At 41.2% G+C, this 1153433-nt stretch overlaps 8 protein-coding genes, 3 long non-coding RNA genes, 2 other non-coding genes and 5 pseudogenes across 30 annotated transcripts; 11 read left to right on the top strand and 7 right to left on the bottom strand.

Moving 5' to 3' along the window:
* Positions 1–559: 559 nt before the first annotated feature.
* On the bottom strand, positions 560–55809 carry CDC27 (cell division cycle 27). 7 transcript variants are annotated; one of them, XR_011246809.1, is made up of 19 exons: positions 55452–55805; positions 42728–42803; positions 31910–32057; positions 30232–30357; positions 26381–26478; positions 25494–25648; positions 25177–25388; positions 24063–24177; positions 21661–21794; positions 19176–19275; positions 18032–18239; positions 17281–17450; positions 14584–14736; positions 13444–13652; positions 10824–10941; positions 8847–8975; positions 6301–6375; positions 5095–5270; positions 560–3593 (listed from the first exon to the last, which is right to left on the bottom strand). XR_011246809.1 is itself a non-coding variant. In XM_069541654.1 (19 exons), exons 1-19 carry the CDS (start codon positions 55476–55478, stop codon positions 3511–3513), a joined length of 2475 nt encoding a protein of 824 aa, XP_069397755.1. In that variant the 5' UTR covers positions 55479–55809; the 3' UTR covers positions 560–3510. The 7 variants fall into 7 exon arrangements, 5 of the variants coding, with proteins under 5 accessions (XP_069397755.1, XP_069397754.1, XP_069397753.1 ...); XR_011246808.1 differs by having other exon boundaries at positions 17281–17453; XM_069541654.1 differs by having other exon boundaries at positions 5095–5251; positions 21661–21776; positions 55452–55809.
* MYL4 (myosin light chain 4) lies at positions 55145–95596 on the top strand. 3 transcript variants are annotated; one of them, XM_069541682.1, is made up of 8 exons: positions 55145–55777; positions 82122–82278; positions 85909–85936; positions 91874–92023; positions 93576–93749; positions 94253–94330; positions 94905–94949; positions 95430–95596. In XM_069541682.1, the coding sequence occupies exons 2-7, from the start codon at positions 82156–82158 to the stop codon at positions 94931–94933; spliced, it is 582 nt and encodes a 193-aa protein (XP_069397783.1). In that variant the 5' UTR covers positions 55145–55777; positions 82122–82155; the 3' UTR covers positions 94934–94949; positions 95430–95596. The 3 variants fall into 3 exon arrangements, with proteins under 3 accessions (XP_069397783.1, XP_069397782.1, XP_069397781.1); XM_069541681.1 differs by lacking the exon at positions 55145–55777 and adding an exon at positions 81494–81890; XM_069541680.1 differs by lacking the exon at positions 55145–55777 and having other exon boundaries at positions 81941–82278.
* A 24092-nt stretch (positions 95597–119688) lies between these two features.
* Positions 119689–181808, top strand: ITGB3 (integrin subunit beta 3). 2 transcript variants are annotated; one of them, XM_069541649.1, is made up of 15 exons: positions 119689–120193; positions 138280–138365; positions 149828–150023; positions 151432–151684; positions 153638–153800; positions 154435–154596; positions 156887–156982; positions 157394–157483; positions 158173–158307; positions 159875–160304; positions 166772–166994; positions 168254–168354; positions 170655–170774; positions 176893–177059; positions 178539–181808. In XM_069541649.1, the coding sequence occupies exons 1-15, from the start codon at positions 119821–119823 to the stop codon at positions 178602–178604; spliced, it is 2661 nt and encodes an 886-aa protein (XP_069397750.1). In that variant the 5' UTR covers positions 119689–119820; the 3' UTR covers positions 178605–181808. The 2 variants fall into 2 exon arrangements, 1 of the variants encoding a protein (XP_069397750.1); XR_011246807.1 differs by lacking the exon at positions 168254–168354 and having other exon boundaries at positions 119730–120193.
* Positions 142048–142202, top strand: LOC138415554 (U1 spliceosomal RNA; annotated as a pseudogene).
* Positions 181809–185535: 3727 nt separating the features above from the next.
* EFCAB3 (EF-hand calcium binding domain 3) lies at positions 185536–679532 on the top strand. Of its 3 annotated transcripts, XM_069541641.1 has the most exons (122): positions 185536–187374; positions 195676–195782; positions 199992–200152; positions 210698–210812; positions 212754–212875; positions 213842–213924; positions 218535–218678; positions 220419–220493; positions 234228–234371; positions 239907–239978; positions 250620–251111; positions 256323–256394; positions 268874–268945; positions 272377–272520; positions 273769–273840; positions 282641–282763; positions 292018–292161; positions 304440–304511; positions 308595–308738; positions 309596–309667; positions 316820–316891; positions 336337–336390; positions 345469–345573; positions 349686–349739; positions 353372–353476; positions 355568–355627; positions 356982–357086; positions 361703–361804; positions 363985–364089; positions 375798–375899; positions 376907–377011; positions 380289–380342; positions 388657–388761; positions 393637–393690; positions 394333–394437; positions 398966–399070; positions 405817–405870; positions 406416–406520; positions 408948–409001; positions 409698–409802; positions 412440–412493; positions 415938–416042; positions 416625–416678; positions 420982–421086; positions 421691–421744; positions 435796–435900; positions 436460–436513; positions 442234–442338; positions 442934–442987; positions 443585–443689; positions 447186–447239; positions 448182–448286; positions 450257–450310; positions 460968–461069; positions 461562–461615; positions 463216–463320; positions 463855–463908; positions 467256–467354; positions 472683–472736; positions 473414–473518; positions 474521–474571; positions 475461–475565; positions 476580–476633; positions 478855–478959; positions 480318–480371; positions 480965–481069; positions 487929–487982; positions 501299–501403; positions 502197–502250; positions 502603–502707; positions 515671–515724; positions 516412–516516; positions 519127–519180; positions 520468–520572; positions 521334–521387; positions 526751–526855; positions 527451–527504; positions 528081–528185; positions 532064–532117; positions 532767–532871; positions 533954–534007; positions 534554–534658; positions 543580–543630; positions 544767–544871; positions 545436–545489; positions 546820–546924; positions 547705–547758; positions 548907–549011; positions 561312–561365; positions 562034–562138; positions 563604–563657; positions 564364–564468; positions 573324–573377; positions 573847–573951; positions 577649–577702; positions 580187–580291; positions 580592–580645; positions 581872–581976; positions 585568–585621; positions 598709–598813; positions 599511–599564; positions 607905–608009; positions 611480–611533; positions 612181–612285; positions 614320–614373; positions 614845–614949; positions 619180–619233; positions 620306–620410; positions 621397–621450; positions 622652–622756; positions 630424–630477; positions 631849–631953; positions 637520–637573; positions 647579–647669; positions 653551–653627; positions 656758–656901; positions 659258–659329; positions 660734–660854; positions 668380–668573; positions 668920–669104; positions 672500–672622; positions 678021–679532. In XM_069541641.1, exons 2-122 carry the CDS (start codon positions 195753–195755, stop codon positions 678345–678347), a joined length of 11160 nt encoding a protein of 3719 aa, XP_069397742.1. In that variant the 5' UTR covers positions 185536–187374; positions 195676–195752; the 3' UTR covers positions 678348–679532. The 3 variants fall into 3 exon arrangements, with proteins under 3 accessions (XP_069397742.1, XP_069397743.1, XP_069397744.1); XM_069541642.1 differs by lacking the exons at positions 185536–187374; positions 195676–195782; positions 199992–200152; ... (84 more) ...; positions 563604–563657; positions 564364–564468 and having other exon boundaries at positions 547370–547758; XM_069541643.1 differs by lacking the exons at positions 185536–187374; positions 195676–195782; positions 199992–200152; ... (94 more) ...; positions 581872–581976; positions 585568–585621 and adding an exon at positions 590249–590408.
* LOC138414756 (protein SET-like) lies at positions 663891–664863 on the top strand (annotated as a pseudogene).
* Positions 679533–682956: 3424 nt separating the features above from the next.
* METTL2A (methyltransferase 2A, tRNA N3-cytidine) lies at positions 682957–693899 on the top strand. Of its 2 annotated transcripts, none has more exons than XM_069543697.1 (9): positions 682957–683111; positions 683315–683406; positions 685303–685658; positions 686748–686797; positions 687135–687195; positions 688763–688902; positions 690755–690861; positions 692201–692266; positions 693131–693899. In XM_069543697.1, exons 1-9 carry the CDS (start codon positions 683002–683004, stop codon positions 693307–693309), a joined length of 1161 nt encoding a protein of 386 aa, XP_069399798.1. In that variant the 5' UTR covers positions 682957–683001; the 3' UTR covers positions 693310–693899. The 2 variants fall into 2 exon arrangements, 1 of the variants encoding a protein (XP_069399798.1); XR_011247172.1 differs by having other exon boundaries at positions 682977–683111; positions 691115–692266.
* A 14209-nt stretch (positions 693900–708108) lies between these two features.
* LOC138415489 (serine/threonine-protein phosphatase 2A 55 kDa regulatory subunit B beta isoform pseudogene) lies at positions 708109–710892 on the top strand (annotated as a pseudogene).
* A 2214-nt stretch (positions 710893–713106) lies between these two features.
* Positions 713107–717413, bottom strand: LOC138414373 (uncharacterized). The gene is made up of 2 exons (XR_011246810.1): positions 715050–717413; positions 713107–713473 (listed from the first exon to the last, which is right to left on the bottom strand). It is a non-coding gene; the product is annotated as an uncharacterized lncRNA (long non-coding RNA).
* Positions 717414–725348: 7935 nt separating this feature from the next.
* On the bottom strand, positions 725349–727180 carry LOC138414379 (uncharacterized). 2 transcript variants are annotated; one of them, XR_011246811.1, is made up of 3 exons: positions 726655–727180; positions 726018–726098; positions 725349–725628 (listed from the first exon to the last, which is right to left on the bottom strand). It is a non-coding gene; the product is annotated as an uncharacterized lncRNA (long non-coding RNA). The 2 variants fall into 2 exon arrangements; XR_011246812.1 differs by having other exon boundaries at positions 726659–727049.
* Positions 727009–852290, top strand: TLK2 (tousled like kinase 2). Of its 5 annotated transcripts, none has more exons than XM_069541686.1 (22): positions 727009–727736; positions 729559–729644; positions 776229–776300; positions 777232–777301; positions 778308–778351; positions 779074–779169; positions 789102–789269; positions 800973–801068; positions 802376–802468; positions 805904–806014; positions 807231–807367; positions 823854–824006; positions 827403–827469; positions 828529–828626; positions 830215–830296; positions 834423–834514; positions 839088–839177; positions 842892–843061; positions 844452–844590; positions 848113–848224; positions 849951–850058; positions 851193–852290. In XM_069541686.1, the coding sequence occupies exons 2-22, from the start codon at positions 729564–729566 to the stop codon at positions 851364–851366; spliced, it is 2253 nt and encodes a 750-aa protein (XP_069397787.1). In that variant the 5' UTR covers positions 727009–727736; positions 729559–729563; the 3' UTR covers positions 851367–852290. The 5 variants fall into 5 exon arrangements, with proteins under 5 accessions (XP_069397787.1, XP_069397790.1, XP_069397788.1 ...); XM_069541687.1 differs by having other exon boundaries at positions 727052–727736; positions 729562–729644; XM_069541689.1 differs by lacking the exon at positions 779074–779169 and having other exon boundaries at positions 727044–727736; positions 729562–729644.
* LOC138414378 (large ribosomal subunit protein uL29 pseudogene) lies at positions 765459–765842 on the bottom strand (annotated as a pseudogene).
* Positions 852291–861041: 8751 nt separating the features above from the next.
* On the bottom strand, positions 861042–862680 carry LOC138414380 (uncharacterized). The gene is made up of 2 exons (XR_011246813.1): positions 862248–862680; positions 861042–861247 (listed from the first exon to the last, which is right to left on the bottom strand). It is a non-coding gene; the product is annotated as an uncharacterized lncRNA (long non-coding RNA).
* Positions 861730–925181, top strand: MRC2 (mannose receptor C-type 2). The gene is made up of 30 exons (XM_069541683.1): positions 861730–862314; positions 899042–899443; positions 900153–900326; positions 900532–900696; positions 900874–900987; positions 901455–901601; positions 905960–906148; positions 906265–906419; positions 907814–907921; positions 910357–910472; positions 911040–911188; positions 912004–912221; positions 913544–913686; positions 915012–915120; positions 915369–915507; positions 915622–915657; positions 915900–916060; positions 916147–916214; positions 917116–917216; positions 917514–917650; positions 920154–920268; positions 920391–920554; positions 920734–920842; positions 921332–921570; positions 921703–921871; positions 921971–922120; positions 922438–922557; positions 922804–922983; positions 923662–923688; positions 923802–925181. Exons 1-30 carry the CDS (start codon positions 862206–862208, stop codon positions 924023–924025), a joined length of 4437 nt encoding a protein of 1478 aa, XP_069397784.1. The 5' UTR covers positions 861730–862205; the 3' UTR covers positions 924026–925181.
* Positions 901770–903091, top strand: LOC138414377 (D-aminoacyl-tRNA deacylase 1 pseudogene; annotated as a pseudogene).
* Positions 925182–933124: 7943 nt separating the features above from the next.
* Positions 933125–1031365, bottom strand: MARCHF10 (membrane associated ring-CH-type finger 10). Its single transcript, XM_069541684.1, has 11 exons — positions 1031257–1031365; positions 1023420–1023526; positions 1009468–1009587; positions 981879–982050; positions 966137–966286; positions 958426–959848; positions 953798–953964; positions 951073–951182; positions 943311–943424; positions 936693–936735; positions 933125–933561 (listed from the first exon to the last, which is right to left on the bottom strand). The coding sequence occupies exons 2-11, from the start codon at positions 1023507–1023509 to the stop codon at positions 933500–933502; spliced, it is 2451 nt and encodes an 816-aa protein (XP_069397785.1). The 5' UTR covers positions 1023510–1023526; positions 1031257–1031365; the 3' UTR covers positions 933125–933499.
* Positions 951866–951939, bottom strand: TRNAG-CCC (transfer RNA glycine (anticodon CCC)). The gene has a single exon. It is a non-coding gene; the product is annotated as a tRNA-Gly (tRNA).
* Positions 952160–952232, top strand: TRNAW-CCA (transfer RNA tryptophan (anticodon CCA)). Its single transcript has one exon. It is a non-coding gene; the product is annotated as a tRNA-Trp (tRNA).
* Positions 1031366–1153433: the final 122068 nt, after the last annotated feature.

Below are 1153433 nucleotides of genomic sequence, written 5' to 3' on the forward strand. Positions count from 1 at the left end.
CAGTCCTAGGAAGGTTATGGTCTGAGTCATCCCCTAATCCGCCCAGCACACCTCACTTATGTCTTTTTCCCTACCTCTACCCTTTCTTCAAGTCTGAGCAAAACCCTTCAGCCTTCTACAAGATATCAAGCTAGAGTAAAACTTGCTCTCTATATTCTACTTCTTTCAGATCTTGATATTTAAAATGGATTCTAGTTAGAAAAGAGCTTTGTGTCCCTTGTAAAGTAATTTCAGAAATCACACGACTGAGAAATAAGCAGCTGACTTGCAAAGTGGCAGCTGCTGGCAAGGGGCTTTTGTAGTTTGGGAAAAATACATTCTAAAGTTACCAATTTTTGTCACAATATTTATTTTGAAACTCCAAATACTACTAAAAAAGGGGTGTGAATTTTAAAATAAATAAATATATATATTAGATGAGAGTGTAAGTAAAAAAATAGAGAAGCATTGCCCTAGAATTCTGTGGAACATAAAACTAATCTTTCACTATTTTGCTGTGCCTCGCTATCAAAATACAGATGGCACAGCTCTGATATAGCTTTAATGACTTGATTATGAATTGTTTTCAAAAGTAATTTATTTGGATTTTCCATATCCTTTAATGAATTGCAAATATATTAACAGAAAAGACTTTCCCCCCCAAGACTGTACAATTTCTGAAATAAGTCAGGAAAAGCAAAAAAAGAAGACACAAAATTACATTGTTTCAATGCATATATAACACACACATCACACCCACACTTGCATTTTCCCAGGTTTTCACAAAGAAAACAGGTCACCATATTTCTCTTGAAGACCCATACTATACTCTGGCTAAACAGAGACTTGCAAACTTTTTTCTTCAAAAAGAGCATTTTTAATAGACTAAATACTGGTTATCACTGAGTTTTTGTTTAAGGTACAACAGCAGCATGGTTCAAATATTACTTGCAGTTCTTGGAAAAAAATAAAAATTTTAAAGTAATGAAATACAGAAAAAGTAGGACCACCTTTCATTATTTTGAGTACCATTGTTCTCTTGAAAAAATATTTCCAACCTTCTAAAATCCCAGAGTTAAGAACCACTTCCAAGGGGGAAAAATATCCATTGCCACAACATAACTTCTGAGCAAGAGTGTGTGTGTGTGTGTATACACACGTGTGAAAGGCTTAAAGAGAAAAAATGATGTTGAAGTACTTAGTATTTCTGATTTCCTTCAAAATACTTCTGAAATTTGAAGCAAACATTTCGCTTGATTAAAATGCATATCTTCTTCTGGTTATTTGATCCCCATACTACGAAAAAAAGAAAGAAGAGAAAGCCAGAAACAGTAAATAGGTAGGAAATGCTTCCAACAGCTAAATGACTTTGAAAGTAGAGGTGTGAGGAAAATGCAGTCAGATCAATCCTGGGCTGATTATCGATCAACCAACCATCGCCATGCTGTGCCTTCCACAACTATCCTTTTATTCTTGGTCTCAAAATTAATACCAGAAAGACTTACTTCTGGCACAGGACATAAATTCCTACTACAAAACATAACTATACATCAGCAAATTGTTTTCTGAGCATAGCTTTCTCCAAGCTTTGTAACAAGGAGTCCAGATCAAAGCTTTCTATGAAAACTCTATATTTGATACTGTTATATAGCTGGCTTATGATTTGCCAATTAAAAAAAATAAAAGAATATAAAATTAAATATTACAGAACTAGTGGATAATAAAATGGAATATTTGTTAGAATTCAAGTGCTAGCCCTGGGGAATCTTTAATGATATTCATTTACTCCCAATCTTTCCTTTTCTTATAAATTATTTTTTTAGGCAGCACATAAACAGATTAGGTAGGAAATTTTTGTTAAATACCTCTCTGGCATCCCAATACCCAACCTAACACTCTGACTTGAATTAGTTTATAATGCACTTTAATCCATATTCAAATGAGCAGATTAATAGTAAATGACAGAAAATTACTGAGACTATGGGCTAAAATCTTTTCACATCTTCTGTAATCCACCTTATTTTCACAGCTTGACTAACAAAATACATGTAACCAGTATATAAGTTTGTCCTTCATCAAATAATCCATAACAATAACTGTAGGCCTGTCATTTGTAAGAAACTATAAATTTGTTATATTCTGACATTGGCACTTAATAAAATGTTAACAACTAAAGTTTCTCTAAAAATTTCAAACATTACAATAAAGGAGATACACAATTTAAAACTTTAAATCGGTTACTGTGAAATTCCAATAATTCCCATTTTATTATGCATAATTAGATCTTTAAAATTGTGGTCATTCCCCAAAGACATCAATCTATATTACGATAAACTCAAGAGAGAACTTGTCTCCTTCATAAGAGTGGGTGGTTTTTTGTTTTTATTTTTGCAGCTAAACATTTCTAATATTCTAAACCCAATCACTCTCAGTACATGTTTTGGTGACTCACACTACTGGAAATAATCTGAAGCAGAGAGCAGAAAAGAATGGAAATGACCTCACCAAAGGTAACCACACTTTCTTGCACCTCGCTTAAACACTTAAGGAAAGTCAAGGGATACTGTCTTGAACAAATATAAATTCAAGGTTATGGTAGGATTCTGATTGTATTAAGGCTTTCACTATCATGATCTCTTACAGTCTTTCCATTTAGTGTTCTCATTTTGATTCTTCTGGTGAACTTAAATGGTTATTAAGAGCCTTGTTTTGGCTTTTCAGTGGGCAACCCCTCTATCATCTCTGAATGTTAAAGGTGATCCCACAGAGCTCAAAGAGAAGAGGAAAAATGTTAAGGACCAATTTTAAAGTTTGTTAATACCAAGACAACAATGATCAACACTTTGAGGCAAGATGAATAAATTAAAATTCTTGGTTAGACATTAAAGTATTCTTGCCAAGAATAAGTATACACTGTTATGGAGGGATATTGATTCCTACATGAGTCCCTATATGCTGATTACATTTGTTTATGGGAGACACTGAAGTTTAAGGTAATTTACATTCCTTGGCAATCAGGTTACTCTGTTATAGGCAATGTCTTTTATTGTTCCATCTGGCACTTGCTAACACCATTCTTGAAGAACCTAGAAATGAAGGTCAGTCACTTTGTTTATCAGGAACAGAACCAAGTAAAAACAAATTTTTGGAAAAACGACCAAGAGATTCTGGTTCATCACTATTTTCCATATCTAATGGTTCCTTCAGGATAAAACATAACTCTTCCTTCCATGATAGCTTTCCAACAAAGGGAGATTAAAGAAAAAAAAAAAGAAAGAAAAAGAAAGTTTCCCACCCTATCCCCTCTAAACTGTCATTCATACTGGTGAAAGAGCCAGTCTTGTTAGCAGCTAAATATTGCACTGCCTTTCATTCTGTGTACAGTCAGGGTCCAATGAAAGTGGCACACTCAGGATATAAGTGATGGATGATGACAATGCTGGCTCAAGAGTGAAGACTCAGTATATGGAAGGACAAGAAACATGTCAGCATGAGTCACACATCCAGTTGTAAAGGTCTGATTTCCAGAAGTTAAAATTCATCACTTTCAGCTGCATGAAGTTGTGTGTCATCAGCATCCGTCATGCTGCTCTCCTGGGATTCGTCTGTTCCCACTTCAAAAAAAAAAAAGGTCTACAGTAAGGTATCTGAAAAATATTTTTTTTAGTTCATGAAAATAAGTAAAGAAAACTATTATATTCAGAGAGTTAAGACCTTAAACAAAAGCCCTTAAAAACCCTGATATCCTTCAATAAAATGTAATTCAAGTTCCTTATTTTACAGCATGTCTAAGATTATTTTATTGCATTTAACCATTAAGAGTTTTAACTACTAAAACTGTCTCTCCCTAATGAATTCTTATTCCCTAACCTAAGAACTGGGCTTCCCAGGTGGCGCTAGTGGTAAAGAACCAGACTGCCAATGCAGAAGACTTAAGAGATATGGCTTTGATCTCTGGGTCAGGAAGATCCCCTGGAAGAGGACACGGCAATCCACTCCAGTAATCTTACCTGGAGGATCCCACGGACAGGGGAGCCTGGCGGGCTACAGTCCATAGTGTCGCAAAGAGTTGGACACGACTGAAGCAACTTAGCATGCACTCAACCTAAGAATTAGAACTATCCTCTAAGACATTAAAAAAGACTGACATTCCACCCAACTGTTGACTTCACTTTGGGGATAGTCCCTATTAGTTCATAAAAATATAAAATATATTTCTGGAACAAAGCCATCTTAGTTTATCTTATCAGAGGTCTCTCAATTCATATTTATCTGCCTTTTAACTAACTGATGTATAGGAGAAGGCAATGGCACCCCACTCCAGTACTCTTGCCTGGAAAATCCCATGGATGGAGGAGCCTGGTAGGCTGCAGTCCATAAGGTCGCTAAGAGTCGGATACAACTAAGTGACATGACTTTCACGTTTCACTTTCACGCATTGGAGAAGGAAATGGCAACCCACTCCAGTGTTCTTGCCTGGAGAATCCCAGGGACGGGGGAGCCAGGTGGGCTGCCGTCTATGGGGTCACACAGAGTCGGACACGACTGAAGTGACTTAACAGTAGCAGCTGACTTACAATATTATATTAGTTTCAGATGTACAATATTTAGATTTTAGATATGTGAGAGTTACACAGAATTTGAACAGCTACTACTACAGATCTGTCAATACTTTAAAATGTTCACAAATTTATTATTCATTCACTTAGCACTAGTTTTCAACACAGTCACACCTATCATCTTTTCTCTCCCTACCACATTCCTAGGAAGCAGATAAGCCAGGCATTAGTTACACAGGTTGAAGCTCAGGTGAAAATTAGCAATGGATTTGTCAAAATCACACAGCAAACTAGATCCAGAACTGAATACCTGGCTCCATATGCACACTGTTGTTTTATTACCCTGTTCAATTTCCCTAAAATTTCATTCGGTATAAAAAATCTACTGTGTTTAGAAATAAAATTCTTATGCAAAAGGCAGCTTTCTGAATATTCAAAAAATTTTCCACTTTATTCTGTGCCATAAAGAAGTATCTGTTTCCTCTGATACGGTGTTTCACTAGCTTTCTGGTTTGAATAATCACATATAGACCTAAGTCATATGGATGATACTCACTGATCTGTTCTTCTTGGGTTATTGGCTCCTCATCATCTGGAAGGTAGCGTTTATCAATTGCCTCTTTAATCTGGTTATTGGCTCCTTTAGGATCTAAATCCATAGCCCAAGAGAAATTCATCAGGGCGAGGTGCGTTTGACCTAACTTCTTGTAAACCTAAAAATAAACAGCAGCACTACATTTTTCATTAAGTTGTAAGCTTCATCTATAAAATCCTAAATATTTTAAATTTAAATTAGGTTCCTGATTGATGTGTTATAAGTTCATTCTGAAGAGTAGGACATTTTCATCCTACAGAAGAATTCATACCAACTTTTGAGTTCCTTTTAATATATTCAGGTATTATTTTCAGAATTCCTTGCCTGTATCTCTCAGGTAGTGAGCTTCCAACATATCTCACTCTGCTTGGAACAATGACAGTGGACTATAAATTGCTTAATTAGTACTTATTTACACTGATTTTAAATGGAGTTATAGTAACTGTCCCCCGATGGCTCAGTGGTAAAGAATCCACCTGCAGTGTAGAAGTCACAGGAGACATGGGTTCGATCCCTGGGTCGGGAAGATTCCCTTGGAGGAGGAAATGGCAACCCACTCCAGCATTCTTGTCTGAAAAATCCCATGGACAGAGAAGCCTGGCTAGCTACAGTCCAAAGGTCACAAAGAGTCAGACACAACTGAGTTTGTGGTAACCATATATTATACAAAGCAACTCTCACCACTGTCCACCATCCTCAGTTACTTTAACCAATTGGCTTCTGGGGACCCAGTGTGTAAGTCCTGACTAGTCTTGCCTCAGAAATTCTGCAAGCCATTTTTTTGAACTAAGACAACACATGGTATTATTTTTCTTCTTTTGGGATACGTTTGAGTATTTTATTGATAACTGGAAGCTAAGGGCTTTCCTTGATGTAGTTTCAGTCATAAGACTGAGACTCAGACATTATCAGTCACTGGGCTGCAAGTGCTGATATACTTCCAAAACTACAGAAAGATTACAGGGTGTGTGCTCTTGCTTCTTCATTAGGATATCTACCACCTTCTTAAATGTTAACAAAAACTAAATCCATGATTTATTTCCAGAGTATATAGTATCAGAGATCTAGCTGAATTTGCTCAATAGATGGTGCACAATAAAGCATATTTATTTTTTAAAAGTTAGTATCTGTTATGAAAGAGTTTAGAACCAGGGCCCCAATCTTTACCTTTCCTATTAAGAAGTAAACGAGGGATTCTTTGGGAACAATTTGTTTCAATTCTTCAAGTTCTTGTAAAGCAGACTGAAAAAAGCAAAGAAAAACACAGTAGCAAAATTTTTACAGTTTTGACTAAGCAAGTGATTTTATTTAATTTCCCAAATCATCTTAACTAAAGCTTATTAGATCTTAATCAAAGTACTACCTTGCTTCATTAATCCTCGTGAAAATGCAAGAAAAATACCTATTACAACAAGAACTAAGAAACGTCAGGAATTCACTCAAATTCACTGAAAACATACACGATTCTTTGTGAAATATGGAGGTGATAACCCTAGCTTTTGTCACAATTTTATTTAAAACAGCTAAATTCAAACACATTGTGTATAAAGATGTTTTAAAAACTAAGTTGCAGAACACTTCTGAAGTTCTGTTAATATACCTTCTCCTTGACACAAGAACTAGCTTTGAATACCAACCTGCCATTTTAACTAATGATGAAGAACCTAGAATTGAGTTAATGATTATCTAGTAATCTTCTGACTACTGCTGAGTAAAGTTTGTCTAATAATCTTCTGACTACTGCTAAAGGGGTTCAAGAGATTGAGAAGACAGATAGGAAAATTGTATATGTATTTAAAAGAAAGATCTGATGATTAAAAATAAAAAACAGCTCCCCAAATGAGATATTGTCAATTTTTCACCTAGTAAATAGATAAAAATTAAAAGTTTGATATTACATAAAGTTACCATGAGGGAGGAAGGACAGGTATTCTCATCACTGAGGGCAGAACTGCAAATTGATGCAAACTCTGTGTAAGGACAACTTAACACGATCTTTTAAGTTAAAAACTACATGTAAACACTGATTCAGCATCCATTTGTTAGGAATTTGGCCTAGTTATGTCAACTAACATAATATTTTTCTAATCAGAATAATAAAAAGTCAGTGAGAAGAATGACATTGCTTAAAGTTTTTGCAAATCTCTGGTTAAGAGAAGACAGCTGGACTCATCTGCTTTTGCATTCAATCTGTTATGATGTCACGTCAAGTAGCTTTTAGAACACCCCACTGTACACTGGTGAGAAAATGAAAGTGAAAGGGGCAAATAACATCTAAATATTATTATGAAAATAGTTCTCACCTGTGGACTTTCTGGAAAGATTTTTGGTAACCTCCCAGAAGTGCCCAGACTGTACTTTAGCATCACTGTTTTGAATGTATTTTAATCAAGATGTTGTACCCCAAAACATCTATACTGCTACACCATAACAGTTTAGAACTAATATGTTTTCTATGACTGCAGGTTACAATCGTTATCAAAATTTCATGCATTTATCATGCTGTACCCCTCTCTCCCCCCATTATCTACTTGGAAACTCTTGAGAAACAGTTTCTAACACAGACACAGTATAGTATCCAACATAGCAGGAGAGCTCTCTTTTTCGCCCTAGAAGGCTTAAACAACTACACACCAATACAATACATTAGACAGGGTGGTGTCTAGTAACGATTTTTGCCACAGAGATTGACGTGGCCCTCGAACAGTTTGATTTTCATTTCGGAGGCAAGACATTGCACAAGCAGTCAGTAACTTTTCTTATGCCCTCTTTCTAACCTACACCTAATCATGCATCAAAGTAAACCTGATAATCTGGCTGAGCCCCAAGCTGGTAGTCAAAAATGACTATAACCATTCTGGCCTGGACAATGGGTCAGATTAGAACATGGGTTTCTTGAAGCAAGTATAGGCTTGATTTACATGGCATTCCTGGTAGATGACATGGCTTATGCCTTTAAGATTAATAAATAAAATCCTTCAACTGAAGAACCTGACCACATATCAGATTAAATAAAATTTTATTTTAAATTTTTGTACAATGAAGCAAAAACAGGAAAACAAATCCTGAATTACAATTATAGTAAACTTCAAAGAGCGAGTTAAAAATTGTTAAATGTTTATTAGATTTAAAGGACATTGCATTGGAGAAGGAAATGGCAACCCAATCCAGTGTTCTTGCCTGGAGAATCCCAGGGATGGGGGAGCCTGGTGGGCTGCCATCTATGGGGTCACACAGAGTCAGACACGACTGAAGTGACTTAGCAGCAGCAGGGAAGTACTAGATGGTAAGCTATTCAAAGGCAGGAAATATGGTTGCTTCAATTGCCACTATATTCCTAGTGTCTGACATATATTAATAATAGGTATTCAAATAAATACTTGTTGAATAATGCACATATATTCATTTATTCTGTTCATATATTTTGGTCCTAATACAATGGTTTAGGTTTTACATTTAAGGTAACTGCCTTTCCCTATAGGAAATCTTGTTAAAGGATAAACTTCTATTCCTAACTATATACACACATCCATCCTTCCTGTATTTCATGAAGAAATATAGGCAAAAAAGAAATAGCTTTTAAAAATGGGGAAATAAACTACTTAAGACAAAAATTCAAGTATAAATAACTTTTAGTTTATTTAAAAAGTGGCAAAGCTTAAATAGTACTATGTTGAAGACTCATAAGATACGCACATATATATATATCTTACCTTATATTTTTCATTTGCAAATAAAACTGAGGCTCTGTGAAATTTGCATAGAGGGTTCTTAGGATCAATAACAATGGCTTTGTTTAGGGTATCCAAAGCCTTCTCAGATTTCTTCAGTGCATGCTGAACCTACAAGAAATAAAGATCCTATTAATGTTTTCTTTTGATACTTATGAGGAAAAGTAAAAACCAAATAGTGTGACTCAAAAACAACACAGCTCCCAATTCACCATTACTCTCCATAATGATAATCAGATTCTATCTTTAGAGTAGATATTTGGTTACCTTTAAGCCTAAAAGACAAGGAAAACCTTAGTCTTTCTTCACAAGAAAATCTGTACTATTTTGTTAGATAATACATTTTAACAGACTTATTATGGTCCTCTAAATATTAGACTTCTCAAAAGTTTTCAAGAACCCCTAAGAGCTCTGGCTCTGAAACTTACCAACCTTGTTTTACTCAGAACAATTACACTTTTACCTATTTTAGGAATTTGTTTTAAAAATAATTCTTCTGCTTTACATATCTGAAAACCATTGATCTGTAATTCTGGGTAGTAAGTAATTTATTTGAAATAACTTAAAAAAACAAAAACAAAAGCAAACCCAACCAAGTCTTATTATTTATTCATGTGTACTCATATTGCTATGTTCATTCTTAGATGAATTATATATTAAAACTAAATTTGAACAGGCTCAGAGACATAGAAAACAAACTGATAGTTACAAAAGGGGAAAGGGGGTTGAAGGAGGGATAAATTAGGAATTTAGGATTAATAGACACAGACAACTATATACAAACTACATGAACAACAAGGACCTACTATACAGCACAAGGAACTATATTCAATATCTCATAATAACCTATAATGGGAAAGAAATTTGAAAATGAATATATATGTATATATAACTGAATCACCTTGCTGAAACTCTGAAACTAACACAACACTGTAAATCAACTATACTCCAAAAAAAAAAAAAAAAAAAAAAAAACAGGGAAACTATAGCAGAGAAGTAACCTTTCCAGGTCTTAGAACCCACAGATTACAAAATGCTGGACTATGGCCTTTAAGAAAGCCTGCTTTAAAAATGTTCAACTTCACTAAAAGGCAGCAAGAGATACTCAAGTTTGGTTTAAGTAAAGTGACGGAAAAAAAAAATCTTTGACGTATTTTCCCTATATTTTTTGTACAGTATCTAACTGTAAAAGTTACCATGTCAATTCTTAAGAAAATCATTATAAAGAGCTAGAATTCTGCCCCCAAAATGAATAGTGAAATTCCACACTTATATAATTTTCCTTATACTGTATGCTTGTTCCCACAAAGGTCAAACTTGCAAAGAGAAAGAAAAGAGGGACGGAAAGAGGGAGAGGAAAGAATGGTGAAAGGACAAGAACAAGAACTCAAAAAAATGTTCCAAGCTTTCAGAGAAATTAGTAAGTAAGATTTTAAAAAACAAACGTACCTGTTCTCTTATCCTATCAAAGTACAACTTATTATCACATACAGTAAGAAAAATATAAAATTGACCATTCTCACCACTTTATAAGAATTTTTAATTAGTTCTGACATATCTATACCACTCAGAGGCTAAAATACAGGGAATCATTTAAAATCACTTAAATTATTAATTATTTAATTTAGGAGTTAAATACTAACACGGAAAACTGCCTTTAAAAATATCAAGTATCTCATATTAGTGTTATAATAACCCTATGAGGTAGGCAAGATGGTATCATTTGTCATTCACAAAATAGAAGCTCAGAGAAATTAAGTAAGTTGCCCAAGGAATGAGGGTACTCCAGTGATTTCTCTTTATGCCAAGCAAAAAGGCGATATTTTTGGCTGTAAAAGAATCCAGGATATTGTTTCAAGAATAACAATAACAAAACCCCCTAATTTTTATTACAGCAACTAAGCCAATAACAAACATTCTAAAAGGGATTAACTGAACAATACTTAGAAAGCTACTTACTACTCCAATGTGGCAAAGCAAAACTGAACTTTGAGGGTTGATGTCAAGTGCTTTCTGGAAATGCATTTCTGCAAGGCTGAATTTTTCTTGCTTGTAATAAATCATTCCTAAACCATACCTGAGAGTTTAAAATAAAATACAATTTTAAGGATATGAAATGCTAATTTAGTTTAGCTAATAAAAGGATATGTATGGAATGTGGCATTTTAATAAACCAGTAGAAAAATACTGCTAGTCTTAGGGTAGGCAAAATCTAACATGATATAAAACTGCCCAAGTGTTTTAGACAAGTCACTTTTATAAGTAAAAACAATCCAGTCAATCAAACAGTCAATCAAATAAAACTATAACAACTAGAAAAAAAGAAACCACATCCTTAGACCTACCACTACAATCTAGATTTAATAGCTAATTTTTACTGAGCGATTATCATGTGTCTGCCAATAATTTTATTAAATTCTTTGTTTGATTTACCTTATTTAATCCTAGATGGAACCAAGGAGATAGGCACTATTATCAATCACATTTTAAAATAAAACCAGTCCATTCTAAAGAGGATCAGTCCTGGGTGTTCAAGGACTGATGCTAAAGCTGAAACTAGAATACTTTGGCGACCTCATGTGAAGAGTTGACTCATTGGAAAAGACTCTGATGCTGGGAGGGATTGGGGCAGGGGAGAAGGGGACGACAGAGGATGAGATGGCTGGATGGCATCACCGACTTGATGGACATGAGTTTGAGTAAACTCCGGGAGTTGGTGACGGACAGGGAGGCCTGGTGTGCTGCAATTCACGGGGTCGCAAAGAGTCGGACATGACAGCGACTGAACTGAACTGAGCTGAACTGAAGGGTGGGTAAAGAATCAGCCTGCAATACAGGAGCTCCAAGAGACCTAGGGTTGATCCCTGGGTTGGGAAGATCCCTTGGAGGAGGAAATGGCAATTCACTCCAGTGTTTTTCTCTGGAAAACTCATGGACAGAGGAGCCTGGTGGGCTACATACAGTCCACGGGGTAATGAAAATTCAGACATGACTCAGTGACTAAACACACACACAAGTATTCTATTCAGATCCTCCCTCGATGATTCTAGACCCTAAATTCCTAACAATGCTACTCCCATATTATTTGTCCAAATGAATATATATTTTATACTATGATTAAAGTATGCATAGTTCATGGTCTGCTTACCCTCTCCCCATTTACTGTATCAAAAATATGCTCCTATAGCGTTCAAAACTTATAGAGTTCAAAATTATAATTTTTAAAGGCTTCACATAGACATTAAAATTACACATTTTAAAGACTATGCAAGAGTATATAAAGTTGATATACATGTGTGTTTCCTGTATTTTCAAAACATCAAATATATTGTCACTGATTTACATTAAGGATCCCTCTTGGTGAAACTAGACAATAATGAAGGGGAATAATCAACAAATGATTAAGAAAAAAGCACAACAGTATACTGTTTATTATTATAATATGTTAGAGGTCAAGAAAAGGTATGAAAAGTTTTGCGCCAATAATGGTGAAAATGGAGATAATTAAAGAAAGACTACTCACCTTGGAGTGGGAAAAATAAATTTGCTTAGTTTAGTTAAATACTTAGTTACCTAAATAACTCAATATTGAAAGTCTTCCCAGTAAAAGCTTGCTAGTCTGAATATACCTCCTTTTCTCTAATTGCAACAATTATTTTTATAACAATTTTGTTACAGTAAATTTTGTTAAGAATGCAACTACTGAAATATGGCAGAACAGATAACTACACATTTAAGAAACAACTCAAGTCCTATTAAGAAGTGAACTCTGAAAATATCACAGAGAACCTTATGGGAATGTTGGCAAGCCTAACTGTTTAACAGGTCAGCAGAAGCTAGTACTCATCAGGCCATCTTTCAGGCAATGTAACTACTTAGAAATGAGATAAGATTCATTTAAAAACACATATACAAATCAAAGAATATATTTCAGTAATCTAATGCTTCAGATTTAGAAACTGCTATGATTAACCCAATCATTAATAGATTAACCTTCCTATTCATCTACTTAAGCACAAGTATAAAAAAGTAAAACAGATATTACTTAAATTGGAACATTCTTGATAAACTTAATAAACTAGAAGTAGTACTTAATAAATCTGCCAAAGAGCAACAACTAATGGATAGTTTTCTATGTTTATTTTCTATTATCCAAAAGGTAGCAGAAATTACCTATTAAATAATAGAAAAGAAGAACTATACTGTTATTATAATTATGATAGAGAAAATTATACTGTTGTTCTCCACAGTCCCAGCCATTCTCTATTTTCATCACCATTTTAGTGCTCTAACAAAAAATAACAAATCAAAGTAACAATACTAGATATTAATACTTGCAAAAGTTTAGTAGGAAAAAAAGTAGAAACTGTTCAGTATAAGCATCTGGAATTTTATTGGCATTAGTTAAGAGTTTGTTAAAGGTATAAATTTCACATAAAAAACCACTTAGGTTAGGAGCTACCAACCAGTATGTACCATTCTTCAAATTCATGACAACAAAGAAATAATCTCACAAGAAAAATTACTGGGTACCAGCCCCATTAATAAGACACCGTCTTTGCACTTTGTTAGCACTTACCATGCATTATAATGTCTAGGATTGACTCTGATAGCATTTCGAAAACAAGCTAATGCTTTGTCTAATTCTTCAGTTAACACAAACTCGTGCCCTAATAGAGTATAGGCATAAGCATAATTTGGATCAACCTGGATAGCTCTCTGGAAGAATTTAATTGCAATATCATGTTCCCGCTGCAAACTGAAACAGTTCCCTGCAGCACACCAGGCCTTAAAAAAAAAAAAAGGAAACAAAAACCAAATGCATAATTAAAATTTTGATTTATTTTTTCTCACAAAAGCAATCTATGACTAAAATCAAGACTCAGATCTTACGAAGAACAGAAAGACAGCAACTGAAGAGCTTCAACAGATACAGTCAATCCTCATTACTCAAGGATTCCATATTTGCAAATCTGCCTACTTTCTAAAATTAACTTGTAAAACCAAAATCAATACTTGCAGTGCTTTAGTGATCATTGGTGGACCCACGTGTGATATGCGTGTGTATATTTCTCCTAGGAGTAATGGTTCAGTATTTGTTAATTTAGCGTTCATGTAAACTATAGACCTAACTACCAGGAATAATGAGAACTGACCCTTAAATTCTAAGCTTAAATATGTTACAAAAGGACCACTAAATATTCTTGGGATGCAAGGAAATAAAACCTTTATAGGACTGAAACATGTACATAAACTGCCTATGCCTTAAAATGACAGTTATTATTTTAATTTAAAATGAGCACTTTTAAATTTCTATTTCTGTTTAATGAACTCTACTCTTGGTGACAACAGCAAGTATAACCAAATCTTGATTAATTCTGAATGAAATATCTGCTTTAAGATTTTTCTATTTGTGAATCTCTACCATATATTCTAGGATTTCTCCTTCTCTGAGTCTCGGCCTACAGAGAAGAATGCAAAAATATGCGTGGATGAAACTAAATTAATGATTTGGGTCATTCCCATTTGGTAAAGACAATCAAAAAACAGTTGCAGGGAATTCCCTGGTGATCCAGTGGTTAGGACTCCTCACTGTTACTGTTGAGGGCCTGGGTTCAATCCCTGGTTGGGGAACTAAAATCCCACAAGCCATGCCAATGCAGCAAAAAAAAAAAAGAAAAGAAAAATAAACATGAACGAAGCGCTTCAGTTAATTTACCTCTGGTGAATTTTTATCCATATCTGTTAAGTCTTTTGAAAGAACTGAAAGAGCAACATCCTTTTGAAGATGCCAAAGTGTTGTAGAGTAGATCTCCATGCCTTCGACTCTGTAATTTTCAATTCTCCTAACCTCTGAGAATATTCTTTCAGCCTGAAATATAAAAATTAGTAAGAGGAAAACAAGTTGATACAATTTACATATATACTGGGAGAGTGCTGGGCACTATTCTCATAGGACCTAAATGCTGCCTTATTTTACACATGAATTTTATATGAATTAGCACCAACACATGGCCAAATTGAGTAACCTTCTATGGTAGGTCAAATATTGATGCAATCATATTCATACTTAACCTACTTTTTATACAGAAGTCATGGTAGGAACATAAATTCTGAGGAAAAAAAAATTGTTTCCACCAAAAAGAAAGAAGAAAGATCTAGACAAATTTAAAAAGAAGTCAATTATTTTATTCTCAAAAAACATTATTCCAAATTTTTATAGCAGCTTTATAGAATAACTCTCTGGAAAGGTGAGAGACAAGCGACCTCTGCAAGAGAAAACCTATTTTTGTACATTTATTAGGAGGTTAAGTTGAACACTTCAAGGGAAAAATAGGCTTGGATGGCTGTCAACCCTATGGCATACTGAGCACTGAATATTTCCATCAGTGTTGTACCTGCTAGGAACTACAGTCCCTGCCTAATATAAACTCCTTTTTCTTCTGCAGCACTCTCTTGACTTTAGGGTCCCTTCTCAGCTAGCATGTCAAAGTTTTTTCCTTGCCACACTCACAGCTTCCAGAACTGTGCTTCTCTCCCCTGAAGTTTGAGACTTCGGGCTATATGAAACCAGTTAGCCCCCCAGTTTATCAATTCGTTAAAAATTCTGAAAGTCAAACTTAGTTTAGAATAAGGAATATCAGGTCTATTTTTAATGAAATGAAGATGACAAGATAAGGAAATAGCATTCATAAAACTAGAAAAATAGGAATGCTTAGATATGGCCATAAGAATAAGAATTCTTATGATATGGCCATACATCATCTAGAATTAGCTTAAACTTGTGACTCCCCTGAAATTCCTTAAAAGTTATACAGATAAATTTTCCATTTTTTCAAACACACACTGGTTACAAGAAAACAGACCTAACCACCTGTCAAGTACAGGCTTTAAAAATCTGGTTTAAAATATTTCAGAATCTATTGTTTCCTCTGAAAAATGATTATGCCACAGACAGAAAGGAAAACTGGAACAAAACTAAAAATTAAGTTGAAACAAAGATTTCCTTTAAATATCTGGGTCTACATCTGCTCTATGATTAGGAGTAACACAAAAATTCATGTTAAGAACCCACGAAACAAATAATTTTGAAAAGGCTTGCCAAACCCCACTTATACCTATGTACCAAGTAAAAAAATCACAATTCAGCAATGAAAAAGGGTGTCTACAATTGTTTTTGCTTTATTACTCAAAATTACAAGAATAGGTATCTTCTGGATTTATTCTCCACCTGGAAGAATACTACACCCCTAGAGCTCTGCATGGCTCCTTAAAGGAGCAATAATCTTCTTTCTCTGACCATGTGTTTTAAAAAAATAGCACCATAATTCACTGTTCCCCAATCTCCTTACTATGCTTCATTTTTCCTTCATATGATTTATTGCTGTGTCCTTATACATTTATTGGCCTATAATTTCTCTTACTAGAAAGGGGGCTTCCCAGGTTGCACCAGTGGTAAAGAACCTGCTTGCCAATGCAGCAGATTTAAGAGACATGAATTCAATCCCTGGATCAGAAAGATCCCCTAGAAGAGGGCATTGCAACCCACTCCAGTATTCTTGCCTGGAGAATTTCATGGACAGAGAGGAGTTTGGTGGGCTACAGTCCATAGGGTTGCAAAGAGTCAGACACGACTGAAGCAACTTAGCATATGCACACTTGCTAGAAAGTAAATTCTATGAAGGCAAGCAATTATCTGTCTAGCTATATTACAGTATAGAAGAGAGTCTGGGATATAATATGCACTCAAATACATGCTGAAAGTAAAAAGGGCAAACAAGTGATCTTATTATCAACTTTAAATAATTTATATTAGGTTTCTTAAAGCTTTTTTTAAAGGTTTTTCTAATTTAAGTTTACAGGTGGGTGAGGAAGTGCTTTGAAAGTAGAACTGGGGAATAAATTAGAATTTTCTTTGGCTTTAGGTTAATCATCCTCTCCTTTCCTGATTTAAAGAGATAACTTAAGCAACAAATATAATTAAAATTAAAATGATAAAACCTTACAATAAGAACATTATATCCTCAATTACTTACAACTTTCTTCATTGTATTAAGTTTATAAAACATACTAAGTACCAAAAATTCATCCCAGTAAGCTCTCTATACAGTAGAAAGAATTTTGATTATAAACGTCTATTTACATGGTAAATACATATTTTCAGATCCAAGTAAGTAGAGTACAAATGTTCCATGTAAGAATTAGTTTGGTTCTCTACAAATCTATCTCAAGTAATCCCAAAGAATTCAAATTACCCTTAACACAAGAAAGAACTGAACTGATAAGTTATTAATACTGACAAAATAAAGACATTACAAAATAAATACTGACCCTTCAGATCTAGCCTTCTCAAACATAATTTTAATTAAATTTAAATTACCTCTAGAAAGGCATATGTAACTTTTTAAATACTTACTTGCATGTACTCTGAAAGTTCGAAATAGGCCCTTCCAATTTGGCACAGCACCCAACCAGTATTGTAGTGGTGAGAAGGTAGGTGGCTCAAGATATTAATAGCTTCTTTGCAGTTGTATGAACACAAAGCTAAATAACCTTTCCCCATTTCACGAAGAAGGCTCATCAAACCTTCTGGGAGAAAATAATGTAGTAAACAAAGGAAAATAAAACACAATAAAGCTGCCTGGTTTTCTAGGAAGGCTAATTAAAAAATATTTCATTAAACTTTCCAACACTGGGCTTCCCTGGTGGCCCAGTGGAAAAGAATCTGCCTGCCAATGCAGGAGACACAGGTTCAATATCTGGTCCAGGAAGATCCCACGAGCCACAGAGCGACTAAGCCCACGCACCACAACTATTGAACCAGAGCTCTGGAGCCTGCGAGCTGCAACAAATGAGCCCACATGCTGCAACTACTGAAGCCCATGGACCTAGAGCCTGTGCTCCGTAACAAGAAATGCCACTGCAACGAGAAGCCCACCCACCACAACCAGAGAGCAGCCCCTGAGAAAAAGCCCACACAGCGGCAATGAAGACCCAGCACAGCCAAGACTAAAAATGAGTAAATAAGAAAATGACCAAAAAAGAAAAAGGAAAAAAATGCCAGCATCTACCCAGAAAAAATGTTTCTTTAATGAACATAAATAAACTTACTTAAAACAAGTGAATAAAATAAAATATAAAGAAGATTTTAAGCTTTTAAAACAGACCTGCTGCTGCTTTCTGTAGATTAAATGCCTGGATCTGAGGGGTAATTGTGGAGATTTTTCCTTCTGAAATGATTGAAGAGTCTAATTTTGTGATTTCCAGGCTATCATTTATGTTAGGTTGAGTTATTCCTCCTTTATTAGTTTTACTTTTTGTTTTTCTGTTTGGGATTTTAGGTGGAAACTTCATTTTTAATTTTTTGCTATTCTCCTGTAACAAGAAGGAAAATTCAATAACTTGTTATACTCATGTATTTTAAACATCTACCTAACCCTTTTTCTCAAGTATTAGATATAAAATAAACATATGGTTTTGACTGATCTACATTTTTCTCAGAAAATTTTATAAAAACAAAAGTCTTCAAAGTCACTTAATGTAAAATGCAACAATTCTGAAAATAAATCATATTAACTAACTAGTATTTATTACATTAGCTTTAAGCATTTCTCTTTATTCAAAGTATATCACTTTCATTTATTAATTAAAAATAAGAAAGTAAGGAGATACAACAACTACCTAATTGTCTCAGAGCACTGAAATCTGTAAGGTATAAAACTGCTGATCTATATGTCACAATTAAAGACTGTCTGTAATATTTGTCAATGGATGAAGAAAATTTACCAAAGGTATAAAACTCTCCAGTTGTCCAAAGAAATGTGCAAAGAAAAAATTTTCATTCACTCTTCCCACAATCCTTCCCAATGGAAACATGTGACATAACCACAGTATACCATCAAATCCAGGAAACTGGAATTGGTGCAATACTAGCAACTAAAACTATAGATCTTACTTGGATTTCATCAGTTTTCACATGGACCTTTTAAAAAATTTCGGTGTGTACAGTTCTGTGAAATTGTGTTACATGTATGGATTTATTTAATCAACTACCACAATAAAGATTCAGGACTATTTTACCACTACAAAAAGAGATTCCTTTGTGCTATGCTATAAAAGACACATCCTCTCCTCAGTCCTACCTCCCAGTAACTATTGATCTCCTCTCCATCTCTGTAATTTTGTAATTTTAACATTAAAAAATGTTAAATGGTCTCCTAATGTATTCATTAGAGACTGAGTCATCGATGAACAGAAATTTCAGAGGAGGAAGTATTAAATAAATGTGACATACAGAAATTTTTAAATTACCTTGGTTGTAGAGCTGTCACTAGTAAAAAGTCGTGAACTTCTTCGAGGCAGTGCATTTGGGGGAGATGTGATAGTGGGGCTCAATACCTGAGGTGTTGTACTAAAAAAATTATAAAAGTAGATATTTAAAAAACCTGTTTATGACCATTAATTATTATTTCAAGTATATTAAAAATATGCATTCAACATGTTTGTATTCTAAAATTGATGAGATCAATCCTTTCCTCACCCTCCTATGAAAACTCATTTAAAGAACTATTCTTGTTACCATAAAATGATATAAATTATAGCACAGATCTTCACTCTATTTGAAATTGCTCATTCAAACATAAAACAATCCACATAAAAGTTCTGGGTCAATAAATAGTAAACATCTATAAACCAATTATCTTTAGTCCTTATTTGGAACTATAGAAAGTTAAGGAAAAACAAAGCTGGACATAGTCTAAATGTGGGATATTTGCTAAATAAATATTACTAGAACAGTTGATACCTGAGAAGTTATTACCATGTAAGTTCAAACAGCCACATCAAGGGATTATTCTGCAGAATGAGAGAGGGGGACATGGACAGTAAAAGTATTTGAAGAAATAATGGCCAAAAATTAGCTAAATATGATGAAAACTATCAACTAACAGATCCAAGGAGCTCAATGAATTTGAAGCCCAAGAAAGGAGAAAACACACTAGAGCATAATCAAATGGATTAATATCAGTGATAAAGAAAAAATCTTAAGAGCCAGAGAAAAGAGACAGATTACATACACAGAAACAAAAATAAGGATGGCAAGAAGTTTCTTATCAGAAACAATGCAAGCAAGAAGACGGTAGAGCAATGTAAAGAAAAAAACCTGTCAATTAGAATCCCATACCATGAAAATATCAATCAAAAATAAAAACAAAGGTGAAACGAAAACTTTCTTTTGAACATACAAAGGCTGAAAAAATTCATTACCAACAGACCTAGACTACAGGAAATGTTAACCACTCTGTAGAAGTAAAATATATGACAACAGCATAGAGACTGAGAAGACGAGTATGAAAATATACATTACAAGGTTTATACTCTAAGTGATATGGTACAGTATTACTTGAAGGTAGACTTTGATAGTTAAAATATCTGATATAAACCCTAAAACAACCTCTAAAACGACAAGATAAAGAGTAATTGTTAATAAGGCAATGTTATGGGTTGAATTGTGTCTCCCAAAGGGATATGATGAAGTCCTAACCTCCAGTACTCTTAATGTGAACTTTTTGGGAAATATGGTCTTTGTGGATATAATTAACTTAAGATGAGGTCATCACGGTGGGCGCGAATTCAATATGACAGATGTCCTAATAAGAAAAAGGAAATTTGAATACAGAGGCACACAGGGAAGATGGCTACGTGGAGACAGAGGGAAATACTGAGTTGCCTACTACAAAATAAGGAATGCCTGGGGCAACCAGAAGCTGGAAGAGATAAGGATCCTCCCCTAGTGACGGCCCTAGCGATACCTTGATTTCAGATAGAACTGTGAGTGAATAAATTTCTGTTGTTTTAAGCCACCCAGCTTGTGGTACTTGGCTAGGGCAGCTGTTGGAAACTAAAACAGGCAATAAAGAAGGTAGAGTGGTACACATCAACTATACATCAACTAAGAAGATAAAAAGTTATTAGTAATACAAAGAAGGCAAAATTAATGTAATTCATGTGTATTACAGTTAGTATATTTGTTTAAATGAAATGCATAATTCAGTAAATTATGTTTATATATTCTTGAAGACTAACATATATTTGGACTATTAATGTGCTCTGCAGGAGGCTCAGGCTCCTTCTTATCACTGAGCCCTAGGCAATCACTGCCACCTACCTGAGAGTTGGCACTCATAATGAGACTTACCAGCCAGGCATTTTAGAAATATTGAGGCCTTTTATATAGTCAAGGTATATGCACACGGGTACCTATTTTAAGACTTATGGTACATGTTCACTATTTTGGGAGGTAAAGTAGCTTTCTCTTAATATATTAGCTATAATTTATTTTTGAGGCCTTGAATAGGAAAAGAAATCTTATTTTTCTGTGTGAAAATGGATTCATCATTTGAAGATTTATTGGCAGATTCATACTATGATATACTTATAGAAATGCATAATAGGGGAAGGGGAGAATAATCTATCTGTACTTGATCAGTGGAGAAGGTTACATAAAAAAAAAAGAAAATTATTTTGGAGGAGTGCTAACAATATCTAGTTTAAACAAACTCACAAGGCAATTAGAATAAAAAGGTATTTTAGCTAACTCTTGTCTTGATTTGCATTGTAATATTCAAAAATTAAATTTCCTTTTTCAGTAAGTTGGAAATTCCAAATTTAACATATTCAGAATTTACAATAGTCATTCCAGAATTCTTGGAGCAGTCAAAACAACCTGCCTAAACTGAAGAACTGTTTCACAACAAGAAAAGCTAAACAATATCAAATTATGAGACCAAATAAATACCTTGTTTGTGGGCCAGAACTTTGTGTCTGTGCAACAAGAATTGGAGTTACCTCTCGACTGTTTCCACTCTGTGAGAAGACAGACTTTGTTCCAGTTTGGCCGATTCTGGCAACAGACTGTAAAACACAAAAAGTCTAAAGTTTGTGAATTATAAATTGCATTGTGAGTGGTAAAAGACATCATGATGTACCCATCTACATTTCCCCAATACAAGATTTCATATTATATACTGTCTGTCATTTGAAAACACAAACTATTAATGTCATTATTGATGTCATTTTAGGTTAATTATTGATATATTAGAATGAACATCATCCTATTTCCTCATATTAAGCTCAGTATTTTTACCTTTATACTATCTTTTTATCTTTCGACTTTAGTTATCAAGGAAAGGCTTAAGATTCCTAGAGGCCATTTATTATGTAACTTTCCCAGTTGGGGCTAAGTGCTAAAAAACTTTAAGACAGCTACTATTCTCAAGAGTTATGATCTAATTTTGTATACATAAAAAATAATAAAGTAAGATTTTATACCCCTTCTTTGGCACTTAATAAAGACAGTCTTAGAGTAATTCAGATTAGTAGATTAAAAAAAACACTAGGTTATTTTCCAAATTCTAAGAATATTGCACTGAATTAGTATTTCTTTTTGATGTGTTCAATCTTCTGGACTGTGCTTGTCCCTTCTCTCTTCTCTAATTTATCACCTTATTTCTATTTATTTTCATCACTTAACTTTTTTATAAAGTGATCTGTGTCAGCGAATATTGAAAAAAAAAACATTTTACTACCAAATAAATTTCTCCAAAAATTAGTTACTGTGATAGTCACTGTATATAATTCTGAAATTACACATTATAAATAATCATTAATAATTACTTTCTCACCATACTGAAAGCCTTATTTTGGCCTTCTCAACATTTAACATCATTGATCATGCCCACCCGCCTTGCCCTTCTGAAACTTTGTGTAATTTCTAAAATATTTAGTCTAGTATCTTGATTATTTGTTCTACCACTTCATTTGCTGGCCCCTCTTTGTTCCACTGTTTTAAATTAAGTTCCTTAGCAACTCTCTCTTTCTCTAGGAGAGCATGGTCATGTTGTATCTATCACTTGGTCATATTCTTTCCTCTGTAACTAACTATCCACTGAATATTTTCACCTATTTTCTGGCCCTTCCTTATTTAACAAAGAACTATCTGCTGAACTCACTACTTGGTTTGATATTTTTAGTTAATACTGCAGGGAGATTTGGAAGTATAGCTTTTCCAAGAATGTCTTGTAATAGAGTAAAAGAACAGGGGCAGAAGAGGCTTAGACTGGGCAATGAAACCATATACGCCTTTACTACCTAACTTGTCCTTAATTACTCTGACTCATGGTTTTGGCCTATTTCCCCTGGCATGCTAACCATTGTCTTATTATGCCTTCTTATAACTGTAATAAACTAATTTCCACATATATCTGTCACTTTCATAGTCATACAACAGCAGGTAGTTGTCAACTTTTTAAAAATCCAGTTTAAAACACAATTTCCATATTAAATACTTTTAGTTCACGTTTACCACTCTTGGAGTTCCTATTATCACTCATTAGGAAGCTATCATATAAAAAACACTTTGCTAAAGTTCAGGAGTAAAAGAGTAAAACCAAAACAAGAAGAAACATGTTTCTCTGAGGGTGAAAGGGCTATCGCAGTCCTTCGCATGCCAGTGTGACTCATCTAGCTTTCATTTCTCAAATGTCCATTATGCACAGCAACAGGCATTTACCTAGATAACCTAATTTCATTCTCACCTAAGATGCCCTGCTCCACAGATACGTTTTATTTATTTATTTATTTTTCCCCACAGATATGTTTTAAATAAACCTCACTTTGGCCTCTACTGCCACAGACAGTAAAAGAACATTATAAAAAGAGTCACAGTTGCAATGCAGTCTTATTGCAGTATTTACTATAAAGATTCTATGAAATATTTTTCATTTTACTACACTTTAACTCCATACCTGAGGATCCACCATAAACATTTTATTATCACAAAAAGCTAGCTTTATGTGAGTCATCTTTTTTCATGTTAATATTAGTACAACTGAAAAACAAATATACTGGTGGGGATAAGCAAAAACCACAGCAGGTATAATTTCCATTATTTACATTCAAAGTGATCATCTTAATTTTGTTTTTTAAAAAAGGAACTTAAATGTAAAAATCTGAATATGCTTAATTAGCTATATGCTGAAATAAACTACAGTTGTGAGTTACAAACTTACGTGGTCAAAAGAGCAACCAGCTTTGCGTCTTCTACTATACCCAGGAGGCTATAATAATGATGACCTTCTTTTACATTTAGATAATTTCTCTAAGGCAACAGCAATTCATTATATTTTACAAGGAAAATACCTTTTTTGAAGGGGCTCCGGTGGGTGGCACGTCAATTACAGAAGATGTATTAGTGTAGTTTTGTAAATAGGATCCATCTCCAGGACTTGGGGTTTCTAATGGCAAAATCCCAAAACTGAGAAGAGGTTGAAATCAAGGTGTCAAAAAGTCATCAAGGCATATATAAAGCAGCAGTATACTTAAATTAGAAGGTCTAAAAGGAAGAGAATGGCAAATCAGTCTTGGGGGCATTGAGGATCTAAGGGGCAGATTAAAAATAAGCTGTGAATATAGACTATTCCACCCACCAAAACTAAAATTAAAAGAAAAAATCAAATAAGGAACTAAACTGAGCAGTAACTACAGATCTCAGGAGATTTATTAGAAATAAAGAAGAGTAGCTTTGTAAAAGCTAAGATCCAAATTATGAAATTAGTTCAAATTCTTGGAATTTATGTGATTTAGACACTATTACAGAGAAAATATCCTTAGAGACCAATGAATGCATGTGTGGAATCAATGAGCTTTGTAATCTCATGGTCATACTATTTAAGTAATTCTCTGGCCCTGGGACCCAATTCACAGTCTGTTCTAGCACATAATTTTTTATTTTGATTCTTTTGGAAATGCATCCTCTGGCCTGGGTTCCTGTATTTATTCATACATATATATTTCTAAAAATTTTCACAGAACATTTCATATATTGAGAGGTGTCAATCCTTTCCCATTTTGGAATACAGCACTTTAACCATTGCTATCACTGATTATAAGCATCCCAACATTTAAAGAGGTTCACTGCTATTCACTGATGCACAGTCATAAACAGAGTATCTTTTAATGCATACAACAGCTGAATAAGGAATGCTTAAGTTTAAAAATTTTCTCCAAAAAAATAAAAAATAAAAAAATAAAAATTTTCTCCAACACTTAATATGAAATTATTATTACAGATACTGTATTTTTATTACTTGATTTTCTGAAAATGGAATAGACTCATTATTGACTTATTAAATATCTCTATTTCCATAATGATTTAGAAGTTGCTGTTCATATTAATTTATATTACCAATATAGGAATTACTCTAAGATCATTTAATATTACAGCACATTTTAAAGTATCTTCTATTTGTCTTACCTTGGGGTTAATGGGCTAAGAGCAGCTGGTCCTCCTAATAAACTTCGACCAGTTTTTGGTTTATTTTGAACCTGTTTAGATAATATGGAAGTTCCTGTTCCAAGAGGGACAGTATCTGGTGAAATTACAGCCGAGTCAATATAAGACACTGAAGAATCTGTGTTCAACGAGTACTTTGAATTGGAAGATTCTAAATTCAGTCTGTTTAATTCCTGAAACAGAAAATTTCTAACATGTCATTTACAATACCTTATTTAGCTCAGATCACTGTTTTTCATTTTCACAATATTTTTAACACTAGTGTATAATATACTTACAATTGTGTCCTGGGGTGTTTCTGTAAGAACTGTCTCAGGCTGTCTGTGAGATAAACTATGATTAGATACTAGTGTTGTGCAAGAGTTGGGCAGACAGCTGCTAAAGTTCTGTAAAGATGTTAATTTAAATGTTTGGTCAGGATCTGGCTTTTCACCTGTGAAGGGGGAAAAAAAAAGTTTGCTTTTGAGGAAATGAAGGTTAAATTAAAAAAAAAAAAAAAAAAGCATAAGCCAGCAAAAATAAAGCCTTATTCAGAGCTTTAAAGTTCTATCTATTTCAGTGAATCAGATTTATCTCCCAAAAGTAAACATCAGTGTACTATAAAAGTGTACACCAAAGATAAAGCTGTACATTTAGAAAATAAGTTAAACCACAATGAAACTGACTTATAATAAATCACAGGAAAGTACAGATTTCTGTATTTTAAAGCAGAAAGCAACTAGACCTCATTTTGCTCAAGGTAAGGAATGAGGGTGGAGAGGTGAAACCTAGAAATCAAAATAAAATTTAAGCACTTACATGTATATTGACACAACATTTTAAAATGATCCTTCAGGCCTCCTAGAGCATATATACTATGACAACTCCCCACCCCATATTATCCAGGTCTCTGGGTATTCTACTAATTTCTTTTCTTATCCAGAATGCTATTTTGGCTAACTTTATACTCACAACACAACTCATTCCTTGACGACACAACAAAGGCCACATTATTCCTGAAACATGATTCTACCTTACTTCTTGTTCTCAAGTTTAAAAGCCTTTAGCTTTGAAAAATATTTGTCTTGTGGATATATAATTTGTATCACTTTCCAAAAAATAAGCAGGGGGAAAAAAAGGGGAAGAAGAAATGGGAGAACCCTCCCCTACACCTCTACAAACTTACCTATTTCACATAATGATTCAAAGGGGGACCAGAGGAAAGGATTTAAACTAAGGCTCTTTTGGTAACATTCTGATCCTTTGGCAAGCCGATCTGTCTTGCTGTAAAGACAAACAAATAGATCAGACAAGCTATAAAACCTAAAACATCTATTACAAAGAAAATTTGTTACAGAAAATTAGGTAAATCTTATATAAGTTCTGTGCATTCTCTTCTAAATCCTTCCTTAAATGATCAATTTCTCCTTCTTACCATCCTCCAATCTTTATTATTTAGGGGATTTCAAGTCAAAAGTCAGGTGAAAGCAAATAGAAAATGAATTGAAAGGCATGTTAACAAAACAAACAAATAATCATTGCTTTCTTAGATACTACAACTGCTTTTCATTTCCTTTTGGACATTACAGTTAATGAGGCGATATGGGAAACATGCAAATATTTCAGTCTTATTCTTGATTTTAAATATAAATCCCAGTGGTAATTTTGAAAGTGACTTAAAGGTGGCAGCTTTTAACAAAAAGGAAAATTCATGTTTCTAAATTGGGTGTATAAAGGCTTACATTCAAAACATGGATAACATTCTTAGGACCCTATATACTTGAAACAATCTGGAAATTATTAGAACAGCATTGTGGCCTCCCTAGCTTTTAAATGGGAAAGAAGATGAGATTGAGGGTTAGTAAGACTTGTAGAGCTTTCAGGTTAAAAAATACTACTGACCTGGTTTAAGACTGAAATTCTTCATTATCTAAAGGAAAAAAATTAAGATACAGCAATTTTTCCAAAACCCCGAGGTTTTATAAAGGACCAGATGGCACTGAACTAAACAACCCTCATATGAAACTATCAGTTAAAACACATAATCTGTTTATGTGCTATCAGTATACATCAGAGAAATGAAAAAAAGATCCCCTTGGGGAACTAGATATTAATGTGCCTTACTTTCAAATTTTGCAAGTGAGTAGAAACTAGAATAAATGATATAATAAAGACAAGAAAGTACCACTAGTTGAAGCTTATTTAGCTTCCCAGATTTGTCTAATCTGACCCAATAAACACATGGACACAGAAAGAAACAGAGGAAGGAGACAAACTTTCAGAAAACGTAAGTTTTATCAAAGTCTGTATCTAAGGATTGGTTAGATGAAATTTCTTAAAGGGAAAATAATTGTAACAAGAATGATATATTCATTTACCATGTATAGCAGGGTAACTTAAAAACAGGAAACAAAGACATAAAAGTATTTTTGGAAAGTAAAAATGAGGAGTGGAAAGTGGAAAATGAATGCTTGGGAACTTTTAATATAAGGCCAGGAAAAGAAAAATACAGTGAAAACTCAATGTTTGAAGATTATACCAAAACTAACTTATATTATACAGCCCCTCACCATGTCTATTACTAAGTATGGTTTGTCTATTTATTTATCTTTCATGTGCTCTCTTACAATTGATTATAAGCTTTCTGAGAATAGGAAACTAGATTTCTCATGATCTGATTAATACACCATAAAATATATGTAAAACAAAATGTCTACCAAGAAGAGATTAGATACACACCCACATACACACACACAGATACTGGTATGTACAAATAATATAAAAGTTAATTGGGACAACTCAACACCAGAAAAATAAACAACCCAATCAAAAAGTGGGAAAAAGACCTAAACAGACATTTCTTCAAAGAAGACATACAGATGGCTAACAAACACAGGAAAGATGCTCAACATCGCTCATTATTAGAGAAATGCAAATCAAAACTACAATGAGATATCACCTTACACTGGTCAGAAAGGCCATCATCAAAAAGTCTACAAACAATAAATGCTGGAGAGGGTGTGGAGAAAAGGGACGCTCTTGCACTATTGGTGGGAATGTAAATTGATACATTAAATATAATTTAAATTACATTCAATGGAAATTGATACAGCCACTATGGAAGATGGTATGGAGATTCCGTAAAAAACTAGGACTAAAACCACCATGAAGCGAAGTGAAGTCACTCAGTTGTGTCCGACTCTTTGCAACCCCATGGACTGTAGCCTGCCAGGCTCCTCGGTCCATGGAATTTTCCAGGCAAGAGTACTGGAGTGGGTTGCCATTTCCTTCTCTAAAACCACCATATGACCCAGCAATCCCACTCCTAGGCATATACTCTGAGGAAACCAAAATTGAAAAAGACACATTTATCCTATTGTTCACTGCAGCACTATCTACAGTAGTTAGAACATGGAGGCAAACTAGATGTCCATCGACAGATAAATGGATAAAGAAGTTGTGGTGTACATATACACAATGGAATATCACTCAGCCATAAAAAGGAACACTCTTGAGTCAATTCTCATGTGGTGGATGAACCTAAAGCCTATTATACAGAGTAAAGTAAGTCAGAAAGAGAAAGAGAAATATGGTATACTAATGCATATATACAGAATCTAGAAAAATGGTACTGAAGAGTTTATTTGCAGGGCAGCAATGCAGAAAAAGATATAGAGAACAGACTTACAGACATGGGGAGAGGGGAGGAGCAGGTGAGATGTATGGAGAGAGTAACATGGAAACGTACATTACCATATGTAAAATAGACAGCCAACGGAAATTTGCTATATGGCTCAGGAAACTCAAACAGGGGCTCTGTATCAAACTAGAGGGATGGGATGGGGAGGAAGATTCAAAGGAGAGGGGATATATGTATACCTATGGCTGATTCACATTGAGGTTTGACAGAAAATAAGAAAATTCTGTGAAGCAATTATCCTTCAATTAAAAAAAAAACTGGGGAAGGAGCCAGATGTGGAGTTATGTCCCAGTCATGTCTGGGAGACAGATCTATAATTATTCAATAGAGAGATAAAAGGAGGAAAAGACTTAATAAAATTAAGCTGCCTGGAGTGCCCCTACTTTAGATCAATATTTTTAAAAACTAAAACTCAGAAAGGAAGTTTTCCAAAGGACTGGGGTTAAAAATAGCTATTTAAATGGCACTGGAAGAAACAGGTTAATCTAAGAACTAGACTTAGAATCAGTCATGCCCTAAAGATGCAAGTCTCACGTGCTACTGTAGACAAAAAGACCAATGTAGTGTCTATATCAAAGTACTGGAGATAAAAGATAACAAGCTGTAGCTTCAAACCTATAACAGGGAGGTTTCTAAATTACTGAGTACAACTTTGGTCACAACAGGCATAGGATGGTTGAAATGAAAAGCCAGTTTTTGGAGCAGGGTTGTGCCCTATTGGACACCTGACCTTTTAATCTTTATGATAAATAAAAATAATTATTTCTCTGAAAAAGAGAAAAAACCTTCCTGCATGATTAGGACTTGATACAAATGTACCTTCAAAAACTTTTAAACAAGTGATCTTGTTTTAAAATAACTAGTAATACATATACAGCATTTCTATGATTTAATACCTTCCCTTTATTTTATTAAACTTTATTTTGATATAATTTTAGACTCACATAGAAGTTGAAAAAATAGTATAGTTTTTATGAAGTTTTATCACGTGTATATATTTGGGTAACTACCACTACAATCAGGATATAGAACTGTTCCAAAGTCCCAAACAAACTCCTTTAGCTACCTCTCTATAGTCCCAGTACTCTTGCCCCAACTCTCATGTCTGAGAACCACTGATCTGTCTATCACTGTAACTGTGTCATAACAATAATGTTCTATTAATGCTATCACAGAATATGTAAATTTTTGAAATTGGCCTTTCTCTCACTTGCCATAATGCTCTTGAAATCCATCCAAATTATTATGTTTATCAATAGTTTGTTTCTCTTTATTGCTGAGTAGTTCATTCTAGTACTAGAAACAATTTTCTGGTAATTTGAATCATTCTTACTTACCAATATACATGTCCCAACAATGAAAGAGTAAAGCAAGCTGAATCACCAAACTCAGTAACAATATCATCATGGCTTTTCTGCTTATTAAACACTCCGCCAGATAGGATCTGTTCCCCTTCTGCAAGCCTTTAAAACACACATTCACAGATTTTTTAAAAAGTCAATATAAAAACCACTGTGTGTGAAGACATTCTTCATTACGAATGTACCTCTTACTATGGAGATATAGTAAAAAGTTCATGGTACCTTTAGAATACCAATAAACATGTATTAAGAATCATTTGGGAGATTGGGAATTTACCATCTTAAAATTTCAGTCTTACCCTTTAAAAACAGAAATAGTTACCTTTAGTCTGTATGTATAAATCTAGTCTGAGCAACATACACATTACTCACATCAGACTGTTATGCTGGGGGAAAACAGCTCTTCATTAACAGATTTGGTGGTCCTTCTTAGTTCTATAATTCCTTGAAGTAGGAATTTGCAAGGAGGTTAAATAAGACTAACATTTTAATTAAAAATTGCATACTTAATGGCCTCAGTTATTTTTAAGTTTACAATTGAAATGTGAATAGCACTTCACCTCTTTTTATCAATTATGTCTTCTTGATATAAAATTACAAATATTCCCCAAAGGGAAAAAATTTGCCTGATTTCACTATATATTTTTAGCATATCAGAGTTTATAATGGTTCATGTTTTAAAGTTTTTTCTAAATCATCATGTGGAAAACTCTCAAGTAAGCTTATATATCCTAAACGTAAAATGTGATATCTAAAGATTTTTTTTACTATCAGTGGGATTTTTTTAAAACTATAAATATTTATAAATGGGATAAGAAAGTCTAAGGTAAGAACTGGCTTAAGAAACTAGCAAATTAAATAAGTATATTTTAAAGAATTCAACATTAGAATCTTTGGAGTAGAAGAAATTCAATAGCAAATGTCTCAGAAATTCTATATATATATATTTTAGCTGTAATTTAAAAGTCACCAATTAGACACTGGACAAATAAATACTTATCAGACTATGCAGACTTTATGGGGTTTATTTATATCCTTTCACTGTATATCTATCAACTAAACAGGGTCTATTTGTATCCTATGACTGTATACCTATAAACTAAATACACAGGCTTTACAGTTATCTGTTTAGCCACCTTTACCACTATTCCATTTTTCGCAGCACAGAAAAAAGTCTGACAGAACGTAACTACCTAAATCTCTAGCTGCCTCCAGATTCAGAATATGGACAGCTGACTTGGTTGAGCTGTCATATGCCAAAGAAGTGTTCTCCTAAATCTGTCCCCTTGCTTAAAAGGAGTAATGGTTCCCCAAAAGAATGATTTTGAAGGGCAAATAACTAATTATACAACTGTCTGGACACAAGGCAGCATTAATCTCAGGTGAACTGGGAAGTTAGGTTTTCAGGCTTATTACAATCATTTTACAAAATCATAGGAATTAGTTACAACTTAGGTTTCTCCAGATTTAAATTCTATTTATACCATAACAATAAAATCTCTCCATAACAAAGTAATAGGCAGCAGCATTTCAAAAGTTACTGAAATAGACAAAACTCTACTACCAAGAGGGGAGAAAGGGAGTCAAAAGAATTTTATCCAGAATTCTACAGTTAAGTAGAACAAAATTAGGTAGAAAAGATTTAGAAACTTACTTGCTGAGATCAACACAACATTTTGCAAGCAGGTATTTACATTGTGGTGTAGTACAACTGTGTCCTTTCAAAAGTCTATATGCTTTATATGCTTTTCCTGAGCGGTAATAACAGGTTGCCAGTAAAAACAAGGCTTCTTCTGAGTGTACTAAGAACAAACATGAAAAAAAAAAGGGCTGTTATTCAGTATGTTGAATGGTAATTATTGTTTAGCGATACGTAAACAAGTTTAGCAATAATGAATAAAATTAGGCATGTTATTCAATACAAAAAACAATTTATTAATTCAAATTTCAATTAAGGAGAAATACTTTCCTGATACAAAAGTTAGTTCCCCAAGTCCTGACTACCTTCTTTCCAGAAGAAAAAAAGGAAATAATACAATGAAGACAACTGTAGCATTCTCTGTAAATCCTTAAGATCAAACACAGGCACACAACTGCCCTTACACAGACTATCAGGAAAGCATCATTTTTATGTAGTATTTTTCTGAGAGATCCTTTGAGAGGACAGAAGTCAAATTTCATGAGAGGGAAACTCAGCGTTATAAACCTAATTATCAATCTGAAAATTTCTACATTAAACAAAGACCAAACTGGAAAACAAACAAAACTCACTTATTTCTAATACCAAATACATAGTAGATTATATTCAAGATAATTTAAGATAAAGGAAAAAAAATTCTAAATTGTGAATACCCATACTATATAAACATTGAATTGACAGACTTGACACTTGTCCAGTAACAATAATTAAACTGCTCTTTAATGGCAAGAGCTGAATTATTCATAAACCTCTCTCCTTTTAACATTAGGAAATGCCTGGTTAATGAAATGTAGCATTCTTCTCCTTTATTTACTCTCTCCCAAACTGACCATCACCCTACTTCTATCCTCACAACCTCACAACCAATTCAGATGAGAGTCTATATTTTTTTTTTCCCCTTTGGCCACTATGCACAAGACGTGGGATCTTAGTTCCCCTACCAGGATCAAACCCTCACCAACTGTAGGAGAAGCACAGAGTCTTAACCACCAGGGAAGTCCCCAGATGAGAGTCTACAGAGGTAAGGATAGAAAGAGGGAAACTCTTAAGTTCTGTACTTCTAAAAATGGGTTATATAATCATGTCAGGTTATGTAATAATATCAGACTGAGGGACCATTTAAGCCTCTGATTCCCCAAGTGTGGCCCCTATACCAGCATCAACATGACTTTGGAGCTTTTGAGAAATGAAGTCCTCCGGCCCCATCTCAGCTCAGACCCACTAAAATTAGTAATTTCTGGGAGTGGGGACCAGCAATCTGTGTGGTAACAGACCCTTCAAGTGATTCTGATGCATGCTAAACTTTGCGAATCATTAAATTTAAAGTACAGATAAACCTGCCACATCTTTCTGAAAAGCTAACTCAAAGATGTGGGATAAAAAAGTAGCTTGAAATTTTCCTTTTATAAAGGTTATTATTTTTTTCTTTCCTGTTGTTTTATGCCATATATGCACAAGCAAAAACCAACAGAACTCTACTTCTCTGGTCCATCTTATGATTTTTCACGAAACCCTAGTATAAAAAACAATGTACAATAAGATATCATGTAGTAAACGATAAGAATTTTAGTGTACAGGTGCTAATAGGATATACAGTAGTATCATTCAGAAGTAAAAAAATGAATGGGGACCTCTATTGCAATGGAAACAAATTGTTAATTTCATTGAACTACAAGTGCTAATTCACATAAGTTAGAAAGTGTGATTTCTTCTAGATTTTGCAAAGGCCTGGTTTCTTGTCATCTAATAAATTAAGCTTTTAAAAACTAATTATTATACCAAAAAACAATGGCTCTCCAAAGCTAGTTCAACTTTGAACCATAAAAATGCTTCATCAAATGTTTGTTTTCAAACACTGAGTATATCTAGGTTAATTTTTCACTGTAGTAAAATTCCATAATAACATAAAGATACCAAATATTGTGTGTATGATTTTAGTGTCATAGTGCAATTACTTTTTTGAAGTATGATGACTTAACAACTATGTTTAAGTGAGATTATGGATTGGAGGTTTAGTCAAACATTAAGCTTAATGAAACTATAAGATAGTGAAGTAAATTGAGATCAACTGGAAGGATTGTGAAATACATGGACTGAAAGGGGTGGCTTTTTGAAGCTTCCCAGAAATAAACTGACAGTCCAAACATAGCTAGTGAACCAGTAGTGAGTGGCTATAATAAATCTAAAAAGGAAAGAGTATTGACAAATAGATTTCATCTGGAATAGTAACTTCAAATGACTGACAGTGGCTGCCTCAAGTGCAAAACTCAGAGAAACTAAGGCTGATCATGGCTTTGCTAGTATAAGTGTGCAGAAATCAAAATAACAGGATCTGGAAATAGCTATAAATGTCTGCATGACATTTATTTGCCATCCTTTATTAAGAGCCTTAGTCAAAATACATGATTGGGAATTATATGGTCCATAATACACAGTCGACCCTCTGGAGCTGAGCTCTCCATCTGCAGTTGGTTGCATCTGCAGTTGGTTGCATCTTCAGATGCAGAACCCATGGGTGGTCCTGAGATGACTGTATTCTATAATCAGGAATAAAGTAAATACTGATTCCACAAAGTCACTTGTAATACTGATAAATCAATCATGTATGAGTTAAATCAAGGCACATCCATATGACTAAACACAGTCGTCCAAAAAAAACCCTGAATTTTTTCAGAATGCATTGTTAGGTGAAAAAAATGAGTTACAGAACAATACTGAAACTCCTCTTCTTACAAACAGGTTGGGCTTCAATATAGGGTAGGTCATTTAATATAAGCTCAAAATAATTAAGAGGACCTTAAGCTTGCATCCTTCAGACACAATGCCATCAAATGGGAAGATGAATTAGCTTCTCAGTGCTTTTAAATCAGATAGACACCTCTTCATGTTGATTTATATGAAGTCCAAAATGGACTGGTTATGGTAAGACTTAAATGTTTGTTGAGGTGAGTGCTCTTTATCTGGCCTTGATAAACTCTAAATACCACAGAGAACTCCTTAGAAGTTAGAGTACCGTGCTTGCTGCCAGGTCACAAACACTTAAGTTTTAAGTATTCAAAGAGCATAACACCTATGAATCATTCATGGTTTGTGATACACATTTCATCTTGATCATCTTCTAAGCTCTCACGTCACCTACAGACAGTACAGCACATGGATCAGAGCAATGACACTAGAACCAAGCTGCTTCTTTAGTTTGGATTTCCACACCACCACTTATTAGCTATGTGACTCAGGGCAAGTTAACTTCTCTGATCCTCAGTTTTGTCATCTGTAAAATAAGAACACAGTGACACCTACCTCTAAGTACTTAGTGCTGTTAGAATTAAATGAGTTAATATGTAAGAACTTTGGATAGTGCCTGATATATAGTAAGAGTTGTATGTGCTATTATTAAATTATTACTATTGACTTTCTCCTAAATTTATAATACCTGACTAGTCATCTGATATTTACATGGGGTATACATACATAATGTTCAGCCACAAACTCAAGTGATCCCATCTTACCACTTTTTTGCTGACTGATTTCAAATGCCTGGGTGCTATGCTTTACATATGATGCAAGATTCATTCCACCCTTCTCAGAGTCATTTCTGTTGAATACTTCATCTGTATTTACAACTTCAGTATTTTAATACTATTCTGAATTTTTATTTTCCTCATGCATGTTCACACTCTAAATTTCAGTACTAACTGGTTTTATACTTGTAGATAATGGGGGTTAATAATATTTTTAAATACTTTGAAAACATGATTGGTATAAATACACCACGGGTAAGAAGGCTGGAGGAAATTTTAAAAGGAAATGACAATACATAAGGAGAAAGCAGACAGACTTTGCAAGCTGTGTAAAGATTTAGGGATAAATTTTTATAGCTATTATACATCTCTAAAGGGTTTTACAAGGTAAAGAGAATGGGGTTGATTTGGGAGGGGGTAAATCAAAGCAGCAGGAAAGACTAAACACAGGAGAATTAATAAGAAGGCTTTTCTACTAAGACACTGATGTTTTAGAATAGGCTGGGAACATTATGAATCCAGTTTTGCATGAATTGAGTTTGATATATGTGATATTTATGTGAAACACCTGATTGATGTAATGAAACAGTTGAGCCTTGGATTTAAAAAGATCATTGGGAAGACCAGAGTCTTAGTTCACTAACACAGAATGAAAATGAAAACTATAATGACTTAAAAAAACAGCATTACAAGTTCCCTGCTGCCCGGTGGTTAGGATTCTGGGCTTTCAATCCCCGAATGTGGTCTAGGGTTCAATCCCTGGTTAGGGAACTGAGGTCCTGCAAGTGGCATGGCATGGCCAATAAATAAAAATAAAAGAATATTTTTTTAAAAAATAGCGTCATCTTTTTTATCAGTAATAATTTAACTATGACAGTAAAAGAATAGGCCAATGGGCCAGATATACTTTTTGTCCCCCCATATGACAAAATGACTTGAATTTCTAGCGACAAGATACATTTATAAAATTTTCCACTGCTGCTGCTGCTGCTGAGTCACTTCAGTCGTGCCCAACTCTGTGCGACCCCATAGACGGCAGCCCACCAGGCTCCGCCGCCCCTGGGATTCTCCAGGCAAGAACACTGGAGTGTGTTGCCATTTCCTCCTCCAATGCATGAAAGTGAAATGTGAAAGTGAAGTCGCTTAGTCGTGTCCGACTCTTCGCGACCCCATGGACGGTAGCCCACCCAGGCTCCTCCGTCCATGGGATTTTCCAGGCAAGAGTATTGGAGTGGGGTGCCATTGCCTTCTCCGATAGTAATGGCCTAAAAATGATACAATATGTCATATTTCTAGTAGTATTTGGACAACTTCCTTCAATGATGACCCTAACATAACTGGAAATAATTTTCTTTAATGTTGCCATTTGCAGTCACATATTTCTGTGAATTTGGGCTCTCACTATAATGGCTAAGACAGAGAAGAGAATCAGATGCTGAATCTTTTACTCTGATTAAGTTCTCTTCAGCTAAGCCAAATTTACGGGAAGCACTGTATTCAATGCAATTTCTACACCTAGCCCATTAATCATTAAGACAGGTAAAAACCTGGTGAACAATGGTCTTAGTTTCTTCATTTCTAAAATGATAATAGCAATGTCTATTTTATAGAGCTGTTGAAGACTAAATAAATATTAACTACTCAGAGTACCTAGTACACAGTAAGAAATCCATAAATACTAGAAGGTACTGTGATTATTTTCAATCAAATCCCTTATGATTATACAGTAGAAGTGAGAAACAGATTTAAGGGCCTAGATCTAATAGATAGAGTGCCTGATGAATTATGGATGGAGGTTTGTGACATTGTACAGGAGACAGGGATCAAGACCATCCCATGGAAAAGAAATGCAAAAAAGCAAAATGGCTGTCTGAGGAGGCCTTACAAATAGCTGCGAAAAGAAGAGAAGCGAAAAGCAAAGGAGAAAAGGAAAGATATAAGCATCTGGATGCAGAGTTCCAAAGAATAGCAAGAAGAGACAAGAAAGCCTTCCTCAGCGATCAATGCAAAGAAATAGAGGAAAACAACAGAATGGGAAAGACTAGAGATCTCTTCAAGAAAATTAGAGATATGAAAGGAACATTTCATGCAAAGATGGGCTCGATAAAGGACAGAAATGGCATGGATCTAACAGAAGCAGAAGATATTAAGAAGAGGTGGCAAGAATACACAGAAGAACTGTACAAAAAAGATCTTCATAACCAAGATAATCACAATGGTGTGACCGCTCACCTAGAGCCAGACAGCCTGGAATGTGAAGTCAAGTGGGTTACAAACAAAGCTAGTGGAGGTGATGGAATTCCAGTTGAGCTATTTCAAATCCTGAAAGATGATGCTGTGAAAGTGCTGCACTCTATGCCATCAAGTTTGGAAAACTCAGCAGTGGCCACAGGACTGGAAAAGGTGTTTTCATTCCAACCCCAAAGAAAGGCAATGCCAAAGAATGCTCAAACTACTGCACAACTGTACTCATCTCACATGCTAGTAAAGTAATGCTCAAAATTCTCCAAGCCAGGCTTCAGCAATACGTGAACCGTGAACTCCCTGATGTTCAAGCTGGTTTTAGAAAAGGCAGAGGAACCAGAGATCAAATTGCCAACATCCGCTGGATCATGGAAAAAGCAAGAGAGTTCCAGAAAAACATCTATTTCTGCTTTATTGACTATGCCAAAGCCTTTGACTGTGTGGATCACAATCAACTGTGGAAAATTCTGAAAGAGATGGGAATACCAGACCACCTGACCTGCCTCTTGAAAAACCTATATGAAGGCCAGGAAGCAACAGTTAGAACTGGACATGGAACAACAGACTGGTTCCAAATAGGAAATGGAGTACGTCAAGGCTGTATATTGTCACCCTGCTTATTTAACTTATATGCAGAGTACATCATGAGAAACGCTGGGCTGGAAGAAGCACAAGCTGGAATCAAGATTGCCGGGAGAAATATCAATAACCTCAGATGTGCAGATGACACCACCCTTATGGCAGAAAGTTAAGAGGAACTAAAAAGCCTCTTGAAAGTGAAAGAGGAGAGTGAAAAAGTTGGCTTAAAGCTCAACATTCAGAAAGCTAAGATCATGGCATCTGGTCCCATCACTTCATGGCAAATAGATGGGGAAACAGTGGAAAGAATGTCAGACTTTATTTTTCTGGGCTCCAAAATCACTGCAGATGGTGACTGCAGCCATGAAATGAAAAGACGCTTACTCCTTGGAAGAAAAGTTATGACTAACTTAGATAGCATGTTGAAAAGCAGAGACATTACTTTGCCAACAAAGGTCCGTCTAGTCAAGGCTATGGTTTTTCCAGTGGTCATGTATGGATGTGAGAGTTGGACTGTGAAGAAAGCTGAGCGTTGAAGAATTGATGGTTTTGAACTGTGGTGTTGGAGAAGCCTCTTGAGAGTCCCTTGGACTGCAAGGAGATCCACCCAGTCCATTCTGAAGGAGATCAGCCCTGGGATTTCTTTGGAAGGAATGATGCTAAAGCTGAAACTCCAGTACTTTGGCCACTTCATGCAAAGAGTTGACTCATTGGAAAAGACTCTGACGCTGGGAGGGATTGGGGGCAGGAGGAGAAGGGGACGACAGAGGATGAGATGGCTGGATGGCATCACTGACTCGATGGACGTGAGTCTGAGTGAACTCCGGGAGTTGGTGATGGACAGGGAAGCCTGGCGTGCTGCAATTCATGGGGTCGCATAGAGTCGGACACGACTGAGCGACTGAACTGGACTGAACTGACTGTGATTATTGTAGAGCTGGAATAGTGTCTGCTCCCATTGCACTCCACAGAAATACAGTCAAGGGTAAGTTAGGTTTCATATTGAGAGAAACTAACAATGAGTGAGTTTCCAAGAGTTAAGCACTGTATCAGAAACAGATAGAAAGTGGATTAAACAGTTTTATGTAGGTTAATCTGGAATCCTGCCTCAACTCTATGGGAAAATCCTAGCATCTAAATTTGAAACCACTAATTTGCACACTTTTGGAAACTAACTATAATAACCAGAAACTGCCTAACGTTAACAAACTAAAAAAGAAAAGTCAGGAAAACATGAGGGCTACTTAGGTATCAATGAAAATATATGTAAGTAGATTATCCACAATAAACCTTGCTTTTATTTGCAGAGTTGGGCAATCTGTCATATTACCTTCTTTGTAAGGCTCTCACTTTTCTTAATCTTTTCATTTGGACCTAAGACTTCTGCTCCATAGACCTTCCCAACTTTCCTCAAGAACTACAGCACTCTCAAAGGGATGCTAGTCCCTCCTGCCCCAGGGCAAGCCTGGCTTCTTCCTTGCTTCTCCCATTTTATTTCCCTCCTGCCCCAGGGCAAGCTTGGTTTCCTCCTTGTTTCTCCCAACTATTTTATTTCCAAGTACCATCCTGTGCTCTTTTGTGAAATTTCCTGCTGGTGAGATTCATATCTTCTTTTAACTCTTGGTTACTAAATTCAAGACATTCTGCTTCATTAATAAAAGAATTTTGCACTTCATTCACAGTCTTCCTCTCCTACGTTATTTCCATACATCTACCAATTCAACTTCATCTGGATTTCCAGTACCTCTCCTAAATCCTCTTATTTATCAATCCCTGTGTTAACTTTCCTCTGTAGTTTACATTTCCTGGTCTACACCTTGTCTATATTCTTTAATGTTCTTATCCCCTGTCCTTTTCTGACACATGTCTAACAAACCCCTAATATCTACCTTCTATGCCTGCAGTTCAGTTACTAAGCACTTTATTAGAGTAAAATCATATAACTGAGCAGAAAGGTTCCATTACTAGTTCCTGCAGACACACAAAAATAAAACTTACCTACAATTATAAAAAAACTTTTAGTAAGTAATCCAATGGGAGATTACTCAGTAAGTGGGAAAACTGAGTTAAACATTGGAGCAAAAAGAAGGCAGCACTGTTTCTAGATAAGACAGTTATAGTATCAGTCAGTTCAGTTCAGTCGCTCAGTCGTGTCTGACTCTTTGCGACCCCATGAACTGCAGCACACCAGGCCTCCCTGTCCATCACCAGCTCCTGGAGTTCACTGAGACTCACGTCCATCGAGTCAGTGATGCCATCCAGCCATCTCATCCTCTGTCATCCCCTCCTCCTCCTGCCCCCAATCCCTCCCAGCATCAGAGTCTTTTCCAATGAGTCAACTCTTCGCATGAGGTGGAGTTATAGTATAGTAAGATAATAATACTTCCTAAATTAACTCATAGACTTATTTGGTTTCAGAGAGCACTAATCAAAATATTTGTGAAATTTCAAAAGATTAATAAAATATACGTGTAAAATGAAAGAATTAAAAAAAGGGTATTCCTACCAAAGAATGAAATGGGGGAAAAATGATGGAGATAGGCCTTATTAGATGTAAAAAGACAATACATAATAAAGTGTTAATAATACAATAGCATAATATTTAAGTTAAAAATAGAAAATCAACTAATGAAAGAGAGGAGAGGTTCTGGGAACAGAGTAGAACATTTTAAAAAAATTTAACACAAAACCACATAAAATACCACGTGGAAGGGAAAAAAGCATTTAATAAATAACACTGACTAAATTAAGTAATAACACTATGATACATTTTTTAAAACTTTTTAAATTACCAAGAACTACATATTTCTTGAGTTATAGAAAAATGACAATTCTTCCAGCTACTGGAGCAACAGGAGAAAGTTTAAGTGATAAAGCTACTAAATAAAATTTAAAAGATTAGGTTATAAAAATCAACAGAATTAAGATTAAAAAGCAAACAATCTGGGGCAAATATGCAATAAACAAAGATAGAGTCCACAGAAACAGGAATAAATGTAAAACTAACACTTGAGAAAATACCCAGCATCCTTCAGAATTATAAAAAGGAAGACAAAATACTTCACAATTTTCTAGTAAGCAAAAACACATTATAATGGTAAATCTGATACTGATAGGGCTATGAAGAAAGCCTTATACTACTGGTGACAGTGATTATCACAACTCTCTCTGTTGGGTTATCAACTAGGCAAAAGTAATTTGTTGTAGAACTGCTTACACATTTTGACTTGTATGGGGCTTTCCTTCTGCCTCAGTGGGTAAAGAATCCACTTGCCAATGCAGGAGACATGGATTCGATCCCTGGGTCAGGAATATCCCCTGGAGAAGGAAATGGTAACCTCCTCCAGTATTCTTGCCTGGAAATCCCATGGACAGAAGAGCCCGACAGGCTATACAGTCCATGGAGTCGCAAAAAGAGTTGGACACGACTTAGCGACTAAATGACAACCACCACCTACTTTGACTTGTAAATTCTATCCTAGAGTATATAACACTAGGAAAATGACAAAGCTGTACATAATTATCTTAGCATTTTTGCTAACATGCTAAGTCACTTCAGTCGTGTCTGACTCTTTGAGACCCATGGACTGTAGCCTGCCAGGCTTCCCTGTCCATGGGATTCTTCAGGCAAGAGTACTGGAGTGGGCTGCCATTTCTTCCTCCAGGGGATCTTCCTGACCCGGGGATCAGACCCACATCTCTTACGTCTCCTGCATAGGCAGGCAGGTTCTTTACTACTAGTACCACCTGGGAAGCATCTTAGGAAGATTATAATAATTAATGACACACAAAAAACCCCACTAATACCAGCTGATGTTGAATTTATTACAGTGCCAGAAGGCCGTGCCAAGTGCTTTAAATGTATTATTTCATTTTTCAATTCCAAGAGACAATAATTACCTCTATTTTACAGATGAGAAACCTGAAATATTGAACGTTAAGTAGCTTGCCCAAGGCATACTACAGCATGCTTAAGGGTTAGGGTTTGCACTAAGGCTGAAGGCTCAAAATCCATGCTCTAAACCACAGAATACAGATTCTAAAAAAAAAAAAAAAGAAAAAATACCTAAAGACTAGACCATGATTAAGTAAACCATAGGGTAAAATCCAAAGCAAGTCTGCACAGTTTCTAAAAGTAGCATATAAAAAGCTACACATACTGGGAAAAAGCTTACATGAACTAGTGTCAATCATAAAGACAAAACAAGAGCAACACCCACGGGACATTCCTGGTGGTCCAGTGGTTAAAACTGTGCTTTCAATGCAGGGGGGCACGGTTCCATCTCTGGTTGGGGAACTATGATCCCACACGCCTTGAGGCAGAGCCAAAAAAAAAGTGATACCCAGAATCTTGTTACAGTCCTAAGAAGTGATGGAATTCCATGTATTTTATTCTTTTACAGTTCTTGGAAAGGAACAGATTACAAACCTTCGGCATACAGTCGCTCTGCTAGGAAAACTGCATCTCTGTAAGCATAGTGGTTTAGTGCTTGCCATATAGCAGCCTGTAAATAAAGGAAAAAACATAAATATAGTTTCACAGTAACTCTTAGCACAGAGCCTTGCATATAATACTCAAATCAACACATCTAACTTAAGTAATAAAACCTCAATATCCACAGTGTAAACTCCGTAACCTATTAGATGAGGCTCTTCACAGTATGGCTCCTAACATCTGAATTTACTCACTTAATTCTCCATGAACTTTTAGACCTCTGTGTCTTTGTATTTCCTTTTCCTTCCCTGGGGAGTGTGGGCTCCTTCACCTATCTACTCTTATAAATTGCACATCCTTATAGACCCAGCTTTAATAATATCAACTTCATAAAGCTTTCTACACTGGAGGCCTCTGTATGCATGCTAAGTTGCTTCAGTCATGTCTGACTGTGCAACTCTATGGACCATAGCTTGCCAGGCTCCTCTGTCCATGAGATTCTTCAGGAAAGAATACTCCTAGAGTGCCATGCCTTCCTCCAGGGGATCTTCTGGATCCAAGGATTGAACCCACACTCCTTACATCTCCTTCATTGGCAGGCAGATTCTTTATCACTGGTGCCATCTTGGAAGCCCATACAAGGTCATATATGTTAGCTAAGTATATATGAAATAACTATTGCACTGGTAATTCAATTTAGGTTCATTATGGATTTAAAAGACTTTAACGGTTTGGTTAGTGAATTTAACCATCATTTACAGAACTGTACCTAAAGAAAAGTACCTAGGGTCTTATCCCCTTTTTTCCTAGTCCCAGTCTGTAACTGAATCTTTTCTCTAAACCTGTAGTTCCCTAAGTGGTCTTCCTGCCTGCAGGCTATAATGTAATCCATCCAGCCCAGAAATCCTGAGTTTGGACAGGAGCTCAAATTCATGTTCCATGACTGTGTCTTGGGCAGGTTACAATGTTTCCTAAGTCTTAGTTTCTTCACTTAAAACATAAGACTCCAATAAAGTAAACAATGGTTCCTTGCATATACCTAATAACTAGTCAATAAATTTCAGATGCTGCCATCATCATTTTCATGTCTTCATCCCTGATCAAAACCTCCTGATGATTCCTCCTGGACGGTCCCACAAAGTTTACACAATAAACAGCTACAGAATAAAGTACAAACTCCTTAGGAAACCATTCAAATCCCTTTGGGCCTTCATCATCCCTTTTCAGATGTTGCTCATCTCTCATCAAAGCTGCCTATGGTCTAGAACCAGAAAAGGCCTCCATCAGTGCCTAAACATCAGCTGTACTTTCACATTTCAAAGTACTGTTTGGGCTGTCCTTTAACTTCTACCTCGTGAAATGTGTCTTCTTCAAAATTCAGCTTACATGGTATCTTCCTTTCACTGATCTATCCCATGCAATATTAATGACTCCATTCTATGAGGTCCCAGAAAATTCTGTTTCTACTTCAAAAAAATATATCAAGCTGTTTATTGGATTTAGTCATATATATTGTTTGATTAGGCTGCAACTTCTGTGGGTAAAAGTCAGATTCTCTTTTTCTCTATAATTCCCTGGTTATCCTACTTAAGTAGTTATTTCCCTAATTATCCTAGATAACTGTCTTTAAACACAGTGAATGCTCAATAAATGCTTGTTGAATAAGTATCTTAAAACTGAATCTAATTTCCACTTACTGACCTACAAACTTTTAGCAACCCAATATGGAGGTAAAATATAAAATATTCCTACCATAATTAAATTTACTAACATGATTAAAACATTGTTGGCAACATAAAACAATACAAAGTAACATCTAGTGGTTTCTTCCTTGATACAGGTAAGCAAAACATTATAAAGGAATCAAGAATCTGGTAAGGAGATACAGGTCCGTCCAACTTAGCAGTTGGAATATATCAGATTTGGGGGCAATAATATTTTAGTGGTGTGACCTATAAATACCTGAAAGATAACCAGATTTTTCTGGTTAACAGTAGCCTAGATCACGTTATATGTAGAGTACATCATGAGAAATGCTGGGCTGGATGAAGCAAAAGCTGGAATCAAGATTGCCGGGAGAAATATCAATAACCTCAGATATGCAGATGACACCACCCTTATGGCAGAAAGCAAAGAACTAAAGAGCCTCTTGATGAAAGTGAAAGAGGAGAGTGAAAAAGTTGGCTTAAAACTCAACATTCAAAAAACTAAGCTCATGGCATCTGGTCCCATCACTTCATGGCAAATGGGGAAACAATGGAAACAGAGACAGATTTTATTTTGGGGGGCTCCAAAATCACTGCAGATGGTGACTACAGCCATGAAGTTAAAAGATGCTTGCTCTTTGGAAGAAAAGTTATGACCAACCTAGACAGCATACTAAAAACCAGAGACATTACTCTGCCAACAAAGGTCCATCTAGTCAAAGCTATGGTTTTTCCAGTAGTCATGTATGGATGTGAGAGTTGGACTATGAAGAAAGCTGAGTGCCGAAGAATTGGTGCTTTTGAACTGTGGTGTTGGAGAAGACTCTTGAGAGTCCCTTGGACTGCAAGGAGATCCAACCAGTCCATCCTAAAAGAAATCAGTCCTGAATATTCATCAGGAGGACTAATGCTGAAGCTGAAACTCTAATACTTTGGCCACCTGATGAGAAGAACTGACTCATTTGAAAAGACCCTGATGCTGGGAAATATTGAAGGCAGGAGGCGAAGGGGAAGACAGTGGATGAGATGGTTGGATGGCATCACTGACTCAATGGACACAAGTTTGAGCAAGCTCCGGGAGTAGGTGATAGACAGGGAGGCCTGGTGTGCTGCAGCAGCTGGGGTCTCAAAGAGTCGGACGCGACTGAACTGAACTGAGATCATGTTTCCATACTACTTAGATCGTTTTCCTTATCATCTTATTCAATATGCCTACCACTTTTTGAAACACAGTATTCATCCATTTGGTAAACATTTATTGATCATTTACCTTGCTATATGATCCTGATTGCAGTAAAAAATTAATAACATAAAAATTTAACCAATTTGAAAAAATCAAGTTCTTTGGGTGGCCTGCACAAAGCCTTAACATTTTGAATACTTCCCTGGTGGCTCAGATGGTAAAGCGTCTGCCTACAATGTAGGAGACCTGAGTTCAATCCCTGGGTTGGGAAGAAATCTCCTGGAAAGAATTTTCCAGTGTTCTTGCCTGGAAAATCCCATGGACAGAGGAGGAACCAGGAGGAACCTGGTAGGCTACAGTCCATGGGGTCGCAAAGAGTCAGACATGACTGAGCAACTTCACTTTCACTGACAATGAGAAATTATGAATAAGTCAGGTATTATTCTATAGACAAGTATCTGGTCATTGTCATCATGCTTTTGTTATCAAACAGTTGGGTAGCTGAGCCTTAGAACAAAAATATGTGGCATTAGCAAGGAGTGAACATAATAAGAATAGGTTTTAAACATACTACAGAATCACTGCTATCTAATTTACTTTTCCTCTATACTACAACACAGCAAAGACAGTTAAAAGGCCTTCAAAAAACAAGTTAAAAACATATTTAAATTTAATTTGACTCAATTATTTATTGAATGCTTATATGATCTCTACACCTCAATCTAAGGCAGATAAAAAAGATTCCTCTGACATTAATCTAGACAACTAAGTCAGTTCCCTGAGCTTTAGCTTTAATCGCCTATAAAATAAGGATAAAAACGCTTACCTCTGAGATAAGCTTAGCACAATGCCTGGTTAAATTCTAACCCCCCTAAAGAACTAATCTGGCCTTTTGGTGTTTTACCAGACCATAGATGACTTAGGGTTCTGGAACTATGTCTATAGGTATCTTTCAAATATACTCATTTAAATTAGGAAACTGTAATAGTAGTGAAAGGAAGAACTCAATAAACATTTACTTTTAAAAGCAGACCATTTTTCCCTGGATTACTTTAACAGTGTCTTATTTAGCCCCTCTGAATTCTTTTCTACCCTCTGATTCATTTTCTCTTCCTGTGAGTTTTTCACAAGTCAGAGCTGATCTTTACTTAAAATCCTTCAGTGGCTTCTAACTGTTCTTGGCAATAAAAGGCAAGCCACCAAATCGGCAGTGTGCTACAGTCTGTACCTACCTCTTCGGTTCATCTTGCATCACGTTTCCTCATGCTGTCCATGTTAGCACAACGACCTTTCAGCTCCTCAAACCTGCCATGTTATCCTTCTGCCACAGGTCCTTTATACACAATCCATTTTGCCTGGCATACTCCCTCCTTTCCTTCGATCTGTGCTAATTCTAGTCATTCTTTGGACTTCCTTCTTTTCCAGGGAAGGTTTTTTATAGGATACCCAGATGAGGTTAGGCCTTCTTATACACTCTGATAACACCGAGTACCTTTCCTCTGCAGTATTTCTCACTGTTGTAAGTTTACACATATTTAGGAGAGTATATGAGTAATATCTTCCTCACTATAATATAAACTCTAGAAAGGTACGGACTACATCTGGTTTTGCTCACTGGATACTCCCAAAAGTATATACTTTTTAAGTAGGTGCTTAAGTAACATATATTGAATGAATAAACAAATGATCTTTGACTTTTTGCTGTCCTCTCATTGCTAGCATTTTACACATTAGTCTTAAATTTTTCTATATATATATCCAATAGTTAAGGATCTCTGGAAATCTTGACAGAAACTCTGTGGTACATAGAACTCTGTTTCTAATACAAATAATTATCACCTAAGTACTCCTTTACAAAATGAGGGATTTCCTAAGAACCTACTGAAAGAACACCACGAGTATAAAGAACAGATCCACAATTTGATGTTGGAGACCTGTGTTCAAACTTGTGTTCCAGGACTTCAGCAGTGAGACTCTGGGGAATTATTTAACTTTTCTCAACCTCAATTTTCTCATCTGAAAAGTGGAACTCTATTTTTGGACTTGTGTAGATTAAATGAAATGATATGGTGCTTCTAGTATATTGACTGGCACTCATTAGGTACTTAAAAACCTTTTCCTTTTCCAGCTCTTAAGATTAACAAATTCTACAGATATAATTGATAGTTTGTATTATATAATGTCTCCCATATATGCCACAATTGTTGATTTTGTAACACATAATCCACAAAAGACCCAATGATTGATTCACCAGCTCTGTCATTGTCATCGCTACTGCTTACCAGGAAAATCTGGCACATAAATACTACGGCCAAGAAGTCCTAGAATTTTTGAGTTTCTTTCTTTTCAAAATTAAATAAGTGGAAGTATCATATTCAAGAGTTCTATCCATTTCTGATTTAAAATCAAGTTTTGCTCAGAATAAAATCATTCCTTTATCACCAATTCTTAAGGGGGTCAGAAAGTGATCGTGAAGGCAGCCAATAAAAACTCGCACACATCCTGGAAGTAAAACTTGACACATACAGCTCCCATTACACTCTGCTCAAGCATGTGAGTGACAGTATGTATCTTCTGGGGGAATGGAGTCCGAAGGAACTATTCTCTAAAGCATGACAAATTGGTAGCTGATGACAGGCAGGGCTAAGATTAGCGACTACCCGCCCCGCCCGCCCCCATTCATCCCTTCCCTTGCTCAACTGCTGGTGTAAACCTGCCCCTAAAAGAATAACACTCAGTGCATCACTTCAGGTGTTCTGTAAATTAAAGCCAGATGGAAGAAATGCTGCTAAAGGTTATGAAGCCAAACTGAGCACCACCACCACTGAGCCCCCAAATAAGGTTAAAAGAGAAATTTTGCTGCTTAAACTAATGAGTCAGTTCTAGACCACACTGACTTTTAAAGATAATTAAATCAACACCACAGAAATTAAATGGCAAAGTTCCTTCTCCTTGTTGCTCTTCTTAAATATGAAATATTATCTTAAATATAAACAAACCTCTGTAAATTGTACAACTAACTCAGACTTAAATATGACCACCTAGATTGTGTCATTCTTGTTTTTTTCAAAAAAGAAAATAGGTGTCTTCTTTTAGACCATTAAAAAAAAAGGACAACATAAGAAGGTATGAAGAAAAAACCACTTTGGAATTTTCCTACTATACATTACAGTGTAATTTCTTGAACTCTAATTTACTTCAGGTCTACATCAATGGTTCTCAGTCTGGGCAATTTTGTCCCACAAAGGGCATGTAGTAATGTCTAGGGGGCATTCTGTTTGTCACAAATGGAGTGGGCATATAGCAGGTAGATGGCAAGGACACTGCAAAACACAGGACAAATATCCCCACAACAAAAAATTAGCTTGCTGAAAACATCAAAGTGCCAAGACTGATAAACCTTGATGTCCACTACTGTGTAACTTACTAGCCTGTATGTCTCCCTAAATCTTGTCTTGTCCCACCTTCCCAATAGCACCAGATTAATTTTTTCCCAAGCAGTGCTTTCATTATAATTTTTCTATTCAAAAACCAATAATGGCTATTTTACCAACAAATTAAATCTAAATTCCTCAGCCTGGATGTTAAGTCCCCTTGTAACCTGATTCTACCTGACTAGCAAAACCTTATCTTTTCTGTTCTCAATTCCCATTCTAGACAAGGCTATAATTTTTATTGTTTTTTTGTTCCTGAGCACCATTCTCAACTTTGGGCTTTTGCTGATGCCATTCGGTGCCAAGCATATTCTCCTCTACCAATTCAAACCCTTTTGACTTTCTAAAGCTTTAAGTTCTACTCCTTCCAGAAACCTTTTCCATCTTTCCAGTCCACAAGGATCTCTCTTTACTGAATTTACTATTATCTGTGCAAACACATACATACTGACTTGCAACATTATTCAGTCGCTCCCATTAAGCATATTTATCTTCCCAAAAAGACTGGACCCCTCAAAAGATGAGAAGTTATATATCTACATTTCTACTGGTTGGTTTCACAAATATCTTATTTTGTTCACAACATAACTCTTAATGGTCCTCCTTCAAATTTGTTTTCCCTGCAAAGAATTCTCCATTTATTAAACATTACCCCCCAAATGAAATCTAGGTAGCTGTTCTTGATTCCCTTCCAAATGATCAATTTCCATGATGCATTGATTCTACCTCCAAAATATCTCTTGAACTTAATCTACCTCTTTCCTATTCCACTGCTACCACTTTAGTATAGGTTACCAATTCCAAAGAAAGGAAATGCCAAAGAATGCTCAAACTACTGCACAATTGCACTCATCTCACATACTAGTAAAGTAATGCTCAAAATTCTCCAAGCCAGGCTTCAGCAATACATGAACTGTGAACTTCCAGATGTTCAAGCTGGTTTTAGAAAAGGCAGAGGAACCAGAGATCAAATTGCCAACATCTGCTGAGTCATCGAAAAAGCAAGAGAGTTCCAGAAAAACATCTATTTCTGCTTTATTGACTATGCCAAAGCCTTTGACTGTGGATCACAACAAACTGTGGAAAATTCTGAAAGAGATGGGAATACCAGACCACCTGACCTGCCTCTTGAGAAATCTGTATGCAGGCCAGGAAGCAACAGTTAGAACTGGACATGGAACAACAGACTGGTTCCAAATAGGAAAAGGAGTACATCAAGGCTGTATACTGTCACCCTGCTTATTTAACTTATATGCAGAGTATATCATGAGAAACTCTGGGGGTGGAGGAAGCACAAGCTGGAATCAAGATTGCCAGGAGAAATATCAATAACCTCAGATGTGCAGATGACACCACCCTTATGGCAGAAAGCAAAGAACTAAAGAGCCTCTTGATGAAAGTGAAAGAGGAGAGTGAAAAAGTTGGCTTAAAACTCAACATTCAAAAAACTAAGCTCATGGCATCTGGTCCCATCACTTCATGGCAAATAGATGGGGAAACAGTGGAAAGAGTGACTGACTTTATTTTTCTGGGCTCCAAAATCACTGCAGATGGTGATTGCAGCCATGAAATTACAAGACGCTTACTCCTTAGAAGGAAAGTTATGACCAACCTAGACAGCATATTAAAAAGCAGAGACATTACTTTGCCAACAAAGGTCTGTCTAGTCAAGGCTATGGTTTTTCCAGTGGTCATGGATGGATGTGAGAGTTAGACTATAAAGAAAGCAGAGTGCTGAAGAATTGATGCTTCTGAACTGTGGTGTTGGAGAAGACTCTTGAGAGTCCCTTGAACTGCAAGGGGATCCAACCAGTCCATCCTAAAGGAGATCAGTTCTGGGTTTTCATTGGAGGGTCTAATGTTGAAGTTGAAACTCCAATACTTTGGCCACCTGATGGGAAGAACTGACTCATTTGAAAAGACCCTGATGCTGGGAAAGATTGAGGGCAGGAGAAGGGGACGACAGAGGATGAGATGGTTGGATGGCATTACCTACTCAATAGACATGAGTTTGGGTGGTCTCCGGGAGTTGGTGTTGGACAGGGAGGCCTGGCGTGCTGCAGTTCATGGGGTTGCAAAGAGTTGGACCGAAAGCGACTGAACCGCACCGTCATCTTAAGACTGTATTTATTCTTGCCTTCTTCCCTGACCTTTCACATACAGTAGCCAGGGATCTTAACATCTATATCAGATTATGTCAACCCCCAGCTGAAAAGTCATCAGTGATTCCCCATGACACTTAGAATGAAAAATGAACTCCTTACTATGGCCTTACATTAGTATGCAACTCCAGCCACACTGGCCTTCTTTCAGGTCTTCCAATGCCAAGTTGTACTATGTCTCAGGGACTTTGCACATGCTGTTTTCTCTGCTTGTAATTCTCTTCAAATTGTTTGTGTCTCAAACTTTGAACTCAGCTACAATGTTATTTGCTCAAAAGGAACTTTCCTAACATCCTTTTTAGAGAATGTTTTAGAATGTCTTTTATCTGCGCTTAACACATAGCAGGTGCATAACATTCTTTCCAATTTGATTATTTCGTTGAGGCTGCTTCTGAACTTTGATGGTCTAACTGCAAACCTGACTGAAGTCAGGACCCTCTTATTAGGTCTCTCTCCTAACACCCTACTTAGAGTACCGTTCTTCTCACAATTTATTAATTTGTGATTATTTGTCTCATGCTTTATATATAAGCACAAAGGCTGTATCAGGGCATGAGTCCATAAAGGAATTATCACATATCTGTAATGATTTCCTTCTCTACCTCCCCACTCCAAAGTACATCCTCTCAGTTCAGGTACTATGCAGCACTGTCTTCAAAATACTGTATTGTACCTAAATATGAGAATCTGTTTTCTAAAAGAAAATTTCATAAACAAATGTATTTCAGCTAACCTGAGTACATTTTTTGAATGAAGACCAAATAGTCAAATGGTATTGATTTATCAATTTAGCTATATATATATATGTGTGTGTGTATATATAGGGGGTAATCATCTATAATGTATATATAGAGGGGTAATCATCTAACACAATTTTCCTGAATATACCATCTTCAATTCTAAGTTATTTGAAAATGGTACCCTTTGAATCTGTGATAGATGCTGTCCCTGTACTTCTTATCCTAAGCCAAGAGTATTCCTTCACTATCTGTTGCTGCTGCTGCTAAGTCGCTTCAGTCGTGTCTGACTCTGTGCGACCCCATAGATGGCAGCCCACCAAACTCCACCATCCCTGAGATTCTCCAGGCAAGAACACTAGAGTGGGTTGCCATTTCCTTCTCCAGTGGATGAAAGTGAAAAGGGAAAGTGAAGTCGCTCAGTCGTGTCTGACTCTTGGAGACTCCATGGACTGAAGCCTACTAGGCTTCTCTGTCTGTGGGATTTCCAGGCAAGAGTACTGGAGTGGGTTGCCATTGCCTTCTCCGCCTTCACTATCTAAGCTAAGCTAAGTCACTTCAGTCGTGTCCGACTCTTAGCGACCCCATGGACTGCAGCCTACCAGGCTCCTCCGTCCATGGGATTTTCCAGGCAAGAGTACTGGAGTGGGGTGCCACTGCCTTCTCCGCTTCACTATTCAATGATCTCTAAAACAATATTATGTGTAAAAGCAAACAGTTACTATACTGCTTATTAAGATGATTTTTCCAAGGCTTTTTTTTTTTTTAACAACTTCATTCAACACTTCCGTGATGTCTTACCCCCCAGGAATAATTGATAAATCTATATAAAATTAAAAATCAATTTCATCAGGTGGATTTTATACACATTCAAATTAGCACTGATTCAAGTCACTTAGGCTAGCAATTATTCCTTCCCAAATAGTTATTTTAAAAATTAAATAAATGACAGAATTTCTGCCTCATAATAGGAGAGATTTTTGAAGACTCAAAGTAATACTTTTTTATAAGAGATAATTTGGAAGAAGTGCTTATATTTAGGCTTACATGGTATATCAAACTGAGTATTCCATGTTTAAGCTTTAAAAAAAAAGAAAAACTCAGTTGCTCATCTTTTCTCTCAACTTTTTTCTATGCCTAATAACAATGGCACCCCACTCCAGTACTCTTGCCTGGAAAATCCTATGGATGGAAGAGCCTGGTGGGCTGCAGTCCACGGGGTCACTAAGAGTCGGACACAATTGAGCGACTTGATTTTCACTTTTCACTTTCATGCTTTGGAGAAGGAAATGGCAACCCACTCCAGTGTTGCCTGGACAATCTCAGGGACGGCGGAGCCTGGCGGGCTGCCGTCTATGGGGTCGCACAGAGTCGGACACGACTGAAGCAACTTAACAGCAGCAGCAGCAGCAACAACACTTCAAACCCTGAGACAACCCTCAAAAGGACACACCTTTCCAACTTACTCTCATTCCTTTACAAATACAAGCAATCACTTATTATAGTTTAAAAAGCCAGTGTTGATTGTTCTCCTATTGCTCTAGATCCCTTCTTGAATGGCTTCTTATACTAAAAATTACAACCAAAATTCTCACCTAATTATATCCTAAAACTTATAACCACTGTCAGTGGCTTGTGTGTGGGGAGTAGACAAATTTGACTCTTGAGCCCTAAAAATATCTAAATGCATTACTGCTAAGAGTACTTTAATGAAAAACAGGAAACTTGATGTGTTTATCACAGAAGGAATATCTTTATCAAGGAATTGGCTACATATTTATCTCCATGCTTTTATGCAAATTAGGTGGCTCTGGTTATAAAGAACCCGCCTGTCAATGCCAGAGATGTAAGAGACACAGGGTTGATTCCTGGATGGGGAAGATCCCCTGGAGGAGGGCATGGCAACCCACTCCAGTATTCTTGCCTGGAGAATCCCATGGACAGAGAAGCCTGGCAGGCTACAGTCTACAGGGTCGCAGAGAGTCAGACACGACTGAAGTGACTTGCCACAGATGCATAGGCTATCCATAAAACTAGTTTATCATCTTAGAAGCCATATCTATAAGGCAAAGGTATCATTAATTGTTAAGACAAAATAACAAAAACATGAAACAGAAATTAAACAACTTGAGTAATCTGCTTATCCATTTTAGAAGGTATAGATAGCAACTTACAATTTCACCTTAGGTCTCAAAAAAAAAAAATTAAAAAGGGACTCTTTACTAGTAAATTTGGATGGAAAGAAACAGCTTTGAAAGCACCAGTATAATGTACAAACAGAACTGTTGGTACAATTCTGTACAGAAGACAGAATCCCACATTACACTAATTAAAAAATTAATAGCTGCTACATGTAAACAGCTAAAGAAAGAGCCAACTAGGAGTAACTGGTATTTCATCCTGTGATGAAAAAAATTAAAGAAATATGGAAGGAGTGATGTAGTAAAATATTTTACTATTTGATATCACAGGTCTTTAAGAGTAACATGAAGCAATTTCTAAAATCGGTTTGCTTTCAAAATAAAGTGCATGACTCAATGACATCAGCTGATAGAGGTCAACTCTTCTAATCAAGTCAAAGATCATATGATAGGGTAAAAAGTCTCCCAGACCTGGTCCATCACCAAGGGACAAAAGATTTAGTTTCTTCAGATGGCAGGAGGGGGAAATGACTTGGCACCGCATCACACCCTTAAAATCCAATAGGGTTTTCTTACATGCCAACAGAGCACTGTGCGTCAAAGCAAACCTTGGTGTAGTATGGATGGAAAAATCATGATTTGTCTTTCATTTCCTGAACGCCTTATAAACATGCACAGTAAAACACTCCTGATCCCATCACAGGTCATGGAAAAAACCGATTTGCTGTTTCCAACCCCTCCCCTTGTATAGGTGCTTGCGCCTCTGCACTGGGCCTTGGGGTTCTCTTCGCAGATCATTGTCCGGAGGGAAACTGAGTGAACGAGGAAAGGCAACGTGGGCTAGACAGTTTGTCAGCAAAACAGAAATCAGTATTAAAAACACCGATCCTACCCTCCCTCCACTTTCTCCTAGAAAACAAAAACAAAACCAACACTCGCCCCGCAAACTTGCCCCACCATTATGAAGATCGTACAGGCGCTGATCAAATGTGCGTCCCAACCATCCTTGGGCAAGAGAGCACCTGGGGCGAGTTTTCGGCCCCTCATCGCTCACCCGGGCCCGGGCCCAGCCCCTGGGCTGACAGGAGGGGCTCGCCCGACATTGGCCCGGAGGGAAAAGGAGGGATTATCGCCGAACTCCACTCACACCCGGGGAAGAAGTAACGCAGGGCCAGAGGGAACGCTGCTGAGGCTGCGGGCAAGGCCTCGGAACTGACGAGAAGACTGGCAGGAGCCGGCGTCAGGTGAAGCGGGAGAAGCAGCAGGGCCTAGGCCGCACCAGGCCGCGAAGTGGCCATACGCCGCTTCCCGACCGAGGCTGCGAGCCAAGCCTCAGGGAAGAGGGTTACCATTACCTGGACGGGTTCCTGCAGCACCGTCATCCTGGAGGTTCAGGCCCACTTTCTGCAGTGCCTCAGGCCCCCCCCGTAGCGACTCCGGCCCGGCCAGCCCCGGCTCATTTAAACTCAACAGCGACCGTTACCGGGGGATGGGGGAGGCCGAGCGAGAGCCGAGTACCTCCGAGCGGGACACGGAAAAACCCGAAGTGGAGAGACGCGCGCGGGAGCCAGACGGAAAGGCCCGAAGGAGACCGGAAATACCCGAGGTGAATCGGCGGAGGAGAACACCGTTGCCGGAAGTTGTCGAGGAGTACCGGAGACGACCGAGCGTGATCCAAAGCGTATGTTCCTCTTCTCGATCACGCCTTCACTCACGCACGCCACGCCCCGTCGGCCCTTGGGCAGGGGCACGCCCAATCGGTAACCAATAGGCTGGGCGTGGCGTGCTGGAGTCGGCCGGCAGCGTTACGTGGCCAGGCTTCAGTCTTGATTCGCCGTTCAAGCTTGCTGGATTAGTTGGTGCGCGGTGGATTAAGCAGAGGGTTAAACTCAAGAGTTTGGGGCTGATTTTAATTAATTAAGAGATGTCTGTCGGTTAAGTTTAGGTCATTTATCCATTCCTGAACTCTTATTCATGGCTCAAAGGGAAATAGGAAATTGGAAAGACTTCCCTTTCACTTTTCACTTTTATTATTGGAGAAGGAAATGGCAACCCACTCCAGTGTTCTTGCCTGGAGAATCCCAGGGACGGGGGAGCCTAATGGACTGCCGTCTATGGGGTCGCACAGAGTCGGACACGACTGAAGCGACTTAGCAGCAGCAGCAGCAGCAGCCACTATTTAAAGATTCAATTTGACCCCTCTCCTCAGATTACGGTCTGTTTAACGGAAAAGTAACAAAGAATGTTATATTATGTGATGCCCATTATAAGTGATGTAAAAATCCAGAAGAGAGGAAAGGGAAATTAGCGTTAAGATGAGAAAGTCTCTGAGAAAGAGACTTTATTTTGGGGGGGCTCCAAATCACTGCAGATGGTGATTGCAGCCATGAAATTAAAAGATGCTTGCTCCTTGGAAGAAAAGCTATAACCAACCTAGATAGCGTATTGAAAAGCAGAGACATTACTTTGCCAACAAAGGTCCATTTTATCAAAGCTATGGTTTTTCCAGTGGTCATGTATGGATGTGAGAGTTGGACCACAAAGAGAGTTGAGCCTGGAAGAATTGATGCTTTTGAACAGTGCTGTTGGAGAAGACTACTGAGAGTCCCTTGGACTGCAAGGAGATCTAACCAGTCCAACCTAAAGGAAATCAGTCCTGAATATTCATTGGAACAACTGATGCTAAAGCTGAAACTCCAATATTTTGGCCACCTGATTTGAAGAACTGACTCATTTGAAAAGACCCTGATGCTGGAAAAGATTGAAGGTGGGAGGAGAAGGGGACGACAGAGGAAGAGATGTCTGGATAGCATCACCGACTCAATGGACATGAGTTTGAGCAAGCTCCGGGAGATGAACAGGGAAACCTGGCGTGCTGCAGTCCATGGGGTCACAAAGAGCCGAACACTACTGAGGGACTTAAATGAAGATGAGAAAAGCTGCTGCTAAGTCGCTTCAGTCGCCTCCGACTCTGTGTGACCCCATAGACGGCAGCCTACCAGGCTCTGCTGTCCCTGGAATTCTCCAGGCAAGAACACTGGAGTGGGTTGCCATTCCTTCTCCAATGCATGAAAGTGAAAAGTGAAAGTGAAGTGATTTTTAGGTGGCCAGATCATGGAAAATCTCAGAAACAGGGCAGAAATGTTTATTCTTGATAGGAGAGGCATGGTGACGTATTGGGAAATCAGGAGGTTGGATTTCAATTTTATTTCTGACACTATTAGCTTTAGGTCCTTAGGCAAGCACAACCTCACTGAACTTGTATTTCTTTAGTTTAAAAACAACCATTAAGTGGACAGAATGCATTAATGTATGTGACTGTCTAACACACATAGTGAGTGAGTGAGTGAAGTCGCTCAGTCGTGTCCAGCTCTTTGCGACCCCATGGACAGTAGCCTACCAGGCTCCTGTGTCCATTGGCTTTTCCAAGCAAGAGTACTGGAGTGGGTTGCCATTTCCTTCTCCAACACACATAGGAGGCTCTCAAATTTCCTTCCTATTACTTCTCCCCCTAAAGTGTGTGAACAGGGAACTATTAAAATTTTAGTTTTTGGTAGATGAGAAAAACAGTCTTTGCAATATTTTTAAAATTGAAGTATAGTTGATTTACAAGATTGTGCTATTTTCAGGTGTATAGCAAAGTGATTCAGATATGTATTTTTTCAGATTATTTTTCCCCTATAGATTATGCAAGATATTTTTTATAGTTCCTGTGCTATATGGTAAATCCTAGTTGCTTATCTATTTCATGTATAGTAGTTTGTATCTATTAACCTCATGTTCTTAGTTTACCTTTCTTTCCCTCCCTTTTCCCTTCCATATCCATAAGGTTGAAGAAAACACTTTTTGAAGGTTAACTTCCTAATCAGGGCATTTCTAGGCTAGATGTGGGACTTCAATTTTAAAAATATTGCGAAGACTGTTTTTCTCAATAGTGTATTCCATTTGTGTGGATATTTCTCTTTCTGGTTCTAACATTTTATGTAGATGAAATCAGTTTAGAATGGGTCACTCCCTTCCTTTGGGTGTTGCTGTGGGGGGGAACGGTGGCGTGGGTGTTTTATTTTGTTGACAGAGCTATAGCCTTTACTGGCGGCCATCTCTAGTCACTGCTTGTGTGCTTGTAGCCCCAGAAAGGGTAAGGTGATCTTATGCAGCCCTGTGCCTGGCAGGGTTGGGCTGGGTGAATTAGGGTGGGAATAGTGTCCAGTATGGTAGTCACTACCTAAAGTTTAGTTAAAGTCAAGTAAAATTTAAAATGAAGCTCTTCAGATGCCCTATCCCCATTCCAGGGACTCAGTAGAGACATGTAGCTAGTGATTCCCATACTGGATAGCACGGGTACAGATTATTACCGTCATTGGCTTGATTAGGACTGTAAGATCCAAGATGGCTTCACTCACATGTTTGGGCCCTTGGTGCTGGTTGTTGGCTGAGCCCCTTATTTCTCTTCCACATGACTTCACATCAGTCAGTCGTCTGACCGTAACTTCTTGACTTGGCACCTGGCAACCAAGAAGGCAAAACCAGAAGCTGTAAGGCCCCTTAAGGCCCAGGTCTGTAAGTCAAGCTCCATCACTTCTAGTTGGTCAAATTAAGACACAGAGGCCGACTGGATTCAACTGGAGGAGAAATAAGAGTCCACCTGTAGATGGGAAGAGTGGCAAAGCGACAATGCAAAAGGCATGTGCCACGGGAAGGATTGATCATCTTTGAAAACAGTCTACGAGGTTTGAGATGCCAAATGAGAGAATCTGGTAGGGGCATGGAAAGAAAGTGTGTGTAGGGGGGTAATTACTCCTAAAATGTGACACAGTATTACTCTTAAAATGTGCCGCTTTAACTGACCACAGCACTCCAGATTTATTCCAATGAATTCAGAATACAATAGAACTCATGCTTTTATTATCTGGATGACTTCTATTAAAGTGGGCTAAAAGTTTTACTTACATAACTCTGATCCTGCTAAGCTTTTGGTCATTTTACAGACACACAGCACTTTTTCACACAACAGGCTTCCAAGTCATGTACCTGAGCATTTGATTCTTGTAAATTTCAATGTAGAAACTTACAACACAGGATATATAAAGCAGATTTTTGTGTGTATGAAAATGTGTGTCTAGACTCAGCATTTAGAGATTCTGTGATGTTTGTCACGCTGGCTCACAAGCTTAGAATTTGCCTAAAGTCCCACTTCGCACCCCCATACCCTTTTTTTCTTTTTTCAGAAAAAGAGCATCTCTTTTCTGACCATTGGTCATGGGCTAACACATGGTTTTGTGCTCATTCACAGCAAGACCACATTTGTTTGCTTCGATGTGCTTCGATGGACTCTTTTAGACCATTTTTACTTCCTTTTCTATTCCTGATTGACCTACTTAAACTCACCATCCAGCAACTACTTGGGCATCCTGCCGTCACCCCAATCCACATATATTTAGCTGGCAAGTGGACTTAGATTACAGTAAGCATTATTCCAAACATGATAATTTTTCCTTTTTCTTAGCCTGCCTCATGTTCTGTTTCCGTTCAATCGGATTGGAGGTCAGGGTTTAGGGAACTATTCAAGAGACTAGACATGGTACCATCGACAAGGTACAGGCCCACTGAGATAACCCAGAGAAAGCTCACTCTTCTCAATTCCTTGAGTCCTCCTTATCTGTACCCTTCTTTTGTCCCTGTTGTACACTGCCTCTTTTCCTGTTTATATTACCTACTGTGAGGCTCCGTCCCTCTCTCCCCACCCCACGTATCTTCGCTCCCCCTAGTCATCAAATCAACCCCTTCAGACTTCCCTGGTGGTCCAGGGGCTCAGACTCCGAGCTCTCAGTGCAAGGGTCCCTGGCTCAATCCCTGAGCAGGGTATTAGATCCCACATGCTGCATCTAAGACCCAGCACAACCAAATAAATACATGATAAATAAATATTTTTTAAAAAACAATACATACCATGTTGAAAGTGAAAGTGAAGTCGCTCAGTTGTGTCCGACTCTTCGTGACCCCGTGGACGGTAGCCCACCAGGCTCCTCCATCCATGGGATTTGCCGGGCAAGAGTATTGGAGTGGGGTGCCATTGCCTTCTCTGATAGTAATGGCCTAAAAATGATACAATATGTCATATTTCTAGTAGTATTTGGACAACTTCCTTCAACGATGACCTTAACATAACTGGAAATAATTTTCTTTAATGTTGCCATTTGCAGTCACATATTTCTGTGAATTTGGGCTCTCACTATAATGGCTAAGACAGAAAAGAGAATCAGATGCTGAATCTTTTACTCTGATTAAGTTCTCTTCAGCTAAGCCAAATTTACGGAAAGCACTGTATTCAATGCAATTTCTACACCTGGCCCATTAATCATTAAGACAGGTAGAAACAAAGTATTGCATTAAAAAAAATCATTCCTTTACTCTGGCATCTCTGATCACACCATTTCCTGGTTTTCTTTCTACTGTTCTGTTTCGTATCAGTTTCCTCAGAACTTCTAATATCAGAATGCTTCACGCGTTCAGTTCTAGGCCTTCTCACTCTATATGTTCTTCCAAGGTGAACTTATTCTCATGGTTTCAGTTTTTTTTTTATTGAAAATTGTTCCACAGTCTGTATCTCTTCTTAGAACTCCAGGCCTAAATGCCTAGCTGTCAGCTGGATATCTCTGGCTGTCTCACAGGTACTTTGTTCAGAATGGAACTCCTCACTCTTCTATTTGAATTATTATCTGTCCCAGTTTCTCCACTGCCCAAACCTGAAACCACTCTTTTTCTTTAATAACCCTAATGTCTGGTCTCAAAGCCCTACTGATTTTACCTCCTAAGTGTACCTTCATGTCTCTTCTGCCTCAAGTCTCACCTACCTCCAAAAACAAGCCTAATCATGTCAGGACTCTCCTCCCTAAGCCTCTCCACTGTTGACCTAAAGCAAATAGACTGCCAGTTATTGCTTCAGCATAAAAATGGGTTTATTTGGGACAGTGAAGAAGTGCAGGGTCTGCAACCATGGTGAGCCACATGTCACCAGCAAAAAAGTGGAGAAAGAGAACTCTTTTATGGCAGGGAAAAGGAAGTTGGGAGGGCTATAATAAATAAAAAGTCAATGACTCTTCTTTGGCTGAGTTGTGTCAGTCTGTCATTGACGGAGCTCTTGCCAGAAAAGAAGAGAAAGTCTTTCTTCTTCCTATTGGACTCTCTTATTGTCTGGGGGTGTGAGAGCTCCCTCTTCTGGTCTCCCAACTCTATTTTAATTGAAGTTTCTGTTGATTAACTTTTTTTTTTTTTTAAATATTTATTTGTCTGTACCGGGTCTTAGTTGAGGCACGTGGGGTCTTTGATCTTTGTTGGGGCATGGGGGATCTTTAGTTGAGGCATGTGAACTCTTTTTTTTCTTTTTATTTATTTTTAATTGAAGGATAATTACAATATTGTGTTGGTTTCTGCCGTATATCAACATGGATCAGCCATACGTATACATATGTTCCCTCCCTCATGAGCTTCCCTCCCACCTCCCACCCCATCCCATACCTCTAGGTTGTCACAGAGCCCTGGTGTGAGTTCCCTAAGTCATACAGCAAGTTCCTACTGATTGTCTGTTTTACATATGTTAGTATATGTTTCCAGAGGCATGTGAACTCTTAGCTGCAGCGTGTAGGATCTAGTTCCATGACCAGGGGAACGAACCTGCATCCCTAACACTGGGAGCAAGAAGTCTTAGCCACTGGAACACCAGGGAAGTCCCCTGATTAACTCTTCACATGCCCCAATTCAGGATTTCCCATTGTTCTCAGGATATAGTCCAAAACCTTTAACTAGTCTTAACAGAGCTATCCAAGGTCTAGTCTCTGCTTCCTTATTCAGCCTTATCTCACTTGTTTCCCTCTTATACTATATATTCCAGTGAAGGAGATCAGAAAATGACACTTTGGCATGAAGATTATTCTGAACTGAAAGCAAGGCAACAAATATAGATATTTTTGCCCACCCACCCCCATCTGCCTAAAAGCAGACATAAATTCTCCTCTGTGAAGGTGTTTCCTCTCCCCTCTCCTGTAAAAGAAAGAGGAAAGCAACCATTATCACTGGAAAGAGAGCTGGCACTGAGTTGGTTCAGCACCAAAAAACCTTATTAAAGTAACCTTTATCTTCCTTTAGTTTCCCCATATATTACCTTTCCATAATATACCACCCCTAGAAGCCCAAACACTATTTCTTTGTCTTGTTGCTGCTGCTGCTGCTAAGTCGCTTCAGTTGTCTCCGACTCTGTGTGATCCCATAGATGGCAGCCCACCAGGCTCCGCCGTCCCTGGGATTCTCCAGGCAAGAACACTGGGGTGGGTTGCCATTTCCTTCTCCAACGCATGAAAGTGAAAAGTGAAAGTGAAGTTGCTCAGTTGTGTCCGACTCTTTGTCTTGTTACTTCTTCACAAATGTGGAGAATCATCTATGCTAAGATGATAGGTAAGGCCCAGGTTCTAACCACCTCTTTAAGTTATTTATCACTGAATTCTCCTGTGTGTATGCACATTGCATGTGTAAATAAAATCTTGTTTTTAAAATTCTGGTAATCTATCTTTTGTCAGTTTAATTTGCATGGCCCCAGAGACTGAATTTATGAGGACAGAGGGAAAAGTCCTTGCCCTCCCCCCGCCCACCCCCACCGTACTAGCTACATGGAACTTCTTAACCCACTTTCTTGTCCCAGAGACATTGTATGTATCGCTATCCCTGTCCAGATACTCTAGTTCAACTCTTCACTTGGCTGTCTCTACCCATCGTCCATATTTCACTTCTTTGGTTTTATTCTGACCTATTGGAATACAGGGATAGTTTGGCTATCCCTGCTTTTCCTTGAGTGCTAACATACTTGTCATTACTCTTATCACCCTTTACTGTGATAACTTGTTTAACTGTCCTCTTCCTATCTAACCCATAAGCTTCATGAGGAAAGAAGCCCTGTTTGCCTGTTCCAGGATGTATTCTCCACACTTAGTATAGTATCTGCTGCTGCTAAGTCGCTTCAGTCGTGTCCGACCCCGTGCGACCCCATAGACGGCAGTCCACCAGGCTCCACCGTCCCTGGGATTCTCCAGGCAAGAACACTGGAGTGGGTTGCCATTTCCTTCTCCAATGCATGAAAGCGAAAAGTGAAAGTGAAGTCGCTCAGTCGTGTCCAAATCTTTACAACCCCATGGACTGCAGCCCACCAGGCTCCTCTGTCCATGGGATTTTCCAGGCAAGAGTACTGGAGTGGGGTGCCATTGCCTTCTACAGGCAAACCTTGGAGATATTGTGAGTTCTAATCCAGACCATCAAATAAAGCAAATATCAAAGCAAAGCAAGTCACATGAATTTTTAGGACTCCCAGTACATATAATGGAGAAGGCAATGGCACCCCACTCCAATACTCTTGCCTGGAAAATCCCATGGACGGAGGAGACTGGTAGGCTGCAGTCCATGGGGTCTCTAAGAGTCGGACACGACTGAGCAACTTCTCTTTCACTTTTCACTTTCATGCTTTGGAGAAGGAAATGGCAACCCACCCCAGTGTTCTTGCCTGGAGAATCCCAGGGACGGCGGAGACTGGTGGGCTGCCGTCTATGGGGTCGCACAGAGTCGGACACTACTGAAGCGGCTTAGCAGCAGCAGCAGCAGTACATATAAAAGTTATAGTGTACTGCAGACTATTAAATCTGCAATAGTATTATGTTTAAAACTGTACATACCTTAGTTTAAAAATACTTCAGCAAGTAATAGTAATAGCAAAAATCACAGGTCACAGATCACCATGTCTGTGTGTACTAAGTTGCTTCAGTCATGTCTGACTTTTTGCAACCCTATGGACTATAGCCCGCCAGGCTCCTCTGTCCATGGAATTCTCCAGGCAAGAATACTGGAGTGGGTTGCCATGCCTTCCTGCAGGGGATCCTCCCCACCCAGGGATGGAACCCACATCTCTCACATTGGCAGGGAGATTCTTTACCACTAGTGCCACCTGGGAAGCCCCCAGATAGATCACCATAACAAGTATATTAATAATGAAAAATTTGAACTATTGTGAGAGTTACCAAAAATGTGACATCAAATGAATAAATGCTGTTGGAAAAATGGTGCCAATAGATTTTCTTGATGCAGGGTTGCCACGAACTTTCAATTAGTAGGAAACACAGTATCTGTGAAGTGTAACAAAGCAAAGTGTAATAAAATGTGGTATGTCTGTGTTGTTGTTGTTGTTTAGTCTCTAGTCATGTCCAACTCTTTTTCAACCCCATGGACTGGAGCTTCCCAGGCTCCTCTGTCCATAGAGTTTTCCAAGCAAGAATACTGGAGTGGGTTGCCATTTCCTACTCCAGGGGATCTTCCCAACTCAAGGATTGAATCCGAATCTTAAGCACTGGCAGGTGGATTCTTTACCACTGAGTCGCCTTGGAAGCCCTGTATGCCTGCAGAAGATGGGTATTCATTTTTTTATTTGTTTAGTGAATAAGTTGAATAAACTCATTCTGTTCATATTATTAATTTTTGTTTATTGATTCAGTGTTATGTATGGAATATTTGTGTTTCCCCCACTCCCAATTCATATGGTGAAGCCCTAACCCCCAGTGTGGCTGTGTTTGCAGAGGAGACATCTAAGGTTAATGAGTTCATAAAAGTCGGGCCCTGATCCAATAGGATTAGTGTCCTTTTAAGAAGAGACACCCAAGAGCTCACTCTCTTTCTCTACCACCCTCCCCTGTGTATGTTCATGCACCATGGAAAGGTCTTATGAGGACATAGAGAGAAGGCATCCATCTACGAAGTTAGGAAGAGAGCTCTTACCAGAAACCAAATTTGCTAGCACTTTAATATATATAGATATGTATATCTATATATATATATTTGGCTGCATTTGAGTCTCACTTTTGGCATGCAGGATCTTCATTGCATCACATGGGATTTTCCATTGCGGTACACAGATTGTCTAGTTCTGATACAGGCTCTGGAGCATGTGGGCTCAGTAATTTCCTAGGCTTTAGTTGCTCTGGTAGCTCAGACGGTAAAGCATCTGCCTGCAATGCAGGAGACCTGGGTTGAATCCCTGGGTCGGAAAGACCCCCTGGAGAAGGCACTGGCAATCCACTCCAGTACTCTTTCCTGGAAAATTCCACGGATGGAGGAGCCTGGTAGGCTACAGTCCATGGGGTCCCAAAGAGTTGGACACGATTGAGCGACTTCACTTTCCTTCTTTCTATAGTTCCTTTTGGAGAAGGAAATGGCAACCCACTCCAGTGTTCTTGCCTGAAGAATCTCATGGATAGAGAGGCCTGGTGGGCTACAGTCTATGGGGTTGCAAGGAGTTGGACACGACTAAGCAACTAACACACGCACACACGGAATAACTGATTGTTTCAAGATCGAGAGAGGAGTACGTCAGGGCTGTCTGCTGTCACCCTGTTTGTTTAACCTACACACTGAGCACATCATGAAAAATGCTGGGCTGGGTGAGTTACAAGCTTCAATCAAGATAGGCAGGAGAAATATCAACAACCTCAGATATGCAGATGACACCACTCTAATGACAGAAAGCGAAGAAACAGAGAAACTAAAGAACCTCTTGATGAGGGTGAAGGAGGAGAGTGAAAGAGCCAGCTTAAGACTAAATACGAAACAAACTAAGATCATGGCATGCAGCCCCATTATGGCATGGCAAATGGAAGGGGGAAAGATGGAAGTAGTGACAGATTTTCTCCTCTTGGGCTTCAAAATCACTGTGGATGGTGACTGCACTCATGAAATCAGAAGATAATTGCTTCTTGACAGGAGAGCAATGACAAACCTAGACCATGTGTTGAAAAGCAGAGACATTACTTTGCTGACAAAGGTTCATGTAGTCAAGGCTCTGGTCTTTCCAGTGGTCACGTACAGTTGTGAGAGCTGGACCATAAAGAAGACAGAATGCCAAAGAATTGATGCCTTCAAACTGTGGTGCTAGAGAAGACTCTTGAAAGTCCCTTGGACAGCAAGGAGATCAAACCAGTCAATCTTTTTTTTTTTTTTTTTAAATTTACAATATTGTATTGGTTTTGCCACTCAACAACATGAATCTGCCATGGGTGTACATGTGTTCCCAATCCAGAACCCCCCTCCCACCTCCCCCCCACACCATCCCTCCGGGTCATCCCAGTGCACCAGCCCCAAGCATCCTGCACCCTGCATCAAACCTAGACTGGAGATTAGCTTCTTATATGATATTATACATGTTTCAATGCCATTCTCCCAAATCATCCCACCCTCTCCCTCTCCCACAGAGTCCAAAACACTGTTCTATACATCTGTGTCTCTTTTGCTGTCTTGCATGCAGGGTTATTGTTACCATCTTTCTAAATTCCATATATATGTGTTAGTATACTGTATTGGTGTTTTTCTTTCTGGCTTACTTCACTCTGTATAATCGGCTCCAGTTTCATCCACCTCATTAGAACTGGTTCAAATGTATTCTTTTTAATGGCTGAGTAATACTCCATTGTGTATATGTACCACAGCTTTCTTATCCATTCATCTGCTGATGGACATCTAGGTTGCTTCCATGTCCTGGCTATTATAAATAGTGCTGCAATGAACATTGGGGTACACGTGTCTCTTTCAATTCTGGTTTCCTCGGTGTGTATGGCCAGCAGTGGGATTGCTGGGTCATAAGGCAGTTCTATTTCCAGTTTTTTAAAGAATTGCCACACCATTCTCCATAGTGGCTGTACTAGTTTGCATTCCCACCAACAGTGTAAGAAGGTTCCCTTTTCTCCACACTCTCTCCAGGATTTATTGCTTGTAGACTTTTGGATCGCAGCCATTCTGACTGGTGTGAAATGGTACCTCATTGTGGTTTTGATTTGCATTTCTCTGATAATGAGTGATGTTGAGCATCTTTTCATGTGTTTGTTAGCCATCTGTATGTCTTCTTTGGAGAAATGTCTATTTAGTTATTTGGTCCATTTTTTGATTGGGTCGTTTATTTTTCTGGAATTGAGCTGCAGGAGCTGCTTGTATATTTTTGAGATTAGTTGTTTGTCAGTTGCTTCATTTGCTATTATTTTCTCCCATTCTGAAGGCTGTCTTTTCACCTTGCTTATAGTTTCCTTTGTTGTGCAGAAGCTTTTAATTTTAATTAGGTCCCATTTGTTTATTTTTGCTTTTATTTCCAGTATTCTGGGAGGTGGGTCATAGAGGATCCTGCTGTGATTTATGTCAGAGAGTGTTTTGCCTATGTTCTCTAGGAGTTTTATAGTTTCTGGTCTTACATTTAGATTTTTAATCCATTTTGAGTTTATTTTTGTGTATGGTGTTAGAAAGTGTTCTAGTTTCATTCTTTTACAAGTGGTTGACCAGTTTCCCCAGCACCACTTGTTGAAGAGATTGTCTTTAATCCATTGTATATTCTTGCCTCCTTTGTCAAAGATAAGGTGTCCATAGGTGTGTGGATTTATCTCTGGGCTTTGTATTTTGTTCCATTGATCTATATTTCTGTCTTTGTGCCAGTACCATACTGTCTTGATGACTGTGGCTTTGTAGTAGAGCCTGAAGTCAGGCAGGTTGATTCCACCAGTTTCATTCTTCTTTCTCAAGATTGCTTTGGCTATTCAAGGTTTTTTGTATTTCCATATAAATTGTGAAATAATTTGTTCTAGCTCTGTGAAAAATACCACTGGTAGCTTGATAGGGATTGCATTGATTCTATAGATTGCTTTGAGTAGTATACTCATTTTCATTATATTGATTCTTCTGATCCATGAACATGGTATACTTCTCCATCTATTAGTGTCCTCTTTGATTTCTTTCACCAGTGTTTTATAGTTTTCTATATATAGGTCTTTAGTTTCTTTAGGTAGATATATTCCTAAGTATTTTATTGTTTTCATTGCAATGGTGAATGGAATTGTTTCCTTAATTTCTTTGTCTACTTTCTCATTATTAGTGTATAGGAATGCAAGGGATTTCTGTGTGTTGATTTTATATCCTATAACTTTACTATATTTATTGATTAGCTCTAGTAATTTTCTGGTGGAGTCTTTAGGGTTTTCTATGTAGAGGATCATGTCATCTGCAAACAGAGTTTTGCTTCTTCTTTTCCAATTTGGATTCCTTTTATTTCTTTTTTTGTTCTAATTGCTGCGGCCAAAACTTCCAGAACTATGTTGAATAGTAGCAGTCAAAGTGGGCAACCTTGTCTTGTTCCTGACTTTAGGGGAAATGCTTTCAATTTTTCACCATTGAGGATAATGTTTGCTGTGGGTTTGTCATATATAGCTTTTATTGTGTTGAGGTATGTTCCTTCTATTCCTGCTTTCTGGAGAGTTTTTATCATAAATGGATGTTGAATTTTGTCAAAGGCTTTCTCTGCATCTGTTGAGATAATCATATGGCTTTTATTTTTCAATTTGTTAATGTGGTGTATTAAACCAGTCAACCTTAAGGGAGATCAATCCTGAATATTCACTGGAAGGACTGATGCTGAAGCTGACGCTCCAGTATTTTGGTCATCTGATGTGAATAGATGACTCACTGGAAAAGTCCCTGATGCTGGGAAAGATCAAGTGCAGAAGGATAAGAGGGTGTCAGACGATGAGATGGCTGGACGGCATCACCGATGCAGTGAACATGAACTCAGGCAAACTCTGGGAGATGGTGAGGGACAGGGAGGTCTGGCGTGCTGCAGTCCATGGGATTGCAAAGAGTTGGACATGACTGGGAGACTGAACAACAATGACAGTAAGTTCCATGAAGGCAGGGACTTTGGCTTCTCATGATATCCCCATCACCTAGCAGAGTGCCCTGTACGAATATGAACAGATTTTAAACTATTATAAATCTATAAACATTTTTTAATATCTGATAATTGAATGGCTTGACCACTTAATTTCTCTCTTACTGATCATAATTTGATGCTCTTTTTTTTTTTTTTTTGGCTCCATCAAGCTGCACATGGGATCTTTAGTTCCCTGACCAGCGATCGCATCCCCTGCAGGGGAAGCATAGATTCTTAACCACTGACCCTCCAGGGAAGTCCCGTGATGCTTAAAAAAAATTTTTTTTTAATGTGGACCATTTTAAAGTCTTTAGTAAGTTTTTTACAATATTGCTTCTCTGCTTTTTAAGTTTTTCTGGATGCTGAGGCATGTGGGATCTGAGCTCCCTGACTAGGGACTGAACATGCACCCCCTGCATTGGAAGGTGAAGTCTTAACCACTGAATAGTCAAGGCAGTCCCCCTTGATGCTTTTTTGACTCCCCCACTCTGGACATTGGGCTTCCCTGGTGGCTCAGACAGTAAAGAATCCACCTGCAATGCAGGAGACTGGGGTTTGATCCCTGGGTCGGGAAGATCCCCTAGAGAAGAGAATGGCTACCCACTCCAGAATTCTTGCCTGAAGGATTCCATGGACAGAGAAGCCTGGCAGCCTACATCCATGGGGTTGCAAAGAGTTGCACACAACTCAGCAACTAACACTTTCCCTTCTCTGGATATAGAGGGCCTTGTCCCTCTACATGCTGGCCTTGTCCACATGTTCTTGAGATATTCAAAGTCAAGGCAGTGTCTGAAGAGTTGAGGTTCATCAGAATATGTGTCTTGGTTGAGGTGAGCACTGAGATGTGCTGCAGGGTCTAAGGCTCAAGGACTCTGCAAACTCAAAGGGAAAATGATAAATGGCAGGCAAATTAACTTGTCTGGAGTGAGGGCCATGTAAGCTTGGTTGAAATCGCAATGTTGGGGACAGTTGATAAGCTCTGGGTTCCAGGCTGATGACTTTAGACTGATAAAATAGACCAAGAGAGCTGCCAGGGGTGACAGAGCTGGGGAATGACCTCATGAGAATGGAATTGGAGAAAGATTATGTTAACAGCTGAGGATTATGTGAATTGGAGAAGAGAGTAGGGGCTGGGAATGCAGCAAAGAGGCTCCTAGGGAGTGTAGGCAACTTTCAGTTTCTATTATGGTAGGATCCTAGGTGGTTGATGGAAATGGAAATGGTTCTGAGTTACTCATTTATAGTGAGAAATATTCTTATCTAATTCCTTCTTCTTAGGGCATTAAGATTCTAACCAGAAGGCAGCTTGATGAGTAAAGACTTTGAACCAAAAGAGTGAATTGGATGATCTTACTGGCTATTATCTCCTTTTCCTTGGAAGGGGCATATATGTCTGACTGCTAGGTGGTGCAGTGGTGAAGAATCCGCCTGCCAATGCAGGAGACACAAGGGACGCAGTTTGATCCCTTGATTGGGAAGATCCCCTGAAGTATGAAATGGCAACCCTCTCCACTGTTCTTGCCTGAAGAATTTAATGGACAGAGGAGCTTGGTGTGCTACAGTCCATGGGGTCTCAAAGAGTCAGATACCACTGAGCACACGTGCTGGACAAAAAATATCTGTATCATTTGGAGAGGACACCAACCGAGTAATAGATTCTTTGTTTCTCCCTTTTCTATGTTCTAGGGAGGCTTTCATTTTTCTCTAAATAAATTGTACAGCAATGGTTTAAACACAGACTTGATCGATTCCAGTCTTGATTATACACCATAGTCGTCTTAAGTAGATGTTGTTATTATTGTTTATTTGTTTTTGTGTCACAAATATGTGATTTGGGAGATGGGTGATTCAGTTCAGTTCAGTTGCTCAGTCGTGTCCGACTCTTTGCGACCCCATGAATTGCAGCACTCCAGGCCTCCCTGTCCATCACCAACTCCTGGAGTTCACTCATACCCACGTCCATCGAGTCAGTGATGCCATCCAGCTACCTCATCCTCTGTCGTCCCCTTCTCCTCCTGCCCCCAATCCCTCCCAGCATCAGAGTCTTTTCCGATGAGTCAACTCTTCGCATGAGGTGACCAAAGTACTGGAGTTTCAGCTTTAGCATCATTTCTTCCAAAGAAATCCCAGGGCTGATCTCCTTCAGAATGGACTGGTTGGATCTCCTTGCAGTCCAAGGGACTCTCAAGAGTCTTCTCCAACACCATAGTTCAAAAGGATCAATTCTTCGGCGCTCAGCCTTCTTCACAGTCCAACTCTCACATCCATACATGACTACTGGAAAAACCATAGCCTTGACTAGATGGACCTTAGTCGGCAAAGTAATTACTAGGTTTAAAACATACTGAGTTTGAAGTGCTTCAGGTGAGAAATGTCCAAAGGCCAATTGAAAATGTGAAGCTTGAACAATTTAGGAAGGAAACTGGGACTTGAGATATTTTTCAGGTAGGATTCTAAGTGCTTTCTTTTGGGGGGTTATGTTACACCTTATAAAACTTAGTGAGGCTATTTATCATGATATTAAAACTGTATTGATTTATACATTTGCATTCTCTATACCAAAAGGAAAGGAGGGGGTGGTGGCAGAGGATGAGATGGTTAGATAAGCATCACTGACTCAATGACATGAATTTGAGCAAACTCCAGGAGACAGTGGAGGACAGAGGAGTTGGCATGCTGCAGTCCATGAGGTTGCAAAGATTTGGACATGACTTAGCAACGAGTAACAACAGCCCTCCATACCAGACAGTGAGCTCCCTGGGGTCAGGGATGGCTTCTTACTCATCTTAGTCAGAGTACCTGTCTACTGTGGTTGCTCATTAAGTGCTGAATGAGTGAATGAGAGTAGTCTGGATAAAGGAGATGAAGGAAAAGAGGGTCAGTGACTACTTCAGTGTTGTAAGTACAGCTGAGAAGGCCTTGAGGTATCTAAGACCGCAGATCTAGCCACAGACCAGTGGTTGATGGAGTGCTAGGGAGGAAGTCAGAATTCAAGAAGTAAAAGAAGAAACTGGTGTAAAGGGAAACTGAGAAAAGAGAATCATCTTTAGTACTGAAAGCACATGCTGAGAATAAGTGCCTGTTAGGAGTCTGAGTTGCTTCCTCCTTACTTAGAGCCATCCATACTCTGGGTGCCAGGCCAGCTCTTCCACTGATGCCTTCTTGCTTCCATGCTCCCTGGAAGCGGGGCAGCAGGCCTCTCCTAAAGGGAACCCCCATCAGCAATTTCAGCTTCTACCGTTGCTATAGAGTAGTGTCCTAGCTTCTCGTCCAACGTCTGCCATGATTTACAGTGTGACCTTGGGCAAGTCATCCCCTTTCCTCTGGGCCTCTAAAGTCCCTTGCAGCTGTCAGGATGTCTCGGAGAACACAGTTCGGATGACTGGTGAGAATTCCAACTTACCCTTTGCTGCGTTTCTTCTATAAGTCGCCTTGCCAAACACCAGCTGTCCTGGGCTCTGCTTTTGGTCCTCAGGCTGACTCTCACCCACCTGTTGCAGGGGCCCTCCCGGCGTCCTTCTCCCGCAGTGCAGTTTGCAGATGCGCCACTAGGCGACACTGCCTTGACCTCAGCACAGAAATTAGCTTTAACCATTGAGGCTGACTATTGAGTGGCGAGGTCAAGCATATATAGCATTTTCCATCGGAACTAAAATAGCCGAGGAAGTGAAGTTTAAGAAAACGATTTAAGTGCTCTGAGAGCCGATGCTACAGTACTCCTTGAAATTTTGATTTTAGATGCTTTTCTACTTGTTTTCTGCTTTTACCTCGGGTGCCCTGGGCCTTAAGAGTCGCTGAGACTTCAGGTGACTCATTGCTTTTCTTCTCTTTCCTTGGTGGCAAGGAATCTATACAGAGGACTGGGTTAATCACTCTCCTTGACGTATAGCCTTCTTTCATCAATGGTTCATATAAGGCTTCTCTTGTTTGATTGATTATTTATTCCCTCTTATCTCATTACCCCTTCCATCTAAGCTACACTCAGCATTATAGCATTAGGCAACCATCAGATATTTTTAATGTGTATTTCTTTTGCTTATGTGTGTTCTTGAATAATAGGTAATGCTTCTAGTATGTATGTATTTTAAACTCTTTCATGTATTTTATTCCACCCAGTGTACCCAAAATTTTATCTCAAGATGTAATCAATATGAAAATTACTGATGAGATATATTACGTTCTTTTTTGTCTTCAAAATCCACTGTTTGTTTTACTCTTACAGTGTACCTCAATTTGGATGCTAAATTTTCATCAGAAATACTTGAACTGTTTTTAGACCATAAAATTCACAGTTGAAAAGTAGATTCATGTACATGAGTTGTTCCAAGCATGCTTTAAAATTTTCCAGTAACTGAATCAAATACCAAAAAAATCACTTTAATATCTGCATCCAAATTGACAAAATTGCTTCATTTTATAATTGATTTAACTTTGAAGCAAAAGCTTTTATCGGTTTCAAAACTATGTCCAAGATAAGTAAATTCACCAACTCTCCTGTCAGTCAGTATTATTCACATGAAATTCAAAGAGATATTGCATAAATTGAAAAGCAGCTCTGAAAGTGAAATGAAAGTGAAGTTGCTCAGTCGTGTCCGACCCTTTGCAACCCTGTGAACTGTAGCCCACCAGGCTCCTCCATCCATGGGATTCTCCAGGCAAGAATACTGGAGTGGGTTGCCATTTCCTTCTCCAGGGGATCTTCCCAATCCAGGGATCAAACCTGGGTCTCCCACATTGTAGGCAGACGCTTTACCCTCTGAGCCACCAGGGAAGCCCAAGATATGTCCAAGATAAGTAAATTTACCAATTCTCCTGTCAATCAGTGTTATTCACATGAAATTCAAAGAGATATTACATAAATTAAAAAGCAACTCTAAGATGTATTCATACCAACATTTAAACTTTCTCATTGTTTTTGCAGCCAATTTACATAATACTATTGATTACAATGAAAATCTCCTGCCTATTGAAAATTTTTCACCATGAGAAATTTCAATTTTAGTATAAATTCTCATCTCTGTCTAGCTAATTTGCAAATAAGCATTTTCTTTCTTTGAAGCTTCAATTTTAGCTCCTTCATCACCAATATGATATCAGTAAGATTGTCTGCACATTTTTTTTCCAATTTTAATTATTTTCTCTACTTCTTTTTTCTAATTGGAGTATAATTGCTTTACAATGTTGTGTTAGTTTTTGCTATTCAACAAAGTGAATCAGATATATGTATACACATATCCACCTCTTCTTGAGCCTCATTCCCATCCCAACGCACCCTACCCCATCCCAACCATTGGGATCACCACAGAGCACTGAGCTGAGCTCTCTGTGCTACACAGACACTTCCCACTAGCTATCTATTTTAGACATGGTAGTCCATATATATATATGGTGAAGTCGCTCAGTCGTGGACGACTCATTGCGACCGCATGGACTGTAGCCTACCAGGCTCCTCCGTCCATGGGATTCTCCAGGCAAGAATACTGGAGTGGGTTGCTATTTATATATGCATATATTTTTGAACTTGTAGAAGTATTATCATGGCTTATATCTCATTCAGTTTCTCACTTATCACTGTGTTTCTTTTGTGTGTGCATCTAATCCTTTGCTTCTAACTGCTACACACTCTTTCATGGTGCCTATGCCTCTTACCCAGGGATTCCCAGTGACGGAGACCCAGATTGCTTCCAAGTCCTGCCACCACAAATCATGGTAAGGTGAATATCCTGTTCATGTCCCTTATGATCTTATGTGAGGTTTTTTTCGGATGTATACTTAGCCTGATTGCTCTTCTAACCACGAAGCACTACTGCTTCTATCCCTCAAATTTCTTAGCTTTTCCGTTTCTTTGCCTTTCTTTTCTTCTTCTGGGATATATTCTCTTTCAGTTCCCTAATACATTTCCCAGCTGTGTCCGTTCCACCAGTTTTCAAGTCTGTGTGCTCAATTTTAGTTATTCATTTTTTATGCCTAACATTGCTTATTTTATTAAAGTTGTTTTCCTTATTTCAACTATTATACTTTTCTATATGTGATATTTCTGTTTGATTTTTCTTTATGTTTTCTCATTCTGGTGGCATATTGGTAATATTTGCCTTTATCTGTTTTGAAAGTGAAAGTGTTAGTCGATCAGTTATGTGCAACTCTTTGCGACCCCGTGGACTGTAGCCCGCTGGGCTCCTCTGACCACGGGACTCTCCAGGCAATACTGGAGAGGGCAATCATCTCCTCTCCAGGGGATCTTCCTGAGCGAGGGATAGAACCTGAGTCTCCTGCATTGCAGGCAGATCCTTTGCTGTTTGAACCACCTTTAACAGGTTTATTAACCTACTTTTAAAATCTTGGTCTGTCCTGGTCACCTTTCTACTTAAAGGACAATCTGTAATCAAGTGGGTTGTATGTTCTCTTCACCTGTCTTGTTATTTTGCCCATGGGTACATAAGTTGCTCTGTTCAACAATGTGTACCCGTGCCATTTAGCTCAGGGGGCGAGGGTCAGGGGTGGGTGAGTTCTAGAACTGAGAACCCCAGGCATCAAAACTCCCAAGTCAGTCAGACCCAACCCCACAAAATAACTCCTCATGTCAGACATCACCTTGTGCCCTCCACCTCCCCTGGGAGAAGCAACCTTAGCGGGAAGTGGTTTTTAGATTGCAGTTCATTTGCTTGCAGAGTTGAGGGGATGCAGAGAGGAAACAACTGTCCAAAGTTCAGTTCCCCCTCCTGCCTTTTATTGGCTCCTCATAAGCACACTGCATCTTCAATGCCCCGATGTTACCCTTACCAGCACTGGGATCAGTGTTTTTTTGTTTGTTTGTTTGTTTGTTTTACAGAATTTTGTTGGGGAATCATTGACATACAAGGATAGGCACATACATTAATTTGTACAGTTTGATAAATTTTGATATTTGTGTACACTCCCTGGCCCAATCAAAAGAGTGCATTTATCTATCCATCCACCCTGAAAGTTTTCCACCAAGAGATAAGTAGAAGGATAGATTTTAATGTTCCAGGGCACAAAAAGTTCATTGCAACTTTTTTATTTTTAAATATATTGATTTTGAAGCATTTGATACTTATAAAAGAATATATGTAATGTTTATGTAAGTTATGAAGCATAAAACTAGTAAACACGAACCCATCTCCCACTTTAAGAATTATAACATAAAATAGCATTGATTTTAAAAAATGTTTTTATTGTAGTAAAAGTCACATAATATAAAACATACTGTTTTAAAAAAAAATTATTGGTCTTAGTTGGGGCTCTCAGGCATCTCTCTAGTTGTGATGCGAGGGCTCTGGAGCATGTGGGTTCCATAGTTGCCCCAGTGCAGGTAGAATCTTAATTTTTGGACCAGGGATTGAACCCATGTCCCCTGCACTGGAAGGCAGATTCTTAACCACTAGACCACCAGAGAAGTCCTGAAAAATACTATTTTAACCGTATTTAACATATAGTTCAGTGGCAATAAGCACATTCACATTGTTGTGTGAACTAGCAGTTTGAATCCTGAAGGTGATGTCGCATCACTGTCCTAAGAAATTGCAGAGAAGAGCGATGAAAACCTCAGACACTCTCTTCTTTTTCCTCCCATTCCACAGCCATGCCTGGTCATCTCCTGCCATAAACCAGAGCCACCCCTCACTCACACCAGTTCAGAGTGGGGTCTCCCTCGCCCAAGGAGTATCTCACAATTGTCTTCATTTATTGGTATTTCCTGTTTATAATTCTTCCACAGTTGACCTTGGGGGGCGCACCAGTCACACTGGTTCAATCAAGTTTAAGGATTTTGAGCACTTGCTCGGAGCTAGGCACTGCTCTAAGCATTATCACCTGTATAAACTCATTTAATCCTCACAGTCACAGGTCATATTAGCAGCCCCATTTTACAGATGGGAAAACTGAAATATAAAGAAGTTAACTAAGGGGACTTCCCTGGTGGTTTGGTGGCTAAGACTCCGTGCTCCCAATGCAGGGGCTTGGGTTTGATCCCTGGTCAGGGGACTAGATCCCACATGCACTACTGAGAGTTCTCATGCCACAGCTAAAGATCCTGCATGTTGCAACTTAAAAAAATACCCCACAGGCTTCAAGAAAGATAGAAGGCCCTATGTGTCGCAATATCTGATACTGCCAAACAAATAAATAAGATAAGTTAACTAGTTGTCTAATTGGCAAATTAATCAGGACTCTGACCCAGGACTCTAACTCCTGAGTGGGTCCTTGCGGCAGAGCCTGGCTTGTCCAGTGCCCTCTATGGGAACAGATAAAAGCAGTATTGGCCAGGGATTGCCCCATGATGTCCAGCTGATGAGACACTGGTCAGAAGAGAGCAGGGGGGTGGTGACAAGGACAAGGCATTAACAGCCAGGCCTGTTGTCAGCAGGGTTTGATCCCGGGCAGGAGGCTCTAACTGATCTCTCTCAGGGCAGGACAGACGCTGGTGGTCAGAGGCGAAGGGAGGAGGATGTGTAAGTGTGTGTCAGCCCAGCCCAGTCGGTCCCCGGCTGTGCATTTGTCCAGATTCGACATGTGGTGTAAGCTGATTGGTGTGAACTGTTCTGCGTTTTCCATCTCCTCCTTCTGGTGGCAGCATGTGAGTGGCTGGACCCACTCTGGCTGGGGACCATGCGATGACTCCCCGGGGCTGTAGTCAGGCTGCCGGTTCTTGCTACCTCTTCTTTCCTTTGCTTTGATTGGTCAATACATACTGAAGGATAAAACCCTGCCATAGGCCCCCTGAAGGGTACTCTCAGGAGTGTGTGTGCGCTCAATGGTATCTTACTCTTTGGAATCCCATAGACTGTAGCCCACCAGGCTCTTCTGTCCATGGGGTTCTCCAGGCAAGAATACTGGAGTGGGTTGCTATGCCCTCCTTCAGGGGATCTTCCCAACCCAGGGATGGAACCCACATCTCTTCCGTTTCCTGGAAGGTGGATTCTTTAAGCCTTAAGAGTACTCTGTGTGGATGAAATTGGAAGCAAATGTCAGTGACTGAGGCAGAAGGAGGACCATAAGAAAGTGGAACCTCTGATGCAGTTCCTGGGGTCTCATGAACTGTGGGCATCACTGAGTTTGAGTAATAACAAGGCTGCTGCTGCTGCTGCTGCTAAGTCACTTCAGTCGTGTCCGACTCTGTGCGACCCCATGGACTGCAGCCTACCAGGCTCCTTCATCCATGGGATTTTCCAGGCAAGTGTCAGGTATCTTGACTCTTGATGCATGTTTCCTCCTGGGAAACCATAGCGCCCCTCTAGTCACTTCTGAAGTGCTAGCCACTTTGCTTTTAGCTGGGGTTGCTTAAAGAGAATCAGAAATTGATTTGAGGAGCATCTCCTTCCCCACTGGGGTTTCGGGCAGGTAGGTTCCTCGCCTGAATGTCGCTGACAGGTAGGCTGCCTGGCCCCAGGGAGCTGCTACATGCTTTCTGAGCCATAAATATTTCACTCCGTGGGTACCCAACGGCTGCCCTTCCCCTCTCCCGTTCCCTTCCACCTCTTTCTCGTTCCTAAACCCACACCTTACAAGCGCGTTAGCCGCTGCCACCATCGTCATCCCTCCCTCCTGTGGGCCCCTCTCCTGGCTGTCTGTCTGGGAAGCCTGAGAAACCAGAGCCCTCCCCCCGCCGCCCCCCCAGCTTCCTCTGCCTCAGAAAGCGAAGTGAAGTTGACAACTCTTGTTTCCTCTGTGCCAGAGATGGTTTGTGGTGCCTAACTATTATTTCATACAAATCTCCCAACAGCTTGAGAAGAAAATGTTTACTGTGGAGGATCCTGAGGGTGCTGGGCCCAAGATTTAGAAATGGCAAAATCAGGATTCAGACTTGTGCTTGTCTGCCTCTAAAGCCCACGCCTTTTCTATGTTCCAGATCCCCCAGCCCAATTCAGCATTCTCAGCTTTCTAACCTCAGAGCTCTGTTCCCAAGCAGGCTGGACACTTTGCTTTGCCTTAGAATTGAAAGCAATTAAAAAAAAAAATTTAAGAATAAATAAAAGAGGAGAAAGAAGAAAAAGAAAGGAAGACAGCCTTCCAGCTGCCTGTCTTTTGGCGATCATACTTCTTTCCAGAATGATTAGAATAACTTGTTCTTCTATTCAACTGGTTATTTTTAAACTTTTAAACCATAGAACTATATCCTAGGAAATGACTGTGGGGCCTCCAGCATATAAACACGCAGGAGTCATACTGACTGAAGTGGCAGGGGTATGTCCCTTACAGCCGGAAGCAAGTTAAGGAAGCCTTACATATCTCTTGACCACCGAAAGCTCCTGATTATCTCTCAGTTTAGAGATAAGGAAGCTGGGGCCCAGACGGGGAAGTGGCTGGCAGTCAGGACTAGTAACGTTCGGCTCTTGTAGCTTCTGGCCTGCAGCTTTCTTTCTTTTTTTAAAATAATTTTTATTTATGTATCTGTTTTTGGTTGCACTGGATCTTTGTTGCTGTACAGGCTTTCTCTAGTTGCGACAAGCGGGCTGTATTCTCTTGTGGTGTGCTGGTTTCTCACGGCGGTGAAACAAGCTTTTTGGCTTCTCTTGTTGCCGACTACAGGCTTAGTAGGTGTGGCTGTGTTGCTCCAGGGCATGTGGGGTCCTCTCAGACCAGGGATTGAACCTGTGTCTCCTGAATTGGCAGGCAGACTCCCATCCTCCCCTGCGCCATCAGGGAAGTCCCTGGCCTGCAGCTTTCTACAGTGTGGCTCTCTCTGCACCTCTGCATTCTGTCCAGGAAGGGAATGTGACTAGAGTCAGAGAAAGAAGGAGAGACTGGGCTTCCTCCTCCCTCCTTCCTCATCGCCAACAAGCTGAGCCCCAAACACCCTTGGAGAAGGTAGTCAGGGAGAGGACAGCTGGGGAATACTGAAGGGTGCCAGCAGGTGACAAGGAGCCAGAAGGAAGATAGAAGGCAGGAGGGGTGGGGGGAGGAGAAAAGAGCCAAGGAGCTGCCATGCCAGCCCAGGACAGGACTGGTCTAGGGTTTGGGCCCTAGTCTTGCTCTAGGATCCCTTGGATGAGTCCTGGTCCCCTTTCCTGCCTCAGTATCTCTTTAAAAAAAAAAAAATGTATTTATCTGTGTGGCTGTGTGGGCTCTCAGTTGTGGCACAGGGCCTCTCTAGTTGTGGCATCGGGCTCAGTAGTTGTGGCACAGGCTTAGCTGCTCCACAGCACATAGGATCTTAGTTCCCAAGTAGGGATAGTGCCCACATCCCCTGCACTGCAAGGCAGATTCTTATCCACTGGTCCACCTGGGAAGTCCCTTGCCTGTTTTCCTTGGAGGCTTCTCTGCTCACCGATGGAGGGAACATGTACAGGGTACAAGAGGGGCATGTAGTGTAGGAGCACCATGTAGACACGGGGGGCTGGGATTAGCTGGTCCAGCTCTGCCCATGAACGGCTGAAGGTCTCATGGTAGCTCTGAAGTCTCCTGGGCCTCAGGTTCCTCGTCAAACCAGGGGGGATGAGACGATCTCTAAGAGCCCTTTTGACTCTGATGATGTGGGACATGGAGCCTGTGCTCTGGGAATCCAGAGAATGGGCAGATGTACCAGGTGTTAGGTGCTCTAGAAATCTTGTTGTATAGGAAAGGAAACCAGACCTAGAAAGGCTCTGACTTTTCTGCTTCTCTCAGCTGTATTTCTCTTCATCCTCTGAACTATAGAGTTGTAAGATTCAACTCAAAACAATTCTGTGCAGTGGATAAGCTTTTTTATCATTGTTTTTCTGAACTTTTTTTTTGTAACTTTCAACTTTTTTTTTTTTTAAATAAAAACAGTACATGCTGGTAAAAATTTCCATGAATACAGGAAGTGAAAAAACTGAACACGTGAAAATTGCTGTCATCCTCCTGCCCTTACCCTTCGAGTCCCCAGGGGTGTCTCCTGTTGACAGTTTGGTGTGTATTCTTCTTGAACTTTCTGATGAACCACAAACATACGTGTCCCCCACTCTATGGGATTATAGTATCAATTATTCAAGCATAAGTCTTCCCATGTGGCACAGTGGTAAAGAATCAGCCTGCCAATGCAGGAGACTCTGGTTTAATCCCTGGGTTGGGAAGATCCCCTGGAGTAGGAAATGGCAACCCACTTCAATATTCTTGCCTGGGAAATTCCATGGACAGAGGAGCCTGGTGGGCTACAGTCCGGGTTGCAAAGAGTTGGACACAACTGAGCATTCATGCACTGCATTCAAACATAAACTTTAGAATCAAATACACCTTTGTCCTAATCCTAGTTTTTAGCTCATTAGCTGAATGGCTTTGCTATTTGACTAGTTTTAGTCTCATTCTCCTCATGTACAAAATGGGAGTAATAATAATATCTACCTTATAGGATTGTAGTGAAGATTTAAGGAAATTTTGTATGAATGACAGTTAACTACAAGTGCCTGATACATAGTAAGCACCACACACACACACACACACACACACACACACACACACCCAGGGGGCACAGAGTGAGTTACAGGTATAGTAAAAATGAGACTCAAGTTTTCTGATCTCTAGTCTCATTGACTTTCAGCCAGACTGTCTGCCTCTCACTCTGGCCCTGCTGGGCACAATTTACATGCTCCATTTTTGTTGAATGAATGAAGCTGTAGGGGGTGAACCCAGGAATCTGAGGTCTGCGGGAGTTCCTGGGGAGCCAGCTCTGAGAGATGGAGGGTTTTACCCTGTGTCTTGGGAGGGTGTGAGACAGTGCGGGTTGGCCGGACCAGCTGTTGCTCCGGTGCTGCAGGCTGGAGTTGAACCTCAGGGCAGAGCCGAGGCCCCAGAGTGGCTCTCGGCTTAAAGGATCTTGGCTTAAAAGGAATGTGCAGTGGGCTGCCTCTGCTCAGGAGGGGCTAAAAAAAGCCTGACCCTCCCCTGGGCTTTGTGTGAGGGTTATCAGCTGCTCAAGTCAGCTCATCTCTCTGGCTGGACTCTGGCATTTTTGAGAGGCTCTGTTTCCCTGGCCCCTCTGGGTGTCCACCAATTGACAGGAAGGGATCAGCCTTCATGTCCTGGCGGTGGAGGCCGTGGGGAGTGTGAGGTGGCGGGGAGGAAGGACTGGAGGAGGGGGCTGGTAGCCCCAAACCTGGTGACAATACACAGTTGTCAGCTGTGCCCTGCTGGTGTTTCTTCCTTTTATAGTCAGCAGCAGTTGCTCTCGCTCTCACCCAGCCCCTCTCTGGGGGCTCCTGCCCAGGATAAAAGGGGCAGGAGGCGGCCCAGGCTCCCATCTCATCTCCCTGGCGATCCACATCTCTTGATTCCTTCCTAGGTCCCACCTCCTCGGAAGAGCCTGACAGGACAACATGCCGCCCAAGAAGCCTGAGCCTAAGAAGGAGGTGGCCAAGCCAGCCACAGCCCCAGCCCCGTCTCCTGCCCCACCTCCTGAGCCCCTCAAGGAACCTGCCTTTGACCCCAAGAGTGTAAAGGTGAGTGAGCCTCAGCCACTGGGATGGGGGTGGGGGTGACATTCAGGGTTCTCTTGGCCCTGGAGCTCAGAGATCTGCTTCATGGAAGCTGGACCGGGGTGAGGGCTGAGGTGTCTGCGCCCCCGATCATAGTCGCAGGGGCGATGGAGAAGGTGCTGGGGAGTGCTCTTTTGGTTGGTAAGCTGTTCTTTTTCCTCAAGAACAGCTTTCTGCCCTGGCTGAGGAAGCTCTGCTCTGTTATCCCACATTTGCTCAGTAAAGGCGGAAATGGCAGGGAGGCACAGCCAACCAACCACCCAAACTATATTTCAGGCACCATAGTGAAGAAAAAAGACTGTGTGATATCTTTAAGAGAAAAGACGCAGAATAATCACTTCTGGTTTACTGCAGAGTAGGTGATGTCAATAGCGAGGGAGCATGATCTCTGTGTGCTGGGGTCTGGGAAGGGCTTCACTTGCAAATGCCCTTGCAGTGGGTGGGTGACAGGGGCAAGGAGACCCTAGGTAAGGTGAGAAGAGCCAGCTTGCCTCTCCTTTTCCCTACCCAGGTGGACCCCTCCTGCGTGTGCGTTCTGGAATCATTCAGTGTTTTTCTTTCTCCCTCACTTGGAGCCCTCACTTCACAAGAGGTGTTGGGAGTTTTGGAGGTTGCATCACTTGACAGGCCGTCAGTTGTGGCCCAGTGGTCAGGAGACTGGTGTTCGACCCTCAGCCTGTCTATAGTTTCTTTCCTCCTCATCTGTGCCCTTACCCTGGGCTCCTGCGTGGAGTATGCAGTGGTCCGGCCCATCCCAGTCTGAGACCCTCTGTCTCAGCAGGTGTCGGGGCTGGGCCAGGCTTCCTCGGCTGCCGCAGCCCTGTTCCCTCTCTGCCCGGCCCTGCTCCCTTCACACTGGAAGGCTCCTCTCCTTGGAGCTGGTGTAGACCCTGCCTGCTGATTCAGTCATTTTAAGCCTCTCAGCTATCTGGCCCAGCTGCTTAAGGAATGGAACTGGGAGGGGATGAGCCAAGGAAGGAGGGAATTAGAGCCCCCTGGAGACTCAAGCAGTTTTAAGCAGTAGCGCCAGAATGTAAGAGGTCAAGTGGCTACTGGTATGAAAAGCTATTAATAACTGGTTGGGAATGGTGGGCCCTTGGGGATCTCAGCCTCAGGGCAGAGCTAGGGGGTTGGTGAGGAATCAGATCAAAATTACAGCTCAGGGCCTGGTTCTATGACAAAGAGGCCAGGAAACTAGCCCCCAGAACTCCAACTGGATGACCCTTCTTGGCTCTCCCAGGGTTCTTCTTAGTGCCCACAGCCCTGGGGGACCTGCCACTGTGCCCAGAACCATAGGGTTAACCTAAGGTCATTCCAAGCCAGTTAAGCAGAACTGGCTTGGCCAAGAGATGGAGGCAGTTGCCCCACCCCTGGGATTGGTTATGGGACACTCTGGGGAAACTGAGGCAAAGGAAAAGACCTTGAAAGTGCCTGAAGCTTTTCTAGGTCATACACCACTCCCTCTGTGAGCAGAGCCTAGCAAGAAAAGCTATCTCCCCCTTCAGGAAACCTGTATTTCTGATAATGTACTATTCCAGTGGGTCAACCTAGTCTGGACAAGAGCTGCCTGCTGGTATCAATGGAGTGCCTTCTCTTTGGCCTATCACTTCCCCTCCATCACCCACCTTCCCCAATTTCTTGCCTCTGGTTGCAATTGTCTTCTCCATGTCTGGGTCTTCCAGTTCTAGGAGTTGTTGAAGTTGCTTTAAAGTGGAAACAAAATTAGGTATCTTTCATGAGGGTCATTTCCCCTCTTATACTTACCCAGTTCCTTTGCTTAGAAGGTTCTTTGCTCAAAGACAGAGCAAAAGTATAAATGAAATAGACCAGAGAAAGACAAATACTGCGTGGTAGCACATGCCTGTGGAATTTAAATAAAAATAAAAAGTCAAACTGTAGAAACAGAGAGTAGAAAAGTTGTTGCCAGGGGCCAGTCTGAGGATCTAATGAAAAACGTGGTGACTACAATCAGTAATACTGTATTGTCTAATTGAAATTTGCTAACAGAGTAGAGAGCTTCTCAGGTAGCACTAGTGGTAAAGAACCTACCTGCCAACGCAGGGGACATGAGAGACACTGGTTTGATCCCTGGGTCGGGAAGATCCCAGGGAAAGGCAATTCTCTGCCTGGAAAATCTCATAGACAGAGGAGTCTGGAGGGTTCATGGAGTCACAAAGAGTCAGACATGATTGAAGTGACTTAGCACAACACAATAGAGTAGAACCTAAGTGTTCTCACAAAAATAAAATAGAAAATAAATAAATGAGGTAACACATTATCAGTTAACACGTGGGAGGAATTCTTTCACGATGTCTACATATGTTAAATCATCAGTGTACACTTTCAATCTCTTACAGTTTTGTCAATTATACCTCAATAAAGTAGAAAAAATTTAAAAACAAGATAAAGCAAAAGTAAACTTAAGTCCAATGTGTGTGGTTATGACTATATATTCTGATGTTATGTTTGTATATTAACATCTCTTACATGTTTACTCCTGGGGCTTAAAGCATTGCAAAGTAAGGCAAGTGGCACCGTTCTTCAGAGAGTTCATTTCAAGGCATCCTTTGCCCCATTTAGGGGGTTTCTTTAGCTTCCTGGCCAGCGTCACCTACACCTCTGGCAAAGTCCATCCTGGGCACAGCCAGTTCCTTTCCCAACACAGTGTAACCCTTTCCCTGCTCTCCTAGCTCATTCTGGCCACCTTCAGGGGTTCTCATTAGTGAGGTCGTCTTCAGATGGGCACAGAGCAGCAGAACCAGAAGTAGGAAGAAGAAGAAGATGCCCCAGGATTGGTTTCCACCACCCGTGGAGAGCGGATTTGAGGGGGTGGTGGTGGATAAAGACCATGAAGTAACAAGCAAGATGCTAAATTAAAACGATGACTCATGCTTGTTCATTCTCATTCATCTTCAGAGCTTCCCACCTGCTTCTCTTATACTCAGATTTGAATTTAGGGGAGGAAAATCCAAAATTTACTCCTTCTTGCAACAGATAGTTTTTGAGTACCTACTCTGTGTCAGGTTTTTCCTTTCAAATCCCCTGCCCAGGGGGGACCCTGGTTTTAAGGAGCCACGGTACACATAAAGGCATGATTGGAGAACAGGAAGCATCCAGGGCTCGCCCACACTAGGCCTCCCTGCAGGGAGCCTGGGAGGGATGTGTGCTGAAGGAGGGGCTGGAGCGGAAGGGGGTGAGGGGAGGCTTCCTTGAAGGAGGTAGACTGAAAGTCAGTGTCAAGTAGAAAGGGGAGAAACCATTTACAGCTGCTACGATGGAATTTACATTTGACCCAAAGGAATTATAATAGGGAGTGTGTGGGCTCCGGAGTTATTCCGAGCACGTCTCTTTCCCTCTCACTTGGAGCCATCACTTCACAAGTGGTGTTGAGAGAGCTTTGGAGGCTGCCGTGTTTGATAGGCTGTCAGCTGTGGCTGGGTCGTCAGGAGGCCAGTGTTTGACTCTCAGCCCACCATCTCCTTCCCTCCTCATCTGGGTCTACGGCGGGTGACGCAGCATCCCCGGAAGCCGTTTCTGCTTCTCACTGGAAGCCGTTAGCAGTCCCAGCCCTCATTCCTCTGTTTCTCTCCACAGATAGACTTCACTGCTGACCAGATCGAAGGTGAGTACTAATAACTCCAACACCCCCACCGCACCCTCTCTGTTGTTGCGCCTCCTGGGGAAGGGGTTGTCATGACCACCATGATAGTAATCATCACTGCCACTGTTGCCACCACCACCGCCATCATCACGAGCATCACCATCGTCGCCACCATCACCATCATTCCATCACCATCATCAGGGCAAACCTGTATTTGAGTCAGGGTACACAAAGGCACGACTGGAGAACAGTTATGCAAAATAGCAAGTATAGGGAATTCCCTGGTGGCCTCATGGTTAGCATTCTGGGCTTTCACTGTCAGGGTTCAATCCCTTGTCAGGGAACCGAGATCCCCAGTACAGCTGAAAAAACAATCCAAAAAACACCACCACCACAAGCAAACAAAAACGAAACAGTAAGTATGGGTTTGCTCTTTTTTGACTGTTATTACTTAAGCACTTTACATGGATTAATTTATTTCATTCTTACCACAACCCTATGAGGTAGGGGGAGAAGGCAATGGCGCCCTGCTCCAGTACTCTTGCCTGGAAAATCGCATGGATGGAGGAGCCTGGTAGGCTGCAGTCCATGGGGTCTCTAAGAGTCGGATACAACTGAGTGACTTCACTTTCCCTTTTCACTTTCATGCATTGGAGAAGGATATGGCAACCCACTCCAGTGTTCTTGCCTGGAGAATCCCAGGGACGGCGGAGCCTGGTGGGCTGCCGTCTATGGGGTCGCACAGAGTCAGACACGACTGAAGTGACTTAGCAGCAGCATGAGGTAGGGACTATCACCACCCCACTTTATAGGTGATAAAACCGAGGCGCAAAGAGGTTGGGTGGTCTGCACAGTCTCACACAGATATTTGGTGGTGGAGCCAGGATTCCAACTAAGGCAATCTGATTCCAGACTTCGTTCTGAACAGCTCTGCCAGACGGCCTGGAACGTAACAGATGCACAGCAAAAAAAAGTTTTTTCTTTTCTCGACCCTAAAATCCAAGATATTTAAAAGCCATCATTTCTGTTCCTGTTATTGAAAAGCCCTCCTTAGGCTACCGGCTCTCTCCCTCCGCATCGTGAAGTCTGCCAAGACGCTCAACCCCCTAATGGTGGCAGGGCCAGCAGTGTCTTGGGGGACCCTAGTCCACCTGTGGTCTCCATCAACTCTTCTCTATCTTGGATGAAGACGATTTGTTTTCTCAATGTTATATAAATATTATTAAGTGTAGCTTCTCGACAAGCCCCTCAGCCCTTCTTTTGTAGGATTCTGGTGCCTTGAGAATGAAATGTTTCATCGTGTGATATCTACCTTAGAGCTTCACCCTCACTACAATTTATCCCTCTGTTTCCCCCATCAAATCCCTCTTGGACAGAAAATCATATGAACTGGAACGGACCTTGAAAGGTCACCCGATTGAACCCCTTGATTTTAAGCACTGGCTGTATTTGAAAAATTAAACTAACACAAGCACGTGATAAAAATTAGTATACTACTTAAAAATAAGTAATGAAAATAAAAATATTTTCCCCTTGCTTTCCTTTCATGCTGACCTGCTCTCTCCAAAACAATCATTGTTAACAGGTCTACATATCCTTTGATAAAAATATACCATGTTATACCAGTAAGTATGTATGTATGTGTAAAGTTTACACAGATTGAGTCCTATGGTACATACACTGTCCTGCATCTTTCATTTAATAGACATTTGGGTTCAACAATATATAACACGGTATATATTATTTAATAATCTATTTAAATATGTTTTCTAATATTTAACACAAAAACAGTTCTACATCATTCTTTTAAACCATTGTATAGATTCTCACACGTTGATGTAGTTTTTAATCCAATTAGCTCATATTGCTAGACCTTTGGATTATCCCCAGCTGGGGGAAAAAATCATTATGCTTTTCCCAGGAGACTTTCCTAGCAATGAGTCAAAGGATATGTGCATTTTATTTTTTTTATTCTTAAAAATTAATTAATTAGGCTGCCTCGGGTCTCTGAGGCGTGCACAGTCTTCACCGTGTGATGCAGGAGCTTATATGACAGCTCGCAGACTCTCTAGTTGCGGAGAGTGGGCTCAGCTGCTCCTTGGGATATGGGATCTTGGGGCTTCCCAGGTGGCGCTAGTGGTAAAGAATTCACCTGCCAACGCGAGAGACAAAAGAGACACTGATTTGATCCCAGGGTCGGGAAGATTCCTCTGGAGAAGGAAATGGCAACTCACTCCAGTATTCTTGCCTGGAGAATCCCGTGGACAGGGAAGCCTGGTGGGCTACAGTTCACAAGGTCGCAGAGTCAGACATGACTGAGTGACGAAGCACACACATATGGGATCTTAGTTTTCTGGCCAGGGATGGAACTGGCGTCCTGCATTGCAAGGCGGATTCTTAACCACAGGACCACCAGGAAGGTGTCAAGTCTATGTGCATTTAAAATTGTAATAGTTATTGTCAAGTTTCCGTTCCCAAAAAGCCAGTTACTCACAAAAGGGGCGTGATGATGGCCGATGCATTTTGAATATAGTGAACTAAATCTGACTCCATTTTTGTATTATCCTGTTGACACTCACTTTCTGTCAATAATCTGGAGTACTGTGAAATTCTTAAAATTAATTTTAATACATTTTAGTTACATATATGGACTTCCCAGGTGGCTCAGTGGTAAAGAATCTGCCTGCCAATGTAGGAGATGCAGGTTTGATCCCTGGGTCAGGAAGATCCCCTGGAAATGGAAATGGCATCCCACTCCAGTATTCTTGCCTGGGAAATCCCATGAACAGAGGAGTCTGGCAGGCTACAGTCCATGGGGTTGCAAAAGAGTCAGAAATGACTTACCTACTAAACAATAACAACAAGTTAAATTTATACTCATTGTATATACAAACACAGTGGAGCACAGGAAGGCTAGAAAATCAATGATAAAAATTTTCATTTCCCAAGTGAGAATTCTGGTCAAAGCCAACTGGGACAGCTGTCTGCCTGTTTCCTCCATGAAGATTTTCAGGGCTGGGACTTGGCTGATTCCAGGCTTTCATTCCTCTGACTTTGAAGGCATTGTTCCTTAGGTTGGATTCGAATTGTTTCTCTTTTGATTTTGCTCCCATCTCTTCCTTTGCTCCTTGGTGAAGCTGAAGATGATTATCTTCTGTTTTGCTGGAAGAACATGCTTTGGAACCAGGAGACTTGGCTATTAGCCCTTAATCTGCCACTGGTGGCCGTGAGACTTAGGGCAAGTCACTTCTTTAAACCTGAATTTTCTCTTCTGCAAAGTGAAGGTATTTGATTCTCTTCAATTCAGAAATTCTGTGATTCTTTTCAGCATTCTCTAGATAACCTCCATCTATTTGAGGATAGTCATCAAATCCTTTCTTAGCTTTGTAATCTCTGGGTGGTATAGCCCCAAATTCTTTTATGTTTTTGTTTTTGTTTTTTTCTTCTAGGAGCTAGTTTCTAACTCCTGACTTCCTTCTCTGGTCCCTCTCCAGATTTCCATAACCCTTTGGAAAGGGATCATCAGCATTGCTCATTGCTCTAGCAGGCAGCTCGCTGCTATAGAACTTTGAGAAAAAGTTTCTTCAGAGTCCACGAGTGTCATCTCTCATATACCTTGAGATCACTGGGCTAGTTTTCCCCCAGTTGCAATCCTAGACTTCAGGGTCAGGTTTTTATGTGTGCGCCAGCCTTCCCAGCAGTCAGGGACATTCACTGGGACAACAGGCCACTTCCTCCTCCTCCTCTCTCCTCACTTGTTTTCCTTAATAGTTGGCTGAAAGTCACATCTGCAGTGGCCTATAAATGAGGATAGTAATACCTATAGTATAAAGTTTTTGTAAATACAGATGGAGTAATTCATGCAAAGTTATCAGCTCAGACGCTGGCCCATGATAAGTGCTTGAACCATGGGTCATCGTTCTTATTCTTGTTCAATCTTCCTGTTAAATATCATTCTTTTATGTGGAGACTGCGTCTTTAAGTTTGCCCTTGTTCTTCTAAATGAGTTAGGAGTGCAGATTCAATGCAGGAAATGCAAGAGACGTGGGTTTGATCCCTGGATTGGGAAGATCCTGGAGAAGGGCATACCGTATTTATTGGACAATGAATTTGTGCCAGAAGCCATGCTAATAGCTTTACGTGTTAAGAATTTAACTCTTCTAACAAAGCTGTGAGGTCGGTGGTATTCCTTTTGACAGAGGAGGAAACCAAGGTTCAGTGAGGTTATGTGGCTTGGCTAAGATCACAAAGTTAAGTGTTAAAATTGGGATTAAATTCAGTGAGAGATTACTAACAGTATTGTTGGGGAACTGACAGAGTTAAGATATTTTATATGCGCTATTGTTATTTTATTTGAATTTAATTTAAGGATCCTATGAGGTAGGTGCCATTTATAAAAGAAAAGGTTTATAGAGGTTAAATATTTACTTGCCCAAGGTCACATAGCTAGTAAGCAATGGAAATGGAATTTGAGCTCAATTATTTAGTAATTTGAAAGACATGCAATTTTATCTCTCTGCAATTCATACAAAGCCTAATAAAGAGCTGCAGGTAAACGTCTTGGGGAACCTGTTTTGATATGTGGAATGATTTGTAAATAATCCATATGCCGTCTAAGGAAGTGTTTCTAAAGTACTTAGGATTAAAAGCAGCTTTTCTCCTAAGTAATTCACACGTTCTTCTTAGGTTTACATTGTTAATCCACTTTGTAAGCCGCTTCTTCATGGGTAGCACAAGGGTACTTCAATGCCATACCCAGTCCCAATTATCCCTGGTAATGAGCTGGTTGAACCCCAATTGGTGAGGAATTAAGGTTGCTTGCAAAGGGCCCAAGAGTGCCTTCATTCAGCCTGGCCCCCTGGACTCCTGCACTGGTATCTTCTGGGAGTCTGGCTTCAGAACCAGAAATGTAATAATAACCACTTGCCTGCTTCCCTGGTGGCACTGGTGGTAAAGAATTCACCTGCCAATGCAGGAGATGCAAGAGACGTGGGTTTGATCCCTGGATTGGGAAGATCCTGGAGAAGGGCATGGCAGCCCACTCCAGTATTCTTGACTGGGAAATCCCAAGGACAGAGGAGACTGTTGGGCGACAGTCCATGGGGTTGCAAAGAGTTGAATGTGATTGACCCCACACGCGTGCATGCACACACACATACTGTTAGCTAAGTCACTTACCACGTGCTAGACACCATGCTTAGGGGGCTTTGTCATCCCCCCGCATCCCCAACAGATGCACAGTCATTCCCCCTTAGAGCTGAGAGACAGAGGGCCCACGGAAGTTGGGAGTTTGCCTGAGGCCACCTGTGGGTCAGTGGCAGAGCTGGGGTGGGCTGATTATCCAACCTTGTCACCTTGTCCGACATGAGAGCTAGCTCCCTTTCAGCCTGGGACAGGCATTACTGTTATTGGCTGACTTCTGAATGGGTCTTATCACTCTGCAAAGTGGCTCCGCACACTGCCCCCTCCTTTGACACTCAACTGGGAGGGTCAGGTGAGGTATGACTCTTGGTGCGTTTACTTAAGGAAACTGGGACCCAGCCCAGCTTATTCTACATTGGTTGGCAGAGCCAGGAGGAGAACCCAGGAGTCCTGGCTCCTGAGCCAGTGCTCTTTTTACTTCCCTGCTTATTTTCACTGTCAGGCACCTCACCTGCAGAGGGAAAGATGAGTGGATGGGAAGGATAGAGGCAGGGGAGACCTCAAATGATGTGACACGTGGTTGCTGGAAGAGATCCCAGGCCCGATGCTGGAACAGGTCATGGGGGCTCCAGGACACTGCTTCAGTTGTCAGAGATGGGGTGGGCATGGGTTCTAGGGAGGGGCTGGCATGCTGGCTGTAGAGAAATATTTTATCAACTCCATTGACCTGCTCTTCAGCGAGGGTAGAAACTGATCAGCCCCTAGTCACTGCCTTCGCTTGGCCACAGGGGGCTGCAGTCGGTCTTTTCTCTGCAGAGTTCAAAGAGGCTTTTTCGTTGTTTGACCGGACCCCGACTGGAGAGCTGAAGATCGCCTATGGGCAGTGTGGGGACGTGCTGCGAGCTCTGGGCCAGAACCCCACCAATGCCGAGGTGCTGCGTGTCCTAGGCAAGCCCAAGCCGGAAGGTCAGCCTCCCCTCTCCACCCCTGGGGCTCTCTCCCTTCAAGACCAACCTGCTCTCCCCAGGTTACCTGCCTCCCATTGCTAGAATTACCCAGAAACATCTGGCCCTTGGTCAGTCCTCAAAAGAGTGTGACCTGGGCTTGTTCTCCTTTTTTCTGTGAGAGTGGGAGCTCCTGGGGAGCAGGCCCGACTTTCTACTGCTTCAGGGCACCTGGGACATGGGGCAGGGGGGCTGGGAGGGAAACTGGGAACTGACCACCGCCCCCGCCTCCACCAGAAATTGTGGGTGAGGTGTTACAGCATTGAGATGTCCTGTGACCACCATGAGTTGTATCACAGATAATGTGTTTCTGATATACAGCCCTGAGATTGCCAATTATTCATTTAATATAAATTAGAGCAGACTCAGGCTCAGCTCTATGATGATGCCTGTTTCACTGGTTTGCATTAGATAGGTTTTGGTGAATGAGGGCTTAGAAAGTGGTGCAAGGGGTCCCATTTGTGAATGTCATCTGTCACTGTGGCAGTCAGGCTAACAGCTGCCCTAACACATGAGTCCTTCTGAGGGGCTGGGGCTGGGCAGACCTGGGCAGGAGCCCTTAGCCAGGGTGGATCGTTTCTAGAGATTTCCTGGGCCCTATATTGGGGCCTTCCTGCCCTGTTCCTTGGTTCTGGGTCCTTCCCTTCCTGCTCTTGCTGGGGAAGACACCAGCAAGAGTGAAGGATGTGGGTCAGAAAGGACCAGAGGACCAGGAGCCTGCCCGTGTCAGCAGAGCTTCTCAGAGGGCAAAAGATATTTGAGTCTTTCCATTGTGGGAGGTTTCTGGGTTACAAAAGAAAGCAATGCCAGCCTTGGGATACTTAAAAATGGTTTTACCTCTATGAAAGTAAAGTGTTTTTGTTTTTTTTTTAAACTTTGGTAACTATTCAAGAGTTTTTATTCCAGGTTTCTCATCTTTTTCCTACTGTTCAGTAGGAATTCTTTAAATAATTATTGCAATCTGTAGTTTAATAACAGAAATTGTCTTTTGCCAATTTCTTTTTGCAGTTTATAGCTTGTCAAAAACACAAAAGTAAGTTAAAACTTTTAACACGCCACAGTGTGGGAGAAAGGTGCTAGTCATTATTGATTCAGACTTGCTCCAGGCGGTGGGACTAGTGAGGGGACCCAAATTTGGGGTTGTGCCAAGTTTTCTTTCTGCAGTCTTGTCAGTTTACCCTTGAGACTGGGAGTCTGTCACGTGTCCGAAGTCTAACTTGTGAATGTGAGAACTTGGGGCTGCTCACCTCCCTGCCCCACTGGCTGACTGGAATTCAGAGGTCAGGGTGGAGTCACAGGTCCTGGGTCCTTTCACTGAGAAGAGTGCCCAGAGCCAGCTCTTGCAGGGCTCCCGGGGCTTCGTGCCCTAAAGGATTCCTGACTGGGGGCCCCCACCCAGAAGTGACGGCAGCTGAGCTTGGGCTACCCTGGCAGAGCCGCATGAGACCCCTCCCGAGCCTCTGCTCCCCTCGAGCTCACGTCGAATTCCTTTCCTTACCGGTCCCTGCCGAAAGAGATGAATTCCAAGATGCTGGACTTTGAGACCTTCCTGCCCATCCTCCAGCACATCTCCCGAAACAAGGAGCAGGGCACCTACGAGGACTTCGTGGAGGGGCTGCGTGTGTTCGACAAGGAGAGCAACGGCACGGTCATGGGCGCTGAGCTTCGCCACGTCCTTGCCACCCTGGGTTTGTATGCCAGCCAGGCAGGGGCAGAGCCCAAGGGAGAGGAACAGAGGATGAGAAGCGTCTGAGTGCTGTATGTTGGGGTGATGTGGGGCTCCCTGCATCCTGAGTCTCATGTTCTGGTCCAAGCCCGTCTCCCTGGGTTCTGTAGGTACCATCGTCCCCAACTGGGTTTGCTCAGCAGGGTTGGAAGGAGAGGAGAGCAGGCTGGCAGAGCAGGGGTGAGGCCTGAGAGGTGGGACCCAGGGCCCCTGTCCTTGTCTTTGCCTCTGTCGCTAGGGCCTTGGTCTGCTCACCCACTGGTGGCTGTAGGCAGAGGGAGAGACCTTGGGGGCTAGGAAGTGTCTTAAGACCTTGACTCCACCGTTCAGAGCCTTGGGGGAGGTTTGGTTTGACCAATTCCTTGATCCAGGAAGTCCTGGGCCATCAGACTCAAGGGGATGTTTGGGTTTGGCCGGTCCTCCTTTGCCCATCTGTCATTAAGTGCCCACTGTCTCCCACCCCAGGAGAGAAGATGAGTGAGGCTGAAGTGGAGCAGCTGTTAGCAGGTCAGGAGGATGCCAACGGCTGCATCAATTACGAAGGTACAGCTCATTTCGCACTTCCTCGGGCAGCCAGGAATGGGGCGTGGGGGGTGGGTACAACTCAGGCCAGGAGAGGCTGCAGGACAGAACAGATGCAGGAGTTAGAGGATATGTGTACCCCGTGGTCTTTGGTGAGCTCCCAGTGGATATTGTTCTTTTCCCTCCTGGGAGTGAGCATCACTGTGTAATGGCAGGAGCATGGATTTTGGAGATAGCTCTGTGATATATCAGCTGGGTGATCTTAAGCAAGTTGCTTACCTTCTCTTAACATTGGTTTTCTCATCTGAGCAACGGGGTGATGCTGGCCCCTTTCCCAGGGTTGCAGGGATTGGCAGAGATAATGTAGCTCATTTTATCCATGTCTGCTGTCAGCACAGAGAGTGCACACAGAGCAGCGGCTGGTTCCCTTCCTTTCTTCCATCTTCTCCCCATCAACCCCAAACAGGAAAAGGAATCATAGTCTGAAGAAAGGGTGGTGGGAAGGTTTGCGGTCGGGTGGCATAAACCAGGGAGGAGGGGTTTAAGGGGCCGAGAGGGGCCATGTGATGTGGCTGTTTTCCGTCTTCTTTCCCAGCCTTTGTCAAGCACATCATGTCTGGGTGAAGCAGACCCCTCCCGGGTGAGTGCAGCCCACCTCCCGCGGGGTGCCCAGAGCCGCACCATGTGCCCTAGAGCCCTTCTCTTCCGGTTTGACCCGCTTCGAGAACACTGCAGGAGACAGAGCAGTCCGGCCCCACCCGTTGCCCCTGCATTCTGAGTGCTCCTGTCGCCTCCCCTTCATCCCTTCCTGCCCTGCCCCTCACCTCCTTGGTCTTTGCACCCAATCTTGACCCACCAGTCACATCCTCCTGCCTCTTCCGGGGTCTCTCAAGGCTGGACAAATCGCTCAGGAGGGGCTTCCTCTGTAGGCTTCTGGCCATGAGAAGCCAGGTTTCAGGTGGAAGAGAATGTCCCGGGCCTATGCCCTTGACCCTGATCCTCTTCACCCGCTTCCCTGAGTCCCTTCGGCCTTGGTGCCGGCTGGTGGGGGTGGGATTGTCATCAGGAGCTGGGGTGTGGAGGGGAAGTAGAACCCTTTCCATCTCACGCTCTCTTTCAGGTGCCTGGCCCGGGGCCTTAGCCCAGGTGAGTTACCAAGAGGCCCAGAGTGATTGAGCTGGAGCTGGAGTCCTGGACTTCCCACTGCACGGCAGCCCTGGGGACTTCCAGGGCCCCCAGTCCTCCCCATAAATAAACAGCTTCAGCAAGGCTGGGCCAAGGTCCCAACCAGCCTCTGAGTTGTTTTTTAAAGCCAATTAATTCGTTGAGCTGGGTTTTTGTGAGTGTGTGTGATAATGTCACCTGAGGCCTCATGCATATTCCTCAGAAGAATGAGCAGTATCTGGAATCTGGGGGACATGGGCTGGGGCCCAGGTAGCTAGAAACAGGAGGGTCAGATCGTGAGCAGAGAGTTTTGGAAGGGTCTGCAGTCTGAGGAGTTGTGATCAGGAGGAGCTTCATTTCCTTCCAAGGCTCACTCTCTACCTTAGGTCTGTCCAGGTGACAAGCAGAAAGAGGGCCACTAGGAGCCCTGGGGATACCAAGGGATCCTCAAATAATCCTTGCTCCCTCCTCTTCTCTTAAAAAAATAATTGTGGTAAAAGGCACATAACTTAACGGGACTTCCCTACTGGCTCAGATGGTGAGGAATCTGCCTGCAATAGAGGAGACCCAGATTCAGTCCCTGGGTTGGGAAGATCCCCTGGAGAAGGCAATGGCAACCCACTCCAGTATTCTTGTAGCACATAATATAAAATTTTCCATCTTAACAATTTTTAAGTGTTCAGTCCTATAGTGTTAAGTGTGTTCACATTGGTGTGTAGCAAGTCTCCAGAACTTTTTCATCTTATAAAACTGAAACTCTATATCCATTAAACAATAAATCTCCATTTCCTCCTCTTTCCAATCCCTGGCGACCACCATTCTACTTCCTGGATCTATGGATTTGACTACTCTAGATAGCTCATATGAGTGGAGTCATAGTGTATTTGTCTTTTTGTGACTGGTTTATTTCACTTCACGTAATGTCTTCAAAGTTCATTTGTGTTGTATTCCCTTCTTTTTCAAGTGTCAGAATTCCCTTCTTTTTAAGGAGGAATAGTGTTCCACTGTATGTGTGCAGGTACCACATTTTGTTTATGGTCCTTATAACTTGTTTTGATCACGCCACATGGCATGGGGGATCCTGGTTCCCTGACTGGGGATCGAACTTGCACCTGTCCCCTGCATTGGAAACTCAGTCTTAACCATTGGGCCACCAGGAAAATCCCAGTGCTTGTATCCTCATATGGGCCCTTTAGGTGTCTCGTCCCCTGAGAGCAAGGCCCCTGATGCCTGATTCACCCCTGCTTGTTCTGGACATCTCACTGACTCCCTGGCCACATCCAGGACTCCATACAGGACTCTGCATCAGGGGGAGCATCAGGGCTTCAGAGGGAGCACAGACTTCAGGCTGGGCAGGCAGCGGTGTGGCGGGCAACTGGGAAAAGGAGGGCAGGCAGGGGTGTGGCGGGAGGCAAGTGGGAAAAGGAGAGACAAGAAACCAGAGATTGAGAAGAAGGGGACCGACCAGGTCATGAAATGAAAGACACATATGAGCAGAACCCCTCTGGATGGGAGTCTCCACATCCCTGAGAGCCCCCCAAGGTGGATTAGACCCTTCTCCTCTCACAGCCTTTCTGCTGCCCTCTCAAGGGATCCAGCTGCAGAACTTTGTGAAACATCCTTTATAAATCCAGCCAAGGCTGAGATTCCATGAGCCCAAAAGGGAAGTTGTCATGGGAAGCTGAGAACCATGAGCCCAAACTCAGCCTCCTCAGAATTTAAAGTATCGTTGGGAAGGTGAGACCAAGGCCCCCAAAGATACCATGTGTATCTTTTCTTCTGTGAGGAAGGGGCTCTAGTGATGGGAGAGACCTGTTGAATCATAAAACTTGAGATCTTTATGCAGTTGCGATAGGGGTCATTGACTCCAGTGGTTTTCAAACGTGGTTGTAGCTCTGTAGCCTTTAAAAAAATTGTTTATTTATTTGTTTGGCTGTGCTGGGTCATAGTTGTGGCTATTACCATTCATGGGCTCTTAGCGGCAGATAGGATCTAGTTCTCAGGCCAGGCATTGAACCCAGGCCCCTTACGTTGGGAGCAGAGTCTTAAATCACTGAACCAGCAGGGAAGTCTTGGCTCCACAGCCTTTCACTCAAGCTAAATTCTGTGCAGAAGCCAATGTATGAACCGAATGGAGCAGAGATTCTCCAGCTGAGGAGGTGAGGAGTGGATACCTGTATCTTGAGCCTCTATCTGGGCTCCTTAGAGCACAACCAGACGACCACTGACTGAGTCAGAGCTGCTAAGTGTAAAGGGAAGGAAATGGCTCCTTAGGAGAGACTTGACTCACCCAGGGTCACAGCTAATGACCTATGAACCCAGGTCCCCAGAATCCCCAATTTTCCCATTTTTCGACACACATCAATCAGCCTTTGAAATTTTTTTCAAGTTAGGCTCTTGGGAGCGTCTCTCTTGTATTATCCCTACCATTCTGCTTGATCGATTTTGGCTTTACTTTTAAATTTTATTTTATTTTAATTTTTATTTATTTTATTGCCGGATAATCTCAGATTCCCAACCAGGGATTGAACCCGGGCCATGGCAGTGAAAGCCTGGAATCCTAGCCACTCGGCCACCAGGGAACACCCCATCATTTCTCCTTTTTTAATTAATTAATTAAGATTTTTATGTGGATCATTTTAAAAATCTTTATTGAATTTGTTACAATACTGTTTCTGTTTTATGTTTTGGCTTTTTGGCCATGAGACATGTGGAATTTTAGCTCCCCAACCAGGGATCAAACCCACATGCCCTGCATTGGAAGGTGAAGTCTTAACCACTGGACTGCCAGGGAAGTCCCTATTTCTCCTTTTTAAGAGTCACTCTCCCTGACTTGAAATGCCAGCATGCCTCCTCAGTGTTGGGGCCTTGTCGGGTTTCCCTCACTTTCTTTTCCTTTCTTCCCTCCCACCTTCCCTCCCTCCCTTTCTTTCTTCATGAAGTGTTTATTGTCCGCTGTAAACATTTAGGAGGAATTGGGGCCAAGCTCCCAATGATTAAAAACTGAAAGTGTTTTCCCCGCCTACGTCGATTACCGTGCGGTTAAGCAAGGACGTAAGCATCCAGGGACTAACCGCAGAATGACCCCCACACAGCACAACACCAGCAGGACCACTTCTTCCACGTCACACACAGTGTAATTTCCAAGGGCCCTGCACCAAGAGGAAGTGAGACGTGACTGGGATGATCTTTCTTAGTGGGCTTTAGGTGAGACCTTAGTGGAAAAGATGACACAAGGCTGGTACTCAGGTTCAAGCAGGAAAGGGGCAGGAAAGGGGGTCACAGACTTATCTGACACTTACTGAGTGCCAGCTGTGTGTATGGCACTGGCTTGGGCCTTGAGGATACACTGAACTGGGAAAACACAGTCCCTGCCCTCATGGAGCTTACAATCCAGTGGGAAGACAGATATTAAATAGTTGTGATCATGTGACAGATAACAGCCAACACTTATTGAATGCAACATCAGTTCTGATTATCTTTGGCTGTGGGTTACGGAGACTAGAAGACAGTGGCTTAAAAGACACGAAAAGTACGTTTTCCCCTCCCACTGAAGGCGGGGGTTGGCTGTCCAGCCGTTCTGCACAAAGTCCTCGGACCCAGACTCCTTTTATCTTGTGACATTGCACCGTGCCCTCTACTCACAGTCCTGATGGCTGTTCTGGATCAGCCACCTTGGCTCCTGAGGGAATAGTTCTGGAAGCATTTCCTGCCCGGTGAACCTCCTCAGGAACTGGTGTAGCTCACCGGGGTCTTTATTGTATTCGGCCTCCTCATTTGAAGTCACAAGAACCTTTGTGCTCCTAGTCATCTTTTCCCCGCCCCAGCCTCCTCCGCAGCTTCCCTGGTGGCTCAGATGGTAAAGGACCCACCTGCAGTGCAGGAGACCCAGGTTCAGTCCCTGGATTGGGCAGATCCTTGGTGAAAGGAGTGGCAATCCACTCCAGCATTCTTGCCTGGAGAATCTCATGGGAGAGCCTAGCAAGCTGTTGTCCATGGGCTCACGTGACTAAGCACACACACACAACCTCCTCCTGGTCGGCCCTTCAGTAAGGCTCAGCACTCGTCCCATCTGAGAAGAGCTGTGGGTAAAACTGACCCATCTGCAAGATTTTCTTTGAATGGACTGACTTCCAATACTTCAAACCGGGACTCAGACCATGCCTTGGTCTGCTTGGGTTGCTAGGACAAAACACTACAGCTTAAGTGGCTTCAGTAACAGACGTTGATTTCTCACAGATTTGGAGGCTTGGAGTCTGAGATCAAAGTGCAAGCATGATTGGGTTCTGGTAAGGCCTCTTTCTGGCCTCCAGGTGGCTAATTTCCTGCTGAATCCTAACAGAGAGGAAAAAAAAGGAGAGAGAAAGAGAGCAAGAAAGAAAGACAGTCAGAGACAGACTGATCCCAGTATGAGGGCTCCACTCTCGTGACTTCACCAAAACGTAAGTAGCAAAGGTTTTACCTCCAAGCACCATCACACTGGAGACTAGGGGCTTTACCATATGAATTTTGGGGGACACAATTCAGTCTCAGGGCAGACCATGTAACTTACAGGAACAGGACTGTGCCCCCTGTGGTCCCTTCTCTCACCCTGCAGGCTGGCTGACTGTGGACTTGAGAGGGCGGCACCACAGGAGGATGAATAAGGTGGGAGGTGGAAGGAAGGGGTGTCCCAGCTCTTGGGTGGATTGAAGGAAGGCTCCAGCCTGGAGCTAGACATGGCGCCATTCTGACAGGGTGACGGCAAGTGATGGACATGGGAAAATCGCTTTAGTGGAGCACAGAGGAATGTACCCATAGGCTGGGCATCGTGCCTCCCAGAGACTGGTACAGGAAACACGGCCCCCAGTGCAACTACCTTCCCACCCTAAACCCTGCAGACAGATGCGGAGGAGAAAGTTGTATGCTTCAGGTCAGAGAGGTTGGGGAGTTTTCTTTAAAGTTCCCATTGCCGGAGGGAATGAGCCAAGGCAAGTGTAGGGAGGAGACTTAATGCTCTTTTCACTCAGCTGCTTTCCTCTGCAGCGTTTATTAGTAGAAAAGGGCCATAAGGGATTTGGGGGGTGGCGCAATACCTATGTTACACCACTAGATGGCACAATTGCAGCAGCCATGCTTCCAAAGGACGCCCAAGAGTGAAAATTACAGGAAAACTGATTCCCACCCTGGGCTGGAAGGAACTCTCAGAAATCACTTAGTCCATCTCTATGTTTTAAGAAAAATGGAGGTTTTATTCATTTTCAAAGACTCACAACTATTAGTGAGCTTCCTTCAGGACCCCCTCAAAGGTTTTTCAGCGAGGGGGCAGAGAGAGGACTGTTTTGGAAACACGGAAACCTGGCATCTAGACCAGTTTTGCTCCTAAAACACACACACTCGGCTTCTGATCCACAGGTTGCAAAATAAGGAAGTCGATTAGATCATCTTTAATGTCCTTTCCAGCTCTCTGATTCAGGTCATTTGGAATGCACCCAACTACTTGCTATACTCAACTCAGAATGATCTCTGTTCATTTCCAAGGCAAACCATTCAGTATCACGGGAATCCAAGTCTATGCCCCGACCAGGAACGCTGAAGAAGCTGAACAGTTCTATGAAGACCTACAAGACCATCTAGAACTAACACCCAAAAAAGATGTCCTTTTCATCATAGGGGACTGGAATGCAAAAGTAGGAAGTCAAGAAACACCTGGAGTAACAGGCAAATTTGGCCTTGGAGTACAGAATGAAGCAGGGCAAAGGCTAATAGAGTTCTGCCAACAGAATGTACTGGTCATAGCAAACACCCTCTTCCAACAACACAAGAGAAGACTCTACACATGGACATCACCAGATGGTCAACACCGAAATCAGATTGATTATATTCTTTGCAGCCAAAGATGGAGAAGCTCTATACAGTCAACAAAAACAAGACCAGGAGCTGACTGTGGCTCAGATCATGAACTCCTCATTGCCAAATTCAGACTGAAATTGAAGAAAGTGGAGAAAACCACTACACCATTCAGGTATGACCTAAATTAAATCCCTTATGATTATACAGAAGAAGTGAGAAATAAATTTAAGGGACTAGATCTGACAAAGTGCCTGATGAACTATGGATAGAGGTTCATGACATTGTACAGGAGACAGGAATCAAGACCATCCCCAGGAAAAAAAAAATGCAAAAAAGCAAAATGGCGGTCTGAGGAGGCCTTACAAATAGCTGTGAAAAGAAGGGAACCAAAAAGGAGAAAAGGAAAGATATACCCACCTGAATGCAGAGTTCCAAAGAATAGCAAGGAGAGATAAGAAAGCCTTCCTCAGTGATCAATGCAAAGAAATAGAGGAAAACAATGGAATGGGAAAGTCTAGAGATCTCTTCAAGAAAATTAGATTTACCAAATGAACATTTCATGCAAAGACAGGCTCAATAAAGGACAGAAAGTGTATGGACCTAACAGAAGCAGAAGATATTAAGTAGAGGTGGCAAGAATACACAGAAGAACTGTAGAAAAAAGAGCTTCCTGACCCAGATAATCACAATGGTGTGATCATTCACCTAGAGCCAGACATCCTGGAATGTGAAGTCAAGTGGGCCTTAGAAAGCATCACTACGCACAAACTAGTGGAGGTGATGGAATTCCGGTTGAGCTCTTTCAAATCCTGAAAGATGATGCTGTGAAAGTGCTGCACTCAGTATGCCAGCAAATTTGGAAAACTCAGCAGTGGCCACAGGACTGGAAAAGGTCAGTTTTCATTCTAATCCCAAAGAAAGGCAATGCCAAAGAATGCTCAAACTACCGCACAATTGCACCCATCTCACATGCTAGTAAAGTAATGCTCAAAATTCTTCAAGCAAGGCTTCAGCAATACGTGAACCGTGAACTTCCAGATGTTCAAGCTGGTTTTAGAAGAGGCAGAGGAACCAGAGATCAAATTGCCAACATCCACTGGATCATGGAAAAAGCAAGAGAGTTCCAGAAAAACATCTATTTCTGCTTTATTAACTATGCCAAGGCCTTTGACTGTGTGGATCACAATAAACTGTGGGAAATTCTGAAAGAGATGGGAATACCAGATCACCTGACCTGCATCTTGAGAAACCTATATGCAGGTCAGGAAGCAACAGTTAGAACTGGACATGGAACAACAGACTGGTTCCAAATAGGAAAAGGAGTATGTCAAGGCTGTATATTGTCACCCTGCTTATTTAACTTATATGCAGAGTACATCATGAGGAACGCTGGGCTGGAGGAATCACAAGCTGGAATCAAGATTGCCAGGAGAAATATCAATAACCTCAGACATGCAGATGACAACACCCTTATGGCGAAAGTGAAGAAGAACTAAAATGCCTCTTGATGAAAGTGAAAGAGGAGAGTGAAAAAGTTGGCTTAAAGCTCAACATTCAGAAAACTAAGATCATGGCATCTGGTCCCATCACTTCATGGCAAATAGATGGGGAAACAATGAAAACAGTGGCTGATTATATTTTTCTCAGCTCCAAAATCACTGCAGATGGTGATTGCAGCCATTAACTTAAAAGATGCTTACTCCTTGGAAGGAAAGTTATGACCAACCTAGACAACATATTAAAAAGCAGAGACATTACTTTCCAACAAAGGTCCGTGTAGTCAAGGCTATGGTTTTTCCAGTAGTCGTGTATGGATGTGAGAGTTGGACTATAAAGTAAGCCGAGTGCCGAAGAATTGATGCTTTTGAACTGTGGTACTGGAGAAGACTCCTGAGAGTCCCTTGGACTGCAAGGAGATCCAACCAGTCCATCCTAAAGGAGATCAGTCCTGGGTGTTCACTGGAAGGACTGATGTTGAAGCTGAAACTCCAATAGTTTGGCCACCTGATGCGGAGAGCTGACTCATTTGAAAAGACCCTGATGCTGGGAAAGATTGAGAGCAGGAGGAGAAGGGGACAACAGAGGATGAGATGATTGGATGGTATCACCGACTTGATGGACATGGGTTTGAGTGGACTCTGGGAGTTGGTGATGGACAGGGAGGCCTTGCGTGCTGTGGTTCATGGGGTCGCAAAGAGTCAGACATGACTGAGCGACTGAACTGAACTGAGTCCAACTCTAGATCACCTCTAGTCTTGTTTTAGTTTCACCCTCACTGTGTATATGTGTTTAGAACCTTAAGTGGCAGAAAGCATTCAGTCAAAATAACTGCACAGTCCACAGCTGCAGGTGCTTCGGAAGTCACCTTCCCAAAATGTGGTTCCAAAAGCAAAGTCACTCACAGTTTTTCATTCCATGAGTTTACACCCTACTGAAGTAAGAATGATCTACAGGTGAATAGTGAAAAGACAAAAATAGAAGAAAGAACACCTGGCAGTATATATCTAAGGACTGAGGGAGAGGTGTGGTATCGTAGCACTTGGATCTCAGTGAATGGCCAGGGAGGGCTTCATGGAGGAGGTGTGGCAAGCTTGGATGGGATATAATAGAGAAGGACCCGGAGAGTGCGATTCCTGACAGGATACCTTCTTTTTTTGCCAGCTATAATCATGCACGTGTGAGCTCAGTCGCTCAGTTGTGTCAGCTCTTTGCTACCCTATGGACTGTAGCGCACCAGGCTCCTCCGTCCATGAGATTCTTCAGGCAAGAATACTGGAGTGGATTGCCATGCTCTCCTCTAGGGGATCTTCCCAACCCAGGGATCGAACCTGAGTCTTGCATCTCCTGCATTGGTAGGCGGATTCTTTACCACTCTGCCACCTGGGAATATCACAGTCTCAGCCTTTTAGGATCTGCATAAAAAGAAATAAAGAAGGATAAAAGAAGAGTGAGAAAAGTAACTGGAGAACGGGGTAAGAGGCAGGGAGAAGGAAGAAAGACTGAGAAAGGGGGGAAGGGTGAGCAGGGATCACACTGGCATGAGGTGCAGCTGTTCAGAGATGGAGAAGCAAAGTTAAAAAAATCTAAAACTAAGCTGGGAAAGTACTCATTCTTTTCTCCCCTGATATTTTAGAGTCACAGAATCATAAGCTTTCAGGGTTAGAAGAGATCTCTAATCCAAACCCTTCCATAAAAGCCCTGTAAAAGTTGTCCAGTGCTCACTTGGATATCTACTATGGCAGGAGACGTGGTACCACCCACGAGAGCCCACTCCATTTGGGAAAAACTCTAATTCATATTCTTCTTAGTAGGAATCTGGCATTTACATCCCCGAAATTTCCATCCACTGGTCCTGGATTTGTCTTCCAAAGTGACCTAGAAAAGACCTAGAACCATTCCCCATGATAGAAGTTGGCATTTCCTCTTTCTCAGCTTGGCATCGCCCAGCTGGTGCTTGTTCCACACTGAGATCCTCAAATCCATTTCATGTGGCCAGCTGCTGTCTAATGTGTTCTCTCCTGGGGTTCAGTTCCCTCTTAGCAGTGTAGTTTGCCACTTCAGAGCTGGAAATGAGTCTTCTTGACAGAAAAGATGGAACTGAGGTCAAATAGAGGTTGGTGAACTCTGCTGATGTCACTCATGCAGCCCCGAGGACTGTGACCTTTCTGTAGTTCTTGCTCAGAACTTTAGTGTAGCAGGTTTTTGTTAATTTTGACATTACAAAGATTTCAGGGACTTCCCTGATGACCCAGTGGTAAAGAATCCACCCGGCAATGCAGGAGACACGGGTTCATTCCCTGGTACAGGAAAATCGCACATGTCGCAGAGGAACTATGCCGCTGGGCCACAGCTACTGGGCCAGGGCTCTAGAGCCTGGGAGCCACAACTCCTGAAGTTTGTGTGCCCTAGAGTCCACGTTCCACAACAAGAGAAGCCACCACAGTGAGAAACTCATGCGCTGCAACTAGAGAGTAGCCCCTGCTTGGCGCAACGAGAGAAAAACATTTGCAGGGACAAAGACCCAGCAGAGCCAAAAACAGAGAATTCAGTTCACTCGGGACTTATGGCTTCTTGGTCTTGTGGCCACAGCCCTATGTGACAACTTTATGTTCGTGATAAGCCCTTGGCTGCCCCTCCTTCCATCTATTCTGGATAAGAACCCTGGAGAATTCTCTTTCCTTAGCTCCACCAGCCTCTTCAGAGCCCCTTTCCCACCGGTTTCCTTACTGAGTTGTTCATAGTTCTCTTTTTGAAGACGGGCCATTCCTCCGGTGATAGGAACAGAGATTCTGTTTTTTAAGCTGTTAATGTGACATATTTTTTCATCTTAATGACATTTATTATTTTGTAATTTTACAAGCAATACATGTTCATTTCAGACAACTAGAAATACATAAAAAGAATAAAGTGAAAAATAACCATCACCCATAATCTCCAACCCTCAGCGAAACCACCATTAGTATTTTGATGTGTTTATTTCCAGTCTCTCTATATACATAGATATAGATATGTGTGTGTGTGTGTGTGTGTGTGTGTATCCAGTGTCTGTCTATCTGTCATCGAGATATAATTGACTTACAACACTGTGTTAAGGAACAGAGATTCTTTATCATAAAAAAGACACTTGTGAGCACATTTACACTCTCTTTCTGAGAACTTCTACTTTTCATCACATTTCCAAAAAGGTCAGAGAACCAAAAAAGGCTAAGAATTGCCATTCGGGAGCCTTTGTGGGATTCGGTTTATCTTTCCTCTGAATGTTTTGATACTGCATCTGCTTTGGGCAGCCTTCTTCCAGGCTACCACAAGCTCTAAAATAGCACATCTCTTTCTCTCAGGACCTGCTTTACTTCCTCCTGCCCCCCAGCCATTCATTGGGTCACACTTGAGTTTAGAGAGACAGTTCCACCTTTTACTTTTACTTCCTCTGTGGACCCGCTTTTTGCTGAGCTAGCATCCCTACAACACCCCTCTGAGTTTCGGTCCAGACCCTGCTGAACCCCTGTGAGTGTCCACTACTCCCCATCCTCCCCCTCCCACCCCCCCAGCTGGTGCCTTGGGTTCACAGGCTTATTGCGTCCCCATGGTCCCTTCGGTTCCACTCTCCTTGAACAGGCTCCGATGGCCTCTGCTGGACTTTCTCCTTCAGACAGGTGTGTCCCTTGTGTTGTGAATCTTCTTGACGGTCAACACTCACATGCCTGTTCTCCTAGAGGTTTTATTTTTCCTAGAACAGAGTCCACTGTTGAATGGAGATGATTCCTAGCTCACAAATCTATGGTCACACCCAAGACAGTGTGTGCACTTCCTAAAAAATCTTCACTATTTTACATTCACGTAAGTCTCATAAGATGTTAGTTATTAGGGGCTGATGTATCATTTCATAACAAAGGGCTGTTGTCGATGTAAGGACAGGCTGATGAGGGTGTCCTGAGTGTATCAGTTTGTCTTTGTGCAGGGCGAGGTTTTGGTCTGGGCATTTGAGGACTTGAAACAGTGCATCTGGCCGTGCTGGTCTCAGGGATCCCTCCATTCCCAGCCGTTGGGCTTCAAAGGAAATTTTAAAAATGGTCATGTTACCCCTACACTTTCTCCCATTCCATCCCACCCACACTTCAGCCCTCATTGCCGCCCTTCTGTGCCCTACATATTGAGGAGCAGCCAGAGGTTAAAGATCTCGCGTTTAAAAGCTTGGTTACCAGCTGGAATGTGGAGAGCGCTCTTGTGTGGTTAGTTTCATAATCATTTATTTAATGCACTTTATTACTGGTGCTGCAAGGTTTTGTTTTTAGAATTTAGTCCTTGCGATATTTTGCCAGTGTCTAGTTTCTGATAATGGCAGCTGGAGTTTTGCCAGGCCTGTGAGGTTTAGAAAATTGAACAGGACCTGGTCGTTGCACTCAGAGCTGGTAGGTAAGTTAAGACATAGTTTCATGCCTGTGCTCAGTTGCGTCTGACTCTCTGCGGCCCCGTGGACTGGAGCCTAGTTTCCTCTGTCCATGGGGTTTTCCAGACAAGAATACTGGAGTGGGTAGCTAAGACATATATGGTACACAAACAGAAAAATGTCAAGTGGAAGGCAAAGGCTGTAAGATAGATACTAACAAGGAAGTGGGGGGATTTTAAAGGGAAAAGCAGCCCTATTTCCAGCTAGGACATCAGAGAAGGCTCTTTGGAGGAGGAGGGGCTGGCACTGAAACTGCAGACGATGCAGGTGACTTGATGCTCTTAGAAGAGAGCCGTGGTTAAGAGTGTAGTCTCAGGGTCAGGACGGGTCTACACTCATGAGCTGTGTGACCCTGGGCAAGGTTTTCAACCTCTCCAAGCCTCAATTTCCTAATTTATAACATGGGGATAACAGTAGTACCGACCTCATTTGGTTATTACAAGGATCCAGTGAGTTGATCAATGTAAAGCACTTAAAACAGCATTTGTATATGTATAACGGATTCAATTTTCTGTACACTTGAAACTAACAGAGCATTGTAAATCAACTATACTCCAATAAATTAAAAAGAAAAAAATCTAAAAAAACCCACCCAAAACCAAACAGCATTTATAATCCGGTAAGAACTCAGTTATTAACTCTACAGGCAGAGGGGTATTCTAGGCAGCACATACAGTTCTAGCAAAAGAAGGAAAACGAAAGAACTCTTATTCTTTTGGGAAATCCTCAAACAGAAGTACCTGGGAAACAAGAGGGAGAGAAACAGCACTCATCAAAATAGTGGTAAGGAACCCGCCTGCCTAAGAGGTGTCTTCTGCATTGACAGATGGGTTCTTTACCACAACGCCACCTGGGAAGCCCATGATTAAGGTGGACATGTTACTAAATTTATATTTTTCTGGGAATTTGGACTTGTTAGGAGTAGTCTTGTGTGATAACCACTCTCATATTTTTTATTTGCCTTTGTTTTACAGCTTGATAAAAAAATACAATTAAAAAATTGCTACAGATAAATAAGGGAGAGACTTAACTTCCCCAATCCATGTAGCTAATTGCATGTACTTTGGCAATTTACCATGTGCTTCTCCTCCATCTTCTGCCATGCTGTAATTAGTTTCTGAGTGTCTCTAAGAGTTCTGTCTTCCAGCCTCAAAGGACACTTATGGTCACCGGCCTCAGTGTCCCAAATATCCATTATTATTCATTTTCTGGCCTTACCCCATAGCACACGGGATCTTAGCTCCCCGACCAAGGACTGAACCTGTGCCTCCTGCATTGGAAGTAGAGAGTCTTAACCACTGGACTGCCGGGGAAGTCCCTATGAAGTATTAGTGCCTGGCAAATTAATAAGCCCTTGATAATTGTTACCTTCGAAGTCGTCATCATCCTGTCATCTTACCTTAATGGATTGCTCAGTAGAGTTCTGAGGCAGTAGGAAATAAAGGCTCATTCTGTGACCTGGGCAGAAGAAAGCTCTAGAAAACTAGGATGCCCCCAGTCTGAAGGTACTACTTCAAAATCCTTCGAGTACTTAGGGGATGGCTAGAGTGTAGGGTTTCCAAGGAAGAATCAAAGACACAGGGTCAGGAAGACAGATGAGTGGAGGTTGCAAGTAACCATCCACAGATGGGGAACATAGCCTTCAGGGTAATCATGGGTGACTGAGCTCCAGAAGGGAGGAGAAGACGGTGAGAGGAGAGGGAAGGAGGAGGGGGAATCCGGGAGGTCAAGGTGTTCTCCTGCCAGGGGTCCTGGTCGGAGTGCCCTTGGTATGGGCTTTCCCCTTCCACGCCTTCCTCAGAACTTGGGGCGCCGAAGGTCCTTACTGCAGGCCTTACTGGGTTGGAAGCAGCCAGAGCCTTGGGGAAGTGAGGCACCTGCCGATCATACACTCAGCTCACAGTCACCCCTCTCTGTGTCACCCTTTCAGGGAAAAGCTGAATCCCAGGGGCTCTCTGTTCGGCCCAGAACTTGGTCTAACGCCCAGGTTTTTCCGGTGTAGTTGTCATATCTCAGGAGTCAGGCGGGCATGGCTGGTAACTTCTTGTAATAGTTAAGACAGGAAGTGGTCAGGACCTGGAAATAGAGCAGGGCTAGGCAGTGGGAGGGTAAGGAAAAGGCTTTTTCTGGAGAAAATGTTCTGTGTGCTCTCTTGGGCAGGGAGCACAGAATTCCCAGTCTTGGCCTGGGCTGCAGGGGCCCTCGGGGAGACTTCTTTATGGACCTCCCGATTTGATTTCTTCCTTTATTCCAATATGAATTTCTCGCATGAACATAGCAAGACCCACTTGAAACAGAGGGTATTGGGCAACCTATAGCTGCACTTATAGTCAGGGAGACAGTGGGGTGTAGAATCAGAGGGACCTGCTTTCTTAGTCCGTGCTTTGTCACTTACTACCTAGGCACACTTTTTTAAAAAATAATAATTGACTAGGCTTTACTGGGTCTTAGTTGTGGCATGTGGGATCTAGTTACCTGGCCAGGGATTGAACCCAGGCCCCCTGCATTGAGGGTGCAGAGTCTTAGCCACTGGACCACCAGGGAAGTCCCCCTAGGTGCTCTTCAGCTAACTATCCCATTTCTCTGAGCCTCTGTTTTTTCACTTGTAAGATCAGGATTCCCATGCCTATTTCGTGCTGATTAAATAAAGTATGAAAAAATTCTTAGCATAGTATTTTGCATATAAAAATTACAAAATAAATGAGAGCTAATATAATAACAACAACAATAATGATTGTTCTATTACCCTACTTGACCTCAGTTTCTACTTCTGTAAAATAAGTTATGAGGATTAAGGGAGATGATCAATATTTATAAAGAAAGTGGTATATAAAAAGAAAGATATTTATTTATTTATCAAAGAAGTACTCTCAAATTCTAGTTCTTTTCCTTGGAGGAAAATCATACTTGGGGGAAAGGGCCTGGGTCAGCAGCTTATGACAGTGAGGGGACATGGGGGGTGGCAGGGAGAGGCCATTCTCTGGCTGGAGAAGACCTGGGGAGATAACACTCCCTGTTGGAAAGAACTGGGTTGAGGGATTGGGGAGTGGATTCAGGCAGGTTTTGGGGGACCCAGTGACTGGGCCCTGTTTCTTGGAGTGATGGTAAGGACCTGTGGATACTGTTGACATTGGGCCTTTCTGAGTCCTCAGTGGCCCAGAAGAAGGCCTCCCAGCCTCATGAACTAGGGCTAGACTCTAGGGTTCCCCTATCCCAAAGTGATAGTTCTTAACACATGGGTCACAGACCATTTAAGAAACTAGTGAAACCTAGGGACTATTTTTGTAGAATACACAAAATTTTGGCTATCAGAGGGGGTTCACAGATCTTTTGAAACTCATCCAAGGACTTGTGGTGAAGAAACAATGTCCCTGGCTTCAGAATAGCCCTGATGCTTTGGGTGTTGGCAAGAAGAGTGGTCCATGAACTTGGGACAATCTGAGACTTGTCCCAGCAACACTGATTATGCTAAAGATCTTCCAGGGGTTGAAATAGGGACAGGGACCTGAGCCAGGAGCTACATCAGGGGATGGTCACTTTGACCAGCAAGGAGGACCCTCCCCATAGCCTGTAACATCCCTCTGCCTCAAAGTAATCAGCTCGCCTCAAGTAATCAGCTTACCTCAACTAGAGCCCAGGAGGCTAGTGACAAGCAGCAACAATGAAGCAGTGGGTATCTTGACTTGCAGAGAAAACTTGGGGAATTCAGTACAGATGAACTGATCCTAAGGGGAAGAAATAGCTCACTTTTATTGAGGATGAGATGGCTAGGTAGCATCACTGACTCAACGCATAGGAACTTGAGCAAACTCTGGGTTAGGACTTGGCACTTTGACTGCAGCGGCCTGGGTTCAATCTCTTGTTGGGGAACTATGACCCCACAAGCCACATGGCATGGCTGGAAAAAAAGTCTGGAGCCCAGTTGCAAGTTTGGATTCATTGAAGCAGGGCCCCAGGGAGGGTGACTGAGAATAGAAAGATACCTGAACAGGAATTTGGGACCAGAAGTCAAGCAGCAGCTCTGTTACTGGAATGAGGCATCACCCTGGCTTGGGGTTTGGATGGAGTAAGTATCTGATTGGTCTGAGACGGGGTGTGAGCAGTCTTATGATGCCTTCTGTGCTCACAGAGCTTGAACCTGGGCTTGGCCAGGTGGTACTTTGTATGATGAGTTGAGATAGAAAGTCCTTGGGCTCTTACTTGTTCTTTTCAGCAGAGAAAGGTCTGGCTTATGTGAGAATGCACGCCAAGACAGAACTTGACTGTCTTAGGCCCAGTGGGGCTCAAGCTTTGGGAGGGCAGGGCCTGGTGCTCTTCACTGCAGTGTCCTCAGTATGCCGACACACAGTAGGCGCCTAATACATGTTTGTGAATGAATGTGAAATGCCAAGGCTGAGCTCATCCTTTCACAATTTTGATAAAAATCTAGGGGTACTTCCCCATGCAGCTCCCTAGAGCCCAGAATTCCAAGTTCTCTCATCTTTAAGTCAGTGTAGACTCTGAAAACTCGTTTCCTTTAAGCCAAAGGAACAGCTCTGTCATCCCTCTCTCTCAATGGAAAGAAGAGCCTCTGCCAAATGTGTAGGAGGAGAATATTGTGAACCAATACACTTACTCCACACTCAAGACTCCTTAACTATAGGAACAAATTAAAAAAAATTTATTTATTTGACTGCTGTGGATCTTTGTTGCAGCATGCAAGCCCTTAGCTGTGGCATGTGGGATCTAGTTCCCTGACCAGGGATTGAACCCAGGACCACGGCTTTGGGAGCACGGAGTCTTAGCCATTGGACCACCAGGGAAGTCCTCAGAGGAATGAATTTGCATTGATAGACCTACAATATCTCAGCAAATAATAACAACAATAAGAACATACTATTCTGTGTTTCTCAGATTCTAAAGGCTTTCATATCCCTGATTTCTAGAACCTCATAAACATGTGTGGGTGTTGGGAGTGGGGGTGGGGAAAAGGGCAGGGAACAGTTATTTTGTACAGATAAGAAAAATGAGTATAGGGAATTCCCTGGGGGTCCAGTGGTTAGGACTCAGTGCTTCCTGGGCTTTGGTCCATGTGGGCGTGGGTTTGATCCCTCATCAGGGAACTCAGATCCCACAAGCTGAGAAGGAAGGCCAAAAAAAGAAAAAAGAAAGAAAGAAAGAAAAATGAGTATAGATAGGATTTGGACTGTTTTTAGATCACTTAATTGGTAAGAGGTGGGGCAAGAATGTGATCCCAGGGACCTTCTGACTCTAAGTACAAAGGGGAAATAAACATGACCTTGAGGAAAGAGATACAGGAAATGGCCACAGAAGTGTTTCCTCCAACTTACAGTGGTGACAATGAGCAACTGGTTGGAGTGGGGCTTCCCAAGGGGGCTGACTATTGACAAGAGCACAGGGAAAGGGTCCCTATCTCGGTGTCAACCTGGCCAAGGTCAATCAGGGAACCAGATAACATGACTCCTGCATCCTAAATGGATCTTGGGGAAGATCTACCTGCCATGCATTGGATATCCCTCCATGGTCTGATCCATTGCGGAATATGGCACTTGGGAAAATCACAGAATAGACACTCAGATCCCCCAACATCACTGCTTGATTAACAATTTTTTAACATTAACCATCAAGGGCTGCTAAGAAGGTAAACATGAGGAAGAAATTATTTTATTTATCGAGGGCCTACTGAGTAATATAAAGATGAAAAGCTACTGTCCCTGTGCTCAAGGATCTCACTGTCTACGAGAAAGAGGTGACAGCGGGAGAGGCAGAGATGGATAAATAGTCATGGAACTTCTGCTCCTGACTATGACAAAGTGACTGGTATGGAACTCACTTTCCCACAATAAACAAGAATATATTCAGGCAAAATATTTGAGAAATTGCTTTAGACATTGACTATGGCTAGCAGAATTATAATCCTTGTGGGAAGGGAAACACATGAGGTGAGGAGCTCTACATTTGTCCAGCTTTTGGCCTGGGGGAGCTTTCTGGAATGCAGTGGGAGAAGGTGGAGCCTAATAAGGGGCATGCTGGTCTCACTGAGGTGAAAAGCATAGATTAGTATTCAGGGCCTCTGAGGAAGCTGTAATTTATGGGAACGGCTTTTAGAGAGGAGGAAGCTGAACAGAGGGGTGCCCCCAGAAGTCCGCATGGGTGATCTCTATGGTCTTTGGACAAAGGCCGAGCTGCGCAGGCACATAGTCAGGCTCTATAAGGCTTAGCAGAGAGCAGCAGAGAGCTGAAGAGAACACTAGAGGTGGCATATGGCTTAGAGATGGAGTTTTAGCCCTGTCAGAATGAAAAGATCTCACTAAACAACTTGGTGATACAGCTTAGATGATACAGAACGTCCATACCTTAGGAGTAAGCACCACGTTCTACAGACACATACACACAAACACACTCTAAGATTAAGGATAGAATTTGAAATGACCAGCTCTCCCTGAAAAAGAATAAAACCATCCTGTCAAGATAACCTGCCAGTAATTTGTCTAATAGAACTAAACTCAGTTCTCCTCAAGGGAAGACAACATAAACTCTGAAATGAATAAGTCACAACGTTCATATATAATGTAATATTACCATACATGTGAAGAAGCAGGAACTTGGGACCCACCATTTTTTTAAAAGCAATAAAGGTATACAGTTCTTGAGATGAGCTAGAATTAGCAGACTGGAATTTTAGAATATTGGTTATAATCATGTTTAAGGACATAAAGGAAAATATAGACATAATTATTGAAGATATGGGGAATCTCTGCAGAGAAAGTGAAACTGTGAAAGAGAAGCATGGGAAAATTCCAGAACTTAAAACATAATGGGCTTAACAGCATAATAGAGACTGCAAAAGAAAGGGTTGGGAAACTTAAACAGAGATTACTATTTAATCAAAAAGCAAACAATAAAGTGATTTAAGAAACCTGGAGTCCCAGTGACCTGTAGGATAGTTTATTTTAGATGATATCTGAAATATGTGTCGTGGCTCAGCGGTAAAGAATTTGCCTGCAGTGCAGGATCAAGTTTGATCTCTGGGTCAGGATGATCCATTGGGGAAGGAAATGGCAACCCACTCCAGTCTTCTTGCCTGGGAAATCTCATGGGCAGAGGAACCTGGCGGGTTACAGTCCACAGGGTTGCGAAAGAGTCGGGCTCGACTTAGTGACCAACTGACAAGAAAACATGTGTAACTGGAGTTTCAGAAGGTAAGGAGAGAGAATGGGCAGAAAAAACATTGGAAGACATAATTGCTAAGGAGTTCCTATATTTGGTGAAAAATAAACCACTTACAATGTCTTCCCTGGTAGCTTAGATGGTAAAGCATCTGCCTGCAATGTGGGAGACCTGGGTTCAATCCCTGGGTCAGGAAGATCCCCTGGAGAAGGAAATGGCAACCCACCCCAGTACTCTTGCCTGGAAAATCCCATGGACAGAGGAGCCTGATAGGCTACAGTCCATGGGGTCACAAAGAGTCGGACACAGCTGAATGACTTCTCTTTCTTTCTCTTTCTATATAAGGAGAAAAGGGTGGCAGAGGTTAAGATGGTTGGATAGCATCACCAATTCAATGGACGTGAACTTTGGCAAATTCTGGGAGAGAGTGAGGGACAGGGAAGCCTGGCGTGCTGCGGTCCATGGGGTCACAAAGAGTCAGACATAACCTAGTGGCTGAATGTAACAGCAACAAAAACCATTCAAGAGTCCACCAACCGCAAGTTGGTGAAGAAGAAAAGCACCTATTTATCTTATAATCAAACTGCTAAAAAAAATGATAAAGAGTTAACTTAAAAGCAGCTAGAAACAAATCTGAGACAATCTGGGCAACAAAATAAGTTATGATAGTTTTGTATTATAATTCATAGAATAAAATAAATACCCACAAATTCACACTGAATTTTAAAAATGAGAGGGAAGAGAGCAGGTCTTCCTTACTGTGGAATGCTAATTAATAGCTATAGAAGGAAAAATGGAAATAAAAAATTACTATTAACCAAATATCACACTAATTAATTGCAATCAAGAACCATTGATGGATGCTGAAATTAGTGGGTGAACGTAGGAAGAGAAACAGGATATTTGCATACAATTTAAGTATCTTCCCAGAAAATATTGATTAATTACAAAGAGCAAAATCATTATTTTATAGTGAAGAAATCTGGCAGACATCACCTTCACCATGTGATCAAAGTTAACATCGTAAGCAATAAGATTCATTGTTATATCAAACACAACTTAATGACTATACACCTGCCTCCCCCACATATACGCGTATACACACACTGCCTGGTATAAGGTAATGACAAAGCACATACTTTTTGTGATATTCTTGCTTAGAAAGCTTCAATACACTCATGAGAGAACACCAGACAAACCCAAAGTGAGGGCCATCCTACACCATGTGTGTGTGTGTAGTCACTCTCAGTCATGGCCAACTCCTCGTGACCCCATGGACTGTAGCCCACCAGGCTCCTCTGCCCAGGCAATGCTCCAGGCAAGAATACTACACCATAATTGGCCTAATAATTGACACAAAAATGTCAAGGTGATGAAAGAAAAGAAAGACTGAGAAAATGTCATAGATTGAAGGAGACTAAGGAAACATGGTAACAATACAGTATGGGATCCTGGATTAGATCTTAGAAAAAGGACATTAGTGGAATATTGACAAAATTCAAATAGTGTGTCTAGATTAGTTAACAGTATCATACTGAGGTTCCTGTACAGTTCTTCTGTATATTCTTGCCACCTCTTCTTAATATCTTCTGCTTCTGTTAGGTCCATACCATTTCTGTCCTTTATCAAGCATGAGATGTTTGCATGAAATGTTCCCTTGGTGTCTCTAATTTTCTTGAAGAGATCTCTAGTCTTTCCCATTCTGTTGTTTTCCTCTTTTTGCACTGATCACTGAGGAAGGCTTTCTTATCTCTCCTTGCTGTTCTTTGGAACTCTGCATTCAGATGGGTATATCCTTCCTTTTCTCCTTTGCTTTTCGCTTCTCTTCTTTTCACAGCTATTTGTAAGGCCTCCTCAGACAGCCATTTTGCTTTTTTGCATTTCTTTTCCATGGGGATGGTCTTGATCCCTGTCTCCTGTACAATGTCACGAACCTCTGTCCATAGTTCATCAGGCACTCTATCAGATCTAGTCCCTTAAATCTATCTCCCACTTCTACTGTATAATCATAAGGAATTTGATTTAGGTCATACCTGAATGGTCTAGTGGTTTTCCCCACTTTCTTCAATTTCAGTCTGAATTTGGCAATAAGGAGCTCATGTATGGATGTGAGAGTTGGACTGTGAAGAAAGCTGAGTGCTGAAGAACTGATGCTTTTGAACTGTGGTGTTGGAGAAGACTCTTGAGAGTCCCTTGGACTGCAAAGAGATCTAACCAGTCCATTCTGAAGGAGATCAGCCCTGGGATTTCTTTGGAGGGAATAATGTTAAAGCTGTAACTCCAGTACTTTGGCCAACTCATGTGAAAAGTTGACTCAATGGAAAAGACTCTGATGCTGGGAGGGATTGGGGGCAGGAGGAGAAGGGGACGACCGAGGATGAGATGGCTGGATGGCATCACCGACTTGATGGATGTGAGTTTGAGTGAACTCCAGGAGTTGGTGATGGACAGGGAGGCCTGGTGTGCTGTGATTCATGGGGTCGCAAAGAGTCTGACACGACTGAGCGATTGAACTGAACTGAACTGAGCTTCCTGTGTTCAATAATTACAATATGATAACACAAACTGTTGACAGTAGGAGAAACTGAGTGAAGAATAAAAGGGAACTGAATATTTTGAAACTCTTCTGTAAATGTAAATGATTAAAAAAAAGAACAAAACCCAGAGGGAAAAGACAAGTAAACAAGAATATAAATGATGGGAATTCCTTGGTAGTCTAGTGGTTGAGACTCCATGCTCTCACTGATGAGGGCCCTGGTTTGATCCCTGGTTGAGGAACTAAAATTCCACACACCTCATGCTGAAGCCAGAAAGATAAACAAATAAAATAAATGATGGCTGGCTTCTCATCAGAAACAGTGGAGCCAGAAAACAGTGGGACAACATCTATAAAGTACTGAAAGAAAAAATAACCCTATTAACCTAAAAATCTCTATGTAAGAAATATCATTAAAAATGAGAATGGAACAAATGAAAGTTGAGCATTTTGCTTTTTAGTCACAAAGTCATGTCCAACTCTTCACAACCCCATGTGCTGGAGCCCACCAGGCCTCCTCTGTCCATGGGATTTCTGGCAAGAACACTGGAGTGGTAGCCATTTTCTTCTTCCGGGGATCCTCCCAACCCAGGGATTGAAACTGGGTCTCTTGAGTCTCCTGTGTTTACAGGTAGATTCTTTACCTCTGAGCATATTTGTTGCCTTTAAAGTCTGCTAAAGATAGTTCTTCAGGCTGAAAGGATTGGAAACTTGGACAGCATATTTGCTGGACTGGTGTCCACCCCTAGTGGTTGGTACCAGCAGAGTTAGGCTGGGGAGACACCTAGGTGAATGGGAGATGGTTTATATACATGCTGCTGCTGCTGCTGCTGCTGCTAAGTCGCTTCAGTTGTGTCCGACTCTGTGCGACCCCACATACGGCAGCCCACCAGGCTCCCCCGTCCCTGGGATTCTCCAGGCAAGAACACTGGAGTGGGTTGCCATTTCCTTCTCCAATGCATGAAAGTGAAAAGTCAAAGTGAAGTCGCTCAGTTGTGTCTGACTCTTAGCGACCCCATGGACTACAGTCTACCAGGCTCCTCCATCCATGGGATTTTCCAGGCAAGAGTACTGGAGTGGGGTGCCATTGTTATATACATGAGAATGAACCAAACAGGTAAACATCTAGGCAGAGATGAAACCTGTGTAATCTGGATTTTGATTCAGGGCAATGGCAACACTGTTAAAGTGGCTTCTGACCTAGAGGCCTTCCAGCATTTAGGAAAAGTGTATGAAGCTCAGGTCAGGAAGCCCAGCGACCCTTTGTGGGTGGCTCCTCCCCTGCCTCCTTGCAAATTACTAATGACACTTCTACTGATGTGTGCTCTTCTTTTTCCTAGTGTTTGGGAGGTCTGAGGAGGAAATGCCTATCTCTGCTGAGGCTGGGCAGAAGGAAGGGGGGTGGGGAATCAGACATGATTATATGGAAGAGGTGACATCTGAGATGTTTTGTAAGATTAAGTGGAATTTTCCAGGTGGAAAAAGGAAGTAAGATCAGTCAGACAGAAAGGCGAGGAGTGTTTGGGAATGTTACATATCTTTTTGAGCTAGGATGGGAGATGAGGGTAGAGACCTGAGGCAGGGCCAGTTTCCAGGTATCTTGTGCATTTCAGGAGAGGGTTTAGGGAAGCCCAAAGACAGCCTGGAAGGCTTTGGAGGAGCCCAACAGCTGGAGAGACTCCAAATCCTGCCTGATGCCTCAGGGCTTTTTTTTCTTTTCTTCGTTTTTAAAAATTTTGGGCTGCTCTGGCTCACAACTCTTTGTTGCTGAGTATGGCTATCCCAAGTTGCAGTTTTTGCAAGAGGGGGCTATTCTCTAGTTGCATTGTGTGGGCTTCTCATTGGTGGCTTCTCCTGTTGCAGAACTAATGCTCTAGGGCTCCAGGGCTCAGTCATTGCCGGATGCCAGCTTAGCTGCATGTGGGAACTTGGTTCCTGGACCAGAGAACCAGAGAACGAACCCAGGTCCCCTGCAATGGCAAGTGAAAGTGAGTCACTCAGTTGTGTCTGACTCTTTGAGACCCCATGGACTGTATAGTTCATGGAATGGGGACTATACAGTCCATGGAATTCTCCATGCCAGAATACTGGAGTGGGTAGCATTTCCCTTCTCCAGGGGATCTTCCCGACCCAGGGTTTGAACTCAGGTCTCCCACTTTGCAGGCAGATTCTATATCAGTTGAACCACCAGGGAAGCCCCTGCATTAGCAAGCAGATTCCTAACCACTGGACCCCCATAGAAGTCCTCAGGCCTTGTTTTTAATTATCCTTAGAGTTTCCTATTGAGGCAGCCTGCACCAGCCCCTATCTGTGGTGGCCTCCTGCTCATAGTCCTAGCATTGTCCCCTTTGAGCTTCCCGAAGTTTCTAGTTTGTGGAGGACCCAGAGACCCATAAGTAGGAATTCAGGGAGGCAGGAGGCCTTTGAAGAGAATAAGATAAAGCTCCAAAGCCTATGAATTTGAGTGCAGTGCAGACTGTCTTGAAATGTTCATCAGGTGCTTACTCTGTGCAAGCATCTATTTGCAGAGAAAGGTCTTTTATGGACATCAAGTGCTTGCACAAGCTTGAGATGCGGTCTTGTCTTCAAGAGGCTTACTGTTTACTGGAAAACCAAACTAACCCAAGATAAATATTAGTGAATAATAAAAGACTAAACCGGTGCCTGGCACAGAGTAGGCGTTCAGCAGGTTTGCAATTAAATGAATGAACGTATCAATGACCAAAAGTCAGGGTACAGAGGGCAGGTGCCCGAGGAACTCTAGGGAAAGAGAAAGCCGTGTGGGTGTCTCCGAAGAGAGAGACCACAGGCTCCTGGCTTTTCTAAGCATACCAAGGGCCCGATGCGGACCCTGGGGCCAGGATGTCCTCGGAGGATGCGCCCTCGACCTCCCTGGGGTCCCAGTCTTGCCTCGCATACCCGCAAGGCGATCCTCGCGGGCTGAGTCGCAGCGGCAGAGAGGAGCGGCGGTTTCCCACTTCCCGCCCTGCGGTGGAGGGTCCGCAGAAGGGCCGGAGGGGAGGGAGCGCCAGTCCACAGCCCGCCCCGTTGCGTCCCACCCACCGCGTCCCCTCCCCTCCGGCCCCGGGAAAAGCGGCCGCGGGCGCCGCCGCTCGCTGTGGGGCGGGAGGACGCTGCCGAGACGGAGCGCGGCGGCGGGCAGACGAGATGCGAGCGCGGCGGCTCTGGGCCGCGGTGCTGCTGGTGGGGGCGCTGGCGGGCGTCGGCGTCGGAGGTGAGTGGGGCTCCCGCGCGGTGGGGACCCAGGTCTCGGGTGAGCCGCGCCGCGCGTCCTGCCGCGGCCGAGTGTACAGAGCAGACGGGGAGCGGGGAAGCCGGTCGGGTGGGTCCTGCGCCTCTGCGCTCAGTGTGCGCGGGGCCAGGCTGGAGCCGTCGGAGCTGGGGACCTTCCGGGCTCCGCTGCGGCCAGGGCGAGCCACAACCTACGGGCGGGTCCACCGGGACACCCAACTAACTCTTAAGCCGAGTTAGGCGGCTGTCCCGGGCCATCTCCACGTGAGCGGCGCGGTGGGCGCATCTCTGAGCCCCGAGTTCAGTCCCGGCTGCGCGCCTCGCAGGTGGTCCCGGCCGTGCGAAGGCAGGGTGGCTTCCGGAGCCCGGGCGAGCTTCCCGGGGCTGTTCCCCCGCGTTTGCAGAGGGATGCGGTTGTCGCTTCTCAAATGAGAGCGTGTGCGCGCAGACTTACCAGTTACTCGACATTTCTCTTTGTGTACACTTTATCCCAAGTTTTTGTTTGTTTAGTTTTTATTTGGGGGCTCCCCGCGGGAGCGATTCGGAGGAGGACAGGAGCGCTACCTCCTACAGTGTCCCAGGGTGGGGGCAGTAGCCTCCGCTTCCGGGACAAACCCAGCATCCGAACACTCTCCACTGTGTGCGAACAACCACGCCAGGGGTCCCCCGGAGCTGGCTTGGCTCCCTGGCTTTGTCTCTCTTGCTGCCGCACACGCACTATCAGCTGCCAGGGCACTTGGCATTCGGCCTCATTGGTGCTGGGAGGGGCACAGCCCAGGTTGCTGCCCGTAGTTTTTCTGGTACCCGGGTGACACCCCCCCCCCCCCCCCCCCCCCCCCAGGGAGAACTCTGTCTCTTGGTCCACTGCGGCGTTTCTCTGCAGAGGACGCACAAGTGTGCGTATACCTACTTTTAGTGAAAAGAGTAGTACTCATGGTAAGTAGTACTCCCTGAGGGCTCAGTTGGTAAAGAATCCGCCTGCAATGCGGGACACCCCAGTTCGATTCCTGGGTCTTGAAGATCCGCTGGAGAAGGGACAGGCTACCCACTCCAATTTTCTTGGGCTTCCCTGGTGGCTCAGCTGGTAAAGAATCTGCCTGCAATGTGGGAGACCTGGTTTCCATCCCTGGTTTGGGAAGGTCCCCTGGAGAAGGGAGAGGCTACCCACTCCAGTATTCTGGCCTGGAGAATTCCATGGACTGTATAGTCCATGAGGTTGCAAAGAATCGGACAGGACTGAGTAACTTTCAATTTCACATTTTCATGGTAAGACAATTTAGATCCTACGGAAGACTAAGATTTATTGCTAAATCCGTCAGGAAATACTCGATGACTTCCTTTAAGACTCTTGTATGCATAACAGATTGTCCAGGATAGAGCAACAATATCTTAAAAAAAACCACTTTATTGAGGTAGGATCCACATTTTAAAAGCTGTATATATTTAATGTATATGACTTGAATTTTGAGATAAGTATACACTCATGAGATCCTCACCATTTATAATCCACAATTTGATGAAGGAGTTACAGATAATACATAGGGGGCTGTTTAAGTTACTGCTGCAGAGGCTTCCCATGTAGTAGATGCTCAAAGAAGTCAACTGATGTCTTTAGCCTGCAGTGAGTGGCCTGATGACTATGGCCCAGAATTATGAATCTCCAGCATTCCACCCAGGGAGAGTTAGAGCCTTGGTTTGGATGCTGTCTGAATGGAGAAGTCTAGAGGCAACTAGGTGTTCCCCTGCAGCGATGCCTGCTTCCGTGAACTTAAAACATTTTTTACTTTCTTTTCACATCTACAGTTTTCTGAATTTCTGAATGATTTCTGAATTTAATCATTATGTATTTTTACAGTTTTAGAAGTAAGATAATATGAGATAGAGTCTAGCATGGTACTTGGTTCAGCTGGTGAAGATGAAGAGTGCATTTTTTATTTTGCTGTCTCTCTCTCCACCCCTCACTTCTAGTATACTTTTTGTTGATCTGGTTTACACAGTTGTAATGATCTGCATAGGATTCTACTGTGTTGACATACCTAAGTTTACATGAATTATTCTTTTGGGGATCTGTTCACAGGTTCATCATTATGATTGGAGTGATTCCAGAGTGGTGATGGGCTGTGCTGAGCTAGCTAACCCCAGAGAACCATTGAGAGGCAGGGTAGAGTCGTATTTAAGAGTATGGGCTCGAGACTTCCCTGGTGGTCCAGTGGCTGACTTTGGGTTCCCATTGCAAGGGGCACAGGTTTGATCCCTGGTCAGGGAACTAGATCCCGCATGCTGCAATTAAGAGTTCACTTGCCACAACTAAAGATCCTGCATGCCTCAAGTGAGACCCAGTGCAGCCAAATAAATAAATTTAAAAAGAGGATGGGCTCTAAGCAACTTCCCTGATAGTCCAGGGGTTAAGATTCCATCCTTCCACTGCGAAGGGTTCTGGTTCGATTTCTGGTCTGGAAAATTTGCTGGTTGGGAAGTTCCCCATGCTGCGAGGTGTGTCCAAAAAACAACCCACAAAAACAACAACAACAAAAATAAAAATAAAAAACAAAGGACAAAAGATCATGGATTCTAGAGAAGACCTCCAAAGTAATAAACCCCCAGTAATAGTGGCTTCCTCAATGTCTCAGTGGGTAAAGAATACACCTGCAATGCAGGAGACGAAGGAGATGCAGGTTTGGTCCCTGGATTGGGAAGATTCTCCTGGAGATGGAAATGGCAACCCACTCTAGTATTCTTGCCTGAAAAATCCCATGGACAGAGGAGCCTGGCAGGCTACAGTCCAAAGGGTTGCAGAGTCAGACACGACTGAACGGAGCTGAGAGCAAAAGCAGTTTCGGTTATATTTCACACCCTCTTCACTCCAGTGTTTATGACGGGGTTCCAGGGATCATCAGATTCTTGGGAGGCAGATATAGGAGGAAAGTAGGAGAGCTCTGTTGAAACACAGTGTCAAAGGGACACAGACTAGATGCGGATATCACAGAAAGGCTGTCCCAGTGTGGGAGAGTCTGGTAAGGGGAGAAGAGAGGTTGTTTGGTGGTAGACTTGAATTTTGAAATTCATGTGCAAAGATGATCTTTTTAACTTCACTCAAGAAATATTGGGTTTTGTGGCTTCCACAAGTATGGGTCTTTATTCTAACCTAAGACCTACTGAGTAACAGGTTTGTTTTCTATCTAATTTGATTAGCTCTGAGCTGAGGTGCTGATTTCTCCTCCTGAATTTATAATCTAAAACTCTCCAGCTGAAAGGAACTCTCAGAGCCTAGAGAGACATAGCAGGGGGATTTTTGGCTGGGGAAAGGGACAGCTGTGGTTTGAATGTGTGAGTGCTAAGTCACTCCAGCCATGTCTGACTCTTTGCGACTCTATGGACTGTAGCCCGTCAGGCTCCTCTGTCCGTGGATTCTCCAGGTAAGAATACTGGAGTGGGTTGCCATGCCCTCCTCCAGGGGATCTTCTTGACCCATGGATCAAACCTGCATCTCTTGCACCTCCTACATTGGCAGGTGAGTTCTTTACCATTAGTGCCACTTGGGAAGCCCAGCTATGGTTTAAAGCCAATCAAATGTGGGTTTAATTCTTCTCCTTTTTTTTTCTAACATTTTATTGTATTGGAGTATAGTTGCTTAACAATGTTGGGATAGTTTCAAATGGACAGCAAAGGAACTCAAATGTATACATGTATCCATTCTCCCCCAAACTCCCCTCTCATCCAGGCTGCCGCTAGATGTGGGTGTAGTTCTTAATTTTGCCTCATTATCTGTTTTATCTTGGGCAAGTGACTTAATCTTTTAGGTCCTCTGTTTCCTCCTCTATAGAGTGGAGGAATTAGTACTTGTATAATTGTACCAATTAAGTGAAATAAAGGCACAAAATAAGTTTTCAGTAACTGTTAACCACTCCTGTCATTATTTTACTTGTCCACGGTAACTACAGTGTTTTGGAGGTTAGACTGTTAGTGCTTCATCCATGCATACAATTCTAGTTCCTAGAATGAGACCCACGCTTCTGTGATAGGGGCGTGCATACGTGCTAAGTCGATTTGATCATGTCCGACTCTTTGCTACCCTATGGACTATAGCCTGCCAAGCTCCTCTGTCCATGGAATTCTCCAGGCAAGAATACTGAAATGCATTGCTATGCCCTCCTCCAGGGACTCGTCCTTATTTCAACCCATTCTGCATTGATATATCTCAGCCGCTCTGACCCAGCAAGAGCTCACAGAAGAGCCCAAGGGGGAGTGAGGGGTCTCTCCCCATACATTTGCTTTATCCACAAGAAAACTTTAAGTCCTATCCCTGGGAAAAGAGGAAAGTAAAATACATTCATAGGATTTGAGAAGAAGGATGCGCCTACTTTGTTCAGTACAAAACATGTACCTATGGAAAGGCATCCTGAGGAGATATGCCTCACCTTAAGATATGCAATATTTGAATATCTGCATTTATTCATAGATGATCCTCAAATGCTCCCTCTGGGCATTCTGGAGGATATTAGAATACAGTCGAGATCATGAGTTCTTCGGGCACTTGGACCCCAACACTCTTGTGCCATTTGGACCTCTGCTCTGAAGGTCCTGGAAACTCAGGGGATCATCGTGAAGTGTCTGCCTTTGTCCCTGTCTTCTGGGAGAATATGCATGGGAGGGCAACATTCTCCTTTCCTCCTTTCAAAATTGTGAGTGTGAGTGGCAGAGGTCTCCTGGGGACAGCATAAATGAGACAAGGAGGCAGAGTGAGGAGGGGGAGTTAGGATATGACTCTGGACTTTCCTAGTAGAAATTCCTCCTCTGCAACTCTCCACCCAACTCAGGATCCCCGGTTATCATTCCCTCCCAGACCCAAGACTCCTTTTGTCCTTTTTGGCAGGAATAGCCAGAAAGCATGCCTGCAGGAACCACAACGCATGAATCAGCAGACAGATAATTAACTGGGGGAATGACTGAGCAGCTTCGGGGATTGACCGCTTAGTTTGACCCATCCCCCTCTGCTGCCCACAGAGCTGGCCTGCTGCTTCACTCCTGACCTCTGGCCCTTTCTGCGTGGAATGGTCATCGTGGCTGATGGAGCTCAGGTCACGAGTAGAAAAGCAAGTGGAAGCAGAGGAATGAGGCTGCCTGTCCTTCTTGGGAGAAAACTGCTGGTGTTTTTCAAATGGGGGACTCTGCAGCAAAGAATTGATAAAATCTGCCTTTCTCTCCATGCACAGTATCACCAGGAACACTCTTTTTTTTTTTTTTAAGTTTATTGAAGTATAATCTATGTACAGTGAAGTGCGTTCTTTGTAGGTGTTCAGTACTATGCGTTTTGACAAACACACAGTCAAGTGGGCTCTCCGAGTGGCTCGGTGGTAAAGAATCTGCCTGTCAATGCCGGAGACGCAGGAGACTCTGGTTCGATCCCTGGGTCCAGAAGATCCCCTGGAGTAGGAAATGGCAACCCATTCCAGTATTCTTGGCTGGGAAGTCCCATGCGCGAGGAGCCTGGCAGGTCACATTGCAGGTGTTGCAAAGAGTCTGACACGACTGAGTGACTGATGCACGCACCAGAGCGGGAGGGGAGTGTGGTGTCTCCTTCTAGGACTCCTACAGGTTGAGAACAGACCACACTCTCTCCTGGGAGTTTCCTGAGGACTGTGGGAATGGGCTGGACCAAGTTTCATCTGGAGTTCCCCTTGAGCTTTGGGATTCCAAGAGGTTACCAGGTTTTGACGCTGAACGTGCTCATTTGTATAGAGCCTGGCATGCTCTGGAGAACCTACATTTAAATGAATGCAAATCTAGAGACTGAGGCAGAACACAGGATATGTAAAAATAGCTTTATATATATATATATATATATATTTTTTTTTTTTTTAGTTTATAAAAGTAATTCAACTTTTTGTGGGGGAAAAAAAAAGTCAGTGGAATTACCTGTCCGTTCAATGGTTAGGACTCAGGGCTTTCACGGTGCTGGTCCAGGTTTAATCCCTTGTCAGAGAACTAAGATCCTGCAAACCTCGCTCTGTGACCAAAAAATAAATTTAAAAAAGTCAAGCAGTGCAAAAATAGAATAATGTAAAAAGTACAAGTGCCTTGTAGTCTTGTCCTTAAAGATAACCACTTAAAATTTTTTTTGAATTATAGTTTTTTATTTTTTAAATTATGAAATTATAATAACATATTTACAGAAGACTTGGAAAATAGAACAAGGTTACATATAGTTCCACTGTATATTGCACTTATTTTTTAAGTAGATAAATTAAGATTTTTAGTTGGAGTTTCATATCAAACTCTCAAAAATTAATAGAATGAATAAGCAGAAGTAGAAGTAGACCTGAAAAGCACTATGAACCAATTCAACATAATTAAGATTTATACAGACAGAAAAAAAACAAAATTCTGTAAAGCAATTATCCTTCAGTTAAAAAATAAATACATTTTGAAAATTAAAAAAAAAAGATACAATTTTCACACAACAGCAGGGTACAAACTCTAGTCAAGTTCCCATAGACTATAAACCAGGAGACACTGAAACATATCCAGAGACATAAGATCAGGTACAAACATTTCAGGTCTAAAGGTATTGAAATCATACAGAGTCTGTTCTTTTATTATTGTGGAATTATGTTAGAGATCAATATGGAAATATTTGAAGATAGCCCACATATTTTCAAGTGTGGTGTGACATTTACCAAGAGAGATCCTTGACTTAGCTATTGAAAGCTTCAGTAAAGTTAGAAGACCAAAGAGACACAGAGGGTGATTGCAGAGAAGAAAGCATTTAAATGAGAAGTTAATATCAAAGATACTTTAAAAATCCCATGTATTTGGAAATTAAATGTCCACTTTTAAATGATAGGTGTAAGATAACCACTGTTGGCTCCAGAATTCTATGTATATGGAAATTTTATTTCCATAAGTAAATTTTTAAGGAAATATTTTCCCATGTATATTTCCACTGTATATAATTATTTATCTTTATTGTTGTTTCTCAAGCAGAATCATTCACAGTAGCATCATTGTCACTTAATAATATACCATGGGCATCTTTTTATATCAGTTTATGGCTTTCTATTACTGTTTATTCTAAGAGCTGTCATTCTAGCCCAAAGGCATATTATTATATGGATATATCTGAATTTTCTTAACCAAGTCCCTGTTGGTAGCCATTGGGATCATCTCCAATTATCTGCTACTACAGATAAAGCTGCAGGGGACATCCTTGTTCATTATTATGCACCTTTGTTCAAGTGTCTCTAAGGCTGAATTTCTTAAACTAAAATTCCTGGGTCAAAGGACACAAATATTTTAAATTCAAATTTTTATAGCTTTTCCGAATTGTCCTCAAAATGGTGGGACCAATTTGCCTTCCTACCAAGACAGGCTGGCAGCAAGGGCTGGTGACACCAGATATAGCAGATATGACCACAAGATAGGAGTCGGAGGAAGGAAAGTAATGAAACTGAACAGTCAAATGCCAACTGAAGTGAAGCGAAAGTCATTCAGTTGTGTCCGACTCTGTGTCCCCATGGACTATACAGTTCATGGAATTTTCCAGGCTAGAATACTGGAGTGGGTAGCCTTTCCATTCTCCGGGGATCTTCCCGACCTAGGGATTGAACCCACATCTCCTGCATTGCAGATGGATTCTTTACCAGCTGAGCCACCAGGGAAGCTAAGGAGGTCACCAAAAGGGCACTGCTTGGCTGGGCCTCAAACAGAGCTTGGTACAGGCTTGCCTCTTTTCTATATTGAGTGAGTCAGATAGGAGGTGGGTCTTGTGCTGATAAAATTTTCCAGAACTTAAAGTGCAGCATTTGAATGAAATGTTAGTTAGTTAGGACATTAGGAAGAAATAGACATGTATATAAAATTAGAGGGATCTTGGGCCCTGGGATGCTAGGCTTCCTAGAGTATTAGCCTACTGATATTTTCTGCCTGGAAAATACACTTTCAGGGCTGGCTGCACTGTGAAAATCACTAATTTAGTCCCGTTTATTTTACGGAGAAGCACAAAGGGAGGTCCTGAGAGGCAAAGAGGCTCAAGATCATACAGCTAGTTTAGTGGCATTGGAGGAGTCTAGCCCTGAGGGCTCCTGTCTCCTGGCCAGTAATTCTTCACTGTATTCCGTAGAGACTAAGGGCCCTCTCTCATCTGCCCCTGAGGTGGGTGGGGAAGGTGTGGGGATGGGCATTCCTAGTGCAGGAAGTGATTGGCATGAAGGTAAGGAGGAAGGAAACCAACACTTACTGAGCACCCACTAATTTTTTTTCTATTTCAAAATTGGAGTATAATTGCTTCTCATTGTTGAGTTAGTTTCTGCTATGTGACGAAGTGAATCAGCTATTTCTGTACATATATCCCTTCCCTCTTGAGCCTCCCTCCCAAACCATCCCATCCCTTAGGTCATCACAGAGTGCGGAGCTGAGCTCCTTGTGTGATACAGTGGCTTCCCACTGGCTATCCAATTTACACGTGGTAGTGTGGGTTGGGGAGATCCCCTGGAGAAGGAAATGCCAACCCTCTCAAGTACTCTTGCCTGGAGAATCCCATGTACAGAGGAGCCTAGTGGGCTACAGTCCATGGGATCGCAAAAGAGTTGGACACTACTTAACAACTGAACAACAACAACAGCTAAGTGTATATATCTCAGTGCTACTCTCAATTCATCCTCCCGCTTCCCTGCTGTGTCCACAGATCTTTTCTCTATGTCTGTGCCTGAGCATCTGCTATTGATGGTTCATGTTATCTCACTGAATTGTAACGACTCTTGAAGTGAGTATTATGCCCATATTTGGGAGTGTGGGGGGAAAGGAAGCAGTTGTTGAGGGTCACAGGGCTTGGTTGATGTGGCTGGGTTAGACCTGTTAAACACAAGAGAGCAATGATAAGTTCTTGAACAGGAATGTGACAGAGACTCAGAGTCACTGGACCTTAGAGCACCAGAGAAATGAGGGGATGTGCTTGAGATCACACAGCCGGTGGAGTGGTTAAAGGGCTCCTGCCTGCTGTCTGCATGCTTCTCACCACATCCACTGTTACACAATAATAACCTTCACTGTTTTTTAAATTGGGGCTTAGTTGCTTTACAATGTTGTGTTAGTTTCTGCTGTACAGCAAAGTGAATCAGCTATACATATACATGTATCTTCTCTTTGTCACACACACACAAAATGTTCATTGTTTTCTCCTCCTGCCCTCAAGGTGTTAGTTTTCCAGGGGTCGGGTGTTAATTTTAGATGGCAATTACATGGAAGACAGGACTCTGTCCTTTTTATGTGGTGTTCAGCACATGACTACATAATTACACCAGTTGGAGATGATAAGCAGACATGATCTGGCTTCACTTATAAGGGCGGGGACTACTGGCTGAAGAAGGGCCAGTGAAAGGGCATGGCTAGTGGTCAACACGTTTGAAAACTTTGTCCAAAGGGATCCACTTGCTCATGGCAAAATCTTTCCTGTTTTTGGGTCTTGCCCCTCATACCATTGGATCAGCAAATCCTCAGAGTACATCTAGGGCCTAACCACACCATGAACACCACTGCCATCCAAATCCAATCCCCTGCCCTCTAATGCCTGGATTACTATTTAAAAAAATTTTAAATTTATTTAATTTTGGTTGTGCTGGGTCTTAGCTGCTGCAAGCAGGCTTTCTCTAGTTGCAGCCCACGGGGGCTACTCTTTGTCGAGATACATGGCCTTCTCACGGTGGTGGCTTCTCCTGTAGCGGAGCAAAGGCTCTAGACATGGGCTCAGTAGTTGTGGCAGTGGGCTTAGTTGTCCTGGGGTATGTGGGATCTTCCTGAATCAGGGATTGAACCTGTGTCCCCAGCGTTGGCAGGTGGGTTCTTAACCACTAGAGCACCAGCTAAGTCCTGATGCCTAAATTATTGTAATGCTTCCTAACTGGTCTCTTTCTGGTCTTGTTCCCCTGCTGTCTGCCCTCCTTTCAGTGGCCAGGATGATCTTTTTCTGTTCATCTCTGCTCACAGTCCACCAGCGGCTTCCCACCGCATGGAGAATGATGGCCACACTCCTGTGGCTACCACTTCCCAGTATTATGGTTCCTGACTGCATTTCCAGCCGCCTCTCCACCTAGCTCCTCTTCCCTCTCTCTCCCTGCTGTTTCTTAAAGAGGCTGACGTCCATCTAGCTGTTGCGGGTGTTTTCTGGAGTACTTGTCCTCTAGATCTTCCTATGATTCACTCCTTCATGATTTTGAAATATCACTCGGAGAGGCCTTTCTTGACTTTTTAAAGAGAATTATTTATCTATTTGGCTGCATCAAGTCTTAGTTGCAGCACTCAGAATCCTCACTGCCTCATGCGGGACTTTTCCTTGTAGCGCCCTCGCTTAGTTTGTCCCGTAGCATGTAGGATCTTAGTTTCCAGATCAAGGATTGAACCTGAGTCTCCTGCATTGCCAGGTGGATTCTTAACCACTGGACCACCAGAGAAGTCCCTTGATCACTTGACATCCTCCCCTCACTGATGCTTTACCCTGCTCTATTTTCTTTTTTAAGAACAAATTTATGTACTTTTAATCGAAGGATAATTGCTTTACAATATTGTGTCTGTCTCTGCCGCACATCATCATGAGTCAGCCCTAGTCTATTTTCTTAATGCATTTGAGTATTTTTTGCTTGTGTGTGTTTTGGTTTTCTGTTGAGCATGTTTGATTTTCTAAGCTCTGCCAGAGTAGGGCGGTTGTTGAGTTCATCAGTGTGTCTCCAGTGCTTAGCAGAGTGCCGGACACAGATAGGTAGGTACTCAATGAGTTTTTGTCAGGTAAATGAGTGGGTGAATGAATGGCAACGTCTTGGATACATCTTAGTAGAAAAGTATATAAGTCAAGTGACCACTTTTCTGTTATCCATAGGTGGATTAACCATTGCAAAATGTTCAGTCTAGGCTGGCTTTTCTCAATCATGCCAAATATTTCAGGTCAGTCTTCCTCAAAATCACGTCATATATGCTGCTGCTGCTGCTGCTAAGTCGCTTCAGTCGTGTCTGACTCTGTGCGACCCCATAAACAGCAGCCCACCAGGCTTCTCTGTCCCTGGGATTCTCCAGGCAAGAACACTGGAGTGGGTTGCCATGTCCTTCTCTAATGCATGGAAGTGAAGAGTGAAAGTGAAGTCGCTCAGTCATGTCCAACTCTTAGCGACCCCATGGACTGCAGCCTACCAGGCTCCTCCGCCCATGGGATTTTCCAGGCAAGAGTACTGGAGTGGGTCGCCATTGCTTTCTCTGTCATATATGCTATGGAAATGCAAATCCATTTCACTTTAGCTTCTTAGGGCTGCTGTCACTGGGTGACTTAAAACAACAGAAGTTTATTCTCTAGAGGCTAGAAATCTGAAATCAGGGTGTCAACAGGGCCATGCTCCCTCTGAGACACTGGGGTGGACTCTTTCCTGGTATCTTCCTAGCTTTTGGTGGTAGCTGGCAACGCTTGGTGTCCCTTGGCTTCCAGCTATATCACTCCAACCTCTGCCTCTGTCTTCACACGGTGGTATTCTCTCTATGTCTTCACCTGATGTTTTCTTCTTATGAGGACATCAGTCATACTGGATTAGTGTCCACCTTCAGGAGCTCATTTTGATTACATATGCAAAGACCCTATTTCTAAATAAGGTCATAGGCGTAGGTCCTGGGAATTAGGACTTCCATATGTCTTTTGTGAGGACGCAATCCAACCTATAACATATTTTAATATTGGTTAAGACAAGTTGTACACAAATGCCTTCAGATGTTAAGTACCATATTTAATTGTCTCTGATACACTTTAAAAAAAAAGGGAAAATCTCTGAAATCAGGATGCTTTCTGTATGGTTGGGCTTCCCAGGTGGCTCAGTGGTAAAGAATCTGTCTGCCAGTGCAGGAGATGCAGGTTCGATGCCTGGGTCAGAGAGATGCCCTGGAGTAGGAAATGGCAACCCACTCCAGTACCCTTGCCTGGGAAATCCCAAGGACAGAGAAGCCTGGTGGGCTACAGTCCGTGGGATAGCAAAGAGCTGGACTTGACTGATTCACTAGGCAGGCACATACGCACCTGTATGGTAATTTGGACTCCCTACTGCTTTGGATGATGCTTACTGGAGCTTTCTGTCGAGAGCACTGGGTTACCTTGAACTCCACCTTCCTGTCTTCTTCCCCTTCCTTGGCTCACTGAGCTGCCCTAACATGTAATGAAAGAACCAAAATAAAATAAACTCTCTTAACAGCTTGCTCCAGAGAAACCACTTGTTGCACGCACTGTGCAGTTAGGGTATGTTTTGCTCTTGGATGACTCACTCAGCCAGGTGGCTGCAATGGAGGATCAGGCACCTCTTGAGTCACCCAGTGTCCCCGTGAACCTGTTTAGGAAATCACCAGTCAAAGGTCACTGGCAGGGCCAGAACTCTTCCCTGGCAGACAGTGGGAGAGATAGCTGTAGTGTTTGCATGGTGGATCGTCCTTTCTGCCCACTGAACACCTCTCCCTTTGACTGAGCCCTCTCAGAGGGCTCACGAGGGTGGCCTGTTCCTGAATGCTCACATCCTGTCTCATTGGACAACATATCCTCGAAATAGCTCTCACTGACGCATTAATAACTTCCACTGGTTCCAACTCCCTTCCTTGTTCCTCTTTTTTTTCCTCTATTTTTCCCACTCTTTGTGTCTCCTCTGGTTCTGTGAATTGAGCTGATGTGTCAAACCACAGCCTTCTACTTCTGCTTTCCAGGCAACATTCTTGGCTAATCTCATCTGTCTTTTTTAATTGGCGTTCTTTTCTTGACCATCCCTTCTAGACTGGATTTTTGATCACCTGCCTTTTACTGCTTGGGACTCAGGATAAAAACATCAACAACAAAAACAATAGCGTCAAATAGATAACCAACGAGGACCTGCTGCATAGCACAGGGAACTCTGCTCGGTGTTATGTGGCAGCCTGGATGGGAAGAGAGTTTGGGGGAGAATGGATACATGCATATGTATGACGGAATTCCTTTGCTGTCCACCTGAAACTATCACAACATTATTAATCAGCTATACAGCAATACAAAACAAACAAACAAACAAATGGCAACCATAGCAGCAACAGCCTCTATAGGATGCTTCTGTTTTTGCCAGCTGCTGTGCTTAGAGTGTGACAGGGGTTGGTTCACTTATAACTACCCTGGGAGGAATGGGACCAATCCGACCTTGTTGTCTTGCTCTAGCTAAGCTGTCCGAAGAAATGGGTGGTGGGAGTTGTTAATTCATTTCAGGGACAAAGTTCTAATGACGGCCCCTCATTCTCCAGCAGGGCTGAACCTGGTCCTCTGAGACTGGGTAAGAAAAGAGGCCTTATGAATGATTGGAAACAGGCCTAAACTCCTTCCACATGTTTGCAGGGGAGAGGTGGCCTCAGAGCAGCAGTTCACTGAATCAGCACAGTCAGGCGCAGGGACTTCTGATGAGTCAGTTGCTTTCAGCCACTGTGTTCCAGGGAACCTGCCCTTGGTGGCAGGTCTTGGTGGGGGGCATTCTGGGGAAAGGGGGGAATCATTGCTCTCATGAAATCAACCTGTGATTCATTACACAGAGGATGGGTAAGGGGAACTGGGTAACCATGACTCCCCAGGCATGACTTCCTAAAGAACTGCCTCTGGCAGCTCATCTCATTCTCTGGGGTCAGGGACCGCCTGTTCACTGGGAGGGGGCCTGCTGTTGTTTATTTCACATCTGGTAAGGCGTTCTTCTGTGGCAACAAGTCAAGGAGTCATGGGAAATGCTAATTTGAGAATGAATGGAGGGCTAAATGGATAGACTGGGAAAAGTTTTAAAAAAATAATTTGACGGTGCACACACCTCCTTGGTCGGTCCTCTTCTCTTTTCTAACTTGTCCCTCATCTCCCTATGGGAAATCCGTGGTACTTATGTCCAGAATTACTCCCCTGGATGCTGAAAACTTCAAAAAGGGATGCCTAAAATAATGCAGGCTATGTTTTTCTCAGAACTCTTCCAATAAGGCAGTAAGGAGTTCACATCTGGCTGAGAAAAGAGCTAAGAGAAGGCCAGGCAGCCTTGGCAGGGAGAGGCCTCCTGGATGCATTGTGGGTTCTGAATTCTCTGTCATTCTGCCTCTGGCAGCTCTGGGAAGACTGGCTGCTTTTCTCCCATTAGAGGCAGTACATGGCTGAGGGCTGTCCCAACTCAGAGATGGCCTTGGTGCCTTAGGGCCAGACCTGGAACTACTGCTGTAATTTCCACCTTGCAGCCTTGGTATCACACACTTAGGCTGGAGTCAGTCAGAGGCTGGAGTCGTAGAAGTTACTCATGAGCTTACAGTGGCATGTGACTTGCAGAATTTTCGAGTTGAGAAAGGCCTTTGAAGTCACACAGACTCAGGGCTCTGAGGAAACATGGGGCTTCCAGGAGGCGCTTCAAAGATTCCACATATAATCTAGTGTTCTTCAGAGAACAATGAAAATTTCCATTTTCCAAGGAACTGTATCAACCTATTTGTGTGTTTTATATCGGAATTCTAGGCATAATTTGGAGAAATGAGCTCAGTTGCTTAAAAAACAAAACAAAACGGACCTAGTCCAGTACTTTGCAATTTTCTCTGTTTGTACGTGTGTGAGCTCAGTCACATCCGACTCTTTGTGACCCCATGGACTATAGCCCACCAGGCTCCTCTGTCCATGGGATTCTCCAAGCAAGGATACTGGAGTGGGTTGCCAGTTCCTACTCCAGGAGATCTATCTGACCCAGGGATGAAACCCACTTCTCCTGTGTCTCCTGCATTGGCAGGTGGATTCTTTTACCAGCGAGACACCTAGGAAGCCCCATTAAATGTCTCATCCAAGACCATGTTGTTAGTGGGTGACTCAACCACAATGTACTGATTGTGTGTGTACCTTTTCTGTTGGGTCACTCTGTCCTGAGCTGGATACTGTTGCAGTGTGATTCTTAGAGTTAAAAGTATGATTCTCATACAACTATAAAATGAAGCGAAAGTGAAAGCTGCTCAGTTGTACCCCATGGACTGTAGCCCACCAGGTTCCTCTATCCATGGAATTCTCCAGTCAAGAATACTGGAGTGGGTTACTCCTTCTTCAGGGGATCTTCCTGACCAGGGATAGAATCCAGGTCTCCCACATTGCAGGCAGATTTTTTTACTATCTGAGCCACCAGGGAAGTCCAGTAAAATGAACACATGTCAAAGATTTCATTCAACTTAATGAGAGAACTAAGATGTTGACTAGTTTAAAAGAGAATTCAAGGAAGGGAGTTACAGTCAGTCAGTCAATGGAATGCTGAAATCAGTTGCCCAATAGATTCAAGATTGGTTAATGTTCTACAAAGCAATAAACCTTAACCTCTGGTGGTTATCTTTGCTACTAGACAGAAATCATTTGCATTGCTGTTGGATAAGAATCATATACATCATTCTCTTCAAGAATTATATCCATTGTTATTCATTTTCTACAGGCCAACCTCTGCTCTTATAGGATTATAAGATATCCTAATCAATAGAGGTCAATCAAAGATACACACCCCTGAAATTATATAGCCCCTTAGCATGGTGAGGCTACTGGTCAACCCCTTGCATTACCTTGAAAAGTCACCCAGTACTCCCTTTGCCTGTTTCCACATTTTGGATAATTTCTTTTAACAATATCATGTGTATGTTTGTACGTGCACATTTTCTGTCCCCCCTGCCCCCCCCAGATGTTGAAAGGGAGTTCAGTCATAGTATTATAAGGTGATCTGAGATACCCAGCTCTGTAAGAAGTTCAAGGGACACTGGGGAAACATCCCAATGATGAGGACGATTTTCCCTCAAATATATTTGCTGGTCTTAACAGCTAAGGACAAGGGACCAATTCAGAAAATTGGATAAAGGAATTGTCAGGATAATTGAGTCATATCAGGAAGGGGTCTGGGCTTCCCAGGTGGCGCTAGTGGTAAAGAACCCACCTGCCAATGCAGGAGACATAAGAGATTTGGGTTTGATCCCTGGGTCAGGAGTCAGGAGGGCATGGCAACCCACTCCAGTATTCTTGCCTGGAGAATCCCATGGACATAGGAGCCTGGAGGTCTACAGTCCATGGGGTCATACACAGTCAGACATGACTGAAGCGATTTAGCACGCATGCACAGGAAGGGAGTCTCCCTCATTTTATTCTTTGCACAATTGTTCCTTGGGATCTGCAGGGGATTTATTCCAGGCTCCCTTGACCACCAAAATCTGAAGATGCTTAAGTCCCTTATAAAAATAGTTTAGTGTTGGTGTATAACACACATACTCTTGTATCCTATAAATCATCCTACATTCCTTACAGTGTGAATGCTATGTAAATAGTTGTAAATCCAATGTAGATAAATAGTTGCTGCCACATGGCAAATTCAAGTTTTGCTTGCTGGCACTTTCTGGATTTTTTTTTTTTTTTCTGTATATATTTTGACCCTTGGTTGTTTGAATCTGCGAATGTGGAACCCATGGATGTGGAGGGGTGAATGTACTGGAAGAGGCCTTCCTGGGAGCCCTGGAGGAAGAGGTTTCCCTGACCGAGGCCGGGAAGGCTAAGCTGTGGGGAACATGGAGGATGGGGGCTTCTGTCCAGGGGAATGTCTGTGGTTTACTTCCTGGCTGGACTTCTTATGGAATGCTTTTCATCCCTCTGGTTGTCTCTGTTCCTCCCTCAACTTTTTCTGCATCCTTTGACAGTTTGAAGACTGTTCACAGTCTTCAACTGAACTGAGATAATTTGGAACCGAAGTTCTCAAAATTCTGATATAATCAGACTTGAGGGGTCTTTACCCTTCCATGTTATTGGAATCCAATAGCAATTTATTGAACATCTATTGCTCTCCAGACACTGCAAATGTAGTGACAAAAAGTCAAAGTCTCTATGATTAACATCAGAGATTTCTTCAAAAAAAGGAATGTTAGGTTCTCTTCTGGTGTTCCAAAAAGGTTCGACCCATCTCTTGTACTTTCTATGTCAATAGTCCTGAGCAAGGAGATTTAACCTTTACAGTGTCATTTTGAATGGCATTTTGTAGTGTACCCAATGCTTCTTTACCTCACTAAATTCCTTGCACAAATCCTGTGAGACAGATAATATCAGCTTCGTAGAGTTTCACCGGGTTGACGGAGGTCATGACATGTCTAGTTAGCAAAGCATTCAGAATTCAAATACAGGCTTTCTAACTCTAAAATTCCATGTTCTTCCAGCTTATATCAGTCAACTTTTTCTAGTATTTCTTTAGTTCTCCCTAAAGCATTCTATGCTTGCATCCCAAGATATATGTATTGGGAAGCTTGAGAAGATTTCAGAAGATTTGCTTTCCCCTCATGGTCCAGTTGGACACTCCATGGCTATCACGCACTACCAGCATATTTAGGCTGTGTGTTAGTATTAGTTCATCCAGGCTCTGAATTCCCTGTGTAGTGGCTATGAATACATCATTAAAGTAATTACCATGGCGCTGGACCTCAGGTTTTTATTTGTACAATGTAAGTGTTAAATCAGTTGTTAAAGCCTTTCTTTATTAAATCTAGTTTTTGAGTGTGTGTGTGTGTTTTAATATTTATTTATTTAGCTGCATCCAGTCTTAGCTGTGGCACCATGAGATATTTCACCGGTGTGCTGGCTTCCCTCTAGCTGTGGTATGCAGGCTCTAGAGGGCTTGGGCTCAGTAGTTGTGGTGTGTGGGCTTAGTTGCCCTGTGGCATGTGAGATCTTAGTTCCCTTACCAGGGATCAAACCCATTACCCCCTGCATTGGAAGGCAGATTCTTAACCACTAGGGAAGTCCCAATGAAAGCCTTTCCAACAGTTATGATCTGACACTTGCTCCATCACTTGCCGTCCCCGTGGCCTCATCAGTTAAGAGCAGTGATGAGTTTCTCTTGACTTTCCTCATTCTCCTTCTCTTTCCCCAAACTGTCTATGTTGGGTAAGCACCTATGGGCTGGTGAAGGTGTATTTGTGTGCATCTGAGAGCTGTAAACTTGGGCATTTGGGAAAGCTGGGCAAGGATAAGGCAGGCCAGTTACTGTGTCAAGCGAAATTGGATGCTAAAACTTCTGTTTTCTGTTGCAGGGCCCAACATCTGTGCCACACGAGGTGTGAGCTCCTGCCAGCAATGTCTGGCTGTGAGTCCCATGTGTGCCTGGTGCTCAGATGAGGTAAGGAGCAGATATCTGACTTTATTTCTTTCCCAGACTTAGTTGCCTTTGTGTAGAAACAGACCCATGGGTCTATCTCCTCCCTCCTAAGTATACAAACCCTTGTCCCTTCTGAGCAACACTAGGGAGAAGCCTTCCCATGGATGGATGTTGAAGGGAGCTGTCATGCGCTATTGCTGGGAATGCCATCCAGAGCGTGTTAGGCAAGTAGGCTGGAGCTCTTGGCCTTCCCTGTGGCCTTTTTACCACTTTGCTTGTTTTTGTTGGGGTGCAACACCCCTGGGAGGCTGGGCCTCAGGTCACAAAAAGGGAGGCACAAGGGGGTTATAGGTACAGAGTGGATGCTGGCTTATGAACATTCCAGAATTTTTAAAAGGCAAATGACAGACGGATCTTGCATTTGCGTGTCATGTGGGGTTGTTTAGTCAGAGGGCCTCTTCTCTCCCTTTCCTGTCTGACAATTGGGCCCCGTGGCTTTACCGTCTCCTCTCTCTTTCTCTCCTTCCTTCCTTCTCTTGGGAAGGTGTTTATGAGAGAAGAAGCTGGGCCAATTTGATGAGGCCGGGAGGGTGACAGGAAAGGGTTAGCTCTGTCTAGGCAGTGGATTTGTTGTGTCTGGGGCCCTGGGGAATGAGTGTGTCTGAGGGGATGGTTGTGTTTGTGGCTAGGATGGGAATTTGGAGCTGGCAAGGCTGGGCGTGAGTGTGGCTGGAGAGGGTCCAGTGATTACAGAGTGTGAGGCTGAGTCATGGGCTTCGTCCCCGGCAGGTGGTTACCTGAACTCCTGGCCTGGGTGGGTGTCAGCCGCCTGAGGTGCCCTCTGTCAGGACAGCCTGTCCCCGCGCTCCGTGGCCCTGTGAAGTGCTCTAAACCGAGCCCTGGTTCTCTTTGTCCGGCTGCTCTCCCCCATCTGCTGAGTTTCCTAAAAAGGCAACCTCCCTGGCAGGCTGGTGAGGGGAGGAGGAATGGGGGCTGCGAGGCCATGTTTATCAACGAGAGGGAGGCCGGGACCGGCCGAGGCCCGCCCAACACAATGCCTTGGCCTCTGTGCAGTTCAGCACGAGAACGGCTTCCAGAGGCAGCTGCCCAACATCTGGGCTACACTGACTTCATTTAGCAAATGAAACGTTCCCTGAGGCCGGGAGTTGGGGGTGGGGCGTTGTGGGAGTCCTTCCCCTCCACCCCCGCGGGTTCTCCACCCCTCTGGGCTGAACTGGCCCCTCAAGTGTGATGTGGCCTCTCCCTTCTCGTTTGCCATATCCTTCTTCCCATGATCATCATCATAGTATTAAGCTTCTTTTACAAGGAACTTGGAATTCTGCGTCTGAATCCTTGAAGAAGGGAGAGCCGGATGGGCAGGGTGCTGGATTGGAGGGCGTCTAGCTGGCTGGAGCAGAAGGGTAGTCAGGGGATAAGCCCTAGGATCGCTCAAAGGATGCTCCTCCCTCTGTGTTCCCTGCTTTGCAACCCAAAGCAAGACGAAAGGGAGAAACTGGTTCAGAGGAATCTGGGGGAAAAGAAAACCATTCTTGGAATGTCTGTCACCTCTCTTGATTGGCGTAGGGACAAACCAGGTAATAGATATGCTGAGCACCTACCAGACAAAGCCCTTGGGTCATGTGACCAGATTTTAGAGAAAAATGTAGAATATTTAATGGTGGCCATGGTGAGTTTTGTCCAGTCTGAGGTGGGAGGAGGAAAGAAAGAGGGGAAGAAAGGTACAGGATAGGATCAAAGCTTAACATAGGACAAGCCTAGGGATGGGAGTGTGGAATCAAAGAGAAGAGGGGTGTGTGTGCGTGAGTGCGTGCATGCCCAGTCATGTCTGATTCTTTGGGATCCTATGGACTGTAGCCCGCCAGGCTCCTCTGTCCATGGGATTTTCCAGGCGAGGCTACTGGAGTGGGTTGCCATTTCTTATTCCAGGTGATCTTCCCCACCCAGGGATCGAAGCTGTGTCTCCTGCATTGGCAGGTGGATTCTTTACCACTGTTCCTCTTGCGGTGTATTTCTGGGACCAAAGAAATCTAATGAGAGGAGGTAGATGGTCCAAAAAGATATTTTCTGGGAGGATGGAATTTAAACAGGAAAGTGTTTGTTTGTTTGTTTTGAGTGACAAAGCCAGATTTATTGCTCCGGGTTGAATAGATGGAGACAGGACCTAGGGAGCAGAAGGCGGAGACAGGAAGTTGGTAAAGCACCCTTTTGGCCTTCATCAGCATCCTGGGAAAGCTGGGGGTGGGGTGTGGTGTGGAGGCCATAGGGCTTAGTGAATGACTACAACTATCTCTCGAGGAAGGAGGAGGGGAGGCGGGATAGCAGAGGAAGCCAGCATGGGGCAACGTTTATCAACCAGCGAGAATGGAATCCTGGCCTGTAACTTGAACATGACTGCCATTTTTATTTTTTTCCCTGAGGGCTTCCCCTGCACTGACCAAGTGTAACTGCTGAAAGTGTCTTGGCTGATGATTTTGAAAACCAAAATGAACCGTCTGGGCCATTTTGCCTGTGATTTGTTGAATAATTGACCCTGGAAAACCTTTAGCTTCTGCTTCCCCTACCTTGGCTGTTAGAGGCAGAGTTGGCAGTGCCTGCAAAAACAACTGGTTGGGCTGAGCTTTCCTTGGTCCTGCCGGACAGCAGCTCTGGGTGTGGACAGCAAGCACTTGGCTGGGTCTTAGGAAAACATAGCCAATGTGGATGAGTGCAGACTTTTCGGCCCATCTGCATAGGGTGTGTTTTTGAGGGGCTGGATGCTGATATGGGTTGAGGTGGTATGCTGTCTCTGGACTATGAATCTAGCAGAGAAGTTGGCCTCACACTGAGATTCAGCTTGTCGTCTTGGCCTCGGTGGCATCATGTAGGGAATTAGAACCTTCCAAACTTGCCTGCTGGTAAGAATCAACTTGGGTGCTTGTTAAATATAAGGATGTCCAGGATGAACCCTGAACCTGTTCCATTAGAATGGGTTGTTATTGAATATCAATAACAATAAACTAAAATGCTTTCCTTTTTCACTTCTTTCTGTTCTCTCCACACCTCTCTCTGTGTGTTCAATTTCTTGTCCTCATCAGATGTCAATCAAGAGAACAATTTATTATTGTTAGTTATTGTTAATTTATTTGGAGGCATTTGTTAGCTCTCTCAGAGAAGGCAATGGCACCCCACTCTAGTACTCTTGCCTGGAAAATCCCATGGACAGGAGAGCCTGGTAGGCTGCAGTCCACGGGGTCGCTAAGAGTCAGACACACTGAATGACTTCACTTTGACTTTTCACTTTCACGCATTGGAGAAGGAAATGGCCCAGGGACGGGGGAGCCTGGTGGGCTGCCGTCTATGGGGTCGCACAGAGTCGTAGACAACTGAAGTGACTTAGCAGTAGCAGCAGCAGCAGCAGCAGCAGTTAGCTCTCTGGGAGAGGGAAAATTCACATGATACATTGTTCCTTGCCCTCCAAGAAAAAAGCATACAGTAATAGTAGTAGTGGGGATTTTCCTGGTGGTCTAGTGGCTAAGATAACACGCTCCCAATGCAGGGGGCCCGGGTTTGATCCTTGGTCAGGAAACTAGATCCCATATGCTGCAACTATAGATCTCACATGCTGCAAAGAAGTTTGGAGACCCCATTTGCTGCAACTCTGACCCCGCACAGCCAAATCAATAAATATTTAAAAAAATAGTAGTTAATACCTGGCAGGGGAGATACCATGATCACGAAGGTGGTTTTCCCAGGGCGAGGCTTATCCATTGCACTCCGTATGTGCTGACCCCTGCAATTTCCCCAAATATGGGAAACTCAATTGCATAATTTGTGGTAGTGGGGGACTGCTTTCCCCTGGAGGAAAAAAAAAATAGTAGTTAAAATGGCAACAGTAGAAAAGAGTTACCTATTTGAACTTATTGTTTCTCTGTGTTAAGTTGCTTTAGTTGTGCCCAGCTCTGTGGACTGATGCTGAAGCTGAAGCTCCAACATTTTGGCCACCTGATGGGAAGAACTGATTTATTGGAAAAGACCCTGATGCTGGGAAAGATTGAAGGCAGGGAGAGAAGGGGACAACAGAGGATGACATGGTTGGATGGTATCACCAGCTCGACGGTCATGAGTTTGAGCAAGCTCCGGGAGTTGGTGATGGACAGGGAAGCCAAAAGTGCTGCAGTCCATGGGGTCGCAAAGAGTCGGACATGACTGAGTGACTGAACTGAACTGAACTGAACTGTGCAACCCTATGGACTGTAGCCTGCTAGGCTCTTCAGTCCAAGGGATCCTCCAGGCAAGAATACTGAAGTGGGTTGCCATGCCCTCTTCTAGGGGATCTTCCTGACCTATGGATTGAACCCAGGTCTCTCCCATCTCCTGCACTGGCAGGCCGGTTCTTTACCACTAGTACCACCTGGAAAGCCCTTGTTTATATCAGATCAAAAGGTCTTGAGTATATAGGACTTAGATTGAGATTTTTACATCTTGAAAGCATTTCCTGTTCACAGTTTTATTTTATCCCCTGACCAGCCCTGTGAAATAAGTAGAATAATGACTATTCGCACTGTGCTTCCCCAGTTTCTAAAATGGGATTAACGGAGAACGGGACTAACATCGTGTGTCATTCTCCCAGGAGAGGGTGGGAATTCAGCTCATACAGAACGTGGGCTGGAGCCTCCCACCTCTGTGCTCCAACCCTTTCCCTGGGTCTGGGTTATTTTTGCCCTTTTTGTGTAACATCTGGTTTCACTAGGCACTGGAACTTGACCACTCCTCTCCGCCTCCTTCCAGCTTTCTCTCTGAGTCACCTGCATGCATTCCTTCTATCTGCTCAGCCTGGGTTATTAGGACAGGGAATGGAGCCCAAGTGTGTTGAGGTCACTGCCTTGGTGTGCTTCTGGGATAGCAAGCTCTCAGGGAGAGGGTGGCCAAGGAGCAGCCCTGTTAGGTTCCTGACCTCTGATGTCAGCGACCACGGAGGGAGGGGAGGAGAGTTTTTGTTTCTTAGTGTTTAGATTTCTAAAGAAAATTCATAACAAACCATAAGCACTGTCAGCAAGGCTTAGTACTTCAAACTTTCTTCTACTAAACACTGCCTTGTTAGAAAATGGGGGTCAGGAAACCCCCTCCAAAACATTCTCTCCCTTTACGACGATGCAGCTTGAAGATACCCGACAGCCTTGCTGTTCTCATTGTTTCCTGGGCTCTCCCTTCCCCCTCTCTCTTTCAGCATCTGTCTTACTCCTGGAAAGGATCAGCAACAGGGCATCTTGGTCCATCCAGTCATTGCCTTTTTTGGAAGGTTTTCTGCCTGGGGCTTTGTGGGCAGCTGGAATCAGAAGTACAGTAGGGAGTTTTGTGAGCAAGAAAGAGACTGCTTCCTGAGAGAGAAGGATTGGGAGAGACAGGCAGGAGCAGGAAGAATTAGAACACAAAGACGCTAAATGCTCATGAGTTCTCCTCTCTGCCGTTCTGCCCCGGGCTGAGCTAGGGGAGTGGGGCAGGATTTTCATCTCTCTGAGACTTGGAGGAGCTGTGATGTCCTCTTAGGATCTTCTGAACCAGGAAGGTTAAGTCTCGTGTGCTGTTTCCCGTTGCTGATGCCGTTTCTCTACCTCTTACCCGAGAAACCGAGAGAGTAAGAAGGAAGCTCTTTCCGTGTTTTGCCCGGGCCAGGTTGGTGCTTGTGCCATTTGTCTTAGTCTGTTCAGGCTGCTGTAACAAAAGTGCCATAGCCACAGTGGCTTAACAATGAACATTTATTTCTGACTCTTCTGGAGGCTAGAAAGTCTAAGACTGGGGTATCAGCAAATTCAGCATCTCCTCACTATGTCCTCAAATGGCAAAAGGGGACAGGGAACTCTATTTTTTTTTTTTCCTTCAATTTTTGGCCATTCCTCTCAGCATGTGGGATCTTAGTTTCCTGAACAGGGATCAAACCTGCACCCCCTGCTTTGGAAGGTGGAGTCTTAACCACTGGACCGCCTGGGAAGTCCTCCAGGGAGCATTCTGGGGCCTCTTTTATATGGGCACAATACCTTTCATGAGGGCTCCCCCTCATGATCTATCACCTCCCAAGACCCCACCTCCTAATACCATCACGTTGGCGGTAAGGGTTTAGTGTATGAATTCTGGGGGGATGCAGAAATTCAGTCTGTAGGACTGTTGGTGTTGTTCATGGTCCCATCCATGCGGGGAAGCCCTTCTGCCTATTAGAGGAGGGCTGGGCAGGAGAGTTCAGTTCAGTTCAGTCGCTCAGTCATGTCCAGCTCTTTGTGACCCCATGAACCACAGCATACCAGGCCTCCCTGTCCATCACCAACTCCTGGAGTTCACTCAGACTCATGTCCATCGAGTTGGTGAAGCCATCTAACCATCTCATCCTCTGTCGTCCCCTTCTCCTCCTGCCCTCAATCTTTCCCAGCATCAGGGTCTTTTCAAATGAGTCAGCTCTCCACATCATGTGGCCAAAGTATTGGAGTTTCAACTTCAACAACAGTCCTTCCAATGAACACCCAGGACTGATCTCCTTTAGGATGGACTGGTTGGATCTCCTTGCAATCCAAGGGACTCTCAAGAGTCTTCTCCAACACCACAGTTCAAAAGCATCAATTCTTCAGTGCTTAGCTTTCTTTATAGTCCAACTCTCACATCCATACATGACTACTGGAAAAACCATAGCCTTGACTAGATGGACTTTTGTTGACAAAGTAATGTCTCTGTTTTTTAATATGCTGTCTAGTTTGGTCATAACTTTCCTTCCAAGGAGTAGGCATCTTTTAATTTCATCACTGCAGTCACCATCTGCAGTGATTTTGGAGCCCCCCCAAAATAAAGTTAGCCGCTGTTTCCACTGTTTCCCCATCTCTTTGCCATGAAATGATGGGACCGGATGCCATGATCTTAGTTTTCTGAATGTTGAGCTTTAAGCCAACTTTTTCACTCTCCTCTTTCACTTTCATCAAGAGGTAGTTTAGTTCTTCTTCACTTTCTGCCATAAGTGAAAGTGAAGTTGCTCAGTCATGTCCAACTCTTTTCGACCCCGTGGACTGTAGCCCACCAGGCTCCTCTGTCCATGGGATTCTCCAGGCAAGAATACTGGAGTGGGTTGCCATTTCCTTCTCCAAAGAGTGGTGTCATCTGCATATCTGAGGTTATTGATATTTCTCCCAGCAATGTTGATTCCAGCTTGTGCTTCCTCCAGCTTAGCGCTTCTCATGATGTACTCTGCATATAAGTTAAATAAGCAGGGTGACAATATACAGCCTTGATGTACTCCTTTCCCTATTTGGAAGCAGTCTGTTGTTCCATGTCCAGTTCTACCTGTCGCTTCCTGACCTGCATACAGGTTTCTCAAGAGGCAGGTCAGGTGGTCTGGTATTCCCATCTCTTTCAGAATTTTCCATAGTTTGTTATGATCCACATAGTCAAAGGCTTTGGCATAGTCAATAAAACAGAAATAGATGTTTTTTTCTGGAACTCTCTTGCTTTTTTGATGATCCAGAAGATGTTGGCAATTTGACCTCTGGTTCCTCTGCCTTTTCCAAAACCAGCTTGAACATCTGGAAGTTCATGATTCGCGTATTGCTGAAGCCTGGCTTGGAGAATTTTGAGCATTACTTCACTAGCATGTGAGATGAGTGCAATTGTGTGGTAGTTTGAGCATTCTTTGGCATTGCCTTTCTTTGGGGTTGGAATGAAAACTGACCTTTTCCAGTCCTGTGGCCACTGCTGAGTTTTCCAAATTTGCTGGCATAATGAGTGCAGCACTTTCACAGCATCATCTTTCAGGATTTGAAATAGCTCTACTGGAATTCCATCACCTCTACTAGCTTTGTTTGTAGTAATGCTTCCTAAGGCCCACTTGACTTCACATTCCAGGATGTCTGGTTCTAGGTGAGTGATCACACCATCGTGATTATCTGTGTCGTGAAGATCTTTTTTGTACAGTTCTTCTGTGTATTCTTGCCACCTCTACTTAATATCTTATGCTTCCGTTAGGTCCATACTGCTTCTGTCCTTTATCGAGCCCATCTTTGCATGAAATGTTCCCTTGGTATCTCTAATTTTCTTGAAGAGATCTCTAGTCTTTCCCATTCTGTTGTTTTCCTCTATTTCTTTGCATTGATCACTGAGGAAGGTTTTCTTATCTCTCCTTGCTATTCTTTGGAACTCTGCATTCAAATGGGTATAACTTTCCTTTTCTCCTTTGCTGTTCACTTCTCTTCTTTTCATAGCTATTTGTAAGGCCTCCTCAGGCAGGAGAGGGAGAAGGGCTTCAAGCATCAGGAGAGGTTTTAGGCAACAGATTCAGGATTTTCTGAATATGGATGTCTCCTTGTGGTTCAGTCTCTCTCCTGGAAACATGGCTTCCAGTCCCCTGAGGGGCCGGGAAGACAGGATGTTACCTATCCATCCCACACCTCCCGTATCCCCATCTAGCATTCTGTTCCCTACTCGCGGCATTCTCAAGTGTGGCTCTTCCCAGGACACTCTCTTCCACAGTCCTGATTCTCTGCCTTGATTCCCACTCTACATGGAGTGTAATACAACTTACCATTTTATCAGGTTAATCACAGTCAGGCCATCTAGTCAGCATCTCACCTCTGCCCCTTCTGAGCTCTGCAACTCTGGGAAAATTACCTATTTTCTCCAAACCTTTGATTTCTTACTCATTAAGATTGGGTTCCTCATTTGTGAAACCTCCAAGCCTCAGGTTTGTAATTTGTAAGAAAGCAATAGTTCCAGCATTATAGAAGTGTAATCAGAGGACTACAGTATTCCACGTACAGTGCTTCTTACAGTGCCTGACATGCAGTGTGTGTGTGCGTGTGTTAGTTTCTTAGTCATGTCCAGCTCTTTGCGACCCCATGGACTGTAGCCTGGCTGTCCATGGGATTCTCCAGGCAAGAATACTGGTGTGGGTCGCCATTTCCTTCTCCAGGGGATCTTCCTGACCCCGGGATCGAACCCAGGTCTCCCACACTGCTAGCAGATTCTTTACTGTCTGCGCCACCAGGAAAGTTACAGGTCAAAGAGTCTGTGTTGTGTGGTTGTCACTTTAAAATGCACAATGAAGACCGTTGAGAAGCAAGGCCAGTGTTTCTTCTGCCGAGGCCACGGTCTGGCTCAGAGGACGTCCCTCCCCTCACGAGTGTGCACCCAGCCCCGGACAGCCTCGGGACAAGGGCCTCAGCCCTAGAGGTGGAGGCTGAGGGTGAGCTTGGTGGTGTCTTGGTCCCGTGTGAAAGAGATCAGGTTTCACTCATTTTAAGAGGTTAATGACATGCAGTACGTACTCCGTAAATGTTAACATGCATTGTTCTGGGATGTCGGTAGGGTTATTCAGCTGCCTTCTGAAAGTGGTTGTGAGAGGGGGTGGCTGGGGGTGCGGGGGATTGTTGGACTGAAGGCCTAGATGTTGTGAAATAGGTCTCAGGAGAGGTCTTCTAGCTTTCCAGGCAGTCCCCCCACAAGGCTGGCAAGAAGCCTTAGTGGGCTTGTGTCCACAGAGTGCTGGCTAGGTTTGCTGAATGTCAGAGGAGGAAGAGGCTGAAAGCATCATGTCATCTAAGCCCTCTGACAAGGGTGAATGGGAGAGGAAACTGAGACTCAGTGGAGTGAAATGACTGTCTGAGGTCACATGGCTGGTCAGTGGCAGACTTAGGATCGAACCCGTTTACTGATTTCTAGTGTCTTTTCTGACACAGCGTGTCCCCCTGTTCAGTGCTTGGGTGGAAACACACACAGAGTTCCAGAGGGTGGTGGGACGCATTCCAGGGTGTTTGGAAGGGTGCTCAGCCTGCCCTTTGGCCAGCATGAGGGAGGAAGCTGAAAGTGATAAAACAGGCTTGGGTTAGTGGCCTGACTTCGTGGGATTTGCCCAAGCTTGTGAAGTTTATTCATAATTAATTTATCCAGGAACTATTAATGGAACGTCTTACAATAATAGCTAACATTTATCGCGCACTTACCCTATGGCAGGCACCATACCCGGTGTTTTACAGGTACTGCCTTATACTGTTGTCCTGTGGAACATCCTTGTGAATATGACGAAGCAAGGCCTGGAGAGTTTAGGTCACTTGCCCTGGTAACTAGCTAGTAAGAGGCAATGCTGAGCTGTGATCTCAGCCCATCTGTGCTCTTAGCTCCTACTTACTCTCTGTTCTCTCCCTGTATCCTCCCCTATCACCTTGGTGGCCAGCCTCAGATTGGGTGCTGGGAATAGAGGGGAAAAGAGATACACATAATCCCTGCTCTCATGGGTCTCACACCCCAGCAGTGTCACAGTGGCTTCCAAACTGTTTGGACCCTGACTCACAGAAAGTACATCGTCTTCCTTTCTTTCTTTTTTATTGGAGTATAATTGCTTTACAATGTTGTGTTAGTTTTTGCTGTACAACGAAGTGAATCAGTTCTATATATACATATATCCCTTCGCTCTTGCCTCCCTCCCACCCACCCCTCGTTGCAGAGCGCTGAGTTGAGCTTCCTGTGCTTTATGGCCTCCTACTTGCTATCTGTTTGACACATGGTAGTGTGTATGTCCATCCTGCTCTCCCAGTTTGTCCCACCCTCTGCTCCCCCAACTGTGTCAGCGTGTCTGTTCTCTATTTTGCATCTCTATTCCTGCCCTGGAAATTGGTTCATCTGTACCATCTTTCTAGATTCTACATATATGCATTGATATATATTTGTTTTTCTCTTACTTCACTCTGTATGACAGGCTCTAGGTCCATCCATATCCCTACAAATGACCCAATTTTGTTTCTTTTTATGTCTGAGTAATATTCCACAGTATATGTATACCATATTTATTATATAATTTATACCCCACTTCCCAATATGTAAACCTTTCACAAAATAATATTTACTTTTACTACTTATATACTTTGATACTTTCTATTCTGTTATGTTGTTGTTTAGTTGCTAAGTTGTTTCTGACTCTTTTGGGACACAATGGACTGTAGCCCACCATGCTCCTCTATCCATGGGATTTCCCAGCAAGAATGCTGGAGTGGGTCACTGTTTCATTCTCCAGGAGATCTTCCTGACCCAGTGATCAAACTCCTGTATTGCAGGAAGATTCTTTACCACTGAGCCACCTGGGAAGACATTCTATTATGTTGTATTTTACTTAATTAGTGGGTAGTTGAAACCTACTATGTTGATTTTTCCAACCTACAGGTAGATTGCATTTTACAGTTTGAAAAACTGCCCAATAAGCATCTTATTGTACTGCCCTTCTTCTTACCTGCCAATCCAAGAACAGACACTCACCTAACCTTTCTGATGCCTCAATTTCCCCATTCTGTACAACAGGCCTAGGTACTATCTTAGGAAGGACCACACGTGTTCACTGATGTTGGTTTAGCTCCAAAGTGCTGGGTAAGCTCTAGGCGGTCGGGAGGTGGCAGAGGCTGCAGGAAGCAGAGAGCCACCATTGGTCTGATCACAGGACTTGCCTCTGGACCTCTGTCTTACAGGCGCTGCCTCCAGGCTCGCCCCGCTGTAACCTGAAGGAGAACCTGCTGAAGGATAACTGCGCCCCAGAGTCCATCGAGTTCCCGATCAGTGAGGCCAGAATCCTGGAGGCCAGGCCCCTCAGTGACAAGGGCACTGGAGACAGCTCCCAGATTACCCAAGTCAGTCCCCAGAGGATTGCCCTCCGCCTACGGCCAGGTAGGGAGCCGGTGGATGTGGCTCATGAGGAAATTGTGGTGGGAAGAGAAGGATGTGGGGGGAGGTATGAGCAGGAGAATGGAAGAAAATGGAAGGCTTGGGGACCTGGAGTCCGAAGATCGGAGTTTGAATCTTCACGCTTCCATAGATTAGCTATTTGACCTTGGGAAAGTTATTTAACCCTGCTGACATTGTGATGCTTAGTCGCTAGGTCGCATCCCACTCTTTGTGACCCCATGTAGCCCACCAGGCTTCTGCGTCCATGGGATTTTCCAGGCAAGAGTACTGGAGTGGATTGCCATAAAAATGTCTGTTTCTTGTTTTCCTCAATGTCTGTTTTACCGAGTACATAGCTTTCTCTTGGGGCTCAAATGATATATAAGATGAGGAAGCAGTTTATAAGACCCTTTTCCATGTGAGATTGAGGCAAGGCCATGTATAGGGACAGAGAAAATAGGGGCGGGAGACCTTCAGAGGGGGTAAGGATTAGGCTAAGAGACAGGCTTTTCAAAGCACTGATACTGACTTTCCAATTAAATCAAGAATTTAAGAAAGAGCATTTTATGTGCAAGGCATGTGTTGGGTACCTTGCGATTCAGAGAAGAGTGGAACACAGTTCCTCCCTTTACAGAGTTCGGAATGTAGTAACTGCCAACACTTCTGTGATCCTGGGTAGTAAACCCTTGGGACCCAGGGATTAGACAGATGGGGATTTAGAGACAGTGAAGACTTTTAGAATGGAAAAGAAGAGGTTAAAAATAGGAGAGTTAAGAGACTGAAAGAGTAATAGAATTGCAAGGGGAAAGAGGAACGAGGGCTTTCAAGTTCGGTTTGCTCAAGAAGTTACTTCAGGGAATTCCCTGGTGGTCCAGTGGTTAGGACTTGTCACTTTTACTGTGGTGGCCTGGGTTCAGTCCCTGGTCAGGGAACTAAGATCCCATAAGCCACATGGCACAATAAAAAACAAAACAAAACAAAAATTTGCTTCATCCTAAATATGTCCAAAGGCTTCCCTGATAGCTCAGCTAGTAAGGAATCCACCTGCAATGCAGGAGACTCTGGTTCCATTCCTGGGTCAGGAAGATCCCCTGGAGAAGGGATAGGCTACCCACTCCAGTATTCATAGGCTTCCCTGGTGGCTTAGATGGTAAAGAATCTGCCTGTGGGAGACCTGGGTTTGATTTCTGGGTTGGGAAGATCCCCTGGAGGAGGACATGGCAGCCCACTCCAGTATTCTTGCCTGGAGAATCCCATGGGCAGAGGATCCTGGCAGTTTACAGTCCACAGGGTGGCAAAGAGTCGGACACAACTGAGCAACTGAGCACAGCCCAGCCCAGCAAATATGTCCAAATCTGCTTAAGTCTTAGAGGAAGAAGAGGAGAAAACTTAATGTCCTTCTGCCTTACAGATGATTCGAAGATTTTCTCCGTCCAAGTTCGGCAGGTGGAAGATTACCCTGTGGACATCTACTACTTAATGGACTTGTCTTACTCCATGAAGGATGACCTGCGGAACATCCAGAACCTGGGTACCAAGCTGGCCTCCCAGATGCGGAAGCTCACCAGTAACCTGCGGATTGGCTTCGGGGCCTTTGTGGACAAGCCCGTGTCACCATACATGTATATTTCTCCACCAGAGGCTATCAGAAACCCTTGCTATGAGTAAGTCTCCCCTGTAGAAGGCAGGGTAGCATCTCTTCCCATTGCCCCACATGTGCCCAAGTCCTGCTTCTTATTTCTACCTCCAGGTTGGCTTTGTTGGCTGCCTTCTGGCCACATTGTTTCTCCTCTTTACCAAGGTCTCCCTGTCTGGCAAGTGGGCTGACCCACTGACTGTGTTAATAGTTAATAATCAACCAAAATTGTTAATAATAAACAAGGCTATTTGGAGACCTAGAAAGGAAATTCGTTAGCTTCCCGGTCTAGGTCACAAATAAATAGTAGACAAGAGAGAATAAAAGAGAAATGAGACCAAACGTAGAGAGAGAACTTTATGGATAAGTAAATAGAGGAGTTATGATTTCAGAATGATTGATTCCATTGTTATTGTCCTCCTTATCTAGAAGATGGGTCCTACAGAGTTAAAATGCAAGGAATTAAGTCCTAGAGGAATATAAAAGGGTGGAAATGATATTTATTGAACCATCTAGCATAAATGGATGTGTCCCTACTTTGAGACTTTGGCTTAAAACTGAATGGTTTATTTATTTAATTGGTGGAGAAACTATGCAAATTCATGAATTATAATTTAAAATAATGGTTATCAAGTCTGTCAGGGTACGGCTTTACTTTTTAGATTTGAGAGTTATGTGGGTTGTAAGTTTACCCAGTAAGGATGTCAACCGTGAGTTAAAGAAATAAACCAATGGAGTGGGGACAGAAAAAAAAAACCCAAACAACTATGTCCTGTTTGACACAGATCTTTTAATTTATTGATAGCTCAGAGACATAAATTTATTGATGAACTTTTGCTTATTATGTTAATGTTACTTTAGAGAAGTGTTGAGTATAAGCTATTAGCAATAGCAACCAAAGCCTCACTCTGATCTGAGAACCTTCCCCATGTTAACTCACTTAAACCTTACAGCTAAAAGACGCATGCTCCTTGGAAGAAAAGCTATGACAAACCTAGACAGTGTATTAAAAAGCAAAGACATTACTTTGCCAACAAAGGTCCGTAGAGTCAAAAAAATCTGTATAATCAAAGCTATGGTTTTTCCAGTAGTCATGTATGGATGTGAGTTGGTCCATAAAGAAGGCTGAGTGCTGAAGAATTGATGCTTTCAAACTGTGGTGTTGGAGAAGACTTGAGAGTCCTTTGGACAGCAAGGAGATCAAACCTGTCAATCCTAAAGGAAATCAGTCCTGAATATTCATTGGAAGGACTGATGTTGAAGCTCCAATACTTTGGCTACCTGATACAAAGAGCTGACTCATAGGAAAAGACCGTGATGCTGGGAAAGATTGAAGGCAGGAGGAGAAGGGGACAACAGGGGATTTGATAGTTGGATGGCATCACTGACTCAATGGATATAAGTTTGAGCAAGCTCTGGGAATTGGTAGTGGGCAGGGAAGCCTGGTGTGCTGCAGTCCATGGGGTTGCAAAGAGTTGGACACAACTGAGTGACTGAACAACAAGGCTTCACAACAACCCTTACTAGCTATCATGTCCCCATTTGTTTTATAGGTTAGGAATAGAGAAGCTTGCCTAGGGTTCCATGACTAGTAAGTCAAGGAACTGGGATTTCAATCAAGGGAGTCTAGTTCCGCAGTTTACCCTCTTCTCTGAGCTAGGTGGAGGTTAGTTCAACGTGATGCCTAGGTAATTTGAAGGGTTGAGAGTCTAAACTCTCTGGATAATTCTAGCTTCATAGAACTGGACTGGGTATACCACTTTCCACATCTCTCTCCCACTTTTCCCTCCCATTCCCCAGGTAGTTTTTTCTCCACCCTTATCCCTGGCTACCCCGCATGGCATGTGGGATCCCTTAGTTCCCTGACCAGGGATCGAACCTGCATTCCATTGTATTGGAAGCACTGGACTGCCAGGGAAGTCCCCCTCCCTGCCATCTTTTATGTCAGATGTCTGTTTAAATCATCTCCTTCCCTCCCTAGTATGAAGGCTACCTGTTTGCCCATGTTTGGCTACAAACATGTGCTGACACTAACTGACCAGGTGACCCGCTTCAATGAGGAGGTGAAGAAGCAGAGTGTGTCACGGAACCGAGATGCCCCAGAGGGTGGTTTTGATGCCATCATGCAGGCTACCGTCTGTGATGTGAGTTTGGAGGGTGTGGAGTGCCAGGTGTGGTTGGTGCAGACCAAAATGGGGAGGAAGTGGTTCAACGGTGGGGATTTCTGGGTGAAATACAAGATAGGAACTAAGCAGAGCTTTGTACAGTATTAGAAACATGTTGCTGCTGATAAACAACCTCTGCTTGTATTTGCTCCCTGGCCAGAGCTGATATTTTTTTGAACCTTAGGGGACCCACATGCTTACTGGGGAGAGCATCTCCCCACCTTCTCTGGAAGTGTATCTGAGTCCAGGCTGGGTTCACTTAACCTCAGCAAATTGGGCAGATGTCCAGGCAAGATTTCTTCTAGCCCAGCCCAGCTCTGTAGATGCAGGCGGGTTTTTGGATGGGCCGTGTGATTCTCATTGAAGAAGTTCTATTTGGAGATGAAGTAGGTGTCTTTCAGCTCCTTGAGCTAGTGAGCTCTGAGACTATTTTTCTAAGAGAACAGAAACTGCTGAGTTGGATAGCTCCAGCTTGTGTTCCAAGGACTGGGACTGAGGCCATTCTCCAGCCCATGTCTAGCCCTTCAGATTGGGAACTCCTTGGGTCTTTGTTTTGTACCAGTGACATAGCTAAAGTTGCTGTCTTTCACCTTTTTTTTTTTTAAAAAAACAGGAGAAGATTGGCTGGAGGAATGATGCCTCCCACTTGCTGGTGTTTACCACTGATGCCAAGACCCATATAGCGCTGGATGGAAGGCTGGCAGGCATCGTCCAGCCCAATGATGGGCAGTGTCATGTGGGCAATGACAACCATTATTCTGCCTCCACTACCATGGTGAGATTCTTTTTTCCACTTATGGTTCCTATTCACTGTGGCCAGGACTGCCCTAACTCAGGCAGAGTCTTTGTGTGAGTATGAAAATGACAGGCCTTCCTCTGGGCAAGATACAGGGCTCTTTGCAGCCTGTCTTCATCCAGGGTACAACCTGCACAACCATTAGAGATGGTCCTGGCTGGGGTCAGTGTTACTGCTACCTCCACTGCCTCTAGCACCAGCTGCAGCCTCATGGCATCCAGAATGGACCCAGAGGACTTTTACATGTTCAGCAGGAAAGCAGGGCCATCCTGTCACTGTGTACAGATTAGCCCCTTCTTGAAGCTTCATGCTCTCTGTGGTTATTGGAAGAAGACAGAGGAAAAAGAGACAAAGACTGGCCAACCACGGCGAGCCAGTCCTGTGAGGAAAGGATAAAGGGCTTAGAGTCATTTAGCTGGAATACAAGGGCTAAAGGATGGTTTAGCTGATACATGAGAAGACTTTTTAAAGTTAAAAACTAAAAAAAATTTATTATTATTTTTTAATATGGAAAACCCTTAAAGATATTTTATTTATTTATTTGGCTGCATTGGGTTTCAGTTGCAGCACTTAGACCTTTGATTTTCATTGTGGCATATGAACTCTCAGTTGCAGCATGTGGGATCTTAGTTCCCTGACCAGGGATTGAACCCAGGGTCCCTGCATGGAGAGCCCGGAGTCTTAGCCACTGAGCCATCAGGGAAGTCCCAAGAAGACTTTTTTAAAAGCTATTATTTTTTGGGGGGTAACGTTGGTTTATAACATGATATGTTTCATGACATACATCAGTATCTTTCTACTTCTGCATACACTTCACCACCCCAAATTTAGTTTCCATCTGTCACCATACAGTTGATCCTCTTTACCCATTTCATCCTCCTCTACCCCTTCCCCTCTGGTAACCACTACTCTGTTTGAGAAGACTTCTTAGAAGTTGTTTTCTATGTCCACAGAAGGTAAAACAAAGGAAAGGAATTTACATGGAAACAAGAGAAATTGCAGTAAACCATAAAGAAAATGTACAGACCTGCAGAATACTGATACTCTGAGTATATAGGGGGAGATGGGAACTCTTCATTTCTTAAAGACAATATAGCAATTACTCCATCTAGGTGGCTTAAATGTACACCTGTGTAAGGGTAGGAACCTGAGTTTCATGATCTCATGAGCTCCCTGAAAGGTCTAGGATTCCAGAGATATGTTCATAATTCGTCAGCACTGCCTTTTTGGCTTGAGTTTTTGGTATCAGCAATATGCAGGTTGAGCACTACCAAGCAATGGGTGAGTCTATAGTGACTGACATTTAGTCTATGCAAGGCCTTGGGGCTTCCCTGGTGTCTCAGCGGTAAAGAACCTACCTGCAGTGCAGGAGACTCAGGAGATGTGGGTTCGATCCCTGGATTGGGAAGATCCCTTGGAGGAGAGTATGGCAACCCACTCCAGTATTCTTGCCTGGAGAATTCCATGGATGGAGGAGCCTGGTGGGCTACAGTCCATGGGGTGGCAAAGAATTAGACATAACTGAAGCGACTGAACACACACACACTAGGCATGCCCTTACTGGGGTTGGAGAATGTTAACAAGACTATATAATGCCCTGCTCTTAAAGAGTTTTTGGTTTAGTCAAGAAGATATGGTACCAATAACAGAAGGTGCATGATTAATGCTAATTAGGTGAAACATTTGATAAAGGCTTTAGGTATTCAAAAGAAGAAAGCTCATTGTGAATTGGGGTGGTCAAGGAAGGCCTCCTGGCAGAGGTGAGACCTGAGCTGGATCCTAAGGAAGGAGGGTTAACAAAAAGAAGTCCACTTCAGGTGGGAGAAAGACAGGGTTCCAGATAGTGGTGAGTGAAACGGGGAGAGAGGTTGCATGATGACTGGAAAGGAAAGTTGAGATCACATGGCAGAGTACTGTGAGCACCAAGCCAAGGCATTTGTCAGGAGCCGCAAAACAGGAGTAGGCATCAAAACGACGAGGCCTGGCAGTACCTGGTCCAGGAAGCTGCTCCTTGGTGTGGCTGCTTCACATCTGAGTAGGAAGAAAGAGGTGTTTAGTTTTGATACTACGAGCCTGTATCTCTTCATCTATCCTGAGTTCACACCTGAGTTTGTGTTTGCTTCTCATTGTCATGGGGTGAAAAAGTTAAAGCCCCACCACTGTCTGGGCCATGGCTCCAATCAACCAAGTCCTAAAGTTTAGAATCCAGGGATGTATGTGAATAGACTTCTTACTTCTTAACTAATTCCCACATCCTCCCTTTTTACAGGATTATCCCTCCTTGGGGCTGATGACTGAGAAGCTATCCCAGAAAAACATCAATTTGATCTTTGCAGTGACTGAAAGTGTAGTCAATCTCTACCAGGTGACTATACCTTCGGGGCTTCCTGGAGTGGGAGTGGGGTCTGTGATGGGTGGACCTATCTCAGGGAACCAACCCAGACTACCTTTGGCCATGGTCCCCAATCAGGAAAGACCTGGGAGCTAATGATTACTTTTGGTGAACCTCTCTCCTCCAACCTTGAACCTAGAAGGATGGGTGTATTGACGTTTGCAGAGGTGGAGGAGAGTAATTTAGTGGGAAGAGTGGTGTGAGAGGTTCTCTGTAATTTTTCTCAGGGCTGAAAAGCTGCTAGATATATTCCTGGCAGTGATAAGCAAAATATCCCATCCCTCCCTCAATTTTCTTTTTAAGACCCTCCATCTATTTGGGGAGGGCCTTTGGAGATCACCATCTTTATCAGTCATTCCTAGATATCTTTGTCTTCTTTTCTAGAACTATAGTGAGCTCATCCCAGGGACCACAGTGGGGGTTCTGTCTACTGATTCCAGCAATGTTCTCCAGCTCATTGTGGATGCTTATGGGGTAAGTGTCTTACACTGGGAATAGACCCGCTAAGAGTCCACTGCCCTTGGCATTACCCAGGAGGCCTCAGATTTGAGAGTCCTGGCAGCTAGTCCACCATGCAGCCTTGACTGCCTTCTTCTTGTGCTTCTAGAGGCTAGGCGATAGGCAGCACTGGGAGGAATGCAGCCTTCTGCAACAGAAGTGGCTCAGGAGGGGATGGAGGGAGCCGTAGGAACAACAGAGGAAATGCTTAGAGAAGGTGAAATGGAAAGAGACAATGGGGATGATGTTAAGGAGCAGGGCCCTGAAACTGGGAGTGGGTACAGACTGAGGGAGAGCTAGGCTCCAGCAACAGAGGGAAGAGGGAGGTGAATTATGGGGAGTGTGAGGCTGATGAAAAAGTAGGTAGAAAGTGGTACTACTCAAGGCGACCAGTATCAGCATTCCTGCAGGAGGGCACAGCTGGTTTAGATTTTACCCAGACTCACCTAGACACAAGTGGAGAAAGAGCGAGAGCAGGTCTTGGGCTGGAAGGTTAGTGGGATACAGGCTCCTAAGGATGCTGTGGCAGCTGGCAGGTGGACCTCAGCATTTAGGGGGGTAGGTGAGTCCAGGACCACCTGGTGATTTTTGCTTGGGATGTAATTGGCCCCTACTTGTGTCCTCTCAGCCTGTTTTCTTGCCTTCTTTTGCCCTTTTTTGCTCAGAAAATCCGCTCTAAAGTAGAGCTGGAAGTGCGTGACCTCCCCGAGGAGCTGTCCTTATCCTTCAACGCCACATGTCTCAACAACGAAGTCATCCCAGGCCTGAAGTCTTGTGTTGGACTCAAGATTGGAGACACGGTGAGGTGGGCTGGACAGGGGCTGACGCTGAGGCACTCACCTTGGCTCGTGCCCTGGAACCTCTGTGGGCACCCACCCCTTCCTTCCCTGTACTTTCTTCCTGAACGTCCTTACAAGTCCGATGTAATGGAGCTGCCAGCCTTTGCCTCCGAGGCTTCTGTTGCCTAAACTTTCTCCGTTAAGTAACTTCCCTGTCAGGATTTTTAAAAAACTTGCACTTAGGTGACTATTTATGCACAGTCGATTGCAGATGATAATATTTCTTGCCTTCAGCCCCTTACTGGTCTCCACCCTCCTCTAAAGTAATGCCTTTCTTTGCTTCACAACGTAAATGGAAATGTCATCTGTAAATATTTATTGAGCCCTGACTTCGTGCCAGACATTGTCCTAGCTGCTGAAGATTTGGCAGCCAACAGAATAGGTGAAAATACCCACCATCATGGAATTTCAGAATGCAAACGTTCATTTTGCCTTCTTAGTCCCTCTGTGGCTTTCCTTCCCTAGTGGTTCGTTCTCCTCAGTTTCTGCCTTAGGGGAGAGGGATGGTGAAAGGGGTGGGAAGAAAAGAGGGGCTTATCTATAGTTATATCATCCATGTCTGTATTATTTAATGTCTATATCTATCCCTCTTTCTGTCTATATTCTAGGCACATGTGCACACACCCTAGTAAGAAACATTGGCCTGAAACATGTTTGATTGCACAAGTGATGAAATGTCATATGGAAATTGAACAGGGATCTCCCTGGTGGTCTGGTGGTTATCACCCTGGGCTTCCTCTGCAGGGTGCATGGTTTCCATCCCTGGTTGGGGAATTAAGATCTTGCATGCTGCAAGGTGGGACCAAAATAAATAAATAAAGAAAGAACAACAAAAACTATAAAGAAATTGAACAGTAGGTCTTGAGCCTGAGGTTGGCCACTCTGTGACACTGTATAGGTTAGGGTTAGGGTTACCGTTGTTGCTGTTTAGTTGCTGTCATGTCTGATTCTTTTGTGGCCCCATTGACTGTAGCCCCACCAGACTCCTCTGTCCATAGGATTTTCCAGGCAAGAATACTGAAGCGGGTTGCCATTTCCTTCTCCAGGGGATCTTCTCCACCAAGGGACTGAACCCGTGTCTCTTTCATCTCCTATATTGGCAGGCAGATTCTTTACCACTGAGCCACCCGGGAAGCCCCAGGGTTACCATACAATGCCACAAAATAGTGCTTTGTGTACCTTGATATTATGTAATCAGCTAGTTTAGTTGGCCAAAGACAGAGTGTTTATAAGATCATAGGTTCTGCTCTGCTTGAACTGGTTTATTTATTTATTTTTTTAAAAGCTATCTCGTGATTATAAGCCATGTCTGCACCCAGCCAGCAGGTCACAATGGCACAACTGTCCCCAGGTCTTGCTTTGGCTTTGCAGACCCTGGTAGTGGCAAAGCTGAGGAACTTTGGCTTGCGGGGGACAGGACACCCAGTTTGAGTATTCCTGGGCAGGGCAGGGAACAGCTTCTTTCCCTCCAGTGCTGGAGTGTCAACAGGGTCCCCTGTGTCTGAACACGATCTTACTTTCCGTCCAGGTGAGCTTCAGCATTGAGGCCAAAGTGCGTGGCTGTCCCCAGAAGAAGGAGAAGTCCTTCACCATCAAGCCTGTGGGCTTCAAAGACAGCCTCACTGTGCAGGTCACTTTCGACTGCGACTGTGCCTGCCAGGCTGAGGCTGAGCCTTACAGCCACCGCTGCAACAATGGCAATGGGACCTTTGAGTGTGGGGTGTGCCGCTGTGGGCCTGGCTGGCTGGGGTCCCAGTGTGAGTGCTCGGAAGAGGACTACCGCCCCTCGCAACAGGATGAGTGCAGCCCCCGGGAAGGCCAGCCCATCTGCAGCCAGCGGGGCGAGTGTCTCTGTGGCCAGTGCGTCTGCCACAGCAGTGACTTTGGCAAGATCACCGGCAAGTACTGTGAGTGTGATGACTTCTCCTGTGTCCGCTACAAGGGGGAGATGTGCTCAGGTGAGTAGAACTGCACATGCCTTCCATCCTGGTACCCACACACACTCACGCATCTGCAGCCTCTGGAAATGGATGCAGGCTAGGGCTTGAGGTGGGCACAGGGTGGCTCAGGGACAGAGGGAGCTGATGGTGTTCCACTCCAAGGGCAGGAAATAGAAGCAAGGTTCTCTTTAATTCCCCTCAGCTCCCTCTGTCCTTTCACGAGGGACACAAGGAAGGAAATGAGTGTCTGCTTTCAGAGGGTGGGAAACAGTGGGGAAAATTGAAAGTGAAGATAGTTTTTTTCTTTTCTCTCATTTGCCCTTCAGCTCACATTTTAAGTCACTGGTTTCTAATCTTTTTGAGGATATGAATCAACCCCTTTTTTAAATTAAAAAAGTTTTTTTTTTTTTTTGGCCATACCATGTGGTATCTTAGTTTAGTTCTTCGACTAGGGATCGAAACTTGCCCCCCGTCCCCCGCATTGGAAGAGTGGAGTCTTAACCACTGGACCACCAGGAAAGTCCTCCAACCCTTTTTTTCACTTAAAAAAAAAATCACTGACTAATGCTAATTAGAATTTTAGTATACATAGGTTTGGAAACTACACGATGTCAGAATATGTAATGAAGTTAGTAATGATTATTTTACATGAATTTATATTTTCATCACGCAACATGTAGAAAACAAGTAGTGTCTTTGCAAGATATTGGAGCACATTTAATGAGCCAGTACACTTAGGAGAGTGACTGAAAAATAGTAAGTGTTGGTACTATTAAGTGTTGGTACTCTTATTAAGTGTTGGTACTATTTTATTATCACTGTTGGTATATTATTACTTTTTGTACTCTAGATCTCTACAGTCCAAAATGGTGGCTATTTAAATTTAAATGAATCAAGTTTAATGAAAGCTTAAGTACAAAGTTTAAATCAAATTAAATTTAAAAAGTTAGTTTCTGTGTTCCTCAGGAGCCATGTGTGGCTAGTTGCCACCGTATTGCACAGCACAGATGGTTTTTGGGGGTGCTGCCACAGACAGTCCCAGACTGCAGGCTGCCGCAGACAGTCCCAGACTGCAGGCTGCCGCAGACAGTCCCAGACTGCAGGCTGCCACAGACAGTCCCAGACTGCAGGCTGCCGCAGACAGTCCCAGACTGCAGGCTGGGGACTATGAGTTTGAATCCTCCTACCTGCAGGATGCTGAATTGTTGTCTACCTCATTATAAAATTCAGTAAAATCTTGAGGCCCATGATACTCTCAAGCTGGTTTCTGCTTACCCCAAAGCCCACTCCTGGGGTACTTCCCTAGCTAGAAGTCCAACTAAGTTAACATGATCCTTATCTGCAGACACACTGACAACACTCCCAGAGGCAGTTAGGCAGTCTGAGTTGTTCCTGAGCACTAGGGATACATTTTTGCTGGGCTGTAGTCACTGTGGCTTAATCCCCATTGTGAGAGAGAGACTGAAGATATCTGCAGTTTGGTTGGGACCAGTTTGCAGTTGTATTGTGTGGCCATTGAACAGAGAGTATCCCTGGGTTCTGGGATGATCAAGCCTATGACCCAGATGGGCTTCGCTTGCACTGGGGCTCTAACCAGCGGAGCTAATCTACCCAGGTGTTCACTTTAACATTGGCCTTGAGGAAATCTTGATGAGAAAGGTAAGTGTGTGTCATTCTAAAGCATACCCAAGTAATATTACCTACAACATTGTTTACTCAAGTTGACAAAATTTGAGAGACTGGAGAAAAATGGTATCAGAGAAAAGGAATACTGTTCCTAGAATGTTAAAATCTTCAATTTGTGGTAATATTTTATAGCATATGAGATTGATCAAATTAAATATCTTCTTATAACAAAAAATTGATATGAGAGAGATTAGGGGAAAGAGAGATCAGATATGCACGGGCACACAGACACAGCCAGCAATTTGAATTCAGGAGTGAGGCAAGAGTTTCGGTTCCTTTTCACAGGGGTCCCCAACATCCGGGATCTAATGCCCGATAATCTGAGGTGGAGCTGATGGATTAATAATAGAAATAAAGGGCAGAATAAATGGAATGCTCTTGAATCATCCCCAAACCATCCCCCCCAACCCCAGTCCATGGAAAAATTGTCTTCTGTGAAACCCATCCCTGGTGCTAAAATGGTTGGGGACTGCTGCCTTCTAATATTTAACAGTAATTTATGTTGTATCCAGGGCTCCCTGGTGGCTCAAACAGTAAAGAATCCATCTGCAAGGTGGGAGACTTGGGTTTGATCCCTGGGTTGGGAAGATCCCATGGAGGAGGGCATGGCAACCCACTCCGGTATTCTTGCCTGGAGAATCCCATGGACAGAGGAGCCTAGCGGGCTACAGACCACGGGCTTGCAAAGAGTCGGACACAACTGAGCGGCTAAGCACACACACGTCATATTCAAGGCACCAAAGGGAATGGTTAAGTTTGACGTGGGAGACACATGAGGAGAAAGCTGGGACTGAGGGAAAAAAAGTTGCCCCTAGGAGAGGCTTACACACAGACCATGACGGCACCAGGGTGGGAGGGAGGCCCGCTGCTACTCTATGGGCTGATCGTTCCTGGTCTGATGTGGGGCATGTGGGAGGGATCCCAGCCAGAGTGTGTTTCCTTTGGCTGCCCGCCCCACTGAAGCCGCAGAACAAAGGCCCTGGGTCAGCAGCCCTTATTCCTGCCTCCCAGCCGCACAGGAACAGCTCGTCCCCGGTGAGCTCCAGCCCATCACACGAGGGAAGCCCAGGCAGCCACTGCAGCTCTGAGGCCTCCCTCTCCCTTCCTGCCAGGGTGTTGGGTGCCCGCCGGCCTCAGGTCTGGACCCTCTGTTGCCGTTATCACATCCTCCAGGGACACATGCTCGCTGAACACCTGCTCTGTGCCAGGCCCTCAGTCCACCTGGGTGCAAAGGGGTCATGTGTGGTTCCTGACCTGGCGGGGCTTATAGCCCAGCTCAAGCTTGTCCCTCCCTGCCTAGAGCTGCTGGCCTGGTCTGTTCTTTGCTCAAGCAGGGGCTCGGGAGTGCAATGACTTGGCCATGGTCCCAGCCCCTGGCTGTCCCTGTCCCCTCCTCCCCACTGGAGGCATGGTCTTTGTGGTTGCATGGTATCAGCACCCCTCAAACCTCAGGGCGTGGGCATCCTTGTCCTCAAGGGATTCTTCCCCTGTCACATCAAGGTTTTTTCCCAGAAACTGTCCTCAAGCAGGATACATTATTGATATATAATCCTAAAGAATGTAGAGGGAAAAAAAGTTTGTCCTTTCCTCCTCCTTGAGAATTCCAGATCCCCGTCTCCTTGGGGACCCCCGGACTTCTTATCAACCTGCCTAGGAATTGACTCACGTGAACGCTGATCAGGCGCCCATGTGAGCCAGGTTCTGTGCTGTGTGCCATAGTGTTGTGGGACAGAGAGGCATGAATAAGGGACTTCCTTGGTGGTTCAGTTGCTAAGATTCCAAACTCCCAATGCAGGGCGACCCGGGTTCGATCCCTGGTCAGGGAACTAGATCTTGCAGGCCGCAACTAAGAGTCTTCATGCCGCGACTATGACCTGGCACAGCCAAAAAAAGAAAAAGAGAGAGAGAAGCATGAATAAGACAGTTTTGTCATAAACTTATCCAAGGAGAATTCACAGCACAAGGCAGAACCTGCTAGATCCCAGAAGTGAAGTGTCCTCAGTGAGTGTTATAGAGAGACTCACTGTGGACAGGGGAGCCCTGGGGGGCTTCATGGAGAAGGTGGGAAGTCAGAGAAAGGGCTGGCCCATAGAGGAGGGCAGTGGAGTGATGTGTCAGCCCAGAAGGTCAAACTGTATGGGGGAGTGGCTGCCTGACCTCTGTCCTGAGACCCCTGCTCCTCCCTTTCCTTCCCCTCCCCCACACCTCCCGGGCCACCTTCTTTCTCTCCCTCCTCTTTCTCACGTTTTCTTTCCGTTTTCCACCCTCCTCCCCCGACTTTCCTGTGAACCACTTTTGCTGGAGGGATGCCAGTCCTGTGACATTACCGCACTTTGGCTTCCTTTTAAAGCTTGACCCTGCCGGAGCCTTGGAGCTAGCCTGCTGGCGCTGGCCTGCCACTGTCCACTCCCAACCTTACTCCCGGGCTGGCCTGTGGGCCGTCTTCTCAAAGATCACTTTGTTTAGCCTCACAAAGGAAACACTATGAGACAAGGGTTTCTGCGGAGACTGAGGCCTCTGAGTGCTGCCAGGCCTCTGTGGGGTCCGCTTTTCCTTATCCAGGAGGCATGGTCAAAAGCTGGGTGTAGTGGACATTGTGGGGGTCCCACTCTGCTGGCTGGCCCACCCATCACCCTGCCGCTGGTATGGCTGCTGGGAATACCTCACAACTGTACCTTCTCTGGAGAATTATTTTCCTCTGACAAGAGCTGGATGGCCCTCAGACCTTGGCTAGTGACTGGTGGACAAGGGCTTACACAAGGCCAGTCCCTTTGCCTCAAGGTTGCTGTGGTGCTGGTCATGCCCATCAGCCTGCTGTGGGATCAAGCTGAAGGGAGTTGTCAGGCTGAGACCACATTCCTGCCAGCTTTTTTTTTTTTGATGTGGACCATTTTTAAAGTCTTTATTGACTTTGTTACAATATTGCCTTTTGGTTTTTTGGCCACTGGACCTGTGGGATCTTAGCTCCCCAAACAGGGATTGAACCTGCTCTCCTTGCGTTGGAAGGCGATATCTTAGCAACTGGACCACCAGGGAAGTGCCCCTGTGAGCATTTGACTCCTGCCCTGTCCTGCCTCCCTCCTTCCCTTCTGCGTCCCCAGGAAGTCGCTGGGACAAGAATTCTCACCACAAGTCATACTTACAGGGAACCCAACCTCAAAATGCAGTCTATCTTCTTTCTTCATCCTTCTACCAGCCCAGTATCTCTGCTCTCTAGATCAGGGGTTCCTGATCTTCGGGATCTAAGGCTTGATGATCTCAGGTGGAGCTGATGTAATAATATTAGAAATAAAGTGGAGAATAAATGTACCAGGCTTGGATCATTAACCATCCTTCTACCCCAGCCTGTGGAAAAATTGCCTTCCATGAAAACATGCTGTCTTCCACTTTTGACCATGGTGCTGAAAAGACTGGGGACAGCTGCTCTAGATGTATTAGGTTGGCTGAAAGTTCATTTGGATTTTTACCATAAGATGATACGGAAAAACCCCAATGAGCTGTTTGGCCAACCCAATATTTGGCAGCTGGGGTCACTGAGGTTATGTTTCCCATCCTTCTTGGGAAACAGACACACACAGTGAAGGTGTGTCTGAGCCTTGAATGCCATTGTGGTTCCCAGAGGATTATGCTGGTATCACTCATCCTTTAGTGGGTGATACCAGCCAGAGGGACCTATAGTGGCCAAGAGATATTAATCGGACCCCCCGGGGTCACTGGGTAGCAGGGGCTGTGCCAGCTCATTGCTATTTGAGCCTGGCTGTGTACCATCCTCTCCTCTACCATCTTGGGGCCCATCTGCTCACACAATGGTTTGGTTTTCAGATCAATTCATGTTACTTCCCCCTTGCTCCCTGCCTTTCCTCTGATTAACAATCAGATTTTTATTATTCATCCACTTCTTCCTGATTCAGAGTCCTGGAGAATGAGTCACCTTTCTACAAGATTTAGGAGCCAAGTTTTAAAGCCTTGGTAAATGAATATTAGGGGAATATAGTGTTGAGAGTTAATGCCTGCATTTAAGCAGTCTACCCCCTACCCTCACCTCATCTCTCTCTCCTCTTCCTATACTCAGGTAGGGAAGCAAATAAGTCTTTCCTAGTAAGGCTGGTGGCTCTTTGCAAACTATGATAATACAATGAAGGGCATATGTTGGTGAAGGTTTATGTGTATTTTCTAGGAATTTAACTAGAGGAGGTAAGATCTATGACAGTAGGGATCTTGCCTGTCTTGTTCACTGTTGAGTCCCCAGTGCTCAGGATGTGGTATGAGCTCAGTAAATATTTGTTGAATGAATAGATAAATAAGAAATTGCATTAGTTGTACACCTACTGTGTATCAGATTTTATACTCATCACTATTGATGGAAAAATGAATATAATATGTGCTGCCCCATCAGGGAGCTCACAATCCAGAAAGAAACAGATAAGCAAGCAAATGGGTTGAACATCAGGGTTGAAATAAAGGTATCTATAAGTACTGGGAGAATACAAGTGTCCCCACAACAGTTGATTTGGCCTGGAGAGGTCAGAAAAAAGTTACAGAGGGGAAGGAACATTGGAGTTGGGCTTTAAAGGATGAGGAGGAGTTCGGTAGCAGTCTCAGATGAAAGGGCATCTAAGCAGAGGGAACAGCAGGCAGAGAAGCGTGAGGCTATAACAGTGTAGAAGATGGTGAATAGCTCAGTGTGGAGGCAAAAGCGTGGTGATGTGAAAAGGGTGATGAGGGGTAAAGCCCCGAATACCGTCCTGGAGGGGGGAGCCTCACTGACTGGTCTGCCCCCTTGGGCTGTGTGTTTGCAGGCCATGGCCAGTGCAGCTGTGGGGACTGCCTGTGTGACTCCGACTGGACCGGCTACTACTGCAACTGTACCACACGCACGGATACCTGCATGTCCAGCAACGGGTTGCTGTGCAGCGGGCGGGGCAAGTGCGAGTGTGGCAGCTGTGTCTGCATCCAGCCTGGCTCCTATGGGGACACCTGTGAGAAGTGTCCCACCTGCCCTGATGCCTGCACCTTTAAGAAGTGAGTGGGCGGAGACGTGAGTTGGAGAGAGTTGGGTGTCTGGGATAGGGAAGAGGGTCCCCCATACTGTGCAGGTTCTGTCCCTTACTCACCAGAGCTTTAGAGAGACAGGAGTCTGTTCTAGCAAATGACTAGCTTTCATCTTTCCATTGTAAACTTGAGGGAAAGCTGGAGATAGAGCCAGGGTGAAGGAGACAGAGTGGTACCAGCTGGACTGCAGTTGGAGAAACCTCTCTTTTAGGTGGGATCCTGAGTTGGGAGGAAGGCTAAACCAGATAACTCCTGGGGAATGTTCCAGTGCTGAGGTTCTGATTTTGTGAAGGATGTGGGGCTGGCATTATGAAGGCTACTGTGTGAAACAGGAGACATTCACCACTACAAACATTCATCTCGGGGCAGAGGAAGCCCCATCAGCCCCGGTCCATGGCCCCACTCTTTCTCTTACTACTTTAGCCTGGCTGGACTCATGGGTGTGCAACCTGCACATTTGTACAGCACCCTGTGCTTAGAAGGGCCTCACATTTTGTTTAATGCTCTGCTACCACTGTTTTGAAATTCTTCCTAATTTAAAGAAAATTTATTTATTTATTTATGGCCACACTGGGTCTTCATTGCTGCACAAGGGCTTTCTCTACTTGTGGTGAGCAGAGGCTACTCCTTAGTTGTGGCATGTGGGCTTTTCACTGCGGTGTCTTCTCTTGTTGCAGAGCTCAGGCTCTAGGGCGCACAGGCTTTAGCAGTTGCAGCAGGCGGGCTCAGTAGTTGTGGCGCAAGGACTTAGCTGCCTTGTGTTATGTGGGATCTTCCCAGACCAAGGATCGAACCTGTGTCCCCTGCATTGTCAGCAGACTCCCAACCACTGGACCACCAGGGAAGCCCCCTACTAATTTTTGAATCAGGGACTGACATTTTTGTTTTGCTCCAGGCCCCCAAATTATGAGACTTTAGGGCTCCCAGAAGTGACATAGAGTTCGCCCTCCTGTCACAGTCTTGGATGGGACATAAAGAAGTTTAATAAAGTTCCTGGAGGCCTCTGCCTACCTAGCCTTACTTATCAGTCAGGAGGGCAGTCCCACCCCTGAACTCCAGATGTGAATTTCTGGTCCCCCAGGGTTGTCTTACGAATGTTTTTCTTTCTGTGTCTGTTTTCTGGTGTGTGTGGGGAGCAACTTTCTGGGTATATGGCAGGCAGAGTCAGACTGTAGCACACTTAGGGGTCTTCCTTCCCTGCCTTCACCCCTGTGTCCCCTCTCTTTTAGGGAGTGTGTGGAATGTAAGAAGTTTAACCGGGGAGCCCTCAACGAGGAAAATACCTGCAACCGTTATTGTCGTGATGAGATTGAGCCTGTGAAGGAACTTAGTAAGTTCAGCAAGCCATAGAGTTATGCACACCCACGTTCTAGATTTTTCCAGTTTAACCCCAGAAACTATCCAACTCTCATCTGTAAAATGGAAGAGTAATTCCTACCTCAAAGGTATACTGTGCAGGCCTGATACACAGTAGTTCCTTCCTAAAAGCTAGCTTCCCTGAGAGTCTTTCTGCATGTCTGCTAATGTGTTCAGCAGTCCCCTCCCCTTTTACTTCAGAGAGCCCATGGGCTCAGCAAAATCCTGCAAAGAACTTTTAAAGTATGTATAAATCTGGCAACCCTAGCTTTACCACCCCAAGGAAAGAAAGATGATGTACCCCATTTTACAGGTGAAGAAACTGAGGCACAGAGTGAAGAAGTAGTTGCCCATGATAATCTTAGTTTGGTAGGCCAGTAAGCATTTACTAAGGGGATTCCAGGTGGCTCAGTGGTAAAGAATCTGCCTGCCAATGCAGAAGATGCAAGAGACATGGATTCGAGTCCTGGGTTGGGAAGATCCTCTAGAATAAATAGGAAACGGCAACTCACTCCAGTATTCTTGCCTGGAAAATTCCATGGACAGAGGAGCCTGGTGGGCTTCAGTCCATGGGGCTGCAAAGAGTGGGACACGACTGAACGACTGAACACACAAGTTTACCTCAGCATGTTAAGCAAGGTCCAGCATACAGGTCTGCAGATACAGAGGGAAACCTTCACCTTTATGGATTTGGAGCCAGAATTATTAGCCTGAAGTCCTTTTGGCTCTTGGGAGCCCTTCCTGGCATAAGACAGAAATACAGTGAGGAACAAACTTGCCTGCAGTTATTCTGGTTTGTGCTTCATCTTGATTTAAAAGGAGTTGCTCTTTGCTGTCGTCACATATCTGATGTAGTTATCTAGGTCAGTTAGACAGTGGGCGATGCTGAGAGATAGTGATCTCACATGAAGGAAGGAACATATGTTCAGGGGGAGCCACAGGAAGACACAGCTAGCCAGCTAGCTTCAGGGTGGGGTGCTTTGGGAAAGAGTCAGATTTCTAGATCCTTTGGCTAATGTCTGAAGTGGGTCTGGAGTAATAGTGATTTGGGAATTGAATTTGAAAAGGCAGTTTTTCCTCTGGAGAACAGGCTTGCTATGATTAGCTTAGATGGAAGAGGCTGCTGATAGGAGAGATTTTTATCATCTAGACTAGATGAGTATCACAAGTTAGTCAATAAATACCCCCATCCTCCACCATGATAATCATAAAAATAAATGCTTCTTTGTATGGAATTATATAATATACAAATGACAAAAGTATCTTTTTGTGCACATTATCTTATTCTTCTCCCAGTAACCTAGTAAAGTAGAACTTAGTCCTATTGTTAACTTCATTTTTGAGGATAAGAAAATTGAATCTCAAGAAAGTTGTCACTTTCACAAAGCAAGTTAGTGGTGAGTTAAGGTTGGAACTAAATCCTGAAATCCTTACTCTTTGCATTGTCCTGTAATACCACTGGTTTACTGAAGGCTCTGTAGGATGTGGTTTGAGACTCATGTCCTAGTCCTGCTCCATTACTTGTTTGCTGTGTGACCTTGGTACACTTGCTTAATCTCATCATGTGTCAAATTTATCCATCTGCTAAAGCTGGTGGAGGGCATTGCGAAGCTGGTGGAGGGCATAGCGCAGTTGGTGGAGGGTAACCCATAGTATCACAGTCAGAATAACAGGTTTTAGAATTGGAAGGGATGAAGCCAACAAGACATGATGAGAATCAGAGAAAAAGAGATGGCTCTGAGGAGGAACACCGGATAGAAAGCAGAAATAGAAGAAATCTAAGGCTTGAGTAAGCAAACTATTGGGAATCATTGAGCAAACAGAGAGAGGAAAGAGAGGAAAGGGAACACCCACTGTGTGTTAGGTGGTTTATGCTGTTTGATTCTCAACCATCCTTGTGAGTGAAGGTATCTTTTCTGCTATAGAAGAAGAAAGAGATTTGATGAGGTCAGGTAACTTACCCAAGATCACACAGCTGGGAGGTGATAGAGCCAGGCTTTGAATCAGACTGTAATACTGTTATGTCATATCCCTTCCAGAGGAAGGAATAAGAACCAAAAAGTACTTTGTGAGGGACAAAGTGCTAATACAGCAGTGAGAGTCGTCTAGAAGCAATTGCCAGGCACGACAGCCATCTCTGAGCATATTGCCTAATGGCAGACATAGGGTTTCCTGTCACATGCTTTCCCAGAAGTCTCAGGGCTGGGTTTGGGGTGGCTCTGTCTTTCAGGGATTGACCTGTTTTTCATTCTCCCATCTTTCCTCCTCTCCCAGAGGACACTGGCAAGGATGCTGTGAATTGTACCTACAAGAATGAGGATGACTGTGTCGTCAGATTCCAGTACTACGAAGACTCCAGTGGAAAGTCCATTTTGTATGTGGTGGAAGAGCCAGGTGAGTGAACCCTGAGGGTCCCGACCCTTCCCCAAGGGAGAGTGAGACCAATATTAGACAGTTAGTTCCATCCATCACTCCTCTTAAAAAGAACATCCGGGTGAAACCTGATGTTACAAGTGATAGATCAGGGCTTGTCATCTCAGTGTGGGGTATATAAATAAAGACATTAGCAAGAAGATGACCTGCTAATTGAGGAGATAGAAGAATAAGAAGGTGGGTAAGGAGAGGAAGAGGGTAGGTGTGGCGCTCATCAAGGAACAGATGATAGCCTGGTGTTTTTTTAGGTGACGTTGTAAAGAAGAAGTAAGAAATTTAAATTCTAGCACTTTTAAGCACATGGCATCTGCTCTACTAAGAGTTAAATGGTTGCCAGGAACAACCTACTTGCTGCTTCAGAGGAAGGCCTGAGGTTTGAGGTCTTCACCTTACTAGCTTTGCCATTTGATGTGGTGAAGGATTTGAGGCTGCCTCCAACACTGAAAAGTTAATGCTTGCTCTCAGGACCCTCTGGAGGCAGGAGAGCCCATTGTATCATACACACACCCACCATCGGTTTGTCACCATCCAGTGCAGTAGATTTGCTTGTTTCCCCTTATTTTCTTTATCTCCTTTCTTTCCCTTAAACAACAGATGAAGGTGTGAATCATTAGACTTTTTTTTTCCCCACTACATCACTCAGCATGTGTGATCTTAATTCCCTGACCAGGGATTGAACTTGCACCCCCTGCACTGGAAGGCAGAATCTTAACCATTGGACTGCTGGAAAAGCCCCAATCATTAGACAGTGTTTTTGAGTACTTATTATACATCAGGCATGGGCTAGGTGCTGGGGATGTAATAGTAAATAAGGCAGGTGTGGTACTCACAGGCCATGGATGAGAGAGGCATGTAAAGCACTCGTGACACTGCAGGGGGATAAGGGCTATGGTATGGTGGGCATGGGGGATGGGAGGGGTGGGCCAGAACTCTCTGGAATGAAGGAACAATCTCTGAAGGCAGAGGCTAAATCAGTTGGTCACTTGACATTCTTTACAGCTGTAGGAGTTTCTTCAAATCATTCTTTAGACCAGGGGCCAGCAAACTGTTTCTGTAAAGGGCCAGATGTTACATATTTCAGGGTTTGTGAACCAGATGGTCTCTGCAGTGACTGCTCAACTCTGACACAGTAGCAAGAAGGCAGCCGTAGACTCTATGCAAATGAAGGCATCTGAGTGTGTTTACCAAAACAGGTGGCCAGCCGCATTTGGCTCACTGGGCTGTTTGCTGGTCCCTGCTTGAGGGCAGTGGTTCTTGAACTTTTGTATGTTCCCTTGTTAAAAAATCCAGAGTTCTGAACCCTGTCTTACTTCTACAAGCCAATGCCTCTCTGTTCATTGTTAGTGCTCCTGGTAATTGCGATATATTCTCCGATGTTTTAGACATACCACTTCCCAGATGAGCCATCTCAGACCTCCTCCAGCATCCATTCTGATGATTAGATTTGGTACACATCTTTGATTTTCAGAGCAGCTGTGCTTCCCCACCCCACCGCTTTTATTTAAGGTTTTTTTTTTTTTTTTTGGTATGGACCATTTTGAAAGTCTTTATTGAATTTTCTTTGATATTACTTATGTTTTATGTTTTGTTTTTTTAGCTACAAGGCATGTGGGATCTTGGCTCCCTGACCAGGCATTGAACTTGCATCCCCTGCATTGGGTCACTGTGCTTCCCTTTAGACCGGCTAAGTTGTTATATTGCTTCTTTAGGGAATTCCCTGGTGGTCCAGTGATTAAAACTCTGTGCTTCTACTTCCAGGGGCCCAGGTTCGGTCCCTGGTTGGGGAACTAAGATCCCACAAACCTCAAGGAAAAAAATTGCTTCTTTAATCTCCTGTCTTCTTCAGGTGACTATATGTTCCTTGAACACAGGAATTGTGTCTGTCTTATCTATTGTTATAATATCTCTATACCTGGCTCAGTTATTTACAGAGAAGATACTTCATACACAGTTTTTGAATGAATGCATAGGATGAATTATGCCCAGGAGACAGGCAGACTCATATACATCTTAATATCTGTTGGGAGAATTTTGGCTGCTTAAAGACAGGAGCGGTTGAAAGCGGGGAAAGGGCTGCGTCTATGTCACTGGGGGTGTTGTCCTCCCCGTGGGTGGAGGAGAGCATGGGGTCCCCATTTGTGATATTGTTTATCTGTCTCTCCAGGGCTCTCATCCTTTATAAGGGAGAAAACAGGTAAAGAAAGGGTATCACCTTAGTTTTATTTTGTGACTGAAGGGAACACTGACATGGGGAAGTGGAGAGGAAAGAATCTGGGTATGTACTGGGTTGGCCAAAAAATTCATTCAGGATTTCCCATAGGATGGTATGGAAAAATCCGAATGAGCTTTTTGGCCAACCCACTACCTCTGGGGAAGCAGATGTAGGTTAGTTTCAGCATGACTGCCTCGTACTTTCTCATCCACCTGTGTTAACGGGTTAAATGGATTTTTCCACACCCACCCTATCTGTACTTGTGTCCCTTCTCATCTCAAAAATGCAGTGTGTGCTTGCTTTGGGGTTTAACATTACCTCATCTCTTTGCTATAACAATCTGGCTGGTGCTCCTGCTGTAGCATGCACAAAAATCATTTGACCTGGTATTCTGAGACTGAAAACTATTGCCTGGAGTCCTGGGAAACAAAGATGGTGATGACTGGGATGGTGACACATCACTAGTTAACAGAGTGGAGGGTAACTTTTTACAGCCTTACTGCCAGTTATTGCCCTTCCTCCACATTAGGAGACAGGTCCCCACACCTACATTTCTTAGCCTGTGGTCTTGAATTCCAAATTCCGCCTCTCCTCTCACCCTGGCCCCCAATCATTTTCAGGGGCTCTGGTTTTGAGTAAAAGGTGCCATCTGGGGCCCGCAGTCTAGGAGGAGATTATTCTCATTTGCTTCCCTAACTCTTGCCCTTGCAGATGCTCTCTTTGAAGGGCTGAGCCACTATGGGGCCATGAAGAGGGCACCACTAGAGTTTGACATTAGCCAAGTGGTCAGGGAATGATCTTTGAGCTGGGCCCTCATCGCTTCCAGATAGGGTTGTCTGATAAAATACAGTATGTCTGCCACTGGACATTTAGGCTGTTCCCATTTTGTCCTTGCTATTGAAAATAGTGTTGCAGGGAGCACTGGGGGACATGTGTCCTTTTGAATTACAGTTTTGTCAGGGAGAAGATATGGTTCATATGTACAAGGGAATATTACTCAGCCACAAAAAAGGAATGAAATTGGGTCATTTGTAGAGATATGGATGGACCTAGAGTCTGTCATACAGAGTGAAGGAAGTCAGAAAGAGAAAAACAAATATTGTATGTGAACACATATATGTAGAATCTAGAAAAGTGGCCCAAATGAACCTATTTCCAGGACGGGAATAGAGACACAGAGACTGGGCATGTGGACATGAGGCGGGAGGGGTGGGTGAGACGAGTTGGGAGACTAGGATTGACATATTAATATATACACGACTAGCGTAAAATAGATAGCTAGTAGGAAGCTGCTGTATAGTGCAGGGAACTCCGCTTGGTGCTCTGCGACGACCTAGAGGGTTGAGATGTGGGTTGTGTGGAAGGGAGGGCCAAGAGGGAGGGGATATATGTATACATATAGTTGATTTCACTTTGTTGTACAGCAGAAACTAACACAACTTTGTAAAGTAATTATACTTCAATAAAAAAGTACAATATGTCCTATGCAAGATGTGGTACATACTTAAAAAGTTATTTGTTATTTATCGGAAATTCTAATTTAACTGGACTTCCTGTACTTTTGTTTGTCAATTCTGCTAACCCTCCCCAGTCATCTCTGCCTTTAGGTCATCATCCATCATGGGTCATCATCACTGTGGCTGGGAAGGCATTTCAGAGACCACCTGGTCTTGTATCTGTTTCCAGGAAACCTGCCATCCACCCCTTTTAGGACAGATAGTTAACAGGTTTAATCTTCCCCCTGAAGATCTGGCTTTGTACCTGTGCTGGCCATACTGACATGTAAAATTGAAGTGATTCCACTTTGAAGTTTGAGGGTCAGCCCTACCTCAGTCTTCCAGAGAATTCATAACTGCTTTTCCCAGAAGAACTGGGACCCTTCATCCCTGGGAACTCAGACGTTGGGATCTCATAGCCTCTTTCCAGACATTCCTTTAATTATAGACAGGTTGTAATTTGGTGGGATAGGAAATAGCCAGCTTGGGTTGTGGTGGTGGTTGTTTTTGGGTCATGTGTGGTGAGCATAGTGAGTATGTTTAGAGAAGAAGGTGGGAGACAGTGTGGAAAGTAGGTGTGACATCTCTTTAGACCCATCAATACTCAGATATACAAACACCTAATTATATAACACCCGAGAAGTTACTGGAGTGAGGTCACTCATCAGACGTCTGTGGTTTATGGGAAATGGAGCTGTTCAGAGCATACTCAACTTGGCCCTCAGAGGGCTGACGTCGTATCTCTGTTTATGTTGGTTGTTGACTGGGGTTGAACAGGAAGTTGGTTCTCAACAGGGTGAGGATTTTAGATGACTAAATATTTTGGGAAGAAACCCAAAATATTGTCTTGGTTGGCAGACCTCCTAGTTTCAAAGTATGTTAAAAAGGTCATTAGGTTCCCAGCCCTTGGGGGGTTGTAAATATCTGAACTAGGGTAACTAACTCAGATACCCAGCTCAAACTCAAGGAGGAGCTGGGTAAATAAATTAGGGAAAATAGCCTCGGATAACAGGGATACCAGTAATAACGGTAGCTGATATTTATTGAGCTCTGACTCTGTGCCAGGCACTGTTCTGAGTTCCTTAAATATATTTAACTTAATTATTCCTTTTTTAAGGTTAAAAAAATTTTTTTTTAATTTATTATTATTTTTTTAGCTTTTTATTTTTTAAATTTTAATATCTTTAATTCTTACATGAGTTTTTTTGGTTTTATTTATCTATTTTGGTTACACTGGGCAGGGCTTCATTGCCGTGCATGGGCTTTCTCCAGCTGCGGCAAGTGGGGGCTACTCCCCACTTGCAGGGTTCGGGCTTCTCACTGTGGAGGCTTCTTGCTGAGCACTGGCTCTGGGCATGCAGGCTCGGTAGTTGTGGTGCGTGCACTTTTTAGTTGCCCATGCCTGTGGAATCTTCCTGGACTTGGGATCGAACTCGTGTTGCCTGCATTGGCAAGTGTATTCTTACCCACTGTACCACCAGAGAAGTCCTTAATTATTCCTTAACTATTACTCATAATACATTTTTGAAATCAGGGCTATTACTGTTAGAGATGGAGAAACAGAAAACAGACACCCAGAAAGGTGATATCATTTATCAAAGATCACATAGCAGGATTTACTCCCCGGCAGTCTGGCTCCAGAGTCCATAGGGGCACAGACTCGGTGACAAGGCACACTTTGCCTCTGTTTAAAGCAGAAAAGAAAGAGTGGTGAGGAGTCTGGCAAACTAAAAAAAGTGTGTTCGGACTAAAAGTGGCAGCTACTCCTCAGCCCTAGCTGTTTGAAACCCTATGAAAGTCTAAGTTCAGTGTTTCTAGATCTTTTGACTTTTTTTTTTTTTCTGAAGAGAAGAAGAATCTGAAATTTTAGGGGGAGAATTTCCTGGATTAATGTTGCCAGCAAAATCAAACATTTTCTTTATTTGGCTGCACCAGGTCTTCACTGCAACCTGTGGGATCTTTAGCTGTGGCTTGTGAACTCCTAGTTGCAGCATGTGGGATCTAGTTCCCTGGTTGGGAATTGAACCTGGGCTCCTGCATTGGGAGCTTGGAGCCTTAACCACCATTGAACCACCAGGAAACTCCCCAAATCGAATTTTTAATGAACATTTGTGTGAACTCTCACCAAGACTCTGCTTGTGGATGAACAGCTAATGACCTTTAATTTAAACCACTCAGGATAGATGATTACTGCTCTAAGGATTTTACCCCCCTCCTTTTAAAAACTAATAGGCTTATTTTGTAAGTTCTGTTTCCTTTGGAGAACGCTCCAGTTCTATATTCCTTTGTCGAGAAGATCTCATTTGTAACCAATTCAAATGATTCCTGCTCCATTCCCAACCACCCTGCTCTCTGCGCTCTCTCCTGATAGAGTGTCCCAAGGGCCCTGACATCCTGGTGGTCTTGCTATCCGTGATGGGGGCCATTCTGCTCATCGGCCTTGCGACTCTGCTCATCTGGAAGCTCCTCATCACCATCCATGACCGGAAGGAGTTTGCTAAATTTGAAGAAGAGAGAGCCAGAGCCAAATGGGACACTGTAAGAGGCCGGGCTGGGCATTTTCTTAAGTTGTTGGTTCAAGAGTCTGAAGTGGAAGTAGTAGATGCTTATGTAGGGAAGGCCAGGTTCAGCCAGCACCGTAGTTTCCCAGTGAGCCTTTTTCTGGAAGTTGGGAGATGGACTAACTCTCCTATTGTCATTATGCTTCCTGGAAACCATCTGATTTTCTCTATGACATCAGTGAGCACCAGCTGAGCACAGATAGGGCTCAGCTCTGCCCTGGAAGCAGGGAAAAGAAAACTTACTCTCCAAGTGAGTAAGATAAGAAAGACTTGAGAATCCTACATTGAGGACATATAGTAATCCACTAGATACTGATGAAGTCCAAAGCATTCAACAGAAACAGACACAAATGATAACAGCTAACATTTGCTTAAGATTTACCATGTACCAGGAACTGTCCTAAATGCTTTTTATGCATTAACTTATTTCCTTCCTGTAACAGCCCTATAGATATGATAGATAACATTATTATCTCCATTTTATAGATAAAGAAACTGAATATAGAGAAATTAGCAGCTTCCTTGATTATGGGAGGGAACTAGGTTATGATAGGAATTACTTTTTGTATCAGCCTCTTAAAAGAATGCTCCCTGCAGTTTGCCCTGATTGAATTTAATCAAACAAGCTTTTAATTGAGAAACTTTTATATACCTAAGCTTACTCTCCTTTGGCTCACGTTCCACATTTTAACTTTTCCCTGGATTTCCAAGTGAATGACTTCATTGAATATCCGAGGTTAGGTTGAAAGTTTGTTTCCATCTGATGGTGACCTCAGGCCTTCGAACTCAAGGATTCCAAGAAATTGAGATGTTTCTGTTCAGACAGTGTAGAAATCCTGACCCTCTGAGGCACATGAGAATGTGTTGTGTTTCTTGAGGCTGCCTACCACTAAGGACTATTAGACCTAATGGGATTTGTCACTTTGTTTTAGAAAATAGTTTGGGAACCCTAGTGAGGGTCTCTTTCCTGATGCGACAGTTTGTGGGCAAGGCTTGAGGGATAAGATGAGAACAGATTAAGAATCCTTTGAGCAAAATGGATGTCTGTATTCCAATCATCACCTGCTACATCTATCTTCTCTGCCTGCACCCCCTATCACAGTCACAACAAAGAAAAAAGGGGGGGCAAAAGGGAGAAAGAGAGTTCAGAAGAGAAGGAGGAAATAGATATTGGCTAAAAGCTAATCTTGAGGGGTTTGGGGATCCCTAAGAGTGATGGGCTGAATTTAACCCCTCAGGAATGGTGGAAGGATGGCATGCCATTTTCTCTTTCCTCTTATTTCCTACCCATTCCCTCTGTAAGAGCAAATGTATGAGTATTACAAGCATCACACTGTTCATCGATGGTATATCAGAGAAGAGTGTTGTGGGTAAACTTCTCAGATAACAAGTAAACCCCCAGGATAGACAAGAATTGAGGAATTTGCTGTAAGACACGTTTCTGTTCTCTCTGCAGGCCAACAACCCACTGTATAAAGAGGCCACGTCCACCTTCACCAACATCACCTACCGGGGCACTTAACGAGCAATCATCCCAGGATCGCTCTTGGACTGTCCCAGGATTGTGGACGTCTCTGCTCTCGTGTTTACAGGGGGCAATACCTGTGGGGCAGGATTGAGGGCTTGGAGTGGGGTGGGTTGGAAGAAGGTGGGTCTGTGTGTGTGTGTGTGAGTGTGATACGTGTAGAGGAGTATATAATTTAAAACCTGTGTCCCAGATGAGCGAAGCTCCTCAGTCTTTGTCCTCAGAAGGCCTCCTTCCTTCAGGGAGTTTTCCTGCTTAACCTGAGGGTGACCTACATTGCTGAGCAGGTGTTCTTTATTACCTCAGTGGGAAGCCAACTTTCCTTCTCAGGACAGTCTCTTGAAGAGGAGGGCAGGGCCGAGGACTCTCATTCCAGAGAAAGGGACCTTGGTTTGCCCTGTCTTTCTGCTTCTCGGGCCTGACTCTCAGCAGCTCTGGTGGGAGCTGCCGGGTTTTGAGGCCTTGTGTCATTTGAGCCTCTGTCTCCTGTCCCTTCCCTCAGGCTGAGGGAGACATTAGGGGAAAGCTGAACCATCAGGCCTGCCTGTCTTTGCTGTCACCTCAACCCAGCATAGTTCTCTACTAAGGCAAGTCCTTGCTGTCTAGTCTTTGATCTATTGGGAAAAAGGCTGGTGGTGGGCAGCGGGGACGTGCATGACCTGGCGTTAACGTGCCTGGGTTCCCCGTTCATGTTCATAACCCTTCAGATTTGCCTTATTGGCAGCTCCACCCTAGAGGTTCCTTTAGAAGTTGTGTGTCACCCTTAGCCAGCATCACCTCTTTGGCTCCCATCCCATCTTTTCACTGCTATAGACATTTGCTAGGTACTGGGAGGGGCTTCCCAGGTGGCTCAGTGGGCAAGGAATCCACCTGCAGCGCAGGAGATGCAGAAGGCGTGGGTTCGATCCCTGGGTCAGGAAGAACCCTTGGAGGAGGGTATGGCAATCCACTCTAGTATTCTTGCCTGGAGAATCCCATGGACAGAGGAGCCTGGCGCCCTACAGTTCACAGGGTCATGGAGTCAGACACGACTGAAGTGATGAAGCATGCACGCTCACACATATACTGGGAATTTCTCTAATGACCAAAGGCTCTTCCTTCCAGGGAGAGTGCTATGGTTAGAGTCGGAGGTCTGACCTCACCCTTCAGGCCTTCTGTCCCATGTTCCAGGCACCTCCACACACCCGATTCTGTGCTTCTACATGCTACACCCACCCATGGGGCTGACTGCATGGATCTACCTCTTGGGTGTCTTGTGAAGGAATCATTCCCATGGGACTGAGTCTGCTGGGCATAAGTGCTAGGGTGGAAGGATGGGCCAAGTGTATCGGCATGTATGCGCCATCCTCCTCTGGGCTGGGCAACCTCATTTGAATTCAGTCTTTAATTTGAGAGGCCACAAGTGGAATTGTGTTTTTCTCATTGGGACACCTGAAATCAGGATGAGGCTTGCTGAACGTAAGGAGCATATATATAAACACACTTGCATTATATTTGTAGTTTTATTTGATGATGAGGAAGAAAATGATGAAAAGCCATACCGACTTGAGCTGGGTGCTGACACTCCAACTTGGCATCATTCATAAGAAGTCGCTACCCTGTTGCCGGGTCTGTAAGGGCTCTCTCATTCTGGGAGCCTGCAGGGTTAGACACATGGATATGCTGGGCCTCTCCCAAGGAGGAGGAGGAAAACGGGCTGTGCTTTTATTTTTTTTCCCTAGCAAAAGCAGTTTCTCCATTGGTGTTTACATTTGTTCAACATTAACCACCACCACCATTCCCCAAGAAAAAGGGAAGGGTCTATAAAAAACAGGGGTCTGATGATCAGAAAATCTAGGTCCTGACCTCAGTGTTACAGGTAAGGAGCTTTTTTTTTTTTTTTTTTTCAGTTAAAATATTATAGGTTTATTTAAAACTTAATTCTCACCTTGAGTATGCAAAATACAAACTCCACAAAATGTTCATTTTTTTACTTTGTAGTTTACAAATATACAAAATAGAAGTTTGCTTAAATTTATAGGGAAGTCTTCTCCCTGGGGCTCAGTTTTCTAGTTTGAAAAATGATGAATTTGGCCTAGCCAATCTAGGAAGTCTCTGTCAGTATCCACATTCCATAATGCTGGGACTTACTGTGGCATCAAACAGGCAGTCAAGATTCTGTGAAATGTTGATACTGTTTGTTTTTTCACTTGGGAGATCTGGCTCTGGCAAGAGCAGGTGGCATCCCATATCACCTTTCTCAATGAAAAAAGCCTCATTCTACCTTCTCTGAGAACACCCTTTTCCAACTTTTGTTAGCATCTCCTGATATAGCACTTAAGCTCCACTTAGTTATTATTTCTTTATTCACTTTGCACATGGTTTAATCCATGTATTGGGGAAGAGGAATACATAAGAACTAGCTGAAATGTGTGTTCTGTATCCATGTGTTAACATTGAGAATAAACCTTGGGATTAGGAATGGGGCAGATATCTGAGCCCGGTGTCACTGATGGATTACTCCTTCCCGTAGGGAATGGTAATGTGTAGAGGGATAAATGGGAAGAGATGATTATAAATACAGGAAGTTTAGAATCTAACTGTTGGCTCCTGAGAAAAGACTCCATTGAAGTCATTTTCTTTAAATAAGGTGGTTTATATTAAGAAACGGTACCAAAGGAGGAGAAAACTGTATCCTAAGGAGGAAAAAATTAGTAGGAATCTTTCTGAGCTTCTGGAATGAGGCTTACAGGCTTTGAAGATAGTACATTTGTATGTGGGGAGAAACCATAGCTGTGTTCATGAGCTAGCAAATAGCAGTCAGTTTTGACGTCATGTAGGGGGAAAATGAGGTTGCACAGAGTCGGACACAACTGAAGTGACTTAGCAGCAGCAGCAGCAGCAGCAGCAGGGTGAACCCCTAAAGAGTATTTTAGCATCAGAAAACACAGCCCAAAGAAGTTATTTGTTCTGAGCTCTTTTGGAGATATTTTATGTTCAGTCTCAGGGTCTGTGGACAAAAATGGGAAACTTTGAACATCCTTGATAAGTTGTCACCTAAGGAGTCAAGTTCTTTACCTCTCAGATATTCCTAGACCATCCATGATTTCAAGATATTTCTCTTTGTTAAGTATTCCTGGTTGACCTAAATGCCTTCCTGACTTCCTAACCACCTCCTCTGTTTGAGTTGTGCAACAGTGAATTAAATGTGCTTTCCAAAAAGAATTGGCCCAAGGCTCCTCAGCGCTTCCTGTGCTGTTATTCCTGTTTCCTTTGGGTGACTAAAGTGACATTGCCTCACAAATGGTTATTTTAGAGCAAACATGTTTCCAAATGTAACAGAATGATGATGACTCCAGGAACTGAAGTTAGTTTCCAAATCTAGAGCTTTTGTTTAGACTTAAATCACATTTTCAAAATGAGTAGGTTTTTACTGGTCTAAGAGAGTTTTTTGGTTTTGGGGTTTTTTTGGGGGGAGGATTTTTTTAAAATTGGGGATTTCTTAGAACTTTGTATAACTTCAACAGAAGGGACTGTCAATTTAGTCTAGGTTATTTACAGGACCATGTAAATGCCTGGTGGGCTGCCGCCTATGGGGTCACACAGAGTCGGACACAACTGACACGACTTAGCAGCAGCAGCAGCAGCAGTAAATGTCCAACTTTAGGACAATGGGTTTCAAAGTGTCGGCCCTAGGACCAGAGGAGGTAATCCCTCTGGTGATTCTGTTGCATGGTCAAGTTTGAGAACTACTGATTTAAGGAATCACATATTCACCCTTTCTGGCTTAGAAAGAAATTTACAGTAAGTAAGCTCTGCTGCTAAAAGATTAAGAACATACCTTGGCTGATAGATTAAGAAAACCAAGATGTACTTACAGAAAACGAAAGTCTATTTTCAATCCATTTTCCAAGTTAAATAGTCACAGGCTTGTTGGATTCACTCACAGCCACAAATTCCCATGAAAAACTAAAAGAAGTAATAGATCAGAATCTCAGAGGGAAAAACAGCTAACAGAATACTTGGCAGGCATCAAAGAAAACCTTTCCTGTACCAAGCTGAAACAAGAAAATACTCTTAGACATACCTATGGCTGATTCATGTTGATGTATGGCAGAAACAAACAGTATGGTAAAGTAATTATCCCTCAATTAAAAATAAGTAAATTTAAAAATAGAATAATCTTACAGCATTTGTTTATAGGAGATAGGATCAAAATCTTAAATATTAATATTATCATACTATAGGATGTCAGAATAAGACTTTAGAACTTGTAACTTTACTTTTTGCTACTTAAAATTTATTGAGCACTGACAGTGTGGCATTGAAATTCTTTATAGAACACTTATAATCCTTGCCTTTGAGTTTTACATTCCCTACTTGAAACAAAGCACAATACAATACATGACATCATTAAAAGATTATGTGAGCTCAGACTGAGTCCTTTTATGGTGAAATTTGGTAAGATTCACTGTGTTTTATTTATGTCATGCTAACTGATGACTAAGTGTCTGGATGAAAATGGAGGACTTTATGTGAAAATGAACTGGGTAGCAATATGTCAAATCATATCTAAAAGCCTTGAATTCTGTAGCCTGAATTATTTGATAATAGCCATCTAATGACCACTGGGACCAATCACAAGCAGATTGTCTTGGAATTACAATACCCTCATTTTTCACAATGATGTAAGGAAACAATATGCTTTGCAATAAGCCATTTAATACTTGAAACTAATTTCTCTTTGGTTTTGTAATGTATTTCTGGATATATGTTTCCATAATTTGTTTTATTTTGACTAATATGCACAAGGAGGCAGTTTTAAATGTTTTGATTGGGGTTGACCATATTGTTAAATAAAAATTTAAAAATCCACTACTGTGGGTATCCAAGAATGGATTGTATGTGAAAGGAAAATTATAGATCAGGAACATGATGGTGTTCCTTGCAGTTCCTAATGTCATAGTGATGTCTCCAGCCTCTTAGAGAAAATATTTTTTGTTAGCGCTATATTTTCTGACAATACACCAAGGAATGAAGAATATAAATATTGGGTTGACAAAAATGTTCATTCGGCTTTTTCCATAACATCTTATGGAAAAATCCAAACAAACTTTTTAGCCAACCCAATGTCTAGAGAGCAACATTTAGGAGATTTAAGAGCCCTTAGGCAAAACCACCATTGTAAATTATTCTCTAGCAGTATCCCTGAGAAGAACTTTGAAAGGAAAAAGTTTTACAATTCACTGTGATTTACCCAGTATATCAGTTGGATCAGTTCTTATGACTCACACCATTGGCATGATTCTTTAGAGAGGTCAGAGTGATGCCTGTATAAATATCATTTGTTGGCTGATGGAAATAGTTTGTTAAGTAATAGGAAAAATGTTGACGGATATATGCTAGACTTTACTTTTCCTGACCCTTATAATCATCCATTGTGACAGAGATTGCTACTTGTGCCCGTTATCTGTTATCACCATTCTCACATTGTATTAGATTCTTAATTTTTAGTCAGACACATGGTTGCTTACAATAAATACAGCTGGGTGTGCAGTGGTCATCTCTTTGGCAGTGAGATGTTAATGAAGGGTGTACACACAACTTTCAGCAAGTGCTATTCAAGGGAGGGAGCGTGTCTTTCTTCTCTTCCTTCTTCCTGCAGGCTGATATGTAGAGATGATAGCCAGACTCTAAGCAGACATGAACCAAGATGTGACCTAGGGATTATATTAGTTATCTACTGGTGCATAACAAATAACCACACGATTTTAGCAGCGTAAAACAACAAACATTATGTTAAAGTTTCTGTGTTCAGGAATTCAAGAACGGCTTAGCTAGATGGTTCTTGCTCAGTCTCTCTTGAGGTTGTAGTCAAGTTGTTGGCCAGAGCTACAGTCAACTGAAGACTCAAAGGGGCTGCAGGATCCATTTCCAAGATGGCTTATTCAAATGGCTGTTGGCAGGAGGCATCGGTTCCATACTGGCTATTGACAATAGGACATTTCCATAGGACTGCTTGAGGGTTCACAAGACATGCCATATGGCTTCTTTGCAAGTGAGTAATCCAAGAGAAAGCATGGAGAAAGCTGCAGTGTCTTTTATTACCCTCTGTTTGTAAATGTCACATAATCACTTCTGCCATACTCTTCATTATAAATAGCCTACTAAATCTAGCCCACGTTCAAGGGGAGGGAAGTAGATGCCACTTCTTTATTTACTTATGTGGCTGCATTGGGTCTTATTTGCAGTGTGTGGCATCCTTGCTGTGTGATGTGGGATCTTTTGTACATGAACTCCAGGTGGTGCTGGTGGTAAAGAACCTGCCTGCTAGTGCTGGAGACATTCTTGGGTTGGGAAGGCTTGATCCCTGGGTTGGGAAGATCCCTGGAAGAGGGCATGGCAGCCCACTGCAGTATTCTTGCCTGGAGAATCCCCATGGACAGAGGAGCCTGGTGGCTGTCCATAGGGTCACAAAGAGTCAGACATGACTGAAGCGACTTAGCAAACACATGTACTCTCTAGTGTCAGTGGCAAGCTTAGTTGCTCCGTGGCATGTGGAATTTAGCTTCCCAAAGTCCCTAGATGCCACTTCTTGAACAGAAGAGTATTGTGGTGGACAAAACCATTGCCTATGACCACTCCCACCCCCCAGCCAAAAATATCCTTATCTTAATTTCCAGAACCAGTGAATATGCTACTTTTCATACGATAAACTTTTAAGGTTTTGCAGGTGGGTGCAGAGACCTACCTGTCTTGAAGCCACCAAGATAAGTCTTCTTGTATGTAAGTTCCCTTGCTTATTAAACTTTCCATCTACCAAGGTGGAGTGGTCTGCCTCTTTCTTTGGTCTCTCCCTACCCTTCATGTAAGAGAGCTGGTTTCAGATTTCACCTGGGACGCTCTCAAGGTTGCAAACTAACAAGCATCAGCTCAAGTCCAGAGTCTTAGCCTTTAAATACGTCCAGGGGCAGATAGGCTTCTTGGGTGAATCCCTTATATACTTGAGTACAATACTTCTCAGTCTGAAGTCCTGTGAACTAAAGAAAAAAGCTATATGCTTCCTTCATACAACAACCAATGTAAAATGGTGAGACAGGTGGGATAACTGCTAGTCACTCCTGTTCCAACAGGCAGAAAAGAGGAGATGCACAGATGTTCATAGCAATTCTGAAATTCATTCAGGTACAGGTCTGCAGATCACCTTCAAGTCCTCAGAACAATTCTCCGTGGCTCGATGTTTTACCCTCTAGGCCGTCAGTTGTTATTGTTCACTTGCTCAGTTGTGTCCGACTCTTTGCAAGCCCATGAACTGCAGCTCGCCAGGCTTCCCTGTCCTTCACTATCTCCTGGCATTTGCTCAAATTCACATTCATTGAGTCGATGATACCATCCAACCATCTCACCCTCTGTTTCCCCCTTCTCCTTCTGGCCTCAGTCTTTCCCAGCATCATGGTCTTTTTCAATGGGTTGACTCCTTGAATCAGGTGGTCAAAGTACTGGAGCTTTAGTTTCAGCATCAGCCCTTCCAGTGAATATTCAGGGTTGATTTCCTTTCGGATTGACTGGTTTGATCTCCTTGCTGTCCAAGGGACTCTCAAGAGTCTTCCCCAGCACCATAGTTCGAAAGCATCAATTCTTGGGTACTCAGCCTTCTTTATGGTGCAACTCTCACATCCGTACATGACTACTGGAAAACCATAGCTTTGACTATATATATGAACCTTTGTCAACAAAGTAATCTCTGCTTTTTAATATGCTGTTTAGGTTGGTCATAGCTTATCTTCCAAGGAGCAAGTGTCTTTTAATTTCTGGCTGCAGTCACCATCCACAGTGATTTTTGTCTTGCTTCAGTTCAGTTCAGTTCAGTCCCTCAGTCGTGCCCAACTCTTTGTGACCCCATGAATCGCAGCACGCCAGGCCTCCCTGTCCATCACCAACTCCCTGAGTTCACTCAGACTCACGTCCATCGAGTCAGTGATGCCGTCCAGCCATCTCATCCTCGGTCGTCCCCTTCTTCTCCTGCCCCCAATCCCTCCCAGCATCAGAGTCTTTTCCAATGAGTCAACTCTTCGCATGAGGTGGCCAAAGTACTGGAGTCTCAGTCTTGCTTCACTTCAGTTCAGTTGCTCAGTCGTGTTCGACTCGCTTAGTCAACTATTGTTCAGTTTTTTGTTACTGGCAAAGGAATCTAATCCTAATTAATATATACTTGGTGCTATTTGAGGTCTTTGAAACTGAGTAATACAGTATCTAACGAGCTCTTCAATAGATTCAATGCTAAAAAACCTACACGTGTTCAAGATTTTTAAAATATTCACAGTCTGTTGATCAGCATACAGATGGAAGCTGTTGCAATTCTTGCAAATTAGAAATGGAATCTTTATGAATAAGTGGAAAATGGGATGAGTCACTAGGGAATGGAGAGTTTACAAAAATAAAAAACCATGGTCTCAGCACTCAGATTACATATAGACTATTTAGAGAGATAAAATGTATACACTTTTAAAGTACTAAAGAATAATATTCCATTGTGTATATATATGTATATCACGTAATCTTTATCCATTCCTCTGCCGTTGGACATTTAGGTTGCTTCCATGTCCTGCCTGTTGTAACTAGTGCTACAATGGACACTGGGGTGCATGCATCTTTTGAAATTATCATGTTCTCTGGGTATATGCCCAAGAGTGGGACTGCTGGGACATATGGCAGTTTGAACCAGAAAATGGAACAAAATTATGCCATTTGCAGAGATGTGGATGGACCTAGCAATTGTCAGAGCAAAGTAAGTCAGAAAAACAAATATATATTAATGCATATATGTGAAAATGAGAAAAATGGTACACATGAACCTATCGACAAGGCAGAAATAGAGACACAGACGCAGAGGAAAAAAACGTATGGACACCAAGGGGAAAAAGGGAGGGTGGGATGAATTGGGAGGTTGGAATTGACATACATACACCACTATTTATAAAAAAGATAACTAATGAGAAGCTACTGTATAGCACAGGCAACTCTACTCAATGCTCTTGTGGTGACCTAAATGGGACAAAAATCCAAAAAAGTGGGGATACATGTATACGTACTGTTGACTCATTTTGCTGTCCAGCAGAAAATAACACAACACTGTAAAGAAACTATACTCCAATAAAATTTTTTAAAAAGAAGTACTAAAGAATGCCTACAAAGCAGAGTTTAAGACATAAATGAGCACAGCAGTATCACTGAAGGAATTAATTATGGTAACATACTGACTACTTCACACATTTTTGAATTATCATGATCCTGGGAAAACTGAGGCTTAGACACCATGGGTAATTTGCCCCACTGCATACACTAAATAAGTAAGACTTGAGTTTGAACAGATCTGTCTCTAAAGCCCATGATGTTCACCACATGTAAATAATAGAAAGCTCAGGTTGGATCAATGTGAACAATTTTACCTATGTTTGTAAAGAAAGATACTTTAAATTGTAGGGTTTTGGGGTTTTTAAAAACACCCTTTGCTTGAAGGCATTTACAACTATAGTTTAACAAAACTTAAAAATGATTAATTTCATCCAATTGGATTTACACGTTTTAGGGACTGAGGAAAGCCAGGAACAGAGAACTAACGCTGCTTTGCCTTATTTCTTTCACCAATTATCTGCACCCTGCATAAAAAGTTGATTTTCGTAGAAAAACAAAGTATCTCTTCCAAAAGCAGGGTTAGTCCTTTGAAGGGCAGGCTGGAACAAACTTCAGTAAAGTTGTGGGACAACAGCTTCGAGCCACTGTCCTCTAATAAGTAGGAGAAGCAAAGTTGGATGGAACATTTTAGCAGAAAGGGAGGGCCGGAGGTATTCAAAGCATGGATAGAAGATAACATTGAAATGGGACCAGATGGCGTGGGACAGCACATCAGAGAATGAACGGAACTGCCAGAAGAGCAGAGAGCCTGCAGGATGGAGGGAGAAATCCAGGCTCTTGGTGTGCAGAGATGAGCCCCGCCACTCTTGTCCAGGCCGCCGAGCCCTGTCCGGGTGAGGTCACAGGCCCTTATGAATGTCACAGGCCCTTGTGAGGTGGGGCAGACGGGTGTGGCCGTAGCGCTGTCCTGTCCGCGCTAAGGCGGCGGCGATCAGCCGCTCCCTTGAGCCCCGGAGCCTATGCAAAGTGGCGGAGGCAGCAGCAGCCGAGGTTAGCCTGGGTCCCGCGATTGCTCAGCGCAGGCGGCTCAGTGGGCGGAGATTCGAGCGCTGTCAGGTGACCCAGGGGTGGGGCCTCGCTGCAAGGGGGCTCGGGAAGGGAGGCGGAGCTAGAGCGTCGTGCTGAGCTAGGGCTGAGGGGGGGAGGGGGCTGCGTGCGGATGGGGAGACAGCTGAGGGAACGAGGGACAGATTGGGGAGCCATAGCGGGTGATGGTGGGGCCTTCAGGAGCCAGAGGTGGGGAGAGGAGACCTGCTGAGGCGATGGGAAGGAAGGGCCTCTGAGGCTGAGGGAGAGAAGAGTATCACGTGGTGTGAGGGACAAAGTAGAACAGTTCCAGAGTTGGGCGAAAGTTCCAGAAAGGGCAGTGGGGGACGAGCCGGACAGTCAAGTTGCAGAGTGAGGGGTGACTGGACCGGAGCCGGCGGCCCCTCAGCAATGGTGGTGGTTCTGGAAGGGTGGCAGTCACTGTGGTGGGGGACTTTAATGCTTCTTCGCAGACCTTTCGGCTTCCGTTGGAGCACTTGTTTCCGTCTTGCGGGATGATTTTCTTGTCTACTCGTTTGCTTACTTTATCCCTGCTGCTGCTAAGTTGCTTCAGTCGCGTCCGACTCTGTGCGATCCCATAGACGGCAGCCTAGAGAAGTAAACTTCGCAAGAGCAGGGCCTGTTAGAATCCTCCACAGCGCTGGGTTCTGCATGAAGCGGATTTTCACTTAATGTTTGTTATAAACAAAGGCAGCTAGTGGGGGAGGTGTTGATACAAGTTTCATGTTAGTAGCAGTAGATGCAGTGACGCGGTTGTAAGATTGTAGTTAATGGACGTGTGCCGTCAACAAAACGGAAAGAGTGAGCGAGTGAGTGAGGCGTCTCGTGAGGGGCGGTGTGAAAGGAAAGAGTGGAAGGTACTGTGAGGGGTTGACATCCTTAGAAGTAGCCAGTTACTCTGTGAAGGTGGTGATAATTCACCAAGGGAGAAGGTGCAACGCTGAAAGCGTAATGTCAACCTAAAGGCACGAAACAAAATTAAGCCTTGTTTTGGACTTTCGGAGTTGGAATCTTGTTTGTTTTCTGCCTCAGCTCTGCTTCTTGGTTTACTGAGAAGCAGTGGAATTTTGTATATTATCCCTGGACTTTGGATTCCCGGGTGGCTCAGTGGCAAAGAACCTGCCTGGCGATGCAAGAAATGTGGGTTAGATATCTGGGTGGGCAAGAGCCCCTAGCTCACAAAAGAGTTGGACACCACGGAGTGGCTAAATAACAACACAGTATTCCTGAACTTGCGAGTCAGAGATCTGAAGTTTGCTAGTATGTATTTTCTTCTGTACTTTGTGTGGGCAAATCAATCTGTGTGTGTTAGTTTCATCATGTGTAATTAATAATTAAGGGGTTAGACTGGAAAGGTTTGTTCATTCTAGCAGTGTTACGGATTCTGTGATTTCCTGTAACATTACCTGCCCCCAAGCCCTTAGTCATATGTGTTTCCCCCCTCCCCATTTCCATTAAAATATTTATTTAATTGACAATAGTTTACAGAAATAAGAGCAGTTTTTCTTTAATACAGATAGGTATATTTATCTATTTATATTTCTCTTTTTACAAAGTTGAAGCATATCAAATTGTTTTCCCTAAAACTGTAGTGCAAAAAGGAATACTAGGAAACAAATAAATACTGAAATATGTTCATCATTAAGTTATAACCAAGGGCCTTCTGAATCTCAGCAAGGTATATGATTTGGAGAAAGAACATGAGATTTGGAGCCAGGAAACCTGGCCTGCACTGTTTACTTGCTTTGTGTCATAGGCTTATTTCTTAGTAACTCTGAATCTCAGTTCTCCACCTTGAAAACAGGATGATGTTAATTAGTGTTTTGATTTTCTTAGCACACATACCCAGCAGTGGAATTGCTGGATTGTGTTATATTTTTATGTGGGGAACTTCATATTGTTTTCCATAGTGGCTGTACCAATTTACAATCCCAGGAACAGTGTACTTGGGTACACTTTTCTCCACATGCTCACCAACATTTGTTATTTGTAAACTTTGATGATAAGTCATTCTGACAGGTATGAGGTGACTGGGCTATGATCACTTCTTACGCTTTCCTAAATGACTATTTTATAATAATGCCACTCTCCGCAAAACTCCAGCTCACCGCCTCATCTTCATTCTCTGTTGATTACCTTGCTTGCTTTTTCACTAAGAAGACCAAAACAATCAGAGATGATTTCCACAAGCTCCCATTACCAGATCTACTCACCTATTCTACATGCAGTTATGCTCAATTACTCTGCCTTGTCTCTTACTTTTTTTTTTTTAATTTTAATATCTTTAATTCTTACATGCGTTCCCAAACATGAACCCCCCTCCCACCTCGCTCCCCATAACATCTCTCTGGGTCATCCCCATGCACCAGCCCCAAGCATGCTGCATCCTGTGTCAGACATAGACTGGCGATTCAATTCTTACATGATAGTATACATGTTAGAATGCCATTCTCCCAAATCATCCCACCCTCTCCCTCTCCCTCTGAGTCCAAAAGTCCGTTATACACATCTGTGTCTCTTTCCCTGTCTTGCATACAGGGTCATCATTGCCATCTTCCTAAATTCCATATATATGTGTTAGTATACTGTATTGGTGTTTTTCTTTCTGGCTTACTTCACTCTGTATAATCGGCTCCAGTTTCATCCATCTCATCAGAACTGATTCAAATGAATTCTTTTTAACGGCTGAGTAATACTCCATTTTGTATATGTACCACAGCTTTCTTATCCATTCATCTGCTGATGGACGTCTAGGTTGTTTCCGTGTCCTGGCTATTATAAACAGTGCTGCGATGAACATTGGGGTACATGTGTCTCTTTCAATTCTGGTTTCCTCGGTGTGTATGCCCAGCAGTGGGATTGCTGGGTCATACGGTAGTTCTGTTTGCAATTTTTTAAGGAATCTCCACACTGTTCTCCATAGTGGCTGTACTAGTTTGCATTCCCACCAACAGTGTAGGAGGGTTCCCTTTTCTCCACACCCTCTCCAGCATTTATTGCTTGCAGATTTTTGGATCGCAGCCATTCTGACTGGTGTGAAGTGGTACCTCATTGTGGTTTTGATTTGCATTTCTCTAATAATGAGTGATGTTGAGCATCTTTTCATGTGTTTGTTAGCCATCCGTATGTCTTCTTTGGAGAAATGTCTATTTAGTTCTTTGGCCCATTTTTTGATTGGGTCGTTTATTTTTCTGGAATTGAGCTGCATAAGTTGCTTGTATATTTTTGAGATTAGTTGTTTGTCAGTTGCTTCATTTGCTATTATTTTCTCCCATTCAGAAGGTTGTCTTTTCACCTTGCTTATATTTTCCTTTGTTGTGTAGAAGCTTTTAATTTTAATTAGATCCCATTTGTTTATTTTTGCTTTTATTTCCAGTATTCTGGGAGGTGGATCATAGAGGATCCTGCTGTGATTTATGTCTGAGAGTGTTTTGCCTATGTTCTCCTCTAGGAGTTTTATAGTTTCTGATCTTACATTTAGATCTTTAATCCATTTTGAGTTTATTTTTGTGTGCGGTGTTAGAAAGTGATCTAGTTTCATTCTTTTACAAGTGGTTGACCAGTTTTCCCAGCACCACTTGTTAAAGAGATTGTCTTTACTCCATTGTATATTCTTGCCTCCTTTGTCAAAGATAAGGTGTCCATATGTGTGTGGATTTATCTCTGGGCTTTCTATTTTGTTCCATTGATCTATATGTCTGTCTTTGTGCCAGTACCATACTGTCTTGATGACTGTGGCTTTGTAGTAGAGCCTGAAGTCAGGCAAGTTGATTCCTCTTGTCTCTTACTTTTATGAATATGTTCTTAGCTAAGGCCAGATCCTCCCTTATGTCCTAAATCCTGTTTCTTTTCTTCTACTTGAGAATATTGTTCCAGTAATTACCCCCTCCTATATGATCAGTTTTTGCTTCTCTGCTAGTTTATTTCCATCAGCATATGAATATGCCTTTATTTTTCCCCATCTTAAAACCTCATAGCCGTGCTTACCTCTCATCTGCTACCTCATTTCTCTTTCCCTTTATAGAATAACTCCTAGACTTGTCTCATATTTCTGTCCGCCATTCTCTCTTCAACTCACTCCAGGGATATTATTTCCTTATCATAACACCCAGATGGCTCCTCTTAGGGTAGTTGGTGTCCTCTATGTTGCAGGATCTAGTGAATCATTTAGTACTCATCTTACTTGACTTAGTAGCAACATTTGTCACAGCTGATTACTCATTCTTTTGGACTACTTTTTTCACTTGGCTTTCAGGAACCCAAGACCCACCGGATTTTCTTACTTGTAGAATCCAGAGTGATCCTTTCAGAAAGGACTTTAGGTCATGCTATTTCCCTGCTCAAAATTCTCCTATGGCTTCCTGTCTTCTCAGAGTACAGGCCAAAATTCCTGCTATAATCCAGGAGCCCTTCATGATCTGCCTCCCTTCCTTTACCACTCTGATCCCCTCTCCCTCCTTTCTTTCCCCTTTGCAGGGTTTCAGCCTCATGGGTCTTCCTACCATTTCAGAACATTCAAACTCCTTCTGGCTTTGGAGCCTTTGTACTTACTTTTTTCTCTGACTGAAATGCACTTCCCTAAGTTATGCGTTGGCTCCCCACTTTTACTCCTTCAGGTGTATACTCTTTAAGTCTCCTGCTCTGTAAGGTCTTCTTTGCCTATCACATCTACTCTTTGTATCTCTTCCCCTACACCGCATTTAATATTCCTTTCACTGTTTTACATTTTCCCCCTTAGTACTTGTCACAGATATTATGCTATGTATTTTATTTATATATTTTATTGTTTCTCTCCCTGGTTAGAATGTAAGCTCCGTGAGGGCAGTTTTTGTTTTTCTCTTTTGTTCACTGCTTTATCCCCAGAGCCTGGAAGAAAGCCTTGCACATAGAAAGTGTGCAGTGTATATGTGCTGAATTTATGGATGGAGGGATGGAATGGATTGGAGAAAAGGGATACGACTTTTTAAATTTTTCTTGGTTTGCCCTTGCAAGTTCACATATCTGTCGTAAGATTCAAAGAGTTGAGAAACAATTGTGTTGTCACAGTTATGGGGAAGAGACTTCCTGTGCTATCTTTTCTCTTAGCTTGGAGAGAGTTATGTGGTATCCAGTTTATACAGCAGCTTGAGACCTGCTAACTTTTTGATAATGTGATCAATAATTATGAAACAGTTCTTCATTTCAAAGTTTATTTGTCAGGCTTACTCTGCTTAATTAAGTACTTTGATAACCTAAGAGTTCTTGGTATGTAAGCTCAGAAGGGACTGAATTCCTTTCTTGCTCCCTCTCTCCCTCCCTTCCTCCCTCCCTCCTTCCCTCCCTCCCTTCTTTCACTCTTTCTTTCCTCCTTCCTCCCCTCCCTCTCTTCTCTGCTTCTCTCCTCCCCTCCCTTCTTTCCTACCACCCTTTTTTCTTTCCTTCTTTTGCGATGCCTTTATAGCACTATGCTTGGTTCTGTGAGAAATAATTCAAAGAATGATGAGATACCAGCCCATTCTTTAGAAATGTAGACTTTAGTTGGTGTAAGAATTATACATATGATAATTAAATAAAAATACAAGGCAAATGATTAATGCAAGTTGAATAATGAAAACAATAAGAATACTGAAGACAGTAAGTGCTATGCTAAGAAGTTTAAAGGTGAAGATTAAACTGGTTAGAGAAGTTTTAGAAGAGGTTACGTAGAGTGGTTTGCTGGGGAGACCTATAAAACCTCTAATGTCTTCTGAGATGCATATTTTTAATGTGGTTTCATTTTATTTTTAACACATTTTGAATTCCAGGAATTTTGGACATACCACATTCAACAGTAATTATAATTACATATTATAGAAATATTTAAAAATACTGTCTGTTAGAATATTAATACAGTTAAACTTTACAATATGAAAAAGACACTAATAATTGCAACTAACAATGTAATGTAGCTAGCAATGTAATAAACCGTGACTCAGATATGAGTATTGGATTGGTAGCTCAGACAGTAAAGAACCTGCCTGCAATGCAAGAGACCTGGGCTCAAACCCTGGGTCGGGAAGATCCCCTGGAGAAGTGAATGGCTACCCTCTCAAGTATTCTTGTCTGCAGAATTCCATGGACAGAGGAGCCTGGTGGGTTACAGTTCATGGGGTCACGAAGAGTCGGGCATGACTGAGCTACTAACGCACTTGGATCAGATATGATTAAAATATATTGTGAAAAATTTGGGAAATTTCTAAAGTTGGTTATCACATTTACATAGTATGGAACTGGATAAAACATTTTTTTGTTTGCAACAGTATTGTTTTGAGAGTCAGTGTTGTGTGATGCTGAAGACCTCAGGCTATAGGGTGCCTGAATTCAAAATCTGATACTACTATTTGTTGGCTGTGGAGTCTTGGGCAATTTGATCTAAGTTTTTATTTTCCTCATCTGTAAAATAGAAATAATGGTAATTCCTTGAAAGCTAATTGGGAGGAATAAATGAAATAATGCAGGTTGAAGTGTTTATCATAATGTTTAATAGACAGTAAATATTAAATAATGTTAGCAATTACTACTTATGTTAGTTCTGCTTAACTGGGTTTGTTTGAATAAATAAATATTATTGAATTTTCTGCTTTTCATGCCATTCAGATTTGGATTTCTCTACTCCTTATACCACAAAGTTTAAGGGACTGGATGATCTCCTGTGATTTATGATATATTAACTGCTTTTTCTAGCTTTTGTATATGTATCTGAGTTAGGAAATGTGTATTAGGTTTTGTGCTATAAGTGAATATTACATTAGAATAATAGCTTCAGGTAGTTTAATTACTTACATCTCCTAAACAAGGATATGATTTTTTATTCTTCTTTTTTTGGCAGGAAATCATTTTGTGCTATTGTTCATTCATACTTGTTCATCGAGTCTTCAAGGGCAGAATTTACCTCTAAACAGAAAGATGGAAACTAAAGGTCATTTATTTTTCCAGGTATTTTTTAAAACAGTTTGTAAAGATTCCTTCTTTTTCTTCCTGAAAAATTTGTTTACATTACTTCACATCTATAATCAGTAAGCAGATTCATAGCAACATAGTCACACGATCTTGCTTAAAAACTGAGGTGACTTTTGAACTGCTTTAGTGGAAATATATTGAACTCTCATCCTAGCAACCCATGTAGTGTCAAGAGATCTGTAATGTATGATAAAACTTATTTGGGTGGGGAGGGACAGACACAATTTTTCTGGAGACCGAAGGATTTAAACCTACGTCAGAGATTGTAAACAATGTAATTAATAACATGGCAGTCTAACCAAAAGCTAAAAGATAATTTGCTGGTGGCTCAGTGGTAAAGAATCTGCCTGCTAAAGCAGGAGATGCAGATTTGACCCCTGGGTGGGGGAGATCCCCTGGAGCAGGAAATTGCAACCCATTCTTGCCTGGAAGATTCCACAGGCAGAGGAGCCTGGTGGGCAAGAGTCCACGGAGTCGTAAAAGAGTCAAATATGACTTAGCCACTAAACAACAACAACAATTTAAAGGATACCAAGTGTCTCTAGTCTTCTTATCTGTGATTCAGGGGATATGCTTATCTGTTGGCCAGTATCATGTCAATAAAAAACCAAATCTGGGCTTATTATTGAGAGACTTTGTTCAAAAGGATTATTGTAAGGGAGGAAAGAGACTGCTGAAATAGGAGGAGGGGGGACTAACTGAAATAGGGACCACAAGATCTGTAAGCATCTCAAGGACTAGGCAAAACATTTTCTTTTTAAGTTTTATTTTATTATTTAAAATTTTTATTGTGTATTGGAGTATAGTTGATTGATGTTCTGTTAGTTTAAGGTGTACAACAAAGTGATTAAAAGAATGTTCTTTTATTGAGAGTGTGAACAAGGTTAGGTGCTAGAATCGGGTTTGATACCTGGGTGGGGAAGGGGATCCCTGGAGAAGGAAATGGCAGCCTTCTCCAGTATTCTTGCCTGGAAAATTACATGGACAGAGGAACCTGGCAGGCTGTAGTCCATGGAGTCACAAACAGTTGGACACTACTGAGTGAGCATGAAGAAGGCTAGGAAGAATTGGTTATGGGGAAATGGGATGATAGAGTAGCATGATCAGATAAAGAGATTAGAGAAAGAGGCCAGCCTGTTCTCTAGAGGGACTTCCTGCTCACTGGCTCAGGGTGGTGGTGGTGGTGTTCATTCGTTCAGTTGTATCCAACTCTTTGCGACCCCATGGACTGCAGCATGCCAGACTTCCCTGTCCTTCACCATCTCCTAGAGCTTGTTCAGACTCATGTCCATTGAGTCAGTGATACCATCCAACCATCTCATCCTCTGTCGAGATGCTTCAGGGTGAGGGTAGGCCAAAGTTCAGGGGCTTGGAGGAAGGAGAGAAGCTTAACCAAACCTTGCTTAGTAAGTGTTTTGTCCTGATAAATTGGTGGGGATGAGACAGTTCAGCTAATCATTTGTGAGGCAAAGAAAGGAAATTTTGAAGATGTTTGGCCTTGTCATAGGTAAATGGGGGGTAAATGAGAGGTATGTAGTAAGTCTTATCTAAATCATTTGAGGATTGGTGGTTCTTTGCAGCCAGCTGTTATCCAGAACACAAAGGAGTGAGGAAATTCTTTTAAATTTCACTGTTTTTTTCAGAAGCACAAGGCTCAGGTGAAATTTAACATTGTCACTTGAGTCTTAATCTTTTAAATTTATTATCTTAGTGGATCTGGTGTCACCATATAATATAGGTACATATTACATGTACCTCTACAGTAATCCAAAATATAATTTCAGAACTTTTTGCTAATTACTGAAGGCTGGATATGTCTAGACCTTTAGGCTCAGACGGTAAAGAATCTGCCTGTAATGTGGGAGACATTCATTACATTCAGTCTTTGGGTAGGGAAGATCCCCTGGAGAAGGAAATGGCAACCCACTCCAGTATTCTTGCCTGGAGAATTCCATGGACAGAGGATCCTGGTGGGCTACAGTACAGTCCATGTGGTCGAAAAGAGTCGGACACAACTGAGCGACTAACACTTCACTTTGGCTAATTACTGGGACATATATGTTGTTGATGGTTCCCTTATAAACTGATTTTGAAGATAAATTCTTAAATATTAAAAATTAACAATATCAAAATATCATACCAGTTTATTTCCTTAAGCTATCTAGTTTGTATTTTACAGATGGTTCACCTTTAACAGTAAAGTTTTAGAGATTCTTTTCTTCCTCTGTTACAGTTTCTACTCGCTATCTCTTTCTGTTCATCTGAACTTTGATAACAGATTTTTGTTCCCCTCCGTCTTAAAATTTTTTTTTAATTAATTAATTTCTGGCTATGCTGGGTCTTCATTGCTGCATGAGGGCTTCCCCTGGTTGTGGCAAGCAGGGGCTACTCTCTAGTTGTGGTGTGCAGGTTTCTCGTTACGGTGCTTCTGGTGTGGAGCATGGGCTCTAGGCGCTCAGGCTCAGTGGTTGTAGCACATGAGCTCTAGAGTGTGGAGGCTTCAGTAGTTGTGGCACACAGGTTTAGTTGCCCTGTGGCATATGGTATCTTCCCAGACCAGGGATTGAAGCCATGTCCCCTACACTGGCAGGCAGAACCCATGTCCCTGCACTGAACCACCAGGGAAGTGCTAGAATTGATTCTTGATGTTGTACATTCTATGGGATTGGACAAATGTGTGATGACATGTAGCCACTATTAAAATGTTATATAGAATATTAATAGTTTCACTGCCCTAAAATCCTCTGTGCTTTGCCTATTAATCTCTTCTCACCCCACCTACTCCCACTAGCAACCACCGATCTTTTCATTATCCCCAAAGCTTTGCCTTTTCCAGAACGTCATATAGTTGGAATCATACAGTATGTAGCTTTTACAGATTGGCTGCCTTCACTTAGAAGTAAACATTTAAGATTCTGCCATGTCTTTTCATGGCTTGCTAGCTCATTTCTTTTTAACACTGATGGCACCCCATTCCAGTACTCTTGCCTGGAAAACCCCATGGATGGAGGAGCCTGGTAGGCTGCAGACCATGGGGTCGCTAAGAGTTGGACACGACTGAGCGACTTCACTTTGACTTTTCACTTTCATGCATTGGAGAAGGAAATGGCAACCCACTCTAGTATTCTTGCCTAGAGAATCCCAAGGATGGGGGAGCCTGGTGGGCTGCCGTCTATGGGGTCTCACAGAGTCGGACATGACTGAAGTGACTTAGCAGCAGTATTCCATGATCTGAATGTACCACAGTTTATCTATCCTTTGATGTACGGAAGAACATCTTAGTGTTTTTTTTTTTTTTATTACAAGTTTTGGCTATTATGAACAAAGCTATAAATGTCTATGTTCAGGTTTTTGTGTGGATATACGTTTTCAACTCCTCAGGGTAAATATGGAAAAGTACAATTGCTGAATTCTATGGTAAGAGTATGTTTAGTTTTATAAGACACTGTCAAATTGTCTTTCAAAATATCTATGCCATTTTACATTCCCATCAGCAATGAATGGGAGTTCCTCTTGCTTCACATTCTTGTCATCACTTGGTATTGTCTATGTTTTTGATTTTGGCCATTCTAATAGATGTGCAGTGGTATCTTGACATTTCAGTTTGTGATTCCCTAATGATGTGATGTTGAACATCTTTTCATGTGCCTGTTTGCCATCTGTTTATCTTCTTTGGTGAGGTGTCTGTTAAGATCTTTTGCCTATTTTTTAATTAGGTTGTTCTTTTTCTTGTTGAGCTTTAAGAGTTCTTTGTATAGTTTTGAATATACAAAATAAACATACTATGAATACAGGCCCTTATCAGAAATGTCTTTTGCAAATATTTTCTCCCAGCCTATGGGTTGTCCTTCTATCCTCTTGACAGTGTCTTTTGCAAAGCAGAAGTTTTAGTTAATGAAGTTAAGTTTAATGGTGCCATAAGAACTAGATTCAGTGAGTGTTAGATATATTCATGAATGCTGCACATTTGTAGCTGCATAGTGCACTAAGAAAAGTTGGAGTCATTTAGAATATATGCCTAATCCAAATTAATGCATTAAGTAGCTCTTTTCAACAAAATTCTTTTTGGTAGCACCATTTTGGAGAGAGTATTGATCTAGAGTGAATGATTTGACTCAGAATGTCATATTTAATTTATGTATGCAGAGAGAACATGGCTGACAGTGTCTTTTGATTGCTCTCCAGGGGGAAGAAAATACTGATTCATCAGATGATGACCGTAATTCTTCTGCAGCTGACTTATTATCAAGAGATATTGACAGCAAAAAGTACATAAAGTTTTCTAAAACAACAGAGAAGAGAATTTCACCTGAAATTAGGGGTTTGAGCCCAGAACACACAAAAAAGTAAGTTGAACTGTGAACTTACTTAATTGAATTATACTTTTGCCAGTTTAAGAGAACCGAAAATGTAACTCATGTGTTCTCGTAATGTACTAAATATAGAGGATCATGCATATTGCTGAGCATTCTTTTAGGAGCATGGTTTTAATTCCTAATTAACTTCTCATATTTTTCTCACTTCTCTCACAGCCATGTGGAGGCCTATAAGCTATCATAGTTTTCCAGTAATGAGGCCATTATCCATATATCTGTCTGGTTTTTTTTTGACAAAATTGTAATTTATTTAAATATACGGTGTGGTGATTTAGTGTATGTATTCATTGTGAAATGACTACCCCCATTGAATTAGTTAACACATTCATCACCTCACATATTTACATCATCATTATCATCATTATTGTTTTGGTGAGAACAGAAGTTCTGATCTCAGCAAATTTTAGTTCTGCAGTACAGGATTACTAACTAGTCACCTTGTGACTTTAAAAAAAAATAATGTATAAGTGACATAGCATTTGTCTTTCTCTGTTTGACTTATTTCACTTTGCATAATGCCATCAAGGTCCATCCATGTTATTTCCTTCTTTCTCATGGCTAAATAGTATTCCATTGTTTATATTTACCACATCTTTATTTGGAGAAGGAAATGGCAGTCCACTCCAGTACTCTTGCCTGGAGAATTTCAAGGACAGAGGAGCCTGGCGGGCTACAGTCCATGGGATCTCAAAGAGTCATACATGACTGTGTAACTAACTTTCACTTTCACTTTTCTTTAACTATTAATCTGTTGACAGACACTTATATAGTTTTCATATCTTAGCTATTGTGGATAATACTGCAGTGAACATGGGAATGCATATATCTCTGAGATCTTGTTTTCATTTCTTTTGGATATATACCCAGAAATAGAACTGCTGGATCATTTTATGGTTCTGTGTTTAATTTTTAAAATTTGGGAACGCATGTAAGAATTAAAGATATTAAAATTTAAAAAATAAAAAACTAAAAAAAATAAAAAAAATAAAAATTAAAAAAAAACCTTTTATTTATTATTTATTTCTGGCTGTACTGGGTCTTTGTTGGTGCATGGGCTTTTCTCTAGTTGCAGTGTGTAGGTTTCTATTTAGAATGGCTTTTCTTGTTGTGGAACATGCAATCTAGAGTGTGTGGGTTTCAGTAGTTGCAGCACGTGGGCTCAGTGGTTGTGGTTCCCTGGCTCTAGAGCAAAGGCTTAATAGTTGTGGCACATGAACTAAGTTGCTCTGTGGCATGTGGGATCTTCCTGACCCAGGGATCGAACCCCTGTCTCCAGCATTGGCAGGCAGATTCTTTACCACTGAGCCACCAGGGAAGCCCTGTGTTTAAGTTTTTTTAAGGAACCTCTCCATACTGTTTTCTATAGTGACTGTACCAACTAATATTCCCACCAACAGTGTACAAGGTTCTCATTTATCTACATCCTTGCCAACTCTAGTTATCTCCTGTCTTTGTAATGGTGACCATTCTAACAGGTGTGAGGTGATACCTCACAGTGATTTTGATGTTAATTTCCCTGATGATGAGTGATGTCGAGCACCTTTTCATATATTTGTTGGTCATTGGTATGTCTTCTTTGGAGAAATGTCTATTCAAGTCTTTGCCCATTTTTAATTGGGTCATTTCTTCATTTGCTTTGGGTTATATGAGTTGCTTATGTATTTTGAACATTAACTCATCAGATATATGGTTTGCAAATATTTTCTCTCATTCCCTAGGTTACCTTTTCATTTTGCCAATATTTTCCTTTGCTGAGGAGAAACTTTTTAGTTTGATATAGTCCCACTTGTTTATTTTGCTTTTATTTTTGGTATCAATTGAAAAATCATTGCTAAGACTGATGTCAAAGACATTTGTTTTCTTCTAGGAGTTACACAGATTCTTTACCAAGATTGTTTTAGCTTTTTGAAGTCTTCTGTAGTTCCATACAGATTTTAGGATTGTTTGTTTTATTTCTGTGAAAAATGGCATTGGAATTTGGATGAGAATTGCTTCGAATTCATAGTTGACTTTAGATAGTAATGACATTTTAACAATATTAGTACTTCCAAACCATGAACACAGAATATCTTGCCATTATTTGTAATCTTCTTCAATGTCTTTCATCAGTGTTTGTAGTTTTCAGTGTACAGATCTTTTACCTCCTTGGTTAAATTTATTCCTAAGTGTTTTATTCCTTTTGATTATGTAAATAGGGTTGTTTTCTTAATTTCTCTTTCTGATACTTCATTGTTAGTGGATAGAAGTGCAGTTGATTTTGTATATTAATTTTATATTCTGCAACTTTATTGAATTTGTGTGTTAGTTATAGCAGTTTTTTTTGGTGTAGTCTTTAAGGTTTTTCTGTGTATAAAATCATGCTGTCTGAAAACACAATTTAACTTCCTATTCTGATTTGAATGTCTTTCTTTTTTTTCTTGCCTAATTGCTCTGGCTAGGACTTCCAGTTAAATAAAAGTGGTGAGACAGGGCACCCTTGTCTTATTTCTGATCTTAGAGCAAAAGCTTTCAACTTTTCACTTTCAACATCACAGTATGATGTTAGCTCTGGGCTTGTCATATATGGCTTTATTATGTTGAGGTACATTCCTTCTAAACCTATTTTGTTGAGCGTTTTTATCATAAATAAATATTGAGTTTTGTCAAATTTCTCCATCCATTGAGATGATCATGTAATTATTATCCTTCATTTTATTAGTGTGGTTGTGTTAGGAAAAGCCTAAGTTCTCCTGTTTATCTCCTTTACTTTCATGCTACCACACTAACACTTCTGACACCAGATGTGTGGATTTCCCCCCACACCAAGAAATTCTGTGATACCAGCTGGGTATCCTACAATTTAACTAAATTCTGTTGCTATCTAGCTGCAGATAGTGCCAGATCCCACAGATTAAGGGTTCAGAGCCATGAGACTGCCCCACCCCCATTTCATCTTACAGTCTCAAGTGGTAGGTCCTCAGGTTACTTCTGTCTGACTTGGTTATAAATCAGAGGTCCCTATGACCCCTCCTCAGGTTTGATTAATTTCTAGAAGAGCTCAGAAAGCTCAGGGAAACACTTAACTTACATTTACCAGTTTATTAAAAAAACGTGATAGAAGATACAGATGAATAGCCAGATAAAGAGATACATTGGGAGAGGTCTGGGAGGGTCTCAGATGAAGGAGCTCTGTCCTCGTGGAGTTGGAGTGTATCATCTTCCCAGTATGGGGATATGTTCAAGAACCTATAAAGCTCTCCAGAGAGGGTAGAGGACTGTAAATGGAGTTAATAATTGGTCATGCCTACATGGGGGGAGGCCTCTAAAAAACTCCCAATAGTATGGAGTTCAGAGATCTTTCAGGTTGGTGAAAACATCCACATACCAGGAAGGGTAATGCACCCTAACTCCATGGGAACTTAATTTCCTGCAACTATGATCCTTCAAGACCTTATCTTATATATCTCTTCATCTGGCTATTCATCTGTATAATTTTTCATGTCCTTTAATAAACTGGTAAGCATATGTAACTGTTCTGAGTTCTTGAGTCCCTCAAGCAAAATAATGAAACCTAAGGTATGGCTTGTGAGAACTTCTGATTTATAGCCAGTTGGTCAGAAGCCCAGGTGAAAGATGGGCCTGCAGTTGATATCTGAGGTAGGGTGGGGAAGTCTTGTGGAATTGAGCCTTTACCCTGTGGAATCTGAAAGTATTTCCAGGAAGAGTTGACTCATTGGAAAAGACTCTGATGTTGGGAGGGATTAGGGGCAGGAGGAGAAGGGGACGACCGAGGATGAGATGGCTGGATGGCATCACGGACTCGATGGATGTGAGTCTGAGTGAACTCCGGGAGTTGGTGATGGACAGGGAGGCCTGGCGTGCTGCAATTCATGGGGTCGCAAAGAGTTGGACACGACTGAGCGACTGAACTGAACTGAACTGAATGTCAGGATTGAGTTAACTTATAGGACACCATCTGGTGTCACAGAGAATTGCTTAGTGGGGGCAAACCCCACACACATTTGGGGTCAGATGTGAGTGTAATGGTAGTGTGACACTAAAGGAGAAAAAGAAGGAAGATTGATTTTTCCCTACATAGTTGTGTATCACATTTATTGATTTTCCTATCTTGAACCATCCTTGTATCCTGGGAATAAATCCCATTGATCATGGTAACTCATCTTTTTAATGTACAGTTGAACATGGTTTACAGATACTTTGTTGAGAGCTTTTGCATCTGTGTTCATCAGGAATATTAGCCTGATATTCTTTTCTTGTAGTGTCCTTGTCTGGCTTTGATATTGGTAACGCATGCTCCATTGCTTTAGTTGTGTCCTACTCTTTGCAACCCTATGAACTGTAGCCTGCCAGGCTCCTCTGTCCATAGGATTTTCCAAGCAAGAAAACTGGAGTGGGTTGTCATGCCTTTCTCCAGGGAATCTTCCCTGACCTCGGGATCAAATACACGTCTCCAGCTTCTCCTGCATTGCAGATGGATTGTTTACTGCTGAGCCACTGGGGAAGCCCATTGGTAATGCTGTCTTCATAAAATGAGTTTGAAAGTATTCCCTCCTCTTCAGTTTTTGGAAAGAGTTTGAGAAGAATTGGCATTAATTCTTCTTTAAATCTTTAGTAGAATGCACGAGGAAGGCTAACTGATTCTGGACTTTGTTGAAAGGTTTTTGATTACTGATTTAATATCTTTACTAATAATTGGTCTGTTCAGATTTTGTACTTCTTCATAATTCAATCTTGGTAGGCTGTATTATTTTAGGAATTTATTTCTTCTAGATTATCTAATTTATTAATATATAATTGTTCATAGTAGTTTCTTATGATCTTTACTATTTCTCTGTTATCAGTTGTAATACCTCCTTTTTCATTTCTTATTTCACTTATTTGAGTTTATCTCTCAGCACCCCCTACCCCATTTTGTTTTTGATGTCACAGTTTACATCTTTTTATATTATATATCTATAAGCAAATTGTTGTGGTTATAGTTATTATTCATACTTTGGTCTTTTCACATTTATACTAAAATTGTATGTGATTTACCTCCACCATTACAATAGTGGTACACCATTATACACCTTGGATTTCCCAGGTGGCTCAGTGGTAAAGAATCCATTTGCCAGTGTAGGAGATGAGAAGACTTGGGTTCAGTCCTTGGGTTGGGAAGATTCCCTGGAGGAGGAAGTGGCAACCCACTCCGGTATTCTTGCCTGGAGCATCCCATGGACAGAGGAGTCGGGTGGGCTACAGTCCATACGATTGCAAAGAGTCAGATGTGAATGAGTAACTGAAAGAAGTCAGAAAGTGAAGTCACTCAGTCGTGTCTGACTGTTTGTGACCCCGTGGAGTGTAGCCCACCAGGCTCCTCCGCCCATGGGATTTTCCAGGCAAGAGTACTGGAGTGGGTTGCCATTTCCTTCCCCAGGGAATCTTCCCAACCCAGGGATCGAACTCAGGTCTCCTGCACTGTAGGCAAATACTTTACCGTTTGAGCCACCAGGGAAGATGAGTGACTGAGTACATTACAATATTAGAGTATTCTGAATTTGACTATATATATATATATATTTACCTTTACCAGTAAAATTTGTATTTTCATATGTTTTCATGGTACTAATTAGCATACTTTCTTATTAGCTTGCAGAACTCCCTTCAACATTTCTTATAAGGCCAGTCTAGTGGTGATGAACTCCTTCAGCTTCTGTTTGCCTATAAAATTCTTTATCTCTCCTTCAGTTCTGAATACAGCTTTAAGGGGTAGAGTATTCTTGGTTTTTTTCTTTTTTTCTTTCTTTTCTTTTTTTTTTTCTTTTTGAATATATCATCTCTCTCCCTCCTGGCCTGCAAGATTCTTGCTGACAAATTTGCTGATAATTAGGTGGGAGTTCCCACTATTCCACTGAGTTAGAGGAAAAAGATGAGACAATTATTTCTAGGCCACCACAATAAGGGGCTTCCCTGGTGCTGCTAGTGGTAAAGAATCTACCTGCCAATACAGGAGACCTAAGAGATGCAGGTTCAATCTCTGGGTTAGGATGGTCCCCTGGAGGAGGGCATGGCAACCCACTCCAGTATTTTTTCCTGGAGAATCCCATGGACAGAAAAGCCTGGTGGGTTACAGTCCATAGGGTTGCAAAGAGTCAGATGTGACTGAGGTGATCTAGCCTGTGTGCACAGCACACCACAATAAAGCTTGTTACCTAGGAAGAAATGGAACATAGTAGGAGTGTTTCTTTCCTTTCTTTCATTAGTATTATTTAAAATGGTTAATACCTGGGGAGACACAATGTACCTAAGGAATGCAATATGAGAGAAATGTTTTTAGTTATTTGTTATTTATATCAAATCATTCCTATTCCCTAAAAGATTTGAGTTATCTTGTAATTGAAAGAACACAGTTATACTTTTAAAAATGATAAAACATAAAAGGTGATGTAATGAGGTAAAAGTCATAATTATTCTAGAAATATGAAAATCAGTTTCAGTAAGGATATATGGAAGGAGATGGGGGATATAAAGCAGCAGTATGCTGTAGGTTGTGATTAATTCATGTGTCATGAAATCAGCTTAAGAGGTAGCTACTAGTAGTTTTCTAAAAAGAAATTAGACTAGAATCGAAGACATTATAGTGCTTTTCATATAATAAGGATAAGTATTCTTTTGTGAAATTGTTTCATTTCTCTCTTTGTATATGGGTGTTACATCTCAATAGGAAATGTATTTTATACCCTGGGACATAGTCAAAGTAAAGTCACTGTCTTGTGAGGGGAGGACTGTCAAGGGGACTGACCACAGGGCATCTTCAGTGGGGATAAGAGCAAGGTAATAGGGCTCTCAGGGTAGAAGTTTAGGGATTGGATTTAAAGGGGTATAATGTCAAAAGGGGGCTTCCCACCTGGTGCAGTGTAAAGAATCTGCCTGCCAATGCAGGAGATTCAGGAGACATCAGTTTGATCCCTGGGTCTGGAAAATCTTTTGGAGGAGGAAATGGCAACCCACTTCAGTATTCTTGCATGGAAAATTGCTTGGACACAGGAGCCTGATGGGCTGTAGTCCATGGTTCAGAAAGAGTCAGACACAGTTGGGCGACTGAGCTTGCTCTCAATGTCAAAAGATCAAGGTACCTACTAAGAAAGGGGAGTAGGCTGCATGATAAAAATTTCCCTTATGTCACGGTTTTGCTTAGTGCTAAAGTTATCTAAAGATGTTGTAGACGCAATCCAGTCATTTTTCTATGTATCACCTAAGCAGCCCTTGCATAGCAGATTACTCTAAAAGAAAGGAATCATTTCTGCTAAAGAGTTTTTAGTTTTACATACAAGGAAGAATAAGGTGTTACTTCTAAAGTACTAAATTACAGCTCAGTTGATATGAGTTCTGGGTAGAAGCAAGCCAATGAGGTATTGCCATAATGGTTCACAATTTATTCTCTGTGTTAGAATCTAGTATCTTAAAAAAAAAACAAAACCCTAGTATCTTAAAAAAATTCCAAATATCAGCTCAGTCTCCAAAATAATTAAATCACAATTTTGGGGGATTGGACGCAGGCATCAGAATTTTTTGAAGCTCTCAGGTGATTCCATTGTGCAGACAAGTTTGGGATCTAGTTTATCTCAGAATCATTCTTGGTCTACAAGATCCCAGAGCACAAAATAAATTTAGGATTGTCCTTGAAATTGAGATCTTTGGATTACTTAAAGCAAAGAATGAAATTTCCAAAAGCTCTTCTTTTTCAAATTCATTTCAGGGTTATTTTATTGATCTCACTATTATATAGTTTATGGAGTATTTATTTGTGTTACAAAAGTTCTTGACAATTCAATAAGAAGAGGAAGGAAAGAGGCATAAACATAGAAAACCAAGAAATAAGAAAGCAGAGTGATTGCTAAAAAGTAGTTCAGAATCTAGCTTGGACTTTAAAGTACCATTTCTTATTGAAAGGAACCATTTCTTTGGAGAAATGTGTGATAGCAGGTCTGGGAAGGGAAGTGTACAGATGAGCTTGGAGCATCTTGTCTTCCAGAAATGAGGAAACTAAGACTGCTACCAGAGATGAATCAGGAGCCCACTTGAAAAGGCTGTCAGCCCTTCCCAACACACATTAGAAAGTTAAAAGCATCATAAGAATAAAATTTCAGGGAATTAAAGTGAATTTAATATATTTAAATTAGTGTGTTCACAATGATATAAAAATCATTTTGTCATTGTTAAAGATTCAGTTCAGTTCAGTTCAATCACTCAGTCATGTCCGACTCTTTGCAACTCCATGGACTGCAGCACGCCAGGCCTCCCTGTCCATCACCAACTCCCGGAGTTTACCCAAACTCATGTCCATTGAGTCGGTGATGCCATCCAACCATCTCATCCTCTGTTGTCCCCTTCTCCTCCTGCCCTCAACCTTTCCCAGCATCAGGGTCTTTTCCAATGAGTCAGTTTTTCTCATCAGGTGGCCAAGGTATTGGAGTTTCATCTTCAGCATCAGTCCTTCCAATGAACACTCAGGACTGATTTCGTTTAGGTTGGATCTCCTTGCAGTCCAAGGGACTCTCAAGAGGCTTCTCCACAGTTCAAAAGCATCAGTTCTTCGGCGCTCAGCTTTCTTTATAGTCCAACTCTCACATTCATACATGACTACTGGAAAAACTATAACCTTGACTGGACGGACCTTTGTTGGCAAAGTAATGTCTCTGCTTTTTAATGTTGAAGGTTACAGGTCAGCAAAGTCACTGTTATGGAAAGTGATAAATAAGGGGAAAGCAATGAATGATCTTGCCTTTCTGAACTGTACCAAAGGGTAAGCAAATAGTACATGAGAGAAAGTTTCTGTTTATGGAAATATTTTAGCTAATGAGTGAAGAAGGAATGATACTAGATTTAGAATGTAGCCATTTTGTAGTCCCTGATGATTTACTGCAGATAGTTATTAATAAGTAGCTGCTAATATCACAAATAGAGAGTCACTTGGACATTATATGCTTCCTGATGGGAAAATACCATCACCTATATAACCCCTTCCAACTACCCTCTAAAAAAGTAGAGTGTTAATCACATCAAGTCTTTAAACTCCTACAATCTTGGCAATAAAATCAGCAAAATCTAGACTGTGAAAAATCTATAAGACAACTGGCAGTAATGATGATAATGATAATAAAAGACATGGGGGAAGAACCTATAGGTGGAAAAAGATCTAAAAGACATGTCAGCCAACTGTAATGTGGGGACCTTATTGAATCCCGATGTGAAGTGTTAAAAAATTTTGACACTTATGAGATAATTGGATATTTAAATACAGGTTCAGGTGTATTTGATGATATTAAGACATTATTGGGGATTTTTGGCTTCATAACTGTGTTTTAAATACGTTTTTAAACGTATTTAGCTAAAATATTTCCATAAACAGAAACTTTCTCTCATGTACTATTTGCTTACCCTTTGGTACAGTTCAGAAAGGCAAGATCATTCATTGCTTTCCCCTTATTTATCACTTTATCAACACCTTAGACTACGTGGTGTTGCAGAAGCTGCCACCTCTTTCCCTCTCTTCTTTACTTATATTCAGACTTGCATTGTGGCCTGTCTGCTCTCCTAGATTTCTTTCTTGTGTTCCCTACACAGGCATTTCTCCTAATAAAATCCTGCTTGCATTATTAACTCTTTCTTGGTGTCTATTTCTTGGATTATTTGGACTAACACATGGAGTGACTTTAGACAATTACTTCATCTTTGAATCTGTTACTTCATATGTAAAACAGTTAATAATACCTGTTACATGGATGCTATAAGAATGATTAACTATGATCATGCTTGAAAAGCTCTTAACCCCATGCCTACAAATATGATGCTTAAAAAATGCCACTTTTATTCCCTTTCCCATCTTCTTTTTTCCTTTGAAAAGTTCCTAGCAATGGGTTTAAATCACATTCACCTATGCCATGTGACCTGTAGCATTTGGGAACAAATGAAGTTTTAATGTAATAAAATTGTCTTAATTATAAATTAAATTAATTATAATTATTAATTATAAACTTAATTATAAAATTGTTTTAATTATAGTCCTTCCTTCTTCTCATTAACTGCTCCTCAATTAGGGGGAAGTCTTACTTTCCATACTCTCTGAAATCATTGATCTGTTTAATAATGTGAGTTGAAAGGGAAAAATAGCTTTGAGGGGAAATCTTATTAAGCTTTGTGTGCTAGCTTTATTACTTTCTTCAATTAAAAAAAATACATTTTTAAAAGAAAAAACACCTTGAAGAAATGTATATAAAAATCCTATGGATGAAACAATGTGATACTGGAATTTGTTTTAAAGTAGTAAGTAATGAGAGCAGGGATAAGAATATAGATGAAATAAGATTGTTCATTATTGAAGCTGGGTAGTGGGTCATTACTGAAACATGGGGAGATCATCACATTATTCTGTCTACTTTTGTCTATGTTTGAAAATTTCCATAAATAAATGATGAAGAAGAGTCAAGAAAAAAAATCAATTCAGGAATTACTCCAATTTTCTGTGCAATTTAGGTATGAAACATCAATGTTCCTACTCGGAGAAGAAAGATCCTCTGATTTTTCAGAAGGAAAAAAAGGCAGGAGGAAGAAGAGTTTACAAGTACAATTGCGTACTAAAAGAACTGAGGTAAATAAAGATTTGCAAATATTTTTGCTTTGCTTTCAAGTATTTTATTTAGCCCTCAAATATTCCATTACATTTTAGTCCAAGTATTGAAATGTCATAATCTTAAAAATTTCTTCTTCTTCCAGCTCCTTTACCCTATTGCTCCTGCACCTTCCCCTCTTTCTTCTCTTCCTCCTTTAAAAATATCAATAGAACATGGAACCTTTCGAGAAGAATGTTAATTTTCCCCCTTTATCCATCAGACCAGTATTTTTAATTATTATGCTCTCTGTTAATGTTTCTGCTGTTGTAGCAATGACTCTGGCATTCCTTGGCATTTGGCAGCATAAATTCAATCTTGGCCTTCATGTTGCTCTTCATATGGCCTTCTCCTCCGTGTCTATAGTTCACACTTTTCTCTTATAAGTACATCATTGTATATTTCATCTTGAGGTCTTTAACTTGAGATTACACTGTAAAGACGATTTCTGCAAATAAGGTCACATTCACATTTTCCAGGGATTAGGATATAGATATCTCTTGGTGGGGTTATGCAACTTACTACATTCACTGTATGATATATTTAAGTATATATTCCTTTGTTTCGATATTTGTTTGCTTCCTGAGGCTGAGAAAATTTGGAAAACTCAGCAGTGGCCATAGGAATTTGGTGATGGAGAGGGAGGCCTGGCATGCTGTGGTCTGTGGGGTCACGAAGAGTCGGACATGACGGAGCGACTGAACTGAACTGAACTGAGGCTGAGAACACATGTCTTCAACTCTGGAAAATTCGAATCCATTATCTTTAGACTATTTTTCCCCCTCCAATCTCTTTATTTTGTTGTTCTGTATCTTCTATTAGATGTATGTTAGACCTTATCATTTTGTTTTCTGTGTTTTTTAACATTGCTTCATATTTTTGATCTTTTTCTATTTTGTTTTGAGTAATTTCTCCCATCTACTTTCTTGTTTACTTTTCTTTTTTCCAGCTGAATATAATCTGCAGTTTAACCTATCTATTGAAATTTTAATGTCTATACATTTTAGAAGTTTTATTTAGTTCTTAAAATTTGCCTTATATTATTTGCTTATGTCCCATAATTATTTCAGGATTGATATTTGGTAAATCTAGATATGAAGTCATTGGGGGATTGAAATCTTCTGTTGTTTTGTTTGATTCTCACTCATTAACTCATATTCCTGTCAGTCTTGTATGGTTTGAGAGTCCTCTCTGGATCCTGTATGGTCTTTAAAAGTCAGTGCTCTAGTGAATTCCTTGGAGGTCCATTGGTTAGTAATTGGGTTTATACTGCAGTGGGCCCAAGATTCAAATCCTGACTGGGGGACTAAGATAGCAGCCAAAAAAAAAGCAAAAAAAGTCAAGGCTCTAGGTTCCTTCCATAAAGCCATGTGAAATTGAAGACACCTCGAATTCAGTTCTTATTTTCTAAAGTGACATTTTTCTATCTACCTAAGCTGTTTACCATTTTTGAACTAGTTTATACATGCAGTGTTATTTTTATCAGTGTTTATGGTAGTTTTCTTAACCGTAAGAATAAAGCAAACTTACCTGTATTATTTAAATAACTGTGTTGATTCTTCACATTACTTTACTTATATAGTCAAAACGTGTATATGTAGCCTAGAGATTGATAGTCTTGTCTTCGCTATACCATAGATTTGCCATCTTTTATAAAATACATTACTATAAATCGACACATTAATTATGAGATGATGTTGCATACTTAAGAAAAATGTGGCTTTGCCAAAGAAAATGATGTAGTTTATTTAAAATTTTAGTATTATAAGCTGTCATTTAATTACAAAAAGTAATTTTATATTAGAAGTATAGTTAAGTGAGGAGCCTAGGTATGATGATTAATCTTTTAAGGGGTTTATTGTTCAAGAATGCCAGTTTACAAATGTGATCTGAGACACAGATATTCTTGTATTTGGCTCTAGGTTTCTCCTTTGTCTGTGAAAGAGAAGATGACTAGAAAAGAAAGCTCTTTATGCAAATTGCCAAGTCAGTACAGCATTCACAAGACTTTGTCACCTCTTGATAGATCTCCCTCAGTTATTCGGTATTTAAATCATCGTATTCTTTTTAAATGTTGGATTCAGATTTGGGATTTTTCTACAACATTCATTTCTCCCTTCTACAGAAAGTATGGCAAATAGTTTGTGCTAACTAAGACTGCTCTTAGGAAGGCTGGCATGGCACTAAGAGCCCTGCATGTGGAATTGAAAGACTTAGAGTTGAGTCCTGATCAACCTCACATGCTGGTTTAAACTCATAGAATTCACTTTGTATTTCTGGGCCTCAGTTTCCACATCTGTGTAAGAATCTTGTACTAGATGGACTCTTAACATTTTTTCTAACACCAACATCCTGTGATTTCCACTTTATGGAATCAGATGAATCATCTTTTTAAGATGTTTTTATCAACAGGTTATGGGATCTGAGATTCTTTGACTGTTTAAAGATATTCTTATATATCTTATAATGTCGTTAAATCCTGTCCGACTCTTTTGTAGCCCCATGGACTGTAGCCCACCAAGCTCCTCTGTCCTTGGAATTTCCTAGGCAAGAATACTGGATTGGTTTGCCATTTCCTTCTCCAGGAGATCTTCCCCACCCAGGGATTGAACTTGCATTTCCTGGGTCTCCTGCATTATAGGCAGATTCTTTACCTGCTGAGCCACCCAGGAAATCTTATAATAACTTTCTATAAATTTTGTTGTAAGTTGAATTAGGAATAGGAAAAAGTGGACCACAGCCAAGAGATATTATTTATTGACCAGGGTAAATCTGTTCCATAGAGATATACCTAAAAGAAGTGAGAATTCTAGGGTGAATAATATGTAATAACTGATTATCACTTGGACAGTTTTTAAAGAAAGGTTCTTATGGAGTGTAAGAGACTGGAGAATTTCAGGCTAAATTTTAATGGCAAAATACTATATATCACAAAGTGACATAAATGTTTTGTGGGTTTTTTGTTTTATTTTTGTTTTCTTGCTTTCTGATATGGCTGTTTCTTTGACAGGAAAGATGAAAGACTTTCTAACCTTTACCAGACACTGTATGATGAAGTACCTGAAGGACGCTTTTACTCAGAAGAATTAAGTGGTAATAATAGGTTTCAGAATTTCTTGAATAAATTTCCTGATTATGTGTTCTGTGTTCTCAAAGAGACAATCAAGTTTTTTCTTTCCAATTTTGATGGCTTTCTAAAGGGATGGGTTTTTTTGCTTGATAGTTTTTTTTTTTTTTTTTTTCCTTTCAGTATTTTCAGTATATCATCACATTCTCTTCTGGTCTGAAAAGTTTCTGTTGAAAAATTTGCCAGTGGCCTTATGGGATTCTCTTGTCTCTTTTCTCTCCTTGCTTTCAAAGTTCTTTCTTTGTTCTTGCCTTTTGACAGTTTAATTATAAAGTGTCTTTGTGTAACCTTATTTGGGTTCAAACTATTTTGGGATCCTCTAGGCCTCTTCAATTTGATGTCCATTTATCTTCCTAAGTTTGGGATGTTTTCAGCCATTGTTGTTTTAAATATATTTTCTGTTTCTTTCTTTTTGTCTTCTCTTCCTGGAATTCCTCCTGTAATGCAGATATTGTTTCTTCTGATTGTGTCCTATAAGTCTTATAGGATCTCTTTGCTCTTTTTTCCTTTTTTCGCCTGGGTAATTTTAAGTGTTCTTTCTTTTAGATTCTTTCTTGGTGTGGTTCAGTTTGTTTTTAAAGCTATTTAATTTTCCCATTCAGTTGGCTATATTTTTCAGTTCTAGGATTTCTTTTTCTTTTCTTTTTTAAAAATATTTTCTGTTTCTCTGTTGAGCGTCTTGTTTTTTGGCTGACAGTTAATAGATTTCCATTTGTTTAGGGCCAGTTATTGAAACTTTATTAGTTTTCTTTGGTAGTGTCACATTTACATAATTATTCATTATCTTTGATTCCTTATGTTGGCATCTACATTTGAGTAAGTGACCTTCTTTTCCAGATATTACTGGTTTGCTTTAGCAGAGACAGTTTTTCACCAATCAGCTTAGTTTCTGTTTCTGGATGTGTTAACTGGCAATGTCCTTGGGAAGGTGAGTCTTGCTATCAGAGTCTATTTTGGGGCTAGGCCACTGCTCATGTTCTAAGGTTGGGGAGGGGATGCACTGGTTGAGAACAACTGGCTAGAACTTCTGGTTCATCCCCTAAATGAAGCTATAGGAAAGGTTCTGTGTTGCCTGGGTTCTCTGGTCATTCAAGACTGGGTACTCTGCTCAGTAGTAGGCAGGGCTATGAATTAACTTTTGAGCTTTGAAAGGCAGTAGAACTGGTCCCAAAGGAATGCACTTCTTGTTGTTTAGAAATCTGAATCAGGCTAGACAGCACTGAGTTTCCTGGTTAGATGCCCCAGTTTTGCTCTGTAGACAGGGAAAACCCTGGGCTGGGCTATCTGTTCAACTGTTACTGTAAAGAGGGCTATAGGATGGGTTATACAGCTCCCCGTGTGCTCTGGTTAAGTCTCCTGGTTAGGCAGGTTAAAGGCTGTGTTCAGCAGTGTGTTGGGATTATGAATTAGTTTCCTTGCTGAGCAAGGCACCATACAGGCCCGAAGACCTGCAAGGTTAGTTTGGGTATCAATTTGGGCAGAAATATGCACCAAGTTCTCTGGTCTACTGATTTACCATCCTGTCTGCAGACAGGTAGGGCCAGCAGTGGGATTCTCTCAAGTGCCATTGTATACAGATTCTCAGGAGTTATGGTTAGGTTTCTTGGTCAAATTGGACTGGAGCCTTTATTCAGTTTTCGATGGGGTTATAAATTACTTATTTGCCTGGTTGCGACTGAAGAAGGATAGGTCCCCAGGGCTGGCAAAGCTCTTTGTTTGGAAATCCAATCAGACAGATCTCTGCACCAAACTCCCTGGACAGACAAGGCCACCATCTTGGCTTTAGAGATGCAGAGTTGCTGGTTGGGTTTTCTGATCAAATGCCAAAGTAATAGAGGCTTCAGAGTGGGCTACTGAGATTCCCAGGAGCTCTGTTTAGGATTCCTAGTTAATAGGATTGGAGTTTATATTCAGCAGAACAGGCTCCAAGGCTGATAAGACTCTTGTTTGGGGAGTTAATCAGGTAGATCTGTACACCCTGGCTAGCTGCAGTTGCTGGCTTGTTTCTGCAAACAGACAGACCCACTATCCAGGCTGCCTGCTCAAGTACTGCTGGGCCAAGTCATTTCCCAGGTGTTCAGGCCAGGCTTCTTGGTCAGGTGGGGCCAGAAGCTCCATTCAGCAGTGCACTGGGCTGTGAATTACTTCCTCTCTTTGGGTAAGCAGGAGAACCAGCTCCAAGGCTGGAAAGGCTTTTTGTTTGTGGTCTTGACTCAAGCAGACCTGTGTCCCAAGTTCCCTGGCTAAAGTAGGGCACTGACTTTTTCTGTGGATGACCAGTTCTGCTTTCCAGACTCTCCATTTGAGGATTGCTGGGCTGCATAGCTTCCTGGGTGTTTTGGCCAGGCTTTCTGGTCAGGCAGAACCAAGAGATGGAGATGTGAATTAGCTCCCTTGTCTAGATGGAGTATTAGAACTGACCCCAAGTAGCTTTCCAGGTATTCTGGTCAGCCTTTCTTGAAAGGCAGGGCCACATATCTTTAGTGTCTTTAAAGACATCTTTAGTGTCCAAGTGGTTGATTAATGTAATACTCATACAATACTTTTTAAAACTAATTATTTTACTTCAATTTCTCTCACCAACCCTAATGTACACAATTTGATCATTTTATAATGTTGAAACCTTAGACTTTAATGTCTTGTTCTCTGTTCACAGTCTCTTATACTTGTAGTTCTTTTTATTTTGCAATTTTATTTCATAGACTACCTCATTTGGTGCCCCTGTGAATATATGATTTCCAACCTGAGCTGCCTTTAGCACCAGTTGGTATTCCCTTTTGTTTTGATCATATCCCTCTCCTGTTTCTTCCTGTACTTATTTCACATCTTCATTGCTCTCTTCAAATCTTCAATCCTATCACATAGTCCTTCAGTTCTTAAGAGGTGACATTGCTTTTTCATAGAGAGTTAATAAAGACTGTTTGGGAGAATCTTCCTGAACTCCTTGACTATAAACAAAATCTGTATTGTCTCATTGAGAAAGAGTCGCTTTCACAAGACCAATCCTTTCACTTCTCTTTTTTTCAATTTTATTTTCTTCTGCTTCCTTAGAGATTATGCTCTGTTAGCTTTATACTCTTTCAGAGAAGCTTATTGAAAGAGCTGTATTCGTTAATTACTATTTATTTCCTGTTGTTCAGTTGCCCAGTTGTGTCTGACTCTTTGCAATCTCATGGACTGTAGCACGCCAGGCCTCCCTGTCCTTCACCATCTCCCGAAGTTTGCCCAAGTTCATGTCCATGGCATTGGTTATTACTTCATCCAGGCTGAAGTAATGGAACTGGATGCCATGATGTTAGTTTTTTTTTAATATTTAGTTTTAAACCAACTCTTTCACTCTCCTCCTTCACCCTCATCAAAAGGCTCTTTAGTTCTTCTTCATTTTCTGCCATTTAGCGGTATCATCTGCATATCTGAAGTTGTTGATGTTTCTCCTGCCTATCTTGATTACAGCTTGTAACTCATCCAGCCCAGCATTTCTCATGATGTACTTAGCTTATAGTTAAATAAACATCAGACAACCCTGTCATAGTCCTTTCTCAGTTTGGAACCAGTTTGTTGTTCCATGTCCATTTCTGACTGTTGCTTCTTGACCAGCATACAGATTTCTCAGGAGACAGATAAGATGGTCTGGTATTCCCATCTCTTTAAGAGCTTTCCATAGTTTGTTATGATCCACATAATCAAAGACTTTAGCACTATCAGTGAAACAGAGGTAAATATTTTTCTGGAATTCCCTTGCTTTCTCTATGATGCAGCAAATGTTGGCCATTTGCTCTCTGGTTCCTCTGCCTTTTCTAAACTCAGCTTGGACATCTGGAAGTTCTTGGTTCAAATAAGGCTGAAGCCTAGCATGCAAGATTTTAAGCATGATGTTACTAACACAGGAGATGAGTGCAAATGTCCAAAGGTTTGAACATTCTTTAGTACTGCTTTAGTATTTACTTCCTACTTCACTGAAATCTGGTTTCCACCTCCAATACTTTAGTGAAACTTCTACTAGTAAAGTCATTAGTGTCTTTTAAAAAGTCTTTTTCTGGGATTTATCACTGTTATCTGTTGCCTCTTTTTCTGAAAACAAGGTGAATTCAACCCAGTTTAGTTCAGTAGACATTTTTTGAGAATCTGTTCTGAAGTAGATTCTGGGACTTGAAGAATGAAAAACCTTGCCCTCTATTAGCTGACTGTTTAACTGAAGGATACTTACTGACATCTAAGTAGTCAGAATACCAAGAGATTTGACTGACAACACACATAAGTTATAAGGAAGCAGAGAAAGGTTTAACATGTCCAGGAAAAGTTGTGGAAGCCTTTGCTTATGTGAGCCTTGCATGAGTTTTCTAATAGTTTCTGAGAATTCTTTAGAAACTCATAGGTTTAGAGGTTACTGGCTCCAGACATACCTAAATAAGTGACAAGACTGATGTTAAAGCAAAGAGTTGGAACACAAAGATTTGCACCTCTTTTTTCTTTAGTGATTGTCCCCCACCTGCCCCTCAGCCCTGACCCCGGAAAGGATGGGAGAATAAATGATTATTCCCTTGAATTAATTAACTGTTTTGTTATGTGTATTTAGGACTTCAGAAAGCCTGTAAAATTTTTAGTAAAATTCGAGGTGGTAAGATTTATGTGAATGATCTGCCAATGATCCGTCGCATCTTGAAGATCTCTATAAGTGACACAGAAATGCGAAAGGCACTGAAGACTGTTGATATTGATGGTAAGTTTTTAATGTGTTCATTAATAGTTTAGGGGGTGTACAGTCATGGACATAAGTTATATGTTGTTTTTGATTCAGTCACTCAGTCATGTCCAACTCTCTGCAACCCTGTAGACTGCAGCGCACCAGGCTTCCCTGTCTTTCACCATATCCCCGAGTTTGCTCAAACTCATGTCCGTTGAGTCAGTGATGCCATCCAACCATCTCGTCCTATATCATCCCTTTCTCCTCCTGCTTTCAATCTTTCTTGGCCTTAGGGTCTTTTCTAATGAGCTGGCTCTTCGTATCAGGTGGCTAAAGTATTGGAGCTTCAGCATATTCAAGGAATATTCAGGACTGATTTCCTTTAGGATTGACTGGTTTGATCTCTTTGTAGTCCAAGGGACTCTCAAGAGTCTTTTCCAGCACCACAGTTCAAAGGCATAAATTCTTCGGTGTTCAGCCTTCTTCTCAACTCTCACATCCATGCATGACTATTGGAAAAACCATAGCTTTGACTATAGGGGCCTTTGTCAGCAACGTAATGTCTCTGCTTTTTAATACACTGTCTAGGTTTGCCATGGTCAGATTAATTACAAATGATAGAAAAGTTAAACTTTAAAATGTTATAAAAAACATCTGTGCACATTTACAATAATGATATTAAAAAACTGGGCCTCTGATACACATGACTGGATTGATTGATTACTAGGTTGGGTTATGACATGCTGTCATCAACGTTTGATATTTTTAGACTTTTAATTTTTGCTAATTGCCTTAGTAAGAAATGGCATGGGATAGGGAAAGTTTCTTAAGGCAAAAAGTGTTTGAGATTAATATATTTGATATATTTAATTATATTAAAATTCATTGCCTGGGTTGGGAAGATCCCCTGGAGTAGGGCATGGCAACTCACTCCAATATTCTTGTTTGGAGAATCCCGTGGACAGAGGAGCCTGGTAGGCTACATACAGTCCATTGGGTCGCAAAGAGTTGAGATATGACTGAAGCAACTTAGCACGCATATTTAAAAAGTGAAAGTGAAAAGACAGGTTACAAACTTGGAGATATTTGCAATTCACAAAATTGACAAATGATTAGTTTACAAAATGTGTAAAGAATTCATACAAATCGATAACAAATAATGAAATAGAAAAGAGAACAAAACACATGGACAAGTATTTCACATAAAATACAACACATATAGTCAATAATTATATACAAATAGGTTCAACATCACTCTTGTTCAAGGACATAAAAATAAAACCCTAATAAATAACACTTTAAGTAGCTAGAGAAATTGGACATGACTGGACTATTGAACAACAACAGAAACCTAGAAAAATATATATTTTTGCACTCAATGTTTGATATTTGAATCAAAGAAGTAGATAATAGAGAACACATTACATTTACAGAGCATTCAAAGCTTGTTATTAATTAAGGGAGCCACAGGTCATAATATCCATCATCAAAAAGTGCATAAACAATAAACGCGGATAAGATGTGGAAAAAAGGGAACCCTCCTATACCATTGATGGAAATGTAAATTGGTACAACCACTATGGAGAACAGTATGGAGGTTCCTTAAAAACTAAAAATAGAACTACCACATGACTTGTGTATAGATTATGGTATTCTAATGTCAGTTGATTCTAGCCACACTTTTAGTTTGTATTTTTATCTTATATGCTCAGTGAATCTGCTGATAAATTTGCTAATGGAGTTTTTTTCTTTCTTTTTCTGAATCATTTCTTATAGTTAATGGAATGCTGGATTTTTCAGATTTCCTTAAGGCTGTGAATGATGTCTGTTATTTGGTCTCTCAGGATCCAGGTAAAAAGATTTTCTTCAGAATTATAGAAGAAAATTATTTTTGATGGTAACTGATTTTAGGGTGGGGTGGTTATACAAATTTATGTTTTTTCAGAATTTCTTAACTCCTTTTTGCCCTAGTAGTCCAGGTTGAGAAAAATTAGACATGGGCTGTTCTATAATAGGCACTAAAAAACCTGGATCACTGCTATGGTATCCTAATTTTCTGTCCCCAGTCTCCACTTTTTCCTGTACACAACTACGAGACCAATTTTCTTAAAACACAATTTTTGTCATGTCAATATCTCAAAAACTTAGCTGCTCTTCTTAGGCCAAACTCTTATGCTTCTGGTCCTCACTTCTTCATAATTTTGCTTGCTGTTCTTCCTTTCTCCGTAAATCTTTCCCAGGCAAGAGCCCCATGCTCCAGTTCAGTTCAGTCACTTAGTCATGTCCAACTCTTTGTGACCCCATGGACTTCAGGCTTCCCTGTCCATCATCATCTCCCGGGGCTTACTCAAACTCATGTCCATGGAGTCGATGATGCCATCCCACAGTCTCATTCTCTGTTGTCCCCTTCTCCTCCTGCCTTCAATGTTTCCCATCATCAGGGTCTTTTCTTATGAACCAGCTCTTCACATCAGGTGGCCAAAGTTTTGGAATTCAGCTTCAGCATCAGTCCTTCCAATGAACATTCAGGGCTGATTTCCTTTACGATGGACTGGTTGGATCTCCTTGCAGTCCAGGGGACTCTCAAGAGTCTTCTCCAACACCACAGTTCAAAAGCATCAATTCTTCGGCACTCAGCTTTCTTCACAGTCCAACTCTCACATCCATACATGACTTACTGGAAAAACCATAGCTTTGACTAGACGGACGTTTGTTGGCAAAGTAATGTCTCTGCTTTTGAATATGCTGTCTAGGTTGGCCATAGCTTTTCTTCCCAGGAGCAAGCGTCTTTTAATTTAATGGCTGCAGTCACCATCTGCAGTAATTTTGGAGCTCAAGAAAATAGTCTTGAGAATGTTTCCATTGTTTCCCCATCTATTTCCCATGAAGTGATGGGACCAGATGCCATGATCTTAGTTTTCTGAATGTTGAGCTTTAAGCCACTCTCCTTTTTCACTTTCATCAAGAGGCTCTTTAGTTCTTCTTCACTTTCTGCCATAAGGGTGGTGTTATCTGCATGTCTGAGGTTATTGATATTTCCTGGCAATCTTGATTCCAGCTTGTGCTTCATCCAGCCTGGCATTTCACATGATGTATTCTGCATATAAGTTAAATAAGCAGGGTGACAATATACAGCCTTGACATACTCCTTTCCCGATTTAGAACCAGTCTGTTGTTCCATGTCCAGTTCTAATTGTTGCTTCCTGATCTGCATACTGATTTCTCAGGAGGCAGGTCAGGTGGTCTGGTATTCCCATCTCTTTCAGAATTTCCCAATTGATTGTGATCCACACAGTCAAAGGCTTTGGCATAGTCAATGAAGCAGAAGTAGATGTTTTTCTGGAATTCTTTTGCTTTTTTGATGATCCAACAGATGTTGGCAATTTGATCTCTGGTTCCTCTACCTTTTCTCAATCCAGCTTGAACATCTGGAAGTTCATGGTTCATATACTGTGAACCTCCTGGCTTGGAGGATTTTGAGCATTACTTTACTAGCATGTGAGATGAGTGCAATTGTGCAGTAGTTTGAACATTTGGCATTGCCTTTCTTTGGGGTTGGAATGAAAACTGACCTTTTCCAGTCCTGTGGCCATTGCTGAGTTTTCCAAATGTGGTGACATATTGTGTACAACACTTTAATAGCATCATCTTTTAGAATTTGAAATAGCTTAGCTTAGCTGGAATTGCATCACCTCCACTAGCTTTGTTCGTTGTGATGCTTCCTAAGGCCCACTTGACTTCACATTCCAGAATGTCTGGCTCTAGGTGAGTGATCACACCATTGTGACTATCTGGGTCATGAAGACCTTTTTTGTACAGTTCTGTGCATTCTTGCCACCTCTTCTTAATATCTTCTGCTTTTGTTAGGTCCCTACCATTTCTGTCCTTTACTGAGCCCATGTTTGCATGAAATATTCCCTTGGTATCTGTAATGTTCTTGAAGCGCCCTCTAGTCTTTCCCATTCTATTGTTTTCCTCTATTTCTTTGCATTGACCACTGTGGAAGGCTTTCTATCTCTCGCTATTCTTTGGAACTCTGCATTCAAATGGGTATATCTTTCCTTTTCTCCTTTGCCTTTAGCTTCTATTCTTTTCTCAGTCATTTGTAAGGCCTCCTCAGACAAGCATTTTGCCTTTTTTCCCCATGCTCCAGTTAGTCATAAATCTCCATACCTGCCAATTGCGTTCTTACTTCATGCCTTAGTTCATTTTTTTCCCTTCTGTTGAAGACTCATATCTGTTTTCTTGTCTACCCTTGACAGTTCTTTTCCCATTGCCTGGAATCTGCATGAGTTTCTACCTCAAGTTTTCAAATTACTGAATTGTCTCTTAATAGCTTTTAGCTTGCACTGCATATAAATGGTAAAGAAAATAGTTGAAAGGACTATTCATGTTAATGATAGAAATAGTGCTTCCAAAGGTCTGCAATCTCTAGTGTTTGTGATCTAATTTTAGCAGTCCTTTTGTTTTTCCCTTAGTCAAGATCAAGTTTCTGTGCTTATAGAAGATTACATACATTGGGATTATATATATTTATTGTCAGCCAACCTGTATTTTCTTAGAATCAAGGATACATGAATGTGATAGTCAATATTCCTGAGTAAGCAAACAAGAGACAAGAAAAACTCTTCAAAGTTTACTGATTCATTAATGTAATAAATGTTATTAAATGCCTACCATATGAAGCTGTGATTAATATAGACATGGTGCTTGGTTTGCTTTTCCTTTTTTAATTCCTTACTTCCTACTTGGCATTTTGATTAATTCCTGTGGCGTTGGGATTCTCTTTTATCTCCTTGGTTTTTGACTTACAGCCTTTTCCTGACCATAGATTTATATGTTTGTTTGGACTTCCTAAGGCCTACTTGTTGTTCTACAGTTAAGAATAGCTGATTTGCTCCCTTATATTCCTTGTTTTTCAATTCCTGGTTTCCTATTTTGACCTTATTTCTGTTTATTGCCACATGTTCTGAGACTAATCAGGAGGTCCCAGGCTTCTTTTTTTCCTTTTAAATAAACACACAGAATTCTTGAATGTTATTTTTATAAAATATCCAATAAATATTTAAGTGTATAAAGATGTGAAACACTCTTTAATTCCTCCTATAATTTAATGTTGACCTTAGAATCCATTTTGTATTCAATTATGAATATATATATATATGTATTTTGTAAGATGAGATAAGTTACCAATTTTAGGCAGAGGGTTGATTGAACCCAGGTCTCCCACATTACAGGTGGATTCTTTACCAGCTGAGCCGCAAGGGAAGCCCTTTGATCTCACAGAAGCTAGTAAAAAGATGAAGCATACAGTTAGGAATTGAGAGACCCTCTAAAAAAGGGAAAAATAGAAATAATCTACTTTAAGAGAAAAGAGTCATGCTATATACATTGTTTTCTAGTATGATTTTTAAAAAATAAGTAATATATCTTGAAAAGTTTTCCATGTTAATAGATACAGGTCAGCCTTTTATTTTTTTATTGACTTAAAAATAAATTTATTTATTTTAGCCTTTCATTTTCAAATAGCTACATGGTATCTGAAAATGTAGATATACTGTAATTTAACCCCATAATGTTGAATATTTAATTGGTTGATAGTATATTCAAAAGCAGAGACATTACTTTGCCGACTAAGGTCCATCTAGTCAAGGCTCTGGTTTTTCCTGTAGTCATGTGTGGATGTGAGAGTTGGACTGTGAAGAAGGCTGAGCACTGAAGAATTGATGCTTTTGAACTGTGGTGTTGGAGAAGACTCTTGAGAGTCCCTTGGACTGCAAGGAGATCCAACCAGTCCATTCTGAAGGAGATCAGTCCTGGGATTTCTTTGGAAGGAATGATGGTAAAGCTGAAACTCCAGTACTCTGGCCACCTCATGCAAAGAGTTGACTCATTGGAAAAGACTCTGATGCTGGTCTTAGGGGGAATGCTTTCAGTTTTTCACCACTGAGAATAATGTTTGCTGTAGGCTTATCATATATGGCCTTTACTATTTTGAGGTAGGTTCCTTCTATGCCCATTTTTTGAGGAGTTTTAATCATAAATGGGTGCTGAATTTTGTCAAAGGCTTTTTCTGCACCTGTTGAGATTATCATACATAGTTTTTATCTTTCAATTTGTTAATATGGTATATCACTTGATTGATTTGCATATATTGAAGAATCTTTGCATCCCTTGAAGAAACCCAATTTGATGATGGTGTATGAGTTTTATGATGTGTAACTGAATTCTGTTTGCTAGAATTTTGTTGAGGATTTTTGCATCTATGTTCATCAGTGATATTGGCCTGTAGTTTTCTTTTTGTGTGTTGTCTTTGTCTGGTTTTGGTATCAGGGTGATGGTAGCCTCGTAGAATGAGTTTGGAAGTATTCCTTCCTCTGAAATTTTCTGAAAGAATTTTAGAAGGATAAGCATTAGCTCTTCTCTAAATGTTTGATAGAATTCTCCTGTGAAGCCATTTGGTCCTGGGCTTTTGTGTTTTGGAAGATTTTTGATCCCAGCTTCAATTTCAGTGCTTGTAATTGTGTTGTTCATAATTTCTTTTTCTTCCTGGTTCAGTCTTGGAAGATTGAACTTTTCTAAGAACCTGTCCATTTTTCCAGGTTATCTATTTTATTGCATATGGTTGTTCATAATAGTCTCTTATAATCCTTTTTATTTCTGCACTGGCTGTTGTAACTTCTCCTTTTTCATTTCTAACTTTGTTGATTTGATTCTTCTTTCTTTCTTTCGTGATGAGTCTGACTAAAGGTTTGTCAGTTTTATCTTCTCAAAGAACCAGCTTTTAGTTTTATTAATCTGTACTATTGTTTCTTTGATTTCTTTTTCATTTATTTCTGCTTGGATCATTATGATTTCTTTTCTTCTACTAATTATGTTTTCTTTTTTGTTCTTCTTTTTCCACTTGATTTAGGTGTAAAGTTAGGTTGTCTAGTCAATGTTTTTCTTGTTTCTTGAGATAGGATTGTGTTGCTATAAACTTCCCTCTTAGAACTGCTTTTGAGTTGTGTTTTCATTGTCATTTGTTTCTAGAAATTTTTGATTTCCCTTTTGATTTCTTCAGTAAACTGTTGGTTATTTAGAAACGTGTTATTTAATCTCCATGTGTTTGTGTTTCTTATACTTTTTTTCTTGTAATTAATATCCAATCTCATAGCATTGTGGTCAGAGGAGATGCTTGATACAATTTCAGTTTTCTTAAATTTACTGAGGTTTGATTTATGACTCAAGATGTGGTCTATCCTGGAGAATGTTCCATGTGCATTTGAGAGGAAAGTGTATTCTTCTGTATTTGGATGGAATGTCTTGAAGATATCAATGAGCTCCATCTCATCTAATGTATCATTTAAGACTTGGGTTTCCTTATTAATTTTCTGTTTTGATGATCTGTCCATTGGTGTGAGTGAGGTGTTTAAATCTCCTACTATTATTGTGTTACTGTCAGTTTCTCCTTTTATGTCTGTTAGTGTTTGTCTTATGTATTGAGGTGCTCATATGTTGGGTGCATAGATATTTACAATTGTTATGTCTTCCTCCTGGATTGATCCCTTGATCATTATGTAGTGTCCTTCCTTATCTCTTGTAATCTTCTTTATTTTAAGGTGTATTTTTTTCCTGATATGAGGATTGCTACTCCAGCTTTCTTTTGCTTCCCATTTGCATGGAATATATTTTTCCATCCTCTCACTTTCAGTGTATATGTGTCTTTAGGTCTGAAGTGGGTTTCTTATAGACAGCATAGATATGGGTCTTACTTTTGTATGTGAGGGCTTCCCTGGTGGCTCAGAGGTTAAAGCATCTTCCTGCAATGCAGGAGACCTGGGTTCTATCCCTGGGTCAGGAAGATCCCCTGGAGAAGGAAATGGCAACCCACTCCAGTATTCTTGCCTGGAGAATCCCATAGACAGAGGAGCCTGGTGGGCTACAGTCCACGGGTTGCAAAGAGTCGGACACGACTGAGTGAGCGACTTAACTATTATTGTGTTACTGTCAGTTTCTCCTTTTATGTCTGTTAGTGTTTGTCTTATGTATTGAGGTGCTTCTATGTTGGGTGCATAGATATTTACAATTGTTATGTCTTCCTCTTGGATTGATCCCTTGATCATTATGTAGTGTCCTTCCTTATCTCTTGTAATCTTCTTTATTTTAAGGTGTATTTTTTTCTGATATGAGGATTGCTACTCCAGCTTTCTTTTGCTTCTCATTTGCATGGAATATATTTTTCCATCCTCTCACTTTCAGTCTGTATGTGTCTTTAGGTCTGAAGTGGGTTTCTTGTAGACAGCATAGATATGGGTCTTGTTTTTGTATACTTTTAGCCAGTCTGTGTCTTTTGGTTGGAGCATTTAATCCATTTACATTTAAAGTAATTATTGATATATATGTTCCTATTGCCATTTTCTTAATTATTTGAAATTGATTTTGTAGATCTTCCCCCCCTTTGACTATAGAAGTCCCTTTAACATTTGTTGTAAAGCCAGTTTGGTGGTACTGAATTCTTTAAACTTTTGCTTGTCTGAAAAACTTTTTATTTCTCCATCAATTTTGAATGAGATCCTTGCTGGGTACAGTAATCTTGGTTGTAGATTTTTCCCTTTCAGTACTTTAATATATCCTGCTATTCCCTTCTGGCCTGCAGAGTTTCTGCTGAAAGATCAGCTGTTAAGTGTATGGGGTTTCCCTTTTATGTTACTTGTTGCTACTCCCTTGCTGCTTTTAATATTCTTTCTTTGTGTTTATTTTTTGTTAGTTTGATTAGTATGTGTCTTGGTGTGTTTTTCCTTGGGTTTATTCTGTATGGGACTCTTTGTGCTTCTTGGACTTCACTGACTATTTCCTTTTCCATGTTGGATAAGTTTTCAACTATAATATCAATCAAAAATTTTCTCATACCCTTTCTTTTTCTCTTCTTCTGGGACCTCTATAATTTGAATGTTGGTGCGTTTGATATGGTCCCAGAGGTCTCTGAGACTGTCCTTGGCTCTTTTCATTCTTTTACTTTATTCTGCTCTTCAGAAGTTATTTCCACTATTTTATCTTCCAGCTCACTGATTTGTTCTGCTTCAGATATTCTATTGATTCCTTTCAGAGTATTTTTAATTTCAGTAATTGTGTTGTTTGTCTCTATATGTTTATTGTTTAATTCTTCTAGATCTTTGTTAATTGATTCTTACAATTTCTCCATTTTGTTTTCAAGGTTTTTGAACATCTTTACTATCATTATTCTGAATTCTTTCTCAGGTAGTTTGCCTATTTCCTCCTCATTTATTTGGAGTTCAGTGCTTCTAGTTTGTTCTTTTATTTGTGCCATATTTCTCTGCCTTTTCATTATTATTATTATTTTTTAGGGTATTGTGTTTGAGGTCTCCTTTCTCATGCTTCAAGGGAAGTTGAATTTTTTCCTTGAAGAAGATTGAATTCCTTCTTCCTTTTGGTTTCTGCACTCCTAAGATCGGTCCTGTGGTTTGTGTGAGCTTGTATAGGGTGAGATTTATGCTGAGTTTTTGTTTGTTTGTTTGTTTTTCCTCTGATGGGCAAGGCTAAGTGAGGTGGTAATCCTGTCTGCTGATGATTGGGTCTGTATTTTTGTTTAAATGAGGTGTCCTGCACAGGGTGCTACTGGTGGTTGGGTGATGCCAGGTCTTGTATTCCAGTGGTTTCCTTTGTGTGAGTTCTCACTATTTGATACTCCCTAGGGTTAGTTCTCAGGTAGTCTAGGTCTTGGAGTCAATGCTCCTACTCAAAAGGCCCAGGGCTTGATCTGTGGTCAGGAATGAAGATTCCACAAGTGGTTTGTTATGGCATTAGGTGAGATTAAAGCAAATATCCAAAAATAAGAAACCAAAGATGAACCCCAGACAAATATCAGTTACAAAATCAGGCAAATAATAACTAAAATAATGGAATATACACATATACATATACACCCATGAGAAAAGTGAAAACAGTCCAACAAAAATAAAGTACAGTAGACTGATCTGGTGAACAAAGGAAATAAAAAATTATATTTACCAGTTAACAAAACTAACTTAAATACAGATTGGAAAACAAAACTAAAACAAGGTGCCAAGTGGAGAATAAAGCAATGAAAACAAAACGAACAAATATGTTGGGAGAAAAGGAAAGAAATAAAAGAAAGAAATAATAGATATACAAAGTTAAATAGAGGTAGATGAAGATTTATGTACATTAAAGATTAACTGCAAGGGGAAAAACAGTAGGAACGGCAAACAAAGAAGTAAATGTAGAAAAATATAATAGGTTTTTAAAAATTAAAATAAGAAAAGGATAAAAACAGAAGAAGAAAGAAAAAAGAAAAATGCCACAAAACTGCAAAAGCCCAATGTATTAAGCAGAAGTTTATAACAACAATAGAAAGTGTGACTGAAAATACACATATATACACCCATAAGCAAAATCAAAACAGTCCAACAAAAATAAAGTACAGTAGATTGACCTGGCAAACAAAGGAAAACAAAAATTGTATCTATCAGAACGAAACTAATTAAAGCACAAACTGGAAAACAAAACTAAAGCAAGGTGCCAATTGGGGAATAAAGCAATGAAAATAAAACTAACAAATATGTTGAGAGGGAAGGAGAGAAAGAAAAGAAAGAATAGATATACAAAGTTAAGTAGAGGTAGATGAAGAAGATTTATATACGTTAAAGATTAACTACAAGGGGAAAAAACAGTAGGAAAAGCAAACAAGGAATATATGTAGAAAAAATAATAATAGGTTAACAAATTAAAAATTAAAATTAAAAAAGAGAAAACAAAAAAAAAAAAAGGAGGAAAACTCCACAGAACTGCAAAAGCCCTATGTAGAGGCAGAGGTTTATGACAACAATAAAAAATGAGACAGAAAAAAAAAGCTCAAAAGCTTAATTGGATTTCTTAGTGCCAATAAAGCCAACAACTACAACAGAGGAAGGAAAAAAGGAAAACAACAACAACAACACAAAATCCACAAGTATCTACAGAAAAAGTAAAAATAAGAATAATAAATGTTTTTCTTGAGCCACTGCTGTCAAGAGTCCTTTCCCTTGCTGGGAGTCACAGTCTACCTTACCTCCCTAGGATGCCCTCCAACACTGCTGATTTCTGGACCTGCATTTGGAGCCCCTCAGATTCTAATCTGGTCCTCGTCCTGTGTGTTCTTGCCTCCAATGTCCACAGCTATCAGAACTAGTACATTTTTTTTAAAAATGGGAGCTCTCAATGCTCTTTTATATAGTCCATTGACACAGAGTCTGCTTAGTTGATCTTTTAGATTTAATCTGCAGCTTGTACAGATGTTGGGAAGGTTTGGGGTCTTATTCCTTAGCCACACTGCCCATGGGTTGCAATTGTGGTTTTATTTCCACCTCTACATGTGGGTCATCTACTGGGGTTTAGCTGCTGAGGCTAAACCCTGGAGGGCTAGCCCTGGAGGGCTAGCCCTGGAGGGCTTGGGTTTCCCCCCGTGAGGGCCAGGTGTGGAGGTGGTGCAACTGCTTGGGTCACAGGAATTCTGGCAGCACTAGGTACTCAGGGGGGTTGGTGGCTAGGGCAGCAGGAAATATAGTGCTCTAGAAGGGTATGGCAACCAGTATTGGCCAATATGCTGCAGTATTCTTGCCTGGAGAACCCCCTCTCTGATAGAGAAGCCTGACAGGCCACAGTCTACAGGGTCGCAAACAGTCAGACATGACCGAAGCGACCCTGTGTGCAATAGATGCAAGACTTTTTTTTTGCCCATGGTAGCTCTGCCCCAGTGAGACTTGAGTGTGAAGGTGGTGCAGCTGCTTGGCTTGTGGGGACCCTGGCAGCACCAAGTGTGCAGGGACACAGACTGCCTCTGCCGCAGGAGTTACAGCCCTATCAGAGTCTTTTTTTTTTTTCCAAGCCGCTTGTAGCTGTCAGTCAGAAGGCCTTTTTGGCCAGTCTTTCTCTGTAGCTCCGCCTGTTCAGGCACTTAGAGGGCTCCCTTGCCTGGGGTCCTTCTCTGTTTGGCGTGTCAGGCAAATAGAGATGCCCCCCTGCCTGGGGTCCTACTCTGTAGATAGGTGCATCAGGCACTCAAAGGGGCACCCTGGGTGGGGTCCTACTCTGTAGTTCAGTGCATCAGGCATTTGATGGGTCAGCCTCTCTATTGTTCAGCTGCCAATGCTGGCCTGTGGGGAGAGAGAGGCTATGGTGATGGCTCCACCCTACATGTGACTCAGCAGTGTCGCAGTTGCTTCCATGGTTGCCTCGCTTTCCTTCACTGGCATTTCCCACCACGATCTCCCTCGCATCCCCTCAATCTATCTCTCTGAAGTCAATAGCAGCCCTCACCCTGGGATTGCTCCACAATCCCTAAACTCCAGCTCCCAGCTGCTGCGCCTTCCAGGAGACCAGTGTTCCTGCCCGATGTGTGTATCGCTGTGGCAAGGACCGTCTGATTCTCATTCCAATTAGGCTGCCACCAATCAGCTGTTTCACTCTGAGCCTTAAATGTTTCTTCTCTGACTCAGACAGTTGCCCCATTGTGGGGATCAGACCCCTGCTTCAGTTCCCCCACCTGCTGAAGGCAGGTCTGGTCCTGCTACCACTCCTGTTTTTCTCCCTAGATCCTTCATCCTATTGAGTTTTGCATGGTTCTATATATTCTTTTCCACAGGTCAGGTACTCCTGTCTGTTCTCAGCTGGAGTTCTGCATGCACTTCTGTGTCTGAAGGTGTATTCCTGATGTATCCTTGGAGAGAGGTGTACTCCATGGTCCACCTACTCCTCTGCCATCTTGTTCTCTTTCCTCTGCTGTTTTTGCTCACTTCACTAATAACTGATAGCTGAATGAATAGTGCTCAGTTCTTGCTCTTCTACTGTGCTTATCTAAGGACTTGTAGATCATTATGTTTACTATATGCTGAATTCCAAGGAAATCTAGTCTGACTACAAAGTGATTTGCCCTCTGGAATTATTTGAATTGTGCTTCCTTATCAACGTAAATTAAGGGATATAGTGGTCTAAGTTACACTTAAATATCTTAAATGTAGTATTTTGATACAGATAACTGTTTAGGATCAATGCAGGGAAAAAGAAGAAAACAACAGAATGGGAAAGACTAGAGATCTCTTCAAGAAAATTAGAGATACCAAGGGAACATTGCATGCAAAGATGGGCTCGATAAAGGACAGATATGGTATGGACCTAACAGAAGCAGAAGATATTAAGAAGAGGTGGCAAGAATACACAGAAGAACTGTACGAAAAAGATCTTCATGACCCAGATAATCACGATGGTGTGATCACTCATGTAAAGCCAGACATCCTGGAATGTGAAGTCAAGTGGGCCTTAAGAAGCACTATACGAACAAAGCTAGTGGAGGTGATGGAATTCCAGTTGAGCTCTTTCAAATCCTGAAAGATGATGCTGTGAAAGTGCTGCACTCAATATGTCAGCAAATTTGGAAAACTCAGCAGTGGCCACAGGACTGGAAAAGGTCAGTTTTCATTCCAATCCCAAAGGAAGACAATGCCAAAGAATGCTCAAACTACCTCACAATTGTACTCATCTCACATGCTAGTAAAGTAATGCTCAAAATTCTCCAAGCCAGGCTTCAGCAATATGTGAACTGTAAGCTTGCAAGCTGGTTTTAGAAAAGGCAAAGGAACCAGAGGTCAAATTGCCAACATCCTCTGGATCATTGAAAAAGCAAGAGAGTTCCAGAAAACCATCTACTTCTGCTTTATTGACTATGCCAAAGCCTTTGACTGTGTGGATCACAATCAACTCTGGAAGATTATGAAAAGAGATGGGAATACTAGACCACCTGACCTTCCTCTTGAGAAATCTATATGCAGGTCAGGAAGCAACAGTTAGAACTGGACATGGAACAACAGACTGATTCCAAATAGGAAAAGGTGTACATCAAGGCTGTATATTGTCACCCTGCTTATTTAACTTATATGCAGAATACATCATGAGAAATGCTGGGCTGGAAGAAACACAAGCTGGAATTAAGATTGCCGGGAGAAACATCAGTAACCTCAGATATGCAGATGACACCACCCTTATGGCAGAAAGTGAAGAGGAGCTAAAAAGCCTCTTGATGAAAGTGGAAGAGGAGAGTGAAAAAGTTGGCTTAAAGCTCAACATTCAGAAAACTAAGATCATGGCATCTGGTCCCATCACTTCATGGCAAATAGATGGGGAAACGGTAGAAACAGTGTCAGGCTTTATTTTTCTGGGCTCCAAAATCACTGCAGATGGTGATTGCAACCATGAAATTAAAAGACACTTACTCCTTGGAAGGAAAGTTATGACCAACCTTGATAGCATATTGAAAAGGAGAGACATTACTTTGCCAACAAAGGTCCGTCTAGTCAAGGCTATGGTTTCTCCTGTGGTCATGTATGGATGTGAGAGTTGGACTGTGAAGAAAGCTGAGTGCCGAAGAATTGATGCTTTTGAACTGTGGTGCTGGAGAAGACCCTTGAGAGTCCCTCAGACTGCAAGGAGATCCAAACAGTCCATCCTAAAGATCAGTCCTGGGTGTTCATTGGAAGGACTGATGTTGAAGTTGATGCTCCAATACTTTGACCACCTCATGCAAAGAGTTGACTCATTGGAAAAGACCCTGATGCTGGGAGGTATTGGGGGCAGGAGGAGAAGGGGACGACAGAAGATGAGATGGCTGGATGGCATCACTGACTTGATGCACAGGAATTTGGGTGAACTCCGGGAGTTGGTGATGAACAGGGAGGCCTGGCGTGCTGCAATTCATGGGATCGCAAAGAGTTGGACACGACTGAGGGACTGAACTGAACTTAACTGTTTAGGTTTTAAGGAAGCCTTCTTTTGGGGGGAGATTCTCTTCATCATTATATTTACTTTCTTTTAACCGTGTTCTTCCCAGTTCACTTTTGATATCAAGGACAGTTAAGAGATTTCTATGGATAAATAGACATTTTAATAGTGGTTAAACCATTGTCAAATTTGTGTAGTATATTAAAAATCTGAAGAAAATTCTGTATTTACACCATTCTTCTCTCTTTTACAGTATCTTTCCTAAATTACGCTTTAATTAATAACTGCCCCCAATTTTGGATTAAGGTGTCTTGCTATTGTAGATTATACCACTGTTAAGAAATTGTTAAACCTAAAAGTTTTAACTAAGAGGTGAGTATAGTATAATGATTAAGAGCAAACATTTTGGATTAGAATTCTGGCTTTTCCATATACTTAAAGTACAATCAGAAGGGACTTTCTGAGCCTTAGTTTCCTTATCTGTAATGTAGGGATAATGAAAAATTTTATTTATAGGCCAATTGTGATAATGGAATTATATAGCCCGTAAATTTTTAGCACAGTTCCTGGCACATAGACAGCATTCAGTAAAAACCAGTTATTATTGATAATATTATTTTAGCAGTATAATAGTATAATAGCAAATATTACATTTTATACTAAGAATATGGCTAGAATTGGGCAAATGCCTACTTGCAGGTAAATTTTTAGAAATCCTCAAATTTATTTTTCCCAGATCAAAATCTGCTCTTCCAGGGAGAAATGTTGATTGTCATCGATACAGTAATTTCTTTGTTTATTGTACTTTTGCAGCATTTCAGAATGCCTTGAAGATTTTTCACAGGATAAAAGGTGGTCGAGTTCCAGCTTCTGAAGTGGATAAAGTGTTGGATAGCATGGATATCTTGGTAGTCCCTGAAACTTTGCAGGAAGTGATAAAATATGCTAATATCAACAGTGAGTTATTTGAATCGATGTATACGTATTTCTTTCTTGGCTACCAATTTTCGTGATTCATCCTTTACTTCTCCTTTTCCTACTTGATTTTTGCCCTTTGCCATGACACTGCTTGCTGGTGTCTATGATAAAAGATGGTCTAGAAAAATTAAGTGAGAAATTTCTAATTGTTATATTTTGGTATGTTTGGCACAAATATAAGAGAAAAATGGATTTTTTTTTCTTTTCATTGTTATCTCTCATTTCAAATAGTCATTTCTTGTCTTTGTGGAGAGGTAGTTTCTGTGGTATCAAGAGCATTGACTCCACAGGTTAGGAGACCTAAATTTCTTAAATTTCCAACTTTGTTTTGTAGCTTTGATTACAAAATCTTCCTGTGCTGTATAATTACATTCTCTTTAAACAGTATATTTAGCATATATTTTATATTAGGTGTTTACATGTGACCAAGAGATGTCCTATAATAATGGATTGATTAGTGATTGATTAATTGATTTATCCATTCATTCAATGAGTCAGATAGTCATTTAATATCTACTGTGCCTGAAACTGGTAGGTGATAGATACACAGATGAATAAAACATATTTATTGTTCTGAAGGAGCTCGCTCACATTCTGATGTAGAAAAAGGCAAATAAACTGAAAATTATGATAATATATGTAGCAAATACTATTATAGAGTGTATATATGCATATTGGAAGCACTAGAGAAAGATTATTAGAGGAGGTGACATGAGCTAAATGTTGAAGGATTTGTAGGAGTTAGTTGCAGATGGTGGTAGAGGGTGAAACTTTTTAGACTAAGGGAGCAGTTTGTGTAAATGTGGCAGGAATATAATCAGACATGGCATCCTTTCTGGTGGGATTCTACTGGATTTTGTCGTTTGGTAGTAGTGGCTTTATAGTGGGCCTTTGGTTGGTGAAGTGTAGTCTGGAGGTAGAAGCAGGCTGCATGCAGTTTCAATAGGTAGTCATTTATGGTGGGCTCTTAGGTAATAGACATGAGTGGAGAGATCTATGTATTAGAGCATGAAGATGTATATAAATAAGAATTTTAAAGACTAATCTCAAGTCGTATTATTAAATAGCCTTCAGGGCATGCTCTACCAGGAGCAACGGAAATCATATATGAAACGACTGCAGTGCCTTGCTTTTTGGCTTATGAAATTCTAGTCTGGGCTTCTAGGTCACCCTCTTTATTTGGAGACATGGATTAGACAAATAATACTAATTTCATAGGATTATTGTAGGATATAGATATAAAAATTTATCACTGTTTGGCACCTAGAACAGGCTCAAGAAATGTGAAGCAGAAACCCAAGAATCATCCTTGACAGCTATATTTTCTATGTTTTCCTTGTGAAATTATTACAAAGCACTATTATTTTAAAATCCTACATATCTCTTAAATCTTTCTGTTTTCCAGCATTACTACATTTTTCCTTAGGACAGTTGGAGGTCTACCCATATTCTAGCAAGTCTGCCCGTATCTGGGCTTCCCTGATAGCTCAGTTGGTAAAGAAGCTGCCTGTAATGCAGGAGACCCTGGTTCAATTCCTGGGTCTGAAAGATCCCCTGGAGAAGGGACAGGCTACCCACTCCAGTATTCTTGGCCTTCCCTTGTGGCTCAGCTGGTAAAGAATCTGCCTGCAATATGAGAGACCTGGGAGACCTTGATCCCTGGGTTGGGACTCTCTCCTGGAAAAGGGAAAGGCTGCCTACTCCAGTATTCTGGCCTGGAGAATTCCTTGAAGTCACAAAGAGTTGGACACGACTGAGCAACTTTCGCTTTTCACTTTCATGCATATCTCCCTTTACACTGTGGCCAGAAAGATCTTTTCAAAAGAAACATCTGGTCATATTACCTTCTTTGTATAAAATCTAATAATACCTCTTTAATGTACAAGACTTTGCAAAGTCTGGCCTTTACCTGGATCTTAGCTTTATCTCAGACTACGTCCTCCCTTACCGTCTGTGCCTTTTTAGAGTTTCAACCTTATACTGCTTTCCTCCTGCCACAGCCATTACACATATTCTGTTCTTTTCCTGGAATATTTCTCTCCTCCTAGTTATTCCTGCTTATATTTGAAAAGTAAAAGTGAAAGTCAGTCATGTCTGACTCTTTGTGACCCTATGGACTACACAGTCCATGGAATTCTCCAGCCCAGAATACTGGAGTGGGTAGCCTTTCCCTTCACCAGGGGATCTACCCAATCCAGGGATTGAACCCAGGTCTCCTGCATTGCAGGCCTATTCTTTACCAGCTGAGCCACAAGAGAAGGCCAAGAATACTGGAATGGGTAGCCTATCCCTTCTCCAGTGGATCTTCCCGACCCAGAAATCAAACTGTGGTCTCCTGCATTGCAGGCAGATTCTTTACCAACTGAGCTATCAGGGAATTATTTATTTATTTTTAAAATTTTTATTTATTTTTAATTGAAGGATAATTGCTTTATAATATTGTGTTGGTTCCTGCCATACACCAACATGAATCAGTCATAAGTGTACATATGTCTACTCCCTGTGAACCTCCCTCCCACCTCCCACCCCACCCCACCTCTCTAGGTTGTCACAGAGCACAGGTTTGAGCTCCCTGAGTCATACAGCAAATTCCCACTGGCTATCTGTTTTATATGTGGTAATGTAAATGTTTCCATGCTACTCTCTCCATTTGTTCCACCCTTTCTTTCACCCCATGTCCACAAGTCTGTTCTCTGTATCTGCATCTCCCCCTCTACCCTGCATATGCGTTCATCAGTACCATCTTTCTAGATTCCATATATGTGCATTAGTATACGATATTTGTTTTTCTCTTTCTGACTTACTTCATTTTGTATAATAGGCTCTAGATTTGTCCACGTCATGTGAGCCAACACAAGTGCATTCCTTTTTTTAAAAAATTTATTTATTTTTTTAAAATTTTATTTTTACTTTATTTTACTTTACAATACTGTACTGGTTTTGCCATACATTGACATGAATCCAGCATGGGTGTATATGCGTTCCCAAACATGAACCCCCTTCCCACCTCCCTCCCCATAACATCTCTCTGGGTCATCACCGTGCACCAGCCCCAAGCATGCTGTATCCTGCGTCAGACATAGACTGGTGATTCGATTCTTACATGATAGTATACATGTTACAATGCCATTCTCCCAAATCATCCCACCTTCTCCCTCTCCCTCTGAGTCCAAAAGTCTGTTATACACATCTGTGTCTTTTTTGCTGTCTTGCATACAAGGTCGTCATTGCCATCTTTCTAAATTCCACATATATCTGTTAGTATACTGTATTGGTGTTTTTCTTTCTGGCTTACTTCACTCTGTATAATCGGCTCCAGTTTCATCCATCTCATCAGAACTGATTCAAATGTATTCTTTTTAATGGCTGAGTAATACTCCATTGTGTATATGTACCACAGCTTTCTTATCCATTCATCTGCTGATGGACATCTAGGTTGTTTCCATGTCCTGGCTATTATAAACAGTGCTGCGATGAACATTGGGGTACACGTGTCTCTTTCAATTCTGGTTTCCTCAGTGTGTATGCCCAGCAGTGGGATTGCTGGGTCATAAGGTAGTTCTATTTGCAATTTTTTAAGGAATCTCCACACTGTTCTCCAAAGTGGCTGTACTAGTTTGCATTCCCACCAACAGTGTAGGAGGGTTCCCTTTTCTCCACACCCTCTCCAGCATTTATTGCTTGCAGATTTTTGGATCGCAGCCATTCTGACTGGTGTGAAGTGGTACCTCATTGTGGTTTTGATTTGCATTTCTCTAATAATGAGTGATGTTGAGCATCTTTTCATGTGTTTGTTAGCCATCCGTATGTCTTCTTTGGAGAAATGTCTATTTAGTTCTTTGGCCCATTTTTTGATTGGGTTGTTTATTTTTCTGAAATTGAGTTGCATTAAGTTGCTTGTATATTTTTGAGATTAGTTGTTTGTCAGTTGCTTCATTTGCTATTATTTTCTCCCATTCAGAAGGTTGTATTTTCACCTTGCTTATATTTTCCTTTGTTGTGTAGAAGCTTTTAATTTTAATTTGATCCCATTTGTTTATTTTTGCTTTTATTTCCAGTATTCTGGGAGGTGGATCATAGAGGATCCTGCTGTGATTTATGTCGGAGAGTGTTTTGCCTATATTCTCCTCTAGGAGTTTTATAGTTTCTGGTCTTACATTTAGATCTTTAATCCATTTTGAGTTTATTTTTGTGTGCGGTGTTAGAAAGTGATCTAGTTTCATTCTTTTACAAGTGGTTGACCAGTTTTCCCAGCACCACTTGTTAAAGAGATTGTCTTTACTCCATTGTATATTCTTGCCTCCTTTGTCAAAGATAAGGTGTCCATATGTGTGTGGATTTATCTCTGGGCTTTCTATTTTGTTCCATTGGTCTATATGTCTGTCTTTGTGCCAGTACCGTACTGTCTTGATGACTGTGGCTTTGTAGTAGAGCCTGAAGTCAGGCAGGTTGAATCCTCCAGTTCCATTCTTCTTTCTCAAGATTGCTTTGGCTATTCGAGGTTTTTTTTGCATTTCCATACAAATCTTGAAATTATTTGTTCTAGTTCTGTGAAAAATATGGATGGTAGCTTGATAGGGATTGCATTGAATTTATAAATTGCTTTGGGTAGTATACTCATTTTCATTTGATGAAAGAAATCAAAGAGGACACTAATAGATGGAGAAATATACCATGTTCATGGATCGGAAGAATCAATAAAGTGCATTCCTTTTCATAGCTGAGTAATATTCCATTGTGTATATGTACCACAACTTCTTTATCTGTTCATCTGTCGATGGACTTCTAGGTTGTTTCCATGTTTTAGCTACTATTGTAAATGGTGCTGCAATGAACATTGGGGTACATATATCTTTTTAAATTATGGTTTAATACTTAATACTTTAAATCTAAACTACACTCTGTTTTGTTTTTTTTTTTGGTCATTGAAATTCTTTTTGTTTTTTTTAATTTTTATTTTTACTTTATTTTACTTTACAACACTGTGTTGGGAACTCATGTACACCTGTTTTTAGAGATGTTTCCCTGACCTCTCTGACTAGGTCACATTCTCATATTGTACACTTTAACCGGATTGATCTCAGTTGCCATTTATATTTTAAACTGTTTGATTAAGGTTTGTGTATTAATTAAGACTAGTTAAGCACCAGGAGAGCAGATATCGTGTCTACTTTTGCTCAATATTGTATCCTCAGTATGTAACACAGTGAATATGGTAGATATTAACTGCTGAAACAATGTTGAAAGAATTAATAATTCTCACTCCTTATTCCATCTCCCCCAGTCAAGAAGAACAAGGTTTCTTCATTTTGTCATATTAATGAAGTCTTATGTTTCAGTGTATACTGAATTACTAATTCATAATTCCACATATTGTTCAAAACCCATAATAGCTGGCCCTTTGTTCCTATTTGCACATATTTATGTGGTGTTGTAATTTTAGAATAGGATAGCAGCTGTATTGTGTTCAAAAGGAAATACAGTATCTAAACTCAAGAATTCTTTGTATTACAGGTAATCAAATGGTGGATATTGGGGATATTATATTTACTTTGGATGAACTACAGCAAGAGTATGAGAATATTTGTAAGTGATCTCTTGTTGCTATATACGTTTTGTTTATAAATTATCTTTAAGTACGAATTTATAGATTTTATTATATGAGTTTTGAAAGACTTCTTTAAACTCTTTACTCTCTTAAATCAGAGAGATAAAAATTTAATATAGTACCCTGAATATACCTAATAATCAATATTATAATTATATTCCCTGATGGCTCAGATGATAAAGAATCTGCTTGCAAGGCAGGAGACCCAGGTTCAATCCCTGGGTCAGGAAGATCCCCTGGAGAAGAAATTGGCTACCCATTCTATTCTTGCTTGAAGAATTCCGTGGACAGAGGAGCCTGGTGGGCTACAATCCATCGGGTCACAAAGGGTTGGACACAACTGCGTGACTAACATTTTCACATAATTATATAATATTATAATCTCATAATTTTTCTGTTTTTATCCTTCTCTTAATATTTTGTAACATAGTCAACTTTAAAACAAAGTAGTAACACTAAAAAAAAGGGAACATTTAATTTGCAATCTGTGGTCATTCTGACATCTTGACATTGACTGTTTAAAAAACCATAGTATGTTTTTCTCTATCACACATTGTTTAGTTTTTCTTCATTAAGTGCATTGTTTTTGGTGTTTTCCTGTTCAGTTCAGTCGCTCAGTCGTGTCCGACTCTTCACGACCCCATGAACCGCAGTATGCTAGGCCTCCCTGTCCATCACCAACTCCCGGAGTCCACCCAAACCCATGTCCATTGTGTCGGTGATGCTATCCAACCATCTCATCCTCTGTCGTCCCCTTCTCTTCCCACCCTCAATCTTTCCCAGCATCAGGATCTTTTCAAATGAGTTAGCTCTTCACATCAGGTGGCTAAAGTCTTAGAGTTTCAGCTTCAACATCAGTCCCTCTAATGAACACCCAGGACTGATCTCTTTTAGGATGGACTGGTTGGATCTCCTTGCAGTCCAAGGGACTCTGAAGAGTCATCTCCAATGCCACAGTTCAAAGGCATCAAATACATCGTCATTCTTTACTCTTTGTCTCATTTGTCCAAATGTCATTTGATCAAGATTATCTATGTACATAATTTTAAGGATTATATAGCTCTATAAGCTTGTTAGAAAAAGAAAAAAGGCAGCTTGTTGCCTAATCCTCCTCTCAGCTTCTCCAGAGGCAAAAAATTCAAATATTTTAGCTGATTACTTGATATTTATCTTCATGACTGAAGATAGCCTGTTTATATTGCTACTTTTTAATTTCTAAAATTTTAGGTAGACAAAGTAAACTTCCTACTGTTGATGCTGAAAGCTTGGCTTCTCTGCACCCATGCTGGATTGAATCTCAATAACAGAGTTCTGGGTGAAGTAGAAAAGAATAGCTTTATTGATTTGTCAGGCAAAGGGGAACACAGTGGACTCCTGTCCTAAAAAACTGTGTCCCAACCCAGGGGAGTTTGGTCAGGGCTTTTATAATAATGGTCCAAGAGTAGGCTCTCTGAAAAAATTAGGGTGTGTATAGTGAAAGTGAAAGTGAAGTCACTCAGTTGTGTCCGACTCTTTGCGACCCCATGGACTGTAGCCCACCAGGCTCCTCCCTCCATGGGATTCTCCAGGCAAGAGTACTGGAGTGGGTTGCCATAGATGCTTTCAAATTGTGGTGCTGGAGAAGACTCTTGAGAGTCCCTTGGACAGCAAGGAGATCAAACCAGTCAATCCTAAAGGAAATCAGTTCTGAATATTCATTGGACAGACTGATGGTGAAGCTGAAGTTGTAATACTTTGGCCACCTGATGCAGAGCCAACTCATTGGAAAACGCCCTGATGCTGGCAAAGATTGAGGGCAGGAGGAGAAGGGGACGACAGAGGATGAGATGGTTGGATGGCATCACTGACTCAATGGACATGAGTTTGAGCAAACTCTCAAACTCTCTAAGTCCAGGGAGGTCTGGACTTAGTGACTGAGCAACAAAAACCACCAGGGCTTGCACTCCCTTAACCTTGTTTCAGGTGGTTGGTCTCCTAATCTTGATTAGTTTCTATGATCCCTTTAGTCTTGCCTCTGATAGTTACTTGGCTGCTTCTCCCTTGATTGTTGTTGTTCAGTCACTCAGTCATGTCCAACTCTTTGCAGCCCCATGAACTACAGCATACCAGGCTTCCATGTCCCTCACCACCTTGCAGAGTTTGCTCAAACTCATGTCCATCAAGTCCATGATGCCATCCAACAGTCTCATCCTCTGTTGTCCCCTTCTCCTCCTGTCTTCAGTCTTTCCCAGCATCAGGGTCTTTTCCAATGAGTCAGTGCTTTGCATCAGGTGACTAAGTATTGGAGCTTCAGCTTCAGGATCAGTTCTTCCAATGAATATTCAAGGTTGATTTTCTTTAGGATTGACTGGTTGGATCTCCTTGCTGTCCAAGAGACTCTCAAGAGTCTTTTCCAGCATCACAGTTTGAAGGCATCAATTCTTTGGCACTCAGCCTTTTTTATCCCTGGCTCTCACATCTGTATATGATTACTGGAAAAATCATAGCTTAGACTATACAGACTATACAGTCAGCAAAGTAATGTCTCTGCTTTTTAATACACTGTCTAGGTTTCAGGGTAGGTCATGGAGGCTGGAGTTTTGCCTGTGAGAAACTGGGGACACAAGGACTTCCATGCTTGGGAGTCCCACAGAGCCTCATTTGGTTTTACTATTGAAAATAAGAATTTAGTTCTGTTTCATTTTCCCTGTCTACACCACATCCACCTACTCTTCCTGGACCTATTAAGAAGAGGTGGCAAGAATACACAGAAGAACTATGCAAAAAAGATCTTCATAACCCAGATAACCATGGATGGGCAATTGTTCATCTAGACCCAGACAGCCGGGAGTGCAAAGTCAAGTGGGCCTTAGGAAGCATCACCATGAACAAAACTAGTGAAGGTGATGGCATTCCAGCTTAGCTGAGCTATTTCAAATCCTAATAGATGATGCTGTTAAAGTGCTACACTCAATATGTCAGCACATTTGGAAAACTCAGCAGTGGCCACAGGACTGGAAAAGGTCAGTTTTCATTCCAATCCCAAACAAAGGCAATGCCAAAGAATGTTCTGACTGCCTCACAATTGCACTCATCTCACACACTAGCAAAGTAATGCTGAAAATTCTCCAAGCAAGGCCTCAGCAATACGTGAACTGAGAACTTCCAGATGTTCAAGCTGGATTTAGAAGAGGCAGAGGAGCAAGAGATCAAATTGCCAACATCCGCTGGATCATGGAAAAAGCAAGAGAGTTCCAGAAAAACATCTATTTCTGCTTTATTGACTATGCCAAAGCCTTTGACTGTGTGGATCACAATCAACTGTGGAAAATTCTGAAAGAGATGGGATTACCAGACCACCTTACCTGCCTCTTGAGAAATCTGTATGCAGGTCAAGAAGCAACAGTTAGAACTGGACATGGAATAAGAGACTGGTTCCAATTCGGGAAAGGAGTATGTCAAGGCTGTATATTGTCACCCTGCTTATTTAACTTGTATGCAGAATACATCGTGCAAAGTGCTGGGTTGGATGAACCACAAGCTGGAATCAAGATTGCCGGGAGAAATATCAATAACATTAGATATGCAGATGACACCATCCTTATGGCAGAAAGTGAAGAGGAACTAAAAAGCCTCTTGATGAAAGTGAAAGACGACACTGAAAAAGTTGACTTAAAACTCAACATTCAAAAAATGAAGATCATGGCATCTTGTCCCACCACTTCATGGCAAATAAATGGGGAAACAGTGACAGACTTTATTTTCTTGGGCTCCAAAATCACTGTAGGTGGTGACTGCAGCCATGAAATTAAAAGATGCTTTTTCCTTGGAAGAAAAGCTATGACCAACCTAGACAGCATATTAAAAAGCAGAGACATTACTTTGCTGACAATGGTCCATCTAGTCAAAGCTATGGTTTTTATAGTAGTCATGTATGGATGTGAGAGTTGGACTGTGAAGGAAGCTGAGCGCTGAAGAGTTGATGCTTTTGAACTGTGGTGTTGGAGAAGACTCTTGAGAGTCCCTTGGACTGCAAGGAGATCCAACCAGTCCATCCTAAAGGAAATTAGTCCTGAATATTCATTGGAAGAACCAATGCTGAAACTGAAGCTCCAGTACTTGATCACCTGATGCAAAGCACTGACTCATTGGAAAAGACCCTGATGCTGGGAAAAATTGAAGGGACAATAGAGAATGAGATTGTTGCATGGCATCATGGACTTGATGGACATGAGTCTGAGCAAGCTCCAGGAGTTGCTGATAGACAGGGAAGCCTGGCATGCTGCAGTCCATGGGATTGCAAAGAGTCGGACAAGACTGAGTGACTGAACTGAACTGAACATTTTATGTGTAGTTATATTCCTGGACTCTCTCTTCATTAACATTCTGGAAGAAGAATTTTTCACTTCTTTCCCTGTATCAGATTCTGTACTCATGTTTGATTGGCAGTTTAAGTATAGAATTCTAGGTTGGAAATAAATTTCCTTAGAATTTTTCTGTTTTCCACTTTTCGGTGTTGCTGTCAAATCCACAATTCTTTTGATTCCTGACTTTTTGTATGTAACTGATTTTTTTCTTTGAAAAAATATTCATTGGAAGGATACAGAATAGTTTCTTTTTTATAGAATAGTGTTCTGAAATTTCATGATTATGTGCCTTGAAATAGATTGTTTTGGCAACAGTTGTGTTGAGTACAGTATAATGTGATTCTGGGAAATTTAAGCAATTTGTTGATGATTTCCTTTCCTCTCTGAAACATTTATTACTTGGATACTTGACATCCTGAATGGATTCTCCTCTTTTTAAAAACAAACAAACAAACAAAAAACCTTTTTCTCTGTCATTTTTTGGTGAGATGTACTTAACTTTATCTTCCAACCCATGTGTTTAGGCTTTCATTTGTGCTTTTCAAGATTTCCAACAATTTTTTTTCCCTTCTGAAAGTATATTCTTTTAACATCTTCTTGTTACATGGATATTCCTATTGTTTCATGAACATAATATCTTCTGTTGTGCTAAGGATGATGTTTAAAATTTTTTCTTTTTCATTCATAGTGTTTTCTCCAAGTTATTTTTCTCTTATTTGGCCTTCATTTCAGAGACATTCTCCAAATGTCTGGTGATCTTTGGTTGTCTGCTTATGTTTGAGAATAATGAACTCAAAAGCTGTTTGGAAACTTTGAGACTGGGAGTGGAACTAGTTGACTAGGGACTGAACACTCTAGAGTAGTGGTTCTTAACCAGAAGTGATTTTGGTTATCACTCTCCCACAGGAACATTTGGCAACATGTGGAGATGCTTTTTGGTCATTAAAACATGTGTTACTGGCATTAAGTGATTAGAGGCCAGGGATGCTTTTGTTGACTTAAAAAAAAAAACAAACAGCACAACCTAAAAGTTGAGAATTGTATTTTATTGGGTGGCATTAATGAGGACTTAAGCCTGGGATACAGCCTCTCAGAAAGCACTGAGGGACTATTCCAAAGAGATAAGGGAGGAGCCAGGATATACAGGAGTTTTTGCAAAACTCCTATAGAATTCATGTAATCAAATTTTGTTTTTTTTTGGTTGTGTGGCATGTGGGATCCTAGTTCCCTGATCAGCAATCGAACCCATGCCCCCTGCTTTGGAAGTTCAGAGTCTTCCAAAGTCTTCAAAGTCCACTGGACCTTCAGGGAAGTCCCTACACACACTTTTAGATATCCCCTTCTCCCCCTCTTAATAAGGAATTGAAGTGAAGTGAAGTTGCTCAGTCGTGTCCTACTCTTTGCCACCCCGTCGACTGTAGCCTACCAGGCTTCTCCGTCCATGGGATTTCCCAGGCAAAAGTGAGGAATCGTGTGTCCCCAAATGCCAATACTGCTGAGGTCAGGGCATCATGCTATAGGCAATCTGGCTGGAATTTTGCCTCGAAGACCCTTGACATCACCATCTTTAGGGTGTTTTTCCTTTCAAGATGGTCAGTGTTTTCAAAGAAGCAGCTTCTAGTTTCCTTCTTTGAAGCTGTAAGTTATCTTGCCAGAGTTTCAGATGTTTAATGAGACAAAAGAACTGGAGTTCTCTTTATTCAGTGGTAATTGTCATGTAACCCTCCCTTTTCATTATCCAGATAATACCATTATTCTCTTCTATGTTTTGTATTCCCTAACCCAGAGACTTTGTGTTTAACCCTCTCTGGTGTATTGTTAGTCTTCTGCTGCAAGGGGAGAAGATCAGTACATGGCCATGAGAAAATATATGGCTGTGTGAAGGTTATCTTGGGTTGTTGGAAGAGGGTGTTTGCTATGACCAGTGCTTTTTCTTGGCAAAACTCTATTAGTCTTTACCCTGCTTCATTCCGCATTCCAAGGCCAAATTTGCCTGTTACTCCAGGTGTTTCTTGACTTCCTACTTTTGCATTCCAGTCCCCCATAATGAAAAGGACATCTTTTTTGGGTGTCAGTTCTAAAAGATCTTGTAGGTCTTCATAAAACCATTCAACTTCAGTTTCTTCAGCGTTACTGGTTGGGGCATAGACTTGGATAATTGTGATATTGACTGGTTTGCCTTGGAGACAAACAGAGATCATTCTGTCATTTTTGAGATTGCATCCAAGTACTGCAGTTCGGACTCTTTCGTTGACCATGATGGCTACTCCATTTCTTCTGAGGGATTCCTGCCTGCAGTAGTAGATATAATGGTCAATGCAATCACCAGCTGCCAAGAAAATAAAGTCTGTCACTGTTTCCATTGTTTCCCCATCTATTTGCCATGAAGTGATGGGACTGGATGCCATGATCTTAGATTTCTGAATGTTGAGTTTTAAGCCAACTTTTTCACTTTCCTCTTTCACTTTCATCAAGAGGCTTTCAGGATACTTTCTTTTTTCTTTAGTTTTTAGCCATTTGATTGTGATGCATTGGGAGTGTGTATTTTTGAGTTTATCCTTTTGGGGTTCACTGAGCTTCTTGGATCTCTCTTGCCAAAGTTGCAATCTTTTGTCATTGTAACTTCAAATATTTGTTCTGCACCACATTTTCTCCCGTCTTCTTGAGACTACAAAGACACAAATGTTAGCCCTCTTTGATGTTGTCCCACAGATCCTTGACACTTTGTTAATTTTGTTTTCATTCTTATTTACCTCTACCTGTTTAAATTGAATAATTTCAATTAATGTGTCTTCAGTTTCATAAACTATCCCTCTGACATCTCCATTATGTTGTTGAACCTATCTGATTAATTTTTTTTACTTTAATTATTATATTTTTAAGTTTCAAATTTCCAAATTTGGTTCTTCTTTATATCTTTTGTTTTCTGAGACTTTCTATCTTTCTATTTTGAGTGGTTTTTTTTTTCCACTGTAATTTGGAGCATTTTCAGAATAGATGCTTAGAAGTTTATTTATTTATTTGGCTGTGTTGGGTCTTGGTTGCAGCATGCAGGAACTTTGTTGCATCATGCAGCATCTTTCATTGCGGTGCATGGGCTCTCTAATTATGATGCTTAGGCTCAGTAGTTGTACCTGGGCTTAGTTGCTCTGATGTATGTGGGATCTTAGTTCTCAGGGATTGAACCTGTGTCCGCTGCATTGCAAGGCAGATTCTTAACCCCTGGACTACCTGGGAGCTCCTTGCTTGAAAGTTTTTAGAAGGCAATTTCAACGTCTTTTTCAACTTGGTCTTGACATCAGTTGCTTGTCTTTTCCCATGCAAACTGAGATTTTCTTTGTTCTTCACATGTGAAGTGGTTTTGAATTACATCCTGGACATTTTGAAGATTAAGTTATGAGACTGTGGGTCTAAAATTCTGTGGAAATTCTATGGAAAATGTTGAAATCTTGTTTTGGCAGGAATTTGACTCAATTTGGTTTAGGCCACAAATTTCAATTAATTTTCTGTGTTTTTTCAGTTTCAATATCAGTTTGTTTTTCATAGCCTTTGCAGTGCTATTCAGATCTGTATGTCATCCAGAGCCAAAGTGGAACCTGTGTAGTGGTCTATCCTGAAGTTTAGTTCTCAGAGTTATGGTGCATTGTTTAGGGCCAAATTCATGCATGTGCAGATCAGGGGTGAGTGCAGGAGTTTATAAGCAGCTTTATGAGATCATTTTCCTGAGCTACTCCCTCTCCACAATCTATTTAGTGTTTTTTAATCTCTGCTGCTGCTGCTGCTGCTGCTAAGTCACTTCAGTTGTGTCTGACTCTGTGCAACCCCATAGACGGCAGCCCACCAGGCTCCTCTGTCCCTGGGATTCTCCAGGCAAGAACACTGGAGTGGGTTGCCATTTCCTTCTCCAATGCTTTAATCTCTGAGAGCTCTCATTTTTGTTTCTCTAGCTGAAAACAGTGATTTACTTACAACACTCTGCTACACAGTTCTAAGGCCAAGTGGCCGAAGGACACAGAGAATAAAAGCAACTTGCTAATATATTCCTCTACTTTTTTGAATATATAAAATATGCTAATGATTACTGTGTTAATATATTTGTGTGATAGTTTTATGAGCTCTTCCATTTCTGAACCAGTTTCTATCAATTGATTTTTCTGCTGATTGTGGCTTATATTGTCCTATTATTTTGGATGCCTAGTGGTTTTTGATGGGATACTATACATTGTAAAGTTTATGTTATTTGCTGACTTTTGTAGCATTCCTTTAAATAGTGTTGGATTTGTCCTGATGCAGTTGAGTTATTTGGAATCAGTTTGGTCCTTTGGAAGCTTGTTTTCTAAAGTTTTTTAAGGGTGATCTCAGAGCTGCTTTTAATGCTTATTTAGCTCCACTACTAAGGTAGCATTCTTCAGATGATTCTACTAGATGTCCCATATATTATAAGATCTTTCTGCTTTGGTTGGTGAGATCATAAATTATTCTTAGTTCTCAAGTGAGATACAGGAATTGTTCTACCTATAATTTTCTGGTAATTCTTTCCTTGTTATTAGATCATGTTCTCTCATGTATGTACAGATCAGTACTCAGCCAAAGTGTCAAGCAGACCCCTTCACTGATCTCCAGAGCTCATCAGTTCTGTTTTCTTTTTGCTCTCATATTTTAGCCTCTTTGGCCTTCCTAATCTCTTATCTCTACTGATTCAGACCAGTGGGCTCTATTTAGGTTTTACTTTCCTGTGCTGTGGAAACTGTCCAGACAGTAAGCTAGTGCAATGGTAGGGCTCAGCTCATTTGTTACCCTTCTTTAAAGGATTACTGTCCTATGCTACCTCTTGTCCAATGTCTGAAAATTGTTCTTTTTCACATTATCTTGTCCAGTTTTTCAGTTGCTTAAAGTCAGAGGATAAAGTTAGTTCCTATTATGGTGTCTTGGCCAATAGCAGAAATGTCAAAGATTTTATTTTTTTACCCTATTCCTTTTTGAGAAGGTAGCACTTAAAGGTCAATGTCTGTATCTTTAAGGATTTCTAGACTTTTTATACATAAAACTAATATAATGTTATATGTCAATTACAAAAAAAAAAATAATTTTTAAGTTTCTAAATTTTAAAAATCCAAACACTTTCCTTCAATTGTTTATTGTAATACACCCTAAGCTAAGAAAACTTTTTTTTCTCTAAATGAAATGTCTTCATAATCAATATTGTATTGCTACTCTATTAGAAGTCTTTTGTTAAAACAAAAAAAAAGAAGTCTTTTGTTTTCTTTGGTTTTATAGGAACTTGATGCTCTCATGGAATTATTTTGAGGGTCAAGTGTTATAACATTTGATATATTTTAATTTTTTTGAATTTTTGACTTTATTTTTTTATTTTACTTTATTTTACTTTACAATACTGTGTTGGTTTTTCCATACATCAACATGAATCCACCATGGGTGTACACATGTTCCCAATCCTGAACCCCCCTCCCACCTCTCTCCCCATACCATCTCTCTGGGTCATCCCAGTGCACCAGCCCAAAGCATCCTGTATCCTGCATCGAACCTAGACTGGTGATTCGTTTCTTATATGATATTTCAATGCCATTCTCCCAAAACATCACCCTCTCTCTCTCTCTCCCACAGAGTCCAAAAGACTATTCTGTATTTTGATATATTTTTAAATGTGTTATTCAAATGCAAGGTACTATTCTGAGCCATGAGATGGATTTTGTAAATGAAGCCCCAATTGAGATATTAATATTTTTCTAAAAATTTTATTTTATGTATGAAGTTACTAACCTCCTGCAAATGCTGCAAATTTTTAAGAGGGTAATTATTTTACTGTCTTACTTTAGGAGAGTATCATTTTATTTATAAAATGTTCTAACTTTGTAAATATTTAAAAATTTCCCGTTACAACTTCTTCATATTTCTGCACCCTCATAACTAAGGGAGTTGTATCTGTATTGATTTATTAGTCTATTATCTTTCTGAATTGGGAAAGAGTAAGGAATGAGAATCATGTACTTCAGTAGGCTTTCGCTTTAGAGTCATTGTTGCTATGAATAATGTTGGATGGAAGTATTTAACTATATTAAACCAGTAGACTATATTTAACCTAGTCAATAGTTAACCTTTTGGTCATCAGCTCTGTTAGTTATTAACTTCATCTGATATATTTAAGCAAATGATAATTTCTTGAAAAGTTTTCATGAGGACGTAAGTATTGTTTTTTAAAAGGCATTACAAATTGTACAGGTAAATGAATTAATGGATGTTTCTTTTGCTTAGCAATTATGGAAGGAACAGCCTCGGATGAAGCTACTTCAAGAAAGTTATCAAATGTGTCAGGATGCTATCCACAATATAGGAAGAAAAGCATTTTATCTTCTGGACTGTCTGAATCATCATTATTCCAAAAGTTAAATACAAAGAGCCTCCAAAATCATAAAATTATGAGTGAGAGTGATGACTATGAGTTTAAAAGACCAAAAAATACTTTGCAAATAAGAAAATTCCAGGATGAGGTTGATAGCAGATATATAGACTTCCAGGAACCATATTCAAAGGATGGCAGGAACTTTAAGAAAAGTTCAGAGAAAGTTGAAATTCATGACTCAAAGTCTAAACCACAAGACTTGAAGCATGTTTCAGGCTTCAAAAAATCCCTGGATAAAAGTGATATTTTTAGTATCCCCAAACTTCAGAAGCCAGCTGTGAGAAGGAGCTCTAGTCTTCTAAAACAAGTTTCATCTAAGGAAAGAACTGCAATTAATGCTCTGGGTCAGTATCATATATATAAGACAACATCTGGGCCCTTGAGTTTTTATAGAAATGAGCTGAAGTAAGCAGTTATTAGATAGTTGTAGGCATTTCAATTGTCAATACTCTGGATAACCATCACTTTTGGATTCAGGCCCGGGATACAATTCTGCAGTCCATGGGGTTGCAAAGAGTTGGACATGACTTAGCAACTGAACAAGTTCCCGAGAAAGTAGAGGGCCTATTTTCCTTTGGAAATGCTTTTTTTGGTCATTTATTTAACCAAGTATATATGAAGTCTATGTGAAATTTTTGCTCAGAGTTCCATAATTTAAATTTAGGATATCCATAGTACTTCAGGTATTCTTTTTTTCTTTTTTTTTAATGTGTTTTTATTTTATTTTATTATTATTTTACTTTAAAATATTGTATTGGTTTTGCCATACATCAACATGAATCCACCACAGGTATACACATGTTCCCAATCCTGAACCCCTCTCCCACCTCCCTCTCTATACCATCCCTCTGGGTCATCCCAGTGCACCAGCCCCAAGCATCCTGTATCATGCATCGAACCTAGACTGGCGATTGTTTCTTATATGATATTATACATGTTTCAATGCCATTCTCCCAAATCATCCCACCCTCGCCCTCTCCCACAGAGTCCCAAAAGACTGTTTGATACATCTGTGTCTCTTTTGCTGTCTCACATACAGGGTTATTGTTACCATCTTTCTAAATTCCATATATATGTGTTAGTATACTGTATTGGTGTTTTTCTTTCTGGCTTACTTCACTCTGTATAATTGGCTCCAGTTTCATCCAGCTCATTAGAACTGATTCAAATGTATTCTTTTTAATGGCTGAGTAATACTCCATTGTGTATATGTACCACAGCTTTCTTATCCATTCATCTGCTGATGGACATCTAGGTTGCTTCCATGTCCTGGCTATTATAAACAGTGCTGCGATGAACATTGGGGTACACGTGTCTCTTTCAATTCTGGTTTCCTCAGTGTGTATGCCCAGCAGCGGGATTGCTGGGTCATAAGGCAGTTCTAGTTCCAGTTTTTTAAGGAATCTCCACACCGTTCTCCATAGTGGCTGTACTATCTTGCATTCCCACCAACAGTGTTAAGGTTCCCTTTTCTCCACACCCTCTCCAGCATTTATTGCTTGTAGACTTTTGGATCACAGCCATTCTGACTGGTGTGAAATGGTACCTCCTTGTGGTTTTGATTTGCATTTCTCTAATAATGAGTGATGTTGAACATATTTTCATGTGTTTGTTAGCCATCTGTATGTCTTCTTTGGAGAAATGTCTATTTAGTTCTTTGGCCCATTTTTTTGATTGGGTCGTTTATTTTTCTGGAAATGAGCTGCAGGAGTTGTTTGCATATTTTTGAGATTAGTTGTTTGTCAGTTGCTTCATTTGCTATTATTTTCTCCCATTCTGAAGGCTGTCTTTTCACCTTGCTTATAGTTTCCTTTGTTGTGCAGAAGCTTTTAATTTTAATTAGGTCCCATTTGTTTATTTTTGCTTTTATTTCCAATATTATGGGAGATGGGTCATAGAGGATCCTGCTGTGACTTATGTCGGAGAGTGTTTTGCCTATGTTCTCCTCGAATAGCCAAAGCAATCTTGAGAAAGAAGAATGGAACTGGAGGAATCAACCTGCCTGACTTCAGGCTCTACTACAAAGCCACAGTCATCAAGACAGTATGGTACTGGCACAAAGACAGAAATATAGATCAATGGAACAAAATAGAAAGACCAGAGATAAATCCACACACCTATGGACACCTTATCTTCGACAAAGGAGGCAAGAATACGCAATGGAGTAAAGACAATCTCTTCAACAAGTGGTGCTGGGAAAACTGGTCAACCACTTGTAAAAGAATGAAACTAGATCACTTTCTATCACCATACACAAAAATAAACTCAAAATGGATTAAAGATCTAAATGTAAGACCAGAAACCATAAAACTCCTAGAGGAGAACATAGGCAAAACACTTTCTTTTTTAAAAAATTTTAATTATAGGCTAATTACAATATTGTGATGGTTTTTGCCATACATTCACATGAATCAGCCATGGGTGTACAGTGTGTTCCCATCCTGAATCCCCTTCCCACCTCCCTCCCCATCCCATCCCTCAGGGTCATCCCAGTGCACTAGCCCTGAGCGCCCTGTCTCATGCATCGAACCTGGACTGGCGATCTATTTCACACATGATAATATACATGTTTCAATGCTATTCTCTCAAATCATCCCACCCTCGCCTTCTCCCACAGAATTCAAAAGTCTGTTCTTTACATATGTGTCTCTTTTGCTGTCTTGCATTTATGGTCATCATTACCATCTTTCTAAATTCCATACATATGCATTAATATACTGTATTGGTGTTTTTCTTTCTGTCTCATTTCGCTCTGTATAATAGGCTCCAGTTTCATCCACCTCATTAGAAGTAATTCAAATGCATTCTTTTTAATAGCTGAGTAATATTCCATTGTGTATATGTACCACAACTTTCTTATCCATTGGTCTGCTGATGGGCATATAGGTTGCTTCCATGTCCTGGCTATTGTAAACAGTGCTGCGATGAACACTGGGGTATATGTGTCTCTTTCAATTCTGGTTTCCTCCGTGTGTATGCCCAGCAGTGGGATTGCTGGGTTGTATGGCAGTTCTATTTCCCATTTTTTAAGGAATCTCCACACTGTTCAGGTATTGTTTCTTATGGATGTGGTAATATCAAGAGAAAATAATTAATAGTATACATCTCAGATCCCTAAGGCTTTATGATATTCCTCAAAGATGAGCAGTGACTTCCCAACCAGTGTATGGTTTTTCTCTTATGTACTACTTATATCATAGAAGTATTGTGTATATGCATGCATGCTTAGTCACTTCAGTCATGTCCAACTCTTTGCAACACTATGGTCCATAACCCACCAGGCTTCTCTGTCCATGGGCTTCTCCAAGGAAGAATACTGGAGTGGGTTGCCATGTCCTTCTCCAGGGACATATTGTGTAAGGAACCCAATTAAACACTTCTTTCTATAGGCCTCAGCTGGAGTTAATTTATATTTGCTTTATTTCAAGAAATTTACCAGCCTTTAAAAATTATATTTAGTACTGAGTGTAATTGTTAAGATGAATGCTTTGTGAATCATTAGTGATTCTTATTCCCTGGTGGCTCAGATGTTAACAAATCTGCCTGCAATGCAGGAGACCTGGGTTCAATCCCTGGGTCAGAAAGATCCCCTGGAGAAGGGAATGGCAACCCACTCCAGTATTCTTGCTTGGAGAATTCCATGGACAGAGGAGTCTGGTGGGCTACCATCCACAGGGTCGGAAAGAGTTGGACATGGTGGAGCAACTAACACACACTTACACTAATGCATGCTTCTAATAACTCAGTTGAAAAAGGAGTGTGATCTATTAAGGAGGCATAAAGATGTTTATTCTGATTCCTTTACTGATGCACTGCTTTTATGCCATGCCTCATTTCTGTCTCTGAGGTTTTTTTGTATTTCATTAAGAATTAAAGCTCTGATTAAAGGAATAATGGAGTAGTAGGCATTTAGCCAGTGGGTAGAACAGGATTGTGGTAGAAAATGGTTATCTACCTTGTTGGTATCACTAAAATCAAATGCTTTCACCTTACCACTCTCATACCTAACATTCTATATTTGGAAAAGTATAAAATAGTTTATCTCATATAACTTCCAAATAATCTGATGATGATTGAGCATCTTTGAAATGTGACTGCCACTTGATTTACATTTAAAAAACATATAAAATTTTTCATTATTAAATAATTTTAAATTCATAAGAATTACACAGAAATGAAAACGTTGCTACATACTCTTCATCTAATGTTCTGATGGTATTAATATCTTATATAACCACAATATAATGAAAAACTGGAAAATTAACACTGATACAACAATATTTACTAATATAGGACCTTATTAAAAATTTGACTGTTTTTCTATGAAGGTCCTTTTTCTGATCCAGGAGCTCATTCAGGATCACATGTTACATTTAGTTGTCGTATGTCCGAGTCTCCTTCAATCTGGGATGGTTTTTCAATATTTCATGACCTTGATATTTTAGAAGAGCATTGACTAGTTGTTTTGTATAATGTCCCTCATTTTGGGTTTTCTTGTATTTCTTCGTGAATAAATTCAGGGTATACATTTTTGCCAGAATACAACAGAGGTGATATTTTTCCCATTTCAGTACATTATATTAGGAGGCTCATTATGGTCATGTGTGTCTGCTAGAATTTCTTGAAGCTTTTGAACTGAAAACATGGTAGGTAAAGTGATAGGATGGGAAGAACTCTCAATTTTTGTCTGAAATCTTGAAACATGACACATTGATGTTTTGATCTCTTGGACTCCTTCATTATATTTTAATCAGAAACAAGCTGCAGGGAATTCCTTGGCAGTCCAGTGGTTGGGACTCTGTGCTTTCACAGCTAAATATCTGGGTAAAATGGGTAAAAGGGATCAATTGTATGATGACAGATGGAAACTAAATTTTTGGTAGTGAGCACACTGTAGTGTGTATTGAAGTAGAAATATACATGCAATGCTATAGATGAGTGTTACCTCAATACAAAATAAATTTTAAAAAATCTAAAGGGTAGAAGCCACTAAATTTTTTCAGCCTTTTTTCTGATTATCAGGATTAGTATGAACACTGTGGAAGGTTTGTATATAGGTGTTGTTTGGATTAGCTGGATACTGGGGGTAGGGATGGGGATATGTGGGTCTGTTAGGGCTGGTTGGCATTGTCAAGGTATCAATGGATAGCATATTGGTTGACTGGGTTTTCATAATTATGTGAAATAGACTCATTAGCTTTCTCATGGTCCATCTCTTTGGGCACCTTTCCTTTTTCCTGTATCTATCAAGAACTGAGTACCTAATCTTGTCCTTTGCACTTTATAATAAACATTGAAAAAGCAGGGACTGTGTCTTACTTTTGTGTCCTTGGTGCCGAACATAGTTCTTGGCACTAATATACTCTCAGTAATTGTTGAAATGAAATGAACAGACCTAATTTAGAAAGACTCATCTAGGGAGACAGGCTATGTAGAAGAAATAAGCTGATGATTAAGTGAAGGTAAGTATTTTTTTCATAGTTGTATTAAAATGTAAATTTACCTTTTACACAAAAGTATAATAGAATGTATCATCTCAACTTTTTATTTTACAGAAAGTGGAATGGTGAAATTAGATGACTTTGTGAGTGCTGTCTCTAAAGAGCAAAATCTTCCTGAATATGATGGTAGGTAGGAAATTTATTTTAAAGTCATTTGAGGAAAGAGCAATTAGGTTGAGGAGAATTAGGTTCAGTGAACTGAATTTGCTTTTTTATGTACTAATAGTTCCAAAACCCTTGACAAGCCATTGGCAGTTTTTTTAAAACTTTATGTATCAGGGTACTAAGAACTAACTTGCTTGCTTCGCAGAATTTTTATGTGGATTTTATGAACTGGAGAGTGCTATACCCATGTACAGTAATGGTAATGATAATGAAGAGGTCAAATAGGTAATTAGCTCCATTATTAGCTATTGATGAATGATTTATTTTTTTAAAGAGGAACTTGTTTGAATCAGATACTTTTGTTTATCTTTGTTTTAGAACATTAAAAAAGAAACAGTTCTATAGAGGTAAAATTTACATACATAAAATCTCCCATGCTCTGATTTACAAATTTATAGTCACACCACAATCTAGTTTTTTATTATTTGAATGTTTTAATGTTTTATATAAATAATTAATTTTTTTCTGTGAGATTAAAAAGCAATGAAAGTTATGAAGGCATGCTGTTTTATTTCCTTCTGTTTATTCATATGCTTAAAAAGAAGTGAACTTTCTGCCTCTTCCTAAAAGACTTCTCAGGTAAGAAAAAATTAATCCAAAGGAAGAAACTTCCTTTTATACATAGATGAAGAATCTCATATTAAAAGCTATATTATCACTTGTCATTTCTGGTGAATATAAGTGCTTAAATCTCTGGATTCCTTGAAGATGCTAGTAGTAAATCGATTTCTTGAATGCTTCACCATGCAATCATTCATTCACAAATTCAATCATTCTTTCATTGCTATTTTGTGAAGTAGTGTCTGTCTTGGTCTCAGCTGACTCTTTGCTCTGGGTCTTTGTTGTGGTGCACAGGCTTTTTTAAGTTGTGGCGAGTGGGCTTCTTTTGCTGTGTGCGTGGGCTTTTTCTAGTTGCAGTGCATGTGGGTTTAGTTGCACCACAGCATATGGGATCTTAGTTCCCTGACAAGGGATTGAACCTGTATCTCCTGCACCAGAAGGTAGATTCTTAGCCACTGGACCATCAGATAAGTCTTACCATCTTAGCCATTTTTAAATGTACATTTCAGTAATTTTAGTTTTAAGTGCATTCACATTGTTGTGCAACCAATCTCCAGAGCTTTTTATCTTACAAAATTGAAACTCTATCAGTTCAGTTCAGTTCAGTTCAGTTCAGTTGCTCAGTTGTGTCCGACTCTTTGCAACCCCATGGACTGTAGCACTCCAGGCTTCCCTGTCCATCACCAACTCCCGGAGTTTGCTCAAACTCATGTCCATTGAGTCAGTGATGTCATCCAACCATCTCATCCTCTGTTGCCCTCTTCTCCTCCTGCCTTCAATCTTTCCCAACATCAGGATCTTTTCAAATCAATCAGTTCTTCGCACCAGTATTGGAGTTTCAGCTTCAGCATCAGTTCTTCCAATGAATATTCAGGACTGATTTCCTTTAGGATGGACTGGTTGGATCTCCTTGCAGTCCAAAGGACTCTCAAGAGTCTTCTCCAACACCACAATTCAAAAGCATCAATGCTTCGGTGCTCAGCTTTCTTTATAGTCCAACTCTCACATCCATACATGACTGCTGGAAAAACCATAGCTTTTACCAGATGGACCTTTGTTGGCAAAGTAATGTCTCTGCTTTTTAATATGTTGTCTAGGTTGGTCATAACTTTTCTTTCAAGAAACAAGCGTCTTTTAATTTCATGGCTGCAATCACCAGCTGCAGTGATTTTGGAGCCCCCCCCCCCGCCGCCCCCGCCACAATAAAGTCTATCACTGTTTCGATTGTTTCTCTATCTATTTGCCATGAAGTGATGGGACCAGATGCCATGATCTTAGTTTTCTTAATGTTGAGTTTTAAGCCAACTTTTTCACTCTTCTTTTTCACTTTCATCAAGAGGCTCTTTAGTTCTTCACTTTCTGCTGTAAGGGTGGTAACATCTGCACATCTGAGGTTATTGATATTTCTCCCAGAAATCTTAATTCCAGCTTGTGCTTCATCTATATACCAGTTATACCTATATACCTATACCAGTTAAATAAAAATTACCCATCCTTGACCCTCCATCTCTGGAAATAATCATTCCACAATACTTTCTGTTTCTGTGAATTTGTTCACTTGAGATACCCTAGTAGAATCATACAGCATTTGTCTTTCTGCGACTGGCTTATTTTGTTTATCATAATGCCCTCAAGATCTGTGTTGTAGCATGTGTCAGAATTTCCTTCCTTTTTCATGTTGAATAATATTTCATTGTGTGTGTACACCACATTTTGCTTATTCATTTGTCAGTGCACACATGTGTTTCTTCCACCACTTGGCTGTTGTGAATAGTCCTGCTATACAGATGGGCGTGCAGATATCTCTTTAGGCTGCTACTTTGATTCTTTTAGCTACATACCCAGAAGTAGACACAATCCAGTTTGTAACATTTCTATCAGTCCTGAAAATTCTCTCATGCCCATTTGTAATTAATCTTCACCCGATCCCTAGACAACCACTAATTTGCTTTCAGGCTCTATGATTATGCCTTTTTTTTTTTTTAACAGTTAATACATTAAATCATATAACATGTCTTTCGTACTTGGCTTCCTTCATTTTGCATAATGTTTATAAGGTTAATTCATGTTGCAGTATCAATAGTTCATTCCTTTTTATGGACAAATTCATATTACAGCTTATAGATATACTCTGTTTTGTTGATGGGTGGCAAGTTCATAGACATTTGACTTCTTCAATTTGTGACTTTTATCAGTAGTAATGAAATTAATATTTGCATACATGTCTTTCTATGGGCATATGCTTTTATTTCTCATGGGTAAATTCCTAGGAGAAAGATTGTTAGTCTGTATAGTAAATTTATGTTTAGGTTTTTAACAAATTGCCAAACTGTTTTCCAGAGTGGCTATAACATTTTCTTTCTCAGTAGCAATGTATAAAGATTCTGGTTTCTTCACAACTTTGTCAACACTTTCTTTTTTAAAATTTTAACTTATAATAAGTGTATAATGATATCTCATTTTGCTTTTAATTTTCATTTCCCTAATGACTAATAATTTTGACTATTTTTGTATATGCTTGCTATCCATTCAGGTATCTTTGGTGAAATATATATTCAAATCTTTTGCCCATTTTTAGAATTCCATTTTGATTTATATATATTATTTTAGAGTATATCTCTTTTTGGTGGTTGCTTCAGGTATTATATATACATAACTTATCACAGTCTACTGATGTCATTATTTTACCAGTTCAAATGAAGTATAGAAATATTGTCTATCCTTATGTCCCTTTACCCTCCCCTATGTATGATACAATTGTCTTAAATATATCCTTTACATATATTTAAAAGCATATTGGACAGTTTTATAATTTTTGCCTCAACCATCAAATGTGATTTAAAAACTTAAGAGAAGGAAAGCCTACTATATTTACCCATATTTTGGCTTACCATTTTTTATTCTTCCTTCCTGATACTCCAGAGTTCTTTGTTTTATCCTTTTCTTTCTGTTTAAACATCTTCCATTTAACCATTCATTTGTTTACTGTCAACAGATTCTCTTCATTTTCTTTCATCTGAGAACATCTTGATTTTCCCTTCATTCCTGAAGGATTTTTTTTTTCTAAGTATGAATTTGTGGTTGACAGTTCTTTTCTTTCAGCACTTGAAAAATATGGTGCCACTTCTTTCTGGTGTCCATGGTTTCTGAGGGAAATCTTCATTAGTTTTTTTTCCCCCCTATAGGTAAGATGTCATTTTTTTTTAAACTACTTAAAAATTTTTTTCTCTGTGTTTAATTATGATGTGTCTTGACATGGATTTCTTTGGCTTTATCCTGTTTGAGTTTCACTTATTTTCTTGGATCTGTAGGTTCATATCTGTTGCTAAAAATTTGGTAATTGTTTAGCCATTATTTCTTTGAGTACCTTTTTAGCAATTCTGTCTCTCTTTTCTTCTGAGACTCTGATTTTACAATGTTAGATCATTTTTTTTTATACTGCTACAGGTCCCTGAGACTCTTTTCTTTTTTTATTTCAATCTATTTTCTTTGTGTTGTTCATTGAATGATTTTGCTGTCTTTCAGTTCATTGATTCTTTCTTCTCTTTTCTCCACATATTTCATACTGTGATTTTATAACTTATTAATGTTCATATTATTAAAGATTCTGAGTCCAAATGTCCATTATACACATCTGTGTCTCTTTCCCTGTCTTGCATACAGGGTCGTCATTGCCATCTTCCTAAATTCCATATATATGTGTTAGTATACTGTATTGGTGTTTTTCTTTCTGGCTTACTTCACTCTGTATAATCGGCTCCGGTTTCATCCATCTCATCAGAACTGATTCAAATGAATTCTTTTTTACGGCTGAGTAATACTCCATTGTGTATATGTACCACAGCTTTCTTATCCATTCATCTGCTGATGGACATCTAGGTTGTTTCCATGTCCTGGCTATTATAAACAGTGCTGCGATGAACATTGGGGTACATGTGTCTCTTTCAATTCTGGTTTCCTCGGTGTGTATGCCCAGCAGTGGGATTGCTGGGACTCAGAGGGAGAGGGAGAGGGTGGGATGATTTGGGAGAATGACATTCTAACATGTATACTATCATGTAAGAATTGAATCGCCAGTCTATGTCTGACGCAGGATGCAGCATGCTTGGGGCTGGTGCATGGGGATGACCCAGAGAGATGTTATGGGGAGGGAGGTGGGAGGAGGGTTCATGTTTGGGAACGCATGTAAGAATTAAAGATATTAAAATTTAAAAAATAAAAAACTAAAATAAATAAATAAATAAATAAATGCCCAAAAAAAAAGATTCTGACAATGCTTTTCATATATAACATTTGTGAAATTTTTAGTATTTCATTGGTATGTTAAAAACCAAAATTCATCTTACTATTGGTGTTTTCTTTTTGACGTATATTTAATACTTATTTGCATACTGCCTTATTTTCAGTGTTGACTGATATCATTAAAGCTATTGATAAAATTAAAGATGAAAATATTGATTATGGGGATCTGAACATTAGTCTTCAAAATTTAGGAGTTTACCTTTCTAAGCCAGAATTTCAGAAGATCACAGAGTTGACTGAGGTTGGTGGTAAGTGACATATTTTCAGGAAAACTGAGTTGATATATCTGAAAAGAGGATCAGTTTGCTATTCTTTTCCTCAGAGTGATGACTTTACAGTTTTATTGGAAAAAAAGTCCATTAAAGTTAAGCCAATACAGAAAAGTACAAAAATACTCAAAAGTACAAGACTCAAAATCTCATTGTCCAGAAATAAGCAGTCTTGCAGATGGTGACTGCAGCCATGAAATTAAAAGATGCTTACTCCTTGGAATAAAAGTTATGACCAACCTAGATAGTATATTCAAAAGCAGAGACATTACTTTGCTGACTAAGGTCCATCTAGTCAAGGCTATGGTTTTTCCTGTGGTCATGTATGGATATGAGAGTTGGACTGTGAAGAAGGCTGAGTGCCAAATAATTGATGCTTTTAAACTGTGGTGTCAGAAAAGACTCTTGAGAGTCCCTTGGACTGCAAGGATATCCAACCAGTCCATTCTGAAGGAGATCAGCCCTGGGATTTCTTTGGAAGGAATGATGCTAAAGCTGAAACTCCAGTACTTTGGCCACCTGATGCGAAGAGTTGACTCATTGGAAAAGACTCTGATGCTGGGAGGGATGCGGGGCAGGAGGAGAAGGGGATGACCGAGGATAAGATGGCTGGATGGCATCATGGACTCCATGGATGTGAATCTGAGTGAACTCCGGGAGATGGTGATGGACAGGGAGGCCTGGCGTGCTGCGATTCATGGGGTTGCAAAGAGTCAGACACGACTGAGTGACTGAACTGAACTGAACTGAACTGAAAAAGCCTCTTGATGAAAGTGAAAGAGGAGAGTGAAAGAGTTGGCTTACAGCTCAACATTCAGAAAGCTAAGATCATGGCATCTGGTCCCATCATTTCATGGCATATAGATGGGGGAACAGTGGAAACAGTGTCAGACTTTAATTTTTGGGGCTCCAAAATCACTGCAGATTGTGACTGCAGCCATGAAATTAAAAGACGCTTACTCCTTGGAAAGAAAGTTATAACCAACCTAGACAGCTTATTAAAAAGCAGAGACATTACTTTGCCAACAAAGGTCCGTCTAGTCAATGCTATAGTTTTTCCATTGGTCATGTATGGATGTGAGAGTTGGACTGTGAAGAAAGCTGAGTGCCGAAGAATTGATGCTTTTGAACGGTGGTGTTGGAGAAGACTCTTGAGAGTCCCTTGGACTGCAAGGAGATCCAACCAGTCCATTCAAAGGAGATCAGTCCTGGGTGTTCACTGGAAGGACTGATTTTGAAGCTGAAACTCCAATACTTTGGCCACCTCATGTGAAGGGTTGACTGATTGGAAAAGACCCTGATGCTGGGAGGGATTGGGGGCAGGAGGAGAAGGGGATGACAGAGGATGAGATGGTTGGATGCCATCACCGACTCGATGGACATGAGTTTGGGTAAACCCCGGGAGTTGGTGATGGACAGGGAGGCCTGGCATGCCCACTTCATGGGGTCGCAAGGAGTCGGACACGACCGAGTGACTGAATTGAACTTAATTGACTGAATAGTCTTTCAGACATTTTTTCCCCCTAGGCAAAAATGTAAACAAAAAGAAAGTAGGGTTTGTGATTTTACCCTCTGATTGACAGAAGTCAGGACTAAAGGCATGAAGTGGGGCAAAAAATGACTGTTTATTATGTCAAAGCCCACAGTTCATAATAAAGGTACCAATTCTTTAAGGTGCCCCTAGAACATAGCAGCAACTTTCCTAAAGAGAAAGGTTGAGAGTGAGGTATAGGAGGGTATATGGTTATAGATAAAATAATAATGACCATGAATTGATAATATTTGCATCTAGGGAGTGTACATGGTGCTCATTGCCATTTACTTTCTATTTTGAATATATTTACAATTTTTCATAATAAAAAGTAAAAAGAAATGGAAACAAATCTACTATAAAGTTATATAAGACCTATGTGGAAGAGTCAGACACGACTGAGCGACTTCACTTAGAAATTAACAGAAACCTTAATTTTTGCCAATTAGGTGGATATAAAAAGTTTCCTCACTGTGACCTAAATTTTGCATTTGCTTGATTCCTACTGCTGATGCTAAGTCGCTTCAGTCGTGTCTGACTGTGCGACCCCATAGACGGCAGCCCATCAGGCTCCCCTGTCCCTGGGATTCTTCAGGCAAGAACACTGGAGTGGGTTGCCATTTCCTTCTCCAATGCATGAAAGTGAAGTCCTATTCATTATTATATACTTGTGAAGCAAAAATATAGTATGCAAAATGTAGATTATTTTACCATCTAAATCTGAATATATACAAGATACTGAAAACTATATGTGGACTTCATCTGTCATACTATTTCTTCTTTTAACTTTAATCCTTTTATACAAAGTGATTTGGTTCTTATTTTAGTGTACCTGGGGTCTTCCCTGGTGGCTCAGAGGTTAAAGCACCTGCCTTCAATGTGGGAGACCTGGGTTTGATCCCTGGGTTGGGAAGATCCCCTGGAGAAGGAAATGGCAACCCACTCCAGTATTCTTGCCTGGAGAATCCCATGGACGGAGGAGCTTGGTGGGCTACAGTCCACGGGTCGCAAAGAGTCAGACACGACTGAGAGACTTCACTTTCACTTAGCGTACCTGGGTGCTCACTTGCTTCAGTTGTATCTGACTCTTTTGACCCTGTGGACTGTAGCCTGAGAGGCTTCTCTCTCCATGGGATTCTCTAGGCAAGAGTACTGGAGCAGATTGCTGTGCGCTTCTCCAAGGGATCTTCTCAGCCCAGGGATTGAACCTGCATCTCTTATGTCTCCTGTATTGGCAGGCATTCTTTACCAGTAGTGCCATCTAGGAAGTCTCATTTTATTGCTGTGGTTTGCAAAGTTTTGAAATTCTTTATTTTTGGTTTTTGTTTATATTTGGTGCTGTTAAATCAGTAGAATTCTTTTGTTCTAAGTGAAATCTTGTAGAGTACCCCAATGTATAAAACATAAAAGTTGAGTTCTTATGACCAAAGTAGGTAACATGACCAAGTGAACTGATAAAGCATCTCAACACATCCTTAGAAATATGAGAAAGAACTCAAGAATTATTGTCCTGAAATAATCATTTGACCAGGTTATGTTAAAAAGAAAAAAAAAACCCAACAGATTTAGGTTCCCTCTAAGTGAACTACTTCCTGGTTGTTGATGGTATTCCATATTGACTCCTCAGTATTTTAAAGTATATTTAAAATGAAAAATTAATTTTATGATGATAGAAAAATGCATTGAAAAGTAAAAAAGATGTATATCATTTGGCAAATTCAGAAATGCTTCCCAAATATCAACTTATATAGCTTTTGGGTCCCTCCCTGTTTCTGATGAAAGACCTAAATGAAGAGAGTTGAGATTGAGCCAAAATATGTCAGGATGATGTGGAAAATAGTTAAGGGGAATGTGAGAGGCTGAACCCATAGACTAGGAATTATATGGAGGAAATCATTATAGTTGTAGCCAGGCATAAAGATTTCAGATACTCTCTTCTCTTCTGGTTTCTCTAGCTTTACTTGTTTTAGGTTTTTAAACTTAAACTAAGATGTATTTGTTCTATTTCTCCTGACTCTGACCTCTGATGGAATTGAAATTAGCTAAGTAATTTTTTTCTTTTGGGCTTGACAACCTGATTCAGAACATGTCTTTGTGATATTGCTATTTTCATTCATACTTGTTCAAGTTAGGTCTGAATATTTATTTCAGGCTCTAACTTTGAAACCTGGTACTTGTTATGATTAACCTTGTGTTGGTGGTTTAGCAAAGAATGAGTGCCAAATTCCAAAATCTCTGTCTACCCACATGTCTTTTCATAGAACATATTTAAATGTACCCAAGGAATCTTTTCTAAAACCTGTGGTTGCTTTTCTGTTTCAGCATATGTAAGAACTTAAGGACCAAATGGAATTATAGGTCATAGAGATTTGTGTCCGTTGGTAAACAGGCCCAACCCTAGATGCAGATTTTGTTAAAGCACCTGCTAGTGTTATTGGCACCTGGTAACCTCAGATGCTCCTTGTTTGTTTGCTTTTTTCCTTTCTTTCTTTCAGAATTCTAAATAGCTGAATTTAGTTGTATTTGAATTTATGTGCTGGATTCAGAGGAATCTCCACTTAGGTGACTGAGCTGCAATGCCTACTTACTTTAAGCTGGTCTTTGAAAGTGCAAAGTGAAGTAGCTCAGTCGTGTCCGACTCTTTGCAACCCTGTGGACTGTAGCCTACCAGGCTCCTTGCTCCATGGAATTCTCCAGGTGAGAATACTGGAGTGAGTTGCCATTTCCTTCCCCAGGGGATCTTCCCAACTCAGGGGTCGAACCCGGGTCTCCCGCATTGCAGGCAGGCGCTTTAACCTCTGAGCCACCAGGGAAGCCCCTTAAAGCTGGTCTTTAAGCTGCTATAAATTGAAGACACTTAATTGAGAAGGTCTTTTTGTAACCAGTCTTAGAAAATTTTATCTTGACTTGCTGGTTGATATGAGGCTGGTAGGAGATTATCCAGAGTAACAGAATATAAAAAAAAAATCATGGGAAATGGGATACACAAACTCTTTGTATCCTTTTCTACTCTTTCTCCCCACATCAGGAGATACCTGACATATTTAAGGCAGAGCTCTTATAGTTAGGGAGATGTAGGGCCTTACTAAGGGGCTTCCCCAGTGGCTCAGAGATAAAGAATCTGCCTACAATGTGTGAGCCACAGGAGACGTGGGTTTGATCCCTGGGTCAGGAAGAACCTGGGGAGAAGGGCGTAGCAACCCACTCCAGTATTCTTGCCTGGAGAATCCCATGGATGGGCTACAGTTCAGAGGGACACAAAGAGTTGGACACAACTGAAGCAACTTAGTATGGCTCAACAGGGCAAAAGGAAAGTGAAGTTGCTCAGTCGTGTGCAACTCTTTGCGACCCCATGGACTGTAGCCTACCATGCTCCTCTGTTCATGGGATTTTCCAGGCAAGAGTACTGGAGTGGGTTGCCGTTTCCTTCTCCAGGGGATCTTCCCAACCCAGGAATCAAACCCGGGTCTCCCGCATTGTAGGCAGATGCTTTACCATCTGCACCACCAGGAAGTCAACAGGACAGGACCCTACTAAAAGACAGAAGCTGGAAAAATGCAATAAAGATACATGCTCTTACTAGAGTATGGTTCCTAAAAATCCAGGTGTTAATTTGAAAGCCAAGGAAAGATAAAAGATAAGACGCTGTTGGTTGTAGTTATATGTGTATATATATTTCCAATTTTATTGCATAATAAGTGACAAATATAATTGTATGTAAAATGTATAATATTATGATTGAAAGATATAGTGGAACAATAGATAATTAACACATTTACACCCATTACCTCATATAGTTAATTTTGTGTGTGTGTGAATGATGAGAATGCTTGACATCTAATCTCAGCAACTTTCAAGTAGAAATTGTCATATTGCCATATTTTCAACTATAATCACCATGCTGTACATTTGATTCTCTGAATTAATTATTCTTTTTCTTTTATTGAACCTATTTTTCTTATAACTGAAAGTTTGTGCCCTTTGACCTATGCTTCTCCATTTCTCCTTCCCCCAGCCCCTATCTACTTTATGTTTCTATGAAATTGTTGTTTTTGTTTTTTAGATTCCACATATAAGTGATACCCTACAGTACTTGTCTTTCTCTCTTTGGCTTATTTCACATAATGAAATGCATAATGCCCAGCAGTTCAGTTCAGTTCAGTCGCTCAGTCATGTCCAGCTCTTTACGACCCCATGAATTGCAGCACGCCAGGCCTCCCTGTCCATCACCAGCTCCTGGAGTTCACTCAGACTCATGTCTATTGAGTCAGTGATACCATCCAGCCATCTCATCCTCGGTCATCCCCTTCTCCTCCTGCCCCGCATCCCTCCCAGCATCAGAGTCTTTTCCAATGAGTCAACTCTTCGCATCAGGTGGCCAAAGTACTGGAGTTTCAGCTTTAGCATCATTCCTTCCAAAGAAATCCCAGGGCTGATCTCCTTCAGAATGGATTGGTTGGATCTCCTTGTAGTTCAGAGGACTCTCAAGAGTCTTCTTCTCCAACACCACAGTTTAAAAGCATCAGTTATTTGGCACTCAGCCTTCTTCACAGTCCAACTCTCACATCCATACATGACCACAGGAAAAAGCATGCCCAGCAGGCTTATCTATATTGTCGCAAATGGCAGAATTTCCTTTTTCATGGCTAAATAATAGTCCATCATGTATATATAATTAAAAGAAAGGGAAATGATTGGATCATGTGGTAGTTCTATATTTAATTTTTTGAGGAACCACTATACTTTAATGACTGTACCCGTTTACATTCCAATCAACAGTGTATAAGGGTTCCTTTTCCTCTATATCCTCACTAGTATCTGTTATTTATTTTTGGTAATAGCCATCCTAACAGATGTGAGATGATATCTCATTGTGGTTTTGATTTGTATTTCCTTGATGATTACTGATATTAAACACCTTTTCATATACCTTTTGGCCTTTGTAGCTATATATTTAAGCTCTCAGTTCAGTTCAGTTCAGTCGCTCAGTCGTGTCTGACTCTTTGCGACCCCATGAATCGCAGCACGCCAGGCCTCCCTGTCCATCACCAACTCCCGGAGTTAACTCAGACTCACATCCATCGAGTCAGTGATGCCATCCATCCATCTCATCTTCGGTTGTCCCCTTCTCCTCCTGCCCCCAATCCCTCCCAGCATCAGAGTCTTTTCCAATGAGTCAACTCTTCGCATGAGGTGGTCAAAGTACTGGAGTTTCAGCTTAAGCTCTAGACAAGGTTTTATCTGCTGGCAATATACTTTCTGCTTATACTGTATTCTAGTCTATGATCATAAACTATAGTAATTCTAAATCCTTGAATTAATTTTCCCTGTTCCAGATTCAGAAAACAAGCGTTTGTCACTTTGACTTTGTAATCTAGTACTTATGTATTTTTGTGTAAGAAATAGGTGTAAACATCAATCAGAAATGCTAGCTATACAACCATCTGACTTTGGAAAAAGTTTTACATCTGCTACAGTATTTTTATCTTCAAACATTTGAAAGGCTAAAATTAAATTGAGATTTGTCTCTTAGTTTTATTTCTAGTGATATGGATTGCATAGTTTCTCTTGACTATTGGAAATGAAAATCTCAGCCTGATTTCTGCAGCCATAAGGTTTATTCATTCCATAAAATTAATCTTTTGGTCACTCAACAATATACAAAGGAAATATAATTCTTATGAGTGCATCAAATAATTTACATTTTCAAAGATTTCTTTATTGGATCCAGCTTTTGTTTCAGTGAGGCTGATTTATTTAAAATGTTTTTCTTACAGAAGGTGACAAAGTACAAATTGAAGAATTTGCAAAAGTAGTAAAGGAAATACATGATACCTCCAAGTTAGAAGGTAAGTATAGGATTACTTTTGACTGTTAAATTTATTTTTATTGAAGGGATGCCTTTGGTTTTGCTTTTTACCTTTTCTGCTTGTGCTAATTTCTGGTTAACATATTGACATTGATCTATTTATAGGTAGGCAGATCTTGGTTTTGGTTAAAAATTGACATGTTTCTTAATGAAAGAAAAAAGGTTTTTTGTAGAAAGGGGCCTGCTTAAACCTATTTTTAACTCTTTATGTTTTTAGGATTTTATATGTAGAGTCAGATACTGGCCTTAAAATTTTTCCAGATATGAAAATTCTATATATCATTTTAAACCTCAGACTTAGGACTCCATCCTGTATATAGGCTTCTGTATTATATAATTTCTCATAAATCTTTTACTTCTTTAATAGATACTTATCATGTTCCTTTCTTTAGTTTTTGTTAAATATCAGAGAGACCATATGCAGTTCAGTGGCACAGTTTTTCTATTATTTGACTTCCATTTTGGTTTAAAAGTTAAAGATGTAGGACTGAAACCAATGAATATAGTACTTGTGGGGTTTGTGCACTTTCTTGTTTGAAAAATATGTTTAAAACAGTATTACTGGTGACTTATTTGAATAACCATTCAAATGACTATTTGATCAGTGAGCACTCTTGAAAAGAATGACAACTCAGACAAATGTTAGGGAAACCAATGCAGAGGCATTTCTGTGTGCAAAGAAGTACACAATATACTTTACAGATTTTCAATACATAGGCTTTCTTGGCATATGAAAGTTAAAAAGTTAAAAGTTTCTCTTTTAGGTTAAGAAATATATTTAATATTTTCTGGTTTACATATAAGTATTTTACCTGGGTCATAACATAATTAGCATCAACATAGTGTAGTAGTTAATTAGATTAGCTAAGCAATAGGAAATAGTGCATAGTAGTAGAAAAGAGCATGGGCTGTGGAGTATGATAAGAGATGTGGGTGTGGTTCTTTGACTTATTAGCTGCCTACTCACTCTAGGCCATTCTGATTTCTTCATCTTTAAAACAAGGATGCTAAAAACATCGTATTTCTCATACAGTTGCCAGGATCAACTGCAAAAATACATATAAAGCATAGTTATTAGGTATATATTATCTGCTTAGCAAATGATAGTTAACTTTGAAATCAGAGAGCAGGTCTCAAATGGTAAGGAAAAAAATGTTGAAATTAAGCCATTGAGAAAGGAGAACAGATAGATTCAGGTTAGGTACCTGAATCTTGGGGATGGTCTCAGGGACTAGGGAGAAGGCATTGGAATCAGCCAGTCAGTGCAATATAAGACCAGTAACTACAGGGAAGAGTAAACAACGGCTATCCAAGAAGGTAAGAGTTAGCATAGCAGGCCCTCCATTATAACTGATCAGGCTGGTTCACTGTGTCTCGACTGTCCACTGGAGAACGTGGAGGGGCCTGGAGAGGAGGCACAATGTGCAAAGTTCTGTACTTCCCTTCAACAAAGACACATATAGTCTTAAAGGATTATGGTCAGTGTCTGATCTTACAGTTTAGGATATTAGGGATGAGGCAGGCAATGCTAGGTAATGATGAGGATTAAGAATAGCCATTGGTGTGGATGACTTTGGAAAGAAAGTGAAGGCTTGTTGGCAGTTAAGAAGTCAAGGTGCTCTGAGGTTAGGATCATCCTTATTATCATTAGATGATAATAGGATATAGAGTTGAGGGAAGATTATGATCAATGTGCCAAAATCCTTAGAGACTATGAAGGAGTGATCAGAAAGCAATAGAAAATGGTGTCAGAAGGGTGGCATAGTTGAATATCAGGCTTGAACCTTAAAGGAGAACGATACATTTTGATTGAAGTTGGACTAAACTAGGCTCAAAAGAGCAGCAGAAAACCAGGAGAATGGTGCTCTGTTTCCTGGTCCTATGGTATATGGAACATGGGAGGATGAATAGACTGTACTCAAGATGATTATGCAAGGAAACAGTATTTTAAAGGAAACCAAATTTTGGTTAAGACAAAGAAGAGCTGATACAGGTTTTTAGGTGCTGGCAAAACTCAAATTGCCATCTGCAGTTGTCTCCTAATAATGTTAGGGGAACAGGAAGTGAGGCAGAATCTAAGACACTAAGAAGCTGTGATTACCATTTGTAGCTAGTTCTTGTTGGTTTTAATAATTATAATAAAAACGACAATTATTTTATTGCTAGTAATAATGACACTTAATAAACGCTTAGTATATGGTTGGATGGCATCACCAACTTGATGGACATGAGTTTGAGCAAGGTCTGGGAGTTGGTGATGGACAGGGAAGCCTGGCATGCTGTAGTCCAGGGGGTCACAGAGAGTCAGACATGACTGAGCGACTGAACTGACTGAACTGATATGTCTAATGTTGTTTTAAATGTTTTTCAGTATATTTTCATATTTAATCTCCACATCAACCTTGTGAGGTAGATACTATTATAATTTCATTTTACATGTAAGACAACTGAGATTTGTAAAGGGTACTTCCCTGGTGGCTCAGACGGTAAAGCATCTGTCTACGATGCTGGAGACCCGGGTTCGATCCCTGGGTTGGGAAGATCCCTTGGAGAAGGAAATGGCAATCCACTCCAGTACTCTTCCCTAGAAAATCCCATGGACAGAGGAGCCTGGTGGGCTACTGTCCATGGGGTCGCAAAGAGTCGGACATGACTGAGTGGCTTCATGTAATGTAATGTAATGTAAGTAGTAAAAATTTGCTCAAGGTCCTAGAGTTCCAGGTCACAAATTCCAGGGTCAGGATTAACACTGCCTCCTTTGAAAAGGCTGGATGTGAAGCAAAATTCTAGATGCTAGAATACAATTGAGTCTTGGTAGAATTGAAGAGAAAAGATGAATGAGCCCTTGTGATACTGTGTTTGATATTTTATAGTTTTCATGATTCTAAAATTTATTTCACCTCAATAAATAAAGTTAATTTTGCTTTCTACTATTAGAACTCCATATGTCTGACTCTTTGCGACCCCATGGACTGTAGCCCACCAGGCTCCTCTTTCCAGGCAAGAATACTGGAGTGGGTAGCCATTCCCTTCTCCAGGGTATCTTCCTGGCCCAGGGATTGAACCCAGGTCACATTCATTGCAGGCAGATTCTTTACCACTGAGCCACCAGGGAAGCCCAGTAAAATAACTCTTCTGTGTAACTGTAGTGAAAAATTCAGCTATGTGAATCATTTTGGTTATGCCAATTTTATATTAGCACCAGAGAAATGTGATCAAGAACTCTTTGTATATTATACTGGTGGACATAGCATTTCCTGAGGTCTGGATTCTTCACTGAGATTTCTTATTCCTCAATTCAGGATATGATAATAAACCATGGGTTGCCACTGACAAAAGCCTTTAGTGATGGCTACTGCTTTTAAACCCAGAAGCTAGATCAGTTACTAAATAACTTCTTCCCATTTCTAGAATCACAGGAGACTATCTTAGCTGTTGATTTGCCTGATAATGACATGATACCTGGGAAGAACTTGGAAGGTTTTCTAGGAGATATTGGAATTAAGTTACCTAAAGAAGAGGTAGAGAAAATTCTTCAGTCAGATTTTGTTTCTGGTAAGCATTTAAATACTTCTGTCAGGTAGTCCATCCTAAAGGAGATCAGTCCTGGGTGTTCATTGGAAGGACTGATGCTGAAGCTAAAACTCCAAAACTCCACCTCATGCGAAGAGTTGACTCATTGGAAAAGTCCCTGATGCTGGGAGGGATTGGGGGCAAGAGGAGAAGGGGACGACAGAGGATAAGATGGCTGGATGGCATCACCGACTCGATGGACATGAGTTTGGGTAAACTCTGGGAGTTGGTGATGGACAGGGAGGCCTGGCGTGCTGCAGTCCATGGGGTCGCAAAGAGTCGGACTGAACTGAACTGAACTGATCAGGTTGTTTGTTTGTCTCATTTTGTTTTTGGTAGGACTAGTCTTTATAAGTGTTCTTTATAAAGAGAGTACAAGGTCTTTGTTCAAGTAAATTCAGTTCCTTTGTTGAGCAAATAGCTGTAGGCATTTGCTTGTTATTTTAAACATTGTCTTTGAAAAGGAATCTTTCCTTATTTGCAGTTATGAGAATAAGCAGGTTGAAATTTTGTGGAGAGTGGTCCTGTTGTAATCCTCTCTCCTCAGATCTATCTTAATTTAGTGACTGAAGAGTAGTTAGAATTCAGAACTTGTGAGTAGAAATCCTAGCTTTGTTGCTTTGGGCAGAGTGAAGTCACTGGACTTTAAAAGTTTCTTGGTATTTTTAGTTTTTTTTTGCACAGAGCTCATGTATCTACAATCTTATCACAAAGCATTTTGGATGAAAATGAATCCAAAGTATCTGGTAAATAAAACTTTCAAGAATAAATTAAAGCTTTAAAATTTTCAATATAAAAGTGGTATGCTGATTTTGATACTGTATACACTTAAATTAATTAATTAATTCTTGGCTGAACTGGGTCTTGGTTGCTGTGCCTAGGCTTTTTCTAGTTGCATCGAGCAGGGACTACTTTCTAGTTGCAGTGTACAAGCTTCTCATTGCAGTCGCTTCTCTTGTTGTAGAGCATGGGCTAAAGGCTCTCGGGCTTCAGTAGTTGTGGTGTGGGGGCTCAGTTGCTGCAGCTGGTGGGCTCTAGAGCACAGGCTCAGTAGTTGTGGGGCATGGGCTTAGTTGTCCCACATCTTGTGGAATCTTCCCAGATCAGGGATCCCCTGCATTGGCAAGTGGATTCTTAACCACTGGACAACCAGAGAAATCTGATGCTGTATTTTTAATATTATTTTGTCCACAAATTCTTTCTTGTGACCTCTCTTTCTTTTCCTTCCAGAAGACAGCATGGTGAATGTTAAAGACTATATGAAGACTCTGAGTGACACCCAGAAATTTTCCAGTTTTATTGGTAAGATCTTTACGGTAAACTGTTAAAAAGCAACTCAGGACTCATTTAGAAGTCGTCAAGTCAAACACTATATTGGATGCTTAATCTTCTCTGTGGTATCTGTGACAAATGTTTGTTTCATCTATATTTGAGCACTTCCAATTATGATAAATTTTACTGTTTTCTTTTTCATTTAAGAATTATGCATTTGTGATGGAAAAGACTGGGAAAAAATAAGGTCTTGATCTTTTTCATAGTCAAAATAAGGAAATTGTATTATATACTAAAGGCAATATTTTAAATGTTATAAAAATTTTAATGACCAGAAATGTAAGAAATACAAAGTGTAGCCTCTATAATGTCACTGTCTGGAAAATTCCTGTTAATATTTGGTAAATATCCTTTTAGGCTTTTTCCTTTAGAACAATGAATATTTGTGTATTCAAAATTATTATTTTAAAATTAGATCACTTAGCGCCAGTATTCTTGGGCTTCTCTGGTGGCTCAGATGGTAAAGAATCTGCCTGCAATGTAGGAGACCTGGGATCAATCTCATGCCCATAATATTCCATGTGCGTGTGTGCCAAGTCGCTTCAGTTGTGTCCCAACTCTTTGTGACCCCGTGAACTGTAGCCCACCAGGCTCCCCTGTCCATGGGGATTCTCCAGGTGAGAATACTGGAGTGGGTTGCCATGCCCTCTCCAGGGGATCTTCCCCACCCAGGGATTGAACCCAGCTCTCTTGCATTGGTAGGTGGGCTCTTCACTACTTGCATCCCATGGGAGGCCCATAATATTCCATAATTGGCTTTAAAAACTTAACAGTGTGTCTTAGATATTGTTCCATGTTTTATTATATTCAAATGGCAACCCACTCCAGTACTCTTGCCTTGAAAATCCCATGGACGGAGGAGCTTGGTGCAGGCTACTATCCATGTGATCACAAAGAGTCGGGCACGACTGAACAACTTCACTATAAGCTACCTCATTCTTTTTTTCTTCTGGTTTTATAGAGATATAATTGATATACAGCTCTATATAAGTTTAAGGTGAATTGCATAGTGATTTAATTTATATACATCAAGTAATTATCACTGTAAGTTTAGTGAACATCTATCTCTCATATAGACACAAAATTAAAGAAATAGAAATAATATATATTTTTTGTGATGAGAACTCTTAGCCTTTACTCTCAACAACTTTCATATATAACATAACAGATTAATTATATTTATCATGATGCATATCCCATCCCTAGTGCTTATTAATCTTGTACCTGGAAGTTTGTACCTTTTAACCACCCTGTGTCCTCTCTCTGGTAACCACAAATCTGATATCTTTTTCTATGAGTTTGCTTTTAAGTATAATTGACCTGCAACACAATGTTAATTCCTATTACATGACATGGTGATTTGATATTTCTAAACATTTCAAACTGATCAGCACAATGATTCTAATTACCCTGTGTCACCACACAAAGACACTACATAGTTATTGACTATGTTCTACTCACTGTACATTTCATACCCATGACTCATTTCTTTGGTAACTGTAAGATTGTACCTCTTAATTCCCCTCACCTATTTTCTTCTCTTCCCAAAACTTTCCCCTCAGGCAAATACTTATTTGTTCCCTGTATCTAAAAATCTGTTTACATTTTTGTTATTTTTGTTTATTTCTCTTTTTTTTTCTCGATTTTGCATATAATTAAAATCGTATAGTTTTGTATTTCTCTGTATGACTTAGTTCATTTGGCATAATACCATCTAGGTCCATCCATATTGCAGCAGATTACAAGGGTTTATTCTTTTTTATGGCTGAGAAATATTGCATTGTACATGTACTCCACATCTGCTTTGTCTATTCATATATTGATGGGCACTTAGGTTGCTTCCATGTCTTGGATATTATAAATAATGCTCCAGTAAACAAAGGGATGACTATGTCTTTTCTAATTCATGTTTTTGTTTTCTTTGGATATATGCCCAGGAGTGGAATTGCTGAGTCATAATGGTAGCACCGTTTTCAGTTTTTTGAGAAACCTCCATACAGTTTTCCATAGTGGTTGTACCAAATTACATACCGACAGTACAGATTTCCCTTTTCTCCACAAGCCAAAACTTGCTATTTGTTGTCTTTTTAAAAAATAATATTTGGGTTTTGTTTTTATTATTTATTTATTGTTTGGCTGTGCTGGGTCTTCATTGCTGAGAGGGCTTTTGTCTAGTTGCAGCAAGCAGGGGCTACTCTTTGTTGTAGTGCGTTGGCTTCTCATTGTGGTGGCTTCTCTTGTTGCAGAGCACAGGCTCTAGGGCATACAGGCTTCAGCAGTTTCCACACATGGGCTCAGTAGTTGTGGTTCCTGCGCTTTGGAGCACAGGCTCAATAGTTGTAGTGTATGGCTTAGTTGCTCCATAGCATATGGGATCTTCCTGGACTGGGGATTGAGCCTGTGTCTCCTGCATTGGATGGATTCTTTACCACTGTGCCACCAGGGAAGCCCCTATTTGTTGTCTTTTTGATAACAGCCATTTTGGCAGATGTGAGGTGATACCTCACTGGGGGTTTGATTTGCATTTCCCTGATGATTAGTGATGTTGAGCATCTTTTCATGTACCTGTTGGTCACCTGTATGTCTTCTGTGGAAAAATATGTATTGATATCCTCTGCTTGTTCTTTAATGTGTTTGCTTATTTTTTTTGGCATTGAGTCATACCAGTTCTTTGTATATTTTGGATACCCTTATTGGATACATTAATATTATTTGCAGATATCACCTGACATTCAGTAGGTAGCTTTTTCATTTTGTGGATAGCTTCCTTCACTGTGCAAAAAGATTTTAGTTTAGTTTGAGTTAGTCTCATTTGCTTATTTTTGCTTTCGTTTCTGTTGCCTAAGGAGACATGTCTGAAAAAATATTACAAAGACTTATGTCAAAGAACATCCTGCCTATGTGTTTTTTAGAAGTTTCGTGGGTTTGAGTCTTACATTTAAGTATTTAATTCATTTTGAATTTATTTTTTTGCATCATGTGAGAGGGGAGTCCAGTTTGATTTCTTGCATGTAGCTTCCCAGTTTTCACAACACCATTTAGTGAAGATGGTGTCTTTTCCCTATTGTGTATTCTTCTACCTTTGTCATAGATTAATTGCCCACATAATTGTGGGTTCATTTTTGGGCTCTCTATTATGTTGCATTGAATTATGTGTCTATTTTGTACCAGAGGCGCGAGCCGGGACGGAGACCCCCCCCCCGCCCCCCCCCGTGAGGTGAGGAAGCCGGGAGGCGGTGGGGGGGGGGGGGTCGGGAAGGGCGCTCGCTGGGCCGGGAGACCCGACCGCCCCGTCCCGCCCGCGGCGAGGATGCCCGACCGCGCGACGCGCCCTCGGGTCCGCGAGGGTCGCGGCGCGCCGCCGCCACCGCGCGGGAGGCACGAGGGGGAGGGGCGGGGTGGTGCGGCGGGAGGAGGAGGGCGGCGGGCCACCCTCCTTTCTCCCTCCTCCACCCCGCCCGGCCCGGGCCACCACCCCGGGGACGGCCGACGCGCGCCCTCGGCGTCCGTCCGTCCACCCACCCCAGAGCGGGGCGGGGGAGGCCGGGCGGCGAGGACACGGCGACCGGCCCGCGGGGGGGGGGGGGCGGGGGGCGAGACCGGGGACCCGTCCCGCGCTCGGGCGAGCGCATCGGGGCGGGGGTGCCCCCTCGTCCAGCACGCGACGACGGCGGGGTGTCTATTTTCTACTATGTGTCTAATAGTACCATACTATTTTGATTACTATTACTTTGTTGTATAGTTTAAAATCAGAAATTATGATGTCTCCAGTTTTATTCTCCTTTCTCAGGATTGTTTTGGCTATTTGAAGGGTCTTTTGCATTTCCACACAAATTTTAGAATTATTTATTTTAGTTCTGTGAAAAATACCATTAGTATTTTGATAAGAATTGCACTGAATCTCTTTTTCTGGTTTTGTTATCAGGGCAATGGTGGCTGTATAGAATGAGTTTGGTAGAGTTCCTTCCTCTGCAATATTTTGAAATAGTGATAGGTATTAACTCTCAGTAGAATTCACCTGTGAAGCCATCTAATTTTGGACTTTGTTGGGAGTTTTTAAAATTATAGATTCAGTTTTTTACTGGTAATAGGTATGTTCATATTTTCCATTTCTTCCTCACTCAGTCTTGAGAGATTATAGATTTCTAGAAATGTACACAGTTCTTCTAGGTTGCCCATTTATTGGCATATAATTGTCCATACAGTAAAATCATGATCCTTTATATTGCTGCGGCTTCAGTTGTAACTTCTCCTTTTTCATTTCTGATTTTATTGCTTTGGGCCTTCTCCCCCATTTTTTTTCCTTAATGAGTTTAGAAATGGAAAGATTGGTATTTATTGGCATTTATTTCAGAATATAAGACCATTTTGAAAATAGAATAATATGGGTTGCTTTACATATTAATATACTATTGAATGTGTGTAATGACGTGTTATAAGTAGTCTAATGCATCACAGTATAGATATCCACAGAGACCCCTATTTATAGAAACTTGACACATGATAAAGATGACATCAAGATGGTGAGGGACAGAGCAGCCTCGTGTGCTGTAGTATGTGGGATTGCAAAGAGTCAGACATGACTGGGCGACTGAACAACAAGAACATGGGAAAATTGGCTCACTGTATGAAAGAAAATGAAGTTGGATTACTACTTCATACCATATACAAAATAATCTTCAAATGAATTAATCTAAAAGGTAATACATTAAAGCTGATGGAGAAAATATTCTGCCTGTGGCTGTGAATAATTTATTATAAATAATATTCCCAACAGTATAGCCATTGAGTAAAAAAGATGTGATTATATCATGATTAAGCGTTTGTGATAATAAAATGAAGGACTCTAAAACATTACCAGATATGTAATAGGTTGGAAGAAGATAATTACAACTTTTAGGACTAACAAAAGATTAATATCTTGAATATGTAAAAAATTCTGCAACTCAGTATTAGAAAGAAAAATATTCATTGGAAAATAAGGATATAAGAAGTCAATACACAGAAGAAACCCAGGTGGCTAAATATGTATATGAAGAGAGATGAGAATACTCAAGAATTGCTATTGAGTAGGTAAAATAGTGTATAGAGAGTCATTCTGCGTAGCAAGCTGGCAGTACGTGTCAAATTAAGTATGGATATTTCTTAGGACTTGATAATTCTGTCTTAGGTAAAAAGCCCAGAAAAGTCTTTTGTAGAGAGATGTACAAGAATGCTCATTGTAACATTGTTTATGGGAGGAAAAATGAAAGTAACTTAGTGTCCATCACTAGGGGATTGGTTAAGTAAAATATAGTCTATACAAACAGCAAATTATAAACAATAAATTAGATTTATATTCATACCATAAAAAGATAAAGAGAGATAAGAAATACAATAAATCTGTAGCATAAAATACTTCATATAGGTTAGACTTATTATAATGCCTGTAGGACAACACCATATATATATACACATACACTTTCAGCTGAACACATAAATCTTCAGAGAAAGATGAGAGATTGAAAGAGATTGAGATTAAAGTAACAATATTAACAAACTTTATTTAAGAAACAGACATAGTACTTTATATACTAAACACATTCTCTTCAAATGCCTATGGAATAATCATGAAAATAGAAGATATTTAAGATTCATGGGGTTGCAAAGAGTCAGACACGACTGAGCAACTGAACTGAAATGAAGCCACAAAGAAAAATTTCAATGAATTCTAAATATCAGAAGTCATTCAGACCACATAGACTCACCATTCAGTTCAGTTCAGTTGCTCAGTCATGTCTATTATCGACTCCATGAACCGCAGCACGCCAGGCCTCCGTGTCTATCATCAGCTCCTGGATTCTACCCAAACCCATGTCCATCGAGTTGATGATGCCATCCAACCATCTCATCCGCTGTTGTCCCCTTCTCCTCCTGCCCTCAACCTTTCCCAGCATCAGGGTCTTTTCCAGTGAGTCAGCTCTTCCCATCAGGTGGCCAAAGTATTGAAGTTTCAGCTTCAACATTAGTCGTTCCAATGAACACCCAGGACTGATCTTTAGATGGACTGGTTGGATCTCCTTGCAGTCCAAGGGACTCTCAGGAGTCTTCTCCAGTACCACAGTTCAAAAGCATCAATTCTTCGGCGCTCAGCTTTCTTTATAGTCGAACTCTCACATCCATACATGACCACTGGAAAAACCATAGCCTTGACTAGACGGACCTTTGTTGGCAAAGTAATGTCTGCTTTTTAATATGTTGTCTAGGTTGGTCATAACTTTCCTTCCAAGGAGTAAGCATCTTTTAATTTCATGGCTGCAATCACCATCTGCAGTGATTTTGGAGCCCAGAAAATAAAGTCAGCCATTGTTTCTACTGTTTCCCCATCTATTTGCCGTGAAGTGATGGGACCAGATGCCATGATCTTCGTTTTCTGAATGTTGAGCTTTAAGCCGACTTTTTCACTCTCCTCTTTCACTTTCATCAAAAGGCTCTTTAGTTCTTCTTCACTTTCTGCCATAAGGGTGGTGTCATCTGCATATCTGAGGTTATTGATATTTCTCCCGGCAATGTTGATTGCAGCTTGTGCTTCTTCCAGCCCAGCATTTCTCATGAGGTACTCTGCATATAAGTTAAATAAGCAAGGTGACAATATACAGCCTTGAGGTACTCCTTTTCCTATGTGGAACCAGTCTGTTGTTCCACGTCCAGTTCTAACTGTTACTTCTTGATCTGCATACAGGTTTCTCAAGAGGCAGGTCAGGTGGTCTGGTATTCCCATCTCTTTCAGAATTTTCCAGTTTATTGTGATCCACACAGTCAAAGGCTTTGGCATAGTCAATAAAGCAGAAATAGATGTTTTTCTGGAACTCTCTTGCTTTTTTGATGATCCAGCAGATGTTGGCAATTTGATCTCTGATTCCTCTGCCTTTTCTAAAACCAGCTTGAACATCTGGAAGCTCACGGTTCACGTATTGCTGAAGCCTGGCTTGGAGAATTTTGAGTATTACTTTACTAGCGTGTGAGATGAATGCAATTGTGCAGTAGTTTGAGCATTCTTTGGCATTGCCTTTCTTTGGGATTGGAATGAAAACTGACCTTTTCCAGTCCTGTGGCCACTGCTGAGTTTTCCAAATTTGCTGACATACTGAGTGCAGCACTTTCACAGCATCATCTTTCAGGATTTGAGAGAGCTCCACTGGAATTCCATTACCTCTACTACCTTTGTTCATAGTGATGCTTCCCAAGGTCCACTTGACTTCACATTCCAGGATGTCTGGCTCTAGGTAAGTGATCACGCCATCGTGATTATCTGGGTCATGAAGATCTTTTTTGTACAGTTCTTCTGTGTATTCTTGCCACCTCTTCTTAATATCTTCTGCTTCTGTTAGGTCCATACCATATCTGTCCTTTATCGAGCCCATCTTTGCATGAAATGTTCCCTTGGTATCTCTAATTTTCTTGAAGAGATCTCTAGTCTTCCCCATTCTATTGTTTTCTTCTATTTCTTTGCATTGATCGCTGAGGAAGGCTTTCTTATCTCCTTGCTATTCTTTGGAATTCTGCATTCAAATGGGTGTATCTTTCCTTTTCCTGTTTGCTTTACGCTTCCCTTCTCTTCACAGCTATTTTAAGGCCTCCTTAAACAGCCATTTTGCTTTTTGGCATTTCTTTTTCTTGGGGATGGTCTTGATTCCTATCTCCTGTACAGTGTCATGAACCTCTATCCATAGTTCATCAGCCACTGTGTCTATCACCATTAGGTAGTAACAAACATTATTTATGAAAGAATATGGAAAATTTTTGCTTTAAAGACTGAAAACAAATGTTCTAAGTAATTCTTTGGTTAAAAAATAAATGCATGTGTGCTCAGTCACATCCAACTCTTTTCAACCCCATGGGCGTAAACTGCCAGACTCCTGTGTCCATGGGATTATCCCAGCAAGAAACTGGAGTGGGCTGCCATTTTCTCCTCCAGAGGATCTTCCTGACCCAGGGATCAAACTCATGTTCTGCATTGGCAGGTAGGTTCTTTACCACTGAGCCACCTGGGAAGCTCAAAGGTGGCTTTGGGCTAAATAAATTTAAGTAGAAATTTAAAAAATTTTAGAAATGAATGACAGTGAAAGCAAAATATATCAAAATACAAAATGTGATAAAAACAGTCTTGCAGGAAATTTTATAGCATTAAATGCTTTTAATAAAAAACAAGACAATTAAAAATAATTTATCTTAAATATTCAACCCATGCAGCTAACCAGCAGCGTAAACAAAACAGCAAAACAATCACCCTTTCCCTAGTATAGTAGTCAGACACTAATGAAACTGAAAATATAAGTTAGCAATATAGAACACACTCATACGCAGATTATTCACATAACCAAAACCATAAAGTGAATAATACTTTAATAAAATATCAATTTATTAGCATCTTACCAGCTTTACTGTTATTCTTTCCAGACACTGGATAAGGAGAAAAAGGGGTTCCCCCCTCTATTGTAGCATTACTTTCCTTGGGTTCACTTTGCTGTTTTGTTGTTTTTATTGTTTAGCTTCTTGGGTTGAACTAAAAAGGTGAAGTGCTGCCGTGTTTCTTGTTTTCTAATATAAATATTTAGACCTATAAATTTTGTGGAGCTTTCGATTTGGAGGATATTGCAGACAGAAAAACCTCAAGACGGATTTCTAGAAAGTGAATACATTTTACCCAAATCAAGTTGTTATGTGCTTATTTGAATAGACTAACCAATTAAATATCTTCACATTTTGTCATCTTTCTCTTTCTCTCTAGGAACAGAAGATCCTTGTAACATTGTTAATAGTGTCTCTGATGGGAAAGTTGCAGTTAAAGACTTTTTATCTACCTCAGAGAAACCTTTGAGTAAAGAACAACTTAGAAACTCTGCAACAGATGGTGAGTACTTTCAGTTACCTCTCAGGTTTCTTCTTTAGAGTATACCTGTTCACACTGACTAAATTTTTTAAAAAGGAATGAGAATACTGTAAGTTTAGGGAGGTTATTATGAAACTATATTGATATATTGGACACTGTGAATTGTTGGAACTTTTTTGAAAAGTATATGGATATTCTTCTTTATTTGGAGAAGACTAACAGAAACAAGTAATCTTGTCCATGTTTTAAAAGCAGATGCTCATTTATTGGGGTGAATGGTCACAATAATACATATGATAGAGCCCTACTCTTCTTCTTCCCCAACCTTGAATTCTAGAGACAGGATATTTCTTATAGAAAGAGCTTCACAACCAAGTGTGAATTTGGTATGGGTTTTTCATAAATACCATTTACCAGTCTAAGGAAATTGCCTTATATTCCTTTTTTGCCAAAAAGATTGAATTTGTATTTGTTTATTTGCTTTATCATGAATTTTCCAAACAATTCTTATGTATCTCTTAAGGTAGGTCATCTGTGTTTTCTCTTTTAATCTGTTAGTGTGGTGAGTTACAAGAGTTGAATTTTATAATATTAAATGAAACCTGGATTTTTAGATTAAACCCATCTTGGTCATGATATATTTTTCTAATAAAATAGAAATAGAAAATTTTATTTTTGTAAACTTTGTTTACAATTTATTAATCTTTATTTATGAGTGAGACTAATGATAGCTTTGTTTTCTTGTACTGGCATTGTCAGGCTTCAATGTCAAATTATCCCTGTAACTTGAAAAGTATTCTTTCTTTTTCTAAATCCTAAAATAGCTTATATAACATTGGAATTGCATATTCCTTTCACTTCTAGTGGTATTCACAAAAGAAGCCATCTGAGCCTTATAGTTCTTTTTGGGGAGGTTTTTGATTACTAATTAATCTTTCATGTTATATGATTATTTGTTTTTCTTTTATTCTTGAAGTCAATTTTGGTAAATTATTCCCTAGGAGTTTGTCTTTTTATATAAAAATTTATTTCCATAATGCTATAAAGTTTTTAACAATAAATTCTTAGTATTTTTATAGTTATTTATAACATCTATGGTAATACTTCCATTTCATTCTTCATTTTGGTTATTTTTATGTTTTCCTTTTTAAAATCATTTATGCTAGTGGTTTCCCAAAAGAATTGAAAAAACATTTTTCCTCTTCCTTTGTCATTTTTGTTCAGTAAAGCATCTCTGTAGGGAGTTGTTGTTCAGTTGAGAAGTCGTGTCAGACTCTTTGCAACCCTGTGAACTACAGCACACACAGATGGTAAAGAATCTTCCTGTAATGCAGAAGACATGGGTTCCACTTCCTAACTCATTTCCCGGAACCAAGATTACCCTGATACCCAAACCACATAAGATAGTTCAGTTCAGTTGCTCAGTCGTGTCTGACTCTTTGTGACCCCATGGACTGCAGCACACCAGCCATCCTTCTCCATCACCACCTCCCAGAACTTGCTCAAACTGATGTCCATTGAGTCGGTTATGCCATCCAACAATCTCATCCTCTGTCGTCCCCTTCTCCTCTTGCCGTCAATCTTTCCCAGCATCAGAGTCTTTTCCAATGAGTTAGTCCTTCGCATCAGCAGGTGAAAGTATTGGAGCTTCAGTTTCAGTATCAGTCCTTCCAGTGAATATTCAGGACTGATTTCCTTTAGGATGGACTGGTTGGATCTCCTTGCAGTCCAAGGGACTCTCAAGAGTCTTCTCCAACACCACAGTTCAAAAGCATCAATTCTTTGGCACTCAGCTTTCTTTATGGTGCAACCCTCACATCCATGCATGACTACTGGAAAAACTGTAGCTTTGACTAGACAGATCATTGTTAGCAAAGTAATGTCACTGCTTTTTAATATGCTGTCTAGGTTTGTCATAGCTTTTCTTCCAAGGAACAAGCGTCTTTTAATTTCATGGCAGAAGTCACCATCTGCAGTTATTTTGTAGCCCTCAAAATAAAGTCTGACCCTGTTTCCATTATTTCCCCATCTATTTGCCATAGAATGATAAGACCAGATGCCATGATCTTAGTATTTTGACTGTTGAGTTTTAAGCCAGCTTTTTCACTCTCCTCTTTCACTCTCATCAAGAGCTCTTCAGGTCCTTGTCACTTTCTGCTGTAAGGATGGTGTCATCTGCATATCTGAGGTTATTGATATTTCTCCTGGCAGCTTGCTTCCAGCTTGTGATTCATCCGGCCCAGCATTTCACATGATGTACTTTGCATATAAGTTAAATAAACAGGGTGACAATATATAGCCTTGATGTACTCCTTTCCCAATTTGGAACCAGTCCATTGTTTCTTGTTCAGTTCTAACTGTTGCTTCTTGACCTGCATACAGATTTCTTAGGAGGCAGGTCATGTGGTCTGGTATTCCCATCTCTTTAAGAATTTTCCACAGTTTTTTGTGTACCACAGAGTCAGAGGCTTTGGCATAGTCAGTAAAGCAGAAGTAGATGTTTTTCTGGTACTCTCTTGCTTTTCTTATGATCCAACAGATGTTGGCAATTTGATCTCTGGTTCCTTTGCCTTTTCTAAATCCAGCTTGAACATCTGGAGGTTCAAGCTAAGTTGAAGCCTGGCTTGGAGAATTTTGAGCATTACTTTGTCTAGTGTGTGAGATGAGTGCAATTGTGCAGTACTTCAAACATTCTTTGGCGTTGCCTTTCTTTGGGATTGGAATGAAAACTGACCTTTTCCAGTCCTGTGGCCACTGCTGAGTTTTCCAAATTTGCTGGCATATTGAGTACAACACTTTCACAGCATCATCTTTTAGGATTTGAAATAGCTCAGCTGGAATTCCATCACCTCCACTAGCTTTGTTCCTAATGATGCTTCCTAAGGCCCACTTGACTTTGCGCTATGCCTGGCTCTAGGTGAGTGATCATATCTTCGTGGTTATCTGGGTCATGAAGATCTTTTTTGTATTGTTCTTCTATATATTCTTGCCACCTTTTCTTAATATCTTCTGCTTCTGTTAGGTCCATACTGTTTCTGTCCTTTTTTGTGCCCATCTTTGCATGAAATGTTCCCTCCTTATCTCTAATTTTCTTAAAAAGATCTCTAATCTTTCCCATTCTATTGTTTTCCTCTATTTCTTTGCATTGATCACTGAGGAAGGCTTTCGTATCTCTCCATGCTATTCTTTGGAACTCTGTGTTCAGATGGGTATATATTTCCTTTTCTCCTTTGCCTTTAGCGTCTCTTCTTTTCTCAGTTATTTGTAAGGACTCCTTAGCCAACCATTTTGCCTTTTTGCACTGAAGAAGGGAATGGCAAACCACTTCAGTATTCTTGCCTTGAGAACACCATGAACCATATGAAAAGGCAAAAAACCAGACAAAGATACCACAAAAAAGAAAATTATAGTCCAATATCTGTGAGAAATATAAATGCAAAAATCCTTAACCCAATATTAACAAAATGAATGCAACAATATATTAAAAGGATTGTTCACCATGACCAGGTGAAATTTATTCCAGGGATTCAAGGATGGTTAAATGTCTGCGAGTCAATCAACATGATACACTACCTCGTGTGCTGTGCTGTGCTAAGTCACTTCACTCATGTCCGACTCTGTGATCCCATGGACTGTAGCCCACCAGGCTCCTCTGTCCATGGGATTCTCCGGGCAAGAATACTGGAGTGGGTGCCATGCTCTCTTCCAGATAATGTTCCCAACCCAGGGATCAAACCAGCATCTCATGTCTCCTGCATTGGGAGGGTTTTTTTTTTTTTTTTTTTTTTTACCTCTAGCACCACCTGGGAAAACCTGATACACCACCTTAATGAAGGATAAAAATATGTGGGCATCTCAATTGATACAGAAAAAGCATTTGTAGAGTCAGTGATCATTTATGATAAAATCTCTTAGTAAAGTGGGCACAGAAAGAATGTACCTCAACATAATGTTCCCTTCAGTTCAGTTCAGTTCAGTTCAGCCACTCAGTCGTGTCTGACTCTTTGCTACCCCATGAATTGCAGCACGCCAGGCTTCCTGTCCATCACCAACTCCCGGAATTTACTCAGACTCAAGTCTATCGAGTCAGTGATGCCATCCAGCCATCTCATCCTCTGTCATCCCCTTCTCCTCCTGCCCCGCATCCCTCCCAGCATCAGAGTCTTTTCCAATGAGTCAACTTTCGCATGAGGTGGCCAAAGTACTGGAGTTTCAGCTTCAACATCATTCCTTCCAAAGAAATCCCAGGGTTGATCTCCTTCAGGATGGACTGGTTGAATCTCCTTGCAGTCCAAGGATCTCTCAAGAGTCTTCGCCAGCACCACAGTTCAAAAGCATCAATTCTTTGACGCTCAGCTTTCTTCACAGTCCAACTCTCACATCCATACATGACCACTGGAAAAACCATAGCCTTGACTAGATGGACCTTTGTAGGCAAAATAATGTCTCTGCTTTTGAATATGCTATCTAGGTTGGTCATAACTTTTCTTCCAAGGAGTAAGCATGTTTTAATTTCATGGCTGCAGTCACCATCTGCAGTGATTTTGGAGACCCCCAAAATAAAGTCTGACACTGTTTCCACTGTTTCCCCATCTATTTGCCGTGAAGTGATGGGACCAGATGCCATGATCTTCGTTTTCTGAATGTTGAGCTTTAAGCCGACTTTTTCACTCTTCTCTTTCACTTTCATCAAGAGGCTTTTTCGTTCCTCTTCACTTTCTGCCATAAGGGTGGTGTCATCTGCATATCTGAGGTTATTGATATTTCTCCCGGCAATCTTGATTCCAGCTTGTGATTCTTCCAGCCCAGCATTTCTCATGATGTATTCTGCATATAAGTTAAATAAGCAGGGTGACAATATATAGCCTTGACATACTCCTTTTCCTATTTGGAACCAGTCTGTTGTTCCATGTCCAGTTCTAATTGTTGCTTCCTGACCTGCATATAGGTTTCTCAAGAGGCAGGTCAGGTGGTCTGGTATTCCCATCTCTTTCAGAATTTTCCACAGTTTATTGTGATACACACAGTCAAAGGCTTTGGTATAGTCAATAAAGCAGAAATAGATGTTTTTCTGGAACTCTCTTGCTTTTTTGATGATCCAGCAGATGTTGGCAATTTGATCTCTGGTCCCTCTAACTTTTCTAAAACCAGCTTGAACATCTAGAAGTTCATGGTTCACGTATTGCTGAAGCCTGGCTTGGAGAATTTTGAGCATTACTTTATTAGCGTGTGAGATGAGTGCAATTGTGTGGTAGTTTGAGCATTCTTTGGCATTGCCTTCCTTTGGGATTGGAATGAAAACTGACCTTTTCCAGTCCTGTGGCCACTGCTGAGTTTTCCAAATTTGCTGGCATATTGAGTGCAGCACTTTCACAGCATCATCTTTCAGTATTTGAGAGAGCTCCACTGGAATTCCATCACCTCCACTAGCTTTGTTTTAGTGATGCTTCCCAAGGTCCACTTGACTTCACATTCCAGGATGTCTGGCTCTAGTTGAGTGATCACACCACTGTGATTATCTGGGTCGTGAAGATCTTTTTTGTATAGATCTTCTGTGTATTCTTGCCACCTGTTCTTAATACCTTCTGCCTCTGTTAGGTCCATACCATTTCTGTCCTTTATCGAGTCCATCTTTGCATGAAATGTTCCCTTGGTATCTCTAATTTTCTTGAAGAGATCTCTAGTCTTTCCCATTCTGTTCTTTTCCTCTATTTCTTTGCATTGATAATGAAGGCAAATATGAGAAACCCACAGCTTTTATCATACTCAATGGTAAAAAATTAAAAACTATTCCTTTAAAATCAGCAATAAGATAATGATGCCACTCTTATTCCACACAGTATTGAAAATCTTAGCTACAGCAATTCAGTTCAATTCAGTTCAGTTGCTCAGTTGTGTCTGACTTTTGCGGCCCCATGAACTGCAGCATGCCAGGCCTCCCTATCCATCACCAACTCCCGGAGTTTACTCAAACTCATGTCCATTGAGTCACTGATGCCATCCAACCATCTCATCCTCTGTCATCCCCTTCTCTTCCTGCCCTCAGTCTTTCCCAGCATCAGAGTCTTTTCAAATGAATCAGTTCTTCACATCAGGTGGCCAAAGTATTAGAGTTTCAGCTTCAACATCAGTCCTTCCAATGAATATTCAGGACTGATCTCCTTTAGGATGGACTGGTTGGATCTCTGCAGTCCAAGGGACTCTCAAGAGTCTTCTCCAACACCACAGTTCAAAAGCATCAATTCTTTGGTGCTCAGTTTTCTTTGTAGTCCAACTCTCACATCCTTACACGACTACTGGAAAAGCCATAGCTTTTACCAGATGGACCTTTGTTGGCAAAGTAATGTCTCTGCTTTTTAATATGCTGTCTAGGTTGGTCATAACTTTTCTTGCAAGGAACAAGCATCTTTTAATTTCATGGCTGCAGTCACCATCTGCAGTGATTTTGGAGCCCAAGAAAATAAAGTCTCTCACTGTTTCGATTGTTTCTCCATCTATTTCCCATGAAGTGATGGGACCAGATGCCATGATCTTAGTTTTCTGAATGTTGAGTTTTAACCCAACTTTTTCACTCTCCTTTTTAACTTTCATCAAGAGGCTCTTTAGTTCTTCTTTGCTTTCTGCCATAAGAGTGGTATCATTTGCATTTTGATATTTCTTCCGGCAATGCTGATTCCAGCTTGTGCTTCATCCAGCCCAGCTTTTCTAATGATGTACTCTGCATATAAGTTAAATAATCAGGATGATGATATACAGGCTTGACATACTCCTTTCCCTATTTGGAACCAGTCTGTTTTTCCATGTCCTGTTCTAACTGTTGCTTCTTGACCTGCATACAGATTTCTCAGGAGGCAGGTCAGGTGGTCTGGTATTCCCATCTCTTTAAGAATTTTCCAGTGATATTGGCCCGTAGTTTTTTTTTTTTTGTGTGTGTGTGTGTGTGTGTGGCATCTTTGTCAGATTTTAGTATTAGGGTGATGGTGGCCTCATAGAATGAGTTTGGAAGTTTACCTTCCTCTGCAATTTTTTGGAAGAGTTTGAGTAGGATAGGTAGTAGCTCTTCTCTAAATTTTTGGTAGAATTCAGCTGTGAAAACCAATACAGTGTAAAACAAAATAGAGTAAAATTAAAAAAAAAAGAATTTTCCACAGTTTGTTGTGACCCACAAAGGGTTTTTCATAGTCAAGAAAGCTATCACAATTAGGCAAGAAATAAATAAAAGGCATTTATATTGGAAAGAAAGAAGTAAAACAGTCACTATTTGAGGATGATATGATTTTATATGTAGAAAACCCTAAATACTCTGCTATTAGAAAACTATTAGAAATAATAAACAAATTGGCAGGGTACAAAACCAATATGAAAAAAAGTCTAAAATTTTGAAACTCAGGAGTCCAACTCTGCACAGTGGTCTAGTAACATTGGACACAAACAGAGAAGAACAAAGGAGTAAAAATGTACATTGGAGAATGGATAGTTTCCTCTTCAATAAATGCTGTTGGAAAAACTGGACACCCACACACACACACAAATAAAACTAGACAACTGTCTCACACAACAGACAAACATGATTTTAAGTCCTGAAGCTATAAAAACTCCTAGAAGAAAACATAGGCTGTTCATTCTTTAACATGTCTTAGCAATATCTTTTTGGATATTTGTTCTTAGGCAAGAAAAACAAAAATAAAAATGAACTAATAGGACAACATCAGACTAAAAAGATTCTTCACAGCAAAGGAAACCATCAACAAAACAGAAAGACAACCTACCAAATGGGAGTAGATATTTGCCCATGCTACATCTGATAAGGAGTTAATATCCAAAATATATAAGTAACTTACACAACTCAACAACAATAACAAAAACTGACTTAAAAAATGGGAGAGAAGTTGAATAGACATTTTCCCAAAGAAGACAGATAAATAGCCAAGAGGCACATAAAAAAGTGTTCAGCATCACTAATTATTAGGAAAATGTAAAAACCTCCCACCTATTAGAATACCCATTATAAAAAGACAAGAAATAAAAGGTGTTGGTGAGAAAGTGGTAAAATATTGGTGGTGCAGTCACTGTGGAAAAAAAGCATGAAGATTCCTCAAAAAAATTAATAATGGAACTACTATATGATTCAGGTGTACCACTTCTGGGTATTTATTCAAAGTTTATAAAAACTAATTCACAAAGGTATATGCACCCCCTAAATTCATCACAACATTATTTAAATTATTAAATTAAAGATATGAAAACAACTCAAATGCCCATCAATGGATGAATGGATAAAAAACGTGTCACACACACACACACACACACACACACACACACTGAAATACTACTCAGCCATAAAAAAGAAAAAATAATGCCATTTTGCGGCAACATGGATGGACCTTGAGATTATCATATTAAGTGAAGTCAGTCAGAAAGAGAAAGACTAATATCACATGATATCACTTATATTTGGAAGCTAAAAAATAGTACAAATAAACTTATTTACAAAAGTTAAATAAATTCACAGACATAGAAAACAAGCATGGTTACTGAAGAGGAGGTGGCTGATAAATTAGGAGTTTTAGATTAAAATATACCCACTGCTATATATAAAATAGATCACCAACAAGGATCTACTATATAGTATAGGGAACTAAACTCAATATCTTATAATGACCTATAAGAGAAAAGAATATATAAAAGCAATGTATGTATATATATTGAATAATAGTGGGTTTTTACAGAAATTTTGCAGAAACCAAACTTTTGCCCAACTAGTGATGCTGGGCTTTCCTGGTAGCCCAGCTGGTAAAGAATCTTACTGCAATGCAGGAGACCCCACTTTGATTCCTGGGTCAAGAAGATCCCCTGGAGAAGGGATAGGCTACCCACTCCAGTATTCTTGGGCTTCCCTTGTGGCTCAGCTGGTGAAGAATCCACCTGCAGTGCGGGAGACCTGGGTTCAATCCCTGGGTTGGGATAATCCTCTGAAGGAGGGCATGGCAACCCACTTCAGTATTCTTGCCTGGAGAATCCCCATGGACAGAGGAGCCTGGTGGGCTACAGTCCATGGGGTTGCAAAGAGTTGGACTGAGCGACTAAACACAGCACAGTGATGTTAAATTTTGCTTATTGATTAATTGGCTTCTAAAAGCAAAGCCTATTGATATGTTTTAAAAACTTTTAAACTCAGAATTCCTTCTGTAATACACCTAAGCTGTGTGCAAGCTAGGATGTTAACATTTTACACAAACTTCATCATCTGTTCTCTGTTCTTTATGTGTTTACAGATTTATATAAAGAGATTACAACTCTTGAAAAGATCAGAAATGATAAGATGCCTATAAATGAACTGAGCTCCCGATTCTTGAGTGCTGGAGTTCCATTAAGCAACAAGGCATTCCAGGAGATTCTGAATGAAACATCTACTGATGGTCAGTTTTTTGAAAGAACAGTCTGTATTGTTCTGAGCTTTATGAAACCTTAGTTTTACTGTGTACATGGAATATCTGTTGTGTATGTGTATATTTTAGACAAACTAGTTCTTAGAAATAAAATGAGAACATAGGCATATTGAAAACTAATTAAAATTAACTTTTTCTGGAAATATTTTTAAGATATATCTGTTTATCTGGCATCAAACCTATAAAATGTATATATCAGTATTTAATTATTTAAGCTGAATAAGTTAATCTAATTAGATTTTCCCCTTTCCTTTGAGAGAACAGATTATGGGTAAAAGTATACAGCATACTAAAAATCAGAGACATTACTTTGCCAACAAAGGTCCGTCTAGTCAAGGCTCTGGTTTTTCCAGTAGTCATGTGTGGATGTGAGAGTTGGACTATAAGGAAAGCTGAGCACTGAAGAATTGATGCTTTTGAACTGTGGTGTTGGAGAAATTCTTGAGAATCCCTTGGACTGCATGGAGAGTCAACCAGTCCATCCTAAAGGAGATCAGTCCTGGGTGTTCATTGGAAGGACTGATGCTGAAGCTGAAACTCCAATACTTTGGCCACCTGATGCGAAGAGCTGACTCCTTTGAAAAGACCCTGATGCTGGGAAAGATTGAGGGCAGGAAGAGAAGGGGATGACAGAGAATGAGATGGTTGGATGGCATCACCAACTCGACGGACATGGGTTTGGGTGGACGCCAGGAGTTGATGATGGACAGGGAGGCCTGGCATGCTGTGGTTCATAGGGTTGCAAAGAGTTGGACATGACTGAGCGACTGAACTGACTGATTTTAAATTAATTGGTTTTTATCCAACTACTTTTCAGAAATTATAAAATTTGCTCACCCACCTTTCTCTGTTATGGTTATTTAATAATTATTAGCATTTACAACTTGCCATTTCATAACCCTTATACTTTACTTTTTAGAAATTGGTGAAGTAAATCTCAAACAAATTTTGGAAACTTTTAACACAAGTAAGCCAGTTTCTGAATTTAAAGATGAGTCAATAACTTTCCTTTTAGATATTTGTCATAGTTTGCATTGTATTTTGTCATTATGTTTAAGTGCTGTTGTGAGTTATAAATGGCATACAAATAAACTATATTTTATGATTAAAGTGCACAATTTGATAAGTTTTGACATATACATATACTTATGAAACTGTCATCACAATCAGTAATGAGCACATTTAACCCCTAAATTTCCCCATGTCACTTTGTAATCTCTCCTGCCTTTCCATATCCTTCTTCCCATCCCCAGGGAAGCACTGATGTACTTTCTGTCAGTAGAGATTTGTTAGCATACCCAAGGTTTTATACAAATGGAGTACTCTTTTTTAAAAAATTTTATTTATTTATTTATTTTGGCTGCTCTGGGTCTTTGTCTCTGCTTGCAGCCCTTCTCTAGTTGCCGTAAGTAGGGGCTACTCTTTGTTGTGTTTCAAGGGCTTCTCATTGTGGTGGCTTCTCTTGTTGCCGAATATGGGCTCTGGGGCATGTGGACTTCAGTAGCTGCAGTGTGTGGATCAGTAATTGCCACTCCTGGGCTCTAGAGCACAGGTTCAGTAGTTGTGGTGCATGGGCTTACTTGCTCCATGGCATGTAGGATTTTTCCGGGCCAGAGTGATAACCCTTGTCTCCTGTGTTGGCAGGCATATTCTTTACCACTTAGCTATCAGGGAAGACCAATGGTCGTACTTTTTTTGTTTTCTGGATTTTTTTCACTAAGAATAATAATTTTGAGATTAATTTATGTTGTACCGTGTATCAATAGTTTATTCTTGTTTATGACTGAATTGTACTCCATTTTATAGATATACCATAATTTATTTACTTATCTACTGAAACACATTAGGTTGTTTCCAATTTTTGCCTATTACAAATAAAGTTTCTATTTGTATAGACATATGCTTTAATTCTCTTGGGTAACTGCCAATTATTGATTGGATACTAGGTATGTATTTAACTTTTTAAGAAACTTCCAATTTCCAAAGTGTTTACACCATTTTACATTCCCACCAGCAATGTAAGAGAGTTCCACTTCTTCCAGAATTTTGCCAATGCTGGATATAGTCTGTCTTTTAAATTTTAATCATTCTAATAAGTGTATAGCTATATCCATTGTGGTTTTAGTTTGCATTTCCTTAATGACTGATGCTATTGACCATCTTCTCTTGTGCTTGCTTTTTAGCTGTATGTCTTCTTTGGTAAAGTATCTGTTCAGGGCTTTTCCCCACTTTTTAAGTTGGATTTTAAAAAAATTTTTGTGAATATTCTGGGTACAAGTCTAGTATACAATGTATACCTAGCAAATATTTTCTCTGAGTCTTTTGCCTATCTCTGTATTTTCGTTTTCTTAACTGTCTTTAGAATAGCATTAATTTTTATGAAGTCTAATCAAGTTTTTTCTTTTATGCATTGTGCTTTTGGTTTTATATACATGAAATCTTTGCCTTACCAGGGGTTAAAAAGGCATTTTGGTATGTTTTAGTCTAAAATTTTATGGGTTTTCGTTTTGCATGTTAGGCACATGATCTATTTTTAGTTAAATTTTGTATATGAAGTAAAGTTTGAATCAAAGTTCTTTTATTTTTTTACGTATGGATATCCATTTGTTCCAGTACCATTGTTGAAAAGACTATACTTTTTCCACTGATTTGTCTTTGTACTTTTATAGAAAATCTCACACACACACACACACACACACACACACACACACACACAGAGTTGACCATCGAGCAACACAGGTTTGAATGGGTTGGGTCCACTTATACATGGATTATTTTGAATAAATGTGTACTATAGTAGTATACAATCCAAAGTTGATTGAATCTGCAGATGTAGAACTGTGAATATGGGAGACCAAACGTAAAGTTATATGTGGATTTTTGATTGTACAGATCAGTGCCTCAAACCTCACATTGTTCAAAAGTCAACTATATATATATATATAGCTTCCCTGGTGGCTCAGATGGCAAAGGATCTGCCTGCAATGCAGGGAGGTCTGAGTTTGATCCCTAGGTCGGGAAGATCCCCTGGAGAAGGGAATGATTTATCCACTCCAGTATTATTGCCTGGAGAATTCCATGGACAGAGGAGCCTGGTGGGTTACAGTCCATGGGGTTGTAAAGAATCAGATATAACTGAGCAACTAACATACACACGCACACACACATATAAACATATGTGTGTGTGTGTGTGTGTGTGTATATATATATATCTCCAGATTCTCTATTCTGTTTTATTGGTCTTTTTTCTATCTTTACACTAACAACAACATTGCCTAATTACTATAACTTTCTAATAAACATTGAACTCTGTTAGGTTGAATCAGTTCTCCAGCTTTTCAAAAGTTTTGCTGAATCTTTCTTCCTGGGGTTTGCAGCTCTCTTTCCAATTTCCTAAAATATAAGCAGATAATCCAGTGGTAAGATGAGAGCTATGTTTATAAATTTCCAAGTATCTCAGTCAACAAGCTCCAGAATTATAGGAATATATGTATGGGCACAAGTGAGAAAGAAGGGTTGTGATTTAGGCTGCTCCATATTGGGTGTGAAATTCATTTGTTTATTCATTCATAGATGTATTCATTGCACTCATTCATTCAATAAACTCATTCATTCAATGAAAAAAAAGAGTTGTTTTGGCTACTGTAGGTCTCTTTATATCACCATACGAATTTTAGAACCAGTTTGTAAATTTCTACAAAAAAGCCTAATGGAATTTATTAGAGAAATTAAGGAGCTCATGAATTAAGATTTGTTGGAAATTTTTCTTACCTAATAAATTAATCCTGTAACTTTTTTTATGTATTTGTATTTTGCCTCCTTAAAATTTTTTTTCTATAGTCTCTTAGGAAACTAAGGATTCTGATCCGAATAGTGACTTTGAGTGTATGATGATTTGTATAACTTGGTGATAAAGCAGTTAGGAACATGGGTCTAATCCTGAGGATCCTGTTTAGAGGAGAAAACTCCTAGAGGTTTAGCTAAGGCCCAGAGGAATGCAGAGTGCTTCAGCTTGAAAGAACCTCTAGCATTTTTATTTTCCTCAGAGAAAAATCCTTTTATCTATTTCCTATAATCTTGAAACTTTTCAGTCTGTATTTCATCTACATTTGTGGCATTTGACCCTTGTATATAGATATCTTTTAGGTTAAAAAGTAAAGGCCATTTCTTTTAGGCAAAATATATTTCTAAAAACAGTACTCTCACAGTTTTGGGGTACTTTTAAAGAGAGTAGACGTTATGAGGACTAAGCAAAAAAAAGGCAGGAGAATATTTTTAAATAGAAGAAAATTCAGGGATAATAGCTTTGTATTCTGAAATTTGAATAGTTTCTTAGAGATAAGCTCTGAAATCTCTCTCAGTGACCAAAAAAATTTGAACATTTCCTTACAAGATGCAATAATGGCTATATTTAGATTTTTTAATATAAATTTATTTATTTTAATTGGAGGTTAATTACTTTACAATATTGTATTGATTTTGCCATATATCAACATGAATCCACTATAGGTATACACGTATTCCCCATCCTGAACCCCCCACCCTCCTCCCTCCCTGTACCGTCCCTCTGGGTCATCCCAGTGCACCAGCCCCAAGCATCCAGTATCATGCATTGAACCTGGACTGGTGATTTGTTTCATTATATTTAGATTTTTTTTGTTTGTTTTAGAAAATATTTATTAAATCTTGAAATGATTCTGTTTTTTTGTTTTGTTTTTTATTTTTTAAATTTAAAAATCTTTAATTCTTATATGCATTCCCAAACATGAACCCCCCTCCCACCTCCCTCCCCATAACATCTCTCTGGGTCATCCCCATGCACCAGCCCCAAGCATGCTGTATCCTGCATCAGACATAGACTGGCGATTCAATTCTTACATGATAGTATACATGTTAGAATGTCATTCTCCCAAATCATCCCACCCTCTCCCTCTCCCTCTGAGTCCAAAAGTCCGTTATACACATCTGTGTCTTTTTTCCTATCTTGCAAACAGGGTCATCATTGCCATCTTCCTAAATTCCATATATATGTGTTAGTATACTGTATTGGTGTTTTTCTTTCTGGCTTACTTCACTCTGTATAATCGGCTCCAGTTTCATCCATCTCATCAGAACTGATTCAAATGAATTCTTTTTAACGGCTGAGTAATACTCCATTGTGTATATGTACCACAGCTTTCTTATCCATTCATCTGCTGATGGACATCTAGGTTGTTTCCATGTCCTGGCTATTATAAACAGTGCTGCGATGAACATTGGGGTACATGTGTCTCTTTCCATTCTGGTTTCCTCGGTGTGTATGCCCAGCAGTGGGATTGCTGGGTCATAAGGTAGTTCTATTTGCAATTTTTTAAGGAATCTCCACACTGTTCTCCATAGTGGCTGTACTAGTTTGCATTCCCACCAACAGTGTAGGAGGGTTCCCTTTTCTGCACACCCTCTCCAGCATTTATTGCTTGCAGATTTTTGGATCGCAGCCATTCTGACTGGTGTGAAGTGGTACCTCATTGTGGTTTTGATTTGCATTTCTCTAATAATGAGTGATGTTGAGCATCTTTTCATGTGTTTGTTAGCCATCCGCATGTGTTCTTTGGAGAAATGTCTATTTAGTTCTTTGGCCCACTTTTTGATTGGGCCGTTTATTTTTCTGGAATTGAGCTGCATAAGTGGCTTGTATATTTTTGAGATTAGTTGTTTGTCAGTTGCTTCATTTGCTATTATTTTCTCCCATTCAGAAGGCTGTCTTTTCACCTTGCTTATATTTTCCTTTGTTGTGCAGAAGCTTTTAATTTTAATTAGATCCCATTTGTTTATTTTTGCTTTTATTTCCAGAATTCTGGGAGGTGGATCATAGAGGATCCTGCTGTGATTTATGTAGGAGAGTGTTCTGCCTATGTTCTCCTCTAGTAGTTTTATAGTTTCTGGTCTTACATTTAGATCTTTAATCCATTTTGAGTTTATTTTTGTGTGCGGTGTTAGAAAGTGATCTAGTTTCATTCTTTTACAAGTGGTTGACCAGTTTTCCCAGTACCACTTGTTAAAGAGATTGTCTTTACTCCATTGTATATTCTTGCCTCCTTTGTCAAAGATAAGGTGTCCATATGTGTGTGGATTTATCTCTGGGCTTTCTATTTTGTTCCATTGATCTATATGTCTGTCTTTGTGCCAGTACCATACTGTCTTGATGACTGTGGCTTTGTAGTAGAGCCTGAAGTCAGGCAAGTTGATTCCTCCAGTTCCATTCTTCTTTCTCAAGATTGCTTTGGCTATTCGAGGTTTTTTGTATTTCCATACAAATCTTGAAATTATTTGTTCTAGTTCTGTGAAAAATGTGGCTGGTAGCTTGATAGGGATTGCATTGAATTTGTAAATTGCTTTGGGTAGTATACTCATTTTCACTATATTGATTCTTCCGATCCATGAACATGTTATATTTCTCCATCTATTAGTGTCCTCTTTGATTTCTTTCATCAGTGTTTTATAGTTTTCTATATATAGGTCTTTAGTTTCTTTAGGTAGATATATTCCTAAGTATTTTATTCTTTTCGTTGCAATGGTGAATGGAATTGTTTCCTTAATTTCTTTTTCTACTTTCTCATTATTCGTGTATAGGAATGCAAGGGATTTCTGTGTGTTGATTTTATATCCTGCAACTTTACTATATTCATTGATTAGCTCTAGTAATTTTCTGGCCAAGTCTTTAGGGTTTTCTATGTAGAGGATCATGTCATCTGCAAACAGTGAGAGTTTTACTTCTTCTTTTCCAATTTGGATTCCTTTTATTTCTTTTTCTGCTCTGATTGCTGTGGCCAAAACTTGATAAATTTAAAAAAATCAAAATCATTCCAAGCATCTTTTCTGACCATAATGCATTAAGATTAGATCTCAATTACAGGAGAAAAACTATTAAAAATTCCAACATATGGAGGATGAACAACACACTTCTGAATAACCAACAAATCACAGAAGAAATCAAAAAAGAAATCAAAATATGCATAGAAACTAATGAAAATGAAAACACAACAACCCCAAACCTGTGGGACACTATAAAAGCAGTGCTAAGAGGAAAGTTCATAGCAATACATGCATACTTCAAGAAACAAGAAAAAAGTCAAATAAATAACCTAACTCTACACCTAAAGCAACTAGAAAAGGAAGAAATGGAGAACCCCAGAGTTAGTAGAAGGAAAGAAATCTTAAAAATTAGGGCAGAAATAAATGCAAAAGAAACAAAAGAGACCATAGAAAAAATCAACAAAGCCAAAAGCTGGTTCTTTGAAAGGATAATTAAAATTGACTAACCATTAGCCAGACTCATCAAGAAACAAAGAGAGAAAAATCAAATCAATAAAATTGGAAATGAAAATGGAGAGATCACAACAGACAACACAGAAATACAAAGGATCATAAGAGACTACTATCAGCAGTTGTATATTTAGATTTTAAAAAATTGTTTTATTCAGCTAAATTAGAAAAACTCAGTCAACTGTATTGAGTCAAAAATAACTGGTTTCTCAGGAAAATTCTTGAAACAAAAGATTATTTTTGTCTTATTAATTTTGGAATCGTAGAGATAAAGTTAATTGAGATACATGTTTGGACAATAGTCTAGAATTTTAGGTACATTATTGTTCAAAAGTTTCCAAAGGATATTAAGTGACTTACAGAATCACCATTTGCTTTCAGATATACACACTGCCCTCAATACTGTCAGCTCAATGAACTGCAACAGAATTCAAGCTAATGACTTAAAAAATGCTTTTGATGAACTCAGTGTTTCTGTAAAGCCTGAAGAACATCAGATGTTAGAGAAAACCCTTGACATTGATGGTATATATAACATACAAGTATAAGTTGGTTTTCTGGATAAAGAGATATAATTTTAAAAATTTCCCTTCCTTATCTTCCACTCATCACTCCCCAACTCCGCAGCAACTTTCTTTTTATTATTCTGATTGGGGGAAAAAAACAGTCTGACAACAACTCTACCGAGGTCATGAATTTATCTTGATAAAAAAGTCTTTGAATAAAATTAGTAAGGATTTTTAAAGCCTATATAGCCCCATCAAATATTCTGTGTTGACTCCATCAGGGTATATTTATTTGTTTGTGTGATTTTAGCACCTACAGCACTATAGAAATTAGGAAAGGTAAAGTAATTGAGAAAGTTGTGCTGATGTGAAACTGCTTTTGGCCAGGAAAATATTAGAAGAGGACTTTACCCCCTCTGCATGAGATATTTATGGCATAAGGTAGATTGATGTGAATCCTAAGCGCTTTCAGAGAAAACTATGTATAATTTTCAGTTTTTGAAAATTATTTTGTTTTTAAATTAACTTAAAATCAATTTCTAAAAATATTTTCTGTTTTACATTATTAAATGAGTTTTTGACTTGCTTCATCAGTCAGTATGACTGGGGCTAATGTGTGGCACAGCTTCTGGGGCACATTGTCATCTGTGTAAACAGGATTCCTTGGTGTTATACAGTGCGTGTCCTGAATGACTAAGTGTGGCAGACTTGATCTTGAGTGCCTATTATATGTAAGGTGTCATGTAATATGTAATCAAACATAAAATATTTATATTTAGGAATCTTTTGGTCTAGCTAGCAAGGCAAGATATAAACAACAAAAGAGTATATTACAATACAGAATATAAAAGTTCAGTGAATGTATAATGTTAATATGGCAGAATTTGAATAATTGCCAGGGAAATAGATGTGATATTGTGATTTATGATAAGAAATATATATTTAGTCTCTGCCCTCATTTCTGGCACAGAGCTCCTAAAACTCTTATAAATTCCTAAGTGATAAAAGCACTAGGAGCATCTTTTGTTCTAATGAGGCAGCTCTGGTGGGGCTCCTGGATGTGGGCTGAATGGGGGCTGGTTAACCTAAAGACCAAGCCAAGATTAGAAGCTTAGAATTTTCAGCCCATCCCACCCCTGCTCTCAAAATGGAAGAGGGACTAGAAATTGAGTGAATAATTGATTATGCTTTTGTGAGGAAGCCTTACTTGAGATCTTTCCAGATATCACCTTATATATCTCTTCATCTGGCTATTCCTCTGCCTCCTTTATCATATTTTTTAATAAACTGGCACATATAGCTAACTGTTGCCCTGAGTTTTGTGAAGTGCTCTAGCAAATAACTGAGCCCAAGTGGGAGGAGGTCATAAGAACACCCAGTTTATAGCCAAGCTGGACAGAAGTTGTGGGTAGCCTGAAGTCCTCCCACTTACAATTGGCATCTGCAGTGGGGGTGGGGTGTCTCATGGGGCTGAACTCTTAACCTATGGGATGTTATTTCTGGTAGATAGTGTCAGAATTGAGTTAAATTATAGGCCTTCCAGCTGGTGTTGTAGAGAATTGCTTGGTGTGGGAACTCTTCCGTCATCAAACTGGTTTAAAAGTATTGTGAGTGTGGTGGTAGTGTGAAAGTAAAGGAGAAACATGTAAAGAAAGACTGAATTTTTCTCATACAGGTGGTACTGTGTTGTGTGAGTTCAGAGGAAAGCTATTTCATTTATTCATTGAAAGTTTATTGAGCACCTATTGCTTGCTGGACACTAAACATAAAGATTAAAAAAGCTTACAGTATATTGAGATGACGAGAATGCCAATTGAATACTATGATACTGTATCAGTTAAATACCATATAGGTAAACATTCATTGAGTGTTATGGAAAGCACACACAATACGTACCTAACCCACACAAGGTTGGATAGGGTAGTCAGAAGATTCTTCCCAGAGGAGATGACATTGGAGTTGAGTTTTGAAACATGAGTAGGAAGTAGTCAAGAACTGGGAGTTCAGGGAAGGGGACTGGAAGGAGTTAGAAGGAAATGCTGAGAAATCAAAGGAACTCTAAGCAGCCCAGTAGAACTTATACCAGTGGATCTTTGACTGATTTATATCAGTATTACTTAGGGAATTTGTTAAACCCAGATGCTTTGGTCTCATTCTAGATCTCTTGCTTCGGAGATATCTGCATCAGATCCAAGGCACACATGTATGTATGTGTCTGTTTTTCAACGAACTTTAAAGTTCATGTTGAAATCATGAAATCAAAGTTTGACCATTGACTTGGTAGTGCATCGTTGTTGGGAGTAAGGTCAAGAGCAGATAAAGAAGGGTTTTACTTTTGTTTTTTTCTGAGCGGAAGAGTTAGAACTTTACCCTGAAGGCTCTAGTGAAAGTTGCTCAGTCGTGTCCGAGTCTTTGCAACCCCATGGGACAATACAGTCCGTGGAATTACCCAGGCCAGAATACTGGAGGGGTAGCCTTTTCCTTCTCCAGGGGATCTTCCCAACCTAGGGATTGAACCCAGGTCTCCCACATTGCAGTTGGATTCTTTATCAGCTGAGCGACAAGGGGGTCACTGAAAATTCAGCATTGAAAAGTGACATGATTAATTTTGCACTTTGTAACACATATTTTGATAGTGGTGTTGAGAAAGGACTAAGATTGTGACAACATAGATGGACCTAGATGGTGTTATACTAAGTGAAATAAGTCAGAGGAGGACAAATACCATATGATTTATTTTATATGTAAAATCTAATAAAACAAAGGAACAAATGTAACAAAACCTAAACAGTCACAGATACAGAGGGTAAACAGATGGTTGCCAAAGGGGAATGAGTAGGGGGATGAGAGAAATAGGTGAGGAAGATTAAGAGGTGAAATAGTAATAATGTAGTATCTTTGTATGATGACAGATGACAGCCATACTTACCATGGTGACCATCTTGTAATGTAAACAAATACTGAATCATGTTGTACGTATCATGTTGTAGGAACTAACACAGTGTTGTATGTCAGTTATACATCTAAAACCCCACAAATTTATAGAAAAAGAGATCAGATTTGTGTTTACCAGAGGGGGTTTGGGGAAGGGGGAATTGGATGAAAGTGGTCAAACGGCACAAACTTCTGGTTATAAGATAAATAAGTACTAAGGATGTAATGTACAGCATGATAGATACAATTAACACTGCTGTGTGTTATATATGAAAGTTGTTAAAAGAGTAAATCCTAAGATTCCTCATCACAAGGAAAAACATTTTTTCTTTAATTTTGTATCTATATGAGATGATAGATGTTCACTAAACTTATGGTTATCATTTCACAATAAATGCAAATCAAATCATTATGCTGTACATCTTAAACTTATATAGTGCTGTATATCAATTATATCTTAAAAAATGGAATTAAAAAAGGACTAAAGGAGAGTAAGTTTGAAAGTAGGGAGACATTTTAAAACTCATAGTTATCCTGGTTCGAAATCATGAGTGTTGAACTAAGGCATTGGCTCAAGGGATGGAAAGAAGGCAACAAATATGATATCTAGGAGGCAGAACATCATTGTTGTTTAAGTTAGGGAAGACAGAAGGAGAGGAATTAGGATGAATAACAGATTTCTGGCTTGGGAGACTTACTTCATGATGATGCTTTCTAATAAGATAGGGAATGTAGGAGGAGGATCAGGTTTTAGTGCAAAAATGAGGATAACATTGTGTCTGAGATGCTTGTGGACGTAGAATTGAAGATATGCAGTAGATAGTCTAGGCTAGAAATAGAAGTTTGAGAGTCATCAACATGTTGCTTGTAGTTAAATTCAGAAAAGGTTTATAGAGTATAATAAAAAGAGAACCAAGGATAGAGGACTGGGACATGCTAACATTTAAGTAATGGTGAAGAAAGAGTAGTTTATAAAGGACATTAAGAAGAAGTAAGCAGAATGGTAGGAAGGAGCCCATGAGAAAGCTGTAACCACAAAACAAAGAGAAAAAAAAAGTTTCAAGGAGGAAAGTGTTATATGAAACAAAAAAATTAAATGTGTTCATCAGTTTGGCAGTGAATAATTAACCAGTGAACTTGGTAAAAGCAGTTTCAGGAGAAGTGAAAGCCAGATAGCAGCAGTTTGAGGGTTGAATAAGGATATGATAAAATATGAATAAAAACATTTCTTTTCAGTAATTAGGTTGTCAAGGAAAGGACAGAAAGGAGCAGTAGCTGGAGGGCAATATAGGCTCAAGGGAAGGCTCTCTTGAAAACAACTTATGATCTGGTTTTGACATGAATAAGATCTGGTTAAGCACAGAATGGATACGTTTTTGGACAAAAGTTTCCAGAGGTAGAAACTCACAAGCTACTTTAAGGGAACCAGTGTAACTCATCATGAAAGTCCTTCATGTTTCTTGAATTGATCAATTTATCTTTGTACTGTTTTTGTCTTTACAGAAAAGGGGCATGTTTCCCTGAAGTCTGCCCTATTAGCATTGAAGAGCAGTAAGCGTTTTCAAGATTTTAGGGGTGAGAATAATTAGGGAGTTTTATACACATTTCAAACATAGATAATACTTACCGTAATTGTTAAGTGATGAGCCCCTTACATAAAATCACGAGTAACACACTACAAAATTAAATGAGTGGTATACATTTAGTATTTTAGGAGTTCAGATGAAGTTCAAATGTTCACTAGTTTAACTTTTAACATTACTTATAAGCTTATAATTGAAGCAAATAGTATACCTTCTAACAAAGATGCCAAAAATATGTGACCTTAATAATTCTTTAGTTAATTAGTTTTTTGGTTACGTAATGTGTTCAACAGATCATAAGTTAAAACGTATATAAAGATCCAGAGGAGATCAAGATGGTGGAGTAGGAGGATGCTGAGCTCATCTCCCACAAACACATCAAAAATACATCTGCACAGGGAGTAAATCTCACTTAAAGGAAACTGGAGACTGGCAGCAAGATTCTTACACAACCGAGACTATAAAGAAAGATCCCCATGAAGTTGGGTAGGAAGGGAAATGAAGTGATCAGGTCAGGACCTGTGCCCCTAGCAAGGGACACAGCGGCAGAGAGGGATTATAAAGGCTCAGAGATACTTGCTGGGGAGTGAGCATTTCAAACCACATATTGGGCACCCCAGCCCTGTGATCTGACATTAGGAAGATGAGTCCCCTCAGCTGGTTTGAAAACCAGTGGGACTAACAGGCTGTTGTTGTTCAGTTGCTAAGCCATTTCTGACTCTTTGTGATCCTATGAACTGCAGCATGCCAGGCTTCCCTGTCCTTCACTATCTCCCAGAGTTTGCTCAAACTCATGTCCTTTGAGTCAGTGATGCTGTCTAACCATCTTATCCTCTGCCACACCTTTCTTGTCTTGCCCTCAGGCTTTCCCAGCATGAGGGTCTTTTTCAATGAATCAGCTCTTCACAACAGGTGGCCAAGGTATTGGAGCTTCAGCATCAGTCCTTCCAATGAATATTCAGGGTTGATTTCCTTTAAGATTCACTGGTTTGATCTTCTTGCAGTCCAAGGGACTCTCAAGAGTCTTCTCTAGCACCACTATTTGAAAGTATCATTCTTCGGCGTTCAGCCTTCCCTATGGTGCAGTTCTCACATCCATACATGATTACTGGAAAAACCATAACTTTGACTATATGGACCTTTGTTGGCAAAGTGGTGAAGGGCTGTAAGAAACTTAGATCCTGCTTGTGAAAAGCATACACATGTTTGCTAACTCCTTGGAACAAGGCAAAGGAAGCAGATTGAAACTGCCTGGGACTCTGGCTAGTTTCCTGTGACCACTTCAGTGCAAACCCTGGCCCATGCTGAGCACCTTCTCTGGCCCCTCTGACTCTGGTGCAGTTCTGCTCTAGGGAGAGGGTTGCCATAGCTGAGGATAGTGTACACTTGTGATAGAAGGAGCCAGCATAGCATCTGAATGGGGTGAGGGCAGCCATTATTGGTATTCACAGAGGCAGCAGATTGGGAGGGGTCTGGAGCTCTCACTGAGCATATGAGAAGCTCTGGTTCACACCTGGCTCTGGCTCTAGCCCCTCCATTCCCAGTGGCACCTCACACCAAGGTGATAGCTACTAGCACATGTTTGGGGAAGACATGACCCTTGCTCACATCTTCTAACTCTTCCACCAAAGCCACATGTGAACTGCATAGGGGCACTTTCATACAAGGATACCCCTTCAAGTCTGAAATAGGTAACTGTTTCACCTAAATTCATAAAGACAGAGAATGTTAAGCAAAATGAGAAGACAGAAATTTGTTTCAAACAAAAGAATAAGAACCCCTCCCCCCAAAAAACAAGCTGCTAGGTGCTCAGAGGCTTAGTCATGTCCAGCTCTTTGTGACCGCATGTACTGTAGCCTGCCAGGTTCCTCTCTTTGTGGGGTTTCCCAGGCAAGAATATTGGAGTGGGGTGCCATTTCCTCCTCCAGGGGGTTTTCCAACTCAGGGGTCGAACCCTCATCTCTTACATCTCCTGCATTGTCAGACAGGTTCTTTACCACGAGCACCACTTGGGGAGCCGCCCCCCCTCCAAAACAACAGACAAAAAATTTATCAGATAAAGTATTCAGGCATTAGTATTAAGAATACTATCTGAACTGGGAAAAGAATAATAAACACAGTGGGAATTTTAACAGGGAATTGGAAATTAAAGAACTAGCCAGGGCTGAAGAATATAATACTAGAAATTAAAAACATTCTAGAAGAAATTGGCAGCAGACTAGGTGATAGAGAAGAATGCATAAGTGACCTGGAAGATAAAATAATGGAAACCACCAATTCAGAACAGCAAAAAGAAAATGAAAATTTGACAGTTTAAGGGTCCTTTAGGACAACATCAAGTATACTAATATTCATATTTTAGGAGTTCTAAAAGAAGAGAGAGAAAGGGATGGAAGATATGATTGATGAAATTATGACTGAAAAATTCTTGAACCTGAAGAAGGAAGTAGGGAGAACCTTTGCAATTGTAATTATCCTCTGTTGTTGTTCCTTCTTATTTAAAAAAGTTTATTTTGACTACTCATAAGCTGCTTTAAAAAACAATTGTTTATTTAATTGACTGTGCTAGGACTTAGTTCAGCTTGCTGGGTCTTTTTTTCTAGTTGCAACAGGCAAACTCTTAGTTGGGGCATGTAGGATCTAGTTCCCTAATCAGAGATAGAACCTGGCCCCCCTGCATTGGGAGCATAGAGTTTTAGCCATTGGACCACCAGGGAAGTCCTGGTTCCTTTTTTATATCTTTAGTTGTGGCAAATCTTTTCTGCTAGTCTTCAGATTATTTTCATAGGTGGTTGCTCTATAAATGGTTTAATTTTGGTGTGTCTGTGGGAGGAGGTAATCCCAGAGTCTTCCTACTCTGCCATGTTGACCACATAAACCCCCTCAAAAATAAACCAATTATATTAGCATATTAATTAGCTATTACCATATTAAGATCATGGCATCCGGTCCCATCACTTCATGGCAAATAGATGGGAAAACAGTGGAAACAGTGGCTGACTTTATTTTTGCGGGCTCCAAAATCATTGCAGATGGTGACTGCAGCCGTGAAATTAAAAGACGCTTACTCCTTGGAAGGAAAGTTATGACCAACCTAGACAGCATATTAAAAAGCAGAGACATTACTTTGCCAACAAAGGTCCATCTTGTCACTTTTCTACTAGTCATGTATGGATGTGAGAGTTGGACCATAAAGAAAGCTGAGCACTGAAGAATTGATGCTTTTTTTTTTAATTTTTATTTTTACTTTATTTTACTTTACAGTACTGTATTGGTTTTGCCATACATTGACATGAATCCACCACGGGTGTACATGCATTCCCAATTGATACTTTTGAACTGTGGTGTTGGAAAAGACTCTTGAGAGTCCCTTGGACTGCAAGGAGATCCAACCAGTCCATCCTAAAGGAGATCAGTCCTGGGTGTTCACTGGAAGGACTGATATTAAAGCTGAAACTCCAGTACTTTGGCCACCTGATGTGAAGAGCTGACTCATTGGAAAAGACCCTGATGCTGGGAAAGATTGAGGGCAGGAGGATAAGGGGATGACAGAGGATGAGATGGTTGGATGGCATCACCAACTCAATGGGCATGAGTTTAGGTAAACTCCAGGAGTTGGTGATAGACAGGGAGGCCTGGCGTGCTGTGGTTCATGGGGTCGCAAAGAGTCAGACACGACTGAGCGAGTGAACTGAACTGAATTACCATATATATCATGCCTACATTCTCAGCCCTAAGTAAAAGAGAGTCAGTATAAGTTTTAATAAAAAAATAGGAAAGAGGCAGACTGAGGTGGCAGTAACTGGGAAGCAGCAAAGAGAACATGACATATAAGGCAAGGGTGTGGAAAGAATGGGAAGCAGAAATGGACATACAGAGCTTAATTCTTATGATGAGTTTGCCTTGTAATTGATCTTCTATTTTATGTGTTTGAAATGAGAATTGCCTCAAGAGAGTATTTAAAATGAATGCTATATTATCTTTAAGAAAAAATGCTAGGTATTTAAACTAATTTCTTGAAATATGGTTAATTATTAGAGTTTGTATTTAAACTGAAAATGTTTTCTTTTTATAGAGGTTAATAAACTTGCAAATGCCTTAGACAAAGTCACCAATGAAAAAGTTGATGTTGATGATATACAACCTATACTGAGTGGCCTGGGGGTTTATTTTCCAGAAGAAGAATCACAAGAGCTGCTTTCATCAGTTTCTGTTGATAGTAAGTATTTTTTTTCTAAGAGAGTTATTATATATAAAACTTGTGTCTATTTTCACTCATAAATCCACAGAGCTGAGTGGTAAGGAATCAAATATGAGTTCAACAACATTAAAATTTGCCTGTAGGCTTGGGTGAGATTTTGTTCTGGATTATCTTCATATTGAGTTATCCTAGAAAAGTATAATCTTCCTCTCTTCTTCAACCACCCCCCCCCCCAACCTTTTTTTTGCCTCCTGAGATTTGAATCATGGTTTATTGGTTAGAAACTGTGAAGTTGTCTTGTGCCCATGAAACAAAGGCCTAAACTTTAGTATGATGATACATTCTACCAGTATGGTTTCCTTATAATCCTAAACAGGCTATATTGCTGCTTTGGAGTTCTGCCAGTGGAATGTTTAGCTTACATGTACAGCCTTGTAGTCTTGTTTTTCTTCTTAAGTTCCAAGTATATTACTGATAGAAAGCCAAATATTGTGTAGTTCCTGTATTAATATATCTTTGCTCATAAGTATATGCAGTTTTCTTTAAATATTATAGCTCATTTGGTTTATGATACTTATCATTTACTGGATAAATTATATTCTGTGAAGACATAGGTAGTTATCATTGGATTTGTAATGCTGAAAAATTACAGGAATATAGCATCAGAGAGGAAATATGAAAACAGTGATCTCAATTGGTTAATGTATGTTCCTTTTTATAATTAGTCTGAGATATGTTTATTAGAATCAGTGTCAGAAAAATATAGGATGAACTTTGGTTTTGAAGATTTAGTAGGCATGCATATCTTTTTACTGATTTCATACTTTTGTATCTTTGGACCAAAGACCATTCATTCCTTTATGTTTTGTTTTCAGATGAAGGAAAAGTGGACTTGAAAGATTTCCTGACTAGGTTGTCACAAACTCCATATTTTATAAAAGATTCAAGTGAGTGAGAACTTTTTAATTTTGAGTGGAATTGTTTAGCTCTGATTATATGCATTTATGCAGTTTTCTAATGCTGCAAAGCATGTCATATGTATAACAAATGTAGTTTGAATGAAGAACCAGTAGGGGATTCTAGTCCTAACCTTTTCTTGACTTATATTTCCTGGAGTTATAGTATATTTTTTTCATCACTCAAAAGGGGTAAATATACAAAATCTATCTGGATGATTCATCCTAGTAGTTGAGTTTGTGATCCAGGATGGTTGCCATCAGTTGGCAATGTCTTGGCCATTTTACTGAATTTCTGGGAAGAAGGTCAATATTCCTTTTTCTTTTTCTATACTATTAAATACTTATTTAATAGAAATTTTATCATGGGAATATTAACTATTGAAACATATAGGGACTTGTTGAAACATAGGCTTCTTCCATGGTACTTTTTGCATTACTCCACTTCCTAAGACATCAGATATTGGGTGTAATCTGGTTTTAATGTATTCAGTTAACTGCCATCTCCAACTGATAGAGGTGTCTGTGGGAACTTCTGCATCTCCTTGAAATTTAGGCTAAATAAGCCTCAATTAGTAAATTCGTAACTATTTTGGATTCCTTGAGTCTCCTTGCAGCAACCCATTTTTTTGAGGTTAATTGAAATGGTTTGATTTCTCTTAGATGCTTTCTAAGGTTGAAACTGAACTAAATTCAAAAGACTTAATTTAAATACCTACAAAATGAAATTGTTTTCCAGAACCTAAGTGTTTAGGATGTGACCAAAATGGTATGTTTTTTCAACTGACAAAAGATTTTGTCCTTAATCTTTGTTTTTCTGAATGGGATCTTTAAAGCTCTCCGACATATATGGTTTATAAGCAATTCTCTTGTAGGGTTAATGTTTGTGACAGTATTTATCATAATATAACATTAACATTTTTTTTCTTACTTGAATGAATAATTTATACATAATACTTTGAAAAATAAATATTAACATTTTTTGATATTGACATAGCAGTGCCAATCTTTCCATTGTTAGGGGGATATTTTTGGTGTTATGTGTTGGCACATACAGGTATACACTGAATGAAAAAAAACTGAGGCCAGTCACATCAAGTTATGACCAGTTGTGCAATTTTTAACAAGAGGATTACTTTTATGCTTATTTACCATAGCTTTTTTTGTGTTTCTCTGGTGGCTCAAATAGTAATGAATCTGCCCACAATGCAGGAGACCTGGGTTCCATCCCTGGGTTGGGAAGATCCCCTAGAAGAGGAAATGGCTACCCACTCCAGTATTCTTGCCTGAAAATTTCCATGGACAGAGGAGCCTGATGGGCTACAGTCTATGGGGTCACAAAGAGTTGGACACTACTGAGCAACTTTCAGTACCTTAGCTTTAGTGGAATTATATCATTATTTATGATGTAGATAAGTATATGTTCTGAGTTTTGTGTGTGTGTGTGTATGTGATCATCCTTAAGTCTCAAATTTAAACATTTGCAAGAGGCTTGGGTTAGCATGCTAGCTAAATATTCTGCCTGAGGAATCAGATACCCTGCACTTCAGACTTGGCTTCACTTTTAATAACAATATATGCTTAGACACCCCTTCATGCATCACAGCCTTGTTGTGGCGGAGTGAGTTGCATAACTCAGTGAAGTTATGAGCCATAATATTCAGGGCCACCCAAGACAGATGGATCATAGTGAAGAGTTCTGACAAAACAGTGGCCCGCTGAAGGAAGAAATGGCAACCACGCCAATATTCTTGACTGGAGAACCTCATGAACAGTATGAAAAAGCAAAAAGATATGACACTAGAAGAGAGTCCCCCAGGTCAGAAGGTGTCCAGTATGCTACTGGGGAAAAGCAGAAGGCAATTACTAATAGCTCCAGAAAGAATAAAGCACCTGGGCCAAAGCCGAAACAACACTCAGTTGTGGATGTATCTGGTGGTGAAAGTAAAGTCTGATGCTATAAAGAACAGTTTTGCTTAGGAATTTGTAATGTTAGGCCCATGAATCAGGGTAAATTGGACGTGGTCAAGCAGGAGATGACAAGAATGTACATCAACATCTTAGGAATCAATGAACTAAAATGGACTGGAATGGGTGAATTTAATTCAGATGACCATTACATCTACCACTGTGGGCAAGAATCCCATAGAAGAAATGGAGTAGCCCTCATAGTCAACAGAAGAGTCCAAAATCCAGTACTTGGGTTCATGCGGCCTCAAAAACGAAAGAATGATCTCAGTTCATTTCCAAGGCAAACCACTGAACATCACAGTAATCCAAGTCTGTGCCACAACCTCTCATGCCAAAGAAGCTGAAGTTGACTGGTTCTATGAAAATCTGCAAGACCTTCTAGAACTAACACCAAAAAAGATGTCCTTTTCATCATAGGGGACTAGAATGCAAGCATAGGAAGTCAAGAGATATCTGGAGTAACAGGCAAGTTAGGCCTTGGAGTACAAAATTAAGCAGGACAAAGGCTAACAGAGTTTTGTCAGAGTACAAAATTAAGCAGGACAAAGGCTAACAGAGTTTGCTGGTCATAGCAAACACCCTCTTTCACCAACACAAGAGATTACTGTACACATGGACATCACTTGATAGTCAATACTGAAATCAGATTGATTATGTTCTTTGCAGCCAAAGATGGAGAAGCTCTGTATAGTCAGCAAAAACCAGACTGGGAGCTGACTGTGGCTCAAGTCATGAGCTCCTTATTGCAAAATTCAAGCTTAAATTGAAGAAAGGAGAGAAAACCACTGCCCATTCAGGTATGATCTAGATCAGATCCCTTATAATTATACAATGGAACTGACAAATAGATTTAAGGGATTAGATTTAGTAGACAGAGTGCCTGAAGAACTATGGATGGAGGATTGTAACATTATACAGGAGGCAGTGATCCAAACCATCCCAAAGGAAAAGAAATGCAAGAAGGCAAAGTGGTTGTCTGAAGAGGCTTTACAAATAGCTGAGAAAAAAGGGAAAAATAAGCCCAAATTAATGCAGAGTTTCAGAGAAGAGCAAGGAGAGATAAGAAGACCTTCCTAAGTGAACAATGCAAATAAATAGAGGAAAACAATATAATCAGAAAGACTAGAGATCTCTTCAAGAAAATTGAAGATATTAAGGGAACATTTCATGCAAGGATGGGGACAATAAACAACAGAAACAGTAAGGATCTAACAGAAGCAGAAGAGGTTAAGAAGAGGTGGCAAGAATACACAGAAGAACTATATAAGAAAGGTCTTAATAACCTGGATAACCATGATGGTATGGTCACTCACCTAGAGCCAGACAACCTGCAGTGTGAAGTCAAATGGGCCTTAGGAAGCATTACTACAAACAAAGCTAGTGAAGATAATGGAATTCCAGCTAAGCTATTTAAAATCCTAAAAGATGCACCAGCCCCAAGCATCCAGTATCATGCATCGAACCATAAATAAATTTATATTTAAAGAAAAAGAACTTTAAAAAAAGAGATGGTGCTGTTAAGGTGCTTCACTCAATATGTCAGCAAATTTGGAAAACTCAGTAGTGGCCACAGGTCTGGAAAAGGTCAATTTTCATCCCAATCTCAAAGAAGACCAATTCCAGAAAATGTTCAGACTCATACAATTGTGCTCATTTCACATGCTTGCAAAGTTATGCTTAAAATCCTTCAAGTTAGGCTTTAGCAGTATGTGAATTGAGTACTACTAATGTACAAGCTTGGTTTTGAAGAGGCAGAGGAACCAGAGAGCAAATTTCCAACATCTGTTAGATCATGGAGAAAATAAAGGAGTTCCAAAAAAACATCCAATTCTGCTTCATTAACTATGCTAAAACCTTTGACTGTGTGGATCACAATGAACTGTGGGAAATTCCTAAAGAGATGGGAATACCAGACCACCTTACCTGTCTCTTGAGAAACCTGTATGCAGGTAAAGAAGCAACAGTTAGAACCGAACATAGAACAATGAACTGGCTCAAATTCGGAAAGGAGTACATCAAGGCCGTATATTGTCACTCTGCTTGTTTAACTTATATGCAGAGTACATCATGCGAAATGCTGGACTGGATGAATCACAAGCTGGTATCAAGATTGCCGGGAGAACTATCAACAACCTCAGATATGCAGATGATACCACACTAATGGCAGAAAGTGAAGAGGAACGAAAGAGCCTCTGGATGAGGGTGAAAGGAAAGAGTGAAAAAGTTGGGTTAGAACTCAACATTTGAAAAACTAAGATCATGGCATCCAGTCCCATCACGTCATGGCAAATAGAAGGGAAAAAGTAGAAACAGTGACAGATTTTATTTTCTTGGGCTCCAAAATCACTGCAGGTGGTGACTGCAACCATGAAATTAAAAGATGCTTACTCCTTGGAAGAAAAGCTATGACAACCTCAGTTCAGTTCAGTTCAGTTGCTTAGTCATGTCCAACTCTGTGTCTCCATGGACTGCAGCACACCAAGCCTCCCTGTCCATCACCAACTCCTGGAGTTTACTCAAGCTCATGTCTATTGAGTTGGTGATGCTATCCAACCATCTCATCCTCTGTTATCCCCTTCTCCTCCTGCCTTCAATCTTTCCAGCATCAGGGTCTTTTCAAATGAATCAATTCTTCGTATCAGGTGACCAAAGTATTGGAGTTTCAGCTTCAGCATCAGTCCTTCCAATGAATATTCAGGACTGATTTCCTTTAGGATGGACTGGTTGGATCTCCATGCAGTCCAAGGGACTCTCAAGAGTCTTTTCCAACACCACAGTTCAAAAGCATCAATTCTTTGGCACTCAGCTTTCTTTATAGTTCAATTCTCATGTCCATACATGACCACTGGAAAAACCATAGCCTTGACTAGACAGACCTTTGTCAGCAAAGTAATGTCTCTGCTTTGTAGTATGCTGTCTAGGTTGGTCACAGCTTTTCTTCCAAGGAGCAAATGTCTTTTAATTTCATGGCTGCAGTCACCATCTGCAGTAATTTTGGAGCCCCCAAAATAAAGTCTGTCACTGTTTCCATTGTTTCCCCATCTATTTGCCATGAAGTGATGAGACCAGATGCCATGATTTTAGTTTTCTGACTGTTGAGTTTTAAGCGAGCTTCTTCACTTCCTCTTTCACTTTCATCAAGAGGCTCTTTAGTTCTTCTTTGCTTTCTGCCATAAGGGTGCATATTGATATTTCTCCAAGAAATCTTGATTCCAGCTTGTGCTTCATCCAGCCCAGCATTTCTCATGATGTACTCTGCATATAAGTTACATAAGCAGGGTGACAATATACAGCCTTGACGTACTCCTTTCTCTATTTGGAACCAGTCTGTTTCTCCATGTCTGGTTCTAACTGTCACTTCTTGACCTGCATACAGATTTCTCAGAAGGCAGGTAAAGTGGCTTGGTATTCCCATATCTTGAAGTATTTTTCACAGTTTGCTGTGATCCACACAGTCCAAGGCTTTGGCATAGTCAATAAAGCAGATGTAGATGTTTTTCTGGAACTCTCTTGCTTTTTTAATGATCCAATGGATGTTGGCAAAGCCTTCCTCAGTGATCAATGCAAAGAAATAGAGGAATTACAAACCTAGACAGCATATTAAAAAGCAGAGAGACCACTTTGCTGACAAAGCTCTGTATAGTCAAAGCTATGGTTTTTCCAATAATCATGTATGGATGTGAAAGTTAGACTTTAAAGAAGGCTGAATGCTGAAGAAGTGATGCTTTCGAATTGTGGTGCTGGAGAAGACACCTGAGAGTACTTTGGAGTGCAAGGAGCTCAAACCAGTCAATCCTAAGGAAATCAATCCTGAATATTCATTGGAAGGACTGATGGTGAAGCTGAAGCTCCAATACTTTGGCCACCTGATATGAAGAGCCACCTCATTTGAAAAGACCCTGATGCTGGGAAAGACTGAAGGCAAGAGGAGAGGTGGGAGGCAGAGGAAGGATGTGATGGTTAGAAAGCTTTACCAATTTAATGGACATGAATTTGAGCAAACTTAAAGAGATAGTGGAGGACAGACGAGGCTGTCATACTGCTCTCTGTGGGGTCAAAAGAAGGTGGAACCGACTTAGCAACTCAAAACAAATGCTCTAGGCTGAATACCTTCTCTAATGCTAGGTATATTTATCTGTTAAGTAAGGAGAATACTAGTACCAATTTTCCAAAGGTTTTTTGGGATTAAATGAGATGGCATATATAAAGGACTGAGCATTATGTCTACCAAGCTGAGATTTGTAAGTGCTGATAAGTGGCAGTAGTAATGAAGATAATAACAATAGCAGTAGTAGTAGCAGCAGCAGCAGCAGCTGGTGGAGTAGTAATCATTAGTCAGTACCTACTAGTGATATTTGAGTGTTTTTAAAAACATCAAGCATTGTATTTTTTTAAATATAGAACTAGAATGTCCCATGAAAGCTCTGGCCTCCATTAGGAAAAATATGGCCAATCCTGATGACCTAGGTTCCATGATAAAAAATAAAGGGGTTCCATTATGCCAAGATGTGATTCAAAGTGCACTGAAGAATGTGACTATCATGGGTAACTATGTAATATGTTTCTAGGATCTTTTGTCTTAGCTGATGTGCATCTGTTTGAATTTTTCAAGAGTTGTTAAAGGGTTGATCTGCTTCATGGATTATCCAAGGCTTTTATACCTACCACCCAGTTGCTGCTGCTGCTGCTAAGTTGCTTCAGTCGTGTCCGACTCTGTGTGACCCCAGAGACGGCAGCCTACCAGGCTCTTCTGTCCCTGGGATTCTCCAGGCAAGAACACCGGAGTGGGTTGCCATTTCCTTCTCCAATGCATGAGAGTGAAAAGTGAAAGTGAAGTTGCTCAGTCATGTCCGACTTCGCGATCCCATGGACTGCAGCCCACCAGGCTCCTCCATCCAGTTAGTTTCTAGTTATTTTCAACAGATCATACCAAGGAAGGATCTACAGAGGATGAGAATGTGTGTGTGTGCCTGAATGATATGTATTAATCTGTCTTTCTGATTGAATATATATTCAATATGATTGAATGTAGGTATGTATTTAACTATATTTCAAGGTCAAATCCATAAATTATTTTTCAGTATAGCGGTTGTACTATGTACTATAGTTGCCTACCTCTTATCTCTGGTCATTTATCTTTCCCATGTTCCCTGACATGTATGTTTCTTTCAGATGATGGGATGGTGAATTCAGAAGAGTTTATGGGCAATTTGGTCAATTCAGGATTTTCATCTCCACCTGAAAGTGAGTAAGAATTTTCATTTGAATTGAGGTAGATAATGTGTGTATCGTGGATCTCTTGGGAAAATCCCAAATAGACTTTTTCCTCAGCTGCTTTAAAACTGGCAGAATATTCCAGTGTCATTGTTCACACACGTCAAATGTGTAGCACAACTGAAAAACACCATGAGTTTTAGAAAGAACTAGTTACCTCTACTGCCTGAGGACTTCTCTGATGGCTCAGAGGTAAAGAAGCTGTCTGCAATGCAGGAGTTGCCAGAGACACAGGTTCCATCCCTGGGTTGGGAAGATAGCAACCCATTTCAGTACTCTTGCCTGAAAAATCTCATGGACAGAGGAGCCTAGTGGGCTATAGTCCAAAACAGTCACAAAGAGTCAGACACAACTGAGAGTCTGAGCACAGCACAGTTACCTCTGCTGTGTAGTCTGAGCACTAGAGTCTTGACTGCAGTTGTCTTTCACTAAGGGCCTTTATTTTTTAAATAGAAATTTATTTATTTTAATTGGAGGCTAATTACTTTACAATATTGTATTGGTTTTGCCCTACATCAACGTGAATCCGCCACGGGTGTACACGTGTTCCCCATCCTGAACTCCCCTCCCTCCTGCCTCCCCGTAGCATCCCTCTGGGTCATCCCAGTGCACCAGCCCCAGGCATCCTGTATCATGCATCGAACCTGGACTGGCAATTTGTTTCTTATATGATATTATACATGTTTCAATGCCATTCTCCCAAATCATCCCACCCTCGCCCTCTCCCACAGAGTCCAAAAGACTGTTCTATACATCTGTGTGTCTTTTGCTGTCTCACATACAGGGTTATTGTTACCATCTTTCTAAATTCCATATATATGCATTAGTATACTGTATTGGTGTTTTTCTTTCTGGCTTACTTCACTCTGTATAATCGGCTCCAGTTTCATCCAGCTCATTAGAACTGATTCAAATGTATTCTTTTTAATGGCTGAGTAATACTCCATTGTGTATATGTACCACAGCTTTCTTATCCATTCATCTGCTGATGGACATCTAGCTTGCTTTCATGTCCTGGCTATTATAAACAGTGCTGCGATGAACACTGGGGTACACGTGTCTCTTTCAATTCTGGTTTCTTTGGTGTGTATGCCCAGCAGTGGGATTGCTGGGTCATAAGGCAGTTCTATTTCCAGTTTTTTAAGGACTCTCCACCCTGTTCTCCACAGTGACTGTACTAGTTTGCATTCCCACCAACAGTGTAAGTGGGTTCCCTTTTCTCTACACCCTCTCCAGCATTTATTGCTTGTAGACTTTTGGATCGCAGCCATTCTGACTGGTGTGAAATGGTATCTCATTGTGGTTTTGATTTGCATTTCTCTGATAATGAGTGATGTTGAGTGTCTTTTCATGTGTTTATTAGCCATCTGACTAAGGGCCTTTTGAAAACAGGAATTATGTAAGTTAAATATTATTGAACTAGCCCTTGGAATGAGACTGTTTGTAAATTATTCTTTTACTAAAATGTAATAGCGTGAGACATATTAACATATGATAAATAGTGGGTTTCTGATACTAATTTATAACTCTTTACTAAGAAACTGATGGAAACCCTTACTGTTACTATTTGGAGAATTTTTGTTCAGGTTTGTATTTCTCTTCTTTTATTATTCTTTGTTTGCTTTGGATATCTCTTTGAATGGCTTCCCCTTTTTCTGATCTCTCCTTATACATGAACTCAAAGTTTAATTTTAGTACTATGTTTGTCAATTATTATGTTAAAAATCCTTTTCTTCTTTTGGTTTGCACAGTATATTTGCAATCTTAAGTCTCTGTGTTTTCTGATGAGCTGCCCTTTTTTTGTCACTATGGTATTAGACAGGAAAGAATGTTTTATATTTTGTATATTTAGGTGAGAAGAATAATTCTGACTTCAAGCCAAAACTGTATCCACTTTCACATCATTTCATATTGTACATCTTAACATAGTCCTTATGGTTGCAGAAGCTCAGGGTATACTTCTTTGATCATTTCCACATACTTTTGGATAGGTATACATGTATAGTCTTGATATTTATGGAGTGATATTTTGCAGAAATGCCTTCTTTGGGGAAACTTTCTAATAAAATAGCTTATCTGTTTTTGAGAACTGGCATTAAAAAAACTCAATAATATTTCAAATAATAATGTAATACCTTTTTATGATGATGAGTGATAACTAGACTTATCATGGTGATCATTTTATAATATGAATGGCAACCCACTCCAGTACCTTGCCTGGAGCATTCCATGGATGGAGGAGCCTGGTGGGCTGCAGTCCATGGGGTTGCTAAGACTTGGACACGACTGAGCGACTTCACTTTCACTTTTCACTTTCATGCATTGGAGAAGGAAATGGCAACACACTCCAGTGTTCTTGCCTGGAGAATCCCAGGGATGGTGGAGCCTGGTGGGCTACTGTCTATGGGGTCACATAGAGTTGGACACGACTGAAGTGACTTAGCAGCAGCATACCAGAAACTAACATAGTATTACAATTATACTTCCAAAACAACTATTTTTCTTTTTCATAGAAAAAGAGATCAGATTTGTGGTTACCAGAGATGAGAAGAGGAGATATTGGAAGAAAGGGGTCATAGGTTGGAGAAGGAGATGGCAACCCACTCCAGTAGTCTTGCCTGGAGAAACCCCATGGACAGAGGAGCCTGGTGGGCTATAGTCCATTGGGTTTCAAAGGGTTGCACACAACTGAAGCAACTTAGCAATGGGTCATAAGGTACAAACTTCCAGTTAAAAGATAAATAAGTACTACAATATAATTACTAGTGCTATACGTTATATATGAATGGTAAGAGTGTAAATCCTAAGAGTTCTTATCCCAAGGAAAAACATTTTATTTTTTTCATTAAATTTTTATGAGATGATGGATGTTCATTAAACTTATTATGATGATCATTTCATGATGTATATAAGTCAAATCATTATGTTGTGTACCTTAAGCTTATACAGTGCTGTATGTCAAATTATATCCCAGTAAAACTGGAAGGAAAAAAAAAACATATCAGAAGTGCCACTGGATCTTCTGAAGAGATTGTTTATATGCTGTTTAGTGACAAATGTGAAAAATGTCTCTTGAAATTTGGTATCAGAAGAAACTTTCTCTCTCCCAAAGACCAGTATGCTTCTTTGTATAAATGATAACCTGAGTTCCCTTTTACACCTTAACTACTAGAAAGTTCAGATTTAAATTTAATTTTTATTAATTGTAACTATATTGTCTTTGTTGTTTACTATCTTCCTCTCATGTATTTTAAATTTTTATTTCTATCTTAAATACATTTACTTTTCATTTAATAATTCTTCAAATTATTTTAGGAAGTGATTGGATATAAATTTGTAAAATAGCATATCAAAAGCTGCTGTGAATCCTGGCCCATGGGATATTAATTAGTATGTCATAAAAGAGAGATCAGTGGCTAAACTTGCAAAACACTGAAGTACAAAACAAACTTTAACAAAATTCTCTGCTGTTGGACTATTAGAAGATTTCACAGTTGACACGGTGGTAAAGAATCTGCCTGCCAAGCAGAAGATGCAGATTTGATCCCTGGGTCAGAAAGCTCTCCTGGAGAAGGAAAAGACAACCCAATCCAGTATTCTTGCCTGGGAAATCCCATGGACAGAGGAGCCTGGTGGGTTACAGTCCATGGGGTCGCAAAGGGTCAGACAAAACTGAGCAACTGAATGACAGCATGCATGCACACACGAAGCCCCATCACCATTCTCAATCTTACTGTCTTTACTAACATACTCATTTGTCAAGGGTTACCTCAAGTTGGTACAGAATCATTTGTATCACACATACTATTTTTTCCTGTGTTCTTCAAAAGACAGTTTGGAAATGCTGCTTTGAAGAATAAAATGGAACAATTGTTTGTTGCTGATATGATAAAATAGAATCTACTTATGCATTAATACATAACTCTTGTGCCCTGTGTCTAAATTCTCTTGTTAGTCCTGGTGATTTGGTAGATTCTTGAAGATTTTCTGTGTAAACAGTTACGTAATCTGCAAGTAGATACAGTTTTACTTTTTTCTCCCCATTTTCCATGCCTTTTATTTATTTTTCTTGTTCTTCTTTATTTTACTGTCAAACTCCTTCAATATAATGTTGAACAGAAGTGTTGAGAGTGGGCATCTTACTTTATTCTGATCTTAGGAGTAAAACATTCAGACTTTCACCATTAAATATGTTAGCTGTAGGTGTTTTTTTTTTTTTTTAAGGCTCTGTTTGAAGAAATTCCCTTACTCTTTCCAGTTTACTGACAGTTTTTTTTTTAATCACAAATGATTGATAATTTTGTGAAATTCATTTTCTGTCTTCTAAGATGACAGTTTTGTTTTTGTCCTTTATTCTGTTAACATGGTGAATTAAAATGCCTGATTGTTAAATGTTTGTAAATTGTATTTAAAAAATACAAGTTTTATTTTGAGAGTAAAAAGAGGAGAATTTTCAAACTTAAATAGAAAAACATTTTATGTATGCTGCATTCTTGTTTTTCAAAGAAATCCTTTAGCTTGCAAATAGAACCCAAATGTAGTCCATTATGTTGAAATTGTGGAAAAGCCCAACCATTAGCAATTTGTCTACTTTTTTTTTAGAAGCAGAATTCTCTTGTGTGAACTTTTCTATTTATTTATTTATTTATGCCTGTGTTGGGTCTTTGTTGCTGTGTGGAGAGTGGGGGCTGCCCTCTGATGTGGTGTGTGGGCTTCTTATTGCAGTGGTTTCTTTTGTTGTGGAGCATGGGCTCTAAGGCACACAGGCTTCAGTAGTCATAGCACGTGGGCTCAGTAGTTGCAGCTCCCAGGCTCTAGAGCACAGGCTCAGTAGTTGTGATGCATGGGCTTAGTTGCTCCGAGGTGTATGAGATCTTCCTAACCCAGGGATCTAACCCATGTCTCCTGCATTGGCAGGTGGATTCTTTACCACTGAGGCACCAGGAAAGTCCCTGTCTACTATTTTTGTATCATTACAAAATGTGAAAAAAAGCAGAGCCTGGCATGCTGCCATCATGGGGTTGCAGAGTTGGTCACAACTTAGTGACTGAACAGTATGTTTCATACTCATGCATTATGAGGACATTAACTTCTAGAATCTCTCTGAATATGATAGAAGTCTTTACTAGTTTATTTATCTTTCCTTTTATGTGTAATCTGTTTCTACAGTTAAGAATTGAGAGACTGAACTAATCAGGCTTGATAGCCAGTATAAATTTGTTTTATTTCTGTATATGGAAATACATTTCATTTCAGTTCAGTTGCTCAGTCGTGTCCAACTCTTTGTGACCCCATGAACCGCAGCACTCCAGGCCTCCCTCTCCATCACCAACTCAAGGAGTCCACCCAAACCTAAGTCCATTGAGTCGGTGATGCCATCCAACCATCTCATCCTCTGTCGTCCCCTTCTCCTCCTGCCCTCAATTGTTCCCAGCATCAGGGTCTATTCAAATGAGTTAGCACTTAGCATCAGGTGGCCAAAGTATTGGAATTTCAGCTTCAACATCAGTCCTTCCAATGAATACTCAGGACTGATCTCCTTTAGATGGACTGGTTGGGCCTCCTTGCAGTCCAAGGGACTCTTCAGAGTCTTCTCCAACACCACAGTTCAAAAGCATCAATTCTTTGGCACTCAGCTTTCTTTATAGTCCAACTCTCGCATCCATACATGACCACTGGAAAAACCATAGCCTTGACTAGATGGACCTTTGGTGACAAAGTAATGTCTCTGCTTTTGAATATGCTGTCTAGGTTGGTCATAACTTTCCTTCCAAGGAGTAAGCATCTTCTAATTTCATGGCTGCAATCACCATCTGCAGTGATTTTGGAGACCCCCAAAATAAAGTCTGACACTGTTTCCCCATCTATTTGCCATGAAGTGATGGGACCAGATGCCATGATCTTAGTTTTCTGAAAGTTGAGCTTTAAGCCAACTTTTTCACTCTCCTCTTTCACTTTCATCAAGAGGCTCTTTAGTTCTTCTTCACTTTCTGCCATAAGGGTGGTGTCATCTGCATATCTGCGGTTATTGATATTTCTCCTGGCAATCTTGATTCCAGCTTGTGATTCTTCTAGCCCAGCATTTCTCATGATGTACTCTGCATATAAGTTACATAAGCAGGGTGACAATATACAGCCTTGATGTACTCCTTCTCCTATTTGGAACCAGTCTGTTGTTCCATGTCCAGTTCTAACTGTTGCTTCCTGACCTGCATACAGGTTTCTCGAGAGGCAGGTCAGGTGGTCTGGTGTTCCCATCTCTTTCAGAATTTTCCACAGTTTATTGTGATCCACACAGTCAAAGGCTTTGGCATAGTCAATAAAGCAGAAATAGATGTTTTTCTGGAACTCTCTTGCTTTTTTGATGATCCAGTGGATGTTGGCAGTTTGATCTCTGGTTCCTCTGCCTTGTCTAAAACCAGCTTGAACATCTGGAAGCTCACGGTTCATGTATTGCTGAAGCCTGGCTTGGAGAATTTTAAGCATTACTTTACTAGCATGTGAGATGAGTGCAATTGTGCAGTAGTTTGAGCATTCTTTGGCATTGCCTTTCTTTGGGATTAGAATGAAAACTGACCTTTCCAGTCCTGTGGCCACTGCTGAGTTTTCCAAATTTGCTGGCATACTGAGTGCAGCACTTTCACAGCATCATCTTTCAGGATTTGAGAGAGCTCAACTGGAATTCCATCACCTCCACTAGTTTTGTTCATAGTGATGCTTCCTAAGGCCCACTTGACTTCACATTCCAGGATGTCTGGTTCTAGGTGAATGATCACACCATCGTGATTATCTGGGTCAGCAAGCTCTTTTTTGTAAATTTCTTCTGTGTATTCTTGCCACCTCTTGTTAATATCTTCTGCTTCTGTTAGATCCATATCATTTCTGTCCTTTATTGAGCCCATCTTTGCATGCAATGTTCCCTTGGTATCTCTAATTTTCTTGAAGAGATCTCTAGTCTTTCCCATTCTGTTGTTTTCCTCTATTTCTTTGCATTGATCGCTGAGGAAGGCTTTTTTATCTCTCCTTTCTGTTGTTTGGAACTCTGCATTCAAGTATGTATATCTTTCCTTTTCTCCTTTGCTTTTCACCTCCCTTCTTTTCACAGCTATTTGTAAGGCCTCCTCAGACAGCCATTTTGCTTTTTTGTGTTTCCAATATGGAAATTGGTTTCTCAGATGAATGACGAAGAACCCTGTGTATGTGAATGAAATATGCTGCTTGGCAAGCCTTCCTTTAGGGAGAGCTGGTGGAGTGGCTTCTTAAATGGCTGAATAAATTAAGCTTTAGTTTCAGCCACCAAAATTCACCTTGACAGCTGTGGTTTTCTCTCTGTTACTGGAGAGTTCTCCAATATTTTGGCCAGGAAGCAGGTGCTGAACTGCCTGTTCCTCTGTGACTCAGGGATTTTGGAAAATGAGAAAGGAGTGGCTTACTGAGACAAATGAACGGTCCATAGATAGGCTTTTGGTTAATCCCTTTATTTTCTGATTCTTCCTCCCTCAGTATCTGCTAAAATTGAGCATTGAGCTTTTCGGGGAGTTTTTCTGGGCGAATAAGTTTCTTTCATACTTTTTCCTTTATCTACTTAGAGCCTCCTCCTTTGTAAATTCTAAACTGTGATTTCCTCTGCTTGTTTTATTTATCACATTTAAATGTTTGCTTTTTTACTATATATCTCCCCGAAGTAGCATGTGAACTGTTGATAGGAACTTTATCTGTTTTGCTCACTGCCATGGTCACTAGCATGTAGGCTAGTCCCCATCACATAAAAGGACTTAAACAAATGTTTAATGAATAAATAGATGAATTAACATACTTTGTTCCCTTTCATATTATTCTTCTTTTTTCTACCTATTTTTTCCACACATTCTTTTTTGTTGTTTATTCTCTTCTCCCATCATTTTAATCTGTTTAATTGGGTCTTTGAAAGAAGAGGAGAAAAACTTGTCTTCATTGCCAGACTTTAGGATATTTTTGAGAATATTTTTCATGGGAAAAAATGTCTTGCATTTTGGGTAAAACAATTTGTTTTAAAAAATTTGGAACTTTTATTATTATTTAGTGAATATAATCAATTATAGTAATTAATTTAAGAATTAAGTCTCAAATCTAACCACTGCCTTCAAGTTATATTTATATGGCCCAATTGTCCATGTAACTCTAATAATACCCAACAGTTAGCTCATTTATCAGGAGCTACTGAGGCACTTCTATTTTAACTCTCTATTTTCTACTGAACAGCTCTCACTGTAAAGTGTGGTATTTCATATTCAAAATTATTAGAAAATCTCAATTTCATATTATTCACTTTCCATGTCTTCGAAGGAAAAATCGGGATCAATAACCAGGATAATTTCATGGATGATATGGGAATTGAACTTACTTATAAAGAACATAAAGAGATGGTAAATCATCTCCCAGCTAGGGGTGAGCATTTCAATTATTTTGGTATCTTGCAAAAAATGCTTTAGGCTTATTTATAAGAAATATTCATATTTCCCTTTAAAGCACTATAGAGTACACAGAAATATCTAGTACCAAAGGTGTGAATGTGTATGTGTACTTATTATTATTGTGATTTTTGAAATGAACATTCAGGCTTTAAGTGAATATTAAGATTGTTATGCAGAAAGTATTAATATTGGGGCCCTAAATGTCACCAGCTAAGCTAGGTAGTCTCATGAGGTACTAAGCTAGGTAATCTCATCTTCAAGGTCAGTGAAAGGTCAGACCATAAGAAGGGAAAAGTAGAAAATTAGGGGAGATGGAAGCATGGAAATGAAGGATAAGAAAAGAAAACTAGTTTACATTCTGCCCATAAGCTAGTAAGAATAACTTATAGCAAAAGTGTCATGCAATTCTAATTTTATTTAGGTAAAATAGTCATAGTAATAATGGTAGATTTCATTCATACTGCTATGTATCAGGGACTGTACCTTCTTCACAGTATTATTCCAAGAATTAAGGAAATAATATAAATAATTTAAAAATAAATATTAGGGTTTTTCTCCCTCATTTATATTGAAATAGTGTCTCTCTCTCTCTCTCTCTCTCTCTCTCTATATATATATATATATAGTGTGTGTGTGTGTGTGTGTGTGTGTGTGTGTGTATGTATGTATGTATGTAAAGAGCTTGCCAGGTGGCTCTAGTGGTAAAGAACCTGCCTGCCAATGCAGGAGATGTAAGAAACGTGGGTTTGATTCCTGGGTTGGGAAGATCCCCTGCAGGAGGGCATGGCAACCCACTCCAGTATTCTTGCCTAGAGATTCCCATGGACAGAGGAGCCTGGCAGGCTACAGTCCATAGGGTCGCACAGAGTTGGACATGACTGAAGCAACTTAGCATGCATGTATGTAAAAGAAGTCAGTGAGTTGCTGCTCCAATAAAATGGTGGCTCATAATAGCTAAGAATTGTAGTCTTTAATGAGGAAGAAATAGGTATAATCCCTTGTGATTTATTTTTAATTTGCTCATTTATTTATACAACAAACATTTAGTAAGGACCTTGTATGTGCCAGATAAAGATGAATTAGGTCTGTTCATGCCAGTAAGGAATCTATAGTTTCTTTGGGGACAGGAGACAAGTATGAAGAAAAAATGCAAATTAAAGTTCTAAAAGGTCTACATTATTGAGAATAAATAGACAACATTTGCTATGAAGGAGGAAATGACAACCAATCCTGGTACTCTTGCTAAGAAAATCCAATGGATGGAGAAGCCTGGCTGGCTATAGTCCATAGTGTTGTAAAAGAGGTAAATGTGAATCAATGACTGAGCACACACACAGATAATATTTGGGAAAGGATGAAAAGATGGAAGGAGGAAGGGAATAATGGTTGCTTTCAGACAACTGAATCTGTTGTGGTAGTTTAGGAAAAAAAGAGCTGATGTAAAGGAGGCAAGGTTGTGTTACAGAGGGCCTGCACTTTATCCTACAGGTAATACTGCAGGGGGAGCCACTGCAGTTATTCTTATTTGAGAGTAGTATCATGTTTTGTTCTCTACTCCCAAAAGTTACTGGGCTAAAGACTATAGAAAATAACTCAAAAGCTATCTTAAATTCTAAAATGTATTTTTTCACATATTGGTCACTTTTAGGTACCATAAAAATAGCTATATTGTATTCCATTTGGCTTCTCTCATAGCTCAGTCATTATAGAATTTGCCTGCAATGAAGGAGACAGCATTTGATTCCTGGATGGGGAAGATCCCCTGGGTATTCCATTTGAGAAAGCAAATAATTTTCGAAAGATTTGCTTTTCATACTGATTTTTATAACTTCAAATATTATGCCTTTTTATGACTTCCCATATCAATTATTACTTCTGTTTAAAACTTTGTATCTATCTTACAGCTGATGAAAAAATAAATCAGCTCAAATTGATGGATACTGTGAATACTCTTAAAGGCGAGTGAGTAATAAGAAGACGTAAAACTCAAATCTTGAACCTTTGCAATAATATTTTAATGAAGTGTATTAAGGTTTTGTTTATGCATATTCACAACAAAAAATCTTGGAGAATATGAGGGAAGCATAGAGAGGGACAAAAAAATAAAAATCACCCTTCGTTTACAATCAAAGACAAAGATAACCATCTTTTGGTATCAGTACTGGCAACCCACTCTAGTATTCTTGCCTGGAGAATCCCATGGACTGTAGCCTGCCAGCCTCCTCTGTCCACGGTGTTGCAAGAGTCGGACACAACTTAGCGACTAAACCACCTAAACCACAGTTCAGTTCAGTCGCTCAGTAGTGTCTGACTCTTTGCAATCCCATGGACTGCAGCATGCCAGGCCTCCCTGTCCATTACCAACTCCTGAAGCTTGCTCAAACACATGCCCATCAAGTCAGTGATGCCATCCAACCATCTTATCCTCTGTCGTCCCCTTCTCCTTCTGCCTTTAATCTTTCCCAGCATCAGGGTCTTTTCTAATGAGTCAGTTCTTTGCAACAGGTGGCCAAAGTATTGGAGCTTTGGCATCAGCATCAGTCCTTCCAATGAATATTCAGGACTTATTTCCTTTAGGATTGACTGGTTTGATTTTCTTGCTGTCCAAGGTACTCTCAAGAGTCTTCTCCAACACCACAGTTCAAAAGCATCAATTCTTTGGCACTGAACCTTCTTTATAGTCCAACTCTCACATCCATACATGACTACTGGAAAAAATAACTTGCATTGAATTTTTTGGCTTTGACTTTTATTCATATTATTTCATGAATAGTAAAATGCTAATCATATTTTATTGATAGATAATTTGCATCTATTAATACTGAGTTTTATGGACAGAAAGTATTATTGTAACAGTGAACAGTTTACATATTTCTTTATATATATATATATATATATATATATATATGTATTTTCTAAATAATGTAATTTACTCTGGCTTTCTTAAAGTGGTCATGTTCTTGACCTGCATGGAAACAATGATGTTATAAATCTGCAATAAATAAATCAAATTACTTCAGTGAATAAATAACTAGTTAAAAATCTAGAAGAGTGGGATGAAGTAGAAAGAAACAAATCCTGCTCCTAGTATAGGTAGTAACTAGTGGCAAAAATAATTGAATTATTGGGAAGATTTCAAATCTTCTCTGCTCTTTTAGAGAGAAATGCAAATCCTTATTGCACAAATGGAAAAACTTTGGCATGTATGAGAATGACTTCTCTCATTCTCAAAGATAATAGCATAGTACTATTGTTCCTATCAAGCATAGGTTTAATTTCAAAATTGTAGTTTGTGTGATTTACATTTATGATATAAAAAATTGTGTCTCTCTGTGGAAATAAGATGTATTTAACAATTTGAACTATGTAACCACACAGACCTGTGTTCAAATACTGGCTCTACAAGCTACTAGCTGTGCAATTCTAGGTGGAGATCCAACCAGTCCGTTCTGAAGGAGTTTAGCCCTGGGATTTCTTTGGAAGGAATGATGCTAAAGCTGAAACTCCAGTACTTTGGTCACCTCATGCGAAGAGTTGGCTCATTGGAAAAGACTCTGATGCTGGGAGGGATTGGGGGCAGGAGGAGAAGGGGACGACAGAGGATGAGATGGCTGGATGGCATCACGGACTCGATGGATGTGAGTCTCAGTGAACTCCAGGAGTTGGTGATGGACAGGGAGGCCTGGTGTGCTGCAATTCATGGGGTCGCAAAGAGTTGGACACGACTGAGTGACTGAACTGAACTGAACTGAACACTTCTCTCAGCCTCAGTCACACCATTTGTGAAACTGAAATATTGTGGATACCTAACTTATGTTACTTTGAGGATAGACTGAAATGGTGCAAATATAGCATATAAAAATAATTGTTATCTACTTGGTGAAATTTAGTGGGCAGTTACCAATTTGGCATTTTAAAAATTTGGTTTAGGCTTGTCATCACAGGTGTAACTGGTTGTTATATAAAGATTAATGCTATCAGATTTTATTTTGATTTTGTTATTTATATTAATTTTGGAACAAACTATATACCACATATTTGTTTTTTACATTGAGACTGAGAAGCACAAAGTACAGAAATAATGTCCTTATCCCAGATATGATATATGTATGAAATATATATTTATATATGAAATATATATTTATGTATAATATATATTAAATTTATTGTTGTTCAGTCGCTCAGTTGTGTCTGACTCTTTGTGACCTCATGGACTACAGCAATCCAGGCTTCCCTGTCCTTCACTATGTCCTGGAGTTTGCTCAAACTCATGTCTGTTGAGTCACTGATGCCATCCAACCATCTCATCCTCTGTTGCCCTCTTCTCCTCCTGCTCTCAATCTTTCCCAGCATCAGGGTCTTTTCCAGTGAGTTGACTCTTCGCATTAGGTGGTCAAAGCATTGGAGCTTCAGATTCAGCATCAGTCTGTTCAGTGAATATTCAAGGTCGATTTCCTTTAGGATTGACTGGTTTGGTCTCCTTGCTGTCCAAAGGACTCTCAAGAGTCTTCTCCAGCACCACAGTTTGAAAGCATCTTCAGCACTCAACCTTCTTTATCGTCCAACTTTCACATCCATACATGACTATGGAAAAACCATAGCTTTGACTATATGGACCTTTGTTGGCAAAGTGATGTCTCTTCTCTGCTTTTTAATATGCTGTCTAGTATCATCATATCTTTTCTTCCAAGGAGCAAGTGACTTAATTTCATGGCTGCAGTCACCGTCCACAGTGATTTTGGAGCCCAGTAAAGTCTGTCACTGTTTCCTTTTGTTCCCCAGCTATTTGCCATGAAGTGATGGTACTGGATGTCATGATCTTAGTTTTTGAAAGTTGAGTTTTAAGTCAGTTTTTTCACTCTCCTCTTTCACCTTCATCATTATGTAAAATAATCCAATATTTATATATACTTATATAATATAATATATAATGCACAAACATACATATATATGTAATGTGTATATGCATGCTTACAGATGTATGTGAGAGTTTGTGTACATATGTGTGTGTGTGTTGTGTATGTTTAATTTATCTCATCTTTCTTAAGAAGGGAAAGTTAATACTCAAAAGTTAAGCAATGTTATGGAGAAGATGGAAGTGGAGCTCACAAATAAGGAATTTCAGAATCTATCAGAACATTTACCAGTTGATAGTAAGCATTTCTGTCTTTACTGATATTTTCAGAGAAAGTTAAATATTTGTATGAGGATTCATTAGCTACCTTTATTTTGCCATATTGGAGTTTAAATCTTAATTGTTCTTAAACGTTGTCTTCTCTTGTAAGTCTTACTTGTCACCAGCAGGCATAAGGAATATCTGAGAATGATTCAGTTGTCAGTGACATGCTTGTGACTTAGCTTAGGAAAAGAAAACAGACAAAGGTAAATAAGAACATAGATGAGTAGAAGTAGAGGAAAAGAGAGGTCTGAAAGTAAAATAGCAAGAAATGGAGGAGGGGAGAAAAAGGTTAGGCAATTGGAATTTCAGTGGTTCCTGGGCTGCAAATGTGAAGTGAATTGAAGCCACACAGTCGTGTCCAACTCTTTGTGACCCCATGGACTGTAGACTGCCAGGCTCCTCTGTCCATGGAATTCACCAGGCAAGAATACTGGAGTGGGTTGCCATTCCATTTTCTAGGTCAACCCAGGGATTGAACCTGCAGGCAGATTTTTTACCATCTGAGCAGACAGGGCCTGGAAAGTGGGGTTAGGCTAAAGGGCCCATGGGTGTGATATGACTCTTATTCCATCACTGCAATGTCCTGATTCTGAGTCAAACCTTTCTTTTTTATTTTTGGAGTATAATATCAGAGTTGATATGTACTTTATTGTGAAAGGTGTTTCTTTTTTACAGCTAGTGAGAAGATAGATCTAAATACACTTCTGGATGAAATTAAGGTTCTTACAGATGAGTGCAAAATTCTGACTAGAATAAAAAATCTTAATTCTTATTAATGAGCTGTTTACAATATAGAATATGCAGTTCTTTGGTTATCTGAATTGTAATAATAGCAGCCATTGCATTCTTTGTATAAGATTTAACAGCTGAATTATTATGGGTGATGTGTTTTGAAGTTGCCACTTTTTGAAAAAAAAAATGTATATTGTCTCCATAGAATTTAGTCAATAGAAACTAAACCCAAAATTCAATGAAGAAGGAAAGTTTGCATTTATTAGTCAAAGTCAATGTTTATATTTCTGGCCCCAAGGAGAACTTCTTGTAGAAAATATAGGAGAATAATTTTGTGACCTTAGGAGAGACAGAATTTCTTAGATGACAAAGAGTTATAAGCATGAAATTAAAAATTAATGGATATCATCAAAATTAGAAACTTCTCTTTGTGAAAGACACAGTTAAAAAAGTGAAAAGGTGGTGAAAGTGGGCACCCTTGTCTTGTTCCTGACTTTAGGGGAAATGCTTTCAATTTTTCACCATTGAGGATAATGTTTGCTATGGGTTTGTCATATATAGCTTTTATTATGTTGAGGTATGTTCCTTCTATTCCTGCTTTCTGGAGAGTTTTTATCATAAATGGGTGTTGAATTTGGTCAAAGGCCTTCTGTGCATCTATTGAGATAATCATATGGCTTTTATTTTTCAATTTGTTAATGTGGTGGATTACATTGATTGATTTGCGGATATTGAAGAATCCTTGCATGCCTGGGATAAAGCCCACTTGGTCATGGTGTATGATCTTTTTAAGGTGTTGTTGGATTCTGATTGCTAGAATTTTGTTGAGGATTTTTGCGTCTGTGTTCATCAGTGATATTGGCCTGTAGTTTTCTTTTTTTGTAGTATCTTTGTCAGGTTTTGGTATTAGGGTGATGGTGGCCTCATAGAATGAGTTTGGAAGTTTACCTTCCTCTGCAATTTTCTGGAAGAGTTTGAGTAGGATAGGTGTTAGCTCTTTTCGAAATTTTTGGTAGAATTCAGCTGTGAAGCCGTCTGGACCTGGGCTTTTGTTTGCTGGAAGATTTCTGATTACAGTTTCAATTTCCATGCTTGTGATGGGTCTGTTAAGATTTTCTGTTTCTTCCTGGTTCAGTTTTGGAAAATTGTACTTTTCTAAGAATTTGTCCATTTCTTCCACGTTGTCCATTTTATTGGCATATAATTGCTGATAGTAGTCTCTTATGATCCTTTGTATTTCTGTGTTGTCTGTTGTGATCTCTCCATTTTCATTTCTAATTTTATTGATTTGATTTTTCTCTCTTTGCTTCTTGATGAGTCTGGCTAATGGTTTGTCAATTTTAATTATCCTTTCAAAGAACCAGCTTTTGGTTTTGTTGATTTTTTCTATGGTCTCTTTTGTTTCTTTTGCATTTATTTCTGCCCTAATTTTTAAGATTTCTTTCCTTCTACTAACTCTGGGGTTCTCCATTTCTTCCTTTTCTAGTTGCTTTAGGTGTAGAGTTAGGTTATTTATTTGACTTTTTTCTTGCTTCTTGAGGTATGCCTGTATTGCTATGAACTTTCCTCTTAGCATTGCTTTTATAGTGTCCCACAGGTTTGGGGTTGTTGTGTTTTCATTTTCATTAGTTTCTATGCATATTTTGATTTCTTTTTTGATTTCTTCTGTGATTTGTTGGTTATTCAGAAGTGCGTTGTTCATCCTCCATATGTTGGAATTTTTAATAGTTTTTCTCCTGTAATTGAGATCTAATCTTAATGCATTATGGTCAGAAAAGATGCTTGGAATGATTTTGATTTTTTTAAATTTATCAAGTTTTGGCCACAGCAATCAGAGCAGAAAAAGAAATAAAAGGAATCCAAATTGGAAAAGAAGAAGTAAAACTCTCACTGTTTGCAGATGACATGATCCTCTACATAGAAAACCCTAAAGACTTGGCCAGAAAATTACTAGAGCTAATCAATGAATATAGTAAAGTTGCCGGGTATAAAATCAACACACAGAAATCCCTTGCATTCCTATACACGAATAATGAGAAAGTAGAAAAAGAAATTAAGGAAACAATTCCATTCACCATTGCAACGAAAAGAATAAAATACTTAGGAATATATCTACCTAAAGAAACTAAAGACCTATATATAGAAAACTATAAAACACTGATGAAAGAAATCAAAGAGGACACTAATAGATGGAGAAATATACCATGTTCATGGATCAGAAGAATTAATATAGTGAAAATGAGTATACTACCCAAAGCAATTTACAAATTCAATGTAATCCCTATCAAGCTACCAGTGATATTTTTCACAGAACTAGAACAAATAATTTCAAGATTTGTATGGAAATACAAAAAACCTCGAATAGCCAAAGCAATCTTGAGAAAGAAGAATGGAACTGGAGGAATCAACCTGCCTGACTTCAGGCTCTACTACAAAGCCACAGTCATCAAGACAGTATGGTACTGGCACAAAGACAGACATATAGATCAATGGAACAAAATAGAAAGCCCAGAGATAAATCCACACACATATGTACACCTTATCTTTGACAAAGGAGGCAAGAATATACAATGGAGTAAAGACAATCTCTTTAACAAGTGGTGCTGGGAAAACTGGTCAGCCACTTGTAAAAGAATGAAACTAGATCACTTTCTAACACCGCACACAAAAATAAACTCAAAATGAATTAAAGATCTAAATGTAAGACCAGAAACTATAAAACTCCTAGAGGAGAACATAGGCAAAACACTCGCAGACATAAATCACAGCAGGATCCTCTATGACCCACCTCCCAGAATTCTGGAAATAAAAGCAAAAATAAACAAATGGGATCTAATTAAAATTAAAAGCTTCTGCACAACAAAGGAAAATATAAGCAAGGTGAAAAGACAGCCTTCTGAATGGGAGAAAATAATAGCAACTGAAACAACTGACAAACAACTAATCTCAAAAATATACAAGCAACTTCTGCAGCTCAATTCCAGAAAAATAAACAACCCAATCAAAAAATGGGCCAAAGAACTAAATAGACATTTCTCCAAAGAAGACATACGGATGGCTAACAAACACATGAAAAGATGCTCAACATCACTCATTATTAGAGAAATGCAAATCAAAACCACAATGAGGTACCACTTCACACCAGTCAGAATGGCTGCGATCCAAAAATCTGCAAGCAATAAATGCTGGAGAGGGTGTGAAAAAAAGGGAACCCTCCTACACTGTTGGTGGGAATGCAAACTAGTACAGCTACTATGGAGAACAGTGTGGAGATTCCTTAAAAAATTGCAAATAGAGCTGCCTTATGACCCAGCAGTCCCACTGCTGGGCATACACACCGAGGAAACCAGAATTGAACGAGACACATGTACCCCAATGTTCATCGCAGCACTGTTTATAATAGCCAGGACATGGAAGCAAGCTAGATGTCCATCAGCAGATGAATGGATAAGAAAGCAGTGGTACATATACACAATGGAGTATTACTCAGCCATTAAAAAGAATACATTTGAATCAGTTCTGATGAGATGGAAGAAACTGGAGCCAATTATACAGAGTGAAGTAAGCCAGAAAGAAAAACACCAATACAGTATACTAACACATATCTATGGAATTTAGAAAGATGGCAATGATGACCCTGTATGCAAGACAGCAAAAAAGACACAGATGTGTATAGTGAACTTTTGGATTCAGAGGGAGAGGGAGAGGGTGGGATGATTTGGGAGAATGACATTGAAACATGTATACTATCTTGTAAGAATCAAATCACCAGTCTATGTCTGATGCAGGATACAGCATGCTTGGGGCTGGTGCATGGGGATGACCCAGAGAGATGTTATGGGGAGGGAGGTGGGAGGGGGGTTCATGTTTGGGATCGCATGTACACCCATGGTGGATTCATGTCAATGTATGGCAAAACCAATACACTATTGTAAAGTAAAATAAAGTAAAAATAAAAATTTTTTTAAAAAGTGAAAAGGCAAGATATAGACTGAAAGAAAATATTTGTAAAACATGGATGACAAAGGACTAATATCAAGAATATCAAGAACTCTTACAACTCAGTAATAAAAAGGCAAATCAATAAAAGTTGGTTTATCTGTTCAATTTGAACAGATATTTCACACAAGAAAATATTTACATGGCTAATGACCACAGGAAGGAATGCTGAGGATTATTAATCATCAGAGAAATGCAATTTAAGTCATTATTAGGCACCACACTAAAGATCCATTAGAATAGGAAAAAAATTAAAAGATGGACAGTACCAAGCATTGGCAAGATTTGGAGCATACAATTTCTAGAGGGTATACAAACCACAGTGGAGATCTGTATGTCAGTTTCTCATAAAGTTGAACATAAATTTACCATAAGACCCAGCAACTTCACTCCTAGTTATTTTTCCAGGAGAAATTAATACATATGTATTAAATGTTTGTACATGAATATTCATAGCAACTTTATTCAGTCCATCAACCCATGTAGGGATAAACAAAGTGGGGTATGTTCATAACAATGAAATGCTGCTCAACAAATGAACAAAACATGCTGGATGAGCCTCCAAAACATTATCTAAATGAAGGAAGACACTCACAAAATAATACCTAAAGTATGATGCTATTTTATGAAATTCTGGAAAAGTAAATCTAATAACAGAAAGCAACCTGGTGACTGCTTGGGTTTATGTTTTAGAGGGATTGACTTCAAAAAGGATTTATATTTTAGAGGGAGGATAGAAAGAATGAGTGGACCCGAAGTTAGTAAGCCATCATATTACTAATGTAAATGAAAAATGTCCTGTTTATCTCTGTAGCCCTGCTGCTTGGCAGAGTGTCTTCAATGTTGAGTTGTTGAATGAATAAATGAATAAAGAATGGTTGTCTTAAAACAATAAATAAATGAAAAGTGTCCTAATTTTTCCACTTTTATTTCATTTGGAAAGTCTATTGTGCAAAATTCTAAAACAAATTTTAACCTTCAAAATTTATTTATTCAATGTTGGAACCTTCCACAGTGTTCATAAATTATTAAATATTTATCTTTTATTGTAGCTGAGAGAAAAATAAATCAGACAAGACGAACAGATACCATGGAGGCTCTTAAAGGTAAGATGAAAAGGCAGCAAAACAGATCCTTTTGCTTTGATTCTTATACGGTTTCCTAGTAATTAGATTGCCACCCTCTATATATTAATTATTTTTATTATTACTTAGATTTATCAGTTAATATACCATGATAAACTATTTTGTATCTTGCTTTGTTGTTCAGTCACTGAATGGTGTCTGACTCTTTACGACCCCATGGATTGTAGCACTCCAGGCTTCCCTGTATTTCACTATAGAATTCCAATTTTGATAAGTGAGGAGAAAATCAAGCTCTGGATCTAAGCAGCAAAGAGTGAGGTAGAGAACTCAGGATTATCAGCAATGGAGACTTTCTTTCTAGATAGTCTGGACAACACAAGTGAAGTTGCTCAGTCATGTCCGACTCTTTGCGACCCCACGGACTGTAGCTTATCAGGCTTCTCCATCCATGGGATTTTCCAGGCAAGAGTACTGGAGTGAGTTGCCATTTCCTTCTCCAGAGGATCTTCCTAACCCAGGGATCAAACCCGGATCTCCCACATTGTAGGCAGACGCTTTACCGTCTGAGCCACCAGGGAAATCATGGACAACAAAAATAAAGTTTATTTATTGATCTAAAGGTTTATATTAGATTGCTTGCCTTAAGTGCTATAATTCATTTAGTTAGTTAACATTTGTTGAGTTCTTTAGATGCAGAAGGAAGATACAGACTGTGTTCTTTTTAACAAAGAAGGTGAATCAGACAATGTTCTTGCTTTCATGGAGATTTCATTTTCTTAGTAGGTGGGGGAAAAAGTAATCAAAAAATGAGATAATTTCAGAAAGCAGTAAGTGCTTCTTTTTCTATAAAAAAGAAGATAGTAGGATTCTTTTGAACTGTGGTGTTGGAGAAGGCTCTTGAGAGTCCCTTGGACTGCAAGGGGATCCAACCAGTCCATCCTAAAGGAGACCAGCCCTGGGTGTTCATTGGAAGGACTGATGCTGAAGCTGAAACTCCAATACTTTGGTCACCTCATGCGAAGAGTTGACTCATTGGAAGACTCTGATGATGGGAGGGATTGGGGGCAGGAGGAGAAGGGGACGACAGAGGATGAGATGGCTGGATGGCATCACCAACTCGATGGACATGAGTTTGAGTGAACTCCGGGAGTTGGTGATGGACAGGGAGGCCTGGTGTGCTGTGATTCATGGGGTCACAAAGAGTCGGACACGACTGAGTGACTGAACTGAACTGAATAGGATTAAGAGTGGCAGGGCTGCATTATATCAATTAGGAAATGCCTGTTGGAGGTGGAGGCATTTGAGCTGAGATTTGGACTCAGCCTCCTTTTAGAATTTTGTGTTGAATAAGCTGTTTTCTGGTCTTCCCTGGTGACTCTGAGGTAAAGAATCCACCTGCAGTACAATAAACAGCAGGAGACGTGGGTTTGATCCCTGGGTCAGGAAGATTCCCTTGAGGAGGGCATGGCAACCCACTTCAGTATTCTTGCCTGGAGAATTCCATGAACAGAGGAGACTGATGGGCTACAGTCCATAGGGTTGCAAAGATTCAGGCACAACTGAAGCAACTTAGCTTGTACACATGCAAGCTGTTTTTCAACATAAGCCTAATAAAATAAATTCTAATTCTAATATTAAACTTCGTTGCCAATTGGATAGATTTTGGACATAATAATGATAATACATAGACATCGTTTTCATGTTGTATAGTGATAACATCTTCGTTATAGTCCTTTCTCTTTCCCAAGAGAGACATGATATAAATAATCTTGACATAATTTTAGAGAAAACAGAACTGAATTTCTCTGATAGAGGAATTGAAGAACTGTCTGCCAGTTGGCTAGCTGACTTGGGGCATTATAGATTCCATTATTTTTTTTTCCAAAGGGGAACTGGGATTGTTGGTTTATGATTTCAAGTTCCTAAAATTCTAGTTTTCTAGTTTCCTGAAGACAATTGGTATATGTGTTATGAGAACTCAGTCCTATACTAAGCAATTTCCTTTTCCTTAATTGAGCACCACCTTCATGATAATTTAGGGTATTCTGTGTTTATTGAGCTGAATATATGCAAAACTTGGGCTGGCTTCTGTAGAAGGGAGTTGTAAAAGGTACAAAGCTTGGTGTTTGTTCTTAAAGTTGCATTTGATTAAAGGGGAAGATAATTTATAAGCAAAAAAATATAAGTGAAAATAATTTGGAGATTAGGGAAAATGCTTACTAAGGACTAAGTATGGTTATTGTCAGTTTTAAGAGTATTGATGCAGTATTAACTCTAAACTCCACCCCCCGCCACAGCCTGGTTGATTTAATGGAATGGAGTAAGTGCTGATTTAGGAATCTGACAGATATAGTTTTCCTTCTCATACTAACTTTGAGACTTTAGAAAATTTTTTAACTTTTCTGAGGCTCGATTTCTTTGTTAAAAAATGTCATGATAACTTAGCAGGAGTTTGAGATATGGTATATGAAAGCACCCATCACAATACATGGTTTGGTAGACACTCATTAAATTTAGTTTTCTTTCCTTCTCTGAGTGAAAGAGAGCAGATTAGAGAAGACAGAAAATCAAATAAAAATGATGGATTTGGAGGAAAATACTTTTAAATCTTTAAACTTTCATTCTAATACTGTAAATAGAGTTTAATATCTTAGTACATTAACCAAAAGAACATACATACTATTTTGAATACTCATTTTTTCATGATTTTATCTTGGGAGGGATTATAGAAATACAGTTGTAGTGAAAATCATGGGACAACTAATTTTTTATGCTGTTTCACAGTTACGAATTTCATATTGCATTTTTGAATTTTATTGTGATCTCTGTGATTTGTAAATTATCTTACAGCTGATGGGAAAGTTGAACTGAATAAAATGATGAATAAGACTGAAATAGTAGGGCTTTTAAGACATAGTTTTGCAACAGTATTTTGAATTATGTAACCGTCACTTTATTAACTCCTTATAACTCCTGCCACCTTATTAACTAATAAAATATTTTATTTGCAACCCCATAAACTGTAGCCCACCAGGCTCCTCTGTCCATGGAATTCTCCAGGCCAGAATACTGGAGTGGGTAGCCATTCCCTTCTCCAGGGGATCTTCCCAAGCCAGAAATTGAACTGGGGTCTCTTGCATTGCAGGTGGATTCTTTATCAGCTGAGCTACCAGGGAAGCCCTGAATTATGTAACCATTACCTTATAACTCCTGCCACTTATTAACTAATAAAATATTTTCCCTAATGAAGTTCCTTGAATTTCAGTATTTTTTGAAGTAAAACTATCGATTTCTTGACTGAAGTCCTCCATGCTGCAGAGGTTTTACTAATAGCATGCTTCATTTCATGTAGCCAGCATTTATTAATATTATATGCATGAGGTAGGTAGTATTATAATCTATATTTTATAGATAGGGCACCAGAGTATTAGAGGGTAAATATAAGGATAAAATGTATGCTTTTTTGTTTTTAGATTTCACCTCCATATAGGTTTCTCAAGAGGCAGGTCAGGTGGTCTGGTATTCCTATCTATTTCAGAATTTTCCACAGTTTATTGTGATCCACACAGTCAAAGGCTTTGGCATAGTCAATAAAGCAGAAATAGATGTTTTCTGGAATTCTCTTGTTTTTTCGATGATCCAGTGGATGTTGGCAATTTGATCTCTGGTTCCTCTGCCTTTTCTAAAACCAGCTTGAACATCTGGAAGTTCACAGTTCACGTATTGCTGAGCCTGGCTTGGAGAATTTTGAGCATTACTTTACTAGAATGTGAGATGAGTGCAATTGTGTGGTAGTTTGAGCATTCTTTGGCATTGCCTTTCTTTGGGATTGGAATGAAAACTGACCTTTTCCAGTCCTGTGGCCACTGCTGAGTTTTCCAAATTTGAAGCAATAGTTAGAACTAGACATGGAACAACAGACTGGTTCCAAATAGGAAAAGAAGTACATCAAGGCTGTATATTGTCACCCTGCTTATTTAACTTATATGCAGAGTACATCATGAGAAATGCTGGGCTGGATGAAGCACAAGCTGAAATCAAGATTGTTGGGAGAAATATCAATAACCTCAGACATGCAGATGACACCACCTTTATGGCAGAAGGTGAAGAAGAACTAAAGAGCCTCTTGATGAAAGTGAAAGAGGAGTGGAAAAGTTGGCTTAAAGTTCAACATTCAGAAAACTAAGATCATGGCATCTGGTCCCATCACTTCATGGGAAATAGATGGGGAAACAGTGGCTGACTTTATTTTTTGGGCTCCAGAATCACTGCAGTTGGTGATTGCAGCAATGAAATTAAAAGACACTTACTCCTTGGAAGGAAAGTTACGACCAACCTAGATAGCATGTTAAAAAGCAGAGACATTAGTTTGTCAACAAAGATCCATCTAGTCAAGGCTATGGTTTTTCCAGTAGTCATGTATGGATGTGAGAGTTAGACTATAAAGAAAGTTAAGCACCGAAGAATTGATGCTTTTGAACTGTGGTGTTGGAGAAGACTCTTGAGAGTCCCTTGGACTGCAAGGAGATCCAACCAGTCCATCCTAAAGGAAATCAGTCCTGGGTGTTCATTGAAAGGACTGATGTTGAAGCTGAAATTCCAATATTTTGGCCACCTGATGCGAAGAGCTGACTCATTTTAAAAGACCCTCATGTTAGGAAATATTGAAGGCAGGAGGAGAAGAGGACAACAGAGGATGAGATGGTTAGATGACATGGACATGAGTTTAGGTAAACTCTGGGAGTTGGTGAAGGACAGGGAGACCTGACGTGCTGTGGTTCATGGGCTGCAAAGAGTCGGACACGACTGAGTGACTCAACTAACTGTATGTTTATAGACAACCAGCCTCATAATTCAAGAGAAAATAATAATAATACTACCTATTAATATAATCATTAATGCTACTGGTATATAATTTCAATGGACAATAACTACATGTCATGCTAATCTGATTTGAGATTCTAAGAGATTACCAGACATGACTCCATTTTAGACTATGTAATTAAATGAAGATTTCATTTCTTTGTTCTCATCTATAGTTGAATTAGAGTGATACTATATAAGTATAAGTGATATTGTACTTATGTTGAAACTGTTAAATAATTCTTAAATGTCCTTCTGGGTTCTTTTCCTAACTTCCCAAAAGAAAGGAAATTGATTCCAGTGACTTTGAAAGTATTCAGGGGAACATGACAATTCAACTCACAGATAAGGAAATGTTTAGCAACTGAAAACTTTGCCAGTGGATGATAAACATTTTCCTTCGAGAGAGTTTTGTTATGAGGCTTGTATATGGTAATTTCTAGATCTATACTTATCTGATTAGATATGTTAAGAAAAATATTCCCTTCTCCAGGGGATCTTCCTGACCCAGAATTCAAACCCAGGTCTCCTCCATAGCAGGTGGATTCTTTACCATTTGAGCCACCAGGAAATCCCAGATGTAACTATCTTGAAAGGAAAAATGTTTGTGATTTAGTTTTTAATGTATTGATTCTAGCAAACCATTTACTCATGGTTTTTGCTATCAAAATTGAACAGTACTTAATGGTACTCTGGAATCAGTGATAAGCCTAAAGTGTAAATATAAAAAAGACAGAAATGAGTCTAAGAGGAACAGAAGGAGAAAGTAGGAAAGTATTCAGAAAGAGAAAAAATCTTAAATAGGTTGTGTATATGGCAGGATTAAATTTAATACAGTACCAACATTAGTGTGCAGTAAGTGAGAGTGGTGTTCTTTATTTTTTCTAACTGACTTCATTGTCTTCCTAGCCCCCTTTCTATTTTGGCTGTGAGTGGGGCTGAAGACAGTGGAAGGTGAGAGGGCAGGACTTAAATTGGCCACCTAAAAGTAATTCAGTTCATTCTGGTTTAAAGCAAAAGATGTCTTTTTAGTTGACCTAGTTTATTTTAGGAAATCCTCAGTTTTTCAAGCCTTTCTCCCCTTCCCCTCATAAAGGTATCCCGCTAAAAATAAATAAATAAATAAATAAATAAATAAATAAATAAATAACATGTTTAACTTTGAAATAAAGAACTATTTTCAGAAATACCTTTCAGATTAAATTTTAAAAGCTCTAAAAGTCTCCTATCTAATTTTATATATAAAATGTCATTTGCATTAATCTGATGATTTTTGACTACGCATTTGGCCCACAGTATCTAATTAATTTGGCAAGAGAATTATGGAAATAATAAAATTACTTCCAAATTTCAAAAAAAAAGAAAGAAAAAGCTTGTATAGCCTCCTGGTGGTAGAGGAGGGTAGCCAGACCTTGTGTTGTCCTCTGGGTTCTTGATAGCCTCTTTCACAATGTCTCATATTTCATGAGTCCTGAACATGCCTGGTGACCTTTCCTGCTGAAGTCCACTGCTTAAGGAACCTGTGGTCTGTTTTCTTAGCAAAGTCAAGGTTCTATGGTCCTTCCTTCACTAACTTGGCTGAGCTTTAGGCTCATTGTTGATGAGGTCGTTTAAATCTCAAGTAAGTGTTCTGTCAGTCCCCAGCCTGTGCTGTCTATCTCATAGCCTCTGTTAAGCATTATATTTCCCTGGATTTGGTGGCCCACTCACTTCTATCTCTGACTCACTAGGAGTATGTGGAATAGCTGAATATCTTCCATATCATTCCAAAAGCCAAAGCGGGCAAAGGGGTATTTCCAGCCCTCTCTCTGCCTAAACACACCATAACACAATATCTGACAATGGCATTACTGTCTGGGCACCCTATAAGATGGCAACATTACAGAGTTCCAAGGAAGCAAGACACAAGTACTCCTTAATTTTTTTATACCCTCGCTCCCATCCCACAACATATCTTCTATTTTGCCTCCTTTCAAGGTTTGACTTAGAGAGAAGAGTTGGGGGTAGACTTAGATAGGGAAGGAAATGGCAACTCACTCCAGTATTCTTGCCTGGAGAATCCCATGGACGGAGGAGCTTGGTGGAAAGAGTCAGACACGACTGAGCGACTTCACTTTCACTCACTTTAGATAGGGATGGGGCATTTGGCAGCAAAAACACTTAAACCTACTTTCTTTAGAAAGAGAGAGGTGAAAGGAGGGAGGAAAGGAGGATGGGAGGAAGGGAGGGAGGAAGAGAGAAAGAGAAATAGATAAAGATAGGTTAAAAAAGAAAGGTATATCTTTATCTCTCGTTCTCTAAGTTGCAGTTTCTTAACCATAAAGTATGGGGCTTCCCTGATAGCTCAGTTGGTAAGGAATCTGTGTGCAATGCAGGAGACTCCAGTTCAATTCTTGAGTCGGGAAGATCCACTGGAGAGCGGATAGGCTACCCACTCCAGTATTCTTGGGCTTCCCTTGTGGCTTAGCTGGTAAAGAATCTGCCTGCAATGTGGGAGACCTGAGTTCAGTCCCTGGGTTGGGAAGATCCCCTGGAGAAGGGAAAGGGTACCCACTCCAGTATTCTGGCCTGGAGAATTCCATGGACTATATAGTCCGTGGGATCGCAAAGAGTTGGACATGACTGAGTGACTTTCACTTTCAAGCCATAAAGTAGACTTTTCCTGTCCTTTTCTGATCAAATGAGGGTGAAAAAGAAAGAGGAAAGGAGCTTTCCTATGTCATCCTTTGGTCTTTCAACCCTCTAGTTTATTATTTAATGTCAGATGTTCAAGTTTGCTTTGTAAAAGTAGTTTTTGAAAATTTTTTTCCCTTTGAGTGATATACATTCTATGACTTGAATAGGAAAAAATTTCACAGGAGAAAAAAAATGAAGTCACTCAGTTATGTCTGACTCTTTGCAACCCCATGGACTGTAGCTTATCAGGCTCCTCCATCCATGGGATTGTCCAGGCAAGAGTACTGGAGTGAGTTGCCATTTCCTTCTCCAGAGGATCTTCCCGACCCAGGGATCGAACCCGGGTCTCCCGCATTGTAGGCAGATGCTTTACCGTCTGAGCCACCAGGGAAGTTCATAGGAGAAAGGAAATATGAAAAAGAAAAATACATTAGTAGAATTTAAAATCTTTTACCTGTGCAATATATTTCAACATGACAGAATGTTGCTTCAAGGGTGAAAAGAATTTGATCTAGCTTTCATATTTTTATGGAGATGGATATTCCTAATCTATAAGGCAAATCAGAAAAGTGCTTGTTTATGAAACTTAAACCATCTCATGTATTCCATTTCTCTGTGAATGGAATTTTGCCTTATCTTTAGCTAATAGCAAAGGTGCATCATAGTGAAATCTTAGCTGGTTTTGAAACTTTCAAAGGTAAGATGGATGATACATTAACTCTCAAATTGTCTCCTAGTATCTTATTTCCTAATCATTTGATAAGGAGTTCTGCTACTCTCCAATGTGTGGATCCAATATAATTTAAATTATTTTATCTTGGCAGATGTTTTCTAGTTTTGGTTTATTTACCTTGGCCATATTGATATGAATTTTAATAAACTTTCCTAAAGAAGAAATAGAATTTATTGCTTGAGGTTAGTTATGAAATGCAGAACAAGAGGATAGTCATTCAGTGATTTTGGTGAGCATAGGCAGTGAATCCAGTTAGAGTTAAAAAGGGAAACCAACCCTACTTTTGTCACAGAGGTAGTTATTAAAGTGTGTCAAGCACCTCTGTATGGCTGACAGAGTTCTAAGTATTTTCACATATGTTACTTTATACTCACAGAAGCTCTATGGGACAGATAGGATCACCTTCACCTCATATACCAGAAAAGTGGGACTCCCAAGAAGTTGTGTTGTTTACCTACATTCCAGTAGGTACTAAATAGTAGAGAACAATATTCAAACCCATGTGTTCTTACTTCAACCATAGTAATTTTCTCATTTCACTAGAACTGCCTATTTCTTTCATAAGAATAATACACTGAAAACTGTATAATATTAAGAATAATGCACTGTTCCTTTTAGAAACTTATGGTGTGTATGTTTATTCCTCCAAAACAGTTTAAAGGAAGTGAGCTTAATTCTAATCATATTGAATGTCTGCATAAATTTATATAGGTTCCAGGGGTCTTGAATATTCCTATCCTCCCCCCAAAAATCGATAATACATAGGCAAAATAAATGAAACATTTTAGAATTAGTAAGAATTTCATATTTATCTCTCTTTCCTTAAGGAGAGATGGTAAATATCAGAGACCTGGACAGCTTACTAGGAAACATGGGCATCGAACTCACCAAAGAAGAACTTGGAGAGCTGAGAAGAAACCTTCCCATTAATGGTAACTCATTTTAGATATAAAGCATCCCTCAGGAAAGCTTGATCTTGAGGTTTATGTATGAGTATTTCTGAGACCAGATTCATTTTATGATGATAAAAAAAACCTTGCAAAAGTTGTCTACATTAATTCCAAGATCATCTTTCATATCTGTGAATATGTTCAGGGAGCAAAATTAAAAGGTGGAAAAGGAAGTGGAAGACTGAAATTGTGCATCCTTTCCATATTTCTCATTCACTTCTGTATTCTGACTTAACTCCTTAATTCTGACTGTAGCTCCTTAATATTACTGAAACTTCTCTAAAGACATAAGTTGCTTACTATTTGTCAGTTACATCAGTCTTTATCCAGTCTGTTTTTATTGGAGCTTTCTACTGTCTTTGATATTGATGGTAATTCTGACCTTGAGATTATGTTCTTTTGGCTTCTGTATTATTCCCCCCGCCTGAATCTTCCCATTCCTCTTTGGTTTTCATTTTACATACTCTCCCTGGATAATCTCATCATTATTCATGGTTTTACCTGTCCCCTACTTGCTTTATGACTTTCACATCTCATTTCTACACAGACTCTCTCCTGGGCTTCAAAATGGTATGTCCAAATGCCTGTTAAACATTTCCCCTTGGATACTGCCCAGGAGGCTTTTTTTCCCTCAACTTATTTAAAATTGAATTAGCTATTTTCTGCTCAGTCTTCTAGTCCTATGTTCTCTCTCATTTGAGTAATTAATATCACTGTCTAGTCACCTAAGCTAGATATATGGGATTCATTTTTTTATTCTCTAATGTTTCCAATCTGTCACTTAACTTTGCATTTTACATCAATCAGTTCAGTTCAGTTGCTCAGCCATGTCCGACTCTTTGTGACCCCATGAATCGCAGCATGCCAGGCTACCCTGTCCATCACCAACTCCCGGAGTTCACTCGAACTCATGTCCATCGAGTTGGTGATACCATCCAACCATCTCATCCTCTGTTGTCCCTTTATCCTCCTGCCCCCAATCCCTCCCAGCATCAGTCTTTTCCAGTGAGTCAACTCTTCGCATGAGGTGGCCAAAGTATTGGAGTTTAGCTTTAGCATCAGTCCCTCCAGTGAACACTCAGGACTGATTTCCTTTAGGATGGACTGGTTGGATGTCCTTGCAGTCCAAGGGACTCTCAAGAGTCTTCTCGAACACCACATTTCAAAAGCATCAATTCTTCGGCACTCAGCTTTCTTCACAGTCCAGCTCTCACATCCATACATGACCACTGGAAAAACCATAGCCAAGTAATGTCTCTGCTTTTGAATATGCTATCTAGGTTGGTCATAACTTTCCTTCCAAGGAGTAAGCGTCTTTTAATTTCATGGCTGCAGTCACCATCTGCAGTGATTTTGGAGCCCCCCAAAACAAAGTCTGACACTTTCCACTGTTTCCCCATCTACTTCCCATGAAGTGATGGGGCCAGATGCCATGATCTTCGTTTTCTTAATGTCAAGCTTTAAGCCAACTTTTTCACTCTCCTCTTTCAGTTTCATCAAGAGGCTTTTTAGTTCCTCTTCACTTTCTGCCATAAGGTGGTGTCATCTGCATATCTGAGGTTATTGATATTTCTCCTGGCAATCTTGATTCCAGCTTGTGCTTCTTCCAGCCCAGCATTTCTCATGATGTACTCTGAGTATAAGTTAAATAAGCAGGGTGACAATATACAGCCTTGACGTACTCCTTTTCCTATTTGGAACCAGTCTGTTGTTCCATGTCCAGTTCTAACTGTTGCTTTCTGACCTGCATACAGGTTTCTCAAGAGGCAGGTCAGGTGGTCTGGTGTTCCCATCTCTTTCAGAATCTTCCACAGTTGATTGTGATCCACACAGTCAAAGGCTTTGGCATAGTCAATAAAGCAGAAATAGATGTTTTTCTGGAACTCTCTTGCTTTTTCCATGATCCGGCGGATGTTGGCAATTTGATCTTTGGTTCCTTTGCCTTTTCTAAAACCAGCTTGAACATCAGGAAGTTCACGGTTCATGTATTGCTGAAGCCTGGCTTGGAGAATTTTAAACATTACTTTACAAGCATGTGAGATGAGTGCAATTGTGCGGTAGTTTGAGCATTCTTTGGCGTTGCCTTTCTTTGGGGTTGGAATGAAAACACCTTTTCCAGTCCTGTGGCCACTGCTGAGTTTTCCAAATTTGCTGGCATACTGAGTGCAGCACTTTCACAGCATCATCTTTCAGGATTTGAAAAGCTCAACTGGAATTCCATCACCTCCACTAGCTTTGTTTTAGTGATGCTTTCTAAGGCCACTTGACTTCACATTCCAGGATGTCTGGCTCTAGGTGAGTGATCACACCATCATGATTATCTGGGTCATGAAGCTCTTTTTTGTACAGTTCTTCTGTGTATTCTTGGCACCTCTTCTTAGTATCTTCTGCTTCTGTTAGGTCCATACCATAAACCTAAATTTCAGAAATACCACACATAGATGAATAGATGGATGATTATGTGACAAACCAAGTATAGTAAAGTGTTGATAGTAGAATCTAGGTGGTGGACATTATTGCACAATTTTTTCAACTTTGCTGTATGTTTACAAATTTTCATAACAAAATGCTGAAAAGATTCCGTATTTAATTTCTTCAACATCTCTCTGTTCTTGCTACCATGGCCATATTTTAGGTCCTTTTTTTTCTGACTTCGCATACTACAGAGGCTTCCAGAATGTAGCCTTCGCAGTGATCCATATAAAATGCAAATATAATGATATTATGCCTCAATTTAAAATCATTTATTGGTTTTCAGTAATGTACTGGGAAATGTCTCAAGTGCCTTCATATGGTAAACAAGTAAATAACTTCATGATTTGGACCCTGCTTATCCATCTAGTCTGGAAAATCCCATGGACCACGGAGCCTGGTAGGCTACTGTCCGTGGGGTCGCAGAGTCGGACATGACTGAGCGATTTCACTTTCACTTATCTATCTAGTCTAGTATTTTACCCTAAATAACATTGAACTTTTATTCCAGACAGACATATATCATGTTTTTCATCACAATTTTGCTTTGTTAATGCATTCCCCAGTATTCAGAGGGCCTCTCCTTCCCCTTTTTCTGACTAACTCCCTCCTTGCATATTAGAGTTGAGAGCCACCTTTTCCAAAAAGCTTTTCCTTAATTGCCCAGGATGTATTAAATACCTCATCTCTGTTTTCACAATCACTGTACATATATTTTTTCATTGTTCTTGCTACACTGTTTTGTAATAATATGTTTATATTTATTTGCTATCTGGTAACTTTATTTTTTATTATAAATTTATTTAACTGAAGGCTAATTACTTTGCAATATTGTATTGGTTTTGCCATATATCAACATGAATCTGATGGTACGGGGAGGGAGGTGGGAGGGGGGTTCAGGATGGGGAACACTTGTATACCCGTGGTGGATTCATGTTGATGTATCTGGTAACTTTAATGTGAGCTTTAGGAAAAGAGGTGCTGTTTACCTTCAGGAAAGGGCTTACCATTCATCTTTCTATAGCCAGTACTTAGCAGAGTACCTGACATATAAATTGGCATTCCATAAAAGTTGATTGAGAGATGGACAAATAATTCAGTAAATGACTGGATAAATAACTGAGTAAAATGACTAAATGATTCCTAAAGAAAACAAATAACTGCTTTTGGTTAGGTCATGAATATTTACCTCTAGTATATTGTTATCATTTGTCAGCAGCAATTCTGAGTGACAAGAGAGATCAGTTAGGAATAGACTGGAGATAAAAATATGAACTTTTTTTTGACCAGCAATCCATGCTTACAATTCATAGCATTACCTGAGTTTAAAATCTCCAGGGAATAAACTTGCATGGCTGGTATTTCCTGTCATGCTGATAAGGAGTTATTGGCCTAGTGAGAGCATATTTTGCTCTGGGCTGAACTTCATAGTCCAAGGGTCAAGGGCCAGCTTACTAAGATAGAATCAATCTCTGAAAACTAAGAATTATGCATGAAAATGAACCTAGTGGATAATGTGAATTTTGGAGTAATAAAATTTAGCTAGCTTCTAGAATATTATTTGCAAATCTTTTTTTTATGAATTTGCTTTCTATATCAGTTATGTCTTACTTATTTAATAGTTCAAGGGAAGACTGATTTGAAAATGCTGATGGATACAGTACAAGTTATTACAGGTTAGTGAGATGTTACTATAAATTTAAGATACTAATTCTTTACAGGAAACTATATTTTTTCTCTGACAAATATTTTGCTGAAGTATGACATGTATAATTACTGTTTTATAAAATCATATTTATCTAGCTTAAGAATTATTACAAAATGAGCTTATCCATGTCACCCTGAAGAAATAAATAGTATCAATAATCCGGAAGATCCCCTATAGCCACTTCCTTCATACTTTCTAGAGGTTATTAAATCCTTTATTCTAGGATCACAGGTTAGTTTCATCTGTGTTTAAACTTTATATAGATGGAACTATATGATTTATATTCCACTATATTTATTTCTGTATCTATTTTACTGCCTTATTTCATTCAGCATTATATTAAATGTTTTTCTCTGCGATTTATCCATACTGTTGCATGTGGCAGTGGTTTGTACTTTTCATTGCTGTATGTTATAAAATATACTAAATTACAATCAAGTAGAGATATTTAGAGAAAAAACTTACTTTGGTAGGTGAAAAGACTTCTAATTAATTCATTGTACCTGAATACAGTTCTATGTAATATTCCATTGCATAAATGTACCCAAAAAATCTATTTAATATACTCTTAAAGGACATTTCCAGTCTAGAGCAGTTGCAAATAATTTATTATTGCCATTAATATTCTTGTATATACTTCTTGCTGAACACGTGCACAATTCTGTGGCTAGACACCTAAATGAAATTGCTTTGTCATAAGATAGGATTGTGTATACTTTATTAGATATTGTCCATTGATTTTCTTAAGTAGTTGTACCATTTCACATTCCAACCAGCAGTGTATGAGAGTTCCAATTGCTTTACATTCCTGCTAATCTTTGATACAGTCTGTCCTTTCCATTTAACTATTCTGGTGAGTACATGGTGGTATCCCACCATGGTTATTACTTGCATTTCCTTGAGGATTAATGATGTTGAGCCCCTTTTTCATGTTTATTGGTTAAGGCCTTATTCCCATGTTTATTTTGGTAACTCCTTTTGTAAAGTTTCTGTTCATATCTGTTGTCTATTTGTCTGCTTGGATGCCTCTCTTTAAGTTATTAAATTTTTTACGTCCTGCATTTTATCTATAGTTTTAAATGTATTCTGGATACAAGTCCACTATAGATTATATAAATTGTAAATGTCTCCCTGTATGTATTACATTTTCACTTATATCTTTTGATGAACAGAAGTTCCTATTTTATGTGTAGTTGAATCAATTAATCACTCTTTAGAGTGATTACTCTTTAGAGTAGTTAGAGAGTTTGGGGGCATATTTAAGAAATCCTTGTATGCACCAGGGTCAAACATTTTTCCTATTTTATCTTCTGGGAGCTTTATTACTTTTCTTTCACATTTTGTCCTATAATCCTCTCAGAATTGATTTTTCTGTACGATGGGATAAGCATCATTATTTGCTTTGTACAAGATGATCCTTTTCCCCACTGCAATATAAGGCAAACTTTTTTATAAATTAAAGACCACAAAAGTGTTGCTGATTCTGGATTTTTTCTTTGGTCTATTTGTCCTTGCACCAGTACACTATACACTTGATATAGCTTTAATATGTCTTAATGTCCGAAGTGTAAGTCCTCCAAATTTGCTTTGCTTTATAAAGATTGTCTTGGTTATTCTTGATCATATGCATGTCTGTATAAATTTTAGAATCAGCTTTTAATTGCCCCTCCAAATCCTGCTGATGTTTTATTTGAATCTAGATCAATTTACACAGAATTAACACCTATGCAATGTTAAGTTTTCTGACTTATGAAAATCAGTGGTGTGCTGGTGAGATAACTCTCTGAAAAAAACAACACCTGATTTGTAGCATATTTTACTTTCCATAGTGTAAATCGACTATAACCCACCAGACTTCTCTGTCCATGGGGATTCTCCTGGCAGGAATACTAGAATGGGCTGCCATGCCCTCCTCCAGGGGATCTTCCTAACCCAGGGACTGAACCCAGGTCTTCTGCCTTGGAGGTGGATTCTTTACCATCTGAGCTACCAGGGAAGCCGACTAAGCACATAGTACAGCATTGTAAAGAAATTTTCCTCTAATTAAAAAATAAATTAAAAATAAATAATACAGCAGTGTAGAAAACGAAAAAAAGAAAACTAGCTCACAAAATTCCTAAGTTTTAACAGTTGGCCCTTGTGAGCCACTTCAAGCTAGTACTACATTACTGAAAATAATTCAAGGTAGTAGCACATCACTGAAAATGTTATATTTATTTAGGTCAACTTACTTTCTCTCCTTTGTTAGAGTTATTCCTAGGTATTTTATAGTTTTTTAATGTAATTGCAAGTGATATATATTTTTCTTATTTAATATCCTAGTCGTTGACATATAGAAATGGAGGTGATTTTATCTGTATTTGTGTCTGTGTGTTAGTCGGGGTCTGACTCTTTGCAACCCCATGGATTGTAGCCTGCCAGGCTCCTTTGTCCGTGAGATTCTCCAGGCAAGAGTACTGGAGTGGATTGCCATCTCCTCCAATTTGTGCCTGTATGTGTGTGTGTATGCATATATATATATACATACACATACATACACATGAGGGTTGCTAATATTTTGTTTAGGATTTTTGCGAAGTGGAGTTAGAAATTTTCTGGAAAAGTTTGTATTTAATTGTATCATTCACTGAAACACTCTAGGACGGGAGATTTTTATGTGGGTAAGATTTTAAATTCCCAGTTTAGTTATCTTAGTAGATATAAGGCTATCAAGATTCTATATTCCTCTTGCATCATTACTAAGTTGTGTTTTTCTAGGACTTTGTCCCTTCTAAATATTCAAATCAGTTATATATTGGTCATAATATACTCTTATTATCTTTTTAACATCTGTAGAATCTGTAGTGATTTCCCCTTAGTCTTTAGAAATATTCACTATTTATATTTTCTCTTCTTTCCTTTGTTAATATTAGTACAGGTATTTATCACTTTTGTAAGTCTTTCCAAAACCCAGGTTTTGGTTGTATTGCTCTTATTTAGAGTTTGTTTTCCATTTCAGTAATTCTTTCTCTTTCTTTATTATTTATTTTTTTCTACTTTTGAGGAATTTAACTTGTTGTTCTAACTCTTTGAGGTAGAATCTTAGGTTATTAATCTTTTCATCTTCTCTACTGTATACATTTAAGTTTATAAATTTCCTTCTCAGAACACCTTTACTTTATCCCACAAGTTTTATATGTACTATTATTATTATTATTATTTAATTCAAAATATATTCTAAATTCCAGTGTGATTTTTGACATATGATTTATTTAGAAAAATGTTCTTTAATTTCCAAACATATAGGAGTTTTCTAATATCTTTTGCCCTTGATTTGTAGCTTAATTCCATACTGTATACTGCACAGTTATTTGTACCCATCATCTTTATTATTCTAATAATTTAAAAATTGTATAAGCCTTATTGATTGTATGAATTATTACTTTATAACCACCATTATGGGTCTCTTTTGCTAGATTTAAAGGAATACTGTTCATTCTCTGTACCTGCAATTGACTGCTTATTGTTTAGCAGGTGTCATTATGCCTTATTTTACTTTCATAATTTGAAATTCTAATGTTTAAAAGAGTCTCATCTTTCTCTACTTCTTTTGTTTTGAAGGAGGAGAAGTTGACCTCAGTGACTTGGATAATGTCATGCAAAATATGGGAATAGAGCTCACACCAAAAGAACACTTGGAACTAGTGAATTTACTTCCAGTTTATGGTGAGCATTTCAAATATCAGCATACATTTCAGGAGAGTTAATATTACCTTTAAGACAGTTAGTATAGTCATCAAAAAAGTTATTTGGTTTTGCAAGCAATAGTTGGCTTTTGAGGAGATAATGATATCCTTAAAAAGCCGTTTTATCCAATAAACCCGGGTTTATTATAGATAAATTATAAATTAGAGATAAACATATCCAAATTTTAGAGATAATATAGTGAATATTTAAGAATTTATAAATTGTCATTTAAAATATATATAAGTCAATAACCCAATCAATTCTAAATCTTGACATCAGGACTGAGGAATGTTGATAGTTATCTTTCATTCCATTGAGATGCCTATAGAAAATAGGAGAAGGAGGAGGAGAGATATAAAACTATACTAGTAGAGGGAAAAAAAGATAGAGTCAGAAAAAATATAAAATAAGGAAATGTTTTTGCTCTAGCATCAGTTCAGTTTAGTTGCTCAGTCGTGTCCGACTCTTTGCGACTCCATGGACTGCAGCATGCCAGGCCTCCCTGTCCATTACCAACTCCCAGAGTTTACCCAGACTCATGTCCATTGAGTTGGTGATGCCATCCAACCATCTCATCATCTGTCATCCCCTTCTCCTCCTGCCCAAAATCTTTCCCAGCATCAGAGTCTTTCCAATGAGTCAGCTCTTCACATCAGGTGGCCAAAGTATTGGAGTTTCAGCTTCAACATCAGTCCTTCCAGTGAACACCCAGGACTGATCTCCTTTAGGATGGACTGGTTGGATCTCCTTGAAGTCCAAGGGACTCTCAAGAGTCTTCTCCAACACCACATTTCAGAAGCATCAATTCTTTGGTGCTCAGCTTTCTTTATAGTCCAACTTTCACATCCATACATGACTACTGGAAAAACCATAGCCTAGACTAGACGGACCTTTGTTGACAAACTAATGTCTCTGCTTTTTAATATGCTGTCTAGGTTGGTCATAACTTTCCTTCCAAGGAGTAAGCATCTTTTAATTTCATGGCTGCAATCACCATCTGCAGTGATTTTAGAGCCCAGAAAAATAAAGTCAGCCACTGTTTCCATCACTTCATGATGGGTCGGATGCCATGATCTTCGTTTTCTGAATGTTGAGCTTTATGCCAACTTTTTCACTCTCCTCTTTCACTTTCATCAAGAAGCTTTTTAGCTTCTCTTCACTTTCTGCCATAAGGGTGGTGTCATCTGCATATCTGAGGTTATTGATATTTCTCCCGGCAATCTTGATTCCAGCTTGTGTTTCTTCCAGTCCAGCGTTTCTCATGATGTACTCTGCATATAAGTTAAATAAGCAGGGTGACAATATACAGCCTTGACCTACTCCTTTTCCTATTTGGAACCAGTCTGTTGTTCCATGTCCAGTTCTAACTGTTGCTTCCTGACCTGCATACAGATTTCTCAAGAGGCAGGTTAGGTGGTCTCATCTCTTTCAGAATTCTCCACAGTTTATTATGATCTACACAGTCAAAGGCTTTGGCATAGTCAATAAAGCAGAAATAATGTTTTTCTGGAACTCTCTTGCTTTTTCGGTGATCTAGCAGACGTTGGCAGTTTGATTTCTGATTCCTCTGCCTTTTCTAAAACCAGCTTGAACACCTAGAAGTTCACGGTTTACATATTGCTGAAGCCTGGCTTGGAGAATTTTGAGCATTACTTCACTAACGTGAGATGAGTGCAATTGTGCAGTAGTTTGAACATTCTTTGGCATTACTTTTCTTTGGAATTGGAATGAAAACTGACCTTTTCCAGTCCTGTGGCCACTACTGAGTTTTCCAAATTTTTGCTTTAGCATAGTAGGTATTAATAGTTGTCTCAGGTGCTAAAGAATTGATAGATTTACCATATTAAGAATTTTTCTTACATTTTGCTTTACTATTTCTAGAAGATAAATTTTAGGAGCAAATTATGTATTGCTCCTATTAATAATAATAAATAAATAAATAATTATTTATTAGGTAAATTTTAGGAGCAAATTATTTTATGGTCTATATTTCTGTACTTGGATATTTAGTGTTGCTTTAGTATATCTAGTTCTTTTTCCTATGGCCTAAATTATGTTATTTTCTTACAGCTACATCTGATGGAAAAATAAATAAGAATAGGTTGTTGAACTGTGTGAAAGCTACAAAAGGTGAGTGAGACACAAATTGAAAATTCAGATTGAGACTGTTGTGCGTCACTCTTGTCTTTTCCTTGTCATTAAATATTGTTTGCTGTTATTCATATATATTATATATATTTCCATAATTATTTTAATACATATATGTGTGTTTTGTGCCAGTCTCAGCCTATCAATAACCAGTGCTGTGGTTGGATTGGCCCTTGTGATTATTGTTACAATGGCAAGATACCCTTCAATATTAATCATCAGGAAACTTTGGAAAAACAAAGGCTTATTACTTACATGACCTGGAAATTACACTCAGTACATCTGGAGTCACACAGTGAGGTTGCAAGGAGAGAGAGAGAGTGCGTGCATGAGCCTGGAGTTCCACTTTTAAGGTTGAGGGTGGGAGCCTAGGGTTTCGTGTTCTCACTCTTTACTGGTGAATTTGGAACATAAGAGTGGAAGTTTAAAGACTGGGAAGAGAATAAGTGGTTCAGTGATTGGAATCTAAATCAACCAAGATCTCTAAAACAAAGGCACTTCAGTGCTGTGAGGTGTGTGACAGTCAATGTATTCATTTGAGATAACCATCTTTGAATTGAGTGCACTTGAATTACAAAAAGAAAAAAAAACACTCTTCATATTGATGAAATAATCTCCTGTTTTATTTTAAAGAGATGTTCTAACAATTTAGATTTACCTCAATTTTGGCTGTGGATATATTAAAATTTAAGGCTATTATATATTGAGATATGCTTCCCTGGTAGCTTAGTTGGTAAAGAATCTACCTTCAATGCAGGAGACCCTGGTTCAATTCCTGGGTCGGGAAGATCCTATGTAAGGGATAGGTTACCCACTTCAATAGTCTTGGGCTTCCCTGGTGGCTCAGATGGTAAAAGAATCCACCTGCAATGCAGGAGACCTGGGTTCGATCCCTGTGTTGGGAAGATTCCCTGGAAGAGAGCATGGCAATCCACTCCATTATTCTTGCCTGGAGAATCCCAATGGACAGAGGAGACTGGAGGGCTACAGTCCATGGGGGTCACAAAAAGTCAGACATGACTGAGTGACTAAACACAGCATGTATTGAAATACAGTGACAAAACTGAACATAATTACTTGTGTTAATGTTTATATTAAAAACTGTTATGTTTGTTTTTTTCTGCTAAAATTAACCTGAGTGTTTTCTCAATCTGCTTTCAATATGTTGTGTTATATAAATTAATAGATTAGTTTTAGTTCATTAATGACTTTCTTTAAACATTTAAATTTCCTTGACCTCTATTTTATGATGAAATTAATAACTATAGTACATAGGCATTAATATTTATTATATCTGAGTTTTATATCAATTTCCTCACATGTTTCTCTTTTTAAGGATTGCATGTTGATGTTCAGGGTCTTGATGCTATTCTTGGAAACATGGCAGTCAAACTCACAGCTAACGAACCTATTGACCTAACTCCATATATACCAGTTGATGGTAAGTGCCTTAGACATCATTGGGCCCTAGTAAGAATTTGGGGTTCAGGGCTAATATTTTTGATAGTACTTACTTGGCTTAAATAAGAATGATTTTTTCCTCTTAATATATTAAAATTTCCCAAAGGAAGGCAATGCCAAAGAATGTTCAAACTACTGCACAGTTGAACTCATCTCACATGCTAAAAAGTAATGCTCAAAATTCTCAAAGCCAAGCTTCAACAGTATGTGAACTGTGAACTTCCAGATGTTCAAGCTAAATTTAGAAAAGGCAGAAGAACCAGAAATCAAATTGCCAACATCTGTTGGATCATAGAAAAAGCAAGAGAGTTCCAGAAAAACATTATTTCTGCTTTATTGACTATGCCAAAGCCTTTGACTGTGTGGATCACAATCAACTGTGGAAAATTCTGAAAGAGATGGGAATACCAGACCACCTGACTTGCCTCTTGAGAAATCTGTATGCAGGTCAGGAAGCAACGTTAGAACTGGACATGGAACAACAGACTGGTTCCAAATAGGAAAAGGAGTACGTCAAGGCTGTATATTGTCACCCGCTTATTTAACTTATATGCAGAGTACATCATGAGAAACGCTGGGCTGGAAGAAGCACAAGCTGGAATCAAGATTGCCAGGGGAAATATCAGTAACCGCAGATATGCAGATGACACCACCCTTATGGCAGAAAGTGAAGAGGAACTAAAAAGCCTCTTGATGAAAGTGAAAGAGGAGTGAAAAAGTTGGCTTAAAGCTCAACATTCAGAAAACGAAGATAATGGCATCTGGTCCCATCACTTCATGGGAAATAGATGGGGAAACAGTGGAAACAGTGACAGACTTTATTTTTCTGGGCTCTAAAATCACTGCAGATGGTGATTGCAGCCATGAAATTAAAAGATGCTTGCTCTTCAGAAGAAAAGCTATGACCAACCTAGACAACATACTAAAAAGCAGAGATGTTACTTTGCCAACAAAGGTCCATCTAGTCAAAGCTATGGTTTTTCCAGTAGTCATGTATGGATGTGAGATTTGGACTATAAAGAAAATGGAGTGCTGAAGAATTGATGCTTTTGAACTGTGGTGTTGGAGAAGACTCTTGAGAGTCTCTAGGAAACCCAAGGAGTCCTGAATATTTATTCAGGAAATCAGTCCTGGGTATTTATTGGAAGGATTCATGCTGAACCTGAAACTCCAATACCTGATGCGAAGAACTGATTGATTTGAAAAGGCCCTGATGCTGGGAAAGATTGAAGATGAGAGCAGAAGGGGATGACAGAGGATGAGATGGTTGGATGGTATCACTGACTCAATGGACATGAGTTTGAGTGAACTCCGGGAGTTGGTAATGGACAGGGAGGCCTGGCTGCTGCAGTCCGTGGGGTTGCAAGGAGTCAGACATGACTGACTGACCAAAATGACTGACTGACTGACATATTAAAATTGGTACTTTTTTTTTTTTTACCATTTATTCATTCAATAAATATTACTGAGCATCACATATTGGATGTTCTGCTAAGTGCTAGAGATACAATAGTAAGTAAAAACAACCATAGTCCTTGACCTAAGCAGCTTAATATCTACTACATCATAATTCTTCATGTACTAGTAGACACTGAATTAGAGTATAGAATTCAGACAATACTGCAAAGCTACAGTAATCAAAGCAGTGTGGTACTGGCACAAAAACAAACATGTGAATCAATGGAACAAAATAGAGAGCCCAGAAACCCATACACCTACAGTCAAATAATCTTTGACAAAGGACACAAGAATATATAATGGAAGAAAGACAGTCTCTTCAGTAAAATGTGTTTGGAAAGTTGGACAACTGCTTGTAAACCAATGAAGTCAGCACACACCCTCTCACCATACACAATAATTAACTCAAAATGGCTTAAAGACTTAAATATAAGACATGACACCATAAAATACCAGAAGAGAACATAGGCAAACATTCTCTGACATGAATGTACCCATGTTTTCCAAGATCAGCCTCCCAAGGCAATAGAAATAAAAATGAAAATAAACAAATGGGATCTAATCAAACTTACAAGCTCTTGCACAGCAAACGAAACAATAAACAAAAAGACAACCTACAGAATGGGAGAAAATATTTGCAAATGATGTGATTGACAATGGCTTAATTTCCAAAATATAACAATAGCTCATACAACTCAATAGCAAAGAAATAGGCTACCCAATAAAAACTGGGCAGAAGACCTAAAGAGACGTTTCTTAAAAGAAGACATGCAGGTGGTCAACAGGCATGTGAAAAGATGCTCAACATTGCTAATTATTAGAGAATTGTGAATCAAAACCTCAATGAGGTACCCCTGCACACCAGTCAGAATGGCTATCATTCAGTTCAGTTCAATCGCTCAGTCATGCCCGACTCTTTGTGACCCCATGAATCGCAGCATGCCAGGCCTCCTTGTCCATCACCAACTCCCAGAGTTCACTCAGATTCACATTCATTGAGTCAGTGATGCCATCCAGCCATCTCATCCTCTGTTGTCCCCTTCTCCTCCTGCCCCCAATCCCTCCCAGCATCAGAGTCTTTTCCAATGAGTCAGCTCTTCACATGAGGTGGCCAGAGTACTGGAGTTTCAGCTTTAGCATCACTCCTTCCAAAGAAATCCCAGGGCTGATCTCCTTCTGAATGGACTGGTTGGATCTCCTTGCAGTCCAAGGGACTCTCAAGAGTCTTCTCCAGCACCACAGTTCAAAAGCATCAATTCTTCGGCGCTCAGCCTTCTTCACAGTCCAACTCTCACATCCATACATGACCACTGGAAAAACCATGGCCTTGACTAGCCGGACCTTAGTCGGCAAAGTAATGTCTCTGCTTTTGAATATGCTATCTAGGTTGGTCATAACTTTTCTTCCAAAATAAGCGTCTTTTAATTTCATGGCTGCAATCACCATCTGCAGTGATTTTGGAGCCCCCCCCAAATAAAGTCTGACACTGTTTCCACTGTTTCCCCATCTATTTGCCATGAAGTCATGGGACCGGATGCCATGATCTTCATTTTCTGAATGTTGAGCTTTAAGCCAACTTTTTCACTCTCCTCTTTCACTTTCATTAAGAGGCTTTTTAGTTCCTCTTCACTTTCTGCCATAAGGGTGGTGTCATCTGCATATCTGAGGTTATTGATATTTCTCCTGGCAATCTTGATTCCAGCTTGTGCTTCTTCCAGCCCAGCATTTCTCATGATGTACTCTGCATATAAGTTAAATAAGCAGGGTGACAATATACAGCCTTGACGTACTCCTTTTCCTATTTGGAACCATTAAAAGTCTACAAATAACAAATGCTGGAGAGGTTGTGGAGAAAAGGGAACCCTCCTAACTGTTGGTAGGAATGCAAGTTTGTGTCACCACTGTGGAAAATAGTATGCAGGTTCCTCAGCAAACTAAAAATAAAATTACCATATGATCTATCAATCCCACTCCTGGGCATATTTCCAGACAAAGCTTTAATTCAAAAAGATATGGGCATCCCTGTGTTCGTAGCAGCACTATTCACAATAGCCAATATATGACTGTATAGCTTGGGGAATATATTCAATATCCTGTAATAAGCCATAATGGAAAAGAATCTGAAAAATATATACATGCACATATATATATTATTACTGACTGACTGCTTTACAGCAGTAATGAACACAACATTGAGATTCAACTATACATCAATAAAAAATACATTTAAATAAAGAGGAAGGGGTTCCATGGTGGCTTAGTGGTAAAGAATTTGCCTGCCAATACGTGAGACACAGATTCTATCCCTTGTCTGAGAAGATCCCACATGCCACGTGGCAACTAAGCCCATGTAGCACAATTTATGAACCTGTGCTCTAGAGCTGGGAAGCTGCAACTACTGAAGTTCTGTGCCCTAGAGCTGGCACACCACAGTGAAGTGTAGCTCCTGCTTACTGCAACTAAAGAAATCCCACGACAACAATGAAGACCCAGCACAGAAAAATAATTAATTTAAAGGAAAGAGGAAGATGCTAACAGGCTAAGAACTGAATTCTTTCCACTAAATTATAATTAAATGCTCTTTCCACATTATGATTATATGGGCTTTTAAAATCTATTACCCCCATACTCCTTAAAAAACGTATAAATGCCTAGAGTTAGATACTGAAATACTAGAACTTTTAGCAGTAAAACTTCATTGTACTTTGTTGTTTCCAAAGTCATTATCTAGACTCCTTGCCAGTAATTAGCATATCTTCTCTTATATAATGGGAAAGGTGAATTCTAGTTCAACACAGCAAATGGTGAAGAAAAGTTTTGGTAAAATTAGAGTTGAACTCATAATAAAGCAAGTGCTTGCTAATAAAACTTATTTTATATCAGCAACCTATATCATCCTAATTTACTACAAAGTTATTCTCATAATTGCTTGTTTTGTTGCCTTGATTATCATTCAGAGATCATACTAGAATTAACAACAAAGTCTTTATCTGACAATGGCCTATTTGTTAGGTCAGGTACCTGTTTATCCTGCAGTTGGTTGTAATGCTGCAAAGACAGTTTGTTTTCTTTTAATTATATCAAATCATGGCCTCATTCACAATAATACCATAAGTCTCCATTTCTTTTGCTTTGAAGAAGGAGAGGTTGTTGTCAATGACATGAAAAAAGTTCCTGGAAATATAAGAGTAGAACTCAAAGAAAAGAAACATGATTTGGTGAACAATGTGCCTATTAATGGTAAGAATTTCTGTAACTATTCTGCTTCCTATCTAGGTAAAAAACAAAAACTGTCCAAAAAACGTTTAGAAGGCAATATTGTTTTATCTTAAGAAGAAACACCAACTCTGTCCTCTCATTTTTAGTTTGGGAATTAGTAGACTCTAGTTATAAATCCCATGACCATGGATGAAAAATACTGGTTCTTATTTTTTAGTCCATTGTAAATCCTAAAGTTTAAAATGAGAATTAAGGGGGAAAAGGAAGGCATTGAAAAGTATTGGAATGAAAATAAATGAGGCAGGATGCAGCATGCTTGGGGCTGGTGCATGGGGATGACCCAGAAAGATGTTATGGGGAGGGAGGTGGGAGGGGGGGTTCATGTTTGGGAATGCATGTAAGAATTAAAGATTTTAAAATTTAAAAAAAAAATAAATAAAATAAAATGTTAATACTCATAAAGAAAAAAAATAAACAAATACTAATAGAAAATAAATGAGGCATTACAAACAATAAATGAGGAAGGGGCTTCTGCATGCTAGAGTCCAGGCAATAACTACCTTAGATGCCAATGAGTGAAAAGGGGCCTTCTTAACAGTTTACTCCATTTCATATTTTATAAAAAAAATTACTGAGAGTAAATTTGTACTTTTTAGGGAAATGAAAGTTCTGACTTTGTGAAATGGTGGCTCCTATACTGTTTAATGAGTCTTTTTATCACTTTTGTGAGATTTTGATTAGTATATTTCTTAAAGCTCATGGAAAGATCAATCAGAATAGGATGATTGATGGTATGAAGGCCTTTAAAGATAAGCAAAAAAAAGAATAGGATATTGAATCTTGATAGCTGCACCCTTCTAATATTTTGATGGCATGCTTATGCTTCTTTTAATCCATCTGTTCTTTTGCAGATATTCTGCATTACATGTTAGAACACTTCATAATTTGTTGAAAGTTTATGGAAAAGAAGAAAATAAGTACTATCTAGTCTGAAGAGTGATTAAGAAACAAAAAAGTAGTAATTGCTAAGAAATTTACTCAGAAAAAGAAAAATTTCTCTGGGTGTCAGCAAAAAAAAAAAAATCATGCTTACTGGGTAGAAGTATGAAATTTGTTTTCCCCATTGCTGTGTTTCACTAAGCAGTTAATCAACTTCTTTTAAAACTTTCTATGTGGAGTGGCTCAGGGAAGAGATTTTATTCTATTATTGAACATCTTTTAAACACTTGAACAGAATTTATTTAGCCATGGTCTTTGTACTAAAACCTATAACCATATTATGCAGGAATTAATAGTTTTTGGTTACATTTAAGAATCACTAAACTTTGGGTTTATTCCTCTCAGTTTCTTAAAGGGAAGGGGATGATTGTTATCAACAAGTTATATACTTTTCTGTAAAACATGAGGCTGAATCTCATAGGCAAAAAACCTTAAAATCGGAAATAGAATCTGAAAATTAATAACTGAGTATTTAATGTAACAGTTAACCACTCAAGAGGTCTTGGGCTTATGAAATGCTGATATGAATCTCTAAAGCTACTAATCTGGCACCAAGAAGACATTTTAAAACCTCACAGAATCTATTTCTAAATAGAAATAAATTCCATCTTTAAGACTTACATTGAGTTTGTTATGTCAGCAACTTCTTTCACTGTGAATCATAAATGATGCTGAAGTTTCTGAAGACCACAAAAGACCAGAGAAGAGTCAGGGAAAAGAGAACAAACTGGGGCAAGGAGAGTGGAAATAGATGAAAACATTTTAATTGAAAAATCAAATCTAGGTCTACACAGCAAACATTGAAGTCGAGGATTAGCAGTTACTCAGCAGAAATGATCTGGGAGTTCAAGCAAATGAGAATGGCCCCTTGTTATTATTTGGAAAGATGAGATCTGTGGTCTACAGCAGTAGGTGCTAAACTACCTTGGGCACATTTTGTTGTTTCAGGTTATCCCCAAGAAAAGGTAATAGGAAATAGGTTCTGGATTTATCTATCCTATTGAATTTTTCTGAACATTGGAAATTAGTCTTGATAGCTCTATTAAAAGTGTTAAATGATAGTACAGATACATGAATTATATTTTCTCTCTTTTTTAATATCAGTAACACAAGCTAATTAGTAATACACAGACATGAATGTATTTTTAATATTTTGGAAATGTTATTTTTTTGTCATTTTCCACTCCTACTGCTTTCCTAAGGAGGGAAGGTTAACATGAGTACTTTGGACAACATTCTGGGGGAAATGAGGATTAAACTCATAGAAAAGGAAAAGGAAAAACTGACAGAAAACCTGCTAGCTAATGGTGAGTATTTTCGAAATAACTGTGCCTTTGGTGGGAATTTGTGTTTGTAAATATGAGTATGAGAATTTCTAAAATTAGTGATATTTAGTACCCAAAAGCTATTTTGTAGATCTTGAAATGAATTAATTTCTTATGTAAAGGTAAGTCCTATTTCTTCTTTTCTAGAAATCCTAGGGAGCAGAAAACAGTTGTCTTCAGTTTATTGTTCTGTTCAACACTCTCACAAAAAACTTAATTTTCCCTATAATTCCTGAAAATGTTCATATTTATATCTTTGGACCAATTTTCTCACCTAAATATTGAATTGGTATATTTTAATTTCTATAGAACATGTCTGTGCTGTCCCTCAGACATCATGGATTTTGTCAGTAACTGAGTTCATAATTATCATTGTGGTACTTTATGAAAGCAGCCACATGGGGCTTTTAGAAATATATTGGGGGCATGTTTGGTTGTCACAGGTGATTTTAAGATTGGGTACTATTAGTATTAAATTCCCTGAGCACTTCCCAGGTGGCACAGTGGTAAAGAATCTGTCTGCCAATGCAGGAGATGCAAGAGACATGGGTTTGATCCCTGGGTCAGGAAGATCCCCTGGAGATGGGCATGGCTGGCCACTCCAGTGTTCTTGCCTGGAAAATCCCATGGACAGAGGAGCTTGGTGGGCTGCAGTCCATAGGGTCCCAAAGAGTTGGACACAACTGAGCACACACGCATGAGTGCCAGGGATACTAAGTGCTCTACAATTAATGGGACTTTTCAACACACTGAAGAATTGTTCCACAGATAATACCAATAGCATGTCCAGTAACTGAGAAACTCTGGACCCTAATTTGACTCGTATTTCCATACTTTTTCACTATTATAGTACCATCATTATTATCTTAGTAATACAAGCTGGAATCCTGAGAGTTAACCTTCACTCAACTCTAACTCATTGTATTACAAATGAGTACCATTCATCTATAAAATGTGAGCTTCTTTTGCCAGAGACCATACCTGGATCTTCATTTTGCATTTTTATCCCTCTCTCATCTTAGTACCTTTCACATATTATAATAAATATTTAATGAAAGAATTAGAATAAATAAAAGAAGTTTCTATTCAATGTGAGAGAAAAACAAAAGAGTGCTAGTGGCTGGTACTTACAGTAGCCTATTGACAGATGCCTCAACTATTTGCTTACTATTATACTCTTCATACCAATTATTAATACCACAGTGTTGTCGTAGTTATCCCACACAGAGTTAACTGTCTTATATTCTTGTAAGAAATATTTGGTCTTACTTGCATTTAGGAGCCCATGTTCTCAGGGAAGCTTATAATCCATTGCAGTCTATTCAGTTCTCAATGACATAAATGGGAAAACAATTTTATATACAAAATATAAAGTTTCTTACTTTCTTTCAGTTTATTTTCTGTCATTTCTTCATTCTACCCTCATATCCTTCTAATGTGAGCCAGTGGGTGTCCTTTTTGAGATTATAATTTACTTTATTATGACTAACTACAATTATATTATAGTTAGTAGGGTTATCAAAGGACTTTGTGAATATCCAGATCACCCCAAAAAGAAATCTCATGGCCTTTAGCTATCACCCTACAAGCCCTATGTAATTACTAATCTATTTTCTGTCTCTGTAGATTTGCCTTACCATTTCAAATAAATGGTATAATCTGTGGGTTTTGTGACTAGCTTATTTCACTTAGTATGTACAGGTTTATCTGTATTGTAGTATGTATCAGTTAATTCATTCTTATTTTTTGCCTTTTTTTCAATATTTTTATTGTGATAAAATACACATAACATAAAATTTACTCTCTTAATCATTTTAAAGTATACAGTTCAGTGGTATTAAGTCCATTGATATTATTGTACAACCATTCAGTTCAGTTCAGTTCAGTTCAGTTCAGTCACTCAGTCATGTTCGACTCTTTGCAGCCCCATGGACTGCAGCACCCCAGGCCTCCCTGTCCATCACCAACTCCCGGAGTTTACCCAAACTAATGTCCATTGAATCTGTGATGCCATGCAACCATCTCATCCTCTGTCATCTCCTTCTCCTCCTGCCTTCAGTCTTTCCCAGCATCAGTTCAGTTCAGTTCAGTTCAGTCGCTGAGTCGTGTCCAACTCTTTGTGACCCCATGGACTGCAGCACGCCAGGCCTCCCTGTCCATCACCAACTCCCGGAGTTCACCCAAACTCATGTCCATCGAGTTGGTGATGCCATCCAACCATCTCATCCTCTGTTGTTCCCTTCTCCTCCTGCCTCCAATTCCTCCCAGCATCAGGTCTTTTTCAAATGAGTCAGCTCTTCACATCAGGTGGCCAAAGTATTGGAGTTTCAGCTTTAGCTTCAGTCCTTCCAATGAACACCCAGGGCTGATCTCCTTTAGGATGGACTGGTTGGATCTCTTTGCAGTCCAAGGGACTCTCAAGAGTCTTCTCCAACACTACAGATCAAAAGCATCAATTCTTCAGCATTCAGCTTTCTTCGCAGTCCAACTCTCACATCCATACATGACCACTGGAAAAACCATAGCCTTGACTAGACGGACCTTTGTTGGCAAAGTAATGTTTCTGCTTTTGAATATGCCATCTAGGTTGGTCATAACTTTCCTTCCAAGGAATAAGCGTCTTTTAATTTCAACCATTACCATCATCCATCTCCAGAATTCTTTTCATTTTGCAAATTGAAACTTTATATTCATTAAACAAAAGCTCCCCACTGCCCCTTATCCCCAACCCCTAGCAGCCACCATTCTATTTCTGTCCCTATGACTTTCTGTCCCTCTGATTTCATGTAAGTGGAATGACTGATTTCTTTCACATGGCATAATATCCTCAAGGTTCACCTATGTTATAGTATATGTTGGAATTTCCTGCCTTTTAAGCCTCAGTAATATTCCACTGTAGGTGCATCCCACATTCTGCTTATCCGTTCATCCACCAGTGAACACTGGGTTGCTTCCACATTCTAGTTGTTTATAATGCTGCTATGAACATGAGTATACTGCTTCATTCCTTTTTGTTGGCAAATAATATTCCATTGTGTGGATATATATTTTCTTTATCTGCTTATCAGTTGATAGGCATTTGGGTTCTTTCCACCTTTGGGGCATAATAAACATTTCCAAACATACACAAAAGTAGTAATAGAATCATACAATTATTCTTTCTCACATATTCCTGTCACCAACAAGTATGAAGATTTTGTTACACTTGTTTCTTTTTTGTTTTTATTTTTTGACTGAAATAGTTCAAAACAAGTTCCAACATCATTTTGTTCTTACATACTTCAGTATGCATCTCTTAAAAATACAGACCAATTTTTACATTACTTCAATGCCATTATGTAATTTAATTTAAATTTTTCTTACTTATCTCTAATATTTTTACAGTTGTTAATAGTTACAGTTGTAATAGTTTATAGTTTATAAACAATAGTTTATAGTTACAGTTGTTAATAGTTTAAGTCAAACACCAAAGTTTACACCCTGTATCTATTAAGACACTTGAATCTCATGGAATATAAAGCTGATCCTCCTTCCTCTTCCTCTTTTACTAAAGCTCTAATTTATTGAAGAAACTGTATCTGTTGCCAGTTATCTTGTAGAATATCCCATTTACTAAATTTGTTTTCTCATCTGTCTTGTTCCTCTAGCCCTTGTATTCCCTATAACTAGAAGTCAGCTCTAACGGTTTAATTATTTTCAATTTTAACATTTTTTTGACAAGAATACTTCATATGTAATACTGTACATTTTGCATTGATTTCTATCAGGAAATACAGATTTATTTTCTCTTTTTGAAAATAGCTATACAGTTGTCACAAAGAATTGGACCTGACTTAGTGACTGAACAACAACAAAAAACAGTTGTCACAAATTGCTTATTTAAAGTTCTATCTTCATTCCCTATAATGTGAGATGCCATCTTAACTATATAGTTAGTTTCTATATGCACTTGCCTGTTCGGGGAATTCATATTTTGTCCTATTGCTCTGATTATTCATATACTAATGCTAAATTGCTTTGAATATGACAGCTTTATCATGTTTTAATATAGGTTGGTCTAACCCTAGGCCCTCATTCCTCTCCCCTAGACACATAAGTATATGTGGGCTTCCCCCAGGTCTGGCTGTTCTTTTTGGGGATGTCTTTCTGTGTGACTTTTATTAGTAGGATATTTGTCTTTTTTTTTAATCTTCCATTTTTTATGTAATATATTCCCAAGTAAGAAGATTATTGATTTTTTAGGGTTTGGAAATCACTTTTGTGGTCAGAGTACTTATTGCATGTACTTGCTTATTATCGTGCCTAGTCAAAAAACCCCAACATGAAGAAACACAAAGGTATATGGTGCACCATTATTTCTTATTTTCTTTGGTACAGAAATACCAGCTATCCTTTCAAATTTAGATTGAACATAAAAATCTTCCACATTTAATATAGACTGGCATTATTCTGAGTCAAGATTAGATCATGTGATGATGATGCTGTGCCCAATTTGTTGTAGTTTGGGCCTCCATGGATATAAATGATGCCATACATGCCTCAGTAGGTGTGCACAGTAAGAGTGCCCCATGAACATTGTGAGCAATTCAAAAAGAGAAAGTGCCTCTTCCTGGCACCTGCCTAGCTTCCTGTTTTTCGTGAAACTTTGGACTAGTAATTCCTTACTCTCTTCCAGCTCTTCGTTGCTTTCAAAATGATGCTTGTTATATTTTATTCAAGATTTTCATTGTAAGATGGGTCTGAATAACATAGTCATCCAAATGAATGGAAACAACTTGCTGGTCAGTTTTAGTTAGGAGTTAAGGTATCTAATCTGGGAGTTCAGAAAAGAAAAATAAACTTTACTCATTTTCATTTATTTTACCATTTGCTGTAAATAATTAAGAACTTGATTAACCATTTTGAATATATCAATTTTAATTCAAATACCCTTATTGACCCCCTTGGTATATATATGAACAGACCTTATTAAATCTTGGCCTTCTTGATAAGGTGAATGAAGAAGTTGTTGTTCAGTTGTTAAATCATCCAACTCTTGTGACCCCATGAACTGTAGCACACCACACTTCCCTATCCTTCACCATCCCCCAAAGCTTGCTCAAATTCATGTCCACTGAGTCAGTGATGCCATCTAACCACCTTGTCTTCTGTTATCCCCTTCTCTTCCTGCCTTCAGTCTTTCCCAGAATCAGGTCTTTTCTAATGAGTTGACTCTTTGCATCAGGTGAAGTGAAGTGAAGTGAAGTGAAGTCATTCAGTCGTGTCCGACTCTTTGCGACCCCATGGACTGTAGCCTATCAGGCTCCTCCGTCCATGGGATTTTCCAGGCAAGAGTGCTGGAGTGGACATCAGGTAGCCAAAGTATTGGAGCTTCCGCTTCAGCTCAGTCCTTCCAATGACTATTCAGGGTTGATCTCCTTTAGGATTGACTGGTTTGATCTCCTTGCTGTCCAAGGGACTCTCAAGAGTCTTCTCCAGCACTACAATTCAAAAGCGTCAATTCTTCTACACTTAGCCTTCTTTATGGTCCAGCTCTCACATTTGTACATGACTAGTGGAAAAACCATAGCTTTGACTATACAAAGCTGTAATCATAACGCACAGTAAGTAACATCAATGGCCACATTGTAGAACCAATAAGTTTTTTGTACATGCTTTTCTTTTTCACAAGATAAGATTATTGATGTCAGTAAGGTGGGTACTCTTTTGCAAAACACGGGGATGAACTATACAGAAAAAGAAATTAGTAATATGACACACAATCTACCAGGTAATGGTAAGTATTTAAGACATGTTTGAATTGTTCAGGGTGTCTGGAGAATATGGGCTTCCATAAAAGTAATCTCTGAAAACTCTTACTTGACATTGAGACAGAAGACAGTAAAGATGACTCAAGACAGAAAGTAAACATGTTGATGTTGGACAAAAAGCAACAAAATTCTGTAAAGCAATTATACTTTAATTAAAAAAATAAACCTTTTTTTAAAAAAAGAAAGTAAACGTGTTTTGTCCCTTGATATTTTCAGCAATTCTGATTCAGTTGAGAATATGGCCAGTGCCACTATTAGACTTGGGTAGAACTAGAGAAAGACAGCACTGTGGGGGAATGGAATGGTATACATTCCCTTTAAAACAGGAATTGTTTTTTAATAGAAAAGACAGCTTAGCCAAATGTGGGAAATTGATTCCTGTCAATATATGGCAAAACCACTACAATACTGTAAAGTAATTAGCTTCCAATTAAAATAAATAAATTTATATTAAAAAAATAAAAAAGAAGTTAGACCATGCCAAAAAAATAAAAATAGTTGAAAAAAAAAAAGAGTTCTATCACCACCATTATTTCCAGGGACTTTAGGACAGAAGAATAAGGGAGGCGTGTTAAGTGTGGGACTTATTTCCTACACCACATGAGAAGGGCAGAGTCTTCCAGATGCCCCAAGGGAAAGGACCATGAAGAATTCAAGCTGTCATGCAAGGAATGCAAGAATGCTCAGCCACTCATGCTTTTGCTTACATCCTTATATTCCTGAACCAGATTCTGTGGTCCAAGGACTATGTTCCCAGACTTCTAATCTCCCTCAGTGGGCTGTAGACAAACTCTAAAGAGCAGTAAATTTCACATTGCTGCTAAGTTGCTTCAGTCATGTCCAACTCTGTGCGACCCCATAGACGGCAACCCACCAGGCTCCCCCATCCCTGGGATTCTCCAGGCAAGAACACCGGAGTGGGTTGCCATTTCCTTCTCCAGTGCATGATAATGAAAAATGAAAGTGAAGTCACTCAGTCGTGTCCGACTCTTGGTGACCCCATGGACTGCACCCTACCAGGCTCCTCTGTCCATGGGATTTTTCAGGCAAGAGTACTCGAGTGGGGTGTCACTGCCTTCTCCAAAACTTCATATTAGAGCTAAATTAATTCATAAACTAAATAAACAAAAATTAAAGATATAAACCTGAGATCACTCCAGTGAGGCTAAGTGTTTGAAACATTTCCTGACTATTTTATAACCTTAATTGAATTAATACTTGCTTATCTTATTAAGATGCATTTAATTGCATCATTGTGTAGGACAGAACTGTTCCCTAAGATATTTTTTTGTTTCATTCTATCATTTTTATCACGTTCAATCTACCAGAAAAAATATGCAGGTGATCTTCATTGTCTTGTTTTCTTTGCGTGGGATGATGTATCCATTAGGAAAAGTGGGACTAGATGTGGAGCTATCAATTATCATAATAGAAAAATATTTTTTTAGCTTAAGAGACCTATCTGAGATTATAATGGTACTTTTTAAAATATTGCTGTAATAAAATGAACCAGAATTATGAAAGAAAAATATATAGCTATTATTTGAGACTGTCATCTAGTCTTGCCATTGATTGCTGTTCCTTGTTTTGAAATAATAATTCAAGATCAACCAAGACAATGAAAGGGGCTTCCCTGGTGGTTCAGACAGTAAAGAATCTGCCTGCAATGTGGGAGACCTGGCTTCATTCTCTGGATTGGGAAGATTCCTTGGAGTAGGAAATGGCAACCCACTGCAGTATTCTTGCCTGGAAAATTCCATGGACATAAGAGCCTGGTGATGCTTTCTAAGGCCCACTTGACTTCACTTTTCAAGATGTCTGGCTCTAGATTAGTGATCACATCATCATGATTATCTGGGTCGTGAAGATCTTTTTTGTACAGTTCTTCTGTGTATTCTTGCCACCTCTTCTTAATATCTTCTGCTTCTGTTAGGTCCATACCATTTCTGTCCTTTATCGAGCCCATCTTTGCATGAAATGTTCCCTTGGTATCTCTAATTTTCTTGAAGAGATCTCTAGTCTTTCCCATTCCATTGTTTTCCTCTATTTCTTTGCATTGATTGCTGAAGAAGGCTTTCTTATCTCTTCTTGCTATTCTTTGGAACTCTGCATTCAGATGCTTATGTCTTTCCTTTTCTCCTTTGCTTTTCGCCTCTCTTCTTTTCACAGCTATTTGTAAGACCTCCCCAGACAGCCATTTTGCTTTTTGCATTTCATTTCAATGGGGATGTTCTTGATACCTGTCTCCTGTACAATGTCACGAACCTCATTCCATAGTTCATCAGGCACTCTATCTATCAGATCTAGGCCCTTAAATCTATTTCTCACTTCCACTGTATAATCATAAGGAATTTGATTTAGGTCATACCTGAGTGGTCTAGTGGTTTTCCCTACTTTCTTCAATTTAAGTCTGAATTTGGCAATAAGGAGTTCATGGTCTGAGCCACAGTCAGCTCCCGGTCTTGTTTTTGTTGACTGTATAGCGCTTCTCCATCTTTGGCTGCAAAGAATATAATCAATCTGATTTTGGTGTTGACCATCTGGTGATATCCATGTGTAGAGGGTGTTTGCTATGAGCAGTGCATTTTCTTGGCAAAACTCTTATTAGTCTTTGCCCTGCTTCATTCCTCATTCCAAGGCCAAATTTGCCTGTTACTCTAGATGTTTCTTGACTTCATACTTTTGCATTCCAGTCCGCTGTAATGAAAAGGACATCTCTTTTGGGTGTTAGTTCTAAAAGGTCTTGTAGGTCTTCATAAAACTGTTCAACTTCAGCTTCTTCAGCGTTACTGGTTGGGGCATAGACTTGGATAACTGTGATATTGAATGGTTTGCCTTGGAGACGAACAGAGATCATTCTGTCGTTTTTGAGATTGAATCCAAGTACTGCATTTCGGACTCTTTTGTTGACCATGATGGCTACTCCATTTCTTCTGAGGGATTCCTGCCCTCAGTAGTAGATATAATGGTCATCTGAGTTAAATTCACCCATTCCAGTCCATTTTAGTTTGCTGATTCCTAGAATGTCGACGTTCACCCTTGCCATCTTTCCAATTTGCCTTGATTCATGGACCTGACATTCCAGGTTCCTATGCAATATTGCTCTTTACAGCATCGGATCTTGTTTCTATCACCAGTCACATCCACAACTAGGTATTGTTTTTGCTTTGGCTCCATCCCTTCATTCTTTAAAACTCAACAGTGGCCACAGGACTGGAAAAGGTCAGTTTTCATTCCAATTCCAAAGAAAGGAAATGCAAAAGAATGCTCAAACTACCGCACAATTGCACTCATCTCACATGCTAGTAAAGTAATGCTCAAAATTCTCCAAGCCAGGCTTCAGCAACCTGTAAACCGTGAACTTCCTGAAGTTCAAGCTGGTTTTAGAAAAGGCAGAGGGACCAGAGATCAAGTTGCCAACATCTGCTGGATCATGGAAAAAGCAAGAGAGTTCCAGAAAAACATCTATTTCTGCTTTATTGACTATGGCAAAGCCTTTGACTGTGTGGATCACAATCAACTGTGGAAAATTCTGAAAGAGATGGGAATACCAGACCACCTAACCTGCCTCTTGAGAAATCTGTATGCAGGTCAGGAAGCAACAGTTAGAACTGGACATGGAACAACAGACTGGTTCCAAATAGGGAAAGGAGTACGTCAAGGCTGTATACTGTCACTCTGCTTATTTAACTTCTATGCAGAGTACATCATGAGAAACGCTGGACTGGAAGAAACACAAGCTGGAATCAAGATTGCCAGGAGAAATATCAATAACCTCAGATATGCAGATGACAACCACCCTTATGGCAGAAAGTGAAGAGAAGCTAAAAAGCCTCTTGATGAAAGTGAAAGTGGAAAGTAAAAAAGTTGGCTTAAAGCTCAACATTCAGAAAACTAAGATCATGGCAACCAGTCCCATCACTTCATGGGAAATAGATGGGGAAACAGTGGAAACAGTGTCACACTTTATTTTGGGGGGCTCCAAAATCACTGCAGATGGTGATTGCAGCCATAAAATTAAAAGATGCTTACTCCTTGGAAGAAAAGTTATGACCAACCTAGATAGTATATTCAAAAGCAGAGACATTACTTTGCTGACTAAGGTCCATCTAGTCAAGGCTATGTTTTTTCCTGTGGTCATGTATGGTAGTGAGAGTTGGACTGTGAAGAAGGCTGAGTGCCAAAGAATTGATGCTTTTGAACTGTGGTGTTGGAGAAGACTCTTGAGAGTCCCTTGGACTGCAAGGAGATCCAACCAGTCCATTCTGAAGGAGATCAACCCTGGGATTTCTTTGGAAGGAATGATGCTAAAGCTGAAACTCCAGTACTTTGGCCACCTCATGCAAAGAGTTGACTCATTGGAAAAGACTCTGATGCTGGGAGGGATTGGGGCAGGAGGAGAAGGGGACGACTGGGGATGAGATGGCTGGATGGCATCATGGACTCAATGGACGTGAGTCTGAGTGAACTCTGGGAGATGGTAATGAACAGGGAGGCCTGGCGTGCTGCGATTCATGGGGTCGCAAAGAGTCGGACACGACTGAGCGACTGAACTGAACTGAAGAGCCTGGTAAACTGCAGTCCATAGGGTCGCAAGAGTTGGACATGACCAAGCTACTAAACCGCCAATGAAAAGGGAGATTCCCAGGTGATGCTATGACCAACCTAGATAGCATATTAAAAGGTGGAAATTACTTTGCCAACAAAGGTATGTCTAGTCAAAGCTATGGTTTTTCCAGTAGTCATGTATGGATGTGAGAGTTAGACTATAAAGTAAGCTGAGCACTGAAGAATTGATGCTTTTAACTGTGGTGTTGGAGAAGACTCTTGAGAGTACTTTGGACTGCAAGGAGATCAAACCAGTCAGTCTAAAAAAATCAGTCCTGAATATTCATTGGAAGGACTGATGCTGAAGTTGAAGCTCCAATACTTTGGCCACCTGATGCAAAGAACTGACTCATTGGAAAAGACCCTGATTCTGGGAAAGACTGAAAGCGGGAGGAGAAGGGGACAATAGAGGATGAGATGATTGGATGGCATCACCAACTCGATGGACGTGTGTTGAGCAAGCTCCAGGAGTTGGTGATGGACAGGGAAACCTGGCAGGGTGCAGTCTATGAGTCGGACACAACTGAGTGACTGAACTGACTAACTGACAGCCTTCTTTATGTAAATATTTATTTACAACATTGTTACAGTAAAGTAGTTGCTCAGTCATGTCCGACTCTTTGCAACCCCATGGACTGTAGCCTACCAGGCTCCTCTGTCCATTGGATTTCCCAGGCAAGAGTACTGGAGTGGGTTGCCATTTCTTTCTTCAGGGGCTCTTCCTGACCCAGAGATCGAACCTGGGTCTCCAGCATTGCAAGCAGACGCTTTACCATCTGAATCACCAGGGAATATGTACTAAATGCCACTAATTGTTCACTTCAAAATGGTTAATTTTATGTTATGTGAATTTCACCTCAAAAAAATTGTAGTGAGAATCTGCTTATACCTTTAAAGTTACCTCACTCATAATTTTTACTTTATTATATTAATTAATTAGCTAGTTAATTAATTAGATACCTGGCATCAAAGCTCATTCCTATTCCTTATGATGTATGTTATAATTTAATCTTATAGTCTGTCCTTTCATGGGCTATTTATAGTATAGTCTTCAACCCAAGTTAAAGTTTAAAAGAAGATAATTTTAATTATGATTTTTTCTATTGATTACTTGATGCTTTTACATAATAATCACATAAGTACATTTCGTGTTTTCAAAACTGTATGTAATAATGGTAAAGCATAAATAGTCAGATGACAATTCCCGTGCAAAATATTTTTAATATTTTAAACTCATTTTTTTCATGTATTACTCCTAAATGTTTTCCTAAGAAGGAAAGTTTAAGGCCAATAACCTAGACACCATGCTTGAACACCCGGGAATCAAGCTCACAGAAGAGGAACATGAAGATGTGAAAGAATACCTGCCACTTAGTGAGTATTGTAAACACTACTGTACCATAGGGGAGAGTTTATGCACCTCTATATGAGATTTTCTGTAATAGTTTTACATAGTATTAAAACAGCATTTGATCTCTGGTTCCTCTGCCTTTTCTAAACCCAGTTCATACATCTGTACATTGCTAGATGGAAGCAATGCACAGGGCAAGGTATGTGGAATGGGGCACAGAGCTTCTATGTCCTCTCTGCCCTCCGGGTACTTCCATGTGTTTACCAACTTGGAAGCTCTCCAAACTCCCTCAGCTGATTTTTATGGAGGCTTCATTATGTAGGCATTATGGATGAAGTCCTTGGCCATTGGTGATTAACTCAACCTCCAGTGCCCCTTTTCTTCCCAGAGTTTCAAGAATAGGACTGAAAGTTCCAATCAAGTGGTTTGTTCTTCTAGCAACTAGCCCCGTATATTGTGGTTATCATCCAAGGGCTTTCCAAAAGCACCTCATTAGCATACCATAAACTCAGGTGTGGTTGGAAGGGGCTTTTTAAGAATAATGGAAGACATTCTTTTCACCTTTAGTGATCTGAAGCTATGTTAGGAACTGAGGACAAAAGACCAAATATTATAACAAGGGATGTTCCCATCACTTTTATCACTGAGGAAATTACAAAGGTTTTAGGAGCTGGTTGGTACAGAGGTGAAGACAAAACATATACTTCTTGTATCATAAATCATAATGTCACATCTTTTAGTTCAGGAAATAAGAACAACACTTTCCTATTGGCAGAAGTATGTGACATTTTCTCTACTTCTGTAAATGGTCTAGAAGTTATGCCATAATCTTTAAAAGCAAATTATATAGACTATTCCCCAAAAAAGGCTCAAGGGAAAAAAATTCTAATTCCACCTTCATTACTGACAGTTTTTATACAACTAAATGTACTTCATTGTGTGTCAATATCTATAATATACAGTAATTCATTGCTTTTTGTCACATTCCAAGTTTATTAAATTTTGCTTATTTTCCTCTCTTTTTCCCAAGGAGGGATCGTTGATGTCAGTAAACTGGACACTGTTTTGCAAAACATGGGAATGAAGCTTATAGGAACAGAAAGTAAAGACTTACTAGAGAATCTGCCTGTTGATGGTGAGTGCTTACATTTTTTGCACTGTTGAAAATAACCTGAGATGTGAGTATCTGTAAAATCACTTCTGGAAAAAAACTTACTTGCCATTAAGAAGACATTTAAAAAAGCTTAGAAATGAATTTTAAAAAGAAAATAAGAAAATATTTTTTCTCATCATTTTATTAACATAAGCCAACAACTCCTTTAATTTTGGTTCTAAAGGAATCATGAAAATGAAGACAGAACTGTTATTAGGAGTATAAAAAGTGAGGCAAGAGAAAAGCAGTTGAGGGAAAAGTTGCATGAAAAACAGTCTGGAAATAGGTTAATGCAAAAATATAGAAAAGAGTAGGTCAGAGGTGAGAGAGTACTGACATGTGGGACATGTCCCATAACTGTATGGTAATGCTTACTCCCTTTCTCAGAGTCATGGACTATCAGACATTCTGGTCATTAAGTATTGAAATGCTTTCTTATTTCGCTATTGCCATAAAATCCACATTCCTACACCAGACTCCGTGATCCAAGGACTGTATTCTTAGGCTTACCCCTTTTATGATCTAGAAATAAACTGTTAAATACAGTTAAAACTGAATTAGGGCTGAAGTGCCTTGGATCAATGAAAATATTATGCTAAGTAAAAGGAGTCAATCATAAGACATTGCATATTGTGCGATTCATCTATCTGAGATGTCTATTATTGGCAAACCTATAGAGACAGAGAATAGACAATATTTCCTGGTACTGGGGATGGTAGAGAAGGATGGACTAGGCTTAATGAATATTAGGTTTAGGGTAACAAAAATGTTTTAGTGTTAGATTGTGGTGATGATTGCTCAGGTCTCTGCAGCTATACATTTTTAAATTGACCATAATATGTGAAAGATATTCACACCTGTTCAATAAATCTGGTAAAAAATTAATAATGGCCTACTTGAGTTTTTAAATAGAGGAGAAAAAAATTCCTCTCAGTCTAGATTTAGTATCACTGTGGAGAATTCATACTTCCTTCTGACCACTTTCTGTTATTCACAGGTGATCAGTAAAAACTGTTAAACTATTGGGAATATTTTAAAATTATGTTATTATCTCTGATGTTATTATTGAGTTTCTCAATAACATGAGCTTAAAGCTCAACATTCAGAAAACTAAGATCATGACATCCGGTCCCATCACTACATGGTAAATAGATGGGGAAACAGTGGCTGACTTTATTTTTCTGGGCTCCAAAATCAAAGCAGATGGTGATTGCAGCCATGTAATTGAAAGACGCTTATTCCTTGGAAGGAAAGCTATGACCAACCTAGACTGCATATTAAAAATCAGAGACATTACTTTGCCAACAAAGGTCCGTCTAGTCAAGGCTATGGTTTTTCCAGTAGTCATGTATGGATGTGAGATTTGGACTATAAAGAAAGCTGAGCACTGAAGAATTGATGGTTTTGAACTGTGGTGTTGGAGAAGACTCTTGAGAGTCCCTTGGACTGCAAGGAGATCCAACTAGTCCATCCTAAAGATCAGTCCTGGGTGTTCATTGGAAGGACTGAAGCTGAAACTCCAATACTTTGGCCACCTCATGTGAAGAATCGACTCATTAGAAAAGACCCTGATGCTGGAAAAGATTGAATGCAGGAGGAGAAGGGGACGATAGAGAATGGTTGGATGGCATCACCAACGCAATGGACATGAGTTTGAATAGGCTCCAGGAGTTGGTGATGAACAGGGAAGCCTGGCATGCTGCAGTCCGTGGGGTTGCAAAGAGTTGGGCACAACTGAGTGACTAAACTGAACTGATATGGATATATTTCATTCTGCCCTTGCATGTTCTCAAATTGTTACCTTCTGAGCCACCAGGGAAGCCCCTGATTCTTCATAGGCATGAATATTTCGTTATTTGAAATCATTAGGTAGGCCATATACCTCTCAAATGTCTATATTCTCATATTTTTAAAGGAAAAAAAGTTGATGTCAATGACTTTCCAAATCTTCTTGGGAATTGAGCTGACTGATAAGGAGTGCTCAGAGCTGAAGAAAATCCTATCAATTGATGGTGACTTTTTAAGAAGTTATAAAACTTGCCTATGAAATTTCCTCTAGAAATGTCTTAACTTTAATAGAAAAGAATTCTAAGCTGTGTAGAAACCATATAACTGTCAATTAAATTTGCTTTTTAAATCATTAAAACTTTTGGCTATGAGTAAAGCAATTAATATTGTGTGTGTGTGTGTGTGCTTGGTCATGTTCGACTCTGTGACCCCATGACTGTAACCCACCAGGCTCCTCTGTCCATGGAATTTTCCAGGCAAAAATACTGGAGCCAGTTGCCATGTCCTACTGCAGAGGTTCTTTCCAACCCAGGGATCAAACCCACATCTCTTGCATCTCCTGCATTGGCAGGCAGATTCTTTACCACCTGCACAACCTTTACCACTGGAAGCCCTGACTTAATATTACTTATACTTAATTATAAAACCTAGTTATAAGCAAGGAAAGAAAGGAAAATGAGGAGAGTGAAAAACTAGTAGAAGGAAGAGAAAGAAGTCAGAGAAAAAAAATGGTGGTCTAGTGGTTAAGAATCCTTCTTACAATGCAGTGGATACAAGTTTGATTCCTGGTCAGGAAACTAAGATTCTCACATGCCATGGAACAACTGAGTCAGCGTGCCACAACCAGGAAGTCCATGCACCTCAACAAGGATCCCACATGTTGGCGACTAAGATCTGATACAACCAAATAAATAAGTAAATATTAAAAAAATGGGAAACAACAATATAGCAGAGTGGTTGAGAACAAAATACCCTGTGTCTGAATGCCTAGATTCAGATCCTAGCTCCGCTACTTATTTTCTGTGTTATCTTAGACAAGTTTCTTCTAAACCTCAGTGTGTCAATTTCCTCATTTATAAAAAGAGGATAAAAATGATAAAGCACTTTGAAATGTGCTTAGTATAAGGTAAAATTTCAATAAAAGTTATCTATTGTGCTGTTATTGTAGTTGTGATTATGATGGTGGTGGTGATACTGGTGGTGGTGGTAGCAATGATGGCTATAATGGTGGCAATGATGATGATGCCTCGGCATAGCCCAAACTCACAATTGCTTTGGGTAACAAAGATCACTGGGACATGTCACCTTTTTAAAAGTTGTTATTTCTACCTTTATTGTTAAAATTTCTAGTTAAAATAACATTTTAAGGAAAATTATGAAAAATATATTTATAGAATCATGAAATACAAAATACTCTTTTATGAATGACCATACAATTTTCATTCTGACATGAATTTGCCTTTTCTTATAGCTATTGGACAGGTGTTTCAAAATAGGGTTTTGGATGAAGTAAAGTCTCTCAAAGGTAAGAATATACCTATTAAATTCTTGAGTCTATAACGTTATACTGTGAATATTATTGATTCATTACTTATGCATCCCTAAATATCTTTATTTTATCAGATAATATTCTTTATTATATTTTTGCATCTAGCTTTGCATTTACCAAAGCAGGTGAAAAATAATTTCAAATTTACTTATATATAGCAAGTTAGTTATTTTAGAAATTTGCCACAAATAACCTGAGCGTTTATGTGACAAAAATAACCTGTTTTTTTTTTCCCAGCTGATTTGTTTATTTATTTATTTATTTTTATTTTTAGTTTTTTATTTTTTACATTTTAAAATCTTTAATTCTTACATGCATTCCCAAACATGAACCCCCCTCCCACCTCCCTCCCCATAACATCTTTCTGGGTCATCCCCATGAACCAGCCCCAAGCATGCTGCATCCTGCGTCAGACATAGACTGGCGATTCAATTCACATGATAGTATACATGTTAGAATGTCATTCTCCCAAATCATCCCACCCTCTCCCTCTCCCTCTGAGTCCAAAAGTCCGTTATACACATCTGTGTCTCTTTCCCTGTCTTGCATACAGGGTCGTCATTGCCATCTTCCTAAATTCCATATATATGTGTTAGTATACTGTATTGGTGTTTTTCTTTCTGGCTTACTTCACTCTGTATAATCGGCTCCAGGTTCATCCATCTCATCAGAACTGATTCAAATGAATTCTTTTTTACAGCTGAGTAATACTCCATTGTGTATATGTACCACAGCTTTCTTATCCATTCATCTGCTGATGGACATCTAGGTTGTTTCCATGTCCTGGCTATTATAAACAGTGCTGCGATGAACATTGGGGTACATGTGTCTCTTTCAATTCTGGTTTCCTCGGTGTGTATGCCCAGAAGTGGGATTGCTGGGTCATAAGGTAGTTCTATTTGCAATTTTTTAAGGAATCTCCACACTGTTCTCCATAGTGGCTGTACTAGTTTGCATTCCCACCAACAGTGTAGGAGGGTTCCCTTTTCTCCACACCTTCTCCAGCATTTATTGCTTGCAGATTTTTGGATCGCAGCCATTCTGACTGGTGTGAAGTGGTACCTCATTGTGGTTTTGATTTGCATTTCTCTAATAATGAGTGATGTTGAGCATCTTTTCATGTGTTTGTTAGCCATCCGTATGTCTTCTTTGGAGAAATGTCTATTTAGTTCTTTGGCCCATTTTTTGATAGGGTCGTTTATTTTTCTGGAGTTGAGCTGCAGAAGTTGCTTGTATATTTTTGAGATTAGTTGTTTGTCAGTTGCTTCATTAGCTATTATTTTCTCCCATTCAGAAGGCTGTCTTTTCACCTTGCTTATATTTTCCTTTGTTGTGCAGAAGCTTTTAATTTTAATTAGATCCCATTTGTTTATTTTTGCTTTTATTTCCAGTATTCTGGGAGGTGGATCATAGAGGATCCTGCTGTGATTTATGTCTGCGAGTGTTTTGCCTATGTTCTCCTCTAGGAGTTTTATAGTTTCTGATCTTACATTTAGATCTTTAATCCATTTTGAGTTTATTTTTGTGTGCGGTGTTAGAAAGTGATCTAGTTTCATTCTTTTACAAGTGGTTGACCAGTTTTCCCAGCACCACTTGTTAAAGAGATTGTCTTTACTCCATTGTATATTCTTGCCTCCTTTGTCAAAGATAAGGTGTCCATATGTGTGTGGATTTATCTCTGGGCTTTCTATTTTGTTCCATTGATCTATATGTCTGTCTTTGTGCCAGTACCATACTGTCTTGATGACTGTGGCTTTGTAGTAGAGCCTGAAGTCAGGCAAGTTGATTCCTCCAGTTCCATTCTTCTTTCTCAAGATTGCTTTGGCTATTCGAGGTTTTTTGTATTTCCATACAAATCTTGAAATTATTTGTTCTAGTTCTGTGAAAAATGTGGCTGGTAGCTTGATAGGGATTGCATTGAATTTGTAAATTGCTTTGGGTAGTATACTCATTTTCACTATATTGATTCTTCCAATCCATGAACATGGTATATTTCTCCATCTATTAGTGTCCTCTTTGATTTCTTTCATCAGTGTTTTATAGTTTTCTATATATAGGTCTTTAGTTTCTTTAGGTAGATATATTCCTAAGTATTTTATTCTTTTTGTTGCAATGGTGAATGGAATTGTTTCCTTAATTTCTTTTTCTACTTTCTCATTATTCGTGTATAGGAATGCAAGGGATTTCTGTGTGTTGATTTTATATCCTGCAACTTTACTATATTCATTGATGAGCTCTAGTAATTTTCTGGTGGAGTCTTTAGGGTTTTCCATGTAGAGGATCATGTCATCTGCAAACAGTGAGAGTTTTACTTCTTCTTTTCCAATGTGGATTCCTTTTATTTCTTTTTCTGCTCTGATTGCTGTGGCCAAAACTTCCAGAACTATGTTGAATAGTAGTGGTGAAAGTGGACACCCTTGTCTTGTTCCTGACTTTAGGGGAAATGCTTTCAATTTTTCACCATTGAGGATAATGTTTGCTGTGGGTTTGTCATAGATAGCTTTTATTATGTTGAGGTATGTTCCTTCTATTCCTGCTTTCTGGAGAGTTTTTATCATAAATGGATGTTGAATTTTGTCAAAGGCCTTCTCTGCATCTATTGAGATAATCATATGGTTTTTATTTTTCAATTTGTTAATGTGGTGAATTACATTGATTGATTTGCGGATATTGAAGAATCCTTGCATCCCTGGGATAAAGCCCACTTGGTCATGGTGTATGATCTTTTTAATGTGTTGTTGGATTCTGATTGCTAGAATTTTGTTGAGGATTTTTACATCTATGTTCATCAGAGATATTGGCCTGTAGTTTTCTTTTTTTGTGACATCTTTGTCAGGTTTTGGTATTAGGGTGATGGTGGCCTCATAGAATGAGTTTGGAAGTTTACCTTCCTCTGCAATTTTCTGGAAGAGTTTGAGTAGGATAGGTGTTAGCTCTTCTCGAAATTTTTGGTAGAATTCAGCTGTGAAGCCATCTGGACCTGGGCTTTTGTTTGCTGGAAGATTTCTGATTACAGTATCAATTTCCGTGCTTGTGATGGGTCTGTTAAGATTTTCTATTTCTTCCTGGTTCAGTTTTGGAAAATTGTACTTTTCTAAGAATTTGTCCATTTCTTCCACGTTGTCCATTTTATTGGCATACAACTGCTGATAGTAGTCTCTTATGATCCTTTGTATTTCTGTGTTGTCTGTTGTGATCTCTCCATTTTCATTTCTAATTTTATTGATTTGATTTTTCTCTCTTTGCTTCTTGATGAGTCTGGCTAATGGTTTGTCAATTTTAATTATCCTTTCAAAGAACCAGCTTTTGGCTTTGTTGATTTTTTCTATGGTCTCTTTTGTTTCTTTTGCATTTATTTCTGCCCTAATTTTTAAGATTTCTTTCCTTCTACTAACTCTGGGGTTCTCCAACTCTTCCTTTTCTAGTTGCTTTAGTTGTAGAGTTAGGTTGTTTATTTGACTTTTTTCTTGTTTCTTGAGGTATGCCTGTATTGCTATGAACTTTCCTCTTAGCACTGCTTTTATAGTGTCCCACAGGTTTTGGGTTGTTGTGTTTTCATTTTCATTAGTTTCTATGCATATTTTGATTTCTTTTTTTATTTCTTCTGTGATTTGTTGGTTATTCAGAAGTGTGTTGTTCAACCTCCATATGTTGGAGTTTTTAATAGTTTTTCTCCTGTAATTGAGATCTAATCTTAATGCATTATGGTCAGAAAAGATGCTTGGAATGATTTCGATTTTTTTGAACTTATCAAGTTTAGATTTATGGCCCAGGATGTGGTCTACCCTGGAGAAGGTTCCATGAGCACTTGAAAAAAAGGTGAAATTCGTTGTTTTGGGGTGAAATGTCCTATAGATATCAATTAGGTCTAACTGATCTAATGTATCATTTAAAGTTTGCGTTTCTTTGTTAATTTTCTGTTTAGTTGATCTGTCCATAGGTGTGAGTGGGGTATTAAAGTCTCCCACTATTATTGTGTTATTGTTGATTTCCCCTTTCATACTTGTTAGCATTTGTCTTACATATTGTGGTGCTCCTATATTGGGTGCATATATATTTATAATTGTTATATCTTCTTCTTGGATTGTTCCTTTGATCATTATGTAGTGGCCTTCTTTGTCTCTTTTCACAGCCTTTGTTTTAAAGTCTATTTTATCGGATATGAGTATTGCCACTCCTGCTTTCTTGTGGTCTCTATTCGCGTGGTATATCTTTTTCCAGCCCTTCACTTTCAGTCTGTATGTGTCCCTTGTTTTGAGGTGGGTCTCTTGTAAGCAGCATATAGAGGGGTCTTGTTTTTGTATCCATTCGGCCAGTCTTTGTCTTTTGGTTGGGGCGTTCAACCCATTTACGTTTAAGGTAATTATTGATAAGTATGATCCCGTTGCCATTTACTTTATTGTTTTGGGTTCGGGTTTATACACCCTTTTCGTGTTTCCTGTCTAGAGGATATCCTTTAGAATTTGTTGGAGAGCTGGTTTGGTGGTGCTGAATTCTCTCAGCTTTTGCTTGTCTGTAAAGCTTTTGATTTCTCCTTCGTATTTGAATGAGATCCTTGCTGGGTACAGTAATCTGGGCTGTAGGTTATTGTCTTTCATCACTTTAAGTATGTCTTGCCATTCCCTCCTGGCCTGAAGAGTTTCTATTGAAAGATCAGCTGTTATCCTTATGGGAATCCCCTTGTGTGTTATTTGTTGTTTTTCCCTTGCTGCTTTTAATATTTGTTCTTTGTGTTTGATCTTTGTTAATTTGATTAATATGTGTCTTGGGGTGTTTCGCCTTGGGTTTATCCTATTTGGGACTCTCTGTGTTTCTTGGACTTGGGTGATTATTTCCTTCCCCATTTTAGGGAAGTTTTCAACTATTATCTCCTCAAGGATTTTCTCATGATCTTTCTTTCTGTCTTCTTCTTCTGGGACTCCTATAATTCGAATGTTGGAGCGTTTCATATTGTCCTGGAGGTCTCTGAGATTGTCCTCGTTTCTTTTAATTCGTTTTTCTTGTTTCCTCTCTGATTCATTTATTTCTACCATTCTATCTTCTATTTCACTAATCCTATCTTCTGCCTCCGTTATTCTACTATTTGTTGCCTCCAGAGTGTTTCTGATCTCATTTATTGTGTTATTCATTATATTTTGACTCTTTTTTATTTCTTCTAGGTCCTTGTTAAACCTTTCTTGCATCTTCTCAATCCTTGTCTCTAGGCTATTTATCTGTGTTTCCATTTTGATTTCAAGATTTTGGATCATTTTCACTATCAATATTCGGAATTCCTTCTCCGGTAGATTCCCTACTTCTTCCTCTTTTGTTTGGTTTGGTGGGCAACTCTCCTGTTCCTTTACCTGCTGAGTATTCCTCTGTCTCTTCATCTTGGTTATATTGCTGCGTTTGGGGTGGCCTTTTTATATTCTGATAATTTGTGGAGTTCTCTTTATTATGGAGCTTCCTCACTTTGGGTGGGGTTCTATCAGTGGCTTGTCAAGGTTTCCTGGTTAGGGAGGCTTGTGTTGGAGTTTTGGTGGGTGGAGCTGGGTTTCTTCTCTCTGGAGTGCAGTGGAGTGACCAGTAATGGGTTATGAGACATCAAAGGTTTTGGGATAATTTTGAGCTGCCTGTATATTGAGGCTCAGGGGAGTGTTCCTGTGTTGCTGGAGAATTTGCGTGGTATGTCTTGTTTTGGAACTTGTTGGCCTTTGGGTGGAGCTTGGTTTCAGTGTAGGTATGAAGGCATTTGATGAGCTCCTATTGCTTAATGTTCCCTGAATTCAAGAGTTCTCTAATGTTTTCAGGCTTTGGGTTTAAGCTTCCTGCTTCTGGTTTTCAGTTTTATTTTTACAGTAGCCTCTAGACTTCTCCATCTATACAGCACCGATGATAAAACATCTAGGTTAAAGATGAAAAGTTTCTCCACCTTGAGGGACACTCAGAGAGGTTCACTGAGTTACAAGGAGAAGAGAAGATGGAGGGGGTAGTTAGAGGTAACTGGAATGAGATGCGGTGAGATCAAGAGAGGAGAGAGCAAGCTAGCCAATAGTCTCTTCCTTATGTGCGCTCTATAGTCTGGACTGCTCAGAGGTATTTACAGAGTTATACGGGGAAGAGGAGAGGGAGGAAGTAGACAGAGGTGACCAGGAGGATAAGAGAGAGGAATGAGTAGGAGAGAGACAAATCCTGCCAGTAACCAGTTCCTTAGGTGTTCTCTACCGTCTGGAACACACAGAGATTCACAGAGTTGGATAGAGAAGAGATGGGGGAGAAAAGAGACAGAGGCCACCTGGTGGAGAAAAAGGAGAGGCCAGAGGAGGAGAGAGTGGACAAGCCAGTAATCTCGCTCTCAGGTAAACTTGGGTAGTGAAGTTTGGGTTTTTAAATGTACAAAATTGACAACAAAGATTAAAAATCTGGAGTAGAGGTTGGATTTTCAAAGATACAATATTAAAGAAAAGCAGAAGGAAAAAGGAAGAAAGAAAAAAAAAGAATTATTAAAAAACAAACAAACAAACAAAAAAAACCAAAACACCAACAACCATCCAAAGAGTATATATGGTGTTTGCCTTAAAAAAAAAAAAAAGTCTTTTTTTTAAAAAAAAATAGTAATACTAGGTTATAGAAATAAAAATTAGAGGAGAAATAGAAGACTTAACAATTAAAAAAAAGCTCGGAAAAAAAGAAAAAAAAAGCAAAAGGCAAAAAAAAAAAAAGAATGATTTTAAAAATATTAAAAAATTAAAAATATATCTGGCTCTTCTCTGATGTTATGGGCCGTGTGGGCTCACTTCCAAGGTGGTTTCCTCTGTTTAACTTCTTCTGTTTGCTGGTTTTTAGGCTCACTAGTTCAGTCGCGCTGTGGGGAGGGGGGATGCTGCAAACAAATAGCACTGTCGTGTGTACACAGTATCTCTGCCCCTCTTGACCTGTCCTTTCTCGCGGAGCACAAACCGCTCCGGCTCTACGATGCTCAGCCGGGAACCGTCTGGGGCCGGCCCTAGGCTGCGTGCACTTCCCTGGTCCAAGCCGCTCAGGTTCGGCCCTCAGGCAGCCCTCAGAGGCACAAATGCGGCTGGGACTGCGCTTTGTGCCCTTCCCAGGTCCGAGTAGCTCAGGAGTTTGGCAAGCGCAATCACCGCGGCTTGTCACCTTTTCCGCCGCTGCTGCTCAGCTTTCTGGGTGGACCGCTGGCGCACCCCGTGAAGCAGACTGTGACTGTCCAGCACCCCCAGAAGTCTTAGCAAAGGAGCCTGCTTGCAGTTAGGTAAGCAAAGTCTCTCCGGGTCTGCAGTTGCCCCTTTCCAGACCTTACGGCTCTGGCTGCCTGTCCCCGGCGGGGGATGGTCTGCAGCCGGCTTTTTCCGTTCCGTCCTTTGTTCTGTGCTCGGTCCTGGCGGGGTCTTATGTTCGAGCTTTTCGCGTGGTAGCTATCCCACAGTCTGATTTGCTAGCCCAGGTTAGGTCGTTCTGGTTGCGCGTGGGGCGTTCCTGCCCGATTCTTGCAAAGCTCTGCAGCCCGCGCCTCCCGCGCGTCCCTGCCCTGCCCCCACTTCCCAATGGCGGATGCAGGCGTCTGTGCTGCTTTTCCGCTGGGGGAGTTACTGGTGGGCTTGTAATCTCTTGGTTTTAATTATTTATCTATTTTTCCTTCCTGTTATGTTGCCCTCTGTGTTTCCAAGGCTCGCCACAGACTCGGCAGGGCGAGTGTTTCCTGGTGTTTGGAAACCTCTCTTCTTAAAATTCCCTTCCCGGGACGGGCTTCCCTTCCCGGGACGGAGCTCCCTCCCCACCTCCTTTGTCTCCTTTTTCGTCTTTTATATTTTTTCCTACCTGTTTTGAAGAGAATGGTCTGCTTTTCTGGTTGCCTGATGTCCTCTGCCAGCCTACAGAAGTTGTTTTGTGGAGTTTGCTCGGCGTTGAAATGTTCTTTTGAGGAATTTGTGAGGGAGAACGTGATCTTCCCGTCCTATTCCTCCGCCATCTTTCCCTCCCTCTCTCAAAAATAACCTGTTACTTCAGAAATCTATGAGATTAGTTGCTTCAGCTCTAGTTTAAAAATTGTAAGAAATTTTATGGTATGTTTTCTTACCCCCTCAAGCCCAACTTTAAAAAGAGAAATTTTATTTATAACTCTGCTACTTACTTTTTCAGTCATGAATATGATTTATTTTTATTACTGCTTTTCCATTACTTTTCTGAGGTAATAATGGCTATTAGAAAAGGAATTTATGGATAGAGTTATATTTTTAATGTTTTGAAGTTATTTAATTTGCCTCATTTTAATTTACTCTCTTTTTCTAAGGCGGGATGATTAACGTCAATGATCTGAACAAAGTTCTTGGAAACATGGGAATTAAGCTCACAGAAAAAGAACATGAAGCTCTGATAGCTAATCTTCCAGTTGATGGTGAGCATGAAGTATATAATATACTCTAACATCTCTGAGCTCCAAAGGGTTATGTCCAAGTATCTGCTAAATATTTCTATTTAGATGTCCCAGGCTAAAAAGAAATTCATTATATTTTAATTGAATAGATTCTTAACTCCATGTTCTCTACATCTCCTATAAAACTGGGGTCATTCTTCACTCTAACTTTCCCTTAATCCCTGTCCCCGTTAAATTCTATTTAACATCCTAAAGATTTCTTTACTCTGCTTTCTTTACTCCTGACTATCTGTTACCGCTGCCCCTATAAACTGGTATTTATAGCCCCAACTTTCTACCTCATCAACATTTGACATTGTCAGGTGTATTATATTTTAACAGGGTTGATATGAAATTGTATCTTGTTGTTTTAAACTGCATTTGCAGATTGCCAGTGAGGTTATCATCTCATACCTTTACTGATCATTCAACCTTTCTTTTCTGTAAATTGCCTTTTCATATATTTTGCCTAAATCTATTAGGTAATTTGCATTTTACTAATTAACTTGTAGTTGTTCTTTATGTACTCTGTGCATGTGTGCTAAGTCGCTTTAGTCGTACCTGACTGTCTGAAACCCTATGGACTATAGCCTGCCAGGCTCCTCTGTCCATGGGATTCTCCAGACCAGGATACTGGAGTGAGTTGTCATGCCTTCCTTCAGGGGATCTTCCCGACCCAGGGATCAAACCCGTGTCTCTTATGTCTCCTGCATTGGCAAGTTGGTTCTTTACCACTATTGCCACCTGGGAAGCCCACATATTATATGCTAATATGTATGCTAGTAGGATATAGCATCCCACTCTGTATGCTAATAATTTTTATGTTTTATATACAAGAAATCAAAAGCATCAATTCTTTGGCACTCAGAATTGATACTTTTCAACTGTGGTGTTGGAGAAGACTCTTGAGAGTCCCTTGGACAGCAAAGAGATCCAACCAGTCCCTCTTAAAGGAAATCAGTCCTGAATATTCATTGGAAGGACTGATGTTGAAGCTGAAACTCCAATACTTTGGCCACCTGATGCAAAGTACTGACTCACTGGGGAAGACCCTGATGCTGGGAAAGATTGAAGGCAGGAGGAGAAGGATCGACAGAGGATGAGATGGTTGGATGGCATCACCGACTCAATGGACATGAGTCTGGGCAAACTCCAGGAGTTGGTGATGGACAGGTGAAGTCCATTTGGTCACAAAGAGTCGGACATAACTAAGCAACTGAACTGACACAAGAAATATCTGTCTCTTACTTAGCATGTTGCTTAGATTATCACCTTTCATTGAGCAGAAGTTCTTAATTTTAATAGAATTAAATTTGTCACTATCTTCCTTTATAATTTGTTTTTTATTTAGAAATTTCTTCCTTATCATCAGATCTTTCCTATTGTTTTTATCCGATTTCTTTTTAATTGATAAGAAATTTATTTATTTATTTATTTTTGGTGAGTTAGTGAAAGTGAAGTCACTCAGTTGTGTCCAACTTTTAGCGACCCCATGGACTGCAGCCTACCAGGCTCCTCCGTTCATGGGATTTTCCAGGCAAGAGTACAGGAGTAGGGTCTAATATTTTTCTGTATTAATGGCCAGTATTTCATTAGCCCTTTTCCTAATGATTTGTAATATTTACTATCATATATGCTAGAGTCAGTTTCTAAGTTTCTATACTGTTTCATTGACCTATTTTTCCCTCTATCAATATACTATGCTACCTTAATAATAAGACCTTACATTAGTAAATCTTGAAATTGAATATTGTAAGTACCCCTTCTTGAGATGTGTCTTATATATATATATATATATACATATATATATGTGTGTGTGTGTCTTATATATATATATATATATATATATATATATATATATAATGGAGTATTACTCAGCCATGATAGACAAGGAAATAATGCCATTTGCAGCAGCATGGCAAGATTAGAGATTATCATGCTAAGTGAAGTATGTCAGATGGAGAAAGACAAATATCATATGATATCATTTACATATAGAATCTTTTGAAATGATACAAATGAACTTATTTACAAAACAGAAACAGAATCACAGACTTAGAAAACAAAGTTGGTTACCAGAGAGGAAAGTAGCGGGATAAATTAGGAGGTTGGAGTTAACATACACACACTACTATATATAAAATAGTCAAAAAGGACCTACTGTATAGCACAGGAAGCTCTTCTCAATACTCTGTAATATCCTATATGGGACAGGATCTGAAAAAGAATAAATATATGTATAAGTAAATCACTTTGCTGTGCACTTGAAACTAACACGACATTGTGAATCAACAATACTCTAATATAAAATAAAGTTTTTAAAAGTACCCTTTCTTGTTCCTCAAAATTATGTCAGTTATTTTGTAATTCTTAGTCTTCCATAAATTTCATAAACTGTTTCTAAAATCTATGATTAATACCATTTGGATTTTAATTGAATATATATTAAAATTAGTACTGTGGTATTTCCAGACTCTTGTTGATTTTCTGATGTTAATCTGGTTTCCCACAACCCTACAAAGATATTTAAAATCAATTATTTCTTTTTCTTGTTATATTTAATTTGTTAGGAATTGCAGCCCAATTTGAATACTAGAGGTAAAACAGGCTTTCTTGTCTTTTTGTGGTTTTAATGGACAAACTTCTTAAGTTTCACCATTGAATAGTGGTGTCTACTTTTACATTTGTTTGTTTTATTGAAACAAACAATATATGAAATTCACATATTCATATAACATAAAATTAGCTGCTATGAAATAGATAATTCAGTGGTATTTAGTACATTCACAATATTGTACAATAACCAATTCCAGAACATTTTTGTCTTCTTTTTAAGACTCTCCGTTATTTTAAGCTGTTACTTTACACTAATCCCACCTTTGGTATTAGGGTAATATTGGCTTCATAGAATGAATTAGGAATTATTTCCTCCTTTTCTATTTTTTTGGAGGAGTTTGAGAAAAGTTGGCATTAATTCTTCTTTAAATGTTAGTAGAATTCACCAATGAAACCAACTGGTCCCAGGCTTTTTTTTTTTTTTTTTTTTTTGGTTGAGAAGTTTTTGATTGCTAATTCAATCCATTTACTTGTTAAAAGGCTGTTAAAGGTCTGTTTCTATTTCTTCGGGAGTCAATTTTGGTAATTTATGTTTCTAGGAATATATCTTTTTCATCTGGGCTATCTAATTTGTTGGCATGTACTTATTCATAGTATTCTCACATAATCCTTTTTATTTCTCTGAGGTCTGTAGTATTTCCCCACTTTCATTGTTTATTTTAGTATATTGCATCTTTTTCCTTAATCAATTTAGCTAAAGATTTGTCAGTTTTTTCTTTTCAAAGAGTCAGCTTTTCATTTTCTTGATTCTCCTGATTTTTCTGACTTCTATTTCATCTATCTCTACACCCGAATTTATTATTCCCTTCTTTCTACTAGCTTTGAATCTAGTTTGACATAATCCACTTTCAGGGCTTATGAAGCGCCCAGTCTTGCCTGAGGTATATGGCCACATAGAGGAAGGTTACCAAATTAGAGTTCTCTTAGCACAAGGAATAGTAAGTAGTTGGGGTTTCCTGGTGGCTCAGATGGTAAAGCGTCTGTCTACAACACGGGAGACCCAGGTTCAATCCCTGAGTTCGGAGGATTCTCTGGACAAGGAAATGGCAATCCATTCCAGTACTATTGCCTATAGTCCATGGGGTTGCAAAGAGTAGAACACGACTGAGTGATTTCGCTTTCACTTTTCATGGCTGATTGTTAGACAACCAGCAATATCTGCCACATACCCACAAAGCCTACTACATGGCCTAGTTCATATTAACAATTCTTTACATATTTAATAAATGAATTAATCAGTAGACAAAAAATAATGAGGAAGAAAACTTCCTGTGGTGGGAAATGGTAGAAAGCTTTGACACTTGTCTCAAATGTATGCTAAGTTGCTTCAGTAGTGTCTGACTCTATGCAACCCTATAGCCTGCCAGGCTCCTCTGTCCATGGGATTCTCCAGGCAAGAATACTGGAATGGGTTGCCATTTCCTTCTCCACAGGATCTTCCTGACCCAAAAATCAAACTCACATCTCTATGTCTCCTGGATTGGCAGGCAGGTTCTTTACCACTAGTACCACCTGGGAAGCGTGTCTCAAATGTATAGAAATCAAGTATTTACAGCAAGTCATGGTGATTTAAAATATTGGAGAAAAGAAATTTAGCACAGAATGAAAGATGAAAAGTACAGACACTTTTCCATTTGTGGTGACCACTGATGGAGCTTTGTGGCTGGGATAAATCATATCTTGATCTCCTTATACAGGAGTGTATAGCTTCATATAAACTAGAGAATCCTTATAATCTAGGAAACAATTGGTTCTTAATTTTATTGGATGAATTATTGAAATCTAATTAAGTATAAATTAATATACATTTATCAGTTCAGTTCAGTTCAGTTGCTCAGTCGTGTCCGACTCTTTGCGACCCCATGAATCGCAGCACGCCAGGCCTCCCTGTCCATTACCATCTCCCTGAGTTCACTCACACTCACGTCCATCGAGTCCATGATGCCATCCAGCCATCTCATCCTGGGCCATCCCCTTCTCCTCCTGCCCCCAATCCCTCCCAGCATCAGAGTCTTTTCCAATGAGTCAACTCTTCGCATGAGGTGTCCAAAGTACTGGAGCTTCAGCTTTAGCATCATTCCTTCCAAAGAAATCCCAGGGTTGATCTCCTTCAGAATGGACTGGTTGGATCTCCTTACAATAAAATAAAAATAGTTGATTTTGACTAGGAGCTATAAATAAGTATTTTATACCTTTTTTCTAAATCTCAATCATTTATATTAATTGTACCTTTTCTAATAGCTAATGGAAAGATTGTTCTCAATGAGCTAATGGATGGAATAAAAACTGTTATAGGTGAGTGACAAATACTCTAAATCTAAGAAAATAAATTATTATACTAAATTATATTTAATGATTTTTTTATCAGCATTGTCATAACTGTTTCATCATCATTGTTGATTTAGACATTTTTCCTTTTTATTAATGAGTGGTATTTATCAAATTTTCCAGAGTTGGTTGAACTGTAGATAATCTATATTTTAATAACAGTGCTTTGGTGCAGTCTTTTGATAAGAAGTATCTTATTCTATGAAGCATTTGTCAACAATATATTTCATATGAGTTTATAATTATCACATATTAGTTTAGATGACCAAAGTACAGGTATAGATGAAGCACTGTAGATGAAGCAAAGCTTCAACTTATATAGGTAATCATATAAAGACCAACACAAATTTCATTCAATAGCTAAAGATCAAACATATAAAATATTCTATTTTATCATGGTACTTTTTATCCCTACATTCTATTGTATACTATATTATCCTGTCCACATGATTAGGAGATAATACCTTTAACATATGTTTGTGATGAAGTTTTGCTCTTGATTCAATAACTGAAATCAGTGCTACATAGGAAAATATTATTTATTTTTATATTTTAAATCTTTAAGTAATTTTTAAAATTCTTACATTTTATAATTCTTATTATTTGTAGGGGAGGACATTGATATCTCTGACACAGAAGGTATTCTGGAAAACATGAGGATACAATATTCAGATAAGGAACGCTTGGAGCTATTGAAAAAGTTATCAGCTGATGGTAAGCATTTCAAATATCACTGTAACAGTGGTTCCCAAGAGGGGACAGTTTTGCTCCCGAAGAAACATTTGACAATGTCTGGAAACGTTTTTGGTTGTCACAACTTGGTTGGGGGGAGGGGGGATGTGTCACTAGCATCTGGTGGATAGAAGACATCTAGTGCATAGGACAGGCCCGTACAGCAAAGAATTATCCAAAATGGTAGTAGTGCTTCTGTGAAGAAACTTTGCAGTAAAACCTTTAAGAAAACTTAGATTTGTGTGTTTAAATAAGAATGCCTATTCCATTTGAGACTTGAAGAAAAAGTTTGTCAAAAATTAAGAAATCTTAATTGCATAATTTAGTTCTTCATTTGAAAATCAAGAAACATACCATCATTATGAATAAGTGCTGAGAAATACCTGCCATTACTCTTAATTCTACTGCAATACTTAATTTTAAGAGAGGAAATTGAATAAAAAGGAAGTGTGGATGTTCAGTCATTCTGTTGTGTCCAATTCTTCATGACTCCATGAACTGTAGCCAGCCAGGCTTCCCTGTCCTTCAGTATCTCCTGGAGTTTGCTCAAGCTCTTTTCCATTGAGTCGATGATGCCTTCCAACCATCTCACCCTCTGTTGCATCCTTCCCCTCTTGTCCTCAATCTTTCCCAGCATCAGGGTCTTTTCCAATGAGTTGGCTCTTCGCATCATGTGGCCAAAGTATTGGAACTTCAGCATCAGCCCTTCCAATGAATAGTCAGGGTTGATTTCATTCAGGATTGACAGGTTTGATCTCATTGCTGTTCAAGGGACTCTCAAGAGTCTTCCCTTGCACCACAAATCAAAAGCATCAATTCTGCAGTGTTCAGCCTTGTTTATGTCCAACTCTCACACCTGTACACGATACTGGAAACACGAAAGATTTGGCTCTTCAGACTTTTGTCAGCAAAATGATGTCTCTGCTTTTTAATACGCTATTGAGGTTTGTCATAGCTTTTCTTCCCAAGGACCATGTGTCTTTTAATTTCATGGCCGCAGCCACTGTCCTCAGTGATTTTGGAGCCCAAGAAAATAAAATCTTCCTGTGTTTCCATTTTTTCCCCATCTATTTGCCATGAAATGATGGGACTAGGTGCCATGATCTTAGTTTTCTGAATGTTGAGTTTTAAGCCAGCTTTTTCACTTTCCTCTTTCGCTTTCATCAAGAGGCTCTTTAGTTCCTCTTCACTTTCTGCCCTAAGGGTGGTGTCATCTGCATATCTGAGGTTATTGATATTTCTCCCAGCAATCTTGATTCTAGCTTGAGCTTCGTCCAGTCCAGCATTTTGCATGATGCACTCTGCATAGAAGTTAAATAAGCAGGGTGACAATATACAGCCTTGACGTACTCCTTTCCCAATTTGGAACCAGTCAGTTGTTCCATGTCTGGTTCTAACTGTTGCTTCTTGATCTGCATACAGGTTGCTCAGGAGGCAGATAAAGTGGTGTGGTATTCCCATCTGTTTAAGAATTTTCCACAGTTCGTGTGATCCACACAGTCAAAGGCCTTAGTGTAGTCAATGAATCAGGAGTAGATGTTTTTCTGGAATTCTCTTGCTTTTTCTATGATCCAACAATTGTTGGCAATTTATCTCTGGTTCCTCTGCCTTTTCTAAAACCAGCTTGAACATCTGGAAGTTCTTGGTTCATGTACTAGTGAAACCTGACATGGAGAATTTTGAGCATTACTTTGCTAGCATGTGAGATGAGTGTAATTGTACGGTAGTTTGAACATTCTTTGGCATTACCTTTCCTTGCGACTGGAATGAAACTGACCTTTTCCAGGTCTGTGGCCACTACTGAGTTTTCTAAATTAGCTGGCATATTGAGAGCAGCACTTTAACAGCATCATCTTTTAGGATTTGAAATAGCTCAACTGGAATTCTATCACCTCCACTAGCTTTGTTCATAGTGATGCTTCCTAAGGCCCACTTGACTTCACACTCCAGGATATCTGGCTCTAGTTGAGTGACCACACAATCATGTTGATCCGGATTATTAAGATCTTTCTTGTGTAGTTCTTTTGTGTATTCTTGCCACCTCTTCTTAATCTCTTTTGCTTTTATTAGGTCCTTACTGTTTTGTCCTTTATCATCCCCCTCATTGCATGAAATGTTCTCTTGATATCTCCAGTTTTCTTGAAGAGATATCTAGTCTTTCCCATTCTTTTGTTTCTCTCTATTTCTTTGCATTAATCACTGAGGAAGGCTTTCTTATCTCTCCTTGTTATTCTTTGGAACTCTGCATTCAGATTAATATATCTTTCCCTTTCTTTGCCTTTCACTTTTCTTCTTTTCTCAGCCATTTGTAAGGGCTCCTCAGACAACCATTTTGCTTTCTTTCATTTCTTTTTCCTTGGGGATAATTTTGGGCACTGTCTCCTATACATACAAACCTCTGTCCATAGTTCTTCAGGCACTCTGTCTATTAGATTTAATCCTTTGAATCTAGTTGTCACTTCCACTGTATAATCATAAGGGATTTGATTAAGTCATGCCTGAGTGGCCTAGTGGTTTTCCTTACTTTCTTCAATTTAAGTCTGTATTTTGCAGTAAGAAGTTCATGATCTGAGCCACAGTCAGATCCCAGTCCTATTTTTACTGACTGTATAAAGCATCTCCATTTTTGGCTACAAAAAATATAATCAATCTGATTTCAGTATTGACCATCTGGTGACGTCCATGTCTAGAGTCTTCTCTTATATTGTTGGAAGAGGGTGTTTGCTATGACCAGTGTGTTCTCTTGACAAAAATTGGTTGGCCTTTGTCCTATTTCATTTTGTACTCCAAGGCCAAACTTGCCTGTTACTCCAGGTATCTCTTGACTTCCTATTTTTTACATGCCAGTCCCCTATGATGAAAAGGTCATCTTTTTTTGGAGTTAGTTCTAGAAGGTCTTAAATATCTTCATGGAACCATTCAATTTCAGCTTCTTTGGCATTAGAGGTTGGGGCATAGACTTAGATTACTGTGATGTTGAATAGTTGGCCTTGGAAACAAACCAAGATCATTTTGTTGTTTTTGAGATTGCACCCAAGTACTGTGTTTCAAACTCTTTTGTTGACCATGAAGGCTACTCCATTTCTTCTAAAGGATTCTTGCCCACAGTAGTAGATATAATGTTCATCTGAATTAAATTCACCCACTCCGGTCCGTTGTAGTTCACTGATTCCTAAAATGTAGTGTTCACTCTTGCCATCTCTTGTTTGACCAATCCAATATGCCTTGATTAAGGGACCTGACATTCCAGGTTTCTATGCAATATTGTTCTTGACAGCATCAGACTTTACTTTCATCAGACATCGTTTCTGGGCATCATTTCTGCTTTGGCTCAACCTCTTCATTGTTTCTGGAGCGATTTTTCTGCTCTTCCCCTGGAGCATATTGGACAACTACCAGCCTGGGGCGCTCATCTTTCAGTGTCATATCTTTTGGCCTTTTCATACTGTTTGTGGGTTTCTCAAGGCAAGTATGCTGAAGCAGTTGGCCATTCTCTTCTCCAGAAATCCAAATGAGAAAAGTAAAAGGAGGGATTAAAAGACTGAATGTTTTGGCATGGTAGAATAATAATGATAATACTGGCTTTACAATTCAAAGAGAATATGATCACTTTTGTTTGGGGAGGGGAGGGTTGTACCACATGGCATGTGGGACTTTTGATCAGGAATTAAACCCATGTTCCCTACTTTGGAAGCATGGAATCTTAACCACTGGACCACCAGTAAAGTCCCCAGATGATCAGACTTTCAAAGTTTGTTTTTAGTTTGTAATGTTGTTATAATTTGATAATATGGAACAATTTTAAAGCCATAATTTAATTCTAAAATGATTTTAAAGCCATCTTGGTGACTGATTTCTCTTTTTCCTGAATTATGTGTTTTTTTACAGCTGATGGGAAAATCTAGCAGAATAGATTACTGGAAGGTATAAAGACTCTTAGAGATAGGAGAGTCATAATGAAAAAAGCAGATGAGTGCTCTGTAATTTACCATTTTTTTGTTGTAGTATAATACACATAAGATAAAATTTCTATTTCAGTAACATTAAGTATACAACCTTCTGCAACCATTACCACCATCCATATCCAGAAACTTTTCATCACCCCAAACAGAAATGCTTTCAAAAAGCCCATTAAGAACCCTTTCCTCTGCCCTGAGTAACCACTACTCTACTTTCTATCTGTATGAATTTGCCTATTTTATATACCTTAGGTAAGTAGATATCATTTAATTTTGTTGTTGTTTTTTTTTCCAAGAAAAATCCATATTCGTTTAAAATTTCCCAAACTGTGGCAGGGCTTGGAAAATCAAAATCTGAATCTGTACCATAAAAAAATAAAAGATTTCTTTTATTCATAAAATTTGATCAACAGTGAAGCTAACCAGTCTGAAAATTTAATCAGCAGTAACAACCACCACCCCTTAATTGAACAGAAGAATTGACTGGATTGTCTAGTTTTGTCACATTTTTTAATTACTATATTTTGCGCTCATCCCTGTCTCTTTTTAAGGAGGGAAAATTGATGTCAGTAAACTGGACACTGTTCTGGAAAACATGGGGATGAATCTCAAAGAAAAGGAACTTAAAGATCTGACTCAGAGCCTGCAAACTGATGGTGAGCAACAAATGGTGAACAGAGTTGAAATGGCATAGTGGTTAAAGGCACAGACGCTAGAACCAGACTGACTGGGTTTGAATTCTAACTCTTAAGGTTTAAAGTTATGGCATCTTAATGTTCTTCTGTCTCATTTTCTTCATATATGAAAGGAGTACATTAATAACACATCCTTAATAGAATTTTGTGAGGATTAGATTAAACCAGTGCCTGGTATTATACATAATGTGTCCAATAAAGTCACTTATTACTATGATAAACATTATTGTTATAATCATTTCTATTATTATCAAGCACCTCTGAAAGCTTGTGAGATTATAGACCTCTTCAAAATGCTTACTTGACGTCAAGCTGCTTAGAAAAACTTTGAAAACCCAACATGGAAGTAAGAACAAACATTTTCTCTTGACTTTTACATTAATTTATATTAATGTTTTCTTTTGCATGATGATGTCTACACATTGCTGAGAATGTCAACAGGATTACTGAAGGACCATTAGGGAGACAGGAAAAAAGAGAAAAAGTGGGGAGAGGTTTCAGAGGTCAAGGCTTGTGACAATGGGACATAACAAAATTAAAAGAGTAAAATTGAAAAAAAATAAGGGAGAAACGAAGAAAGCCTACTGAGCATAATGATTAAAATTTCACCCTAAATTGCATCAAATTTTCAGAGATATCTTCCCCCAGCTATTTAAAATAGAAACACAAAGATGGTGTCACTTTTTTGTCCCCTTAGAGAGTCTCATCACAGAGCAAAGTTGTCTATAATTTGGGCCACCCAGTGAACATGTTCTTCCTCCTTTAGAAGGCTATAAAGATTCCTGTATGATGTTGCCAGACTCCATTATCCAGGAGCTGATGTTGAACTTCAGTTCCCTCTTGGAAACCTGGAAACAAGCTCAGATTTTTAAAGAAATGTTAAGTAAGGTTGAAGTGTAACTATTCACAGAGCAATTCCCTCCTAGAAGGACAAGATCTAGAATATGTGAACTTTAGAAGATTCCAGTAAGGCCAAGAAATATCTCACCACTGGACAAATCCATTTTTCCCCGTCTTAATCAGATGCCATTTGGTAGGAATTTGTCATTTCTTACTTTACATTTTTCAGAGATAAGTTCTTATTTTTTAAAATTAAAAATTTATTTATTTTAATTGGAGGCTATTACAGTATTGTAGTGGTTTTTGCCATGCATTGACATGAATCAGCCATGGGTGTACATGTGTCCTCCATCCTGAACCCCCCTCCCAACTCCCTCCCCATCCTATCCCTCAGGGTTGTCCCAGTGCACCGGCTGAGTGCCCTTTATCATGCATCAAACTTGGACTGGTGATCTGTTTCACATATGGTAATATACATGTTTCAGTGCTATTCTCTAAAATCATCTCACCCTCGCCTTCTCCCACAGAGTCCAAAAGTCTGTTCTTTACATCTCTGTCTCTTTTGCTATCTCATATATACAGTTATCTTTACCATCTTTCTAAATTCCATATATATGTGTTACTATACTGGATTGGTGTTTTTCTTTCTGGCTTACTTCACTCTGTATAATAGGCTCCAGTTTCATCCACCTCATTAGAACTGATTCAAATGCATTCTTTTTAATAGCTGAGTAATATTCCATTGTGTATATGTACCACAACTTTCTTATCCATTCGTCTGCCCATGGGCATCTAGGTTGCTTCCATGTCCTAGCTATTGTAAACAGTGCTGCAGTGAATGTTGAGGTACATGTATCTCTTTCAATTCTGATTTCCTTGGTATGTATGCTCAGCAGTGGGATTGCTGGGTCATAAGGCAGTTCTAGTTCCAGTTTTTTAAGGAATCTCCACACTGCTCTCCATAGTGGCTGTACTGGTCTGCATTCTCACCAACAGTGTGAGAGGATTCCCTTTTTCCCCACGACCCTCTCCAGCATTTACTGTTTGTAGACATTTTGATAGCAGCCATTCTGATCGTCGTGAGATGGTACCTCATTATGGTTTTGATTTGCATTTTTCTGATAATGAGTGATCTTGAGCATCTTTTCATGTGTTTGTTAGCCATCTGTATGTCTTCTTTGGAGAATGTTTGTTTAGTTCTTTGGCCCATTTTTTGATTGGGTCATTTATTTTTCTGGAATTGAGTTGCATGAGCAGCTTGTATATTTTTGAGATAATTTCCTTGTCAGTTGCTTTGTTTGCTATTATTTTCTCCCATTCTGAAGGCTGTCTTTTCACCTTGCTTGTCGTTTCCTTCGTTGTGCAAAAGTTCTTAAGTTTAATTAGGTCCCATTTGTTTATTTTTGCTTTTATTTCCATTACTCTGGGAAGTGGGTCATAGAGGATCCTGCTGTGATTTATGTCAGAGAGTATTTTGCCTATGTTTTCCTCTAGGAGGTTTATGGTTTCTGGTCTTACATTTAGATCTTTAACCCAATTTGAGTTTATTTTTGTGTGTGGAACTTATATGCAGAGTACATCATGAGAAGTGCTGGACTGGAGGAAGCATAAGCTGGAATCAAGATTGCCAGGAGAAATATCAATAACCTCAGATATGCAGATGACACCACCCTTATGGCAGAAAGTGAAGAAGAACTAAAGAGCCTCTTGATGAAAGTGAAAGAGGAGAGTGAAAAAGTTGGCTTAAAGCTCAACATTCAGAAAACGAAGATCATGGCATCTGGTCCCATCACTTCATGGCAAACAGATGGGGAAACAGTGGAAACAGTGTCAGACTTTATTTTTCTGGGCTCCAAAATCACTGCAGATGGTGATTGCAGCCATGAAATTGAAAGATGCTTACTCCTTGGAAGGAAAGTTATGACCAACCTGGACAGCATATTCAAAAGCAGAGCCATTACTTTACCAACAAAGGTCTGTCTAGTCAAGGCTATGGTTTTTCCAGTAGTCGTGTATGGATGTGAGAATTGGACTATAAAGAAAGCTGAGTGCCGAAGAATTGATGCTTCTGAACTGTGGTGTTGGAGAAGACTCTTGAGAGTCCCTTGGATTACAAGGAGATCCAACCAGTCCATCCTAAAGGAGATCAGTCCTGGGTGTTCATTGGAGGGACTGATGTTGAAGTTGAAATGCCAATAATTTGGCCACCTGATGAGAAGAGCTGACTCATTTGAAAAGACCCTGATGCTGGGAAAGATTGAGGGCAGAGGGGACGGGGACAACAGAAGATGAGATGGTTGGATGGCATCACCAACTCAATGGACATGGGTTTAGGTGGACTCCGGGAGTTGGTGATGGACAGGGAGGCCTGGTGTGCTGTGGTTCATGGGGTCACAAAGAGTCGGACATGACTGAGTGACTGAACTGAACTGAACTGAACTGAACTGATGGTGTTGAAAAGTGTTCTAGTTTCATTCTTTTTCAAGTGGTTGACCAGTTTTTCCAGCACTACTTGTTAAAGAGATTGTCTTTTCTCCATTGTATATTCTTGCCTCCTTTGTCAAAGACAAGGTGTCCATAGGTGCATGGATTTATTTCTGGGCTTTCTATTTTGTTCCATTGATCTGTATTTCTGTCTTTGTGCCAGTACTGTACTGTCTTGATGACTGTAGCTTTGTAGTATAGTCTGAAGTCAGGCAGGTTGATTTCTCAAGATTGCTTTGGCTATTTCAGGTTTTTTGTATTTCCATACAAATTGTGAAATTATTTGTTCTAGTTTTCTGAAAAATACCATTGGTAGCTTGATAGGGATTGCATTGAATCTATAGATTGCTTTGGCTAGTATACTCATTTTCACTATATTGTTTCTTCTGATCCATGAACATGGTATATTTCTCCATCTATTTGTGTCATCTTTGATTTCTTTCATCATTGTTTTATAGTTTTCTATATATAGGACTTTGCCAACTAAGGTCCATCTATTCAAGGCTATGATTTTTCCTGGGGTCATGTATGGATGTGAGAGTTGGACTGTGAAGAAGGCTGAGCACCGAAGAATTGATGCTTTTGAACTGTGGTGTTGGAGAAGACTCTTGAGAGTCCCTTGGACTGCAAGGAGATCCAACCAGTCCATTCTGAAGGAGATCAACCCTGGGATTTCTTTGGAAGGAATGATGCTAAAGCTGAAACTCCAGTTCTTTGGCCACCTGATGCGAAGAGTTGACTCATTGGAAAAGACTCTGATGCTGGGAGGGATTGGGGGCAGGAGGAGAAGGGGATGACAGAGGATGAGATGGCTGGATGGCATCACCGACTCGATGAATGTGACTCTGAGTGAACTCTGGGAGTTGGTGATGTACAGGGAGGCCTGGCGTGCTGCGATTCATGGGGTCACAAAGAGTTGGACATGACTGAGTGACTAACTGAACTGAACTGGATATATAGGTCTCTTGTTTCTTTAGGTAGATTTATTCCTAAGTATTTTAGTCTTTTCATTGCAATGGTGAATGGAATTGTTTCCTTAATTTCTCTTTCTGTTTTCTCATTGTTAGTATATAGTAATGCAAGGGATTTCTGTGTGTTAATTTTATATCCTGCAACTTTACTATATTCATTGATTAGCTCTAGTAATTTTCTGGTGCTGTCTTTAGGGTTTTCTATTAGAGGATCATGTCATCTGCAAACAGTGAGAGTTTTACTTCTTCTTTTCCAATCTGGATTCCTTTTATTTCTTCTTCTTCTCTGATTGCTGTGGCTAAAACTTCCAAAACTATGTTTAATAGTGGTGGTGAGAGTGGACACCCTTGTCTTGTTCCTGACTTTAGGGGAAATGCTTTCAATTTTTCACCACTGAGGATAATGTTTTCTGTGGGTTTATCATATATGGCTTTTATTATGTTGAGGTATGTTCCTTCTATGCCTGCTTTCTGGAAGGTTTTTATCATAAATGGATGAAGAATTTTGTCAAAGGCTTTCTCTGCATCTATTGAGATAATCATATAGTTTTTATCTTTCAGTTTGTTAATGTGGTGCATCACATTGATTGATTTGTGAATACTGAAGAATCCTTGCATCCCTGGGATAAAGCCCACTTGGTCATGATATATGATCTTTATAATATGTCATTGGATTCTGTTTGGTAGAATTTTGTTAAGGATTTTTGCATCTATGTTCATCAGTGATATTGACCTGTAGTTTTCTTTTTTTTTATGGCATCTTTGTCTGGTTTTGGTATTAGGGTGATGGTGGCCTCATGGAATGAGTTTGGAAGTTTACCTTCCTCTGCAATTTTCTGGAAGAGTTGGAGTAGGATAGGTGTTAGCTCATCTCTGATTTTTTGGTAGAATTCACCTGTGAAGCCATCTGGTCCTGGACTTTTGTTTGTTGGAAGATTTTTTTATTACAATTTCTATTTCCATGCTGGTGATGGGTCTGTTAAGATTATCTATTTCTTCCTGTTTCAGTTTTGGAAGGTAATACTTTTCTAAGAATTTGTCCATTTTTTCCAAGTTGTCCATTTTATTGGCATATAATTGCTGATATTAGTCTCTTATGATCCTTTGTATTTCTGTGTTGTCTGTTGTGATTTCTCCACTTTCATTTCTAATTTTATTGATTTGATTCTTCTCCCTTTGTTTCTTGATGAGTCTGGCTAATCATTTGTCTATTTTATTTATCTCCTCAAAGAACCAGCTTTTAGCTTTTGTTGATTTTTGCTATAGTCTCCTTTTGTTTCTTTTTCATTTATTTCTGCCCTAATTTTTATGATTTCTTTCATTCTACTATCCCTGGAGTTCTTCATTTCTTCTTTTTCTAGTTGCTTTAGGTGTAAAATTACGTTATTGATTTGATTTTTCTCTTGTTTCTTGAGGTAAGCTTGTATTCCTATGAACCTTCCCCCTTAGCACTGTTTTACTGAATCCCATAGGGTTTGGGTTGTTATGTTTTCATTTTCATTCATTTCTATGCATATTTTGATTTCTTTTTTGATTTCTTCTGTCATTTTTTGGTTATTCAGAAGCGTGTTGTTTAGCCTCCATATGTTTGTATGCTTTGAAGACCTTTATTTTAAGCTCAGAATGCCCAGATTTTGTATTATATTTAATCGTTGTATTTTCTCAATAGTGTAATATATAATTCAAATTTTAATTTTTGCTATTAGTCAACAGGTAAATATTTGGAAAATAAAAGCACAAGAATGTTTCACTGTTTTCCTCTTTCTCAATACTTAATATAATTGAGATTCTGATTTAGTGAACTTATTTTGTCTCGCTAATGTTTCTATTTGAATGTCCTTTTAAAAACTAATGAAGTAGATCATTGAATATCTATTATATACAAAGGTTATAATTAACAATTGTGTAGGTATTAAGTCATTTATAACTTGCATATGTAATTCAATGTCAATGAATTATTTTTGGCTTAATTATAATAGTGAATAAATAATGAGTATGTGTCAATTTTATATGAGTAGAAAATTTCCAAACATGAAACAGTGAAATATGGTATACACCACCTTTTAATTTTGACCCAGTAACCTAACTAAATAATGGAGAATTTTCCAATATCTAAATGCTTAAAAGCAGCTAAAGTAAATTGGGCTTCCTTTGCATATAATTCTTTTATGCTGAAAGTTTTAATATCTTAAAGCAAAAATGTCAATGTCACATTGTTAATATCATTATATATGTGAAATGTAAAATATTTTTCTTATTTTATAAGGGAGAAATAAAATTTTGTAGCAAGTGATAAGTACTAAATTTTTTTGTTCGCTTTCTCATCTTTTGTGTTGTGTGTGTGTGTGTGTGTGTGTGTGTGTGTGTGTGTGTATGTACAGATAGATAGATGTAACGTGTGTTTTCTTGCAGTTGATGGGAAAGTTGATATGAAAAAGGTAATGGATGAAGTGAAAGCCTTCACAGGTTAGTGGTAAATTACTAATAAACTGAGCATCCTAGGGTTTGACAATAATTTTTATTTTTCTATTATGTTTTCCTGCTACCCTGCCACTAGATCCAATGGAAAGTTTTATCTTGTTGCATAAGTTTAAGTTTGGAAAAAAGAAAGCAAAAATAAAGCAATATAAAATATACCTACAGGACTAAATCTATATAAGAAATCCTACACTGTAGAGATTTCCTTCCTAATAAAACATTTCCCATATGAAATTCTAGGCAGGCACAATAAATGGCACTGTAGTCAACAATTGCATTATTAACAAAGTTCTTATAAGATTATTTTGAATCTTACCTAATAAGCTATCTAGGTGGATTAACTGAACAGTAATAGAAATAAACTTATTTTTTCTCAGAATTTAAAAGGAACCTTTATCTGTTAGTATTGAAGAAACAAGAGTTCTGATTTCCCCCAAGACTATAATAGATGGGGACTTCATTGTGCTTTTTGCTCTTCAACCTCAAATTTGGAATCATTATTAATAAGTATAATTATTTCTAACTTTTTAAAGGTGAAAATATCAATATCAATAACATGGCAAGTGTGGTGAGTGATACGGGAATTGAACTTCCAGAAACAGAACATGCAAAGCTGATGAAAGCACTGCCAGTTAGTGGTAAGCCTAAAAATTGCTGCTGAAACCTTCCTTTGAACAACTAGACCTTGTAAGCCTGGGAGGGAAGTTATAAAGCTTTAGAATTTAATGCGTAAGGATTTAAAATTTAAATTCTGGATTATTTCTAGAAGTTTGCCACCCAGATTGAGGGCTGTTGTACAAAATAAATGGCTTGTACACATCAAAAATGTGAAAATCATGATGGAAAAAGAATGAGGAATTGTCCAAGATTAAGGAATAAAGAAACATGAGAAATTGATTCTTAGTTGCTATATATGACATTAATGGAACAACTAGTAAAATTTGAGTAAACTCTGTAGATTAGTTAGGTGTGCTGTATCAATCTTAATCTTCTAATTGTGCTGTGACTATGTAAGAGAATTATATGTGTGTATATGTATATATACGCATTATATATTTTTTTAAGATAATACACACTAAAGTATTTAGTGGTTAAGGGCATTGTACCTGCAAATTCATTTGCAAATATTCAGAAAAAAATAATATGCACCTACAGAAAGGATGATAAAATAAATATAGTTAAATGTTAACATTTGAAAAATCTGGGTAAAGACTATATGAGAATCCTTTGTACTGTTTTTGTCACTTTCTGACTCTGACAGTATCATGTAGATTTTGGTGTAAGAATCACTGAAATTCCAATGAAAACTGCCATGATAAGATAAGCAATGATTTTATTCATTCACTTGTCTTATTTTTTAGATTCCATGATAAGTAAAAACATACAATATTTATCATTCTGTGCGACTTACTTCATGAAGTGTAATACTCTCCAGCTTCAAAACAAAGAGCATGGCAAAATGTCCTCATAAAACTTTTTAAAATTTCCCCTATATTGATAATTATTTCCCTAGTCTCATTCAGTATCAATCTTAATCATCTAATTAATGCACACTGTATTTAGTGTGCATTATCTTAAAAATATATATATAAAATATATATATATGTACACACATAATATACATATACATGCATATAATTCTCTTACATAGTCACAGAGCAATTAGAAGATTAAGATTGATACTGATCAATCTCAGTCTGATTTGCTGTATTTATGCTTTATCTTTTTCTCAGTTATACTTCCTGGCAATTAATCTGTGTTATTGTTTCCTACCCCACAAACAACCCAATTCTTAGACTTATTTGTTGTTTACTATTTGTTTAATGTATTAATTTCTGCTATAATTTTTGTCAGTTCCTTTTTCTGTCTTTAGATCATTTTCATTCTCTATTATTCTTGTAGTTGAATGGTTGACTATTTTCATTTTTGTTGCTTTAGCCTTATTTCATGGGATCAGATACATCGTTCTTATTATCATTATTGTTAATTAGCTTACAGTTTCATTTTTTTTCTTTGACCCAAATGTTGCTTCCAAAATAATTTTAATGTTTTTAGATGGTTGGATTTTTTGGCCTCTAGTATTTTAACTTTATTTGAACATAATATTAGATTTTTAGAAAAGTTTTAAGAAGAGTACAAAAAACTCCCTCCTACCCTTTACCCAGGTTCACAATTTGTTTACAGTTTGCCCATTAGCTTTATCATTTATTCATACTTTCTCTCTTTCTCTATCCATACCCCTCTCTCTCCAATAAATACACACATGAACATACATTCTTTTTTCCTGAATCAACTGCAGAAATAGTAACACTCAACATCCAGAAATAATAAATTGACAAGATTTAATACTTCTGCATGAGATAAAAAGCAAATACCAACCTTGGAAATTATTCACAACAAGTATAACAAAGAGATAATTAAGAACTTTTTAAAGATCTTTTTTAAAATAAAAGACAACCTAATATGAAAATGGACTTTTGACAATGGATATCAACATGCATGTATAAATGGGCATGAAACACTTTTTTAAAGAACTTGATCATGTATATTCAGCATGGTTGCTGCTGCTGCTAAGTCGCTTCAGTCGTGTCTGACTCTGTGCGACCCCATAGATGGCCTCCTACCAGGCTCCTCTGTCCCTGGGATTCTCCAGGCAAGAACACTGGAGTGGGTTGCCATTTCCTTCTCTAATGCATGAAAGTGAAAAGTGAAAGAGAAGTCGCTCAGTCGTGTCCGACTCTTAGCAACCCCATGGACTGCAGCCTACCAGGCTCCTCTGTCCATGGGATTTTCCAGGCAAGAGTACTGGAGCAGGGTGCCATTGCCTTCTCCGATTCAGCATGGTAGAATTCTACAAAAAAATGGCTTTGTGGGACAAAGTGTGAATAGTTTTGTATTTTTAAAGATTTTAGTATTTCTTAATGTTGTTACTACTTCAAGGTAAAACAGATAAAAATATTTTAGGACAAATTATTATTATTCTTAAATATAAGAAATAAATTCAATTTTTGTGAATTCCATTATCGATTTCCCTGTATCATAATCCAAACCCCCTTTTTTAACAGGTGATGGAAAGGTGCATAAAAATAGAACACTAGAGGGTGTGACATCTTTCAGAAGTAAGAACTGTAATGTATTGATTCTTTTGTCTGATATCTTCAGTCTTTGCATAAGATTTTGAATCCTTTGTCCTTCTTTATATTTTTATTCATTATTTTTGCTTCTTTCAGTGTATTTTCATTTTATACAGAAATGATGTGTATACTATTATCTTCATAGGAAATACCATACATGGAATTTTTCTAATATTGCTCCCAGGTAAATAATTGGTATGTAATTTTGCAAAGAAAAATTGAAGTGGAGGATTAACCTCACCACTGAATTTAGAAAAGTTGTTCGGCAACAACAACAGCCAATTTTGGAGTCTGATCCAAAAAAATAAATAAATTTACTAGTTAATTAGGACTACTGGGAGTAATAGATGAGGATTCTCCAGGTCCAGTTACCATTCAGCACAATAACCTTCTTGAGAACATCTTCTCTATGTAGACTTGCCACCAGTATAGATTTTAAGAAAATGTGTTCCATGTTCATTGTACCTATTGACTTTCTCTATACTCTTGGAAAAGTCAAATGTAAGCTATAGTCTTCTTATCAGAAATGGCAATAACAATACAAGTATGCAAATTTTATTTTTTGTTGTCTTTTTTATTATAATACTTATACATACTCATGAAAGACATTTAAAGACAAATGTGTTTTTCATGTTTTAGATCATTCAGTGGCTTTCATGTTACTTTTCTGTCTTTCTTAAGGAGGAAAAGTTGACATCAGCAACTTAAGACCACTTCTAGAAAAAATGGATATCAAACTCACTGAAAAAGAATTTGAACAGCTAAATGAAAATCTACCTGTTGATGGTATGAATAGTAAATAGCATTGTCAGTCTCCAAAAGGAGTTTTCTCCATGTCTTACAGCTGAGAATTTCTAAAACTTGATTTAGTTGGTAATGAAAATAACATAAAATTTTTAAATCTTGAGGTACCCTAAACTTAGGGGAAAAAAAAGCTACAAATGCCAGCTATTGTTACTGCCATTCAGCACTGTTTTAAGGATTCTAGCTACTTCAGTGAGGAAATGCGATGAAATAATACTGAGAAAGAGGCAATATTACCTTTAGTTTCAGATGATATGATTGTGTCTCTAAGAAACACAGAACACAAAAGAAATCTATTATAATAACTGAGTCTTATACATGCGAAGTCGCTTCAGGCGTGTCCAACTCTTTGCAACTCCATGGACTGTAGCCTGCTGGGCTCCTCTGTCCTTGAGATTCTCTAGGCAAAGATACTGAAGGGGGTTTCCATTTCCTCATCCAGGAGATCTTCCCGACCCAGAGATCGAACCCATGTCTCTTATGTCTCCTGCTTTGGCAGGCGGCTTCTTTACCACTAGCGCCATCTGGGAAGCCCTATTGAGCCTTAGATAAGCCATTTGGGTTCAGGTAACTAAATACAAGATAAATATGCAAACCTCAGTGGCTTTCCCGAAGCTTACAATGATCAAATAGGAAAAGTACTTGATTTATAACTTCAACAAAACCCATGAACTATCTAAGAATGCATTTTACAAGAAATAGGATCTTTATAGAGTAAAATCTTATTAAAGAACATAGAAAGTTAATTCGTGTTCTTGAATGGTAAACTAACACCCAGGTTCAGATTGTTAAATCAGACTGACATAAATCAGAGATCTTACCTAGTGTCAAGCTTCACCAAATGATGTCTAGGATAAAATCATTATTAAAAAAAAAAATAGAGGTCTGAAATGTCAAGGGCAACTCCATAGTTTCTTCCTTCCCATGTTGGACATGCTATTCTGGTTGAGAATAAATGAAGTCTCTATAAATCACCTCACACAGTAGGAGCATTTAAATTATGAAGAATCTCCAGAAAGCTGTATAGTCTTTGTGACATTATTCAGGGAACCATGCCTTACAGCTCATGGGTGCTATTTGCTACAAATAATTCTTAGCCAGAGATATACTGCTAAGGGCATTTCAAGCATAAAGACTCTTCCTTATCATTAGCCAGAGAACCAACTGACAAAGATATTAAACTGGATCACCTTCCTTCTTTTCTTTTCACTGAGGATATCCCCTCAATGATGGAAGATAATGGATTATAAACCACTGCTCTGAGATGGAAAAATTTCTCAAGATTTACTGAAATAAAGATATCAATTATTCTAAAATGATATATACACATTTATATTTTTTGTATGTATGTATTTCTATGTTATACACCTGTATCTTTATATAAGATATAAAATCCCAATGGGGTTTTTTATCAAAGTATAGTTGATTCACAATATTATGTTAGTTTAAGATATACAGCATAATGATTCAACATTTTGATAGATTATATTCCATTTAAATTTATTATAAAATATTGGCTATAATCCCTGTGATGTACATTATATTTTTATAGCTTTGTTATTTTACACCTAATAGTTTGTGTCTCTTAGTCCCCTTCCTCTCTCTTGTCCTGCCCTCCTACCCCTCCCCACTGCTACTGCTTTGTTCTTTATATCTGTGAATCTGTTTCTGTTGTATTAATGTGTTTGTTATATATTTTAGATACTGCATTTAAGTAAAAACATACAGTATTTGTCTGTCTTACTCTGACTTCACTAAGCATAATACCATCCCATCCATCCATATTATTCCAAATGGAAGATCTTCATTTTTTTTTATGGTTGATCAATATTCCATTGTGTGTGTTATGTATGTATATATATGTGTGTATATACATACACATACACAACATATCTTCTTTTTTTAAAATTAGACTACTGATTTTATTCAGGGATCCCTAGTTTTTCCGTTAATGTCTTTTATCTGCTGAAGTCCTATGTTACATTTAGTCATCGTGTCTTCTTCATCCTCTTCAATCTGACAAATTTTTAATCTTTGTTTTTCATGACTTTGACAGTTTTGAAAAGTACTGGTCATATATTTTGTAGAAAATCCCTCATTTTAAAGTTGATGTTTTCTCAAAATTAGACCAGGGAATATAAATTTTCAAAAATAATACCGCAAAGATCGAGTGTTATTCTTGTAGCATCATATTAAGGTATATGATATCAAAATGACTAATCACTGCACACTACATCTTCTTTATCCATTCATCTGTTGATGGAAACAGATTGCTTTCATATCTTGGCTATTGTAAATAATGCTGCTATGAAATTAAAAGATGCTTACTCCTTGAAAAGAAAGTTATGACCAACATAGATAGCATATCTAGGCTGATTCATGTCGATGTATGGCAAAAACCACTACAATATTGTAAAGTAATTAGCCTCCAATTAAAATAAATTAATTCTAAAAAATAGATCAGCAAAACCCTTGAAATTCAGAGATTTAATAAAAGTCTGGGTAAGATTTTGTTATCAGTGGAATTTATCTGAAATTTCCCATCAGTATCCATCCTTTCTATGTTCTTCTGCGCTCTTGACATTGATTACATGTCTCAATTGGCCCTTTTCCTTGTAGCTGATGGAAAAATTGATCTGGCTAAGGTGATGGATGGAGTCAAAGCTGTTACAGGTGAGGGAGAAGTTAGTATAAACCTAACATCCTAATTTTTATAGTAATTGCATTTTCTTCAGACCTTAATTAACTGTATGATAATTCTGTCATTTAACTTCTATCTAATGTTTTTATGTCCAGGAGTATTTTCTTATGTATTTTCCACTATACACTTCATTTCTCTTATTTTGAGATACCAAAATCTGTAATAAAAAGTGAAATGGATCTTTAGAAAAGACCCTGGTAACTTTCCAAAGGAAAGATGATAGGTTGTACATATTGATAGAATTGTTAGGATAAGCCATATATAGTTTGCTAATTGACAAGAGGGATATAATATCCATTTATTGTCATTGTCCTTTTGATGTGTTAGTATAGGCCCCCCAAGAAAGCAAAAACCAAGGCAGAATTAAACATTCATGGACATTATTAGAGGGAAAGCCTGTGTAAGAGAAATAGGGAGGTAACCTAAAAAGCCTAGAACTCTCAGACTGTAGTGCAAATGTGACACCAAAAGAGAGAAAGGAAGAAAAAGTTGAGTGGAAGCATCCTATATTGCCATACAATCTAAGGAAGGTCTGGCAAAGTCTTCAAGCAGTCCTGTGGCCAAAGTCAGCCATCCGCTATCCCCCAGGAATAGGCCTCCTTGAGTGCAGCATTCAATCACTGGTTAAGAGAAACCTGTTGAAGGCATGGCCTTAGTATAAAAACAGGGATGAATTCCAAAGCAGCAGCTGGGGCCCTTGGTCAATTACATTCTCTGTAGTTGGAAGTCCTAAAGGCACGTTTTCATGGCCACCATCAAGCCAGGTTTGAAGCATGATACTGGATGCTTGGGGCTGGTGCACTGGGACGACCCAGAGGGATGGTACAGGAAGGGAGGAGGGAGGGGGGTTTAGCATGGGGAACACGTGTATACCTGTGGCGGATTCATGTTGATGTATGGCAAAACCAATACAATATTGTAAAGTAATTAACCTCCAATTAAAATAAATTAATTTATATCAGCCTTAGAGAACAAATTATGTTTCTGTGAGTAATGTTATCTCTGTGTACTTGGTCAGAGCTCAGTAACTGTTACTCCCCCAACCCATACTCATACTGTACTGGCATCATAAATTAGTTTCATTATTTGCAATCATTTGATTGTACTTACATTCCATGTGTGCTATTATTTTAATATTTTTTATTAAGGAGGAAAAGTTGGTATCAATGATATGAAAATTGTCCTGGAAAACATGGGGATTGAGCTCAAAAATAGAGAATACAAGGAATTGGTGAAAATTCTGTCATTTGATGGTAAACATTATAAATATCAGTATAATCAAAAAGAGCTTTAGCTTCTCTATCTATGAGACCCTCTAAAATCCTTTTTCCTAAGCTTCAGAAAATAGAAAGTCAATCTCGAAAAAATATTTTAGTGTCCATTTATACCTGAAGTGAATCCCTATACATGCAATTTTACTTTTAGATTGGGAAGCAACATCCTAATTGTGATGACTCATGGGAAACAAGATCTGTATTTTGATGAATCATCTCATCAAAAGAAAAAAAGTGATTAATCTAGCATTTGTGGATGGAAGAAAAGGGTTGATAGTTTAGACGAGAATAAAGCAGGATTGGGGAGAAGGGATGTGCACGTTGTAGAGCACCTGTTGTGCTAAACATCCCCAATTTTCTCTAAAATTTTTTTATAATAGAATTTTTTTCTTTTATTAATGATTTTTAAAAATATGAATTTATTTATTTTAATTGGAGGTTAATTACTTTACAGTATTGTATTGGTTTTGCCATACATCAACATGAATCTGCCACAGGTATACACATGTTCCCCATCCTGAACCCCCCTCCCTCCTCCCTCCCCGTATCATCCCTCTGGGTCGTCTCAGTGCACCAGCCCCAAGCATCCAGTATCATGCTTCAAACCTGGACTGGTGATTCGTTTCATATATGATAATATACATGTTTCAGTGCCATTCTCCCAAATCATCCCACCCTCGCCCTCTCCCGCAGAGTCCAAAAGACTATTCTATACATCTGTGTCTCGTCTGCTGTCTCACATACAGGGTTATCATTACCATCTTTCTAAATTCCATATATATGCATTAGTATACTGTATTGGTGTTTTTCTTTCTGGCTTACTTCACTCTGTATAATAGGCTCCAGTTTCATCCAGCTCATTAGAACTGATTCAAATGTATTCTTTTTAATGGCTGAGTAATACTCCATTGTGTATATGTACCACAGCTTTCTTATCCATTCATCTGCTGATGGACATCTAGCTTGCTTCCATGTCCTGGCTATTATGAACAGTACTGCGATGAACATAGAAATTTTTACTAAAAATCCTGAAAAGCCAGTTTTCCCTGAGAGTATTCTAGTGATTATGCACTTTTCTCTGTAACTTAAATTCTGCCTTACAGATGATAACAAGGTCTTTCAAAACAGATTACTAGAAGCTGTGAAGTCTCTTAAAGGTAATTGAGAAGCATAATGAGAATGAAAACAAATGGGGGATCTTTATAATTATAGTTTCCAAGATATTAAATTAGTGAGGGCTTCCATCTCTCATATATACTGATTGCAAATTTATGCTCCCATTGAAGATCTAGCTTCAGTTTAGCAGCTGATCTTCTACTTTATATCTAGAAAGTCTTCCACTTTTTGAAGATTTTTCCAAACTTTTCAAGAAAAGAGATATCAAATTTCACATTTGCATAGAAACAAATAGCAGAAAAGATTAATGGTTATTCAGGGATTTTAATCAGCCACAGTAAAAAACTAAACTAAGAGCTGAATCATCAAATCATGGTGTTCAGAAGTAAAGAATGTTTGCCTCCAGAGCTAGAATTCTCTTAGCATTTATTCAATGCTATTTGAAACTTTGTATTATATGGGCTGGTCCCCAAGACAAGTCTCAAGGTAGTAACCCTAATTCTAATTTTATAGTCGATTTTCTTTATAGGCATAAAGTCCTTAGTCTCTTTACCAAAATTGTTGAGGGTTTTTTTTCACATTTTAAAATAAGCATTCTTTACCCTAGTAGATATAAAGGGGGGCTGCTCCCCAGGTGGCACTAGTGGTAAAGAATCTACCTCCCAGTGCAGGAGACATAAGAAACTTTAGTTCAATCCCTGGGTTGGGAAAATTCCCTGGAGGAGGGCATGGCAACCCACTCCAGTATTCTTCCCTGGAGAATCCCATGGATGGAGGAGTATGCAGGCTACAGTCCATGGGGTCGCAAAGAATCAGACACAACTGAAGCAACTGAGCACACATGCCCACATATACAAAGGGGAGTCTGTGAGTAGGCTTTAAATAATATATGACCTCCATGAAATTATATGCCATCTTTGTGAGCACTGACATATAGTGTTCATGAAATCCACAACATGGTATGTGTCTCCAAAAGATGTAAGTTTGGGGAGTTATGTAATCTTCAAGGACTGTCTCTTTCCTTAGGTAAGAAAGTCAGTGTCAACAGTTTGAGTACTATACTGGACAATATGGGAATCAAGCTTACAGATGAGGAACTTAAGGATCTGACTCAGAATCTCCCTGTTGATGGTAAGCAAGTTTTTGGATACTATGGCTAGATACTAGGAGAATTTAGGCATAAGCATTGTTGGCACAAAAGGTCCTAGGAAAAGGAACCTTAGGAATGGTAATCTACCCTGACAGTAATCAAGAAGCTGTAAATGTGGATGCAGCAAGTAAGCAGCCAGTTATCAAAATCAACATGAAAATATTGCACTCTGTTTGTTATGTCTCTATGTTCTCTACCCAAATTATAGTCAGTAACAGACAGTCTTCCACATTTTGAATAGGGAAAGGTAGGCTTTTTAGATAATGGTACTTCTGAATTTCTTTCCATCACTAATATATATGGGTTTGAAATATTATAGAACTATAAGTAAAATTCATATTATTGATATGACTTTTATGTTGAGGTTTTCTTTATAGTCCTCATGAAGGTGATAAAAATTAGGTAAAATAATAGCATAGAATATATTATTCAGTAAATATACATTTGACACTTAGGATAGTGCCTGGCCCAAAACAAATGAGGATTTATGGTTTCCCGTAATATCTTTCACAATATTTTATGAGTCCTTTTTATCTCAGTGTGACTTTGATCTTCTCCTACAGTTGATAAGAAGAGTTCTCTAGAAACATTGATGAGTAAAGTGAAAAATTTTAAAGGTAAGTGAGAATTGTTGTAAATCTATGATTTTAGTCCTTGGTATTAAATTTTGTTTTTCAGTGGTATTTCTTTAATGTTTGCTATGAAATACCTACATGCTACTAAGCCTGTGGGCTTCCTTGGTGGCTCAGATGATAAAGAATCTGCTTGCAGTTCAGCAGACCCAGGTTCAGTCCCTGGACTGGGAAGATCTCCTGGAGAAGGGAATGGCTACCTACTCTGGTATTCTTAACTGAAGAATTTCATGGACAGAGGAGCCTGGTGGGTTACAGTCCATGGGGTCACAGAGAGTCAGACACAATTGAGCAACTAACACTTTCTATATGGCACAAGTCTACAAGTCTGTATGGCAATTTGGAATCTGTTGTTTATGCCAAAAATATGCTTTGCTTCATAAATGTTTCAGTTCAGTTCAGTCGCTCAGTCATGTCCGACTCTTTGCGACCCCATGAATCGCAGCACACCAAGCCTCCCTGTCCATCACCAACTCCTGGAGTTCACTCAGACTCACGTCCATCAAGTCAGTGATGCCATCCAGCCATCTCATCCTTGGTCATCCCCTTCTTCTCCTGCCCCCAATCCCTGCAAGCATCAAAGTCTTTTCCAATGAGTCAACTCTTCACATGAGGTGGCCAAAGTAATGGAGTTTCAGCTTTAGCATCATTCCTTCCAAAGAAATCCCAGGGTTGATCTCCTTCAGAATGGACTGGGTGGATCTCCTTGCAGTCCAAGGGATTCTCAAGAGTCTTCTCCAACACCACAGTTCAAAAGCATCAATTCTTCGGTGCTCAGCCTTCTTCACAGTCTAACTCTCACGTCCATACATGATTACTGGAAAAATCATAGCCTTGGCTAGATGGACCTTAGTCAGCAAAGTAATGTCTCTGCTTTTGAATATGCTATCTAGGTTGGTCATAACTTTTCTTCCAAGGAGTAAGCGTCTTTTGATTTCATGGCTGCAGTCACCATCTGCAGTGATTTTGGAGCCCCCAAAATAAAGTCTGACACTGTTTCCACTGTTTCTCCATCTACTTCCCATGGAGTGATGGGACCAGATGCCATGATCTTCGTTTTCTGAATGTTGAGCTTTTAACCAACTTTTTCACGCTGCTCTTTCACTTTCATCAAGAGGCTTTTTAGTTCCTCTTGACTTTCTGCCATAAAGGTGGTATCATCTACATATCTGAGGTTATTGATATTTCTCCCAGCAATCTTGATTCCAGCTTGTGTTTCTTCCAGCCCAGTGTTTCTCATGATGTACTCTGCATATAAGTTAAATAAGCAGAGTGACAGTATACAGCCTTGATGTACTCCTTTTCCTATTTGGAACCAGTCTGTTGTTCCATGTCCAGTTCTAACTGTTGCTTCCTGGCCTGCATGCAGATTTCTCAAGAGGCAGGTCAGGTGGTCTGGTATTCCCATCTCTTTCAGATTTTCCCACAGTTTATTGTGATCCACACAGTCAAAGGCTTTGGCATAGTCAATAAAGCAGTAATAGATGTTTTTCTGGAACTCTCTTGCTTTTTCCATGATCCAGTGGATGTTGGCAACTTGATCTCTGGTTCCTCTGCCTTTTCTAAAACCAGCTTGAACATCTGGAGGTTCACAGTTCACATATTGCTGAAGCCTGGCTTGGAGAATTTTGAGCATTACTTTACTAGCATGTGAGATGAGTGCAATTGTGCGGTAGTTTGAGCATTCTTTGGCATTGCCTTTCTTTGGGATTGGAATGAAAACGGACCTTTTCCAGTCCTGTGGCCACTGCTGAGTTTTCCAAATTTGCTGGCATACTGAGTGCAGCACTTTCACGGCATCATCTTTCAGGATTTGAAAGAGCTCAGCTGGAATTCCATCACCTCCACTAGCTTTGTTTGTAGTGATGCTTTCTAAGGCCCACTTGACTTCACATTCCAAGATGTCTGGCTCTAGATGAGTGATCACACCATTGTGATTATCCGGGTCGTGAAGATCCTTTTTGTATAGTTCTTCCATGTATTCTTGCCATCTCTTCTTAATATCTTCTGCTTCTGTTAGGTCCATACCATTTCTGTCCTTTATCGAGCCCATCTTTGCATGACATGTTCCCTTGGTATCTCTAATTTTCTTGAAGAGATCTCTAGTCTTTCCCATTCTGTTGTTTTCTTCTATTTCTTTGCATTGATCACTGAAGAAGGCTTTCGTATCTCTTCTTGCTATTCTTTGGAACTCTGCATTCAGATTCTTATATCTTTCCTTTTTTCCTTGGCTTTTCACTTCTCTTCTTTTCACAGCTATTTGTAAGGCTTCCCCAGACAGCCATTTTGCTTTTTTGCATTTCTTTTCCATGGCGATGGTCTTGATCCCTGTCTCCTGTACAATGTCACGAACCTCATTCCATAGTTCATCAGGCACTCTATCTATCAGATCTAGTCCCTTAAATCTATTTCTCATTTCCACTGTATAATCATAAGGGATTTGATTTACGTCATACCTGAATGGTCTAGCAGTTTTCCCTACTTTCTTCAATTTGAGTCTGAATTTGGTAATATGGAGTTCATGGTCTGAGCCATAGTCAGCTCCTGGTCTTGTTTTTCTTGACTGTATAGAGCTTCTCCATCTTTTGTTGTAGAGAATATAATCAATCTGATTTCGATGTTGACCATCTGGTGATGTCCATGTGTAGAGTCTTCTCTTGCGTTGTTGGAAGAGGGTGTTTGCTATGACCAGTGCATTTTCTTTGCAAAACTCTATTAGTCTTTGCCCTGCTTCATTCCGTATTCTAAGGCCAAATTTGCCTGTTACTCCAGCTGTTTCTTGACTTCCTACTTTTGCATTCCAGTCCCCTATAATGAAAAGGACATCTTTTTTGGGTGTTAGTTCTACAAGGTCTTGTAGGTCTTCATAGAACTGTTCAACTTCAGCTTCTTCAGCATTACTGGTTGGGGCATAGACTTGGATTATTGTGATATTGAATGGTTTGCCTTGGAGACGAACAGAGATCATTCTGTCGTTTTTGAGATTGCATCCAAGTACTGCATTTCGGACTCTTCTGTTGACCATGGGGCTGCATTTCTTCTAAGGGATTCCTGCCCGCAGTAGTAGATATAATGGTCATCTGAGTTAAATCCACCCATTCCAGTCCATTTTAGTTCGCTGATTCCTAGAATGTCGATGTTCACTCTTGCCATCTCCTGTTTGACCACTTCCAATTTGCCTTGATTCATGGACCTGACATTCCAGGTTCCTATGCAATATTGCTCTTTACAGCATTGAACCTTGCTTCTATCACCAGTCGCATCCACAACTGGGTATTGTTTTTGCTTTGGCTCCATCCCTTCATTCTTTCTGGAGTTATTTCTCCACTGACCTCCAGTAGCATATTGGGCACCTACTGACCTGGGGAGTACCTCTTTCAGTATCCTATCATTTTGCCTTTTCATACTGTTCATGGGGTTCTCAAGGCAAGAATACTGAAGTGGTTTGCCATTCCCTTCTCCAGTGGACCACATTCTGTCAGACCTCTCCACCATGACCCGCCCGTCTTGGGTTGCCCTGCGGGCATGGCTTAGTTTCATTGAGTTAGACAAGGCTGTGGTCCTAGTGTGATTAGACTGACTAGATTTCTGTGAGTATGGTTTCAGTGTGTCTGCCCTCTGATGCCCTCTTGCAACACCTACCATGTTACTTGGGTTTCTCTTACCTTGGGCGTGGGGTATCTCTTCACAGCTGCTCCAGCAAAGCACAGCCGCTGCTCCTTATCTTGGATGAGTGGTATCTCCTCCCACTACCCTTCCTGACCTTCAACGTGGGATGGCTCCTGTAGGCCCTCCTGCGCCCGAGCAGCCACCACTCCTTGGGCGTGGGGTTGGAATCTGTTGTTTATGCCAAAAATATGCTTTACTTCATAAATGTTTAAATAGGCATAATCTAGAAATATATAGGAAATGGCACAATAAAGCTTTGAAATGATCAAGATAATGTATTCACCAAAATAAGCAAGCAATTTTCACCATAACAATGAACTATTTTTGAAGTATACATTATATATTTTAAAATCTAAGTTGTCTTAATTCGCTGATCAAAGTTTATTCTGGAAGTTGTCTTTTCCAACTTATGGAAATGCTGTCATTAATTTGTATTATGTATGGCATTTTATAAATGCTGCAAAATATGCCCAATGATTCTATGGTTAAGAATATCTTCTTTTTACCTAACTCTTCTTCTTAAAATTGGAATATCATTAACCTATGTAGAAGATATTTATGACTTTGAGGCTAAACCATGATACCTAAAATTCATGACTACCATTCCCTCTTTTGAAAGGAGAGAAGGTTGATTCTAGTGATCTGAAAAGTATCCTGGGAAACCTGGGGATTGAGCTCACAGAGAAGGAAAAAGAGAAGCTGCTGGAAACACTGACAACTGATGGTGAGCCACCATAGAGGTGTTGCAGAGGCCTTCTCATATTTTTGTGTCTTTAGGTCTGCGTGAAAATCTCCACCTCCATTTCTGTTTATTTTCTTTTACAAGTGCAAAAGAAAAATACATTAAAGAAATTTGAGTTCTAAGTAATACAGCAACCTTGTCATTATTGTTTAGAATTTATATTGGAAATTAAGTAACCCTTCAGACAAAAGTTGACCTTAGCAGCTAGTCATGTTGTTACCCCCTCAAGCCACTAATTTGCTTATATGATAAGAAGGGGAAAGAAAGAGAAAAACAGATCAGTGGTAAAAAAAAGAAAAAAAGAAAGAAAAAAGGAGAGAGCAAGTGAGAAGAAGAAGATAGGAAGCAGAAACCAAAAAGAAAGGAAAGCTATTGCTGATGCTTCAGCAAGTAGACTCCTTCAGGTACTTGAATAGAAAGCTTTGTCACAATGAGAAAAATCTTTATTCTCTAACTTCTTTATATTAGATAAAATAGCATAAAAATTAGAGACAAATCATTAAAATGTTATTTCTGAAGTTATTCATATAATTTTTGTGATTTCATGTTAGTTTCATCATTACATGAATTATGGCTTTTCTTATAGCTGCTGGAAAAATTCATCTCAGTAGATTGCTGAAGAGTATGAAGTCTCTCCAAGGTGAGCAAGAAGCCCAGTTAAAAGTTATTTGGCTGACACTCCCCAATTTTATACCATTCAATTATGAATTCTAGCTCCTCACTTTGGTATAATTCACTTATTTATTATTATTTTGGTCTGTTCACATTTTAGCTGATAACAGCATGTACTTTATCTTGCATATAGTTCCACATACTCTTGCTTTTTTTTTGGCTTTGTACACACTCTCCTCACCCACCAAAAAAAAAAAAAAAAAGAGAGAGAGAGAGAAAAGGTATTAGGTTGGTTTTCAGCAGTTCCACTTACTTAATATTATTTTGTTATACAGGCTTATTACTAAGACAGTATTTAAATATTTTATTGACTTTATATGCTTGGACAAGTATATGTAGTTTTAGATTTTTTGAAATGATACTTATATAAAAACATAAAATGTATTTTCTTTATTTTATTTTCATAGAATTTATGGTGATTGTATTAGTTAGGACTTGATTAAGAAAGCAGAATCACTGTGAGTGACTTGGAGTAAAGCATTTATTATAAAAATTATGTTTCATGCAATTGTGAGAGATGGTGAAGTCTATGAAAACTTTTGTCTCTGCTTCTGGTGGTGGGCCTGAAGTCCTGAAATCTCCATAGTCAGCAAGGCCAGGATTCAGAAAGAAAAATTAGATTGAAAGAGTCAGAGAGAATAAAATCAAACTAGAACCCCTGAGGACAAACTGGAATCTATATCTGTCTATCCTACTTTCCCCACCACTAAGAATATGAATGACCTATGAAAGAAATCAGCATCCTTCTCCATGGAGAAATACATGTGCCTAGCCCAAGACTAGGAAAATTTAAGGGAGATGGGGCAAAAGCCAGAATATCTGTAGGCCCAACTTCCAACTCATGTCAACAGAGTCAGGAGATCAACAACAACATCATTAGCTGTAATGGCACCTGGAGCCCTACACTGACCTCCAGAGTATAATAACAGCTGCTTTACTTGTGCCTCCCAAATCTGATGCAGAATTTTCTTTACCATCGAACTATGTAGGGAAGGAAATTAATAGACATATAATTTCACCTAGGCTACTATGATGCAATAAAAATCTATCATCCATATATATCTCTTTTAAGTCTTCTTGTAACAACCATTTTTCATATAAACAAAATTATGCTAACCATCTTCTCTGAAAATCTTACAAAATCTTAGCTATCATTTCATCCATCTCTAGGTTATGTTCATTTCTGTTCTAGTTGAGTCACATTCCTCCTTGACATTCCATAACTTAAACAATGATATATAAGACTAACTACTATTAGCAAATCTTTTGTAGATGGTGGGGGAACAGGGGCAGAGATAGAAAGAAAATAATTGAATAAAGTAGTCGCAAATATATTTGTATCAAAATAATATAGAAATCTTCATTTTTGTGTAATTCTTTAATACCTGACCATGTGATTTCAACTGGTATTTATATCTTTCTTCTTTTACTACCATTTCATATTGTTTTTTCCCTCACCAAGCACCCTGGCTGCTCCCACCTTCTTGCCTGGTGGGTGATCCTAAATATTATTCCTGAAGAACAAGGGCTGTTATTTTATTGGGTTGTTTGATTTATAATTAACTTTAATCACGGGTGTTTTAGATTCTGCCTGTATTTATGTATATTCCCACAGTGTAGAATAGCAGCCTAGTTTCCCTCTGATGGTCAGGATCCATCACTCCAACCAGTAAAGTCATCCCTTTATTTACTTGTTGATTCACAGCAAGAGGAAGTCAAGGTGCCTCAGATCAGTTTTTTTTTTTCTTCCATAGTCAATTGGCAATAGGATATTCTTTTCTTTTTCAACTTCATTGATATATAGTTGACATGTAACAACTTGATATGCTTACATACTGCAAAATGCCATCACCTCACATAATTTTTTTGGTGAGAACTTTTTTTTAACTGTTAACGTTTTTTATTTATTTATTTTTGCCTGTGCTGGGTCTTTGTTGCTGCATGTGGGGCTACTCTAGTTGCAGAGAGTGGGGACTACTCTCTGACTGCTGTGTGTGGGCTTCTCATTGTGGTGACTTCTCTTGCTGTGGAGTGTGGTCTTCAGCAGTTGTGGCGCATGGGCTTAGTTGCCTCAGGGCATGTGAAATGTTCCGAACCAGAGACTGAACCTGTATCCCCTGCATTGGCAGGTGGATCCTTAAACACTGGACCACAGGGAAGTCCTGGTGAGAACTTTTAAGATCTACTCTCTTAGCAACTTTTATGTATATCATCCACCCAATACTGTCAAATATAGTCACTTTGCTGTATATTCTATCCCCAGAGTTCCTCTGTCTTTGATTTTAGACAGTCTTTTCATGGCATCTTGAGAATATTGATTTGGTGTAGAAATGGGAGGGAGTGGGGGTTTGTGAATGAACTTGAATGTACAAATCTCTCCCCAGATTTAGGAACCTCTCAGTCTTTACTGCTTGACATGAGCTTTCTATCCCTTTCTCCCTCTCTACTTATGGGGCTGCAGTATTGCACAGATTGTCTTTTTTAAAGGTATCTCATAGTTCATGTAGGCTTTCTTCATTCTTTTTATTCTTTTTTCTCCTTTAACTGGATAATTTCAAATGACCTATCTTCTATTAATACTTAATAGGCTCTCTCTTCTGCATGAACAGACTTCTGCTGATCTATTACATTTTCTCATTTTGTTCATTGTATTCTTCAGGTCCAGATTTTCTGTTTGGTTCTTTTTCATAATATATATCACTGTTAAACCTCTTGTTTTGCTTTTTATTGTTTTCCTGATGTCGTTGACTTACCTTTCTATGTTTTCTTATAGCTTACTAAGCTTCCTTAAAACAACTATTTTGAAATCTTATTGGATAGATCACAGATGTTCATTTCTTTAGGATTGGCTACTGAAAAATTATTGTGTTCCTTTAGTGATGTTGTGTTTCTTTGATTTTTCATGTTCTTTGAAGACTTGGGTTGCTGTCTTCACATTTAAAAAAAAAGCATAACTTCTTTCAGACTTTTATGGCTGGCTTCAGGAGAAATTCATACATTAGAAGAGTCTGTAAAGGTAGCTGCCTTTGTGTGTAGTATCAAATCTAAAGTCCCTGGAGATCAACAGAACCAGAAATTTGGAGGAAAAACTGGACACAAAGTGGACAAGAGTGAGGATAAATGAATCCACAGAGACAGACAGGAGTCCCTATCTATCTTTTCCCACTTCCAACTCCAACAACAGTTTTTACAAAAGAAACTTGTACCCTTTGCCATAAAACTGCATGCATGGCTGACCCAGGACTCAGAGAAGCAAAAGGAAATTTGGCAGGAACTGCGAGAGCTGCAAGCCCAGCTGCTTCAGGCCAACAAAGGTGAACAAACCTGTAGATGGACAAAGACAAAATGGCAAGCTATGGTGGTGCCTGGCCCTCTATATGACCTTTCAGAATGCAGTGGCTGCTGCTTCAGTTTTGCTTCTGAAATATCATGCAAGTTTCTCCATGGCCACCTCTACCTCAAAACCATACAGTACTGGCAAAACCAAATACTGGCAAGAATGTGGAGAAGCAGGAATTCTCAAACACTGCTGGTAGGAATGCAAAATGGTACGGCCACTTTGGAAGACAGTTTGATGGTTCCTTACAAAACTAAACATACTCTTACCATACAACCTAGCAGTCATGTTCCTTGGTATTTATCCAACAGAGATGAAAACAACAGAGATGAAAGCTGCTTTATTCATATTGCCAAAATTTAGAAGCAACCAAAATGTACTTCAGTAGATGAATGGATAAGTAAACTGTGGTTACAGTTACAGTTCAGTCTCTCAGTTGTGTCTGACTGTTTGCAACCCCATGGACTGCAGCACTCCAGGCTTCCTTGTCCATCACCAATTCCCAGAGTTTACTCAAACTCATGTCCATTGAGTCGGTGATGCCATCTAACCATCTCATCCTCTGTTGTCCCTTTCTCCTCCTGCCTTCAATCTTTCCCAGCATCAGGTACATCTAGATAATGGAAAATTTTTCAGCACTAAAAGGAAATGAGCTATTACACAATGAAAGGACATGGGAGAATCTTCAGTGCATGTTACTAAGTGAAAGAAGTCAATCTGAAAAGGCTACATGCTATATAATTCCAACTCCGTGATATTCTGAGAAAAGCAAAACCATGGAAACAATATAAAGATCAATATTTGCCAGAAAGAGAGGGAGGAGAAGAGATGACTAGGAGGATTTTTAGGGTGGTTAAAATACTCTATATAATATTATAATGATGGATATAATATAACTTTGTCCAAACCAATGGAATATATGACATCAAGAGGGAATCCTAAAGTAAACTATGGAGTTTGGATTGTTATGATGTATCAGTGTAGGTTCATCCTTAGTTAAAAAAAAAAAGTCCCACTCTGGTGAATGATGTTGTTAATGGAGGAGGCTGTGCATGTGTGTGGGGTAGGGGGTATATGGGAATCTCTGTACCTTCCTCTCAAAGTTTTGTTGTAAACCTGAAACTGCTCTAAAAAATAAAGTCTTTTTTTAAAAACCATAAATTATAAATTAATAAGTAAATCCATACAGGGAAGGAAATTCTTAGAAATGTAGTCTCAACTTAGCTAAATTGAAATCACCATGGTCAATAAAGATACTAATAATATTACCCATGGAAAATCTTGGTATAATACACTTTTTTCCTGTTCCTACATTGTCTTTTTCATAAGCGGGGAAGGTTCATATAAATAACCTGGACAATACTCTAGAAAGATTTGGAATTGAGCTCACAGAAGAGGAACGTGCAAAGCTGTCAGAAGACCTACAAATTGATCGTGAGCACTGTTTTACATCTGATTCTTAAAAAATAAATTTAATTGAAATGTTAGAAAGGTTGGAAAGAATTCCAGTATTAATGTCAGAATAAATCTTGGATCTGTATTACAGTTCATCCAACATCAGCATCTATTTTCCCTCTCCATACCAAGAATTGCAGAGGGTGCTGTCAAAGCTCTAATACATCTATAAGAAAGCAAAAATAATAGAGGAATCAGCAGGCCCATTCTTTTGTTCATCCCTCTGTCTCCTGAAATTCATTCTAAAATAAATTCAAAGATTCTCATCGTAGGGCATGAGGCCGTCTCAGCCCATCTGCCTCTTTGATATCTTCTCTTATTTTTTTCCTCTTCAGACCATGTTGAACTACTGGTAATTTCACACACAAGACATACCTCTAGACTTTTATCTTCTCTCAATCTCTCCTCCATGTGAAGCCCTTTTTATCTGTATGTATTTCTGATGCACCCTGACTAATACATTAATATAGTTAATGCACTACCTCCTGTAGGAAGCACCCTTAGGACGTACCGGGCTAGGTTAGAAATCCCTTCCTCAACTGTATGTTCGTACATGAAGTAAAGTTACCAGAATATTGGGCCAACTTTAATGATATCTTCAATGTATAATGGCTTATAATGGCTTCTAAAACACTAGGAAAAGTATACTTTTCCTGACCCAGATTCTGAAATATGAGACCTCTGTATTAAGGAAGGTCACCTTAATTCCCTGAGATCCAAGCATTTAATAAATGGTCTTAGTTTAAAATGTTTTTAATGGAGTTGTTTCCACAAAATATATGTCTTAAGTTTTTTTCTGAACTTGTGACATTATCTTCATTGAGCTTTTTCTTGTAGCTAATGGGAAAGTTGGTCTGAAGGAGGTGATGGATGGAGTAAAAGCCACTACAGGTAGGTGAGAAATAATAAATCTAAGATATTTAATATTTACTATAATTATAGGCTGGGGTCCAACCCCAGTGGAACCAGGGAATTCGAAGTGGGGACGGCTTTGGCGAGGAAAAAAACTTATTTATTTATTAATATGATTAGATTAGGAAGAAATAGTGTAGTAGGAAAATTTAGTGGAGAAAGAGGGCTGAATAACTTGGATTACGTGGAAGACCAATAAAATTCCAGACAAGGAATTTGCACCATCTACGTTGGGCCACTGGCACTCACTTGAATATCTAAGGGTGCTTCACCTTAGGCTCCCTTTCGCGCGGGTCTTAACAGCCAGGGCAAGTAAGTAGACTTGGTGAGCCTCCGTGCCCCAGATGGGAATTCAGCCTGAAATTAAAGTAAAGAGGAGACACGGGGGAAACCAGTCCTTCCAATGACTGGCCCGGCCTCTATTGTCTAGAAAGGCCTTTTATACCTTTTTGATTGTACATAGAGATCAAGGGGTAATACAAAATTATGTAGGTTAGCAGCCCAGACTCTTTCTATATATCTTTTTGTATACAAAAGGTCTCAGGTGATTTACATTATCTTCTGGCCAAGAGGCTTGCTAACACTTTTTGGCTCTCTTCCTTAATGAATGTTAATTTCATTTCCCCTGAAGTGTTTTTCTTTAATCTGCATCTCCTTAAAGCACTAAAGTTACATCTCGATAGAACAAAGGTGCAGTAGGTTATAACAAAGAAGATACTTAACTCAAAGATCTAATGTTGGCAGCAAGTATTGGCTCAACAAATGAAACCTTTAATCAGTCCTATTCTAATGATTTTGACTCCTCGGAAGACCCTACATTCCTAGGATGTTTTAAGTTTCCTGTGCCTCCTGCAGTCAGGAGGCCTCAAACAATCACCTGCGCAGCTGTACCAGTCCTGCAGGCAGGCTAAAAAGCCATCAGAGGGGTTTTTGGATTGAAACACCCTTTCAAATGCAGAAGACTAATGCCTGGAGATGACTTTTTCTAGGCAGGCATATTCTTATTTTTGGGGGCACACGCTCAGGAAATACCAGGGGGAAAACCTGAGATCTGACTCGACCTTGCACATCAGATCTCTGCTGCATGACCTTGTCACGGGTGGGATTCCTCACGCTGGCTCCCGGCAATTATATTTTGCCATTATCTCTTAATTGACATGTTAGTTGTGGCACTGATCTCTTCATTTGTTAAATGTTATACTAATTGCTTGCAATTCACTTTTTGGCATGTTTTTAATATTAGTTTCAGGCATACTGTATAGATTCATTAAAAGTCATTACAAAATAATGGCTATAATTCCCTTGCTGTAAAATATATCCTTGTTGCTTATCTACTTTATACATAGTAGTTCATATTTATTAATTCCATAACCCTATTATGCCCATCCCCTGTTCCCTCTCCCCACTGATTCCGACTAGTTTGTTTTCTAGATCTGTGAGTATGTTTCTGTTTTGCTATATACATTTGTTTTATTTTCTAGATTTCACTTATACATGATATCATATGGTGTTTGTCTTTCCTTATTTCACTAAGCATAATATACTCTAGGTCTGTCTACATTGCTACAAATGGCAGAATTTTATTCTTTTTATGGCTGAAATATTCCACTGTATATGTACCACAAATTTTTTTTAAAATCTGTTCCTCTATTGATTGACATTTGGGTTACTTCCATATCTTGGCTATTGTAAATAGTGCTGCTATGAACACTTTTCAGATTTTTCCAGATGTGTACCCAGGAGTGGAATTGCTGGATATTATGAAAGTTCTACATTCAGTTTTTTTTAGGAACCATATTCAGTTTTTTTTTTAGGAACCTCCATATCATTTTTCGAACTGTCAATACCAATTTATATTTTTATCAACAGTGAACAAGTGTTTCGGTTTCTCTATGTCCTCTCCAGTATGTTATTTGTAGACTTCTTGATGATAGCCATTCTGACAGGTATAGGTGATCTCACTGTGACTTTGATTTGCATTTCTCTAATATAGTGATGTCCTTCTGGGACCCCTATAATGTGAATGTTGGTATGCTTAATGTTATCCCAGAAATCTCTTAAATGATTTTCATTTATTAAAAATTGTTTCTCTTTTCACTGTTCTGAATGGATGATTTCCATTAGTCTATCTTCCAGTTCACTTATGCATTTTTCAGTATCATTTATTCTGCTATTCAACCCTTCTAGTGTCTTTTACTTCAACTACTTAACTTCTCATTTCTGAGTAGATCTTTTTATATTTTCTAGTTTCTTGTTAAAATTTAGTGAAATTTTCTTTATCTGTTCTTTTCTCTAATTTGGTTCAGTTCAGTTCAGTTCAGTCACTCAGTCGTGTCCGACTCTTTGTGACTCCATGAAGCGTAGCACGCCAGACCTCCCTGTCCATCACCAACTCCTGGAGTTTACCCAAGCTCATGTCCATTGAACCAGTGATGCCATCCAACCATCTCATCCTCTGTCGTCCTCTTCTCCTCCTGCCTTCATCTTTCCCAACATCAGGGTCTTTTCAAATGAGTCAGCGCTTCACATCAGGTGGCCAAAATATTGGAGTTTCAGCTTCAACATCATTCCTTCCAATGAACACTCAGGACTGATTTCCCTTAGGATGGATTGGTTGGATCTCGTTGCAGTCAAAGGGACTCTCAAGAGTCTGCTCCAACACCACGGTTCAAAAGCATCAATTCTTCTGTCCTCAGACCTCTTTATAGTCCAACTCTCACATCCATACATGACTACTCAAAAAACCATAGCTTTGACTAGATGGACCTTTGTTGGCAAAGTAATGTTTCTGCTTTTTAATATGCTGTCTAGGTTGGTCATAACTTTCCTTCCAGGGAGTAAGCATCTTTTGATTTCATGGCTGCAATCACCATCTGCAGTGATTTTGGAGCCCAGAAAAATAAAGTCTGCCACTGTTTCCCATCTATTTGCCATGAAATGATGGGACTGGATGCCATGATCTTAGTTTTCTAAATGTTGAGCTTTAAGCCAACTTTGTCACTCTCCTCTTTCACTTTCATCAAGAGGCTCTTTAGTTCTTCTTCACTTTCTGCCATAAGGGTGGTGTCATCTGCATATCTGAGGTTATTGATATTTCTCCCAGCAATCTTGATTCCAGTTTGTGCTTCCTCCAGCCCAGCGTTTCTCATTATGTACTCTGCATATAAGTTAAATAAGCAGGGTGACAATATACAGCCTTGACATACTCCTTTTCCTATTTGGAACCAGTCTGTTGTTCCATGTCTAGTTCTAACTGTTGCTTCCTGACCTGCATACAGATTTCTCAAGAGGCAGGTCAGGTGGTCTGGTATTCCCATCTCTATCAGAATTCCCACAGGTTGCTGTGATCCACACAGTTAAGGGCTTTGGTATAGTCAATAAAGCAGAAGTAGATGGTGGTTTTTTTGGAACTCTCTTACTTTTTTGATGATCCAGCAGATATTGGTGATTTGATCTCTGGTTCCTCTGCCTTTTCTAAATCCAGCTTGAACATCAGGAAGTTCACGGTTCACGTATTGCTGAAGCCTGGCTTGGAGAATTTTGAGTATTACTTTACTAGCATGTGAGATGAGTGCAATTATGCAGTAGTTTGAGCATTCTTTGGCATTGCCTTTCTTTGGGATTGGAATGAAAACTCACCTTTTCCAGTCTTGTGGCCACTGCTGAGTTTTCCAAATTTGCTGGCATACTGAGTGCAGCACTTTCACAGCATCATCTATCAGTATTTGAAATAGCTCCACTGGAATGCCATCACCTCCATTAGCTTTGTTTGTAGTGATGCTTCCTAAGGCCCACTTGACTTCACATTCCAGGATGTCTGGCTCTAGATGAGTGATCACACCATCGTGATTACCTGCGTCGTGATTATCTGGATCTTTTTTGTACAGTTCTTCTGTTTATTCTTGCCACCTCTTCTTAATATCTTCTGCTTCTGTTAGGTCCATACCATTTCTGTCCTTTATTGAGCCCATCTTTGCATGACATGTTCCCTTGGTATCTCTAATTTTCTTGAAGAGATCTCCAGTCTTTCCTTTTCTATTGTTTTCCTCTATTTCTTTGCACTGATTGCTGAGGAAGGCCTCCTTATCTCTCCTTGCTATTCTTTGAAACTCTGCATTTAAATGGGTATATCTTTCGTTTTCTCCTTTGTTTTTCACTTCTCTTCTTTTCACAGCTATTTGTAAGGCCTCCTCAGACAGCCATTTTACTTTTTTGCATTTCTTTTTCTTGGGGATGAACTTGATCTCTGTCTCCTGTACAATGTCATAAACCTCTGTCTAATTTGGTCAACATTTTTATTACAAAAGCTTTGAATTCTTTATCTAGTAAATTGTTTATGTCTGTTTCATCATTTTCTCAGGAATTTCCCCCTGCTCTTTCAATTGAGACTACTTCTTCTGCCTTGTTACTTTGCTTAAATTTCTCTATGTCTATGAATTTAGGTGAAACAGTTGTCTGCTGAGGTCTCTAAGTGGTGCCCTTATGTGGGAGTGTCCCTATACAGACTGCATGTTCCCAATGCATTTGGTAGGAGGGCTGGATTTAACATGGATGCAGTCAGGTATTTCCTCAGGGTGTGCTAGCAGCTATCACCTTGATGAGGAGATGCATGGAGATGGAATGGGTAGAGCTGGAGCTAGGTGTGAGGTGAGACTTCCTCTCTATTCAGTGGTCCTCCATAGCCTTATTGGGATTGGAGTCTTATCCAAAAATGCTGGAACTAAAATCCCTGATGGTTGGTTCTATTCCCTTTAAGTGAATGCTTTTACTTCTCCCAGTACTGGAACCATGGCGGCAAAAGGGGGTACTGCTGAAGCAAAGGGGTCCTTGCATGCTCTCAGCTCATGTCCGCTGAAGACAGAGATCCAAGTTTTCTCCAGGGAGCTGCCTATGCAGGAGCCGACAGTTGTTTCCTTTGTTCTGATCAGACACAACCTGTGTACAATTCCCCTTTGTCTCTCAGCTGATCACTGCTCCCAGTCTCCACTCCCCCTGCCTCTTGTGGGTATACACCACAAGATAGGCAGGCTCATATGGACCGTTAGCATATATTAGTGTGTGAGCTATGGTGGAACAACTACCATCAGAGTTCTAGGCTGCCTCAGATGTGCTGCTTGAGTAAGTGCCAACAATGGTCACTGCCAACCAACCCAGGCTCTACCCTAGGACCCAGTCACCACTGTGTGACACAGCCAAGTTTTCTCCCCAGGCGTGGCAGCCCTAGATCCTGTGCCATGCTGCAATATAGACCATGCAGGATTGGAGTGTTCACTCGGTTCAGGCTGGTGTGCATACCAAGGGAAACCCAGCAAGCACTAGAGTAGTCTTCTAACTGCCCTCTTCCCCCTGACTAGGAGGCAAGGCATTATATATGTGCTAGCTCCTCATGAGCAGAGTCCAGGCTTCCTATAGTCCTTCTGTTAGTCCCAGCAGTCCTCCAACTACCTCCCATGTTTAGGAACCCAGGGCTGGGGCACCCAATCTGTGTGTCTTGCCACATACCCACCAAGGTGGGTCTTTGTCCGTGTGTACTCCCTTTTTCCTCTGAGTTCCCTCCCAGGCGCACAGGTCCTGATCTGATCACTTTTCTTCTCTTCTTACCTGATTGCGTGTGGGTCTTTCTTACAACCATGTGTGTACAAGAGTCTTTCTGCCAGTTTTCAGTTAGCTTTCAGTGAGAATTGTTCCACATATAGATTTTTTTAAAAAATTTTATTGCAGTATAGTTGATTCGGGGCTTCCCAGGTTGCACTTCCCTGGTGGCTCAGAGAGTAAAGAATTTGCCTGCAAAGCAGGAGACCTGGGTTCAATCCCTGGGTTGGGAATATCCCCTGGAGGAGGTCATGGCAACCCACTCCAGTATTCTTGCCTGGAGAATCCCCATGGACAGAGGAGCCGGGCATGGGGTTGCAAGGAGTCCAGAAACGACTGAGCGGCTAAGCGCAGGTGGCACTAGTGGTAAAGAACCTGCCTGCCAATGTAAGATAATTAAGAGATGCAGGTTCAATCCCTGAGTCAAGAAGATTCCCTGAAGGAGGGCATGGCAATCCACTCCAGTATTCTTGCTCACAGAATCCCATGGACAGAGGAGACTGGCAGACTACAGTCCATAGGGTTGCAAAGGATCTGACATGATTGAAGTGACTTAGCAGCTGCAACAGGAGGAGCATGGTTGATAAACAGTGTTGTATTAGTGTCCACTATACAGCAAAGTTAATAAGCTATACTTATACATATATCCCGGCTGCCACAGCCTCTGGCCTCAGGCACGGGGTGGCTCCTCAGGGCCACCACCCCTGGCCTCGGGCACGAGGTAGCTTCTTCCACTGCCCCTGACCTCAGAAGCAGGGTAGCTCCTCTCAGCTGCTGCCCCTGACCTCGGACGCGGGGTGTCTCAAATTTGGAAAACTCAGCAGTGGCCACAGGACTGGAAAAGGTCAGTTTTCATTCCAATTCCAAAGAAAGGCAATGCCAAAGAATGCTCAAACTACCGTACAATTGCACTCATCTCACGTGCTAGTAAAGTAATGCTCAAAATTCTCCAAGCCAGGCTTCAGCAATACGTGAACCGTGAACTTCCAGATGTTCAAGCTGGTTTTAGAAAAGGCAAAGGAACCAGAGGTCAAATTGCCAATATCCACTGGATCATGGAAAAAGCAAGAGAGTTCCAGAAAAACATCTATTTCTGCTTTATTGACTATGGCAAAGCCTTTGACTGTGTGGATCACAATAAACTGTGGACAATTCTGAAAGAGGTGGGAATACCAGACCACCTGACCTGCCTCTTGAAAAATCTGTATGCAGGTCAGGAAGCAACAGTTAGAACTGGACATGGGACAACAGACTGATTCTGAATAGGAAAAGGAGCACATCAAGGCTGTATATTGTCACCCTGCTTATTTAACTTATATGCAGAGTACATCATGAGAAATGCTGGACTGGAAGAAACACAAGCTGGAATCAAGATTGCCAGGAGAAATATCAATAACCTCAGATATGCAGATGACATCACCTTTATGGCAGAAAGTGAAGAGAAACTAAAAAGCCTCTTGATGAAAGTGAAAGAGGAGAGTGAAAAAGTTGGCCTAAAGCTCAACATTCAGAAAATGAAGATCATGGCATCCGGTCCTATCACTTCATGGGAAATAGATGGAGAAACAGTGGAAACAGTGTCAGACTTTATTTTTGGGGGCTCCAAAATCACTGCAGATGGTGATTGCAGCCATGAAATCAAAAGATGCTTACTCCTTGGAAGAAAAGTTATGACCAACCTAGGCAGCATATTCAAAAGCAGAGACATTACTTTGCCGACTAAGGTCCGTCTAGTCAAGGCTATGGTTTTTCCAGTGGTCATGTATGGATGTGAGAGTTGGACTGTGAAGAAGGCTGAGTGCTGAAGAATTGATGCTTTTGAATTGTGGTATTGGAGAAGACTCTTGAGAGTCCCTTGGACTGCAAGGAGATCCAACCAGTCCATTCTGAAGGAGATCAGCCCTGGGATTTCTTTGGAAGGAATGATGCTAAAGCTGAAACTTCATTACTTTGGCCACCTCATGCAAAGAGTTGACTCATTGGCAAAGACTCTGATGCTGGGAGGGATTGGGGGCAGGAGGAGAAGGGAACGACAGGATGAGATGGCTGGATGGCATCACTGACTCGATGGACATGAGTTTGAGTGAACTCCGGGAATTGGTGATGGACAGGGAGGCCTGGCGTGCTGCAATTCACGGGGTCACAAAGAGTCGGACACGACTGAGCGACTGAACTGAACTGAACTGAATATATATATCCACTGTATTTTTGATGTGTTCATGGGGGAAGGTGCCCTCCATGTCCTCTTACTCTGCCATCTTGATTGATTCCTCTTATTTTGCTTTTTCTTTGTTACAACAATCAAGCTCTGTACTAGTTTTCAATAAAATAAAGTAAAAATAAAGTGAAGTAAAACTTTAGTGAAAACTCCATATAATTAACAAAGATGAGACCAACAGATCTTACCTTAATTGATACAATTATTTGAGTAAGTAAATCATTTACAATATTCCAATTGAATAGAGAAGTACATAATGTGGATTTCACTGATTTCAGAGTTGCCTTGACATTGTCATCATGATTATGCCTTCTTGTATTAGCATTTAGAGTTCAAATTACTTTTCTGTGAGTGTCATAGTGAGTGTACTCAGAGGCTTCTCATTGGCCTTTTCTCTTCATTCTGTGTCTATTCATACCACATAGCCAAAGACTAATCTTCCCTATTTTGAATCATAACATGAACTTTTAAATTTATACATGCAATGTTGTCTATCTTGTTTAAGGAGGGGAAGTTGATGTCAAAGATGTGAAAACCACTCTGAAAAACATGGGATTAGAGCTCACAGATAAAGAATACTTGAAACTGTTGAACAATCTGCCTTTCAATGGTAAGCATTTCAAATATTGATATGACCTTAAAGGATTCTTTAAGCTTTTATTTATCTATTTATTTTTGGAAAACTGAAACTATTGCCATTTGCTAAGATGCAAAAAATAAAAAATAAGAACTCAACTCAAAATAATCTAAATGTTCATTTATTCCTGAGAGAAATTCCCATCTATGTGGTTGCCTTTTAGTTTTAGAGTAAACTGTCCCCATCATGTTGAATCATGCTATCAAGAGGAAGAAATTTCAGAGGTTACCCTTATCTCTTAAATACCTGTAGGTGATTTGAAAAACTACAAAAGGAAAAGATGTAAGCCAAACTAGAAGGGAATGAAAGGTGAGAGTTGGAATCACATCAAAGAAGAGTTCTGTATATTATACAATACCTGCATGTTAACATTTTGATAAACTTTCCCTAATTTTCTCTCAAAATTGATTTTAATAGTGGAAATTTCTAGGGCAAATCATGAAAATCCTAGCTTTACTGAAATAATTTTAGCTAATAGCCACATAATTTCTCTATGACCTTAATTTTACCCTCCCTTTTTTTTTTTTTGTAGATGAAAACAAGGTCTTTAGGAACAGATTGCTGGAAGGTGTGAAGTCTTTTAAAGGTGAGTGATAAACATAAGCCCTCTTATACAGGGTTGGGAAATACTCTTAGAGGGCACAAACAGAACCTTGTGCACCAGGACCCAGGAGAGAGGAGCAGTGACCCACAAGAGACTGACCCAGACTTGCCTTGAGTGTCCAGGAGTCTCCAGCAGAGATGTGGGTTGGTAGTGACCTGCTGCAGGACTTGGGGCACCGAGTGTAGCAGTACATACATGGGATCTTTTGAAGGAGGTCACCATTATCTCCATTACCTCCACCATAGTTTGGCCCCAGGTAAATAGCAGAGAAAAGACTCTGATGCTGGGAGGGATTGAGGGCAGGAGGAGAAGGGGACGACAGAGGATGAGATGGCTGGATGGCATCACCAATTCGATGGACGTGAGTCTGAGTGAACTCCAGGAGTTGGTGATGGACAGGGAGGCCTGGCGTTGTGCAATTCACGGGGTCACAAAGAGTTGGACACGACTGAGCGACTGAACTGAACTGAACTGAAAAAGCAGAGAAGGAATACAGCTCCACCCACCAACAGAAAATTGGATTAAAGATTTACTGAACATGGCCCCACCCATCAAAACAAGACCCAATTTCCCTCTCAGTTAGTCTCTCCCATAGGGAAGCTTCCATAAGCCTCTTATCCTTCTCCATAAGAGGGCAGACAGACTGAAATCCACAATCACAGAAAACTAACCAATCTAATCGCATGGACCACAGTCTTGGTTAACTCAATGAAACTATGAGCCATGCCATGTAGGGCCACCCAAGACGGATGGGTCATGGTGGAGAGTTCTGACAAAATGTGGTCCACTAGGGAAGGGAATGGTAAACCACTTCAGTATTCTTGCCTTGAGAACCCCATGAACAGTATGAAAAGGCAAAAAGATAGACACTAAAAGATGAACTCCCCAGGTCGGTAGGTGCCCAATATGCTACTGGAGATCAGTGGAGAAATAACTCCAGAAAGAATGAAGAGATGGAGCCAAACCAAACACAACACCCAGTCGTGGATGTGACTGGTGATGGAAGCAAGGTCCGATGCTGTAAACAGCAATATTGCATAGGAACCTGGAATGTTAGGTCCATGAATCAAGGCAAATTGGAAGTGGTCAAACAGGAGATGGCAAGAGTGAACGTTGACATTCTAGGAATCAGCAAATTAAAATGGATTGGAATGGGTGAATTTAACTCAGATGATCATTACATCTACTACTGTGGGCAAGAATCTCATAGAAGAAATGAAGTAGCCATCATAGTCAACAAAAGAGTCTGAAATGCAGTACTTGGATGCAATCTCAAAAATTACAGAATGATTTCTGTTCATTTCCAAGGAAAACCATTCAATATCATGGTAATCCGAGTCTATGCCCCAACCAGTAACGCTGAAGAAACTGAAGTTGAATGGTTCTATAAAGACCTACAAGACCTTTTAGAACTAACACCCCAAAAAGATGTCCTTTTCATTATAGGGGACTGGAATGCAAAAGTAAGAAGTCAAGAAACACCTGGAGTAACAGGCAAATTTGGCCTTGAAGTACAGAATAAAACAGGGCAAAGGCTAATGGAGTTTTGCCAAGAGAACGCACTGGTCATAGCAAATACCCTCTTCCAACAACACAAGAGAAGACTCTACACAGGGACATCATCAGATGGTCAACACCAAAATCAGATTGTTTATATTATTTGCAGCCAAAGATGGAGAAGCTCTATACAGTCAGCAAAAACAAGACCAGAAGCTGACTGTGGTTCAGATCATGAACTCCTTATTGCCAAATTCAGACTCAAAGTGATGAAAGTAGGGCAAGTCACTAGACCATTCAGGTATGACCTAAATCAAATCCCTTACAATTATACAGTGGAAGTGAAAAATAGATTTAAAGGACTAGATCTGATAGATAGAGTGCCTGATGAACTATGGATGGAGGTTCATGACATTGTAGAGGAGACAGGAATCAAGACCATCCCCAAGAAAAAGAAATGCAAAACAGCAAAATGGCTGTCTAAGAAGGCCTTACAAATAGCTTGAGAAGAAGTGAAAGGCAAAGGAAAAAAGGAACGATATACCCATTTGAATGCAAAGTTCCAAAGAATAGCAAGGAGAGATAAGAAAGCCTTCTTCAGTGATCAGTGCAAAGAAATAGAGGAGAAGTCTTTTTCCACAGAATGGGAAAGACTAGAGATCTCTTCAAGAAAATTAGAGATACCAAGGGAACATTTCATGCAAACATGGGCTCAATAACAGACAGAAATGGTATGGACCTAACAGAAGCAGAAGACATTAAGAAGAGATGGCAAGAATGAACAAAAGAACTGTGCAAAAAAGATCGTCACAACCCAGATAATCACGATAGTGTGATGACTCACCTAGAGCCAAACATCCTGGAATGTAAAGTCAAGTGGGCCTTAGGAAGCATCACTACAAACAAAGCTAGTGGAGGTGATGGCATTCCAGTGGAGCTATTTCAAATCCTGAAAGATGATGCTGTGAAAGTGCTGCACTCAATATGCCAGCAAATTTGGAAAACTCAGCAGAGGCAATAGGACTGGAAAAGGTCAGTTTTCATTCCAATCCCAAAGAAAGGCAATGCCAAAGAATGCTCAAACTACCGTACAATTGCACTCATCTCACACATTAGTAAAGTAATGCTCAAAGTTGTCCAAGCCAGACTTCAACAGTATATGAACCATGAACTTCCAGATGTTCAAGCTGGTTTTAGAAAAGGCAAAGGAACCAGAGATCAAATTGCCAACATCTGCTGGATCATAGAAAAAGCAAGAGAGTTCCAGAAAAACATCTACTTCTGCTCTATTGACTTTGACTGTGTGGATCAGAATAAACTGTGGAAAATTCTGAAAGAGATGGGAATTCCAGACCACCTGACCTGCCTTTTGAGAAATCTGTATGCAGGCCAGGAAGCAACAGTTAGAACTGGACATGGAACAACAGACTGGTTCCAAATAGGAAAAGAAGTACATCAAGGCTGTATATTGTCACCCTGTTTATTTACCTTATATGCAGAGTACATCATGAGAAACTCTGGACTGGAGGAAGCACAAGCTGGAATCAAGATTGCTAGGAAAAATATCAATAACCTCAGATATGCAGATGACATCACCCTTATGACAGAAAGTGAAGAAGAACTAAAGAGCCTCTTGATGAAAGTGAAAGAGGAGAGTGAAAAAGTTGGCTTAAAACTCAACTTTCAGAAAACTAAGATCATGGCATCTGGTCCCATCATTTCATGGCAAGTGGATGGGGAAACAGTGGAAACAGTGTCAGACTATTTTGGGGGCTCCAAAATCACTGCAGATGGTGATTGCAGCCATAAAATTAAAAGACGCTTGCTCCTTGGAAGGAAAGTTATGGCCAACCTAGACAGCATATTAAAAAGCAGAGACATTACTTTGCCAACAAAGGTCTGACTAGTCAAGGCTATGGTTTTTCCAGTAGTCATGTATGGATGTGAGAGTTAGACTATAAAGAAAGCTGAGCACCTAAGAATTGATGCTTTTGAACTGTCGTGTTGAAGGAGACTCTTGAGAGTCCCTTGGACTGCAAGGAGATCCAACCAGTCCATCCTAAAGGAGATCAGTCCTGGGTGTTCATTGGAAGGACTGATGTTGAAGCTGAAACTCCAGTACTTTGGTCACCTGATGCAAAGAGCTGACTCATTTGAAAAGACTCTGATGCTGGGACAAATTGAAGGTGGGAGGAAAAGGGTACGACAGAGGATGAGATGGTTGGATGGTACCACCAATTCAATGGACATGAGTTTGGGTAAACTCCAGGAGTTGTTGATGGACAGGGAAGCCTGGTGTGCTGAGGTCCATGGGGATGCAAAGAGTCGGACACGAATGAGCGACTTAACTGAACTGAGAAACATAATGAGAACACAAATGAACATGAGATCCCCGTAGTATTCTTTTTCCAAGATGCTGAATTTACAAATGCCACCATCTGTCATGTATACTAATTACAAATTTGTAGTTTTTTAGCATTCAGTCTATATTTTGCAGATTAATCTCATGTTCTGTCTTAGAAGTCCCATATTCTCTTGTGACTTTCCAAACTTTGGGGGAAAAGAAATACCACATTTCAAGTTTGTATAGCAAAAAAATAGCAGTGATTCAGGGAATTTAGTAAGATGCCAAAAAAAAAAAAAAAGAAAGAAACTAAATGGAGATTTCATTCATCAAAGGTTAGATTACATATGTTTTGAAGTAAAGAATGTTAGCCCCCAGAACCAGAATTCCCTGAGCATTTATTGAACTCCTTTTGAAACTTTATGTTGTATAGACTAGTCCCCAAGACAAGTTGCAGAAGAAGTGGACTTGTTTTCTTTTTTTTTAATAAGGTATAGTTGATGTACAGTTTTATATGTTTTAGGTATACAACATAATGACACACAATTTTTTAAAGTTATATTCATTTAGGGTTATTATTGGGCTTCCCTCATAGCTCAATCAGTAAGGAATCTGCCTGCATTGTTGGGAAGATCCCCTGGAGAACGAAAGAGCTACCCACTCCAGTATTCTTGCCTGGAATATCTCATGGACAAAGGAGCCTGGCAGCTCCAGTCTATGGAGTCTCAAGAGTTGGACATGACTTAGTGATTAAACCACCACAGAGTTATTATAAAATACTAGCCATATTTCCTGTGATGTACAATATTTCCTTGTAGCTTGCTTATTCTATACATAGTGGTTTCTAACTCTTAGCCCCTTACCCCCAAATTATCCCTCTTCTTTTCCCTCTCCTCACTGGTAACCAAGAAATGTCCTTAATTCGAACTTCATAGTTTACATCCTTGAAGGTTTAAAGAGACACATGTACCCCAATGTTCATCGCAGCACTGTTTATAATAGCCAGGACATGGAAACAACCTAGATGTCCATCAGCAGATGAATGGATAAGAAAGCTGTGGTACATACACACAATGGAGTATTACTCAGCCGTTAAAAAGAATTCATTTGAATCAGTTCTGATGAGATGGATGAACCTGGAGCCGATTATACAGAGTGAAGTAAGCCAGAAAGAAAAACACCAATACAGTATACTAACACATATATATGGAATTTAGGAAGATGGCAATGACGACCCTGTATGCAAGACAGGGAAAGAGACACAGATGTGTATAACGGACTTTTGGACTCAGAGGGAGAGGGAGAGGGTGGGATGATTTGGGAGAATGACATTCTAACATGTATACTATCATGTGAATTGAATCGCCAGTCTGTGTCTGACGCGGGATGCAGCATGCTTGGGGCTGGTGCATGGGGATGACCCAGAAAGATGTTATGGGGAGGGAGGTGGGAGGGGGGTTCATGTTTGGGAATGCATGTAAAAATTAAATATTTTAAAATTTAAAAAATAAAAAAATAAAATTAAAAAAAATTAAAAAATTAAAAAATTAAAAAATAAAAAATAAAACAACCCCCCCCCCCAAAAAAAAAATTTTGGTCTCTGTGCTAGAATTGTTGAACATTAGTTAATTTGTATTTTTCACTTCAGAGCAAATATCCTTAACCTTAGGTTAGTAGGCATTGAGGGAACTTTTGAATAGGCTTTTAGTGGGTACATAACCTGCCTAAAATACTGTATAAACTTTATGTGTAATGATATACTGCTCAATTCACAATGGGGTATATGGTATCAAAAAAGTTAAAGAAACTTTTCTTTTGGAATCATTTAATACTCTTTATGGTCTTCTGTTACTTTTTTTAGGTGGGAAAGTTAATATCAAGAACCTGGACACCATTCTAAACAATCTGGAAATCAAACTTGCAGATTCAGAACTTAAAGATCTGACTCAAAATATACATGCTGATGGTAAGTATGTTATCAGATATGGTAGTTACCATGAAGAAAGTTTAGTTTAAAACTATTCAGTATATATAATGGGAGAAATTATAGTTTCTGTAGGAAGAAAGGAGAAGAGAAGTATGGTGATATATCATGTCAGTGACCGATGTATAGTGAATGTCATTTGAATTTATGAGCATCAAGTTAAAGTAGAAATTAAAGCACTATACATTGATATGTATAATATAGGTAACTTTTATGCTCTCTACAGTATCATTGTTAATGGTAGAATCTTGCAAATTTTGAATATAAGAATATTGATTCTTGAGATGTACTTACATCTGAATCATTTCCCCTTAGTAAAACAAATAGGTTTGAAATATTATAGGCCAAAAATTACATCATTGCAACTGTATGGTTTTCATATTTAGAATTTTCTTCTTTGCTGATTAAAAAAGTAAAAGATAAATAATAATCTAGAAACTGTGTTCAATAAATCTTTGTTAAGTATATAAAGCAATTAGGATGGTGCCTAACACATGGTGTAACTATGATAATTATTCTTACATTTTGCACATTTATATGTATTATATGTCAGTGTGATTTTGATCTTCCTCTGTAGTTGATAAGAAAGTTTCTCTGGAAACGCTTATGGATAAAGTTACAGATTTCACAGGTGAGTGAAAGTTACTATAAAATTAAGATTCCAATTATCTACATTAAATTCTCTTTTCTCCTTAATATTTCCCAGTATTCTATTATTGACATGAATTCTGCTGTCTTCCCATATTCGCCTCTAATGCCTAATTATTGATATAAAATTATTCAAGTTTTTATAATGAATTACTATATTCTTCCTTGCTTTAAAATTCTATAAATCTGTTGTTTATGCCAATAATATAATTCACTTCACCAGTGTTTAATAACCTTAGTATAGAGTGGCATGGCAAATTAAAGCATGAAATCTAAATATGATCAAGGTAATATTTTCATTATATTCATTATATAATTCTTATTTTTAAAATTAAAATATTGTTTGAATAAGCACCTTTTTATTAACTGATCAAATTTTATGGAAGTGGTCTTTTCTAATTTTAGGAGAAACTCTTTTGTTTATATTAAGGAAATAAATTTGACTTGACAATTCTAATGTTAAAAATGTTTTATTTTTACTTCAGTCCTCAAGTTGAAAATTAATCACCATAAAGTAACTTCCTTAGAAATAATTACTGCCATATGAAATGATGATATATATATCCAATCTATTTTAAAGGTGAGAAGATTGAGTCTAAGGATGTTAAAAATGTTGTTAAAAATCTTGGAATTGAGCTTGCAAGTGAAGAACTAGAAAAGCTAATGAAAACACTGCCAACTGATGGTGAGCCATACAAATGTCTGTGGGGGCTTCCAGGGAGCTTGAATTTTTGTGGATTTGTGTTAAAATTTTAATTTCTTATTAAACATGATAAAAGAACATTTTAAAAAACTAAAATTCAAGTTATATATTAAAACTATCAGTGTCTACAATGACATAACACTTCACACCAGTCAGAATGGCCATCATCAAAGAGTCTACAAATAATAAATGCTGGAGAGGATGTTGGTGGAAATGTAAGTTGGTGCAGCCACTGTTGAGAATAGTATGGTGATTCCTTTCAAACAAAAACAAAAATTGAGTTACTATATGATCCAGCAATCCCACTCCTTGGCATATATCCAGAGAAAATTCTAATTCAAAAAGACACATGTACCTTAGTATTCATAGCAGTATTATTTACAGTAGCCAAGATATGGAAACAATCTAAATTCCATCAACAGATAAATGGATAAAGAAGATATAGTGTATATATATACAATGGAATATTACTCAGCCATAAAAAAGAATGAAATAATGCCACTTGAAGCAACATGGATGGGCCTAGAGATTATCATACTAAGTGAATAAGTCAGACAGAGAAAGACAAATATCATATGATATCTCTTATATATAGGATCTAAAAACAAAAAGCTACAAATGAAGCTATTTGCAAAACAAAAATGCACTCACAGACATAGAAAACAAACTTATGGTTACCAAAGGGGGAGAAAGGGCAGGGAGGGATAAATTTGGAATTAACAGATATACCCTACTATATATAAAATAGATAAGCAACTGGCACATACTGTATAGCACAGGAAAGTATATTCAATATCTTATAATAGCCTATAATGGAAAAAATCTAAAAAAGAAAATATTATATATATAACATCTTATGGGAAAACCTGAATGAAATTTTGGCCAACCCAATATGTATATTACTGATCACTTTGCTGTATACCTGAAACATTGAAAATCAACTGTACTTAAATTTTAAAAAATTAAGAAAAAAAAACTGTCACTGTCATTTAGAGTTTATTTTACAAACCAAGAGACTCTTCAGGTATAAATTGACATCAGAGCTAAGAAATGTCTATTGTTATCACTTAGGCCACTTGTGGGCTTATGTTATAAGAAGGAAAAATATAGAGATAAAGAGCATTTAAAGAAATTAAAGGTAAAAGTCAGAATTAAAAGGAAAAAAACATATTTATGTTTTGTTATAATAACCTCAGATATGTAGATGACACCACCCTTTTGGCAGGAAGCAAAGAGGAAGTAAAGAGCTTCTTGATGAAGATGAAGGAGGAGAGTGAGAAAGCTGGCTTAAAACTCAATATTCAAAAACATAATAATAATAAGATCATGGCATCCGGTCCCATCACTTCATGGCAAATAGATGGGGAAACAATGGAAACAGTGACAGACTTTATTTTCTTGGGCTCCAGAATCACTGTGGGTAGTGACTGCAGCCATGAAATTAAAAGACTTGCTCCTTGGAAAAAAGCTATGACAAACCTAGGCAGCATATTATAAAGCAGAGACATTCCTTTGCCAACAGAGGTCTGTATAGTCAAAGCAATGGTTTTTTCAGTAGTCATGTATGGATATGACCATAAAGAAGACTGGGCACCAAAGAATTGATGCTTTCAAGCTGGGGTGTTGGAGAAGACTCTTGAGAGTCCTTGGACTGCAAGATCAAACCAGTCAATCCTAAAGGAAATTAATCCCGAATATTCATTGGAAGAACTGATGCGGAAGCTGAAGCTCCAATACTTTGATCACCTTATGTGAAGAGTCAACTCTTCCCTGATGCTGGGAAAGATAGAAGGGAGGAGGAAAAGGGGACAACCGAGGAAGAGATGGTTTGATGGCATCACTGACTCAATGGACACAAATTTGAGCATTCTCCAGGAGATGGTGAAGGATGGTCCATGCTTCAGTCCATGGGGTCTCAAAGAGTCCAACATGACTGAGTGACTGAACACCAAATGTTTTATTATAGTAGGCCTAACTGGAAAAGACAAGTTTATTATACTGAGAAAGTGAGTGAAAGTCGCTCTGCTGCTGCTGCTAAGTCGTTTCAGTCATGTCCGACTCTATGTGACCCCATAGACGGCAGACCACCAGGCTCCCCCGTCCCTGGGATTTTCCAAGCAAGAGTACTGGAGTGGGTTGCCATTTCCTTCTCCAGGGGACCTTCCCGAACCCAGGTCTCCCGCATTGTGGGCAGACGCTTTAACCTCTGAGCCACCAGGGAAGCCCTCAGTGGATGTAAAGTGGTATCTTATTCTGCTTAGAATTTGCATTTCCCTGATGATTAATGATATTGAGCATCTTTTCCTTGTTCATATTGGTGTTTGTGTATGTCCTTTGGAGAAAAATCTATTCATATCCTTTGTCCATTTTTAAATTGGGGTTTTTTTGTTATTGTTATTGTTGAATTGTACGAGTTCTTTATATATTCTAGATACAAATCCTTTATATATTCTAGACATAAGTCTCTTGTCCAATATGTAATTTACAAAAATTTTTTCCCATTCTGTGGATTGTCTTTTCACTTTGTTGATTTTGTCCTTTGATGCACTAAAGTTTTTAATGTTGATGATGTCCAGTTTTTAAAATCTTTTTGCTTCTGCTTTGGGAGTCATATCTAAAACGCCATTTCCTAAAGTCAAGAAAATTTATACCCATATTTTTTCTAAAAGTTTTATTGTTTTAGCTCTTATATTTTCATCTTTGATACATTTTGAGTTAATTTTTGTATATGGTTTGAGGTAGGGATCCAAAAGAATGTTGTTTTTGCATGTGAATATTTCATTTTCCCAGCATTATTTGTTGAAAAGACTATTCTTTCCTTATTTTCACCATTGTCAAAAACCAATTGACCATATATTGAAGGACTTATTTTAGGGCTTTCAGTTCTACTTCTTTGATCTATATACTTAGCGTTACGCTAGTACCCTTCTGTGTTGATTACTGTAGCTTTGTATTTTATAAATTTGAAAGTGTGAGTCCCCAAAAGTTTTTCTTCCTTTTCAAGATTATTTTGGCTACTTGGGGGTCCCTGTTTCACTGAATGCATTTTAGAATCAGACCATCAATTTCTGCAAACAAACCAGTTGGAATTTTGACAAGATTGCATTGAATCTATAGATCAATTGGAGGAGTATTGTCATCCTCACAGTATTAGATCTTCCAATCCATGAATGTGGATATCTTTTCATTTATTTATATCTTCTTTCATTTCTCTCTACAGTGTTCCATAATTTTCAGAGTATATGTTTTGCACTTCTTTTGTTAAATTTATTCTTAAGCATTTTGCTTGTTTTGATGCTCTTGTAAATGGAACTGCTTTCGTAGTATATTTTTGACTTACTCATTACTATTATATAAAAATAATTGATTTTGCATATGGATAAAAAGTTTTAAATTTTCTATTTCTGAAATTATTTAATTCATATTATTTTATATCTTACTAATTTTACAATTACATGAATTATGGCTTTTCTTACAGCTGCTGGAAAGTTATATCATAATAGATTAATGAAGAGTGTGAAGTCTCTCAAAAGTAAGTAAGAAACAAAATTTTAAGGCATATTATCTAGATTCTGTAGATTTATATTATCAGAGTTCTTCAGACATATCTGCTACTGCTGCTACTGCTCCTAAGTCTCTTCAGTCATGTCCGATTCTGTGCAACCCCATAGACAGCGGCCCACCAAGCTCCCCCGTCCCTGGGATTCTCCAGGCAAGAACACTGCAGTGGGTTGCCATTTCCTTCTCCAATGCATGAAAGTGAAAAGTGAAAGTGAAGTCATTCAGTCGTGTCTAACTCTTAGCGACCTCATGGACTGCAGCCTACCAGGCTCCTCTGTCCATGGGATTTTCCAGGCAAGAGTACTGGAATGGGTTGCCATTGCCTTCTCCATCATAGCATTCAAGTATAAATCTTATCTTTATATAATTTGTCATTTATGATTCTTTTAGCATGACTATATTCTGTCTGTTATTAACATACAATTTTTCTTAGCAGCAAGTCCAGTATAGTCTTAGTTTCTTTTCAACTTCTTATCAAAAGGAAAAATTTACCCCAACCAAAAAAAAAAACAACTAACCATTATTAAAGAGCAGTGGTCAACTGCACTGATAATTCACATATCAAGTCAGTAAATAGAAATAACCCTACCTTTTGTGTAGAGGAATTAAGTTGTGGCCTGCGGTTCTACTTGTTTAAGACCCTTAACACTGTTTTACTATGTATGCTTGTCACCAAGAATAGATAAAGGAAATATAATTCTGACTCTTATATTGACTTTCTATTTGGATCTTCAGGTGGACACATTTGTTTGGGGTTTCAGCCTTTTTGAAATAAAATGATAACAAAATCATATCATCTCTTTTGTTTTACTATGTGGTCATTAAAGTTAATACTAATAACACTTTTTAAATATTTTCCTTATTTTGCTATTATATGACTTTTCAAATGTTACTTTACTGTCTCTGTCCTAAGAGGGGAAGATTAAAAACAATAATCTCCATGAGAGTTTGGAAAATATGGGAGTCAAGCTCACAGAAGAAGAACTTGCTAAATTGTCAAAAAAGCTACAAGTTGATGGTGAGCACTAGAGATATTCTTAGGGCATTTTTTCCCCATTACCTTCTATGTGATATCCTTAAAGAATAATTATAATTGATGCCAGATAAATACTTAAAAGCTTAGAGGAGAGCTCAATATTAAGGTGAGAGTAACCTAAAATTAATCTAGAATCAGCATCATCTTTCCCTATGGATACCCAGAATTTCGAGGGGTTAGCAGGATCATTAGCACTAATAGATCTACATTAGTAATAAAACATTAGGGAGAGTTATCAGTATAAAGAAGTCAACAGAATCCATGTGTTTAACCTGTCATTTGTTCCTCTATCCGTTGTACTCTGTCTCAGTCCCCTGTCCTTACCACTTAGTTAGCTAAACAGTGATCTAATTCTATGGATGTGATTCAGGTGTTATCTTATCTGATATCTGTGGCACCTTTCTTATTTGGTGAATTCTTACTTCTTAAAGCCACTGTCATCTCTTCTATCTCATTTCTATATGGACCACTCTCTGGATTTTTCTCATACTTATTTTATTCTTCCTTCTCTGTTTCCTTCACCTCCTTCTCTTCTTTCAGCAGCCTCTTAAACACTTGAATTCTCAAGATTCCCTCATCAATTTAATATTCATTACACTTTTATACATTCTATGAAAGACTGTCCACTTCCATGATAGCAACTCAGAAAAAAATTTTAATTACCCCTGTGTAATGAATTCTCCCACATCTTCATCTTTAGGTCCAACCTGTCACATCAGACATCTTTATTTTGGTGTTCCCTTAGAAGTATGTTTTAATCTTAATAACCCAAAGCAAATTTTCTTCCTTAATAAGTTAACTTCTGCCTGTGCCTTATTTATTATAGTATCATCAACCCAATCATCTATCTTTATAACTTGACTGGTACTTCTTTTCCTTAAGTCTTATTGGAATACACTATTATACAATAAGTCATAGTAATTTTTCAATCCTCAGAATTTCTCAGATTTATCCTTGACTCTCAACATGTGACTTTGCTGCCTGAGCTTAGCCCCTTTTCATCTCTAGTTTGGAGATAACAACAGCATCCTAATTAGTCCTTCGACCTACATTCTTATCTCCTTCAAAGTTATTCTCTATTTACCTGGCAAAATGGTGCATCAAATCAAATTGGGACCATATCACTCACCTCTTACAACTCTTTATTTATTCCCACAACCCAAAAGGTGAATGCTAATGTCATTATGACAGTTTATAAAGACTCTCAATCTCAAACTGCCTCTCTGGCCTAATCTCTCTTTCTTCACCTTGCATTTTATCTTCCAGCCATCCTAGACTGCTCATACATAGCATGCTATCCCAGACCCATTTTGCTTATCATAGTGGTTCTCAAGCTTGAGTGTGTATAAGAATTTCTCAGACTTGATGAACCACAAATTCCTAGGCCACATACCCAGAGTTTCTAATTCAGTAGGTCTGAGATGGGGCCCTAGAATTCACATTTCTAACAAGTTGCCACATGATGCCAGTGTAGCTGGCCTAGGAACCAGATACTTCAAGTATCACAGTATTAATTTATCTCCTACTTGTTAAAAACCCTTTCTCCTTCTCCTTCTTCTAGTTATCTCCTGCTAATTATTTTACTCATCTCAGATATTAACCTCCACATGCTGCCTTCACTGAATGCTCCAGGCTTGATTAGGGCCTGTCAGATCTTTGGCAGTACCGGAATATCAGGTCAGCATCAAGGAAATCTTGATAATTATACTTATAAAACAGAAGGGCTCCCCAAAAGCCTGGGTTGAGTATCTTTTCTCAGGCCCAGAGTTTATGATCTCCAGAAAACTTTATTAATATGACATAAATCTTCAAAACCCCAAAATTTAAAGGAGTGTTCATTTAAATTTTGATGTGAGCCTAATTTAGCTGACTTTATTATCCCATATGAGTAATTTATATATATTTCCTAAGGTCATACCATTATTATATATTTTTTGGACTTTTACTTGTAGCAAATGGAAATGTTGATCTGCATAATGTGATAGAAGAAGTGAAAGGCATTACAGGTGAGTATAAAGTCACTATAAACCTAAGGTTGGTGTGGTAATTATGTTTTGCCATTAACAATAATTGTCATGTTGATTCTGCATTATACTGCTTAATGTAAATATTTGTCTAGAGTTGGACTTAGTGGTACCTATATTTCAGTATTAAAATTTTAGTGTCATGTCTTGGTAGAAAGACTAATTCTCTAGAGTAGTTCTCATAAATCTTTTCTCTTAGTACAGTAAAGAAAAAATCAAGCTTTGCTTCAAATTCACCTAACTGGTCCCCCAATTCTCCTGAACTTCTAGTCTCATGAAATTGGGCATTCCTACTTACTAGAGGTTTAGAGCTTTGCTCCTTTCCCAAAAACTATGTAGAAGCCTCAACTGAGGCAAGTACTTTGAAAGACAGTACTTTCCCTTCCTGGCTACTGGACCTTATATAACAGATTCAAGTGTCAGCTTGACCCAACTGAAGAAGTGCTGACCCTTCTAAGGGATAAAGAGATTATTCATAGAAGGAACTGCAATACTTGACTGCTATGTACTGGCAAGGACTAGGACAGCATTTCTGGGAGAAGATCTTCAAGTATAACCCAGAATAGAGTGTGGAAAATTAGGTTGAGGCTGGATAGGAAGAGTTTGTTGATGTGGGTGCTTGTTCCTGTAAGTCCAGTTTTAATGCCCAGCCAAAACTACTTGGGGTGGACAGTAAACTTCTGGGTTGGCTCCTAGGAGCTTGGAAGACAATGGCCCACATCAAATTAGGTGAAAATGCCAGAACTGCCTTGATACAACGCTGAGGAGAGAACAAAAAGTTCGAATAAGTTGGGTATACCAGAATAAATCTATTATGTAAGACCTAAAGATCCATCAAATAACTATGTTCCTCAAGAGGGTCTATGGAACACTATCTTTAATGATGCAGTAAGTGTATCCATCCAAATGTCCCTACCACAAGTCTCAGTGTCCAGCTCCCTGCCAGAGCCAGGACTGTGATAGAGCAGACTTTCCAAGACTGCACATTCAGCTTTCTCTGAGGTTCTGCCATTCTGACCATCAGGTACTGACCTTGGTCTTCAACACTGTCTCCTCAATTAGGAGATGAGAGCCTCTTAAACTGCTGCCATGGAAGCCTGCCCTTTACACATGCCTGAAGTTACTAAGCAACAACCATCCAATTACATTGTAAAATTAAAATTTACTTGTATTTCTCAAACATTAGAGAATATTATTTGAGCCAATACATCCCCTTCCACCTGTATGTGTTTTTTTTTGTTCAAAAATTTTTAGTATAAATTTATTCATTTTAATTGGAGGCTAATTACTTTATAATATTGTATTGGTTTTACAATCAATTCTCCAAAGGTGAACATCCCAGCAGTTTCAACAATACTATGTGTTACAGGTTGCCAGGTGACGCAGTGGTAAAGAATTGGCCTATCAATGCAGGAGATGTGGGTTCGATCCCTGTGTCAGGAAGATCCCCTGGAGGAAGAAATGGCAACCCACTCTAGTATTCTTGCTAGGAAAATCCCATGGACTAGAGAAGCCTGGTGGGCTACAGTGCCTGGGGTTGCAAAGAGTTGGAAATGACTTAGCATGCACATACACATGCATGTGTTAGGGATTATTACCCCTTCCCTAACACCATCAATGGAATCTTTGTTATAACCTATCCAGCAAGGCATACACCACCTTATGCTCTGCTTCTGAGGATCACTTCCAAAGCCAAGTGTCCTAAATTTGGTTTTCAGAAGCAGACCATGAGACTAGTATTTATGTGCAAGTGAATTGTTACAGAAGAGTTACCAAAGAAAACTTATATAAGGGGATAGAAGAAGCCGAGTAAAAGCCCCGTCTTAGACAAAGTCTTGATACCTTCAGAATAACCCCACTGAAGATCTCTGTAAATTACACCTCAGAGTTGTCCCAGTCGAGAGCTTTCACACTTTCCCTCAATCAGTCATTGGCTGACCCAGCCACACTTTCTTTGTTTTCTGTACAAGAGAGAAAAGCAGTCTTCAGTAGCATGAGGGTAGTCTTACAAACAAAAGTTATAGGTGCTACTTGTTGGAAGCAAAACCACACCATGGCTGGGGATGCTCAAAAATGGTAAATAGGATCTGAGAGATGTGCACAGAACACAGGGACTACAAAAACTAAGAAACATGTAAGCCTACCCATGATTCAAGTGAAAACTCTGTGTTTACTTATGAGACACAAGACGAAAATGCAATGGTTATGTACTAGAAGACAGAGAAAAAAGGAAAAATCATGGAGAAAAGAAGGAAAAGAATGAGATGAGTAGGTTTAATATTGATAAACCACCAGCTCCTGTGTAGATTTGCTACCAGTTCACTTCAGTCACTCAGTCGTGTCTGACTCTTTGTGACCCCATGGACTGCAGCACGCCGGGCTTCCCTGTCCATCACCAACTCCCGCAGCTTACACAAACTCATGTCCATCGAGTCGGTGATACCAACCAACCATCTCATCCTCTGTTGTCCCCTTCTCCCGCTTTCAATCTTTTCCAGCATCAGGGTCTTTTCCAATGGGTCAGTTCTTCTCATCAGGTGGCCAAAATAATGAAGTTTCAGCTTCAGCATCAGTCCTTTCAATGAATATTCAGAACTTATTTCCTTTAGGATGGAATGGTTGGATCTCCTTGCAGTCCAAGGGACTCTCAAGAGTCTTCTCCAACACCACAGTTCAAAAGCATCAGTTCTTCGGTGCTCATCTTTCTTTATAGTCCAACTCTCACATCCGTGTATGACTACTGGAAAAACCATAACTTTGACTAGATGGACATTTGTTGGCAAAGTAATGTCTCTGCTTTTTAATATGCTCTCTAGGTTGGTCATAGCTTTTCTTCCAAGGAGCAAGCATTTTTAAATTTCATGGCAGCAGTCACCATCTGCAGTGATTTCGGAGCCCAGGAAAATAGAAGTCCTTACTGTTTCCATTTTCCCCCCACCTATTTGCCATACTTTTGCTATACTTTTTCCAGTTTTAACTGAAAAACTTTTTTTCTAACTTTAAAGTAAATTGAATAAATTTACTCTAATCAATATAATTTAAAATTTTTTCCTTTGTTACTCACATAGTGGATTATCACATCACTTTATCTATAACCTGCACTGAGACTTTTCTTAAAGCTTCCAGAAAGTCCAATCAAAAATTTGGTATATTGGTTATTTATATTGACATGTATAATCTATAGGATATATATTAACTAACCAAAGCAAGATGTAGAATCATCAATATAGAAAGTTACATTTTATGTAAGTAAGGAGAGGAAATAAGAACCTACATGCTTATTTTTGCAAAATCAATCTGAAATATAACTCAGAAAGTAATTTTAAAAAATAGTTCACTTGTAGGAGATTCAGGAAACATTGTGAAGGGGCTAGAAGGGAGTCTGAGTATATTTATTATTTAGTTTTAACTTAAAAATGCTTAAATATTTTTAAAAATCAAATATTTAAGAAAAATAAACTCTAAAATTGAAAATAAACTGAAACACATGAGTCTAATTATATAACAAAGTGGTAACAGAATGATACATGAAAGTGAAAGTCATTCAGTTGTGTCTGACTCTTCACAACCCTATGAACTATACAGTCCATGGAATTCTCCAGGCCAGAATACTGGAGTGTGTAGCTTTTCCCTTCTCCAGGTGATCTTACCAACCCAGGGATCGAACTAAGGTCTCCTGCATTGCAAGTGGATTCTTTACCAACTGAGCTATCAGGGAAGCCCAATAGAATGATATAGGGAAACTAGTTATTTCAAGTGATTTCTGAAATGCAGTTCTATGATTGAACAGTGAAATATATACTAACTACAGAAAGGACTTCAAAGGAATCTTAAACTTTATTCAATAGTTTTATCATTAATAATAATATTGGAATTTAATATTGTGACTAATACAGGTAAAAGCAGAATAAAACAAATAAATGTGTTAATATTCTTGAAACTAACATGTTTCAGTTTCAGAGAAAAGAGGTACAAATATACAATCAAGAAGTTAGGAAAAATCCTGTAACTGTAAATTTGGATCACTGTGAATTCATGTTGGGTTTTTTTTTTTTTATCCTGTTTGTTTTAAAGATGAATTTCCTGTATTTTCCTTGAAAGAAAAGGACCTAGAAACAATCACATCTTAATTTCAATGATCATGGTTTCTGAATAAAATTTCTACTAAAAGGAACCCCAGAACTCATTGGAGAAATTCTGCTTCCAGGTCTGGGATAGGAAAAGTACAGAGTAGGCATGGGCTACCTTTTTTCTGAAAGCAAGGTAGTATTTAACGTGTTCATGTCAAAAGAAACAGGAGTAGACTCCTGCTGGTCACATTGGGGAGAACTTGAGCATAAGAAGGAAGGAGGATTTTGCCATACTTCAACATGAATCCACCGCGGGTATACACGTGTTCCCAATCCTGAACCTCCCTCCCACCTCCCTCCCCATACCATCCCTGTGGGTCGTCCCAGTGCACCAGCCCCAAGCATCCTATATCCTGCATCGAACCTAGACTGGCGATTCATTTCTTATATTATATTATATATGTTTCAATGCCATTCTCCCAAATCATCCCACCCTCTCCCTCTCCCACAGAGTCCAAAGACTGTTCTATACATCTGTGTCTCTTTTGCTGTCTCGCATACAGGGTTATTGTTACCATCTTTCTAAATTCCGTATATATGTGTTAGTATACTGTATTGGTGTTTTTCTTTCTGGCTTACTTCACTCTGTATAATTGGCTCTAGTTTCATCCACCTCATTAGAACTGATTCTAAAGTAAAAAAAAATAATAATAATAACAAAAACAAAAGGAAGGAAGGAGGGAGGGGAGAACATGGTGCCAAATAGTGTAAAGTATCTTAAACGTGAGTCAGAAGTCATAAGAAAGCAGTTGAATATGAGGTTCTCATTTGGCTTTACACCATTATCTAATCACTTCATTATGAATCTTGCTGCTCCTTGTTTATATAGATTACATGTCATTTTTTAAAAAGCAGATTTGTTTTTATTTAACAAGGTAATCAACCATGTTGCTTAGAAATGTATCCCACACTCTCATCAATTATTTGGGGGAGGAAATAGTTACTTGCAAAAAAAAAAAAGATGAACTATTTATACAGGAATTTCAGTTAATTGTTATATGACATCTCTGAGATTAAACGACAAAAAAATGAAATGTTTTATATGGTGCCTGGTACCAAAAAAAAAAAATTCTCCATAAAGATTAGCTATCATTATCATTAGTAGTAATAGTGAAATCTCTTTTTCTTCCAGTTTTACTGAGATATAATTGACATATAATTACTGTATAAGTTTGTGTTCAGCATAATGATTTGACTTACATACATCAAGAAATGGTTACCACAGTAAGTTTAGTGAACATCTATCATCTCATGTAGTTATAAAATTAAGAAAATAGAAAAAATTTCCTTGTGATCAGAAATTTTAGGCATTCTTAGCAATTTTCATGTATAACATTCAGTAATGTTAACTATGGGCTTCCCTGGTAGCTCAGCTGGTAAAGAATCTACCTGCAATGCAGGAGAGCCCAGTTCAATTCCCTGGGAAGATTCTCTGGAGAAAGGATAGGCTACCCACTCCAATATTCTTGGGTTTCCCTGATGGCTCAGGCAGTACTAGAATCCTCCTCCAAGACAGGAGACCTGGGTTCGATCCCTGGGTTGGGAAGATCCCTTGGAGAAGGGCATGGCAACCTACTCCTGTATTCCTGCCTGGAGAAGCCCCATGGACAGAGGGCTACAATCCATGGGATCGTAAAGAGTTGGACATGACTGAGCGACTAAGCACAGCACACAGTGCTAACTATTGGGGTAGGAAATGGCAACCCATTCCAGTATCCTTGCCTGGAGAATCCCATGGACAGAGGAATCTGGTGGGCTACAGTGCTGATTATATTTATCATGTTGTACATTACATCCCTCATACTTATTTACATAATAATTGAAAGTTGTACCTTTTGACTGCCTTCATCATATTTCCTTTCCTTCCACACCTTGCCCCTGGTAACCACAAATCAGATCTGTTTTTCTATGAATGTGTTTGTTTTTGAAGTATAACTGTCCGACAAAACTGTATTTGTTCTTGTTACACAATATAGTGATTGAATATGTCTGTTCATTTTTAAGTGATCACCACAATAAGTCATGTCACCATATGAAAACATTACATAGTTATTTACTATATTCCCCACTCTGTACATTTAATGCCCTGTGACATATATATATATATATATATATATATATATATATATATATATGTTTGTTTTTTTTGCAACTGAAAGTTTGTTCCTATTAATCTCCCTTGTCTATTCCTTTTATTCCCTACCACTGTCTCCTCTGGCAACCATCTGTTTGTTCTCTGTGTCTAATTCTAATACTGTGTTTTTGTTTTGTTATATTTGTTTGTTTTGTTTTTTAGATTTCTCATATAAGTGAAATCATACAATATTTCTCTTTCTTTGTCTGACTTATTTCACTTAGCATTGTACCTGCAGATCCATCCATGTTGCTGAAAATGTCAAGATTTTTTTATGACAGAATAATATTCCATTTCATTATATATGTATATATTTTATGACTAAGTAATATTCCATTCCATAAATATATATACACCACATCTTCTTATCCAGTCATCTCTTGATGGGCACTTAGGTTGCTTCTATATCTTGGCTATTGTAAATTTGTAAATAATGCTGCAGTGAACATGGGGGTGAATTCTTCTTTTCTAAGTAGTGTTGTTTTCATTTTCTTTGGATAAATACCCAAGAGTTAGAATAGCAATATCATATAATAATTCTGTTTTTAATTTTTTGATGAATCTCCATACTGTTCTCCACAGTGGCTGCACAAATTTATATTGCTGCCAATGGTGTACAAGGGTTCACTTTTCTCTACATTCTCTCTAACACTTGTTATTTATCTCTTTGATAACAGGCTTTCCAACAGGTGTAAGGTGATAGCTCATTGTGGTTTTGATTTACATTTCCCTGTTGGTTAGTGATATTGAGCATGTTCTCATATAATCTGTGTGTCTTGATTACAAAACTGTCTGCTCAGAGCCTCTGTTCAGTTTTTTTAATTGGATTCTTTTTTTAGTGTTGAGTTGTTTGAGTTCTTTGTGTATTTTGGATATGAACTCCTTATTGGATATATTGTTTGCAAAATCATCTCCCACTTAGTAGATGGCCTTTTCATTTTGTTGATAATTTTTCTTTGCTGTGCAGAAGCCTTTTTATTTAACGTAGTCCCATTTGTTTACTTTTGCTTATTTTTTCCCCTTTTTGCTTATATTTTTGTCTCCTTTATTTGAAGAGACAGATCTGAAAGATACTGTTGAAACTTTATGTTGAAGAGCTTATTACCTGTGTTTCTTCTAGAAGTTTTAGGGTTTCAGGCCTTACATTTAAGCTTTTAACCCATTTTGAATTTATTTTTGTACATAGTGTGAAACAGTGGTCTAGTTTAACTCTTTTGCATGTTTTCCAACACCATCTATTGAAGAAATTGTATTATTCCTATTTTATATTCTTCCCTCCTTTGTCATAGATTACTCAGTCATATAAGTGAGAGTTCATTTGTGGGTTCTCTATTCTGTCCCATTGATTTATGAATCCATTATTGTGCCAGTACCTTATCATTTTGATTACTGTAGCTTTATAGTATACTTTGAAATAAGGAAATGTGATACCTCCAGCTTTATCCTTCTTCCTCGAAATTGTTTTGACTTACTGGTCTTTTGTGATTCCATGCAAATTTTAAAATTATTTGTTCTAGTTCAGTGAAAAAAATGTCCTTGGTATTTTGATATATACCTTGATGTGTATCCTTGGTAATTTGATAGGGATTGCATTGAATCTATAGATTGCATTGGGTAATATAACCATTTTGACAACATTGACTCTTCCAATCCACAAACACAGTATATCTGTCCATCTATTTATGTATCTTCAGTTTCTTTGATCAGTGTTTCATAGTTTTCCAAAAACAAGTCTTTTACCTCTTTAGTTGGATTTATTCATAGGTATTTTATTCCTTTTGATGCAATGGTAAATGGGATTACTTTCTTAATTTTTCTTTCTGGTACTCTGTTTTTAGCATATAGAAATGCAATAGATTTCTGTAGATTAACTTTACAGAATTCATTGATGAGGTCTAGTAGTTTTTTGGTGATGTCACTGGAATTTTCTGTGTATAGTACATGTCTTTTGCAAGCAGTGACATTTTACTTCTTCCTTTACAACTTAGATTTCTTCTATTTTCTTTTTGTTGTCTGATTGCAATGACTAGGACTTCTAATACTTTTGTTCAATAAAAGTAGTGAGAGTGGTCATCCTTGTCTGGTACCTAATCTTAGCTTTCAGCTTTTTCACTGTTGGGGATGACGTTAGCTGTGGGCTTGTCATGTGCTGTGCTTAGTCGCTCAGTTGTGTCTGACTCTTTGCAGCCCCATGAACTATAGCCCACCTGCCTCATCTCTGTCCATGCGGATTCTCCAGGCAAGAATACTGGAGTGGATTGCCATGCCCTCCTCCAGAGGATCTTCCCAACCCAGGGATCGAACCCAGGTCTCCCACATTGCAGGTGGATTCTTTACCATCTGAGCCACCAAGGAAGCCCATGAATACTGGAATGGGTAGACTATCCCTTCTCCAGGGATCCTTCCCAATCCAGGAATAGAACCAGGGTCACCTGCATTGCAGATGGAATTTTTTTTTACCAGCTGAGCTACCACAGAAGCCTGGGTTTGTCATATATAACCATTATTATAATGAGCTATGTTTCTGCTATAGCCACTTTGTAGAGAGTTTTTATCATAAATAAAAGTTATTTTTTCAGAATCTTTCTCTGCATTTATTGAGATGTTCATATGATTTTTACTCTTCAATTTGTTAATGTGGTGTATCATATGATTAGTTTGCAGATATTGAACCATTCTTACATTCCAGGGATAAATCCCATTTGACCATAGTGTATAATCCTTTTGATATATTGCTGAGCTTGGATTACTAATATTTTGTTGAGGATTTTTGCATCTATGTTCATAAGTGATACTGACTTAAAATTTTCTTTTTTGTGTGATATCTTTGTCTGGTTTTGGTATGATGGTGATACTAGCCTTGTAGAATGAGTTCAGAAGCACTCCTTCCTCCATAAGTTTTTGGATGGTTTGAGAAGGATAGGTGTTAACTCTTCTCTGAATGTTTGGTAAAATTCACCTGCAAAGTCATCTGGTCCTAGATTTTTGTTTGTTGGGAGGTTTTTTTTTAATTACTGATTAATTTCATTATTGGTAATTGGACTGTTCTTATTTTTATTTCTTCCTGGTTCATTATTGGAAGATTAGACTGTATGTTTCTAGGAGTTTATCCATTTCTTCTAGATTATTCATTTTATTGGTATGTAACTATTTGTAGTAATTTCATATGATCTTTTGTATTTTTCTGCTATCTGTTGTAACTTTTCCTTTATCATTTCTGATTTTATTGGTTTGGGCCTTCTCTTTTATTCTTGATGAATCTGACTAAAGATTTATCAACTTGTTGTTTTTCAATGAGTTAACTCTTAGTTTCAGGGGCCAGGACCCCTCACACCTTGGGGAGAACCTCTACAATTGTATTCATCATCCAGTTGTGGATCTCCCATTCAGGAGTATGAATCTTAACTTTGCTACATCTCTGCCCCTCCAACCCATCTTATTGTGAGTTCCTTCTTTGTATCTATAATTGTAGAACATCTTTTCTGCTCATCTTCCAATGTTTCTCATCAATAGTTGCTCCGTAATGACTCACAGACTTAGAGAGCAAATTTATGATTACCAGAGGTGAAGGGTGGAAAGGTAGGGGTAGTTAGGAAATGTGGGATTGACATGTACACAATGCTGTGTTTAAAATGATAGCCAACAAGGACCTACCGTATAGCACAAGGCACTCTGCTCAATATTATGTAACAACTTAAATGGGGAAAATTTTTGAAAAAGAATAGAAACATGTATATGTATAACTGAGTCACTTTGCTATACACCTGAACCATACTCCAATATGAAATTTGAAGTTAAAAAAAATACCTGCTTCATAAATAGTTGTATTTTAGTGTGCCCATGAAAGCAGGTGAGCTCAGGGTCTTCCTACTCCACTTGATCACTCCCGCTAGTAGTGAGATTTTTTAATCCTGTGAACTGTCCAAAAATATTTTATTTATTGTTTCAAATCTTGCATAAACTAATTACTCTGATCTTCTTCCCCAAATTGGGCTAAGGGAAAGAATCCTAATATTATTTACACTGTCAATTTCCTTTATATATTGATTCAATGAATCTTTGATCTTTATGCTGAAAGACATAATCATGATTCAAAGGAATTAATTTTTTAATGTGGATCAGATGTTTTAAGTTTTAGTTTAAAAAAAAAGTTTTAGTTTTGTGAACACTTATGAGGTCCATGGAAGGGCTTGAGAACATCCTCTAAATCTTAATGCACTTTTATAAATAAGTACAGGTGCACTTTGTAGGAGTGTAAGATACATAGCCTTTCTCAGATTCTCAGAAGGTATATATGTGTCAAAAATAAAACCTTAAAAATAACTTCTCTGGAATCATTAAATTTGCTTCACAGTCCTGTCTCTTTCTAATTAAGGGAATGTTGACATCGAAAACCTGGAAACTGTACTTGGCAACATGGGAATCAAGATCACTGATGAGGAACTTAAAGATCTGACACAAAACCTGCCCATCAGTGGTAAGTGTATTACATCCCATTGTCTTTTGAGCTTTGTACCTTTAACAGAGGAAAGAAAGAAATAAAGGAAATCTCATGGGGAAGATATCAAGATTGGAGGTGAGAAAGTTAAAGAAGATGGGAATGTATTGTTCCAGGTACTGGTGGCATGGTCAATAGAAGAGTCTTTTGAACTCTGAGAGCAAGAAAGCTGGCCTCTACAAAATAGCCCATTTTTTCATTATCAAATATAAGATTTGATATTTATTGGGTAGAAAGTCAAATTTACATTTTTGAAGAAAGCATTAATTTTAATATTTATAATTTTTTCTAATCCATGTTCTTTGCTTATTTTGAATAAATGTTTATTGAATGACCATTTAAAATGCTTAACAAAGTACCCAGTACACTTATTAAGTGCTATTGCTAGTTGTTATAATCAGAAGAGGGGAGAGTGTTCTTATGTTATGTTAAATAATTTTATGAGATTCATGTTATGTTTCTGTCTTACAGTTGATAATAAAGTATCCCTTAAAACCTTGAAGGATGAAGTAAAAGCTTTTACAGGTAGGAATTTATTATAAATGATTTATACTAAATCATGGTTTATGATAAAAAATTTTATAGTATTTCCCAATAAATAATATGTGACTTATAAATTAGCATATTTTCAGTGTTCATTTTGGTAAAATATTTTCATCTGCTGACCAACAGATTAAGCTAACATTATCTGGGTTTTCTAAGTAAAACAAAATGACTATTTCTTCGTTAGAAGTCTTATATTTGATGGGTTTTTTATTCAATAAATGTGTTGATGAGTATTTACGGACAGAGTAAAAGCAGAGTGAAGCATTAAACATAATAAATTCATTGCAAACAGCTAATCATAGTTTTAATAAAATAAAGTAAAATAAGTTATACTCTGATGATTATGTATTTTATTGTACTAACCATCTCTTGTCCTATTTGTAGATAATTGTACAACCAGATTTGCTTCTATACTGTGTGGTGTTATTCTAAGTATTCCAAGTTAGGAATAATAATAATAAATAATATTTCATTTATTAAGGGACAAAATCTATTTTTAATTTGACCTTTTTTAAATGACTAGTTTATTTAAAATTTTTTATTTATCTATTTATTTATTTTTGGCTGCGCTGGGTCTTCCTTGCTTTGCATGGGCTTTCTCTAGTTGCTGTGAGCAGAGGCTACTCTTCATTGAGGTGCACGAGTTTCTTATTGTGTTGATTTCTCTTGTTGCAGAGCACAGGCTTTAGGCATGTGTGCTTAAGCAGTTGTGGCTCATGGGCTCTAGGGCACAGGCTCAGTAGTTGTGATACACAGGCTTAATTGCTCTGCAGCTTGTGGAATCTTCCCAGATTAGGGATCGAACCCATGTCCCTTTCATTAGCATGTGGATTCTTACCCACTGTGCCACCAGGGAAGATCTGATTTGACTTTTTATTAGGAAATCATTCATTCTGCAGCACAAGTATATTTTTAGATGATTTGAAATAATTATTTTATGATAGCCAGGACATGGAAGCAACCTAGATGTCCATCAGCAGATGAATGTATAAGAAAGCTGTGGTACATATACACAATGGAGTATTACTCAGCCATTAAAAAGAATACATTGAATCAGTTCTAATGAGGTAGATGAAACTGGAGCCGATTATACAGAGTGAAGTAAGCCAGAAAGAAAAACACCAATACAGTATACTAACGCATATATATGGAATTTAGAAAGATGGTAACGATAACCCTGTATGCGAGACAGCAAAAGAGACACAGATGTATAGAACAGTCTTTTGGACTCTGTGGGAGAGGGAAAGGGTGGCATGATTTGGGAGAATGGCATTGAAACATGTATATTATCATATGTGAAACGAATCGCCAGTCCAGGTTTGATGCATGATACTGGATGCTTGGGGCTGGTGCACTGGGATGACCCAGAGGGATGGTATGGGGAGGGAGGTGGGAAGGGGGTTCAGGATGGGGAACACATGTACACCTGTGGTGGATTCATGTCAATGTATAGCAAAACCAATACAATATTGTAAAGTAATTAGCCTCTAATTAAAATAAATAAATTTTTTTAAAAAAAGAAATAATTAGCTTGGCCCTTAACATTAATTTTACCTATGAATATTCCATCTTTTCAAAGGAGAAAAAATTGATTCCAGTAACCTACAAAATGTTCTAAAAGACATGGGAATTGAGCTTACAGATAAGGAGCTTGAGCAACTGATGAAAACACTGCCCACTGATGGTAAGCCACAAGAATGTACCATTCCTCCCAGGGAACTTGATCTTACAGGTCAGCATGAGCAGCCCTTAATCTTTTAATAGTACAGTTTTGCCCCAGAATGCCATAGATTAATAGAAAGGCACTTTTGACTTGAGAATAAATTTCATCATTATCTCCTCAAACACAACTTAAGTCATCTCTAAGTGACTAATACTGTCCCTCGGGTCAGCATTAGGTTTGCAGTATGAACAATGAAAAATAATAAAAGAGAAAGGAATAGAACATCAGTAGAATAAAGCAAAAATATTTATATGTGTTTTGTAGATTTGCATTGTAGGAGAGTTAAGCTAATAAATGTCTCTAATACCAAGTAATGGATAAGTTTGCCATTGTGAAAGATATTTATATTCTTAAATGTCAATATTGTGGCTATAAAATAGACTAAATTTTAAAGCACATCATTAAAATGTAACTTTTTGTAATCATACAATTTATAATTTTTCAGTGAATTTTATATCAATTTTCCAGAGATCTCAATTGTACCTTTTCTTACAGCTCATGGAAAGGTATTTCAAAACAGACTGCTGAAGGATGTGAGGAGTAACAAAAGTAAGCAAACATGGTTAAGTCTGTGAAATATCCTCCTCAAATGTTAAATTCATATCAAGAAACTATAATACTTTATTTTGCTTCTTGTTTTTCTTCTCACATCTGTGTTTTTTCCTGGTAAAAACCTTTATCTTGGAAGTTCCCCGTTAGATTGCATTTTTCTAAATTTTTCTGAAAAAAAATTTATATAAACAAAAAAGGAAAGATGAAAGGAAGAGATAAAGAAAAGGAAGGAGGGAAGGAGCAAGAGGAGTAGGAAGGAAGGCAAGAGGGAGAGAGGGAAAAGTTTTGCCATTTATTCCAGATGTGACGACGAATAGAGAAAACAATCTGAGAGTAAGAATTGAGGGGCAAAAAATATAATCTCTAGTTCTTTGTGAAGAGTGCTGATTAGTGCTCTCTCCTTATAGTTGCTTAACTCCTATCCCACCTAACATTTTCCTAAGCAGGTGTGCTTAAGGTTTGAGAAGAGAAGTTCTGACTCATGCTTTAAACTCTTTAAATTCTAACTCTGCTTATAAAGAGCTGGAAAAATCTATTGTAGTTTTGTTCTTTGCTTGAAAATATTAGCAGTTATACCAGGTTATGATGTCATTCTCTTTTATCAGTGTATATTCATGTAACAGTAATACTGTTACTGTCTCAAAGAGATATCTGCCGTCTTGTGTTTATTGCAGCATTATTTACCATAACCAAGACATGGTATGATGGCTGAATGAATAAATAAAATGAAAATGTGGTGTGTGTGTATGTATATACACTCAATGGAATATTATTCAGCCACTAAAATAGAAAGAAATCCTACCATCTGCAACACTATAAATAGAGGGGTATAAGTAAATAAGTGACATTGTACAGGAGACGCGGATCAAGACCACCTCCATGGAAAAGAAATGCAAAAAAGCAAAATGTCTGTCTGAGGAGGCCTTACAAAAGCTGTGAAAAGAAGAGAAGTGAAAAGCCAAGGAGAAAAGGAAAGATATAAGCATCTGAATGCAGAGTTCCAAAGAATAGCAAGAAGAGATAAGAAAGCCTTCTTCAGCAATCAATGCAAAGAAAGAGAGGAAAAGAACAGAATAGGAAAGACTAGAGATCTCTTCAAGAAAATTAGAGATACCAAGGGAACATTTCATGCAAAGATGGGCACGATAAAGGACAGAGATGGTATGGACCTAACAGAAGCAGAAGATATTAAGAAGAGATGGCAAGAATACACAGAAGAACTGTACAAAAAAGATCTTCATGACCCAGATAATCACGATGGTGTGATCACTCATCTAGAGCCAGACATCCTGGAATGTGAAGTCAAGTGGGCCTTAGAAAGCATCACTACGAACAAAGCTAGTGGAGGTGATGGAATTCCAGTGAGCTCTCTCAAATCCTGAAAGATAATGCTGTGAAAGTGCTGCACTCAGTATGCCAGCAAATTTGGAAAACTCTGCAGTGGCCACAGGACTGGAAAAGGTCAGTTTTCATTCCAACCCCAAAGAATGGTCAAACTACCACACAATTGCACTCATCTCACATGCTAGTAAAGTAATGCTCAAAATTCTCCAAGCCAGGCTTCAGCAATACGTGAACTGTGAACTTCCAGATGTTCAAACTGGTTTTAGAAAAGGCAGAGGAACCAGAGATCAAGTTGCCAACATCCACTGGATCATGGAAAAAGCAAGAGAGTTCCAGAAGAACATTATTTCTGCTTTATTGACTATGCCAAAGCCTTTGACTGTGTGGATCACAATAAACTGTGGAAAATTCTGAGAGAGACGGGAATACCAGACCACCTGACCTGCCTCTTGAGAAATCTGTATGCAGGCCAGGAAGCAACAGTTAGAACTGGACATGGAACAACAGACTGGTTCCAATAGGAAAAGGAGTATGTCAAGGCTGTATATTGTCACCCTGCTTATTTAACTTCTATGCAGAGTACATCATGAGAAACGCTGGACTGGAAGAAACACAAGCTGTAATCAAGATTGCCGGGAGAAATATCAATAACCTCAGATATGCAGATGACACCACCCTTATGGCAGAAAGTGAAGAGGAACTAAAAAGCCTCTTGATGAAAGTGAAAGAGCAGAGTGAAAAAGTTGGTTTAAAGCTCAACATTCAGAAAACAAAGATCATGGCATCTGGCCCCATCACTTCATGGGAAATAGATGGGGAAACAGTGGAAACAGTGTCAGACTTAATATTTTTGGGCTCCAGAATCACTGCAGATGGTGACTGCAGCCATGAAATTAAAAGACGCTTACTCCTTGGAAAAAAAGTTATGACCAACCTAGATAGCATATTCAAAAGCAGAAACATTACTTTGCCGACTAAGGTCCATCTAGTCAAAGCTATGGTTTTTCCAGTAGTCATGTATGGATGTGAGAGTTGGACTGGGAAGAAGGCTGAGCACTGAAGAATTGACGTTTTTGAACTGTGGTGTTGGAGAAGACTCTTGAGAGTCCCTTGGACTGCAAGGAGATCCAACCAGTCCATTCTAGAGGAGATCAGTCCTGGGTATTCTTTGGAAGGAATGATGCAAAAGCTGAAACTCCAGTACTTTGGCCACCTCATGCGAAGAGTTGACTCATTGGAAAAGACTCTGATGCTGGGAGGGATTAGGGGCAGGAGCAGAAGAGGACGACAGAGGATGAGATGGCTGGATGGCATCACTGACTCGACGCACTTGAGTCTGAGTGAACTCCAGGAGTTGGTGATGGACAGGGAGGCCTGGCATGCTGTGAATCATGGGGTCACAAAGAGTCGGACACGACTGAGCGACTGAACTGAACTGAACTGAAGTAAATAAGTCAGAGAGAAAAAGATGGACATTTTGTTATCTCATTTACATGTGGTATCTTAAAAAACTGAACTCATAAAAATAGAAAATTGGTAGTTGCCAGAGGTTTGGGGGTGGGGAGGGGAATGGGTGAAAGTGATCAAAGAATGCAAATTTCCAGTTGGAAGATGAGTAAGTTCTAGAGATGTAATGTACAGCACAATGACTATTATTAACAATATTGTTAATACTGTATAGTATTTTTGAAAGTTAATAATAGTGCAAATCTTAACAAAAGTTCTCACCTCAAAATTATAACTATGAGAAATGTGACTGCATTAACTACCTTTATTTTGGTAATCATTTTGCAGTATGTACATATGTGTCAAATCATTATGTTGTATACCTTAAACTTGTGCAATGCTATATGTCAACTATTAATATATCTCAATAAACCTGAATGGGGGGAACCAATAATATCTGTTAGTTGAAGATAGTAAATGATTTATAAGTTTTTAAAATATTTTAGAATCATTCCATTTTTCTTCCTTTCTCCCTTTCCTTTCATGTTTTCAAGGAGGAAAGGTTCATGTAAGTAACCTGGATACTGTGTTAGAAGCCATGGAGGTCAATCTTACGGAAGAGGAACTTGATCACCTGAAGGATCTTCTGAGTGGTGAGCATTGTGGAAAACGTGTGATTTTATTTATTTTATTTTATTTTATTTTTTTTCAGGGTTGATTTCTTTTATTTTTTTTTAATTTTAAAATCTTTCATTCTTACATGCGTTCCCAAACATGAACCCCCCTCCCACCTCCCTCCCCATAACATCTCTCTGGGTCATCCCGGTGCACCAGCCGCAAGCATGCTGTATCCTGCGTCAGACATAGACTGGTGATTCGATTCTTACATGATAGTATACATGTTTCAATGCCATTCTCCCAAATCATCCCACCCTCTCCCTCTCCCTCTCCCTCTGAGTCCAAAAGTCCGTTTTACACATCTGTGTCTTTTTTCCTGTCTTGCATACAGGGTCGTCATTGAAATCTCTCTAAATTCCGTATATATGCGTTAGTATACTGTATTGGTGTTTTTCTTTCTGGCTTACTTCACTCTGTATGATTGGCTCCAGTTTCATCCATCTCATCAGAACTGATTCAAATGAATTCTTTTTAACGGCTGAGTAATACTCCATTGTGTATATGTACCACAGCTTTCTTATCCATTCATCTGCTGATGGACATCTAGGTTGTTTCCATGTCCTGGCTATTATAAACAGTGCTGCGATGAACATTGGGGTACATGTGTCTCTTTCAATTCTGGTTTCCTCGGTATGTATGCCCAGCAGTGGGATTGCTGGGTCATAAGGTAGTTCTATTTGCAATTTTTTAAGGAATCTCCACACTGTTCTCCATAGTGGCTGTACTAGTTTGCATTCCCACCAACAGTGTAGGAGGGTTCCCTTTTCTCCACACCCTCTCCAGCATTTATTGCTTGCAGATTTTTGGATCGCAGCCTTCTGACTGGTGTGAAGTGGTACCTCATTGTGGTTTTGATTTGCATTTCTCTAATAATGAGTGATGTTGAGCATCTTTTCATGTGTTTGTTAGCCATTCATATGTCTTCTTTGGAGAAATGTCTATTTAGTTCTTTGGCCCATTTTTTGGTTGGGTCGTTTATTTTTCTGGAATTGAGCTGCAGAAGTTGCTCGTATATTTTTGAGATAAATCCACACACATATGGACACCTTATCTTTGACAAAGGAGGCAAGAACATACAATGGAGTAAAGACAATCTCTTTAACAAGTGGTGCTGGGAAAACTGGTCAGCCACTTGTAAAAGAATGAAACTAGATCACTTTCTAACACCGCACACAAAAATAAACTCAAAATGGATTAAAGATCTAAATGTAAGACCAGAAACTATAAAACTCCTAGAGGAGAACATAGGCATAACACTCTCAGACATAAATCACAGCAGGATCCTCTATGATCCACCCCCCAGAATCCTGGAAATAAAAGCAAAAACGTGTGATTTTAAACAGAGGTTGAGCTTGCAGGATTAATTATGACTGTTGCAAAGGTTTGAATTATTTGTTACCCTCCCCCTGAAAAGAAACCTTTGACTAACTTTCAGGAGAACAACAGTAACATGGCTCCATGTTTTTGTCCAGGTAAAGCCTGTAATCTATTTCTTTACACATTTTGGGCTGGGAATGGGTGCTAGTGAAAGAGAGAGGGGTTATTATTCTCTGGTTTTACAAAATAAGATCTGCAATGTGTTTTTTTGCTGATCCTTCTATTACTGACATCAATTTGGAGTTTAACCCAGTTTGTCCAACCATTGATTCATGCATTCTTTTTTGGTCACTGTAGCAAAAAATTATAAAATAATATGTATAGTGTTATTAATTTTCTAAAAAGATATATAGTATACTTTTGTAAACTAAGGAAAAATCTGGAAGAATATACAGAAAGCAGTTATAAATGGTGAGGTATGGTAATGACAGTGAGAAGTAAAAAGAGGGACTATTTATATGTTTGTGTATTTTTTAAAATTTGTTATGAAAAGTATGTTTAAATTTCTATAACTCAGTTTATTCTGTTTTTAATTTGAGATGGATGTAAATTATGTGTCAAGTGATAGGGCTTTGGCTGAGTTCTTATCCACCATTTAGTTTCAAGAGATTCACTAAACTGACCACTTACATAATTCAGTTCAGTTCAGTCGCTCAGTCGTGTCCAACTCTTTGCGCCAGGCCTCCCTGTCCATCACGAAATCCCGGAGTTTACCCAAACTAATGTCCATTGAGTCGGTGATGCCATCCAACCACCTCATCCTCTGTCGTCCTCTTCTCCCACCTTCAATCTTTCCTAGCATCAGGGTCTTTTCAAATGAGTCAGCTCTTCACATCACGTGGCCCCTAGCAAACATTCCTTACAGATTAGCACTAGCCTTCATTTGCCCACTGCATCAACATGTGGCAACACAAGGTATCAATCCTTACAAATATTAGAAAAGATGTATAATTTCAAAAAATAAGTGAAAATAAAGCTGAAGGACTGCTTCAATCACACAAAGCCACTAACAAATGTGGACTTAGCAGAGTTAGACCATTTCATAATTGAGGAAGAAAAATTTTACATGAATAATAATGATAGGCCATTTGAAATAGAATAATTTGGGCTTCAAAGTATTTAAAGGAACTCTTAAAAAAAACAATCATTTTTTTTCAAAATTTATTTTTTATATATCTTTTTTCAGAGTTTAAAGTAGTCCATGTTGTCGTTGTTGCTGCTGTTGTTCAGTTGCTAAGTCGTGTCTGACTTTTTGCGACCCCATGAACTGCAGCACGGCAGGCTTCCCTGTCCTTCACTTCAGGTCCATTGAGTCACTGATGCCATCCACCTATCTCATCCTCTGTCACCCGCTTCTCCCCTTGCCCTCAGTCTTTCCCAGCATCAGATTCTTTTCCATTGAGTCAACTCTTCTCATCAGGTGGCCAAAGTATTAGAGCTTCAGCTTCAGCATCAGTCCTTCTAAAGAATTTTATTCAGGGTTGATTTCCTGTAGGATTGACTAGTTTCATCTCCTTGCTGTCCAAGAGGGACTCTCAAGAGTCTTCTCCAGCACCACAGTTTGAAAGCATGAATTCTTCAGCACTCGCTGCAGATGGTGACTGAAGCCATGAAATTAAAAGACACTTACTCCTTGGAAGAAAAGTTATGATCAACCTAGATAGCATATTAAAAAGCAGAGACATTACTTTGCCAACAAAGGTCCGTCTAGAAAGGCTATGGTTTTTCCAGTAGTCACATATGGATGTGAGAGTTGGACTGTGAAGAAGGCTGAGCACTGAAGAATTGATGCTTTTGAACTGTGGTGTTGGAGAAGACTCTTGAGTCCCTTAGACTGCAAGGAGATCCAACCAGTCCATTCTAGAGGAGATCAACCCTGGGATTTCTTTGGAATGAATGATGCTAAAGCTGAAACTCCAGTACTTTGGCCACCTCATGCGAAGAGTTGACTCATTGGAAAAGACTCTGATGCTGGGAGGGATTGGGGGCAGGAGGAGAAGAGGATGATAGAGGATGAGATGGCTGGATGGCATCACTGACTCGATGGACATGAGTCTGAGTGAACTCCGGGAGTTGGTGATGGACAGGGAGGCCTGGTGTGCTGCGATTCATGGGGCCACAAAGAGTTGGACATGACTGAGCGACTGAACTGAACTGAACAGCCTTCTTTTTTAAAAAATATAAATTAATTTATTTTAATTGGAGGTTAATTACTTTACGATATTGTATTGGTTTTGCCATACATCAACATGAATCTGCCACAGGTATACACGTGTTCCCCATCCTGAACCCCCCTCACTCCTCCCTCCCCATACCATCCCTCTGGGTCGTCTCAGTGCACCAGCCCCAAGCATCCAGTATCATGCATTGAACCTGGACTGGTGATTCATTTCATATATGATATTATACGTGTTTCAATGCCATTCTCCCAAATCATCCCTCAGCCAGAAAGAATACATTTGAATCAGTTCTAATGAGGTGGATGAAACGGGAGCCAGAAAGAAAAACACCAATAGAGTATACTAACGCATATATATGGAATTTAGAAAGATGAACAGCCTTCTTTTATGGTCCAACTCTCACACCTGTACATGACTACTGGAAAAACCATAGCTCTAAGTATGTGGACTTTGTCGGCAAAATGATGTCTCTGCTTTTTAATACACTGTCTAGGTTTGTCATAGCTTTTCTTCCAAGGAGCAAGTGTCTTGATTTCATGGCTTCAGTCACCATCTGCAGTGATTTTGGAGCCCAAGAAAATGAAGGAAGCCATAGTGTGCAATAATTTCATTTTCTCAGAAAATCACATCCCAACACATTTTTAAAAGTCAGCATTGTGCGATCCAAAAATCTGCAAGCAATAAATGCTGGAGAGGGTGTGCAGAAAAGGGAACCCTCCTACACTGTTGGTGGGAATGCAAACTAGTACAGCCACTATGGAGAACAGTGTGGAGATTCCTTAAAAAATTGCAAATAGAACTACCTTATGACCCAGCAATCCCACTGCTGGGCATACACACTGAGGAAACCAGAATTGAAAGAGACATATGTACCCCAGTGTTCATCGCAGCACTGTTTATAATAGCCAGGACATGGAAACAACCTAGATGTCCATCAGCAGATGAATGGATAAGAAAGCTGTGGTACATATACACAATGGAGTATTACTCAGCCGTTAAAAAGAATTCATTTGAATCAGTTCTGATGAGATGGATGAAACTGGAGCCAATTATACAGAGTGAAGTAAGCCAGAAAGAAAAACACCAATACAGTATACTAACACATATATATGGAATTTAGGAAGATGGCAATGACGACCCTGTATGCAAGACAGGAAAAAAGACACAGATGTGTATAACGGACTTTTGGACACGGAGGGAGAGGGAGAGGGTGGGATGATTTGGGAGAATGGGAATTCTAACATGTATACTATCATGTAAGAATTGAATCGCCAGTCCATGTCTGACGTAGGGTGCAGCATGCTTGGGGCTGGTGCATGGGGATGACCCAGAGAGATGGTGTGGGGAGGGAGGTGGGAGGGGGGGTCATGTTTGGGAATGCATGTAAGAATTAAAGATTTTAAAATTTAAAAAATTTTAAAAAAAAAGAAAAAAAAGTTTAACCCAACCAAATAAATAAATACATAAATAAAAGTCAGCATTGATTCTATGGACTATCTATAACCTGAATTTTCTTGAATATTAGGTAAAATAAACTTATATTCATAATTTGAATTTTTATTTTTCAGTAGCACCTTTTGTAGGTTATTTATTCATTGTTTACTGTTAAATCTTCATTTTAAGTGTATATATTTTCCTTGGTCATCTTATAGTAATAATAACTCTTAGATAAAAACACCTCCTATTCTATGGATTTTTTCCTGAGTCTTTATTCTTGTTTTCCCCTAATTAAACTGTGTTTTACAGCCTATAAGAAGGTTGATCTGAAAAATGTGATGGATAGAATAGAAGATGTTACAGGTGAGGAAGAACTTACCAAATACATATGATTCTAATTCTTTATACAATTTTGTATTTTTTCCTGGTACTTTCTATTTCTTTTTAAAGTATGCTATTTTCTAGTAAAATGATTGTGATTTGATTTCTTAGACTGGCTTACCAATTTTTTTGCAGTGATTCAAATATTTTATTACATTTTTCTCTCATTATTTTTTTTTTATTTTACTTTATTTTACTTTACAATACTGTATTGGTTTTGCCATATATCAACATGAATCCACCACGGGTGTGCTAACACCTATCCTATCAATGTTTTAACAACAAAACATAGTGCCACATTTTGTTAGATCCTATGATCTAATTTTTTCCAAATTAATCTAAAATATTTACTAAAAATACATGTTAAAGGAATAAAAATAGTTTCATTACTTTGCTGGTAGTCCCCCAAATAGAAAATTATGAAAATCCATTTCCATGTACTGTGTTCTTTTGTGTCTACTATTAATAAAGTTAAAGAAATAAACACTTCAATTTTCTGCCATAACTGTAGCCAAACAGGACTCACTCAACTTAATAAAGTCATTGATTAGTTAGGGCTAATAGTTAAACAATAATAGATTTCATTATTATATAGAATAATTAAATAGTTCTTTAAAAACTCACATGTTACCATTTCTATTTGTTATTTTTGTTTGAAGGGGAGGAAGTTGATGTCAATGACATGGAAACAGTTCTAGGAAATATGGGAATAGAGCTCACAGATAAAGAACTATCAGAACTGGTGAATAATCTGCCAGTTGATAGTGAGTATTTCTAATAAACTGTAGTCATCTAGGGAATATTATTGTTAAATTGTGAAAATTTCTGAAATTACCTCTACCTCATTGCCTATCAAAAATAATGTTTGAATCTGTTTTACATAATTTTTAATATAAATTTATTTATTTTAATTGGAGGCTAATTACTTTGTTTTTTTAACAATATTGTATTGGTTTTGCCGTACATCAACATGAATCCACCACAGGTGTACATGTGTTCCCCATCCTGAACCCCCTCCCACTTCCCTCCCCATACCATCCCTCTGGGTCATCCCAGTGCACCAGCCCCAAGCATCCAGTATCATGCATCGAACCTGGACTGGTGATTCGTTTCACATATGATAATATACATGTTTCAATGCCATTCTCCCAAATCATGCCACCCTCTCCCTCTCCCACAGAGTCCAAAAGACTGTTCTATACATCTGTGTCTCTTTTGCTGTCTCGCACACAGGGTTATCGTTACCATCTTTCTAAATTCCATATATATGCGTTAGTATACTGTATTGGTGTTTTTCTTTCTGGCTTCCTTCACTCTGTATAATTGGCTCCAGTTTCATTCACCTCATTAGAACTGATTCAAATGTATTCTTAAATGGTGCTATTATATCTTAAAATATTATCTGTGCCATTAAGTTTTAGTTTGAGAATCAACAATTGCATCATGACTCCTATTATCAAGGTTAAATTATATTTTTTATTATTTTTGATTCTACCAACAGATCCAAAATTTAAGTGAGAACGAATAAGAAAAAGAAGGGAATGATCTAATAGGGGAAAATGAAAATGTCACAAAAGAAAAGGAAAAGATGTGTTTCACTATAGTAGATTAACAATATCCTCACTTTATGTAATTTCATTACATGTCAGTAATCAGAAAATGTCTAAGTCAATTCACAAAATATGTCTTACTGAATTACTGGTTTCATACTGTCTAGGAAACTCCACATTGCTCTTCTGTGATCTGAATAGTGCTTTCTCTTACAGAGGGAAAGGTCTATCAAAAAAGGTTGCTGAATGGTATAAAGTTTCTTAAAGGTGAGTGAGAAACCTAATAAAATGCACATCAATCTGAGATCATCATGTTTGGCATTTACATTGTTTCTTTGTGATTAAACGGTAACCCTGCCACTCAACACTTGTATTATTTATTTTATAGATCAACCTGTTCTTTAGGAGATCATTTCTTATGGTGTAACCTGGAAAGAATTTCCATGCTATCCAAATTTTGACATAGGAAGAAATTATCAGAGCCCAAGTTGACAAAAGTAAAGGGAAAATTAGGACATCCTCAGTTAAATCAGCAGCAGAGACTAGTAATCTGACATTCAGACAAAACAAAAAATCAACAAAAACCTAGAAAGTCTCTGAGGAAGTGAAGGTACCAATAAACTGAAAGAGATGGACAGGAAGCAGTCCAGGATGGAGATCAGATCTAAGCAAGATTCCCACTCTTCCATCATTACATACCTCCTTCATGATATCTGTCAAATCCATACAACATTCCTACTACTATTAATATTTTTTTATTTAAATGATTTACTTTTTAACCTGTTTTTTAAAAAATTTTAATTGTAATGGAAGGTCAGCATCCCTTAACATAACTAGAAGTTGACTCTTAAACACAATGAAAACAAGACAACATTAGTAATATTGGAATTATTGTCACCTTGCTAAAATTTTCTGAGAAGTTATTCAATCACCTTTAAATATTTATGCTGGATATGCTTCTCATGAAGATTAAGATGAAAATAATGAGCTCTAATCCTAACTCCATTATTGATTCTTTGTACTCTTGTAAACATCTCATTAGGCTTTGGTCTTTTGGATGAAAATGATAATCATAATATTACCTCAGGAATTGTTCATTGCTCAAAATTTACAGTTTAGAGACATTAACTTTTTCTTATATATCTCTTTTTATAAGGAGGGAAGATTGATTCTAGTAAAGTGTACAGTGTTTTGGAAAACATGGGCATGAACCTCACTGAAAAGGAACTCAAAGATCTAACACAAAATCTGCCAGTTGATGGTGAGCATTTTAGATATCATTGAACCCTACATAAAAAATAGTCATATGTCTATCTAATAGTCATTTAAAATGCTTGTTTGACATCAAGAAGTATTATTAAAAGCTTAGAAGAAAAATTCAGATTGAAAGAAAGGACGCATGCTGACTCTTGCTAGTGTCATGTGCAAATTAGAGAAAGATTTCAAGGTATCTCTCTCTGCTCTTTTTACTCATCCTTTCCTGAATGGATAGGTTTCACAGTCCACCTCTTTAGCCACATTTGTTAATGCTTGGCACCAGTATTTATTGAAAAGGTACTTAATATCAGTATGGCTAGCTTTTGTTTTATCTATTTTAGTTCAGCTAGAGTAGACCTGTTCTCCAATGGCAGCCATCATCATGGCTAGTTACAAAATGTTTTTCTTTGATGAGATCTTTAAGATCTATTCTCTTAGGAACTTTCAAATATGTAATACTGTATTACTAACTGTAATAACCATACTGTACATCACTTCATCATAGCTTATTGATTTTATAATTAGAATTTTATATTTATTTGTCACTAGAAATTCACTCCAGGAGATAGAGTAGGACAGGGAAGTCCAGCATGCTGCAGTCTATGGAGTCACAGAGAGTCAGACATAACTCAGCATCTGAAAAACAACAAAGAAATGTGTACTTTCAAAAAGCTAGCTTTTCTGCAGCAAATGCATGCATGCATGCTAAGTCACTTCAGTTGTGTCCAACTCTATGCAGCCCTATGGACTGTAACCTGCCAGACTCCTCTGTCCATGGGATTCTCCAGGCAAGAATACTGGAGTGGGTTACCATGCCCTCCTCCAGGGGATCTTCCTAACTCAGGGATTGAACCCAAGCCTCTTAAGTCTCCTGCATTGCAGGCAGATTCATTACCATTAGTGCCACCTGGGAAGCCCTCTACAACAAATAAATGCTGCTAAATTCATCTGCTGTATACAACATTGTTTTCTTACATTCCTTGTTGTATTTCTATCTAATTTATTCCTTTTCTTACAGTTAATGGTAAAGTTGATCTGGAAAAGGTGATGAATGAAGTGAAACCTTTTTCAGGTGAGTAAGACATTAGTAAAACATATTAAATTGAATTCATACCCTGTATTATATTTTGCATAGTGTTTTCTCAATATTACAATATTGTAAAGTAATTAGCCACCAATTAAATAAATTGATCACTTTCTAACACCGCACACAAAAATAAACTCAAAATGGATTAAAGATCTAAATGTAAGATCAGAAACTATAAAACTCCTAGAGGAGAACATAGGCAAAACACTCGCAGACATAAATCACAGCAGGATCCTCTATGATCCACCTCCCAGAATACTGGAAATAAAAGCAAAAATAAACAAATGGGATCTAATTAAAATTAAAAGCTTCTGCACAACAAAGGAAACTATAAGCAAGGTGAAAAGACAGCCTTCTGAATGGGAGAAAATAATAGCAAATGAAGCAACTGACAAACAACTAATCTCAAAAATATACAAGCAACTTCTGCAGCTCAACTCCAGAAAAATAAACGACCCTATCAAAAAATGGGCCAAAGAACTAAATAGACATTTCTCCAAAGAAGACATGCGGATGGCTAACAAACACATGAAAAGATGCTCAACATCACTCATTATTAGAGAAATGCAAATCAAAACCACAATGAGGTACCACTTCACACCAGTCAGAATGGCTGCGATCCAAAAATCTGCAAGCAATAAATGCTGGAGAGGGTGTGGAGAAAAGGGAACCCTCCTACACTGTTGGTGGGAATGCAAACTAGTACAGCCACTTTGGAGAACAGTGTGGAGATTCCTTAAAAAATTGCAAATAGAACTACCTTATGACCCAGCAATCCCACTGCTGGGCATACACACCGAGGAAACCAGAACTGAAAGAGACACATGTACCCCAATGTTCATCGCAGCACTGTTTATAATAGCCAGGACGTGGAAACAACCTAGATGTCCATCAGCAGATGAATGGATAAGAAAGCTGTGGTACATATACACAATGGAGTATTACTCAGCGGTTAAAAAGAATTCATTTGAATCAGTTCTGATGAGATGGATGAAACTGGAGCCGATTATACAGAGTGAAGTAAGCCAGAAAGAAAAACACCAATACAGTATACTAACACATATATATGGAATTTAGGAAGATGGCAATGACGACCCTGTATGCAAGACAGGGAAAGAGACACAGATGTGTATAACGGACTTTTGGACTCAGAGGGAGAGGGAGAGGGTGGTATGATTTGGGAGAATGACATTCTAACATGTATACTATCATGTGAATTGAATCGCCAGTCTATGTCTGACGCAGGATGCAGCATGCTTGGGGCTGGTGCATGGGGATGACCCAGAAAGATGTTATGGGGAGGGAGGTGGGAGGGGGGTTCATGTTTGGGAATGCATGTAAGAATTAAAGATTTTAAAATGTAAAAAATAAAAAACTAAAAATAAAAGAAATAAAAAAATAAAAAAAAATTTAAAAAAAAATAATAAAAAAAATAATAATAATGAAAAATAAACCTGTAACCTACAAGGTAAACTTATTAATGTTGATACTTTACATATTTATTATGAAATATGTATACCTTAACTTTTCTTCTTATTTGACTTCAGATTATCTAGGACTCAGCCATGAAAATAGTGGTGATGTTTGAATAATGAATTATATTTTCTGTTATTTCCAGCAATATTATGCTGGTTTTAACCAGTGTTTAGATCAGTGGTCACAAATTAGACATCCATGAGTTTAATTCAATCTGTAGTCAAGTTTTATAAGATCTGAATTCCTTCACAATAGCTAGCATGTTTTTTTGGACAAGGCATGTGCTGTCCACTTCACTATAGCCAGTTTCACTCATTTTTTCTATCTCCAGGCTCCTGCAAGCTTTTGAGTTAATAGCTATTAGTTTACATAGCCAAAATCTAGATAGCCACAGAATATAGGAAGGTGGATATTTTTAGAAAATTTAATTGATAGGATTGCCATAGTAATCTCATGATTTCAGCATTAAAAATAAAAAAGACTAGATTCTTTAAATTACTGACCTATTGCATAATCTAATTTTCTTCAATGATGTCTTGTCATTAGGCTTAAGAGACTACTCTCTTTATGAAGTATAACGGAATAAATTCTGATTCACTATCTGTAAACACTGTTCAAATATGTGAGAATATGGAAGTGAGGATAACATTAAATGAGCCAGTTTTTAAATTTTTTAGATAACTATGATGTCCTAAAATTACCATCTGTTAATCCTTTTTTTCTTTCAAAGGAGACAAAGTTGATGCTAGTAAACTTGAAAATGTTTTGGGAAACTTGGGGATTAAGCTCACATCTAATGAACGCTTGAATTTGCTGGAGACACTGCCAGTTAATGGTAAGATTTGTGGGTGCTATTCTGGGTTTTTAAAGAAGTCTGATTTTGTGGAAATATTTGAAAAATTCCAAAATAGAGTGAAAATGCTTGAAAACTGTTAAAAAGTTAATGCTAATATAAAGAAAAGGTTCATTGCTTAGATTTGTATTTAAAAATCATCAATCTAACCTTTTCAGCTATAAATTATAAGTTTTGCCTTTGCTATCAAAAACAAAGTTCATCCCTGAGCCCTCAGGTTGTTAATCAGCTGGATTTGAAAACAGATTATTTTTTAAAAAAGAAGAAGGGTATGTCCCAGGTGGCTCAGTTGGTAAAGAATCTACCTGCTAAAGCAGAAGACACGAGTGTGGGTTAGATCCCTGGGTCAGGAAGATTCCCCCAGAGGAAGAAATGGCAACCCATGGAAAATTCCATGGACAGAGGAGCCTGGTGGTAGTCAGATATGACTGAGCACACACACACCACCACCACCAAAAAGAAGAAGAAAGAAGGAGCAAGAGAAACAGGAGTAAAGAGAAGATAAAAAACAACAACAACAAAAATAGCTATGTGTGTTTCTGCAGCATAAAATGTATATTTTACCAATAAGTGGATAATTTTGTACATTCAGAAAAAACTGCAGTTCTTAACTATCTAGTTAAATGAAATTTTAAAATTTAGGAAAATAAAAAATGTTTTTAATTTCATAACACAAAGATAACCACTATTAATATTTTGAAACCTTTCCTTCTGGTGTTTTTAAGATAGATAGCCAGATACATACATTCATACATAATATTGTGAGTATATAAATTTATTTATAATGCTTATTTCTTCACAATTTCATATGTCTTCATCATAGAAACCTTGATAATGCAGGTAAGCAAAAACAGAACCATCTTTCTTCCTACCTCAAAGCAGTAAATAATGTAAAAAATCTGAGGTTTATTTTTCCAGTTCTTCATCTATAAATAGGCATCCTTTTTATTTTTGGCAACCTTGTAGGTACATTTTGGCAAACATCCTAAAATTTAGTGAGATTGTATTCCTTTAAATAGAGTTGCAAAATATTTTGTTTTACCACATTTCCTTCCAGAATATTGTAATTTGAACTCTCACAAATAGTATTTGAGAATATTATTTTCCTTGCATTGTCAATACAGTAAAAAAAAAGAACATCTCCTTATTATGATTAGCTTTGTAATCCTTTACCACTGTGAGTGAACATTTTGGTATATCTGTTATCTATTTGCATTTTAAATGTTCTTCAGGCAAAATTTTCTAAATTCTTTCTTTCTGAAATTAAGAGATTTGTACTACCTTTTGATTCCTAAATTCTTTTCTAAAATTCATTTCTAAAATATCTTGTTTTTTTATAGCTGATGGAAAAGTGTATCAGAAAAGGTTGATGAAGGGCATAAAATCTCTCAAACGTGAGTAAGAAGCATGCTAAAAAGACTTAATCTGAAACCTTTATTTCTGTTGGCAAAATATAAATCCTCCTTTCCTGCATAATTGAGTCTGTCTTTATGCTTCCTTCAGTAGATCTGCATTTTGCCAGGTATTTACCAAGTACTTTTCTGTACTAAGATTTGGCAGGAAACTTTCTAAATTTTCATAACTCAGCCCCAGAGAAATAAAATTCATTTTAAAATACAAACAAAAGGTGAAGAATCGAAGGCTGTCAGATTAAGATTTAGGTCTAAAGCAGAAACAATTTGAAAGTATAGGCAACAAAAATAATGACTATTTTGCAGAATATTATGTCAGTCACCTCTAGCTCTAGCTTTTCAATATTCCCAACACAAAATTGGAGGTAATTAATTCTAATTTTTATTGTATTAGCTGAACAAGACTGACATTTTTGTGTTTGTCTTGAAAATGTTAACAATAATACTAAGAAATGAATGAAGTATTTTTATTGTAATAAAATACATGCTCAGTAAAGATGAATGTTAATATAGACTGAATGTATTTTAGAATCATTCACTTTTACTATATTTCTTTCCTATCCTCTATTATTTAGGAGGCAGTATTGATGTCAATAAGCTGGACACTTTTTTAGAAAGCATGGGAATCAACATCACAGAAGAAGAATTCATGGATTTGATAGAAAAACTACCATGTGATGGTGAGCATTGTAATCACTCATACTTTTTCAGGCTTATTGAGTCTTTTTTTTTCTGTCCATCTTTACTGAGATACAATTGACGTGTAACATGGTGTAAGTTTAAGGTGCACAGTCTGTTGATTTGATAGACATATATTGCAAAATGACTATCACCATAGTGTTAGCTGACACCTCCAACATATCACATTATTATAATTCTTTTCTAACAGTTAAGATTTAGTCTCCAAACAGATTTCAAGTATACAATTAGTATTATTAACTACAGTTTTTATCATATAAAATGTAGCATTCTATACATTAGATACTCAGAATTTGTTCACCTTATAACTGGAAGCTTGTACCCTTTGACCAACGTCTCCCCATTTCTCCAACCCCCCAGACCCTGGTAACTCTCATTCTCTGTTTCTGTGGGCTCTGCTTTTATATGTATGTATACATCTATGTATTTTTTGTGGGTGGTATCATATATTAGTCTCTCTCAGTCTGATTTGTTTCAGTTAGCATAATGCACTCAGAGTCCATCCATGTTATCACACATGGGAAGATATTCATTATCATGACTGAATAACTATTCATTGTGTATAATACATCACATCTTCTTTATTCATCCATTGACAGATACTTAGTTTGTTTTCATATCTTGACTATTGTGAATAATGCTGTAATGAACATGGAAGCACATATGTCTCTTTGAAATTCTGTTTTCATTTGCTTTGTATATATACCCACAAGTGAAATTGTTGGATCATATGGTCAGTTCAGTTGCTCAGTCATGTCCAACTCTTTGTGACCCCATGGACTGTAGCATGTCAGGCCTCTCTGTCCATCACCAACTCCAAGAGCCTGCTTAAACTCATGTCCATTGAGTTGGTGATGCCAACCAACTCATTTCATCCTCTCATCCTCTGTTGTCCCCTTCTTCTGCCTTCAGTCTTTCCCAGCATCAGGGTCTTTTCCAATGGGTCAGTTCTTCGCAGGTAGCAAAGTATTGGAGCTTCAGCTTCAGCATCAGTCCTTCCAATCAATATTCAGGACTGAGTTCCTTTAGGATTGACTGGTTTGATCTCTTTGCAGTCCAAGGATCATATGGTACATCTGTTATTAATTTCTTGAGGACCTTCCATGCTGTTTTCCACAGTGGCTGTACCAGTTTACAGTGAACAAATATTCCCTCTTCTACACATCCTCCCCAGCATTTATCTCTTGTCTTTTGTTAGAATGATAATAGTCATTCTTACAGTTGTGAAGTGTTAGCTCATCATTACTTTTGTTACCTATAATTTCAAATTGTTTCTGCTTTAGACCCAAATCTTAATCTGACAGCCTTCATTCTTCACCTTTTGCTTTGTATTTTAAAATGAATTTTATTTCCAAGAAAGTTTTCTGCCAAATCTTAGTACAGTAAAGTACTTGGTAAATACCTGGCAAATGCAAATCTACTGAAGGAAGCATAAATAAAGACTCAGTCCAAACAAACTTAACTCAACTATCCCAACTCAATCCCAGCTCAACCAAAATTGCTCATTTTGGTTTTGTATATCTCTGGTAATTAGTGACATTGAACTTCTTTTCATGTACATGATGGCCATTGTATGCCTTCTCTGACATACAAAGATGATTGTTCAGTCCCTCTGCCCATTTTAATTGAATCATTTTTATATTGAGTATACATTTTGAATATTATATATTTCATATTAATTCCTTATTAGATATGTGGTTTGCAAATATTTTCTCCCATTCCATAGCTTGCCTTTTTATTTTGCTTATTGTTTCTTTTGCTGTGCAGAAGCCTTTTGGTTTCATATCATCTCACTGGTTTATTTTTTGTTGTTGTTGCTTGTGCTTTTGTTGTCATATCCAAGAACTCATTGCCAAGATTTGCATCAAAGAGATTTTTCCCTGTGTATTTTTTCAGGAGTTTTACAGGTTCAGGTGTTGCATTTAACTGTATAATCCATTTTGACCCTGTTTTTTGTGAGTGGTATAGAATAAGTAGTCCAGTTTCATTATTTTGCATGTGGTTATCCAGTTTTCTGAGCTCTGTTTAATAAAGAGACTGTCATTTTCCTATTGAGTATTATTGGATGCCTTGTTGGCAGTTAACTGTTAATCTTATACCTGTACTTATTCTATGCATTTCAGTCTAGGAAAATCTTTTTATCTAGTATGACAAGGTCAAGTGGCTGGTCAGATAATCTAAAAATCCAGCTAAAATAAAGAATCATAAAAATGATATTTACCTACTTTAAATTTTTTATTTGACTGAAAAAAATTGGGCCAATGTCATTTTTATTTAATGTAGTTATGCTTTGGGGGGATTTTCTTGCACAAACATACCCATTTATCATCTACTCTCCCATTTTTAGTTTCTCTTAAGTGGAGCAAAGTGATTTTTTTTTAAGTTGAGCAGAAATCTTAGAGTCCATCTAGATTTTAATTCTTTCTTCAGTCTTTCTACAGTTACCTATCCACACCAAATTCAACAGAACTATTTTTTAGTAAACTTGCCTTCACATAAACTTTCCAAATTATTCAAATTTGTTTTTATGATAACTCATTTTTCTATTTATAGTTCATCAGTTTACATAATGATTACATTATCACCAATTTAATAAGTATAACTATTTATAAACAAGTCTAGAAATAAACTCAAAAACTCAACCCATAAGAACACAGATGTACTGGCTTACTAAAGCATAACCTACTAGATATGAAAATTATGGCATTCCATTAGTATCAGTCTAAATATTTTGCAGTAAGAATGAAGAATGAAGTTCAGTCTGTCAGACTGTTTAAATGCAGATCAATTAAGAGATCTTCTCTTGTATCAATAAATTTCTATTGAGACATAGATTGTCCACTGGCAATCTCAACTCAACATATAAAACGTAACTATTCTCCATATTAAATTCATTTCTAATTCTTGGGGATGGGGGTTGTGTGTGTGTCTGTGTTTTGTGTATGTGTGTGTGTGTGTGTATTTTTGTCAAAGCTATGGTTTTTTCCAGTAGTCACGTACAGATGTGAGTTGGGCCATAAAGAAGGCTGAGCACCGAAAAATTGATGCTTTTGAACTGTGGTGTTGGAGGAGATTGAGAGTCCCTTGGACAGGAAGGAGATCAAACCAGTCAATCCTAAAGGAAATCGGTCTTGAATATTCATTAGAAGGACTGAAGCTGAAGCTGAAGTGCCAAACTTTGGCCACCTGATGTGAAGAACTGACTCATTGGAAAAGACCCTCATGTTGGGAAAGAGAGAAGGTGGGAGGAGAAGGGGACGACAGAGGAAGAGATGGTTGGATGGTATCACTGACTCAATGGACATGGGTTTGAGCAAGTTCCAGGAGATGCTGAAGGACAGGGAAGCCTGGCATGCTGCAGTTCATGGGGTCACAGAGAGTCAGACATGACTGAGTGACTGAACAGCAACATTTCTGTATCCCTATAACCCACCACAATTACTCATGAAAGAATCCACATATTATCTTTGACTTACACTCCCTCCTCTTTTCCCTTAAAACAAAATCTCAATTTTATCCCTGCTACTTAATTCAAAACTCATCATCCTGGCTAAGACTACTACAGAAGCCTCCTGACTGGTCTGTCAGCCATATTATTGCCTTAAGTTCATTCTGATCACACTAGCCATGATGACTTAATAACTAAGGTGAAAATCTGACCTCAGATTAAAAATCAATGACCCCCTCATAGCTTTTATGCATTGTTTTCCAATATGCCAGACAGTGCTAAGCATTTTTATCAATTTTCTCATTCAATTTATTCATTCATGTATGATATCTATTGAACACCTGACACCCAGCATTTTCTGATTCAGCCTTAGAGATACAGCCATTGTTGTTGTTGTTCAGTCATGAAGTCATGTCCTGCTCCTTGCAGCCCCATGGACTGCAGCATGCCACGCTTCCTTGTCCTACACTGTCTCCCGGAATTTACTCAAATTCATGTCCACTGAGTTGGTGATGCCATCCAACCATCTAATCTTCTGTCACCCTCTTTTCCTTTTGCCTTCAATCTTTGGGCTTCCCTTGTGGCTCAGCTGGTAAAGAATTTGCCTGCAATGTGGGAGACCTGGGTTTGATCCCTGGCTTGGGAAGATCCCCTGAAGAAGGGAAAGGCTACCCACTTCAGTATTCTGGCCTGGTGAATTCCACGGACTATACATATAGTCTGTAGGGTTGCAAAGAGTCGTACATGACTGAAAGACTTTCACTTTCACTTTTCCTAGTATCAGGGTTTTTTCCAATGGGTTGGCTCTTCACATCAGGTAGCCGAAGTTTTGGAGCTTTAGCTTCATCAGTCCTTCCAATGAATATTCAGGGTTGACTTCCTTTAGAATTTACTAGTTTGATCTTCTCTCAGCCCAGGTGTCTCTCAAGAGTCTTCTCCAGCACCACAATTTGAAAGCATCAATTCTTTGGCACTGAGCCTTCTTTATGGTCTGACTCTCACATCTGTACTTGACTACTGGAAAAATCGTAGCTTTGACTATACAGACTTCTGTCGGCAAAGTGATGTCTCTGCTTTTTAATATGCTGTCTAGGTTTGTCATAGGTTTCCTTCCAAGGAGCAAGTGTCTTTTAATTTAATGGCTGCAGTCTCTGTCCGCAGTGATTTTGGAGCCCAAGAAAATAAAATCTGCCATTGCTTCCATTTTTTCCCCTTGTATTTGCCATAAAGTCTTGGAACCAGGGGCTTCCCAGGTGGCTCAGTGGGTAAATCATCCCTCTGTAATACAAGAGATGCAGGCAGACGCAGGTTCAGTCCCCAAGTTGGGAAGATCCCCTGGAGGAGGGCATTTCAACTTACTCTGGTATTTTTGCCTGGAGAATCCCATGGACAGAGAAGCCTGGTGGACTATAGGCCACAGGGCAGCAAAGAGTCAGACATGACTGAAGTGACTAAGCATGCACTCACACACAATGGGACCAGAAGCCATGATCTTAGTTTGATAAATGTGGAGGTTTAAGCCATCCTTTTCACTCTTTTTCACCCTCATCAAGAGGCTCTTAGTTCCTCTTCACTTTCTGCCATTAGAGTGGTATCATCTGCATATCTGAGGTTGCTGAAGTTTTTTCCAGCAATCTTGATTCCAGCTTGTGATTCATCCAGCCCTGCATTTCACATGATGTACTCTGCATATAAGTTAAATAAGCAGGGTGACAATATACAGCCTTGTCAAACTTCTTTTCCAATTTTGGACCAGTCATTTGTTCCCCTACATGGATTACAACCTTGTCATGGCAAAGGGGCTTGTATAACTCAATGAAGCTATGATCCATGCTTTGCAGGGCCATGCAAGAGGAATGGGTCATAATGAAATGTTCTGACAAAACATGTCTACTGGAGAGAAGGGATTGGCAAACCTGCTCTAGTAGTCTTGCCATGAGAACCACATGAATGGTATGAAATGGTAAAAAGATATGATACCAGAGGGATTCCCCAATGGCTCAGATGGTAAAGAATCTGCCTGCAATTCAGGAGACATGGGTTAGATTCCTGGGTCAGGAAGATTCCCTGGAGAAGGGAATGGCAACCCACTCCAATATTCTTGCCCAGAGAATCCCATGGACAGAGGAGGCTGGTGAGCTACAGTCCATGGGGTCGCACAGAGTCAGACATGACTGAGTGACTAACACACACACACACGCATGATACTGGAAGATGAGCCCCCCAGGTTGACAGGTGTCCAATATGCTACTGGGAAGAGTGGAAGACATACTAATAGCTCCAGGAAGAATGAAGTGGTTGGGCCAATGGAAAAAGCACTTAATTGTGGATGTGTCTGGTGGTGAAAGTAAAGTCTGATGCTGTGAAGAACAATATTACATAGGGACCTGAAATGTTAGGTCCATGAATCAAGGTAAATTGGACATGGTCGAGCAGGAGATGGCAAGAGTGAATAACAACATCTTAGGAATCAGTGAACTAAAATGGATAAGAATGGGCAAGTTTACTTCAGGTGACCATTATATCTACTACTGCAGGCAAGAATCCCTTAGAAGAAATGGAGTAGCCCTCATAGTCAACAAGAGTCCAAAATGCAGTACTTGGGTGCAGCTTCAAAAATGAAATAATGATCTCAGTTCATTTCCAAGGCAAACCATTCAGTATCACAATAATCCAAGTCTATGCCTCAACCACTAATGCTGAAGAAGGCTGAAGTAGACCGGTTTTATGAACACCTACAAGACCTTCCAGAACTAACAGCAAAAAAAGATGTCCTTTCATCATAGGGAATTGGAATGCAAAAGAGATACAGTTATAAACAAGACAAATTAATATAAACTTTGTGGAGCCAGAATTTTCATCTTTTTTTCTGCTGTTTTCCCAGATCCAGACAGTCTGATGTCAAAATCTAAACTGTTAACTCCAACCAGCCTTTTTTGCCTCATCTTTCCATTCTCTACATGGCATTTTTCCCTTAGGCAAAATTTAAAATCTTTAGTTCACCACACAATTTGCTCTTCATTGCTCCTTTTCCTGGCATTCTTTGTCTTTTTCCAATTATATAAAATGACATAATACCAAAAAAAATAGCCTTAAATGTATACCAGTCATATATTATTAGTGATTACTAGGGAAATATGAAGTTAGAAACATGAATCCAAGAGACTTAGAAAACATTTTGCCTAAGATAAACTTTATGATTTAAGCAATCTAAATCCCTGTTGTAGATAATGGAGCTATCCTTTAAAGTCCAGGAATCATAAATTTTAAAAGGACAGAACATAGTCAATAGCCTTCATCCAGGCTTGACTTCTTAATTTAAGAACTTTGCAGCTTTTGCTTTTTTTCTGAGTTGGGGTTTATCAATGTCTAAATTTTACCGTGTCTTATAGATGAAGAGAAGATCAAAATAGACACAGTGATGAAAGAACTGAGTACTGTTTTAGGTAAGTAAAATATTTCTTAATTCTTAACTGTGTTTTAATGATATTTCTCCCATCCCTTCATTCCATTAATTTGCTATTCTAACCTTTCATTAACTAAACATTCTCATTTATCTGCTATGATTACCCATGCTTTCGCAACAGAGGTACTAGGAAGATAGGTACACAAGACAAGAATTTCAAAATTTGGGCAATAACTGAGATACTGTATATAGACATAATTATTTGAATCTGCCATCAACATCACAATTTTCTGGACAGTTATATTATATGCAGAATTTTCCCCAACATTATGAGAATGTGTCTTTTATTATAAGAGACAATGTTATATTTCTAAATCTGGTATTTACTCTTCATAATTCAAAAACTGTCCTTAGGGTCTTGATTTTCTAGCAATAAAATATGCTGCTGTACAAATATGTGTTTTGTTTATTTTTTGTAATTTGGATTCATTTGATAATGTTCCATAGCTTGACAACAGCCTTCTCCAAAATAGTGTGGAAATATTTGTAGTCCTACTTCCACAATTTGATTCTCTATCAACCAAGGCCACAAGAAAGACAATTAGGAACTGTCCAGACTTTCTCCTATTCTCTGAATAGGACATGGACTGTATTTTATATTAGGTCAGCCAAGGTGAGACTCAACTTTTTTTTTTTTTTTTAGTTTTTTATTTTTTAAATTTTAAAATCTTTAATTCTTACATGCGTTCCCAAACATGAACCCCCCTCCCACCTCCCGCCCCATAACATCTCTCTGGGTCATCCCCATGCACCAGCCCCAAGAATGCTGTATCCTGCGTCAGACATAGACTGGTGATTCGATTCTTACATGATAGTATACATGTTTCAATGCCATTCTCCCAAATCATCCCACCCTCTCCCTCTCCCTCTGAGTCCAAAAGTCCGTTATACACATCTGTGTCTTTTTTGCTGTCTTGCATACAGGGTCGTCATTGCCATCTTCCTAAATTCCATATATATGTGTTAGTATACTGTATTGGTGTTTTTCTTTCTGGCTTACTTCACTCTGTATAATCGGCTCCAGTTTCATCCATCTCATCAGAACTGATTCAAATGAATTCTTTTTAACGGCTGAGTAATACTCCATTGTGTATTGTGTACCACTGCTTTCTTATCCATTCATCTGCTGATGGACATCTAGGTTGTTTCCATGTCCTGGCTATTATAAACAGTGCTGCGATGAACATTGGGGTACGTGTGTCTCTTTCCATTCTGGTTTCCTTGGTGTGTATGCCAAGCAGTGGGATTGCTAGGTCATAAGGTAGTTCTATTTGCAGTTTTTTAAGGAATCTCCACACTGTTCTCCATAGTGGCTGTACTAGTTTGCATTCCCACCAACAGTGTAGGAGGGTTCCCTTTTCTCCACATCCTCTCCAGCATTTATTGCTTGCAGATTTTTGGATCGCAGCCATTCTGACTGGTGTGAAGTGGTACCTCATTGTGGTTTTGATTTGCATTTCTCTAATAATGAGTGATGTTGAGCATCTTTTCATGTGTTTGTTAGCCATCCATATGTCTTCTTTGGAGAAATGTCTATTTAGTTCTTTGGCCCATTTTTTGGTTGAGTCGTTTATTTTTCTGGAATTGAGCTGCATAAGTTGCTTGTATATTTTTGAGATTAGTTGTTTGTCAGTTGCTTCATTTGCTATTATTTTCTCCCATTCAGAAGGCTGTCTTTTCACCTTGCTTATATTTTCCTTTGTTGTACAGAAGCTTTTAATTTTAATTAGATCCCATTTGTTTATTTTTGCTTTTATTTCCAGAATTCTGGGAGGTGGATCATAGAGGATCCTGCTGTGATTTATGTCTGAGAGTGTTTTGCCTATGTTCTCCTCTAGGAGTTTTATAGTTTCTGGTCTTACATTTAGATCTTTAATCCATTTTGAGTTTATTTTTGTGTGTGGTGTTAGAAAGTGATCTAGTTTCATTCTTTTACAAGTGGTTGACCAGTTTTCCCAGCACCACTTGTTAAAGAGATTGTCTTTACTCCATTGTATATTCTTGCCTCCTTTGTCAAAGATAAGGTGTCCATATGTGTGTGGATTTATCTCTGGGCTTTCTATTTTGTTCCATTGATCTATATGTCTGTCTTTGTGCTAGTACCATACTGTCTTGATGACTGTGGCTTTGTAGTAGAGCCTGAAGTCAGGCAAGTTGATTCCTCCAGTTCCATTCTTCTTTCTCAAGATTGCTTTGGCAATTCGAGGTTTTTTGTATTTCCATAGAAATCTTGAAATTATTTGTTCTAGTTCTGTGAAAAATGTGGCTGGTAGCTTGATAGGGATTGCATTGAATTTGTAAATTGCTTTGGGTAGTATACTCATTTTCATTATATTGATTCTTCCATCCATGAACATGGTATATTTCTCCATCTATTAGTGTCCTCTTTGATTTCTTTCATCAGTGTTTTATAGTTTTCTATATATAGGTTTTTAGTTTCTTTAGGTAGATATATTCCTAAGTATTTTATTCCTTTCGTTGCAATGGTGAATGGAATTGTTTCCTTAATTTCTTTTTCTACTTTCTCATTATTCGTGTATAGGAATGCAAGGGATTTCTGTGTGTTGATTTTATATCCTGCAACTTTACTATATTCATTGATGAGCTCTAGTAATTTTCTGGTGGAGTCTTTAGGGTTTTCCATGTAGAGGATCATGTCATCTGCAAACAGTGAGAGTTTTACTTCTTCTTTTCCAATGTGGATTCCTTTTATTTCTTTTTCTGCTCTGATTGCTGTGGCCAAAACTTCCAGAACTATGTTGAATAGTAGCGGTGAAAGTGGACACCCTTGTCTTGTTCCTGACTTTAGGGGAAATGCTTTCAATTTTTCACCATTGAGGATAATGTTTGCTGTGGGTTTGTCATAGATAGCTTTTATTATGTTGAGGTATGTTCCTTCTATTCCTGCTTTCTGGAGAGTTTTTATCATAAATGGATGTTGAATTTTGTCAAAGGCCTTCTCTGCATCTATTGAGATAATCATATGGTTTTTATTTTTCAATTTGTTACTGTGGTGAATTACATTGATTGATTTGTGGATATTGAAAAATCCTTGCATCCCTGGGATAAAGCCCACTTGGTCATGGTGTATGATCTTTTTAATGTGTTGTTGGATTCTGATTGCTAGAATTTTGTTGAGGATTTTTACATCTATGTTCATCAGAGATATTGGCCTGTAGTTTTCTTTTTTTGTGACATCTTTGTCAGGTTTTGGTATTAGGGTAATGGTGGCCTCATAGAATGAGTTTGGAAGTTTACCTTCCTCTGCAATTTTCTGGAAGAGTTTGAGGAGGATAGATGTTAGCTCTTCTCGAAATTTTTGGTAGAATTCAGCTGTGAAGCCATCTGGACCTGGGCTTTTGTTTGCTGGAAGATTTCTGATTACAGTATCAATTTCCGTGCTTGTGATGGGTCTGTTAAGATTTTCTATTTCTTCCTGGTTCAGTTTTGGAAAATTGTACTTTTCTAAGAATTTGTCCATTTCTTCCACGTTGTCCATTTTATTGGCATACAACTGCTGATAGTAGTCTCTTATGATCCTTTGTATTTCTGTGTTGTCTGTTGTGATCTCTCCATTTTCATTTCTAATTTTATTGATTTGATTTTTCTCTCTGTGCTTCTTGATGAGTCTGGCTAATGGTTTGTCAATTTTATTTATCCTTTCAAAGAACCAGCTTTTGGCTTTGTTGATTTTTGCTATGGTCTCTTTTCTTTTGCATTTATTTCTGCCCTAATTTTTAAGATTTCTTTCCTTCCACTAACTCTGGGGTTTTCCAATTCTTCCTTGTCTAGTTGCTTTAGTTGTAGAGTTAGGTTATTTATTTGACTGTTTTCTTGTTTCTTGAGGTATGCCTGTATTGCTATGAACTTTCCTCTTAGCACTGCTTTTATAGTGTCCCACAGGTTTTGGGTTGTTGTGTTTTCATTTTCATTAGTTTCTATGCATATTTTGATTTCTTTTTTTATTTCTTCTGTGATTTGTTGGTTATTCAGAAGTGTGTTGTTCAACCTCCATATGTTGGAGTTTTTAATAGTTTTTCTCCTGTAATTGAGATCTAATCTTAATGCATTATGGTCAGAAAAGATGCTTGGAATGATTTAGATTTTTTTGAACTTATCAAGTTTAGATTTATGGCCCAGGATGTGATCTATCCTGGAGAAGGTTCCATGAGCGCTTGAAAAAAAGGTGAAATTCATTGTTTTGGGGTGAAATGTCCTATAGATATCAATTAGGTCTAACTGATCTAATGTATCATTTAAAGTTTGCGTTTCTTTGTTAATTTTCTGTTTAGTTGATCTGTCCATAGGTGTGAGTGGGGTATTAAAGTCTCCCACTATTATTGTGTTATTGTTGATTTCCCCTTTCATACTTGTTAGCATTTGTCTTACATATTGCGGTGCTCCTATATTGGGTGCATATATATTTATAATTGTTATATCTTCTTCTTGGATTGACCCTTTGATCATTATTTAGTGGCCTTCTTTGTCTCTTTTCAGAGCCTTTGTTTTAAAGTCTATTTTATCGGATATGAGTATTGCCACTCCTGCTTTCTTGTGGTCTCTATTTGCGTGGTATATCTTTTTCCAGCCCTTCACTTTCAGTCTATATGTGTCCCTTGTTTTGAGGTGGGTCTCTTGTAAGCAGCATATAGAGGGGTCTTGTTTTTGTATCCATTCGGCCAGTCTTTGCCTTTTGGTTGGGGCGTTCAACCCATTTACGTTTAAGGTAATTATTGATAAGTATGATCCCGTTACCATTTACTTTATTGCTTTGGGTTTGGGTTTCTACACCCTTTTCGTGTTTCCTGTCTAGAGAATACCCTTTAGAATTTGTTGGAGAGCTGGTTTGGCGGTGCTGAATTCTCTCAGCTTTTGCTTGTCTGTAAAGCTTTTGATTTCTCCTTCGTATTTGAATGAGATCCTTGCTGGGTACAGTAATCTGGGCTGTAGGTTATTGTCTTTCATCACTTTAAGTATGTCTTGCCATTCCCTCCTGGCCTGAAGAGTTTCTATTGAAAGATCAGCTGTTATCCTTATGGGAATCCCCTTGTGTGTTATTTGTTGTTTTTCCCTTGCTGCTTTTAATATTTGTTCTTTGTGTTTGATCTTTGTTCATTTGATTAATATGTGTCTTGGGGTGTTTCACCTTGGGTTTATCCTATTTGGAACTCTCTGTGTTTCTTGGACTTGGGTGATTATTTCCTCCCCCATTTTAGGGAAGTTTTCAACTATTATCTCCTCAAGGATTTTCTCATGATCTTTCTTTCTGTCTTCTTCTTCTGGGACTCCTATAATTCGAATGTTGGAGCGTTTCATATTGTCCTGGAGGTCTCTGAGATTGTCCTCGTTTCTTTTAATTTGTTTTTCTTGTTTCCTCTCTGATTCATTTATTTCTACCATTCTATCTTCTATTTCACTAATCCTATCTTCTGCCTCCGTTATTCTACTATTTGTTGCCTCCAGAGTGTTTCTGATCTCATTTATTGCATTATTCATTATATTTTGACTCTTTTTTATTTCTTCTAGGTCCTTGTTAAACCTTTCTTGCATCTTCTCATTCCTTGTCTCTAGGCTATTTATCTGTGATTCCATTTTTGATTTCAAGATTTTGGATCATTTTCACTATCAATATTCGGAATTCCTTCTCCGGTAGATTCCCTACTTCTTCCTCTTTTGTTTGGTTTGGTAGGCAACTTTCCTGTTCCTTTACCTGCTGAGTATTCCTCTGTCTCTTCATCTTGGTTATATTGCTGCGTTTGGGGTGGCCTTTTTATATTCTGGTAATTTGTGGAGTTCTCTTTATTATGGAGCTTCCTCACTTTGGGTGGGGTTCTATCAGTGGCTTGTCAAGGTTTCCTGGTTAGGGAGGCTTGTGTTGGAGTTTTGGTGGGTGGAGCTAGGTTTCTTCTCTCTGGAGTGCAGTGGAGTGACCCATAATGGGTTATGAGACATCAAAGGTTTTGGAATAATTTTGAGCTGCCTGTATATTGAAGCTCAGGGGAGTGTTCTTGTGTTGCTGGAGAATTTGCGTGGTATGTCTTGTTTTGGAACTTGTTGGCCCTTGGGTGGAGCTTGGTTTCGGTGTAGGTATGAAGGCCTTTGATGAGCTCCTATTGCTTAATGTTCCCTGAATTCAAGAGTTCTCTAATGTTTTCAGGCTTTGGATTTAAGCCTCCTGCTTCTGGTTTTCAGTTTTATTTTTACAGTAGCCTCTAGACTTCTCCATCTATACAGCACCGATGATAAAATGTCTAGGTTAAAGATGAAAAGTTTCTCCACATTGAGGGATACTCAGAAAGGTTCACTGAGTTACAAGGAGAAGAGAAGATGGAGGGGGTAGTTAGAGGTAACTGGAATGAGATGCGGTGAGATCAAAAGAGGAGAGAGCAAGCTAGCCAGTAGTCACTTCCTTATGTGCTCTCTATAGTCTGGACCAGAGGTATTTACAGAGTTATACGGGCAGAGGAGAGGGAGGAAGTAGACAGAGGTGACCAGGAGGATAAGAGAGAGGAATGAGTAGGAGAGAGACAAATCCTGCCAGTAACCAGTTCCTTAGGTGTTCTCCACCGTCTGGAACACCCAGAGATTCACAGAGTTGGATAGAGAAGAGATGGGGGAGAAAAGAGACAGAGGCCACCTGGTGGAGAAAAAGGAGAGTCCAGAGGAGGAGAGAGTGATCAAGCCAGTAATCTTGCTCTCAGGTAAACTTGGGTAGTGAAGTTTGGGTTTTTAAATGTACAAAATTGACAACAAAAACCTAAGAGCAAAGATTAAAAATCTGTTTTTGAAGACAATGGTCTGCTTTTCTGGTTGCCTGATGTCCTCTGCCAGCCTACAGAAGTTGTTTTGTGGAGTTTGCTCAGCGTTGAAATGTTCTTTTGAGGAATTTGTGAGGGAGAAAGTGGTCTTCCCATCCTATTCCTCCGCCATCTTTCCCTCCCTCTCTCAACTTTTTTTTTTATTCCCATGAATGATATGCATTATACTTGGGAATCTGTTCCACCAGGTATTAGCTATTTCCTCAGAAAAATTTATATCCCTTGGACTCTTTATAAAGATACAAGATCTACTGAGACTGTTGGAAAGAAATGCACTTAGAATCGTCTCTATAAAAGCTGGCTTAAAACTCAGCATTTGAAACACTAATATCACAGCATCAAGTACCATCACTTCATGGCAATTAGGTAGAGAAAAAGTGGAAGCAGTGGCAGATTTTATTTTCTTGGGCTCCAAAATCACTACAGATGGTGACTGCAGCCACAAAATTAGAGACACATGCTCACTGGAAGAAAAGCTATGACTAACCTAGACAGCATATTAAAAAACAGAGACTTCACTTTGTCAACAAAGGTCTGTTATAGTCAAAGCTATAGTTTTTCCAGTAGTCATGTACGGATGTGAGAGTTGGGCCATAAAGAAGGCTGAGCACCAAAAAACTGATGCTTTCAAACTGTGGTGCTGGAGAGGACTCTTGAGAGTTCCTTGATCAGCAAAGAGATCAAACCAGTCAATCCTAAAGGAAGTCAACCCTGAATATTCACTGGAAGAACTGATGCTGAAGCTGAAGCTCCAGTATTTTGGAAACCTGATGCAAAGAGCCAACTCACTGGAAAAGGCACTGATACTGAGAAAGACTGAGGAAGGAGAAGGGGATGACAGAGGATGAGATGGCTGAATGGCATCACTGACTCAATGGACATGAGTTTGAGCAAACTCCAGGAAACAGTGAAGGCCAGGGAAGCCTGACGTGCTGTAGTCCATTGTGGTTGCAAGGAGTAGGACATGACTTAGCAACTGAACAACAACAAGAACATAACCAGAATTCTTTAAGTTGACTTGCCAGTAAAAAGCTGAATTATAAAGTTAGGACTGTTCTAACTCTAGTAAAGTGATTGTCTCTAATAAAATTAACCTTCAATAAGTTTTTATTAGTAGTAAGGGAGATTATGATTGGCTAAGTCAGAAGTGTATGAAATTAAACAAGTAAAAAGAAAAATATGACAAAATAAAAATAAAAATGTATGAAAAGTATACAGTGCACTGACAGTTAGTGTTTTCTTTTTCTAATGGTCTTGGGTGGAAGCTTTCGACTTTATGTAATTTTTGTTTCTGTGGAGCTTGGATCGTGGGTCAGCAAGTGACTTACATGAGAAAGTGAAAATGCAAGTGTTAGTCACTCAGACATTTCCAACTCTACAACTCCATGGACTGTAGCCCTCCAGGCTTCTCTATCCATGGAATTCTCCAGGCAAGAATGCTAGAGAGGGTTGCCATTCCCTTCTCCAGGGAATCTTCCCAACCCAGCAATTAAACCTGGGTCTCTGACATTTAAGGCAGATTCTTTACTATCTGAACCACTACGGAAGCAACAACCTGCTTATTGAAGCTCTCAGTGGTCTTTAATGATGTAACGTTCCAGTTCCGATGTCTCTTCTATTTTACCAGAGGTTTTGGTATTCAAAAGACAATGAAGTTTCTAAATATTATGCAGAAGATCTTATATAGTCATGAATGATAACCAAAATAAAATGAATTCTCTAAAATTGAATAGATAAGTTGGAATGCCCTAAGTAGTTATAGTAGGGTAGTGTATCTACAAGTTTGTTAGCCAGTCTGAGTGTTATGAATTTTTGACATGAGAATGTTAAAAATCCATCCAGGAGGCTTCGCTGGTGGTCCAATGGTTAAGAAAAATCACTTTCTAATGCAAGGAACATGAACTCGATCCCTGGTCCCTGGTTGGGGAACCAAGATCCTCCATGCCATGGGGCACCAAAGCCCATGTGTCGCAATTACTGAGCTTGTGAACTCTAGAGCCCACACACCTGCAATGAAAGATCCCCCATGGTGCAACTAAGACCTGAGGCAGCCATAAATAAATAAATAGTTTTTTAAAATCCACCCAGAAAATAAACATACTATTAGTACATGTTCATAACTCAGAAGCAACTGTATAAAACCCTTTTGGATATGTTTAAAAGGTCCCTTAAAGTGTAGTTCTAATCAAAGTCTCACAGTTACAGGTTTTCTAGAATTATTCTGGTTTCAGAGGAGGTGTGAATTGGCCATGTACTCTGATATAATGCACAAATGTCCTAATCAGTGTTTAACAATGTGGCAAATTTATTTCTGTAGCAGTCCATTGTTTTATGTAGTGTTTTAGCAAGTATCCATTTGAAATTTTATCTGGTACAACTAAGGAGCAACATTGATATTGTAACCTGATCATTCCAATAGCTTCCTTATAAAATTAGGTAGAATTTTGTGCTTTTAAATGGAATCTTTGAACCTGATCCTACACTTGTTTTTCTGATCTATAAGAGGTCCTTCAAAAAGGACTTTGGGTGCATTTTTCTTCTCAATAGTTATGTGAATCCTTAAAGTGAACAATGAAGGAAAAATGAATCCACTTCTGTTCCTCGTATATGCATAGTTGGACCCCCCCAGCATGAGAGAGGGATTATCACTATGAAAGCTGCATCAAGTTACCCTGCCCTACCTCCTCCATGGAGTGGGCTCCATTGCTCTCTGGCCATACCCTATGTAGGCTTCTGTTTGACCCAGTTGTGTGGAAATGATGGTAGGAGTGCTCCAGCTTGTTTCATTAACAGCAAAGAAGATCCAATAATAAATGAAATAGAAAAGACCATTTTTATCATAAAAATTCAGTAGTATATCTTTCCCAAGCTCTGAAGCTGACATAATCAGAGGAAACTCATTTATCTCTGGAATTACAAAGGAATAGCCATATGAAATAACTGCTTTTCATTACAGAGAAATGAGAAGGATTAGAACAAAAGAAAAGGTGAGAGCTCAGTAGAACACAAACAAGTATATAGCTACCCGTATACACTTTTCACATATGTTCTGAGAATACTCCCATTTCTAGCAGCATGATGTGCTATATGTCTGGATGTTGAAAACAACTAATAATGTGGATAGAATCTAATTTTAAAAGGATTCTTAAATGTTTCCATAAATACGTATACTTAAGGAATATTCATACCAAAAGCCTGGAACCCAAAGAAGAAGAGTCCTGAAGCCACATTTCACTCTCTAAGCATCTGCTGAACTAAGTGAATCTAAGCAGTTTTGACGGTCTGCCAGAACTCAGTGGAAAGGAAGCAAAACCCAGAGCCCACCCGAAGTAGGAAATATGGTGGGTTTGATCCATTGGTCAGGAAGATCCACTGGAGAAAGAAATGGCTACCCACTCCAGTATTCTTGCCTGGAGAATTCCATGGACAGAGGAGACTGGTGGGCTACAGTCCATAGGGTTGCAAAGAGTCAGTCACTACTGAACAACTAAGCATACCTACCCTAAAGCTAAGACTTGAAAAGGTATGTATATAGCATTAAGAGCAAATTAGAAATATGTTTCTGGACCACAAGGAAGACTGTCTAACTCAATTTATAAACACAAGATGAGCTTTACACAGGCTTACTTATCAAATTTTCACTAACTTAGTCTGAGAATTTAGTTTAAAGTAATCCTGAAAGAAATTTGGAACTGTGGTATTGGAGAAGACTCTTGAGAGTCCCTTGGACTGCAAGGAGATCAAACCAGTCAACCTAAAGGAAATCAGTCCTGAATTCATTGGAAGGACTGATGCTGCAGCTGAAACTCCAATACTTTGGCCACCTGATATGAAGAACTGACTCATTGGGAAAGACCCTGATGCTGGGAAAGATTGAAGGAGGGAGGAGAAGGGGACGACAGAGGATGAGATCACCAGAGGTTGGATCACCAACTCAATAGACATGAGTTTGAGCAAGCTCCAGAATTTGGTGAAGGGCAGGGAAGCCTGGCATGCTGCAGTCCATGGGGTCACAAAGAGTCAGACATGACTGATCAGCTGAACTGAACTGAATTCTAAAAGACTAATGCCCCAGGCAACTGACATAAGCAAATTCTGATCCTCTGTATTCCTATTCTGAAGGATAGTCATCTTCTCAAACAAAGAATTTCACATACACAGAAGTTCCTGGTCTAAAATTACTAAACACATTGGCACAATAAGTAACTAAGCATGGCATGATGAGTAACAGCCATCATAAATAACATATGGCAGAATTAGATTTAGATTTTGGAATTATCAGACAAAAAATAAATAAACATTCTTAATATAGTCTAAGAATTAAAAAAGAGGCCCTGAATATGTGAGGGAAGAGCAAACAGATTTGATAAAGAACCAAAGAGATCTTCAAGAAATGAAAACAATAGAAATTTGAAACATTAGATGGATTGAATGGTAACTTTTAAAAAGCTGAAGAAAGAACTAAGAAACTTAAGAAGTTATAAAGTATATAGCACAGAAAGACCAAAAAATGAAAAATGTGAAAGAATGATTAAGAGATATACAGAATAATAAGAAAATCTAACCTATTTTTAATTGGAATGCCAGGAAAAAGAGAGAGAATGAGACAGGATCAATATTTGAAGAGAACTTTCCAGAAGAAAGAAAGGGTGTCAATTTAAAGAAGCCAAATGAATCCCAAGCAGAATAAATGAAATCTGTACTGGACATACATACTTAAATATGCAACATATCTAATTTATTGACTAAAAAATTTGGATTCTAGACTTTATAGACAGTAAGCTTTCAGAGATTCATTTTCTGCTGATTTAAGCCAAAAGACTTAACTAAACCAAAATTTGTTTTTGCTTGCAAAGTATAAAAGTAATAATCAAAAGATTACTTACTGTATTTGGTGTTTTGTAGTAGAGCCTGAAGTCAGGCAGGTTGATTCCTCCATTTCCATTCTTCTTTCTCAAGATTGTTTTGGCTATTTGAGGGTTTTTGTATTTCCATACAAATTGTGAAATTATTTGTTCTAGCTCTGTGAAAAATACTGCTAGTACCTTGATAGGGATTACATTGAATCTATAGATTGCTTTGGGTAGTATACTCATTTCACTATATTGATTCTTCCAATCCATGAACATGGTATATTTCTCCATCTATTAGTGTCCTCTTTGATTTCTTTCACCAGTGTTTTATAGTTTTCTATATATAGGTCTTTATTTTCTTTAGGTAGATATATTCCTAAGTATTTTATTCTTTTCATCACAATGGTGAATGGAATTGTTTCCTTAATTTCTTTTTCTATTTTCTCATTATTAGTGTATAGGAATGCAAGGGATTTCTGTGTGTTGATTTTATATCCTGCAACTTTACTATATTCATTGATTAGCTCTAGTAAACATTATCCTCAATGGTGAAAAATTGAAAGCATTTCCCCTAAAGTCAGGAACAAGACAAGGGTGCCCACTTTCACCACTACTATTCAAGATAGCTCTGGAAGTTTTGGCCACAGCAGTAAGAGCAGAGAAAGAAGTAAAAGGAATCCAAATTGGAAAAGAAGAAGTAAAACTCTCACTGTTTGCAGATGACTTGATCTTCTACATAGAAAACCCTAAAGACTCCACCAGAAACACCAATACAGTATACTAACACACATATATATAATTTAGAAAGATGGTAACGATAACTCTGTTTGTGAGACAGCAAAAGAGACACAGATGTATAGAACAGTCTTTTGGACTCTGTGGGAGAGGGAGAGGTGAGGATGATTTGGAAGAATGGCATTGAAACATGTATAATATCATATAAGAAACAAACCACCAGTCTAGGTTCGATGCAGGATACAGGATGCTTGGGGCTGGTGCACTGGGATGACCCAGAGGGATGGTATGGGGAGGGAGGTAGGAGGGGGGTTCAGGATTGGGAACATGTGTACACCTGTGGTGGATTCATGTTGATGTATGGCAAAACCAATACAATATTGTAAAGTAATTAGCCTCCAATTAAAATAAATAAATAAAAAAGATTACTTACCATACAAATAGTGCAAAACAAAAATTATTATGGAAGCCTGAGGCCCTGTTTTTTTAAAGATACTTTCTAACAAGTATCAACTATACATGTTTTTATATACATTATATTAATTAATTAATATAAGGCATATAATTTGTATGCCTTTCTAGATGAAATTTATGTACCTAAGATTGCATTTCTCTAAACATAATGCTAATTTCAAAACTATCTGGAGAAATACTTAAATTTCTGTTTAGTGAAGAAAAGAACCAATATTTGGCTTTTTTTGTTTTTACCACTTACATAATCAGGGTAGTCATAAATGTTAGTCTTTTGTTTGTTTACAACATTATTTTTAAGTACCCACAAAATTATAGTACATGAGTGAAAATGTTACTAGTTAGCAGCTTTTGTTGTAATAACTCACTGATTTTTCTCCTTCTAAAATTCTTTTTATCACCATTTGTGTCTTTTCTAGGAAAGCAGATAAATGTCAGTGACCTAAAAAAAGCCCTGAAAGACATGAAAGTAGAAGTCACAGATAAGGAATACGTGAATTTAGTAAAAACTCTACCAGTTGATGGTAAGGATTTTAAAATTATATATGTATTCTTCAAATGGCTTTAGAGTGCTTGACTGTATCATTTTCTTCTAAAATAACTCCATATTGCTAGTAAGTTGTTGTTTTTTCTTTGTGTAATCATTTTGGAAAACTTTCAGTACTTGATTTTTGCCAAAGAAAATCTGGGTCATTTAATTTATATTATGGTAGGCAATAGCTGTTTCATTCATTCCTACCAAAAAAATTATACGTATTACTGTCCTTGATTCCACTAATATGCCTGATAGTAAGTGAAAGGGTGTGAAAATGGAAGAGTAAAGGCTACAATGGAAGAAGTCAGAGATAAAAGAAAATCAAATGGGATATACAAGGTTTAGGACGTCCGTGGTAGTTCAATTGGTAAGGAATCTGCCTGCAATGCGGGAGACCTGGGTTCCATCCCTGAGTTGGGAAGATCCCCTGGAGAAGGGAACAGCTACCCACTCCAGTATTCTGGCCTGGAGAATTCCATGGACTATATAGTCCATGGGGTCCCAGAGAGTTGGACAAGACAGAGAGAGCAACTTTCACTTTTATACAAGGTTTAGACCAATAATCATTGTTTTTATCCAAGAGCTAATAGATTTGCCTCATTAAAGTCTTTCTCCAAATAAATTTTGTTACTATTTGAGAGCAAATAAGTACATTTCAGGAGAAAAGAATTATTAAATTCTCTTTTTGAAATTATGGGATTAGGGGAAGAATTGAAGAATTATTTTTTATGTGAATCCCCTTTTTATTTTTTCTCTGACATGAATTATGCCTTTTCTTACAGTTGAAGGAAAGGTGTTTCAAAAAAGGTTGCTAGACAGTGTGAAGAATCTTAAAAGTGAGTGAAAAGTATGATGAGAAATCAAATAAATCTGAGATATTATTGTATATTTTCATATATGCTAACTTATTTTTTTCATTACATTAAAAATCCCATATGTGTATTTTCTCAGTATTATGCATGTGTTATATGTTATGCCATAAATCCCTGGAAAATTACCCAGTCCTTTTAAAATTTGCACTTTGTTGATCGAATGAAAGATGAAGTCGAATTATCAGTTGATCCTCCTTGTACCCTTGACTGGGTGTTAGTGCACCTTAACGTCTTCTTGATTAAAGTGTTAACTATAATACACATGAATTAATGCAGATTTTTCTCACATCTTGGTATCTTTCTTGCCTCTTCTAAGGAGGAAAGATTGATATGATTAACCTGGACACATTTTTGGAAAATATGGGGATTGAGCTTTCACATAAAGAGCTTGAAGATTTTTCACAAAACCTGCCAGTTGATGGTGAGCATTGTAGATAAAAATTTATTCCCTTTAGGACATATTGGGTTTGAGAACATCTGTGAATTAATGATAGTACTTATTTGGTTTTAACAGAGCATTTTGAACAGCTTATAGCCAAACTCAGGTCTCAAATGAAAACACATCCTTGTTTCTTCATTAATCCAAGACCAACAAGTGTTTTCCAGTGTGAATAATAAAAACTGGTGAGAATGCTAACAGATCAAAAAATGAAGGAGAGGAAGGAAGATAGGATGAGAACTATTTTAAAGAAACATTAAATAATAAGTCAGAAGGAAAAAACAACCTTTAATGAGGAGTGATTAAATGTATGCCTCAGTTGTTCTGATATAAACAGAAGATTAAAAGGAGACAGAAAAACACTAAGAATTTTAAAAGAGCATAATGATACTCACTGTTGGGTATAAGTTGGGATTAGGGTGTTATATATATTAATACAATGAACATTTTTCCTGGGTAAAATAAATTAGTTACCAATATTAATCAAAGATGAAGTGAAAATATAAATAGGCCAATAATGATAGTGGGAAAAAACTATCAAATAAGTATAGCTATCAACCACCACCCATCACTCCAACAAAAGGTGACAGGCCTGCAGAGAATAAATTTGAGAATAAATTCCTTCAAATTTTCAAGGACTTATTTATTTTAATGCTAGCTAAACTGGTCCAGAGGACTCCAGTTTAAGATGATGAGAAAAACAAAATCCATTTAGTTTTTGTTTCCTCCAATACCTAACAAAGGAGCAACAAAAATGAAAAAGTAAAAAATCCACAAAGGAAATTTAACATCAATCAAATAATAAAAAAAGACCAATCTAATGCCATAAATATTTAAAGGAGACAACCAGAGAACCTATGAGAATAGGGAAGGAATGGAGACACGTATGTATAGAGAATAGACTTCTGGACACAGCAGGGGAAGGAGAGGATGGGACGATTTGAGGAAGTAGCATTGACATACATACACTATCATGTGTAAAATAGAGAGAGAATGGGAAGCTGCTGTATAACACAGGGAGCCCAGACTGGTGCTCTGTGAGAACATATAGGAGTGGGAAAGCGGAAGGAGAGGAAGGAGGCTTAAGAGGGAGGGAGTACATATGTAATTATGACTGATTTGCATCATTGTATGGCAGAAACAAATACAACATTGCAAAGCAATTTTCCTCCAATTTAAAAAAAAAAGATTCTAAAGTAGAAACTACTGCAACAGAGCTAGGCTCCTCTGAGCCTCTCTCCTCCTGCAGAAATTAAATTGGTGAAATCCAGAGAGTTATCACTAAAATGCCCAGATCTGTGATGAAGAAAACTGAGTACATAACTTTTTTCTCTCTCCATTTATGAGGAAGAAGAAGAAACAGTTGTTGGGGAGAAATGGCTACAACAGTGAAAATGAATGATTGGAATCACTCATTGATAGAAGTAAAAGCTTCAGAGCTATAGGCTGAATCAGGGGTCTAATCTGAAGCCCAAGAATACCATCCCATAGGCAGATCTGGGGTTTGGTGAAATGTCTTTACCAGGGTCTCAGAGCAATGACCCCTGTTGGGACATTTAACCAAAGTTCAGATATGAGAGCAGGGCTCAAGTATAAGACCACATGACATATCTCACTCCACCCTTAGATTACAATAGAAGTGAGTAGAACAATTTTCTTCAAATGCCATCTCACTGAAGAAAGCAAACTGGTCTCAGATGCTGTAGAAAGGGCTATTAAAAGATACATTAAATCCTGAGAATAAAATGAAGATCTGGACAGAGTTGCTAAAGCATATGCAAGATCAAAAAAAAAGATATGGTGACAATTCTAGCATTAACACAGTGAAGAAAAACAGAAAAGTGAAAGGGAAGGTAAGAAGATAGGATGAAGGAAGATAGCATGCAAAAGACAAATAATCCATCAAGTAGAAAATATAACCTAAGGAACAATGAAAAAGAGGTTGTTTAATTAATTCATATTACAGGACAACTTTAATGGATTCAGTAAAACTAAAGCTCAAAAATGAGATGGTACCATAACATATAAATATTGAAAAGGTAAATTGAAGAACTAAAAAAAGAATAAGTACAAAAAGTCATTATAGAATTATTAAGTAAATTATAAACATCAAAAACTTTAAATATAAAGTGCTAAAAATCATATTACAGTATGAGCAGACTTGGTACAGTAAAGACAAAGAAAAAAGATTAAGGTTATAAAAAATCTAGTAGATATGGATGATTCACAAAGGCATCCACCATAAGAATATCAAATATCTTTAGAAGAGAGTATAACAATTAAAACTTTTTAATCAATGATAGTTTTTAAAAAAGAAAATTTCTATAAAATGAAGGAATGAATGCAGATCAAAAATGTCACACCAGGCTCTAGAAAATGGTGATCCAGAGTGCCCTACAGTGAAATATTTTCTAGTTTGCTTACTGAACTTTAAGGAAACATAAGAATTTTTCAGACACACAGATAGAAAGCAGGTAACAGATGAGGAGAGGAAGTGATGGGTTTCCAAAGCAACATTCAACTCCAGAAAAGAATGTCAGAGTATCTACAAAGGTGAAAAAGAAAGTGTGACAAAGAGTATTATGTATAACTATGATGTCATTCAAATATACATAAAAATTTTATATATAAATATAAAATTCCAACATTTAATAACATGGGAAAAACTAAATGAATTCAGCACCTCTTGAAAAACAGATGATTAAATATAGTTAAGAAATAACTGAAAATTGAGCAAAAGGAAACAATAGTGAAAAGACTAGTGGTGACCTGTAAATCTGTTTGAATACAGAGCAAGTACTAGACAATTGTGGGGATGATAGATGTAAAATAACATGTTTATATGTGTCAGTGTAACAATGATAGCATAACTAATAAAAACATGAAAGTGAGGGGGGAAATGGGAGGAAGTGAGAAAATGCTTTTCATAGCAGGAAATCAGGTGATAGTTTTTAAAATTGAAAGATTAAGTTTGAAAATATGGCTTCACCTCTGTTTTTCATATTCTTTTAAAATTAACTGGACATCTTCCTAAATATCTCTTGCACTGAGGTATATTTATTAGAAATTGAAGATTCTTATTTTTAAAACCATATATATAGTACTTTTTGAAAATAATTCTCTTTATCTATCTTAACCTATGCAACTTCATAGATGAGAGTCTGTGGAATGACCAGTGATTATTTCTATGGGAGATAGGATTTGGAGTAATGTTTTTCCTTTTCCCAGTACATAGAGAAATATATAATACATAGAGAAAAGTGTGTAAAACATGAATTTCCTGTGTAGCTAATGGTTATAAAACAAACAGCTGTGTACTCTCCACCAACATCTGAAATCCAACGTGTGTTCTCTTTCCCAACACTGCCCACTCAATTTAATCACCACCATGATCCTTATGGTAATCACTACTTCAGTTTTATTCATATTTTACCACATAAGTATGCATCTCAAATTTTATAGTTCACCCATATTTTGAACTTCATATGAATGGAATCACACAGCAAGGAACAGTTTGTCACTGGCTTCTTTTTAGTGAGTATAGGGGTAACTTACTGAAGGTTAAGTTTATATTTTTCTGATTACTAATGAGGTTGAGACCTTTTTATATATATCTATTAATTATTTGTGTAATCTCTTTTGTGGACTGCCTTTTCAATTATATTGCCCGTTTTTCTACTGTGATTTTTTTCTTATTGAACTGTGGAAGTTCTTTATATATTCTCTGTATAGGCACTTTGAGGCTAATTTGCAATGCAGATAACTATCTCTTTGGCTTGCTTTTTCATTCTTTTAATGGCATCTTCCAGTGAACAAAAGTTCTTAATTTAAATGTAGTCAAATATATCAATCTTTTCCCTGATGGTATCTTTTATACCATATAAAGGAAATCTTTTCCTATCCTAAGGTCATTAAAGTATTGTCCCACATTATCTTTTTAAAATTTCTTTGTTTTGCATCTCAAATTTAACTAACAATCCACCTGGACATGATTTTTGTATATGGGATGCCGTAGGAGTTAAGTTTCTTTTCTTTCCCATATGAATATCAAATTTTTCAATAGCATATTTGAAAATACCATCAGTACTATCTTTTCTTGCTATAGTGCCAAGTTGCTACAGTCAAATAACATGGATCTCAGAGCAGAGTATGAATTCATGTAGTATAATGTAGGGGAGAGAGGTAGAGTCTCAGTTCTGCCCTACCTAGCTTACAGTGTGAGTATGGACAAGAAGCCTTTCAGTTTCCCTGGGGATTTTCCTCTTCAAGTACAGAACTGAGGAGGGTGAGCTAGATGCCTTTTAAGAGACCTGTTGGATTCATGTCAATGTATGGCAAAACCAAAACAATATTGTAAAGTAAAATAAATAAATAAAATAGATTTTTAAAAAAGAGAGAGAGACCTGTCAACTAAAAGAATCTAAGTCAGCTTGAGATCCCATCTTTTTTTTTCAGATTTTATTTTATTTATTATTATTTTTTTTCTTACTTTGAGATCCCATCTTTGAGCAGACATTTAGGTGGCAAAGACATAAATTAAAAAACAAGTGAGTTAGGCATTTATTTTTGATGCCATCACTCAGAACTTTTCTGCACCACACTGCAAGGAAATTGTTGCCTGATACTTTATCTAATGGTTGGTAACATTAAAGGTTGAACAAATGAGGCATCAGACAATGAAAATTTTATTAAAATGTAAAAAATATCAGGCCAATTTTGGATTTAGAAACAGTACATAACTTGCAGTCAGGGCTTCTTGCCTGCAAATTTTAAAAGCCATCAACCTGGTCAGAAAAAAATGCCAAGCCATTCAACAGAGATCCAATGACAGCACACCTGTTAAACATACATTTCCTAAAATCCTCCCAGAAAGGCAACTTTTTTCTTTTTTTTTCTCTCAGAACTTTATTTTTTTTTAAAATTTTAGTTTTTTATTTTTTAAATTTTAAAATCTTTAATTCTTACATGCATTCCCAAACATGAACCCCCTTCCCACCTCCCTCCGCATAACATCTTTCTGGGTCATCCCCATGCACCAGCCCCAAGAGAAAGGCAACTTTAAAGAAATTAGTTCTAATGAAAGGATACTAGTGAGTTCAGTGAGAAATACAATATTTTTTTTTTACATAGCAGAAAATTGACACAAAGAGAGATGGTTTCTGCTTTTCTGTTCCCTGAAAAGAATACAAATGTCACTTCTAGAATCCAACATACAGGCTTAATTTTCAAAATATATAATTTTATTTTCTTCATAAGGCAGCCATACATAATAAACCCTAAGAACAAAACAGTCACAAACTTTTTCCATAAACCTGGACTTATTGAAGGCTTCCACTAGTCTCCAGGAGGTTACAGCCAGGTTAGTTCTGATGTTTCAAATAATCAAGCTTTCTCTACAGCCAAAATTCCTTTTATATTTGGGCTGTTGAATACAAGCTCAGGAGATAATTTGCCTTCAACATAGTCCATCTCTGTTCCTAAAGGGGTTGCTGTGCTTTCTTTTCAATAAAGACTGACTCCATCTCAAACAATTTCTTCATCAGAGTCTCCTTTTGTCTTCATATCTTCTAGAATATAAGAAAAGCCATTTCAGCCCTTGGTTTGAACACAGACTTTCACACCACTGTGTTCAGGGTTCAGACTTATCTTTAAGAAGTTCTTTACTGCAATGTGTCAGGGTGAGGGTAGTCTTGGGCTTGCACCTTCCTCTTGCTCACAGCCCCAACCATGGCCAGGACTAACAAAGGCTGCTAAGTCGCTTCAGTCGTGTCCGACTCTGTGCAACCCCATAGACGGCAGCCCACCAGGCTCCACCATCCCTGGGATTCTCCAGGCAAGAACGCTGGAGTGGGTTGCCATTTCCTTCTCCAATGCATTAAAGTGAAAAGTGAAAGTGAAGTCGCTTAGTCGTGTCCATCTCTTTGCGACCCCATGGACTGTAGCCTACCAGGCTTCTTCGTCCATGGGATTTTCCAGGCAAGAGTACTGGAGTGGGTTGCCATTGCCTTCTCCGTAACAAAGGCTAACTCGTTTTTAATCTCAAAGGGAAATAATTCGATATTTCACCAGCAAATATTATTTTGTTGAAGGTTTTTTTGTGATTTGGGGTTATTTACATAACCTTTAGTAAATTAAAGGAGTTCTCTTCTATTCCTATTTTTGTTTTGGATGTTGGCATTTATCCAGCTCATTTTTTCTACACCTGATCATTGCATGTAATGAAGTGGTTATTGAAGTGATTATATAGTATTTCTCCTTAAATATATGAATCTGGGGTAATACATTGATTGATTTTTGCATATTAAAAAAACTTTGCATTCCTGGACTATATTAATCATGATGGATTATCACTTATATATTATTGGATTCAGATTACTAATATTTTATTGAAGATTTTTGCATTTATGTTTATAAGAGATTTTCCTTATTTGTTCAGTCTTCATTAAATTTTACTAGCAAAGTTAAAAAAAATATGTTGAAGAGTATTTCTTGTTTGAATTCTCTGAAAGAGTTTTTTAAGGTGGCATTATTTCATTCTTAAATGTTTGGCGGGATTAACCAATGAAGACATCTTGAGTCTGAATTATTATCTTATTGTTGTTTGTGTTGTTGGAATTTTTAACTTCCAATTTAAAAGACTGTTTCTTCTTGTGTCAGTTTGGTAAACTGTGGTTTTCTAGGAATTTGTCAATTTTATATGAATTTTTAATGTATTTCAATAAAATTATTTAATAACTATCTTTTTAATGTTTGTAAGATTAGTATGGGAATCTTGCTCATTCCTAATATTGGTTACTTATGCCTTTCCTCTTTTTTTCTTGGTTAGTCTTACCAAGGGTCTAACAAGTATTAAAAGTCATTCCAAACAACTAACTTTTCACTTTATTAAACCTCTACATTCTTAATTCCTTTTTGTTTCATTAATTTCTGCTCTTTGTAATTTTCTTTGATTTCATTTGCTATTCTTTTTCTAACTTAAGGTGCATGCTTAGCTTATTAATTTTTAATTTTTTTCTTTTCTAATATATTTTGAATTCTGATATATGACAGTTTTTTAGTTATTCAGTTTAAAGTATTTCTTAGTTCTGTTGTGATTTATTCTCAGCCCTTGTGTGTGTGTGCTGTCGCTTCAGTCATGTTCAGCTCTTTGTGACCCCATGGACTGTAGCCTGCTAGGCTTCTCTGTCCATGGGATTCTCCAGGCAAGAATACTGGAATGGGTTGCCATTTCCTCCTCCAGGGGATCTTCCCAAACCAGGGATGAATTTTGAGACATGATATATTTTTTAGTTATTCAGTTTAAGATATTCCTTAGTTCTGTTGTGATTTATTTTCAACCCTCAGATACTCCCATGTGCTTTATTTCTAGGTTAATTGCATGGTAGTCAAAGAACCTACTCTGTGATTTTAATCCCTTTACATTTTATTGTATTTTATTTTTCAACAACTTTATTGATATATAATTTACATACTATACAATTTGCCCATCTGAAGTATTCAATTCAACAGGTTTTAGCATATTCATAGACTACATGACCATCACCATAATCGATTTTAGAACTTTGTTGTTGTTTTTGTTCAGTCATCCAGTCATGTTCGACTCTTTGTGACCCCAGCCAAGCCTCCCTGTCCCTCACCATCTCCCAAGTTCATGTCCATTGCATCGGTGATGCCATCCAGCCATCTCTCCTTCTGCCCTCAGTCTTTCCCAGCATCAGAGACTTTTCCAATGAGTCAGCTGTTCACATCATGTGACCAAAATACTGGAGCTTCAGCTTCAGTCCTTCCAATGAGTATTTAGGGTTGATTTCCCTTAAGATTGACTAGTTTGATCTCCTTGCTGTCTAAGGGACTCTCAGGAGACTTCTCCAGTACTACAGTTTGAAGGTATCAATTCTTTGGTGCTCTTCCTTCTTTACAGTCCAGCTCTCACAACCGTACATGACCACTGGGAAGACCATAGCCTTGACCATACAGACCTTTGTTGGCAGAGTAATGTCTCTACTTTTCATACACTGTCTAGGTTTGTCATAGCGTTCCTGCCAAGAGGCAATCATCTTGTGATTTCACGACTGCAGTCACTATCTGCAGTGATTGTAGCGCCCAAGAAGAGGAAATCTGTCACTACTTACACCTTTTCCCCTTCTATTTGCCATGAAGTAATGGAGCTGGATGCCATGATCTTAGTTTTTTAATGTTTAGTTTTAAGCCAGCTCTTTCACTCTCCTCCTTCACCCAACATCAATATGCTCTTTAGTTCCTCTTTGCTTTCTGGCATTAGAGTGGTATCATCTGCATATCTGAGGTTGTTAATGCTTCTCCTGCCTATCTTAATTCCAGCTTGTGACTCATCCAGCCTAGCATTTCCCATGATGTGCTCAGCATATAGGTTAAATAAACAGGGTGACAGCAGACAGCCCTGGCGTACTCCTTTCTCAATCCTGAATGAGTCAGTTGTTCCATACAGACTCTAACTGTTGCTTCTTGACCCACATACCAGCTTCTTAGGAGATAGGTAAGATGGTTTGGTATTCCCATCTCTTAAGAGCTTTCCACAGACTGTTATGATCCACACAGTCAAAGGCTTTAGTATAGTCAATGAAACAAAAGTAGACAGTTTTCTGGAACTCCCTTGCTTTCTCTATGATCCAGTGAATGTTAACAATTTGATCTCTGGGTCCTCTGCCTTTTCTAAACCCAGCTTGGACTCTGGAACATTCAGTCAGTGAGTTCAGTCGCTCAGTCGTGTCTGACTTTTTGTGACCCCATGAACCACAGCATGCCAGGCCTCCCTGTCCATCACCAACTCCCAGAGTTCACCAAAACCCATGTCCATTGAGTCTGTTATACCATCCAGCCATCTCATCCTCTGTTGTCCCCTTCTCCTCCTGCCCTCAATCTTTCCCAGCATCAGGGTCTTTTCAAATGAGTCAGCTCTTCACTTCAGGTGGCCAAAGTATTGGAGTTTCAGCCTCAATATCAGTCCTTCCGATGAACACCCAGGACTGATCTCCTTTAGGATGGACTGGTTGGATCTCCTTGCAGTCCAAGGGATTCTCAAGAGTCTTCTCCAACACCACAGTTCAAAACCATCAGTTCTTTGGTGCTCAGCTTTTTTAATGGTCCAGCTCTCACATCCATACATGACCACTGGAAAACCATAGCCTTGACTAGACGGACCTTTGTTGGCAAAGTAATGTCTCTGCTTTTCAATATGCTGTCTAGGTTGGTCGTAACTTTCCTTCCAAGGAGTAAGTGTCTTAATTTCATGGCTGCAAACACCATCTGCAGTGATTTTGGAGCCCAGAAAAATAAAGCCAGCTACTGTTTCCACTGTTTCCCCACCTATTTGCCTGGAACATTACCAAACCCCAAAAGGAAACCTCTTACCCACTAACAATCACTCCCTACTCTCTTCTTCTCAGCCTCTAGCAACCATTAATCTGCTTTTCATCTCTACTGGTTTGCCTGTTCTGGAGATTTCACATGAATGGAATCATAAGTGACTGGTTTCTTTCATATAGCATAATGTTTTCAAGGCTCATCCATTTTATATCGTGTATCACCACTTCATTCATTTTTGTTGCCAAGCAATCTTCCATTATATGGATATACCACATTTTGTTTCTTCATTCATAAGTCGATGAACATTTGGGATTTGTTTCCACATTTTGGCTATTATGAATAGTGCTGCTATGAATAGTCTCATGTAAATTTTTATGGATGTATGTTTTCATTATTCTTGGGCATATTCTTAGGAGTGGACATGCTGGAACATGTGATAACTATGTTTAATATTTTGGGGAATTGTAATTATTTTACAAAGCAATTGTATCATTTTACATTTCTATCAGCAACATGTGAGGGTTCCAATTTCTTCACATCCTTGTCACTACTTGTTATTATCTCTCTTTTTTATTATAGTCATCCTAGTGGTGTGAAGTGGTAGTTTTAATTTTTATTTATTTTATGTCTAATGATGTTGTATATCTCTTCATGTACTTGTTGGCTATTCATATATTTCCATTAGAGAAACATCTATTCAGATTCTTTACCTATTTTTCAATTGGGTTGTCTTTTTATTCTTGAGTTATAAGAATTCTTTATATATTCTATATAAAACTCCCTTATCATACGCATGATTTTCAAATACTTTCTCCTGTTCTGTGAGTTCCTCACTTCCTTGACGGTGTCCTTTGAAGCACAAATGCTTTTAATTTTGATGAAGTCCAATTTATCTATTTTTTCTTTTGTCACCTATGCTTTTGGTGTCGTACCTAAGAACGTTTTGCCTTGATTTATTTTTATATTTCTTTCTAAAGGTTTTATAGTTTTAGCTCTTAATTTTGAGTCTATGATACATTGGAAATTATTTCTGTATATGGTATGAAGAAGGGATCTAACTTCAGTCTTTGGCATGTGGATATATAGTTGTCTCAGCACCATTTGTTGAAAAGTCTCCTCTTCTTCATTGAACTGTCATGGTACCCTTGTCAAAAATCAATTAATAGTAAATACAGTGATGTATTTCTGAACTCTCAGTTCCTCTCCGTTGATCCATATATCTAGCCTTTTGCTGGTACTTCACTACATTGATTACTATCACTTTTTAATAAGTTTTGAAATTGGGAAGTGTACGTCTTCCAACTTCGTTCTTTTCTCTGAGATTGTTTTGGCTATTCAAGATACCTTATATTTACATATGAATTTTAAGATTGGCTCTTAAAATTTGGCAAAAATGCCAGCTAAAATTTGATTAAAATTTTCTTGTGTTTCTAGATCAATTCAGCATGTGAGAGAGGGTAGGGGATAGTCACAGATATTATTACATCATTTCAATATTAAGTGTTCTGATCCATGATCATGGGATGTCTTTCCATTTATATAAGTCAATCAATTTCTTGCAATAATGTTTTACAGTGTTTGAAGTATGAGTTTTGTCCCTTTTTTTTTGTAAATTTATTCCTCAGTGATAGGTGATTTGTTCTTTCAAACAAATACTATAGATGTTACTATAGATGGAACTGTTTTCTTAATATTATTTTGGGCTGTTTATTGTCATTACTTTTATTTTTAAAGATTTATTTATTTGGCTGTGCCAGTTCTTACTTGAGGCATGCAGAATCTTCGATTTTCGTTGAGGCATGCAGGATCTTTAGTTGAGGTATGGGAACTCTTAGTTGCATCATGTGGGGTCTAGTTTCCTGACCAAGAGTCAAACCCAGGCCTCCTGCATTGGGACCATAGAATCTTAGCCACTGGATCACTAGGAAAGCCCCTCAGTACTTTTAAAATTATTGATATTTGGCTTTACAATGCAATATATGATCATTTTTGTAAATGCTCCCTATGTGAAAGGAAATGTGCATTCTGAAATTATTGGGTACAGTGTTGTCTGTATGTCCATTATATCAAGTTTGTTAAATTTGTAGCTCAAATTTCCTGTAGTCTTAATGCTTTTTCTCTGCTTATTTTGTTAACTACTCAATGAAATATATTAAAATATCCAACCATAATTTAGAATTTTTCTTTTTCTCCTTCTAACTTTGCAATTTTTATGTATTTGTGACCATGTTGTTTGGTGTCAATATAACTGCACTACTTTGTTTTTGCTTAGTATTTGTATGCTCTATATCTGCCTTATATTTCAGATATTTAAAATTCTTAAATTTTAGATGGTTAGATCACTTCCTTGCTGAATTTTACCTAACATGTAAATAAGATATAGTAACCTTCTTTATCAACTGTTCAAAGAACACAGAAAGCAGAAACACTTCTGGTTTGATTTATGAAACTATCTTAATAATCTTGATACCCAAACTTGATGAAGAAAACACACAAAAAGAAAGATCACTAGCCAGTCTCTCTCATAAACAAATGTGCAAAAATCCTAAACAAAATATTAGCAATATGAATCCATCTTTTCATTTTTGTATTACTAATAGCAGTTATGATATTACTAACATATTTGTGTTTAAATCTACTTCTACTCAATGCCTTTATTTGCACCTGTTCAACATTCTGTTTTCTTCCATCCTTGCTTTGCTTTGGGGTTTCTATTATTTTTCTTAATAGTTTGGACTTTTTAAAGATCATTTCAGAGATTACAATATACGTCCTTAATTTATCTTACTCCAATTTTGTATTGGCTTTTATCCTCATTCGAGACAGTGCAAAATTCTTGGATTATTTTAATTTTGTTAGTCCCCCTTCCCAACTTATTATTTTGTTTTACACACTATGCTCCTCTAGAATTATCATACATTATCATTTCATTTCTTCATATTCTTTCTTGCAGTCCTAAATTGAAAGGGGCCATTGAATGCTAAGCAGGATTAAAATTTTTTCAACTTATTCCTAAAAACTACTTGTAAAATTTTTTAATATAAATTTATTTATTTTAATTGAAGGTTAATTACTTTACAATATTGCATTGGTTTTGCCATACATCAACATGAATCCACCACAGGTATACACGTGTTCCCCATCCTGAACCCCCCTCTCTCCTCCCTCCCCGTACCATCCCTCTGGGTTGTCCCAGTGCACCAGCCCCAAGCATCCAGTATCATACATCGAACCTGGACTGGCAATTCGTTTCATATATGATATTATACGTGTTTCAATGCCATTCTCCCAAATCATCCCACCCAAAATTTTATAACATTGGGAACAAAGAGGAATTTATAAGTAGGATTTAAAATAAGACTTATACATAAAGAATAAAAGTGTGAATACAGGAGGAAATAGTGGGATGCATGAAACAAAGTAGAGGAAAGGACTAAAACAATTTTTTCTTATGTCTAAGTAACTTTATTATATAAAATGTAATAGAATAGAACTAAAATGTAAGCTGATACCAACATTCTAGTTGAGGGCAGGAATCATAGGTTGAGAAAGCGTAAGGAACAGTCTCATTGTTGTATATGACTGCTTTGTGTCTTACAGTGGATGGGAAAGTTGATCTAAAAAATGTGACACTGAGTATGAAAGACTTTACTGGTGAGTTTCTATGACACTGAAATCATAATGCTTTATAATAAATCATATTTTAGAGGCTCTTGTCTAGTAGTCTATTGTTCATATTAATTTTGACATTTACCCGATTATCATTAAAGATTTCTACCTGAAAAAAATCCACTCAATCTCTGGTTACCTATGTATTAAAACAAAACCACAGACTTTGTTCTCATAACAAGTTCTATCTATGGTAGAGATACTATATAGGTCTGTCTTTGCCTGCATGTGAAGTTAAATTTTAGGTAAGCATGTGAAAAAATAAGGCAAAGCCTTGGAAAGTTCAAGATAATATATTTTTGTGTGTGTATGTGTGAACAGTTACATAAGTTCATATAATATCTCCTCTCATAATTATTTCTTTTGGCAATTCATTATCCAACCTGATAACTAGATTTCATTCTGCATATTATTCCCAACTTTAAGAGAGCCCTCACTATCTCAATATTATAACAGCAAATTTACTTTGACTTCTATTGACACACTGAATTTCCATATCCCATTTTACCTCTGCTTTTTAACCACAGATTGGAAATGATGCCATATAAATTATTATAAATGTATCTTTAAAATACATGCAACATAGGCTAATATCATGTTCTAGTGAAACTCTTTAAAACATTGAATAAAATTTCTAAAGTTTTCACCTATAAACACTCTGTCTTTTCAAAGGAGAAAAGATTAATGCCAGTGATCTGAAAAATGTTCTTGGAGACATGGGGATAGAAGTCAATGATAAGGAACGTCTGGAACTGCTAAAATTACTGCCAGTTGATGGTGAGCTGCATTTGGGTTACTGTGACCTCCAAAGCATTGAGTTTTATGGTTCTATTTATGATGTTTATACTTTGAAGTGTCACGTGTTTATATTTACCTGCCCCCACCCAACAGCTCTTGCTTTCTTATGAACAGTGTCTCTATTTCTCTGTGCCAACTCAAGGACAGAGATCAACTGTCGAAAGAATCCTCTTCCAAAAAATCAATGTTGAGGAGGTAAGATGTTACTGATGATTTTGAAAAGGGGGAGGAAGGAGTGGAATTTACATTTTGTCTCTCTCAGTAAGGATCACAGAAGTCCTCAGAAGAAAGTTTCTTTCTTCCTTTAAGTACAAAAGCTCAACATCTTTCTGATAGCTTCTCAGCAAAGTTCTATGTATCCCTGTAATCTTATACCAGCTGCCAAGGAATTAGCGTTTTCTGTATTATTATGTCAGTTCAGAAGTTAGCAACACCTTCAAGCATGAGCTTTGTAGCATCCAGTACCAGCAGCTGCATCATGAAGAAGAGCCTGAAGAAACCTGAACAGGCTGCAGGTTACAGTCTTCCACTTCAAAGCAACATCTCTGCAGAGAGTGCAAAATACTTTGAGTACAAAGATGAGTCTGAGTTTGCAAAGCCTCCATGTTATTATATTACCTGGCTAAACAGCACATTAAAAAGCAGAGATATTACTTTGGCAACAAAGGTCCATCTAGTCAAGGCTATGGTTTTTCCAGTGGTCATGTATGGATGTGAGAGTTGGACTATAAAGAAAGCTGAGCACCAAAGAATTGATGGTTTTGAACTGTGGTGTTGGAGAAGACTCTTGAGAGTCCCTTGGACTGCAAGGAGATCCAACCAGTCCATCCTAAAGGAGATCAGTCCTGGGTGTTCATTGGAAGGACTGATCCTTCTGAAACAGTTGAGGCTGAAAAGTTGAGGCTGAAACTCCAATACTTTGGCCACCTGAAGTGAAGAGCTGACTCATTTGAAAAGACCCTGATGCTGGGAAAGATTGAGGGCAGGAGGAGAAGGGGATGACAGAGGATGAGATGGTTAGATGGCATCATTGACTCAATGGACATGGGTTTAAGTGAACTCCGGGAGTTGGTGATGGACAGGGAGGCCTGGTGTGCCACGGTTCATGGGGTCGCAAAGAGTCGGACACAACTGAGTGACTGAACTGAACAACACTACCCAGTTATGATGAAGGCAAGAGAATCAAGCATGAAACTACTATCCTTTCAGTTTCTGGAAGAGATGAGTATTTTGTGGGTTAGGATGACTTTGATAATGCTGACCAACTTAGTTTAGGCAACAACAGGATTTTCATGTGAACTTTTTATGGCATTCTTCTTTAAAACTAGATTGGCCCGTGGTGGATTCACGTCAATGTATGGCAAAACCAATACAGTATTGTAAAGTAAAAAAAAAAAAATTATAAAATAGAATAAAATTAAAGCACAGGAACAATCCAGAGAGATGATATGGGGTGGGAGGTGGGAGGGGGTTCAGGATTGGGAACTCATGTACAACCATGGCAGATTCATGTCAATGTATGGCAAAACCAATACAGTATTGTAAAATAAAGTAAAAATAAAAATTAAAAAATTTAAAAAAAAATAAATAAAATACAAAAGTAAAAAAAAAAAAAAACTAGATTGGGTATTTCCTGTCTACTTTCCTGGCCACTTCAACTGCAGGAAAGTATGAGGCCATTTCAGGATTTTGCTTCTCTCTAATCAAGCAGATCCTTGTTGTCAGGTTTTCCACCTATTTTCCTGGATATTTTGATGGTCAGAACTGTCTCTGGTGGGTGTTTCTGGTTTTAGGTTTTCTCCTGTTTCTCAGAGGATTTGTTAATTATGCAAAAGTTTGGAAGATATAAAAACTCAAATTTCTGCAGGACAGAGTTCTCTTTATTTAGTGAAGACATTTTCTGGCAGAGGCCTTCCTGCGTTTATGATTCCTCTCTCAAGAAACAAGAGAACATCTGCAGGAAGTGAATCGAGATGCAGAACATAGAGGAATAACCACCTGCTTTTAGAGAAGAAAGTGCTATTGAAAAAGAGAAAATAGGACGAAGCAAATTCCTGCTGTTACTCATTAGGCCACTGACAAGTCAAACTTGAACTGCAAGAAGTAAAGAAAACAGAATGGAAATGTGATAGAAACAAGGAATGAAAAGAATTTATAATAGAACAGGAGAAGATGGTGAGTTTTAGCTCTGTAGCATATAAACTGGTAGTTTCTGTGGATGTGAAAGAGTAAGTAGATCTATTAATAATACCAGAATTTGTTATGATGAGCCAAGTTCTATCCTCACCACATACAATGATGACACCTTATCCCTATTTTACAGTGGAGAAAACTGAGGCATAGAAAGGGTAAGTAATTTGCCTAAGGTCACAAAGTTAGTCAGTAGCAGAGCAAGAATTTGAACCCGGACTCTTTTTTACACCAGACTACCACTCTATACCATAATGCTAACTTTTTTCATTGCTTAACTTCATCATAATTTGAAAGTAAAATTGGATAGATTTATAAAGTCAGTCACAAAGAGGAAAGTCTGATCCTTAAGTTCTATCTGTGAGTCATTCTCTGTCCTGACTATGCCTTTTCTTACAGGTGATAAGAAAGTTTTTCAGAATAGACTGCTAGCAGCTTTGAAGTCTTTTAAAGGTGGGTAATAAATGTAATGAGAAAGTACACGAGACTGAGATTCTCAATCTTTGTATTTACTTTTTCCTAGTTGTTAGATCATGATTCCTCTGCCACCCCTTTTAAATGTTGATGCTATAGTTTTGTTTTGTTTTTTGAGTGTATGCTGTGTAGACTTGATCCCAAGGTCAGATTCAAAGGAACCAGTCCTAAGTATCTCCACAGTTCTCTTTTTGTGTACTTGAGTAGGTCAAGTTGGAGTTTTAGTTTTCGTAGTGCTGAAAATAACCATCACAATGCACAGCTATGAACTGTTAGTTTTCCTTTCCTTTTTCAGTATAAAAGGTGTCATTCCCAGTAAATATAAAAGTTAAAGAAAAAAATCATCGCTCATATTGCTACTGCTGAATCATTATCACTCTTTATATTTTGAAGCCCTTAATGTTAAAATAGCAAAAATTTCATATAGTCAGAATTGCTCTAAAATCTCATTGGAAGACTCCATAAAAGAAACCAACATTCTAGTCTTGATAAGTCTGGTATAGTCACTTTTTCTTCCAATGATATGGAATAGATTGTTATTCCTACAGTTAAGCAATTAGCTGAAGTAGCTGGCTTGCCTAAGAGCCATAATATACAAAAATATATCTCATACTAGAATTTCATTGAGTCAAGATGCTCACAGTATGATAGGCTTAGTAGAATTTAATCCATCTGATAGAACAGTCAATTGATGTTCATCTGGAGTTTTCTCTACTTAAGTGCTTGTGGCTCCTGGAATGTCAGGGAGAATCACATGAATTATTTCATTGTTCATTTATACTGGGCATGTGATTTTAATTCATATAAGTTAAATGATTGTTTGATATAATTATACCCTATTAAAAAAGCATTTTTTTCCTGTGGTACCCATTTTTTGTAACACCTATAGCTATGTAACTTTCTGTGAATGAAAATACAATGGTTTACTTCACAGTATCTCTTATCTTTAGATATTTAAATTCAGGATACTTTTTTATTTTTCCACTTATTGTAACTAAGATTATAATAAACATTTACCTGTCCCCTTTGATATGAGCTTTTTCTGTATTTCTAAAAGTGAAATTAGTGGGGTAAGAGTTATGAACATTTTAAAGAATTGTGATGGTTATTGCCAAACCACTTTCCAATAAGCTAATTCCAGTTAACACTCTTACCAGCTGCCAGACGTATTAAGAGCTGAGAGCTGGTTTAACTCATCAGGACAAGAAGTGTTTTTCTTATTGTATCTTTACTGAGTTTTTCGCACATTTATATCTTTTTCCTAAGGTGGAAAAGTTGATCTCAATAATCTGAATCCAGTTCTGGGGCGCATGGGGATCAAGCTCAGAAATAAGGAACTTAAAAGTGTAGTGAAAAAGCAACCTATTGATGGTAAGCATTGAATTTCTAAAACTAGACTGATTTGAGGAGTTAAAGACACTTTTAAGAATCATGAAGAACTTGTCTTAAACTATGAAGAAATCCTGTCTTTTGTCATTTTTATTCATCTGAAATTGTCATCCTGCTCAACTATCAATAGTTTTGAGGGGATATTCACAATGGTTTTATCAGCTCAGAGAATGGCTGGGAGAAACAAACTTGGGAGTAGGGATTAGTGAATGAATGAATGAATGAATAACAGAGAGAGCCAGAAATGACTGAGAGAAAGATATCCATAATGGGGAGTAGTGGAACAGCCTTAATATTTCTTCAAGTATCTAACAACCACAAGTGATCGCCATTTAGAGATAGATAAATAAGTTGAAAACATTAAAGGAAAGCTGATTGAGAATAGATGGAAGATTCAAAGCCCCTACCTCAGTATCAGTGCCAGATGTAAGGTTCACCAAAAAAACAAACAAACAAAAAACCCTGACTCTTTATAAATGGCATTTTTACCACGCTTGTAAGAAAGCATCTGAAGACCTAAGAACTGAATAATACATTTGTCATGGTCAGACACTGTGTTAGAAGGACATGGGACAAACACTGTTGTTTTTCTTACTCATAATGAATCAATCATTCAACAGGAAATATAAATTTAAGGTGAACACAAATAATTTAGTAGAATATATAGACTTTCACTGCAATCTAGGTCACAATTTTCCTATGTTCTGTGTCATTGTCTGAATTTTTTATGCTTTGTATTACAGCTGATGGAAATGTTCCTCTGAAAAAAGTGATGAGTGATATCAAGGCAGTTACAGGCAAGTTAAAAGTTATAAGATTAAAATCCTAACTCCCCTGTTCCATCACACTGCCTTCCCACTTTTTGAGACAGGTATATCTGAAATTTTATGTTGTTTATTCTTCTTTTGAAAAATCATAGCTTTATTACCTAGATGATAATGCAACAGACATAGTGTTTTCATTTTGCTTCATTCGACACTATAAAAATGCTATCATAAATGCACAGTATTCCCTAATCCTAACCCTAATAACATTCTAACCCTAAAACAAGTTCTATATTTCATTTTTTATTTATGATTTTATAGTTTATTATTGTAGTTTATTTCTTTTCATTGTTATATAAGTGTCCTATTTGCAAATATGCCATAATTTATTTATCCAGTCTCCTGTATATGAATATTTATATTGTTAGGCAGGAAAATGAAATTAAAAGGGATCCCAATTGGAAAGGATGAGGTGATGAGGTGATCTTATTAATATATATTAATATATATATTTATATATATATATAACCACAAAGACTCCACCAAAAACAGTCAGAACTAATAAATTCAGTAAAGTCGCAGAATACAAAATCAACATATAAAAATCAGTTGCGTTTGGAGTTTGGTATCACCAAAATGATAAAGTAGGGGACCACACTCTCCATCCCTCCACGAAGATCAACAGTTAATTAGATATCCACAAACAGAGCAGTTCTAGGAGAGCTCAGGAGTCCACTTAAGAAACTAAAGCAACCAGTGGAGTTTAAACCTGTGAATAACTATATTAAAGGGATAAGAACAACTTGATTTTGCCTGTATCAGCATATCCCCTTGGTGGCACTGTCAGCACATAGAGGGAACTCCCCAGATAGAAAGAGTTGTCCTAGCAGGAAGAGAAGAATAGGGTAGATGACTAGCTTCTCCATCCTTTCAGGGAACTTCACAAAGGACCTGCTTTGAGGATTTCCCTGGCAGTTCCAGCGGTTAAGACTTCAGGCTTCCACTGCATGTTTCATCCCTGTCAGGAACTAAGATCCCACATGCCACATGGTTCGGCTGCAAAAACAAATGAACAAAAATCACAGGACTTGCTTTGTTTTCATTCCACCCAGGGACCCAGAGAGGTGCAAAGCTGAGATATACAGAGACAGCTAGGAATAAAGAAGAGTAGGGCTTACCACTAATAGCAACACAACAGATCAGCTTCAGTCCACTGCAGAGGACTCCTACTTCCAAACACAGTCACATTACAAGGTACTAAAGAACATCAACATATAAATACTAAATGGACACAATTTGGTTCATAAAATGAAATATTATTTAGCTTCAAAAAGACATGAGGACTTCTGTGGTGGTCCAGTGGTTAAGAATCCGCCTGCCAATGCAGGGGATACGTATTTGATCCCTGGTCCAGGAAGATTCCCACATACCACAGAGCAACTGAGCCTGTGCACCACACTATTGAGCCCACATGCCTGGAGCCCATGCTCTTCAGTAGAAGAGGCCACTGCAATGGGAAGCCCATGCACCACAACTAAAGGATAACCAATTTTCACGGCAACTAGAGAAAGCCCGCCCACAGCAACGAAGACCTAGAGCAGCCCAAAAAAAAAAAAAATTGTTTTAACTTAAAAAGATGAACACATCTGTTGTATCTATCTCTTCTTAAAAAGAAATTAAGTACTGATATTGTGGATTAACCTCAAAAACATTATGCTAAGGAGTATAATTCAGACATAAAAGGTCACATATTATATGATTCCATTAATAGGAAGAGGACTGGCCACCTCATGTGAAGAGTTGACTCATTGGAAAAGACTTTGATGCTGGGAGGGATTGAGGGCAGGAGAAGAAGGGGACTACCGAGGATGAGATGGCTGGATGGCATCACTGACTCAATGGACGTGAGTCTGAGTGAACTCCGGGAGTTGGTGATGGACAGGGAGGCCTGGTGTGCTGCGATTCATGGGGTCGCAAAGAGTTGGACACGACTGAGCGACTGAACTGAACTGAACTGAATAGATCCATAGGGTCAGAAAGTAGGCTCATGATTGTTAGGAACTGAAAGGAGGGTACAATGGCTAATGATTATTGAACATGGGGTTTCCTTTCCAGGCAATAAAGATATCTGAAACTAGAGAGAGTTGATCCACAACATTGTGAATGTACTAACTGCCACTGAATTGCACACTTTAAAATAGTTAATTTTACATTATGAGAATTTCATCTCAAATAAAAAAAATCAACCAGCCACAAAAGTGGTATACAAAGATAGGAAGATGCAGTGGAAACAATCTAGTCTGGTAGGATAAAGTACTTAAAATGACATTATTTGAAATGCGAGCCTGAAGTGATAGTAAAAGGTAGACTTACTTTTAATTGGTGGTATTATTATTTCTAAGATCTCTACAAATAATATACCCGCTATGACCTGCTCCCAGGGTGGACCTCTCCTACAGCCCTTATCCTCCCAATATGTCAGTGAAAATAATATGTGTATGATTTCATTTATAAGATTTGAAAAGAAACAGAGCTAAATGACAGTGATTAAGCATGCCAACTAGATGATAAATGCATAAAGAAAAGCAAGAAATCATTGTCCAACTCTGTCCAACTCTCCTATATGGGAGAATAATCTGAAAAAGAGTGGATATATATATAACTGATTCACTTTGCCATGCAACAGAAAGTAATAAAACACTGCAAATCAACTATACTCCAATAAAAATTTTAAAGTAAGTAAATAGCTCCAAAAAATTTTTTTGTATTATAGTTAGTATAGCATAATGCAGTCATTCCCATTAACTTCAAAGACATTGGAATATCTAGAAAAATACTAAATTATATTTAGTAGCCTCCATTTAAGAAAGTATGGGACTATGTGCTACATAATAGTACTTACGACCAATCTACATCAAACCAAGTTTGGGGAAAACGATGAAAGGTGAATAGTTTTAACCCAATTCTGGAACTTTCATGTTTCCTTCCAAATTGATTTCTAGGTTTAGGTATAGATATATAATAACTGAAACCCAAACCATCATTTTATTTTTACACAAAAGTTCCTTTGAGTTCATTTTCAGAGACCATCCTAAAAATCTCTCATATACTATACGATTAAAGAAAATGTTTCTCTAAATAGAATTGCCTTTAAAATGTTCTTGATTCATGTAAATAAAGTCATCAGTGCTTTGATATTAAACAAAAGAAAAATGAAATAATTGTCCAAAAACTAAGGGTATAATTACCTCTTAAGGAATACTGTGAATAGGATTTGAGAAAGATAGCCTTCAGGAGTGGGAAACGTTCTTCTATTTCTTTACCTAGGTGGTAGTTACAAGAGTGTTGTTACAAGTTCAGTTCAGTTCAATTCAGTCGCTCAGTCTTGTCCGACTCTTTGCGACCCATGAACCACAGCACACCAGGCCTCCCTGTCCATCACCAACTCCCAGAGTCCACCTAAACCCATGTCCATTGAGTCAGTGATGCCATCCAGCCATCTCATCCTCTGTCGTCCTCTTCTCCTCCTGCCCTCAATCTTTCCCAGCATCAGGGTCTTTTCCAATGAGTCAGCTCTTTGCATCAGGTGGCCAAAGTATTGGAGTTTCAGCCTCAACATCAGTCCTTCCAATGAACACCCAGGACTGATCTCCTTTAGGATGGACTGGTTGGATCTCCTTGCAGTCCAAGGGACTCTCAAGGGTCTTCTCCAACACCACAGTTCAAAACCATCAATTCTTTGGCACTCAGCTTTCTTTATAGTCCAACTCTCACATCCATACATGACCACTGGAAAAACCATAGCCTTGACTAGACGGACCTTTGTTGGCAAAGTAATGTCTCTGCTTTTTAATATGCTGTCTAGGTTGGTCATAACTTTCCTTCCAAGGAGTAAGCATCTTTTAATTTCATGGCTGCAATCACCATCTGCAGTGATTTTGGAGCCCAAAATCACTGACACTGACAATGAAGTCTGACACTGTTTCCACTGTTTCCCCATCTCCCCATGATCTTTGTTTTCTGAATGTTGAGCTTTAAGCCAACCTTTTCACTCTCCTCTTTCACTTTCATCAAGAGGCTCTTTAGTTCTTCTTCACTTTCTGCCATAAGGGTGGTATCATCTGCATATCTGAGGTTACTGATATTTCTCCCGGCAGTCTTCATTCCAGCTTGTGCTTCTTCCAGCCCAGCATTTCTCATGATGTTCTCTGCATATAAGTTAAATAAGCAGGGTGACAATATACAGCCTTGACGTACTCCTTTTCCTACTTGGAACCAGTTTGTTGTTCCATGTCCAGTTCTAACTGTTGCTTCCTGACCTGCATACAGGTTTCTTAAGAGGCAGGTCAGGTGGTCTGGTATTCCCATCTCTTTCTGAATTTTCCACAGTTTATTGTTATTATGAAGAGTTTGTGTCTAATTGTCCAAAGTCCATCTGTATTTTTGGTATTAATTTGTTTCATTTCTTAGTAGCAAATCCTATATCTTCTAAAATATTTTCTAATAATAATATACTTCAGATCTTCACCACTGAAAAGTAAAAAATCAATATCAGGGATAAACAAACTACTGCTCATAGACCAAATCTAGCCCTCTGTTTATAAAGAATGTTTCGCTAGAACAGTCACAGTCTTCTTGTATCTATTATCAATGGCTATTTTAGTGCTGCTGCTGCTAAGTTGCTTCAGTCGTGTCCGACTCTGTGCAACCCCATAGACGGCAGCTTACAACAGCAGAATTGAGTAGCTTATATAGTCTCTGTTGCAGCTACTCAATTCTGCTGTTGTAGAAAATCCCATGGATGGAGGAGCCTGGTAGGCTGCAGTCCATGGGGTCGCTAGGAGTTGGACACGACTGAGCGACTTCACTTTCCCTTTTCACTTTCATGCATTGGAGAAGGAAATGGCGACCCACTCCAGTGTTCTTGCCTGGAGAATCCCAGGGACGGCGGAGCCTGGTGGGCTGCCGTCTATGGGGTTGCACAGAGTCAGACATGACTGAAGCGACTTAGCAGCAGCAGCAGCGCTAAATAGCCATTGTGTGAAATGATAAAAATTAGGATAATGGTCAAACACTTTAGCAATTTTGGGAAAAGCAGAGCAAAATTAGGTTAACTTTCCATTCTAGTTTACAAAGCAACTATCTAAATCTTCAGTTTACTGAGAACTGTGGTTTCTTATTTTCTCAGTGTTATGAAAGCAAGTCTTTCCTTAGGGGTATAAGTTCTAATTCTCTGCCCACTCTTGACTCCACTAGGCAGACTTTATTGTACCTTTATCTTTTACCTAGCAGCTGGGGATAATGATTTATGAACATGAACAATTTTGTTTCATATCTTTAAGTAGTTAGATAGTTATTAATATTGTCAACTGTACTCACCATTTCTGTTTTTGAAGGAGAAAAAATTAATGTAGAAGATCTGAAAAATATTCTGGAAGGCTTTGGGATAGAATTCACACCTAAAGAATACTCGGAACTGGTAAAAAATCTGCCAGTTGATGGTAAGCACTTCAAACAGTATTAGAACTTTTGATAAAGGTTAGTCTTAGGTGTTTAAAATAACCTAAATAAAAAAAACTATGCCTACTAGATATCCTAATTTAAAAAACCACAGCAAAAAGAATGTAAAAAATTTTAGTATGACTTTGTCCTTCCTTTGGAAAATGTAATTCTTTCTTTGGGAAACTAAATACCAACTCTATTTTCTTGAATCCTGCCATTGGATACAAAAATTCCTTTTATTATATTTGGTTCCACCCTCAGAACTAAAAGTTAAACAGAGAGATGTAAGGAAGCAAGTGAGGATGGGAGAGATAGAAGAGTAGGAGAATGAAGAAAAAAGTCAAAGAAAAGTGAAGGAAAGACATATTGATGTTCCAGTTAAGGTGTTTGCCGCTAATTATTGGTTATACAGCCAGACACAGCACTCTGAGAGTTTTCTTTGTCCATAGTTTCAAAATCATTGGAGGGCAAAAATCAAAGTTATTTCTAAGACAAATCATTTTAAAGCATTTTTGTGAAATTATACCTTTGTATTGTCTCTCTTCAATTTCTATATCCCTTTATCTGTGATGTCGATTGTGCCTTTTCTTACAGATGATGGGAATATATATGAAAATAGATTGCTAGATGGCGTGAAATCTTTCAATGGTAAGAAGCATGAAGAGAAGAAAGATAAATAAGATTCTTCTGCCTTACTTTTGCATTAATATTATTGTCTAATTATTCTCTTGTGGATCTTACCACCTCTCACATAAACTGACTATTATATTTTTAAGTATACTTTCAGCTTTATTAAATATTGCCAAATATTTTTGTACAAATTATAATTCCACCAATGAGAAACTGATTATTTTTTATTTGTTTCGAATGTATGTGCTTTTTTCAAATAGTCTTTCCTGCTTAGTAAACTTTGGCTTTATTAAATTTATTTGCAAAGCAAATCTAAAGTTGGGTCTATATAAAAAATGTGAAGTAAAGAATTGGCAGTAGTTCTGGGCATTCCATCATTGTAACTCACTGGAGAATGAATTTGTACCTTGTTAAGATTATCCTCAAGACCATGCAGAAATTACAAGTCTAATTCTATTTTGTTCACATTGTACACTTGAACATTTTGGACCAATGATATTTTTGCAGATAGTCCTGGTTGTATGGAAATTGACTGAAATTTTCTCTATTGGAGAAGTCATTAAATTTCCCTTGTGTTCCCAAATGTTTCCTTAGGTGGGAAGGTTGATGTCAGTAATCTGGAAAAGGTTTTGAGAAACATGAAAATCAAATTCCCAGATAACAAGCTCAAGGATTTGTCACAAAACCTACCAGTTGATGGTGAGCATCACAGATGATATTAGACCTTTTAAAGAAATTTAGACTTGTAAGCTTATGTTTGAAAACTTCTGGCACTAAATCTGTTTTGGTGATAATATCACTTTTTAAATCTTTGAAGAGCCCAGTCCTAACATAAGAGACTATTTTGACTTCGTGTGTTTTCAGTGATCTCAGTATGCATGATGGTACATGTGCTACAGTGAGTTACAGGAGTTTAACCCTTTACTTGAAAGAAGCTGAAGAAGGGCTTATTACCCACAGAGAAGAGGTTGCTAATTTCAGATTAAGTATATGATTTAAATTTATTTTAAAAATCATGTCACCCAGCTATACATTCCTGTTGGAGGGGGTAATTGAGAGAACATGACTGCCAGTTGACCTGCAAACTGGACTCAAAGCAATTGGAGGATCCTCACCACCTCCCTTGTACTTAGAACATCTACCGTGTCCACTGTTCCCACAATGAGAGTTGTGTTCAAGGAAAGAGCCTTGAGAGAGCAATGTGTTGTTGAATCCCATCTGGACAGTATACATGACTAAACCCAGTTAAAGTCTCTGTATAAACTTTTAAGATTCTGGAGGGCAGTGCAGAGATCTGCTTGTCTTGTGGTCACCAAAGGCAAGCCTCATATGTAAGTTACCTTGCTTAGAAACCTTTCAGCCACCCATCTGGAGTGGTCTGCTCTTGCTTTGGTCTCCCCCTGCCCTCTGTGTACAGGTGGCTGGTTTCAGATTTTACCTGGGAAGCTCCTTAGGTTTCAAATCAACAATTCCTTTATACACTTGCAAATTACCAGTTTCCTTATCTCTTCCCCTGTGTTTTGGCACGTGCTCACATTATTCATCCCTGACCTTATCTCTGTCTACATTAAGAACCTTAAACAGCAATATTTTATCTTCCTTTATTTACTTACTTGCTGTGCTGGGTCTTTGTTGCTGTACGCAGACTTTCTCTAGTTGCTGTGAGCAGGAGCTTCTCTGATACGGTGCGCAGGCTTCTCATTGCAGTGGCTACTCTTTTTGAGCACCACAGGCTCTCTAGAGCACCGGCTCAGTAGTTGTGGCTTGCGGGCTCAGTTCCCCATGGCCTGTGGGATCTTCCCAGACCAGGGATCAAACTCATATCCCCTGCATTGGGAGGTGGATTCTTTATCACTGGACCACCAGGGAAGTACTCTTTTTATTATTTATTTATTTTAATGGAGAATAATTCTTCACAACGTTCTGTTGGTTTCTGCTGTACAACAGTGTGAATCAAGCATGTGTGTGCTTAGTAGCTTAATTGCATCTGACTCTTTGTGACCCCATGGACTGTAGCCCACCAGCTCCTCTGTCCATGGGGATTCTCTAGGCAAGAATACTGGAGTGGGTTGCCATGCCTTCTTCCAGGGTATCTTCCCAACCCAGGGATCGAACCCAGGTCTTCCACATTGTAGGTGGATTCTTTACTGTCTGAGCCACCAGGGAAGCCCAAGGATTTTGAAGTGGATAGCCTTCCCTTCTCCAAGGGATCTTCCCAGCCCAGGAATCAAACCAGAGTCTCCTGCATTGCAGGCAGATTCTTTACCAGCTGAGCTACCAGGGAAGCCCCAATCAAGCATAAGTATACATATATCTTCTCCCTCTTGAGCCTCCCTCCCTTCCACTTCAGTTTATTAACATTCATATAATGCCCCATTTTAATCCTGTTGCCTAACATTTACTGTGCCTACCTTCCCAGAGTCCAGAACTTCTTGTATCCATGTCTCTAGAGAATAAATTTCTGGTTTTTAGGGAATGGTCAGAGGGGCGAGAGAAGAAGTGATGGTGGAGTGGAATTTGGACAAAATGGAAATAAAAGAAAGGGCAATAACTAGCAGAGGAGGGGAATGTTGTTAATTTGCCTGTGTGTACTAACTTGCTAGCAGTCCCCTTGATGTTCATTCCTACACCTTACCCGATACTCTGTATCCTGAAACTTTTTAGGATTCTTCTTTGTGAATTATGCCACTTTTCATTAGTGTCCCCTTATAGGCTTTTTTTAAAATAAGTTTATTTAATTGGAGGTTAATTACTTTACAATATTATATTGGTTTTGCCATACATCAACATATGGAATTTAGAAAGATGGTAACGATAACCCTCATAGGCTTTTAAGTTCCCTGGTGGCTCAGGCGGTAAAGAGTCTGTCTACAATGCAGCAGACCTGGGTTTGATCCCTGGGTTGGGAAGACCCCTGAAGAAGGAATGGCAATCCACTCCAGGACTATTGCCTGGAAAATCCCATGGACAGAGCAGCCTGGTAGGCTACAGTCCATGGGGTCGCAAAGAGTCGGACACGACTGAGTGACTTCACTTTCACTTTCTTTCTTCCTCAGCTCTGCTGAATTAGTTACCACTCTCCTACTTGCTTTCTAATTTTCAAATGTTTGTGAAGTCTCTTGTTCATGAAGATTTCGTCTCCCATAAATGTCTTTTGAGTACATTTATTATTACTTTCCTATCATTTTAGTGACGTTCAAGGAGAGGAGGAAATAAATACCTGTGGGTAGTAAAAGCATTTTGAAAAGCTACCCTAGTTAATTTAATTGATCAAATTTAAATAAGTGAATGCAGGCTGAGATTACCATCCAAAAATTGAAAGGTGTAAAGCTTTTTAATCCTCAGGCTAGAGACACCCTCATTATGTACATAAAGAGCAAAGATAAGCATTTGTAAACCCAGATAGTATTCTACTTTCTTCAATGAGTCACATTATCTTTCTATACATAATTAGTTGTTATACCTTTGGTGTTGAATCTGTGAAACCAGAACACATTTTCCTTGCTCTCTCTGATAGGAAAGCTAAAAGAAAGATCAAAAGCTTTTCCTCACCTAGACTTATTGAAATCAGTAATAAATGAAGGCTCTGTGAGGACAGGAACCATTTCTATGCTGCTCACCGTTATGTGTGTGTGTGTGTGTGTGTGTGTGTGTGTGTGTGTGTACTCAGTCGTGTCTCATTCTTTGCAACCCCATGGGCTATTGTATCCCTCAGTGAGTGCAGATCTTTGACACCTATAAGTACTTGTTGAGTGATGAGAAATAGAATTAACTAGATAATATGTTAATTTAGCAACTACTCAAGACTCTCAGCAAGAATTTTCAGTTGTATTAATCAATAGGTGTTAGCTGATTGTTATCATCAACAGGGAAATTTAATGTAAAATTACACTGTCCTATATGTAGCAAGAGACCCCAAAGCATAAATCTGATAACTAAATGTATGGGGAGAATGTACTGGAAACTACCCCAAAGGAAGAATAAGATTCCATAATAATAAATAGCATACTGTTTTTTTGGTAAGAAAATACCAATAATGTGCATAGATTCTAGATTTTTTTTTCTTGGCCTACAAATGTACTACATCTGCAATTCTGGGAAATTATGCTGATTGAAGAGATAATTCTCATTATGTTCCATTCTACTGTTTAATTTTAAAGTGTTTAATATTACTATGGGCAACCCTAACTTGTCTGGATGTGATACAGAATAAATAGACATATTTTTAAATTTAAAGACTCTCAATTCTTTGATTATATAATGAACATTACTACTACAAAAAATGCAGTAGATTAAGCTAACTTGGGGGTGATAGTATAGGATAGTGTTAAGTGGGGAAATAGGTAGACTTAAAGTTCCAAACTGAAAGTTTTTACTCTTGTTGCTGGAATCTGATATAGTAGATTGTGTGAAGCCACAAGAACAAACCTGAGGAGGGAAATTTTCATATGCATGCACGCAGAGACTGAGATAAGAGGGAGAAGAGAATAAATAATGAAATTAATGCTTAAATATTTTAATAATCTTTTAAAATCAGTCTACAATTGTGTCTGTCTAAATTGTGGCTTATTTTTTAGTGTGTGGCAAGACTGATCTGCATAAACTGCTAAAAGAAATAAAGAAAATAACAGGTGAGCAATATATTTTATGAAAAGATATAAAACTAAAATGCAAATACTCCATGTTTACATACAGATGTAAAGCTGTTTTCTTATTTTGTCGTTGATTTTTAACTTCTGTTTTTGTAACAAAGTTGACTCTAATGACATGAAGATTATATTGGATTATTCATGTTTTAGCAAAACATATCACTATTTCTCTATAACAAATTCCATATTCTCTGAAACTTTTTTATTTTGTGATTTATTTCAGTGGCCAACTCACCTATTCATTCATTCAAAATACTTATCTCACATCTACTGTAACCAGTAAATGTTAAAGTAAAATTTTGATAGTAATACAAATAATGTGGTTAACGAGGATAATTCATCTTATAATTCAGACAAAGTTAGAGAAACACAAATTCTACCTGATGGTTAATACAATTTAGATTAGGTAACTGCCTGTACATAACTTAGATCACTTTGCCTCCTGTATATCCCTTTACCATGAGTTGGGTTAACTTCTTTGAGGTCCTTAAGAGCATTAGAAATAAGTATTTTGTGTAGAATTAAAGAAATAACTTCCAAAAACTGTAGAAAACCCTGTACAAGCTTTAGACACTTCATCATTTGGAGTCAGTAAACAATTCTCACCTGTAACCATTCCCATCTTTTAAAGGAGAAAAAGTTGAAGCCAAGGACATACACAAAACACTAAAAAACCTGGGAATAGAGCTCACAAATAGGGAAATCTGGGAGCTGTTGAAAATGTTGCCATTTGCTGGTAGGTATTTGATGTATCTGTATATTTATCTCTGTGCTTTTGTGTAAACTTCATTGTGAGAACTTCATAAAAATGGGCCATTCTAGTTTTGCATAAAAATCTAAAACACAAAAATGCCAATCTTTCTTTAGCTGTAAAGAAATTAGGCCTTTAACATTTAGGTTTCTCATTTTGAAAAGCTATAGCGTCAAACCTGAGTCCTGCCATTAAGTGAAATAAATCAGAAAAAGAAAGACAAATACCATATGACATCACTAATACGTGGAATCTGAAATATAACACAAATGAATGTATCTATGAAACAGAAACAGACTCATAGACATAGAGAGCAAACTGTGGTTGCCAAGGGTGAGGTGACAAAGGGGAAAGGATGGATTGGGAGTTTGGGATTAGCAGAGGCAAACTATTACATACAGAATGGATACGCAACAAGGTCCTACAGTACAGCACAGGGAAATATATTCAATATCCTATAATAATTTATAATGGAGAAGAATATGAAAAAGTATATATATATATATATATGTACAATTGAATCACTTTGCTCTACAGCAGAAATTAGCACAACATTTTAAATCAACTATACTTCAATAAATTAAAATTTTTTTAAAATATTACTCAGAAATGAATGATGCATTAGTAGGGCAATGTGAAAGAAAAGTCTAAATTAGCAAAAAGGTGGTGCTTATGGTAAAGAACCCATCTGCCAGTGCAGGAGACTCAGGAGGCATGGTTGGATTCCTGGGTCAGAAAGATCCCCTGGAGGAGGGCATAGCAACCCACTCTAGTATTCTTGCCTGGAGAATCCCATGGATGGAGGAGCCTAGCAGGCTACAGTCCATAGGGTCGCAAAGAGTCAGACATAACCGAAGTGACTTAGTATACACAGAGAAAGAAAAAGGAGAACTCAGAGTGGGGAAAGAGGTAACATCTGTTTCAGTGAAGAACGTGGATGTAGAAAATGTAGGAATATAACTTAAGACAAATTTTTAAAGTACGTAATTATGAAATTATGTTCTTACTACCTTTTTTTTTACTGTCCATGTAACTGTATTTTACCTGAAATATGTTTTATTTTACAGATGGTAAAAAGGTAGAGAAAAATGATTTGCTCAGTCACATCAAGGCTTTTCCTGGTAAGTGAAAATCATAATAAGAAGGAAAGTAAAACTAAGACTTGCAGATTTTACCTTAATTTTCAAAAGGCTTATCATTCCACAATAATTAAATCATTGATCTTATTATCCCATTAACCTATAGGTCTCCTTTAGATGCAATTACATCTAATGTGATCATTTATAGTTCTTGACACAATAAGTTTCATATATACATGTGCAACTTATAATACATAAAAATAGCATTTGGGATTAATATATAAATAAAATTGTATATAATTTACATAATATATAATTAAGTTCCTTCTAAATACATCTCTCTTGAAAACTGTAGAAAGGGCCCCTGAAATAAACCACAAATATATTCTTGACTTCCACAGTAAGTCTTTATTGTGGAAAGTGTTGAAGACATTTCACATGTAACCATAAACAGTTTTCTTCTTTTTTTTTTTTTTTTGGTCGTTATGCAATGGATTTGTTTCATCTAGTTGCAATTGGTGCAGGAATATAACCAGCATTTTTAAAAAATACCAGTTCCTATTTTTTATCACTTCATTCTTTCTTAAGGTGGGAAGTTTCATGTCTCTAAACTGGAAACCATCCTGGAAAACTTGGGTTATGACCTGGAGAATGAGGAAGTTGAGGACCTGAGGAACCACCTGCCAGCTGATGGTGAGCATGTAGTCATAGCTTTAGGGAAACTGAGCTCCTCTAATAAAACTTGCAGATGTGTTCATCTGGGGAATTTTATTATCTCAGATTATTAATGTTTAAATCAAAGATCAGTAATCTGTTAAACAGTGATTCCCACCTGAAGGGCTAAATTTTGATGGCAGTGAGAAAATTGACAGACCTAAGGAGCAGGTAGAGAAATGAAACGGAGGAACACTTTAAAGAAAAAAAAGCCAAAGAAGAAATTTAAAAACCAGTCAGGAAAAAAAAAAATGTAGAAGTCTCTTAAATCACCATAAAGTTGCAAGAGAATTCCAGAAAATCGTCTACTTCTGCCTCATTAGGGCTTCCCTGGTGGCACAGATGGTAAAGAATCTGCCTGCCATGTGGGAGAGCCAGGTTTGATCCCTGGGTTGGGAAGATCCTCTGGAGAATGAAACAGCAACGCATTCCAGTATTCTTGTCTGGGAAATCCTGTGGGGTAGCAAAGAGTCGGACACAACTGAGTGACTGACACTTTCACTTTTTACTTTCTATTTCATTGACTTCACTAAAGCCTTTGACTGTGTGTATCACAACAAACTGTGGAAAATTCTTAAAGAGATAGGAATACCAGACCACCTCACCTGCCTCCTGAGAAATCTGTATGCAGATCAAGAAGCAACAGTTAGAACTGGATATGGAATGACAGACTGGTTCAAAACTGGGAAAGTAATAGGTCAAAGCTGTATATTGTCGCCCTGCTTATTTAACTTATATGCAAAGTACATCATGAGATATGCCAGGCTGGAGGAAGCACAAGCTGGAATCAAGATTGCCAGGAGAAGTATCAGTAACCTCAGATCTGTAGATGACACTACCCTTATGTCAGAAAGCAAAGAGGAACAAAAGAACCTCTTGTTAAGTGAAAGAGGAGAATGAAAAAGCTAGCTAAAACTCAGCATTGAGAAAACTAAGATCATGGCATCTGGTTCCATCACTTCATGGCAAATAGATGAGGAGAAAAATGGAAACAGTAATATACTTGATTATGTTTATTTTGGCTCCAAAATCACTGCAGATGGTGACTGAAGCCATGAAATTAACTCTTGCTCCTTGGAAGAAAAGCTATGAAAAACCTAGATAGCATATGAAAAAGCAGAGAGACTTTGCCAACAAAGGTCCATAGAGTCAAAGCTATGGTTTTCCCAGTAGTCATGTACGGATGTGCGAGCTGGACCACAATGAAAACTGAGTGCCGAAGAATTGATGCTTTTGTTTTATTTATTTATTTATTTATTTTTTAGTTTTTTATTTTTTTTAATTTTAAAATCTTTAATTCTTACCTGTGTTCCCAAACATGAACCCCCCTCCCTCCTCCCTCCGCATAACATCTCTGTGGGTCATCCCTATGCACCAGCCACAAGCATGCTGTATCCTGCGTCAGACATAGACTGGCGATTCAATTCTTACATGATAGTATACATGTTTCAATGCCATTCTCCCAAATCATCCCACCCTCTCCCTCTCCGAGTCCAAAAGTCCGTTATACCCAGCTGTGTCTTTTTTCCTGTCTTGCATGCAGGGTTATTGTTACCATCTTTCTAAATTCCATATATAGTTGTTAGTATACTGTATTGGTGTTTTTCTTTCTGGCTTACTTCACTCTGTATAATCGGCTCCAGTTTCATCCATCTCATCAGAACTGATTCAAATGAATTCTTTTTAACAGCTGAGTAATACTCCATTGTGTATATGTACCACAACTTTCTTTTTTTTTTTTTAGTTTTTTATTTTTTAAATTTTAAAATCTTTAATTCTTACATGCATTCCCAAACATGAACCCCCCTCCCACCTCCCTCCCCACAACATCTCTCTGGGTCATCCCCATGCACCAGCCCCAAGCATGCTGCACCATGCGTCAGACATAGACTGGCGATTCAATTCTTACATGATAGTATACATGTTAGAATGCCATTCTCCCAAATCATCCCACCCTCTCCCTCTCCCTCTGAGTCCAAAAGTCCGTTATACACATCTGTGTCTTTTTTCCTGTCTTGCATACAGGGTCATCATTGCCATCTTTCTAAATTCCATATATATGTGTTAGTATACTGTATTGGTGTTTTTCTTTCTGGCTTACTTCACTCTGTATAATTGGCTCCAGTTTCATCCATCTCATCAGAACTGATTCAAATGAATTCTTTTTAACGGCTGAGTAATACTCCATTGTGTATATGTACCACAGCTTTCTTATCCATTCATCTGCTGATGGACATCTAGCTTGCTTCCATGTCCTGGCTATTATAAACAGTGCTGCGATGAACATTGGGGTACATGTGTCTCGTTCAATTCTGGTTTCCTTGGTGTGTATGCCCAGCAGTGGGATTGCTGGGTCATAAGGTAGTTCTATTTGCAGTTTTTTAAGGAATCTCCACACTGTTCTCCATAGTGGCTGTACTAGTTTGCATTCCCACCAACAGTGTAGGAGGGTTCCCTTTTCTGCACACCCTCTCCAGCATTTATTGCTTGCAGATTTTTGGATCGCAGCCATTCTGACTGGTGTGAAGTGGTACCTCATTGTGGTTTTGATTTGCATTTCTCTGATAATGAGTGATGTTGAGCATCTTTTCATGTGTTTGTTAGCCATCCGCATGTCTTCTTTGGAGAAATGTCTATTTAGTTCTTTGGCCCATTTTTTGATTGGGTCGTTTATTTTTCTGGAATTGAGCTGCATAAGTTGCTTGTATATTTTTGAGATTAGTTGTTTGTCAGTTGCTTCATTTGCTATTATTTTCTCCCATTCAGAAGGCTGTCTTTTCACCTTGCTTATATTTTCCTTTGTTGTGCAGAAGCTTTTAATTTTAATTAGATCCCATTTGTTTATTTTTGCTTTTATTTCCAGAATTCTGGGAGGTGGATCATAGAGGATCCTGCTGTGATTTATGTAGGAGAGTGTTTTGCCTATGTTCTCCTCTAGGAGTTTTATAGTTTCTGGTCTTACATTTAGATCTTTAATCCATTTTGAGTTTATTTTTGTGTGTGGTGTTAGAAAGTGATCTAGTTTCATTCTTTTACAAGTGGTTGACCAGTTTTCCCAGCACCACTTGTTAAAGAGATTGTCTTTACTCCATTGTATATTCTTGCCTCCTTTGTCAAAGATAAGGTGTCCATATGTGTGTGGATTTATCTCTGGGCTTTCTATTTTGTTCCATTGATCTATATGTCTGTCTTTGTGCCAGTACCATACTGTTTTGATGACTGTGGCTTTGTAGTAGAGCCTGAAGTCAGGCAAGTTGATTCCTCCAGTTCCATTCTTCTTTCTCAAGATTGCTTTGGCAATTCGAGGTTTTTTGTATTTCCATACAAATCTTGGAATTATTTGTTCTAGTTCTGTGAAAAATATGGCTGGTAGCTTGATAGGGATTGCATTGAATTTGTAAATTGCTTTGGGTAGTATACTCATTTTCACTATATTAATTCTTCCAATCCATGAACATGGTATATTTCTCCATCTATTAGTGTCCTCTTTGATTTCTTTCATCAGTGTTTTATAGTTTTCTATATATAGGTCTTTAGTTTCTTTAGGTAGATATATTCCTAAGTATTTTATTCTTTTCGTTGCAATGGTGAATGGAATTGTTTCCTTAATTTCTTTTTCTACTTTCTCATTATTCGTGTATAGGAATGCAAGGGATTTCTGTGTGTTGATTTTATACCCGGCAACTTTACTATATTCATTGATGAGCTCTAGCAATTTTCTGGTGGAGTCTTTAGGGTTTTCCATGTAGAGGATCATGTCATCTGCAAACAGTGAGAGTTTTACTTCTTCTTTTCCAATTTGGATTCCTTTTATTTCTTTTTCTGCTCTGATTGCTGTGGCCGAAACTTCCAGAACTATGTTGAATAGTAGCGGTGAAAGTGGACACCCTTGTCTTGTTCCTGACTTTAGGGGAAATGCTTTCAATTTTTCACCATTGAGGATAATGTTTGCTGTGGGTTTGTCATAGATAGCTTTTATTATGTTGAGGTATGTTCCTTCTATTCCTGCTTTCTGTAGAGTTTTTATCATAAATGGATGTTGAATATTGTCAAAGGCCTTCTCTGCATCTATTGAGATAATCATATGGTTTTTATTTTTCAATTTGTTAATGTGAATTACATTGATTGATTTGCGGATATTGAAGAATCTTTGCATCCCTGGGATAAAGCCCACTTGGTCATGGTGTATGATCTTTTTAATGTGTTGTTGGATTCTGATTGCTAGAATTTTGTTGAGGATTTTTGCATCTATGTTCATCAGTGATATTGGCCTGTAGTTTTCTTTTCTTGTGACATCTTTGTCAGATTTTGGTATTAGGGTGATGTTGGCCTCATAATATGAGTTTGGAACTTTACCTTCCTCTGCAATTTTCTGGAAGAGTTTGAGTAGGATAGGTGTTAGCTCTTCTCAAAATTTTTGGTAGAATTCAGCTGTGAAGCTGTCTGGACCTGGGCTTTTGTTTGCTGGAAGATTTCTGATTACAGTTTCAATTTCCGTGCTTGTGATGGGTCTGTTAAGATTTTCTATTTCTTCCTGGTTCAGTTTTGGAAAATTGTACTTTTCTAAGAATTTGTCCATTTCTTCCACGTTGTCCATTTTATTGGCATACAACTGCTGATAGTAGTCTCTTATGATCCTTTGTATTTCTGTGTTGTCTGTTGTGATCTCTCCATTTTCATTTCTAATTTTATTGATTTGATTTTTCTCTCTTTGCTTCTTGATGAGTCTGGCTAATGGTTTGTCAATTTTATTTATCCTTTCAAAGAACCAGCTTTTGGCTTTGTTGATTTTTGCTATGGTCTCTTTTCTTTTGCATTTATTTCTGCCCTAATTTTTAAGATTTCTTTCCTTCCACTAACTCTGGGGTTCTCCAATTCTTCCTTTTCTAGTTGCTTTAGTTGTAGAGTTAGGTTATTTATTTGACTGTTTTCTTGTTTCTTGAGGTATGCCTGTATTGCTATGAACTTTCCTCTTAGCACTGCTTTTATAGTGTCCCACAGGTTTTGGGTTGTTGTGTTTTCATTTTCATTAGTTTCTATGCATATTTTGATTTCTTTTTTGATTTCTTCTGTGATTTGTTGGTTATTCAGAAGTGTGTTGTTCAACCTCCATATGTTGGAGTTTTTAATAGTTTTTCTCCTGTAATTGAGATCTAATCTTAATGCATTATGATCAGAAAAGATGCTTGGAATGATTTTGATTTTTTTGAATTTATCAAGTTTAGATTTATGGCCCAGGATGTGATCTATCCTGGAGAAGGTTCCATGAGCGCTTGAAAAAAAGGTGAAATTCATTGTTTTGGGGTGAAATGTCCTATAGATATCAATTAGGTCTAACTGATCTAATGTATCATTTAAAGCTTGCGTTTCTTTGTTAATTTTCTGTTTAGTTGATCTGTCCATAGGTGTGAGTAGGGTATTGAAGTCTCCCACTATTATTGTGTTATTGTTGATTTCCCCTTTCATACTTGTTAGCATTTGTCTTACATATTGCGGTGCTCCTATATTGGGTGCATATATATTTATAATTGTTATATCTTCTTCTTGGATTGACCCTTTGATCATTATTTAGTGGCCTTCTTTGTCTCTTTTCAGAGCCTTTGTTTTAAAGTCTATTTTATCGGATATGAGTATTGCCACTCCTGCTTTCTTGTGGTCTCTATTTGCGTGGTATATCTTTTTCCAGCCCTTCACTTTCAGTCTATATGTGTCCCTTGTTTTGAGGTGGGTCTCTTGTAAGCAGCATATAGAGGGGTCTTGTTTTTGTATCCATTCGGCCAGTCTTTGCCTTTTGGTTGGGGCGTTCAACCCATTTACGTTTAAGGTAATTATTGATAAGTATGATCCCGTTACCATTTACTTTATTGCTTTGGGTTTGGGTTTCTACACCCTTTTCGTGTTTCCTGTCTAGAGAATACCCTTTAGAATTTGTTGGAGAGCTGGTTTGGCGGTGCTGAATTCTCTCAGCTTTTGCTTGTCTGTAAAGCTTTTGATTTCTCCTTCGTATTTGAATGAGATCCTTGCTGGGTACAGTAATCTGGGCTGTAGGTTATTGTCTTTCATCACTTTAAGTATGTCTTGCCATTCCCTCCTGGCCTGAAGAGTTTCTATTGAAAGATCAGCTGTTATCCTTATGGGAATCCCCTTGTGTGTTATTTGTTGTTTTTCCCTTGCTGCTTTTAATATTTATTGTTTGTGTTTGATCTTTGTTAATTTGATTAATATGTGTCTTGGGGTGTTTCACCTTGGGTTTATCCTATTTGGAACTCTCTGTGTTTCTTGGACTTGGGTGATTATTTCCTCCCCCATTTTAGGGAAGTTTTCAACTATTATCTCCTCAAGGATTTTCTCATGATCTTTCTTTCTGTCTTCTTCTTCTGGGACTCCTATAATTCGAATGTTGGAGCGTTTCATATTGTCCTGGAGGTCTCTGAGATTGTCCTCGTTTCTTTTAATTCGTTTTTCTTGTTTCCTCTCTGATTCATTTATTTCTACCATTGTATCTTCTATTTCACTAATCCTATCTTCTGCCTCCATTATTCTACTATTTGAGATCAGAGTGTTTCTGATCTCATTTATTGTGTTATTCATTATATTTTGACTCTTTTTTATTTCTTCTAGGTCCTTGTTAAACCTTTCTTGCATCTTCTCAATCCTTGTCTCTAGGCTATTTATCTGTGATTCCATTTTTGATTTCAAGATTTTGGATCATTTTCACTATCAATATTCGGAATTCCTTCTCAGGTAGATTCCCTACTTCTTCCTCTTTTGTTTGGTTTGGTGGGCAACTCTCTTGTTCCTTTACCTGCTGAGTATTCCTCTGTCTCTTCATCTTGGTTATATTGCTGCGTTTGGGGTGGCCTTCTTATATTCTGGTAATTTGTGGAGTTCTCTTTATTCTGGAGCTTCCTCACTGTGGGTGGGGTTCTATCAGTGGCTTGTCAAGGTTTCCTGGTTAGGGAGGCTTGTGTTGGAGTTCTGGTGGGTAGAGCTGGGTTTCTTCTCTCTGGAGTGCAGTGGAGTGACCAGTAATGGGTTATGAGACATCAAAGGTTTTGGAATAATTTTGAGCTGCCTGTATATTGAAGCTCAGGGGAGTGTTCCTGTGTTGCTGGAGAATTTCAGTGGTATGTCTTGTTTTGGAACTTGTTGGCCCTTGGGTGGAGCTTGGTTTCGGTGTAGGTATGAAGGCATTTGATGAGCTCCTATTGCTTAATGTTCCCTGAATTCAAGAGTTCTCTAATGTTTTCAGGCTTTGGATTTAAGCCTCCTGCTTCTGGTTTTCAGTTTTATTTTTACAGTAGCCTCTAGACTTCTCCATCTATACAGCACCGATGATAAAACGTCTAGGTTAAAGATGAAAAGTTTCTCCACATTGAGGGACACTCAGAGAGGTTCACTGAGTTACAAGGAGAAGAGAAGATGGAGGGGGTAGTTAGAGGTAACTGGAATGAGATGCGGTGAGATCAAAAGAGGAGAGAGCAAGCTAGCCAGTAGTCACTTCCTTATGTGTGCTCTATAGTCTGGACTGCTCAGAGGTATTTACAGAGTTATACGGGGAAGAGGAGAGGGAGGAAGTAGACAGAGGTGACCAGGAGGATAAGAGAGAGGAATGAGAAGGAGAGAGACAAATCCTGCCAGTAACCAGTTCCTTAGGTGTTCTCCACCGTCTGGAACACCCAGAGATTCACAGAGTTGGATAGAGAAGAGATGGGGGAGAAAAGAGACAGAGGCCACCTGGTGGAGAAAAAGGAGAGTCCAGAGGAGGAGAGAGTGATCAAGCCAGTAATCTTGCTCTCAGGTAAACTTGGGTAGTGAAGTTTGGGTTTTTAAATGTACAAAATTGACAACAAAAACCTAAGAGCAAAGATTAAAAATCTGTTTTTGAAGACAATGGTCTGCTTTTCTGGTTGCCTGATGTCCTCTGCCAGCCTACAGAAGTTGTTTTGTGGAGTTTGCTCGGTGTTGAAATGTTCTTTTGAGGAATTTGTGAGGGAGAAAGTTGTCTTCCCGTCCTATTCCTCCGCCATCTTTCTTCTCTCCTCAGAATTGATGCTTTTGAACTGTGGTGTTGGAGAAGACTCTTGAGAGTCCCTTGGACTGCAAGGAGATCAAACCAGCCAATCCTAAAGGAAATCAGTCCTGAATATTCATTGGAAGGACTGATGCTGAAGCTGAAGCTCCAATACTTTGACCACTTGATGCGAAGAGCTGACTCATTGAAAAAGATCCTTATGCTAGGAAAGATTGAAGGCAGGAGAAGGGGACCACAGAGGATGAGATGGTTGGATGGCATCACTGACTTGATGAACATAAGTTTAAGCAGACTCCAGGAGATGGTGAAGGACGGTGAAGCCTGGCATGCAGTCCATGGAATCACAAAGAGTCGAACATGCCTGAACAACCGAACAACTACAAAAGTACGCAAATTAGATGAAGGAGTCAGCAAAGATTGGAAGTTTTGCTGAGTGTGGAGTTGGAAACATGAAGAAAGTGCTGTGTAAGGGTTGCATGTGGAAGTAGCTGGCTACAATATTTTAGGCAGTTTTTATTGTGTATGAATCCTGTAATATTAACAGTAAGGTGGTCAAGCATCATAGTACTCCTAGATTCTAAAGTAGAATAGACCAAGTGGAAAGTAAGTCAAGCAATGTTTTTAAAACTTCCTATCACCATTGTGTATAGAATTTAATATTTTATACTATAATTTTGTCTTCTATTCTATATATTTATCATTTATAGAGCTTAATTCTTGAATTCCATGCTCAGCTGGGGTTTATTTATGGAACAACTCAGGGTAAACTTCTGAATTTCAGTGTTTTGTTCCACAATATAGGGTCTTTGTAACATTTTCTGGGTCTAATGAAAAATCTGTGTCTTACTTGTACTTTATCCTACAGAAGAAAAGGTTAAACCAAATACTGTTATGGAAAATGTTGAGTCATTCAAAGGTGAGTGAAAGTTTATACAGAAAAATCATTATAACAATATGCTGATGCTTTTCTGTTTTGCTTTTAAATATTTTGTTCCTGTCATACTGACATTGTTAGTTCTTTTAGTATATTAATGGTATCTTTCATTCTGTAATCCACATTAGTTTGGGGTGTATACTTTTAGCACGACTGTTATTTATCATGTCTTGGTAAAATATCTTGTATTCTCTGCATTTTTTCAATAATGCATATCACTTTTCCATCGTTTGCTAAGCTAAGTCGCTTCAGTCGTGTCCAACTCTGTGTGACCCCATAGACGGCAGCCCACCAGGCCTCCACTCTGTCCCTGGGATTCTCCAGGCAAGAACACTGAAGTGGGTTGCCATTTCCTTCTCCAATGCATGAAAGTGAAAAGTGAAAGTGAAGTTGCTCAGTCGTGTTCGACTCTTAGTGACCCCAGGGACTGCAGCCTACCAGGCTCCTCCATCCATGGGATTTTCCAGGCAAGAGTACTGGAGTGGGGTGCCATTGCCTTCTCTGTTTAAACAGCCAAAAATCTATGTTATCACAATAAGTGGCAGAAAAAAAACATTAGTATACATCTTTTTATGAATAACATTACACAGGGACTTCCCTGGTGGCTCAGACAGTCAAGAATCTGCCTACAATGCAGGAGACCCAGGTTCAATTCCTGGGTCAGGAAAATCCCCTGAAGAAGGGAATGGCTACCACTCTAGTATTCTTGCCTAGAGAATTCCATGAGCAGAAGGGTCTGGTGGGCTACAGTCCCTGCTGTTGCAAATAATTGGACATGACTAAGCAGCTAACACTTTTAACTATTTTTTTTATCACATGGGCAAATTAAAAGTAATATGAACACTGTCATTACACAATTATTTCTATAGCCATTTATATTAGTTGTTTTAGGCCTCTATACAGCTACCATTTCAGTGTCGATTTATCCCATTTTTATTAGCGTATTCAAAAAACTTTTCTCTCTAGAATTAAGATTGAGTTCTATCTGATATTTCCTTAGTCTTAGCATTGGCCAACCCTGTTCTTAATCCTGCAGTTAAACTTAGATGATGTTCATAATTTAGACTCATTCATCATGCTTAAGTTTTTCATCAGTCATTATTTTCATCTTTTCCAAGGAACCAAGATTAATGCTGATGAAGTAGATGGTGTTTTGAAAAACATAGGGATAGAACTCACACCTAAGGAACGCTGGAAGCTGCTTAAAACTCTACCACTTACTTGTGAGTATTTATGATACTGTTTTTGTCCTCAGAGGAGCTTAGTGTAAGTGTATTTATTGTTGGGGTAGGTAGGAATCCTTAAACCTTTATTCAGTGTATATTTATATTCAACATGTTTAATGAGCACTTCTTAGGTTATAGGATTAAAGACAGAAGTTCTTGCTTTCATGGAGGCTATTGTCAGAGATAGAGCTTACTCCATTGGGACTAAGCTTGAGAACATCATAAATGAATAGAGATTTTTAAATTGATTTTTTAAAATTTAATTTAGGATTTTAATCTTGAAATGTCTAATAAAAAAATAAGGGGGACAAAGAGGAAGTCAGGTTAAAAAGGGTCAAATCAGAGAGACTGAAAGTTTCAGCCTCGTAAAGAAAGTTTAGAACTTTCTCTACCCTTTAACTTTATTCTTAAAACCAAGGGAGATAAGGATGTGTGGATGGAAAATTAGATAAATCTAAAAGGCAAATCACGTAACATTATTGTCTTTATAAAATAATCTATTCTATTCTTATGAATTGCTGTATCACATTTCTATGTTAACAATAATGACTTCTCTTATAGATGACAGAAAGTACTATCAAAAACGGTTGCTACAGGGTTTAAAGACTTTCCAAGGTGAGTGTTAAGAATAATAAGTCAAGTGGAAATGAAGTTTTTGACCTTTGTATTTCCTTTTGGAAGTCCTTTTAATTACTTAATGGTAGTAATAGCTAATTTTTCTTGAGTGTAGTGCCAACCACTGTTCTAACTACTTTACATCTACTAACTCATTTAAGCCTCACAGAAATCTGTAAGTTACCTTATTTGGGGCTTCCCAGGTAGCTCAGTGGTAAAGAATCCACCAGCTCAGTGGTAAAGAGATGCAGGAAATGCACAATCCCTAGGTTGGGAAGATCCCTGCAGGTGGAAATGGCAACCCATTCCAGTATTCTTGCCTGGAGAATCCCATGGACAGAGGAGTCTGGAAGGCTACAGTCCATGGGGCTGCAAAGAGTCAGATCAAATGAGCACACACACTAGGTACTTTTCCTAAGTTAGGTACCATTTTACAGATGAGAGATGCTAACTCACTTGCCTAAGGTCACTCCATTTGAACTTGGGAGGATCATGATTTAAACCTACATTCTTAACTGCTCCCTTAACAGGGGATCTTCCCTGGTGGCTCAGATGGTAAAGCGTCTGCCTACAATGTGGGAGACCTGGGTTCGATCCCTGGGATGGGAAGATCCCCTGGAGAAGGAAATGGCAAGGCACTCCAGAACTCTTGCCTGGAAAACCCCATGGACAGAGGAGCCTGGTAGGCTACAGTTCATGAGGTTGCAAAGAGTCGGACACGACTGAGGATGGGAAGATCCTCTGGAGAAGGAAATGGCAAACCACTCCAGAACTCTTGCCTGGAAAGTGCCATGAACAGAGGAGCCTGGTAGGCTACAGTTCATGAGGTAGCAAAGAGTCGGACATGACTGAGCAACTTCACTTTCACTTTCTTAACCGCACTATTATATTGAACAGTTAGGTTATTAATCTTTTTTATTCCCCTTTATGACTTACAGTTCAAGTTTAGATAACCACTAGGTTATTTCCTGGGAGATAATTTACTATTATAATGACAAGTTTCAAACTCAGTAGCCAGAATTATGGCTAGCATTTCAGACATGTTTCTCTATTATTGATAATAAATAAATGATGACTAATAAGTCTCATTCATTTGCTTTAGATGTCTATGACAAATTTTAGCAGAATGCCTCATAACATGTAAAGGAGATGTTTTTTCTTCACAGTCCCCACCCTATCCTCTGCTACCTTGGTTTTCTATTTTCCTTGAACATCTGCACTGCAACTTTGCTTTTCTCCCTCCCATTAGGGTTTGGTGCATAACACTTAACTAAACCATTTTTATTTTAGGCATAATTTTAATCTTTTCTCATTTCATCTCTTAATCAAGGAGGACATGTTTTAGAAAATAAACTAGGAACCACTTTGACAAACCTGAACTATGACCTTGAAAATAAAGAATTAAATGATCTACGTAACTATTTGGAAATTGACAGTGAGTATTTAATTTACCACTGGTGACTCCTTTCAGACGAGCCTTTGAAGTCTTCTTTTAGCATCCCAGAGTGAGATCTGGTGAGCGAGCATCACATCCCAGAGAGCCAGGGCAGCCAGTTCAGATGGAGGGAAGCAGGAGGCCCCACAGGGCTTTCTTAAATCAGCAAGCATGTCTAAACCCCAGTATACTTGTTCAATTTCACTTAGAAAGTAAGAAATTCTTATAGAGTTATGATTTTCAAGGAGGAGAAATATGGCTTCTGATTATTATTCTCAGTATTGTCAGAGATCCAATAAGGTCATTGGTAGATTAAGATTCAACTAGGAAAAACAAAGAAACACTTCAGGAAAAAATAGCAGAAGCTACTGAAATAGATGTTGAAAAGGGTCAGAGATTGACAAAGTAAGAAGGTAAACAGGATTTGGAATTGTTTGACAGGTAATATACAAAGAGAGATGATCATATTTCCATTTAGCAAATACGAGTATCAGGTTGAAATAGTCAGTGATATCTGGTTTGAGACCAATAATATGGCAGCAGAGAGATATCTTTTAGATTAAAAAGACCATTTAGGAAAAGCATTAAAGATCTGATTTAGCATGTTAAAACACCTTCTTTAGAATTCTATAAGATAGTTGGATATAAGAAAAACATTTAAAAATCAACACAATTTTTCTATGTAAATAATGACAACTTAGAAAATTTCATGGAAAAAGTGATCCTAATCCTAATAGCAATAAATATTTTGTCTGTATCTGATTATCCTTTGTATTTCAGATAATGGAAAAGTTCCTCTGAACTCCTTGATAAACATAGCAAGTTTATTTTCTGGTGAGTGAGAAGTGATGATGAAAAGATATAAAATCAAGATATTTTGCCATATGTACATATTATATTTTAATTATATATTCCAATATTCTGAACATTCAGAAAACTAAGATCATGGCATCCGGTCCCATCACTTCATGGCAAATAGATGGGGAAATAGTGAAAACAGTAGCTGACTTTATTTTTCTGGGCTCCAAAATCACTGTAGATGGTAACTGCAGCCAAGAAATTAAAAGATGCTTACTCCTTGGTAGGAAAGTTATGATCAACCTAGACAGCATATTAAAAAGCAGAGACATTACTTTGCCAACAAAGGTCCATCTAGTCAAGGCTATGGTGTTTCCAGTGGTCACGTATGGATATGAGAGTTGGACTATAAAGAAAGCCGAGCACCGAAGAATTGATGGTTTTGGACTGTGGTGTTGGAGAAGACTCTTGAGAGTCCCTTGGACTACAAGGAGATCCAACCAGTCCATCCTAAAGGAGATCAGTCCTGGGTGTTCATTGGAAAGACTGATGCTGAAGCTGAAACTCCAATACTTTGGCTACCTGATGTGAAGAGCTGACTCATTTGGAAAGACCCAGATGCTGGGAAAGATTGAGGGCAGGAGAAGGGGACAACAGAGGATGAGATGATCGGATGGTATCACCAACACAATGGATATGGGTTTGGGTGGACTCCAGGAGTTGGTGATGGACAGGGAGGCCTGGTGTGCTGTGGTTCATGGGGTCGCAAAGAGTCGGACACGACTGAGTGACTTGAGCTGAACTGAACTGAATATTCTGAAATTACACACATCTCATTTTACCAATATATTGATGTTTGTTTTCAAGTATATACATATTTTTTATTATCTACAGTTTTAGAAGTATCATTTTTTAAAAAGAAATCTATTTTATTATAAGCTGGCTGGCTTGTCCTCATTGTTTTAAGAGCACTAATTGAAGCATTCTTTTGGCAAGGCTTAGAGGAAACATCTAGTTTAATTCCTTCTTGTGATGCTCTGCAGTTACAAAAGCTTCATTGTATCCTTTCTCCTCTGCAGTTACATCTGTAGCAAGTTAAGATACTGTTGTTTTATTATAATTTTTTAATTTAGAATTGTTATATATGAAAATGTTCACTTACCATGTCTCCCATCTTTTTAAAGGTAATAAGATTAATGCCAAGGATACACAACTTTATCTGGAAAATATAGGTATTGAATTAACAAAGAGCGAAAGTCAGGAGCTATTGGACACACTGCCATTGGATGGTAAGCATTTCAGACATTGCAGTGAATTTTGGAGAATCATAGAGTTATGCATTATGTGCATTAAATTCTAGAAGTATAATTGTTTAACATCATATTAAAAGTTAAGAGGTGACATCAGCAGTGTGGCATGTAAATCATTCCTCCTTTTTATCTCCCCTTTTTAATCAATGAATTAGACATCCATGCATGAACCATAATGCCTTTGTGGGCATTTTGGCACCTAGCACATTACTCCCAAGGACCCTGGAAGAGTCTTGCCCATTGGACAATCTCTGTCTGGGCCGTAGAACCAACAGAAACAGCAAAACTGCCTAGACCCCTCTTACCACTGTCAAAATTGGGCAAAAGTCGGGTGATTGTTGAGCCACACAAGCACACATACAGGAGCATACTTGCAGAAGTCTAGCCTTCCAGAAGGGATACCCTAGCACATCACTGGACAGAACAACAACAACAACAAAAAAAACATACAGATGGCTAACAAACACATGAAAAGATGCTCAACATCACTCATTATCAGAGAAATGCAAATCAAAACCACAGTAAGGTACCATTTCACGCCAGTCAGAATGGCCATGATCCAAAAGCCTATAAGCAATAAATGCTGGAGAGGGTATGGAGAAAAGGGAACCCTCTTAACTGTTGGTGGGAATGCAAACTAGTATAGCCACTATGGAGAACAGTGTGGAGATTCCTTAAAAAACTGGAAATAGAACTGCCTTATGACCCAGCAATCCCACTGCTGGGCATATACACCGAGGAAACCAGAATTGAAAGAGACACGTGTACCCCAATGTTCATCACAGCACTGTTTATAATAGCCAGGACATGGAAGCAAGGTAGATGTCCATCAGCAGATGAATGGATAAGAAAGCTGTGGTACATAGGCACAATGGAGTATTACTCAGCCATTAAAAAGAATACATTTGAATCAGTTCTAATGAGGTGGATGAAACTGGAGCCGATTATACAGAGTGAAGGAAGCCAGGAAGAAAAACACCAATACAGTATACTAACGCATATATATGGAATTTAGAAAGATGGTAACGATAACACTGCATGTGAGACAGCAAAAGAGACACAGATGTATCGAACAGTCTTTTGGACTCTGTGGGAGAGGGAGAGGGTGGGATGATTTGGGAGAATGGCACTGAAACATGTATAATATCATATAAGAAACAGATCGCCAGTCCAGGTTCAATGCATGATACTGGATGCTTGGGGCTGGTGCACTGGGATGACCCAGAGGGGTGGTAGAGAGAGGGAAGTGGGAGAGGGGTTCAGGTTGGGAAACACGTGTATACCTGTGGCGGATTCATGTTGATGTATCGCAAAAACAATACAATATTGTAATGTAATTAACCTCCAATTAAAATAAATAAATTTATATTTAAAAAAAAAGGTTTGTGTGGGTACCTGGCTACTCCAGCAAGGCAGGACCACCAGAGAAATCCACTATTCCCCACTAGACTCACTAGTACTAAGCAGGAGCTCTGTGACTCTGGGGGAGATTATTGGGGAAAAGGCAAAAAAGAATTTCAAAAATTAAAAGAATTTAGCTCAGGAGGAAGTCTACCCATGAGCCTCTGGGAGTACCACAGCCAGGGATCTCTCTACGGGGTTCTCAAGCATCCCCAAGGTCTAAGTACTAAAGCCTCTCCCTGCTGTGATTTATGTCTGAGAGTGTTTTGCCTATGTTCTCCTCTAGGAGTTTTATAGTTTCTGATCTTACATTTAGATCTTTAATCCATTTTGAGTTTATTTTTGTGTGCGGTGTTAGGAAGTGATCTAGTTTCATTCTTCTACAAGTGGTTGACCAGTTTTCCCAGCACCACTTGTTAAAGAGATTGTCTTTACTCCATTGTATATTCTTGCCTCCTTTGTCAAAGATAAGGTGTCCATATATGTGTGGATTTATCTCTGGGCTTTCTATTTTGTTCCATTGATCTATATGTCTGTCTTTGTGCCAGTATCATACTATCTTGATGACTGTGGCTTTGTAGTAGAGCCTGAAGTCAGGCAAGTTGATTCCTCCAGTTCCATTCTTCTTTCTCAAGATTGCTTTGGCTATTCGAGGTTTTTTGTATTTCCATACAAATCTTGAAATTATTTGTTCTAGTTCTGTGAAAAATGTGGCTGGTAGCTTGATAGCAGGATCCTCTATGATCCACCTCCAGAATTCTGGAAATAAAAGCAAAAATAAACAAATGGGATCTAATTAAAATTAAAAGCTTCTGCACAACAAAGGAAAATATAAGCAAGGTGAAAATACAGCCTTCTGAATGGGAGAAAATAATAGCAAATGAAGCAACTGACAAACAACTAATCTCAAAAATATACAAGCAACTTATGCAGCTCAATTCCAGAAAAATAAACGACCCAATCAAAAAATGGGCCAAAGAACTAAATAGACATTTCTCCAAAGAAGACATACGGATGGCTGACAAACACATGAAAAGATGCTCAACATCACTCATTATTAGAGAAATGCAAAACCACAATGAGGTACCACTTCACACCAGTCAGAATGGCTGCGATCCAAAAATCTGCAAGCAATAAATGCTGGAGAGGGTGTGGAGAAAAGGGAACCCTCCTACACTGTTGGTGGGAATGCAAACTAGTACAGCCACTATGGAGAACAGTGTGGAGATTCCTTAAAAAATTGCAAATAGAACTACCTTATGACCCAGCAATCCCACTTCTGGGCATACACACTGAGGATACCAGAATTGAACGAGACACATGTACCCCAATGTTCATCGCAGCACTGTTTATAATAGCCAGGACATGGAAACAACCTAGATGTCCATCAGCAGATGAATGGATAAGAAAGCTGTGGTACATACACACAATGGAGTATTACTCAGCCATTAAAAAGAATTCATTTGAATCAGTTCTGATGAGATGGATGAAACTGGAGCCGATTATACAGAGTGAAGTAAGCCAGAAAGAAAAACACCAATACAGTATACTAACAGATATATGTGGAATTTAGGAAGATGGCAATGACGACCCTGTATGCAAGACAGGGAAAGAGACACAGATGTGTATAACGGACTTTTGGACTCAGAGGGAGAGGGAGAGGGTGGTATGATTTGGGAGAATGACATTCTAACATGTATACTATCATGTAAGAATTGAATCGCCAGTCTATGTCTGACGCAGGATGCAGCATGCTTGGGGCTGGTGTATGGGGATGACCCAGAGAGATGTTATGGGGAGGGAGGTGGGAGGGGGGTTCATGTTTGGGAACGAATGTAAGAATTAAAGATTTTAAAATTTAAAAAATAAAAAACTAAAAAAAAAAAAAAAAAAAAAAGGGAAGAAAATAAATAAATAAATAAATAAATAAAGCCTCTCCCTACCCGCAGTCTGCTGCCGGCTTCTAGTGCAGTGAAGGAAGGCTGTCCCCAGTGCGACCGGGAACCACAGCTTGTGAGCAAGGTAGAAACCACAAGAGCTATAGCGCCACCTCCTGGGAAACAAAAGATTTACAGTAGCATGCCGGGTGAATTTTCAGTTCAGTTGAATTCAGTCCCTCAGTCGTGTCCGACTCTTTGCGACCCCATGAATCAATCACAGCGCGCCAGGCCTCCCTGTCCATCACCAACTCCCAGAGTTCACTCAAACTCATGTCCATCGAGTCGGTGATGCCTTCCAGCCATCTCATCCTCTATCGTCCATTTCTCCTCCTGCCCACAATCCCTCCCAGCATCAGAATCTTTTCCAGCGAGTCAACTCTTCGCATAAGGTGGCCAAAGTATTGGAGTTTCAGTTTCACCATCAGTCCTTCCAATGAACACCCAGGACTGATCTCCTTTAAAATGGACTGGCTGGATCTCCTTGCAGTCCAAGGGATTCTCAAGAGTCTTCTCCAACACCACAGTTCAAAAGCATCAATTCTTCAGCGCTCAGCTTTCTTCATAGTCCAACTCTCGAGACATCCATACGTGACCACTGGAAAAACCATAGCCTTGACTAGACGGATCTTTGTTGGCAAAGTAATGTCTCTGCTTTTCAATATGCTGTCTAGGTTGGTCATAACTTCCTTCCAAGGAATAAGTGTCTTTAAATTTCACAGCTGCAGTCACCATCTGCAGTGATTTTGGAGCCCCCAAAAATAAAGTCTGACACTGTTTCCACTGTTTCCCCATCTATTTGCCATGAAGTGATGGGACCAGATGCCATGATCTTAGTTTTCTGAATGTTGACCTTTAAGCCAACCTTTTCACTCTTCTCTTTCACTTTCATCAAGAGGCTCTTTAGTTCTTCTTCACTTTCTGCCATAAGGGTGATGTCATCTGCCTATCTGAGGTTATTGATATTTCTCCCGGCAATCTTGATTCCAGCTTGTGCTTCTTCTAGCCCAGCGTTTCTCATGATGTACTCTGCATAGAAGTTAAATAAGCAGGGTGACAATATACAGCCTTGACGTACTCCTTTTCCTATTTGGAACCAGTCTGTTGTTCCATTTCCAGCCATAACTGGTGCTCCCTGACCTGCATATAGATTTCTCAAGAGGCAGGTCAGGTGGTCTGGTATGCCCCAATCTTTCAGAATTTTCCACAGTTTATTGTGATTCACACAGTCAAAGGCTTTGGCATAGTCAATAAAGCAGAAATAGATGTTTTTCTGGAACTCTCTTGCTTTTTCCATGATCCAGCAGATGTTGGCAGTTTGATCTCTGGTTCCTCTTCCTTTTCTAAAACCAGCTTGAACATCAGGGAGTTCATGGTTCATGTATTGCTGAAGCCTGGCTTGGAGAATTTTGAGCATTACTTTACTAGCATGTGAGATGAGTGCAATTGTGCAGTAGTTTGAGCATTCTTTGGCATTGCCTTTCTTTGGGATTGGAATGAAAACGGACCTTTTCTAGTCCTGTGGCCACTGCTGAGTTTTCCAAATTTGCTGACATACTGAGTGCAGCACTTTCACAGCAACCTCTTTCAGGATTTGAAACAGCTCAACTGGAATCCCATCACCTCCACTAGCTTTGCTTTAGTGATGCTTTCTAAGGCCTACTTGACTTCACATTCCAGGATGTCTGGCTCTAGGTGAGTGATCACACCATCGTGATTATCTGTGTCGTGAAGCTCTTTTTTGTACAGTTCTTCTGTGTATTCTTGCCAAAATTTGGCCACAAGAGGGAAGCCTGCATACCTTCACAAAGACAATGGGAAAACTCAGATAGTAATACCATACAACATAATACCCCATCTGAAGGTAACAAGAAAAGTTAAGGCGATATCTTCTGCTTCAAATTCAAAGGCAGCAACACGTAACTAAAAGGATAATGAAAAACCAAGGGAATATAGCTTTGCAAAGAAAAATGGTAATTCTCAAGCAGCCAAGCTCAAAACCATGAATATTGCAATCTAATTGATTTTTTAAAATTCAAAATAGTTATTTTGAAGAAATTCATACCAAAAAACTCAGGAAGAAAATTCAATGACATCAGCAATCAAATATATGAACAAAATAAGCTCTTTACCAAGAATCAATTATAAAAAAGAACCAAAGAAATTCTGGAGCGGAAGAATTCTGTGAATGAGATGAAGAAAGCAGTAGAAAGCATCAGTTGCATGGCAGACCAGATGGGGAAAAGGTAAAAATGACTTGAAGGACAGGAATTTCGAAATAACAGAGAAGAGAAGACAGAACAAAGACTTTAAAAAGCAAAGAAAGCCTATGTGAGCTATGGAATTCCATCAAAAGACAAATATTAGAATAATCAGGATTCCAGAAGGAGGGGAAAAAAGGAGATTTCTTTTTTAAAGAATTTCTTTAAAATTTCTTTAAAGAAATAATAGCTGAGAATCTTCCTAAACCTGGAGAAAGACTTGCACATACAAGTCCACAAAGCTAATAGATCACCCTATCATCTCACTGCAGAGAGACTTTCTCCAAGCCACATATTGAAACTATCAGAAATAATGATATTAACTAGACTTATTGTGATGATCTTTTCACAATAGAGTTTACTCTTGAACAATATGAGGGTTATGGGCCCCAACTCTCCATGCAGTTGAAAATCTGTGTATAATTTATAATTAGCCCCCCATATATGCAGGGGACTCAATCAACCATGGATCATGTAGTTCTGTAATATTTCCTATTGAAAAAAATCCACATGCAGTATCTTTTGATATTTATTTATAAGAAATCCACAGTGATAAGAGAACAGACTCTGAATGATTTCAATATCTGTAGACCATGAAATTTTTGCACCTTGTTTTAGATCCCTGAATATGTTCCAACGTATCCTGGTTTTATAGCCTATGGGAACTTGAATAGAATTCATATCCTGCTATTGTGTGAAAATTGTGTAAATCTTAATTATGTTGAACTGGCTCATAGTGTTTTTTAGATCTACTGTATCCTATTTTTCTGTCTATTCATTCTATTAATTTTTGAGAGTTTGATATTGAAACTCCAACTAAAAATCCAAATTTATCTACTTAAAAAATAATTGTAATATGTAGTGGAGCTGTATGTAGCTTTGTTCTGTATTTCTCAAGTCTCCTATAAATGTGTTATCATACTTTCACAATTTAAAAAATGAAGAAGAAATAAATCCACACTTAAGTGCATCTGTGCAGTTCAGGTGCTTCTCAGATAGCTCAGTGGTAAAGAATCCACCTGCCTATGCAGGAGACGTAAGAAATGTGGGTTCAGTCCTTGAGTGGGGAAGATCCCCTGGAGAAGGAAATGGCAACCCACTCTGGTATTCTTGCCTGGACAAGAGGACATGGACAGAGGAGCCTGACAGGCTACAGTCCATGGGGTCGCAAAGGGTCAGACACGACTGAGCAGCTGAGCTTGCACACATGTGCAGTTCAAACCTATGTTGTTCAATGGTCAGCTGTATATACAAATATCAAATTAGGTTGTACACATAAAAGTAATATAAATTTCTGTCAATTATATCTCAGTTTTTTTAATGATAAAGAAAAAATCTTAAAGGCAGCCGGTAAAAACAGAAAAGGACCCCCCCCCCCCGCCCCGCCCCGCCAAATTAGGCTGTCAATGGATTTCACAGCAGAAACTACTGCCAAGAGAGGGTAGAATGACATATGCAAAGTGTTGAAAGAGAAAATTTTTCAGCCAAGGGTACTTTATCTGGTAAAGTTATCCTTCACATACAAAGGAGGAATAAAGGCTTTCCCGGACAAACTAAAGCTGAGAGAGTCCATCACCACTAAACCTGCCTCGCGAGGAATGCTAACAAGAGTTCTTCAAGCTGAAAGGAAAACATACTACTCAGTGACATGAAAACACACAAATGTACACAACACACTAAGGTGAAAAATATACAGTCAGACTTAGAAAACCAGTGCTTCAAAATAGCATGGTGTGTTAAGCACTGAACTATAGTAACAAAGTTAAAAGAAAGCATAGTAAACAATAACTATGCTGTGCTTGTGCTTATGTTGCTCAGTTGTGTCCAACTCTTTGCAACCCCATGAACTGTAGCCCACCAGGCTCCTCTGTCCATGGGGATTCTCCAGGCAAGAATACTGGAGTGGGTTGCCATATCCTCCCCCAGGGGATCCTCCCAACCCAGGGATGGAAGCCAGGTCTTCCACATTGCAGGCAGATTCTTTACCATCTGAGCCATCAAGGAAGCCTCCGAAAAATAACTATAGCTACTATAAATTGTTAACAAATATACATATTTTAAAGGAGGTAGATTATGACATTAATAATGTAAAAGAGAGAATGAAATGTAAAAGATTGCAGTCTTTGCAGGCAATCAGAGGTAAGTTGCTGAGAGTCAAAAATGAACTGTTATCTATAAGATGTTTTATGGAAGTCTCATGGTATGGATGGAGGAGTCTGGTGGGCTGCAGTCCATGGGGTCACTAGGAGTCGGTCGGACACGACTGAGTGACTTCACTTTCACTTTTCACTTTCATGCATTGGAGAAGGAAATGGCAACCCACTCCAGTGTTCTTGCCTGGAGAATCCCAGGGACCGGGGAGCCTGGTGGGCTGCCGTGTATGGGGTCACACAGAGTCGGACACGACTGAAGCGACGCAGCAGCAGCAGCAGCGGCAGCAGCAGCATGGTAACCACAAAGCAAAAACCTAGAGTAGATCCATGAAAGACAGTCAAAGGGGAAACAGAGCATATCACTACAGAAAATAACCTATTTTAAAAGGTAGGCAGAAACAGAGGGGGGAAAATGGACTGCAAAATACCCAGAAAACAAATGAATAAGATGGCATTAGTAAATCCTTACATATCAGCAATTACTCTAAATGTAAATGGATTGAATTCACCGTTAAGAGGCAAAGTGTAGCTGAATGGATTAAAAACAAGATCCAACTATTTGCTGCCTACAGGAGACTCACTTCAGCTTTAAGGACACACATAGACTCAAAGTAAAGAAATGTAAAAAGATATTCCATGCAAACAGAAACCAAAAGAAAGTGGAGGTAGTCATACTTGTATCAAACAAAATAAACTTTAAGCCAAAAGTCATAACAAGAGACAAAGGAAGTCATGATGCATAATTGAGGTAAATTCATTAAGAAGATATAACAATCAGAAATATGTATACATCCAGCATCAGAGCATTGAAATATATTAACCAAATACCAAGAGATCTGAAAAGAGAAACAATCAGTAATACTACTAACATATTATGGGACTTGAATGCCTTACTTTAAACAATGGGTAGATATCCAGAGTGATAATCATCTAGAGTGAAAACCAAAAAGGAGACAATGGATTTGAACCATACTTTAGACCAAATGGGCCTAACAGACATCTACGGAACATTCTATCAAACAGCAGAATACACATTCTTCTTAAGTACATATGGAACATTCTCAAGGTTAAATCATATGATTGAACACAATTCTTAAAATTTAAGATGATTTTGATTATAGCAAATGCAGTGTATAAACACTATGATAGGAAACTAAAAAGCAACAACATGAGGAGGTAGAAAATCTACAAATATGTGGAAACTAAACAACATATTCTTGGGTCAAAGAAGAAATCAAAAGGGAAATCAAAGAATATATTGAAATAAATGAAAATGGAAACACTACATACTAAAACCTTTGGTTAGGGAATTTTAGAGTGACAGACACATGTAATAAGAAATTATAAAGATCACAAATAAACAACCTAGATTTATGCCTCAAGAAACTAGGGGAAAGATAACAAGCCCAAAATTAACAAAAGGGAGAAAATAAGAGAGATCACAGTAAAAAACTGAAATGGAGACCATAAAAACAATAAAAAATATTAATGAAACTGAGTTGGATTTTCAAAAGATAAACAAAAATCAGTAAAACTTTAGCAAATCTAAGAAAAATTGAAAAACATCTCATAAAAAGGAAATGAAAAAGAAATTACAGCTGACACTACAGAAATACATAGGATCATGAGAAACTACCAGAAGCAAATTATGTGCAACAAATTAGATACCCTAGAAGAAATGGATAACTTCTTAGACTCATACAACTTACCAAGACTGAATCAAGAAGAAATATTGACTAGAAAATCCAGACAGACTAATAACAAGTAAACCTATTGAATCAGTAGTGAGAAAACTTTTCAAAAAAGTAAACCACAAGACCAGATGGCTTCACTAGCAAATTCTGCGAAATGTTTAAATAAGAATTAACACCAATCCTTCTCAAATGCTGCCTGAAAAATTGAAGAGGAAGGAAGAAAAAAAGTCATCCTACAAGGCCAGCATCATGATAGCAAAGCCATATAAAGACATTACAGTAAAATAAAACTATAGGCCAATATCCCTGATGAATATGCTAGAGCAATCAGGTGAGACAAGGAAATAAAAGGCATCCAAATAAGATAAAAATAAAATGTTATTTATAGGTATATGACATATACCTATAGGTATATTTTATACACACACACACACACACACACACACATACATACAGTTGACCCTTGAGCAACATGGCAGTTGGGAACACCAACCCTCCCTGCAGTTGAAAAAACTAATTTTGCTGGTGGTCATCTAAATCCACAGTTCCAAACCCCAGTTTTAACGAACCATGGATCATGTAGTATTGTAGTAGATGTGTGTTGTTTTATTGTTGTTCGGTCACTAAGTCATGTCTGAATCTTTGTGACCCCCATAGACTTTAGCCCACCAGGCTCCTCTGTCCATGGGATTTCCCAGGCAAGAATGCTGGAGAAGAATACCTGGAGACGATCCTTCTCCATGGGATCTTCCTGACGCAGGGACTGAACCCATGTCTCCTGCATTGACAAGCAGATTCTTTACACTGAGCCAGTAGGGAAGCACTAGTTTAAAAGAAGAAAAATTCACATGTAAGTGGACCTATGCAGTTCAAAGTTGTGTTTTTCAAGGATCCAGTGTATTGAAAGTCCCAACTAAATCGCAACTAAAAGACTGTTGAATTTAATCAATCAATTCAGTGATGTTGCAGGATATAAAATCAATACAAGGAAATCAATTGCACTTCTAAACACTGACGGCAAAACATCTGGAAAAGAAGTAAAGAGAACTATCCCACTCACGATAACATCAAAAACAATAAAATACTTAATAATAGATTTATCCAAGAACATGAAAATTTTGTACAATACTGCAAGACTTCATTGAAAGAAATCAAAGAAGACATAAACAAAAGGAAAGACATCCTGTGTTCATAGATTGGAAGTTAATATTGTTAAAAATTCCATGCTACTCACTTTGACTTTTCACTTTCATGCATTGGAGAAGGAACCCACTCCAGTATTCTTGCCTGGAGAATCCCATGGAGGGAGGAGCCTGGTAGGCTACAGACCGTGGGGTCGCAAAGAGTCGGACATGACTGAGCAACTTCACTTTCTTTCACTTTCAATATCTAAAATACATAAACAGTTCATACAACTCAATAACAAAAAAGAAATTCAACTTAAAAGTGGGCAGAGAATCTGATTAGACATTTTTCCATAGAGGACATACAGATGGCCAACAGGTACGTGAAAAAGTGGTAATCGTCACTAATCAGGAAAATGCAAATCAAATCCACAATGACATATTACCTCACACCTATAAGAATGGCTTATATCAAAAAGACAAGAGACAACAAGTGTGTTCAAGGATGTAGAGAAAGGGAACCCCTGTATACTGTTGGTGGGATTATAAATGGATTCAGCCTCTGTGGATACCAATATGAAGTTCCTCAACAAAGTAAAAATAGAACTATCATATGATTCAGCAACCCCACTTCTGGGCATATATCCAAAGGAAATGAAAACAGGTCATCAAAGAGATATATATGCACTGCCATGCTTACTACAGCATTATTCGCAATATCTAAGATACGGAAACAACTTAAGTGGTCATCAGTAAATAAATGTATAAAGGAAATATAGTATATTATATACAGTGGAGTACTATTCAGTCACGAGTAAAGAGGAAATCTAGCCGTTTGCAACAACACAGACTCTGAAGATATTATGCTAAGTGAGATTAAGTCTGAGAAATGCAACTACTGAGAAATGCAAAAGATTTCTATGTGAAATCTTTAGAAAAACTAATTCAAAAAAAGAGCAAGTAGAATGGTGGTTACCAGAGGCTGGTTGGGGGTGAAGGATGAGAGAAATATTATTTAAGGATACATACTTGAAACCAGTAGATAAATCAGTCCTGGAGATCTAATACACAGTATAGTGATGATAGACAACAAAACTGTATTATAAAAAAGATCTTAATTGTTCCCAGCACAAGAAGAAATAACTATGTGAAATGACAGAGGTGTTGGCTAATGATATAATGACCCTCACATTGCAATATGAATGTATCAGATCAATTTGTTTCATGCCTTAAACTTACACAATACCCTGTTTCATTTATATCTCATTTTTTAATTAAGAGAAAAATTAATGTCAAAAGTACCTATTCTAATATATAATATTCAGTTCTTACCATTTAAATCCTTACTTGGAATGTAATGCTCTTTTGTGGGGTACTGCTGTTACGGAAAAATAGCTTTAAGTGTTAGAACCAACATCTATAACAACTCTAAAACTAAAAGTAGGGAAAGGTGGTAATCAGAAGAGTTGAGGAAAGGAAGGAAGGTACACTGTAGAAAAAAAAAAAAGAAAAAAATCTGTTTACATGTTCGAGTTTCACTAAAAGTACATCAGATGCCAGAGAATGTATAGTTAACCTTGAGAATCTTATGCATTTCTTTGTTTCCTTCTTGGGATTTTAACTAATTAAAAATTTATAAAAATTTACAAACAAGTAGTACTTTCTGAGTTGCCACTTATTTATGAACTAAATTGACTCTTATCTTACAGAAAATCAAATGGTGTATAAAAACAGGTTGATGGACGGAGTAAAGAAATACAGAGGTGAGTGAGAAGACTGCCAAGAAAGAGAAAATAGATCTTCAAGCTTTTGCATTTACTTTTCTACAATCTCTTTTTTCTCACTGATTGGCTTGCTAATTGTATTAGTCTAGTTTTTTTAAAGAGCTGACATTCTTAGTTGTACACAATCTAAAGAAATAGCTACATTATTTTGTCAGTGTGGCAAATTTTGAATTTTACTAAATGGTAATAATATGTGCATTGTCTCTGCTATAATTTGTTAGTCTTTTTTTCTTAATTTTACTTTACAATACTGTATTGGTTTTGCCATACATTAACATGAATCCGCCATGGGTGTACATGAGTTCCCAATCCTGAACCCCCCTCCCACCTCCCTCCCCATACCACTGCTGGGCATACACACCGAGGAAACCAGAATTGAAAGAGACACGTGTACCCCAATTTATTAGTCTTAATACTCATCTCTTCCTTCTAGGTAAATTCACCTTGTAAATTGCTGTAACAGTGTTTCCTGGAACACTGAAAAGAACTTTTCTATTTCTAATTCCTCAACTAATTCTTTTTAATTGCTTCAAGAGTTTTGTGGTGTCGTTACTTTTTGCTTCCATTTATGTTGATTGATTGATATGACCAGGCTTTTTTCCTCTTTAACATAATTACAAATTTCTTTTATCCCTTTTTTTCATAAGGAGGAAAGGTTAATATCAACAAAATAGATGATGCTCTTAAGAACATGGGATTCCTACTTGATGAGGAAGACACTGAGGAACTATGTAGTCACCTGCCAATTGATGGTAAGCACTTCAAGTACCCAGTGCCCTGTAAAAAAATTTTTTAATTTATCTGTAGAAATATCTGAAGTATACTTGTTAATTTCTTAGAAAAAGCCAGAAGCCTATAGAGAGCAAATCCTAAAAAACAGAGAAACTGGTTTTTTTAAAACAGAGTTTTAAAAAAAAGTTTATTTATTTGGCTGTGCTGGGTCTTAGTTGTAGCAGGCAGGATCTTTAGTTGTGGCATGCAGGATCTAGTCTTGACCAGGAATGGAACCTTGGACCCCCTGCATTGGGAGCTCAGAGTCTCAGTCATTAGACCACCAGGAAGTCCCAGCAGTGCTGTTTTTAAAACAAGAAACTAATCATGTTGTTTCTCCTGCCTAAATTTCTCCAGGAAATGTCTTTCAACTGTAAGATAAATAAGATCAACGGATCTAATGTAAAACATGGTAACTGTAGTTGATAACAGAGTGTTGCTTAATTGAAATTTGCTAAGATAATTAAATGTTCTCACCAAAAACATATAGATAGATAGATAGTTAATAGATGGATAGATTATATAGTGAGAGATATTAACTAACTAGATGGGGGCAACTTTTCACAACGTGTATATATGAAATAATCACAGTGTACAGTTTTAATTAAAGCCGAAATAGAAAACAAGACAAAACTAGGAAAAATTTTTTTTTCTCTCCCAGTCTAGTGAGTGAGGAATACAAAAAGTAAAAGGTGAAGAAATGGAATGAATGTGTTCGTCATACTTAGAGTCTTTTTTCCCCCAAGCTTATGCTTATATAGGGCTTCCCAGGTGGCACTAGTGGTAAAGAACTCACCTGCCAGTGCAGGAGGCATAAGAGACATGGGTTCGATCCCTGGGTTGGAAAGATCCCCTGGAGGAGGTCATGGCAACTCACTCTGGTATTCTTACCAGGAAAACGCCACAGACAAAGGACCCTTGCGGGCTACAGTCCATAGGAATGCAAAAAGTCAAATAAAACATCTAACTAGAAGAAAAAAAAAATTCTTGGCAACTGCAAAATTCTTGCATTTTACTCCATAGTTTAAGAATTTTATATAATTGGGACCTGTATTAGTCTGCTCAGGCTGCCATAACAAAATACCACAGTCTGTGTGACTTAAGAGAAATTTATTTTCTCTAAGTTCTGGATGCAGGGAAATCCAGGATCACCACGTCATTTTATTTGGTTTCTGGTGAAGATTTTCTTCCTAGCTTGCAGACAGCTGCCTTCTCACTGTGTCTTCACATGGCAGGGTGGAGAGAAAAAAAAATCTTCCTCTTATAAGGCCACAGTCCTATTGGATTAGGGCTCCACCCTTACAACCTCATTTAATCTTAATTACCTCCTAAAGACTTTATTTCCAAATACAGTCACACTGGGGAATAGGGCTGCAACATATGAAATTAAGGGGACATGATTTAGGTCATAGCAGGATTATATCTAAATTTTGTTTTATTTTGTAGTTGAGAGAAAAGTTAAACTGGATAGACTTCTAGATGAAGTACAAGAACTTCTAGGTGAGTGAGAAGAAATAATAAGGAATAATTTTTAAAATCTCAATACTTAACAAAAGAAGTTATTTTTAAAGTATTTTCTGTTAGCCTGTCCATGACATATTAATCCTGCTACTACATCTGTTTTAATTGGTAATGTATACATAACTGAAAAGACAGCTTTATAAGCTAAATGTTATTCATTATTATAATTAATTGTTATCTACTTCTTATTTTAAAGGCTATAGTATAATGCCTCAATAATAAACCTTTTATGCTTTGGTATTTCTCAATAATATTATTATTTTCCTGCTGTTCTAAAAGCAAAATGGCAAGGCCAATTACACATGTAGATAATATGACCACTGAGAAGAAGCTCATAATTCAGGCAAAAATAAAACAATAGAGCAAATATTACATGCTGGCAGAATTATTTGCACCAGAAAATTTAATGAGCTGTTACAGAAATACTGATTTTCTGCATGCTGTGTTTGTTACTTTTTCCCAACATTGAAGAACTCCATTTTACCAGAAGGAAACTATTTCTGAATCCCCCTTCTAATTCTAAGTAATTAAATAATACTTAATCTTTCTATTGCTTTTTATCCTATATTTGTGGATGATGCTACACAAACAGTTGATATTAGTAATAGTAGTGGTATTATTTGTATTTTTATTACTATTACTATTATTTAAAGTTTGACCTTTCATCATTGTTTTATTTTTTAAGGGGAGGTACTTGACCATAACGATCTGGGAAATCTTCTGAAAGACATAGGGTTAAGAGACCAACTGAAGGAGAATTCTGTGTTGAGAAAAAGTTTGCCACTCGATGGTGAGCATTTAATTTACCAATGAAGTATTCATCCATTCAGTGAAAGTGAATTGGTTGCCATTAGGTACTAGACATTATAATAGGCTCTGAGTCACAGAGATGAATAAAACAAAAGTCCAGTTCATAAAAGTACTCAAGGTAGAGAGAGCACATACTTCCCACCCCCAAAAAAACAAAGAAAAGAAACAAACAGTATACACAATGGTAAGTGCTCTATGTTCATACGTATGCACTGCTGTGAAGTACAAAGGAAATTTTGAACAACTATTCTTGGAGGCTCTTCACAGTGTGTATATCAATTCACACAGTGCTGAAAGGTTTAATAGTAGAAGGTAACAAAATCTAAAAGTGTGTGTGAGACAGCAAAAGAGACACACGTATTGAATAGTCTTTTGGACTCTGTGGGAGAGGGAGAGGGTGGGATGATTTGGGAAAATGGCATTGAAACATGTATAATATCATATATGAAAGGAGTCTCCAGCCCAGGTTCAATGCACGATACTGGATTCTTGGGGCTGGTGCACTGGGATGACCCAGAGGGATGGTATGGGGCGGGAGGAGGGAGGGGGGGTTCAGGATGGAGAACACGTGTATACCTGTGGCGGATACATGGTGATGTATGGCAAAACCAATACAATATTGTAAAGTAATTAACCTCCAATTAAAATAAATAAATTTATTTTAAAAAAAGAACAAAGAGGCACAACTGACCATGTAAAATCCCATGTTGATATAGTATAGAAAACACAGTGTATTCACATTATGTGGAGGAATACTTTGTTAATTTGGCTAACTCAAATCAATAATTCAGATATAATCCATCTGTACAATGATGATGGTAAAGCTAAAATGATGGCTGTGAAAATATGAAAATGCTTTAAAATATTTAAAACATATAATAAAGATGTTAGCTATTAGATTTTTAATTAGTGAAATGCAAATCAAAACTACAGAGAGGTACCACCTGACATGGGTCAGAATGACCATCATTAAAAGTCTACAAATAACAAATGCTGGAGAGGATGTAAAGAAAAGGGAATCCTCCTACACTGTTGGTGGGAATGTCAGTTGGTTTGGCTACTGTGGAAAACACTATGGAGGTTCCTTAAAAAACTGAAAATAGAATTTTGCTATTTGATCCTACAATCCTGCTCCTGGGCATATATCCAGAAAAGATGAAGGCTTTAATTCAAAAAGATACAGGCACCACAGTGTTCATAGCAGCACTATTTATTACAATAGCCAAGGCATGGAAGCAGGCTAAATGTCCATTGACAGATGAATGGATAAAGAAGATGTAGTGTGTATATATATATATATATATATGTATGTGTATATATATATATATATATATATACACAATAGAATATTATTCAACCATAAAAAAGAATAAAATAATGCCATTTGCCGCAACATGAATGGAACTAGAGATTATCATACTGAGTAAAGTAAGTCAGACAGAGGACCAATCATATCACTTAAATATAGAATATTTTAAAATTATGCAAATGAACATATTTACAAAGCAGAAATAGACTCACAGACACAGAGAGCAAACTTGTGGTTACCAAGGAGAAAGGGAGAAGAAAGGACAAATTGGAAATTTGGGATTAAGAGATACACACTACTATATATAAAATATATAAACAGCAAGGACCTACTGTATAGCACAAGGAACTACATTTAATATTTTGTAATAACCTATAAAGAAAAAATCTGGGAAGAATATATAAGTATATATATATGCAAACTGAGTCATTTTGCTGTACACCTGAAACATTATAAAGCAATTATATGTCAATTTGAAAAATAACAAAATAAAATATTTTGCTGAAATAAGTATAAAAAAGTGAAATTAAGAGAATTTTCAGGAAAATGATAAAGGAAAATCTCAACATAACAGCTGTGCATCGAGACTAGAGAGAGTATAAAGTAGATAACTAAAGAGAACCTACAGAATAGTTCAGGGATCTCTACTCAGTGCTTTGTGATGACCTAAATTGGAAGGAGGAAATCCAAAAACGAGAAGATATATGTATATGTATACTTGATTCACTTTGCTGCACAATGGAAACTAACACAACCTGGTAAAGCAGATATACTCCAATAAAAATTAATTTTTAAAAAAGATGAGAGAAATTGTTTAACTTAGAGCAGAAGAATATTGTCTCCAAAAAAAATGATAGTCTGGGGACTAGTAGAATATCTAACATTATTTGAACATATTGAGAGGAGATTTTTCAGTTCTGTTTGAGAGTTAGAGATTAATTAACTAACTACATAGATACATTGGAAACTAAGCAAAATAAGACATTGTTGCTAATGAACTTATTTGCAGGGTAGAAATAGAGACACAGTAGTAGAGAACAGATTTATGGACTGAAGGGGCGCGAGGGTGGGAAGGTGGGACAATTGAAAGAGTAGCCTTGACATATTTACCCCACCCTGTGTGAAGTAGCTAGCTGGTGGGAAGCTGCTGTATAATAGTTCAGGGCGCTCAGCCCAGTGTGTGATGACCTAGATGGGTGGAATGAGGGGTGGGAGGGAGGCCCAAGAGGGAAAGGATATAGCTATATACCTATAGCTGATTCACTTTGTTGTACAGCAGACACTAACACAACACTGTAAATTAATTTTACGCCAATAAAAAAACTGAAAAAAAAGTCAATCGTTAACTGCAAGAAAGACAAAAATTTCAATATGAAAGGAAATGTATTAATAGTTATAACCTATTGTGGAATGGGAAGTATCCATTATGTGGCTTAGTTATAATATTTATATAGTCATAATAATGAGAAGTTAATCTCAATTACCAACCCCCGCGAAAAGTGTTATATAATCATAATGGAAAAACAAGAAAGGGCAAAAGTGTGGGGGGAAGAGACAAAAAATCTCACATTTTACAGAAGAAAGACCATTGGGTAATATCAAAGGCTAGTGACTGATTCTCATGTGAAAGTCTAAAAGCAAGAAACTGACTCAGCAGAAAAACAAATGTCATATATTAATGCATATGTACAGCATCTAGAAAGATGGTGCTGATGAACCTATTTGCAAAGGCAGCAGTGGAGACTCAGACAGAGAGATCAGACCTGTGGACACAGTGGGGGTGGGAAGGAGAAGTGGGACCAATGGAGAGGCCCTACCATATGTGAAAACAGGTCGCCAGTGGGAGTTTGCTGTATGAATCAGGGAGCTCTAACCAGCGCTCTGTGACAGCCTCGAGGGGTGGGATGGGGTGAGAGGTGGGAGGGAGGGTCAAGGAGGAGGCTGATTCATGTTGATGTATGGCAGAAACCAACACAATATTGTAAAGCAATTATCCGTCAATTAAAAATAATTTAAAAAAAGAAGAAGAAGACGACTCAGGTCATCAGTAATGACAGACCAAAGAGAGAAAGGCTTGTTTGAAGTTCCTTGTACTTTCAAGATTAGGTTTTTCTTTTTCACTTTTGAGGTTTTGTGAGGTAAGGACACAAAGTTTTTTTCATGGACTGAGTGAAAGATGTACACTCTTATCTTCTTGACGTATGTCTAGTGTTTAGCAATTCTTTTGTTATTAAATTTTAACTTTATTATATTCTGGTCAGAAAATACATTATATGTGATATTGATCCCTTGGGAATTTTTCTAGGGTAGCTTTATTACTGAAAACATAGTCTGTTTTCTTTAGTATTCTATGTGTTCTTCCAAAAAAATATACATTCTGTTAGTAAGTGTGCTTTAACATTAATTGCATTGTTCAAATCTTCAATATGTATTTTATTTTTGTTGGCTTGGTATGTGTTTCTAAATAGGGATGTAAAAAACCTCCAACTATAATTATACTATTTCTCCTTGCAGTTGTCAGATGTTGCTTTATATATTAATAGCTGCAGGCCTCATTGTTAGGTGTGTACATATTTATGGTGAAAATATATTTTGTTCTATTGATCCTTTTATAGATAAATAACATCCTTCCTTATCCTTTGAGGTATTTTGCCGTAATTCCTATTTAAGTAAGAGGATTGCTACCCCAGCTTTGTCATGCTGTTGTTATCAACTTTTCTATGTCTTTTTACTCTGTGTCTCTTGTAGACAACATATTATTTGATTTTGTTTTTCAGCATACTCTGACAGTTTATGTTTTGTAATTGTTGAGTTGAACTCATTTATGATTATTATAATTACTGTAACATAGGACATAGTTCTGCTATCATATTTCATAGTTTGCAGTATTTTTGTTACTTTTTTCAACCTTTATAATTTCCATTATATTCCTTGAATCTTCTTCTGGAAGTTGAAAAGTTATAGTGGTTGTCCTTATTGAGACATATTCATGGCCATTTACCCTAATGATTCCTTAAACTTGTCAATCTATATCTTCCCCCAGTTAAGACAAAGATTTTAGCACACTTTCATGACCGATTTGTCAACTTAACTTGCTTCCTATCCCAATTATATTGATATTTATCCAGGATGTGTAAGAGTCAGTTATTATGGATAATATTCTTTCTCCTTTCCCTCTGTACCTAGCTGAGTTTAGTCGCTTAGTCATGTCTGACTCTTTACAACCCCGTGGACTGTGGCCCGCCAGGCTCTTCTGTCCATGACGATTCTCCAGGCAAAAATACTGGAGTGGATTGCCATTTCCTCCTCCAGGGGAATCTTCCCAACCCAGGGATCACACCCAGGTCTCTGGCATTGCAGGCAGATTCTTTACCACCTGAGCCACCAGGGAAGCAGTCTGTACCTAGACTCTTTGTAAATCTGCAACAGACTTAACCAAAATATCTGAAGATTTTTTTCTTCCCATACCTCTTGTATTCTCTCCTACATTTGCTTTCTTATTGAGAGCTTACTTTAAAAACTATTTTCAATATGAGTCTCTGTAGGATTAATACTAAACATTGAATACCTGAGAATATTTTTTCATTATGCCCTTACACTTAAGTAACATTTTGGGTGTAAGTTCAAAGTTCTTTTAATATTTCAAATAATAACTGCTCCAATGCTTTTCAGCATCTAGAATTACTGTTAAGAAATCTGATTTTTCTTCTTTTATAGATGAATTACTTTTCTCTTTGAAGGACTTTAGAATTTTATTCTTTAATTTCTTTTTATTCAATATTTTTAAAGTCACTATTATGTGTTCTCCTGGCAATCCTGATTCCAGCTTGTGCTTCTTCCAGCCCAGCGTTTCTCATGATGTACTCTGCATATAAGTTATATAAGCAGGGTGACAATATACAGCCTTGAAGTGCTCCTTTTCCTATTTGGAACCAGTCTGTTGTTCCATGTCCAGTTCTAACTGTTGCTTCCTGACCTGCATATAGGTTTCTCAAGAGGCAGGTCAGGTGGTCTGGTATTCCTATCTATTTCAGAATTTTCCACAGTTTATTGTGATCCACACAGTCAAAGGCTTTGGCATAGTCAATAAAGCAGAAATAGATGTTTTTCTGGAACTCTCTTGCTTTTTCCATGATCCAGCGGATGTTGGCAATTTGATCTCTGGTTCCTCTGCTTTTTCTAAAACCAGCTTGAACATCTGGAAGTTCACTGTTCGCGTATTGCTGAAGCCTGGCTTGGAGAATTTTGAGCATTACTTTACTAGTGTGTGAGATGAGTGCAATTGTGTGGTGGTTTGAGCATTCTTTAGCTTTGACTTTCTTTGGGATTGGAATGAAAACTGACCTTTTCCAGTCCTGTGGCCACTGCTGAGTTTTCCAAATTTGCTGGCATATTGAGTGCAGCACTTTCACAGCATTATCTTTCAGAATTGGAAATAGCTCAACTGGAATTCCATCACCTCCACTAGCTTTGTTCATAGTGATTCTTCCTAAGGCCCACTTGACTTCACATTCCAGGATGTCTAGCTCTAGGTGAGTGATCACACCATCATGATTATCTGGGTCGTGAAGATCTTTTTTGTACAGTTCTTCTGCCATCTCTTCTTAATATCTTCTGCTCTGTTAGGTCCATATCATTTCTGTACTTTATCGAGCCCATCTTTGCATGAAATGTTCCCTTGGCATCTCTAATTTTCCTGAAGAGATCTCTAGTCTTTCCCATTCTATTGTTTTCCTCTATTTCTTTGCATTGATCGCTGAGGAAGGCTTTCTTATCTCTCCTTGCTATTCTTTGGAACTCTGTATTCAAATGGGTATATCTTTCCTTTTCCCCTTTGTTTTTCACTTCCCTTCTTTTCACAGCTATCTGTAAGGCCTCCTCAGACAGCCATTTTGCTTTTTTGTATTTCTTTTTCTTGGGGATGGTCTTGATTCCTATATCCTGTACAGTGTCACGAACCTTGTCCATAGTTCATCAGGCACTGTCTATCAGATCTAGTCTCTTAAATCTATTTCTCACTTCCACTGTATAATCATAAGAGATTTGATTTAGGTCATACCTGAATGGTCTAGTGGTTTTCTCCACTTTATTCAATTTCAGTCTGAATTTGGCAATAAGTAGTTCATGATCTGAGCCACAGTCAACTCCTGGACCAACCTAGACAGCATATTCAAAAGCAGAGACATTACTTTGCCAACAAAGGTCCATCTAGTCAAGGCTATAGTTTTTCCAGTGGTCATGTATGGGTGTGAGAGTTGGACTATAAGGAAAGCTGAGCACCTAAGAATTGATGCTTTTGAACTGTGGTGTTGGAGAAGACTCTTGAGAGTCCCTTGGACTGCAAGGAGATCCAACCAGTCCATCTAAAGGAGATTAGTCCTGGGTGTTCATTGGAAGGACTGATGCTGAAGCTGAAACTCCAGTACTTTGGCCACCTGATGCTAGAGCTGACTCATTTGAAAAGACCCTGATGCTGGGAAAGATTGAGGGCAGGACGAGAAGAGGACGACAGAGGATGAGATGGTTGGATGGCATCACCGAATCAATGGACATGGGTTTGGGTGGACTCCGAGAGTTGGTGATGGACAGAGAGGCCTGGCATGCTGTGGTTCATGGAGTCCCAAAGAGTCGAACACGACTGAGTGACTGAACTGAACTGAACTGATTATGTGTTCAGGTTGGGACTTTCTTTATCTCCTCTGTTTTAACCTGTATGAGCCCTTCTAATATAAGGTCTTTAATCTCTCTCTGATCCTGGAAATTTCAATTCATTACTTCTTCAAATAATTTCTCTTTGCTATATTTTTTTTTCTCTTCTTTCAGAATGCCTATTACCCAAAGATTAGCACTCTTACTTCTATACTCATATCTTGTAACTTTCCATTTTCTACCTTTTTATCCTTCCTTGCTACCTTCTGGGGGTTCCTCAATCTGGTTGGACAGCCCACTGATTAGTTTTTCAGCTCTTTTCATTGTACTCTATCTCATCTATTATATTTCTGTATTTAAATGTTTTATACCTAATCTTTTATAACTAGTATTTCCATTGATTCTTTTTATACTTTATTATTCTTATTATTTCATCTAATATCTTCTTTTCTTAAGTATATTTGCCACACTTACTTTAAATTCCTGGTCCTTTTATTCCAATAATTCTGATTGAAATGGTATATGTTATCCAATTTGTTTTCTTTTGAAGTAGTTGTGCATCTCAGAAGGCTACTTACTTTGGTCCCATAAGTTCTTTCTCTCTTAGAGTATCATTACGTGTTTGGAAATGCACCTTCAGTAAGGGTCTAAGGTTAGGCTCCAGTCTATATTAGCCTCTGTTGGGTTTAAAGAGAAGGGAATGGATGAACCCCAGGGCAGAGAGACCCAGACATTGTTGATCATATTCCCAAGTTGAAACTTTCAAGCAGCACCTCTGGTCAGAGCTTCACCTTTAAACTCAGAAAGAAACAAAATTGGAAGAAAGTCTATCTAGATTGCAATCCATCAGCCCTCAAGGCTGAGAAGAGGATGATTAAATATCTGAAGGCAGACTGTCCATCTTCACCTGTATACATTAGATCCTCTCTCCTAAAGTCTATAAGTCTATGTACCACCCTGATAGTACCGTCTAGATCCTTCACCTGCAGTCTAGGCTTTTCCTGCTGCTTTCTGTGGTGGAAGGGGTAGACAATGATAACTTAAGAATCATAATAAAGACAAGGACAGACATTTTTAATGTTTCACCCATTGATCCTTTAACTGTCACTTCTAGTAGGCCTTCCAATGTAGGCTGTAAACCAACCCCCCCCCCACACACACACACCCCAGTACAGTTTTCCATTTTCCAAGAGATTTTGCTGTGACTTTTCATTTAGTTCCTAAAATCCAGTTTTCACTCTTATTTCAGTTTTTTCCAGGGCTCATTTCTGGAGAGGGTGTCAGATATCCATGCTAGTTCCCCATCTAAAATAGAAATCAATCTTTGAATTTCTGTAAAATATGAAGCCTGTGATGATAACAGATGACATTTCACTAGGGATTTCTTTGCAGAAGAGTTTATTCTCATTGGCTTGTCAATGAAAATATCTAAAACAATATCCATTTGATGTCACATGAAAATATGGAGAAATGTTCAATACTACCATTCAAAGACAGCCTGTCATCATCAGTTGTTTTAGCTCAGGAATCAGCTACTGTTCATTCATTCATGAGTCTCACAATATCTGATGCTATCCTTGGGAACATTTATATGCTTGAGCTTAAGCAGAGGAGTAGAAAAGGAAAAATCAGATGAAAAAAGCGAGTGAGAGATGAGAAAGTTGTGGCAAGGTACCGCTTATAATTGTTTCATTTGCCAAAAGAAGAAAAGTGATTTGATTTACTATTTTAAAAGTTTTTCCCCATTTGTCTCTTAGTTGGCATATAAATAGAAAAAAAATGAGTAAAATTATAAGAATGTTCTTTTTTAACTTGCCAGGATTTTTGAATTATTTCAGCTGATTTCATCAGTTACTGTATTGTTCCTTATGTTCCAGCTGCTGGAAAGCTGTACAAACATAAGCTCCTGGATGGCATAAAGTCTCTCAAAGGTGAGCGAAAATGCAGATGAAATTGGGATTTCTCACGATTTTCACTTGCTTTTTTGAAAAATAGCATTTATTTTTTTGGTGGTAACAAATTTGTCAGTCTAACATGTTCATTTATCAAGTATTTTTGTCTCATTGTTTACTGCTTTGAACATAACTAGCTTTGAAGAAATTATTTTTGTTTCTATCATTGCATTTCAAGTTCTATTTTCTTTCTATAACTATAAAGGCAGTTTCTTACCAAAATTCACCAGATTTGCCTAATTTTTTACTTTCTTCCTTATAAATGTTGCATAAGAACTATAATCAAATCCTCTGGACAAAAATGAGGCATAAGTTCTGTTCTTGATTCTTAAATCACTTTATTGTTCCTTTGATTTGTTACTCTCTAATTAATGCATGGATATGTCTAGCACTTTTCACTTTGTCATCATTGTTTGTTTTTCTCATTCCCACTCTATTTTTACCTAAGGAGTGGATCTTAATGTTAATAAGCTGGACTCCTTCATGGAAAATACAGGCTTTAAGATTGAAGAAGAAGAACATAAAGACCTGCTAAACAACTTGCCCGTGGATGGTGAGCTGCTCCTGGTGAAATTTTAGATTCATATATGAGAATTGCTGAGAGTATATTTAAAGTTGTGCAGATATACTAAAAAACAAGAGATAAGGGCCCAGTTCTCAAGAATGCATCAATTTGTGCAGTGGACCTTATTGAGTGCCTACTATACATAAGCTATTTAAAATATAAAAATGAAGGGTGCTATACATAAGCTATTAGAAATATAAAAGTGACAGTGTCCTCTAAAAGTTCACAGTCTAGTAAAAAGGCTTGTATGTTAACAAGTCCTCATAATGGCTATGTGGTTGTGTTATAATAATAAAAATGTTTTCATTAAGATTCTAAAGGAGGGAAAAGCTAAGTTTGCCCAGAAAAAGATCAGAGAAAACTTATCAGGTATATAGAAATTCTTCACTAAAAAAAAAATCCTAGATGAGGAAAGCAGTGCATGAAAAAGCATAAAATCATGCAAAATCACATGGTTAGGGAACTAACAAGAATTTCTCTATGGCTAGGATATGGGGTCACACAGAGTTGGACATGACTGAAGCGATTTAGCAGCAGCAACAGCAGGATATACACTTCATGTAATAAAGTTGCAGAAAACAAGCTGAAAAGACTAGAACCTTAAACCAAGCGTTAGAGTTTTAGCCTTCTTTCTGTTGAATTATTTTGGTAATTTGTGCCTTTTTTAGGAATTTGCCCATTTAATTTAAATTGTCTAATTTGTTGACATGAAGTTATTCATAGTATTTCTTTATAATCCTGTTAGTTTCTGTAAAATTAGTGTTGGTCTCCTGATTTTGATCTGTCTTCTCTCTTTTTATTTGGTTAGTCTAGCTAAGAATTTGACAATTTTGTTGATCTTTCCGAAGAGCCGACATCAATTTTCCCTACTGATTTTTTGCTTTCCATTTTATTGATTTTACTTCTAATCTCTTTTATTTCCTTCTTTCATTTTACATTGGATTTAGTTTGCTCTTTGTTTTCTAGATTCTTAAAATGAAAATTTAGTTTATTAATTTCAGATTTTTCTTTTTTTCTAACATAATTGTTTTCAACTATAATCCAAAAATTTTGATACGGCTTCATTTTCATTCAACTAGAAATACTTTCTAATTTCCCATTTATCTTAAAATGTGTTTTTAATTTCCAAATATTTGTGTATTTCTTAAATTTCCTTCTACTATTGATTTTTAATTAATTCCACTGTAGTCAGAGAACATACTTCCTGTGATCTCACAACTGAATGAGACTTTTTTATGACCTAGCATAATGGTGGATGTTTTATGGTTGATAATATTGTTTGTCTTCTTTATTCTATGGTTTTTCTATTTAGGTGTTCTAGCCATTATCAAAAATTTGATATTGAACTCTCCAAGTATTGTACTTTACTTGTCTGTTTCTCCCTTCAATTTTAGCCTTCATCCTATAGGCAGTAGTGTATCTAGAATATTTCACTTTTGGAAGTCGGTGCTGATGGCAACATAGAGGGCGCTATTGGAAAGAAAGACGTATTTAAAACGTATTGGTATGTTCCAACAAGAGATGATAAGGGCCTGGGCAAGTGAAGTGAACTTAGTGATGGATTAGTCATCATGGACTGATTTGGAAAACATTTTAGAATTAAAATGGATAGGGCTTAAGTGACTGATTACAGGTGAGTTATGAAAAAGAAGAAAAATTTTAGAGTCTTCCCTGGAGGTCCAGTGGCCAAGCCTCTACACTCTAATGCAGGGGCCATGGGTTCTATCCCTGGCCAGGAACAAAGATCCCACATACCGTGTGGCCAAAACTAATAATAAAATTTAGCTTTAAAATATGTTTTTAAGGAAGCAGACATCTCCTTGAGACTAAATCATAAATTGTATCATAGCCAATTTGAGAATTCAGGAAGGATTCAGGTCATAATATCAAAAGAATAGTTTCAGTTTTACACATTTTGAATTTGAGATAGCTGGAGGACTTGGAACTAGAAACATGTATGAAGATGTTTGGAAATGAGTACTTTAATGATTTATCTTGCTTGACTTTCCCTAGGAAGGTAGCTGTCCACAGATTTAGCAAAGTTTAGCATTGTGCCAGAGCACTGTAAAGATTATTAACAGACCAAAATGAGAAGCAAACTAAATAAATAAATGGAGGGAATATATGAGAAGGAAAGTTTGAAAGTAAGCAAATAGACTAAGGAGGAGAGTAGTCTTAAGAAAAAGACAGGAAAAAATTTAGCTAGGATGAATTTTGAACTACCAGAAACAAGTTAAAAATGAAGTAATAATTCTAAAATAATTTTCCTTTATAACTATCACACCTAGCATATGTTAGAGTAACCCCTAATAGTGAGGCCCACAAGTATCCACTAGGAAAAGTTTGCAAGATAACAGACCCCTTTGAGAAAAACAGTAAAAACCTGGATTTTATCCCACTGGCTCTACTGATTATATGGAATTATGAAAATAATTTGAAATTTAGAATAAGACACAGACTTAAATCTGGCTCTGTCTGTGCAAGATTGTTCAAATTAATCCCTCTGAGTCTTAGTTTCTTAAAAAAAGAAGAAGAATGTAATAGTTACCTTTCCTAAATGTTGTAAGTTTCTAGGATGGGGCCTAATACATAGTAGGCATTTAATAGTAGATTTTGTTACTGGTAATTATAATGACCCATATATATTCATGTTGACACAACGCTACTTAACTATGCCTTTGCTCTGGCCAGAGAAATGGACATTTTCCACAGGATAATTTTTTCTTTATTACTGGAAATATATAGTTTCCCAGTATTTTTGACCTGCCTATAAAAGGATGTAGATATATTTTATTATCATATTTTCCAGATATTTTAAACATTACTAGAATGCCACAACAGTGATTTTGGTCATGGACGTTTCAGCCAACTCCTGGAGTACCAATTCTGAGGTCAATGAGCCCACGGGAAATAACATTAGAGACCTGTTTCAGGCTATTCATGAGTCTTCTGTAGGGCTAACTGAAATACATGAGAACAGACAGCTTTCTGTGAGACACTGATCATCCACCAGGCTGTTCCTTCTAAATACCCCATTTAAAAGGAAAATACAAATAAAGACTTTTAAACTGCTTATTAAAGTTTAGTCAGGTTGATCAAAGCTCTTTTTTTAAAATATTGAGTATGGATAATGCCTGAATACAGCTAACTGTTACCTGTGGATTGAGCAAAAAAAAAAAAAAAAAGTTGTTTTGGTTTGTTTTGGCCACATTGCATCACATGCAGGATCTTAGTTCCCCAATCAGGTATCAAACCCATGCAGTGGAAGCATTGGGCTGCCAGGGAAGTCCCCCAAAATAGATATTTTCAATGCGCCAAGTCAGATCTTTCCTACTTGAGCATTTGCCCCTTTTAAGATTCTTATCAACCTTATCATCAATTTAAAAAAAGGAATTTTTCCAGATCTGAAAGTAGAGAGGGTGACTTTTTAAATGTCAGTCCACCATTCTACCATGTAGAGTTTATCTCAATAGAATAAAAGTGAAGTTGGAAGTGTAAGTATCCTCTTTATAATCAAGAGGTTTGTCTTTCCACACTTTCCATTTGGAGTGAAAATAGGATAAAACTCTAAAGCAAACCATAACATTTGCTGAATTTCATGTTTTTCTTCAGCGTATAGCTTATATCTGTCTTCCATTTCTCTCTTTTATTGTCTTTATGCATAAAATTCTGTCTTCTCTTATAGATGAGGGGAAAGTAGATGTGAGTGTGGTAATGGATGAAGGAAACTTTTTTACAGGTAAGTTAGATTTTTATTAACTCATTGTTAAGCATCTACTATATTCCAAGTATGGATACATAAAAACCAGCCTTCCAGGAGCTTATGTAGTTGGGGCAAGGAAAAACTATAAATCAATGCAATAAAATGTTATAGGTGCTTTATTTAAAACCTATACAAAGCAAAGGAAGAGGAGATGGTCACTTGAACCTGAGGAGGAGAAACTGGTGAATGCTTTAATAGTATGGGTAACAGTGAGCTGATCCTTGAAAGGTGAGTCAGTTTTGCCAGACAGAGTGGGATGGGCAGAGCTTGTGGCTGTTACCTTATGTGGCAAAAGACCATATATGTGGGAATGTGATTAAGGATGATCTGGAATGGAGAAAATATCCTTGATTATCCAGCTGACCCTAAATGTAATAACAAATATCTTTAGAAGAAGGAAGCAAAGTGAAATTTGATGACAGAAAAAGTAGAAGGCAATGCAGCAATGGAAGCCAGATGCTATATTGCTGACTTTAAAGATGGAAGAGGGGTCATGAATCAAGGAAAGTAAGTGGCCTCTAGACATGGAAAATGTAAGGGAATGGATTCTCTCTCTAGAGCCTCCTGAAAGAGCCAGCCTTGCTGATACCTTGATGTTACCCCAGTAGGACTGATTCAGACCTCTGACCCCCAGAACTGCATAAGAAACAAATCCATGTTGCTTTAGATCACCAAGATTTTGGTAATTTGAAACATATAGCAACATCAGGAAACTAATATAGGAGACAAATTATGGAGGACCTTGGATACCAAATAAAGGAGTGTGAATTTCATTCTGTGCTGAGTGGGGAGTCATTCCAGGGTTTTAAACAGGGGACTATGTGATTAGATTTGCAAATTAGAAAGATTACTCAAGCTGCAGTATAAATGATAGATGGAGATTTGTGTGCTAGAATAGAGTCAGGGAGACTAGTTACGAAGCAGATTGTAACTGTTCAGGCAAAAGACAATCAAGGGCAGAACTAAACATTATTTATCAGACTTGAAAGAAAGGGGCATATGTAAGAGATGTTACAGATGTGGAATCTATAGGATTTGGCTACTCATGAGCTTCTATAGAAATAGAGCAAAAGGATGGAGTGAAGGATAACTCCTTCAGTTTCTGAGTTGGGTAGTTGGGTAGGTGATAATGACATTTACCAAAATGAAGACTTCAGCAAAACAGACTTAGGAACAAAGATATAGTCTTCATTTTGGTCATATTGAGTTTGGGGTTCCTGTGAGACATCTATGGGAAATTGAATGCTAGGCATTTGAATATCTTGATAAGGATCTGAAACCACCTCTTTTCTCTGAGTCAGTCAGACCTCAAGTCAGGAAGAGAATCTGTGTGAATGTGGAGTTAAATTCAGAGGAATTTACCTCAAAGCTTCAGTTTTCTCAGTAAAGTGGAAAACAAAATCATCTACTGAAAATAAAAAAATGGCACAGTAATGGGGTAGGGAACTTCAAAAAAAGTATTGCTGATTTTGGGCTTTCCAGGTGGCACTAGTGGTAAAGAACCCACCTGCCAATGAAGGAGACATACGAGATGTGGGTTCCATCCCTGGGTTGGGAAGATCCCCTGGAGGACGACATGGCAACCCACTCTAGTATTCTTGCCTGGAGAATCCCATGGACAGAGGAGCCTGGCAGGCTACATTCCATAGGGTTGCAGAGTCAGACACAGCTGAAATGACTTAGCATGCATGGACATTGCTGGTTTCAGACTACTTTGGTAGAAAATTGGAACTAAAGAAATATATGAAAGCACTGCAGAGAAGTGCCAGGAGTCAAACAAGGTCAGTTATCATAAATAAGTAACTTTTTCCATGATTATGATACTCTTCAGGTGGACCAAGTTAGGGGTTTCTCAAGGCTGATGTGCCAAAAGAATGAAAGCATAAAGAGATGAAAGGTGTAGTCAAGAGAGTGGTTACGTGGTCGAGTATGGGCAGATAGGCAAGGAAGTGAAATGGAAATTATAAACTTAGAGAAAAGTGAGGGGGTGGAATGAAGGGCTCTACAGAGATTATAACATGTGTGGTAGGAGTAAGGAAGTAAATGAAGTGGGCAAATATGAAGTTCTGGCCAGGAGCAGGCATGTTAGAATTTAAGATTTTAAAATGCACTTCCAGGTGATAACAAAGTCAAGGGTATGTCCATGTCAGTTAACTAGTATAGAATTTATGAGATAAGTCTGAGGATAAGAAGGTCAGAGAATAAGTTGTTCTTTCCTTATTGATATATTCTCTCACTCTACCTGTTTACTGATGAATGTTTCCATCTACTGACTCGCAGCCTCACTTTGATCACCTTTGTTTAGCCAAAACACTCTAAGATCATGTCTTAGCAATAGTCTGCATTCTTGCCAGGTTTGCTTCATTGCTAAACTGACAAAGACAATATAGGGATTTTTTTAATAATAAAGAATCATCATTCTTCAGATTGTCAATCATTACCATGTTTTACTTTTTAAAGGTGAGAAAGTTGATACTAGTAACCTGGAAAATTTTCTGGAAACTATGGGGATAGAGCTCACAGAAGATAAAGGCATGGAACTACTGAACAATCTTCCAGTTGATGGTGAGCATTAAAAATATCACCATGGGGGAAAAAATCATAGTGACCTTCAAGGAAACTTGAGACTATGGACTTATATGACTAATGCGTGCTATTTACGGAATGTCTCATGCCCTCCCCACCAAAATGATTTTACCAAGTTGAGAGCTATTTCATTCCTGAGTTTTATTCTTTTAAGTGAAATAATTAAAATGTCTAGAATAAAGCATGGAAGTCTTTGTATTTCTAAAATTATGCATGTTTTATTCTACTTTAAAATATCTACACTGCTGTCTGAGCCTTGGATTTTTCCCTTTCTTGCAGCCAAAAGAAGAGTGTATATGAACAGGTTGATGAAAGAATTGAGGTCTCTTGAAGGTGAGTGAGAAGTATGATGAAAAGGCAATTAAAACTGAGGACATTGAGCTTTGTTCTTATTTTCAAAAACTCTATTTTACATATTTCAGATTATTAATCCTGCTGTCCCAGTTATTAATTCAGTATTTATTCTTTATATGCCTTAGGTACTGTACATTCACCAAAATTGTTTAACTACAGTAAACCCAAAAGCTTTGGTTCCCAAATAAAGTTGTATATCAGAGTAACTGGGGAAGAGGGAAAGATTTAGTGTTCAGATTACTGGGCCTCTTTCAGTCATATTGATATTGACTTTCCAGAGATAGTACCTAGAAATGGGTGTTATTAAATGTATAGGATTATGATAGAGTCCATCCATGGACAGGATGGATGGATGGATAGTTCTCCACTAATTTAGCAAGTTTCAAATCCTACTGTACAGACATGTTTGTAAAGGTTAATTCTAGTGTTTGTCATGACTTATCAGATACCTCCTGGAAGGAAATGGCAACCCATTCCAGTACTCTTCCCTGGAAAATTCCATGGCTGGAGGAGCCTGGTAGGCTACAGTCCATGGGGTCGCAAAGAGGTGGACACAACTGAGTGACTTCACTTTCTTTCTTTCTATAGTTCCTTTTGGAGAAGGAAATGGCAACCCACTCCAGTGTTCTTGCCTGGAGAATCCCATGGATGGAAGGGCCTGGTGGGCTGCAGTCTATGGGGTTGCAAAGAGTCAGACATGACTAAGCAGCTAACACATACACACATCAGATACCTCTAACCCCTTAGTTTCTTCTCTTAAGTTTTCCAGATCCCAGATATCAAGGTTTAGGAATTTCTGACTTAGACACCAACACCACGCTTACTTCAGCCATTTGTGCTTTGGCTGTTAACCGAAAGGTTGGTGGTTCGAGCCCACCCAGAGACGGGGCTTTTTGGGACTTCCCTGGTGGCTCAGATGGTAAAGTGTCTGTTTACAATGCAGGAGACCCGGGTTCAGTCCCTGGGTTGGGAAGATACCCTGGAGAAGGAAATGGCAATCCACTCCAGTACTATTGCCTGGAAAATCCCATGGACAGAGGAGCCTGGTAGGCAACAGTCCACAGGGTCGCAAAGAGTCGGACACGGCTGAGTGACTACACTTTCACTTTATTCTCTATAAGTATTGATGCCTCAGTGTGAGCTAAACTAATCCACTCTTTACATCACTAGAAATATTTCTCATATCCATCCCTTTCTTTCCTAAGGGACAAAGGTATCTTCAGATAAAGTGGACATTTGCCTTAAAAACATGGGAATTGATCTCACGGAGGAAGAAATCCAGGAACTAAAGGACCACCTACCAGTTGATGGTGAGAGTTTTGATATCAATATACCCTTAGCAAAACTTTTGATATGAGGCCAGTGTCAGGGCTGGAGTGACTGAAGATGATGTATAATATATGAAAAGAAGAAAAAGAGTGAGGCCTTCAGCACAGCTGAAGCCAAGTAACTATCACTTGGGAAAGATCACTAAGAAGGCTGCCCAATATAGATGACAAGTGTCACTCTCCATAGGAAATGCCAAGGTCTAACAAGAATACTCAAGTCTTTAATCATTGGGTTGTTGTGTGTGTGTGTTTTTTTTAAGAATGTGGAGGATTTATTGAACTAGAGATTTTGTAGATTTCAGAGAACTAATGTCAACACTTCAATCCTTGAGTCCCTACTGTTAATCCAGCATTAAATAGCAATGTGCAACACTTACATAGTCCTGACTTGTGCAAGGCACTGTTCTAAGCAGTTTACTATATCATTGCATCTTCCAAACTACTCTATAAGTTTCATTTTAATGCTTAATTTATATATCAGGAAAGTAAGGCACAGAGAAAACAAGTAGCTTGCCTAGAATCAGAGAGCTAGTTGTAGACAGGCAATCTGGCTCCAGAAACTGTCTTTCAACCACTCTGCTAATATTGCCACGAACTACAGAATTAATGATCTTAAGAAGATGTATAGTGAAGTTACCAGCTGGCATTAACTTTGGCATGTGTTAGACTGTGGTGTTGGAGAAGACTCTTGAGAGTCCCTTGGACTGCAAGGAGATCCAACCAGTCCGTCCTAAAGGAGAATCAGTCCTGGGTGTTCATTGGAAGGACTGATGTTGAAGCTGAAGCTCCAAAACTTTGCCCACCTGATGCGAAGAGCTGACTCATTTAAAAAGACCCTGATGCTGGGAAAGATTGAGGGGAGGAGAAGGGACAACAGAGGATGAGGTGGTTGGATGATATCAACGACTCAATGGACATGGGTTTGGGTGGACTCCAGGAGTTGGTGATGGACAGGGAGGCCTGATGTGCTGCAGTTCATGGGGTCGCAGAGTCGGACACAACTGAGCGACTGAACTGAACTGAACAGAGACTTTTCTTGTACTAGTAGAGCTGAGAAAAATTAATCAGGAAATTTTGAGGGGTACTTGCCCCCTTGAGGAAGTAGTAAAAATGGAAGATTGACCCAAGTCAATGAATATGGGTTTTTCCAAATAAGTGGTACCTTCATTCTTTTTTCTTTTTATAAATTGAATGGAATTTTAAAAAAATTCTATAGTGCTTTACAATTTTCAAAAGTTTTACATAAATGATTGTATATAATCTCACAATAACCCTTTTTCCCCCATCTTTACTTCCCCCCAGTACCTTTCATTATTTCAGTTCATAAACTTAATTGAATGCCTATGATGTGTCAGGCACTGTTCTAGGCTCTTGGAGTCTTTGACTTAATAAGAAGCAGGCAGTTTTTCCAAAAATGATTTTATCTCTGCTTTTTTAAAACCCTTTCAGTTCAGTTCAGTTCAGTTCAGTCACTCAGTCATGTCCGACTCTTTGCAACCCCATGGACTGCAGCATGCCAGGTTTTCCAGTCCATCATCAACTCCCAGAGCTTGCTCAAACTCATGTGCATTAAGTCAATGATGCCATCCAACCAGCTCATCCTCTATTGTCCCTTCTCTTTCTGCCTTCAATCTTGCCCAGCATCAGAGGATCTTTAAACACTTTTAGAGCTCTTTTAATCTACCAATACAGTAAATGTAGATATTTTTGGTTACCTTGTTTTCTTAATATCCTGAAACATGATAAAAGATACCACCACAGTGATTTAAAGTATAGAGTTTTAATCTCACTCTGGTAGACTGCCTTGTACATCTGTGGAATCATCTGAAATAGAATGATAAACTGTCTGAGGGGCCCAGCAAGTCTCAATGGAGTGAATTAGAGGCACACAAAGTAAAGGAAATGATGGCATCTCTCTTCTGTAGGAACAAACTTTAATCCCAAAGATTCTTCTTTATTTTATTTAAAATAATTATAATAGTGCTCATATTAATAATAAGAAAATACTATAAAGGACAACAATAAAAGATTATCATAATTTAAAATACATCTTAAAAAGAACAAGCAAGGATAAATTTCACATCTAAGAACCTGGAATATATACTATTTTTAAAGCTAATTCATTCTATATAATATGCTTGCATTTTGCTAGAACTTTATTATTCAGGAAACATTTGTTAGAGCTTCCCTGGTAGCTCAGATGGTAAAGAATCTGCCTACAATGCAAGAGACTAGGGTTCAATCCCTGGGTCAGGAAGATCCCCTGGAAAAAGGAATGGCTACCCACTCCAGTATTTTGCCTGGAGAATTCCATGGACAGAGGATTCTGGGAAAGATCGAGGGCAAGAGGGGAAGTGGGCAACAGAGGATGAGATGGCTAGATGGCATCACCGACTCAATGGACATAAATTTCAGCAAACTCTGGGAGATAGTGAAGGATAGGGCAGCCTGGTGTGCTGCAGTCCATGGGGTCACAAAGAGTTGGACATGACAAAGCATTTAGGAACATCACTCTTGAACAAACCATTAAACTGGTATCTTACCCTCGGGAGAACTTCAAATCTGAGGAATATTAAAAATAATACAAGAATGCAAACACATTTAAGCAATGATGAATTGGCACCCTTGACCAAGTCATGAGAATGAGCTTGTCCATGGAGAGCTTTAAGGTTACAAACTGAATCTTGCCTGTTAGTGTAATAGCATCTTTTTACTATTAAGGCTAAGAGGAGAAGGGGGCGACAGAGGATGAGATGGCTGGATGGCATCACCCACTCAATGGACACGAGTTTAAGCAAATTCTGGGAAACAGGGAAGAACAGGGAAGCCTGGCGTGCTTCAATTCATGGGGTCCCAAAGAGCCAGACACAATTTAACAACTTAACAACAATAATCCTTTAATTACTATTGTAACATCCCAATTTAGTGTTTCTCAAACTTGTAGTTTTACAAACTCATTAAAATATATCTGTTGATATCCAGCAGCTTCTGGTTTTATTTTGAGAAATACTAAAGAAACTAAGTTAACAGTCTATGAAAAAGTCTTTCCATTGAGAATGGGTACTGTACTGCAAAACAAAAATTTTGTCAGTAAACAGAACAAATATAACTTGGAAGTTTAACGAAATACATCAACATGATGATGATTGTGTTAGCAAGCTAAGAGCGCCAGACAGGCACACCAGCAGGCTGTCCTTTAAGGGTATCACTTGGTGCCAAGGTGAACAGAAGCCCAAAGGTAAAGTCAACACTGGTGAAATGGAGACGTAATTTTTAAGGAAAATATTTAAATTCTCAGTAAGTTTCAAACTCTTGCTGAGAAAGACTAACCTAACTAAAGAGTGTCTCAAAGGAAAGGAGGGTATTTTAAACCTTGCTCATGCACTGTGCTGTGTGGATTTTTGATAGAGTAAAATGCAGGAACTGTTTTAATTGCAATTATGATCTCTGACATGAAAAGCTAATAAACTTCTAGGGAAATGTTTTCAAATGGTTGAATTTGGGGATTTTGCTTCACAATTTAAGGATTTCATCTCATTTTTCTAAAATTTTTTTATTTTTTTTATCTTCAAGATAATGAGAAGATTGATTTAAATGTGTTGATGGATAAAGTTAAAAATATTACAGGTGAGTGAGATGTTACAATTATTATTTGTTCTTGAAGTTTTATATGGAACTGTATTTTTAATATAATAATGTTTCCTTTCTTTATTCATTCAACAACTATTTATTCAGCACTTACTACATGCCAGGCATTGTTTGAGGCATTTACAGTATATCAGTAAACAGAACAAATATAACTTCCCCCACAGAGCTTACATTCTAGCAGAGGAAATAAGCAGTAAACAATAAACATAATAAATAAGTGCATTATATAGTATGTTTGAAAGTGGTAAATTCTATAGAGAAGAATGAAAAGTAGACTACACTAAAGGAGACTGGGAGAGTGTAGTATGTTGGGAAAAGGAGCAGTTATGGTCTTAAATAGAGAATCGGGTCTCCTTAAGATGGTGACATTTGAGCAAATACCTGAAGAAAGTATGAGTTTCAGCCATGTGGGAACTTCTGGAAAAACAGTGTTGCAGGCAAGTGAAATCGCTCAGTCGTGTCTGACTCTTTGTGACCCCGTGGACTGTAGCCCACCAGACTCCTCCTTCCATGGGGTTCTCCAGGCAAGAATCCTGGAGTGGGTTACCATTTCCTTCTCCAGGGGATCTTACCAACCCAGGGATCAAACCCAGGTCTCCCACATTGTAGGCAGATGCTTTAACCTCTGAGCCACCAGGGAAGCCCAAAGGAAATAAGAACTAAGGCCCAAAGGTGGGAGCATATCTGGGCTTTTCAAGAAACAGCAAGAAGGCCAGTGTAGCTGGAGTTGAGTAAGCAAGGAAAACAGTAACAGGAGATGAGAAGAGAGACGTGATGGGTACAGATCAGCCATCCCCACAAAAGCCCCGCCAGGTCTTGAGCTTTTTCCTGAGAGAAAGGGAAAGCCACTGAAGGATTTAGAGCTGAGGCATGATATGATCTGACCTAATCTTCATCAGATCTTTCTGGATTCTGTGTGAACAGATGGTGGGGTGAAGCAGTGGAGGTGAGGGAAGGGGAGGAAAGAAACCAAGAATAGGAACAGGGAAACCATTTAAGAGGCTTTTAGAGTAATCCACATTAGAGATGATGGTTTTTAATACCAGGTTAGATAACAATGGGGTTTCCCTGGTGGCTCAGATGTTAAAGCGTTTGCCTGCAATGCGGGAGACTGGGGTTCGATCCCTGGGTCGGGAAGATCCCCTGGAGAAGGAAATTGCAACCCACTCCAGTATTCTTGCCTGGAGAAGCCCATGGATGGAAGAGCCTGGTACTCTACAGTCCATGGGGTCTCAGAGTTGGACATGACTGAGACTTCACTTTCACTTTAGATAACAATAAGCTGATGAAAAATAGGGATTTTTCTGGAAGTCAGTGGTTAAGATTCTGGGCTTCAACTGCAGGAGACATGGATTTGACCCCTGGTCTTGGGTGGGGTGAGAACTAGATACCCATTTGCCTGGAGTCACTGCCAAAAAAATAAGGTAATTGAATTTTGATGTATTTTAAAAGGAGCCACTGTGATGGATGTTAACTAAACTTATTGTGATGATCATTTTGTAACACAACACACACAAAGAAATCCTTCAGACAAAGAGATACTGGCAATTGAAAGTTGGACCAATGTGCACTGAAGTGGCAAAGGTTAAAGAGATTTGGTCAGTGCATCTATAGCATCTGCCATATCAGATTAGAGGGCAAATCAACAGTTCAATGCTGCTGATAATCCAAGTAAGGTAAGGGCTGAGAATTGACCATTGTGTATAGCCACATGGAGATCACTGGTAATATCAAAAAGAGAAGTTAAAAAAGAGAGAGAGAGAGACGTTGTAGGTGTTGAGAGTGGAAAGAAGCCAAACTGAAGGATGTTTAAGAGAAATTGAGAGGATAAGATTTAGAAACAGTGTGAATAGGTAATTTCCTGGTGGTCGGTGATTACGACTTCTTTCAGTTCAGTTCAGTTCAGTCACTCAGTCACGTCCAACTCTTTGCAACCCCATGGACTGCAGCACTCCAGGCTTCCCTATCCATCACCAACTCTTGGAGCTTACTCAAACTCATGTCCATCAAGTTGGTGATGCCATCCAACCATCTCATCCTCTGTTGTCCCCTTCTCCCCCTGCCTTCAATCTTTCCCAGCATCAGGGTCTTTTCAAACGAGTCAGTTCTTCCCATCAAGTGGCCAAAGTATTGGAGTTTCAGCTTCAGGATCAGTCCTTCCAATGAATATTCAGGACTGATTTCCTTTAGAATTGACAGGTTGGATCTCCTTGCAGTCCAAGGGACTCTCAAGAGTCTTCTCCAACACCACAGTTCAAAAGCATCAATTCTTCAGCACTCAGCTTTCTTTATAGTTCCACTCTCACATCCATACATGACTACTGGAGAAACCATAGCTTTGACTAGATGGACTTTTGCTGGCAGAGTGATTGTCTCTGCTTTTTAATATGCTATCCAGGTTGGTCATAGCTTTTCTTCCAAGGTGCAAGCGTCTTTTAATTTCATAGCTGCTGTCACCATCTGCAGTAATTTTGGAGCCCAAGAAAACAAAATCTTTCACTTTTTCCATTATTTTCCCATCTATTTGCCATGAAGTGGTGGGACAAGATGCTATGATCTTAGTTTTCTGAATGTTGAGTTTCAAGCCAACTTTTTCACTCTCCTCTTTTACCTTCATCAAGAGGCTCTTTAGTTCTTCTTCAGTTTCTGCCATAGGGACTTCTTTAAGTAGAGAGAGAAAATAAGTTGTGATTAAATAGAGAAGAAGGAAGTGGTGGTTTGAAAGAGAAATGATGTGAAGCAGTCAACAAGAAGAGTGGGAAAGTTAATGGACCAGCCGAGTATAGTGTGATTGCCCCACAGAAATAAGGACCTACTTGAGCTTCATGATCACAATTTAAAGCGAAAACAGCACAGTTAACTTCAACTCTAGTGCAGCTGCATGGCTGCAGACACAGAAGAAGCAGATACTTCTTTTAATCAGGAATGGAGTTTTGCCAAGTGAGTATATTAAAAGCAAGAGTAGAGCAATTTAAATGCAGCCTTCTACAGAATTTAAACATGCTTATCACTTGCTTTGCTTACCATTGTTTCTTACTTCTACTTTTTATGTTGTTGGCTTTATTCTTCCTCAAGTAAATTGTTCTTAGTAGTTTCAACAAGAGTCAGTCTTTGTCTGAAAAATCTTTATTTTACATTCATGCTTGAATCATGGTTTGACTAAGTCTAGACGTGTAGATGGTCATTTTACCTTAGAATACTGACATGTGCAGCTACTATGGACTTCCCAGTTGTGCTAGTGGTAAGGAACCTGCCTGCCAATGCAGGAGACAAAAAAGACACAGGTTTGGCCCCTGGGTTGGGAAGATCCCTTGGAGGAGAGCATAGCCACCCACTCTGGTATTCTTACCTGGAGAATTCCATGGACAGAGGAGCCTGGCAGGCTACAGTCCATAGGGTCACAAAGAGTCAGACATGGCTGAAGCAACTTTGCACATGTGCATGCATTCAGCTACTATCTCTGAAAAAAGTGTAATGAAACTGGTTCCACGAGGCTGAAAATTAGAAACTTGATTCACCTACTGCTTCAGGAACTACCTTCCTCTGGCAGCCTTACAGACTCTCTGCTGCTGCTGCTAAGTCGCTTCAGTCGTGTCCGACTCTGTGCGACCCCATAAACCACCAGGCTTCCCTGTCTCTGGGATTCTCCAGGCAAGAATACTGGAGTGGGTTGCCATTTCCTTCTCCAATGTGTGAAAGTGAAAAGTGAAAGGGAAGTCGCTCAGTCGTGTCCGACTCTTAGTGACCCCATGAACTGCAGCCCACCAGGCTCCTCCATCCATGGGATTTTCCAGGCCAGAGTACTGGAGTGGGGTGCCATCGCCTTCTCCGACAGACTCTCTAGCATCCCCTATTCACAGAATTTAATATAGAGCCAGCTGGCAAAACAGAAATGTGATGTAGAGTCCCACACATAAGGGCTTCCCTGGTGGCTCAGATGGTAAAGAATCTGCCTGCAATGCAGAAGACCCAGGTTCAATCCCTGGGTCAGAAGATCTCCTGGAAAAGGGAATGGCAACCCACCTCAGTATCCTTGCCTAGAGAATTCCACGGACAGAGGAGCCTGGCAGGCTACAGTGCATGGGGTCACAAAGAGTCATACATGACTGAGTGACTAACACACACACAGAGAAAGCAGAGTACAGAAGGGTGGGACCGGAGCACTGAGAATGAGTTCCTAAATCTCCTTTTGACTACTCAGCTACAGACTCTTCTACATGTATTTGAATTTAGCTTCCATATAAAACAACAAAAAACTTCTCTTAGTTTCCAACTAGTAAGATGCAGCTGTCCTTCATACAAGTGAAAGTTGTCTTCACTCTCTCCCCAGAATAAGAAGCAGGAAAGTTCCAACAGTCTATCTCTGGGAGACAGTCACACTATCTCTGGGTCATGTTAATTACTTCCCAAATTTAGTTACAGCCCCATTTGAACAGTGTTACTTAGAGACTAAGCTGTAAAGTTAGCCTATAATAAAATTTGTATTTTAATTTAAAAGGGGAAAAAGAGATAGAAGAACATACATACATAGATAAATAGATAGGTAGACTTAGATGCACTGTTTTCTGGCCCTATTTTTTGCTATTAAAAAATCAACTATAGGGGGAGGGAAAGATGGCAGAGGAATAGGACGGGAAGATCACTTTCTCCCTCACAAATTCCTCAAAAGAACATTTCAACGCCGAGCAAACTCCACAAAACAACTGCTGTAGGCTGGCAGAGGACATCAGGCAACCAGAAAAGCAGACCATTGTCTTCAAAAACAGGTAGGAAAAAATATAAAAGACGAGAAAGGAGACAAAGGAGGTGGGGAGGGAGCTCCGTCCCGGGAAGGGAAGCCCGTCCCGGGAAGGGAATTTTAAGAAGAGAGGTTTCCAAACACCAGGAAACACTCTCCCTGCCGAGTCTGTGGCGAGCCTTGGAAACACAGAGGGCAACATAACAGGAAGGAAAAATAGATAAATAATTAAAACCAACAGATTACAAGCCCAACAGTAACTCCCCCAGCGGAAAAGCAGCACAGACGCCTGCATCCGCCATTGGGAAGTGGGGGCAGGGCAGGGACGCGCGGGAGGCGCGGGCTGCAGAGCTTTGCAAGAATCGGGCAGGAACGCCCCACGCGCAACCAGAACGATCTAACTTGGGCTAGCAAATCAGACTGTGGGATAGCTACCACGCGAAAAGCTCGAACATAAGACACCACCAGGACCGAGCACAGAACAAAGGACGGAACGGAAAAAGCCGGCTGCAGACCATCCCCCGCCGGGGACAGGCAGCCAGAGCTGTAAGGACTGGAAAGGGGCAATTGCAGACCCGGAGAGACTTTACGTACCTAACTGCAAGCAGGCTCCTTTGCTAAGACTTCTGGGGGTGCTGGACAGTCACAGTCTGCCTCACGGGGTGCGCCAGCGGTCCACCCAGAGAGCTGAGCGGCAGCGGCGGAAAAGGTGACAAGCCGCGGCGATCGCGCTCGCCAAACTCCTGAGCTACTCGGACCTGGGAAGGGCACAAAGCGCAGTCCCAGCCGCGTTTGTGCCTCTGAGGGCTGCCTGAGCGCTGAACCTGAGCGGCTTGGACCGGGGAAGTGCACGCAGCCTAGGGTCGGCCCCAGACGGTTCCCGGCTGAGCATCGTAGAGCCGGAGTGGTTTGTGCGCCGCAAGAAAGGACAGGTCAAGTGGAGCAGAGATACTGTGTGCACACGACAGTGCTATTTGTTTGCAGCATCCCCCCTCCCCACAGCACAACTGAACTAGTGAGCCTAAAAAACCAGCAAACAGAAGAAGTTAAACAGAGGGAACCACCTTGGAAGTGAGCCCACACGGCCCATAACATCAGAGAAGGGCCAGAAATATTTTTAATATTTTTACAATCATTCCTTTTTTTTTTTTTGCTTTTTGCTTTTTTTTGTTTTTTTTTTCTAGCTTTTTTTTAATTGTTAAGTCTTCTATTTCTCCTCTAATTTTTATTTCTATAACCTATTATTACTATTTAAAAAAAAGACTTTTTTTTTTTAAGGCAAACACCATATATACTCTTTGGATGGTTGTTGGTGGTTTTTTTTTTGTTTGTTTGTTTTGTTTGTTTTTTTAATAATTCTTTTTTTTCTTTCTTCCTTTTTCCTTCTGCTTTTCTTTAATATTGTATCTTTTAAAATCCAACCTCTGCTCTAGATTTTTAATCTTTGCTCTTAGGTTTTTGTTGTCAATTTTGTACATTTAAAAACCCAAACTTCACTACCCAAGTTTACCTGAGAGCGAGATTACTGGCTTGACCACTCTCTCCTCCTCTGGACTCTCCTTTTTCTCCACCAGGTGGCCTCTGTCTCTTTTCTCCCCCATCTCTTCTCTATCCAACTCTGTGAATCTCTGGGTGTTCCAGACGGTGGAGAACACCTAAGGAACTGGTTACTGGCAGGATTTGTCTCTCTCCTACTCATTCCTCTCTCTTATCCTCCTGGTCACCTCTGTCTACTTCCTCCCTCTCCTCTGCCCCGTATAACTCTGTATATACCTCTGAGCAATCCAGACTATAGAGAGCACATAAGGAAGTGACTACTGGCTAGCTTGCTCTCTCCTCTTTTGATCTCACCGCATCTCATTCCAGTTACCTCTAACTACCCCCTCCATCTTCTCTTCTCCTTGTAACTCAGTGAACCTCTCTGAGTGTCCCTCAATGTGGAGAAACTTTTCATCTTTAACCTAGACGTTTTATCATCGGTGCTGTATAGATGGAGAAGTCTAGAGGCTACTGTAAAAATAAAACTGAAAACCAGAAGCAGGAGGCTTAAATCCAAAGCCTGAAAACATTAGAGAACTCTTGAATTCAGGGAACATTAAGCAATAGGAGCTCATCAAAGGCCTTCATACCTACACCGAAACCAAGCTCCACCCAAGGGCCAACAAGTTCCAAAACAAGACATACCACGCAAATTCTCCAGCAACACAGGAACACTCCCCTGAGCTTCAATATACAGGCAGCTCAAAATTATCCCAAAACCTTTGATGTCTCATAACCCATTACGGGTCACTCCACTGCACTCCAGAGAGAAGAAACCCAGCTCCACCCACCAAAACTCCAACACAAGCCTCCCTAACCAGGAAACCTTGACAAGCCACTGATAGAACCCCACCCACAGTGAGGAAGCTCCATAATAAAGAGAACTCCACAAATTACCAGAATATAAAAAGGCCACCCCAAACGCAGCAATATAACCAAGATGAAGAGACAGAGGAATACTCAGCAGGCAAAGGAACAGGAGAGTTGCCCACCAAACCAAACAAAAGAGGAAGAAGTAGGGAATCTACCTGAGAAGGAATTCGAATATTGATAGTGAAAATGATCCAAAATCTTGAAATCAAAATGGAAACACAGATAAATAGCCTAGAGACAAGGATTGAGAAGATGCAAGAAAGGTTTAACAAGGACCTAGAAGAAATAAAAAAGAGTCAAAATATAATGAATAATGCAATAAATGAGATCAGAAACACTCTGGAGGCAACAAATAGTAGAATAACGGAGGCAGAAGATAGGATTAGTGAAATAGAAGATACAATGGTAGAAATAAATGAATCAGAGAGGAAACAAGAAAAACGAATTAAAAGAAACGAGGACAATCTCAGAGACCTCCAGGACAATATGAAACGCTCCAACATTCGAATTATAGGAGTCCCAGAAGAAGAAGACAGAAAGAAAGATCATGAGAAAATCCTTGAGGAGATAATAGTTGAAAACTTCCCTAAAATGGGGAAGGAAATAATCACCCAAGTCCAAGAAACACAGAGAGTCCCAAATAGGATAAACCCAAGGCGAAACACCCCAAGACACATATTAATCAAATTAACAAAGATCAAACACAAAGAACAAATATTAAAAGCAGCAAGGGAAAAACAACAAATAACACACAAGGGGATTCCCATAAGGATAACAGCTGATCTTTCAATAGAAACTCTTCAGGCCAGGAGGGAATGGCAAGACATACTTAAAGTGATGAAAGACAATAACCTACAGCCCAGATTACTGTACCCAGCAAGGATCTCATTCAAATACGAAGGAGAAATCAAAGCTTTACAGACAAGCAAAAGCTGAGAGAATTCAGCACCACCATACCAGCCCTCCAACAAATTCTAAAGGATATCCTCTAGACAGGAAACACGAAAAGGGTGTATAAACCCGAACCCAAAACAATAAAGTAAATGGTAACGGGATCATACTTATCAATAATTACCTTAAACGTAAATGGGTTGAATGCCCCAACCAAAAGACAAAGACTGGCTGAATGGATACAAAAACAAGACCCCTCTATATGCTGCTTACAAGAGACCCACCTCAAAACAAGGGACTCATACAGACTGAAAGTGAAGGGCTGGAAAAAGATATACCACGCAAATAGAGACCAAAAGAAAGCAGGATTGGCAATACTCATATCCGATAAAATAGACTTTAAAACAAGGCTGTAAAAAGAGACAAAGAAGGCCACTACATAATGATCAAAGGAACAATCCAAGAAGAAGATATAACATTTATAAATATATATGCACCCAATATAGGAGCACCGCAATATGTAAGACAAATGCTAACAAGTATGAAAGGGGAAATCAACAATAACACAATAATAGTGAGAGACTTTAATACCCCACTCACACCTATGGACAGATCAACTAAACAGAAAATTAACAAAGAAACGCAAACTTTAAATGATACATTAGATCAGTTAGACCTAATTGATATCTATAGGACATTTCACCCCAAAATAATGAATTTCACCTTCTTTTCAAGTGCTCATGGAACCTTCTCCAGGATAGATCACATCCTGGGCCATAAATCTAAACTTGATAAATTCAAAAAAATCGAAATCATTCCAAGCATCTTTTCTGACCATAATGCATTAAGATTAGATCTCAATTACAGGAGAAAAACTATTAAAAACTCCAACATATGGAGGATGAACAACACACTTCTGAATAACCAACAAATCACAGAAGAAATCTAAAAAGAAATCAAAATATGCATAGAAACTAATGAAAATGAAAACACAACAACCCAAAACCTGTGGGACACTATAAAAGCAATGCTAAGAGGAAAGTTCATAGCAATACAGGCATACCTCAAGAAACAAGAAAACAGTCAAATAAATAACCTAACTCTACACCTAAAGGAACTAGAAAAGGAAGAATTGGAGAACCCCAGAGTTAGTAGAAGGAAAGAAATCTTAAAAATTAGGGCAGAAATAAATGCAAAAGAAACAAAAGAGACCATAGCAAAAATCAACAAAGCCAAAAGCTGGTTCTTTGAAAGGATAAATAAAATTGACAAACCATTAGCCAGACTCATCAAGAAGCACAGAGAGAAAAATCAAATCAATAAAATTAGAAATGAAAATGGAGAGATCACAACAGACAACACAGAAATACAAAGGATCATAAGAGACTACTATCAGCAGTTGTATGCCAATAAAATGGACAACGTGGAAGAAATGGACAAATTCTTAGAAAAGTACAATTTTCCAAAACTGAACCAGGAAGAAATAGAAAATCTTAACAGACCCATCACAAGCACGGAAATTGAAACTGTAATCAGAAATCTTCCAGCAAACAAAAGCCCAGGTCCAGACAGCTTCACAGCTGAATTCTACCAAAAATTTCGAGAAGAGCTAACACCTATCCTCCTCAAACTCTTCCAGAAAATTGCAGAGGAAGGTAAACTTCCAAACTCATTCTATGAGGCCACCATCACCCTAATACCAAAACCTGACAAAGATGTCACAAAAAAAGAAAACTACAGGCCAATATCACTGATGAACATAGATGCAAAAATCCTTAACAAAATTCTAGCAATCAGAATCCAACAACACATTAAAAAGATCATACACCATGACCAAGTGGGCTTTATCCCAGGGATGCAAGGATTCTTCAATATCCGCAAATCAATCAATGTAATTCACCACATTAACAAATTGAAAAATAAAAACCATATGATTATCTCAATAGATGCAGAGAAGGCCTTTGACAAAATTCAACATCCATTTATGATAAAAAAAAAAAAACTCTTCAGAAAGCAGGAATAGAAGGAACATACCTCAACATAATAAAAGCTATCTATGACAAACCCACAGCAAACATTATCCTCAATGGTGAAAAATTGAAAGCATTTCCCCTAAAGTCAGGAACAAGACAAGGGTGTCCACTTTCACCGCTACTATTCAACATAGTTCTGGAAGTTTCGGCCACAGCAATCAGAGCAGAAAAAGAAATAAAAGGAATCCAAATTGGAAAAGAAGAAGTAAAACTCTCACTGTTTGCAGATGACATGATCCTCTACATGGAAAACCCTAAAGACTCCACCAGAAAATTACTAGAGCTAATCAATGAATATAGAAAAGTTGCAGGATATAAAATCAACACACAGAAATCCCTTGCATTCCTATACACGAATAATGAGAAAGTAGAAAAAGAAATTAAGGAAACAATTCCATTCACCATTGCAATGAAAAGAATAAAATACTTAGGAATATATCTACCTAAAGAAGCTAAAGACCTATATATAGAAAACTATAAAACACTGATGAAAGAAATCAAAGAGGACACTAATAGATGGAGAAATATACCATGTTCATGGATCGGAAGAATTAATATAATGAAAATGAGTATACTACCCAAAGCAATTTACAAATTCAATGCAATCCCTATCAAGCTACCGGCCACATTTTTCACAGAACTAGAACAAATAATTTCAAGATTTGTATGGAAATACAAAAAACCTCGAATTGCCAAAGCAATCTTGAGAAAGAAGAATGGAACTGGAGGAATCAACTTGCCTGACTTCAGGCTCTACTACAAAGCCACAGTCATCAAGACAGTATGGTACTGGCACAAAGACAGACATATAGATCAATGGAACAAAATAGAAAGCCCAGAGATAAATCCACACACATATGGACACCTTATCTTTGACAAAGGAGGCAAGGATATACAACGGAGTAAAGACAATCTCTTTAACAAGTGGTGCTGGGAAAACTGGTCAACCACTTGTAAAAGAATGAAACTAGATCACTTTCTAACACCGCACACAAAAATAAACTCAAAATGGATTAAAGATCTAAATGTAAGACCAGAAACTATAAAACTCCTAGAGGAGAACATAGGCAAAACACTCTCCTACATAAATCACAGCAGGATCCTCTATGATCCACCTCCCAGAATTCTGGAAATAAAAGCAAAAATAAATAAATGGGATCTAATTAAAATTAAAAGCTTCTGCACAACAAAGGAAAATATAAGCAAGGTGAAAAGACAGCCTTCTGAATGGGAGAAAATAATAGCAAATGAAGCAACTGACAAACAACTAATCTCAAAAATATACAAGCAACTTATGCAGCTCAATTCCAGAAAAATAAACGGCCCAATCAAAAAGTGGGCCAAAGAACTAAATAGACATTTCTCCAAAGAAGACATGCGGATGGCTAACAAACACATGAAAAGATGCTCAACATCACTCATTATTAGAGAAATGCAAATCAAAACCACAATGAGGTACCACTTCACACCAGTCAGAATGGCTGCGATCCAAAAATCTGCAAGCAATAAATGCTGGAGAGGGTGTGCAGAAAAGGGAACCCTCCTACACTGTTGGTGGGAATGCAAACTAGTACAGCCACTATGGAGAACAGTGTGGAGATTCCTTAAAAAATTGCAAATAGAACTACCTTATGACCCAGCAATCCCGCTGCTGGGCATACACACTGAGGAAACCAGAATTGAAAGAGACACATGTACCCCAATGTTCATCGCAGCACTGTTTATAATAGCCAGGACATGGAAGCAAGCTAGATGTCCATCAGCAGATGAATGGATAAGAAAGCTGTGGTACATATACACAATGGAGTATTACTCAGCCGTAAAAAAGAATTCATTTGAATCAGTTCTGATGAGATGGATGAAACTGGAGCCGATTATACAGAGTGAAGTAAGCCAGAAAGAAAAACACCAATACAGTATACTAACACATATATATGGAATTTAGGAAGATGGCAATGACGACCCTGTATGCAAGACAGGGAAAGAGACACAGATGTGTATAACGGACTTTTGGACTCAGAGGGAGAGGGAGAGGGTGGGATGATTTGGGAGAATGACATTCTAACATGTATACTATCATGTAAGAATTGAATCGCCAGTCTATGTCTGATGCAGGATGCAGCATGCTTGGGGCTGGTGCATGGGGATGACCCAGAGAGATGTTAGGGGGAGGGAGGTGGGCGGGGGGGTTCATGTTTGGGAATGCATGTAAGAATTAAAGATATTTAAATTTAAAAAATAAAAAAAAAATCAACTATAAGTCTTCATTGCTTTTTGATAGTTAATCTCTTTTTCTCTTGTAACTCTTAAGAGTATCTCTATCTTTGAAGTTCTCATTATCATGTGGCCAAATGTATACTTTTTTACATTTTTCCTGCTTGGAACTTCTGATTCCTGAAACTGAACATTTATGCCTTTCATTAAGTCTGAAAACCCTCAGTCCTTATGTTTCAGTATTACCTCACCCTTCTTTTCTCTTTTTTCACTTTTGGAAACTCCTATTACATATATATGTTAGACCTTCTTATTTGGTTTTTCATATCTTTTTTTCATTTGCAATGCATTAATATTTGTATAAATATAACTTTATTCAAGGTGGAAATTTTTATAAGTCAATTTTTGTTATCATTATTAAAGCTAATTCTGTAATTTAGGCAATAGAAGAAAAGAAAGATGAAGAGGAAGGCCTAGAGGAGGGGACAGAGAAGGAAGAAGAAAAAAGATAAAGAAAATAATACCACTGTTATGTGATTGAATTATTTATATTAGCTGTCAAACAGTATCTAATTTATGGAGGTTATACAATTCCTATTTTACTTTTTATGCATATTATTGTCTCATCATTATAAGAGGTTCTCTTTACTTAGGTTGAAAGAAAAATGTCTGACTCCCCTCCTTGATTCTGAAGAGCTGAACAAGGCTTCATTTTACCTTACTCTTGCCCCTGCACCTGATAAGGATATTTAATATGTACACATTTCCTTTTCTAAAGGAGAGAAGATCCACACTGAGGACCTGAAAAATGTTCTTAAAAACATGGGAATAGAGATCACAAAAAAGGAACACAAAAAGCTTATTAAAACTCTGCCCGTTTCTGGTAAGCATTTAAGTGTGTTCTATATCATTGAAGTCTAAAAATGTATTCCTTCAAAAAACATTTACTGAAGCTCTGTTTTGTAGATAGCACTGTACTAAACTCTGCTGGGCAGGTACCTTGACTGTGGGGAGCACATTTCCTCAAGTTCCTACCCTCCTAAACAGAACCTCAGGGAAGGTTAGTTGTAGGGTTTTATATAAGAAATTCTAACATTTGAAACATTTTATGTCAATTAAAAATATTGTTTAAAGATTCGATCTTAGCATTTTTTTTTTTGAAATCCTGTTCTTTTCATTTAGATTTTGGTTTAGGAAACTAGGACCTCTTTAGACAGAAGTCCCATATAGGACACACATGTTCTTTCATCTCTTTGGGAGAAATCTAAAGTCTAAGCTGTAAGAAGAGAAAAGGGAAGGAGGATAGGAAAATGAAGAAAGAAAAATAAAGCCAAATTAGAGAGGAGAAGTGGTAAAGAAAAAGCTACGTGTGTTTCAGCCAAGTAGGATGCCACTAGCAGTAGTCTTCTATTCTGTCCAGTGGATAGATTCACTACACTGAATTTTCTGAGTACTTTTTATTTCATTGAGAATAAACTTTGATAAATTTAGGTTTTCCCTTTCTGAAAGTAGATACTGATTCTTATGAATCATCACAAACTCAATCACGCTTTTTGTTGTTGTTGTTTGTTTGTTTACAGCTGATAAAAAGGTGTTTAAGAAAGAATTACTGAGGGGTGTGAAGTCTTTCAAAGGTGAGTGGAAAAAGAGATGTGTGTCCGTGTATGCGCAGTCATCACCATATCATTGAAAAATTATTTGTAAACATCATTTTTAAGACTATATCATTGTGCTGTATTTACACACACCCAATTTACTTGATTATTCTTTTCTCTTTTTAAAATTTATTTATTTTTTTATTGAAGGATAATCGCTCTACAGAATTTTGTTGTTTTCTGTCAAACCTGAACATGAATCAGTCATAGGTATGCATATATTCCCTCCCTCCTGGGGACACAGAACCCCTGTTTGAGTTTCCTAAGCCATACAGCAAATTCCTATTGGAATTTTACACATGGTAATGTAAGTTCCCATGTTGCTGTTTCCATACATTTCACCCTCTCTTGCTCTCTCCCCATGTCCATAAGTCTATTCTCTGTGTCTGTTTCTTCATTGCTCCCCTGTACATAAATTCTTCAGTACCATTTTTCTATATTCCATATATATGCATTAAAATATGATGTTTATCTTTCTCTTTCTCTTACTTCACTCTGTTTGATAGGTTCTAGGTTCATCCACCTCATCAGAACTGACTCAAAGGTGTTCCTTTTTATGGCTGAGTAATATTCCATTGTGTATATGTACTGAATTTTTATTCTTTTTCCATTCATTATCCATTCATCTTTATCCATTCATCTGTCGATGAACATCTAGGTTGCTTCCATGTTCTAGCTATTGTAATTAATGCTGCAGTGAACAATGGGATACTTGTCTTTTTCAATTTTGGTTTCCTCAGGGTATATGCCTAGGAGTGGGATTGCCAGGTTGTATGGTGGTTTTATTTCTAGTTCTTTAAGGAATCTCCATACTGTCTACCATAGTGGCTGAATCAATTTACATTCCCACCAACAGTGCAAGAGCAATCCCTTTTCTCCACACCCTTTCCAGCATTTATTGTTTGTATACTTTTTGATGATAGGCATCTGACCAGTGTAAGGTGATATCTCATTGTAGTTTTAATTTGCATTTCTCTAATAAGAGTGATGTTGAGCATCTTTTCATGTGTTTGTTAGCCATCTGTATGTCTTCCTTGGAGAAATGTCTGTTGAGGTCTTTTTCCCACTTTTTGATTGGGTTGTTTGTTTTTCTGGCATTGAGTTGTATGAGCTGCTTGTAATTTTGGAAATTAATCCTTTGTCATCTGTTTCATTTGCTATTATTTTCTCCCATTCTGAGGGTTGTCTTTTCACCTTGCTTATAGTTTGCTGTGCAAACGCTTTTAAGTTTAAACAAGTCCCACTTGTTTACTTTTGTTTTTATTTCCATTACTCTAGGAGGTGCGTCATAGAGGATCTTGCTTTAATTTATGTCATTGAGTGTTCTGCCGATGTTTTACTCTAAGAGTTTTATAGTTTCTGGTCTTACATTTAGGTCTTTATCCATTTTGATTTTATCTTTGTGTGTGATATTAGAAAGTGTTCTAATTTCATTCTTTTACATGTAGCTGTCCAGTTTTCCCAGCACCATTTATTGAAGAGGCTGTCTTTTCCTCATTGCATATTCTTGCCTCCTTTGTCAAAAATAAGGTACCCATAGGTGTGTGGGTTTATTTCTGGGCTTTCTATCTTATTCCATTGGTATATTTCTGGTTTTGTGCCAGTACCATATGTCTTGATGACTATAGCTTTGTAGTATACTCTGAAATCAGGAAGTTTGATTCCTCCAGCTCCATTCTTCTTTCTCAGGACTACGTTAGCTATTCAGGGTCTTTTGTGTTTCCATATGAATTGTGAAATTTTTTGTTCTAGTTCTGTGAAAAATGTCATTGGTAATTTGATAGAGATCACATTGAATCTGTAGATTGCATTTGGTAATATAGTCATTTTTACAATATTGACTCTTCCTACCCAGGAGCATGGACTATCTCTCCATCTGTTTATGTTGTCTTTGATTTCTTTCATTAGTTAGTTAGTTAGTTCAGTCGCTCAGATGTGTCAGACTCTTTGTGACCCCATGAATCGCAGCACACCAGGCCTCCCTGTCCATCACCATCTCCCGGAGTTCACTCAGACTCAAGTCCATCGAGTCCGTGATGCCATCCAGCCATCTCATCCTCGGTCGTCGCCTGTTACTCCTGCCCCCAATCCCTCACATCATCAGAGTCTTTTGCAGTGAGTCAACTCTTCGCATGAGGTGACCAAAGTACTGGAGCTTCAGCTTTAGCATCATTCCTTCCAAAGAAATCCCAGCGTTAATCTCCTTCAGAATGGACTGGTTGGATCTCCTTGCAGTCCAAGGGACTCTCAAGAGTCTTCTCCAACACCACAGTTCAAATGCATCAATTCTTCAGCGCTCAGCCTTCTTCACAGTCCAACTCTCACACTCATACATGACCACAGGAAAAACCGTAGCCTTGACCAGACGGACCTTAGTCGGCAAAGTAATGTCTCTGCTTTTGAATATGCTATCTAGGTTGGTCATAACTTTTCTTCCAAGGAGTAAGCGTCTTTTAATTTCATGGCTGCAATCACCATCTGCAGTGATTTTGGAGCCCAAACAAATAAAGTCTGACACTGTTTCCACTGTTTCCCCATTTATTTCCCATGAAGTGATGGGACCGGATGCCATGATCTTAGTTTTCTGAATGTTGAGGTTTAAACCAGCTTTTTCACTCTCCTCTTTCACGTTCATCAAGAGGCTTTTTAGTTCCTCTTCACTTTCTGCCATAAGGGTGGTGTCATTGCATATCTGAGGTTATTGATATTTCTCCCGGCAATCTTGATTCCAGCTTGTGTTTCTTCCAGTCCAGCGTTTCTCATGATGTACTCTGCATATAAGTTAAATAAGCAGGGTGACAATATATAGCCTTGACGTACTTCGTTTCCGATTTGAAACCAGTATGTTGTTCCATGTCTAGTTCCAACTGTTGCTTCCTGACCTGCATACAGATTTCTCAAGAGGCAGGTCAGGTGGTCTGGTATTCCCATCTCTTTCAGAATTTTCCACAAGTTATTGTGATCCACACAGTCAAAGGCTTTGGCATAGTCAATAAAGCAGAAATAGATGTTTTTCTGGAACTCTCTTGCTTTTTCCATGATCCAGCAGATGTTGGCAGTTTGATCTCTGGTTCCTCTGCGTTTTCTAAAACCAGCTTGAACATCAGGAAGTTCATGGTTCACGTATTGCTGAAGCCTGGCTTGGAGAATTTTGAGCATTACTTTACTAGCATGTGAGATGAGTGCAATTGTGCAGTAGTTTGAGCATTCTTTGGCATTGCCTTTCTTTGGGGTTGGAATGAAAATGGACCTTTTCTAGTCCTGTGGCCACTGCTGAGTTTTCCAAATTTGCTGACATATTGAGTGCAGCACTTTCACAGCATCATCTTTCAGAATTGGAAATAGCTCAACTGGAATTCCATCACCTCCACTAGCTTTGTTCGTAGTGATGCTTTCTAAGGTCCCCTTGAGTTCACATTCCAGGATGTCTGGCTCTAGATGAGTGATCACACCATCATGATTATCTGGGTTGTGAAGATCTTTTTTGTACAGTTTCTGTGTATTCTTGCCACCTCTACTTAATATCTTCTGCTTCTGTTAGGTCCATACCATTTCTGTCCTTTATCAAGCCCATCTTTGCATGAAATGTTCCCTTGGTATCTCTAATTTTCTTAAAGACATCTCTAGTCTTTCCCATTCTGTTCTTGTCCTCTGTTTCTTTGCATTGATCGCTGAAAAAGGCTTTCTTATCTCTTCTTGCTATTCTTGGGAACTCTGCATTCAAATGCTTTTATCTCTCCTTTTCTCCTTTGTTTTTAGCCTCTCTTCTTTTCACAACTATTTGTAAGGCCTCCCCAGACAGCCATTTTGCTTTTTTGCATTTCTTTTCCATGGGGATGGTCTTGATCCCTGTCTCCTGTACAGTGTCACGAACCTCATTCCATAGTTCATCAGGCACTCTATCTATCAGATCTAAGCCCTTAAATCTATTTCTCACTTCCACTGTATAATCATAAGGGATTTGATTTAGGTCATACCTGAATGGTCTAGCGGTTTTCCCTACTTTCTTCAATTTGAGTCTGAGTTTGGCAATAAGGAGTTCATGAATTGAGCCACAGTCAGCTCCTGGTCTTGTTTTTGTTGACTATATAGAGCTTCTCCATCTTTGGCCACAAAGAATATAATCAATCTGATTTCGGTGTTGACCATCTGGTGATGTCCATGTGTAGAGTCTTCTCTTGTGTTGTTGAAAGAGGATGTTTGCTATGACCAATGTATTTTCTTGGCAAAGCTCTATTAGTCTTTGCCCTGGTTCATTCCGCATTCCAAGCCCAAATTTGCCTGCTACTCCAGGTGTTTCTTGACTTCCTACTCTTGCATTCCAGTCCCCTATAATGAAAAGGACATCTTTTTTGGGTGTTAGTTCTAAAAGGTCTTGTAGGTCTTCATAGAACCGTTCAACTTCAGCTTCTTCAGCGTTACTGGTTGGGGCATAGACTTAGATTACTGTGATATTGAATGGTTTGCCTTGGAAACGAATAGAGATCATTCTGTCGTTTTTGAGATTGCATCCAAGTACTGCATTTCGGACTCTTTTGTTGACCATGATGGCTACTCCATTTCTTCTGAGGGATTCCTGCCCACAGTAGTGGATGTACTATCATCTGAATTAAATTCACCCATTCCAGTCCATTTCAGTTCACTGATTCCTAGAATGTCGACATTCACTCTTGCCATCTCTTGTTTGACCACTTCCAATTTGCCTTGATTCATGGACCTGACATTCCAGGTTCCTATGCAATATTGCTCTTTACAGCATCGGATCTTGCTTTTATCACCAGTCACATCCACAGCTGGGTGTTGTTTTTGCTTTGGCTCCATCCCTTCATTCTTTCTGGAGTTATTTCTCCACTGATCTTCAGTAGCATGTTGGGCACCTACTGACCTGGGGAGTTCCTCTTTCAGTATCTTATCATTTTGCCTTTTCATACTGTTCATGGGGTTCTCAAGGCAAGCTCTAGCAATTTTCTGATACTATCTTTAGGGTTTTCTATGTACAGTATCATGTCATTTACAAATGATGAGAGCTTTACTTCTTTTCCAATCTGGATTCCTTTTATTTCTTTTTCTTCTCTGATTGCTATAGCTAGGACTTCCAAAACTATGTTGAATAACAATGGTGAAAGTGGGCACACCTGTCTTGTTCCTGATCTTAGGGTGAATGCTTTCAGTTTTTAACCACTGAGAATAATGTTTGCTCTAGGTTTATCATAATGGCCTTTACTATATTGAGGTAGGTTCCTTCTATGCCCATTCTTTGAAGAGCTTTGATCATTATTGGGTGCTGAATTTTGTCAAAGTCTTTTTCTGCATCTATTGAGATGATCATATGGTTTTTATCTTTCAGTTTGTTAATATGGTGTATCACATTGATTGATTTTCATGTACTGAAGAATCCTTGCATCCCTGGAATAAACCCAACTTAATCATGGTGTGTGACCTTTTTGATGTATTGCTGAATTCTGTTTGTTAAAATTTTGATGATGATGAACATCATTTATGTTCATCAATGATAATGGCCTATAGTTTTCTTTTTTTGTGTTGTCTTTGTCTGGTTTTGGAATCAGGGTGATGGTGGCCGCACAGAATGACTTTGGAAGTGTTCCTTCCTCTGCAGTTTTTTGAAAGAGTTTTAGAAGGATAGGCATTAGCTCTTCTCTAAATGTTTGATAGAATTCACCTGTGAAGCCATCTGGTCCTGGGCTTTTGTTTTTGGGGAGATTTTTTGATCCCAGCTTCAATTTCAGTGCTTGTAATTGGGTTGTTCATAATTTCTATTTCTTCCTGGTTCAGTCTTAGAAGATTGAACTTTTCTAAGAATCTGTCCATTTCTTCCAGGTTATCCATTTTATTGCCATATAGTTGTTCATAATAGTCTCTTATAATCCTTTGTATTTCTGCATTGTCTATTGTAACTTCTCCTTTCTCATTTCTAATTTTGTTGATTTGATTCTTCTCTCTTTTTTTCCTTGATGAGTCTAAAGGCTTGTCAATTTTGTTTATCTTCTCAAAGAACCAGCTTTTAGTTTTATTAATCTTTACTATTGTTTCTTTCATTTCTTTTTCATTTATTTCTGCTTGGGTCATTATGATTTCTTTCCTTCTACTAATTTTGGAGGTTTTTTGTTCTTCTTTTTCCAGTTGTTTTAGGTGTAAAGTTAAGTTGTCTATTAGATGTTTTTCTTGTGTCTTGAGGTAGGATTGTATTGCTGTAAACTTCCCTCTTAGAACTGCTTTTGCTGCATTCTGTAGGTTTTGAGTTGTTGTATTTTCATTGTCATTTGTTTCTAGAATTTCTTTTTCCTTTTGATTTCTTTAGTAACCTGTTGGCTATTTAGAAATGTGTTGTTTAATCTCCACGTGTCTGTTTCTTATAGTTTTTTTTCTTGTAATTGATATCTATCTCATAGTGCTGTGGTCAGAGAAGATTCTTGATATGATTTCAGTTTTCTTAAATTTACTGAGGTTTTATTTGTGACCCAAGATGTGGTCTATCCTGGAGAATGTTTCATGTGCACTTGAGAAGAAGGTGTATTCTTCTGAATTTGGATGGAATGTCCTGAAGATAAAAATGAGATCCATCTCATCTAATGTATCATTTAAGACTTGTGTTTCCTTATTAATTTTCTGTTTTGATGATCTGTCCATTGGTGTGAGTGGGGTGTTAAAGTCTCCTACTATTATTGTGTTACTGTCAATTTCTCCTTTTATGTCTGTTAGTGTTTGTCTTATGTATTGAGGTGCTCATATGTTGGGTGCATAGATATTTACAGTTGTTATGTCTTCCTCCTGGATTGACCCCTTGATCATTATGTAGTGTCCTTCCTATCTCTTGTAATCTTCTTTTCTTAAGGCCTATTTTTTCTGATATGAGGATTGCTACTCCAGCTTTCTTTTGCTTCCCATTTGCATGGAATATATTTTTCCATCCTCTCATATTCAATCTATATGTGTCTTTAGATCTGAAGTGGGTTTGCTGTAGACAGCATAGATATGGATCTTGTTTCTGTATCCATTCAGCCAGCCTGTGTCTTTTGGTTGGAGCATTAATCCATTTACATTTAAAGTAATTATTGATATATATGTTCCTATTGCCATTTTCTTAATTGTTTGTGGTTGATTTTGTAGATCTTTTTTCTTTTCTTGTATTTCTTGACTATGTAAGTCCCTTTAACATTTTCTGTAAAGCTGGTTTGATTTTTCTTTTCTTATTGAACATTTAGATAGTCTGTAATGCTTTGCTGTTATACATATGTGATCTTTATACATAAATATTTATTCAACTTTAAAATCATTTTTAGATAGAGTTTTCCAACTAGAATTACTAGGTCAAAGGATCTTAACTCTTTGATGTATATAAATAAATAAGAGTGCCCATTACTGTTATGTGTTGGCCACTATATATTGTTTCACATTTTTTGAGCCTTGCTAATTTGGCAGATGAAAACTGGAGTATTTTTTTTATTGGTGAAGTTGAAAATGGTTTATATCATTATATTTTTCAGTCTTTTAATTATTTGTCTGGCATCTTATCCATTATCCTATGGCATCTTTGCATTTTTCCTATTAATTTCAATGACTTCTTTATAAGGATATTAGCACATTGTCATGTCTATAGAAAATATTTTTCCATTTGGTTGTTTGCATCTTTATTTTATTATGTTGTATTTTTTAACAACAGTTTTATTAAAATATAATTTATATACCTTGTAATTCAGCCATTTAAAATGTATAATTCAATGCTTTTTCATATAGTAACAAAGTTGTGCAACCATTACTACAATCAGTTTAGAACATTTTCATCACCAAAAATAAACTGCACTAATTAGCAGTCACTCCCCATTCCCTATAACCCTCACAGACCTAGGCAGCCACCAAATTACTTTCTGTCCACTATGTGGTACTTCAGTATACAGACATTTTTCATTTTTATGTGTTTATATCAGTCATTCCTTCTGTGATTTCTTCTTGTCATTTTGTATTTAGAAAGTCTGCCTCATTAACTAGTTTTTCTGTAGTATAAATTAAATTAAGAAGCCAATTTATTGCTACTGTAGGAAATTTCAGATCTTACTTTTTGACCAGAATGACATGATTTGGTTGTTATCATTGTCTAATTTACCAGAGTTGCCAAACTCTTTCTTTACATTTTTCTCCCCAGTATAAACTTCTCCCAATTAGTTTTGGGATCATATTTTGTTTCTTATTCCACACAACTTGCTGTAAAGCTCTTTTGTGCTTTTATTTCTAGGTAAGTGTTGACAGTCTGAATTTTTCATTTCGTGACATTCTTATCTATTTTCTCTTGTTTTTATTAAGGAGGCAAGGTTCCTGTCAGTGACCTAAGTAATGTTCTACAAAACACTGGATTCAAACTTGAAGCAAAGGAAATCCAGGACTTGCAGACCCACCTACCAATTACTGGTGAGCCTTTAGGATGCCTTTATCTTGTAGTTGATGACTCAGTTCACTCTGACAGCAGTGAGGAAAGACATGTTCCGAAGAGAAAACTGAAAGCAGAGATACAATCTAGAGGCTTTGCTGAAATCCACATGACAGAGCCTTGTAAAAATCCAGATAATAAAGGTCTTATTTAGGGAGCCACGCTGGTAATATATTAGGAAGACTGATCTGATGTGGTAGGTGAAAGGGAGGTAGAGAATAAAAGTGTGAATCAAGGACTGTGGATCATGGGATTACCTCAGAACAAAAAGTGGGGTGGGGGGAAACAGAACAAAGACAAAAATCCATTTTAGGACATAATTGAAGTAATTACAGGAAAGTTAGATACAAGGTATCAGCCAATTGAGTAAGATAAGGAAGAAAGATAAAGGAAAGGTAAGAAGAAAAAATTAGGAAAAGATAATATAAAGATACATACATAAGAATATAGATTGACCTTTTTTTTTTAAATAGCGTAACTGGGATGGAATCAGGGCTAAGATGAAAGGACTCAGACTGAAGGAAAAGAGGGGAGTAGTCTCTTCTTTCTTCATTGGAGAATCTTGCCTGGCATGGGGGCTGGTTTCAAGTTTCCTTTGTAATAGCATGGAACCCCAAGGACTAGAAAGATGATCTTTTACTAGAGCAAGACTTCATTGTTCAAGGATGAAGGTCATGGGTTTTAAATACATTTCTTTCTTTATTTAATTCATTCAGCAAATATTTATTGAGTACCAACAATATGCCAGCATTGTGTTATATTGCTTTATTTACTTGGCAACTGTTTATACTATTTCTGTGCAATGTATTTATTATTAATAGATACATAACCCCTTACTAGATATATATTTGCAGATATCTTCTCCCATTCAGTAGGTTGCCTTCTCATTTTGTTGGTGGTTTCTTTTTATGTACAAAAGCATTTTCAGTTCAGTTCAGTTCAGTCGCTCAGTCATGTCCTACTCCTTGCGACCCCATGAGTCACAGCACGCCAGGCCTCCCTGTCCATCACCAACTCCCAGAGTTCTCACAAACTCATGTGCATCGAGTCAGTGATAGCATCCAGCCATCTCATCCTCTGTCATCCACTTCTCCTCCTGCCCCCAATCCCTCCCAGCATCAGGGTCTTTTCCAGTGAGTCAACTCTTCTCATGAGGTGGCCAAAGTATTGGAGTTTCAGCTTCAGCATCAGTCCTTCCAATGAACACCCAGGGCTAGTCTCCTTTAAGATGGACTGGTTGGATCTCCTTGCAGTCCAAAGGACCCGCAAGAGTCTCTCCAGCACCACAGTTCAAAAGCATCAATTCTTTGGCGCTCAGCTTTCTTCACAGTCCAATTCTCACATCCATACATGACCACTAGAAAAACCATAGCCTTGACTAAACAGACCTTTGTTGGCAAAATAATGTCTCTGCTTTTGAATATGCTATCTAGGTTGGTTATAACTTTCCTTTCAAGAAGTAAGAGTCTTTTAATTTCATGGCTGCAATCACCATCTGCAGTGATTTTGGAGCCCAAAAAATTGAAGTCTGACACTGTTTCCACTGTTTCTCCATCTGTTTGCCATGAAGTGATGGGACCAGATGCCATGATCTTAGTTTTCTGAATGTTGACCTTTAAGCCAACTTTTTCACTCTCCTCTTTCACTTTCATCAAGAGGCTCTTAGTTCTTCTTCACTTTCTGCCATAAGGGTGGTGTCATCTGCATATCTGAGATTATTGATATTTCTCCTGGCAGTCTTGATTCCAGCTTGTGCTTCTTCCAGCCCAGCGTTTCTCATGATGTACTCTGCATATAAGTTAAATAAGCAGGGTGACAATATACAGCCTTGACATACTCCTTTTCCTATTTGGAACCAGTCTGTTGTTCCATTTCCAGCCGTAACTGTTGCTTCCTGACCTGCATACAGGTTTCTCAAGAGGCAGATCAGGTGGTCTGGTATTCCCATCTCTTTCAGAATTTTCCACAGTTTATTGTGACCCACACAGTCAAAGGCTTTGGCATAGTCAATAAAGCAGAAATAGATGTTTTTCTGGAACTCTCTTGCTTTTTCCATGATCCAGCGGATGCTGGCAATTTCACCTCTGGTTCCTCTGCCTTTTCTAAAACCAGGCTGAACATCAGGAAGTTCACGGTTCACGTATTGCTGAAGCCTGGCTTGGAGAATTTTGAGCATTACTTTACTGGCATGTGAGATGAGTGCAATTGTGCGGTAGTTTGAGCATTCTTTGGCATTGCCTTTCTTTGGGATTGGAATGAAAACTGACCTTTTCCAGTCCTGTGGCCACTGCTTCAGTTCAGTTCAGTCACTCAGTTGTGTCCGAGTCTTTGCTACCCCATGAGTTGCAGCACGCCAGACCTCCCTGTCCATCACCAACTCCCGGAGTTCACTCAGACCCACATCCATCGAGTCAGTGATTCCATCCAGCTATCTCATCCTCTGTCGTCCCCTTCTCCTCCTGCCCCCAATCTCTCCCAGCATCAGAGTCTTTTCCAATCAGTCAACTCTTCGCATGAGGTGGCCAAAGTACTGGAGTTTCAGCTTTAGCATCATTCCTTCCAAAGAAATCCCAGGGCTGATCTCCTGCAGAATGGACTGTTTGGATCTCCTTGCAGTCCAAGGGACTTTCAAGAATCTTCTCCAACACCATAGTTCAAAAGCATCAAATCTTTGGTGCTCAGCCTTCTTCACAGTCCAACTCTCACATCCATACATGACCAGCATCCTCTTTCAGGATTTGAAATAGCTCCACTGGAATTCCATCACCTCCACTAGCTTTGTTCATAGTGATGCTTCCTAAGTCCTACTTGACTTCATATTCCAGGATGTCTGGCTCTAGGTGAATGATCACATCATCGTGATTATCTGGGTCATGAAGATCTTTTTTGTTTAGCATTTTTTTGTTGTTAAAGCATTTTAGTTTAATATAATTCTATTTGAATATTTTTGCTTTTGTTTCCCTCGCCTAAGGAGACACATCCAAAAAATATATATATTTTTAAGTCCAATGTTTAAGAGCTTACTGCCTATGTTTTTTTCTAGGAGTTTTATGGTTTCAGGCCTTACATTTAAGTCTTTAATCCATTTTGAGTTTATATTGGTATGTGGATTAAGAAAATGGTTCAGATTTCCCATACTACTTATTGAAGAGATTTGTGTATTAAAATTTTCAATTATCTTTGTTAAAGATACCTTATTATCTTTGTTATTGTTGTTGTTTAGTCTCTAAGTCCTGTCCAATGCTTTTGTGACCCCGTGAACTGTAGCCTACCAGGCTCCTCTGTCCATGGGATTTCCCAAGCAAGAATACTGGAGTGGGTTGCCATTGCCTTCTCCAGGGGATCTTCCAACCCAGGGATCAAACCTATGTCTCCTGAATTGGCAGGTGGATTCTGTACCACTGAGCCACTTCGTACACATACCTGAATCTAAATTCTGAATTTCTTACAGAAGATGAAAAGGTTGACTTGGATGTGTTGATGGATGCTGCAAACACTTTTACAGGTGAGTAATAATTTGTATCAGATGTTATAAAACAGATCTTGATGTTTTACGGAGAATTACTTACTTACAGCAGTAGTCTACTCTGTCCAGTCATTAGTAAGTTCACTCTACTCTTTTATCTATTTATTGATAATTTTGACTTATTCACAATAGTTTATATAAGATTTAGAGAAAGTGTGGCCCCTTCCATAAGGAATATTAACTTGTCCAGTGTTTTGGCCAGTAATGTGCTCTCATTTCTCTAGTGTTTAAAAAAATCAAAATATAGGTGAACACAATGAATCTTAATGTGAAGTTTTTGCATCAGGAAATGTGATCTCTTTGAACAGTCAGTTCCATAATTCAGAGGCAGTAACATATTATTTGCCTGTAGACTCTACTTACCATCACGAGTCATTGTGCCTCTGTGTTACTCTATGCCACATTGACCCATACACAGGATAGAAATGTGATCTATCTTCTTATTTGAATTTAAAAAGCCTTTCAAGTAGTGGATTTCACAATGACTCTGTGTAAGTGAAGTCAGCTCATGTATTTAAACTTCATCCTGCAGTTAAAAGTAAGGTTGTACTGGATTATTTTTTTATAATTTAGAATAATTAGACTTCTTAATATTATCACCTGAAACAATTCCCTTCTATTCAAAGGAGACAAGGTAGAAGCCAGTGACTTTAAAACTGTGCTGGGAAACATGGGACTCGAACTCACTGAAAAAGAACAGTTTCTGCTGTCAAAAACTCTGCCAATCTCTCGTGAGTCGTTAACATCCCATCATGGTGCTCAGGGAAATGTGATACTGTGGGCTTTGGGGTGAGAGTTGTCCAGTGCCCTGAGCTAAGCAAGATGCAGATGAGATGTAAGCAGCTTTGTTACTGCCACTTGTGTTTTCATTTGGAAGTGAGAGACTTCTCTCTTTTCTATTCATCCGGTGGTTAAGTATTTTTTTATTTTAATAGCTACACAGCTAAATCGTTAGGTAGTCCTCTGAAAATACACCCTACCTCCTAAGTTCCTCCCCCAGTAGCTCTCCCACAGTCCAGCAACTAAATTGTAAACATGTAAGAGCCAGGAACATTTTGGACCATGTGCTTATATTGTCAGTACCCATTCTGATTAGTCAGTGTCCCAGTGAGTTAGTTCCTCAAAAGTTTCACCTCCTGGGCACCTGCATAGACTCACCCACAGAGAGCCTAGAGGCCAGCCTGTGCTTCAGCTGTACCTCCTGCCTAATTCCAGAGACCTCAACATACAGACATTCTTCCCCTGCCCCATAGTTTCCATCCCTCATTGTTCCCCAGGCAAGAGAGAGCCTCGGTTCAGTTCAGTCACTCAGTCATGTCCGACTCTTTATGACCCCATGGAATGCAGCATGCCAGATTTCCCTGTCCATCACTAACTCCCAGAGCTTACTCAAACTTATGTCCATCGAGTTGGTGATGCCATCCAACCATCATTCTCGGTCATCCCCTTCTCCTCCTGAATTCAATCTTTCCCAGCTTCAGGGTTTTTTCTAATGAGTCAGTTCTTCACATCAGGTGGCCTAAGTATTGGAGCTTCAGCTTCAGCATCAGTCCTTCCAATGAATATTCAGGACTGATTTCCTTTAGGATGGACTGGTTGGATCTCCTTGCAGTCCAAGGGACTCTCAAGAGTCTTCTCCAGCACCAGAGTTCAAAAGCATCAATTCTTAGGCGCTTAGCTTTCTTTATGTTCCAGTGCTCACGTCCATACATGACTACTGGGAAAAAACCACACCTTTGACTAGAAGGACATTTGTTGGCAAAGTATGTCTCTGCTTTTTAATATGCTATCTAGGTTTGTCATAGCTTTTCTTCCAAGAAGTAAGCGTCTTTTAATTTCATGGCTTCAATCAACATCTGCAGTGATTTGGAGCCCAAGAAAATAGTCTGTCCCTGTGAGAGAGCCTACACATCAGTAAGGAAGTTAGTGACTCTAGTGGCAGAATTGGCACCCTGGGCAGCAAATGCTCAATGCCTCCTGTGAATCCTCCCCACATACACCTGAAGCTATGCCTACTCACTGTGTCTAGCATCCCCCTGCCCAACTGCTCTCACGGGGCCAGTTGTGAGAAATGCAACATTCTTAGGATATTGGCTCCAAGAAAGCAGGATAGAGATACAGAAAGAAGCAGATGGACTGTAATGGAGATGACTGCCTGCATATGCCAGGTGCTGAGGGTTCTGTCCACTCTGCAGACACTCCTGCCACAGAATGGAGGCCTCTCCCCAGAAGCAGACGACACCTGTGGGGATGAGTTAAGCTTGTAGGTGTCCCTTGTTCTCTGTCTCTGAATTTCACCTCCATTTATGAAAATATTTTGTTTAGAGAACAATTTTTTTTCTTTTTTTCATTTTTTTTTTTTCATTTCAGCAACCCAACTGCTTGGGTTGCTACCTGTCTTTAATGTCATCCCTTTTTAGGATCTATCATTAGATCTAAACATATACTTGTAGGAATACGTCCTGGGCCTAGAGCATAGGCAAGAAAAAAAGAAAAAGGCAGAGGAGTCAAAGTGCCATTAATGAAGAGAAGAATGAGAAGAAAGAATCGTGTGTGTGTGTGTGTGTGTGTGTGTGTGTGTGTATGTAGCCTTCATCAACTACTGCTGTGTGTTCCGCATAAAGGATAGATTGAGAACAGTCCTTACCTTTTGTTATAATTTGAAAGTGAAATAAAATAATTTTCTAGGTGAATTGTGTAAAATGTCTTATAAAATGACAAGTTTGTCCTTTTTCTTTTGACTTGAATTTTACCATATCTTTCAGGAGATGGAAAGGTATATAAGAAAAGATTATTGAATAGTGTGAAACCTCTCAAAGGTAAGAATCATGAGAATAGCATCTAAAATTTACTGTGTTTTGCATCTGCTTTTTAAAATGTCTGATTAGAATTTTGCTCTTTCAATGTTCCACTGATGTACTGATGCTGAATTTAGGCCTGGTAACCTACTATTCTTCTTTGGGTATAAGTACATTTGAAGAACTCATTGTTAGTAACATGTAGCAAGTTTGAAATTTTTATTTCTTTAGGTTGGTTATCTTTATCACAGTTCATATGTTTATCTAATTCTTCTTTTTCACCCATGATTACTTCAATTAAAAGCTACAGCACAGTGTTAAGAGAGCATTTTCTCTTGTTGACTCCAATACTAACTCTCTGGGTTCACTTAAATGGCCAGTGTTTCACCCTCCCCTTAGGGTGAAACTCAAAGATAGAATCCACTTAAAGACATAATCTTCCACTTCTTGGATTTGCTTGTATTTCATATGTACATCCTCTTCTTTCCTAAGGGAAAAAAATCAGTGTCAATAAACTGGACACTCTAATGAAGAACATGGGAATTCAGCCTGAGAAAGAGGACTATGAAGATTTTCTGACCCATCTGCCGGTTGATGGTAAGTGTTTCAGATACCACTGTACCTAGGGGGAACCTTAGGGTTTCTACATAAGAGCCTTTGAAAGTAAACCTCTTTTTTCATCTCTTTTGAAAACTTATGAAATATTTCAAACATACATAAAAATGGAGACCAATATAACAAATACAGGCTGAAGTTAGCAGATGCTATCATTTTGCACGCGCCTTCCTTCCCTCGTTCTCTCCCTCCCATGTATACCCTTTCTTAAGTAAGATAAAGTTTCATTAATGACCCAATAAGACCAATTAACCTTGATAAAAGTGTCAAAAAGGCAAAGTTAGGATAATTCATTAGGAAGAAATTACTAAGGGATGAGCCCCAGTCTAAAATTCCCTTATTAGAGTCTAACAAAGCCAGTGGCCTTGAATTAAAAAAAAAAAAAAAAAAGCTAATAACAAAAAGCAAGTTTCTGTAAGAAAGCTAGATAGCACGTCTTTCAGCAGAGCCAGTACATGCCAATCAAGTGAACAAATTGCTCTTCTTCCTTCAGTGTTCTGTTCTCAGCTAGGGCTTGGCAGGTGTAGCTAAGGTAGGCTGCTGCTACCAGTAAATCTTCTATGTTACCCTTACCTATATCTGGCCTTAACATAGAAAACAGTTTTAGCCTAGCTTCTGGCCTTAACAGAGGAAACAGTTTTAGCCTATTTTTTAGTTTAAAACTTCACTCTCCTGGGTTTAATAATGCTGGTAATCATGGTCCCTACATATTAGCTAGGAGTCCTCAAAATGATTCCTACCAGAAAAGATATTATTACCATAACTATTTTTAGGATCCTTCATTCAATAACACAGTCGGAATTTTTTCTAACCCAAAAGTGTGACTATTTTTGCACCACTGAAATTCATTTGTCTAGCTAGCACAAACTATATGCAAAACCCTGAATGACAGACAAATTATACCTGGTAGTATAAAGGAAATTAAGGCATGGTCCCTGCTCTCATATAGTTTACAGTCCTTAAGGTTGGTGGTGGGGAACATAAGCAAAATTTAGAGTGGGAAGATAGCATACTGTTAAGCTGGCAAGGGTCAATGTCGACATTCTAGGAATCAGCGAACTAAAATGGACTGGGATGGGTGAATTTAATTCAGATGACCATTATATCTACTACTGCGGGCAGGAATCCCTCAGAAGAAATGGAGTAGCCATCATGGTCAACAAAAGAGTCTTAAATGCAGTACTTGGATGCAGTCTCAAAAATGGCAGAATGATCTCTGTTCGTCTCCAAGGCAAATCATTCAATATCACAGTTATCCAAGTCTATGCCCCAACCAGTAACGCTTAAGAAACTGAAGTTGAACGGTTTTATGAAGACCTACAAGACCTTTTAGAACTAACACCCAAAAAAGATGTCCTTTTCATTATAGGGGACTGGAATGCAAAAGCAGGAAGTCAAGAAACACCTGGAGTAACAGGCAAATTTGGCCTTGGAATGCGGAATGAAGCAGGGCAAAGACTAATAGAGTTTTGCCAAGAAAATGCACTGGTCATAGCAAACACCCTTTCCAACAACACAAGAGAAGACTCTACACATGGACATCACCAGATGGTCAACACCGAAATCAGATTGATTATATTCTCTGCAGCCAAAGATGGAGAAGCTCTATACAGTCAACAGAAACAAGACCAGGAGCTCTGTGGCTCAGATTATGAACTCCTTATTACCAAATTCAGACTGAATTTGAAGAAAGTAGGGAAAACTGCTAGACCATTCAGGTATGACCTAAATCAAATCCCTTATGATTATACAGTGGAAGTGAGAAATAGATTTTAGGGCCTAGATCTGGTAGATAGAGTGCCTGATGAACTATGGAATGAGGTTCGTGATGTTGTACAGGAGACAGGGATCAAAATCATCCCCATGGAAAAGAAATGCAAAAAAGCAAAATGGCTGTCTGGGGAGGCCTTACTAATAGCTGTGAAAAGAAGAGAAGCAAAAAGCAAAGGAGAAAAGGAAAGATATAAGCATCTGAATGCAGAGTTCCAAAGAATAGCAAGGAGAGATAAGAAAGCCTTCCTCAGCGATCAATGCAAAGAAATAGAGGAAAACAACAGAATAAGAAAGACTAGAGATCTCTTCAGGAAAATTAGAGATACCAAGGGAACATTTCATGCAAAGATGGGCTCGATAAAGGACAGAAATGGTATGGACCTAACAAAAGCAGAAGATATTAAGAAGAGGTGGCAAGAATACATGGAAGAACTGTACAAAAAAAATCTTCACAACCCAGATAATCATGATGATGTGATCACTAATCTAGAGCCAGACATCTTGGAATGTGAACTCAAGGGGACCTTAGAAAGCATCACTACGAACAAAGCTAGTGGAGGTGATGGAATTCCAGTTGAGCTGTTTCAAATCCTGAAAGATGATGCTGTGAAAGTGCTGCACTCAGTATGCCAGCAAATTTGGAAAGCTCAGCAGTGGCCACAGGACTGGAAAAGGTCAGTTTTTATTCCAAAGAAAGGCAATGCCAAAGAGTGCTCAAACTACTGCACAATTGCACTCATCTCACATGCTAATAAAGTAATGCTCAAAATTCTTCAAGCCAGGCTTCAGCAATACGTGAACCGTGAGCTTCCAGATGTTCAAGCTGGTTTTAGAAAAGGCAGAGGAACCAGAGATCAAATTGCCAACATCTGCTGGATCATGGAAAAAGCAAGAGAGTTCCAGAAAAAACATCTATTTCTGCTTTATTGACTATGCCAAAGCCTTTGACTGTGTGGATCACACAAAACTGTGGAAAATTCTGAAAGAGATGGGAATACCAGACCACCTGATCTGCCTCTTGAGAAATCTGTATGCAGGTCAGGAAGCAACAGTTAGAACTGGACATGGAACAACAGACTGGTTCCAAATAGGAAAAGGAGTACTTCAAGGCTGTATATTGTCACCCTGCTTATTTAACTTATATGCAGAGTACATCATGAGAAACACTGGACTGGAAGAAACACAAGCTGGAATCAAGATTGCCAGGAGAAATATCAATAACCTCAGATATGCAGATGACACTACCCTATGGCAGAAAGTGAAGAGGCACTAAAGAGCCTCTTGATGAAAGTGAAAGAGGAGAGTGAAAAAGTTGGCTTAAAGCTCAACATTCAGAAAACGAAGATCATGGCATCTGATCCCATCACTTCATGGGAAATAGATAGGGAAACAGTGGAAACAGTGTGAGACTTTATTTTTTGGGGCTCCAAAATCACTGCAGATGGTGACTGCAGCCATGTGAAACTAAAAGACACTTACTCCTTGGAAGAAAAGTTATGACCAACCTAGATAGCATGTTAAAAAGCAGAGACGTTACTTTGCCGACTAAGGTCCGTCTAGTCAAGGCTATGGTTTTTCCAGTGGTCATGTATGGATGTGAGAGTTGGACTGTGAAGAAGGCTGAGCACCGAAGAATTGATGCTTTTGAACTGTGGTGTTGGAGAAGACTCTTGAGAGTCTCTTGGACTGCAAGGAGATCCAACCAGTCCATTCTGAAGGAGATCAGCCCTGGGATTTCTTTGGAAAGAATGATGCTAAAGCTGAAGCTCCAGTACTTTGGCCACTTCATGTGAAGAGTTGACTCATTGGAAAAGACTCTGATGCTGGTGGGGATTGGGATCAGGAGGAGAAGGGGACCATCGAGGATGAGATGGCTGGATGGCATCACGGACTCGATCGACGTGAGACTGAGTGAACTCTGGGAGATGGTGATAGACAGGGAGGCCTGGCATGCTGTGATTCATGGGGTCACAAAGAGTCAGACATGACTGAGTAACTGAACTGAACTGAAGCTTTAAGAGTCAGATGCTTATGTAAATAAATGACTTCAGGGTTTCAGATTCTATCTTGACCATTGAAATTTGTTCCAGTTATTGGGTTTGAAAAAAGGGAGAGGCCTCTTTTAATAGTATATATTTAGATTTATACTATTTCTATAAATAGATTTAATAGTAATCCCTCTATTAGGAAGGGATTGCTATTAAACTTGCTTCTTTACATTAAAGATTATTTGATACTATACAGAAAGTGATATTAATTAAATGAATGCTCATGCTAACATTTTGATCTTTCCTGTTTCTTGTGTATTTTGAGTTAAAAGAGTTACTAAAGAAAATCATGAAAAATAGATGAATTCCAGTACTTTACAACTTACAACTTAAATGTTTTATAACATTTTTCTCTAAGTTTTTCTGTGCTTGAATTGTCTTTTTCTGACAGAGAGTCAAATGGTTGATTTGGATGTGGCAATGGATGATGCAAAAGCTTACACTGGTGAGTAAAGCAGTTAGGGGGAAAGGGAATTCATTATTAAGTGAGACCTTAATGCTTTATTTTTTCAAAAAAGTTGCTTTTAAACAGTCATTTTTTCTTTGGGCTATTATTGACATGCTAATTTGACAAAAGATGCTGGGAAAGATTGAAGGCAGGAGGAGGAGAGGACAACAGAGGATGAGATGGATGGATGGCATCACCAACCTGATGGACATGAGTTCGAGCAGGCTCCAGGCATTGGTGATAGACAGGGAAGCCTGGCATGCTGAGTCCATGGGGTCACAAAGAGTTGGACATGACTGAGCAACTGAGCTGAAATTGACTCCCTACAAATTTAATGTTAAATGTTTCTTTTATAATCTGATGTGGGATTTTCCCTGAATAGAGCTATATTATGTGATGTTTTTATCATTAGTGTTTTCCACTTCACCATTGTTTAAACAACCAAAAACCCAGGTCTCCTGCATTGCAGGCAGATTCTTTAGCAGCTGAGCCACCCAGGAAGCCCAAAATATAGGTCAACCCTGTCCAATCTCAAGGTAGGTAAATTTTTGTAGGGTAGCTAGGAAATTCAGTTACTGTGTCTAAAGACACAATAGTTCAGGAAATTTAATGGCTTTTGACTTATATCTGGAATTATAAAAACTTTTCTTTTGCTTGATTTAAAAGTATGAATTCTATTTCTGACTCAATACACCCACCCACATGTCCTTTGAGTCTACATAGTTTAACAAATTTCATAGTCAATTTGCTCGTCTAATTAAAGATGATGCCACATAGGTAATCTGTTTCATAGTTTAAAATCTTTAGTCCATTCCTAAAATTGCTGTTGCTGTTGTTCAGTCGCTAAGTTGTGTCTGACTCTTTGCAGCTCCATAGACTGCAGCCTGCCAGCCTCCTCTGTTCTCCACTACCTCTCACAGTTAGCTCAAATTCATGCTGGTAATGCTATCTAACCATCTCATTCTCTGCCATCCCATTCCTTTTGTTTTCAACCTTTCCCAGCATCAGAGTCTTTTCCTAAAATGAGTCCTAAAATTGTTACATGTTAACAATTCCCATCTTCCCAAAGGAGAGAAGGTTAATGTCAGCGATCTGGACAATGTGATGAGGAGAATGGGGCTAGCACTCACTACTGAGGAACAGAAGGAGCTGCTGAAAAGTCTGCCAGTTCATGGTGAGGATTTAGCTCAGCCTGGGAAACTTAGAGTCATGGGCTTGTGTGTGAAAACTGGTGAAATTATATGTGTCCAATAAAACCTAAATTGTAAATGCAATCCTCACACGAGAAGAAATCTTGTTCCTAACATTTTAACACAGAAAATTGACATCTTTTGTTGTTCAGTTGCTCAGTCATGTCTGACTCTTTGCAACCCCATGAGCAGTATGCCAGGCCTCCCTGTCCATCACCAACTCCTGGAGTTTACTCAAACTCATGTCCATTGAGTCGGTGATGCCATGCAATCATCATCCTCTGTCCTCCCCTTCTCCTCCTGCCCTCAATCTTTCCCAGCCTTAGGGTCTTTTCCAATGAGTTAGTTCTTCGCATTAGGTGACCAAAGTATTGGTTTCAGCTTCAACATCAGTCCTTCCAGTGAACACCCAGGACTGATCTCCTTTAGGATGGACTAGTTGGATCTCCTTGCAGTCCAAGGGACTCTCAAGAGTCTTCTCCAACACCACAGTTCAAAAGCATCAGTTATTTGGTGCTCAGCTTTCTTTATGGTCCAACTCTCACATCCATACACGACTACTGGAAAAACCATAGCCTTGACTAGGTGGACCTTTGTTGACAAAGTTATGTCTCTGTTTTTTTAATATGCTGTCTAGGCTGACCATAACTTTCCTTCCAAGGAGTAAGCATCTTTTAATTTCGTGGCTGCAATCACCATCTGCAGTGCTTTTGGAGTCCAAAAAATAAAGTCAGCCACTGTTTCCACTGTTTCCCCATCTATTTCCCATGAATAGGTGGATTTATATCAATGAAAGCTTCCTTCAGCTTTGGTTTCATTCTTACTTGAGGATAAAACAATAACTTCTAAACAAATGAGAAAGGAGGGGTGTTTTTCCCCCTGAAATTATGGATGTTATGTTGTCTCTGTGCTGTCTTTGTTAATCTTTCCATCGTTTAACCTATATTCTTAATTATGTCTTATATTACAGCTGATGGAAAAGTATTTAAGAATAGATTGCTAAAAAGTGTAAAGGCCCTCAAAGGTGAGTGAAAAATATGATGAAAGGACAAGTAAAAATAAAATCCTTAGCATTTTCTTTTAAATATTCCAAGTTTACTTCCTGCCAATTTATTGATCCATTGTTATGACTCATAACCTATTATTCTTCTTTGGGTACACTGCCCTTTAAGATAACAAGTTAAAGTATTTTACTGTAAGAAGTTTCTAACACTGTTTTCTGGATAGAACCACATAAGTTGGTGGTTATTTCAATCAAAAATCATTAGACTGACCTGAAAGTAAAAGTGTAAGTCGCTCAGTCACATCTGACTCTTTTGACCCCCTGAACTGTAGCCCACCAGGCTCCTCCAGATTTTCCAGTCAAGCATACTGGAGTGCATAGCCATTCCCTTCTCCATGGGATCTGCCCAACCCAGGGATTGAACCCAGGTCTCCTGGATAGCAGGCATATTCTTTACCATCTGAGGTACCAGGGAAGCCCCAGACTTAGCTATTCCTCTCTAAATGAACCCTCATGGAAATGAAACAGAGTCCCTTGGACAGACATTAAGGAAGATATCCTATTTCCACTTTCTATACTAATTCAATGTAAACAATTATATTTTTAATTAGAAAAAAATATTAAACACAAAATTATAAGAACATTAATTCTACTACTTACAAAAATTGATATAAAGAAGTAAAAGCCAATCACAAGGATGTAATGTACAACATGGTGACTGTGGTGAAGAATACCTTATTTTATATTTAAAAGTTGCTAAGAAAGTAGATCTTAAAAGTTCTTACCACAAGGGGGAAAAGTATGTAACTATGTGTGGTGATGGAGGTGAACTAGATTTATTATGGTGGTCATTTTGCAATATATACAAATATTGAATAATTACCTGAAATGTATACCTGAAATTAATATGTTATATGCCAATTATATCTCATTTTTTTAAAGTGAAAGTCTCCCACTTCCCACTGATCTAATCCCTCTCCATAAAGATAAACACTGTTTACTGTTTAGCTTTGTCTCAATGGTTACCTTTCTGAATTTTTTCTTACTTTAGAATCTAAATCTTACAGACAAATCCAAATCTTGGGAGAGATATATGTTAATAGTTTCTTTGTGCCCTTCTGCTTTATTGTCCAATGCGGTTTCTGATGCATGATCATGATTGGCATTTTTCGCCCTTAAGTGTCAATACTCTTGTTTTTATTCCATGCCCTTCTTTCCAAAGCACCAAGGGTCAAAATAAAAAAACTGGAATCATTTGTGGAAAACATGGGAGTTAAACTCAAAGATGAGGAACTTGAGGAACTAATGACCCAACTGTCAGCTGATGGTGAGTGTCAGACACCTTTATGTTCTTCAGAGAAGAATTGAGCCCTTGTATTAGAACTGCTGTAAGTGGCCTTTTTAGTATAATAATTAAGTAAGTGTAAATAGAAAGACTTAATCTTGACTCATGAAGAAATATCATCTCCAAAAACACTTTTGAAAAAATACATTGGGAATGTTGCTTGCAGGACTCAGCCATGCCTGAGAATACCACACACTTAACGAGCTAAAGAAAAATAAAATTTTAAATTTCATTCATAAGGGAACATGGTAATAAAGGAACATTTAAGAAAGTCAAAAGTCAGATGATGAACTAGGAGAAAATGGTAAGGTCCCTAAGGCATAAAAAGCCCTCATATATTGATTAAAACATACTGACAGTAGAAAAATAGGCAAATATTCATAAAAGAGGAAATCTAAAAGTCTAATAACATGTGAAAAGATATTTAACCTCACCAGTAATCATGAAAATACAAAATAAAGCAAAGCATGGAAATATTTTCAGTTCTCAGGCAAAAATTAATAAGACTAAGAACATTTAGTTCTGGTGAGAGTAAGGGGAAAGGTACTTACTGATAAATTTGGGTGTAAATTGCCATTGCTCTTGGAAAAATCATTTGGCAGTACTTTGGGGGGAGAAAAAGCATCCCTTTTCCCTGGTGAATCTAGCCTACATGCTTGATCTATAATATATGGTATTTCTTTTTGCTGAGGTCTGGTCTGGTCCCTATTCTGGTTGGGGCATAGACTTGGATTACCGTGGTATTGAATGGTTTGCCTTGGAAATGAACAGAGGTCATTCTGTCCTTTTTGAGATTGCATCCAAGTACTGCATTTCAGACTCTTTTGTTGACCATGATGGGTACTCCATTTCTTCTAAGGGATTCCTGCCCACAGTAGTAAATATAATGGTCATCTGAGTTAGATTCACCCATTCTAGTCCATTTTAGTTCACTGATTCCTAGAATGTCAATGTTCACTCTTCTCATCTCCTGTTTGACCACTTCCAATTTGCCTTGATTCATGGACCTGACATTCCAGGTTCCTATGCAATATTGCTCTTTATAGCATTGAACCTTGCTTCTATCACCAGTCACATCCACAACTGGGTGCTGTTTTTGCTTTGGCTCCATCCCTTCATTCTTTCTGGAGTTATTTCTCCACTGATCTCCAGTAGCATTTTGGGCACCCACCGACCTGGGGAGTTCATCTTTCAGTGTCTATCTTTTTGCCTTTTCATACTGTTCATGGGGTTCTCAAGGCAAGAATACTGAAGTGGTTTGCCATTCCCTTCTCCAGTAGACCACATTCTGTCAGACCTCTCCACCATGACCCATCCGTCTTGGGTGGCCCCATACTGCATGGCTTAGTTTCATTGAGTTAGACACGGCTGTGGTCCATGTGATTAGATTGGCTAGTTGCTGTGTTTCAATCTGTAGTTTCAGTCTGTCTACCCTCTGATCCCCTCTCTCATTAACTACCGTCTAACTTGGGTTTCGCTTACCTTGGATGTGGGGTCTCTCTTCACGGCTGCTCCAGTAAAGCACAGCCGCCGCTCCTTATTGTGGATTGCAATAAACTGGAAAATTCTGTAAGAGATGGGAATATCACACCAGCTGACCTGCCTCTTGAGAAACCTGTATGCAGGTCAGGAAGCAACAGTTATAACTGGACATAAAACAACAGACTGGTTCCAAATAGGAAAAGGAGTACATCAAGGCTATATATTGTCACCCTGCTTATTTAACTTATATGCAGAGTACATCATGAGAAATGCTGGGCTGGAAGAAGCATAAGCTGGAATCAAGATTGCCAGGAGAAATATCAATAACCTCAGATATGCAGATGACACCACCCTTATGGCAGAATGTGAAGAAGAACTAAGAGCTTCTTGATGAAAGTAAAAGAGGAGAGTGAAAAAGTTGACTTAAAACTCATCATTCAGAAAACTAAGATCATGGCATCTGGTCCCATCACTTCATGGGAAATAGATGGGGAAACAGTGGAAATAGTGTCAGACTTCATTTTTTGGGCTCCAAAATCACTGCAGATGGTGATTGCAGCTATGAAATTAAAAGATGCTTGCTCCCGGGAAGAAAAGCTATGACCAACCTAGACAGCATATTAAAAAGCAGAGATATTACTTTGCCACCAAAGGTCTGTCTAGTCAAAGCTATGGTTTTTCTAGTAGTCGTGTATGGATGTGAGAGTTGGACTATAAAGAAAGCTGAGCACCAAAGAATTGATGCTTTTGAACTGTGGTGTTGGAGAAGACTCTTGAGAGTCCCTTGGACTGCAAGGAGATCCAACCAGTCCATTCCAAAGGAAATCAGTCCTGGATATTCATTGGAAGGACTGAGGCTGAAGCTGAAAACCCAATACTTTGGCCCCCTGATGTGAAGAACTGACTCATTGGAAAAGACCCTGATGCTGGGAAAGATTGAAGGTGGGAGAAGGGGATGACAGAGGATGAGATGGTTGGATGGCATCACCGACTCAATGGACATGAGTTTGAGTAAACTCCGGAGATGGTGAAGGACAGGGAGATCTGGAATGCTGCAGTCCATGGGGTCGCAAAGTGTTGGACACAACTAAGTGACTGAACTGAACAAGTTCTAATACCAGGTCTAATAATTATTGTCATTTTAAAGTAGTGAAGAGTATAAGTAACTTTTCAATATATTTGCATCGACTGTCATGTGATATGAAAATGGTAGTGACTTATTATCAATAGTAACAAAGTCACAAGTTCTACTACTACTATGGTTTGTGGACTACATGAATAATTACAGAAAATGCTAAATTTAAGTTAGTGATTAATATAAAGATGTATTTTACAGGGAGTCCTTCAGCTTGAATGGAAAAAAATCTATATATTCAGGATCCACGGACCCCAGATTAAGACTCTTGTTATGGGATTTCCCTTCAGTCCAGTAGGTTAGATTCTATGCTTTCATTGCAGGGGACACAGGTTAGACCTCTGTCAGGGAGCTAAGATCCCACATGCCACAGGGTGCAGCTGAAAAGAACCAAAAAAAAAACCAAAATTAAAAGAAAGAACTCCTGATATAGATCACCCATCCAACATCCTGACCTGCTGTTCCTTGACCTCTTTAACTTCAATCATCTTTTCCTTTGATGACCTGAATCTTGTCCTTGCCTAATACTTCATCACCCTGAAAATATTCATTTTATATATCCACTGTCTACTTATTATCCTTCATTTACTATGCAAGCTGTTCTACCATAACACAATGTAGGAATGGCAGAGAAATCTTCCATTCTGTGAAAGTACACTGAAGTAACTGAGCTTATGGGGGAAACAGGGAAAGCCCATTCAAAAATCTATGCTGATTTGTAAGCAGAGCACTAACAAAAGCAGCAGTTGATACTGTGTGAAGAAGTTTGAAAAGCCCAGGCAAATAGCTCAGAGCAGCTGGAAGCCATTCAAAAATACACACATATACACAACCCAAAAAGAGAGTTGGAAAGCTGACATGCAGCTCTGAAATAATGTAGATGGAAGTAGAATTCTGAGTCAGTGAACCTGATTCCCCCTCATACATCATAGGCACTTATTTTTTAATTTTATTAAAATAGAGCTGAGAGGGCCCCTACTATAGCCAGTCCAGGTTTGTTTGTTTGTTTTTCTTTTCCTGCTGAGGTTTATAATTGTGATTCTCTTACTTATGAAAAATTATGTATGAACTAATACAACTTCCACATTATTGTGACATTATTCCATTTTCCAATTGAGTATAAAGAACTGATGCTATTGAACATGAGGTGTAACAGAACAGAATATAGAAATCCAGCTCTAGCTACTCTCCATCGTTATGGGGGTCTTCAGTGCCTTAATTCAACCAGTCTTTCATTATTCAACTCCTTCCCGATATATCCTTGTTTGCGTCCTTAAATTAGATTCAATACTTCAACAATTATATAACCTTAAAAACTCACAAGCTGAAATCAAGATTGCCAGGAGAAATATCAATAACCTCAGATATGCAGATGATACCACCCTTATGGCAGAAAGTGAAGAGGCACTAAAAAGCCTCTTGATGAAAGTGAAAGAGGAGAGCGAAAAAGTTGACTTAAAGCTCAACATTCAGAAAACAAAGAGCATAGCATCTGGTCCCATCACTTCATGGGAAATAGATGGGGAAACAGTGGAAACAGTGTCAGACTTTATTTTCTTGGGCTCCAAAATCACTGCAGTTGGTGACTGCAGCCATGAAATTAAAAGACACTTACTCCTTGGAAGAAAAGTTATGACCAACCTAGATAGCATATTCAAAAGCAGAGACATTACTTTGCCAACAAAGGTCTGTCTAGTCAAGGCTATGGTTTTTCCTGTGGTCATGTATGAATGTGAGAGTTGGACTGGGAAGAAGGCTGAACGCTGAAGAATTGATGCTTTTGAACTGTGGTGTTGGAGAAGACTCTTGAGAGTCCTTTGGACTGCAAGGAGATCCAACCAGTCCATTCTGAAGGAGATCATCCCTGGGATTTCTTTGGAGGGAATGATACTGAAGCTGAAGCTCCAGTACTTTGGCCACTTCATGCGAAGAGTTGACTCATTGGAAAAGACTCTGATGCTGGGAGGGATGCGGGGCAGGAGGAGAAGGGGACGACAGAGGATGAGATGGCTGGATAGCATCACTGACTCAATGGACGTGAGTCTGAGTGAACTCCGGGAGTTGGTGATGGACAGGGAGGCCTGGCGTGTTGGGATTCATGGGGTCGAAAAGAGTCGGACACGACTGAGCGACTGAACTGAACTGAAAACGTCTCAAAACTCCTAACAAACTTGCTTGGCAAAAACCCAGCCATCGCCTTACACTGTACTTGCTCCTGAAAAGCTTTAATGTTTCTGAAGAAAATCACAAAATTGCATTAATAGAACTCACTTGAACACATTGGCCATGAATATCAAGTCAGTCCTTAATGAGGCCATAGTCCCTACTACCTTTTCCAACTAAATTCACTTTTCTCACTCTCAGAGGTAATTTCACCCCTTCTCTCTCAAATTTCCAACACTTCCTCATTTCAGACTTCATAGAGAAAAAAGATTCAGTTAGATAAGAATAACCTCATTTCCCTCCTTGATATCTATGAACCCACCTGTATCTATGCCCACATACTCTGCTCTCATCTTGTTATAAAGGAATCTCTGCTCCCACTGTGAGTCAACCCTTCCATTTGTGCCTTGAATCTCATTTCCACTTACCTTTTCAAAGACTTAACTCCTGTGATTTTGCTCTGTCTCTCCTGCATCATCAGTTTCTCGCTTTCTACTAGATCTCTGTATTTCACTGACAGGGAGCTATGTCTCTTATTCCCCTTGTCCCTGGCCAGCTACTACTAGATTAGTTCCTCTTCACAGCAGAACCTCTCAAAAAGCTGTCATGACTCATTATCTTTACTTCCTAAGCTCCCATTCACTCTCCATTGCTTGCCTCCCTGCCAGGGAGCTGAACCAACTCTCAATCAACAGTGACCTATCTCTTAACAAGCTTCATGATCAATTTTCTGTTCTTATTTACTTGATATCTCAGCTTTTAACATAGTGACTATCCCCTCTTTATTGAAACATTTTTAATTTCAGACTTTCAAAGCTCCATATCTATCTGATTTTCTTCTTTTTTCACTGACAGCTTCTTCTCAGTTTCCTTTTCTGATTCTTCCTCCCTTCAAGATCTCTGAATAATGAAGTGCCCAGGGCTAGACCCTTAGGTGTCTTTTTTTTAAAATCTACGTTCTCTTTTTATGAGATTGCATCCAGTCTCATTGGGCGACATATTGTCTTTGAGCTGATAAAAGCAAATTTATATCTCCAGGGCAACCTCCCTAAGTCAGGAATGGTATATCAAACTAGTTATTTATTTGATATCTCCACTTGGATGTCCAAAAGGCACCACAGATTTAATGGACTTATTTTAATTCCCCTAAAAAGTCTCAAGCCCTCTCCTCTGCCTCCCCCTCCACCCACCCCATTTCAGCAATGTCATTTCATCTACCTGTTGCCATTTTTGGAAGGAAGGGAGAGGAAAGACTAGATTTCATTCTTTTTTCCCCTCTTATTCCACATTCAAATCTAGGCTGTGCTTGAAAAATAGGTCCCAAATCCATCCATTATCACCATCTTTACTGCTGCTACCATAGCCCTAGCCACAATCATCTCTTTCCTGGGCCACTAAAACAGTCTACTATCTAGTCCTCATTCCTCCAATTCCCCATCCGGCATACACCAGCCAAAGTGATCCTTTGAAAGCTGAAATCATCAAATTACTCCCCTTCTTCTAGGCCTCCAGACATTCATTGCAACCAGAATAAAATCCAAGCTTTATCATCATAGCCTACAAGGCCCTGCATAATTTGGCACCTTCCACACTGGCTTTTTCTCTATCTCTCCATCATGTCAAATTCATCCCCATTTTAGGCCTATTGCACATACCGTTTTCCTGCTTGGAATGTTCTTCTCTCAGTTCTTCACATGACTCTCATCATTCAGGCCTCAACCCAAATAGATACATATCAGAGAGGGCTTTCCTCAGCCCCCTGTCTAAAGCAATCGCACCCACTATTACCCTTTACTTATATTGCCCTCTTTCATCTTTTTTCCAACTTTTTCCTTTTTAGCTTTTTTTTTTAATTGCTTTTTATTTTGTGCTGTTTCATCTTTGATAGCATCTTAACCTCAAAAAAACAGCACCTTTCTGCTCATTTGTTTACATGCTCATTGTCTGTTTCCCTCTACCAGATGGTATACTCCGTAATAGCAAGAACTCTGCCAGTGTGTTTACTTTTGTATCCCCAAAGCCTAGCAAAGTGCCTTGCACACAGAAGGTGTACTCCTAAGTGCTTGTTGTTGTTTAGTCACCAAGTCATGCCCAACTCTTTTGTGACCCCGTGGACTGAACTGTAGCCCATGAGGTTCCTCTGTCCATAGGATTTCCCAGGCAAGAACACTGGAATGGGTTGCCATTTCCTTTTCCAGATCTTCCCAATGCAGGGATTAAACCTGCATCTCTTGTATGGGCAGTTAGATTCTTTTCCACTGAGCCACCAGGGAAGCAAAGTGTTTGTTGATTAATAACTAATACAAATACTCAGAGTTAGGTTTATTTGTCCTGTCTCCCTACACTTACTTGTAACCAAACACTTCTTTTGAAATGTTTATTTATTTTATTGTGTTTATTGTTGGCTACGCCGGGTCTGCTGCTGTGTGCAGGCTTTCTCTAGTTGCATAATGTGGGAGCTGCTCTTCCTTGCGGTGCTTGGGCTTCTCGTTGCAGTGGCTTTTCTTGTTGTGGAGCACAGGCTGTAGGCTCATAGCCTCAGTAGTTGTGTCTCATGGGCTTAGTTGTTCCACGGCATGAGAATCTCCCCGGACCTGCCACCAGGGAAGTCCTACCAATCACTTATTAATTTAACTTTATTCTAGTAGCCTCTAAAAACAAATAGGAAAATAAAAGAATGATTTATTACAGACCGCAAGCTTTGTTTCTGAGATAATACTGTTATCACCAAGGATAAGTTCATAAAATTCTAAGGAAAATTAGAAAAAAGATTACTGAATTCATAATTTCAGAACTTTATGTATCCTAAATGTGAATCTCAGTAACATTAGCTTCTCTGATTATGAAGTTTATTTCCCTTTCCTTACAGGTAATAGTACAGTTGGTCTGAATGATTTGATGGATGCTATCAGTTATATCAAGGGTGAGTTGCAAGCTATGATGAAAAGATATTATAAATAGCATCTTAATATTTTGCAGTTGGTGAAGAAAAATATATTCCCTTATAAATGTTTAAATTCTTTCATATGTGTTCCATTTTAGTGGATGCTGCTGAAATTCTGTAAATTACATTTAATATGGGCTTATATGTCAATATCCATTAAATTCTCTGAAATTTAATTCTCTGAATTCCCCGAAGAATTCTTCAACAATAGTTATAGATCTCAGGAGCCACGGAACTATTCCTTTTCCCCATTAGCCCCAATCCTAGAAATGTATCCTCTGGCAATAATTCAATTGAATAAATAAATATATATATATATATATATATATATATATATATCTTCCTAAAGACCTTCAGAGAAATCTGAAACAGCCTAAATATCTAACAGTTATGGGAATTACCACATCAACCATGGTAAGTCAGGCTTATGGGATATCATGTGTTGAAATTTTAACTGTAAAAATTATGTAGCAACTTAGAAACAAGTTTATGAAGTAGTTAAATTTATACTAGGTTGGAAAAGCAGAATACAAAGTTACATGTCTGTTAGATTTGCACATTATGAGAATATAGCTTTATTGGTAAAGACCAGAAATGGAGGATGAAAAACTGAAAATGGTTTTGTGGTAGGGTGGTGTAATTATATTTTTCCCACTTTATAATAATCCTAAATGTTATTACATTATTTTTACAATGAATGAGAAAGAAATTACTTCTATGTTGAGATGAATGAAATTCTTGAAATGCCAAGTGTTCAGAGAAGCAAACGATAGGCAAACATTCCTTTTTCCCCTATCAAGATCATACTACATTAAATTTTTTTTAATTGGAGGATAATTGCTTTACAATGTTGTGTTGGTTTCTACCATACAACAACATGAATCAGCTATAAGTATACATATATCCCCTTCTCTTAAACTTCCCTCCTACCACCCCTATCTACTCCACTCCCCCATCTACTCCACCCCCCTCCCCCGTAAATCACAGAGCACTAGGTTGAGCACCCTGTGTTACACAAAAACTTCTCAAACTTTTTTTTAATAAATTAAAAACTGGTCTATAGAAGAAACTTAATTTTCCCCCGTAGGGTGGGAGGAAGAGAAAAAAAAAAACAACCTATATATAGCTTAATTTGCTACATTCAATTTTGCAATAACCCATCAGTGAATTCTTTTTTGTAACCACTTTCTGATTGATTTTCTGAACCAGAACTTAAAACAGGATTTTTTTCTAATTTTCCTGATTATTCTGGATACACATAGTTAATGTTATATGTAAGCACAATGGTGTTTTCATCTTTTATAGATAGTCATATAATATTTCTGCAACTTATTTCTCACCTTTTCTAAGGAGAGGTGATTGATATCCCGGACTTAGACAACTTTCTAGCAAATGAGGGGATTGAGCTCAATGAAGAAGAAATGAAAAAACTGATGCCTCATTTGACATTCAATGGTGAGTTTTTTGTATTTTTTTAATTCTGTGTCTTCCTAGAAGTTATCCTGTTATCTTGTATGTAAGATCCTTAGAAATGATCCTTATCTTTTGTATCACTTAGAACAATGCTTCTCAAACTTAAATGTGCATATGAATCACCTGGGCATCTTGTTAAAATGCAGATTGTGATTCAGGTCTGAAGTATAGCCTAAGAAATCCTGCATTTCTAACAAGCTCCCAGATAGTGGCAACATGGCTGATCCAAGGTCCACACTTTGCCTGTCAAGGATCTAAAAGATGGAGAAATGATACATTAAGATTGTGCCTGGCCTTTCGTTTCTTAAGTCACAAGTACAACCAATTTATTATGTACCTGAGGGCATGATTCCATCCCCAAAACAAGAAGGAAAAATATTAGAGTAATTGAAATTAGCAAATAAAAATGAGTATTAGGGAGAGTATTAGGGAAAGCAGGGGACTTAGGGATTGGTTGGTTTGCTTATTGATTTTTATTATTGCTTACTGAGTCTAGTTGCATGATTTATCTGCTGGCTTTGCGTTTTATAATTACTTTAACTTAGTCTTTTTACTTCTATTACTCTCTTTGTTTTTCTGATACAAATTAAGAAAGAAAAAGATGATCTAGGGAGCAGCATTTTAGGGAGGGCAGTTCTAACTAGAATGATGTTGCTAGAAAGCTTATGCACAGCTCTGGCTTTGAATGCAAAGACTGTATATTGATTTATTCAACTAACAAACATTATTTGATCACTGAATATGTCCAGGAACTAAAATGGTAAAGAAGGGAGTACTTGTGCTAAGCCCAACTGACAATAGGAAATAAAATACAACCATTATGTTCTCAAACCATGGTTTTAATAAATTTGAACCTATTCATTGCAAACATCTCCAGTTTCTATTTTTTCCAGTTTATCATTTCTTCTTATTCAGGAAGATACACCATCTCCCTCTCTTCTCTTCATTTGAAGAGGTTCTTCTTAACCCTTCCAAATCCATTTCTCTTGACCTGATTTTCTCCCACTTCTTCAAAAAATATTTTTTATAGAGAGATAGTCGGTATATTAGTTTCAAGCGTACAATACAATGATGCAATATTTGTAGAAAATGTATTTATTTTGTAATTCAACACTTGCGGTTTCATCTATTTCTCTCTATTTATGAAGTAGCATATACTTCTCTTGACTTGGTTCTGGTTCTTCTGCCTTATAATTATGATCATTCGTCCTTCATTTCTTTCAGCCCACTTCCTAAGTGGTCTTGAGGTGCTGTTTCTGCTTCCAAACTTTACATTCTTTGAATCCTTGCAAATGGCTTCCCCCCTCATGTAGTCCCCAACTCTACTGAAATAGCTCTCAGAATCAGAAATGATCAATAACTTCCTTTGCCAGCTCCACTTATTCTAACTTCCTAATGTAGAAACAATCCAGGGCTTATTTTTCAGTCTTCTCAGTTTTAATTCCTTCCCTCCCTTGACCATACTTGACCATTTCTTGAGCTATCAACTCTCCGGGCTAGCAGTTCTCAAATCATAATCCAGGGACACTTCTGTCTTTCAGGGGGTCCATGAGATCGCAACTATTTTGAAAATATCAATAAAACACTATCTGCCTTTATCAAAGAGTCAGACACAATTGAGCAACTAACACTTCACTTTCTTTTCACTTTTCCCACTAAGATTTTTAGGAAACTGATTTCTATTTTTCATTTTCAATTGATATATATTTTTCACTAAAAAGTATGTTATCATATTCAGAATTTTTTAAGAATATAAAGAGGTTCTGAGACCAAAATGTCTGAGAACCTTTGCTGTCTGGGTTATTTGTTATCACTACTGATGTTATCACTACTGCTACATCTTTCTTCCTTTGTATCTTACCAAGACCTTTAGACTTCTTTAGCAGGAGAAGAGTGAACTTTTTCTTAAATATCAGATGCGCACAGTTGAGTTAATCAAATTCATCAGTATAGCACAGTATCACCATTGTTTCATGAAAGGACCTTTGTGTTTTATACAGTAAGTTCCCTATGTATGAACGAGTTCCATTCTGAGAGTGTGTTTATAAGCCCAATTTGTTTGTAAGTCCTACAAAGTTAGCCTAGGTGCCCAGCTAATACAGTTGGCTATATGGTATTGTATTATAGTAGATTTATAATACTTTTCACATAAATAATATATAGAAAACAAGCAAACACAAAAAAAATAAAGAAAACGTTATTAATCGTATATACACTACCTGGAAAAGTACATTACAGTACCAGCTACATCACAATTGCTTTTATGCTTGCTTCCAGACATGCTGGATTTGAAATAAAGATACTACACTACTGTACTCTGTATAGTACTATACAGTAAAGTACACAAAAACACAGCCACTTGTAGAGGATGTATGCATGTGACAGTATACACCAGACCCATGAACTAACTTACATAATTGGACATTTGAACGCATATTCAAATCTTTGAAAGTTTGCAAATTGAAGGTTTGTATGTAAGGGACTTACTATATTTTTCCTGTTACCTCCTATTTCCACTTCTATTTCTTTCCCCCCATCATAAGTCCATTCTCTATTATATCTAATATTTAACCTTCCAACCCACTTTCCTCAGGTTTATTTTGATATATGCATATCCCTTTAAAAATTCAATGTGTGTGGTATTTAATTTATTTAAGTGGTATTGTGTTATAAAACTATTTCTTTTTATCACTCAACATTTTTAATATCTTTATTGAGATATGGTTCACATAATATACACCTCATTCACTAAAAGTGTACAATTCAGTGGTTTTTAATATTCACAGATATGTGCAACTATCACCACAATTATTCTCAAACTTCTTCATCACCTCAAAAAGAAGCACTGTACCCTTCAGTTTTCACTCCCTATCCTTCCATCCCTAAGCAATCATTAATCTACATTCTATGTCTATAGATTTGCTTTTCTGGACATTTCATATAAATGAAATCATATGATATATGGTCTTTTTTGACTGGCTTCTTTTGCTTAGCATATTTTCAAAATTCATGCATGTTGTGGCATTTATCAGTACTTTATTCCTTTTAATGGCCAAATAATATTCTACTGTATGGATATGTCTCATTTCATTTATCCAGTCATCAGTTGATAGACATTTGGATTATTTCCACCTTTTGCCTATTATAAACAATGTTGCTATAAACATTTGTGTGCAACTCTGGGTGTGCATGTACTTCATTTTTCTTGGGTGTATACCAAGGAGTGAAACTGCTGGGTCATAACATTTAACCTTTTGAGGAACAGACTGTTTTCTAAAGTGGCTGCATCATTTTGCATTCCCACCAGAAATGTAAAAAGGTCTTATTCCTCCACTCCCAAATCAATACTTGTTATTATCTGACTTTTTTATTCTAGCCATCCTAGTGGATGTGAATCAGCACTATGTTTTTGAGGGACTTCCCTGTTGGTCCAGTGGTAAAGAATCCACCTTGCAATGCATGGGACATGGGTTCAATCCCCGGTTGGGGAACTAAGATCCCACATGTGGCAGAGCAACTAAGCCTGTGTGCCACAACTACTGAGCCTATGAGCCACGACTAGAGAGTCTGTGGGCTGAAATGCAAAATCCCTCATGACGCAGTGAGGAACCAATGCAGACAAATAATTTTTCTAAAAATTTTTAATTATTTTTTTGAGACTTACCCATGTTTCTATAAACCAGTCTAACTCTGGCTGTTGCAAAATATCCCTTCAATACAATTACTGTAATTTACCTACTCACTTCCTCAGTAATGAACACCAAATTTGGCAACACTTAATTTTTTTGTTTTTCAATACTTCTACTAACTATATGGTTTTACCTTTCACATTTAGATCTTTAATATACTACCTCTGCATGTGGTAAGACAAGGATCCAACTTGGGGTTTTTCCCCACATAGCAAATAATTTTTCCAACACTGAACCAATTTGTGATACTATTGTGTATCTATTACAATATATAGATACAATAGTATCTATACTATTGTGATACTATTTGTGTATAGAGGAAACCCAGAAATTCTCCTATGTCTAGGGACCCTTGGGTAGGTTAGGGGAAGGGCAGATATTTCTCCTACTAACCAGTAGTTCTGACTTGCTACTTTGAATTCTCCGCTTTGCATTCCTTCTACTATGCTCTTGTCTTTTTTTCATTCTATTATTCCACTGGATGCTAATTCCATCATTTCTCAACTCAAGGCTGGGTTGGTAGCTTATTTTACTGAAACTGCTTTAAATTAAATAATAGGTCCTTATTCTCATAGATCTACTACCATTCCTGCTTTAGGGAAATTTTCACTTTTGTTTCTGTTCTTCAAGTTCCAGCCTCCCATTTTGTGGCTGAGGAGGGAAGACTGAAAATATATTCAGAGTTTTGGAGAGAGGAAGAAAAAAAGAGATATATGCTATTAGTCTTGAAACAAGAGTGTGTAATATTTTATAGACACCAAAAATTACTTCCTTGTCAGAATTCTTGAAGGTGCCACTCAGGGTTTCTTTTTGCCCCTCCTCTCATGGGATGACATCATGAAAGAAACATTCAGTCCCACTTGTCTCACAGCTGCTCTTCTTCTAGCTTAGTTTTAGTCTTTTCTCATGCAAGTGTTATGTCTTAGATACAATATTTACATCTCCAGATTTCTCATGCATTTGCATTAACTTCTCAGGTATCAACCACTGTTTCCTGTTTTTCTGGTCCTGTTCCCCTCCACGTTTCTATCAGTGTCCTCCACTACTAAGACTGATTCCCCCTTAACGCTCTTTCTTAGGTCAAACTTACACTGTCTCCCAACAAATTGTTAAGTCGTTAAAGGAAGGGATCCTATGTGCTAGGCTCTATGCCAAGTACTAAAGACACAAAGATGAATGAGTCAAAGCCTTTGTCCTCAAAGAGCTTGTGGTCCAACAGAACAGACAGGCACATAAAATGATTTTGATATAATGTAATAAATGTATGCAGAAGGTGCTAAAGGAGCATTTAGTCAGGACGGGGGTTTCCTGGAGAAGACCTTAAGGTTGAACAAGTGTGAGATCATTCAAGTCAGAGAAGCATACGCTGTATCCTCAGGAGTAACAAACACACTATCATCTCAAATGGGTTGATTCTCAAGAAATACCTGTCAGAACAAAAAACAGCAAGTCCTTCTCTCCCTATTCCAACTCTGAGCATTTGCCAACATAGTCCCTTCATACCTTTTTTTTTTTAATGTCATCGATCTGAGTCTGAAAAACATACTGCCAGACTCAAGCCCTGGTTCTTTCTGTAATATCCCTTTTTCTGTGTATCACCTTTGAAGTTTAATACCTTGAAACACAGAAAGGAAGAATGGCATTAAGGAAATCGAGATAGTTCTCTCATTGATCCATACTTTTTTCCATCATACTCACTTGAGAGATAATCCAATTCCAAGGCAAAACAGTATCTCTAGTTCTTCTAACTCATGGAAGAAATTCCAACCTGCCATGTTGTTTTAATAATTTCATAACTTTTATCTGCTTTAATAACTTTTACATGGCTTCTTTTATATCTGATTCAAAATGTTTTCTAGAACATGGGAAGGTTAAAGTGCATTCAATAATGGAGGGCCTGAAGAAGATTAAACGTGAGTATAAATTTTTTGTTAATAATTGATAATCTGATGCTGTGCATTTATTTTCATGTATTTTCTTGGTTATAAAACTAATACATAATATGTATACCTATGGCTGATTCATGCTGAGGTTTGACAGAAAACAACAAAATTCTGTAAAGCAATTATTCTTCAATTAAAAAAAATTTTTTTAACTAATACATAGAATAGAAAATTTCTATATTCACAAAATGAAAGAATGAAAAATATTTGAATAATCCTTAATTCTATCACCAGTGACAATCTATAATCTCACCACCCCAAATTTTTTCCTTATACATACACAACTTTTATTCATTTAGCTTTAAAGTCTCACTTTCAATGTACTTTCCCATTTTCTTATTAATATTAAAATCTAACCTATTGATGGGTATGTCTAATGGCCTAAAATTTCTTCTTGGATGCCTCTGAAATTTAATACATAATCTCAGTACTTTTAATTTGCAGGTCTTTTATCACATTTATGTCTAAAATAATTTTCCCAGTGCCGCAATACTATGTTCTATAGTTACATAGAAAAAAAATGGGAAGTTTGAAAGTTATACTGTGAAGTTGATCAGTAGAGGCAAGTAAAACTTATCTTCTGCCCTCTTTTCCTCAACACATGCACAACCTCAATCTGTACTTGATTACTAAGTAATTTTAATTTGTTCTCTGCACCAGCATTTTTCAATGAGTATGATTTTAAAAAATTGAATTGTCTCTGATTGTTTCAAAAAGAAGGATTGAAAGTAACTTAAGGTACTTTAAGTAAGTATCTATAAAATGAATCTTAGAGAAAATAAGTTTAAATTCTGGGTACCCACATTTAAACTTTCTAAGTAAGGGCTGTTGTATTTTACTATTTGTAAAAGAAAAAAAAAAAGCATCTCTTTGAATAAGTCCACTTTATCTCATCTATTGCTGCTTCTGTAGCTGGTGCCAGAAAACTTTCAGAAATGTCTACTTGGTGGCCTTTAACCGTGCATTGAAAAGTCATGTTGCTGAATTTAGGGATACTGGAAGCAATCCTCCATGGCCATGTATAAGATCAGAATTCATTAATAAGCATTTACTGAGTACCCAAGCAACTGTAAAAATGAAAGTTCAAAAATTAAAAAGAGACAAGCAAAGTTCCTGCTTTCAGCAAGGCTCAGTTTTTGAGTACACAGTATGTGCTCAATAAGTGCTTATTGACTAACTGACATTCTAGTCTCCTGCTTGCAAATAATTAAACACTCACTAACCCAAGCAGTTGTACCACAGTTATTCTTGAGCTAACCTTCCCAGTCCAGGCCACTCAGAAGAAACAGTTATGTGAGTCATAAGTGAGCCACCCAAATCAGAATCAATTGTTTAAAAGAACATTTACAAAGCTGAGACAGCACAATTTTACAGTGGTGTCTGCTTACCTTTCCATCGCTCTTCTTCCTCTTTCACTTCTCTTTTTCTTTTTAAATTATAAATTTGTGATAACACATTTACAGGAGACTTGGAAAATACTTCCCTGGTGGCTCAGATGGTAAAGCGTCTGTCTGCAATTCAGGAGACCCGGGTTCGATCCCTGAGTTGGGAAGGTCCCCTGGAGAAGGAAATGGCAGCCCACTCCAGTATTCTGGAGCCTGGTAGGCTACCGTCCGTGGGGTCGCAAAGAGTCAGACACAACTGAGCAACTTCACTTTCACTTTCACTTTGGAAAATATAGAACAAAGTTACATATAGTTCCACTATATATTACAGTTATTTTTTAAGTAGATAAATTAAGATTTTTAGTTGGAGTTTCAATATCAAACCCTCAAAAATTAATAGATTGAAAAGACAGAAAAGTAGAAGGATATAGTAGACCTGAAAAACACTATCAACCAATTCAGCATAATTAAGATTTATAGTTTTCACACAACAGCAAGATACAAATTCTTCTCAAGTTCCCATAGACTATAAACCAGGAGACACTGGAACATATCAATGGACATAAAACAAGGTGCAAAAATTTTCTGTTTCTTTTTCCCTATTTTTTAACTCTTCCATATTTCTATTAATAAATTATTTTTCTTTCACTCATACTTCCCTGATTTTCCTAGTGGTGTTGCATTTTTGTGTTTTTCTTTCCCTTCCAGACTCTATCAAACATACACATTTCACACGCTCACCCTGCTCACCCACTTGCTTTTGTCATTACAAAAGCCCCATTCCACTTGCTGTCACCAAAATATGTTTTATTCTGTGAAGTCTACAGTGCATTAAAGAAAATTTAGACATTCAAAAGTGTATTTCAATATTTTTAGAAATTTCAAACAGTAGTGTCTGTTCCACAAGCTCACCAAATAATATTCAATTTCCCCTTACTAAGTTTTCTGTATGAAAGTGAAAGTGTTAGTCATTCAATCACGTCCAACTTTGCGACCCCATGGACTGTAGCCTTCCAGGCTCGTCTCTCCATGGAATTACCTAGGCAAGAATACTGGAGTAGGTAGCCATTTCCTTTTCCAGGGGATCTTCCCGACCCAGGGACCAAACCCGGGTCTCCTGCACTGCAGGCAGATTCTTCACCATCTGAGCCACCAAGCAAGCCCAAGATTTCTGTATAGATATAAGTATTGAGAAAACAGATTTTATTTCTGAATACTGCATTGACTTTTTTGTGCATTCGAACATGTACTACTATGATTTAAGTTTTCACCCTCAAATTTCAGATGACTAGACAATTACTTTTTAGACAATAACATTTTTCACATTAAAAATGTTACTTTCCTGCTAATTCCTATTTCACTGTTGCTATTTTTCTAAGTCATAAAGGTAGATTTCAGTTACCTAGGCACAAACATGAAAATGACGTGTCTACATGAACAACTTCAAGACCTCCTAATATTTATGTCATCTGATAATGAACATTCAAAATTCCATTCTGACCTTCAATGGTGCTTGGGTTGTGGGGTTCTACGTGAGAATTTTTTTAATCACACTTATTAGGAATATAGAGAAATTTTACTATATATTTAGAAAAAAATCGTATAGAAAAATAAAGTCTGCTTCTTGTCAGGAACAGATATCTTCCAAGTCACATTCCCAGTCAGAGTTGTGGTGCTCCATGCAGTACCCAAGAATGGTATAAGATATCTCTAAGCAAACTTATGTCTAGGCAGGAGAAGAGCCTGAGAAGAATGAGAGAAGTATGAGAGAAGGGAATAGGGGAGAGGGGAGGGGAAAGAAATGATAAGCTTTTCTTAATTCTACAAATTATGTTTTTTGTGGCAACCTTCTCCAGTGTTCTTGCCTGGGAAATCCCATGGACAGAGGAGCCTTGCAGTCTACAGTCCATGGGGTCGCAGAGTCAGACACGACTGAGTGACCAACACACACACACACACACACACACACACACATTAGTGTTACTATCTCCCCTCCTATAAAGAAAACATATCTATTTTATGTGTACGCCTTTCTGTATGATACATTACCCTGTATAACCTTCACAGCTTAAAGTTACCACAGAATTTTCCATGTTTCCATAACCTGCCCCCGTCTTTTCTTGGTATTATAACACTACATTATTGACATTATCTAGCCAAATTAGACCAAACCTAAGTAACTGAGCCCTTTTTTTCCTGAGAGTTAATCTCCTCACATTAAGAAAACCAAACTGCCCCACATTTTGAGAAGAAAAAGACATGAATCAGTGCTTTTAAGGTATTTGATGGTTATTTTTCTGGCCATGGGATGGAGTATACTGAGGGAAGGAGATTCTATAGTTAATATTATGACATATATTGTCCCCACACATTCCACAGAAGTATTTACTAAAAAGAAATATCTATATCATTAAAAGGTGTATAGACTAGTCATGGGTTCATAACCAAAGCACTAGTGAAAATGAAATGCATAGCAGATGATTTCTCTTGCGTTACAAAAGATTTCCAGAGTTACTTCACTTCTTTGCATCCTAAGAGATGATAAATGAATAGTCTTGACCTCAATGCTGACTCTATGATGCTTTTCAAAAAAATTTGGTTTTGGAGCTTGATACATTAAAACAGGAAAGAAAGCAATTTTAATTAAGATGTATATCAGATACGACTGACACTTTCTTCAGCTTCCCTCTCATCTAAGGAAAAATTAATATAAAATTACATCTTCCTATTCTACTTTTCATTCACTTCAGAAGTTTGTATAATTTTGACTTGGAATCTTGTCTTTAATCAAAAGGAATGGGGTCTCTACAGAAACTAATGAAAATCACAGATGATGCCAAAGGTGAGTGAAACCTGATGGCATCAGGCAAAGGCATTATAATGATGGAGTTTAATATTTTGACTTAAATTTATTACTCCATGGTTATTTTCCTTAATTATTTTGTCAGTTACTACCCTCTGTCTACTTGTTGACAGGTAACTGAACACCATTGTTTCCTCAGTTGTTTTTCTGAGTTCCTTTTGCTTTTTTATTGGGTTGGTCAAAAAGATCATTCGGGTTTTTCCATTACATCTTAAGGAAAAACCCAAATGACTTTTTGGCCAACCTAATGGTACATGCTGCAATGCATCTCAGATGATAGTAGGTATTTCATATTGTTTTCTAACGGTTTCAACTCTGATGAATTGTTATCATCTCTAATTACATTGTAACCTATTTGATGCAATTTACAGTACAGTTATACAAAGCAGATATTCCTAACTCTGCCACTAAAGAAATTAATTCAACTCATTGGGCTTTAGTGTCCTTATCTATAAATTGAAAAGAGTAAATTAGATGAATGATCTATCAGTTCTCTTTCAGCTTTAAAATTCTAGGACTAACTTTTATGGTTGACAGGTCTTCACTGTCAAGAAAGTGAGAAAAACAAAGGTCTAGTATCTAAAGCATATAAAGAAACCTTGTTAGCTCAACCAGAAAAAGACTCATAACCCAATCTTAATAATGGGCAAAGTAAATGTCTATTTTGATAAATAGAAATTTATTAAAAGAAGATATAAAAATGACTAGTAAGCACATAAAAAGATGTTCAACATCATTAGTCTTTAGAGAAATGAAAATCAAAACCATGAGAGACTACTTTACACCCATTAGGATGGTTATAATTTTTTACAAGACAGTAACAAGTGTTAATAAGAATGTGGCAAAATCGGAATCCTCATGCATTGCTGCTGGGAATGTAAAATGGTGCAGCTACTGTGGAAAACAGTTTTGCAGTCCCCAAAATGTGAAACCATATGACCAATCAATTCCATTCTTAGCAATATGCCAAAGAGAAATGAAAACATATGTCCAAATATCTGTCAGATTATGAATGGATAAACAAAATGTGGCATACACATAAATGGAATATTAATCAGCCATAAAAAGGAATGAAGTACTGATATATGCCACAGTATATATGCACTTTGAAAGCATGATGCCGAGAGAAAGAAGACAGACTCAAAAGGCCACACATTTCATAATGCTACTTATATATAGGTAAATGTCCGGAATAGGTCAATCTTTGCGGTCAAAAGACAGATTAGTGGTTGCCAGGAGACAATCACTGTGGGAGGAGAGAATGGGGAGTTGCCGTTAGTGGGTACAAGGTTTCTTTTTGGCTGATGGAACTGCTTTGGGATTAGGTAGTGGTAATGGTTGCACAACTTTGTAAATATACTAAAACCCACAAAATTGTACATTTTCAAAAGTGTGAATTTTATGGTATGTGAATTATAGTTTACTTTCTTTTGTAATTCCAGGACTGACCCAAAAACATATTTGCTAAAAAACAAAACAAAACAAAACCCACAAGTACTCAAAACCCATGCCTGTTTGCTTGTCAGGCTCTGTAAGTAGAAATAATAAACAATATGCTGGCCCCAAACATAAGCCCTAACCCCAAAGCACCTTCCTTCTGTACAGTGCCTCAAGCTGTGGAACCCAGCTTATGTCCTGGGACCATCAACCCTACAGACAAATATCATACCAGTCCTCCAGTTTTAAACTATGGAAGATACACCCACCAGTAAATTAAGCAAAATCAGCCCTTCATCCCATTTGGTTCTAAATAGATGACTATTGATGTAACTAAATTATAATACATGTCTGCTGCCCAGAGTGGTTTAGTTCCTTATGTATTCCGCCTTATTAATTTCAATGATTACTGTCACCACTATTCACTCACAGTCCTAGAAATCTGAATTTGAATGAAACTGTCCCACTTCCCTGTCAGCTACTTTAGGATAGGCATGCCATCTCTTTTTTTGTTTTTTGAGGTATGGGTGGTTTACAATATCATATTAGTTTCAAGTGCACAACACAGTGAATCAAAATTTTATAGATTATACTCCATTTATAGTTATTATAAAGTATTGGCTATATTCCCTGTGTTGTACAATGTATCTTTATTTATTTTATACATAGTAGTTTGTACCTCTTAATCCCCTACCCAGACATCACATTTTATAAGTCTTTTTATTTTCTGTACCTGCAGTTAGCAGGTGTCTGCTGAAGTGATAAAGGGATGTGTGTATCCATTCATGTAACATCAGTAAGAGTCTAGCATGTGCCAAGTATTAGTCCAGGTGCTTGGGGCAAAGCTCACTGCTCTTGTGGATCTTACTTTCTAGTGAAGAGATGTACACAATAAACAAATAATAGTATGACCGAGATTACAGAGAAAATAAAGCAAAGAAAATGAGTATAAGAGATACTGTAAAAGGAGGAAGGTAATCAAGAAAGACCTCAGTGATAAAGAGCATTTAAGCAAAAAGCTAAGGAGATTGGGGAGCAGAAATCTGGAGCAAGAGCACTCCATGCAGAAGGAAGAGCAAGTGCAAAAGTGCTCATGCAACAGCATGCTCAGAATACTTGAGAAAGAGCAGAGAGGCCGCTGTAGCTGCAACAGAGTGAGCAAGGGCAATGTAGGAGGAGATGAGGTCTTGAAGGGAATGGGACCACCACATTCAGCCACATAGACTATGCACCGTACGGTTTCAGGATTGTGCAGTGAGATGTCCCTTGTTGGGGGAAAGGCGTGATACAGGTGTGGGCAGTAGCCCTGAAGGCTAATGTAAAGCTTCCACTTTTGTTAATACCCTGAGTAGCACAGGAAACTGAGGACTTGAACAGAGACATCGCATGATCTGACTTAGTTTTTAGAAGATTGTCCTGGTTCCTGTGTGTAGAACAAACTTGGCAGGGGTGGATGCAGCAAGAGCAGAAGCAGGGAGATCAGTTAGGAGGTCTTTGCAGTAATCCAGAGCAGGAAGTAGAGGGTGAGGTGGTAAGAGTGTTATAGTGATGAAAGCAGGGTCCTGAAGAGAGACGTGAACACCAGTGTATCACAGCAGCATTATTTATGACAGCTGAAAGATGGAAGCAACCCGAATGTCCATCAACAGATAAATAAATAAAAGTGTGATATATATAATGGAATATTGTACATGTGCGTGCATGCTAAGTCTCTTCAGTCATGTCCAACTCTTTGCAACCCTATGCACTGTAGCCTGCCAGGCTCCTCTGTCCATGGGATTCTCCAGGCAGAAATACTGGAGTGGGTTGCCATGTCCTCCTCCAGGGGATCTTCCCAACCAAAGGATCAAATCTGAGTCTCTTACGCTTCCTGCACTGGAGGTGGGTTCTTTTCCACTAGCACTGCCTGGGAAGCCCCATAATGAAATATTATTCATCCTTAAAAGGAAGGAAGTTCTGATACATTGTACAACATAGATGTACCTTGAAGATATTATGCTAAGTGAAATAAGCCAGTCACAAATACTGTATGATTCCACTTATGAGATCTCTAGAGTAAGTCAAATTCATAGAAACAGAAAGTACAATGGTGGTCATTATCTTCATTTTAAATCTTGGTAGCCCCTAACATAGTAGGCCCTAATTAAATATTTTTTTAATTTATAAATTGAACCTTGTCTTTCTTTCCTTCTGTATGCCTAGCCAGAATGAAAGGCAATGTACCAAGTTTGGAAAGACTAGGGAAAAGTCAAATTATGCACATAATAAATTAATCCCCCAGAACAGGAAAAGAAAATCTCTAAAATTACAGCCAAGTGAAGCCTGAAACAACTTGCGGGGCTCAAGCTAAGCCTTTCCCAGAGGTATCTGTGCTTAGCCATTGTGAAAACTAGGGACACTTCCAACTTCTCTGCTTAGATGATTTAAATGCCAAGACCTGTTGGATCTTGAATACTAAAGTTAAAACAATTATAATACTTTCTTTAATTGCTCTTTTAAAATCACTCTTTTCAATAATACCATAGGCTACAAATCTATGAGAGTTTGATTTTGTCCTTCTTTCTGGATATAAACAATTAATGAAATGGTTCTTAATCAGAATTCAACCAAAGCAATTCGTTAAAATTTTTTACTTGAACAACTTTCAATTCACCAGTATTTAGTGTGAAAATATGTTAATACAGAATTAAAAACAACAACAACAACTCCCCCTTCACTGAAATCCCACCAGTGTCAAAATATTCTGACTCTGTTACATACCCACACATACCCTATCAGTGCTGAATGAACCACATTGAATTGAAATCACAGTTACTCTAAAGCTGGAAGGAGCTTTTGGGTCATTCTCACCTGGGCCTGAGCCTGAGAAGTGAATGAGGTCACAGTTGTGTGATGGAACAAACCCTTTATTGGATTCTTGATCTGATTGAAGCCCAGAAGTTATAAGTAGCACCACTTAGAAGTAGGTAAATATCCAGATTTTATAGGAATCTATGAACAGTCCTTTTTTTTTAAGTCTATCATCTCAGTGAGAGATTGAAGGTAGTTTTTTAAAGTAATGGTTATTTTGAGCCATGAGGATGATTTCACAGAACCTTTCAACTGCCTAAATTGTCAAGCCTCTCCAGAGTTCCCAGCTCTGTGGTAGGTTTCTAGATTTTGAGCACATGTAGTTGAGTTATTTAGAAACAACAGTTTTCCAGAGAATGAGATAAAAACTTCAGAAAATTAACTCTAACCAAACATTAGAGACTTTTTCTTCATGGTTTAATAGTATGTGATAGTCTACTATTCCTAAGTCAGAACTCTATATTAAAAAGAGAAAAAGATCAACAATAAAAGGGGGAAACCCTACCAACCCAGTTTCTGGTCCACAGGTCCTGATGTTTAAGCTATGCAGAAGTAGAAAGGAGGGACTAGAAAAACCATAGTGGTTGAGAGTCTATTCACTGGGGTCTAGGGTAGCAAAACAGTATTATATTCCTCACCTATTCTTACTTTTAATAAAGACCAATGGGTTCATAAGAACTGATTGGGCAGGGTTGGACCAGAAGGAACCTCTGGGAAAAGCTACTTACTACCAGGTAGCTAATCCAAGACACAAACAATTAACAAATTGCAAATGCTATAATGTCTTGAGATGAAAAATAAACGTTGTCTTTAAATAATTTTTTCTAAATATTTCCAGGATGCTTTACCACTTATTTTTATTTAGGATCAGAATAATGCTAATATATTCAGGGGGCTTCCCTAACAGCACAGATGGTAAAGAATCCACCTGCAATGCAGGAGACCCCAGTGTGATTCCTGGGTCAGGAAGATCCACTGGAGAAGGGATAGGCTACCCACTCCAGTATTCTTGGGCTTCCCTTGTGGCTCAGCTGGTGAAGAATCTGCCTGCAATGTGGAAGACCTGGGTTCAGTCCCTAGGTTGGGAAGATCCCTTGGAGAAGGGAATGGCTACCCACTCTAGTATTCTGGCCTGGAGAATTCCATGGACTGTATAGTCCATGGGGTCACAGAGTCGGACACAACTGAATGACTTTCGCTTCACTATAAAGGAGGAGCAATGGCAAGAAATTTTGCTTAGAGATTTTGGGATACTAAAGGGGCCCGTCCACATGGCCTTCCAACTCCCAACATGCACATATCTCTAACTTGCATTTGCACATATTATCATTCTTTGAGGCCCAGGACTTCAAACTCCAGGTCCTGGGCTGGGAAAGTTGTAAAAGTATCTGAAGAAATTAATCTGTGATTTGATCCTTAATGGTATCTTCTGAATTCCAGACAGAGTTACTGGCCACATGGCAGTTTCTGAAATTAAAGCAAAATTTAAACTGAATCCTTTAACAAAAGTACCCAACTTCCACAGTAGGAGGTAAGTTATGAATTTATTAAGGTGATCTATATATTAAGATAAAGAATTATTATGATGAATATATTAAATACATAAAGGCTATAATGAAACAAGTGAGAAACCTCCCCAGGGATCCATTCTGTGATAGTTAATTATAAAACAAGACATCTGAATTGAAGAAATATATTTTTTATGAAAAAAATATATATGTGTCCTTTGACTAGAGAAACAAAGAGGGAGAATTCCTTAGTGGTCCAGTGGTTAGGACTTGGTGCTCTCACTGCTGAGGGCCCCAGTTCGATCTCTGATCAGGGAGATCCCACAGCTGGGTGGTTCAGCAAAAAAGAAGAGAAACAAAGAGTTCTCCCAAACAAGAGGCTATTTTTGTGTGCCAGGACAGAATACTCCAGAGGGCTAGAGGTTGTCAGCTACACATTAAGACATATTAAGTATCAGTTTAAAGGAGAACGAATTTAGAGGATAATAAACTCCTAAGCGTCTGAATACAGAAAAAGAGTATGTAGCTCAAAAATGGCCAGTAAAATGAAGTCTGGTAAATTAACTCTGACTAACCTTGGGCTAAAGTTGGGATGGGGACTTCCCTGATGATCCACTGGTTAAGACTCCAAAGGGGTTCGATCTCTGATCAGAGAACTAAGATCCCAAATGCCAAGTGGCTCAAAATATAAAAATAAAGTGAAATTTAAAAAATAAAATTGGGAAGGGAGGTTTGCCTGTGACATTAACGATACCTTTTTCTCAGTCTGATAACTACAAATTCCAATAAACAGAAACCACTAATGACTGAAAGTAAAAGCCTGGTGCAAATTTTATCAGATCATAAGTCAAGAAGCCTCTCTCCTTTCTCACAATTATCCATTTTCCTTGTCATTTTGAGAGTATTTCTCCTAATGTCCTTAACCTTTGCTACAGGAATGTATTACTAACTTTCTTTATTGGGACATGGGTAAGACAACCTGTGTGTGTGTGTGTGCACACACGTGCACACACACACACACACCCATTTGTGAACAACTCTTTGTGACCCCATGAACTGTTGTCTGGCTGTCCATGGAATTTTCCAGGCAATAATACTGGAGTAGGTTGCTATTTCCTTCTCCAGGTTATCTTCCCAACTCAGGGATTGAAACCGAGTCTCCTGCATTGGCAGCCAGGTTCTTTACCAGCTGAAGCACCAGGGAAACCCCCAAGACCTTAGAGCAGCCAGATCCCTTGATCTCATTGTTCCTTAACCCTTCATTGCAAACTGCCTTTTGAAGTGGTGACTTCCTTGTCACTGAAAGTAGTCAAGCAAAGATTAGATAATATCACATGTAGAGGGAATTCCTACATGAAATGAGAAGCTATACTGGGTTCATTCCAAATCTAAAGTTTTTTGAACCTTTGAAACACTGTAAAATAAAATAATTTTTTAAATTAAAAAAAACAACAACACATTTCTCACGTTTGATTCAAGATAAGGTTTGGAATTCTGCCAAGAGTATGTTTTCTAAAATGTAACTAATAAAGACTTCATAGAACCATTCAACTTCAGCTTCTTCAGCATTACTGGTTGGGGCATAGACTTGGATTACCCTGATATTGAATGGCTTACCTTGGAAAGGAACAGAGATCATTCTGTCGTTTTTGAGATTGCCTCCAAGTACTGCATTTCAGACTCTTTTGTTGACTATGATGGCTACTCCATTTCTTCTAAGGGATTCCTGCCCACAGTAGTAGATATAATGATCTATACATCATTTGGCCTTGGAATACAGAATGAAGCAGGCCAAAGGCTAATAGAGTTTTGCCAAGAGAACACACTGGTCATAGCAAACACCGTCTTTCAACAGCACAAGAAAAGACTCTACACATAGACATCACCAGATGATCAACACCAAAATCAGATTGATTATATTCTTTGCAGCCAAAGATGGAGAAGCTCTATACAGTCAGTAGAAACAAGACCAGGAACTGACTGTGGCTCAGATCATGAGCTCCTTATTGCCAAATTCAGACGGAAATTGAAGAAAGTGGAGAAAACCACTAGACCATTCAGGTGTGACATAAATCAAATCCCTATGACTATACAGTGGAAGTGAGAAATAGATTTGAGGGACTAGATCTGATAGATAGAGTGCCTGATGAACTATGGACGGAGGTTCGTGACATTGTAAAGGAGACAGGAGTCAAGACCATCCCCAAGGAAAAGAAATGCAAAAAAGCAAAATGGCTGTCTGAGGAGGCCTTACAAATAGCTGTGAAAAGAAGAGAAGCAAAAAGCAAAGGAGAAAAGGAAAGATATACCCATTTGAATGCAGAGTTTCAAAGAATAGCACAGAGAGATAAGAAAGCCTTCCTCACCAATCAATGCAAAGAAACAGAGGAAAACAATAGAATGGGAAAGACTAGAGATCTCTTCAAGAAAATTAGATTTACCAAGGGAACATTTTATGCAGAGATGGGCTCAATAAAGGACAGAAATGGTATGGGTCTAACAGAGGCAGAAGATATTAAGAAGAGGTAGCAAGAATACACAGAAGAACTGTACAAAAAAGATCTTCATGACCCAGATAATCACAATAGTGTGATCACTCACCTAGAGCCAGAAATCCTGGAATATGAAGTCAAGTGGGCCTTAAGAAGTATCACTACAAACAAAGCTAAGGAGGTAATGGAATTCCAGTTGAGCTATTTCAAATACTGAAAGATGATGCTGTGAAAGTGCTGCACTCAATACGCCAGCAAATTTGGAAAACTCAGCAGTGGCACAGGACTGGAAAAGGTCAGTTTTCATTCCAACCCCAAAGAAAGGCAATGCCAAAGAATGCTCAAACTACTGCACAATTGCACTCACCTCACACGCTAGTAAAGTAATGCTCAAAATTCTCCAAGCCAGGCTTCAGCAATATGTGAACCGTGAACTTCCAGATGTTCAAGCTGGTTTTAGAAAAGGCAGAGGAACCAGAGATCAAATCACCAATATCTTCTGGATCATTGAAAAAGCAAGAGAGTTCCAGAAAAAACATCTATTTCTGCTTTACTGACTATGCCAAAGCCGCTGACTGTGTGGATCACAATAAACTGTGGAAAACTCTGAAAGAGATGGGAATACCAGACCACTGACCTGCCTCTTGAAAAATCTGTATGCAGGTCAGGAAGCAACAGTTAGAACTGGACATGGAACAACAGACTGGTTCCAAATAGGAAAAGGAGTACATCAAGGCTATATATTGTCACCCTGCTTATTTAACTTATATGCAGAGTACATCATGAGAAACGCTGGGTGAGATAAAGCACAAGCTGGAATCAAGATTCCCAGGAAAAATATCAATAACCTCAGATATGCAGATGACACTACCCTTACGGCAGAAAGTGAAGAACTAAAGAGCCTCTTGCTGAAAGTGAAGGAGGAGAGTGAAAAAGTTGGCTTAAAGCTCAACATTCAGAAAATGAAGATCATGGCATCCGGCCCCATCACTTCATGGGAAATAGATGGGGAAACAGTGGAAACAGTGTCTGACTTTATTTTGGAGGGCTCCAAAATCACTACAGATGGTGACTGAAGCCATGAAATTAAAAGATGCTTGCTCCTTGGAAGGAAAGTTATGACCAACCTAGATAGCATATTCAAAAGCAGAGACATTACTTTGTCAACAAAGGTCCATCTCGCCAAGGCCATGGTTTTTCCAGTAGTCATGTATGGATGTGAGAGCTGGACTATAAAGAAATCTGATTGCCAGAGAATTTATACACTGAACTGTGGTGTTGGAGAAGACTCTTGAGAGTCCCTTGGACTGCAAAGAGATCCAACTAGTCCATCCTAATGGAAATCAGTCCTGGGTGTTCATTGGAAGAACTGATTATGAAGCTGAAACTAAATATTTTGGCCACTTGATGAGAAGAGCTGACTCATTTGAAAAGATCCTGATGTTGGGAAAGATTGAAGGCATGAGGAGAAGGGGATGACAGATGATGAGGTGGTTAGATGGCATCACAGACTCAATGGACACAAGTTTGGGTAAACTCCAGGAGTTGGTGAGCGACAGGGAGGCCTGGCGTGCTGCGGTTCATGCGATTGCAAAAAGTCAGACAGACTGAGCAACTGAACTGAACTGAACTGAATAAAGACATGAGATGATTCTCTTGAGGAGGGCCTGACAACCCACTCCAGTGTTCTTGCCTGAAAAATTTCAGGGACAGAGAAGCCTGGTGGCCCCCAGTCCATGGGGTCACAAAGAGTCAGACACAACTGAGTGATGGAGCACAATAAGACTGCACTGCCTGGCCTTCTACTTTCCTCTTGCTTCTTGAGAACTTCATATTTCTCCATCTCCTGCATCATTTATGCCATGCAAAAGTAATCTGTTTATATTTAGAATTATAAACAGTGAATATAAAATAACCTGAGTAAAGGTATTAAGTCAGTAATAAAAATCAAACACCAGAAGAAATCAATGTTAGTAAAAGCTGAGAAAATAAGACTAGATAAAATTCCATGTCAAAAATGTTAAGATTGGTGCATTTTGAGACCTTATCACCTTTTTTTCCAGGTCCCTCTTTAAAAATGAGCTGGTGAATTAACTAGATACTGTAGAGGAAACTAAATTCATTAACCATAATTTTTTAATCTAACTTCTATGTTTATATTTCTTCTAGTTTTACTTTTTAAATTTATTATTGTAAAAGCACAAAAACTAAGAGATTACATATTTCTTAAAACCTTTAATTCTACTAGTATCAAAACTAAATGTTGGGAGGGGATATATGTATGCTTATGGTAGCTTCCCTGGTGGCTCAGACGGTAAAGCATCTGCTTACAATGTGGGAGACCCGGGTTTGATTCCTGGGTCGGGAAGATCCCCTGGAGAAGGAAATGGCAATCCACTCCAGCACTCTTGCCTGGAAAATTTCATGGATGGAGGAGCCTGATAGGCTACAGTCCATGGGGTCGCAAAGAGTCGAAAATGACTGAGCGACTTCACTTTCACTTTCATGGTAGATTCACATAGTTGTTCAGCAGAAACTAACATAATGTTGTAAAGCAATTATCCGCCAATTAAAAATATATTTTTAAAAAATAGAAAAAAAAATTTTAAACCAGATGTATTTTAAATAAAATATATCCATAAAATTGTGTTTATTATAAATTTATTACTAAATTACCACATTATTAAAAATCCAGTTTTGCATAATATTTTTATGTTCCTAAAATAATAATATATCACTGCAGATATATATAAAATAATCCCCAAAGTATTAATCTTCTCCTTATTTTCAGATTTTATTTTTTGAGGAAACAAAAGGTCATCCAGGGTTCCAAACTTTCCAGAACTGTTCTCTCTTGATGAGAGATGTTAATAGATAGATACAGCTGACATGAGGCACTGAGCAGCAAGGGGAGGTGGGAGAGCAGCAGAAATCAGTCTACAGCTGTCTCCCCATATGCTGGTAAAAATACAGTTTGGCAAAGTTGTAAAATAAACAGGAAAGCAAAAGCTTTGCTATAAGTATGTTCATCATAATAAGATTATTTAAACATTAAAAATTTGAAACAACTTATATTTCTAACAATAGTAATCGTGTAAGGCTTATATTCTTCAGCACTGGAGTATCTTTCTGACTCAGGACAAGTTATTTAATCCCTCTGAGCCTCAGTTTCCTCTTGTAAAATGGAAGAAATCAAAAATTTTAAGGGGTTAGGGTGCTGGGCAAGTCTAGGGCAGAAGAGGACCTCCATGACCAATGTCACTGCCCATCCTGTAGCTATTGGCAATTGACAGTAACAGGTCCCTTAGGTAGTGTGACTCGATATATTTTGATTCTTACAGCCACTCCAGTCAGCAAAAACTGATGAATGGAACTAATATTTGCTGGTTTCAATACACATCTCTTTCCTCAGGGATAAAGATTTACCAGGACTTCTGTCATGTCAATTACAGCACAAAGAAAGGAAGCTGAGCCCTTCACAAATGCGAGGTAATGAGAACCATGCTCTAATTAGTATGAAACAACTGATTAGTATAAACATCTAACTAGTATAAACAACTATGAAACAAGTTGTTTCATAGGGGTATAGATGAACAATTCTACAACTATTGTAAATGTATACATAGGTTGAATATGTAAGTGACTGAATGGTAGATGGTGGGATCCAGGTTTCTCTCTGTTGGAGAGGTTTCAGATAAACAAGGGGAGAAGGCTAAAGTGAAACAGTGGAACTGGAGTAGAATGAGATGTCAGTATAAATTCATGTTTAGGTTAATATGGATGCAGATGGCTAGATCAAGAAATAAGTAGAGATATGTGTATGTACATGGGTTAGGGTATGTGCATATACCTGCTAGCTCTGTTTGCTGAGAAGACAGAAGCACTGACAACCCCATAGCCACAAGCATACCTAGCACCCAGATCTTGGTTTCCAGTGTCAGTCTCCTGTCAAAGAACCAAAGTTCCTTGGACAAATGGCTGATTGGAGGGCTTGGACGGAGAATATACAAGATGAGCATGGAATATCTTGCAGTGCCAGAAAGTTAGGAGATGCTCAAAATACAAAAGAACAGGAGCATGTCAAAGGGATACAGAAACCAACCTTAAAGAGCTCACAACAGCCAGAGCTGGAACAATCTGAACAATAAAAATGAATAATATTGGATTATAACTCAAAGCATAAAAAAAAAGATTGATGTCCCTAATGACAAAATAAATGATTGAGTTTTTTAAATGAAGAAGATACCAATCTCTGTTACAAAAGAAATCCAAATGATATATTAATAGATACTACCTCTTCCAGGAGGCGGAACTTAATTCCCCATTCCCCTGGGCCCTCTGTCCCTTTAACCTGGACTACCCTTAGTGACTTGCTTCCAAAGAGTAGAATATAAAAAAGAAAGGAAAGAAATATACACTGGAAAAATCTGACAAACATTACCTCATCAGTGATAAGTCGTGTTGATAGCCTTAACATAATGATGAGAACAGCACTTCACTTCTGTGGTTTCCCTTCCCCAAACCCATAATCTCAGGCTAACCGTGAGAAAAACAGCAGAAAAACCCAAATTGAAGGACTACCACAAAGCACCTGAATAACACTCCTCAAAAGTTGCAAGTGTCAGCAAAAAAAAAAAAAAAAAAAAAGGAAAGACTGATAAACTGTTAGAGAGAAAAGGCCAAAAAAACCATGACAACTAAATGTAACAATGTAATATGGACAGGACCCTGGAACAGGAAAAGAGTGGAGGGAAGAACCAGTAAAACCCAAATAACGTGTGCAGTTTAGTTGCTAGTACTATACCAATGTTGGCTTCGTGATGTGGCAAGTGTACCATAGTAATGTTAGATGTTAATGATACAGGAAGCTACAGGGATTCTCTGTGCTCTCTTTGCAACTACATCTAAAACCAATCTGAAATAAAACTGAAAATAAATTTTTAAACGTAACCCCACATAACATCACCTCTCTGACCTCTCCCACTCCTTTCCTCTTGCTCACTCTGCTCCAGCCACACTAGCATCCTTGCTGTTCCTGGAACGTGCTGGGCCCATTCCCCTAGGATCTTTGCTCTAGCTCTTCCCTCTGCCTAATCCTCTCTTCCCTTCCTCCAGATACCCACTCTCTCACCTTTCAAGTCTTTGCTCAAATCTTACCTTTTAATACAAGCAACCTATCCTTCAATCCCTAGAAATCCCAAACCCCCAACCCTGTGTTACTTTTTTTTCCATAGCACTTACCACCTTCTAACACGCTCTCTAACTTAACTATTTATTATATTTGTATAAGGGCAGAATCTTGATCTAGTGCACTAAGGTATCCTAGGCACTTAGACTAGCCCCTGGCACATAGAAGGCATGTAGTATTTGTTGATTAAGTTTCATGAATGCCTACTACATGCCAGAAATACTGGGAGAAAAAAAAGAAACATGTCAGAGACAGTTCCAGCCCTTGAGAAGCCTGCCTTATATCAAAGGAGAAAGCTGTTAATTTTTCACATAACTATAGGGCAGTAATTTCTATAGAATTAATCACTCTTGTACATAGAGGCACTAAAACTCGAATGTGATATGAAATCTTTTATTCTGGTGCCACTTAGGGACTACCTTGTTCTGGATTTACCCCTTCATTTACTAATTTGGGGCTTTCCTGGTGGTTCAGATGGTATAAAGTCCGCCAGCAAGGCAGGAGACCTGAGTTCAATCCCTGGGTTGGGAAGATCCCCTCAAGAGGGCAGTGGCAACCCCCTCCAGTATTCTTGCCTGAGAATTCCATGGACAGAGAAGCCTGGTGGGCTATAGTCCATGGGGTCTCAAAGAGTTGAACAGGACTGAACAACTAGCACTTTACTAATTTTAGAAAATATATACCTAATTTTGACTCCAGTTAATGCTTTGAGTTTTTCTTTGAAAAAACTTTGAGTCTCTACAGAACATTCAGACCTCACAGTTCCATGTAAGTCAGAAGTCAGATGGGCTCTCCTGGTTCCTCTTTGCTGGGGTCTTACAAGGCCAAAATGAAGGTGTTGGCCAGCCTGGCCTTTTATCTGGAGGCTCTGGAGGAGCATCTACTTAGCGGCTTGTTCGGGTTTTTGGCAGAATGCAATTCCTTGCAGTCACAGGCCTCAGGTCCCAACTTCCTTGCTGGCTCATACCCAGAAGTCTCTCTCGGTCCCTTAAGTCTACCTGAATTCCACATCACCTGCCCTCTCCATCCTCAAACCAGCAACAACCTGTCAAATCCAGCTGCTTTGAATCTCTCACTTCTGCCACATCTCTCTTGCTTCATAAGGGATCCATTCAAATAATCCAGGATAATCTACCTTAATTACATCTGCTAAATCCCTTCTGTCATGTAAAGTAATACATTCACAGGTTCCAGGAATTAGGGTGTGAAAATTTTTCAAAAGCCATTTTTGCTTTTCCACCAAGTAGTTTAATCTAGTTCGAATCTCATGGAAGGACACTGTTCTTTATAAGAAATGCCTATTAAGTACACAGATTTCTCTAAATGCGTTTTCAGAACATGACCTCCAATCAACAGTATTGTCTGTCCCAATTCCATTAGAATATTTGTTTATTCTTAAATAACTGTCCTAACTTAATTCTATTTCCCCAGCTTTCCAAGATGCCTACAATTTCTTTAACAAGGATAAAACTGGCTGTATTGATTTACATGGAATGATGTGCACTTTAGCTAAGTTGGGAATGAATCTAATGAAGCATGATGTCTATAATGAATTAAGATGTGCTGATATTGATCGTGAGTACTTTGACTTGCCATTTTTTATAGAAGATTTTTATAAATACATTTTTCTCAATCTATAGAAACCTGGGAAGTAAGCCTCATTTATTTGCCAAAAGTACATATATGTGTTTCTCTTTAAAGTTATCAGTGAGGTATGTGTACAAGTTATGAAATTGAATTAAAGCTACAAAATGTGCTAGTTTTTGAAAAAGCCTGTGTGGAAACCAAAAGTGACTGTTGTATTTAATATCAAATTCAGATTACTTGTCATAATATACATTTTGGAGACTACCTTGAAATAAAGAAAGACATTGACAATTTCAAAAATAACCTGTTACTGTTACTCAAAAACTGGACTCACCTCTTACTGGGTGTTGAGCCAAAAGACACAACCAAGCCTAACAGCAGAAGAAGGGAGGATTCATTACTTGCAATAAGTAAGGAGAACACTGAGGATATTTCCCAAAGCAATTTCTCCCCAACTGCAATACTGGAGAGGTTTTTAAGCTAAGGTTGCATACCTATTCATGGAGGGGCTTGAGCAAAGGAGAATGCAGCATAGAATTGGGGCAAAGGTCAAACAGAGCCCAGGCTCTAGTTGATGGAGGTCATGATGGTCAGCAAAGGTCAGCATCTACCATCCTGAGGCTCTAGGTAGTCTGGTGGTTTAGAACTTGAGGGGGTTTGGATCCTGCAAAACAGCTCAAGAATGTGCTTCGGGCTAATCTTTACCTTAGAAACTGAACTGGGAGTCTTTACAACTGATATATCATCTCCTGGTAATACCTGTTTGTTTTTACATTCTTCATTCCTTTAAAATAATTAACTATGTAACTCAGCTGGTAAAGAATTGCCTGCAATGCAGGAGACTTGGGTTCAATCCCTGGGTTGGGAAGAACCCCTGGAGAATGGAAAGGCTACCCACTCCAGTATTCTGACCTGGAGAATTCCATGGACTGAATGGTCCATGGAGTCGCAAAGAATCAGACATGACTGAGTGACTTTCACTCACTTCACTCAGTTCAGTTCAGTAGCTCAGTCATGTCCAACTCTTTGCAACCCCATGAATTGCAGCACGCCAGGCCTCCCTGTCCATCACCAACTCCTGGAGTTCACTCAGACTCACATCCATCGAGTCAGTGATGCCATCCAGCCATCTCATCCTCTGTTGTCCCCTTCTTCTCCTGCAATCCCTCCCAGCATCAGTCTTTTCCAATGAGTCAGCTCTTCGCATCAGGTGGCCGAAGTACTGGAGTTTCAGCTTTAGCATCATTCCTTCCAAAGAATACCCAGGACTGATCTCCTTTAGAATGAACTGATTGGATCTCCTTGCAGTCCAAGGGACTCTCAAGAGTCTTCTCCAACACCACAGTTCAAAAGCATCAATTCTTCGGCACTCAGCCTTCTTCACAGTCCAACTCTCACATCCCTACGTGACCACTGGAAAAACCATAGCCTTGACTAGACAGACCTTTGTTGGCAAAGTAATGTCTCTGCTTTTCAATATGCTATCTAGGTTGCTCATAACTTTTCTTCCAAGGAGTAAGCGTCTTTTAATTTCATGGCTGCAGTCACCATCTGCAGTGATTTTGGAGCCCCAAAAATAAAGTCTGACACTGTTTCTACTGTTTCCCCATCTATTTCCCATGAAGTGATGGGACCAGATGCCATGATCTTTGTTTTCTGAATGTTGAGCTTTAAGCCAACTTTTTCACTCTCCACTTTCACTTTCATCAAGGGACTTTTTAGTTCCTCTTCTTTTACAAGGACAAGCACTGTGACCAGATTTAGATGACAAAATGGCTTAGGCCTAAAGTGACTTCTCTTATATCAAGATAGTTAGGTCTAGTTTTCTTCTTCCCAGAATCCTCTACCATATCTGCCTGCATTACCAAGGTTATCCAAGCCCTTTGTTTCCGTTTGAATCATAATGGTACAAATCTTCCTTCCATCACTAGAGCCACCTATATTGAATTTAATGCCACAGCACTTTTATTGATATTTTTTAAAGCATGTAAGTAGTCTTTTCTTTGAATACTAGTGATTAGTAGCCCGAGCTGGTATGTTGTGTGGAATAAGTATTCAGCACAATACCTTTTCCCACCACACCCCACTCACTGCCAGTGTCCCAGTCAATCAGCAGCACCCTTCATGGGAGTCAGTCAACATTTAATTAAAGTGTCACTTGTTTCCACTAACTCTGCCCAAAGTTTTATCCTTTCATTGAAACACACTCTAATAGCACTTGTTATCCTTTAATTTTAGAAGAAAGGGGTATAATTCAGGGATAGCCTAATAATAAAATATAGAGGTGGATGTGAAATGGGAAGGTGACTATAGCCTTGTTCTGAACCTTGGATCTCTGTTGCAGAGGATGGGAAGGTGAACTTCTCAGACTTTTTAAAGGTGCTAACAGATAAGAACCGCTTCCTTAAGGCTGTGGGTAAGTATGTTGCTGAATAGATGGCAGTGGGGTAGTTGCAGTTCACTGCATAGTAAATATTGTTCCTTTAGACCTCCAATCAGGCAGGTATAGTCTGGGATGTGATTTACTTTTGTACTGCTTCTCTTAAAACAAATTTTGCCAAGGAAATTGATACAGTTTTATAATGTTAACTTAAAACCATCAAGTCCTTCTGCAGGAGACACTGCTTTTTGGACTTAAGTGAGAATAGTCAGGCAGTGGTGCAGAAAATTTTGGTCACCTTTTATATTTATATACCACTCCAGTATTCTTGCCTGGAGAATTCCATGGACAGAGGAGCCTGGAAAGCTATGGTCTGTGGACTTGCAGAGATGGACACGACTGAGCAACCAACACTTTATATTACTTTAATTCTTTACCAAATGCATGTGCTACTTTGGGAGGTACTACTCTTACAAAAGAAAAATGGATACATATAGCACTCTAAATGTTTGGGGCTTCCCCAGTGGCTCAGGCAGTAAAGAATCTGCCTGCAATGCAGGAGACCTGGGTTCAATCCCTGAGTTGGGAAGACCCCCTGGAGGAGGAAATGGCAACCCACTCCAGTATTCTTGCCTGGAGAATTCCATGGGCAAAGGAGCCTGGTGGCCTACAGTCCGTGGGCTAAGCGACCAACACTTTCATTTCATATATTTTTAGAAAAATGCTGTCTCTCTCATGCATATTTGGGTATAGATAATTCACCATTCCTGAAAAAATCTTCCTCACCCCAATAAACCTCTGCCCTCACTGTGAGAGCAGGAGAGTCTGCTGGAGGTTCCAGAACATGTTCTCACACAAGGTTTAACAACTTGGAGATACACTCAATTTATTGCTATTAGTTCTCTAATGGTTTGTTTATGAGTTTAACAAGCTGCCTTGGAAAATCTGACCTTATTCATATCATGTTTTCCAGATAAATACATTCCAAATTCCAAATACTATATACAGTTTTAAAAAAGACATCCTTTCATAAGCTATGAACTGTCTTAGTATAAACAGAAGTTACTATTTCAAGTATTGCTATAGTAACAAGGGTTTGCCTGCACACCAGAGTTATGTTTATCAACAGTTCCTTTTCGTAGATGAACAGAATAGTCCTTAACATATAATTCATGTTTATGTTAAATGTATTGCTACATTTACTTAGAAGTCACTGAACTAAAAGTATTTCATTTTAAATCCCATGATTATTTTGTCTGTTCAGTAATCAAAATGACCTTCCTGCCAAACAGAACAGACTTTGAATGTTTGTTTATAATTCTTTAGCTTTTGACTTGGTTTTAATATTGTGTATACAGTAAAATGACTGTCACTTTAACACTTTTTATGATCATTTTTTTTTTCAGAAGGCATTTTGAATCTTTTTTTTTCCCTCCATAGTTCCAGAAAAGGGGACCTGTTTAGATCTAGCTGGCAACCCAGGGATCCTGTTGTTTGAAATCCTATCAAAGCTTATAGAGACTTCAGCCTTACCCAAAAAGGCAATATCGGAAATAGTAAGGTAGGTGGCAAAGGAACAAAAATAACCTCAGCAACACTTAGGAGGATTTTACAAGGCAACTGCCTCTCCCTGACATCCTAACATCTCCACAGATCTGCCCCCAAACAAGGAGAAGGTGTACAGGCAGCTAGCTACTCATGGGCCGCAACATGAGACCTCATAGCACTGCCTAGTTCTGAAACTGCAAGGCTAATTCAGACCATCTCAGGACCCCACTAAGAGCCTAAGTTCAGCTTCGAAAGTTCCCTGGTGGCCTGGTGGTTAAGATTCCAGGCTTTCAGTGTGGTGACCCAGGTTCAATCCCTGATAAGGGAACTGAGATCCTGCAAGCCCAGCAACATGACCAAAAAAATAAAAGTTCAGCTTCTCCTACTCTGGGCTAGAAAACTTCAGGGGAATAAGACTGTTCTGGAATGATTTGGGGTGAGCTTGGAAACTGAGTTTGAATATAAGATACTCCCATTCACACTGGATCTCTCAGGAGCTCTGAAAAAGTCCTTTGGGACAAAGGGCAGCAATTTCATACCTCCCAAAGTAGTGTTTGGACTGGAGCAGAGCCAAAATTAGACTTTAGAATAGGATAAGGAAACATTCTCACACCCAAATGTGTTTATTCCAGCAAATGTCATTGAAGATACATTTCCTCAATATAGTTCTATCATGGTATTGCAAAAATTAAATGTTGCCATTATCAGTCTTTTCAAAGCATTCTACTTTGAAAAGCATTATTCTTTCAAAGCATTCTACTATCCCACTTCAAGAGATTTTAAAATACAGAATACCACCAACAATGTAAAATATCCTCTGCTCCTCAACAGGTAATCTCTTTATATTGTCCCACACCTCGATCAGATGTAGAACAGAGGGTATGCAACGTTCTACACTTCATTCCAAGTCAAATACATTTGTTAAATCCCTGATATTGGTACACAAATGTATCACATTCTTAACCTCTCAGCTTCAGTTTCCTCATCTGTAGAATGAGAATAATAATACCTATAACACAATTATAGGACAATTGTAAGGACATCTGGTAATACAGGTACAGTGCTTAGCAAACATAAGATCTCAATGAATGTTAACTATTATCATTATGTGTTCTGTATACGGGCTTCCCTGGTGGCTCAGAAGGTAAAGAGTCTACCTGCAGTGCAGAAGACCTGAGGTTGATGCCTGGGTTGGGAAAATCCCCTGGAGAAGGCAATGGCTACCCACTCCAGTATTCTTGCCTGAATTCCATAGACAGAAGAGCCTGGCAGGCTATAGTTCGTGGAGTTGCAAGAGTCAGACATGACTATGTGATGAACACTTTCACTTTCTTTTTTTTTTTTTTTACTTTATTTTACTTTACAGTACTGTATTGGTTTTGCCATACATTGACATGAATCCACCACGGGTGTACATGCGTTCCCAAACATGAACCCCCCTCCCACCTCCCTCCCCATAACATCTCTCTGGGTCATCCCCGTGCACCAGCCACAAGCATGCTGTATCCTGCATCGGACATAGACTTCTGAATGGGAGAAAATAATAGCAAATGAAGCAACTAACAAACAACTAATCTCAAAAATAAGCAACTTATGCAGCTCAATTCCAGAAAAACACTTTCACTTTCAACTATGTATATAAGCATAGAATATACATATCTATTTTAATCCTCACATACATGGCAACAAAGATCCCACATGCTGCAACTAAGACCCAGCACAGCCAAATTGAAAAAAAAAGAAGAAAAGAAACAAGATAGTAAGGAATCGAGAAACCAAGGTCACAGAGAAATTCAACAACATAGGTTTTACACCAGTATTAAATACTAAAGTGAGGCCAGTTAAAATGAGGACTGAATGGATGGAATTAGCTTTGGTAGTTTAAGAAATCATAAGTGTGTGGCGGATTCATGTCAATGTATGGCAAAACCAATACAGTATTGTAAAGCAAAATAAAGTAAAAATAAAAATTTTAAATAAAAAAAAGTGAACTACTTAGTCTCCAAAAAATAAAAAAAGAAATCATAAGTGAACTTCAGTTCCAAAAGGATGATGGGAAGAAAGCCAAGTTTTAGGGGTTAAAAAATAGCAGTCATGTTAAATATACTAGAATAAGTGCATGTTTTAACTTTTTCTTCCTTCTGATATTACACTAAAATAATAGCAAAAGCATTTTAGAAGTCATAGAAACAGGAATAAGAGCTGAAAAATGATATCAACATAATTGGAAGCTGGACAGGAAATGAATGACTGTTTACCGGCTAGTGAGATCAGAAGAAGCTGAAACCTGAATGGCTTCAGTAGAGCTCAAGAAGCAAGCCAGTTCTCACTGAAGAACACTTGAAACACTCAGGAATTGAGACACTCAGTTCAGTTCAGTTCAGTTCAGTCACTCAGTCGTGTCCGACTCTTTGCGACCCCATGAATCACAGCACGCCAGGCTTCCCTGTCCATCACCAACTCCTGGAGTTCACTCAGACTCACGTCCATCGAGTCAGTGATGCCATCCAGCCATCTCATCCTCTCTCGTCCCCTTCTCCTCCTGCCCCCAATCCCTCCCAGCATCAGAGTCTTTTCCAATAAGTCAACTCTTCGCATGAGGTGGCCAAAGTATTGGAGTTTCAGCTTCAGCATCAGTGCCTGATGAACTATGGATGGAGGTTCGTGACATTGTACAAGAGACAGGGAACCAGACCATCCCCATGGAAAACAAATGCAAAAAGGCAAAATGGCTGTCAGAGGAGGGCCTTACAAAGAGCTGTGAAAAGAAGAGAAGCAAAAAGCTAAGGAGAAAAGGAAAGATATAAGCATCTGAATGCCGAGTTCCAAAGAATAGCAAGGAGAGATAAGAAAGCCTTCCTCAGCAATCAATGCAAAGAAACAGAGGAAAATAACAGAATGGAAAAGACTAGAGATCTCTTCAAGAAAATTAGATTTACCAACGGAACATTTCATGCAAAGATGGGCTCAATAAAGCAGAGGTGGAGTTCTCTGAGCTCGCAGTTCCTCTCTCTTCTCCTGGGAGGATTCTTGGCGTTTTTTCCCCATCATGGCCCCCAAACACCAGTCTTCCCTTCCACCCCAAGCGAAGAAACTGAAGAAAGCCAGGCCTACTCCTGCCTCCAGGCCAGATGAGGCATCTGCTTCTTCAAACTTGCTGAAGGAAGAAAAAGAATAGCAAGAAGCAATTGAACATATTGATGAAGTACAAAATGAAATAGATAGACTTAATGAACAAGCCAGTGAGGAGATTTTGAAAGTAGAACAGAAATATAACAAACTCCGCCAACCATTTTTTCAGAAGAGGTCAGAATTGATCACCAAAATCCCAGATTTTTGGGTAACAACATTTGTTAACCATCCACAAGTGTCTGCACTGCTTGGGGAGGAGGATGAAGAGGCGCTGCATTATTTGACAAGAGTTGAAGTGACAGAATTTGAAGACATTAAATCAGGTTACAGAATAGATTTTTATTTTGATGAAAACCCTTACTTCGAAAATAAAATTCTCTCCAAAGAATTTCATCTGAATGAGAGTGGTGATCCATCTTCAAAGTCCACTGAAATCAAATGGAAATCTGGAAAGGATTTGATGAAACGATCAAGTCAAACACAGAATAAAGCCAGCAGGAAGAGACAGCATGAGGAACCAGAAAGCTTCTTCACCTGGTTTACTGATCATTCTGATGCAGGTGCAGATGAGTTAGGAGAGGTCATCAAAGATGATATTTGGCCAAATCCATTACAGTACTACTTGGTTCCTGACATGGATGATGAGGAAGGGGAAGGAGAAGAGGATGACGACGATGACGAAGAGGAAGAAGGATTGGAAGACATTGATGAAGAAGGGGATGAGGATGAAGGTGAAGAAGATGAAGATGATGATGAGGGGGAGGAAGGAGAGGAAGATGAAGGAGAAGATGACTAATGGAACACTGATGGATTCCAACCATTTTTAATTTTCTCCAGTCCCTGGGAGCAAGTTGCAGTCTTTAATTTTTTTTCCTCCTCTTGTGCTCAGTCGCCCAGTTTCTGAGGTCTTTTTTCTCCTTTATACCATGGTTCACAACTTATTTGGGGAGGGGGAGGAAATACCTTGAGCAGAATTCAGTGGGACAAGAGTCTCTACCCCTTTCTGTTCCAAATTCATTTTTATCCCTTCCTGTCTCAACAAAAACTATGGAATCAACACCACCATCCTCTGTGGGAAAAAAAGAAAAACCTTCTGCTCCCTTAGCTCTGCTGGAAGCTGGAGGGTGCTAGGCCCCTGTGTAGTAGTGCATAGAATTCTAGCTTTTTTCCTCCTTTCTCGGTAGATTGGGCTCAGAGATTACACTGTGTCTCTATGTGAATATGGACAGTTAGCATTTACCAACATGTATCTGTCTACTTTCTCTTGTTTAAAAAAAAAAACTTAAAAAAATGGGGTTATAGAAGGTCAGCAAAGGGTGGGTTTGAGATGTTTGGGTGGGTTAAGTGGGCATTTTGACAACATGGCTTCTCCTTTGGCATGTTTAATTGTGATGTTTAACGGACATCCTTGCAGTTTAAGATGACACTTTTAAAATAAAATTCTCTCCTAATGATGACTTGAGCCCTGCCACTCGATGGGAGAATCAGCAGAACCTGTAGGATCTTATTTGCAATTGACATTCTCTATTGTAATTTTGTTCCTGTTTATTTTTAAATTTTTCTTTTTGCTTCACTGGAAAGGAAAGATGATGCTCAGTTTTAAACGTTAAAAGTGTACAAGTTGCTTTGTTACAATAAAACTAAATGTGTACACAAAGAAAAAAATAAAAAAAATAAAGCAGAGGTGTAGGGAGCCCCAAATACAAATACTAGTTAAAAGTAGCATTGAGAAGCAGGTTGACCCTTAGATTCCTCTCTCTAACCCCACACAACCAAGTGACTGCTTGGCAGTTAACTCTCTGAAGAGGTTGTACCAGAGATTGGGCTCAGGGAGATCAGACATAACTGAGGATGAGGGTATCAGTGAAAACAGGGTTACATGAAATTCCACTTACTGAATGGTGAGACTCTACCAGCCACCTTCCCCTTCCCTAAACCCCACTAACAGCTAGACTTTTATACTAGATAAAATAGTAGAGGACCCCTCTCCAGAGAAATTGACTAGACAAACACAGAAAGAAAAAACCCAGACAACCACAATTAAAAGACCCTTAATGAAACAATGCTCCAACCAGTTACCTGACAGTAAATTTCCTACTCAATAAGATCCACCACACCAATGAATGAGTATTGTGGCCTTAAAGAGTATTTATTCTCACTCTTAAGTATGAATAGACATCCAAAGATCAAGAGATAGTTAAGGAAAACCTGTGATAGTGAAGAAAGATTGAAACAGGAAAAAAGGAAGGAAGGGAAGGAGGGAAGAAAGGAAACAGTTGTAAACATAACCTGGTACGCAGCTGATATTGGTCACAGCCACTATGGAAGATAATATTCAGGTTCCTTACGAAACTAAAACTAGAGCTACCATATGACCCAGCAATCCCACTCCTGGGCATATATCAGAGAAAAACCTGGTCTGAAAGGATATATCCAGCATTCATTGCAGCGCTGTATACATGGATGCACCCAAAATGTCCACTGCCAGCTGAATGGGTAGAGAAGATGTGGTACATACATACAGTGGAATGTTACTCAGCCGTTAAGAAGAATGGGACAATGACATTTGCAGCAACGTGGATAAACTTGGAGATTATCATACTAAGTAAGCCAGGCAGAGAAAGACAAATATGACATGATAACACTTACAGGTGGAATCTTTTTAAAATGACACAAATGAACTTATTTACAGAACAGAAACAGACTCACAAACTTAGAGAAGGAGCTTATGGTTTCTGGGGGGAGGAACAGGGGAAAGGAATAGTTAGGTAATTTGGGATGGACATGTACACACTGCTACATTTTAAATGGATAACCAACAAGGACCTACTGTATAGCACATAGAACTCTGTTCAATGTTATGTGGCAGCCTGGATGGGAGGGGAGTTTGGAGGAGAATGAATATGTGTGTATGTATGGGTGAGTGCCTTCGCTGTTCACCTGAAACTATCACAACATTTTTGTTAATCGGCTATACCCCACTACAAAATAAAAAGTTTAAAATAGTAACCAACAAGGACTTACAGGGAACTCTGCTCAATACTCTGTAATATCCTAAATGGGTAAATAATATGAAAAAGAATAGATATATGTATAGGGATAACTAAACCACTCTGTGGTATACTTGTAACTAACACAACATTGTTAAGCAACTATACTCCAATATAAAATACATTTTTAAAAAAAAAAAGGTTAGGGAAGGAAGTATCTGATTACAAACCAGACTCCAATCAGAACACAATTAGCACATCTCCTACCCAACCACTGCTGCAGCTCCAATATTTAGAACGAGTTCTTTCCCTCTTCCTGAGAGGAAAAGAGCGATTGCTCGTCACCATCCCAGGGAGAAGTGAAGCCTCCTGATGCTGTAGTAGAAAGAAACCTGTGAAGTAATGAGAAGCAAGGTCCTATATCTTGTTCTCTGGGACATTCCTCCACTCAGCACACTGTGAGATCTTCCACTTTGGTACTGAAGCCCCCACTGCAACAAATCAGTGAGAAACATGTTTTTCCATCTAAGCAATGAGCGACCAGATCCCTGCCTCAGCTGCTAAGAGGAGTCTCTGTCTCAGCAGCAAGAAGGAATCTGACCTGTCACTGATATTCCAAACATACCTTTGGGAATGTTTGTGCTGTGAGTTAGAGACCTTTTATCATATGTAGCCTGTGGCACATAAAGAATTTATAACCTAAAATGCACAGTAACATATCTCCTAAATACATTCATACACATGACTGCATGTACATGTACACACGCACACACACACACGCATGCACACACACGCACATACACACAAGCACACACACACGCACATACACACACGCACACACACGCACACACACACAGATTGTAAAGAATTACAGTAGTGATTTACTGTGGACATCTGTGGATAATAAGATTACTGGTAACATTTTCTTTATACTTTTCTAACTCTTCCAGATTCTCTGCAATGAGAATTTCTTTCAATTTAAAAAATGTTGCATTTTAAAACCCAACATAAAATTACTATATTATACACCTGTAGCATATGATATTGTATAGAAGCTGCACTTCAATTTTAAAAAACCACAAAATAATATAATAGTAGGCATGACTAATGTTTATAGTCAAGTTGATACCACTTAAGGGTTTGTCAGAGATCAAAATTGCTTGGTGTTTTTCTAGACAAGACTGGGAAGTCTTGGAGCAGAGGAAGGAAGCCAGAGCCCAGGGACTGCATATATAAAGTAATCAAATGGTCTGTGGAAAATGTCAGTAGATATTCTATAAATGTCACATAAATGGTATTAAATGACTATACAACTTAAACATATTCAGCATATATAACTTGCAAATTGACTTCTTTTTCTTTCTGTCCAACAGTCAGGCACTTTTTAACCATCTCTAAATTATCTTTATTTCCTAGCTATTTCCGAAGAAAATTCCAGGAAACCACCTCAGGAATGGTGTGGAGCCCGGATACTACGGGTTATGGAAAAAGGAGATTTAAGCCAGACATATGCACACCTCCAAGCTCAAGCACAGCTGCTTTCGCTAATGCTGCTCGGATTGCAATAATGAAAGAAAAGGATTTATTTAAATTTCTCGACGAGCTCAAGAGTAAGAGTCATTTGTCCTCTCCCCACCATTGTAAAAGATGTGTGTGTATATTACTGGTCAGAAATAAATACTAGATGCCAAGTGCTTTAAGAGTAGGGCCACAGCGTATTCTGAGTGACTGGTCTGTCACACAGATATCATTTGAAACAAATGTGCATTTTACCTAAATCCCTAGACACCTGGATACAGCTGAAAGTCTGCGGATGGGTGGGGTGGTGGGAGCAGGAGAATGAAGAAGGGGTGGCAGGGCCACTGAGGAGATGAACAGGCAAAGGGCAAATTAGGCATCACGGTTATGTCTTCTACGGGAATTTCTTCTTACATTTTTTCGTTTTTATATTTTCAGAATGCAATCCTCCTTCAGATAGCCCATATTCAAAAATACCCATCTTTCCACTGTTTCCTAATGTGGATGGAGTGGTAATGGGAAAGCCATTCAAAGACATACAGAAATTAGAAATGCTGAAGAGAAAGGAACCTCTGAATTTCTTTGAGAACTATTTTTTCCATAAAAAAGACTGGAAAACACAGGTGAGATTTGGATTATGTCATATCAGTTCAATATTTAGGTTTTTTAAGTTCTAACTTAACAGAACTAGTAATGTGCTTCTTAATGACAAATATTTTCAGTCATGATATTTCAAACCAGACTCCATAGCCATGTTCCTAAATTTAAAATCCAGGTGTAAAAGGCTTCCCTCATAGCTCAGTGGTAAAGAATCCACTTCTGCCAATGCAGAAGACGCTTGTTTGATCCCTGGGTCAAGAAGATCCCCTGTAAAAGGAAATGGCAACCCATTCCAGTATTCTTGCCTGGGAAATCCCATGGACAGTGAAGCCTGGCAGGCTATAGACTATGGGATTACAAGAGCTGGACATGACTTAGCAACTAAACAACAACAATAAATATTTCATTTAATTTAAACAAATCATTAAAATTGCTGAAAAATGTATAGTACTATAATTCTAATCTAGTCTATTATAACATCTAATCTAATGTACTATAAATGTTGATTAGAAACCAAGGAATGAAACTTTCAAGTTTCAGGGACTTCCCTAGCAGTCCAGTGGTTAAGACAACATGCTTCTGCTGCAAAGGTCATGGGTTCAATCCCTGGTTGGGGAACTAAGATTCTGCATGTTGTGTGGCACAGTTAAAAAATAAAAAATAATTTTAAAATTCTACATGGCAAAAAAGTCACATTTGCAACTCATACATCAGAGAGCTTCAAAGTGATTAGAAAAAACTAACCTATATAAAAATGAGCAAAAGATATGAGCAGACAGTTCTCAAAAACATAAAAAGGTACTCAGTCTCACTCTTCATAAAAGATCCAAATTAAAACTACCCTGAGACGTTATCTTTCCATGTTTGATTGCCCAAGACCAAAAAGCTGGAAAACACATGGGATATAAGACATAAGAGAGATAAAAGAGAAAAGCATACACATTTTATTAAATTTTACATATACCTGGGAAAATGAAAACCCAAAGAAGCAATCAGAATTAAACATTTATATACTGAAATAAAAAAAGAAGTACTGGTTTGGAGAGTATCAGACAATAAGAAATAAAATACTACACCATGCTAACATGGAAGATGAGGAGGGTGGTGCTCAGAATGAAAGCTAAGTTCTTTTTATTGTTTGGGGAGAGGCTTACGATATTGATTAAATCTATAATTTGTTGCATTAATTGTAAATATTAAAAACATGAAGATAATCAGTAAAAACTAAAATGAATATTGCCAAACCATAGAGGAATAAAAAAATAAGAAAAAAAAGAGAACATGGGAAAATAGAAAGTATGAAACAAAATAGGCAGAAAAATCCAAATATATCAGTATCACAAGAAACGATTAAAGACACTAGTTTAAAAAAAAATAATAAGGGGAAGGGAGGGAGGAAGGAAGAAAGAATTATTTTCAAGTTTAAAAGAAAGGGTGCTGATTTTTTTTAAAGTAGTTTTAAGATATATATCTTTTTACCTAAATTATGACCCAGAAACTTGAAAATAAAGGGACAGAAGAAGATATATCAGGCAAATACAAATCAAAATAAGCTGTTATCCATTTATTGGAGGGGGGAGAGAAAATTTAGGCAAAACATAAAGATGCTATTTAATGGTTTTTAATAATCAGGAGAATCTTCAAAATAAAACAGACACAAATTCACTGATAAAGAAAACAAACTGTTTACCAGGAGGGAGAAGGATGAGGACAGGAGCAAAATAGGTAAAGGAGATTAAGAGGTACAAACCACTCTAGATATAAAACAAGTTACAAGGATGTAGTGTACAATACAGGAAGTATAGCTAATACTTTATGATAACTTTGTATGGGATATAATCTATTAAATGTTGAATTACTGTTTGTTCATTTGAATCTAATATAGAAAGTGAACTATGCTTCAATTTAAAAAAATTTTTGATCATCAGGAAGATAAAACTATTCTGAATCTGTATGTACGTAACAAATTGACAGATAAGGTGATATTTAACAGAATAAGAAGGATTAGCTTTAGACTTTTTAGGTATTATACATGGTAAAAATAAATATTAAATGAATAAGCAAGTCCATAATCACAGTGGAAGATTTTTGTCATGCCTCTTCAGAAACTGATAATGCAAAGGAGCAGTAAGGAGGGGGGATCAAATCCTCTTACAAAAATTTAACTGTTTTTGTAACAGGAAGATAAACATGAAACTATAGCTTGATGGAGAATTGGAGTCTATAAGTATCTGTTTCAAGATGTAAGAGATGAGCACTTTTATAGCCAGGAGGAAGAACCCTTAGAACTCTGGTTCTCAATCTTGGTTGTACAACAGAATCCCCAGGGAGAGCTTTTACAGTCCTGCTGTCCTGGCCTCAACTCTGTCTAGTTAAATCGAATCTCTGGGAATGGGGCCTTGGCCTCAGGACTTTTTAAAGTTCCACTATGCATCCAAAGCTGAAAACCACTGCTTAAAGAGAAACTGAAGATGTTTGAAGATGTAGAAGAGAGGCAAGACTGGCTAGGCCCAGTGCAAAATGAAAATGTAGGTCCCCTTGTCCAAAAATAGTTAAAAATTTAAAAACAGCAACGTAAAACATCAAACCAAACTCAGGGCCCTTCTAAAGACAAGGCCCTGTGTAATTACACAAGTCATACACCCATGAAACCAGCGCTGGAAAGAAGTAAATTGAAGGGAGGTGAATAAATAATGATATACAAAGAGACCTTGAAAATTAGGAAAAACTTTCACATATGAGAGGGAAGGAGGAAAAAATGAGTTAAAGGATGGAAAAATCCTAAGGTGGAAAGAAGAGCAAAAAGAATTCATGTTAGATAAATGTGAAGAGACAAGATCATTAGCTAAGGGAGTTTAAAGGTTTGGTTTTCCAGCAGCCGCTGTGAGAGCTATAAGATCTGCAAATGAAGAAAAGTAATGTCAAGCAGTACTGAGAACCTGGATGAGCCTGGGTCATACACATTTTCAAAGAAAGCAATCTGCATATTTATATGATTTCCATCAACACTGTTCAGCAGTCCAGGAACAGGGAAAAACAGATGGCTGGTTTCCTGTGAGAATTTTGGAAGTAGTCCAGGTTGTGCTCTGTGGAGGGCACAGTCATTTTCAATGCTTTGCAAGTTTGAGTGAGGATGGAGTTGGTGCCTCTCTACTCCCTACATCCATCCCAAACATAAACCATCCTCTGGTCTATACTTGTCTTGTGACTAGGCTTCACTATTAAGAGAGTTTGCTTGATGCCATTTACACATGGCACTATACCAGGTGCCTTGAAGCAACTGACAAGTGGTGTAGAAATAATCTTATAAATCATATACACACCCTTTCATAATACAGTATATTTCTGTGTATTTTGTCTTTGTTATGCAATTCAACTTAAATATGTTACTCACCTTCTTTTTTAAATGTTTATAAAGGCAGCAAATATAAAACCTGTTGACCCTACCTCAGGCTACTCAACTGATATCCTCACCATTGATCAAATACTCAAGAGAAAGCAGAACTGGACAGTGGCTGATGCAGCTGCTATTAAACCACACGTGAGTATTCACTGTTGAATGCCTTCCCAGAAACCATGGACAAAAATGTTTTCCACTTCATTACTACAACCATAGAACTTCCCTGGTGGCTCAGCGGTAAAGAATCTGCTTGCAATACAGGAGACATGGGAGACCCGTTTTATCCTTGGCTCATGAAGATCCCCTGGAGGAGGAGATGGCAGCCCTCTCCAGTATTCTTGCCTAGAAAGTCTCATGGACACAGGGGCCTGGCAGAGGGCATGGACCCATGGGCATGGGGTTGCAGGGCGTTGGAAATGGCTGAGCACATACACACTACAACCATAAAACCAAGATTTTTTTTTTTTCTGTTCTCTGTCCTTAAGACCAGATCATTTCTCCTTTGGAGTTGTACCCAGCATCATTTCTGGGGCATTCATTTGTTTCATGCTGGAGACAGCAACTAGTTAAGGTAGTAAACCAGCAGTCACGGTGAGGGTTGTACTCAGGGAATTGTGATGAGTGACTGAATCTTTATTATGGCAGCTAAAAGAATAACAGTAATAGTAGTTTAATTACGTTTCCTAGGTACCAGGAGTGTGCTCTGTACGCACTCTACAAGTACTTTATAGGTACTAATTCATTTACTTACCACAACAAACCTTTGCATTAGGCACTGTTACTCCTTGTCATTTTTATGCACAGAGAGGTTACATGGTTTGCCCAAAGGCACACAGCTAGAAAGTAATAAAACCAGAATTATAAGCATAGGTACCTTGGATTCTGTAGAATCCACACTTTAACCCCAACTCTGTACTGGGTGTCTGCTTTCGTGCCCTCACTTCTTAGCAACTTTTGTCTCCCAGAAAGAAACTGTGGTGTATTTATTTTATGCCAGCTCCCTTCTGCATTTGACACTAATGATCAAGCTCTCCAAGACACATTCTACTTCCTTAGCCTTTACAATGGGGCTTCCCTGGTGGCTGAGATGGTAAAGAATTGGGAGAAGGAAATGGCTACCCATTCCTAGTATTCTTGCCTGGAGAGTTCCATGGACAGAAGCTTCGTGGGCTACAATCCAAGAGGTTGCAAAGAGTCAGACACAACTCAGCAACTAACACTTTCACTTTCTTAGCCTTTACAATGCATCTTCAATTCTATGTGTCTCTCTGTATCTTTCCTCTCTCTTCTATTTCCTGAGGTTCACCCTTTTTTTCTATAGTTGAAGTACAATTGATTTGCAGTGTTTGAGGTATACATCAAAGTGATGCAGTTATACATACACAAATAAATATATCCTTTTTCAGATTCTTTTTTATTATAGGTTATATAAGATATTGATTATACTTCCCTGTGCTATAAAATAGGTCCTTGTTTTTTATCTATGTATTTTATATATAGTGGTGTATATCTGTTAATCCCAAATTCCTAATTTACCCCTCCCCCCTTTCCCCCTTCAAACTTTGGTAACCATAAGTTTGTTTCCTATGTCTGTAAGCCTATTCCTATTTTGTAAGTAAGTTAATCCATATCATCTTTTTGTGATGTCACATATAAGTGATATCATATGTTTGTCTTTCTCTGTCTGACTTACTTCACTCAGTATGATACTCTCCAGATCCACCCATGTTGCTGGAAATGCCCTTATTTCATTCTTTTCTATGGCTGAGTAGTATTCCACTGTATATATATAAACCCACATCTTCTTTATCCATTCATCTGTCAGTGGACATTTAAGTTCCTTAAGTCTTGATATTTCCTAGTTTTCTAGTCTCATCTTACTGCTCTTCTTATTAAACACATTCACTTGTTCAGTAAATATTTATCCAGTGTTAACAAGGTTCTGAGATTAGGAGATACCACAGAATAAAAAACACCGTTCCTACCCTCAATCTTCCTACACTCTGATTCGCCTTGTTTCAGCTGCCACCTATACACCTGATCAGTCTTAACTGTCACTGGCCTAGACATCTTTCCAGTACTGCCTCATCTCACTGATTACCTGCTGAGCATATTTACCCTGCTGTCTCACAGCATATCCAGCTGGACGCATCCAAAACCAAACTCATCATCTTACACATCAAACTGGCTCTTCCTCGAGGATTCCATACTACCATCTCCCTAGGCACTGAGACTTGAAGGCCAAGAGCCAACCTTCAGTTCAGTTCAGTTGCTCAGTCATGTCTGACTCTTTGCAACCCCATGAACCACAGCATGCCAGGTCTCCCTGTCCATCACCAACTGCCAGAGTCTACCCAAACCCATGTTCATTGAGTCAGTGATTCCATCCAACCATCTCATCCTCTGTCGTCCCCTTCTCCTCCTGCCCTCAATCTTTCCCAGCAACAGGGTCTTTTCAAATGAGTCAGCTCTTCTCATCAGGTGGCCAAAGTATAAGAGTTTCAGGTTCAACATCAGTCCTTCCAATGAACACCCAGGACTGATCTCCTTTAGGATGGACTGGTTGGATCTCCTTGCAGTCCAAGGGACTCTCAAGGGTCTTCTCCAACACCACAGTTCAAAAGCATCAAGTCTTTCTTTATGATCTAATTCTCACATCCATACATGACTACTAGAAAAACCACAGCCTTGACTAGACGGACCTTTGTAGACAAAGTAACATCTCTGCTCTTTTACTATGCTGTCTAGGTTGCTCATAACTTTCCTTCCAAGGAGTAAGCATCTTTTAATTTCGTGGCTGCAATCACCATCTGCAGTGATTTGGGAGCCCCCAAAAATAAAGTCAGCCACTGTTTCCACTGTTTCCCCATCTATTTGCCATCAAGTGAGGGGACCGGATGCCATGATCTTCATTTTCTGAATGTTGAGCTTTAAGCCAACTTTTTCACTCTCCTCTTTCACTTTCATCAAGAGGCTCTTTAGTTCTTCTTCACTTTCTGCCATAAGGGTGGTGTCATCTGCATATCTGAGGTTATTGGTATTTTTCCTGCCAATCTTGATTCCAGCTTGTGCTTCATCTAGCCCAGCGCTTCTTATGATGTACTCTGCATATAAGTTAAATAAGCAGGGTGACAATATATAGCCTTGACGTACTCCTTTTCTTATTTGGAACCAGTCTGTTGTTCCATGTCCAGTTTTAACTGTTGCTTCCTGACCTGCATACAGGCTTCTCAAGAGGCAAGTCAGGTGGTGTGGTATTCCCATCTCTTCAAGAATTTTCCACAGTTTATTGTGATCCACACAGTCAAGGGCTTTGGCATAGTCAATAAAGCAGAAATAGATGTTTTTCTAGAACTCTCTTGCTTTTTCCATGATCCAGCAGATATTGGCAATTTGATCTCTGGTTCCTCTGCCATTTCTAAAATCAGCTTGAACATCTGGAAGTTCACGGTTCGCATACTACTGAAGCCTGGCTTGGGGAATTTTGAGCATTATTTTATTAGCATGTGAGATGAGTACAATTGTGTGGTAGTTTGAGCATTCTTTGGCATTGACTTTCTTTGGGGTTGGAATGAAAACTGACCTTTTCCAGTCCTGTGGCCACTGCTGAGTTTTCCAAATTTGCTGGCATATTGAGTGCATCACTTTCACAGCATCATCTTTTAGGACTTGAAATAGTTCAACTGGAATTCCATCACCTCCACTAGCTTTGTTCGTAGTGATGCTTCCTAAGGCCCACTTGACTTCACATTCCAGGATGTCTGGCTCTAGATGAGTGATCACACCATTGTGATTATCTGGGTTGTGAAGATTTTTTTTTGTACAGTTCTTCTGCGTACCACCTCTTCTTAATATCTTCTGCTTCTGTTAGGTCCATTTCTGTCCTTTATTGAGCCCATTTTTGCATGAAATGTTCCCTTGGAATTTTCTCGAAGAGATCTCTAGTCTTTCCCATTCTATTGTTTTCCTCTATTTCTTTGCATTGATCGGGGAGGAAGGCTTTTTTATCTCTCCTTGCTATTCTTTGAAACTCTGCATTCAGATGCTTATATCTTTCCTTTTCTCCTTTGCTTTTCGCTTCTCTTCTTTTCACAGCTATTTGTAAGGCCTCCTCAGACAGCCATTTTGCTTTTTGACATTTCCTTTTCTTGGGGATGGTCTTGATCCCTGTCTCCTGTACAATGTCACGAACCTCCGTCCATAGTTCATCAGGCACTCTGTCTATCAGATCTAGTCCTTTAAATCGATTTCTCACTTCCACTGTGTAGTCATAAGGGATTTGACTTACGTCATACCTGAATGGTGTAGTGGTATTCCCCACTTTCTTCAATTTAAGTCTGAATTTGGCAACCATCCTTAAGTTATGTTTTTTCCTCATTCCCCACTTATACTAATCACCAAATCTGGCTACTCCCATTTTCCCAAAGATTTTTCAAATCTGTCCCATTCATTCCATTGTATTGCTATTGCCTAAACTGAAGCCCTCGTTAGGCTTTACCTGGACAACAACTTCCAACCTGCTATCCCTTCCTCACAGCTCCACCTGTTCTCCACACAGCTGCTATGGAGAATGGGTCCTAAGAAGATCCAACCTGTCACTGTCCTGCTTAAGAAATAAATGCTTCCCTCTCGGCAATGGCAGCATATTTCAACTGTATTTTCTGCTCCACACAACTGAGGGTCTCACTGCACTTCCCACAGAAAAGTGTCTCGCTACAGCATGACTTTCCCTGACAAAAGGGGTCTCCCCAACCTCACTGAGAACAAGTCTTAGGCCTTGATTACGGCAACAACATCTGACTTGCCTCTCCTCAAAGTTAACTCTTTAGTGATACGCTAGGGCCTGGACTCCCCTACCAGCTCTGGGATGAATTGCCTTGGAGCATTTGTTATGCTGTCTCCTCTCCCTGGAATACTTTCCCATGGCCACCTAATCCTTAGATTTAATCAAATCCTTGTGGACCTCCGGGCTTCCCTGGTGGCTCAGACAGTAAAGAATCAGCCTGCCATGCTGGAGACCTGGGTTTGATCCCTGGGTTGGGGAGATCTCCTAGAGAAGGGAATAGCTACCCACTCTAGTATTCTGGCCTGGAGAATTCCATGGACAGAGGAGCCTGGAGGGCTACAGTCCATGGGGCCTCAAAGAGTCAAACACAACTGGGCTGTTTTCATTTCATTTTTCTTGTGGACCTCCTTAGCTCAGCATCTTCTGCCTTCCTGCTGTAGGCTGGACAGAGTGCTGTCCTTGGCACTTGTGTTGTTCTAAGAGCCCATCTCCATCCCACATTTCCTCCTTGTTTTAGTCTACCATGTTTTTAAATTCTTATAAAATTTCTTAATATCTCACTACTACTAAGTAATACATTTTCATTGTTCATCCACTGCTAACTCATGTGTCCTCAAGAGGCACTACCTAATATATAAATTCAGTGACATTCAAGTAACTTGAAAAAATAACCTTTGGGGTATCTAGAATTGTGGTCCAGAAACCAAAGATATTTTGCGGTAACTACTATAAACTACTGCTCTCTCACTGCAGGTAAAGAGAGCTACAGAAACCTATAACTTGGGAATTGCCCTTGAGCACCGGAAACAAATGCTAAACCTCTGGCGGAAGATTCGGGGAGATTTGATTGGAATAGAGAGTAAAAATGAGTCCTTTTATGACACCTTTTCTACTTATACATGGTCCTGGAATGTCTGCCAAGAATTACTTTCCCCGAAGGACCTAAAGTTACACGATGCCCACGTGAACAGGAATGCCTTCCACAATTCTGTATTCTCGTCCTCTTCAGATATCAGTGAATGTGACACAGACACAGGAAGAAAAAGAAAACGGAAAGGCTTCAAGGGCTTTCGACAATGAAACTATGTTTTCTAAACAGCTCATCACAAACTACTTTTTCATAGATATCAAAATTATTCTTGCTTTCGTCTAATACATCCTCAGCAGCTGGAAACATTGACATCTTTTGCATTCTGACCAGTAAAAAAGTTTAAGTCATAGTATGGTTTCCCTTTCCTAATTCTTAACTGGTAAATAGATGCCTTGGGGAGAAGGCAATGGCACCCCACGCCAGCACTCTTGCCTGGAAAATCCCATGGACAGAAGAGCCTCGTAGGCTGCAGTCCGTGGGGTCGTGAAGAGTCAGACACGACTGAGCGACTTCACTTTCACTTTTTACTTTCATGCATTGGAGAAGGAAATGGCAACCCACTCCAGTGTTCTTGCCTGGAGAATCCCAGGGACGGGGGAGCCTGGTGGGCTGCCGTCTGAGATCGCACAGAGTCGGACACGAATGAAGCGACTTAGCAGCAGCAGCAGCAGCAGCAGCAGCAGATGCCTTGGGGTGATTTCTCTAGCAACCAGCTGCACTCTGCTGCCCCCACCTGGGGCACCTCAAAGCTGCCTGGGCCTTAGCAGGAAGGATAAAAGCAAAGATGGTACTTAACACAGGGCTGCTCTCTGACCTCCTAACAGCCCTCTCAACAATAAGTATCTGAGTTTATGTGACTTAGTGGCATTCTTTTTATTTTTTTATTGCTTGTGAAAGAGGCCAGAAGCAACACAAGAGAATGACCTTTCAGTTTCAGGGAACAATTTTGCCATCCCCCAGGGAACCTTGATTAGATATGGGTTTTCCTAAGGATCCTAATCCTGATCCCTTGGATTACTCTGAAAAACAACTGATCTCACACCCTCTTTCTTGGTGAGGGGTTGCAATTTTTTATTATGGAAAAATATAAACACCATAACATTTATTATTTTAACATATTTAAGTGTATATACTCCATTACCTTTTCTCTTTTCTAAAAAAAGGAAAACACATGTTCCACACTGATGGAGACAGTGGCTTATAATGTAAAATTATAACATGCCAGGAACAAGTAATGAAGATAATGAAGGCTCCCAAAACTGTTCAATGAAATAAGCCTGAAGTAATTTTGTGTTACCTTGAATATTCAAAACTGTCTAAAAATATTTGCCATTCTTTATAATTTTTATGATTGGGACAAAAATAAATAAACATTTTCTATCCATAAAACAAAATTCAGTTTGACAAGTTTTTTGGGTTTTTTTTGCTATGGCTGTGTAAGTATAACAAGAAAACCTAAGAGATTTCATTTGGATGCCAAAATATTAGAATTCCTGGGATATTTCCTTGGGTCAATGGGCTAACAGAACAGAATATTTTTAAGTAGATCTGTCCTGGAAAATCTAGGATAGCTTCTATTAAAATTATTCTTAACAGAAAAACATTCTATTAAATTATCACACACTGTTGACAACAGCATAAGTTGGCCTAACAGAACAGAATATTTTTAAGTAGATCTGTCCTGGAAAATCTAGGATAGCTTCTATTAAAATTATTCTTAACAGAAAAACATTCTATTAAATTATCACACACTGTTGACAACAGCATAAGTTGGCCTCTCTCTGATGGAATGCAATATAGCAACAGGTACTCAGCCAGTTCACTAGTTATTTCCTGAGCTGCATACTGTGTGCTGGATCCTGTTCTCGGACCTAGATGTGTAACCGTGAGCAGACAGATAAAATGCTCTGACCAAAGACTGAGGGCAGGAGAAGGGGGCAACAGAGGATGAGATGGTTAGATAGCATCACCAAATCAATGGAGTCTGAGCAACTCCAGGAGATAGCAAAGGACAGGAAAGCCTGGCATGCTGCAGTCCATGGGGTCACAAAGAGTCAGACATGACTTAGTAACTAAACAACACAGAGCTTCGTAACAGAGCTAATTTTAACCATTGACTCAGCACTTCCACTTCTAGAAATTAATCCTAAAGAAATAATAATGAAGGTACAAAATGATTTAGTTATAAGGATTTTTCTTATGGTGAATTTTTAGTAGTAAGAAACAAAGTAGCCTAATTGTCTGATACATCATGGTATAACTATCCAAAACAACACAAGGGTCATTAAAATGATGTTGTAAAAGATACTTCAAATAAAAGGATAATATTCACAATTGCAAAGCTCCTAAAAGGAATGAGAGAACTTTATGGAGTTGTTCTAAAACTTAATTATGGTTGAACCCAGGTCTCCAGCATTGTAGGCAGACTCTCCCGTGTTAGCCACCAGGGAAGCCCCTAACTATGATGGTGTTGCACAAATACATAGTTTTATGAAAACTCATCAACCTGTACATTTTAAATGGATGAATTTAATTGTATGTCAACTTTACCTCAGTGAAGCTGTAAAAAAGCAGGGAGGGGCACAAAGTAGTTTGTTCTAAAACTATTTAACTTAAAAATTATTTCTATAAACAAGAAACACTGGAAGGATATAAATCAAAGTGTCTAATGTGCTAAACTAAGGGTGGGGTATGATATTTTCTTTTCTTCTTTTGCCTTATATATATCTTCTAAATGTTCTACAGTAATCTTATATTTATTTGTAATAAGGAAAAAACATCACAAAAGCTGTTTAAAATTTGACATTGTTAAACCAACAATATATAGGACTGCTACAAAGGCTGTCCAGGGTCGATGAAATGTTAAAAGAGAGCAAATTAGGACAGTAGGCTCCCTTCACCCGTCTTCAGTTCCAGAGCACATGCTTACACAGCCCAAAACTTTCCACTGATTGGAACTGAAAGAAAAGCCTGAAACAATTAACTACCTCAGTCCAGGGTTAACACTCAAGGCCATAATCCAGAATGAAATTTCTCAATCTTTCCCTGCTTTGAACCCCTGCCACCCACTGAGCTGGGAGAATTCTCATTACTCACCAGCAGAGGGACCCTTAGCTCCTCTGAAAGGTAGTTCTTGCTGACTCTACAGCCTGATACCATGAAGGACTCACAGATGTCGTCCAAATTCCTCTGAAATATTATTGTAGGTGCTTCAAAAGATGGAGAAAAATGAGTTTTACAGGCCAACCAAAGGTAATTGTATAAAAGTTAAGATTAGGATACTTTGTCACATCTTAATGAAAGGCCCAACTTGCTTGACACTTTAAATGACTCTAATTGCAACTAATATAGCAAGTAACTTCAAGTGAAGACAGTGTGAGCTATCTGGGAGAAAATATGCAATAGGACTGTTGACCGGCACCACAAATCTTTCGGTGTGGGGAGAGAGAAAAAAAAGAAACCTGTAGATGACAGAACAAGATATCAAGAATAAATATGAACCAACCACCTTATCTACACAACCGACCTTGAGAAAAGATAAAAATTCTTGTACTTGCTTTTTGGAAAGGAGCTTTTGTTCAAAATGTTTCAAAAGACCATGAGAATAGCAAAACAGTATTGTTTCCAAATAAACTACAAGTTCTTTACTGTCATCTTTTTTATTCACTCCTGTATTTTTCTTTGTGATTTAGGGTTTGTTTCCTTTTTTTTTTTTTTTGGAGGGAAAGTTATAGAATCATCGCTCCCTTTGGTTTTGCCTATGGAAAGACGGGTTTCCCTGGTGGCTCAGTTGGTAAAGAATCCTCCTGCAATGCAGACTCAGGTTCAGTCCGTGGGTGGGGAAGATCCCCTGGAAAAGGGAATGGCTTACCCACTCCAGTATTCTTACCTGGAAAATCCCACTGACAGAAGAGCCTGGTAGGCTACAGCCCATGTGGTCGTAAAAGAGTGAGACACGACTTAGCGACTAAACCACCACCACCACCATGGAAAGATTCAGCAATAAGCTATCACTGGTTACCAGTGTGTTAAACCTAGAACTATATTACTTAAATAACGAATCCCTTCTCTTCTTCCAAATGGTAGTCATCCCTCTTCTGGAAATCTCAATTAACTTTATCTTATATTGACAGCATACTTCCTTCTTTTGTAAGTTTGTGGCAATTATCGAAGCAAATGTAAGGCTGGAAATGTATTAATTATATATGTGTATGTATTACAATTCTGATTGTGCAAATAAGCTTTCATATGGATAATTCAAAAAGTTAGGTGGTGGGGTTATACTTTTAAACTTGTCCTTGGATATGTGATTTGACGGTTAAACTTCGTGTTCTCAAAATTCATTTCATATCCTTCTCCAGAAAAAGTGTGGATATCAACAACACACACACACACACAACACACACTTTTTTCTTTCCTTTTTCACACTGTGAAAAGCTGGAAAACTGCCCTATTTCCTCGCCCTGCTTGCTATTTTTCTCAATTATTTTGGCCACTACTCTACAGTAAATCGAGGTAATTATCTAATTATTAAAGTGATTCAAAAATTTTTGTCTTACAACTTAAGAGAAACTGGGGACCTGTTAGAGCATCCTAGAATTAGGAGGCTCAAGTGGAACGTCTACCACTTTCTGGCCCGCCTGTTGAAGGACTAAAGACTCCGGGGCGAAAACCCGCTGACTCTCCTTCCCAAATAGCTCCATCCCACCAGGCAGAGTCCGAAAGCCGCCTCAACGGGAGACTTCATGACTGCCCCACCCGGCCTCCGTGTTTTCCCGCCCAGACCTTGCGATTTCCGAAAGGGGTGTGGCCTGCAGAGCCTTCGCGCGTGAGGGGAAAGTAGGTGTTTCCGGTTCCGGTGTCATGGACGGCTCCTTCCCTGAAGGCGATCCTGCAGCCGTCTGCGGGAAGAGGCAGCAATTCGGGAGCCGGTTTCTGAGCGACCCCGCTCGCGTCTTTCACCACAATGCCTGGTAAGTGCCCTACCCTTCGCCCGGCCTGCGGTTCGCCCTGTCCCAGCGCCGCAGAGCACTCTGAGAAGGCCCTGACCGCCGACCAGAGTCCTGCGGACCTACTCTTGGCCCTCTCCTCCCACGGAAGAGGCGCTTCGGGGCCAGCGACTCCCTGCCCGCGGCGAAAACCTGAGGCGCCTAAGCTGCCCATTTCATTTCCCCAGGGACAACGTGGAGTGGTCGGAGGAGCAGGCCGCGGAGGCAGAGAGGAAAGTCCAGGAGAACAGCACTCAGCGGGTGTGCCAGGAGAAGCAAGGTGCGCCCAGGTGGACCCTCAGTGGTAATGACAGCCTGCGTACTGCTGGACATGCTCTCCGGAGAAGCCAGAGAACCGAGGCCCCGAGAGTCTTTGTTACTGGTCTGATACAGAACTCTGGGATAGAACGAGAAGGGGAGGGGTTGGGCAAGGCTGGGAAAGGGCTGTGCCTTGACATCTTGTTAGGGCATAAAGGGTGTTTTGGTTTTGCTTTTTTGTTTGGAAGAGGATAACTGTATCTCGATAGCGTTTTCTAGTGACTTAAGTCTTTCATTGGTGGCTCAGGTGATAAAGCGTCTGCCTACAATGCAGGCGACCTGGGTTCAATCCTTGGGGAGGGAAGATCTCCTGGAGAAGGAAATGGCAACCCACTCCAGTATTCTTGCCTGGAAAATCCCATGGATGATGGAACCTGGTAGGCTACAGTCCATGGGGTCGCAAAGAGTCGGACACGACTGAGCAGCTTCACTAAGTCTTTAATTATGTTGACTAGACCCATATCAATATGACTGACCTGTGGCAACATGATTGTCTTAGAGAATATTCTTTCTACATCATTACATTTTGCCCGAGGAAATGTTGCTATTACAGCTGGATTCAAGTGGTCAGATTCTAAATGATGGGGGGTGAGGGGTGGCTGGCTAACAAATCGTGAGTTATGTGTCTTTTCCTTGTGTGGTGGCTATGAGGTGGTAAGGCTTCTGCAAAGGAAAGGTGGATGAATCAGAGTGGAAATAAGTCTGGCCAAAGAAAAAGAAGCCTCTTCTGAAGAGGTGGATGATTTCACTGAAAAATATTCCTAGTTAGTAAAACTAGAACTGGTTGGGCCTGTGTTCTAAGTGACAGTTGAAGGTGGCACTAGAAATTGCAGAGTAGTACCCACAGAAATATTTCTGAACAAGTACAAGAGTCCAGTTATGAAATATTAACCTTACATAGTTTGACAAAGACTACATCAAAGCAAATTAAGGTTGAAAGGGATTTTGAAAATCATATAGTCCAATATCCTCTTTTTACAGTTAAAGAAACTTGGACTTCAGGACATTAAGTGCCTTGCCCAGAGGTAAGCAGTTTAGTTAGTAGTGGTAGAATTGAGATCCAGTTTCTTAGGTTTTTATTCTTCTACTACACTAGTCAAAGCTCTGTATTGGCAAGGAGCAGAAAGCTAAAATCTAGTTATAAGCCAGTGTTATCTCAAAAATAAGAAGTAAAACTGAAATCTAGGACTGCCTTGATCACCTTGAATAACACAGGTTTCTTTTAAATAGTCCATACTTGAGTCTGTCCTGTCCTCTATCATCAGATCTCTTCTTATCGGAACACTTTTCCTCTTGTCATCATTTTCTGTTTCCATGCTTGGTATCTGTTAGTAGTGAATTCATTTCTGGGCTCCACACTATAAAGAACCACAGACTCAGGAATATAATGTAAAGAAGATACAGTATCATACCTGTATTATAACCATTGACTTCACATGGGGAATAACTGAAGAACCTGGGACATTTAGCTTGTAAAAGAGGTTTTAGAAAGGGAAATAATGGCCCTCAAATACGAAAGAGCTGTTCTGTATGAGAAATAGTAGGACCTTTTGACCAGAAATGATTAGACAGGTTTTTTGCTTAATATTAGGATTTCCCAATAGTTAAGAGCCATCTAAAGATGTGGGAGGAGAATTGATAGGTAGTAAGTTTTCTGGCAGAAGTTGAAACTCCCTGGAAGGACAAGATAGAGAGCAAAGTCAAGTGTGATAGGACCAAATGACCACCAGCTCTGAGACTGAGGCTCTACTTGAGTATAACTTTTCATATAAAATTTGGTGAAGCAGGGTGATAATTTATATTGTATACAAATAAAACTGAGAGATGGTTCTTAAAATTCTTTCTTAAATATTTACAGCTGATTATGAGGTCAACGCCAACAAATATTGGAACAACTTCTACAAAATCCATGAAAACGGGTTTTTCAAGGATAGACATTGGCTTTTTACTGAATTCCCAGAGCTCGCACCTAGCCAAAATCACTTGACGAATTTGCTCTCAGAGAATAAGAAGAATGAAGTATATGAATACTATAGAAGCGGTGAGGATGGATCTGATTTAACAATAGAAGAACAGCATAGTTGTTCTTCTGTTAGCCTTGGAGATAAGACACAGCCACTTCTTATGGAAGAGAGTGTAACTCAGAAACTCCATCACCTGGAAATCTGTGCTAATGAGTTTCCTGGATCCTCTGCCACCTACCGAATGCTCGAGGTAACCTCCCTTTATTGTCCTGGCAGTGGGATTAGTGAGGCTGTCTTATGCACAGAGGGTGGCAATAGAGAGGCTGAGCCCCAAAGTAACTTCTGATGATGACGCTGACTAGACTTACCTCCTTTTTGTTGGCCTGGAATCACCTGCATTTTTGAGCTGTTGAAATGTCCTAGATGCAGACCAGATGCCCTGGTCATGACAAACAAAGATAAATCAGCTGAGGTGCTACCTGGGAACATTATATTCTGTCCAAAAGTTGTAGTGTCCTGCTAACCCTGCCATCTGGTAGAGAGTCCCAGGTCAGAAGACAGCTTCTTTTACTTCTGATACAGTTATGAGATGGAGAGGTTAGGTAGGATGGTGCCTGCTTTTCAGATGTGGGAGATTTCTTGTCTTCTCAGTCTGGATGTGTGGTAGAGGCTCGGCTAGACCTGAAAAAGAAAAGTGTGCACTGTAAAGTGAATATTCACAAAAGTGACCACACACGCCACCAGAAGCTGATTAGTTTTGGGACTGAGTCCTCTGACATGACTTTGTGTTGGTCCCTGATCCTCCCCAAGTGGAATGGGACTTCCGCCTCATAGTTATTACTGGGGTTAATTGAGATAATGTCTATATAATGGCTGAGGATGGTGTCTGACACACAGTACGCTCTGAGTAAATGGTGCTGTTTTCATTATTACCACACCCAGCACTGAACTTAGGATAGTGTTGCCATGGTTCCCTTCATGACTTTTTCAATCCAGTCTACTAGAAACATTTTTCCAGTAATGGTATAGTGGAGCTCAGTAAGAAAATACTCTGTTTACAGGACCATTTGCCCAAACTCAAAAAGTAAGAGCAGCCCATGCTCTTTTTCCACAGGCCAGGTCCCATCCTGCTGATAAAAGCCCATACTCTCGTCTACTATGGCTACCTCTTTAAGGGTTCCTGAGGTCACGGGCAGGGAGTGTCATGATTAGCTCTAGTCACTACACCTTTCCTAATACAGTAAGACAAATTGTCTATTGTTGATTATTTATTTACTTTAGGGAATTAATTCCTTGTGAATTCTGTGATTAATAGTTCATTTTTGATTTCTGTCTACAGGTTGGTTGTGGTGTGGGAAACACAGTCTTCCCAATTCTACAAACTAACAAGTAAGGTTTGTTGTAGTCTTAACAGCACGTCAGCAAAGAAAAAAGTGATGCATTGTTGTTTCTTGGAACTCTTAGTATAATCGAATGGTAACAGCAATTACTGGGGGCTGTGGGTTACAGGAGATTAGATGTCTACATTATCCAATTATGGATTGTTTTGACTTAATTGACTTATAAGTTGTCTTTGTCATCAGAGAAAGTAGTGAGTGTTAAACCTGTTACTTTGTTAACATGTGGTGCCTTTGATATTTTAACTCTGCTGCATAGTGTAGAGAATCGACATCATCCAGTTTGTAATCTAATGCCTCTGCTGTGGTTTTTTTCCTGCCCATTTCAGTGACCCAAGCCTCTTTGTTTACTGTTGTGATTTTTCTTCCACAGCTGTAGAACTGGTCCAGGTAAGTCCAGTGCTCCTATCAGTAAGTTTCACTGACTTAAGGGGAAAAGGGCCTCATAAAAATCAAGGTCTCAAACTATTTGCTTATTGTGCTGTGGTCTGCAGTAGCCTGGAGTAGAGGAATTGGCTAAACGTGATGATGGAACCTGCTGCTTTCCTGCTGTGGAACGTTGGGCAGGTCTCTTGACCTTCCTAAACTCATGTTTTAAGGATTGAAATGAAATGATTGTTTCATTTAGGATTGAGTTACAAGTTACAGAAACTTGTAGACAAGCGCAGCTAATTAAAGGGAATGTCATAGATCTCAAGGGCATATGGTGTAGCCAGGACTAAAACTCAGCCCTGACAAAGTGTCAGGTACCAAAGGCACGCTGGTGAGATGCTGCCACCCCCTTCTTTTGTCACAGCGCCTCCCTCAAGGTCATGGTGTTTTCCCTCTCATTGCCCATTTGCCTTTTGCTTGCTTTTTTCCTTTGCAGCCCGGTTTTCTCTGATAGGTTTTTCCTGGCTTTATACATGGCCCAATGTACTTGCCCATCTCAGTCCCTTATAAGTCTCCCCTCTTCAAGTGTTCCCAGAACCTCACCTGAATGACAGTGTCTTGATTCCAGAGTCCCCAGAAAGTCTGATTGACTCAGATCAGCTGACTGTCTACTTGTCCTGTTAATTAGCTGTGACCAGTGAGGAACATGGAGAAGGCAACGGCACCCCACTCCAGTCCTCTTGCCTGGAAAATCCCATGGACAGAGGAGCCCGGTGGGCTGCAGTCCATGGGGTCTCAAAGAGTTGGACGTGACTGAGCGACTTCACTTCCACTTTTCACTTTCATGCATTGGAGAAGGAAATGGCAACCCACTCCAGTTTTCTTGCCTGGAGAATCCCAGGGACGGGGGAGCCTGGTGGGCTGCTGTCTATGGGGTCGCACAGAGTCGGACACGACTGAAGCGACTTAGCAGCAGCAGCAGTGAGAAACAAAATCACAGTTTTGGAGAAGAGAGATAAGGATAGGGAAGTTACCCTGAATGTGTGTTGCAATCATATAAGTGCCAAGTTCTAACCACTGGACCACCAGGGAATTTCTGATTCTGAAACTGTTCTTAAGGGCCAATATCAGATGAATAGTGAGACTTTTTAAAATTAGTTTAATGATAATAAATTGTAGGTTAAATCTTCCACGTCTGGAGAGAGAGATTTTCCTGGAGAATCTATGATCTGTGTAATATGCTGTAGTGGGAGTTGCTTTAAATCATGCTTTTTCAATATGGTTTGTTTTCCTACTTATGAGGTTTCTCTTTGCCCTTTTAGTCACTTACCTTCCTCATTTTTTTCCAGTCCTCAGATGTGACTCCTAATCAGAATAAAGACTAGAAGTAAAGGTGTCAGGAATGTACCATTTTAAACATACAAGTGGGATTTCACAGGCTCCCTTAGCCTAAGAGTAACAATGTTTGTTGTAATGACAAGAGCTATCTCCCTCAGTGGGAAGCAGCAGGGATTATGTTTAAAGCAAGATGGTTTTTCTTGAGGCTATATGAACATTTTCTAACCTCTCTTCCATCTGTCTGCAGACAAATTCAGCATATGACCCTTCTCGGTGTTTTGCCTTTGTTCATGATCTGTGTGATGAAGATAAGAGTTACCCAATGCCTGAGAATAGTCTTGACGTCATCATCCTTATATTTGTTCTCTCAGCAATCATTCCAGACAAGTAAGTTTTAAGTCCCTTAACCAGTAGCATAGCAAAAACAAAGCTTTGATCGGGAACCTTGATCTCAGAATTGGAACCTTAATAAAGATGATTTCATTAATGTTCTGATAGACAGGAAGAAGCTATTTCATTCTAAGCAATAGAGGCTTGTCAACCACTTTTCTTAAGTTTGTCTTGGAGTCCACGTTGGACTCCAAGCATCTAAACCTCTGTCTGTTGACTGCAGTGGTCGGTTCTTCTTATGATAATGGTTTAACATCTCCAAAGAATAAGGGAGTCATCTTAGTGGGTATGTGGAAAAATTTCCTGTTGATGATCACATAGCATGATGTCTTAGAACTGTGAATGCCACAGCTATTCAAGAACATCCCATTATTGGCTTTTTAAATGCTTTAAATAAACCAGGCTTATTAACAGCACAAAATATACAGTGAAACTTTACTCATCAAGTGTTCTCCGATATTTAAGTTCTTTGGAAAACTTCTCTAGTAAGGAAAACTCCATAAAATCAAGATTAAAGGAAAGTGGATTGGTTTATCTTAAAAGATACCATTAAAGGCTCCTGGACATAGGCAGCCAGTCATCCCAATGAAGTTGAAATATTGTTTCGAGGAAGCGGCATCAGTCGGGGTGCTTTGAGGGGTGGGGTGTGATTGACTTTCTCTAGCCCACATTTCCTCTAGGATAGCACTGTGTCACTTGACCTGATAGGAATATTGTGAGTATGAAATAAGGGCGGTGGAAGACAGCCCAAACAGCCTGGCATGGTTTTAAATATTAATTGCAGAAGCGTACATGCTGTAAACTCTATGTAGTTTCATTGATTTGTATATTGGCTGTGCTGGGTCTTCGTTGCTGCTCACACTTCTCTCAGTTTCACAGAGCAGGGACTACTCTGTAGTTGCAATAGACGGGCTTCTAATTGCAGTGACTTCTCTTGTTGCAGAGCCCGGGTTCTAGAGCACAGGCTCAATAGTTAAGGCGCGTAGGCTTGGCTGCTTTGCGGCATGTGGGATCTTCCCAAACCAGGGATCAAACCCACGTCTCTTGCGCTGGCAGGTGGATTCTTTACTGCTGAGCCACCACAGAAACCACTGCGTTTTAAACTGACATGGACTGAAACAAAACATTAAAATTAAAAACATTATTCAAAAGAAATTTGTTATTCAGTATTTAATTAGACTTTCATGTGGTTTTTAAGTTCAAAGCATTTATACTTCTTCAATAGTTAAAGCTGAAACCTACACTGAGACTCTATATATGGAAAATGCAGTCGGAAGTGTAGCGCACTCTGCCCAGAGTACTCATTTGCATACAGACTGTGTCACCTTGTAAAGTTCTTGAGATTCAGTCCTCATGCAACAGATGGAAAGAGACAGGCTGTATGCAGAGATCTTGAGCGTAGTGGGCAGGTAGGTGGGTCAACTAGCAGTCTCCTCACTGGGTGGTCAGGGGTCCTTTCAGAGATCCTGGGAGCCCAGTGTGGGGATGGTTTCCCCCTGAGGAGTGGGAAGTGAGCCAGGCAGAGAGCATGTAACTTCCCCCACAGTGGATCCCTACTGAAGGAGCAGCCCTCTTCATACTGAAGGCAGTGGATAGAAGCCACAGTTGTAAGCAGACAGCAGAAGGTATGTACATTAGAGGTTTGGGCGTGAGCTCAGGTTATAACTGAAACAAGAGCATAGGAGCTAAGATTTCAGGGCTGATGTGTCAGTGTTGGGAAGTCCCCTGGCTTTTCCAAATAACGCTACAGAGAAAAGGGACATGTTCTTTTTTTGGGGGGGTGGGGGTGCTGTTAGGAGGGGACTCTGTTCTTAAAGAGATCTGATCTTCGTTCCCTGCTGCCCTTCAGGATGCAGAATGCTATCAACAGGCTGAGCAGGCTTCTGAAGCCCGGGGGGATAATGCTTCTGCGAGATTATGGCCGCTATGACATGGCTCAGCTTCGGTTTAAAAAAGGTATTTTTTCCCACTGTAATCAAAACAATGGCTTTGCCATTAGAATAGTCTCACAAATTAGTGGAATAAAATAGAGACTCTCGAATTATATAGCTCCATACAGAGAGCCATTTAATACATGATAAGAGTGGTATGTTTTAAGTGTGATATGGCAAAAGATGCCATTAAAAAGTTAAAAGACAAATGACAGATTGAGGACAAATATTTCAGTTAATAGAACAGTAAAGACTTAATATCTATGCTGTTCAAATAGGACTGCTGGCAGATTGATAAGGGAAAAGATCAGTGACCCACCCGGAAAACAGATGAGAAGTGTTTTAAAGTTGATTTACTGAAGAACGTATCCAAATGGCCGAAAACAGAACTTCAAGAAAATGGAAACAGCAATGAGATACCTATTGCTGGCTGACTCAGAGAGAGCGATGTTCCTCCATGAAAGGCAGAAATAGGAATGGTTGTGGCCTTTTTTTTAAAGCACCTTGGTGTTATCTGTTCAATCCAACAATCCTTTGGGGATTTATTCAGGAACCAGCACATAGTATGTGTGTAATAAGCAAAACCGTGGAAACAAAATGACTGCCTCTGCATAGGGTAATGTGTGTTATCACATGGTGTGGACCCCATACCACTGTTCTCGTTGGGGGTGGACTTGGCTGTGTGACCAAGTGAGAAAAGCATTGTGCGGGTTGGTATTTTACACTTAATCCTGTGTTTAACAGTAGCTAGGGAAAAATAAATAAGATTACTTTGACATTCAAAAGGCGTAGAAGGATTGATTACACATCAGGTTGTTAAACTGAGAAGGTCGGGGGCTTAGCAGCAGAAGGGGAAGTGTGGCCTTGATACAAACCAGTTTGTATGGGACCCTGTTTATGAGGGTGCATGTGGACACCGTGGAGAGACGCAAAAGGACAGTCGCTGAAGTGGGAATAGCGGCTGTCTCAGATTTCCTTAAACTCAGCTATATTCCTTGAATTTTTACTGTGTGTTTCTAAAGGGGCAGAAAGCCACCTAAAAGTTGCTTTTGTTTTTAAACAAAGTGTATGTGTTATTTATTTAATGGGGGAGGAAGGAAGGAAACAAGCTATTTTCATCCTGAAGCAGCACTGTAAAATAGGGGGCTGAGAATTACATGTGTTCACTGACACTGAAATTTGATTATTCCCCTGGAGCTGCTCGTCTCCAAGAGAGACTTCAGATTCCTGCAAAGTACCAGAGTAGCTTAGAAAAGGATCTATTCTCTGCCCCAGAAATTGATATCTTGATGCACATTTAATTGGCCATGAAATTCACAGAAGTGCTTTAAAGTTTCTCTGGTCTCTACTACATCACTCTGCAGGTCAGTGTCTGTCTGAAAATTTCTATGTGAGAGGCGATGGCACCAGAGTATACTTCTTCACACAAGGTATGACAAAGAAGCACTTGTCTTCTTGCTGACAGCCCCCCCAGGACTAATTACCATATTCCTCCGTGTGCTTTCAGAAGTGGCGTCATCTGGCCCGCCCCGCCTACCTTTTGCAGCCTCTTCCCTGCTCTTCCCCACCCCTTAGCCTACCCCCAGCCACCTGGAACTACTCAATGTTCTCTCAGTAGGCTTAGCTTATATGAGCCTTTGGTCCCTGCTTTGTTCTTCTGCTGCCTGCTCTTCCCCTCCATCACTTTGTCCAAAACAGGACACATGCTCGTTTTGCAAGACTGCACTGTAGCTGTTTCAGCTTCGAAGCTGGGTTGTACCTTAGGTGCACCTGAGTTTAAGTGAACCCATTGCTCCCTGGGTTCCAGGTGTAACTCAGAGCTGCTTTCCTCTGCTGCTTGTCCTGCTGCCAGTTTTCACCCCCACCAGTGCCATATGAATATTTTGTCCCTGGGCCATCTTCAGGTCACATACTTTTCTGAGCCTTTAGTGAGTGATGAAACCTCTCCCCTTAAAAAAAAAAAAAAAAGAAATGGCTTTGACATGTCAGTTTGTGCATATGATTGTAAGATGTACGTAGAACCCTAAAAAATTCTTTCCCATTAGCTGACTCTTAGAAAGGCTTTCCCGGTGCGTTCCAGGCCACCTTTCACACGTGGTTTGCCTTCCTCTGCCTAAACGAGGACTTGCTGCTACCAAGTCACTACTGCGATTGTAGCTAAACCATACTGCCCAAACCACTTAAAGTCTATGAGGCAGGACAGCAGTCTCAAAGAGTACCATTTAGCATGGGGAGTGGTAGACACGGTGCTTTTTCTTCAGGGGAAAATATATAAACATCTGTTTCCAAACTAGATGAACTGGACACACTTTTCACTACTGCTGGACTGGAAAAGGTTCAGAACCTGGTGGATCGCCGGTTGCAAGTGAATCGAGGAAAACAACTGACAATGTACCGAGTTTGGATTCAGTGCAAGTATCGCAAGCCTCTTGTGTCTAGCACTGGCTGTGAGGCAGGCACCACCTGCTGCTGACTCACAGGCTCGCTGGGCTTTTTAAAAAGAACATTCACAAATGGGGTCTTGTTGTTATTGAACCATTCAAGGATTCAAAACAGATTTGAACCTGGGAAGAATTATTTTATATCAAGATTCTAACTGTTTTGCTTCATATTTGTGAAGCCCTGTGATATACCTTTCTCAAGTTTTTTTCTTATGTGGAGATCTCAAAGAATCTTGCCATTTTGTAACAATAATTGAAATGTTATTCATGGGAATCAGAAATTTATATCCATGTGAAAGTATTATATGATAAAGTGAATGACTGAGTTGCATTAAATTATCTGAGGATTCAGATATATGGACTAAGCAATTGATACATGGAGAGATAAATAAAAGTCTCACTCAGTGATCATCAAGGAAGCAAGCTGGGAAGAACTGCTGGTCTTTGGATGTTTTCCTGACTCAGAAAAACAGCATCAATATAAGGTGCCCCTGTCAAGTATTTGGTTGTGGTCTCTGCTTAACCTTAGTTCCTTGGAATTTTAAGTACTGTTCTCCCCCCAACCCCTGCCCCCATCTTAAGTAACCTGTGTCTAAAAACATTAAAAAGATCTTCACTTTTAGCAAATTGTCTTTTGTGTGTGTGCGCGCGCTCTTATATTTTTGATGCAAAAGAAATTGGGAGAATTTTAGGTATTTCACTTCTGAATGTGATCCTTCCATCCCTTTAATGTGATTGCTGCCCTCCTCCACCTGCTTGATTTATTTTTTTTTTCTTCTTTTTTAAAGAAAGTATTTGGCTGCTCTGGGTCTTAGTTGTGGCACACAGGATCTTCCATCTTCATTGCAGCATGTAGAATCTTTTTTAGTTGCAACACATGGGATCTAGTTCCCTGACTAGGGATCAAACCCAGGCCCCCTTCAGTGGAAGCACAGTCTTAACCACCAGACCACCAGGGAATTCTGCCCTGAATCATTTTTAAGAGTAAGTTGCAGGATGATGTCCCAACACTACAGTGTATCTTATGTAATATTTTATAATGTGTAGTTCCTGTAACTGAAGATATTCTCTTATATCACCACACATATCCATCAGAAGTAGAAATTAACATGGAAACACTGCCAGCTTCAGATAACCAAGTTTTCCCAATGGTCCCAATAATATCCTTTATCATCAGAAAAAAGCCATTGTGTTGCATTTAGTAGTCATGTCTCAGTTTCCTTCAGCCTGGAACAATCCTTGAAGTTTGTTTTCATGACCTTGACACTTGAAGATTAAAGCCTTTGCAGAGTGCCCTCAAATTGGGTTTGTTGGTGCCTTCCTCATGATTTGGTTTTAGTTACGTATTGTTGGCAGGAATATCAGAAGTGTTGCTGTTGTGGTATGTGCTTTTGAAGTATGTTAAATTGTTGATGTTAACTTCGATCACTTAATTGAGGTGGTGCCTGGTGGGTTTCTCCGCTGAAAAGTTCGTAAGAAGTATTTTGTAAGTTAGTGCTTTGAGACTAAATATCCCATTCCGCTTTAAACTTTACCCCATTGTTTAAGCATCTGTTGCTGTTTCTTGTCTAAATTACTATCATGATGGTAGCCAGGTAGTGTGTTTGAATCCCACATCCTTCCTACACTTACTGGTTGGCACTCTGTAAGGAAGGCTTCCCTTTATTTGTTTACTTACAGATTCATGGGTTTCTCTTTTACTCAGTGCTTACTATACATTGCTGTCATTTTGATACTTTGTGATTTTTATGCTCATTGTCCCAGATTTGGCCACTGGGAGCCCCTTCATGTGTTTCTGTGACCCTTTGTCATGTGCAGAAAGGAAGCAAAAACTCCACTTTTTAAGGGGCAGAACACAAGACAGGAGCTGGGAAGATGGAATTAAAAACTGTTTCTGTTGTAAATGCTTCAGAGATGCCAAAGGGAATCGTTTAGGATATCTATTCTTCATTTCAAAAGATGAATGAACTACTGTTCAGCACTTCAAGCACAAGTTGTTCCAGGCTCATCGTGTACCTTTTCTCAGTCTGAACCAGCCATGTCCCCCAAAGAGTTCTAGTTTCATTTGGAAGAGCAGGGTGTTTAGAAATCAAGCTAAGAGTGCTCATTGCTATTGGGTGCCTGTTCCCTGGTCCCCTCAGTGGATGAAGCACAGGGATATATGTATATATACATACTTGAGTCTGTATTTCTCTACTTAAATATGTATTGAAAACCATCAGTTCAGAGGAATACCTTTGATTCCGGTACAACACCGCAGGATTTTGTCTCTGTACTTGTTCCCTTTTCAACAATCACCAATGCCCATAATCCTAAACATAATGGGCTAATCTCCACACAGCAGTGACAAGACTCCGTGGAGGAGATTTTCTGCCACAGTGCTGGCTGGCATCAACACTGCCATGACAAGCTGGTGGTGGCAGATGCTGTGATTGAGAAATTTGCTCCAATGAAGAGTGAAACAAGATGGACAAGGACCACTTAGGGAAGGTTTTTTAAGGTGTGTTGGAAATTAGCATATCTGTGTGCCAAGAAGTGAAAAAATTTGGTGGAGTTTAAGAAGTTTCAACAAGTTATAAAAAGGCTTTTATTTATTGTGGTCTGCACACTTTAGTAAGGCAACTTTTCTCACAAGAGAAAAATTATAGTTTGGAGACTTAATTTGGTACACCTGATCATTGGCTTTTTAAATTTTTCTGGCTCAGATGGTAAAGAATCCACCTGCAATGCAGGAGACCCAGGTTTGACCCCTAGGTCAGGAAGATCCCCTGCAAAAGGAAATGGCTACTCACTCCAGTATTCTTGCCTGGAAAAGTCCATGGGCAGAAGGAACCTGGCAGGCTACAGTCCATGGGGTCACAAAGAGTCAGACACGACTGAGCGACTATTTCCTTTTCTTGTAAAATTATTGGGTTAATTTGTTTATTTTTGGCTGTGCCGGGTCTTCATTCCTGTGCGGGTGGTGCACAGGCTTATTGTGATGGCTTCTCTTGTGCAGCACGGGCTCCACGGTACAGGGGCATCAGTAGCTGTGGCACCTGAGCTCTAGGGCACAGACTCAGTAGTTGTGGTGCAAAGGCTTAGTTACTCCATGGCGTATGGAGTCTTCCCAGATCTGTGATCAAATGTGTGTCTTGCGTTGGCAGGCAGACTCTTTACCACCGAGCCACCAGGGAAGCCCAGAAACAGTTTTTATTCCCTTATCCCAGTACCTGCCTGTGCTTTGGGTTTAGGTATATAAAAGTTGAGCCTTTATCTTTCCTTCCTATGCACCCCCCCATCTCTTTACCACTTAGCCATATGCCAAGCTCTCTTTTTATCTGTCAAGCTAACTTGAACTCTGTAAGGGACTTTGCATAATTTTTCAGCCTTGGAATCACTAATGAGGGGCAATAGACAATTAAACATGGTCAGGGTAGATTAAAGTATGACTTCAGTGCCACTCAGAAAAACACAGGCTGCCTGGGCTTTCAGTCTGACTCTCTTGACCCTTTTCAGGCAAGAAAAGTGCTGTGTTGGCTGGGAAGGTAGCTCCACATATGAAACTGCTCAGGAAGTTGTGTGGTTTAGATTCAAGTCTAGCAAAGTAGTGTTTCTGAAACTCACTGATCTTCCTAAATGATGTTAATTTGGCTGAGGAGACAGATTCAACATTGTTTAAAAAATGAGGGACAGTTTGATTTGAGATGCGTGCACCAGAGCTATCAGAGAGGAGCTGTGTTCCTGATGGCATTGCCCAGGGTCAGATTGTGACACTGTTCCCTGGAGACCTTGGGTTCTTATGGCTCAGAAGTGATTCATCTCCTGGTTGTGCATGCTTCATCTTGAACCTGGCCTCTGCTGATGCTGCCAAACCTACTCCTTTGCAATGGGTCCACTAGCTGCCTTCATGTGAGTTTATACTCTCCTGGGCTCTGGCTGGGAAATCAGGACCTTGGAAACTTAGCAGGAATAGGAAAATCTAATGCGCTAGGACATACTACTTTCCTCTGATTGATTCCTATCTTTGATTAAAGGTGTTACTTTAGTAGTTGGGGGGGGGGCGGTTTATATCTGTGACTTAAAAGATGAACTCAGGACTAACAGCTTCTTTCACTCTTTCACAAAGGCCTGTTCTTTGGTTTGTGGCTACAGCTGCTATTTTCAGAGCTGAGCTGCATCGATGCGTTGCACATTTTTATATGCTTCTTAATTTGGTGATTTGGGAACCTGGGTTGAGGGGTGGGAGGAATGCTAGTGATAAATTTTGCCAGTGAAAAAGCTGAAATGGTGCATCACGGCTACCTCTTTTTATTCCAATGAATTTATAGGTTCAAGATTGGGTATGAATTGTCTCTTGACTGTAGTCAGTGGGATGTACTGCATGACCAAGTTAGGGGACCAACAGCCACAGTCAGATTCCACCCTCTGGGGGCACCCCCTGAGACACAGTAGCCAGTAACCTTGACCAAGGGCACAAACTTGGCCTCTTCGCCTTGAGGGAAGCCCCAGATTGCATACCTAGAGAATCCCCATGGACAAAGCCTGGTAGGCTACAGCCAGTGGGGTTGTCAGGAGTCAGACACGACTGAGAAAGCACATACATTCATTCCCCACCTTCCTTTCTCTGAGTTTGGATTTCTTCATTAAACTTTAAATACCACCTTCCTTCTCCGCCAAAAATGAAAGAAAGAAAATATATATATATCCTTAGAAGGAACCATACTTGAAACCTTGCCTCTACGGGGAGGAGCAGGACGGAAGGAAAGCCCTCTGATTCACTGTGCTGCCAGTGAACCCCCCACGCCCTCCTCAGCCTTGCTTCCCATTACTCAACATTTATTGTGTGATTAAGACCGACACTCAGTGGAGCCCACTAAATGATGAATTTCTTGGGGGAGCTTTGTATTCTCAGCACTTAGCCAGGTGGCAAACACCTGACCCACAGCCGTGCAGAGATACGTGAAGACTGAATAAATAGCTTCTTCCTGCCATGCCCTCATCCCCCTCAACAGACATGCATCGACACCCAGTTTGTATTTAACTTCAGAAGACTAGTGTACAGGGCTTTGATTGCAAGCACCAGCAGCTCAAGCTGGCTTAGGGAGAAAACAGTAGAAGACATGGGGTGTCTCATGGACCCCCAGGCGGAAAGGTAGAGGGGCCTAGGGAGCCCTAGGAAGTGTGTACTCCCCAGAACCCTCCAGTCTGGCCAAGGACCTTCCCTGCTGTTTGGTCCACTTGTAGGAGGTGACTATAACCCAACTCCTAATGCTGATATCTCTGTGTACCAAGTGTGTCTCCGTGTGTGTGTATACAGTTGCCAGAATAGGATTACAGACCAAGCAGAGTCCCTAAAAGGCTTCCACAGAACACCATTTTTGTGACATGTGGGCACCACCATTATTTACTTGATATTTTTAAATTACTTACAGTTTTAAACTTATTTTTAAAGGAAACTTTATAGTGCTATGATAAATGTAAAATAAGGATCATTCATCATGAGTGAAAGTCTTTTTAAAAGATAAATACAATGAAAACAAATAGTATAAGTTCTATCTGGATCCGATTGCTGGTGAAAGGCCCTGAGCCCCAGGCCTGGAAGCCCCGCAGAGCAGAGTCACAGCTCTCTCAGAGCTCATGTTTGGATGGGGGTGATACAATATAAACCTATAAAACATGAATCAGGTGGGCGTGTACCAGGAAGAGTCAAACAGTAGGAAGGATACAGAGGTGGCGGGGAGTGGGGGAAAGGGCCCTCTGAGGTGGGGTGGGCAGGAGGAGGCGACATCCTTCATGGGATGTGTGAGGGCAGAGCCTCCAAGACCAAAAGAAGAGCCACTGCATCTCCACCCCTCAGCGTGAGCAACACTGCATCACAGAGGGAAGCTTCCGGGACCATTGCTCACTCTTGTAATAAATGTATCTGCCTTCAGCACATTTTAATAAGAGTATTACCCAAACTGACTAAGCAACAAGTAAGAATAATCACTTGTCTCCTTCAGAACCCTCAGGTCCAGGATCTGGATTCTTTCTTCTCAGTTCATTTAGGGACTATTAATATTATGCAGGCAGCCCAACTCACAAGAGTCTGGTACATAAACGAGGATTATTGATCTGTGATCTGAGGCATGACTGACAAGCCAAGGGGATCTCCCCAGGAAAGGAAGCTGCTGCTTGAAAAATTGAAGATCAGAAGTTGATTGTTAAAAATACACTAGAAAACAGTGGGGGAAAAAAGAATACACCAGAGTCTAGGAGTCAGTGCTACGAAAAGCTCCCGTCCAGCCGTGGTGCTGTCCACACTGGTGAGGCAACAAGGAGCAGACCTGTAGTAACGCTACCTAGCATCTGTTTAAACCTTAATACTCTTTAAAAAGGCTTTTCATATGTTAAATCCTCACAGCACCCCTGTGAAATACCAGTACAATCATCGGCTTTTTACAGATGAGGAAATCTGAAGTTCAAGGAGAGTAAACGGTTTACCAAGGTCAGACAACTAGTGTTAATCGTTAAGGTAATTAGCCTAAGATTAAGGAGGGGAGGTTTGATAAAAATGATATTTGACATAATATAGGGGTTTAAACATTCTTGGCTCCAACCAGCTGTGCCTGCCTGTGAACATACCACACCTGCTCAGAGGTTAATCCTGTCCCCTGCCATGTGGGGAGCATGAGGAGCAGAGAGGCACCCCCAAACCCTCCACCCCATGCCCCACCCCCCGCCAAGCCTTCCAGGGGAAAAGAGAACCCTGCAGCTGTCAGAAGTGTAATATCAATATAACTCTTAAAAGTCCATGAAATCAGCTACATTATGTTGGTTGTGCAACACTACAATTTGCAACTTTTTCATCAAAATAGAAAAATTTTAATCTACCGCATTTACTCTGTGTCCTGGGGTGGAGAGAGGAGCCCTTCATCTTCCCAAGGCTGTCTGCTGGGCTGTGTCCTGTGGAGAGGCACCGAGCAGCTGCTCAGAAGGGCCCACGCCAAGGTCAATGCTCTGCTGTCGCCATCTTGAAATTCTTAACAATTTTTTAACAAGGGCCCCAGTCCTGCTTCTGGAGAAGGCAATGGCACCCCACTCCAGTACTCTTGTCTGGAAAATCCCATGGATGGAGGAACCTGGTGGGCTGCAGTCCATGGGGTCACTTAAAGTCGGACACGACTGAGCAACTTCTCACTTTTCACTTTCATGCACTGGAGAAGGAAATGGCAACCCACTCCAGTGTTCTTGCCTGGAGAATCCCAGGGACGGGGGAGCCTGGTGGGCTGCCTTCTATGGGGTCGCACAGAGTCGGACACGACTGAAGCGACTTAGCAGCAGCAGCAGTAGAAGCAGTCCTGCTGCTGGTTCTGTCTTGCTGCTGCTTCCTCCCTCTTCCTCCTTCCTCAGTAAAAAGGGGTCTTTTCTTTTCTTTTTGGCCACACTGAAAGGCACGCAGAACTATCCCAACCCAGGCCCCCTGCAGTGGAAGCATGGCATCTAAACCGCTGGACCACCAGGGAAGTCCAAGAGGGGTCTTCTCTTGACTTATTTTTTCCCTTCCCATGTCGTTAGGTGTCCTTGGTAGTCCTGGGTTGGGTCTTCTCACCAGGGAGGATCCCTGCCCACCGTGGCTTTTTCTGCCTTTCCGAGCCCCTCTCTTCCCTCCGATCAGTTGGGCCTTCCAGATATGCCCAGCCTGGACACCTCAGACTCGCTGCTCCTGGAAGGACACTGCACATGCTCCACCTTCTCATGACTGCTGCCTTCTTCTCACTCAGGGCTCAGCTCCAACATTCCCCCCTTAGGTTCCTTTCCCACCAGCGACCTTGCCCTGTGTCACTGCCACTCCTCAGAGCCCTGCGCTGCCCTCACGCCACATTATGAGGCTTTACCATATTCATGACACCTGGAAGCATTATTCATTGTCTGCCTCCTGCTCTAGACTGTGAGCTCCTTGGGTTCAAGAGTCTTTGTCTGCTTTGTTCTCGGTGGTACCCTCAGGACCTGCAGCAGTGTCCTGCACATAGTTGGTGCTCAGTATTTACTGGTTGGATGAGGATACAATGTCACCCAGGTGCCGGGTCCCTATAGAGATCAGGCATCAAAGCAGGGAAAGTCAAGTTCTAGCACGTAATCCGGCAGGAAATAGTGGTGGGCTCCTCTGACAGTCCATTGGTTAGGACCCCGGGCTTCCACTGCAGGCAGGGGGCATGGGTTTGATCCTAGTCAGGGAACTCCACATGCTGTGCAGTGCACCCAAAAAAGAAGTAGTGGGGCTTGAGGTCGAAGCCCATGCTGGTCGCCCAGGGACTGTGGACAGAGGGTTCCCCACAAACGTTTCTCAGGATCCAGGTACACCTGGAAGAGAGCAGGGGCAAGAACCTACAGGACAGCAAAGCTGCCAGCTCCCTGAGAAGGAAACCCACTCAGGGTGGTTTCATGATAACAGAGGCTGCAGCAGATTGAACACGCTGTTCCACTCTGAATCTTTAAATGCCACCGGCACTCGGATAATTCCCAAATCCATGTCACAAGCTAAGGATCCCACTTGAGCCTTAAACTAGTTTATCTAAATGCCTCCTGACATCACTTTCCCCTAGAAGACCCTCAGGCACCACAAACTCAGTCTCTCCAAACCACAGACCAGGGTTGAAGTCCTGGGATCACTGTTTCATTTGTTCTCTGCATCATCTTGGCCCCGTTACTGGGTTCTCAGTTTCCCTAACTGTCAGTCCGGTATAAAAAATAATCCAGCAGCCCGATTGGCCCCCTATAACTTAGCAGCCCCTTATAGCGGCCCCCACTATAACTTGCAGAGAACAGCGTTGAAAACCAACTTCTGTAGGCTATTCTGTATTTACAAGACTAGTTTGTGTAAGACACAATTTATCGTATATTGTATAGTTAGCAGTTATATAGGTGGTATGTCCCCAGGTAACTTTTGCCTGGAGAGAATAACCATGTGTTAGTAAGTGAGTCTGTAGCAGGAAGCACTGATCTGCATTTCTTCTCTAAAGTCCCAAAGAGCAGTGAAGAGATAAAACCTTCAAGCTTTTGATGAGTTTCAGGTTGTTGCCTTCAGCCAGAGTTAGCTTCTTCATGAGGCATGGGGCAGTCTCCTTTGCAGTGCAGTGACTTGGGCCCATCAGACTTCTAGGGGCTTTTGAAAATGTTTTAAATTTTGGTTTATTTTAAAATCAGAAGAGAGGAATTCCCTGGTGGTCCAGTGATCAGGACTCGAGCTTTTACTGCTGAGGGCCAAGGATTGATCCCTGATCAGGGAACTAAGATCCCACAAGCCCACAAGCTGCATCATGCAGCCAGGGATTAAGTTTTTTTTTTAATAAATTAAAAAAACAAAACCAGAAAGAAAAAATGAATAGGATGATAATGAACATATGATAATGAAGGCAGCCTCGAATATGTTTGTTTTTATACCAATCAGTTCAGTTCAGTTCAGTTGCTCAGTTGTGTCCGACTCTTTGCGACCCCATGGACTGCAGAGCGCCACCAACTCCTGGAGTTTACTCAAATTCATGTCCAGACTGGTTCCAAATAGGAAAAGGAGTACGTCAAGGCTGTATATTGTCACCCTGCTTATTTAACTTATATGCAGAGTACATCATGAGAAACGCTGGACTGGAAGAAACACAAGCTAGAATCAAGATTGCTGGGAGAAATACAATAACCTCAGATATGCAGATGACACCACCCTTATGGCAGAAAGTGAAGAGGAACTAAAAAGCTTCTTGATGAAAGTGAAAGAGGAGAGCGAAAAAGTTGGCTTAAAGCTCAACATTCAGAAAACGAAGATCATGGCATCTGGTCCCATCACTTCATGGGAAATAGATGAGGAAACAGTAGAAACAGTGTCAGACTTTATTTTGGGGGGCTCCAAAACCACTGCAGATAGTGACTTCAGCCATGAAATTAAAAGACGCTTACTCCTTGGAAGAAAAGTTAATGACCAACCTAGATAGTATATTCAAAAGCAGAGACATTACCGACTAAGGTCTGTCTAGTCAAGGCTATGGTTTTTCCAGTGGTCATGTATGGATGTGAGAGTTGGACTGTGAAGAAGGCTGAGGGCCAAAGAATTGATGCTTTTGAACTGTGGTGTTGGAGAAGACTCTTGAGAGTCCCTTGGACTACAAGGAGATCCAACCAGTCCATTCTGAAGGAGATCAGCCCTGGGATTTCTTTGGAAGGAATGATGCTAAAGCTGAAGCTCCAGTATTTTGGCCACCTCGTGCGAAGAGTTGACTCATTGGAAAAGACTCTGATGCTGGTGGGGATTGGGGGCAGGAGAAGAAGGGGACGACCGAGGATGAGATGGCTGGATGGCATCACGGACTTGAAGGACGTGAGTCTGAGTGAACTCCAGGAGATGGTGATGGACAGGGAGGCCTGGTGTGCTGCGATTCATGGGGTTGCAAAGAGTCGGACACGACTGAGTGACTGAACTGAACTGAACATGTCCATTGAGTCGGTGATGCCATCTGACCATCTTATCCTCTGTCATCCCCTTCTCCTCCTGCCTTCGATCTTTCCCAGCATCAGGGTCTTTTCAAATGAGTCACATCTGATTTCCTTTAGGATGGACTGGTTGGATCTCCTTGCAGTCCAAGGGACTCTCAAGAGTCTTCTCCAATACCACAGTTCAAAAGCATCAATTCTTCGGCTCTCAGCTTTCTTTATAGTCCAACTCTCACATCCATACATGACTACTGGAAAAACCATACCTTTGATTAGACAGACCTTTGTTGGCAAAGTTATTATGTCTCTGCCTTTTAATATGCTGTCTAGGTTGGTCATAACTTTTCTTAAGACTGACTGGTTTGACCTACATGCTGTCCAAGGGACTCTGAAGAGTCTTCTCCAGCACCACAATTCAAAAGCATCAATTCTTCAGCTGTCCCATGGGCAATGATGAGACCGAAGGTAAGGGTGTAGCAGCCAGAGGCAAGAACCTGGAGAAACAAAAGCCCTGAGGCGGGGAATCTTAGGCATTTAAAGAGCTAAAGGGAGGTGGGGATAGGGTCACCAGAAAGAATGGTGGAGGAAGTTGGAAAGAGGACTAGACCACCAAGGGCCTCATAAACCCTGCTGAGTTAGGATGTTTTATTACATGGAGAAAGTGTGGGAGAGTTTTAGGAGAGGGAGTGGTCTGAATTACAATTTTAAAAGATTAGTGTTTAGCTCTGCTGGAAAATATGCTGTGTGGGGCGGGATAATCAGAAGGAGCAGTTTGGAGGCTCCGGGTGATGCTGGCAGCTAAGGGTGCACTAAACGTCAGGGGCGGCTAGGAAGATGGAGGGGTGGGGGTTCGGAGGGGAACTAGTGGTTGAGGGGCTGCTGAGGGAGGAGTGGAATCAGGACAGATGATAGATGAGGTGGGGGTTGTTGTTGGTCGCTCATCGTGTCCCATTCTTTGCGACCCCCATGGACTGCAGCGTGCCAGGCCTCCCTGGCTTTCACCAACTCTCGGAGCTTGCTCATACCCACGTGCTTTGAGTCAGTGATGCCATCCAACCATCTCATCTGTGGCCCCCTTCTCCTGCCTTCATTCTTTCCCAGCATCAGGGTGTTTTCTAATGAGTCAGCTCTTCGCATCAGGTGACCATATTGGAGCTTCAGCTTCAGCATCAGTCCTTCCAATGAATATTCAGGATTGACTTACTTTAAGATTGACTGGTTGGATCTCCTTGCAGTCCAAGGGACTCTCAAGAGTCTTCTCCAACTCCACAGTTCAAAAGCATCAATTCTTTGGCAGGATAGGGGTGCTCAACTTTTTTTATGGTCCAACTCTCACATCCATACATGACTACTGGAAACACCATAGCTTTGGCTACACAGACCTTAGATGGCAAAGTAATGTCTCTGCTTTTTAATAAGCTGTCTAGGTTTGTCATGAAGTGATGCGACTGGATGCCATGATCTTAGTTTTCTGAATGTTGGGCTTTAAGCCAACTTTTTCACTCTCCTCTTCTGCTTTCATCAAGAGGCTCTTTAGTTCTTCTTCACTTTCTGCCATAAGAGTGGTGTCATCTGCATGTCTGAGGTTATTGATATTTCTCCCAGCAATCTTGATTCCAGCTTGTGCTTCCTCCAGCCCAGCGTTTCTCATGATGTGACAGTATACAGCCTTGACGGACTCCTTTTCCTATTTGGAACCAGTCTCTTTTTCCATGTCCAGTTCTAACTGTTGCTTCCTGACCTGCATATAGGTTTCTCAAGAGGCAGGTCAGGTGGTCTAGTATTCCCATCTCTTTCAGAATTTTCCATATTTTATTGTGATCCACATAGTCAAAGGCTTTGGCATAGCCAATAAAGCAGAAATAGATGTTTTTCTGGAACTCTCTTGCTTTTTCGATGATCCAGAGGATATTGGCAATTTGATCTCTGATTCTTCTGCTGTTTCTAAAACCAGCTTGAACATCTGGAAGTTTACTGTTCACGTATTGCTGAAGCCTGGCTTGGAGAATTTTGAGCATTACTTTACTAGCATGTGAGATGAGTGCAATTGTGCGGTAGTTTGAGCATTCTTTGGCAATGCCTTTCTTTGGGATTGAAATGAAAACTGACCTTTTTCAGTCTTATGGCCACTGCTGAGTTTTCCAAATTTGCTGGCATATTGAGTGCAGCACTTTCACAGCATCATCTTTCAGGATTTGAAATACAAATCTATTTGAAATGGCAAATAGATGGGGAAACAGTGGAAACAGTGGCTGACTTTATTTTTCTGGGCTCCAAAATCACTGCAGATGGTGATTGCAGCAATGAAATTAAAAGACGCTTACTCCTTGGAAGGAAAGTAATGACCAACCTCAGTTCAGTTCAGTTCAGTTCAGTCGTGTTCAACTCTGCGACCCCAATCACAGCACGCTAGGGCTCCCTGTCCATCACCAACTTCTGGAGTCCACTCAAACTCATGTCCATCGAGTCGGTGATGCCATCCACCCATCTTATCCTCTGTTGTCACCTTCTCCTCCTGCCCCCAATCCCTCCCAGCATCAGGGTCTTTTCCAATGACTCACCTCTTTGCATGAGGTAGCCAAAATATTGGAGTTTCAGCTTCAGCATCATTCCTTCCAGTGAACACCCAGGACTGATCTCCTTTAGAATGAACTGGTTGGATCTCCTTGCAGTCCAAGGTACTCTCAAGAGTTTTCTCCAACACCACAGTTCAAAAGCATCAATTCTTTGGTGCTCAGCTTTCTTCACAGTCCAACTCTCACATCCATACATGACCACTGGAAAACCCATAGCCTTGACTAAACGGACCTTTGTTGGCAAGGTAATATCTCTGCTTTTCAATGTGCTATCTACGTTGGTCATAAGTTTCCTTCCAATGAGTAAGCGTCTTTTAATTTCATGGCTGCAGTTACCATCTGCGGTGATTTTGGAGCCCAGAAAAATAAAGTTAGCCACTGTTTCCACTGTTTCCCCATCTATTTGCCATGAAGTGATGGGACCAGATGCCATGATCTTAGATTTCTGAATGTTGAGCTTTAAGCCAACCTTTTCACTCTCCTCTTTCACTTTCATCAAGCGGCTTTTTAGTTCCTCTTCACTTTCTGCATGAGGGTGGTGTCATCTGCATATCTGAGGATATTGACATTTCTAGACAGCATATTAAAAAGCAGAGACATTACTTTGTCAACAAAGGTCCATCTAGTCAAAGCTTTGGTTTTTCTAGTGGTCATGTATGGATGTGAGAGTTGGACTGTGAAGAAAGCTGAGCGCTGAAGAATTGATGCTTTTAAACTGTGGTGCTGGAGAAGACTCTTGAGGGTCCCTTGGACTGCAAGGAGTTCCAATCAGTCCATCCTAAAGGAGATCAGTCCTGGGTGTTCATTGGAAGGATTAATGTTGAAGCTGAAACTCCAATACTTTGGCCACCTGATGCAAAGAGCTGAGTCATTTGAAAAGACCCTGATGCTGGGAAAGATTGAGGGCAGGAGGAGAAAGGGACGACAGAGGATGAGATGGTTGAATGGCGTCACCAATTCAATGGGCATGGGTTTGGGTGTACTCCAGGAGTTGGCAATGGACAGGGAGGCCTGGCGTGCTGCAGTTCATGGGGTCACAAAGAGTTGAACACAACTGAGCGGCTGAACTGAAATGAACTGAAGGTTTGTCATAGCTTTTCTTCCAAGGAGCAATATTTTCATTGCTGCAGTCACCATCTGCAGTGATTTGGGGGCTCAAGAAAATAAAATCTGTCACTCTTTCCATTGTTTCTCCATCTTTTTGTCATGAAGTGATAGGACCAGATGCCATGATCTTAGTTTTTTGAGTGTCGAGTTTTAAACCAGCTTTTTCACTCTCCTCTTTCACTTTCATCAAGAGGTGCTTTAGTTCCTCTTCACTTTTTACCATAGAGGTGGTGTCATCTGCATATCTGAGGTTATTGATATTTCTCCTGGCAATCTTGATTCCAGCTTGTGCTTCATCCAGCCTGGCATTTCTCATGGTGTACTCTGCATATAAGTTAAATAAACACCTTGCACAGAGGTGAGGAGAATGCTGTTATTGAATGAGGAAGAAGAACTGTTTGAGACCTCTGTTTGGATGTGTTAAGTTGGTGTGTTGATGGCATGTCACAGGGGAGATGCTGGGAAGAAAGTAGAGTACCTGGAGCTGGGGCTCAGGTAGTAAAGAATCTTCCTGCAATGCAAGAGACCTGGTTTTGATCCCTGGGTTGGGACGATTCCCTGAAGAAGAAAATGGCAACCCACTCCAGTGTTCTTGCCTGGGAAATCCCATGGATGGAGAAACCTGGTGGGCTACAGTCCATGGGGTCACAAAGAGTCAGACCCAACTGAGCTACTAACATACATACATGGGGCTGGATTCGGGGGATGTCAGAGCTTCAGTGCTGGAAGTATGGGTGGCATCAGCATGCAGCGGGTATTAAAGCTACCTGTCTAGGTGAGACCACCTGGGAACTGAAGAGGAAGGGCCCAGAACAAAGGCCTGGGTTCCCCCAACATTCATAGGACTGGTGGAAGGGAAGGATCAAGGAAGGAAGGGGCAAACTGAATGTGTGGTGAGGCAGAAGTCCAGCAGAGACTGCCATGAGTGACCCCTGGCCAAGGCCAGAGAAGGTCTTTTAGGTTTGGTGAAGAAGTCACCCTGACTGGACAGTCTGAGTGGAGTGGTAGAAATGGAAGTTAAATTTGGGCAGGCCTCTTCCTTGCCTGAAATCTGGATTAAAAAGTAGCTATGGAGGACCTTCTGGAGAAGGCATGACAACCCACTCCAGTACTCTTGCCTGGAAAATCTCATGGACAGAGGAGCCTGGTGGGCTGCTGTCTATGGGCTCGCACAGAGTCGGACACGACTGAAGCAACTTAGCAGCAGCAGCAGCATGGAGGACCTTTGGGGGTCAAATGAAGAAATATGAAATGGACTTTATATTAGATTATTGTACCAGTATTCTATTTCTTGGGTGTGATAATGGTCTGCAGTTATGATACAGGAGGGAAGAGGGCAGGGCATAACCTTTAAAAGAATGACATTAACCATTGAGGATACAACAAAAACTAGTTAGAACTGATCAGGCCCAAGATGGTGGGAGATTTGCCTTTCAGTGGACCTTGAGCCTTGTTACACCCTCACTGTGATATGTTGTTGTTCAATCTCTCATTCGTGTCCAACCCTTTGCGACCCCATGGACTGCAGCACGCCAGGCTTCCCCGTCCTTCACCGTCTCTCGGAGCTTGCTCAAACTCACGTCTATTGAGTCAGTGATGTCATCCAAAAATCATCTCGTCCTCTGTTGTCCCCATATGTTAGCATCCACATCGCACACTCAGACTTCCTGGGTGGTCCAGTGGTTAGGACTCTTCACTTTCAGTGCCATGGCCAGGGTTGAATCACTGGTCCGGGAACTAAGATCTTGCAAGCCAAGCAGCATGACAAAAAAAAAACCAAAAAACCATATTTTGGGTTACTCTTGCCTTTTGAGGTGGATGGCATTCTGTCTGTGGAAGGTGTATCTCTGAATATCCTCCTCTTACCTATGACTTTGCCTCTTGCTAAATTACTTTTGCACTAAGACATTAAGAACCTAAGCTTCATGAAATCCTGAGACCAAATGTGCACTCTCAGTTAAAAGACAGAGGGTTCAAGTCCCGGTCAGTTTTGGCTGGGTTGGAGTCCCATCTGAGTTGTGCAGTTTCCGTTATGTAATAGAGGTCTGATTCTTAGGAGATACACGCGTTAGTGTTTATTGGAATATTTAGGGTTGAAGGAGCAAAACGCCTGAAACTTTCAAGTGGTTCAACAATAACAACAAATTATACATGTGTATTGGAGAAGGAGATGGAAACCCACTCCAGTGTTCTTGCCTAGAGAATTCCATGGACAGAGAAGCCTGGCAGGCTACAGTCCATGGGGTCACAAAGAGTCAGACATGACTGAGTGACTAACACATATATGTATATACATGTATTGTGTATAATATATATAAATTGCTTGTATGTTATATATGGCTTCCCAGGTAGCTCTAGTGGTAGAGAACTCACCTGCCAATGCAGGAGACATAAGAGACTCAGGTTCAATCCCTGGGTTGGGAAGATTCCCCTGGAGAAAGGCATGGCAACCCACTTGTTATTCTTGCCTGAAGAATCCCATGCACAGAGGAGCCTGGCGGGCTACTGTCCACAGGGTCATAAAGAGTCAGACATGACTGAAGTGACTTAGCATGCACACCCACATGTTATATATAGGTATGTGTATAGGTATATTATTTATTAGAAAGAGATAGCATATGTGGCAGAATGATAATTGGAAAATCTAGGTAAGGGGTAGTGCAGTAGTTTTTCAACTTTTCTGTAGGTTTAAACTTTTACTTAAAATTAGTGAGCTGGCAGGGCTGTGCTCCAACCCCGTTGGTTGTTTGACCTGAGGCCTCCAGCGCTGGTGCCTGTAGGCTGTGGGGTGGGGCCAGGTCTTGGTGCCTCCAGGAGAGCTCATGCAGGTCAGTGTTCCCAGTACCTTTGCCATCAGTCTCCTTGTGCCCACAATGAGCCCCGGTTGCCCCCCTACACACACCCACAACCCCTGCCCCCCACTCAGGAGACCCTCCATGACCTGAAGTTTTTGAAGAGCTGGATGATCCAAGTAGCAGGTCATTTTCTCTCAAATAATCTCTTTGATTTTGGATATGAAGTTCAGCCACAGTGGGAGTCTCATGACCAGACACTATCTGACCATCAGAATTTGGGATCTCAACAAGGAAAACCACCCCATTGAGACTTACTTGGTTCACAACTATCTCTGCAGTGATCTGTGCTCCGCCTTGGAAAATGACTGCATTTTTGAGTTGAGTGTGTGTGTAATGGGTCAGACAGTCTCATCATGACAGCTACTACAACAACAACTTGAGAATATTTGAGTGAAACACCAACCGTGATGTTACGCTTAAGGCCTCAAGGGAAAACAGCAAACCCCTAGCTATCCTAAAAAAAAGCCTGGGAGGCAAGCAGAGAAAAGACATCAGTGTCAACTTTAGCAAAAAGTTCCTGGACTTTAGCAAAAAAAGATCTTGCTTTACAGCTCAGCATCCTTCAGAAAATATTGTAGCAGTGACAAGTAACCTGTATGTATTCCAGTTATTACTTAATACTCTCACATACTGAGTACTAGTTAAACATGTTCTTAATAAATGTTTCTTTGGATGTTCATTTGATGGATCAGCCTTATCTTCCCTCTGCTGGAAACAATTGGGAAAGAATTTAGTGGAGTTCAACTTTTCCAAATCCCCAGCTCTAAGAAACTTAAACCCAACAGGTTCTGGGACATTTCTGTTTAGAACTGACAACTGCCAGCTAACAGGAATTATTCCATAGCTGACTTGAACTTCTGATGCTTTTATTGTCCCATTTTCTCTGGTGGATCCAGTATTTTGTTTCTAGGTGCCTCCAGAGTTAAAAATGAGACCATAGTGTTTAAAGAGAAAAAAAATGTTTTTTTGAATTAAGCAATTCCATTTGATTGGAAAATTTCAACAAAAAATAAATACCCATTTACTCTTAAAAAATTAATAAATAAATAAAAAGAGTGACCAGCAGGTGAAGAGGAAGTGGAAACAGCCAAGTTGTCAAGGAGAGTTGTCCTGGTAACAGTACCTGTAGAGGATAGTGAGATCAAGAGAGGATTTTATACCAAAATATTTAAAATGAGAGCCAGCATAATTGCTGACAGAAATGCTCCAGTGGAAAGGGAGAAATTGACGATATAAGAAGTGGGTGGAAGGTTTGGCGAAATCCTTGGAAAGGCAAATGGGTGGCCCCAAGCCCGGAGGGGACACTGTGCTGAGGAGCTGTTGCCGGGCCCTGGGGTCAGCGGCGGAGGGCATCCTTTCCTGCAGGAAATAAGGTCTGAGGCTCTCAGCTGACAAGAATTAGGAGGGGCAAGTAGTTGTTTCAAGAAGATTGGGGCACAGAGCGAAGAAAAAATGGACACATTTGTTGTTTTGTGCTTCAGATCTGAAGGGAGATTATTTGCCAGCTTAGCGCAGGGGCTAGCAGAGGAGAGAGGCTCAGTCCGCACATCTCTGCTACTCAGTGCTTCTGTCTGTAACATGAGAGGAACTGAACCAGGGGCTCTCAAAGGATGCTGCAAACTCCTGTTCATGCAGGGCCCCTTATGACCCCTGATGGGCTGCTTTTACTGAGTAGCACGTGTTTGGCTGGTTTAAGGATTCAAGATGGGTAGTAAAAATTGGACACTTGCCTAAGAGGTTTCTAATTGAGGGTAAAAGCCAAGAGGTAAGAGAGACACTTGAAGACTACTTAAGGCTTGAGGGCACCCCAGGGGAAAAAGGGGGTGGCCCAGAGGTCGCTGGGGCTCTGAGATGCCTTGACAACGTGTGGGTAAACACAGTACGAGGTCCCTTGGAGAGTAAATTCTGCTGTCTCCAGGCTCTCATGGAAGCTGGCATCGCACAGCGTGAAATGAAACAGCACATTAATGTGATTAACACTGAATAAACCTCCGTGTGTGGGCAAATATAGCATGAAGTGGGTTTAGGAATTTTAAAATACCTATTATTAAAGACAGCCTGCAGGGCTGCAGTGGCATCTGATGACAAGCCAGAGGCTGCTACCAGCATCTAACGTTCCCACAGTCCTTTCCTTCGGCAAAGTGCCTTTGCAGGCGTCTGTGCCAGGCACTTCCCTGATCCCCCCAGGGGGCTATCACCACCACTCCTTTTATAGATGAAGAAACTAAACACACAGTCAGCAGTAGGTCTCTCAGACCGTGGAAAGCAGAGACCATGGAGACCATCATCAGCTCCCCATGGCTGGCAGCGCGTCGGGAGGGGAAGGAGCCTCCAGCCTAAGAGCCTGCCCAGCAAGCTGTGTGCTCTGTGCTGGGACGTGCACGTCTGGCTGGCGGCTGAGCATCAGGCCCTGCAAGCCTTGTGCAGATGGTCTCACTTAGTCCTGATGACAACCCTTGGCAGTGGGTATTATTAACCCCAAGAGGAAACTGAGGGCAGACAGGTTAAATAACTTGCCAAAGGTCACCCGGCAGAATTAGGGTTCAAGTTCAGATTTGGCTGAACCAAAGTGAATGCTCCTGACTGCCAAGCTGGATGCTTCTTCCAGGAGGGCACAGGTGGGCTTTGGGAATTCTCAAGGCCCCTGTGCTGCAGAGTGGTTAGCACAGAGCTGAACTCAGGTAATAGGACAGCACCAATGTCAGTGACTATTGACTGAGGGGCTGACCGTCTGAACGGTTGTACGAGTAGAGATGTGAATTACTGTCTTGTGGGGTCTTCCTCTTCCAATTGACGATTTCCCCAAAGCTTATGAATGCTTAATCTAATCAAGGCAAAAGGCATCAGAGAATGGCAAAGCCTTTCCTTTATTAACTGTCAAGTCCAATCTGTAGGCTGTTTACGTGCCAAGGTCAGAGATCACACTTCAGCTGCTCGCCTTTCATTCATCTCGCAAAGCCAGGAACATAAAGTTTATTGACGCAAAACTGATTGGCAGGCAGGGGTAATGAGGTGGCTGGGACAGGGAATATCAGAAGGAGTCCTAAGCCACTTGGGTCAGTCCTGCTTCCCAGCAGTGCTAACTCCACAGGCTCCAGGTAACTGGCCGTAGCTCAGCGCTTTCCACACCACAGTCTAGATGAGCAGCACACGCCTGGACCATGGGCAGAGTTCACAGAGCCAGGCAAAGTGGGGAGGGAAGGAGTCCTTTCTGCCTGTTGCTTTGGAAAGGAGATAGTGAAGCACAGAAGGTTAGGTATGGAAGGTCTTGAAACCACACACATCCAAGGAATTCCTGTGTCAGCCTCCACTGGAGAGGCCTGGGAATTGGGAAGAGGGAGGCATTGTTACACCTGCAGCTTTTGGCCAGCCCTGGACTAAGTGGCCCCCTGTCTCTGGCGAGTTCCTGCGGGGGCCTCCTCTGCACACATCAGCAAGGGGAGGTGGGGAAGCACAAACGAGTCCGTGCCTGACCCTCTACTTGCGGTGTCCTCAGGAGAAAAACCAGGAGGGAGGCACTCAGTTCCAAAAGAGGGCACTAGACAGGGATTGTTGCAGCAGGGATAGTTGCTCATGCCACTCAAGATGGGTAGGGGTCTCAAATATTATTTCTTCTTTTTAAAATATATTTATTTGCTTATTTATTTAGCTGTGTGGGGTCTTAGCTGTGGCATGTAGAATCTTTCGTTACGATGTGTCCACTTCTCTTTGGTTGATGCCCCTGGTTCAGTAGTTGCAGTGAGGGCTTAGTTGCCCCGAGGCATGTTAGTTCACTGACCAGAGATCAAGCCTTCATCCCCTGCACTCTTAACCGCTGGATCCTGGAGTGAAAGTGAAAGTGAACTTGCTCAGTCGTGTCCGACCCTTTGTGACCCCGTGGACTGTAGCCCACCAGACTCCAGTGGGATTTTCCAGGCAGGAATACTGGAGTGGGTTGCCATTTCCTTCTCCAGGGGATCTTCTCAACCCAGGGATCGAACCCGAGTCTCCCGCATTGCAGGAAGACTCTTTACTGTCTGAGCCACCAGGGAAGTCGGATCATGGACGGAGTCCCTCAAATATTACTCATTTTTATCAGGACCAAACTGAATTTTGCATCATCTGAGAAAAAGCCCTGACTACAGGTCATTTTAAAAGATTTCTTAATCTCTGCAATTCAGTAATAGTGGTTTTCCACAGCAGTCAGCTGTCTGGGTTTAACCCCTCAACACTCACACATCACAAAGCAAAAAAATAACAAAATTAAACAAACCAAATCCCCAGGCCTCAGTTTATTTCCAGTCCAGGTTCAAGGTCTAATCTGAGCAGCGAATGCCTCCTCTCCTGGTCTGTTTCTGGACAGGCAAGGGGGCAAAGTCCCTCTTCCTCTTCTCCATGAGAGGGCCAGGCCTGGGTTGTACAAAGCTCCAGAGGGAAGTGCCCCCCGACGAGCAGGGCTGGGCCAGGGCTCCGGTGGCCAGGACCTCCCTCGAGTTCTGTCAGTGACTGATGAGCATTGCTACCGCCGGGCACTGGGACAGGAAGATGATTAACACAGGATCCTAGAGACCCACACACAAACCACTAACCATAGTAAAAACCAATAAATGCTCTCTTTGTAGCAGGAATAAAATGTTTCAAGTGCACAGAGAAAGAAGGGAGAGGGAAAAGCTTTGGTGGTTCTCAAAGTGGTTCCCAGACCAGCAACCTCAGCGTCACCCAGTTGTTAGAAATGCAAACATAAGCCCTAGCCCAGACCCAGAGAGTCAGAAATGCTAGAGGTAGGGTCCAGCAAGGTGTGTTGCAAGGTACCTGCTAGGTGATCCTGGTGTGAGCTGCAATTGGAGAGTCATGCAGGGGCTGGCAAACTGCCTATTTTTGCAGATAAAGTTTAACTGGAACGTGGCCACAGTCTTCATTCTGGGTCATCAGTGACCGTCTTCCCGCCGCGCTGGCAGGGTGAGACTCTAGACAGAGACAACAAGGACCGCGAAGCCTCAGGGCCTCTGGCAGCCACGCTTCAGTCAGCTCAGTGCTGGGACTCAGCTCTAGTCTGAGGACTTCCTGAAAACACTAAACAGTCTATTTTAAGTGTGAGGAGTATATATTACTCACCACAGTTAGAAAGGTAGGTTAAAAAATCAAATGAGGGAGAGAAGAAATCATAATTCTAGGGAAGCCGCCTGTTAGATTCCCTGTCCCACTCAGGATGTGCTGGATGCTTCAGGAAGCCTAACTGCCCCTCTAGGATGGGCACCATTTCCCCCTCCCTTAAAAAGTGTATGTGTTTGTTCTTCACTATGCTGAGTCTTCGTTGCAGAGTGGACTTTTCTCTAGCTGCGGTGCGTGGGCTTTTCATTGCAGTGGCTTCTCTTGCTGCAGAGCACGAGCTCTAGGGCACGCAGGCTTCAGTTGTTGCGGCGTGGGCTCAGTAGTTGTGGCGCCTGGGCTCTAGAGCAAAGGCTCAGTAGTTGTGGTACACAGGCTCAGTTGCTCCGCAGCACGTGGAATCTTCCCGATCTGAGGTCAAACCCATGTCTAAGGCATTGGCAGTGGATTCTTTACCACTGAGCCACCTGGGAGGTCCCATCATATCCCCTTTAATAGATGAGAAAGGGGAGCTGGGAAGGTGAAGTAAACAGCTGAAACTCACGGAGCCCAGGGGAGGAGAGCTTGCACTGGCCCCTGGATCAGCTTAGCTCCCAGGTCAGGCTCCCTGCCTCACACCTACCACCTCTCTTTTCCCGATTATAAGATGGAAACTCCCTCAGTGGGCAATGTGGGCCCCTCACAGGAACATGTCAACGTAACAGGCACAACGTTCATACTTTTTCCAGTGGAGGAGGTGAGTCACCAGGGGCTGGAGAGCTAGACCCAGGGCTACTTCCTGGGGGTTCCAATCCTGTGGGGAGCACAGCGAGGGGAGGGCAGGAGCTGTAGAGTCCTCAAGGGCCCAGGACCAGCTCTCACCTGTTCTAGCCGAACAGGGCAGGTGAGACCGTGCAAGTGCTGAATAAGTGCCAGGTGGGATTCAGCCTCTGGGCGGTGTGATCACCGAAGGCCTTCCAACGCTGCCTCTGCCCCACAGACCAACCCGCAGGTCCTTCTGTCCAGCTCCTGGGTTGTCAGAATGGGGGTGTGTATAAAGGGTGCCCCGGGGAAGGGCTTGGTAACTGAGGTGAGTCTTGTATCTGTGAGAGGAGAAAAGAACCTATCGGGGTATTTCCTGCTCTGATACAGGAGTGGAGCAGATCAGTTGGTTGGTGAGATGCCAAGATTGGGGAACCTGTTACGATGTGATGTCCTCACTGGTGACTGAAAGAGCAAAAGTAAAATCTTGCCCTGCTAGCACTGAAGAAATGCAGGAGTGAAAACACCACCGTCTGGGTGGCTCAGACAGTGGCCAAGCAAGTCTGTCCCCTGCCCTGCACAGTATCTATTTTGGTTTCCAAATATTTTGTTAGAAGAGGAAAGCAAAAAACATTCTTGACAAACAAGAGAGCTTGGTATGTCAGGCAAAGGTGATGAAGGCAAGAATTTTGAGAAGACTAGTGGCCAACTGCTTTCTCTAATCAAATCAGTGCAGTTCAGTTATCTTAAACAAGCATCATCAGAGTGTCTTCTGCATGCCAGGCACTGCACTAATCTTTCTCTTTTAAAGTAGCATTTTTTCATATCTTTTCTCTATTATGCATTGCATTAAGAGCAGAGCTATTTACTTATTCTTTTTCTTTTTTGGAGGGCCTCAATGAGCCACTGGTGGGATCTTATTTACCTGATCAGGGATCAAACCTGGGCCCTCAGCAGTGAAAGTGCGGTGTCCTAACCACTGTACCACCAGGGAATTCCCCACACTCATCTCTCTGAACCTCAGTCACCTCATCCCATCCTCACATCAATTCTGAGGGGCAGGTCATGTGAGCAGCCCCATTTTATGGGGTGAGAGGGGCTCAGGCAGGACACTCGGCTGGCCCTCACTGGCACGCATGGAGCGCCGAGCTTTGAGCCCAGGGCTTGTGGCTCTGCATCTTGTACTCTTTTGACAGCATCACATTTACTCTGCAAGTAAAAACTAAATCTGGACAGAGCACAGGCAGACCGGGGAAAGACAGTACCCAGAGACGTGGATGGCTTCACGCTGAGACAGTGTTTATTCAGGCACTGGTTCCTGGAGCTGGTGGAACCACACTCCCACTGATCCACTGGTACGGGCTACTGGGCCACTGTGTAAATAGGCATTGTCGCAACAGGCCATGTGCCGGGCCAGCTCTACCAAAACCCTGTTCCTTTGTTGCCTAAACTATTGTTTCAGGGGAGAGTTGCCTCAAAAGAATAATTTCATTTTACATTTACAAATGACACTTTTTCTTGAAATTTCGGGACTTTAGAGTGTTAACTGACTTGATCCTTAGAGCAACCCTGGGAGGAGAACAGGTGTTAGTTCCCAGTTTGATAGAGGAGGAAGTTGAAGTAATTTTCCAAAAGTCTTAACGCTAATGAATACTAAAGTAGAGTTTTTAAATGTGAGGCCTCACCAGGAAACCTGTGAAACCAGAGAACACCACTTGGGAGACTCCATGATGATGGACGACATCAACTACCAACGTACCTATGAAGCCGCTGCTGCTGCTGCGTCGCTTCAGTCATGTCCAACTCTGTGCAGCCACATAGGTGGCAGCCCACCAGGCTCTGCCGTCCCTAGGATTCTCCAGGCAAGAACACTGGAGTGGGTTGCCATTGCCTTCTCCATACGAAGCTGCAGGGTTGGCTAAAAATGGGTGATCCAAATTTCTAAGGAAATGTAAGCCTAAATGTAAATTGTAAGCCTATATATAAACTGTGGTTGCAGGAGAGGTGAGTCCAAGAGAAAGAAGTCAAGAAAGCAGGGTTTTGATGTAATTTCACAAGAGGGGACAGACCTAGCATCGTGCCCTTTTAGAAGACACACTATTTCAAGGAATTGAGAACAGCAGCTGTCTTCCGCTGGCATCCAGTGCTGTGTATTGTTCTCAGCGTTTTGATCACTTTCTTTGGGAACTGGATTAACTCTGGGGCTGGGGGACCTGAAGACCTGAGAACCAGATTCTGGGTGATGATGAGTTTGATAAGAGTCTTGCCTAAGTGACTAACCAACTGCCCAAGTCTACACTTCCAGAGTAGGCGGAAACTAACAGCCAGGTAGGAAAGCTGTGGAATACAATGAATACGGGTAAGAAGCAGGGAACCAGAACAAGGTGACAGGAATTTAAGTGTTAGCTGAAGCAAACTCAAGGAGCAGGTGGAACCTGGAATTGGACAGGAGGGGCAGAATTGGGCGCCCTGGGCCAGCCATTCGCTGCAGAGCAGGGGGCAGAGGGCACAGGTCCTGGAGGCAGACCAGCTTTCAGAGAATTCGCGCACCTCCTCTCCACTTCCTCCTCCTCGTCCTCTGTATGGTGGGGCTCCCTCAAAGTGGGAAGGATTAAAAGTGATCATGAACACGCTCTCATTCCAGTGCCTTCCCCATAAATGCTCAATAAGTGCTTTTTGCTGTAATCCCTGCCCTTTGGGATCAAGCATTAAACACAAGCTCAAGACACTGAATCTCACTGCAGCATAAAAGCGCGTGTTTTACTGAAACCTTGGTGAGATTGTGGCCTATGTGCGTGCCGGCTCAGCAGCAGGCATCTTCTCACCCTGTCGCAAAAGGCCCGTAAGGCCCAGAGAGATGCTGCAGCTCTGCCTGACAAGTGGTCCTGCTGCCAACACGCCAGTTCTGGCCCGGGGCCATTTTCGCTCACTGTTCTCTCTGCCTGGAAGGCTCTTCCCCTAGACAGTGACAAGGTTTGCACTTCATTCCATTTAGGCCCCTGCTCAGACGTAAGGTGATCAGAGAATAGCTGTCCCTGACCTACCTCCCTCTGTGACGTGGCATCTCTGCCACCACTAGGGTCCAGCCCTTGGTCCTCGTCCCTGCTCCCTATTTCTCCTGGCACTCCATGCCTCTGACGTACAATTTTGCATTATTGTCCATTTCTCTCAGTGGCATGCACCTAAGGGTGAGGATTTAGTTTTGGGCTCTTTAAAAATGTTTTTTTCCTTCCAGTTTTATTGAGATATAGTTGACATATAGCACTATAGGCTTAAGATATACGGCATGATGACTTAGGTACATCACTGAAGTGACCGTCACAGCCATCATCTCATATAGACAGAAAATTAAAGAAATAGGAAAAAAAGTTGTTTTCCTTGTGATGAGATAGTCTTTCTTTTCAAACTGTCCTTCTCACTTCTTTCTACTGAAAAACCTAGCCTGGAGGTTTTTCTCACTCTATCATGGAAAGGCAGTTACTGGCCAGCTTCATATCACTATCACACAGACGCAGAAGATAACACACAGTCCATGCAGTGTAACGTGGCCACACCTGCTAGGTGTCTGGTGGAGAGTGTACCAGGTGGACGGAGGGAAAGGGCAAAGGCCTTGAGGTGGGAGCAGGCTGGTGAGGCTGGAATGGAAGTGCGGGGGAGAAGGGTGTAAGAGAGGATGATTCCAGAGTTTTTGAAGTAATGAAAGAATGGAATTGACATTTGCTAATCTGAGTTAAATGGGCTTCCCTGGGAGCTCAGTGGTAAAGAACCCACCTGCAGTGTAGGAGACGTGGATCTGATCTCTGAGTCAGGAAGATCCCCTGGAGAAGGAAATGGCAACCCACTCCAGTATTCCTGCCTGGGAAATCCCATGGGCAGAGGAGCCTGGCAATGGCAACCCACTCCAGTATTCCTGCCTGGGAATCCCATGGGCAGAGGAGCCTGGCAATGGCAACCCACTCCAGTATTCCTGCCTGGGAATCCCATGGGCAGAGGAGCCTGGCAGGCTACATATTCTATGGCATCACAAAGAGCTGGACACGACTTGTCGACTGAACAATAGCATGAGTCAGGTAGGGAAAGAGGCAGGTTTTGCCTGTAAGTTTTATGATGATTTCAGGTTGGAAGCACCTGGCAGGGATCCAGCAGTAACCCAGGTGCTTTATATATATTATCTCCATGGCACAGATAAGGAAATCGAGGCTCCAAAAGTCAGGTGTCCTTGGGTCTCAGAAGACCTTTTACATACTTCTCACGTATGCAGAAGTGTTGAGATTTTAATCCAAGCTGCTTTTCCAAGGGTTTGTCACTGAAGAAGGAGCTGAGAGAGGATTTGCCTGAAGGTGGAAAAGTCAATACTGTTTTGGATAAGGTAAGCTCAGACTCCCTTTCCAAAGACTGGAACACCAGGACACAGAGGTTCCTTCTGTAGCTGGACTGGTAAGCTTAGGGCCAATAAGAGGAAGCACCACATCACAAGAGTATTCGGCCGCAATCCCTTTGGTCTCAGCCGGGTGGATAGCAAATCCATTTCCATGTCTATTCGGCTGTCACATGATGCCAAAACAATGGAATAAAATGTGGACGATTCGATTGGGGTTATTATCCTGGGTTACACTCCAGTTTTTTTCATATTTTAAAAGATTGCTCACTGTACATACAAAGTCTTCACATAAGGCATTTACTACTAATATAACTGACATGCCTTTGAGAGCCTTGACCTACCCAGTGTGGTCCGCAGACCAGCAGCAGCAGTGTCACCTGAGGGCTAATAGGAAAGCAGACTCTTAGGTCTTGTCCCAGACACACAGAGCAAGATGCCCGAGGGATTCGTGAAGTGAAAGTGTTAGTCACTCAGTCGTGTTCAACTCTTTGCGACCCAGTGCACTGTAGCCCACCAGGCTCCTCTGTCCCTGGAAGTCTCCAGGCAAGAATACTGGAGTGGGTAGCCATTCCCTTCTCCAGGGAATCTTCCTAAACCAGGGATTAAACCCGGGTCTCCTGCATTGCGGGCAGATTCTTTACCGCCTGAGCCATCAGGGAAGCCCAGAGGGATACATCTGCTCCATGAGAAGCCCTGGCCTAGAGCAGGAGTTGACAAACTTTTTCTGTAAAGGACCAGATAGTAAATGTTTTAGGCTTTGCCTGCCTGTTACTACTACTCAGTTCTGCCATTTGTAGTGCAAATTCAGCCAGGGACAGTATGTAAAGAAATTAGTGTGGCTGCGGGTGTTTTTCCTTCCAATTTTACTTCTTTACCATTTTTAAGGTCTTAATTGAATTTGTTACAATATTGCTTCTGTTTTATGGTTTAGTTTTCTGGTGGGATCTTAGTTCTCCGACCAGCTATTGAACCTGTACCCCCTGCACTGGAAAGCAAAGTCCTAACTACTGGACTGCCAGGGAAGTCCCAGTGTGGCTGTATTCTAAGTGAAACTTTATTTATGGACACCAAATTAGATTTTACATCATTTTCAAGTCGTGAAATACTAGTCTTCTTTTGATTTTCTTTCAACCATTAAAAAGAAATGGACAAAGGTCCATATAGTCAAAGTGATGGTTTTTCCAGTAGTCCTGTTCAAACATGAGACTTGGACCATAAAGAAGGCTAAGTGTTGAAGAATTGATGCTTTTGAACTGTGGTCCTGGAGAAGACTGAGAGTCCCTTGCACTACAAGGAAATCAAACCAGTCAATCCTAGAGGAAATTAGCCCTGAATATTCATTGGAAGGACTGATGCTGAAGCTGAAGCTCCAGTACTTTGGCCACCTGATGCAAAGAGCCAACTCACTGGACTGGAAAAGACCCTGATGCTGGGAAAGACAGAGGAGAAGAGGGTGACAGAGGATGAGATGGTTGGATGGCATCACCATCACCAACTCAGTGGACATGAGTTTGAGCAAACTCTGGGAGACAGTGAAGGACAAGGAAGCCTGGTGTGCTGCAGACTTAGCCACTGAACAACAGTTAAAAAAGAAAACTCACCCTCCACTCCACCAAAAAAGCAAAAACAAAAACAAACCCCCACTTCATTCTTGTCATTGAGAGGCTGTACAAAAACCGCACACATCTTCTGATGCGCCTTTCTGGGCTGACTATGCCCAAGTCTCCTGCCACTAGCTGAGTGATCCCTCTCTTTCTTCTCTGTGGGCTCAAGGCTGAGGTCCCCTTTCCCTCCCAACCTGTGTCAGCATGTCTGAAGGTTGCTTACTTAAGCCTAGTACAAAAGGTCAATGGAAGGAAAATTGATAAAATATTCTGCTAGTGTCCACAGAGGCAGGGTGTTTGCTGTTGTTTCCTATCTTGAGGTTTTCTGAGAAAAACCAAAATGGAGGATTCAGTAGCTCAGCTGAGGGGGCTTGTTACACTTAAGGGGCTTGTTACACTTAAGTGGGCATTTATTCTTGTTGCAGTTGCTAGGAAGGAGGAACACACAATGCAGGGAAGACAAGTATTAAAAAGTAACATTTGGGGAGGGAGTTGAAGGAGGAAATTAGAGAAGGGAGGTGCTCTCTAGGAGAGTAAGAACATTGTTCCAGCATCACTGGGCTGTGGGGAAGACAGCATGACTTGATAAATAAACTGTGTCAAGGAGACTTGCCCAGGAAGAGCCTCTGAAGCAAGTCGGGCAGGAGAAGGGTATGAAAACCAGAGACGGGGCGAGGCCGGCACAGAGTCCCGCGAAGGCTGAGACGGGAGGCGCGAGTCTCTCTCCTCCGTGGATCACTTGCCTGGCCGCCAGACGCTGTTCTGTTTTGTTAGAAATGGGGAGTCTGGAGGAGAGAGCACTGACCAAGTGTCTACTGCATGTCAGGCGCAATTAGAAGGCATTTCCTATCACTATTTCAACTCTAGTTTTAAAAATATTTTCCTTTTTATTTGGCTGCACTGGGTCTCAGTTGAGGCGTGTGAACTCTTAGCTGTGGCATGTGGGATCTAGTTCCCTGACCAGGGATCGAACCTGGGCCCCCTGCATCGATAGTACAGAGTCTCAGCCACTGGACCACCAGGCTAGTCCCACTATTTCAACTTTCATTAGAGCCACCCATGGGGTTAGGTGTGCAGGCCACAGTTTTCAGATGAAGAAGCTGAGAGGTGAAGAAATGGGGTTTGAACCTAGTTCTGTGCGACCACCACTACCCTGACGTTCTACATGGCCCTGCCCTCCAGAATTTCTGGTGGGAATACCGCCTTCACAAAATCCCTTGTTCTTCACACCATTAGAAACCCTCAAGGGTAGGGGAAGAAGAACATAAACAGACAAGGTGACTTTTATATTTTTGTCTACTGGGCCCTCCCCTCCCCCATCAAATGTAGTGCTTTCTTTACAGACATTTTTCCTGTTAGCAAGTCCTTTTTCTGTCATGAAGAAAACAGCCCCATGAGCGATTCAGCACATTGGCAGCCTGGTTCCTGAAGCTGAACCGTGTGCTGCCAAAACAGTCTAACGACGAACGTAGACGTCCTTGGTAGAAACATGACGTTTGAGGACCATGTATTCGGGGATTATTCTGTCAGGCATACACATCATCTCATTTTGTCCTCCAACAGCCCTGTGAGGTGTTATGTTCTTTTTTTTTTTTTTTTAACTTTCTTTCTCTTCTATGGAGTTGATTCAATTAGAACCAAATAGTTGTACTTTTCAATAATTGTGTGCAGGCTCAGCTGTGTCCAGCTCTACATGCACTATGATCTATCAGGCTCTCCTGGCCATGGAATTTTCTAGGGGAGAATACTGGAGTTTCCATTTCCTCCTCCAGGGCTTGTGCAGTTTTAACACCATTTGATGGGTAAAGAAACTGAGGCTTAGAGAAGTTAAATATCTTGCCTAAGGCAACACAGCTGGTAAGAGGCAGGGCCAAGATGAAAACCAGGGCCCTGGACCAAGAGTTTGTCCTCTTAGCCAACATCTTGCAGGCTCCTTTTAGAAAAGGTGCACGTGAGGGTCCCCCACTTGGTGAAACATGCCATAGTCTTTTCACTGAAGATGGTGGATATTATAAAGCATTTAAGAAGATTGTGGACATTCATTAGTTGTGGTATAGGTGAAAGGGCAAAGAAGGGCTAAACTAGGTTTCTCCAGTGTCTTTCTCAAAGTATCTCCCATCAGTATCAGAAACCACCAACCAACCAAAAAAAATACCAGGGTGGTGGTTCAAAAAATCAAATTAGAAACCAGTGGATACCCCAGTCCCTCTCCTGGAGATGGTCTTGTGTGTATCATACACTTTAGGTTCTAAGAAGTGCTGAAATAAAGGATTCCACTTAACTTTAACCTAGAGTCCTGAGGACCAATGTACATCCACTCCCTTTAAAGCATTTAACCTGTTGAAACCTGCAGAACACAGCTTAGGGAACGCCAGCTCCCTTGTCCCTTCTGTGTCTATGAACATGGACCTGGAGGACTTGTTATATGCTACCCTGAAGGCAGGATCAATGGGAACATCTAGATGAATCCCTGTTTGAGCCTTCTGATAGCAATTGGGCTTTTGCATGGGGACACCATTTGCCAGCCTTTGAGAAGCTGAGTTTCATAAAGTTGCTCTGTGAGCCAACACACTTTAAACAAGTGGGTTCATGAACCCAAGGTTAAATTATATCGTGAGAACCACTGGACAACAACAAAATCATCCATCTATTATTTCTTTTTTCTGATTGTTAGTATTTGATATTTTCACTTATATGCTTATGTGTGTTAGTTGTTCAGTTGTGTCCAACTCTTTGTGACCCCAGGGACTGTAGCCCGCCAGGCTCCTCTGTCCATGGAATTTTCCAGGCAAGGATACTGGAGTGGGTTGCATTTCCTTCTTTGGGGGATCTTCCCGACCCAGGGATCGAACCCGGGTCTCCTGCATTGCAGGCAGATGTTTTACCATCTGAGCTACTAGGGAAGCCTAGTAGTTTATATGCTTATAAACAGAAGCATATAAGAGGGTATCAGAGGATGAGATGGCTGGATGGCATCACTGATGCAATGGACATGAATGTGGGCAAACTTAATGGAGATGGTGAGTGACAGAGAGGTTTGGCATGCTGTAGTCCACGGGGTCGCAAAGAGTTGGACAGGACTGGGTGACTGAACAACAAACAGAAGCACACCATTTTTGTGGTAAGCAAATTCATGAAATTCCTATGAGCAATTCCTCTCGGGATGAGTGTTAGATATGGGGTGGGCTATGAACAGACCTATGATAGTGTCAGTTTTCTGACATGCAGGGAAAAACACACTAGGCAAAGTGAAACAAAATCTTGTCTTTTCCTGAATTTCAATGACTAGTTTCAGTTTTATTTTTTTCATAGTTACCTCAAAAAATGGAATCATAGCCCTTTAGACCTGGAAAGGACTCTGGGAATCCTCTGGCCCAAACTCCTTCATAGATGAGGTTGGCGACACTTGAAAGGTTAGGTAACGGGCCCAAGCAGTTTGTCTGTGGAGGAGCTGGCCAGAGCTCAGCTCCAGCTCTGTCCAGTGTTCTTTCTCTTAAACTCTTCTCTTCTGAGATGTTCCAGTGTCATTTTAAGCACTTACTTTTTCGATCATTCACTGTAAGGACAGAACTTGTCTCAGGTGGTTTTCTCTTTTGAGTTGTAGAGGAACATACTCTTGGCTCTCCTGCCCCCTTGATAGTCCTTACCTTGCCCTTTTTCCTACCCTCTGCCTGGAACTTGCTCTCCCCCTCCCTTTCAAACACTGTTATCTATCGAAATATGTGTGCAAGGCCCAACCTGGCTGGGATTTGAAACAAGGTGACTCTTGGCTGAATGGATTTTTTTCTACAGTGCTTGAATGTGCCCAAGGATTTGGAAGGCTGAACAACTAACAATAAGTAAACTGCCATCCTTTACCCTTTCAGCAGGTCTGTGTTCCATGAATACAGGAAGAATTAAGAGTAAGGAAGCAAGAAAGGCAGAAACATCATCTGAAATACTTGCCTACCCCCTGGAAAAGTTCAAGGCTCTTGCTCATTTTATGAATTTTCCCCAAGCCACTCGTTGTCATACATCTTCATACATCTGATCAAGGAAGCATCAGAGGAAAATAAAAAGTTGGGTATCTGCGTAGAAGTCAGCGTCCTGGCTCAGATGTCGGTGGAGAATGTGATTTTTCCTCTGGTGCTGGGCGATCAGAATGGGAGCCTTCTGTGCAGGAAGCCGCCTAGCTGAAAGAGCTATTGCATCCTGGTCTATTTCCCATTCCTCGGTAGAGAGGGGCAGGCCTGTTTTCCCCATTCTAGCACTTATTCTTAGAGCCCCCTAAGTACCCAGGAGAGCCTTGTTTTTAATCAAAGGTTGAAATGGAACCTCCCCCAGGGCGCACCGATAGAGTTCCTTTGGGGCAGCGCCCCCCCACCTCCCGCCTTCCGAAGGGCAACACTGTGGTGGGGGTGGGGGCTCAGCCTTGATCCCAGAGCACCACTTGACCCTAAAGACGCCCTGCCAACCAGGTACGTGGAGGTGAACCTCTGTCCGCTTTCCACGGCGCAAACGTGGATTTGGGGAGCGGGACGGTGAGTTTGGAGCGTGGCGGGGCGTGGGAGCTAGCCAACACGGGGGGACACAGCCAACTCACTAACTGGGAGTCTCCGGGGAAGTTCGGGCGGGGTTCGTCGGCTCACGGCTTTCTTCCTCTAAAATCCATCCTGGGCAGAGCAACCTCACTTCTCACCCAAACTCGTGGAGATCAGGGATTAGGCGGGCGCAGGGTTCGGCGAGGCGGATCCGGGAAGCGCCCGGCCCAGGCAGCGAGGCCCCTCCACCGTTGGTCCGCGACCCAGGGCGCCGGCCCAACCGCTCGGCTGGGGCCGGTCCCGCGGGGCGGGGGCCGATTTTACGAAGACGGCTGCGGGGTCTCCGGGACTCCGGCCCAGCCGGGTCAGACCTCCCCTCGCGTCGCTGTGCGTCCGTCGGCGCCGCCCGTCAGCCCGCCCTCAGCCGCCCGGCAAGGCGGCGGCCTCCTTCGCCTGCGCGGGGTCCCCTGGTTAACCCCTGCCCGGCAGGCCGGCCGCTGATTGGAGGAGGCGGGGCGCCGGGGCAGCGGGGACCCCCCCACCTTCCTCGTCCCCACCCCCTCCTCCCCCACTGTCGGCACTTCCCCCACCCCCCCAGGACCCCCCCTGCCTCCCAACCGTGCAAATCTCGCGAGGAAACACGCGGTTTCACTAGTGTGTTTACACCGATCACTACTAATCCGGACCGAACCGATCCGGATTAAGGGGCCGGAGGCGGGTCCTGGGCTCCAGCGGTTCCGACCCCCCCGCCTTCCGCGCCGCACCCGAGTGGCCCCTAGCCGAGCGGGCCCCCCACCTCCCGGCCGGGCCTGGGCCCTTCTGCGCCTCCCTTGGCCTTTGTCCGGCGCCAGGAGACCGGTCCCGCGCCCCCCGCGGCCGCCCGGGCCCGGGCCCGCGTCAGGCGCCTGGCTCTGTACGCGAGCCCGGGGATCTGCGGCCTCCGAGGCCCCCCTCCCCCGCCCGCCCTCTCGTGGAGCCCAGCGCCGGCGGCGGCTGCCCGGGCGGGGGGTTGCGGCGCTCAGGAGAGGCCCCGGCTCCGCCCCGGGCCTGCCCAGGGGGAGAGCAGAGCGGTCCGCAGCCGGGTCGGGTCGGGGCCCCTCCCGGGAGGAGCGTGGAGCGGCGGCGGCGGCAGCGGCGGCGGCAGGTGAGAGGCTGAGCCCCGGGCGGGGGAGGGCGCCGGGCCTGAGGTATTAACCGTCCGGGCGACCCTCTCGGCTGAGGAGGCTGCGGCCCGGGCCCACCCGGGGGCCGGCGCCGGGCCGCAGCTCCCCGGCGCTGAAGCGGGAGGGGCTTCCCGAGGGCTGCGGGTCGCCGAGGGGCCGGGTCGAAGATGGGAGAGGCCCAGGCGGCCCCGGCCTGGGAGTGGGGCTTGCGGCCGGCGGGGAGATGGGGGCACCCGGGCAGCTGGAGGCCCCGGCAGCCTCCCGGGCGCCCCCGAGAGCTGGCCCGCCCTCCCTCCGTGACAGGTGGGCCTGGAGTTGGGGAAAGTTTGGAGCCGGCGGGAGACGAGGGGCGCCGGGACCAGGCCCCATCGGTCCTGCTTTCCGGCTGTGGGCTACAGGGAGGATCCCAGTCCAAGGCCCCGCTGGAATGAGACTGAGTGGATCTTTCCTTAACATGAGTTGACATTAAATGGAATAACCGCTGGGGCGTCATTTTCCGGGCCAGGCCTGGGGATGGAGGTTTAGGAAACGTGCCGAGAGACCCTGGGGCTTGAAGAGAGGCTGCAACTTCTGCCATTCCGGCCTCGATTAGGGCAGGGCGAGACTCGAGGAAGGCCACTTAGGGAAACACTGTCTCAGTCTCTTTTTTTTTTCTTTTTCTCTTTTCTTTTCTGAGATACCTTTCTGCCCTTCTGAGAATTTCCTAATTCCCTCTCTAACCTGCACTTGTCTGTGTGGGTGAAACTTTAATTTGCCACCCTTTCATTCCTCTTTGCCCCAGGCTCTCAATCCAGGAAGGGAAATGAAACTGGAGGCTTTGTAGGGGTTGTTACTGAAAATTGTGGAGTTGTTAGATTGCAGAGGGGCATGTTTAATTCATGTTTTCAGTGAACTTTTAAATCATGCCAATCATTCCAGTAGCTATTTAGTAATATGTTCAAAGGGGTTGTAGGTAATGGTATATGTACCTTTTCTACTTTTAATATTTGGGCGGTTTCCAATGCGTTCTGCAAGAGATGATTTCTTGCAAACGATGGAGGTGTTTGCTGAGAGTAGCCTGTGCATTAATTGGTCGTGGAAGGAGTTTAAAAATGGTGTCCTCTTGCCCCTCCCTGCTTGGAAGGAGTGCTAAAAGCAGATGTCTAGAGCAACCTACTGCTCCAGGGAGTGGCAGAGAAAGATTTTGTAAAGGGGTGGTTATGGAGCCATACTAATTTCCTGAGTGGATGCAGGTTGATGGTTTTACCATGGGTTCTCTATTAAAATGAAGTAATTAATTCCTTTTTTCATGCTCCTCAGAGAAAGGAGGCATAATACAATAGCGTTATTTTAAGTTATTAGTAGCTTCTGAATCATGCTGTATTATTTTGAAGTTATTATTAATGATTCATATTTTTAGTTTAAGAACTAGTTCCTGTGTGTTTGGGAAGGAAATATCCTTAAGTACTTACCTAAATTCAAAGGTTGATAGAAGAAATTTTCTTTTTTTGTAAGCTGGGCTTTGCTCAGCTTTTACAGAGATTATATGAAAGTTTTGAGGGTTTTTTTTGCTGTTAAAGTCAAATCAGAACTAGTTAAGAATAAGTGACCCTCAGAAGAAGACTTTTGAGCCACTTTGTAACTTTAAGTGTATTACTATTTGATATAGTGCCTTGTGGTTTATTACTTGTATGCTATATTTATTTGAGGTTTACCTGTATATGAATATTCTGCAAAATAGTTACTGTGCATTTTGTTGTATCCAAGAACTGGTTCTTCATGTTTTAGCTTTTCGGGTCTCACAACCTACTTTTTCTTTTTCAGTAGAAATGATGGAAGAATTGCATAGCTTGGACCCCCGACGGCAGGAATTATTAGAGGCCAGGTTTACTGGAGTTGGTGTTAGTAAGGTGAGTAAAATGATGATAATGAACACTGCTCATAGCCAACTTGAAACACATTTAAAAACAAAGAGCAAACTGGATGGATCATGCAGATGCATCGAAGGGGAGGAGATCTGGCTCACAGTTCCAGTGAACTTTTAAATCCTATCAGTTGTTCCACTCAAATATTTAACAGTAGTCTTGAAGGTACTCTGTATGGAAATATTAACTTCTTTTTACCCTCTAATGTGGGAGAGATTTCCCGTGGGTCTATTGCAAGGATACTAACAGGATGTGTCTCGATTCTATTCCACATTTTGTCAAAACTCCTCAGTCACTCAGACAAAAACTGCTAATGAATAAGTATTGGCATAGCTTCTTTACGCTGGGCTTTTTGTATGGTTACGTGTAGAGTTTTGAAAAACATGCCCCTGCTCTGTCACCTCCCCAGATCTGCAGTTCAGCAGATTCCTCATGATTGTACCCCAGACTCCTTTTCCTTTCCTCCTGTTTTCCCTTCTTGTTCACTGCTTTTGTTCCAGGAGCATAAGATCAGGCCCCGTTCACGGGCAGTGTTAACGGCTTCCTGTGCATCTTTACGAAACTGCTGCCTCACCCCGCTGCTCTGATAGGAGGGCTTTAGAACAAAGTATAAAACCTATTTATGATTTTAGTACAATATGTAAGATATATTTGTGATGTTTTATTTAAAATCTTCACCAATCCAAGATGTTGTTTACTTGGACCTGAGACTAGAGAATTTTTGATCTTTGACTCCTTCCTGTACTTTCCAAGAAATATTATTTCTCATGGCACCTTGGATCTTAGTCTCATGCTTAGTTTCATGTTCTTAAAGGAAAAGGTGTTTGTCAGAGTTCAGTTAGAAAAACTGCTTTGATGAATGTCATAATTTTGGTGGGCTGGAATAACTTGATAGTCTTTGTTCATTCAATAGATATTGAATACCTGCTGCGTACTAGGCATTGTGCAGGATGTTAGGGATGACACCTCAGTACAGTACTTCCAAGCCCTTACTGTTGAGGGGAGCGTGGTATAGAGTATAACTGGGATGGGAGCTGTATTAGACCTGTGGTGAGCTCTAATAGGAACACAGGATTTGTTACACATTTTGTAATTCTTGGTTTCTTCGCCTCTTTAATTAAGTAACTGACTTTGGTGGCACTTTAGAGCAGCTGTGCTCCTGACTGTTGTTATATGTTAGTTACATGTCTGAATTCTACATGTCTAAATTCTCTGATCTAGGTGAAGTAGCTTCAACTGTACTTGAGTAGTATATTTGAGTGTTAAAGTGATCTCTGATTCAGTTGATTGCCTAATAATGACTTTTGCTGGTAATTCAGTAAAAGTCTTGTATCCAAATCTGTCTATTCAAATGCTCACCCACTGTGTAAGAGTAAGTTTGTATTTAAATTGTATACGGTTTAAACTAATTGAGCTTTGTTAGAATGCTTTTCTTTCCTTCTGGTTTTAGGTTCCTGGTAGCTGTATCCAAGTATACTTTCCATGGGGTAGAGCATAAGTTATGGGAATGAGTAACATTGTGAATTCTGCTGCCCAGGCCCAGCTAAAATCATGTAACTGAGGTGCAAAAAACTTAATCTGTTTAATAGGAGTTCTGCTTTAATATATAGAAAGAAGTTCATTTTTATCGAGATGTTTTTGTATCATTAATTGTGTTATTTTGAAGTTTCCAGTCACGATAAGTATATTGATTACAATAAATCTGTTATTCTTGGACCACTAGGAGTGTTTTTACCCATAGCAAAGAAACTTGGCAGGGGCGGGGAGGGGGGTGGCTGGAAAGCAAGTAATTATCCTGTAGTTTTGTGTAGTTAGGAAAAGAAAAGAGAAAATCTCCATTTTGTAGGACTTCTTATGCAGGCAAGCCATTGTTTCTCTCAGACTGCTTATTTGAAATAGGATCGAGGAGGGGGCCATGGTACTGGGAAAAAAGGTGCTTTTGGATAGACGCTTCCTTCAAGCCTGAAACTCCTCATTATGGGTCATCATTTCTCAGTGAGGATGTCGCTGTGTTGATGGCAGCTTTCAGTTTTGCAGAGATCATGAGTGCTTTCAGCCCTTGGAAGTGGGAGAGCAGAGTGGCTTTCCTGTGGCAGTGCCATCTAGTGGGGCTGGTGCAGCCGCATGGCTGTCTCTTGAGTTTCTCCTAACTATTCAGAACATTTTCAGTACTGTTTGATGTCCATAGAAGGAAGAAGGTTGGTGCCACTGTGGATTCTTTCCTAGTGGACAGGATGTTTTAAGTAGCTGCAGTCTTTGAACTTCCTGGTGACTGTCCATCTTCTGTCATGTTGCCTTGAGTGTTTTGCACCTGCAAATCAGATACACAAAACTTAGGCGAAAGAAAATGGCCATGCCGCCACGTTTATTGCTTGCAGTATTTAAGTTACTCTTTGCTTATATTTAGGTTGTTTGCAAATTAAAATTTTTCTTTCACATTGCATTTATGCACATTAATTTTATATTTAATGTTTAATGTATAATAACTAGTAAAACAGAAGCATTTGTTATGTATTTTGGGATGTGCCATGTGGTTTTGTTTAAGAGACTGATGTTTTCTATCATCAGTGAGTGGGTAATAGAGGGAAGGAACCTGACATGCATTGTGAAGCTGTAACTGACTTTCCTCCTCTACTCTAGCTGCCACTTTTTAGGACTACCTGTAGCCATTCTCAGCATTTCTGAGATGATAGGTTAATTGAGTTATGAACCTGCTTCTTCATGTCTTATTGACTTGGCGTGTGAACGCTGCTTCTTTTTTTTTTAAGATCTCTTCCTTAAAGTACTAGATAATCCACTTCCAGTAATGTGAAACTGACTACCTTGTATTCGTATGTTTTCAGTGAGAACTTAGCACAGTTTATATTCCCTACTCTCTCCCCTTTTGACTACTTAAATACAGATAGTCTCATCTCTGTGATTCTGGAGACTCTAAAGTAGGTGGAATTCTGCCCTTGCATGTACTGTTTATCTGTACCTAGTTGACTTTTAATGCTAATAGAGTAACAAATACTTCCATAGTATTTTCTGTGTGCCAGATACTGTCCCAAGTACAAAGAAAGCAATAAGTGAATTTAGATCTTTCATAATAGGGATACTAGTCTTAATAAACATTCCTTCCCTTTTTATGAGACGTGCTAACTGATGCCCAGTGCATTGCTCCCACCAGTTGGTTAAATTGACTCACCAAGGACCACTTTATGACAACTTGCACTTGTGTTATAATTATATGGCTCAATACAAAATTGTGATAACAGTTGACATAAAATGAAAGAATTGTTGATTCTGTGAAAACTAAGTTATCTGCCTTGGAAAGACTGAATATAAAATGAAGCAATAAGGAGATAACTATAAAAACTTATTAAAAGAATTTTTTTTAACCTGGAAGAATTCTTCATTTAGATACTTGGCAAGTATCTTAAAAGTTCTTGCTTCACTTTTAAAGAAATCGAAACTGGAAATAGTAGATGAAGCATTATGGGTGTGGTTTGTGTAAGACAGTGTGAAGCTACAGTCAGTAGGTCTGTAACTAAACAGGCCTGTATCAAAATATTGGCAACAGAATAAGCGTTTCTGTACTTTAAGTTCAAAGAAAACGTTTGTATTTTTTTTTAAGATTCCTCACTATAACTTACTTTTTTGATTAATGTCCTTGGTTTCAGTTGTATTGAATAAAAAGTGTGTTGATTGTGTTGAAAAGAAGAGCGAAATGAGAACCATGAAAACTGGGACTCCCTCTTTTGGCACAATAAGAAACTCATTTCCTATCTTTTATAAATTTGTGAGTGTGATGTGAGTCAGATGATCACATCTGACTTCTGAAAAGATCTTGAACCAGCTGATACCTTTCTCCTGTCAGGTAGTAAATTGTATCAATTAGAAGGTGTCAGTTATGGATACCTAGCTATAGTAGCTATTTCACATGCCAGTGCAAGAAATTTTAAAAAATATGTTTAGGTGTTTATATTTAGTACATAGTTAGATGGTCAGTAAGCATAAATGCTGAAAAGTAGTCTACATTTATACCAGTTTTAAGAGTAACTATTCTTAAATTTATTATTATGTTTGCCTTTATGTTCTCTTCTTTTCATTTACAAATCTTCCTCGATTTATGTCCTGATAAACCCATTGTAAGTTGAAACTATCAGAAGTTGAAAATACATTCAACATACCTAACCTATCATAGTTTAGCCTAGCTTACCTTAAACATGCTCAGAACACTTACGTTAACCTATGGTTGGGCAAACTCATCTGATACAGAGCCTGTTTTATGATAAAGTGTTGAATATCTCATGTCATTTATTGAATTTCGTTCTGAGAGTGAAAAGCAGGATGATTGGGTACGGAGTGATTGAAAGTGTATTGGTCTCTTACCCTCCTGATGGCGTGGCTGACTGGCAGCTGTGCTGCCCTTGCCACTGGGCAGCGTGAGGGAGGTTGTGTCACATGTGACTAGCCCAGGAAAAGATCAACATTCAAGACTGGAAGTGTAGTTCCCACTGCATGTGAATCATTTTTGCACCATCATAAAGTTCGATCTTTGGGTCGGGAAGATTCCCTGGAGAAGGAAATGGCAACCCACTCCAGTACTCTTGCCTAGAAAATCCCATGGACGGAAGAGCCAGGTGCAGGCTACTGCCCATGGGGTCACAAAGAGTCCGACATGACTGAGCGACTTCACTTTCAAAGTTGAAAAATCGTTAAATGGAACAATTGTAAGGCAGGGACCATCTGTACTTTAATCTACCCTCATTTCACACGTAGTCAATTATCAGCTCATTTCTCTTCTTCCTCTAGCATTTGTCTGCCCCACTGCTACTGCCTTAATCCAGACCTTCCTCATTCATAACTGTAATAGTTAGTATCTCCCACCTCATTCATCTTTTTGTAAACTGCTACCAGTTATATTTCTAAAAATACCAGTAGTATTGTTTTACTCCCTTACTTTAAAGGCTTCACAGTGTCTACTGGATGGAGTTAAAACTCCTGACTTCTCAGCTTCCTGGGTCGCTGTCTACTCGCCCCCTGCTGTGTGCTGCCGGCTCAAGCCATGGCTGGCCTCCTGACCTTACTGCTGTCTCCACCACTGCTCCTTCTCATTTGCCACGTGAACTTTCAGTTTACTCTTCAAAGCGTAATTCAGATATCCCTTCTGTATAGTTTTTCTGGATAGCCTCACCAGTCTAGTTGTAGTATCTTATTAGCACCTGATGACCTGTCTTTATTATAACACATTTGTTCTCCCTGTTAGTCTCCTTGAGAGCATGGATGTTGCCTTTATTTCTGACTCTTCAAATGCTCAGCACTTTGTATATACTGAATAAATCTTTGTCTAATTGGGAAAGAGTTGAATTAAAAACAGTTGTCATCCAACTAGGCATATTTCTTGTTTTAATGTAGTTTCCAAACTCTTGGCTGAAATTGCATTTAATGTAATGACATATTTGTATTATTGTTGTTTAGTCACTCAGTCATGTCCAACTTTTTGCGACCTCATGGACTGTATGTAGCCCACAAGGCTCCTCTATCTGTGGGATTTTCCACGGGAGAATACTGGAGTTGCCATTTCCTGCTGCAGGGTATCTTCTTGAGTCAGGGATCAAACTCATATCTCCTGCAAGTCTCCTACATTGCAAGCAGATTCGTTACTGCTGAGCCACTGGGGAAGTATTTGGGCTTGAATTTTTCTTAGGTTTCTTTCAAAATCTCTCTTATAATTCTTCTACTTTCCACTGAAATTTTTTTCATTTGTTATTTACGATAAAGACAAAATTCTCATTCTATTTCCCCCACCTTCAGAATTTTGCCAGCTATTTGTTTTTTAACATTCCATTTTTCCTCTCTTCTAGTTTGAAAGTTATGTACTCTTTTATTAGTTACCACAGAAATTACAGTATGGATCTTTCATATCGTGGATTGATGTTAATCAATACCTCTGCCCTCCTTTTTGTCAGTATAAGGGCCTTAAACCTGTAACTTCATTATTCCTCTCCCACTTCACATGCTGCTGTTTTGTATTTAATTGTGTATGTGTGTATATTTAATTAGTAGACTTTATTTTACAGAAAATTGAGCAGTTAGTACAGAGTTGTCATATACTAATATCCCATCTCTCCAGTTTCCCCATTATTAACATGTTACATTAATGTGGTAGATTTGTTACGGTTGATCAATGAGTATTGATACCTTTATTATTAAGGAAAGTCCTCAGTTTAACATTAGGATTTACTCTTTGTGTTGTATAGTTCTGTGGGTTTTGATAAATGAAAGAGTCATGTGTTAACCATTTGTATATATATGTTTTTAAGAACACACAGATTTTTATTGAATCTGTTTTATAGTTATGTTCGTTTAGCCTGACCTACCTGTTTCCCTATGTTGTGTTTACCACTTTCTTTGTTGTTTGTTCCTGTTCACATCTCTGACCTTCCATCTGGAATACTTTTTCTTTTGCTGAAATACACCCTTTGGGATTTCTCTAGTGTGGGTCTACCAGTTACTGTCTTCCCATTGTGTCCGCCATCCAGAAAGAGGGTTAGGGTTAGGGTTAGAATGTCTGTTTGGGGCTTTATTCTTGCATGGTGGTGCTTTGCTGGGTTCAGGGTTCTAGGTCGGCCTGCTGTGTTCTTTTAGTACATTGTTTACTGTTGTCCACTGCTTTCCTTGATCTCATTTTACTTTTATTATCATTGCCATTCTGTTGCACGTAATCTATCTTTTCTTTGCCTGTTTTCGAGATTTTCTCTTTGTCTTTGATTTTCTACACTAAAATGTAGAGATGAGAGATATGTCTAGATTGGATTATTTACACCTGAATATTTTGGAGGAACCTGAACATACACATAAAATAAGCAGATTTTAGTTTTTGGAGCAGTTTTAGGCTCACAACAAAATGGAGTGGAAGGTATGGAGACTTCCCAGATACTCTTGCCTCTGCACATTTTGAGAGGTGATGAACCTGCATTGACAACACGTTACCATCCAAAGCCCATAGCATACATTAGGGTTCACTCTTGGTGGTGTATATTCTATGGATTTGGTCAAGTATATAATGATATGTATTTATTATAGCATCATACAAAGTTTTCCTGGCGTAAAATCCTCTGTGCTCCAACTGTTCATCCCTGCCTCTTCCCCTAGCCCACTACTGATCTTTTTACTCTCCCCATAGTTTTCTCTTTCCTGTCATATGGTTGAAGTAGTTGGAATCATACAATATGTAGCCTTTTCAGATTGGCTTCTTTCGCTTAGTGATGTTCGTTTGAGTTTTCTCTGTGTCTTTCCATGGTGTGTAAGCTCTTTTTTTTTCTAAAGCCCTGAATAGTATTTCACTGTCTGGCTGCTGCTGCTGTTCAGTTGCTAAGTCGTATCGAACTCTTGACGACCCCGTGGACTGCAGCGTGCCCCTAGTTTAAAGGTTTATTTACTTGTGTGTCTGTGTCAGGTCTTACTTTTGGCATGCGGGATTGATTGTCCTTGTGGATGTGGATCTTTCGTTGCAGTGCACGGACTCAGTAGTTGTGACGCTCAGGCTTAGTTGCTCTGAGGCACATGGGATCTTAGTTCCCTAACCAGGGATCAAAACTGCATGCCTGCATTGCAAGATGGATTCTTAACCGCTGGACGACCAGGGAGGTCCCTGTGCCACATCTTATTTGTCCGTTCACCTACGAAAGGATGTCTTGGTTGCTCCCAAGTTTTAGCATTACGGATAAAGCTGCTATAAACATCTGTATGCATATTTCTGTGAGTGGTTGAATTATTTCGATTTATTCTGCTTGGAATTTATTGGATGTCTTTAATCTGTGGGTTGCTGGTTTTCATCAGTTTTAGAATTCTCAGCCATTGTCTTTGCATATATTGCCTCTGCCTTACTCTCTGTCTTCTTCTTGCACTCTATTTAAACATGTTAGACTTTCTTACTTTATTTTCTCTGCCTTTTACCCTGTCTTCTGTATTGCTGGTCTTTTATTTCCCAGGGCTGAATACTGAGTAGGTTCGCTCTGAAATTTCCATCCACTTTTTTATTTCTTCTTATACCTTCCCCTTATTTATTTTCTCTTATTTAAATTTGTCTAATCTGCATGCTTATATCCATTGAATTTTGTTGGGGGTTGGTGTATTTTTAGGTGGCTCTTATCCTTAAAGGATAGCCCTGTGCTACTTGTTTAAAGTCAAAGGTAAAATTTCCCAGAATCATGTCATTGGGCAGGTCCTGGGCTTTGTGGTTTCCTTTACTGAACTTCACTCTTATTAAAATTGTAGTAAATGAGTTCTTTTTGTTGCTAAGTCACGTCCACCTCTTTGCAACCCCGTGGACTGCTGCAGCACACCAGGCTCCTCTGTCCTCCGGTGTTTTCTGGAATTTGCTCCAATTCATGTCCATTGGGTTGCTGATGCTGTCTAACCATCTCATCCTCTGCTGCCCCCTTCTCCTTTTGCCTTCAGTCATTCCTAGCATTAGGGTTTTTCCATTGAGTCAGCTCTTAGTATCAGGTGGCCAAAGTATTGGAGCTTCAGCTTCTGTCCTTCCAATGAGTTTTCAGGGTTGATTTCCTTTAGGATTGACTGGTTTGATCTCCTTTTAATCCAAGGGACTCTCAAAAGTCTTCCACAGTACCAGTTTGAAAGCATCAGTTCTTTGGTGCTCGGCCTTCTTTATGGTCCAACTCTAACATTTGTATACAACTACTGGAAAAACCATAGCTTTGACTATATGAATCTTTATCAGCAAAGTGATATTTCTGCTTTTTAATATGCTGTCTAGGTTTGTCATAGCTTTCCTTCCAAGAAGCAAGTGTCTTAATTTCATGGTTGCAATCACCATCTGCAGTGATTTTGGAGCCCAAGAAAATAAAATCTGTCACTGCCTCCACTTTTTCCTTCTGTTAATATTTGCCATGAAGTGATGGGATCGGATGCCATAATCTTAGTTTTTTAAATGTTGAGTTTCAAGCCAGCTTTTTCACTTTCCTCTGTCACCCTCATCAAGAGGCTTTTTAGTTCCTCTTCACTTTCTGACATCAGAGTGGTTCTAAAAGCTGTGGTAGGTCTTACTGGTCAGCTTCAATTTATTTGGCATCAGTAGTTGGGGCATAGACTTGGATTGCTGTGATGTTGAATGATTTGCCTTAGAAATGAACTGAGATCATTCTTTTGTTTTTGAGGTTGCAGCCAAATATGCTGTATTTCAGACTCTTTTCTTGTCTATGAGGGCTACCCCATTTCATCTAAGGGATTCTTGCCCATTTTTTAGGTATAATGGCCATCTGAATTAAATTTACCCATTCCTGTCCATTTTAGTTCCCTGATTCCTAAGCTGTTGATATTCAATCTTGCTATCTCCTGCTTGACCACATCCAATTTACCTTGATTCATGGACCTAACATTCCAGGTTCCTGTGTAATATTGTTCTATACAGCATTGGACTTTACTTTCACCACCAGACACGTCCACAACTGAGCATCATTTCCACTATGTCCCAGCCACTTCATTCTTTCTGGAGCTATTGGTAATTGCCCTCCATTCTTCCCCAGTAGCCTACTGGACACCTTCTGACCTGGAGGGCTCATTGTCCAGTGTCATATCTTTTTGCCTTTTCATACTGTTCATGGAGTTCTCCAGGCAAGAATACTGGAGTGGGTTGATATTTCCTTCTCCAGTGGACCATGTTTTGTCAGAACGCTTCACTATGACCCGTCTGTCTTGGGTGGCCCCACATGACATGGCTCATAGCTTCATTGACTTATGCAAGCCCCTTTGCCATGATAAGGCTGTGATCCTGAAGGGAGTAGTAAATATATACATAAAAAAATTTACTGTTTTACTGTTTACCATTTTTGAGTGTATAGTACATTCACTTTGTTTTGCAACCATCATTATGATCCCTCTCAAGAACTTCTTCATCTAGCAAAAATGGAACTATACTCATTAAACAATAACTCCACATTTATATCTCCCCTTAGTCCCTGGCAACAATCATTCTACTTTCTGTTTACATGAATTTGACTGCTCTAGAAATCTCGTATAAGTGGACTCATACAATATTTGTCTTTTTTGTAACTGGCTTAGTTCATTTACCATAATATTCCTCAAGATTCATCCATGTTGCAGCATCAGAATTTCCTTCCTTTTTAAGGCTGAGTAATATTGCACATTCCATATTTTATTCATCCATGTATCTGTCATTAGTCACTTTGGTTACTTCTACCTTTTGGCTACTGTGAATAATGCTGCTGTGAACATGGGTGTACAAATGCTGTTTGAGTTCCTGCTTTCAGTTATTTTGAGTGTATGTATAGAAGAGGAATGCTTGGATCTTAATTAAACTGTTTGTTGAAGGTTGACCTCCTCTCATCCTATATTGTTGACGAAGTACAGTCAGAAAATTGTGATTGTTTTTCTTTTAGTCTACCCTTAGCAAAAGCCTTAGAAGTCTTAAAAATTTTGTTAGCTTCTACAGAGGGACTGGTAATAATACTCAAATTGCAGTTATTTTTTTGCAAATAGTATTATTGGCCCAGGAAGTTGAAGAACTAAGTAACTTGGTGAGTTACATAGGATAGCTTTTTATTTTAACCAAACCATAGTTTAATTTTAAAATGATAACAGCAAGCGGCTGTCCAGATTTGCTGTACTCAAATTTTTAAAAAATAGATAACTTTATTTAAATATTTATTTATAAGCCTGCACCAGATCTTAGTTGCGGCATGTGAACTTTTAGATGTGGCATGTGGGATCTAGTTCCCTGACCAGGGATCGAAGCCAGGCCCTCTGCATTGGGAGCACAGAGTCTTAGCCGCTGACCTACCTGCTGTATTAGAATTTAACAGCATGTGCATACTCAGTCACGTCTGACTCTTTGTGACACCGTGGACATAGCCCATCAGACTCCTCTGTCCGTGGGATTATCCCAGCAAAAATACCGGAGTCAGTTGCCATTTCCTCTTCCAGGGAATCTTCCCAACCCAAGGATCGAACCTATGTCTTGTGCGGCTACTGCACTGGCAGATGGATTCTTCACCACTGAGCCCCTTGGGAAGCCCATTTTAACCAGTTTTGTCTGATGAAGACTGTTAATGTTGCTTATATAAAGATAACAAGGTGATGGTATCTGTTCTAATAGTTGTTACCTGTGTGACTGATAACTTTGCTTTTATAAAGAGTAAATAAATACGTGACTTTCATGGAGAAGGAAATGGAACCCACTCCATTATTATTGCCTGAAAAATCCTATGGACAGAGGAGTCTGGCAGGCTACAGTCCATGGGGTCACAAAGAGTCAGACATGACTTTGAGAGATATTGCAAGGTAGCAAATGAAGGGGCTTCTCTTGTTCCCAGTTTGTATTGTGTTCAATTGATGACAAAGCTTCTAGGAGCACACAGAAGGCCCACTATCATTTGCTCTTCAGCAAGCTTTCTCAGCATACCAATGGACACCAACTGCAGCCTAGGGCACCCAGTAAACTTCTCTGCCACCAGCAGCCAAGCCATAGTCTCTCCAATATGTCTGAATCTCAGCCTTTGGGAAGGGAGTACCCCAGATGTGGTTTCAGTCTCCTGACTAGACCCAGGCTGATACATAGTATCAACTATTTCCCTTCATGCGGCCTTTCTCAAGAAGATTCTAGAAGATACAGTCCATAAACACCAGACAGAAAATCATAAAAGAGAAAGGCAGCGTATTAAGGACGCAGATGATCCAACAAAGGAGAAAAGTCAAGAAAATCTTCAGGACGAGGCCTGGGGGCCAACAGCCCAGAGTGTTGTAGAGGGACAGAACACTGACAGGCTTCATGTCTCCAGGGAGGGGGAAGTGGAGCCTGATACCTCACCTGATGTATTTGAAGTAAGCAGTAATTTCAGGAAATGGTTCCCTTTTTGGTTTAGTGGTCAAAACAATGCAAATATTACTGTGACATATAATGTTCATTTATAAGAAATTGTTATTCATTTTAAATTTAAATTAATTAAAAATAAGATATATAAGTAAATTAAATAAAATTTATTTAAATTGTTAAAAAAAGTAAACATGTGACTTTCATCACATAGACTGTTGCCAGAGTTGAGTGTTGATTTAATTCCTGTTTTGTCTGTCTCCAGAGGGATACTAAGGATTAATTGTGAAATTAAAATATAATCTGAAAGCCCCACTAATCTCAGGAGATGATGCCTCTAGTTCAGGATGTTTTGTTATATTAATTAACTTTAGCAGGCAGATTTAATGTCCACATTTGGCAGAAACCACTAGCATTAAACCAAAACTCACTTGTCCAGGTTCCATTATCAAATCAAGGCACAAAGTATTCCATCAACTTCTTCTGAAAAGCTGTTTGATCTGCTGTGTGATAATCTGGATGAGGTGAAGGGAAAGGGACATAATAGCTATATTGAAATTTTAGTGCCCCATTTTTCAGCAGTTGAGTTCTGCTAACTCTTTATTTATTTACTGTTTGTTTGTTTTGAGTTCAGCTGACTCTTAGTAAGTCTGTACTGTGCGTAGATGTTACAGAGGATTAAAAAAAATAATCAACCAGATGTACTGCATACACTTGGGACACTTATATAATAAGGCAGGAATGGACCCATATGTCTGTGGCACACAGCTGATGGTGGATATAGAGACGTGAAGGTGTTATGAGCCTAAAAGAAGGGGCACAAGTACGTATGTGTATTCACTCCCTCCATTAAAAGCAATATGGTGATATGAAGGCATTATGAGCCTAAAAGAAGAGAGCTTAGTAAATAATTTGCTCAGGGGTCAGATTGTGTGTGGAGGGATGAAAGTTTTTGTTTTGTAGTAAGATCACTGGAGCTAAACACCTCAGAAAAATTCTGATAAAATATTATGGATAAGTTGCAGAGTGATAGAATAGCTTGGTTTTAAGCTTAGCAAAACTGCTTAGGCTCTAAGGCAGAGTTGGTATTTAAGAGTTAATTTTGATTAGGTGATATATTTACATAGTACAATATTCAAAAGATTTTAAAGATACACAGTGAAACATCTCTGCTACCCTTTTCCTTTTTTTTCTGGTCACACCCTACAGCATGGGTGATCTTAGTTCCCCAACCAGGGATGGAACCTGTGCCCTCTGCAGTGGAAGCATGGAGTCTTAACCACTGGACCACCAGGGAAGTCCCTGCTATGCTTTTCCTTTATCCATTTGGTTTTCTTCCCTGGAGACAACTGTTAGCAGTTTATTGTATTTTATTTATGTGTGTGTGTATATCATACATGATGATATATTATCCATGTGTGTGCATGTGCAAATATGAATGTATATTCACCCCCTCTTTTTAAAAAAAAATACAAAGAGTACGTTATATATATTATCGTGTATTTTCCTTTTTGTGTTTAAAATATTTTAGAAACTGTTTTAGTACGTATAGAACTTCCTTCTCTTTTTTCAAGGCTGTTTAATACTCCATTATACAGCTGAACCATAATTTAACCCTTTTCTTGTCTATGGACACTTAGATGAAAAAGTGTTTTATTGACATAAGCAATGCTTCAGTGAATAGCCCTGTACAGAATGTCATTTCACACATGTTTACTTGATAAGTCTCTGGAAGTAGAATTACTGGGTCAAAGGATATGAACATGAGTAATGTGTGTAGTTATAGCCACAGTCCTCTCCATAGAGAATAGGAATATAGCTATATTCCTCCATCAGTGAATGAAAACATTTGTTCCCCGTAGTTAAGTATGTTAAGGGAGTTATTTAAAGGAGTACGTGGACAGATGCTAGGGTTCTTCAACCTTGTAAAATAATAGGTAAAAAATTGTTTATATGTGTTTATGGCTGTGTCTTTTCCCCAGAAGACAGGTCCACATTTTTTGCTGCATTCTTAAAAAGTTCAGTGATTCAGAATAGGGTTAAAAAGCATTATATGGCAGTTAGTTGTTTCAAATTAGAACACGTTGCTTTGTATGATATTTCTCTTTTATGGAAATATTTGAGTAGAAGCATGTAAGTAATCATTAGAGATGTTGTATGGAAAGTTACTGTGCAGGAGAATGGTCTAAATCCAATTCCCAATCTTTTGTTATTCTTCGTTTCACTCCCTGGGAGGCCATGTTTTAAAAAGCCTGTTTTCTATTAAACTGAATTTATTAAGCAATACCTTATTTCCCCAATTTTGTTTATTAGAGCTTTAGAACAGTATGAGGTCAGTTTTACTACATAGAATTAATCTTTTCATCTGTACTGAGTTGATGAAATTTTAACTAAAGTCCAGTCAATTTGACATTTTAAATAGGCTGTATAGGTGAACAATAGTTCAAGACCCCCATTATTATCTTTGGGAGTTAACTAAGAAACAGATATCTACTCTATATCAGATAGCTTCCAAGGGTCTTTTGAGTTCTGTGTGTCAACAGTACATAGTCAGAGATTTTGTTGAGGACCAATATTAAGTTCTGCCACAAGATTTGTTACAAGTAAATGCTCACCATAACAGATTCCTTAGAGCTTTCATATTATGGGATAATGGAGTTAATTTGCAATTATAGTATACATATTATTGAAAGTCACAATTCTGTATGTCCTGGAGAAAAAAACAGGAGGTCTCCATATGAATTAGAAAGTTAAAAGGTTTAATGTAGAGATAGTTGGTGATGTTATGTAAAATCCTTTTTTTTTTTTTTTTGGATACTATATTGTTATTTGGTGGCTTGTTTTGAAAGAGGATTTTTCTAGGGATTATTTAAAATATTTCATATAGGGGAAAATATGGTGAACCTATATATCATGCTAGACCCTGGAGCAAGAGTTAAAAGGTCTTGCCTGTTGGTAGCACTCAATTAGGAAACTTTTTTTTTTAATTGTTACATGTTCTGGAATAAAACCCGAGGGGCCGTTTGTTGTATGGAATTATTTGTTGTAGATACCTTATTTTATCTTGTTCTTCAAAGTTTTCTTTATTTCTGAAATAGAAATTTAGAACAAAACTTTTATTATGGGCTGTTCTTACAGAACTTTTTATAGTGATATTTGCTATAAATAGGAATTTGCTTTTACTAACAAATCTTTGACAGTGAATTTTTTTTTCTATTGGAATATGGTTGATTTTCAATGTTGTGTTAGTTTCAGAAGTATAGCAAAGTGAATCAGTTATATTAATACACATACATATTCCTCTGTGTTTTAGATTCTTTTCCCATAGACTATTTAGAAGTTGACTATGATAAGTTAAATATGTATACCACTAAGAAAATAACAAAACAGATAATAGCTAATGATAAAATAGATTAAATGAAATACTTGAAACAAATATGTTTCACAGTTCTAAAGAAAGATGGGGAAGAGGAAACAAAAGCTAGGGAAAAAGTAACATAGTACATTTTAACTCAAATATACAATAAGTAAATGTATTATAAATGGTCTAGCACTTCAATTAAGAGTGCCAGGGTAGATCACTGTGATCTAATCAGTTGGATACCCACCTTATTTGTAACCTGTATCTTTATATTTAAAAAGATGGGAAAAGATACTGTATAAACAGTAAATATGAAAATATTGGAGTGCCTGTATTGTATTAGACGAAGGAGACTTCAGAACAAGGAAAATATTACAAGGGGTGAAGGGCATTTCATAATGAAAAAAGGATCAATTCATTGAGAAAACTCAGCAGTTGTAAATGGTACACATCCAATAACAGACTGAAGCAAAAACTGACAGTTGAAAGGAGCAATGGGCAAATCCACAGTTTTAGTTGGAAATTGCAGTATTCTCGATAATTGATAGAACAAGCAGGCAAGAAGAAATCAAGAAGGATATAGAAGGTTTAGACAACACTGTGAGTGAACTGTACCTAATTGACATTTACAGAACACTGTAGCCACATACTTTTCAAGTGCACATGGAAGATTTACCAAAACAGACTGTGTCCTGGGATGTAAAACATATTTCAACACATTTAAAAGGATTAAAATTATATAGAGAGTCCTCTGACTACAGTGAAATTAAAAAGATACCTGGAAAATCTCTCAGGTATTTGGGAGTTAAGTAACATACTTTGAAATAAACTTTAAAGAAGAATTCACAAGGGAAACTAGAAAATCTTTGACCTGATTGAAAATTAAACCCAGTCTATCAAAACTTGTGGTATGCAGCTAAAGCAGTGCATTAGGAGGAAACGTAACTGCTAAAGAAACGTCTAAAATCAATGACCCAAGCTTCCTCCTTAAGAAGTTAGAAAAAGAACAAACTAAATAGGAGAGAAATAGAGTTGAAATAAATGAAATAGAAAGCAACTCTGAATAATCCTATATTCATTAAAAAAAAAAATGGGTTTGTAATTAAAAACATTTCCACAAAGAGAAGTCCGGGCCCATGTGACTTTATTGGTGAATTCTATCAAACATTTAAGGCAGAAATTATAACAGTATTTTCACAAATTTTAGAAAACACGCCACCAGCGTTACCTGGCTACCAAACGAGGTAAAAATGTTATGAAAAAAGAAAACTATAGCTCAGTATCCTTTATGAATATATATGTAAAACTCATTAACAAAATATTAGTAAATTGAATCTAGCTCTTTATATGTTTTATCCTATATGATACATTACGACCAATTGGGCTTAACCCCAGTTGCAAGGTAGGTTGAACATTAAAAGTCAGTGCTGGCTACCATATTAATGAAATAAAGGCAAAAAGCTAAATAATCTTGTAATAGGTGCATAAAAAGCACTTGAAAAAAGTTTAGCACTAATTTGTGATAAAAGCTCTCAGCTGGCTATGAATAGAAGGGAACTTTGTCAATCTGATAAAAAGTGTCTATTAAAAACCTACATTGAATCTCACACTTAGATTGAGTGCTTTCAACCCAATGTCCAGAACAAGTCAATTCACAACTTCTTTACAGCATGTTCTGAAGGTCTTAGCCAGGTGCAGTAAGGCAAATAAAAGGAATAAGCTTATAGATTGGAAAGGAAAAGTAAAATTATGTTTATTTTTAGATGTTTTACAGATGACATGATTATGCATGTAGAATGTTCTGAGTAACTGATTTTTTTAAAAAATGGCTAGAGTTTAAGTTTAGCTAGACTACAAGTTGAATTTATGCAACACATCAATTGTGTTTCTTTACACTTGCAATGTATAATTGGCAATTGAAATTTGAAAAGCAGTACAATTTGCCATAGCATCAAATAGTATACAGAAATGTTCCCTAAGAACAGAAGAGTGAGAATATTTCTTAGAGATCCTTGTAATAGAAGTTGTTTTGTATTGCCATTTCATTAAGGTACAAAGGACTAAACATTGTTTGTTTATAAGCACATCTTCATTAAATACCTTTTATGTGGAGAAGGAAATGGCTGCCTACTCCAGTATTCTTGCCTGGGAAACCCCATGGACAAAGGAGCTTGGTGGACTATAGTCCATGTGGTTTCAAAGAGTTGGATATGACTTAGCAACTAAGTAGCAGCAACAAATTGCATTTTACAGTTATTTTTTCACACCTAGTGTTTTTTAAAACTCGTTTTATTATTAAAATAAAAAACTTTGTATAAAAGCATAACAGAATAAATAAGTAAATACTCATTATGTATAGTAAAGAACAGGGGAGCCTGGTGTGCTACAGTCCATGGGGTTGCAAAGAGTTGGATTTGACTTAGTGACTGAATGACAACAAATTTAATAGATACTGTGCTAGGGACAGTGTGTGTGTGTGTGTGTGTGTGTGTGTGTGCGCGTGCGTGCGTGTGTGTGTGTGTGTGTGTGTTCATTAGCTCAGTTGTGTCTGACTCTGAGGCCTGTGAACTGTAGCCTGCCAGGCTCCTCTGTCTATGGACTTTTCCAGGCAAGAATACTGGAGTGGGCTGCCGTTTCCTACTCCAGGGGATCTTCCAGACCCAGGGATCGAACCACACATCTGCGTCTCTTGCATTGGCAAACAGGTTCTTTACCACTAGCGCCACCTAGGAAGTCCAGGGACATAGTACAGTAGTGAATAAAAGACTATCTCTTCACTCATGGAGATTATAATTAGTGGAGACTGAAAGCAGAAATAGATTTAAGGTGCTGAGTTACTAGCATTGGGTTCAGTTCAGTTCAGTCGCTCAGTCTTGTCCGACTCTTTGCGAACCCATGAATTGCAGCACGCCAGGCCTCCCTGTCCATCACCATCTCCCAGAGTTTACCCAAATTCATGTCCATCGAGTTGGTGATGCCATCCAGCTATCTCATCCTCTGTCATCCCCTTTTTCTCCTGCCCCCAATCCCTCCCAGCATCAGAGTCTTTTCCAATGACTCAACTCTTCGCATGAGGTGGCCAAAGTATTGGAGTTTCAGCTTCAGCATCAGTCCTTCCAATGAACACCCAGGACTGATCTCCTTTAGAATGAACTGGTTGGATCTCCTTTCAGTCCAAAGGACTCTCAAGAGTCTTCTCCAACACCACAGTCCAAAAGCATCAATTCTTCGGCACTCAGCTTTCTTCACAGTCCAACTCTCACATATCCATACATGACCAATGGAAAAACCATAGCCTTGACTAGATGGACCTTTGTTGGCAAAATAATGTCTCTGCTTTTTAATATGCTGTTTAGCTTGGTCGTAACTTTTCTTTTTTATTTAGATAATTTTCAAAACCTTTTGCCTTTTAGTTAGAACTTCAATATTGTGACTTGAAGAATAATTGGGCCTCTATGGGGGCAAACTATTTTGTTGTAATAGGGTAGTTAAAACTTGTTGGTTTGGTTGGTTAAAGTTCAGTGTTAAGGTTGGTCCATTTGTATCTTCCCATACTCCCATTGAGCACCAACTTTATTTCAGGCACTATTTTACCCACCTTTCTGATATGTACTATTATTTTATTTAATCCTTAACAATATCTCTAAGATGGGTGGTTTTTCCTTTTGTATCACAGATGAGAAGACCAGAGCTCATAGAGCTTAAGTGATGTGCCTAGTTCCGTACAGGGATTCAGTGATTCAGTCCCATACCAGTCTGATTTTAAACTGTCGGTATCAGCTTTTCTCAGTCATTTTCCTATTGGTCACACCACTGGGCCATCCCATTCTTTCCCATTCAGGAAATGCAAGTAAGTGAGATTAATTTTTATAGTGCTAAGTTTGAGTCTGTTCTATGTTTTACTTCAAAAGTAAATCAGAAGAAAAAACAAACTGTTAAGTGATATAGTTTTTGGTACTCTTCACAGGTATCAAGATACCGGTTTTATATTGGCTTTAATATACTTTAATGGAAGGTACAGTCCATTTAAATTTTGATGTTTAATTCTGAACCATGGGCTGTGTGCCTTGGAAAATAATGTGTTTTAGGGATGTAAGTGGAGAAGGCAGTGGCACCCCACTCCAATGCTCTTGCCTGGAAAATCCCATGGACGGAGGAGCCTGGTAGGCTGAAGTCCATGGGGTCGCTAGGAGTCGGACACGACTGAGTGACTTCACTTTCACTTTTCACTTTCATGCATTGGAGAAGGAAATGGCAACCCACTGCAGTGTTCTTGCCTGGAGGATCCCAGGGACGGGGGAGCCTGGTGGGCTGCTGTCTATGGGGTCGCACAGAGTCGGGCATGACTGAAGCGACTTAGCAGCAGGGATGTAAGTAAGAGTAACCTGGCTAAATCTTTAACATGGGTTTCCCCAAAGGTTAGTATTGTGATTTTTGGAATTGAAAGGTGAACAGATGAGATTGCCAGGCCTCGGTGGGAAACCTCCCAACTGTCTTTCCCCAATCAGACAGGTGGAAATTTGAAGCAGCTAAAATCTGTGTGTGTGGGAGGTAGGGCAGTTGATTATATAAACTTAAAATGACTCTCTTAAATTCTAGCCCTTGATGGGACATAAAGGGCATTAGTGATGTCTGCCTGGCCTTTTTTTTTTTTTGGCCATGCCGTGCAGGATTTTAGTTCCTTGGCCAGGGATTGAACCTGTGCCCCCTGCAGTGGAAGCTCAGAGTCCTAACCACTAGATTACCAGGGAGTTCCTGCCTGGCTTTCTACAAATGAGTAAACTGAAGATCAGGGAATTCCCTGGTGGTCCAGTGGTTAGGACGCCAAGCTTCCACTGCTGGGGTACAGGTTCAGTCCCTGGTTGGGGAGCTAAAATCCCACAAGCCGTGTGTAGAATAAACTGAAGGTCAGATAGAGCACGGACTTGCTAATGATTGAGCCACATCAGTAAATGACAGAACTGGAATTTAGACTTCTGCCTCCTGTCTTTATACCAATATCCTGGGCTCTGCAGTAGGAGTTTTGTTACGCTGTTGCCTCTCGGCAAGGATTTGTTTCTTACCAATTAATTAATGATCTCTTCAAAACAGTAAAAGTCAGGAACCTTATATTTATTGCTCATCAAACTTTCTTTAGAGTTACGTACCTCTTGGACATTTTAATTCCAGATTATGCTGATATTTTTGTTTTTATGATGATTTCTTCTGTGTTATCTCTACTGTACATGTGCCCCATGATTTTGTTCAGCGTTTCCTTTTTCTATATAATATCTGTAAGTATTGAATTTGTAGTTTTTAGTCAAAAAAGGAGTTTTTTTTTGTAAACATAAGGATTAAGGGTAAAAGCTAAATTGTAAGCTTTATAATAAGCTATATAGTCCATATACTGTTGCTTCTATGTGTATGGAGATTATACTTCTTTCCCTTAGGATTAGTTTTTTTTTTAATAATTTTCAGAACACATGCATACTTTTATAATAGGACTATAATTGTTAGGAGAAGCTTGGGTATATACCCACCTAGATTTTAAAAATACTATACTTACCCACCTGCGTGCATATTTACCTGTAGAAAGCATACCGTATTGACTTTGATGACTTTTACAAAAGTTGAATCATACTATCATTATTGTTCTGAACTTATTTTTCATACAGCAGATAATTTTGAGATCCCCCATAAAGATGTTGTTATATATAGACCTAGTTTAGATCACTATTTAAATAATCATCCTATAAACACATGTGTAGACTGGTCTTTTGTCACTTACCTAAAGAAATACATGAGATAAGAGATTTGGAACTTAGAGGAAGAAAGCGGTGCCCTGGTCCTTTCCATAGGTGGTCAGGCAGCTCTGGAGGGCAGGATTATGTGTGCTGCCCTTCTGTCTCCAGTAACTGTGTGTGCAACAGCAGCGCAGGCCCGTGTCTGCAAGTACTTCCTGTATTGAGCAAGAGGACGCTGGATTCTTTTCAACAGCTTTATTGAGATATAATTCTCACAACAGACAATTTACTCAATTAAAATATGCAATTCAGTGACTCCAGGTGTATTTATAGAAATGTAAAACCATTACCACTATCAATTTTTGAGCATTTTCATTACCTCAAAGAACAAAACCAAAAAACCCTTACCCCCTAGCTTTCACCCTCAAAATTCACCCCCTTCTCTTGGTGCTTATTGTTTAGTTGCTAAGTCGGTCTGACTCTTTGCAACCCCATGGACTGTAGCCCACCAGGCTCCTCTGTCCATGGGATTTCTCAGACAAGAATACTGGAGTGGGTTGCCATTTCCTTCTCCAGGGGATCTTCCCTACCCAGAGTTCGAACCCGCGTCTCCTGCATTGCAGGTGGGTTCTTTATCACTGAGCCACCCGGGAAGCCCCCTTTCAGTGCCAGGCAACCATTAATCCACTTTTTGTCTTGATTATATTTCCCCAGTTCTGAACATTTAGTATAAATGGAATCATACAGTACGTGGTCCTTTGTGATTGGCATCTTTCACTTGGCCTGATGTTTATAAGGTTCATTCCTGTATCTGAACTTCATTTCTTTTTATTGCCAAATAATATTCCATGGTATGGATCTACTGCATTTTGTCTGTTCATTCTTTCAGTTGATGGACGTTTGGGTTATTTCCGTTTTTTGGCTATTATGACTGGTGTGCCATGAACACCCATGTACATGTTTTTGTGTGTGCATATGTTTTCATTTCTCTTGGGTATATTCCTTGGACTGAAATTACTGGATCTTATGGTTAAGAGATAGTCCATTAAGGGATTAATATAAGATTTAAGAATCTATTTTTTTTAAGTCATTAGTTGAACCATTAGAGGAACTGCCAGACTGTTTTCCAAAGTGGCTGTGCCTTTTTATCTCTCCACCTGCAGTGTGTGAGGGTTAAACTTTCTCCATATCCTTGTCTGTCTTGTTGGTTATATGTACCAGACTTCCACAGGAAGGTTGTCCAGGAGAAAAGATAGTTGAAGAATTTTTTATTGTTTTTATGGTTGGATTTGCTTGTCTGAAAATGGATGTTAATAAATTACATGGTTAAGATTTTGCCATTTATTTAGGACTGAAATGCTCCAAATCATTAATATTAGTTAAGAATTTTCCTGACAGTGTACTGTAATATTTTATTTGCTTGTCAAAACACAGTTATTCATTTAAAATCACCCTACTGATTTGACTGTGCTGTGGTGTGAAAAAGTGGTTCTACTAATAACTAAGAAAGGTGCGGTTTTAAGTCTTTGTTAGGTCTACTGTTTAATGGAGTATCCTTTAATTACCTCAGATAGTTTGACCCTGTAGTCAGCTGTGCTCTTTTATACTTAAACTTTTGTCTGCTGTTCTCAATCCCTTTTAAGATGCCAGTTTAGTTCAAGGAGGAAATGAAGACTTTAGAAACTCAACAAATGTTGACATTTAAACTTTTACAAGAGTGAAAGATTAACCTTCGGCCCCTATTTCTACAAGGTTCATATAGGCTTCATTCATCTGCTAAAGACTGGTTGTCAGCATTTGTATTTTAACCTCAGTTTTCATAAGTTTACAACTTATCCACAAGGCTTTCTTTAGGCTTGAAACGGAAGTATTTTTAACCACCCCCCCCCCCTGCCAAAAGTTTATTTAGGTATATTAGAAGTGTGTTTTACTCTGTTTTTTGGGGAGCCTTGCTTCTTATGAACAAAAAACGTGACTCTTGTTTATTTTTTAAACTGTCCATTTGATGTTTTGCTTAAAAAAATTAGCGGGATACAGGATAATCAAAGGTAGTGAAAGGGTCGCAAGAGTCAGACACAACTTAGTGATTGAACAACAGGATAATCAGCTTAAATGTTAGCATAGAAAATAAGGCTTTCACTGAGGAATGTTAACTTATTATCATACATTGTTTTAAAAATTCTTTTTTTTCCCTTTGGTGGTGGTTGGTGGTTTAGTTGCTAAGTCGTGTCTGACTCTTTGTGACCCCTTGGACTGTAGCCCACAAGGCTCCTCTGTCCATGGGATTTTCCAGGCAAGAATACTGGAGTGGATTGCCATTTCCTTTTCCAGAGGATCTTCCCAACCCAGGAATCGAACCCAGGTCTCCTGCATTGCAGGCAGATTCTTTATCGACTGCTGCTGCTGCTAAGTCACTTCAGTCGTGTCTGACTCTGTGCGACCCCATAGACAGCAGCCCACCAGGCTCCCCCGTCCCTGGGATCCTCCAGGCAAGAACACTGCAGTGGGTTGCCATTTCCTTCTCCAATGCATGAAAGTGAAAAGTGAAAGTGAAGTTGCTCAGTCCTGTCCAACCCTCAGCGACCCCACTGACTGCAGCCTTCCAGGCTCCTCCATTCATAGGATTTTCCAGGCAAGAGTACTGGAGTGGAGTGCCATTGCCTTACCGACTGAGCTGTGTTCAAAAAAACAAACTGTTGTGTCAAAGACTGACTTTCAGTAGATTGAAGATTCAATTCAGTTCAGTTCAGTCGCTCAGTCGTGTCTGATACTTTGCTACCCTGTGAATTGCAGCACGCCAGGCCTCCCTGTACTTCACCAACTCCTGGAGTTCACTCAAACTCATGTCCATTGAGTCGGTGATGCCATCCAGCCATCTTATCCTCTGTCATCCCCTTCTCCTCCTGCCCCCAATCACTCCCAGCATCAGAGTCTTTTCCAATGAGTCTCAACTCTTAGTATGAAGTGGCCAGAGTATTGGAGTTTCAGCTTCAGCATCAGTCCTTCCATTGAACACGCAGGACTGATCTCCTTTAGAATGAACTGGTTGGATCTCCTTTCAGTCCAAGGGACTCTCAAGAGTCTTCTCCAACACCACAGTCCAAAAGCATCAATTCTTCGGTGCTCAGCTTTCTTCACAGTCCAACTCTCACATGTGCATACATGACCAATGGAAAAACCATAGCTTTGACTAGACGGACCATTGTTGACAAAGTAATGTCTCTGCTTTTCAATATGCTCTCTAGGTTGGTCATAACTTTGCTTCCAAGGAGTAAGCATCTTTTAATTTCATGGCTGCAAATCACTGACACTGACAATGAAGTCTGACACTGTTTCCACTGTTTCCCCATCTGTTTCCCATGAAATGATGGGACCAGATGCCATGATCTTAGTTTTCTGAATGTTGAAGATGAGGAGCTAATAAATCCAGAGTTGGAAAATTAGAAAACAAAGGGAGAAATGGAGAAAGTAAATGGGATATGACAAAAGAGAGTGAGGACTTACACAGAAAGAGAAGACTGGAAGTGGATGCTGTTAGTTTTATGGTGTCGTTCAGTCGTTAAATCCCGTCCAACTCTTTGTGACCCCATGGACTGCAGCATATCAGCCTTCCCTGTCCTTTCACTATCTCCCAGAGTTTGCTCAAATTCGTGTCCATTGAGTCACTGATGCCATCCAACCCTCTCATCCTCTGTCCTCCCCCCCCCCCCCCCCCGCCCTCAATCTTTTCCAGCATCAGGATCTTTACCAATGAATTGGCTCTTCACATTAGGCGGCCAAAGTATTGGAGCTGCAACCTCAGTGTTAGCCCTTCCAATGGGTATTCAGGGTTGATTTTCTTTAGGATTGACTGGTTTGATCTTGTTGTCCAAGGGACTTTCAAGAGTCTTCTCCAGCACCACATTGCAAAAGCTTCAGTTCTTTGGTGCTCAGCCTTCTTTATGCTCCAACACTCACATCTGTACATGACTACTGGAAAAACCATAGCTTTGACTATACAGACCCTTGTTGTCAAAGTTATATCTCTGCTTTTTAATATGATATCTAGGTTTGTCATAGCTTTCCTTCTAAGGAGCAAGCACTTTTAATTTCATGGGTGCAGTCACTGTCCACAGTGATTTTGAAGCCTAAGAAAATAAAGTCTGTCACTGTTTCCATTTTTTTTTCCATCTGTTTACCATGAAACGATGGGACCAAATACCATGATCTTCATTTATTTGAATGTTGAGTTTTAAGCCAGCTCTTTCACTCCCATCAAGAAGCTGTTTATAAAGTTCCTCTTCCCTTTATACCATTAGAGTGGTATCATCTACATATCTGAGGTTGGTTTTTTTTTTTTCTGGCAGTCCTGATTCCACCTTATGGAATTTCTCATGATGTACTCTGTGTATAAGTTAAATAAACGGGGTGACAGTGTACAAACTGACATATTCCTTTCCCAATTTTGAACCAGTCCATTACTCCATTTCTGGTTCTGTCACTTCTTGACCTGCATAGAGGTTTCTAAGAAGACAGATAAGGTAGTCTGGTATTCTCATCTCTTTAAGAATTTTCCAGTTTGTTGTTGTGATCCACCCAGTCAAAGTCTTTTGTGTAGTCAGTAAAGTAGAAGTAGATGCTTTTCTGGAATTTCTTTGCTTTCTCTGTGACCCAACAAATGTGGGCAATTTGATCTCTGGTTCCTCTGGCTTTTCTAAATCCAGCTTGTACATCTGGAAATTCTCGGTTTACATACTGTTGGAGCCTAGCTTGAAGGATTTTGAGCATTACCTTAGTAGCATATGAAATGAGCATAATTGTACAGTAGTTTGAACATTCTTTGGCATTGCCTTTCTTTGAAATTGAAATGAAGACTGACCTTTTCCTTTCCTGTGGCCACTGCTGGCATAATGAGTGCAGTGTTTTAATAGCATCATCTTTTAGGATTTGAAATAGTTCAGCTGGAATGCCATCACCTCCACTAGCTTTGTTCGTAGCAATGCTTCGTAAGGCCCACTTGACTTTACACTCCAGGATGCTGGCTCTAGGTGAGTGACTGCACCATTGTGGTTATCTGCTCAGTCATGTCCAACTCTTTGCAACCCCATGGACTATACAGTCCATGGAATTTTCCTGGCCAGAATACTGGGGTGGGTATTTGATTTACTTCTCCAGGGGATCTTCCCAACTTGGGAACCCAGGTCTCCCACATTGCACACAGATTCTTTACCAGCTGAGCTGCAAGGGGAGCCCATATCCAGGTCATTGAGACCTTTTTTGTATAATTGTTGTGGGTGTTCTTGCCATCTCTTCTACTTCTGTTAGGTCCTTGCCATTTCCATTCTTTATTGTGCGTGTCTTTGCATGAAATGTTCCCTTGGTATCTCCAGTTTTCTTGAAGAGATCTCTAGTCTTTCCCATTCTGTTGTTTTCTTATTTCTTTGCATTGTTCACTTAAGAAAGCCTTTTTATCTCTCCTTGCTGTACTCTGGAATTCTGCATTCAGATTGGTATTATCTTTTCCTTTCTCCTTTACCTTTCGCTTCTCTTCTCAGCTGTTGGTAAGGACTCCTCAACCATTTTTTCCTGCTTGCATTTCTTTTCCTTGGAGATGGTTTTGCTCACTGACTCCTGTACGGTGTTATGAATCTCCATCCATAGTTCTTCAGGTGCTCTATCAGGTCTAATCCCTTGAATCTATTTGTCACCTCCGCTATGTAATCATAAGGAATTTGATTTAGGTCATATGTGAATGGCCTCGTGGTTTTCCCTCCTTTCTTCAGTTTAAGCCTAAATTTTGCAATAAGGAGCATATGATTTGAGTCACAGTCAGCTCCACGTCTTGTGTTTGCTGACTATATAGAGCTTCTCCATCTACAGCTGCAAAGAATATAATCAATCTGATTTTGGTATTGACCATCTGGTGATGTCCATGTGTAGTTGTCTTTCTGTTGTTGAAAGAGGCTGTTTGCTATCACTAGTGTGTTCTTTTGGCAAAACTTTTTTAGCCTTTGCCCTGCTTACTTTTGTACTCCAGAGCCAAACTTGCCTGTTATTCCAGGTATCTCTTCACTTCCTATTTTTGCATTCCAGTCCCCTATGAGGAAAAGGGCATCTTTTTGTTTTGGTGTTAATTCTATAAGGTCTTGTAAGTCTTCATAGAACCATTTAACTTCTGCTTCTTCAGCTTTAGTGATTGGGTCATAGACTTGAATTTCTGTGAAATTGAATGATTTGCCTTGGAAATGAATGGAGATCATTTTGTTGTTTTTGAGATTGCACCGACGTACTGCATTTTGGACTCTCTTGTTGCTTATGAAGTTACAAGTTCATTTCAGTCAGTTCAGTCACTCAGTCGTGTCCGACTCTTTGCGAACCCATGAATTGCAGCACGCCAGGCCCCCCTGTCCATCATGAACTCCCGGAGTTCACTCAAACTCACGTCCATCAAGTCAGTGATGCCATCCAGCCATCTCATCCTCTGTCATCCCCTTCTGCTCCTGCCCCCAATCACTCCCAGCATCAGTCTTTTCCAATGAGTCAACTCTTCCCATGAGGTGGCCAAAGTATTGGAGTTTCAGCTTTAGCATCAGTTCTTCCAAAGAACACCCAGGACTGATCTCCTTTAGAATGAACTGGTTGGATCTCCTTGCAGTCCAAGGGACTCTCAAGAGTCTTCTCCAACACCACAGTTCAAAAGCATCAATTCTTTGGTGCTCAGCTTTCTTTATAGTCCAACTCTCACATCCATACATGACCACTGGAAAACCGTAGCCTTGACTAGACGGACCATTGTTGGCAAAGTAATGTCTCTGCTTTTCAATATGCAGTCTAGGTTGGTCATAACTTTCCTTCCAAGGAGTAAGCATCTTTTAACTTCATGGCTGCAGTCACCATATGCAGTGATTTTGGAGCCCAAAAAAATAAAGTCTGACACTATTTCCACTGTTTCCCCATCTATTTCCCATGAAGCGATGGGATCAGATGCCATGATCTTAGTTTTCTGAATGTTGACCTTTAAGCCAACTTTTTCACTCTCCTCTTTCACTTTCATCAAGAGGCTTTTTAGTTGCTCTTCACTTTCTGCCGTAAGGGTGGTGTCATCTGCATATCTGAGGTCATTGATATTTCTCCCGGCAATCTTGATTCCAGCTTGTGCTTCATCCAGCCCAGCGTTTCACATGATGTACCCTGCATGTAAGTTAAATAAGCAGGGTGACAATATACAGCCTTGATGTACTCCTTTTCTTATTTGGAACCAGTCTGTTGTTCTAACTGTTGCTTCCTGACCTGCATACAGGTTTCTCAAGAGGCAGGTCAGGTGGTCTAGTATTCCCATCTCTTTCAGAATTTTCCACAGTTTATTGTGATCCACACAGTCAACGGCTTTGGCATAGTCAGTAAAGCAGAAATAGATGTTTTTCTGGAACTCTCTTGCTTTTTCCATGATCCAGTGGATGTTGGCAATTTGATCCTTGGTTCCTCTGCCTTTTCTAAAACCAGCTTGAACATCTGGAAGTTCATGGTTCACTTATTGCTGAAGCCTGGCTTGGAGAATTTTGAGCATTACTTTACTAGCGTGTGAGATGAGTGCAATTGTGCGGTAGTTTGAGCATTTTTGGCATTGCCTTTCTTTGGGATTGGAATGAAAACTGACCTTTTCCAGTCCTGTGGCCACTGCTGAGTTTTCCAAATTTGCTGGCGTAGTGAGTGCAGCACTTTCACAGCATCATCTTTCAGGATTTGAAATAGCTCCACTGGAATTCCATCACCTCCGCTAGCTTTGTTTTAGTGATGCTTCTTAAGGCCCACTTAACTTCATATTCCAGGAAGTCTGGCTCTAGGTGAGTGATCACACCATTGTGATTATCTTGGTCGTGAAGATCTTTTTTGTATAGTTCTTCTGTGTATTCTTGCCACCCCTTCTTAATATCTTCTGCTTTTGTTAGGTCCCTACCATTTCTGTCCTTTATCGAGCCCATCTTTACATGAAATGTTCCCTTGGTATCTCTAGTTTTCTTGAAGAGATCTCTAGTTTTTCCCATTCTGTTGTTTTCCTCTATTTCTTTGCACTGATCACTGAGGAAGGCTTTCTGATCTCTCCTTGATATTCTTTGGAACTCTGCATTCAGATGCTTATATCTTTCCTTTTCTCCCCTGCTTTTTGCTTCTCTTCTTTTCACAGCTATTTGTAAGTTACAAGTTAGATGATATTAATATGAAAATCTTAGTGAAAGTAGTTAATTTCCATCCAAGATAGTAGATATTAATATTGACAAAAATAAGATGTAAAAATCAGATTATAACCTAGAAGCCTATAACCAAGAAAAAATCAAGGTGATTACAAAAGCAGTTTCTCCTCTTCCTCCTACTCCTTTGAAGCAGTGCCAAAAAAAAGACACCACTCCCTAGTTAGTGGTGGTCTGTCCTGACCTTTTAGGAAATAAATAATTCTCATGTTAAATAATGACATTCAGTTCAGTTCAGTTCAGCCGCTCAGTCGTGTCCGACTCTGCGACCCCATGAATCGTAGCACCCCAGGGCTCCCTGTCCATCACCATCTCCCGGAGTTCACTCAGACTCATGTCCATCGAGTCTGTGATGCTATCCAGTCACCACATCCTCGGTCGTCCCCTTCTCCTCCTGCCCCCAGTCCCCACCAGCATCAGACAGAGTCTTTTCCAATGAGTCAACTCTTCGCATGAGGTGGCCAAAGTACTGGAGCTTCAGCTTTAGCATCATTCCTTCCAAAGAAATCCCAGGGCTGATCTCCTTCAGAATGGACTGGTTGTATCTCCTTGCAGTACAAGGGACTCTCAAGAATCTTCTGCAACACCACAGTTCAAAAGCATCAATTCTTTGGCGCTCAGCCTTCTTCACAGTCCAACTCTCACATCCATACATGACCACTGGAAAAACCATAGCCTTGACTAGATGGACCTTAGTCAGCAAAGTAATGTCTCTGCTTTTGAATATACTGTCTAGGCTGGTCATAACTTTTCTTCCAAGGAGTTAATGTCTTTTAATTTCATGGCTGCAGTCACCATCTGCAGTGATATTAGAGCCCCCCAAAATAAAGTCTGACACTGTTTCCACTGTTTCCCCATCTATTTCCCATGAAGTGATGAGACCAGATGCCGTGATCTTTGTTTTCTGAATGTTGAGCTTTAAGCCAACTTTTTCACTCTCCTCTTTCACTTTCATCAAGAGGCTTTTTAGCTCCTCTTCACTTTCTGCCATAAGGGTGGTGTCATCTGCATATCTGAGCTTATTGATATTTCTCCCGGCAATCTTGATTCCAGCTTGTGCTTCTTCCAGCCCAGCGTTTCTCATGATGTACTCTGCATAGAAGTTAAATAAGCAGGGTGACAATATGCAGCCTTGACGTACTCCCTTTTCCTATTTGGAATCAATCTGTTGTTCCATGTCCAGTCCTAACTGTTGCTTCCTGACCTGCATTCAAATTTCTCAAGAGGCAGGTTAGGTGGTCTGGTATTCCCATCTCTTTCAGAATTTTCCACAGTTTATTGTGATCCACACAGTCAAAGGCTTTGGCATAGTCAATAAAGCAGAAATAGATGTTTTTCTGGAACTCTCTTGCTTTTTCCCTGATCCAGCGGATGTTGGCAATTTGATCTCTGGTTCCTCTGCCTTTTCTAAAACCAGCTTGAACATCAGGGAGTTCACGGTTCACATATTGCTGAAGCCTGGCTTGGAGAATTTTGAGCATTACTTTACTAGCATGTGAGATGTGTGCAATTGTGTGGTAGTTTGAGCATTCTTTTGTATTTCCTTTCTTTGGGATTGGAATGAAAACTGACCTTTTCCAGTCCTGTGGCCACTGCTGAGTTTTCCAAATTTGTTGGCATATTGAGTGCAGCACTTTCACAGCATCATCTTTCAGGATTTGAAATAGCTCCACTGGAATTCCATCACCTCCACTAGCTTTGTTCGTAGTGATGCTTTCTAAGGTCCACTTGACTTCACATTCCAGGATGTCTGGCTCTAGGTGAATAATCACACGATTGTGATTATCTTGGTCGTGAAGATCTTTTTTGTACAGTTCTTCTGTGTATTCTTGCTATCTCTTAATATCTTCTGCTTCTGTCAGGTCCATACCATTTCTCTCCTTTATCGAGCCCATCTTTGCATGAAATGTTCCCTTGGTATCTCTAATTTTCTTAAAGACATCTCTAGTCTTTCCCATTCTGTTATTTTCCTCGATTTCTTTGTATTGATCGCTGAAGAAGGCTTTCTTATCTCTTCTTGCTATTCTTTGGAACTCTGCATTCAGATGCTTATATCTTTCCTTTTCCCTTTGCTTTTTGCCTCTCTTCTTTTCACAGCTATTTGTAAGCCCTCCCCAGACAGTCATTTTGCTTTTTTGCATTTCTTTTCCATGGGGATGGTCTTGATCCCTGTCTCCTGTACAATGTCACGAACCTCATTCCATAGTTCATCAGGCACTCTGTCTATCAGATCTAGGCCCTTAAATCTATTTCTCACTTCCATTGTATAATCATAAGGGATTTGATCTAGGTCATACCTGAATGGTCTAGCGGTTTTCCCTATTTTCTTCAATTTCAGTCTGAATTTGGTAATAAGGAGTTCACGATCTGAGCCACAGTCAGCTTCTGGTCTTGTTTTTGTTGACTGTATAGAGCTTCTCCATCTTTGGCTGCAAGAATATAATCAATCTGATTTCAGTGTTGACCATCTGGTGATGTCCATGTGTAGAGTCTTCTCTTGTGTTGTTGGAAGAGGGTGTTTGCTATGACCAGTGCACTTTCTTGGCAAAACTCTATTAGTCTTTGCCCTGCTTCATTCTGTATTCCAAGGCCAGATTTGCCTGTTACCCCAGGTGTTTCTTGACTTCCTACTTTTGCATTCCAGTCCCCTATAATGAAAAGGATATCTTTTTTGGGTGTTAATTGTAAAAGGTCTTGTGGGTCTTCATAAAACCATTCAACTTCAGTTTCTTCAGCGTTACTGGTTGGGGCATAGACTTGGATAACTGTGATATTGAATGGTTTGCCTTGGAGACGAACAGAGATCATTCTGTCGTTTTTGAGATTGCATCCAAGTACTGCATTTCAGACTCTTTTGTTGACCATTATGGCTACTCCATTTCTCCTGAGGGATTCCTGCCCGCAGTAGTAGATATAATGGTCATCTGAGTTAAATTCACCCATCCCAGTCCATTTTAGTTCGCTGATTCCTAGAATGTCGACGTTCACCCTTGCCATCTCTTGTTTGACCACTTCCAATTTGCCTTGTTTCATGGACCTGACATTCCAGGTTCCTATGCAATATTGCTCTTTACAGCATCGGATCTTGCTTCTATCACCAATCACATCCACAACTGGGTATTGTTTTTGCTTTGGCTCCATCCCTTCATTCTTTCTGGAGTTATTTCTCCACTGATCTCCAGTAGTGTGTTGGGCATCTAATGACCTGGGGCGTTCCTTTTTCAGTATCCTATCATTTTGCCTTTTCATACTGTTCATGGGGTTCTCAAGGCAAGAATACTGAAGTGGCTTGCCATTCCCTTCTCCAGTGGACCACATTCTGTCAGATCTCTCCACCATGACACCTCCCCCTGCCCCGGTCTTGAGTTGCCCCACAGGCATGGCTTGGTTTCATTGAGTTAGACAAGGCTGTGGTCCTAGTGTGATTAGATTGACTAGTTTTCTGTGAGTATGGTTTCAGTGTGTCTGCCCTCTGATGCCCTCTTGCAACACCTACCATGTTACTTGGGTTTCTCTTACTCTGGGTGTGGGGTATCTCTTCACGACTGTTCCAGCAAAGCACAGCCGCTGCTCCTTACCTTGGATGAGGGGTATCTCCTTACCGCCACCGTTCCTGACCTTCAACGTGAGATAGCTCCTCTAGGCCCTCCTGTGCCTGCTCAGCCACTGCTCCTTGGGTTGCTCTTCCCGGCCTCCAGCCCTGGCCTCGGGCTCGGGGTGGCTCCTCAGGGTCACCACCCCTGGCCTCGGGTGCAAGGTGGCTTTTCCCGGCCACTCCTGACCTCAGATGCAGGGTGTCTCCTCCCGGCCGCCACTGACTTCGGACGCAGGGTAGCTCCTCTTGGCCAGTGCCCCTGAGCTTGGACGTGGGGTGGTTCCTCCCGGCCGTTCCTGCGCCATTGCAGCCTGGCACTCTGGGCCACTGTCCCTGACTTTGGAAGATAGGTATAAATAAACTCCAATAACAAAACCTGACACATAGAGGAAGTCAAAGTATAGCCTAATCTCATTTATGAGTATATGTATATATGTTTGCTGCTGCTGCTGCTGCTGCTAAGTCGCTTCAGTCGTGTCCGACTCTGTGCGACCCCAGAGATGGCAGCCCACCAGGCTCCCCCATCCCTGGGATTCTCCAGGCAAGAACAATGGAGTGGGTTGCCATTTCCTTCTCCAATGCATGAAAATGAAAAGTGAAAGTGAAGTCACTCAGTCGTGTCCGACTCTTAGCGACCCCGTGGACTGCAGCCTACCAGGCTCCTCCACCCATGGGAGTTCCCAGGCAAGAGTACCAGAGTGGGGTGCCATTGCCTTCTCCGGTATATATGTTTAAGTTCAAGTAAAAAATTTGAAAATGGCCAATTATTTTGTTTCAGGGAGTTTATCCGAAGATTGTCTGACAAGTTCAGTATTTTTAAAATATACCACTGAATGTGCAGATGACTCTATACCAGTATATCTAGAGTACATGTGAACGATAGTAGCACAGTATGCGAATATTTCTGGAGTATAGCTGAAGACAGTAGTACGTATTTTGAAGCCAGGTTGCTTAGGTCTGGATCCTGGTACTGCTTCTTGGCATCTGGGTGACCTTGGGAAGTTGACTAAACTCTTACAGTTTTCTCATCTAATAATAAGACTGCTAATAGTATCATGTAAGTTTGTCATCAGTTTCCTAGGGCTGCTGTAACATAGACTGAGTGGCTTAAACAAGAGAAATTTATTTTCTCACAAACGCTAGAGGATAGAAGTTCAAGATCAAGGTGTCAATAGGATTGGTTCCTTTGAGGCTTTCTCTCCTTGGTTTGCAGATGGCCCCCTTTGTCATTGTGTCTTTATGTGGTCTTTCTTCTGAGCTTGCATGTCCGGTGTTTCTGTGCCCAAATTTCCACTTTGTATAAGGACATCAGTCATTTTGGATTAGTATCCAGCCTACTGACACATTTTAGCTTAATTACCTCTTCAAAGGTCATGTCTCCAAATACATTCTGAGGTTTTGGGGTTAGGACTTGAGTATATAGATTTAAGGAGGCCACAGTTGAGCCCATAAGAGATTTCTAGGAGGGTTAAATGCACTAATACAGAGTATCTGACCATGTAGCAAGCTCTGCCCAAGTGTTGTTTACCATTGTTGCTTAACCACAGCAAGTAGTTATATAACACACATAAATACTAAAAATAATCATTCATTAAAAAGCTCAACAGTACTTACAGATTCAAAGAAACTTGCAAAAAAAAATGTACAAGGAGGTTCCATGTACCCCTTTTCTCCCCTAGTATGAACAACTTATGTAATTATAGTGCAGTATTGAAACCAAGAAGTTGACATTGGGGAATTCCGCAGAGCTCATTGAGATTTCTTGTTGTGCGCGCATCTCTTGTGTCTGTGTGTACAGGTGCTTCTGTGACGTTTTACTGCTTGTGTAGCTTACTAATCCACCATTCCAGGCACGATGCAGCACTGCCCCATCTCAGAACTCTCTCCCACTCCTTTGTAGCCACCGCATTCCTTCCCTCGAAACCCTAACTCCTGACATCCATTCATCTGCTTTTCATCTCTATAAATACTATCATTTCAAGAATTGTATGTGTTTCTTACATATATATATGTATATCATGTAGTATATAACTTTTTGAGATTAGCCTTTTTTACTTGGCATAATTTCCTTGGAGCCCATCAAAGTTGTTGCATATATAAATAGCTCATCCCTCTTTATTGTTGAGGAGTACTCCATGGTGTGGATATATCACAATATAAAGGCTATTTGGTTTGTTTCTAGTTTTTTGGTTATTACCAATAAAGCCACAGTGAACATGAGTGTACAGGTTTTTGCATGAACATTTTCTGGAGCTAATGTGTCTGTGATTTGTCTCTTCATCTTATTGGTGGGATCTTTTGCTGAGTAAAAGTTTTTAATTTTGGTAAGGTTCCATTTGTTAATGTTTCCTTTTATGGATCAAGCTTTTAGTGTAAGACCTCTTCACCTAGTCTTGGGTTCCGATGACTTTCTCCCTTTTCTCTCCTCCTACATGTTTTCTTTGGGTCTATTTTTCACTTGTGAGAATCAAATGTGCTAATATAGAATACTCAGCCCATAGAAGTATACACGTGTTAGTTATTTCAATAGCACATAAAAATTTTTTTTGTAAATAAAGATTATATCATTTTTTAAGATTCCGTATAATGAGAGAGATCATATGATATTTATCTTTCTCTGTCTCACTGACTTCACTTGATAATCTCTAGGTCATCCATGTCCTGCAAATGGCATTGTTTCATCTCTTTGTGGCTGGGTAGTATTCCATTGTGTATAAATAACACATCATCTTTATCCATTAAACTGTCAGTGGACATTTAGGTTGCTTCCACATCTTGGTTATTGTAAATAGTGCTGCACTGAACATTGGGGTGCATGTATCTTTTCAAATTATGATTTTCTCCTGGTATGTGCCCAGGGATGGGATTTCTTGATTATATAGTAGGTCTTATATTTAGTTTTTCAAGGCATCTCTATACTGCTCTATAGTGGTGTACCAGTTTACATTCCCATCAACAGTGTAGGAGAGTTCCCTTTTTTCCACAGCCTCTCCAGCATTTATTGTTTGTTGACTTTTTTTTTTTTTTTTTTTGCCAGCCAGTGGTCTGTTTTATTGACAGCTGGATGCTCAAGTCTTAACTGCGTACCTCCAGAGTGGGTACAGCTGGTCCTTCCGCTGCTGCTTCTTGGTCTTCAGGTTCTCTTCATGCTTGTTGAGCCGGCGGCGCATGGCACGTGTTTTTTTGGGCTGCAGATCCAGGGGCTTGTACTTCTTGCCCTTATAGAATTTCCTGAGGTTCTCTTTCTGAGTCTGGTTAATGACGGTCAGTACACAGACAATGGATTTACGAACCACTCAGATCTTCGAGAGTTTGGAAGCTGCGCCGCCTGTCACTTTGGCCACGTGCAGCTGGGACAGCTCCACCTTCAGGTCTTCCAGCTGTTTCAGCAGCTCCTTCTTCTTGCCGCGAAGGTCTCAAGCCTTAATCTTGGCCATGGCTGTATAGTCTGCCTCCACTGCCTTCTCCTGTTTGTTGACTTTTTGATGATAGGCTTTCTAACAGTCATGAAGTGATACCTCATTATAGTTTTGATTTGCATTTCTCTGATTGAGAATCTTTTAATGTACTTTTTAATGGCCATCTCTGTGTCTTTTTTCTTTACCTGTGCTGGGTCATTGTTGCTGGCCTCAGGTTCTCGCCACTTGGAACAAGCAGGGGCTGCTCTCCAGTTGCAGTGCCCAGGCTTCTCATGGCAGTGGCTTCCCTTGTTAGAGAGCATGGGCTCCAGGGCACGCAGGCTTCAGTATTCATGGTGCACAGACTTAGTTGCCCCATGGCACGTGGAATCCTCCTGGACCAGGGAAGATACAAACCTGTGTTCTTTGTACTGGCAGGCAGATTTTTAACCACTGGATTATGAGGGAAGTCTTATATGTCTTCTTTGGAGAAATGTTTAGATCTTCTGCCCATTTTTTAATTGCTGTCTTTTTTTTTTTTAAACATACGGCTGCGTGTTGGTCGGTTGTTTGCAAGTATTTTCTTCCATTCTGTGAGTTGTCTTCATTTTCTTTATGGTTTCTTTTGCTGTGCAGAAGCTTTCAAGTTTAATTAGGTCCCCCCCTTTTTTTTTTTTCATTATTCTAGCAGGTGAATCAAGAAACATATTGCTGCAGTTTATGTCAGAATATTCTGGCTATGTTTTCCTCTAAGAGTTTTATGGTGTTAAGCCTTACATTTAAGTGTTTGATCCATTTCGAGTTTATTTTGTTTATGGTGTTAGCGATGTTCTGATTTCATTTTTTATATGTAGCTGTCCAGTTTTTCCAGTACCATTTATTGAAGAGACTGTCTTTCTCCATTGTATATTTTTCTTGCCTCCTTTGTTGTAGATTAGTTGACCATAGGTGTATGAGTTTATTTCTGGGCTTTCTATCCTGTTGTGTTGATCTGTTTTTCTGTCTTTGGGCCAGTGCCATGCTGTTTTTTAGCCATACAACATGGCATGGGAGGTCTTAGTTCCCTGACCAGAGATCAAACCTGTAGCCCCTGCATTGCAAGTGCAGAGTCTTAACCACTGGACTACCAGGAAGGTTCAGTACCATACTGCTTTGATTATTGTAGCTTTGTAGTATAGTCTGAAGTCAAGGAGTCTGATTCTTCAAGTTCTATTTTTCTTTCTCAGGATTGGTTTGGCTATTTGGAGTCTTTTGTGTTTCCATATAAATTTTAGGTTTCTTTTGTTCTAGTTCTGTGAAAAATGCTATTGGTAATTTGATAGGGATTTCTTTGAATTTGTAGATTGCCTTGGGTCATGTGTTCATTTTGACAATATTGATTCTCCAGTCCAAGAGCATTGTGTATCTTTCGTCTGTGTCTGTCTTTATGCCAGTGCCGTACTGTTTTGATTACTGTCGCTTTGTAATAAGTGGGTTTGGGTTACCTCCAACTTTATCTTTTACAAGACTGTTTGGTTCTTTGCAGTCTTATTACAGTTTTTAATGGTAAAGCACTAGAGGAGTTACTTTGAAAAAGAAGGACGCGACAGTGATTATTTAAAACTATAATTTCATTTTATTGTTTATTTATTGCTGGCTGTGCTGGGTCTTCGTTGCTGAGGGCTTTCCTCTAGTTGCAGTGTGCAGGGGCTACTTTCTAGTTGTGGTGCATGGCCTTCTTGTTGCATTGTCTTCTCTTGTGGAACACAGTCTCTAAGGCATGTGGGCTTCAATAGTTGCAGCATGTGGGGTCAGTAGTTGTGGCTCCCAAGCTCTAGAGTATAGGCTCAATAGTTGTGGTGCACAGGCTCAGTTGCTCTTCGGCGTGAGATCTTGCTGGATCATTGACCAAACCTGTGTCTCCTGCATTGGTGGGTGGATTCTTTACCATTGTGCCACCAGGGAAGCCCAACAGTGTTCTTTATGGTGATTATTTATGTTGTTTTATTCAAAGCAGTAAACTGAGAAACAAGAGGTATAAATTGTGGAAAAGTGAAAGTGAAGTTGCTCAGTCATGTCCGACTCTTTGCAACCCCATGGACTGTGGCTACCAGGCTTCTCCGTCCATGGGATTTTTCCAGACAAGAATACTGGAGTGGGTAGCTGTTCCCTTCTCCAAGGGATCTTCCCAACCCAGGGATCAAACTCAGGTCTCCTGCATTGCATGCAGACGCTTTACCCTCTGAGCCACCAGGAATACATAAACTTATTATTTATAACTACTATGATTTATATCTAGATAAGGAAGTCAAGAGGAACAAACAGATGATTAGGATGAATAACAACTCAGTAATTGGCTAAATGAAATATATGAAAATTATATAATTCCTGAATGTCAGCAGTATGAGAAAAATAGGAAAAATTGAATCCTAGTTATTCTAACTTGGGAGATGAAGACAAAGATGTCACAGTGGTGAAAGAGTTAAACTTTAGTAGCCCATGAGCTTTTATGTCTTTAGGCTTAGTGTTTCCCTAGGGATAATAATTGAGGCCAGAGGCTTGAACTGGAACTGTCTAAAGCTGGGGATTGGGAAGGGGCATACTTGTCTTTGAATTAGGACTAATAAAACTGTCCACCAGTCCAGGACATAGGATGGAAGAGAACTGTTTAACTTTGGCTTGTGGCTGTTAAAAGCCACAAGAAATGGAAACTCCAGCTTTGTGTGGAAATCCTGGGCCAGAAAACTAATGTATTAATATATTTAGAACTGGTGAATGTTGTAAGGCATTAGCAGAGGTGACCATTAAAATTCCCTTGGGATTGATTGCTCCTTAACCCCTGAATGTGGAGGATGCCCTCAAAGCGGTTTTTGTACTCACACAAAACTCGTAAAGCACCTTAGTAAAAAGATAACAACAAATGAGAGAGTTTACAATTGAGGGGCAGATAATAATAGATTGGAACTTAATTATCCATTATATAGTCCATATTCAACTTCTGCTTTTGTCCCAATAATGTCCTTTATTTGGTTTTGCTTTTGCTTTGTTTTACAATCCATGGTCAAATCAAGGATCATACATTGAATTTTGTCATGCCTTTTTATCCTTCTCTAGTTTAGTTCAGTTTTTTCCTGCCTTTTTTGTTGCTTTTTAATGATAGCTACATTTTTGAAAGATAACATTGTTTGCTTGAAAGCCTTTGGTTAGCTCTCTTACTAGACAGTAAGCTGTTTTAGAACAGGGAATGTGTGTCATTTATCCCTGCTAATTAAATTTACTCTAATGATTTTATAATAATTTAGGATGCTGTGCTTTAGAAAAGAACAAGGAAAGGGAGGATTTAATGATTCTTAATCCTGTTTTTCTTTTGGGTAGCTGCACATACTCCAGGAACCACAAGGATCCTTGTGCCTATTGCTTTGACATTTCAAACACTACAGTGTACACCACTGTTACATACACTTTACAGTTCATATCATAATTGCTAAAAAACAAAAAAAAACATGTTCTTCAGTTCTCTTTTGCCTATATTCAACCCATTTGCCATTGCCTTTTGAAAGTGAGAGATAGTTGGTGGGTAAAATGAATGGTTAAAATAATGTTAATAGTATATGATTTTATTACTATCCAAGGGACGTAAAATACTTCTTGAAAGTTACAATAAAGATAATTCATAAACAGAATATTTTTAACATTTAGGCATAGAAAGATTCAATTTAAATTATTATGTAAAGCTTTTATAAAACATCATGGAACACTATTATATCATTAAAGGAATAAGTCCTTGATTGATTTATGTCACTGGGAATACTTGGTTTTATTTCTTCTTCCTAGTTTCCCTTTATTTTTTTTTTCTTTGCAGTTTTACAAGCATCTCACTATGAAGCTCTCTGATATATTGTGTTGATTACAATTTAAAAATAATACTTTAAGGATACAGTGAAAAGAATACCCTGAAATGAATGTAAATTGACTCTAAGCCTAGTAACTTATTTTTTTATATAGCCTTATTGAGATGTTATTCATATGCCATACAGTTCACCCATTTAAATTGCAGAGTTCATTGGTTTTTAATATATTTAGAGATAAGTACAACCATCAACAAAGTCAGCTTTAGAATATTTTTATCACCTCAAAAAGAAATCCCATACCCTTTAGATAGCACCCTATGTCCCTCAACCCTTCCCCTAAGCAACTATGCTTTGCTTTCTGTCTTAGATGTCCCTGTTCTGAGTTTTCACATGAGTAGAATCATTTGATATTTGGTCTGTTGTAACTGGCTTCTTTAACTCAGCAAAATGTTTCCAAGGTTCATTTATACTGTAGCATGTATCAGTTCTGGATTCCATTTTATGGTCAAATAATATTCCATTGTATGGATATATCATATTTCATGTATCCATTTATTAGTTGATGGATATCTGGATTGTTTTCACCTTTTGACTTTTGTCAGTAATGCTGCTGTGAAAATTTGTGTCCAAGTCTGTGGGTGTACATGTTTTTATTTCTCTTCAATATGTTTCTAGGCGTAGCATTCTGGGTCATATGTAACTGTGTTTAATTGAGTAACTGCCCAACTGCTTTTGAAAGCAACTGCACCATTTTATGTTGCTACCAGCATTGTTTGTGGGTTCCAGTTTCTCCATATTATTGCCAGCACTTCTTATTGTCCTTGTGAATCTATCCATCCTGGTAGGTGTGAAGGGGTACCACATTTTGGTTTTGATTTTTATTTCCCCATTGGCTAATGATGTTGAGCTTCTCTTCATGTGCTTATTGGTCATTTGTATCTCATCTTTGGAGAAATGTCTGTTTAGACCTTTTGCCCATTTTATATTGGATTATCTGTCTTTATTTCTGAACTATAAGAGTTCTTTATATAGCATGCCAGTACCTTTTCAAATATATGATTTGCAAATATCTTCCATCTTGTAGGTTGTCTTTGTTAATAGTGTCCTTTCAACCATGTGTGCTCAGCCCCTTCAGTCGTGTCTGACTCTTTGTGACCCTGTGGACTGTAACCCACCGGGCTCCGCTGTCCATGAAATTCTCCAGGCAAGAATACTGGAGTCAGCAGGCGGGTTCTTTACCACTAGTGCCACTTGGGAAGCCCCACAAACATTTTTAATTTTTAAAAAGTCTAATTTATCTTTTTTTTTCTTTTGTTGTTGGCACTTTAAGTGTCATGTCTAAGAATTCTTTGCTCAGTTGAGGTTGTGAAGATTTACCCCTTTCATCTAAGAATTGTGTGGTTTTAGCTACTGGTTTCAGTTCTTGAACCATTTTGAGTTAATTTTTATATGGTGTGAAGTAGGAGTTTATCCTCATTGTTTTGCCTGTGGCTATCCAGTTGTCTCAGCACCCTTTCTTCAAAGGGCTATTCTTTCCCCTATTGAATGGTGTTGGCGCCTTTGTCAATAATCATTTGACCATAGATTATGGATTTCTCTCTGAGCTCTCAGTTCTTTTCCATTGGTCCATCTTTATGTCAGTGCTACACTGTCTTGATTAGTTTCGTTTGTAGTAAGTCTTGGAAGTCAGGAAAAAGTCACCTTCTTTTTCAGGGTTCTTTTGGTCCTTTATAATTCCTTTTTTTTTTTTTTTTTTTTTTTTTGAGGGTGGGAGCCACACAACACAGCATGTAGAATCTTAGTTCCCTGACCAGGGGTGGAATCTGTGTCCCTTGTAGTGGAAGTATGGAGTCTTAACTACTGGACTTCCCAGAAAGTCCCCATTCTCTATGAATTTTAGAATCAGCTTGTCAGTTTCTACAAAGAAGTCAGCTGGATTTCTACTGGGGATTCCATTGAATCTGTAGATCAGCTGAGAGAGAACTGCTATCCTGACAGTGTTAAGTATTCCAGTTCATGAACATGGGATGTTTTTTCATTTATTTAGATTTTTAATTTCTTGCAGTAGTTTTTTAGGTAGTTTTTAGAGTATGTTTTTATTTCTTTTGTTTATATCTAGGTAGTTTATTCTCTTTGATGCTAATGTGAATTGTTTTCTTAATTTCATTTCAAATTATTCATTGCAGGATTATATAAATTGTAAAACAGATTTTTGTATATTGATCTTGTATCCTACAATCTTTATGAGCTTGTTGGTTTAGGTAGTATTTTAGTGGATCCTTTTTGGTTTTATAGTATATCTTCTGGGAATAGCATAGTTTTAATTCTTCCTTTTCAATCTGAATGCCTTATTTATTTTTATTATTATTATTACTTTTTTGGGGGGGGAGGTATAATTGCCTGCCTAGAACTTCTAGTATAGTGTTGAATATGTGGGTGAGAACAAACATCCTTGCCTTGTTTTGGGTCTTAGGAGAAAGCTTTCAGTGTTTAACTGCTAATTATGATGTGAACTGTAGGGTTTGTTTGTAGTTGCCCTTTTGTTGGGTTGATGAAGTTTCTTTTTTATTTATCTAAGAACTCCTTCCTTTGCTTTCATTTTGGAAGAACACTTGGCTCAATGTATGAGTGCTGGTTGACCCAACACTCCCTGCCTCCAAACTCGCACTTTGAATATATTATCCTGCTGCCTTTTGGCTTTGATTGTTTTTGCTCAGAAATCAGCTGTTAATCTTACTTGGATTCCCTTGTAAGTAATGTGTTACATTTCTGCTTTTAAGATTTTCTCTTTTTCTTTACCTTCCTTCGAATATTTTTCCTATAGTATGTTTGTTTATGAGGCCTTTTGTGTTTGTCCTGCTTGGAGTTTTTCAAGCTTCTTGTATCAGTAAGTTATTATATTATTTTTTAATAATCTGAGAAAATTTCAGACAATTTCTTCAAAAAGTTTTTTCTGCTCCTTCCTTGCTCTCCTCTCCTTTGGGTATCCCAATTATGTACATGGTGATGTACTTAACAATATTCCACATTTCTTTGAAGCTCTGTTCATTTTTCTTCTTCTTTTCTTTTTATTGTTTGTTTATTTTTCAGCTTGCATAATCTCTTTTGACCTGTCTTCCAGTTTGCTAATTATTTCTTCTGTCAGTTCACTTCTTCTCTTGCGCCCCTCTCAGTTCAGTTCAGTTCAGTCACTCAGTTGTGTCCGACCCTATGGACTGCAGCACTCCAGGCCTCCCTCTCCATCACATACTCCCGGAGTTCCCTCAAACTGATGTCCTTTGAGCTGGTGACGCCATCCAGCCATCTCATCCTCTGTCGTCCCCTTCTTCTCTCTCCTTCAATCTTTCCCAGTGTCAGGGTCTTTTCAAATGAGTCAGCTCTTCGCATCAGGTGGCCAAAGTATTGGAGTTACAGCTTCAACATCAGTCCTTCCATTGAATATTCAGGACTAATTTCCTTTGGGATGGCCTGGTTGGATCTCTTTGCAGTCCAAGGGACTCTCAAGAGTCTTCTCCAACACCACAGTTCAAAAGCATCAATTCTTCGGTGCTCAGCTTTCTTTATAGTGCAGCTCTCACATCCAGACATGACCACAGGAAAAACCATAGCCTTGACTAGACAGACCTTTGTTGGCAAAGTAATGTCTCTGCTTTTTAATATTCTCTCTAGGTTGGTCATAACTTTCCTCCCAAGAAGTAAGCGTCTTTTAATTTCATGGCTTCAGTTACCATCTGCAGTGATTTTGGATCCCAGAAAAATAAAGTCAGCCACTGTGTCCGCTGCTTCCCCATCTATTTGCCCTGAAGTGATGAGACCAGATGCCATGATCTTACTTTTCTGAATGTTGAGCTTTAAGCCAACTTTTTCACTCTCCTTTCATCAAGTGGCTCTTTAGTTTGCTTTCTGCCATAAGGGTGGTGTCATCTGCATATCTGAGGTTATTGATATTTCTCCCGGCAATCTTGATTCCAGCTTGTGCTTCATCCAGCCCAGCGTTTCTCATAATGTACTCTGCATATAAGTTAAATAAGCAGAGTAACAATATATAGCCTTGACGTACTCCTTTCCTATTTGGAACCAGTCTCTTGTTCCATGTCCAGTCCTAACTGTTGCTTCCTGACCTACATACAGATTTCTCAAGAGGCAGGTCAGGTGGTCTAGTATTCCCATCTCCTTAAGAATTTTCCACAGTTTGTGGTAATCCACACAGTCAAAGGCTTTGGCATAGTCAATAAAGCAGAAATAGATGTTTTTTTCTGGAACTCTCTTGCTTTTTTGATGATCCAGCAGATGTTGGCGATTTGATCTCTGGTTTCTCTGCCTTTTCTAAAACCAGCTTGAACATCTGGAAGTTAACGGTTCACGTACTGTTAAAGCCTGGCTTGGAGAATTTTGAGCTTTACTTTACTAGCATGTGAGATGAGTGCAATTGTGCGGTAGTTTGAGCATTCTTTGGCATTGCCTTTGTTTGGGATTGGAATGAAAACTGACCTTTTCCAGGCCTGTGGCCACTGCTGAGTTTTCCAAATTTGCTGGCATATTGAGTGCAGCACTTTCACAGCATCATCTTTCAGGATTTGAGAGAGCTCCTCTGGAATTCCATCACCTTTACTAGCTTTGTTCATAGTCATGCTTCCTAAGGCCCACTTGACTTCACATTCCAGGATGTCTGGCTCTAGGTGAGTGATCACACCATCGTGATTATCTGGGTCTTGAAGATCTTTTTTGTATAGTTCTTCTGTGTATTCCTGCCACCTCTTCTTAATAATTTTTGCTTCTGTTAGGTCCATACCATTGCTGTCCTTTATTGAGCCTGTCTTTGCATAAAATGTTCCCTTGGTATTTCTAATTTTCTTAAAGATATCTTGTCTTTCCCATTCTATTGTTTTCCTGTATTTCTTTGCACTGATCGCAGAGGAAGTCTTTTTCTCCTTGCTATTCTTTGGAACTTTGCATTCAAATGGGTATATCTTTCCTTTTCTCCTTTGTTTTTCGCCTCTCTTCTTTTCACAGCTATTTGTAAGGCCTGCTCAGACAGCCATTTTGCCTTTTTGCATCTCTTTTCCATGGGGATGGTCTTGATCCCTGTCTCCTGTACAGTGTCACGAACCTCCGTCCACAGTTCATCAGGCACTCTATCAGATCTAATCCCTTGAATCTATTTCTCACTTCCACTATATAATTGTAAGGGATTTGATTTAATCATACCTGTTTGATGAATGTTTGCCATTCGTTCTGACTGCAGGATGACTTCTCCCTGGTGGGGCTTTATTCCTTGGTTCTCTCTTTCTAACTAACTGACCTACAGTCTAGGCTGTATCTTCATTACACAACTATTTTCCCACTTGCCTTTTGCCACAGTCTCCATTGAATATCTGTAGATTTAAACTTGTCCACACTCTGTTGAGAATGAAGTCAGGTCCTTTGGGAAGAGATTTGGTACTGTATGTTCCAACGTTTTACCCCCAGCAAAATATCTAAGCCAGGTTCTGGTGTTGGGGGTGGGGACAATGAGTAACACTTTTCTGTGAGTGACATTCAGCCTCTAGGAACTGAATACCAGGAGCGGAGGTATAGATGGGGTGCACACAGCAAGCAGCTTGTCTCTCGTGATGTGGAACCACTACCTTATGAGCTGAGCGAGAGGCCTTTTGGAGTCTCAGTATTCTCAGTGTACGAAGCTAAGGCAGAGCCTCCCTTCCACAAGTCATTGTTAGGCAGATGGCAGCTTTCTGTCTTTGATGTACTTGGCTGGGACTTAGCTTCAGTGACAGAGTGCTGGGGACGAAATGAGAAGCCTGAAGTTCTGCTCCTCTCAGGAAGGAAGCCCTTGACTGAGAGCTGGGGGAAGGAGGGGGCTTGTGCTCTTGCCTGCAGCAGTCTGGAATCCTGCTGAGACGGGAGGGTGGGGTATGGGAAGAAATGCGTGATCTTAGTTCAGGTACCACAGACTGTCACCTTGCAGGCTAAATTTTCGTGGATTTTATTGAATGGTTGTTTCTTCTTTAGCTCTTTGCCCTTAGGGACCATTGTCAGAGGCTTTGAATGGTGGTTTTAAAAAATAATTTTCATCAGTTTCTCTGAGCAGCAGGCTAGCAGAGATCCTCACACTGTTAGGCTTAGAGGTCAGTCTTTTATAACTGTTTTTTGAGCTGGCAGTCTCTTTAAAGCATGATTTGAGAAAGTGTTTGCTTCATTATGGTCTCTGACCACCCCCTCATGAGGAACCCTTGGCATACCCTTAACATAACTTTCAGATAGCGACTGTAAGATACAAGAATCACGAGAATCGTTTTTCCCTTGCTTGTTTTCCTTAAAGAATGAACTTGCTCCATGTGGAAGTACTCTAGAAGGGGAAAGTTTGCACAAGAGTTCAGAGTTTATAAAGGAAATGAAAATAACATTAGGTAGAGAATTTTAACGTGAGTGCCCTCTACTATATGATGGATGGAGTTCTTTTCAAGTTGGCTCAGAGGTGTTGCAGTTACTTCTTGGTTTCTTTGACTTGACCTAGATATCACAATCACATGGCTTCTTCCTCATTTTTCCTGTCATCTTAGTTTCTTTTGATTCCTTTTTGTTTTTTTCTTTTCAGGGGCCACTCAATAGTGAGTCTTCCAACCAGAGCTTGTGCAGCGTGGGGTCCTTGAGTGATAAAGAAGTAGAGGTAAGAAGCCACATCCATCGCAAGACTGCTCATATTCCCACACTGAAGATCTGGGTTAAACCATAGCACTGCAGACTCGGGTCCTGTTAGGGTTTGTGTGAATGATTCCCCTTAGAGTTGTGTGCTCGTTGTGTCTGCACAGTTGCCATGTGGCCCTGATGGGTTTTTATTACTGTAATCATAGTAATGAAGAAAAGGTAGAAATTTGCAGTTGTAGCTGAATTAGTCTAGGTGTCCTGGAATTTTAGCACTTCTTAGTACTTCACCAGAGTGAGTCATTGTGGCCTGAAAGACTACAGTAACAAAATCTGAAGTTTTTTATTTTTTAAAGGCAAATAACCTAGCTGAATATATAACCGCTTACTTTGCACTTAGATAAGACTTTGAATAGTCAGTTGACTGATCATGCAGATATTTCCTTTTTGGAAAAAAAATTTAGATTTAAGCTCTTTTAAAGTAGAAATATGGGATTCCCTGGTGGTCCAATGATTAGGACTCAGCGCTTTCACTGCTGGTATCTGGATTTTCAATCCCTGATCAGGGAACTACTATCCCACAAGTTGCATGGCATGGCCTCGAAAAGAAAAAAATATTGTAACAGCTGCTATTTGAGAGCCTACCTTATGCTAGATGCTTGTACTACATTTGTGCTTTATAAAATAGCTCATTTAAGCTTTTGCAGCAACCCTGATTTACAGATAAGTAAATTAAAGCTCTGATATTTTAAGCACTTGGCCAAAAATTGTATAAATGGTTTGATTTCAGATCTTATATTCTTTCTATGACCCTGCTCTAAGAGTAGGACACTCGTTTAGGACTTGTGAGCCAGTTAATTCTCCTTATAAATTTTATATTTTTAATGTACACTCTAATTTTCATAACGTGAAAAATTTAACAAAATGCTAATTGTGATGTATATGGTATTTAACAGACTCCTGAGAAAAAACAGAATGACCAGCGAAACCGGAAAAGAAAAGCTGAACCATATGAAACTAGCCAAGGTAGTAATAATTTCACACCAGTAAAAATATAAATTCTTATGTACTTAGTATAAAACTTCCAGTTCACACTAATTAGTTTGTGTACAGGGATTCCTAACAGTGGAGATTTGCATTCCTTAAGGGAGTATCCGGCTATTTATTATAGACTTGCCATTCAATACACACTTGACAAAACAGTGTCAGTTCTGTGGGGACTCTAGTTTTCCCTGTTGTAAGTTAATAGTCTTCTCGCCATGGATTTGTCTTCAGAATAAGCATTTATTGTACAGAAAAGAGATTGCATAGCAGTTTTAACTATGTCTTGCACTAGATCAGTGGTTTGTTAATAATAGGCAAGCAGAAATGGTTGCATGTACGTGGCTGTCCTTTTACATACCCTTCTTCCATGTCAGTTACTCAGTTGAATAATTGGCGCCCAGTGGAATAAATCTGTGAGTATGATGGTCATAATGCCAGATTTGTTTAAATAATTAAAGAAAGAATAAATGAAATGGAAGAGCTTCCAAGAAACGAAAGGGCCCCTCCCCCCATTTTGTATCTTTTAATCTGCAAATCATTTTTTACTTTTGTGGGAGAAAATTTTCCCAAAGTAACAAGGTCACATAAATTTACTTGTGAAATAGAATAAATCATTTAGTTCTGATGAATTTGTTTTGAATTTTTTTATCCTCTCAGTTGGGGGTATAGTTTATAGTTTAGTTTTATTTTGATTCACAGTTGTGGCATAAGCTTTGTTAGTGTTCTTGTAAAAGAAAGCATAGTGAATCTGAAAGGAAAGCAAGCTATGAAAAGTTCTTTCTTTCACTGCTTATTTCAGTGTTTTATTTTGTGGTGGAAACTGTCTTCTGTTCTTAGGAAACAGGTATTTTGGCTCATTTGTTAAAAGTAAAGTTGACATTTGAATTGGTAACAGCATAGGCAGTCATTGAATATATAATACACTTTAGCAAATGATGGTTTACTTGTGTTACTGGAAAAACTATACTTACTTTGGTTTTATTTTCAGGGAAAGGCACTCCTAGGGGACATAAAATTAGTGATTACTTTGAGGTAAGTTAAATTTTTGGAAAAAGAAATCTATAGTGACTTAAAAAAAAAAAAAGAACCTAAATCTTTTCATTCATTTAAAGCTTTAGAAAGGAATATATTGCCTTTACTGTGCTCTCCTCCCCTTCCTCCCCACCTTCATCAGCCTGATGTTGCTCCATCTCTATAAGAGGAAACAGCTGCTGACTTCCTAAATTTAAATTTGTTCATGATGTGTCTTGTCTGTGATGATATAAAAATTCACAAATGAGGTGATTGTTTTCTTGGCCAGACTAGGTTTTGTGTCTTAGAAAGGTTGAAGTGGAATGACTTGGACTCTTCTTTTGTCCTCTGCCTGTAGTCCAGTGGAACCTATAGTGAGCTCACCAGCCTATCCTTAGTGGTTGCTGAAGGGGACACTAACATACACTGTATTCCTGCTTCATGTATTTTGAGACAAGAAGGGAAAACATTCTTCTCTTATGTCTTTTCAAAACATATGTACCTTCAGGTTTCTAGCCATGTTTTCCTTATATCTTGGTACATTTCTGCTGGAGCTTCTTGTTAAAATCTCATTGAAAAGATAGCAGAATTTGACTTACATGGCATTTTCTCTAGAATAAAATGTGTAGACTTAAAGGGACCATATATGATTAAGACCTGTTTGTGTATTAATCTTTTACTCTCCTTATCTGAAGCATAGTACTGTTGTGAATTATTCATATCCATTTTTCCCTGTTGGCCAGTTTGCTGGGGGAAGCGGGCCAGGAACCAGCCCTGGCAGAAGTGTTCCACCAGTTGCACGATCCTCACCGCAACATTCCTTATCCAATCCCTTACCGGTAAGCATTCACCTGGAGAAATGTGACACCTGTTGTAGGAGACCAAGAAGCCCAGGAACACTCAAGCAAAGTTTCTCTTCCATTAATTACCCAAGGGGGGTGAAGTCTTAAGGAGAAACGTTCATAGCATTGCCTGTGAATCACTTAACTTAGATTCAAATCTGTATCAGTCAGCTTACATTTTATAAGAGCTGATCCTGTTCTCCTGGTATAAATCGATTACTTCTAGGCCTGCAGCTCATTGTTCTATCAAGAAAGGGGGTTCCCGTCCAAACATTAGGTTTTTATCCTGGCCGGACATACATATTCCTGTAGTTTAATTCCTTTCAAAAAATTTTGATCAGCTCCTGGTATTTGAATTAATTGTATGGCTTGCTCAGTGATGTAGTAGCAAGCTAATGCTGCACAGATTTGGGATAGGTTTGTTCTCTGCCTGTGAGTGAGATCTGAAACTCTATAAAAACATCACAGCCAAGTTAGTGGTTCTCAGGCCAGGGTAGTTTATCCCCTCAGGGGACATTTGGCAATGTTGAAGTAATTTTTGGTCAGAACTGGAGGGTAGGTAGAATGATGCCATAGGCATCTGCTGGGAAGAGGTCAGGGATGCTGGTGTACATCCTGCCACGCACAGGATAGGCGCCCACAACAAAGAATGATCCAGTCCAGAATGGTACTAGTGCCAAAGTTGAGAATCCCTGAACCAGCTCATGTAGGATTTTATGTCAGTTCCCTCAAGTGCCTTTGGCTGATTTATTGATCCCATATGAGAACCCTGTACATAAGAGTGTATTATGTCCCTTGATGCCTCAGGTATTGCTGTGAGATCTTAGGGAAAAGGAAGACCAGAAGTTTTCATCCTAGGTCTCTGTTTCGGAAAGTTGCTTTTCTCTGCCTCAGCAGACTTGATTAATATTGCTTTTTTTTCTTAAGTAAAGTCTCTGGATTGTTAAACTATTTAAAAATGTCCTTCTTTCCTCTTCTGTCTCATGAAAACATGCGTTCATTAGGGTGATTATAATTAGTAAAGCACTTAGGAAAATGTATTCAGCTTGAAATTTTTTCTATTACTTTGTCATCATTGCCATATTTAAAAATATTGTAAATGTTCAATGTGTAGATATGTTAGGTTGAGGTTTGTTAGCTAACTTTTGAGGAGACTTAGATCTGTATTTTTATTGTTTTAAACCAGTTACATGTTTTAAAATGTTAAATGGGATTGCAGAATGATCTATTTGGGACAAATATGATTTGTAGAATTTTGTTGTCTTACTACTCTTTTCTGCCTGAAAAAGGTTTTTTTTTTTCATTTGGTTTTCAGTAATGTGACCACCCATCTATCATGTGTCCATTTAAGTCAGGTCTTAAGTGAAGACAAGAGAGAGGTACTCAAGTGATCCACTGACAGTCCTGCCACCTCTGGGCATGGTGGCTGGGCCTCATGATCGTGCAAGTCTAAGTATGTCTTGGTTGTTAAAATAGAAACCAACCTTAATTTCCTTTTTCCATTGCATTTTATCCTCCTATCTTAGATTCTGTGCTTCATTGTTACAATCAACTGATTTGTGTGTATCCTTCGATTCCCTTTCCCCACTCTCTCCATTATACTTGCCTGAAAAAAACTCAGCCCTGATTAAATCTAATTTTCCACTTTTTCCTTGCCTGTATCTAAGCAGTTCAGCCTGGTTAGAGGAAAGCACATATACCCATGCTGGCTGATCTCACTTTAAGTTCGTGACCACCAACCTCATGAGCCTCTGAGTTGCTGCCAGTCCTATTATATTTCCATAGTTAATTCACCCTCCTAGATGAATATTTCGTATTTTTGTCATTTCCTGCAATCTTCCAGCAGCAATTCCTTCCTCTCTACTCTCTCAACTGATGACTTTACTTTTTTATTTTACTAGGAAAATAGAAGCAATCAAAAGAGAACTTTCCCATGTGCCTCTGCCAGCTCTACCAGGTTACTTGTATTCTTATCCATATCTGCCTTTTAGGATGCATGAACTGGCAAGCCCTTTACTTGGGCATTGATTTCCCTGAAAATTACATGTGCACCTCTCCTTGCCATTTCTGTTTATATAACTAAATGAGTAGCTTAAAAAAACATCTTTCCCAGGGAAGTAGGACTTCCCTGGTGGTCCAGTGGTTGGGAATCTGCCTGCCAGTGCAGGGACCATGGGTTCGATCCCTGGTCTGGGAAGACTCCACGTGCCACAGCTACTGAGCCTGCGCACCCCAGAGCCCGTACTCTGCAGCAAGAGAAGCCGCTTCAATGAGAAGCCTGCATACAGCGATGAAGACCCAGAGCAGCCAGAAAAGATAGATAAATAATTTTTAAAAAATCCACTAGCACAACAAATTGCTCTTTTTGCAGTCTACCCTGTCCCTGTAGGTAACAGTTTACTGTGTCCAGTTTTTCAGATCATAACTTCATGCCCCATATCTCATCCATCAAAATCCTATTTTCTTTTAAAAAAATACCCAAATCCACCCTCTTTTCTGTTCACTTGATTCTCTGATCAGTCTCTAAAGTAGTGTCCTTGTTTCTGCCTGTGTCTCACCTACTTTCAATATAGTAAGTAGCCAGAATGATTCTGTGAAAAATTTAAGTCAGATCCTATTCAGAACTGGCCAGGGGCTTGTCCAGACTGTTCTAGGCTTACATGGTCTAGAAGCTCCTACATAATCTTTGCTCCCCACATCATCTGACTCCATCTGCTCCCCTTCTTCCTCATGCCACTCAAGCCGCACTGGCCTCCTGGAAGTTCTGTAAACACTCTGAAGCACTCTACTTCAGCGCCTTTGTACCTATTTCTTCTTCCAAGAATAGCGTGATGAGCAAGTCCTTCATCAGACTGTTGCTCAAAAATGACCTTGTCAAGAGAGGTCTCTCCTGGCCAACTTCTTTGAATAACAGTCCCTCTCACCTTGTAACTCTTTCCCCTAATCCTGCTCTAATTCTTAGTTATTACTATCTGGCATATGTATTTAAAATTTGATATATATATTTAAATTTTTATTGATTCATATTTATACATATAAAAGAGTATACATGTACATCTACAGCTTAATGAATGTTCACCAACTGTACTCGTACAAGAAACAAAATACCAGCCCCTCCAGAAAGTCCCTTATGTTCCCTTCCATTTATTAGCCCCCTCCCTGCAATTGGGGATAGCTACTGTCCTAACTTCTAATAGTAGCATAGATGAGGTTTTTTTTGTTTTTATACAGTGTATAAAAGGAATCACACAGTATATAATATACCCTGGTGTCTAGTTTCTTTCATTCAACATTACTTTGGTGAAAGTCATCCATGTTGTGTGTTCTAGATCATTCACTGTCATTGTGTGGCATAATTTTATTTTTATTTAATTTACATATCTTAATTTTTAACTATACAGTTAGTTTGTTGCCCATCATCTTCCACCAGAATGTTAATCCCAAGAGAACTGGACCTTTGTTTTATTTACTACTATTTCCATCTCTTACACTGCTTGTTACATAAAGGTGTAATCACTTTAACTATTTCCCTCACTCCTTGACATAGAAGAGAGATCTTGTTCCGTGTTTAGTCTCTAACACCCAAAACAGTGTTGGGTACACAGTGGGAACTCAAGACTATTTGTTGAAAGAGAAGAATAGAAGAACAGATAAAGAATTATTTTAGCTTTTTCCCCTCCTAAGTGATTCTTCTAAATTTTTTGTTAAATAGAGAAAAGTACACAAACTCTGAGCCTGTGAGTTCAGGAGTTGGTAAACTACAGCCTACAACTGTCAGGCCGAGAATGATTTTTAGATTTTTTGAGTTGTAGAGACAAAGAAGAATATGTCACAGAGTTATGTTGCCTGGAAAGCCTAAAATATTTCCGTCTGGTCCTTCATAAAAAAATATTTCCAGGCAGTCATTATGAAGTTAACTCCATTAATCATTACTTAGGTCAGAAAGTAAAATATTTCCAGCACCCTGGAAACCTTCCCTGATCACAACTCCCTCCCAATACTCTAGAAACAACCACTGTTCTAATTTTTGTGATTATCATTTGCTTTTCTTTATAGTGTTGTCATTATGACAGTTTTGTTAATCATGGCATTTAATCACCATGTTTAAATCTTCTGTATTCTGACTTTTTGCTGTTTGTTCTGTCAATTACTAAGAGAGGTAATCATGACTGTCATGATTATGGGTCTACTTTGTTTCTTCCTGTATTTATATTTTTGCTTTATGTATTACTAAGTGATTCTCTCTATTTCTCCTGATACTTTTTGCTCTTAATGCAGTTTATCTGATATTAGTATATTCAAACCACTGCCTAGTGTAAATATTTCTGTTTTTATATTGTCAGCTTTTCATTTATTATGTTTTCAGTATATCTGACAAATACATAGTTGAAATTTTTTTCTTTATTCAGTCTAAAATCTTTTTTAAGGGAATTACCTAGTGATCCAGTGGTTAGGAGTCAGCACTTTCACTGCTGGGGCCTAGGTTTGATCCCTGGTTGGGGAATTAAGATCCTGCAAGCTGTGTGGCATGGTCAAAAAAAAAAATCTTTTTTAAACTTCAGTATTTATTCTGTTTACATTAATAAACAATCCTTATGTTGGTTTTAAATATTCTGGCTTTTAATGCATCTGTTGTTGCCTATTTCTTGCCTGTTCTATGTTACTGTTTCCTTCAATTCTTGTTTTCATTTGTATTCAAAAATGATTTCATGCTTTTCTCCTCCACTAGTAGGTAGATCCTGTGTGGTGTTTCTCTTAGAAGTTACCACAGGTGTCTTTAATGTGCCAGAGTTTGATGTTAACAGTAGCCTAGTTACATGATAACTTTGATTCCATTTCTGTGCTACTGCCTTGGTGGTGGTGGTATAGGTTTATATTTTGCCTTAAAATATATATATATATATCTCTCACAGAACATTATTATGCTGTCAGTGTTCATTTAGATTTGTCTATGTACTTATTTACCTCTTTCTTTGTACTTCTTCCCTTTTTACATATCACACCTTCCACTTTAGGGAAGAAGTGGAAGTGAAAGAGTGGACCACTTCTGCCTTCCATAGTCCTTAATACAGTATTTATCTGCTGGGGGTTAACTCTCTAGGTTTTTGTTTGCTGAAATAACTTTATTTTGCCCTTATTCTTGAAAGATATTTATGCTGTGTATGTATCTAGATTGTTTTTTTTCCCCCCACACACAGTTAGGTATATCGTTAGCATTTTTTTGGTTCCCCTTGTTACAACTGAGAAAATAGTTTTCATTTACCTGTTATTTCTTTGAAAGAAACTACTCTGCTTCCCCTACCCACACCTACCCTTCTCCCCCCAACCCCAGGCTACTTTACTTTGTGGTGTTGTGCAGTTTTGCTGTGAGACATCCTTTTATTTCTCTTCCATGTAATTTGTTGGGCTTCTGGTATTTGTGGGTTGCTGTCTTGTACCATTTCTGAATAGTTACTAGCCATTGTCTCTATCTCAGTCCTGTTCTCTTTTTCGTTCTCCTATAAAATTTCAGTGAACCATGTTAGACTGTCTCACTTTATCACCATGCCCCTTCATTTCTTTTTTCTTTTTCTTTTGGTCTCTGTGCTCCATTCTGGATAGTTTCTTGCCTTTCAGTTCTCAAATTCTCTGTTTTGGTGTATCTAATTTGCTGCATTGGATTCTTAATTTTTGTTATTTTATGTTCCCTGCAGATAGAGTCAGACTGTCTTTTATTTCTTGAGTAATCTGGTAGACATAGTTGTTTTAAATCTGTTAATTTTTGTATTTGAAGTTTTAAAAAAATCTGTTTCTGCTATATCTTATTTTTCCTAGTTGTTGCTCACGTTTTTATTTCTTTTATGCTTTGATTGTCTGTGTGCTGCTCATTGTACTTGAAAAATTATTTGTGAGATTTCTTTGAGGTCTAAGATGAAGATAGGTCTCTCCAGGGAGAATTTTTGTTTACTTCTCTCTAGTGTCTAGAGAGTCTACCAGTCTACCAGTGACTTGCTAGATAGTTTCTTTCAACCAGACAAGCAGTATTGATTTGGATTGTATTAACTTTTCTCAGGAGAGCTGGCACCCCCTGCATGGCCAAGGCAACTGTTGCAGGTCCTGGAGGGCGGGAGAACTATTTCTTCTGGCTTACATTTTTCCCTGATGTTTTAACCCTTTGAAAGTACAGCTTAAAGTGGGAAGGACGCTCATATTGAGCGTCCTAAGCTGGATGGGCTTTGGCCTATGATTATCCACTTGGCAACATGGTGCCCAGGGATTGGAAAGTCAAGATCTTAAGGTGTTCTGAGGGCAAATGTGACTTTGATGCTTCTTTTACTACCTGTTTTGTGTTCCTTATTTCCGTTAGATTTTGTCATGACAAATCCCTACTATTTTGTCAGCTTTTCAATGCTTTTAATATCTTTTTAAAAAAACATTTTGTCCTGTCTTTATAGTTGTTTTCTAAAGGAATGTTGGTACAAACATCCCAACCTGCTGTATTTCCAGAGATATTTAAAGATCTTTTAAGCCCTTGGCAAATAATTATTGAATGTATGACAGAATGATTTGTTTTAATATTGTAGCTTCAATGATAACAGTGTGCCAGGTAGTGAGATTATTGTTGTTAAGTAGTACAGGTATTCTGGAGCCTACATTTAAATTTATTGGATGGGATAAGAATGTTGTTTTTAAGGAGGTGTGGCTTTTACTCATAGATTAAAAAAAAAAAACTATAAATTCTTTTTTCCAGATCACTTTGATTAGTCTGTTTTACTTGTATTTTCTAAAGTGAAAATGTTAGTTTTCCCTGATAAAGGGATACATGCTGATTATGAAAGTCCAATAATTCAGAAGTGGTAAAATATAAAGTCCTTTCCCCAAGAGCTATTATTAAAGAGTTTAGTGGGCATATATGTATACATGTATGTTCATATAGCAGATTCCCTCATTTCCATTGTATAAATTTATCTAGACAATAGACTTAAATATTTTGTATTCTCTAGTAATGCTGTAATGAATATCCTTGTTTGTACATCTGTGCTTATGCATTTGTTTTTTTTTGGATAAATTTCCAAAGGTTAGTTCCCAAGTCAAAGAATATGCACACTTTAAAATGTCATCACATGAATGGATAAAGAAGATGCGGTGTGTGTACACACATCCACTGGAATATTACTCAGCCATTAAAAAGAATGAAATGGTGCCATTTGCAGCAACACTAATGGACCTAGAGATTATCATACTAAGTGAAGCAAGCCAGACAGAGAAAGGCGAATACCATATAAAATCACTTATATCGGGATCTTAAAAAATGATACAAATAAACTTATTTATAAAATAGAAATAGACCCACAGACATAGAAAACAAACTTACGGTTATAAAGGGGAAAGGGTGGATGTATAGGAGTTTGAAATTAACATATTAATATATACACTACTATATATAAAATAATAGCCAACAAGGACTTACTGTATAGAACAGGCAACTGTCTTCATATTTTATAATAACTTATAAAGGAAAAGAATCTGAGAAAGAAAATATCTGTTCAGTTACATAAATATAACTGAATCACTTTTCTGTATACCTGAAACTAACATAGCATTATAAATCAACTATGCATCAGTTTAAAATAAATAAAATGAAAAATCATCACATAATTGCTAGCAGGTCATCAGCAGTTTGAGAGTCCCAATTTCTTCCTATCCTTCTAATACTGAATTTTACATAATAGTCTTTGCTAGTGAGAAAAATACCTTGTTTTAAATTGCATTTCTTCATCAGTGATATTAAACATCTTTTCATATGTTTAGTGGCCTTTTGGATTTCTCTTTTAATGCTTATTCAGTTCCTTTGCCTATTTATTCAAGTATTTGCTTTGTCTTGCTGATGGGTAGGAACACATTATTTATTAAGATTGTTAGCTCATTGTCACTTATGGTGTGAATATTTTCTGCCTCTTCATAATTTGTTTTTTAACTTGTTTATGTCCACTTGCACCATTCAGAAGTCAAAAAATTAGAAGTGATCAAACTTATCAATGTTTTTCTCTTCATGACTTATTACTAGTTTTGTCTTATTCTTAGATGTTCCTATATGGTTTGTGTTTTTAATGTTATGTTTAAAAAGCCCTCACCACTAGAAAGTCATAATAGCATTTGTTTATATTTTCTTATAATTTTTATGTATACTATAAGGAAGTAATGTACTTTTCCTTTTGTCTAATATCTATGTACATATCCTATCATCTTTGTAATAAAATTCCCACTAATTAGAAATGCAATATAATCACAGATTATACATCCGTTTTATATGGGGCTCTTTCTGATTTTTCTGTGCCACTGGTTAGTCTGCTTGTTCCTTTACCAGTATTATGCTTATTTGGTTAATGTTGCTTTGTTCTTCTTGTTTAGTCACTAAGTCACGTCCAAGTCTTTGCAACCCCATTGTACTGGAGCCCACCGGGCTCTCCTATGTCCATGGGGTTTCCCAAGCAAGAATATTGGAGTGTGTTGTCATTTCCTTCTCGGGATCATCCCAAGCCAGGGTTGTCTCCTGCACTGGCAGTTAGATTCTTAAACACTGAGCCACCAGAGAGGCCAGTGTTGCTTTGCAGTAAGTTTTAATAGCTGGTCAGGTTTCCCTGGTACCCTTTATCAAAAATTACATGGCTAATTTTGATTATTTTTCCAAGTGGACCTCAGAACTAAAATGTGAAAATCCATAGAAACAATCTCCCCAAAGAGCAGAAGAGAATCTAGATGATCGATCGCTATGCTACCACAACACCTTTTCTTGCAAAAACAGAAGCAAAAATACACAAAAAGCCCTACGCACTGGCTTTTAGTGAGATTTGACATATATAAAATTTATAGTGTTTTGCCATTTAACGTTGGTTGTCTTTTATGTTTGTCAGTGAGCTATAGTTTTTGTTTTACGTGTAATCTGCATATTGTTTCCTTCTAAGTATTTTACAGATAATTTTGAATCTGATTTTTTCCTGATGCTGCTTGTTCTGATTATAATCAAGTTGTTGATATATGGGGAAGTTACTGATTTTTGTGTATTTTTTTTATATTTGGCCATCTTACTAAACTCTTATTTGTTGTTTTTCAGTTGATTTGTTTGGATTCCTTTGTGAATAGTTATATCATCCAAAATTGACACTTTCTAATGTTTGATATTTTCCAGTGTTTATACCTCATATTGTTTTCCTTATCACTTTGGCTAAAAATTCTATGATAATGTTGAATGACTGTGATATTAATGTGTTAACCCCTATTTAGTTCCTAATTTTAATGAAGGTATCTCAAGTATAGCACCATTAATTACAGTTATGTTTATTTCTGAAAAAATACTCTGTTGAATTATAAATGGAATCCTGTAGTTTTTTTAAGTATTGCCCAACAATGTGCAAATCTTTTTGCATCTAAAGGAAAGAATCTTGATTCTCTGCCCTCCCACACCAACATTAATGTAGTGAATTACATTAGTAGATAGAATAATGAACTATCCTTACATTTTACATTTAATAAGCCATACATAATTGTGGTATATTATTCTTTTGTTTGTATTTATTTTATATTTTGCATATGGGTATAATATGGGAATAGAATAGAATAGAGAGTGAAGTAAGTAGGGGCCAAATGCCTTAATCTTTATTAACCTAGAGGTTAGAAATAGCATTTCCTTGTAGAATTGAGGGTATAATGAAATTATTTGTTGAACTCTACAAAGTAACCTGCAGATTCAGAGTTCTGTAAATATAGAACCATTAAAATGTACTAAGATCCAGTGATAATGTTACTGTACTCTCCATATTTGTTTTCAGAGGGTTTTTTTTTAAGTCCTTCTTAAATCTGATAACTGTGTTTTAATCTGTTGCACGTTTTGGCAGTATCAGATATTTTCTTTGTCATGTAATTTGTGTGTGTTCTTTCATGTTTTCCAGCGGCGAGTAGAACAGCCTCTCTATGGTTTAGATGGCAGCGCTACAAAGGAGGTGTCAGAGGAGCAGTCTGCCCTGCCAACGCTTATGTCAGTGATGCTGGCAAAACCTCGGCTCGACACAGAGCAGCTGGCACAGAGGGGAGCTGGCCTCTGCTTCACTTTTGTTTCAGTGAGTACTGAGGCTGCGTTTATGCACATCCTTGTTTTCCTGGAGCTGAGATGGAGTTTGAGTAAGGATTTTGGTGAGAGATGATGATTTCTAACTCTGTGTTACCTGTAAAGATGTGTGCTTGTGCTCGGCCCCGCTTGGCTCAAGGCACTGAGAGAGACTGCTTTATCAAAGTCTGAGTGTCCTGTGGGATGGAAAACACAACCTTAGGTTGACAAAGAACAGAAAATACAGATTAAATTCCATTACAAATTACAAATAAAATCTCCAGACTCCAACCATCACTTATTTGAAGTAATAGTCAAGTTAATAAAATATTAGTGTGGAGACAGGCACGCTTACTAGTCATTTTCCCCTCTATGGTATCTGGACAGCCTGCATGCTTGCTTTCTCTCATTTCTTCAGAGTATTAGCACAGTTGCTTTTCCAAGACTATTTGGCTACCTGTTTGTTCCTTTCAGCTTACTTCTTCTTCCTTGAAGAACAGGAATTTGATTATTATAAATGTTTGACCCCATTTGTTTATTTGCCAAGTTAAAATGCAGTTTGACTTAAAAGTTGTTGCTTTTCTTGGTTTCTTTACTCTTCCAAGGACCTGTTTGTTTTCAGTGATGCAGTAAAGCAACAGAAAGCCCCATTGCCCTATCCTTCCATTTTTAGGGGCCTTCTTCAGAGCTAACAATACCATTGATCAACGTTTCTTTTCTCTGTTACTGGTTCATTTTCTCCAGTAATCTGTTTCCTCCTTATTTCCTCCATGGTTTCTGAGCAAATAAATCTCTATAATCTCTGGGATTAACCCACGCATGATTGTATTAAAAAAGGCCATGAAATGGTGGGTGTCTTAAGGAAAGAAGATAAAAATAATAAAATAATTAGATAGGGATCATTGTGTATTATTTGAATCCCTTCTGCCCTTCCTTCCTTCTCTCATTCTTTCCTTCCTCAGCTTAAAACAGTACCCATGTATTACCTCACAGTTCTTTAAGTTTGGGGGTAATTTATTGCTGAGCAATAGAGAACTAATACATGTGGCTTTATCTTTAATGCCTCCTTTTTTCCTCATATTCTACATCTAATCTATCAGAAAACATACTTACATCTAGAATCTGACCATCTCTCACCATCTCCACTGCCACCATGATGGCCCAGCATCTCTTTGCTTTGGAATACCTTCTTATAGAGGAGTAATATGGTAATCACATCTGAAGAAGGAACATGGAAATAGTATAAAAACCAAAGGCCTAGAAGCTTTGATATAGTTCTGTTTCTCTTTGCTTCTCTGCAGTTCCAACTGGGATATAAACAGGGAGATAAAAAAGGAGAAAAGCAAAAAAGTTAGCTTAACAAATGTTGGTTAATAGAGACAAGCGTTTCCTTTAAAAAAAATAAAAGGCAAAGGCTATGAACAGGCAGTTTTAACAGGGGAAAAAAAGGACAAATGTCTAAATGTGGAAAATTGGTTAACTTTAGATATAGAGAAATGCAAAATAAAATAACTTATCAAATTGACAAGGACTAGTAAACTTGGTGATTCTTGGTACAGGTAGTGGTTTAGATACACATACAGTGCTATGTGTATGTATAAATTGGTACAGTCAATTGTACAAGTTGGCAGTATATCTCAGTGTTAAGTTTACGTATCCTTGGGTCCTGAAATTCCATTCCCATGAACTACACAAAGATTATTGTATTGTTTATAAATTGCAAAAATCTGGAAGCAGTGTCCTTCCACAGTGTTTCAGAGGAACTTCTAACAAGAATACCTGTTATCTCCACGTTGCTAAGTCTGGCAATCAGTTCTCAGAACTTATTCAATATAATTCATTAGCTGCAGTTGATCAGTCCCTTCTCTAAGCACATGGTCTTTTCTTTGCTTCTGCCTTTTTGATTCTTCTTCATTTCCTGGATCTCCAAATATTGGAGTGCCCCAGGGCTCAGTCTTCAGTCCTCTTGTATACCATCTTTCAGTAAGGAGAGTCTCGTTTAGTTTCTTACTTTCAATCATCACCTATACTCAGAAGACTTCCAAATTTACATCTGCAGCCCAGAGCCCTTCCCTGAATTCTGGACCTGTGTAGTCAGTTGTCTGTGTCTAATAGGCATACCAAATTTAACACAACCGAAGCTGAATTCTTCACTTTGTTCCCCCATTCCAAACCCCATTTCTTCCACATCTCAGTAGTTATCAGCTCTCAGCTTACAATTGTTCAAAAATCCTGGAGTCATTCTAGTCTTATCTCTTTATTTTATATCCTAATTCTGAATCCATCAGCAAGTCTACTGATTTTACCTTCAAAATATATTCAGAATCCTGCCGCTTCTCCTGCCCTTAACGATGACCACTCAAATCTCGTCTCCCACTGAGATCATGGTGGCAGCCTCCTACCTGAACTGTTAGCATCTGCCTTTGTTCTTAGCAGATCAGAGTGATCCCATTGGAGCTTAAGTCCAGGCATGCCACTCCCCTGCTCACAAGTGTTTATAATGGCACATAATGCCTTGCATGGCCTGTTTCCCACCACTTTGACATCTGTTACTACTGCCTCCCTCCCTCACCAAGTTCCATCCTCACGGGCTGCCTTTCTTCTTGAAATACTGCCTGTTGTCTCTCACGTCAGGGCCTTTATCTTAACATTCTTCCTCTAGGTATCACCTTGCCTTGTCCCCTTGGTTCTCTCTAGTCTCTGCTTAAGTCTACAGCCTATTAGAAAGGCTGTATTGTATAAGATAGCACTCCTTCCTGCTCCCCCCAAACGTTATATAGCTGCTGTGCCCTAATTTTTCTTCTTAGCCTTATCACCAGCTTACCTGCTATAATTTACTTCTTTGTCTCACTCCTCACTCCCATCCTAACTCCCCTCCACTGAAATGTAAGCTGCATCAGGTCAAGGACTTAACTTTGTTCACTTCTGCACCGCCAACGCTGGACCAGGATCTGCTCTCATATACACGCAGTTTAATTATATGTTGTATGAATTAATGAAGCTATCTTTCATATAAGGACTAGTTAAATAAAATACAGTATGTATATACAATGGGATGCTCTACAGTTGACCAATGAAGTGAGATAGACTTTTATGTCATTTGTAGACTTTTTTTGGCCATGGAATCCCTTGCATTTCTATATGATTTTTAGGATCAACTTTTCAGTTTCTGTAAACCAGACCAGATGGACTTTATAGCAGTTGTGCTGACTCTGCAGATTAACGTGGGGTAGTATTGCCCTCATTAAAAAAAGTAGGTATATGTGCTGGCAATGAAAGACCGATAGATCAATACTGATAAGTAAAAATAGATGGCAGAATATTATGAGTCTCATCCTTTGAATGTTTGATCCCATGGATGTCCATGGCATTCTCTAGGCCAGAATACTGGAGTGGGTAGTCTTTCCCTTCTCCAGGGGTTCTTCCCAACCTAGGGATCGAATCCAGGTCTCTTGTATTGCAGGCGGATTCTTTACCAGCTGAGCCACAAGGGAAGCCTGTTTAAAATCATATTGCTACATAATTTTATGTATTTCAACATAGGAAATTTGATTTTCAACATTATAAACATATAATTTTCTAAATTGTAAAAGTAGTATATGTGCATGACCTACGAATAATTGAAGTGATAGAGAAGAGTAAAATTCTTTCCTTTGTATTCATGAGATAACCACTGTTAAGAGTTTGTTTTAGATTTTGTACTGAATTCCATTTTAACTTCAGATTATCTTTTATGTACTCAACATTCTCCATTGTGAGAGATGTTTAACGTACCCAGCTTCCTTTTTCATCTTTCAGCTTTTTAGTTATTACTACATTGTTTGTGATATTTAGTTTGTTATTTTAACTATAATTGAATTGTTTCTGCTTTATAAATTATTCTAAAAATTGAAAACATTTAAAGAGCATTTAGAATATTATGATTGTTTCATTATTGTGCACCGTAAAACCAAGTGATTTTATTGGATTCACTGAGAAGAAAACAGTCCTAGTCACTGAATTAGTTTAGATTGAATGAGACAGTTATAGTTGTCAAGGTCTAAAAGGTTTTTTTAAATATATATATGAGGTCTGTTACTTCCTCAAAAGCTACATCTTTTAACATTATATAAGATGTTCTTAAATGCTTTAATTTTTAGAAATGTAGTTTGCAGATTTTTTTTTGGCTGTGGGATCCCTTGTATTTCCATATGAATTTTAGGATCAGCTTTTCAGTTTCTGTAAACAGACCAGATGAAATTTATAGCAGTTGTGCTGACTCTGCAGACTAATTTGGGGGAGTAGACTTCATAAAAATATTGTTTTCCAGTCCATGAATATGAGATATCTTTCCATTTATTTAGATATCTTTAATTTCTTTTTATTAGTAATAAAATTTGGAATTTTTGGTGTGTAGATTTTGCCCTTGTTTTGTTCAAATTATTTCTAAGAGTTTATTCTTTTTCATGTTATTGCAAATGTTTTTCAGAGATGGCCTTTTTTGGTATTGAAAAAGTTCCCTTCTTTTCTGAGTTCACTGAGTTCATCATGAAAGGGTATTCGATGCTTTCTCTACATCTGTTGAGATGATCATATGGTATCTTTTTGTTCTTGAGGAATGTCCACTATTTGTCTTGTCCTTGTCATGTCGTAGCCTTTTTTTAGTCTTAAAAAACCTTTTACCTCAGAGAAGCTTTATTTTAGTATTCTTAGATTTTTCTTTCCCTCTGCTCTTTTCCTCCTAAAGCCTGTTAGATAGTTTTGAAGCCTCTTCTTGTTCATGTTGCTTAACTTTTCTTTCATGCTACTTGACTTTGTTTCTTCCTCTGGGAGATTTTCTTGACATTGTCTTTCAGATTTTCTGTATTCAGTTCTGTGCATTTTGTTACTTAGCTCGTCTATTCACTTTTTAGAATATTGAAATATTCTAAACAAAATGCGCTTACCTTGTCATCCTGACGTGCTGCGATTCATGAGGTCGCAAAGAGTCGGACACGACTGAGCAACTGAAGTGAACTGAACTATCTTGTCATTAATTTTTCATGTTCTTTACTGCCTTTTCATTTTTATAGATACAGTATCCTTTTAACCCTCTTTGAACATATTTTATTTTTTAAGTTGTTTTTATTGAATTCTGTTTTCTCTTGGATCAGGTTTTGTTTTTTCTTGTTGGATCTTCACTTTGTGCTGTTGGTTTTCTTGAAAAATGTATCTTGTTTTAGTTGAATGAAATACTATTAGAGTGCTTTAGCATAGGTTATTGGCATGGATTTTTCCCTGCAGTGAGTGCATTGTACTGCTTCCCAAATAGCCCTCCATTGGTGTGTGTGTGTGTGAGTGTTATCCCTGTGTAAGCATCTGGTCAGCTCTCAGCAGAAAAACCAGCTCCTTTACAAACATGGAAGTAAGGAAGGCGTTGTTTTGCTGGGTAACTCTTTAACTCTTAGCAGTGTATTCCACATATTCCTCCATTCTGTCAGTTGTAGGGGGCAGGGATACTGTACTTTCTTTGCTATTTTCCTTAGGACACAATATTCACACCAGAAGCCCCTCCCCCTAGACTCACTCATTTTCCATTTTAAATATTTACATGTTTGTTTTTTTAATTTAAGAGACCAATTCTTGTGTTTTACCCTTGGTTCAGAAGCAGTAGTATCCATGGCTCTCACTATGCAAGGGAGAGATCAAGAGGGGACCCTGTTGGACTATATAGGTTTTAAATGTCTGATAATTGTCCCATGGGTCACTCCTGGTAAAGGTAAATCTCAGTGTGGGGCTTTGGAGGAGTTCTCTTGAAAAGAACCAGCCTGTTTTACTGCTGGTGTTTTCAGCTGTGAATTTATTTTACTTTCTCTATCAGTCTGATCCCAAATGCTTTTGAATGTTTCTTAAAATTTAAAGTTTTTTAAAATTTCTGATTCTTAATTCTCCTTTGTTTCTTAATGTTATTAGGGTTTCATTTAGAAAGAAAATCTTCCAAGAATCAGTAGGACTTTGGGAAATCTAGCCTGTAATTATGAATTAGAAGCCAACACTACTATAATTGGACCGAAGAACGCGGAAGACTGGGAAGGATGTTTTGCCGAGTAAGGGGTGGACTAAATTTACAACTACAGTGGTCTGCTTAGCAAGGCCATCAGCTTCTCATTTCTTGAGAACATGATCCTGGTAATTGTGGACTCAGGAGACTAAGCTCTCTTTGTTTTCCAGTGTTGCATTTCTAGTGTTTAACACAGGACCAGGCACAGAGGTTCATAATTAATACCGAATGAATGATAAGAATTCGAGTATTTTCATGGATTCACTTGTCACAGTAGGTCCTTATATTTTTGTAGTTCTCCTATCTTTTGTAAGTATTATTTTCATTTTCATGGGGATTTGCTTACTTCTGTCCCACTGACTCAGTTAACTTTCTGCAGTTTTACTTCTTATCATGGGCTATTTATATGTACATTTTACAGAGAGCTTTAATTTGGAAACATCTCCTTGAATAACATTCTAGCACCCTTTGTTTGCTGAAAGAAAACTTAGAAATGTGCACATGTTAAAAAAGGAAAAAGTATTAAAAAAAATAAAAAAACCCATATCCCCAAATCTAGAAGTTTACAGAAAGAGACTTTTAGCCTGTCAGGTGATTCTTGTTGGTGTTTATTATAAAAGCAGCTCAGTAATATTTAGAGATAGATTTTAAAAGGATAGGATTTTAAAAGCAATCTAATGATAACTGAAGGAGATAATGGTTATATCACAATGCAGTATAGTATGTGAGTTTTACAATCCTAACCCTTCTTCAATAGGACGAGGTTAGGTTTGCCACATTGCAGGAAGAGTGGGGAACATTATCAGTTATTTAGACCCTCCTAAACCTGGCTCTAATCACTGCTCTGACATACAGGCTGTGTACATTGTTTTATCTCTTTGCGACTGACTCCTCATTTTTTACTTTTTGATCCCCACAACAATTCTCTCTTCTCCTTGGGTTCTTGTATGGAATGTGAGAACCTGGAATGACCCTACCGTCTCTTCTCTTTGACTGCTTATTTCCTTCAAATTATAACTCTGATATTATTTTATCAAGGAATTCACCCTCAATTCATTAAGTTAGGTTAGGTACCTTGTTGTGAATGCTTATAGCACATATCCTTAATTGCACTTTTGTATTATATGACTGTTTAACAGTTTCTGTCAATAAGTATTTATCCAGTGCTTCATACACCTTTTCTTGGTTTATGAGTTTCATAAGGCAGAGTGATGATTGTGCCTTTAGGTTTTGTTTCTGTTTTTCTTGGCCATTGTGTCCTGAGCACCTAACATGATACTTAGATGAGGATGTTTCAGTGAGTACTTAATGAATGAATAGATAAAAACAGAGATGATATTATCGCCTACCTTACAAGACTGTTGTGAGCTTTCAGTTTAGTGTATGAAGTGCTTAGCTTGCTTGTGGCCTGTTCACAGCAGTACCCATAATGGCTGACATGAGACAGTCAGTGTACTGTGCTCATAGAGATTGGTTACTGTGGATGCAGAGAGCCCTCAATTCTTATTCCCCCACTGACTAGCTCTGTGACCCCACATAGGTGCTTAATATCTCAGATTTGCATTTTCTTTATCTGTATATGGAAATAGCAGCACCTCCTTATATGGTTTTGTAAGGTAATCCAAGTCTGTGCCCTGACCAGTAATGCTGAAGAAGCTGAAGTTGAATGGTTCTATGAAGACCTACAAGACCTTTTAGAACTAACACCCAAAAAAGATGTCCTTTTCGTTATAGGGGACTGGAATGCAAAAGTAGGAAGTTAAGAAACACCTGGGGTAACAGGCATATTTGACCTTGGAGTACAGAATGAAGCAGGGCAAAGGCTAATAGCGTTTTGCCAAGAGAACGCACTGGTCATAGCAAACACCCTCTTCCAACAACACAAGAGAAGACTCTACACATGGACATCCCCAGGTGGTCAATACTGGAATCAGATTGATTATATTCTTTGCAGCTGAAGATGGAGAAGCTCTATACAGTCAGCAAAAACAAGACCAGGAGCTGGCTGTGGCTCAGATCATGAACTCCTTTTTGGCAAATTCAGACTTAAATTGGAGAAAGTAGGAAAAACCACTAGACCATTCAGGTATGACCTAAATCAAATCCCTTACGATTATACAGTGGAAGTGAGAAATAGATTTAAGGGATTAGACAGAGTGCTTGAAGAACTATGGACATTGTACATATGGACAATGTTCATGACCTTGTACAGGAGGCAGAGATCAAGACCATCCCCAAGACAAAGAAATGCAAACAGCAAAATGGCTGTATAAGGAGGCCTTACAAATAGCTGTGAAAACAAGAGACGCAAAAACCAAAGGAGAAAAGGAAAGATATACCCATTTGAATGCAGAGTTCCAAAGAATAGCACGGAGAGATAAAGCCTTCCTCAGTGATCAATGCAAAGAAACTGAGGAAAACAATAGAATGGGAAAGACTAGAGATCTCTTCAAGAAAATTAGATTTACCAAGGGAACATTTCATGTGAAGATGGGCTCGATAAAGGGCAGAAATGATATGGACCTAACAGAAGCAGAAGATATTAAGAAGAGGTGGCAAGAATACACGGAAGAACTGTACAAAAAAGATCTTCACGACCCAGATAATCACGATGGTGTGATCACTCACCTAGAGCCAGACATCCTGGAATGCAAAGCCAAGTGGGCCTTAGGAAGCATCACTATGAACAAAGCTAGTGGAGGTGATGGAATTCCAGTTGAGCTGTTTCAAATCCTGAAAGATGATGCTGTGAAAGTGCTGTACTCAATATGGCAGCAAATTTGGAAAACTCAGCAGTGACCGTAGGACTGGAAAAGGTCAGTTTTCATTCCAGTCCCAAAGAAAGGCAATGCCAAAGAATGCTCAAACTACCTCACAATTGCACTCATCTCACATGCTAGTAAAGTAATGCTCAAAATTCTCCAAGCCAGGCTTCAACAATACATGAACTATGAACTCACAGATGTTCAAGCTGGTTTTAGAAAAGGCAGAGGAACCAAGGATCAAATTGCCAAAATCTGCCAGATCATCAAAAAAGCAAGAGTTCTAGAAAAACATCTGTTCTGTTTTATTGACTATGCCAAAGCCTTTGACTGTGCGGATCACAATAAACTGTGGAAAATTCTGTAAGAGATGGAATACCAGACCACCTAACTTGCCTTTTGAGAAATCTGTATGCAGGTTAGGAAGCAACCGTTAGAACTGGACATGAAACAACAGACTGGTTCCAAATAGGAAAAGGAGTACGTCAAGGCTGTATATTGTCACCCTGCTTATTTAACTTATATGCAGAGTACATCATGAGAAACACTGGACTGGAAGAAACACAAGCTGGAATCAAGATTGCCAGGAGAAATATCAATAACCTTAGATATGCAGATGACACCACCTTTATGGCAGAAAGTGAAGAGGAACTAAAAAACCTTTTGATGAAAGAGGAGAGTGAAAAAGTTGGCTTAAAGCTCAACATTCAGAAAACGAAGATCATGGCATCCGGTCCCATCACTTCTTGGGAAATAGATGAGGAAACAGTGGAAACAGTGTCAGACTTTCTTTTTTGGGTTCCAAAATCACTGCAGATGATGACTGAAGGCATGAAATTGAAAGACACTTACTCCTTGGGAGGAAAGTTACGACCAACCTAGAAAGCATATTAAAAAGCAGAGACATTACTTTACCAACAAAGGTCCGTCTAGTCAAGGGTATGGTTTTTCCAGTAGTCATGTATGGTTGTGAGAGTTGGACTATAAAGAAAGCTGAGCACCAAAGAATTGATGCTTTTGAACTGTGGTGTTGGAGAAAACTCTTGAGAGTCCCTTGGAGTGCAAGGAGATCCAGCCAATCCGTCTTAAAGGAATCAGTCTTGGGTGTTCATTGAAAGGACTGATGTTGAAGCTGCAACTCAAATACTTTGGCCACCTGATTCGAAGTGTTGACTCATTTGAAAAGACCGTGATGCAGGTAAAGATTGAGGGCGGGAGGAAAAAGGGACGACAGAGGATGAGATGGTTGGATGGCATCACCGACTCAATGGACATGAATTTGGGTAAACACTGGGAGATGGTGAAGGACAGGGAGGTCTGGCGTGCTGCAGTTCATGGGGTCACAACGAGTCAGACATGACTGAGCAACTGAACTGGAGGACTACTGGTGATCATGGCAGTAATTGCTCAATAGGAGATGATTATACATTGTTTTAAATTTAATGGATAAAGAAATAATTAAAGAAATATTTAGGAAGTACCAGATGAAACTTACATTATGTCGAAACACTATATTCTCTGAAGAGATGATATTTCCATTAGCCCATAATCCCCAGAATATCCAGTGTTTTGTAATTATGTCTAATTATGTATTATAATAGGTTGTACTATGTTGAGTGCAATTTTGTTTTTGAAAGGACTCTGCAGTAAAGGTCTTCCTTGACTTATGATGGGATTAGGTCCTGATAAACAGGTCATGAGTTGAAAATATCATTCGTAAATCAAAATATATTTAATATACCTCACCTACCAAATATATCATAGCTCAGCCTTACTTACCTTAAATGTGCTCAGCCTGTACATTAGCCTGCAGTCACCTAACACAGAGTCTATTTTATAATATAGTGGTGAATCTCATGTAATTTGTTGAATACTGAAAGTAAAAATCAATATGGTTGTCTGGGGGTGTGGCTGTCAGTGTATCTGGTTGTTTACCTTCATGCCTCTGTGGCTGGCTGGGAGCTGTGGCCTGCTGCTGCTGCCTGGCATCATGAGAGAGTACTGTGTCACATGTTACTAACCCAGGAGAAGGTCAAAACTCAAAAACCTGAAGCACCATTTCTACTGAACGTATTGCTTTCGCACCATCATAGAGTTGAAAACTTAAGTGGAACCATTGTTAAGTTGGTGACCGTCTGTATAATGATTGCATACTCTTTAACAGTTGAATTATATTAAGTCCCAAACCTTCTAAATTTGAAAGTGCCTTAGAATGCCCCATTATTTATGTGTAAAATGTCACAGTAAACAAGTGACAATATGGTAAATCGGCCAGGATTTTTGGCCCACTGTGTGTTTCTGGATGAAGTTTGAGGGTCTTGGATGCTCTTCTGAATAGAAGTTCCCAGTCCTTTCTGCTTGGAGTCATGAGTGTCCCTTGTGCTTGAGTGCTTCACCAGCCTGTCCTGTGAAAGCACGTTTACATTTGACTCTTAAGACATGTGGATTTGGACTGACTGCTCAGGTCTACTTTGATGTGGAATTTTTTTAAAAGTCCATACTATGTGTTACATCATTCGAGACTGGTTTAATCAGATTCAGAACTGTGGATCCAGAGGGCCACCTGTAACGTTACCTGTGGATTTTTGACTGCCTGGTGGGGGGAGGAGGGTGGGTGGTCAGCGCCCTTAACCCATGTGTTTTTCAAGCATCAGTTGTACCTTGAAAAGGGCATTTACATACTTAATTTCCATATTTTAAAAATTCATTTGTAAGCATTTGGTGTTTTAAACTATTTACGGTAAAATGGTCTAAGCCACCATGTCAAGCCCTTACTTTTCATTTGAATTGTGTATGCTTTTCATCTTGGCTCCATGGCCCTGAGTCTTGGCTTTCATCAGGAAGTATTTGTTTTATGTAATTGTTTGCATCCGTGCAAATGTTCATGGAGAGAGACGGAAGACTTCTTGTGATTGGTGGTACACCTTTATTCCAGGCTCAGCAAAACAGTCCCTCATCTACAGGATCGGGCAATACAGAGCATTCCTGCAGCTCCCAGAAACAGATCTCCATCCAGCACAGGCAGACCCAGGTAGGTCAGAGGTTGATAAACAGGGAGGGAGAGAACTGCTTCGGAGTGAATGCCAACACTACGTGTAAAATCTGGGTCTCCTCTCTCCCTTTATTTCTCTGACTTCATCTCATTTATTTGTGTGTGTTGTATTCAGAACTTGCATTATGAATATTTCAAGTCTTTTGGAAGGTGCTTTTAACTTTTTGAGGTGTTTCTCTGCCTTTCTGATGTATTCAGATTATAGACAGAAATGATTACACTGCAGCATGGTGTTAAGGAAAAGAACACTTGTTTTGGAGAACTTAGGACCCCGATTCAGGTTCTAACTCTGAACTTATGCTTTATCTTTTGGGGCCTCATTTTTCTTCAGTTCAAATTATCTATAAAATGTGGTTGATTATCATCATCTTAGTGTCTACAAAACACTTGTTGGCACAGTACTTATGGTAGGCGGCAGTGAATCTTTTTTATTGAAATATGGTTGATTTAGAATATTGTGTTAATTTCACATGCATAGCAAAGTGATTGGTTATACATATATATATATGTATGTGTCTGTATTCTTTGTTTTCTGATTCTTTTTCCATTATGGTTTATTACAAACTATTGAAGATAGTTCCGTGTGATACACAGTAAACCCTTGTTTTAAACTTCTTTAACATGTGGCACACCAACATAATTCTTCCTTAAACAGTCTTCAGAAACTCCTTAATTTAGGGAACATTGTGAATATTCAAAGATAATATCTGCGAAAAGGGTAATGGATATACCCTCCGTTTTGTTGTGTTGAGCTCCTGTTGGTACCTTGTTGCCTTCAAGACAGGATGTCTGGCAATCTAGGAGAATTTCTTAAGTCACAAGCACTAAACAGCCCTCAGGAGCAGATTTTAATCTTATTTGAGTTAAATTTATGAATAGTTGAATAGACTTAGGTAGTTGAGCATTCATCTCTCTTCTTCCGGTCGCTCTGTTTCCACTAGGTGGCATGTTTGTTCTTTAGAGATTTGGGTCCTTTCTCCTCTGATGACCTTTTCTGTTCAAAGTTAGTTTCATTTCTAGAGAGTATGTTCCTTTACTGTTCAGTGCACAGAATTTTGAGAATTCATATATTTTATTTCAGAGTTAATGTATTTTTGAAGGGCAAGTATAGCAGAACGTCATGCTTAAAGAATGAGATGAGAAAGGCAAATTTAATTTCTTGAGCCATGTGATTCCAGGCTAGTTGTGTCGTCAAGTGCTTTTTTTCAGAAAAGTAATAAGAAAAATGTGATGACATGTAATATTTTGAGATTAATCCTAAGTTTGTTTTCTGCTTATCTCTGTAGTCTGACCTCACAATAGAAAAAATATCTGCACTAGAAAACAGTAAGAATTCTGACTTAGAGAAGAAGGAAGGAAGAATAGATGATTTATTAAGAGTAAGTATGAAAATGTCATATGAGATTTTATAACAAGCACTGATTGATTTATCTATATTTATATGTGTGAATTACGTGCATATCATAGAGATAATTACTGTAACCAAATAATAAAGTTAAAATGTAGACATTTGGATATTTTTCTTTGATCTGAGGGAATCTGAGTAGGTAACGAGGATCAAACTATATTCCAAACAGTGTCTTTACATTGGACATCTTAATTGTAGAACTTTAGTATTTAAATATATACTAGAGGACTATATCTGTGGAGAGTTGAAGCTGTGAGAATATGTATATAGAGTGTCGTTTTCACATTTCAGGGAAAATTTTTTTTAATGTCTTTGAATTTTTTTAAATTTTATTGATTTTTTAAAATTGGAATATAATTGCTATGTTGTATTAGTTTCTGCTGTACAATGAAGTGAGTCAGCTGTATGCATACGTATATCCCTTCCCTCTTGGACCTCCCCCCTACCCCCCATCCCACACCTCTTGGTCATCACAGAATACAGAGCTGAGCTTCCTGTGCTTTATAGCAGCTTCCCATTAGCAGTCTGTTTTACACGTGGCAGTATATATGTGTCCATCCCAGTCTCCCAATTTGTCTCACCCTCCCATTCTCCTCCTCACCCCCCACACCCCACCCGCCGTCCACATATCCGTTCTCCACGTCTGTGTCTCTATTCCTGCTCTGGAAATAGGTTAATCTCTACCATTTTTCTAGATTCCACATATATGTGTATTTGAATTTTAAAAACTATTTCACAAGTACTTTTTAGTCCTGGTTTTGCTTTTTATATCTTTTATAACCTGTTCATCTAAAGTGTTTTGTGCTCACAATAGAAACTTTAAAAGTAGCTATATGGAGTTAAAAATATACCTCTAGAAAATATACAATGATTTTTTTTAATTTTAATTTATTGGAGTATGATTGATTTACAATGTTATGTTTCAGATGTATAGCAAAGTAATTCAGTTGTACATATATTCATTCTTTTTCAGATTCTTTTCTCATATAGATTATTGCAGAATATTGAGTAGAGTTCCTTGTGCTATACAGTAATACCATGATATTTTCTGAAATAATTTTTTAATATACAGTTTGGCATATTGACTCACCATTTTAAAAATATTTTAAGGTTTATTATTTTCTTATTGTAAAAAGCAATACATACTCTTTATAATAAATTTAGAGAATAGTAAAAATACTAAAAAAAAATAAAATCACACCCATAATTCCATTAACTGCGATTAAAACATTTGGTATATTTACTATACTAATTTTCTATTTATAGCATATAAAAATTTTTTTAAAGAAATTATTTATTTTTATTTTTTGGCCACATCACCCAGCATACAGGATCGTAGTTCCCCAGTCAGGGATTCCCATGTAGTGAAGGCATGAAGTCTTAACTGTTGGACTGCCAGCAAAGTCCCTGTATTTGTAGATAAAATTGGCTAACATTTTAATCTCCAATGTTTTTATTATTCTCAAGCTGATGTTCCCTTTTCTATTCAGAAACATTTTCCCTTAGGCCTGGTGGTTTTGTTTCTTAGTTTGCTCTTCTCCATCCTTCAGTGAGAAGAGCCATGTTTAAATTCAGTACCTATTTTCCATCTTTCATTGTTAGCATGTATGCTTGCTTGGTGTTGCTCTTAACGTCTCTTCTTTTCACTTGGGTGCTCGTTGAATTGCCAAGGTTTATAATTAGATATTGTGTGTTTATAGAAATCCTAGTCTAGTTGTCTAATCTAAACCAAAAAATTAAGATTTTTGGCCAGGGTAGCTCTGCCGAGCTAAAAAAGGATCATGGGCTTGTCTTCTTCCTTCATCATCTAATTTTCTTAAGATTGAGAAGATGGAGTAGGTGAAAAATTGACCCTAACTTAGGATTCTTTTGGGAGTTTTAAAATATGGTTTTATTTCCCAGGAAGCAGTATGTCCTCTTTACCATTCCCAACTTTCTTATCCTTTGTTTTCTGAAGATTGTAGTCTTTCTTTGGATCTAGAACAGTGCCAATGGAATGGTTATGTCAAAAAAGAAGACACAAAGGAGAGATGCCATTTTTTCAAATTGATGAGAGCTTGTGTTTCTGATTCAGAGGGACAGGGGAATAAACACTACTCTTTACGTCTCCTTTCAGACAGGCATGGACCATTGATTGAGTTTTTCCATTTTAGTTAGATGTTTGGGTAAGGCTGCATCAGGAGCTGCTAGTCAGGTGCTATTTTAAACCTGAGCACAAAATCATTAGTGTTGGAAACCACAAAAAATTTAGAGTTCTTATGATTTAAAATAAATTGCCAGAGACTGTTGATTCCATAAACTTGATTATAGATTTTAATGGATGTTACAGGGTTGCACAGAGTCTGACATGACTGAAGCGACTTAGCAGCAGCACCTTCCAAAAGTAGATTGAACTTCATATATATGTATTACATGATCTTTGGCTTGCAGGTTTTTTAAGTATGAATTAGCCATATTTAACCAAATGTCCTTGTACTTGGCCTTTGGTAATGTGGTCCATAGAACCCATGAGCTCTCTTAGAAGAACTAATAGAAACTATGAGGAAAGCAGATACTTGGAGATGGAAGCTGTTGCACAATGGTCACGTTAAAGTGAAGCTTCGAAGTCTCAGAAATTGAGTGTGCTATAGTATCATTTATTTGCCAAAGAGTAGTATCTTTCGTTCAACACAAGAGTAAACTCAGGAGTTGCAAGTCAAAATTGACCTGGGGTTAGTGGTTCTTTGCTTCTCTGTTATTGTAGGAGTCTTGAATCTTTCAAAGTATTTAGCCCACCCTTCTGACCACAGCTAAATCAACTGTGTGTTTACATTCTGGTTTTCTTGAACCAAGACCTTGTATTCAGCTTGTTTGTTAGTTCTATCTTATGTGGGCATGGGTGTGCCTGTCTTCTCTGGTAAGAAACATTTATGTAAATCCATGTTTCTTCTTTGGAAGGAAGAACAGAAGAGCAACAATTGAACGTAAAGAACATTATATGTTGTTTTTTTGGTAGTGCTTATTCACCCTTTGTAAGTATTTAATCTATAAATGCTTAAAAGCACTATTTATATGAATTCTAAACATCTCATTCATGATAGATTTTTTCTTTTATTTTGTGACAGTATTAGCATGTGTGGGGTACTGGATTTATCTGTAACTGGCTTTGGGGAGGAGTAAAGTATGACCAGTAGAAAAACATCCTAAGTAACAGAATTCATCTTTAATAAATGATAAGTTTATTAAAAGAAAATCAAGGAACAAAGTGTTTACCTTCTTTTTTTAAAGACATAGTTACTCTTACCTCTTTAAATCTCAATTTTGCTTATAATTTAACAAAAGAAATGCTTTTCAGACTCCCTAGAAACTGCTTTTGTATTAATCTGTCTTCCTTGGAGCTAATTTAAGGAAATTTTTTCCACTGAAGGCCAACTGTGATTTGAGACGGCAGATTGATGAACAGCAAAAGATGTTAGAGAAATACAAAGAACGATTAAATCGATGTGTGACAATGAGCAAGAAACTCCTTATAGAAAAGGTAAGTGCTTAGTAATGGCCTCAACTCTGTGTCCCAAGATGCTTGGGGTATGCCATTGTTGTGACTTCTAACTTTTTACCTGAAACAAAAGTATTTCAAAGTAGGAAAGGACTGACCACAGTTTTAGTTCTCTGTCTTACGTGGGCATGGGTGTGCCTAGCTTCTTTGGTAAGAAACATTTATGTAAATGCATGTCTCTTCTTTGGAAAGAAGAACAGAAAACCAACAAAGGGCTTTTGGGTTTAGGAAAGGGGTACTGGGGTAGCCATAGTGTTAAAGACCCCACCTGCCAAATGCCAATGCAGAAGACTCAAGAGGTTTGATCCCTGGATCGGGAAGATCCCCTGGAGTAGGAAATGGCAACCTACTTCAGTATTCTTGCCTGCAAAATTCCATGGGCAGAGGAGCCTGGTGGGCAATAGTCTATGGGGCTGCAAAGAGGCAGACACAACCGAGTGACTGAGCATACAGCACATCCTATTACTAATACAGACATTTAGCAATAGTTTTATGTCCATTTCAGAAATGGTATTTAGAGTAATTTATTTATATAATAATGTGATAATTAAGTGTTTTGTATTTTAAAAAACTAGTTGGCAATTACTTGTATATGATTATTTAATTGGCTGATGCCTCCTTTATTATATTAATAGTAACTGATTAGTTGTAATTTGCCTTTAATAACATTTATTATAATTATTATAATTGTTTGTTATATTTCATAAATAATTAATGTCTTAAAATTTATAAAACATATCTGTAGTACTTATTTATCTTACAGTGAAAGTTTGAAGATGACAGTACTTCCTAATGAAATGATTATAAGCTAGAGGTTTGAGACAGACTGGTGGTTTGTTTTTTTGCTGAAGTCTTTGAAATGCTATTAAAGGGACAGGGAACACTGATAAAAAGTGAAATGAATTATTTTATTAATGTCAAAGATACTGAGGAGAACTTTGCTTCATCTCTTAATTCATTCATTTTATAGAAGGGAAATTCCACATTTATAGCAGAAATGTATATGTTAGTATATGTTAATGTAGAGTGCTTGTGGGTTATAAAAAATGTTTATAGCTTTAGGGTACTTCCTGAAATCAGTGTAGATTTAGCCAGTTGACCTAAACTTTGAGCAGCATAGTACAAAAACAAACATAGTGCTGCCTCTGAGTTCTCATAGGAAAATACAATTATTTTCTATTTGTCCTTTTCCCCTAAGTCAAAACAAGAGAAGATGGCATGTAGAGATAAAAGCATGCAAGATCGCTTGAGACTGGGCCACTTTACCACTGTCCGACACGGGGCTTCGTTTACTGAACAGTGGACAGATGGTTATGCTTTCCAGAACCTTATTAAGTAAGTGAATTGTGATGATGAAGTTGAGAATTGAAAAGTTGGTTTGGATTTTTAAATTTTCTCGTAATTGTAGTCATTAATATCTTAGTAGTGGTAGTCTTCTTTTCATTCAGTTTTGTCTCCACATGTGTAAAGAATTGTAAGGAATGAGATAAAGTCCTGAAAAAATGGCAAATAATCAGAGGAATAAAAAAACAAGTTCTATATTAAAGCTTAAAAAAATCAGAATTGCCAAAACTAAGGAAGAAAAAGCTAAGACTTGACTTGATATCATTTTAATTATGTAATAAGTTTTCATTAGGAGGCTGCCCACTCCCTGCATTTATTCTGGGTCCACAGAAGACTGAAATAGGCAAAGACCCAAGGAAGGATTTCCTGAGTTTGGTGTAAAACAAAACCTTGGAAGAATGTACAAGACATGTTCCTGGGGCTCTTTAAGGGGAGAGTATCCAGTCAGCAGAGATAGTCACCTTCTTGAAGATGAGCATTGAGCCAGCGGTCAGGCTGGTGAGCAGTCCCACTGCCTGTGCCTGTCAATAACTTGGAATCTTGAGCCCTCCTTCACTTTATTATAACTTTGGTTTAAAACATTCAAGTATTTACTCCAAGGAGGAAATTAACATTTAAAATCCTAAAATTCCAACTGCATAAATAGCTAATGTCAGCTCAGGACTTTAAAAAAGAAGTCTTAAAAGTTGTGATACCTTTTGGTGTATCTTACTTATTTTGATTTTGTAGATCGTTTCCGTTTGAGACTGGGTTGTGGTGAGTGGCACAGTGTATTTTTAATCATAGGCTCTCACACTTCTGATCTGTAGTTTACTGTAGGTTCAAGGGTTCCATAGACTGCCTATCCTACCTTTTTTTTCTTGGTGAAATAACATATTGGGCATTGATTGGAGAGGATAGAACTACTTTTGAATACTAATGAAACATAAATAACAAATTTGTCTGAAAGAAAAGTACAGATACTGGTATTATTAATAATATTTTGTTAATGGGAATTCCTTGGCAGTCTTGTGGTTAGGACTCAGTGTTTTCACTGCCAGAGCCCAGGTTTGATCCCTGGTTGGGGAACGAAGATCCTGCAAGCTGCCCCATGTGGCATGGCCAAACTGAAACAAACAAACATTGTGGAACCCTACCTCTGGATTATAGTCAGTGCTTTATGTGTGATACATATGGTATCCACGCTGAGCTGTCTGTGCTCAGGTGATAGCTCAGGTTAACAGAGTTGCACTAGGGCAGTATAAACAGCTGCCGCATAGAGGCATGATGTCTATTCCTCAGCACCCTGACCGTGATGAGCAAATTGCCCTGGAAGTGGCTCTCCATCCAATTTTGTCAGAATGGGATGGAAGATAAAACATCCCCCATGATTGGCCAAAGTCACTTAATGCTCACACTGAGTCCCAGGTGTGATAATGCCTCCTACTAGTCCATGACAATGGTTACTCTTCAGATGGCAGTTTTTAAAATGTCTAAAGACTTGAACCTGAGTGGTTAGTGGATTTGTTTAGAGATATACCATGTAATTACTTTTAAGATGTGATTGTAGTTTTTGCTGATAGCAGCAAGTATTTATCTTTTTATTGTATAAGCAGCCTGTTGCCCAGAAGGTTCTGGAAATTTTATATAGTTAGAGTACAAAAGGAGGACTTTGCTGTAGAGCCATCAGACCAGAGAATTTGGTATTATCTACATGAGATCCCTAACCAGAGTTGTTTCTCCAAAGTGGATAGTATTTTTTTTTTTATGATTTTAAGTAATATAAATTGCAGACTATCCATCTCTCTTCTTGGGAAGCTGTTTCTGGCTGATAACTTTTTTTATTTGCTTGTTTGTTTTTTGGCCACACTGGAGAATCCCAGGGACAGGGGAGCCTGGTGGGCTGCCGTCTATGGGGTCGCACAGAGTCGGACACGACTGAAGTGACTTAGCAGCAGCAGCACAGCTTGTGGGATCTTAGTTCCCTGACTAAGAACTGACCCTTGGCAGTAAAAATGCCGAGTCTTAACCATTGGATCACCAGGAAAGTGCCCTGGTTGATATCTATTAATTTTAGGTATTTTAATAATATCTTCTAAAGTTGTGCTTTAATAAACCAATTTCTTTTCTTAATTTTAATGCAGAATAGAAGTTCTTTAGTTGTAGAAGGCTGTAGCTAATATCCTTACAAATGATAATTATCTGTGTATAAGAAGCTCTGTGACACATAATTTGGTGGGTAAGGTACCTGAACACCAGGTTGCAGTACTAGTTTTTCTAGAAAGAGCAAACCTCTTGACATTAAAAATTTAATCAAGTGATCAAATATAGTCTGAACAGGAGCCTCAACACAGTTCTTTTATTCTCAGTTTGTACCTTGGCTCTATTTTGAGTGATCTTTATTAAGATCCTAAAACAGATTTGCTGTCTAATAAAAAGATCATAAAAGATTTGTAATGATTTTTGACCAGGTTAGTAAGTTTTTCTGAAAGGTATTTTTGAACCTGTTGAAAAAGTAACATATTTTTATAGTTCTGAGAAGTTAGTTACCATAAATACTGTTGTTATTCAGTATGTAACCAAGTCTTGAACTCTCAAATAGTCAATGGCAAGGCAATAAAGACATTACTATTAAGATTTTCTTTATATTGACATACACAACATTAAAGTAAATATGGGGATTTGACCTGTATACAAAACTGTGGCTGCTTAAGATGTGGATTGTCAGAGGGAGTAAATGAAATTTTATAGCATCATTGTCCTAGTCCATGAATATATTCTGGTGTATAAGGAATTACAGAATTCCATTTTAAAGTGATTTCATGTGAACCATCTGATTCTTGGCATATGACCCATAGTAAGTGATAAAGCCTTTTATAATTTTTTTATTGAAATATAGTTGATTTACAGTATTCCAGATGTACAGCAAAGTGATTCAGTTATAGTTATACATATGCATTTGTTTTCAGATTCTTTTCCATTGTGAGTTATTGTAAGATATTTACTATAATTTCCGGTGCTATACTGTAGGTTCTTGTTGTTTATCTATTTTATATATAGTAGTGTGTATTTGTTAACCTTAAATTCCAAATTTATCCCCCCATCCTTCCCCTTTGCTAGCCATGAGTTTGTTTTCTATGTCTGTGAGTCTATTTCTGTTTTGTAAATAAGTTCATTGGTATCATTTTTTTAAAAATTCCACATATAAGTGATATCATATGATATTTAGAGAGACAAATCTGTTGATTCTGTAAGTATCAGTTCTCCCTTGGGTGGTATATACCAGTTTGCAGTAGACACAGGACATGAAATCCTGAGACTCTTTAAAAATTCTTACCTGGGATATTCAGGTACTATCTGTAGTTCACCACTAAAATTACTTTGGTCAAAATAATATCTGCAAATAACGTGCATTTGTTTTTTTAAATCTGTTCAGTTATGATACAGTTTTGCCATGGAGGGTACATAGACTCGTTTCCTGGGCTTCCCTGGTGGCTCAGAAGGTAAAGAATCTGCCTGCAATGCAGGAGACTTGGGTTCGATTCCGTGGAGAAGGTAATGGCTTCCCACTCCAGTATTCTTCCATGGAGAATTCCATGGATAGAGGACCTTGGCGGACTGCAGTCCATGGGGTGGCAAAGAGTTGAACATTCAGAAAACTAAGATCGTGGCATCTGGTCCCATCTCTTCATAGGAAGTAGATGGGGAAACAGTGGAAACAGTGTCAGACTTTTTTTTGGAGGGCTCCAAAATCACTGCAGATGGTGATTGCAGCCATGAAATTAAAAGATGCTTACTCCTTGGAAGGAAAGTTATGACCAACCTAGATAGCATATTGAAAAGCAGAGACATTACTTTGCCAGCAAATGTCCATCTAGTCAAGGCTATGGTTTTTCCTGTGGTCATGTATGGATGTGAGAGTTGGACTGTGAAGAAAGCTGAGCACTGAAGGATTGATGCTTTTGAACTGTGGTGTTGGAGAAGACTTGAGAGTCCCTTGGACTGCAGGGAGATCCAGCTAGTCCATTCTAAAGGAGATCAGTCCTGGGTATTCTTTGGAAGGACTGATGCTAAAGCTGAAACCCCAGTACTTTGGCCGCCTCATGCGAAGAGTTGACTCGTTGGAAAAGACTCTGGTGCTGGGAGAGAGTGGGGGCAGGAGGAGAAGGGGACGACAGAGGACGAGATGGCTGGATGGCATCACCGACTTGATGCACGTGAGTCTGAGTGAACTCCAGGAGTTGGTGATGGATAGGGAGGCCTGGCGTGCTGCAATTCATGGGGTCGCAAAGAGTCGGACACGACTGAGCAACTGAACTGAACTGAGCAACTAACACTTTCATTTCCGTAATCATTTCCTAGGGCTACCATCACTAAATACCATAAACTGGGTGGTTTAAACAACATAAATTTAATTCTCTCACAGTTTAGGATGACAGAAACCTTAAATCAAGGTGTTGGCAGGGCCGTTCCTTCTGTGGCCTCCAGGGAGGGTCCTTGGTTAGTGTGCAGTGGCTTGCAGCAGCGTAGCTCAGTCTGCCTCCGCTTCACACAGTGTTCCCCTGTGTGTCTTCTTTTCTCAGGAGGACACCAATCAAATCGGGTTAAGGGCCCACCCTACTCCAGTATGACCTTATTTTAACTAATTAAATCTTCAGTGACCCTATTTCCAAAGGTTATAATCTGAGGTACTGGGGATTAGCACTTTAATATGTCTTTTTGGGTGGCACAGTTCAACTGATAATGGTACTTAAGACTGATTTTATAACTGACAAATAATGGCTTGCTGTTTATTTATTTGACTGCGCTGGTTCTTCATTGTGACATGTGGAATCTATTATATTTGCCTGACCAGGGATTGAACCCAGGCCCCCTGTATTGGGAGCCCGGAGCCTTAGCCACTAGGTTACCAGGAAAATCTCAATAATGACTTTTTAGAGTTACTTAGATTTGAATGACATAAATTTATCTAGTCGTCAATACTTTTGTAAAAGACAGTACAAATATTCTTTCTGTGGGTGGTAAAAGGTGAGCATTCCCTAAAATTGATGAAATGGAAGAAACATTTAACAGTCAGGTCTATAAAAGGCACTGTGGAGAGAACAAGATGGCAGAGCAGTAGGTGGATGTGGAGTACATCTGTCTCCACGGATATGTCAGGAATACACCTTCAGACACAGAAGTGCATGCAGAACACCAGCTGAGAGCCGACAGGAGTGCCTGACCCGAGGAAAAGAATATATAGAACCACGCAAAACTTGGTAGGACCAAGGAACTAGGGGAAAGAAACAAGTGTTAGTAGGACCTGCCCTCGGCTGGTGGAACTGAAGCAGGAGTCTGATCCCCACATTGGGGCAGTTGTCTTGAGTCAGAGGAGAAACATTTATGGCTGAGAGTGAGCTGATCTGTGACAGCATAAATGGAATGAGAATCAGACAGTCCTTGCCACAGCCATACATATCCTGGACAGGGACGTGGTTCCCTGGAAGGCGCAGCAGCTGGGAGCTGGAGTTTAGAGGTTGTGGAGCAATCCTAGGGCGAGGGCTGCTGTTGACTGTGGAGAGACAGATTGGAGGGGATATGGGGGAGGAGATTGTGGTGGGAAATGCCTATGGAGGAAAGCCATTCAGCCATGGAAGCAAGGTGATGCTGCTGATGGAGCCATCGCCATAGCCTCTCTACCTACACACCAGCATCAGCAGCTGAACAATAGAGAGGCTGGCCCGTCAAACCCTGACGTACTGAACTACAGACCTGGACCCCACCCAGGGTACCCCTTTAAGTGGCTGATGTACTCATCTAGAGTAGGACCCCAGCCAGGCGGCCCTTCTCTGTGCCTGACGCGCTGAACAACAGAGAAGGACCCCAGGCAAGGGAGCCCTCTTAGTGCCTGAACCAGCAGAGCTATGGAGAAAGATTGGCCAAAGAGACCTTCTGATCACCAGCTACAAGAGGCTCAAAAAAAAAGACTCTGATACGGCCATAGCTCCTGGGGTGGAGGCAGTCCATGTCTCTGCACACTTTGCACCGCTAGGTGCAGGCCAAGCAGCTGCGCCACCTTCACGCTCAACTCTCACCAGGGCAGAGCTGCCGTAGGCCAAAAACGTCTTGTGTCTATGCGCGCAGGGTCACTTTGGTCATGTCCAATGCTTTGCGACCCTGTAGACTGTGGCCTGCCAGGCTTCTGTGTCAGGATGGTGGGGTTCTTCAGGCAAGAATACTGGAGCATATTGGCCAATACTGGTTTCCATACCCTTCTAGAGCACTATATTTCCTGCTGCTCTAGCCTCCAACTCCCCTTAGTCTGATGCTGCCAGAACCCCTGTGACCCAAGCAGCTGCACCACCTCCACACTGGCCCTCACAGAGGAAAGCCCAAGTCCTCCAGGGCAGCCTCAGGGGCAAACCCCAGTGGATGACCCACATGCAGAAGTGGAAATAAAACCACCATTGAAACCCAGGGCAGTGTGGATAAGGAAGAAGACCCAAAAACTTCTAACCAGCTGTACAAACTGCAGATTAAATCCATGTGATCAACTAGGCAGACTCTGTCTATGGAATATATGAAAGGTCATTGAGAGCTCCCACAAAAGAAAACACTAGCTCTGATAGCCATGGACATTGGAGACAAAAACACCCAGGAATAGGACCAGATTAGAATCTGAGCTGTCCCCACAACAGGTCCAGAGATCAGCACAGTGTTGGAGGGCATCCTAGGGAGGTGAGGTGGGGCATCCTAGGGAGGTGAGGTGGACTGTGACTCCCAGTGACCCTGACAGCACTGACTCAAGAAAAATATTTATTATTTTTATCTTTTGACTTGTTCTGTAGATTCTTTTGGAGTTTTTTTCTTTTTGTTTCCTTTTTTACCCCCCTCTGTTGTAGTTGTTGATTTTATTGGCACTCAGTTCAGTTCAGTCGCCCAGTTGTGTCTGACTTTGCAACCCCATGAATCACAGCACGCCAGGCCTCCCTGTCCATCACCAACTCTCAAAGTTCACCCAAACTCATGTCCATCGAGTTGGTGATGCCATCCAGCCATCTCATCCTGGGTCGTCCCCTTCTCCTCCTGCCCCCATCCCTCCCAGCATCAGGGTCTTTTCCAATGAGTCAACTCTTCGCATGAGGTGGCCAAAGTACTGGAGTTTCAGCTTTAGCATCAGTCCTTCCAAAGAAATCCCAGGGCTGATCTCCTTCAGAATGGACTGATTGGATCTCCTTGTAGTCCAAGGGACTCTTAAGAGTCTTCTCCAACACCACAGTTCAAAAGCATCAATTCTTTGGCGCTCAGTTTTCTTCACAGTCCAACTCTCACATCCATACATGACCACTGGAAAAACCATAACCTTGACTAGATGGACCTTTGTTGGCAAAGTAATGTCTCTGCTTTTCAATATGCTATCTAGGTTGGTCATAACTTTCTTTCCAAGGAGTAAGCGTCTTTTAATTTCATTGGCACTAGGAAATCTAATTAAGCTTTAGAGGTTCTTCAGTCACATTTTTTATTATTATAAACTTCTGCCTCTACATTGGGCTTTTGCAGTTCTGTGGATTTTTCCTTTTTTTAATTTCTTCTTCCTGTTTTTTTTTCTTTTTCTTTTCTCTTTTTTATAATTTTAATTTTTAATTTTTTAAAAACTGTTATATTTTTTCTACATTTATCCCTTTGTTTGCCTTTCCAACTGTTCTTTTCCCCTTGCAGTTAATCTTTAATGTATATAAATCTTCTTTATCCACTTCTGTTTAACTTTGCATATCTATTCTTTCTTTTCTCTCTTCCCTTTCCTCTCAACATATTTGTTTATTTTGTTTTCATTGCTTTATTCCCCACTTGGCACCTTGCTTTAGTTTTGTTTTCCAGTTTGTGCTTTAGTTAGTTTTGTTCTTAACTAGTAAATATAATTTTTCATTTCCTTTGTTTGCTGGGTCAATATACTGTATTTTTGTTGGACTATTTTCACTTTGCTCGTGGGTGTATATGTATATTCCATTATTTTAATTATTATTTGCCTGATTTTGTAACTGTCATTTGTCTGGGGTTCATCCTTGGTTTTTCATTTTGGATATTTGTTTTAATCTCACTTAATGCCATAACAAACTACTCATGGAATCTTCATTCCTGACCAGATATCAAGCCCTGAGTCTTTGGAGTGGGAGCACTGACTCCAAGACCCTAGACAACCTGAAAACTAACCCTAGGGAGTATCAGATCATGAGAACTCACACAAAGGAAACCACTTGAATACAAGACCTGAATACAAACCAGATCATCAGCCGACAGGATTACCACCTCACTCAGCCTTGCCAGTCAGAGGAAAACAAACAAACAAACAAAAACTCAGCACAAATCTTGCCCTGTAAGAAGCTTACACAAACCACTGGACCAACCTTAGGAGGGCAGAACCCAAAAGGAAGAAAGAATTCAACCTCGAAACCTGGGGAAAAGGACACCTCAAACACAATAAGTTTAAAAAAAATAATGAAAAAGCAGAGAAATACTACAGAAATGAAGGAACAAACTAGAAACACAGAAGTCCAAATAAATGAAGAGGAAATAGGCAAACTACCTGAAAAAGAATTCAGAATAATAATAGTAAGGATGTTCAAAAACCTTGAAAACAAAACATAGAAAATGTAAGAATCAATGTAAGAAGACCTAGAAGAATTAAAGAATAAACATACAAAGACAAACAACACGATTACTGAAATTAAAAATACTCTAGATGGAATCAATAGCAGAATATCTGAAGCAGAAGAAAAATCAGTGAGCTGGAAGATAAAATGGTGGAAATAGCTTCTGAAGAGCAGAGTAAAGTAAAAAGAATGAAAAGAACTGAAGGTAGTCTCAGGGCCCTCTGGGACAATATCAAACCACCAACATTCGAGTTATGGGGGCCCCAGAAGAAGGAAAAAAGAAAAGGTATGAGAAAATTTTCCCAGAGATTATAGTTGAGAATTTCCCCAACATGGAAAAAGAAATAGTCACTCAAGTCCAAGAGACACAGAGTCCCACACAGGATAAACCCAAGGGAAAACATGCCAATACACATACTAACAAGAGTAAACACAGTATTAAAAGTAGCAACAGAAAAGCAACAAGTTAAAAACAAAGGAGACCCCATATGCTTAACAGCTTATCTTTCAGCAGAAACTCTGCAGGACAGAAGGGGATGGAAGGATATATTTAAAGTACTAAAAGGGAAAAATCTACAACCAAGATTACTACACCTGGCAAGGATCTCATTCAAAATTGATGGAGAAATAAAAAGCATTTCAGACAAGCAAAAGTTAAGAGAATTTAGTACCACCAAACCAGCTTTTCAACAAATGTTAAAGGGACTTATATAGTCAAGAAATACAAGAAAAGAAAAAAGATCGAGAAAATCAATGCCAAATAATTAAGAAAATGGCAATAGGAACATATATATCAATAATTACTTTAAATGTAAATTGATTAAATGCTCCAACAAAAAGACACAGACTAGCTCTATGGATACAAAAACAAGACCCACATATATGCTGTCTACAAGAAACCCCCTATATGTGTCTAAAGACACAGAGAGACTGAGAGGATGGAAAAATATATTCCATGCGAATGGGAAGCAAAAGAAAGCTGGAGTAGCAATCCTCATATCAGACCAAATAGGCCTTAAAATAAGGAAGATTATAAGAGATAAGGAAGGACACTACATCTTGATCAAGGGGTCAATCCAGGAGGAAGACATAACAGTAAATATCTATGCACCCAACAGAGGAGCACCTCAATACATAAGACAAACACTTAACAGACATAAAAGGAGAAACTGACAGTAACACAATAATAGTTGGAAACTTTAACAGCCCACTCACACCAATGGACAGGTCATTAAAATTAATAAGGAAACACAAGTCTTAAATGATACATTAGATGAGATGGATCTCATTGATATGTTCAGGATATTCCATCCAAATGCAGAAGAATATACCTTCTTCTCAAGTGCACATGAAACATTCTCCAGGATAGACCACATCTTGGGTCACAAATCAAATCTCAGTAAATTTAAGAAAATTGAAATTGTATCAAGTATTTTCTCCGACCACAGCACTGTGAGATTAGATATCAGTCACAAGAAAAACACTTTAAGAAACAGAAATACATGGAGATTAAACTACATTTCTAAATAGCCAGCAGGTTGCTGAAGAAGTCAAAAGGGAAATAATAAAATATCTAGAAACAAATGACAATAAAAATAGAACAACTCAAAACCTACGGGATGCAGGAAAAGCAGTTCTAAGAGGGAAGTTTATAGCAATACAATCCTACCTAAAGACACAAGAAAAACATCGAACAGACAACCTAACTTTACACCTAAATCAAGTGGGAAAAAAACAACAACAAAAAAACCCTGCCAAAATTAGTAGAAGGAAAGAAATCATATAAGATCCAAGCAGAAATAAATGAAAAAGAAATGAAAGAAACAATAGTAAAGATTAATAAAACTAATAGCTGTTCTTTGAGAAGATAAAATTGACAAGCCTTTAGCCAGACTCATCAAGACAAAAAGAGAGAGGAATCAAATCAACCAAATTAGAAATGAAAAAGGAGAATTTACAACAGACAGTGCGGAAATACAAAAGATTATAAGAGACTATTTGAACAACTATATGGAAATAAAATGCATAACCTGGAAGAAATGGACAGATTCTTAGAAAAGTTCAATCTTCCAAGACTGAACCGGGAAGAAATAGAAATTATGAACACCCCAATTACAAGCACTGAAATTGAAGCTGGGATCAAAAATTTCCCAAAACACAAAAGCCCAGGACCAGATGGCTTCACAGGAGAATCCTATCAAACATTTAGAGAAGAGCTAATGCCTATCCTTCTAAAACTCTTTCAAAAATTTACAGAGGAAGGAACACTTCCAAACTCATTCTACAAGGCCACCATCACGCTGATACCAAAACCAGACAAAGACAACACACAAAAAAGAAAACTATAAGCCAATATTGATGAGCATAGATGTAAAAGTCCTCAACAAAATTCTAGCAAACAGAATTCAGCACATCACACAGCTCATACACCAGGACCAAGTTGGGTTTATTCCAGGGATGCAAGGATTCTTCAATATATGCAAATCAAACAATGTGATACACCATATTAACAAATTGAAAGATAAAACCATATGATCATCTCAATAGATGCAGAAAAAGCCTTTGACAAAATTCAGCACCCATTAATGATCAAAGCTCTTCAAAGAATGGGCATAGAAGGAACCTACCTCAATGTAGTAAAGGCCATATATGATAAACCTAGAGCAAACATTATTCTCAATGGTGAAAAACTGAAAGCATCTCCACTAAGATCAGGAACAAGACAGGGGTACCCATTTTCACCACTATTCACATAGTTCTGGAAATCCTAGATACAGCAGTCAGAGAAGAAAAAGAAATAAAAGGAATCCAGATTGGAAAAGAAGTAAAGCTCTCATCGTTTGTAGATGACATGATACTGTATGTAGAAAACCCTAAAGATAGTATCAGAAAATTATTAGAGCTATTAGCAAAGTTGCAGGATACAAAATCAATACACAGAAATTACTTGCATTTCTATATACTAACAATGAAAAATCAGAAAGAGAAATTAAGGAATCAATCCCTTCACCATTGCAACAAGAAGAATTAAATACCTAGGAATAAACTTACCTAAGACAAAAGAACTGTACACAGATAATTATAAGACACTAATGAAAGAAATCAAAGACAACATAAACAGATGGAGAGATATTCCATGATCCAGGGTAGCAATTATCAACATTGTGAAAATTACTGTACTACCAAATGTAATCTACAGATTCTGTGTGATCCCTATCAAATTACTAAGGGCATTTTTCACAGAACTGAAACAAAAAATTCACAATTCATGTGGAAGCACAGAAGAACCCAAATAGCCAAAGCAGTCTTGAGAGAAAAGAATGGAGCTGGAGAAATCAACCTTCCTGACTTCAGAATATCCTACAAAGCTACAGTCATCAAGACAGTATGGTGCTGGCACAAAAACAGAAATATACCAATGGAACAAGACAGAAAGCCCAGAAATAAACCCACACACCTATGGGTACCTTATTTTTGACAAAGGACCAAGAATATACAATGGGGCAAAGACAGCCTCTTCAATAAATGGTGCTGGGAAAACTGGACAGCTACATGTAAAAGAATGAAATTAGAACACTCCCTAACACCATACACAAAGATAAACTCAAAATGGATCAAAGACCAGAAACTATAAAACTCTTAGAGGAAAACAAAGGCAGAACACTCAATAACATAAATCAAAGCAAGATTCTCTATGACCTACCTCCTAAAGTAATGGAAATAAAAACAAAAGTAAACAAGTGGTTAAACTTAAACTGATTAAACGTAAAAGCTTTTGCACAGCAAAGAGAACTATAAGCTAGGTAAAAAGACAACCCTCAGAATGGGAGAAAATAATAGCAAATAAAACAACAGACAAAGGATTAATTTTCAAAATATACAAGCAGCTCATACAACTCAAAGCCAGAAAAACAACGCAATCAAAAAGCAGAAGGAACACCTAAACAGACTTAAAATATATACAGATGACTAACAAACACATGAAAAGATTCTCAACATTACTCATTTGAGAAATGCAAATCAAAACTACAATGAGATATCACCTGACACAAGTCAGAACAGCCATCATCAAAAAGTCACCAATTAATAAATGCTGCAGAGGGTATGGAGAAAAGGGAACATTATTGCACTGTTAGTGGGAATATAAATTGATACAGCCACTATTTAAGATTGTATGGAGATTCCTTAATAAACTAGGGATAAAACCACCATATGACCCAGCTATCCCACTCCTGGGCATATACCCTGAGGAAACCAAAATTGAGAAAGACACATGTATCCCATTGTTCACTGCATCACTGTTTACAATAGCTATAATATGGAAGCAACTTAGAAGTCCATCAATAGAGGAATAGGTGAAGAAGTTGTGGAACATATACACAATGGACTATTACTCAGCCATAAAAAGGAACACCGTTGAATCAGTTCTGATGAGGTGGATGAACCTAGAAGCTATTATACAGAGTGAAGTAAGTCAGAAGGAGACAGATAAATATTGTATTCTAACGCATGTATATGGAATATAGAAAAATGGTATGAAGAATTTATGTTCAGGGAAGCAATGAAGAAGCAGACATGCAGAATAGACTTATGGACATGGGGAGAGGGCAGGAGAGGGTGAGATGTATGAGGAGAGTAACATGGACACTTACATCACCATCTGTAGAATAGACAGCCAATGGGGATTTGCTGTGTGGCTCAGGAAACTCACACGGGCTCTGTATCAATCCAGAGGAGTGGGATGGGGCGGGAGATGGGCAATTTCATCTTGGGTTTGACAGAAAACAACAAAATTCTGTGAAGCAATTATCCTTCGATTAAAAAAAAACACTGTCATATGTGTTGGAGATATAATGGTTAATAAGACACAGTTCTTGTTCTAAGAGAAGTTAACAGTTTGACATAATCAGACTTTATATTCCCAAAATAAACCTAAATGAATTGTCACTAATAGACTGCTTTAGATGACTTTTATAAGTATAAATGACTGAACAGTTTCAACAACATCAAGAATTAATGTAGAAATCCATATTACATATGACAGTTGATCTTTGGTATATTAATTTTCATGTGCAGTCAAGCTCTCTTAGAATGTACAGTTGAAGATGGCCTCATGGTGTTTTGGCACCAGAGTACACTTTGTTTATGATTTGTATATAATGGCTATGAGGCTCCTTTCTTTGTGAATTTGGAAATCAAATGTGCAGATTCTCCCTGAAAACAATAGCAAATATAAGTTTTATTGATATTTAATAAAGGTAATTGTTAAGATAACCTTCCAAAGCAGTTAGTCTCCAGTAGATAAAATGTTGTGATACTCCTCTGGTACACTATGGATTATAATTAAACTATACATTGTATGGTTACCTTCAGAGAGTTCAGAGTGCTTTGAACTCATGGCCCCTAAAGGGATGAAAATGAGCTTAAAGATATTTTACCAGTTTTTTTAACTGGGACACTCATATTCAGAGAAGATACATGTTTTCGTCAAGGACATTCATTGAGTGAGAAGGAAGATTGTTATTTTACCTAAGGATTCTGTGTCTAATCCAGATATCTTTCAAGCCATGAATTATTCATAAACATATATTTTTGGAGGGAAAGGTATATCTCTAATAGTTAAAAGATTTTTTTAGACAAGCAGACAATGCTTGAATTAAAATTTCTACTGTCCTATTAGATGTCCATCAGCAGACGAATGGATAAGAAAGCTGTGGTATGTATACACAATGGAATATTACTCAGCCATTAAAAAGAATACATTTGAATCAGTTCTAATGAGGTGAATGAAACTGGAGCCTATTATACAGAGTGAAGGAAGCCAGAAAGAAAAACACCAATGCAGTATACTAACGCATATATATGGAATTTAGAAAGATGATAATGATAACTCTGTATGCGAGACAGCAAAAGAGACAAAGATGTATAGAACAGTCTTTTGGACTCTGTGGGAGAAGGCGAGGGTGGGATGATCTGAGAGAATAGCACTGAAACATGTATATTATCATATGTGAAACAGATGGCCAGTCCAGGTTCGATGCATGAGACAGGGTGCTCAGGACTGGAGCACCGGGATGATTCAGAGGGATGGGATGGAGAGGGAGGAGGGAAGGGGGTTCAGGATGGGGAACACATGTAAACCCGTGGCTGATTCATATGAATGTATGGCAGAGACCACTACAATATTGTAATTAGCCTCCAACTAAAATAAATAAATAAATTGACATCTAATCTGTAAGTCAGCTTATCTTGAAGCCAAGAAAATGGTATTATCAAAAGAAATGATATTTCTTTGCAGTACTGTGATTAGGTTAACCTTGCTTACTTACAGTGTTGCCCTTTTAGATGTGGCAGCATAAGTTGTATTATGGGGGTCTGCTCTGGGGTCTAGTCTTGTTTTTCTGGTTACCGTTCTTTTAAGAAAGGTATCCTGAATCTGGAAATAGTGTAGAAACTGACAACTAGTGTTCAGAGAAGAGGATCAAGTAGACGTCATTTGAGAATATAGGTTTAAAAAATTAGATTCTGTCATTCTGCAAAAGTGAAATTTGGGTCAAGAAAGGGAGATGGGATAAAAGCATGGTAGAAAGAGAAGAGGATAGGAGCCAGCATCTGACTGTCAACTATGATGAGTGATTTAAAGATTTTACTCTAAGTGGTTAATCTCAAATCTTGGTATGCTTTTATATACCTGGTCTATAAACCTTAGTACCTGTCAGGTAGCAGGATTCATGAGAGAAAGTGGAATACTTGCATTGATATTTGTATTGACTTTTAGTTTATAAGCCAGTTTATTTTAAAAAATCAGACATTATTAGGAAATACTCTGGAGAAGGCAGTGGCACCCCACTCTGGTACTCTTGCCTGAAAAATTCCATGGACAGAGGAGCCTGGTGGGCTGCAGTCCATGGGGTGGCGAAGAGTCATGACATGACTGAGCGACTTCACTTTCCCTTTTCACTTTCATGCATTGGAGAAGGAAATGGCAACCCTCTCCAGTGTTCTTGCCTGGAGAATCCCAGGGACAGGGGAGCCTGGTGGGCTGCCGTCTATGGGGTCGCACAGAGTCGGACACCACTGAAGTGACGCAGCAGCAGCAGGAAGTACTCTAATAGAAATGGTGTTAAATATCCTGAGTCTTTTATATGTCTTTCATTCATTCATTTTGTGTACTATTTCCTGAGGAGTTTTTACTTGTTGAAAGGCTTCTTTTTGCTTTCTCTAAATGCTCATCTTTGTTCTTAAAAAACTTAGTTTGGGTTTCTACCATATTAGTGTTTGGGAATGACTTGAGAGTGGTAGTGGCTCACTTGATTAGAATAACTGATAGATTCTGAAAGAAAACGTTTTTTCCTTTGTTTATCATTCCTCAAAATTTGGTATCTTTATAGATAGATTTTGAAGAAACTATAATCCAGTTAAAAAATAAAAAGGCACTTGGAACCCTTTTTTTTTTTTTACATAAACAGTTATTTAGTGGGTTCATTACCAGGAGTTGTTTTCTTAACTGTTAAAAAGCAATAAGGAAAAAAAAAAAAGCAGTCAAGAAAAAAAAGCAATCACAGTTTTTCCTTTTGAGTTGGAAAATTAGGTCACAATAGAAATTTGATATTGTTTCTTCCTGCCCACTTTTCTGCTCCGAGAGTTATTGTAATTAGTATATTAAAAGTACAGATTCATTAACAAAAACAGCTCTATCACCAGATATTTGGTTCTTCAAATCTGAAGTTAAAATCAAATCTCTACTTAGGTTTATTTTTCTGAAGTCTATCAAATATGAAGGTGACAAGAATATTTATGTTTATTCACTAGCCGTGTTCAAACAGTTTTGACCTTCCTCTGTGCAACATCTTTTATATCTCTAGGCAACAGGAAAGGATAAATTCACAGAGGGAAGAGATAGAAAGACAACGAAAAATGTTAGCGAAGCGGAAACCTCCTGCCATGGGACAGGCCCCTCCAGCAACCAATGAGCAGAAACAGCGGAAAAGCAAGACCAATGGAGCTGAGAATGAAACGTATGTTCTTTATTAACGCGAACTGAGATACTGTATTCTTCCCTGAGATACAGACCTCCTGTTGAGTGCCACTGGAAGAAGTGATAAATTGTGGAGATTTCTAGAGCTTAACCTTTCTTTTTAGTTACATTAATAGATTCACTCAACTCGTGCAAAAGTTGTACACAATTAACTCATTTGCTTAGTCCTAATCTTATATAAGAAGTTTCGAATGAGAGGGAGAAAAAAAATGTCTTTTAACTTGATGTCGTGATCTTTGGCCACTCTTAAAACAAATGTGATGTCAGTAGGTATTCAAATGATATACTTGCTTATGTGTGCTTCTAGGTTGTGGTATGTTTGTATCGCCTTAAGGAAATTATCTGGCTCTATTTCAGACTGAAGAATGCACAATTGAAGAATGCTATTTAGTAGTCTGAAGAACTCTAGTTACCACTCACAAATTTAGATGTAACCTAAGAAAAAATAAGTATTATTTTAGGAAAAGAACATTTTCCCAGTAAGCCAAATCTTGACATTCCCAGTTGTTGTTTATTTACTTATTTATTTTTTTCTGTTCTGGGAACGTAAGGAAAACACCAGTATTCTCAGTTGCAGTGTAGTCATCTTTTTCACTGCTAGTCAACAAGTATTCCTTAGTTACCATGACTAGGAGCGATAGAATAGTCAGAGTACAGATGGCCTTCTTTCTTCACTCCCTCCCCATATCAGATTTCTCTAATTGACTTTTGAACTCTTGACCACTAAGAGAATCTTCCGCTAGGACAGGCAGTGGCAAACTGTTTCTCCATTGGGCCAGATAGTAAACACTTCAGGCTTTGCACACTGGAGAGTCTCTGTTGCCACTACTCAACTCTACTGTTATAGCTTGAAAACATTCATAGGCAGCACGATGTGGCTATTTCCAGAACAGATTACGAGCCAAATGGCCCACAGGTTGTAGTTTGCCAAGTAGGCAGGACTGCTGAACAGTTTGAATTAGCATGGAAAATAAAACTAGCAAATTACTTGCCTGTTTTAAAAATTTCTTATTGATGCTCATCACCACTATCTTTAAGAGGCTTTCCAATTAAAAGGGAAGAAGAGATCTATAAATGTGTAGAAAATCTCTACAGAATTGATGATAGCCATAAAGTCAGTTTCTGAATTAGATGTTTGAATGTTTGAAATATAAAACATATTTTTCATAGAAACATTCATTGGTATTATAATCAGTATTTCCCTAGTGGCCTTATTGGTTTTTCAAGGGAAAAAGAAATTTCTTAAAGCTGTCATTGTGGGGTTTAATTGTAGCTACAAATGAGAGCTAATGATATGTAATTTATTGACTAATGTCTTTTGCCTTTAGTGTTTTCATGTTAGTTCACAAAAACATATTAACCCATAATCCACTTCAAGTATAAAAATACTTATTACCATTATTAAAAGTTCATGACATCCCAGAAATGTATATTTCTTCATTCCAGTTAGAAAGCTGGCTTAACACCAGTCCTCACCCAATACATAGCTGATGTCTTGGGGAGCCTTTTCCTTGACATTCATTTAGTAAGTCTATGTTAAATGCTTATTATAGGTTCGGCCCTGTTCTGGACACCAGATTGCAGAGCTGAAGGAGACAGCCCAGCCTTAGGACTCACAGTTTATTTAGGGAAAATGAACAGATGAATAAACTAATAGTTACTTTAAGTATCGTGATAAAGGTATGCACAGTGATTAAGTTTGGAGAACGTCTTCACTAGATTCTAAGCAATATCCCCTTTCAAAAAGTCCAAGTGGGAGACTTTCCTGCTGAACCAGTGACTAAGACTCCATGCTCCCAATGTTGGGGACCCGAGTTTGATCCCTGATCAGGGAACTAGATCCCACATGCTAAGAGTTCTCATGCCACAACTAAAGATCCCACATGCTGCAACTAAGACCTGGAGCAGCCAAATAAATTAAAAAAAAAATTTTTTTTAAGTCCAAGTAGAAACCCAGTTTTGAAGAATTCTTTAGGCAAAAGTTGTACACGTTACTCTGATTATTGTCTTCTTTCATAACTCCTACATTTATTTTGTGAAGGAACTCTTCTTCCAGTATTATTTGAAAATTATTTCACACCAATGAATAAAACCATTGGCTTAGAAGTAGCAAAGTGAGCACAGGTTATTATGGTTGGTTTTTTTTTTTGCCATAGAATAATAATTAGAATTTGGTCTAAGCCAGTAGAGTGTAAGTAAGCAGTTGCCATCTGGAGTCCTGAGTAAAATCTAAGCTGGAAGGCCTTTGGTCTAGTCTTTAATAATTAAAGTATCCATGTCTCATTCCCTTGGCCAGAAGCCAAAAATATTCCTCTCGTGTTGGAATGGGTTTTATTATCCTTTCCTGGTACTTAACATGTTTTAGATAGAATTCTAAGCTATGATTTTTTTCATTTCTCCCTTTTTTACTGGTATGATATGGGATAATAGATTTAAGTATTTCTGCAACTATGAAAAGAAGGTGTATGAACCCTGATGGGAGTATTTCTTGCTATTTTTATCTTCTTTTAGTCAGACCTCAGCAGCTTTATTTTGTAGCTCTTCCTGGTTGATAGGATAGCTGTTTCTTCTTTCTCCTGCTATTTAGAATATATCTAAACAGTGACATCTAAAACTTTGAAGTATATGTGTGTGCTTCTAGAATGTGAAGAGGGTGAAGATGGAGGAGTAAGCTATCACTTCTTACATGCTCATTCTTGAGATATGAGGATGCGATCAGGGTAGGTAGAACATGAAACGATTACCCATGAAGTCAGCCCTTTGAGAACTGTGTTGAGTAGTATTTCACAAAGTATAGATTCCCTTCATATTCTCATTGTAATATTCACAACAGCTTTTTTAGATAGGTATCATTGCTTGCTGTGTTTTTAGGAAATTGAGGTTAAAGTTGCTTGCCTAAGGTCACGTGGTCAGAATTGTGAACCCTAGTCCTCAGACTCCAGATCCTGGACTCTGTTCCCTAGGTTCTTCTCCTTGTATCAAAGTCCAAGAGTTATCAAAAAATAACCAAGTATGTTGGCTTATTAATATCCCCCTTAAAAAACTTTTAGACATATAATTTGGCTACCTCTTCCAATGGATTTTCATCTGAATAAGGTATATGACCAAACTCATTTCATAAGTAATGTAAAAATAGAGGTCATTTATTTTTCTCATTTTTTAAAAATAGACTTCCAACTTTGAAGTCCTTTATTCACATCACATCTGATAAATCACAGAAGTTTTCTGTTGTCAAAGAACTGCAAGATAATCTATCTTTTGGTCATTTTAACTAAGTTAAAGTGAATATACTGTATAGTATTCTTTGGCATTTCTCTTTAAATAGTCACATTATGATTTCAAATAATTTACTGAAATTTCTGTCATTATTTTCCAGGTTAACATTAGCAGAATACCATGAACAAGAAGAAATCTTCAAACTCAGATTAGGTCATCTTAAAAAGGTAAGTATAATGAGAAAATGTGTCTGAAGAAATACAACTTTTAGTTTACATTTGGTGTTGAAGTTGTTTGGTCATTTGGGCAAATAGTAGCTTCACATACCTGTGGAAATCATTAATAGTTACTTTGGGTCACACCTGTATTCTAATGGTGGAGTTTGTGTCTTTCAACTTGCAAGTCAGCTCCAAGCTCCCAGTGAGAGTGCCTTTTCTACCAATGATATACTGATACTTCATTCTGTATACCTCATAGGGCCCCACAAGTGATTATCTTTTTAGTAAAAAATAAACTAAGAGCAGATGGTTCTGAAATTGAAGTTATTGTGATGTTCTAAATCACATAGCAGCTCTTATCTCTTACCTAAACTGGCTAAGAAAAAAAGGTGGTGCACCAACCGTATTGTAACACAAAGGCACCCACATAGAATTTGTTGTTGACAGTGTTCACAGAGGTATCTTTGATGTAGATCACTCGTCTCTTAAATTCAGCAGTGTGTGCTTTTTGATGGGTGCTGCTTATCAGGAAGTTGATCAATAAGTATTTAATAGATTGCTCTTAAGGTGTGCTTGTCGTCTCTCCCTGCCCTTCTCAGATCTTGTTAAATCAGTGGAATTTAAAAGCACTAAGTAGAATCGCAGTTATAGAACAGAACCAGTTAGAGAACCTGATTTTTAAAACCTGATTTAAAAACCTGATTTAAAAACCTGATTTGTGTTTTTTAAAAAAAGAAAAAAAGATTGCATGCCTGTATGTATACATACAAAACTTTTCTGGAAATTTACACAAGGAACTTAACAGTGATTGTATCTGGGTAGTAGCCATGGAGAGGGTGGAAGCTTTTCACTTTTCCTGCTGTTCTTCTCTGTATGGTTTGAGTTTTATTTATTATTTTGCTGTGGGATCATATTTAAGATTAAAATTCCAGTTCTTAAAAAAAATCTTTGTCAATGGAAAACATCTCAGCTTTTCATAAGAGGGATGTCTGCTTTTGTTTTTGAAATGAGAGTCTAAAAAGGTAAAGTTTCCTGTGTTCTAAGCTGTTTCTTTCCTTTTCACTTTAGGAGGAAGCAGAGATCCAGGCAGAGCTGGAAAGGCTAGAAAGGGTTAGAAATCTACATATCAGGGAACTAAAAAGGATACATAATGAAGATAATTCACAGTAAGCAACTTGGGGGTATGTTGGGTTGGAGATTGCTGAATACTTTCTGACATGAATTGTCCAGAATGATGTTTTTGCTTATTGTAAATTTGGTAGACCATTCCATGGTGTATTTAACTCTGTTGTAGGTGTAATACTACGTTTAATGAACAAAATTATGATTTGCATTGGTTTAAATCCATATAAATATATTAGATTTATATATTAAGTATATATGTATACATACAGCATTTTTACACACATAGAGGTCATTAAAGCAATGTAACTTTGCAGTCGCAAATGGTTTAGGTACCTGTGTACTTAGATTTACCCTCGTAGCCTTACTGAAGGGGGAAGCATTAGGGTGACAGTGGGGTGGTGTGGAAAGACTATTGGGTTGAAAATGACACTTAGCTTCTGAATGACCTTTATACGTCTTTAAAGTGTTGAGATTTTTAAGACTCAAGTTCAGTACATTAATTGGAGATAAATGCTCGTCTTTGTAAGTCATTTAAGGAATTAAAACTGTGAAAAGTAGATTGTAAGTGGCAAGTGGCTTCTAACGATAATCCTTTTATTCCCCCCACATTTTTCTAATTCTGAAACATGGAAGTTTTGGCATAGCTACAGCGTGTATATTTTTGTTTGGCCAGAGTGAGCCATGGACTTTGCTTTCTATAAGTGGCAGCAACATTACTGCCATTACTGTGCACTTTCTGTGTCAGGCAGAGTGCTGAGTGCCCTGCGTTCTGTCATTTAATTGTCACAGTAGTCCTTTGCAATAGGTCATCTTCAATACATAGATCTGGAAAGTGGCTTAGAGGAACTAAGTTAACTTGTCTAGGGACTAGTGTGACCAAACAAAGAGTTGAGATGTGGCTCTGACTCCACAGCGAAACCCCATGCAGTGATGTCACCTCTCCCCACAGGTGTGCCCCTGCCTCAAAATCAAAATAAAGTACTTTCAGGATTATTAGTAGGGCTGATAAGGAACTAGGTAGAAACACGTAAAAGTTATTTTTGCCAGAATCTCTCATTTCTTCATCTTATTGCTAGAAAAGCATACAAGATGGAATCCTGTGGGGAAAGCAGTTACATCATGAAGACGTAAAGAGAGGAAATGAATGCACACAGAACATGTGACTCACTTTACAATGAGATCCGCTTTTAAGGCCACATAAACTATCTTGGGATTTTCTTGTATGTTTTTGAATGGAGGGGATGTGTGGTTCTTGAGTGGTTTGCAGGACCCCGGTAGCAGTTTGGAAATCCCTGGTCCAGTGTACAGCCCTGCACCCCCCTCCTTTCTGGCACGGCAGAAAGAGAGGGAAGTCAACAAGGGTCACTAGTCTAAGTGTGGCTGCGCTGCAGCTGGCACCTGGGTCTCACAACTCCACAGCTGATGTTGTTCATCATAGTTACACCTTCTCTTTGAACCATAGAGTTCTTCCTGTGCTCAGAATTAGCTATATTGCGATGATTGCCAAACTGTTGACAGCATCTGTAATTGTATGTATGACACGTCAGACAGTCTGGAAGTTTCACAAGCAGGGAAAATTGTGTAGTCCTTGACCTCAGAATGTTGTTGTTTTATATTCTGTTTCCACAGATTTAAAGATCATCCAACGCTAAATGACAGATATTTGTTGTTACATCTTTTGGGTAGAGGAGGTTTCAGTGAAGTTTACAAGGTAAGTATGAGGAACTGGGTATAGGGACTGAGAGTTAAATTATTGGTTATTACAAACTTAGAAAACATTTAAAATAGTGATAGAATTGTGACTGATATCTACTGGCCAAAATTCCAAACTGTTAAGAACCGGTGTATCAAAATGATCCCTTGGAGAAGGAGATGGCAACCCACTCCAGTATTCCTGCCTGGGAAATCCCACGGACAGGTGGGCTGTGGTCCACGCGGTTGCTAAAGAGTCGGACACAACTTAAGAGTCTAAACAACAATCTTTGGGAGAACTGCTTCTAGTAAACTTGTGACTAAGCAGGAGTCAGTATTTTACCCTGTTTATTAAATTTGAAGAGTAATTACAGATTTTAAAAAAAAACACAGAAAATAGCACCATTTCTGGGTAATGGAATAGTGGTGATTTTTACTCTAGTTTTGTACTTTCTGCCTCATCTGTACTTGTCAGAGATGAGTGCTACTTTATTGTAATAAGATTTATATATATATATAAAATGTTTAAAATAGATGTACTAAAAAATTAATTCTTTGAAAACCTGGTTCTTGCTTTTAAAGTGTTGGCATCTTCCACGTCAGAATGTTTAGTAACACTGGTTTTGCTGAAGGATTGTCTGGCTTAGAGTGCTTCAGTTGGCCCAGCAAAGTGCAGGCTACTGTGCCCTCCAATTGATTTTCCGGAGAAATTCTGCCTGTTTTAAATACACCTGTAGATATATAACATGCTCACCAACCACAACCTCCTTAAATTTCTGTTTCTGGCACCTGGCATTTAAATGCCCAATTAGTTTATTAATTTGTCTTTACTGTATGACCCTAGTAATTCCCTCTTTTTTAAGTTGTAGCCTATACTGTTAATGATTTATGTTATGCCCATATGAATTTTTATATAGAAAATCTTTTGAGTAAAATACTTCTTATTTCAGATAAAAACATTAGTTTTTCTTTTTTTCTCTTTTTTAATGTTAATTTTTTATTGTGGTGATATATACATGATACCTACCATTTTAACCATTTTTAAGTATACAATTCAGTGGCATTACGTATACAGTGTCGTGAAAGTATCATCACTTCCCATTTCCAGAATTATGATAATATTTCTAGTATACTGCTGGGTTCAATTTTCTAGTATTTTGCTCGTATTTTTAATCAATGTCATAAGTGGTATTGGCTTACAGTGTTTTTTTATGTGCAGGTAGCATTGTCTATCTTTGATGTCATAGTTATTCCAGAAGGAGTTGTGAAATTTCTTTTTTCCCATATTCTGGAATGCTTTGCATTACATGTTGGCTGTGTGGAAGTTGTTAGTGCTAAACCGTAAAATCAGCTGGGTAGTTGTCATTTTAGAGGAAAATAGCCTTTTCAGTTTCTTTTAAATATTGACCTATTCAGACTTTCTTCCCTTTCTTAAGTCAGTTTTGATAATTCATTTTTCCTGGAAAATCATCCTATTTCATCGTGATTTCCATACTTTATAAGTTATTTCTCTTATGAAATATTTATTTTTGTATCTCTTGACTAATAGGCCAGAGGTTAGTTAGTGTTTCTTTTTTCCTCTGGAGATTAACTTTTTATTTTTGTTGATCAGATCTACTACTTGATTTGTTTTGTTTTCATTGACTTTTGCTTTCAAATCTTCCTTCTGTTTAGTTTTCATTCTTGAGTCATATACCTAATTTATTATTTATTTGGGGTAATTTTAAAAATTGTGATAAAAAACACATAGCATAAAAATTAGTAACTTAACCCTTTTTAAGTGTTCAGTTGTTGCTGTTCAGTCACACAGTCATGTCCAGCTCTTTGTGACCCCATGGATTGCAGCACGCCAGGCTTCCTTTTCCTTCACTGTCTCTGGGAGTTTGCTCAAACTCATGTCCATTGAGTTGATGATGCCATCCAACCATCTCATCCTTTGTTGTCCTCTTCTCCTGCCTTTGGTCTTTTCCAGCATCAGGGTCTTTTCCAATGAGTCAGCTCTTTGCATCAGGTGGCCAACGTATTAGAGCTTCAGCATCAGTCCATCCAGTGAATATTCAGGGTTGATTTCCTTTAGGATTGACTAGTTTGGATTCCTTGCTGTCCATGGGGCTCTCGAGAGTCTTCTCAGTTCAGTAGTGTTATATATATTCATGTTGTTCTGAAACAGATCTTCAGAACTTTTTCCTCTTGCAGAACAGGAGCTCTACTCACTAATCAGCAGCTGTCCTTTTTCTCTCTCCAGCTGCCGGTAACCACAATTCTACTTTATATTTTTATTTATTTGATTTTTTTTTGGTAGCTCATGTGAGGAATCACAGTGTTTGTCTTTTTGTGACTGGTTTATTTCATTTACCATAATGTTCTCAAAGTTTATCCATGCTTCAGCATGTGACAAGATTTTCTTCTTTTTAAACTTGGATAACCCTGAGATTGTATATATATATACTTCATTTTCTTTATTCATTCATCATCTGTCAGTTAACATTTGCATTGCTTCCTCCGCTTATCTATTGTGAATAGTGCTGCTTTGAGAACGCATGTGCAAATATCTCTTTGCGATCTTGCTTTCAGTTCTTCTGACTGTATACCCAGAAGTGGGGCTATTTCTTTTTTTAAAATCATCAAAATTGGTTCTTGGTGCTTCACTTGTTAGTGATTTCTTTATATTTTTTTCCTATTCTTCAAACATTTTAACACTTCTGAAGTCTGAATGCTTCTTACAACAATGTGTACATTAATGTATTCTTTTGCTGTCTTCCATGTAGCCCTTCTTTTTTTTTTTTTTCATATAGCCCTTCTTAGATCACTGGTGAATCACAGTGTCTTGAACTCAGAAATAGGTTTTGATAATAGGAAAAAATGACACTTGTAGTTCATTGGTGCTCTTACAAATTAGGTGATGTTTAATCTGGCTTTTAATGGCTTGAAATGGTTCCCTCCTATAAAGCCATGATGGAGACATGCATACAGGTGGACTTCAGACTCTGTAAGAAAAACAGAGTTCAGAAGTTTCCATTTCTGTGAAATAAGATACTCTGTTTGAATTGAATGGTTTTTGTATTTTAAAAATACTAGTTTAAATTTGGTATATATTAGAAGTTTCTTTTATAAGCAGGCCTCTTTTGTATCCTGTGCTTTGCTAGAGGCAGCTTGTCTTTCAAAAGATCTGTAGAGCAGTAATCACCACTCTCCATGGACTGTATAGCCTCTGCCTGTTGTCTTTATCTATTCATATGTTTGTGGAAACTGGCAGGTAGGTGGTAATAACATTGGAACTGAAGCAGTAAGCTTTTAATTTGAACTTTAAAGCCAGATTCATTCTAAAAAAGCTCCTCAAAAAATTGTATTGGGGAAATCTGTTGTAAAATGCTTCTTACTTTTTCAAATTGTGATGTACACCAGGCATCCTTGGAAATCTGTTACCTTTTTTTACCCCATAATCTAGCACCGCTGAGCTGATCTGGAGCTCGGGCCAACAGTGGTGGCCTTTGAGGAAAGCATGTCCCCTTTTTTGGATGCTGCTGGATAAGTGACTAGCTTCTGACATTGTTGAGGTCCAAAATTACTTTTTATTTATCCAGTATGTAGAGGTGCAACTAAACAAACTTAGCAAAGAGGTGTGTCCTGTTTCTTAAGGAAGCAGATAATCTGTGTCCCTAGCATTTCAAAAGTGGCAGGGTCTCTGAACCTAAAACTGCTCTAAAAATAAAGCCTATTAAAAATATTTACAAAAAGGAAAAGAAAAAAAGTGGCAGGACTTACTGCTGAAGAATGTCAAGTCCCAGAACCAGCTGAGGGATAAGAGCCAAGAGGTGAAAAAGGTCCCAAATAGGGTAGATGATATCCAGAAAGTTGTTTAGAAGTGACTGTTAAGTCATAGACTCAGAAGTTTATGGCATATGTTAGGTTTTCTTTTCTAAACCCCTTGGTGCCAGTGCATCTGGAGACTTCTCGATTGTCTCATCACGTTTTAAGAAAGATGATTACAACTCTGAAGGAAGTGTGCTGTCCACTGCCCTTGTTATTTAATAATGCATTTTGGACTTTTGAGAATGTTGGTTTGTTAAATAGAAGCTTCTGGTCAGTTGCCTGTAATTCTTGTTAGCATTATCCACAATATAATTTATTCCTTTTCTTTATAGGCATTTGATCTAACAGAACAAAGATACGTAGCTGTGAAAATTCACCAGTTAAATAAAAACTGGAGAGATGAGAAAAAGGAGAATTACCACAAGTAAGTGATACTAGAGTATCTGATTTTTCAAAATTTAGTATTAATAGCTGTAGTTTGAGCACTGTGTTAAGAGCTTTACATGCATTGCTGTTGTTTCATTTAATCCTCATAACTGTCCTTGGAGAGTAAATAAATCTTCCATCTTACTGATAAGGAAATTGATACATAGAAATTGAGTAACAGCTAAGAAATGGTTGAGCCTGTATTTAAATCCAGACTTCCCTTAATCCAGGCCCATGTATTTAACCCTCCCCTTCCATTGTGCCTCTGAAAGTAGCTATAATAAACAAGTAAAGCCTCATAAATTATTGTTGCTTGCCTGTAGAAAATGTGAGAGCATTCTGTGGTGGTCTGGGGACCCTAGGGAGCATGGGGTGGGGCTTCTGCTGCTGCTTCAGTCATCTCATCATGGAGGAGACCGTGCGGCACCTGCTGCCCCTCAGTGTGGTCCTCAGTGCTGGACCCTCCTCCCCGTCACGGGCCTTGCGTCTGAGAGTTCTCGTCCTCAGTGTCCCACTTGCTGTGCTTGCCCCTTTCTAGATGCCATTGTGGCAGCCCTCATCTGTACTGGGGGTGGAGGATGGGAGGGTGACTCATTAGAATGAACAGTTCTTACGTGTGCAGGTATGAATGTTTTTCTTCCACTAACGTCAGCCCTTGCCTGTCTCTGCCCTGAGCTTCAGAACATTGAAGTTACAGCTCACTTGCTTTGGAGGCCACTCAGACTTTTCTGTTAGAATCTCCCCTGGCCGTTAATATTGTTTCGTTTTTGTAGGAACAAGTACTATGTTAGACATGTCCTACCCCTGAAAGGAGAGACAGCCCCTTTTGATATAAAGCAGTCTACCTCCATTCTAATAAAAGCACTTTTGTTTTCTCTTATAAATAGTACTCTGGAGGGAAAAAGGCAAAAGAGTGGACTTTGTTTTAGGTGGCTTCTAAATCTCAGTGGGAAAATAAAACATTTCTACATCATTAACCCATTCTTGAGGCTTGGAGCAAGGCGACTCCTGCCTTATGGCTACTGTTCATCAGGGACCCAGGAATTCTTGCTGCTCTGTGCAGGTTGGCAGAGGTGCTCAGCGCTAGAAGAGAGAAGGGTCCTGTGGCATTAGGAGAGAAAGCGCTTAGCAGAGATGGGAAAAAGGATGCTATGTGCTCTGTGCATGGCACTCTGCCTGTGTCCGTGTGTGACAGGCGGCTGCAGTCCAGATGCTTCTGAGGAGCAGTTACATTGTTACAAGTACATTCCAGGCACTCGACAGGCAGGGACAAATGGCATGCGGCCGCAATTGCCAGGGAGCACTTAAGAGAAGACACCCACATGTTCTGACCAGTTAGGAAAATGGTGAGAAATGTCCTCATCATATTGAGACTCAAAGAGTCACCTTAGGGTATAGGAACAGTACCTGCATCTCTTTCACAGTGTTCTTCGGCTATCCTCGGAGCCTGTTCTGCAGCTTGTGTGCGCTGCCAACTCTAAACCAGCTGACTCTACAAGGGATGGACCTTGGTGAACCTTGAGGAGATAGTTCCTCTGCAGAGATTTATACAGACTTTGCCTCGTCTCCATGTCCAGCTTTCAGGCTGAGTTTAAAGAGAACTCAGGGGTCGAAGACTGTGGTGATTGCCCATGGGGGTTGTGCTCACTGTAGCCTTTTGAAGCAGTGAGGAATGGACACCAGGACCTCCTTGACACACTTGGCAAGCTGTTTAAGTCCTGGTGGGTGTGGATGGGGTCTCCTTTCCCATTTGTGCCTGATGGAGTCGCAGAGCAGGTGAAGGGGGTGGTCTTGTGTCTGAGTTCTTAGAGGTTCAGCTCAAGCTCCCAGTGCTGCCTTCCTATTCTTTGCCTCCTCATCAAGGCAGGAATCATGACTCCTGAGCACCTTTTGTGGAGCCATCTGAGCAGGAGCCATTTCCCAGTTGATAGACACACTGGTGGAGGGGTGGGTGGTGCAAAATTTCTGTGACCTCCATTCATCCTTGTGGGAAAATTCTTACAGCACTTCCACCTTTCTTGGAAAGGTTTTGCTTGCTAAGTGACAATAAATCATACAGAGGAATTTTAGGCTATAAGTAATAGTGAATTAGCAATATGGCATTAACCCCCTTGAACTGAGAGATTAAGGAGACATATCAGGCACTGAACAGATTTTAGAGAGTACTTCAAAAATTCAGTGTGAAACTGAAAAGGAGTACATTTCAGTGTTGTGGTCACATTATAAAATATGAAAATACTACTGTTACCTGCATATAGTAAGATCTTCTGCTTGCTTTTTCCTTCATGGGGATGACTTCCAGCCCCATCTGGAATCAGAACATGTATTTGGGTGAAAAAGAAAGAAAAATTCAAAGAAAATAAAAGGCTGTTGTATTGTTTTATTTAGAGTTCTATTTTGCACCCCCTTTCCTCTCCTTTCTCTGCAAGTAATAGAAGTAAACTGATTGTTTTGCTTTTGCGTTATTAAGCATTAATAGGCATTACTTGATTTCTTTAACCTCCCAAAATAGATATTAAGAAATTTATGGTAGGAAAAATTTCATATAAAGCTATCCACAGAAGTAACTGTATCTGTACTCTTGTATGATACTCTTTTCTAATTTTCTAGGATATAATTACTGAAAGTCTAAATATATGTCTACTTAGAGTAGAAGACTAAATGGATCAGTTTCTTATTTGTTTCCTTATTTATAGTGCATTAGTCCCTTCGATGTTTAGTTGAAATTTGAACATATGAAGGATGTAAGAATATAAGGAGAACCTCTGCCTTGCCTGGTGAACTGTAGCAAATGGCTTTAGAGCCCGACGTGATGTTGAGGGGGGTCCTTTCATGACACACAGTTTCCTTAGTTGGCAAGGGCTTGTGACAGTTTCTTTAATTTATAATTTTTTCTTCCTTTATTTTCCTCAGTTTTTTAATACCTCCATGGAGAAATTGGTCTCTACTCTGAAATGCACAAAATCAAAAAGTTAAAAGGGCAGAGAACGATAGCTTTCTAGTGTGTGAGAATAAGAAATGACTTAACAGTAATCTGTTTAGACCATAGATTTCTAAACTTGTTTTTTTAGAAATAGTACCACCTTTATTTTACCAAATGAAATGAGGTATTACGTGATTTTTTTTTTTTTTTTCGTCCATGCTATGAGGCATGTGGGATCTTAGTTCCCCATCAGGAATCAAACCTGCTTACCCTGCACTGGAAGCGTGGTGCTGCTCCAACTCAGTGTTGACAAGTTTTTCTTTTCAGAAAGACGTAAAGATACTGATGAGGACTTCCCTGGTGGTCCAGTGGTTAAGGATCTGCCTGCCAATACAGGGGACGTGGGTTTGATCCCTGGTCCCGGAAGATTCCACATGCCGCAGGGCAGCTGATAAGCCTGTGCATCAAAACTACTAAACCCACATTCTAGAGTCCATGCTCTGCAACAAGAGAACCCACCACAACTAGAGAGTAGCCCCTACTCACCACAGCTAGAGAAAGCCTGTGCACAGCAACAAAGACTCAGTGCAGCCAAAGATTCTTTAAAAATTAAAAGAAAAATGCTGATGAAATGAAGCATTAGAAGAAGCAAAACTGCCCAAAATGGCCTCTTGAAAAATAAACCTAATCAAACAGCGTTTTCTTTGGGGAAGAACATTTAATCACTTTGAGATTGCTATTCTTCCCTTCCCTCTTCCCCTAGTTGTTCCTCAATTTTCTTCGATTGAGTACTTTCTATGTATTTTTGACATGCTGAAATACATTTCAGAAAACATCTTTTGACTCCTATGACAAAATGCCCCAAACTAAATGGTGCTAGGTTACTTAAAATATAATATCCTAAAATATATATATAATAATATCCTGTTACTCTTTTTAAGTAAGAACTAAATTTTATTCTTTAAAATTCAGTATATGAATACGTCAGATTCCATAGTACATTTTTCTTCCTTATCTTACTAAAGAAAAAAGACATATGTATGAAAAAACATCTCTTAATCTAAGAAAACTAAGATTCCCATAGTTTCAAACTTTTTATCAAATTAGCATTTTCTTAGAAAGTAATGCTTTACATTCTTTTTAAATTTTTTTAAAATTCTTTTTTGTAAAGAGTAGGATTGAAAAACAAGTCCAATGCATTTGTAATTGCCTTATCTTACCAGCAGTCCTTTTACTCAGTGAGTTTACATGCCAAAATTGATCCCTGTAATGGAACCCCAGGGTATAAACATTTGTAGGTAGAAAGTATCCGCTTCAGAGAAAAGAAAAAAAGTGCTGTCTTAATCATTTTTAAACCTCTGCTGTTTGGGTATCAATATAAAAGAGGTAAGGTTATCACAGAATGAACTTGCAAAGGATAAAAGTTAGTGCCTACTGTTTTCCGAACAGCTTGGCAGAGGCCTGTGGAGAAAACAGAGTGAAGGAAGGCTAGAGGACTTGATGGCCTTGAATGGAGCGGCTGTGTGGGAGCAGTGGGGCAGTGGGTGAATCAGGAGGGTCCTGGAAGAGCCCCGAAGGACAGGGCGAAATGCAAAATGTTAAATGCTTCCCTGTAAACAGAATACAGATATTTCCCTTTTGTTCACAGGCATGCATGTAGGGAATACCGGATTCACAAAGAACTGGATCATCCCAGAATAGTTAAGCTGTATGATTACTTTTCACTGGACACTGACTCGTAAGTACTATGCCATTTCTAGCTTAGCAGAGAATATGATTTTCTTGCAGTGTGTTGATGACTCAGGGAATGGAATTTAAATCTGGGTCCGGAAAATACTGCCTGAGGGGGCTAAATGTATTTACGGGCAAATGATTGTATTTGAATTCAGATTGGGGCCAGCAAGACATGCATTTCTTGGCCACAGGATGGGTGCACTTGTGTGCTAGTCAGTGCTTAACAACCAGCTTGGAGGGGAAGGCATAGGGCTGATGGGTACTGTTTGCCAGTTTCTATGAAATAAGACTCTGAACATGTCCAGTTTTTTTGAAAAGGGGGGGCAGCTTTATTGAGATAGGTTTATATACCATATGGTTCACTCATTTAAAAGCACACAGTATTCATAGGTACGTTGCGGCCATGACCGTAGTCAGTTTTAGAACATTTTTTCCACCTCAGAAAGAAATCCTGTACCTTGTTCTGTAATCCCCCTTTTCCTCCACTCCACTGCTGCTGTAAGCAACCGCCTGTCTGCTTTTTGTGTCTATAGATCAGCTATTCTGGGACTTTCATAGGATGGATCATGTAGTGTGTGAACTTTTGTGGCTGGCCTCTTTCCCTTAGCATGGTATTCTTTTAAGGTTCTTCTTGTGTCATTTATCAGTACTTCATTCTGTTTCATGACTAAATATATTCTACTGTATGCAAATACTACCTTTTGTTTATCCATTTATCCTACCAGTGGCTTAAAAACTAGCTCACAAGATTTCTGAAATTTAACTCTCAGCTCTCAGAAACTGGTACAAATTGGTGCTGGCATACCACAGACAAGCAACAGTCAAGTGAGGCTTGATGAACACTGATGGGCCTTTTGAAGTTCTAGCAGTATGATTTCATCATAGAATTAGAATGAAATGTGGCAGAGTCTAATGCTACATCTGAAAATATAGGTTGGTTCAGAGGCCTATAGGGATTTCAGTCCAGCCTTCTCACTTTGTAGGTGGAGAGTTGAGGACCAGAGAAGCTACATGACTTGTCTGAAATCTTTAATAATCGTAGGCATTGTTGTATTTCATTACTTGGTATAGGTAAGCTCTCGATCTCTTGGTTTATCCAGGAGTTTAGAAATAGTTCAGCATTTGTAAACATCTTCTCTGTTGGAGGCTGAATTGAATCAGGAAAGCATGCTTAGGCCTGGCCCGCAGGGGTTTCCTTCCCCCTCCCAGATGGCGGCTGTCTCAGAGCTTGATGTGTGAGAGCCCATCCACATTTAGAAATGGCCCCAAAGGGAGACCATAATTCCCTTTGGAAACATCCACTCAGGGATTTCTCCTTTCCAGTCAAGTGCAGTCAGCACAGTGCTGTGCGTGGTGTGGAGTGGGTTTCAGGAAAACAGCGAGTTAAAAAGCAGGTCTCCACAGGGTAGCTTTATTGTTTTGCTTTCAACAAGTTCCTTGAATACTAGGAAGGACACACATACCCCCCAAATATAAGCGCAAAAATCATTTCAAAAATAAATACAATGACTTGGATTATCTGCTGTTTTGAATTGTATACACACTTTTAACTAATATGAGAAATTGAGCTGATTTTGCACTACTCTTGAGCTGTTTACTTTGTTCTTCCTGTTGTGTGTATGGTGAATTTTTCCCCAAAATAAGTCAAATCTTTGTTTTAGAAAGTTGTCTGAGAGTTGAGTATTAAAAATGAGATTTTATTTTCAGCTTGCATTGGGTCCAAAATAAATTCACTAAGCCTGAGAGTCTATGCCTCAGATTTCAGCATATCAGATCAGAGAAATTGATACATTCTAGGCCTATTTTCTCAAATAGAATGCTAGCATGTTGGGACGTGCTATGTTTTGTAAGAAGCATGAGCTGTTGGTCAGTTTGGGGGTCCCTTGGGACTGTGTGTGTCCACATTTTGTTGCTTTGCTTCCTGAAGGTCTTCAGTGGCCCATAGGCCCTGAATGTGAGTCCTGCGTCAGTTTGGTCTTAGATGAGTTGGCCCTTGTAGGCTGTGTTCACCAGGCTCCTTTGTCAGTTGTTCAATGGGATTAATTCAATGGGGAGACAGAAGTGGTGGTGGGTGGAGACTCCTCCCCCCATGGTTCCAGGTTCCCTGGTGACCCTGGTTCTGATTGCACCATCTCCACCCTCTGGCATTAGGGTGCTAATGACTTCCTGCTCTAGATGATTTCTAGCGTGCTCACTGGCCACTTTGTCTTCTCAGCTCTTCCATCATCTGTGTGATTAGTTCTCTGAATTAAAGCCTCTCTGTTTTAAATACTCCAGTAATTTTTATTTGCCAGCAAGACCCTGAGTGATTTCACCACATTGTTACAGCTTCAGTTCAGTTCAGTCACTCAGTCTTGTCCGACTCTTTGCGACCCCGAGAATCACAGCACGCCAGGCCTCCCTGTCCATCACCAACTTCCCGAGTTCACTCAAACCCAGGTCCATCGAGTCGGTGATGCCATCCAGCCATCTCATCCTCTGTCGTCCCCTTCTCCTCCTGCCCCCAATCCCTCCCAGCATCAGAATCTTTTCCAATGAGTCAACTCTTCTCATGAGGTGGCCAAAGTATTGGAGTTTCAGCATCAGTCCTTCCAATGAACACCCAGGACCAATCTCCTTTAGGATGGACTGGTTGGATCTCCTTGCAGTCCAAGGGACTCTCAAGAGTCTTCTCCAACACCACAGTTCAAAAGCATCAATTCTTTGGCACTCACATCCATACATGACCACTGGAAAAACCATAGCCTTGACTAGATGGACCTTTGTTGGCAAAGTAATATCTCTGCTTTTAAAATAGTTTAAAAGGTATTCATCTCTCAGGAAGCCTAGCTTCAGTTTATGACTGCCTTGGAAGACAGACACATGACCCTTCATACCGTGAATGCTGCACAGCTTTAGATCTGTGTGACATACTGGTATAAGTGAAAGAAAGAACTCATACTATATAATGATACATTTGTTAGAACTACAGATGCTGTCCTTTAAAAAGCTCTTTTATACCTTGTGTATTTAACAAAGAAAAATCATAGTATATGCAGTCTGCTAGGAGCAGTAGTATGCAGTCAGCCATGGGGACCTGGGCAAACCCTAGATTCTTTCTTACTGTCAGCACCCGGGGTCATATAAAATGTTTCCAGTGAGGACTGTGTATTTGATCCTAACATACTTGTTTAGAAAGGGAGCATCCTGTGGATAGTAGAGTAAGTGTCCAGCTTAAACACATGACAGTTCCTGCCCGTATTCCTGAAGTCTGATGCAAGAAGCCGTGTGCCCTGGGTGAACTTTAGCAGAGCAGGTTCCAATGTGAAGGGTGCAGACACTCTTTACTAAGAGTTGGCGGTTTACTTCCTGTAAACTGCTAATACTGAATAGAGAGTAAAAGAGTATTTTAAAGAGCAAAGAAGAAGGAAGTGAGAAGCCATCTACCTTAGCGGTCCCCAGCCTTTTTGGCACCAGGGACCAATCGTGTATGTGGAAGACAATTTTTCCACAGATGGGGCAGGGGGTGGGGGGTGACTTTGGGATGATTCAAGCTCATTACATTTATTATGCACTTTATTTCTATTATTATCACAGCAGCTCCACCTCAGATCATCAGCATTAGATCCCAGAGGTTGGGGACCTCTGAATTACCCGATGGTTTCACTGGGGCTTGTTTAGTTAGACTTAATCTGCTTGCTTTTATCCCACAATCAAGTGTTGGTTTATTTGTCTTTAGGTTTTGTACAGTACTAGAATACTGTGAGGGAAATGATCTGGACTTCTACCTGAAACAGCACAAATTAATGTCGGAGAAAGAAGCCCGATCCATTATCATGCAGATTGTGAATGCTTTAAAGTACTTAAATGAAATAAAACCTCCTATCATACACTATGACCTCAAACCAGGTATGTCTAATTTTTAGGAGACAGTATTGGTGGTATTTCTTTGGTCTTATAAGTAACTTTCAATTTTATAAAGTTATGGGATTTGGTGGGGGCCAGAAAGGCCTAATAAAATCGGACTCTAAATTGCTGGGTAGGTGTGGGAATAAGAGTCCTAGCTGCACAGCACGGGGTTTAGGAGGTTGGGTCGTATTCAGTGCTCTGGAGAAACAATGCCCTTGTCTTTAGAGCCAGGGCAGTTCATGATGTCAGTCCGATTAAGAAAGAACTGCTCTGGCAAGCTTGGTTTTGTTTTTCCCCATTACTCACACCGCACAGCAATCCTTCTACCCCAAGTCTCTTTGATAAGCACCCTCACATTAGCAAATGATTCTCCAAGTATGCCCCCCATTTCATTAAATTCTGAGCAGAGTTTTCCATCTTTTTGTATGGTTACTATCTAACTTTGATAGTTGTTGGCAGGGGAGAGAGCAGTTTGACTTCTGTCTGTTGTCTTCCTCAACTGTTGCTTAGAAGTCTGCCTGTGTGCTCTTCAGACAGCTCTATCCAGCTGAGCTTAGGTGTTGGGAAGAGTCCCCTTTACCTCCTGGTGGGGACAGTTAACTTTGCCATCCTCTTCTGATAGCTACATATTAAATCTCACTATTTTTTAATGACTAAAGTGAAAGTTGCTCAGTCATGTCTGACTCTTTGCGACCCCATGGACCATACAGTCCATGGAATTCTTCAGGAGTGGGTAGCCTTTCCCTTCTCCAGGGCATCTTCCCAACTCAGGAATCGAACGCAGGTCTCCCTTATTGCAGGCAGATTCTTTACCAGCTAAGTCACAAGGGAAGCCCCTTTAATGACTAAGTAAATGACTAAAAAATTCATTACAAGGAAGTGATTTTTTAAAAGATGGCTGCTGTGTGATTGGGTTTTCTGTTACTGAATCCATTACATTTTCCTGGCCCAGGAGCTGTAGGTGGCACTGTGGTACTAACTTAGATTCCCGTGTATGTTTTCTTTGATTCCACACCACCCTTCCCAAACTACTGTTCCAAACAGGGTGGCTTAGAGATCCGTCCTGAAAGTTCAGATGAAAGTTTCCCACTATTTTTGACCAACCATACAAATGATATTTTACTTGGGCTAGTTAATTATTTTTTTCCACTGCTCATAGTGCTGGTTTTGGCACATTAAGCAGGTGATTCTTGGAAAAGAGAAATTTGCAGCCAGATACTTACGACTCTCCTCTAGCATCCAGAGTCCAGAATGTTTTATTGCAGAGATTTAAATGTTTGCTCTTATGTGTAAGAGTTGGAGTCCAGTTGTCCTCTTCTTGTCTGTTATTACTACCTTGGCTTTTCCTAGTAAGTCTCTTTTTTATTCATGAAGATTTTTATCTTTTTAGGTAATATTCTTTTAGTAAATGGTACAGCATGTGGAGAGATAAAAATCACAGATTTTGGTCTTTCCAAGATAATGGATGATGATAGCTACAATTCAGTGGATGGTATGGAGCTAACGTCACAAGGCGCTGGTACTTACTGGTAGGTGTCTGAAAGATGGAGGTGTGGCTATGCTGTGCTGGAGTGTTGGTGATTGTTCATTAGACTATATTCTGTCTGCTTAGGCAGAAATACTGTATATCATAGTAGACTTTCCTCTCCAAATATTTGCTGTCTTGTCAGCAGTTTGACTCTTTGTATTTACATGAATTTGTCTTAATTTTTCTTCTTATTCTTAAAAACCATTGAGAGAGGGATTATGCGTGACCAGGCATTTTGAGTTGTGTTTGCTCCGTAGGTCAGGCCCTACCGTGTACATAGAGAATGAGGTTACTCGTGTGTATGTAAAGAATGGCCCTCACTTCCTTTCAGAATTTCAAATGCAGGTCTCTCTCTTCCTGAGTTGATGGGTTGAGGAAGTTTTTTCTAAAGTTGCCTGAAGATGGTGGACTGAAGAACCCAAGAGTTTTAAAGATTAGGATGTAAAATAAGCACAGCATCCCTTGAGATCTAAACAGGAAAAAGTGAGCATGATTTGCCAAGAATTGTATCCATTTCTGGCAGCCATGCTCCAAGAGGTGTGGGCCGCATTTCTTCCCATCTGCTGTCACTCGCCCACCCCCAGCCGCTCTGCCCAGCTGGCTCTGCCTGCCTGTTGTGTGCCCTGTCTTACTCCGTCTCCTACTCCTTTTGACAGTAAGCACCATGAAAGATACCTGCGGCTCACGCATTTGACTTTGTGATTGTAAAGGTGTTAGCAGAGCTTCCTTTTCATTTCTGAGGTGGTAACACAAAGCCACACATTGGAATGTTTGATTCTGAATATGGAGAAGCCTCCTGTAGCATTAAAGGAGGGGAAATGCATGCAGTTAAATCCCAAGGTCAGTTGGCCAGATCACTGATGTTTGAGACTAGACGACCCTGGCCCTTAGCCAGTCAGTGACTGGGAATGAGGGTGTTGATGGGAAGCAGACAGAGAAGAGGGGAACATCAGCCCTGTTGTCACCCCCACCATACTGAAGAGTCGATCATGCCCTGCTAAAAGCCCCGTGTACACACAATCCCAACTCTCCTTTGTTCCTTAGTGTTTGCGGAGATGGTACCTATAGTGAGAATCAGTCCCTAAATTAAAACTTTGAGATTCTAGGTTTAAAATAGAAGCTACACTTACAGTGTTTATTCACTTGGTGGTTTTTGTGGGTTCCTGTCAGTAAATGATACAAAAATATCTGCTGTTGGAAATTCTGGAAGCAGGTCTATACCTCTGTTTTATAAATTCACTAGAACTTGGATTTGAACTTTTTCATTTGATAGCTTGTTCTTTTTTAAAGGTGAAGATTTTTCACATTTAAATTAGCTATCTCATTGCTGCCTGTTGCTGTATTTGCTAAGCTATAAAAGTCAGTAGTTTGGCATTTACATAAAAGTATGTAATGTTTGGGATTTGCTTCAAAGGAATCTGGGGGAGATTAAGAGGGGTGTACATGAACAAAGATTTGCCATGTTGACAGTTACTGAAGCTGGATGATGTTTACTTGGGGGTTCATTTTATGATGTTTTTCTACTTTATATTTGAAGACTTTTTTTTTTTCATGGTAAGAGTAAGGTAGAAAGGAAGCTACTGAGAAAATTAAATTGTTTGAGTTTCTGTGAAGGTTTAAAAAGTAAAAATTCTCCATATTGGTGTTTCTAATCACCGTCCTCACTGTCATCCTCATATTATGTCCCAGAAAGATACAGACAGAATGTGAGGACATAACAAATTTTAAGTGAGCATTTGCAGCGTTTGGTTGTTCCAGAATTCTTCTGCATGGAATACTGCTTTTAAATAAGTAACCCATAGACTAGGCTTTGAGAATCATTTAGACTAGGCTTTGAGAGGATTTTATCATGATGGCATATGCAGTTATGTTTGTTTTTTAAACACGATTTAGTGCAATATCTTAGAACCCTCTTCTATTCTCCCTCCCAAAGTCCTTGATAGGGACTTAGAATGCTTATTATATGGGTGAAGAACTAATCTGTTTCTTCATTTATAGATGGGGAAACTGAGACCTAGAAGGTGATATGCTAAACTTAAACTATTAAGAGACAATGTCTCCTGTATTCTCATTATTTGACCAGATTATTACTTTGCATTTGGATAAGTCCAGCAATCTCCATTTTTCCTCACCACAAACAAGAACTTACTTCCTCCCCACCATTACCACAAAAAAGTTATAAGTACATTAAAAGATCATTTTAGAATCAAGGTTTTGTTATTTATCCAAGCTCATTTAAATTATGTATATTAAAGGATTAAGAGCCATGAAAACCTGGGATTCAGGGAGATTTTAGTGGCATTTGGATGAGCTGTTCTTTTTATAGATTCTTTCATCTATATTTTTATTTCTTTCCCTTTCTCTCCCCATGCTCCCCTTGTGAGTTTTCTGTCTATATTTTCATTTTTCAGTGTATGTTTTGGCTAGACACTTTCATTGTGAAATAATAATCTAAGTCAATGGTCTTAATAATTTTAAAACGACTATTAAAAGAAGTAGCGTAAAACTAAACTTCTTAAAAAAAGCCCATCATCTGAACATTTTCTGCCTCTCAACTCTTATGATCCCCTTTCAGCTATACATTTAGGTTTTTTCATCAGAAGCACAGCAGGGTTTAAAATAGTTTTTCACAAAACTGATTTTGCCAGCATGAAATCTGCAGAGGTCGATCTGTTATCTTTAGAATTCTGCCTTCCAGCTGTGCCAATGCTAAGACTCCAGGCAGTGAGGAGAGGCGTATTATTTGGTTTCCTAAATGCTAAGAGGCACTTACCTTCCACACCATACAATTTGGTGTGGTTGGCTGTCCAGCTAGTCTTTTTAGAGGTCAGGAGTGGGTGGGGAGGGAAGGAATTCAGATGAGGATTGAGTTGGGCCAACAGCTAGTAGTTTATTTGGCTTTTAGGCACTATTTGTTAGTCTTCCATAAGCCCCTGATCATCCTTAAAGTAGGAAATATAAACTGTCCCTTCATAATTTGAACTTTAATGCCACCATTGATTATAATTGTAATCAGTCTAGATTTCCAGAAGAGGCTACCTTAAGAAGACACTTAATAGCCACTCTCCTCAGAGATTTATACTGGATCCTGAATTCATTTGGATTTTTACGAGTTATTTATTTTACAGACTGTTTCTTCTTCTGTCAGCGTGAAAGGAAATAACACCACTTGTATTTTAATTTTGTTGCTACAGCTATCATAAAAGGAAATGCACTTCTGTGTTTCCCTCCTCTTTTTAAACACTTGCTGAATGACATTTTACACTAGGCACAGGCCTGGAAAAGAATGCTTGGGTGGGTAAAGTAGGAACTAGGGAGAATATTTACCTCTCTCAGTAAATAAGAAATAGGACATGACCACCTCCTTAACTTAGAGTGTCTTTATCAGCTGGATCTAAGTTGGCTTTCAGATGTTAAGATTCATATATTTTTATTTTCATCAAAGTCCTTAGTTTGCCTTTTTGTACATGTCTTAGATTTATACAGTTGTTTTTCTAAGAATTTTTATTTCCCTTTTGTCCAGGTATTTACCACCAGAGTGTTTTGTGGTTGGGAAAGAGCCACCAAAGATCTCAAATAAAGTTGACGTCTGGTCAGTGGGTGTGATCTTCTACCAGTGTCTTTATGGAAGGAAGGTAATGAAGACGGCTGGGTGTGGTGGCTTCTGTCTTGGCGGTGCATGTACACAGTGGCACTGTGTAGAGTATTCCCTTGGAATTAGTCATTGGGTTATGCAGAATGGAATCCTGAAAGTTGTGGTTTGGAGAAAATACAGACTTAATTATAGAAGCTTTATGCATATAAGCAGAAATTTTCAGTTCCAGGGCATCTAATGAATTCTGCTGGGCTGTTGAAGACATCCTTTTCTTGCTGTTTACAGTTAGATCTAGAGAGCCCATATGCCGCGAGTAGAGAGTCCCAATGCAGCCAAATAATTAAATACTTTACACACACACACACGCACAACCTTCCCAAGATCTACTCTTAAGGGTCGCGAGAACTGAAACTTGAAATACCTGCAAGGCTTCTTATTCCCAGCCACCCCATGAGCATAAAGTATGCTTTGTATTTCTATACTGGGGAACTGGTGCCAGAAAGTACTTATTTTCTGTTACTTCTTTTTTATTATTTATTTATTTATTTATTTTTCTTCATTTTACTTTACAATACTGTATTGGTTTTGCCATACATTAACATGAATCCACCACGGGTGTACATGAGTTCCCAATCCTGAACCCCCCTCCCACCTCCCTCCCGTACCATCTCTCTGGGTCATCCCAGTGTACCAGCCCCAAGCATCCTGTATCCTGCATCTTTCTGTTACTTCTCATAAAGGTAATATATTATCTGAATAAGTGAAGAGCTAGGTAGTAAACTACACATAAGGGATTTTCACATTTATGTTTTCCTTGTGAGCATAATATCTTGTATATCCTGGGATCCAGTTGTATATTTATATTCCTATTTCTGCTACCAGTGCATTTGTATGTTTCAATGTTCCCCATTGGGCTGTGGGTATAAACCATTTGGGAGTTCTGCAACTCACTTAGATTCCTAATACTTTGATTACAATCCCCAGACCAAACTCTTAATTCAGATTTCAGCTTAGTCTTTAACTTCGCTTTGGTCTTTGTTTCTTTATTGTACCAATCAAACATTCAGAAACTGTTTAGAACTAATGGGGTTAATTATTATTTATACTCTGATGTTGTAGAAGTGCTGCTGATAATGGTGGCAGAGGTTATCTAACAAGAACTGTGATCTCAGTAGAAACACTATAAAGATGACACTAGGTGTGAACTTCTTTCTTAGGAGTTTATTAGAAAACAGCAAAAAAAAAAAAAAACAAAAAAACCCAGCAATTTGTGGCACAGATGAAGCCACTCACTGAGTAGCCCCAGCTCTGACCCACCCCCACCAACTATGTCCTGATCCCTCTCCTCTTTGACTTCCTTCCCATCTTTTTATCTGCGTCTTGGGTCCGTCCATGGCACACATACATATTACTTACCACTTTGGGCAAAAGAGTTTGCTGGTTCCTGTTCTGAATCTTCCTTATCTTTGCTGTAAGCAAAGCTTAGCAGAGGCACTGTGCTATAGCAAATGCTGCTTCTGGTCCCAGCTCTACATTAACCTAGATGTTGGAACTTGAGCAAATTACTTCAAAAGCAAGTTACTTCAAATCCACGTCTTTCCATCCTTTATCTATGAAATGAGAGAATTAGAGGAGATCATCTCTAAAGTTCCTTCTAGCAATTCTTGTGGAAATATATGTTTACCTTTCCCTTCTCTTTGTTTTTGAATTGTGTTCTCTTTAATTTTAACCAGAGGCCTACCTTTGTTTGTTTTTTTATTTTATAGCCTTTTGGCCATAATCAGTCCCAGCAAGACATTCTACAGGAAAATACGATCCTCAAAGCTACTGAAGTACAGTTCCCGCCAAAGCCAGTAGTAACACCTGAAGCAAAGGTAGGTTCTGACCCACTGCCCAGCAGAAACGTCTACTTTGCTTTCTCTATTATTTCTCTGGGTAATTTCTCCAACCTCTGTCTTCTTCTCGCCGTCTCTTCCCACAACAAATATTTATTAGGTGCCTAGTATTAGACAGCTTCCCAGGTGGCACAGTGGTAAAGAATCTGCCTGCCACTGCAGAGGAAGAGGGAGACGTGTGTTCAGTCCCTGAGTGGGGAAGATTCCCTGGAGTAGGAAATGGTAGCCCCTTCCAGTATTCTTGCCTGGAAAATTCCATGGACAGAGGAGCCTGGCGGGCCACAGTCCATGGGGTCGCAAAGAGCTGGACACGACTGAGCAACTAACCACAAGTGGAAGTGCTAGACACTGTTCTGGGTAGTGGAAAGAGCTGTGACGGTAAAGCAGCGAACTACATAGGCGAGGTTTATAAACAGAAAATAAAAGATAATTGTAGAAACTGGGGCTGTGTAGCTCTTCATACCCAGCACAAAGGAAACGTCCATGTTGGTAGTAAATTAGGAATCCAAATCAAACCCCACTCACAGTAAGCTTGTATGTTTGCAGAACTCTTGGGGGAGACAAGTCCTGGTCAGATTTTCCTTCACTTAGATGTGTGCCTGATCATTTGCTTAACAACTTTTCAAGGAAGAATAAGATACACCGAGAAAGCACTTGCCAGCGTGTGACACACGGCAGTGTTAGTGTCATCTCATCACCTTTCATGTGGTGATATTTGGTAACTACAGTTTTCACTTCCTCAGGAAGTTTACATGAGACCAGATGCAGAACTATGAAGTTAGGCTGTGCCCATGCATACCAGCCAAGGCAGAGAGAGATTTTTCTTTTGGTCTTTGTGCTCTGGGGACAGAGATCTGTAGAGGTCATGCCGCATTCCCCCTCGGGACTGGCTCAGGCACCTGTGCTGGAGAAGGAGTCAGTGGCCACAGAGCAGCGCTGCACCTGGCACATCTTTTCTGGGTCCACCTAGTGGTTTCCAGGCAAGGCCCTAAGCCCCTTCTCTTTAGGAGACTTTTGCTCTGGGCCCTGGCAGCTGCTACAGAACCTCCTGGGTTCCCTCCTGGCGTGCCAAGATTATCTGCTTCAGACTTCTTCAAGAAACTTTCTTTTCAGGCGTTTATTCGACGATGCTTGGCCTACCGAAAGGAGGACCGCATCGACGTCCAGCAGCTGGCCTGTGACCCCTACTTGCTTCCTCACATCCGAAAGTCGGTCTCCACGAGTAGCCCTGCTGGAGCTGCTATCGCGTCAACCTCGGGGGCGTCCAATAACAGTTCTTCGAATTGAGACTCACTCCCAGCCACAGACTGTTCGACACACACAGAGTGGACAAATGGCGTTCAGCAGCGGGTTTGGAACATAGCGAATCCAAATGGATCTCATGAAACCTGTACCAGGTGCTTTTATTTTCTTGCTTTTTTCCCATCCATAGAGCATGACAGCATCGATTCTCATTGAGGAGAAACCTCGGGCAGCTCTGGCCAGGCCTCGTAGGAAAAGGCCCCGCCCAAGGTTCCGGCGTCAACGGCCACTGCGTGTGGCTGCTCTGAGTGAGGAAAAAATTAAAAAGAAAAACTGGTTCCATGTACTGTGAACTTGAAAACATGCAGACTCAGGGGGGTCCCTGATGCAGTGCTTCAGATGAAGAATGTGGACTTGAAAATACAGACTGGGCTAGTCCAGTGTCTATATTTAAACTTGTTCTTTTCTTTTAATAAAGTTTAGGTAACATCTCCTGAAAAGCTTGTAGCACAAAGGCTCGGCTGGGGATGGTGTTTGACTTCGGAGGAAAAAAGTTGCTATTGCCCGTTAAAGGCACTAGAGTTAGTGTTTTATCCCTAAATAATTTCAATTTTTAAAAACATGCAGCTTCCTTCCCCCCTTTTTTATTTTTGAAAGAATACATTTGGTCATAAAGTGAAACCCGTATTAGCAAGTACGTGGCAATGTTCATTCCAATCAGATGCAGCTTTCTCCTCCGTCTGGTCTCCTGTTTGCAATTGCTTCCCTCATCTCAGTAGGGAAAAAATTGAGTGGGAGTACTGAGATGTGTGGGGTTTTGCCATTGGACAAAGAATGAGGTTAGAACTCTGCAGCTTGGAGTCTCTCTAGGTTTTCAACTATTTCTTCACAATTTGAACACTTGACGGTTGTCCCTTTTAATTTATTTGAAGTGCTATTTTTTTAAATAAAGGTTCATCTGTCCATGCAGTCCTCTTGGATTCTCTGAATGTAGTAACCATTGAAACTGTTCCAAAGGCAGGCAGAACTCAGGCTGGGGAGCCAGTGCTGCAGGGAGCAGGAGTTCCCACCCACAGACCCCGTGCACTTGCTGAACTGTGTGCATTTCTTGTTACAATGATATTAAAACTTGATCAGCACATAAGCTTTCCTCTGTTAGCTCTTTTGACAGGAAACAGCCTCCAGCCACCTGAATTATGTGGGTGTGTGCTGGTGTGTGTTGTTTCTGAGATGGATGATCAGCTGAAGATGGAGCTGAAATGGGAGCTGCGTTGCCCCACCATGCCCTTGAAACAGCAGAACACTCGACAGTAGAGGGGGGAAGGAGGCCAGAGTCTGAACATGTGGTAGCCAGCTTGGAATGTTACTGACATATGTGGCAAGAGGGCTCAGCCAGAAATATTTAAAGATGCAGTGCTCAGGCATGCGAGTTGCCTGGGCAAGGGGCAGGCTGGGGGGTGGCGGGGGGCGGCAGTCAGGAAGGGTAGAGAGCACTCAAATGACTCACAACTAGTATTTCTTTTACTTGTGAAGAATGCCAGTAGTGACACATTCTCCAGGACCTTTATGGACCTGCCCCTTTCCCCAGTGTCAGGCTATCTTAAGGGAGGATGGAGTGTTCCAGATTAGAGAGAGGTTCGTGGGCAGGTGTTGTCCCGTGGAACTCTGAAGGGAAGGAAGTCAGCTCCTGAGTGCTTGTTGCCCCCCAGCTTTCCAAAGTAATCTTACTCCAGCATATATATTTACACACATGTGCGTATAGTGTCTTTTTCTTCTTTAACCATTACTGTCAAGCTGCTAAGCAGAGTACCCATGGGCTCTCAAAGGTTGAGCACAACACTGTAAGGATGGTGTCTACATGGGTTGAAGAGATGGATTTAGTTGAGACCATGTTTAAACTTACTCAAGACAATAAGTTCTGTTCCTCTTTTCTTCTCCCTCACTCAGTGATCTTGAAGAGCGGTGTTTTGTTTAATTTCTGACTTTCTTCATGTTGAAGGGATGCCACATCTTTAAGCCTTCCCTCTCGTTTCCTGCCTCCTTTCCCCCAGGTTCTTATGAGCCAAGGTATAGGACTGTATTTGGTGATCCGTCTTTTCTGCCCTCATCCTCAAGAAGGGGTGCCTTCTCTTCGTGCTCTTATTGGGCCTAGGGCTTGGCTGGAACTGCCTGGCCTTGGTTGAGTCTGGGCACGGCCTCTTTCCAATGCATGGATAAGCCCCAAGGAACAGGCAGAATGGTGACCTTTTCTAGACTTGTAAGTAGCCAGTGAAATCACTAAGTGGAGTTCTTCCATGACATATTTTGTTAATATGGGTTTCACTTTTTCCAAGGATAATCCCTCCTTATTGCCACAATGTTGATTTCCTTTAAACAATGACCAAAAAAAAAAAAAAATGTGTATTAATTTGTAATTAAACCCAGCCAGACTGTTTTGGCCTTTCCCAATTTGGGGGGTGGGGAGGATATTAAAATAAGTTTTAAGAAGTGACTTTCCTAGCCTCTTGATTTTACTCTAGTTCTCCAGCTTCAATCAGGGCCCTCACCACCTAGGGTGTAGCTCAAGGACTCCTTGCAGCTGCAGAGTCCCAGTGGATGTCACAGTCGTGATGGGAACGTGTGGGTTCATGTGACATCTGTCAGCCTGATGTGCCAACAGCTAGAGTTGTGGGTGGGAATACCCACAGTGCACAGAACAGGGAAGGCCTGGCCCTGACCGTGAACTCATAATTCAGGGCTGGAGGCACTGGGCTCAGGAAGACATGAAATGCAGAGGTCAGAGAGAAGGAACTGGGCTCTCCATTTCCCATTGCGGCACAGGCAGCTTTAAATGGAGTCTCGCCAGTCAGAAACATGCGATCCCCACTTGTGTGGCTGGCCTGGACAGGTCTGCTGTCTGTTTTAGAGGGCTTGTTTTTTGCTTGCCTTCTAGTCCAGGAAGGACAGGTTTTCCTCCAGCTGCGAAGACTAGCAGTCAAGGAGCTCTTGAGTTTCTTAATTTAGAAAATAACTCCCTTTAAACATAGTTATCTCCTAGAATCCTAGAGCTAGAAGCAAGCTTTGGCCTAGCTCCTTGCCCCTAGGAAGGCGAAGTCTACAACTAATTTGACTCACCTTTGGCAGTCTTTTGCTTTCTGAGAATCTTTCCTTCTCTCTAACACGCATCATTCCTGTCACTCAAGCCCTTCTTCGCCTGTAATTAAAGTCCACCTGGGGTAAGTGGGGAAGAGACAGGATGCACAGACTAGCTATTCTGGTTTAGTTTCTGAAAGCAGAAGTTAAGAGCCTCACCTGGAGAGATTAAGAGCCTGGGTTTTAGAATTAGGTCTGTTTCAAGCCCCGCCTCCACTGGCTTCAAGAATTTCTCCTTGCATGGTTAGAGTAAGGAGTAGAAGTGAGGTATTTAAAGTACCTGGCACACAAGGAGGGAATCAAGAAGTGTGACTTTAAGAAGATCACACGGTTTAGTGAAACCAGGACTGCTGGTTGAGGCTCAGAGCCTCTCTACTCCAGGTTGTCAGGTTTTTGCCTGGGGTTAGGATGCAGACCTTGGGGAACCTTCCTCTCAATCTTGAGATTCACTGTCAACCTCTGTCCTGCAAGGTCAGCAGTCTTCTCTTACCCTGCATTCAAGACTGCTCTGGGAGGAGGCATCTTACAAGCCAGTGTGGCCCCTAGGCCAGCAACAGTAGTATCACCTGGGAACCTGTTGGGAATGTACCTTCTCAGCCACCCTCTCCCCTTATCTGTCTCCCAGATGGCATGAGCACTGAAGGTCACAATCCCTGCTGACCTCCTCATCCACCCAAGCCAGGGGGCAGTTGGAGGGTGGCTCCCACGGCTTGTCTAAACTCACCCAACTGAAAGACAGAGATGGCTTTGCTTTACTTTTTTGTGTTGGGGATAAAAATCTGCTTTAAGCTCCAGGCTGTCCCAGGACCAAACATCATACTGCTAATCATACTTCTGTAGCCTTTTACAGGTGCCTTGCTACCTAACACTATTCTCAAGAGTCATTCATTCCTTCTGGCAAAGCTTCTTACCTTTGGCCTTCTCTTAAAAAAAAAAAAAGTGTGTGTGTATGTGTGTGTGTAAACTTATCCTTCTTGTGAATTAGTTTATCACATTTTTCTCTTTACATGAGGTTCCAGGGGTATGTATGTGTGTGTGTGTGTGTGTGTGTGTGTAAACTTATCCTTCTTGTGAATTAGTTTATCACATTTTTCTCTTTACGTGAGAAAGAGAACTTCCAGGACTGCTGGATGATTGAGATCTGCGTCTGCTTGTGACTCTAGCCTGGCAGTCGGCATCTGAGCCAAGGCGAGTAGGGCTGAGCTACAGTTCCTTGGAAGGGGCTTGAGGAGGAGCGAGCTGCAGAGATGTCGTGGGGAGAGGAGGGGGGCTCTGTGGGTGGTTTGAGGGAACCTGCCAGAGGCTGGCAAAACAGGCAGGCCTGGGAGCAGGTCTGGGATATGGTGGGGGCACGGAATAAAGAGACCTATTGTGTTGGGGAAGCTCGCAGAGCCAGAGATAGGCTGGAGTCAGCAGAGGGGGTATGTCTGGTGTTGGGCAGGAGACCCCATGGTGTGAAGGGGTCAGAGAGCTACAGGCTGGCTGACTCAGCCCCACCCATCCCTGGCCACCAGGCAGGCCTGCTGGGTGTGGTGGGAAGTGCCCGGCAGAGAACTGTGGGAACCTCAGCCTCCTTGGCCTCCAGGCTCTGCCTGCAACTGCAGTGACACCTGGTGCTGTCCCAGCCTTTCCACTCTGAAGGCAGCTTGGGGTGGGGGTGCCCAGGGCAAGATTCACAGAGAGAAGGGGCTCTCTTGCTTTTACTTGGCAGAGAAGTTCCTCAGCTGTGTGGCTTCCCAGCCTAGGGTGGGCAAGGTAGAAGCATCTCACTAATTCTATGTATGAGGAAACCAAAGCCCAGATAGATTTGGTGACTGATAGGAAGTAGAGGGGGCTTCCCAGGTAGCTCAGTGGTGAAGAACCCGCCTGCCGGTGTTGGAGATGCAGGAGACACGGGTTTGATCTCTGAGTCAGGAAGATCCCCTAGAGGAGGGCATGCCTGGCGAGCTACAGTCCATGGTGTCGCAAAGAGTTGGGCACAATTGAGTGCTGAGCAGTAGGTAGAGGACTGAAGGGGAGGGACTGCCGGCTTGAAAATTTTAAGAGGTGGTTTCTCTGAGTGCCATCCTTGGGCAGAGTGCACCAGAGGTGAAGGCTGCACCTGGGCTCCCAGCCAGAGGCATATGTTGCTCTAATTTTGGGCTTCCTCCACCCCGCCCGCTGCCTCCTTTACTGGGTCCTCCTGCTCCCTCAGGGCCGGCCCTTAGAACGGAGACTCAGCTGGCCTGGGCAGCAGCCCTGCCCTCTGCCATCCTGAGCTAGAACTGAAGTTAGGTGGGAAGATGGGGCCATAGTTTCATAGAAGATTCCTGCCTCAAGTTCCCAAGCCCTCTCCTCGTGTCATCTCGCTTTATAGATGAAGGAGTGAGAAATCCTGTCACACTCCACCTGTCCCTTCCTTGTTTGCTTGCGCACGTGTGTGTGTATGCGTGCGTGTGTCAGATGCGGGTCTTTTGTCCGGGAGTGAGCAGTACTGGGCAGGGATAGCCAGGGAGCCTGTGTAGCTGGTTCCAGGTCTTTAACAGCAGTGTTTTCCAATTTTTTTTCATGGCAGCATCTCAACCCAATGCACATTTCAGAGACTAGAATTTTTAGCTCATGTGCAGTGCACTGATTATTTACTCTTTTACTTCATCTTAAAAATGTTGGTCACTGGGACTTCCCTGCTGGTCCAGTGGTTAAGACTCCATGCTTCCAATGCCAGGGGCATGGGTTCAATCCCTAGCTGGGGAACTAAAATCCCATATGCCCCCATGGTACAGTTAAAAAAAAAAGTGTTGGTCATCGGCCACTGGTGCCCCTGTCCACTTCTTGCTGGACGAGGGAAGGTCTGGTGAGCCTCTTGAAGCTGGAATGCAGACAGTGAGCCAGCTGCATGCAGCTGCCTGCATCCGGGGCTCGATTCCACCAGGGGAGGCTCTGTCTCCGGCCAGGGTCCTTGAGGGTCACACACAACTGTGGGCAGAGCCTTGCACTCAGAGGGTCAGGTTCTGAGACTAGAGAAAACCTAATGCTGCCTGTCCTTCGTGAGTTAGGAATTGGGAGTCGGGACCTCCCTCTTGAAATTTCAAGTGACTTCTTGAACAGAGAGATGCAGAAGCTGCCAGCCCAGCCAGAGCTGTGGACCAGAGCAGGCCTTGACTCCTGGCTTGCCCAGCCCTCTGTGCAAGGACAGGCTAAGAGGACCCTGTAGAGCAGACAGTGAGGCGACATCACTCCCTGTCTGCCCTGGCCCCAGCTGGGTGGGGTGGCATAAGGAAGGTTCTGGGAACTGCATCCCACCCAATTGCAGCTGGTTCTGCCCCTCAGCTCTGTTGCCCTCTTTGCCTCGGGTCAGCCTCTGCCCCCCTCTCAACCGCCATTGGCCAGCTTATTTCTGACCTGCTAAAGCCCAAGCAGAAATAGGAACCAGTGAAGATCCCCCTACTCTGAGCTTGCTCTGGGGCCCTGCTGATAGCTGTGGGCATCGCTCTGGTGACTCCTCCAACTGGGAGGCCGTATCCAAACTCTGGACGCATGCTGGACACACAGGGAGAAGGTCTGCCCTTCCTGCTTCCTGATAGGAAGATTCCTGAAGTGACTATCTCCTGTTCCCTGGGGACGACAAAGCTTCCCTTCAAAGGAAGTCTTCTTATCCCCTCCGCGGGCTGAAAGTGAGTGGTTACAAACCCAGCGGTCCTTCTGGGAGTGGGGAGCCCTGCTGGGTGTCCTCTAACCAGAAGAGAGTAAGGGAGAGAACCTGGGGAAGGTGGGCAGACTTGTTTTTGCTTATATTTTTGGCCCTGATGGATAGACCAGTCAGGAGAAGACAGCCAGCCATCAAATTCCCCAGTAATGTGGACGTGGGAAAAATAGTTATCTCAGGCTAACTGTTGCCAGATCACACAACCTGGAAAAGGTGGAGCCAACCCTTGACACTTGGGTCCATCTGAACCCCAAGCCTGCCTCTTCTTTCCATCTCAGGTCTTCAGTGCTGCAGACAAGTAGGGGACTGCAAGGGCAGACTGGATGAGTAGAGAGTCAAGGGCAGGAGTCCAGAGAGAGGGCAGAGGGGATGGGATCCACCCAGACCAGCCCATGCTTGGCCAGATTTTTCCCCTGGCTAAGAAGCATACGGGCGCCCCTTGGGATTCGTGCCCTCTTGTCTAGTTGCCACAGGTGAGGACTGACCTCGTCTTCCCTTACTTAACGTTCTCCTGTCCTACCTGGCCTCCAGCTGCACTCTCCCTGCCTTGTGCTCCTCTTCCTTAAGCTCTCTTGTAGGCCCGGCTGCCAGAGTGTCCACGGGCTCTGCTCCCCTGGGCACCCTCTGGCTGGAAAGGCTACTGAGCTCCAGAGCCAGGGAGGAGGAGACCGATGCGAGAGGAGCCCTAAGCACAGTGAGTAATGATACGAAAACTTGTACATCAAGGGGCCCCCGAGACTCAGAAGGGAAGTGACCTGCTGGAGGGCACATGGGTAGTGGATGGCTGAGTTGGAATTCCAGTTCAACTCTGTCCCCTGTCCCATCTTCCACTACTTATGGACATGAGTTCATTAGCCAGCAAAAGTAAGCAGAGAGCTGCTTCTACCTGGCTTACTTTATACTTTAGAACACCATTTTTGTGTACGGTTAAACATGGAGATGTTGAGAGCAGGAGGGGAAGTTGTACTGTTCGCTCAGGCAAAGGAAAACACCCAGTTTTGCAGCCCTCATGAAACTGACCTGTGCAGATCTTACGGTCGGTAGGGTGGGGTGGAGAGGCCGGCAGAGGGCAGGGTAGGAAGTATGGGAGACACCTGATGACCACACGACAAAGGATGATGGGAAGCAGGGAGGGAACTTGCGTTCCCTGAACATCTTTATCCAGGGGCCGTGCCTCCCTTTGTGTAAAATATTTCATTCTCGCGACAAGATAGGAATTGTTGCCCTGTTTAAAAATAGGAATTGTAACCTCAGCGAGAGCTTCAGTAACTCACTGCATGTCACAAACAGGTGAGTGGGAAGCTGAGATTCTAACTCGGGTCTCTCTGGAGTCTGCACATCTTCTTCTAAACTGGTTCTGATGAAATCAGGAGACCCACAGCACCTTTGCTGGCTCACAATGTCAGAAGGAGAGTCACTTCTCAGTATAGACTCCATTACAGTGAATATCTTGCAAAAATCCCCTGGACTGGCTAAGAGTCTAGCACCTAGCCTGATGTCTGACACATAGTAGGCCCTCAATAAATGGCTGTTTGAGCTTTAACAGGAACGGAGGAGGCAACAGGCACAAAGAACACAGACCCTTCTTTGGAAGCAGATGAAGTTCTGATGAGGGGCTCCCCAGGAAAGCCCCAACCTCCTCACAACACCCAGCATGCCTGCAGACTGGGATCACCTTCTGCTGACAACTGACCCTGCACATGGTCTTTAAGCAGCAGGGGACTGAGTTGGACTCTCCACAGGGAGAATCGCCCAGATGTCACCGGCTCCCTGCCCTGCGAGCTCAAGATCTAAGACAGATGGTGGCCGCGGATGTGACCTGGACCTTCCGCAGAATACAATGCGTAACCCCCGGCCCACTGGATAGAGCGGGAGGCCTCACCCTTGGCAGAGACTAGGGCTTTAGACACTGGAACAAACAGCTGTCCCTGCTAGCGGAGCGCACTTCCGTGCTCCTTAGCCCTTTCGTGGCAGCTTCTCTGCCTGGAATGTGGCAAAAATTGTGTCATCTTCCCCACTGAATAAAACCTCCTCTAGGATCGTGACTCTGCTCCTCTTTGTTCCCCCAGCGCTAGCCACCAGGGCTTTTGAAAGCCTGAACGAAGAAATGAGAGCATCTCCTGTGGACTGGGTGCTCAGGGCACTGTGCTTGCCAGTGGTGGACTTTCCGGACTCACATGACTCACTGTCAGCCTGTCAGTTTCTGCCCTGCTGATGGGAGGAATGCCCAAACCACTTTGGCTGGTGGGGAAGGGATATCCAACCCTGTTTCAGAACCTGGAGGGCGCCTTGGGAGCCCTACCTGAGTTCCCTTCCAGAGGCCAGGGGGCTCCCTGGTGAGAACTGTGGCTGACACATCTAGGGATAGGCAAGCAGATAGACGTCTGTGTTTTGGCTGCTCAGACAGGAACAGAGAGAGGGCAGCTTAGCCAAAGCTGGCGGATTCTGAACCTCCTTGAAAATGATGTGAGAAAGGGGAGGCCAAGCGAATGATTTCTGAGGCAGCTCAGTGTGGTCAGAACTCTGGGATCCCAGTGAAGGAAGTCACCAGCAGGGACTTAGCTCTGTCAAGCAGCTAGCTGTGGGGTGCCAGGGACTTTGCTGGCCTGACTGCTAACCATTTTTTAGGGCCAAAGGGTGGATAGTGGGACTCCTTCTAGGGGACTCTAGGGTATTCTATGGGGGCTCACTTTGGCATCCTGCAGCCTCTGGATTGATACTTGGTAAGAATCTCAGCCCAGCAGAGATGGAAAGCACCAAGTGAGCACCTCTGGCCCCATACCCTCCTTGCAGAGATGGGGAAAGATTTACCCAAGGCAAGGGTAGTGAAAAAGGAGAAAACAACATTGAATTTGTTATTTCCAAAAACAGCACTGAGGTGGACAGCACAGGAAACAATAAAATTTATATTACCGTTTCATAGTGTTTTTATTTGATTACTCGTGGTGGCAGAACGTGAATCTTCTTTGCATTAGGGTCTAAATGTCTCCGTCCAGCTTTGAGCCCAGACGTCCCAAGTAACTTTTCTAAGGTCGCTCGGGAAAGGAGAGATGACGTGGGCCTGGACTCTCTGACATCCTCTCAGTCCAGTGCTCTGCGCTGTGGTGACCTGTTGCATAATACAGAATAACTGTGGCTTGTCTTCCGAAATTTCCATTTGATCCTCTGAGATCCACCAGCAGTCCGGTTGCCGGTGAGAGTGATGCTGTCTTCTGGGACGTCCAGGGACAGATTTTCCCTGGCTTTCTGGATACAGCCCCCATCTAGCAAAATCACGACACCCCTCTGCGACAGGGACGCTGACACGGGGTTCACGCAAATGCTAAAACAAGACTTGCAAACTTTGGCGCTCCGCACCAGGCACGGGGGCCCTGCCTCCCCCTCCCCCATCTTTGCCCGGGTGGCTGAGCCCTGGGCTCCGCCCCTTCCCCACCCGGCCGGGGGAGGGGTCCTGCTCCGCGTGGAGGTAGCGGCGGCTGGAGACGCTGGCAGAAAGAGGCGGGACGCAGGGGGCGCCAGCGGCCCGGGTCTGGCCGGCTGGGTCAGCCGCGCGCCCCCGCCCCGCCACGCGGTGAAGTTTGCGGAAAGTTTTGCACAGCCAGCCGGGGAGTTGTGACGCAGCGTCTGGGGCTCCAAGCCCGGACCGAGAAGCGAGGGAAGGCGAGGCGGGGAGAGAGGGAAGCGGAGAGCGAGAGAAAAAGAGTGCACGCCGGGGTCCTCTTCGACCCCACGGATCCTCCTCTCCCGCTTCCCCTTCTCCCTCCCGGGCCCCGCGCCCGCCCGCTCTTCCTCCCCTTCCCCTCCCACGCTGCCCGCTTCCCTTCCCCGCTGCCCCTCCAACCCTCCTCCCCGGGTCTGCGCTCCTCCCTCCGCCCTCCCTCCGCCCGGCCTGCCTCCTTCCCTCCTCCTCCTCCCCTCCTCTCCCCGGGAGGCATCACTTCGTCCCGACCCGGAGGAAGACGCGAGCCCCTCGCGGGCGGTCACCACAGCCCAGCACCCCTGCAGCCATCGCGCGCCGCGCCCGCGCTCCCTCGGTCCCCGCATCCCCCGAGCGCCACGCCGCGGGCATGGGGCCCGGCCGGCCGACCCTCGCGCCCTGGCCTCATCACCTGCTGCGCTGCGCCTTGCTCTTCGGGGGTCTGCACCTCGGCCGCCCCGCCGCCGCCGCCCTCCCGGGTAAGGCGCTTCCAACTTGGTCAACTTCGAGGGCCGGGCGGGGGGAGCGCCGGGGAGCGGGCCTCGCTCCACTTTTCCCTCCTTTTTTTCCCCCGCCTTTGCAGGACGTGTGTGCGTGTGTGTGTGTATATGTGTGTGACTGGGTTTTAAAAAATCGTCTCCGCTTTTCTGAAAGCGGGGCGAGGGGTGGGGGGGAGGACAGGGGTGAGGGAGGAGGAGCGCGCCTGGAGGTGGGGGAGGATCTGAGTGGAACCAGATGTGGCGGGCGGCGGGGGAGGGGAGCCCGGGGGTCTCGAGCCGCCTCGGAGGAAGAGGGCGGGCCCCGGGAGGACCCCTGCACCCGCCCTCTAGGACCACCCGGTGCCTGCCCTGCGCTGGGCCCGGGGACCTGCAGGGCGCGTCCGGGGAAACCAGCGGAGACTCCAGGCCGGGCTCCTTGCTTTGCTTCGGGACCAAAGCGTTATTGTTGTTTTTGAATTATTCGTGAGGGCTTGGTTGCCCTTCCTGGCACCTCGGGGGTGTTGGTATTTTCTTTTCCACACTTGGTCTTCAAAGGACAGCCCGTGGCAGGCGGCATCCGCATCAATTGAACGGAGCTCTGTGGGGCAGTTTTGTGTCATCAGAAGGACGTAGCAGGCTTCGGCAAGGGTGTGTGTGTTTGTGTGTGTGTAGTGAAGAGTGTGTTGTGTGGGCGGCTCTGACCCAACTGGCACCCCTCCAGAGTGGACAGATCTTGGATGGCCAAAGAGCTGCTAACGATGCACAAACCCGACCAGCAGAAAACAAAAACCCAGAGCTGTGTCTTCCTGCTGCTCTTTCAAAGGGTGACAGTGAAGTGTGGGGACAGACAGACCCCCTGAGCGGTAATCCCAGGGGGAAAGGAGAAGATCTGCTTGTGGAGGGTGAGTGGGGGACGGTGGTATGCAGGAGTCAGAGCTGGAACCCCCTGGGAGTTTGGTTGTTACAACCCAGGTGCTGGGCCTATGGAAAAGGGTTGGTCTTGTTTTATGTTTAATTTAGGGATGAGGCTCAGTGAAAGGGGACAATCAGTGCTGCGTGTGTAGTTTTGTGCACAGCCCAGACAGCCCCCTGGAGGATCCGGGACCTCTAACCACGGCCAGTGCTTGCTGAGTTTGCCTGCCCACCCTTAGGGGACCGAGACACGTATCTGCCCAGATTGTGCCCAGCCACTGCGTGGGGTGGGGGCCTGGATGACGCATATTCATGCTGAGCAGACCCCGCCTGCTGAATTCCAGACCCACCTGGAACTGAATATCAGACAAACAGAATCCAGGCAGTAACTCCCCACCCACTGCAGGTCAAGGCACCCAGGCTGCCCCCTGCCTTGCCTTACTGCTCTCCTGCCTGCAGTTTCGCCCCCTGTGAAGGCAGGCCGGGTGGGAGGGGTGGAGGAGCCATTCCCAGAGCCCCAGAGCCCATTGTAAAGCCAGGCAGGCCCTGGGAGGGTTGTGGCCAGAGTGCTGACTCAGCCTTTTCCCCTGTGGCGCCTTTGACAGAGTGAGCTGGAAATGCCTGGGGAGAGGCTGGGTCAGGGGAACCGCCTGGAGTGGCCCTCTGCCTCTGGGTCTCCTCCTGGCCCCCCTTTGCCCTTCCTCGGGCTGTGTCCGTGGGTTTGAAGCCCCCGTAGCCTTGGAGGGGCCTGTCCCCAGTGGCACTGCATTGCTCACTCTCGAAGAAGCTTAGGTGTGAGCAGGGGTGGATGGAGAGGACATGGGGTGGGGATGGCCTGGTCCCCAGAACAGCAGTTGAGCAAGACGTTGCAGGGCCTTCCCTGCTGTGTTCCCTCTGCCCAGAATACTCCTCTTGCGCCAAATTCTTTCTCCATCCCCCTCTACCTGACGAATTAGGTGGTCCCTGGGAAGAATTTACCAGCACCGGGATCCAAATAGCCCCAGGAAATGCTTGTGGGAGATAGGATTTGGTTTGGCAGGCCAGCGCTGCTGGGTGAAACTTATCCTGGGGGCCGAGTGCTTCCTGACCACCAGGAGGGGAAAGGATGGGACACCACAGAGCCCCTTGGTGTGGGATGGTAGAATCCATCTTTTCTCCACCATTCCCTGTGGAGTACCCAGAGGAGTACCCACACAGCTTGTGGCTGGAAGACTCTCTGTTAATTGCAGTACTGATGCATTTTTGTCGCCTTTACTGCTCTGTGCTGAGCCAAATACTTGGGGAGGAAGGAAGGTACAGAGGAGTTTAAGTTGCATCCTCAGAGAAAGAAAATTTTGTTGGTGGCAGAAGAAACTGTGAGGCAAGTGGTCACCAAGGCCCCCAGGAGGGAGGCAGGGAGGAGAGCAGAGCAGGGAGACTGGGAATGCAGGCTGGGCTGGGCTAGAGCGGCTGTGGAAGCTGGCCGGGCTGGGGTGGAGAGATCCTGAGTAGGGTGGGGGAGAAGCTCGACTGAAGAGGAAACTGGCCAGGTTTCCAAGAGGCCAGAGTGGGGAAGCGACTTGCTGGCTGGCGGTGGGGAGCCCTGGAGAACCCCTGGGAGTTTCTGAGCAGAGGAATGAGGTGCGGATTAGAAAGAGGGCTGCTGGGAGCCCCGGGGATCAGGTATCCAGGTGGAGGAGCGAGGAGACCTTGGGAAATCTTTCTATGGGGACAGACTCTGCTGTCTAAAGGACAGGGAGGGAGGCATTCCTTTGGAAAGGCATCAGGTACTTGCTGCTACTGCCGGAGTCCGCCAGACAGGTCGCCTGCTCTTCCGGCCCAGGTCCTGGTGAGTCATGGAGTTCAGAGCCTTCTTACTGCCCACAGCCACCCATCCACCTACAAAAGTCAGTCTTCCTTGACTTTCTTGCTCCCCTGACCACTCACCTTCTGTGAGCTGCCAGGGCTGAGACAGTGCCCAGCTGAGCTGTGGTTAGTGCTGAGATCCGGCCCTCCCCTGGGGTGACGTGAACAAGGCAAAGGCGTAGGCAGAGGAGGCGGCGGCGGCCAGGGTCTTGGTCCCCACTGCACACAGGAGAGAAATCTCAGCTTTCTGAGGCCTGCAGGGTGTGGTTGATTTGGGCCGATGAGAGGATTTCAGAAGCCACATGAAGTTCTCAGAAGGGCATTCACTTGGATTCACCACTAATTTCAGCATTGAATAGGAGCCCCATTGTGCCCATCAGCAGGGTGAAGTGGTATCACTGTGGCTACCATTCTCCAAGTGTTGGGCGCGGTGCTGCACGCATGCTGTTCGGGCAAGGGTTCCTCCAAGTCTCATAACCTCTCACACGTTGGCTGTCAACAGCTGAAAGATGTTAGGTTGTTTGCACAAGACCCTACCTCCACGCCGATGGAACGTGGTGAAAGAGATTCGAACCCAGGTGTGGCTGCTCAGCCTGAGCACTTCACTACCAGACCTTGCTGAGAATCTGTTAAGATTAACACTGTGAAATAGGTATGTTAGGAAAGGCTGGAAAATTCTATGGTAGAGGGTACCCCCCGCCAGAGCTCCAAGTCCTCTGGAACGTCCTCTCCACATGTCCTCCAGAGGAGAGTCCCAGGAAGGGGTGGTGGGCATCCTCTGTTACCCCCCAGCTGTCCGGGCGCTGGTCTCTCCGCGCGTCCTGGGGACCCCAGACTCAGGTCCGAGCCCCTCTCGGTGTCCGCAGGGGTCTGAGGTGCCTGCTGCCGAGGGACTGAAGGGATCCAGTGGAGCAAGAGCCCCACTACCCCAAGGTCAGGGGTTCATGTTCATTCAGCCAGTCTGCCAGAGGATGTTTACTGAGCCTGGGCGGTGCTGCAAGCGGGAATGACCTCCGCCTGTTCTTGTGAGCCCACCTCCCCTGCACCCCCAGTGGGGGTCCCTGGGCTTGGAGGGCCTTAGCATTGCCAACAGGAAGTATCCTTCCTGTTTAGTCCATTATGAGATGGGGGGGGACAGCTACTTTCCCATAACTGGATCCTATAAATCTGGGTGGGGTGGGCCATCGAGCGGTGATGCAGCTCTTGGACCTCACCCTGGGCCCTGCAGATCCCAGTTACTTCTCAGCAGGAGCTGTGTTGTCAACAGGCGGGATGAAGGCTGCGCAGTGGTATCAGCCAGCTCCAGCTCCTTGGAGGACAGGCTAGGCCGGGCCCCCACCCGCAGCCCCACGTGGAACTCCAGTGGTTAGTTAGGTGCCTTCCTGCCCTTCCCCCTCTTTAGATCCTCTGTCCCCTCTTCTGAGCCCCTTGACCATGTATACCCCTCCCATCCTGCCTGGCTGGGCCCATGCTCTCTACCTCTCCTCAGCTCTGCCCTCCCCCAACTTGAGTTCCCCACCCTAAAAAAGCCCTGGTTGTGTTGCTGGATGGTGGCTAGGAACCCTCAGCTTCTTCTCAGCCCCCCACGCATTCCCCCTGCCATCTTCAGGCCTTTGCACACACCCTTCCCTCTGCCTGGCATGCCCTCCCCGTCTTCTGGCCTGACTACCACTGCCCTTCCTCCAAGGAAGGGCAATCCTCCTCAGGATTCTCAGAAGGACCCCGAGGGGTCCTGGTCACTGCCTCTTGGGCTCGCCTGGGCTAAGGAGACAAGCTCACAGAGGGCGAACACAGGGATAAACGCCAGAATGGAGGGGTGGCCTTTTTTGGGGGGTTCATCTCTAGAAGGACACAGAAGCTGCTGTAGTGGGCTTGGAGCTCCTACAGGGTAAAACAGGAAGCCCGTTGCCCAGCCTCTCCCGACATCCTCAGAAAGTGTGTGGAATGGGGGGCAGACACAGCTCACCCCAGGGTAGACTGAGGCAGGAGGAGGGTGGCTGGGAGCGCCCCGCCCCGGCTTCCTCTTAGGTGTAAATCAGCACAGCTGTGTGAACTCGGGCAGATGCTCCCGTTTCTTCATCTGTAAAAATAATAGTCCCTCATAGGGGTGTCGTAAGAAATGACATAACAGATGTATGAAATACATGGAACAATGCTGGACAGTCACGTCTTAGCAAATAATATTAAATTAGTGCTATTTTTTATTATGGAGGGAGAAAAGATGAAAAAACAATCCTCAACAAAGTTCTAAATAACTGCAGCCACTTTTTTAATCAAAGTAGGTCTTTGATTATCCATTATTGCTTGGTGACACTTTGCTAACTACCGTTAAGTGCCTAAAAGTAACCATACTTTTTCTGAAAGTAAATTTAAATCCTACAGAAAAAAAAATACCCATCCTCAGTTGTCTTTACCCCTTACGCCCCTCAATTTACTCCCCCTCCTGCTGCTTCTCTTTATAATGAAGCTTCTTCAGCTAAACTTCCCTTGGAGCCGAGTTCCTGGGACTCTGCCCTTTCAGCCAATGGTCATCCCACCTCATCTAGCCTTCCTCCTAAGAAGCTGCCTCCCAGGGGTTCTAGTAATTAGGCTTCCTAATTACTAAATCCCGTGCCCCTGCTGGCCTCACCTTGTAGCATACGTGCTGCTGAGAGCCTGTTTTATAATACATGCTGTGTGGAAAATAGCCATACAGGGGTAAGGTTTTAACGATTTGAGGTCCTCACTTCCCTTGACCCGCAGCCTAACAGTAGTCACTGCCAGTAGTTGGGGTGATCTTCCCTTTTTTATGCATATACACACATACAAATACTCCTTTTACACAAACAGGACCACGTTTTATGCTGTACAGTACCTTAAATTTTATTTTGTAATATTCGTGGCCTTTCCATGACAGGCTTCAGAGCGGTGTCATTCTTAACGGTGCTCAGTAGCCCATTGGAAGGATGTACTGTCTTTTTTGGGTTTTTTGCTGCTTCCCTGTTGACGGGCACTGTTTGGGAAGTTCTCTCTAGCTCTGGCCTCTGCGATGCGGTTTGCATCCGGGGTCTCCGCCTCCTGGCTTCCAGCCTCAGTCCAGAGTCCACATCATTGCCAGACTCATGATTCAAAAGGGCTGCTTTTATCGCCAGTCTCAACTTTCTGAACTGAGAATTTGAGGCCTTCCACGGTCAGGTTCTAGCCTTCCTCTTCAAACCCTTGAGCAAGTCGCGTTCCGATGCCCTGAGTCCTGCCTGTGAAGCCTCTGCTTCTCTCGCCGCCGCCGGGAGGGCGTGTCTCCGCAGGTGTGGCTCCCAGTCCCCGCTCTGACCCGCAGCTTTAGCCTTCTAGAAGGAGCGTTTCTTCCGCCTCCTTTCTCAATTCATCGCTGCCGCCCCCCAGGTGGATCCTTCCCCTCTCTTCACCGACTGGAACCTCCGGGGCAAGGCTTTGTCAACTCGGCACAGCCTCCAACCTTGGACACGGTATCCTTTAGTAAATATTAATTGAATCAAACAAAGCGGACAGGTGTTCCCAAAGAGCTCCCCTCACAGGTTTTATTGAGTGTAATTGACATATAACATTGTATTAAATTTAAGGTATACACATAATGATTTGATGTTTGTGTGTATTGCAAAGTGGGGCTTCCCAGGGGGTGCAGTGATAAATAATCCGCCTGCTAATACAAGAGACTCAGAGATGTGGCTTCCATCCCTGGGTGGAGAAGATCTCCTGGAGCAGGAAATGGCAACCCCCTCCAGTATGCTTGGCTGGAAAATTCCGTGGACAGAGGAGCCTGGCTGGGCTACAGTCCATGGGATTGCAAAGAGTCGGACACACTGAGCAACTTAGTACACACATATTGGAAAATGATCTCCACATAAGTTATCATACTGTCCATCAACTCCCATGGTTGTAAATTTATTCCTGTGATGAGAATTTTGTTTGTAGTAGTATAAAGGCAATGAAGAGAGTTGCCCTTCCAGAGTTTTAGGTGATGTCACAGTCGTGAGAAACATGGCATTGAATTAAACAGAAAAAGAGTCCAGTAGACTGGAGTGAATTTCAAACATAGACCTAGACTGTTACAAGAACTAATGTGAGACATGCCAGAAACAACACCCTGATACGAAAAGGAATCTACTTGTAAATAGTATGGGACAACTAGATCATAATTTTAAAATTTTAGTTTCAATTTCTAGCTGATTGCAGCTGAGAAAATTCAGCCAGCAAGTTTGTCATGTAGAAAGTGCAAAGATCACTAGAAATTAACTTTCAAAAATACATAATTAAGCTAGTGAAAACCTAATCATGGCAGATCTGTGAGGAAACTCATCTGTATGCCTGCTGCTGCTGCTGCTGCTGCTGCCAAGTCTCTTCAGTCGTGTCTGACTCTGTGCAACCCCAAGGACAGCAGCCCACCAGGCTCCACCATCCCTGGGATGCTCCAGGCAAGAACACCGGAGTGGGTTGCCATTTCCTTCTCCAATGCATGAAAGTGAAAGTGAAGTTGCTCGGTCGTGTCCGACTCTTCAGTGACCCCATGGACTGCAGCCCACCAGGCTCCTCTGCCCATGGGATTTTCCAGGCAAGAGTACTGGAGGAGGGTGCCATCGCCTTCTCCGTCTGTATGACTGGGGCATGTAAGTTAGTTCAGTTTTTCTGGATTCAGTCTTTCAGACAAGATGTAAGAAACTAGGTAAGTAAGACTTCACATCCTTTGACCTCATAATTCCGCTTGGGGAATTCGTAAGTCATCAACCTCAAAAAGGAGAAAGCAAATGTTCATAGAAGGCCTATTTGTAGTAGCAAAACAAACTGGAAACCATCTAGAAGCCCGATAGCAAAAGCATAGCTAATCAAACCAAGATAGCACCACAGTGGACAACTTACGTAGTTCTAAACAACAAATATAGAACCAATGCCAGTACGTGGAAATATATCTAAGAAGGAAACTTCTCATGACCACAAAACAAGCTTGCAAAATAATTTGTAATGACTCTGGTAGTAATTAAATGAAGGTACATGCCTGATCCCTGACAAGCAGTTCCTCATTCATTCGGCTAACTGTTTTGTTTTTGTTTTCCTGAGCACTGACAATGTGCTACGTGTAGTATTTGACGGTGAACAAACCAGGCATGGCTTCTGCCTTCCTGAAGCTTACATTTTAAGAGCAACACCCCACCCCCAGCGGAGAGCAATGTTCCAGAAGCAAATATGCACTGATTTCAGTTTGGGGTGCAATGTTAAGTTTTTTAGAAGAAAGATGGAAGCAATAGACTGCTCAGAAATCTCAGACACAGGGTCAGGAACCTTTTTGACCACAAAGAGAACAGCCCTGAGTCAGAGCAGCCTGGTCAAGTAGGAATTCAACAGGAAACAGCCTTGTAGTCAGTCTTGGTCCCCAAGGAAAGGATTTCCTAACTTTACAGATGCTTAACCTCATTTCTGAGGATCTGAGGAGATGAGTGGTTTAGGAGCACTGTTTTACCATAGCCAAAGCAAAAACAAAAATGCACCTTGAAAGAAATATGGATAATTATAGAGTATAAACACACAATGAAATATAATGCAGTAGTGAACTGACAGTGGCACCCCACTCCAGTACTCTTGCCTGGAAAATCCCATGGACGGAGAAGCTTGGTAGGCTGCAGTCCATGGGGTCGCTGAGGGTCAGACACGACTGAGCGACTCCACTTTCACTTTTCACTTTCACGCATTGGAGAAGGAAATGGCAACCCACTGCAGTGTTCTTGCCTGGAGAATCCCAGGGACGGGGGAGCCTGGTGGGCTGCCGTCTCTGGGTTCGCACAGAGTCGGACACGACTGAAGCGACTTAGCAGCAGCAGCAGCAGCAGCAGTGAACTGACAGACCTCAGTGCATGCATCAACATGAGTGATTCTTAGAGACAAAATGTTGAGTGCGGAAAAAAACTCAGAGGGCTACATTGGTATTACAGTCAGTCTCAAACGACTAGAAGAGTTGAGGGGAAAATACAGTGAGCATTTGTATACTCTCCACCTGGAAGCACCAGTGGTTAACATTTGGCCACATTTGCTTTACCTCATTCTGTGTGTGTGTGTGTGTGTGCTGAAGCTTTGCGTTAGTTGTAGACATGACATTTCACATCAGTATTTCACCATGTATCAACTAAAAACAAAGACATTCTATAAAACCATAATCACATCCAAGGAAGATAACAGATGCAACAGCTCTTTTTTTCCAATACGCAGTTTGTGTTTGAATTTCTCCATTGTCCCCCTGTATCAGCTGTTATTTAAGTCCAGGACTCAGTTTGATGTCATGTCTCTCAGTCTCTTTTAATCTAAAATAGTTGGTCTTTTTTTCTTTTATGACCTTGCATATTTATTCATTTGGCTGTGCCAGGCCTTAGTTGTGGCACGTGGGACCTTCGATCTTCACTGTGGCATGTGGGATCTAGTTCCTCGATCAGGGATCGAACCCAGGCCCACCACATTGGGAGCTTGGAGTCTTAGCCACTGGACCGCTAGGGAAGTCCCTGTGACATTCCATTTTTGATGACTTCAGGCCAGTCGTTTGCTAGAATGTTAGCAGTCATTTTATCTGATTGTTTAATCATTAAATTCATGCTAAACATTTTTGGGAGGAAAACCACAGGTGTGGGACCAAGTGTGTTCTTCCCATTGTGTCACGTTAAGTTAGTTGGTTCCCTTATTGGTGTTGCTGACTTTGATCACTTGGTTCAGGTGGTGTCTACCAGATTTCTCCACTAAAAAGGTATCTTTTCTCCTTTTATTTGGTCGATAATTTAAGAAACTAAACGATATTCTTTAAAAAGCAAAGTTGCTCCTAGCAGCACTATTCGTAAGAGACCCAAACTGAAAACTACCCAAACGCCCATCAACAATGGAATGGTTAGGTTGTGGTGGCTCCACACAGGTCAGTAGCACACAGCACTGAGAATGAACAGCCCACAACACATGCGACAGTGTGGATGAAGCTCACAAAACTGTTGAGCCAGATGCAAGGCATTCGTGCCCTATGATCCCATGTATGTGAAGTACAAAAAAGAGGGCGACGCTGACCTGTGCTGCTGCTGGCAGTCAGACAGCGCTTACCCCTAGTGGAAGCAGTTGTGACCAGAGGGTGTCCCAGCTAACATTTAGAAGAAAAACGGGAGAGATCTAGAACATTTATGGCAAGAAGCTCCTGTAAACCAATGAGAAAAATACCGGAACCTCCACAAGTTTTTTTCTAATTATTATTGAATTTATTGATTTTGGCTATACTGGGTCTTCATTGTGGAGCATGGACTCTAGAGTGATGCAAGGGCTTAGTTGCCCCTTAGTATGTGGGATTTTAGTTCCTGGACCAGGGATTGAACCCATGTCCCCTGCATGGTGCCAAGTGGATTCTTAGCTACTGGACCACCAGGGAAGTTCCTCCACTAGTTTTAAGGCATTTAAGATAAGCCAATAAAGGCTGGGAACAGGGTTCACCAAGAGGAAATACTGACGTCCAATATGCTTTGGAAAATGTTTTAAATCACTAGCAATAAAAAAAGAGATACCCTTCTCAGAGTACCATCAGAGTACCAACAAAGAGTGATGTAACAATACGTTCAATATAATATTATTTATAATTGAGGAGAATCTGCTTACAAATTGAAGACCAGTAATAGCTAGAGAATGAATAAATGAAATGTATGCTGTCATGGAATAGCGTATAGCCATTAAAATGGTTTTTATAAAATTAAAAGACACATTACAGTCCTTTTTCTAAAATGTTAAGTGCAAATCAAGACTCAGAATCATTTGTTTGGGAGTGTAAGTAAGTAAGTAAGTAAATTCACTCAGTCGTGTCCAACTCTTTGTGACCCCATGGACTGCAGCCCACCAGGCTCCTCAGTCCATGGGATTCTCCAGGCAAGAATACTGGAGTGGGTTGCCATTTTCTTCTCCAGGGGATCTTCCCGACCCAGGGATCGAACCCAGGTCTCCTGCATTAGAGGCAGACGCTTTAACCTCTGAGTCACAGTAGTATATATCAATAAATGAACATGTATTTGAAGTAAGTAGGCAAGATAAAATTGGTAAAGATCACACCAAAATTTAGCAGAAGTCATATGTGTCAGAAAACTAAGATCCTGGCATCTGGTCCCATCACTTCATGGGAAATAGACGGGGAAACAGTGGAAACAGTGTCAGATTTCATTTTTGCTGCTGCTGCTAAGTCGCTTCAGTCGTGTCCGACTCTGTGTGACCCCATAGACGGAAGCCCACCAGGCTCCCCCGTCCTCGGGATTCTCCAGGCAAGAACACTGGAGTGGGTTGCCATTTCCTTCTCCAATGCATGAAAGTGAAAAGTGAAAGGGAAGTCGCTCAGTCATGTCCGACTCTTAGCAACTTCATTTTTGGGGGCTCCAAAATCACTGCAGATGGTGACTGAAACCATGAAATTAAAAGTCACTTACTCCTTGTAAGGAAAGTTATGACCAACCTAGACAGCATATTCAAAAGCAGAGACATTACTTTGCCATCAAAGGTCCGTCTAGTCAAGGCTATGGTTTTTCCAGTGGTCACGTATGGATATGAGAGTTGGACTGTGAAGAAAGCTGAGCACCAAAGAATTGATGCTTTTGAACTGTGGTGTTGGAGAAGACTCTTGAGAGTCCCTTGGACTGCAAGGAGATCCAACCAGTCCATTCTGAAGGACGTCAGCCCTGGGTGTTCATTGGGACAACTGATGCTAAAGCTGAAACTCCAGTACTTTAGCCACCTCATGTGAAGAGTTGACTCATTAGAAAAGACCCTGATGCTGGGAGGGATTGGGGGCAGGAGGAGAAGGGGATGACAGAGGATGAGATGGCTGGATGGCATCACCGACTCAATGGACATGGGTTTGAGTGAATTCTGGGAGTTGGTGATGGACAGGGAGGCCTGGCGTGCTGCGATTCATGGGGTCGCGAAGAGTCGGACACGACTGAGTGACTGAGCTGAACTGATGGGTGTCACATTCTGCTCTGTTGTGTATTTATAGTTATTTACTTATTTTTGGTTGTGCTGGGTCTTGGTTTCTCTGCACTGGCTCTCTCTAGTTGTGGTCCCTGGACTTTGCATTATGGTGGCTTCTCTTGTTGCAGAGCACAGGCTCTAGAAACACTGGCTTCCGTCGTCGTGGCTTTTGGACCCTAGAGCTGAGGCTCAGTAGATGTCCTGCATGGGCTTAGTTGCTCTGGGACAGGTAGAATCCTCCCAGACCAGGGACTGAACTTGTGTCCCCTGCGTTGACGAGCAGATAATTATCCACTTGGGAAGTCCTCTCTTGTGTACTGATTATTTGACAGAGGTGATTTTTTTTTCTTTTAGCATGTCTATAATTGGCAGCAATGGGGTGGCAAAGGACAGCTTTCTCCCTGTCCTGCTGAGAGACTCCCATCTCACCCATGCCCATTCCCAACTCCTAACAGGGCCACACCCACAGCACGTGATTCCACGGGGCCAGAATCTCCTTGGAGGGGGAGATCTCCCAGTGCTAAGGGAGCCTTGAGAGTCCCTTGGACTGCAAGGAGATACAACCAGTCCATCCTAAAGGAAATCAATCCTGAATATTCATTGGAAGGTCTGATGTTGAAGCTGAGACTCCAATACTTTAAGGCCACCTGATGCAAAGAACTGAAAAGACCCTGATGCTGGGAAAGATTGAAGGCCGAAGGGGATGACAGAGGATGAGATGGCTGGATGGCACCACTGACTCGATGGACATGAGTTTGAGTGAACTCCGGGAGTTGGTGATGGACAGGGAGGCCTGGCATGCTGCGGTCCATGGGGTCGCAAAGAGTCGGAGGCGACTGAGCAACTGAACTGAACTGAACTGAACTGAAGGGAGCCTTGTCGGGTGGGTCCAGCAGAGGGGGTGCCTCCTGGCTGCAGAAGGGAAGAGTGGACACTGGGTGCAGGGTGGATGGCCCCTGGGACTGAGACCCAGCTGGCTGGGACCTTGGTTAGTTTTCCCAAGCCACTCCCCATTTGCCCGTCTTGGTTTTGTTTTTGTTTTTATTTTTAATGATGAGTTGGAGCTGGGCTTCACCTACTGGCCGGCAAGGAGGCCGGTGTAGGAGAGTCACCCTCTGAGCTGGGTTCCTGAAGGCACACTCAGGACTTTCAGGAGCAAGAGCTGGACGATGGGTGCAGCATCAGCCTCGAGCTGTTTCATTAACAGACCCTCAAACACAAACCCCTTGTTGTTAGCGCTCATCAACTGAGTGTTTACGCAAGGGACAGCCGGAGAGAAGGCAAACTCAATAATACATGTACTAAGTATCCTTACGGACAAGATTGGAGTGCATATCAGATAAGTGCCAGTCAACGGACGGGCTTTTGGAAGGCTTCCTCGTTTTTGAAATCTTTATGTGTAACAAATGAGAGAAATGGAAACCAGGTTAATACTGAGCACGTCTAATCTGCCAGGGTCAGTATTAGGCAATTGTGCATGCCCCATATTTTTAATCCTCACATTCCTCCATTTCGTGGATAAGGGAATTGAGCCAGCAAGGCTGTGAGCCGGATCACGCATCTCGCGAGTGGCAGAGTCTATGTCTGTTTGGTTTCCTGCATGGTCTTGTTTTATTTTTGTAAACAAGTGAGTATGCATTATAATATAATGGACATTAGGCAAGACAGAGAGAGAACTTTGCAATACTTACGTTTACTCATGAACTTCTCTCTCTCACCCTGTTCCACCCACCCAATTTCTTATTTTGTATTTTCCATGCTTTGCTCTTAAAGTTTTTCATTCTTGGTGTCCTATATAAATACAGGAAAGTGAACACCATAAATGTTCAGCTCAATGAATTTTCACAGACTGAACACACCCATGTAGCCAAGGATTGGATCCAGCAAATAACATTACCAGTATTACCAGTGCTTTCAAATGCTTTTACACATTTTTCTGTAACTTCATTAGATGTGTATATTTCCTCTTCATCAACTGCCTGTTCAGACGTATTCTTTATCATCTCATCTCTTCAGGTCTTAGGGGCTTAAAATTACTGGATCTCTGTATTTTTCTCATTGGCTTATATGAACTTCTTGCTGTGTTTGTTAGAAATAGCTTTCTCCTGTTGGTTGTTCATTTAAATTTTTTATTTTGGGGGGAATTCTCTGGTGGTCCAGTGGTTAGGGCTCCAGGCTTTCGTTGCCAAGGGCCTGAGTTCAATCCCTGGTCCGGTAAATAGAGCCCCATGAGCCATGTAGTACATACAGTGTGTGTGTGTGTGTATGTGTGTGTGTGTTTGCGTGTATATGTGTGTGTGTTATCTTTTTTTAATCTCTCCCCACACACACACACACTTGGTTTTTTTTTTAGTAAAGTTTACAAAACCCTTGGGGGTTCCCTTCTTCATTGAAAGGCTTCACCCTCTTATGCACCGACACCTTTCTGTTGCCCTGACTCTCACTCCCTCAAGACCCTCAGCAGCTCATCTGAACTTGTGGGCAGCTTCAGTTAGCAAACCTGAATAAAGCTGGAGAAGGACAGTGTTACATATATATTTTTTCAGAATCAGAATACATTTTGGTGATTGTAAACAAATAGTACACAATTCAAAAGTTGAAAAAGTTACAAAAAAAGACAGGTTACCGAAAATGTCACAGCTAAGAAACAGCCACTGTTAACAGTTTAGAGACTATGCTGTCTGACTGTCTCCTCGCCTCTCCTCCCCTCTCTCTCTATAACACTTGACGTAAAGGTTTCAGTGTTGACTTGTAACATTTTTTCATATGCCAATGTGTCATCAGTGTATTCCACCCAGTGCTTCCATTGACTGTAAGATTCCGTTGTACAGATGTACCATACATAACTAGCCCATGTTAGACATTCGGGTCATATCTCTTTTTAATTTCCAAACATGTAAATTGTGGAAAATACAAAGAGAAGAAAATAAAAATCACCAGCTATCCCATATGTCAGTAATAACCACTGTTAACACTTAGGCATGTACAGTGGTTCTGAGATTCTGGTGAGCCTCAGAATCAGCTGGGAGTCTTATTTACAATGCAGATATTCCTTTCTGAGCTTCTAATTCAGTGGGCTGGCTGTAGGGCTGGGGCTTTCCAGGTGGCGCTCGTGGTAAAGAACCTGCCTGCCAAAGCAGAAGAGACTTGGGTTCGATCCCTGGGTCCAGAAGGTCCCCTGGAGCATGGCACAGCAATCCACTTCAGCATTCTCGCCTGGAGAATCCCATGGGCAGAGGAGCCTGGCGGGCTACAATCCATAGGATTGCAGAGAGTCAGGAGTGAAGCAACTTAGCATGCACGCACACTGTAGGGCTGGGCACTTGCTCTGTAAACAAACACGCCTGGAGATTTGGACTCCCAAGTTTAATAAAAAAGCATGCACAAAGGTCTTTTCAGACTTTACTTGATTTAAAAGTAAATAGAAACAAGGTCATATTATACATCCAGTTTCAAAAATCAGTTCGTGTGAACATCTGTTCATGTCAGAATACTGCTGCAAGTTGATTGGTGTTGTCTGTGTGGTCTCCCATTGCATGAATGTATTTCATTTGGCTCTGTCAATGCCGTATTGTTGGACATTAATTTTCACCCCGTCATTGTCATCAGTAATGCTGTGTAGCAAAATATTTGCATAGATTCTCTTTTAAAATGTATTTCTTTTTAATTGGAGGACAGTTGCTTTAGAGTGTAGTGCTGGTTTCTGCCATACATCACCATGAGTCAGCTGTAGGCATACGTATGTCCCCTCCCTCTGCGTCCCCACCCCATCCCGCTGTCCAGGTTCTCACAGAGCACTGGGTTGAGCTCCCTGCATCACACGGCAGATTCCCGCCGACCATCTGATTTACATATGCTAATGTATGTTTCAGTGCTCCTGGTCTCTCAGTTCCTCGCACCCTCTCCTTGCCCTGCTGTGTCAAGTCTCTTCTCTGTGTCTGCATCTCGATTCCTGTGCTGCGGATGGGTTCATTAGTACATTTTTCTAGATTACATGTATATGCATTAGTATACAGTATTTGTTTTCCTCTTTCTGACTTACTTCACTTTGTTTAATACGCTCTAGTTTCATCCACCTCACTAGAACTGACTCAAATTTCACTTTTTATGGCTGAGTAATATTCCACTGTGTATATGTACCACAATTTCTTTGTCCATTCATCTGCTGATGGACATCTAGGTGACTTTCAAGTCCTCGCTATTGTAAATAGTGCTTCTGTGAACACGGGGTACGTGTCGTCTTTCGCGTTGTGATTTTCTCAGGATATATACCCAGTAGTGGCACTGTTGGGTTATATGGTCGCTTTTCCCCCTAGTTTTTAAAGAAATTTCCATACTGTTCTCCATAGTGGTTGTATCAGTTTACATTCCCACAAATAGTGCCTGAGGGCTCACTTTTCTTCACATCCCCTCCAGCATTTATAGTTTGTAGATTTTTTGATGATGGCCATTCTCACAGATGCAGATGACACCACCCTTACGGCAGAAAACAAAGAGGAACTAAAGAGCTTCTTGATGAAAGTGGAAAAGCTGGCTTAAAACTCAGCATTCAAAATGCTAAGATCATGGCATCCAGTTCCATCACTTAATAGCAAATAGATGGGGAAACAATGGAAACAGTGACAGACTTTATTTTCTTGGGCTCCAAAATCACTGCAGATGGTGACTGCAGCCATGAAATTAAAAGACGCTTGCTCTTTGGAAGAAAAGCTATGGTAAACCTAGACAGCATATTGAAAAGCAGAGACGTTACTTTGCCAACAAAGGTCCGTTTAGTCAAAGCTATGGTTTTTCCAGTAGTCACGTATGGATGTGAGTTTTGGACCATAAAGAAGGCTGAGCACCAAAGAATTGATGCTTCCAAACTATGGTGTTTGAGAAGACTCTTGAGAATCCCTTGGACTGCAAGGAGATTAAACCAGTCAGTCCTAAAGGAAATCAATCCTGAATATTCATTGGAAGGACTGATGCTGAAGCTGAAGCTCAAATAACTTTGGCCACTTGATTCGAAGAGCTGACTCATTGGGAAAAAACGCTCTGATGCTGGGAAAGACTGAGGGCAGGAGGAGAAGGGGCCGACAGGATGAGATGGTTGGATGGCATCACTGACTCAATGGACATGGGTTTGAGCAAATTCTTCGAGATGGTGAAGGGCAGGGATGCCTGGTGTGCTGCAGTCCATGAAGTTGCAGAGTCGGACATGACTGAGTGACTGAACAACAATAATTCTGACTAGTATGAAGTGATACCTCATTGTAGTTTTGATTTGCATTTTTCTAATAAATGCTATTGGACATTTTTTCATGTGTTTATTAGCCATCCATATTTCTTCAAGTTGAGTTCCTAAGAAGTGAACTCTGGGTCAAATGTCTGTATTTTTGAAGACTTTGGACCTTCTTCTCTAGAAGGGTTAGCCTCCAGGACTACTGCCACCATGTGCTCACTTGTGCGGGGCAGCGAGGTGGTCAGTTATTCTGTCCCTCGTCTCAGCGAGTCCTGCCAGCCGTCCAGTGGGCAGCACCAGCATAGCTCCTGGCACATTCCAGGTGCTCAGTACTCGTCCTGTGCAGTAAACAGGAGTATGGGCACTGAAGGATGAAGAGGTCAAGTGACTAGTTCAGGAGCAGGAATTCAAACCCAGCGAAGACACCAGAGGCTGAGCTCTCTTAGCCGTGCTGTTGATTTTTAATTAATATCAGAGAGGGAGGAAATGTGACGGTTGTGGGAGGAGTACTCTTAAAAATACGGTCCTAAAATTATCCTGACAGAATCAGAAAAAGGGAGCGAAAGGGTGGGGAGGGAGACGGCTTTGGAGGGCCCTCACAGACATTCCTCTGTTGGTGAAGTCTGTTGTGTCACTGGAGGTCTGGGTGCTGCCACAGTGGTGCTCACGTGTGTACATATGGTGGTCTTGTGTGCGTATACGACCCTTTGTAGCTTCCAGGGCAGAGCAAGTCAGACTCCCCGAACACTGAGCACCGAGTCGGGTTCTGTGGGAAATGCAGAGAGGTTTGGTTCCTTCAAAGATCTTAAGATGTCCACTGTGTCTCTCTTCCCTCAGTTTTATTTACTTTAAAAACATTATAACAATATAATAGAAAGTTATGCATAATTCCCACCTCCTGGCAACAGAGAAAAATACTTGTTTTGCCATCAGGCCCCAATTCCAAAATTCATAATAATATGTTTCCTTGTACTTTCAGAGCTGTGTAAAGACACTCCTTGGACACTTATGTACCTTTCCATGAGAAAAAAGAGGTCAGGGGAATGTGTTCCGTGAGTGTTGACTGCCATACATGTTGTGACCCTGATTAGGTGAAATGGTGCTGTCACACAACAGATAACTTCATTCCCTTGTTGTCTTCTATTCATTGTCCACATGTGATCTTTTAAAATTATTATTATTTGCTTATTTTTGGCTGCCCTGGGTCTCCATTGCTGCACTCGGGCTCTCTCTAGTTGCAGGGAGCGGGGGCCGCCCTCTAGCTGCGGGGACTGGGGGCCGCCCTCTAGCTGCGGTGCACGGGCTTCTCATTGCGGTGGCTTCTCTTGTCGTGGTGCACAGGCTGTAGGGCACGTGGGCATCAGTAGTTGTGGCACATGGGCTTAGTTGCCCTGCAGCATGTGGGATCTTCCCGGACCAGGGATCAAACCGGTGTCCCCTGCATTGGCAAGTGGATTCTTAACCACTGGTCCAAGATCTTCTGTTAAAGGAGGATGTAAATTCAGAGGATGTTAAACCTTTGCCTGTGGGACACAGGGCAGCTTGCCTTTCCACTTCCCCTCGTCCAGCTCATGCAATACACATGTATTGACCACCTGTTGTATGCCCTGAACCAAGGGGATGGGTTGATAAGACACAGCTCCTGCTCTGCAGGAGCCATTTAGTGGAGAAGGAAATGGCAACCCACTCCAGTGTTCTTGCCTGGAGAATCCCAGGGACGGGGGAGCCTAGTGGGCTGCTGTCTATGGGGTCGCACAGAGTCGGACATGACTGAAGTGACTTAGCAGCAGCAGCAGCAGAATCAGAGCCATAACTCCTAGATTCTCAGCCTGTGCTGCCCCAACCCTTTCCTTGCATTCTTTTTTTTTAATGATTTACTTATTTATTCATTTATTTGGCTGTGCTGGGTCTTAGTTACCGCATGGGGGATCTTTAGTTGAGGTATGTGGGATCTAGTTCCCTGACCAGGGATGGAACCTGGGCCCCCTGCATTGGGAGCTCAGAGTCTTAGCCACTGGACCACCAGGGAAGTCCCTCTCCCCCCATCCTTGGAGCCCTACCGCCATGTGACTGTCTGAGCCCCAGCGAGGGTCCCATGCAGACTGTCCACTGCCACGCCAAGTAGTGGGGGCCCTGCGCCACCTCCTTCCACACTCCCAGCTGCATTTTGTGACCTCATTTTCCCTCTACGGCTACATTTGGATTTGATTTCTGCAGCACCAGAATGAGGTGGGGAGAGCAGCCCACCCCATGCTGCCCCAGCCTCCCCAGAAATCCCCCCTCTTCCCCCATCGCATCGTTCACAGTTTCTTCACCATGCATCTCCCTTGCAGGCACACCTGAGGAGGGTCCCCCAAACTCAGAGGTCAGAAACGAACAATAGTTGCCAGGGACCCACCCATGGGAACTTGGGGAGGACTCTGCATCTGGACAGTGGATTTATTTTTCTTTTAATTCTTCTGAAGAGCAGCTTTAAGCACTCGAGTCCTTGGCTTTATTTATTCTTATCATTTCCTCTTATCCAGATTGCAGTGTCTGCTGAGGCCTGGTTCCCAGGCTCTCTGCTGTGAAACAAACAGATTTTGGAGCTCACGGCCCCCACTGGGGCGGAGGCTCCTCAATGTCATAAAACAGTAATGGCCTTCCATTACCAAGGGCTAAAGGTACCGAACATCTTTATGCATCCTCTTGCTTAATCTTCCCCGAAATTCATGGGATGGGTGATACTGGTGTCTTCCCCACAGTGAGGCTTGCAGCTGGCCCCAGAAGGGATTGGGACCTGGGTGGGTCCAGATTCCAGAGTCACCCTCCTAAGCCCTTCTCCAGGCTTCTGGAGGCAGTATGGGGAAGGAAGCTTCCATGGGTCTGTCACTGCAGAGATCAGCGAGTGTTTACTCTTTAGCATACAGTTTTAGGGAGATCTTGAAGGTTCCCGAGCAAAAAAGACTCTGAGTTCATTTAACTTCTTTGTTGAGAAGCTGGAGCTGGTATGTTCGTTAAGGATATGCAGGTTAGAGGAGGCACAAGCCACTCACGTGGATTAGGGTCGGTTGGCAGGTATTTCCACATCCACTGAACTCCCACTCTGGGGAAGTGAAAACCCTGGGGTTGCTGGGGCTGAAGGGACAATTTCAGTAAACCAACACAGAGGAAGAGAAAACCAACAATTTGTTGCTTTTTGATCCCAGAAACAGGGTTGAGGGGCAGGGGGTTGGTGGCTCAGTGGGCCAAGGGAAGGGCAGCCCTCAGACACAGGGGGCAAGACAGAGAGCAGGTAGGAGGCACCTAGTACTTACAACGTGGTGTGGGTGGAGGCCACAGTTTTCTCAAGGGCTCAACTCTAAGTGGTTATTTTAAAAACAGCCCCCTGGAACTTCCCTGGTGGTCCAGTGGTTAAGACTCCGTGCTGCCAATGCAAGGGGCACAGGTTCCATCCCTGGTCAGGGAACTAGATCCCACATTCTTCGTGGTGTGGCACAGCCATACGATAGAAAAATAAAAAATAAAAGGTACCCCTCAAAAGCAAAGCAGGAACTTAAGGTAGGAATCCCTAACACAGGCCCTTATCTAAATATCCAGACTCTGCGTGTGAGCAGGCTTGTCACGCTGTAAAAGGCTGAGGCAGCTTCTCAAAAGGGTTTTCTCATCACAGCGTTTTAAAACAGAGTGCCATGGCTTGCTTTGAGAACCAAACAAGTCCTCCTTGAATACTGCCATGTCAGAAAGTCATGGGACTGCCAGTAAGTAAAGCAAAAGCTTGTCATGAAACGTGTCACGATTTCTCAGAATCATATTCTGGTGTGTTTCAGACACATCTCGGTAAAGGAATGCTGCCTGTTGCAGGGACATTGTGGTTGCGGGGCAGTGGAGCCTAATTTGGAGGTACCCCCCTCCCAACACATTTCCTTTTTATTTTTTTTCCCCAGTTTTGAAATAGGTACAGCCCTCTGGTCATTTTTAATAGAGACTGGAATATTGAAGAATGTTTCTCCACTCTCCTTAAAACAGTAGCTCAAAAGTGATAACACGGGGCCATTCCCATTCCACTTCAGTGTTGGGGTGGGGGTGCACAAAGGGTGGGGGGGTGCTGTGGCAAACCGGTGAGCCCCCTCTCAGATGGGCAGGAACCCCAGAACCTGCAACTGGCTCCCTGCAGGTACACAGGCTCAACATGGACGGGCCTCCCAATGCTTCTGAGAGATGCTGAAGATTCAGATTTTTATGTGAAATCTCTCCCGTTTTCCATGTTGGCTCACTTTGCTTTCACTTACGGTGAAGGCTGTGTGTGATTTGCCTGTGGGTTATCAGTTTAAAGTGCCTGGAGTAGTCTTTTGGCGCTCAGCTCTGGAACTGACCGGTCTCCCTGGTCTCCCATCTCTGGTCTGCCCCTTACTAGCTGTGTTATCAAAAGGATTGATCTCTGAGGTCTTTAATACCTCAGTTTTCTTATCTGTCAAATAGAGAGAAGAGTTTTACCTACTTCTGAGCAGTGCTGTGAGGATTAAGGAGAAAGCCGGGGAAGCCAGTGCCTGGTACCTAGCAAGTACATGGTAAACAGTCACTTATATCATTATTTGTGGTCTCTTTCCGTAAGTGCTGGATGACCATGTATCTTCGTTTGCCTGGGACAGCCGTGACTCAGGCTTGGTGTCGTGCTATAATGATTACTGCCTCCCCTTTTCATTCTCCATATGAGACAGTAAACTGTATGGTCAACTTATATAAGCAAATACTGGCTGATACGCTTCAAGGCTTGCATAAAGTTTCATCTCAATGGAAATGCCATGGTTCCAGTTGTTTGAATGTTCCTGGACAAATGACTTAACTTTTCTGTGTTTCTGTTTCCACATTCTAAGGGACTGACACCATGACTACTAAGACTTTCTGGTTCATATTCATTCTGTAATTTGGCAAACACTTACCATGAGGCCAGACTGTGCCAGGCAAATGCCCAGGACATGGAGAGGCCGGGATACAGCTGGGCCCCCAAGGGGCACTTCAGTTCAGTTCAGTCGCTCAGTCATGTCCGACTCTTTGTGACCCCATGAATCTCAGCACGCCAGGCCTCCCTGTCCATCACCAACTCCTGGAGTTCACTCAAACTCATGTCCATCGAATTGGTGATGCCATCCAGCCATCTGATCCTTTGTCATCCCCTTTTCCTCCTGCCCCCAATCCCTCCCAAAATCAGAGACTTTTCCAATGAGTCAACTCTTCACATGAGGTGGCCAAAGTACTGGAGTTTCAGCTTTAGCATCATTCTTTCCAAAGAAATCCCAGGGCTCATCTCCTTCAGAATGGACTGGTTGGATCTCCTTGCAGTCCAAGGGACTCTCAAGAGTCTTCAACACCACAGTTCAAAAGCATCAATTCTTCAGCACTCAGCTTTCTTTATAGTCCAACTCTCACATCCATACATGACTACTGGAAAAACATAGCCTTGACTAGACAGACCTTTGTTGGCAAAGTAATGTCTTTGCTTTTGAATATGCCATCTAGGTTGATCATAATTTTTCTTCCAAGGAGTAAGCATCTTTTAATTTCATGGCTGCAGTCACCATCTGCAGTGATTTTGGAGCCCCCCAAAATAAAGTCTGACACTTTCCACTGTTTCCCCATCTATTTCCCATGAAGTGATGGGACCAGATGCCGTGATCTTCGTTTTCTGAATGTTGAGCTTTAAGCCAACTTTTTCATTCTCCTCTTTCACTTTCATCAAGAGGCTTTTTAGTTCCTCTTCACTTTCTGCCATAAGGGTGGTGTCATCTGCATATCTGAGGTTATTGATATTTCTCCCGGCAATCTTGATTCCAGCTTGTGCCTCTTCCAGCCCAGCGTTTCTCATGATGTACTCTGCATATAAGTTAAATAAGCAGGGTGACAATATACAGGCTTGACGTACTCCTTTTCCTATTTGGAACCAGTCTGTTGTTCCATGTCCAGTCCTAACTGTTGCTTCCTGACCTGCATACAGGTTTCTCAAGAGGCAAGTCAGGTGGTCTGGTATTCCCATTTCTTTCAAAATTGTCCACAGTTTATTGTGATCCACACAGTCAAAGGCTTTGGCATAGTCAATAAAGCAGAAATAGATGTTTTTCTGGAACTCTCTTGCTTTTTCCATGATCCAGCGGATGTTGGCAATTGGATCTCTGGTTCCTCTGCTTTTCCTAAAACCAGCTTGAACATCTGGAAGTTCACTGTTCACGTATTGCTGAAGCTTGGCTTGGAGAATTTCGAGCATTACTTTACTAGCGTGTGAGATGAGTGCAATTGTGCGGTAGTTTGAGCATTCTTTGGCATTGCCTTTCTTTGGGATTGGAATGAAAACGGACCATTTCCAGTCCTGTGGCCACTGCTGAGTTTTCCAAATTTGCTGGCATATTGAGTGCAGCACTCTCACAGCATCATCTTTCAGGATTTGAAATAGCTCAACTGGAATTCCATGACGTTTACTAGCTTTGTTCATAGTGATGCTTTCTAAGGCCCACTTGACTTCACATTCCAAGATGTCTGGCTCTAGGTGAATGATCACACCATCGTGATTATCTGGGTCTTGAAGATCTTTTTTGTACAGTTCTTCTGTGTATTCTTGCTACCTCTTCTTAATATCTTCTGCTTCTGTTAGGTCCATACCATTTCTGTCCTATATCAAGCCCATCTTTGCATGAAATGTTCCCTTGGTATCTCTAATTTTCTTGAAGAGATCTCTAGTCTTTCCCATTCTGTTGCTTTCCTCTATTTCTTTGCATTGATCGCTGAGGAAGGCTTTCTTATCTCTTCTTGCTATTCTTTGGAACTCGGCATTCAGATGCTTATATCTTTCCTTTTCTCCTTTGCTTGGGTGTTGCAAGAGGGCATCGAGGGGCAGACACACTGAAACCATACTCACAGAAAACTAGTCAATCTAATCACACTAGGACCACAGCCTTGTCTAACTCAATGAAACTAGGCCATGCCCTGTGGGGCCACCCAAGACAGGCGGGTCATGGTGGAGAGGTCTGACAGAATGTGGTCCACTGGAGGAGGAAATGGCCAACCACTTCAGTATTCTTGCCTTGAAAACCCCATGAACAGTATGAAAAGGCAAAATGACAGGATACTGAAAGAGGAACTCCCCAGGTCGGTAGGTGCCCAGTATGCTACTGGAGATCAGTAGAGAGATAACTCCAGAAAGAATGAAGGGATGGAGCCAAAACAAAAACAATACCCAGTTGTAGATGTGACTGGTGATAGAAGCAAGGTCCGATGCTATAAAGAGCAATATTGCATAGGAACCTGGAATGTCAGGTCCGTGAATCAAGGCAAATTGGAAGTGGTCAGACAGGAGATGGCAAGAGTGAACATTGACATTCTAGGAATCGGTGAACTAAAATGGACTGGAATGGGTGAATTTAACTCAGACGACCATTATATCTACTACTGCAGGCAGGAATCCCTTAGAAGAAGTGGAGTAGCCATCATGGTCAACAAAAGAGTCTGAAATGCAGTACTTGGATGCAATCTCAAAAACGACAGAATGATCTCTGTTCATTTCCAAGGTAAACCATTCAATATCACAGTAATCCAAGTCTATGCCCCAAACAGTAACGCTGAAGAAGCTGAAGTTGAACGGTTCTATGAAGAACTAACACCCAAAAAAGATGTCCTTTTCATTACAGGGGACTGGAATGCAAAAGTAGGAAGTCAAGAAACACCTGGGGTAACAGGCAAATTTGGCCTTGGAATACAGAATGAAGCAGGGGAAAGACTTAATAGAGTTTTGCCAATAGAACGCACTGGCCATAGCAAACACCCTCTTCCAACAACACAAGAGAAGACTCTACACATGGACATCACCAGATGGTCAACACTGTAATCAGATTGATTATATTCTTTGCAGCCAAAGATGGAGAAGCTCTATACAGTCAGCAAAAACAAGACCAGGAGCTAACTGTGGCTCAGATCATGAGCTCCTTATTGCCAAATTCAGACTTAAATTGAAGAAGGCAGGGAAAACCACTAGACCATTCAGGTATGACCTAAATCAAATCCTTTATGATTATACAGTAGAAGTGAGAAATAGATTTAAGGGACTAGGTCTGATAGATAGAGTGCCTGATGAACTATGGACTGAGGTTCCTGACATTATACAGGAGACAGGGATCAAGACCATCCTCTCGGAAAAGAAATGCAAAAAAGCAAAATGGCTGTCTGGGGAGGCCTTACAAATAGCTGTGAAAAGGAGCACTTTGCCAATGACAACGTTATTGTGTTGTGTGAATGGGGGTGGGAATCCTACCCCTTTTTCCTATATTTGAAAAACTTAGCTAGAAATTATTCATAAAATATTTCTTGTGAATCCAGAGTTTATATTTGAAATCTCAGTTTTTCGCGAGCAAATAATTACATTTCAGTTCAATTCTCCGCACGTTTCTTTTATTGTTGTTTGAAAAAAATTTCACTATGGAAAATGCAGAAAGGCCTAAAGAAGATTCTTTCTTTCTGTGGACTCTGCAGCAAGCAGTTACTGTGCCTGCATGGGCAGTCCTGTCCAGCTCTTTGGGACTCCATGGACTGTAGCCCACTAGGCTCCTCTGTTCATGGAATTTTCCAGACAAGAATATTGGAGTGGGTTGCCCTTTCTTTCTTCAAGGACTCTTCTCCGGCCCCCACCCCCCCTACTCCCCCACCCCCCACTGCCCCCCCCACTCCCTCACCCCCCCACCCCCTCACCCCCCCCCCCACCCCAGGTATGTGCCTGTATCTTGCCCATTCATTGGCAGGGGGCAGGTGGATTCTTTACCACTGCGCTGCCCTGAGGTCGGTGGGGGAGGTTTCTAATATTTTACCCTTAAGTTACTGCCCGGACCCCCACACTTCTGCAGCCACTTTGCAGAAGTTAAAACAATTTTTCTTTTTCTTTCTCTTTTTTTTTCTGGCCAGCTGCGGCTTGAGGGATCTTAGTTTGCAGACCGCGGATTGATTCCATGCTCACACCGGCACTAACCCCGCTGTGTTAGCACGGTGGCCTGACCACTGGACTGCCAGGCAATTCCCAAAACTAAGTTTTTAAAAAGTTGTTCTCTCTCAGTCTGCCAGGATGTCTGTTCATAACTGCTTTCCTTATTAGCTTACTCCTCCTCAGTCAACCAGGTAGGAAGGGTCTGATCTGGTCCTGCCGCTAGAGCTCACGCTCCTGTCCGTGATATTCTAAAATAATCTGCTGGTGACTCCCACAGATAAATAAGACAAGTGTGGCCCCTCAGGGGCCATCGGGCCTGCGTCCATGAGTAAGTGGGCACTGCTGTCCGGGCTGTGATCGCGGAGAGGGGCCGGAGATTGCTGGGCCTCGGCTGGAGACGCCCTCGCCCACGCGCGCTCCGTCCAGGCGCAAATGCGCAGCTGGGCCCGGCTCCAACCCCGGGTCCTGAATCCTGCCCTTCTCTGGCCCGTCAGTGAGGTTGGATTGTGCTGGCCCAGAAAGCCACTTCCTGCCGCGACCGGAGCCGGCCGTTGTTGTGAAAGTTGCCCCCCGGGGGAGGAAGTGGCTTTGGGCTGTTTATTTTGGCTGCGTTCAAGCAGACGGCGCCGCCGGGGGCCGCGGACCCGGGGTTCGCAGAGCTGGGCTGGGGAGCCGGGCGGGACCTCGGAGCCGTGGGGGTGCGTGTGGGGGAGGCCAGCGCCCAAACGCCCGGGACGCGCGGCGGGGATGGGGGCGCGGGCATGGGTGGGGGGCGCATCACGGAGGGAGGGCGCACGGCCTAGGTGGGGGTGCACTGCGGGGGCAGGAGGGCGGCTCGCAGAGCCCGGGTTTAGGGAAGGAGGGGTCCAGCGGCCGTAGATCCGGAACTCCGAGGGCGGACAGGTCCCAGCATCTCAGGTCCTGGAGGCGTGTGTGAGGGAAGACGGGGTCCAGGTGGCCCACCGCTGGGATGCTCTGGTGAGGAAGAGACGTGGGGACCGGGCAGGGGAGCCAGGCCCCGGGAGCTGCTCGTGAGCAGAGGGTGCCCGGTCCTCCCAAGAGGTTATGGGCGAAATTAGGCTCGGCCAGCCCAGCCCCTCCTAGGCTTCCTACAAGACCAGGCCTGGGAAAGGATAAGCCGAAGAGATCCTGATGCTTCAGACTGAGAAGACAAAACCCAGCAGGGAATGAGAGCAAACATCTCTAAATCGCCGGGAGGTGGGGTAGGGGGTGGAGAGGTTTTGCGTCTCAGAGAACCAGGGGAGGGCGGGCAGCCCCACTCAGCTGACCCCGCGGGCGGGGGTGGGGGGCACCCAGGCAGAGCCTTGGGAGGGTGAAACTTGCCTTTACAAAATTTACCTGAATTCCCATCCCCTCTTCACCGTGCACCGTTCTGGTGCATTTATTAGGTGGCAAACCCATCTATTAACCCATCCTCTGCCAGAGTGCTGTAACATCTTGGTAGAACCCAGTGTGGCCCTTCGGAGTGGCTGAGCGGTAAAGAAGCTGCCTGCAGTGCAGGAACCCTGGGTGCTGGGGGTTCAGTCCCCTGGGTAGGGAGGATCTCTGGAGGAGGGCATGTCAACCCACTGCAGTATTCTTGCCTGGAGAATCCCACGGACAGAGGAGCCTGGTACAGTCCCTGGGGTCGCATAGAGTTGGACAGGACTGAACCGACTGGGCACACTTGCAAAGCAGTGTATCACATTGTGGAGCACAGACATTCTAAGGGAGGAGAAGAGCATGTCCAGAAATGAGTGCCAGAGAAAGCTCTCCTAGGGTGGGGGAACTGACTGCATGACACTGTGCTCACGCACACTCACACAAACACACGGGCACGTGTCAGCGGAGCCTGGGGTGGGGTGGGAGTGCTGCTGTCTGTGTTTAGTTTTGTCACAGGCTCTGTAAGCAGTGGAAGGCCAGCACTTTGGCCTGGCCGGAGTGGAGGAGCTGGACAGGAGGACGGAGAGTGTGAAAAGCCTGGAGGGTGGACGGTCTGTCGGGAGAAGTCCACACTAATCCCAGGATTTTGGTGGGGCTGTTGCACTGTTGGGTGGGGTAGTGGGCCTCAAAGTCATGACTCTCCTGCCCTCCATGGAAGGAATGTGCTGCCTCCCACCACCCTCAGGTCCAGTGTGCGAGCCCGGACATGGACACGGCCTCTAGTAGAGGGTGGTGCAGGGTGAGGTGCCGGGGTCCTCAGGGCTGGCCCCTCAGCAGGGCGGGGGCAGGCAGCTTGTGCTGACTCAGACATTTCCAGGCCTGGCCTCAGGGCCCAGCGGCTCATTGAAAACAGCTGCTCCTTCTGGCAGGCGGCTCCTTGGGTGGGCGGCCCCTGGCTCTCCCTGGGATGACCCCTGGCCTTTGTGTGGCCTGGGGAGGGGTGCCTCTGGGGGAGAGAGGGGTGAGGCTCAGTGGCTGGAAGCGCCCCCTGCCGTGTCCTCTGGGACCAAACCTGGTCAGCTTCCCCCAGCCCGCCACCTGGTCCCTGGTCCCCAGCTCTCTAGGAGCTGAGCCAGGCTGGTCGCTGGGTCCCCAGTCTTTACTCCTCCATGCCCCAGCTTGGAACCTTCTCCGTGTCCTTGTCTCTGCTTGTGCCGTTCAGGGTTTTGTTTGACATGCCTCTCATTCAGTAGATATTTCTGGAGAGCCTGCCTGCTGCGTGCCAGGCCTTGGGCTAGAATGAACTTCCCCTCCGCTTCCTTCAGCATGATGTCTTCAGCTTGTAATGGGAACAGCCGTCTTATCTGAGGTCAGACCTCTGGCTGCCTCCACTGCTGGGCTGAGTCCCAGAGGCTGTCGGGACAGCTGGGAGGCTTGCTCCTGAGAGAAACAGTGTGAGCCTCTGTGCTTGGCTTCAGGACCAGCCCATTGTGTATACTTCGCAGCAGACGGGAAAGGAGGCCACGGTGACCCTCACCCAGGAGGAAGGAGATGGAGTTACTCAATGTAGGGCAAGTAGCTTTGAAACCCAGTTACTTCTGAGCACAGGAGTAAACTTCCAGGATCATGCCCTGGATGTCTGAGAAGCAGAGACTCCACACCAGAGAGTCCATCAGTTACCTGGAAAATCATTTCTATCCACTTTAATTGATGCTTTTGAACTGCGGTGCTGGAGAAGACTCTTTGAGTGTCCCCTGGACAGCATGGAGATCAAACCAATCAATCCTAAAGGAAATCAACCGTGAATATTCATTGGAAAGACTTACCCTGAAGCTCCAATACTTTGGCCAGCTAATGCGAAGAGCTGACTCATTGGAAAAGACCCTGATGCTGGGAAAGACTGAAGGCAGGAGGAGAAGGGGATAACAGAGGATGAGAGGGTTGGATGGCCATTACCAACTCAATGGACAAGAGTTTGAACAAACTCCAGGAGACAGTGAAGGACAGGGAAGACTGGCATACTGTAGTTCATGGGGTTGCAGAGAGTCAAACACAACTTAGCAACCGAACAAGAACCACCCAAACCATGCAGTATGAATTAGACCTGATGGTTTTGCACATGTTGTTATATTGCCTGTAACTTTTTCATGACTTGGTTTTGCCTTTCCAGGTTCACTGTAAACATCTTGAGGCAGAAACCATATCCTTAATTCCCTGTAGTACCTCGTTCAGTGCTTCACAAAAACTTGTCATTGTCACGAATGAGAAAACCTCTGGAGGGGCAGCTGGAAAGGTGGTCAGGAGGATGGGGTGGGTCCAGCCTCCAGCACCTCCTGTGACATGGCCCATGCAGCCATCAGCCCAGATAGCCCATTACTGGTCTGATGGTCATAGGGGACCTGGGCACTAGGCTTCCAGGGGAGTCAGAAGCATGGACCGGTGTTCCAGACTGGGAGAAATGCTCTGGCTCCAGGACCTAGGGCTGTGTGTTTATCAGAATTCTTTGGTCACAAGGACAAAATCCTGATGCAAACCAGCTCAGCAAAAACAAAAAGGAAAGAGAGAGAAATGTAGCTGCAAACGACCCTGAATGATGCATGGAGCACTGAAGAGCTGTAAGAACTCAGGGACGGGCCTGACATTCTGCACCCTGGGCACTCGCTCCCCCTCCTTCCGTCTCTCAGCTTTGTGTCTCTTCCCATAGTATCCCTTCCTTGCCTACAGCAGAAAGGTCTTTTCCTCCTGGTAGGAAACGTGGCTGTTGGCAGCCCCGGTTTAGAGAGGGGACTTCAGTGTTCCAGGAGGGGCTCTGGTCAGCCCTGTTAAGTGCCAGTCACTGTGGCCTGGGAATGGGCATGATTATTGGCCAGTAGTGAGCCTTGTGGGCTTCCCTGGTAACTCAGCTGGTAAAGAATCCGCCTGCAATGCAGGAGACCCCGGTTTGACTCCTGGATCAGGAAGATCCCCTGGAGAAGGGATAGGCTGCCCACTCCAGTATTCTTGGGCTTCCTTGGTGGTTCAGACAGTAAATAATCCTTCTGCTATGCAAGAGACTTGGGTTCAATCCCTGGGTCAGGAAGATCCCCTGTAGGCAGTCATGGCAACCCACTCCAGGATTCTTGCCTTGGAAAATCCCCATGGAGAGGGGAGCCCAGCAGACTACAGTCCATGGGGTCACAAAGAGTCGGACACGACTGAAGCGACTTAGCATAGCACAGCACAGTGAGCCTGGTGCGCACTCAGCCAGAGATACAGGAAGATTCTCTATAAATAAGAAGGGGAAGGGGACGGGAAGTTTGCTGGGCAGACGAAACAAGGACCAGAGACTGTGGGCGGCTCCACGAGGGCAGGGATTCTGTTACCATCTCCATATCTTCCACGCAGAGCCTGGCCCCTGCCAGCCCGTCTGGCGACAGGGCTGGGTTGTATCTGTGTGGCTCAGCCCTGCACCCTCAGTGCCTGGCACCCTGCCCGGCACCCGTGAGATTCTCAGGGAATATTTGTTGAACAAATCAATGCATGAGGTGCAGTTGGCGCTCGGTGCATGGTTACCTGCCTGGCTTCATTCATTTGTTCACTGCCTGAACGAGGCACTGTGACCCGCACCTGGGGGCCTGGTGTGGTGGTGGTGGTGTGACTATCCAGATACGGGGGTCGTCCTTGTCCTCGCTGAGGACCCTGCAAGGTCCCAGTGAGGGCCCCTTCCACTCCCTGCACAGCCACCCAAGGCTCCCAGGCAAGTGGAGTGAGGCTAGGGGCCTGGGTGCGGGTGGAGGGGGCCTTCTTGGAATGGGAGAGCCTTCTCATGATGAAGGGCATCAGGTCTTTGCTTTGAGCTCCTCCTGCCACCTCCCATGTGCCTGCAGGGAGCAGAGCTCAAATGACAGTACAGTCAGTTTCCAAAATGCCTGGTTTCCTTCCCATCCCTTGAGCATCTTTAGCTTGGCCAAGTCTGGGCCTTGTCTCTGCCTCCATTGACCCCTGGAGAAACAGCTTTCTTTCTGGGAGGACCCAGACCCACCCCTCAACTCTGGGTGGAAAATGTTCTCCCCAGAGGCCCCCAGCCCCCTCCTTGGCAAAGCCCCAGGGTTCCGCTGCTGAGAATTCCCCTTGGCCTCCCCACTGCTCCCAGATTCCTTTTCCTTTTCTCATTTGCTGCCAAGGCAGCTCTGTGACCCGCATCCCTCACCTTCTGCCTCCTCCGGATCCTCAGTGACTTCAGAGTCCGAAGGCCCAGCTCCCTCCGCTGCCCCCAGACACCTGGACTTGAGGGGCTTGTTTGCCCTTGTCTCCTGCTAGACCCACCGTCTCTACCTGGGACAGTGAGCTGTGTCTCCTTGTGTTCCTGGCGTCGCCTGGGACATATGCAGGGAGAGATGGGTCACTGAACCCAGGACCTCGGACGGCAGAGGGAGGGGGGACTTGCAGCAGTGACCCAAGTGACAGAGGAGGAAGCTGAGGCCTTGACAGGTACTGTGCTTGGGTGTCCTGCTCTCCCCCGCTCTGGGCCTCAGTTTCCTCATCTGTCCAGTGGTGGGAAGGTGGCATTTCCCTACCTCTTTTGGACGCTTCACTTGCCCCCTGTTACAACTGCATGCCTGCTGAAGTACCGTGCCTGGGTTTTCTGGTTGGGGAGGAAGGGAAGACCCTGGCCCCTGGGCTCCTATAGGCTCCTGTGATGTTTTGGGCTGTGTGTCCAGCCCCATCTCAAAGATCACCTATGAAAGCAAGTACTGCTTTCTCCCTTTTCCAGTCCCAGACCCTTTCCCTCCCCCTGCCAAGGGTTACTTTCTGTTGCTGACGGTCCTCGCTGGAGTGGAGTTTCTGAGAAACAAATGCCCAATTCAGTCAAATGTTCGGGCAGGCCTGGATGGAGTCCTGGGCCAGTTTGTGGTTCCTGGAGAAAAGCTGGAAGGGAAGGAGCAGGTTAGGGCAGGGGGCAACAGGGAAGTCTTCACTGTGGTGGTCACGCTTGTTGGTCCTTCAGGAAGTCACCTGTGTCTTGCCCAAAGAGGACCCCATCCCGGTGTCATCAAAGAATAGAGTGACCAGTGTCCCTCCCCACCAGCCTTCCCACTCTGGAGTTTCTTTATTTCTTTTTTAAATTCTAACATATCTTTTCAAAAAATGTTTTATTATTTATTTATTTGGCTGGCAACTAACCAGGTCTTAGTTGCATCTCTCAGGATCTTTGATCTTCGTTACGGCATGAGAGCTCTTAGTTATGGCATGTGGGGTCTAGTTCCCTGACCAGGGATCAAACCTGGGCCCCTTGCAATGGGACGTGGAGTTTTAGCCACTGGACCACCAGGGAAGCCGCCCACTGTGGAGTTTCAACATGCAGTGACAGGAGCTGCGGGTGCTCTGTTTTAGTGAAATTGATTTGGCAGCTGGGACGAGGAGCAGAAAGTTAGGTTGGTTGTGATTGTTATCTAGGCATGGAATTGATTCATTCATTCTTCATTTGCTCATTTGTTATTTTATTAAGCAGTACCATCTGTTGAGTGGAGTTACAGGTACTGAGGATACAGTGTGAAGAGGAAGTCTTTGAAACTTCTGAACAAGAGGGGAGACAGAAAATAAACAAAACCGTGTTAGTTCATGAGCTCTGGTCTGGAAATGGAAGGTTAGCTTTTATCAGTCTGGTTCTCTGGCCAAAAGCCCTTATCGGTTAATGATAAAACATAAAATACAGTGGTTCAGGAGCAGTCAAAACCAGGCAAAGCCAAGGAGGAAACAGTCCTTGAGAGAAAAGATGAAGATGAAGTGAGTGGTTCATTTAAGCAGCTTTTTGGTTCCCTGGTGGTCAGACGGTAAGGAATCTGCCTGCAATGCACAAGACCAGGGTTCAGTCCCTGGGTGGGTAAGATCCCCTGGAGAAGAGAATGGCTGCCCGCTCCAGGATTCTTGCCTGGAGAATTCCGTGGACAGAGGAGCCTGGCGAGCTACAGTCCATGGAGTCGCAAAGAGTTGGAAATGACTGAGCAGCTAACACTTTTCACTTTCCTCCTGAGAACACTACCCAGTTTGAAGAGCTGCAACAGAACGGGGCAGCTTTACTGGTCAGAGTGTGGGGCTACCAGAAAAGCTAAAACTCGAGAGGGAAAATCCTAGAAAGGCAAGAGATGTCCTCATTCGAATTCTCCTCAAATATTTGGCAGCTCGAAACTGCATAGGCAGAGGGATGCTTTAGGGAACCCAGCAAGAAAGAGGAGTGGGGAAGAAGAGATTTCAGTTGCTGCCTGATGCTGAGAAAACAAGAGTTTGTAATTCAAGTTCCACTGAGTTAGAGGAACTTGGTAATTGCCTAACGTTTTCTTTTGAAATGCTAGAAGGGCCTCACCTTATGATTAAACCCAAGGTTAAGGGCCACACCTTTTTAAGACTAAACTAAAACCCCGAACAGCCCCACCCTAGCAAAACTAAGCCCCTGCAGAATCAAGATGATCTACCACTAATTTAACTGCCTGCCACAACAAAACTCCACATTATTTTAAGGAAGATAATGCGTCCAGACTCCCTGTAACGTGTCATCCACAAGTCCAATATGTAATAATAATAATAAAAAAGAAACAGGTTCCTGGTAACATTATCCACTATGTCCAGTATGTAATAAAAGTGACTATACATGCAAACAGCAGGAATAATCAACAGAAAAACTAGTCAGCAGACCCAGACTCACAGATGTTGGGAAAATGTCAGATAACAATAAATGCTGCAGAGAGAATTATGCTAGAAAGTAACTGTGACTGCTTTAGATATGGAAGTTGGAGAGGGCCTCTCTAAAGATGTGCCTTTTTTAAATACCAGTCTCAGGCCAATTAAATCAGTCTCTGGAGTGGTACCTGGACACCTGCATTTTTTATTTTTTGATGCACCGTGTGGCATGCAGGAGCATGTGGAATCTTAGTTCCCCGACCAGGGATTGAACCCATGCCCCGTGCATTGGGAATGCAGAGTCTTAACCAGTGGACCACCAGGGAAGTCCCCAAGATGTGACTTTTTTTTCTGAAATGCAAAATGCCAGGCAGAGGAGACAATGCAAAGGCCTTGATGCAGGAGAGAGTCAGGCCTGTTCAAGGAAGGGTGAGGAGGTCCGTGTGACTTGAGCAAGGGGGAGTAGTGTGATCTGAGATTAGACTGGTCGGCAGGACCAGAATACCTGGGATCTGACGGCTCATAGCAAGGAGTTCGAATTTCATTTATAGAATGATGAATCACCTTTGAAGCTGGGAGAGAGACTAACATGACATATTGCTTTTTCTTTTGCTATGAGAGAAGCTGTCATTTCAAAAATTTAACAGCCAATTACATTTCGTTTGTTTTAGCATGTCTTTCACTCATTGTCTACTGCAGTGGTGCCATTTTACTCCTAATTTATTATATTTTTTTGTAGAAGCTGTTTCCATTTTAGGGAATAAACTATTCGCCTCTAGTAAGTTACATGTGTTTTGTCACTTGAATTCTGATTGTTTTTATGGCATTTTTCATGCCATGAAAGAAATCACGTTACTGAACCACTGTTTTCTTTATGACTTTCAACACGCCAATATTATTATTATTTTTTTAAATATTTATTTGACTCCTCCAGGGCATAGTTGCAGCATATGGCATCTAGTGCCCTGACCAGAGATTGAACTGGGGCCCCTGCATTGCGAGCACAGAACACTACAATGTTATTTTAAAAAATCTTTTTTTTTGTTTAGAGCTTATTTATCTTTAAAAGATCGTGCTGTGTGGCCATGATGAATGGCTTACAGAGGGAGGATAAGGCCTGCATGATGGAACAGAAAGGAATTGGGGTTTGGACTCAGAAGACGGGGGGCCAGATTTCAGTCTCAAAACTCTGGTCAAACTGTTACACTACTCATAGTCAAATATTTTGCCTATAGTATGGAATCGTCAGGAACGTTTATGGTGCTCTTACTATGTCTGGGCCCTGTTCCAACACTTTACATGTATTATCTCATCTAATCTTTACAATAGTTCCGTGAGGAGGAAGCTAAACAGTGCACCCAGCTCACACATTAAATGGCATAGCTGGCATCTGAACCCTGGCAGTCAGACTCATGCTTCTGAGGCATGAAAATTGTCCTGAGAAGCCAGGGGCTAGTGGATGCAGAAGTGCTTTGGAGCCTGGGATGTGCTGTGTATCTGTGGTGTGGTACTCAGTGCACAAAATGTGATGTCACAGAGACCTGGGCTTGCTTCCTGGCTGTGTGATACCATGACTGGGTCACTCTGTGGCTCAAACGCATGTCAGCTTCTTCCCTTCTCTCTCTTAAAACCTTAAAGATATAATAAAAGCTTTGAGATATAATTCACATATCATAAAACTCACGCATTTAAAATATGCAGTTAATTGGGTTTTAGTATGTTCACAGAATTGTGTAACTATCATGACAATCTAATTTTATTTTTTCCATGATCGGGTTTATTTATTTATTTGTCTGCGCCGGGCCTTAGTTGAGCAAGAGGGATCTTCAGTCTTCGCTGTGGCATGCGAACTCTTAGTTGCAGCATGTGGGATCTAGTTCCCTCGACCAGGGATCAAACCTGGGCCCCCTGCACTGGGAGCGCAGAGTCTTAGCCGCTGGACCACCAGGGAAGTCCCATGACAGTTTGATTTTAGAACATTTTCATTTCCCCTAAAGAGACCCTGTGCTTTTTCTTAGCCACTCCCCATTCCCATTACCCAGCCTAGCCCCAGGGAACCACTGATCTACCTCCTATAAATGTAAGTCTTGATTTCTTCATCAGTGTTTGGCAGGGGGCAGGTTGGATTTCAGTGTCTTTCATAGAGTGTCTGCTTAGCGAGGTGATGGGTGAGAAGATGCAAGACTGGGGAAGGCAGAGAGCTAAGTGCTGTTCAAAATCTCAGGAGTAAGATGGTTATGGGATGTGAATGGTTGGGTTTGCTGGGGGTGGCATGGCGAGCGGTTTGGGAAGATTCTAAATGAGAGGAAAATGTGGAGCCAGTGAATGTGAGGAGCAGGGGGGAAGAGCGAGACAAAGCAATTTCAGGCTGGAGAGCTCTGCTGGAAAAACAACGCCATGTAACAGAGGTTTTGATAAAGGCTGCAGTGTGGTGTCTCATGTAAACACCTTCCCCCTCCTCCTAAGATCTTCATAAAAGGAAACAGTCCCCAACTTGCCCTGTGGAATTTGGTTTGCTTTGGGGGAGACGAGACAGACGGCTGAGTCCTCCTCCAGGTGCTGTGGGACCAGGGCAGAGGCTGGCCACGTGGGCTCTGCCTTGACTGGGCACAGGCAGCCAGCCGTGCCTCTTACCACCCCATGCAAAGGGCCAGTCGTGAGGATGGAGTGATTTACCATAGGAGAGAAGGCCCACAGCCCACTACCAGCATCAGTGTCTGCAGGCAGCCTGGCCATCAGCAGCAGCAAGGAGACCCCTGTGATGGCCTCGTGTCCTGCTTTCCTTCCAGAGCCCAGTGTCTTCGTCATCTTCAGCCACGGACTGCAGGGCTGCCTGGAGGCCCAGGGTGGGCAAGTCCGAGTCTCTCCAGCCTGCAATGCCAGCCTTCCTGCCCAGCGCTGGAAGTGGGTCTCCCGAAACCGGCTGTTCAACCTGGGTACCATGCAGTGCCTGGGCACAGGCTGGCCAGGCACCAACACTACCGCCTCCCTGGGCATGTACGAGTGTGACCGCGAGGCACTGAGTCTTCGCTGGAACTGTCGCACCCTGGGCGACCAGCTGTCCTTGCTCCTGGGGGGCCGTTCTGGCAATACATCCAAGGCTGGCACCCCCGAGCGTGGTGACCAGACCCGCAGCGGCCAGTGGCGCATCTATGGCAGCGACGAGGACCTGTGTGCGCGGCCCTACTATGGTGAGAGGCTACCCCTCGTGTCAGGGGCCTAGAGCCATGAGGGACAGACATAGGGGAGACAAAACCTTGGCCTCCACAGGCCTCTGGCCGTCAGCTCTTTCATCGTCATTGGAAGCATTTGGGGATCATGGAGAAAATGAACTTCAGAGCATTTAATTTGCCTTAAAAAACTTACAAACCCTGATACACTCTTGTAAAGACCTCGGTCAGTTCAAAAGTGTATAACGTACAACTAAAAGAGAAATCCCTTCTCTCCCAGGCCCACTCTTCAAGGGAGACCCCTGGGTCACCGTCCACAGGCGTCTCCATCCCCCTTTTGCAGGGGTGAATGGGGACTGGAGTCACCCACTGAGAGGTCTTTCCTGGTGGGCAGCTCCATCCTGGGGGCCCTTTCCCGGGATACCTCCTAGAGTGCCAAGACGGAACTTGGCGTGTGAGGCAGCTGAATTTTGGACAGGTGTTAGGGGCCCTAGGGGGCCCCCTTTCCCAGCCTGATGGGATGAGTGGCGGGACCTCTCCCAGGCTCCTGGGCTGACCCGAGGGCAGAGGCAGCCTTCCGGCCACTGTCTGACATCGCTGCCCCCTCCCTCTCTCGGCTGACCCTTGCTCACCCCGGCTCCTGGGGCTGTAGGAGATTTTCCCTGGGGGATGAGCGGGCTGGGCAACCTCTGGGGTCCAGATGCCAAAGGCCTGGCTCCCTCTCCTGCAGAGGTCTATACCATCCAGGGCAACTCCCACGGGAAGCCATGCACCATCCCCTTCAAGTATGACAACCAGTGGTTCCACGGCTGCACCAGCACCGGCCGCGAGGATGGGCACCTGTGGTGCGCCACCACCCAGGACTACGGCAAGGACGAGCGCTGGGGCTTCTGCCCCATCAAGGGTGAGGGCCAGCGGGCGGGGTGGCGGGAGGTTGGCCCTGGGGTGGGGAGTGCGGCGGGTGTGGGTGGCACAACTTTCCAGACTCAAGTGAGAAGTGCCCCCACCCCCCACTTCCGTAGGGTCTCTGCATATTCCTTGAGGGACCTCGCCTTGGACCCCGCAGAGCGGGCTGGGGCGGGACCCACACCTGACTGTCCTGGTGGCAGGTAACGACTGCGAGACCTTCTGGGACAAGGACCAGCTGACCGACAGCTGCTATCAGTTCAACTTCCAGTCCACGCTATCCTGGAGGGAGGCCTGGGCCAGCTGCGAGCAGCAGGGCGCGGACCTGCTGAGCATCACGGAGATCCACGAGCAGACCTACATCAATGGTGAGGCGGGGGCAGTGGGCAGCGGGCGGGACCCCAAGACCTGTCCCCACCTTTGAAGGGGGCCCTGAGCCCTTTCTGCTGCTGCTGGAGGGCAGGATGCAGTTGGTGTGGCAGCGAGTGGAGGACTGGGGTTGGGATGACCCCCCCCCCCCATCACTGTCGCCCTCTTGTGCTCAGGGCTCCTCACTGGCTACAGCTCCACACTGTGGATTGGCCTTAACGACCTGGACACCAGTGGAGGCTGGCAGTGGTCAGACAACTCGCCTCTCAAGTACCTCAACTGGGAGAGTGGTGAGGCACCAGGTTTGGGGTACAGGGCGGCCTGGGGATCCCACGGGCACTTGTTCTCCTAGGGACTCCTTCCCTGGTACCCTACTCTAGACCAGCAGATTTCCACCCACTCCCGATTGGGTGCCAATGGTCCGTGCAGCGCATTGTCTGAGTTAGGAATGATGCCCTTTCCTGGGGGCACTGGGCCTGGAAGGTGGACTGGATTTCATCCCCAGGCACCCCTTCAGCTACGGGCACTGGGGCCCTCAGCAGGCCAGCAGCCTGGCCAGGGAGGGTGGGCATGGTTGGCCCAGGCAGAAGGTCGAGGACCATGTGAGCCCCGGGGAGGAGGCAGGAGAGCCGAAGTGCAGCGCTGGGCATCTGAGCGGGCTCAGGCTTCCGGGGAAGCATGAGGCTCGAGGGAGGGCTCCCAGGCCAGGGGGTGAGTTCCTCTTCCCTGGGGCGCTGGCGCCCTGCGCTCCCCACAGATCAGCCTGACAACCCGAGTGAGGAGAACTGCGGGGTGATCCGCACGGAGTCGTCAGGCGGCTGGCAGAACCGCGACTGCAGCATCGCGCTGCCCTACGTCTGCAAGAAGAAGCCCAACGCCACGGCCGCCGAGCCCCCGCCTCCCGGTGAGCGGGGTGGACGTGGGTGGTAGGGGGCTCCTCAGGCCGCAGCCACTGCAGACCACCCTCACAGCACAGGGGGCTCTGATCCTCCCTCTTCTTAAATGGTTCTGCTGAAATCTGAACAAGTTGAAATGTACTATTCATTCATTCTGGGACGTTTGCTGGGAACTGTGTTAAATGCTTCACGACCCATCCTGTCCTCCTGGTGGTCACAGTCTGCTGCCGGTGATGGACATGCCAACACACAAACGGAATATCTGGAGTTGTTATAAAAAATAGTATATATATTAGAGAGGAAATTGATCAAGCTCCTGAGAGCTAAGGAGGGTTTCCAGGAAGTGACACTGGACTTGAGCCTTTCAGGTGAAGTATAAGTTTAAAAACCCAAAAAGAGGTGTGGGGGAAGGGCATGACTGGCAGAGGGAAGGGCAGGTGCAAAGGCACAGAGGCCTGCAAGGTCACAGCAGCTCTAAGGTCGGTGAGGATTGCACCCTGAGGGTTAGAGTACAGGTGGACACTACTTAAAAAGTGTGGTCCCGGGATGTCCCTGGTGGTCCAGTAGTTAAGAATCCACCTCCCAATTCAGGGGATGTGGGTTCGATCCCTGGTATGGAAACTAAGATCCCATATGCTGCAGAGCAGCTCGTGTGTTACATGCACAACTAGACAGAAGCCAGAATGCTGCAACTGAGACCCAACACAGCCATAAATAAATAAATATTTTTTAAAAAAAGTGTGGTCCCTGTCCCAGCTGCCACCATGAAGGCCGTGGTGCCGCACGTCACCCAGGCCAGCATCACAGTTGGAGGAGAGCAGATAGGCGCCATCAGATGGGTCATCGGCATGTTGCTGGGTGTTTCCCTGGAAGATGCACAGAAGAAACTGGAGCACGTGGGCTGGAAGATCTTAAACCTGCGTGTGTTTGAGGATGGAAGTGGGAAGCACTGGTCGAAGAGCGTGATGGACAAGCAGTACGATGTGCTGTGCCAGTCTTCCCTGCAACGCGTCCTCAAGGGCAACGAGCCCGACTTCCACCTGCCCATGCCCGCAGGGCAGGCTGAGGCCTTTTACAAGGGCTTCCTGGAGCCGCTGTGCAAGGTGGCGAGGCCAGAGCTCATCAAAGATGGCAAGTTCAGTGCCTACCTGCAAGTCCACATTCAGAACGACGGGCCTGTGGCCGTAGAACCAGAATCTCCGGCCCCTGGTGCTGTTGCCTCTGATTCAGAACACCTGGCGAAGCTTGAAAAGCAACAACAGAAGACAGAAAAAGCCAGAGCCAAAGGGCCTTCCGAATCAAGCAAGAAGAGAAGCGCTCCCCACAAGGAAGACCACAAAGCCAGCAGCGGGGCCTAGGGGGACGTGTCCTCCAAGCAAGAGCCCATAGGTGGGCCGGGCACAGTGCATTATTACTGAGCAGAACTGGATCCTGAAAAATTCATGAAAGATGCTAGACACCCACACTACTTTAAGAATTTGGAACCAAATCCTGAAAAGGAAGATGGAAATAAAAAACTGGGAACCTACCTACAAAAACAAAAAACCACCAAAGGAGTGCTTCCGTTTTCCGCTGCTGTGGTTGAACAGAGGAGATGGGTGCTGCCAGCGTGGACAAGGCGCCCCACCCACAGGGCAGCAAGGGACGCACCCAAGGGTCCCCTCAGGGAGCCGTGTTGGTTCCCCTGATTCTCTGCTTGCTTTTGGAACAGGCTGGCCCAACATCACTTGTCATCGAATCCTCCTTTCACAGTATGGTGTATTTCTAAGTGTCTGTGATGAGTCTCAAATGCATTCATGCTGTCCATGTTTTTCCAGAACAGTCATCCATAATAATATATTATGTGAGAACTTAAAAAAAAGTGTGATCCCTGGACCACCAGCACCTTCCCAAGTGATGTTATAATAAGTGCTTATTAGAAATGCAGACTCTCAGGTGCCTCCCCCCTCCTCCCCCCAATTAATTGAACTAGAACCTGCATTTCACAAGATCTTAGTGACTGGTGTGGAGTTTGAGAAGTACTAGCTTAGAGGGCACGGGGACATGATCAGTTCAGAAAGGCAGGTTGCAGCCAGTCCCTAAAGGATTTTGGCTTCCGGGTGAAATTCAGGTGGGGCCAGGTAGGCTGTGGGAGCCTTTGCAGGCTTTTAAGGCAGGGAGTGTCTTGCTCACATTTGTGACTCACCGAGGTAGCTCTAGGGGCAGGGCGCAGCATTGGGGTGTGGCCTTCGTCCAGCAGCTTAGTCTCAGAGGTGCCGATTGAGGGTAGGTAAACTCATATCCCCTGCTGGGTTGCTGAAAGGCTGGAGACCTGGCCTGGCTCAGAGGAGCATCTCCATGGGCTGGAGGGGGCTCCTCAGGAGTCCAGTCCCCATGGGGTGAAGAGGGGATTTATATAAAGAAAATACAGCAGGACAAAACAAAAATTCACAAAACACAGAAAGTGAAGAACTTACAGAGCCGACTTTTGCTTCTGACCATTAAAGTGTTGTCAAAGGTTGATTCAGGGCCATTGGCCATTGTTCTCTCCCCTTATCCCCTAGGGGATCAGGAGCAAAGGTTTAAAACATAAGTGCCCACATCAAGGGCACCTCACCTCCCCCTGGGGGTAGACACAGGGGAGCCTGGGGCAGGCGAAGAAAGGAGGGTCACGGGGCTGGTGTGGGCAGGCCTTGCCCACGTGGTCCCCTTCAGGCCTGGCCCCTCACTGAATCCTCTGTACCCTGGATCTGCCCAGCATGGCTGCTGTGGGGAGCCCTCCCCTGGGGCCTCACGGACCTGCAAATCTGTCTCTAGCCTTGGATTTCCGCTTTCATCCCGGCCCACATCTCTCTGCATGAGGCATATTTTCTTTTTTCCTTTTGGCTGCACTGCATGGCATGTGGGATCTTAGTTTTCCAGTCTGGGATAGAATCCGCGCCCCTGCAGTGGAGGCACAGGATCTTAACCACTGGACCGTCAGGGAAGTCCCAAGGTGTTATTTTCTAAGCAGTTTCTTGGGTGGGTCCTGCCTTCTAGCACTGATCACTCGAAGCATGTCATTTCAGAGGCAGGCGCCATCGGGCCCTGAAGCATCCACGTTTCCTGAGCTTCCTCCCTCCCACTAAACTCTCCTGTCCAGGTGGCAGCCTCAGGTCTTAGCTCAGCTGCTGACAAGAGATGATTGACAGGTCTTGAGCCACTGAGGGAGCCTGCTTAGGCTCTCAGCCCTCCCCACTTTGCCAGGTCTACCAGAGACAGTATGGCCGGTCCTTGGAGCATCTCCCAGGGTGGAGTGTATCCCAGTGGGACGATACTTCAAGTGGGTACATGCCTTCTTGCCCAGCCAGGCAGAATCCTGCCCAAGCCCGATGTTGTAGGTGGTTTGATGAAGTCCTGTTTTCTCTTGCCAAGGCCCAAGTGAGAGCTTGTTTGCATCAGGTGCCCTGGGACCCCAATCCCTAGAGGGTGAACTTGAAGTGCACGGAGATGGGGGCGAGGAGGGGCCTAAGACCAGTCAGGTTCTCAGCCCTAGGGTTCAGGGAGAGGAAAGGGGGTAGGGGAGGGAATGAGAGGAAAAATTTCAAGCAGCACATGCCTGCCGGGCAGCAGTGACTTCATGAGCTGCTTGGGAGGGGGGTGCGTTTCCTCACCTGCTTCACTCTGCACTGATGGGGCCCTGCTCCATAGGTGTTCTTTTCTTTCTTTTTTTTTGTAATATTTATTTGTTTGGCTGCACCGGATCTTAGTTGTGACAGGTGGGACCTTCGATCTTTGTTGTGGCATGTGGGGTTTTGTTTTTGTTTTTTTTAGTTGCAGCAAGCAGGATCTTTAGTTGTGGCATCCAAACTCTTAGTTGCGGCATGTGGGATCTAGTTCCCTGACCAGGGAATGAACCCAGCCCCCCTGCACTGGGAGCACGGCGTCTCAGCCACCAGACCACCAGGGAAGTCCCCATAGATGTCCTTTGAGATAGTGTCGGCAGTGTCATTTATTAAGTGAGGCGGACATGAGCTAAGCTGGAAGCTTACAGCAGGAAGCCCCATTTTACAGAGGAGGAAACTGAGGTTCCCGGGGCAGTTCTGTCCTGAGTCCCCATCCATCTTTACCTCTGAGAGCCCCAGCTGGAGGGGCCATCCTATCTTGAGTGGAATCTGCCACCACCTCCCAGGGCTCCAGCTGCCCTGAGGGTTTTGTCTTTTCAACATCACACTGTCTTCAGTATTCAGACCTGTCTTGGTGGGAAGGGTGGATATAAGACATGTTTGGGGAGGAGGTGAACTTCAAGGCCCTGTCTGCGCTGACACAGACACCACCATTGCGTGGTGGGTCCGAGCCCATGCTCGGCGTCCCGGCCCCTGAACAGTGGCCTCTCTGGTCTCCGCAGATGTGTGGGCCAACGTGAAGGTGGAGTGCGAACCCAGCTGGCAGCCCTTCCAGGGCCACTGCTACCGCCTGCAGGCCGAGAAGCGCAGCTGGCAGGAGTCCAAGAAGATGTGTCTGCGGGGCGGGGGCGACTTGCTCAGCATCCACAGCATGGCGGAGCTGGAGTTCATCACCAAGCAGATCAAGCAGGGTGAGGGGCTGCCTCCCCCACGCCCGTCCCGGGGGCTCAGGCACTGTCCTCGCCTCCCCTGCCGGTGGAGAAGGCCGACCTCCTGACGTCCCCTCTCCCCTGCCGCACCCCCCCAGAGGTGGAGGAGCTGTGGATTGGTCTCAACGACCTGAAACTGCAGATGAATTTTGAGTGGTCCGACGGGAGCCTCGTGAGCTTCACCCACTGGCACCCCTTTGAGCCCAACAACTTCCGAGACAGCCTGGAGGACTGTGTCACCATCTGGGGGCCGGTAAGAACCCTCTCTCCTCACAGGGCCCCCAGACCCCGCCTCCCGGTGCCCCGCAGCTGAGGGATGTCCCGTTATTGGTTCCTGCTTGTGACCCCACCCTCTTGCCTCTCGGAAGTCCCCCCTGCCCATCTCGTCTCCTTCCCATCCGCGTGGAGAGGTTGCCAGGGTTTGACTGTCCTCTCCACCTCCAACTAGCTGGGTCATCTTGGGCAAGTTACTTTATGTGTCTGTGCCTCGGTTTCCTTAGCTGAGTTTTCTTAGCCTCAGTTTTCCCAGCTCTCAGTGGAATTCTAAAGGTGCCAACCTCAGAGGGTCTTCATGAGGATTAGTTCAATGAAACCTCTGGACGTTTGTCGCCTGGCGGTGATCTTGGTCTCCTGTGGGCTGCACTTCCCCACCAGCAGGTGGCGTCAGAACCCACATTATGTGGACAAGCTCCCCAGGCAGGGCTGCTCCCTGCCAGCCCTACCCTAGCGCAGGGTCCTGTCCTCTCAAGAAATGGTGGTGTTGTGACTGTTTGCCATGGCTGTGGTTCAGACAGTGTGGGCGGATGAAGGAACTGATACAGGGTTTCAAACAGTTAAGTCTGTTCCTTAAAAGACAAAACTGTAGGACAGACTACCTACCTCAGAGACAGAGAGGACATTCTGCCTTGAGATACAGCCAACAGTGCCAGGGACTCTAGAGGCATCTGGCTTAGAGGATGCTGTTTTTAAATTTATGAACAATTAGGAAATGGCTACCTACTCCAGTATCCTTGCCTGAGAAATCCCATGGACAGAGGAGCCTGGCGGGCTATAGTCCATGCGGTCGCAAGAAGTTGGATACAGTTGAGAACACGTGCTTTTCTGAGCATCTGTTAAATTCTGCGCATTTTCCTGGGGGCTGAGACACACAAACACCTCTGCCCTCCGGATGGCAGACAAAAACTGCTGGCTGGCTTCTGAACACAGAAGCACTAAGGCTGTTAGGAGGGGCTGAACTAAGTTCCTCTTTGGCTCCACCAACAAGGGAAGGGTCTGGGCACACAGTCTCTGCTTGCCCTGGATCTGCAAATACTGACTGGACACCTTGCCAAACTGGGAATCTCATCTGTCTTGCTAATGGTCTTAGCCAGCTTGTCCTGGGTGTTTATGAAGTGATCTAATTTAAAAGAGCATGTTTTCCATTTTGACAGTGCTTGTCAAAGTTTGGAGGCATCTGCGCAGCTACTCTGTGCTCGCATCAGCCTAGTGAGGCTTATAGCACTAATCCTGCACGCCCCACATTTGCCACCATGGAGCACAGAGAGGTCAAGCTTCTTGCTCGGAGTCACACAGCAAGTCAGAGGCAGGGCCAGGTTTGGGAGGTTTGGGGGAGATAGACTGACACTGCCCCTCACCCTGTGTCCCTAGGAAGGCCGCTGGAACGACAGTCCCTGTAACCAGTCCCTGCCGTCCATTTGCAAGAAGGCGGGCCAGCTGAGCCAGGGGGCCGCCGAGGAGGACCACGGCTGCCGGCAGGTGAGGGTGCTTCTGGAGCGGCCCCGGATGGGGCCAGCCGGAAGGGCTCCCGGGGGCAAGAGGGCAGGAGGAATCTGCAGCCTCCTGTGGCACCCTCCCTTTTTCCCGCCCTCCAAACTGCTCCATCCAGAAGGAGTGATACAGGATGAGGTGGGGTGGGGGTAGAAAGCTGTTAGGAGGAAGCGGAGCTCCCCACCCCACCCCAGCCCTGAGCCCCTTCTCCATGGAAAGCTGCAGAGAACTCGGAGGTAGGGGTAGGCGGGCCCCCCACTCCCACCCCCAAGTCTGGTCCAGTCATCATCTGCGTGGAGGCTGCTGGGGATGACCTGGGTCTCTGTGTACCCTCCCTCCACCCAACCCCCCACTTTCCCACCCATCTCTGCTGGCATGCACACCAGCCACAGATGCAGTGTGCTTGTCTTTCTCCTGGGGGCAGGGGTGGGGGGAACCAGGCCAGCCCTAAGGAGAGCAGGGATTAGACTAAATGGGGGGAATGAATGAGTCGGGGAGAGAGGGTGTGAGTGAGGGCGAGGGCACGTGATTGGCCGTTTCCCTCCTTCAGCCCCACGCCTACCCCGCTCCCTACCCGGACAGGCAGGGATGTGAGCAGTGTGGCCCACGCGGGCAGGCTGCTCATAAAGGCCACTTTGTGGTGTCTGAGCCCCTGGCAGCTCCCTCCTCCGAAGCCGTGTTCCTCCTGCCAGCCCCTCACTGCCAATCTGGTTCCTCACTCTATTTTCCTTTGGATCAAACGCCCTTATCACACCCGCCCACCTGCACCCCAAACTCTCCCCTAGGGGGAGAGCATGAAATGCCTACAGGCGTGAGCTCCAGTGGGGAGGAAGGGAGAGCTCACGGGGCCGGGCTGAAGAGCGTGGGGGCCAGCGTGGCCAGCAGCTAGCCGGGGCTCTGGCCAGGCTGGGGGAGGCAGAGGGGCTACTACTAACTGTCCCGCGCCAGGGCCAGCCTGGAATGGGTGGAGGGTTGTTGAGCCGCCATGGTTAACACCCCAGGAGAGCCAGGGGTCTTAGCACAGTCCTGCTGGAATATGGGGATCTGTGCCTCTCCCCCCATACACACATATACATACACATGTAAACACACCCATATGAAAATGAAGAGAGAGTGTTAGTCACTCAGTCGTGTCCAACACTTTGTGATCCATGGACTGTAGCCCATTAGGCTCCTCTGTCCGTGGAATTCTCCAGGCAAGAATACTGGGGTGGGTTGCCATTCCCTTCTCCAGGGGATCTTCCCAATCTAGGAATTGATTCCAGGTCTCCTGCATTGCAGGCAGATTCTTTATTGTCTGAGCCACCAGGGAAGCCCCCCAAACACACACATATATAGACACACATAAACACACATACACAACACACACATACACATGGACTTCCCTGATGGCCCGGTGGTAAAGAATCCACCTGCCAGTGCAAGAGATGTGGGCTCGATCCCTGGGTTGGGAAGATCCCCTGGACTAGGAAATGGCAACCTACTCCAGTATTCTTGCCTGGAGAATCCCATGGAGAGAGGAGCCTGGCAGGCTACAGTCCACAGGGTCGCAAAGAGTGGGGCATGACTCAGAGAGTAAACATCAATGACACATTCACAAATACACACACATACTCATATACACATACATGCACATATGCATAAATACGACTAAACACATACACCTACACACACATAAACACATACGCACACACCAGCTTGTTCTGAACGGGCTCCTGCCCAGGGGGCTGCTCCCTCCCCCTGCCTCGCCTCTCTCCCAGGCTCCAGCCCCCACCCCCCGGGGCAGAGAGGCCCTCAGGGCAACCCAAGGGGCCACGGGTTGGTGGGGTAAAGCCTCCCCGGTCTCCTGGGGCGGGTGCAGGGGGCAGGTTGCAAGCCAGCTGTGAAGGAAGGGCGGTCTACTGCAACTTTGCTGCCCCTCACTGAGGGTTTGTTCTCCGTCCTCAACCGCCCTCAGGCGGGTGCCGCCTCCATTCCATTACTCCAGCTTCTCCAGGCCCCTGAGGATCAACCAGCCCCCTCCACTTGCTGGCCGCTCTCCCAGCCTTTCAGCTCTCATTTCCCAGCCAGCTGGCAGTTTTCCCAATACGTCTCTTGGTTCAAATACCCGAGAGAGGCGTCCAGTGGGCCACTCATCTTTCTTGGCCAGGCCACAGGCCGGGTGACTGGCTGCCTCCCTTGGGCCGTGCTTCTACTCTGAACCTGGCAGCTGTGGGTGGTGGTAGGCGGGGCCGTGTGCGTGGCACGGTGCAGACACAGCACAGGAATAGCCGGCTCTGGTGTCACACCAGCCCCCTCAGTCCTGTGCTCAAGCCTGCAGAAAGTTCAGCGGTGCCGCTGTTGGCATCCCCACCCCAGGATTTATGGATGAGAGAGAAGCCCTCCCCCAGACACCCCCTTTTCTGCCCACTCTCTTGAGCCAGGGTTGGACGTGGCACAGCCCCTCCTGCTACTGGCTGGGAGAGGACCAGGTGACCTACAGTGAGGCCCGGCGCCTGTGCACCGACCACGGCTCTCAGCTGGTCACCATCACCAACAGGTATGAGAGGGGGACCAGCCCACCCCTATGTCTGGTCGAATGTGGTCCCTCCACCAGAAGGGCCAGCATCCTGCCATCACGTGCAGAGGGACTTGATCATTGAGTCCCTTTGAGCTTCAGCCGTCTCCAGGGCCTTTTTCTAATATTATCATCAAAGAATGACTCTTGTTTATTAAGCGACTCTAGCATGGGGCAGTTCCTGGGAGGGGGCAGGAACAGGCCTCTCTGTGGACTGGATGCCCCAAAGAGGTCTTGAAAAGTGAAAGTTAGTCGCGCAGTCTTGTCTGACTCTTTGCCATCCCATGGACTGTAGCCCACCAGGCTCCTCTGTGCTTGGAATTCTCCAGGCAAGCGTTGGCTTGTGTTTGATTTTTCTCTCAGTAAGACTTGGAGATGCAGACAGCAGCGGGGGTCAGCTGTGTCAGCTGCAGCTTCCCCAGGGGTCCCCACTTCCCTGAGCAAGTTTCCGATCGGGTGCACCCAGGCTCCCTGAGCAGGCCGTCTGGCCTGAGGCCCTGGGAGCGGTGGGGGTTGAGTTGCCTGCCTTGACCAGCCTCTCTCCCGCAGGTTCGAGCAGGCCTTTATCAGCAGTCTCATCTACAACTGGGATGGCGAATACTTCTGGACAGCCCTGCAGGACCTCAACTTCACCGGCTCCTTCCGCTGGCTCAGTGGGGACGAGGTCATGTACACCCACTGGAACCGGGACCAGCCTGGTGAGCCCCTCTCTCAGCCCCCTTCTCGGCGGTGCTTTGATGAAGCCGGGAGGGCCGTGGTGGACCACCCCTGCCACGACCGAGACCCAGGGCTTCATAGGAGACAGCATTCATAGAGTGTGGTGATATGGTTAGAAGGATGGCCTCCAGAGCTGAGATGCCTGGCTCAGGTCCTGACTTTGCAGTTTATTAGCTGTCCATCTTTGAGCCTCAGTTTCCTCATCTGTCCAATGGGGATAATGGTACTTTGCTCACAGGGCTGACATGCGGTTTGAATGGGTTAATATATGTAAAGCCCTTGGAATAGTGGGCATAGAACAAGTGCTTGCTATTTGCCATTTCACATTTATTACCTTAAAAAAATTTTTTTTAGAAATCTTTTATGTTTTTAATTAATTTTTTTGGCTGTGCTGGGTCTTCCTCACGGGCTCAGTGGTTGCAGTACACAGGCTTCTCTAGTTGCCCGACGGCACGTGGAATCTTAGTTCCCCAATCAGGGACTGAACCCAAATCCCTTGGAAGGTAGATTCTTAACCGCGAGTCCACTGTTATCTTTTTAAAGCCCTTTCAAAGATGGAGTAGATGATGAAACAGGCTCAGAGAGGTTAAGCAACTTGCCTAAGATCTCACAGGAGCCAACGCAGAGTGAGGCTTCTGCCTCCATTTCCTTCCTGCTCACCAGCCCCGCCGCCCCCAACCCCACAGCTATGTCCCTGCAGAGATGGCCAGGCTGGCCCCCGGTGCAGGGGCCATGGAGGTGCCCCTCGGGGATGTGAGGGAGGGCTCAGTGTGTGGGTGCCCCCTCCCTCCTCCAGGGTACAGCCGTGGGGGCTGCGTGGCCCTGGCCACGGGCAGCGCCATGGGGCTGTGGGAGGTGAAGAACTGCACGTCGTTCCGGGCTCGCTACATCTGCCGCCAGAGCCTGGGCACGCCCGTGACGCCTGAGCTGCCCGGGCCAGACCCCACGCCCAGCCTCACCGGCGCCTGTCCGCAGGGCTGGGGCTCAGATCCCAAACTCCGGCACTGCTATAAGGTAGGCAGCCCGAGGGCCTCGGGGTGGGGGGAGAGAAACGAGAGCAAAGACACAGCATCCCTGGTGGGGAGGGTGGTCCCAGTGGGACGCAGCCATGATCCAAGCAGGTGGGCCCTGGAGAAACTTCTCCTCTTAGGTCCTTTCTGTTGAAACTCTTGTCAGTGTCCTCTGAGGCCTGGTGCACAGCAGGTGCTCAGTAAACAATTGAGGAATTGAAAAACCCACAGACCATCAGTTTTAGAGATGTTCAGATGTTGGGGCCAGGCTGGCAGCTCTTTAGATTGCCCCCGGGAGCCTGATTTATATGTGACCCCTTATATGTGGGATCTACAGTGTGACAGAGATGAACCGATCTATGACACAGAAACCAAATCACAGATGTAGAGAAGAGACTGGTGGTTGCCAAGGGAAGGGGGTTGGCGGAGAAATGCAGTAGGAGGTTTGGGTTAGCAGATAGAAGCTTTTATATATATAATAGGTAAAGAACAACATCCTGCTGTATAGCACAGAGAACTATATTCAATATTCTATGATAAATCATAATGGAAAAGAATATTAAAAAAGAATCTATATATATTTATGAGCTTCCCAGGTAATACTAGTGGTAAAGAACCTGCCTGCCACTGCAGGAAACATAATGAGACTTGAGTTCAATCCCTGGGTCAGGAAGATCCCCTGGAGGAGGGCATGACAACCCACTCCAGTATTCTTGCCTGGAGAATCCCATGGACAGAGGAGCCTGGTGGGCTACAGTCCATAGGGTTGCAAAGAATAGGACATGACTGAAGCGACTTAGCATGCACACATATATATTTATAACTGAGTCATATTGCTGTACGGCAGTAATTAACACAACATTGTAAATCAATGTTTTAAACCGAAGTACAGGAGTACTTCAGTTTAAAAAGATTTAAAAATCTTCTAGGCTGTCACTATAGAGATGGGAATTCAGTAGGCTGTGGTGGGGCCTGGTAATCTGTGTTTTTAAACCTGGCTGGGTTTGGGAGCCACTGAGGTAGTCCAGGGTCTTTTATTATAGAAAGATGCTGAAGTCCAGGGAGCAGAGGGACTTGCCCACAGCAAACTGTGGCTCTGCTGGGATAAGAGCCCTGACTGCCCCACTGGTCATTGGGACCATCTCTGGGAGATGCCTGTGCCAGTTTTCCTCCCCCAGGGCTCCGTCTCTGATGAGCAGGGCTGTCTTAACTAGCCTTGACACCCTGTCCAGTAAAGCCGCAGCCCCCTCTCCACACAAGTCATGGGAGGGCAGGTGTCCCGTGGGGAGGTGGGCCAGAGGGACAGCTTGGACTCTGCCCCTGCAGGTGTTCAGCTCGGAGCGGCTGCAGGACAAGAAGACCTGGGTCCAGGCCCAAGGGGCCTGCCAGGAGCTGGGGGCCCAGCTGCTGAGCCTGGCCAGCTATGAAGAGGAGCACTTTGTGGCCAATATGCTCAACAAGATCTTCGGGTACTGAGCTTAAGGGGCTGGCCCACATGCACCTTTGTGGGGCTCTTGGTTTTGCTGGACACGGGGCAGTGGGCAGGGTGATGGTGACCCAAGAGAGGTCTGTCCAGGGCTTGGAATGACCTGTGTGTCCGCTGCTAGTGCCAGGCCTGTCCTGTCCCCACTTAAGTAACCCTGGTCTCGCTGGAGTCGGAGACCCTGTGTTGCTCATATGAGCCAACAGCACCCTCTCGGACTCTCAGATTACACAAACCTAACCCTAACCCTTAGGGGCTTCCCTGGTGGCTCAGCAGTAAAGAGTCCACCTGCAGTGCAGCAGACACAGTAGACGCAGGTTCAATCCCTGGATCAGGAAGATTCCGCTGGAGAAGAGAATGGCAACTCACTCCAGTATTCTTGCCTGGGAAATCCCAAGGACAGAGGAGCCTGGTGGACTAGAGTCCATGGGGTCACAAAGAATCAGACGCGACTGACTGAGCACAGATACAACCCTAATCCTTACCATTCCTTCTCCATGGCAAAATCTATAAGCTTATCCAAGTGAGTGCCCCCTCCTGGAACCCTACACCATCCCATAATAACCCACACTTCTCAATAAACAGCTTTTCTTGAGAGGACGAGAAAGGCTGCAAAAGTGAGCATTTACCCACAGGGGTTCCCCCCAGAACCCTGTCTCTGTCCCGTGGGTTCCTATGACACACAACCCCATCATCCCTTAGCCTTGGGAAACATCCAAATGGATCCAGGCTTCCTGAAATCTTAATTCCAGGGACATCTCCTCCCAGCAAACAGCACAATGACATTATTTGACTGGTGATTATTAGAGCCCACGTTGATAGCTTCTCGCTGTGTGCCAGAGGCCGCACTAAACGTTGAACCACATTCACTGCTCTCCTCAACCCTACAAAGTAGACATTATCCGTTGTGGGCTGATCCAGAGGTTGGGTTATTTGCCCAAGGTCACAGGGATGACCTAGGACTGGAATCGAGGTGTATTTGAGTCCATAGCCCCAAGTCTATGCACTGCCCCTGTCTACTTCCTAAAGGGAAAGTCTGCAGACTTGCTGGAGGGGCGCACCCTACCCAAAGGGCAGCAGTGGAAGGGGCCAGGCCACCTGCCCTGAGTGAGTGAGCTGGGGGCCCGGCCCAGCTGGCCCAGTTCTCTCTGGGGAGAAGACATTTTAGGGTGGCCTCAACAGTGTTTTCAGTGTGAACCCCAGATGGAGAGGCTCCAGGCCCCCGGGACTGCCCCAGTCACAACTGTAAGGATTCCCTACAACTCTCACCCTCCCCATGCCTTCCATCTCCACCCCCCGGTTGTGCTGAAGTGAATTAGAGCCCGAGATCCACGAGCAGCACTGGTTCTGGATCGGCCTGAACCGTCGAGACCCCGGAGCCGGAGCCGGGCAGAGCTGGCGCTGGAGTGATGGACTTGGGGTGAGGAGGCCTGGAGGAGGCGGGGCGGGTGGACGGGATGTGGGCGTGGCCTTTCGAAGGTGCGCGAGGTTGAGCAGAGGCAGGGCCTAGGGCAACGGCCGGCTGGTGAAGGAGAGGGTGGTGGGGGTGCCTAGCCCAGGTTGGGGGGGCGTTCCCAGCTTATGCCAGGCCTCTTGTTGGTCTGCTCTGGGGGTGGGGGCAGCCTGTACCTGGTGCCTGAGGCCCCTCTCCCCCTCTGACGTCACCAGTTCTCTTACCACAATTTCGACCGGAGCCGGCACGACGATGATGACATCCGCGGCTGCACGGTGCTCGACCTGGCCTCCCTGCAGTGGGTGGCTATGCAGTGCCAGACGCAGCTGGACTGGATCTGCAAGATCCCTCGAGGTTGGTGGGGCGGCGCTGCTGGACCGGGCAAGGGCTGACGGGCGGCAGGGCCCGGGGTCCAAGGAAGAAGGGTCTCCCATCTCTGCAGCGTGTCTGTCCCTGTTGCCCCCATAGGCACGGACGTGCGGGAGCCTGACGTCAGCCCGCAAGGTGAGGCTTCCTGTCCATCCCACTCCCCGTGGCGGCCGGACAGGGCAGGGCTTGACCAGGACAGAAGGAAGGGGATTAAGGGTTTGAGCCAAGGGAAAAGGGAATTGGGGCACACTTACTGGTCCAGGTCAGATGGGCTCGCAGGCCCGCCTGCCCTGGCTGCCCTGAACACGCCTCATCCTCCGTGGGCGGGGCGGGCAGGTAGCCGCAGCCTGGACTCCAGCCACATGCTGCCCCCACAGGCCGGCGGGAATGGTTGCGTTTCCAGGAGGCTGAGTATAAGTTCTTCGAGCACCACTCCACGTGGGCGCAGGCGCAGCGCATCTGCACGTGGTTCCAGGCTGAACTGGTCTCAGTGCACAGCCAGGCCGAGCTGGATTTCCTGGGGCACAACCTGCAGAAGGTGGGCATGCCAGCAAGCAGGGAGGGCAACCCGGGAGCCAGGGGAAAGGCCCTGCCAACCCTCACCTGCCTGCCCGGCTTCCCCAGTTCTCTCGGGGCCAGGAGCAGCACTGGTGGATCGGCCTGCACACCTCAGAGAGCGACGGGCGCTTCAGGTGGGAGCCCTGGCCGGGCGGTGGGTGTGGCTGGGCAGCGGGGCACATGCGTGGATGGCTAGCAGGGACTCAGGCTGGAAATGAGAGGCAGCATCGCACACAAGAGACAGATTTGGTTTTGAATCCAGTTCTGCCCCTTGTGGGCTATGTGGCCTTGAGCAAGTGACTTAACCTTTCTGGGCCTCTCTTGGTTTTCTCACCAGAAAATGAAACAACGAGGCGTGCCTGGTGGGGTTGTCCTTAGGGCTAAAAATGAGGTGTCTGAGTCCTTGGTGCTGCGTCCAGCACGCTGTTGTCCACGCAGTCGTGTCTGACTCTTTGCGACCCCGTGGACTAAAGCCCGCCAGGCTCCTCTGTCCATGGGATTTCCCAGGCAAGAATACCAGGGTGGGTTGCCATTACCTTCTCCAGGGGATCTTCCCAACCCAGGGATCGAAGCCGTGTCTCCTGCATTGGCAGGTGGACTCTTTACCACAGAGCCACCTGGGAAGCACATTATTGGACACTAAATAACAGCCGTTCGTATTATGCTGGGGTCACTCGTGAAAAAGGTCCGTGGACGTAGGCAAGAACACATGATGGTCCAGAGGGGCCTCTTCATGGTCAGGGCTTACCTACCCAGGCACGAGGCACAGAAAGACCGGGAGAGCACAGGAGTGTCTGAGCACAGTGTTGCCGCTGGACTCCTGCTCTGGGATCCTTAGACTTCTTTTCTAGTTAGAGAAGTGGAAGGCACTGGGTCCTTGGGTTCCTGCTGCACTGAGCTCAGTAGCCTCGCTCCTCAGTCTGTGGCCCTGAGCCCCTAGACTTGGGCCCCAGGCTCTGCCCCCTTGCTTCTGCATTCAGGGGAGGTCTAACCTGGTGCCCTGTACTAGGATCACTCCTGCTTGTGCCATCACAGGTGGACAGATGGTTCCATTATAAACTTCATCTCCTGGGCCCCCGGCAAACCTCGGCCCATCGGCAAGGACAAGAAGTGCGTGTACATGATGGCCAGCCGAGGTGAGGGCAGGGTTAGGGCAGAGAGGGTGCAGAAGCCGAGGGGAGGGTTGGTGTTCAGGGCAGCAAGGTGAGCCTGGGCAGGGGCCTTCAGTCTCTTCTCATCCTCTCTGTTCGCCCAACCCAAGAAGGACTGGATCCAGAGAGGGGAGGGCCGGTGCCTGTCCAGCAGCCGCAGAGGACTTGAGTTCAGAGCTGGACACAGGACCCGAGCCCCAGCCCCACCTCCTCTCAGGGCATGAGGCCAGGTGCTGGCAGCCTGGCCCCACACTCAGAGTGACTGCTGTTCACTTTTCACAGAGGACTGGGGGGACCAGAGGTGCACAACAGCCTTGCCTTATATCTGCAAGCGGCGCAACAGCACCAGAGAGCTGCAGCCCCCAGACCTGCCGCCCACAGGGGGCTGCCCCTCTGGCTGGAGCCAGTTCCTCAACAAGGTAGGGAATAGGGAGGGGGTGCCCAAGGGGAAGCCTGAGCTTCAGGAGTCCTGGCCCTCTGGCAACATCAGAGTCACGGCCTCTGCCCTGAACCCACCACCCTCTCCCCTGCTCAGCCCTGGGACCAGGGCTAGACCCCTTGGACACTAACTCAGCGTAGTGACACCTTCCAGTTCATCAAGTAATAATGTTGCCCATATAGTTTGGTGAGCATCTTGATAATGAATTCCTATTAAAACAAAATGTTGAACATACAAAATATATATGCGTGCCATACATATATGTGCAAAAGTAAATATATGTATTTCTTTCTATACTAATGTGACTGCTGCTGCTGCTAAGTCACTTCAGTCGTGTCCGACTCTGTGACCCCATAGATGGCAGCCCACCAGGCTCTCCCATCCCTGGGATTCTCCAGGCAAGAACACTGGAGTGGCTTGACATTTCCTTCTCCAATGCATGAAAGTGAAAAGTCAAAGTGAAGTCGCTCAGTCATGTCTGACTCTTAGCGACCCCATGGACTGCAGCCTACCAGGCTCCTCCATCCATGGGATTTTCCAGGCAAGAGTACTGGAGTGGGTGCCATTGCCTTCTCCGAATGTGACTGATGTCATATATAATAAAATATGCACAAGAACAAAACGATCTAAAGCCTGAGCTAAAGATTTCAAAACAGTATTTTTAAGTTTTCAAAATTTTTCCTTTTAGTGGTATGAAAAACATTTTGTGCTCACTCTTAAATGTATCAATTATAATAATTATTACTATTTTAAATAATTTTGATAAGAGCAAAGCGATCACATACACTTCATTATTTTTATTTGTTAGTTTTTCATTTCTTTATTTATTTTTGGCTGCACTGGGTCCTCCTCTGCAGGACCTTTGCAGGCTTTCTCTAGCTGTGGCGAGTCGGGGCTATTCTTTGTTGTGGTACACGGGCTTAGTTGCTCTGTGGCATGTGAGATTTTCCCCGACCAGGGATAGAACCTGTGTCCCCTGCATTGGCAGGCAGATTCTTAACCACTGGACCACCAGGGAAGTCCCTATACTTTATTTAAAAATCTAGGTCTGACACTGATTCAGACTTCACAGGTCTTGTTTGGAGGTCAAATTATTTTAGAACATGGATTGAATGGTTGTTGTAGATGAAAAGATTGCCTTACAAAGACAAATAGATGAAGATAAAGAAAGTTCATCCATCACTGGCTGGGCTAAGTCCTTGTCTCCATTTTTCAGTCCTTCTGCCAGTTAAATGCCAATTAAATTTTTCAGTCCTTCTGCTGATTTTTGTTTAAAAACTAGCTCATCAATTTTTGCATTTAAATGAATCTGCCTTATAAACTACTGAGAAGAACTGATTGAGAGGGTTTAAAAAAGTCTCTGGAAGATTTTTTAAAAAACATTTAGAAGATTCTCTTTCCAACTATTTTGAGTGTGCAGCTAGCAGAGTTTGAGGCAATCAAGAGAATCAGGATGGATGTGCATCTAAACATGTTTTCAAAATGTTCCTTCTAGAGTGTGAGTCTCTTTCCAAGGGTGGTTAGTGACCCATGGGCTGATTCATCCAACCTGATTAGACCTTCATTGTTTTTATCTAGCAGCTGAAAGAGCTTATCCCAGGAAAGAAAGTGTGCTATTTCCTTGCAGGTTTCCGTGGTATCCTTAGTATGAGCTTTGAATCATGCCTTCTTTGGCGGACACTATAAGACTGCTTAACTGAGTTGTGAGGATTAGATTAGTTAACACTAGATAACATAATCCATAAATCTTTGTCATGTGCTGGAGTACAGCCAGCTCTTACTGTCATGGAGCTCTCACTGTCTTCAGATTATTCAAGCAAATAATACACCTTTTCTGCCTTAAAGAAAGCAAAAAGAGCAAGATGTATTATTCATATTTTGGGGAAAAAAAACTCATCTATATTCTCCACAGATAACCACTATCAATATTTGTTACTCCACTTTCTGACTTTTTCCACATAATTGAGATCGTACTAAATAGCACAATTTTGTAGCCAACTTTTTTTCCCTCAGTGTTGTATTTTGAGTATTTCTCCATGTCATTGAATTGCTCCAAAAGCTTATTCTTATGGCTTCTTCCACCTAATCTAAAACAATATATTTCATATATGTAACCGGTCCCTTTCTGAATTTGTCAGCATCATTATAATGATACCAATAATTATGTGGAAAGCCTTTGAAGTATATGAAGCTGAGAACCAGACAGACATTGTCCCCAGGTGTGGCCCAGGGGTTGCTGTCATAGGTAGTGGAGCATTTGGTGGCCCAGAGAAATCTTCCTACTTTAAAATTCCCCAGATGTGGGCAAGTGTCTGTGAATCTGCTGTGCCAGGTCAGGAGGGTATCAGAGCCTTGGTCAAGGGGACCCAGATGTCCTGGTTCTCCTGTTTTTCTCCAGGGCCTGGCGCTGAGGGGTCGAACTTTCTGGGTGTGGGGGCCAGGGAGGTGGAGCTGGATGTCACGCCTCTCCCTCCGCCCCACAGTGTTTCCGAATCCAAGGCCAGGACCCCCAGGATCGGGTGAAGTGGTCAGAGGCACAGTTCTCCTGTGAACAGCAAGAGGCCCAACTGGTCACCATTGCAAACCCCTTAGAGCAAGGTAGGGCCAGCCCAGGGGGAGGCCCCAGAATCCTCTGACACCGTCCCCCTAGACGGCTAGAGCAGAGTGAGGAGGGGGCTGCTGCCCTGTGGCTCATCACGGTCTGTTCTGGGGGATTGTAGCGTTCATCACAGCCAGCCTGCCCAATGTGACCTTTGACCTTTGGATTGGCCTCCATGCCTCACAGAGGGACTTCCAGTGGGTGGAGCAGGAGCCTCTGCAGTATGCCAACTGGGCCCCCGGGGAGCCCTCTGGCCCTAGCCCTGCTCCCAGCGGCAACATACCGGTGAGGAAGCCCCTGCCCCATCCTCTCCTCTGCACCCACTAACTCGCCCTGGCCCGCAGCACTTGTCTTCACACCTGGGGATCCCCTTGCAGCCTCTTTGCTCATAGTACAGACTTTCAGGGGCGGTAGCACAAGGCAGGCAGCTCCTGGGGCTCCCCTGAGTGGCTCCTTCCCCCCAGACCAGCTGTGCCGTGGTCCTGCATAGCCCCTCAACCCACTTCACTGGCCGCTGGGACGACCGGAGCTGTACAGAGGAGACCCATGGCTTCATCTGCCAGAAGGCCACGGGTAGGTATCACCCGGGAGCCTGGAAACCTCAGCCCAGGGCTGGAAGCTGTGGGCCGAGCTAGGAGGAATGAGGCATGGTCCCTGATCTCAGGGGACCACTCTGCTTGGGAAGCAGATGGGCAGAAAGGCCAGGCACCAATCAGAGGGACAGGCAGTGAGCGTCCAGGGGTTGCAGGAGGAAGGTTTGGGATTTGGAGGGCTACCCAGGAAGAACTAAGACATTGGGCATGCGTTGTGGCAGGGACCCGGTGGTTCAACATCTGAGGCTTCTGCAGCTCTGAGCAGGGGTCCCTCTGGCCTGGGTTCCTGGTCAGGCTCAAGGTTGTTTATCCCTTTACTAGTAAGAATGTATTATTAATAACAACAGTGACTGATGGTTATGCGCCCAGAGGAGAGTTGGTCTCTGCCTGCTGTTCCCCCTTGGCCTCATGCCTGGGGATGGGGTGAGGGGAGCAGAGCCCGGCCTGAGTCCTGCCCCCTTCCCTGTAGACCCCTCCCTGAGCCCATCCCCAGCAGCGTCGCCCCCTGCCCCGGGCACTGAGCTCTCCTACCTCAACGGCACCTTCCGGCTGCTGCAGAAGCCGCTGCGCTGGCACGACGCCCTGTTGCTGTGTGAGAGCCGAAATGCCAGCCTGGCCCACGTGCTCGACCCCTACACCCAGGCCTTCCTCACTCAGGCTGCCCGAGGGCTGCGCACGCCACTCTGGATCGGGCTGGCCAGTGAGGAGGTAGGCACTGGGCGGGGCCCCCCTACCCCCAGTTCCCTGTCTTCTCCTAACCCGCTGCCTTCCGTGGCCACCCCCCTCCACCCAGCGCTGGCTGGTCCCCTTGCTTCCATCCTGATGGCCCCCTGTGCCCAGGGCTCCCGGCGGTACTCTTGGGTCTCGGAGGAGCCACTGAGCTATGTGAGCTGGCAGGACGGGGAGCCCCAGCTCCCGGGGGGCTGTGCCTACGTGGACACGGATGGCACCTGGCGCACCACCATCTGTGACACCAAGTTGCAGGGTGCTGTGTGTGGAGTTCATGGTGGTGAGTGCCCACCCGCTGGGGCGAGGGCTGGGCCAGGGAGAAGCCGACCCCAGGAGGACCCTGGGACACTTCCTCAATGCTGCACTTCCCCGCTCACAGGGCCCCCTCCTCCGCGACGAATAAGCTACCACGGGAGCTGTCCCCAGGGGCTGGCGGACTCGGCCTGGATTCCCTTCCGAGAGCACTGCTACTCCTTCCACATGGAGCTGCTGCTGGGCCACAAGGAGGCGCTGCAGCGCTGCCAGAGAGGTGGGCTCGGGGGGCGAGCGCCCCCACCTGGGCGTTCCGGGTGGCGACCCCTCTCGAGGATGCTCAGAGACCCCACGAATGTGGTCCCCGTGCCGCACTCTGCTTGTAGGTTGCACTCACCTCTCAGTGCCCCTCACGGTCCAATCCACACAGACCACCTTGGACGGGGCATGGATGTAAATGTAGCCCCCCGTTACACGCACGTCTCCACGCCATCCTCTACTCAGGCTGCCAGGGAAAAGGGCGGGGCCTCTCCGGGGGCTCTGCTACCCACCAGGAGACTCACCTGCCCTGACGTCGGCTTCCTTTATGTCCAGCGGGCGGCGCGGTCCTGTCCATCCTGGATGAGATGGAGAACGTGTTTGTCTGGGAGCATCTGCAGAGCTCTGAGGGCCAGAGTCGGGGCGCCTGGCTGGGCATGAACTTCAACCCCAAAGGTGGGCCCCCTGGGTATAGGGTCAGGAGGGGCAGGCCTCGGGCTGCAGGGGGAGGCCCTCCACTGGCGTTTGGCCGGTGGTGAGGGGTGGGGGCATGGGGGGTGAGGGCCTGTGGGAGGGGGGTGAGGATCTGTGGGATGTGGGGGTTTTCTAGAACAGGGCTCTTCTCTCCCATCTGCTTCTGCTCCATGTCGCTGCCCCCCCCATCCCCAACAATGCCCCCCCCCAATGCCGCCTTTCCCACAGGGGGCACCCTGGTCTGGCAGGACAACACAGCTGTGAACTACTCCAACTGGGGGCCCCCAGGCCTGGGCCCCAGCATGCTGAGCCACAACAGCTGCTACTGGATCCAGAGCAGCAGCGGGCTGTGGCGCCCGGGGGCCTGCACCAACATCACCATGGGCGTCGTCTGCAAGCTCCCTCGAGGTGCGGGAGACATCTAGTGCTGGGGGGCGGGGGCCCCCGGGCCGCTGCTCATTCCGCAGGCCACACAGTGGATGGGAGGGAGTCAACAGGCCTGGGGCCGCCAGGACCCTCCTCTGGGATCAATTGGTCTGTACCGAGGACTGGCCCTTCCTGAAAATTGCCAGAGTAGACAGCCATTGGTAGACTAACCATTTTGTAGTGGTTAAAGGCAGGGATATGGGGTTCGAGCCCAGGCCAAACCGTTTGCCAACTCTGTGACCTTGGGTAAATTGCTCAAGCTCTCTGGCCTCAGTTTACTCATGTAAAATGGTGTAATAAAAGTACCTACGGGCTTCGAAGGCGGCTCAGTGGTAAAGAATCTGCCTGCCAATGCAGGAGATGCGGGTTCAGTCCCTGGGTTGGGAAGATCCCCTGCAGGAGGAAATGGCAACCGCCTCCAGTATTCTTGCCTGGGAAATCCCATGGCTAGAGGAGACTGGCAGGCTACAGTCCAAGGGGTTGCGGAAGAGTCAGACACGACTTTGCGGCTAAACGGCAACAACAGTAATAAGAGTACCTATGAGAGAAGTAAACGAGCCAATGAAGTGTATGGCGCCGCAGAAAATGTTCTTGCATGTTTGCTTATTGTTACTCTATTGTCACTACTACTGTTGTTAACTGGTCCCTCCTCCCCTACAGCTGAGGCGAGCAGCTTCTCTCCATCAGGTGAGTGGCAGGCAGGACTAGCCCTCTCCCCCCCCCCCCCCCCCGGGTCCTGGTCATTCTGGGCAGCGGGCGGGCCTGGCGGGGCTTCTGACCAAGGGTCCTTCCGGCCGCAGCCGCCCTCCCGGAGAACCCCGCGGCCCTGGTGGTGGTGCTGATGGCGGTGCTCCTGCTCCTGGCCCTGCTGACCGCTGCCCTGATTCTCTACCGGCGGCGACAGAGCGTCGAGCGTGGGGCCTTTGAGGGTGCCCGCTACAGCCGCAGCTCCTCCGGCCCCAGCGAGGCCACCGAGAAGAACATCCTGGTGTCGGACATGGAAATGAACGAGCAGCAGGAGTAGAGCCGAGGGCGTGGGCGGGGCCGAGGGTGTGGGCGGGGCCAAGGGCGTGGGCGGGCCCGGGGGAGCTGGGCCCCCACCAGCCGTGGTCCAGTCGGCCTGTGGGGGGAGGTGGCGCCCTGGGGAGCGCTGTAGGGAGCTGGGGCTGGCAGGGCCTGGGCTGGTGGGGTCCCTCCCTCCCATGAGGGCTGGGCTGAGGCCTGGCTGAGTGCAGCATGGCGTTTCCTTTTGGGGGGACCCTAAGGTCTTGTCACCCGGGCCTATACCCCCATGGTCACCGGAGGCAGGACGGGAGCCTTTTTCTCCCTGCCCCCACCCTCCCAGGCCTGTGCCCCAACCCTGGGACCCCCTCTTCTCGTTGCAGAGTCTGAGGAGCCGCCCCGAGCCCTCAGCCGGCCTCTGTCGCTTCTCCCCTACCCTGGCAGCTCAGCTCCTCACCCCACATCCTCCCTGCCCCCCCCCGCCGCCCCATGTCCCCCCGCCCTGCACCCTGCCTGCTCTCCGAGCCCTTCCTTCTGAGCCAGGGCCCTGGGGTCTGGGGAGCCCTCTCTTGCTGTTGGTGGGAGTCACAGGGGGCCGAGCGTTTGTCACTTGTGTGCCTGCTGGGGTGGCCATAGGGCATGACGGGAGGGTTCTGGGCTGGGACTGAGGACCAGAGCATCACTGTGGTATCAGCTGGGCTGGAGACAGGACCGGGGAGAGACACCCTGACCTCCTGGGGATGACCGGGCTGGGCTGGGATGTCATCTCCTGCCGGTCAGGGGAGGGTTCTGTCCCTGTAAAGTCCCCTGTGGGGACCAAAGTAAGTTCCCTAAGGTTTCCAGGTCCTGGCTGTAGTTTGGAGAGAGAGAAGGTGGTTGGCCAGGGTCATTGGGAGCTGGGGTGCGCCCTCTAAGGGGGGCCCAGAGAAACGGCACCTGAACCCCCTGGAGTGGCCCCTGTGTGGGGGAGACGACCCACCCAGAACCTTTCCAAGAGGCCAGATCCCCAGTTAGAGTCACCGGTCCTGGCGCCACGGCCCAGGGCAATGTGAGCACAGACTCCAAGACACGGCCCTTTTTGTAGTTCTGAATTTTTTTTTAATGTGCCATTATTGTTTTAAAAGAAAGATAAAAGAAAAGCAAACAAATAAAACACCTTTCAGAGGCTTGAGAGAGAAGGGTCCCCACTTTGTCTCGTTGGGAGTCTTGTCCTTCATACTGCTTCAAAGATACATGTTATTTTGGGGGGCTTGCATCTGTTTTGCTTCTGTCTTGGGGCCACGGGACCCCAGCCTTCTCTCTGCTCCTGGGGATACGTGTGAGAGTAAGCATTCAGGAGCCAAAGGACAGTGGTGTGAGCTTGAGCAACTTGGCTCCCCTTTCACAGTGTAAAATGGGAGAATAGGATGCACCTCTCAGGCTCCTTTAAGGAGGTTGAAGATTAAGTGAGATCACCTTGGCAAAGCAATCTGCACAGGGCCTTGGTGCTCGAGCTGTAATTGTCCCATAAACGTCAGCTGGTACTGCTTGTCTCTGGGCTGTGGCTCCCAGGCCAGTGTGTGAGGTGCCCCTTGCCAGACTAGGGTGGGGCCCCCACACCACCATGCTTCCAAGGCAAACCTGGATTTGAGCTGCAAGACAGTAAGTACATATTTGTCCCTGGGTAGTGTGGGCTCTGAAACTGCCCTGAGGCAGGGGAGTGGGTCACAGGACCCCACCCCCACTCTCACCTCCATTCAGGATGTTTGAGCTGGAGTTAGAGCCGCAAACAGAGAAGGCCTTGCCAGCCAAGGATGGTCAACTGTGCCAGGTCGCGCTGGGTGCAGTGAGAAGGCTTGAAGCAGGCCGAGGGGTGGGGAGCTGCTTTGGGCTGGGTGGTTGGGGTGGGTCTCTCCAGTGGCAGTGAAGCTGGAACCTGAAGGAGGTGGGTGGGAGGTGGTGCAAGCATCCGGGCCAGGTCCTGGGCTGGGGAACGCCAAGGGGAGGGGGCCGGGTCCTGCCGCGTGGTCCCTGGGGCTTCAGATGACTAGTGAGAGGCCAGGCTGGCTGGAGCGTGGCGGGGCCTGGTTGCCGGAGGCCTAGAAGGCAGGCCTAGAAAGCCTGAATGTGGATGTCAGGTCCAGCAGGAAGTCAGTGGGAATGGCTAGTCTTACCTTTTTAGCCGGTGCTTTGGATCGTTTTGTCTGAGATAACTGGTGAGGAACCTGTGTGCGCATGCGTGTTTGGCCTTGGTGATTTTTAAACTGAAACTGAAGCCGCTCAGTCGTGTCCGACTCTCTGCGATCCCATAGACTGTAGCCTACCAGGCTCCTCAGTCCATGGAATTTTCCAGGCAAGAGTACTGGAGTGGGTTGCCATTTCCTTCTCCAGGGGGTCTTCCCAACCCAGGGATCGAACCCGAGTCTCCTGCACTGCAGGCAGACGCTTCACTGTCTGAGCCACCAGCGCGTTTGCTTTCTAAATCGGTAATCCTGTCACGTGGTTCAAACCTAAGCCCGTATGATAGGAAAAGATACACACCGAGAAGTCCAAAGCGTCTCCTGCACAGTGGGGTGGACGAGGTGCCATATCTGAGTCTGGGAGCGCCTTTTTGGAGCCTTGGAAACCGGGCCCTCTTCCTACTCTCTGTAGCAGCAGCAGGACACACAGAGGGGCCTGATCACTTCAGGCTTCAGGGAGGGACCCCCAGTCCTGTTGGGGGGTGGTGTCCTTAATGATTAATCCACTTCAGCCTGAAGTGATTAGCCCTCCACAGTGGGGAACAGCTCCCTTTGTGAGTTGAGTGCCTGCCCATTAGCCACAACTCACAGATGGCTAGGCCAGGCTGAGCCCAAGACCCCTTGGGGAGTTGGCCCTGAGAGATAGGAAGAGCCTAGGGGTGAAGGCGGGGTCACAGGCTCCCAGGTGGGGTTGTGGGTGGGAGGAGCAGCTGAGTGAGTGAGGACCCAAATGCCCCAGGGCTACCTGGGGCCAGTGGCTGCTGTGTGTCCAGAGGTTTAAGTCAGCAGTCCTCAACCTTTTCGACACCAGGGACAGATTTCGTGGAAGACAATTTTTTCAAGGACTGGGGGGCGTGGGGGTGGGGGGAGGAGTGGTTTTTGGATAATTCGCGTGCCTTACATTTATTGCACACTTTATTTCTAATCTAATGCTGCCGCTGATCTGACGGGAGATACCAGTCCATGGCCCGGAGGTTGGGGACCCCTGGTTTAAATCACTCCAGAAATACTTGTTCCCCACTTTTCTCTGCTTTCCTCAGGTGGCTTTAGTCCTCGCCAGAGCCCTGAACCCCCATCGAGAAGCATTTCAGACAGCTTCGCATGCACCTGGGGCTCCTCATAGGCCTTGTTCTCCTTGGGGGCTCCTGCCTGCCCAGGGGAGGGCTGGGGGACTCCGGGTGGCTCTCTGTGGGCAGGAGGAAGGCTGGGGCCTGGGGTCATCTCCCTCTGGCCCCCGGCCAGTGCTGGTTCTGGTAGGGTGCATGGCAGAAACTCCTTTCTTTCTGCTTATTTCCATGCAATAGGCCTTCACCCTCTCTACATTCCATCTATGATGCCCTGAGACCCAGCCCCTGGTGCCTGGGCAAAGGGCACTGAAACCAGGCTCCAAGCCCTGCCGGCACTGGTGGGGCAAAACTGGCACAGCTCTGGCCACCTGGCCTCCGGGATGGCTCGCTGAATCCATGAATGAACGGGCCGCTCTCCAGAGAGTGGTGTCAGGCCTTCTCACAACCTCTTCTTGTCAAATCAGAGATGGCTTGCTCCCAGGTGTCCTGGCGGAGCTGGCCTGGCCCAGCGGGCAGCACTGTGAGGCCGCGGGGGTAAGGAGCCGGCCAGCCGCACCACATGGCTCTCCTGGAACAGAGCTGGCCGGGCCCTGCCAAGCTGCCTGGAGCAGTCGGGCGGGAGTCTGTGGCGGGGACAAGGTCAAGAACTGCATCTGGAGGGAGAGGCAGTTCCCGAGAAAGGCGGGCAGGAAGGGGGAGGAAAGGCAAAGGCGGTGGAGGGAACATGGAGGGTCCTTGAGTGAGACTGGCGTGAGATGAAAGTGCTCGGATGTTCAGGCCTCTGTCTCAGGGGTCAGGGCAGCCAGGAGGCCCAGTGAAGGCTGACTTTAGTCTCAGCTCCCCACTGAATCGGCCCTGTTGGATCTGCAGATGGCAATCCTTGTCCAGCAAAGCAGCCAGGGAGGCCCGCCCTGGAGGAAGGAAAGGGACAAAGCAGCATGCAGGCCTTTCCCCCTTGAAATGGATTTGTTGCTTGCAGTCAGTGCAGAAAATGGACTAGCTTCTGCTAGTGGCTGAGGGCAGAACTGTAACCAGTTCAGGGAAGCCCTGGTCGGTTCAGGTTTTCTAGTCGGCGTCTTTTTTCTTCCCTGCCTGGCATCTCTTAAGTTCTGAGGTCCTGCGGTGTGTCCGGAGATCTGGCCCTCCTTGGTCACTGCGCAGCCCCGCCGGCTTACTCAGGGAGGCCTGACTGTATCTTTCTTTGGATGGTGTCTTTTCCTACTCTGGGGCTGCAGGGAACTCGGGGACATTGCCTCAGACAGGCCATTCCTCCATGATGATGGTAATGATCAAGATACGTGTTATTTACTAGGTATGGCCCTGTTCTAACTGCTTACCATGAATAAACTCAATTTATTCTCTCAACCTATCATCAGCTGGTTGCGACTGTGCCCCTTGACAGATGAGGAAACAGGCACCGGGAGGGGAAGGACTTGGCTGGTCACTTCTCCACCCTCCCTGCTCTATAAAAAGGTTGGGGGATGGGATACAGGAGAGAACCCACCTCCACCCCCATGATCTTACAGTCAGATTCTGAGGCTCAAGAACGCTCTCTCAACCTGAGACATCTGTGCTGAGTTTCAGAAGCCTGTTTTGAGTGTAAGGGCTAAAAGTGACCTCTCTCCTTTCCTTTTTCTCTGGCCTCCATTCCTGAGGCAGCGGGGGAGGGACACCTGATGAGCCTGGGCTGGGGCTGGACATGGCACGCAATGCACAGCATTGCATAGGATGGGGACTTCCCTGGTGGTCTAGTGGTGAAGACTCTGTGGGGCCCGGGTTTGATCTCTGTTTGGGGAACTAAGATCCTGCATGCAGCACTCTGCAGCCAAAAGAGAATTGCTTAGGATGTGTAGAAATGAAGTGGGGGCTTGGTTCATATGTGAGACGTTTGCACTATTATGGATATTTTATTTTTTAAAATTGGAGTATAATTGCTTTACAATGTTAGTTTCCACTGTATAGCAAACTGAATCAGCTATTCGTATACATATATCCTGTATTCCTTGGATTTCCTTCCCATCTATGTCACCACAGAGCACTGAGTAGAGTTTCCTGTGCTATATACAGTCAGTTGTCATTAGTTTTCTATTTTGTGCATAGTAGTATATATAAATCACTGAGGATGGTGACTGCAGCCTCGAAATTAAAAGAAGCCTGCTCCTTGGAAGAAAAACCTATGGCAAACCTAGACAACATATTAAAAAACAGAGACATCTCCTTGCTGACAGAGGTCCATATGGTCACAGCCATGGTTTTTCCAGGAGTCATGTACACATGTGAGAGGTGGACCATAAGGAAGACTGAGCACTGAAGAACTGATGCTTTCGAATCGTGGTGCTTCATTGGAAGGACTGATGCTGAAGCTGAAGCTCCAATACTTGGGCCACCTGATGTGAAGAGCCAACTCATTGGAAAAGACCCTGATGCTGGGAATGACAAGGCAGGAGGAGAAAGGGGAGACAGGATGAGATGGTTGGATGGCATCACCAACTCAATGGACATGAGTTGGGGCAAACTCCAGGAGACTGAAGGACAGGGAAGCCTGGCATGCTGCAGTGGCCCCTGCAGTGGCCTCTGCATTGGCAGGGGGATTCTTAACCGCTGGACCTCCAGTGAAGTCCAGAGGTTGGCATTGGAATCAATAAACCGTAAAGAAGATCACTCTCCCCAGGGTGGGTGGGTAGGCATTGTCCAATCCATTGAGGGCCTGAACAGAACAAAAAGGGAGAGAAAGGACAGATTTTCTGTTGAGCTAGGACACCCATCTTCTGCTCTAGAGCATCAACACTTCTGGTTCTCAGGCCTTCAGACGCCAACCAGGGTTCACTCTTGCCGCACCCCGCCCCATGTTCCCAGGCCCAAGTTTGAATTGGAACCGCATCACCGGCTTTCCTAGGTCCTTAGCTTGCTGATGGCAGATGGTGGGACTTCTCAGCCTCCATAATCCTGTGAGCCAATCCCTCATACTAAATCTCTTTCTATATATCCTATTAGCTCTTTTTCTCTAGAGAACCTAGTGCACATTTCTTCCCATGTAACATGGGGTTACTTGTATCTGCCTCATAGGCGTATTGTGAGGATTAAAGATAAATGTAAAACGCTTACCCTCAGGCCCAGCTCCTAGGACATGCTCTGTAAAGGTGACCTGTGGGCTCCTATTACCTCAGTATGATGTTTTCTACACATGTCCTGCTGCCCCAATGAGAACTGAGCTCCAAGGAGGTGGGCGCTGTGCATTTTTCCCCTGCGTCTTCACAACCTGCGCCTGGTTGAAAAAAGTGAAAGTTGAGTCAGATTCCATGACTCCATCAGCTGTAGCCTGCCAGACTCCTCTGTCCATGGAATTCTCTGGACAAGAATAACTGGAGTGGGCAGCCATTCTCTTCTCCAGGCGTTCTTCCCAACCCAAAGGTCTAACCCAGGTCTCCTGCAATGTGGATTCTTGACCCTGTGAGCCACCAGGGAAGCACAAGCTGATAGTGGGTAAAAGCTGCCTGAAGACCCTGTGTCCTGTCCAGTGTGCCTCAGCCTCGAGTAGGTTCTGCCAATATTTAGCCAGTTATAGGGGAGGGAGATAGCCCTTTTCATCATTCTTTTTTTTTATTATTATTTTTGAGAATTTATTTATATGGCTGTACCGGGTCTTAGTTGTAGCACCCAATTTTTTTTTTTTTTAGTTGCAGCATGCAGGATTTACTTCTCTGGCCAGATCAAACCTGGGCCGCCTATATTGGGAGTGTGGAGTCTTAACCGCTGGACCACCAGGGAAGTCCCCATCGTTGTCTTTTTTTTAAAATCACAAATAATGCATTTAATTGTTTAGCTTCTTACAGTACGCCTGGGTCAGCAAGATCCACTGGAGAAGGCCTGTATTCTGGCCTGGAGAATTCCATGGGGTCACAAAGAGTCGGATGCGACTGAGCCCCTTTCTCTTTCACTTCACACTTTCAGCACTCACATGACAGAAGCTTCTCTGGTGCCTCTGAGGGTAAAGAATCTGCCTGCAATGCAGGAGACCCGGGTTTGATCCCTGGGTCAGGAAGATCCTTCAAAGAAGGAAATGGCAACCCACTCCGGTATTCTTGCCTGGAGAATTCCATGGACAGAGAGGCCTGGCGGGCTACAGTCCATGGGGTTGCAAAGAGCTGGATACTACTGAGTGACTCACACACACATGACAGAAACTGACAGATCCATGTTGTTGTTTAGTCACTAAGTCGTGTCCGATTCTTTGGCACTCCATGGACTATAGCCTGCCGGGCTCCTGTGTCCGTGGGATTTCCCAGGAAAGAATACTGGACCCATCATTGTCTTTTAATAGATGAGACTTGGTACTTTGGCATCTTGGGCCATGAGAAGCCCCATCGGCAGGCCCCTGGGCTGCAGTGGCAATGAATTGATGGTGCAGGTCTGCTGTGTTGCACCTCTCGCCACCCAGACCTCACAGGAGGCACTCCTGCTTTTGTCTGTAAATCCTTCAGATAGTTGCCCCACACCCAACACCGGCTGATGTAAACCTGTAACGGTTTCAGGGTAGCTGCCTCAAACCCTGCTACATCTTACTGCAGGTTTGGCCTGCCAGAATATTTACCCAGCCACCTCAAATTCCATTAAGTTCTCTATAAACCTTATTTTAAAATATGCACTGTCCCTTAGATATTTCTCAGTATTGGCTCTCGGACAAATCCTTTATCTTCAGTTGACCTTACAATTCAGTGAAAAACAAAGACCCATTCTCTCATAGAATGATCAGGGCTTGGAGCTCCACTGGTGAGTGGAACAACTTGAGGTTATAGGAATTTAATGTACAGCATGGAGATATTTTCAACCTGAGTGGCTCTTCCAGGGACTATGCACATTTAAAGATGTTCTTCTGTGGTTCTCGGATCTAGGCAGCCTGGTGGAACCTTCTTGTTTGCAGTCCTTGAGTCACTTGGCCTAACTGTGGAACATATCAGACAATATTTTGACGTCTAGCTTTTCCTAAACCCCACTGATGCTATAACTTATTTTGGGGACCCCTTGGCAGCAACATCTTCAGTGGTCACTCTTGTTCTGAGGAGGGCAGGTCTTAAAGGCGGTTCGAGAAGCACCTCTTCCTCTTTTACCTTTTTCTCTCTCTCACCCTTTCTCTGCCCCTTCTTCCATTGTTTAGAAAGTCTGTTGAGGCATATTTTACAATTATACCACAGAGTTCGCCTATGTTAAGCACACAGTTCAATAAGCTTTAGTAAATGCATCCAGTTGTGTGAACATAACCACAGACCAGCTTTCAGAAGCCGCTCATCACCCCACAAAGTCCCCTCAAGTTCGTGTGCAGTCCATCTCCACTCCCCTCCCCAACCCCCAGCAAGCACTGCCCCGTCCCTATGGTTTGCCTTTCTAGAAACTGCGTGTAAACAGGATCGTACAGTATGTTGTCTTCCGTGACTGGCTTCTTTCATTTGCTGTAATGTTTTTGCAGGTATCAGTAGTTCACTCCCTCCATCTTTATTTGTTGACTTGGCTTTGTCTCTCTCTCATATACACACACCTACCTCTTCTTTTCTTACTAAATTCTCTGCCTTGTTTTTCATCCTAAATCTTGATCTGGTCTTTGGGTGATAAGATGCAATTAGGAGAGAAGTGTGGAGGAAATGTACCAAACCCTCCTAAGTGGGTACATACGGGGGCAGCCAGCCAGCCTGTGCGGGCCCAGGCGGTGTCATCCCTCGTGGCAGTGATGGTGGGGGCAGGGAGAGGTGAGGCGGGGGCGGGGTGTGCGGGAGGTGTGCTCCTCAGAGTTTCAGGCCCTGAGCCTTTGTCCAAGGGGACTGGAATGAGTACAAGACAAAGTTGCGTGAATAACGTCAGTTTACTGATTCCACTCAGGGTGGAGTGAGACCTGAAGGGGCGCCCTCTGCAGAGGGACCCCAGGCCATGGGGCCCACTAGGGCCAATGGGTCCCCTTGGACTTCTGGGTGGAGGGGCAGCAGCTGGGCAGCTGGCGGGGGCTCAGCAAGCCCAGGTCTGGGACTGAGCGGGTTGCTGTTGCTGTCTGTGGATGCTCGAGCCAGATCCCAAAAAGAGTGGCAGAAGGTGAGAAAGAGAACTGGGAACATCGGTTTCGGTTTCAGTGGCAAGGAGGAGGAAGGGAGGCTTGTGGGCACAGAGGAAGGGCGGCCAGGAGGAGAGGCTTCTGCCCGGCCAGCTCCAGGGCCAGCTCCCTTGCTAGACAACTCGGCTGTTGCCTTCACAAATGCTGCCGTCACTCCCATCTCCCAGCTCGGAACCTGGAAAGCAAGAGGAAGCTCAGGCTGCGGACTCTGTCGTGGAGGAGGATGGCATCGTTGCCCTTCCTGCCCGGCTCCCCCAAACCCCTGCCCCAGCACCAGTGACCAGACACACAGACAACACACAACAGACACACACACCACACACACACCACGTGCTACAGTGCCTGGAACAGTGTGAGGAACAGAGGCCCTGCAGTCTTTCAGGGATCAAATTGGACACAGAGGGTCATGTGATGGGCACAGAGGTAGTGAGAAGCAGTGGAGTCAGAGCGGAAGAGCTGAGGTGGGGTGCTTTCTTTATTCTTGAGAAAGATTCTTATTCTCAATATTTCTTTTCTCATTGGCTGGAGTGAGCGTTCCCTATTTGGAAGCACATTCTGACGGGTGAAGGGCAAGGGAACAAGAGTAATCGCCTCCCTCTATCCCTACCTGGACACTCTCAGCTTCTTCCTCCACCACAATGCAGCCGCAGCTCCAAGAGCTGCCCACCTTCTCTCACCTTCCTCTTTCCCCCCAATCTAGTTGCCTTGACTTGTACATTTGGGTTAGGGGGCAGATGCTGTGGCCCAGCCGAGGCTGAAGGCCTTCATGGCTGCTCCTGTCCACACCTGCCCACTCCAGGCTGCTGGAGGCATGATTCCCCTCCCTGGACTTGAACTTGACTGTGGTGACCATTATTCGTGCCAGCCAAGAAGCAGCTGGGGGGGGGGGGGAGGGGGGCTGTGTGACAATGTGTTAGACCCAGGCACACCCACCCAGGGCCTCTCCCCAGCAGCCCTTACCTCGGTGCCACCTGTGGCATTTTGTGTCCAGCCTCGGTTCCCAGGAGCCCAGGACAGGGTGCCCAGCGGGAAGATTGGCATGAGCCACAGAGGCTGGCATCTTTGTGTCACCTGCTGTGCCCTGATGAGTTGCCTTTTCCCTCCCTGTTTACCTGCATGGGGCTAGGGCGGCGGGTCACAGCCGTGACTCAGCTGCGGCAACCCATCTTCACAGAGCGCTGCCAACCAGGTGAGTCCCGCCAGACTGCCGGGACCAGGGAAGCCATGGCCCCAGGGGGAAGGGCGCCAGGCGTGTGGATCCGCCTTCGGCTGCCCTGGCTCTGGTCCTGATCAGAGCTCGGGCGGGAAGCCAGGCCCCGGCGGCGTCTGAGCAGCGAGCCAAGACGGTCCCTCTGCGCGGGGCTGCCCCGGCCGGCGCCTGGGGTGTGCGCAGGGCTGGGACAGGCGGAGAGGGCCTGGACCCGTTTCCAGCGGGGGAAATCTGAGGCCCCCACATTAGGACTCTACCGGGAGGGGGTGGATCCTAGAGCTAGTCCCAGCTTCCTGAAGAGAGGCGGTTATGACATGGTGCGGGGCTGGGGGCGGGAACCATCTGCCTCGGTGCAACACAGGAGGCAGAGTTCCCTCGGCGGAGGCGCCTTTTTAAGCACCACCCTGGGGGCGCTCTTCTCCCGTCCTCTAGATATGTCACCCAAACCGGGGGCCCCAGGCCTGGAGCCGCGGTGCCCCTTCCGCATCCCCAAGCCGGGGTGTGGAGGGAAGCTCTCCATCCTGCTCCGGGCCGCCCCCCGCGGCAGGGCGGCAGCAGGCCCCGCTGGGCACTAGGGGTCGCCCCTGCCCAGCCAGACGCGCCTGGGCGCGCCCGCCGCTGCAGGTTTCACCGAACCGGGAAGAGCGCGGGCGCCTCCGGGGCGGGGGCCGGGAGGGGCGCGGCGGGGCGCGGCGCCGAGACCCTGCCCGGAGCCTCGGGCCACCGAGCCTTCCCGGCCGGCGCGCGGCGGGCCCTCTCTGGACCGAGCCGGGGCGCGCGCCCGCACACAAAGGTCTTTCCTAGTCCTCACCGTTCCCTGCCTGCCCTCCCTTCCCGGCGGCCCGAGAGGGAGCAGCTGCTCGGGGTCGGCCCGGGCGACGACGCCGGGGACCGGCCGCCCGCCGAGTGGCCCCGCGACCTTGCGAGGGCGCGAAGGGGCTCTGGGCCCGCACCCGGCTCGGCTGGACCCCCGCGGTGGCGCCCGGGGACTGGGACCCGGCGAGTTCCTTTTGTGAAGGGAGAGCCCGGTAGAGCCCTCCCCACTCTGAAAGTGATCCGCTGGGTTCTCGGGACTGCGTGCCCTGAATAATAGATTGGGTGCTCTAGGGTCGTCATCTGGGCCCCACCCTGTGGAGCTTTGAGCTGGTTCAGCCTCTGCGGGCGGGTCAGTTGCGGGGGGCAGGGTGTGGGTCCCCAAAGCATTACCATGACCACTGACTGTATCAGGGTCACCAGGCGCCCACCCCAGTAGCCTGAATCCGTGTCTCTGGGAGGGGCCCGGGAATCTATATTTTTCTAAGTTCCCCGGGTGATTCTGACGGCAAAGCCTGAGTGGAAATAGCTGTTTTAAACCTTTAAAGGCAGGCAGTTGTGACATTTCTCTCCAGAACAGCCTCTGGGGATGGAACTGTCACTTCTGGCACCTCCTTCCATAGTTCACTGTAACGTTTATCCTCCCAGCTGATGGGATAGTTCTTCCCACATCTGACCACCAGCCTGCCTGCTTTAATTGAGCACGCTTTCTTAAGTCAGGTTTTCTATGGGATAATAAGCCTGCTCTGGAGACAGCTGGCCTGGCTCCTTGACCCTTTCCCAACACTTGTTTTCCTTGTTCAACTTCTGAATCCGGCAGGCCCACTGGCTTGGGCCGAAGAGTGAGAAAATCCAGTAACTCCAATACTAACTTGTGAATGATGGTGGTCCCTTTATGTAATGGCTACACGGCGCCCTTCCGGGGTTTAGAAGAAATCCCAAGAGACTCCTCTAAGTGCTGGATGCTGGAGAATCCCAGTAAAAGGAAAGGAAGGAAACCTGCAGCGGGTCATCCTATGCCTGAGGAAGACTGATCCTCCCTTTGCCCGCCTTTGCTTTCGCTTTCAGCATGAGTTCAAACTCATCTCTTCTGCATCCAGCACACTTGGACTGCCTTGCTGACTGCTGCAGCTAGGGTTTCCCCAGCTTTGTGGGGTTCTTTTTGCCTCTGGGGGCAGGGGGTGGTTGTTACTTCCTTCCATAGGATTAGGTTCAACACAGCCACAGAAAGACAGCAAATTGCCAAACACCCTCAACATGGCAGGACTGATCCCCACACCTACTTTCGTTTTCTTCCGGTCTGGGTTGTGGGTAGTTTCTTGACAACTATGGGAAAGAAGACAATGAAAAATGAACGGTTTTTTCCAAAGCAATTGTGAACAGATGTCTAATCCCCTAGTCGCGGGAATATTCTAGGAATCCCTGACATCACCTTAAAGGGGCAGAGAAGGAGGCGTGGAGGTGCGAGGGCTGTGTTGATGTTCAGCACCTGTGGGGCGTAGGCGCCTCCTAAAGACAGCGTCAGCGATAGCGCAGGTCACCTTCGCCTGTTTGGGGCGTCTAAATTTGGCAGTGTGAACAGACCTGCGACCTCTCAGCAATTGATCTGAGCAGCAGAACCCCATCCTGAAGGTCCAGAGTCACATTTCCAGGCAGTGGGGGTGAAAGCCGTGCTAATTGGCCACTTGCCTCACCACTGGCTTTTAAACAATCGGTTGTATTCTCCACCCGGCAGGAAGCAGCAGGCCCATCAAGGCTCTGGGCTCCCTCTTTGTTCTGACTTTATGGCATTTTATGCCACAATGAGAAACACTGTGTACTCCGTGGGAAGCCATTGTGCGAGGCTGCAAGGATGTGGGCTCTGGGGCAGAGGGGCTTGTGCCCTTCCCCCCCAGAGGGAGGAGGGCCTTTGTGACAGGCTGGGGGACAAAACAAGGGGTGCTGGACACTGTTACTGGGGCAACTGCCTGGCCAGTGTAGCCTCTGGGTCCCTCTCCCCAGAAGGCCGGGGGTAAGGGCAGAAGGTTGGAATTTCTTCTAGAGGAGCAGTCCTGGTTACCTGGTAAAGTATACATCGGGCGATGCTAGCAACGGCCTCCGTGTTCCCCAGGCTGCTAGGACGACCTCATCCTGCCTCTAGATTCTGCGCCCGGAGATGGTGGCTATCTAATGATGGCCACCAGGGGGCGCCAACTTGGTGAGTAGGCAAGCTTTCCCAATAGTTGACCAAACCTGGGCCTTGCACAATTTTGGGTTGGTTTGGTCTTCTGAGGCAAGGGTTTTCGGTTTTGTAGAGATGGTGTGAATGGCTCCGGAGAGCCTAGGGAAGATCCATGGATCCTCACCCACGGATAGGCCAGTGGGATTTCCGGGCGACTTCAACACCCTCCCCTCCCCTTCCAGGTGAAGTGTGAAAGTAGCACCCCTAAGGCAGAAGACAGGTGGGTGCTTGTGCCAGGAGGGCATCGTGGAAGCCATGGGGTCCCGCCTATGCTCTGCCTTTTAGTGCATGCACACACACACAGATTCTTTCTATTTCATCTAGTTTGGCAAATGAGGCACTTGAGAAGTGTAAGGAAGCTGCCATGGGCAGGCAGGGAGAGCAATTTCAGGTCCAGGGTCATTTCACTGAGAGGGGATGAAGAGCGTGGCACAGACAAAACCCACACCCAGGAAGAAGCCCAGGTTAGGGAACCCCGGAGGGTGCCGTCCCTGAATACTGGAGTGCACCACATGGGCGCTGAAAGGGAGAAGGCGGAGGGAAGGCATGTCCTTTTAGCTTCACCCTGCAGAACAGTCCTATGTCCCCATGAGATTAAAGGGTGAGCCAAGCAGGTCAGGTGAGGCTGGTGGGGCCCCATGTTCTCTGGAGATGCTCTCATTGTGAACAGCTGGAGAGAGAAAAGGCCAGTTTCCTGCTAGGCATTTGCAGAGCATAACAGTCACTGCTCCCTTCAGCCCATACCTCACTCTCCGTGCCCACTTAAATCTGGCCCTCCACCTCCAGTGCTCCCCACGTGGGCCCCCTCACCCTGTCCCAGTGCAGCAGCTGCCCAGCTGGGCTCTTCCCTCTTCAGCCCAACCTCCACATGGCCACTCCCGCTCCCTCTCAGAAACAGAGCTCTCCTGACCTGTCAACCCCAGGCTAGAAAGCCTTCCATAGCCTCCCAGAGCTGCACCCAACCCTGTCACATCCTGCTTACTTCCGGCCAGCTCTGGCCACACTCAGTGCCTTGACTTTCCCAGACACGCAAGTCTTTTCCTTCCTGAGCCTTTGTGTTCCCTTCTGTGTGGATGCCCTTCCCTCCCCACCAGCACTGGTCCAAGATTCAGCTCCAGCATCACCTCCTCAGCTGACTGGTTGACAGGAGCAATAAAGAAGTGCTTTGCCACCAGGCTCCCAAAGCAGTGGGAAGACGGATGGCAAAGAGTACAAGCTAACTGGATTCAGAGCAAAGGCCTCTGAAACGTTGGCTTGTGTCCCTCCTGCCTGGAGGGTCTGTCCTGCAGAAGGTATGGAAGAAGCAAGGGTGGGGGGTGGGTAAGAACAGTGGCCCCTTCCTGTCCTTTAACTCTGCCTTCTTCCACATCCAGCTCCATCTCCTGAAATAACACAAGGCACTTTTTATTTTTTTTGGATACTCTTTGTTACCCATCTGTCTCTTTGGACTCTGAATCCCTTTTAGCAAAGTGTGTCTTGATCATCTTTATATTCCCCAGGATCTAGTTTAGAACCCAAGGGCTTCACCAATGGCTCAGTGGTTAGAGAATCCACCTGCAATGTAGGAGACATGGGTTCAGCCCCTGAGTCAGGAAGATCCCCTGGAGGAGTAAATGGCAACCCACTCGAGTATTCGTGCCTGGAAAATCCCATGGACAGAGGAGCCTGGGGGTCTACAGTCCATAGGGTCACAAAGAGTTGGACGTGACTGAGCAGAGCGAACACAGTTTAGGACCTATCACATGGTAGACATGTAGAAAACCTCTGAATACTCAGATATACCTTGAACTTGAAAGTGTTCCTTTACCTAGAATACTTTTTTCTCCATAAATTTATATTATCACTTTCTCCACATTTCTCCAATTTTTTCAATACTTGCCTCTTGAAGAAGCAAGTATTGTTCACTTTTTCATTGCTTGAGCATCAGGAGGTTACTGAGTGCGTAGTATGTACCAGGCATTTTCAAGGCACTGGAGGACCACGGTATACAAAAGAGGTAAGGGTTCCTTGCTCCAACTTGCCAATGACCATATATCCTCCCCCTGACCCATTCCTACAACCCTTAGCAGACCACATCCTTTTCTGGCAGTAATTTAGCAAGTTTGTAACCAGTGCTCCTGGCATCCATAGTGTCTGGGACTTGGTCAGCAGTCAGACATGAATCATTGTGTGTCCAGCTTCAGGAAAAGGATAAATGTAGAAGGTTTGACTTTGCCTTAAAAAGGCTCACAGCCTCACTGGGGAGCCAAATTATTCGTTTATAAGATCACTGAAAACCCCAGGAAGCCACTGTCAGGGAAGATCTTGGGTTATTTCACAGCCTCTGGGAATTCATTGGATCTGTTAGTTCTCTTGATCAAGGGCTGCTGCTGCTGCTAAGTCACTTCACTTGTGTCCGACTCAGTGCGACCCCATAGATAGCAGCCCACCAGGCTCTGCCGTCCCTCAGATTCTCCAGGCAAGAACAGTGGAGTGGGTTGCCATTTCCTTCTCCAATGCAGGAAAGTGAAAAGTGAAAGTGAAGTCGCTCAGTCATGTCCGACTCTTCGCAACCCCATGGACTGCAGCCTACCAGGCTCCTCCGTCCATGGCATTTTCCAGGCAAGAGTACTGGAGTGGGTTGCCATTGCCTTCTCTGGATCAAGGGCTACTTTTTGATTATTTTCTGGTTTTCCCTATGAGTCACACCTTCCCACCTGATTATTAACTCCTCAGAGAAAGGGACATCGTGTCTGATAGCCACTTTCCCAGGTCCCCATCTCAGCACCTGATATGCAGGTGTGAATGAGTGATCACCACCATGGACAGACCTTCATCACTGTGTCTTATTGAGACACAACCAGGAGCCTGTTGTGAATGGCTTTTCAGGTTCTTGTCAGTAAAGAAGAGGGAAGGAGGCATTCTTTCCCATCATAGTGCCTCTCTCTTGCTAAACGTCACCCTTAGAATCTTCTGCAAGAAAATACTGAGATTCAAATCCAGAAGAGAATCAATTTGACGAAAGCCATTTGTTATGGCAACCCACTCCAGTATTCTTGCCTGGAGAATCTCATGGACAGAGGAGCCTGGCAGGCCACAGTCCGTGGGGTCACAAAGAGTCAGACAGGCCCGAGAAACTGAGCCCATTCACACACCTGTTTTCCTACTTCCATTCGGGTACCTCTTAACTGGTTCTTAGTACTGGTTACTGCTTGGTGGTTTATACGGGTGAGAACTACGGGGCTGGCCAAAAAGTTTGTTCGGGTCTTTCTGCAAGATGGTACCAAAAAACTCGAAAGGAATATTGGCCCTCCCAATATTTCGGGGGAATCTCAAATTACAAGTAAGCTTGTGATGAGAGAAGTGATGCCCTGTCCTTCCTGCTTCCTTCCCTGCTGGCTCCTGGCTTGCTCCCCACGTTACCTGCTCCTTCTCTGGGATAGTTTTACCAGAATGTTCTCTAGAGTCAATGCTTTAAGGGCGTGGGTTTTTCATCCAGTGGGTTGTGTTGTTTGTTGCCTTCCCGTGTGCAGTGTTATAGTCCCAGGGGCTAATGTCTCTTGCCTTTGTTTGTTGACGGTGTGGCCATCTGTAACCTTTATCGAACCCTGGGTGCTTTGAAGTTCAATGTGCAATAAAAAGTTCATTAAAAAAGATGTGGAATCGTGAAAATAAGGTTACAGAAATGTTAACAAAGGATCATTTCCTGCTTCCTGTTATACTTTTAAAAAAATGTATTTCTCTAAGGAATTTATGTCACCATTAAAACTACGGAAGAGTGAAAGGAAGGACAGGCCTGGGTCAGAGAGAGGGTGAGATGCCTGAGGAGATATCTTGGCGAAGACCCAGCCTGTTGTCTTAATTGAGAACTTAGGGTCTAAGGGGAGAATGGAAGCCAGAAAGATATAGAGACAGATCTCAAATTCTTATGATTAATGGTCTGAACCCAACATTTTTAGTGGCGTGCGTGTATGCTCAGTCATGTCTGACTCTGCAATCCCATGGACTGTAGCCCACCAAGCTCCTCTGTCCATGAGATTTCCCAGGCAAGAATACTAGAGTGGGTTGCCATATCCTCCTCCTAGGGGATCTTTCCGACCCAGGGATCAAACCCACGTCTCCTGCAGCGGCAGGCGGATTCTCTGCCACTGAGCCACCAGGGAAGCCCATTTCTAGCAGGGGTGGCTCCGAATGGATTGCCACGGCCTCCAGTGGCGCAGGGACTGGGGCTGTGTAGGGAGCACTTGGAGTCACTGGGTTTCACCTTCAGACGGTGACTGGTGCTGGCAGGTGCCTCTTGTCCACTCGAGGTAGAAAAGTAGAGACAGAAAGACATGGAGAGCCAAGATGGTGAAGAGAGAGAGGTGCGTGGGACGTGTAGCAGAGCATCACTAAAGCTGCCTCAGGGTCCCACTGGCGGCTTGTCCACGGCCACACTGGTTTGCTTTCCAGGGGTGACTGTTCTTGTTTTTGCCATGTGGTACTGTATGTGGGATCTTAGTTCCTCGACCAGGGATCAAACCTGTATCCCCTGCATTGGAAGCATGGAGTCTTAACCACTGGACCACCGGGGATGTCCCTTCTGAACCCGTGAACTCTGTAAACCTATGAATTCAGTCCCTTCTGAATCTGTGGTGACCTTCTGAAGTGAGCAGATGGTCAAATTTTGAGCCTCAGGGGGTGTCCTGGGAACCCCAAACACTAAAAGCATATCAGTGCCCGGCATGGCCTTCAGGTAAGGAAGGCGCCCCTGTCCGGCCAGTGCTCTTGCATGGCGCGGCCACCGGGGGACATTTAACAAGGAGGACAGTCCCTTGGGGCTCAGGGTTCTGACTTGATAATGGCCAAAGGTATGTGTACATTTCAGAGGTTGCCCTGTTCTCCCGCATTTTGATCTGAGTAGTGGATCTAGGCTTCTCCCCCAACACCACGCAGTCTCCTAGATGGCCCTGGTTCTTTTATTAAAGGAAGGGCAGCCGCAGATGATCATTCCTCGTAAATATGCTGTCACTTCTCTAGTGACAGATGGGACCCCATCAGCACCTTTGTTTCTTGGCATATACACACACACAGATGCTGGGATAACATACCCTGGGAGCCAAAGCAAAATAAACAGCTCCCTTGGCTGGGGGCAGGGAAGGTTCCTGTTTCTCATGGACCCTCCTTGCTTGGGCAGTAGACATCCACATGTGATGCACACCTAGCCCCTGCAGCCTTGCTGGCCTTATTTTGGGTGCCAAATATCTCTAGAGACCCACTTGCTTATATAACCATTAATGACCATTTAATTACCACTCATATTCAATAGGAAACAATTATGTGACCTGGTGGCTCAGACAGTAAAGAATCTGCCTGCAATGCAAGGGACCCAGGTTCGATCCCTGGGTCAGGAAGATCCCTTGGAAGAGGGAATGGCTATTCATGCCGGTATTTTTGCCTGGGGGATCCCATGGACAGAGGAGCCTGGTGTGCTACAGTCCCTGGGGTTGCAAACAGTCAGACACGACTGAGCAACTAACACTCACACTTGATTGTCACTTTTCAGCCAGAGGGTCGCTGTGCCTATACCCGGCAGCCATTAGTCTTGGTGCCAGTGATGACAGTGCCATATCCCACCAGCTGAACACAGACACACATCTACTAAAGCACACAGCAAGGTCAGTGACACTGCTGCTGACGGTCCAGGCAGGGCCCCGCTCACCCTCTCTCTCATGGCCCGGTTGTGGTTGAGTCTCATGAGTTCTGCAAACCTCTGTTCATAGAGATGGAGCAGCAACACCAGATACAAGCCTGAATTCATCAGCTCATTTTGTACCTACAGGTGAACAAGAAAGCCTTTAAGTTCATCTATAAAATATTCATGGTCTCAATCACAGGGTGGAGGATACTAGGCCAAGAGGGGACAAGAAATAGGAACCGGAGCCCAAGCCCCAAGACAAGGCCTGCTCTGGAGGGGGACCGGAGTACAGAGCAGAAAGGGACCCGGGGTGGAGGCAGGATAGCCATCCTGGAATCCTTGATTGCCTCATGGAGGATGCCTGAAGAAGCTCCTGGCCTGGTCCTGGGCTGTGGACACTCACTGAGTAGTTACCTGCCATGGCCTTGAGCTGAGTGTCAGGAGAACACAGAGCCAAAGGTCTCAGCTCCCTGCTGGGACCCCATTCTGTGATGTGGGAAAGAGTGTGCTTCATTCAAAGACGGCTCCCATATCAGTGGGATGTGTCAAGGGCCACAAAGGAGTCGTGAATGGGAAGAAAGAGGCTGGAGGCATATGACCTGGGTGACACTGTCTCTGATGGTCCTAAAAGGGTGGGAGGGACTTTGGTAGGTGGCTCTGACAAAGGCCCTGAATGGCAGCACACACATGAGGGGGCAGAGTGTTTGTTGGGCAAAATTCTCTACTCACGAGTATAGCTGGAGTATATGGGGAATGTGTTGGTTTTGAATTTTTTTAAAGTCTTGTCATGGGCTGGGGAGATGGTATGGTGGGACCATATTAGGCAGAATGGAGGCAACTGGATGTCATGTTATATGTACACGTGCAGCTGCTGGCCACTGAGAAGAGGAGTCAACAGGATGAGACTGTGACTCAGGAAGGCAGACGGGTCTGTTGGAGAATCTGGGACACAGGTGCCATGGCGGGGATGTTTTTTGTTCCTAGATCCCTCATTTGCTCAAGGGAAGGGCCTCAGGCCTTAGTTCTCTAAGTTTCTCCCTTCACAACTGGGCTTAGTGATGGTCGCACGTAGGGGTTCCCCGACTCCCCACCCTCCCCAGCTGCCCTACTGTCATCTAAACCCCAGAGAGCATGTGTCCGGTGGGGCCTCGGATGGCACGTGAACCTCAAGTCTTCTGTGCATGCTCTTTCTCACGTGGTCTGTTGGCTTGTTTTCGTGCGTCTGTTTCTTTTGAAAATCTTTATTTAGCTGTGCAGGGTCTCAGTTGCAGCACTCAGAATCTTTGATCTTTAGTTAGGGCATGTGGGGTCTTCAGCTGCAGCATGCAGGAGGTGGGATCTAGTTCCCTAGCAGGGATCGGGGCTGGACCCCCCTGCACTGGGAGCGTGGGGACTCAGCCTCTGCACCACCAGGGAAGTCCCTTCGTGTCTCTGCTGTGAAATCTCCTCTGCCACTTTCCACCTTTCCAAGGCTGTGTCCATGACTTCCTTTACAGCCATCTCAAGGTCGCCTCCTTGCAGAAGTCTTCCCGATGAAACTCATTTCTTCAGGCATTCCTCCCTGTGTCCTAAGCCTTCGTCTTTGCTGTGTATGCTGCGTCGTTCACTGGCTAACGTCTTTGCTTTTTCTCGGCGGGTGGGTGCTAGTGTATTTTTCTCACTGGTGCTGAACACACTGGGAGGTTCCTCTAGGGAAGATCTGACCATCTGAGTGACCGTGGCGCCTCTGTCCTCGGCTCCTTTGGCGGTCTGTCTTGTAGAGCCTCGCCCCATGGACCTGCCTCGACCTTCAATAAATTATCAGTTTGTGATGACTCCTCCCCGTCTGCCGCTTTATTCCCCCATCTGTCCTCGGGTCAGATCTCCAGGGTGGGAGGATCAGGGATGGGCCAGACGATGCTCAGGAAACCCCAGGGGACTGGAAGCCCCGGCAGAGGGCACGGCCCTTGACATCACCCTTGGGAAAGGTCGAAACCGTGACTGCTTTCTCAGGAGAACTAAGGCTCGGCCTTGACACAGTAGCATCTCAGTGCCTCCTCCTTCCTTTCCCCCAGGGGCCCGAGGGGCTTCGCAGGCCCGGTGTCCTGTTCCCATCCCCTGGAGGGCAGCGCAGGAAGCCAGCACAGAGAACACCCCTTCCAGGATGGATCGGCTGCCAGAAAAGGTGCTCAAGCTAAGCAAAGACCCTTGTGCTCTTCCCTTCTGCATCGGGGCCAGCTCTGAATCTTGGTGACCACTGGCCTCAAGGTCACTGCTTGAGCCCCCTCCTGCCCTACAGACCTGCCTTCAAAGACTCCAGCCAACAGTCCTTAGCGGTTAGCCTATTTTTAGACTTTCTCTTCTGACCTTGGCCTAGAACAGGCAGAGAGATGGCTCGTTTCTCTTTTTTCTGTGTTAAAGGCCTCCTGCCACCGTCCCCAGGAGTCAGTGCTTCCTTTGCCATCTGTCTCAGGAGCCACCACCTCTGGGAAGCCTTCCCGGACTACCTACCACACAGACCAAGCCTTGTCCCTCGTTGACTTTTCCAAGTGGGGGGCCTCCCATGAGCTGTCGATGGCTCTCTCCTGAGTGAGTGCTTCACCAGGAAGCCTTTCTGCTCCCAGACACTCCGATGCATAATGGCAAATCAATCAGCTAGAAAATGGCTTGGAACTATCAGGTTTGTCAAAGCGTGCAGGGAAATCATTTACTTTTTATGACTCCATAAGACCCGGAGGCATGCAGATGGGAAAATATCCACTAATGTTTTCTGCAGATCATTTGAAAAGTCACTTCCAGCAGATTGTGTCTCTTCTCTGGTCTGTGGGAGGGAACCTGTCACTCGGTGCCATAAATCTCGCTGGCCCAGCTCCTTTATGTGTGCCCTTTGCAGAGCCTGTGATGCTGGACAAAAGGAGCCGGGTGGGCCAATTGGCGAAGACATTTCATAGTCAGCTTGGAGTCATCCTTTTTACCCTAAGCCACAAGTGGGAGGCATTTGTTATCAGAGAGTTCCATCCGTTGTGTTTGGTTGGTAAGGGCAGGATGAGCTAATTTTTGGAGCATTATTTATTGGAGTTGCTCCTGACCTGACCCTCCTTGGCCCATGTGCATCACACTTTGCTGCCCACGTGCAACAGCAGAGATGGGGGTGGGAAGGCACGTGAAGCAGTGGGCAGGAGCTCAGGGGGGCACTCCGCCCACCTACCAGATGTTTTTCTTCCTTTTCTCCTGCCCTTTTATTTTGTTCAAATTCATTTCGGCAGAGAGAGTTGTTATGGATGGAAATTCTCAATGTAATCTGCTCGAAGAAAGAGCCTGGCTAAGAGTTCTAGCAAGTCTTCAAATATGCGCCAAGGATGCTCCCAGGTGTGAGGGGGATTAGGTGGCTACGTGTGTCCAGGGACATCTGTCCACGGCCGAGAGGGAGCACGGTCAGGCCTGTGCTTCCAAGCAATGACAGCCACAGGCCCCCTGAGCCCCTCCTGTGTGGCAGGGGCCAGGATGGCAGGGGCACTTCTTCATCACACAGGGAGCCTGGGACCTCAGAATGGGCATCCTGGGACCACCATGCCCTGTGACATTGGGCAAAGACTTTTAACTGTGCATGGAGAAGGGGACTCCATTTATCAGTGAGGAGAATTGTAGCCTCTGCTCTGCCTCGTTTCCTCAATGTGTGATGACAAAATGAGCTAATACAAGTGGACATGGTATTTCGCAAAACAGAAAACATCCTGCAAGAGACAAGCACTAAAGCTGGGATTCGGGGCAAGCACCACATATGCCTTGCCTGCCCCTTTGCTCCTAGTGCCCGGCCCATGCCTGGAATATGATTGCTCAATAAATACCTGCATGGATCAGAGAATGAGGGGAAAAGTGTATAATTTTGGGTTAGTGATGACTTTTGACTCTTGTGGTCCCAACTTTAACACATGTCAGAATTACTGAAAGGGCCTTTTAAATGCAGTTCCTGGATACCCCCTTTTCCCAAATGCTGATTCAGTAGGTCTGGATGGGGCCCAAGAACGTGCATTTCTAACAAATTCCCAGATGATGCTGTGGGCCGTGGTTTGGCAACCACCCATCTTTGAGAGCCCCTGCTCTCAGCTAAGGATCAACAGTTGGTAGCCAGTAAGCAGAATCTGGCCTGTGGAGGTGCTCTGGTTGAAAGGAAGGAGGGTAGGAAAGAAGGAAGGATGTGACCACCTTCCGCTGGAGGCAGTATTCCCTGCCTTGCCATAGTAGCCACTGTTCCCAGTGGATGCCACTTGGGAGATTCTGAGCAGCTGTTAACCTGCCTGGTCTCTATGGCATTTGAGTGTACAATCTCTGACCTCGGCTTTTCTTAAACGTCTTTTCTCATGGTCCATTTTGGAACCTGGGCTGTTCCTTGGAGCTCTACCTGTTGCCATCCAGGAGCTCTTCCTTCCGCTCAGAAACCCAATCAACCAACCCATCAATCAATTGTGAGTCCCACCTCCAGATTCAAGAGCGTGCACATGCACAGATACACACACGATGATGTGGAGTTGCTTCACGGGCAACACTGCAGGGAGGTGGGCAGTGGGTGTGGAATGCCTGCTGGGCTTAATTGCCAGGCATTTTTGAGTAAGGGCGGGAGCAAGTTGATGCCAACCCTGGCAGGCCAATCAATGGACTGCCTGATGCCCACAGCCCAAGGTGTTTAGTTCAGGTCCTGGTCTCCCCTCTACCCCCTCCAGCTGCTTTAGCTTCATGAGGCCACTCCCCAGACAGCCTATAGGAGTTCCTAATCTAGCCACCTGGAGCCTGGTAACAAGCCGTGACCCTATGGCGACCACCCAATGTCCAAAAAAAGGAGGGAAAATCAGATTTCAGTGCCCTGTTAGAGGTCATGGCTAGCATTCCTGCTGGCTCTACTCAGGTGCATTGAACGAAACCAGGGAAACACACACTAATCCAAGCCCCTCAGAGAATACTGACAGTGCTGGCTGGGCACCTACTGGGCAAGTCCATCTGTGGTCAGATGCCAAGTGAGGTATCTTAGAGGGCTTTGTCCTCAAAAGCCTGTGTGTGGAGGGCTCACTCTTTTTCCTCTCTGGTCTTCTCTTGGCTGTGCTGGGTCTTAGTGGGGGCACACGGGATCTCTGATCTTCACTGAAGCATGTGAGATCTAGTTCCCTAACCAGGAACTGAAGCTGGGATTCCCTGTATTGAGAGCACCAAGTCTTAGCTATGACCACCAGGGAAGTCCCTCCTCACTATCTTTATGCTAAACGACAGTTACTCCCATCTTCATCCAGGGAGAGCTTCTGAACTTATGGAAGTTACACTTTCGTAGTGCCTCCAGTTTAACTCAGACTGTTAGCAAACAGACGCTATTAAATTCACCACCAGCCATCGGAACAGTCGGAACTGCCGTAAAAGTGTGAGCCCTCAGCTGCTTTCCATCCGCAGATAAATATTGCATGTTGGTTCTTGGGATCTTTGTTCTCCCACCAGGGTGGGTCTGTCAATCTAGTTTCTCCCTGTGATTATAATGAAGGGCATTTTCAAAAGGCTTTGATGGCCTGTCAAGCTCTCCTCGAAACTAATTTCAACTCTTTTCTGCTTCCATGTCGTGTAATTAGTGTGCTGGGTATTTGCCATCTTCCCCTCAGCTCCTTTTTTCACCTGCTCTGCGGCCGAAAGGCTGATCTCTGTGGATTGCGTTTACTTGGCCCCCTTGTCCTCTGGCTCCCCATTGTGTTCAGCCAATGGGAGGCCCTGGGAGAAGCCCAGAGGGCAGGAGGAGAGAGGCTGGGGTAGTTATCCCACGGTTCCCTCTCTGCGGGGCAGTGGGGTGCCCGTGGCAGCTTTCCCCTACTCACAGCCTGGTGGTGACTCCCTCCTGGAGCCATAAGCCAGGATTTAAAAAGGTGACTGTAGGACTGCCCAAACTCAGGGGACCCATTTTGACTCTGTTGTGCTTTTTGCACAAAAAAGGTCTGGATATAGACTCGGGCTTCCCTGGTGGCTCAGCAGTCAAGAATCTACCTGCAGTTCAGGAGACACAGGAGACGCAGGTTATCAGGTTCAATTCCTGGGTCGGGAAGATCTGGAGGAGGGCATGGCAACCCGCTCCAGTGTTCCTGCCTGGAGAATCCTATGGACAGAGGAGCCTGGTGGGCTATGGTCCATAGGGTCTGAGAGAATCAGACCCAACTGAAGCGACTTGGCACGTACACGTTGACAGGCCAGAGATCCGAAAGCCAAAGTGACTCCTCTGAAGAGTGACATTTCAGCTGCTAACAGTGATTTTATGGTTTTTACATTATGTCCTTTACAGTTGTGGTTATTAATCATTTTTTTCCTAATTGCGTGATGAGGGAGGTCAGTCTTGAATTATAATGGTAACGATGGGCTATTTTCATTTGAGATAAATATCTGTTGACTGCTTATTGGTTGCCAGGCATCATCCAGATCAGCACTACCCAATAGAAATACAATGTGAGCCACCAATGCAAACAACACTCGTAGCCTGAGAATTTCTAGGAGCCACAAAACAGAAGTATAGAAAGAAACTGGTGAAATTATTAATAATTCTAATAATGTATTTTATTTGATCTGATATGTTTTAAATATCATTGATGCTGTAATATGGGCTTCCCTGGTGGCTCAGCCAGTAAAGAATCTGCCTGCAATGCGGGAGATTTGCGTTTGATCCCTGGGTCGGGAAGATCCCCTGGGGAAGAGAAGGGCAACCCATTCTAGCATTCTGGCCTGGAGAATCCTATGGACAGAGGAACCTGGCAGGCTACAGTCTATGGTGTTGCAAAGAGTCAGACACAAATGAGCAACCAACTATTTATTTTAAACTATAATATAAAGTTATTTATGTGATTTTTTTTTTTAAGTGAAAGTGAAGCTGCTCAGTCATGTCCAACTCTTTGTGATCCCACGGACTATAGTCTACCAGGCTTCTCCATCCATGGGATTTTCACTCTTAGTTTTGGACTGAGCCTTTGAAATTTGGTGTGTAACACCACACACCTGGACTGGAAGTAACCACTTGTTTGTGAGCTAGCTGTGTCTTGTGGCTTCCATGTTGGGCAGCATAGCTCTAAACAGAAGTGTTTGCCTGAGACATGGGCAATGAACTATTATTCCGGGCATAAATCACCTTCCCACCTAAAGTTACCTCTCTCACAGTACGAGAATTGCAATCCAATGGCTCAGGAGAGTTAATTCACGGGATTTTTTTTTTTTTTTTAACACACAATAGGGAAATTCCCTGGTTGTCCAGTGCTTAGAACTAATTGCTTTCACTGCCGAGGACACAGGTTCAATCCCTGGTTGGGTGCAGCCAAAAAAAAAAAAAAAAAGCCCAGAATAAACAGGTAAACGGTAAACGGTATTTACAGTTTGTAAACCCTGAGCAAAGCTGTTCCTCATTACCCCTCCTCCAAGATTACTTGATATATAAACTGGGGACTATTTCTCCAAGACCCTGATTTTTTTTCTCTTGTGGGTATTCAACTTCAATTGTTTCAGCAAATTTGGGTGTGGAGCTTGCCAGACTTTTCCTATTTCTGTGTGTCTAGTCAGCTACTGCAGCTTCCTACTTTGCCCCTGACAGTAGTGGGACCTCAGCAGTGGGACCAAGTCTTCTAATCCTCCAGTGGTCCAATTTGGGAACAGACTTTCTCAGAGAAGCGAGCTGAATTGGGAGTCTTGCACAAGACCTCTGCACCCCACCTCCACTATTATTCCTGGTATCAGAGACAGAGTTCCTTCCTGCCGTATACCTCTGCCATGTGGACCCAGCATGGGTAGGAGGCTCTCTTACCCGGGACTGCTGGTGCTTCTGGTAGAACTCAGTCACATTGAAATCACCCAGGTCGACCAGTAGGCTTTGCTTACACATCTCACAGGTCTTTACAGCACCAAGATCCGCTCCTTAAAATAAAAGAGTTTTGTTACATGTAACCCTTCTGGTGTTGACATTTTGAGAGCGAATTTGTATGTGTTAGGAATTCTGAGTTTTGGTGGCCTTTTTATAGTGGGTCATCTTCTGTAGAAAATGACCTTGAACCTGAGAGCTGAAATTTCCTTTGTCATTGTTTTCATTATTATGCAAGCTTCCCATGAGTGAAATTCCCGTGACTTTTAAATAACAGGTCTTGCTCTCTGTTTAAATATAAACACAGAGGTTCATAAAATTGGAATTACTACATGGAGGCTGAGAGTCTGTAACACAAGTGTTTGCCAGAAGAGTGAACATTGGGTCTATGTTATTGATGTTTTTCCTGGTAGATCTAACACAAGTCCAAGCAAATAAATTAGTAAGGACCAAACTGATGGCAGAAACTATCCTCAATCTATGGCTTAAAAATCTGCCTTTACTTCTGCCCATGTAACTCCCCAATTGAGAAAAGTGAGGGACCCCAGGCCCATGTGTGGGCTGTGGTATAGCAATATCTGGGTCAAACACTTGAGCCTGAGCTCAGCCTCATTTGGGAAAAGAAACAGGAGAAGGCTTCCTTTGTTCCTGGTTTGTTGTTGTTGATTTTTTGTTTTGTTTTTTAATATATTTATTTATCTGACTGTGCCAGGTCTTAGTTGTGGCGCATGGGATCTACTTCCCTGACCAGGGATTGAACCTGGGCCCCCTTGCATTGGGAGTACAGAGTCTTAGCCACTGGACCACCAGGGAAGTCCTCCTGTTTAGTTTTCTTTTTTAATGTGAATTCTAGATCAGCACATTTTCCCCCCTTTATCCTATTCCTCAGTGCAAAGTGGAAGGTGCAGATCTACGGTGGTTATGTCTAAGCAAATGGGATGCCATCTGTCCTTTCCCCTGGTGTAGGTGCTGCATTTTGGTTAATGATGTACCGGTGTTTGTTTTATGCTTTAGAAAACAGAGGACTGGGAATTCCCTGGTGGTCCAGTGGTTAGGACTCTATGCTTCCAATGCAGAGGGCCCAGGTTTGATCCCTGGTTGGGAAATTAAGGTCCCACAAGCCACCAGGCACGGCCAGAAAAACAAAAAAAAGAATACAGAAGACTAATCAGTTACTTGAATTTATTTGGTAAAGATAGGGTTTGTACAGTTTTACAACCCAGTTCTACTTTTCCCCAGTGGGAATACAAAGAGGTAGTAAATAATAGAGACTTTCAAAAGACAAGGATGAACACTGATCCCTCATCTGCATTTTGATGACTTGATTTTATTTTTTTAGCAACATTCTGTAATACTTAAGGCTATGGATCATCCCATGTGTCCTCCAGTCTAATCCTGCCTAGCACACCCAGGCCAGAATTGGCATTTACAAGCATTTAGCAGCACTTTCATCACACATCTCATGAGTAATTTTTTCTGTTCTAGATGTTTAATTGGCCCAAATTTCTAGCAAGATAAAGCATCGCACGGCAGGGTCATTAGCTGCTGAGATCCACTTGTTCTTTGCTCTCTGAAGGGCTAGGTTCCCTGCTCACTGTGCAAAGATGCATATAAGCAACTCGGGCTGCGGTCGCTACTATTCTCCTGCAGATATGGAGAAAGGGCCTTGGGGAGAGAAGAGTTAACTGGTTCATCCCGAGTGTTCATTCCCTGATTAAATGGTGTGCTGTGCTTGGTGAGGGGGCCTGGCCACAACCCATGGGGACAGGGTCAAGTTCTAGGTCTCCTGCGTCGTCTAGCACAATGACAACCAAGGAGGACAGCATGGAGGAGAGAAACAGCCTCTGGCTCTAGGGTAAATAGTTTGCAGAGATGGGGACTCTGAAAGACATAGCAGGTCTTTTCAAAGTAAACTCTTCTTTGCATTGGCATCCCCCTTTATTTATTTATTTTTTTTGTTCAAGTTGCTCTTGTTCATAAATATTTTAAACAAACCTCTTGTTCTCTGCCAAGAAAACTACAGCCGACCTAGTGACGTGGCTATATTTAGGTTATAACCTCCCCAGGGCTTTGAGAACGGGGACTTCACACCCAGTTACAAGCTCTGTTAAAGACAGAGCTGCCAATACAAGCACAATGGGAATCTCTTTATCTAATGTGGGGCTAGAAAAATTAGACTGGTGTGCTTTTCCTTCCCCTGTTCCAGAAAGGCAGCTCAGCTCAGTTTCTGGGTGTCAAATCTCTCCACACCTCCCACCCTCTCTCACAAGTGAAAAGCAGCAGGTCTTGCTGAGGGTCTACCAGCTGTCCTGACTGCCGGGGGGCTTGCTGAGGTCCAGCCATGGGCCTGTTGGTAGTTCCCTCCTTCCTAAGACGTAATCCTAGCATCTCTGCTCAGGCCTCAAGCAGGAGTCAAATTTAATAGCACATTCCAGGATTCATCCCTAAGCCTTGGAAAAAAAAAAAAACAAACAAACCAAAACTAACTCATTTCTCTCCCATAATTTGAAAGCAGCGTTAGTCCTGATCCTGTCTGTCATGGGCCTGCCAGCAGGAGCCCTGGGCCAGTGCCCCGCTTTTCCCTGTTGTCGGGGCTCGTGGGTCCCACACGGCGGTGCCTCGTGTTAATTACATATCGTGGCACGTATGTCCTTCCGCCTTCCCCACCTACCTGATGTTATTTTCACTTTCAGCCATTTTTTCAGGCACTCCTGATGAACAAACCGCAGGCTTCCCACACAGCCGCACGGCTCCAGGAGAGGGTTGGTGGGGGAACCCCCGGCTATCTGACAGATGCGACACGAGTCCCCCTCCTCCTCGGAATCCTCCTCCAGGAGACTAAAAGGAAAACAAGCACTCGTCACCAGGAGTCTGCACGTCAGCAGTTTCCACAAATACCAGTTCCCACAAATGCTAGTTCCCAGAGCGCCCTTGGGGCCGGGGGAGAGGGGGTGGGGGAGGTGGAGGGAGCCTGGAGGGAGGAAGGTGGAGGGAGCACGATCTCCACAGCTGTGCCTTCCTGGGGCTCACCCACTGCTCCCTGCGACCCTGCCGCATGGTTACTGATAATAAGTGCATGGATTCTTGTCAGGCTTCTTTGCAGTTACCAATGGGTGAGAGCTCACCAGGAGAACCCAGCGCTCCTATCATACAGCTAGAGATTGGGAAAGGACTCCAGAGGGAAACTGAGCCAGAGGCTAGGAGCCCCTCTCCACACCTCCGCCACTGTGGGGTTTAGCTGGTGCGATGTGTTAGTGAGTGTCGGGGGGAGGTGAGCGTGGGGGGATTTGTGGTCAGTAGGCCTGGGTTTGAGGCTTCCTTGAGTTTGATGACATGCTGCTTAAGCTTCCCAGGTCTCTGTTTCCTCAAGTGTAAAGCCATGAGGATAATCTGACAACTGCTACCTGCTTACAAGGGCGGTAGGGCAGCCTGGGTGCAGGTGATGGTGATAAGGTGCTTCTGGAGCCTGTCGAGCAGTGGCAGGTGCAGACCACTCAGTAGATGCTGGTTGGGATGAATGATGAACCAGGGAACTTGGACCTGAGCTCACCAGTACCCTTGCCAGTGAATTAGGCCGACATTCCAGAATATAAGCTGCTGGTATGTGATGAAGATGGAATTAATGAAAGTGTAAGCAAACATATTTGTATCTCATAAACAGTAAATCAGGAATGGCTGGTAGATATTTCTGTAGGGAGCCTTTTGAGAAGCCTAAGGCTATTTTTTTGTGCTTTAGAATCTTCATGGGCCTGGGGACTGTCCAGTCAAGGAAAGGAAAATTGGCTGGAGACTAAAATCAACAGAGAGGAAGAAATAGCCATTGCTCTGGATATAGGAGAGTACGCTCAGTTTCTTAAGAGAGTTTTCTCCCCAAGAAAGGGAAGTTCAATGAAAAGGAACAGAATTACACTTTCTCATGATATTCACCAACAAAAGAAGAAAGATGCCATGTTTATCAAAAAAAGACTCCCCCAGATAATCTATAGATTCAGTGCAATTCCAATGACAATCCCAACAAGCTGATGCTTAAATGTTTGTATAGTGAAAGATTCTTATGGAACAAAATGGAGAGGGAGGCTTTGCTCTGATAAATTGATAAAGCTGCAGTTATTGAGATGATGTTCTTCAGGGAAAAACAAAAAGGGCAATAGGACAGAACGGGGAGCCCTGAGACAAACTTACACACTTATGTCATATGACAGATGGGGCTCTGCAGGGGGAAGATCCTGGGTATTCAAAATGCATACCTCACACCACACATTAAATGTCACACTGAAGTCCAAAATTCATTTCACGTTAAGTCCTAAGTATGCAAAGCAAAACTGTAGAGATTTTGGAAAAGAGGAGGAAGAATGTTGCAATGACCCCAGGTTACAAAGCATTTCTTAATTAAGATAGCAAGATACAAATCACAGTCCAAACAGAAGATGGATACAATTGACTGCATTAAAACTAAGAATTCATTTTCCTTAAGAAAACATCAAGAAAGAGGAGATACCAACTCTCAATACAAATTGAGAAAAGATATGTTGAAAATATAACTGTCAAAGGATCAGATTAGTTGCCAGAATATATAACGGGTTCTTTATATATATATAAAGGATTCTTAACATAAAAGAAAAATATTCTAAAAGAAAAATGGGCAGAAGACATAGGTAAGCATTTTATTAAAGAAGCAAATGGCTGTTTAACATTTAAAAGAGTCAAGAGGGACTTCCCTGGTGGTCCAGGAGTTGACTCATCTTGCAGGGGGCACAGGTTCAATCCCTGGTGGGGAAGATCCCCTCCTGGAGGAAGAAATGGCAAGCCACTCCAGTATTATTGTCTGGAGAATCCCATGGACAGAGGAGCCTGGCAGGCTTCAGTCCATGGAGTTGCAAAGAGTCAGACACAACTGAAGCAACTCAGCACGCACTGTGCTAAGTGTAACTATCACTGAGACAGTACACATCGTACACATCATTGTACACATCGTTGAGACAGTACGTTAACTTGCACAGTGGAAGCTGTGCTACTCACCAGCCCAGCAAGCCCACTGTTACACAGATATCCCGGAAGACCCTTCACATGTATGCCAGGCGACATTTACAAGACTGATCGTGCAGCCCCGTGTACAGAGAACAGTAGAGGACGCAAACGTCCATTGACTTGTGGTATATTTCTAGGACGAAGAAGTCTGCAGTGGTGAAAGCAAATGCATTAAAGCCCGAAAATATCAACCAGGATGCATCTGCCTAATGATATAAGTGGGAAAAGCAAGTCACAGAAGAACGGCTGTTCCATTTCTCTGGAGTTCAAAAATAATAGTAACATTTCTACAGAATTCAAAAATATACACAGTGTGTTGTTTAGGAGTGCATATACTCATATGGTGAAGCCATAAGGCAAAAAACTTCCAATAGCAACAACATAAAAAGCAAAGGAATTATAAATTCAATGCAAGAATGGTTTCTAGGGGCAAACAGTCAGATTTGACTGAGCACCTAACACACACACACACACACACACACACACACACACATATGGGGTGTTAGGAGGGAGGAGATGAAGGGAGGACATGAGGAGGTAGGCTGGGTGAGGGGCTCACAAGCTCCAGTGAGTTTCTGTCTGCTGGAAGGTAGTCATACAGATGCCTAGGTTTTGTTCTAATTCTCTAGATGTGTGCAAATGTTATATACTTATTTGTATGTTTCTAACTAGTCAAGGGAAAAGTTTAAAGAGTGTAAGTGGCATTGAGAAACGGGCTTGAAAGCTTAAAATAAGGCATATATGAAAAGACCAAAGACTGGAAACAAAGTTTTGCACAATGCTTTTCTCTGGATTATAGGGTTATTGGTGATTTTTTCTTTTAAGTTTGTATTTTTAATATTTTCCAAAATGAATGTTTTTCAAATAATTAGAATGGCATAAGGTTTATTATATACAGAAAAAGAGAGTATCTGATAAACACAGTACACAAATAATAGCTGTTTAATGCATTACTACAGCTGGATGTAGATGCATTTTTAACAGAAGTCATTTTTCACCCAAAGGCATTGCTTTGGGATGATGGAAATCCAGACCCCTGACAAGTGGGTTTAAAAATGTGTTTTGGGGTAGGTGAGGATGGATTGGTGCTGAGACCTTTTGGACCTTTACCCTGAGTCAGTCTTTTGGTAGTTTGATATGAAAAAAAAAAAAGTGCCACTAACAAGGAAGTTAACTTCATCCCTGCAGTTGGAGAATAGCTATAGGAGTGTGTGTGCATTCTAAGTCTTAAGTCTTATCTTTTCCTCCTTTTTGCATTCAAATTCACTGCCATGGAATTTTCTCACTTGCAAATGAATACTAATAAGTTAATGGCCCAGTGAGCCATACTAACACACAAGAAAGAGGGCTTGCCTTCAAAGAACCACTTTCCAGATCAGTAAGCCAACATCAGGGCATGGTAACCCCTAGGAGGAGTGAAATGGTCAAATCCTGACATGATGCTTAATGATGGCTTTAAAAAGTATCATATTTCATAGTTGGGAAATATCCCCAAATCATCTCACAAGAAAGGAGAGATCAAAGAAAAGAGCAATTCAAAAAAGATCTGATTTCTCTCTTTCTCATGTACGAGAAACAGCACAGAAAATGGAAGCAGTGGTCACCCCAGCGTGGCCCTTCAGAGAACTGAGGTAACTATGGTAACTGTTTGAGACTGGCCTTGTAGTTTGGAAGATTCAAATTCTAGAACTGTTGGTTGGATTTGCCCAGAGTCCCATGGGGGAGAGCTGGTGAACTTCAAGTGCTGAGTGGCTCCTTCTCTGGGGAGACAGCAACCTTTTCGTAAAACTCTCTAATTGCTGGGAGTGAGGGGGTGGGTAAGGGTAAGCCATAGGTAACAGTCAGAAACCCTTGGGAGTTCCCTGGCTGTCCAGTGGTTAGGACTTGTGCTTTCACTGCAGGCAGCATGGGTTCAGTCCCTGGTCAGGCAAGTAAGTTACTGCAAGATAGGCGATGCAACCAAAAGACGTTCTATCTGGCAAACTTGCCTTTCGTACAGTTATAGCATGCAAGGGAAAAAAAAAAAACCACTTTGGGAATACTGAAGACATTGGGCTGGAACACGGGATGTTTCTTTGAAAATATATATATTTTAAAAGCAACGAAATAGACAATTTTCTTGAAAGAAGCAATCATTGAAATGTCAAGGAAGGGCTTACCTGTGACTTAAAATCCCATGAACCTTTTTAGGAAAGCACTGCTTTTTGCCATTCGAGAAATGGAATTTTAAAAACGTAGATGAAAATTCATATATTTATGAAAACCCCTCACCTTTCTTGTATTTTCTTGAGTTTCTCAGGATCCGTCTTCATTTTAGGGGCTCCCTTGGCATTGGTAAAGCCAGAGAACTCCATTCTGCTCCCATTCTCATTTTGGTTTGGGAACTCAGAGACTGCAAAGAACGTAAAAGGTCTGTTTTCTTGCAGAGACTGTGCCATGTGCAAGGGGGCTTGTACATTCATTCCTGATGGGGAGGAGCTGGAAGTCTCCATCAAGGACAAGTTGCCCTGAGGATTCGGCAAGAGATGGTCTGTACATAATGGAGCCTCCTGAGACGGGCTTGTTGAAGTAACATCTTCTGCTCCCCTGTCATCAAGTTCATGTGTACTATCTACTGGAAGGAAACTGCAATTTTCAGCACCAGCAAGTAGATTCCTGTTCCTAATGGGGGACAGTGGTTGACGATTGTTAAACCTGGAACTTCCCTCCAAGTCTGAACTGGGAACTAAGGTAGATGATGGGGGCAGGTCTGCCAGAGTATCATCTCTCAGAGTGAAATGTGTGACTGATCCAAGCATGTTATGGGATGAATCCACTGATGATCTTGGAGTCGTTGGTCTACCAGCAAGGAAAGAATCAAGAGGGTTACTAGACTCACTTAAATAGGCGTGCCAGTCTCTTTCATAAGCACGGGTTCCAGGCCTCTCTTCCATAGAGATACCATCACGCGATTCATTTTCAGCATTGACGTCCTCCTCCAGGCTGGGTTCGGATTGGGTGTCCCATGAATGAGAGGCCTTTTTCTCACTTTCACAGTCACTGCTGTCTTTCCCTTTAATAGATCCCCCATCAGACAGCCCAGGGTCTTGGGACATCCTTTGCCCGACAGAAGACTGCTCTATCACCGGCTCCATTGCATTGCTAATTCTTAGGGAGCCATGGCTGGCCTCACTTCTCCTTATAGAATTGGCTCTGCAGTGTGCAGGATTTTCTTCAGAATCTTTATTTTTGGCCTGAGTGGCCAGTGTCCCCAGGAATCTGCTTCTCTTCTGACTGGAAGGGGAACGGGGTGGGTGCATGCCAGCCATCAGAAGCTCTTCCTCCATGTGGGTTTCCTCTTCCGTGTCGTCATGGTCCCCTCCAGGGTTTGAGGATAAAATGGAATAGAAGTCTTCATCTCTGAACCGAAACATGGTTCTTCTCGGCCCTCCCAGGGCGCTGGGCGCAACTGGTAGCCCCAAGGACTCATCCAACTCTTGGGGACTGTGTGTTCCTTGGAAGGCCTGGGGTAGGGCCGAGTGTGGCGCGCTCTGGGAGCGCGTGCTCGGGTCTCGTTTTCTGGCTCGTTCAGTGGGGGTGTTTTCTATCACCATTACTCCTTGTGAGGATGGGACCAAGTTTCTTCTCTCTCGAGTGGGCCTCTTCAGCTTGGGGTCATGCGCCCATGTTGGATGTTCTTGTTGAACTATCGGATCTGCATTGAGAAAAGACAAGCTCAATCATTTTACTGTGAGTGCTCGCGGATACAGGACCTCTTCATACCGAGTGGGAGAGTCCTGTAAGGCAACCAACAAGCCCTGGAGAGGAAAACGGGCACGGTTAAAGCGGCTGGAGGTACTGAAAGTGTCCAGGAGAGTCAGCCTCAGTTTAAAAGTAAAGTGTGAGTCACTCAGTCACGTCTGACTCTTTGCAATCCCATGGACTGTATGTAGCCCACCAGGCTCCTCTGTCCATGGCCTCAGTTTACCACCTACAAATTCTGTTTTGCATACTTGTGGAGCTCAGGTTGGTCCTGGGGCAGTGGAGTGACCCTGAGGATACAGATCATTTCTGCAGAAGCTCTTGGAAGACTGTCCAGCCCTCACATCAGTCAGGGCTGATGATGAGTAAAACCTCTCATTCAATATGAATATGATTTTCATATTCATACCTGTATTTGTTGAGAAGGAAGACCAGCACTCCAGGAATGCCTATTACAGAAACTACCAGCACTGTCCCATCCCAATTCATTCAACATACATTCATACCCCTGCTTTACATGCAGCTTCACAGAACCTTAAGAAATGCATGGTCCACTGTGGCAGATTGGAGGAAGGCTCTAGAAACTGGTGTCCTATTATATTGATGATTGTGGTTACGCTTACTATTCCGTGCAGATAAAAATCATAACTCTCTCATGAAATCACGATCTCCCCTTTGTCACTAGCCCCTAATCAGTTTGTGACCTCTGGCTATGATAGAATTCCTCTCCATTGTCCCCTGAATCTAAAGTATAGGAGATGTGGAAAGAGGAGAGAGGGTGAGTGCTCAAATGGGTGGAATCCTCTGAGGGTGAAATGGTTTGGTCAAAATTCACCTTGTAAAATAAATGGATAAGCACAGCTTATGAGGGCAGCATGCTGACTGTGCTATATACATTAGGAAGTCCCATAGCTTGCCAAGACCCTATTTCCAGTAAGTGATGGAGCGAACATTTGAATTCAGGTCTGCCTGAGGCTGCAGTTCGTCTCCATAACCACTACCCTGCGTTGCTCCTGAAGAAACAATTTCCCTATGAAAATAAGGATCTACTTCATTCATCACATGTGAACTGCTGAGCACTTTTACCCTCGGAGTGTGGATAGAACACTTCCCTGATTCCACTCACCTGTGTCCCCTCCTGCCGTCAGCCCTCCTTCCGCCCCACCCTCCCCTCCCCTGCTCCCCTCCCTGCTGTCTTGCAGGGTCTGGTGAGGTGCTACTGTCCTTATCCTTCTAAAGCAATTCACCCTGTAGGGTGGCCAGGACTCCACAGCTTTAGGAAGGCCTGTGTGGTAACAGCTCAGGCAGGCAAAATGCAAATCCTCTGAGTGTGCAGCTTAGCTAAAGGCCAAGCCCATACAGACTCGCTTTAATGGAGCTCCCAGGGAGCACCAGTCCTGGTCCCTCTGTAAGCCTCTTTTTACTGTGAACCGCATGGGACACTCAGGGACACAGTGAGAATCTTTATTCATTGGCTCTTCTGGAAATAATCAGTTAAGCTTTCTTATCAGGCTCCTCCTGGGTTTTATAAACCCCAGTAAGAGACGAAGCAGTGATTCTAGGATGCTCTGGGTATACGGCTGCGGATATAAAGGAGTGGCGCTGTGTTTCCACCCAGGCTGGGCTGATGGTTTTTTAAAGAACAAATGCTTCAATGCAGTGATCTGAATTCTCTTGATGTATATATCTGTTGTCGTGCTCGTGTTCAGTCGAGACTGACCCTTCATGATCCCTGGACTGTAGCCCACCAGGCTCCTCTGTCCATGGGATTTCCTAGGCAAGAATATTGGAGCGGGTTGCCATTTCCTCCTCCAGGGGATCTTCCTAACCCAGGGATCGAACTCACATCTTGTGTCTCCTGTATCAGCAGGCAGATTCTTTACCACTATGCCACCATATGTGTGTATGTATAAGTATATATATATATATATTACATGTACACACTGCTGTTTTTATTTATTTTTGGCTGCACTGGGTCTTCACTGCTGCATGTGAGCCTTCTCTAGACGTGTCAAGCAGGGGCTGCGCTCTAATTGCGGTGCATGGGCTTCTCACTGTGGTGGCTTCTCTTGTTGCGGAGCACAGGCTCTAGGGCGCACGGGCTTAGTTGCTCAGTGCCATATGGAGTCTTTCTGGGCCAGGAATCGAACCTGTGTCCCCTGCGTTGGCAAGTGGGTTCTTCCACTGTCCCTCCAGGCAAGTCCATATATATGTCTTTTTGTGTGTATATATATTTTTTTCTTTGAAGAAAAAGGTAGTTTGGAGGATTCAGAAGTATAGTCTTCAGTTGGTTACTTTTCATTTTGAATGTGACTGGAGAAGGAAATGGCAACCCATTCCAGCATTCTTGCCTGGAAAATCCCATGGACAAAGGAGCCTGGTTGGCTGCAGTCCATTGGGTAGCAAAGAGTCACGGACACGGACTGAAGTGACTGAGCACAAGGGCCTCAGAGATTAGCTAGCAGGTGCTGAGACCTGAATCTTCTGGTTGTGAACACACAGAGCTGCTCCTGTGCCCTGAGTCTGTTTAGTTCAGGCCCCAGGAGAACCCCCCACCCCCACCCCCAACAGGCTATCAGCTAGCTAGCTAGCTAGATAACAAGAATCAGTTTGAGTGGCTTCTGAAACCCAGAAACTGGAAACAGCAGGAGCCACAGCTTATTTCACGGAAGCCACTGACACCAGCCTCCGGGGCAGGAGGAGTCACAGGGTAAGTGCTGCCCTGCAGCGCGTGCAGATTCCAGAAACGCCAGGGAGTGCTTCTCCACCCTTCCTCACCATCCCAGCTGCCTTCCTCTTTAAAATTTCAGTCCCTGTGTGTGTTTCCCCTAAAGGTGGCAGACTGTGCTATTCTACGTTTATGCTAGTTTAACCCTTCTTCTTGTGTCTATCAAATAGGGAGCAGATTTCATAGCTCCAGGCCTGGGATGACCCCTAGACTGCATGTGTCCAGGGATGTAGTCTTTGCAGATCAGGCCTTGCAGATGCTGCTGAGTCCTCTCTGAGGCCCTGCATGGGCTCCACCTGTGAGCGGAATGCCTGCTGTTTCCAGGAGCCCAACTAGGTGCGACCGAATGTTGTAGGAGCAACGAGATGAAACCAGAAAAAGCACCTCTCTGCCCGAAGGCTGTGGCTTTGTTCTAGACTTCTACATGTGCTTGACCAACAGTTTCATCTGTTTTGACAGCCATAAACTTTTAACTGTTTTCCTCTGGTTAATAAAAGTAGTTGATAGAAACCTTGGGAGACACACAGAGAATGAAGAAGAAGTAAAAATTACCAAGTATCTGAAACTCAGAGGAACATCGCTGCTGCTGCTGCTGCTGCTGCTAAGTCGCTTTAGTCGTGTCCGACTCTGTGCGACCCCATAGACAGGGGCCCACTGTCCCTGGGATTCTCCAGGCAAGAACACTGGAGTGGGTTGCCATTTCCTTCTCCAATGCATGAAAGTGAAAAGTGAAAGTGAAGTCGCTCAGTCGTGCCCGACTCTTAGCGACCCCATGGACTGCAGCCTACCAGGATCCTCTATCCATGGGATTTTCCAGGCAAGAGTATTGGAGTGGGGTGCCATTGCCTTCTCCGAGGAACATCGCTGCTGTTCTGGAATTCAGAGGTGGGTTGCAAACTCAAGACCCCGGGCTACTTTTATTTTGCAGTTGTCTGTGAACACTAAGTTACTTGCCTTCAGGTGGAGTGTGTCTGGCTGACTGCAAGCATCCTAGCCGTTGTTAGGTACTTCTCCTGCCCTACCCACCTGTTCCCTGAAGACATTTGAATTTACAACCCAGGGCTTGCTTATCTAGAAATACTATTTTTAAAAACAAAATTGGGTATTTGGGTATATACAATTTTATGTCCTGCTTTCTTTCCCTAAACATTTTTATTGTGAGCACTATCTCCTGCCATTAATTATTCTTTAAGAATATGATAATGATTCTACTCTAAGGGTACATTATACAAACCCTTCCCCTGTTGTTGGGTATATAGATTGTTTCCAGATTTCTGCTGCCACAAATCACACCATGATAGACATCCTCGCTCATACCTCCTAGATTGCAGGTCTTATTTTCTTAGAATAGATTCATAGGAGTGGAATCGCAAGCTCTAAAGACGAGGACACAGGTTGCCAAATTCCAGTTTGGACCAAGTGACCCACCAGGTAGGATATGAAAGCATCTCTCCTAACTGTGGTGGTTACTGGGAACGTATGCTGCGGGCTTGGCATAGCACCTGAGTATCTGTACCTGGGAAATGTTAGTCAGTAGTTTCACTATCAGTATTGAGCATTATTTTTTATATAATTTTGTTTATCATATTTATTTTTATATTTGGCTGTGTGGGCTTTTGTCTAGTTGGGGTGAGCAGGGGCTGCTCTCTAGTGGGCAGCCTGTGGGCTTCGCTTGTTGCAGAGCACGTGCTCTCGGGGGCACAGGCTTCAGTAACTGTGGCACACTGGCTTAGTAGCTCTGCAGCCTGTGGGATCCTCCTGGATCAGGGATCACACCCATGTCTTCCTCATTGGCAGGTGAATTTTTCACCACTGAACCACCAGAGATGTCATTGAGCTTTATTCTTAGCCGATTTGGTAGGCCAAATTTCTCTCTTGTAAATTTACATTTACTACTGAGTGAGCTTGAACTTTTTACCCGCCTCCCCAGACTTTATTAACCACCTGTATTATTTCTTCTGTGAAATTGTCTGCAGTGCCTCTTCCCCCAGTTTTCCTATTAGGGATTCATGTTTTCCTTATTGATTTGTGAGTGCTTGCAATATATTAGCTCTCTGTCACATTTGCTTTGGATCTCTTGCTGACACAATTCAAACATCTGGCTCCTACTCCAACTTATGCAAACTGCTTTATTGTATTTATTCATTTATTTTTTTGCAAACTACTTTGGAATGTGGGGGAAAAAAAAAAAGGACCAGAGGCAAGATGAGGAGTCAGGGGCATAATAGAAGATCAGAACAAATTCTCAGTGAATCTCAGGATAATGCAAGATACCTTCTGGGCACACGTGGAGGATCAGATGAGCCTCGTGGGTCAAGGAATGTTTGGTGCATGGGGAACCCCACCTTCCAAACAGCAGTCTAGAGTTCACTGAGAACTGTGGGGGAGATGGCAGGAGAAACTAGCGGTAGTTGAGTGCCCGCTGTATTCAAGTGCTGCCGAGAACAGCACTTCCTTTCGTTATTCTAGCGAGGCGATGAGGTAGCTTTCATTATCCTTATTTTAAAACATGGGCACTGTAACCCAGACTGGCTTCTTGACCACCCCAGGCTGCACTGGAGAAGGAAGGAGGGCTGGAATTAGAAGTGAGGTCTGCCCTTCCTGCCAGGAGGCATTAGATCACTGGGGGCCCGCGGACTTTGAGTTGTTACAGAGTCGCATGTGCTCTAATCGCCCCTAACTTCAAGCCGGCCGAGTACACGGTCTATATTTACTTGAGTCCACCACAGCACGTATCATGCTTTTAAGTAATGTCTCCTGCGTTCAGTGGGTGGTGAGGAATGTGATGCTCAGTGGCTCCCCCAAGAGGATGGAACAGGTGCTCGGCTGGCAAGGTGAGCTGTCAAGTATCCCTTTCCTTGACTCCCAAGGGGGCTCCTTAGGACCTTTTCCTCCTTTCCTTTGCCACCGCAGGAGAGGACAGCGTGGTTAGCAGAGCAGCGTGGCTCGGGCCTTGGGATGAATGCTCGGGACCAAAAGAGGAGGTGTCAGCCAAACCAGTGCTTTGATATAAAGCCTATATCCGCCTCTGTCTTATTTCTCAGATGCTAAGATCTTGACACCTTGGATCAGAAGGGAAAAAAATCTCTGGGGGAGGTGAGTTGTCTGCCATCCACAGACCTCTATCCTCCCCTCCTGGGAGGTGGGTGGGGAACTGTGGTGGCGTGAGACATCCTCAGAGCTGGAAACTGCTTCTCTACCCTCCCCCACTCACCCCCAATACCTACCCCCCACCACCAAAATACCCTCTCCAGAAGCCTCACGGTGGGCATCCACTCAAAACCTTACATGGTCTCGCTTATGGAGTAACGGCAGAGAAAATGAAAACTCTCCCCACCCTGCCTTTGCCTGCCAGCCTTCCTCAGAGAAGGAAACTGGATCCAATAGTTTGTTTTCAAAACCTTTTAAGTATTTCATTGTAAGGTACACTCTCTTCACATAAAAAGCACATGGAATTCACCCTGTAACAGCGCAAATCAGTCTCCGAGGTCAGAGATGTATGAGCATCCTTACCTGTTCCCCTGAGGGCAGGTACCCTCCCAGGCCACTGCAGTTTCTGTCTGCTGCTGTCCCCAGACAATCGTGGACTCTGCGTCTCTGGGCTGACTGTCAGTCTCCCCAGGTTTGGCCTCTTCTTCCTTGATAAAATCTGAGGTGCCTGGGCTGCTGAAAAGTGCAAAATCTTTTCAATAATTTTTTTATAGGAAAACATCTTCATAGAAAGACTGCTCAGAGGGCCTGTGGTAGGGAAGGCGGTTAAGGGAATTAAAAGAAAAAAAAAACCGGAGGCGAGGGAGAAGCTGGATTTGAAACCTGGTTCTATGACCTTGTAACCATGTGGGCTTGGACAGATCACTTCCGGGAGCCTGTTTTCCCCACCTGTGACATGGGAATAATAATACCTACTTCACAAGGCTGTGATCACCATTCATGAGCACCCCCTGACACCTGCCACGTGGAGTCTGAAGGGGGTCCTTCCTTTTGCTAAGAAGTTTCTAGCTTCCAGTTCATAGATATTGGGATGGGCTTGCTGTTAAAACCTTTGAGAGCCTTTACCTTTGGGACACACAAAGCCCGGCTCCCCATGTCCTCATCCAAACTTGAATCACAGTCTGTTCTGCAACTACATATTCATATCTTCAGCTTGTTTATTAGCAACTAATATGGTCTTCCAGAAAGATTCCAAGCATCTGGGGACCTGTTTTTTTTTTTTTTTTTTTTGCCTGTGTGTTACCCACCACTGGGTGGGGTTGATACATTCCCTGGAAGACAGTAACTGAAGTGCCAATTCTAATTGAGTTCCCGTAATATATATTTTTAAAGTCACATTTTGAATTAGGTTGCTAATTGGTATGAATAACCTCAAGTTTCCTCTTCACATGTATTCTCAGGGCATGTGAGCTTGGGGAAAGGGTTTTGTTGTTTTCCACGCATCTCTACAAGTTCTCAAGTTCACAGGCAGTTAAAGATTGTGAATTTCTAGATGAAATGCTTCCAGGAGAATTTGCCTGGCTCATCTCCTCTTGGACAGTTCAGAACTTTCACAAATAGCCAGCAGCCAAGGGGGAGGGGGGGTAAAGCTGGGAAGGGTCTCTGAGTTGTATGCGAGAGAACAGCCTTCCTTGGCGCATGAAGACAACTGGATTTATGTCCCACAGTGTAAGTTGTGGTTATGTGGATCTTTTTAAATCAGATTGAGGAAAGGAATGGAAGTTCTCCTTGGCTGCCCGTGAAGCCTGGTTTAAAACAATGATTAGCTACAGCTTACTTTCCCTGACAGGCCCTCGTTGGGGGAACTTGCTAGAAGGGGAGCTGCCGGTGGTGTGGGTTCCAGCTTAGGGCACGTCGGTGGAGCCCAGAGAGATTGTGGGCATGACCAGCAAGAGAATTCTCCAGAAAATGAGAATACATTCTTTGGAGAGTGTAGGGTGATGATCAGACAGGATCTCACTGACTGAGTTGGGAGAGAGGAGGGTGAGAGAGAGGGGTGGAGGGCTTAACAGTAGGGGATCCTGCCCGCCTACCCCAGGAGCTGCGTTCCTCTGGCCTGTAGGCTTCTCCCCATCACTTGAGGCCTTATTCCTCTGCAGCTCTCAGAAGTCATCAACTGCCCCCTGCCTAGCACCTGACAGATGGGTGTAGCTGGGCGGGGAAGCAGCAGGACCATTCTTTACTGAAGAGGAAACAGGAGGACGACCAGGGAAGGGGCAGGCTTGGGGCACAGGCCAAGTCCAGTGGATATTCAGGACCTGGCTCAAAGGTCCTTTTTATGAGGATTTTACTTTGATTTCCAGCCGAATATTCAGATTTCCTTCACACCCCAGGCAGCAGCCCTCCTGCTCCCCCACCCCATCCACACCCCTATGCCCCCTGTCTCCCAGAGGGCCTTTTTCCTCCAGCCTGCACTAGCTTGCTCCAACCAACAGGTCCCTGGAGGTCTGCTTTGGCCAGAACTTTCAGGGTCCTTAGGGCCTTTATTATTTAAATATTCCAAGATTGCCTCAGAATTGTGTCTTTTCTCTCCAACTAAACTGTATGCTCCTTAAGGATGAGGACCCTGTCTTAGCCAGCCTGTGTGTTTTCTCAAACTCTCTTGCAGGACAAGTCATAATCACTTAGTATGGTTTACAGGGCTTGAGAAGATGCATTCAGCTGAAAACTATGGGGAATTCTAAAAGTAGAGCCATTTTTTCCCTTGTGCTGAACACCCAAGATAAGATAACCGATTAGTCTGTTTTGTTTAGAAAAGTACTTACTTCAAAGCATTGGCTCTCGTAAGTGATTTCCAGAATGATTTCCATAACCACGTCTCCTCTAATTGAGTTCCCAGCAAACTAAAGTAATAAAACTGAAAAAACTAGAGATTGTTTGACCAGGTCTGGCAGTGAAGAAAATACTGCTGGTAGTGAAGCCAGATTCCTCTGACTTTGGGCAGTTTGTACCTCAGTATCTGCAACTGTAAAATGGGAATATTTGCATCCTGTTGAGTTATCGTGAAGTTTAGCAATAATGTAGGTAAATGGTCTAACTCAGTGTCTGGTGCTTATTAGCTGCTAAAAATGGTAACTGCTGCTTCTGCCATAAACAGTGATAATACTACCACCAGTAATAATTGGAAATCTGAAGTCACTCCCCTGAGAGAACCAAATTTGACCAGAAATGTATTATTATGCAGGCTTTATAGGTTGAGAATAACTTATTCAGCACCCTTTATTCCTGTGTAATTCTTGCTGACTCTCTTCTTTAATCCTATTACAAAATTCAAAAGACAAATAGCAACTCTTTTTATTGTAATTTGTTCAGCAAATGCCTTTTCTGTGTAATAATCCAAGGGCTTATAAAGATGAGTAAGACATTTTGGCCTAAAGATTATAATCTAACTTGGCTGCACCACTGACTTCTTCCCTGTGATACCCTTTAGGTTCTATAGAAAGCAAAGTCTTATGAAATACTCCTTATTTTCCATTTGCACCTGCAGTTACAAATGAAGTGACCTAAGCTGCCTGCAGTACAGGAGATCTGGGTTCAATCTGTAGGCTGGGAAGATCCCTGGAGAAGGGACTGGCTACCCACTCCAGTATTCTTGCCTGGAAAATTCCGTAGACAGAGGAGTCTGGCAGGCTACAGTCCGTGGGATCACAAAGAGCTGGACAGGCTAGCAGCACACAAAGTGCCTAGTTTGTTTCTATCAATACATGGATTCCAGTTCCTAATCACCTTACTCACATCCAAAGTGAACAAAACCTCAGGCCATGGGGGCCTTCCTAAGATGATCTTCATGATAGCATGCTGCTGCTGCTAAGTCATTTCAGTCATGTTCGACTCTGTGCGACCCCATAGACAGCAGGGCACTAGGCTCCTCTGTCCCTGGGATTCTTGAGGCAAGAATACTGGAGTGGGTTGCCGTTTCCTCCTCCAATGCATGAAAGTGAAAAGTGAAAGTGAAGTCGCTCAGTCTTGTCTGACTCTTAGCGACCCCATGGACTGTAGCCTACCAGGCTCTTCCGTCCATGGGATTTTCCAGGCAAGAATATTGGAGTGGGGTGCCATTGCCTTCTCCCATGATAGCATGCTACATATACTAATTTTTAGGAAGACTAAATTATACTGACACTAAAAGGTGAAATATAACTTCCTCTCCAGGTAGTAAGACTGAGCCTTTGCCTTACAGAGGATGGAGCAAGTTGTGTTCAGAAGTTTTGTTGCCAGGCAACCTATCAACCTGAAGTTTGTCACTGAATTTTGGGAAGACTGTGGCTTGCTTTGGGCACCATGAAACCCATTTCTTCTAGTATCTGCACAAAGGGATGCCTCCAGTAGCCAAGAAATCAAACAGCTGTTTACACAGAAGGTGTCTGCCTCAATTGTCTTGACATTACTGGGACACCAATTGTTGACTGAACAGTTCTTAATTTGACCAGCAAAAGGAAAAAAAAAAAGTAAAAATCTTATATTTATACAAGACCTTGATGACTGGAGATTAGTTCAAGATAGTGGAGAAGGGCACGCACTCACCTCCTCCTGTGAAAGCACTGAAATCGCAACTAACTATTGAACAGTCATTGACCAGAAGATGCTGGAACACACCAAAAAAAGATCCACCACGTCCAAAGTCAAAGGAGAAGCCACATTGAAATGGTAGGAGGGGCGCTGCTGCTGCTGCTGAGTCGCTTCAGTCGTGTCCGACTCTGTGCAACCCCATAGACGGCAGCCCACCAGGCTCCCCTGTCCCTGGGATTCTCCAGGCAAGAACACTGGAGTGGGGTGCCATTTCCTTCTCCAATGCATGAAAGTGAAAAGTGAAAGCGAAGCCGCTCAGTCGTGTCCGACTCTTAGCGACCCCATGGACTGCAGCCTACCAGGCTCCTCCATCCATGGGATTTTCCAGGCAAGAGTACTGGAGTGGGCTGCCATTGCCTTCTCCGAGGAGGGGCGCAATCATGATAAAATCAAGTCCCATACCCACTGGGTGGACGACCCAAAAACTGAGGAACGCTAGTCTCACAGAAGTTCTCCCACTGTTGTGAAGGTTCTGAGCCCCATGTCAGGCTTTCCAGCCTGGGGATCTAGCAAAGGGACTAGGAATCCTCAGGGAATCTCTCTGTAAAACAGCAGGATTTGATTGCAGGACTTCCACAGGAGCAGGGGAAACAGAGTCTCCACTCTTGGAGGCCACACACAAAATTCTGTGTGCACTAAGACTCCGAGAAGAAGCAGTATGACCCCACAGGAGACTGAACCATACCCACCTGCTGGTGTTGGAGGGTCTTCTGCAGAGGCATGGGTTGGCAGTGGCTCACCACAGGGACAAAGGCACTGGCCACAGCAGTCATAGGAAGTACCCTTTGGCATGAGCTGTCCTGGAGATCACCATTAGCTCTACCATATAGCCTGCAGATTCCAGGGATGGGTTGCCTCAGATCAAAAAACTAACAGGGAGGGAACACAGACTTAGCCATCAGCAGACAAGCAGATTAAAGTTTTACTGAGCACAGCCCTGCCCTCCAGAGTAAGACTGAGTTCTACACACCACCAGTTCCTCATATCAGGAAGCTTGCACAAGCCTCTTAGATAGCCTCATCTACCAGAAGCAAGAAGAACTATAATCCTGCAGCCTCCAGAATGAAAATCACAGAAATGGAAAGGCAGAAGATTATTTTCCAGATGAAGGAACAAGATAAAACCCCAGAAAAACAATAAAGTAGAGACAGGCAACCTTCCAGAAAAAGAATTCAGAATAATGATAGTGAAGATGATCTGGGATCTTGGGGAAAATAATGGAGTCAAATATTGAGAAGATGCAAGAAACGTTTAATATAGACCTGGAAGAACTAAAAAGGAAACAAACAGATGAACAATACACTAGAAGGGATCAATAGCAGGATACCTGAGGGAAAGACAGAATGGCGGACGTCAATACTGCAGAACAGAATAAAGGAAAAAATGAAATGAAGACAGCCTAAGAGACCTCTGGGATAACATTAGAAACACCAACATTTTCATTATAGGGAATGGCAACCCACTCCAGTGTTCTTGTCTGGAGAATCCCAGGGATGACGGAGCCTGGTGGGCTGCCGTCTATGGGATCGCACAGAGTCGGACATGACTGAAGCGACCTAGCAGCAGCAGCAGCAGCAGCAGCAGCAGGACAAGTGAGAGAGGATCTGAGAAGATATTTGAAGATATAATAGCTGAAAACTTCACTAACATGAGAAAGGAAATAGAACTTCAGTCCAGGACACTCAGAGAGTCCCAGGCAGGATAAACTGAAGCAGGAACACACTGAAACACAATACTAATCAAACTGGCCAAAATTAAAGACAAAGATAAGATGCTCAAAGTAACAAGGGAAAATGATAAATAACATACAAGGGTTAACCCAGAAGGTTAACAGCTGATTTCTCAGCAGAAACTCTGTAAGCTAGAAGGGAATGGCATGATATATTTAAAGCAATGAAACAGAAGAAACTACAACCAAGAATACTCTACCCAGTGAGGCGCTCATTCAGATTTTGATGGAGAAGTCAAAAGCTTTAAAAGTGAACAGAATTCAGCACCTTCAAGTCAACTTTACAACAAATGCTGAAGAAACTTCTCTAGGCAGGAAACAAGAGAAGGAAAAGACCTACAAAAACAACCCTCCGCCCCCACCAAGGCCCCTGACGACTGAGAACCGAGTCCATTTAGTGGCCCATGTTAATTCCACGCACCTGGTCATCCTTTAACTCCTCACATCACTGTATGAAGTGAAGTGAAGTCTCTCAGTCACGTCCGACTCTTTGTGACCCCATGGACGGTAGCCTACCAGGCTCCTCCCTCCATGGGATTCTCCAGGCAGGGGTACTGGAGTGGGTTGCCATTTCCTTCTCCAGGAAGGAGACACAGTTCTGGATAGACAAAGTGAAAAAGAAAGGTGGAGAGAGAAATCCAATTCCTGAACCTGTACCCGTCCCGACTTTAATGCCCAGTGCCTAGGGTTGTGCCTGAGAGATGCCTTTTGAAAAGGTTTTATTGCTTCTTTTGGATCACGGGCAGAATTACAGCTTAACCGCAAGAGCCGATGTTGCCCTGGTGGAACAGGCAGCCTTCTGTACAGCCACAAATCGGCCGTGTCTGTTTGCTGGTCTGAGTGTGCTGGGAAATGTGTGTTGTCTCACATCCCCAGAGGAGATCTTAATGAAAGCTTAATTATGGACCATAAATGTGTTTTATTTAGGGACCCAGGAGGTGGGATTTTTTTTTATTTGGAGAGATGTAGGGCCTAATAAGTAGCCAGGAAAGAAAACATAAACAGTGTCTGAGGCCTTTCATTTGCCCCTCCCCGGTGTGGTCCTGAACCGGCTCTCACGCCCAGCGTGGACGTCCCCCACCCAGTCCTGCCCCTGATGCCTCCCTCGCAGGGCCAGCTCCAGGACTACGATCGGACACGGAGGGGCCTGCTGGGTTTCTGGCGGTTACAATCCAAACCCTGCCAGACACAGGTGTGAAGAAATCAAATGAGTCTCGAGAGAGGGAGAGACTGAGAGAGGAAGGATGGGATTTTATTGGTCGCTCACTCCTTTAAGTGCTAGGAGAAGGCTAGTGAAGTGGCCGCAGCTGCCTGGTCTTCCTGTGCCCCCGACGCACCACACTGGCCAGCCGTGGGCCCCACCTCTTGTCCACCTGCCCTCCGGAAGCTTGAGGTTTCCCCCCTTCTCTTCGGCTCCACTGTGCTGTGTGCCCCGCCCTGCCGAGGGCCACTTACCACACCAGGTAAATTTTACTGGGCCGTCGGGGGCTGGGCAGGCACAGCACAGGGGTCTCCATGGGCCTGGGGCTGGAGACGGGGAAGTAGCACAGGGTGGCTGGAGACTCGGGCACGGGGCCCGGGGAGGAAGGACAGGGGCTCAGGAAGGGGGGAAAGCGGGCTGGTGGTGGGGTGTCCTGGCCCGCCGGTGGGGAGGCGGGTGGCAGTAGTGGCAGGAGGAGGCAGCAGTAATTGGTATTGGGCTGCGGGACAGGGGAGAAAGCAAAGACGGAGCAGTAAGGGGAATATTCAACACAGAACAGCGGGTGCTCACTGCTGTCACCTGCACGAAAGAAAAAGAGCGGTCAGGAGGTAACACTTGCCGGGGGGAAAGGACATTCAAAAGGCTGAGAATGAATCAAAACTCAAACATCGTTCTTGAGGGGTGGATGGCATCTCCCAGTGCCTGGCTCCTGCCCAGGAGGCGCCTGGCTCGGGTCTCAGAGTCGCTGAAGAGTTAAGCAGGGCAGTGACATCACCATCACCCCCCTTTCCGGCCACTGGTCTCCGGCGTCCCCGACAGATGCAGGAAAGTTCTTCCCCACTAAGTTCCCATGTGGAAGCTCACGGGCCCTTCTCCTCTCCCACAGCCAGTCTGATTAGCTGTTCTGGCAGCAACATATGGTGGTCTGCGGGGTCTCACTTAGGTAAGCCTCTCTCCCCCGATCTTCCAGCTGCCCACCCCGGTTGGGAGGTTGTGGTCATGCCCTAATCTGGCCTTTCTGTTGCAGAGGGGAGGCTTGGGGGAAAAGAGAAAGGAGCAGAGAGATCCTGGTGGGCTCACGGGCAGGGAGAGGGAGCAAGCAGGAAGAAGCAGGTGGACAGGAGGGAGGGGTCCAGGTGAAGTTAATGATTTGTTTGCTAACCTCACACTCAATCTGCCAGCCTTGCTGGAGGCAGAGTATGGGCGCCTGATGGAGTCACGATCCAGGGAGACCCCCCTCAGGCAGGACATATCTCTCTGCTCTGGCGCTCAGCGAGCTGGGTCACCTTGGATTGACGGCTTACCGCCTCAGAACCTGTTTCCTTGCCTGCAAAATGAGAGAGGTGTTCTCTCTAGCCCTGTTCCTGCCAGGGTGGTCCTGAGACCACAGCAGTGTGGCTGTCACCTGGCAGCTGCTTAGAAATGCAGACTTCCTGCCCACTCAAACCTACCGAATCATAACTGGCAGTTTATTGAGGTTCCCAGGTATTTCTGGAGAATTTTAAAGTTTGAGAAGCAAGGCTACGAGACAGTGGACCAAACTTATGATGAGAATCACCTGTAGAGCTTGTTAAAACACCAGCTTTGTGGCCCCTTCATTGGAGAGACATGCTCTGAGTCAGGACAGGCCCCAGGTGTGTGTGTTTTATTAACGACCTCCCTGGCGACTCTTAGCAACACAGGAGTTTGGGAAATGCTGCGGTTGAACTTGGTTCCAAAGCTGAGACGCCATTGTTGGAGCCATTGCCTATAATGGAGGGCTCTAATCCTTAAGCACTTGAAAGTGCTGTAGGAGCTTACCCACCCATTTCCAAAGGCCTCTCTTGGCTCCTGGGTGGCTCCTACTTCTTGGAACCTTTCTCTGTAGTTGTCTTTCCCTTCCTTTCTCAACTGCTCTTGCACCTTCTCTCTCGTTACTCCATCCACTCTCTCAGGGAAGATACTCTTGTGGTTTCAGCCACCTCTTACTCACTGCAGGCCCTTGGCTTCCTCCTGGTGGCCAGGAGTCCTCTGCTGAGCAGCAGACCTGGGTAACCAGGTGCTTCCTGGCATCTCCTGGCCTGACCAGGATGTTCCTGAAGACAACAGCTACAGAATAAGCCTTGCCTTCTCCTTGGTTTCTCAGCCGCCGTTGGCCTAGTTTTCTGGGCCAGAAATCCAAGATCTCTTGGATTCCTCCTTTTTCCTTTTCCCCATTCTTGACCCTCACCAAATTCTGCCAGGTTTACTTCTTTAAACTTACTTTCATCCTTCTGGCCCAGACCCTCTCCCGCTGCTTTTGCTCCAGGTCAAGCCCTTTTCAGGTCTCTCTGGGGCCACTGCAGTTGCAGGTAGTCTGGTCTTTTGGCTTCTGTCTGCCCTCACCCTCCTTGCCAACTTCCTTCCCTGGTCCCGGTCAGCTGCTAACAATGCTGATCTGGTAGCGTCCTTTCCCTGCTCAGCCTGCTGCTCCAGCACCTCCAGCATGACATTCAGGGCCCTCGGGAGCAGGATCCTTGCTTACCTGGAGGGCACCAACTTTACACTTCCTGACTTGTAGCCTGATCCTGACCCAGAGCTTCTCAAATTCCACCTGTGCACACAAATCTCCCAGAGAGCCTGTTATATGCGGGAGCCTGTTAAGGCTGGGCTGGGGTTCTTGCATTTTTAACAAGTTCTCAGGTGATGCCCCTGTTCCTTGTCTGGAGATACTGTGAGCCCCTAGCCTCGCTGTAGTTCCTCCATGTCTGTCTGTCTGTCTGTCCGTCCGTCCTCTCTCTCCTCCCTCTTCCTCGTCCTCTCTTCCACACTTTTGTGTCTTCAGCACCTCTGCTGGGTGCACCTTTCCTGCTTTAATCTCCTGTGCTCATTCGCTCAGTCCTGTCTGCTTCTTTGCAACCCCACAGACTGTAGGTCGCCAGGCTCCTCTGTCTATGGAACTTTCCAGGCAAGAATACTGGAGTGGGTTTCCCTTTCCTTCTCCAGGGGATCTGCCTGACCCAGGGGTTGAACCTGTGTCTCCTGCACTGGCAGGCATGTTCTTTACCCCTAGCCAGCTGGGAAGCCACCTTCCTCCTCTGGCCCTGGCTAAATCCTCTCCTTCAGGATTTTTTGCCCCACAGGCCCCTCCCAACACATCCTTAGAACTTTCCTTGGCCAGGGTGTGCTGGTGCCCCACCCTCCCACTAGGCTGGGAGCCCCTGGAAGGCAGGTCCTGTGTGCTTGATTCTTGTATCCCCAGTATCTGTGTGGTGCCTGGCAGATAAGCAGGCAGTAGGTGAATAGTGAAGTGCTGATTGAATGCATGATGGGCAGGAAAACCAAGGCTCCTTGTGCCACGTGCTCTGAGATGGTGGGGAGCAAGTTGAATGTGTTGCTAATATCCCATAGGTCCTAGGGGTATAGATGGATGACTTTATTGATAATCAGAGTTAAACATTTTAAATAATCAACTTATGACCTGTCACATCTCAAACTAAAATATCTTTGGTTGAGCTATTCTCTTACAGAGAGGCTAACCTGGGAGTGGCCTATGGGGTTGGGAGCAGGCTTCATTAGTAGAGGGGGTCTTTGGGATTAACCTTTACCTAAAGCCCAGTCTATACCCAGGATTTTAGTCCTCACATCTACCTTGTGGTGTTGGTAACCACTCCATTTTACTGATGAGAAAACTGAGATTGCAGAAGTTGCCAGTTTATAGGGTGAAGTAGACCAGAAATCTGAACCAGGACCTCAAATTCTGGGCTCTGTGATACCTGCGCCCCTCATTTAGGAGCATGACCATACATGGACTGAGAATTAGGCTTCAGTCTATAAATACAGGAGCATTTGCTATGTCAGTTGTTTTCTAACTTGGGCAGACAGCTTGGAAAGTTGTTGGACGCCGCTGGACTTGCCTGGAAACCCATTCATCACGGCCTCTCAGGGAATCTTCAACAGAACTGACTTGCCAGGTAAGTTATGAAGATTTGGGATTTGCCCTCAAATTTCTCTTCCTGGCTGCTCTTCAAGTGACTATTTCCCAATCCAAAAGAGACCACAGTTGTCTTAGAGGTGTACCTTTTAAAATATGAGTTTGCTGCTTTTTCTTAGTTTCAGACTCCATCATAAGCCCACTCTTAGGCTGACTAGGTCTTGCTACTCCTACAAATCTGTATCTGGTAATGACTAACACTGAACTCAATAAGAAGTGAGGAGAATATCAGAACATTTGGCTCTGTTTTAAAGGGCAAGATTTTGGAAGCAGGCTCACCGGACTCCATCCAGATCACTTTTCCTGGCACATAATGAGAGGGACTGTGCCGGGGCTCCGGGTGAGAGGAGAGGGCAGGCGAGGGCTTTTACTTCCTATAAGCCTGGCACTCGGGGTCAGGAGCGTCTTAGGACTCTGGGTGTCAGACCCCCACAGCACAGTGGCCTTTGGATGGCTCTACATGTCCTGGAGAGGAGAGGCGGCTCCTGGCCAAGTCAGAATGGAGCTGGGAGGTGTTCTGGGAACAGGCAGGAGTCCAGGAGCCTGTGGCCCCCACAGCTCCGTGCCCTCGATGGGCCTGCTGTCTGCTCTGCTTCCCGCTGGTTCCTACAGGTCAATGGAAGGACTCAGATCCTGGGTACAGACTGGGCCTTTGGTAAAGGTTAATCCCCAAGCCTCCTCCCTCTGCTTCTGAAAGGAGAATATGTTAACTGGGCCAGGCTTATTTCTCACTCCACATCCATGTTCACCTTGATCAAGAAATAGGATTTCTGAATCGATTGCATGTCAGACCCAGCTAAGTCTTGACTCGCTGCCTGAGTTTTTCATGTCTTTTTGGAGGGAAAGCAAATCTCTGGCTTGATGAATGCTTTCTGATTGTTCATCTTTTTCCATTTGGTGTTTTGCTTTAAAAATTTAGGGTGTGGTAAAAATGTCTGTGCCTTTGTTTGTGTTAGGTGTTTAAAAGTACAACTCTGATTTTTGCTAAGGGAGAGAAGACTGAGGGGCGGGGGAGGAGTTAACATAAAGACAAAACAAAATTTTCTAGTCCATTCTGCTTATTGAATAAAGCTCTTGTGTGCAGGATACCTTAGTGAAGTGAAAGTCACTCAGTCGTGTCTGAGTCTTTGTGACCCCATGGACTATACAGTCCCTGGAATTCTGCAGGCCAGAATACTGGAGTGGGTAACCTTTCCCTTCTACAGGGGAGCTTCCCAACCCAGGGATCGAACCCAGGTCTCCAGCCTTGCAGGCAGATTCTTTACCAGCTGAGCCACAAGGGAAGCCCAAGAATACTGGAGTGGGTAGCCTATCCCTTCTCTAGGGGATCTTCCCGACCCAGGAATCAAACTGGGGTCTTCTGCATTGCAGGCAGATTCTTTACCAACTGAGCTATCATATGTGAGCTATCATATATGAGCTATGGTGCTGGAGGCTGTGCTGATGGTTGAGAATATGTTTTATCATTGAATCCTCACGGCTATGCTAGCAGGTAGGATCTGTTCTGACTCCCAGGCTCTGCCATTTTACAGATGAGGAAACTGAGGCACAGAGAAGTTACTTCTCAGAAGGACACAGCAAATGAGAAACAGGGCCCAGATGCTAATCCAAGCATTTTGTCGCTAAAGCACTTGCCCCCAACTGCATGGAGATAGGGGACAAGGAGAATCATAAGCCAACTCATTTAGAAACTGTTCCATGGAATATATGAATGAATTTAAAATGCGTGAATTCCTTCTAACAGAGTGTGAAGTACAATGAAAATCGGAGACCTTCTTGGCTATAAATCTATTAGTAGCGGGTACTGATGGTTCCTCTCTTATAAATAGCCGGTTTAGGGGTTCCGGATGATACTTCACATATAAGGGTTATAATGGAATATCACTACATAGGTTTGCAAGCCACATTCCCCAGCTGAATTATTTTTTCCAGGAAAAGTGTGGCATAACACAGTATGGAATGTTAGCCTATTGAGCAAAGGAATTCCACTGTCTTAATGGAATTAGTTTTGTGTAGAACTCAGGTCTGACATGGCAAGTTTTGGTAACTCGCTGCAATCTTTGGGTGGCCCCCAAAATGCTTTAGAAAATTATTTCCCTACGGAGGTGAAGGAAAGCAGGAGCCTGTGAGTTTAGCCACCGAATTGGATGGAGGTGTCCTAGATACTTTCGGTCCCCACACCTCTTTTGCTACTACAGCAGGGTATTTATCAGAATGTTCTGAGTTGCCACCACCACTGGCCTCAACTTTGCCTGAATAAACTCAGCTTAAGTTATTGCCTTGTCCATGGGCTCTCGTTTCACTGGACTGATAAAGGAATTCAGTGGGTGAGACTACACACGTGAAACGAGTGGATCCCAACACACCAAGACTCTACCTTTAGTTTACCAGATTAACCCAATTTGCTATAGTGACTAACATCAATCAGCAGGGTTTTTATGCTCCCTGGATGGCTGGGCCACAGTGGTCCTGCTCATGGTTGCGTAGAGCTCGGACACAGTCTAGAGCTACAATGTGATAATAAAGCTGCTGTTTTAAAATTTATTTATTGTATTATTTTTAAGCTGGTGGATTTTTTTTTTTTTTAAATCAAGGTGGTTTTTAAAGGCTTTTACTCCAAGTGTTGCTTGCCTAGTCACTCATAGTGTCCAACTCTTTGCGACCCTTGGGACTGTAGCCCTCCAGGCTCCTCTGTCTGTGGGATTTTTCAGGCAAGAATACTGGATTGGGTTGCCCTTTCTTTCTCCAGGGGATCTTCTGACCCAAGGATCAAACCCATCTCCTTCCATGGCAGGCAGATTCTCTACCTGCTGAGCCACTGGGAAGTAACATCTCTTATTTGGTGAAATAATTATCCTTCTGCCAACTTGGCTATCTTGTCTATACCTTAGTGCTTTCCAGTCTAGTGAGTCCTCAAATTTGAGGTTTTATAGAATGGAAAGTGAGTTAATTTTCCTTTCCTGTAAGTGTTGTAAGTTCCATATGGAGTGCGCTCAGTTGGAAGAACATCTGTGTTAATCAGACAAACTAAACGTGGAATGGGCCTAAACTGTCCTTTTGAATGATTTATCTCTGCAAAGGACAAAACACATCATGCAAACGGCTACCCAGTTTTAGCAAGAAGGCTAAAAATTATAACGAGTGACTACAGTTCCATTATTTAAACTTAAATTCAGTTTTTAAAAAGACATCCTCAGTTCGATCCATGACAGCATGTATTTGAAATATTTGAGGAGTGATCTTATCTGCCCTATTTCATTCTTAAACAGTTGAATTAAAAACCTAATTCCTACTAAAACACTTCAAAATGAGCAGTTGTTAACTAGGAAGAAACATGAGGTCACTTCTAAGCATGAGATAGGTTTTCCATTCTCAGAGGAGATGTGGGCAAATTTTAATGATGGAGCCTAAGGCAGTCATGGGCAAGAAGAACATCAGTGAGCAGGTGACCAAACTTCTTCCACACACTTACATTACAATGGAGAAGCCTGCTCACACATCTATTTTCAGCCAGTGGAAAGGTAGGAAGGATGCTCTGGGTTACAGAGCATCAACCAATATCTGTGGTTACAGCATCAGGAGTGGTAATAGTGTCCACTGCTACTGGTGGGCCTCTCCCCATCACCCTCAGCCAGAACTAGACTTTTTGCTTGCCCCAGGTGGTGGTGAATCCAGAACAGTTGGTGAAGAGACTCTTAATTGGGTGGGGTGTTAACCCATGTTTATCCTTCCTTCACCCATTCATTGTACCTTTTGCTTTTAAAGCACCAAAGGTAAAAGAAAATTTGGCCAATTAAATAGGAAAAGGAGTTGGGGCTTTGCCTGAAAGGACATCATTTCAGAAGTCAATTTTTTTCCCCCAACTTCATTAAAGCTATAAAATATGCCTAGTTAATCTGAGAGCTGCCATTGTCTAAAAATGCATCCAGACTTAACTGGATGGGTGGTTGCAGAACAGGAGCTATTTAGGATTAGAAAGTCATTGTGCTTTTAAACAAATTGCATGCTGTTTACGAATTTTTGGGCAGTTAATCTGGATCGTTTCCATTCCATTGCAAGCAGAAGACGGCCCTTTCTGCCTGGCTATCCCAACTTCCACATCAGTTCCCCAGAGGAATCAAGTTTGTCCTACAGATGTTGGCTCTAATGGAGATGAGCCTGAGGGACTCTAAACTTCCGGCTGCATTTATCCCCTCTCTGGATACTATTAAGTCGCTCCTGCCTGAAGCAGAGGATGGGTCTTTGCTTCAAAGGCAGCTAAAGAGTGAATTATTTACCAAATTGCACAAAGGGGAGGATTTATCAAGGCCCCCCTCCCCCTTTTTCCCCCAGAGAGGACAACCACAGAACTAGAAAACTTTATTACTCTCTTTCTCGGCAGTAAATTATGCCATTCAGTTGCATTTGAAAGCTTCCCTTCATGCTCTGTATTGAGCCATAAAACTTGATACCTGGGGCCAAATGCCTTTATCCTCCTAGAAGGGTGACGAAGGTGAAAGGGCAGCCATTCTAAGCCAGTGCCACACAAAGGCAGTGAGTGGGCAGAATGCGTGGGCAGTGGAGACCCTTACTCTGCCTACTTCACACCTCTTCAACCTGATGTTCTCCAAAATGAATCTGATCACTAGCAGAAGATCATCAAACCCTCCAAAACCTGAATGAGCCACATGAAAAACACTGGGCTGTCATCAGACCACCTATCTGATTGTTGTCCTTGGTGTGATGCTAGACTTTAAAAAGCTTGTGAATTTCAAAATAGAAAACTGTCACTCACCTTTTAGATTTTGTGAATTTCAATAAACCTGCCACTCACCTGGAGGGGGTTTGCTGGGGCCCGCTTTCTCTAATTTCTTGGGAGTCATGGTACTCTTATGTTTCTGCTTGACTGAGGTTTGGTCAATTGCCGGAAGTCTAGAATCGATCTTACAAGCAGAACTTGCGGCAGATAATCTTGGTTCGGCTTGAGCATCCTCATCACCAGAACTCTACCGAAAATGAAAGATCAGATCTGAGTATCAGTGATCAATAGGTCCTCTTTGCTGGGCAGAGGAAAAAGAGACAAGCCAAATGCAGCAACCTCTCAGCAGAGACATCGGAGTGTCCTGCCAGCTCAATGTGCCCTTTTCACCAGTCAGATTTTCATGGACTGGGTGTAGCAATTTAGAAATAATAGCAAAGTTAATGAGTCTATTTGGTATGACATTATGAAAAGAATGAATTCCTGACCCTTAAGTAATTGGATGACCAGTAAACAGCTCATGTTAAAAGCTGCATATGAAAACATCCATGCATTTAAACTTCTTGATATTTGTTATTTGAACTACTCCAGGGTGGGTGAGGAAGAACCATTCCTTACGTTAATCATATAGTTGACAATGAAAAGGAAATTTAGAGACGTGTGTTGGGACTGAATAAATGAGACCTCATTTAATACTCTGAATTATCGGGTGCAATATAAGACAGATTAATCTTTTAAGAAAGACTCTACTTGTCAGTCTTCTGCAAAGAAGTCAGTATTAATCTATGCATGGACAAATCATGACTCACGTGGTGCCAGAATATCTTAACACAGCCTTACAGATGCAGTGAAATCTGTCTGCAGTGCAGGAGACCTGAGTTTGATCCCTGGGTTGGGAAGACCCCTTGGAGAAGGGAATGGCTACCCACTCCAGTATTCTTGCCTGAGAATTCCATGGACAGAGGAGCCTGGTGGGCTATAGTCCAAGGGGTGGCAAAAGAATTGGACACGACTGAGCAATTATCATACTTTGCCACACTTAGAGTGAAAACAACATACATAATTAGGAGAAACTTGGTCTTGAAGGTGATTTAAGTCCTGCCTTATGGTCTTAGGTCCTGGTGTTCATATGATTTGCTAGGTGATGTGCTCCATGGCAAATAAAACCAAAGGACTGCCTCCCCTCCTCCCAGGGAAAGGGTCACTAAATACTCCTGCATTGCACAATGGTCTGTACTGGCAAGTCCTCTGAAAACGTATTCCTCTGTTGACATAGAGTGCTAAATTGATGCCCACCCCCCCACCCCCCCGCCTCTCCAGTGGTGGCAATTTGTATTGATCTTGCTCCCTGTTCTCGCTGACAGTTGTGGCATTTTCATTTCAAGCCACCTGACTCAGGAAAAGACTCAGGAATTATTGGGTGCAACGTGAGACAAACTCAGCTCTCAAAAAAGTCCCCCACCTGTCAGTCTTCTATAGGGAAGTCAGTACAAATCTACAGGTGGACAGATCATTCTTCTCTGGATTATAAATCATGTTTGGTAACTTAGAGCCTGGCGACAGCCTTCCAACAAATAATTATTGTTTCTCTCTGCATTTTCAGAAAACAGACCACCCTCCGATAAAGGGGCAAGAAGAAGGAAAGGACATAATGAGTTGCTTGTTCTCCCTTTTCCCTTGTGAATCTGGAATTTAGCAGAAGTCCTTGACGATGATTCTGAAATGTCAAAGATGAAACACGAGGTCACTTCTGGGCAGGAGATAGGCTTCCCATTCTCAGAGAAGGAAATGTGGGCAGATTTTAATGATGGTGCCTAAGACGGTCATAGGCAAGAAGAACATCAGTGAGCATGTGACCCAACTTCCACACACTTACATTAGTGAATGGAGAAGCCTGCTCACACATCTATTTTCAGCCAGTGGAAAGGTAGGAAAGATGCTCTGGGCTAAGACAACCAATATCCATGGTTACAGCATCAAGAGCAGTTAATAGTGTCCACTGCTACTGATGGGTCTCTCCCCATCACCCTCAGCCAGAATGAGAATTTTTGCTTGCCCCAGGTGGTAGTGAATCCAGAGGAGTTGGTGAAGAGACTCTTAATTGGGTGGGGTGTTAAGCCATGTTTATCCTCCCTTCTCCCTTTCATTTGTACCAAACGTGAAAGAAAGTTTGGCCAATTAAACCATGCCTAAAAGAGTTGGACACAACTTAGCAATTAAGCAACAAACAACAAGAAAATTATGTTTGGAATCATGCACTTGCCTTTCAAATACATCTTTCTCTGGTTCCTGGTTCTATAAACCTGACTTCCAGTTGTGAATCCCTCTCTTTTTTTTTTTTTAACTTTTTATTTTATATTGGAATATAGCTGATAGTTTCAGGTGGACAGCAAAGGAACTCAGTCATACATATTATGAGTATGATAATCACTCTTAGGTCCAGAAATTACAGCTGAAAGTGAGTGTTTGGTCAGCTGGAAACTAAACCCACAATGGAAAGAACTAGAATACTTATAAATGCACTACGGGGTCTTTTCCTGCTTGCTCCATTGACTCATCTTAAGCCAATCACTTCAACGTTTTGTGTCCTCATTTGGGTCTTGTCATGTACTCAGCCATTCTCATGCATCCTCTCTCCTGAAAGCCCATTTCATTATCCAAGGAGGGTGAGCCTTGGGTGAAAGAAGTTGTAGTAACTCATTCTGGCAATAAAATGTAATATTAATATATAAGACTCTGTAGCCCAACATCCTGGGAGTGAATCCTCGCTGTTACCTGTGTGACATAGTGTTAGTTTTAGGTAGTTCATCTCTTTGCCTCTCAGGTTTTCTCATCTGTGAACAATAGTGCCTTCCTTTAGGTGGTTCTGTGAGGATGAAATGAGTTAGGATATGTTTGTTGCACTTAGAACACTGCCAGGCGCTGAGGAAGTGCCGTGTAAGCATTGGCTTTTGAAATTAGCCGTTCATGTTAAGCCGTTTAAACAATTAACTAGCTAACTACTGAACATTAACTGCTTGCTGTTGAAACCAAAACCATAAGCCCCTCTGAGAAATTCTAGTGGGTTTTCACGTATTTCAAAGAGCAACGGACAGCAAGGTGGGGCAAGTCCTACACTCGACTCTTGATTTCTTCCAAAGGCTGTATAATTTATGATTGTGACATAAGTAGCCAGTTGACATTTATCTAGCCTTAAGAAAAATGTGGTACAATTTCCCCTTCAGACAATAAAGCTCTAATGGAAAATATTTAACATTTAAAGATGATCAGATGATAATAATTAAATTATACTGATTTAAAGCTGATTTTAAAACAGTGTCTCCTCCTCTTGCAAGTTTAAAGAGTAATTACAATTTTCATTCATTCTCCCTTATGTTCCTATGTTGAAATGTCACATGGAGGTGGAGGCAACAACACATTGCTATTCCTTTAAGAGGAAGAAAACTAGCTCTGTCTTTCAAAATCAAAGCCTGAAACATGAAACAAAAACAAAACTGGAAAGCCTAGACTATATCATACATGTGCAGACATTAGATTCTCTCTTGGTAGTCTGAAAAGAGTCCTAAGAGAGCCATGTTAACTAAAGAAACTATTATTGAAATTAATTTGTATATAGGGTATTAGGATTTTTGTAATTAACATTTTTCAAAGATTCCCCAGCTTGCTCTTTGGGCATTGTCCATAATAAAGTTGAGATATTACCTTAGAGCTAGAATCTCTCAAAAGTTCAGAAAGGGGCTTCCCTGGTGATCCAGTGGCTAAGATGCCATGCTCCCAATGCTGGGGGCCTGGGTTCAATCCCTGGTCAGAGAACTAGAGCTCACATGCTGCAACTAAGACCCATCACAGCCAAATACATAAATAGTACAAAAAATTTTAATCAAACCAATTAAAAGAAAAAAAGTTCAGAGAAAAACTCATACAGGAAAAAGAATTTACCTTAGGGTATGTATGTGGCGCTGGGCACTCACTGAAGTAGGATTTTGAAACATTATAATGGTTCTGGTTAGACCTTCTGGAAGGTAGAGACCCAAGAATTGGGAAGTGGGATACATTTTCCCAAGGATGTGAGAGTGACTAGATCTTTAGACAAGGACCTACTGATGTTGAGTCTGAGACGGCAGGGTGACATTGAACAGAGATGATCAGAAGAGCAAGGAGACAGAAGTCGTCAGGAACAGAAAGGATCAAGTCATTTTCCAGCTCTTGCCTGATGGCTCATTTCCAAGACCTAAGGAGCTGGTTCTCAACCGGTATGCCGCCTCCTCCCTCCCTCCCGTTGCTGAATTCTGATTGGTGTGTGCAAATCCCATTGCAGTCATGTGTCACGTGATGGATGGAAGGCTGAGCTGAGTGGATCTTATGACCTAGTGTAGAGATCAGGACATGACTTGCTGTGAATAAGAAAACAGGCAAAGAGCAGTGTCAGGCTGATGCCAGAGAAAGCCAGTGTGCTTGTTACATTTGAAATAAAGCATTCTCATGAGATGGTGAAAGAGAAGGATCAAGGTTGTGAAACTCGACACTCAAACAGTAATGACACGGGAAGGGTGGCCAGGGGACTGTGGGTGCAAACGTGTGTCTTCAGAGTGTTGTCCTCAAAGTCCACGTTCCTACTGTGCCTCAAACACAAAAACTGCCTTTGAAAATCGAGGGCAGCTTGCATAAATATAGCACTGGCCAAGAAGTGCATTCCGGTTTTTCTATTACGTCATACGGGAAACCCCAGATGAACTTTTTGGCCAACCCAATAGCATTCGGGACAGGATGGGTACCTTTATGAGTTCAAGAAATATAAAGTTAGCAGCTTCTATGCAGTCTCATAAAGCTGGCTAAATGTTTTCTTTTCCAGGGTGGGGGTGGGGTGGGCAGAAAACTGTCAGGGCAGCAATCCCTGGGTTTCGAAGATCCCCTGGAGAAGGGAATAGCAACTCACTTCAGTATTCTTGCCTGGAAAATCTCATGGACAGAGGACCCCAGTGGGCTATAGTCCATGGTGTTGTAAGAGTCGGACACGACTTAATAGCTAAACCACTACCAAGGGCAGCAAAGTTCTTTCCATGTGCAAGACGATTTTGAAATTGCTTACCAGGATTGTAAACTTGAACAACAGTAAAGAACAGATTAGTAATTTTGCAGGGGTGGGATTTGGACTTGGGTACCACTCACCTAAATCCCACTGCTTCTTCACCCCGTTTGTGTCTCCCACCTGAAGATGTGGCTGCCAGGTGGGGTTGGATGAGATCAGACTCAGCAGGAGAAGCTTTTGGGAGTCAGCTGGGCTGTCATGTACCTGAATTTCATGAGCCGTTGTCTCTACCAACGACAGCTATAGAGAAAATGCTCCTGTCTGCCATCTTTTCTCTGATTCTCATGCTAGCAAGTTGGAATGGGGTTAACGTCTTCATAATCTTTGATCACCTTTGGGGCTGCTGTCTGAAGGAGAGGCATTGTGGGTCTTTAGTAGACCCTGCTTCCTGTTTATGAGACATCCCCCTGGGGAAGGGCCTCTGGCTGAAAGCTTTGCAAGCTACTGAAATGGCAAACATGACCTGTTTTATGACACTTGCTAGTATTTCTTAAACCCAACTGAATCCCTCATGTGCTTCAGAAATCATGGTTGGTTTACATGGGTGGTAACCATACATTTTCATGCTTGGGGGACAAGCAAATGTAGTGTTTTCTGAGACGGAGTTCTGTTTGGTGGGCAGTGAGTGAGGAAGTGGCACGTGGCCAGGAAATTGTTGGATTTAAAAAATTTGAACACTCCAGTATAGTGTTGTGTAGCACACTGGGACTGCCCTCTGTGAGAGGAGCATCTGAAGAACGTGAAAGATGGCCTTTAAGTGCAGGTCATCCATGAAAATACCTCCTACTCGAAACAATAAGTCATAAAACATCTAATTGAAAAGCATCATATGTACCTACTGTGTCTTCAGCCCTCACATACAAATAAGGTGCTTGCAGTGTGGGCGTGCTCAGTCATGTCCAGCTCTTTGCAAATCCATGGACTGCCAGGCTCTTCAGCCCATGGGATCTCCCAGGCAAGAATACTGGAGTAGGTTGCCATTTCCTCCTCCAGGGGATCTTCCCAATGCAGGGACTGAACCTGCATCTCTTCCATCTCTTGCATTGGCCAGTGGGTTCTTTCCCACTGCTCCATTTGGGAAGCCCGTGCTTGCAATGGGAGAGGTGCAATACTAGCCATACTAGTGAAACTATGTTTAGTGAAGTATAAATGGGGTGGTACCAGTTCTAAATTTCAGAGGCATTCACAGCAGAAAAAGAAAAAAAACGAGAAGTGAAGGGATGCTTCATGGAGGAGGTGGTATATTCTAGGTGGTATTTGCTATGAAAGACTGATAGGAACTGGCTTTGGCTGGAATCAGCACAGGAGCCAAGGTGTGAATGGAGTGACACACGAGGTGTGATTCTCAGTGAGGCACGTGGCCAGAACGGAGGGCATGGGGAAGGGAGGTAGGAAATATAGCTGGCTGGCACAGTCCCCCACACATCGTGGGGGTCTCTGAGATTCAAGCAAAGGATGGAGAATCAATGCATTGGAGAATAGGGTCCAACTGAAGGTTTCTGAGTTGAAAGCTGTCATTTTAATGTGGTATTTGTGGTATTTAAGATTAGCTTGTATGTTTCTTTCAGGGAGAAAAAAATGAAGCATCCAGCCAATTTGCCAGTGAAATGATGTTTTTGTAGTTTCAATGGCTTATTTTCATAAAATGTAAGTCTCTTCTTTATTGCAAGAAAAATGCATGTTCATAATGGAAAACTAAAGACAAAGAGAGAAATTTTAAAGCATTCAAAGCTCCATTAACCTTGGAATAAAAACTGCAAGTCGCTTGGTCTGTGTTGTTTCAGAGCCCTTTTTAATGACTCTGTTGGGGACTGCTAGCTTTCCACTGAAATCCCTGCTCGAGCGATGAGAGCCACAGCTGGGATGTGCCGCCCACCCCGAACTCAGTGACTCAGTTTCCCCTGCAACAAGGTGTTGCCCTGGGAGGAAAGGCTCCCTGATGGGGTGGGAGCGGGAGTGATGTGTGCAGCTTGCTTCAGAGATCATCTCTGGCCCTGCACCCCAGCTGGAAAGGTATGTGTTAAACAGAAACATCACAGGCCTGAATCCCTGTGAGTCCTAGTGGAGGAGAGATGCCTTCTGATCTGGTTCAGCCAACCTGGGCCATCATATGTGTAAGAGATAAACCTCTGTCTTGATTGCATCATCACATTTTTGGTCCCTTTGTTATAGCAGCTAACATTACCCTACACATATGTTTATGTATCCCCATAAATGTTTCTTTTCATAGAAATAGAATTGAACCATACTTTACATTGTCACTTAACAATACATTGTATCCATAGATACCTTTCTACAATTTTTTCAACCTTATTTTTAAAAATTTCAAATCTATGGAGAAGTTGAAAGAATAATAGAAATAACATCCCTTCCCCTTGCCAATTTGCTTTCTCTCTCTCTCTCTCTCTATATATATATAATGTATATATAATTAATATATATATTCTTTTTCTAAACAATTTAAAAGTGACTGGACTTCATGATACTCTTACCCCTGAATACTTCAACATGCATCTCCTATCAAAATAGCCGTTCTCCTACAAAGCCACAATACTGTTATCCGACCCAAGAGAATTTAATAGCTTCATAACATCACCTAATATGTAGAGCATATTTGAACCGAACTGTCACCAGAGTGCCTGTTTCGATCTACGGTCCAGTGAAGATACGCCAGTTGCATGCACTTGCTATGTCTCTCTAGTTCTCGGCCCTTTTTGCCTTTTCATGATTTTTACTGTTTGAAAAGTCTCAGCCTCATAGAAGGTTGTGTGTTTTGGATTTGCAAGCTTTCTCATAATAAAATTGGGGGTTAATCATTTTGGGTAAGAATATTGCACAGGTGGTGGTATCCATCACCTCAGCACAAAACAACACTGTTTGGTCTCTAGGGCAAGGAGCTGACTGCTAGGTTTCTGACTGTTAGATTTTTTCTATATGATTTTTTAATATAAAAGTGCATGTTTCCCTTTTGTAATTAGTAGGTAATCTATGGGATGATTCTTTGACAATAGCCTATTAATTACACATTTTATTCAATAATTTTAGCATCTTTTGATGTGCTTTGACTGAATTGATAGTTACATCATAGTAGCAAAATGATGATTTTTCTATTATTTCTTCTACAATTATTAGCTGGTATTCTTCTCTAAAGAACTTTCCTTTCCTCCCTTCTTGTTTGTTTACTTGTTTGTTATCATTGTGGTCTCACGGGCATATTTTACTTAATTATCTCATCACATTTTTTGAGGCTCAGGAAGTGGTGAATGGGAATTCATTCTAGTCTGCTGTTGACTTGAGTCCCTGAGCACTTCTTCGCTTTCTGGTACAGTAAAATTTCATAGCCTAACCTTGTACTTTACCTGGCTCAGACCTAGAATCAGTTGTTTTCCCAGTAAGCTCTAGTTCCTTCTAGTTTAGAAAGCTATTTAGAAATCAATATCTGCTTGCTATGCGCATTTATTGCAAATAGAGGGACAGTGTTCCTAAATCTTTTCACTGGAATTAATTAGAAATATGTATTTAAAAAATTATAAGCTCACAGAAATATTTAAAGTTAAATATTTTATGGGGTTTTCCCTTCCTTTCTTTTATTTTCTCTCTCATATTTAAAATCTTTATTCCTGTTATATTAAAACATTTATTAATTTTTTACTCTGCAATACACATGAAATAATTTCAGAATCACAATACAAATGTTACTCTAACAAACCCACTAAGTAAAGTTTATTCTTTCTTAACAGCTCTCTTTGTCTTTACAATATATTCACATTGTATGGCTCTGTCATAATTATTTCTGTTGGTCATTTAGGTTGCTTCCAATTTCTTCTGTGGTAAATGATGCTATGATGAATATTCTTATATATTTATGCACATCATCAATTATTTCTTTATTTCTGAAGGGGGAATTTATATTGGTAGATTAACAGTATCACAAAGATTTACAAATTTTTGTTCCCAAACTGTCCTCCAGAAATGATGTATTAATTTATATTTCCAGATGTACATGCCAGATTCTACAAGTATTCTCCAACTACATATTATCTTTTAGAAAGAGTCTTTGTCATCTTGGGAAAATACTGTAATTTGTAACTTGTATGTACTTTTAATTTAATTATTGAGTAGGTTCATTTATTTTAGCTCATCTGTTTAGAATCTATATTCCACCTATTTCTAAAAAGGGTCTGAAATGACTTAAAAGCTAAACTGAAAAGAGTGTAAAAAAATGGGAAAAGACAAAACTAATTTATGGTGAAAACATGCAGAATAGTGGTTGCCTCTGAGAGGGATGGGGCGGGAATTGACTGGGAAGGGGCATGGGATAATGGAAACTCAGTGAGGGGTCAGGTTATATGGTTACAAGCATTTATCAAAACTCATGAAATACTGCTCTTAATATCTGTATAAGTCACGGGAGGTAATTTTTACCTCTAAAATTTAAAAATAGGAAAAAAATAGAACAAATCAAATCACAAAAACCGTAAACAAATATTCAACTCTAGCTAACGATGTATGTCGGAGAAGACAATGGCACCCCACTCCAGCACTCTTGCCTGGAAAATCCCATGGATGGAGGAGCCTGGTGGGCCGCAGTCCATGGGGTCGCTAAGAGTCGGACACAACTGAGCGACTTCACTTTCACGCATTGGAGAAGGAAATGGCAACCCACTCCAGTGTTCTTGCCTGGAGAATCCCAGGGACCGGGGAGCCTGGTGGGCTGCCGTCTATGGGGTCGCACAGAGTCGGACATGACTGAAGCGACTTAGCAGCAGCAGCAGCAGCAGCAGCAGTGATGTATGTATGTGTTAGTCGTTCAGTCATGTCTGACTCTTTGTGACCCCGTAGATGGCAGCCCACCAGGCTCTTCTGTCCATGGAACTCTCCAGGCAAGAATACTGGAGCGGGTGGCCATTCCCTTCTCCAGAATGATGTACTGGGTTGGCCAAAAAGTTCGTTTGGGTTTTTCCATAACATCTTATGCTTTTTAAGTTTTTTCCAGGGGGAAATAGGTCGAGTACTGATGTTTGCAAGTTACTTTGAAATGCACCAAAACACAAGATGGCTCAATGGATGGATAAGGGGCTAGACACGTGATAAAGCAGGTGTAGCAAAGTGTGAACACTGTAGTATCTAGGTGGTGGGGATGTGGATATTCATAGTACACATCTGTCAGCCTCTCCGTATGTTTAGAAGCTCCTGGTAAAATGCTGGAGGGAAAGGGAGAGCGGCGCTATAGATGGAGAAGTACAGGTGTTTTCAGGGCAGCTGGGATAAACGAGGTACTTTTGGAAAATGCTGCTGGTCTTCTAATATATGGTTCATCATAGACATTCATTTCTTTAGATTAAAAAATCTTGGCCGGGACTTCTTTGGTGGTCCAGTGGTTAAGAATCTACCTTCCAAGGCAGGGGACACAAGCTCAATCCCTGGTCTGGGCAGATTCCACAGGCCACAGAGCAACTAAGCCCGCACCCTGCAACTACGGAAGTCCGTGAGTATGCCGCAATGAAGGATCCCTCACGACGCAACAAAGATCAGTAAGTTAGACCCGACACAGCCAAATAAATAAATAAATATTAAAAAGCAACCTTTCTCTTCATAATATCATCAGGTAACAATGAGAGATCAGTGATCAACTCAGTAAAGTCAATGTAAGATAAATTTTAAAGGAAATGTCTTATCTTACACTTGGTGCTTTAGGATGAGCATACAGTTACACTAACAGGGAACCTCCAATGGAAAAGGCAACACAACTACTTATGTTGGGACTATGAGAATAAGGACTCAAAGACTGCCCTTACAGAGCTGACGGGGACTTCCCTGGTGGTCCAGTGGTTATGACTCTACATTTCTACGGCAGGGGTCATGAGTTCTATCCCTGGTTGGTGAACTAAGATCTTACATGCTGTGTGGTGCAGCCAGGAGGGAAAAAAAAGAACGAAGGGCCAGGCTGGGAACTTTAGCACTGGGCCTGTTGATGGGCAGCCAGAGTGGAGTGGGTTACATTGTGAATAGGAAGTGCATCTTATTTTATGCATTTGAAAATATTATTGTGAGAAGAAGAGGCAAAGAAGTCATCATTATTGCCTAAGAAGCCTGTGACAGAAAACCAGGATTTACTCCCAGGTGTAGAGTGAGAAGAGAAGCAAGCCTGGAGGAATCCCAGGACTGGAGAAGGGAGGAGCAGGAGAAGCCAGGAGAGAATCAGGAGACTGTGGCTTCGTAGAAGCTCAGGGACACAGCATTTCAAGGAGTGTGGCGTGGCCAGGTGAGTCAGAGCTGCCGAGAGGTCGAGCACAGTGAGGACCACAGGAGGCCTTCTGCACCACAGACGTGGAAGGCATCTGACCAAGAGCCATTTCTGTGGAAGATGTGCATGGCAGCCAGGTTGGAGTGGGTTGCATTGTGAGTAAGAGGTGGGGAAACGGAGTCAATCAGAGTAAATGATTCTTCTAAGAACCTTGACTGGGAGGGAGAAGAAATAAGCGGAGGGGATGTAGGCTCAAGGAGGGTCTGTTCTGCTAAGTTTTAGACAGGAGAGCTTAGTGTTAGTTGCTCGGTTATGTCCGACTCTTTGTGACCCCCCTGGACTGTAGCCCTCCAGGCTCCTCTGTTCATGGGATTTCCCAGGCAAGAATACTGCAGTGGGTTGCCATTTCCTTCTCCAGAAGATCTTCCTGACCCAGGGATCGAACCCAGGTCTCCCACATTGCAGGCAGATTCTTTACCATCTGAGCCACCAGGGAAGCCCCAAGAGCTTAGGTCATGATTAAACACAGATGGGAAGGCTCTGGTACAGAGTTGGGAGGTGCAGGAATGGAAATGAGGAGAGAGCTAGGAGGTGGGCTCCGGAGCAGAGGTGGAGACGTTGATGACTGGATGGCAATGAGGGGAGGGCGGTGCAGTTTTCAGCAGCCTGGGTACAGACCCAGAGACCATGGATGAGCAGGATTTTGCCAGAGAGGTATGGAAACAAAACAAAGGGCAAGGCAACATTAAGAGGATCAAACACAGAACACAGCCTGCTTGGGAAGGGAAGTTTAGCCCAGAGTGGGCAATAAGAGGGCAAAGGGAGACGAACCAGTGAGCCAGAGGTTCCCCATGGGAAGAAGTGTCACAGTAGAAGTGGTTGAGCAGAAGAGCAGGAAGGCTGGTGGTGATCAGTAATTTTTAGAGATGGAGAACTTTATCTGATGATGCCAACTAGGATGTGGTGTTGGGGAGGGTAGCAGAGAGGGATGGAGGGGGACCTTTAAGATGCTTGAGGACCTGAGGAGGCAGGGTGTGGCTAGATCACCCAGGTAGATGCTGAACTCATCTAGGCCAGGGGTCCGCAACCTCTGGACCACAGACCGGTACCTCCTGTCCGATCAGCGGTGGCATCAGGTTAGAAATAAAGTGCGCAATAAATGTAATGTGCTTGAATCATCCCCAAACCATCCTCTGCCCCCTGGTCTGTGGGAAAACGGTCTTCCATGAAACCGGTCCCTGGTGCCAAAAAGGTTGGGGACTGCTGATCCACGCTTGCGACCAGAGTTCAGGAGACGGGGTGGAGAGGAAGGGAGCCACGGCCGGTCCTCACTGAAGAGGGGAGAGTGGCTAGGAGACAACAAGGATGACGGCAGCAGGGAATGGTGGAATGAAGCAGCACAAGCCCCAGCGGACGGCGTGTCCAACAGAGCCAGTGGAGCGGTGGTCTGACAGCAGCGTCAGGGAGCAAGAAGGGCGCCCTCCTGCCTCCTGATCTGAGGAAGGGCTGTGGGGGGATGCGAACACCACCACCCCCTCCGCCAGGGGGAGCTCTGGTGCACATTTCCTGTGCTGCGGGGAGACTGGCCTGCTTACCTGCTCCCCAGTGAGCCTCTGTGACTCCGACTGTCTCTTCCGCCTGTAACCTCTGCCCTACCCTGGCTCCCCACCCACTACTCCCAGCTCCCCAGTACCTGCCCGTGTCTTAATATCCAACTGAAAATCAGCATCTCCAGAAAGGTTTCCCAGGTTTCCCTTGCCTTCTTATCACACTCATCAGATACTATCTTGACCTGCAGGCATTCGTGTGATGTCTTATTTTACCAACACTATGAACTACCCGAGGGTGGGAGCGAGGCACAGTTTACTCATCACTATCGCCCCATATACCACCCAACACAGTGTCTTGGACACCAGTGATTTATAATTCTGCAAAAAGAAAGCAATGTAACAGTAAAACAAAAGGAGATTTTAGGATGAAATGCTATAATTATAAATTGTACTTAATGCAGGCATGCCTCTGAATAATCACATCTTGCAATGGAAAATTTTTAAAATTTTGATATCTGAATTTTAATAGGTTTTTAACAAGTTTTTTGGTTTTAAAAAGCTGTTGGAATCTTTTTTTTTTTTTTAAGTAGGGGATTTTAATAAGAGGTTGCAAATGGAAACACACAGCACTACATAAAATGTGAAAAGAGCCACTTTATTATAATCTTCGCTCATGCAATTTCTGAGCTGCTCAGTCCAATTAACACGGGGAACTCTTGGGGTCAGATATCAGCAAGGCTCGGTACCATGGATTTCACTGAGTGGGGATAACCAATTGGTGTTTGTCTGACCTGGCCGCATGGCAGAGTCATCCTGTGGAAGGATTGACCCTAGGCTATCCTGCTTATCTGTTGAAAAGGCAGGATGATGCTCTGGAAGCAGCTGCAATTTAAACTGACAGTTGCCCCATTTTCCTGCCATGCCCTATTTTAAGATTTCCTAGTGGAGCTCAGGCAAAGCACAGAAACAAAAAAGAAATGAGGCCCGGCTGGTTCTGCCTGGATGCAGTTATTCACCCGTGCCATTGCTGCTCTGAAAGGTCTGTGGGTCCTGGCTGTGTCCACAGAGGGGCCTGTGCTCCAGGTCTTCCAATTACTCTGTAATCTGATCGCAACCTTCACATGAAATGTTCCCTTGGTATCTCTCATTTTCTTGAAGAGATCTCTAGTCTTTCCCATTCTATTGTTTACCTCTATTTCTTTGCATTGATCACTGAGGAAGGCTTTCTTCTCTCTCCTTGCTATTCTTTGGAACTAGGTGGCAAGAATACACAGAAGAACTATACAAAAAAGATCTTCATGACCCAGATAACCATGATGGTGTGATCACTCACCTAGAGACAGACATCTGGAATGCAAAGTCAAGTGGGCCTTAGGAAGCATCACTATGAACAAAGCTAGTGGAGGCGATAGAATTCCAGTTGAGCTATTTCAAATCCTAAAAGATGATGCTGTGAAAGTGCTGCATTCAATATGCCAGCAAATTTGGAAAACTCAGCCACAGGACTGGGAAAGTTCAATTTTCATTCGAATCCCAAAGAAAAGCAGTGCCAAAGAATGTTCAAACTACTGCACAATTACACTCATCTCACACACTAGCAAAGTAATGCTCAAAATTCTTCAAGCCAGGCTTCAACAGTGTGTGAACCAGGAAATTCCAGATGTACAAGCTGGATTTAGAAAAGGCAGAGGAACCAGAAATCAAATTGTCAACATCTGTTGGATCATCAAAAAAGCAAGAGAGTTCCAGAAAAATGTCTACTTCTGCTTTATTGACTATGCCAAAGCCTTTGACTGTGTGGACCACAACAAACTGTGGAAAATTCTTAAGAGATAGGAATAGCAGACCAGCTGACCTGCCTCTTGAGAAACCTGTATGCAGATCAGGAAGCAACACTTAGAACTGGACATGGAACAACAGACTGGTTCCAAATTGGGAAAGGAGTACGTCATGGCTGTATATTGTCACCCTGCTATTTAGCTTATATGCAGAGTACATCATGCAAAATGCCAGGCTGGATGAAGCACAAGCTGGAATCAAGATTGTTGGGAGAAATATCAGTAACCTCAGATATGCAGATGACACCACCCTGGTGGCAGAAAGCAAGGAAGAACAAAAGAACCTCTTGATGAAAGTGTAAGAGGAGAGTCAAAAAGTTGGTTTAAAACTCATCATTCAGAAAACTAAGATCATGGCATCCAGTCCCATCATTTCATGGCAAATAGATGAGGAAACAATGGAAACAGTGACGGACTTTATTTTTTGGGCTCCTAAATCACTGCAGATGGTGACTGCAGCCATGAAATTAAAAGACGTTCGCTCTTTGGGAGAAAAGTTATGAACAACCTAGAAACTTATTAAAAAGCAGAGACATTACTTTGTCAACAAAGGTCCATCTAGTCAAAACTATGGTTTCTCCAGTGGTCATGGATGTGAGAGTTGGACTATGAAGAAAGCTGAGTGCTGAAGAATTGACGCTTTTGAACTGTGGTGTTGGAGAAGACTCTTGAGAGTCCCTTGGACTGCAAGGAAATCCGACCAGTCCATCCTAAAGGAAATCAGTCCTGAATATTCATTGGAAGGACTGATGGTAAAGCTGAAACTCCGATACTTTGGCCACCTGATGAGAAAAACTGACTCATTTGAAAAGACCCTGATGCTGGGAAAGATTGAAGGCAGGAGGAGAAGGGGAAGACAGAGAATAAGATGGTTGGATGGCATCACCGACTCAATGGACATGAGTTTGAGTAAGCTCCAGGAGTTGGTGATGGACAGGGAAGCCTGGCGTGCTACAGTCTATTGAGTTGCAAAGAGTCGGAGATGACTGAGTGATTGAACTGAACTGATCTCAAAGAAAGCCTCTGGTTCAGCCTGGTGAGTTACCTGGTGAAATGTTCAATTACACCAAGATGATCTCTTATAAAATATGAGTGAGTCCTGGGTCAACTTTGGGCTAGTCTGAGTTTCCTCTGTCCACAGAAAACTGCTTGTGTGTTTGTGTGTGTGTGTGTCAGTAGGAAAGAAAGATGCTTTCATCTGAAAAGCCAGCCGTCTGAGGCAATGGTGGACTTATGTCCAGAGGTCAGCTCCAAAGATTCTGCTCAGTCATGAGTTTTTGTTTTGTTTTGTTTTTTAACTTTTAAATTTTGTATTGGAATATAGCCGATTAACAGTGCTGGGGTAGTTTCAGGTACACAGCAAAGGGACTCAGCCACACACATACTAGCATCCATTCTCCCCCAAGGGGCTTCCCAGGTGGCTCAGCAGTAAAGAATCTGCCTGCCAATGCAGGAGATTTGGGTTTCATCCCTGGGTTGGGAAGACCCCCTGGAGAAGGGCATGGCAACCCACTCTAGTACTCTTGCCTGGCTCAGCCCATGGACAGAGGAGCCTGGTGGGCTACAGTCCTTGGGGTCACAAAGAGTCAGACACGACTGAGCACACAGAGCCAGCAGCAGCATTCTCCCCCAAACCTCCCTCCCATCCTGGCTGCCCCATAACACTGAGCAGACTTCCCTGTGCTGAACGGTAGGAGAGAGCTGCTTCTGTCTCTATATTCTTGCCCACCTGGGATTAAAGGAACCCACCGAGAGCTTTAAAGCTGCCACCTGTCCCTTGGCGGAGTGGTGAGCCAGGCTCTCTGTAGCTGGTTAGTCTGGTCATCAGCAGTGAGGTTGTTTCCAGATGGCTGATGGCAGTTTCAATCTTCAGAGCCAGACTGGCCCTTGTTCACTGCCTGTCTCACCAAACCACCCTCCTCTGGATGATTAGAAGCCAGGCTGGGGATTGCTCACCACCCTGGTAACAGTACCCGCTTTCTTCTCTTGCTCAGGGGAGGGGTCCTGCTCCGGCTGCATCACTATGACTTCAACATGAGCATATTCCTAAACTGGTCTTGCGACTGTCAGCCTTCAAGCATTCATGGAGTGCTTAGCATGTGGTGGGCACTGGAAATGGAGTAACCACGAGGGCCTGCTCCTGAGTGACCCCCAGCCTGAGGAGGAGACAGACACGTGTCCTAAGGTGGGCTTGAGCCTGGAGAGTGGTATGGGGACACAGTGAAGGAACGAAAACAAAACCACCGGACCCCCCAGTAGCTGCTCGGAAGCTCTTCCCAAAGGAGGTGCTTGCAGAGTTGAGAGTCAGGCCACCAATGGCCTTGAGGGCCATCAAACACTTTGCTAAGGTGTTTGAACTTGATCCCAAGACAATGGGGAACCGCTAGAGAACTTTTTAAAAAAACATTTATTTATTTGGCTGCACTGGGTCTTAGTAGCGGCACATGGGACCTTTAGTTGCGGCATGTAGGACCTAGTTCCCTGACCAGGGATGGAACCTGGGCCCCCTGCATTGGGAGCTCAGAGTCTTAGCCACTGGCCCACCAGGGAAGGCCCCACTAAAGAACTTTTAATAGCAGAGCAACACAATCTAATTTGCTTTTAGAAGGGTCATTCTTACTGCTGCCTAGGACACTGGCCAGAAGGGTTGAGGTGAAGGTGAAATGACCAGGAAAATGGCTCCTACAATAATCCAGGCAAAAAGAAAAAAGGAAGACAGAGCTGTGTAAAGGGAGGTGCTGGTGGACAGATCTCAAGACAGAGGAAGGTAAGACGGTCCAGCTCTGATGTTTGACAGCTGTCAGATGTGAGAAGGAGAGGGAGGAGGAGTCTAAGGGTCTCCAGAATTCTCCTGGGCCGAAAGAAGTTCAGGCAAAACAAACTCAAGCGAAGATTCTCACAGGTGTGCACCCGGCAAACCGTGGGCTGCACATTCCATCGCCCTGACGTCCATGTCGGGTTCCAGAGGCGGGCGGAGGTGTGTTGTCACTCAGGGGCACCTGGAGGGCGCGGAATCTGCGCTAGAGTCAAGGGGGCGGCAGGGACAACACCTGGCCAGGTGTTAGGGATGACTCACAGCCTCCCAGGGTGGGGCAGTTGGAACCAGTGTGTGTGTGTGTGTGTGTGTGTGTGTGTGTGTGTGTGTGAGTGTGAGAGAGACCTGCCTCAGCCACACGCAGCCCCCAGGGCCAGAAGGATGGGAGGCCCAGCCCAAGGGGAGTCTGGCAACACACAAGTAGAAGTTAGAGAAAATCAAAAGAATGAGTCACAGAACACATATGCCATGTGCTAAGCTGGCTGCTTCCGTGACACCCCCAAGGGTGTCGGTAGGTTGACACTGACAGATTAATGGGAGAAGAAACAACTCCCTGAGAGCCGTTTGAAAGAGGAGAGGCTCAAGGTTTTCACAGGCAGGAGAGGCTGAAGAGAAAGGTAGTGAAAGGAGGCATGCAAATATACCCAGGTCGGAGGAAAACCCAAATGCAAAGCAAGCCAGCTGACTCATCATCCGAGAGCAAACGTTTGCAAGGAGCTGTCACGGGCAAAGCACTGTAGTTTGGATTATGCAGGGCTGATTTCTGGGAAACAAAACTCTTTCCTGGCCCATGAGATCTTGTCTTATCTTTTGGACTTGACTGTAATCTGGAGCACTTTCGTAGTGGTTCAGTGGTAAAGAACCCGCCTGCAGTGCGGGAGACACAGGTTTGAACCTTGGATTGGGAAGATCCCCTGGAGAAGGAAATGGGAACCCACTGCAGTGTTTTTGCCTGGAAATCCCACAGACAGAGGAGCCGGGCAGGCTATAGTCCATGGGGTCAGACACAATTTAGCAGCTAAACAACAACATAATCTGGAGGTGCTGTTCCATAGGATTTCTGCAAGTGGCTACTGAACCTGGAACTTCATTCACAATTTTATTTTAATTAATTTATATAGTCTCGCGTGGCTTATGTCCACTGTATTAAACAGCACAGTTTTATGTTTTTGCTGCCTTCATGTATGAACCCACATTCTGACTTTTTAAGCCACTGCAGATTACTCGAAGAGGCTTTACTTTTCATTTCAACCTCTCAAGTTTGTGTGGATGATCATGAACAAAACAATTAGAAATGTTTGTGTTGGGGAGCCGCCTCCACACTTGAGTCTACCTTGCCTTCTGGAAGGCTCAGGTGATCTCGCAGAGGTAAACATCCTGCTGAGCCAGGCCTGGGGCAGAGCCAGCTGCTGCTGGAGTCAGGTTCACCACCGCCCTCCAGTGTCACGTTGGGTCCTTGTGACGTGGGATCTAGACATCGAGCTGCTCAGTTGCTGATGCTGGGAGGACAATAATCCTGTTCCTGTTAGCGAAGGGTGCTCTTGAAAAGCTGAGGGCTGGTCACCTTCTTTGCCGATACTGTAAATACTGTACTCTGTGCGTCCTCAATCCTTGACGTTTGTGCTTTTTGGAAATTCCCAGCTGGCACGGATGCAGGGTCTTGGAAGATGAGAAGGGTCCATGATGACTTTCTCCATTGAAGGTTCCTGTCCCCCAGTCAGTTTCACCATTTCTGTGGGGAGATCAGGGCTCCTGACCCTTCTCTGTGAAGTCTTGAGAGGGCAAAATATCCTGGTGTCCCTGTCATCACAGCAGGCTCCTCTGGGCCATCAGTGTCCTGGGGACACTCTTTCCTGTTTATACTGAGAGACTGCTTTGCTTTATATATATATATATATATATATATATATATATATATATATATATATATATATATTTTATGTGGATCATTTTAAAAGTCTTTATTGAATTTGTTACAATATTGTTTCTGTTTTATGGCTTGGCTTTTTGGTGGCAAGAAATGAGGAATCTTAGCTCCGCTTCCAGGGACTCAACCTGCACTCCCTTTATGGAAGCACAGTCTTAACCACTGGACCACCACAAAAGTCCGTGCTTTGCCCTTTAATCTGCTAAATCATCCAAGGTCTCATTGGTTCTGTGGAGCTGCTATTTATTTCCCTGTTAAATTCTAATTTGATTACACAGCTCAGATGGTTGTAGGTAACTTTGCAAAGGGTCTAAAATTAAGTTGCTACATTAGGTTGGCTTTTAGACATGTTGCCTGGGACCAGGCTGAGGGGAAAGAAGGCACTCTAGAAGCCTCAGGAGCTGCTCCTCCATAGATAAGTGTTGGAGCATCATTTGCAGAAATAGCTGGATACCAAGGCAATTTATAATGAATCTAATGTTAGCATGACACTTGAGAGGCTCACTCATTCTTACAGTGATCCCATGAGATAATAGCATAATAATGAGGATCTCCTTGATGGGAAATTGAAGTACTTAGAAGTAAAGTGCTTTGTCTGAATTTGCACTGTAATGAGGGGCAGAGCTGGCCCTCGATGGTAAGTGTTCTTTGTACTGCGTCACGTCACTAACTTAAATGTATTTAGGAGGAGCCACTTTATTTATTTAATTTTTTGGTAATTTTTAAAACCTGAGGTGTAGTTGATTGACAGTGTTGCATTAATTTTGGCTGCACAGCAAAGCGATTCAGTTATACACGTACAGACCTTCCTTTTATATTCTTTTCCATTATGGTTTATCACAGTATATTGAATATAGTTCACTGTCTTATACAGCAAGACCTTGTTGTTTATCCCTTCTAAATATAATGGCTTACATCTGCTAACCCCAACCTCCCCCTCCATCCCTCCCCCAAACCTCTTCCCATTGGCAACCGCAAGTCTGTTCTTTATGTGCGGGAGTCTGTTTCTGTTTCATAGATAAATTCATTTGTGTCATAGTTTAGATCCCACATATAAATGATATCAAATGGTATTTGTCTTTCTCTTTCTGACTTTATTTAGTATGACAGTCTCTAATTGTATCCATGTTGCTGCAAGGGGCACTATTTTATTCTTTGAATGGCTGAGTAGTATTCCATCGTATATACGTACCACATCATTTTTATCCATCTCTGTCGGTGGATATTTAGGTTATTTCCATATTGTGGCTGTTGTGAATAGTGCTGCTATGAGCATAGGTGTGCATGTGTATTTTTGAACTACAATTTTGTCTGGATAAATGCCCAGGAGTGGGATTGCTGGCTCATATGGTTATTCTATTTTTAGTTTTCTAGGGAACCTCCATGCTGTTTTCCATAGTGGCTACACCAACTTCCATTCCCACCCACAGCGTAGAAGGGTTCCCTTTTCTAGAAGGTGCTGCTTTAAAGACCACCTCAGCACAGGCTTGCCGATGATTGCTTTATCTTGGATTTAGATTGAACACTGTCTCTGCATAACCAGTGGTTAAAGCCTCAGGAGTAAGGAGGTTGGGCCATAAGGGAAGGGCTGCCATGTTAACTGCGTATTTGGGGATCTGACCACCCCCCCAGGCAGGTACTTGGAAATGATTTCTTGATACTGTAGCTATCACTTCATGGCAAATGCCTCACTTATTCCAGGCCCATCAGCATTCTGATGGCCTGAGAGTGGGTTAAGGAATGAACAAGTAATGGAAATTGTAATCCAAGTGTCAAAATGAGGTGGTGGCATGCCTTACCTCATGACTGTACAGTCGGAAAAATTTCCACGGATTAAGCCATCCACTCTCACACAACCTACTGAATCGGGGAATGAACTTGCCTTCTCCAATCAGAGGTAAATCCTCCCCTCGATTTTTCAGCCATAGCCATCTACACAAAGATATTACTCAGGGGAGTGTTCTCCTGAGGAAGAGAGCTTGGATTGGGTTTACGCTTTCCCATTGGACTGTATCTTTCTCCTGCCCCTTTCTTTGCTTTTTTTTCTCTTTTAACAATTTGTTACATTCTTCTTCTCTTTAAAAAATATTTGTTATATTCTTATTAAAAATAATTGTATTTATTTATTTTTGGCTCTGCTGGGTCTCTGTTGCTGCTCGGGCTTTTCTCCAGGCCGTGGCGAGCGGGGGCCACGCTTCACTGCAGTGCCCGGGCTTCTCATTGTGGTGGCTTCTCTCCTTGTGGATAACAGGCTCTAGGCATGTGTACCACTGGCTGCAGCTCCGGGGGCTCTAGAGCTCAGGCTCAATAGCTGTGGCGCACGGGCTTAGCTGCTTTGCAGCACGTGGAATCTTCCCGGATCAGGGATTGAACCCGCATCTCCTGCATTGGCAGGTGGATTCTTTACCACTGAGCCATCAGGGAAGCCAGCTTCATCTGTATTTATAGCCGCTCCCCATGGGCTTGCATGACTGCCTGAGCTCCGCCTCCTGTCAGATCAGCAGCGGCATTAGACTCTCATGGGAGCATGAACCCTACGGTGAAATGCACATGCGGGGATCTAGGTTGTGTGGAGAAGGAAATGGCAACCCACTCCAATATTCTTGCCTAGAATCCTGTGGACAGAAGAGCCTGCTGGGCTGCTGTCCATAGGGTCGCACAGAGTTGGACATGACTGAAGCGACTTAGCATGCATGCATGCATTGGAGAAGGCAATGGCACCCCACTCCAGTATTCTTGCCTGGAGAATCCCAGGGACAGAGGAGCCTGGTGGGCTGCCGTCTCTGGGGTCTCACAGAGTTGGACACGACTGAAGCGATTTAGCAGCAGCAGCAGGAGGTTGTACGGTCCTGATCAGAATCTAATGCCTGATGGCCTGAGGTGGAGCTGAGGTGGTGATGCTAGCTACTGTTGGGGAAAGGCTGCAAATACAGGTTATTATTAGCAGAGAGGTTTGACTGCACAGAGACCATAGTAAATCCCACCGATTCTGCATTATGGTGAGTTGTATAATTATTTCATTGTACATCGTAATATAATAATAGAAATAAAGTGCATAATAAATGTAATATGCTTGACTCATCCCCCCAAACCATCCCCTTCCCCCGAGTATGTGGAAAAATTGTCTTCCACAAAACTTGTCTCTGGTGCCAGAAAGGTTGAGGACTGCTAACATAAGGGTTCTCTGGCTTCACTTGTACCAGGCAGAAGTCAAAAGATGGAGTGAGGAGTGATTAGCATTATGAGCACACAAGCCAGATGGCTGTTGAGAAGGATGCCTTGAGTTACATCTCCCCTCACCTTGCCCTGCCTGCACTTTTGTATCCAGAGGCAAACCCCTCCAAGATCCTGCAAGGAATGTCTCTAATACAGGGAGTGAAGCAGAGGTGAAATTCACTGTGGAAAACTCGAATTTCGTCACTTTTTTTTTTAACCTTGTAAATCAACCCTTTAGTTTTCCTTTAATTAAATATTACTTTGTAGGATAAAATATTCCCACATTTATTGCCAATCCAATGTTTTGTGATTAATGACTTAGAGAATCTATCTTGGTACTTAAGTCCTTACGTGTGCGTGCTCAGTCATGTCCAACTCTTTGCGACCCCATGGACTGTAGCCCACCAGGCTCCCCTGTCCGTGGAATTCTCCAGGCAAGAAATACTGAAGTGGGTTGCCATTTCCTTCTTCACGTAAGTCCTTAGCTTATTAATAAATAGGGTTTAAATAGGGTTATGACTGCTCTCATTATTTATAATATGGATAAATTCAATAAAATTGATATAATTTTATAGGTTTATAAGAAATATTAATTGGGTTAATCACTATTATTTTTTCTGATTTAAAAAAATACTTTTTATTTTGTACTGGGGTATAGCCTATTAACAAATAATGTGATAGCTTCAGGTGAACAGAGAAGGGACTCAGTTATACATATATGTGTATCCATTCCCTTCCAAGTTCAGTTCAGGCGTTCAGTCGTGTCCAACCAGACCTCCCTGTCCATCACCAGCTCCCGGAGTCCACCCAAACCCATGTCCATCGAGTCGGTAATGCCATCCAACCATTTCATCCTCTGTCGTTCCCTTCTCCTCCCGCCTTCAATCTTTCCCAGCATCAGGGTCTTTTCAAATGAGTCAGCTCTTTTCATCAGGTGGTCAAAGTTGGAGTTTCAGCTTCAACATCAGTCCTTCCAATGAACACCCAGGACTGATCTCCTTTAGGATGGACTGGTTGGATCTCCTCACAGTCCAAGGGACTCTCAAGAGTCTTCTTTATCACTACAGTTCAAAAGCATCAATTCTTAGGTGCTCAGCTTTCTTTATGGTCCAACTCTCACATCCATACAAGACTACTGGAAAAACCATTGCCTTGACTAGATGGACCTTTGTTGGCAAAGTAATGTCTCTGCTTTTCAATATGCTGACTAGGTTGGTCATAACTTTCCTTCCAAGGAGTAAGCGTCTTTTAATTTTGTGGCTGCAATCACCATCTGCAGTGATTTTGGAGCCTGGAAAAATAAAGTCAGCCACTGTTTCCATTGTTTCCCCATCTATTTGCCATGAAGTGATGGGATCGGATGCCATGATTTAAGTTTTCTGAATGTTGAGCTTTAAGCCAACTTTTTCACTCTCCTCTTTCACTTTCATCAAGAGGCTCTTTAGTTCTTCACTTTCTGACATAAGGGTAGTGTCATCTGCATATCTGAGGTTATTGATATTTCTCCTGGCAGTCTTAATTCCAGCTTGTGCTTCCTTCAGCCCAGCGTTTGTCATGATGTATTCTGTACATATGTTAAATAAGCAGGGTGACAATATACAGCCTTGACGTACTCCTTTTCCTATTTGGAACCAGCCTGTTGTTCCATGTCCAGTTCTAAACTCCCCTCCTATTCAGGCTGCCACATAATGTTGAGCAGAGTTCCATGTGCTTTACAGTAGGTCCTTGTTGATTATCCATTTTAAATGTAGCAGTGTTTTTCGCTTTTCCTGATAGAGAAGGTGCAGCCTGGAAGGCACTTGCACAACAGTGAAAACTGAAAATGTCAGTTGCGTCTGACTCTTGTGACCCCATGGACTGTAGCCCATCAGGCTCCTCTGTCCATGAAATTCTCCAAGCAAGAATACTGCAGTGGGTAGCCATTGCCTTCTCCAGGATATCTTCCCAACCCAGGGATAGAACCCCGGTCTCCTGCAATGCAGACAGGCCATCGGGGCAGCCCTGGCACTTGTACAATCAATACCCAAGCCCTTGGGACAGCATCATCTGGAAAAAATCGGGAGTATTCAGTCATGTTTTGAGTTCTCTGACATACTGAGGTGCCATGACACGAAGCCAACGTGAAAAATCCCGTCCTTGGGCTTTAGAAATTGCCAGTTTTATGCAGTTCACCACATATTTTTGTCTTTATTTCATAATTACTTTTATATGTACAGCTGAGTCCTTTTTTAGATGTGGTCTGAGTATTTTGCAATGCTGCCTTAAAGCAGCAGTCCCCAATCTTTTTGGCACCAGGGACCAGTTTCGTAGAAGACAATTTTTCCACAAATCAGGGGTAGGGGGATGATTTCAGGATGATTCAAGCACATTACATTTATTGTGCACTGATTTCTATTATTATTACATCAGCTCCACCTCAGATCATCAGGGATTAGATCCCGGAGGTTGGAGATGCCTGCCTTAAAGAATGAGTAATTTTTACAGCATGAAACTTCAAGTCCTAGAATATCCCAAATGCATGAGTGTTGCCGTGCAAAATGGCCAAGACTCTGCACGTGAGACTTTGCATGAAAATAGAAGAAGAACCCAGCTGCCTATTTGTTTAGTAATTCCAGTCTAGGAAGATTGCTACATGCTACTGTTCGACTGAAATTACGTTACTTTTTTTTGTTGTTGTTTTCATCTGTCCTTGATTTTTGTTTCTAAGTGCAAAACTGGGAGAATTTATCTTAATGCTAAAAATGTGTTGTTCTAGCCAAACTAGATTTAAATTTTGGATTAATCTCACTCCATAAGTTTAATCAGCACCAGGCATTTTATTTAGTCCTTGACTAACAGGAAAAGGTGGGCTTCCCTGGTGGCTCAGTGGAAAAGAATGTGCCCGCCAATGAAGATGTGGGTTTGATCCCAGGGCGGGAAGATCCCCTGGAGTAGGAAATGGCAACCCACACCAGCATTCTTGCCTGGGAAATCCCTTGGACAGAGGAGCCTGATGGGCTACCATCTATGGGATCACAAAAGAGTCAGACACAACTTAACGACTAAACAATAACAACAAACAGGAAAAGATGCAGGCAGCGTGCTCTTCTCAGAGCTGCCAATATTGTGAGGGAGTTTCTTTCACCTTCGGGCTTTAGGTGGAACGTTTTATTGCGCAATCTTATGTTCCTTAATAGGGAGTATAGGTCTCTCCCATAATCATCAATCACTGATGTTTTTAAGGTGTCCTTTGAACATTAAATAACTGCTATGTGAATGTCCTAGATTAGAGAAGAAATCCCACCGAGAACTTGATTGATATCAGGTATCCAGGATCTATCTCAGGGATCCACACCACTGATAGAAAAGAGTCCATCCTCCAGAGTATATTTTAGGCATAAAATATTAAATAAGAATTCATAAAAGGCATATTACTCATCTTAAATCAGTTCTCCATGCTAACAACCAGTATTGAATGCAGCCTGCGGTATTCAGTGCTTACATAGGATAAGTAAAACCTTACACAGATAAGATCTTAAACATGAAATATGATCATACAGCTCAGTGGTTCAGAGCCACCCTCTCAGGGGTCAGACTGCCTGGAAAGGAGTGTGTGTGTGTGTGTGTGTGTGAGTTGCTGAGTCGTGTCTGACTCTTTGCGACCCCATAGACTAGCTCATCAGGCTCTTCTGTCCATGGAATTCTCCAGGCAAAGATAATGGAGTGGGTTGCCATTTCCTTTTCCAGGGGAAGAAAGATCTTCCTGACCTGAAGATTTGGGTATCTTCCTGACTCAGGGGTCAAACCCGGGTCTCCTGCATTGCAGGTGGATTCTTTACTGTTTGAGCCACCAGGGCATACTGGCTGTGAAATCTTAGGTAAACTTTCTTAATTTTTCTAAGGCTCAGTTTTCTCATCTATAAAATGAGGCTATAACCTGCAAAGAGATTTATGAGAATTAAATAAATGAATAGGTAAAAGCACCTAGCATGATACTGGAACATTGTAATCACTCAAGTGATGATAACTATTACTACTGTTGTTATCATTTTCGTATTGCTGTTATGTTGGAGTAGTCTAGTGGCTAAGTCTTGTCCGACTCTTTGCAGCCCCATGGACTGTAGCCCACCAGGCTCCTCTGTCTATGTAATTTTCCCGGCAAGAATACTGGAGTGGGTTGCCATTTCCTTCTGCAGGGGATCTTCCCCACCCAGGGATTGGACCTGGGCCTCCTGCTTTGCAGGCAGATTCCTGATCTCATTTGTTTTAACTTTGTTTATTTATATTTATTTTTGGTTGCACCAGGTCTTTGTTGCCGTACACAGGCTTCTCACTCACTGCAGTGGGTTCTCTTGTGGAGCATAATCTAGTTGCAGCAGGAGGGCTGGGAGTTCTGGCACACAGGTTTTGTTGCCCCGAGGCATGTGGAGTCTTCCCACACCAGGGATTGAACCTGTGCCCCCTGCCTTGGCAACTGGATTCTTTACCACTGGACCACCAGGGAAGTTCCTATATTGGTCGTCTTATTTATTAGTGTCATCCAGACAAAAATCTGTGAACAATTTCTAGTTATTACATGATGCAATTATTACTGCATTTTACTCTATTTGAAATAAAATCTATACTAAGCTATGCAATGGGTAAGATCATAAGCCTGCATATGTCTCCATATAGACAGATCAAGTAGCCAGAGATATAGGTATATAGATATGATACTGCACTTTAGAAGGCCCAGTGCTTCCAGCTCTTAAATGGTCACAGCGTTTCTGATTTGGATGGTACCTCTCCACTGTACCCTTTATATATAGGAAAGAAGAGTGAGACTCAACAGGGTGAAGAGGGAGGGTCACACAGCAGAGGAGGAGCAGGCCTGGTAGGGGTGGTACCCAGGATGAGAGCTTCTGCCGCTGTCTCTCCCTGCCCTGCCCTTTGAAATTCTTCACAGACACACATACACACACACACCCTCTGCAGCAAAAAGTGTCTCCCAGAGTTCTAAGTACCTGTTTGGAAGATGACCCGCTTGAAAACCGGGATCTCTCAAAATTTGTCTCTTGCCCCCAAAATTGATCTCGTTTCTTCTCATTTGGGTCTCTTTTGTATTCCTGTCGTCTTAGACAAGCCTGCAGAATAAAAACAAAAATGTTTCTTTGGCTTAGGTCTACAACTAGCTCTGATAACTTTATGCTTGGAGTGCCTATTATGAGGAACATGCAATACAGATGTCCATCTCTTAAGTGTTACCAATACCTCTTATCAGGTGTAAAGATACCCAGGCATCATTTCCTCCTCTCTTTGCCCTAAATGCCAGGTCAAGAATATTAGCTGCTGCCTTCATAAATTCAAACAACAGAGGCATTTTGTCAAGTACTTAGCCCAAAGCTGCCTTTTAGAGCTGCCTTCTAGCTCTTCCTAGAACACTGTACTTACTTCTCTCTCTGTTCTCAGCCTCCTTTTTTTTTTAAAAAAAACTGAAGTATGGTTAATTTACAATGTTATTACACACAATGTTAGTTTACACACACATATTCTTTAGATTCTATAGGTCACTACAAGATATAGAATATGGTTCCCTGTGCTATACAACGGGTCCTTGTTGTTTATTTTATATATAGTAGTGTGTATCTGTTAATCCCCAAACTCCTAATTTATCCCTCCCCTTGTTCTTACTACCTTCATTCTTCTCATGCTCACCTTCATTGCTCTGTATCCCCTTGGGTCAGATTCCAAGCTACAGGGTAAGAATTCTGTAGATTTCCAGCTACAGGATAAGAATTTTCACACTTGAGAGCTTTAGCACATGCTGTTCCTTCCACTTGGAATAGCTTTTGCAGCATGCTTTCTTGGCAAACCCTGCTTATCTGCTAAGAACCAGCTCATAGGGCATCTCATCCCTGTGGTTTCTACCCTGACTCAGGGTATATTCTTCCCCAGGCCCTGTTAATTGCTCCTGTATACGTACATGACTTGAATTATGCAACTTTTCCACTATTGTATTTAGTTTTATTTTTTGAGCCTGTTTCTCCTGCTGATTAGCAAGAAATCCTGAAGGTAAAGATCATGTCTTATCTTTTGAATCCCCCAGAATCTAGCACTTAATGTTAGCTAAATTTCCTTTTTGTTCTGGAGGGAACTATCTATTCCCAAATGCAATAATAAATAAAACAACCGAAGAATTGTTCCATTTTTTAAAACAAAATTTAGTACCAAAATATTTCTCTTCCAGTATTCAGTTCAGTTCAGTTCAGTCACTCAGTCGTGTCCGACTCTTTGTGACCCCATGAATCGCAGCACGCCAGGCCTCCCTGTCCATTACCATCTCCCGGAGTTCACTCAGACTCACGTCCATCGAGTCCGTGATACCATCCAGCCATCTCATTCTCGGTCGTCCCCTTCTCCTCCTGCCCCCAATCCCTCCCAGCATCGGAGTCTTTTCCAATGAGTCAACTCTTCACATGAGGTGGCCAAAGTATTGGAGTTTCAGCTTCAGCATCATTCCTTCCAAAAAAATCCCAGGGCTAATCTCCTTCAGAATGGACTGGTTGGATCTCCTTGCAGTCCAGGGGACTCTCAAGAGTCTTCTCCAACACCACAGTTCAAACGCATCAATTCTTCAGCGCTCAGCTTTCTTCACAGTCCAACTCTCACATCCATACATGACCACAGGAAAAACCATAGCCTTGACTAGACAGACCTTAGTTGGCAAAGTAATGTCTCTGCTTTTGAATATGCTATCTAGGTTGGTCATAACTTTTCTTCAAAGGAGTAAGCGTCTTTTAATTTCATGGCTGCAGTCACCATCTGAAGTGATTTTGGAGCCCCAAAAAATAAAGGCTGACACTGATTCCACTGTTTCCCCATCTATTTCCCATGAAGTGATGGGACCGGATGCCATGATCTTCGTTTTCTGAATGTTGAGCTTTAAGCCAGCTTTTTCGCTCTCCAGTGTTAGGACTGAACAAAACCCAAGGCTATTGTATTATATGGGCATGTCAATGGATTTTTTGTTTTTGAGGTATAGTTGATATACAATGCTGTGTTAGTTTCTGGTGTACAATAAAGTAATTCAGATATATGAATCACTTTTTTCAGATTCTTTTCCCATATAGGTTGTTACAAAATACTGAGTATAGTTCCCTGTATATAGTAGGTACTTGTTGATTATCTATTTTATATGTAGTAGTGTGTTTATATTAATTCCAAACTCCTAATTTATCCCTCCCTTGCTTCCCCTTTGGTAGCCATAAATTTGTTTTCTATGTCGGTAGGTCTATTTCTGTTTTGTATATAAGTTCATTTGTATGAATGATTTCTTCTTTTTTTTTTAACGATTCTACACATGAGCGATATTCATATGATATTTATCTTTATCTGGCTTTTAAATTTTTATTTATTTTTGCATAGTGCTTTTGGTGTATCTAAGGACACTTTTCATAACCCAAGGTAACAAAGCCTTTCTCCTATTTTTTTTCCTAAAAGTTGTACAGTTTTACATATAGACCTATAATCTATTTGGAATTAACTTTATATATGATACGAAGGGCTTCCCTGGTGGCTCAGTTGGTAAAGACTCTGCTTTCAGCCCAGGAGACCTGGGTCAATCCCTGGGTCTGGAAGATCTCCTGGAGAAGAAAATGGCAACCCACTCCAGTATGCTTGCCTGGAAAATCCTATGGACAGAGGAACCTGTGGGCTACAGTCCATGGGGTTGCAAGAGTGAGACACAACTTAGTGACTAAACCACCACCATGATATGAATATGCATGCTAAGTGACTTCAGTCGTGTCTCTTTTCAATCCTATGGACTAGCCCAACTAGGCATCTCTATCCATGGGATTCTCCAGGCAAGAATACTAGAGGGGGTTGCCGTACCCTTCTCCAGGGGACCTTCTGCAACCCAGGGATGGAACGTGCATCTCCTGCATTGGCAGGTGGGTTCTTTACCACTAGTGCCACCTGGGAAGCCCTATGTGATGTATGGACCCTGATTTATTTCTCTTCTCTTCTCATCTCTTCCTCCTTCCCTTCCTCTCTTTGCATATGGTTTCCCTTCCAATTGTTTCCTCACTTTTTAAAAAGAACTTTACTTATTTATTTATTTTTGGTTGTGCTGGGTCTTCATTGCTGTGCTGGCTTTCTCTAATTGCAGCGAGTGGGGCATACTCTAGTTGCGGTGTGCAGGCTTCTCATTGCGGTGGCTTCTATTGTTGCAGAGCATGGGCTCCAGGGCTCGAGGGCTCCTGGGCTCTAGAGCACAGGCTCAACAGTTGTGGTGCACCGTCTTAGCTGCTCCATGGCACGTGGGATCTTCCCTGATCAGGGATCAAACCCGTGAGCCCTGTACTGGCAGGTGGATTCTTTACCACTGAGCTGCCAAGGAAGCCCTCAACTGACATTTTAAATACTGCAATATAGCAAAACTTCTTGCAGGATTTCTATAGGTCCAGTAACTGAACTCACCTTTGTCCTGCCAGAGCCGAATTATCCACTGCTACAGTCAAGAAATGCAGCATAAAGACAATCTTATTTCTAAACCAGGCCTGACATCTCCCTTTTCCTGCCTGAGTTAAGAAAGGAAAGATTTCTTCCACATGTTTTTCCCTCTGTTAGAAAATGCATCTCCTTCCTTGAAGGATTTGCCAGAATTTCGTGGCCAAGGGGAAAGCCAATATTCTGCCACAAGGTTAAGAATAGAAATGACCTGATATTAACAAAACATTTACCACTTGGACTTGGGAACAGAGAATCAGTTACACTGTGCTTCAAGACTGATTGGCAAGTGAAGCGCTGGTCTCAGGGTTCATCTACAGTGGCCAGGTGGTACCTGCAGCAAGGTGAATCCTGGATACTTAGGAGTAAGGTGTCATTTTACCCCACCTTGCTTGGAAAGGGAGAACACTCCAAAATGGCGGAATTTTTCCCCTTGTTGTTGTTTAGTCTCCAAGTTGTGTCCAACTGTTTGTGACCCCATAAACTGCAGCACGCCAGGCTTCCCTGTCCTTCACTGTCTCTAAGAGCATGCTCAAACTCTTGTCCATTGAGTTGGTGATACCATCCAAACATCTCATCCTCTGCCGCCCCTTCTGCTCCTGCCCTCAGTCTTTCCCAGCATCAAGGTCTCTTCCAATGAGTTGGCTCTTTGCATCATGTGGCCTGGAGCTTCAGCATCAGTTCCTTTCAGTGAATATTCAGAGTTGATTTCGATCTCCTTGTTGTCCAAGGGACTCTCAATAGTCTTCTCCAGCACCGTAGTTCAAAAGCATCAATTCTTCAGCACTCAGCCTTCTTTACAGTCCAACTCTCACATCTATACATGACTACTGGAAAAACCATAGCTTTGACCATATGGACCTTTGTCAGAAAAGTGATGTCTCTGCTTTTTAATACTGTCTAGGTTTGTTATAGCTTTTCTTCCAAGGAGCAAGCGTCTTTTAATTTCGTGGATGCAGGCACCATCCGCAGTGATTTTGGAGCCCAAGAATATAAAATCTGTCACTGTTTCCACTATTTCCCCATCTACTTGCCATGAAGTGATGGGGCTGGGTGCCATGATCTTAGTTTTCTGAATGTTCTGTTTTAAGCCAGCCTTTTCACTCTCTTCTTTCACCCTCATCAAGAGGCTCTTTAGCTCCTCTTTACTTTCTGCCATTAGAATGGTATTTTCTGCTTATCTGAGGTTGTTGATATTTCTCTCAGCAATCTTGATTTCAGCCCTCAGTTTGTTATTTCAAAAATGATGCCATTATTCAATAGATAGCAAGCCTTTTAAATAATTCTGGACAGTGTTTGTTTTAATAAATAATTTAAATAAGAACACCCCGCCCCCAATACTGAATAGTAACTATAATAAGTTAAACAGACACCAAATGATAGAATTAACCAAGCTAAAACTAAAAAGAGTCAGCTGGAGAGGTCAGTAAAGTCCAACTAAATATGGGCCTCTTTTTCCCTATTTCTTTACGATGAGTGCTGGAGCTCCTGTTGGGGGCAGGGGAGCCCCAGCCTGTAGTATTGTTTCCTGGAGCCTCAGAGGTCTCTGTTACCCTTGTATTAGAGGCTGGGGAAGGAAATGCTGATAGGCTGAAAGTGGAGGAGCCCGTATTAGCAACTGCATGCAGGACTGAGGCAGATTTTGTGGGATGAACAGAATTCTTGTGGGCTGAGTGTTTTTTGAAACTTCTCTCCAAGAATGCATGCGACTTAAATATTTCTTTACTAAAAGGGGAGGAGAAATAGAATGATTTGCAATGTTGAAAAAAAATGTTTTTCCCCTCTAGTTCTCCCCACCCCTCCACCTTCTCTCACAGAGGAGCAGGAGAAGAAACCAGTGGCAAGGTAGGTACTTTCTAACTTTAATCTTGAAACAGCCAAGCAATCTTTCCATGTAAATCAAACATTAGTCCTCTCCAAGTTAGTTTTGCTGAGAAGGGGACATGGGGACAGAGCTAAGTTCGGACTTCCAGTCCTAGAAGCAGCAAGAATCTAACCATACCCCCCAGCCCTATCCAGGGAGTATACACAAATGGGTGTACACACAATCTAGCCATGCCCCCCAGCCCTACCCAGGGAGAACACACAAATGGGTGTACCCATTTGTACATGTGAATGATTTTTTGTTGTTGTTTTCTGATGTTGATGCGGTTTCTGCTTGGAGGGTCCTGAAGGGATAGGGGCTGGGAGTGTGAAATCCCCAGGATGGGGAGAAGGAAAAGATTTGTAATTCATCGTCACCAGGGCTCCCCTCACCCTGGGACTTTATTTCTCTTTCAGTTTCATGTGTCTGGAGCTAGACTGCTATAAATAAGTTTCTGTTCTTGTGGCAGGAACTGGCTGGGTCTTGAAATGGAGGCACCAGGTAACGCCTTGTTTCTTCTTTCTGGGGAGAATTGGGGCTTCTTCCTTCACTCTCCCTTTGGTGTTGCACCCTCTGGACCCCCAAACCCATCCTTCTGACTGTAACACGTGCTGTCAGGTTGCCTCCTGTGCAGAAGCTACCATTTGTGGGGCCGGAAAACAAACATGCCTATGTGCCTGCGGGGGACGACGAGGGTTTTGTGATTCACTGTAACTCAGTATGGGTAAACACAACAGGACCCAGCTCTGCCACTTTCTAGCACTGTGACCTTGGGCAAGCTGACTAACTCCATAGATTCTTGCTTCTCTCATCTTTGGGATGGAGGTGTCTCTGTGCTGCAAGACTGCAGGGAGAGCCTGAGGGACTGTTGGTAAGATGCTTAGCAGAGTGGTTGGCTCGCTGTAGCATTCAGTAAAACTCAGCATCATCACCATCTACCACCACCACCATCATCATCACCACTACCATCTTCATCATAGTCTTGATCAACCTCTAATTGTTTCCAATCCCACATCTGGGTGTACTCCTTTTTCTAAAGCCTGCTCTTGCCAAATAAGGTGACTCCAACCTTGGCTGTGGAAGAAGAAAGACTCTTCTTGCAGGCCTGACGTTCATCCTTGTTTTTCTGCCCCAGAAGTAGAGGTCTGCTTGCTAAGCCCGCCCATCCCCTCAGCAGCCAACTGAGGAGCTGCCACGCCCAGTCATGCAGGCTACCTCTGTAAACCATTTGCTTCAGAATTACAGCTTTCTGAACCCACAGGGATGCTCAAAGTTTCTTTTGTCCCTTTTATTACCAGCCCCATTCTTAGTCATCATTTGGGCTCCTGGTACCTTAGGAAGCCACACACCCCAGGAACTCCTCCAGCTTCACGGTTCTGGTCTAAAAAGCATTGTAATGATGACCCAACTCTACATCTTCATCAGCAAGGTTATTGTTACTCGAACCCCACAAGCATTTTGAGAAGCAGAACTTGCCACAGCCTTCAGTTGCTTTTAATTGTTCTTATAATCCATCGCGGGCTACCCTGGTGGCTCAGTGGTAAAGAATCCACCTGCCAATGCAGAAGACTCCGGTTTGATCCCTGGGTTGGGAAGATGCCCCGGAGAAGGGGATGGCTACCCACTTCAGTATTCTTGCCTGGAGAATCCCATGGTCAGAGGAGTCTGGTGGGCTCTAGTTCATGGGGTTGCAGAGTGGGACACGACTGAGTGACTCAGTAACAACAGTGATCCAACATGCCTAACTCAGAGTTTGGGCTTTTAATTATCACTGGGGACATTATCAAAGTTTATCAGTTTTAAGAGGTTGAGAAATCAAAGGTGTGAAAAACAGTTTGATATGCTATTCCCCTCCGGTGAGTTTTTTTGTTTGTTCTATGAAGAGTAGCGGAATGCACATGTCACATATCCCTCCCCATGACTCCTGCAGGAGAAAAAGCTGAATTATCTCTGTTCCCTCAACCCCCCGCGTGGATAGCCCCCAGACTCGTGCTACCTGGCGCAGTGACCCATTACATCCTTGAACAAGTTTATATCATCATATTAGGTTTTGATCTGTACTTGAAAGAATCCAAATGAAAAATAAGCAACATGAAGTGAAACCCATTTGAACACATTTGATAGAGTCTAGAAAATCATCCTGAAATGCCAGGTGTAATCTTTCTTTCTAGCTTTCAGTGGACGTTAACGGCTAAATTTTGCCACAAGCTTCATAAACACATTTGACCAAAAGAAGGGGAAATAAAAAGCTAAACAGCATGAACACCCTTGAAGAAATAGAGCCAAATTCTGAGATGGTGTATAATTACATACTAGCTACCAGATTCTGAAATAGCATGTAATATGCCAAATAGATGTTTATTTCCTCTTGGTTTTTCAAAAGTGTCCCACCCAACCACTGAGAGGAACAGCATCAGAATAACTCAGGGTAGGTTTAACCTTCCTCTCCTGCTGCTGACAGACAGACCTGTAAAGGCACTGCTAATTTGGGGCATACCAGCCTGAAGAGTATTTTAGGCAGTTGCAGGAATAGTGTGTACAGCAGGTTTCTAAGGGCTTCAATTTGAGCTAGTTCATTAAAGACAAGTCCAGCACAGGAAGGCATATGTGGCAAAGGTCTATGATTTGGGAGTCACATCTGGTTATTAGGCCTTACACTATTGTACACCCTGAAATGGGGAGTCCCTTGCACGTCACTGGGCTCCAAGTAAAAGCTGGGGTTTCCACAAGTAACTGGCCAAGCTCACTGATGCCCCAGGGTTTCAGTGTCTACCCAGTGCAATCTATCTGAGTAAATTATCTAAATACACACAGGTTGTATATGGACCAAGTTATTGAGGGGGTCATTATAATCATGCAACTGATTTTTTTTTTCCCGATGTGGACCATTTTTAAAGTCTTTATTGAATTTGTTACAGTATTGCTTCTGTTTCATGTTTTTGTTTTCTTTTTCTTTTTTTTTTTTTTTGCCTGCAAGGCATGTGGGATCTTAGCTCTTCGATCAAGAATTGAACTCACAGCCCCTCTGTTGGAAGGTGAAGTCTTGACCACTGGACGACCAGGGAAGTCCCATGCAACTGATTCTTAAATCCCTACTTTAAATCTTTTCTGGAAGAAGGCGAGGGACAGAGTTGATAATATAACTCATCACTATTCCCATCAAATAGTTTCTGTGGGTTGCTATATACTTAATTTGACACTCCTCAGAACATATTACGGACAATCATTTATTTTTGTAGACCTTGTGGTGAGTGGTTTTGAAAATGCTCAGTGAAGGCAGATTTGACTTTGAGGATTAGTTACAAGTCAGCTGGACCTGTGTCTGATAAACATTGTTGGTGGTCAAGTTCGCTAATGCTGGCTTTCAGCAATGACAAGGCATTCGATTCAACACAGGAAAGTGACTCTGTCCTTCCCTGAAGAAGTTGTGGTCCAGTTTGATAGAAAGACATACGAAAGACAATTCCAATACAATTTCATCAACAATGAAAAAGAGGTATGAAAAGGGTGCTTTGGTATTGGAGTGATAGAAATGTTCTAAAATGGGATGATGGTGATGGCAGCAAACTTGGTCAATTTAAACTTGAAGCAGGTGAATTTTATGATATGTAAATTACACTTCAGTAAGGTTTTGTTTTGTTTTGAAGAGGGTGCTGTGGGAATACGGAGGGTCCCTCTAGTTCTAAGTTAAAACTATGGTCTTCACCACTCTTGCTGAGAGAATAAGGACCAGGGAAGGGAGGTTAGAGAAGCGGTGGCGGATTGGGCTGTTCTTTCTGTGCTTCTTGGGTCTGGGACCTGCCTCTGTGTGAGGGGAAAACGATGGAATTGTATACTCAGTTCTCATTTTCCATACGTTTCCATCTGAAAGGTGGCAAGGTTGCAGGCAGGGAGACCGGATATGAGGATATTTTAATAAACTTGGAGATAAACCATGGAGGTTGGAACCAGGGCAACGGCCACAGGATGAGAAGGGAGGCAGGCACAAGTTCATGAGCTTTTAGGTAAATTCAGCAGAACTTGGTAACTGGCAGGGGTGGGGGTGGGGGGATTGTGAGTGGTGACAAAGAGAAAGGAGTCAAGGAAGGCTTGGGCCACCATCTTCAGAGAAGGGGTACACAGGAGGATGATCGGGGATGGATCACAAAGAATTCACCATGGACATGCTGTATTCAGTGTGCCTTTCCGACTCCTAGATGGAACCATCCAGCAAGCAGGTGTGTATGGGATTCTGACACTTTGAGAAGACTCGGGATTACAGGTCATGGGTCTATGTGATTGCCATTGTTTGGTCGCTAAGTCATGTCTGACTCTTTTTGCAACCTCATGGACTGTAGCCCTGCAGGCTCCTCTGTCCATGGGATTTCCCAGGCAAGAATACTGGAGTGTTGCCATTTCCTTCTCCAGGAGGATTTCCAGACCCAGGGATCGACCCCATGTCTCCTGCATTGGCAGGCAGGTTCTTTACCACTGAGCCACCTGGCGAGCCCCATCAGTGTATGAGTGGTAGTTAAACACATAGGAAGGGATGAGATGGGCCACAGAAATTGTGAATTAGGAGAAAACTGGGCTGATGGAAACCTAGGGGAATTAACACGTGATGGGTAGAGAGGAGAATGTGAGTGAAACAGGAGGAAAACTAGGAGAACGTGATGTCAGGAAGCCAGAGAAGTAATGTTTCAAGAAAGAAAGAGTAATGGCCCCAACTGCAGATAAAGCTTCAGGAAACAAAGAGTTAAAAGTTATCCACTGATTTTCACTACTGACCTTAGGAGACGGCCAGGCTAACAGGCCAGTAGGTAATGGGATGCACCCAAGGGAGCAGGGAGTGGAGACAAAAGTCTAGCTGACTGTTTGGGGACATATGGAGACTAGATAAAGTGCCAGGGTTGTGGCTGGAAAAGGACACATGGTCCACAGACAGCTTTGTTCTTTTGTTCTCAGTGTGAGAGAGAGTTGAACATGTTTGTGGGCTGAGACAGTAAGAAAAGGAGGAATTCCAAGGATGCAGATGAGAGGTCCACAATGGAGACGGGCTGGGAACACAGGGGCGTGGATCAAGCTCTCAGGTCCGGCCCCAGCAGTGAGTGTCCTTCACCCCTCAAGCCTTGAGGGCTAGACAGGCATGCATCCTGGGATGGAAGGGGAAGAGCTGAGTGGTGTCCCACCTGTTGGCCTCAAGTTTTTTGGTTTCATGTGTGTGTAAAACAGGGAGAGATGGTCCTTGTTGAGAAGTATAGGGATGGGAGGTTTGAAAAAAATAAAGTTTAAACCATGATAATAGAGGGAACTGATGGACAATGAAAATATTGGAGTTATCCTTCATCCCTCTTTCCCTCACTCTTCCTCCCTATCAGCAAGATGTCTGTGCAGCGTCTGTTGATATTTCCTGGGTCAGGCTGCTTCTCACCACCCCCACTGGTCTTGCCTAAATGTTTATCAGTTTCCTTACAAGTTTCTCTGCAGCTTCTCTTGCCCTTTTCAGTCCTTTCCCCACACAACAGCCAGAGTGATCTTTTTCTTTTTTCTAAATTCATTTATTCCTGGCCCCTCTGGGTCTTCATTGTTGCACGCAAGCTTTCTCTAGTTGTGGAGAGTGGGGAGCTGTTCTCTGGTTATGGTGTGCAGTGTATTCTTCTGTTGTGAAACACAGACTCTAGGCACGCGGGCTCAGTAGTTGTGGCTCAGGGCTCCAGAATGCAAGCTTGACAGCTGTGGTGCGTGGCCTCAGTTACCCTGAGGCCTGCGGGATCCTCCCACACCAGGGATGAAACTGGTATCTCCCGCATTGCAAGGCAAAGATTCTTAACCACTGGACCATCAGGGAACCCCCCAAAGTGATCTTTTTAAAAAGGTAAATCAGATCATACCACTCTCCTGCTTTAAACTGTTCAATAATTCTCACTGGGATAAGAGTAAACACCAAAGACCAAGCTTTGTCCTGAGAGACTCGATGTGATCTGGTCCTATCCACACCCTCCCTTCGTGTTTCAGCCAAGCTGACCTTCTTTTGTTTGTACCGTTAGTTCCCACCACAGGGCCTTTGCACCTGCTTCCTTGCTACTCAGGATGCTCTGACCAGCTCTTTCCCATCATTTTACCTCCAGGATCAAATGTTATTTCCTCAAAGAAGATGCTCTGCCTGTGCAAAGAGCATCACCCCACCCTCTTTACCTCTGTTTTACTGGCCTCATTATATTTATCATATATATTATATTGTCTTACATATTAATTTACTTGTGTGTGTAGCTTGTTTCTCAGTCATAGAATAAGAACTTGGGGAGAGAAGGGACTTTGTTCAGAACGTTGTTGTTGTTCACTTGTTCAGTCATGTCCAGCTCTTTTCTGCCTCATGGATTGTAGCCAGCCATGTTCCTCTGTCCACAGGATTTCCCAGGCAAGAATACTGGAGTGGGTTGCCATTTTCTTCTCCAGAGGATCATCCCAACCCAGGGATCGAATCCAGGTCTCCTGCGTTAGCACGTGAACTCTTTACCACTTGAGCCACCAGGGAAGCCCCGTTCAGGACACAGTGGGCACTTAATAATAATTATTATTTATGAAGACAGTGTTGAAAGTGTCCTTATTAACAAGCACAGTGTTGAAAGCCCAAATGAAATTAGAAAATAAAGCTGCAAGTGACTCCAAGCCGTGTGGTTGTGCGGTTTTCTCCAGGAGAGACCATCAAATAATAAGATTGATTTTCTTACGCGCCTGTTCTGGAGACAATGTCAAGCAAGTATTTCCAACCTGGGCTCCGTGGCAGAGGCATCTTTGTGCAAAGCAGAGGGCCTCCCAATGTGACCAGTTCGGATGTTTAAGTTCTTATTATCTTATAGAAATCGCCTCAATTCTATAGCCTTGGAGGTGGACTGACAAGTGTAGGAGGCAATTGCTGACTTCATTTCCAGGCCCAGAGCTGAACTGTGTTATACAGGTGAAATCAGGTTACTGAGATCGGTCTGGTTTCCTTGGTGACACGGGAGGTTCGGTTATATTTGAAATTGCTAAGAAGGAGAAAAACCTGATGATGACAGGTCTAGGTTTTCCTTCGGGAAGGAGCACTTTTTGATCCTCAGCTGAAGCTAAGGATGTGTCTCCTTGATTGTTGAGGGGTGACCTCCAGCCAGTGGGCTGAGTGACACTTTCTAACTGCTCCCAGAATCCCGCAAGCCAGTCTGGCAGGTTTGTCCCACGCCAGCTCTGGGTAATTACATCATGACTTCTCAGGCTCCCTGTTTTGTTTTTGCATGTAAACACTGTAACTAGGGTGACGAAGAGTTAGCTTGTTGTAGAATGTGTTAACTACCTTTCTTTTGGCTGCAGGACAACGGAAGGGTGTGTTGTTTGATAAATGGTAGGGTGACCCAGTTAACTCCTTAATGTCTTTTTTTTCTTGATTGCTGGTCTATCCAATTTAAGCCCTGATGTCATTTGTTGATAAGGTTTGTGTGCCAAGCCCTGGGCTAAATACTTGAAAAATGTTATTTCATTTCCATAATGGTATAATGCAGGGGTGGGCACTACTATCCCCATTGTACAGATAAGGAAACAGACTCTGAGAGGTGAAGTAGCTTTTCATTGGTCACACAGCTGTTATGTGTGGGTTTTTGAGATTTTGTTGTTGTTGTTACAGACCATTTTTAAAATCTTTTACTGAATTTGTTACAATATTGCTTCTGTTTTTAAAAAAATGTAGTTTTAATTAGAAGATAATTGCTTTACAATGTTGTGGTTTCTGCTGTACAACCTGAATCAGCCATGCTGCTGCTAAGTTGCTTCAGTCTTGTCTGCCTCTGTGCGACCACATAGACAGCAGCCCACCAGGCTCTGCTGTCCCTGGGATTCTCCAGGCAAGAATACTGGAGTGGGTTGCCATTTCCTTCTCCAATGCATGAAAGTGAAAAGCGAAAGTGAAGTTGTTCAGTCGTGTCCGACTCTTAGTGACCCCATGGACTGTAGCCTACCAGGCTCCTTGGTCCACGGGATTTTCCAGGCAAGAGTACTGGAGTGGGTTGCCATTTCCTTCCCCAAATCAGCCATAAGTGTACATATATCGCTCCCCACCACCGCCCTCTTGAACCTCGCTCCTACCTCCTCATCTGCATTTCTCTAGGCTGTCCCAGAGCACCAGGTTGAGCTCCCTGTGATCTACAGGCAATTTCCCACCAGCTATCTATTTCACACATGGTAATGTGTATGTTTCCATGCTCCTCTCTCAATTCGTCCCACCCTCTCCTTCCCCGCCTGTGTCTACAGGTCTGTTCTGTATGTCTGTGTCTCATTGCTGCCCTACAAATAGGTTCATCAGTACCATTGTTCTAGATTCCACGTATATGCATTAATATACTGCTTCTGTTTTACGTTTTGCTTTTTTTTTTTTTGGCTTTGAAGCATGTGGTATCTTAGGTCCCAGAGCAGGGATCAAACCTGCACCCCCTGCATTGGAAGGCGAAGTCTTAACCACTGGACCGCCAGGGAAGTCCCAAGTGTGGAGTTTGGCTTTTGGCAACCTATTACTGCTTCTCATGTACCAGTACTGTTTCCCCAATTCTCTCCGCCTGCTGTTGGCGGAGGAGACTTCTCACTGCCTGCTGTTACCTGGTATTCTGAGTCCACCTTGTGCTGCATGTCCCGCAGATATTGAACATCACTGACGAACTTCTGCCTGTCCTTTGCTTCGTGTAACATGATTCTTAATCCCCGACCTGCGTACAGAAGATGAATAAATGTGCTGTGATATAACCCTCTGTTGCTTTGCCATTTGGGGACTTCTCTGGGTATAATTGCTTTTATTCTCTTATTAATCTCATGTCCATTGTTGGAAGGGCACAGATGCTCCTTTCAGACTCAAAGGACTCTTTGTCTGGGTGTCGATGCCCTTACAGCCCTCTTGTTCCAGACATAAATCATGTAGCCACTTTCATCAGCTGGCTTCAGCCAGCCTGTCCTGGTTACTCAGAGGGAGTCAGACCGGCAGAAGCAGTTCGACCACATGACAAAAAAGATCCTAGCTAGATTAGCAATGACCGAAGCTCTGAGCCCTGTGGTCATGTAAACTCATGGACTCTGCAATGATCACACCCCTATTCCAATTCAGGCACTTCGCTGGGCATGGGGGTCAGGTGGTCTGCAAGATGACATGGCCCTGGGCTTTGTGTTTCTCAATCTAGAGTGGAAGCCAGCACCGAATATGGTAGTCCCCCAGCCCCTTCAGACTCCACATCACTTTCTCACAAACTGCTCTTCCTCCCAAGTTTTCGGGAGGGAATGTTGGCATCAACCAGCAGGCTGCCCGAGGAAGTAACCTGGGTAGCTTCCTTCACCCTGCCCTCTCTTGGCCCAGCCATATGAAAACCAAGTCCTGAGGGTTTTCATCCCTGAGTATCCCTGGGATCCATCATGATTGGAGCATAGGCACTAGTGTGAGACCCTCTGGGCTCAAACCCCAGTCTTGGGACACTGACAGTGGACCCTGATGCTGATAAATGCGACAGAGCGGAAACACGGGGGTCTCTGAGAAACTGTCATTGGAGGAGGGGGAGGCAAGGTTTTCCTTAGGGAAGGACACTGGGTTTGCTAAGGAGTGAGCTGGGCTGGAAATGGGACAGAAAGGATCTGGGACAGAAAGGACAAAAAGTACAGAGGTTTCAGGGCAGGAAGGGGACGGGGCAGCCACAGAAGGGAACTTTAAAAACGTGGGCCCAGCTCACAAGGGGCCTTGGAGGTGGGATTCAGAGTCATATAAAGCCACTTGAAGGTTCCAATCAGGGGGAGGACATGAGTAGATCTGGATTTTTAAAGTTCCCTTCAGGGGACTCCCTGGTGGTCCGGGGGTTAGGACTCCATGTTCTCACTGCCAGGGGCCTGGATTCAATCGCTGATCGGGGAACTAAGTAAGATCCTACAAGCTGTAGCCAAAACCGAAACAGAGCAAAAGGTCCGAGACTGGACGGAGGGCGGGGGAGGAGGCAGAGTGGAAGCGGGCAGGCCACTGGGGACATGTTAGAGGAATCCACATAAGATGGTGCCCAGACTTGGGTCACAACTGGAGGGGAAGAGGAGGAGGAGCCCATAGCTACTGTTTATGGAGCCTCTGGAAGTGCCAAGCGGTGTTTGACACGTTTAAACATACTAACTCACGCAATCTTCACGATTGTGGCAAAAATTATATCTCTTTTGCAGACGAGGAAACTGAGGCACAAAGGGATTAAGTATGGTTAGGATTAAGGAAGGTTACAGAACTGGTAAGCCCAAGAGTTAGGGTTTGAACCCAGGGAGTCTCATGCCAGTGGCCACCCTCTAATCATGATGGGTTCAAGGGACACTGAGGAGGGAAAAATCATCAGGTCTTGGTGATAATAAAAATGATACAATAATAAAAAAGATGGAGGTTTAAAGGCAGCAGGCTGCCCAGGTTACTGGCTCAGGCACCCAGATGGTTGATGCCAATACTCCCTTCAGAAAACTTGGAATGAGGAGCAGGTTTGTGAGAAAATAATGCAGATTTTGAAGGGGCCGGGGACAGCAAATGGAGATGTCAGGTAAGCAGTTAGATATACTGCTCTGGAGCTGATTAGAGAAGTAAAGACTGGAGCATCGCTGGCATTTTGGTAACAGCTGAAGTGGAAGGCAGGATGGGTATTGAAAAGAGAATGATTACCCAGGACAAAATTCTGACGACCACTGGATTTTAAGAACAGGAAAGGCAGCAGAAGAGAAACTCTGGAAAGAAGCCAGAGAGGCAGGAGAAAAACCGAGAATCAGGTGGGCGCAGTTTCACAGATGCTGAGAAGTACGTGTTTCAAGGAGGACATTATTAATAACGTCGGTGAGAGCTTTTTAGTGGAGTGACGGAGCTGAAGACAGATTGCACTGAGTTGCGTAAATGTGAGTTAAGGAAGTGCAGACAATGCTTTCAAGAAGTTTGACTCTGACTAGTGTGGTCTAAATTTATGACAAAAACATTGAATTAGTTAATGGCATAGTTCATAATGTGTATACTGGCTTTCATTTATAAGGTCATCGGGGTCCCACACTATTTCTACTTAGTGACCAGTGAAGCTCTTTTACTTTATATTTAACTGAGATATAATTGACTATGGGCTTCCTTGGTGGCTCAGTGGTAAGGAACCTGCCTGCCAATGCAGGAGACACACACAGCTTTGATCTCTGGGTTGGGAAGATCCCCTGGAGAAGGAAATGGTGACCCACTCCAGTATTCTTGCCTGGGAAATCCCATGGACAGAGGAGCCTGATATAACTTAGCAACTAAGCAACTACATAATTGACATATAACATCATATTAGTTTCAGGAGTACATTGGTATTTGTATGTATTGTGAAAGGAACACCACCATGAGTCTGCTGCTGCTGCTAAGTTGCTTCAGTCGTGTCTGACTCTATGTGACCCCATAGACGGAAGCCCACCAGATTCCCCCGTCCCTGGGATTCTCCAGGCAAGGACACTGGAGTGGGTTGCTATTTCCTTCTCCAATCCATGAAAGTGAAAAGTAAAAGGGAAGTTGCTCAGTCATGTCCAACTCTGCGACCCTGTGGACTGCAGCCTTCCAGGCTCCTCTGTCCGTGGAATTTTCCAGGCAAGAGTACTGGAGTGGGGTGCCTTTGCCTTCTCCATGAGTCTAGTTAATATCTATCAGCCCGCATCATTACAATTATTTTTTGTTCTTGTGATGAGAACTTCTAAGATCTAGTCTGTTAGCAATGTTCACATATACTGTTAGTAACTATAGTTACCATGTTGTACACTGCATCCTTAGTACTTATTTATTTAATAACAGAAAGTATATACTCTTTAGCTCCTTTGCCATTTCACTGTCTCCCTACTCCATGCCTCTGGCAACCACCAATCTGTTCTCTGTATGCTCCCTGTATCCATGAGTCTGGTGGTTTCACTTTTTAGATTCCACATATGAGAGAGATCATGGTATTTTGTATCTCTCTGACTTATTTCACTTAGCCCTCAAGGTCAATCATGTAGTCACAAATGCCAAGGTTTCCTTCTTTTTTATAGATGAATAATATTCCATTGTGTGTGTGTGTGTGTGTGTGTGTGTGTATGTGAGAGAGAGAGAGAGAGAGAGAGTATGCGTCCGTGAGCGTGTGCATGCTCAGTCATGTCCAACTCTTTGTGACCCCATGGACAAGCTCCGCCAGGCCCCTCTGTCCATGGAATTTTCCAGGCAAGAATCCTGGAGTGGGTTGCCATTTCCTTCTCCAGGGGACCTTTATAGATACACCACATTTTCTTTATCCATCCATCCACTGATAAGACATTTCAGTTGCTTCCATGTCTAGGTTATTGTAAATAATGCTGCAATGAACGTAGGGGTGCATATATTAATACCTTTTTGAGTTAGTGTTTTCATTTCCTTTGGATCAAATACACAGGACTGAAATTGCTGTGTAAAATGTGGTTCTATTTTTAATTTTTTGGAGGAACCTCCATACTGTTTTCCATAATGGCTGCACCAATTTACATTCCCACGAACAGTGCACATGGGTTTTTCTCATCCTCGCCAACACTTGTCATCAACACTTGTTGTTTCTTTTCTTTTTGATAGAAGCCATTCAAACACATGTGAAGTGATATCTCGTTGTGGTTTTGATTTGCATTTCCCTGATTAGTGATGTTGAACACCTTTTCATGCACCTGTTGGCCACCTGTATGTCTTCTTTGGGAAAAAGTTCATTCAGATCAGCTCATTTTAAAAATCAGGTTTTTTTTGTTTATCTGCTATTGAGTTGTATGAGTTCTTTATATATTTTGTATATTAACCCCTTATTAGATAATATGATTTGCAAATATTTTCTCCCATTCTGTGGGTTCGCTTTTTCGTTTTGTTGATGGTTTTCTTTGCTGTGCAGAAGCCTTTTAGTTTGATGGAGGCCTGCTTGTTGATTTTTGCTTTTGTTGCCACATTAAACAAATCCATCTCAAGGACCAGTACTGAAGAATTTACTATCTTACTTCTTTTAGGAGTTTTATGGTTTGGGGTCTTGTGTTCCAGTTTTTAATCCATCTGGAGTTGATTTGTGTGTGTGGTGTAAGACAGTGGTCCAGTCTCCTTCTTTTGCATGTGACTCCAGTTTTCCCAACACTGTTTATTGAAGAGGCTATCTTTTGCCCACAGTATATTCTTGGTTCCTTTGTCATAAATTAACTGACCACATACGCATGGGTTTATTTCAGATTCTCTATTCTGTTCCATTCATCTATATGTCCATTTTTCTTCTGATATCATACTGTTTTCATTACCGTAGCACTGTAATATAGTTTGAAATCAAGATGAGTGATGCCTCCAGCTTGGTTCTTCTTTCCTACCTGTGTTTTTTTAAAGACAGCCACGTGACAGATGCTGCTGTAGGCTCTGGGGAAACAGCAAGACAAGACAGACAACATTTTTGAACTCAAGTGTCTATCTTCTATGGCTTTCCTTCCTTGTCTGGTTTATTTTTCCAGTTGTGCAGGTATTGGCAGAATCAGGTTGCCTCTGACTCATGGTGACCCAGTGTCTGGTCTGGTCTCTATGAAATCTTGCAAGATTTATCATTGAGCCCCAAACAATATCATCTAGGAGCTTGTGCTGGTCTGTCCCTTGGGGCATATTTTCTCTCATTTATAGCAAGTTGATCTTTGTGAGTAGGAATCCAAAACTACAATCTGATAGGTAGTTCTACAGATGACACAACAAAGCCTAAATTTTGTCTCTGAGAATTTTAATAGTCATTTATGGAAGTCTAATTTAAGAGCCCACTTTTAACTTTTCATATGAATTTGTACCTGCATAGAATAAACTTATGTTCCCACGCTTTTCAGAAAACAATGGTGTTAAAACTGGCAGAAAGATGAATCCCTGCTGCTACTGATGGAAAGAAAAGCCTGTCTGAATATTAATCAGGCAGAGAACATAAGGATTCACAGTGAAAATATGTTAATGGTCACTAAAACTGTACATCCTAGAGTCCTCTTGGATGATACATTTTGGTTACAAAATTAACCTGGAAAAGCCAGCTAATCTCTCCTGGCTTTAATGCTGTGTTATTTTAAGGAGGCTTCTCAGTCAAGAGACATGAAATAATTTTGTCTAAAGAGGTGGGAAATAGCATTACCTGAATTACTCCATGCTAGGTTACCTCTGACTTCACAATCACCTACCAAATAATGGACTTTAAAATTGCCTACAAGTCTCTTTGTCCTCCCATAAACTCTCTATGACTGGACTCTACTATAAAATCATTATTTGGAAGCACTGTGGTGCCACATTTAATCTCTTACTTAAATATATCAATACTTTGTGAGATTAAACAAATACTCTAGGCCCCCCAAAAATCAGATTATTAGAGATAGATCAAGGAGATGATGGGTAGGTCACCACAGTTTAGATGAACATCCTCTACATTTCTGAAGTGGCACTTGAACTTCATACTGGACTTCGGGTTTGAAAAACTGACCAGGAGGAACCAGAAATGGAAATCACTATACGGAAATACATCCACATGCTTCATGTGTGGATCTCAGCTTTGTGGGCCTACTCAACCAGATGGCCATTTGAAGCCCCAATTTTTTTCTTAGCAAATACAGGCAGGTGGAGGGGAGGAGAGTGATAATAAAATGTGGGCAGGGTACATGTTTCTAAAACAGCATTCTGTATTCTCTGCTGTTTCTCACCTTTGAACTGCTTCTCAATTCAATATCCACTCGTGGTCATGCACACTTCAGTCTCTGGTGATAATGTGCCAGTTTGGGGCTTTAGAAATCCACAGGAGAAGCCATATTAAGTCAGGAGAGGGAGCAGGAAATGAGAAGAGAGGAGGAGGCACGTGGGAGAGGAAGTCCTGCTTGGCTGAAAGCGAGAGTGAACAATTCTTCTTGGCCTCAAAATTCTACACGCCTGTGAAATTTCAGGGAGGAATATTCTAAGAACTTTGTGACATATGCCTTCCTCTCTACTGTCAATTTCCAGTGAATTCAGACTTAATTTCCCTGACTAAGGAGAAACAAAGTCTGACTGCAGAATATATTTCTTCCCCTGCTCTAAAAAAAATCACATGTGCTGTCTTTCTGTTCTGTGGTCACATTTCACAAAAAGGAATTGATGGGAAGGAAGTTCTTTTTATTATTAATAATCAAGCCATTTCACTGTTTTCTTATGAGGTTCTCATGTTATGTGTCATCAAAATGAATATGTTGTTTGTTCACTCACAAAGAAAAATGTCAGTGTAAGCCCCTCTTTCAACTCAAGGTTCCTCTGAACCAAAACCTAAATGGCTGAATTTATATTTATACTTGACCATCAGGTTTATGGGCTTCCCTGGTGGCTCAGATAGTAAAGAATCTGCCTGGAATGCAGGAGACCTGGGTTCAATCACTGGGATGGGAAGATCTCCTGGAGGAGGGCATGGCAACCCACTCCAGTATTCTTGCCTGGAGAATCCTCATGGACAGAGGAGCCTGGCGGGCTACAGTCTATGGGGTCGCAAAGAGTTGGGCAGGACTGAGTGACTAAGCAGAGCACATCAGGTTTTTAAAATCCCCCACCTTTCCATAACTCGGTGCTGGGAAGAAGGACTGTAGAGGCTTTATTCATCGCCTTTACACAATTAATTTGTAATAACAAAGATTACAAAATTTGTTAAAATTTAACTTTCAAAAATCTTAAAAATTTGAAAAATCTGTAAAAAAAAACTGAATAAAATCTTAACTTACAAAAATATTTTGAGTATAGGCGACAAATATGAGTGATTTAGGCTCACTCTTCCTAACACTCCACTTCTGAGAGAATAATACTATGACCGAAGAAAAAGACGGGGAATTGAGAGGGGCGAGGGTAGATGGTTTGACTCTTCCATCCAATTTGCCTAGGAGATCAGGGGGCGGGGTTGGGGTGCAGTACTATAAATGGCTTATGAGAAAAGTTCTTTGGCGTTGACTTCCCTTTATTAATCAAACCGTGAAAGAGCCGGACGGTCATACACTGACCGTCAAGCCCAGAAAAGAGAGACTCAACACGTAATTGGGAAACTCTGGGGCTGGGCGGGGATGTCACAGGCTGAACCAGCAATTCGATGCTCTCAACAATACCAATAATTTCGCACTGAGGAGCTGGAAGGGCCGTGAACCGTACACCTCTGGAGTCTGTGTGGGAAGTTATGTGGATGCAAGGGGGCCTGCCAGAGTGCAAATACACGATCCCCACACCGTGTCTGAGGTAGAAAAATGCGGGGGGTGTGGCCCGCTGAGAGGGAGTGACCAAGTCCCTAGGATTTAGGCGGGATTCCGCAGCCCCCTCCCCCGCAACCCCGTCCCAGAATCGGAGTCATCTCAAGGAAACGTGGTCTCCCATCTTTTTCCCCCGCATCCTCGGAGGACCAGGGGCCGCGCGGTCGCGGGGCGGCTGGGCCGGGCCGGCCGTTACCTTGCGGGTCAGCCCTCTCCCCCTGCAAGGGGCTAAAGGGGCCGAGGAGCGGGGCAGGCGGGCCGGTCCAGGGCGGAGGGGCCGCCCATCAATCGCGCGGGGCTGTCCCGACGCTCCTCTTCCTCCTCGCTCTTCTCTCCCCCCTCTACCGGCCCCTCTTCCTCCTCCCCGGAGGCAGCTTTTAGCGGCGGCGGCTGGGCTTACTAGGGGCGGAGGCGGTGGGGGCGGCTGCCTAGCGTCCTCCCGTTTCCTTGGCAACCCGGCCCCCTCCCTCCTCTCGCGGCCGTGGGGCAGGGTGGGGCTGCGGCCGCGGAGGTCCTGAACCCGGACTTGGGCGCCGGGCAGGTTGCCGTGGGAACTAGTCGGGATGCTATCCGAAAGGCCAAGCGGCGATGGCGGCAAGCGAAGAAGAGGTGCTGAAGGAGTCGGATTGGCTTTGTCTTGATGTCCAAAGCCCAGACCTAGATATTGAGGCCTTCGCTCCTGCCCGGATTAGTGCTGAAGAATGAGATTAGAAACCCAGAGGAGAAAGTATTTTTAATCGAATAAAATAATATTAAAGGCAACACAACGGTAGAGGGAAAGTGCAGCTCTGCAGTCTGAGCTGTGCAGGGGATCTCTGAAATATCTGCGCCAACGTAAAAAGGAAATAAATGACTAAGGGGGTCACCCCATCAGTGGAAGAGCAGAGACAGGAATCCGGTTTTCTCTTGGTTATCAGTAATCTTGGCTGCTTTTCCCAGGGTAGGAGGCTCTTAGAGGTTTAGACTAGTGCCCACAGATTTGCAAAGAAGGCACCGGAGCCTGTGCTAGATACACCCTCTGCCAGGTTTATTTTTGTCTGTGGTTTTCATAGGCAAAGATGACTCTCTTCCATTTATTGTGCATAGTTAGACACCTGATAACTTGCCAACTAATGTCAAGTTTGGCATTTTTGATTGGGTAGAGAGTAGGGAAAAGGGAGAACAGAAATACTTGGACTATTCATCAGTGCTCAGAATCCTCAGGTGTCTGGTGGTTTGGGTGTCTTCTCAGTAATCCCCTAAATCCAGTTGACCTCCATGTCTCCTGCAGCATCACACACCCTTCTTTCTTTTCTTATCACCACCACCCTAGTCTGGGGCTCTGGGACCTTTTAACTAATCTTCCCGGGTGGCTCAGTGGTAAAGAATCCACCTGCCAGTGCAGGAGACGCTGGAGATGTGGGTTTAATCCCTGAGTCAGGAAGATCCCCTGGAGAAGGGAATGGTAACCCACTCCAGTATTCTTGCCTGAAAAATGCCATGGACAGAGAGCCTGGTGGGCTATGGTTCATGCGGTAGTAAAGAGTCAGACTGAGCACCTGAGCATGCAACCTTTTAACTGGATTGTCAGATTAGGGCCTATTAGGGCCTAACTGGGTTATTATTAGGGCCTCCTAACCACACCCTGCATCCCTGTCTTCCACACCCTATGCCCACCATTTCCATTGTTCTAAAACCAGCACAGATCCAGTGTCACTGAGCCACTCATTAGGAAGCTCTCAAAATACCTTACTCCCTGGGGAATGAAATCCCTTCCCCAGGGCTTACCTTCTTGCTTTTCCTCATTCAGCACTTCTTCAATCATACTTCCACCAGATGCAACTGTGTGTTACACACTGAACATTACTCCCTGCCTTCATACCAACTCCTAAGGCACATCCTGAGCCTGGCAGAGCCCAGATCAAATGTACAGAGTCAGCCAAAAAATATGTTTGGGTTTTCCATACTCTTATGAAAAATCTGAATGAAATATTTACTTATGTGAAGTCTTCATTTTCAGCACTTTGTCATCCAGCCTTCACTGGTTCTTCAGCAATCCCTAATACCTGTCTATCTCTTGTGACATTGTTGTTGTTCAGTTGCTCAGTTGTGTCCAACTCTTTGGGACCCCATGGACTGCAGCACACCAGGCTTTCCTGTCCCTCACCATCTCTCAGAGCTTGCTCAAACTCATGTCCACTGAGTTGGTGATGCCATCTCGTCCTCTCTCATCCCCTTCTCCTCCTGCCTTCAATCTTTCCCAACATCAGAGTCTTTTTCAATGAGTCGGCTCTTCACATTAGGCAGCCAAAGTACTGGAGCTTCAGCTTCAGCATCAGTCTTTCCAATGAATATACAGTGTTGATTCCTTTAGTATTGACTGGTTTGAAAAGCAAGAAGGTAAGCTCTGGGGAAGGGATTTCATTCCCCAGGGAGCAAGGTATTTTGAGAGCTTCCTAATGAGTGGCTCAGTGACACTGGATCTGTCCAAAAGACTCTCAAGAGTCTTCTCCAACACCATAGTTCAAAAGCATCAATTTTTCTGTGCTCAGCCTCCTTTATGGTCCAACTCTCACATACATACATGACTAGCTGGAAAAACTATAACTCATAGCTTTGACTATACAGACCTCTGTCAGCAAAGTAATGTCTCTGCTTTTTAATATGCTCTCTAGGTTGGTCATAGCTTTCTTCCAAGGAGCAGTTCAGTTCAGTTCAGTTGCTCAGTTGTGTCCGATTCTTTGGGACCCCATGAATCGCAGCACTCCAGGCCTCCCTGTCCATCACCGACTCCCGGAGTTCACTCAGACTCACGTCCATCGAGTCAGTGATGCCATCCAGCCATCTCATCCTCTGTCGTCCCCTTCTCCTCCTGCCCCCAATCCCTCCCAGCATCAGAGTCTTTACCAATGAGTCAACTCTTCGCATGAGGTGGCCAAAGTACTGGAGTTTCAGCTTTAGCATCATTCCTTCCAAAGAAATCCCAGGGCTGATCTCCTTCAGAATAGACTGGTTGGATCTCCTTGCAGTCCAAGGGACTCTCAAGAGTCTTCATATGGTGGTCTTATTCCTAGTTTTTTAAGGAGTCTCCATACCATCTTCCATAGTGGCTGTATCAATTTACATTCCCACTCCTCTTTTCTTTCTGCCACAAAGATGGTGCCATCTGCATATCTGAGTTTATTGATATTTCTCCCAGCAGTCTTGATTCCAGCTTGTGCTTCATCCGGGCTGGTATTTTGCATGATGTACTCTGCATATAAGTTGTAGGGTGTAATGTAAATAAATAGGGTGACAATATAGAGCCTTGATGTACTCCTTTCCCAATTTGGAACCAGTCCATTGTTCCATATCCAGTTCTAATTTTGCTTCTTGACCTGCATACAGGTTTCTCAGGAGGCAGGTAAGGTGGTCTGGTATTCCTGTCTCTCGAAGAATTTTCCATAGTTTGTTGTGATCCACACAGTCAAAGTCTTTAGTGTAGCCAATGAAGCAGAAGTAGTTTTTCTGGAATTTCAGTAGCCCAACCCATATTCTATTCTTGTTGTTAGCTAGCCATTAAGTAATCCTTAATAAAGTATTAACTGATAATTGAAGCATTAACTGAGAAGTACTAACCTACGACCTCTCCCCACAGTTTGTGCTTTTTGAAAGGAGGTGCTTAAAGATGCAAAAATCGTTAAGACACACTGGATTGAAACTGTAATAGTGACAGGATGGGTAGAGAGTTTGTTCTGTTGGAGCTAGGACATCCCCCTCAAATAAAAATGATTATAATGATTAACAATGGAGGAAGTTGAAATCCAGATGAGATAGTCAAAGAGAAGTGACCTGCCTTAGGACACATGGTAAGTGGCTCAAAAGCAGGGCTTCCCATTCCTGATTCCCTGAGGATACCTACTAGTAAGAAAAGCACCTTGGTACATATTGGACCCACATTTTTCTTCCAGTTCAACATCTGTATAAAACAATAGTTTCTACCTCAAAAGATTTCTATGGGGATTTGAAAGACAGGCCAAGTGAAACACTTAACATTTTACTTGATATACAGTAAGCACTCAATTGGGCTTCCCCAATGGCTCAGGAGGTAAAGAATCTGCCCGCAATGCAGGAGACACCGAAGACATGGGTTTGATCTCTGGGGGATCGGGAAGATTCCCCCAGAGGAGGAAATGGCAACCCACTCCAGTATTCTTGCCTGAGAAATCCCATGGACAGAGGAGCCTCGAGGGCTACAGTCCATGGGGTCGCAGAGAGTTGGGTATGACTGAGTATTAGCATGCACTTAAGCACTCAATAATCAGTAGCTTTACTTTTTGAGGCATATTTTAAGATTTTATTTAATGCATATGCATGTCAGCCATACATTTTTGAAGATTTGTAAGTCTTCAAAAGGTTTGGAGATGTCACTTCATGTCTCAGTTTTAAACTCTTCTACATTTCAAGCATTTATGAAAATTAAGTTCTGTGAAAAGAATCTGGTGCCTTTGCAAGAGGGCAATCAGAGGTCAGCTTGTATAAACATTTCTCAAACAACTCCTGCTACAGTGTTTAATGAGTAAACTTGAGCTTTGTTGTTATTGTTCAGTTACTAAGTCATGTCCGACTCTCTGCAATCCCATGAACTGCAGCATACCATGCTTCCCTGTCCTTCATTATCTCCCAGAGTTTGCTCATGTAAATTACCAATAAGACTAGTTCTAGCCTTAAAGAGCAAAATGCAAAGAACGTGAAATGTTACATTGAGGAAGAAGCACAATTCCTGGTTGGGGAAAAGATCCTACTCTTCATTGCTCTTTGCATGATGTCCCTGATGGATGATAAATAAATGAAGGGGAAAAACCAACTTAAGTAGATAGTAGATTCAAATGACTGAGATATTTGATGTTTTCAAATAAGCATCAAGAAGTTCTTTAGATTAATTTAAGCGTTGTGCAAAGGGCAACTTCAAGTATAAAATTTCAGAAGTAGATTGTGTATTAGGTTTTAGAAATTACATTTTTTGAGGGAAATATTGAACTCAGTGCAAAGGGTAAGCTGTCTAGGGGTGCAGCCTGCTTTCTAAGCCCCTGAGGGTTAGGTGCCTCATGAAGACCTGGCCCAGCCTCTTGATCTGGAACAACCCATGCTTTCTTTGTTCACCTAGTATTTTCTCTTCCTAGGAGCGAGTCTAACTAGGTCACTTTGTCACTGTCTAATCGGGAGCTCCCCTGATGGACATAGTGCTTCATGCCAAGTAGCCCTACAAGGAGATGGGCTCCCTCATAAACAATATGGTCATTTTTTACCTTGGTTCTCACTGTGACTCATGGGTTTCTGTTTTTCATTGGCTGAGGCCACCCAGGTAATGTTGCCTTCATTGAATGCATAGGAGGTTGTTTACAGATAGAATCTGGGAGGGGCTTTTCTGAGAAGGGGACTGTGGGCACAGTAGTCTTTTAAAGCTTCATGTGTTCTCCTCCAGAACCCCTCTGGGCAGGGGATTCATCTGATTAATTAAAAAATGTTTGTTGTTGCTCTTCAGTCCCTAAGTCATGTCCGGCTCTTTGCAACCCCATGGACTGCAGCATGCCAGGCTTCCCCGTCCTTCACCATCTCCTGGAGTCTGCTCAGACTCATGCCCATTGAGTCGGTGATGCCATCCAACCATCTCATCCTCTGTTGTCCCCTTCTGCCTTCAATCTTTCCCAGCATCAGCGTCCTTTCAAATGAGTCAGTTCTTCGCATCAGGTGGCCGAAGTATTGGAGTGTCAGCTTCAGCATCAGTCCTGCCAATGAATATTCAGGGTTGATTTCCTTTAGGTTTGACTGGTTTGATCTCTTTGCTGTCCAAGGGACTCTCAAGAGTCTTCTCCAGCTCCACAATTCAAAAGAATCAATTCTTTGGCACTAAGTATAATTTACAATGTTGTGTTAATTTTAAGTGCACAGCAAAGTGCTTCAGTTATATATATATATATTTTTCAGATTCTTTTCCATTATAGGTTATTATAAGTTATGGATATAGTTCCCTGTGCTATACAGTAGATCTTTGTTGTTTACCTATTTTATATATAGTAGTATATAGATTTTAATTCCAAACGTCTAATTTATCTCTCCCCCTCTCCCCATTATCCCCTTGGTAGCCATAACTGGCTAGTAGATTACTGAATATGCCATGGACTGTTGTGACTTTCTGCATTCATCCCATAGAGATATTTGGCCAGACAGTGGATATGGAATGTTACCATCTCTTGATGTCACTTATTAAAAGCAGCCCTTTATCAATGTCATTAAGATGGCTAGAGAACTTGGTAGGTTGTTTTGAGGTGTATCCTCTGGGCTATGTATGCATTTAAAAAAATTATTTATTTATTCGGCTGTACTGGGTCTTAGTTGCAGCATGCAGTTTCTTTAGTTGTGGTGGGATCTAGTTCCCCAACCAGGGATCGAACTCAGGCCCCAACACTGGGAACACAGAGTCTTAGCTACTGGACCATCAGGGAAGACCTGGGGCTAGGTACATTTTGGTGGAAGTCACTGAAGATCCAGGATTGAGTTGCTTGGGTTCGTAAGATCAGAAATGTCATTTTAGTTAATTCAGGGCTGATCTTTATAGGAACTGTGCTGTATGCTATGCTTAGTTGCTCAGTCGTGTCCGACTCTTTGTGACACCATGGACTGTAGCCAATGAGGCTCCTCTGTCCTTTGGGATTCTCCAGGCAAGAATACTGGAGTGGGTTGCCATGCCTCCTCCAGGGGATCGTCCCCACCCAGGGATCAAATCCAGGTCTCCCGCATTGCAGGCAGATTCTTTACCATCTGAGCCACCAGGGAAGAATTATTGGAATCTAATTCCTAATAATTCTACTCAGTGGAGACTAAATGAACTCCACCTGACTGAGCTGTTTTAGCCCAGAGACTAAAGCTGGCAGCTGACCATCCATGGTCACATGTCCAAGGTCCTCCCTTTGGTGGAAAGGCATCCCTGGGAGGTCAAATTAAAGATCTGAAGGTGTGTTTGGTGAAGGTTGAATTAGATTAGAGGGAACTGAGTGTCCTCAGGGATATCTCCAGCAGTTGAGGAGGCCCTGTGTTTGGTGAAGGTTGAATTAGATCAGAGGGAACTGAGTGTCCTCAGGGATATCTCCAGCAGTTGAGGAGGCCCTTCCCTCCAGAGAGGTTTCAGTCTGGATAACTGATTTGAACTGTTCAAAGTTTTGGGAGGTTTTTTACCCCATCTTTGTTTCTGCCTTTTTGCTCAACTTTTCTGAACCATTTCTCTTCCACTTACACCACTGACTGCATGGCTTGGAGTTGACAAGTCCTGGTTGGCCTTTGCTGTATGATATGTAGTAAACAGGGCTTTCCTGGTGGCTCAGCAGTGAAGGATCTGCTTGCCAATTCAGGAGGCATGGGTTTGATCCCTGGGTCGAGAAGATCCCCTAGAGAAGGAATTGGCAACCCACTCCAGTATTCTTGCCTGGAGAATTCTATGGACAGAGCAGCCTGGCAGGCTATAGTCCATGGAGTCACAAAAGAGTCAGACACAACTTAGTGGCTGAACAAAAAGACATAGTAAACAACTTTTATTCTTCACACCTTGAGATCCACAGAGTTACAGTGGGAAGAGCCCGAGCCTCCTCACTAGCTTGGTGTTAGGATTAATGAAGCATCAAGTGCAAAGTCCTGGTCTTGAACCTGTCCCATGATAATTCTTCAACAAATGGTAGCTGTCATGATTATTTGCATCATGTAAATTTAGTTCTCCTTGCTGAGGATACTTCAAGGTACATACATCATGCATGAGTTTATAAAACATCTCTAAAATAGTTATTTCTTGAAAATGTTCACCTTATGTTGCTAATATCATGGTGGTTAACTTTAGATTGATCTGTTTTTTATTCTGAATTTCAGAGAGTGACATTTTATGACCTCATACCTAATTGTGAGGGTGTATCCAGTTTGAGACTTGCAGTTGTCCATGAACCATCTGAAATTTAGTAATGCTTACTGGGCTTTCATAGGTCAAATATTTGAGATCTGATTCTCTTGCAGGATAAAGTAGACTCTACTGGACATTGGCAAACCCTACAATTTTAAAATTAAAAATTTTAATTTAAAAAAAGCGTGTCCTTTGGGGGAATCCCTTAGAATTTCCCTCATTTCTAATTGTAGTGGGTCTGTTGTACTGTTTTACAAAGAGAGGGCAAACTCATTAAAGTTTGTTGGGATAGTTCTCAAAAGTTCAAACAGGCTTTGATTTCTTTATCCATTTTGGAAGCTTCAGACTTTTCAAAAACCCTTCATTATGGCAATTGATGCAATTGATGTAATTATAAGAACTTTGAGAACGGAAAACATACTGCTTTTCTGAATTTCTGAGAAATTATTGCCAAAGGAAAGAATTTGACTTCTGTCCAGAAAGAATATCTGATTTGTTTGGATTTGGGATAAACTCAAGCCATATATGTTTGGCCAAGAGTTTAATTTGTGGACCGATCACCAAGCTCTAAGCAAGACTCAGGTTTCAGAAAGCTATGACAACATCAGGGATCTCACGTGGTTATTAAACATGCTCTGGATAGATGGATATTCAGGCCAAACACAACAGCAAAAAATCCTCATCAACAGGGCACTGAGCAACTCCTGGACCTTCAAGAAGTGGATGTTACTTGGTGATGTTTTGTTTGGATAGCAGGAGAGGCGGGGAACAGAGCAACACAGAAGACAGCTCCCTAGAGGGCTGGGGCAGCACCTGGGGGAGCCCCCTTTCTAATCACGTGCTTCCTGATCCTGGCAGTCATGGAGATTTTGCCCTCTGCACTCACAAGGAGGTAGCTGGGGATCCCCCAGTGACTGTGCCATGGGCTTCAAGGTGGCTCAGTGGTAAAGACTCCACCTGACAATGCAGGAAACAGGTTCTATCCCTGGGTCGGGAAGCTCCCCTGGAGAAGGAAATGGCAACCCACTCCACTACTCTTGCCTGGGAAATCACATGGACGGAGGAGCCTGGCGGGCTATAGTCTATCGGGTCACAAGAGAGACATGACTGAGTGGCTAAACAGTAGCAACACCAGGACCATTCCACACACGGGAGCATTCATCCCTGACGTGGAATCTGTTTCTTCCTTCCTCCGCTGGGTCTTAGGTGTGGCATGTGTACATGCTAAGGCCCCTCAGTCATGTCCTACTTTGTGCAACCCTATGGACTGTAGCCCTCAGGACTCCTCTGTCCATGGGATTTCCCAGGCAAGAGTACTGAAGTGAGTTGCCATTTCTTCCTCTGCAGGATCTTCCCAATCCAGGGATCGAACCCACGTCTCTTACATCTCCCGCATTGGCGGGTGGGTTCCTTACCACTAGTGCCACCTGGGAAGCCCCTTAGTTGTGGTATGTGGGATCTATTAATATTCCCTGACTAGTGATCAAATCTGGGCCCTCTGCAATGGGAGTCTTAGCCACGGGATCACCAGGGTACCCCCGACATGGAGTATTTCTAATGTCTGCACTTCTCTTCAGGAAGCTTTTATTTTTAAATTTTTTGTCTGTTTAAATTTTTTTTGTTGTTTTGCTATGCTGCAGGGCTTATAGGATCTTTGTTCCCAAACCAGGGATTGAACCCAGGCCATGCAGTGAAAGTACCAGGTCCACTGGACAGACAGGGAATTCCCAGTACTCTTTATGATTTGCTTTCTGTTGTTCTAATTGGGGCTTCCTTGGTAGCTCAGAAGGTAAAGAATCTGCCTGCAGTGCAGGAGACCCAGGTTTGATCCCTGGGTCAGGAAGATCCCCTGGAGAAGGGAATGGCTACCCACTCCAGTATTCTTGCCTGGAGAATTCCATGGACAGAAGAGCTTGGAGGGCTACAGTCCATGGGTCGCAGAGAGTCAGACACGACTGATTGACTAAGCACAGCACAGCACAAGCATCAGATCAGTGGCTAACTAATTTTTTTCTTTTTAACCCTTTGTGACCCCTCATTGCCTTTGCCTCCACTAAAGACTGATGCTCCCCCCTCCAACTTGGGGGAGGCCCTCTCAGGGTGTCACAGGCAGCAGGAACAGCTTCATGGCCTAGATAGGCGCTAGGTGGGGACAACAGTGGGGAGGAAGAGACACTTGAAGTCAAGATGGGGGACTGCTGCTGGTGTTCAAAGCTGTGCATCCCAAACCAGTGAATCTAGAACATTCTGTTGATTCACTTAACAAATCTTTGACTGATAGGTCAGGGACAAGTTACATGTAGACAAATCAATAAATACATGCTGATAGGTGGTAATTAGCACCAGGACAGGAATAGGATACGGTGACAGAGGATATTGTGGTGGTGAAGGGGAGAGCAGGAACCTATTTAGACAAAGCAGTCAGATATGGTTTCTGCAGGTGAGATCCGAAGGATGAAGAGGAGCCAGCTCTACGCGGGCAGAGAAGGGGCGCAGGTGAGACAAACAACGTTGGGAGAGTCTTGGGGTAAAAGGGAGCTCACGGGATTCAAGGAGCTGAGAGGAATCCAGCATGACTGGGAAACTTGTGAGGGAAGGCTGGTGAGGTTGCAAGATTTGGTGGTAGATTTTATCCCAAGTACAGTGGAAAGCCATGGGTGGGAACTTTCTGGTGGCTCCGTGGTTAAGACTCTGTGCTGTCAGTACAGGGAACTGTACTGGTCGGGGAACTAGATCCCACATGCTGCAACTAAGACCCAGAGCAGCCAAAAAACAGAAAGCCATGGGTGGTTTTAAAGCATGTTGTGTGTGCATGTGTGTGTGTATGTGTGTGCACGTGTCATATCACCTGTGAGGAGGTTCCTCACCAGAACTGGGAGATGGGACAACTTGATCCCTCTTCCAGTCATTAAGGAAACTTCAAAATGTCATTCCAGTACGTTTCTGTTGAGTGGCACTAAGATAAGATGATTAGAGACGAATAATCAAAGCCCTTTCTCCTACTTCCAGGACATTGACAGGACCAGAGGTCCCACATTGCGTAGCATATCCTGGTTTTTAACTTGCAGCCTCTCACTGCAGGGTGCTTCATTGCACTGTCCCAGTGACGCCTGTCTGTCCCACACTGAGTCCCGCTCCTTTCCCTCCCTGTCTCTTTTTCCCTGTCTCGCTGTCCTCCTCCTCTCCTTCCTCAGCACCCCTCTGCCCTCCTCATCCCATTCACCCCCGCCACTTCTCCCCCTGCCTCTCTCATTAAGAGTAACTTGCCAAACCGCTTAGATTCCTATTTCCCCCCAAACATTTCTTGGCTGGTCATCTCAGTCCCTGGTTCTCGCCTCTCTTTCCAGGCTGGAGCCTTCTCTGGCTCCCCGTCACCTCTCCCCTCTCTCAGTCAGCCCAACCCCGAGGTCACTCAGTTTTAAACATGTCAACAGGAAGAAGCGCTCTTGCTCTTACCCTATAAAAAGAATGTGTGAAGAGCTGAACCATGGTGACATCAGTCCACGGGCACCAAGACCACGGAAGGCAGTTCTTGAAAACCAGACGGGACAGAAGGTATCACTGGGCAGCCTCCCTTCTTGGCTCACAGCACCCTCTGAGTCAGGATAATGAGAGAACATTCTTGAAACATGACTTAACCACGCTTGGTCCTCAAACAAATTCCTGGTTATGTGTGGAATACGCTCTACCAGCAAGCCCGAGCACAAACGTGGGGCGGGCTTGTCAGCACAAACGTGGGGCGGGCTTGTCAGCACGCTTCTCAGAGTTGCTACCTTTACAAAGCCACCTTCCGAGCCAGTTAGTGTGTGTTCAGTTTTTAAAACTTAAAAAAAAAAAAAGAAAAGAAAAGAAAAAAGCCAGAGACACAGTGGGGTTTTTTATGCCTGCATTTCCAGAGTTTTGTATTGTGGTGACTGGGTTTCTGTCTGAGGGGAGTGGGAGGGGGGGTACCCTTGACATCACACATTAGCAGGAAAACATTATGGAAAAGTCTTTCAGAGATAGAAAACAAAAAGAAAACAAGATATTGTCCATTTCCAAAATCAAGCGGAGGGAGAGAGAATCCCAACTGGGGTCAGTTTGTCCTTTAATTCACTTATACCTGGAGTGTATGTGTGTGTGTGTGTGTGTGTGTGTGTGTGTGTGTGTGTTTAACACAGGCGGCTTATCTGAGTGGATTTTAAGAAATTAATTTAACTGAAAAATAATTAAATTACAAAGAGAGGAAAAAGCGTTTGGTTGGCATCGTACGGGGTCAGAGGCCGTTGCTAATGCAATATTTCATCAATTGGCTCATTGCTATTCTTGCATTGATGTGATTTCATTTCTCAAATAGCTCTTATCGTGGCAGGCTTGCATTTAGGATACATTGTACAGATGCCTTATAATCATTTCAGTGTGTTTACTTAAAATTTTAAAAGCAATTAAGCAATTTAAAATATAGTCATGTATGTGTTTGTGTGTGTGTGTGTTCACACACATCCACAGAGAGATTTTATAAATGCTCAGACTAGGGTTCTAAGTGAACACTGGGGCAAGTGTTACATTTATACACTGTAGGGCCCTTCATGCATTTCAAAGAGCTTCATGCAGGCGAATGTTAAGCTTGTTTCATACCCATTGAATCTACCATTATCTTCCTTAATACACTGAAGAAGCCAGAGAACAAAGAGTCTCCCTGTGTCCCTTATCCAAGGCCACACAACTGTTACTGGAACCGTGAGCTTCCTGAGTGCCAGTCACTTGCTTGCTGCACATCACACGTGCTGGAAAACCGTGATGAGTCAGTTTGTTAAAAAGTATAATAATCTACTGGGGAGGGGGTGAGAGAGGGGAGGGTTTTGAGGTACTCTGCCTTTTATTTTGATACAAAAGATACCCTGCTTTTTATTTATTTTGATGCAAAACAAGTTATAATAATGGGTTTTCCTCATTAAAAAAAACAAACAACCAACCTACTGAGATTAGGTGTGAAACAGTAACTTGCGTCCCCAGGAAAGGGCCAAACAACCTTCTGGCAGCATCTGAATAGATACGTGTGTATCTAGGTGGGGGTATCTTCATGCCCCGACCTGTCCCACGCCTCTGCCCCTTCATCTTTGTTGTAGAATGTTGTGTCCAGAGTTGAGAAAAACAGTTTGATGCAGGGTTTTGGAACCAAGTTCCACCAGCAGGATGATAGACCCTCCTGGGATCCTCCCTCCTCGGGAGGCAGGGAGCTGCAGTCATGTATTCATTCATCAAACGCTTATTAAGCACTTAAGTGCCAAGTCCTGGGGACACAGAGGCATAAGATGTAGTCTTTGTGCTTGTGGGGGAGGAAGGAAGGTAAACAAGGATGGAGCAAGCCCTACAATAGAGGAGGGTGTGGGCCTGGGAGCCTGGGAGGGGGAGATGGAAAGAGGGAAGGTTCTCACGGTGAGGAATGAAGTGCCTCCAAGCCTTGCTGGAGGCCCCACTCAGTACTGCCTGCTGGTGCTCAGTTCCCCTCGGATGGAAGCATTTCTCACAGTGCCAGGCGCTGGCTCCATCTGAGCCAGATGACGTTGGCCGTCAGCTCTCCCCGCCTTCCGTCTCTGTTTCCTCCCTCCCCCACTTTCTTTTTGCTCCCAGTCTTATCAAATTCTACTCAGGGCAGCCACACATGGCCCATCATTTACGGAATCAAACCGATCTGAAAAGTATTCACATTGAAGTATGAATTACTAATATGGGGGACACCTGGGAACACCTGCATTTACCAGGCTTCAAAGCCTTAAGCTTTGGCTGGCTATGGAAACACCGTTTTCCTTAGCATGCTGGAGTGCTACAGGCACCTCTGAATTCACATAGTCTGGATAGTTGCCTACTCTTTCTGCACTTAGAGCTGGCCTTGTTTCCATTCAGTCTTATGTTTTTCCCTCCCGGCCCTCTATTGTGGCTGCGTGATAAGGCAAGGGTGGGGGCCCGATTACTACTAATCTGAGACGTTTTGGCTGGAAATCCCACAAGACTGTAGAAACAACGGCTTTGAAACGTTTGAGACACCAGCGATGGAAAACAAAGTGGCTCTAAGTAGGACCTTTAGATGCTGCCCCCTCCAAATGCGCTCACCCATTTAGTTCGTTCTTCTTTCTTTCTTTTAAAAATTATTTTATTTGGCTGTGCTGTGTCTTGGTTGCGGCACTTAGAAACCCTTAGTTGCAGCTTGTGGGATCTAGTTTCCTGACCAGGGCTGGAACCCAGGCCCCCTGCAGGGGGAGTGTAGAATCTTAGTCACTGGACCACCAGGGAAGTCCCTAGTTCATTCTTTATCATTTGCATTTTCCAGCTTCAGGACAGAACTGGCTTAAGTGAGTGCATGAATGAGGAAAACATTGTGGGCTGGTAAATATAGTGAAATTATATTCCTAATGTTGGGTGGGAGGAAGGAGGATGTGACCAGTAACCTCTACATCATTCTCCCTCAAAGTTTTCCACTAGGATTCTCCCAAGGGCCCTACTTGACTGTATAAAAGTGTCCTATTGCCATAGAGTACTGCTTTTGATTTTGTGCATCTCCATCCAGGTGAAGTTGTGTAGTTTCAGTCAATTCTATTAAAAATTGTCCCTTTGTCAGCTCTGTACTCTGTGACAACCTAGAGGGGTAGGAGGGGCAGGGGGTGAGAGGGAGGCTCAGGAAGGAGGGGGTGTATGTGTACTTAAAGCTGATTCATATTGTTGTACAGTAGAAACCGACACAAGATTGTAAAGCAATTATCCTCCAATTAAAAAGAAAGATCATCTCCTTGTAGGAGCCTGGGCAGTAAAGACTAGGCATCAAATGTTTTTCAAACTGCAACTTAGTTCAGTCTGAGGAGCTGTCTTCTTTTAAACACTATAAACTCCAACAGAAGTTTCAGAAAGTGGACATGTCTCATTGGAACTATCTAATAGCAATGAAATGGGAGAAAGCCGAAGTAATTTAAAATTCTATAGTAACCATATTTAGAAAGGTAAAAGTAAACAGGGAAATTTAATTTTAATAATATACATTTAATAATATATATACATATATATATATATATATAATTTGCCATGCCCTACGGCATGTGTGATATCAGTTCCGCCACCAGGAATTGAGCCCACACTGCCTGCAAGGGAAGCTTGGAATCTTAACCACTAGACCTCCAGGGAAGTCCCTATTAATATATTTTTTTAAACTCACTATATTAAAATATTATTTCAACATGGGATTAACATAAAAATTATTAATAAGATATTTTACTTTTTAGGTACTAAAGTTACATCATACATTTTTCAACTCCAGCGCATCTCCACTGGGACTTACCACATTCTAGGTGTTTGTGCATAGGGTGTGGCTGGCAGTTACCTTTTAAATCCTGTGACACTCTTAGTATCTTTTTGTTTGTTTTACTGGAATACTGCTGATTTATAGTGTTGCATCAGTTTCAGGTGTATAGCAAAGTAATTCAGATCTATAGCTCTCTCTCCATCTGTATATTTTTCAGATTCTTTTCCATTATAGGTTATTACAAGATACTGAAAAAAGTTCCCTGTGCTATACAGCATCCTTGTTGGTTATCTATTTTATATATAGTAGTATATATCTGTTAATCTCAGATTCCTAATTTATCTCTTCCCACCACCCTCCCACCCCCATTTCCCCATTGGTAACCATAAATTTGTTTTCTATGTCTGTGAGACTGTTTCCGTTTTGGAAATAAGTTCATTTGTATCACTTTTTATGTTGCACATGTGACATCATATGATATTCGTCTTTGACTTCGCGATGATCTGTAAATTCATTCATGTTGCTGAAAATGACAATATTTCATTCTTTTTATGGCTAAGTAATATTCCATCATATATATGGACCACATCTTCTTATCCATTCATCTGCTGATGGACATTTAGGTTGCTTCTATGTCTTAGCACTATGTAAATAGGGCTGCAATGAATATTGGGGTGCATGTATCATTTTGAATTAAAATTTTCATCTTTTCTGGATATATGCCCAGGTGTGGGATTGCTGGATCATATAGTAGTTTTATTTTTAGTTTTTTAAGGAACCTTCATGGAGGTTAAATCTTGGTATCTTTAAATGGCCGCAATTTAGATACTTTCCCCAGGGTAAAAATATTTACAATGTGAGAATCAGTGGGCCTTGAACAAGTGAGGCTGGAATATGGTTGCGGAGAGTTAATTTAAGGGAGTGGGTGTCAGAACTGGGGCTTCTAGTCTGGGCCTCTTTTAGTGACTTATTGAAAAAAATATTTTTAGAGTGTGAAATGTATAGCCTTTACCAGCAATCTGAAATAAAGGAGAAATTAACAGAGCAAATGGCTATTCTCCTGGCATCCACTCCTGAAGTGAAGTGTTAGTTGCTCAGTCGTGCCCGACTCTTGGCGACCCCATGGACGGCAGCCCACCAGACTCCTCTGTCCATGGGGTTTTCCAGGCAAGAACACAGAATCACAGATGGAAATGTTGGGAAAATACTGATTCCTAGACCTCCAGCTCAGAGAATCAGGTTCAGGTGGTCGGGGGTCGGGTGTAGGGCATCAGTACTCTTTAAAATCCCCCCAAGTGATTCTAATGTCTGGCCTGGCCTTTGAGTGCAAAAACATCCCCTTCATTTTATAGGTGAAGAAACAGAGCTAATGATTAAGCAACTCACCTCAAGTCCCACAGGTTGTTAGGGGCAGAGTAGGGTCCAGAACTCAGGAATTCTCACACATCTTTTCCCTGCTTGGTCTCAGAATTTCTCTCACTCTGAATTGAGATACATTACCCAGATCAACCTAGATTAGACAGAAACTTAGTAAAGACTCTGAGCTCTTATTTCCCAGAAAATCTCTAAATCAATGATAACTTTAAAGTGATTCTCATCTGGGTTGTTGTTGCTCAGCGATCAATTGTGTCTGACTCTTCTGTGACCCCACGGCCTGCAGCCCACCAGGCTCCTCCATTCATGGGATTTCCCAGGCAAGAATACTGGAGTGGGTTGCCACTTCCTTCTCCAGGGGATCTTTCCAACCCAGGGATTGAACCCAAATCTCCTGCATTGACAAGCAGATCCTTTACCACTGAGCCTCCAGGGAAGTCCTCTCATCTGGGCCAAAGGCCCTGAATGCCTCTCATTTTAGGTTCAATCAGGATCTGGAAACTTTATACTGAATATTGGGTTTTATTGGAAAGGATAGGGAAGAACCCTGAAGAAGCTAACACCTGAATCTGATCCAGCTCATCCTCATTGACAGGCAGCTAGAGCTAGTGGTTCATCCCAAGGGTCTTAGTCAGAATACCAAGCAGGAAGTGCACGTGGGCAGCAGTGGGCTTGGGGGAGGGGTTGGGGGAGGGGGACGCTTGAGCTGGGGCAGGGATTGGGGGAATGCTTGAGCCCCTGGGTGGAGAACAGCCAAGGCCTGTCTCCTGTCCCTCTGCACCCAGGGCACAGCGACGGAGGTCCTGTGTTGCCAGAACTGCTGATGGTCCAGTTACTCCAGAAGACAGAAAAGTAGGTCTGTGTTTCTGTTCTTGTGAAATACCCTGATTTGTGAATGTTGGCAAACAATCCAATTTTTAGAAAAACACAGGGTCCAGGAAAGCCCACTCATGAGGTTTCTTCTCCCTAGAAGTGTTCCACGTGCAGACTTTTCGTTAAATCTAAGACTTCATGCTCAATATTGAGTTGTGTGGGGTTTAGATGGCGATCTCATGCCTTCCTGAAGCTCATGAAAGCGGGCGGCAGTACCAGAAGGGAAGAATGGTAGAGAAGTCATACTGTCACTTAAAGTGGGGTCTGGCTGCTCACCGCCCTGAAGTTAAGATAGAGGCCAGGCTGGGGGAGAAGAAAGGTTGCTTTATTTCTGAGGCCGGCAAGGGGTTGGGGAGCCAGATGGGCGGTGGTGGTGCCTCCTGTAGGCAGAGGGAGGGGGCTCTACGTGGAAACAGCCCCGGGTCAGCTCTGACAGTTATCTTGAAACTGGTCATGCAGTGGTCTGATGAGCGTCATCTTGATTGTTTTAAGTACAGTTAGTCTTCAGTTCCAGGGATGTTTTGTTCCCATTTCCTTGAGGCCAGTTCTGGGAATCTTGGCAGCGTCTGTCATGGCTACAGCCTGGCCATCATGTAGTTAACTTCTTCCACCTGGTGGGGGTTCAGTATCTATAATACGGCTCAGAGGACGAGGCTCCGAATATTATCCTTAGTCCTTGAGGAGGAACTAAAGGTACCTGACTTGGCTTAATGACTAAGCTATTATTTTGTCCTCTTTGACTGCTTTCGTTTGCTTCTGTATTTTCTGGTATCTCTGATTAAACTTATTCTCTGGCTAAAGTTTTCCTGGCTTCCCAGGTGGCTCAGCAGTATAGAATCCTCCTACCAATGCAGGAGATTTCGGTTCAATCCCCTGGAGAAGGAAATGGCAATCCACTCCAGTATTCTTGCCTAGAGAATTCCATGGATAGAGGAGCCTGCACCTTCTCCTTCCCACTTAACCCTCACCCCAGGTCCACAAGTCTGTTTCCGAGTTTCTTTTAAAATTTTACTCATTTTCTCACTGTCCACATTATTTTTTAGCAGTTGGCACCTGTGACATGTCATGCATTTTCAGTATAAAATTGAAAGTGAAGATATTACAGTGCCTAAGTTCTGGCACTATTTATTTTTAACTTCTTTTTTTAACATATAACAAATCAAGCTATTATTAGCATTGTCATGGATAGGCTAGTTGTTCTATATAGGGGTATATAAGGAAAAAATGTTCTCATTTACTGTGAAATGAAATGGAAATTTCCCTTAAAGTCCTGGGGCAACCTCTTTTTTAAATATATAATCTTTTTTAAAAAAATCTGATTTTATTTATTTTTTAATTGAAGGATGATTGCTTTACAGAATTTTGTTTTCTGCCAAATATCAACATGAATCAGAAATAGGTATACATGTGTCCCCTCCCTCTTGAACCTCCCTCCTCATCTCACCTGTCCAGGTTGTTACAGAGCCCCTGTTTGAGTTCCTGAGACAAACAGCAAATTCTGGGGCAACCTCTTAGTCAATGAAATGATAATCCAAATAAAAATTAGAATTACTCTTACCCACATTCTTTATTTCAGTATGGGGAGGGAGGTGGGAGGGGGGTTCAGGATTGGGAACACATATACACCCGTGGCAGATTCATGTTGATGTATGACAAAACCAATACAGTATTGTAAAGTAAAATAAAAAGAAGGCATCCTGGCTAAGTCATCAGTGCGACTTCGAGAGCCCTTGATTTCAAATAATCTAAGGTATTAATAAATGTAAAGCCTTTTTCGTTAACAGTGTAAGAATTGATGCTAAATTACCCTTTCATCCAAAGTACATTGTAAAAATAAGTCTAAGTTGTTTGTGAAGCATATTGGACAGGAACGTAAAATATGCATGGCATTTGTGTCTTGGCTATTCTCCCTACACATAACCTTGAATTTCACCACGATTTTTTTTTTTTTCATGTAAAAGGCTTAAAATTAGAATCTGTACTTGTGAGTACCTGCTTCAAGTATATTTCTATGAACAGTTTCCCCTGTCCTCAGATAAACAGAGATGGGTAACTGTTTTTGACAAAAGCTGTAGGGAACAAGATTAAACAAGAATTAGAGCGATTATATTTTCTTATCTAAAACCTTCAAGTCTTTGGAAAACTGCTTGGTTTCTATTTTGAGTCACGCTGCCCACATATCTTAACAACAGAATTTTTGCATAGTTTTGCTCTTCCTCTTTTTCTCTCTGGGTGTATTTATTATTTCAAATGTGATGATGCAAAGCTCATTAAAAGGTCCATTTATATTCTTGTTATCTGCATGGGGATCTAGCCATTTCTCTCTTACTGTTTATAGAACCCACACTGTAATATTCAGATTTGCTGGCAATGGGCCCTTTCTAACACCGTATACATTCCATTCCCCTCTGTGACTCTATTTATGGGAGCTCCTGTGATTTATCCAAGACTAATAAAGACAGTGTAAAATGATGGTCTGTGGATTTATCCATCCATGGAATTTTAGCACTTTCAGAAGGAGGTTTGTCTTATGTTCTTTTTTTCCCCCCAATTTAATTAAAACAACAACCAAAAAAAAAAAGCCTCCGTCCAAGTGAGTGACAGTTGGCAGATCCACATTATTCAGCTGGAGGGACTCCAGCGTTTCTGATGCTTGGAGATGGACAAGTAATTACCTCCTGTCTGTGACTATTTTCTACCAGGCTAAGCCCAATGTTTATTGTAAACTATCTGCCATTAAAAGCTGTAATAGCAAGCCTTATGTTCCCACACCATAAATTTGACTGCACTGTTTTTTTATTTACCTTCGTGTTTTATTACATTCTTTGAAATGTTTCATTCTAAAGAAAGATAACAGAAGAATGAAAATTGAACAAATTCCAAATTCATGCTTGAAAAAGAGATATGCTTGGCATGCATGTATATATATACATATTTTTGCCTGTGTCTGGATAGCCCTGATGGCCACTTTCTGGATATTGGCAGCTTCCATGTAACTATTAGATGCAGTTGCTATTAGTCCATCACTTGTTCAATGGTCCAGAAAACAGCCTAAAAATTAAAGTTTAACCAGACCGTATAGGCCCAGAGCATCAGCTCCCAAACTTTTTATTCTCAGGACCCCTTTATACTCTTAAACTGTTTTTGAAGACCCCAATGAGGTTTTGTTTTGTATGGATTATATCTATCAATGTTTATTGTATAAGAAATGTGAACAGAGACCATTTGAACATATTTTTTAATAAGGATATGTATTTGTTTTAAAATAACTTAAAAATCTGTTACATGTAACATTAATAACATTTCAAAAGAAAAATTGCTATTTTCTTTAAAAAAATAATGTAGTGCAAAGAGAGGGATTGTTTTTAGATTTTGTGTGATTTAATAGAAAAAAGACTCTCATATCTACTACTTCATTCAACTTGTTGTGATATTAATATGTTGCTTTGGTTAAAGTATGTGAAAAAAATCTGGCCCTACTCATATAGGTAGTTGGCAAAGAGTATTTTAACAGACTTTTCAAATAATCATGAATATTCTTCTTTGACTACCAAACCCAGACTCCACAGGTAGTAGTAGCTTCTTAAAGGTTAGTTGCAATGAGGAATTGGAAATCCTATTAGTGGATGTTTATTTCTTTAAAAACTAACAGACTTTTAGAGCAGTTTTAGCCTTACAAAAAATTGAGCAAGTTGTACAGAGCTTCCATAAACGTTCCCCCTCTCAGTTTCTTCAATTATTTACATTAGTGTGGTATGTTTGTTAAAATTGATGAACCAGGGGATTTCCCTGGCTGTCCAGTGGTTAAGACTTCACCTTCCAGCATAGGGGTGTGATCCCTGATCGGGGAGCAAGGCTCCTACATGCCTCAAGTCTAAGAAGCCAAAACATAAAACAGAAGCAATATTGAAACAAATTCAGTAAAGACTTTAATAATAGTCCACATTCTTTGGCCACCTGATGTGAAGGGCCAACTCACAAGATCCTGATGCAAAAGATTGAGGGCAGAAGGAGAAGAGGGGTGACAGAGGATGAGACGGTTGGGTGGTATTGCCAACTCAATGGACATGAGTTTGAGCACACTCTGGGAGATAGTGAAGGACAGGGAAGCCTGGTGTGCTACAGTCTATGGAGTCGCAAAGAGCTGGACATGATTTAACCGCTGAAAAACAACATAAAAAAATTGATGAGCCAATATTGGGACATTATAATTAGCTAGGGAGGCCTGGCGTGCTGCGATGGGGTCGCAAAGAGTTGGACACGACTGAGCAACTGAACTGATAGCTTACAACAGAGTTCAGTCTTTGTGGCATATAGTTCTATGGGTTTTGATAAATGCATGTCATGTGTCCACCATGACAGTGTCATACAAAATAGTTTCACTGACCTAAAAACCATTTTCTCCACCTACTTACCCCTTGTCTTCTTCCCCTAGACTCTGGTAACCATTGATCTATTTATGACCTCTATATTATCACCTTTTCCAGAATATCTTACAGTTGGAGTGATATCATATATACCCCTTTCAGACTGCCTTCTTTCACTAAAGCAATATGCATTTGGTATTCCTTTATGCCTTTTCATGCCTTGATAGCTCATTTCTTTTTGTAGCTGGGTAAAATTCCATTGATCAGTGTATTACAGTTTGTTACCCATTCAGCTTTTGAGGACATTTTGGGTGCTTTCAGTTTTGGGAAATTATAACAAAGCTACTATAAACATCTGTGTGTGAGTTTTTGCAACTCAGTTTGGGTAGATGGTGAGAAATGTGATAGCTAGGTGCTCTGGTGATTGTGGTTAGTTGCTAAGTCATGTCCAACTCTTGTGACCCCGTGGACTATAGCCTGCCAGGCTCCTCTGTCCATGAGATTTCCCAAGCAAAAAGACTGGAGTGGGTTGCCATTCCCTTCTCCAGGGTATCTTCCCAACCCAGGAATCGAACCCGGCTCTCTTTCCTTGCAGGCGAGCTCTTGCATTGCAGACAGATTCTTTACCAAATGAGCCACCAAGGTTCTCTGGTAATACTGTTTATTCAAGGTTTGTAAGAAACTGCCAGACTATTTTCCAAAGTGATTATACCATTTTGCATTCCTAGCAGCAGTGAATGAGTTTTCCCATTGTTCTATATCCCTATCAACATTAGGTATTATCAGTTGTTGTCTTTTTTTTTTAATTTTAGCCATCTAATAGGTATACAGTAGTATGTCATTGTTTTGCTTTGCTAATGGCGTCTGCTGCTGAGCATCTTTCCATGTGTTCATTGCTATCTGTGTATTTTCTCTGAGTTGTCTGTTGAGATCTTTTACTTACTTTTTTTAATTGGGTTGTTTATTATTGTTGAGTTTTAAGAGTTCTTTGTATATTTTGGATACTACTCTTTAATCAAATATGCATTTTGTAAATATTTTCTCCCAGTCGCTTGTCTTTCTCTTCTCTAAAATCAGTGGACCTTTCATACTGGTACAAGACAGTTTGGTGCCACTGTCTTGATTTATACTAAGACACCAGCAATTTCACCCACCAGGGAAAAGGCACATAGCATCTTAATAATCTCTATAATTATAAAGATAGTTTTAATTCTGTGAGCACCCTAGGAAGGGTCTCACAGATCCCTGGGGCCCGCAGACTACATTTTGAGAGCCACTGGCCTACAGCAAACAAGTACAACCCATACTATTTAGTTCAAGCTTTGGAAAGACTAAATAGAAATCTGTTTCCCAAATGTGAAATGTTCACTTCATTTTCTGCAAAAGTGATTTAGAAAGCACAAAAGAAATCTTATGTGCTGAAGCCAGTGTTCTAATCCATTGGGCAGAGTCAATTTTGTTTAGATTTGTTTTTTTCTCCTAGTGGCTCTTGGCAGGATATCATTCTTATTTTTCAAGAAATATACTTTGTGTATGTATAAATGTATTACCTAAAGTCTGTGAGCCAATGAATGTCTCTTTAATAACCAAAAAACTGATAGATTATGCCCAGTAATGGGCTTATAATGTATTTGTATACATAGACAGTATATGGTGTTCTCAACTTTTTCCTTTCTTTTCTCACGCCTCTGCTCATGTATAAGCATAGAAATGGGGAAAGAACTCTAGTTTTGCCACCAGCAGACCAGGATTTGAATCTTGGCTACATAATCTTATTTAACTTCTCGGAGTCTTTTGTTCTCCATCTGTAAAAGGGAAATGATATCATTGCCAAGACTGTGAAGATTATATTGAGTTGGCCAAAAAGTTCGTTCAGTTTTTTCTGTTACATGAAAACCCAAACCAACTGTTTGGCCAACCCAATATAAGACAGTATATATAAAGCCTCTAGAACCTCAGAGATATCACTCAAATAACCAACATCATCATCAAAAGTCATCCCTTCCATTTTTAACAGATTCACAGTCTATGATTTTCTGGCTCAAATATGCCTTAGTGTGAGTTTTCTGGAGAAAATACTAATGAGACTTAGTGTATCTCTCCAGGAATATTGTTTTTACAGGGACCAAAACAAGAGAAATAAATCCACTGTTGTCAACCCCCAGCAGGGGGACTAAATATGGGAATGACTATGAGAAGCAGCCAGAATAGAACGTAAGGATGGAACCAGAGGTGTGATGAGGTAGCTGAGACCTTTTCCAAAGGCAAAGGTCTAGTAGTGGTCAAAAGTTAAGGACAGCACCGGGAACTCAGCTCAGTGCTCTGTAGTAATCTAAAGGGGTGGAATGGGAGGGCAGGAAGGAGGTTTAAGAGGGAGGGAGGATATGTATACTTGTGGCTGATCTATGATGTCCAGCAAAACTAATACAACATTGTAAAGCAATCATATTCCAAAAAAAAAGTTAAGGGTGGGACTTCCCTGGGCGTCCAGTGGGTAAGAATCCACCTTGCAATGCAGGGGACACAGATTTGATCCCTTATCTGGGAAATAAGATCCCACATACTGCTGGGCAACTAAGGCCTCAGGCTGCAACTACTAAGCCCGCAAGGCACAGCAAAGATCATGTGTAATGCAACTAGACACAACTAAGCAAACAAACTCTGTGTGTGTGTGTGCGTGTGTGTGTGTGCGCGCGAGCACGCATGTGTGTGTGCGGGCACACGCACTCAGTCGTGTCCGACTATTTGCGACCTTATGGACTGGAGCCCACCAGGCTCCTCTGTCCATGGAGTTTTCCAGGCAAGAATACTGGAGTGGGTTGCTGTTTCCTTCTCCAGAGGATCTTCTTGACCCAAGGACTGAACCCATGTCTCGTATCTGCTGCGTTGGCAGAAAGATTCTTTGCCACTAGCACCACCTGGGGAACCCCAAATAAAGTTAGGGGTGAAGGCAAATCATGGGGTGTGTTCTAGAAACAGTGGAAGGGGAAAATCAGTAGTGAGCCATGAGGGGCATGTCATGGGGATGTACTTGCCCACACAGAATTCCCACGGGCAAGGTTTATTGCATCTCCCTTCGTCTACAAACACCTCAGTGCTGCTTCTGGCAAGCATGACAGATCAAGAAACAGCTGAACGAGGAAGTATTTTTAGGACAGAGGAGACCTTGACACCCTGGAAATTCAGAGTCTGGGCTCTGAAGCTGTGCTTCCTGTGCTTTGAATCCTGGTTCCTCTGTCTGCTCTTGTGCGACTGAGGGCAATCATGTAAGGCAGCCCTGCATCCATCGTCTCATCTGTAAAAATGGAGTAGGTGTTGTTATTAGGACATTGCTTCATGCGAAGCGTCCAGAACAGCACCTGACATGAGGTAATGGCTCAGCACACCCCAGCTGTTGTCACTTGTCTGCCATCCATGTTGCTCACTCCTCTGACCAGCACTGGTTACAGCTGTGTGAAATTTCTCTGTGTTTATCTGCGGGCTCCCCGGTGGCTCAGCGGGAAAGAACCCGCCTGCCAATGCAGGAGATGCAGGTTCGATGCCTGGGTTGGGAAGATCCCCTGGCAATCCACTCCAGTATTCGTGCCTGGGAAATCCTATGCACAGAGGAGCCTGGCAGGCAGTCCCCAGCCTTTTTGGCACCAGGACCAGTTTCGTGGAAGACAGTTTTTCCATGGACCAGGGTTGGGGTGGAGAGATGGTTTCAGGATAACTCGAGCACATTACGTTTATAGTGTCTTTTATTTCTATTCTAATGTCACTGCTGATCTGACAGGAGGTATCAGCCCTTGGCCCAGAGGTTGGGGACCCCTGAGCTGCGATGCTATTGGTGGTGTGATGCATTTCACATTAGGCTCCCATCTCCGTTTCCGGGTTCATGCAGGGCCAGTGTACCAGTAAATATACCCACAGAGTGATGTTATTTATGGGGACTCCAGACCCTCCACCAATGACTGCAGCTCCAGGCCATTGAGTTTTGTTTATTCATTTTATTTTATTTTTTTTAAAAGTTTTTATTTAGGCCATTGAGTTTTAAAAGCTTTTCACTCTGAGTGATTTTTATTGTGTTACTCTTTTCAGATACAAAGTGTGATCATTGTAGGAAACTTAAAACATAAGGAAATGTAAATCACCCATAATCCCATTGGGAGTTAACGTTGGGATTTTTTTTTTAAATTTATTGAGTAGAGTTAACTTTACAGTGTTGTTTTAGTACCTGCTGTACAGCAAAGTGAATCTGCTGTATATTTACATATATCCCCTCCTTTTTGGACTTCCTTCCCATTAATGTTGGGATTTTGTTTTCATGAATTTCCTTCTAATCATGTTTGCACCCATACGGAGAAAGTTAAGTTCTCTCAATCATAAAGTGCAAATACTGATGGAGAAGGTATAAATCAAGTCTTTATCAATTAATAAGCTATTTTAAAAAATGAAGTATCATTGCTTTACAGCATTGTGTTAGTGTCTGATGTATGATGAAGTAAGTCCGCTGTATGGATACATATATCCCCTCCCTCTTGGACCTCCCTCCCACCTCGCCTGAGAGGTGCATTTTCAGTCGGATCAGTTCTAACTGTTGAGGTTTTTAAGTGATAAGAATCTCTGATGCATTTAGGTGCACACCAGGTAGGGAATGAGGCAGTTCAGTCACAATGCAGTTATTCATTCAATGAACATTTATTACTTACCTGCTGTGTGGCTTGGCACTACTGGGCCCTGGTAATAGAGAAATGAGAAGCAAGCAAACAGCCAACTAAACAGTCGACTCCATTGTTTACTGCAGTGTTGTTTTCAGTAGGAAAAAATGACATTTATTACCAATGCTAAGTGTTCATCAGTAAGTTATGGCACAGCCTTCCAATAGAGTTGTAAAAAGATTAAAGTAACAGGGAAGGTGGAGTAGATATACTTCTCCCTGTTCTTTCCACTAAGTAAACCTGAAAACCCTGGACATTATATAGAAAATGAAAGAAGACTCTGAAATGTGGAGAAAAGGCAGAGTGGCGAGGGATGTCAGGACCTGAGGAACAACATGGCTCTCTCTTGGATTTTTTTGCCTCATATACCTCAAACCTGCAGCTGAAGAAGCCTGCAACCTGGAAATGCCAACAGGAGCAGACAAGAAAACCCAAACAATAGCCTGCTGTCTCTTCCCAAAGGATTGAAAAAGGAGCAGCCTAGGAAGACAGAAGACTTTTCAACAATGCTATGGGTTGTATTCAGATGTTGAAAGCCTAACCCCCAATGTGTTAATATTTGGAGATGAGGTCTTTGGGAGATAATTAGGGTTAGATGAAGTCATGAAGGTGGGGCCCTTGTGATGGGATTAGTGGTTTTATAAGAGGTGTGAGTGAGAGATCACTTGTTTTCTGCCATGTGAGGACAGAGTAAGAGATGGCAACACAGGGAGAGAGCCCTCATGAGATATTGACCTTGTTGTCCTTTGACTTTAGACCTTCAGCCTCCAGAACTGTGGGAAAATAAATTTTTGTTAAGTCACCCAGGCTATGGTATATCTTTTGTTATAACAGCCCAAGCCCAAGGGCTTCCCAGGTGGTGCTGGTGGAAAAGAACCCACCTGCCAATGCAGGAGATGGAAGAGATGCAGGTTCAATCCCTGGGTTGAGAAGATCCCGTGGAGGAAGGCAGGGCAACCCACTCTAGTATTCTTGCCTGGAACAACCCCATGGACACAGGAGCCTGGTGGGCTACAGTGCATAGAGTCGGACACAACTGAAGTGATTTAGAACCCAAGCAGATTAAAACAGAGTTTGGTACTGAGAAGTGGGATGCTGCTGTAGCAACTACTTGTATATGCAGAAGCAGCTTTGGAACCGGGTAATGGGTAAAGCCTGGAGAAGGGCATGGCAACCCACTCCAGTACACTCGCCTGGAAAATCCCATGGACAGAGGGGCCTGGTGGGCTACAGTCCATAGGGTCACACAGAGTCGGACATGACTGCACTGACTTAGCATGCATGCATGCAGCGGGTAAAGGCCGGAAGAGTTTTGAGGTGCATGCTAGAAATATAGATGTTAAAAGTTATTTTGGTGAGGGACTTCCCTGGATGTCCAGTGGTTAGGACTCTGCAGTCTCACTGCTGAGGGCTCAGGTTCAATCCCTAGTCAGGGAACTAAAATCCCACAACCACGTGGTGTGGCCTAAAAACAACAACAAAAGAAGTGATTTTGGTGAGATCTTGGACAGAAATGAGAAACAGGAGTTTGAACATTGGAGGAAAGGTGATCCTCATTATAAGCTGGCACAGAACTTGGCTGAAATGTGTTCTAGTGTTTTGGGAATGGTAGAATTGTGAACGATCAAATTAGATACTTTGCTGAGATTTCCAGAAGAAACCACTGACAGAGAAGTTTGGTTCCTCCTGAATACTTCGAGTAAAATGTGGAAGAGGAGAGATGAATTGAAGGAGGAATTAAGAAAAGGGAACCAGAACTTGAAGATTCAGAAAATTTCCAACCTGTCCATATTGTTAAAAAACAATGAGACAGAGGACTTCACAGGTGGTCAAGTGGTTAAGAATCCACCTTCCAATACAGGGGACACAGATTCAATCCCTGTTTGGGGAATTAAAATCCCACAAGCTGCAGGGCAACTAAACCCATGCACCACAACTAGAGAGTCCGTACATGGAAATAAACAGAGGCCAGAAATAGAGGTGGGATTCTACCAGCAAAGACCCAGGCAATTTGAATTAAAGGGGTCATAAAGAAAAGAGGTGAAACGAAGGAAGCCACAGAAGCGGAATCGCTGTCTTGGAGGATCCAGGAGGCAGAGCGTGGATGATTCTCAAGCCTTAAGTCCAGTGGCCTTTGCCTTGCTAGGTTTTAGCATTGCTTGAGACCCATCACCCTTTCCTTCTTTCCTGTTTCTCTCCTTTGGAATGGAAATAATCTATCCCAAGCCTTTGAGCATCTACAAAACACCTTTAACAGTTAAGATTATACTTGATGGGGAAAGACTGAAGCTTTTCCTCTAAGACTGAGGCCAGCCAAGGAGGTCCACCATCACCATTCTTATTGAACATAGTGCTGGAAGGTCGAATCAGTATAAAAAAGAAAGAATATGAAATGCATATAAGTTGAGAAGGAAGGAATACAGAGTTTCCTATTTGTAGATGACATGACCACATAAAAAATCCCAAAGAATCTGCCTCCCCCACCCAACAAAAAACAATTAAACCAACCAAACAAAACCCTTGTGGAACTAAGTGAGCTCAAGGGTGTGTAATATAAGATCAAAATCCAAAAATCAATTATATTTCTGTATACTACCAATGAACATGTGGATACAAAAATTTAAAATACTATAAACAGTCATTCCCCCCAAAATGCCGAGGTGTAAATTTAACAAAACAAGAATAGGACTTGTATGTTGTAAATTCTACAATATGAGGAAAGATATCAAAGAATATCTAAATAAATGGCAAGATATTCCTTTTTCATGAATTGGAAGACTCAACATAGTAAAGATATCAATTCTGCCCAGATGGATATAAAATTTTAATTCCTATCAAAATTCCAGCAAGACTTTTTATAGATATTGACAAGAATTTTCTAAGCTTCATAGGGAAAATCAAAACAAAAGCTAAAACAACTTTGAAAAAGAATAAACTGGAAGTAGTCAGTCTGCTGGGCTCTCTTGGTGGCTCAGTGGTGAGGAATCCACCTGCCAATTCAAGAGACGAGGATTGGGTCCCTGGGTTGAGAAGATCCCCAGGAGAAGGAAATGGCAAACCACCGCAGTATTCTTTCCTGGGAGATCCCATGGAGAGGAGCCTCATGGGCTACAGTCCATGGGGTCACAAAAGAGCTGAACATGACTTAGTGACTAAACAACAAGTCAGTCTACTAGATTTCAAGACTTACGCTATAGCTGTAGTCATTATAGCTGCATAGTATTGGCAAAGAGACACTTTAGCCATATTAATGGAACAAAAAAGAAAATCTAGAAAGAGGCTCACACGAATATGCCCAAATGATTTTTGACAAATATGTAAAACCAATTCAAAGGAGGCAAACCTCAAAAAATGGTGCTGAAGCAATTAGATATCTATAGGCAAAAACAAATGAAAAAAAAAAACTCATTTGCTACAAAAAAGAAAACTCAAAAAGGGTCATAAACTTAACTATGAAATGTAAAACTGTAAGACAATTAGAAAAAAAATAGAAAATCTTTGCAACCTAGGTCTAGGAAAAGTCTTAGACCTGACAGCAAAATAATAATGTCCATAAAAAGAAAAACTGATCAATGAGACTTCATCAAATTGAAATTTTTGTTCTGCAAAAGATTCTGTGAAGACAAAAAAAAAAAAAGCTCTGGAAATATTTGCAAGCCACATATATGATACTCAGAATATCTAGAATATGTAAAGAATTTTCAAAACTCAGCAATAAAATAGGTAAAAATCCAATTAGAAGACAGCCAAAAGGCATGGAGATGCTATTAAAGATGGCAAAAAACACATGAAAAGATGTTCAATATTATTTGTCGTTGTTCAGTCGCCTAACAGTGTCTGGCTCTGTGCAACTCCATGGACTGCAGCATGCCAGACCTCTCTGTCCCTCATCATTTCCCAAAGTTTGCCCAAGTTCATGTCCATTGCATCAGTGATGCCATCCAGCCATCTCATCCTCTGATGCCCTCTTCTCCTTCTGCCCACATTTTTTTCCCCAGCATCAGAGACTTTTCCAAAGAGTTGGCTGTTCACATCAGGTGACCAAAATACTAGAGCTTCAGCTTCAGCATCAGTCCTTCCAATGAGTATTTAGGGTTGGTTTCCCTTAAGATTGACTGGTTTGATCTCCTTGCTGTCTAAGGGATTCTCAAGAGTCTTCTTCAGCACCACAGTTGGGACACATCAATTCTTTGGCGCTCTGCCTTCTTTATGGTCCAGCTCTCACAACTGTATGTGACCACTGGGAAGACCATAGCCCTAATTATATGGACCTTTGTCAGCAGAGTAATGTCTCTGCTTTTCAACACACTGTCTAGGTTTGTCATTGCTTTCCTGCCAAGAAGCAGTCGTCATCTGATTTCATGGCTGCAGTCACCATCCGCAGTGATTTTAGAGCCCAAGAAGAGGAAATCTGTCACTACTTCCACATTTTCCCCTTCTGTTTGCCAGTAATGGGGCCGGATGCTATGATCTTAGGTTTTTTAAGATTTAGTTTTAAGCCAGCTCTTTCACTCTCCTCCTTCACCCTCATCAAGAGGCTCTTTAGTTCTTCTTTGCTTTTGCCATTAAAGTGATATCATCCACATATCTGAGGTTGTTTATGTTTCTCCCACTTGTCTTGATTCCAGCTTATAACTCATCCAGCCTGGCATTTCTCATGATGTGCTCAGTGTATAGATTAAATAGACAGAGTGACAGCAGACAGCCCTGTCGTACTCCTTTCTCAGTCCCGAACCAGTCAGTTGTTCCATACAGGGTTTTAACTTGTTGCTTCTTGACCTGCCTACAGGTTTCTCAGGAGACAGGTAAGATGATGTCTGGTATTCCTATCTCTTTAAGAGTTTTCCACAGTTTGTTATGATCCACACAGTCAAAAGCTTTAGCACAGTTAATGAAACGGAAGTAGATGTTTTTCTGGCATTCGCTTGCTTTCTCTATGATTCACCAGATGTTGGTAATTTAATCTCTGGTTCCTCTGCTTTTTCTAAACCCAGCTTGGACGTCTGGGAGTTCTTGGTTCATATAATGCTGAAGCCTAGCATGCAATATTTTAAGTATGATGGTACTAGCATGAGAGATGAGTGCAATTGTCTGATGGTTTGAACATTCTTTAGTACTACCCTTCTTGGGGACTGGGATGAGGACTGACCTTTTCCAGTCCTGTGACCACTGCTGGGTCTTCCAAATTTGCTGACATATTGAGTACAGCACTTTGACAGCATCATCCTTTAGGGTTTTGAGTAGCTTTACTGGAATTCCATTGCATCCACTAGCTTTATTGACAGCAGTGCTTCCTAAGGCTCACTTAACTTCACACCCCAGAATGGCTCTGGGTGACAGACCACACCATCATAGTTATCTGGTTCATTAAGATCTTTTTTGTACAATTCTTCTGTGTGTTCTTTCCATCTTTTCTGAGTTGACTGGGTCTCTGCCGTTTCTGTCCTTTATTGTGCTCATCTTTGGGCGAAATGTTCCCTTGATATTTCCAATTTTCCTGAAGAGATCTCTCATCTTTCCCCTTCTGTTGTTTTCCTCTAGTTTTATGCACTGTTTTGAAGAAGGCCTTCTTGCCTCTCCTTGCTGTTCTTTGGAACTCTGCGTTTAGTTGGACGTACCTTTCCCTTTTGCCCTTGCATTTCGCTTCTCTTTCTTCAGCTATTTGTAAAGCCTCCTCAGATAACCACTTTGCCATCTTTTCTTTTTCTTTGGAATGGTTTTGTTCACTGTCTCCTGTACAATATTTTGGACCTCTGTCCCTAGTTCTTCAGGCATACTGTTTACTGTATTTAATCCCTTGAATCTATTCGTCACCTTAAGTTGTACCTGGCTGACCTAGTGGTTTTTCCCCACTTTCTTTAGTTTAAGCCTGAATGTTGCTATGAGAAGCTGATGATCTGAACCACAGTCAGCTCCAGGTCTTGTTTTTGCTGACTGTATACAGCTTCTCCATCTTCAGTACAAAGAATGTAATCAATTTGATTTCAGTATTGACCATTTGGTGATGTCCATGTGTAAAGTCATCTCTTGTGTTGTTGAAAATGGGTGTTGATATGACCAGTGCATTCTCTTGGTAGAATTCAATTAGTCTCTGCCCAGCTTTATTTTGTTCTCCAAGGCCAAACTTGCCTGTTACTCCAGGTATCTCTTGACTTCCTACTTTTGCATTCCAATCCCCAACGAATAGAACATCTTTTATTGGTGTTAGTTCTAGGAGGTCTTCTAGGTCTTCGTAGAACTGATCAGCTTCTTTGGCATTGGTAGGAGGGGCATAGACTTGAATTTCCGTGATGTTGAATGGCATGTCTTGAAAACAAACTGAGATCATTCTGTCATTTTTGAGGTTGTACCCAAGTACTGCATTTTGGACTCTTGTTGATTATGAGGGCTACTCCATTTCTTCTATAGGACCCTTGCCCAGAGTAGTAGATATAATGGTCTTCTGAATTAAATTCGTCCATTCCTGTCCATGTCCATTTTAGTTCACTGATTCCTAGGATGTTGAAGTTTATTCTTACCATCTCCTGCTTGACCATGTCCAATTTTCCTTGATTCACGGGCCTAACATTCCAGGTTCCTATGCAATACTGTTCTCTGCAGCACTGGATTTTACTTTCATCACCAGACACATCCACAACTGAGCATCGTTTCCGTTTTGGCTCAGCTGCTTCATTCTTTCTGGGGCTATTATTAGTTGCCTTCTACTCTTCCCCAGTAGCATATTGGAAACCTTCTGACATGGGGGACATCTTTCAGTGGCACATCTTTTCATCTTTTTATACAGTTCATGAGGTTCTCATGACAAGTATACTGGGGTGGTTTGCCATTTCCTCCTCCCTATTTGCCATTAGAGAAATCCAAACTGAAACCACAGTGAGATACTGCTACTTGCCTGTCAGAAAAGCTAAAATAAGAAATAACTACAATATCAAATGCCAGCAGTGATGCAGAGAAACTGGCTCACTCATGTATTGCTGGCATGAAGTTAAGATGGTACAGCCACTCTGGAAGACAGTTCAACAATGTCTTAAACTAAACACATAATGACCAGGCAACCCAGAAATTACAATCTTGGACATTTGTTTCAGAAAAATGAAAACATATATTCAGTTCACATAAAAACCTATACACAAATGTTAATTGCAGCTTTATCCATAGTAGCCCCAGACTATAAACAGCCTAGATGTCTTTCAACAGGTGAGTGGTTAAATGGTGGTCCATCCAAGATAATATTCAACAACGTAAATGAATGAATTATTCACACAACAACCTTTTCATGTCTCTTCAGAGAATTATGCCAAATGAATAAAGGCAATCCCAAGAGATTATATACTATGTGATTCCATTTACAAGACACTCTTTGGTTGGTAGGTTTGGGTTCTTTTTGGTTGTTTTTAATAAATTTATTTCTAATTTGAGGATAATTGTTTTACAATATTGCGTTAGTTTCTGCCATACATCAACATGGATCAGCCATAGGTATACATATGTTCCCTCCCTCCCTCCTCCTACCCCATCCCACCCTTCTACGTTGTTACAGAGCACCGGGTTTGAGCTCCCTGCATGCATGACACTCTCGAAATGATAAAATTATAGAAATAGATTAGCGGTTTCCAGGGGTTAGTAGTACGTCAAGGCTGTATATTGTCACCCTGCTTATTTAACTTATATGAAGAGTACATCATGCGAAATGCCGGGCTAGATGAAGCACAAGCTGGAATCAAGATTGGCAGGAGAAATATCAATACCCTCAGGTACGCAGATGACACAACCCTTATGGCAGAAAGCAAGGAAGAACTAAAGAACCTCTTGATGAAAGTGAAAGAGGAGAGTGAAAAAGCTGGCTTAAAACTTAACATTCAAAAATTAAGATCATGGCATCTGGTCCCATCACTTCATGGCAAATAGATGGGGAGACAATGGAAACGGTGATGGACTTTATTTCGAGGGGCTCCGAAATCACTGCAGATGGTGACTGCAGCCATGAAATTAAAAGACGCTTGCTCCTTGGAAGAAAAGCTATGACCAACCTAAACAGCATATTAAAAAGCAGAGATATTACTTTGCTGACAAAAGTCTGTCCTGTCAAAGCTATGGTTTTCCCAGTAGTCATGTATAGATGTGAGAAGTGGACTATAAAGAAAGCTGAGCACTGTAGAATTGATGCTTTTGAACTGTGGTGTTGGAGAAGACTCTTGAGAGTCCCTTGGACTGCAGGGAGATCAAACCAGTCAATCCTAAAGGAAATCAGTCCTGAGTGTTCATTGGAAGGACTGATGCCGAAGCTGAAACTCCAATACTTTGGTCACCTGGTGCGAAGAACTAATGAGATGTTTGGATGGCATCACCAATTCGATGGACATGAGTTTGAGCAAGCTCCTGGGAGTTGGTGATGGACAGGGAGGCTTGGCATGCTGCAGTCCATGGGGTTGCAAAGAGTCAGGCACGACTGAGCAACTGAACTGAACTGAAGAGTTAAGGAGTGGATGGGGTGGAAGAGAAGTGGGTGTACTTATAAAAAGGCAGCCTGGGAACTCTTGGTGGAGAAGGAAATGTTCTGAATCGCGATTGTATCAGCATCAATATTCTGGCTGATAGTCCTACAGTTTCGTAAGACTTACCATTGGGGGAAACTTGGTAAAGGATATACAGGACTTCTCTGAGTTATTTCTTACAACTGCATGTGAATCTGCAGTGATCTCAAAATAAGACATTTAATTAAGAGAGTAAGGTAATATTTTTGCCACTTGAGATATGACAAGTGTCCTATCCAAGTCCATCAAACCCTCTTGAAGCCCCCTCAGGATGACTGTTCAACTGCTCAGCTTCAGTGATTTTCTCTGTCTAGAGCATTCCATTCAATTCTTCCTGCAACCCTATGACATGCCATCAACCCCAGCTCTCTGATGAGGAAGCTGAGGTCAGTGAGGTCCCCTGACACACCCCAGACCACACATTTACAGACCCAGTATTCTCGGACTCTAAAGCCCATGCTGTAAAGCACCCTCAAGATGCAGAAGATCACATTTTAATTCAAGTGGGGAAAAGGGTGGAGAAGAGAAATAAAATGCCTCAGGCTTTCAGAGAATTCAGATCAGATAGGAGCAAGTCCAGTGATAGATCTCCACCCACCCATCCTACTTTGATGGCCCTGCCCAAAAGCCACTCCCTCCAGGAGGCCTTTCTGGAATTTCCAACCTGGGGACATCTTGCCCCCTCCTCTGAGACTCCCAGAATCTCTGGTTCAGTGCCTTCCCCATGGCTTCCCGGTCAGCCTCAAGGAGATGTGTCTATTGGAGATGACAAATTTCTGTATCTGTGGAAAGCATGCATCTTATATGGCAATGCTAGAGTCCAGAGGAGCCAGGTGCAGCACAGGGGAGTGGGCATAGCAAGGTGAATCCTCCCAGATAGAATCTCAAGATTGTGGGTCCATGACTTCCCTGGTTGGCCAGTGGCTAAGACTTCACACTCCCAATACAGGGGACTCAGGTTTGAACCCTGGTTAGGGAACTAGAATTCTGCATGCCACAACTAAGAGTTCGCGTGCTGCAACTGAGCCCAGCATAGCCAAATACATAAATATTAAAAAAAAAAAAAGACTGTAGGTCCCCAGAACTATGGTTTCTCATCCCCAGAGCTCAAGAGTGGAGGGTAGGGAGAGGAGAGTAGAGTAGGGGCCAACTACATACTCAAATCACCTGGAGAGAAAGTGGGTTTAAAAATACTGACCTAGCATCACTCTTCAGTTCAGTTGCTCAGGCGTGTCTGACTCTTTGCGACGCCGTGAATCACAGCATGCGAGACCTCCCTGTCCATCACCAACTCCCGGAGTTCACTCAGATTCATGTCCATCGAGTCAGTGATACCATCCAGCAGTCTCATCCTCTGTCATCCCCTTCTCCTCCTGTCCCTAGTCCCTCCCAGCATCAGAGTCTTTTCCAATGAGGCAACTCTTCGCATGAGGTGGCCAAAGTACTGGAGCTTCAGCTTTAGCATCATTCCTTCCAAAGAAATCCCAGGGCTGATCTCCTTCAGAATGGTGCCGGGGTCCAGCCCCGGTGGATCCAGGGTGATTTGAAGGGGAAACAGAGTAGGTGAGGAAAAAAACTTATTTATTAATATAAGATTAGGAGGAAATAGTATAGTAGAAAATTAAGTGGAGAAAAGAGGCTGAATAACTTGGTTTATGGGGAAAACCAATAAAATCTCAGGACAAGAGATTTGCACCATCTACGTTAGGCCACCGGCGCCCACTTGAATATCCAAGGGTGCCCCGCCTTAGGCTCCCTTTCGCGTGGGTCTTAGCAGCCAGGGCAAGTAAGTAGATGTGGTGAGCCTCCCCACTCCAGATGGGAATTCAGCTGAAAAAAGGAGAGAAAAGAATGACATGGGGAAGCCCAGCATCGGTGCAAGACTCTAAAAACTTTATTTTTCAAAATCAGCTTATATACCCCAAGTTGTACATAAAGAAATAGTGGAATGTGCAGAGTTATGCAGGGGCAGCAGTCAAACAAGGCTTTCTTTTTGCATACCCTCCGGTATACAAATGTCTCAGGTGGTTTACATTATCTTCTGGCCAAGAGGCCTGTTAACATTTTTATGGCTCTCTTCCTGGATGATTGTCTATCAACCAGAAAACTCCTTTTCCCTAGAAGTGTTTTTTCTTTACTCTGCATCACCCTCAAAGTACTAAATAAAGTTACATTCCTGTAGAACAAAGGTGCAGTGGGTTATAACAAAGAAAGTACTTAACTCAAAGATCTAATGTTGCTAATACCAGGTCTACTACCTGTTTTTCTATATACCAACTATATCTAAAAATAAAAGATATGAAAATTTGGCAGCAAGTATTGGCTCAACCAATGAAACCTTTAATCAGTCCTATTCTAATGATTTTGACTCCTCGGAAGCCCCTACATTCCTAGGATGTTTGAAGCTTCCTGTGCCTCCTGCGGTCAGGAGGCCTCAAACAATCACATGCACAGCTGTATGAGTCCTGCAGGCAGGCTAGAAAGCCATCAGAGGGGTTTTTGGATTGAAATACTCGTATTATGCCCAGGAGATTTATTATCTAAAAGCTCTAATTTTTTCCAGAAAAAGTGGTAGGGGGACAGCCCCCTGTTAATGACAGAAGAGTAGGTGGAAAGCATAACACAGTAAAGCAGGCAGACTCTGGTCTTGGGGGGTGGATGCTCAGGAAATTCCAGGGAGAACCCCTGAAACCTGATCACGTCCTTGTGTTTTGTTAGGCTTCCTTCCGCATGACCTTGTCACGGGCGGGATTCCTCACGCTGGCCCCCGGCATCGGATTGGTTGGATCTCCTTGCAGTCCAAGGGACTCTCAAGAGTCTTCTCCAACACCACAGTTCAAAAGCATCAATTCTTCGGTGCTCACCCTTCTTCACAGTCCAACTCTCACATCCGTACATGACCACAGGAAAAACCATAGCCTTGACTAGACGGACCTTAGTGGGCAAAGTAATGTCTCTGCTTTTGAATATACCATCTAGGTTGGTCATAACTTTTCTTCCAAGGAGCAAACGTCTTTTAATTTCATGGCTGCAGTCACCATCTGCAGTGATTTTGGAGCCCCAAAAAATAAAAGTCTGACACTGTTTCCACATCTATTTCCCATGAAGTGTTGGGACCAGATGCCATGATCTTCGTTTTCTAAATGTTGAGCTTTAAGCCAACTTTCTCTTAGAGATATGGAATTCAGCTTATCTATAGCAGTACTCTTGCCTGGAAAATCCCATGGATGGAGGAGCCTGGTGGGCTGCAGTCCATGGGATCGCTGAGGGTCCGACACGACTGAGTGACTTCACTTTCACTTTTCACTTTCATGCATTTGAGAAGGAAATGGCAACCCACTCCAGTGTTCTTGCCTGGAGAATCCCAGGGATGGGGGAGCCTGGTGGGCTGCCATCTATGGGGTCGCACAGAGTCAGACACGACTGAAGCGACTTAGCACCAGCGTAGCAACTGTACCCTTGTGCTTCCACCATTGTGGATGGTGGGGGCTGGCCCACAGGCTCTGAGTCTACTATCTAGTAGCTCCTGTACCAGCCCTGTATGAAATCATGGCTATATTGCCATCAACAAGAAAGTCATTGCTTAGAGGGGCTTCCCTGGTGGTCCAGTGGCTAAGACTTTGTGCTTCCTCTGCAGGGGATGCAGTTTCGACCCCAGGTCAGGGAACTAAGATCCCACATGCCGAGCAGTGTGGCCAAAAGAAAAAGTCATTGCTTAGAGATACATACTGAAGAATTTACAAATGGGACATCTTACAAAGAGCAATGAATATCATGCTAACAGATTTGGTTTCTATCTTGAAGGCAAAGGGCCTCTATTGGAAGAAGTCAAGTAGAGGTGGCTATAAGATCAGATTTGTAATCTTGGAAGACCATTGGGATTTATCCCTGTTAAGACAAATCCTTGTCCTTTATAGCAAAAGAAAGTCCTGAATCACAGATTGCATTCTGTTGTCACATCTCTTTAGCTACTCTAAATCTGAAATGCTTCCTCAGTGCTTTCATTGTCTCTCATGAACTTGACTTTTTTGAAGGATCTGTTACTGTTCCAGGATGTCTTCGGAGCTGGGTTTGTGAATATCGCAACGATATTCACATTATGCATTTGGACAGAAATACCCCAGAAGTAATGCTGTGTCCTTCTTAGTACCTGATATCAGATGATTCGCACGTTAACTGTGTTGCTAATTTACATCACCCGGTTAGGGTGGTGATTCAAGAATTTTCATTAGAAAGTTCTTATTTTTCCTTTTGTAATTTGTAAATTCCCTCTCTCTTTTGGAGAGAGATTTTGAGACAATTGCGAATAAGCTGTGATTTCTCAAGCGTCTGCTGCTGCTGCTCCTGTTAAGTCACTTCAGTGGTGTCTGACTCTGTGTGACCCCACAGACGGCAGCCCACCAGGCTCTCCCGTCCCTGGGATTCTCCAGGCAAGAACACTGGAGTGGGTTGCCATTTCCTTCTCCAATGCGTGAAAGTGAAAAGTGAAAGCGACGTTGCTCAGTCGTGTCCGACTCTTTGCAACCCCATGGGCTGAAGCCTACCAGGCTCCTCTGTCCATGGGATTCTCCAGGCAAGAGTACTGGAGTGGGGTGCCACTGCCTTCTCCTTCTCAAGTGTCTGCCCTTTAGTAAAAACCAATGATTCTTGCTTGCATCAGTTATTACTCTGATGGTTGCCAAGTGGCAGTTTTCTCCGTTCATCATTTGATCCATACTTACAGGTTAGTTTTCTTCTGTAAGGCAGAAATTTCGCTTCTCCTCCATTTATTTATTTAAATAGACACACACAGACAGATTCATGTATTCTTATTTAATGAATCCCTTGACTTTTTTTTAAACAACTCTCAAGAACAGTTTGTTGTTTTGTCTTTTTTTGTCTCTTTTCCACCTTTTGGTGTTTTTCCTATTGAAATACAGTTGATTTACAATATTGTGTTAGTTTCAGGTATACAGTTATACGCACACATATATTCTTTTTCAGATTCTTTTCTCTTATAAGTTATTATGAAATATTGATTATAGTTCCCTGTGCTATATAGTAGGTCCTTGTTGGTTATCTGTTTTAAATATAGTAGTGTGATATATGCTAATCTCAAATGCCTAATTTATCCCTCCCCATCTTTCCCCTTTGGTAACCATAAATTTGTTTTCTATGTCTTTGGGTCTATTTTTGTTTTCAGTTCAGTTCATTTGCTCAACCATATCCAACTCTTTGCGACCCCATGAACTGCAGCACGCCAGGCCTCCCTGTCCATCACCAACTCCCGGAGTCCACCCAAACCCATGTCCATTGAGTCCGTGATGCCATCCAACCATCTCATCCTCTGTCGTCCCCTTCTCCTCCTGCCCTCACTTTTGTTTTATATACAAGTTAATTTGCATCTTTTTTTTTAGATTCCACATATAAGCAATAGGATATGATATTTGTCTTTCTCATCTGACTTACTTTAGTACGATTATCTCTGGGTCCATCCATGTTGCCGCAGGTGGCAATATTTCATTCTTTTTCTGTGGCTGAGTAATATTCCTTTGTGTGTGTGTGTGTGTGTGTGTGTGTGTGTGTGTGTGTGTGTGTGTGCTATATCTTCTTTATCCATTAATCTGTCAGTGGACTTTAGGCTGCTTCCATGTCTTGGCTTTTGCAAACAGTGCTGCAGTGAACATTGGGGTGCATGTGTCTCTGTCAATTATGGTTTTCTCTGGATATATGCCCAGGAATGGGATTGTAGGGTCATATGGTAGCTCTGTTTTTAGTTTTTTTAAGGAATCTCCATACTGCTCGTCATAGTGTCTGCAGCAATTTACATTCCTACCAACAGTGTAGGAGAGAATCCCTCAACTTTCAGGCCTTCTGCATCATGTTTTAGGTATTTCTCTTATAAACAGCACATGGCTAGACTTTTTTTTTTCCCACACTGACTTTATAACCTTTAAGCAGTGAGTTTTATTCTTCCTTTATACGAGTTGTGAAAATAGTATACATGGATTTATTTCTGTAAAAAAAGATGTAGAGCTGCACATGCTGATGTAGAAAAATGTCTAAAATGTAGTTTTTAGGAAAAAAGCAAATTGCAGAAAAGTATGTACAGTTTGAGGCCATCTGTTGGGGGAAAACATATTTGTATATATATTTCCATAGTCATGAACATTTCTGGAAGGTTATACAAGAAGGAAGTGAACATTGGTTACTTCTAAGTAGCTGGACTGGATGTGGGGCATGGGGTCTATTCATAGTTCAATATATTAGTTAAATTTTAGCTTTGTGATCAGGTGTTCTTTCTTTTTTTTTTTTTTTTAAAGATATTTATCTGGCTGCTCCAGCTCTTAGCTGCAGATCTTCACTGTGGCATGCAGGATCTTGTTTAGCGTGTGTGTGTGTTTGTTTAGGTTGCAGCATGTGGAATCTTAGTTGTGGCATGTGGGATCTAGCTTCATGACCAGTGATCAAACCCAGGCCTCCGGCACTGGGGGGCATCTTAGCCACTGGGCCACCAGGTAAGTCCCTTTTCTTTCCTTTTTTTAAAAAACAACTTTATTTATTTGTTTATTGGGTGACCCCATGGCATGTGGGATCTTAATTCCCTGCCCAGGGATCAAACCTGTGGCCCCTTCAATGAGAGTGCAGAGTCTTAACCACTGGACCATCAGGGAAGTCCCTTTTTTAATTAAAAGGCCCACTGTTTGCCCACTAGAAGCTCACAACATAGGACAGTGACTGAGCAACACTTCCCTGTGTATTTTGGAGGCAGTTAGAGGAAAGCCCTGGTGGGGTGCTGTAAGAGCCAGGCCAGAGGAGAGGCAGGGGAGGCCCCTGCAACATCTGAGTGCTGTTCTGAAGTGGGGCATCTTGGCTTCCTGGAAAGATTGTAGGCACTGGAATCAAGCAGGCCTGATCTGAGTTCCTATTTAGCTACTCATTAGCTGCATGCCTTTCACCAAATTCTGCAGGTCTCAGGGGATCATTGGAAGGATTAGAAATCATAAAATGTGCATCCAACACCAAAATAGTGCCCATGTCAACATTTCATATACTTTTGAAGAACGCATAGGTGTGAAGCAAGGGAAAAGTGTGCTCAAGAGGGAAAGGCCATCATCCAGAGGGATAGCATGTGGTTTACCAGGCCCAAGCGCTGGCCTGGGGGCGTTGGGGGAGACACAGGGACAGCTTAGGAAGAGCCTTAAATTCTATGCCAAGGAGTCTGATTTGTATTTTGAGGGCAAGGGACAGATATCGAAGGGTTTTTTTTAGCTGCGCTGGGTCTTAGTTGTCACGTGTGGGATCTCTTAGTTCCAGCATGTGGGATCTAGTTCCCTGATTAGGGATGGAACCTGGACCCCTTGCATTGGAAGCGTGAAGTCTTAGCCCCTGGACCACCAGGGCAGTCCCTGTTGGAGGATTTTAAGTGGTAATGGTTCTAAGACCAGATTTGTAATTTCAAAAGGTTATTGGCAACAGATTGAAGGGAGAGGGGCTGAAAATCCACTGAGGTTGCTGCAGTAATCCAGAAGGTAGATGGAGACATGAACAAAAGTGCCTGGCTATGAGGGAGGCAGACTCATGAAGACCTTATCACTTACTGGACGCAAGACACAACTTTGTCTTAAGCATGGTCTATGTGGTGGTGCCTGCAGGTAGACAGGTGAAGAGTAGATCTGGAGGAAAGAAGAGTCTAGCTTTAGGCGTATTGAGTTTAGGTGTCTCTGGTACATATAATCACTGGATATGTGAGGCCAGAACTCAGAAGGGAAAGTCTGTGCTGGAATTAAACCCTACTCTGTTAGTGCAAGAGAGGATGGATGGCCTGAAAGGCAATGATTATTCTGAGTAAGGATCAAGCATAACAGGGTAATGACTTGGGCACAATTACTTGGTCTTAAGGTTATTTTTTTTTTAACTGTACTTAAACATTTGTTTGGCTGCACCGGGTCTCAGTGTGGCATGCAAACCCTTGGCTGTGGCATGTGGTGTATAGTTCCTGACCAGGGATCAGACCTGGGTCCCCTGCATTGGGAATGCAGAGTCTTAGCTACTGGATCACCAGGGAAGTCCTGATCTTAAGGTTTTAAATAGAGGTTGATTAAAAGTGTCAGTTTCAACAACCATCAAGGCCTAAGGGAGTATGAGAGGCTTACTGATGATACCAGGAGGCTAGTGCTATTAAAATAACCAAATAATATTAGATGTCTCCAGCAAAAGCCTCAATTGTTTGTGCTTCCAAGGGGAGCTATTAATACAACAAGTGTTGAAACACCTTTGGCAAGTGGTAGACTTTACTTGAATCTGACAATTACGTTATTTCTTCAGATTAGAGATCTAAAGATATGGATTGGAGAGTAGCTGATAAAGCCTATTAAATTAGATGAATTCTAAGTAAAACATTTGAAAGCCTATGTCCAAAACTTTGAGTGTGGTTCACTGTGGTTCATCAAACCAGTGAATCCTAAAGGAAATCAACTCTGAATATTCACTGGAAGGACTGATGCTGAAGCTCCAATGTTTTGGCCACCTGATGCAAAGAGCCAACTCATTGGAAAAGACCCTGATGCTGGGAAAGATTGAGGGAAGGAGAAGTGGGAGACAGAGGATGAGATAGTTGGATGGCATCACCAACTCAATGGACACAAATTTGAGCAAACTCTGGGGGATGGTGAAGGACAGGGAAGCCTAGCATGCTGCAGTCCATGGAGTTACAAAGAGTTAGACGTGACTTAGTGACTGAGCAACACTGTGATTCATAGCAACATCCATGCGAGTATAACTAGGAAAGATCAGAGTTGCATTAAATAAAAATGAGAATTCCAGAATATTGGCTTCACAGCAGGCACCCTGTGTAACTGATAGGGTAACCTAAGGTTGTTGCTGTGAGGGAGTCCTCCCATGGGTGCTTTCAACCTGGGTCCCTAAATGAGGGTCTTCATGGTTGACAGAGCCCTATGGATGGTTTGCAGTGTATTATGTGAATGTGTATAAGTGTACATTTTCTGGGAAGAGAGGCCTCCAAACCACTATTATAGAAATTAATCCTTTTCTTTCTCTGACATCCCTCTTCTTTTATTGATTTCCTATTATTTTCTTTTTTGTCCATGCCTGGGGCTTAACAGACCACAAAAGGAATCTGCTTACCCCACGGTCTAGCCCGGTTTATCCACATATGGTTGAAATGACTGCTGACTCTTGGTCTAGAACAGCTATTTCAAGCATCCCACCTTGTTTTCTACAAAAATATATACTAGAACCTCCTCTGAATTATTTTGTTTTATCTAACAAAATCTTGCATGGAGACCAGTTTAGAAAACTGATTTTTAAAAGAAAAGCTCTGTATCTACCCAAGTAGGGAACTCTGGTCCCACCCACCAGGCCATCCCATAGATGTATATTTGAGGTATATTTTAAAACCACCGGTGTTATGAGAATCTAGAAAAAAATGGTATAGATGTACCTATTTGTAGGGCAGGAATAGAGATGCAGACAGAGAGGGAACCTGTGGACACAGTGGGGAAAGGGGAGGGTGGGATGAATTAGGAGAGAACCACTAACACACCCACACACACACACACACACACCCACACCCCCCACACATACACCCCCCACGTGTAAAATAGATAGCTAGTGGGAAGCTTCTGTGTAACACAGGGAGCTCAGCTTAGTGCTCTGTGATGATCTAGAGGGGTGGGATGGGGGAGTGGGAGGGAGGGGATATATGTATATTTATAGCTGATTCACTTTGTTGTACAACAGAAACTGACACAACATTGTACAACAATTATACGCCAATAAAAAATAAAACCACCAGGGTAAATCAGGGTATTGGGGTGGAGGTCAACTCTATCAGAGTCCCTATAGGGAAGCAGCATCGCCTGTGGTGCCAAGAAGCACAAGATAAGAATATTTCTGATCTGCTAGGCTTAAAAGATTATCCCGATGAGGGTGGCTCTTAAGGAGGGAAAGGAAGCCAGCCCTGGCCTGTCCTGGTTAGTTGAGCTGTTGAGGGTAATGTGAGTGAAACCGATGTTGCAAGCCTGATATCTTCATCAGTTCGATCAGCTCAATTTCATGCCTACAAGGCACACCCCAGGTTGCGGCTAAATTTCTCTGCAGAGACTGGGATATTTGTAAGAGCCTTTGAGTAGGAGAGTTTAGAGGGCTACATGCAAATCCATCTTTAATCTGGAAAAAAAAAAAAAACACACAACACTTAACTCTTTTACTGCCCTGGACTTTGGTGCCCACATTGTAAACCTAGCTCCTGTGCTTCCCCATCCAGGTTTTAAAATTTTTTCTGTCTTTATTTATTCATTCATTTTTGACTGTGCTGGGGCTTTGCTGCTGTGCACAGGCTTTCACTAGCTGTGACGCGCCAGGGCTACTATCTAGTTTCGGAGCTTGGGCTTCTCACTGCAGTGGCTTCTCTCGTTGCGGAGCACAGGCTGTATGCAGGGTGTGTGGGCTCAGGAGTTGCAGCACATGGGCTTAATTGCCCTTCAGCACGCAGGATCTTCCTAAGGACTGAACCAACACCCTCTGTATTGGCAGGCAGCTTCTTGACCACTGGACCACCAGGGAAATCCCCACATCCAGTTCTTTGATGGAGTCCATTACACCTTGACCATGGTTTTCTGACTATCTTGGCTCAACTCTGAAGCTGCCTTCATTTAATGCTTTTATCCCCCTCCCTCCTCTATCCAGATATATTTTTTTAAGGTATATTTATTTGGCTGTACTGTGTCTTAGTTGCAACAGGTGAGTTCCTTAGTTGTGACACACAAACTCTTAGTTGGAGCATGTGACATCACCAGGGATTGAACCTGGGCCCTCTACGTTGAGAGCACAGAGTCTTAACCACTGTGCTGCCAGGGATTTTATCCCTTGCCCAACTTGCCCTTGTTCCCTGCCACAGCCTCTCCCCATTTCCTCGCTGTAGGAGGCCATCGCTTTATTCCAGTGATGACACCGCTGCCCAGCGATTTCTTTGTAACTCTTCTCTTAAAGCCCGTGTCATGTTATTTTTAAATATCTTCAGTGACTATATTTCAGGGATTGATGTTTCAAATGGCCAGACATTATTCAAGTTCATGCACCACAGCAAAGACTGGGACTGCTCTTTGGGTCACCAAAGTAACAAGATTTTATTTTTCTCTCATAATTTGCAATCTGGGCTCCAAAAGATATTCCGCTGGACTCTAACTGTGAGGACAGGGACTGTGTTTGTTCTGCTCATCACTTTATGCTCAGCTTGGAAGACTGCAGGTGCTTCAATAATATTTGCTGAGTGAATGAGTAGGACTTCCAAAACTGTCCGGAGCAGAAGCAGCATCCTTTGAACAAGTACATGATCTCTCATGACGTCAGCCATCCTAGGACCCCACTGGCTGAGCACAGAAATCCTGACTCGTGTGTTCTCCCCTTATTCCCTCTGCTCACGTGGAGATATACTGCCAACGAGTTGTGAGCCCAGAGAGTCAGTAACAATTAAATCAGGAATGTAAACCTTGGGATTGTCTACATGTTGAAGCCACGTGTGCAGATGTTGTTCCCAAGGGAACCGCTGCAGAGGCTGCTGGTCAGTACCACATGTCTAAACCTTTCCATGATAAATCGTTATTACCAGAAATCTTTACAGAATGTTTTCAAGTACAGCTCAGTGCTTTAGATAGATTTGTTTTTCTCTTCATGTGGTAGAATCACATCTGGACATTAGTTAGATGTATTTCATCTAAAAATAGCTTTATCCAATTTACTGTCACTTGAGGAGAGAAACCTTTTTTTTTTCCTTCATTCTTTTTAAAAGCGGACTCCACTGATAATTCTCTGCAGGCTAACGTGGCTCGTTGCCATTTCATAGAGTTAAAAATAATAAAGGTATCAGGTTGTGTGTGTGTGAGTGGATAAATGGAAGTACAACAAAGTAATGGTTTCTTTAGATAGAAAAAATATGACCACTCCCGCCTTATGGCCATTTTCTTCTTTTTTTTTTTTTTTTTTCTTTAAAGTCATCACTGATCTTCCTGGTTACATGGTTAAGCCCTAAACTCAGCAGCGGGATGAACATCAGACTCTCCTGAGTAATGACACCGGGGCCATAGGACATGACTTGGGGGATTTTTGTCTTAGGCTGTTTTCTTATCAGTGATCATTTCGTCTCATCAATCAACCATTTGGGTTTTAGAAAGAAAGGTGGAGAGAAGTGAGAAAGGAGTCCAGAATAAGAGATGAAGGAAAAAGGAGAAGCAGGAGTTCAAGCACCAAGCTCCTGGAGCCCTCTGGAACACTTTGCACATATTTGAAGGCAGAAACTGGAATTAAATGTGACTAAAGAAAAACCCACACGCTGCTCCTTCCACCTAAGGTGCTGACCTCAAGTAAATCAGCGTGGGTTCGGGAAGACACTGTAAGGAAGGAAGCACTGACTAGTCAGTCCCAATTGCACCTCTGTCAAGGCCATGGGTGGTTCTGGAAGTATATATCTTCAGGGACAGTTCTTGGACCTTTCTTGCCGTGTGACACTTGTCCTGTCTCCCTAAAGAGAACTCTGGCTGTTGCGCTATTTCTCTAAAGACACTTTCTTATTCCCCACCCCACCCACCATGTACCAATGAAAGCATTATTGTCATCAGTGTGATAGGACGATTTCTGTTTTACTTTTCTTTCTTTTGTTCTGATGTGAATCATTTTTAACATCTTCATTGAATTTGTTACGGGACTTCCCTGGTGGCTCAGTGTTAAAGAATCCGCCCACCAATGCAAGAGATGTGGGTTCGATCCCTGGGTTGGGAAGATCCCCTGGCGAAGGAAATGGCAACCCACTCCAGTATTCTTGCCTGGGAAATCTCATGGACGGAGGAACCTGTTGGGCTATTAGTCCACTGGGTAGCCAAAGAATCTGACCCAATTTAGCAACTAAACAACAACTGAATTGTTACAGTGTTTGTTTTATGCTTTGGTTTTTGGCCATGAAGCATATGGGATTTCAGCCTTATATGGGACTGAACCTGCACCCCCTGCCTGGGAAGGTGAAGTCTTAACCACTGGACTGTCAGGGAGGTCTCTGTTTCCCTTTTCAGTGCGCCTTCCAACCAGAGTTCATGGGTCTGACCCGTCACTGTTACGAGGTGTTGTCCCTTGCCTGTCAGAGTGCCTTCTCTGGCCCTCTGTCAGTAGGCCCTGAGTGTGGATTTCCTTTCCATGCAGCAGGGAAGGGTTTGACTGACTCTGTCCACATCCCTACCCTTCTCATTTGTGACCTCCCCTGGGTGGAGGTGTGAAATGGGAGGTGTTAGCACCACAGCCTGAGCTGTGGACTTGAGCCACATTGGCTGAGCTAAGTGGCAATTCAATCCAGGACCTTGATAGTGTTGGTGCCGTGCAAGCCTGCAAATGATTTGCCCACTGGGACAGGCTTAAACACATCTGCTCGATTTTCTTCCAGTGCATGAACACAGGGGCCTTCTAATTCCTAAGCATATCCAGCCTATAAAAACTTCTGCAGCAGCAACCCTGAGATTGGAACTGTTGAGCCATTTTCATTTCGTGAAGTATTTTTATAGATTTTTTTTTGCTTCAGATACATCTTGGCATAAATGAAACAACAGACTTAACATTTTAAGAGGAGACTCTCATTTGCCTTCAGTTAGTTGCAACCTTCATTTCTCAGCTATAAAAATTTAACAGATATGTGAGTATCACGGGTGGAATGAAATTAATTTTTACCACCCACAATAGTTCATTAGTGAAATAAGGAAAGTATTTAATGGATTTGTGCTTGGTGCACCTAAAATTATTTCACCGTAATGAAAGGTCTTGAAAGACTAAGAAAAAGTATGATGACAATTAAATTGCCTATCTGAACAGTATTACTGTAGAGAAGGAAAACAGACTCTTAAAATAGCTCATTGTAGAGTTGCAAAAGATGGAGAAATCCATAAAGGAAGCATAAAGATGTTGCAAATGGAAGGAGAACCTTAAAAAAAAAAAAAAAACCAACACGATTCTTGTTCTTTCTTTGCACAAAGTCCCAGATTTTCAGGATCTTCCATTTCATTTGAGGGGGGGGGGGATGAGTTGTTAGACTCCTAAGCAAGCTCTATTTTTCTGCTTTAAAAGGTAAACCTTCATTCTTTCCAAATGTACAGAAAACCATAAAAAAAAATCAAACCAAATGTACAGTAAAACTTTGTATTTTTCATGTTTGGAAACCTATTAATTAACAATTTGACACTCCTGGGACTTCCTTGCTGGTGGTACAGAGGCTAAGACTCTGAATTCCCAATGCAGGGGGCTAGAGTTCGATTCCTGGCCAGGGAACTAGATCCTATATGCAGCAACTAAGACCCAGTGCAGCCAAATAAATAAATACTAAAAAAAAAAAAGAAATTGACACTTCTGATGTGAACAAGGCCAACAGGGCAGAAAGACAGTGGGAGGAAGTATTTAATAAACAAACTTGCTTTCAGCCCTTGAATAGTGTCCTCTCCTATATAACGTCAGAGGTGGAAGGGATCTTAGCAGCCATTTAGTCCAACATCCTTTTTTACAGATAAAGAAATGAAAACAGAGAAGGCAAGCAGTTTGCTCAAGGGCACACAGTTAGTGGTCAAACAAGCAGAGAATTCAGTTCAGAGCCTTCTATCATGATAGATCAAGGCTTACTAGGACTTCAGCACGAATCCGTTGTTATACCTATTGAAAGAAAGTGAGAGTTGCTCAGTCGTGTACAACTCTGTGACCCCCATGGACCATACAGTTCATGGAGTTCTCCAGGCCAGAACATTGGAGTGGGTAGCCATTCCCTTCTCCAGGAGATCTTCCCAACCCAGGGATCAAACCCAGGTCTCCTGCATTGCAGGTGAATTCTTTATCAGCTAAGCCCCCAGAGAAGCCCTATTATACTATTAGTTTTTATTTATGCATTTAATTGAAAGAAGTAAAATTCCTTTGAAATGTCCTCTAATGCAGACTTTTCACAGATCCTGTTTTTTTTTTTTAATTTAAAAAATTGTATAATTCCTTTACAATGTGTTAGTTTCTGCTGTAAAACAAAGTGAATCAGCTGTAATTACACATCTACCCCCTCCCTCCCACCTCGGATCCCATTTCAATACTAAGTCCTTTATGCTCCATCCCAAGATCAGATGAATGGAGTCAGAAGGTTTTCCTGCAAATCCTGTCCCAAGCCAGTGGGTAATATGCATCCTTCAGTTTGTTAGGTCAAAGAATGGTGACCTTCCTCAGACTTTGGGAATCCTGTTGGCTCCATGAAGCTTGTTTGCCTGCATCTTACCTCCCTCAGCTCCTCTTAAAAAGAAAATACTTAAAAGTTTATTTCTTTGGGTGCGCTGGGTCTTAGTTGTGGCATGCAAGATCTTCCATCTTCATTGTGGGTTGCAAGATTTTTTTGTTGTTGTTGAGGCATGCAGAATCTTTAGTTGCAGCATGTGGGATCCAGTTCCCTGACCAGGGATCAAACCTGAGTTCCCTGCGTTAGGAGCATGGAGTCTTAGCCACTGGACCACCAGGGAAGTCCCCTTCTGCTCATCTTGACTCTAGAAGAAGAAAACAGCAAGGAACAAACCCCAGATTTCTTCCTTGTTGTCTGATAACATTGCACCAAAGCCAGTTTTACCTTTCTGGTTTTCTAGCTGCTTGTGTTTTTATTATCTGAACTTAAAAATAATTTAAATGACAGATAGGTGTCTTCTGGAAGGTCAAGAGAAGGGTGAGTATGAAATCTAGAATTCATTGTGTGTCTTGTCACTTTGTTCTAATAATTCAGTGCTTAACTGTGCTGGGCATTTGATGTGTAAAGATCAAGACTGAAAAAAAAAAGATATGAGGGTCCCCATACACAAAGAATTGTTAGTTTGGGGAAACTAAAAAAACTAGAAATTATAGGTGGGTTAAAAGTGAAAAAGTGAAAGTGTTGGTCACTCAGTCGTGTCTGGCTCTGTGATCACATGGACTGTAGCCCACCAGGCTCCTCTGTCCATGGGATTTTCCAGGCAAAAATACTGGAGTGGGTCATCATTCCCTTCTCCAGGGGATCTTCCTGACCAATGGATCAAATCTGCGTCTCTTGCTTTGGCAAGCAGATTCTTTACTGTCTGAGCCAGCAGCGTGGATTGCCGATAATAAAATAACCACTACAGCTGGCCCTGGCTAACTTCATAGAATGAATCACATTAGTCTCTTCTTTCTGCCCATCTGTGGAGTCTCCCTTCCCTCATCACCCAGAGGGAAAGAGGAGCTAACAGGATTGGAAGTAGGGCAAGGCAAGTGAGGTGCTTGCCTTGGGCACATCATTTAAGGGGGCACCAAAAATCCAGCTAAGTCAAGACTTCAAATAGTGCATTAAAATTAATGCCAAAACCCCATGAACAAAATATCAATATTTAAATAGAGGACAAGTTCTACTGATTTTTCCTTTTTGCCTCAGGCTCTAATATAGTTTGGTATGACATTTGGAGTTAATATCCAGAAATAAAGCAAAATGTGTGTGTATGTAAGAGAGAGAGAGAAGAAAGAGGGAGGGAAGGCGAGAGAGAGAGAGAAGAAAGAAGAAGAGGGAGGAAGAGAAAGAGATGAGTCATAAAGTCAGAAGAAATCTTAATGCCCCAAATTTAGTTCTGTCAAGTTTATAGGTGAGGAAACTGAGAAGCTGAAGTTTCACCTTAAGTCAATCACAGATATTTATTTTTTAAACTTTTTACTTTGTATGGGGGTATAGCCGATTAAGAATGTTGTAATAGTTTCAGGTGAACAGCGATGGGGACTCAGCCATACATATACATGCATCCATTCTCCCCCAGACTTCCTTCCCATCTAGGCTGCCACATAACATTGAGCAGAGTCCCCTGTTCTGTACAGTAGGTCCTTGTTGGCTACCCATTTTAAATCTCAGTGTTTACATGTCCATCCCAAACCCTCTAATTATCCCTCCCTCACATCATTCCCCCTGGCAACTGTAAGTTCCTTCTCTAAGCCTCTGAGTCGCTTTCTGTTTTGTAAGTTCATTTGTATCATTTCTTTTTAGATGCCACATAGAAAGGATGTTATACCATATTTCTCCTTCTCTGTCTGACTTACTTCACTCAGTATAACAATCTCTAGGTCCATCCATATTGCTGCAAATGGCATTATTTCATTCTTTTTAGTGGCTGAATAATATCCCACTGGATATGTGTACCACGTCTTCATCCATTCCACTGTTAATGGACTTAGGTTGCTTCCGTATCTCGGCTATTGTAAACACCGCTGCAGTGAACACTGGGCTGCATGTATCCTTTTGGATCATGTTTTTCTCCATATATAAATACCTAGGAGTCGGACTGCAGGGTCATATGGTAGCTCTATTTTTAGTTTTTTAAGGAACCTCTGTACTGTTCTCCATAGTGGCTGTACCAATTTACATTCTCACCAACAGGGTGGGAGGGTTCCCTTCTCTCCATATCTCTCTAGCATTTATTGTTTGAATCAAAGATATCTTTTTAAAAATTATTTTTAGTTGGAATATGGTTGGTTTACAATGTTGTATTAGTTTCAGGTGTATAGCAAAGTGAATCAGTTATACATATACATACTCATTTTTTAAAATTTAGATTCTTTTTCCATATAACAGATACCTTTAAAAACACCAAAGTTTGGGACTCTTAACCACCAGTACTGTGAATACTTACATACTTATACTTACACAGTAATGGTTTCCAAAGCGAAGGAAACTTGGCTCCCCCCAAAGGAGGCAAGCTCAATAAATTGGTCAAATCAGGGCATTTTAATGGGCTATAGACATAGAACTTTTAAAATAGCTAAAGGTCCCAGAGCACATGCAAAGTCTCTTTGTATCCTTTGCATGTGAGGATTCCAGGAAAATAAGACATGGCCTGAAGACCCAGCCACTGTCTAAGTTTGGATGGCAGTGCTTGCAAGGGGTTGAGAGGTAAGAGGGGTCTGGGTTTCAGGCTCAACGGACATTCCCCGTGCCCTGGCTAGGAGACCCACCTGACTTTGGCCATTGGGGCAAATACTCTTGCCCATATACCCCTGCCTTCTTTGTCTCTGCTCAAAGGGCACTTTGCTGGCATGGCTTTTCCTCACATTGGCGTGGTTTGACCTTCAGGACTGGATATGTGCTTTGCTTCTGATTCAGCTCTATGAATGATTTTGGCCAACTCACTGGAGTTTGGCAGTAAGGATTGGGGCCAAAGTGTCAGAGTAAGTATCCTTTTGCTGCACTTTGTCCTCAGTGAGTAGAGGTTCCCTGGTGACCTTGCAGGAAGGCGTGGATGGTGGAGGGGAGGAATGTTCGGGTGTTCCAGGGCCATGGCCCAATTCTGGACCAGTGATACAGTCCTCAACCTACAAATAACCATCAACATCCCTTTTTGACAAGACTTAGACTACAGTCCAGTTACGTGGTGATGATGAAAATTCCTGTTCCTCCTTGCTCCTTCCCCATCCAAGTCTCCAGGGAAACACTCTATCCTGTGCACACACGAGGGTTCTGACAGCAAGAGTTCTGAAAAACTGATCAACTTGTCCTGGGTTACTTGGGACTTTCCCACTTTTAGCATCAAATACGCCAAAGTCCCAGGTGACCCCTCAGTCCCAGGCACACCAGCACAGTTGGTCAGCTTCAGTGACCTGCAGCCAGTGGTCACTGGGCCACATGGTGATCTCAAGAGTCGTTAGAGAGCTAGAGCGTTTGGCCTTTTCTTAAAGACTAGGATGGAACCCCAAGTGAATGAAGTAAAGGGGCAGCAGAACTTGCTTTTCAAGTTTGGGCATGGGAACTCTAGTAAAACTAGTCCCTCAGCCTCTGATAAGAATCAGCTGCTTTTGGCCAGGATCAGTACTGAGTGCTATGCTTCCAAAGCAGTGAGAGTTTATTACTACCCTCATGGAACTTGGGCTGCGGGCCAGAGGTGTCTTGTGAGGACTCTTGGGTAATCGGCAAGCAGTGACGCCAGCAGTACCTTTGATCCCTCGTCACCATCAGAATCAGGGCAGAGGAAATGAAGGCAGGGGCTGCAGGACCCAAATCTCCAGGGACAGGCTTTCCAGCAGGATACACCCTCCTGTACGGTCAACCTCAAAGCATCTCCACAGGCACCAGGCTCAGCCTGACCTTGGCCAAGCCTCTCTCCAGGGACAGCGCTGATGGAGCCGTGTGAGCCCCTTAACACCTGAGTAGTATGTAGCAGTCTCATACCTGGATGTTTCAGAGGCAGCTGAGGACAGGAAGGCAAAAGAAGGAAGGAAGGCAGGATCATCAGAGTTACTGTTTCCTCTTTGGTACGTCTGTGCCTGCACACACTCTCTCTCCAGTCTGATCAAAAAGCATGGAGAACTCTTATGGTTGGAATCAGAAATGTCAAGTCCCAAATGAAACCAGAAATGAGAGCAGAGTAAGTGTCTGTGTAGCAAAAGAGGTGAGGGTGCCAAGCAGATCAGGAAGATTTTTGGTATTCAGGGTCTTCCCTGGGGCATGTTCAAGGCATCAGTTAACTCAGGATATCTTAAAGGCATCACCGAACCTCCAGTGATAACTTCCATCACACTGGAATACACAAAGGCTGCGGAGATTACAAAGAGATCACATGTGATGGGACAACAGAGTATGGTTATGAAATGAGTAGCAGGAAAGCATGGGTAAGAATTAGATAGAAAGATTGGGAGGAGTAACAGATGAGGGGTGGACAAAGGCTCTGATCAGGGAGCTGGAAGAGGTTTAAAGAAACTGTGTTGAAGCAGATAATAGTCTTGTCTTCTTTTTAAAAAATTTTTTCACTGGAGTAGAGTTGATTTTCAATGTTGTGTTGTTTCTGGTGTACCACAAAGTACACCAGTCATACATATACATATATTCACTCTTTAAGATTCTTTTCCCATGTAGGTCGTTACAGAGTATTGAGTAGAGTTCCTTGTGCTATACAGTAAGTTCTTTTAGATATCCGTTTTATATATAGTAGTATGTATATATCAATCCCAATCTCCCAGTTTATTTTCTACTCTCTTACCCCCTGCCCTGGTAACCATAAGTTTGTTTTCTACACTCGTGATTCTATTTCAGTTTTGTAAATATGTTCATTTGTACCATTTTTCTGCTGCTGCTAAGTTTCTTCAGTTGTGTCCAACTCTGTGTGACCCCACAGACGGCAGCCCACCAGGCTCCGCCGTCCCTGGGATTCGCTAGGCAAGAACACTGGCGTGGGTTGCCATTTCCTTCTCCAGTGTATGAAAGTGAAAAGTGAAAGTGAAGTTGCTCAGTCGTATCCAACTCTTCGCAACTCCATGGACTGTAACCTACCAGGCTCCTCCGTCCAAGTCTTGGCTATGGTGAACAGTGCTACAATCACAATGGAGTGCATGTATCTTTTCAAATTATGGTTTTCTCTGGATGTATGCCCAGGAGTGGGATTGCTGGATCATATAGTAGCTCTATTTTTAGTTTTTTAAGGAATCTTTATACTGCTCTTCATAGTGGCTGTACCTGTTTACATTCCCAACAACAATGTAGAAGGGTTCCTTTTCCACACTCTTGAATTTGTTGTTTGTAGACTTTTTGATGAGAGTTATTCTGAGTGCTATGTGGTGATACCTCATTGTACTTTTGTTTTGCATTTCTCTAATAATTAGTCTTGATGAACATCTTTTCATGTGCTTTTTGGCCATCCATACTCTTGCCTGGAAAATCCCATGGACGGAGGAGCCTGGTAGGCTGCAGTCCATGGGGTCGCTAAGAGTCGGACATGACTGAGCGACTTCACTTTCACTTTTCACCTTCATGCATTGGAGAAGGAAATGGCAACCCACTCCAGTGTTCTTGCCTGGAGAACCCCAGGGATGGGGGAGCCTAGTGGGCTGCCGTCTATGGGGTCGCACAGAGTCAGACACGACTGAAGCGACGCAGCAGCAGCAGCAGCAGCAGCAGCAGCAGCAGCATGTCTTTTCTGGAGAAATATCTATTTAGATGATTTGCCCATTTTTTAATGAATTAAAAAAAATATTTATTTGACTACATCAGGTCTTAGTTGTGGCACATGAGATCTTTGTTGTGGTACACGGACTTTCTAATTGTGGCGCATGAGCTTAGTTGCCCCAAGGCATATAGGGTCTTAGTTCCCAGACCAGGGTTGGAACCCAAGTCCACTTCACTGCAAGGTGGATTCTTAACCACTGAACCATCAGGGAAGTCCCCCACCCATTTTCTTTCTTTTTTTTTTTTTTAATTGAGCTGCATGAGCTATTTATATATTTTGGAGATTAATCCCTTGTCAGTCACTTCATTTGCAAATATTTTCTCCCATTTTGTGGGCTGTCTTTTTGTCTTGTTTATGGCATCCATTCTGTAAAACAAATGCCACTGATATTTTTTGATAGGGATTGCACTGAATCTGTACATTGTTTTGGGCAGTATTGTTATTTTCACCATATTGATTCTTCCCATCTAAGAGCATGGTATATCTCTCAGTTTGTATCATCTTTGGTTTCTTTCATCAATATCTTATAGGTTTATTCCTAGGTATTTTATTCTTTTTGATGTGATGGAAAATGGGATTGTTTCCTTAATTTCTCTTTCTGATCTTTCATTGTTATAGAAATGCAAGAGCTTTCTGTGTATTGATTTTGTATGCCGCAACTTCACCATATCTGTTGATGAGCTCTAGTAGTTTTCTGGTGGCATCTTTAGGATTTTCTGCACATAGTATCATGTCATCTGCAAACAGTGACAGTTTTACTTCTTTTCCAACTTAGATTCCTTTGATTTATTTTTCTTCTTGGATTGCCATGGATGGCTAGAACTTCCAAAACTATGTTGAATAAAAATAGTGAGAGTAGACATCCTTGTCTGTTCCTGACCTTAGAGGAAATGCTTTCAAGTTTTCACTGCTGAGAATGATGTTTGCTGTGGATTTGTTGGATATGGCCCTTATTGTGTTGAACCTTATAGGTTCCCTCTACACCCACTTTCTATAGAGTTTTTACCATAAATGGGTGTTGAATTTTGTCAAAAGCTTTTTCTGCATCTGTTGAGATGATCATATGGTTTTTATTCTTCAGTTTGTTACTGTGGTGTATCAAATTGATTGATTTATTACACTGAAGAATCATTGCATCCCTGGGATAAATTCCACTGGATCATGATGTATGATGCTTTTAATGTATTGTTGGCTTCTGTTTGCTAGTCTTTTGTTAAGGAGCTTTGTGTCTATGTTCATCAGTGATATTTGCCTGTAATTTTCTTTTTTTGTGATATCTTTGGTTTTGGTACCAGGATGATGGTGGCCTTGTAGAATGAACTTGGGGAGTATTCTTGCCTCTGCAGTTTTTTGGAAGAGTTTCAGAAGGATAGGTATTAACTCTAAATGTTTGATAGAATTCCCCTGTGAAGCTATCTGGTACTGGATTTTTGTTTGCTGGAAGTTTTTTAATCATAGATTCAACTTCAGTACTTGTGATTGGCCTGTTTTTATTTTCCATTTCCTCCTGGTTCAGTTTTGGAAGGTTGTACCTTTCTAAGAATTTGTGCATTTCTTCTAGGTTGTCCATTTTATGGCATATACTTGCTTGAAGTAGTCTCTTATGATATTTTGTATCTCTGGTGTCAATTGTAACTTCTTTTTCTTTTCTAATTTTATGGATTTGAGTCCTCTCCCTTTGATTCTTGATGAGTCTGGATAAAGATTTATCAATTTTGTGTTTTCAAAGAATCAGCTTTTAGTTTCTTTGATCTTATCTATTGTTTTCTTCATCTCTTTCATTTACTTCTGCTTTGATCTTTACGATTTCTTTCTTTCTGCTAACTTTGGGTTTTGTTTGTCTTTCTATAGCTGCTTAGGTATAAAGCTAGACTGTTTGAGATTTTTCTTTTTTCCCAATATAAGGTTGTATTGCTATAAGCTTCCCTCTTAGAGCTGCTTTTGCTGTGTCCCAGAGGTTTTGGATTGTCATGTTTTTGTTGTCACTTGTCTCTAGGTATTTTTTTAAATTTCCTTTTTGTTATCTTCAGTGATCCATTGATCGTTTAGTAACATATTGTTTAGTCTCCATGAAAAGTGAAAGTGTTAGTCACTCAGTCATGTCCTACTCTTTGTGACCCCATGGACTATAGCCCACCAGGCTCCTCTGTCCATGGAATTCTCCAGGGGATCTTCCTGACCCAGGGATTGAACCCATGTCTTCTACACTGTAGGCCGATTCTTTACCATATGAACCACCAAAGAAGCCTCCATGTTTTGTATTTTTTTCTTCCCCCCTGTGATTGATTTCTAATCTCATAGCATTGTGGTCAGAAAAGATGCTTGATATGATTTCAATTTTCTTTAACTTACTGAGGCTTGATTTGTGCCCCAAGACATGATCCTGGAGAATGTTTCACATGTACTTGAGAAGAAAAGTGTATTCTGCTGCTTTCAGATGGAATGTTTTATCAACATCAATTAAGTCTGTCTGGTCTAATCTGTCAACTAAGGCTTGTGTTTCCTTATTAATTTTCTGTCCGGATGATCTGTCCATTGGTGGAAGTAAGGTGTTAAAGTCTCCCACTATTATTGTGTTACTGTCCATTTCCCCTTTTAAGATGTTAGCATTTGGCTTAACCAAATGTTGCTTTGGTTAGCATTTGAGGTACTCCTTTATCGGGTGCATATATATTTGTAATTGTTATATCTTCTGCTTGGACTGATCCATTGATTATGCAGTGTCCTTCCTTGTCTCTTGTAACAGTCTTTGTTTTAGTCTATTTTGTCTGATATGAGGATTGCTATTCCAGCTTTCTTTCTGTTTCCATTTGCACAGAATACCTTTTTCTATTCCACTTTCAGTCTGTATGTGTCCCTAACCTGAATTGGGTCCCTATAGACAGCATATATATGGGGTCTTATTTTTGTATTCATTCAGCCAATCTGCATTTTTTGGTTGGAAGCTTTAATCTATTTACATTTACTGATATATACGTTCCTGTTGACATTTTCTTCATTGCTTTGGGTTTGTTTTTGTAGGTCTTATTTCTTTCCTTCCTCTTTTTTTCTGTTCTCTTGTGGTTTAATGACCATCTTTACTGTTGTGTTTCAGTCGCTTTTCCTTTTGTGTGTGTATCTCTTGTAGTTTTTTGGTTTGCGTTTCCTATAAGGTTTTAATATAGCAATAACCAGGCTTCTCCGATGGCTCAGATCATAAAGGATCTGCCTGCAATGTGGGAGACCCAAGTTAAACCCTTGGGTCGAGAAGATCCCCTGGAGAAGGGAATGGCAACTCCAGTATTCTGGCCTGGAGAATCCCATGGAGCCTGGCAGGCTATAATTCATGGGGTTGAAAACAGTCAGACACAGCTGAGCAACTAACACTTTCTACACACACAAAGGTTAAGTTGCTGGTCTCAATTTCAAATGCAGTTTCCATTTCTGTACTTGCACTCTTCTCCTCCCACCCCCTGCATCCCACCCCACCCTACCCCACCCCTCTAGATCATCACAGAGCAGTGAGCTGAGCTCCCTGTGCTATCCAGCAGCTTCCCACTGGCTAGCTACTTTACACATGGGAGTGTATAAATGTCATTGTTACTCTCTGTTCCTCCCACCTTCCCCTCCCACCCTGTGTTCACAAGTCCGTTCTCTATGACTGCGTCTCTATTCCTGCCCTGCTAATACGTTTATCTGTGTCATTTTTCTAGATTCTATATATGAAGCATTAATACACCATATGTTTTTCATTATCTGACTTTACTCTGTGTGACAGACACATCACTACAGATGAGCCAATTTTGTTTCTTTTTATGGCTGAGTAGTATTCCATTATATATATGTACCACATATTCATCCACCCACCATCCATCCATCCATCAACAGACATTTAGGTTGCTTCTATGTCCTGGCTATTGTCTGATTCTTTCCATGAATACAACTTTCTTTAAAATTAGTCCATAAAAATCAGAATATAAACCATGTAAATCAGAATGACCAGCTTGGATAAATGAGGTCTTTGTAGTATATTTGTAGTACTGAAAAGGCTGGTTCTACATTAGGGACAGCTGATCTTGACTCCACACCTAGAAGGAAGGGTTTATTATTACTTGCAGCAAGAAAGTGAACACTGGGGATGTTTCCCAAAGCAGTGTCTCTCCAAGTAGCAAATTGGGGAAAGTCTTAACTGTGGGTACATGCATATTTGTGAAGGGGCTTGAAAGGTAGGCAGAGTCCAAGTTTTAGTTGATTGAAGGGGACAGGCCGACCTTTAGTGCCAGGGAGGTGCTGACTGCTGCCTGAAGCATTGTTGATGACATTTCTTCACTCCTCGGTTAATGCGTATCTTCCTTTTTGTTTTGGTTCCTATTATTTTATTCCCCAGCTTCTATTCTTTTTCTTTCTGTCTTCCTGTATTAAATGGACTAAGCACCCACATGCCCATCCTCTTCTAGGGGCCTCTCACCTTGCACACAGCCCTGCCTTTCCTTTCCCAACCACCTCACTACCCCCTTCCCCCTACCTCCCAAAGCTGCTGCTGGTCCCCATCCTCTTTGAGGCTCGATTGCTCCGCTTTTCTCGGTGTCCATGAGATTATATAGCCATCACCCTCTTACTTGAACTTGTTTTGAGTAGGTTTCTGTTCTTGCAATCAAAGGTGTATCTTGAGCCCTTATCTCTTCCTTCTCTGTTGTAGTTACCCTGAGGAGTTGCTCAGCCTCCCTGGTGTCCTCCAGGACATGAAAGACCACCGGGCCTGCATGCTTGGAAGCATCAGAATATTTAGAGATTGGCAGATGGTTGGTTGAATTTCTTACCTTTTGGGGGAACATTTCAGCACCTTGTAGACAAGGCTCTTCGGCTCCATTTAAGCACCTTGCTAAGACCATTAGATGAATGTTGTGCAAAACAAGGATCCACATGGAAACGGCCACTGAGGCCTGCCTAGGTGGTAGGCTTAGCTGGATAGAAAGTGGTCAGGGATTTCTTTATTTAAGAATGAAAAACACAAAATTGGGAAGGAAAGTGGACTTCATCTCCCTAGATGGAATGACAGTAGAACAGAAAACCCTTTTTCTATCTCCAGAAGGGAATTGTGGCAGGAGAATAGGAGCTTTACGGGGAATTACTGGTATTATCAAAGGCTTTTCAAAATAGACTTGAAATGAATAGCTGTGCCTCGTTTTATTACTGCCTTGTGAGTTTACATTTTGTTTTTGTATGGTGCTTTTCTCCCCCTTATGAGACGGTTGCTAGGGCTTGTGAGCAAATAACCTTTATTGTGTTGAATTTGGGACTGAACATAATTATCTCATAATTTGGGTTCAGAGTGCCATTTTTGACAGTTGTATTATGAGCTTTTAGAGGAAAATTGAGGCCACATGTGGTAAGCTGCTTCCTATTCAGTTGCCCTTCAAGTTATGGTGTCTCAGCTTTCCCTTCCCCCACTACTCTGCACCAGTGCAGCCTTGGGACCAGATGCTGCCAGAGGCAAACCATATGATCCAGTGTGGGTACCACCAAACTCCAGCACCATCTCTGAAAAGACCCTGGTCCCCTGTCAGTGCCTTTTCCCAGATGACTCTGTGGACATGCATCTCCAGGGATGCTCCTACCAGGAAAGCTGTGAGTCAACAGAAGTTTTGTAAATTGCATCAATGTTCCTAGCAACCTCCTTGACCACTTCAGAGATGCTTCATCTTCATTTCTGACTTGTCTGTCTTGTGGGCGGCACTTTTTCCCTAATCTGTCCTACAGCATTTCTATAAAGGAGGGTAGTGCACTGTGAACAAACTCTTAAATGTACCAGGAAAGCATATGGCTTACAGAAATCCTTAAATAACCATCTCTCTCTCTCTTTTTTTTTTTTTCTGTTCCTTCCTATTGCCTAGCAGAAATTTGAGTTCACCTAGAAGCAGGTCTCAAGAAAAGAGTTTAAGGGCAGGTGGTTTATTAGAGAAGTCACGCCAGGAAACACCAGTTGTTGTTGTTCATTCGCTCTGTTGGGTTCGATTCTTTGTTACTGCAGCATGCCAGGTTCTCCTGTCCTTCACTGTGTCCCAGAGTTTGCTCAGATTCATGTCCATTGAGTTGGTGATGCCATCCACCACCAGTAGGAGAGGGGGAGCTGATACAGGCAAGGGAAGGAAGTCAATACAAGGTGCATCTTGGAGCTGGTTACTACTTAGGCAAGGTAGTGGGCCTCGATCCTTCCAGGGATCTCTAGGAACCAGTGTAAAGACACACCTCAGATCTGTGCCACGTGAGGGTGAGGAACCTGGGGTTATTTATATCTGGGCTCCTTCAGTCACTGGTGGAGGGCTGCTTTTGGGAGAGAGAGTGGATGATATTTAATCATTTCCTAGCACTCTGCCTTCTACCCAGGCAGGGCTGTCGAAATCCAAGACAGCTCTTGGATGGTAAATGCTGGCAAATGGAAGCCAAGCCAAGTGTAAGTGGCTATGGGCAGGACACCAGCGCGTCTGCTACATTCAGCTTCTCCGTCATGCCTGGGAGTTACTACACCCACTCTTCATCGTTAAGTGTCTTCTAGCTGAATTCTCTGCAAATCAGAAAAAGGTTCTTAGAGACTTATTAGGAAAGTGAAGTTTTCCTTCAGAACATTTTCTTTATATAGAAACACTAGGAAATGGAACCAGTGGCCACAACCAAGGCTTAACATCAAAATGCTCCATCCATCACTTGCAGTGGATGGAGGATATAGAAGCAAGTATAGACAGCCTTTATAGTCCAGATTGTTTTTATTCCACCATCAGTGGATTTCCATGATTAGCAAAGACTTGCTTCTTAGATGCTTTTCTTAAAAATTTTTTTTTTTACTGGGGTATAGTTGCTTTACAATGTTGTATTAGTTCTGCTGTACAGCAAAATGAATCAGCTATATATATATCTCCACTCTTTTTTTTGGATTTCCTTCTCATTAAGGTCACCACAGAGCACTGAGTAGAGTTCTCTATGCTATATTCAGTTGTTGTTTAGTTGCTAAGTCATGTCCATCTCTTTTTGCAACCCCATGGACTGTGGCCCACCAGGCTTCTCTGTCCATGGGATTTCCCAGGTAAGAATACTAAAGTGGGTTGCCATTTCCTTCTCCAGGGGATCTTCTTGACCCAGGGATTGAGCCTGTGTCTTCTGCCTTGGCAGGCAGATTGCTTACTGCAGAGCCACCAGGGAAGCTGTGCTATACAGTAGGTTCTCATTAATTATCTATGTTATACAAAGTAATGTGTATATGTCCATCCCAATCTCCCAGGTCATCCCACCCCTTTCCCCTCCTTGGTATCCATATGTTTGTTTTCTATGTATCTTAGACGCGTTTTGAAAGTGTGTGCGTATCTCTGGGTACCTCATGAACCATGGTGTGGCAGGCAGACCATCTATAACTTGCCCAAGCAGGGGTCCAACAGAGGTCTGGGATGCTGTCCTTTTGTTTGTAAGTACCAGCTGCAAACACCGACAACTGAAAAGAGTGATTAAACCCAGGCATCCTAGTTTCTATATCTTGGAGGCCCTGGATCCTCACGTTCCCGGTGAGTCCTACTTTGGCTCTCTGGCAGCTGAACAAATCATGCGTTGGGTGGTTTCCTACTATTTTGAGGGTTGAAGAGTCTAAGTTCCTAACACAGCATCAGATGAGGATCTTGGTGCTGAGAATTAAGCTCATGGAGTCTCTATTGTACAGAGATACTACAAATGAGTGGAGCTGAACTTCCCTCGAGAGGCATACTGATGATGGACTGGCATTTGGCAAAATGGACTCCAGGTCAGTTCTGCATCAGATCTGCCTAAGTGGCAGCCTGTATCAGATCCAGGGACCATTTCTACTCTGACTCCTCATTCTAGTCCCTGATGTGTAATTTGTGAGGTTTCAGAGTTAGAAAAAAACTTTAAAGATCATCCAGCCAACCTGTCTATTTTGCTGATAAGGACACTGCATTCCAGCGTGGTTGAGTCACTAAATCCAAAGTCAAACAGGGAGTCAAGAGCTGGGCTGAAGGGAGAGAAAGCCAGTCTCTTCTCACTTCCCATGCAGTTAATAAAGCAGCAGAACTTCTCAGTAGATTCAGGCGAAGTAAACGTTTGGGGGCCACATTTATTTCTGGTATACCTGCTCAGGACAGTGCAAGGCTGTCTGGGAATCTGAAGACTGAGACTCTCATGGCTCTCTTCCCCTACTTCCACTCCCAATTCATTCTCCATCCTATTTTCACTTCTTTTGTTTATTTTTGGTGACAAAACCCAGGAACTATTTTCTCTCTCTTCTTATAACTCATGTCCTTCATTCCAACTCCCTAATTCCCTTCCTCCACCATTTCTCTGTTCCCACTTTACCAGGTTCTTTCTTTTCTCCACTACTATATTTCTCTTTCTCATATTTATCTATCACTTCTCTTAGCTGCCCTTTCCTAGGCTCCCTGGCTCTCCCCCTCTGCCATCTTGGATCCTGGAAGCATACTTGGTTATGGTGATAGGCAGCTTCTGTGATAGCCAATGATCCCCATCTGGTCTCCCTGCCCTCATGGAATCTCTTTCCCCTTGGTACAGGATGGACCTTGTATAAAATAACTCAATTCTAATGAAAAAAAAAAAAGACCAAAATGATGGGACATCATTTGTAAGCTTAGGTTTAAAGAGGCTGTGGCTTCCATCTTTGACTATGAGGAAGATGGCTGCCATGTTGTAAACTCTCCTGAGAGGCCCATGGAACAAGGAACTGAAATCTCCAGCTAACAGCCAGTGAGGATCTCAGGTTGGCTTACCATCACATGAGTGATCCTCCTCTTGTGGAGCCTGGAGACAACTGCAGCACCTCTGATACCTTGATGGTAGCCTGTGAGAGACCCTCAAGTCTGAGGTCCCCAGTTGAGATGCTCTTGGATTCCTGACCCACAGAAACTGTAACATAATAAATTTAAAAAAAATTTTTAAGTACTGTTGATTTACAATATTGAAATCTCTGCACCCCTTTGAGAGCCCGCCAGGCTCTTCTGTCTATGGGATTCTCCAAGCAAGAAAACTGAAGTGGGTTGCCATGCTCTCCTCCAGGGGATCTTCCCGATCCAGGGATAGAACCCATGTCTCTCAGGTCTCCCGTACTGGCAGGTGAGTACTTTACCACTAGCACCACTTGGGAAGCCCCTTTGGGTTATTACAAAATATTGAGTAGAGTTCCCTATGAGACACAGTAGGTCCTTGTTGATTATCTATTTTAATAATAGTGAAGTGTTTTTTTTCAGCTGCTAAGTCTGGGGGGCAGTTGGTTATGCCGCAAAACTAAAAAGGCACAGTTGTCCCTTACAGATCTCCCCACAGAAACATTTGTGCTCTCTGAGCAAATTGCTATGCTGGTTGGGCCTCAGTCTCCCCATCTGTGAGGCCTGGGGCTTAGAGTCTAGTGAGTGTCCCAGGTCTCCTGTCCATGAGGCTGTGTAGCCTGTGAAGTTGCAACAAGCCCTATCTATTCTACTGTTCAGCATAGGAAGCCTGGTTAAACCTGCACATCTTTGTACGTTAAGCTCCACATCTTTATATTTGCCTGAGATTTTTCATCCTATTATCTGAGGTCTGTTTCTAATTTCTGACAGAATCACAGTGGCCCATTGTGTGCCTCGCTCTGCCTGATACACCAGTTGCATTTTGGAGTCACAGCTATTGTCTTTTTCACCACTAATCTCATTTTGCAAAATCCCAATAGAACCTGTGAACAGAGAGAGTCACCCTGGTGCCCGATCCAGGCACTGCGTGGCCCCCAGACAGCGTTGGATGATAGACAGACAGACAGCCTGTCTGCCACCCGAGGCATCTTTTCTCGCTTAAAATCTTGCTCCCCAGATTGCAGACTCCCTTCCAATGCTAGCAAAGACTGGAACATATTAAATAAGAGCAGAGCTGAAATTGGATGAAATGTCTCAGCCACTTAGATTCAGACCTCTCTTTCTGGGGAGCACGTGATAAGGGGCTGGATGCGTGAATAACATAGAAGAAGATGTCTTCCATACCTGTCTCATACCATTCAAGCCTTAAGTGATGGTAACATAGTCTTTCTTAAACACGGCCTATAACCCAGGATCCATCACTTATATATGGTGTCCATGGCAACCAGGCAATGGTATGGGATCCCTTCTCACTGGGGAATTCCTTTTATGGCTCATTTCCGAAACCAGCACGGCCAGTACACGAGTCTGCAGTTTGCCAGTTGCTTAGCAACCAGCTCCTATGCTCTAGTCACTAGGAATGGCAGACAGTTAAAAAACTGTTTGTCATCAGAATCATATGTTACATTCTCTCTACTTTGTCTCTTTAGAATCAAATAATTAGTGTGTGATAAGGATGCGGGAAAGGGCACCCACTCCCTGCGGTTAATGCTTCCACTGCTCCTGGCGGGCTGCTGCAGGCAGAGGGAGGGAGGAAAATGTTAGCATGCTTTCGGCTGGTAATTAAGCAGCGCAAGCCATCTGCACATTGAAAGCTCTACATTTTTCACATCTCGTGGGGGCATCGAGTAAGTACAGGGCCAGTAATCTGTGTACTGTGTTCCCTCCCCCAAAGCAAGAAAGCTAGGCTTCACCCACAGGTGTTCACTGGACCACCACTCCTTGGATGACATTCCTGGGAGGGGTGAGTTGGTTTGATGGGTATTTGGTAGAAAGGCCAGGAAGGAGTCCATGTGGTCTCCTTGAGTGACAGCCTTGGTTTTCAACCAGGGGTGATTTGCCCCCTTTCTCTTTCAGGTGACATTTGGCAAGGTCTGCAGACATCTTTGGTTGTCATAACTGGTGGGGGAGGGGGATGTTATTGCTAACTAGTGGGTAGAGACCAGGGATGTTGCTAACCATTCTGTGATGTTTAGGCAAAGGACAGTCCCCAACAACAAAGTAGTAGCCTACCCACAATGCCAGTGTGCCGAGGTTGAGAAACCTCAACATTTAGAGAAATCAGAAGATCTATCTGCCTTGTTAAAAACCAACACGATAGCCGACTAGACAAGACAACTTGTCAAAATGTTGACAAGGCAAAGATGAGACTGATGAAAATCCATTCAATAGACAATTCCTGGGACATCTCTGGTGGTTCAGTGGTTAAGACTTCACCTTCCAATGCAGGGGGCAAGAGTTCGATCCCTGGTCGGGGAGCTAAGACCTCACATGCCTCACAGCCACAAAACCACAACATGAAACAGAAGCAATATTGTAACAAATTCCATAAAGACTTTTGAAAAATAGACAATTCCAACTGGAATTTCTGTATGCACGGAACTCCTCTGCCCCTACCAGCACGCACTTGGCACATGTAGAGCCAAGTCCCCCTGGAGTTTGTGGCAATGGAGGAACCTCTGAGGTTGCCTCCCTTCGGGAAAGAGAGAAGGGACACAGCTTTGGCATTAGACAGATTGGGTTTCACATAACGAGTCCCTTGACTGCACTGGGGCCTTTGAGTAAAAGACCTAAGAAGACTGTCTTCTCAACTCCAAAATGAGTTTTGTGAGAACTACATGTCAGAACATGGGAAACACCTGACCCCTATCCAGCTCTGTTTCCCTTTGTGTCTCAGCCCCAGGACCCCAATTGTTCTTTCTTGTACTTTGAACTTTTGAGGAATATGAACAAATGTGCTGATCTTATAATGACCAAGGTCATTTAGCAGTGAGTCAAGGACAAAAGCATCATTTGGAGGATTTTGTGTGTGTGCACACGCGTGCCTGCTCAGTCATGTCCAAGTCTGTGACCCCATGGGCTGTAGCCCACCAGGCTACTCTGTCCATGGGGGTTTTCCAGGCAAGAATACAGGAGTGGGTGGGCTACATTTCCTTCTCCAAGGGATTGTCCCAACTCAACACAGGATCAAACCTGTGTCTCTTGCTTTGGCAGGCAGATTCTTCACCACTGCACCACCTGGGAAGTCCAATGTTACCATTAAGAGTGTTACATTGTCTCCATTTTACTGGTTCTGTGACCCTGAAGAGTTATTTAACCTATCTGAGCAATTTCTTGTCTATGAAATGGGAATAGTTATTACCTCTTGTGTTATTGTAAAGATTAAAGATCATGTATAAAGTGCCTAGCCTGATATCCAATCAAAGGTAGGCACTTGATAATATAACAATAGACATATCATGCAGGCACCTTACCTTATTTTTTTTAAGTAAGATTGGCATGTGTAATTCTAACCCAAGATCTTTTCCACTGATGCTGAGAATTAAGCTAATGCTGTGTGCTAGGAAAACACAACTGGCCTCTCTATTTCATCTATGACAATCAGATTTCACTCAGTCATATATGGTAGTTCCAGTGGGCACAATATTATGTAAGCAGTTTGGAGGCTACTTCTATTTTCAGTCTGTGCTACCTCTTTGTGGGGGGTAATGAATGCCATACATTTAGTAACCATTTTTTTTTTACTTGCTTGAAATCTTGAGACTATCTCAGGACAATTCCTAGTTCTAATAAGTGTATTTTGGTCTGTGTTCCTATTACCTGCACCTTCAGTAATTTTCTAGACTGTAGCACATCCCCTGTACCCTCCACCCTGTTCTGAAACAGAAGCCTGTCCAGTCCCTGGGCCACTTGAAATGCCTCGTCACCTTTCTCAAAATGCATCAACCTGAGCTACACATTTCTTACAAAGGTAATATTTTCTATGTTTTTGTTCCTTATTCTTCCTAATAATTTCACAAAACACATAGGCCTCTGTGGGCCCAGAGTCTTTGCTGCACACTCTTGCAATGAATCCCAAGTCCTTTTTTTGGGTCACAACAGCTGGTTCGTAGTGGCAGTGCCATCTTCTATAGTTTGTACTCTCCCTCCCTGTCATGCCCTTATTCTCAGCAAAGTTTGTCTGCTAAGATTTTGCCCACTCAGCCAGCCTCATTTAATCTCACCCCTGTTGGTTTCTTGTTCAACACCCAATAGAGACAGTCTCAAGTCTCTAAACACTTAGAAATTCCACTGCTTATTCCAGATGGTTGAGTGATCCCACCTAATTTTGCCCAATCGACTCTGGGCAAGAGAGAGAGAGAGAGTACAGCTCTCACCTGTCACTGCTAAGATTTTTCTCTTCCATGGGGGGATAATCAAATGATAAATTTAGAGGTTGCTTGCTCATCTTTTCCAAGCAGAATGAGAATCTCACCGGGAAGCTGCAACAACCAGAAATGGCAGAAGGATATTCCTCAGACATGCATGAGCCCAGCTCCCCAGAATGCAGTAAACAGGAGCTTCATTTCTGAACAAGTGACAGAAGCCAGATCCACAGTCACCCTATGGCTGTGAGTGGGGAAAGCTTTATCAGGGGATGAAGGCAAGGCTTTATCAGGGGATGAATCTGAGTTCCAGGAATGAGAGTCATACAACTGAACCGAGCTGAAGACAGAGGCTTAAAACAGTAAAGCACAGGCGTTACAGAGAGAGGGGGAAGGGGTTGATGGCTTCTTTGGGGGCAAAGACTCTTCTCTGTATTCCTGTAACACTAGTACAGGCTCCTGGAAGATCAGTCAGTTGATCAGTTAGCAGGTAATGTTGACCTATGTACTCTGAGGGCATCATTCTTTGCATAAAGTTCCAGCAGAATGCTAACCTCATGAGGTGCCCAAGAAAAACATTCTACAATCACTAAGTCTGGGATTTTTGCAAACTGCAAGTGCCTCTTGGAAATCTACAGTGTATAAAAGCATTTTAGAAGCTCAAACTTCTATGTTATAGAAATCTGTGTGTTTTATCCAATGTTTCTCCAGCAGTTGACAACAGGATTCTTTTGTTACATGAAAATGATGAGCATCCTGTGCACATATTGTGAGAGACATTGTTCTAGAGAATTCCCAACCTGGTGTTCCCAGGCCCTTCACAACCCGGGCCCACCTTTGTTTCCCAACTTTACCTTCCTTTATTTTCCTACATTCCAACCACATTGAACTCTTTCCCCTTGTGCCCGCCCCTGTTTCACATTTCCTTCTTTACTGTTACAACAAGTGATTCATCATCTACCCCCCAAAAGGAAAAAATGCTGAGCCTTTCTCACTTCAGCACAACCCCCGCACCATTTCTAGTTATCCTTTAAGGATCACCTCAAAAGAGATACTCTGCCCCAGCCTCCCTGTTTCTATAAATGATCCATTTTCTCCTCTGATCCTTTGTGTCACTGTATCTGTTACTTTTAAAGCACTCAGTATTTTTTTTTATTTGTTTGGCCATTTATGCCTTTCTTATTAGAAGACAATCCATGATGGATTCATTTTTATATTCCTAGCCAAGAATACAGCTCACTTGTAGGACTGCTCAAGGGAACAGAAAGTAAGAAGCTATGATCAACAACAACAAATGATGTCCAAGGCAGAAGTAAGTTTCTCAATGCTCAGGCTAGAGATGGCAGCTCCTCTGGCTCACCTGTTGTCAACTCATACTCACCTTTGTGAACAGACTCATCTATTATCATGTGATGCCCCTGGGGCCTCGATTGCCTCCCCCCCGACCACCATCACCAGAATGCTTTTCAACACAGTGCTCTGGAGAGTCCTAATCAACAGGTCAGGGTTGGCATGACAGAGAAATCTAATCGTCATCACGGATTTGGACTTTTCCATGAAGTGAAAGTTAGAATTTAGCAGGCTGAACATTGGAGGTGTTAATAATTTGGATCAAGGACTGTCCATAACAGAAAAGAGTAATTAGCGAAACTATTCATTATACTTTCATGTTCATGTCTAGTCTCAAGGCTAATTATTTGTATAATTAACATGTTACCAAATGCAAATAATTGATGAGCCTGATCTCTTAGAATGGAACACGAGTCTTGTGAAATGTAAATAGCTGTGAATTACTAACAGTTTCCTTTACGAAGCCTAATAGGGCAACGCCTGTAAAATTAAACCATTTTAGTGTAATCCCATGTACGCTAACAGACTGACAAAGTAAAACAACATGTGTGCTTAAAGGCACTGAAAAAGCACAGGTTTTTAAATTCTCACTCTACTGCTTTCTAGCTGTGACCTTGGGCAAGTTACTTAATCTCCATTTACTCATGTTATTTATAAATCTCAGTTTCCGCATTTATGAAATGGGTGTAACAGTGGCCCCTAGTTCACAGGATTGTTGAGAATTAAATGAGGGTTGACTCATTTGTAAAGAGTGCACAATAAATGTGAGCCATTGTTTTCATTATTATACTTGGTGTTGCCTGGATTTTATACAGAAAGAAATATTAGAGGGATACATGTATATGTGTAGCTGAGTCCCTTCACTGTTCACTTGAAACTATCACATCATTGTTAATTGGCTATATCGCACTACAAAAAGTTCAAAACAAAAAAAAATTCAAGGGAAAGGGAATGTATACAGATGTCCCTGCTACAACACCATCTGTGTGTTCCTGTAAAGTTCCTATGGTCTACAGCATAGCCCATTGAAAAGAACTGGACTGCCTGGGATAAAAAAATAATAAGGTTGGGACAACCACTCAAAAAACTGATACAATTTTGTAACCCAAGCACTAACAAAAACAGTGTCAGTACTAACAAAATATTAGCCCCACTAACCCTTAGCTTGAACACTGCACACTTCATTCCTTGAACTCAGGGACTACTGGTGCTTCTTTTGAGATAAAAGTCCTGGAGAACATTCATTTCTAAGAGGGATCAGTTTAATCAAAATTAAACATGTGATTTAAGGAGTAGTGTTGTAGTTGAAAGGGAAATGTCTTCACAGATTCATCATCAGTACCCTGAACGTCTCTAGAAAGCACAACATGATGATAACAGGGATTCTTAAAGTCACTGAATCAGTTACTTTCTGCAGCTAAAAAAAATTCACCTTTTCTTAGAGGTAGTTACTATAAGAAAGAGTCCCTCCATGTCTCTGGTTGCTTCAAAATCTTAACATGCTAAGAAAAATAATTGCATAGGAAACAACATGACTTCCGTGTTATATCAATTCCCTATTTACCTATGGCAGGTAAGGTAATTCACATGTAAAACACATGTTGTAGCAATACAGTTTGTATTGCCTGTCTCCTACCAGTTGCTGTGACAGGAGCTAAAAAAAATCATATGATTTAATCTGCACATTAATCTAAGGTGGTAGGTATCCTTGTCTCTGATAAGGCTCAGGGACATTAACTTGCCTGAGATCACAAATTCTTAAGTAGCAAAACCAGAACTCCTCTTTGGAATCAAACTGATTCCCAAACTCACATTCTTTATGACATTATACCCTTAAGAGTGGATGGAACAGGAAAGCAGACAGATACCCCTGGCTGTGGTGACGACTAAAAGCCTGATTCCTAACCACAAGTCACTAACATTGCATCTCATTCAATTCTCATAACACCCCGCCTACTTAGCTATTCTTATCACCACTTTATAGATAAGAAAACTGAAGCTCGGAGGAGTTACAATTGGCTGATAGCCAAGCCCAGATTCAAAATTAGCCCTACCCAGTTCCTAAACTGGGGTGTTTATCCCTATGTCCTATTTATGTCTTTATGTTTAAAGACAGCATTCCTAAGTATCTTAGTGTGCCTGCCTGCTAATTTTTTAAAAGCTGAGTTATACATCCCCATTCTCCCATTCTCTCAGTCAGTGAATTTCACTGTGCATCATGAGCACACACATACAACTGGAAATTCTCACAGGTGCAATTTATCAAGCATGTTTCATAGCATAACCATAAAATACTAGCCTCTTTCAGTGTTTTTTATTTTTCTCTTTGTGCTATTTAAATTTGCCTTTTAAACAGCCTAGCAGAGAACCTATAACTAGAAAACTGTTACCTACTTAGGATTCAAGAAAAGCAAATTGTTAAGCAGAACGTCATTTATTGAGTCTGTTAATGTATTTTTATTTTGTAATTTTTAAAAATAAAAAATAAACTACTATTGCCTTCTTGGTTAAAGAAGTGACAGTGTATTTGATCAACAAATCAATATAAGATTTCTTTGCCATAATAATGTTGTTCTTCATATGGAAATATGATACCAATCTATTGATTGGAAAGCTAAGTGGAATTAGGAAAACCATGCATCAACAAAATGAGAAGTTCGAAGAAATGGAAACCATCAAACCCCAAATAAATCCTAAAGCTGAAAAATACAATGACTGAACTGAAGAATTCAATAGAGTTTCAAAAGCAGACTCAATTCTGCAGAAGAAAGAATCAGTGACCTAGAAGACAGGACACTTAGAAGGTGAAAGAATGAGAGTGAAAAAAGCCTATAGAACCTGTGGGATATAATCAGTGGAAGCAATATTTGCATTATGAGAATTCCAGAAAGACAAGAGAAAAATGAACAAAGTATGTTTAAGGCAATAATGGCTGGACTCCCAGTGGCTGAGAATCCGCCTGCCAATGCAGAGAGTCCCTGATCTGGGAATGCTGCAGAGCAGCCAAGCCCAGGTGCCACAACCACTGAGCTTGTGTTCTAGCGTGTGTGAGCCACTGTTAAACTGCAAGCTGCAAGTACCGAAGTCCTCACACCTAGATCCTGTGCTCCACAACAAGAGGGGCCACCACAATGAGAAGCCCCCCCTCACTGAACCTAGAGAAAGCCCACACAGCAGCAGAGCCCCAGCGCAGCCCAAAATACATTTTTTTTTTAAGTTTTAATAATGGCTGAAAACTCCCCAAACCTGGGGAAAGAAATGGACATCTAGATCCATGAGGCCCAAACTGAAACTGAAGTCGCTCAGTCGTGTCCGACTCTTTGCAACCCGGTGGACTGTAGCCCACCATGCTCCTCTGTCCATGGGATTTTCCAGGCAAGAGTACTGGAGTGGGTTGCCATTTCCTTCTCCAGAGGATCTTCCCAACCCAGGGATCGAACCCAGGTCTCCCGCATTGTAAGCAAGACGCTTTACCCTCTGAGCCACCAGGGAAAAGGACCTCAAATAAGTTGACCTTAAATAGGGTTACACCAGGACACATCATCATTAAATTGTCAAAGAAAGAATTTTGAATGCAGCAAAAGAAAAGAGAAGGTATCTCACAAGTTTATCAGTAGATTTCTCAACAGAAATTCTTTAGAAGAGAATGGAATGATAAATTCAAAATATTCTGAATGTCTTTTGATACCAGTATGCTTTGATTTCTTTATCTTATTATTTTGTGTAACTTCTACAGGTTTCTCCCTTGTGGGTATCATGAGGCTTTTATAAAATAAGTTAAAATACCCTATTTTAAAGTGATAACCTCAATAGAATTCTCAGACTTTACACTTTTCATTCTCCAACCCCCTCCCCCCATCTTTTAGATTATGTTGTTGGTTTATGTACAATTTATAGTGACAGAAAAAACAGCAACAACAACAAACTATCAAGCAAGAATTCTATACCAGGCAAAGTTGTCCTTGAGAAATACAGGAGAAATAAAGCCTTTCCCAAACAAACAAAAGGTGAGGGAGTTCATCATTAGACCAGCCTTACCAGAAATGCTAAAGGGAGTTCTTTGAGCGGAAATAAAAGGATGCCACTTAACATCATAAAAACATAAGAAGGCAATGTAAAACTCACTGCTATTGGTAACAGTGAGTTAGATTCTGTAATATGGTAACAGTAGTGTGTAATTCACTTACAACCCTAGTTTTAAAGTTAAAAAATGCTGCCACTTCCTCTGACCACACCAGTCCCAGTAGGTTGGTGCCCTGCCTGATGCCACTCCACCCCCACCCACCTGGGCAGGTGAGTGCACTCTGGGGCAGCCTCAGCAGTAGATGCTGGTGGGAGGCCCCCACACAGAGGTGGGGGTGAAACCACAGCTGAGCCTCTATGCAAGAAGAGCTGAGAGATCTCCTTGCAGCTGTAGCAACCATAGATTTACATCCCTGCAGTTAGCTTTGTAAAGTCAGTGCCTGGGGGAACATCCAAATGGGGGATGGCTCTGGCTTTAGCAGATATGGGTTTTGTGAGCTCACCTACAGCTGAGATGGGTCTGGCTTTAGCAGATGTGGGCTTTGTGAGCAAGTACACATAGGGATTGGACCAGGCCAGAATCTGAGCTTCCTCCGTAACTCCCACAGCAGGTCCAGGTGCACGATTGCTGCAGTCTAGGGACTTGACCTCAGTGAATCTGCACAGGTGGCCTGGTGAAAACAATGCCTGAGAGACATCAGGGCCAACTGCCAGCATACTCACGGTTAAGGTGGGGCTGAGAGCAGTGCCAGTGACAGCGTAATCTGTGAGCACAATGGGTGAAAAGTGACACAGCAGAATACACTCACAGGTGAACGGCTCAAGAGGAGGAAAACTCAGTGACTTCTCTCAGTGAGAGTGCTCCAATTCTGCCTACCTCACACTGCAATCAGCAACACAGCTCAGAAATGGATCTGGGGCCCTCTATTCCAACAACTAGGGAGCAAACCCTACCCCTGACGGGGCAGTAACAACCACAGAACAAGGGGGAGGCCCCATTCAATATGCAGTGCAGACTCAAGTCACCGCAACATCAATCATACCTCCTGTCAAGGGATAATGGCCAGTATACATTCAGAAAAGAGGTGGAAGACATTTATACTATAAACAGCCCTTGAATCAAAAAGTATTAAAGTCACACAGGCTACACAGGGAAGTTCCCATATAAAAATAGCCCTCCAAGACAGTCTTGAGGGTCAGGCATTGGGAGGAAGAACTCCCAGAGCATTTGGCTTTGAAGGCTAGCAGAGAATGAGCGCAGGGGCTCCACATGGCTGGGAGAAACAGAGGTTCCACTCTTGTTGTATTCAAGACTCCGTGTGTAGTGGGGCCCAACACAAAGCAGTACCTCCATAGGAACTGGGGCTAGACCTAACTAGGGGTCTTGAAGGATCATCTTTAGAGGCAGAGGTTGACTAGCTCACCTTGGGGGCAAGGACACTGGTTGGCAGAGACCCTAAGGAATATTGATCAGCATTAGCTCTCCAAATGGTCCCCATTTTGGCACCAAGACCAGGCCTCACCAACCATCTACAGGTTCCAGAGCTGGAATGCCTCAGGCCAAACAATGAGCAAGACAGGAACAGAGCCCCACCCATTAGCAGACTGGCTGCCTTAAGTCATACTGAGCTCACAACTTCCTCAAAACACACCATATGACACAGCCCTGCCCACCAAAGGAATAAGACCCAGCTCCACCCACCAGAGGGCAGGCACCAGTTCCTTCCACCAGGAAGCCCCCATAAGCCCCTAGACCAGCCTCATCCACCACAGGGCAGACACCAGGCATAGCAATAATTATGATCCTCAGGCTGCAGACAGGTGACCACAAGCACAAAAAGTTAGATAAAATGAGATGACAGAGACATTTGTTGCAAAGAAACAAGGTAGAAATCCACAAGAACAACTAAATCCAAAAGGAGATAGGCAATCTACCTGAAAAAGAATTCAGAGTAATGATAGTAAAGATGATTTTGAAAATCTCAGAAAAAGAATAGAGGCACAGCTTCCCTAGTGGCTCAGTTGGTAAATTTGTCTGTAATGCAGGAGACCATTTGCCAATGCAGGAGACACAGGTTCAGTCCCTGGGGGAGGAAGATCCCCTGGAGAAGGAAATGTTCCAGTATTCTTGCCTTGGAAATCCCATGGACAGAGGAGCCTGATGGGCTACGGTCCATGGGGTCACAAGAGTTGGACCCAACTTAGTGACGAAACCATCACCACAGATAAAGAAGATAAAAGAAATGTTTAACAAGGAGCCAGAATATTTAGAACAAACAGAAATGAACAATAAAATAACTGAAATGAAAAACACACTGCTGCTGCTACTGCTGCTAAGTCACATACACTGGAAGGAATCAAAAGCAAAATAAATGAGGCAGAAGAACAAATAAGTGAGCTGAAAGATAGGATGGTAGAAATCACTGCCACAGAACAAAGAAAAAATAATGAAAAGAAATGAGACAGTCCCAGAGATTTTGGGGACAATATTAAATACACCAACATCAACATTATAGGAGTCCCAGAAGGAGAAAAGAAAGAGAAAAGACCCTAGAAATATTTGAAGATATTATAGCTGAAAACTTCTCTAGTATAAGAAAGGAAACACAAGTCTGAGAAGCACAGAGTTCCATATAGGATGAACTCAAAGGATAACACACTGAGACACATATTAATCAAACTGACAAAAATTAAAGACAAAGGAAAAAAAGCAAAACCAACAAGGGAAAAGCAACAAATAGCATACAAGGAATTATAGTAGGGTTACCAGCTAAATTTTCAGCAGAAACTCTGCAGACCAGAAGGAAGTGGCACAATATTTTTCAAGTGATGAAAGGGGAAAATCTGCAAACAATATTGTACCAGCAAGACTGTCATTCAGATTCAGTGGAAAATCAAAAGCTTTACAGACAAGCAAAAGCTAAAAGAATTCAGTACTACCAAACCAGCTTTGGGCTTCTCTGATAGCTCAGTTGGTAAAGAATCCATCTGCAATACAGGAGACCCTGGTTCAATTCCTGGGTCAGGAAGATATGCTAGAGAATGGACAGGCTACCCACTCCAGGATTCTTGGGCTTCCCTTGTGGCTCAGCTGGTACAGAATCCGCCTGCAGTGTGGGAGACCTGGGTTCGATCCCTCAGTTGGGAAGATCCCCTGGAGAAGGGAAAGGCTACCCACTCCAGTATTCTGGCCTGGAGAATTCCATGGACTGTATAGGTCATGGGTTGCAAAGAGTCGGACATAACTGAGAGACTTTCACTTTCACACCAGCATTCAACAAAGGCTGAAGGAACTTCCCTAGGTGGGAAACAGACCAACTTAAAATAACCTTGTGTGTGTGTGTGTGTGTGTGTGTGGACTGCTATATCAAAACCTCATTGGAACAGCAAACCAAAGGACTACAATAAATACATGCATGAAAAAGAAAATGCAGTTGAAACACAGCACTAAAGATAGTCATCAGATCACAAGAGAACAAAAGAAGGGAAGAAAAAAGACCTAGCAAAACAAAACAAAACAAAACAAACAAACAAAAAAACCACAAAGCAATTAAGAAAGTGCCAATAAGAAAATATATATCAATAATTACCTTACCTGTAAATAGATCAAATCAATAAAGAAGAAATAGAAATTATAAAAACAGACTAATCACAAGTAATGAAATTGAAACTGTGGTGAAAAAATTCCCAATAAACATAAGTCCAGTACCAGCTGACTTCACAGGAGAATTCTATTAAACACTTAGGGAAGAGTTAATACCTATCCCACTGAAACTCTTACAAAAAACTGCAGAGGAAAGAAAACTCCCAAGCTCATTCTACCAGGCCACCATCACCCCAGTATAGGAACCAAATATACTACCAAAAAAACAAAAACCAAAAAACTATAGGTCAATATCTCTGATGAACAAAAACACACAAATCTTCAACAAAAATACTAGCAAAGGGAATCTAACAACACATTAAAAGGATCATATACCATGAACCAGTGGAATTTATCCCAGGGATGCAAGGATTCTTCAGTATTTGTAAATCAATGTGATATACCACGTTAACTGAATAAAAACCATATGATCATCTCAATAGATGCAGAAAAAGCTTTTGACAAAATTCAATACCCAGTTATGAAAAAAAAAAAATTCTCTAGAAAGTGGGCATGGAGGGAACATGCCTCAACATAATAAGGGCCATATATAACAAACCCACAGGAAACATCATTCTCAAAGGTGAAAAACTGAAAGCATGTTCTCTATTGTCAGGAACAAGACAAGGATGTCCACTCTTACCACTTTTATTCAACACAGTTATGGAAGTCCTAGCCACAGCAGTCTAGAGTAGAAAAATAAATAAAGGGAATCCAAATTGGGAAAAAACTGTTTGTACATGACCTAATACTACACATAGGAAATCCTAAAGATGCCACCAGAAAACGCTTGGTGCTAATCAATGAATTTAGTAAAAAGTTGCAGGATATAGAATTAATGCACAGACATATCTTGCGTTCCTACACACTAGCAACTCCTTCATGGATCACAGCATTGTTCTAGTAAAGGGGCTTGCATAACTCAATGAAGCTATAAGCCATGCCATGCAAGGCAACCCATGACACATGGGTCACAGTGAAGAGTTCTGACAAAACGTGGTCCACTGGAAGAGGAAGTGGCAAACCATTCCAGTATTCTTGCTGTGAGAACCTCATGAAAAATATGAAAAGGCAAAAAGATATGACAGTGGAAGATGAGCCCCACAGGTCAGAAGGTGTCCAATATGCTACTGGGGAAGAGCAGAGAGCAATTACTAATAACTCCAGCAAGAATGAAGTGGCTGGGCCAAAGCAAACGATGCTCAGTTGTGGATGTGTCTGGTGGTGAAAGTAGAATTCAATGTTGTAAAGAACAATATTGCATAGGAACCTGGAATGTTAGGTCCATGAATCAAGGTAAACTTAATGTGGTCAAGCAGGAAATGGCAAGAGTGAACATCAACACCTTAGGAGTAAGTGAACAAAAATGGACATGTATGGGAATGGGTGAATTTTATTCAGTTGAGCATTGTATCTACTACTGTGAGCAAGAATCCCTTAGAAGAAATGGAGTAGCCCTCATAGTCAACAAAAGAGTTGAAAATACAGTACTTGGATACCACCTAAAAACAACAGAATAATCTCAGTTCATTTCCAAGGCAAACCATTCAATATCACAACAATCCAAGTCTATGCCACAACCACTAATGCAAAAGAAGCTGAAGTAGACCAGTTCTATGAAGAGCTACAACACCAAAAAGATGTCCTTTTCATCATAAGGGATTGGAATCCAAAAGTAGGAAGAGAAGAGATACCTGGAGTAACAGACTTTGGCCTTGGAGTAGAATATGAAGCAGGGCAAAGGTTAACAGAGTTTTATCAAGAGAACACAGGTCATAGCAAACATCTTTTTCCAACAACACAAGAGACAACTCCACATGGCCATCAGCAAATGGTCAATACCAAAATCAGATTGATTAAACTCTATACAGTCAGCAAAAACAAGACCTGGAGCTGACCGTGGCTCAGATCATCAGCTTCTCATAGCAAAATTCAAGCTTAAACTAAAGAAAGCAGGGAAAACCACTAGGCCAGCCAGGTATGACTTAAATCCCTATGAATATGCAGTGGAGGCAGCAAATAGATTCAAGGGATTAGATCTGGTACAGAGAGTGCCTGAAGAATTATGAATGGAGGTTCATAACATTGTACAGGAGGCAATGACCTAAATCATCCCAAAGAACAAGAAATGCAAGAAGGCAAAATGGTTGTCTAAGGAGGCTTCACAAGTAGCTGAGTAAAGAAGAGAAATGAAAGGCAAAGGAGAAAGGGAAAGTTATACCCAACTGAATGCAGAGTTCCAGAGAATAGCAAGGAGAAATAAGAAGGCCTTGTTAAATGAGCAATGCAAAGAAATAGAGGAAAACAACAGGATGGGAAAGACTGGAGATTTCTTCAAGAAAACTGGAGATATCAAGGGAACATTTCATGCAAGGTTGGGCACAACAAAGGACAGAAACGGTAAGGACCTAATAGAAGAGATTAAGAAGTGACAAGAATACACAGAAGAATTATACAAAGGAGGTCTTAAAGACCCAGATAACCACGATGGTGTGGTCACTCACCTAGAGCCAGACATTCTGGAGTGTGAAGTCAAGTGGGCCTTCGGAAGCATTACTATGAACAAAGTGAGTGGAGGTGATGGAATTCCAGCTGAGCTATTTAAAATCCTAAAAGATGATGCTGTAAAAGTGTTGCAACCAATTTGTCAGCAAATTTGGAAAACACTGCAGTGGCCACAGGACTAGAAAAGGTCAGTTTTCAATCTGAAAAAAGGACAAGGCCAAAGAATGCTCAAACTACCATACAATTGTGTTCATTTCACAAGCTAGCAAGGTAATACTCAAAATCCTTCAAGCTAGGTTTTTGCAGTTTGTGAATTGAGAGCTAACGGATATTCAAGCTGGGTTTAGAAAAGGCACAGGAACCAGAGATCAAATTGCCAACATCGTTGGATCATAGAGAAAGCAAGGGACTTCCAGAAAAACATCTGCTTCACTGACTATGCTAAAGCCTTTGACCACGTGTGGATCATAACAAACTGTGGGAAAAGTCTTAAAGAGATGGGAATACCAGACCACCTTACCTGTCTCCTGAGAAACCTTTAAGTAGGCCAAGAAGCAACAGTTAGAATCGGACATGAAACAATGGACTGGCTTAAAATTGGGAAAAGAGTACAACAAGGCTGTGTATTGTCACCCTGCTTATTTAATGTATATGCAGAGTATATCATGAAAAATGCCAGGCTGGATTAATCACAAGCTGGAATCAAGAATGCCGGGAGAAATAACCTCAGATATGCAGATGATACCACTTTCACGCAAAAAGTGAAGAGGAACTGAAAAGCCTCTTGATGAGGGTGAAAGAGGACAGTAAAAAAGCTGGCTTAAACTCAACATTCAAAAACTAAGATCACACATCTGCCCCATCTCTTCATGGGAAATAGAAGGGGGAAAAGTGGAAGCAGTAACAGATTTTCCTTCCTTGGGCTCCAAAATCACCACAGATGATGACTTCAGCCATGAAATTAAAAGACGCTTTCTCCTTAGAAGGAAAGCTATGACAAACCTAGGCAGCATATAAGAAAGCAGAGACATCACTTTGCTGTCAAAGGTCCGTATAGTCAAAGTTGCTTTATATAGTAGTCATGTTTGGATGTGAGAGTTGGACCATAAAGAAGGCTGAGTGCCAAAGAATTGATGCTTTTGAATTGTGGTACTGGGGAGTCACCTTGAGAGTCCCTTGGACTACAAGGAGATAAAACCAGTCAATCCTAAAGGAAATCAACCCTGAAGATTCACTGGAAGGACTGATGCTGAAGCTCCAATACTTTGGCCATCTGATGTGAAGAACTGACTCATTGGAAAAGACCCTGATGCTGGGAAAGGCTGAAGGCAAAAGGAGAAAGAGGTGGCAGAGGGTGAGATGGTTAGATAGTATCATTGACTCAATGGACATGACTGAGCAAACTCTAGCAGAGAGTGAAGGACAGGGAAACCTAGTGTACTGTAGTCCATGGGGTGGCAAAGAGTCAGACATGTCTTGGTGACTAAATAACAACAAATAGGACTGAACAACAGCAGGACTAGAAGAAGAAATTAAGGGACTCCCATTCACCATTGTATGAAGAAGAATAAAATACCTAGGACTAAACCTACTCAAGGAGGCAGAAGACCTGTATTCAGAAAACTATAAAATACTGATGAAAGAAATCAAAGATGACACAAACAGATGGAGAGAGAGACCGTGTTCTTGGACTGGAAGAATCAATATAGTGAAAATGAAAATATTACCCAAAGCAATATACAGATTTAATTCAATCCCTATCAAGTTACCAATGGCATTTTTCAAAGAACAACAACAAAAAGTTACAGTTGGTATGGAAACCCAAAAGGCCTTGAAGAGCCACAGAAATCTTGAGAAATGAAAATGGAACTGGAGGAATCAGGTCCCTCACTTCAGACTACATATACCACAAAAGATACAGTAATCAAGACAGTATGGTTCTCACACACACACACACACACAAAGAAATATGGATCAATGGAACAAGATAGAAAGGAAATAGTGGATGTGAACAACACGATAGAGGACCTGACAAGCATACAGGACACCACTGACAACAGCAGAATACAGATTCTTTTCAGCCACACATGTAATACTTTCCAGGATAGACCATGTACCAGGCCACAAAACAAGTCCTAAAAACTTAAGATTGAAATCAGTCTTAAGTATCAATATTTCTGACTATAATGATGTGCAACTAGAAATCGATAACTGAAGGAAAATTGGAAAACTCACACATACATGGAAATTAAACATTCTCCTGAGCAACCAATGCACCAAAGCATCAATTAAAAGGGAAATCCTGTAGATTTCGGTTATAACTGGGCTTCCCAGGTAGTGCTAGGGGTAAAGAACCCACTTGCCAATGCAGAAGATGTAAGAGAGGCAGGTTCGATTCCTGGGTCAGGAAGGTCTCCTGTAGAAAGGCATGGCAACCCACTCCAGTATTGTGGCCTGGCCAGTTCCATGGACAGAGGACCCTGGAGGGCTACAGTCCATAGGGTCTCAAGATTTGGAATCTTTTAAAAAGGGCAGGGGGAGAAACATTTCCAAACTCATTTTACATAGCCAGCATTACCCTGATAACAAAGTCAGAAAAGGACAAAAGGGGAAAAAACTACTGGCCATTATCCTGATAAAAACAGATACAAAAATTCTCAATGAAGTTTTAGCAAAGGAAATTCAGCAGCATTCTTAAAGGGACCATTCACAATGATCAAGCACAAATCACCCCTGGGATACAAGGATGGTTCAACATTCCAAATCAATGTAATACATCATATTAATAGAATTAAGGAGAAAAACATGATCACCTCAAATGCAAGAAAAAAAAACATGAAATTCAACATCCATTCATGATAAAAACTCTTAACAAATTAGGTTTAGAAGGAATGTATCTCAACAATAATAAAGGACGTATATAGCTAGCGTCATACTCAGGGTGTTTTGTTAAACTGTTCATACTCCCAAAAGCCATCTATAGGTTAAATGTAATCCTTATCAAGAGTCCAATAGCATTTTTTTTTTAATTTAAGAAAGAGAGATCAGATTTGTGCCCCCATGAACTGTAGTCCACCAGGCTCCTCTGTCTGTGGGAATTCCTAGGCAAGAATACTGGAGTGGGTTGTCACTTCCTTCTCCAGGGGATCTTCTTGACCCGGGGATTGAACTTACATCTCCTATGTTGCCTGTATTGACAGGAGGATTCTTTACCACCGAAGCCACCAGGGAAACCCCCATAAGGTGCATACTTACAGTTAAAAATAAATTCTGGGATGTAATGTACAGCATTGTAACTATAGTTAACAAAACTATACTGTATATTTGCTAAGAGTACATTTTGAAAGTTTTCATCACAAATAAAAAAATCTTGTAACTATGTGGTGATGAATGTTAACTAAAACTGTGGTAATCATTTCTCAACAGATACATAAATCAAGTTATTATACTGTACCCCTAAAATCAACATAGCATTATATGTTAATTATGTCTCAGTAAAGAAAAAAACATTTTTATTTCAGTGCTGGTTTGTATCTTTCAGTGTTGGTTTGAAATTGGAGATACCAGCATGAACTTTTGATTGTATGTGTTTGCGTGTGTGTCGACTTGCTGTGAGAGCCTAGAAACAATATCACACCAGTAGCAATCAGCACATTAAGGATTAAGATCTTGATTTCAAAATTCTGAAAGCAATCACTGGCGAAAAGACTACTTCCAGGTCTGAAATGGGAAAAGTATAAGATGAGCCTCGATGATCTTGTTGCACTGGAGAGGACTTGAAGATGCTCCTAGTTGCCAAATATGAGAAAATATGAGCATCATAATAATGATGGTGATAGATTATAACCTGCTTAGCAAAATAGGAATCTATGAGCCCATATTGACAAAATATAAATGAAAAAATAAATGTGGGAGAAGAGAAAGCTCTTCTTTATAGTAGCAAGGCAATAAGAATATAGAGGAAATGATGAAGTTGGGTAGTCATCAATGGATGCTAAAACCTGTGGGTAGATTTTTTTTATGTGGAATAGCATGTTTACATAGTCTCAAAGTAGTTCCCCAAATACTACTAATCACAAAGGGGAAAAGAATAACTTTATAGTGGAGGAATTGAGCAAACATTATTTAACCTACAGATCAAATTTAACATCACCAACATTGGGAAAAACCTCTACTCTGTGGCATGATGTTTTCAACTTATTTTCAGTTTGCTCAGAATATGCATGTGTGCATTTATGCACACATATATACAGAATGATAAAAGCAAATGAGACAAACTAATTAGCAGACACAGGGGTATAAGGGCTTTCCTTGAACTATTCTTGCTTGCAACTTAAGATTGAGGGTCTTGCTTGCAACTTAAGATTGAGGGTCTTGCTTGCAACTTAAGATTGAGGGTCTTGCTTGCAATTTAAGATTGGGAGCTACCCTGGTAGCTCAGACAGTAAAGAATCTGCCTGCAATGCAAGAGACCCAGGTTCAATCCCTGGGTTGGGAATATCCCCTGGAGAAGGAAATGGCAATTCACTCCAGTATTCTTGCTTGGAGAAGACCACGGACAGAGGACCCTGGTGGGCTACAGTTTATGGGTCACAAAGAGTCAGACACAACTGAGTGACTTTCAAAATTGAAGTTATATCAAAATAAAAAGTTGTCCAAAAATGTTGGAAAAGATGCGAGGAGACAATTTTCCATGGGTTGTCTGTGTTTTCTTTTCCTATCTTGTGAGCAGGGACACTGGCAGCTTTTGTTCCAGCCTAACTTTTCACAGATGTTTGTATCGTTTAAGAGCCTTAGAAGAAAGAGATTGTATCCCCTACTGGAACCAAGGACAAGTTTGTTTACTGTTAAATATAATAATATAATGTCTCCCTACAGGGCAAAGTTTGAGCAGGATTATTTGCAATCTATTTAAAAATTCAGATCACCTGAACTTAAGGTTCTTTAGCCTTGAGGCATATCTACTGTGTGTAGAGAATCCACCTAGAGCCCTCTATATTGCTCTTTGAGACTTCGAGGGCAAGAGGAACCAATGGAATCATGAAGCTTATATTGCTGGATGTTCCATGAGTAATAAAGTCCTTTGTCTCTGACCTTAGAGTCTGACATCATCGGCCAGAAACCAGGAAACCATGACAGGCTAACTTCTTAATTTGCATGTAGGGGGAAATCTCAGAACCATCATAGTTCTTGGCCAAAAAACAAAAGCAGTGAAAATGAGAACAGTCAGCCAATTTGCCAAATGATATGTATTGTTCTCTATTGTGCTGTGTGATTTAGCAGACACCTTAAGGAAGGCATGGGCTTCCCAAGTGCTGCTGCTGCTGCTAAATTGCTTCAGTCGTGTCCGACTCTGTGTGACCCCAGAGACAGCAGCCCACCGGGCTCCCCCGTCCCTGGGATTCTCCAGGCAAGAACACTGGAGTGGGTTGTCATTTCCTTCTCCAATGCATGAAAGTGAAAAGTGAAAGCGAAGTCACTCAGTCATGTCCGACTCTTCATGGACTGCAGCCCACCAGGCTCCTCAGTCCATGGGACCTTCCAGGCAAGAGTACTGGAGTGGGGTGCCATTGCCTTCTCCAGCTTCCCAGGTAGCTTAGTGGTAAAGAATCTGCCTGTCAAGACACAGGTTTGATCCCTGGGTTTTGAAGATCCCCTGGAGAAGGAAATGGCATCCCACTCCAGTATTCTTGCCTGAGAAAGCCATTGGAAGCTGACAGGGTGTGGTCCATTGGGGAGCAAAAGATTCAGACATGACTTTAGGAGTGAACAAAAAAAAACGAAGGTATGGGAATATATATATATATAATATGGGGGGTTGGATGGAGTGTGGCTAGAGAGGACTCTGGAAGAAGCAGAGAACCACTATCAACCAATAGAGAAGGGAGAAGGGAACAAACAGGGCAGAAAACAGTCATCTGGGAGCAATGATTAAGATCAGAATTCTGAGATTTACAGCAATAGAAGCAAGTAGTGAAAATTCATTTTGGGGGGAATCTGGGGGCATTGTTTGCTTATTTCTCATCACTTGTGTACACATAAAAGAGAGACTGGAGTAAATGTCTCCATTTTGAGTTTTTAAGCTAATGGGGGCCAGAGAAAGTGACTATTTCTTTATTTTCACCCTAGTAGCATATAACTCAATGACTAACCCCATAAATAGCTTTTAATTGGTCGATTCTGTAAGATATAGCCCTGTTTTGGTGCTGGTAATAGTGGCAGAAAATGAGTTTTCATGAATCTCCTTATTATTTTAAAAAAATGCCTTTAAGTCATTATAAAAAGTTAATAAATGTTTATCATTAAAGAGAAAATATAAGAAAAATTAGATCACCCTCTTTATACAATCCAGAGAAAAATCACAGTTAATATTTTAGCTTATTTTCACTTTGTACAAAGTTTAAATTCTACTGTCTATAACTTTCTATCTTGTTTAACCTAATATTATATTAAACTATATTTATATTATTAAATTTTCTTTGAAAGCATGACTCTAACAGCTGCATACGATTATATGTAATGAATTTACCATCATATATCTGCAATTGTTTTTCTGGGTTTTGTCATTTATACTGTTTTTAATTTTTTGTTTTTATGGGATAAACTCTGATTACTTGTTTAGGATTAATTTCCATCAGTGGAATTACTGGATGAAATCATTGTCAACTAGCTTTCTAGAAAAGTTCTGCTACTTTGCCATTCTATATAGAAACTTTCTGGTATGTATGTATTACCTAGCGAAATCAACCAAATTTAAGTAAAAACATGTGTTTTAATTTACATCTATTATTAATGGTTTAAATTTTGGAATATAATTATTAACCAAAACAGTATGCTATTGGCATAAAAACAGACACGTAGATCAATGGAGCAGAATAGAGAGCCCAGAAATAAACTCATGCAAATATGCTCCATATATTTAAGACAAAGGAGCCAAGAATATGGAAAAAAGTCTCTTCAAAAGATGCTGTTGTGAAAACTGGACAGCCATGTGCAAAATAATGAAACTGGACCCCTATCTTATACAAAAGAATTAACTCAAAATGGATTGAAGACTTGAATGAAAGACCTGAAACCATAAAACTCTTAGAAGAAAACATTGGCAGTAAGCTCCTTGACATTGGTCTTGGTGATGAAAATTTTTTAGATTTGACAACAAAAGCAAAAAAATAAAACCAAAATCAAACTAAAAAACTCCTACACTGCAAAGAAAACCATCAACAAAATGAAAAGGTAACATACCAAATGTGAGAAAATATTTGCTAGTCATATATCTTATAAGAGATTAATATCCAGAATGTATAAAGAACTCATACAATTCAATAGCAAACAACCTGATTTTAAAAATGAGCAGAAGATCTGAACAGACCTTTTTCCAAAAAAGACGTACAGATGGCCACAAGGTACATTTTTATGTATTTCAGGTACATTTCAGGTATTCAAAATTGCTAATCAAGAAAATGCAAATCAAAACCAAAATGAAATAGCATTTCACCCTTGTCAGAATGACTTGTTACCAAGTCTTGTCACCCTTGTTACCAAAAAAAACAAAAGACAGATATCAGTGAAGATTTGGAGAAAAGGGAACCCTTGCACACTGTTGGTGGAAATATAAATTGGTTTAGCCCCTATGGAAAAGGGTATAGAGGTTCCTCACAAAATTAAACATAGAAAATAGTTATGATCCAGAAATTTCATTTCTCAGTATTTATCCAAAGAAAATGAAATCACTAGCTTGAAAGGATACATGCACCCTCCTCCACCATATTCATTGCAACATTATTTACAGTAGTCAAGATATGGAAGCATCATAAGTGTCCATTGATGGATGAATGGATAAAGAAGATGTTACAGGAGGAGGGCATGGCAACCCACTCCAGTATTCTTGCCTGGAGAATCCCATGGACCGAAAAGCCTGGCGGGCTACAGTGGACAGGGTCGCAAAGAGTTGGACATGACTGAAGCAACTGAGCACAAATATCTCTGTGTGTGTGTGTGTGTGTGTGTGTGTGTGTGTGTGTGTGTGTGTGGTGGAATATTACTTGGCTATAAAAAGAAGAAAATATTATCATTTGCAACAACATGGATGGACCTTGAGGGCATTAGGCTCAATTAAATAAGTCAGACAGAGAAAGACAAGTACTATATGATCTCACTTATACTGGGAATTTAAAACAAAAGTCAACTCATAGATATAAAGAAGAAATTGGTGGTTGCCAGATGTAGAAGGTGGGTATGGGTGGAATGGGTGAAGGAGGCCAAAAGGTGTAAACTTCCAGTTATAAAATTAATTAATACTGAGGATGTAATATATAGCAGGGGTTATGTTTCTGAAAATCACTACATTAGGAGTCATATAATCTATTTTATTGATCTAGTTATAAATTCTTATGCTTTATTAAGCTCCTTCTTACTAGGATAGCAATTCTAATTATATTCAATGAGCATATTAATTTGTAAGGCATTTATATTTCCTTCATATCTAGATTTAATATCTTTATATGTCTTCCAGTAATATTGTATGCTTTTCTTCATTTAGGTTATAACTGGAAACTTTAACCTACTAGGTCTTCATTTATTTTTGCCAGAATCCAAGTTTCTCTCACTTTTGCCTTTTACTCATTCGCCCATCTAGCTAGGCTCAGTGATTTCAGTAATTTAATGTAAGGCAGCATAGTATAACCGCCTGCTCTCTAACTTTAGTGTGCACCAAATCATCTGAAGAGCTTGTTAAAAAACAGATGTTCTGATTTAGTGGTTCTAGAATTGGGTCCAAGAATTTGCATTTCTAACAAGTTCTCAGGTGATGCTAATGCTGCTGGTCCAGAGATTACACTTTGAGAACCACTGTTAAGACCAATGCTTCTCAAAGCATTTGTATGCTTTAACATGCATACAAGTTTTCCAAACACCTTGTTAAATGCAAATTGGTTCTGATTTAGTAGATCTTCAACAGGACTGGGTGATTCTGCACTTCTAACAAGCTCCCAGATAATTCTCCTTCTGCTGGTTCATATATCATATTTTGGGTATCAAGGGAATAGAATGAAGAGTGTGGACTTTGAATTCAGGGAGAATTGAGCTTTTGGTGGTGGTGGGTTGTTTCTTTTTTTTTTTCGCTACATGGTGTGTGAGACCTTAGTTCCTGACCCAGGATGAAACTTGTGGCCCCTGCATTGGAAGCAGAGTCTGAACCACTGGACCACCAGGGAAGTCCAAAGATTTTTTTTTTTTGAACTGAATTTGAATGCTGGTCTATACATACTAATTGATGATCTTGAAGTTTTTCTTCAGTTCACTTGCTCAGTCGTGTCCAACTCTTTGCAACCCTATGGAGGGCAGCACACCAGGCCTCCCTGTCCATCACCAACTCCCAGAGTTTACTCAAACTCATGTCCATTGAGTCAGTGATGCCGTCCAGCCATCTCATCCTCTGTTGTCCCCTTCTCCTCAGCCTTCCATCTTTCCCAGCATCAGGGTCTTTTCAAATGGGTCACTTCTTCCCATCAGGTGGCCAGAGTATTGGAGTTTCAGCTCCAGCATCAGTCCTTTCAATGAATGCTGCTGCTGCTGCTGCTGCTAAGTCACTTCAGTTGTGTCCAACTCTGTGCGACCCTATAGATGGCAGCCCACCAGGCTCCCCAGTCCCTGGGATTCTCCAGGCAAGAACACTGGAGTGGGCTGCCATTTCCTTCTCCAATGCATGAAAGTGAAAAGTGAAAGAAGTCGCTCAGTCATGTCTGACTCTTCATGAACCCCATGAACTGCAGCCTACCAGGCTCCTCTGTCCATGGGATTTTCCAAGCAAGAGTACTGGAGTAGGGTGCCATCGCCTTCTCCATTCCAATGAATATTCAGGACTGATTTCCTTTATGATGGACTGGTTGGACCTCCTTTTAGTCCAAGGGACTCTCAAGAGTCTTCTCCCACAGCACAGTTCAAAAGCATCAGTTCTTCAGTGCTCAGCGTTCTTTATAGTCCAACTCTCACATCGATACATGACTACTGGGAAAACCATAGCTTTGACTAGATGGACCTTTATTGGCAAAAGTCCTTTGCTTTTTAATATGCTCTCTAGGCTTTTCATAGCTTTTCTTCCAAGGAGCAAGTGTCTTTTGATTTCATGGCTACAGTCACCATCTGCAGTGATTTTGGAGCACACCCCCCCCCACCCCCACCTCCAAAAAATAACGTCTCTCATTGTTTCCACTGTTTTCCCATCTATTTGCCATGAAGTGATGGGACCAAATCCATGATCTTAGTTTTCTGAATGTTGAGTTTTAAGCCAACTTTTTCACTCTCCTCTTTCACTTTCATCAAGAGGCTCTTTAGTTCTTCTTTGCTTTCTACCATAAGGGAAGTGTTATCTGCATATCTGAGGTTATTGATATTTCTCTCGGCAATCTTGATTCCAGCTTGTGCTTCATCCAGCCCAGCATTTCTCATAATGTGCTCTGCATATAAGTTAAGTAAGCACAGTGACAATATACAGCCTTGACGTACTCCTTTCCCTATTTGGAACCAGTCTGTTGTTCCATGTCCAGTTCTAACTGTTGCTTCCTGACCTGCATACAGATTTCTCAAGAGGCAGGTCAGGTGGTCTGATATTCCCATCTCTTTAAGAATTTTCCACAGTTTGTTGTGGTCCACACAGTCAGAGGCTTTGGCATAGTCAATAAAGCAGAAGCAGATGTATTTCTGGACTCTCTTGCTTTTTTGATGATCCAACAGATGTTGGCAATTTGATCTCTGGTTCCTCTGCCTTTTCTAAATCCAGCTTGAACATCTGGAAGTTCATGGTTCACATACTGTTGAAGCCTGGCTTGGAGAATTTTGAGCATCACTTTGCTAGCATGTGAGATGAGTACAATTGTGCGGTAGTTTGAACATTTGGCATTGCCTTTCTTTGGGATTGGAATTAAAACTGACCTTTCCAGTCCTGTGGCCACTGCTGAGTTTTCCAAATTTGCTGGCATAATGAGTGCAGCACTTTCACAGCATCGTCTTTCAGGATTTGAAATAGCTCAACAGGGATTCCATCACCTCTACTAGCTTTGTTTGTAGTGATGCTTCCTAAGGCCCCCTCGACTTCACATTCCAGGATATCTGGCTCTAGGTGAGTGATCACACCATTGTGATTATCTGGGTCATGAAGATCTTTTTTGTATAGTTCTTCTGTGTATTCTTGCCACCTCTTCTTAATATCTTCTGCTTCTGTTGGTCCATACCATTTCTGTCCTTTATTGTGCCCATCTTTGCATGAAATGTTCCCTTGGTATCTCTAATTTTCTTGAAGAGATCTCTAGACTTTCCCATTGTATCGCTTTCCTCTATTTCTTTGCACTGATCACTGAGGAAGGTTTTCTTATCTCTCCTTGCTATTCTTTGGAACTCTGCTTTCAAATGGGTATTTCTTTCCTTTTTTTCCTTTGCCTTTCACTTCTCTTCTATTCACAGCTATTTGTAAGGCCTCCTCAGACAACCATTTTGCAGTTTTGCATTTCTTTTCCTTGGGGATGGTCTTGATCCCTGCCTCCTGTGCAATGTCACGAACCTCCATCCATAGTTATTCAGGCACTCTGTTTATTAGATCTAATACCTTGAATCTATTTCTCACTTCCATTGCATAATCGTAAGTGATTTGATTTAGGCCATACCTGAATGGTCTAGGGGTTTTCCCTTTCTTCAATTTAAGTCTGAATTTGGCAATAAGGAGTTCATGATCTGAGCCACAGTCAGCTCCCGGTCTTGTTTTTGCTGACTGTATAGAACTTCCCTATCTTTGGCTGCAAAGAATATAATCAATCTGATTTCAATGTTGACCATCTGATGATGTCCATGTATAGTTTTTTGGATTTTTTTAGCAAAATGTTGTTGTTGTTCAGTTGCTAAGTCGTGTCCTACTCTTTGTGACCCCATGGAATGCAGCATGCCAAGCTCCTCTGTCTTCCACTATCTCCCAGAGTTTGCTCAAATTCATTAGTAAAATACTTTATATCAAATCAAGAATAATAAAATTATTTTATGAAATAATACTGCCTGGCACATAATAAGTACTTAATACAAAGTTGTTCTCTGTCTCATATCTCAGAAGTATATCTGCCCTACAGAATTTTCAGTACCAGAGTCAAACCAAAGTCCCAAAGCTTTTGTTTACATCTTAATCACAGACGCCTTCACTTGAATCCCTAAGGTAGTATTACTCTGTGTTCTCTAGATGTTCTTAGTATTGTGTGATGAAACTTGGGAAACAATTCCATAGTTCATTTTGCTCATTCATGATGCACATGAGCACATTTTAAAATTCTGCACTGAAGCAGTGTGTATCATTTTAAGATATTTTTTGGTTGTAGAATTTCTATTTTTCTGTTGAGATTTCATTATCTTTTCATTCATTGTGAGCTTATTTTCTCTTATAATCATTGAACTTCATTATAATGGCTACTTAACACTTTTATTTAATTTATTGGAGCATAGTTTTTAATGGATTATTTGTTTTTTTATATTTAGCTGTGCTGGGTTGGAGAAGGCAATGGCACCCCACTCCAGTACTCTTGCCTGGAAAATCCCAGGGACAGGGGAGCCTGGTGGGCTGCTGTCTCTGGGGTCGCACAGAGTCGGACACGACTGAAGCGACTTAGCAGCAGCAGCAGCAGCTGTGCTGGGTCTTCACTGCTGCATGCAGGCTTTCTCCAGTTGCCACGAGTAGGGGCTACTGTCTAACTGTGGTGTGCAGGCTTCTCATCGCAGTGGCTCTGGTTGCGGAGCACAGGCTCTAGGTTGTACGGGCTTCACTAGTTGTGGCACACAGTTGCCCTCTGGCCTGTGGGATCTTCCCAGACCAGGGATGGAACCAGCATCTCCCACACTGCAAGGCAGATTCTTAACCACTGGACCACCAAGGAAGCCTTGGAGTATAATTGATTTACAGTATTGTATTATTAATGTTTCCAGATATACAGCAAAGTGAATCAGTTACACATAAACATTTATCTACTCTTTTTTTTTTTTTAGCTTCTTTCCCCATATAGGCCTACTTTAAAATTACTGTCTGCAGTCCCATTATCTGGGTCATCTAGAGGGTTGGTCTCTGTTGATTATCTTCTCTCTTGAGTAGGAATCACATTTCTTTGTGTGCCGAATTTTGGCTTACATCCTGGACATTGATAATAATACACTGTAGAAATCCTGAAATCTATTATCTTCCTTTAAAAAGTTTTCAGTTTGTTTGTTTGTTTGTTTAGTAGAAAGATAATGTAGCTGAACTCAGATTACAAACTCTTATCTTTTCTGAGGAGGGAATCAACTGAAATTTCAGTATACTTCTTTTAGGGTTGCTTGGAGTCTGTACCATACATGCACGGTACAAATATCTGACAGCTTTGAGCAGAATTTATACATAGAATGTGGGCCTTCCCCTTTCTGGTTCTGTTTCTGAAATTCCTTCCATTTTCTAGCTGCTGTGGTCACCCAAAGTGTGTCTTCTAGTTCTTCAATTCAGTAATACTGAGTTTCTATTTGAGTTTTAGCCACTCTGCTTGGGGCAGCTCTCAGTAGGGGCCTGCTTTATATGAAGGCAAGCAGCTGTAAAAATGGGAAGTTCATCCCTTGCCATTCCCTTGTTCATAGTGTTGGCCACATTCCTGGGCCATCACTGGAAGTGGAATCTGGGTAATTTTCTTTGATCTAGCATTCCCTAAAGAGATTCTTCTTTTGGTAAAACCTTACGAGTATATCACAGGCCTTAGTATTTCATAGAACTCATTTGGGGAGATGCCATTCTAAGATTTTTATCTTGGGAGACTTAAAAAATGGTGATAAAATTAACAGATTAGATAGTTAAAAAGCAAAATGGGTTTTGAGGGAAAGATGATGAGAAAGGCATTAAAAATGCAAACTCTCTCAATATTCTCTAAGGGACGTTCAGTGGGGAAGAATGGTGGTTTTCCATGATAACGCTCTCAGAAATTATGGATGTACCCCCAAATTACTTAATTCTTTTAAATCTATTAGGCAGCTGAGATCTACACATTTTTCTCAACCCTTCTCAAACCTGTTTATGTTGTCTGCTATCATTTAAGGTCACAGTTAAAGAGAAAACAAGATGTTTGTTTGAGAGATTAAGGCCTATAATTTTGCCTAAAGTCTTTGGGCCCAAATGCTGATAGCAGGCCATAATGGGTCTACACAATGAAGTAAATAATACCAAATACCATATGGAATCTACACAATCAATATTCTTAAATACTGGGTTGGCCAGAAAGTTCATTTGAGTTTTTGTACACTCTAATGGAAAAACCTGAACAAACTTTCTGGACAACCAAATAATTACTTTTTTTCTGGCCTCTCATTTTATTAGAAAAAGCAGTTAATAATTTGATACTAGAATATGACATAGGACCATATAGTTGCAGCCTAACCTATTCCTGTTCTATTTTTTATTATGATGGATATAAAAGTAATAAGATAAAACTAAGTCTTGATAGCTGCTGTTTGGAAAAATAAAACTTGGAGATAAAGTGCCTTTTTGATCACAGTAGAAGATTAAGTTATGTTCATTATGATTTTACTGTCAAGTAAATTTTATTGTATTCTCTTTCTCAGAAAATTGGCAAACCATGTGCCATAATGGAATAGAGAGGGAGAATCTCAAGCTTAGAAGCCAGACACCCTGGGGTTTAATAATTCTTCAGTGTTGTAAAAATTAAATTAGATAACATTTATGAAATATATACTATATATAAAGTATCTAACATAATGCCTGACATTCAGTAAACTGTTGGTTTTCTGCTCCAATCTGGTTTTCTGGGACTGCAAAAAGAAAATTGATACCAAACATGGATAGGAATATTTTCCTATCATTATTTTAACTTTGGACAGGCAAAGGAATGAAAGAAATGAGTCTTTCTATTGACAGATCGACAGCCTAGATCCCAAATGAAACCAAAATTTCCAAAAGATGAACCTGATCTTCTAGCATTTTTAATCCAGTCTTTGATGTACTTCATGAGAATTGTTTTCCCGCTTATACCTTTATTCCCAAAACTGTCAAAATATTAATAGAAACTTCCTACTTAAGTTGTATTTATACAAGCACATAAAGGGCTTTTTAAAAAATTAAATTTGCTTTTGGTTGAATTAGATGGAATCTTTTAGAGGAAATAAATCATTCTTGTAACAGTGAGGAAGTTGACCTTGTGGACTCCTTCCTGAGCAGGATGTTTCTTCAGTCCTGGATCAGGACTGCAAGACAAATCTTTTGGTGACTGCAAGACAAATTTGAGATCTGGAGACAATGAGCAGTTTCTCTCACATTCACACTCCACAGGCTCTCTATCTGGGTCCTAATTTACTTTACCTTTGTCTTCATTCTTTGTCCTTGCTACATAGACTGATGCATTTGAGATAAAAACCAATCCGAAGATAGGAAGCCTTTAAAGAGGAAAATGAAGGGGGACTTCCCTGGAGATCCAATGGCTAAGATTCTGAGATCCCAATGCAGGGGGCCCAGGTTCCATCCCTGGTCGAGGAACTAGATCCCACATGTTGCAACTGAAGATCCTAAATGCTGCAACAAAGATGGAAGGTCTTGCATACAACAACTAAGACCCAGTGCAGCCAAATAAATAAGTACATAAATATATATATATATATATATATTTTAAAAAGATGAAAATGAAGCTGTTCACTATGGCCCATTGTAAAATAGCTCCTTTGACTCTCACGTCACAAACGGAGCAGAATAAAAGATGGGAGTAGTGGAGTGAGATGGAAGAGGGGTTGGGTAGGCATAAATGATGAGACAGACAGTGAGGTCCTTGGTTTCTCAGCCCACAAATCCTGACTATGTTTAGATATGGGTGCACAGACTTTCTAAAGATGGCTGGAGAAGAAGTCACCTGCTAACTGCATTCTGCCTGTTGGATATGGAAGGAATAGGCTTTACCCAATACCTCGTTGCTTTTTTCTTTTTTTACTGCAGATAGGGCCAGCCCCTGAGGAAACTGATGGTAACCAATTGTCAATATGCTTTTGTTAGTGCCTCTTTCCTGCTGTGCTCGGCTACGTAATTACTGGAGCCCTTGCAAACGCTGATTGTCAATGTGAGTAATTTCACATCCCATCCATTTAGTGAAAAGCTGTGAAAGTTGATCTTGGTGCTGCGGTAAGACTGGAACCAGACACAGGCTACCAATGCCTTGGAAATAAATATGTGCCCATCATTGTTTTCATTAGGTGTTGTTGTAACTCAGCCTCCAGGGAAATGAACTCAAGTCTGGCTGTCTTTCTGGAGGAGTTCAGATGTATTCTCAGTTTGGTAAAGTAGGCTGTCAGTTTCATTTATTGTTAAATTTTTGTAGTGGTTGTCAAGTGAGAGGTTGGCAGCCTCAAAGAGCACAGTTCTCTGTCTTATCCACGGACAGGGGACATTGTAATTTGATACTTGCCAGCAAAGAGGAATTCGTCCTTCCAATTTGGATTATTGTGTTGTTTTTCTTTTTTCATTACAGGCTGTTTATGGTTTCAAATGTTTTCTTAAAACGGCAGCAAAATTAGCCTTAAATAGTATTTCTTGGATTGCTTTTAACAATGGCAATAAGGCCAAAGCTTCTAGTCTTGACAGAAGTGGTTTCTTTACAACTTGCTTTTATCTTGCCAGAATAAGAAACTTAAAAATGTGTTTTTATGATAGCTAACGACCATGTTTTACCTGGTCTCTTCCACAAGGAGAGAACAACAAGCAACCTCCTGGATTCTCGCTTTAGCTTTGTGCTCCTGAGGCAAAAAGTAGGTTTGCTTATTTGTTTGTGTTTTATAGAGGACTTCTGCTTCAATTAGCACATTTAACATAACAAGAATTTATATGGCCATAAGTTCTGCACTTCACTGCAAGGAATCACAGTTTTTAAATGACATTTATTTACCAAGAACTGTAATCAAGAGGAAAATCTTTATCTTAAAAATTCACCTTGGAAACAGAGGCAAAAAAAAAAAAAAAGGCAGGCCTAACTAGAAACTATTTTCCAACTCTTTTTTCCCCCTTGCAGGTGACACTAGTTCCACTTTGATCTACAGACATGATATCATCTATGGGGTGCACCCAGCACCAAACTACTGCATTCTTTTGACCAAAACAGTGGTTTTGTGCAGCCTTACAGATGCAGGCTGAATAGCTTCAGAGTTGGCCTGCGTCTTCACAAACAGGTCAGAGCAGATTTGAGTTACACAACCCCTGCAGACAGAGCTGCTTTCCCCATAGCCAGCTGGCGAGTTTACATTTGTCAATTACTTCCTTCAGGGCTTGGCTCAAGATTAATTTCCTCCAAGACTCCCTCTTTCATGAATTTACCTCACTCAGCCATTCCCTTCCACCGCATCTGCTGATTACTCATCTGACGCTCTTTGTTCTGCTCTGCCATGCACTGTTATGTTTTATCTCGTGATCATTGTCTAGATTTTTACTTTATCCTTCAGCTAAATTAAAACTGCCTTGAAAGTAGGGCCTGTCTACTTCTTTTGTGCACTTCTATAGCACATAAGTATAGTGCGATAGGTACATAGTTTCTTCATAAAAGAGGAATGCTTTGTGGTTATTGTCTTGGGGCTGGGATCCTGCCTTTGCTTTCTGTGCCTGAAAACCAGACTTGGCGCTTCCATACCATGGGATATCCCCAGTCTGCTCTGGTGATGGTAGGCTGCCCTGCTATATTCTTCTCTGCTCTGACCCCAGAAATCGGGCACAAGTTTCTCTCCTAATATCCCATGGATTTGATTTTCCCAAAAGTTAGATTTTCCATAGTCAAGATAGTAAGGGTAGGGAGGCACAGAAAAGAGATCTGCAAAGAATGATATTAAGTGGATAGAAGAGGATCCAAGAAGGAATAGAAGGGGACTTGCTTGGTGGCCCAGTGGCTAAGACTCCATCCTCCCAATGCAGGGAACTCAGGTTTGGTCAGGGAGCTGGATCCTGAAGGCTGAAACTAGGAGCCCACATGGCCACAACTGAAAAAGATCCCACTTACCTCAATGAAGACCTTGTACTTGGCAATGAAGATTCCACGTGCCACAACTAAGATCCGGAGCAGCCAAATAAAATTTTTTAACTTATTAGCCTTAAAAAGAAGAAGGCAGCAGCATAGGAGGGGCTTCCCTGATGACTCAGTGGTAAAATATCCACCTGCCAATGCAGGAGACACAGGTTGGATCCTGGGTCTGGGAAGATTCCATATGCCACGGAGCAGCTAAGCCCATGCCCACAACTACTGAGCCTGAGCTCTGCAACAAGAGAAGACACTGCATGAGAAGCTCTCGTATCACAACTAGAGAAAAGCCCCAGCAGCAACAACCAAAAATAAATAAATAGCTATATATATAGATATATACACACACACATATATATATAAAGAAAGAAGGCATGGGAGCAAACCTGTAAGTTTTGAAGAGAGTGGTGGGAAGAATAGGTAGCTGGGATAAGACACAGCAAAGAGCTTAAACTCTTCAAAGGCAGCTCAGATTGGGGAGGGGCTGGGGAAATTTAAAGCAAAAGTGTTCCGAATCAATGCGGATTTGAAGACTAGTTGGAGTCAACTGAGTGACTGAACTGAACTGAGATAAAGATGATAAGGCCTCACACATGCTTAGGGGATACATGACCATGTGCAGGGGTAAATATGAAGCCACAGGATAAGCAAGGCACTTTTTCTGGAATGTCTATTTTACTAAACAGTTGTTGAAATTGTTCCATCTCAAATGAACTAGCTTAAGCAAACCTACTTTTTGGAAGTATTTGGAAAGCCCATGCAACTTCAGGTATGGCTGGATATACAGGTGCTCCAATGATGTTGTCAGAACTCTCTCCATCTATCTGCTCTGCTTGCCCCCTTCTGTATGGAGGCTTTCTCCAACTTACACTTAAGCTGACTGTTGGCAACTTAGATCTTTATTTACCTTACTTAGCCAACCACAAGAAGGAAAAGAACTTCTTTTTCCTTATATCCATACACCTATGAAAAGATGGGGCTTCCTTGGTGGCTCAGACAGTAAAGAATCTGCCCGCAATGCGGGAGACCCCACTTTGATCCCTGAGTTGGGAAGATCCCCTAGAGAAGGGAATGGCTACCCATTCCAGTATTCTCCAGTATTCATGGACAGAGGAGCCTAGCAGGTTACAGTCCACGGGGTCACAAACAGTTGGACACTATTTGAACGAATAACACTTTCACTTTTTAAGACACTGCAATTGTTTCTTGCTTGAGATATGTGCTGTGCCAGTGGGGTGCCATGATCGGTACAGAATTGGTACCCTTCCCTGGTCCATGCCAGCAGCTCAGCCCTGTGACTAGGGATCAAAGCCATTATGAACAATACACCCCCAGCAATGACGCAGTAGGTGGACAGTGATTTCCCTCAGGAAACGATGCTGGCAGCAAAGCCATCGTGTCCACTACATGCAGTGTTACATAATTTAAAACATTTTATATTCAAATAAACCCACTTTGGGCTACCAGCAGGGTTGAGGGGACATGATTTAACTTTTTCTGCTGGTATTGGAACGGATGAAAACATGAGGAGCACTGATCAATACACATGGCTTTTTAACGCCACAGCTACTGTGTTAGCTGTGACTGTCCTTATCACACTCGATGCTGTGCTTTTCAAATGGAAATCTGACACTGTCTGTAGGTGTTGTAAAATTGCAGGGCCTGCATTTCCAATTTCATAGCATCACTCTCCTTGCTCCAAAGACTAGACAGACCTGGGGCTGTCAAGACTTCTGGGCAGCTTACAAAAAAAGCCAGTCATGGGTATTGCCACCCGTCTTCACCCAAGAGGAATGGATACAATAGAAAGTGATAGGAGGGATAAAAAAATGACTGGAAAAGTCACAGGAAAATGTGCATAAGTATATTTAAAAAAAAAAAGACTAGCATGGGTAAGCACGTCGAGTCCTACTACTCCCATCTGATCTGTACATTCTTGACCCACATAGCACTCAGCCTACCACAATTTCATGCTCCCCAAATTGAGGCAGACAGTAGTAACAACAGTAGTAACAGACTTATCAGTACCCCACCCCTATCCCCTTGCCTTATCACTTCTGGTACAAGACGATTAGACTTCTGATCACCAGCTTTTGCATTTCCTTGTCTGAGAGTTTTTCTGGCCACTGCTAGTGTGGCTGGAAGTACCCAGATATTATACTCCTGTGGCAGCCTTCAGACAGAGTGACTGTCCAGAGGTGAAGAAATACCCCAGTTCCCTGTCCCTTGGATGGGATTCCTCTGAGGAATGTTCAACACCGGCTCTCAGCTCACCCAGTGGGATTGAGCTCCAGTTGTTCATAGTAGCTGACATGCAAGTGTGCAGGCATGCTCAGTCATGTCCAATTCTTTGTGACCCCTTGGGTTGTAGCCCACCAGGCTCCTCTGTCCATGGGATTTTTCAGACAAGAATATTGTAGTTTGTTACCATCTCCTCCTCCAAGGGATCTTCCCGACCCAGGGATCGAATCCACGTCTCCTGTGTCTCCTGCACTGGCAGGCAGATTCTTTACCACTCGAGCCATGAGGGAAGGCCTAGCTGGTTTGGCAACACATCTTTTATTGTCTAATATCTGCTCCCTCCCTTATATCATCCACTCCCACACTTACACCACTTAAACTACTTGCACTTGAGTCCTTATCTCAATGTCAACTTGTGGAGGAACCCAAGCCAAGATGGAAGTTTCAGGTAAAGTTTCAGGAATTTTCTTGAGACTAAGGAAGGCTTTCTGTGGTTTTGGATAGGAACGGTGGACCCATTATGCAAATAGCCACTACTGTCTCTGTTGACTCATTTGGTTATTAACCCTTATGATATTAGGGCTATTCTGAGGTTGTAGAGCTACCTGAGTCAATATGAACCCTAACACCTCTATGGATTAGTTGCTATTGCATAACAATAGTAATCCACCATAATAATAACAATCCTTTATTATTACAGTTCATGTATCTAGAGATTGGCTGGGGTTGGCTGATCTGGACTGAGCTTGCTCATTCATGGGCAGTCAGCTGAGGCTTTCTTGCAGACTGAGCTTAGCAGGGCAACTCTGCCCATGTGTCTTTCCCTCTTCTCCGGGAACCAGCCAGTCAGCCTGGGCACATTCTTCTCTTGGCAGTGGCAGAGGTGGAAAAATAAGATGTTCAATGGAGCAAGTCCTTCTTTAAGCCTCCATTTATACCATCCATATGAATGTTCCTTTGGCCCAAGTAAATCAGATGGCCAAACTCAGAGTCAAAGGGTAGGAAAATCTATTCCTTCCCTCTTGGGGAGGATCTACAAAATGCCCTGGAAAGGGACATAAATAGAGGAAGGGATTAGAAACTGAGGCCAAATCTACCCCACACCTATATATTTGTCCTCATAAACCTTCACCTTTCTACTTGCCTATCTCCTGGGAGAGTCCCGCAGGAAACACTTGACTATCATCACTTTTTGTAAATTACATTCTGACTTGCTTAGGAAGGACGTTTATCTCTGTCTCTGACAGTCAACAACCTGTTTTTACAATTTAAAGCAGATTCAATAAAGGTGACCATCTGAACTTGCCTTAGTACTGAAGGAATGAATTTGAACTGAAATGTATATTTCAAAAGCTGAAGCATGACGGGAGAAACCAATTAGCAACCAGGCAGCACTGCTTCAAGACAACTCACAGATTTCCAGAAGTGTTTAATTGGAGGGATTCCTTTTCATGATGATTCAGACAGTGTTATTTCTTAAACTTGACATAGACGATCCTCCCGCCTTCCCCAGACATGCTGAAATGGCAGTGAAATGGAAAACACCTATTATCAGTATTCGTTGCAGCCCCTTTTTATGTATTCTCTGTCCATCAGAGTTAAAAAAAAAAAAAAAGATTTATGACTCATTGTTTTTCAAGGATGCTGCTTCCTCTGCAGTTTTTCAAGTTGTTTTTAGATAAGGTTTTTCTCCTTGTTTATACACTGCCCACTGGCGTTCTTTTTATATCCCAGGTTTGTATGTTTACGGGCCCATTAGGCAAACTTCATAACACTGCTTTCTGCCCCTCAGTTGTCTCTGGTGCTTTGAAACAGATGGTACTCAAAAGAGAAAGAAAATGTGCCTAGATTCAGCCAGTGCCATGAAAAACAATCATATTGTTTGACCCTGTCCCTCTGATGATAACCTTTTATGAGAGCTCTGTTTCCTTAGATCTGCCTTTTGGGATTGCCTTTGTGCCATTTCTGAAGTGGTAGGTTTCTGAGGTCCTCCAGGGAATTGTCCCATTATCTGTGGGAGCACGGGAAGGAATTTTACAGTAACTCTGCTACAGTGAAGCATTTGCCTTGAGGCCGGAATCGAAAATAGCAGCTGGAAGGACATTTGGAAAAGAGGGGAAGGAGGAGGTGTGGGAGTGCGAGAGAGGTGGAGGGACAGAGTTTTTCACATTTGGATTAAAAACACTAGCTCCAAGGCAGAACTGAGACAGGCCTGGCATCTCCCACCCTTGAAACTATCCCAAACTCAATTCTCTGAGGGCTTGGCTCTCAAAGCCGGTGATTTCAGTGCTGAGCGTGCTGGCCGGGGTCAGCGCACTGCTCTTGGCGATGAACAGTGAGCACCAAGATTCCTGGATGTCGACCAGCATCCCTGGCCTCTATTCCATCACACCAAGAGGCGCGGAAAGACTGCTGCTCCTCCCACAGCAAGTTAGCATCCAAATCAGAGAGCAGTTTCCTGGAGTAACTAGGAACTGAATGGCTAGTGTCAGCCGTCTGAACACTTGAGGGAGAGATGCTCAACTCTTACCCATAAGTGTCCTTGCAGTAATGGGCACAAGTTATAGAAGGTGAGGGGAAGAGTCTAAGACAAATAAACAAAGGGATATAAACTAGGAATGAAAGTGAAAGTGAAGTCACTCAGTCGAGTCCAGCTCTTTGCGACCCCGTGGACTATAGCCCACCAGGCTCCTCCGTCCATGGGATTCTCTGGGCAGGAATACGGGAGTGGGTTGCCATTTCCTTCTCCAAAACTAGGAATAGAGGCACCTATATTATCATGATGTAAGAGGCCGTGGCAACTAGTCTGCAAATATGGGCCCCAGGGAAGCATGCTTCTCAGTGCTAGCCCTTTATGCCCTTATAAAATTTCCTCCCTTGAATGTGGGTTTCCTGTGACTTACTGATCACTAGTAGAATATGGCTTAAATGACAATGTGGGACTTCTGAGACTAGGTCATAAGAAGCCATGCAGCTTCTGCCTTGGTTTCCTGGGCCAGTGGTCCACAAACTTTTTGGCATGAGGGACCAGTTTCATGGAAGACAATCTTTCCATTTACGGGGATTCAGGGGGTGTTGGTTTTAGGATGATTCAAGCGCATTATATTTATTGTGTACTTTATTTCTATTATTATTACATTAGCTTCAGATCATCAGGCATTAGATCCCAGAGGTTGGGGACCCCCTGTCCTAGATAAAAGGAGATACTTTTTTGGGACACTCCTTCTCGAACCTGGCCACTAAGCCCAAGCCACACGGAGAATCCAGGGGTAGACATTCTAGTTGACAGCCCAGCTCTGTTCCCTGCTGACAGCCTGCATTAACTGTCACTTCAGATGACTCTAGCCCCAGCTGCCACCTGACGGCAACCACATGAGAGACCTCAAGAGAAACTGCCCAGTTGAGAACACTGGATACATAGAACATGAGATAATAAATTTGTGTTAAGCCCTTAAATTCAGTGGTTTGTAATCCAGAAGAGGTAACCAGAAGTTACACATTCACACACATGGACAGATACATTTATGGATGGATCCATCCATGGATAGATCAATTGAATAGTTTTTTATTTACACATTTATTAATTTCTCCACAAATATCTATGGAGCATACATGTTCCAGGCACTGTGCTAGTCTCTGGGAAAACAGTGTGAACAAATTAATTATAGTGCCTGCCTCCAAGGAGCTTACAATTTAGTGGGTGGCAGTGGGTGGGAGCTTGTGTGGTCAAGAAAGCTTTCTCTGAGGTGTGATTTTTATCATTATTTTTTGCCTTCCCTAGTGGCATGTGGTATCTTAGTTCCCTGACCAAGGATTGAACCAGCGCCCCCTTCAGTAGAAGTACAGTCTTAACCACTGGACCATCAGGGAAGCCCCGAGGTGTGATTTTTTAATGAATAAATTAATTTTTTTAATTGAAGTATAATTGTTCTACAATATTGTGTTGATTTTTGCCAAACATCAACATGAATCAGCCACAGGTATCCCTATGTCCCCTCCCTTTTAAACTTCCCTCCCACCTCCCTCCCCATCCCACCCCTGTAGGTTGTTGCAGAGCCCTGGTTTGAGTTCCCTGAGTCACACAGCATATTCCCACTGGCTATCTGTTTCACATATGGTAATGTATATGTTTCCATGTTACTCTCTCCATACATCCCACCCTCTCCTCCCCTTCCCTGCGCCCCCCCCCCACCTCCTTGCCATGTCCATAAGTTTGTTCTCTACTGTCTGTGTTCTGAGGTGTGATTTTAAAGTGGATATCTGAAATATGAGGAGTCAGCCACATTAGGGATTGGGGTAGGTACAAAGAACTTCCTAGAATAAGGGAGTAAAGGGAATAGTTAGGACATAGCTGGATGGCATCATCAACACAATGGACAGGAGTCTGAGCAAACTCCAGGAGATGGAGAAGGACAGGGAAGCCTGGCGTGCTGTAGTCCATGAGGTTGCAAAGAGTAAGACATGACTTAGCAACTGAACAACAAGAACCCTGAAGTGGTGAGCATGGAGTACTGGAAGAACTGAGAGAAAGCCAGTGTACTTGAGCTGAAGGGATTCTAGGGAAGAAATACTGGAGAGGGAGACCTGGGCCACAGTGGGCAGTCTTGCAGGCCGTGATAAAGAGTCTGGATTTTCTCCTAAATGCAATGGAAAAGCATGAAGGGCTTTTAAACAGAGAAGTGACAAAATCCAATTTACATTTTAAAAAGGTCACTCAGGCAGCCAGATTGGAAGAGGGCAAGAGGGGAACCAGGGAGGCAGTCATCCAGGTGAGATGACGGAGGCCTACAAAACGCCAGTCTAAGGGCTAAGAGGCACCAAAAGGCACCTGCTTCCCACTGTGTCTGTCACTGGGGCCACCGCTCTTCAAAGTGCCCCAGCAGCTTCTGTTCTAAGGTAGCTGGTCTATGGCCTGTGTTTCTGACTGATGATAAATGCCACAAGTCCATCAGTTCACATCCGGAAAATCTCTAATTGTTTCAGCCATGCAAACGCTCCCCCTTGTTCTGTCCTGATAAGCAAGGGTTACAGCTAACCCACCCTGGTGCGGGTATGCGTCAGGTGTATTCAACAAGCCTATTCCTCTCACCCGCCTCTCCCCATGCACTCCTTTCACACAGTACACCCACCACCCCAGGGTGCCTATTGGTGAGGAGCTACAGCAATATCACCATCCCCCATGCCCTCATCCCCACCCCAGAGTCAGCATCTTGGGACACTTTACATTCCAAGTGCCAGCCCATCTGGTTGACCAGATTTACTGCCTGGGTGAAGCTATCTTTCCTGACCAAGTTGGCTGTTGTTACTAGCAGATACCAGGTCCTTGTGCTGTCATTAAATTAGTTGTGAATAAAAGGGAACCAGAATAACTAAAGCCTACAGTCCTCAGAGGCTAGAGAAAACCTGTCAATAGTAATTATTCCCCAGGATTGTCATTACAAAGGTATTTAGCTCTGTAGGCTCAGCTTCCCTCCAACTTTCTCAGGGTTCAAAGACTGTATTTTCATAGTAACTGCCAGCCTCATTTTTGACCAAAAAAGCCAGTCTGCATATAAATATGTGTGTGTGTGTCAGGGGGCAAGCACTGAATGAACCCTGGGGGAAGAGATCTCATCACGGATCCCCTGCCTTCCCATCAAATCTGCTTCCCCCAGGTCTCCTGCCCCCCCTCCCTCCCCAGCACCATCTACCCACTGCCTGTCTGGTAGTCGGCCTTGACCCTCTCCCTCCCTCTCTCTACCTATTACCGCTCACTGACTCTCTCCCCAAATCATTCACTCCCTCTGCCCACTACTACCTTAGCCCAGGACATGTACAGCAGCAACCTCTCCGGTCTCCACATCCAGACTCCTCCCATCCACTTTCTGCAGCTTTGTTCTTTTTTAAAAAATATTTATTTTATTTGGACTTCCCTGTGAGTCAGTGGTAAAGAATCCACCTGCCAGTGCAGATGTGTGTTCGATCCCTGGTCCAGGAAGATCCCACATGCTGCAGGACAAATAAGCCCCTGGACCAGAACTACTGAAGCCTGAACACTCTAGAGCCTGGGTTCCGCAAGAAGAGAAGCCACCACAATGAGAAGCCCTTGCACCTCAACTAGAGAGTGGCCCCCGCTCGCCACAACTAGAGAAAAGCCCATGCTGCACGGAAGACCCAGCGCAGCCAAGTAAATAAATAAAATTCGAAAAAATACTCTGTTTTGTTTATTTGGCTGGATGGGTCTCAGTTGCGGCATGCAGGATTTTTAGCTGCAGCTCACAAACTTAGTTGCAGGATGTGGGACCTAGTTCCCAAACCAGGAATTGAACCCGGGCCCCCTGCATTGGAGGCATAAAGTCTTAGCCACTGGACCACCAGGGAAGTCCCTGCAGCCTTGTTCTTAGCTCCTCAGACTCCTCCCTCCCTGCTCCTACCCCATCCTCTCTGCACCAGCCACCTTAATGGACTCTCAGCACCTCAAATAAGCTTTCTCTAAACTCTGGGCCTTCCCATTTACTAAGGAGATGGCAAACTAGGATCTTCAAGCCTGCTACCTGTTTTGTAAATAAAGTCTTGTTGGAACACATCCACACCCATACCCTTATGTTTTGTCTACAATACACATAGCAACATATTTTTACATACGACAGCAGAGTTGAGTAGTTGCAAGAGAGACTGCATGACTTGCAAAGGCTTAAATATTTACTATCTGATCCTTTATAGAAAAACTCTGCTGCTGAGGGGAGTACGAGGCATATGTATGGATACAGATACAGGCGTATGTATGGCTGAGTCCCTTCCCTTAAACAGAGACTATCACAATGCTGTTGATCAGCTTTCCCCCAATACAAAATAAAAAGTTTGAAAAAAGAAAAGGACAGTTTTACTACCCTTGCCATACACTGTTCCTTCTGGCTGGAACTCTCACCCCGTGTCCTTTCCCCATTTCTGTTCCTTCCTGCTCTTGACCTAGTTAACAGCTAATTTATCCTTTAGCTCTCAGCCTAGAAATAGCTTCCTCCAGGAAGTCCTCCACGACCACATCCCATCCCCTGGAAACATTTCCCTAGCACTCTATTATTTTACAACAACAACTACAATGGCCTACTAGTCTCTCCCTTTAGACTATGAGCTCCTTAAGTACAAAGATTGGGTCTTACAGACCAGCTTCTCCATTTGAGGGCCCTGGGGCAAGAGTATAAATTCCCATGCATCATTGTCTAAATATTAAGCATTATAAACTACAAGCTAGCAAACAGTTAAATAAAAACCCTTTAAACTCTTATTACCCTGACAAATATTCCTCCATATGTGGTGAAAAGTACACATCAAGGTATTGTTTTGATATGATTAAAAGCTGGCAACATTTTAAAGACAATTATGAGTGAATGAGTATTCCACTGATGGATCAACATCTATCTGAGTAAAGAAAATGACACACAATTTAGGAACTACTGTATTATTTTATAAATTTATTTTTGTCTTCATTTTGGCCAAACCACATTATATTATTATAATCTAGGTTTTCACATAATGTGTGTTCAATTGCTTGTAATAAAGGATTAAAAGTAAAATTGTATTAAAAGTACAAACAGTTTGGATTACTTACACCCAAAATGTAAAGTAAAAATAAGGAAAACATGATTTTACATATGGTATTTTTCTTCTAAGTTATTCAAAATCATGCATTAAAAAGGCAAAATAAGGGAATTCCCTGGCAGTCCAGTGGTTAGAACACTGTACTTTCACTGCTGAGGGCCCAGGTTTGATCCCTGGTAGGGGAACCAAGATCCCATACCATGCACAGCACAGACCAGCAAAAAAAAAAAAAAAAGGCAAAATAAAACATATAACGAATGGCAAATTTTTACATTGAAATTGTTTAAAGGTACATGTTAAATTTAATTTTGTAAAGATTTAATGAAATCTTATTAAATAGATATGTAAATAAAAGGATTTCTAGGGTGCAACGCCTATTAATTGACAATGTAAAGAATTGGCATCACTCTTTGTATAGTATATCTAGACCTACATATGCACAAATATAATACAAATGGTTTAATACAGTTAATATCATATGATTTCATCAGTACTCTGAGAGCCATAAATTGGAAGGGTACTAAGAGAAGAAATTGGACTCTCAGCCCCACTGCAAAATCATAGGTCATTTTGCAGCAATCTATTGCTGAAAGGAAGGTTTGACCACATATTTAATTTGCCTTGATCTTACCTGGGACTTCCCTGGTGGCTCAGATGGTAAAGTGTCTACCTGCAATGCAGGAGACCCAGATTCAATCCCTGGGTTGGGAAGATCCCCTGGAGAAGGAAATGGCAACCCACTCCAGTACTCTTGCCTGGAAAATTCCACAGATGGAGGAGCCTGGTGGGCTATAGTCCACGGGGTAACAAAGAGTCGGACACAACTGAGCAACTTCACTGAGACCTCCCACTGCTCAAATTCTCCCTGTGTGCCAAGGAAGTGTTTTTCTCCAACATCAGCAGTGGCGCAATCCACAAACCTCTGCGGTATTGACAAAGTCATCTAGAATTTTGAGGACATACTGTCAGGGATGTAGTGAATCATCTTCCTGGGATCTGAATAAGCTGCAAAGAATCGTTGCTTAGAGTTATAGGTCATGCTCTGCCAACGCTCAGCATGACAGTGCAAGTGACAGAAGCACCACGTATTCCTCCATAACTTTGTGTCTGTGTATATTGGTGACATGCGTGGCTTTCTAAGGTGAGGAACCTTGCTGGAGTATAAGGGCAATATGGTTCTCTTGTCTATGATTGTGTGCCTACTGCTTATTAGAGAGTCTGACACATAGTAGCTGCTCAGTAAATGCCAACTTGGTTACACTGTGAAGGATTTCTATTATTTTGGACCAGTGAGACACTAATATATAAATGACTAGTCTCTGGCCTCTACACCACCATTAGGGTATATCATCTACTACAGGGGTCAGCAAAGCTTTTCTGTAATGGGTCAAATAGTAAATAGTTTAGGCTTTGTAGGCTACTATTGTCGTTGTTGTAAATACTCATAGTGCAAAAACAGCCATCACTTTAGTTCAGTTCAGTCACTCAGTCGTGTCCGACTCTTTGCGATCCCATGAAACACAGCACGCCAGGCCTCCCTGTCCATCACCAACTCCCAGAGTTCACTCAAACTCATGTCAGTCGAGTTGGTGATGCCATCCAGCCATCTCATTCTCTGTCGTCCCCTTTCCCTCCTGCTCCCAATCCCTCCCAGCATCAGGGTCTTTTCCAATGAGTCAGCTCTTCGAATGAGGTGGCCAAAGTATTCAAGTTTCAGCTTTAGCATCAGTCCTTCCAATGAATACCCAGGACTGATCTCCTTTAGACTGGTTGGATCTCCTTGCAGTCCAAGGGACTCTCAAGAATCTTCTCCAACACCACAGTTCAAAAGCATCAATTCTTTGGTGCTCAGTTTTATTCACAGTCCAACTCTCACGTCCATACACGACCACAGGAAAAACCATAGCCTTGACTAGATGGACCTTTGTTGGCAAAGTAATGTCTCTGCTTTTGAATATGCTGTCTAGGTTGGTCATAACCTTCCTTCCAAGGAGTAAGTGTCTTTTAATTTCATGGCTGCAAACACCATCTGCAGTGATTTTGGAGTCCCAAAAAATAAAGTCTGACACTGTTTCCACTGTTTCCCCATCTATTTCCCATGAAGTGATGGGACCAGATGCCATGATCTTCGTTTTCTGAATGTTGAGCTTTAGGCCAACTTTTTCACTCTCCTCTTTCACTTTCATCAAGAGGCTTTTTAGTTCCTCTTCACTTTCTGCCATAAGGGTGGTGTCATCTGCATATCTAAGGTTATTGATGTTTCTCCCGGCAATCTTGATTCCAGCTTGTGCTTCTTACAGCCCAGCGTTTCTCATGATGTACTCTGTATAGAAGTTAAATAAGCAGGGTGACAATATGCAGCCTTAAAGTACTCCTTTTCCTATTTGGAACCAGTCTGTTGTTCCATGTCCAGTTCTAACTGTTGCTTCCTGACCTGCATATAGGTTTTGACCATACAAAAACAAGTCTGACTGTTCTCCAATAAAACTTTATAAAAACAGGTGGCTGACCATCACCTTGATATCAAAACCAAAGATACCACTAAAAAAAGAAAACTACAGGCCAATATCTTTGATGAATATAGAGGCAAAAATTCAAAAAAAAATATTATCAAATCTAACGATACATAAGAAAGATGATACACCACAACCAAGTTGGACCACCCCAGGGTCACAAGGATGGTTCAGCGTATGAAAAATCAATATGATATACCACATCCACAAAAGAAAAGGCAAAGACCACCTGATCATCTCAATAGATGCAGAAAAAGCACTGGATAAAAATTCAATAGCCATTCATGCTAAAAACTTGTGGAAGTGGGTATAGAGGGAACATATCTCAACATAATAAAAACTATGACAAACACACAGCCAATATACTATTCAACAGTGAAAAACTGAAAGCCTTCTCACTAAAATCCAGAGAAAGACAAGGAGGCCCACTCTTATCACTTCTCTTCAACATAGTACTGGAAGTCCTAGCCACAGCAATCAGACAAGAAATAAAAGGTATTCAGATTGGTAGGGATGACAAGATACTATACATAGAAAACCCTAAAGACTCCAGACAAAAACTACTAGAACTAATAAATGAATTCAGCAAGGTAGCAGGATCCAAGATTAACATATAGAAATGGGTTTCATTTCTTTACACTAACAATGAACTATCAGAAAAGGAATGCAAAAATCTTTTTAAAAATCCCATCAAGAAAAATAAAATACTTAAGAATGTAAACCTCAAGGAGGTAAAAACTTATATGCTAAGAACTACAAAACATTAATAAAGGAAACTGAAGATTATTCAAAGAAATGGAAAGCTAGCCCATGTTCTTGGATTGGAAGAAATACTACTGTTAAAATAGGCATACTACCCAAAGCAATCTACAGATTTAATGCAATTCCTATCAAAATACCCATGACTTTTTTATTTTACAGAACTAGAGCAAATAATCCTCAACTTTATATGAAACCAGAAAAGACCCAGGACTGCCAAAGAAATCCTGATGAAAAAGTACAAAGCAGGAGGCCTAACCCTCCTAGACTTCAGACAATACCACAATGCTACAGTAATCAAAATAGCATAATATTGGCATACAACTGACATACGGATCAGTGAAATAGAATAGAGAGCTCAGAAATGAACTTACACACCTATGGACAATTAATCCTTGACAAAGGAGGCAAGAATATACAATGGAGAAAAGACAGTCTCTTCAAGCAATGCTGGGAAACTTGGACAGCTGCATGTAAATCAATGAAGTAAGAACACACCCTCACATCATACAAAAATAAACTCAAAACATCTTAAAGACTTAAATATAAGACACCATAAAGCTCCTAGAAGAGAACATAGGCAAAACATTCTCTGACATAAATAGAAATAAAAGCAAAAACAAACAAATGGGACTTAAGCTCATATGCTTTTGCACAAAAAGGAAACCATAAACAAAATGAGAAGACAACCTGTAAACTTGGAAGAAAATTTGCAATTGATGTGACTTAATTTCCAAAATATACAAATAGCTCATACAGCTCAAAAGCAAAAAAACAAACAACCCAATCAAAAACTGGGCAGAAGACCTAGTTTCTCCAAAAAAAGACATAAGGGCCAATAGGCATATGAAAAGATGTTCATCATTGCTAATATTAGAGAAATACAAATCAAAACTACAATGGGGTATCACCTCACACGAGTCAGAATGGCCATCAGCAAAAAGTCTACAAATAATAAATGCTGGAACAGGTATGAGGAGAAAGGAATTCTCTTACACTGTTTGTGGGAATGTAAGTTGGTGCATCCACTATGGAAAACAGTGTTAAGGCTCCTCATAAAACTAAAAATAGATTTGCCATTGATCCAGCATTTCCACTGCTGGGCATATACCCAGACAAAACTATAATTTGAAAAGATACATGCACCCCTATGTTCATAGCAGCACCATTTATAATAGCCAAGACACTATTTATAATAGCCAACCCAAATACCTATCAACAGATGAACGGATAATGAAGATGTGATATATACAATAGAATATTACTAAGCCATTAAAAAGAATGAAATAATGCCATTTGCAGCAACATGGATGGACCTAGAGATTATCATACTAAGCCAAGAAAGTCAGAAAGAGAAAGACAAATACCATAAGCTATCACTTATATGTGGAATCTAAAATAGGACAAAAATGAACCTATCAGCAAAATAGACTCACAGATACAGAGAACAGATTTGTGGTTGCAGAGGGGGAGAGAAATATCGGGAGTTTGGGCTCAGCAGATACAAATTATTATATATAGAACGGATAAATGACAAGGTCCTACTGTATAGTACAGAGAACTAATATATATGGATAAATCAATCACTTTGCTGTATAGCAGAAATTAACAGAACATTGTAAGTCAACTAGATTTCAATAAAATTTAAAAAGAAACAACAACGGAAAAATCAGATGGCTGGCCAGATTTGGCCCACGGGTCATGGTTTGCCAACCCCCATACTGGAGCAGAGGAGGAAAGGGACAGCGCTGATGGAGATGAGGAGGCAGAACTGGAAAATAGGAGGTGGAATTATCAGGAGCTGACGACTGCCAAGGGCTTGGCCACTCTACCCTGATCCCCTTAATTACTGTGCTGTTCCCGTGGAAGCCCAAGCTGAAGCTGTGTCGAGATGTTAAAGGCCTCCCAGAGGCTGGCTTTCCTTTATCTGGGCTGCTCCTCCTCCTCGGCTTCCCTGGTTAGTCACCGCATTTGTCTTTTTATAGGCATCGCCCGTTTTCTGTCTGGCTCAGTGCTTCTCCAACCTGGCTTGTGCTTTAGAATCACTCAGTGAGTTTATGAGAAAGATCCCTGTCTAGACTCTCTACCAGGTGTTTTAGTTTGCTTGGGATGTCATAACAAAATACCACAGATGGGGTGGCTTAAGCAAAAATTCAGTTTACTCAGTTCTGGAGGCCGAAAGTCCAAAATTAAGGTGTTGTCAGGGTTGGTTTCTGGTGCAGCTTCTCCTAGGTTTGCAAAGGACCCCATTCGTGAGTTCTCACGCGGCCTCTCCTCTGTGCACGCGCTGGGAGGGAGCGCGTGGGAACTCTGGTATCCTTTTTTCATTAGGATATAGTTGCCTTACAACATTGTGTTAGTTTCTGCTGTACGACTAAGTGAATCAGTCATAGGTATACATATACTCCTTCCCTCTTGAGCCTCTCCCCCAAGCCATCCCCCTCCCATCCCACCCACCCAGGACATCACAGAACACGGAGCTAAGCTCCCTATGTTATACAGCAGGGGGTTTTTTCTTATAAGCACACCAGTCTTAGGGCTCTAGTCTTATGACCTCATTTAACCTTAATACCTCCTGAAAGGTTTTCTCTCCAAATACAGTCACATTGCAGGTTAGCGCTTCAATATATGAATTTGTTGGGTGGGGGCGGGGGGTTAATGTGGGAGAGACAGAGTTCAGTCCTGTGATATTGTGATTTACAATAAGAAATATATATTTGGTCTTTGTCCACTGTTTCTAGCACGTAGTTCCTAAAACCCTTGTGAAGAACCATAGGGGCATCTTTTGTTACACTATCTAGCTTTGTGCTCAGTTCTGGAAATAGCTTTAGGCTAAAGCAGAAAGGTGAAATGGGTGTCTTTTGTTATTCATAACAAGCCCCTATCAACCTCACTAGGTTTATGCTAATAAGGTAATTTTTGGAATGCTCCAGAGGATGGGGGCTGGCTGCCAGGGGAACCAACCACTTTTAGAGGTGTGTAGCCGATAGTTCCACATCCCAGGCCCCCACCCCCATCTCTAGGGAGCAGGGAACTCCTGAGATTGAGTCCAGTTGTTAGGGGAACCACGGACTGAAACCACTTGCCCTGGTCAGCTAGTAGCCACTTGCATGAGCTGTCTTACAACAGGAGGTCTTGGAAAGGAATGTGAAAATAAGAAGCGACCACCTATGGAAAGAATTCAGGAAAGGTCAAAAGGAGAGAGGAGATTGATGCCAGTCCCTATGTCCTACCGACCTCCCAGAACCCTTCTCGCTGGCATCGGTCTTGTCTGAGCGATGCATGCATCACCAGGAAGGACCTTGGGTCAGAACGATTGGCCAGAGACAACCCAGAAACTAACCCCATCACCATAAAACCTGAGACTGCAAGCCACATGGCAGAGCGGTTCTCCTGGGTTCCCTTACCTTGCTGCTCTCCTCCCAGGTGCCTCTTCCCAACAAAGTCCCTTGCTTTGTCAGCACTTGTGTCTCCTTGGACATTTCATTTCTGAGTGTTAGACAAGAGCCCACTTTTGGGCCCTGGAAGGGGTCCCCCTTCCTGCAACATACTCACCGATGACCTATAATCAAATCGTAGCTATGTAATGAGCCTCTTATAAAACCCCAACAGGAAAGGATTTGGAGAGCTTCCAGGCTGATGAACAAGTAGGCACCCACGTGCTGGGAAATTGGCGCATCCGAAACGCAACTGGGACGGAAGCTCCTGTACTCAGGACCCTCCCAGACCCTTCTCTATGTATGTCTTCATCTGGCTATTCATATCCTTAAATGTCCTTTGTAATAAACTGGTCATCTAGTAAGTAAATTTGTTTCCTGACTTCTGTGAGGCAAGCTAGTAAAGTAATCAAATGGGAGGAGGGGAGCCTGGGAAGCTCAGATTTATAGCCCGTCTGACAGAAGCACAGGTGACAACCTGAGCTTGCACTTGGTGTCTGACGTAGGGGAGGCAGGCTTGTAGGACTAAACCTGCACCCCTCGGTGTCCGCCACTGTCTCCAGTGTCAGAGTTAAGTTAAACTCTGTAGATAGAACACTCAGCTGGTATCATAGAATTCTATGCAGTATGAAAAATCTACACATTTGGTTTCAGAAGTGATGTAGTAGAGAATCAGAATTAGAGGAGACACATGGGAGGTGTGTCTTCTCTTAATTCTTAACACCAGATTCTTGGATTAATTGGTTTTAGGTGAGGCCCAGGTACGCAGAAAAATCTGATGCTCAACACAGTTGAGAAGCTGCTTAGATTGGATATCCTGGTTCGGGTCTTATTCTCCCAGCTCTGTCATTCCTGCAGGACAAATCCAATTAAAAGCTCATCATTTCTGCACTTGAGCGCTTCTTTGACCCAGTCTCCACTTCAAGGTAAAGAGAAGTGGACAGTATGTGGAAGGTAAGGAATTAGAGGAAGGAGATTTCAGGGTTTCCGCTTGGACCGACAGGGCCATTCACTTGGTGGGAACCATAAGGGGCAGGTCTATAGGAGAAGCTGATGTGTTTGGCTTTCCCATGCTGACTTTGAGAAGCCAATGAGACAGTCCCATGTTGCTGTCAATAAATAAGTGTGGAATTGAGATGAAAAGTCTTGGCTAGAGACAAAAGATTCAGTCTTGAATCAGCCAAGAGTCGCGAATTACATGCGTGGAGTGATTGAATGGGGGCAGAGCATCAGAAAAGGAAACATGGAGAATTCTAACACTTGAGAGGGGTAATCTCATTTCCAATGAACAAGACTAGCAAGGACCCATTTGAGTTAGTTGGGAAACAAAGTATAAAGGACAGAGTAAAAAGGAAGAGAACAAGTCAACTGTAAGTTACAACCAAGAAGCTGAGTTTAACATCTGAAGCATCTCCCAGATCTGACAACTTGGTGAGATACGGTGGGGCCTGTGGATACCCTCGGTTTGTCCCTGCTCTGAGCCCTGAGGGGTGGACCTGTATGGGCAGTATCAGTGGATTTCCTGGCCCCACAGTTTCAGGCTGGGCTTGGCCAAAGGAAAGTATTGACAGGAAATCAGAGGGAGAGAGGAGAGGAAGGTGGAGGTCCATAATCTTTCCAGTTCCAGTTTGAGGAGGGTCACCAGAGACTGGCCACACTCTTTGGTAAAGATCACCACTCCTATTGGGTGGTCCTCTCCACATAGTACTCTCTCAAGCTCTGCTCCTATAAAGGCTCCTTTGCCTTTTCCTTCAGGACAGTGACAGCTTCCTGCTGCTACCAGCCCCTGGGGCACCATACTTGGCTTCCCTGTATCCTGTCAGCGTCTTTGTAAATAATCCTTATATAACCCCTCTAATGTTAACCAATTTGAGCGTGCCCTTTGTTTCCTGCTGGGATCCTGATGGGTGCAAGACACAATCCAGACTGTAGCTGTTTGGGGAATGAGTGGGAGATTAGGAATAAGAGATTATTATTTTGAGAAGGATCATAGAAAAGTACAGATAATATAAAACTACATCTACTACCAGAATGAAAAAAAAGAGGATACTGGATCATTTTGATTCATATTTTTAGAAAAGAAAAAGTAAAAATGAAGTTTATTGTTTTACATATCTCTTAACAGAGACCACTGCGCTCATGAATTAGGTATGAACTCTTATAGCTCCTCCCTTTTAAGAAATACTTTTAGTATGTGTTTTAGAATTTACCTAAATGCTGCCACATTTTATGTGTGGCTCAGCAGCGCCTTTATTTTTTCAAGAATACATTTCTGAGAACTATCCAAGTTGACACTTATAGAGTTGGGCCATTTAAATTATTTTTTTTTTTTTTAATTTGAGTATAGTTGATGTACAATGTTGTGTTAGTCTGGGGTGTACAGCAAAGTGAATCTGTTATACATATGTGTCTATTTCATAAAAAAGCTCATTTGTGTCACATTTTAGATTCCACTCCATAGTATTTTATCTTTTATCAATTCACTTCCTAATAATGGACTTTTGTGATTCTAGTTCTTCTATTATAAACAATACTGTAATGAACATCTTTGTACCTTTCTCCTGATGTATGAGTTTTTCTCCGGAGGAATTGATGATGATCAAGTCTGTGCATTTCTAACTTTACTAAACATTACCAAATTGACACCCTTTCTAATTCCCTGAAAGTAGTTCTACAAAGTTCCATAAGCAGTGGATACAGATTGTTGTCTTTTCATGGCCAACATTTTATGTTGTTAGAGTTTACGATTTTTTAAAACTCTGATGACTGTAAAATCACTACACAAAGTCCAGTATACAACTGTTGCTGTTAAACCTAAGTATGCTTTTGGAGGAGAAAATGCATGTACACAACATAAACTTCAGAAAGGACAAGAGCATATATAGTAGAAAATAAATCTTCCCCCACACCCTATCCCACAGCCATCTAACTCTCTGGCCTGTATTCTGTTTCTTGTGTGTTCTTCAGATATATGTAACTGCATAGAATGCATGAACTGGCCAAAAGGTTCATTCAGGTTTTCCCACAACATTGTGGAAAAACTCAAATGAACTTTTTGGCCAACCCAATATGTAATAAAACATTAAGACAATTCATTCCATTGCACTTCTTCTGTCTCAATAGGTTCTACACATTTTACAGACTCAATGTTAATTATTTCATTTTTACCATAAGCCCTGTTTCTGTAGATCCCACAAGCATAGGTTTGGGTGACAACTTGAAGAGCTTCCATTCCCAATGTTGAGGGCCCATCAATTGCAACGGTCCCATCACAACTGCTCTAAGGGCCTTGGGGAACATCTATTACTATATCAAGTGCTATTCTTCTAGAGTTTCCTAGAAGCTTGTGGACTAGGTCCTATTATTATCTGTCATGGTACCATCAGGAAAACAGTCAGCACTCCAGGTATTTCAAATAGGAAGGGGTTTAATGCAGGGAATTAGAGGCTTTCATGACTCTGGGAAAGCTGCAGGAAAGATGGTGGTTAGAATCTCTTTCAGGAAGTCTAGAAGTACAGGGATCATAAGGAAGCTACTGCCATTATGACATGTACTGCCATCTCAGCTGCCTGTAAAGCAATGGGAGAGTTTTCAGACCACCCACTCCAAAGCTGTAGGCAAAATCCCAAGTCAGCCATTCCATCTGCTGCTGCCCATATTTTTGCCCATAACTGCCTCTAGAAGGGGCTTCTTGGTGGCTCAGATGGTAAAGAATCTGCCTGCAATACAGGAGACCTGGGCTCAACCCCTGGGTTGGGAAGATTCCTTGGAGGAGGGCATGGCAACCCCCTCCCCTATTCTTGCCTGAAAAATCCCTATGGACAGAGGAACCTGGCAAGCTACAGTCCATGGGGTCACAGAGAGTCAGACATGAATGACTGAGTAACTAAGCACACAGCCTCTAGAAGACAATGGCTTCTTCTGTTCCCTAAGAGGTCTCATGCAAGTGCCTCTAATTAGGGGAGTCTAAGACAACATGTTCTCCTGTGGGAAAAGACAGATACCGAATAGCCACAAACAGCAACTAAAAGGATTTTCAACATGCCCGAAACTCAACTGGATAATTTGTGGTGGGCTTCCCAGGTGGCACTAGTGGTAAAGAATCCACCTGCCTAACTCAGGAGATGCAAGAGACAAGGGTTTGATCCTGGGTTGGGAAGGTCCCCTGGAGTAGGAAATAGCACCCTACTTCTGTATTCTTGACTGGAAAATTCCATGGACAGAGGAGCCTGGCTAGCTACAGTCCATGGGGCCCCAAAGAGTCAGAATCGACTGAGCATTCTCCCTCTATACATAGGTGATTTTATTACTTTATAGTATTACATTCTGCCTCTATTAGAGGCAGACCCCATGAGAATTAGTTGGATAGCTATGATGTACTTCATAAATTTTATATAGGGTAACAGTAATTAAAACACATTATTGATTGGGGGATTTTTGCAGAAACTAAGGCCTGTGGCCAGCTCTTTGTTATGAAAGTGAACAGTGAAACATCTCTGGTCAATAATGCTGGGTAACAAAAGATGGATTAATACATCTCTGGTCATTAAGTTGTTAAGCATCTATTTTACCATCCAAGATCACCAAGTATGTGAGACAAACTTTGGGAATAGTAACAGAAAAGGAAGGAAAAGACCGATTTCCTATTCTCAAGCAAGCAAACTTTATTCTTTCAACAAACTCTGAGATCCTACTATATGTCCACATCAGAAACCCGAGGAAAGCAGAACTTGATATGGACTCGTACATATGAAACCAAGGGATAAAAATCTGAATATGAAACAAATTTATGGTTACCAAAGGGGAAAGGTGAGGGAGACAGACGAACTGGGAGTTTGAGATTGACATGTACGCACGACTATATTTAAAATAGATAACCAACAAGGATCTACTGTATAGCACAGGAAACTCTGCTCAATATTCTATAATAACCTAAATGGGAAAAAAATTTGAAAAAGAATAGATATATGTACATGTAATAACTGAATTGCTTCACTGTTCACCTGAAACAAAACATTGTAAATCAACTATAGTCCAATAAAAAAAAAATTTAAAAAAACATACTATTTCATAAAAGGTAAGTACAAATTTCAAGGTAGAGATTACTTATGGGGAGAGTGGGGATATAGGCAGTTAAAACTGGATGAAATGTCTGTGTTTGTATATTTTACTTTTATTGTTCCCTCTGACTGAAATGTTTCATAATAAAGCAGACTAAGAGTGTCAGAAACCGATGTTGGGCTGTGCTCGATCTTGGGTCAGAGAGTTTCTTGGGAACCAATCTTTGTGGCGCTAATCAACTAGATCAAGAAAAGAAATTATACATGCTGCAATAAAAGATAAATTTAGTGTTGGCATAAACTTTTCATTTTTAAATCAAGGTGTTCAACTTGAAATCTTTCTGGCTTTGGGAGGGAAGATAGAATAAAGCTAAAGTCCTACCTTTTTGTGATTCTACATCCAACAGAACACTCTACAGACCAAAAATGCAAGTATAAAGGGATATGAGGTAGGGTGGTGAGCAGCACGAGATGGGGTTTCGCACAGAAGAAGGAAAGGGAAAGAAAAGAAGGGGGGGAAAGGGCAAGCATTCAAAATTCACTTACAGTTAGGGCTATATATATATATATATATTAAATGCCCTGGAAAATTAAAAGATGAGATATGTTCCCTGGCCTCAAGGGACCTAAGGCAGGATTTGCTCAAAGGCTCAGAGGTGTCTAGAAGGAGAATAAGTTTGCCATGTGCTTTACAAGAATAGTCTCATTTTTTCAATTCACACGCTAACCTCACAAGGCAAGCACTGCTGAGCTTATGTTTCAGGTAAGGAAACCAAGGCACAAAGAATTTCCATAACTTGCTCCCTTAAAGCAAGAACCAGAGCCAGGAGTTTATGTCGGCACCATTCTTCCAAGAATTTTTTTTTTTTTTTTTTTTTGGCTGCACTGCACAGCATGTGGGATCTTAGTTCCCAGTACAGGGATTGAACATGTATCCCCTGTGTTGGAAGCACAGAGAATTCTTTTTTTATTAAGACTTCTTTTTTTGGATGTAGACCATTTTTAAAGTCTTTATTGCATTTGTTACAATATTGCTTATATGTTTTATGCTTTGGTCATGAAGCATGTGGGATCTTAGCTCTCTCAGTCAGCTCAGTCATGTTCGACTCTTTGCAACCCCATGAATCACAGCACACCAGGCCTCCCTGTCCATCACCAACTCCCAGAGTTCACTCAAACTCATGTCCATCGAGTCGGTGATGCCATCCAGCCATCTCATCCTCTGTTGTCTCCTTCTCCTCCTGTCCCCAATCCCTCCCAGCATCAGGGTCTTTTCCAGTAAGTCAACTCTTCGCATGAGGTGGCCAAAGTATTGGAGTTTCAGCTTTAGCATCAGTCCTTCCAATGAATACCCAGGACTGATTTCCTTTAGGATGGACTGGTTGGATCTCCTTGCAGCCCAAGGGACTCTCAAGAGTCTTCTCCAACACCACAGTTCAAAAGCATCAATTCGTTGGCACTCAGCTTTCTTCACAGTCCAGCTCTCACATCCATACATGACCACTGGAAAAACCATAGCCTTGACTAAATGGACCTTTGTTGGCAAAGTAATGTCTCTGCTTTTGATATGCTGTCTAGGTTGGTCATAACCTTCCTTCCAAGGAGTAAGTGTCTTTTAATTTCATGGCTGCAATCACCATCAAACCTACATCTCCAGCACTGGAAGACAAAGTCTTAACATCTGGACCACCAGGGAACTCTGAATGTCAGCACCATTCTTAACTGATGCCCTCCCTAGGGCAGAAAGACTCTGGTGGGCAATGGAAGTGCTATCTCCTAGAATAATATGTCTCTAGAAGGTAGAAGCATAACTCATTCATTCCTCAGTCCCCCTCTCCAGGTCCCACAGATATATTTTCTACCTCTGTATTGTTTTTAAAAATCATATTTCTTTCTTCTCTTGCCTTTCGTAATTTCCTTTTCTCCAAGCTTAGCTTCTCTTTCTGTCCCGCTGCTCTCCCAAAGCCTGAAATATATACATAACAAATGTAAGCTATGCTTTTAGTCTTTCCAAACTGTCCTCTCTCTTTGGATCTATGCTCAGAGGAGATGGAAAAGGTGACCTCTTAGACTATAATTTTCCCCTCTGTCCAGCATCATTCCCATCAGCTTACATAGTTTAGTACTCTCATCTGAAAATATATAGGCTTTCCCAGTGGCTCAGCAGTAAGGATTCTGTCTGCAATGCAGGAAATCCAAGAGA

Source organism: Ovis canadensis, chromosome 11, assembly GCF_042477335.2.
Source record: "Ovis canadensis isolate MfBH-ARS-UI-01 breed Bighorn chromosome 11, ARS-UI_OviCan_v2, whole genome shotgun sequence".
NCBI classification, from domain to species: domain Eukaryota; kingdom Metazoa; phylum Chordata; class Mammalia; order Artiodactyla; family Bovidae; genus Ovis; species Ovis canadensis.

What these genes read in the sequence shown, in the direction of transcription:
- MRC2 (XM_069541683.1), top strand. Translation starts at nt 862,206, where the DNA reads ATGGGGCCCGGCCGGCCGACCCTCGCGCCCTGGCCTCATCACCTGCTG. An exon ending in GTACCTCAACTGGGAGAGTG is followed by an intron (nt 900,988 to 901,454) that starts GTGAGGCACCAG and finishes CGCTCCCCACAG; the next exon opens with ATCAGCCTGACAACCCGAGT. An exon ending in AACTCCGGCACTGCTATAAG is followed by an intron (nt 912,222 to 913,543) that starts GTAGGCAGCCCG and finishes CTGCCCCTGCAG; the next exon opens with GTGTTCAGCTCGGAGCGGCT.
- EFCAB3 (XM_069541641.1), top strand. Translation starts at nt 195,753, where the DNA reads ATGGAAACTAAAGGTCATTTATTTTTCCAG. An exon ending in ACAAAACCTGCCCATCAGTG is followed by an intron (nt 461,070 to 461,561) that starts GTAAGTGTATTA and finishes TCTGTCTTACAG; the next exon opens with TTGATAATAAAGTATCCCTT. An exon ending in GAACCACCTGCCAGCTGATG is followed by an intron (nt 534,659 to 543,579) that starts GTGAGCATGTAG and finishes TTTATCCTACAG; the next exon opens with AAGAAAAGGTTAAACCAAAT.
- MYL4 (XM_069541682.1), top strand. Translation starts at nt 82,156, where the DNA reads ATGCCGCCCAAGAAGCCTGAGCCTAAGAAGGAGGTGGCCAAGCCAGCC. An exon ending in TTGACCCCAAGAGTGTAAAG is followed by an intron (nt 82,279 to 85,908) that starts GTGAGTGAGCCT and finishes TTCTCTCCACAG; the next exon opens with ATAGACTTCACTGCTGACCA. An exon ending in CCACGTCCTTGCCACCCTGG is followed by an intron (nt 93,750 to 94,252) that starts GTTTGTATGCCA and finishes CTCCCACCCCAG; the next exon opens with GAGAGAAGATGAGTGAGGCT.
- CDC27 (XM_069541651.1), bottom strand. Translation starts at nt 55,478, where the DNA reads ATGACGGTGCTGCAGGAACCCGTCCAG. An exon ending in CTTAGCCCATTAACCCCAAG is followed by an intron (nt 24,178 to 25,176) that starts GTAAGACAAATA and finishes ACCTCTTCTCAG; the next exon opens with TTTTGGGATTTTGCCATTAG. An exon ending in AACTTTCAGAGTACATGCAA is followed by an intron (nt 14,737 to 17,280) that starts GTAAGTATTTAA and finishes TTTATATTTCAG; the next exon opens with GCTGAAAGAATATTCTCAGA.
- TLK2 (XM_069541690.1), top strand. Translation starts at nt 727,923, where the DNA reads ATGGGAGAGGCCCAGGCGGCCCCGGCCTGGGAGTGGGGCTTGCGGCCG. An exon ending in CTGGAGTTGGTGTTAGTAAG is followed by an intron (nt 729,645 to 776,228) that starts GTGAGTAAAATG and finishes TTTTCTTTTCAG; the next exon opens with GGGCCACTCAATAGTGAGTC. An exon ending in GATTAGGTCATCTTAAAAAG is followed by an intron (nt 827,470 to 828,528) that starts GTAAGTATAATG and finishes TTTTCACTTTAG; the next exon opens with GAGGAAGCAGAGATCCAGGC.
- ITGB3 (XM_069541649.1), top strand. Translation starts at nt 119,821, where the DNA reads ATGTCCTCGGAGGATGCGCCCTCGACCTCCCTGGGGTCCCAGTCTTGC. An exon ending in ATTCTGCCTCCACTACCATG is followed by an intron (nt 154,597 to 156,886) that starts GTGAGATTCTTT and finishes CCCTTTTTACAG; the next exon opens with GATTATCCCTCCTTGGGGCT. An exon ending in CAAGGGGGAGATGTGCTCAG is followed by an intron (nt 160,305 to 166,771) that starts GTGAGTAGAACT and finishes GTGTGTTTGCAG; the next exon opens with GCCATGGCCAGTGCAGCTGT.
- METTL2A (XM_069543697.1), top strand. Translation starts at nt 683,002, where the DNA reads ATGGACGGCTCCTTCCCTGAAGGCGATCCTGCAGCCGTCTGCGGGAAG. An exon ending in GGTGTGCCAGGAGAAGCAAG is followed by an intron (nt 683,407 to 685,302) that starts GTGCGCCCAGGT and finishes AAATATTTACAG; the next exon opens with CTGATTATGAGGTCAACGCC. An exon ending in AGTATACTTCTTCACACAAG is followed by an intron (nt 692,267 to 693,130) that starts GTATGACAAAGA and finishes TTTCCAAACTAG; the next exon opens with ATGAACTGGACACACTTTTC.
- MARCHF10 (XM_069541684.1), bottom strand. Translation starts at nt 1,023,509, where the DNA reads ATGTTACACGAAGCAAAGGACAGGCAGAAGTTCGTCAGTGATGTTCAA. An exon ending in AGGTGGACTCAGAATACCAG is followed by an intron (nt 1,009,588 to 1,023,419) that starts GTAACAGCAGGC and finishes TTTATTCTGCAG; the next exon opens with GCTTGTCTAAGACGACAGGA. An exon ending in AGAAGCACCAGCAGTCCCGG is followed by an intron (nt 943,425 to 951,072) that starts GTAAGAGAGCCT and finishes GTTCACCTGTAG; the next exon opens with GTACAAAATGAGCTGATGAA.